Source organism: Halictus rubicundus, chromosome 7, assembly GCF_050948215.1.
Source record: "Halictus rubicundus isolate RS-2024b chromosome 7, iyHalRubi1_principal, whole genome shotgun sequence".
Classification (NCBI taxonomy): domain Eukaryota; kingdom Metazoa; phylum Arthropoda; class Insecta; order Hymenoptera; family Halictidae; genus Halictus; species Halictus rubicundus.
Window position 1 is genome coordinate 413,603 of NC_135155.1, and position 1,153,433 is coordinate 1,567,035.

General features: G+C 41.0%; 13 protein-coding genes, 2 long non-coding RNA genes and 1 other non-coding gene across 58 annotated transcripts; 7 read left to right on the forward strand and 9 right to left on the reverse strand.

Annotated features, from left to right (window-relative positions):
• The first annotated feature begins 54,314 nt into the window (after positions 1-54,314).
• Positions 54,315-56,316, forward strand: LOC143355933 (uncharacterized). Its single transcript, XM_076791176.1, has 2 exons — positions 54,315-55,638; positions 55,752-56,316. Exon 1 carries the CDS (start codon positions 54,393-54,395, stop codon positions 55,302-55,304), a length of 912 nt encoding a protein of 303 aa, XP_076647291.1. The 5' UTR covers positions 54,315-54,392; the 3' UTR covers positions 55,305-55,638; positions 55,752-56,316.
• Positions 56,317-56,935: 619 nt separating this feature from the next.
• On the reverse strand, positions 56,936-435,866 carry LOC143355910 (unconventional myosin-XVIIIa). Of its 4 annotated transcripts, none has more exons than XM_076791094.1 (27): positions 435,738-435,866; positions 435,117-435,446; positions 399,185-399,886; positions 348,405-348,875; positions 327,440-327,574; positions 309,861-310,049; positions 308,401-308,577; positions 301,555-301,755; positions 301,165-301,317; positions 299,637-300,217; positions 284,355-284,537; positions 282,854-283,116; positions 282,600-282,762; positions 282,310-282,484; positions 278,928-279,086; positions 278,592-278,807; positions 188,559-188,687; positions 174,848-174,991; positions 169,606-169,695; positions 136,945-137,304; positions 134,804-134,958; positions 99,041-99,164; positions 96,047-96,501; positions 74,363-74,675; positions 73,526-73,789; positions 61,476-61,813; positions 56,936-60,057 (listed from the first exon to the last, which is right to left on the reverse strand). In XM_076791094.1, the coding sequence occupies exons 2-27, from the start codon at positions 435,249-435,251 to the stop codon at positions 60,051-60,053; spliced, it is 6,282 nt and encodes a 2,093-aa protein (XP_076647209.1). In that variant the 5' UTR covers positions 435,252-435,446; positions 435,738-435,866; the 3' UTR covers positions 56,936-60,050. The 4 variants fall into 4 exon arrangements, with proteins under 4 accessions (XP_076647209.1, XP_076647208.1, XP_076647210.1 ...); XM_076791093.1 differs by having other exon boundaries at positions 435,117-435,459; XM_076791095.1 differs by lacking the exons at positions 308,401-308,577; positions 309,861-310,049; positions 327,440-327,574; ... (2 more) ...; positions 435,117-435,446; positions 435,738-435,866 and adding an exon at positions 302,307-302,449.
• Positions 305,658-646,903, forward strand: LOC143355923 (general transcription factor II-I repeat domain-containing protein 2-like). Of its 5 annotated transcripts, none has more exons than XM_076791150.1 (3): positions 305,658-305,747; positions 641,811-642,686; positions 642,814-646,903. In XM_076791150.1, the coding sequence occupies exons 2-3, from the start codon at positions 642,600-642,602 to the stop codon at positions 644,380-644,382; spliced, it is 1,656 nt and encodes a 551-aa protein (XP_076647265.1). In that variant the 5' UTR covers positions 305,658-305,747; positions 641,811-642,599; the 3' UTR covers positions 644,383-646,903. The 5 variants fall into 5 exon arrangements, with proteins under 5 accessions (XP_076647265.1, XP_076647261.1, XP_076647262.1 ...); XM_076791146.1 differs by lacking the exons at positions 305,658-305,747; positions 641,811-642,686 and adding exons at positions 629,373-630,340; positions 630,407-630,498 and having other exon boundaries at positions 642,814-645,130; XM_076791147.1 differs by lacking the exons at positions 305,658-305,747; positions 641,811-642,686 and adding exons at positions 629,373-630,340; positions 630,416-630,498 and having other exon boundaries at positions 642,814-645,130.
• Hemk1 (HemK methyltransferase 1) lies at positions 436,856-439,260 on the forward strand. 7 transcript variants are annotated; one of them, XM_076791159.1, is made up of 7 exons: positions 436,856-436,991; positions 437,127-437,166; positions 437,260-437,712; positions 438,083-438,171; positions 438,249-438,462; positions 438,589-438,842; positions 438,936-439,260. In XM_076791159.1, the coding sequence occupies exons 3-7, from the start codon at positions 437,467-437,469 to the stop codon at positions 439,177-439,179; spliced, it is 1,047 nt and encodes a 348-aa protein (XP_076647274.1). In that variant the 5' UTR covers positions 436,856-436,991; positions 437,127-437,166; positions 437,260-437,466; the 3' UTR covers positions 439,180-439,260. The 7 variants fall into 7 exon arrangements, with proteins under 7 accessions (XP_076647274.1, XP_076647276.1, XP_076647277.1 ...); XM_076791162.1 differs by having other exon boundaries at positions 436,907-436,991; positions 437,260-437,355; XM_076791163.1 differs by having other exon boundaries at positions 436,919-437,035; positions 437,260-437,355.
• LOC143355919 (uncharacterized) lies at positions 452,009-694,865 on the reverse strand. Its single transcript, XM_076791137.1, has 10 exons — positions 694,336-694,865; positions 670,518-670,827; positions 664,621-664,798; positions 569,529-569,820; positions 523,207-523,463; positions 490,221-490,405; positions 453,558-453,795; positions 453,298-453,478; positions 452,793-453,018; positions 452,009-452,700 (listed from the first exon to the last, which is right to left on the reverse strand). Exons 1-10 carry the CDS (start codon positions 694,460-694,462, stop codon positions 452,424-452,426), a joined length of 2,271 nt encoding a protein of 756 aa, XP_076647252.1. The 5' UTR covers positions 694,463-694,865; the 3' UTR covers positions 452,009-452,423.
• On the reverse strand, positions 604,906-629,201 carry LOC143355941 (uncharacterized). 3 transcript variants are annotated; one of them, XR_013082577.1, is made up of 3 exons: positions 628,504-629,201; positions 626,663-626,798; positions 604,906-604,933 (listed from the first exon to the last, which is right to left on the reverse strand). It is a non-coding gene; the product is annotated as an uncharacterized LOC143355941 (long non-coding RNA). The 3 variants fall into 3 exon arrangements; XR_013082576.1 differs by lacking the exon at positions 604,906-604,933 and having other exon boundaries at positions 626,599-626,798; XR_013082578.1 differs by lacking the exons at positions 604,906-604,933; positions 626,663-626,798 and adding an exon at positions 627,285-627,783.
• On the reverse strand, positions 687,568-689,230 carry LOC143355538 (general transcription factor II-I repeat domain-containing protein 2-like). Its single transcript, XM_076790429.1, has 5 exons — positions 689,016-689,230; positions 688,016-688,660; positions 687,841-687,944; positions 687,671-687,785; positions 687,568-687,617 (listed from the first exon to the last, which is right to left on the reverse strand). The coding sequence occupies exons 1-5, from the start codon at positions 689,035-689,037 to the stop codon at positions 687,568-687,570; spliced, it is 936 nt and encodes a 311-aa protein (XP_076646544.1). The 5' UTR covers positions 689,038-689,230.
• A 3,923-nt stretch (positions 694,866-698,788) lies between the features above and the next one.
• LOC143355912 (protein kibra-like) lies at positions 698,789-946,204 on the reverse strand. Of its 13 annotated transcripts, none has more exons than XM_076791107.1 (14): positions 944,380-946,204; positions 943,460-943,600; positions 893,772-893,874; positions 840,993-841,102; positions 800,810-800,904; positions 735,335-735,443; positions 730,489-730,648; positions 727,359-728,939; positions 726,773-726,859; positions 710,755-710,944; positions 709,983-710,474; positions 703,232-703,447; positions 700,595-701,073; positions 698,789-699,922 (listed from the first exon to the last, which is right to left on the reverse strand). In XM_076791107.1, the coding sequence occupies exons 2-14, from the start codon at positions 943,569-943,571 to the stop codon at positions 699,460-699,462; spliced, it is 4,197 nt and encodes a 1,398-aa protein (XP_076647222.1). In that variant the 5' UTR covers positions 943,572-943,600; positions 944,380-946,204; the 3' UTR covers positions 698,789-699,459. The 13 variants fall into 13 exon arrangements, with proteins under 13 accessions (XP_076647222.1, XP_076647219.1, XP_076647221.1 ...); XM_076791104.1 differs by having other exon boundaries at positions 943,460-943,690; XM_076791106.1 differs by having other exon boundaries at positions 944,336-946,204.
• Positions 740,117-741,489, reverse strand: LOC143355940 (uncharacterized). The gene has a single exon (XM_076791201.1). It carries the CDS (start codon positions 741,031-741,033, stop codon positions 740,695-740,697), a length of 339 nt encoding a protein of 112 aa, XP_076647316.1. The 5' UTR covers positions 741,034-741,489; the 3' UTR covers positions 740,117-740,694.
• LOC143355943 (uncharacterized) lies at positions 741,648-742,973 on the reverse strand. Its single transcript, XR_013082579.1, has 2 exons — positions 742,294-742,973; positions 741,648-742,208 (listed from the first exon to the last, which is right to left on the reverse strand). It is a non-coding gene; the product is annotated as an uncharacterized LOC143355943 (long non-coding RNA).
• A 203-nt stretch (positions 946,205-946,407) lies between the features above and the next one.
• On the forward strand, positions 946,408-949,597 carry LOC143355921 (protein FAM114A2). Its single transcript, XM_076791140.1, has 4 exons — positions 946,408-947,515; positions 947,904-948,505; positions 948,613-948,930; positions 949,015-949,597. The coding sequence occupies exons 1-4, from the start codon at positions 946,570-946,572 to the stop codon at positions 949,087-949,089; spliced, it is 1,941 nt and encodes a 646-aa protein (XP_076647255.1). The 5' UTR covers positions 946,408-946,569; the 3' UTR covers positions 949,090-949,597.
• A 116,100-nt stretch (positions 949,598-1,065,697) lies between these two features.
• On the forward strand, positions 1,065,698-1,080,418 carry Pex23 (tectonin beta-propeller repeat-containing peroxin 23). 6 transcript variants are annotated; one of them, XM_076791120.1, is made up of 28 exons: positions 1,065,733-1,065,851; positions 1,066,002-1,066,221; positions 1,066,311-1,066,453; positions 1,066,954-1,067,216; positions 1,067,294-1,067,476; positions 1,068,195-1,068,347; positions 1,068,426-1,068,518; positions 1,068,694-1,068,874; positions 1,068,967-1,069,190; positions 1,069,253-1,069,456; positions 1,069,587-1,069,762; positions 1,069,852-1,069,984; positions 1,070,064-1,070,290; positions 1,070,429-1,070,560; positions 1,070,652-1,070,808; positions 1,070,876-1,071,038; positions 1,071,418-1,071,521; positions 1,071,597-1,071,739; positions 1,071,810-1,072,158; positions 1,072,246-1,072,396; positions 1,072,526-1,072,722; positions 1,076,075-1,076,284; positions 1,076,360-1,076,461; positions 1,076,534-1,076,669; positions 1,076,738-1,076,929; positions 1,077,150-1,077,299; positions 1,077,633-1,077,790; positions 1,077,859-1,080,418. In XM_076791120.1, the coding sequence occupies exons 4-28, from the start codon at positions 1,066,992-1,066,994 to the stop codon at positions 1,077,907-1,077,909; spliced, it is 4,194 nt and encodes a 1,397-aa protein (XP_076647235.1). In that variant the 5' UTR covers positions 1,065,733-1,065,851; positions 1,066,002-1,066,221; positions 1,066,311-1,066,453; positions 1,066,954-1,066,991; the 3' UTR covers positions 1,077,910-1,080,418. The 6 variants fall into 6 exon arrangements, with proteins under 6 accessions (XP_076647236.1, XP_076647235.1, XP_076647234.1 ...); XM_076791119.1 differs by having other exon boundaries at positions 1,066,002-1,066,453; XM_076791121.1 differs by lacking the exons at positions 1,066,002-1,066,221; positions 1,066,311-1,066,453 and having other exon boundaries at positions 1,065,698-1,065,851.
• Positions 1,078,519-1,121,414, reverse strand: Slif (cationic amino acid transporter slimfast). Of its 4 annotated transcripts, XM_076791143.1 has the most exons (10): positions 1,121,089-1,121,411; positions 1,089,186-1,089,451; positions 1,084,424-1,084,552; positions 1,084,082-1,084,342; positions 1,083,721-1,084,004; positions 1,081,943-1,082,283; positions 1,081,625-1,081,791; positions 1,081,377-1,081,543; positions 1,081,197-1,081,305; positions 1,078,519-1,081,120 (listed from the first exon to the last, which is right to left on the reverse strand). In XM_076791143.1, exons 2-10 carry the CDS (start codon positions 1,089,412-1,089,414, stop codon positions 1,080,999-1,081,001), a joined length of 1,809 nt encoding a protein of 602 aa, XP_076647258.1. In that variant the 5' UTR covers positions 1,089,415-1,089,451; positions 1,121,089-1,121,411; the 3' UTR covers positions 1,078,519-1,080,998. The 4 variants fall into 4 exon arrangements, with proteins under 4 accessions (XP_076647258.1, XP_076647256.1, XP_076647259.1 ...); XM_076791141.1 differs by having other exon boundaries at positions 1,084,082-1,084,552; positions 1,121,089-1,121,414; XM_076791144.1 differs by lacking the exon at positions 1,089,186-1,089,451 and having other exon boundaries at positions 1,121,089-1,121,412.
• On the forward strand, positions 1,086,616-1,086,687 carry Trnap-ugg (transfer RNA proline (anticodon UGG)). The gene has a single exon. It is a non-coding gene; the product is annotated as a tRNA-Pro (tRNA).
• Positions 1,121,415-1,122,346: 932 nt separating the features above from the next.
• On the reverse strand, positions 1,122,347-1,125,242 carry Ssl1 (general transcription factor IIH subunit 2 Ssl1). 3 transcript variants are annotated; one of them, XM_076791154.1, is made up of 8 exons: positions 1,124,997-1,125,242; positions 1,124,359-1,124,442; positions 1,124,058-1,124,259; positions 1,123,844-1,123,972; positions 1,123,599-1,123,772; positions 1,123,091-1,123,347; positions 1,122,733-1,122,982; positions 1,122,347-1,122,657 (listed from the first exon to the last, which is right to left on the reverse strand). In XM_076791154.1, the coding sequence occupies exons 2-8, from the start codon at positions 1,124,415-1,124,417 to the stop codon at positions 1,122,526-1,122,528; spliced, it is 1,203 nt and encodes a 400-aa protein (XP_076647269.1). In that variant the 5' UTR covers positions 1,124,418-1,124,442; positions 1,124,997-1,125,242; the 3' UTR covers positions 1,122,347-1,122,525. The 3 variants fall into 3 exon arrangements, with proteins under 3 accessions (XP_076647269.1, XP_076647268.1, XP_076647270.1); XM_076791153.1 differs by lacking the exon at positions 1,124,997-1,125,242 and adding an exon at positions 1,124,528-1,124,988; XM_076791155.1 differs by lacking the exon at positions 1,124,997-1,125,242 and adding an exon at positions 1,124,915-1,124,952.
• A 24-nt stretch (positions 1,125,243-1,125,266) lies between these two features.
• Positions 1,125,267-1,136,983, forward strand: Chro (chromodomain-containing protein chromator). 6 transcript variants are annotated; one of them, XM_076791132.1, is made up of 11 exons: positions 1,125,283-1,125,374; positions 1,125,461-1,125,699; positions 1,126,513-1,126,614; positions 1,127,321-1,127,463; positions 1,127,548-1,127,785; positions 1,127,867-1,128,027; positions 1,128,107-1,128,243; positions 1,128,319-1,128,528; positions 1,128,617-1,128,699; positions 1,129,599-1,131,926; positions 1,135,095-1,136,983. In XM_076791132.1, exons 3-11 carry the CDS (start codon positions 1,126,560-1,126,562, stop codon positions 1,135,190-1,135,192), a joined length of 3,453 nt encoding a protein of 1,150 aa, XP_076647247.1. In that variant the 5' UTR covers positions 1,125,283-1,125,374; positions 1,125,461-1,125,699; positions 1,126,513-1,126,559; the 3' UTR covers positions 1,135,193-1,136,983. The 6 variants fall into 6 exon arrangements, 5 of the variants coding, with proteins under 5 accessions (XP_076647248.1, XP_076647247.1, XP_076647246.1 ...); XR_013082575.1 differs by lacking the exon at positions 1,125,283-1,125,374 and having other exon boundaries at positions 1,125,395-1,125,699; positions 1,135,095-1,135,306; positions 1,135,366-1,136,983; XM_076791133.1 differs by lacking the exon at positions 1,125,461-1,125,699 and having other exon boundaries at positions 1,125,267-1,125,374.
• Positions 1,136,984-1,153,433: the final 16,450 nt, after the last annotated feature.

Sequence of the window (1,153,433 nt, forward strand, 5' to 3'; positions counted from 1 at the left end):
ATTCTGAAATTATTAAAAACCTGGGTCAAGCTATAGTCCTGCTGCTTTCTCTCCGATTTCGATGATTTTTGGATATGTTATAAAACTCAACATTTTGAAGAACTTTTGGCTGTATTTCCGAAAGGTACCGGTGGCCCATCGGGATGAAACTTGGTGGGTATGTAAAACTCAACATTCTGAACAACTTTTTCCTATATATGTAACTGCGGCTCAGTCATAGTTTCGGAGATATTCGCGAAAAACTGTAGCTACTACTGCATCGAATTTTGCCTATACGTGCACGTCCGAGGCGTGCGTATTGTGTTTCCCCGGTGCCTTTCGGAAGTTCAGCCGGAGATATAACTCGAATTGGTTGGGATTAGATCGTTGAGGGGGCGGAGCCGTCTCAATGATCTGTTTATGTTTTCCCCTAGAAACGCGATAAGCACGCCTCGGCCATGCACGTATAGGTAAAATTCAATGCAGTTAATATCTCCGAAACTATGGCCGAGCCGCGGTTACATGTATAGGAAAAAGTTGTTCAGAATGTTGAGTTTTACATACCCACCAAGTTTCATCTCGATCGGCCACCGGTGTTTTTCGGGATAATATCAGAACTTTTTCATATCCATATGGGGCATGCATTCGTTTAGTTTCCGAAATATTCTCAAAAAATTACCCGTACTATCACATTGAATTCTGCCTATCATTGTGCGTCTGTAGTCACGCGCACGTCAGTATAGATGCTCACCCACTGCAGACCGAAGCATACGACTCAAAAAAATGAGATCTTTTCGGAGCCAGCATGTACAAAGGGGGAAAATCCAATTTCGATTATTTAAAGGTATCCTAGCTTAAAAAGGTTCCATTGATATTCTGACCGAAGGCCGAACGACTGCGGAAATTTCCAAGCATATAGCCTACAGAAAACTACTAATAAAACAATTAACGACATATAATCACTTTTTATACACTCCCCGTAATTGTATAAAATACAACTCTGTAGCCAAATCTCGAAGTTCAAAGCTTCCAAACTAGAGTGGGGCAAAATATTTATCTACATAAAAATTTCGAATAACAAATACAAGATAAAAAAATTTTTATTCGTTATTCGAAGTTTCGAATGAAAAAAGTATCTTTATTCGATGAATATCGAATAAATAATTTTATTTGAGAATTTATCAGACGAATAAAGATAATTTTTTTTATTCGATGCGGATTTATTCGAGCTTCGAATAATTCTTTCATCTTTTATTTGTATCTTTTATTTGAGGGTTTCGACTAAACAAAATTAATAACAAATGAACCATAGGTACAATTAATAAAAATTGACAAACATAACAAAACGTTGTTCGCCACCCCACTCATTCTCAGTGCTTTGAATGTGATCCCCATTCACGTTGTCCTAAACATTCTCGATCTATCCTTGCATTTGTATTACTTTTCCAATAGGTATAAAACATATATTAATACCAAATTAAGAATACATAGAAATGATTTCCAAACAATTTCCATTCCAATCCGCATTTTTTTTTTTAAACTGTTATTATTCGTTTAATAGGAAATCCAAAGTTAACTGAATACAGCACAGCCACATTACGAAGCCTGGGTAAGTAGAAAGTCGCTATTTTCAATCTGAAACTAAATTTGTCTTCCGTCTTACAATATTTTCATTTTATTCATACGAAACTGATCCGATTTCTACATATAATATTTAAATGTTTAGTAATCTATTAAATACAAATTTTGTAATGTAACAAATATTTTGTAATATTTTTTGTAATTTCTTCGAAATAATGCCACAACAATTTCTAGTGGTGTTTCAGAGTCACCACTCGAGTGCAAAGGGTTAATAAGTATTTACTTTGCCACATTGATCTCCTGTGCTAACCATTCCGTTGCATATTAGCGGGAGCTAGTATTCTCGTCATTGCAAATGAGTATTTCTTTTCCATGTATAAAATGTCGATTTACACCTATACTGTTCATAATATAGTAATCAAGAATGAATTAACCCTTTGCGGTCGTATGTCTACTCTCAGCCATCAAAGCTTTCTTACCGTTTCAGTCGTATGTCTACTCTCAGCAAAGAACCATATTGATCTTATATTATATTAAGTCGACAAGCTTCGGCGATACGTAGAATTTGCTTCTTTTGCTTCTTAACCTTTTCGTTACCACGGATGGGATATCTCGCTACCACTATGTCGCGTGTACGATGGCATGGACGAAATATCTCGTGTATCGTTTCTCTGGTGCATCTTATATTACGAACCTCATCTGACGATTTTAGATACAGACTCCAGTTTTGTGGCACTGACACTTTTACAAAACATATTATTGTGTTACATACATCTAAAGTTTAAAAAAGAATTAATAAATTTTGTTTTTCCTTCATAATCTTGCATACCATGTGTTACTGTTGGTTCAACGAAAATTCATTCCGGCCAGCATGATACCTACGTATAAACTTAATACGACCGCAAAGGATTAAAGCATTTAAATAAAGAACATACTATTGTTCTGCAATACTACAGAAGATTTGCAAAAGAAGGTGTAACTTTACATTACAGGTATATGTGCTGAGCATTTCTTGCCAGAAATGTTTCGCCCCGTCCACAGGCACTACCCGGATATAAGAAAAAGATTGAAGAGCAATGCTGTACCCAAATCATGGACAGATGAACAAGAAGAAGAAGAGGAGCTTCCTCAAACAATCGAAGAGGACGTCGCACAGTGGTCTGAGAGCGGCTAAAACTCCATATTTTCAAGTATCTTATAAAATCAAATTTTTTATATTTTTGACTAGTAGGGGAGTAAATCAAAACGTTTCAAACGTTTCGAATGATTCAAATTCGGCAATTCCATAAAAATGAATTAAATTCGGCCATGCTAAGCATACCTAGGTTTCAGAATGAATTCAAGCGCATGTTTGAAGAAACCGTATGCGCCTGTAAAAATACGAAACATATTTTTTTTCTGGCTTACTTCGAGTACTAAGACTCGGAAACAATCGTGGAAACTATTTATTTTTAATTTCTTTGAGCAGTTTTACATGTAGTGCCATTAAACGTGGAAAAGAGCAACGTTAATTAAGTTTAAAATGCTATATCTCTCTTGCGCCAACGTGCGCCAACGTGTGCATGCTAAAAACACGTTTGTAGATGTCTAAGTAACTAATAAATCCAAAATTCAACTGCGGCAACCTGCGGCTTCGCGTTTTATCTCATAAAATGTCGGTGAAAAACGTGGAGTCGTCACCGATAAATGTCGAGTTGATTTCGCTATATCCACTGCTGCCGCCAATCTGTAGTGTTTTGTTTAGGATGCGTTTATGTTGCCACGCAACAGTATTTCTGGGCGACATAAACAACTGTTTTTTGATCTGGGTGTTTATGGTTCTTCTCTGTTTCTCGTCATTTTTAAACAAAATGTTCCGGTGTGCGAATCGCGAATTGGTGCAGTGCCTTTTGGAGTGTGATCGTGATTTAGAAAAATGCGTTGAAAAAATAAAATCTCGCAACAACAACTCCCATCTCCTGACCAATTCGCGTATAGAGGAATTACGTTTTTTTAACACGAAAGAAGACGTTTTTAATTTTCTTTTGGTTTCGTCTGACCCTTACATAAATAAATTTCGTTCAGAACCAAAAACAAAAAACAAGCTACCATGCAAGCTATCGTGGAAGAACACGTCGTGGAAGAAGAGGAAGAAAATTGTCGCGCGGGAGAAGATCAAAACAATAATACCACGGAAGAGGACCTTCATGGAGTCATGGAGGAGCACATTGTGGCTCGAGGAAGTAATATAAATGCGCCACCACGAGCCTACGAAAGGACGACACTGTATTTTTCAGACAGTGGAAACGATAAGATGAGTTGGATAGATTCTAAACCGATTCCAAAATACACTGTTCAGAAGAAAAAAGCCAAAAGATTCTTTCACGCGAATAGACTCTGTTACGGATTGGGACGGAAAATAAATTATGCGGTACGGGACTAGCACTTTATTCTACCGTCGAACGGCCGTCACTTACACGGAGTAAATTTACAAGGAATATGTACAATGTGAAGCCCACCGGTTGGACTTCAGGTTACAATAAATGTGTGAAACCGAGAGAGTTTATGATTATTCTCCGCTGAGCTGAGGAGAATCCCGAACTGAAATGATATAGCTAGACCGGTCCCACGACGCGCGACGTCTGAGCTACTATTTATCGATTTGAGAACTATTTCGCGATGTTGACGTTGAGAGATGAACAAACGATCTGATCGTCGGCGAGCCGCGAGCGGTTTCCTATCACCGCCGGAACGATGACTTGCCGAATTTGAACCCGGGCCAATAGAATGTCTATTATCGCGTCGATAATCGATCCGGCGGCGACAGCCTATGGCACGACTCGCCGTCGATCGACCGTCGATCTCGCGGCGACACGAGCACCCGCCAATAGTGGGGCGGCGCGGTGGATCTCGCGTGCGAGATCTGTCGTCACGCGCAGCCAATCCCAAACATTCCGCCCGCCTCGTCATTCATTGACGAAATTGAGACGTAATGAATGGAGCGACAACGCGTGGCGTAGTACGTGAACAATGTGTCGTGAGTGAAAAATGGGAATTTACAGTGAACCAAGTGAAGATGAGGTGAATGTACAGTGAGGATGAAGTGCATTAATGAGGTGAGTGAATTCTAATTACAATGGGCGGATGAGTTGAACCATTAGCCTAGAGAGAACTTAACCTAAAATGTGCCTACGGTGAATTTTGTTGTAGGCGAGGATCGGGAGAACCGCTCATCCGGTCAGTCTCGGAGGCCTCGCTCGTACCCCCTTCCCCATCGTCCGGTGGCAGCAAGGGAATTAGTTTGTGCACCGGCCGGAGGAATTGCGACGTGCCGGTGCGAACTGTCGCGACTCGAATTGAAGCGTCTGGTCCCGGGTGCACGGTTACGACGCGAGCAAGCGGCCACTGCGTAGGAGGAAGAATTTCGCTTTTAATTAAAACAAGAGCTCCGGCCTTTATCCGGGCCTTATCCTGGAGCCATTTGACTCGAGGTTGCAGCGAGTTTAGATATTCCCGAGACCAGCGCTTCCAGAAATGCTGCTGCATCTGCTGCACGAGTTGCCACCGGTTTAAGCGAGACGCGGGAAGGTCCGCGAGGCTGGGCTCCGGGATCGCCGTAAGCGGTTCTCCGATCAGGAAGTGCCCAGGTGTAAGAGCCACTGGGTCTTCCGGGTCGTCGGACAAGGGCATTAAGGGCCTGGAATTGAGACAAGCCTCGATACCGGTCAGGAGCGTGGTCAGCTCCTCGAAGGTCAGTCGCTGCTCGCTGATGATCCTGCGGAGGTGGTGCTTCACGGACTTCACGGCAGCCTCCCAGATTCCGCCGAAGTGTGGAGCCGATGGGGGATTGAATTTCCAGCGGATGCCTTCACGAGAGGCTGCGGCGAAATGGCCTTCCCCCTGGTTCCCTGCTTCTCGAAGAAGTGCCCGGAGCTCGTGGTTGGCACCGACGAAATTCCGCCCGCAGTCGCTGTACAATTCGGCGCAGCGCCCTCGCCGTGCCGTGAACCGCCGTAGAGCGCCCAGGAATGCATCGGTGGACCCGTCGGACGCAGCTTCCAGATGCACAGCCTTCGTGGAAAGGCAGATGAAGACAGCGATGTATCCCTTCGAGGTACGCTGACCACGTCCACGACCGGCTCGGAGCTGGATTGGTCCCGCGTAATCAATCCCCGACCTGAAAAAGGGACGACATGGAGTCACTCGAGTTACCGGCAAGTTTCCCATTTTTGTTAACGCCGTTTGTCCTCTCCAGCGTATGCAGGTGATACATCGCCTGATACAGGACTTGACCATTGGCCGACCCTTGAGCATCCAGCACTCCTGCCGCAGAGTGGCGAGCGTCAGTTGAGTCCCCCCATGGAGGCATCGCCTGTGAGCAGCGTCAACCCACAACCTGGCCAAGGGTGAGTCATCTGGGAGTATGGCGGGATGCGTCCTGTCATAGGCGAGGTTGGCGACCTGAAGGCGGCCTCCAACACGCAGCACTCCGTCTGCATCCATAAACGGGCTGAGTTTAGCTAACCGGCTCTTGGCGGGGACTGGTTGGCCCTTCCTGAGCGCCCGAATCTCCTCCTCGAAATGTGAAGCCTGCTCCTGCCGCAAAAGGGTGAGTTGGCACGCGTGTACTTCCGAGGCTGAGAGGGTTGACTCTCCGTTGCTCCTTCCAGGAATCCAACGACGACACCAGGCCAGGACTCGGAGCAGGCGAGTCAGGTTAGAGAACCGCTCGATCATGGAACCGGATGGGCTCTCCAACCTGCGAACAACGTGGTGCACTGCGAGTTCAGCTCCCTCGTCGCTAGCCTCCGGGTCCGATGAGGCCCGAGGGTGGCCGGGTGATGTGAGCCATCCGGGACCTCGCCACCACAGATCGAAGCTCGGAAGCTCCGAAGGATACAGGCCTCGGGAAGCGCAGTCAGCCGGGTTCTCCGCGCTGCGGACGTGATGCCACTTGGCGAAGGGCGTCATCCGCTGAATTTCTGCGACTCGGTTCGCAACGTATGTAGGCCAGCGGGAAGGATGACCCTGAATCCAGCTGAGGGCCACCGAAGAGTCGCTCCAGAGGTGTAGGTCGGCATCCTGCAGGTCGAGCACCTTGCTAACGTGCTGGACGAGACGAGCTAGAAGGAAGGCGGCGCAGAGCTCTAGTCGGGGCAGCGAGACTCGTTTGAGCGGCGCGACCCTCGATTTGGCGACGATCAACGAGACGGTAGCTGCTCCCTCCTCGTTGACGGTGCGGGAGTATACGACGGCAGCGTAGGCGCGCTCCGATGCGTCGGCGAACCCGTGGATCTCGAGCGCCTGGTGGGGCCCGCAGATTCCGAGCCATCGAGGGACGCTGACGGTTTGGAGTGTCGGCAGCTGCTGTTGGAACTTCTGCCAGAGAAGATCCTCCCTGTCGGGCAGTGGTGCGTCCCAGTCAACCTTCAGGAGCCATAAGGACTGCATCAGGACCTTGGCGACGATCGTGACCGGGGCTAGCCAGCCGAGCGGGTCGAATAGCTGAGCAGTACCGCTGAGCACAGATCGCTTTGTGTATCCTGAGTTCCGGGTCGAGGCGGCAGCGGAGACCTGAAAGCAATCCAATGACGGGAGCCAGCGGACACCTAGGACGCTGTGAGACGTAGGAGAGTCCCATTCGACTATCCCCTTCCGTTCCTCGGGGGAGAGTCCTTCCAGGAGTTCCCTTGAGTTGGCTGCCCACTTCCGAAGAGGAAATCCGCCCGCCATGAGGAGCTCTCGAATTTCCTGCTGCTTGCTCCGAGCCTCGGGAAGGGAGTCAGCTCCGGTGAGGACGTCGTCCATGTAGATGTCCCTCTGGACGGCCTGCGGGCCTCGAGGGTACCGATGCTCTTCTAGTTGGGCGAGTTGGTGCAGGCAGCGAATAGCCAGGTAAGGAGCACAGGCGAGCCCGTAGGTTACGGTACTCAGCTCGTAATCTACGATGCCTTCTCGTTGTGCAGGTCTCCACACGATCCTCTGCCACCGTCGGTCCTCGGGATGAACGAGAATCTGCCGGTACATCTTCTCTATGTCGGCAGAGAAGACGAATCGGTGCCGACGCCACTTCAGCAGCACGTCCGCCAGATTCGGTAGCAGGTTCGGGCCCCGGAGGAGGAAGTCGTTGATAGACTTCCCGTTCGACGAGGGCATGGAGCCGTTAAAAACTACCCTCAGTTTGGTCGTAGTGCTGCTCTCCCGCAGCACCCCGTGATGAGGAAGGTAGTAGGTGTTCACATGAGAGGGAGATGTCGAGGACATGTGCCCAAGCGCCTCGTAGGTGGCCAGGAAGTCTTGATAAGCTACCCTGAACTCCGTGGAACGACGAAACTTGGAGCTCAGGCCGTCAAGTGTCCGCACGGCGGTGCGCCTGGATTCTCCCAACTCCGGTCGGGTCTTGAACGGCAAACGCACCATGAACCGTCCATCTGGCTGCCGATTGTAGGACGCGGCGAAGTGGTCCTCGGCTCTGCGGTCCTCCTCAGTGACAGGAATCGACACCTCGATCTCCTCTTGCTCCCAGAACCTAGACAAGGAGGCCATCAGCTCTCGATCTACTCGGCAGTGGTGAACGGGGGCCTCGACCCGATCCGCAGAACCCCTGCAGCTCGCCGACCGGGATCCTCCTGTCAAGATCCAGCCGAAGAGGGTTTCCTGAGCAACTGGCGTGTGTGGGGGCCCCTTCTTGACACCTTCGAGGAGTATGAGGTCGTAGGACTCGGCTCCCAGGAGAATGTCGACAGGATCGGAGTGATGGAAGCCCGGGTCAGCCAATTTCAGCCCCTGAATGTGAGGCCAGCCGCCGGGCGATGGTAGATGCCTAGGCTGATACGTCGAGAGTTCGGAGATCACGTAGGCCTGAATCCTTAAAGGTGTCTCCTGCCCGTGATGAGTCGAGATGGTCAGCTCCGTCTTCCCCCGGGTAAACTGAGCCCTTGAGCGGCCGACTCCGCGAAGAGGAATACGGGCCTGACTTCTCCGGAGGCCAAGCCGCTGCGCCAGTGCTTCGGAGACTAGTGAGACTTCGCTTCCGGGGTCTATGAGTACTCGGACAAGACTGCGGTGACCAAGCGGACCTAGAACTGACACCCGAGCGGTACCGAGAATAACCGCGGAACTACTTACGGGCGTGGACACCTGCTGCACGTGAATTCCAGCTGAGCTATTCTCCTGAGCGGGTGGAGCTGCATCGTGAATCATCGTGTGGTGTTTCCCCTCGCACCGCTGGCAGCGTTTAGCAGACTTGCAGTCGTGCGCTTGATGGTTGCCGAGGCAGTTGAAGCACAGGCTCAGTCTTCGGACCGTGTCCTTGCGCTCGGCGGGAGTCTGATCGCGGAATTGTCGGCAGTTCTGGATGTAATGCTGGTCCTGGCAAAGACAGCAGGACCTCCCGGCAGCGCCAACCTTGGACACCTGGTGCACCTTGAAGCCCCGGGCCTGCGAGGTTTTCCGGGGTGCTGCACCTTCCGACTGGGGAGCCTCTAATGCTTCGCAGGTTTGTATGCGACCGATCATAAAGGTCTTCAGTTGCTCCAGCGTGGGTAATTCTTTACAGAACTTCACCGACTCCTCCCACTCACGCCGCGACTGCCGGTCAAGCCGCTCGACGGTTAGTTCGACGATCCAATCTGTGGCGTTGGTGACCGGACGATCCAGATTGGCCAGAGCATCGACGGCGTCGAAGGTCTCGTCGAAAAGCCGCTGCATCTCGGCGGAGGACTCCTTATGGACCGGAGGGAGCTTCGTCAGCAGTCGGATTTGAGCCTGTACCAGCAACCGTCGATTCTCGAAGCGATCCTCCAGCTTCTCCCAGGCGACTTGGAAATTCTCAGCGGTCGTCTTGACGTTCTTCAGTAGGGACGCTGCGCTGCCCTTCATGCATCCCTTTAAATAATGGAGACGCTCGACCGGAGAGAGAGAGGCGTCCGCAATGATAAGCGACGTAAATAGATCGCGAAACGGAGGCCAGTCCTTGTACTGTCCGTCGAACGTTGGAAGAGACATCTTGGGCAACACTGCGCGTGACCTTGCGGAGGTCGTCTCGCCTGCCGTTGAGTTTGAATTTGTTGCTTCCTTAACGGTCGCCGCGGCCTTCAGCTCTGATATCATGTCTCGCAACAATCCAGACTGTTCGATGAAATCCTGCTGGACGTCCTCGTACTCATCGGCCTTGAGGTATGAGCTTTCCCGAACCTTCGTGTCCGTCTCAGCTGCGGCTCTAACGAGAGAATCTCCCTTCCGAAAATCAGCCCACAGCTCTTGCAGCGTGCTAAGGCCAGCTTGCAGCATTCCCATGGAGATGTTGGCTTTTCCTCGCTTCTTCAGGTTTACAACGATTCGGGAGATCCGTTGGCCGATGATCCGTTGATTTCCCACAAGGTCAGCCATTGTTTGGTTCACGAATTCAAACTTACACTAAGGTCACGAAGTATTAACTGTTCACTTTTCAGTGGACTGCAGCACTGAATCCGGCTCGAAGGACCAATGTTACGGATTGGGACGGAAAATAAATTATGCGGTACGGGACTAGCACTTTATTCTACCGTCGAACGGCCGTCACTTACACGGAGTAAATTTACAAGGAATATGTACAATGTGAAGCCCACCGGTTGGACTTCAGGTTACAATAAATGTGTGAAACCGAGAGAGTTTATGATTATTCTCCGCTGAGCTGAGGAGAATCCCGAACTGAAATGATATAGCTAGACCGGTCCCACGACGCGCGACGTCTGAGCTACTATTTATCGATTTGAGAACTATTTCGCGATGTTGACGTTGAGAGATGAACAAACGATCTGATCGTCGGCGAGCCGCGAGCGGTTTCCTATCACCGCCGGAACGATGACTTGCCGAATTTGAACCCGGGCCAATAGAATGTCTATTATCGCGTCGATAATCGATCCGGCGGCGACAGCCTATGGCACGACTCGCCGTCGATCGACCGTCGATCTCGCGGCGACACGAGCACCCGCCAATAGTGGGGCGGCGCGGTGGATCTCGCGTGCGAGATCTGTCGTCACGCGCAGCCAATCCCAAACAGACTCATAGAGAGAAATTCCGAACTGGAAAAAGAAATTAAGAATTTAAAGTACACGTTGAAATGCATGAAGCAGAAGGTTCGAAGAGCAGCGAAAGCCAAAGTTCGTGTTAGCAACGAAACGGTGGACGAATTTTTGGATAGACACGGCTGCCTGAACAACGTTGCACGAACAATGGTAAAATTGCAGCTGAAGAAATCCAACGTGCTATATACAACAGAAGAGCAAGATTTGGCAAAAATGATATTTTATAATTCTCCATCCGCTTATAATAGGCTAAGAAGAAGTGGATGTCATCTACCAGCAGAGAGTACAGTGCGAAGGTGAATTGGAATCTACAATTTGAACACCGGATTTGATGATACCATCTTTGCTGACATGGCAAGTCGTCTATCCCAATTCCCAGTGGAACAGAGATTATGCGCACTGAAATGGGATGAGATGTCCGTCAAGACATGGGAAGAATACTCAGCTTCCCTAGATCAAGTGGAAGGACTTGTCGATTTAGGGCTGTTGGGTCGACGCGACGAAAAAACACGTTACGTGTTTGTCTTCTGCGTCGACAGTATAAATGCGCAAAACAGATGGAGACAGCCACTGGCATATTTTTTATCAGGAACTGGAGGACTGAAAACAGAAGACCTCATCCATTTATTATACTCATCCTTACAACGGCTTAAAGAGTGTGGAGCACATGTAAAAATTTTAACATGCGATCAGTGCGCCACGAACCAGAAAGTCTATAAAACATTGGGAGTAACTGAAGATAATCCGTCTTTCACTTACGAGGGAATCACATATTATGCAACATTTGATTTCCCTCGTCTAATTAAGCGACTAGTGGCGCAATTAAGGAAACACGGAAATGTATACGTTGCAAATGAAAGTATCATTTCGTTTTCCGACATGGATGAAACGTGGAATTGCGACAGGGCAATGAACTCCTCCCGATTGCTGCCCCATATCACAGAAATCCACCTGCATCCAAATACGTTCCAAAGTATGAACGTTAAGCCGGCATTCCAAATGTTCGGAAGAAGATTCGCTGCGGCAATAGAAGTTGCGGGCCATGATCCGAAAGGATTGCAACAGCGAAGTACGACGTGGGAAAAGACGGTAGAGTCAATCAAAGTGATTGATAAATTAATTGATTATTGTAATTGCTATGATGCTAACAACACTGTTAAGAAGCAGCCTCTTTGCAAGAGGAATGACGTTGTCTACAAAACGTTACAAGATACGATGGAATGGACAAAAGTATGGAGTGTTCGCCGATATGGGCAAGGTTCACAGCTCATGAGCAGACCGCCCTGTTTCAAGGGTCTGACCCAAACTATCGGAGCATTTTTGAAAGCTTACGATTCCATCACCAATGAAGAAGTCACACGTGATTTCCAGTTTGCTATAGGTTTAGCAAACCAAGATTCAGTCGAACATTTATTCTCCAAACTCCGACAACGGGGAGGATTCAATGCGAATCCGACGTCACGTATGGTCCGATTAAATTTACGGCACATCATGTGCTCACAATTAATACAAATTGGAGATCGGACCAACACGCAGGAGGAAGACGAAGGATGTTCGATGCTGATTGGAGCTGAAAGCCGCGTTCCTGCTGTAAACAATTTCACAACAGTTGAGTATTTGCAGGCAGACGAAGAAGACAACGGAACGTCAGAATGTGCAACACATTTCCACGATAACCATTCCAACGAGAAGGACAGTGAAATATCCTTCTACGAAACAACGTCCATCACATATTTCGCGGGTTATATCGTGCACCATATAATGCAAAATTATAATTGCACTAAATGCCGCGATGAAATGATGAAGACGCCGTTGGATGTAATGGAACTGGGGAACCACTGGGGAATATTGTGGCATCAAAAAAATTTACTACAGACATTGACTACAACGGCAATTGAAATCGTGAACTCCCAAGATCCGGCTTGGTTTGCAGAAGAGAATAGCTGCTACGAACATAGAGTAGCAGCTTTGAAGCATCTGTGTAAAGTGAAACTGCATGACCAAGCCCGAAGAAGAAATGAAGAGGAAAAGTCACTATACAAAAAGACGAGGACACAAAAATTAAAAAACTTACTGCATAAATAAGATCCAATAAATTTTTCTACGCTTCTCCGAACTCGCGTTACGGTGGACCGAGTAGCTGAAACGCGAGTCAGGAGAAGCTTGATCAATGAGGGAAATAAAAGAGATCCGTCGCTGCCTCTACAGGGAAAACCATCACGTCGCCCGCCGTCGCCTATTTCCCTCACCACGCCTCTCCGAACTCGCGTTACGGTGGACCGAGTAGCTGAAACGCGAGTCAGGAGAAGCTTGGACATACAGAAAGGAATAAGTCCCGCGAGAGCAGAGTGGACCTGTTTGGAAATATCGGGCTAAAAGGAGACGCCCTGGGGGAGGAGGTTTAGGGTCTCTTCATACTTGCCGGAGGCGAACGTTAGTATGGATACTACCACGATTTTCTAATCCATACGCACCGGAACCATAAAAAGCAACCTGAGAAGGCGCTCGAGATGCTCGCAACAAAAGCTAAGACCCGCACACAGCGGGGGTTCGCTACCTAACTCCCGAACAGTTTACTCCCCTCTACACCCCGGGGATGCCTATGCATCCGCTGAGAGCTGGGCAAGCCGTTGGGCATCCGATTTCGGCCGCCTGGCATAGGTCGCCTGGCACCGGCGGCCGCCACCTGGCACAGGCCGCGTGGCGTCGGCCGCCGGTGCCACGACAGCATCCGCACACAATCCATTTTTGAACTAGAGAAAAGAATATTGTTCATCTGAGTTGTAATGTTTAGAAGTAATGGTTCAAACTATAATCTAATTTAACGATGGAACGATGAAAATCAGCTTCACAAATCAATTTTAGCATTGTTAAATTATATCTTATATCTTATAACTGATTATAAGCCAAAACTCCGGAGAACAAGTTTGAAATGATTAGAATTCATTGGTTGCAAGGTGTGTACGAAAGGTGGTGGGAATAGTGGAAAATTGGAAAAGTGGAAGTATACGTACAACATTTGGTTCGCAAGCATCTACGGTTATAAATCTGAGTACGCTAACGGTGTACAAGGTTCAGCATATGCTGCTTTTAGCTGGCTTAAAAATTACGAAAGTGGTAGGTACATTCGGAAGGATTTTTGATTTATGACGTCCATGGTCGGTACGTCGTCGATGGGAATTGTTATACCTGGCCTTGGTCGCACGCTTGTCGCGTCGTTCGTAAGGTCTTACGACGCAATAAAAACAAAAAAAAAACATTTTAATTTCGCCATTTCTTAAGTGCCACCATTTTTGGGGGTCTATCGTTAGGTCCGCCAATGCCCATATCAGCCGCGCCCGTAGTCCTAGTGTTTTGGCTTCAACGTCACACGCTACATAGTATGTGTGACCGCTGTAGCCAATATTTCGACTGTAGCCGAAAGTACGTGTGAAACGAGGCCTGTCCCTTGCACTCTGATCCAATCGGCCGCGCATTCGTACCTATGCTCTGTCCAACGAGACCGAGGCAGTGAAGCACCCAGCGTGCGTCCTTTGCTAATTGTCTTGTAAGGGTAACTTCAACTCTGTCGCACTCGAGTGACTATGTTCACGTCTACTGTCTCGTCTCATTGTACAAGATATAGATACGCCATCGCATTCCTGCCAGGGAACCATGCATCTAATCATTTTTAGGTCATTATGGAGAAGAATTTAGAAGTTTCCATATACATTTTTGCGCGTCGTAAGACAAAGCGATGCAATTTATATGGAATTAATTCTTCTTATTCTACAAATTATCATGTAATTGAGTCATTCCACGCGATATCGAACACTTTTGGGAGTATTGTTTCGGATTTCTTCCACTGTCACTTGGACCACAACATATTTCAATGTCATCAAAATTCGAGACATGGTCCCTTCCTAATGTGAATACTTCCTTAAAAAGAGACTATTCTCGTTTTAACAATATACATATGTGTAATTTAGGTTAATATATAAGGATGTGTGATGCTGTTTCACGAAGAGGCAGGAACGATTCCCATCTCCATAATGTTGTGGAGGAGAGATACCGATAGTTTACCTAAGGAGCTGTAGAGCCCCGAAAACCTTTTTTTTGTATCACGCACAGCAGGGAACTGTCAACGCGCTCTCGAAAGGCCATCTGGTAATGATCAGCCGCTTGCTCAGCCGCCTGGCAACGGCGGCCGGTGGGATACTCAACAGGACACCTCCCAGCTATGATCATACCCCGGGGGAGGGGATAACCTCCCCCATTGCCTACGCTACAAGACCCCAGGCGGAGGGACCCGCCCGGTGTCCCCATCCCTGGAGCCTTCAGATTGGGCTTCCCGAGCCCCAGCTCGGTCGACCCACAGCTTCCGGAGTCTTCGTGCCCCGCTCGGGTCCGGTATTCCGTAGGAACCAGCCCCGGCCGAAGCAAGAAGACGCCGCCACCGGAAGGAAGGGCTGTCGGAGGCGTGATCCGGCACGCCCCGACCCTTCCTACCCCACCCCCACGGATCCCTCTCCCCTCTTGGGGAGGGACGGACCGACGTCCCCCCACACCGGGAAATTAAACCGGGGGTGCCGCACCTGCACGGGGGGAGCTATGCTCTCCCCTGGGGGCCCGGGTCAGCTCGCACCCCGAGCCCCCAAATTCACCGCCCCCAATGGTGGGGGCACATCAGGACGTGGGGAGTCTCCCCGCGCCGACCCCACTCCCGGGGGCACCAGTTGGCGCGGGGTCTCCCCCGCATCCTCCCTTCCCTCACCACCCCCCTCGTGGGGGGCATCAACATTACAACCCTGGTTTTGGTCCTAGCGTTTAGGAGCCGGCAACCGTGTCACGCTTTGGAACCGAATTTCTTCTCTGGCCTCTCGGGCCTTTTCCAGATGGCCTTTCGACAGCGCGTTGACAGTTCTCTGCTGTGCATGGCACAAAAAAATGCGTTTAGGTGCTCCACAGCTCCTTAGGTAAAGTATCCGTATCTCTCCTTTACAACACCATGGAAATAGGAAACGTTCCTGGCACTTAGTGAAACAGCATCGCACATCCTTATATGTATTTTATCATACGTAAATTATACATATAAAATACTTCGTAAATAATTTATCATGTTATACGCAAATGTAATTTCTTAATGAAAATATATTGGAAACATCTTTGTTCTGCAAATTTTACCACCGGTTAAAGTGTAAAAATATTTTTAAAAATATGATCGTATTCTACGATTCCTCCTGTTTGAAATTCCGTTTTTTAACTCGCGGAGCATCAAAAATTGCAAATATTGGGTACTTGAATTTGTTATAAAAATATATTAGATTAGAGGGAAAGTTCTGCCATATTTTAAAGAAAACATTTGAATCAATTTATCAAAATACATGTTTAATATTATTCAATGATATAATTTCCATTATTTGTAAGGACTTGTTGCCATCTTTCAGGTAACCTGTCCATTCTTGTTTCCCAATGACTCAATAGCAAATTGTGTTTTTGATTTACAAGCAAAATTACCTGCTTAGGTATAGTACGCAGGGCGATAAAATGCAGGTAGAAGGTGTTGTATCCATCGAAGGTGAGCCCGGTACACGGCCCGGCCTCAGTGCCTGTAAATTCCCGGAGTTGGTCCCGTTTCCGTCTTCCTATGTGGCGAAAAGGGCCAACGTTACAGTATACATTCGTATATTTGATTAAATGTTCTTTAAATATGTATATTTTTACAATAATTTTACATTTATACCGGAAGTAACTTATATAGCCATTTAAAGAAATAATTTTTTTATTACCTTAAAAAAGATATTGAACAATAACAGTTTTTTAATGCTATTGCTACATTTATACATATTTATCGTCGAAGGCTTGTGAAACTGAACCTGATGCTAAACACTCCGTATACATTGTGTGGACGGTGAGTACTGTCGGGATAGGTTACGGGTAATCAGCATGTACAGCTCGTGGTTGGACTAGAGTTTTATTGTGAGAGGGACGATACACCCGCGTAGCCCGCGTGTCCGCTCTCGACGAATTCTCTTACAGAACTAAACTTACGAACTAACCATTCGCTCGCTAACGCATCCTCACAACAATCCCTCTTTCTTCATTCTCACGGTCTGCATTCGCTCTTAACCAAACTAAACACACTCACCCTACGCGACACTCGACCCAGTCATCTAAACATCCACTCGACGCTATCGCGCAGCACGCAACCCGATATTCATTCGTACAAACATACTTTCTTAAAACTAAACACATGGCGGAGACGTGGCGCCAGCTTGTCGCCGCCACAATTGTACACACAACGTATACATTGTATAACGTTGTTTGCCACGACATTCAGAAACAGTTTATATCTCGTAAGGAGGCAGGCAGTTCCTATTGGCATTTAGTTGAAAGAGTATCGTTAAGAGAGGCTCGTTCAACGCGGTTCATCGCAGGGCTGCGAGCAACGCGAGAGGCCGGCGAGGTGTTGTTACCCCATGAATATGGTTTCAATTTGTTAGTTAGGTACGCGGACGCACCCAATGCGAAATCGGGGAGCCGCTAGGATAGTTGACGTCGAGGACGCACCTGATGCGAAATCAGGGAACCTCTGGGAGGTTGGAGTCAAACGCAGACGCACCCGATGCGAAATCGAGGAGCTACTAGGAGGATGAAACTTCGTGAACGCACCCAATGCGAAATCGGGGAGTCACTAGGAGAGACACGCGGCGAACCCGATATGAAAGGAAGGTGGATAACTCACAGACGCACCTGATGCAAAACCAGGGAGCTGCTAGGATACGGAAGAACCCAATGCGAAATCGGGGAGCCACTAGGTTGGGGAAATCTTCGTTGATTTGAATTTAAGATTAGTAAGCCTTGTAACTTATATATAATTTAATTGATACAATCCGAGCGGTAAGATTGTATCGTGTGGGAACGTTCAATTATTAGATTAGGATATTAGGCAATAATTAAGGGTTGTAGATTACGCGAGTTAACAAACAAGACAAATATATTCTGAATTAAGATAATTACAAATGTAGTTGTTTGTGTCGCGAATGAATGTAATAAGTGTACAATTGGGGAAATTGTTACCTATGATGCACGGTGTTAACGCACTGGCAATGCGGGGTCGGAGAGCGATTGTTGAAAGCCAAATAGAATATACACGAACTAACGGATTCTATAAGGTTACGTTTGATTCGAAAGGGACTTTAACCCGATCTCACTAGAATTGACGCGAAGTGACCATGAACCACTTCTCGACTGAACCGCTTCTCGACTGAATCAAAGAGGATGAAAATTAATGGGTTTATATACCCTAAAAATGAGAGGGAAATGTGTCTGTTTTATTCTATGGTCACATACTCGTATTTGTCGTTTCGAGTGAGTTTAAGGTTTGCAGCTGGATCTTTGTTTAAAGGGGTAAAACGAAGGGTTAGCCAGGATGTTTCCTATCAGAGACTATCTTGATAAAACATTCCAGAAGGGAATGTTTTCAAGATTTCCATATTAGGAAATAGTACGGTGCTGTTGCTGAATCATGCTTCGTGCCAGATGCGTCCAGCCGGAGCACAATCATCCCTTCTATAAACAAGGGGCCTGTTGGGACGCTTTTCGTTCTCAGAAAAGAGATTAGAACTTCTAATCGAATGAACGTGGAAAAACATCTCCATACGTAACAATATTATCCATTTGATGCTATCCATTATTTTTATAAATTAATTTGAATATTATTTTTGATTTGTCATTATTATAATTAAGATATTCCATATTTTTACACGGTAGATACAAAAAGATTTCTCGAATCTACATTTTACGTGTCCCATAAAACATTACATGTATGAAACATAAATATAAAATACATATTTACAAGTAAAAAATAGTTTGAAATATTACACTTAAACGATTTTTGTTTTCATCAAAAATATTAATGAAAATAAATTCAAAATTATTGTTTAACAAATGCAAAACATATTTAATTATCAACCATTAAAAAATGACCATTTTAAAAATATTTTTAGTGAATATTTTATTACAATATCTCTAATAGTTCAAAAGTTATAACAAAATTGTCACTTACTTTTCCGATCCGGACCATTGTGCATCGGTGACCTTACCAAAACGATCAGTGCCAGACCAAAGTGTATTAAAGTGTATTAACAGATTTTAGATATGCTTCCATAAATAAAAAATGAGCGAAATACAAAGATTTCCGATGAGTCTACATTACGTAATGTTAAACAACTTTTTTGAAAAATTATTTTTGGCTGTTAATAGTTTAAGCTATATGTAATTATATCTCGGTAAAATTCTTTTTTAAATCGGACTTTGGCTCGCTATTATACAATACGAGAATAATTTTTTCTCATAAAAATTGAAAATTTATAAAGTGGATTTTGTGCCGCTTGGACACCACTGTGTGGCATCCGGCGATTCAAGTAATTGTACCGACCGATCGGCCGCTATTCACCGGTTGGCTTGGAAAACCCAATGTCCCTTGTACTATGCATGGTAATAATTAAGTTGTAAAATATATTAGCCGAAACTGACTCCAAGAAAGAGGCCTCAAGATGCACTGAGTCCGGGTGTGATCGCGCACCTATCGCAGGTATCTGTGGCCTGTGTCGTATCTAGGCTGCTATTAGACTAGGCCATTGGTGGCGTAACCAAGTTGCTCCACCTGTGGCTTAGCACGTCTTGGGTGATTGAAGGAAATGCAGCCTACTAGACTACGGTAATTCGTGGCTCCATCAAAAATTGTTGCCGAGCCGGGTGGACGGCCTCGACAACCGGCCGGGCAACATTTGGTGGCGTCGCCATCAGTCGGGACGTTATTTTATATGTAGCCAGTGGGATACGGTGGTTCTAAACTAAATCACCCAACGCGTTCCATCCTGTGTAGAAAAGTTTTTATTATCGCCAATTCCGCCACCAACTGCGCCACCAGCATTGCGAAAACATCAACAATTAACTTCAGGAGCACACACATCAATGAAATCCATATACGTATATGAACTTGCAAGGGTCAAAATCTTGACCAACTGACGCTTCACTATCGCAATAAGCAGTTTAGAAGTGGTCAATTGTCATTTCTAAAAGTCCAATCTATGTCCGTTCAGAGGTCAAAATGCGAATTTTTACCTCATCGTGGAGTAATTTGTAATATTCGGCAGAAAACTGGATGTCACGGTGGTGTGTCTCTTCCCGGCAAACACTGTACGTTGCAATAGAATAGGGTCGATAATGCAGGTCGATAATACAGTTTTACGTATGCACTGTAGCGTGGCCAGTTGACCACGCGAACATAGCTAGATATATATATATATAGCATCGATTAATGGCGCGGAGAGGGAAATTTAAATATAAGATGCAATCGCGTATTTAATACATATGTATTCTATTTGGACGCGATAGTTTAGAGTAGGTAAAGAAAGACCGGGAGAGTTCCATAGAGATCCTTGACGAAATTCGAGTCGGCGAGACTAATTGAGGAATTTAGAGAAAGTCACGCAGCCTCTTAGAGTAGCTTCTCCAATTCAACATAAATTAGGGATAGTCGAAGTCCGGAATCAGTTAAGGACAAGAGGTCATAAATTCTTAGTCAAGGACCTCTTGGAACTCCCTCGGACCTCTCTCTTGTTCGGTCCCACATGGCCCCACGTCCCTTGTTTTGGCGGGGCTTCACCCTCATGCGTACCCCTCTCCCGTGCGTGCGCTATTAAGATCCATCCACTACCAATCACCATCAAGCAGCAACCGGAAGACGAGTGATCCGACGAATCAACGCCTAGCCAGAAGATCCCAATTTTCCTATTGGCTAAGGAAGCGAGACGAGAAGGAAGAAGCTAGAAAAAGGATTCGAAGCTCCAGGACGAGACAGAACTCATTGTAGAACTGAGGGAGTTACATCTCCAAGTACTTCTAATAAAATCTACAACAGTTTTTCGCCTTTAAACTCTGTGTACAAAGTTTATTTCTTAACTTCCACGAGCAGAGCGCTTCAGCGCTCCACGGGCACTCGAACCCACAACCAAAATCCCTATTCCACCACACTGCGACGCAACAGCGGCAAGTGGGGAAACACTCTCCCCACTTGCAAGCACTTCGTTCTCGGCCTTCTAACAGTCTAGTCGCACAGCCGCCATTGTGAATGACAAGTTTCTAATTTCGTTACTTCGCGTAACCATTTATTTTTCCCACGTGTCTCCTATCCGGATCACTGATGCTCTGGCATCCGAGTTTAGTATCGGTCTCGCAATAAAACCGCTACAAACTCAGGCTCTCCAACGTTATCTTTGAATGATATATATAAAGAGAAGAATAAACCATAAACCATAAACCACGGCCTAGAGGAATAGCGACGGTGGCGCCATACACCCTACAGCACTGTCGAGATATTGGCGCTGCCGCGCCATTCCCCTAGGCACGCGCCTAGAGAATATGCTCCGACGAGGTTGGCAGTGCCAACCTCGGGCAACGCAGGCGAGAGGAACGCCATGTAATCTCTCGCTGCCTGACTCTCGATCGAGACAGACGTCTCGATCCAACGCTCTCGAACCAGAATCGAATAAAGTTGTTTCGTTACATACACGTGTTAGTCATTATTGGTAGAAAGTCTCCTAGTGACGCGGTTCCCGCGTGAATCTCGATTGTTCGACATACTTCGCTGTGTACATATCGCGTTCTGTAACCTCATGGTCGGCATTACATCTTTTGCTAATATTTTATTAAATACAGATATTAATATTAAAGTGTGTGAATTCATAAATTCGAGTATTGTCTGTATGGACGTTTATTTATTTCCAAGAAGACACACCTTTATACTTTCCAACAAAATGTTCCTATAAGTCGAGTATCGTATTCGATGTAATGCTTTTTTTAAATTGTTCCATTTCATTATTCAAATAAATATTTTAAATAACCTTTAATGCGTTGCAAACTTTGCTGCAAATATCTGTAGTGTAGATACATAGATTAGCCTTTTTGAACATTGCATATGTTTTCAATGCATGCATATTGTGTGGCCAGCACGAATTTCAGTTTAGGAGTTTAGGTTTACACTGCGATCCATTGTAGACGATGATATTTTTAAGAATCTTTCTAATGGCTCTTTGGTGACTTTATTGGTTTACATGTTGAGTATTCCCAAAAGGTATCAGCTGACTTGTTTGGGAAAGTTAGCCTGGCTGTAACGCTCTCAATCTCAATGGCACTTGACTTGACGTAGCATAGGCCCACACATAGTGCTAGAGGCCCGATAAAGGTCGACCCAAACAAGACCGGGAAGAGACCGGGCACGTTTGGCCGCTATATTCGAAACCAGGGTGTAGGGTTTGAGTCGACGGAGCTTCAGTGTTCTCGACTATATTTCTGCTCGCCCCGGTTGGGTCATTATCTCGAGCGTTTGACCATTTCCAGATGGCCTTTCGGGAGCGCGTTGACAGTTCCCTGCTGTACATGGCACAAAAAAATGTTTTTAGGCCCTTCACGGTTCCTTAGGTAAACTATTGGTATCTCCCCTTTACAATACCATGGAAATAGGAAACCTTCCTGCCTGTTGGTGAAACAGCATCATACATCCTTGTATTATATGTAAATTATACATACATATATTGTAAAAACGAGAATAGTTGTTATTTTTTTTTAAGGAAATATCCACATTAGGAAGGGGATCATTCCATGTGAATTCGATCATTTTTTGGGGACTATGTCTCGAATTTTGATGACATTGAAGTATGTTGTGGTCCAAGAGAAAATGGGAGGCGGGGGTTGAGCCGGGTTATCACAAAAGACTGCTGTTTTCAAATAATTTATTTTTGCCTTGGTGAATGTCATTTCTTAATTAAAAAATATTAGAAATATCTTTGTTTTGCAAATTTTCCACTGGTTCAAGTGTGAAAAAATTTGAATAAATATGGCTGTATTTTACGTTTCTTCATCTTTCTCTTTGAAATTTCGTTTTGTAATTCGCGGAGCCGCAAAGCTATTTATTGTACTATTCATTATTTTAGGTTCATAAAATTGCTGGATATTCTTTAGACATTCTGAAGTAAGGGTCGCTACCGAAAAAATGTATGTATAAGGAAAACTTATGAATTCTTGTACATAATGATCTAAAAATGGTTAGATGGAACCTATCTATATCTTGTTGAATGAGACGAGGCAGTAGACGTAAATATAGCCAGTCGAGTGGGACAGAGTTGAAGTTATTTATCCTTCCAAGATAATTAGCAAAGGACGCACGCTGATACTTCACTGCCTCGTAGAGTAGAGGTACCAATGCGTGGCTGATTGGTTCAGACTGGAAGGGGCAGGCCTCGTTTCACACGCATTTTTATCGTAACATTACGTATCAGTGAAACTTGTTCGATTACACTCGAATTTGACCTCATTTTCGTCAGGAAAATCCCCTCCATTCGCTCGTCACAATTTTATGAGGATATATTGAAAAATCTAAAAGTTTAAACTTTCATACGTGCGCGATTCTCCATCCGCTTACATTGTATGTCGTCTGTCGTCGCTGGGTCTTTGAAGCTCGGCGCTCGGCAAAAGTTATTCGAAGATTTATTCGACGCCTTCGAATAAAAGATACAGATTAAACATGAAAAAATTATTCGAAGTTCGAATAAATCCACTTCGAATAAAAAAAATTATCTTTATTCGTCGGATAAATTCCTCCGACGTGGAAGGCGTGGAAATTGAAAATCGGCGACGACGTGACTCCGCCCTCGTTCGACACCTTGATGTCGTTTATCGGTTCTCGCTCTTGCGGTTTAGAAGAGTTCGCGATTTCTTCCAATTCCACGCCCGCCGTGCGTCCCGACGCATCGTCTCGCCTCGCGTCTAGTTCCTCGCGAGTCCATTCTGCGACCGCTTCCAAGCCCTCCACGAATTCGCGTACTCCGTGCCCAGTCTGTCAAGCATCACATAATTTCAGTGCTTGCCCCACCTTCCTGGCACGAAACTCTAGCGGCCGTCGTGAGCTCGCTCAACGCTTTTCACGTTGTTTTAACTGTTTGAGCAGCAGTCATTCCCTCCGAGAATGTAACAGCAAATATACGTGTCGCGAGTGCAACAAGCGGCACCACTCGCTCTTGCACGAAGACGCGCCTCCTCCAGCTCCGCCAAATTCGGAGCCCTCTACTCCACCAGTGCCGTCCTGCGAGGTCAATTCGCACCTCGCCTCCACCCTCGCGGCTCCGCGCTCCGGAATTTTATTGGCCACCGCGTGGGTCCAACTCCGCGTCCCGTCAGGCCGCTGCGTCACTGTCCGAGCCCTGATTGAACAAGGTTCCGAGACCAGCTTCGTCACCGAGGCCATGGTGCACCTCTTGCGTGCAAAACGAACCCGCATTACGACATCCATATCCGCCGTCGGCGGAGTCCACGCCGGCACCGTGCGCCTCCACGTTGCTCCTCGCGATTCCGCGTCTCCTTCGATCGTGACCACAGCTCTCGTCCTGACGTCTCTCTCGACATACATGCCGAAGCGAATTCAAAATGTTCGATCCCTCGAGCATTTATCGAATTTGAATTGGGCCGATGCTGATCCCTCGAGCTCGGCCGCGATTGACCTCATTCTCGGCGCAGACATCTATCCCAGTATAATCCTGGACGGTCTGCGCAAAGGGCCAAGCGGGCAACCCATTGCCCAGAAAAACATTTTCGGTTGGGTCATCTCTGGCCCTATAACGTCGCACTCGCGCGATCTCTCCGTCGCACGCGGATCGAGCCCACAACCTCGCTCGGGCTCCAGCATCTCGATGCATCACTGCATCCACCAGGACACTCTGTCGAACGAGCTGCGCCGATTTTGGGAGATTGAGGAAATTCCTTCGACCTCCCCCCTCACCCAAGAGGAAGAACAGTGCGAGCGGCACTTCCAAACGCACACATCGCGAGCCCCCGACGGGCAATACATAGTCCGTCTTCCGTTCCGGACCGGTCCTCCGATTGAAGTCGGTCACTCTCAGTCTGCCGCAGAAAAGGTTCTGCAATCCATCTCCTGTAAACTTCTCCTACAACCATCTCTGGCCGAGGAATATGAGGAGTTTCTCCGACAATATGGGGCTCTCGGACACATGCGTCGCGCTCCCATTTCGCCTTCGACCTCTCAGTGCGTGTACATTCCGCACCATCCCGTGTTACGTGCCGACAGCATCACGACTCACCTTCGCGTTGTCTTTAACGCATCCAGTGTAACGTCGAACGGGTCCACGCTGAATGACCACCTGCTCCCGGGCCCAAAGCTTCAGCTCGATCTTTCTACCGTAATTCTTCGGTGGAGAACCTTTCGCTTCGTCAACACTGCGGACATTGCAAAAATGTACCGCCAGATTCTGGTCGACGAACGCGATGTCAATTATCAGAGAATCCTCTGGAAGCCCATTTCCTCCAAGGATACGCAGGCTTTCCAACTGCTGACCGTCACGTATGGCATGACCTGTGCTCCATTTCTGGCTCTCTGCGTTCTGCAACAACTCATCGAAGATGACGGGGGCCAGTTCCCGCTCGCGGTACCAGTCCTGCGCTCCCACATTTACGTCGACGATGTCCTCTTCGGCGGCAACAACCTTTCCGCTATTCGCGAGTCCCGGGATCAATTAACCCAGCTTCTCCAACGTGGTCACATGAAGTTACGTAAATGGGCGAGCAATTCGGTCGATTTTCTTGCCGATATTGATCCGGAAGACCACGGTTTGACATGTTCCAAAACTCTCGCTCCCGACGATCGAGTCAAAATCCTCGGGATAAGTTGGAACCCCTCTCGCGACTCCTTTCAATTCAAGGTTAGCTTAGCCGAGCCGCTACCGTCCACCAAACCAGCCATTCTTTCGACTATCGCGAAGCTATACGATCTTTTGGGATGGGTCACTCCCGCGATAATCAGCGCAAAGATTTTCATACTAGGATTGTGGCGCCTCCGCATCGGTTGGGACGACCCAATCCCGCCGCCGTCTCTCGAGCAGTGGAAATCTATTCATTCACGCTTTCCAGTCCTGAACGGTCTCCAGATTTCCCGATGGATCGGAGCTATTTCGGAGACCTCGCGGATTGAACTTCACGGGTTCGCGGATGCGTCAACAGTCGCATACGCCGCTGTTGTTTTCGCCCGTTGTATCTCCTCTAGCGGAGGCAAAACTGTCTCTTTACTTGCGGGCAAGTCAAAGGTCGCCCCTTTGACTCCGTTGACCATTCCCGCCTTGAGTTGCAAGCCACAGTCCTTCTGGCACGTTTAATGAATTTCGTTTCGTCCGCCCTTGACCTTCGCGACGCTCCTTGCTATTGTTGGACCGATTCTACAGTAGCACTCGCGTGGTTGCAGTCTCACCCGTCAAAATGGAAGACGTTCGTCGCAAATCGCGTCGCTGACGTACAAACTCGTCTTCCCCACGCTATATGGCGGCACGTTCCTACAGCGGACAATCCCGCTGACTGTGCGTCGCGCGGACTTCTCAGCGACGAACTGCTCCACTCTCACCTCTGGTGGAAGGGCCCCGCCTGGCTTCCTTGCGATCCCTCGGAATGGCCAACTCAACCGCGACACTTCCCTCTGGAGGACTCGTCCGAGTCAAAGGGCGTGCATCACAGCGTGGTTCCCGTTCCCGCGTGGGACTTAGACTCCCGATTCTCGAGCTGGCCCAAATTAATAAGAGTTACGGCCTATATACAAAGGTTCGTCCGAAACTCTCGCGGCTGTCGCTACGACAATCGCAAACGACATCCCAGCCGCGCCCTCTCAGCGAGCGAGTGCACCGCGGCCAAAGTCTTCTGGTTGCGACGCATCCAAGAGAACCAGTTCGCTAAAGTCATTTCTTTACTTTCTAATGGTGAACCGCTACCGCCAAAAGACCCGATCGAGTGGCTACACCCGTTCCTCGACGAAAACGGACTTCTTCGCGTGGGAGGTCGTCTGCGATATTCCCCCCTTCCACATCACTCAAAGCACCCCATTTTATTGTCTCCACACCCGTTGGTGCGCCTTATTATCGAACAAGACCACGCCCGCGCCTTGCATGCCGGCGTGCAACTCACCCTACATATTCTTCGGCAAGAATACTGGCTTCTCCGGGGTCGGAGCCAAGTAAAAGCCGCGATTCACGCGTGTGTTCGATGCGTCCGTGAACGAGCCGCGATACCGACTCAGATCATGGGAGATCTCCCGGCGGCGAGGGTGTCCCCTGCGAAAATACCCTTTTCGCATTGCGGCCTGGACTACGCTGGTCCTATTCAAATCCGCGCCTCCGCTGGCCGCGGTATCACATCCCGGAAAGCATACATCGCGCTCTTCGTGTGTATGTCCACCAAGGCAGTGCATCTGGAGCTAGTCGCGGACTACTCCACTTCTGCGTTTTAAACGCTTACACTCGCTTCTGTTCCCGTCGAGGTCTCTCAGAGAGTATGTATTCCGACAACGGAACAAACTTCGTCGGAGCAAATCGGGAATTGATCTCGGCCTACCGCGCTGCGCTTCGCGATCCCGATCTTCAAAATCGAACCGCCAGTGATGGAGTCGCTTGGCATTTCATTCCCCCCTCGGCTCCGCATTTCGGCGGATTATGGGAGGCCGGGGTAAAAAGCGTCAAACACCACCTTCGTCGCGTTCTCGGCGATCGAACGTTGACTTTTGAGGAATTCACAACGCTCCTCTGCGCGATCGAGGCGTGTCTGAATTCGCGACCCATCGCCCCTCGTTCGGATACTCGCGACGACTACGAGCCGCTTACGCCGGGTCATTTTTTAATAGGGTCTGCGCTCACGACCCCTCCACAACCTTCTCTGCTCGACCTCGCGGAAAACCGTCTCTCGCGATGGCAACTCGTCCGCCACATTACCGAACGATTCTGGAAGTTGTGGCAAAATGACTACCTCAACACGCTCCAACAGCGCGGTGAGTGGCGTCGCCCGCGCCCCTCACTATCGATAGGACAGCTAGTCCTCCTACCCAATCCGACTCTCCCTCCGTGTAAGTGGGAGCTCAGCCGAATCGTGCAATTGCACCCTGGCGACGACGACCACACCCGCGTAGTTACAATAAAAACCGCCACTGCGTGTTTAAAACGCCCAATCGTCAAGTTGGTTCCTCTGCCCGTCGCGTGCAAATCCGAGGCATAGACGAAACGTGTTCCGATAGTCGTCCTGCGTCTGCGTCCCGTGTACCGTTGCTCTCGCGCGGTAAATTCAAACGTCGCGCCTTCATTCCGGCAAGGCGGGCGGTTTTCACGTTACTCTTGCGTTTTGTAATTTAAATTGTTTACGTATCTCGAATTCTGTTTACCGTTTCTCACGGCGGGCGGTCTGCGGTTTGCGCAGCACGGGGACTGGCGTCGCGGGTGTTGTAACACGCAGTGCCCTTATCATTTAAGTTCCGTCGGAACGCTACCGCCCCCGCTATTCTATGTATCTGCATGCGATCCCGTTAAGTTTCGAAACTAGTGTTTCGAGGCGGGCGGTATGTTCAGGATTCAAACTGTGGAATTCGGTGCCTATTGTCTAACTGGCGACCGCTGTTTCATACGGTTTTTGTCGCGTATGTCAACACGCGGCAAGAGCGCGTGTCGCCGTTGCTCGACACCGCGTAGCAACCGTTTCATTTCTCATTGGCCGAATTTCACAGCTTGAATCCTTCAAATTGAGACAAACAAGGATCGTCCGATGTGCGAGCTCCAATCACGGTGCTCCACATTCGCCGGTCTTTGCTATTTAAGGCACCTGCGTATGCCTTCTCGCTCTCTTAACGTTCTGAACGCTCATCAGTCGAAAGGTATTGCTCTAGCACGTTTGCTCTTCTGTCCGCTCTCGTCTCGATAAGTAGAGATTCTCATCTCTCGCGCTCTGAGACTCTCGCGATTTCGCATTACTCGGTCGCAGTATTCTCGCGATCTCCCGCGCCGCGTTACATGCACTCTACTTCGCGTCAAGATTTCCGGCGTCCGCGTAGAAGATTTCCGTCTCGCGGCGGCACGCGTTTCGTGCCGCTCAAGATTTCCTCTTCGCGATCCGACGGCAGAAGTTTGCACGTGTAAGATCTCCGTCCGTCCGCCGGCTCGCGACTCTCGTTCGCGCGTTCTCTCTCGCGCTCGCGAGTGCCTCGCACCTCGTGCGTCGTACAACCAGAACCGAGGACAAAAGTTTGATTCTCCCGTCTTCTCCTTGCCTCCTCGCGCGCTCATTTCTGAGTGGTCCCGGCCCCCAGGCGACTCCGACCTTCGGTCGACGCCAAACAAAGATACTTTTTTTATTCGAACCTTTGAATAACGAATAAAAATTTTTTTATCTTTTATTCGTTATTCGAAATTTTTATTTAGATAAATATTTTGCCCAACTCTGCTATGTAGCGTGTGACGTCGAAGCGAAAACACTAGGACTACGGGCGCGGCTGATATGGGCATTGGCGGACCTAACGATAGACCCCCAAAAATGGTGGCACTGAAAAAATGGCGAAATTAAAATGGTTTTATTTTTGTTCTTATTGCGTCGTAAGACCTTACGTACGACGCGACAAGCGTGCGACCAAGGCCGGGTATAACAATTCCCATCGACGACGTACCGACCATGTACGTCATAAATCAAAAATCCTTCCGAATGTACCTACCACTTTCGTAATTTTTAAGCCAGCTAAAAGCAGCATATGCTGAACCTTGTACACCGTTAGCGTACTCAGATTTATAACCGTAGATGCTTGCGAACCAAATGTTGTACGTATACTTCCACTTTTCCAATTTTCCACTATTCCCACCACCTTTCGTACACACCTTGCAACCAATGAATTCTAATCATTTTAAATTTGTTCTCCGGAGTTTTGGCTTATAATCACTTATAAGATATAAGATATAATTTAACAATGCTAAAATTGATTTGTGAAGCTGATTTTCATCGTTCCATCGTTAAATTAGATTATAGTTTGAACCATTACTTCTTAACATTACAACTTAGATGAACAATATTCTTTTCTCTACTTCGAACATGGATTGTGTGGTGATGCTGTCGTGGCATCGGCGGCCGATGCCACGCGGTCTGTGACAGAAGGCGGCCGGCGGTGCCAGGCGATTCTGTGTCAGGCGGCAGAAAACGGATGCCCAACGGCTTGCCCAGCTCTCAGCGGATGCATAGGCATCCCCGGGGTGTAGAGGGGAGTAAACTGTTCGGGAGTTAGGTAGCGAACCCCCGCTGTGTGCGGGTCTTAGCTTTTGTTGCGAGCATCTCGAGCGCCTTCTCAGGTTGCTTTTTATGGTTCCGGTGCGTCTGTATTAGAAAATCGTGGTAGTATCCATACTAACGTTCGCCTCCGGCAAGTATGAAGAGACCCTCATTCCGAACCCGCCCGACGAAGTCGAGAAGGCAGCCCGAAATGTTCGGGCCGCCCAATGTATCATGAAGTATCGCGCACCCGACTTTCTGCGACCCAACCCGAACCCGAATATCGGGCGACCTGCACATGCCTAATATACGGGGTGTCCCACTTAAATGGGAACACCTAAATATCTTTCGTATTTACAGTCCTATCAGAAAACTTCAGAGGACAAAGTGACACTATTGCAGGGGGCAATTATAATGGTGAAGAAAAAAATTGTTTATGTCGTGTTTTTTAATGAAATTTCAAGGTCACCGATGTTTTTTTAAATGGAATAGTATATTTTTTTACGATAGCATGATAGACAATAAAAAACTGAATTTAGTGGATACCACCTTTTTGACCTTGAAATGTGTTCAACCTGGAGCCTCACGCGAAATTTAGGGATATCAACTGAATTTCATTAATTCGCAAGGTGGTCGAGAGATGCTCTAGGAATTCCTTCCTTAGTGGGAGAATCGGTAGAATAGACGGTATTTGTTGAAGAAAGTTGAGATTTGTATTAAATAGCTCGATTGAGCAGTCTAAATATATTCTCAATGAAAAACGATACAAAGAACGCACGGGAGATTTTCGCCTTCGCGATAACAAAGCGGTACACGCACGCGGTGGTTACGCAGTCTCAAATAACGAACCGCAAGTGTTACGAAAATCTCTAGCGGAATCGAGAGTGACGGAGAAACGAGACAGAATGCACGGAATCGAAAATGACCGAAAGCTAAGTTATGCACCTCGCTTGGCCTAACGCGTGCGGTTCGATCTACGTCTAATACACGACTCGTCTTCGCGGTAACGCGCGAGCACACGCGTCGCCGGCGAAGTGACGTCACACGTCACCGGTACGGCTACCGAATTTGTCCGTTTCGTCGAATTCAAAACGTCTCCAAGGGCAGAACGTACACGGAGCACACCAAACAAACAGTTTTCAGTTCCCAAGGATTCCGTGTCAAACCCGTTACGTCCGTGCCCTACACTACATACACAGTGTGTCTAACAAAATGACCTTGAGCAAGAATAATCATGTTGAAGCGGATGAAATGTGGAAGTTTAAAACTTACGTGTTTCAGCACAGATTGCCCGTTGTCTACGTCGGGTTGACCTTTACATATCATAATAAATGTTCGAAATGTTGACCACCCTCATTTATGCAATGTTGCAATCTTTTAATAAATGATATTGAAGCACATGCTGCAGTAATCCTTTGCCGCATATCCTCTGGCGTTGTGGGTTTATCTTCGTACACAATACATTTTATCTTGCCCCATAGATAAAAGTCCAATGGTGTCAGATCCGGAGAACGGGCTGGAAATTACGTTATCCGATCGGGAGCGCATGTGGTTTCAACATGATGGTTGTCCACCGCATTATTCTAAAGTTGCTAGAACGGTGCTAAATACGAAATATCCTGGACGCTGGATTGGGTGACGAGGACCAATTCCATGGGCAGCCCGTTCTCCGGATATTTTTTGAGATTTCAAGATCATCGAAGTTTTTTTAAATGAAATGATATATTTTTATTACCGCTATACGATGGCCGAGGTCAAGACGAATTCAACGACCTGTAATATCATGACCTTCACGTAACCATGAGTACGAAAAATTCATAAAAGTAGAACACTTGATGTAAACAGTGAAATAACGATGACATGATCCCCCTAGGGTTTCAAGAGATGTTCTTGAACCTTGACTAATGACTGTAAACACGTTTACAATAAATTATAAACACTGATACAAATTCTTCTCCTTGCGGTGACTCTAATCAGTACGTTTAAGAAATTCATCGGGATTTATCCGATTGTGAATGATAACATTACTTTTCTGAAACGATGGTGTACAGTAATGCAGAAAAGGAAGAAATTATTTTAGTTTATGGTGAGGCTAAAAGTAATTGAGTACAAGCATTTCAACTGTACGCAGGAAGATACCCTGAGAGAAATCATACTTCTCGACAAAGTTATGACCGCATAGTTCAATTGTTTTGTAAAACAGGGAGTATTAAATCACTGAACAGAAAACGATAAAAGCCTGCTCCTGGAGAAGATGCCGAAACGTTTGTATTGGCTACAGTCAATATTGATCCTACTACAAGTTGTCGAAAAATTGGACGTTCTTTATTCTTTGTTCTTTATCGCAACGTCATAAATTTCATCCACAGCATATTTCCTTACATCAGGAGCTTTATGGCAACGACTTTGAGAATCGAGTTGCTTTTTGTACATGGAAATTGTAGCAAATACAGACATGAATATTCTATGACGTTCTCTTTACTGACGAAGCTCCTTTTTCTAACCATGGAAAACAGAATACACATAATATGCATTATTGGTGCACTGAAAACCCGAAATGGCTCCGACACGTTGTACACCAGCGCTCATGGAGTGTAAATGTATGGTGTGGAATCGTTGGTGATAAGAAACTCAAGGTCACGTGAAGGTCATAATATTACAGGTCGTTGGATTCGTCTTGGCCTCGGTTATCTCATAGTGATAATAAAAATACATGATTCCATTTAAGAAAATACCGATGACCTTGAAATCTTGTAAAAAAATGACCTTGAGAAAAAATTTTTAGCATCATCAAATTCGCCCCTTGAAACAGTACAACTTTATTCTGTGGAGATTTTTTTTACGACTAATAATAACCGAGATATATAGGTGTTCCCATTTAAATGCCCCATCCTGTATGTACAAGGTATTCGGTAAGTGGTGGTACAAGCGAAAAGGGGGTGATTCTACATGAAAAAATAAGTCGAAAATATAGAACCAAATTTTTTCATGTGAGGCTTTGTTTTCGAGAAAAACTACTTTGAATTTTCGCCGGGTACGCGTGGGCTTGATCATGTCTCGTTATAACGGATCTCACTGTAGATTATTGTCTCGATGGATCATTATCGTAGTTTAAATTTGTTTTTATCGTTCCGGAAAATTAGGAACACACAATGAAATAGGATGTTGAAGTAATCTTTGTATTCATTTACTGTTCCCCTCAGGGTTACAATCCCATTACATCACATCTCCTTCAACTCGCAAAATCGCAGACCACTAATTACACCGATAGAGAGAGAGAGAGAGAGAGCTACTGTCGCTTTTCAATATAATAAGTATAATAACATAATAAAAACGGACCTAAAAATATAAAATAATAACAATATATCACAATAAAATAAAATAAAACCAATCAACCATAACGCTCGCCATAACGCTCGCCATAAATACAATATAATAAAATAAACTAAAATACATTTAATATATTACATTATGTAAAATAAATAAAATAAATAACTGCCGTAAATTTGTCATCAGCAAAAAAAAAACAAACAAATAAAACATAGCATACCACTATTTTCTCTCACACACCCTCACGCACACACACTCCTCCTCCTACACCTCCCCTTCCCTAACCCGCGGCCCACCTCTTCCGGTCGCTCACCATTCATCCCAATCCTCCATTCGCACCTTCCCTCCATTCTTCCACCCTCCTCATCCACTTCTCCCCTCCCCCCTCAACATGCAACACTTCCCCCATCTTCTCCTGCCAACCTCCTTCCTCATCCAGCCTCATACATTCCTCCCATACATGCTCCCACGTCTCACTTATCCATCCACACACTCTACATTTTCTCTCCTCCTCATCCATCCAATATTTTCCCTCTTTCATACCATTTCCTAACCTAAACTTTGCCACCCTCTGCCATCTACTCTCCCCCCATCCTTTCTTTAAGTATCCCGGCAGACCCTCCCCCTTTACCATCCCATACCACTTATTATATCTTGATTTCTTTATCTTTTCCCACCATTCCTCCCTCTGCCTTTCCTTCTCCCTTTTTACCAGCTCCCCACTTACCTTCTCTCTCCTCTCCTCCATCATTTCCTCCATCTCCTGTATTGTCCACCCCTTATCCTCAAAGAAATCCCGTCTTTCCTTCTCCCACCCTTCTCTTACTACTCCCCTCCTTTCCCTCTCTCTCATCTCTTCCCAACACAATCTCGCTAATTCCCCTCCTTTGCCCTCTCTTAACTTCTTTTCATACCCCCATGCCCTCAACCCCGCACTGCCCCTCATTAACTCTCTTTGCAATTCTTCCCTAACCATGTACCCTGGCGTACCCCCTTTCCATACCCTCCCTTTCCTTCCACCCCCATATTTCTACTCCGTAACTCATCACCGGCCACACTAATTTATCAAAAAGCCAAATCCTCCTACCCCAGTCCTTTCCAAACCTCCTCTTCCCTATTCCCCACACTTGTCCCATCACTGCCGCCCCCTTCCTTATCCTTTCCGCCACTTGCTCTTCCTGACCCCCATCCCTCTTTATTACATATCCTAGATACCTATACCTACTGACCTCCTCTAGTGCCTTACCTTTCCACATCCACGTCACCTTCTTCCACCTTCCCCCTCCCCTCCTACACCTCATTATCTTTGACTTTTCCGCGTTTAGCTGCAGCCTTTTCCTATCCATATAGCGCTCTAGCACCCCCTTTTTTTTAAGGTTATTTGTCTCTATTTGCTTACGTAACATTTCGAAAAATTACAAAATTCGTCTTATTTAAATTACACTTATTATAATCTAGTTATATTTGGGTTTAGGCCCTCTAAACTTATATAATCTATTTATATTTCGGTACGCTAATTTTAACTCTAATTTTTATTCTACTCGCTCGCTGCTATTTTCTAATCTTTTATACTCTACTTCTAAATGTATAATGTAGTCTATTCTATTATACTAAACTAAAATATATTAACTTTAATTTTAATTCTCACGATACTATTTATCTAATCTTACATGCTCTAATTTTATTATGTACAATAATCTAGTCTAGGTTTTCCGTCACAAGGGGGTTTTGTTAATCCCCACCCCTCCCTAATTTCAAAAAATATCCCTTCCAAGGGCTCCACGTGCTCACTTTTTTCCGAAGTGATGAAAACTTTTTCGCCACCCGGTATAATTCCAAAATCGAGTTATTCCGATTTGGCCGTGCTTGGGCTCGTTGGAAAGGTTTCGAAGCCCTCTCCAACTTTCTCCTATCACTTTTTCCTCTATCTCTAAAGACTAAGTTCTTTTTGGCCGTAACACGGAAAGGGGAGGGGGAATCGAAAAGTTTTTCCCACCCGGGAGAAATATCTCCGAATTTACCCCTATCTCTAAGTTACCCCTTATAATATCTGGATATCAATTTTTACGCTGATCGGACAACTTTGGAGAATCCGTTAGGTGAATCGCGACCATAACCCTTTCTCTATAGTGTGTACACTTTCCTACCTTACTTATTCGAACTCGGATCGACCCCTCGCGGTGTGGCCTCCTTTCTCGGATATTTTCTTCCAAACACTTTTTCCGCGGAATAAAGTTCTTAGCGAGAAATTAACCAATTAATTAATTAACTAATTTAATTTACTAATTGTTCTCTTAATTTTCACTCCACTTTTTCAGCGCGAAAGTTCTCGAAATTCCGACTGTTCATGCAATTAATTATTTATTTATTCTAATTATTTATCGCGAATTTGTTCTTAGTCCCGCAAAAAATGCACAAAACTTCTTGAAATTCCGTTTTCCTTGCGATTGAATCGCGATTTCACTCGTAATTTCGCACTACTAATTAATCGATTACTCAATTAATTACACGATAATTACACGATAAAAAACAAATTTTTGTCCTTGCTACTCCTTATATGCTAATTAAACTCAAAAATTTCTATAAGAATTCTATCCTGATTCTACTGAAAACTTTTGAAAAATTTAGCTCCGTACTCCGTAAAGGTTCACTTCGCTCTCAGCGCTCTAGCACCCCTATCATCCCTTTCATCCCTTCCTCCTCTTCCGCCAGCATCGCTATATCGTCCGCATACGCTAAGGTGTATACTCTTCTTCCTCCCACTTTCACCCCTCCCCACCCACCCCTTTCGAGTTCCTCGTCTATGTCCGCCAATAACAGCGTGAACAGCAGAGGACTTAGTGGACACCCCTGCCTCACCCCTCTTGCTGTCCAAAACATTTCCCCTTCCTTGTCCCCTACTGTTACCTTGCCTCTCGTTTCCCTTAGAATCTCCTCACATCTCCCTATTAAACCTTCCCTCACCCCCTTTCTCCTCAACTCCCCCACCAATACATCCTTATCCACCGAGTCAAACGCCGCTTTCAGGTCTACAAACAACACTACCAACTTTCTTTCCTTCCTCCTCACCTGCCTATTCACTATATGATTAAGCACGTAAATATTATCCATACATCCCAACCCTTTCCTGAAACCCGCCTGACTGTCTGGCAGTATCCTCTTCCCCTCCACTTCTTTTCTTAATCTTTCTGCCAAAATCGCTGCATACACCTTATATGCCGTTTGCGTTTGCGTTACTCCCCTGTAGTCCCTCACCTTTCTACTTTCCCTTTTCTTCGCTATTGGTACCACTACCCCCTCCGTCCAGTCATCCGGCCATCCTTCCCCTTTCCATACCCTATTGCACACCCTCCATAGCCACTCCTCCACTTCTTCCCCTCCATACTTCCACACCTCGTTCGGTATCCCATCCCCACCTGCCGCTTTTCCCTCTTTCAAACCCTTCACCACCCTGCTGATCTCTCCCCTTTCTATTTCCTCTTCTCCATCCTCACCTCTCCTTTTTGCCTCTCCCTTCCTCACCCTCCACTCTACTCCCCCCAATAATTCCCTAAAATGTTTATCCCACTCGTCCATCCTTATTCTTTCATCCACCCGTGACCCTTTCCTCCTTTCCTTCCTTATCAGCTGCCATACCTGCCTTTCCGTTTTTATGCCCTCCACCTCTCTTTCCCACTTTTCCCTCTCCTTTTTCTTCTTCTCCTCGCATAGTTTCTTGTACGCTAACTTCTTCTCCTTTACTTCTATCCCCTCTCCTCCCCTCTTTTTCCATCTCCTCAACTCCTCCCTCACCTTCTTTTTTTCTTCTTTACATTCCTCATCCCACCAACCTTTCCTCTCCCCTCTTTTCTTCTTCCCCATTCCCTCTAATGCCTCCTTTACTCTACCCTTCAATTCTCTCCAATCCTCCTCTACTCCCTTCTCTTCCCCATCCTTCTTCCCAAATTTCCCGCTGAACTCCTCCACCCCTTCTTCCGTCCAACACCCCATCAGCCTTCTCCTCCCTCCCTCACCCCTCCTTTTTCCCCCTACCCTTTCTCCCTTAAGCCATACCGTCAGGGGTAGGTGATCTGAGTCCACCCTTTCCCCAACCTCCATCCTTTTCACCCCATCCCTCGTATCTTCATCTCCCAATATATAATCTATCACCGAATTCCCCCTCTTTCCTATGAACGTCCACTCCCCTAACTCATCTCCCTTTACGTTCCCATTTAGTATCCCCCACCCCCTCTCCTCTAAATACCCGCACAACCTCCTTCCTTCTGCATTTATCCTCTCATCTTTGGATTTCCTACTCCCTTTCCCTTTTCCCTCATTTTCATCTTCCCCTCCTATCCCACCCCCTTCTCTTCCCGTCCTCGCATTAAAATCCCCCCCCCTATAATCACCCTCACACCTTTTTCTCTCCCTTCTATCCATTCTCCCAGCACCTCCAACTTCTCCCGCAAGTCCCCATTTACATACACCCCAATTACCTTCCACCATCCCCCCTCTATCCTCATCTTTATACCCATCACCCCCTCCCTTCCCCCCTCACCGTCTCAATCTCCTTCCTTACTCCCATTAGCATACCCCCCTTTGCCCTCCCCATCTTTTCCTCTCTCCTTGCCCACTGTGCTTCCCATACATACCCCTCTTGGCATCCTACTCCTTACCTGTTCCCATCCTCTCTCCTCTAGCCACGTCTCCATCAACATTATCACATCCCACTCCTCCAACCATTTCCAGAAGTCTTCGTCCTTGTTCCTCAATCCCGCCACATTCCAGAATGTCACCTTAACCTCCCTCTCCCTCTTCTTCCCTTTCTTTCCCCCTTCTTTCCCTCCCTCCCTCCCCTTTACCTCCCCTGCCCGTTTCCCTGCTCATCTAACCAACTTTCTTCTATTTCGTCCCATTGCTTCAACTTTCCATTCACCCACATTTTCATGTACCCCACCTGTACACTCCTTCCTTCCCTCCTCTCCTTCTCCGCTTCCCTTTCAATTTTCCAACTTGCTCTTCTCTCTTCCTCCGTCAGGTCGTCATCTAACCTTTCCTATTTCCCTCTTAACTTGCTCCTTTCCCTCATCACCTTCCTTTTCTGTTCCCTGTCCACCATCTTCACCAGTACCATCCCCCTCCCCTCCTTTCCCACCCCTCCTATCTTTCTTATCTACTTAATTCCCTCGTCCTTCAGACCCATCACCTCCCACACCTTCTTCACCTCAGTTTCCATGCCCTCACCCTCCGCTCGAATCCCCCTTATTACCACGTTGTTTCTCCTCTCCTCCCTCTCCTTTCTATCCTGTTTTACCTCCATCCTCCTTATCCTCCTTCTATTCTCCTCTACTTCCCCCTTCCCCATCCTATCTTCTATCCCTTCTCCCCCCTTTTCCCTCCCTTCCATCTCTACCTTCTCCACCTTTCCCTCTAGTCCTTCCATTCTTTTCTCTAGCCTTTCCCTCTTTTCCACCTCTTCCCTCCTTTCCTCTTCCCACTTCTCTCTCTCCCTTCTTCTCCCCACTCTCTCTTTCTCCAACTCCTCTTTCATCTCCCTCAACTCCTCTTTTATTTCCCTCATCTCCGTCATCCTCTCCTTCATTTCCCTCAGCCCCTCTTTTATTTCCTTCATCTCCGCCATCTCCTCCTTCATTTCCCTCATCCTTTCTTTTATTTCCCTCAACCCCGCCATCATCTCTCTAATCAAGTTCTCCCAACCCTTGCCTAACCCTTCCGTCTCTTTCCGAACCTCCTTCGGCGACCTCTTCGTCTTCGCACTCATTTTAAATATTCCCCTTTCCCCTTCTCCCTCGTCGTCCCCCTCACCCCCCTGCTCCCTCCCCCTTTTCTTCCATAAGTTGTCAAAACTGCTCCCACTACTTCCTCCCCCTCTCCCTATCTTTTCCGTGACCGTCGGCTTTCCCCCTCACCCCTCTCCCCCTTCCCACCTTCTACTTCCCCTTCCCCTCTGTTATTCATTTCTTCCTCTTACTCTCACTACCTATACTACCTTCAAATTTCCCGCTTTCCTCCTGACCCTATCGCCACCAATCAGCGCCACCTACCACTCCTTCTCTCTACTCCCGCGTTCGCCTCACGAAGGATGCCGCCAACCTAACCTCCAATCACTCACTCACTTCCACCTTTCTCACACCTTCCAGCTCCCTTTTTCACTCTTCCCCTTTTTGCCTAGCTACCCCTATTCCTCGCGCTCTCTTCTCCCACACTCTCTCACCTCTCACTCCTCTCACTCTTCACTTTCTCTCACCAAACACTTCTCCGCTCACTATACACGCCAATCTCTCTCGCAACCGGAAACGGAAGTCGGATGTTGAAGTAATCATAAAGTTTATTATTACAGAAATTCCTGAAAATGTTGCCCATTCTGCCGAATACATAATTCTGCTCTTCTAATTAAATTTCTATGAACGCTTTCTAACGTATTCTGTTGCTTTAATGTATGAAAGGCACCAATAATCTCTTCTTTTAAATAGATAGGTAAAATAAACATTTCCGTGACACTGGAAGTGTTTATCAACATAAACTTCAATCGAGACAATGATCTACAGTGATATCCGTTATAACGAGACATGATCAAGTGCACCCGTATCCGGCGGAAATTCAAAGTCGATTTTTTCGAAAACAAAGCATAACATGAAAAAATTTTGTTCTATATTTTCGACTTACTTTTCATGTAGTATCACCACCTTTTCGCTTGTACCACCAGTTACCGAACACCCTGTATACAGTGACGAGCAAAAGTGTAAACACACTTCGCTAGTTTTACATAAAACGTAATAATACAACCTATTTTTCAATTGAATGATAAAGATTAGGTACTAATAATTACAAAGTGAATAGGATAAACAAAACACAGCAGTTTATTTTCGTTGATATTAATAATATACGGAATATTTATCGAAAATAAGGATTGAAAACAATTTTTACAGTTTTCAACTTTAATTGTGCTCGTCGAAATAAAGCTTTAAATTAATATTATGTCCACTTTCCTTTACTTTTTTGTACTGCTTCTAGCCTGCGTGGCATAATATTTATTAAATTTTTAATAATTTCCGGATCAATGTTGTACCATTCTTGTTCTGTCCTTTTCCACAATTCATGAACACCTGAAGGTGGATTATCATATTTTGCTAGCCTTCTTTTCACAATTGACCACAAATTTTCGATTGGGTTCATATCTCGACTTTGTGCTGACCACTTCATCACAGAAAACTTTTGATTTCCTAGCCAGGTTTTTACTATCTTTGCACTATACTTAGGGTTACCATCTGGTTGACATACTACTTCATCCGCAGCAAATTCAATAGAATTAACAACAGAAGGTAAATTATTTTGCAAAATATTTAAATAATGCTCTTTGCACATGATACCTTCTTTCCGAACTAAGGGACCAGCACCCTTATGAGTAAAACAACCCCAACACATAATTGAGCTATCCCCGAACTTCATAGTTTGTTTTATGCTACTTGCTTGATTACTATTTTCGGATGAAGTCCAGTACCAAGACCTTCCATCAGATTCAAATATATTAATTTTTGTTTCGTCAGACCATATAACTCTTGTCCAATCTTCTGTTGTCCACTCTTTGTATGTATGAGCAAATTTTTTCGTAGTTTAATATTTTTATCTGAAAGAGCTGGTTTGCGTTTCTTTTCTTTTGCTTTTAACCCGATTCTCTTTAAGGGGCGACGAATGGTCCACTCAACTTTTTTTTATCGTGAGGAAATGCTTTTCGCATACCCCGGCTCCCTGGGGGAAACCGGGATCATGTGGGACTGTCTCCAGGGGAGTACCCCTGAGGACTACCCACTAAAACCTCACGCATACCTAAGCTAAGGGGGGGGGGGTGCCTGGATCACGCGGGTACTCAACAGGACACCTCCCAGCTAACATACTACCCCAGGGAGGAGGCGAGCCCCCTCCCATTACCTACGCTGTAAGACCCCGGGCGGAAGGCCCTGCCCGGTGTCCCCATCCCTGGAGCCTTCGGATTGGGTTTCCCGAGCCCCAGCTCGGTCCACCCACAGCTCCCGGAGTCTTCGTGCCCCGCGCGGAGCCGGTGTCCCGAAGGAATCAGCTCCGGCCGAGGCAAGAAGACGCCGCCACCGGAAGGAAGGGCCATCGGAGGCGCGATCCGGCACGCCCCGACCCTTCCTACCCCACCACCACGAATCCCCCTCCCCTAGGGGAGGGACGAACCGGCACCCCCCACACCGAGAATACTCCCGGGGGGTGTCGTCCCAACACGGGGGGAACTATGCTCCCCCCAGGGGCCCGGTCAGCTCGCACCCCGAGCCCCCGAACCCACCGCCTCCAATGATGGGGGCACATCAGGAAGCCGGGAGTCTCCCCGTGCCGTGGTCCACTCACCTGCATTTACTACAACGTCTTGAGCCGCGTTTTTTGGAGTCTTATGACTTTCAGACCGAAAACAATGTGCAATTTCACGTGCACCTCTGTCAGAAACAAGTTGCGGTCTACCGTTTCTTGAAGAAGTTGACACACTACCATAGGTTTTCTCTATTCTTGCAACCATCGTATGACTTACATCACATTTTACTGCAAGTTACCGTAGTGAAAAACCTTTATTGCACAATGAAATGATACTGTTTCTTTTATCTTTTATCTGTAACGAGAACGTCGGTTTGTGCTGCCCTCTCCTGGATGCTCGAGCACTCCAGGATCTTTGGAGAGGGCAGCGGGTTTCGAAATAATTTGACAGCGGTTTTATGAAAGAAATAATAACTCTTTATTCAGACTCCGGGTTGCCCGTCGGTCCGGCGCACAGTGCGGACAAATCGCCTGTTTTCGGCACTTCTCGTAGCTCGGTTATTAATGCATATATAGAGGAAATTTTTTACAGACAATTATATTTACCAATATAGTTTATAATTTTAACAAAAAAAAATTTTTTTTAAATTTATTATTAAAAATTAACAAATTTATTTTTAAAAACTAACAAGTTTAGAACAAAATTAATAATAAATGAACCATATGTAAAATTAACAATAATAAACTTAAACAAATTATAATACTAGTGAATAAAATGAATAAACTCAACAAAATGCTATCCGAGCATGCTGCTGCTGCTTCGCTATCCGAGTCATTCTCAGTACTTTGATTGCGACTCAAAATCATTGACTCTCGTGATCTTGCACATTTCGATCTATCCTTACCAAATAAAATCTATCCTTCGTCAAATAAAAATGTAGTGAGATGTGCCGACTCGTCCGCACTGTGCGGCGTGGGGCGGTGCGGGGTCCCGGCTGGAAGTTCCCGGTGGAATCGTCGGCTGCGGACAACGTGAGTGGACGATAATTACCAATTATAATTAAGGCTAAATCTAATCTTAATACTGTAAGGAATTTAAACAGACGTAAAACATTAAATCATTTATTAACAACACGTCTTTCTCCGGTGTCCGACCTGACGAGACTGCTCGTCCTTTTATCGTCTCGTTCGTTTTTCGTTTTTCGACGTTCGTTTTATCAATAATATGAACATATGAGTATTTGCATGAACAATATATACAGTGACGGATTAAATCTTAGCTTACAACTCGGCCGTCCTGACGACAAATCGTCCCGATTTACCATCTTGAAATCAATCGCTAATCACGGCGCAAAGTAGAACAAATTTGAAGATAAACATAACACGCAAAAGTAACAATGAAACGTTATACATCTAAATCTACACTCATGGTCGCCATGGTCGCATATTAGCGGCTTCCCATGTCCCACGGTAAGGCGTTTGCGATAATTGGAACCCCTCTACGTCCTTGATTACGTATCGATCGTTTCGCAATACACGATCGATCTCGTACGGTCCTTTGAACCGCGGAATTATTTTTGTTGACACTCCTGGGGTGCAATCGTAATTTCTGATAAGCACCTTATCTTTAACCCTATATTTATTCGGAGCCTTATGTCTTTTATCGAAAATGCGTTTTTGCGACTCCTGATTTTTTCGAATTCGGTTACTAGCTTCTTTTCGGACGCTATTCAAATCACGGGAAATACTTATCTTTCCACTAATCTCCAACATATCACGCAACCCATCTATGACCTCACCACGTTGTCGCATACCAAACAGTAACATGCTTGGACTTTTGTCGGTAGACTTACAAACAGTATTATTACACGCAAATTCAACCTCTCGCAATACATTATACCATACCATACCACGCTCACTCATCAATTTGGCGATCATCGGTAAAATTGTGCGGTTATATCTCTCGACCTGCCCGTTCGCCTGAGGAGAAGCGGTCGCTATCTTAACATGCTGTATATTATATTCTTGTGTGAACTCATTGAATTCGTGAGACATAAAACTACTTCCTCGGTCCGAAACTATGCGCAGCGGTCGACTATAATGCTCGAAATACGATTTTAGACACTTTATGACTTCAGCGGTGTTCGTGGTCTTAGTGGCGTACATTTTTATATATTTGGTGAACGCGTCGATTACAACAAATATATATTTGTAACCCGATTTATGCGCTCTTGAAACAGGAGCTAAATGGTCGATGTGTAGGGTATCGAAAGGTTTATCACCCTTCGGTATACAGTGCAAGGTTCCCTCTAACTTTCCGCAGTTCGGCGTGTATGCGATACATTTCAAACAGCCGCGAATGTGTTTCTCGATCTTGGATTTCATATCTGGAAACCAATAACTATCCGTAATGTTTCGCACCGTTTTTTCAATTCCGACGTGTCCCATCTCATTGTGGTACTTGTACATAATACTTGATTCTAAAGTGCTCGGCACGTAAAACAAAATTCTATCCTGATGCTTCCGGTATACTAGACCGTCTCTCATTTCGTACAATTTATTTTCTGAATTTTCTAATTCCGTACGAATTTTCCCGATAACTTTATCGTCATTTTGGCATAGCGCTAAATTTCTATCGAACGAATTGTCTTCAATCACAAAAACCTGACGACTTAACGTGTCTACATGGAGCATACGCGAACCGACCCTATGCTCTAGCTCGTAATCGTAATTTTGCATTTCAAGCACCCAACGTGCAATTCGAGGATTCGTCTCTTTTTTATTTAGCGTCAGACTAAGAGCTTGGCAATCCGTAACTATCTTAAACTTTCTTCCTAGTAAATATGTTCGGAAACGTCGGAGAGCAGAAACGATTGCTAGCGTTTCTAACTCAAAACTGTGATAGCGTGATTCAATCTCAGTCGTGCGTTTAGAAAAGTAAAACACTGGGTGTAGCTTCTTATCGGCCTTCCTTTGTAACAGGATAGCACCGAACCCCGACGCGCTCGCATTACAGTGCAACTCGGTCTCGTCTTGTGGAGAATAAATACTTAATATCGGCGCGCTTAACAATCGATTCTTAAGCGTCTCGAACGCTTGTTTTTCTTTTTCGGCAAACTGAAACTTTGCATCCTTCCTCGTAAGATCGTATAGGGGCTTCGCGAGGATGGAGAAACCCTCAATAAATTTCCGAAAGTATGAACTCAAGCCCAAAAATCCCTGCACCTCTCGAACGTTTCGCGGAAATGGGAATTTTTTTACCGCCTCGAGGCCTCGTTCTGTCGGCCTGATTCCTTCGCTTGTTACCGTGTAACCCAAATAATCGAGTTTTGTTTGGAGAAATCTGCATTTATCTAACCGTAAATTCAAAAGATTCACTGTCAGTAGTTTAAATACTTTTCCAAGGACTTCTAAATGGTGCTCCATAGTCTCGGTCGCGATGAGAAAATCATCCAAATAAACAGATATTTCGCCGTCGTTGATTAGTTCTTTAAAGATTTCAGTGACGTAGCGTTGGAATTTAAGAGGCGCGCCTTTTAACCCGAATGGCATCCTCGTGTATTCGTATTGCCCGAAAGGTGTTACAAAACTGTGTTGACATGGAAAAATCCATCCTTTAAATCGAGGGTGGTAAAATACTTTTTCCCTTCCAGCAAATCTAATTGGTCTTCGATTAATGGCAGCGGAAAGTTATCGCGGATCGTGATTTTATTCAATGTACGGAAATCTACACACATTCTAATTTCCCCGTTCTTTTTCTTCGTTAGAACGATAGGAGACGCGTACGCGGATGTGCTCTCCCTAATTATCCCTTTTTCCAATAATCCATCGAGGATACCACGCAATTTGTTTTTCTCGTCATACGATAATCTCCGAGGTGAAAATGAAAAGAGTTTGTCGCTCGTAAGTGTTAATTTCATTGTGTTTTCTACACTTGGCTCCACAGGTCTTTGTGCGTTAATGTACATTTTACTAAATAACTCCCGCGCTCGTGTCTTTACTTCATTAGAAAGGTTCTCGTCAAAACGCATGTCATCGGCGCTGATGCACGTATTACCCTGATCTACCTCAATGTTCATAATATCGGCTATATCATCGCGTTCTACTGTTTCCTCTCTACTCAACGATAAGTTGGCAATTTTCATGAAATCGCGTCCTAAAACTAAAGAGTTTTTCATCGTTTCGTCTGGTACAACTCTCAACATAACGCAATATTTTTCCGTGTCGTAAATAATTGTGGCTTGCGTCTTTCCTAACACGTTCAAGTCGCTACCGTTAATCCCTTGAAACCTATCTGAAACGCGATCGGCTGTAAAACATGTTCTCGGAACGCAATTCTCTTTAACAAAAGAAATCGGACTTCCCGAATCGATAAGTGCGTTTACTTTTGAACTGAAACTACCGCACTCGCTACTTATCTGTATTTCTACCGCTCGCCGAAAACATCGCCTTCTTTTCGCCCGCGCGCGATGTAGTTGACGTCGTTCCTCGTTGTCTGTGCGTTGCATTGATTCGCTCGATGCCCCATCTTTCCGCACGTGAAACAGGATCTCCTCTCTCTCACTGGTCTCGTACATTCGGCTGAGAAGTGACCTGGCTTGTTGCAATTGAAGCATCTCCGCCCGGTGCTCGCTGATCCTAGTCCCTCCTTCGGCGATGGTCTTCGTATGGGTGGTCTACCAGACCCATCTGATGACACGACTTTTCCGGACAGCGAAACTCCCTCCGAAAGTCGTAGTCTTCCCGCCGGCAACTTTACGTTCGTGAAAGCCGTCAGTATTTCGTCCACGGACTCATAACGCTGTACCTTAGCCTGTATTTGCAACTCCCTATTCGGTATACCATCGACGACGTAGCTGAGTAACTCTGTTTCCGAAACAGGTACTCGATTTGCAAGGATTGTCTTATCGTGCACATAATCGGTGAAAGATTCTTCCACGCCCCACTTCCTCGCTTCAAGCTCAGGTCTCAAACATAAAGGATCCGGTCGTTGCCCGTACAGCCTCTTCAACTCTCTCAAAAGCTCGTGGGCAGTTAAGTCTACGCAGTCTATTCTTGAGTGATACCACTTCAATGCACGACCTGTCAATCTGCTACACACTAAAGCTTTCGCTTGGTGGTTGTCCAACTCGTACGTCGACAGGAGTCCTCTCACCTGTTTCTCCCACCGATCAAAGTCGTTACTACTTCCACTAAATTCACCCACTATGTCTTTTAACTCTTGCCACTTTTTCACTCTCGTCCATCCAGATGGGATTGTTTCCGAGCTTGGCGTCTCCCGTAATAACGCCAATTCTCTCCTAAGCAGCTCATTCTCCCGAGCGATAACATCTCGTTCTCTTGTTAAAACGTCTAATTCACGGATGGTTATCTCGTCCAGCCCTTTCGTATCGGGTTGGTTTTGAGTCTCGTTGGTCGACCCCGGCAGCGGTTCTGTGTCGACCTCTGTCATGGCTAATTCTTCCGCTGTGACACAAGCATTCAGTAACCGTTTTAACAGCTCGGCTTTCGTACCGGTCGATTGCAAATTCTTGGTTTTCAGCTTCTCCTTCAGTTCCGACACCGTAAGGGAACAATTCATTTTTTAATCGGAATGCACACTTCACACAAACGTCCGTCACGTAACTTAAACTTCGACCGACAAGACCGACAAGAAATTGCAAAACGGTTGCCTCGATCCCACTTCTGAATTTGTAAGGAATTTAAACAGACGTAAAACATTAAATCATTTATTAACAACACGTCTTTCTCCGGTGTCCGACCTGACGAGACTGCTCGTCCTTTTATCGTCTCGTTCGTTTTTCGTTTTTCGACGTTCGTTTTATCAATAATATGAACATATGAGTATTTGCATGAACAATATATACAGTGACGGATTAAATCTTAGCTTACAATACTAATTGCTATAAACTATGGTACAGGCGTGGAGCGAGTCACGGCTCGCGAAACGGCGGGAACGCGGAGCGATCGTAGATCGCGAGACGGCGGGAAACGCGGAGCGATTCTAAACCGCGTACAGTACAGGCGCGGTCGGTTCTCAGGACGGCGGAAAACGCGGAGTGACTCTAAATCGCGTACGGTGCTGGCGCGGTCGGTTCTCAGGACGGCGGAGCGAATCGGGAAATCCTGGGCTGCGGATGGAGGCAGGAACCGCCGCGACTCAGTGATATTAGTGAATCGGTGTTTCCCTCGTTCGTGCTGAGCTCGCGGGGTCGTGATTCATCTCGTAGCCGGACCGGCGGGACGCCTGGCTCGCCGCCCTCGGCTAGACCGCGGTGTGGTTCGCTCGCACACGGACGTAGCCCGTAGAACGTGCTCCCCGACACCGGCGTCGTCACTCGCTCGCGGAAGTCACCCACAGAACGAGCTCCGTACGCGGCTGCGACTGGGCGACAACTAAGCGCGCGAGGCTCGGTCGCGGGACGGTGAGCGGATATCGCAATGTTCGGGAGCACTGCTCTCACCCGACTAGCTACCTCGAGACTCGCTCGCGGTATCGGTTTCGCTCGTACACAGACGTAAGCCGTAGTACTTGTTACACCGACACCAGCGTGTTCACGCACAAGCACGGACGTAACCCGTAGGGTGCGCGTTCGCACGCGGCTGCGAGTGGTCTGGAGCTCGGAGAAGTGCCTCCGAGAGCTGCTCTAAGCCAACTCCGAGGTTTGTTTTTTTTTTTTTTTAATAATGGAGTAAGGGGGCAGAGAGAGGGGTCTCTGCGCCTATGTGAGCCGCTCCTGAAAGCCTTTGCCTTCTTATCGGCTAATTGAGTCGGATTGGGGTTACCTATGTATGTAGGTGAGTATGAGCTAATTAAGTGATGCCCAGGAAATTTGCAAAAACCTGAGGATATTAGAGAATGAAGGATAATGTTATCCGTGGCAAAAGCCATGGAGTATTGCTCAGAAGAGCTCTTTAAAATGAGGTTTACCCCTATATTCCTGTGGGGCTTGCAAGGCAAGCCCAAGGAGAAGGGGGAGATACCCAGTCGGGGCTGGAATGGAAAAGTAATGATTAAATGTGGATAGTGCCCACAGTGGGGAGGCAAGCATAGATGGTAAGCATGAGAGCGTTCATTGGCAAATGGGTTATACCCCAGGTTTCTTGCTGGAGCAATCCCTAGGGAACGGGGGGGGGGGGGTACCCAGTCGTAATACTGGAATAAATAGGTTGAGTTTGTAATTTGATAACATAGGATAACTTCATTATTTAATTGGTTATAAAAATTAACAACATTAGAACAGTATTAGGTAATAATGAAAATAATTGGAGTATTACCAACTGGTTAGAGAATGAATTTATGAAACGTGGAGCAAAAGCCACGTGTATAAGGATAATCTTATTGAGTAGGTAATTAAAAGTTGTTATATGTGGGTAATAATTATGGGAAAATTATAATGATGGTAATCTTAATAATAATGTAAGAATGATGTAGTAAGTATAAGACAGAGTAACAACTGAGCTTAGCTCAAACGCGGAATCTTGTTGAGCTACGAGCACACCGCGAAGATTATGTTCGCCGTGTACTGGTAGGATATCAATTTAAATGAACAATATTACAAATTAATATAATGACAATAATATGAAATATGGTAAAGTAATACCAAAGTTTTGGAAGAACGTGGAGCGTAACCACACGGACTATAATATTTAATTCTAGGATGAATAACACCTAAATGTATATACATACAAATTATGATACTGAGAAAAGAAGATAAGGTGTAAAATAAGGATATATATTTTATCAAGAATAACAAAATAAAATAGTAAAAGAAGTAAGTTGGATATTGTATGACTATTCCCTATTGTGACAGAGGTTATGTTTCCCACGTGTTCAGCGGGATAGCAGGATACATGAATTATCAGTATAAGTGAGTAATAAAGTGATGTTTAATAATGTAGATAGAAACATGAGATAAAGAATAGAAGATAATAAATTTTTGACTTCACCAGTTCGGTAGAAAAGGCACTTCAGCACAATCTTTAAGGTGCGAAAACACCTACGGCTTAGCAAACCGTAACGAGCACGCGGTCGCACGGTTGATGGATTTGTTAACAAACTAATAACTGGATAATTTCTAGATTATGAAGGATTTAAGATAAAATGTACACTGAGAATAACTATTTGATACTGGAAAATATATACAACGTATCGGGAACCATTTGATCCGGACAAATCAGTGAAGGTATTCGCGACGGATTGAGATCTTCCGATCCAGTATGGAGCGGGCATGAAGTATCAAGCTCTGTGTGAGGCGACTGTGTCGGCATCCGCACTCGGGCACGGTTCGCGATGGAGTGAACCTACCCCTTTTAGTCGCCTCTTACGACAAGTAGGGGATACTGTTGGTGAATTCTGTTCCCCACCAACAGGGATAAAAGCCAACTCCGAGGTTTGTTTTTTTTTTTTTGTAATTAGTAAAAGGAGTGTTAGGACAGAGAAGGAGGGGATCTCTATCCGGCGAGCCGGAGGCTCGCCGGGTGAGACACTTCTAGGCCTATTTTAGCCGCACCTGGAGGCCTTTGCCTCCTCATCGGCTAATAAAGTAAGATTGGGATTACCAATGGATGTTGGTGAGCCGAAGCTACCTGATTATGACTCAGGAAATTTGCAAAAACCTGAGTAAGATTGCAAGGAAGGATGAATTTAACATCCGTGGCGAAAGCCATGGAGTATAACCCCGAAGGGCTGTAAAAGGAATTTTTCCCTTGATTCCGGAGGGTTTGTGTAACAAGCCCAAGGAAGTCAGGAGTGCATATATCTGATTATAAGATGATGTGATAACCTTATAAAGTAGCACCCGTAAGGAAGGAAGGGAGCATGATAAGCTGGAGATATTATGCTAAAATAGTTTAGATGAGATTAGAATGCGAGAGGAAATGAGACTTTAATTTTGTACGGTATCTTGTCTACAGTGTAACTCCCCGTTAGTTTGACTAACGGGTTTTCATGCTCGGAGACATTATAGTTAGCTATCATTTTATTTATAAAATTATTAATTAGCGGTATGGATGTTAATTGGTGTAATTGCTTTGTGGGAAATCGTTTATCCTTGTTAAGAATAGTTTTCAGGATTTTAGACTAAGTCCGCTGTAGACAAATCCGGATGGAAATGGGAGTGGCATAATACCAAATGAGAGCCCCGTATGTGAGCACGGGTCTGAGGCACATTAATGTAGCGAAAGCGCGTAGAGTTTTATTTGTGCGATCCTTCAATGCGGGTGACCATAGTAGTTTGTCATGCAGGATAACACCCAGGTATCTCACCTGGCTCGCCCATCTCACAGGCTCACCATTTATCATGAATTGATTTTGCTCTTTAAAAGCGTCCGTACGAGATCTCAGAGCCTTTGAAAAAAGAATGCCTTCTGATTTAGAAGGATTAGGTACTAGTTTCCAGTCACTGAAATATTGTATTACACAATCAAGGTATCCTTGCATTCTACGAAAGTGGGTCAGTCGACCCTTTCTCGTAGAAGTAGAGTATATTGCTGTGTCATCAGCATATAACGCTTTTTCACACAGGGACATGGAGGGGATGTCGTTGATATACAAAATGAACAGTAATGGTCCCAGTATGGAGCCCTGAGGTACTCCAGTTTGACAATTGTAAATAACGGATTTATGAGAGTTTAAGCATACGTAGCACGTACGCTCAAGCAAGTATGAATTTAGTAATCTTAATATGGAGTGAGGTAGAGCCGTTTCATAGAGTTTGTATAGAATGGCTCTATGCCATACAGTGTCAAATGCCTTGGAAAGGTCTAGTAAGACCATGGCAACTTCCCTTTTTACATTGAGCGCATGTGCTACGTATTGCGATATACGACCTACTTGGTGTAGGGTAGAATGTTTTTCACGAAAACCAAACTGTTGACCAATGATAATATTGTTCATTTTGACGTGATCCAGTATGAGATTGAATATTATTCTCTCTAAGAGTTTACCCGGGATGGGTAATAAGCTAATCGGCCGGTAGCCGGAAGTATCAGAAGAAGGTTTGCCCGGTTTGTGAACCGGGATCACTTTTGCAAGTCTCCATGCTCTGGGGAAATAGTTATATTTAAGTGAAGCCTTGAATATGTAATGAAATTGGCAGAAGATTTTATGCGAGGCGTTTGCCAACATCGGAACGGTAATTTTGTCAGGGCCAGGGGCCTTTTTGGCCTTCATTTTTCGGACAAGATCGTATATATCCTTGGGTGAGGGTACCTTTACGGGGACAGAGTCACTCACCTCCCCCCAGTCAAATTGATTGTAAAAATTGTTGACGGACTGTTCATGTCTTGAGGCAATCAGGGCCGCGTCCTTGTGGACCTTGGCAAAGTTATTTGCTAAAGCATCAGATTTGTCATGGTCAGAGTGCAAAGTTCTGCCTTCAACGTTGAGGACTGGTATGGATAACTGGCGTTTTTTAGCTAACGAAAAGCCAACTCCGAGGTTTGCTTTTTTTTTTTTTTTTTTTTTTTTTTTTTTTTGTTTAATGAGTGTTAGGACAGAGAGGAAGGGGGTCTCTTACCGGCGAGCCGGAGGCTCGCCGGAAGAGACACACCTCTAAGCCTATTTGAGCCGCACCTGGAGGCCTCTGCCTCCTTATCGGCTGATGGGATAAGATTGGTATTACCGACAGGATGTATGTGAGCCAAGGCAATTTGATTGGAGACTCAGGAAATTTTCAAAAACCTGAGTAGGTATTTCGTGAAGGATGTGTTAAGCATCCGTGGCATATTGCCATGGAGTATTACCCGGAGGCAGTTAGTTTAAGTTATCCCCTTATTATCCGGGGGGGACTTGCATAAACAAGCCCGAGGGAATACGGGGATGAATCTACAATGTTATAAGTAGATGTATTGACTATGGTGAGAGGGCTTCCAAAAGGAGAGAGAGGAGCAAGGTGATTTAAGAAGCAGATAAGCTTATAAGAGAAAGAATAAGATTAGAAGACTAAAGGAAATTGGATTTTGATTGTATACGGGATATTTTCAGCAGTATAGGACCCCGTTAGTTTTATTAACGGGTTTTCGTGCTCAGAAACGTCATAATTGGTGATCATTTTATTTATGAACTTTCCAATCAATGGAATGGCTGTGATTTGATGTATTAACTTAGTGGGGAACCGTCGCTCCTTATTTAGGATGGATTTTAGTATTTTGGTCTGAGTCCGCTGCAGACGAATCCGAGTAGTGGGAGGGGTGGAATAGAACCATATGATAGCCCCATAAGTAAGCACTGGTCTGAGGCACATAACGTAGGTAGTTAAGCGAAGCGAGAGTGGAAGATGCGAGGAAGGCGCAATGAACGATCTAATAGCTGAGTGAGCATGCAGTGTTTTTTCAACGCGATCCTTAAGTGCAGGGGACCACAGCAGTTTATCGTGCAATATGATGCCCAAGTATCTGACCTGACTCGCCCATCTCACGGGTTCACCGTTAATCATAAATTTGTGTTGCTCCTTAAAGGCATTTGTTCGAGATCTTAGGGCTCTGGAGAAGAGAATGGCTTCAGATTTCGATGGATTTATCACAAGTTTCCAATCACTGAAGTATTGGATGATGTTATCGAGGTATTTCTGCATTCTACGAAAGAGGGTCAGTCGACCCTTTCTCGTAGAAGTGGAATATATGGCTGTATCATCGGCATACAGAGCTTTTTCGCATGTGGACATCGAAGGGATATCGTTAATGTAGAGAATGAACAGTAGGGGACCCAGTATGGAACCTTGGGGTACTCCTGTTTGGCAATTATATATGACGGATTTGTGAGAGTTATAGCTCACGTAACACGTGCGCTCAAGCAGATAAGAGTTTAAGAGTCTTAGAATAGAGTGAGGTAGAGCCATTTTGTATAGTTTGTACAGAACGGCCCTATGCCAAACCGTATCGAATGCCTTTGAGAGGTCCAATAGGACCATGGCAACTTCCCGTTTTATGTTGAGCGCATGAGCCACGTGTTGAGATATACGGCCAACTTGATGTAATGTGGAGTGTTTTTCCCGAAATCCAAATTGTTGAGGGATGATTATGTTGTTTGATTTAACGTGATCTAGGATAAGATTGAATATCACTCTCTCAAGGAGTTTACCCGGAATGGGTAGCAAGCTGATTGGTCTATAACCCGAGGGATCCGTTAAAAGTTTACCCGGTTTGTGAACTGGAATTACCTTAGCACTTCTCCATGCCCTGGGAAAGTAATTGAGTCTGAGTGAAGCCTTATATATATAATGGAGTTGGCAAAAGATTTTATGAGAGGCATTTGCCAACATTGGGACGGTGATTTTGTCAGGACCCGGGGCCTTTTTGGCCTTCATTTTCCTTACAAGGTCATATAAGTCCTTTGGTGAGGGTACCCCGACAGGAACATCGTCGCTCGCCCCCGAAAGCCAACTCCGAGGTTTGCTCGTTTCGGCCGGGTCTATATAGCCGAGCGCGGACCACAACGAGAGCCTTGCCTCGCTAGACGCTCGGCCGGTGTCGGTGCTCGCGGATTAGCTCGCGTTAGGGTCTGATCGCGGATTGGCTCGCGTTAGGGTCTGATCGCGGATTGGCTCGCGTTATGGTCTGATCGCGGATTGGCTCGCGTTAGGGTCTGATCGCGGATTGGCTCGCGATTGGGTCACAATCGCGAGCTCGCGACGGAACGCGAGAATCGCTGTTTCGTCGCAATCTGCACTAAGTGGTTTCATCTTGACTTACGCGTGTCAACCAACTTTCAAATACGAGGAAAACTGTGTAAACACCAGTCTAAACTTGTCTTACTACAGTTGGCTATCAGTGTTTGTTGACAATTTCATTTTCCTAGCATTTGTGTACTATCTTAACCGTTTCTAATGAAACGTGCAAAACTGTAAACATTGCTTCAAATCCTTATCTTTGTAAAATATTATATATATTGTTAATATTATCTAGCATAAACTGTTATGTTTTGTTTGTCACATTCACCATATAATTATTAGTACTTAAGCTTTTCATTCAATTGAAAAATAGGTTGTATTATCACGTTTTATGTAAAACTAGCGAAGTGTGTTTACACTTTTGCTAGTCACTGTAAGTTACGAGGCCTACTAACTATCCCAGCGGATGCCTGATTTTTCTTTTACCCCCATGGATCGTAGAGTTTTGAAGAAGTCGGTTTCGCGAAAACCGTATAACAGATTAAGCGCTAGGCAGAAACGAAATATTCGGCGCGAAATAACCTCAAATTTGAGGAAGTTTTCACGTGACAATAAATTACAAAGTCCCCCTAATCTTGATAAGCTGCAGAACATTCCCAGCACGTCTTCTTTATCCGTGCCTGTCAGCAATAATAGTAATGAAAGTCTTCTTAATATTCCCACCACATCTTCATTCACGCATGATTCGTCTTCTACCTTTTCATGCGATGCTGTGGTTTGGGAATCTGCTGGTACTGTTTCAGAAGTATCATTTCGTGATGGTTTAGCATCTTGCTTTGTGGACAATAATTTAACGCACACTCAGGGGAACAACATCTTATCTCTTCTACGTACCCATTCGTGTTTTTCTAGTTTGCCGAAAGATATAAGAACACTCATTAGTATACCATGTACCAGTGTCGTCACCTCTGTGGTAGAACCAGGAGAGTATGTTCATTTTGATGTAGAGTTGGAAATAGTTAAACAGTTATCTCAATGTTCTCCAGTAATTCCTGGAGAGTTGCAATTATATTTTCATGTGGATGGATGTAGTTTAGATAGTTCCAATACAATTCAAATTTGGCCTATTCAAGTCAGAATTGTAAATATCTTAAATAGTAAACCCATTGTAGTAGGGATTTATAAAGGCACCCAAAAAACCAAGGATTGTAACAATTATCTTCAAAAATTTGTCTCTGACATAAACTTGATAATGTCAAATGGAGGCATTACGTTCCACGAGAAGAAAATTCCAGTCGTATTAAGGTGTTTTATTGCTGATGCACCAGCGAATCGTCGATGGATGAAGAAGACGGTAACATTGGGAATGTCCCAGTAAGTTATCGCTGTGCTGGTTCATTTTGAAACAGTATAATTTATTCCAAGTTGCACATCGTACATTACATATTTCTCGTGTTATGATAAATTGTATTGTTATTATATATAGATACGCATGGAAAACAAATAACTTTATGTTATAATCAATAATATCTTCCGTGCAGTATTGTATAGTATTATTTTAGTACTCTAAACTTTATATAGTACTCACAAATATTTTTAATTATTTCAGATACCTATTTTTCCAAGAATGCTTTACTACCAGGATTACCACCGTAAGTAATTTGGAACAAATGTCAAAACAGTATTATTTTGAGTTGATTAATGAATTGAAAGTGAGTATATACATTATTCTAGAATTTAAAAAAATTTTCTTCGAAATATATCTATTGTACAATGAGAACAGAACATATATTGCGTCCTAATGTAAGGCCCTTTTTGTTTGTAGGAAGGAGAAACTTCAAGAGTGGTGTGCTGTCCGTGCTGCCCATGCCTAATGACCTATATTATGTATTATAAATTAATTAAACTCTTCTTAAGCGTCCCCATACCTTATTTTCCATTCGAGGGTTTTATTTCCATTATTTTAAGATTTGAATATTTATTTTTTATTTTATAACAGTTTTGTTATGATAATTGAATTTTATATCATTTTTATTTCCTTCGTGTAACTTGTACAGTTCATTTTTTTAAATTGTATTGTCTATTCGTATTCTTTCTTAAGATTATAAATATGAAACAAATAAATAATATAATACAAATATATGTAAAATAAAAATAGATTAAGATTAAAATAAATACGTTTGTAAATTCAATTTTCCCTCTCGTCGTTTATTCCGATTTTTCCCGATATTTACTTTGAGAACAAGGTTACGCCCGTTCTTATTGCGACGGACCTGCCCTCTATGACGAAGGCTGATCGAAGCAAAAGTTTGGCACGAATATGCCGTGGCAGACTTTCCACTGGATATACAGATGGATGGCACTTCCGAGTCAAATTTTAGTGGCAGATTCGAAGCATTTTGCATATAATTGCCCAGTTAGCCAAATGCTGTTTCGAGCTTTTGCGCAATGTTTGTATCACACTTTGTGAGAAAAGACTTGTCCATTTGGTACCAAACCCTGCTTGGAGCAGAATTTGATCCCTATTTTGTATGAATTTGACACTAACACTTGGATGGATCGGAATTTGAGTGAAAAGTTTGCAGGTAAAATTGACCTTGAGGGCAGGTCAGTCGCACTAAAAGCGGACCTAATATTGTTCTAAGTAAGAGTATATTAGGCAAGATGAGAGTAAACCTTGTTGTGGAGAGAAAACGAAATTTTATTCAAACTTCTAAATTATATAATTTGGAGTTTCATGTATTTTCAATAATTCAATTCCGTTTTCCCTCGTACAGAAAGGTTTACTCCGATTTTGTCCGATGTTTGCTCTTAGAATAAGGTGAGTTCAAGATTTGGACTCAATTTAGCATGGAATTTTGGCTGCAAACTTTGCACTCAAATACCGAGCCTAATGCGGAAACATATGGATAGGAATTTGTAGTCTTTTGGTGCCAAATTCATAGCAAATTGTTTACGGGGAAGTATCGTAATGTTGCGGGTGGGATTGAAAAAAAATTGGTAGCTCAGTTAATTAAATAAGATATCTGCATTTTACAAAGCAATAAGTTACACAAGTATCTTTTATAAGAAACCAAAGATGTAATGACTCGCATCATATAATACAAATTTGAAAGAATAACCAACATAGTTAACTCGGTAGAGAAGTGTTAAATATCATGGAGCGCATTTTTTCTTTTGCTTGTAAAGAAGTGTTTTTGTTTAGTAGCTTCGATTTCCATGTTCGCTGCACGTACATACAAACTGCATGTATACAATGCGATTGAAAAGCTATGCTGTGATTATCGAACGTGTGAATGCGGGCACTTCGACGCTACAGTATCCAGAAGTTCGTAATCCTGTGGAAGACTGGAAGAACGACACCGTCAACGACAACTACTGTCGGATAAAGTATCGTCGAAACGCGCATCGCAAAGCAAAGTACAGAAACCATTACATACACGTTGACTGGGAATTATAGTTAGCACCTAAATACTTTGTTGATTGTTTCGACAAGCGAAAGGACTGCAACAAGTTGATCACGTAGACCAGGCCTGTCCAAGTTCTTCTTCGTCGCGGGCCACACTTCTTCTTATGTTATCATACACGATAGGAATAAGTGCGCGATAGAAACAAACGTCATGCGCTTCTGGAGATACGACTATGTCAAATAGTAGAAGAACGTCACTTCTCACCTTAGAAACATGAAGAAGTGGGAGAACAGGCCAAATGTGGCCCGCTGGCTGCGGTTTCGACAGGCCTGACGTAGACGTTTATGTTCGTACAAAGTATTGATTTCCCTTATCGCTTTCGTATTCATTTAAAAATTCCAGTCTACTGACCATACAGTATATTTATAAAAGATAATTTGCAATTTAATATTTATTCTTTCAATTTCATTCGCTATCATGAAGATAATGTTTTGATATTGTTCGGCAGTGGCGGTGGCGTTGACAATGAATAACTAATTTTGTCTATCCTAAACTAGCATATATAGGGTTATAGAGTAATTCGGAAATGAAAAACACTTTGTCAAGTGATAGTATTGATCATTACTTTACTGTAGATTTTATGTATTTATAACATACTTATGTGTTCATGTATTATGTACTCAATATTATAAAAAGTTGAATAATCCGCAGTGCGGGTATTCTCTCATTTGAAATTCGATAGAATCCTTCATGGAATAAACCAATATCCCTCCCAATTTTTATAAGTTAGGCCACAAAAATCTGTGTTTACATAAACATCCACAGTCTAATAATTATGAAAAACAATCCATATGAACATGTATGTAGTCAGTGTTTAGTGATAACATTCTTGGTCCTCGCGAGCATAATAAAATTGTTACACATTTCCCTGATTACTTGTGTTATACCCTTATAGTACTTCTTACTTGTGGCTTGATTCGAATGAAGCGCAGTGTTATAAAACTATAAGAAACGAGAGTAAACAAACATATAATATTTTCCTTCTATACATCTATTTGTCGGTCTGCTTATAATTAAATCGTCAACATAAATATTTTAGTCCTCCCCTGCGTAATGCAACATTACTGTATAATGCATATTCATAACTACAGAATCAACGCATAAAACCGGTTAATTTAGTGGCAAGTGCAAAAGAATATAAGTATTGCCTTCAGTATAAAAAACACCAAACCTTTCTCAGGTTCTTACGGATTTAGTAGTAAAATGGCAAAATGGTATAATGATTCGCGATCTACTTATAGTCCCAGTAGTACTTCATCCCTATTGATAAAATAGAAATGTATCATCAAGCAAGGAACTGATTTTGAAATTGTTCATACTACTTTTAATAATTACGTTGCATAAGTCCAACGACACCGTTGGTAATTGTATGGAAAAAACATTAGACTTACAACATTAGAATCACTGGCCTAATGTAAAAATGCTTTCGTCTTAGGAATGTCGTTAGCGGTCCGTATTTACGAAATTTTTATCAATGTATTCATAATCCCCTTTTCTACGTTTACTCACAACTTGTCTCGAACAGACAATTCTTAAACCTTCATGTTTTAATTTATATAAATATTGGGTGTAACATATTTAATCGTGGAAGAGTGTACGTACAGAACAAATGGTTTAGTTTTTTTACTGATAACATAACAATATTTAACATGTCAATGTGTTCAGTTTTTGTTTATAAAGAATGAACGAAAGATGAAATCTATACAAAAAACGGAGACCTTATACAAATTGGTCCATACAATCAGTCACATAATTGATTGCACACACTTTATACCAGAATAACTATTTTAAAAATGGACTAAACGATTTCAGTTTTTCCGTCAAGCTAGAAAGATTAGTTTATCAGACGAGGTGTAATGAAAATTTTGGAAAAATTGCGTTTAATCTGAATTACGACAAAAAAAAAACAAAATCGTGAAAGTCTCTTTCTGCAACTATTTTATTTGTGTCTATGACGAAAATTTAAACAATTTATTTTGTAGATTCGTATAAGTTATATACATGTTGAAAACTTCAACCAAATCGGTCAGTTGGTTTGAGTTATAAATGATTAAAAGTGGTGATCAGAGCACATTTTTTAAATTGTAATTACTGGTCCAAATAAAAAAGTTATAAAAAGCAACTTTTACTATGTTCTTTTCGTAATTCCGACAGCCAATTTTTCAAAAATTTTCATTACACGTCATCTAGTAAACTAATCTTTCTAGCTTAACAGAAAAACTGAAATGCATTCATAAAAAAGTTATTCTGATTTAAAATGTGTACCAACAATTATGTGACTGACTATATTATATGTTATGCTCCACAAAGACGAACATCAGTGTTCTCGACATCAGAAATGTAATTCGTATATAAATTATGTACTATATTGATGATTTCACGGTTATTGTGTTTTTCAAAATTTACTGTAAATAGCATTATTTTGATTTTAATCTCTTTCATTCGTTCACATGAACCTTTTTCTCTGGTCAATATTTTCACCTTCCAGAGTATAGATTTTTCTTTCCTAATCACCCTACATCAATCATTTTTTGTCTTACTTCGCACCGTATTTTCAATTCATGTTAATCCATAAATAATTCCTCGACAGTGGGTACAGCATTCGAATCTTCATTCTTGCTTTCATCGGATTCAAAATCCGACAACGCTGCGGATCAATCACTGGAAACAAAATAAATAATATGTAACGTATTATCAATAGATAAATAAACACGGAGAAAAGTACAAGTTTTTAAGTGTGTGTTATAAAAATAGCTGGAAGCCGTAATTAAAGATCTGTAATGACAAAGATGTGTTTAGCTGTTTAGTATTCGAAGAAATTATTTATTTGTGGATTTGTTCGATTCTTAAGAGTATTGAGGTAATCAAAGTAAATAACACGGTATATTGTGGAACATCTTGTGTAACGGACTTTCGCATTTTTGGTCAATAAGTGGACGTATTCTGTTCTTGTAATATTATTTCAAAAGAAACTTGAAAAAGACACAATGGAGAAACATACTAAAAATTATTAGTTTATTTGGATTGCGTAAATTATTATGATTTACTTTTATAGAATTTACTAAAGATGAGCATTAACACTAGGACTCCAGAATTCTCAGAATTGTTAAAATGACAAATGCTTTAGTGAAAAATTGTTGTATCAAGTTATTTATTCAGGTGTATACTATAATGAAAACTACACACAGTCGAAATGAATACAACCCTAAGGCAATAAACACTAATTAATTTTAATGTTTGCTAATGGTAGTTTTAGTGTTAAAATAATGATGAAGTATTATTTAAGAAAATGTTTGCTTTATGTAAATTATAATAACATTCTAAACATTCTCATTTCAATGAATTGAAATTTTGAATTGTAATTAAAGCTACTTTAAGACATACTTAATAGACCTGTTAATGTTCACTCTAGGAAAAAGTAAGCTAACACGTTGGTTGCGGCGTCGGTTCCTAGGGACCGCCATTGTAATTTTCGTTTAGTCGGCGTTAGTCCCTGAGGACCGACATACAGTATCAAACTTACAAAATAAACTTGATAATTCATGTAATATAAAAAAACATGTTTATGCTTTTATGTTTATTCTTTTTTAATGTAGTTTATTAAAACATGTTAAATGTAAATGATGTTTGCTTGCACATGCGTTGCAAAATGTTACGACTTTTCTGGTTCTAATTCTTCGTATTTTACGAGAGCCGTTTAACGTTCTCCGCCGGCCGAACGAAAAGCATACCGAAATCGGCTCCGCACCCAACGTGTTAAATATCTTTTCCGTGTACTTTAGTTTTATAATTCGTTAAAAACCATTTTCATTCAAGTAGTGGAAGCGTCGTGATTAATTCATGTTGGATAAGAGACAAAAGTGTTTGTACTATGAAAGTATATCTATAATAAAAGTAAAAAGATCTTACATTTTCTATATTGCATATGCATACTCTTCCATTACACGTGTATCTGACTTTTTATTTATAAAAATTAAAATACCAAATACACAAGAACAACGTTAATCAGACTATAAAATGTACTACTCATCAACAATTAGTACAAAATTAATAAGATCTCGTAGCTGAAATACTACTACCTATCACTGTTTTCAGTCGTTGCCTCTTCGCTGCAATCCAAATCAAGATCACCTTGAATCGCGCTCTGTAAATCATCAATTCTTTGAAGTGCTAGTCTTAGATCGTCTTTGGCGACTTTGGTCTCTGCTTCGGCGGTCTCAAGACATTTTTCTAATTCGCGACGAGCACGAGTCGCTTCTTGTTCACGAGTTAATGATGAAGCAGCCTCTTCGCGAGCCTCGCGTAACGATCTCTGTAATCGTCTTGCAGTTTCTTGAGCGGTCTGTTCCTTTGTTTTCAAAGAGGCGGTTTCGATTTGCAGTTTCTCAACATTCTCTTTCAGCCTTGTTATTTGAGTCTGCAACAAAATTGTTAGTAAGTTGCACCATTGTCGAGAATTAGTTGTTGGAAAATTATTCTCTATAAAAACAATTATAGAAAAAAACTAATTTTGAATATTTTTAAACATATAAAATCGAAAAATCAGACTACGCTAACTACTGAGAATTCTCATGAAAGTGACTTGTATTAATCTGTATGTATTAATGACTTGTATTAATTAAACATTACATTAAATTAATATTAATGTAATGTAATTAATCATTAATGACATGTAATTTATTCATGTATCATTAAATCGCAAGACGTTTTTAGTTCAAAAGCGAAGATGAAAGAAACAATTTTTTGACGCTGGTGTTGATTGTCAGTTAAAGACTTTGCAGCCTTATCTGTTGTATGGAAACATACTATAAAGAAAAACTGATCAACTATTATAAATATCCTAATGTTATTTTCAATTGTAAAAAGTCCGTTTCCAACAGTGATATATGTATATGTCGTAAATTTTGTGGAAAATATAAAAGAAATATAAACGAAAATAGAAATATAAAAAAATATAAATATAAAGTGAGAGTACTATATTACGTGTATTTTCATTTTTTTAGCAGACTACACCAAGATTATTAGGAAATGAAATACTAAGTGACTTATTTTTAATGTTCTTATAAGTATGTTCTATTATAGTATATGAATATTTGCATATGTACTAATAAATCAATTAAGACATATGTTTCGTGGGTGTGCGCGTGTGTATGTGTATAAGTAGGGATGTATTTTTTAACATTTGGCGTAACAGAAATACATCAAATGAATCTTACACGTTGAATTTTATTTATACCATTTTTCTGGGTTCAAGGTCATTTGAAGGTCATATTGTGTTACATACATGAATTCGTTATTTTGTCAGCTACAACACTACGTTAACGAAAATATATCATTCCATTTAAAAAAACATCGATAACCTTGAAATCTCATAAAAATGACCTTCAAATTTTTTTCCCTTACACCGTTATATGTGGCCCTTCAAACAGTGTAACTTTGTCTTACGAAGTTTTTTTGTACAAGGAAAAGTAACGGAGATATTTAGGTGTCCTGCTTTATCGAATTCATCCTGTATAGGATACACTGTACTGAGTAAAAAAGCTTTAGTAAACATTAGGCATGTGCGGGCCGCCCGATATTCGGGTTCGGGTCGGGTCGCAGAAAGTCGGGCGGACTCGATTCGGGCGCGCGATACTTCATGACACAACGGGCTACCCGAGAGTTTCGGGCGGCCCGAGCGTTTCGGGCGGCCCGTGCATTTCGGGCTACCCGAGAGTTTCGGGCTGCCCGCTCGACTTCGTCGGGCGGGTTCGGGATGAATCGGACAAGTTCGAGCGAGCGAGTTATCACAATACCTGAGATTCAACTCTGCGTTCTTATGAAATACATAATGATAATAATTCGTAATTTTTAATATACTTGGCTTTTTTATAATTACCGTAGGTATAATTGGCAAACATATGCGTAATCTTTATTTGTATTAAATTTTGAAATAATGCACGTTACACGTGAAAAATTTAAGAGACAATATTTCTGGCATTCTGACGAATTTTTTCCTCCGAATAAACTTGCATATCCATCGATAATATCATCAAAATATCCTTACGAAGTTACATACACCTAGACGGTATGAAAATAAAGTAAATTATGGCAATTTTTGACATTTTGTGCTGTTTTTATTAACTGTAATATAACTGACTTAATATCTTGTTATAATATATAAACTTATTAATAATATAATTTATTAATTAACTGCCATATAATATAATATATAAACTTCTGGTGTTCCTTCGTAAGGATATTTTGATGACATTATCGATACATATGCAAGTTCATTCGGAGGAACAAATTCGTCAGAATGCCAGAAATATTGTCTCTTAAATTTTTCACGTGTAACGTGCATTATTTCAAAATTTAATACAAATAAAGATTATGCATATGTTTGCCAATTATACCTACGGTAATTATAAAAAAACCAAGTATATTAAAAATTACGTTAATTAAGTTATGAAAGAAGTATCATTATTACCATTATGTATTTCATAAGAACGCAGAGTTTAATCTCAGGTATTGCGATAACTCGCTCGCACGAACTTGTCCGATTCTTTCCGAACCCGCCCGACGAAGTCGAGCAGGCAGCCCGAAACGCACGGGCCGCCCGAAACTCTCGGGTAGCCCGATGTGTCATGAAGTATCGCGCGCCCGAATCGAGTCCGCCCGAATTTCTGCGACCCGACCCGAACCCGAATATCGGGCGGCCCGCACATGCCTAGTCATGAAGTATCGCGTGCCCGAATCGAGCCCGGCCGACTGTCTGCGACCCGACCCGACGATTCGGGCGCCCGACAATCGGGCGGCCCGCACATCCCTAGTAAACATAGGTCGAAAGGTCAACCGCTTCTGAGATATAAACATTTTTGTTTGCTAGTATCATGATTGACTTATTTGCTTCCATCGCGTGCGATGTTTACTTTAGTGTTTACAAACCCCATTCTGAATGTCCTGCTTCAAGTGCCGACAGTAGATTTCATCCGGAATTAGTCAGTTCTGTAGCGGAAAATCATAACACGTGGAAAATTTTCTATAGATATCAGAAAGCCAGTAGTAAATGAATCATGATGTTAGTAAACAAAAATGTTTATATCTCAGAGACGGTTGACCTTTCGATCTATGTTTACTAAAGCTTTTTTACTCAGTACAATGTATCCTATATACCATATAAATATTGAATGGTTTTTTTAACACTCTGTATATGAGATATTAAAAAGTGAAAAAGAAGAAGTGGATCAATATTAAAATTGATTGGGATTGTGAAAATTAATATGGAATGTCCCAGTAAGCAAAATGTTGGTAAATTGGCTTAACATTTGCCCAACACGACCACGGTTGCTCTACCCGTATACCAGACTTCGGAATTAATAGCAATATCCAAGGCTCGTACTATGAGGTACTATGGTCAACGCGTTTATTTTGTCACTGGTATCACCTGTAGACCTATTCCACTGCATCGTATGATAATTTTCAGTCTTCATAATTTCAAGTCTTCTTCCTCGCCAAACAGGTCTAAACATGCGCGAAGTCTAATTTTCACAAACAGTAACATTTTGACAACATAATTGAAAACTATTTTCTAAATTTATTTTCTCGAAATTATCATACGACGCAGTGGAATAGGCCTACAGGGGATACCACTGACAAAAATAAAACGCATTGACAATAGTATTTACCTCATGAGTGATGTGGAAATCTATCGATACGAGAGTTGCCTTAATGCGCCACGTGCAGTTCATACATATCGTACGGGCCTGAGGTGGCTCGAGAACTTGGATCGTCACAGGGAGTGAGACACGCGGCAGGGACAAGGGGGCGTGGCCCTCGAGAATGCCTCGGAAATTGCTATTACTTCCGAAGCCTCGCCTACGTCTCCTAGCGGACTCCGAATTATAAATTTTCTTAGCTCTTTTTCGAAGACGGAAAATTACCTATATGCAAAATCGGAGTAAACCTTGCTGTAGGAGGAAAAACGAAATTAAATTATTGAAAATACATGAAACTTAAAATTATGTAATTTAGAATTTTAAATAAAATTTGATTTTTCTCCTACAGCAAGATTTCCCCGGTTTTTACCCGATATGTACTCGTAGAGCAAGGTCTTAGTGCGACCGACATACCCCTCTAACGAAGCCAAGATTTGGCCTCGATTTGGCATGGCTCGGTATTTGTCGACAAGTTTTGGTGCCAAACTCATAACAAATAGGGGCCAAATTCTGCTCTAAGCAGGTTTAGGACCAAATTCAAATATGGTATAATTCCGATGATATTTACATGTGTAATGAACGACTAAAGTTACTTCGCATTACAATTATATTAACTGAAAATTAGTGTAAATATGGTCCGAATTATATCGTGTTTGATATCATTTTAATCAGAAAAATTCCACAACTTGTGAATGTCTCGTAAAAAATAATGAAAAATAAAGACGTTTTGTTATTTGATTAGTAGTGGTCTCGTGGTCACACACCGATATACCCGACCCGTAATATGTTAAGGTCTATTCATACTTGCCGGAGACGAATGCTAGTATGGATACTACCATATTTCTACATTCATACGCGTCGGAACCCTCGCAAGGCCACTTGAGAGGCGCTCGAGATGCTTGCAACAAAGATCAAGTGCCGCACACCGCGGGGATTTGCTACCTAACACCAGAACAGTTTACTCCCCTTTAGAGTGTATTCATATTTGCCGGGACAAGATGGTTTTACGTACGGACTCTAGGTCCAAGTGCCGGGTTGCCAAAAATCTGTTGAAGATCGGATGCCTTCGTTTCGGCCGTTGGACTATCCTATCCGGCCGTCGTTTAGCTCGAGTCCGGCGAGCGCGGCTGATCATTACCAGATGGTCTTTCGAGAGCGCGTTGACAGTTCCCTGTTGTGCGTGGCACAAAAAAAAGGTTTTTCGGGGCTCTATAGCTCCTTAGGTAAACTATCGGTATACTTCCACTTTTCCAATTTTCCACTATTCACACCACCTTTCGAACACACCTTGCAACCAATGAATTCTAATCATTTTAAACTTGTTCTCCGGAGTTTTGACTTATAATCACTTATAAGATATAAGATATAATTTAACAATGCTAAAATTAATTTGTGAAGCTGAGTTTTATTGTTCCAGCGTTAAATTAGATTATAGTTTGAACTATCACTTCTTAACATTACAACTTAGATGAACAATATTCTTTTCTCTACTTCGAAAATGGATTCTGTTCGGATTCTGTCGTGGCACCCGGCGAAGAAATCCGAAACAATACTCCCAAAAGTGTTCGATATCGCGTGGAATGATTATGTTCGGATGCTGTCGTGGCACCCGGCGGCCGGACAGCATCGGACAGAGATCGGATGCCCAACGGCTTGCCGGATGACCTACATCGGATTGTCACCGGATATCCAGCTCTCGGCGGACGCATAGGCATCCCCGGGGTGTAGAGGGGAGTAAACTGTCCTGGTGTTAGGTAGCAAACCCCCGATGTGTGCGGCTCTTAGCGTTTGTTGCGAGCATCTCGATCGCCTCTCAAGTGGCCTTGCTAGGGTTCCGGTGCGTATGAATATAGAAAACGTGGTAGTATCTGTACTAGCATTCGTTTCCGGCAAATATGAATAGACCCTTACACACCGGGGATCCCAATGAGCTCGACATCCGGCGGCAGTCCGGTGCCTTTCCAGGATCGAAGGCAAAGCGATCTATGTGAATGCTGTCCGGCCGGCGGATGCCACAACAGTGTGCAAGAACGCCCAAAAGCTGTCCAAAGTACAATTTTTCGAAGTAAAGAATATTGTTCATCTGAGTTGTAATGTTATTGTGGTCAGGTAAAATATTGCGGTCGGGTAAAAGACCGGCAAAGGACGCTGCATCCGGCGATTCAGGTAAATTGCACCGACTGATCGACCGCTATTCACTAGCAGGTTTGGAAAAACCAATGTCCTTTGCACTATGAATGGTATTAACCTTTATTGTACACTCAGAGTGCACGACACCTCAACAACGGTTTAGGTAAAATATATGACATCTCGCGTCCTCTTTCCCGCGTACTTTTTTTTTAATACGTGAAAGTTGTAATTTTAGGACAAACCCTGTGGACCCATATATTAGAATGTCTAAAGAATATTCAGTAATTTTTTGTTTGGGTCCATAGACCCAAAACAAAGACATTTCTAATATTCTTGCATTAAGAAATGACATTTGCGTATAGAATGGTAAATTATTTAACCCTTTGTACTCGAAGCTATTTTAACTCCAAAACGAAACAATTCTTCCGACCTAGAATATTTCCCTTCTATATATATGTATTTTGTTTTTCATTTTATACATACGAAAATGGTGCAATGTTACAATACTGAAGTATTTAGGAATTTATTAAATACAAATAAATTTAATAATATGAAAAATATTTTGAATAATGATACAGCAATTTTTAGCGGCGCCTTACAGTCACCGTTGGAGTGCTAAGGGTTAAAAATAACAGTCTTTTGCGATGATGATAAAAAAAAAGAAAATGTTTCTATCTTTAATAATAACGGTGGTCTAAATTGTATTGTGAAGGTAGTTTTAGTAAAACTCGTCCAAAATTGGCAAACTTTGATGATCTTTTAAACAATTTCGAAGATAAACCCGGCTCAACCCCCGCCTCCCACTTTCACTTGAACTATAACATATTTCAATGTCACCAAAATTCGAGACATAGTCCCCTAAAAATGATCGATTTCACACAGAATGACACCCTTCCTAATGTGGATATTTCCGTAAAAAAAAAAATAACAACTATTCTCGTTTTTACGATATATGTATAATTTACGTTAATATGCTGTTTCACGAAGAGGCAGAAACGATTCCTATCCCCATGATGTTGTAGAGGAGAGATACCGATAGTTTACCTAAGGAGCTGTAGACTCCTAAAAACATTTTTATTTGTGCCACGCACAGCAGGGAACTGTCAACGCGCTCTCGAAATGCCATCTGGTAATGATCAGCCGCGTTCACCAGACTCGAACTAAACAGCCGCCGGATTGGATTAGTCCAACCGCCGGAACGAAGACGACCATTCTTCGATAGATTTTCGGCAACCCGGCATTTGGATCTAGAGTCCATACGCAAAACGGTCCGGTTCCGGCAAGCATGAATAGACCCTTAGACTCCTCGGTGACCGAGGACACTCGAGTTTCGGTGTCCTCTTCTACGTCCGGCAGTGTATCAAAGAATAGTATCTCCTTGACGATATACTTCGCTGGCAAGACCCGTATTGTTGACATATATCGAGAAAACACTGTGTTATTATTTCTACTATAAATACATGTACGCTTTCGACGCGACGGACGAAAAACGAAATGATTTTTTTTTTTCTCCGATCTTCGTCGTTGGTTCCCATTGAGGCACCTCTTGAAGCATTTGAAAAGATTCGGTCGCCGCGAACCTCGACCGACTCATCACCTATCAATGCAACTGTGAGCACATTGGACGATGAAATCGGCCGTACCGACACCAATGCATGCCTTCCAAGGTACTCGAAACGCTCGTGCGTGTTTGCCGAAGTCGGACGTCGGACGATTGTTTCGTCTCTTTCTTGCACGCTCGAAAAAAGAGACCGATGCATCGAACGTCGGCCAAATCGTCTGATTTCGGTACCACTGTGACTGCTGCCTTAGGGTCAGATTATACTAGTTGGTTCGGATAGTGTCAGCAAATAGGGCACGTTTTCGTAGTCTCCACACATGTCTGAGCATATCCGAAGGCCACTTGAGTGCCGCTCGAAACGCTCGCAACAAAGGCCAAGTGCCGACCATCGTGTCGTTTGCTACCAGAAACCCATTAAATCGACCATTTAAGGTCGATTTATACTTCCCGGAGACCGACCGGAGAGCGTGGGAGAACTAGATCCAAAAGCATATCTATTGACAAAAGGTCCGTGTTCGTGGCGATATTTGTATACTCGGGACCGGAAAGCGGCTGATCATTATCAGATGGACTTTCGAGAACGCGTTGACAGTTCCCTTCCGTGCGTGTCACAAAAAAAAATGTTTTTAGTGGGTCTACAGCTCCTTAGGTAAATGATCGGTATCTCTCCTCTACTGCATCATCGAGATAGGAATCGTTCCTGCTTCTTGGTGAAACAGCCTCATACATCCTTATGTTCTACGTAAATTATACATACATTGTAAAATCGAGAATAGTTGTTATTTTTTAAAGGAAATATCCACATTAGGAAGGGGATCATTTCATACGAATTCCAAGATGTATGTTATAGTCCAAGTGAAAGTGGGAGGCGGGGGTTGAACCAGGTTTATCTTCGAAATTGTTTACAAGATACAGATCATTAAAGTTTGCCATTTGGACGAGTTTTACGAAAACTACCTTCACAACACAGTTTACACACAGTTATTATTAAAGAAATATTTTCTTGGAAAATTCCAAGAAAAGGAAGGTAGGAAGGTAGTTTTTTTTTCTTTTTCTTTGGAAATATTTTCTTTCTTTTTAATCATCATCGCAAAAGACTGTTCTTCTTAAATAATTTACAATTCTATACGCAAATGTCATTTCTTAATGCAAAAATATTATAAATATCCTTGTTTGGGTCCATAGAATTGCTGAATATTCTTTAGACATTCTAATATATGGGTCCACAGCGTTTGTCCTAAAATTACAACATTCACGAATTAAAAAAAAAAGAACGCGGGGAAGACAACGCGAGATGTCATATGCTTTACCTACACTGTTGTCGGCGTGTCGTGTACTCCGAGTGTATAGTAAAGGTTAATACTAGGGATGTGCGGGCCGCCCGATTGTCGGGCGCCCGAATCGTCGGGTCGGGTCGCTGACAGTCGGGCGGGCTCGATTCGGGCGCGCGATACTTCATGACACATCGGGCTACCCGAGAGTTTCGGGCTGCCTGCTCGACTTCGTCGGGCGGGTTCGGAAAGAATCGGACAAGTTCGTGCGAGCGAGTTATCGCAATACCTGAGATTAAACTCTGCGTTCTTATGAAATACATAATGGTAATAATGATACTTCTTTCATAACTTAATTAACGTAATTTTTAATATACTTGGTTTTTTTTTATAATTACCGTAGGTATAATTGGCAAACATATGCATAATCTTTATTTGTATTAAATTTTGAAATAATGCACGTTACACGTGAAAAATTTAAGAGACAATATTTCTGGCATTCTGACGAATTTGTTCCTCCGAATGAACTTGCATATGTATCGATAATATCATCAAAATATCCTTACGAAGGAACACCAGAAGTTTATATATTATATTATATGGCAGTTAATTAATAAATTATATTATTAATAAGTTTATATATTATAACAAGATATTAAGTCAGTTATATTACAGTTAATAAAAACAGCACAAAACGTCAAAAATTGCCATAATTTACTTTATTTTCATACCGTCTAGGTGTATGTAACTTCGTAAGGATATTTTGATGATATTATCGATGGATATGCAAGTTTATTCGGAGGAACAAATTCGTCAGAATGCCAGAAATATTGTCTCTTAAATTTTTCCCGTGTAACGTGCATTATTTCAAAATTTAATACAAATAAAGATTACGCATATGTTTGCCAATTATACCTACGGTAATTATAAAAAAGCCAAGTATATTAAAAATTACGAATTATTATCATTATGTATTTCATAAGAACGCAGAGTTGAATCTCAGGTATTGTGATAACTCGCTCGCTCGAATTTGTCCGATTCATCCCGAACCCGCCCGACGAAGTCGAGCGGGCAGCCCGAAACTCTCGGGTAGCCCGAAATGCACGGGCCGCCCGAAACGCTCGGGCCGCCCGAAACTCTCGGGTAGCCCGATGTGTCATGAAGTATCGCGCGCCCGAATCGAGTCCGCCCGAATTTCTGCGACCCGACCCGAACCCGAATATCGGGCGGCCCGCACATGCCTAGTCATGAAGTATCGCGCGCCCGAATCGAGTCCGCCCGACTTTCTGCGACCCGACCCGAACCCGAATATCGGGCGGCCCGCACATGCCTAGTTAATACCATTCATAGTACAAAGGACATTGTTTTTTCCAAGCCTACCGGTGAATAGCGGTCGATTAGTCAGTGCATTTACGATTACCTGAAACGCCGGACGCCGCGTCCTTTGCCAGTCTTTTACCTGACCACAATATTTGAAGCTACCCAAATGCAAAAACGAAATTTCAAAAAGGAAGCATCGAATATGTACTTTCTAATGATTCTGTAAAAAAAAACGGTAATTATGCATAAAAGGTTTCTCCTCACTGATTTTGATAAAATTTAAATATGTTGTAAAACTCAACATTCTGAACAACTTTTTCCTGTACATATAACTGCGGCTCAGCCTTAATTTATGAGATATTCGCGGAAAACTGCAGCTATTATCAGTATCATATTCGAGGCGTGCATATGCGTCAGCATGGTAGGGCTGCTCATCAACTGTTTTTACGTATATATCACGACGATTACGATGAAAACGAGTTATAAGGCGCCTAGACCTTTAAGTTAGCCGACGTTGAAATATCCCTACTACCGTGGGGTATATGTACCCCGTGAGGGATCAAGAAGCTCGAGAGACGCCGCCGCCGAGAAGTGTGAACATGACACTGGTCGGGTTATATCGGTGTGAGACCAGGAGACCACTACTAATACAATAATAAAACTTCTTTGTTTTTTCATGAGACTTTCACCAACATATTCGTGGCATTTTTCTAATGAAAGTGATACCAAATATGATGATTCCGATAATAATTACTTTCATTACTTGAGTAATGAACGATTAAAGTTTCGGACACAAAGAAGGACAGCGAATGGGAAAGAATGAGACGCGGAGAGTCGAAGCGTTCGGAAAATATGGAAGACTGGCGTGTGCTCAGACCTTTAAATAAAAAATTAAACTTTCTTATTATTAATTACTTTTTTATGGGACTTTCGCCCTCATATTCGTGGTATTTTTCTAATGAAAGTGATACCAAATATGATGATTCCGATAATAATTACTTTCATTACTTGTGTAATGAACGATTAAAGTTTCGGACACAAAGAAGGACAGCGAATGGGAAAGAATGAGACGCGGAGAGTCGAAGCGTTCGGAAAATATGAAAGACTGGCGTGTGCTCAGACCTTTAAATAAAAAATTAAACTTTCTTATTATTAATTACTTTTTTATGGGACTTTCGCCCTCATATTCGTGGTATTTTTCTAACGAAAATGATACCAAATATGATATAATTCCGATAATATTTACTTGTGTCATGAACGATGAAAGTTACTTCCCATTACAATTATATTAATAGAAAATTAGCGTAAATATAATCCGAATTGCATCGTGTTTGGTATCATTTTAATCAGAAAACTTCAACAAATATATTGGTGAAAGTCTCATAAAAAAATAATTGATAATAAAAAAGTTTTTAGTTTTGATTTAAAATCCTGGGCTCACGCCAGTGTTTCATCTTTTCCGAGCGCTTCGACTTTCCGCATCTCTTTCTTTCCAGTACCCTGTCCTTCTCTGCGTTCGAAACTTTAATCGTTCATTACACAAGTAAATATCATCGGAATCATATCATATTTGGTTTCATTTTAATCAGAAAGGTGAGGTCCCTTCGCCGGCCTCTCGCTCTACTCGCAGCCTTGAATGGTAACAAGACATAGAGATCATGAACATTATAAATCTAAGATAAACGAAGTGAACGAGAAGTTTGTCATCTATAATGTAAAAGGTTTAACGAATCTCGAATAAAATGAATATCTTATTTGACTTTGTCAAACTTGTTCGTACCATTCATTATTGTAGTATCGGTATAAACTTTGCATATGCAATGTAGTAACTCATGCATTTTATTAGATTTTTCATAGAACATAGATTTTACAAAACCAAATATCAGCACCACGTTGAACTGGCTTCAAAATGTGCTACAATATTATGAACACAAAAATATAGCATTCCATTTAAAAGAACTAACTTGACCTTGAAATCTCCCGCACTACATTTTACATGTTTTACAAACGATTTTTGTAAAAAGTATTGTATAAGTATTTACAGTTCCTTCTAACAATAAGCATAGTTAAAATGGATGCACTGTTTAAGGATTATGAAATTCACAGTCGAATTATGAGTTAATTCTTTAATCAAATATATTACATATTACCTCCAAGCGTGCTCTTGTTGTTTGTTCCAATTCTAATTTACTTTCAAGCTCTTTGGCTCGAAACTCGAGACGTCTCGTGGCTAAACTATTCGCTGTTGGATCGCCGAGTTGTTCCACGGACTCTAATCGTTGCGTTAATTCCGAAAGTTGATCTTTTAGCGAGTTCCTTTCTGTCTCCAAAGCGGCAATTTGTACCTGAGCCTCTTGTAACTGCGCCTGCTCCGCCGATACTTGCTGAACCGCCGCCCGATATTTTTTCAAAACCTTATAAAACATATAAACGAAGACTTGATGAGATATTGTTCCATTATTGTTTTCATATTGAAAACTTACACTAGACAAATACAAAGTTCAAACAAGACAATTTTTTCACTAACAAAACTCGTTTACTGAAAAGGGTAATGAATTGATACTCTAAAACTGTCTTGCTTTATTTTGTCGTTCTCCATAATATTAGAAACTTATAAACAAGACGCTAGCCAAATCAGCTCGTACACATTACGCACAGGGTAACGTTCGTAATGTGTCAACTTCAAATAATTCTTAAATCATTCACTGTGGGAACAAAATGTTTCAAATAAACGTGACAGTTACATAGTTTCCAATGACACATGCAATGTTGTATGCTGTAGTCTTTTTGTTGTTACTTTGCTTTTTTATAGAGATATGAAGCTCACCTTCATTTCTTTTTAATGGAGTGCCTCTAATATTTCATATTTCGATCAAAGACCAAAGTAAGAAAAAAATAATTACATACAACATCTGCCTCAAAGCCACGTAACTTGTTTGTTTAAAATATGTAAAATTAAAACTACTTTCATGTGTGGACACGCTCACCTCTGCAAGCTCTTCTTCGTTTTCCTCCAATTGCGAAAGTAGTTCAGTTCTCTCGCGATTAGCTATATTCGCTCGATCTTCAGCTTCAGAACGTTGTCGTAGTGTTTCCTCTAGTGACGCTTGTGTTTCATTTAATTCCTGTTCGAGCGCCTGTTTCGCTTTAATTGCAGTTGCTCGAGCACACTCTGCATCTTCTAACTGGTTCTTTAGTTGTCGTAAAGCTGCCTTACCCGTTGAGTCACTCTTCGACCTTTCAAGCATGGTTTGAGCATCTCTAAGCAGCACTTTCGTTCTCTTCAAGTCCCTCTTCAACCTAACGAACAAATCACATTAGATACATCATTATTGCCTATCTATCTCGCATTCTGTTGAACCAATTCCGATTTCTATGCACTCATGTAATTTTCTCTTTTTCTACATCTTTTTATTGACTGTGACCAAGTTTAATTAAGCATGAACACAGAACAGAAGAACGGGCCTAACAAAGATCGAACCTATATAACAACTTCTTAGAAGAAGACAATAACACGTAAGTGTCCGATATTTTAAGGTAGTGTTGCAAAGCTAGTCGTAGATTTAAGTAGTTGATAGAATAAATTTATCATATAACCAAGTATACAAATCCATTTTTAATGTAATCGCCAATAGGCGGACCAAAAATCAGGAATTCACATTAATTACACTGCCCAACACCAAAAAAATTTTGCAATACCTGTTGGGTGATTCTTATACACTTTGTCATCCTAAAACCGAATCTGAAAGTAGAATTGCTCCATCACGCAACGTTTTCGAAAAATTTTGGTTTTTGTAAAAATGCCCGATTTTGATACGAAACGACGTGTTACGCAAAAACTAAATACGCGAGAAAGTTCAAATTTGAGTCAAGAGATAGAGGGGACTCTCCTCTACATATTCATATAGTCAATTATATTTTTATGTTCTTCCTAATAGTTGTAAATGGTTGTTAAAGTTTGAAAATGTGCCGACGCGGGTACTTTGTACGCTCTATTTTTGTATTTATGTGAAAAATCCTTTATCTAGCAGGAATTTACTATACAGGAATGCATTCTACAGACATTTCTGGTAAAGAAACCATTCACGAAAAGTATTTGGTTCCCTTAATGTACGAGAAGGATCAGAAAATGTTAATTGACAGCGTGTGCGCAACGCGTTCGCGCCAGACGGCCATTGCAGCCTTTTCGCGACTCGCCAGGGCCGTCGCTATGCGTAGTCGACGTTGGTACCACTCAAGTATGTCTTTGCTTACTATGCTTAATTAAATACATCTTTTTTTGTCTTTTTGGGTGCCAATCACTACAAAAGATTATAAAAATACGAGTTATATTCACATTTCATTGTGGAAATGCTTAATAAAGAAAATTGACCGCAGCAATGCGGTGACTGGAAAATTTTATTTTCAGTAATTCTTGTCTTATCTTTATAATTGTAATACCAATGGTCATTCAAGATTCTTCCGATTAAAATAAGTCCAAACACTATGTAAATGGGACTATTTTTATCGATTTTATTGATCGAAGTACATAATTAAGACATAGATCGCTCTATATTAAATCGATAAAATCTCGCGGAAGTGTATAAATCAGCCGGACTGTTTTTGTTATATTCATGACGAAATTATTTTAAAATCAAAACAAGGAATACAATTCCAGCATTAATCTTTCATCAAGATATTTGAACAATGGAAAAACGTTACAAAGGAAAAGACTTATGTGCGGATGCTTGCTGATTACTGCTGGACACTTATTATTGAAAATCGGGATACCAGGAACAAACGTCAAGCAAGGCGGAAACATTTTTAATTTGTTTACATCAGAAATAGGTAAGTTTTTGTATTCAATTTTCTTTATTAAGCATTTCCACAATGAAATGTGAATATAACTCGTATTTTTATAATCTTTTGTAATGATTGGCACCCAAAAATGTATTTAATTAAGCATAGTAAGCAAAGACATACTTGTGTGGTACCAACGTCGACTACGCATAGCGACGGCCCTGGCGAGTCGCGAAAAGGCTGCAATGGCCGTCTGGCGCGAACGCGTTGCGCACACGCTGTCAATTAACATTTTCTGATCCTTCTCGTACATTAAGGGAACCAAATACTTTTCGTGAATGGTTTCTTTACCAGAAATGTCTGTAGAATGCATTCCTGTATAGTAAATTCCTGCTAGATAAAGGATTTTTCACATAAATACAAAAATAGAGCGTACAAAGTACCCGCGTCGGCACATTTTCAAACTTTAACAACCATTTACAACTATTAGGAAGTACATAAAAATATAATTGACTATATGAATATGTAGAGGAGAGTCTCCTCTATCCCTTGACTCAAATTTGAACTTTCTCGCGTATTTAGTTTTTGCGTAACACGTCGTTTCGTATCAAAATCGGGAATTTTTACAAAAACCAAAATTTTTCGAAAACGTTGCGTGATGGAGCAATTCTACTTTCAGATTCGGTTTTAGGATGACAAAGTGTATAAGAATCACCCAACAGGTATTGCAAAACTCGAAAAAAGTTTAATTTTGTTGGACAGTGTTATTATACGAGTCACTCATTTGCCAAATCGATTAACTACGCAATATAGAAAGTAGAAATAACTGAAGAAATAGTATGCTGTAGAATGTGGCGACCATGGTGCGTGGGAACGTGGGAATTTTCGGACGCGGAAATTCCATCCTTCTCAAGTGCGTACCATGGGAGGTCGGGTTGAGGGCCTGGTCATTTAAGTGACGATTGCCAGAACTTCGGCTCGACCGTTACAGTATCCTTAAGAGTGAAGACCCGGATGCAATGTTTTGGGGGAGGAAACCTTCTCAATGCCCTTGTGGGGGTGGAGAACCTCCCCTTATTTTAACGGTTTTCGGGGACATTATTCAAAGCGCCTCAGGAACCAGAAAGGGAGAAAGCTTTGGACTCTCGCGGAGAACGATAGCTCCAGAGAGTAGTCAGAGCACAGACGAGGTATAGGAGTAGACCAATCACCCAATGTATTTTTCTGTCTCACGCTCGGGGGGCTCTAGAGCCCCCGTACCATTCCGTGTCACCTGCTACCGTATCATCCAGAACTAATATTGTGGAGCCAATATTCTACAATGGCGCTGTTGCTGATAGAATTTTAAATCTCATGTCGAGTATTCTAGGACTATATGATGAATGAAACTGTGGCGGCGACAAGCTGGCGCCACGTCTCCGCCATGTGTTTAGTTTTAAGAAAGTATGTTTGTACGAATGAATATCGGGTTGCGTGCTGCGCGATAGCGTCGAGTGGATGTTTAGATGACTGGGTCGAGTGTGGCGTAGGGTGAATGTGTTTAGTTTAGTTAAGAGCGAATGCAGACCGTGAGAATGAAGAAAGAGGGATTGTTGTGAGGATGTGTTAGCGAGCGAATGGTTAGTTCGTAAGTTTAGTTCTGTAAGAGAATTCGTCGAGAGCGGACACGCGGGCTACGCGGGTGTATCGTCCCTCTCAGAATAAAAACTCTAGTCGAACCACGAGCGGTACACCTTCAATTCCCGGTTACCTATCCCGACAGTAGTCACCATCCTCAAAACAAAATAATGTTGTTTCCTTTTAATTCCATTACGCCTATTACGCGAGTGCATCGAAGGAGACGTAATGTAATAATAATAATAACGCAACGTCTCCGGCTGAGAATATTTTGGTCCCACATCGAATCCCGCATGGAATGATTTTTTTCGTTAAACACTTTTTTCTTGTTCTTTCTACTACATCAGTCTTCTTCCCTGTGCAATTACAATTACAACAGTGTAATAACATAATAATAAGAAATTAAATTAGTTCAATATTAGCCAAAAGTAAGAACGTAGTTTAAATTTAATTAAAAAAAATACGACATTTATATCACTAATTTCATTTGACTATTTAATTGCTACCTATTCAATCTACTTCTAATATTGCTTTTCATTTGCAGCATATGTATTCTAATAAATTTAATTATTTGAGATTGAAGAAAGATTGAACAACAATATTTATAATAAGTAGTTTTGAACATTATGTAAGCATAATTAAATTCAAAAAACAAAAAGAATTATTTAAAAATACAAAAATTAAGCCCGATTCATTTTAATTTTTTCAGTTTAATTTCACTTTGGTATCTTTTTTAGTTCAAAAGTTATAGCAAAATGTGCAACCGGAAATCGAATGCATAGCGCATTCCAGACAGAGTTGGGCACTATTTAGATAACAAATTATTTAAATAACGATTCGAATAAAACATTTTATATTTTATCTTTATTCGTTATTCGAAGGTTCGAATAAAAAAAATATTTTTGTCGAATAAATAATTTTATTCGACGAAAATTTATCGGACGAATAAAGACAATTTTTTTATTCGAAGCGGATTTATTTGAACTTGGAATAAATTTTCATTTTTTATCTGTATCTTTTATTCAAAGACTTCGAATAAATCTTCGAATAACTTTTGCCAGCTCGAATAAACGGCGACGAGGTCCGACGAACGCCGATCTTCAAAGACCCAGCGACTGACAAAAGGCATACAATGTAAGCAGATGGAGAATCGCGCAGGAATGAAAGTTCAAACTTTTAGATTTTTCAATATACCACCATAAAATTGCGATGAGTGAATTTAGGGGCTTTTCCTGGTGAAAATGAGTCCAAACTCGAGTGTAATCGAACAATTTTATTGATACGTAATGTTACGATAAAAATTACAATCTTATTGAAGATAGTCCAAATGATGTCGTGTTTGGACTCGTTTTGATCGGGACAAGCTCCACAACTCATTCGTATTAACAATATTATTCTGATTAAAAACATAAAAGCATAAATTGCCAATAATGCAGGATTCTCCATCTGCTTACATTGTAGGCTGTTGATCGGTCGCTGGTCTTTGAAGTTCCGAGCTCGTAGAGTCGCGAGATATCGGTGTGAAACAACACCAATCCAATTGCAAAACTTCATTGTTTTTCATGATTTTTTTATGGGACTTCCGCCAACTAATTCGTGGCATTCTTCTGATTAAAATGACACTAAACACGGTACAAATTGGGACTGTATTTAGCATTTTTATCCGTAGATTTATTCGAAGGCCTCGAATAAATCTTCGGATAACTTTTGCCAGCTCGACGAATAAACGGCGACGATGTCACGTAATTAATCGCGAAACTTCACAAAAAAAAAGGAGATGTTGAGCCGTAGCCCAACACTCTAACTTTTATTCACAGTACAATAATACTTATCGTTACGCGCGTCCTCGCCTCCAAATCAAGACTAAAGGAGTTCGCCTTCGGGTGGTCCTTATATACTAAATTCTTTATCTTAAGCTTATCGATACTAGGAAGGGAACAGTACCGAGAACAAAGGGTTAATCATGTGCTAATTATAAAGGTGACGTTATAATGTAAGTCGTCACAACGGCGGCCGACGAGGACCGACGAGCGTCGAACGTCGAAGACCCAGCGACTACCAAAGAGCATACAATGTAAACGGATGGAGAATCGCGCACGAATGAAAGTTTAAACTTTTAGATTGTTCAATATATCCTCATAAAATTGTGACGAGCGAATGGAGGGGATTTTCCTGATGAAAATGAGGTCAAATTAGTGTGTAATCGACCAAGTTTCACTGATACGTAATGTTACGATAAAAATTACTATCTCATTAAAGACAGTCCAAATGATGTCGTGTTTGGACTCATTTTGATCGGGATGAGCTCTACAACTCATTCGTATTAGCAATATTGTTCTGATTAAAAACATAAAAGCATAAATTGCCAATAATGTTGGATTCTCCATCTGCTTACATTGTAGGCTGTTGGTCGGTCTTTATAAAAAAATCTTTATTCGTCGAATGAAATCATTACGTGTGGAATAGAGATAACATAATTATTTTTATTTGATGCGTAACAAATCATTTTTTTATCTTTTATTCGCTGTTTGAAATGTCTATTTCAATAAAAATTTGCCCATCTTTGCTCCTACAATTATATGATTTTATATTATATTAATTCATCCACGTGATTCTCTCTCAAATTCTATACTATTCGGAACAATACGTTAAATAAACGCTACTCTGGTTTTCAACATATTTCTGCTCCCACAGATCGATTCTTCGAACAATTATCTATAAAAAAAGTGTAAGGAAATAATGCTTGTTCATGAAATATTTTTAAATTACAAATTAAGGTATCTCATATGAAATTTGAAGTAGAAATTGATTTTCCTAAAATTATGCTTTAATCATTTCTTACGTAAAATATTTTTACGAATTTTTCGTCTTTGATATTAGTTGTGGCGGACCCCTTGGAGAAGGGTTCATCGGACCCAGGTAGGAGCGTCGTTGGCAGGCTGGGACCTTGGACGCACTTGGTCGCCAGGCCCAAGCTTTTCCCGAGCGCACACTTAGTCGCCGGAAGTCTGTTCCTACCTGGGGTGCACATTTGGCGACCAGGTTCGGGGTTTTTCCTTGGCGTGCACATTTGGCCGCCAACCCTTGACTTTCGCCAGGACACGGATGTTCGGTGCAAGGACACGAACTTTCTCCAAGGGGCACGTACAGGAAGCGACATCCCCACTCCAGAAGTTTCCTTGTTCGAAGGAAATTTCTGGAGGCGCGGGGACTAGATATAAGCGCGGATTCTGACGGATGAGGAGGTCAGTCTGTCAAGTCAGTCTTTGTGAGTAGTCGTCATTCGCCGTCAGTTGTTCGTGGTAGTTTATCCGTAGTTCTCGTTTCATTGTTATTTCATTTTCCTTGTTACGTCGTTGAGTTTTTGTTGTTTATTTAATAAATGGTTATTGTTATATTGGGTGAATCATTTACTGAACTCCCAAACCACAACACATACCAAATTAGTTTTACTTTTAATATTTTAAATCTTAAAAAGCAACACTAAAAAACATATCTGTTTAATGTGAATACGTTTGTCGGAGAATGTAACATTTGATAATCGATATGGTTCCGTGATGATTCACCTTCTCACCGACGAGAATTTCCTTCGTGGGCTTCTGCAATGACGAGATACCGTCGTTGACCTTCTGTTTCTTACTCCAGCCAAAATCTATCCTAGAGGGATAGACACATTCGAGCGACACATTCTCCCGTAAGCCTGGCAGTCTTTATATATATCTCGTCGGTGACATAACTCGTCAATCATTTGTATTTGACCAGATTTGATCATTTTTGTGGATCTAGTTCCACCATTTATCGTTCGTCAGCGTAGAGGGCGTAAGAAAACCAGTTGTTTACATGTGAGACACGAAACCCCATATGGTGATTGGTCTACTCCTATACCTTGTCTGTGGTCAGAGTATCGCGAACGGTTACACGAAGTTTAGTTAATGTACTTTGTTCGCGTTTTCTCGTTGACTCTAGTTTTCTCGTTTTGTTTTGTTTTGTTATTAATTGTTGTTGTTAATAAACTTTATTTTGTTGTCCGTTGAATCATCGTACGTTACAAACATTCCATTAACCCCTGACACCTAAAAGAACTCCACTTATATGATGTGAAGATTGGTATGAACAGTTCGTAGCGAGTCCTAAATAAATGAACTCATTGTCAGAGCTGCACTCTTATTATACATATCAACTTCGGTTTAACGGCGTATCCTGTTATATGAACGCGTACGACATAAACAAATAACGTAGGATTTGTAATTTACAGAAAGATCGGAACTGCATATAGTGTGTTCCAAACACTCACAAGGGTTTTTGTAGTCTCCTAGTCTCCTACTAAGTCTACTTAGTTCTCTTGATTACAAAAATACCCCATTATGGGGGCAGATACTCAATAGTTTTCGACAGAGTTGGGCGAAATATTTATCTAAATAAAAATTTCGAATAATGAACAAAAGATAAAAAATTTTTTATTCGTTATTCGAAGGTTCGAATAAAAAAAGTATCTTTATTCGACGAGTATCGAATAAATAATTTTATTCGACGAGAATTTATCCGACGAATAACGATAATTTTTTTTATCCGAAGCGGATTTATTCGAACTTCGAATCATTTTTTCATCTTTTATCTGTATCTTTTATTCGAAGGCTTCGAATAAATCTTTGAATAACTTTTGCCGAGCGCTGAACTTCAAAGACCCAGCGACGACAAACCGCGTACGAATGAAAGTTTAAACTTTTAGATTTTTCAATATATCCTCATAAAATTGTGACGAGTGAATGGAGGGGATTTTCCTGATGAAAATGAGGTCAAATTCGAGTGTAATCGAACAAGTTTCATTGATACGTAACGTTACGATAAAAATTACAATCTCATTAAAGACAGTCCAAATGATGTGTTTGGACTCATTTTGAACGGAATAAGCTTTACAACTCGTTCCTATTAACAATATTGTTCAACTTACAATTATATTAACGGAAAATTAGTGAAAATATGGCCCAAATTTTAATCAGAAAAATGCCACGAATATGTTAGTGAAAGTCCCATAAAAAATTCGCTGTCCTTTTCTACGTTTGGCATTGCATCAAAGAATAGTAGGGTCTCGTCGGCAGCATTGACGACGCTGTGACTTTGGCAGATGAAATACGAAAAGGACACATGAAATACGATGTGTTTATGGACCGCGGCGAACATTAAATGGCGGTGACTATCGCTGTCCTTTTCTACGTTCGGCACTGCATCAAATAATAGTGTCCCGACGACGACAAGATCCGGGCTGCTGACATATAACGCGAATTCACTGTATATCGTCAAATTTATGCACAAAAGTTCTCCAGGGAAATTTGCAATTTGGATGTAATCAGTAGAATAAATTTTTATTTAAAAACGTACCAAAAGATATTGAAAAAGTATTAAACAATGTTTGTTAAAGTATTTAAATAAATAAAAAAAAATGGTATTTCATGTAATTTGAAAACGTTCTGGGACCATTAAACATTATAAATTATTTTGGCCAGTTAAATCGATTGAAAGCACTACTGGCGCGACGTAGACGAAACGCGTCACGTGACTGGTCCACGGTGGAAGCGGGAGTTCATGGGGATCCTCGCCGTCGTGGAAGGAGTAAGACAGCATGGGAGAAAAGTCTAGAGTTGGTGACGCCAGTGCGTGAAAACGCACTTAACACTTACAAGGGAACATATTCAGATGCGAAAATCCGATTTTGATGAAACTTATGGGAGCTTATAGTTCTTTGAAAAATATTTGACACGTGTTTTTTTTATCGGCAGACATCCACTTTGAAGGGGTGAAAACAGCCCTCAAAGTTGGGGGTCAAAACCATATTTTTTGAGATATCTCGGAAACCAGAGGTCGCAAAAATTTGAATTTTTTTTTTAAATTGTGTGTTTTTCAATGGGAAATGTAGTCGCGCAAGAAAATTTTAACAAAAGTCTTTTGTTTAAACAATATATTAAAATTTTGATTTTTTTTTGCAGTTTCTTTTATTTATTGTTAGTTCATTTTAATGTAAATTTGGGTGTGTGATCTTTGATCCAAAATAGGGGATACATGTTTCAGGATTTTCTTTTTTTTGCCATTTAACAATAATTATGCATAATGGAAGATAGTCTTGCACCTGGCGTGCGTAGGAAGGAATTCTGGCTTGTTTCATCGAAATATAAGCATTTAGTATAAACGTGTATAGTATTTTAAACAATACCACTGAGTTACGTATCGTTTATTGTTTTATTAGTAGCTAAAGAAGGTGGCGCAGGTAGCAGCGTGAAATACTTCAGTCAACCACGTTCTAAATAATTCTTTCGTTAGTTTACCCGATGTGGAAGCTTCAATATGGACATTAGGTGCCGTGATCACACTTCTTCGTACACGAGGTCCTAACTGCCCTTTGACTCCTTTAAAAACAATATACAATGCCGATAGCAACTGTCCATCAGCTGAAATTGTGGGCTGGATAGTGTAGCTGTGAGTTGTTGACGATATGTATTGGGCAAGAGCACCCGTTTCTTTTTCACCTTTGTGTGAAAGTGTTCGACCAGAGTGCAATTCCAACTGGAACCCACTTTGATCACTATTGAAAATATTGCTTGCGCCATAATTTTCAAAATACCCTTTCACATGTCACACAAAATCATCTGCTGCTGCGGTCAAATCTGTTAAATGGTTACTATGATGGCGGGTAACGAGTTTCGTCGTTTTTCTTGATACTATATTATAGTTCTCTTTAAATTTCCACGACCAAAAGGATGATGCCTGAAATCCTGCTAAATTTATTGATAAATTTTCGATCATTGCCCACCGTCTCAAATTTATGTGGTGTACCAAAATTTTATTATTTCTTGCTACAATAAATTTTTCAAGTGTAGTATGTGCAATTGCTTTAAGTTTATCGTAACGACATCCGCCTTTATTAATTTGTTCTTCCCATCTGTATAAATCTGATTGTCTCTTCAATTTCTTGTATTGGTTTTTTACAGTTTGGAAGTTTAGTGTTCTTTTTCTTCCACTCTTCCAATAATCTACAGCTTTTTTCTTATATTCTAAATCAATGTCTACATATTCCATTTCTTCTGGACTCTCGTCCGGAGAACTTGAAGTCGACGGTTTCCATGTTGACGCTGATTCCAAATCTTCTTCGTCTTCGGGAACATTAAATGAAGTCGGTTCGTCTGTTAGGTCATCGAATATTAATTGTTGTTGCGTTTCAAAATTCATGTACCCTGCTTCTCTGTACCTATCAATTCAGATCTATAATAATGTGTGCCAGTTCAATTTCCTTCCCATTCGTGGGTGTTCCCTCGTTATTATTACTGTTATATGTTTCCATCAAAATGTTTATAACGTTCGTCGGATTGACCTTCATGTTTATAAAAACGAATCTAACAAGTAGAATAAACAATCAGCAAAAGTAAAATTAATATAATTATCGGATGTTTTTTTGATTATCACAAGAAATTATTTGTTTTATGTGGCACTGTTTTAAAAATCCGAAAGAAGTAGCCTTAACTTTTTAATATGCACGTTGCTTTACAAACTGTAATGCAGAAAGACTAATAGCACACGTAGCAAAGTGCCCATATTTATACATTCTTAAGACACCTTACGTTTCCCTCTCTCTCGCCCTAACAACCAATAGAAATGTTTGAAAATATTCGTGTTCTTCTGAAATGCTATATATAACCGAGGTAAAACTGATGTGAGGCATTTGCCACCGGCTCTTTTCAGAGCTACCATAAACGACGAGGGAAACTCCAGCTTCGAGGATTCACAGTTTAAAAAGGCTGCAGGTATATTTTGACCGAAGGCCCAACGACTGCAGAAATTCACAGGCGAATTGGCTATAAAAGTCGGTACCCTTACTCCGCCGCGGTAATTAGCACCGCGTCACACTGCTATCTGCGCCACCTTCTTTAGCTACTAATAAAACAATAAACGACACATAACCCAGTGGTATTGTTTAAAATACTATACACGTTTATACTAAATGCTTATATTTCGATGAAACAAGCCAGAATTTCTTCCTACGCACGCCAGGTGCAAGACTATCTTCCATTATGCATAATTATTGTTAAATGGCAAAAAAAAAGAAAATCCTGAAACATGTATCCCCTATTTTGGATCAAAGATCACACACCCAAGTTTACATTAAAATGAACTAACAATAAATAAAAGAAACTGCAAAAAAAAATCAAAATTTTAATATATTGTTTAAACAAAAAACTTTTGTTAAAATTTTCTTGGGCGACTACATTTCCCATTGAAAAACACACAATTTAAAAAAAAATTCAAATTTTTTCGACCTCTGGTTTCCGAGATATCTCAAAAATACGGTTTTGACCCCCAACTTTGAGGGCTGTTTTCACCCCTTCATAGTGGATGTGTGCCGATAAAAAAAAACACGTGTCAAATATTTTTCAAAGAACTATAAGCTCTCATAAGTTTCATCAAAATCGGATTTTCGCATCTGAATATGTTCCCTTGTTAGCCAACCGATCAGAGAGATCTCCCCACTTCAAAGTAAGTCGTTGCCCGACCGATCGGGGAAATCTCCCCACTTTAAAGTAAGTTGGTGCAAAACCGATCGGGGAGATCTCCCATTTTGACCGATCTTCCACTTTACTTCCGAAAAATGCGTGCTGGACAGCGCAGTAGGCTAAGTGTTAAGTATGATACTTTGCCATCCTCTGGCAGACGGACACGTACAATGGCCACTTGATAAGCGTCCTAGTTTAAGACATTAGAGCAGTGATTCTGCATACATATGCAATTTTGAACTTAACCATTGTGACGTCATGCGACATTTGCGTAGTTTTAAGCCATCATGTTATTTTGTATTATATTATTCTATACTCATAGCTGCTAAGTACACAACCATTGTAACACGAACACGATAGAATATAAGAACAATCCAATAAGTTAAGTTACCAATCCACCTTACCATCACACGTACCTTCCCGCTAAACACCTCACCCTTAACCGCGCGACGACGCTCGGTAGTACGTTATCGCGTCCAGCGATCCCCACTCCGAACGTTAATGCCTCCTACCCCACCATTCATCCATGCCCAGACTCGCCCCCGCTCCACTGACCCACTCCGCACCGAAGGATCAGAGTGTGGCCCCTAATTAATTAATTAGTTCGTTCTGTCCAGAACTCCACCGCGAGACGACGTCTCTTGGAGTTTTTCCGCCTTCCCATACCGCGTCTTACTTCAAGCTTTACTATTCCTTTCGCATACTATAACTAGACTATAAGTACAAAGTGTACTTTTATATATATAAACTAAACTATATAGTTTCGTTTTATTAAATAACTATTGTAGGGTTATGAATAAGACACTGTATTAGAATGATTGTTTAGAGTGACTGTGGACGCGACATCGTGGCGCCAACGTGTTTAGGTCCTGCGTGAAAGGAAGTCTGTTTGGGCGAAGTGTGAAAGAAGAGTGTTTGGGTCTCGATGACAAGAGTAAAGTGTTTAGGGGCGCCAAGCGCAGGGCGTACGTGACTGTTTGGGTTTTCTGAATGCATGTGAAACTGATAGAGAGAGAGAATGAGAGTGCGAGAGAGGAAGAATGAAAGAGGGCCTTATTATAAAAGGGACGAATGCGAGGGATGTTAGGTCAGTCAGCGGAGAGTCAATCAGTAGAGAGCGAGTCTGTAGAGCGAAAGTCGCGAGCGAGTTAGTTGATGAGATATTGAACATTGTCGTTTGAGAGTCGAGTTGTCGAAGTAAAATAAAGTACTTTAGCGAAATCGGTATGAAATCACTCCATCCGTTACGTCACACCTAGGACGTAGGAATTTCCTTTAAAATATTCCTACACTATTATCATAACCACGACTCAATTCAATCGAATCCCTACCCTACGTCGCATGAGATTTCATTAATTGTCATTTCCGATTTCCGTATTAAATCTGTGTTTTCTTCCGTACGTCTGCAGCCCACCAGTGGCTCGGTACACTCTCCGAGGAAACAGATTGTTTATCGAACTGAATCTGAGTTCTTATTCGTACGCCCGTAGCCCACCAGTGGCCCGGTACACCTTTGAGAACCAGATTCTTTCATTGATTTCGTAGTTGTTTTAGTTCGCGTACATTGTTCCATTGAGGAATCACATGCCTCGTCGCGCCGGCCGGAAATATCAGCTGCGAAAGCTCGCCCGCGAGTACAGCCTAGCAGCGGCAGGTCAGGACCAGTTCGTGCGGTTACTGGGCGCGGAAGCGGTTCCGACGATCGCCCGCGTAACTAATTTTTCCGGGAAAGTGCGCGTCGTGACCGGTCAACGAGAGCAGATCCCCTGGAGGGCGCCTGCCCGGACCACGATGGCTCCTGTCGACCGTGCCCAAGAGAGAGCCCAGTCTCAGCCCACCGAGCACCCAGAGGAGCCTCTTCCACGGGACGATCAGCGTCCGCAGCAGCAAGCTTGAGCAACACGACCAGCGAGCATTGTCCGAAGGAGACTAGCCCGGTGGGAAGCAGCCGGAAGGGTCTAGTCCGGTTAGAGTCAGCCAAAGGGGCTTGGTAGGGTGCCTCGGCCGGGGCTGGTTCCTTCGGGATACCGGCCCCGAGCGGGGCACGAAGACTCCGGGAGCTGTGGGTGGACCGAGCTGGGGCTCGGGAAGCCCAATCCGAAGGCTCCAGGGATGGGGACACCGGGCGGGTCCCTCCGCCCGGGGTCTTATAGCGTAGGCAGTGGGGGAGGTTAACCCCTCCCCCGGGGTATGATGATAGCTGGGGGGTGTCCTGTTGAGTACTCGCGTGATCCAGGCACCTCCCGTGTAGCTTAGGTGGGCGTAAGGTTTTAGTGGGTAGTCTCCGGGGGCTCGCCCCCGGGGAGAATCCCACATAACCCCGGCTTCCCCCAGGGAGTCGGGGTATGTATAAAACATTTCCTCACGATAAAAAAAAAAAAAAAAAAAAAAAAGGGGCTTGGTAGGGTGAGTATCGGCCAAATAATTACGTGCGTCCGAAAGTCTCGTGTCCCGAGTCAGACACGGTTATACTCGCCGTGTGGTCTCAAAAGCTGAACTATTACTATTGACGTCTTGTCCGCGACCTCGTGATTCGCGCTATCGTCCGAAGCGAACCGTGGGACGTAACAACCATATTCTTGAAACTTGTAACACTAGGGTAAACGGATATGTACTAGAAACTCCGTAATTTATTACCGATTATATTTACAAGAGGGTTTACGATTCTATTTCCAATTACAAAAAGAAAGGAATACTTAAGTAAATTTAATAGTTCTACGTATGCAGTGTGTCCATTTGAACTTGACTCTTTGAGATATTTCAGAACGGACTGAAAATACACTCCTGAAAAAAATTAATGGATCACCTCTACGAACCCGAGATATTGGGTCAATTTCAGGTGATCATAACTCCGGCAAAAATTATTGTATCGATATCGTTAAAAAATCATTTGAAAGCTTGAAGTCTCTACTTCCCGATAAATTTTCAGCTACGTTGCCTCTTATAACATAGTTGAAGTATTATAAACAAGACTTTGACAGTTACACAAAATTTTGTTCAACTTCTAAACATCACATGAGAATTTGAATGCGCCTCCTTTTCTGCGCAAAAGACCTGGTTGTTCATTACTGTGCGATTTCTTTTTGTTCGAGTTACAAAAAAGTGTACAAAAAAGCAATAGAAAGAGCATTTTTCTCTTGAAGGCAATTCTTTTGTTTTTTCAATTTAATTAACATTTCGATATACCAGGTATTTTTGAAAATATGCTTAAAATTTGCATAATTTTCCTTTTTCATTCAACTCGCTATATCTTGGCGAGAAATGATCGCAATACCGGTCAGTTTGAAGCTGAGATTCTGCCGATTTGATTGAGCACCTGATGAACCTGCTGCGATAAATTACCTTATGTCATAATGTCGGCGTACCTCGGTTCGTTTTTGGCTGTTTTCGTCACTTGCATCGTCGCTATTAGCCTCATGTTATGCGAACTGGTAACTTTCAACACAATTTCTATAGGTGAAAAATTATCACAAATTTTAAGCATATTTTTAGGAAGTCCTGGTATATCGAAATGTTAATTAAATTGAAAAAACAATTTCTTCGCTATCTAGCGCCAGTTAAAGTTGAAAAGACCATTTTTGCTTCAGTGTTACATAATTCAAGCAAAAAAAAATCGCACAGTAATCAACAACCAGGTTATTTGCACAGGAAAGCAGGCGCTGTTAAGTTATGGTAACGCGATTTATCAAAAAAATATATCTCTCTCCATGTGATGTTTGGAAGTGGAACAAAATTTTTTGTAACTGTGAAAGTCTTATTTATAACGCTATAACTGAATCTGAATCTGAAAGTAGAGACTTCAAGCTTTCAAATGATTTTTTAACGATATCGATATGTAGCGGCCCGGCTGCCGCCACACCGCTCCCTTTTGTATACCGAAAGGTACCAGGGTTTTTGATCACCGGCGTGACCTCGGTATGAACATACCTGGTACCTTCCTCTACGCGGTTAGACTATTATAAATAGCGCCCAAAAAGTCTACCGAGTTCAGTTGGTCGCTCGCTGCCGATCAGGACCACTCCTGTCAAACGTTGTATCAGAACCGAAATAATAAACACCGTATATACATCCCAAGCGACTTTCCTACCGCGTGTTATTGAACCAGTCTCTACAGATACAACAATTTTTACCGGAGTTATGATCACTTGAAACTGACCCAATTTCTCGGGTTCGTAAAGATCCTTTAAGGTCAATGCATATCTCACAGGCCGGCAAGCCTGGCGGTTTTTCCCAGTTTAAGGTCAATGCATACCTCGCAGGTCAGTCCGGCCGGCTCAACATTACAACCCTGGTTTTGGTCCTAGCGTTTAGGAGCCGGCAACCGTGTCACGCTTTGGAACCAAATTTCTTCTCTGGCCTCTCGGGCCTTTTCCAGATGGCCTTTCGAGAACGCGTTGACAGTTTCCTGCTGTGCATGGCACAAAAAATGCTTTTAGGTGTTCCACAGCTCCTTAGGTAAACTATCCGTATCTCTCCTTTACAACACCATGGAAATAGGAAACGTTTCTGGCACTTAGTGAAACAGCATCGCACATCATTATATGTATTTTATCATACGTAAATTATACATATAAAATACTTCTTAAATAATTTATCATGTTATACGCAAATGTAATTTCTTAATGAAAATATATTGGAAACATCTTTGTTGTGCAAATTTTACCACCGGTTAATGTGTCAAAATATTTTTAAAAATATGGTCGTATTCTACGATTCTTCCTGTTTGAAATTCCGTTTTTTAATTCGCGGAGCATCAAAAGTTGCAAATATTGGGTACTTGAAACTGTTATAAAAATATATTCGATTGGAGGGAAAGTTCTGCCGTATTTTAAAGAAAACATTTGAATCAATTTATAAAAATACATGCTTAATATTATTGAATGATATAATTTCCATTATTTGTAAGGACTTGTTGCCATCTTTCAGGTAACCTGTCCATTCTTGTTTCCCAATGACTCAATAGCAATATGTATCTTTGATTTACAAGCAAAATTACCCGCTTAGGTATGGTACGCAGAGCGATAAAATGCAGGTAGAAAGTGTTGTACCGTTCGGTTAGCCCAAGCCATAAATTGTATGACGGGTAAGGTCAGATGTTGGTCAACTCTAAAAATGAGGCTAGCGTAAAAATTAGTTTCTACGACGAGTTTTAATTACTTTATGACCACCGTCCGACAAAAACACGAAGGAAAACACACGGTCAACACGTGCTGGAAGTGACTTCCTCATACTAAATCATAATATCGCACCTCCTACTCGGAAAATATAACAATAGATACTATTTTCACCAAGGCATTAACGTATGATTAATTCCATGCTATTTGACGTAAGCTGTGGATTATAGCAGTGGGCCAAGGATATTAAACTGTTAACGCCCACTACTACGCGATTGTAGGGGGTGGGAAGACGCCATTTCGTATGGGTTCGAAGTGGTGACATTGTATTGATACGAATGCGCGGCCGATTGGTTCAGTGTGGAAGAGGCAGGCCTCGTTTCACACACATTTTCCGCTGTATTCGAAATATTGGCTACAGCGGTCACATGTAGTATGTAGCCTGTGACGTTCGACGTCAAAACATTGGGCCTACAGGCGCGGCTGAGGTGGGGATAGGTTTGTTAGCATAGTAATAAATTGTTATTTTGTTTATTATAACGATTAAATTCCTTAACAACGTATTCTCCACCTATTATCACGAGGAACTCTGAAATGTTCTAGTTAACAGCTTTTTAAGTAAATAATGACGAATTGTTTCACCGCACAGATTGTCAGATGATATTCTTCCTTTTTCGTTAGCGTAGTAATAAATTGTTATTTTGTTTGTTATTGTCAGGTTGTTAGTGGATTAGGTTATAAATGAATTGTTCACGCACTTTAGCACACACAAAATAAATATATATATATAATAAACGTATATGGAACCCGTAATGACAACAGAACACTGGCAGGTGTCGCTGCCGCGATCAAGCCGCTGTCACGGGACAATTGTCGTAATCCGGGAATCGACAATGGTTACTTCACGATTTCGCGTATTAATACTTCGGAAATACGTATTCTGAACCGTAGTACGAGACACGGAGTCGGCAGGGTAGAATTACGTGGCGTAAGGTGTTCACAACTGGACTGCTTTATTGAGCTGGGTTAGGCTTTATATACAGTTTTTGGGGGTCCGAAAGGGCACGTTATCTTCGATGATGAGTCTTGAAATCCAAAGGGCATCTTAGTAATTGTTCTATGCGTCAGGAGAAGATGACGCGTACGGTGAGCTAAGGAGCAGTTTACTCTATGCGTCGGATAGGTGATAAGACTGGCTTCACACCGCTGTCGATATATTTTCCAACAGTTATAACGTTTAAATTCCTTAACAATGTATTCCCCATCTATTACCACGACGAACTCTGAAAAGTTCTGGTTGATAGGTTTTTAGATAAGTACAGCATGTTCATTCTGTCTTCGTACCGCCACGCCACGAGCCGGTAGGCTGGCCTGAAAATATTCTCGACGAGAATATTCTGACGGCTCTAGCATTGCTCTTCGAACCCCTGGGGTTCTGGTAGTAGAGGACACGCTGTGCCTTTGTTCCGAGCCTCTCGAACCCTCTCAAGTAGCTGTCCCGGACCCCAAAATGCGTACAAACTGGGAAAAATCGTCAGGCTTGCCGACCAGTGAGATATGCATTGACCTTTATACGAACTTTGGGGTCCGTGACAGCCACTTGAGAGGGTTCGAGAGGCTCAGAACAAAGGCACAGCGTGTCCTCTGCTACCAGAACCCCAGGGGTTCGCAGGCCAATGCTAGAGCCTGCCGGCTCGTGGCGTGACGGCGCGAAGGCAGAATGAACATGCTGTATTTATTTGAAAAGCTATCAATCTGAACTTTGCAGAGTTCGTCGTGGTAATAGATGGGGAATACGTTGTTAAGGAATTTAAACGTTATAACAAAACAAAATAACAATTTATTACTACGCTAACAAAAAAAAAAGAGTATTATCTGACAACCTGTGTGGTGAAACAATTCGTCATTATTTATTTAAAAAGCTGTTAATTAGAACATTTCAGAGTTCCTCGTGGTAATAGGTGGAGAATACGTTGTGAAGGAATTTAATCGGAATAACAAACAAAATAACAATTTATTACTAAGCTGACAAACCTATCCCCACTTCGGACGCACCTATAGGCCCAATGTTTTGATGTCGAACGTCACAGGCTACATACTATTGATGTGACCGTTGTAGCCAATATTTCGAATACAGCCGAAAATGCGTGTGAAACGAGGCCAGCCTCTTTCACTCTGAACCAATCGGCCGCGCATTCGTATCAATACAATGTCACCACTTCGAACCCATACAAAATAGCGTCTTTCCACCCCTACAATCGCGTAGTAGTGGGCGGTAACAGTTTAATATACTTGGCCCACTGCTATAATCCACAGCTTACGTCGAATATCATGGAATTAATCATACGGGAATTTCTGGGTAAAAATAGTATCTATTGTTATGTTTTCCGAGTAGGAGATGCGATATTATGATTTAGTATGAGGAAGTCGCTTCCAGCACGTGTTGACCGTGTGTTTGCCTTCGTGTTTTCGTCGGACAGTGGTCTTAAAGTAATTAAAACTCGTCGTAGAAACTAATTTTTACGCTAGCCTCATTTTGAGAGTTTACCAACATCTGACCTTGCCCGTCATGAAATGATGGGCTTGGGCTAACGGAACGGTACAACACCATCTATCTGCATTATCGCCCTGCGTACCATACCTAAGCAGGTAATTGGCCGGACTGGCTTGTGAGATATGCATTGCCTTTAAGCGGGCCGGCAGGCATTTGGTCTTGACTGTCACGCTATGTTACGCTGTGCCTTTTTCCTAGACATTTTACGTCTTAAATAAGTAAGTAATCAATTAAAAATGCGTACCATCGTGTTTGTACATGTCTTTGCTACGTCTGTATAGAGCCTTTTTTTCGATACGAACACTAAATCTCTCGTTTAGAGAATCTCTCTGCAATATACGTATATGAACTTGCAAGGGTCAAAATCTAGACAAACTGTCGCTTCAATATTGCAATGAGCAGTTTAGAAGTAGTCAATTGTGTTTCCTAAAAGTCCAATCTACGTCTGTATAGAGCCGAAATTGCGAATTTCTACCTCATCGTGGAGTAATTTGTAATATTCGGCAGAAAATTCGAATTCTGAAGCAAGTATAACGTCACAAGATGGCTGCCGCTGAGAGATTCTCTTATTTTCGAGAGTTTTAGTGTTCGTATAGAAAAAAGACTCTATACAGACGTAGCAAAGACATGTACAAACACGGTGGTATGCATTTTTAATTAATTACTTACTTATTTAAGACGTAAAATGTCTAGAAAAAAAGGCATAGAATAACAGCGTGAGAGTCAAGGCCAAATGCCTGCCGGCCCCCTTAATAGGCAAGACTCTGTAATTCACGGTAAGGTAGAGTGACTACGTTACCGACAAAATTAGGTGTTTTACGTGTCCCAACTTTTTGTCCTTATATGAGAACATTTATCGCTGGGAAAGGGCTTATTCGAAAGAGGAAGGTTCAATGTAGCGTACGCTGGTTATGAGCTGACGAGATTATGCAGGTGTTTGGTAATATAAGCGTTAGAAGTACGTCAAAAATTTGATGACTTTTCTGGATGAAATAGAGAGTAGCGCACGCTAGAAAATATCTCCAGCTACAAATTGAGGTATATTTTCTCTTGATTCTGTTGCGAAATAGAGGCGAAAACTTGATGCACGTTTCTGACGTCAGAATTCACAATATCGATAATACAGAGCAAAAAATGTGACTAGTTTAGTCACAGACTTAAGACCCGTCGGATCAAGACCAAGACGGATCATAAGTCTGTGTCTGAAGGCTGTGAATGGAAATTATTAATTAAAAAGTCACGTGACTACCCCAGGCCCTTAAGACCCGTCGGATCAAGACAAAGATATGTCCTAAGTCTGTGTCTGAAGGCAGTGAACGGAAATTATACAGCAGTTACCGACCTACGGACTACCCTTGGCCCTTAACATCGTTGTGTTAGGAAATTTGGCAGTTGTGCTGATTTGTATTAGACTATCACAAAACAGATATGCAATATCGTGTTTGTGGTAGGACCGTAAAGTCCAATTAAGGATGTAGAATCCAACCGTGAAGGGCCGCGGACAAGAGCACAAGTGTTGACTTGCTTTAGGCTACGACAACTCAGATATGCAATTATATGCTATTTAGATAACGTATATTAGCTACTCGTTACTTGCAGGTCCAAAACTATTATTCACCATAACTTTTTTCCTTGTTCTTTTTTAAAGTAATACTTTAGTACAATGTTAGCACAACTTAGCACAAATTAGCGCAATTGAGATAATTGCAAAAAATTAAAAGTGGGTGGCTATTCTATAAATCGTTTTTTTTTCTATTCTTTTATCGCATTTTTGATATTACAGTTTTAATATTCTAGCACAACTGTTGAAATGAGATAATTTTGATAGTGGGGGGCTAACATCTAGTACGTATTAGAAAGCAACATTGTTCACTTTCATCTTCTAGTTCACTCACACTGTAACGACAATACACATTATACCTTCGTGCAATCAGTTATATGTAGATTGTTGTTAGTTTTTAGTCTTACTGAACACTATTTACATGGTGTTTTCGTGTATAAATCACTCACTAAAATAGTCGGCTATGACGAAATTAAGAGAATGGATGTGTGAATTAATTTACATACCTATGCACAGTCTCTGCTTCCGCAGCTCGTTCGGTTCGGTCCTGATCTTCTATAGCTACTAGGCGACGTTCTAATTCATGTTTTTCGCGAAGAAGGATGGTCCTCTCCTCATATTCATTTTCTAACTGCGATTCTAAAGCTTTGACTTTTTTCAGCACGTTACCGCGTATATCTTCGAGTTCGTCGTCTCGCTGTTGCATTTCTTTGCGCATTTCTTTTCGTTGTTGTTCGAAGTTCATCTCGAGTCTCAACTTTGCTTGTTCAAGAAGTTGCACCTGACCTGCGAGGTCGTCGAGTTCTTCTTCTTGATCTTTCACCCTTTTCTCCAGTTCATGTTTAGCTTTCTTCAGCTGCGCTACTTCCTCTTCGGTTTTACCCCCAAATGTCAATTCTTCTAATTCTTGGCTTAACGTGCGCAATCTTTCTTCTTTTAATTCAATTTCTAATTTCGCGTCCTGTATAGAAAACATATGAACTGATATAAACAAAATCATGCGAAAATACAGTACCTTGATACTGTTAAACACTGCTGGAAGTATATATATATATATATATATATATATATAACATTACAACAATGTTAAGCTTCGTACAGACCTGAACATTTCGACGAAAATTGCGTCGAACAACGAACGGAACGCAAAATCGACATTAATTTCGGCGAACCGAACGGCAAACAGAACGAAGAATCAACGCTAAGCCTTTCGTTACCATGGACGAGATATCTCGCTATCACTATGTCGTGTATACGACGTTATGGACGAGATATGTATTTCGCGTCAAAACGCAAGTTACTTGACACTATTGTAGGGTTGTGAATGTGACTGTGTTACAGTGATTGTTTATAATAACTGTGGACGCGACATCGTGGCGCTAACGTGTTTGGGTCCTACGTGAAAGGAAGTCTGTTTGGGCCGAAGTGTGAAAGAAGAGTGTTTGGGTCTCTGTGACAGGAGTGAAGTGCTGAGGGGCGCCGAACGCAGGACGTATGTGACTGATTGGGTTTTCCGAATGGATGTGAGACTGATGGAGAGAGAATGAGAGTACGAGAGAGGAAAAACGAATGCGAGAGATGTTAGGTCAGAAGAGCGAGAGTCGCGAGCGAGTGCGTGTTTCCGAGGTATCGAGTTGAAAATAAAGGATATTAGCTTAATCGGTGTTAAATCATTCTACCCGATACGCCACACCTAAAGCGTAAGAGTTTACACATTTACAATATTCCTACACCATGAACGAGATATCTTGCGTTGCAATTTCTGCTACGCGATGCTATGAGCAAATATGTTTTGTATCTATCCTCCAATATCTGCCTTGCGTACCTATGCTTCAATATCTACCCTTCCGTATTTACAGTACAATGACACTTATTCGATATATTTAGTGAGACTAAAAGAATATAAGAAAGATAACAAGATACTTTTAGTATTTCCTCTTCAATTCTGATCAATAGCAATTTTTTCAAAATTTCTTTTTCTCTTCGTGTAATAAACTACTTGATCTAACATCTCATAAATTCCAAGTCATATGGTTCAGTCTTGAAAAAGTTATCATCCTTTTAAAACTGTCTGTATATTATTTCGAGCCACTATACATTATATTAAAAAACCAGAAGCATATGATCCTCCAGAGATATTTGGCACTTCTTACATCTTCGTAGGACAAAGTGAATCAGATGTTTTATGTAAAGTGTTCAAGTTAATTTTGCAAAAACTTTTAAAATGCAGGTTCTGCGCGAATACTTCGCAATTTGTCGGGAAAGACTGTTTCATTATTTAGGCTGATGTTCGCTTTAGTAATGTACAACGCTTACTCTGGTTTCATTACGTCCATATTGTCAGTCCAAGCAAGTGGCATCAAATCAATTTCCGATCTTCTGTCAGACAACTTCAAGTTAGGCTAAAACATAACCGATTTCTTATATATTTACTGAGACATTCCAATTGATTTAAACAAATGCAATGTTTTCACAGCAAGGAACTTCTTAAAAATTTGAAAAAAATGAGAAAGAAGAGATATAATTAAGACATATCGGGGTGAAACTTGCACTAAAATTAATTTAAAAATTATTACAAAAAATATATTCATAACGATAACTATCAGTAAATAGGAATAATTTTTCAATAAATTTTAGCACGTTCGCACATTGGCCATTTTTTTGTGTCCCGACCAAACCTGCGACTAAATTCACGCGCATTCCCTTTGATATATGTCGAAGAACCGACAACTGATGGATCGAACGCGAACGGGTAGGACTTGCAAATCTATTGGCAGGACAGATAGCATAACCTAAACATTCATAATATAAAGAATAAATGTTAGGAAATACAAGGAAATTTATAAACAATATGATCTAAATTATCTGGAAGAAATAAATAAATAATTTTAAATATTATTTTAATACAATAAAATTTTAAAAATTATTATAAAAAATATATATTTATAACGATAATTATCAGTAGATGAGAATAATTTTTAATGAATGGACGAAAAAAGCGCCAACTGATAGATCGACCGTTCCCACGAATGCGGGCACAAATGCACGGGGCGGCGGCGTTCGTGGCCCCGTCCAAACTGGTGTTCCGTTCGCCGTTCGGCGCAATGTTCGTCGAAATGTTCAGGTCTGTACGAAGCTTTATACACAAGTTTGTTTACTTCCACAATTTTCTTGCATAATTGATCGTTGAAATGGTTGCTTTCCAATTTATTTTGTCCTTGATCTAAATCAGTTTGTATAATTTCATTCGAAAATTAACTACTTTATGTAGGGTGCACGATTTATTTGAAGACATTGAAATATCTCGAGAACTATGCATCGGATCAAAAAAAGGGGGTAATGAAAGTTGTTCGTCTCGAAGGGGGACATCCAATGATACCAAACTCGACCCCCCACCGCCATCCCCTTCAAGTGACGCAATAATTATTTCTAATAGCGCAATAGACTCGTTAGTAAATAAATGGAAAGATAAAAAATGTGTAAATATTACGTATACTCACGCTTAAATTTTGCTCTACGGTAAACTTTTCGGCGAGTGCTATTTCTTTTTCTCTCGCCAACTTTTCCCGTTGAGTTTTTTCTTGCCGGATGTCGTTCAACAAATTTTGCATTTCCGAATCGAACCTGATAAAATAAATTTTGAATTATACGATTGATAGGAATATTTCAAAAATTCAAAATTACTATGAAAAGATGCCAGAAATGATCTACAAGTTCTTTGAAAGGATTGCAACATGTAGTAAATCTGCTAAGTTTTCTTACTCCTGAGTTTTCATGGTCTGACCCCCCTAAAATATGACACTTGGTGAAAAAATAATATGTGCAAAATTTCAGCTTGATCGGACAATGGGAACCTTCAAACTTTATTTTCTCCATTACAGTACATCGTAAATATACATTTCTACATATCGTTGAATTTGTCTTTCCATGCTCTGTAACTATATGCAAATAAAGTACAAGGTCATTGTAAAAAAAGATTTCGCAACTTTGAAATTTCGAAAATTGGTTTTCAAAAAAAATTCTTCTTTAGCATTATATTTACTTCGTCGAACAATACAACTTTTGTTTAACACATTTTTTCATATATTTATTAATAACAAAGATTTGATTTCTCGTTAATTTCGTATATGTCCAGGACTCGGAATTATTGGTACGCGACGGCCGATTTTTGGCGAAGGCGACGCCTCCTCGACCCGGCCGCACGTCTCACTCCCTGTAGCGGTCGCACTTCTCGGGCCAGCTCAGGCGCGTACCATAGGCGCTATTGTAACCTTCACAATGTAAGCGTCGGCGATGCGAACAGCTAGGCCCAAATTTCCCGTAAATCTTAACAATTTTCCAAGCACGTCTAAATGTCCGCGAAGATCAAGTTATCCCGGATGTTAATAAAATTTGGACAATACAATTAGGGTCCGATACACCTGGGAAAAGGGTCCGATACACCTGGGAAAACATTTGAGTAACGCTCTATATGATTTTGAAAAACGATTCCTTCGCAAGAAGTGTTTCATTGCTTCGCGAGAAGCGTTTACCGTGGACAATACAATTAAAGATCATTTTTAAAATTTATCTTCCGAATTTATTTTCCAAATTTATTTTCTACAGCTGTTGTCCGTGTTACGTATGGAGAAGTTCTCTCCACGTTCATTTCGATTAGAAGTTCTAATCTCTTTTCTGAGAACGAAAAGGGTCCCAACAGGCCCCCTTTTATTAATGGAAGATACAGTATGACTTCTTTATACGAAAATCTTTAGAATACTCCCTTCTGGCATCCGTTAATTAAGATTCTGATAGGAAATTAACCCATTTTAACGAAAATCTAACTGAGGCCTGGTTTTCATTAGAAGTAACGAAAAATGTGAGTGTGACCCTACGTGACATTAAATCTTAAACAGAGCAACCCTTTCATTTTGAAGGTACATAAACTCGTTCATTTTCATCCTCTTTGGTTCAGTAGTCGATCAGTAATCGTGCAGTCACGTTAGAGTCACGTCGCGTTACATGCATAAGAGTCAATTATAGTGAGATCGGGTTAAAGTCCCTTTCGAATCAAATCGTAACCTTATAGATTCCGTTAGTTCGGCGTAGATTCTATTTGGCATTCAATTGTACATTCGCGACGCAAACAACAACACTTGTAACATTCAACTCAGAATATTTTTGTCTTGTTTGTTAACTCGCGTAATCGATGAACCTTTAATTATTGCCCAATATCCCAATCTAGTAATTGAACGTTCCCACACGATGCAATCTTACCGCTCGAATTTGCGACGAAACAACAAGTTTCGCGTTCCGTCGCGAGCTCGTGAATGTGACCCAAGAGCGAGCCAATCCGCAACCAGATCCTTACGCGAACCAATCCGCGAATAGACCCGAGCGCGAACCAATCCGCGAGCGCCGACACCTCGCGAACGTTTCGCGAAGCGAGGCACGCTTTGTGGTCCGCGCTCGCCAATAAATACCGGGCCGAATCGAGCCAAAACGGGAGTTGGCTTGGAGCAGCTCTCGGAGGTCCTCCTCCGAGCTCCAGACCACTCACAGCCGCGTGCAAACGCGCTCTCTATGGGTTACGTCCGTGATTGCGTGTGAGCACGCTGGCATTAGTGTAACGCGTACTACGGGTTACGTCCGTGTGCGAGCGAAGCCAGTACCGCGAGCGAGTCTCGAGGTGGCTAGTCGGGTGAGAGCAGTGCTTCCGAGCACTACTACGCACCGCGCCTCCAGCCCTCTCTTTCTACCCACGATCCAACTCCGATTCCCGAATTCCTGCGATCTCCGCTCACTGACCCGCTACCATGCCTCGCGCTACGTGCGTTTAGTCCTCGTCCAGACGCAGCCGCGTTCGGAGCTCGTCCTGTGGGTACATCCGCGAACGAGCAACGACGCTGGTGTCGGGGAGCACGTTCTACGAGCGAGCAAACCACCACAACTCGAACAGCACCACCGATAGTCACAATTAATAATGAATGTGAACGAGATGAAGCTTCTGAACGAGCAACAGACTGTACTCCAACGCTACGAGCTAAGGATGCTATACTGTATATTCCAACGCTAAACGGAGATGACGATATTGGGGTAGAAGATTTTATTAAAGAAGTACATTCCATGCGCAACATGTGTACCGAAAAAGAATTGCTATTAAAAGCCATTAAACTAGAGATAAATCATTGGGAAAGCAGCCCAAGGTATACGAAATTTACAAATAGAATCTTTTGGTGAACTATACGAAGCATTACGATCAAACGTGGCAACTCAGGTAACCACAGACGAATACAGCGAGCAACTGCGGGAAATCAAGCAAGGAAAAGAAGAAAGTGTACAGAACTTTAACATCCGATTCAGACGCGTATTGAACAAGCTAACATATGCCATTACCAACGAATATCCGCAACCAATAACCAGGCGCATAATGATGGAAGCAACAATGAAGAAAGTGAATAGAATCTATCTGAAAGGACTCAGAAGAGACATAGGACGAACGCTTTTGGCAAACGAACCTCAATCTTTAGCCGAAACCGAGAAGAAAGCAGCGGAAATCGAACGCTATCTACGAGAAGAGCAAAACGAGTGGAAGCGACCACAACCAAGACGCTACGACGAGCGACGACATACGGTACGAACAATCGCGCAGTCAGCAGCAGCAAACAGCTTCAGGCGCCTCGAACGAACACCATTAGCTGAACACGCAGCAATAAAATGCTTCAAGTGCAATCGCTCGGGACACATAGCCAACCAGTGTCCGAATGGAAATTTTCCACCAGCCAGCCAGCGAAACCTACCACCACGGGTAAACAGAGTAGAGATCGAGAACGGCTAAGAATTCGAGTCAATACAACAACAGGAAGACTTCTTACCACCACATTCAATACATCAGGAGGAAGACGGATACACCTCACCGACACAGGAGCAGGAATAAATTTAATTAAAGAATCAACAATCAATAGCGTTATAAACAAAACAGAACTGCGAACATTTTTTATGGGACAAGACCGTTACACTACAGACAGATACGTTAAAATTCGAATCTTTGACCAATCATATAAATTCTTTGTTATACCAGACGACTTTCCTTTAATAGAAGACGGAATCATAGGGCTACCTTGCTTAGAAAAGTACCAATATGAAATCTCTAATGATAAAATCAAGCTTAACGACAATGTGCTATATTTTCAGAAACCAGCTACAGTACAACCAGGAGAAGTCAAAGTTCAGACAATCTATCTCGAAGGCAGACCAACGCGAGTATGCTTCTTCAACTTTGGTGAGACAAACAAAGATATCTCTAACCAAATTTATAACATAAACGAAATAGACCAAATTGCAAAATTCAAAGCCATAGTGAGAACAAGTCATATAGAGAAAAACCTCCGCGAACCTATTGAGAAAATTTTAATCCATTACTTAGACGTGTTCAACTTAGAAACCGATACCCTACCCTGTACTAACCTTGCTAAACACACTATAACTTTGAAAGAAAATAAAATCATTAATACTAAATCGTATAGACCTCCGGAATGTCACAAGCTCGAAATCTAGAAGCAAATGAATGACATGCTCAACAAGAAAATTATCGAAGAATCGGATTCACCATACAACTCTCCTGTATGGGTGGTACCTAAAAAGGCAGATGCTTCAGGAAAACAGAAATGGAGAATAGTTATCGATTTTAGGAAATTGAACGAATTGACAGACCAAGACGCTTACCCTTTACCAGACATCGACGACATACTTAGTCAATTAGGAAACGCTAAATTCTTTTCGGCCCTAGACCTATCCTCTGGTTTCCACCAAATTCCTATGGATCCTGACTCAAAAAAATACACAGCCTTTAGTACACCTCAGGGACACTTTCACTATAACAGAATGCCTTTTGGACTTAAGAATGCACCAGCTACCTTTCAACGAATGATGGACACAGCACTTAGAGGACTAGTTAATAAACACTGCTTCGTTTACTTAGATGACATAATAATTTTCGGAGACACAATAGGGAAACACAACGAAAACTTAGCTATGGTACTTCAGAGACTCAGGGAACTTGGACTAAAGATACAGCCAGACAAATGCGAATTTTTAAAACCTGAACTAGAATACCTTGGACACCTAGTAACCGCAGAAGGAGTCAAACCAAACCCTAAAAAGATACTAGCTGTAGAACGTGAAGGAACAGGGTTATGTAAGGCGGGTGCCTTAGAATAAGTGTTCAAATCAGGTGTACGTGACTGAGTCGTTTATTTATAAATAGAATGATGTCACGAGAGCGTCCGGGGTGGTTCAACTAAAACCGGCGATTCACTTCGACTCGCGATTGAACTTGGGCTGCGATTTAACAGCTACCGGACTGCGACTAGACTCTAAGTGACTCGGCGGAGAATCGGCTGTGACTTCTTCGTGACTAGCCATCTCGCGTCGGTAGTCTCTGCCTTATATTCTCAAAAATGCTTGTCGGCTGATTGGTGGAAGTCCTTGCGAGGAACTTCCACCACTCCGTGCATTTTGCATAACACGCCCACGTTCCACGCCTCTCGTGCGTGAGAAGGGTGAGCGTGTCGTTCTGTTAAAAATCTAATTTTGGTGATGCAGCGGGGTGTCTTCCGGGCCCCGTGCTAAGTGCGGTACGTGACTGCTGGCTTACGTCAACGGGCCCAGCTTTCCCGGGTGATAGAAACCAGGCACGCGTCGCTGGGACACTCTAGGCTGGAGACCCTTAGACTACCCAAAATTTATGGCGTCCACTTGCGCTATTGAGTTCGTCGCTAGGAACTACAAGGACACATCTGTCCGCTAAGTGGCCAAAAACGTTAAAGACGTTTTCTCACAAATAGCGTCTTATGCTGTGCAAACCATAAATCTTTCTTGGCGCTGGTGCGCTGAAGATTTCTGTTCCGGCGCCCAGCTAGCCGCTACAAACGTTTTAAAGTACCTACAACACCGACAGAAATCAAATCATTTTTAGCATTATCCGGATACTATCGAAAATTCATACGGAACTTTTCAAAGATCGCTAAACCATTGACAGACTTGACCCAAAAAGACGTACCATTCCACTGGACAGACAAACAACAAAACAGTTTCGAAACCTTAAAGCAAAAGCTATGTGAAGCACCCGTATTGACATACCCAGACTTTAACAGACAATTTACACTAACGAGAGACGCCAGTAACGAAGGTATAGGAGCAGTACTATCACAAGACGGACACCCATGTTGTTATATATCGCGAACACTTAACGCACCTGAACGAAACTACACGACAACAGAAAAAGAACTATTGGCCATCGTATGGGCAGTAAAGAGACTGAGACAATACCTATTAGGGCGGAAGTTCGTCATACGCACCGACCACCAAGCACTCAAATGGTTAAACAACTGTAAAGATCCTTCTTCAAGATTAATGAGATGAAGACTGAAATTGAAAGAGTACGAATACGAGATCGAATATACAAAAGGAAAGGATAACACAGCCGCGGACGCGTTGTCAAGAGTACATGCAATCACCAGGCAACAAGACGAAGAAGATCCCGAAATTCAAAACCACTTAAAGATTTTCGACGAATGGGAAAAGGATGAAACAATACCAGCGCGTTTAAAGATCGTACCAAATGACCATACGTTCTATCAGTTAACCAAAACTGAACTAGGCAATTACAACAGAATAAACTGGCTGAAGAAAATATACCAAATACTGCAGAAAAGTACGAAGATTGGAATCGGAGACAAGGCACTAACCGAAATGGAGAAAAACAGGATCAAGATCATACTAATGTACTTCAACGACCGGTATAAAACGATCTACTTCGCATGGGAACCGATACGAGAACTGACGGAAGAAGAAACAAAGAGGATACTGAAAGAAAACCACAATGACGCCACCGGACACTTCGGAATACAGAAGACCTATCAGAGAATAAAGGACAAATTCAAAATACCACACCTGATGGAGAAGATAGAAGATTATGTGAAGAGATGCGACGCCTGCCAAAAGGAAAAATTAACAAGAATTAGACCTGAAGAAATGCCAATAATATCAGACACGCCAATGCAACCGAACGATAAAATAGCTATGGACATCATAGGCCCAATGACAAAGACCAAAAAAGGAAATCAATTTATACTCTCTATACACGATGACCTAACGAAATACCTCATACTAGTACCACTAAAAACACAACAGACAGAGTCGATACTTAATGCATTACTGGACCACTACATATACATATTTTCAGCAGCTAAAACAATACTCACCGACCAGGGACAAAACTTTGTTAGCGAACTAATGACGAAATTCGAGGAAGCATTTAAAATCAAACACGTAAAGACCACATCCTTCCATCCCCAATCCAACGGATCCTTAGAAAGAACTCATGCTACAGTAAAAGATTTAATACGAACTAGCTTACATGACAGTGACAAGGAATGGGACGATGTTCTGAACTTTATTTGTCTAGGATACAATACTTCTATTCATGAAGCAACTGGCTTTACACCTTTCGAACTCACCTTCGGTAGAAAAGCTAACCTACCCTCATCCATCACGAGAACCACAGGTTTCACCTACGATGAAATGTTTTCACTTTGGCAAAAACAATTGAATAGATATTTGACACTGGCTAGAGAAACTCTGTTGAAGAGTAAAAAGAGGTATCAAAGGGACCAAAGAAGAAAGATTGTCAGGACTCAGGCAATATTTAAAGAAGGAGATTTTGTGTTAGTACACAACGATTGTTCCGTCGCAACAGAACTGTCATCTTAAGCATGAATCGTTTCTTCATGCTATCGATAAACGAAAGGGTCTTACAGAGGGTCTTTGTTCGTATCTCCTTTTATTTCAAAACATTCGTGATTTAGAGACGTAACCAAATAGCAACTTTGGCCCTCATAATCTCGAAGCTGTTTACAATCGGACCGACCGAACGATGTTTGTATACACGAGACGGGTCTGCAGAACCTTCGCGTTCTTTCGATACGGCCCAAGGATGTATATCCTTCGCTCGCTGCCACTAAGTACGGTCAGGCCATAAATTCATGACACGGTTCAAGGGTCTATGACAATCGACCTTTCGACAGCGTCGAATTACCAAAACACTCGGTTTTTCCCAAGTTATGCATCGCCCCACTCTTCCTTCCAACCAGGCTCTTAGCCTGAGCCTGTGGAAGGGAGTTTGAACAATTAAGGGCATGCTGATTGGAAAATGCAAGTTTTCCCTAACCAATCCGGAGAGCTTCCTTTCTCGTCGCAACGAGCGACACATACCTCTCCTACACCTAAGGCCAACCTCTCAGCCATGGGGAGCCTATGACCTCGAGTTAATTCTGAAAAGTCGTCGAGCTTCAAATACAGTTCATATACGATCTTTGGACGAGCAACACCACAGGTCTCATCCGAACCTTACAACTTCGCGTTGAGTCTGGAAGTCCAGCTTGCAAGGAGTCCATACAAGATCTTGAACACGTGACACTTACAGTCAATTATACCGAGAGTCAAATCGCCTTGCACACGGCAAGGCGAATACAATACGGATCACTCGGATCCGCGCGCGTATAAGGCAGGACCGGTCGGAATAGCCTTACTGACGAGTCCTCCGACAGGTTCGGGACGAAACGCGATTCCTTTCCTGTTCCAATCCAGTCTTCCGTATCCGTTGAAATAGTTGCCCAAGATTAAGTTGGCGGGCAACAAACGTGAAAGTACGACGCGAACAACGATCATAAAAAAGACAAGTTAGATGTTGAATGGTTAGGACCATATAGGATACAAAGAGTCAACACACCGTACTATGAAATTTTTGTCGACAACCAAGTTAAGAAGATACACGGTAACCGATTAAAACCTTACTTTGCAGGACGGTCACCATCACCTTTACCGGGAACCTCGTATACGGATTAGATATAGTACCCTTAGAGGACAGCTCGATATTCCACGAGAAAATCAATAAAGCATACTTGTATAACTCAGAAGTAGATATTTACATAGGATTGAACATAGACGATGTATTTATAAGGTTTAATCAAGTTAAGATGTATACTAAAGATATTCAGATACAATGTAAAGAAGCTTGCAGACTAAAGAACGAGATTGATTCACTAAACGAACGAATAGAAAAATTGGATAGCTTAGCGCTACATCTAAAATTAATCACACATAGTAGATATAAGAGAGGGCTATTAAATATTATAGGATCAGTATCCAAGAGCTTATTCGGTACATTAGACAATAACGATTTAGAATTAATAAACGCGAATATCGACAAACTGTTCAACGAAGGAAACGAACTGAAAACCATTGTAAGCAATCAGACCGTTTTAATTAGAAAAATCATAAGCTCGGACGGAATCAAACGCATAGAGAATTTGAGTTTAGCATTTAAGGATTTAGAACAAGCAACCAATCGAGAGGAATTGATCACAGAACTGTTTATCAGAACAGAAAGCGCTATATATGACTTACAATTTCAACTTGACGAGACGCTTAACGTGATATTAATGGCTAAACAAGGGATAATTAGTCCACAGATCATAGACCACGAAATTTTCATAAACAATTTTGGCAAATCTTTGGCACATAAGGCACTTAATTCCGCTATAGAACCTAAGAAAGAAAATTTTCAACTTATTCTAGACATAGCTGCACTCAAAGTATTTACACTAAATAACAAAATATTCTTCAAAATCTCAGTACCATTAATAATTAAAGCAGAATGGGATATAGTCCGCATATATCCTATACCGAGTAAACGTAACAATGCGTTTTTGGCACCGCTCGTAGAACATCCAATTTATTTCACATCAGGGCTTACCTATATCAACGTAGACGCAGAATACTTAGAAAAATATTGTAGAACTAAAGCAGGTATAACTCTTTGGAAACAAAATCAACCTATACATGATAGGACAGCGAGACACGATTGCGCCTCGGAGCTCATAAATGGAAACAGTATAAACACCTGCAAGTATGTAGTATTCAAGATAGAAGAGATCACCTTTGTACCTCTAAAGGCAGAAAATCAATACATAGCCATTCCAGAGAAACCATTCGAAATTATTGTAATTTGTGGAAAGACAACAACGACTGTCAAACTCAAAAACCCATCATTGTTACGATCTGCTGAAACATGCGACTTAATATACGGTGACAACCATATGAAAATAGGAGCTACAAAAATTAACATAACATACGAAACCAGGATTAAAACCATACCATTAGGAAACGACACGGACTTACATTTGATACTAGACACTTTAGAAAGCACACCAAAAATCTTCAGTAATATTAACAGCTACCAGAATACCTTAGACCAGATAACTGACAGGACAAACCAATTGACTTATTCACATAGAATCGAAAGCATTAAACATTGGGGACTCTCAACATTACAAATAGTAGGCTATGTTTCCCTTGGACTACTAGGCGTATATGTATTAAATAAGATAGGAATCTTTAATTGTTTACCTAAGAAACTTTGCATCCATTTATTACGTTATAAAACTAAGAACAATGCGCAAACCATTAACAATGTAACACCGGCACGTGTACCTCCAGTATCGCAAAACATTTGTTCAGAGGTACCAACAATAGAGTTTTCTTCCGATACAGGAGACGGGCGTGTTAACTTTGAATCAGGAAGAGCAAGATTCCACAAGTCCATCCTCAAGAGGAAGTAAAATTTTGGAGGACCAAAATCAATCTAAGAAGGGGGTATGTAACGCCCTAAAAATCCCCGAGCTATACCAGATCATATTCCATTCGACACCACAGCATTTCTCGATACACGCGTACGCTACAGCATTAGTCAAATCACATCCGCCTGGTTTCGAAAGCCCCCAAAAAATGCATTACTAATCAATAAGGTCAAGCTATAAGTATGGGAACATTCCCAGTGCAGTCAATCTTGGCTGAACCTCCGTTTTGTAACTCTGTCTTAAATAAACTTATACTTTTTGTCAGTAAAAAACGGGATAAAGAGCTGGGTAACTCCCACTCTCCTTTTTTCAAGTGTTTTTACCCAGTTTACGTCACACTCGCCGTGTTCGCCGTTCGCGACAGAACGACGCTCGCCATATCCCCACCGTTCGCGACTCATCGTCACCCACATTCTCTGCCGTTGTAAGCGAATCCTCGTCGCTCCGCGTTCCCGCCGTTCGCGACTCGTCGTCGCCCGCATTCTCCGCCGTTACGAGCGAATCCTGATCGCTTCGCGTTCCCGCCGTTCGCGACTCATCGTCGCCCGCGTTTCCACCGTTTTGGATTAATTAGCATTAAGAGTAGGGTATAAGATTATAATATAATTAACGGTCCTGCCGGAGATTTCTAGTAAGGAACCCCCGCCGCACAGTGTGACGAATGGCCTTTTTAGCTGGACAAAAATAACTTTCAAATCAACAAAAACTAACTGTGCTAATATAATCTAAAATAACCATGTATTAAAACCCTTGAATATTAAAACTTAAAATTCTTTTGTTGTATGTTTACAGAGCGTGTAAACTTCACCTAAAAAACGAACACCTAACCTATAAATGAATGGGCACATTTCCATACGCGCTAGAAATATGTTAAAATGTACTAAGGAGTGTTTAAATTTCCTATATATGATGGATATAACATCTCAAAACATGTATTTTCACTTTAGTAATTCCAAATTATCGATAACATTCCTCTATTTTTGTAAATTAAGTGTCAAAGACGGTACTTATTTTTCCACAGAAACGCCCATGTTACTACTCTTCGTTAATGAATTAGTATATGCCCCACGTCGCCCCACGCGATGATTTTTACATATAAATAAAGTAGAGATTCTCTACTTTATTTTAGTACCAAAATTGGCATGTGCAACGTTGCGCAACTATACTAATTTTTACAATGAAGTTACGTCGTTTTACGTACACGCTCGTGACAATCATACCTCGGGCCGGGCGTTTCGAACGCAGCCGATGCCGATTGCCGTTCTTTTTCAGATTATTTCGAACCGCTGTCCTCTCCACCGCAATGAATGGCTCCCCGATTTCGCATTGGGTACGTTCACGAAGTTTCATCCTCCTAGTAGCTCCTCGGTTTCGCATCAGGTGCGTCCTCAACGTCAACTATCCTAGCGGCTCCTTGATTTCGATTTGGGTGCGTCCGCGTACCTAACTAACAAATTGAAACCATATTCCTGAGGTAATAACACCTCGACGACCTCTCGCGCTGCTCGCAGCCCTGGCTCGTAACATCCGAAATTATCGTGCGAAACAGCGGAGTAGGCCTACCGGGGATACCACTGACAGAAAAAACGCATTGACAATAGTAACTCGACGGTAATGTTTGGAAACCTATTGATACGGGTGTCACCCTAACATGCCACGAATAGCGCCGATGGTACGGGCCTGAACCGGCTCGAGAACTACGACCGTCACGGGGAGCGAGACACGCGGCCGGGTCGAGGAGACGTCGCACAGTGGTCCGAAACCCGCAAAACCTGGCCAAAATGCAAAAAATGAATTTCCCGTTAGGGTTATGGCTCTTGCCGTATTGGATACTCAGGTAATGACTGTATAAGAAACCGAAGGTAAAAAGGTTTAGTATACCTGCTAAATGGTAGGAGTACAAATATCCCATGCAGTCGTCTCGCAGTTTTCGTGCAGTGAACTACGTTGTGAAAAAAGGTGTCAAGCTTATAATTTTACGGAAATTGAATTTTTGGTGCGTTTACGATGGATGCTGTTCCTGGAAGTAAGTACTATGCATAATAATAACAACATTGGATTTATATTAATTAATGTTTGGAATATATGAAGTGAACGATAAAACTTAGTGCACAGATTTTACAAATGATTTACTAAAAGTTGTATATTCCACAATATTCCACGGAGATTCTTGTCGTGTCTTGTAGTAGATACTGTTATTTAACATAATTTTGAAAAAGTAGCTGCCCAAAACTGTCCCTTTCGTAATGCGATTCATTTTTGTGACGTAGAGGTAGTCATGGTACTAGTTACAAGCATTATTTCTCGAGAAATTTAGAAGTTATAATAAAATTTGTTAAATAAGCATTGTATGGTTCCACTTACAGAATTTTCTGATACAACAATTCTTTTTTCAACAATAATTTTTTTATTGTTTAAAAAAATTTTATTTTTGTTTTTTGTAATGTTGACATCAGATTTATATTCGCCGGCCCGAAAAATATGGGAATACTAATTTTCAAGAAAGTCCAATTATTTTTTTGGTTACGCATCCGCCATATTGAATCCGCCATTTTGTTTTTTGTAATTTTGACATCAGATTTATAATCAGCGACCCGAGAAACCTATGAGTATAAATTTTGAACTAAATTGAAGTACTCCTTCCTATTTTGGCCACGTTTTGGCGCTTTCGGACCACTTGTGCGTCGCCTTCGAAAATCGGCCGCCGCGTGCCAATAATTCCGATCTACGTGACCGTGATGCAGTACGTATCATAATTGCTATTGTCGAAGCTTTGGGACATGTGATAAACGATTTTATAATTAACCGATCCTCGATACGGCGTTATCACCGTCACCTTGGTACAGAACGCACCATAAAACTACGAGAAACATGTAAACAAAACTGTCACCATTCATTGCGATGGAAAAATGTTCCACACTCAACTAGCAAAGAACAGGTAGAGAGATTACCTGTTATTATCAGACAGAGATGGGCAAAAAATTATCTAAAATTTTCGAATAAAAAATAACCGAAAGTTATCTTTTATTCGAACTCATTTTTCTCAGTTACATGTTCACCACAGTCAGGGGGAGAAAACTCTTATGTATGACCTTGGACCGCTTAGTTCACTTGCGAGGGAATGAGCTTAGATGGCACCACGTTCACAGCCATCACATGATTAAACGTGATTGGACGTTACTGATGTTCCAATCTTTGCTGCTATTGGACGCTACTATTCCTGCCAAAACCACTGCTGCATGGCATGAATGATCGTGTGACTCGTTGCGGACTGTGATATTATAACCTTCAAAACCTTCTTTATATTGTTTTAATAATACAAAAATTTAAGTGTATTGAAAATTCGAGTAATAAGCCCAGGAAATATTGAAAAAATATTGAAAAAAACTTTGCTCAGTGTCGAATCAATTTTAGAAATAATTTTTCAAAATTGAGCGAACTCAGTGAACTTATTTCTGAGCTTATTTTTCGAATTTTACTTTGTGCATTAATGATAAAATTTTTTTAAGTTTGTTTTAGGATAGTGAGGTGCAGAGCAGTGCAGCAGCAAGTGTAAAGAGTGTACAAAATAAGTGGATGAAGATATTATCATTTGTATTAGTTTGATATTATATGTAATTATCTGTTACATGTATAATTATGTATTATTATATTTTGAAATAAAATATTGTAAAAATAATGTATTGTTGCAAAACATATTATATCCTTTTATTATATTATATCCTTTTTTTTTATATAAGTTTACTTCTAAATTTATGTAGTAATCGTACTGTATAGTATATATATGTGTATGTGTATATGCGTATGTGTATGTTTGTAGAATCGTATAGCTATATATATAGCTTTTAGTTGAGGTCAGGAGGGAATGGGTCTAGGTGGCACTGCTAATGTCCACACATTATACATGGGAGATTGCCCTCCCTGACCGCAGTTTATCCGTAAGATACTTTTCACGATTTTCATTTGTCATCCGTGGGTTATCCGAATTTCGAAATAACGGCGTATGCGTATTCAACGCCTCTAGCGGTGAGAGTTTATTTGAGAGAATTTATTCGTAAGATACAGCTGATGATTTTCAAAGTATCTTTAACGATTATTCGAGACTCTAAAGCAGCGCCACGATTTATTCGACGGTGAATTCCGACAGATACTCGCATCTGAAATGTATCTTTGATTTTCGACGAATGATATTCCGCGTAACTTTGAGATTTATTCGAAGCTCGATGTAGGGAAGATGATTTATTCAATTTTTTTATTCGTGACGAGAATCTGGAATAGATGAAAATCACATGTATCTTTTATTTGTATTTTTATTCGATTCTCGAATAACCGACCTCGTAATGCGACGTTGCCAAGTCGTAATACTTACGTCGTAATATGCAAGTATGTATGTTACTATGGTATAGTGACTCCCGTTAATATTCGAACACTTTTTATTAATTAAATTTATTAATTGTTTGAACAAATGGATTTTTGTTATCGAAACAAATGTTCAAACCAATACATCTTTATTACTTAAACGATTGTTTAAACCAATACATTTTTATTACTTAAACGATTGTTTAAACAAAGACATTTTTATTACTTAAATAATATTCGTCACGTTTTGCAATGAGTAAAAGTCTTTACAATAAATGGTAATGTCATTGGGTTCCTCCATCGGTACTCTGCTGATTATTAAGTTATTAAGACAATTTTATAAAGAACTCTTTAGATTATGTACAGATACATGTACATAAGCATTGCCTGCAATGCATTTTTCTGTCTATGGTTCTGAATTACCGACTCTGTAGAAATGCAGAAATTTAGAATCAAAAGCATCGATGATTTACATTATCTGGAAAAGTACTAAATAAATAACAAGTTAAGTGTGACGTCACGTGACGTTTGCGTAGTTTAAGTCATCATACTATTTTATATTATATTATTCTATACCCCATTCTTGTACTCGTAGCCGCTAAGTACACAACTATTGTAACACGAACACGATAGAACATAAGAACTATCCGATAGTTAAGTTACCGATCCACCTTACCATCACACGTACCTTCCCGCTAAACACCTCACCCTAAACCGCGCAATGACACTCGGTAGTACGTCATCGCGTCCAGCGATCCCCACTCCGAGCGTTAATGCCTCCTACCCCACCATTCAATAATGGCCAGACTCACCCCCGCTCCACTGACCCACTCCGCACCGAAGGAGCCGAGTGTGGCCCCTAATTAATTAATTAGTTCGTTCTGTCCAGAGCTTCACCGCGAGACGACGTCTCTTGGAGCTCTTCCGCCTCTCGTTCCCCGTCTTGTTCCAATCAGTACCATTCCTCTCGCGTATTATAATTGCTGTTTAAGTATAAGTGTACATATCTGTATAAAGCATTCTTTAATTAAACAATTATTATCCTAATTACGACTTGATTCTATCAAACCCTCGTCATACGTCGCATGTGATTTCGTTAATTGCCGTTTCCGATATTCGCATTAAGTCTGTATTCTTTTCCGTACGTCTGGAGTGGCCACCCACAGTGGCTCGGTATACCCTTTCGAGAAAACAGATTGTTTGTTGAACTGAATCTGAGTTCTTATTCGTACGTCCGTAGCCCACCAGTGGCCCGGTACACCTCTGAGAACCAGATTCTTCCGTTGATGCCATAGTTGTTTTAGTTCGCGTACGGCCGGAAATATCAACTGCGAAAGCTCGCCCGCGAGTCCGGCCTAGCAGTAGCAGGTCAGGGCCAGTTCGTTCGGTTACTGGGCGCGGAAGCGGTCCCGACGATTGCACGTGTAACTAATTTCTCCGGGAAAGTGCGCGTCGTGACCGATCCACGAGAGCAGATCTCCTGGAGGACACCCGCCCGGATCACGCTGGCCCCTGTCGACCGTACCCGAGAGAGGGCCCAGTTTCAGACCGCCGAGCACCCGGAGGACCCTCTTCCACGGGACGAGCAGCGTCCCCAACACCAAGCCTGAGCAACACGACCGGCCGAAGGAGAATAGCCCGGTGGGAATCAGTCGAAGGGGTCTGGTCCGGTGAATGCACCGAACCAGAAAGGCACCACCCATTTTTAAACACCTACAGTGATAGTCCCTTTCATTAGGAATTCAGTGACTATATTATTCCAAGGTCGTTCAAGGTTAAGGACAGAAAAAATGTATAAAACTAAAATATGGAAGCAGAATACCTGTATTTTATATGTTGAGATCGCCCAAGGGTTGTCGATGCTCAACTGGTCAATTTCGACATTAACGAATCTTGACCTCGTCGAGATAAAATATAATACCGTTGTTCCGTAAAAAGTTTATTTAATCAACAAAAAACACTATCAACTAATTCATGAGTGACGCACAGCAACTATATGGTACATCGCGGTCGGAACAGTCCGTCTTGTTCAAAGTTGTCTTTGATTCTGATTCTCGTCTAGGTGCGCTGCCTCGAAGTGCCCTTCGTTCCACCCCCCTTGATGAGGAAAAACTTGACGTGGAGGTGGAAGGCTCCCCTCCAAGTCCCAATGGAAATTCCCATTTTATGTCGGTACTTCGAGACAGCGCGAAAACAGACCCCAAATGGCCGCATCTGTTTGGGCTTAAGCTAAGGGCCGCGCTTGCCTCGTTGACCTGACCGTCGTCGGAAACGGTGACTGGGCCTTGATGGTGGTCATAAACGGGACTCGAGGGTCCCTAGTGGTAAAACACTATTTTCTTTAAAAAAGGTAGAAAATTCGTGGTACGATGGTCGGCCTGCGTGTACCCCAGAAGACGCGGAATTACGGTAAGGGTCCGTCTTTGTTCGCCCGGGTGCCTTATAAAGTACAGGGAAATACCGGTGAGGGTCACGACTCAACATTATAAATGTTCAAAATGGTGGCCATCTACGTCGATACATTGACGTAAACAAGCTTTGAAGGAATGTTGAACTCTGATAAGTACATCCGAGGTGATATTCGTACATGCTGTGATGATACGCTGACGCATATCTTCAATTGTTGTTGGAGCATCCATGTACACGGTCTCTTTTAGCAGACCCCATAAAAAGAAATCCAGTGGATTTAAATCAGGCGAACGTGCTGGCCATGAAACAGTTCCGCCTCGTCCAATCCATCGGTTTGGAAATCGAGAATCCAATGTTTCTCTTGCTACTCGTGCATAATGAGCAGGACAACCGTCATGTTGGTACCACATATCATAGCGATTTTGTAAAGGGACATCTTCTAACAAAATTGGCAGATCTTCTTGCAAAAATTGAGCGTATTTCTGTCCCGTCATAATTCCGCTAACGAAATATGGTCCAATTACTTTGTCGTTCAAAATACCGCACCACACGTTTACGCTCCATTGTCTTTGATGATCAATTTCTCGGAGCCAGTGCGGATTATCGACAGACCAATAATGGGCGTTCCGTAGATTAATTGAACTATGATTAGTGAATGTTGCTTCGTCCGTAAACAAGACATTAGAAAAAAATGAATGATTTTGAAGCAATCCCCATTGACAAAAGTTAATTCTATTTTGAAAATCATTCCCGTGCAATTCTTGATGGAGCGATATGTGGAACGGATGAAAATGTCGGGCCAGAATTCGTATTACGCTACTTTGACTTATGCATGCTTCCCGGGAAATTTTTCTCGTACTCACGTGAGGATTGACAGCTATAGCTGCTAAAATATTAATTTCATTGTCTTCATTAGCCGTGGGATTCTTCCGTTTGTGCTGTCTTGCATGTACACTTCCAGTACTTCGAAACAACCTGTACGTATTAATGAAAGTCTGTCTAGAAGGAGTTTTTCGCTCGGGGTACCTTTCTTCATAAAGTAGTCGGGCCTGCACTGCATTTTTTCTGCATTCACAGTAAATCGTGATCATATCACACTTTTCAGTTATTGAATAAGCATAGCGGAATCGCGTTTGGAAACATACTGACAGTAAATAAGAATGCTGAATAACAATAACATTGAAGGACCTTAGTATGTTTACTTTATATGTTTTACTTGGAATAATTATTAAAAAAAGGGTGGTTCCATTTAAAAAAGTCAAGGTGACCTTGATATCTCTATAAAAATTACATAAAAACAAATTTTTTTATGGTATCGTGTCAGCCCCATGGTACCATTGGGGGTGTCCCACTTGGACTCCGACCGATTGGACACGTCCCGATTGGACTGTCCCGATTGGACGCGTTCCTTTTGGACGCCGTGCCGATTCGACTCGTGCCGTTTGGACGCCGTAGCGGTTGGATTCATGGCGTTTGGACGCCGTAAATTTTATAATCATTGCTTTTCGAAGTCTACATATGGTGATATTATATTGTGAAATATATGGTTAAATATGATTTGGAATCTGTTAAATTTGGATCTGAATTTTTATTTTTGTGGTTAGGTTTAGGGTTAGGGTTAGGGTTAGGGTCAGGGACCTCTGGGATCGGATAATGGAGGCCCTGGTCTTCCACCGGGTGCCTCTGTATCTCAGAAGGGTGATCGGGGACTATCTCTCCGACAGGGGTATAGAGTATCCCGGCCGGTACGGGATGGTGCGCAGGGGCGTCGTGCGCGGGGTTCCGCAGGGCTCGGTGTTGGGCCCGTTACTGTGGAATCTTGCGTACGATCGCGTCCTGCGGGAGGAGATGCCTCCCGGGGTCAGCCTGACGTGCTACGCCGACGACACGCTGGTATTGGCCACCGGGAGGTATGCGAAGGAGGCCATCTGCCTGGCGGAGCGCGGCGCGTGGCGCGCGGTGCGCGCGATCCGGTCGCTGGGCCTAGAGGTGTCCGTCGAGAAAACCAGGGCCATGTGGTTTCTCCGCTCGGCCCGGTTGGCGGCGCCTCCCCAGTGCTGGATCTGCGTGGGGGAGGGGATGGTCAGGGTCGGGTCCCAGATGCGGTACCTGGGACTCGAGCTTGACGGCCGGTGGCGTTTTGACCGCCACCTTGAGTCGCTGGCGCTCCGGGCGGAGAGGGCGACCGCTGCGCTCGTTCGCCTTCTCCCGAATCTCGGGGGACCCTGTGGACGGGTGCGTCGTCTGTTCGCGGTGGTGGTGCGAGTTTTGGTCCTGTACGGAGCCCCTGTATGGGCGTACGATGTCTTGGCTAGGGGGCGCAGTGGCGGCACCCTGTCGCTGCTGCGTCGCATCGAGCGCAGGCTGGCCATAGGCATCGTGCGGGGGTACCGCACCATTTCATACGCGACGGCGATGGTGATGTCGGGGCTGATCCCCCTCGAGCTGGAGGCCCGCGTGTTGGCGGATGTGCATACGCACTCCAGGGAACTCCGGCTCCGGCGGGTGGCCCCGGATCAGGCGCGGCTCATGGTGGATGAGCTCAGGCGACATGCTCGGCGACACGCAGCCCGGGAGTGGCGCGATAGTCTTCCCGGGACGAGGGAGGGCGCGAGGCGGGCCGTTCGGGCCATCCTTCCGGTGTTCGACCAGTGGAACAGGGGATGGATGGGGCATAGGGTCTCCTACCGTGTGCCGCAGGTGATGACCGGGCACGGGTGCTTCGGCGACTATTATTCGCTCGGCGAGAGTTGGCACGAGAAACTCGTAGGTACCACGTGGTGTTCCCACTACGCGCTACACGTCTTCCGCGATTGGCCGAATCGCTCAACGAAGACAGCAAACGAGCGTATTGAGTGTGACTGCAACAGAGCGATGTCGCGTGGCGACGCAACGCTGAGCTCAGAACATTGGCGTAACTCTATTGTGCGTGCACGGAAAACAGGTCCATGGAAACCTATTTTCCTTGCACGCACAGCAGGGATCCATCAACCCACGCTTGAAATTTATGACTTTGTTATTAAATTTAAGACTCCAGTCTTCACGGTTAGTGAGAATCAGAGAATATCATGTGCCCCCCATAGTTTACGCGGATCCTACTTATTTACGCCTATGTCGACCGTCCCCGCCGGGAGTAAAGCGTAAGAGTGGGATCCGCAGCTTTGCGTCAAGAGTAGGGACTCGCCGTTCCCCCTGCACGCCACTGACGAAATTCTGTGCCAACTCTCGCCGAGCGTACAATACCTGTGTCGCATTGGGAGGGAGGCCGAGGAGGCGTGTCACCACTGCGGCGAGCCGCGGGACACGCCGCAACACACTCTGGAGGAGTGTCCGGCATGGGGGGGGGGGGGGAGAGCGCCCTGCCTTGCGGCGCGCGGTGGGCCACGACCTCTCGCTCCCGGCTGTCGTCGCTGCGGCAGCCGGTGGCGAGGAGGCGTGGAGGGGTTTCGCCTCCTTCTGCGAGCGGGTTATGCTGGGGAAGGAGGCTGCGGAACGGGATCGGGAGCGTAATCACGATCCCGGCCGAAGGGGGGGGGGGAGGCGGCGCCCCCGGGGCGTACCCCCGTTGCGACTCCTCTGACGCGAGCGGGGACGCCCTTGATGATCTCGAGGCGGGGGATCGGATATCCCCTCACACTCGGTCACCAACGGCGTCCCCGGAGGCCGCCGGGCATCTCGGGCGGGGGCCCGGATGCTCATCGGGCGGCCTAACAGTGGGGGAAGGCGCCACGTCGTCCGTTGCGTGGTGCCTTCGGATAGAGTAGGTACGGGAGGGGGCCGCGTCCCCCCCCCTCCCCCCAGGGTGGTATGCTAAGGGGGGGCACACCGGGTTGACATGCGCGCGCAGAACACGGGTGCCCCCAACCAGCCGAGAAGTCCCACATAACCCGGACCACCCCCCCGGGGGGGGGGGGGTCGGGTATCCGTAACGAGATTACCTCCTCGGAAAAAAAAACAAAAAAAAAATAGGGTTAGGGTTAGGGAACGTCACGAATCCAACCGCCACGGCGTCCAAACGGTACGAGTTCAATCGGCACGGTGTCCAAACGGCACGAGTCGAATCGGCACGGAGTCCAAAAGGAACCCGTCCAATCGGGACAGTCCAATCGGGACGTGCCAATCGGTCGGAGTCCAACTGGGCATCACCCGTACCATTCAACTTTGTTCTTACCATATTTTACGTATCTTTAAAAACAACAAAAATATTTGAGCTGCAAACGTTAGGTAACTCACCCTGTATATGTATATATTTGTGGCCGCTTCGACAGCGGCGAACGTAGATAGAAAAGGACAGCATGCAAACATGGCCGCGCGGCCGAAGGCGTAACAAAAAGGCAGTACAACCCGATGATATTTTTATGCGATTTGTACCGTGTTTGGGCTTATTTTGTTCGGGAAAACATTTTCAATCGATAGATAACGATATCATTATGATAACGCTAATAAGAAATAATATTAGATGTAGTTGGTAAACGCCAATACGCTCCTCGTTACAATGTTGCCTCACGATACTGAATCACGACCATATGGAGCGTCGCGTCCTGTGCCGCCTGGAGACAACAATGTAAGCGTTTCACTATCACTTCTTAATAACAATAAAATGTTTGTTACAATTCATAATTCTGCCATGGGAACATTATTAATCGATTGCAAATAGTTTGCTGATGAAAACAAGTCTAAACACGCCACAAATCCGATAAGTTAGACGGTGCCAGTATTGAAACGTTTCCTTCGAAGTTCATCAACGAATTTTATTTCACTAGCTGACCGTTCCATTTCGATAGAGTCCGCTGCCGTACCAGAGCATGCTCTACAGAGTCGGTAATTCAGAACCGTAGATAGAAGAATGCATTACATGCAATGCCTGTGTACGTGTATCTGTACATAATACATAATCTAAAGAGTTCCTTATAAAATTGTCTTAATAACTTAATAATCAGCAGATTATCGATGGAGGAACCCAATGACATTACCATTTATTGTAAAGACTTTTACTCATTGCAAAACGTGACGAATATTATTTAAGTAATAAAAATGTCTGTTTAAATAATCGATTAAGTAATAAAAATGTATTGGTTTAAACAATCGTTTAAGTAATAAAGATGTATTAGTTTCGACAATTGTTTAAATAATAAAAATTTATTTGTTTAAACAACCGTTTAAGTAATAAAAATGTATTGGTTTAAACATTTGTTTCAATAATAAAAATTTATTTGTTTAAACAATCGGTTATGTAATAAAAATGTATCGGTTGAAAGATCTGTTTACATAATAAATAATAAATCATTTGTCTAAACAATCGTTTAAACAATAAAAAGTGTTCGATTATTAATGGTAGTCATTATACCGTGGTACGTATTTACGTATTACGACTTGGCAACGTCGGATAAAAAGGTCGGTTATTCGAGCCTCGAATAAAATTACGAATAAAAGATACATGTGATTTTCATCTATGCCAAATACTCGTCACGAATAAAAGCGTCAAATAAATCGTCTGGCCAAATCGAGCTTCGAATAATGAATAAAAGTTACGGATAAATCTCGCCGCGACATCTGGGTTCAAATAAGCCTCCTGATTTTGTATTTATTCGGCAACTAAAATCGGACGGATACTCGGCGTCACCGAGTATCTACAAATAAATCCGTCGAATGAATGGTGGCGCTGTATCCGACTCTCTGTGGGGTCGGCTTTACCCCCGACCGTTGGTGGGATACCGCGCCTTCGCACTCGCCGTTTTCCGGCCAACTTCATGAGTGATGAGAAATGCTCTCTTTCTCGTGTTCGAACTCTCATTCGAGACGCATCGTGGCATCTGCGTTCTCGCTGTTTCTACGTGTTGAGTTTAACAAGTATATATATACTCGTGCTTGCTCCGTGCATCCTGTTGATGCCTACATTGTTGGTCTTATACTACTCTTGTTACATATTGTGTTATTCTTCATTAAATCATCGACGTGATTAAGACACTTGAGGCAACTTCTCATTGTGCATCCTTGATTTCCTTTTGAACACGTGGAGAGGAATGTGGGACTCTCCAATTTCCTACACTAGTGATCCAGGATTTCATTTAATCCCACATTGGTGTCCTCCTTCAATCCTACATTGGTGACCCCGACTCCGACTGTTAGCAGTCCATCATACGGTTCATGGTCACACGTTGGTGACTTTCGACCGTTCGTGGTTCTGCATTGGAGACTACGATCTTTTCTACACGCCGGTGAACACGTGCATTGACACGCTGAGAGGAGCGGATTCCTGTATGCTTTGTTCTTGGAGGTCTTCAACGACACCCGGACATCGAGGAATTCCTAGAAGGAGCTAATCCCGACATCCGTCGATCAACGACTCAACGAGGACCGTCGTCCGGCGTTTTCGCGGTCGAATACGCCGCAGAAGAGGTTCTTCGGTATTCTACAACACGTGGCTGACCATTCCGGTCCAGCAACAGGTGTGCAACGTTTCACTGCCGCCCCGGATACGTCTGATCCAGACGTTAAGAGAGACAGAAGAGCATCCGGCAAAATCTTGCAGTTTTGGGCATGAAGCCTGCCGTGCTATGGCAAAAAAATTTGTTTCACCGTTGCCGGCCAGCTTTGGGTACCAAGGTCAGCCTTGTTGATGATCATCGTCACCGTTGCCTGTTACCGAGCTGTTAGCCGCCATTGGTTGCGGTCAAGGACAAGGTGTGTTGTTAATTCCAGCATCGTGCCTGTTGCCAAGCCGTTGCTGTTTTGCTGCTAGGTGGTCGCTGTTTGTCAAGGTCCACATTGTTGTCAACACCTCGACATCGTGCCTGTGTCAGGGCAAGCGTGTCCCTGGAGGTGTCATCAGCCGTACTGTACATCGACACCGGTGGCTAATGACTGTGTGCGTGCGAAGCAATATAAACATTGAACTGCGTGAAGGTTACGTGTAACCAGGATGCATGTGTACACGTTCCTCGTATTTCGTGACTCGCGCGCGTGTGCTCGCGGTGTTCCAGTTTGAGGTTAGGTTCGGTAATCGCATGACAGTTCGCGCATGCTACGCGATCGTTTTTCGAATCCGCGTCATCCGCGTACATTCTTAGTATTATATTAATGCTTTCGGAGCGGTTTCCATTGTTGGCATTTCAAAGCTAGTTACATCTAGTAACTTTGCTATTTCGCGTTTCCATCGCGATAACTTCTTTAGTACAAGAAATTGTAACGCGCTTGTGCGCGAATTTAGGCAGGTTGTGATACGCTCGTGCGTAAGGTTAGGTTAGGTCCTGTTGCATATTGCAATTAAGATGTCAGGTTCCGATACCGAGAACGACGCGTCCACTTTACTCGCATCGCAGCTAGCAGAGGTGTGTCGCGAGTTAGCTGCTCTTAAAGCCTCGTTGTCAGGTGCGTCTACCCAGGTGGGAGGGTCCGAAGGGGTGACCCAGGCCATGGTAGCGAAGATTCCAAAAATTCCTCCTTTTTCGAGGAAAAATCCCGTTCTCTGGTTTCACTAGATTGAGGCGTCGTTGCGCCGTACAGGCGTATATTCAGAAACGGAGAAATTCTATTATCTTGCCATGTCTTTAGATGAAGACGCCATGGCCAACATCAGTGACATTGTCATGATGGAACCCCCTTATCCTGACATTTTTTCGAAGGCAAAAGCGAGGCTGATCAAGGTCTATGCTTCCTCTGATGAAGGAAACCTTCGAAAACTTCTTCGAGGGCAGGTCAATGTAGACTGTCGTCCCTCACAAATTCTGAGGTAGTTACGCGACTTGAATGCCGCGTGTATATGCACCGATTCGGTGCTCAAACAGATTTTCTTAGAGCAGCTGACCGAGCATCAGCGTGAAATCCTTGTTGCCACCGAATTTAATGATTTGGATAAAGTGGCAGAATTAGCACACAAATTAGTTGCTATTTCAGGCAATTTGCCTAGGGTAAGTGTTGCTGTTCAGGATACTTCAGTTCCCTCGAGATCTTCGAATAACCTCATAGAATAGAAACGCTGTTAAAATCGATTATTTCGAAATTAGACGCCCCTTCTAGGCGCAGTAGAGGTTCTGGCCGCGCTCGCTCTGATGCGCGTTCGCCGTCGCGTTCGCGACCATTCCGGAGTAAACCTCCACCAATTCAACCCTCTACTTCTTCACCCAGGAAAAGTGCGTTGTGCCCAGCGCATGCGCGGTACCCACACAATCCTACGTCCTGTAGACCTGGATGCCCTAAGTTTGCTGAATTCTCGGCATCAAAAAACTGAGTACTCCCACCCGCACGGATACAGTGGGTGATGGGGTTAGGGAATCTCGTCGTCTCCATATTAAAGACCGAATTTCAGGTCCAAAATTTTTAATTGACACAGGCGCAGATATATCACTGCTTCCGGCAGATCTAAAGATACGCTGCAAGCTTGCTAAATTGAAGTTACTCACTGCCAATGATTCACGGATCGACACTTTTGGCGAATCATTCCGTGTATTGGATCTTGGCTTTAGACGAGTTATTCATTGGAACTTTTGCATAGCCAATGTTCCCACCGCTATCATTGGTGCGGATTTACTTTACCATTATGGTATTTCAGTCGATTTGAAAAGACATTATCTGGTTGACAAGACAACCAATGTAACTTCCTTTGGAAGGTATCAAACTGCTCTGGTGCAGTCTGTGCACACTTGTGCACTTAAATCCTCGCATTCTGCGATTTTGGCCGAGTTTCCCGAAATCACGGGCTGTTCAAACCCGATGCCACCCTCCGTGTCGGAAGTCTTTCACCATATCCTGACGAAGGGGCCTCCAGTATCTTCGCTTCCGCGTCGTCTGGCGCCGGACAAACTAGCTGCTGCAAAATCAGAGTTTAAACAATGGTGTGAGAACGGCATTTGTCGTCCCTCGAGTAGTCCCTGGGCCAGTCCAATGTACATGGTGCAGAAAAAGGATGGCTCATGGCGTGTCTGCGGTGACTATAGGCAGCTTAATGCCATCACCGTTCCGGATATACAGGGTGGACCACATAACTCTGAACAGCTCAATATTTCGAAAACTATGCCATCGATTTTAAAGTTCTTAGTCTTAAATTGCATGGAACTGAAGGGCCTTTCTGACTACATAAACGTGAAGTGGCCTCCCTTCCCCTTTAACGGGGGAGGGGAGGTACCTCTGTAATTTTAAATGGAACGCCCTATAAAATGTTACATATTTAGATTCTACCGGAAAAAACAAGTCAATTTTGTCTGAAACATTTTTTTGTCAGATACTTCCATGATGAGATATAACAGTTTGAAGTTTCGAGTTGTAGGTACTTGAAGCGCTCGGAAATAGCGTTATGGAATTATATGCGCTTGAGTCCTTTGCTTATTCGTGAAGAAATAAAATGTACTTTAAATTAAATGTTCAAAATGTCCACCACGGGCTTGTAAACATTTATTTACTCGAAACATCAAAGTTGTTCTAACATTTTTTAACATTTCGGGAGTCACTGAAGCGCAAGCGTCACATATTCTTTGTTTCATATCCTCTTTTGTCGTCGGTGGTTCAAACATAACTTTGTCCTTTACATATCCCCATAAGAAAAAATCTAATGGTGTTAGATCGGGGGATCGAGGAGGCCATTGACGAGGTCCCCCACGACCTATCCATTTGTTCCCAAATTTTTCGTTCAAAAATTGCCTGGTGATGATTGCAAAATGTGGAGGAGCGTCGTCTTGTTGGAAGCACATTTCTCTTCTAACGTGCAGTGGCACATCTTCCAAAAGCGCAGGCAAATGATTTTTTAAGAAATCACAATAACTTGCAGATGTTACAGTTTCTTGAAAAAAATAAGGTCCAATCACAAAATCTCCTATTAGGCCACACCAAACATTTAAAGACCATCGATGTTGAAAGGGAACACATCGCATCCAATTTGGGTTTTCCACGGCCCAATAATGCAGATTATGTCTATTTACATGCCCCGAATTCATAAAAGTGGCCTCATCGGAAAAAAGTATTTTGCACAAAAAGTAATTTTCCACAACACCCTGCAGCCACTCACAAAATCTTACGCGGTGATCGTAATCTGCTATCGAAAGCTCTTGTGATAAAACCATGTGATATGGATGATACTTTTGCCGTTTCAAAATTCGTTGAATTGATGAACGACTAATATGTGATGTTTGTGCAAGTGTACGTTGACTAATATGAGGATTTAATGTAATTGCAGCAAGAATACTGGCACTATTATTTTCATTAGTGACAGCTTTAGGTTTATTGCGAGTTTTTTTACACAATTCACCTTGCTCGCGAAGCCGCTTTTCTAAATTATGAAATGTTGCATGACATTTTTTGATCCCATAACGTTCAAAAAACATCACTGCTGCACGCCGATAATTTTTTTAGCATTCACCTAACGTTAATAACATATTCACTTCTGTGTCAAAAGTAGTCATAATCACAATGTTACTGCTTGAATAACAGCTCTAAACTGAAAACGTTTTCATAGATAAGTGAGTCAAACTCAAGAATTGTAAATATTATTGTTTGTGTTTATTCATGAATAAGCAAAGGACTCAAGCGCGTACAATTCCATAACGCTATTTCCGAGCGCTTCAAGTACCTACAACTCGAAACTTCAAACTGTTATATCTCATCATGGAAGTATCTGACAAAAAAATGTTTCAGACAAAATTGACTTGTTTTTTCCGGTAGAATCTAAATATGTAACATTTTATAGGGCGTTCCATTTAAAATTACAGAGGTACCTCCCCTCCCCCGTTAAAGGGGAAGGGAGGCCACTTCACGTTTATGTAGTCAGAAAGGCCCTTCAGTTCCATGCAATTTAAGACTAAGAACTTTAAAATCGATGGCATAGTTTTCGAAATATTGAGCTGTTCAGAGTTATGTGGTCCACCCTGTATATCCGACACCTTACTTGCATGATTACTCGAATAATCTTGCGGGGAAGTCAGTCTTCACTTCTCTTGATTTGCACAAGGCGATCAACCAAATTTCGGTTGCGCCGGAAGATGTGCAGAAGACTGCAATCACAACCCCTTTCGAGCTGTTTGAATTGTTGTTTATGACATTTGGTCTACGAAATGCTAGTCAGTCCTTCCAGCTCTACATTAATCGAGCTCTGGGGGATTTGGACTTCGCCTTCTTATATATAGACGATATTCTTGTGGCGTCGTCTTCCATGGACGAGCACAACTCTCATCTGCGCACGGTTTTTGACCGTTTGCGCAAATACCACCTTCGTTTGAACGTAGAGAAATGCGTTTTCGCTGTCCAGGAACTTGAGTTCCTTGAATATTTGGTAAATGCCAAGGTAATTCGCCCCACGGCATCCAAGGTGGAAGCAATTCTAAACTTCCCCAAGCCCAAGACCATAGTTGAACTCAGAAGGTTCTTGGGTATGGTGAATTTTTATCACCGCAACATTCCTCAGGCTGCTGCCACTCAGGCACCCCTGAATGTCTACCTCTCGGAACGATAAGAGAGAGGTCAAATGGAATTGCGAGGCGGAGCGTGCCTTTTGCAAAATAAAAGACGATTTTGCTCAGGCTACCCTTCTTGTGCACCCCCGTGTCGGGGCAGAGCTTAGGCTAGTGACCGATGCTTCGGATTTTGTTGTAGGCGCGGTCCTTGAACAGAGGAATCATCCTCTTGGGAATCAATGCCCGGCATGGGAGTCCCTCGTCTTCTCCTCGAAGAAGTTAACCCCTGCGCAGCTTAATTACAGCGCATATGATAGGGAATTAACTGCAATCTACAAGGCGATCAAATATTTGTCGTATCTGCTTGAAGCGCGTGAGTTTAAAATTGTGACCGATCACAAGTCTCTATTGTACGCGTTCTCACAGCGCCCCGAGAAAGACTCTCCGCGCCAGCTGTCTTACATCGCGCAGTATACTTCACGTATTGAGCATGTGAAGGGCTCGGACAATGTAGTCGCAGATGCCTTGTCGCGTGTGGAGTCCCTCCGACTCCCCTGCGAAATTAATGTAAAAGACTTAGCAAAAAGTCAGAAGGGGGACGGTGAACTGGTGGAACTCTGTAAGTCAACCGCTCATTCCCTTGTTTTGAAAGATATTTCATGGGGCCCTGAGCATCATACGATTAGTTGCGAAATCTCGGCGGAGGCCATTCGGCCATATATTCCTGCGAAGATGCGTCGCACGGTATTCAACATTTTTCACCTGCCTGCGCATCCTGGTCCTCAAGTGACCGATAAGCTAATAAGGCACAAATATGTGTGGCCTGACTTGCATCGCGACATTCAGCGCTGGTGCAAAGAGTGCGTGGACTGTCAACAGTCCAAAATGTCCAGGCATGTGAAAGTGTTGCCAGACTTAATCGTTGCCTCTGACGGTTGATTCGACCACATTCATTTGGACATTGTTGGTCCCCTTCCAATCCGGAACGGTATGCAGTAAATTTTTACACTGATTGATCGTTTTTCGAGATGGGTCGAGGCTGTCCCACTTCCTAAGACATCCGCTCAGACCGTCGCTCGTGCATTTTTTGATACTTGGATTTCGCGTTATGGCGCACCTAAAGTCATAACGACGGATCAAGGTGCACAATTTGAGTCGCGTCTATTTACTGCACTCTTATCTCTCGTCGGTTGCGAGAGAATTCGTACAACGGCTTACCATCCGGCTTCGAACGAGCTCATTGAAAGATGGCATCGTCCTTTAAAGGCAGCCTTGATGTGTCACCGTGACAATGACTGGACGCGCTCGCTTTCCTGGGTCTTACTTGGCCTGAGATCTCACGTCCGTACGGACACGAATGCGTCCCCTGCAGAATTTATCTTCAGAACACTTCGTCTTCCCGGAGAATTCTTTCTTCCGGAGGATTTCACGCCAGACCCGAATATATTCTCAGAGGAACACCGCGAGCATATGCGTCAGGTGCGTCCTGTACCTGCAGCCCATCACAACAAAAAGCGCGCATTTATTTTCAAGTCTCTGTATCAATGTTCGCATGTCTTCATGTGAGACATGGCCAAAAAGGCTCTGGAGAGACCATACTCGGGACCTCACAGAGTTCTTTCCCGTCCTTCTGATTGGGTATTTCAAATTGACGTAAATGACACGTCGAAAAATGTATCCATCGAGTTGCTGAAACCAGCTTATCTGGTCAACCCAGCACTTGATGGGTCGATAGCGACCCTACTACGAGCGGTCTGGCCCCCGCCAATTTAAAAACTTATTCGCGAAAAACGGTGTCAATTAAATCGTGAATGTAGTGAGACGCTGGCTGTAACCGCGTCATGCGCCAACATCTTGTTGTGATGGTCCTTAAGAATTTTAAAGATGTAATTTGTAAATGCATATTTTGCATCGTTATTTTTCTATGTGTATATTGCCCCCATATTTGTATTAATCATGCGTTGCACTAGGGGGGGAGTGTGTGGGCTCGGCTGTACCCCCGACCGTTGGTGGGGTGCCGTGCCTGCGCACTCGCCGTTTTCCGGCCAACTTCGTGAGCGATGAGAAATGCTCCCTCTCTCCTGTTCGAACTCTTATTCGAGACGCATCGTAGCATCTGCGTTCTCGCTGTTTCTACGTGTTGAGTTTAACAAGTATATATACAGGGTGGGGCAATAACTATGTCCACTTTGAATATTACCGTTATTTGTAATAATATGAAAAAATTTTATATAGAAAACTTACACGGTATAGAGGGGGACATATTGTGACACAAACATTCTCTGCGTGGGTGGAGGCATAGGGGAGATTTCAAGGTCACCTTGATTTTTTTTAATGGAAAGACCTACTGTCTGTATCATGAATCGATAGACTATGGAATTCTGTGTAAAACTGTATTGACCTCCATATGTCCTAAATCTAATAGTTAACGAGATATTATCGAAATAATTTTCTTTCTTCTTTGGATAATATCCCGTTAACTATTAGGTTTAGGACATATGAAGGCTTTTATACTCAGATCTTGATACTCTATCGATCTATGGTATAACAAATGGGACATTCCATTAAAAAAAAAACAAAATTGTAATTTTAATCAGAATAAATAAATATGAATAAATTTAATCAAGAAAGTTAATTTGTAATTGTAATCATTAATTTATTCATTATTCCTCGTTATTCCTTTACTTTATACGATGTAACTGATGTAACTCGCAATTTTGTTTTGATGTCGTTAATATAGAACATACAGGTTATGCCTCTGTGATTTGCGCAAAGAACAGTTATGCTCTGCGCCAATTAGAAGCGATCAGAAAAATCATGAATCACTGTGAAAAATGAGCGTGATTGAGAACGAACGCGATCGAATCACGAGTGATCCAAAAGTAGCAGTTCACGCCATCCCTACTTATCTTTGACCATTATTCGACAGTCGAAGGCAGCGCCACCATGTATCTTACGGTCGCGTCCGTCAGAATTTGGCTACGCAGGTTTATCTGTGAGATTTCAATTGAACGAGTTCATCTTAACCTTTATAAGTTTTTCGAAGCTCGATGTTGCAAGATGATTTATTTGACGCTTTTATTCGTGACGAGGTATTCGAAAGGGATATATATCTCTTAAAGGGATATATATATCTTTATCCGTTATTTTTATTTGGCTTTGAATAACTGAGATCTGGATCCGATGTTGTCAGGTCATAGTATGTACAAATGAACGGTTTAAAAACTATGGAGCTCGAGGATGTTGTAGCTGCTAGAAATTTCTTATTTTTGAAAGTTAAACAAGTTTATTTAAAATGTAACAAAATGGAACCTTCGAAAATATAACAATCTGTTATATTATATAAATGTTTGAAATGTGACAGCATTCGAAAATAAGAAATATTAAAATTTTAAAAAATAGAAAAATTCGAAATGAAACATTTGGTGAATTGTAAAAGCTCCAAAATTTATTATATACTTCAAGACTTGTGTAATAATGACCACTAAATAAATTTTTAATTACTTTTTCCTTTCCCCAAAAAATTCCAAAATTGGGGTTCAAAATGGGGCGGTCACATAAGTGTTACCCCATAATTTCCTAAGGACATCAATTTTGTTTGATTCATTTTCGAAATGATTATATTCGCGGAAACTAATAAAGAAATCTGAATAAATTTCTTCCACATGTATTCTAGTTATCTGTATTTATAATGTTTATAGAAATCATATAACATTTCCATTTATTGTTAAGACTTTTACTCATTGCAAAACGTGTCGAAAATTGTTTAAATAATAAAAATTTATTTGTTCCAACAATTGTTTAAATAATAATGATTGATTTCTGTAGTTCTTCATTCAGTTCTTCTTGTGTTTTTGTTGACGCGAATGTTCGTTGATGTAAACGAACCCAGTCCCCCTACTCTATAAATTCGGAATTCGTTGACCACTATGCCAAATTATTTATTATTTATCTTCCCCTAAAATTCAAATAAAAAATAACACTTTATTTGCAAATAAGAAATAATAAATAAATTATTTGTAGAATTATTAAAATGATTTTTAATTAAATGAAAAATTTAATTATTATTTTCAAATAATTAATTATTAATGTATTTTGTATTTTTTTTTTATGTATCATTTAAAATAAAATTTACCCAACTCTGGTTGCAATGTGCTACCAACGTTTGAAGATGATAAAAAGTGCAGTTTTTCAAGATTTTCGGCCTCTAATTGTAGTAAATCTGAAGATTCTTACATCTTTCAATGCTTGTCGTTTTTTCCGCATCAACAGATTTCCACGAAATTTTTACAATGCACAAAAGACAGTTGGCACAAAACACATTTTTTAAATTTTCAATATAGGCCTACATTAAAAAGTTGTAAAATAAAATTTTTAGTATTTTCAATTGCAATCTTTTCAAAATTTTTTTCACATCATGTAGTAAACTAATTGTTGTATTTTTTTTTTATAAAAATGCAAGTCGTATGGTCCAATATTACAAAGGTTAAAAGTGTCCGAATATTAATGGGAGTTACTGTATGTACGTACGACCACCTGGCAACGTCGGATCAAGATGTCAGTTATTCGAAGCCAAATAAAATTAACGGATAAAGATACATCTGATTTTATTCTTTCCGAATAACTCGTGACGGACAAAAGCGTCGAATAAATAATATGGCAACATTGAGCTTCGAATAACGGGCAAATCTCGCGCGACATTTGGATTCGAATAATCCACAAGCTTACGAATGAACTCCTTCCAATAAAATCTGACGGATAAACTATGCGATCAAGTTCCGAAAGATACAACCGTAAGATACATGATGGCGCTGTAATCGACTGTCGAATAAGAATTGAAGATATCGAGAAACCTCTCGGAGAGACAGACGAATAAACTCTCTAAACCAAGCTCTTGAGGGATAAAAGTTACAGATAAATTCTCGCGCTCCATCCGTCTTCGAATAATACGCAAAAGATACAGTATATTTTGTCTAAAACTTATTTAAATAATTTTGTATTTAGATAATGCCCATCACTGATATGTATTCTGTTGTACATACAGACGATATTATTTCTTGTGTCAGAAGAGTCACCGCTAGTTACATATACGTGCGCTATCGTATAAATATGCTTCTAATTCCCACGAGTTATTGCAAATAGAAGAGTAAATTCAAGAGTACATTCAAAAGTGTACGGAGACTATGTTGATCGAAACATCTTAAAAATTTATTAAAAAATTGAAAAATAATTCTATTCATGTTTCTTTTTATGGGATTGTTTCAAAAGATTTACACTTATAGAAGGAAACTTATAAAAGGACTATAGAGGCTTATAGAAGGAAACGTAGAGGACCCGCATCAGCGTTTGGAAGGCAGAAGACGTCAATTGGCGTTTCCCGGGGGCAATTTGTTAAGGGAATTAAACAAAGTATATCTCACATTATACATACATGAGACAACGAATACCGTAATATGCGCATGCATATCCGCAATATGTGTTCTATCTACGTTAGAACGCGATTGCTCAGAATTCTAGGGGCGCGGGCACAGCGATACAAGTCAGTTATAATTCACTTGAGGATTGAACCAAAATGTACAACGGACATGGTTACTGTGTTATTACGTAGGACATTCAAGGTCGTAATAATAGATGGGAAAATAATGGTAAAAAATGCTTATTTCATTGAACTGTAAGGGCATGCATAGACTTCTCTAAATGTTTAATAGAACTCTTTGTAATGCTAATAAATCGGCAATTTCATATATAGTGATGCAGTAATAACTACATATTATTACAAATATTAAATGGTAATGTGATGTAATGTAACGTAACATAATGTAATGTAATGCAATAATATAATTTCTGTTTACATAAATCAAATCAATCCACCGAAGTATAAATTTGTTTAAACATCTGCAGTTTAATTGTGAATAAATCGATTGATTGTGTTTACTTGTGTGTTTAATTATGGATCGCGCAGTAAATATTTGTTTTTTCTGAGGTTAGTAACGAGATTCTAGTTTCAGGGCAGCTGTAGATCTATTTTTGGAGTAATCATTCGGAGTTTATGCACCCACCGAACGTTTGACTAAACGTTGACGTTGTCGGACGCGTAACGTTAGCAACCTGGCCGGTTGCCAGAAACACTTGTTGCCGACGGATGAAATGAGAATAGAGCTTCTCCCAATACTGTACCTACTGTAGAAATTCGGTGTTGTGTTTAACAAAGAGCAACGATGTTTTCTCCTACAATATCTACCGTATGTATACTGTATACTGCACAGTGTATACTGTATACTGCACAGTGTATACTGTATACTATATACTGTATACTGTATACTGTATACTGTATACTGCGTGAGATGGTTCAACCTATGTAATCGCATTGCTACATAAACCAACCTTCGAATCAAAAAGCCAATGAAAAAGATGAACGAAACAGAAAGTTTTACAGATAATTAGAAAAGGATTTTTACTTCTGTTTAGTTGATTCTTATGTATCCTCCGTAAACTACATATACTTCCAAGCTCGCTATTGCTCATTTCATATTCAGTAAATCTTTTTGGCAATTTGTCGTACGTTTCTATTTCTATATATTGCTATCACTGTACCCTAGTAGCATGAAAAAAAATTCCTACCCACTTCGAACATGAACCCGGACCGCCTGCGTAGTAAGCTAATATGGTACCACCGAACCTACAGAGCTGTCTTGAAAGTAGATGCTATGATATGGGTTACTAGGTACATCAAAAATTTTATATCAAAATATCTAAAAAACGAAGGTCCATTCTGAAGAAACCCAAAAGGGTTTCGTTATACTACATGAGCACTACTCGTGCCTTCCCCTTGAAGAATGAAAAAAGTAAAGAAATAAATAAATTCCAAGGCTGCAGCATACAATAAAGCTTTAATGGGTCAACTATTGTGCAACAGTAACAAATTGAGAGTATATCTCCATAAATAATAAAACAAAAAAATCAATTTGGAATATAATAATTAACAAGTTTTCAGTTGTAGCAACGTTTCTAACGCCTGTAAGACGATATTTAAATGTTGGCAGATTTTCGTTGGGCCAATGTAGTATTATCATCGTAAATTTCACGTTAATTAACCGACTATAATAAGTGTAGGCCCAACGTTGGATATTCTTTGGCAAATTGATATAATTTTTCATCATAGGCCCTACGTTGGGGATTTGTAGGCAAAACCACTAACCATATCCCAACTAAGTCCCAACTGTTGGCCACCGATCGCCAACCATAAGTGCTACTAGGGTACATGGTAATACCAATTAGCGATGCCGTCGATATTAATATCAATAATAATACGTATAATAGTGATAATAACAATTACGATGAGATTAATAATAATAATAACAATGAACAAACTAATCACTAATGAAAAATAAGGAACATAGAAATTAGAGTGAAGATATCTGAAAAAATTACATACTTGCGTTGTTTTTTTTCAAGGAGGTTATTCCTGGCTGTCTGTTCTTCTAGTAGAAGTCTCACGTCATGCATTTCACCGTTCAACTTTTGTACACGCCGTTTCCATTGTCCGACAACCTGACGTTGTTCTTCAACTTCTTCGTAAGCATCGGTTAACTATAGAATTAAATCGTAAACAGCATAGAGTTAGGTAACTTCTATGAAACTTACGTGATGTCTTTATATTATGTATAATGCATAGTTGTATTTTTATATGTGCGTGAACATGATTTATCTGAAATCTTTTCAAATATTATTAATCCTTTGCGCTCGAGATACATTTTGGCGTTTCCTTTAAAATATACGACAATTAAAAAATAATTGAATGTACAATGCTAGCTGTGTACTCTGCAACTGCATTCTAAGCTTGTTATAATATAAACTGCCAGAATAGCTAGTATTCCAATACAGTGAATTCGAGATATAGGTGGTCGAGGCCTCTACGATAAGGATCGCAGAATTATACCCACTACCACGGGGTATATCTCGTGAAGGGCCACAAGCTCGAGAGCCGCTGTCGCCGAGGAGTGTAAACATACACGGGTCGGCTATATCGGTGTGAGACCAGGAGACCACTACTAATCCAATAACAAAGCTAATTTATTTGTCATTATTTTTTATAGGATTTTCACCAACATATTCTTGGCATTTTTCTAATGAAAATGATACCAAATATGATATAATTCCGATGATATTTACTTGTGTAACGGAGATAAAAGTTACTTCCCATTACAATTATATTAACGTAAACTTAGTGTAAGTATGATCCGAATTGTATCGTGTTTGGTGTCATTTTAATCAGAAAAATTCCACAAATATATTGGTGAAAGTCTCGTAAAAAAATAATGAAAAATCCTACACTGACCTTTGTGCGAGTCTGGCTAGGGCCAGGCCTGAGAAAATATAATCTATTCACAAGTGCATCGAATGAAAATAATATCGCAGATACTGAAGGATTCAATCATTCCAAGATAATTATTTCAATCAATCCAGACAATCATTCCAATCTCCGGGATGGCAAGGAAGACAAGACTTCGCTACTCAAAAGCGCTCTTACTGAGACATACAGGGTGGCTCAAATAAAGTGCTACTAATTATTAAATATCTTCGAAATTGTAATAGTTATCTATTGAATTGTTTCTTGAATTGAATAGGACAGGGGGATTGGTTTATTTGATACACAATAGATATTTCTATGATGGCCGTTGGGACACGTTTAATGCCGAGGGGGTAAAAATTGACTAGTTTATTATTTAAGGTGAAAACTTCCGTATCAAGTAGCTAATAATTGTTATTAATATGTTAGTGCCAACATATTTTAAGTAAAATCGAGCAGCTGATCGCCAAGTTGATTCTTAGCCTACGAAAGATGTATGACAGAGTCTTGGCCTACACGAGGTGTTGAGTAGAGGTACTTGAGACTAAACATAACTATCGTCAGGAGGTGGCGGATGAGCGCTCTGGATCATCCAGGTATCGGTCGGGACAGAGAGGTTTATGCGAGAGATGAGACAGAGAGAGGGGGGGGGGGGAGGTACAGAGAGTTGGAAATACCAACCCTAATTGTAAACAATTCGATACATATTACGTTGGCAAAAGAATTGGGACTTTGTCCTGAAGGATATGGCTACGGTGTGGGAACGGCGAGGGCGTCTTCTGGTAACAGAATGAAGTAGGTAAAACTTGTGTGAAATGCGTGAATGAAATGTGTGAAATGCCAACCTGTTAATATACACCTGTATAATAATATACCGGTATTAAAACTTTTAATGTGTATGTTTAGTCAACTCATAACAGTGAAATTAAAGATAAACTCCAAAGGCGACTCTGTAAAGGAATTAATTGTAAGTGGACTATCGAGTCCTTCGATGCGTGCTAATATTAACATTATAACTCTTCAATGTATGTAGACACAAACACAAGTATTTGAAAATTTCAGCAATTTTTCATTGTTTTACTCTGTTTCGAGTGCGGCAGAAGAAAGTCAAGTTGCATTTCTCTACCCTACTTTAATTCTTTATTAAACTGAAACGGAGAATCTATTATTCAGAAGGATTAACTTTATCGTACGATAAAGCAGAAGATTAATTTGATCGCACATACCTTTTTCTCCAATTGTTTCTTAAGTCCCACCAATTGTTCAAGATCGTCTTCGTGTTGTTGGGCCATTTTTCTTTTAGTGAACTCAAGTTCTCTGACAGCGTGCTCATATCTCTGTTTGTAAACGCCACCGTCTTCGCCGTCCTCCACATCGGATACAACGCCATTTAAATCAGCAGCTCTTGCATACAAAAGTTCCATTTCCAAACGTTCGGTCGTTTGTTGCAGATTTTTATTTGTTTCGGTAACGTCCTGCAGTTCTTTCTCGAGTCGCAGGCGTTCGGACGTTTCTGCATTGATTCTTTCTGCTGCCAACGTAGACGTCGAATGTTCTTCTGCGAATTCGGCGGACATTTCGCTTAACTGAAAGAAAACTTGATTTTAGAAATTATGACAATTTATTTATTATTTTGATAATGATCACGTCAGATACGAATTCAGACTCGTACGACTTTACTTTCCAAATGCAACCAAAATATTTCTTGTATGCGGTATATTGGTTCGTGTACATTACTGTACATACATACATGTTTGTATATATTTCTCATTGACTAATCTGAGATGATTTCCGAGAACGTAGCTCGAGGGAAAATAGATAGGCAAATGGTAGTTTTAAAACCCCTGCGACGAAAGAACTATACATATACATATTTCACAAATCGCGATCGACAGCTTTATTCTCACCAATCTGACAACGTTTTAAGTTGTTTGCTTATTTGTATGAATACGTTTGCTTCAAAGTTCTTTAAAAAATCTTATTATCTTCCTCATACTTTTCGTGAAAAGAAGATATAATTGTAAGATTTAATATTACGATATAAAGTGGTACAATATAATCTCGATCATTGTTGCTATCGTAAATTGTACTAAATATTTAATTCCAACATATGTATTTTGTATTATATATACAAATACGAATTGGTGTATGAGCCTATTACGAAGATCGTAAATGCTCAAAACTACACGCATACATGTTGTATATGTGCATGTGTATGTGCATGAATACATATATACGTATTAGGGTGGACCTTAGCTATACTTGACGAAAATTACATTGCAAGATTCTTTTAATCCCCCCCCCCCCCCCCAAGAATTGTGACGCGTGTTGGGAAAATAATCCGGAACAAATTTGCGGTCGATTGGATCATGGGGACCCGAAGTACATCAAATTTGAAAATTTCGAATTTTTTTAATCTTGACATACACTGACTCACGAAAGTGTTCGAATGCCCTTTAAAACAGTATAACATTTTTTTAAATTGGACTAAACGACCTGACTTTTTTTGAGCAATTAGAAGAATTGATTTACCGAATGACGTGCAAAAAAGGATTATTTAAAAAGTTGCAATTGCTAGGAATTATGAGAGCAAATAAAAACGGCACTTTCCAAAACTTTTTATTTGAACCTTTATTGAAAATTTTAAATATGCGTTTTGTAGGTCTGTGTTAGTCATACACATACTGAAAATTTCATCTGTGGATTTTAAGCAGAAACTGACCAAAAATCTAAATAAAAAACTACGCTTTTCACCACTTTTAACTATTTGTAGATCGTGTATATATTAATCGCTTCCGATGAAATTTTCAGCAGCTGTATAACTAACATAGATTTAAAAAACGCATATTTCAAATTTTCATTACAGTCTCAAATAAAAAAGTTCTAAAAGTGTCATATTTATTTTCTCATGTAATTCTTACCAACTGCAATTTTTTCAAAATCATTTTCGCACATCATTTGGATAACCAATTCTTCTAATTGCTCAAAACAGTCAGGTCATTTGATCTAATTGAAGAAAAGTTATACTTGTAGCCACCATGGTGCGTGGAAACCTTGGAATTTTCGGACGCGGAAATTCCATCCTTCCCACGTGTGTACCGTAGGAGGTCGGGTTGAGGTCATGTAAGTGACGATTGCCAGAATCTTGGCCCGACCGTTACAGCATCCTTAAGAGTAACGTCCCCGGATGCAGTTGTTTTCGGGGAGGAAACTTTCTCCATGCCCTTGTGGGGGTGGAGAACCTCTCCCCTTACAGATAATCTTCTGCTAAGATTATGGCTTTGATAATAATGCTTGTAAACATACTTCAACCGATGAAAGGAGAATACGAATGTCTGTTTGCAAGCATTAGGGACAATTACACAGCACACTGTTTCAATGAAATAGAAATTCCCTCATTTATCATCCCCGAACGCGTACTGAAGTTACTGACAAACATTTTATAATTTCCTCGCTAAAGATCACGTGAATGTCAACATATTGCATCTTGTTGGGTTCGTTTTTTTATAAGCTATAAGACGGTTGTAGTGAAAATATGCAGTCCCATTTAAAAAACATACGATGACCTTGAAATCTCGAAAAAAATGACCTTGTGGAACAAATTCGGCCTCATCACCGTATTGGCGCCTTCGAACAGAATATTTTCTCCCCCTGACATTTTTTCTATCATACAAAATAAGCGATATATTTAAGGTGGTCAAGTTAGGTGAAATGTCCGGTATAAGGAAGTGAAGGTAAAATTGTGCATGAAAAGTTCCACCTCACCGATTTTGATAAAGTTTAAATATGTTGTAAAACTCAACATTCTGAACAACTTTTTCCTATACATGTAACCGCCGCTCAGCATTAGTTTCTGAAATATTCGCGAAAAACTGCAGCTTCTACTACATTGAATTTTGCCTATATGTGCACGTCCGTGACGTTCGTTGTATCAACTTTTTTTGCAGATACATACACCGCGTGAACTTTTTATAACAAAAGGTGATGAATAATCAATCAAATGTCTCTTCCTCACGGATTTTGATGAAATTGAAATATGTTGTCAATGTCATCATTCGGAACACCTGTTCCCTATAGAAGTAACCGGCGGCACGGCGGTCTCTTTTGGTTTCCGAGATATTCACAAAAAACCGTCAGATTATCTACTGCGATTGTTGACTATTTTGAATAACCGAATTACTTCTTTAGAACGGGTCGGGTCGGAGCCCCTCCCCCTGCACCCCACTCCCGAAAAAACTAACGCAAACTCACTCTGAAATTTAGTTTAATAAAATCAAAAAACAACAAAGTAACTCGAGTTTTAACCATTTTCCGATTCAAATTTAAATGAGGAGTGAGTTTGTGTTAGATTTTTCGGGGAGGTGGGGCAGGGGGAGGGGCGAAGACTAAAGAACAAAATTCGGTCATTCAAAATAGGCAGATTTCGTGATAGTGACTCTGACAGTTTTTGCGGATATCTTGGAAACTAAAAGAGACAGTTGCGGCGGTTACATATACAGAAAACAGTTGTTCAGAATGATGACCTTGACAACATATTACAATTTCATCAAAATCCGTGAGGAAGAGGTGTTTCGAGAAGTTTACCCCAAAATCTACCCCAAAATCTAACCCAAAACCTAACCCAAAACTAACTCAAACCTAACTCGAAAACTAATCCAAATGTAATCCAAACCTAACGCAATCATGATGTTTCATGTTTCATGAAAGCCTATAGCCGGTTTTGGGGGTCAAATGTGCTCTGGAAGGGATTTTATTCCAATTTGTGCCATTCGATAGCCTACCAAAAAAGATACCTTTCAGCCAAGTTTTAGCCCTATAGCTCATATGTAAGGGTAGTTATAGAGGAAAAACGAAAATCCAGTTTTTGGCCCATTTTCCCCATTTAATGACAATTAAAAATTCTGAAAAAAATCTGACACATTTCGGACACCAAACCACATACTCTGAGTCGTTTTCAGATTTTTCCGTTGCAAACTCTGGCTGTAAAAATCGAAAAACACGAAAAAAATCGAAAAAATGCAGATTTCATATGGAAATCTAAGAGTGACAACAACAGAATTAATTTAGTAATAAGATATTGTCCTAAGTATTATGCTCAATTTTTTTCAAATTCCTGCGATTGGTGCGTCATAGTAGAAAAAAATAAAAACCACTTTTTTCGGCGTTTTTCCGTGAAAAACTAAGTTATTAGGACCTTGAATAAGTTCTCGCTGTTTCTTCAAAAATGACAGTAGCAGTACCCCGTTCGTGGATTTTCGAATGATAACACACATGCAAGGCAGTAGTGTATCTAACGTTAAATTTCAGTGTATGGTAGTTCACTTTAGTGTAAACAAAGTAATTTTTTCTTAGTTCTGAAAATGTCTACTTTTGTGCCAAATAAAGTGTATTTGCGGGGAATTTTATTGCACTACTTTATTCAAAAGAAATCTTTTTCAGAATTTTTAATTGTCATTAAATGGGGAAAATGGGCCAAAAACTGGATTTTCGTTTTTCCTCTATAGCTACCCTTACATATGAGCTATAGGGCTAAAACTTGGCTGAAAGGTATCTTTTTTGGTAGGCTATCGAATGGCACAAATTGGAATAAAATCCCTTCCAGACCCCCCCCCCCCCCCACACACACATTTGACCCCCAAAACCGGCTATAGCCTTTGGTCGTAAACTACTAAAAAGTATAAAAATCTGTAATTTTTAGTAAAGTTAAAATTAAGCCTGTAATGTTTTATATTTAAGAAACCAAATCTTCATCATCATTTATTGTAAAAAGTTAACACGGTATATAGATCGTTTCACGATCGTCGTGATATATCTATAGAAACAGTTGATGAGCAGTTGATGAGCAGTTGACATGCACCTATAGGCAAAATTCAATGTAGTAGTAGCTGCAGTTTTTCGCGAATATCTCATAAATTATGGCTGAGCGGTGGTTACACGTATTGAAAACAGCTGTTCAGAAACAATTAACAATTAACAATTGTTTATGCTATGTACGTATCCTTAAATAGAAAAAAGACAAACTTAACGATATATCATAACGTATATTTTTGTCAAGACTTAAAAAATTCAAAATTTTCAAATTTAATGCACCTCGGGTTCCCATGATCCAGTCGACCCCAAATTTTTCCCCGACCATTTCCCGAACACAAATCACAATTCTGGGGGTGAGATTAAAAAATTGTTTGGTAACAAAATAATGTCCAGCCAAATACTACTATACTTTCCATATTATTTATCATCCATAAAAATCATCAATGATTCTTCACAAGCATACCGTGTTTTGTATCAATTTTGTGACGGATTTCGAGAAAAGGTGGACACAATGAATTTTTATGTATCGTTCCTTGCTCTATTTTGATTATGCAAGAAATGAGAAATGAGCGTACATAAATTGTAATTAGTAGACTGTGGAATTTATGCATTTATGACAAAAATGGGTAGATGTAATTTAATATAGCAAAAACATTCGGAGAATTTAAACATACTATTGCATTATTGTTAACCTACTAAACATAATAGGGAGGAAAATAAATTTCTATTTCACTCCAACTTTTTGCAATTCGTGTATTTGCTTTGCGCGAAGATCCGCAGTCCAGTAATCAGCAGTCAGCAATCAGCGAATGTACGCTGTAGGTACCTACGTATCCATTATTGACACCATGTTTATACAATAATATTCCTCCATTTTCCGAAGTTTTCGATTAATGTTTAGTTTCAGAAAACCAGCGTAATGAATAACATGACTACTTGCGCAAGTATAGATAATGTAGAACACGTCCATTTCGGATACGCATTATTAATAATATTGGAAGCGACTGAAGAGGGTGAACTTGTCGATTATTTTCTAAACTACATATCGGTGTAAAGTTTTAGTCGGTCGACTTTAGTTTACGAGATATTCGCAAAAAACTTTAGTTCTACAAAACTTGCCGATGTGTGTCATCTCCTCTTCGATTTCAATGAGCTTTAGATATGTTGCCAAGGTCATCATTCTGAAGAACATTTTCCTTTAAAGTTTTTGGCGGTCGGCTTTAGGTTACAAGATATTCACAAAAAATTTTACTTGCAAATCCATGGGAGTTCTTGATGACGGACACCGCTTCGTGCGGCAGAGACATCGTACACTGACTGAGTATAATACAAACTGTTTTAGGTTAACTTTGGGTTACGTTTAGGTTTGAATTATATTTGGGTTGGATTTTATATATACATGCAACTAAATGAGTTATAACTATTACAGATTGTAACAAAACCATGCCGGAATTATATGCTTCAACAGTAACATATATATATAATAAATAATAAGATTCTGTACCTCTTGACCGATACTATCCGAAATAGTTCTGTCTTCTGAAGCACGCGACAAAGATTGTCTGGAAGAAGAACGTTTTGCAATGATGTCCGGTCTAGTATAATATTGAAATCCACGTATCATAATGTTGGTAGCGCTTTGGCTTCTACCTATCAACCCCCTAGGTAGGTCGGCCGATCGTGGCGAGGACAGAACGTTATCAGCTTCGTTCTTATGCCCCAAACTTCTCCACTCGTCCATTATGTGATCGGTTCTTTTCAGAAATTGCGAGATCTTTGCAGATAAATAGGAAGAGGCGGTTGCTGGTTCGAGGTGGGAGGCGGTGGGCCTGAAAGACTGCCTGACCCTCTGCGTATCGCAACCAAGTACAAAATTCAGACTTGCGTCGAACACGACCGGATCTTGTTCTTTAATCGACGCATCCTCTGTTGTGTTTGGAAGAACGTTCTCAAATGGATATACTCTTCTCGGGGGTGTTGAGAAACGCGCGAGGGAGTCTAATCTCCCGACCGAACGAGGCCTTCCTGACACGGTGGACAACGACTTCGAACGGTAAGATAACAGGCTGTTGGATGAAAGGCTACAAGGTGAGGGACTTCTCGTCGAATTCGAATCGGGCAGCTGTAGTCTGCTGACTGGTCTCTTTAGGGTGTATGGTGGAAGCGGCGGCCTTTTCAGCAGATTGCTTGTTACGGCGGCTCTGGACAAATGACCGGCCGTTGCCTCGAGACCGTAGCCGTCGTGTAACAAATTGTTCGGAGCCGATTCTTGCGAGCTCTGCGAGACTTCGTTAGTCGCCGAATACGTTACTGGTACTGACGGCATATTGTATTACTATTATATTATATCTTCTTTTTAATCTTCCTAATCTTCTCGGTCGTTCAATATCCGAAATCGACCTAACCTCGATGACGTTTCAATGACGATACTGCGGAAAAAGACAGCGAAATGTTAACGAATTCAATGTGCAACAACCGTTCTTGGTTACTTGTACATACATCCCGGCGCACAGTTGTGTTGTTCGTTGCGATTCGTGTCTCATAGTGGATATTTCGTCTTTGTTCGTCAGGAATAATGTATACTAGAATAGAATGTGTAATACCTTCGTTTGAACAAATATTAAAGCGAATGGGAAGCGTAACGTTATGCGTTATACACTGGTCACACGTATACCAATGGTTTCGGTTTAGTTTTCAATTTCGATTCTCAGTTTCGAATTCGACCCGATGTGACGCTGGCGGCGACGGCGACGGCGATGGTAACGGTAACGACGACGATGTGCGTATGTTGAGACCACTGGATATGTTTCGTTTCTCTTGGCACGACGTCGTCGTCAATATCGACGCGCTCACCGCGATTTGAGAGATGATTTCTCGCCGGTCTGTTCGCGCACCTCAACTGCCGACATATCTCAAATTGGTTCTCGTTTTCGAGTAGACCGTGCCGATCGGATCATCGGATATGACTTGCCGCGAGCCTTTAATTACGTAACGTCGAACGACAACGCCCGTATCGAGAGGGAGTCCCGGAGCGACTAGCTCTTCTTGGGTCAGCCGATACTCGGGTCGGTTACGTTTCTTCAAGAAGACGACGGTCACCTTCGAGTTATTCTAAGTGAAACAGAGAGAGCGAAGGAGACAGTAGAACGAATAGCAAGAAGTATTAGGGAACACGAGATCTAGCCACAGTTTTGGCTTCGTGCCAAATCTTCTGTAACGTCGGCGAGGAAAGTTTTGGCGAATAGAAGACGGGTGAAGAAGAAACAGATCTCGAGATTTCTTTGACAAATTTTACAGTGCGTCGCAACAAATGATTGACATGATAACGCGATGCGGCTCACGTTTCGATCGAACGAACCTAGGGCGACCAAGTATTTTTAACTTGGTTAGCGCACATGAATTTTTTGATCGAAGCTTGATTAGGTACGTTTTCGTGTTTCGTAGTGGCTTTATTTTAAACATTACTAGAACGAGTACTTAACGGTAGCCGAACGCAGTAGGTTATGGAGTTCGTAGTGTCCAGAATCTAAGGGAAAAAAAATTAAACAATATTTGTAGGAAAAAAATGTTATACATATGTGTAGGTATTATCCATTTGGATGATTGCAGTAAAACACGTGTGGCACCTATATTAAACTATGCTTCATTCGTCGTCTACGTCGGCTACTTAACCCAAACTTTTTTGAAATGAAGAAAATTTCATTCAATCTGGACATTGAAGAACTTTTGCAGGAGTGTGTAGTTCATATATAATGCCTAAACCAAAATTCTAAAAAGTATTCAGAATTGCAAAATACATTTTTTATAACATGGAAACTGCAAATTTAACAATTTAAATGATAAGTTTGATAATATTAGTAACAATAATTTTTAGCATATCATACTTCTCGTTTGAGACGATTGTTTTACGAGTATGTACAGTACAACTTGTCATACGAGCAACTTTCATAGTGTAGTAAAATAAATATAGGTCAATGGAATTTTTATCTAACTATAATAGAGGATAATGATTTATAATAGTTCGTTAGCCAAATTCATAATGCGATCAAAATTTCCTCGTAACACGGTATGTGTATCTTACTTGGCCTAATTGCATGATACACGTAAGTATGTACATGATACATGTAAGTAGTGGAACATATTGCTATTTCGCTATGTTTTTATAATCACAATGAATATTCATTACATACCTGCATACTATTGCGTCAATCAATATTGTCTGAACTAAATGTTACGCGCTCAAAAATAACTAATATTTAAATATTTAAACAATTTCATTTATAGTATATTCCTGTCCTTACACTTGCAATTTAAAAAAGTAAATAATATGTGACATGTTGTGGGGAAGTAATATTAGAAAGGGAACCTCAATGCGAACAGTTGTGTAGAAAACGAGTATCGGATTTGGAAAAAGTAATCAACAGTACTCATTGGTGTATTTAATAAAATATTTATCTAATCCTATTTATTTCGTACAGTCAATGTACAGTCTTATTTGTTTATGCCTTTAAACAAAAATGTAGGATTTTAGAAAAAAGAGGGAACCGACCACTAACTTTGTGCAAAATTTCATGAGATACTTCGAGATGCTTTCGCAGCAATTTAAGTTTAAATATCAACTTTCGGAATTTCCGAGAATGAATCGCGCGGATGGCACGATTATTTCATGGTTATACACTATTAGGCTATACAAAATAATTTTTTTTTATAAAAATCGAAAATTTATAAAATGGATTTTTTGCCGCCTTGGCACCACTGTGCGCCGCGCCGGCGTTCCGAAAATGCACACATAGCGCGTGGTCAGTCCTCTTTTGTGTGAAGATTTTCCTAAGCGTTAAATAAGAACTGTGGTTAATAAAACAATGTTTTTTCTAACCAGTGTCACTATATCCGGCGCTCGTACACAGAAGTCATGAGATGGATGCCGGATATATCCGCCGCTCATACCAAAAGAATTAAAAAACAAGTTAAAGTCTCAATCTTTAACTGGGCTAAAATTCACCTTCGGAGACCACAAATTTTGGACTTTTTTTATATAACCTCGATTTTTACGAGAAAATGCCAAAATCTAAGTTTCAACATTAGGAATTCACTGGTTCAAAAGTTATGCATGTTTAAAGATGGCTGATTTCAAGTGTTTTTGACAGGTAAGGGCGCCGCCGTATTGGTATGTACTCGGATATTGTGCAATGAGCGGAGTCGAGAGAAGATTGGTCGGAGTTACGTTCATGGGGGGGGGGGGGGTGAAGAGGTGCGCCCGCCAGACTAGCCCGACCACCGACGAGCACTGTGTTAAGGTCGATGCACATCTCACCGGCCCGGCCGGCCGGCTCAAAATTATAACCCTGGTTTTGGCCCTAGCGTTTACTAGCGGCAACCGTGTCAGACTTTGGGACCGAATTTCTTCTCTGGCCTCTCGACCCTTTCCAGATGGCCTTTCGAGAGCGCGTTGACAGTTCCCTGCTGTGCGTGGCACAAAAAAAAATGTTTTTAGGGGCTCCACAGCTCTTTAGGTAATCTATCCGTACCTCTCCTTTACAACACCATGGAAATAGGAAACGTTCCTGGCACTTAGTGAAACAGCATCGCACATCCTTATACAGGGCGGTCCACGCAATTGTTTCAAGTCATAACTCCGTTATTATTGCATTTACGAAAAAATGATAAAGGAGAAAGATAAATGGTTCGAAGAGCACTACATCTGTAGGCCTTTAAATTTTTTTTAGGTGCTGCAGTGCATGTGCAATTAACAATTGCATCATTTCTTTAAATAGAATAGATTCTTCCTTTCATTCTATGTAAAAAATGATTAGGGTACCATGGCAAAAAAATTATTAGATCTCGAGATATTTTCAAAAAATGTCTTTATTGAAGAAGATACTCAAACACTTCATAACTATGTTGTAAAGGTAAACACCCTTTCGACATTGTTATCATAACAGAAACCGATTTGTACGAGTGAGCATTTCATAATTCAGTAGCAAGTCACGTATCGTAACTCGAGTACGAAAACTAAAATTTTGAAAAAGTGTAGCTGTATTTCACTAAATACAAGAAAATGTATGACATTTTTTGAAAATATCTCGAGATCTAATAATTTTTCACATTCAACATGTGTTTTTGATTCACAAGAAAAATTACCTGCCTATTTAAAATACGACAGATGTTCCCCTCAAACCCAACAAATGGTAGCTCGAACCTATAGCTCCGAAAGGGAGTACCGTATTATTAATTATTCTGGTAGCTTTTTCCTAATAACGCTCAAATTCCTTAACAAAGTATTCCCCATCTATTACCACGAGGGACTCTGAAATGTTCTAGTTAACAGCTTTTGAAATAAATAATGACGAATTGTTTCACCGCACAGATTGTCAGATGATATTCTTTCTTTTTCGTTAACGTGGTAATAAATTGTTATTTCGTTTGTTACAACGTTCAAATTCCTTAACAAGATCTATTACCACGAGGAACTCAGAAAAGTTCTGGTTGATAGTTTTTTAAATAAATACAGCATGTTCATTCTGTCTTCGTACTGCCACGCTACGAGCCGGCCGACTAGCCTGCGAACATTCTCGTCGAGAATGCTAGCCGGCTAGCCGGCCGGCTCTAGCATTGGGCAGCGAACCCCTGGGGTTCTGGTAGCAGAGGACACGCTGTGCCTTTGTTCCGAGCCTCTCGAACCCTCTCTAATAGTATTGGTCTGTGGATAATCCGCACTGGCTGCGAGAAATTGATCATCAAAGACAATGGAGTGTAAACGTGTGGTGTGGTATTTTGAACGACAAAGTAATTGGACCATATTTCGTTAACGGAATGATGACGGGACAGAAATACGCTCAATTTTTGCAAGAAGATCTGCCAATTTTGTTAGAAGATGTCCCTTTACAAAATCGCTACGATATGTGGTACCAACATGACGGTTGTCCTGCTCATTATGCACGAGTAGCAAGAGAAACGTTGGATTCTCGATATCCAAACCGATGGATTGGACGAGGCGGAACAGTTTCATGGCCAGCACGTTCGCCTGATTTAAATCCACTGGATTTCTTTTTATGGGGTCTGCTAAAAGAGACCGTGTACTCGGATGCTCCAACAACAGTTGAAGATATGCGTCAGCGTATCATCACAGCATGTACGAATATCACGTCGGATACACTTATCAGAGTTCAACATTCCTTCAGAGCTCGTCTACAACAATGTATCGACGCAGACGGCTATCATTTCGAACATTTATAAAATACAGGTATTCTGCTTCCATATTTTAGTTTTATACGTTTTTTCTGTCCTTGACCTTGAATGACCTTGGACTAATTATAGTCACTGAATTCCTAATGAAAGGGACTATCATTGTAGGTGTTTAAAAAAGGGTGGTTCCATTTAAAAAAGTCAAGGTGACCTTGATATCTCCAAAAAAAATGACATAAAAACAAAATTTTTTTTGCATCGTGTCAGCCCCATTGTACCATTCAACTTTGTCCTTACCATATTTTACGTATTTTTAGAAACAAAAAAGATATTTGAGGTGCTAACGTTTGGCGACTCACCCTGTATATATAGGTAATTATTATTCACAGAAAATGAAATTTACAATTTTTATGAAAAAAAATTTATTTTTAAAAACTAACAAATTTGCGACGGAACTAATAATAAATGAACCATATGTAAAATTAACAAAATTAAATTAACAAAATAAAACAATCTTAACAAATTGCTATTCGCAATCCGACTCATTCTCAGTACTTTGAATATGATCCCCATTCTCGGTCTTCCAAACAATCTTGATCTATCCTTACATTCTTATTACTTTTCCAATAGGTATAAAACATATATTAAAAACAAATTAAGAATACACAAAAATGAATGATGGACTTCTTCTTTTCGGTTGTGCGAGAGGTTGAGATGTGTGAAGCGGTGAGCGAATTTTTGTGAAAGAGAGTGAAGGTTACAATATGTCAGAAGTGAGAAAGTGGTGGAGAATGGTGCGTGAGGTGCAGTGGCAGGCGGGTAATAAAAAGAAAAGGGCAACAAGGTGGACTAGGAAGTGTAAAGGAGATCAAAAGTGAGCGGAGGATAGGAGATTAGGCTGGCGTGACAGTAGCGAAGTGAAAATGGAAATAGAGGGGAGTTGGCGTAGATGGCGCAATCTAGTGGGCGATAGACGTAGGTAGGAAAGCGGGAAATTTGAAAGGGAGTCAGGTGAGTGACGAAACGGGTAAAAAGTAAGTGAAATTGGGGAAGTGGGCAAGGAAGAAGGAAGGGTAGGAGGGAAGGTAGAGAGGGGAATATTGAGAAGGCAGTCGAATGGGGAAAAGTTAGAAAGGGAAGGTTTGAGTAGTGGGAGTAGCCTAGAGAATCTATGGAAATAGGAGAAAGGAAAAGAGGGTGGAGGGGGACGACGAGGGGAAGGGGAAGGGGAATTATTTAAGAGGAGCGTGGTGACGCAGAGGACACCTGTTACGTATGGAGACGTTTTCTCCACGTTCATTTCGATTAGAAGTTCTAATATCTTTTCTGAAAACTAAAAGCGTCCCAACAGGCCTTTTTATTAATAGAGGATACTGTATGACTTCTTTATATGAAAATCTTCAGACACTCCCTTCTGGCATCCGTTAATTAAGGGGGAAGGGTGAAGTAAACAAGCGTTTCTTCTCGAATTTGTTTTGAAGAGAGCATAATATTTCTTTATTTACAAAAAATTGTATGTTATTGTGTAGCGTCTAGACAATCTATATCAATTTTGAGATTATAAAAATATTCATAAATAACTTAGCAGCAGCTGCTTGGATTTGGCTCCTCGAAAATGCGCTGTGCAACACACAAGTCGCTCTAATTATCTGAAATCACAAATCCAAAAGTTTTTCGTTAATATATAATAATACGCTTTGCATGAACCTAAATTTAAAAAAAAAATTAAAAAATTACAAATTCTGCGCCACTTTGAAAAGAAGTCACAATTTTTATTTATAAAGAAATGGTTATAAACATTGTTAATTTCAATTTTTAAAAAAACTTTTAGGTTCATGCAAAGCGTATTATTATATATTAACGAAAAACTTTTGGATTTGTGATTTCAGATAATTAGAGCGACCTGTGTTTTGCACATCGCATTTTCGAGGAGCCAAATCCAAGCAGCTGCTGCTCAGTTATTTATGAATATTTTTATAATCTCAAAATTGATATAGATTGTCAAGATGCTACACAATAACATACAATTTTTTGTAAATAAAGAAATATTATGCTCTCTTCAAAACAAATTCGAGAAGAAACGCTTGTTTACTTGACCCTCCCCCCTTAAGATTGTCATAAGAAATAGCCCGGATAACCTTCCATTAACCCCTTCTAACGAAAATCTAACTGCGGCCTGGTTTTCATAAGAAGTGACAAAAATGTGATTGTGACATTAAATCTTAAACAGTGTACCCCTTTCATTTTCAAGGTATATAAACCCGTTCATTTTCATCCTCTTTGGTGCAGTAGTCAATCAGTAATCGTGCAGTCACGTCGCGTTACACGCATAAGAGTCAATTTTAGTGAGATCGGGTTAAAGTCCCTTTCAAATCAAATTGTAACCTTATAGATTCCGTTAGTTCGGTATAGATTCTATTTGGCATTCAACAATTGCTCTCTGTCCCTGCATTGCCAGTGTGTCAAAACTGTGCATCATACGTAACAATTCCTTCAATTGTACACCCACTAAATTCACTCGCAACACGAACAACAACACTTGTAATTATTTCAATTCAGATTATATTTGTCTTATTTGTTAACTCGCGTAATCTACAACCCATAATTATTGCTTAATATCCTAATCTAATAATTGAACGTTCGCACACGATACAATCTTACCGCTCGGATTGTATCAATTAAATTATACAGGGTGAGTCACCTAACGTTTGCACCTCAAACATCTTTGTTGTTTCTAAAGATACGTAAAATATGGTAAGGACAAAGTTGAATGGTACAATGGGGCTGACACGATGCCAAAAAAATTTTGTTTTTATGTCATTTTTTTAGAGATATCAAGGTAACCTTGACTTTTTTAAATGGAACCACCCTTTTTTAAACATCTACAATGATAGTCCCTTTCATTAGGAATTCAGTGACAATAATTATTCCAAGGCCATTCAAGGTCACAGACAGAGAAAGGTAGGATGGGAAAGGAAGAAATAGAGGAGAATAGAAAGAAAGTAAGGAGGATGGAGGTTAAAGAAGATAGGAAGAAAAGAGAGAAGAGGAGAATGTGATCATAAGAGGGATACAAACGGAGGGAAAGGAGCTAGAAGAGGAGGTGAAGAGGCTGTGGGAGACGACAGGATTGAAGGATGAAGGAATTAAAGAGGTAGAACAGATAGGGAGGGCAGGAAGGGATGGAAGTGGGATGACGTTGGTGAAGATGGTCGATAGCGAACAGAAGAGGAAAATGAAGGAGGAGAGGAGTAAACTAAGAGGACGAAAGGAAAGGTTGGGTGATGATTGAACGGAGGAGTAGAGGTGAGCAAGGTGGAAACTTGAAAGGGAAGCGGAGGAGGAGAGGATGAAAGGAAAGAATGTACTCATGGGATATATGAAAATGTGGGTAAATGAAATGATGAAGCGATGGGATGAAATAGAGAAGAGCTGGTTAGAGCAGGGCTGCTTAACTGGTGGCTCATGAGCCACCCATGGCTCTTTTCGCTATCTTCCTCTTTCGACAAGATGTTGATTGAGAGTGAGATGGGTTTCAGGAAAGGGTTGGGGTGTATAGACAATACTTACGTGTTGAATTATATGGTGAACAGGCAGGTGAGGAAGAGGAGAAGAAGATTCATAGTAATGTTCGTGGACATGAAAGCGACATTTGACTCGGTGGACAGGGAAATATTATTAAAGACGATGAGAAAGAAGGGGGTGAGGAAAGGACTGGTGAGGAGATGTGAGGGAGTATTAAGGGAAACGAGAGGTAGGATGAGAGTTGGGGAAGAGGTAGGGTAAAGTTCCTGGACAGCAAGAGGGATGAGATAGGGGTGCCCGCTTATCCCACTAATGTTCACGTTATTGTTAGCGGATATGGATGAGGTACTGGAGAAGGGAGGTTGGGTAAAGATAGAAGGAAAGAAAATTTGCACCTTGGCGTATGGGCATGACATAGCGATGCTGGCGCAAGAGGAAGAAGTGATGAAAGAAATGATAGGGGTACTGGAGCGCTATTTAAAAGAGAAAATCGAAGGCGATGAGGTGTAGGAGGGGTTGGGGGAGGTGGAAGAAGGTAATATTAAGGTGGAATGGTAAGGTGTCAGAGGATGTTAGCCAATACAGATACCTGGGGTATACATACAATAAAGAGAGATGGGGGACTGGATGCACATGTGGAGGAAAGGATAAGGAAGGATAAGGTAATGGGATAAGTTTGGGGGTTGGGGAAGAGAAGATTTGGAAAGGACTGGGGTGGGAGGATTTGGTTATTTGGTGAATTAGTTTGGTCGGTGGTGAGTTATGGAGTGGAAATATGAGGGTGCAAGGAGAGGTCAGGTCTTACTCCATAGGGCTATAGCGCGTGACAACGCCAATGCATGGCAGGAGGTCGTCCACACGATTAATAGGGATCCTTGGGGGCGCCTTTACAAAATCGTAATAAATAAGCTACGTAGCTGGGCGCCCCTTCTGACGGAGGGGAGGGACCCGCTCTTCCTTGAAGGGGTGGTAGCGTCCCTCTTCCCGCGAAAAGGGGGGCAATGCTCCACTCCCTCTATGGACCATGAGCCTCTCCCATGGTCGGAAGAGTGGGAGGTAACGGACGACAAGCTCCAAGCGGCGACAGATGCTGAAACGGTGTACATGGCCGTTTGTTGGCCTCGGCGTCCAAGGCCCTCGCCCCTGAACTCGGACAGTTGAACACGAACTGTCTGAGGGAGGGGGAATACCTTCCGCTGTGGAGGCGGAGTTGGATCGTGCTCCTCCGTAAGGAGGGTAAGCCCGAAGACTCACCTTCTGGGTATCGGCCCATTTATTTGCTCGACGAGGCGAGCAAACTTTTCGAGAGAATAATCGCGGCCCGCCTAGATCGACACCTGTCGGGGAGAGACCCGAGACTCCACGTGGCGCAGTTTAGCGGAATCTCTTGATATTACCAACGCGTGACACAAACATTCTCTGCATGGGTGGAGGCATAGAGGAGATTTCGAGGTCACCTTTTTTTTTTTAATGGTAAGACCTACTTTTTGTATCATGAATTGATAGACTATCGAATTCTGAGTAAAACTGTATTGACCTCCATATGTCCTAAATCTAATAGTTAACGTGATATTATCGAAATAATTTTCTTTTCTTCTTTGGACAATATCTCGTTAACTATTAGGTTTAGGACATATGAAGGTCAACGCTTTTATACTCAGATTTTGATACTCTATCGATCTATGGTATAAAAAATGGGACATTCCTTTTAAAAAAATGAAGTTGACCTTGACAATACTATAAAAAAAATGTTTTTCGAACTTTTTTATTGCAATATATAGCCAATCGAAAACTGATCAACTTTTGTTGAAAATATTTTTTATCAGATTATCGCAAGTACTTAAAAAATCATGAAAACCGTTACGTGGGACACTCTGTATACCGGGGTGGTGCGAGGTATTTCCCCATATGGAGCCCCTGTATGGGCGCGCGATGTCGATGCTAGCAGGTGCAGCAGCACCCGGAGGCTGCTGTGACGGATAGAGCGCAGGCTGGCGGGGGTATCGCACCATATCGTTCCCTCTTGTTTCTGAGGCTTTGGCTCTTTCAGAAGTCTTTGGTTACTCCCGGGGACTCCGGCGGAAAGGGGTGGCTCCCGAGCAGAGGGAGCTTATGGTGGCGAATTTCGGGCGTCACGTCCGGGAGCGCGTTGGCCTGGCGTGGCTACGGGACCACGCCAGGTCGGGGAATGGTCGGCAGCGTGCTGTTCAGGCCATCCTGCCTGAGTACCACCGGTGTACTCAGGCAGGGATGGGGATGAGGGTTTCCTACCGGACAACGCAGATCATGACCGGGCACGTTTGCGTTGGTCGGTATCTGTGTCGGAACAGTGGGGAAGAGACGAAGGCGTGTAGCCACTGCGGTGAGCTGGTGGACACGTCGGAGCACACCATGCAAGACCTATATGGTCGGGCGAACAGCGTGCACTCCAGCGCGCAATGGGGTGGGGACCTTTCTCACCCGGCTTTTGTCTCGGCAGTGGTCCGGAGGTCGCTCCTTCTGCGAGAAGGTAATCCTCCAGAAGGAGGGAGCGGAACGGGAGTGGGAACATATTCTCGCCACCGGTCGCATTTGGTGGCGGAGGCGTCGCAAGGCCCATGGCGGGCACGGGCTCCCGATTTGACGCCCCTGACGCGAGCAGGGGCACCCTTGATGATCTCGGGGCGAGGGGAGCCGTAAATCCCTCCTTTATACTCAGTCATCAATGGCGTCTCTGAAGGTCGTCGGGTGCTTTAGGCGAGGGGTCTGAAGCACTCATCCGGTGATCTAAAAGGTGGGGTGGGAGGCATCATGTCGGTAGGAGGGGGCTGCGCCCCCCTCCTGGATGGAATGTAGAAGCGGTGGTGTCCGGTTGGACATGCGTGCGCGGATCACGGGTACCCGCCGAAGCTTAGGGACGGGTGTGCAGGAGTTAGTGAGTATACCGGCCTTGCACACCCCTGCCAGGGGTCCCACATAACCGGGTCTCCCTCCCCTCGAGTGTGGCTAGGTATCCGTAACGAGATTACCTGCATGGAAAAAGAGGAGAGGGAAGGTCTGGAAAGATTGCAGGAAAGATATTTCAAATGGGTCCTAGGGGTGGAAAGGTGTACGTCGGAGTGCATGGTAAAAGAGGTACTGCAAAGGGAATTGACGAGGAGGAGGGCGGGATTAAAGTCATGGGGGTTCCAGAAGAAACTGGGAGAGGGTGAAGGGGGTGGGAGTTGGCGAGATTATGTTGGGAAGTGTTAAGGAGAAGGGATATGAAGGGGGAATAGAGGACAAATGGGAGGAGAGATGGGGCCTTTTTGAGGAGAGGAAATAGACAACAGAGGAAGCGGGTAGAATGTAACAGGAGAGGAGGAAGATGAGTGAGGAGTTGGTTAAAAGGGGGAAAAAATGCAGAAGGAGGAAAGATGGGAGAGGATAGCAAGTTCCAAATACAATAAATGGTACGGGTTGGTGAAGGGAGAGGGGTTGCCGGGATATTTTAGGAAAGGATGGGGGAGAGCAGATGGCAGTGTGGCGAAGTTCTGATTGGAAAGTGGGATGAAAGAGGGAAAATATTGGATGGATGAGGAATAGAGAAAGTGTAGAGTGCGTGGATGGATGGATGAGATGTGGGAACATGTATGGGAGGTATGCGTGCGGTTGGATGAGGAAAGAGGTTGGCAGGAAAGGATGTGGGAAGTGTTAGAAGATGAGGCGGGAGGGGAGAAGTGGATGAGGGGGGTGGAGGGATGGTGGGAAGGTGCAACTGGAAGAAGAGAATGCAAATAAAATAGAAAAAGAGTAAATCAGAAAAGATTGGGATACATAATGAACGACCGGATGAGGGGGTCCTCCGGTTAGTGTGTGAGAGAGAGAGGAGGTTAATGGCAGGAGTAGGATAAGATATTGATTTTATTTTATTTTGTTATATGTTTATCCTCTCTCTCTTTCTTTTTTTATCAATTTAGTTTGCGTTTTATTTTTTTTAGTTTAAGATGTACATATAGATTAAGTAGACGTAAGCGGTAACAATACCAATTAGAAAAAAAATTAAAAATTAAAAATAATATAAAATAATTTATAAATTTAAATTAATTATAAAATATATTTATAAAATAATTATAAAATAGTTTTAAGATAAAATTAAGGTTAGGGTAAGAGCGGTGCGAGGGTGAAAGGGTTATGATGTAAGAATTGCAACACCGAGGGGAACAAAATAAATTATCTATCTATAAAAATGATTGATATGAAGTGGATAAGGTGGTATAAAATAATAGAGATTGTCCTCACTTCGTTTATTAACAATATCGGTAAGCGCGAATGTCAGTGCAAGGCTGGTGTTGTAGTCTCGGAGGCTTACAATCAACTGGCGACTCTCGTTGCATTCTTAAACACGTCGGAGTTAGAAAAGGCAAAAAGATAGGAGAGAAAAAGAAAAGAGAATAGAAAAAGGAAAACTTGAGAAGACAGTGACAGCGATAGGGACAGCGGAAAAGAGTCATAAACAGAGAAAGGTAAGAGGTAGGCGAAGGACCGAGACTAACGAAAACCAGAACTCTGGCGATGTTATGACACACATAGCCATTTCCGATAGACCTTTAGACCGTTAGACCTCGGGACAATTTTACAAGGGTCTCGAGGAGGCCTACACATTTTTTTATATACACGTTAACATTTAAGGCCTAATCGTCACGGGTTAGGCATCCACATAGTACGTGAGGGTTAGAGACCCTAACGCAGACCCCTTGGGCCATCAGTTGGGGGACCCTTAATAAACATAGTTTGCCAGATGACTCGAACAAAGCGACTCTTCTGCCGAGTCCTTGGAAAATTTAGCTTTTCCAAGGAAGCATTGTTCCCAAACTCGATGGTCCTCGCCCTCATGGAACAAGAGGGTAATAAACCGCACGCACGCGCTGGCCACTTGGGCCCCTTTTTTCGTCACGCTGCTCTGGGGTCTGGCAATCGTCACGTGCTGGTCTATGCACTTTCTCTACGCGTTTACTTGGGGTGGGGACTTCCTTCACCACCAACATGGGTTGCATAGAAATGACTCCTCCCTCAAGTCAATCAGCAAATGAGATGTCTTTCCCCTAAAATGGGACCATCTCCCACTCCCTTTCAAAGTCACCACCGAGGTGAAGAGCGAACTGACCCCAGAGAAAAAATCAGATACAAACTTGTTCTCAAAAAGACAGAAATCGTTCTCCAAGAGATAGTAATCCCCTAAGGATATACTAAATTCGTTTTTCGAATAAAATAAAAATTTGTTACTTCAAAGGAAGGTGTCGGGCCATTAATTCAACAAAATACCACGCAGAACTTCTCCTTACGATTGCGAGAAACTGCACGACATAACAGGCGACGTTCTTAAGGATGCATTGGAAATTCGTGAAGGGCTGGTCACCAAATGTGCGACTAGCAGACAGGAAATAGAAAATAATAGCGTAACAGAGTTGGAAAGGAAAGAGAAATTCTTAGAAGAAATATATGCATTGTCGTACGTGGTGATATCGCCACCACAGATATATAATTATTGCAAAATTGTATTATGCATAAAAATAAATTATTATATGATTATTAATAACAATATCCATCCTAATACGCATTTTTTGCAAAAGAAATATATTTCATATCGTGATATACACGAATACTGAATTTTTCCTTCCGCCCCTACCGACCTTTTCCGAACACCCTCGACTTTCGCCAAATGGCCCAAACCCTTTCATTTCTATGACCCTTTCAGGTCCCACGCTCGGTCCCTAAAAATACTTGTTCAGGTAAAGCACTAAAACTACAGTACCCTAAACTATAAATCTACGCCTCTCAAGGTTACCATGAATAACTGCGATACTACATTATATTATAAGTTTGTAACTTCTTAAGTATCTGGTTGCCGACTATTAGCTAGACGCTGAAACAAAGATATTCATTGACCCTGTATACACGAAGCGTAGAGCAAACTCACGTCAGTTACGAAAAACAAAGTTATTTTTTAATAATATTATTTATTTAATGTATTTTTACACATTGTTGTCAAACTGTGCAGATTATAGGTTGACGGAGGAGTGGAGGATTCCTGTGAAACTGAAGATGTGGGTGAAAGAGGGTGTATTCGTGTAATTGATGCAGAAATGAATGAAAAGGGATATGGGCGAGCAGCTTCTTGACGAGGTTGACTTAGAATTTCATCGATTGACATGAGCGTTTTCATTTTAAATTCCCGGATCTCACTGTCTGTTAATTTGTGCAAACCGGAGAGCAAACTCAATAAAAACATTTTCCGATGGTTCTCGGTCGAATTTTTTGTATTTCTTTCTAAGTACTTTAGAAACATTTCATCCATCTCATTAGCTTTTAATTTTTTCTACGATTCGTGTTTTCTTTTTGGATTTCTTTATACATATCTTCTGTTGTGTCTGTCGCAGTATCGTCGATATTACTTAATATTATTAATATTACTGAGGCCATTACTTCGAATTAAAGCGAAAATTCGATTTGTCATTGAATTTATAAAACTATTTATGAAAGTATTAGAAATCTCTTCCCAGCAATTCCCGTTTAATTTCTTCTTTTAAACTGTCAATATTGGCGAATTGACGGCCATTGGCATATACTTTCCTGACCAGTGTGCCCCATTTTTCTGTGGGGTTCATATCAGGGCTATATGGTGGCCATTCCGTCACAGAAATATCCCGTGTTTGAAAGCATTCACAGGAATATTTTGAAACGTGAACCGCTTTAATTTTCTAAGTGAAGAAAAAGCTTCCCAAATCATTAAGCTTCCACCATTCTGCTTAATCTTGGGTCATTCTTTTGTGGGAGATCATGCCAATATGATGAACATCCGCCTGGACCATAAAATTAAACTTTTTCTCATCCGAAAAGAGGACTCTAGACCGATCGTAGGCTCAGTGCATATGATTTTTTGCAAATTGTAAACGAGTAGCTTTATGATGTTCCTTTAACATCTGTTCTCTTTCAGGTTTTTTAAGAACAACGTCTAGTGCGTTGTGCAAAATTTATTATACAGTTATTGGCAATTGCAATTTACTAACAATTTGACGTGCAACTAATGTGTTTTTCGTCGCTTCGCTTATGATTGTGTTTTGTTCTCGATTTGTTATTTTCGTAGTGCCTTCTGTAGCATATTTTTTCCCCCTTCTTTTAAAAGTTATAATTACTGACTTTTCAGCTTCATTTAAATATTTTCCTTTCGTCATTTTTTTCTTTCACATCAAATAAAAAGTATGATTTAATTAGAAATACGGGACAACAATACCTTTATGATCACTCTTTAAATCAAACACTTACCTTTATAATTTTTCTCAATATCTGAGAAAGAAGAGCATTGCGTTTAAACGAATTTCGCACGAGAACTATGGTTTTGTTTATAAAAATTTTTGCATAAATGTTTAGGCAAATATATATGTACAAATCTTGTAGTATATAAATATATTTATAATCCTCAGTTATTATTATATGCTTCTTGTTAAAATTTTGAACCTTTAGCCCCAAAATCCTTATTTTCTTACGTGCGTTTAAAATTTCGTTACGAATTTTGGTGACCGGAGCGACGATTACGCGACGATGATGCTTCGTGGACAGACGTCTATTATTTTACATTGGTTGCAGCACTGAAGCGTACAACAAGCGACGTTTTGTCGCGTACGCGTCTATGACGTGACGCATCGTGGACGGACGGCCATATTCTCAGTTTATTTAAGGATTTTTATGAATATCTCGGAAACTAAGCCTGAGCGACGGGTACATGTATAGGGAAAAGTTGTTCAGAATGTTAATCTTGACAACATATTTCATGGCCAAGAGCATTGGAGCTGGGTCTCCTTTTGTCAACATTTGACGCAAATAAGTCAAAGATATAAATGAATTTCTTTCATTTGAGGCTTTGCTTTCGAGAAAATCTACACATGCACATATACACACGTACACGCAAATGAGCGAAATGTTCGCTAAAAAAGTTAAAAAGGAAAAAATTCATACAGAGTAGAAATTAAATGTCATAGGAATTTAATACATTAGAAATTCAACTTAAAAGAAATTTTTTCAATTGTTCGAGAGCTTTTTTCCGTGAGGTCTGGTTGGGTTCAAGAAAGGACCGACGGCGTCGTGCCATCAGGATTGTGGTAGATCATTGTTGACGAAGGGGGCGGCGAGTTGTTTTCGATACGAGTTCCTCGCCGTCTCCCGTTAGCTCAGGGAGGTCACCGTGGTGGAGTTAGTGAGTATACCCCCCCCCCCCCCAGGGAGGACAGGGAATCCGTAATGCGATTAGGATCACGTAAAAAAAAGGTCTGGTCCGAAAGAAAAAAAAACTATATACGATTGCTTTTTTATTGGTCAGTAAGAACCTGAATATTGAAAATGAACCTTTTTTTTTATTTAATGCAATTAGAATCTCAAAGTAGAGATTATTTTGCCATACATTATTTTCCTATACATTATACATTATTATAAACTGTACAATTTTCTCAGATATTTAGCTCACAGGCATTCAGAAACGAGTAGGTTATTTTACATCCTTCAACCGTAGGTCTGGATAGGAGAACATTGCATGAGAGCGGAAGAAAAAGATGCAGTTTCCGTAGTTGTCTGATAAACTCCAACCTCCGTTCATCAAACGTGGGACACTGCCATAGCACGTGGTCGATATCCTGACTGTCATAACCGCACTGACATTGTGGATCGTTTACTATGCCAATTCGAGCAAGAGAGCTGGCAAGATTGTAGTGTCCTGATCTGCATCTGTTTATCGTTGTGACAATCTCACGTTGGAGATTTGTGTGACTGTACCACGGTTTAGATTTTCGGTTGTGGAAGTATGTGAAGTAGTTCACACCTTTAGATAAACCTTCTTTCTCTATGATGTCAAATGTGTTTTGTGTTGCCGCTGATTTAACCGATTCTCTTAGATCTGAGAAGGGAATTTTGACGGAGAATGAGGCTATCGTGTTGGTTGCTGTTTTAGCTAATGTGTCTGCACTCTCGTTACCCAGAATCCCAATATGAGATGGTACCCAGTAGAATTTAATTTTACTATCGTTTGTGGTTTCGGATGCGAAGTTGAAAACGTTTTTTCTTATTTCAAAGATATAGGGATTCGTTTTTGTGCTTATATTAGTTTGTTTCAACGAGAGTAGTGCACTAAGAGAATCCGTAAAAATGAGAAAATTCTGATTGGGATGATTCAAAGCTATTTTGACTGCGTCGTTCAAGGCTGTTGTTGGAATTTATTTCATAAACAGAACAAAATGAATCTGTTATTTCTTTAGAAGGAAGGATCGTTTGAATCGGCTTTTGATATACATTGTATCTGCAGTTAATATACATTGTATGTTGTCCCCGGCATGGGACCCTCGATCCTCTGATGTTCATATTGAACTGTTGCTCCTCTGTTTCGTTTTCTTGTTTCATTCGCGACGTTTCTCTCAAACCGTAAAGACGTGTCTGACGACGTGCTATTAGAGAATCTATTGAAATATAATCTCTATTCCGTATGCTATAAAAGAGTGTGCCTTCATTATATATACACCCATATCCCATTAGCTGTAGATTCCGCAGTGAAAATTGATGCGTTTTTATTTATACTTCTTACGACGGTAATATTTAAGTCATTACAAATACATGAACTTCCCACAGAAACTGAATCCTTTGACTTACTACCGTCTGTGTAAATAGACAAGGATTTTTCTTCTTTAATTAGATTTTCAATTAATAGGTTGGGATTATCAGCATACAGAAGAGATGAGCCAAACTCCGTGTCAACATAAATATTGCTAATAAAAGTGTAATATTCTCGAACATCGTTATAGTGGTTGCTGGTGCAGAAAATATGACTGATAGAGTTTTTTGTGTCTTTTATGCATTGATATATTAGCCTGTTACTATTTTTACGTTTGCTGTACTTGTTATCCATAATATTCCAGATCCGTGAAACAGTTGCATATACAACCGTGTTTTGGTTTGAATGGACTTTGTAAAGGTAATTCATACATAGGAATCGAGCACGTTCTTGTAAAAATTGAAGTTTTTATTCCGATATAAGAATATTGGTGGGTGTGCTAATTCTGTACCCAAGAGCAAGTCGTATTGCCGCGAATTGAATTTTCTCTAGCTTTCGTATTTGGTTTTGTTGGGTGGGAAAATATACAAAGCAGCCATAATCTAGTATTGAACGAACAAAACTTTTGTAAAGTATTATTAAGGTTTCTGGATCTGATCCCCACCACGTACCCCGAAGAAATTTTATTATGTTAATAACTCTTGCGCATTTTTTCTGTAATTGATCAATTTGATTTATAAATGACATTTTGTAGTCGAAGATTATCCCCAAGAAGCGTACACATTCACTTGATTTGATTGTAGTATTCTTGATCTTTATTTCTGTTTGACCTGGGTGGATGTTGAGTCTGTTGAAATGTATAAACACGGTTTTATGAGGAGAGAGTTCTAATCCTAAATTACGTAAGTTGATGTCAATATGCGAAATTGCTTTTTCTAATAGTCTTTTACTATTGCTGACTGAGGATCTGTTGCAATAAATTGCTATATCATCTGCAAATTGAGATACTATGACGCTCTTGGGTAAGTTATCAGCAATGTTAGAAATGTATATATTGTATAAAAGTGGACTGAGGACTCCGCCTTGAGGAACACCCTTAAAAACTTTTCTAGCCTGGTCGCCTGTGAGATCTGTATATATTATCCTTTCAAAAGTTATGGATTTAACAAATTTAATAATATTTAATGGACAGCCAATCATTGCCAATTTTTGTAAAAGAATGTTTGTATTGACGTTATCAAATGCACTGCTGACGTCTAGAAATGTGGCTAAAAGATTCTTTTTATTGTTAACGGATTCTTCAATGCTCAGGGTAATGTTGGTCAAATTGTCTGCAGTGGATTGTCCTTGGCGAAATCCCGTTTGAGATTTGGGAAGAATGTTATTCCGCTCAACCCACCAATCCAATCTATGCTTTACCATTGATTCGAAAAGCTTGCATAAGCAGGAAGTCAAAGATATAGGTCTAACACCTTTGCCATCGGATTTTCTTATAAAATGAATACATGATTCTTTCCATTGTGCTGGAAAGCTGGCTGTAGAAAACATTTCGTTATATATGTCGAGAAGAATTAATTTGTATTTGATTGGTAGCTTCTGAAGGATTTCATAATCTAAACCGTCTGTGCCTGGAGCTGAACGAGTTTTTCTTTTTCTGAGAGCAGTGTTGAATTCAGCAAAGTCAAATTCAGAGTTCAGAAATTGGTTGTCCTTACAAGTGGGAAGTCTGTCTGGATCATCAGGGACCCATGATGGACTAATTTTGTCTAGAGCTTCCCTAATTTTGGTTTCGGACTGGTGATTTTCAGGAGTGTGACAAGGTGTTACTTTAATCCATTTGTTCTTTAAAATTTTACTGCGGTTCCAAACATATTTTTTGCTGGTGTGGAAATTGATGATGCTTTTAGCAAAGTCTCGAAAATTGTCTTTCTTCTTTTTTTTTGAAAGTTTTCCTGGCCATAGCCGAAAATTTTTTATATTCTATGTAATCATTACAACTTTTAGTGAATTGCCATTTTTTAAAGGCAGCTTTTCTAAGCCTTTTAACCTTGTCGCATTCCGAATCCCACCATGGTACCGGATTTCGATGAACTTTGTCATCGACAATTCTTTTTTTTTTGGAGTGTTTGTTGTTATAGCTTTTGTTAGTATATTTGTAAATATAGTATATTTTGCACTTGCTGATGCAAGGTCATACTCTGTTGCTAACAATCGATCGTAATTTTCTTCTAAGTAAATACATACTTCGTCCCAATTTGTCCTTAATGATTTCAATCTAAAGGATTTCTTGTGATAAATACTTTTTTTAATGGATAATGTTATAAATAAAGGGTAGTGATCAGAGCCCCAAGTTTCGTCATTTACTTCTACATTAATCTTATAAGCTATGTTTGCTGATGAGAATATAAGATCTAAATTGGACTTAATATCATTATGAAATTGAACATAGGTAATAGTTTTTGTATTATGAAGAAATAAATCAGATTTATTATAACTATTAAGAAGTCTTTCGCCATTAGTATTGCAACGAGACACGTACGGCTCGTTGCCGTATAGTTTCCGACCAGGCCCGCGCCAATCAGCGACGAGACCCAGCCGCGCGCCAATCCGCGAATCCGGCCCGGGCGCGGACCAATCGACGTGTGCCGAAGATTCGCGAACGAGCACACGAGGTCCGCGCTCGGGCTATAAACATCGCGGCGAAACCACCCGAGAGCGGAGTTGGTCTGGAGCAGCTCTCGGGCGAACACCCGAGCCCAGGTCCTCTCGCAGCCGGGCAGAATCGTGCGAGCCTCGGTATACTACCGGACGAACACGCCGAAGCGCCGGGATCGGCCGAGGCATACGTGGGTCTACGTCCCATACGCCAAAACCGAGACCGCGGGCAAGGTTCTGGGAGGCAGTCGATCGACGGCCTGCCCTTTTCAGAGCACCGTCGTTTCGACACTTCGGACCGTCATCCCCACTTCTCGGACCCGTCCCGCATCCCGCGTTCCTAACCGGAGATTCCGCGTCGCGCTCCAGGAGTCTAGTCTCCAACCGACCGCAGCAGCGTGTGGAGCTCGCCTCACGGTGTACCACCGGGGACGCGCGACCGCGCCGGTTTCGAGTCGTAAGCACGAGGTTTACGTCTGCGCCTACGAACTCGAGTCGCGGCCGCACGGGGACGACGAACGGAGCGTTCCGCGGATCCCGCGAATCCTCTCCGCGCCCCGCGCGCCCAGTTGACGTAGGAAAACGTCGCCGATTCACCACCACGAGCTGGACCGCGGCCATCTCCGATCACCTCGCCGAGGCGACCGAGCCAACGGGAATCGTGAGGATTCGGGCCCGCGCCGAGAACACCCGATCGCCGCGCCGTACCTCTCTCGCACACCGACACTAAGCGAGCCCGGCTCGCCCCGCGTTCTCCGCGTCACCGTACCGCGCACCGTACCGAGAACTACTCCGTTTTCTGCCGCCGTCCACCGACGGACGGCGCCCGCCGCGGCACTCCGGACCATCGATACCGGTACCAGTACCGGAGATACCGACGCTCCGCGTACAGATTAGGTTAAGCTCGCGTTACTAGGAAATAATTGCGTTAGATTTAGGTATTCTTTCGATTCGCGTCATTACCAGGCGCCCACGCTCACGATATCTTTTGTTTTTTTTGTAACCAGACCGGCCGAGAGACAGGCTCCCGCCGTGAACCCGTCGCCGGACCAACGGGGAATCCGGACGACCGGAATTAAGAATAAAAGTACTATTTCTTTTCACGTTAATTGAGCGTTCCTCATTTAGTCACCTTGTCCTCCCTCCCCAACGAACCCTGGCCGCTGAGCCAATCCGGGGAGGGCTCGCACGCCTCGCAGCGCTTCCCGCAACGAGGCGTGTACCGTTACAGTATCATTGTTTTTGCAATTCCAACTAATATGGTGCGCGTTAAAGTCGCCCATCAATATTGCATATTGACTTTTATCTACCTGGGTGAATATTTCATGCCACTGAGATTGTGAGAGTGTTGAATGTGGAGCTCTATAACATACAAATATGTCTGTAGCGGGGATTATATTAGTAATTCTTATACCAGTTAGTTCTACAGATTGATCAGGACACACCAAATTTTGAAGTTCAATGAAAGCTAAATTGTTACGAATCAGGATAAGAATACCACCCCCTCTGGAGTGCAGACGATCTTTCCTGAAGGTCTTGAACCCGGCAAAGTGAAAATTTCTGTCCGAATGTGTTATTTCTGACAGCCAAGATTCCACACATATAAAGATGTCCAAATTGATGAGGATATTGGAAAGTTCTTCTTTTCTTCTTAAGATGCTTCTCGGAATCCAAAACGTTATCTTCAAATCATTATGATGAGAGTTGAGTTTAATTGTATGTTCTTCTTATTACAGGTGATAAACGTAATTTTATAATTTATCAGATGAACGAGATTGGTCAGAGTCCTGTTCAGAGTCAGACATACTTTGTAATAGTAGTTTCTTTTTGATCCTTGTGCATCTTGATTTTAGGCTTCGATCCTCGATATGTGGTTGAACTATGTCGATCATATCGATTAAGCCATTTATGTATGTCTTTACTAGCGAGTTTGGATGTCCTCGAGACTTTATCAGAAACATTTTGAATTGGGTGTAGTTCAGAACAAAAAGGTCAGGAGAATGGTCCAAGATGTCTTTAATTGGCGAAAGAATTTCATCTAAGTCCTTGGTACCGTTTTCTAAGGTGTCTCTCCCTGTCGTTTTTGTTTTTTTCGTGAGCGGTTTCTTGAATTTGTCGGTATTCGTCGTTGGAAGGGGAGGGAGTGTGGGTGTGCTTCTTTCGTCAGAAGGTTGGACTGCATTTTCGTTAATCTTGGGAAACTGGTCTTCATAAAGGCCCTCAGATGGCACGGATGAAGAAACAGGTCTTTTAATACCTTTTTTCTGGTTACTTATGTCCTGTGTACTTGAGAGAACACCCGGTGTATTGCAATTATTGTCTTCATTGACAGTACGCGTCGGTTCAATAGACGTTGGCCTTTCCTGGAATTGTTTTGGGCATGACTTTGCCACATGCCCATTCTGTTTACATAAGAAGCAGCACGTTGAGTCCGTGCTCATGTATATCCAGTATGATGAATTGTCGTAGGTTATTTACAACGAGTTAGGAAGAAGATGCTCATCTTCTTCTTTGATATAGATTTGACGACGAAATGAAAGAATATGTGATCGACCAGGTCTGTTTAATCCAGCTCTAACATAATTCATTTGGGAAGCTAACCTTATCTCTTTGCTTTTTAACATGTCAACTAAAAGTTCGTGTGGTATGATCGGACTTACATTTGAGATGACAACTCTATAATCTTTTTCCATTAAAGGTCTAATCGTTAAAAGATGGTTCTTAATTTGTACTGATTTATTTATTAGGTTTTCTACTAATGATCTACTGGATAGAAAAGCACAAACTCCACCTCCTGAGATTTTTGGCATAAACTTGACGTTACTTATATCCATTATGTTTTCTAATCCATCTCCATAGTCGTCATTGGTAATGCCTTCGATTGAGTCCATTATTATTGCCTGGTCCTTATTTGGTTGTATACTGTGTGATGTTACTTTAGCGTAGGTTTGCATTACGGATGTTTGCGTTGCACTTAGGTTTTCGGTATTGTTATGACCCCTGTTGTCAGAAGCCATGATACCGACTTGAATTTTTCAGACTGCGATTGCAGTCCGAAACTTAAGATTGATACCTCTGAAGAAACTACGAGGGTCATTCAATAAGCAAAGAGACAAATTCTATAATTTTAAAACTATTCAATGAATGTGTACAATCTTTTCAGGGGTGTTAGTTGGCAACCTTGGGATATGCTCTGATCAGCTGTTTCATCATTTTATGTCAACATAACCTCAAAATTTTCAATTCACCATGGCAAGTCCACTAGAAGATTGGGGTAATGCCCAGTTGGACTCCGACCGATTGGACACGTCCCGATTGGACTGTCCCGATTGGACGGGTTCCTTTTGGACTCCGTGCCGATTGAACTCGTACCGTTTGGACGCCGTGGCGGTTGGATTCGTGACGTTTCCTAACCCTAACCCTAACCCTAACCCTAACCCTAACCCTAACCCTAACCACAAAAATAAAAATTCAGATCCAAATTTAACAGATTCCAAATCATATTTAACCATATATTTCACAATATAATATCACCATATGTAGACTTCGAAAAGCAATGATTATAATATTTACGGCGTCGAAACGCCATGAATGCAACCGCTACGGCGTCCAAACGGCACGAGTCGAATCGGCACGGCGTCCAAAAGGAACGCGTCCAATCGGGACAGTCCAATCGGGACGTGTCCAATCGGTCGGAGTCCAAGTGGGACACCCCCAGAAGATTGCACCTTAGAAGAGCAGCGCTCAGTCATTAGATTTTTAGTCGCAGAAGGTGTAAAACCAAGTGAAATTTTTTCTAGAATGTTGATACAGTACGGTAAAAGTTGTATGAACCGTGCGAATTTTTACAAGTGGGTTGATCGGTTTAAAAGTGGCCGAACAAGTGTAGGTGATGAACCCCGATGTGGACGTCCAGTGGAAGTTTCTGGTCCCTCGTTGGAATCGAGGATTGACGGACTTATTCGTGATAACAGAAGAATTACTGTTGAAATGATAGCTGAGGAAGTTCAAGTTAGACCAGCTATCAGGAGCAAACGCCGTGGACTCTTGTCAAAAGGAGTCATTCTTCAGCACGATAACGCCCGCCCTCATACAGCCCAGCTGACCCGTGATAAGTTTCAAGAATTGGGTTGGGAGGTCTTACCTCATCCTGCCTACAGTCCCGACCTCGCCCCATCTGATTTTTACCTGTTTGGACCACTCAAAGACGCCCTACGTGGAAAAAGATTTGCTAACAATGAGGAAGTTAAGGAAGCGGTGCTAAAGTGGCTTCAGGGTAAATCGAAAGAATTCTTAGCCAAGGGAATTAGGAAGCTGCAAGAAAGATGGGACAAGTGCATAACTGTGGGGGGTGATTATGTTGAAAAATAGCCTTAATTTTGAAAGATTGAAATAAACCGTTTTTGAGCTATAGCCATTTGTCTCTTTACTTATTGAATGACCCTCGTATTTCACTCTATAGACACTTGTAAACACTCGCGGTCTAAAGCTTGTGTACTCTGATAGCACAACACGAAACACGTCTGCTCGCTACGATGTCTCGTACAGAACTCCGAAAATGAACCTGAAACTGAAACTTGGAGAATTGCTGACACTGGTAGTGCTTGTTCGCAAAACGCAGGGAACCTCCAAGTGTTCAAGTTTTACTTTGAGCCACTGTATCTATAATCCAAACCTTAATCTATCGATCATTGTAATTTCAGATTCCACGCTGGCGCATCGCCGCCCACACACGGACGCTTAGATATACGCACGATTCATTGTAGTAGTGGCAACAGCAACAGTTTTTCTACTAAATGTATACGAACAAGTTGTTCAAAATGACCTTGACAACATATTCCAAGGTCATTGAGATCAGGGAGGTCGCCTCTATTCTACATAATTACCATACCGTTTATATCGTTACATAATTTATATCTTTTGGAAAAAGAATATATGCAGAAGTATCAATAACCATACGATGGAGTAACTTTATCTTGAAGCGAACAGTATGTATTTTGATAGAATACTTAATAACAAAAATTTCATTTACAACTATGAAATTTTCGCTTGCACATTTGGCAAGTAGACTTCAGACTGTATACATTTACTGTTTACTCATTACTAATTCAAGAATTTAAAAAGTAAAGGATAAAAAAGTATCATTTGATTAGCGTACCTTAGTTTCCAGTATGTCATTGTCGTGTTTCAAGTGATTGCGTTCTAGTTCCAATCTCTCGACCTTCGCTTTGAGAATCTCGAGCTCCTCCTGGTCAGGAAGATTATTAATTACGAATGGAAGGTTATAGCCGGCTAAAGGTGGGATGCCCTAGGCGCGTCACGACGCTGCGTTTTGCGATTTATAGTCCATTTGTCACACGTTCGCGTTCGTAAGATGCGATTTGGCATGTCTTTCCTTTTTTTTCACATGAGAAAATTTCGCAAAAGTAAAATCAGAAAGGGCTGCCGAAGGGCCGAGGGAAAGCTGAGTCGGGATTGCTACCGTCTAGCCCCCGTCAGCTCGCTGGTGCCGTTGGGAAGTGCCAGCTAGGCTTCCTTGTAAATTAGTGAACTTTCGTGGTGGCTCGTGTAGCGTTTTGTGGGTCCGCGTTCGCGTCGCGACACGACGACATTGCGCTACCGGGATAAATGCGAATCCGGTCGGACAACAGAGCTCGCGTGATCATCCTTGGACGGTCGTACGTTGCGAGATAAACGCGGAATCGCGGATTTGCGGGGGCCGCGTTGTCGTCAATTTATGAGAATCGAAAAGCGCTAACTTGGAGACGTCTTCACGGTGGGACGCCGCGACCGTCCCGCATCCTTCGTTCCGACGCGTTCTGACTACAACGGTCAGGAGAAAAATAAGAAAAACCCGCTCGCCGCCGGGTTCGACGCGAAAAAGTTTTATACGGGAGGAAAATCGCGGGCGTGCCGAACATCTGCCGCGTACGGAATTGTAAACCGCAATCGGCTGTAACGATCGACAGACTTTATTGTGTGAACCCCTCCCGCCGCATAGAACGCCCCATACTATTCCATGTAGAATTGTGTGCCCGATCGCGAACTATCCAGGACTTTGCGTGGTTCTCGTCGACTCGGCTTCATGGATTCTTTGTTTGAATCCCGAACAGTAAGTGCACCGACTGATCGACCCCTATTCATCGGGGTTACCCTGAGATCGTCGACAACTCATTTCACCGACACTGTTTTCATCGACACGATTTGACCGACATTAACTTTCGTGGACAGTATGTTTTCATCGACATGGTCAGATAGCCGACAAATATTTTCATCTACACGGTTTGACCGACACTATGTTTTCATTGACACTATATCATGTGTACTTTATCGACAGCCACAATTTCAAATCTGACCCAGACCTATTCTTATTATTTTTTCGATTCCATATTCTAGATCTAGATAATGGCCTAAAAAATATACAAAAATATGACATCCCCTTTTCCATAGCAGACCACCGAGCGTAGACAGTGTTTTTCAAGTTGAACCCTTACTTTCCCGGTAGTGAAGGCGCGTCGCCCCCCAAGCCCACACCCTGTATGAGGATTATAAGTTAAACATTTTTTGAGCCAAGACTTATGTAATTTGAAATGCAGCGGATTATATCAGTGGACCGAATGAACTTAATTCTGTCGCTAAATATAGACTGTCGATGAAAACATTTGTTGACGATTTGACCGTGTCAATGAAAACATAGTGTCGGTCAAACCGTGTAGATGAAAATATTTGTCGGCTATCTGACCATGTCGATGAAAACATACTGTCCACGAAAGTTAATGTCGGTCAAATCGTGTCGATGAAAACAGTGTCGGTGAAATGAGTTGTCGACGATCTCAGGGTAACCCATTCATCGGCAGGCTTGGAAAATATCAATATCCCTTGTAGTAGATATGCATGTTATTAATTAAGTTGTAAAATATATTAGCCGGCGGAAAAATCCGCTATTCTCGAAGAGTCTAGTACACACGGCTGGGGGCTCGAAACTAACCCGAAGAAAGTGTTTTCAAGATGCAATGAGTTCGGTGGTGGTCGCGTACCTAGGGAACCTACCAGTGTCCTGTGTTGTTTCTGAAGGTTTATGACACGCTAATAACCTTTACTGAGTTGAAAACTAGACGCTACAAGCGCACACGTTCACAATTTCCAGAGGCCTGACTCCGGTGCTAATTACAAGGAGACTAAAAATGTCGCATGTACTGAACTCCTCAAAAATAGCGGTTCAGCCGATCGTGTCGTAAACTCCATTCAATACTTCATGGACAGGGCGCTCTTTGACAAATCCTAAGTAATAGTTTTCCGTTGATAGGCTGGTTTTCCAAAACACAAATTACCACTCGAACGCTAACAGAGTATCACCCATCCACCTGGTAGGAGCAATTTGTCCTTTGGTGAAATGGGATATTTTACTCTCCCAGATGTAGGTTTATTTACATTATTGCCAACAAGGCACAAAACAAAATCCACTTATTCTTTATTGAATCGAAAAAATTCTCTAAATGTTTTTCTATCATTCAGTAAATGGTTTTCTATTAATATGTTGCATTTTTCTTCACTTCTAAGTGATTCTTCTTTCTCTACATACAACCTCTTCGCTGAATAGTTAACGACGTATTAAAGAACGGAAGAGAAAAGAGAAGGGACCTATGACCTACGACCACCATAAAAATACGTTCGGACACACGAGTCCAGACGCATGGCGAACAGACGTAGACGCTTGCTATCGCTTCTAATGAAGTTTAACGAATGGAGTATAAGAGACCCGAGGATCGCAAAACGCACCATCGTAACGCGCCTAGAAAATTCCACCTTAAGATGGTAAAAAATGCCCTTGAACCAAAGTGTATAGTCGGTGGTCAAAATGGCCCTTGTACCAAATTTAAAGGCTAACGGACCATTCGATAGAGAATCAAGAAAAATTATATTGTGTAAAATTTTAACCCTATATCACGACTGGGGCGGTTGGTATAGGGTAAAAAGGGAAAGATTGGTTTTTTATCCTATTTTTCCTTTTTAGTCGTTTGCAAAAATTTTGAAAAACATCTAACACATGTGAAATACCCAAATGTATACCGTAATTAATTCAAATTTTTAAGCAGAACATTTCGGTTGTAAAAGATCAAAAACTTCAAAGAATATCGAGAAAATGTAGATTTCGCATTGAAGTTTAAGTACGGTATCATGTATAGTAAGCTTTTAAAGTAATAACTGGGTGCGGACCACGACCAAAAAGCACGCAGTACAGGACTCTCTCTCTCTCTCAATAGTTTGCTATACGGGGTATAGGGGAATATTTTTCCAAGAAATGAAGTACCCCTACCAATTGTTCTCGATACGTGGACAGTAGACCTATATGTTTGCATTGTACCTCTCTCAATAGTTCATAACGAAGTTTTTTCGCGTATAGACGTAGTGGAGATTGGGCAAGACAACGATATTAATAAAAAATAGTTATAAATATGTTATTTATTGCATAAGCAGAATGAAGTTACATAGTTGCAACATTGTACGCATTTATTTATTAATAAAAGTGTTATTATTTTTAGTAGATACAGATCAACCAATATATTATATAAATAATGCACCAGATAATGATATAAATTACATATATTCATCTTTCAACATATTAAACATGTAATTAATTAACAATTTAAATAAAGCATGTACATACCAAAGAAAATATACGTATCATTTTTTTATATGTCTTGAATGAACTCCAGTGAAAAAGGGTTATACGTTGCCTAGACTTCTAAGTTAATCGACGTCGAAATATCCCTACTACCGCCACCGCCGAGGAATGTGAACATAACACGGGTCTGGTATATCAGTGTGAGACCAGGACACCGCTACTAATCCAATAAGAAAACTTCTTTATTTTTCATTAATTTTTTGTGGGACTTTCACCAACATATTCGTGGCGTTTTTCTAATGAAAATGATACCAAATATGATATAATTCCGATGGTATTTATTTGTGTAGTGAACGATGAAAGTTACTTCCCATTACAATTGCATTAATAGAAAATTAGTGTATGATCAGAATTATATCGCGTTTGGTATCATTTTCCGTAGAAAAATTCCATGAATATGTTGGTTAAAGTCTCATAAAAAAAATAATTAATAATAAGAAAGTTTAGTTTTTCATTTAAAGGCCTGAGCTCACGCTGGTCTTTAATTTTTCACGAAAGTTTCGATTCTCCGCGTCTTTTTCTTTCCCATACGCTGTCTTTCTGGTAGCCGTAGGGACCCCTCAGCTACCTGCTTCCTTCACCAACGTCTCGTTCGTGCAGCGCGCATCTTCGCTGCGCAGCGATGCCTCGTGGATGTGGATAGACAGCATAAGCCGCGCATGGGTGAGCTATGGCAGGACGTACGAGGGGAGAAACGGAGGCAAGATGCACCGCTGCGCAGCGAAAGTGCGCGTTGCACGAAAGAGACGTTGGTGGTCGAAGCCTTTTGCCTGCGGCAGGTATACGTGCCCATCACTGCTCTATACTGATACTGTAAAAATATAAATGATGTCGCCCTTAAACTTCAATGCCAAATTTGCATTTTTCCAATGTTCTTTGCAATTTCTGATTTTTAACAACCAGAATGTTCTACTTAAAAATCTGAATTAATTACATTATATGTATCTGGGTATTGGACATCTGTTGGATTTTTTTTTTAGCATTTCTGCATATGACTAAATGGGGAAAATAAGCCAAAAACTAATCTTTTCCGTTTTACTCCATATCTACCGTCCCGGTCGAGATATAGGGTTAAAATTTTACGCAATATGGTTCTTCTTGATGACCTATTGAATGAGCTGTTAGCCTTTAAATTTGATCCAAGGGCATTTTTTACTATCTTATCCGGCTATACCCTTTCTTTTTTATTCTGTTCAGCTTCGTACAGGCTGTAAAGAAACTAATGATCATACATTCTGGAGGTGAATATACACTTTCAAATCGATGGACATTTATAAAAGAAACATGTCGCAAAATTGTTTATAACAAAGAAAATTGTTGTGAAATATGTTTCTTACATCAATACCTTCTACTCATTGAAAAGAGAAAAAGGGACGGTCGACGCTAAGGCCGTATCAGGTACCAAGACACTTTAAGTTTCGATTTCTCAATAGCTCTGTAACTATATGTTTGCGACATTTGGTTCCGTTCAAACTTTTTCTCTTCTCGATGAGTAGAAGGTATTGATGTAAGAACAAATTTTCAAGAAAAATTTTCATTATTATAAACAATCTTGCGACAAGTTTGTTTTACAAATGTCTACCGACCCTGAGGTGCGGATTCATCCCTAGAATTGATGACTATTACTTCTTTACACCCTATACTTGCTTATAATTTCTTTACGTGTTAATTAGTAATGGGTTAAGTATAAAAATAAACACAGTCGAATTCTTACCGTCTTTTCCTTTAGCTGATCTTCTGTTCGGTGAACGTTCAATAAAGGTGCAACTTTTACGTATAATCTCCACCATGGCCATTCTCGAACAGACATCCATTTCCTAACGTTTCTCTGTATGCATCTAACCGCAAGATCTTGTAACTGAAAAAATGCATCGTGTTTATCAAGTTTGCAAGCAATAAGAAATGATCTACCGATAAACACGAAATGTTAAATCCTTGTTTTACATTTGCAGGGAACACCATTTTTTCTCGGAAAAAATACACATAAACACGTAGAATATACATTCGTACGCATTATTTTTCTATCGAAAATGTGTACACGTGGACCTAACCCAGTCCACCGTGTTTACTATATTATATACGCTCCTGGACACGAGAGACTACACCCTATTAGCATTTATGGTTGGTCAACGGTTGGGAGTTACTTAGGATATGGTTAGTGGTTTTGTTTACAAATCCCCAACATCGGGCCTACGACGAAAAATCATGTCAGTTTGCCAACAGCAGTTATTATAGTTGGTTAATTAATGTGAAATTTACGACGATAATACTACATTGGCCCAACGAAAATCTGCCAACATTTAAATGTTTTCTTACAGACGTCAGAAATGTTGCTACAACTAAAAACTTGTTAGTTATTATATTCCAAATTGATTTTTTGTTTTCTTATTTATGGAGATATACTCTCAATTTGTTACTGTCGCGCAATAGTTGGCCCACTAAAGTTCTATTGTGTGCTGCAGTCTTGGAATTTATTTATTTCTTTAATTGTTTCATTTTCCAAGGGGAAGGCACGGGCAGTGCTCACGCAGTATAACAAAACCCTTTTGGGTTTCTTCAGAATGGGCCTTCGTTTTTTAGATATTTTGACATAAATTTTTGACGTATGAAATAGCCTATATCATAGCATCTATTCTCAAGACAGATCTGTATGTCCAGTGGTAGCGTATCGACTTACTACGCAGGCGGTCCGGGTTCAAGTCCGACGTGAGTATGAATATTTTTTTCATTTTTTTCCAATTTTTACCGTAGAAATACATTGTTTATATATTATTTATGCTATGCTATAAAAACAACGGTAAAAGAAAAGATTAAAATAACATGTTGGCGGGCCCAGCTGGCCGTACGTATTTTAGTGATGTTGGCCCTACGTCGGCCCACCTGCATAAACGGCTACATTTGTAACGGTTAGTCAACCAATACTACAACGAAGGCCCAACAGAATGGCAACCATAAATGCTACTAGAACAGTTATGTATGTTTCATATTACTATTATACTTACTTACAATGAATCACAGCAATATTATTCAAATAAAAGGTTAATTATTCAAATTAAAAGGTTGCTCCTCACCGATTTTGATAAAATTTAAATATGTTGTAAAACTGAATATTCTGAACAACTTTTTCCTATAGATATAACCACATCTCAGTCTTAATTTATGAGATATTCACGAAAAACTGCAGCTACTATGTACTGCATTGATTCTTGCCTATACGTGCACGTCCAAGCGTGCGTATGTGTTGTATACCCGATAACCCTAGGCCTTAGATAAACGCCAACGCATCACGATAATCAAACAATAGACACGTCGGCCAGAACACTTGAATCATTACGACCGAACAAACCCTTTAGACTTTGTCTCTTCCAAGTCATCCCTTTCCACAACAAACCTTTTCCACTCCCTTCCACATGTGGGTGTCGGGTGTAATGATCGAGGCCGTGTTCGCAGGTATACGTCTTTATTGGTCGGTGGACCGTCGTTCGCGATGGATCGAGTGTCGATCGCATACCTTTGACTGACCACCTCTCCCTCGCGTCAGTCAATTGTTTAACAGATGGCGACCGCCCCCGGAGCCGATCTTCACGTGTTTCTTTGCGGCTTTCCGAGGACGGTCGCCGCCGCGTTTACAGTGTTTATTGGCGGTTCGTCGGCGTGCTCTTTGCACGGGCCGCCACACACATTTTCCTCTCAAAAACTACTGTATACAGGGTGATCCACGCAATTGTTTTAAGTCATAACTCCGTTATTATTGCATTTACGAAAAAGTGATAAAGGAGAAAGATAAATGGTTCGAAGAGCACTACATCTGTAGGCCTTTACATTTTTTTTTAGATGCAGCAGTGCATGTGCAATTAACAATTGCATCATTTCTTTAAATAGAAATGCATATTTTTTTGCACAGATCGATTCTTCCGTTCATTCTACGTAAAAAATGATTAGGGTACCATGGCAAAAAAATTATTAGATCTCGAGATATTTTCAAAAAATGTCTTTATTGAAGAAGATACTCAAACACTTCATGACTATGTTGTAAACGTAAACGCCCCTTCGACATTGTTATCATAACAGAAACCGATTTGTATGAGTAAGCATTTCATCATTCAGTAGCAATTCACGTATCGTAACTCGAGTACGAAAACTAAGATTTTCAAAAAGTGTAGCTGTATTTCACTAAATACAAGAAAATGTATTTTACTAATACGTAAAACGTGTCGTAACGTTTCTTACGTTATCAGAAATGTTTAGAATGTAATGGAGAAGCGTTTGAGCATCTTCTTCAATAAAGACATTTTTTGAAAATATCTCGAGATCTAATAATTTTTTTGCCATGGTACCCTAATCATTTTTTACGTAGAATGAACGGAAGAATCGATATGTGCAAAAAAATATGCATTTCTATTTAAAGAAATGATGCAATTGTTAATTGCACATGCACTGCTGCATCTAAAAAAAATTTAAAGGCCTACAGATGTAGTGCTCTTCGAACCATTTATCTTTCTCCTTTATCATTTTTTCGTAAATGCAATAATAACGGAGTTATGACTTAAAACAATTGCGTGGATCACCCTGTATATATATGTCGTATCGCGAACATTGTGACGCTTCATTTTGTCGAGATGTCGAGTTGTCGAGTTACTCTGATAGATTCACTCTGCGGAGACACTCTTGATCGCTCGAGAGCTAAACCAAATCTGCCGCCCCATCGAGGGCCATCGAGGGCTTTGCCTCCCATTTTCCCCACTCCGCAGAGTGACTGCGTCCACGTGTAGGCATTACAAAGAAGCCGATTTTGTTTGTCGCGGCCGCTCAAACGTTTCGGCCGCGCCTAATGGAAACCGATCCCAACTGTCGCGGCCGATCAAACGTCTCGGCCGCGCTACAATGTAAGTACACGCGCGAGCACTCGGCAACCGACTCCGGCAGCTTCCAACGGCAAATGCTCAACCCAATAAACACGCTTAACCTCTTGCACTACGCCGAAACTCTGAAAAAGCCGTGCCAAACTTGGTCGCCGGAATGATCGCGGACGGAGCCGAGCGGCGCAGCTCAAGTGGCATAATTTGAAACACGACACCTTACGACTGACAATGTGTTACATAGTCCCGCTCGTATTTACTTCACGCGATGGAGCTCTTTGGAAATTCAAATGAACCTGGATACTTGGCCCGAGATTAAGACCACGAATTTGGCTCGTGATATTCATGTTTGGCCCAAAATTTTCATCACGAGTCAGACTCGTGAAAGTAGTGCAAGGGGTAACAATAGGGTGCTATATGTACAACACATTACAGCGAGTTCCATCGTCGACCGATTTTGTACCGGCTTTGGTAGTTTCTAAACGCAGGGTTCCTTCCGCTCATAAAACCCAACCGTCCTTTATACTCTCTTCTCTCTCTTCCTTTTTTCCTGTTCTCTCATTACAACCGTATTCCTACAAAACTTCAGCCCATCCTTGACATAGACGAAAACCAGACATCCACGCCAGCGACCATCCCTTGTTTCATCACTAACTTTCACTTTTCCTCTCCTACAACTCTCCTACCCTAGGGTCTTTCCTCCTACTATTCCTACTATTCTTAGATCAGAATTCGTTCTCACTTCGAGCTGTAAACATCGAGAGTCCGCTAGTACGAAAACGTTGACGAGTGGTCGTACCATGATGATACATACAAGCGCCACGGACGTGTACGTATAGGAAAAATTCAATGTAGTGGTAGCTGCAGTTTTTCGCGTATATCTCAGAAACTAAGGTTGAGCGGTGGTTACATGTGTAGGAAAAAGTTGATCAGAATGTTGAGTTTTACAACATATTTAAATTTTATCAAAATCGATGAGCAGGAACCATTTATGCATAATTACCCAAATCAATTTTTATTATTTAAACATATGTTTAAACATATGTTTTTAATACTTAAACAATTGTGTAAACAAATACATTTTTATTTTACACGTTTTGCAATGAGTAACTCTTTACAATAAATGGAAATGTCATTGGGTTTCACTATTGGTACTCTGCTGGATGTAGTTATTGAGACAATTTTATAAGGAACTCTTTAGTTTACAGATACACGTACAAATATTGCATGCAATGCATTTTTCTGCCTAAGGTTTTGAATTACCGACTCTGTAGAAAATGCTCTGGTACGGTAGCAGACTCTATCGAAATGGAACGGTCAGATAGTGAAATACATGACGCTGCAAATCAAAGGGTATGTCTGAAACCAACAAATAAAATTCGTTGATGAATTTCGAAGGAATCGTTTCAATACTGGCACTGTCAAACTTATCTGATTACTGACGTGTTGAGTCTTGTTTCCATCAGCAAACTGTTTGCAATCGATTAATAATGTTTCCATGACAGAATTATGAATGTAAGAAACATTTTATTGCTATTAATAAGTAGTGGCACAGCCTACTGTAGTACTAGCCATGCGGAAGGTAAAAATGGCAACACCACGAGAACCTGGCTGTGATATATAGGGTAGTTCACGCAACTTGCACACCTATATAACTTCTAAAGTATGCGTTGCACGAATGAGTTTTGTATACAGAAGTTGCATGGTCTGAAGGGATATATTGTGTAGTGTATTTATTTTTTTAGATTATTAAACTTTTTTTGGAGATTATGAGCGGCGAGCTGTACCCAACTCTTTCGCAATACTATCCTTTATACTTTGGTTTAATTAATGTATAGGTACGGTAGCAGACTCTAGCATATGTATAAATTTTTGTATAGTATATGTATTACCAAGCGTTTAGTACTATAAATAATGTAAATGCGTAGGGAAAACTAATGTCTAAGCACAAAGAGAAAGTTTAGCGCAAAAAGTTTTAGATATAGTTATATATTTTTATTTTAGATTGGCATGTAAAAAACACAACTTCTGTACATGTTCAGGCAACAATCTGGTACGTGTTGCTGTCACTCTATTGACAGCGACCGAAAACAATCGCTCACTGGTTACTTGCGTTGCAGCTATTCCCACCAATCTCAAATATTAATTTGGCGTGATAATACGCCTTTCCGATGTTTGCGTGTATCAAAATTACATGTTTCAATTTCCGGGTTGCCCAACGTCTTATAAAAAAAATCTAGTGATCCTGATTTTCTTCCATCTAATCAGTAATACAAATTATTGCAATTAATTAAGAAAAATTGTACTTATAACATAAAAATAAAAAAAAAGAACATACCAGTTTTAGATTGTTAGAATTGGTTATTTTCAATTACGCGCGCACCGTCGACTGATCGAGCATACACCGCGCATGCGTCGCGCTCCGTGTTCGTGATATATATATCGATCTCTCTATCGAATTTTCCTTCCTTCTATCTTGTATAGTAAACCAGCGATCACGTTTTCCAACCGAGCGATTTAGACCAGTAATTATACCTGCGTACGATTAACCACGTAATCTTTGTGTACTGACTTCTGTACAAACTGCGTAGAAATAAAACTATAATCCTAACATAGATATTTTATTCTGAGGAACATTTTCATCAGAATTATTATTGCAATTGTTATGCAAAGCTGATATTTGTCTACTAAATTGTTCTAAATTTCCATATTTCTCGTCAATTCGCAGAACCTGATCTTTAAATCGTGTAACGAACAACATAGAAGTAACTAAAGACATTTTTTCAATAACTAATGTCTCCTAGTTTAGCAATGACGAACAAAATAGATTTACTCGGTTTTGCATCGGTCCGTAGAAAAAATGTGTACCTAATGTGGAATGTTCTAGTAGTATGTTTACATCTAGCACTTTGGTATGTATGTTTACAAAATATTCTACATCTTAACACTCATTGTCAGTTCTTCGCAGTTAGTCGAACGGAAAAGCACGCAAGTGAAGTAAGAATAAATATGAAATCAGTTGCTCCAAATTGTTAAAAAAAGGTAATTTCTCTTTTGAATAACGGTTTTTCAACGCGTAAGACGACGAAAAATTGCAGTGTTAGTCAATCGACAGTGCAGAGAATAAGAAAAAAATACTGTAAAGCTATATTATTAAATATTGGAGGAAGACCAAAGAAATTATCACCGCAGGATAAACGAAGGATTATACGGTTTGTCTCATCTGGTAAAGCTTCAAGTGCCAATATGGCTGCAAAATTATTAAAAGAAGACACCAATATACAAATAAGTCAGTGGACAGCACGAAGAACCCTCAAACGAGGTGAGTTTAGATGCATTAAGAAAAAAAAGAAGCCAATGTTATCGAAACAAAATATTAAACTTCGTTTGGAATTTGCTGAAAAATATCGAAACTGGACAACTACTGACTGGGAACGGGTTATTTGGTCCGACGAGAGCAAAATTAACAGAATTTGATCAGATGGCATGTCTTGGTGCTGGATGGTAAAACAAACGTCAAAGCATGGAGGTGGATCTCTAATGTTCTGGGGGTGTCTAACATCATTTGGAGTTGGATCACTGCACCGAATTAATGGCATCATGAATCAATACGTGTACAAGGATATTTACAAGTAAATTTCATGCATGACAGAGACCCTAAGCACACTGCTAAAAGTGTAAAAAATTGGCTCAGTACAAATAAATTTCCAGTTCTGGATTGGCCTGCACAGAGAGAAACCCATAGAGAATCTATGGGGTTTACTAAAAAGACGGCTTCGGGCTTCATATGACTCCCAAACAACTTCAATCACAGATAGACAGACAAGAAAGCGAGCTAATAAAAACGTAATAAAATAAGGACCAATCGAGGGCACGGTCCTGCGTTCTAGGATTTTGCGTGCGTCGCGCCCCATTAGGAAAAGTCGGGACTAAGACCTAGAGTAGGGGTAACGAGAACCCTCTTATCGCATTACCTTCTACCAAAGGATAACTGTCGTGATAGCTTTCGTCGCGATGCAATTATTGTTATCGTATCGCGGCGGAGTTACAGTGTTCCGTTCCGACTTCACTCCCGCCGCACCGCGGACCTAGGCGAGCACCCCCTTAGGAAATGGCGAAAACGGTAAGTCCACACAGTGGTCCTTTCTAATTGGTTTCGCGAATTGGTTCGGTCATTTTCGCGAGAGAACGACACGCGTCTCGTCTCGTCACTTTGAGCATTTTGGTAGTTTCCCGTCAGGAAAAGATTCGGAAGTTTTCCTCGGAGGAGTCGCGGTCGTAGAGAAGTGTGGTCAATCTCGTCATTTTCGCGTATCTCGTAGCGAACTCCGACGCGCGGAAAATATGAGTCTTTCGATTAGCTCAGAAAGACAACGAGAACGCGACTGGGGTATCAAGATCAAAAAATCAGAAAGTGGGCGTAAATCACTCTGAGTAAGCTGTAATTGCCTTTGGCGACTGCGCAGTCGTGCCCCTACACCACGACAAGGTAGCAATTATAGGGGGGGGGGGGGCACGACCCCCGAAGGGGAAGGCAACACAACAGGAGCGCACAAAGGGTCACTCGCGAACACTCGATCTCGAAATTTTTTGAAATCTGAGCACGGTTCGCGACACAAGTTATGCAAAGGTGATCAGTAATTTCCGTGAAACTGGTACTGTTGTGAAAAAACGTGTAAAAACCAGAACTGTTAGGAACGAAAGAAGCAAAATAACTATTGTAGATAAGTTTAAGATAACTTGTGCGTGAAAAATTTCATCCCTATCATTTATCGTTACATCAAGTATATAGAATGAATTTTTCTCTGTCGGGTTTGCAGTAATACGAAAATGACGAATCATTTTTTGAAAGAGTAGCATTTACTGATGCGTTATTGGTCAATTGACAATCCACACTGGCTAAGATCAGTGAATAAACAAAAACCGTCGTGTGTAAACATCTGGCGTGGCATTTTAAATAATCAAATAATTGGTCCTTATTTCATAAACGGTAAGTACTTTGAATGGAGAAAAGTGTGCAACATTCTTGCAAAGTGAGCTACAAATGCTTGTACATGATGTACCACTAGATATCCGCTTAAGAATGTGGTATTAGCATGACGATTGTGCGACTCATTCTATGCCTTGTCAAACAAATGGATTTAAAATTTCCAAATCGATGGATTGGTCGTACTGGAGTCGTAGGATGGCTCGCGCGCGCGCGAACACACACATACACACACGATCGAGGTCATTTCAAGGTTATTATACACATCTGAATGTATTTTTCGATCAGTTACACGATGCAATAAAAAAAATGTAGTTGTATATAAAAAAACACCAATGACCTTGATAGCTCCGAAAAAATGACCTTCGAAAAAAATATTCTTGCCAAATATTTGGTCCATTGACGCCATGCACATTACATAACAAATATTGTTTGCATCGCAATAACCTGATGAGATATTTAGGTGGCCTTACTTAAAAGGACCACCCTGTATATCCATATGCATGTCCTCCCGCTATACGTGAACTTTCATGTACGTTTTTTTTTCGTACCTATAATACTTTCGGGAATTTTGAGCGATGAATACGTTCTATACAATAAATTTGTAGCTAGATTTTTAACTAGATTCTTATAAAACTTATTTAAGGGGATAAAATGAATAGAAGTAGAGAAGTTTATAATTGATATTCTTCATTTTTGCTACGACACTCTCAAATATGAACAACGATGGTATCGATAAAAGCTACATGCGTAGCATTTTAAAATACTTCGTCTCATTTACTTTTTAATACTTTAAAATTCATATATAAGATCATATATGCAGTATGCGAGGGGTTATTCTATATTACATATATTATATAGGCTTTTAAAAAGACTATTTTTCTTAATAGATTGCAATTGGTCAAAATCCTAGAGAAAATTTTAAATGTTGCTTTTTACAACTTTTTCTATGTGGGCTGGTTAGTAATTGAGAATAAGAGGAACAAGTTGTTACGAGCCAGGGCTGCGAGCAACGCGAGAGGCTGGCGAGGGGTTGTTACCCCAGGAATATGGTTTCAATTTGTTAGTTAGGTACGCGGACGCACCCAATGCGAAATCGGGGAGCCGCTAGGATAGTTGACGTCGAGGACGCACCTGATGTGGGATCGGGGAACCTCTGGGAGGTTGGAGTCAAACGCAGACGCACCTGATGCGAAACCGAGGAGCTACTAGGAGGATGAAACTTCGCGAACGCACCCAATGCGAAATCGGGGAGTCACTAGGAGAGACACGCGGCGAACCCGATTTGAAAGGAAGGTGGATAACTCACAAACGCACCTGATGCGAAACCAGGGAGCTGCTAGGATACGGAAGAACCCAATGCGAAATCGGGGAGCCACTAGGTTGGAGAAATCTTCGTTGATTTGAATTTAAGGTTAGTAAGCCTCGTAACTTATATATAATTTAATTGATACAATCCGAGCGGTAAGATTGTATCATGTGGGAACGTTTAATTATTAGATTAGGATATTAGGCAATAATTAAGGGTTGTAGATTACGCGAGTTAACAAACAAGACAAATATATTCTGATTTAAGATAATTACAAATGTTGTTGTTTGTGTCGCGAGTGAATGTAGTAAGTGTACAATTTGAGAAATTGTTACCTATGATGCACGGTGTTGACGCACTGGCAATGCGGGGTTAGATAGCGATTGTTGAATGCCAAATAGAATATATACCGAACTAACGGAATCTATAAGGTTACGAATTGATTCGAAAGGGACTTTAACCCGATCTCACTAGAATTGACGCGACATGACTGCACGAGTACTGAACCGCGTCTGAATCTCGACTGAACCGCTTCTCAACTGAACCAAAGAGGATGAAACTGAACGGGTTTATATACCTTGAAAATGAAAGGGGTACTCTGTTTAAGATTTAATGTCACGTAGGGTCACAGTCACATTTTTTGTCACTTCTAATGAAAAGCAGGCCTCAGTTAGATTTTCGTTGAAAGGGGTTAATGAAGGTTATCCGGGCTATTTCCTATTAGAATATTGATTAACGCATGCCAGAAGGGAGTGTCTAGAGATTTTGATATAAACAAGGCATACCGTATCTTTCGTCAATAAAAGGGGCCTGTTGGGACGCTTTTCGTTCCCAGAAAAGAGATTAGAAATTCTAATCGAAATAAACGTGGAGAACGTCTCCATACGTAACAAAGTATTTCGGAAAAAATAAGTTCCAGTATTATGGTGAAACTTTTGTAAGGACCGAACAAGGAAGAAAACACTAAAAAATATCGCATATGTATACAGTTTTTAAAGTAATACCACTAATCGGTGAAATCTTTGTTATCAAGTACTAATAAGAGGAATGCAAATGTTTGTTAATATTAATCTTAATTAATTATTGCATTAATTATTACTAACGTACTAAAATAATCTTATATTATCGTCTGAGAAGCAATAATCTATGTAAAGCATAAGTTTACGCTATCCGTGCTAATGAAACAACAAAAACGAGGCACAGTGAAATTAATCGTTAAAGTGCAATGCAAGTTTATTTATGTTCTTTTATTATCATTTAACTAACGTTCTTACATTTCTTACATTTCTTACATATGAGACAAGGTAAGATAAAACAAGATGGTCAAAAAAACTTCTCTAACACCGTAATAAATCGTAAACATTACTATATTTATCATTTTTGAATAAGTGTAGTACAAACTCTAAAGACTACAATAAAAAGAAACGTTCCGGATATGTTAGAAATTTTGTAAAATATGAACAATACGAAAAGATATTTTGTAGAAAGGTTGTTCGAAACCAAATTCGTTAATTAGAAATTACATTTCTAAATTCACGATTATCAGCTGTCACGTCGGACGACCGACGTGTTGTTGATGACGTCACCCGCGACGCATCATAGGTTAAGGTAGAAGATAAGTTAATTATAAGTTATTGCTATTGTCATCCGTAGACATTCCCATCATTTCCATCCGCGAGCGCGCCAAGACGCTTGGCAGTACGTCACCGGGTGCTAGCGAGCCCCACCGCGATACCCGGTTGCGTCACGCTCCCCCCACACGGACCCCGAGCGAAGGAGGTCCGTGCAGCCCCTAGAAAAACGGAAGCTCGCTCTTGATCGCCCCTGAGTCGCACCAACACCTGGCGATTTCAACCTCGTCTTCCATTCACGCGTTTCTATTTTCAAGCGATTCTAGTTCTTACTATTCCGAGGTTAATTTCTATTTCATATTATATCTTAGTTCACTTCGGTTAAGTAATTTGTATTTTGTGTTATCCTTTCGATTATTAAATTAGTGTTAATCATTAAACGAGTCTTGATCATTCCTAATCCAGTCCCACGCGGAGTGAAGTGCAGCGTGAATCATTACTTTACTAATTATTACTATAAATTCCCTCGCTGTGCGTCTGAGCCCACCAGGCAGTCTCGGCGCAGTGACGGAACCTCGCGTATTAAGAATCGAATCCTTCCCTTACACGTGCGTCCGAGCCCACCAGGCAGTCTCGGTACGTGAACGGAAGGTTCTCGCATGAATCTCTGCTGTCCGCTCTCCCCGTAAATTGTTAATTGAAAGCACTTCATGCCGCGTCGTGCTGGACGGAAATACCAGCTGAGACGCCTTGCCCGCGAGTACGAGACAGACGTCTCTAACTACCGGTTTAGTCCGTACATCGGTGTCCGCTCGGTTCCGTTCATCATCCGCGAGACCGCGCATCCCGCGAAGGTAAGGATCGTCACGGGACCGTCCCGATCGCAGCCGCGTGCAACCCGAGAGGAAGCCAGGGTTCCGGTGCAGATGAAAAGGGCGGCCGTCGTAAACAACCGAGAGTATAAATTGACCCCTATCACTATTTTACCTTCCAACCACGACGTCTCCAAAATACCTGAGCGAGACCCGAGGAAACGGTTGTACGCCAAGGTCAGCGCTCAGCGCCAACAATAGGGTTGTAACCGAGCAGCGTAGGTGAGGGCCGTTAACCGCGACGCGCGAATCCCCGAGTCATACGACGGACGTACGCGCCGCGAGGACCCAAAGTCAGTACAGCTTACGTCTTTATTCCGCGTTGGGATCCGCGATCCTTTTAAAACCACGTTCGCGACCCGCGAGACGTAACACAGAATATTTTCTGCCTTTTTATTCTGTTATTCGCGAATTTCTACCATTTTTAATTGTTTACATCAATTCATAAACCAATTAACCAATTTTAATGAAACTTTTAGCATGTATATTAGGGTGGACCTTAGCTATACTTGACAAAAATTATTTTGCAAGATTCTTTTGATTTCACCCTCTCCCCCCCCCCCCCGAATTTTGACACTTGTTGAGAAAATGATTCGAAAAAAATTTGGGATCGATTCTAGGACAGAGTCGCGTCTAGGGCAGGATGTGCTTGGTCTTACTGAACGTCCACACGCAGATATGGGACGAAACGCTTACGAAATTTGTATATACATAATTTAAAAACTTACATGATACCTTAAATTCCTAAAATCTGTTGGGACCTACTGACTAGCCCGTCAGAAAATCTGGTACGAAATAGTTTGATGTCACCTCTTTTCATAATTTACATAATATCCATAATAACTTCTTTTTTCGATCTTAGAACTGTTTTTCTTTTGTACATTGTTCTTATGCACATATGAAAAAACTCTTCAAATAAAAGTTGTAGTATAGAAGGAAGTGAATATAGCGACAGGGGAAACAATTTTTTGTCAAGGTCGTGATTGTTTTTTCTATGCGTGCTGTTTTTTGTTTGTGCCATGTATGTATCCTTAAAGAGGAAGAAAACAAGTTCGACGATATATCATAACGTATATTTACGTCAAGATTTAAAAATTCAAAACTATCGAATTTGATGCGCTTGAGTTTCCCATGATCCAATCGATCCCAAATTTTTTCCAAATCATTTTCCCAACAAGTGTCACAATTCTGGAGGATGAGACTAAACAAATTTTTTGCTAAAAAAATAAGATCCACCCTAAGGTATATATACAATAGCTTATATGAATCTACAAAACACATTTGTTAAATTTACGTTACGGGTATAAATTAAATAGTAAACTTATACTAAAGCAACTTATACTATTTTTTTCGTGATTCCGACTAAATGCAATTTTTTCAAAATTTTCATTTTTATCGCCTAATAAACTAATCGTGCTGTTTTGGTAGAAAAACTGAAGTTGTTTGGTCCACTTATAAAGAAGTTATTTTGATTTGATGTGCCATCAATTATGTCAGTGACTGTATTTTCGTACATACGGTCACATACATATCTATGTACTTACATAGAATTCAGGACGTTGATGAATTAAAAATCTTTGAAGTGGAATACTTAAATGATCACCAATTATACATGTACATACATCAGGAAATCAATTTCCTGTCAATTAAATGAGTAAATGCAGATTATGAAAACTGCGTTTTATGTGTATATGTATGGGATATGAGCGTATATAATAATGGAAATCTAAATCATGTAGAAACCGTACGGAACAAATGAGGTGAACATACTGTATAAGCATGCAGATGTAGGTGAACTTTCAAAAAAATGTAGATGTCATGACATACTTTCAACGTGTTGAGTTTACGACGTGCCAAGTACCCTCTGCATCTTGCTTGCAAAAGAATAATGTGACCAGTTAGTTTCTCGTCTCTTTGAGCTTCTAGACGTTCCAGGGTTCCCGATCTGAAAAATATCTGTTAAAACGAAATAAAGAAGTATTAATTTTCAGCACGCAAAAATCAATGATAATTAAACTAATTATATTATAAGTCTAAACTACAAGTAAATTATCAATTGAAGAAAATATTATATGTAGTACACATACATACCATATGTATGTGTCAGGAAATATTATATGTAGTATACATATATACCATATGTATCATTGCACATTTGCCGGAAGAATAACAGAATTAAAAAATCACGATTTTCAAGAAATCGAGTTTGAATTAAATATTCTTATCAAAAACTACGTTGCTATAGTTTAAAGAAAATTTATTGTCATATTCGTTTTTTTTTAAGATAGCTTATTATGTTTTGTACAGTGTATCTTAGGCAGTGTATCTTACTTCTCCGGGCACAAACAAATCGACAGGCAACCAACCACGGCTTTCCGGGCAACTTTGCATGTATCCATCAAACGTATTGGCTTTATTGACCGAAGAGAGTGACAGCGATTATGTCGGGATTGGCATGAAACAAATGACAATCTTTTATTCCACTCCTGTTTAATTCGAATTACGTTATTTGCCCGTAACTTTGCCCTCACCTGTGCCCACATCATCGGCGTGTGTCCATTGTGCCCATGCCCGCCGTAATGATTGCTGAACAGCATTACTGTAGACTCTAGGCTATTAGGACTGTGTTTGGTTTTATGCTGTGTTTATGCCTTTGCTGTTCTGGTTTTCTATATGTATAGAGTATAAAGTATGTGGTCGAATGTTACCATTTGGCTTTCACATAGGTTACAATTTACAATAGGGTAGTTCTGTTTTTTCTTCTTTTTTTTATTAAGAACTTACATGTTATTTTAGTGTGTCAAGTGCCCAGCGAGGATAACATCGTAACTTTTCCTTCCTGTTCATATTAATTACTTGATACTAGCATCGTGACTATCGATTACCGATATCTTATGGATACTTAACGATATAGCAATAATATCGTTAAAATATCGTCACAGTAAATTAAAGCTCATATTAACTATCTAGGATTTAACGTTGCGGTAACGCAACATGTCTTTAGATATGCAATGAGCTTTAGATATGTTGTCAGGGTCGCCATTCTGAACAACATTTCCCTTTAAAATTTTTTTCGATCGGCTTTAGTTTACGAGACAATTGCAAAATACTTTACATGTAAATGTATCGATTATGTATGGATTAGGTCTAGGTTAGGTCTGGGGTCCCTAGGACCTGGGGCGCCTACAGTGGTGGCTCTGATTCACTGTCGGTTCGTTCTCTTTATTTGAGGTATGTCTCAGGTCTAAAATGCTCTCTCCCCACCTTCCCGTGGTGGACCCTGAGGGTGCACACAGGTATGCGTCGCTATCAAGAAGAGAGGTGCTGCAGGGAGCTGCAGGAGCTGCAAAAATTATAAGAAATGCAACGTCATTTTTTAAGAGAACAGTTGAGATGCGACCCATGGTTTCTTTCACAAAGTCGATCCTTATGACCAGTAGAACACGATTAAACAAAAAATTTTGTTTTTTTGACCTTGATTTTCAATGTCAAGGTCAATCTTGCGCGGAGTTTTTTATGTCAATTTCCACCAAATCGTAGGTGTAGAATCATACTATGGTAGCCGTGAAATATAATTTTGTGACACCCTGTACATAGTCCCCATGCTGCGTGAGGTAATGGCGGCAGGATCTTCGGATCTTAGCAGGCCTCCCTTCCGGTAAGGCTCACACGGAGGTCTGAAAACTCTGCTCGAGAGTGGAGTTTTCGACATCGACTTCGGGGATTTAATAATAACCAAGATTTTTCAAAAAAGCGAAAGCATTTTCCCATCCTGAGTTAAAAAAAAGAAAGAATAAAAGGTCCCCAAATCTAACCCAAACCAAATCCAAACATAATCCAAGCCTATACCTAACCCAAACGTAACCTAAAACAGTTTGTATTATACTCAGCTTATGATGTTTCTGCCGTACGAAACGGTGTCCGCTATCAAGAACACCCATGGATTTACAAGTAAAGTTGAAAGAATTTTTAAAATTTTAAAGGGAATTGTTCAGAATGATAACCTTGACTACATATCTGAACTTGATTGAAATCGAAGGGGAGGACCCTTTTCGGCAAGTTCACCTAAATTTTCGTTACTGAATTCTGTTGTTCCTGTTGCGTTTATTAAAAGTAGACTTTAAAGATTTTCTCAATATTTTTTATCGCTCTTGTTTTTTCTTCCAACTGAATTCTACAGTATTTTGAAATTTGCAGAAATTGAAATACTCATAGCACTGTGATAAACCAATTTTTTATGTACCTTTCTTGTGTAGTAAACTTCTGGGCTAAACTTTAACTTAGGGGACCATAAATTTTGGACTTTTTTAATACAGGCTGGTCCTTTTAAGTAAGGCCACCTAAATATCTCTTCAGGTTATTGTGATGCAAAAAATATCTGTTACGTAATGTGCATGGTGTCAGTAGACCACATATCTGGTAAGAATATTTTTTTCCGAAGGTCATTTTTTCGCAGTTATCAACGTCATCGGTGTTTTTTGATACATAACTACATTTTTTTTGCATCGTGAAACTGATCGAAAAATACATTCAGTATTTTTTAATAAAAGATAACTACCGGTTATCTTTCACTTAAAAATTATATGACTTAAAAAACTATAACTTAAAAACTATAATGAATAGAAACTAAATACTTTTGTAGTACTCATGTTTCTCTTCACCCGTTTCTGAAATATCGCTCGGATATTGTGTTCATTTTTTCTTTACAGACACTTTTTAGACAGGTATACATTATAGTTTTAAGCATTTTTCACTTTTTTATTGTTTGTCTGTTTAAAATTATTCAAGTTTGAAGATGACCTATTACTTATTGTGATATTTCCCATTTGTAGAATTATCATGAAAGAAATGTGTCATCGAACACAGTAAGGTCTCCACCAGAGATGGGCAACTTTTTATCTAAAATTTTTAAGTGAAAGATAACCGGTAGTTATCTTTTATTTGTACTTATTTTTCTGAAATACATATTCACCATAGTTTATCTGTAAGATACTCTTCAGAAATTTCATTCGTCATCTGTAGTTTATTGAATCTCGAAGTAAGGGCGTATGCGTACTCAACGCCTCTAGCAACGAGAAGTTATTTGAGAGGTATTATCCATAAGATACAGCTGAAATTTTTCAATTTATCTTTGACGATTATTTGAGAGTCAAAGGCAGGGCCACCATTTATCTTACGGTGAATCGCGTCAGACACTGGCTACGGAAATTTATCTTTGATTTTCGACGTATGATTTTCAGCGTAACTTTGAGATTTATTCAAAGCTCGATGTAGGAAGATGATTTATTCGATTGTTTTATTCGTGACGAGTATTTCGAAGAGATAAAAATCACATGTTAGTTTATCCGTTATTTTTATTTGACTTCAAATAATATAAGTCGTAATACGGAAGTACGTACTACGGTACAGCGACTCCCTTTAATATACGAACACTTTTTATTATTTAAACGATTGATTAAACAAACGAATTTTTATTATTTAAACAAATGTTTAAACCAATGCATTTTTATAACTTAAACGATTGTTTAAACAAATAAATTTTTATTATTTAAACGAATGTTTAAACAAATAAATTTGTATTATTTAAACGGATGTTTAAACAAATAAATTTTTATTATTTAAACGAATGTTTAAACAAATAAATTTTTGTGGTTGTGTTACCACAAAACTGAGTCTGTTTACTTAACAGGATAGTCTGTTTATTTAATAGCGTGTTCAATGTACAATGAGAGACCGACAGACAAAATACGTAGACTGCTTAGCAAGAAACGCGAGAAGTGCAAGAGGTACAAGAAGCACAAGAAGTACAAGGAGTCGGTTTTGTGGATTTCCTCCCTTTATACCCTGATCTTCTGAAAGGCGTTATCTTTCCGAATATAAGAAGGCGGAGCTATGCTTTGCGGGGGTAGGAAATCCCGCATCTGTTGTTTTATGGTCACTGTCAAAGGTGGTCGCCAAATGTTTGGAAAAAAAGTCTTGTCGGGAGCGCGCGTGCCGCGCGGTCGGGCAGGCCCCAGCGGTACTCGGCTGGCAACGTTTATGATGGGGTAGTTACATTTTCTACACCCGTAAAGTCATTTCGGAAATAAAATAATTTTGCCATCCTGCAAACGTCAGGGTAGGTTTTATTACTTTAGACCCTAACATCTGCAGGCGGTCAACTCTAACATCTTGCGATGCGAATCGCGTAACTCTTTACAATAAATGGAAATGTCATTGGGTTTCACCATCAGTACTCTGCTGGATATTAAGTTATTAAGACAATTTTATAAGGAATTGTTTAGATTGTGTAGAGATACATGTACATACATTGCATGCAATGCATTTTTCTGTCTACGGAACGGTCAGCTAGTGAAATACATAACGTTGTAACACAAAAGGTGTATCTGAAATCTGCAAATAAAATTCGTTAATGAATTTCGAAGGAATCGTTTCAATACTGGCACTGTCTAACTTATCTCATTTGTGGCGTGTTTAGACTTGTTTTCATCAGCAAACTATTTGTAATCGATTAATAATATCTCCATGGCAGAATTATGAATTGTAACGAACATTTTATTGCTATTAATAAGCGATGGTGCAAAGCTTACACTGTTGTCTCCAGGAGACACACAACGCGACGCTTCAAATGGTCGTGATTCAGTATCAGGGGCAACATTTTAACAAGTAACATATTGGCATTTACCAACTAAATCCAATATTACGTCTTATTAACGTTATCATAATTATCATGATATCATTACCTATCGATTGAAAATGTTTTCCCGAACAAAATGAGCCCAAACACGGTATAAATCGGATGATAATATAGTCGGGCTGATGTCAATGACATTTCCATTTATTGTAAAGATTTTTACTTATTGCAAAATGTGACGAAAATTGTCTAAATAATAAAAATGTATTTGTTTAAACAATCGTTTAAGTAATAAAAATGTATTGGTTTAAACATTTGTTTTGCAACGAAACGGCGATTAACGCGTTCCGTCACGAGCTCGCGTCGGGCCCAAGCGCGAGCCAATCAGTAAGCATCTCGAGACCGCCGAGACCAGTCGAGCTCCTCACGAAGCGAGGTTCTCGTAATGGTCCGCGCTCGGCTATATAGACCCGGCCGAAACAAGCGAACAGCGGAGTTTGTCTCCATCAATTCGACATTCTAGCTTCATTCTCCGTCATTCTCCGTTCTCACATTCAGTATCAAAAAATCTAGAACATTCTCCGTTCACAAAGTCGCTCCGATCGTCAAGGCGAGCGGATCGTGTACTCATCAGTTTCTCTTCATCATTCAGCTCTCATTCAGCTCACGAGCAATTAGGGAGTCGTTCCGCAGACCTTGACGCGTACGGTTGCCCCGCGCAGTCGCACAGTCGCTCTATAGTCACGCGCACGCTTCGGGTTGCAAAGCGGGATCTCTCGCTTAAAACGCCTCGCGTTTTCCGCTTCCCACATTTCGCTCTTTCCGCATAAAGAACAGTGAATAAACTACATATAGTGACGGATATTACTGACCCCATCACTCAAGATGGCCGAATCTCCGGCCCACTTCCGAGGAAACTCATTAACGAAGTAAACCAAAATTACTTAGAGGACCTCCACCCAGACGTCCAACTAATTCCTGAGGCCAAGAGGCAAAAGACCAATAGCATGGCCAACTACAACATCCAAGGCACGCGGAATAATTTCCCTGGAATTCCGACTAACAACAGATTCGAGGCCTTCTCAACTGAGGCCTTCAAAAACTTCGCTGACGCCGCAGGACAAACTTCCGCCAACACCAACGCCAAGACCACCGGACCCAACAAAACAAATAACCCAGGTACCTCCACGTCTACCCCTACAATAACAGCCCGCCCGCCCCCCATTTACATCCGTATCGCTGAGAAGGAAATCATTAACTTCAGCAAAGAACTCGAAGCTGAAATTGGAAAAAACTTCTATCTCAAATACCTCGGTGATCAAACCAGACTCCACTTCAGCGAAACCAAATATTTCTTATCTGCCAAAATTGCATTTCAAAATGCAGGGCTCAAATTTCACACGTTCGCCCTTCCAAACGAAAAACCCCTCACTGTAATCCTTAAGGGCCTCCCCCAAATTGAAACAGAATTAATCACTACAGAACTCCAGCAAGCAAACATCACCCCGTTAAGTGTGGCATCCTTCCGTACCTCACCAAGAAATTCTCTATACAAAATTACTTTCCCCCCTGGAACCAAAATGTCCCAAATAAAAACAATAGGTTTCATTTACCACTGCCGCATCTACTGGGAACGTTTTCTAAAAACTAAAAACTATACTCAATGTTATCGCTGCCAGGCTTTTGGACACGCCAGCGCTAACTGTTTCAAAGTGCCTAAATGCGTTAAGTGCGGCCTTGAGCACCTAACTAAAGACTGCACCAAGACCCCCGACCTACCAGCCAAATGCGCAAATTGCAATGGCTCGCACACAGCTAACTTTTCCCAATGCCCCAGCTTACTAACTTATATCAACAGGAAATCCACCCCCCGTTCTACCCATTCCCCCAAAGGACACCAAATTATACACACCAGAAATGACCCTCCAAGACAAAATGCTGTCTTAGTAGGAAATAGATCCTTCAGTGAAGTGGTGAAAGGACAAGCTCCCCCCCAAAATACCAACGAATTCCAAGAATACCTGGATCCATCTGGATCAAATGACTTCCTCAAAGAAGCTATTCTCTTCATCAAAAAAGCTATCCCTATCGTCAACTCCATCCGTCCCAAACTTGCTACTTGTACATCCATGTTCGACAAACTCGAAATCATCTTTGAAGCTGCCCAACAGCTATTCACATAAATTACCTTCACCCCCAGCCTACCTGGAACCATTATGACTTGGAACGCATGTTCCCTTCTTCCCAAACTAAATGAACTTGAACTCTTCATGATTACAAACAACATCCTAATTGCCATGATACAGGAAACATGGCTAACTCCTTCCATTAATATCTCACTCCCACACTATAACATTATAAGGAAAGACAACAGCAACGGAAAACCCCGGGGAGGCGTAGCTATCCTTATCCATAAAAACCTCAAATTCCGCCCTTACCACCTAAATAACACATCAAATCTCCAAGCAGTAGCTATCCAATTATTAAACCTAAATTTAATAGTAATCTCTGCTTACTGCCCTGATCAATCCCTAAACTCGGCAGCACTGGATTCCATCACCACCCTAAACCTCCCTTTCATCACTGGTGCTGACCTAAACGCTAAACACCCCTCCTGGAACAATGGACGCGCGAACTCCAATGGCAAAGTACTCGACAATCACATCTCAGACAATCGCTACTCCTTAATTCTCCCATCTTCAAATACCCACTTCCGACCAAACTGTCTCCCAACCACCATTGATTTCTTTCTGGCAGATACTTTTACAAACCTTCAATGTGAAGTATCCGAAGACTTATCGTCTGACCACCGCCCTGTCCTACTGCTTCCTAACATCAAACACTCCTTCGCCACTTCTTCCCCAATCACAAATTGGGAAACCTTCCTAATACAAGCCAACAAAGTTAATATCACTCCACGCATCAACTCACCCAACGAAATCGACCTCAGAGTCACCCAACTTCAACGCTCGCTCAAAACCTGCTTCTTCAAATCGACTTCCTTTATTAACACGCCTAACAAATTCATCTCCCCTGACGAAAAACTAAAATACATGATCAAATTAAGAAATACTGCAAGAAAAAAATGGCAACGCTCCCATAACTTAATCTACCTTGAACATTACAAAAATCTTAACAAATCCATTCAAAATAGAGTCAAATGGCTTAAATACGTATACATAAGAAATGAAATAAAAAACACTAAAAACACACACTCATTTTGGCCAGTGTTTCGAAAGATCATGAAAAAACCTACAAGCATTCCCCCCCTTCTAGACAATTCCGGAAATTATCATGATATTGACAAACAAAAAGCCCAACTTCTAGCAGAACAATTCAGCTCAATATTTAATGAGGCATATAGATCCAAATCAGCTCTGCAAAGCCAAGTAAATCAAAAAGTCCAAAAATTCCACTTGAATGAACATTTTTCTCCGTCTCCATGCATCGACATCATCAACCTTCTCTCTCCTAAAACCATTAGAGATACCGCTATCAACCTAAAATCCAGAAAAGCCTGCGGGTGGGATGGCATAGCCCCTAACCTAATCAAGAAAGCCCCAAGAAACGTTTTCGTCCAACTCTATTACATATTCAAAGCTTGCGTTCAACACGCCTATTTCCCCAAACCATGGAAAACTGCCAAAGTCATCCCGATCCCCAAACCAGGAAAAAACCACAAATTACCCTCTAGCTACAGACCCATAAGCCTCCTACCTATCCTAGGAAAACTCTTCGAAAAAACCATTTACAAAATCCTAAGGACTCACATCGATAAAAATGATATCCTCATCGACCCACAATTCGGCTTCCGCAACAAACACTCAACAATACACCAATTAATCCGAACAGCCCAATTCCATACACACCACATGAATATCAAACGCTTCTCAGGTATGGTCTTGTTAGACCTGAACAAAGCCTTTGACTCCGTCTGGCACAACGGCCTTATTGCCAAACTAATAGATTTAAAATTCCATCCCAGACTAATTAAATTGATTCACTTCTACCTTGAAAATAGAACATTCTTCGTCCAGGTAGGAAATCAAAAATCCAACCAAATCATCATAAAGGCCGGGGTCCCCCAAGGGTCAGTCCTAGCACCTCTTCTATTCCTACTCTACATAAACGACATACCCTTTTCTAAAAATACGTCACTAGCACTTTTTGCCGACGATACTGCAATAATGGCAGCTTCACTTAGTCACATCCGCCTAGTTGAAATCCTCCAAGAACACCTTGACCTCTTAAACAACTTTTTCATAGACTGGAAAATGAAATTAAATGGCTCCAAAACCCAAGCAATCATTTTCACAAGAAGACGTAAACACCTTGATAAGGGCCTCCCCCGCCTAAAAATCATGAAAGAACACATTGAATGGAACCGAGAAATCAAATATCTGGGCGTTATCCTGGACGCAAAGATGAATTGGGGCCCTGCTGTCCTCGACAGAAAGAAAAAAACAGTGGCCGCCCTGGGAGCTTCATTAACTCTAATTGGAAAAAAATCCAAACTAAAAACCCAATTAAAAATCCTAATATACAAAACCTGCATTCGTTCAGTCATGACTTACGGTGTCCACCTTTGGCACATCGCTGCAAATTCCCACTTAATCACCCTACAAAGACTTCAAAACAAAGCAATCAAAATCATATTAGGTTTACCAATGGACCACTCCACAATAGACATCCATATTAGAGCCAATATCCCAATGCTCGACAAAGTCTTCCGATCCCTGATTAAGAATTACGACCCAAAGGACCATCCAAACCCACTTATACGCAACACTGCTCTCTTTGAAAGAAACCTACTGCCATACTCTCCAAAATTCCGCTTCCCGCTGGACCTACCACCAGATCCAAACGAAATATTAAACACCTACCAACAAAGCACCAGCGGCGCGACCTTCCCAGTACGCCCTAGAAAACCAAGAGGACTCCTACAATTATTCGAGGACAAAGAAAACCAGCCAACAAACGACTAGACTGGACTAGGAATAATAATACCTCTGGAACCACCTTCGAATCATCGAGGGAATCATCGAGGGAATCATCGAGGGACTCCTACTATTACCACATTCACACTGAACACAGAATAAAACACCCACCAACATCAACCACCTATCTACCTACCTTCCTATCTATTACTTTCAATCAGCAAAATCTGCTAAATTCCCTTTATAAGTTTTTTGAAACTTTTCTTATACCTACACTCATGACAGACTCACCAAACTTAACCATCCTGCTGTTCACCAATAACCCTCATGTTAATAGGGTAGAGAGCATCTCGCTCTAAGGAACCTAAAAATCCACAAACCCTCAAGTTCAACCCACAGGCCTGCCCTGTTTAAAAAAAAAAAAAAAAAAAAAGCGAACAGCGGAGTTTGTCTCCCAGTCTGTCGCGAGCCGTGCTAGTGAGCGGACGCCTCTACATTTAGCTTTCTTACGCTAGTGAATCCGTCCCCGCGCCATCTTGGCTCGGAATACTCGCGCGTATCGCGGAAAAATCTCCGATTTTACGGAATATAATTTTCTTTTTCGATATTAATATCAGTTATTTTAGTCTAGCCAGTGCTAAATATATTTTTGTGTTTTTACTCAGCATTTATCCTACAGAATACCTATAACTACAGCGTGAACAGCGGACCACGTGCCCGTAAAGGTTTCGATAATCTCCTTTGTGAGTTACTCCAGGAAATTATTAATTTAAGAGACCCTGTTCAACAAAACTCGGTGATGTAAAAATTTCTTTCTACATGTTTTGTGCATTGTATATTAAAAATTATTATTTTGTTCATACAATTGAAATTCCAGTTCCCACGGACCACGTGTGAACATAACCTCACAGCGTGGGCCATATGCCCATATATGTGAAATCTTTCTTTCTTATAATTATAATCATAGTATAGTTATTATCCTCGTATTTCATATCGTATTATATTTTATGTTAATATACTTTTTCTTTTTACTTGTCATTTTTTGTACATCACGCATACCTGCGTGATATACCCCGACTTTTCGCTTGACTTGCTCCTTGTATAGCAAGTACAGTAAACTCCTTTTACGTAATAGTAATAATTATTATAATTTATACGTGTATAATACCCTACAAATTAATTTTTGTTTATCCTTAATACTATAATAATCACGGGACACGTGGGAACATAACCTCACGTGTCGACCACGTGCCTAACTAGCAAAATTCCTTTTTCTTTTTCTCTAATTTACATAACAAATAATATCCTTTTGTTTATTATTCATTTGTTTATTATTCTTTTGTTTATCTTTGATATAATTAATATAATTCCATTACACCAAATTATCCTTGGGTGTAATATATACTAAACGTCATCTCCTGTGTAATAATATTACTCTACAATATTAACACAGGAGCATACTTCCTATATTCATTTACTTAAAATATAATTATATTCTCCTTTTCTGTCGCGAACTGTGCTAGTGAGCGGACGAGACATAATCTGTACCTGGTGCACGAAAATTCATGCACGTGCTATTCCGGTATAGATTTCCTTAATATGTTTTTTGTGCATAAAAGTATTAATTTTTGTTTGATTAAATTTTAACACGGTTCACATTGTATTTAGTACATACAAAACGTAGTACATTTACAGGAGGGGGGAAATCCACCCCCCCCCCCCCACTGTTAAACTGGCTCCCCCAGTAAACAGAAGACTTGCCCTTGCCAAAAGCAAGAAAGGCAATACAAAAAATATTTACAAACGATTATTGTTTCCGACTACAAGTTCAACTCCGGTGGCTGAGCAAGGTAGCTCAACTCAATTCTCCACCTCTCTACCGGCGTTAAACGCCACCTCTCCAGTACTGACGACCCTGTCACAGAGCGTTCCTGACGTAAACCCACCCATCGTACATCAGTTAACAGCCGACAATCTGCTGTTCTTTGACAATGCACTGGATTTCACTAGACATCCTACTTTAAATCCTATTCCATCCTCGAAGGATTCCACCTCTCAGGAGCCAATGATCCTACCTGAAAACGAGGACAATTTTCAGATTGTCCTATCACCTAAATTCAAAAAACATCACAAAGATAAATCTCCTTCTGGACTGGAGCTTGGCTCCAATAGCAACACAGATAAGATGCATACAGCTGACATCCACATAGCCAACAAGTTCCAGGTATTATCCTCTTTCGAGGGGATCTTGAACCCTGATCGGCCTTCCCATAGTACATCCGGACATGGCCAGAGACCCCAGGGAAGAACCTCCCGAATTCCTATCGAGCGGACTCTAAACTCGGGCCCGACTCTCAAGAACATGAATCGGACTGGTCAAAATAAACCCAGACCACCTCCTATCTATCTCTCAAATTTCGATTTAAATATTCCTCAATTCTACCGAAGAATGAACGCTGATGTAGGAAAAGATGCTTACTCAGCGAAATTCTTAGGAAGACGAATACGAATACAGCTTTTCAACCAGGATAAGCACCAAGAATTCCGAAATATTTTGGCGGAAGCTAAAATTCCGTTTTTCACGTTCAGTCAAAACACTGACAAGAACCCTATTATGGTGCTCAAGGGACTCCCTCAAATCCCCCTCGAGGAATTGAAGGAGGAAATACAATCGACCGGTCTAGTGACCACCTCAATTTCCGAAATTACTCCTAAAAATACCAAATCGCATTATGCACTATACAAAGTCATTTTTTCTCCGGAAATCACCATCGCCTCCATTAATAAGGTTGGCTTTATATACAACACCCGTGTATACTGGGAGAAGTACCTTTCTAAAAGGGCTTACACCCAGTGTTACAGATGTCAATCCTTTGGCCATTCAGCAAAAAACTGTAATCTCCCGGTGAGATGTGTCAAATGCGCCGCTTCACACTCCTCCGCGGATTGTAACAAGGCTTACGATGTCCCACCCTCTTGTGCAAACTGCAAAGGAGATCATACTGCCAATTATTCGCAGTGCCTTGCACTGGCTGCTTATCTGCAGAAACGGGCTCCCAAACCTCTCAGAACTCCAGTTTTCACTAAGACACTACCAGTGACTGAAAACCAACCTTCACGGGCTAGTCGATATAATATCCAAAATCCTAGTACACAGGCGATTCAAACAAATCCATCTCAAGCTCAGGTCAGGAGTAACATATCCTATGCTCAAGCCACAAAATCCAGTCTGATTAACAGACTTCAAACAAAATCCGACGCAGATAAACATAATCTTCTGCCTAATCTTGCACACTCTCATCCTGGCACAAATACCCAACAATTCCTTCAACTTGCAGACTCTATACGAGAGATATCACAATTATGTGATATTAATCTCATGCTTGCTACCGCTCAAACCCTTGCAAACAAATTAAGAACATGCACTACAAATACACAAAAATTCCAGACATTCCTAGAAGTCCTTTCGACTCTGGAATAAACAATCATATTTCCTTTCTTTGCTGTCAAAAATGGCTAATTTCCCACACATAATAACTTGGAACGCTCAGTCCATACTACCTAAGCGTCATGAAATCATTGCTAAACTCGATCACCTAGAGTGCGATCTCCTCCTGGTGACCGAGACTTGGCTGAAACCCAACACCTCCTTCTCCATACCCGGTTACACGGTCATTCGTAAGGACCGTGGTGATGGGTGGGGAGGAGTCGCTATAATAACCACATTAAATTTACAGTAATTCGCACTCGTACTGACCTGGAATATCTGGCCGTAAGACTTGACCATCCAGTCCTTTTTGTTGGAGTCATCTATGCTAAACCTCATCAGCCCCTCACTGAGACGGATCTGAGGCATATAACGAATTACGGGTCACCGTACATAATTGGCGGTGACTGGAACGCTAAGCACAGGTACTGGAAGAATGCCCGAGCAAATCAGGCTGGTATAACACTTTATAACTTCATGCTTAAATCCAACTTCACAATAGTTGCACCAGGCTCGCCCACTCATTATGCTCCGCGGGTGCCACCCACTATCATTGACTTTTTTATCACTAACTCTACAGCGTCATTTAAATGCGAGACCCTTGACACATTCGGGACGGTGCATAGGCCAGTTTCCATCAAAAGAATTGCTCCTGCGGACCCCTCCCAGGGATCATTATTTCATCAATCTGTTGACTGGGAAAGGTATAAAGAGGTCACCTTGAGCTGGGGCATCGTCGCTCACTTACAAACCCCAGCCGAAATCGATTCATGCATAGACTCACTTACATCATTTCTGATCGGTTCCAAATGGGACTCTACGTCCAGGGACACGAACATGGAAAATTCTCCTGTTGCAATCAGAAGAAAATCAATAGCAAATGATGATCGTCTAACTGCCTTGTTGAGGACTAGGCGGAGACTAAGGCGACTTTATCAAATCTCGTACGATTCTTATTTCCTCCAGCAAATGAAGGAAAAAAACAAAGAAATACGAACCCGAATTTATAAAATCCGGGAACAAGCCTGGGCTAAAATGCTACAGAGCTTTATAAAACCTGATCCTACGTTTTGGAAAACATACCAAACGTTAGCTAAAAAACGCCAGTTAGCTATACCAGTCCTCAACGTCGAAGGCAGAACCTTGCACTCTGACCATGACAAATCTGATGCTCTAGCAAATAACTTTGCCAAGGTCCACACGGACGCGGCTTTGATTGCTTCAAGAAACGAACAGTCTGTTAACAACTTTTACAATCAATTTGACTGGGAGAAGGAGAGTGACGGTGTCCCCGTCAATGTACCCTCACCCAAGGATATATACGATCTTGTCCGGAAAATGAAGGCAAAAAAGGCCCCTGGCCCTGACAAAATTACCGTCCCGATGCTGGCCAATGCTTCGCATAAAATCTTTTGCCAATATCATTACATATTCAAGGCTGCAATTAAACATAACTATTTTCCCAGGGCATGGAGACTTGCCAAGGTGATCCCGGTTCACAAACCGGGCAAACCTTCCACTGATCCTACTGGCTATCGGCCGATTAGCTTATTACCCATTCCGGGTAAACTCTTAGAGAGAATAATATTTAATCTCATACTGGATCACGTTAAAATGAACAACATCATCATTAGTCAACAGTTTGGCTTTCGCCAAAAGCATTCTACCCTACACCAGGTAGGACGCATATCGCAATACGTAGCTCATGCGCTCAATGTGAAAAGGGAAGTTGCCATGGTCTTATTAGACCTATCTAAAGCATTCGATACTGTCTGGCACAGAGCCATTCTATATAAACTCTATGAAATGGCTCTACCTCACTCCATCTTAAGATTATTAAAGTCATACTTGCTTGAGCGTACGTGCTACGTATGCTTAAACTCTCACAAATCCGTTATTTACAATTGTTAAACTGCAGTACCTCAGGTCTCCATTCTAGGACCATTATTGTTCATTTTGTACATCAATGATATCCCCTCCATGTCCCTGTGTGAAAAGGCGTTATACGCTGACGACACAGCAATATACTCCACCTCTACGAGAAAGGGTCGACCGACCCTCTTTTGCAGAATGCAAAGATACCTTGACTGTGTAATACAATATTTCAATGATTGGAAATTAGTACCCAACCCTTCCAAATCAGAAGCCATTCTCTTTTCGAAGGCCTTGAGATCCGGCACTGACGCTTTTAAAGCGCACAATCATTTCATGATAAATGGCGAACCTGTGAGATGGGCGAGCCAGGTAAGATACTTGGGAGTTATCCTGCATGATAAACTTTTATGGTCACCTGCATTGAGGGATCGTACAAACAAAACTCTGCGCGCCTTCGCTGCATTAAAATCTTTTATTGCTCCTTCTTCACATCTACCACTAAGGCTTCGCTTAACCACCTATTTGATGTGTCTCAGACCCGTGCTCACATACGGGGCTCTCATTTGGTATTATGCCACTCCTATTTCTATTCGGATCTGTCTACAGCGGACCCAGTCAAAAATCTTGAAAACCATCCTTAACAAGGATATACGATTTCCTACAAAACAATTACATCAACTAACGTCTATTCCGCTAATTAACAACTTTATAAATAAAATGATAGCTAACTATAATGTTTCCGAGCATGAAAACCCGTTAGTCAAACTAACGGGGAGTTACACTGTAGACAAGATCCCATATAAAATCAAAGTTTCATTTCCGCTTGCTTTTTAAATTCATCTTAAAACAATCCTAGCTTAATACCTCCAGTCTATTATGCTCCCTTCCTTCTTTACGGGTGCTTCTTAAAAAAGGTCAATCATATCATCCTATCTTATAAGATAGATGCACTCCCGACTTCCCTGGGCTTGTACCACAAGCCTTCCCGGAACCAAGGGAAAAATTCCTATTACAGCCCTACGGGGCTATACTCCATGGCTTTTGCCACGGATGTCTCATCCTTCCTTGCAATTTTACTCAGGTTTTTGCAAATTTCCTGAGTCATAATCAGGTAGCTTCGGCTCTTCAACATCCATAGGTAATTCCAATCCTACTCTATTAGCCGATAAGGAGGCAAAGGCCTCCAGGTGCGGCTCATATAGGCCTAGAAGTGTCTCACCCGGCGAGCCGGATAGAGACCCTCTCTTTCTCTGTCCTAAACAGTCCTTTTACTTAAAAAAAAAAAAAAAAAAAAAAAAAAAAAAAAAGCGAACAGCGGAGTTTGTCTGCTCAGTCGTCTCTCTGTGAGCCTCCTACTCCGTGCCCGCGCCATATTGGCTTCGGAAGTCTTTACTACGTTGCGAACACGTTTCGCTACGATCGTATATTTGTTGAAATTACACGTTTAATATACTTTGGCTTTAATTAATCATTCTCTAGTGTAAATAATTTTCATCTTTGTTCTAACTAATAATCATTTAATAGTAATTCGTTTAAATACATACACCGCGCGACCGCGTGCTCGGTGCGGGATCGCAAAATCTCGAGTGCTATTCTCGCTCTAAACATCCCAACAACTTACATCAGTTCCCAGACTCAACGAAATTGGTGAAGTACAATTTTTCCTTATCATATATTTCATATCATTAGACAATAATAACTCATTTATTTCATAATTCACGTATCTTAGTTCCCCACGTTAACACGTGGGAAACCTAGCCTATTACTGTTCTCTCAGCGAACTCAACCTCACATTTTTCTTATAAACTCACATTAAGTGAAACATATATATTTTTTATTTTATTTTATTTTTATTTCTACTTTCATGTTATATTCTATATATTCACATAATTGATCATTTAACATAATCCGTTACTTACGTTACACGTGCGTTCATTATAGCGTCAAGCTCTAGCTAACTATTATTCTTGTAATATATTCCCTTATTACTCTTAAATTACTGCTTATAAAATTCCAAATTATATCTTTCTTTTATTACATATATTAATATCATTTTATTTTATTACATTCTATTATACTCTTAGTTTTAAGACTATCCTTGAAAACGTGGCCAGCGAGCACGATATTACCAACCAGCCGTATCTCTCTGGTTATATTCCACCTTCTTTATAATTCTTAATTATTAATTATGTTCATAAATTAATTATATAAACCACTCAATCATATTACTCTGGCACGGGCGCGTACATATACCCCGTGCGTGCCGGTGGCTCATCTATTTTTCATTTTTCTTTGTGCGGAAACTGCAAATTTTTCAGTTAACTTACAACATTAAACAAACTCATTTAAATGGAATATTTCACTTTATTTTATACTGATCTATTTTTTCTTTTCTGATCACCATTTATATGAATTCTCTGCCTTTATCATATCATGTTCTCATGTCCTCATGTTCTCTTATACAACTCATGCTAATTAGTATAATTTCTTTAATCATTAAATTATATTAAATTGTTACCAGCATTTATCTTCTCTTTCTGACTTACATAATTTACTGTTATATTCCTTTATTATATGTACTCTAATTTATATTGAACCTTATCAATTATACACTGCATATCCCTGTTCTTTTACTACTGAGATCAGCACTCATTAATTTGCATTTGGTACAACTTAAACACTGTACCCTTAACGGAGATTCTCTCTGGCACTCACGCGAATTTAACCTCGTGGCGTGTCGGTGGGACAAACACATATTGTTGCCGTGAATGCAATATAAATTCTCGAGTTATCTTATAAAACTAAATATTTTACTGTAATTCATCATTTTAATTATCCTGACATACATTGTTATACCAGTTACAGTACACTCTTCAGTTCCTCACAATAATCAAGTCAGTTATTTAAATTGTTTGTCCATCAGAACACGGGAACATTATATTCCACGTGCCTTGACTTCGTATATTACTGTGTCCTTTCTCACACAATACATCATACATACGGATTACATTACAATAACGTCCGTGTACATTTTGCCTTGCCGGGTCCCACACCCCCCCCCCCCCACTCAAGGTCATCACAACTGTGTGAATATACACTATGATGTCCTCTATTGAACATAAATATTCAGAAATACGAAACGTATTATCTCGCAATAACCTTACCCTGTGATCTTATTTGTGAACAGGTCTCTCCTTGCCCAGCCACTAACCTATAATTTACTAAACAACACAACGCCATCAGTATCACTCCGATACTTCATACTTCACTGACTGCCGTCATTTCTGCCGCCTAGCACGGCAAATATAAAATTCCAACACCTTCAATTTACACTATTATTGACATTAACCACATCCATCAATTTATCTAACAATCAAACCCTTAACCTCTTCTGTTGCCGGGGGGCATCCCCCCCTCCCCCGCCCGACAACCTTGCTCCTCCTGCAAATCGCCGTCTTGCTCTTGCCAAGAGCAAGAAAGGCAATACTAAAAACATATATAAAAGACTTTTATTCCCAACTTTAAATCCCACGCCTGAGGTTGGTCATGGCACATCCTCACAAAGGCTATAGCCGGCTTTGAGGGCCAAATCGGCCCCGGAAGGGATTTTATTCCAATTTGCGCCATTCGATAGCCTACCAAAAAAGATACCTTTCAGCCAAGTTTTAGCCCTATAGCTCATCTGTAAGGGTAGTTATAGAGGAAAAACGAAAATCCAGTTTTTGGCCCATTTTCCCCATTTAATGACAATTTAAAATTCTGAAAAAAATCTGACACATGTCGGACACCAAACCACATACTTTGAGTCGTTTTCAGATTTTTCCGTTGCAAACTCTGGCTGTAAAAATCGAAAAACACGAAAAAAATCGAAAAAATGCAGATTTCATATGGAAATCTAAGAGCAACTAGAACAGAATTAATTTAGCAATAAGATATTGTCCTAAGTATTATGCTCAATTTTTTTCAAATTCCTGCGTTTGGTGCGTCATAGTAGGAAAAAATAAAAACCACTTTTTTCGGCGTTTTTTCCGTGAAAAACTAAGTTATAATTATCGTAAAAATATATTATGTAATATTAAACATCCCTAAGTTCGGAGAAATATCGTGCAGACTTTAAAAATTGCGTAGTACAAAAAACGACAATTATACTATGCAGGATATATCCCAATATTTCGAAGGTATTTTCAACGGCGCCGGTTGGTGCAGTAGCTATGGTCTCCGACTGCGGAACCGCTGAAGACTTTTTGGATCAGGTTCGCATCCCGCCCCGGGCAAAAAATTTTTTTCTCTTTAATCAGATGTTTTTTCGATTTCTAACCGTATGATTGTTGTTACGCTATTGTAAAAACATTTTTTTAACTACGTTTAAACTATTTTTTTAATAATTTTCCGGAAAAATATTTTTGGAGTACTTTCGGCCTTTAGTCATCTATGGGCTGTATTACTTATCTACTTAACATTTTTTTACATGGCTAAATTCTACTCGGCTAAATTCCTCGGTAGACGCATTAGAATTCAGTTATTCAATGCTGACAAGCATATTGAATTTAAAAAAATCCTGGCCGAAGCCAAAATACCCTTCTACACATTTAGCTCCAACAATGACAGAAATCCGGTTATGGTTCTCAAAGGGCTCCCTCAAATCCCGTGCAACGAACTCATGGAAGAAATCAAAGCTCTCGGACTAGAGATAACATCAATCTCAGAGATAACTCCAAAAAATTCCACATCACACTACGCTATGTACAAAGCGATTTTCTCTCCCTCCACCACCATTGCCACAATAAACAAGGTGGGCTTCATCTACAATACCCGGGTTTACTGGGAGAAATATATCTCAAAAAGGGTTTACACTCAATGCTTTCGTTGTCAGGCCTTCGGGCACTCGGCTAACAATTGTAATTTGCCGGTTCGCTGCGTTAAATGCGCAGTGCATCACTCCTCTGCGGACTGTAGTAAACCCTACGAGATCCCCCATACCTGCGCCAACTGTAAGGGCAACCATACGGCCAACTATTCGCAATGTCCTGCACTGGCTGAATACCTGCGCAAAAGGGCTCCCAAGCCACCCAGGACAGCCATATTTACAAATCCATCTCGACCAGACGTCAATGGGCCCCGGAAATCCAATTACAATAGAAATCCAAATTTAAATCTAAACCCCCCCCCCCCACTAACCATCCAGCTGCTATGGCGTGGACATTCAAATCATATGCCCACGCTGCCAAAGCCAGCACTCATTCTCGACCTCGCATCAATATAGACTCCGGATCGTGCCGACGGCTGGGGAGGTGTAGCCATCATCATTAACAATCATATAAAATTTTCAGTTGTGCGAGTACGCACCGAATTGGAATTCCTGGCTGTCCGATTGGACCACCCAGTCCTGTTTATTGGAGTCATCTATGCGAGACCACAACAGCCCCTCTCCGAGTCGGATCTGAGGCACATCACAAATTACGGGTCACCGTTCCTTATCGGCGGTGATTGGAACGCTAAGCACCGGTTCTGGAAGAACTTTCGAGCAAACCAGGCTGGTACTATACTATATAATCACATGATAAAATCAAACTTTACGGTAATTGCCCCTGGCTCGCCCACCCACTTTGCTCCTCGGGTTCCACCAACCATTATTGATTTCTTTATCACCAATTCTACATTTTCATTTAAATGCGAGACTCTGGACATATTCGGGACGGCGCACAGACCAGTATCCATCAAAAGGATCGCTCCCACTGATCCCTCAGGGGGGTCCCTATTTCACGAGTCCACCAACTGGGATAAGTACAAAGAGACCACGTTGACTTGGGGCATTGTCTCCCGCTTTCAATCTCCTGCTGAGATCGACCTCTGTATTGACACTCTCACTTCTTTTTTGATCGGATCCCTTTGGGACTCCACGTCCAGGGACACAACCCTAGAAAATTCTCCTACTGCCACCAGAAGAAAAACCGTAGCAAATGATGATCGTCTAGTCGCCTTGTTGAGGACCAGGCGGAGATTTCGTAGACTATATCAAATCTCGTACGACCAATATTTCCTACCACAAATGAAGGAAATAACTAAAGAAATACGACGCCGTATTTATAAGATCAGAGAACAGGCCTGGGCCAAAATGCTCCAGAGCTTTATTAAACATGATCCTACGTTCTGGAGTACTTACCAAACGTTAGTCAAAAAACGACAGTTCTCCATACCAGTCCTTAACGTCGACGGCAGACCTCTGCACTGCGACCACGACAAATCTGATGCACTAGCAAATACTTTTGCCAAGGTCCACATGGAAGCGGCCCAGATTGCTTCTGGTAAAGAGCAGATAGTCAACAATTTCTACAATCAATTTGACTGGGGGAAAGCGAACGACAATGCCTCTGTCACCGTGCCCTCACCCAGGGAAATCTTTGACCTTGTCAAAAATATGAAGGCAAAAAAGGCCCCCGGCCCTGATAAGATCACTGTCCCGATGCTGTCAAATGCCTCGCATAAAATTTACTGTCAGTACCATTACCTATTCAAAGCCTCAATCAGACTTAACTATTTTCCCAGGGCATGGAGGCTGGCTAAGGTGGTACCGGTCCATAAACCAGGAAAACCCTCCACCGATCCCTCAGGCTAACGGCCTATCAGCTTGTTGCCAATTCCTGGTAAACTTCTCGAAAGAATAATATTTAATCATATCCTGGACCATGTCAAAACGAACAACATCCTAATAAATCAGCAGTTTGGCTTCCGCCAAAAACACTCCACCCTACACCAGGTAGGACGTATCTCCCAATACGTTGCCCATGCGCTCAACGTGAGACGAGAAGTCGCTATGGTCCTATTGGACTTGTGCAAGGCCTTCGATACCGTCTGGCATAGAGCCAATCCTATTTAAACTACATGGGATGGCTCTCCCTCACTCTATATTACGTTTGTTAAACTCATACTTACTTGAGCGCACGTGCTACGTTGGCTTAAACTCTCATAAATCTGTCATTTACAACTGTCAAACCGGAGTACCTCAGGGCTCCATATTAGGTCCTCTGTTGTCATTTTGTACATAAACGACATTCCCTCCATGCCACTGTGTGAAAAAGCACTATATGCTGACGACACGGCAATTTACTCTACCTCCACGAGAAAAGGTCGACCGACTCTTTTTCGTCGAACACAACAGTACCTTGACCTTGTCATTCAATACTTTAAGGACTGGAAATTAGTGCCGAACCCTTCTAAATCTGACGCCATTCTATTCACTAAGGCTATGCGTATGCGTACTGACAGCTTTAAAGCCAACAATAAATTCATGATTAATGGCGAACCAGTGGTGTGGGCGAGCCAGGTAAAATACCTAGGGGTTATTCTCCACGATAAACTCCTCTGGTGTCCGGCTCTTAAGGACCGAACTAATAAGACATTACGTGCTTTTGCTGTATTCAAATCATTCATTGCACCATCCTCGCACTTACCGCTTAAGCTGCGCTTGACAGCGTACTTGATGTGCCTCCGGCCCGCCCTCACATACGGGGCTATCATTTGATATCACGCCACTCCAACATACATTAGATCTTGTCTACAGAGGATTCAGTCCAAAATTTTGAAAGTCATCCTGAACAAGGATATACGAGTTTCTACCAACAAACTGCATCAATTAGCTACCATTCCGCTAATCAAAAACATCATTAACAAAATGATCGACAATTATAATGTAGATGACCATGAAAATCCGCTAGTCAAATTAACTGGGGATTACTCCGTAGACAAGATCCCCTACAAAATTAAAGTACCATTCCCGCTTGCATATTAATTCTGCTTAAAGCCTCACGCTTTCTATCTACGCATGCCCCCCCTCTATGGGTGCTATCCATAAAAAGTCATCAACATTCCTATTCCAGCCCTGACTGGATACATCCCCCTCCTCCTCGGGCTTGCCTGTGCAAGCCCCTAGGAACTCAGGGAAAATTCCTCTAATAAGCTCTCTGGAGCAATACTCCATGGCTTATGCCACGGATGTCGTCATCCTTTCACTTTCGCATGTCCTCAGGTTTTTGAAAGTTTCTGCTCATCCACATCCATAGGTAATCCCAATCCAACTCAATTAGCCGATAAGAAGGCAAAGGCCTTCAGGAGCGGCTCACATAGGTACAGAGACGTCTCATCTGTCCTAACTCCTTTTATTACAAAAAAAAAAAGCGAACAGCGGAGTTTGTCTGACATTCCGTCGCGAACCGTGCTACAGTGCGGATGCTCGTACAGTCGCCTCTCTTGTGCTCACTGCTCAGTGCTCACGCCATTTTGGCTCGAGCTTCGCCACGTTTTTCGCGAATTATTCGCATTTCTCTCAGTGCGGAAGAATCTTCCTACGAATAATTTAAAAGTTTTTTTTTCTTTTATTTAAAATTACTCAGTTTATTATTCTCAGTTATATTCGTTATATATTTAATATCATATACATATAGTGTTACAAAACTGTACGACCGCGTGCTCGGCGCGGTTACATAACCGCCACGGTGTGTGCTTCACACCTTCAAATTCAGTGTAAAAGTGTTCTTTCTCTTTTAAAAAATACTGTGAATCTTATTTTAATCACTTTAATGTCATTTTTGTTCAATTTTTCTATAATTCTATAAATTACGGTTAAATCACCCGAACACGTGGTGAACATAACTTCCACAGTGTATGCCTCACACTTCTAAATATAGTGCAAAAGTGATCTTTTCTTTTAAAATTACTGTGCATTTTATTTTTCTAAGTCATTTAATATTATTTTTGTTTCATTTACTTTAACATTACAATATAGTAAAATTATTTGAACACGTGGGGACAAAACCTCCGCGGTGTGTGCCTTACACTATGATATAGAGTAAAAGTGGCTCTTTTCTTTTATAATTGCTGTGAATATTATTTTCTAATTCATTTAATATTATTCTTGTTTCATTTACTTTAATATTACAAAATACAGTTAAATCATTTGAACAAGGGAATAAAATCCATTATCATGGTCCACGGAAAATTCATATCCTTTTTTATCTATCTACCCCCAGGTTTTTGCAAATTTCCTGGGTATTAATAAATTGGTTACCATACCCACTTACCTCCATAGGTAATACCAAAGTTAATAAGTCAGCCGATAAGAAAGCCAAGGCTTTCAGGAGCGGCTCACATGGGGCAGAGGCAATCTCTGCTGGCGAGCCTACGGCTCGCCAGCTCAAGATTTCCCCTCCTCTGCCCTTACTCCATAAGAAAAAAAAGCGAACAGCGGAGTTTGTCTGGAGCTGCTCTCGGAGGAACTTCTCCGAGCACCGGACTACTCGCAGCCGCGTGGTAAGTCCGCACTCTCGGGTCCTTCCGTGCGTGAGCGTGAACACGCTGGTATTGGCTAAGCAGGAATTTCGGATGCTTCCGTGTGTGTGTGTAACCGGTACCGCGAGGCAGTCCTGAGACGGCAGTCAGGCGCGCAGTGGGCTCACTGCAACGTACCGCGCCTCCGGCTCTCTCCCTCCCCGCGACCCGTATTCCCGATCCTGGTATCGCGCGGTATCCTACACCGTCCTACGACCGAGCCTCGCGCCTCGCGCGCTTACTCCTCGGTCACCTGCAGCCGCGTTCGACGCACGTTCTTCGGGTGCTTCCGTGAACGGGCGACACACAGTGGGGTATTTGCACCAAAAAACCGGGAAAAAGTCATTTTTTAAAACTTAGTGTATCCATATTATTTTTGTTGTATAAGATAGTAGAATACGTATAGAATACCGTACCATAACTGCTTTTTTCACTTATGCATTCATAAAAGAGTGTACTTCGTTAGAAGTCAGAAAATTTTATGGTAACAGTTTATTTCTTTTCTCTTCGCTGAAGTATCATTTACTTACTAAATATTTTCTAGTATTTGAAATAACTTTGTCTGGTTTTTTACTTTTCTTATATTTTGAGAAAAGTATGTGCTACACTTTAATACAGTTGTGATTATTTCTCCATATATTTTTTAATAGTTATTAATATTTGATGATATTCAATAGATCAATAATTATTTTTCTAATTCCAAGACTTCATTAATCATTTTGTTATGGTTCAGGGTGAGTCCCGGTACTTTTTCTTGTGTCATTTTATTCCGTGAAGGTTTGATTAAAGTTCAATAAAGGTTTGTAGCGGCCATCGACACGTACAATTGTCAACATTTGGTGTGCAAATGGTCGAGCGAGTTTATGGAACCCGTTACCCCACAGCTGTTTTTGAGAAAGCCGTTACTCGTCTTGGCAGTTTTTGCTATGGCACGTTTTGGCCATTAGATTTTTACCTTCGGCCTCAACAGCTCGTGCGGGTATCATAAACCTCGGGTTTTCCGATGGGACCCGGAAGCTAGGCAGGTTGGCGCCAGCCGGCTACGTCATGCACCGCGGGCCCGTTGGAAACCCCGCTGCATCACCAAATTTACGACACCGCCCCCGCGTTTAGGGAAAGCGCATCAAGGGCGCAGGAGTCCCCGAAGAAGTGCCTGATTGGCTAAAAAGGCTAATTCAGCCCCGGCCAATCGGGACGATTCGGGGAATAGGTAAAAAGCCCCGTAAGACCGAAAACCGAGAGACAGCGAGACCGTTAGACAGTCAGTCGAGCAAAGCTTCCGTGACGCGTTGTATGTAAGTCTCAAGAAACAAAGTACGCTGGAATCCATAACTTGTGTCCAATCATTCATTCTGAACACGCGAACCCACCTACACACTTCAGGTTTATTCCAGATTCGTCCAGATTCCGATATTATAGAGAATTTAGATGGAAGTGAACTCCTCCTTTTCTCTCTCTGCCTCGCGTCAGTTGTTGCAGCCGCGGACTCTGTTAGCCGTGTCTCTGTTAAATGTTTATAGAGTACAAAATGAAGCTACAAACAAATGAAGCTATAAACAAATGAAGCAATAAACAGTGGAAGAAGGTTTTTGTTTTATGCCTTCAGTCAGTTATAGCAGTGTCTTCTGAGACAAACGATTCAAAGCATTTATAACTACATATTACTGTTTTCCGTTTTTCTCATATTTAAGTTTTGTTTAATATAGTTTTAGCAGTATAGTATATTCATATTAAATTATACAGTTTAGCGTGTTGTATAGTGTATTATTGAAGTGTTTATTATATAGTTGTTTGTGCAATAGTAATATTAGGTGTATGTTAGATATATGTTAGCATCAATATGTTTTAAGTCAAGTCAAGGGCCGATACCGATAGGACCCTTAGGATTGGAAGGATTTATGGTAGGGGCTGAGCCTACGTGACGCCTCGAATGGGGATGCTTGAGACAAAACAGAACGCTTTGGGTTATGCAGCTATCGGTCGGCACAGGGATGTTTACGTGGAGTGTTCTGAGTGAGAGTTGCCGCGAAGGTAACCGGGTGTAGCGTTGCCCAGTGAATCTGGTAGAATGAGTCTTTATATGCGGCATTGCCTTAGAGTACCGGATACTATGTTTACGGGGTGGGTTACAATATCGCGTACCGGCCTCAGCCTGTGTGGCCAATGACCTGAAGTCATGGCGATACACGGCGCGTGGGGCGCGTTCTCGAAGGATCTGGCCACGGAGTGGGGAAGGTGACGAACCTTCGGGTCTCGACTAAACTTCTAACATATATTTATTATATCTAATATTTTGTTTTGTAAACGAAGTCGTTGTATAAATTGTTTTATAACATTTGGTAAGTACGAACATATTTCACACTTCGTCATATTAATTACTTTCCACATTTAGAATTTTTCTGTTATCTATTTATTAGCTATTAAAAGTGAATTTTCAATGGAGACTACAGCGGCAAAATCTAAAATTAAGGTGATCACACGGATACAATTATTTAATTTAATGCAAGAACAGAGAAATTCAAAAATTAATGAAAAATTACAGTTTCTCGAAGTGAACAACAACAGTTTAACACGTTGGGCCCGACGCCGGTCCCTGGGGACCGGCACTATAATTTTCATTTGGCTGGCGTCGGTCCGTGGGACCGACAGTATTAAAGTTAAAAAATAAATATAGTCTCAATGAAGTGTGATCAAATGTAGTTTTAATGAAATTTATTGAAACATTCTAAACAAAAGTGCGGCTTATCTTTACACATATTACAATACGTAACAACTTTTGGTAATATTTGTAACTGTCTTTCGTCCAAATAGTGTTGAATTGTTATCATAACACTTCGAACAATATCTTCGGACTTTATGTACGTCTCTTTCCTTTTTATATAATTTATGAATAATTTTTTCACGTTGAATTGGAGTTTCCTCATCTAGCCGCCGTATGAGTTCATCCGTCAATTGTCTGCGAAATGCCGTGACTGATATTTTTTTCCTGTCACTTCTTGATACATAAACAAGGCATTTATAACAGCGGTATTTAGAAATAGCTCAAATGCTAGCTTCTTATACAACTTGAAAGTTTTTCTCAAGGGACTGCTATTTGCGCTCATTTGATCTGACAAATCAATACTAGTCTTTGCTGTATTATATGCAGCCACAATTTTTGGTTTTGGCAAAAATCCTCTTTTTGTTTTCACAGTTATCATTTCGCTTGAATGTTTTGTGGACAGGACCAAAATATCTCTCTTGTCTTTCCATTTCAAGACTGTGATACCCTGATTATTTTCTTTGGCCATAATTTCTCCGCGTTTCAATTTAGTATTTATTACTTCAGATGGATTTCCTTTACGATTTGTGCGAAGTGTACCCATTAGATGTGTGTTTTTGCGTATTAGGTTACTTGCCAAATCGACACTGGTGTACCAGTTGTCTGTACACAACGTATGACCTTTATGAAATAAATTTTTGAATAAGGACATTACAATATTTGATGGGGTTGTATTCTGCTTGTCAAGAGCTTTTCCACTGTACACATGAAAATTGTATGTGTATCCGTGATTACAGCATAATTTAAATATTTTTATGCCGTATTTATGTTTTTTTTTTGTTTTAAATATTGTCTGAATATGATTCGCCCGCGGAATGGGATTAGCGATTCATCAATGCATAATACCTCAGGTGGATCATAATATTTTTGAAAATTTTTATTTAGTTCGTCTATCATACATTGAATTTTTGATAGACGATTAGACGCGTCAACTGCTTCATTATCTGCGAAATGTAGCATTGTCATGAGGATTTCAAATCTGTCTCTGCTCATTACTGTTCGCGGGAATGTTTGACAAAATAATTTATCCTGAGACCAATACAAACGTAAGGATGCAAGTTTCACCATTCCCATCCATATTATTATCCCAAACAAACGTTTAATTTCATTTTTATTAGTTGGCGTCCATTTATTTTTACATCTACAAACAATTCTTGATTGAGCAGCATAAAGATTTGTTTGCTCACTGATGTGTTCCAACATTTCGACAGTGGCAAAGAGTGTATAGAAATCTTCTACTGTTTTACAATTCCGCACTTTCTCATTAGTTTTTTTCGCGCCGGCAGCACTCGTAAAGGCCGTAATATTTGGCTGATTACCTTGTGGATCAAACCATTCATTTCGATGAAAGGTTTCAGTAGCATCTGTGCCACTACTGTCATTCTCAATTTGCCTTTCCTCGTCTAATGAATTATCATCTTCTGATGATGACAACCGTACTATTCGGCGACGTTTGGAAGATAAAAATATTTCACTTGACGTGTCCCTATCTTCTTCTCTTTCGGACATATTCAATGTTATGGGCAATAACTATTTTCAAAACTGAATTAAACTTTCTTTTCCAACTGACCGCCTCTTGGAGGTACGTACGTGGCTTTCCTATACATCATACGAAAATACACAGTCTGTCCCATTTCCGATGAGACTGGTCGAAAACAGCCGATTGCAGCGCCATCTATTGATTCATCTCTTGAATTTTGTAGACACATCTTCCATCTATCTTCACACCAAATTTCTTAGCATTTCAATTGTTCTGTCAATAGTTACGACATTATAACTAACCGTCCACTGTGTTAGTCTGTGGAAAAATCGCTATGCAGCAAAGAGCGAATATCAAGTGTAGGGATACGCACGTGTGCGATCGGCAAAGCGCGGCGGCAACGTGCGACATTGTAGTTGCCGGCCAAAAGAACCGACGATCTCGGCGGAACGCGGCGGCCGCCAAAGACGCCCTTTGGTGATCTGCCGACTTCGCCATATAATGTATGTGCGATCGAGTATAAAAGGACTGCATCGACCGAGAAGAGTCAGTCAAAATCTCGCCGTCGAACACGCGCCGTCGACATAAATAAAGTATATTGAACCAGATACGTTTAACAGTTACTCGCCCCTACAAAATTCAGAAGTGGGATCTAGTGTACCAAGTGAATCGCGTGTCGAGATAGACCTCAAGTTCGAATTTTTTTTTCTCTTCCTCTTCTTACGGTGCGTTGTAGTGCAATATGAATTCGTATACTGTCGCCGAATTAAAAGACATGCTACGCGAAAGAGAGTTGCCGACGACCGGGACGAAAGTCGAGCTAATCCGCAGATTGCGTGAAGCCGACGTTCCGGAACCAACTCCCCGAGAGTACGCAGATGCCCTCGACACTGATCTCGAGGAGCAGGAGACAATGCAGACACTGAAACAACCGGAAAACAGTGCCCTAATGTACGAAGTGGACCTGTTACGACGAGAAAGAGTTTTAGCCGAGCGCGAAATACAGTTGTTAAGAAGGGAACTGGAAATCACACGCTTAGAAACGCCGCGAACGAGCAGTACAGTGTCAACCCGTACCCGTGAATTAAAATGGACCGAGATCAAAGACATGATCGGCGACTACGATGGAAGCAGTTATGCATTCAGAGGCTGGGATAATCAAATGCGTAAGCTGATCCGGAATTATCAATTGGACGACCAGGCAGCGAAGGCCCTAATCTGTCAGAAGCTAAAAGGAAAGGCGCTCCGATGGTTCCACTCGCGAGAAGATTGCATAGATCTGACATGGGAGGAACTGCTGCAGGAGTTATTCGCTATGTACGGTCAGCGAATTAACACCGTAGTATTGCGGAATGAATTCGAACGACGAACGTGGAAGGTCAACGAATCGTTCACCGATTACGCCCACGAAAAAATAATTTTGGGTAACAGGGTACCTATAGCCGCCCATGAAACCATCGATTACATAGTGGACGGGATTCCAAGCGAAGCGTTACGTGCAGTGGCACGCGCACAACGGTTCAGGGAAACCAAGGACTTGATGGAAGCATTCGCGGAAATATCGCTGTCACCAGAACCACGACGAACGGGACAGACGCGGCATCGCGCAGAATGGACACCGATGGGCAGAACCGGGGAGTCACTCAGGCCGCAACACGTCAGGCAGGCCCGCTGCTACAATTGCAACGGCATGGGGCATTTTTCGGCAGAATGCAGACAGCCAAGGAGGGAACGAGACATCACTCGCAGAGACGGCAGCATTAGGAAAGCAGATGACGAGCGACGAGTATCACCACAAGGGCAGGTGAACTTCGTAAGCCGAACAGCGGAGGAGGAGGATGATTTCTACCCGACGGTACAGATGACGGTGGGGGACGAAGACAAAACAACAATCGAAGTAAGAGCGTTAATTGATACCGGTAGTCCAATCAGTTTTGTAAAACAAGGTCAGGTTCCGCGACATCTAGTTACAAAAACCGTGAAAAGTAGTAGATTTTCCGGGATAAACGATAGCACTCTGACGATTATTGGCGACATCAAAGCGAAAATAAATTTCCAGCGACGCGAACTCGATATATCACTGCGGGTTGTGACGGATGAGACAATGCGAAGTGCGTTAGTTTTAGGCCGGGATTTTATAAAATTGGCTAAGCTCTCGTTCACGGTAGACAAAGAGATCTCGGAGATAATGAATATCGAGATAGCATCGGATACCCTTAAATCAGCGTCGCGTCCCACGATCAATAGAACGTTACCGTACGAAACGAAAGAAAAATTCTACCGGCTATTCGAGGAAGAGTACGTTAATCCAACTCGCCCGAAACATCCGCAAACGGAAAACGTGCTGGAACTTAGACTGTCCGACAGCAAACCATTCCATTTCACGCCACGTAGATTGTCGTTTGTAGAAAAAGACAAATTAAGGGAAATCCTGGACGACTGGTTGGCAAAAGGCGCGATTAGAGAAAGTACATCCGAATACGCGTCACCGATTGTCTTAACGAAAAAGAAAAACGGGGAAACCCGAATGTGTATAGATTTTCGAGTACTAAACAAGGTAACGGTACGCGATAATTTTCCGTTGCCCTTAATTGAAGATCAGCTAGACCTATTACAAGGTAAAAAATACTTCTCATCGCTAGATCTGAGAGACGGATTCTTTCATATCAGAATGCACGAGGATTCGGTCAAATATACCTCGTTTGTTACGCCGTTCGGACAATATGAATGCACCAAAATGCCGTTCGGTTTAAAAGGGGGTCCCCTAAGATTCCAAAGATACGTGACAAGGATATTCAAAAATCTAATTAACAGCGGGGACGTGTCGGTATATCTAGACGATTTTTTAATTGCATCGGTAACGATCGAACACCACCTAGAAATCTTACGAAAGGTTTTCCAACTATGCGTCGCAAATAAGTTGGAACTACGCATGGACAAATGTAAATTTTTGGAAACAGAAATTGAATACTTGGGATATAGGGTAACGAACGACGGCATCAGACCCACCGAACGCGGTATCGAGAATGTACAAAAATTCCCAGTTCCGCGTAACGTACGCGAAGTGCAAAGTTTTCTAGGCCTCTCTTCGTATTTCAGAAAGTTTATAGAAGGCTTTTCAATCATTGCCAAGCCTCTATATGACCTAATCAAGGAAAAATGTAAATTTAAATTTGGTCTCAAAGAAAAGGAAGCGTTTGACGCGTTAAAAGAATGCCTAATACAGGCACCCATTCTGGGAATTTACTGTCCGCGTGACGAAACAGAATTACATTGCGATGCCAGTGCGATAGGTTTCGGCGCTATTCTGTTACAGAAGAAGGCCGACCAAAAGTTCCACCCGATTTTCTATTTCTCAAAGCGCACCACGGACACCGAATCCAAATACCATAGTTTCGAGCTAGAGACACTCGCTATAATCTACGCACTGCGCCGATTTCGCCCGTACCTATGCGGAGTGCCGTTCAAAGTAGTCACGGATTGTCAGGCGCTTAGCCTAACGCTTAAGAAAAAAGAAACAAACCCTAAAATCGCACGGTGCGCATTAGAATTACAAGACTACGATTACAAACTTGAACATAGAGCGGGTACAAGAATGAGGCACGTCGATGCGTTAAGTAGGCAGGTTCTAGTACTGCAGGATAACACTTTAGACAGAAATTTAGCCTTATGCCAACAACAGGACGAGCAAATTCAGAAAATACGTCAGAAGTTAGAAAAATCGGAAGACAAACTTTTCGAAATGATAAATGGGTCGGTTTACCGCAAAATGGACGATCGCGCTTTATTTTTTGTTCCGGCAACGTTAGAAGGCAGTATAATGCATCAATACCATAATGAGCTAGGGCATGTCGGACCAGAGAAAACAATAACAAATATTATGAATAGCTACTGGTTCCCTAACATGAGGGAAAAAGTTATGAAGCATGTTAAGAATTGTTTAAAGTGCATAGCATTTTCACCGAAATCCGGACGGCAAGAGGGCATGTTACACGAAATACCGAAAGATAATAAACCGTTTTCTACACTGCACATTGATCACCTAGGACCTATGTCGAAGAAACAGTCTGTAAAGTACCGCTACATTCTCTTAGTAGTAGATGGCTTTACAAAATATACAAAAATATACCCCACAAAAAGTACGAGTACCGCCGAGGTAATTAAGTGCTTAAAACACCATTTCGCGACCTACAGTAGACCATTGCGCATTGTATCAGATAGAGGCAGCTGTTTTACCGCGCACGAGTTCGAACATTTCTTAAAAGATCACGATGTACAACACATTAAAATCGCAACCGCAATGCCGCAGGCAAATGGCCAAGCGGAAAGAATGAACCGTACTATCATCCCAATGATATCAAAATGAGTCGACGAACGTAACGCGCATTGGTACGAAGTACTCGAAGAAGTAGAGTTCGCCATATAAATAATTCTGTCAACAAGTCGACCGGTGAAACTCCCAGCGTATTATTGTACGGAGTGCCCCAACGCGGAAAAGCGATCGACGCCGTCAGAAATATACTCGAGTCTTCCGGAGCTTTAAAAACTGAGCGAAATCTAAATAAGACACGTGAGAAGGCGGCTTTACGAATACACCAAAGTTTTAACGCCAATAAAAAGTTGTACGATAAAAAGCGTAAACCAGCCTTACAGTACCAAGTCGGGGATAAGGTAATGATAGCAAATTTTGTAAATTCCAGTGACTGCACCAAGCTGGTACCGAAATTTAAGGGGCCGTACGACGAGGTGGCACGCGTTTTGCGAAACGACCGATATATTGTCAAAGATATCGAGGGATTCCAGATCACCCAAGTACCGTATCAGGGGACGTGGGCTGCGTGCAATATGCGTCCCTGGCTATCCAGTTAAACATCCGTGCCAAAGATCCATCATTTTATACGATTATTGTAAGATTTATGCGTTACTAGTATTAGGTATATAGTATAAATAGCGCCGGTATTCATAAGTAGTTTAAGACGTATTAGTTTAATCGAGACGATTAAAAGGTCAGGATGGCCGAATTGTAGGGATACGCACGTGTGCGATCGGCAAAGCGCGGCGGCAACGTGCGACATTGTAGTTGCCGGCCAAAAGAACCGACGATCTCGGCGGAACGCGGCGGCCGCCAAAGACGCCCTTTGGTGATCTGCCGACTTCGCCATATAATGTATGTGCGATCGAGTATAAAAGGACTGCATCGACCAAGAACAGTCAGTCAAAATCTCGCCGTCGAACACGCGCCGTCGACATAAATAAAGTATATTGAACCAGATACGTTTAACAGTTACTCGCCCCTACACAAGTTTTGTTTTAAGTTGGGCAAAACTGCTCAAGAAACATTCGAATTGATGAAAAACATTTACGGTGACCAGTGTCTATCCCGTGCACAAGTATTCCGCTGGTTTGCTAGATTTCGTGATGGTCGTGAAGGCCTTGAAGACGACGAACGCGCACCGAAGCCGAGAACCTCGAGGAATGAAGAAAACATTGAGAAAGTCAGCCAAATTCTGCGCTCTGACCGTTGTGTGTCCGCGAGACTTATCGAGGAGATGACTGGCATTCCTAAGAGTGTGGTCCATCGCATTCTGACCGAGGATTTGGGAAAGAGAAAAATCTGCGCACGATTTGTGTAATGCGCCGTCGCACAAAGCCCTAATTGTACGCGAGTTTTTGGCCAAAAAAAGCATCATAACGCTCGACCACCCGCCGTACTCAAATTAGCGTTGAAGGGGAACACTTACAGTACGATTCCTACCATCCAGAAGGCTTCGACCGACATCCTGAAAGCTATTCCGGACCCCGAGTACCAGACATGCTTCGACAAGTTTTATGGTCGGTTTCAACGCTGTATTGACTTGGAGGGGGATTATTTCGAATAAATACGACGGAAGAAATGCACTGTAGAGCGTCTTCTTTTCTTCGGACAGACTGTGTATAGTGAACAGAATCACACATACATACATCACACATACACCTAAAAGACGTCGAAAATAGCGCGACAAAGAAGAATTCCTTATTTCTTGGCGGTACCCTACAACATTGTATCGCTCGCCGGCTGCCGGCTGAACGGAAAGGACAGCAAATTCGACGCCGGGCTCAACGTGTTAAGTATAAAATCTCATATTCAAAATCAGAATTCAAACGCAGATGGTTATTAGCCAAATACATGGAAGAGGCTTTCAAAATAAAGAATAGAAAATGGCTTGAAAGAACAGTGGAGATACCTATTGCAAAATTTCGTGTAGGGCGACCAACAAAATCTTTCTCGGTATCATGTGAACGTGCCAAACGAAAGAAAACGGGAGAACTTCGAGAAAATGTAAGTTTAGAGGAATTGGTGTTCGCCACGGAAGTAAAACTAAGATCGTCCGGGTTACTGGATACTGCAGTAATATTGAAAGTGATTGTAAAATTTCCTACGTTTGCAGCCGAATGCAGGAAACTTTTAAATAGTGAACATGAAGAAAGAAAACAGTTACCAAAGTTAAAAGCTCTCTCAATTTTTGTTGAAGCCGGGCTATCTAGGGATGACTATGGTGTGATTAGAAGTAGTGACAAAAAAATATTCCCCTGCTATTTCATTATTAAAAAATTTAAGAAGGAATGCTATCCTCCTCCAGAATCCTATACTATAACCACGACTTGTGCAGAGGTAAACTTACAAAATTTATTAAACCATATGACAGCCCGCTTATTACTATAAGTAATTAAAATGATAGCAATACGGTTGAATTGATAAGTAAGTGGAGGTGTGACGGTTCACAGCAGACACTATATAAACAAAAATTTGAAAATAGCTCTGATGCGAGTATGTTTCAATGTTCGTTAGTACCATTACAATTAATCAATTTCACTGATAAAGGAGTCGTTTGGAAAAATCTTGCAAAAAATATTGCAGGCCAATAAGAATAAGATTCGTGAAGGAAACTATTGATATTATAAATGAAGAAATAAATTATATACAAACGAAGATAAGGAGTTTACAAGAAACGAAAATTACAGAAAATAACACTGTCCAACAAAATTAAACTTTTTTCGAGTTTTGCAATACCTGTTGGGTGATTCTTATACACTTTGTCATCCTAAAACCGAATCTGAAAGTAGAATTGCTCCATCACGCAACGTTTTCGAAAAATTTTGGTTTTTGTAAAAATGCCCGATTTTGGTACGAAACGACGTGTTACGCAAAAACTAAACACGCAAGAAAGTTCAAATTTGAGTCAAGAGATAGAGGGGACTCTCCTCTACATATTCATATAGTCAATTATATTTTTATGTACTTCCTAATAGTTGTAAATGGTTGTTAAAGTTTGAAAATGTGCCGACGCGGGTACTTTGTACGCTCTATTTTTGTACTTATGTGAAAAATCCTTTATCTAGCAGGAATTTACTATACAGGAATGCATTCCACAGACATTTCTGGTAAAGAAACCATTCACGAAAAGTATTTGGTTCCCTTAATGTACGAGAAGGATCAGAAAATGTTAATTGACAGCGTGTGCGCGACGCGTTCGCGCCAGACGGCCATTGCAGCCTTTTCGCGACTCGCCAGGGCCGTCGCTATGCGTAGTCAACGCTGGTACCACTCATGTATGTCTTTGCTTACTATTTACATACATTTTTTTTTGTCTTTTTGGGTGCCAATCATTACAAAAGATTATAAAAATACGAGTTATATTCACATTTCATTGTGGAAATGCTTAAGAAAGAAAATTGACCGCAGCAATGCGGTGACTGGAAAATTTTATTTTCAGTAATTGTTGTCTTACCTTTATAATTGTAATACCAATGGACATTCAAGATTCTTCCGATTAAAATAAGTCCAAACACTATGCAAATGGGACTATTTTTATCGATTTTATTGATCGAAGTACATAATTAAGACATAGATCTCTCTATATTAAATCGATAAAATCTCGCGGAAGTGTATAAATCAGCCGGACTGTTTTTGTTCTATTCATGACGAAATTATTTTAAAATCAAAACAAGGAATACAATTCCAGGATTTATCTTTCATCAAGATATTTCAACAATGGAAAAACGTTACAAAGGAAAAGACTGTGCGGATGCTTGCTGATTACTGCTGGACACTTATTATTGAAAATCGGGATACCAGGAACAAACGTCAAGCAAGGCGGAAACATTTTAAATTTGTTTACATCAGAAATAGGTAAGTTTTTGTATTCAATTTTCTTTATTAAGCATTTCCACAATGAAATGTGAATATAACTCGTATTTTTATAATCTTTTGTAATGATTGGCACCCAAAAAGACAAAAAAAAATGTATGTAAATAGTAAGCAAAGACATACATGAGTGGTACCAGCGTCGACTACGCATAGCGACGGCCCTGGCGAGTCGCGAAAAGGCTGCAATGGCCGTCTGGCGCGAACGCGTCGCGCACACGCTGTCAATTAACATTTTCTGATCCTTCTCGTACATTAAGGGAACCAAATACTTTTCGTGAATGGTTTCTTTACCAGAAATGTCTGTGGAATGCATTCCTGTATAGTAAATTCCTGCTAGATAAAGGATTTTTCACATAAGTACAAAAATAGAGCGTACAAAGTACCCGCGTCGGCACATTTTCAAACTTTAACAACCATTTACAACTATTAGGAAGTACATAAAAATATAATTGACTATATGAATATGTAGAGGAGAGTCCCCTCTATCTCTTGACTCAAATTTGAACTTTCTTGCGTGTTTAGTTTTTGCGTAACACGTCGTTTCGTACCAAAATCGGGCATTTTTACAAAAACCAAAATTTTTCGAAAACGTTGCGTGATGGAGCAATTCTACTTTCAGATTCGGTTTTAGGATGACAAAGTGTATAAGAATCACCCAACAGGTATCGCAAAATTTTTTTGGTGTTGGACAGTGTAATAGATCCATATCTGTAAAGCATAATTTGATCTTCACTATGCTTGATGGTAAAATATGCAATGCTGTTACAAGCACTTCTTCAACAATGAGATGCTACATTTGCAGAGCTACTGGTAGAGAATTAAATAATTTAATAATGAAAAACGAAGTGAATCCGAAATCACTGGAACTAGGTTTATCAATTTTACATGCTCGAATACGGTTATTTGAACATTTACTACATGTATTCTACAAACTACCAATCATGAAGTGGCAAGTAAGATCTGAAAATGAAAAATATATAGTGGAACAAAGAAGAAAAAAAATTCAAGAAGAATTCAGAAAAAATTAGCATTATTGTTGATATGCCAAAACCAGGTTTCGGCAACACAAACGATGGTAATTGCAGTCGAAGCTTTTTTATGGACCATAAGTTATCATCGGAAATAACAGAACTCATTTATAAATTTAAAGTAATATTAGAAGTGATATCAAGCGGTTACAAAATTGATACACAAAAATTTGCAACGTATACCACAGAGACAGCAGAAATGTACGTTCGATTATACGGGTGGTATCCCATGTCACCCACAACACACAAAATATTAATTCGCGGACCAGAACTCATAGAAAATGCAATTTTGAATATTGGGCAATTATCAGAAGAAGCATCCGAGGCGAAAAACAAACATTTTCGCCAGTATAGATAGAGTTATGCCAGAAAGTGATCCAGGAAGGCATGTAATCTTGATGTCATCAACAGACTCTAGAAGAAAAAAAAAACAATGGTGTTTCTGAAAGAAAGTTTGGATTTATTTCTCCCTTTTGAGCCTATCAATTCTACAAATGAAAGCGAGACCGAATATGCTGAAGAAGAAATATGTGAAGAAGAAACTTCGAACGCATTGTTTGACGAAAATTGATGTTATTTCTATGTATATACATTCTGCATTACAATTATATTCTACCACATTTGAAAATGGTTTCCATGTAAAAGTAATTTTTTCCGATTTTCCGGTGTAAATACCCCACTGTGCGACGGCGCCGATGTCGGGCGAGTGCGTACAAACCCGCGCCGCGGTCCGGCTACGAGGCAAATTGCGACCCGGCGAGATCAACGAACACGAGGAAACACCGATTCACTATTACAGCTCGATGAGCCGCGGCGGTTCCTGCCAACACCTGCAGTCTGTATCTATCCGCGCTCCAGTATCGTTCTGCGTCCGTACCGTTCCGCAGTTCCGTATCGCTCCGCGCCAGTACCGTCACGCGATCGTTTCCGCGTCGCTCCGCGAACGTACGGCTCCGCGTCCGTCTTCGTACCGTTCCGCGACCGTTTCATAGCGCTCCGCGCCCGTACCGTTCTGCGTCCGCACGATTCCGCGTGCGTCTAGGTATAAGCCGTTAGTCGTTAAGCGTAATTTAATTATATTTTTTACCACGTCGTCTACCAACGTTTGTCCACAGCCGTCGGTTCCCGCAGGAACCTCCAGCCGAGACTCCGCGCCAGTCATCGCAGGACCAGCGGGCAATCCACGCTCACAATAAAGACTCCTTAAGAGCCAAGGGTAGTCACGTGACTTTTACAGAGTCAGCAGGTCGGTAACTGCTATATAATATCCGTTCTACAGCCTTCAGACATTAACTTAAGATCCGTTTTGTTCTTGATCCCACGTGTCTTAACTCTGTGACTAAACTTATAACATTTTTTTTATGCTGACGCCAGATACGTGCTTCAAGTTTTTGGCTTTATTTCGCAGAGAATTTTCTTGCGCGCGCTACTCTCGATGTCATCCAGAAAACTCATCCAATGGCATACAAATGCGTGGATTCCACAGCATGCACACAGTCAATTTTGATCTACTTCTAACGCTTATATTATCAGCAATAGGCAGAGTATAGGTAGATAGGTCAGAGTAGGAATGAGTGAGATATACAGGGTGGCCCACATAACTCTGAACAGCTCAATATCTCGAAAACTATGCCATCGATTTCAAAGTTCTTAGTCTTAAATTGCATGGAACTGAAGGGCCTTTCTGACTACATAAACGTGAAGTGGCCTCCCTTCCCTTTTAACGGGGGAGGGGAGGTACCTTTATAATTTTAAATGGAACCCCCTATAAAATGTTACATATTTAGATTCTACAGGAAAAAACAAGTCAATTTTGTGTGAAACATTTTTTTGTCAGATACTTCCATGATGAGATATAACAGTTTGAAGTTTCGAGTTGTAGGTACTTGAAGCGCTCGGAAATAGCGTTATGGAATTATACGCGCTTGAGTCCTTTGCTTATTCGTGAAGAAACACAAACAATAATATTTACAATTCGACGAGTATCGGATAAATAATTTTATTCGACGAGAATTTATCCGACGAATAAAGATAATTTTTTTTATTCGAAGCGGATTTATTCGAACTTCGAATAATTTTTTCATCTTTTATCTGTATCTTTTATTCGAAGGCTTCGAATAAATCTTCGAATAACTTTTGCCGAGCGCCGAGCTTCAAAGACCCAGCGACGACATACGACATACAATGTAAGCCGATGGAGAATCGCGCACGAATGAAAGTTAAAATTTTTAGATTTTTCAATATATCCTCATAAAATTGTGGCGAGCGAATGGAGGGGATTTTCCTGATGAAAATAAGGTCAAATTCGAGTGTAATCGAACAAGTTTCACTGATACGTAATGTTACGATAAAAATTACAATCTCATTAAAGACAGTCCAAATGATGTCGTGTTTGGACTCATTTTGGCCGGGATAAGCTCTACAACTCATTCGTATTAACAATATTGTTATGATTAAAAACATAAAAGCATAAATTGCCAATAATGCACGATTCTCCATCCGCTTACATTGTATGCCGTTTGGCAGTCGCTGGGTCTTCGACGTTCGGCGCTCGTCGGTCCTCGTCGGCCGTCGTCGCCGTTTATTCGTCGAACTGGCAAAAGTTATCTGAAGATTTATTCGAAGCTTTCGAATAAATCTACGGATAAAAATGCTAAATACAGTCCAATTTGTACCGTGTTTAGTGTCATTTTAATCAGAAGAATGCCACGAATTAGTTGGCGCAAGTCCCATAAAAAAATCATGAAAAACAATGAAGTTTTGCAATTGGATTGGTAGTTGTTTCACACCGATATCTCGCGACTCTACGAGCTCGGAACTTCAAAGACCAGCGACCGACCAACAGCCTACAATGTAAGCAGATGGAGAATCGTGCATTATTGGCAATTTATGCTTTTATGTTTTTAATCAGAATAATATTGTTAATACGAATGAGCTGTGGAGCTTGTCCCGATCAAAATGAGTCCAAACACGACATCATTTGGACTATTCTTCTTTGGATCATTCTTCAATAAGAATGTAATTTTTATCGTAACATTACGTATCAATAAAATTATTCGATTACACTCGAATTTGGACTCATTTTCATCAGGAAAAGCCCCTCAATTCACTCGTCGCAATTTTATGGTGGTATATTGAAAAATCTAAAAGTTAAACTTGCATTCGTACGCGATTCTCCATCTGCTTACATTGTATGCCGTTTGTCAGTCACTGGGTCTTTGAAGTTCGGCTCTCGTCGGACCTCGTTGCTGTTTATTCGAAGCCTTCGAATAAAAGATACAGATAAAAGATGAAAAAATTATTCCAAGTTCGAATAAATCTGCTTCGAATAAAAAAAAAATTATCTTTATTCGTCGGATAAATTCTCGTCGAATAAAATTATTTATTCGACAAAGATACTTTTTTTATTTGAACCTTCGAATAACGAATAAAGTTAAAGTATCTTTTATTGGAATCGTTATTTAAATAATTTGTTATCTAAATAGTGCCCAACTATGTTTGGAAGTAGCGCATTCGATTCCCGGTTCGGCGAGGCGCACATTTTGCTATAACTTTTGAACTAAAAAAGATATCAAAGTGAAATTTAAACTGAAAAAATTAAAATGAATCGAGTTTAATGGTATGTACTGAAATATATTTTGTATTTTTAAATAATTCTTTTTGTTTTTTAAATTTATGTGGGAATGATCGCATCAGCTGTGAAGGCCATCAGCTGACCGGGTCGTTGCCGTCGCGTCATAAACAAGCGTCGCGCACCCGATCGTCGAATGCCGGGCGTGTTTTGGAAAAACGCGACGATACGGTCGGAACCAGGGAAACGCGATAAACGACAGTACTACGAAAACGCGATCAACAGTAGTATCACGAGAACGCGATTAACGATTAGAACGATTACAACTCACGGCTTACGATAAAGGATTAACGATTACGATTACGATTTACGGCTTATGTTTAAAGGACCACGAATACGGATACGTTTTATTGTTCTTCTCTCGCGATATTATTGTAATTTTCGACACTTCTACAAATAAAGGGCAGATACTTTTTATCTATAAAAATCCTGTTCCTACATTTAATTACCCTCACAAATGTTCAAAACTAGTGTAGTATCATAAATTTGGGCAAAATGTCGTTGGGTCTCCAATGGCTGGAAGAGGGCCATAAAACCCCGAGTCCCGACGAAAGCCAGACCCAACGGAAGAGGGCCGTAGAGCATCGAGGCCTGACGAAGACCAGGCCCAAGGGATGAGGGCCATAAAAAAGAAAGTGTCCCTGACGAAAACCAGACCCAAGGGTAGGCCGGGATTTTCGAGGGGCATACACAGGATTTGGGGATGAGTGCGGGTGTGTAAGTGAAACGTATAAATGGACATCTTTGGGGAGAAAGAGCAGACTTTGCGTTGACTGCGGAGAGCGAAGAGTGTGTGCGTTGTATGAGAGTTTCCACCATCGTGTAGTTATCTATTCAATACCTTTTTATATTTTAATAAACAAACATTACAAACCATATACTACACTAGTTATTATAAATATTGTTGTTCAATCTTTTATCAATCCCAAATAATTAAATTTATTAGAATATATACGCAGCAAATGAAAAGCAATATCAGAAGTAGATTGAATAGGTAGCTATTAAATAGTCAAATGAAATTAGTGATATCAACGTCGTATTTTATTAAATTAAATTTAAACTACGTTCTTACTTTTGGCTAATATTGAACTAATTTAATTTCTTATAATTATGTTGTGGCGACCATGGTGCGTGGGAACGTGGAATTTTCGGACGCGGAAATTCCATCCTTTTCAAGTGCGTACCATGGGAGGTCGGTCGGGTTGAGGGTTTGGTCATTTAAGTGACGATTGCCAGAACCTCGGCTCGACCGTTACAGTACCCTTAAGAGTGAAGTTCCCGGATGCAATGTGTGGGGGAGGATACTTTCTCCATGCCCTTGTGGAGGTGGAGAACCTCTCCTTATTTTAACGGTTTTCGGGGACATTATTTAACGCGCCTCAGAAACGAGAACGCCAGAAAGCTTTGGACTCTCGCGGAGAACGATAGCTCCAGAGAGTGAGTCAGAGTATCGCGACGGTTTTATACACTAGGTTTAGTTGTATCTTTATCGCGTTTTCTCGTTGACTTTAGTTTTCTCGTTTTGTTTTATTGTTGTTATTATTTGTTGATTATTAATTGTTTTCATTAATAAACTTTATTTTTGTTACCCGTTAAACCATCGTACTATATAAACATTTCATTGCAAACGTTATACGTTTTTTCTGTCCTTGACCTTGAATGACCTTGGATCAATTATAGTCACTGAATTCCTAATGAAAGGGACTATCATTGTAGGTGTTTAAAAAAGGGTGGTTCCATTTTAAAAAGTCAAGGTGACCTTGATATCTCCAAAAACATGACATAAAAACAACATTTTTTTTGCATCGTGACAGCCCCATTGTACCATTCAACTTTGTCCTTACCATATTTTACGTATCTTTAGAAGCAACAAAGATATTTGAGGTGCTAACGTTTGGTGACTCACCCTGTATAATACCGTGAAAAGGTGCCGCACAGTGGTCCGGATCGCAGAATTTAGTGACATTTGACCAAAAAGTCGACTTCCCGAAATTGAAAACTAATCAATTTGTATTGATTTGTAAATGTCCACAGACCTCGAAAATGAAGAAATTAATGAAATTGAATACATATTTTAGCTTCTATGATCATTTAAAGTTGAACTTTTTGTAATTAGCATATTTCACCAGGAAAAATTGCATAAGTTCTTTGCGATGTCCTCATCGTCTCGTCCCATATTTTCTCTTAATTTTTTTTTGCATGATATAGAGCATTCCTTTCCAATAAGAAACCATATATTTTTTTAGTAATAACTAATAATGCTGAATGATACATGACAGATTTAAAAAATTTTATATGTTTGTCAGAGGAGATCTTTTTTATCCCAAAAGATCCCAGGCTCTAACAAACAGGAATATGTTCGGTACAACTTCCTTTAAATAACCGTACAAAAATCTTTTCCTACCTCGTCCTACTTTAGAAGTTATAGTTGTTTAAAGCTGACAATGTCGTGGCGACCGCGCGGTCGCCGCGCGTTAGTCGTTGTGAAGCGCGATATAACGCAAGAACTCATAGCACTGAAATCCTAACTCTAAACATCCGAAATGCTTATATTTATTATTAATAAAAAAATTTCACGTTATACTTCAAACAATTTCCTCGCCTTATGAAATAGACACAGATAAATTTGGACAATACGCACAAACCACAGCAAAATATTTTATTGACCACTACGGGTGGTATTATATGCCAGGCTCCATTCATAAATTATTAATTCATGGAAAGGAGATAATACAGCATGCATTACTTCCAATTGGCCAATTATCTGAAGAGGTTCAAGAAACAAGACACAAAGATTTAAAAAAAATTAGGACCAAAAATACTCGGAAAATTTCTAGAATCGCTACAAATGAAGATACACTGCACAAATTGTTATTAACATCGGACCTACATATTTCGGCAACGAGAATAAGATCTTACAAGAAGAAAATCAAACAATTCAGTCCAGAGGCTAAAGAATTATTAAAAAAATAAAGAAAACAAAAGCCACCTACTTCTTCAACAACAAAATGGTAAAATTAATTAGTATACTTATTTTATCAATTAAAAAAATATTAATATTACTTTTGCTCGCAATATACATATATTTGTGACGTTAGATACCGTACTTAATAACTTGTATACATGTACATTTTATCAAAAATTTTAATAACATAATTACATTATATATAAAAAATTATAAGATTTGAATTTCGAACTATTATACAATGGTTTTAATAAGGAAAGCAACTGATTCAACAACTAAATAAAAGTTTATAAAAATAATTAATTAACAAATTAAACAAAAAATATTTTCTAACATGTATGATTAGAAAGAGATTATTTTACAATATTTTTTAGTTCAAACCCTATTTCAATATCTCAAACGGTTCAAAAGTTATATACAAATGTCACTAAATTCTGCGATCCGGACCACTGTGTGCCGGTACGAACCACAGTGGGACAAAGTGACTGTCAAAATCAAAGAACTTTCGATAGATTTGAGATAGAGCTATGATTTGTTTCTTTTTTTTTTTAGATTAAAGTTAAAATATTGCAGAATAAAGGAAAAATAAAGAGTCTATGGTACGATCGTGTTTTAACTTTGAAAATAAACTTGGAATATTTAAACAAAATTGTGATTGACCTCATCGTGGAGTAATTTGTAATATTCGGCAGCATACATATCGTACATACGTAAACCTGTATTATTGACCTGTATTATTGACCTGCATTATCGACCGTATTCTATCGCAACGTACAGTGTTTGCCGCAATGGTCCTTTTTTTCTAGACGTTTTGCGTATTAAATAATTAAGTAATCAATTAAAAATGCACACCACCGTCTTTGTAGATGTTCTTGCTGTGTCTGTTCAGAGCCATTTTTTCGAAACAAACACTAAATCTCTCGATATTAATTGTGGTTGAAGAGGGCGGTCGACCGGAAAAATATAATTAGCAAGAAATTTTAAGTATAATTATAATTTCAATGTCGATGTAAATTTTAATTTCAATTGTAATTGGTTTTAGTTTTAATTATAATTTCAATTGTAATTGTAATTTCAAGAAAGACGCCTAAAAAACGTCTTTAAGACGCACAGTTTTGTAACAAATACGTCCCAAAGACGTTCCAGAAACGTTCGGAAGACGTTCGTAGGATTTTCAAGAAATCTTTAAGATGTTTCTGCGCTATCTAGGATATGTGATACATTTCTTTGTATTGCATTAAAAGCATTTTAATTGTAGATCGAAGCAGGAAGATTCTTCATCGCGCAAAAAGTGCTTTTGCAAGTCCGTTTGCAAGTTACTTATCCTACAAAGTGTTCTTAAATGTAATGTAACGGATTTATATGATGTATGTAATATTTTGACAATTTCCTTAGTTTTATATCTTGAATTTTGAAAGACTAAATTCACAATTTCATTCACATTAATCGTTGGTCACCCCCCACTCCGGTTTAAATCGCCCCAGTTAAAATCTCCATGTTTAAACCTTTTGATTCTCCTTTCAATGGTCCATTTATGATGCCAATATCACCACACATACTATGATATAAGATTTTTTTTGTAATTTGAGAATAAAAAAGAATTGAGCAACGAAAATGAATATTCGCCGATCGCAAAAACGCACTTTACTTGATCAAGACAGCATGAAAACTAACTGATGTTACGGCTAGTTAAAACTTGTAACAGCTAGATACAACATTTCCTAAGATGCGTTATTACACAACCTAACAGAAATGTTGGGTTTATTAAGAGTCAATACCCCGCAGAAAAATATATTATAGAAACCATTGTATTTTAATAAAAAATATAATTATATTTCTTAAAAATATTGAGGCATAAGCTTTGCGACATGAAAAATTCTTAATCTTCGGCTCACTTCTATTTATATTCTTCAAAAATAAAATTATGTTTCTCTGCATGGTATTTACGATAATAAAGATTTAACATTGTATAACATTGTTGAAGAAATGAGAAAAAAGCAAGTATAACTTGTTAGTTTCTCGTGGAAACAATGTGGTAGAAATCGGTTTTTATTTTTTCTAGTTACGACGTACTCTCTACCAACAAATCTGAAAATAAAATCGCTAGCAAAGCTTATCATTTCATCTCATTACCGAATTAATATAAAAGTGATACCTTTGCGATTTTCAATTTTCTGAGTTTTTTATTTATATATTCACAATCACACTTTGCAACCAAAACATTGGAAAAAATTGGATGCGTTGAAAAGGGAAAACAGCGATAAAAGATTTGCGAATTAGCCCTATAGCCACCTTTACAGACAAACTTTACAGTTAAAGGTCGCCCCAAACAAGACGGGCAAGATGCCGAAGTTGTTTGGGCGGCCAGATTCAAGAACACGGGCTAGAAATTTGCCGGTCGGGAATTGGTCTTCGTGCTCGAAATTTTTCCGGCGTCGCCCCGACGTCGTTGGGGCCATAACTTTGAACGTCCAGATGGCCTTTCGAGAGCACGTTGACACGTTCCCTGCTGTGCATGACACAAAAAAAATGTTTTTAGGGGCTCCACAGATCCTTAGGTAAACTATCGGTATCTCTCCTCACAACATCATGGGGATAGGAATCGTCCCTGTCGCTTGGTGAAACAGCATCACACATCCTTATGTTATACGTAAGTTACACATTTTTTTTAAGGAAATATCCAAATTAGGAAGGGGATCATTCCATGTGAATTCAATCTTTTTTTTTTGGGTCCATGTTTCGAATTTGGATGAAACTGAAAGATTGAGCCATCATTTTGTAATCTTCGAAATTGTTTAAAGGATACGCACCATCAAAGTTTGCTATTCGGGATGAGTTTTACGAAAACTGCCTACACAACACATTTTATACCACAGTTATCATTAAAGATAAAAAACATTTTCTTTTTTTAATCACCATCGCAAAAGACTGTTCTTTTTAAATAATTTATCATTTTATATTCGAATGTGATTTCTTAATGCAAAAATATTACTAATATCTTTGTTTTGCAAATTTTACCATCGGTTGAACTGTTAAAAAATTTGAAAAAATATGGCCACATTTTACGATTCTTCCTGTTTGAAATTCTGTTTTTTTTCCGAACTATTTATTGTTTTGTGTCCATTAGGTTGCTGGATATTCTTTAGACATTTTGAAGTGAGGGTCGACAGCGTCTGTCCTAAAATAAAAATTTTCACGTAGTGAAAAGAAGAGCACGGGGAAGGTCATTTACATATTTTACCTAAACTGTTGTTAGGGTGTTGTACACTCCGAGTGTACAGTAAAGGTTAATGCCATCCATAGTACAAAGGACATTGGTTTTTCCAAGCCTGCCGGTGAATAGCGGTCGATCAGTCGGTGCACTTGCAATTAGCTACCTGTATCGCCGAACGCCGCGTCCTTCGCCGGTCTTACCTGGCCGCAATTTTTTAATTTTTGCCTTGCAAAATTGTTTATGCATAGAAATTATTATTATATGATTATTAATAACAATTTCCATCCTCATATACATACGCATTTAGTATCATACGCATTCTATGCAAAAGGAATGTATTTCATATCGTGATATACACGAATATTGAATTTTTCCAGTAAATTCTGCACCGTGACTGCGTCCGTATCCGCAGAGATTTCTAACGCTGCTGAATCATGTCTGTGGGTTGCCCGTGGGCAACACGCTCCAGCATAGGCATCTCGGGGGTGTAGAGGGGAGTAAACAGTTCTACGGTTTTCGGCACTTGGCCTTTGTTGCGAGGACCGTCGAGCGCCTCTCAAGTGGCCTGTCAGTACCCTCGGTCCTTATGGACAGCGACTTCGGCCGTTCGAACAACTTCGGCATCTTGCCCGTCTTGTTTGGGGCGACCTTAATGGTTAGTCCAAATCGGTTTCGGGACATTTTTGACCCTCTATATCAGGCTTGGCCCTTAGATAAAATTCTAATATTCCATCGAAGCAATACAAAGGTACATCGTAAAATATTCAAGGCAACGTCCGATAATTACAATGTGCAACAAATTTCCAATTTTTTTCGACATTTCAATTCTCACTATGCGATTTTTATAGAATTTTTTTTGTGCTGATTCTGAATCTGCCCTTAATTTTTTGAGAAATTTGATTTTGGAAAAACGATATATTTTTCAACTTTAAACAAACATTGTGATGTTATTATAGAAGATATTGAACTGCTCTTTACATTAAAAGATTCTGTAGACTTTCCCGAACACAGTGATATCCAATATTAATACATTATGAATGTATAAGCATGTTTAAACAATTATTAAAGATGGAGAGACACCATTTTTACATGAGTTTTTGAGGATATTTTTCAGTTTATGTTAAAAAATAAGGATCCAGCGTAAAATAGAACTATATCCCACGATAGAGCAGACTTTTATCTTGAGAAACCTCCCTTTGAAATTTGCAACGTCAACGTTTTTATCGAACCAGAAAGCAAAATACATATCTTCGCTCGACATGAGTTGCCACCAGTGGCGCTCACCACTAGCGGCAACTCATGTCGGGCTTTCCTGTTTTGTTTCCAAAAGTGTTTCTCCGTCTTTAATGATTGCTAAAATATGTTTAAATATTCATAATGTATTAATATTGAATATCATTGTATTCGGGAAAGTTTACAGAATCTTTTGGTGTAAAGAACAATTTAAACTCTTCTATAATAACATCACAATTTTGTTTAAAGTTGAAAAATATGTTTTTTCCAAAATAAATTTCTTAAGAACTGTGTGTCTAGGGGAAAAATTAAGGGAAGATTCGGTATCAGCGCAAAAAACTCTATAAGAATCGCATAGTGAGAGTCGAAATGTTTTTTGGCTGTTGGACAATGTTATTTGTGAAAACTATCAAATATGTATAAAGTAAGGTAAAAAAAGGTCAAAGTGTTAGTGTTATGGACATGTAAATACGTGGTTATAATATTATGTAACGTGCCTCAAAAGGAGAAAGAGGAGAAGCAGAAACAAAGCACCTACGAGAGGAGGTGTGTGTGTGTGTGAAACACACGACACACATGAAATGTTAACATACGTCGTCTTTTTATAATTTTGTGTAACGATTGGCACCCAAAATGACAAAAAAATTTGTATAATTTATGCATAGTAAGCAAAGACATATTGAGTGGTACCAACGTCGACTACGCATAGCTACGGCCCTGGCGAGTCAAGAAATGACTGCTATGGTCGTGTGGCGCGAACGCGTCGCACACGAGCTATCAATGAATATTTTCTAAACCTGTCCATATACTAAGGGAACCAAATACTATTCGTGAGTGGTTTCTTTACCAGAAATGTCTGTAGAATTCATTCCTGTGTAGTACATTCCTGCTACATTAAGGATTTATCACATAAATACAAAAATAGAGCGTATAAAGTACCCGCGTCAGCTCATTTTCAAGCTTTAACAAGCACCTACATCTATTAGGAAGTAAATAAAAATATAGTTGAATATATGGATATGCAGAGGAGAGTCCCCTCTATCTTTTGACTCAAACCTGAACTTTCTCGCATGTTTACTTTTTGCATAACACCTCATTTATTTTTAATCAAAGTCATGCATTTTTACACAAACCAATATTTGTCGAAACTAGTGCCTAATAGAGCAATTCAGCTTTCGGATTTGTTTTTAGAATGACAAAGTCTATAAGAATCACCTAACAGTTATTGCAGATCGCGAAAAAAGTTTGTTTTCGTTGGGCTGTGATAACTTTTGCGCTATTATATTTACACTATTCTATACAGCGAGAATCCTATGTTATGTGTATGTATATAAAAAGAATAATGATTTACGCGACGGACCTGTTGGTCATCGCTGTAGGATCTGCTATCTTTCCACTGGTCTTTTCCGGTATATTCTACAGGTTTGCTGCCGTCACCTCTGCTGCTGTTGAGACTGCTCACACCACTCGAAGTCAATGTACTATTCCTCACAATAACAGTATGCTTTGCAGGTTCATCTGTATCAATGGTAGTAGAATGAAACGCTCCTTTAGCAAGTTTCGTTTGCGGAAAAAAATCTTTTCTTCCATATCCCTGGGTTTCATTTTCTACATTTTCCTTCCATTCGGATTCATTTTCGTTACTCATGTGACCACTGTCCTCCGAACAATTGCTATCCGATATGTACCCGTTATAGTCATTCACAGTCTTAACATTCAAATTTTTCTTCGAAACGATAACTGAAGTCGGATCTCTCGCTACTCTGGAAGCTTCTGAATTCTTACAATTGAAAAAGTTAACCAAATGTTCTATTTCCTTAGCTCTTATACCAACCGAATTTTTATTCTTCGTCTCTTGTGTAATATCTACATTTGCATCTACATTTTTCTGCTTAGTATTCGTCAAAGTCAACTGTTCATTACCTTGTTTTTCCCAATTTTTCTTGAGTTTCTCAATATTCAACTTTATTTCGTTCTTCTGTCTCGATTCTTCCTTGACACCGTTTGTGCGTTCGTTTCCATAATCTTTCGATCGATTGCTAAACTCTTTCGAGTTTGATGGATTTTGTCGACAGACCGTTCGGAAGTTCTGCGTTTCAAGTTGATGGAGGTCACTCTCTTTCCTAGCGTCCAGCTGTTTCTTCCCTGGATCGCTTCCTATTCTAAGCACCGTAGTGTGATATCCCGTCTGAATTTTCCCGTTGGACTTGTTCCGTTCGATATCGAACTCCTGGACCTCGTAAACTGACCCAATTCTACGGGGCGGAGCAGAATCCACGGAATCGTTGGACGAAATTCCCGTCTGATTCTGTTTGTCCTTGTTGTTATCGTTATTATCATCGTCGTCTCCCATCTCTTCCAAGTTCTCGTTGTTGTTACCATTTTCATTGTCATCGTCGTTGTCGTCGTCATCGTCCAGCTGTGCCATTAATCGGGCCACCCGTTCTTCAAAATTACTGCTGGACACTCGAACTGTCTGACGATGCTCGGTCGAGGATGCCCGGCAGCTGAACGCTTCGCGACAATTTTCATAGATACGTTCGTCCATCGAACGATCGAGATCGGGATCTAGACCGAGATCGAGATCGAGACCGAGACCGAGATCGACGTCCAATGGTGTAGCCGCCGCGTGAACCGTCGCCTCTGCGCCACGATCTACTTTCGAGAGATCGGCGAGAGATCGGCCCACGCGAGTGTTTCGTGCTAAAAGCGGAATTTTACTCGGTCTCGAAGACATTCCGAAACTCTTTTTACAATCGTTTTTCGAAACGGCTCGGATGCTCCAAAGACTGGTAGACCTGTTCATCGTAGTTCTCGTGGATGTTGGTGGATGCTCTTTTCTTTCGCTATATCGTTTTGTTTCTTCGGTCAGGATTTCAGGGTTTCTAGTCTCGCTGGAGAACGAATCGTTGAAAGCTAAAGATCCCCTCGACTTAAAAGACTCTCTGGGACTCTCGCGAACGTCACTGGAAACGCAGCCGAGACTGGCCCAACGATCGAGACCTATCTTCTTTCGCAGCGACTCGGACTTTCTAGGTAACTTTGCTGGAGTATACGAAAGCTTTTTCTTTAATAACGTTCTGTCCTCCAAGATCATGCACGACGGCGATGTACACGACATGCTCTTTGAGACCTGCCTCTTCTCATTCCGTTCGTTCCGTTCATTCTGTTCATTCCGTTCATTCCGTTCATTCCGTATGCCCACTGACGAACACTTCGTTGTTTCGACGCGATTATCCACTGTTGCGCGCCGAACTTTACCAGAAGAGGATGGCGCGCGTAACTTTGTATGATCCGCCGTAAAACTTGTACTATTTCTTATGCTGTTCTGGTTGTCGGAAGCGATTTTGTTGCAAGTCTTCGAAGCGGACAGACACTTCGAGACTCGGGACTTGGTCGGTGTCGTTCTACAGCCATTCTGATCGGGTATCGTTTGTTTCTTTGCAATTGATAATGCTGTCTTTGACACGTTCGGACTGCTTCGAGCTTTGACTAGTCGCGATCCGTTACCGGTTGCTGACCATTTCGTCATGCTGTCCAACATGGTGCACCAGATACGAAGGCGATTGCCTCAAACACTAAGCAAAATTTCACAATCGTCAGGAATGATGAACGTTAGGGATGCCAGTCTCTTCTATCAGCGCACTATAGTCTCTACCCACGTAGTTTGCACATTCTCATTGAAATTCGAAACAATTATGCTCGGTCGGAGCTGTAGGAATGATTTCTATGGTGTAAAACAAATAAAACACTTGTTTCGATGATCGAAATCTATTAAAACTTTTTCACATTCACGCACACCGGTCGGCTCTCACTACACTGTGAAAGTGACACACTTTCATTATATCAACAGATAATTCCTCTCGGTCAACAGCACCTGCACGACGATATCGTCTTTAAAATTGTACATTTTCTCGAAAAATGGCGAACGGTTCTGCAACTTTTGAAATTTATCAGAATTAATCTTATCGATCTTTAATTTTGGCACGTTTTTTGTTGTTTTTTTTTCGATAAAAAAAGTCCTTATTCACTTCGTCGAACGGAAGACGGCTCGTTTCACGTCTGCAAACTCAACATTTGTTTATATTTGCATTTTCCTTAAATCTCATTACAGATCACCGTTCCTTCGTGGATCGTCGTTCGCCGACTTTCTTCTGCTTTTCTGTTATATTATTTTGCTGTAGACGTCACAAATTCTTAACGAATTTACGCGCGCTCGAGAACGGACCGCCGTACCTCGGAAAGGCCTTCTTCTTGTACGAAGAATGACCTACGACTAAGTACCGTAAACGCTACGTAAAAGTGGACGTACGTTTTATGGTTGCGAGAGGAAAGGAAAGAAAAAGAGTAAGACGGGGGAGTAGGGAGCTACGGAGGGGGGTGGGGGGAGCAGCGAAGAGAGCGAGATACGATGTAGAAGAGAAGGGAGTTGGAGGGGGATTGAAGCGAAAGCAGTAGAAGGATGGAAGGATGAAAGAACGGAAGGAAAGGAAAATAAGAGTAGTAGTTAGAATTGCGAAGCAACGGAGAAAGAAGAAAACTGATTGACGAGGACCAAACGATCCGCAAGTTTTATGCATTCGCAGTGAATGTACGCATGTATGTACATCGAAGATATATCTGGTCATATCTGTATCGTTAAATCTTCTTGGACAATCGATAAACAGTTAGTTTATTGATGTATGGACATTTCAGTTAGCAGCACAATTAGAGTTATTACGAATTGCGATTGCCGAACTGTGCTTGACTATACGTTAGTACTAGTACGCATTTCTTAGAAGCTACGGACAGCATCCGATATTATCAAATCAAACACCAATACAACGCGAGGGTTAACTTGTAAATAATTAAATAATGAGCGCTTTACATTTCGTACAACTTCCACAGAACACATCGAAAGGAGAAAATGTACAGTACGAAACATAACTGATTACACACTATTTAAAACAGCGTAACTTGCAAAATCTGAGACATGACAAGCATCCAAATACATACTCTGCAATTCGTTTCAGATTTTTAAATTGAAAATCCTGCTTGTAAAAAATCAAAAACCACAAAGAAATCGAAAAAATGCAGATTTTATATAGAAGTTCTAGAGATACCTTATTTATATTTTTACAGTACCGATATATTGTTATAATTATTGTTAATGAATTTTTCAGATTTTACAGTTTGGTGTGTGATAGTAAAAAAAAAAACCGGTTTTTTCGAAGTTTTTTCCGCGAATAACTAAGCTAACCGTAAAATTCTGATGTTTTATTCATTCTGTAAGTCTATTAGTTAGTGATAAATCTTGAACATTTCACAGAAATAATTAAAAAATTAAATCAACTTCATTAATGTTTCTACTGCGTCAGAGCATTACATATATGTACATATCTGGAAGTATTAAGTATACTCCCAACAATCCGGATGGCTCAGCATGTTAGGTTTTCGACTGTGGACGTGCCAATCCTTTACCTACTGTGACAAAACCGGCCTCATACAAAATGATAACAATATCCCTCTATTATATCACTGGCGCCGAAACAAAGCCAACAACAAAATAGCACTTAAAAGCAACGACACCATCAACGACAGAAACTAATTCAAATTCTCAACAGCTATCCCTACCTGCGACTGGAACAATTTCGACCGCCTTAATTTTAAAAAATATTGGTGGCTAACAAGTGACAGCGAACACTTGACAAAACTCCGAAACCGCAAACACAGCACCGACCTACGCTGAGACCCCCCAACACCCCGTCCTCTTAGCAATATCACCATAACCTTTCGGTACTACATAGTGCCCAGCTAACAATTCTTATACTGTAACGGCAAAGCCCCATTGTACATAGTCCTTAGTTTTTAAGCCTCCATAGTTATAAGTCGTTATTATTTATTTATTCTAGTCTGTAAGCTATCCTAACCGACTTTTGGGGTTTTTCAACACACACGATAGTCTGTATTTCCCCAAAATTTAGATTTATACCTTCTCTCGAACCAAAGAACTAGGCAATTAGATTATAAGCTAAGACTGATTAAATTTAGAACCATAAGAAAGACTGACTAAGAGAATTGTTTGAGTGCAATCAATTATGTTTTTATATATTCTTTTTAAGAATCTATGGTCGTTTTTTTATGTTTATTTTAGGTACCAACATTGTTATTAGAATGTACATTTATGAACCAATAAACATATTTCAAAATCAAATCAAAAATCGACTGTGGACGTGCTTAAACTAGGTTCGTGCACAGCAAACATCTACAATTTTTTATTGGACTATTTCTTTTTTTTAAATTTCTGACTATATAATAATCTATGGTATTTTTGTAGAATTCTTTTAGAAACAATATTTAAATATTTAAAAAATATTTTAAGGTAAAATACGCAAAAAAATAAATTTGGACCAATTTGGTTTGGATTGCACATTTGACCACCTTATCCGGGTCGGATAATCCGGCTATACCCTGTCACGAAGCGTTCACATTATTTTGCAGTTCTGAAATCACATTAAAAGTCCTATGAAAAATAACTTTTTCTATTGCATAAACCATCTGAAGAAAAACGCTCACAGATAAGACGGATATTTGCGACAGCTCTGCATGATGGCACGCAACATAATTTATGTAGCGATCTACGTGTTTCTTGATATCACCACGAAAACTTTCCGGTAGTATAATATCCGGTAGTATAACATCCGCAACCTATTCACTGCGAAATATTCAGGTTGGTTATAGGAGTCTCGATTGCAATTGTAAGTCGCAGGTGGCATTGATACATACGTTTATACAGTGGCCGCTCGATAAGCAACTGCCAGATAAGTAACCGTTAGACATATCCGGTCAACGTAAGATTACATAAAACAGTTTCGTCGAATTCTTTGAAATAGAAATTGTATGGAATTCGAGTATGCCATAACATTAGAGTAATAATTTTGTAAAGTCACTTTTAGTTTCTTTTAAATAGAGTTACATACATTTATATATGTAAATCGATTATTTGGAACAGAATCAATGGCGTGCAAGATATTTCGAATTTTGTACAGGCCATCCCCTTATAACACGATATTCCTACAATACGATTTCGCTCCAACACAGTTTAAGACTTTTAATAATCAATACTTTTGATCAATTGTCGACTCTTCGAATAAATATGTTGCTCGTGTATTTACACTTACTTACAAGTTAGGTCAAGAATATTGGATAGTATTATTATTTTTTTGAAACTATAATCTTCGTGAATAACCTTTTTCTCTTTCATATTAGTAAAAATATCGCAGATGATTCAGTGATTAAACTTATAGGCCCACCTGAAGAGTTGCCTTGCAATTAGAGAGAAAGCAAACATGCGATCTGCACGAAAAGTGTGCGCGACGTGTGACGTGCGACGGTCGTTTGATAAGTAGCTGCCTAGTAAGCATAATAAGCCATATCGGGCGCCTCAAGAGAAAAGGTAACAGTCTCAATGGGATTTATCAAATATAAAATACGCATTTTCCTAGGTCATTTTAAAGTTGCATCTGTTACGCATTTTGAGAAACCATAATGTCAAATACACATGTATGTAGGAACCCTTTTTTCGATTGTAGTATACAGGGTGTCCCAAAAATGTTGTACTTCCTTGAAAGGAGCGATTTGTGACGTCATTTGAAGTAACTTTTTTCTTTGCGAAAATGTTCTCCGCGGCTTTGTTAAGGAGTTATTAACGAGAAACACAGACCAACCAGAGCGCGGATACAGCAGACGGATTCTGACCCAGCCAATGCCAACGCTACGCTCAGCGGAAGCTGTCGCCGCGCCGAGATCCCTCTGCTGTAGCCGCGCTCTGATTGGTCCGTGTTTTTGGTTAATAACTCCTTAAGAAAGCCACGGAGAACATTTTCGCAAAGGAAAAAGTTATTTCATATAATCTCAGAAATTATCCCTTTCAAAGAAGTACAACATTTTTGGGACAGCCTGTATAGGTGTACAGAGTCTAATGCCTGCTTGTTGGACTATTTTTTTTTTTTATTGTTGGTTCTGTTCTTCGATATTGCCTCTGAATACTATACTATGGTATGCTGTACAACATTCAGAAGAGACATGTTTTTTTTAAATCTAACTAACTCGTGTAAGAAGTGAGAAGAAATTTCACCCGTTCGCATCCCAGTAGGCTGAAAATCCCGTTAAAACCACTTTCTACCGTTAAAATGAAACGTATTGGTTTGTTACTTACAGATATCAAAACGTTAACGAAATGGGCAATCATTGGCAATGTTTGGACGATTAAAGAGATCGGTTCTCTAGGGTTCGTGCAGGACCAATATAATAAATTGTTTCTGCAGGATAAATGAGCCAAGGGTCATCGAAAAACACTTGTATGGTCCGCTACTTTGCTCCGAGGCCGATCCGTATTTACCGTTATCGAAGGTAACAGGTACCACAGGCTATAAACTCTCTTTCTCTTTCTCTCCCTCTCCCTCTTCCTCTTGCTCTCGCGAGTTAATCGAGAAATCTACGTTAGGTACCTCTTCAACTCTCTCTTCTCTCTTTGTTCCGTTTTCTTCTTGTCCATAAGCCATAAACATTATATATACATATACATATACTGTATTATATTGTATTGCAGTTTATTTTACGGAAGAGTGAAACTGATTAAACACGAGTGTTACGGCTATTATATTATGTACAATGCAAGAAATCTGTACATTATCTTGTAACTGACGTTTTATTTTTAGCCAACAAGCTAAACGCTTTTTTTAAAGTCTACCAAAAATAAAGTTTCAGTATGCATGTATATCAAATCGAATAATAATTTCATAAAATTGTAATTCATTCATAAAAGCAGTATAAGATCGTTAATATTGGGTTGCAATCGTAATGTGAAACTGTTATTCTTACAGTAAATTGGAATGGAGATATTACACAATTATCAATTGTCATACCTACAATCATGTTTCATTTCCATTTTTTCATATATATTTGTATATATATTTAGCAACTTGAAAACAGTAACTTGATAGCGTCTCATTCAATAAGACGGCTCATTTATTTTGAGAATAGCCTTTCTTTTATACTGATTGTTTAGGTTTAGAAGAGTAGATACCATGTTATCTCGTGCGGTCAAATAGACTGGCCGCGGTAGGTAGGACAGGCTATATGTATTTCTTGGCAGAAAAAATAAACCGAGAAATAAATACTGAAAAATACATTGTATACATACTTTCAGAAAAGTTGTAAAGATAAATATCGATGTGATAATCTTGTATCTACGAAATTGTACGCAGAAGTTTAAAAAGCTCAATTTGACCGGCCGTGGTAGGTTTAGTGTTAAATTTCGTTTGTCTCGAGGTACCCACACGATTAGGTTCTGTCTCATCGACACGGTCAGATGGATTGCGTAGTAGGCTTTTGTCTAATACGTATAACACCACACAAACAAATTTTGCAAAAACTTTAACAGCTTATATCTCAATCACTATTTGTTTGCGACATATGGTTCCTATCAAACTTTTTCTCTTCTCAATGAGTAGATGTTAATGTAAAAAAACTTTAACAATAATTTTCTTTGTTATAAACAATTTTGCGGCAAGTTTCTTTTACAAATGTTCACCGATCCAGAGGTGTATGTATTAGATTCACCCCTGGGACGGATGACCACTACTTTTTATACACCCTGTACAATGAAACGTCGTTGATTGGAGCACTGATTAACGGAACATGCGTATGTCGGAACAATGATTAACGGAACGTCCGAATATTGAAATGCCATTGTCTTATTGGAGACGTATAGGTGTGACATATATAAAAGCGTACATGCATACTATTATTAACAGAATAATAGTTAGTTAAACAGAAGATAAGATTTCAAATGCTCATTATCGTAAAAGATTTTGTATGCTGGTGGTAATTACACGAATTTATGTGTATATTATCTGAATTTTCTCTGCAGTTGCTACTTTATTGAACTGTTGTTACTTCGTCGCTATCCCGGACCAATCTGGTTATTCCTTGGACCGGTTTGTTTAATTTCTACAAGGAATAATCACGGTAAACAAAAATTTGAACACTGCGAAGAATTTTACTGCGTAGAAATTTCACTTGTCAGGTTTGAGAGCTAACCCTCAACGGTTCTCGAACCTGTTGTCAATAGAAAGTCTACTAGGAATTCGCAAGTAAATGAAGATTCAATTAGTTAGCTTCGTTACCAAGAGTGTGACTTAAATACGGAAAAGTTGTTTTTGCTGGAATTAAGAAAATACTCGCAGACAGAGTGTAACGGTGTGCGCACAGTCATTGCATACTAAATGTGGTCTGCATTTTAATTGACGAAACTTGGAATCGTTTGAGTTTCAAATGCCAAGTAATTGTACGAGAGCCAGCAATTCTTAAGTTTTTCTGTCGAAATCTTATCGAAGTACTAGAAACTGTATGTAGAGTGACACCCATTAATATTCTAACACTCTTAAAAAGACGATAACTTTTTCAATACAGGACCTTACGACCTGGATTTTTTTCCAAAGCTAGAACAATTAGTTTACAACATAATGTGAAAAATATTTTGGATTAATTGCAATCGGTCAGAATTGCAGAGAAGCCATAAGAATACCATAAGTTGTGTTTTACAACTTTTTTATATAAGCCTATATTGAAAATTAAAAAAAAAACGTTTTGAAGATCTGTATCAATTATATATATTCTGAAAATATATAAAAATGAATGCTTAGGGTGAAAGACGCAGATTTTCGGCCTTGTCAGGGAATTTTTTTGTGTTCTCACACGCACAGACATTTTTTTTTTTTTTGACAGATGAATATCGAAGGGGATCCTTGTTTCATCGGAATCGAAATACTCATAGAAAAATGTGCTATTATACAGTTCAACACATAATTGATGGCACACACTGTAAATCAGTACAGTGAAATCGCGTTGTATGTCAACAGCACGGGTCTTGCTGTCGCTTATTTTCCAGGAGTCACCGCCGATCGTAGAATACTCGTAGCCGAGGCCTCGGTCGAAGAGGAGTTTAAATACATTCGTCCTACATTTTATTAGTCAAAGTCGCAGCGGCAAATCATGCCGACAAGATCCTACTATTCTTTGACGCAGTGCCGAACAGACAGCGAAATGGACAACGAAGCTCGAATGGCCTCGGTCGCCGAGGAGTGTAAACATAATATCAAAATAACAAAACATCTTTATTTTTCATTATTTTTTTATGGGACTTTCACCAACATATTCTTGGCACTTTTCTAATGAAAATTATAACAAATATGATATAATTCCGCTGATATTTACTAGTGTAATGGACGATTAAAGTTTCGGACGCAAAGAAAGACAGCCTATAGGAAAGTTAGAGACGCAGAAAGTCGAAGCGTTTGGGAAAGATGAAAGACTGGCGTGAGCTCAGGCCTTTAAATCAAAACAAACTTTTTTAATATGAATTATTTTTTACGAGACTTCCACCAATATATTTGTGGAATTATTCTGATTAAAATGATACGAAACAGTAACAGAAGGGAAGTAACTTTCATCGTTCATTACACAACTAAATATCATCGGAATTACATATATCATATTTGGTATCATTTTAATCAGAAAAATTCCAGAAATATATTGGTGCAAGTCTCATAAAAAAAAATAATTACTATAATCGTTCATTACACAAGTAAATATCATCGGGACCATACCATATTTGGTATCATTTTCATGAGAAAAGTGCCACGAATATGTTTGTGCAAGTCTCATAGAAAAATAATGAAAAATAAAGAAGTTTTCTTTCTGGATTAGTAGTGGTCTCTTGGTCTCACACCGATAAACCCGACCCGTATTATGTTACACACCTCGGCGTCCGAGGTCTCTCGTGCTTCTTGGCTCACGGGGTATACCCCGCGATAGTGATGATAATTCCGCAACCTTTATCATCCAGGCCGCGGTGACGTATACGTGAATTCACTGTACAACTTTTCTCATAAATGTGCCAAACGACTTCATTTTTTCTGCTAGGGTAGAATTAGTTTACTAGATGACACTGTTTACTGTGTAATGAAACTTCTGAAAAAATAGTAAAACTTGCTTTTTATAACATTTTTATTTGGGATTGTGACGAAAATTGAAAAACTGTGTGTTATAGATTTTTTTACGTTTAAAATCGCCGAATAATAGAATAAAACTCAAACAATATTTCCCATCTCTCATCCCATTTCCCAATCTAAACTTCACCACCCTCTGCTCTATGAATCCGCTTTTTTGAATTTTCGTTACAGGACCAAATAAAAAAGTTGTATAAAGCAACTTTTACTATTTTGTTTGTAATTCAGACTAAACGCAATTTTCCCGAAACTATCATTACAGATCATCTAGTAAACTAATCGACCCAGCTTGGCATAAAAACTGAAACACTTTGGTCCACGTATAAAAAGGTTATTGTGATTTAAAGTGTGTGCCGTCAATTGTGAAATTGGTGCTACTATAATAGCGCTCTACTGTTATCCTCTTAGCGCATTCGCCCGAGTTAAGTCGGGTTTAAGAAAACGATTTTCATTCACGTGCCCGTGTTAACTCGTGAGACTCACCCGAAAAAAGTTAAGCGAAGTAGGTGCAATTACCTTAGTCTTTTTTGCATAAAACAACATTTTTTGTTTTTAAAGATTTGTTAATGTTCTTTTGTATTTTTTTTTTTTTATAATATAATATCATATTGCTTTATTCAGCCTTACGGCCAAGAATTGGACTTGGTTTACAATAACCTATGATTACAAAAAATAATGTTCTTTTGTATTTTAAGAAAATAGAGAATAAAAAAATTGGTGGAAAAACGACCGCTTTTGAATTTTTAATTGGTGCGTCAATGGGTTAATGAAAAAGGAAGACTCTTCACTCGTCACTCGAAAAGCAAACAAGAAAATAAGGATAAAGCAACGGGTAGAACGACAGATAAATTAAATAAAATATGTGACAGTGAAGGAATTTGATGATAAAAGTCAAATCACAAAATCGTTTTTTTTTTTACCTTTTAGTGTACACATTTTACTGTTCTGTTAAGGGAATTCGATGTAAGTTTTATACTGAGGCATTGCTAACTTCACAATTCACAGAGATGGCAACTGCACAGAGAAATTGGAAGCCACGCAAGGAACGTATTGGAAAGCTGTTCCCGCGAATGCCCGCTGGCCTACTCACAAACTAGAGAAAGGAACTGATGTAGAGGAAAGACGAGATAGCATCACAGAAAATAGCTGTGACCGCATTATGAAATCGCAAAAAAGTTTTTAAATTGAATAAGTAAGTAATCCCTAAAATTCTATTCACTTGCCTTACTATATTACAATTTCAGAGAGGACGTTCACAGGAAACGCTTCCCTTAATGTACTACGTTCCTGTGCAGACTGTGGAATGATTAACAACCATGAGAACCATGGTTCGCAACCTTGGTTTACTGGACACCTATACGAAACTCACTGTTTTCTTGATTATTTCATTTATGTTATAACAATAGAATATATGAAATAGTTCTAACAATAGAAATGAGAATATACAATCATTTTTGTAAGCAAAATTATCTATTCAATTCAAAGTTCTGGCATTGAAAAGAGTGACATCAAAAATATTCTTCTTGACTGCAGCTATCATATCAGCAGTTGTTGCTGTTTTAACGAATTTTAAATGAAAATTAAATTATCTCTCAGTTGAACCGTTTGAGTCCCAAGCAGCGCGATCGCGCTACTGAGATTTTGTGTCGAAAAGTCCGAGTACAGTCACGACTGTCGAAGTAGCGCGCTCAACTTTACTGACGCACTTACATCACATAGCTGCTTTTTTAAATGTAAATAATACAATTAAACATTTTGTATTTCATTGCTATCACGCCGCTTAGGCCTCTTCGCAATCGATAAAGACAAGCGCTATCGCGAGACCCCTGGGACTCAAACGGTTAAATATTTCAGATACAATTTAAGGTTGTGCAAAATGTAAATTATAAAATATTATTCCTAGGGAAATAGTGCTAGGGAAATTGGCAGTTGTGCTGATTTGTGCTGGGTTAACACAACTCAGATACATATATGTACAATACTCTGTTTGTGGTATGACCACAAAGTCCTATTAAGAATACAGAATCCCTTAAGATGTCCTTGATATCGTTGTGCTGAGAAATCGGCAGTTATGCTGACTCGTGTTAGGCTATAACAACTCAGATATGCGTTATGTGCTATTTGGATAACGGATACTAACTTAAATGTTATTTGCATGTACAAAACTATTATTTACCATAACTTTTTTCCTTAGTATTTCTTTTAAGTAATACTTAAGCACAACTTATCACAACTTAGCACAGTTGAAAAAATCGCAAAAAATTAAAAGTGGGAGGCTATTCAAAAAATCTTTTTTTTTTCTATTTTTGATACTACAGTTTTAGTATTCGAGCACAATGTAGCACAAATTTAGCATAATTCAGCACAACTGTTAAAATGAGGTAATTCTTACAGTGGGGGGCTAACTTCTAGGAGGTAGTTAGTTCGGGGTTTACGGGGTTCGATTATGGTCAAAAGAGAGCTACTCTCACAATCAGAGATTTCGCAATCGAGTAATTTACCGTAATTTTTAAGCTAATCATGATTATTTAGAGTTGCGCATATACGGTGTGTTCCACGAAGTCTGTTCACTTGAATATCTTAGTGATTTCATACAATACGAAAAAATGTTATATACAGAAGTTGTAGGGTTTAATAAACTACATAATATGGTATAAATGATATTCTTGCAAGTGGCGGTGTAGAAAAGATATAGAGGTCACCTTTGTTTTTTTAAATGGAATGTCCAATTTTTTATGCTCGTTTTCGATAGATTGGCGTATTCTGAGTATAAAAGTATTAAAGTGTATTTGTCGTAAAACTTACCGTTGCTGAGATATTTGATTATTTTCATTCTATTACTTTCATTATGGAACGTATTCAAGGATAGGCTCACTACGTCAAATGTAAACATTGGTAGGCTTTTCATGCAGAACATTCTGCATGAAATATGCATTTTTTCGAATTTTTAAGAATGTAAAACTTTTTTAAACATGTATGCCTAATCCAAAAAAATAATAACATAAACGTGGTCATCCCATAACTTCAATATAAAATCAGCAATTTTAAGTTTTGGAAATTTTTTAAAAATCGAATTTGCATTCAAAAATTCGGAAAAAATTCAGTCTTCTGTGCTATTTTAATTAAAATTTAATTGTGTAACATTTATAATTTTTCATTAAGCAGAACTAAGATATAACAATTCTTGTGGTAGGGGTACTGACTTGTGCCTTGCCTCAGAGGATTTTCTTTGGCGGCTCTATCGAATGGTATGAACAAAGATCAATTTGGTTTGGGGCCAATTTGACCTCCTTATCCGAATACACCCTTTTCTCTTGTCTAGTGCCAAACGACGCATTGTATACTTCTACAAATACATACGTATGTGTCCATGTATACGCAGTTTATAAAGATAGGGTAGAAAAATGGACCAAAACTGCAGAAGACATTTTCCATCACTAATGATCCGAAAAATCAGGCCACTATCAACAAACAATGGCTCGGGGATAATAGATTTATTGTTGTCAACCCCCCCCCCCCCCACTCTCCCGGTCACCAGACTAAAGGTCCACAGAATATAAAACATTTATGGTGTTTACTAAAAAGAAAGCTCTAGTGAACTTCGATCATAGTTCAAGAAGTATTATTGAATTATGGGTGAATGTTAAACCAGCTTGGAAAAGTATTAAAAAAGAACAATGTAAAAATTTAGTAGACCGTATGCCAAGACGCATACGAGCTTCATTAAAAATTAAAAGAAGATATACAAAATATTGTTACGTGTATGTGTCGATTGTATCGATATCTCCCGATATACAGTCCATGTGAAAATTATTCGTACAGCGACCAATTCAAAATAAAACCGGGTATATCCATGTCAGTGATCAATTTTAACGGAAGAAAATGATGTTACGTATGGAGACGTTCTCCACGTTCATTTCGATTAGAAGTTCTAATCTCTTTTCTGAGAACGAAAAGCGTCCCAACAGTCCCCCTTTATTAATGGAAGACACTGTATGTCTTCTTTATATGAAAATCTTTAGACACTCTCTTCTGGCATCCGTTAATTAATATTCTGATAGGAAATAGCCCGGATAACCTTCATTAACCCCTTTTAACGAAAATCTAACTGAGGCCTGGTTTTCATTAGAAGTGACAAAAAATGTGACTGTGACCCTTTGTGACATTAAATCTTAAACAGAGTACCCCTTTCATTTTCAAGGTATATAAACCCGTTCATTTTCATCCTCTTTGGTTCAGTAGAGATTCAGAAGTGGTAAGGTTGAGAATCAGAAGCGATTCAGTAGCGGTTCAGTAGCGGTTTAGTAATCGTGCAGTCACGTCGCGTTACACGCATCAGAGTCAATTCTAATGAGATCGGGTTAAAGTCCCTTTCGAATCAAAACGTAACCTTATAGATTCCGTTCGTTCGGTATATATTCTATTTGGCATTCAACAATCGCTATCTAACCCCGCATTGCCAGTGCTTCAAAACCGTGTATCGTAGGTAACAATTTCTCCAATTGTACTCCAACACTTGTAATTATCTTAATTCAGAATATATTTGTCTTGTTTGTTAACTCGCGTAATCTACAACCCTTAATTATTGCCTAATATCCTAATCTAATAGTTGAACGTTCCCACACGATACAATCTTACCGCTCGGATTGTATCAATTAAATTATATATAAGTTGCGAGGCTTACTAATCTTAAATTCAAATCAACAAAGATTTCTCCAACCTAGTGGCTCCCCGGTTTCGCATTGGATGCGTCCACGAAAACTATACCATCCTAGCGGATCTCTGATTTTGTATTGGGTTTTTCCGTATCCTAGCAGCTCCCTGGTTTCGCATCAGGTGCGTCTGTGAGTTATCCACCTTCTAGCGGATTCCCAGTTTCGCATTGGGTTCATCCGCGCTCTTATACAACCTCCTTTCGTATCGGGTTCGCCCCGTGTCTCTCCTAGTGACTCCCCGATTTCGCATTGGGTGCGTTCACGAAGTTTCATCCTCCTAGTAACTCCTCGGTTTCGCATCGGGTGCGTCTGTGTTTGACTCCAACCTCCCACAGGTTCCCTGATTTCGCATCAGGTGCGTCCTCGACGTCAACTATCCTAGCAGCTCCCCCACTGTGTGCCGCGTGCCGTACAGTGGGCAATTTGGACGAAATCGGATTCAAAATCAAAGAACTTTCGATAGAAATGAGGTAGAGCGATAAAATGTTTTTTAAACGAAAGCTGCAACTTTGTAGAACATGGGAAAAATAGAGAGATTATTACCATCCAATCATTTCAACGAAAAAATGACTTCATAAGTTTTTGTCACAAAAATCTATTTTTTGCAAAATCCTGAGGTCGAAGACAAATTTTGAGACCAGATTTGAAATCAGCGTGAAAAAATCTATGGGAAATGATGTATAGCATGTTAAAAAAAATTTTTTCCGCGCGTGGTATTGGAAAAACTGAAATTTTCTTGAATTTGTGCGCGTTTAACGTATTTTCTCGAGGTTAAAAAACGTTCGTACCACAATCTCTCTATTTTCCCATATTCTACAAAGTTGCAGCTTTCATTTAAAAAAAATTTCATCGCTCTACCTCATTTCTATCGAAAGTTCTTTGATTTTGAATCCGATTTTGTCCAAATTGCCCACTGTGCGACGGGGACCCAGGTCAGTCGTCAGCTAATAGTCAATTGTGACTCTATAAAATAAAACTCCTTACACCGTAATATTGTGTGTTTACAAAGTAAAAACCATACCCTATATCTGTTTTTGTTGATATTTGTGTAATGCTGAAAGGAAATAATGCTATAAAGGGGAAGTATTCTACAAACATCTAAGCATATTAATTAATCATTTTCTTTCGTTAAAATCTATTACTGACATGGATATTCCTGGTTTTATTTTGAATTGATCGCTGCGCTGTACGAATACTTTTCACACCGACTGTAGACTTGTATGTACAGTACTAACTCCAGTACTAAATATTAAAATAAAAATATCTTCTAAACTAATGTTTCCTTGCCATAAGTGATTTATTACTTTTATGTAGGGAGTAACGAGTAGCATCGAGTGGTATACTAAAAAATATACGATTTCATTTAAAAAACAAAGTTGCCCCTCATACGATCTCTACGCGTCCACATAGAAAAAAGATATCTACATCGTAGAGTGGGCCCCCTGATACTGTTTAAATTTTGTCTGGAACATTTTTTAGTATCATCGACAATTCCTGGGATATTCTGGATTTCCAGATAAACGGGACACGCTGTATATATGTATACATGTATATACATATCCCTTTCCGCATCGATACCCGTATCCATAAAGCGTTACAGACGAATATCTTCAAAAATATTGATTATACGCAAAAATATTTCAGATGAAAGTTGTTCAGTACCGACGGGGACATTATGTAGTAGGACTTTTATTTTCCCCGGTGCACACTCCAAGGTGAGGTGAAGGTCAACTTTCTTTTTTTAAATGTAATGATATGTTCTTTTTATCCACCATCAAATCGTGTGTTTTAAGATAAGTTCTATGACCTATGACTCAAGGTGATTCAAGGTCAAACTTGCAAGCAAATACAGAAAAGGTGTGGTCGTTTTATGTGTACTTTAGTTCGTGCCTTCGAACATTCACACCAAAACAATAACAAGTGTTCAATATCAGCATTACTCAGGACAACATAAAAGTCATTATCAATGAAACCAAACATTACTGTTAACAGTAATCAATAATCAGTAAAAACATTATCAATTAAATGAAAACAAACGTATTTATATAATTACTGTGCTCTCCTGCAAGATAGTCAGTTTACTTTTACTACTATTCGTGCTAAGGTATCCTTCGCTGAACAATAGTACAGAAATAAGTAGTGAAAATGGAAATGTATCAAAATTGTATTGACATGTTTATGATACTGGGAGAATGCAGGAAAAATTACAGAATGATGGGTAGGTCGAGGAGATCCTGAAGCCTGGCCTCCCCGTTCATCGGACTTAACACCACTCGACCACGTTCCACGGGGTCACATTAAGAACTGCGTAATGTCCATTAAGCCTACGTCGCGTGAAAACATGAGAGTGAGAATACGCGAAGTTTGTGCTAAGGTAAATGTTGAAATATTGACCAAAGTTACATAAAGAATCATTTAAACAAAGAATTGTTAAGTGCATCGAAGTCAGAGTTAATCATTATGAACACATACGAAACTAAAGTACAAATAAAACGGTCACACCATTTCTGCATTTCCCTGCAAGTTTGACCTTGAATCACCTTGGTCATTGAACTTATCTTAAAACGCATTATTTGATGGTGGATAAAAAAGCATATCATTCCACTTAAAAAAAAGGAAGTTGACCTTCACCTCACCTTGGAGTGTCCACTGGGAAAAATAAAAGTCCCACCACATAATGTCCCCCTCGGTACTGAACAACTTTCATCTGAAACATTTTTGCGTATAATCAATATTTTTGCAGATATTCGTCTATAACGCTTTATAATTTCCACCCTAGAAATATATCCATTTCCATATCGCATTTCCTTCAAATGTTAAAAGTTCGACTAATAGGCGAACCTCTTATTAGCTGTGTGAGTCACTGCAGGTAACTATTAACGGATTCAACACGTTTTCGAAGGTTTGACAAAGTAATCAAACAATCTTATATTATTCTACCATATACAGGCTTATCATCCATTTCATGTCGACTACATCACTTCAATGTCTACTGTAAAAGTTTCTTTAAACTACGGAATTGTGTCTGTAACTACGGAATTACCTATTAAAATTTAACAGCAATTGGCAACTTGTATTTTATTCGTATTTATTTTACGAAAAACACATCTACGTATGATTAAGTATACAGGGTGGCCCACATAACTCTGAACAGCTCAATATCTCGAAAACTATGCCATCGATTTTAAAGTTCTTAGTCTTAAATTGCATGGAACTGAAGGGCCTTTCTGACTACATAAACGTGAAGTGGCCTCCCTTCCCCTTTAACGGGGGACGGGAGGTACCTTTATAATTTTAAATGGAACCCCCTATAAAACGTTACATATTTAGATTCTACAGGAAAAAACAAGTCAATTTTGTTCGAAACATTTTTTTGTCAGATACTTCCATGATGAGATATAACAGTTTGAAGTTTCGAGTTGTAGGTACTTGAAGCGCTCGGAAATAGCGTTATGGAATTATACGCGCTTGAGTCCTTTACTTATTCGTGAAGAAATAAAATGTACTTTAAATTAAATGTTCAAAATGCCCACCACGGGCTTGTAAACATTTATTTACTCGAAACATCAAAGTTGTTCTAACATTTTTTAACATTTCGGGAGTCACTGAAGCACAAGGGTCACGTATTCTTTGTTTCATATCCTCTTTTGTCGTCGGTGGTTCAAACATAACTTTGTCCTTTACATATCCCCATAAGAAAAAATCTAATGGTGTTAGATCGGGGGATCGAGGAGGCCATTGACGAGGTCCCCATTTGTTCCCAAATTTTTCGTTCAAAAATTGCCTGGTGATGATTGCAAAATGTGGAGGAGCGCCGTCTTGTTGGAACCACATTTCTCTTCTAACGTGCAGTGGCACATCTTCCAAAAGCGCAGGCAAATGATTTTTTAATAAATCACAATAACTTGCAGATGTTACAGTTTCTTGAAAAAAATAAGGTCCAATCACAAAATCTCCTATTAGGCCACACCAAACATTTAAAGACCATCGATGTTGAAAGGGAACACATCGCATGCAATTTGGGTTTTCCACGGCCCAATAATGCAGATTATGTCTATTTACATGCCCTGAATTCATAAAAGTGGCCTCATCGGAAAAAAGTATTTTGCACAAAAAGTCATTTTCCACAACACCCTGCAGCCACTCACAAAATCTTACGCGGTGATCGTAATCTGCTATCGAAAGCTCTTGTGATAAAACCATGTGACATGGATGATACTTTTGCCGTTTCAAAATTCGTTGAATTGATGAACGACTAATATGTGATGTTTGTGCAAGTGTACGTTGACTAATATGAGGATTTAATGTAATTGCAGCAAGAATACTGGCACTATTATTTTCATTAGTGACAGCTTTAGGTTTATTGCGAGTTTTTTTACACAATTCACCGTGCTCGCGAAGCCGCTTTTCTAAATTATGAAATGTTGCATGACATTTTTTGATCCCATAACGTTCAAAAAACATCACTGCTGCACGCCGATAATTTTTTTGGCATTCACCTAACGTTAATAACATATTCACTTCTGTGTCAAAAGTAGCCATAATCACAATGTTACTGCTTGAATAACAGCTCTAAACTGAAAACGTTTTCATAGATAAGTGAGTCAAACTCAAGAATTGTAAATATTATTGTTTGTGTTTCTTCATGAATAAGCAAAGGACTCAAGCGCGTATAATTCCATAACGCTATTTCCGGGCGCTTCAAGTACCCACAACTCGAAACTTCAAACTGTTATATCTCATCATGGAAGTATCTGACAAAAAAATGTTTCAGACAAAATTGACTTGTTTTTTCCGGTAGAATCTAAATATGTAACATTTTATAGGGGGTTCCATTTAAAATTACAAAGGTACCTCCCCTCCCCCGTTAAAGGGGAAGGGAGGCCACTTCACGTTTATGTAGTCAGAAAGGCCCTTCAGTTCCATGCAATTTAAGACTAAGAACTTTAAAATCGATGGCATAGTTTTCGCGATATTGAGCTGTTCAGAGTTATGTGGGCCACCCTGTATATGACTGAAGAGAGGAAGTTTCGAATTAACGAAATCAAACACGCACGAACAAAAGGCACGCGCTGATTAGCGGTCATACTTCCGTTCCGAAAACCTTGTACAGAATATTTTTTTAGTTAATATTCTCAGCTGCGTATAACCTAAATAAAAGTAAAAAAGCTGCAATGATATTCCATTTAAATCGAACCCTCGGTAATTAGACTTGGCAGCTTATTCCAATGAGAAAATAATACAGCTCTATTTTGTAATATTGAACTGCGTTTGCTTAATACGTACTGTGTTATATACAGGATGTAAAAAAACATTAAATATTTATATGGTATATAGAACACACTTTGCTGAGTAAGAAAGCCTTAGTAAACATAGATCGAAAGGTCAACCGTTTTTTTCCTACTGGCCTTTTGATATTTACAGAAGATTTTTCACGTGTCCTCCTTCCTTCGATACACAATTGACTGATTCTGGATGAAATCTACTGTCGGCACTTGAATGGGGACATTCAGAACGCGGTCAAAACCTATGTTTACAAAGACTTTTTTACTAAGCACAGTGTGTTCTATATAGCATATAAATATTAAATGATTTTTTTTTGACACCCTGTATACAGTATGTTTTCGCTTACCTTTCCATTTTACACATTGTGAACCAAAAAGGTTGCCATTCTCTGATAATACCAAGGGACTATAAGAAGATATTAGTTTATATTAGGTCACAATTTGGTTGGAAATATTCTAAAATATCGGGTTTAAAAGTGGACTCCTTACGATTTTCAAAACAAACTTGGCACGGTACTTGATTTAATTATCAAGGTTTAGTATCAAGGTTAAGTATCAAGGAATTTAACAAAAAATTCCTTAGGTTTCCTTCGTGTCATCACATTTAGGTGCACAGTATTACCGTGGTGTTATTAAATGCTTGTTTATCTCCTGTATTGGTCCTGTATTGTTCCACAATATAAGCATATTACAAATAGACACATTAAAGGGTTGTATTCGAAACCATATGATCAGAAAAATGTTGATATTCGAATATCTTGGAAACGTAACGACACGTTACAGAGTTACAGAGATACAGAGATACAGAAATAACAGAGATATAGAGGTACAGAGATAACAAAGATGATGACGTGCAATCGTCCAAACAGTTAGTCCACCCCTACCACTACCTCCGCTCTATGAAACCATGAAACGGAACTAGTAATACACTGTGTGCCAGGGCTCGGAATTATTGGCACGCGACGGCCGAATTTCGAAGACTATGCCTCCTCGACCCGACTGCGCGTCTTGCTCCCCGTGGCGGTCATAGTTCTCGAACCAGCTCAGGAGCGTACCAGGCGCTATTCGTGGCGCGTTAGGGCGACAGCCGTATCAGTAGGTTTCCAAACATTACCGTCCAGGTACTATTGTCAATGCGTTTTTCTTTGTCAGTGGTATCCCCCGTAGACCTATTCCACTGTTTCGCACGATAATTTCGGACAACATCTGTAGAAAATGAATTTGGAAAATAAATTCAGAAGATAAATTTTAAAAATAATTTTTTAATTGTATTGTCCGATTAACATCCAGGATAACTTGATCTTCGCGCACGTTTAGACGTGCTTGGCAAATTTCTAAGATCTATGGGAACTTTGGACGTAGCTGTTCGCATGGCCGACGCATTGTAACTGTTACAATAGCGGATCAAAGAATAGTGTCTCCTGGACGATACACGACGCTGGCAAGAACCGTGTTGTTGACATATATCGAGAATTCACTGTACATTGAAATCATCAATCATCAAATAAATATTAGTAACAATAATCATTGGCGAAAGTATCATATTTCAGCAAGATAGCGCCTGCTTGCACACCGCTAAGTTTGTAAAAAACTAGTTTAACCCTCCGCGGGCGCTACTGATCTAACAGGCACAGCCAATGTGCCCGATCCTGTTCTTACTCATATTGCGCCTGACTGAGGGTTAATGGAAAAGAAAAGTGTTTTAGAGTGGCTAGCGAGATCTCCCGATCTAAACATAATAGAGAATTTCTGGGCGACACTGATACGAAGTGTTAATGAGAGTAGGAGACAGTTTAATAATATGCATTACTGAGTTGAGCATGTGTATCAAAGAGAAATGAATTCAAATACGTCGTAAATATTTGAGAAAAACTACACTCCTAAAACAATTAAAGGATCACCTCTACGAACCCGAGAAATAGGGTCAATTTCAAGTGGTCATAACTCCAGCAAAAATTGTTGTATCGATATCGTTAAAAAATCAATTGAAAGCTTGAAGTCTCTATTTTCATTTGCTTTTTCAGCTACGTTGCCTCTTGTAACATAGTTATAGCCTTATAAAGAAGACTTTGACAGTTACTAAAAATTTTGATCAACTTCCAGACATCAAATGGGGAGAGATACATTTTTTTGATAAATCGCGTTACCATCTTTTGAAAGCGCCTGCTTTCCTGTGCAAAAAACATGGTTGTCAACCATAGTGCGATTTTTTTTTGTTCATGTTATGCGACATTGAAGCAAAACTTCAATGCAAAACTTCGAAGCAAACTTTGTCTTTTAACTTTAACTGGCTCTAGAGAGCGAAAAAATCATCGTAGAATCTTTTCAGTAAAGCAGCCTGTGTTCAAAATATTCTAAAAAGTATAATTTTTGTGTACAACCCTGTAATAAAATGGCGGCCTCCGTACCTTCCGAGGATCATATTCGTCATTGCATACTTTTTCATTTTCATGCGGGATTTAATGCAACGGTAACAACAAAGAAAATTTGCGATGTTTATGGAGATGTATTGAAGGTCAACAAGTGTCAACGATGGTTCAGAAAGTTTGCTGCTGGTGATTATGATCTCTCTGACAGGACTCGAAGTGGACGACCAGTTGAATTTGATAATGACACCCTAAAATCTCTAGTGGAAGCTGATCCAAACTTAAGTATACAAGAATTATCGAGAAGCCTTGGGTTCACATGGTCAACTATACAAAGGCACCTACACGAAATCGGAAAGGCATATAAGCAAGGAATACGGGTACCGCATCAATTATTATCTGAGACGAACAAGAATATTCGTCGATGAATTTGCACTTCATTTGCTTTCCAGATTTCGTAGAGATCCATTTCTTAGCAGAATCGTTACCGGAGATAAAAAATGGATTCTTTATGGTAACATAAAGCGTTCCAAGTAATGGCTTTCTGCAAATCAAACGGCAATATCAACCCCTAAACCTGGCTTATCACTTAGAAAGGTGTTACTGTGCATTTGGTGGGACTGTCGTGGCATAATTCACTTTGAGTTGTTGAAACCTGGAGAAACAGTTACTGCTGAGTTGTATTGTCAGCAATTACAACGGCTGTATTCAGAACTATTGAAAAAGAGGGCATCTTTAGTCCAGAGAAAAGGTGTAATACTGCAAATTGACAATGCCCGGCCCCTTACAGCGAAACTCACTCAGGAAAAAATAAAAAAATTGTACTGGGAAGTTTTACTGCACCCCCCGTACTCGCCGAATATTGCTCCCTCTAACTATCATCATTTGAAGAGGGGGATTGAAAATTTGCAGGAAAGGTGGCAAACTGTCCTCGATAATGATGGAGATTATATAATAAATTAAGAAATAAAAACTTGAATTTACTACAAAGTTTGTTTTAGATTTCAAAATAATTGATTACTTATGGGTCCCCCTAATATTTTAAATTGATGTGATGTGTTGATTTTGAATTTTTTGTGATAGATTTTTCGAATCTTTCATTATACTGTGAAAATGTAATATTCAACTATAAAGTTAATAATCTCGAAGGAACAACTTTTGTCTGCAAACGTTTATCTTATCTCTTATAGTTTGCGAGTTATAAAGCTAAAACGAAAAATGGCCGCATTGTCGAGGGTCGATTTCACCCTCTTAAAGTGAATTATGGCAATAAATCAAATCGCGTAATAGATACCTATACATGCAGTACATAGCCCCAAAACTACATAATTTTTTGCAGTTTAATCGCGGGGTAGAAATTGGCAATAACATGGAGATTTAAATAATACGATTAACAGCGGAAAATGTTGAACGCGTGGGTCTATCATCTAACTTGGAGCGAGTTCTCTGTTAAAAAGATGTTTATAATCAAAGGATATTCTGTTATTGTAGTGTAATTTTTTCAAAACATCTGATTTGTCTGGTAAAATTAAAAAATCAAAGGTGGATCCTATGTGTGACATGACATTGCGGGTTATATTACCATGACGCAGAAATCTGTAATTTAATACAGCAATTTACATCGTTTAAATTCCTAGAAAGGGTCGAGCAATTTGCATATTTAATATATTTATTATATTTATTAATTTTCAAGGTATTTTTGCGAATTAGTGCGTCTGTAGTATAGCTACATATTACTCGAGACTTCGAGTCTTCATGACAACGCACAATCTGAGTGTTTTATCGTCCGCGTCCGGTCAGGGATTTCTCGTCTTACTCGTTGTCAGAAAGACGGTGTCAAGAGATTCGAATCGTGGCGTGGATGCAAAATAAAACAGAAGAAAGGAGCATGTGCGCGCGATGGAACACTTTCGCGACGAAAAAGCTTCGGAAGAACGCTGACTTCTGTGGATACAGAGATACTGCGAAGAGTGCAATGATTTCTATCTAGGCCACGAGAAAGTCATGGGCCGCATGTCGCTCTTATTGCGAGAAATACTTGCCAGCTTGTACTTTCACGGTCAAACGGTTGCACGTGAGCTCTCGCACTCTTAATCCGATGTCGCGGTATATACCAATTGATTTAATCAATCATAAACATTTATATGAATTTATTCATAAACAGGTACAAATTTAATCATAAACAGGTACATTACATTGCATTACGTTGAGTCCCGTTTCAGATTTACCGCAAAAATCTAAAGTGAATATGTCTATGAACCAACAATGAATGAAGTTCATGTGTTCGAAATGTTTGTCACAATATAGATACAAGCATAGACCAATTTCTCATAATTTTCCCTGTACAAAAGATCTCCATTTAAAAGGAAAGATTAATTATGAATAAACAGGTCAACGAAATAATTGATACTTGCATCGAGATTACACATATATGTACATGTATGTAAAATGCTTCAACAATTAACTACAGTGTTCTTGCGTAAAATAACTGAATATAGAACAATATATATACGTATGTAAGTGTGTCGTCTGTGTTAAGCACCTTATAAATATGTACTCAGAATGATGTCAATCGATTTTAAAATTATCTCTCGAACAGTCTGTACTCGTGATGTTCATGACAACTTAGCAAACAACGTTATAAAATTTAATTAATTCATTTGCGATTTATATTTGTACAAAAGTAGATAAATTCGAAGATCAAAACACGGTCACAATCTTAAAACTTAAACCCGATTCTACAAGCTACAATATCCCCACTCGTTTACGATATACCACCTGCTATCACCAGCATTGTGACTGAAATACTTCCTAGAGAAAGTTGTTTGACATCCTTTAGCTTACCTTACCCGCTGTTTATGCATTCGAAATCATATGTGTTCAGTTTACAGCAGGATATCTATTCAATTTTCAAGAGATTGTCCAGTTGAACGTATCAAACAATATATCTCGAGATCTAATAATTTTTTTGCCATGGTACCCTAATCATTTTTTACGTAGAATGAAAGGAAGAATCGATCTGTGCAAAAAAAAAAATATGCATTTCTATTTAAAGAAATGATGCAATTGTTAATTGCACATGCACTGCTGCATCTAAAAAAAATTTAAAGGCTTACAGATATAGTGCTCTTCGAACCATTTATCTTTCTCCTTTACCATTTTTTCGTAAATGATGGAGTTATGACTTGAAACAATTGCATGGACCACCCTGTATGTATTTTATCATACGTAAATTATACATATAAAATTCTTCTTAAATAATTTATCATGTTATACGCAAATGTAATTTCTTAATGAAAATATATTAGAAACATCTTTGTTCTGGAAATTCTCCCACCGATTATAAAGTGTAAACAAATTTTCTAAAATATGGTCGTATTCTACGATTCTTCCTGTTTGAAATTCCGTTTTTTAATTCGCGGAGCATCAAAAATTGCAAATATTGGGTACTTGAAACTGTTATAAAAATATATTAGATTGGAGGGAAAGTTCTGCCGTATTTCAAAGAAAACATTTGAATCAATTTATAAAAATACGTGTTTAATATTATTCAATGATATAATTTCCATTATTTGTAAAGACTTGTTGCCATCTTTCAAGTAATCTGTCCATTCTTGTTTCCCAATGACTCAATAGCAACATGTGTTTTTGATTTACAAGAAAAATTACCTGCTTATTTAAAATACGACAGAAGTTTCGAAAAACATAACAATTGATACTATTTTTACTAAGAAATTCCCGTGTGATTAACTCCATGATATTGGACCTAAGCTGTGGGTTATAGGAGTGGGCTAAGATATTAAACTGTTACCGCCCACTACTACACGATTGTAGGGGATGACAAGACGCCATTTCGTATGGGTTCGAAGTGGTGACATTGTATTGATGCGAAGCTTAGAAAAAGGTTCCCCGGCAGGACTGCGGTGACGTATGTAGATACGAATGCGCGGCCGATTGGTTCAGAGTGGAAGAGGCAGGCCTTGTTTCACACGCATTTTCGGCTGAATTCGAAATATTGACTACAGCGGTCACACATACTGTGTAGCGTGACGGCCTTCGACCTAAAAAATTGGGCCAACAGCCGTGCCAGAGATGGGGATAGGCATACCTACGGTAGACTCGGTTTGTTTAGGTACCGTCCCCCGGCGCTGCTCTGTATGGAGCGGTTTATGACAGATTATTACTATTGAGCTGGAAGTCGGCACAGTCGGACAACATCTGTTTACTGTAAAGTAATTTGTAGACCCCGACCTCTTCGACGAATGTAAAAATGCTACACCCGAGCAATTAAAAAAAACGGTGACACTTCCAAAAGGACGAAATTAAAATGATTTCAAGGCCAGGTTGTACCTGTCCCCACAGCGACCCTCGTCTCTTACCCGAAAATAATATTTCGGATCGCGCTTTTTACCCCCACGCGAAAGACAATTCCAAGGTTTCTTCGTGACAGAAGTTCGCCGCACGAGACATAACTAGAATTTCCCACTTGGCGGTAATGAGGCAGCCCATGTATCCTTGCATGTATGTGAACCGTTAGAAATGTCAGATTTGTAGTCCATCAATTTTATGACGAGCAAAGTCAGATGAGGCGAGCGTAAAAATTAGTTTCTACGACGTGTTTTTTAATTACCTTATGATCACCGTCCGACGAAATCATTACTATGTTTGCGTAGTTGGGTCTAATTGGGCCTACAGGCGCGCCTGAGGTGGGAATAGGTTTGTTAGCATAGTAATAAATTGTTATTTTGTTTGTTATAACGTTTAAATTCCTTAACAAGGTATTTCTCATCTATTACCACGAGGGACTCTGAAATGTTCTAGTTAACAGCTTTTGAAATAAATAATGACGAATTGTTTCACCGCACAGATTGTCAGATGATATTCTTTCTTTTTCGTTAGCGTGGTAATAAATTGTTATTTTGTTTGTTATAACGTTTAAATTCCTTAACAAGATCTATTACCACGAGGAACTCAGAAAAGTTCTGGTTGATAGCTTTTTAAATAAATACAGCATGTTCATTCGGTCTTCGTACTGCCACGCCACGAGCCGGACGACTAGCCTGCGAACATTCTCGTCGAGAATAGTCGCAGGCTAGTCGTCCGGCTCTAGCATTGGGCAGCGAACCCCTGGGGTTCTGGTAGCAGAGGACACGCTGTGCCTTTGTTCCGAGCCTCTCGAACCCTCTCTAATGGCTGTCACGGACCCCAAAATGCTTATAAACGGGGAAAAAACGGCCGGTCGGCCGGCCGGTGAGATATGCATCGACCTTTATCCGGCTATACCCTTTAAAAGTATTATATGTATATAAACCATTCATTATTATTTTTGTTTCAACATGCGAATTCAACTAACGAATCATCAACAGTTTACTTTATTATAACATAATATCCCTGTTTTATGATCACACAGTTATCCTAAAGACCATTATAAAAAGCAGAGAACGGGACGTTATCAATGTTATATTGGTTACCATCTGTCTTATTTCGATACTATTTCTTCTCAACCACTGGCCAGTAAATTGCGCATATTCATTTTACATTCATTAGATTTATTACATTATACATTTTTGTCCCACAATATATTTTCCCAGCTGTAAACATGATAAACATACGAAAGCCCCGATGGCTCTTTCCTCCTGCCAATTCACATTCTCTCCTTCCTATTTTCTTAGCTTTCCTAGCAATGTAGTATTAAGAAAAGCAGAACGTTAAGGAAAAGCTATTTCCAAAATACGACCGAATATGTCAATTGAATATGTATTGTTTAGATTTTCTGCGCGCTGCTCGCTGTTGCGAAAATGGGGCGAAAGTGTAAGCCTGATAGAGAATAATAGAGCTTCACATACTCTTAGACCTCTGTGTATATTAAACGGAATACCAATATTAATTTTAACATTAATTTGTTAGTCAATAATATTATAACTAGAATATTATTTAAAGCAACACCTTTCCAGAACCTTCTTATCATTATTTTGTTTTTCTATCTGTTTGTATTCGTGTTTATTGCAAAAAATAGGCAAAGCATACGTAATTATGAAATGCGTTCGTTCGTACCAATCAATAATGAATGCGTTCCATGTAATACAAGAATTGTCCTGGTATGTATGTATACTAGGGTGGCTTTTATTTTTGACATTTGAATTTTGAATTTGTTACAATTGATAAAAAAATATTTATCGCACGTGAAAACATGCTTCCAGGGCCTTAAACATTAAAATAATTAATTAAATGCACATAAAATCGTCTTTCTCGAATATCTTCTAAATTATTGACTATATAGAAAAATATGTTACACAAAATCTGTAGATCTGAAAAGGTTGCATCTTTTATGTCGTATTACTTTTTCTCATGAAATAAACGGTTTTCGAGGAAATTGAGAAAAATGTCAGAACAACATAAACAATTTTTTCTGAAATTTGAAAACTGAAGTGTGTTTCCATTATTATTTATCAATAAACATTAACGAAAAATGTGTATCTTCTTTTAGCTAATGTAATTTACTTTTTTTGAATTACATATTATTTTGAAGGAAATTGGGTATTGTTCAAGTTCGCGATAATCATCGCGTTATTTTTCCCACAGGGCACTTCGGATTCTCCGGCGCTAACGATTAAAGGCCCGGGGTAGTCACGTGACTTTTCAATTAATGATTTCCATTCACAGCATTCAGACACAGACTTAAGATCCGTCTTGGTTTTGATCCGACGGGTCTTAAGTCTGTGACTAAACTTGTCACATTTTTTGCTCTGTATTATCGATATTATGAATTCTGACTCCAGAAACGTGCTTCAAGTTTTTGGCTTTATTTCTCAGAGAATTAAGACAAAATGTAGCTCAATTTGTAGCTGGAGATACTTTCTAGTGCGGGCTGGTCTCGACTTCATCCAGAAAACTCATCCAATGGCATAAAAATGCTTGGATTCCACGGCATGCACATCCTCAAGTTTGGCCTACTTCTAACGCTTATATTACCAAATATCTGCATAATCTCGACAGCTCCTGACCAGCGAGCACTAGATTCAACTCTTGAAAGGGCTCTTTCGAATGAGCCCTTTACCAGCGACAAAATATTTTTATTTAAGGACGAAAACTTGAAGCACGTAAAACCATTTTTTGACGGTAATGTAGTTACTCTACCTTATGGCGAATCTACGACGACCGGGCCCTTAAGCAGCAAGATTGCCAGATCAAGACTTGTTCCCCCACTCTAATTTTCCCTTCTACCGCGCTATTACCCTATACTTCCACCACGGCCCGATCCTGTAACGCGTTTCGTCTCTTTCGGCATTGGTAGAGAGAGGGTAACTTTTTCCCCTCAATTCGAGCTCCCTCCCCTCATCTGGCGACACTGTTAGGCAGTACATGTGAGCGTTTTCTACCGAACACACCTATATAATTAGTATCCTGTGTTAAGTAATACATGATATAGTAAAGTTTACATACAAATATCGTGTTGTCTCGGTACGGCTACACATCGTATTCACACATAAGTCCAACAGGTTATGGGCCCAGGAAGCCCAGAGAGTACGATTAGCATAAAAATAAGTAAGGTTCAGGTGTCACGTGCCACGTGCCACGTGCGAAGTCACCAAAATTAAATATAGAAAAAGTAGAAAACATTCAAAAGTTAAGCAGTACTGTGGATGTGGAAGGTGCAAACAACGGGACCATTAAAATAATTTTACATATAAATACATACAATTTTATTATTGTCGAGTCTTTAAAAATGAGAAACCAGATGAAAAACATTTAATACAATATACAGGGTGGTTCGCCGAAGTAAGGCCACCTAAATATCTCTTCAGGTTATTGTGATGCAAAAAATATTTGTTACGTAATGTGCATGGTGTCAATGGACCAAATATCTGGTAAGAATATTTTTTTCAGAAGGTCATTTTTTTCGGAGATATCGAGGTCGTCGGTGTTTTTTGATACACAACTACATTTTTTTAATTGCATCGTGTAACTAATCGAACAGTATATTCAAATATGTATAATAACATGACCTTGAAATGACCTTGATCTTCGAAAATTAAAGTTTTACCTAGAACTGATGTCGAATATCTTCGGCCACGACTCCTGAACCTGTGAATGCGAAGAAAATGTGTGTGTGTTAACTGTTAAAACAACACTCACTTTCTCTTAAGTTATCAGTCACATCATAGATGTTAAAAATGGTATCCTTATACGGTGACACATTTCATGAAACGTGCAATGACCGACTGTACAGATCTTTCAATTGTTTCGGAATTAATATCAGTACAAGCTCTACCTATTCGGTTCTTCATGTCCTCTGGTGTAGTTGGTTGTTGATTATAAACTATTTGTGTCAATTTTCCCCACAAAAAAGTCCATTGGTGTGGCCATCTTACAACTCCAGTGCGACCAATCCATCGATTTGGAAATTTTACGTCCAAAATTTGTTTGACAAGACGTGTCGAATGTGCCGGACAACCGTCATGCTGATACCAAATTCTTAAACGGATGGTACATCTGGTGATGGTGAGTGGTACATCTTATACGAGTATTTGTGGCTCATTTTTCAAGAATGTTGCATACTTTTCTACATTTAAAGTTGTATGAAACAAGGACCAATTATATGATTATTTAAAATGTCACACCAGACGTTTACACTCCACATGTTTATTTACATTCTCGCTCTTGATTGTAGAGTCTTGGTCAAAGCCTACGATCTCGATAGACATCATTTTTTGGTAAAACTTTAATATTCGAAGATCGAGGTCATTTCGAGGTCATGTTATTATACATATCTGGATGTATTTATCGATCAGTTACACGATGCAATAAAACCAATGTAGTTATGTATGAAAAAACACCGATGGCCTTGATAACTCCGAAAAAAATGACTTTCGGAAGAAAATATTCTTGCCAGATAATTGGTCTACTGACACCGTGCACATTACGTAACAAATATTTTTTGCATCACAATAGCCTGAAGAGATATTTAGGTGGCCTTACTTAAACGGACCACCCTATATATAAACAGGGCACGAGGGGGACCGCTGTAAGACTAGAGTTTATGGCAATCATATGTTTCGATTTTCCTGCAGATTGGTGCGCAGAGTCGATGGGTAACTGTTCGAAAACAGCGTCCATCCTTCTTTTAGAAAGTTTCGTAAGGGAGGTATAGGACAAGAGCCACGCGGACCTGATATTTCTACCTCTTGCTGGGTAAACGGACAGACTAGCGATGCGGCGATGGCGATAAAGGTTCGCATGCAGGACCGAATGGACGTCAAGCAGGCCAATTTAGCGCGAGCTGTCAACTCTCTCGAGGCTATCGCTTTCAACCTCACTAGCCCGCGTGTGGAGATTGGAGTAAGTGGAAGTGGGGGAGTTTACTCTGATGTTAGTGTAGAAGGCTGCGGGACTGGTTACACCCGCTCTTTAGTCCCATATCACGCCAAGCCAGCTAAATTCAACGATTCGGAAGCGTCGAAACAGTTTTTGACTCTGGCCAAAGTCAGTAATTGAGACGAACGGACTAAGATAGTAGGTCTGTTAGATTCGCTTGAAGGGGAGCCCCTCTCGGTTCTGACGTGTTTGGAGGAGCCTAAACGAACTGATTTCGACACGATGGTTGCTGGGCTAATCGCTCGGTTTGGTAATGAGCACTTAGTTCAGTTACATCGGTTCAAATTTGAAAGTTATAAGCAGAGGCCTGGTGAGTCGCTGCAGGCTATGGAAGAACAGATCTGCCTTCTGTATCGTTGAATTTTCGCGGACTTGTTCCTTGAATATCAATATAAGCAGCAACGTGAAAAATTTATAGACGTGATTGGGAATAAGGATTTGAGAAAGAACGTCACCCTTGCATCGATTAGTGGTGTGGTGATGGTCTGGTTCAATGTACACGGATATTTGTTGTATGGATTTTATTCTGGACGGACAAGCAGAGTGACGTCAAGACTGGTAGCTGATGACTGACTGACTGCTCTAGGTTTCCATCGCCCTGTCTACTTATACTTTTCTCTGCCCTTTGTGGCAGGGAAAAATCTCTTCCAAATAGTGCTGGTGTCCTCCAGGCCTTACGCACGTGGGGCTCTTCCGGTCGCGGACAACTGCTGCCCTCTTGTCGAAGGTCCTTCGGCACTCCACGATTTATGGTACCCGTGTGCAGCTATTTAGACTATGACTAACTCGAACTAAAATCATGCTAGGGTCTGAAACTAAACAGTTCTCTCAAAAATAGCATTGTCTAGTCACGTATACCATAAATCGTGTTCAGCAGTTTTCCAACTTTCTCTAGTCCCTACAGTGATATCTCGTTAGGTGAGGTTTTGAACATGGCGTCGGAGTCGGAGGAGTCAGTACGAAGCCGCTGCAACGGGTAATCATTGTTTCGAATTCTATGTTTTGGCGCAGTCCGGTTTTCAGTCTCGGCGTCGGAATTTTCAAGATGGCCGCAATAATGTATGTTCTTCTCCTGGCTATAATGTGAACCGCGGAAATCGCGGGGTCGTTTCCCGGAACCGCGGGAGTCCAGGTCACCTTTCGTACAATTGCGTCGGCGCTAATCCAGTTGCGAGTTCTGAGGGTTCGCGGGTTCAAAATTTCATGGCCCATAACGGGAAAAGCGATAAATTTCCTCGGTCGGGAAACAAGAAGGTGTCTTCGTGAAGGGGGTAGCGGAGACACCGGTTGTAGTGTTTGGGGAGAGTCCCCCGTCTACGGAAGGGAGGATTTTAACGTTTTAAGGGTGAAAGGTCTTTTTAATGAAGTCCCGGGGAGATTTTTGATAGACGCGGGGTCAGCGGTCTCGCTGATGAGGGGAACGTCTCATGGCGACGTGGGAGGATCAACACCGAACTTGGATTCGGTTACGGGTGAGCCTGTCAGGGTTTTCGGTAGAAGTAAGGCCTTGGTCAGGATCAGAGAATTTACTGTGGAACACGTTTTTTATGTTGTCGACATCAAGGACGATTATATTTTGAGATTGGAGGAACATAATTGGTTTCTTGGGCAAACATAATTGTTCAATAGATTTGAGAGGTAATAGCTTTCTTTTGAAGGCTGCAAGAGCGTTGATTTTGTGGACAGTATCTCTGGAACACAAAAGGGCCCGATTATAGCCGGGGTAGATTCCGTGGTCGCAAGTCAGAGTGCGATAGAGGATGCCGAAGTTGGCGTTCTCGACGTCGTGGATGGGGTGGATGATTTTGATGGTTTTTCTATTAATAATGGAGTTGCGAGGAAGCTTCCGAGGAGTTGAAACGCTGTCTAATCTCGGCCTCGTTCTTAGCTTTTCCGTCCTCACAGGAGCCGTTTCTTGATACTGATGCCTCCAATGTAGGTATAGAGGCGGTTTTATCTCAATGCCAGGAGGGTTCCGAGAGAATAATTGCTTATTTTAATAAATTTTGTGAGTAAAGTGGAAAGGAACTATTGCATTACTAGCAGGGAACAGTTGGTGACCATTAAGGGGATTGAGCATTTCCGTCATTATTTGTATGGTAGAAAGTTCAGATCAAAGAACAGATCACGCGGCGTTAAGTTGGTTATTGTCGTTCAAGAACCCGGAGGATCAAATGGCGAGGTGATTTTGTGGTCGTTCGCCGTAGTGGAAAGTTCCATTCTAATGCGGATGCACTCTCTAAGAGACTTTGTTTTGATGCAGGCTGTAAGCGTAGTGTTGCCTTGAAAGATAGGGAGAAGAGTTCTCAGGGCGAAGAGGTTCCGATTTTTCGTATGAGTTGATTTATTTGACGATCAGAACTTTTTTATTGGGTGAACTGTATTAGGGACGTCGAGAGGTGGTATGGGGATTTAGTAGGTGGGCGCGTATATAGCCCGCGAAACGTGGTGGAGAAATCACCAGCCCGACATTGGCGTACCAAAGGTCCTCCACGGAACGTGGGGACCGAAGAGATGAATCTCGTAGCAAACGAGATGCTCAGGGTCACCAGTGGACAGAAGCCACATGTTCTCAGACGAGAACGTTCGAGATACGATTGTCCAAGATGGACATGCCACGTGGTCGTGGCAAGGAAGAGAGGTTACTTTCGCGCGGCCCACACCACGCGAATAACACACGATGGAGAACGATAAAGTCAATAACGTTTATTAAGGAGCACAGGCGATCGGTCGCGGACTCCAAACTGAGTCGTAACAAAATCAACGTCGACCGGCACGGCAAAAGCACATCGATTTATCAGCGCGAATACAAAACACGTCTTGCTAATACAACAGTTGATCGTCGAGAGAGCGAGTCTCCCATGAGCGTGACTCGTCCCATGAAAGTGGAAAATTTGCACAGACGCACAAACGCGCAGCGTGCGCGCCGCCGTGCCGCCGTCTCACAGTGGCGTCGCTGATGCGACATCTGCGAGTCGAGGAAGGGCCCACACAATTTGAGGAAATGATTATTACAGATTTATAATGTCGGTTTTCCTTTTGAGTGGATGGCCTTGGATATAATAAGGCCCCTTCCTAAATCTTTTACGGGGAACCGTTTCATGTTAGTAGTTTGCGATTATTTTACATGTTGGCCTGAGGTAGTTTTTGCCTGCCGAACTTCCAATCGAAGTAGAGAAAAGAATATTGTTCATCTGAGTTGTAATGTTAAGAAGTAATGGTTCAAACTATGATATAATCTAATTTAACGATGGAACGATGAAAATCAGCTTCACAAATCAATTTTAGCATTGTTAAATTATATCTTATATCTTATAAGTGATTATAAGTCAAAACTCCGGAGAACAAGTTTAAAATGATTAGAATTCATTGGTTGCAAGGTGTGTTCGAAAGGTGGTGGAAATAGTGGAAAATTGGAAAAGTGGAAATATATGTATAACATTTGGTTCGCAAGCATCTACGGTTGTAAATCTTAGTACGCTAAGGGTGTACAAGGTTCCACATGTGCTGCATTTAGCTGGCTTAAAAATTACGAAAGTGGTGGGTACAATCGGAAGGATTTTTGATTTATGACGTCCATGGTCGGTATGTTGTCGATAGGGATTTTTATACCTGGCCTTGGTCGCGTGCTTGTCGCGTCGTACGTAAGGTCTTACGACGCAACCAAAAAAAAACCATTTTAATTTCGCCATTTTTTCGGTGCCACCATTTTTGGGGAGTCTATCGTTAGGTCTGCCTATGCTCATCTCCGCCGCGCCCGCAGACCCAGTATCTTGGCTTCGACGTCACACGCTACATAGTATATGTGACCGCTGTAGCCAATATCTCGACTGTAGCCGAAAGAACGTGTGAAACGAGGCCTGTCCCTTGCACTCTGATCCAATCGGCCGCGCATTCGTACCTATGCTCTGTCCAACGAGACCAAGGCAGTGAAGCACCCAGCGTGCGTCCTTTGCTAATTGTCTTGTAAGGGTAACTTCAACTCTGTCGCACTCGAGCGCCTATGTTTACGCCTACTGTCTCGTCTCATTGGACAAGATATAGATACGCCATCGCATTCCTGCCCGGGAACCTTCCATCTAACCATGTTTAGGCCATCATAGACAAGAATTTAGGAGTTTTCCATACATACATTTTTTCGCTAGCGACCCTTACTTCAGAATGTCTAAAGAATATCCAGCAACTTTATGAACCTAAAATAATGAATAGTACAATAAATAGTTTTGCGGCTCCGCGAATTACAAAACGAAATTTCAAAGAGAAAGATGAAGAAACGTAAAATACAGCCATATTTATACAAATTTTTTCACACTTGAACCAGTGGTAAAATTTGCAAAACAAAGATATTTCTAATATTTTTTAATTAAGAAATGACATTCACCAAGGAAAAAATAAATTATTTGAGAACAGCAGTCTTTTGTGATAACCCGGCTCAACCCCCGCCTCCCATTTTCTCTTGGACCACAACATACTTCAATGTCATCAACATTCGAGACATAGTCCCCAAAAAATGATCGAATTCACATGGAATGATCCCCTTCCTAATGTGGATATTTCCTTAAAAAAAAAAAAATAACAACCAAGTTAAAAAAAAAGTTAAAAAACCAAGTTGAAAAAATTTCACCAAGAGGCAGGAAGGTTTCCTGTTTCCATGGTATTGTAAAGGGGAGATACCGATAGTTTACCTAAGGAACCGTGAAGGCCCTAAAAACATTTTTTTTTGTGCTATGCACAGCAGGGAACTGTCAACGCGCTCCCGAAAGGCCATCTGGAAATGGTCAAACGCTCGAGATAATGACCCAACCGGGGCGAGCAGAAATATAGTTTGGAACACTGAAGCCCCGACGACTCAAACCCCACACCCTGGTTTCGAATCTAGCGGCCAGACGTCCCCGGTCCCGTCCCGGTCTTGTGTGGGTCGACCTTAACTCCGCCGCTCGCGACAGAGCGGTGCACAGTGCGGACAAATCGCCTGTTTTCGGCACTTCTCGTAGTTCGGTTATTAATGCATATATAGAGGAAATTTTTTACAGACAATTATATTTACCAATATAGTTTATAATTTTAACAGAAAAAAATTTTTAGAAAAAAAATTTATTATTAAAAATTAACAAATTTATTTTTAAAAACTAACAAGTTTAGAACAAAATTAATAATAAATGAACCATATGTAAAATTAACAAGAATAAACTTAAACAAATTATAATACTAGTGAATAAAATGAATAAACTCAACAAAATGCTATCTGAGCATACTGCTGCTGCTTCGCTATCCGAGTCATTCTCAGTACTTTGATTGCGACTCAAAATCATTGACTCTCGTGATCTTGCACATTTCGATCTATCCTTATATTCTTATTACTTTTTCAATAGTTATAAAACATATATTAAAAACAAATTAAAAATACATAAAAATGATTGATATATAATTATTGCAAAATTGTATTATGCATAAAAATGGTTATTATATGATTATTATTAACAATTTCCATCCTAATACGCATGTTTTGCAAAAGAAATCTATTTCATATTGTGATATACACGAATATTGAACTTTTCCAGTAAATTCCCCACTGTAACTGTGGCGAACAGATGTCAAAATTTTTTACAACCAAATTTGTTTACAAACGTATACTTATTGTTAATTGTTGGAACAGAAAAAGTAAAGGTGGCGTTGCTAAACGGTAGGGAAGCCGGGGCAAGTTAGTTGCAAAGAGGCCACGTGATGGCTAACAGTTAGTGAATAAGGCTTAGACTATAATTGTTAACGTTAAGACATGTAAATAACCCACTCACTCTAAATATATTATACATTTGCACCAACACGTGTCAAGATTCATATCCCAACATTAATTATTCACAGAAAATGAAATTTAACAATATAACTAATACATTTAAAAAGAAAATAACAAATTTTCCACCTTAGATCCTAAAGGAAAGGTATGGACACTTCTTAAAAAGTTTATAAAATTGAGAGTCGCAAAAAGTCGCAGACAAAACTATGAAATTCTTAGACTATAATAAGTAATGTATCCGAATATGCATGAATCTCAGGATATATTTTGCCGTTTTTGTTTTATGTTAATTTGAAGTTTTATATGCAATTAGCAAATAAAACCACCGTTGAAAATTTGTACAAAAAATAAATCTACTTTATTAAATGTATAAAGAATGCATATTCCTTGCTAAGAACTTTCCATTACACAGAATTATTATTGCACACTCATTTACAGTTAATATAACATTTTTCGATTTTTGGCACTTTAGAGAGTGCCTCCATGGCCCAATTTTTTTACAAAAATCTAAATTTGGTTTCTAATGCATATGCAATGGTAATTAGTCACAAAAAATTAAATTTAACAATAAAATTAATGAATTGAAAAAAAAACAATTTTTATGCATAAAAAGAATTGTTAAATGATTTTTAAATGAATAATAATACGAATTTCCTGCTAATATGCAGTTCTGCCAAAGGAAATTTTCGTACATCGTCAAATAAACATGTAGTGAGATGTGCCGACTTGTCCGCACTGTGCGCCGCGGCGACAAACGCGTCATCGCGTTGCTTGCCTCGCATGGCAGATTCAGAGACAACGTTGTACGAATTCACTTACATTTATTTAACAGTTCATTTTAGAGGGCATTTCGAAACGTACTTCCGTTTATAACACCTTTACCCTTGATAAAGTGGAACCGGAACATTTTTTTCAACAATTTCCTTCAAAATAATATGCAATTTTTTAAAAATAAGTTCCGCAAGTTAAAAAAAATACACATTTTTCGTTAATATTTATTGATAAAAGATAATGGAAACACACTTAAGTTTCCAAAATTCAGATAAATGTGTTTATTTTGTTGTGTTATTTTTCTCAATTTTTTCGGAAACCGTTTGTTTTACGAAAAGAGTAATACAACATAAAATACGTAGATTGTCGAGATCTACAGGTTTTGCGTAACGTATTTTTCGATACAGTCAATAATTTAGAAGTTATTCGAGAAAGCGGTTTTATAAGCATTTAATTAATTATTTTAATGTTTAAAGGCCCGGGGGTACGTTTACCCATTATCCGATCGAGCTCAAATTTTGCACAAATTTGTTTTATTAAATGGAACAATCCTGGGGGATGGCGCAAAAATATTTTGGAAAAAGTGTTCCTCAAGAGTAAATAGGAGCCACCGTAATGTTATATGCAACGTACAAATACAAATGAACACGAATTGATACTGAACTAACTTTTGAATCGACTTACCTGGCTTTGACCAACTCGGTACGACGCTGGGTCAATGTCAACAGTCAGTAACATGTCTTCCACGGTACGACGTTCATCGCCTACAGGACTACCTGGTCGAACATTACTTTCACTCGATAATAATCTGAATCGCCTTCTAAATTCACCTAATGCCATATGTTTAGGGAATCCGACTTTATGCAGCCGAACAGCGTCAATTATTTGGCTTCCTCGCAACTACATAAAGAAGAACACGTTTAAAACAAATTATATTAAAATATTATAACTTAACAGTTTGCAAAATAAAGAAAGCGTTAGGTAGAAATAATCATTTACATACACGTTTTAAATGCTTACCTGCGATCGTAAAAGGGGTACATTAATGATACTGTCCTCGTTCTGATTAGATTTTACAGATAATAAACTTTTATTGTCGGTACTACCGGAAGTATGTTGTGGTAATACACAATGGATAAATTTGACTCGCGTTCTCCTCAATGTCTCAATCAGTCCATCCTAGAAATTACATTTTATTGTCGTTATGTACAAATCATATCGTATATGTATAATGTAGATGAAATATACAGGGTGTTGCGTTTAAACACGGATGGTAAAATAACTCGTCAGGGATTTAAGCTATTCAAAATATGTTTGGTATGTTATCCGGCTCTGGATTTAACAGCTCGATCCGAGGCATTTTCGAAGCCTATGCCCTACAGTGGTCCGAATCGGAAAATTAAATGACATTTAGTCCAAAAACGAACTTTCTCGTATCGATATCTAATCAATGAACATCGTTTCTTAAATGTCCATGGGTCTCAGAAATGCAGAAATTAGTACAATTTACTAAATACTATAGTTGTAATAAACATTAAAACTTGGACGTTTTAAGAACAGTATTTTTCATCACAAAATTTCTTCTCTTTAATGCAATGTCCTGACGATCCTATTTAACGATGTCCTGACGATTCTATTTTCTCTTGCTTTTTTTGTTAAATTGAAGAGCAGACTTTTGCGATGAAAATGATATTATTTAATAATGATTACAGTAAATAATCTATTTAAAAAAATAATATTGAATACAGAAGGGAACATTTGTAAAAATTTTCACATTCAGAAAGACATACATATTTTCTAAGTTCCAAACAGTTCCACATCCGGGCAAATCGGAACATTGCAGTATATTTTTCCCTATATAATTATGCAAGAATCATTTCCCACTTCAAACCACTTTGCAAATTATTGTTGTTCAAATGTCTCATGAATTTCACTTCGCGAGCAACTTACAGTATATGTATAGATTCGTATATTTGATTAAATGTTTTTTATATATGTACATTTTTACAATAACTTTACATTTATACCTGAAGTAACTTATATAGCCATTTTAAGAAACCATTTCTTTTTACTATTTTATTTAAAAAAGATAATAAACAATAAAAGTTTTTTAATATTATTGCTACATTTATACATATCTATCGTCGAAGGCTTGTGAAACGTGAAACTGATTCTAAACACTCCTAACGAACTGTAGATTATAGAGTATGCATTGTGTAACGTTATTTGTCACGACATTCAGAAAAAGTTACTATCCATTATTATTTACTATAAAAGATACTATCCATTATTATTATAACTTAATTTCAATATTATTTTTGATTTGTGATTACTTTAATTAAGATATTCCATATTTGTATGCAGTAGATACAAAAAGATTTCTCGAATTTACATTTTACGTGTCCCATAAAACATTACATGTATGAAACATAAATATAAAATACATACTTAAAAGTAAGAAATAGTTTGAAAAATTATACTGAAACAATTTTTCTTTTCATAAAAAATATTAATGACAATAAATTAAAAATTATTGTTTAAAAAATGCAAAACATATTTAATTACCAACCATTAAAAAATGACTATTTTTGAAATATTTGTAGTGAAGATTTCATTGCAATATCTCTAATAGTTCAAAAGTTATAACAAAATTCGATCCCGACCACTGTGTGCCCCCTTCACCCGGCCGCGCGTCTTGCTTCTGTCGCGACCCGATAAAACCAAGACGACAACACATCACCAGGCCCAAGTTCACGACTGACTCAACGGGCCTGAGGTGGCTTAACCCTTTCGTTACGGCAGTCCGCTCCGCCGGAATGACGCCACTGAACGGGGCACCGCGCCGAAAAGTGTGCACGATGAACGTCGGTAGTCTTTTCGGTGTTTACAAGTTGCCGGATATAGACGGCACCCGTACACACAGGTCGTCGCGTGGATGCCGGATATAGACGGTACCCGTAACGAAAGGGTTAAAAACTAGCATCATCTCGGGAAGCGAGACGCGCGGCCGGGTCAAGGGGGCGTAGCCTTCGAAAAAGCCTCGGCTTCAGCTGTTAAATCCGAAGCCTGGATAAAGGGAAACCACTAGCATTGCTGTATTATAAAGAGCCGTTGCACGCACGAGAGAGATTATAGACCAAATCGAAGAAACTAATCATTAAACAACTAATAACCTAAAGTATGTAACTGTGAGTTCGCTTATAAACTGAAATTAATGCTGTTTTGACATCCTTTATATACATTACAAATAACAGCTAATGTTTAGCATGAAGTAAAATTCTAAGCTCTACGTTGTTATCAATAGATGCATACAATGCATGTACATATACAGTGTTTACACATTGTATCGGCCAGGAGATACTATTTTTTGATTCACACCGAACGGAGAAAAAGATAGCGAAGCTCGAGTGGCCTCGGTCGCCGAGGAGTATAACATAATACAGGTCGGGTATATCGGTGTGATCCACTACTAATCCAATAAGAAGACTTCTTTGTTTTTCGTTATTTTTTTATGAAACTTTCACCAACATGTTTGTCGCATTTTTCTGATTAAAATGAATCCAAATATGATATAATTCCGATGATATTTACGTATGTAATGAACAATGGAAGTCCTCCCATTACAATTACATTAACGGAAAATTAGTGTAAATGTGATCCGAATTATATCGCGTTTGGTATCATTTTAATCAGAATAATGCCACAAATATACTGGTGAAAGTCTTATAAAAAATAATTAATAATACAGAAGTTAAATTTTTTATTTAAAGGCCCGCGCTCACGCGGGCTTTGATCTGTGCCGGCGGCCGCGATTCTCCGCATCTCTTTCTTTCCCATACGCTGTCCTTCTCTGCGTTCGAAACTTTCATCGCTCATTACACAAGTAAATATCATCGGAATTATATCATATTTGGTTTCATTTTAATCAGAAAAATGCCACGAATGTGTTGGTAAAAGTTTCATTAAAAAAAAAGAAAACAGCGTAAAATAAAAAAGGTTTATAATTGAATTAGTAGTGGTCTTCTGGTCTCACACCGATATGCCCGACAATGTGGCGCTCTCCTCGGCGGCGACGGCTTTCGAGCTTCGCTGTCCGTTTCTCCGTGCAACATTGTATCGAAAAAAGACATTTTCTCAGTCTTCTTGTCATTATCCGTTAGTGGTCATAGGTTTTTTTACTTGTAGACGAATATGACTCTTAGGTTTCCAGCATGCTCTGTGTATTTCAAATGCGACGCTCGGCAAGAACCTCCGATTTCATATAAGAATTAGTCACCAGAACGGTGGAACTGACTCGTAACGAGAATTCACTGTGTTCACTGTGTTACATTTTAGTTACAAAATTAGTGGTTACGCATGACTGTCATTTGTAAGCAGCAATAATGTTAATTTTTATACTTACTACAGTGAATTTCACTTGTAAACAAACATTTTTTCTTTTCACAGCAGTAAATGTACGTCTAATACTCGAAGCTCTTCTTAAAGACTGTGAACCTTCTATACCGGGCATCGAACTGCATAAAGTTCCAGAAACTCCAGCTCCCCGGGCGTTTATAAACAGCATGTTTACATCTTCTCTGATATCAAAACAAAAAGTAACATTAACAATCAAAATAACAACATTTTGCATAGATGAAATTTACAAAGCATAGTACATATTATGAACTGTGTATGTAGGACATGTGAAAATACCTTGTGCTTTCTTGAAGAATTGTAATGGCACTTTTAGTAGCTGGATTCTCTCGCGTAGCTTTGAGCCAACCTGTAGCTGTGTATAGTACTGAATTAGTACCCAATAAATGTTGTAAAATGAACTGATTGCTACCTGGTGCTTTTCTTAATAAAACTTGATGATCTGTTACAAAAAGAAAATGAAAGGCTAAACAATAGACGTACACTTTAGCATTCGCTATATTTAGAAAATGGCATTATAGATATGTAGATACCTCGATCACCATAATGAGAGAACAGTCGATCTAAAAAAGTCTCATCGCTACCTCCAGGACAAACTGCTTCTTCATCTAATAACCACAGAAGCCCCTTACGTTCCATTTGTCTACTTCCACTAAGGTCATTCTGGCTAGTTCGTAACATTGTTGCACCTTGCGAATTTCCACGATCCAAGAGCGAAATCAAACCTTGTGGAGTTCCAATACCATTTTCATCACAGTCGTCTTCATAATCTACATCAATTCCTTCTTGGATGTACCTAAATTACAATGATGAACTGTAAATATTCACTAACTTAGTAGTGTAATAATTAATAATTCCGCGGCAACAATTTACCAGCCTATTACATCATATAATAAATTTTAATTTTTCTCAGACTACTAATATTGGCTGGGCGTTTCTAATAGATATTCTTGAGCTGAATATTACTACGTAAGTTAGAACTGTAGTTCTAATCACCTAAAACAAGCTCCTCAATGTATATCTCGGTTATTACTGGTGATAGGAAAAAATGTGTTGAATCAAAGACTTAAAACTGTACAACTTTGCCACGAGGACTTTTTTGAAAAAATTATGAATAACCGAGATATTTAGGTCTTCGAAGTCGACGAATGGATGCTATCCGATCGCATTAACGTCACAGTAACTTCGTTTGAAAATACGACACCAAAGCTAATAGACATATGCGCATTACTCCTGCATTGAATTAGTTACTTTTATCTTGAATATTTCTTGATCGTCAACATCAAATTTTAAGAATCAATTATGGCTCCCACATTTACAATTACAAACATACACTGTAGATTTACTATACATTCGCAAAAGCATAAGACGAATACAGTGTCTACTCCATAATTGTCGAAAACACGGGTCCGGCCAGAGGCAATTATCGGCTAGTAGATACTATTCTTTGATCCACTGTCGAACGTATAAAAGGACAGCGAAGCTCAAGGGCCCTAGTCGCCGAATAGTGTAAACATAATACGGGTTGGGTATACAGTATGAAATCACTACTAATACAATAACAAAATTTCTTTATTGCTGTTTTTTTTTCATGAGACTTTCACCAACATATTCGTGGCATTTTTCTAATGAGAATGATACCAAATATGATATAATTTCAATGATATTTACTTGTCTAACGATTGATGAAAGTTGCTTCGCATTACAATTATATTAACGGATGATTAGTGCAAACATGATCCGAATGATATTGTGTTTGGCAGCGTTTGAATCAAGAAAATTCCACAAATATATTGGCGAAAGTCTGATAAAAAATAATGAAAAATAACGAAGTTTTGTTATCGGATTACTAGTGGTCTCTAGATCTCACACCGATATACTCGACCCGTATTATCTAACACTCCTCGGCGACCGAGGCTACTACAGCTTCGGGGCATACTCCGCGGTTGTGGGGATAGTTCTGGGACAATTATAAGCTAGATATTTGGGACATTTATCGAGTAGAGACTGTATAGATTTAATGAAATTAAACACCTGTCCCTTGGAGCCACCAATGTTGTATAATGAAACAACAACTGCAAACGTTCTTGCAAATAATTATGACAAAGATCTTCGAAGGATGCTCCAGTTTGTCGGCCGCATGTAGCAGGATTCTGAAAACCCGGCGAATCGCACAGCAATAAAGATGCAACCGTGTGCACAGACGATGATATGGATCTGGGAATCAACAAGAAATTAACAGATTATATCATTATTGGTATATGACTTTTGATATTTTAATTTTAAGAATACATTTCATCCTTACAGTCACGATCTCCACAACCCGCAGCTGGCGGACCAGCAGAACCGAGCAATTTTTGCACATACAGAGGCTCAAAGTATAACTCGGACACTTGCCTGTTTGTGCTGACTGGACTGATAGTGTAAGAGAAATTTTTAAACAAAAGATAAGACTAATTTTATTAAATTATATTCAAGTACATATGTATAATTTCACCAAAACCAGAAGCAGAATTTATTTACATTAAGACATTAAGTTTTAAAAACCATGGAAAGCAATGTCGAACTAAAACTCATACAGTAAGAAATTTTTAAGTATATAAATGTCTTTTGAATGATTTTGATTAGACCTTAACATTTTCTTTGTATGTAGTCCTTTGCTTGCTCAAATAGCTTTTAATCTATTTGGCATTAAACGGACTAATTGTTCATAAAAAGTGAGTTCGATTTTTTCCCATTCATCTTTTAACGTTTTCCCTAAATGTTTTGTATTCGATATATATAAGGCCATATTCATGGTCTGGAAACTTCGAAAAAGTGGCCAAAAGTCCATTTTCCAAATTTAATATTTTCATAACATTTTTTTGCTATAAAATGAGTACTTTTCAAAGCTTAAAAATCCAAAGTATTATTCATTTCAGATTATGTATTCTTTGATAGCGTTTTGAAGACAAAATCGTAAAATTGAAAGTAATATTAAACGTTTTAGATACTCATCATAAACTATCAGAATACTAATTTAAATGATGGTTTTATATGTGTTAGGTTTATAACAACGTAATGTTTGGAAAGGTTTTTACAAAAATGTTTAAGAATAGCAGACATAGAACTTTTTTCATTGGAAACTTTAGACATTACTGAATACAATGTACAACATTTCAGCTTCCATCTCCTGCCGCTTTTAACTGTACACTGATTGTGAGTTTAAGAAATAATCGCCGGGAGTGTTCTAGAGTTCCAAACGCGTTCGCTTACAGTCACTTGACATAAAAATAAATTGAATAATAAAAATTTTTTATAAAAAATGCAGGCCACCTCGATGTTGTACTATAATCTTAAACTCTAAAATAACTCTAAAATAATTGTAGCAAGACAAAAACGGATTTATAACTATCTAGGCCACTGTACGTCGTTTGTCCGAATTGTCTTCCGATTTTCAGGTAATAAATGTGAATTTCGCAAAGAAGATTACAACACTTATGTACAGAGCTTATCTTCGGATCAGCGAAGATTTCCCAAAAAAAGATTCCGCCAAATTGTCCTTGACCTTGAATTTCAAGGTTAAATTTTTTATTGACATGAAGCACAGTGCGGACAAATCGCCTGTTTTCGACACTTCTTGTAGTTCGGTTATTAATGCATATATAGAGGAAATTTTTTACAGACAATTATATTTACCAATATAGTTTATAATTTTAACAAAAAAAAATTGTTTAGAAAAATAAATTTATTATTAAAAATTAATGTGGCGACCGTCGTCCGCCGACACTTCGGCGAAAGAAAAACGTGCGAAAGCACGCAGCCTCGCGCACGCCGATCGTCGCCCGTCGAAACGTCGGCGAAAGAAAAATATCCAAAGGCATGCAGCATCGCGCACGGCAACCAATGATCGGCGATGCAACATTGTATGTCGGTACCAGCGTCGTGGAGTCGCCGAATTCGTTCGCCGAAGTTCAGTTCGTCACGAGACGCTCAACGAGACAGACCGAATAAAAACTGCTGCGGGCGAACGATATTGTGTGGTGATTTACATCCCGACTACCTCGTCTACCGATCCCACAATTAACAAATTTATTTTTAAAAACTAACAAGTTCAGAACAAAATTATTAATAAATGAACCATATGTAAAATTAACAATAATAAACTTAAACAAATTATAATACTAGTGAATTAAATGAACAAACTCAACAAAATGCTATCCGAGCATGCTGCTGCTGCTTCGCTATCCGAGTCATTCTCAGTACTTTGATTGCCACTCAAAATCATTGACTCTCGTGATCTTGCACATTTCGATCTATCCTTACATTCTTATTACTTTTTCAATAGTTATAAAACATATATTGAAAACAAATTAAAAATACATAAAAATGATTGATATATAATTATTGCAAAATTGTATTATGCATAAAAATGGTTATTATATGATTATTATTAACAATTTCCATCCTAATACGCATGTTTTGCAAAAGAAATGTATTTCATATCGTGATATACACGAATATTGAACTTTCCCAGTAAATTCCCCACTGTAACTGTGGCGAACAAATGGCAAAATTTTGTACAACCAAAGTTGTTTACAAATGTATACTTATCCAAAAGGAAAGGTATGGACACTTCTTAAAAAGTTTATAAAATTGAGAGTCGCAAAAAGTCGCAGACAAAACTATGAAAGTCTTAAACTATAATAAGTAATGTATCTGAATATGCATAAATCTCAGGACATGTTTTGCCGTTTTTGTTTTATGTTAATTTGAAGTTTTATATGCAATTAACAAATAAAACCACCGTTGAAAATTTGTACAAAAAATAAATCTACTTTATTAAATGTATAAAGAATGCATATTTCTTGGTAAGAACTTTCCATTACACAGAATTATTATTGCACACTCATTTACAGTTAATATAACATTTTTCGATTTTTGGCACTTTAGAGAGTGCCTCCATGGCCCAATTTTTTTACAAAAATCTAAATTTGGTTTCTAATGCATATGCAATGGTAATTAGTCACAAAAAATTAAATTTAACAATAAAATTAATAAGTTGAAAAAAAAGAAAATTATTTTTACGCATAAAAAAAATTGTTGAATGATTTTTAAATGAATAATAATATGCATTTCCTGATAATAAAGAGTTCTGCCAAAGGAAATTTTCGTGCATCGTCAAATAAAAATGTAGTGAGATGTGCCGACTTGTCCGCACTGTGCGACGTGTGGAATGTAATGCAATAAAAAGAAATTTGACCTTGAAGTTCAATATCATATATCTTTATTATAATATAATAAAGATCTTTATTGATCCGTAGATGTAGAAAACACCTATGACAGCTAAGACCAAACATTTCATTACACCTTGTACTTTACACTTACTCAACATAAAGAGGAAGTTCCCAGTAAGCAATTTGTAATGAATTTGCCACCAAAATTTGTCTACAAATTCCGATGCATCTATTTCCGCATGAGGCTCGGTATTTGAGCACAAAGTTTGCAGCCAAAATTACATGCCAAATGAACACCAAATCGGGGCAACATCTTGGCTTCGTTATAGAGGGCAGGTCGGTCGTACTAAGAGCGAACCTAACCTTGTGCTAAGAGTAAACCTTGCTTTAGGAGGGAAAACAGAATGAAGTTATTGGAAATATGTGAAACTTAAAATTATATAATTTAGAAGTTTAAATAAAATTCTATTTTTTCTCCTACATCAAGGTTTACTCCGATTTTGCCCGATATAGCTCAACATGAAATGAAAGGCTATAGCCGGTTTTGGGGGCCAAATCGGCCCTGGAAGGGATTTTATTCCAATTTGCGCCATTCGATAGCCTACCAAAAAAGATACCTTTCAGCCAAGTTTTAGCCCTATAGCTCATCTGTAAGGGTAGTTATAGAGGAAAAACGAAAATCCAGTTTTTGGCCCATTTTCCCCATTTAATGACAATTTAAAATTCTGAAAAAAAATCTGACACATTTCGGACACCAAACCACATACTTTGAGTCGTTTTCAGATTTTTCCGTTGTAAACTCTGGCTGTAAAAATCGAAAAACACGAAAAAAATCGAAAAAATGCAGATTTCATATGGAAATCTAAGAGTGACCCAATCAGAATTAATTTAGCAATAAGATATTGTCCTAAGTATTATGCTCAATTTTTTTCAAATTCCTGCGATTGGTGCGTCATAGTAGGAAAAAATAAAAACCACTTTTTTCGGCGTTTTTTCCGTGAAAAACTAAGTTATAATTATCGTAAAAATATATTATGTAATATTAAACATCTCTAAGTTCAGGGAAACATCGTCCAGACTTAAAAAATTGCGTAATACAAAAAACGACAATTATACTATGCAGGATATATCCCAATATTTCGAAGGTATTTTCAACGGCGCCGGTTGGTGCAGTAGCTATGGTCTCCGACTGCGGAATCGCTGAAGACTTTTTGGAACAGGTTCGGATCTCGCCCCGGTCCAATTTTTTTTTTCGATTTATAACCGTATGATTGTTGTTACGCTGTTGTAAAAACATTTTTTAACTATGTTTAAACTATTTTTTAATAATTTTCCGGAAAAATATTTTTGGAGTACTTTCGGCCTTTAGTCATCTACGGGCTGTATTACTTATCTACTTAACATTTTTTTTACATGGAATAAGGGATTGATTATTTTTGTGACAGAAAATATATAGATGAAGTATTATTAGGAATAATCTGTAATAATTACACTGTCCAACACCAAAAAAATTTTGCAATACCTGTTGGGTGATTCTTATACACTTTGTCATCCTAAAACCGAATCTGAAAGTAGAATTGCTCCATCACGCAACGTTTTCGAAAAATTTTGGTTTTTGTAAAAATGCCCGATTTTGATACGAAACGACGTGTTACGCAAAAACTAAATACGCGAGAAAGTTCAAATTTGAGTCAAGAGATAGAGGGGACTCTCCTCTACATATTCATATAGTCAATTATATTTTTATGTTCTTCCTAATAGTTGTAAATGGTTGTTAAAGTTTGAAAATGTGCCGACGCGGGTACTTTGTACGCTCTATTTTTGTATTTATGTGAAAAATCCTTTATCTAGCAGGAATTTACTATACAGGCATGCATTCTACAGACATTTCTGGTAAAGAAACTATTCACGAAAAGTATTTGGTTCCCTTAATGTACGAGAAGGATCAGAAAATGTTAATTGACAGCGTGTGCGCAACGCGTTCGCGCCAGACGGCCATTGCAGCCTTTTCGCGACTCGCCAGGGCCGTCGCTATGCGTAGTCGACGTTGGTACCACTCAAGTATGTCTTTGCTTACTATGCTTAATTAAATACATCTTTTTTTGTCTTTTTGGGTGCCAATCACTACAAAAGATTATAAAAATACGAGTTATATTCACATTTCATTGTGGAAATGCTTAATAAAGAAAATTGACCGCAGCAATGCGGTGACTGGAAAATTTTATTTTCAGTAATTCTTGTCTTATCTTTATAATTGTAATACCAATGGTCATTCAAGATTCTTCCGATTAAAATAAGTCCAAACACTATATAAATGGGACTATTTTTATCGATTTTATTGATCGAAGTACATAATTAAGACATAGATCGCTCTATATTAAATCGATAAAATCTCGCGGAAGTGTATAAATCAGCCGGACTGTTTTTGTTATATTCATGACGAAATTATTTTAAAATCAAAACAAGGAATACAATTCCAGCATTAATCTTTCATCAAGATATTTGAACAATGGAAAAACGTTACAAAGGAAAAGACTTATGTGCGGATGCTTGCTTACTGCTGGACACTTATTATTGAAAATCGGGATACCAGGAACAAACGTCAAGCAAGGCGGAAACATTTTTAATTTGTTTACATCAGAAATAGGTAAGTTTTTCTATTCAATTTTCTTTATTAAGCATTTCCACAATGAAATGTGAATATAACTCGTATTTTTATAATCTTTTGTAATGATTGGCACCCAAAAATGTATTTAATTAAGCATAGTAAGCAAAGACATACTTGTGTGGTACCAACGTCGACTACGCATAGCGACGGCCCTGGCGAGTCGCGAAAAGGCTGCAATGGCCGTCTGGCGCGAACGCGTCGCGCACACTCTGTCAATTAATATTTTCTGATCCTTCTCGTACATTAAGGGAACCAAATACTTTTCGTGAATGGTTTCTTTACCAGAAATGTCTGTAGAATGCATTCCTGTATAGTAAATTCCTGCTAGATAAAGGATTTTTCACATAAATACAAAAATAGAGCGTACAAAGTACCCGCGTCGGCACATTTTCAAACTTTAACAACCATTTACAACTATTAGGAAGTACATAAAAATATAATTGACTATATGAATATGTAGAGGAGAGTCCCCTCTATCTCTTGACTCAAATTTGAACTTTCTCGCGTATTTAGTTTTTGCGTAACACGTCGTTTCGTATCAAAATCGGGCATTTTTACAAAAACCAAAATTTTTCGAAAACGTTGCGTGATGGAGCAATTCTACTTTCAGATTCGGTTTTAGGATGACAAAGTGTATAAGAATCACCCAACAGGTATTGCAAAACTCGAAAAAAGTTTAATTTTGTTGGACAGTGTTATAGGTGGATTGGTATGCAGTGGAATCATGTATGGCGTTTTCAGTCTTCGTCGCTATCTTCGTCAATTGTCGGTGTTATTTGGTCGTTATCGAAAATTCTGGTGAGCAACTCTGCTGGCCGAACTATGTCTGTGTCGTATCAAGCATAAAATGAATATTAAATGATAGCAGCTACATGTGAGCAACATCCAATAGTGCGATTACCATTGGCACATTCACAACAATACCGTTTTATACCGGAATGACCAGTTGTGTTTGGTATATAATCTATGTAGCATTTGTACGTTTTGCGGTTGATATGTCGCGATTTTACTTCGAATTTTACAATATTATTATTTTCTATTAAATAACGGACATTAATTTTATTATCGTGTTCATCCATTATCTCGGCCAAATACGAAACAGCTTAAGATAATTGGTATGATCCCGTGAAAAGTATCTTCAAATCGTCTTCTGTCATTTCCGGAAAATCAAAAATATCGGTGGAAGATATGTTTTTAAACGGCGTTTTTCTGCGACAGCTGCTCGTTGCTTGTAAAAGATATAATAAAAAACAGCAAAGACTATTGGAACACCTCAATAAAGCAATGTCCACGGCTCGATTGTTTCAGTTAAATGCCCAAAGTCCTGAATCGAAAATGTCCTTCATCAGGAATTTTTCCAGACAACAATGGTTATAGTTTTCCGAAGCATAAACATCGTTTTCATAATATCCCTAATAATATTTTTACTTGACAGAAACAGATACAACAATACCTCCCGACCCCAATATAATACTAGATTTATTATTAACAATAAGTAAAGTACCGACTAAAGATAAAAGATTTAATAGACAAGTCGATGCACTTATTCCATGTAAAAAAAATGTTAAGTAGATAAGTAATACAGCCCGTAGATGACCAAAGGCCGAAAGTACTCCAAAAATATTTTTCCGGAAAATTATTAAAAAATAGTTTAAACATAGTTAAAAAATGTTTTTACAACAGCGTAATAACAATCATATGGTTAGAAATCGAAAAAACATGTGATTAAAGAAAAAAAAAAATTGGACGGGGGCGAGATCCGAACCTTGTCCAAAAATTCTTCAGCGGTTCCGCAGTCGGAGACCATAGCTACTGCACCAACCGGCGCCGTTGAAAATACCTTCGAAATATTGGGATATATCCTGCGTAGTATAATTGTCGTTTTTTGTATTACGCAATTTTTTAAGTCTGGACGATGTTTCCCGGAACTTAGAGATGTTTAATATTACATAATATATTTTTACGATAATTATAACTTAGTTTTTCACGGAAAAAACGCCGAAAAAAGTGGTTTTTATTTTTTCCTACTATGACGCACCAATCGCAGGAATTTGAAAAAAATTGAGCATAATACTTAGGACAATATCTTATTGCTAAATTAATTTTATTTTAGTCGCTCTAAGATTTCCATATGAAATCTGCATTTTTTCGATTTTTTTCGTGTTTTTCGATTTTTACAGCCAGAGTTTGCAACGGAAAAATCTGAAAACGACTCAAAGTATGTGGTTTGGTGTCCGACATGTGTCAGTTTTTTTTCAGAATTTCAAATTGTCATTAAATGGGGAAAATGGGCCAAAAACTGGATTTTCGTTTTTCCTCTATAACTACCCTTACAGATGAGCTATAGGGCTAAAACTTGGCTGAGGGGTATCTTTTTTGGTAGGCTATCGAATGGCGCAAATTGGTATAAAATCCCTTCCGGGGCCGATTTGGCCCCCAAAACCGGCTATAGCCTTTGCTTGAAACGGCATTTGGCTAACTGGGTATATATACAGTATAAAAGGAGAGTTCGCGACCACGGAGGACATCAAAACAGGCATAAAAACCCCCAAACGAGGTTGTCGAACTCTCCTGGGCCCGAAAGACGCGTGCGAGCATGTGTGTGCCCGTCTACGCGAGCGTCGACGGTGTTGTGACCGCTGCGTAAGACAACAAGCGGTAGCGACCGCGAAAAAGAGCGGCGGGCGTAGGCCATTTACCCTAACGCCCAAATCGAATAGAAAGATCGAGAACGTTCGATGAAGGCGCGGATAAAAGGACGCGTCCGCGCCACGGCCGGGGATTCGCGAAAGAACGATTGTATGGCGAAGACGAACGTTGCGATACGACACGATCCGATACGATATAACTACGATTACGATAAACGGCTTACGAACACGGAATACGAACACGTACTACGGACTAGGGTTTCTTTTATATTTTTTCGGCGCGCTAAGTATTTGCGTAATTGTCTCTGTAGTGTGATTGTCGTAAATGTCGTAAGTGCTTCCATTGCAACGAATATGGTCACATTTCGCGCGATTGTCCCATGAAAAAGCAGAGCGCAAAGAACGTCCTCGCTGTCGCGGAATCGGCGGAAACGAAATACCGGAAAGATGTCGCGTAAACGGGTGCGCCGCGGTAGCCGTCCTTGATATAGGTAGCGACGTATCGCTTATTCGCGAAAGCGTATACGTCGACATCGGAGCTCCCCCGCTAACGAACGAAGAAATGCGTCACCGTGGGATAGGCTCCGAAGAATATCGAACTTTCGGGAAGTCCAACGCGGAGGTCGTAATCGACGGTGAAATACGCGAAGCTACGCTGCACGTCATGGAAAACGCGGTTTTGAAATACGCGGTGCTGCTAGGATATGATTTTATAAACGCAGGGGAATGGTCGGTAAAAGATGGTACAATGGTGTTAGCAAAACAACCTAACGCGCAGAGTACGTGTATCGAAATACTGATGTTATAGTTGCATGATCTTCAACTCGTGTTTAAGACTTATTGGAAAAGCGTACTGGACAGGTTATGCAGAAATAGATGGTTAGCAGACCGGACCGTCATCACTGCAATCATGGCAAAAAGTCTCGAAATTTCTGAATGCGAATGGACAATAATAGAATTCCTTATACAGATTTTGATACCGTTTCACATAGTAACACCACTTTTTTGTAGCGAAAGCCAATCTTGTGTCTCAATGGTGAGACCTATAATAAAAAAAGTCGTCAAAAAACATTTAAACATATGTACGTGATAATGATATTTTGACTACAATAAAGGAAACATTAATTTCCGAAATTAAAAAACGTTTCAAATTCGAATGGAATGGCGGTGATACTATTTCACTGTTCCATATAGCTCCCTTTTTAGATCCGCAGTATAAAAATCTTGAACATGAAACAAAAAGTACAATGTTCGCTCGAAGACTTTCCTGTTCGAGAAGGGAGGACAGAAAACTCAAAAAATAAAAGTGCCCTTCAATTTCTTTGCCATGAAATAAATGATGTTAATCATTTAGATGCCGAATTTGAAATGTACATCTCTGAGCCACAACTACGGTTTGATTTGGATCCATATGAATGGTGGAAGGCAAGGACACACAAGTATCCAAGAATATCCAAAATCGCTAAAAAATATTTAACTATGCCAGCAACGTCAGCCATGTCTGAACGGTGCTTCTCGTCTGCTGGAAATATTGTTACAGCAAAAAGGAACCGTCTTTTGCCGGAAAATGTAAACACTTTGGTTTTTCTTTATCAAAATAAACAGTTAATTGATTAAGGTTCATTAACAGAAATTATGCTGTTTGTTAATTTTCGAAACCTATCATGTTAACTCTTGTATATTTCAATGTACTATCCGTGTATCCGTACGTCCGTGTATTCAAGTACACGGACATACGGATACGGATAGTACATTAAAATATACAAGAGTTAACATGATAGGTTTCGAAAATTAACAAACAGCATAATTTCAGTACACGTGTATTAAATAGTATCCGGACTACTGCACGGATATATTAATTACACGTGGACACGTGTATTTTCAATACACGTGAAATAGGGATCACTAGAAGAAAGACGACACCGCCCGCCCGCCCGCCTATACGTCGATTATAGGCAGCTTAACGCGAAAGTTGTCCGAGACCGATACCCTCTTCCACTAATTGAGGACCAATTAGATTTTTTACGTGATGCCGTCATCTATAGCACGCTAGACTTGCGAAACGCCTTCTTCCACGTCGCAGTCGAACCAGGAAGTCGGAAGTATACGTCTTTCATAGTACCCGATGGGCAATATGAATTTTAAAAGGTACAATTCGGCCTATGTAATTTGCCCACGGTCTTCCAAAGATTCGTGAACGTCGCGTTCAAGGACCTCATCGCGGAGAAGGTCGTCTTGTCTTACATCGACGATTTAGTGGTGCCCACGACGGATTACAAAAGCGCCACGCGACGATTAAAAGCCGTCCTTAAACGAGAGTCGGAATGCGGGCTAGTCATAAATTGGTCGAACTGCGAACTTTTGAAGACATGGGTGGCGTACCTCGACCCAAACGAAAGCGGTGGCTCGTTTCTCAACCCCGACAACCTGTAAGCAGCTGCAGAGCTTCCTTAGACTATCTGGATATTTCCGGAAATTTATCCAGGAATATTCCACGATCGCACGTCCACTAACGCGATTGTTAAAGGCAAACGTACCCTTCCGTTTCGGAGCGGAAGAGCAAAACGCATTTCAGTCGCTCAAGGAAGCTCTGATCAAAAAGCCAGTTCTGCGAATCTACTACCCCGAGCGGGAAACGGAGCTGCATACCGACGCGTCTATGCAGGGCTACGGGGCAATACTTCTGCAGCGCGATAGCGAGGACGGTGCGTTTCTCCCCGTGTACTACGCGAGTGCAATGACAACGGCGGCGGAAAAACGATACCCAAGCTACGAGCTTGAGGTATTAGCGATAGTGTGGGCCCTAAGAGAATTTAGAGTCTACTTGCTGGGCATTCCATTCAAAATAGTAACGGATTGTCGGGCATTCGCGTTGACCATGCGAAAGAAAGACCTGAAGGTAGGGATCTTTTCTATGGCCTATACCTAAGATTGTGCCTGTCATCATGATTTACATATTATTGAGACAAGTAAGTATTTTCATCGGCTATTATTTGTACCGTTGTTGTTTTTGCTTATGCCCTTCTGCTATATTTATTTCAGTGTTGTTTTATAACTTTTTTAAATTTTCGTTCATTTTTTTTTAGGTTACAATTAGTCTGATTGCTACTCGAAGTGATGCTGTAGGCTAAAGTGCCTAAAGTGCACAAGAGAAGAAAATGCTTGGAAGCCAAAAGGACACCTAGGCAGCTATACAGATGTGGCTGAAGAGGTCGACCGATTGTATTAATTATTAATTATTAATTGTTAACAACATATCTTAGAATTATTAACAACATTGTATTAATATATAGGTACCCATAGTTACGATAGAATAGCAAAATTATAACGAATACACACGAAATACTTTTTGTGCATCAAAAGAAATATCGATGGTATTGTACTGCATTTGTTAAAAGAATCACGAATTTAATTACGAATTGAATTTGTTAATGTTTAATTTTAATGTTTAGTTTTAATTGTAATGTTTAATTTTAATGTTTACTTTTAATTGTAATGTTTACTTTTAATTGTAATGTTTACTTTTAATTGTAATGTTTAATGTTTAATGTTTAATGTTTAATTTTAATTGTAATGTTTACTTTTAATTGTAATGTTTAATGTTTAATTTTAATTGTAATGTTTAATGTTTAATGTTTAATTTTAATTTTAATTTTAATTTTAATTTTAATTTTAATTTTAATTTTAATTTTAATTTTAATTTTAATTTTAATTTTAATTTTAATTTTAATTTTAATTTTAATTTTAATTTTAATTTTAATTTTAATTTTAATTTTAATTTTAATTTTAATTTTAATTTTAATTTTAATTTTAATTTTAATTTTTATTTGCAAAGACGTTTAAAAGACGTTTCCACATTTGGTTCGGAATTTATCGACAAGTTTTTGTGCCAAATTCTTAAAAAATAGGGGCCAAATTCTGCTCCAAGCAGGGTTTGGTACCAAAAAGACAAGCCTTTCGCTTATAAAGTGTGATACAAATATTGTATTAAAGTATAAAGTAATTGGGATTTCTCGCTTATTGGAATTCTCAACAGTATTGCCGAACAGTATTGCCATTTGTTCGAATGTTACTTTGACGTTAATTTCCATGGTTTTTATAACTTTGACGTTTGGAAACTTAATGTAAATAACTTTTGATTTTGTTTTTGGTGAAATTATACATACGAGCTTGGATATAACTTAATAAAAATAACTTTATCTCTTGTTTAAAAATTTTTTTTGCCCTATCAATCGCTTTATACGGCATAAAAAGGTTAGTGGGCGAGTTACACTTTTTGCCACTGTACATATATGTATTGCAAAAGATATGTATTGCAATACATAACTCGATGCGACCCGTGCTTATGTACTGCACAGTACGAGTGGCCAGTATACGACGAAAGATCAACCATCTCTCTCACAGAGTAGCCACCAGGTGAGAATGCATACAATGGCGTGCAAAAATTTCCGATCAGATGGTTTTTGCAATTTTTCTTCCAAAAGAAAAGCCTTAAAAATTTGTATTAATATCATATACATATAAGGACATATATTTATACGTGAAAGGATACCACAAAAGAAAAAAAAATCAACGCTATTTATTCTTCATATGTATTTATTTCAAGAATAATTAAATTAATGTGTTCAGAAGTTCCCAGCCAACAAAAAAATAATGCTTGTTTTTCATTGTGTAATAATTTTGCGGTACATTATTTAACATACTATAATTAATATTTTGTAGCCATTTTGCAGTAATAACAGCAACAAAGTGGCGAGGCATGGATTCAATTAACCGAGTAATGTAATCGTGTAGCATTTTATTCCATTGTTTTATTACATTTTGAAAAAATTCGACATTATTAGAGCTTGTATGATTCTTCATTCGACGTTACACCTCCCCAAAGATGTTCTATCGGATTTAAGTCTGCAGCTTGAGAAGGCCAGCATGAAAATTGTATTTTATTCGTAGACAGGCCTTTTTACGGTATTCGATGCATGTTTGGAGTCGTTATCATACTGGAAGAACTATTTTTCTAATATTTTTCTGTCAGCATATGGTAGCATATGAATTTCTAAAATCTCCTTATATATGACACCATTCCCATTCCATATCCTCAATTTTTATAAGAGAACCAACTCCTTGAGCGGATAAAGCTCCTCATATCACAATGCTTCCTCCACCATGTTTAACAGTTGTCGTTTGGTACCTGGTATTATTTCTTGTGGCAAATGGACGTCGTACATATTGTCTTCCATCGCTTCCAAACGGACGAAATCTAGATTCGTCCAAAAAATTCTTTGAGAAACATTAATCAGGATACTTTATTTTTCTTGCTGATTAGTGGTTTTTTAAAAATAACTCTGCTAAATAGTCCTACATCATGTAATCTTTTGGGTCCGTCCCACTTAACCGACAATGATTTCCTCGACAAGCTGTACATCGATACTACTTCACCGCTATATGTGTTCACCGACATTCTGTTTTCACTGACATTCTGATTTCACTGACATTATTCTTCATCGATACTTTATTGTCGTCGACATTACGATTTTGACTCCCTACCAAAATAATATCGCAGTTTGCAAAATTAAATAGAACGTCCACGAGTCGTTTACGAAAGAACGCGAATCGAATCGGTGACAACAAAGTGTCGATGAAGACTAATGTCAGTGAAAACAAATGTCCATGAAAACTAATGTCAATGAAAACTTATGTTGGTGAAATCACATTGTCAATGAAAACAGAATGTCTGTGAAAGAAGTCACTGTCGGTTAAGTGGAATCCCAATCTTTTTGATACCGTACATCGTATAATATTAGCAATGTTTTCTTCTCGCAGTTCTGCTGCGATATCGGTAGCTGTTTTCTTTCAGTCCGCAATTGATTTCCGTTTTATAATTTTATCAATTCTTTTAGTGGTCTTTCGGGGGCCTTCCACTTCGGGGGCGGCTTCTACGTTCTACGCCATGTCCTACACGATATCTAATAATTGAATCATTTTCTGTGCTTTTCTTAATAGAGAATGTTGCAACAATTTCACGAGACGACTTTCCCTTTAACCACAATTCCATCTCAATCCCAATTCCATCATTACATATGTACCTCGATAGATGTCTTTCGAACCGTGTTTGCGTTTCAGCGATTGATTACCAACTGAAATAATAATATTACTTAATATTATTTGAATGTAAACACTTACTGACCATTTACAGGCTCATAGCAGAAACCGCCCGGGAACTTTTGTACTCGCTAGTTGACTTATCCTTTAAATAAGCGCGTATAAAGAATAAATAGCGTTGATTATCTTGGTAGTATCCTTTCACTGTGATTGTAGTATCACATATGATACTAATAAAAATTTCTTAAGGCTTCTCTTTCGGAAGAAAAATTGCAAAAACCATTTGGTCGGGAACTTTTGTGCGCTAGTGTGTGGCGATCGCGCGTTAAGGTACGCGTCAAGGTACGCGTCGCTAGAACTGTCGATGTGCCACGTTCTTATAATAATAGGAGTAGTGAGCAATTTGGCAGCGCTCGGACACAAAACGCTGCGCTATCCGAGGTTTAAGATACCACTTTACATCTTTGCAAACCAATTTACAAGTTACAGATTTTACTTCCATCCGTACACCAAAAACGAATTATCAGTCAATGAAACTACCACTATTGCACGAAACAATATCAATTGTTTTCTCTTTAGCTACTGATCAGTTTCAATCAAATAACTGTTCCGGTTCAGTTCGGTTCAGTTCGTGCGATTATAGGGAGGATAATATTGTAACAGAAAAATATGTATATGGTCGTACTTGTTAATAAGAGCCGCGATGCAATGGAATACTTCGGAATAAAGCCCAATGAGAAGTCCTTCGAGAGCGTCAAGACCACTTATGTCCTTACTTTGTTCTGTAGGACTTGGTGTTCGCAATGTCGGTCTTGGGGTATTCGGTGTGCCGCCACCGCCGTTCCAAGAGAACACTATTCTACTCAATTCCTCGACTGTGGTGCCTAGCAATGTGGCTGCTTTCTCCGCACACTCTACTCTCGCAAACTGCCATCGACTTTGAGAACTAGTACCGACCTTAACGGCACCCGCACAACTCAGATGATATGTACCAGTGAGCACCAGCCAAATAGCTTTCTCATCAGCTTCTGATATACCAAGAGTCCTAAAGGCGGCCACGATCCGATTGAATTCGACCATGGCGCGCTGTTTGTCTTCATGTTTTTGCAGAGGTGTGATGAATGAATTATTTTCCGCAACTAAATTCGTAAGATGCAATTCCTTTCTTAAGGCACCTTCGGCCCCTGCCAGTAAGCGGTACATTGCATGAAAGGTTGGATCTCCGTTTGCTCGTTTACCTATTCTTGACTTCTCGAATAGTAGCACCTTGTACACACAGACAAAATTAAGGTCAACAACCTCATTTTACGCTTTACTTTGGTGAAACATATAAGACTACCGGAAGTACTTAGTATGGTTAAGTGCCCAAAAGAGGCATTCCACTAAAATGTTATACCTATTTTGTAAATACCAAGTATAACAGCGTCATAGAGATAGCAGTTAAAGTACGAGTTTTGAAGCAGACTTGTTAAAATACGAATTTTATTTGTCAAAACTGTGACGACATTGGTCAAACTCTGTGAAAATGGACATTTTCTTACAAAAATTTTACTTTAGAGAGAAGTCATTGTTCTTTTCCATTCTCCTATGTAATTGTTGTTTTTTCACACAATTCCGATGAACTGACCAAAAATTGTTCAAACAAAAGTTACTCAGTAATTATATGACAACCAATTGCAATTACAAAATATGTACAAAAAACTTTTTATTCAATACAGAATGGAAATTATTTAAACTTTTTAAATAAAATTGTATTTTTTTCAACAATTGATAGATCTTTATATGCTCTTTAAAAAGTATTAAGGGTCTTAGATAAAAAATATATTAGTTTAGGAGTTATTCATTTTGTCCCGAAATTCCCTGACCTATAGGATCGAACACGGTTACCCGAAGGCACCCCGAAGATCCACCAGTTGAGCAAGCCATGGAATTTGACAATATTCATGACCCTGACCCTTGTGTATGCCTAGGCTAATGTGTTTGTACTTTAGTTTTCAGTAAATAAATTTAAAGAGTGAAAAATTTGTTTTTTATCTGTTATATCGTATGCTTATTATACTTTTTGTATGTTCAAATATATGTTTATGTACACAAATATACATATAGTGACCATTGTGTTACTCATATGCGAAAGTTGTGTTAAATGTTTTAATCTAATTGGAAGTTCCCAGTAATTAATAAGAAGACAGACATGTACATGTATGTTATATTACCTGTAAGGAGGCGGACGCAATTTGCCCCGATTGATCGAAGTCTAAACTAAATAATTGCGTAAAACGTGTTGCATTTGAGTTCATGTATGTTCTGCAATTTCCAAATGCTTCTAGGACAGTGAAGACGGCATTGAGTTTCTCGATAGTCAGAATCTGTAAAAATGCAGTAATTGTTACTGAATTGTATTATACAAGAAATGAGTATGTAATAAAATCATTTATAATATCGAATTATTATAAAAACTATCAAATGCGCTGTTCGAGTAAATTCGACTATCCCGTTTGTATAGTATAGTATAGTATAGTATAGACAGAGTATAGGCTATAGAGGACTCATTGCAAACGCACATCAGTTGTGATATACATAAAAATGCCGATACACTTACTTACCTTATTAACTGTACCTGCAGAAAGTGTAAGATAGTGAAGAGCATGTTTAAAGTTGGTAGTTTTGCCTGATCCACTACGGCCAAGAAAAACTAAGGAATGATCTCTTCGAGTTGCTAACATTCCCCTGTAAGCTGCTTGCGCCATCGCATAAACATGAGGTGGCACATCTTCGCTCTTACATCCTCTGAACATAAGCGCCACCTTAATGGAGAAAATCATTAAATGCAGTAGCAAAATAACATATTTTGAAATTGAAGATAAAACGTCAGCACTAGATTCGTTTTGATTAGAAACTGGTACACAGTGTGCAACAATCGTACATTGAAATAAATGTCTAGTTTCAGTAAAATTTCGAAGAAATATTCTATAGTATATTAAACGCATTCGTTTTCGAACGGTTTGCAAACTGAATAAAGCAACTTAAAAAAAATTACTATAATATACATCACAAATGGGTAAATACATTTATTCATAAAACTATCAAAGAGTCTGTATAAGCTAGCTAACAACGGCAAATCAAATTATTAGTGAGAAATGCAAATATACAAAATAAAACGTTATGAAACATGGCTCAGTCCGAAAATATTGACAGAAAAGAGTTTAAAAGAACTATAATATCGTAGAAAAGGGAGATCCAGGTCACTAACTTCTTTTGTATACGAAATTTACGGATATAGCCCATAATCTCACAAATTCAATGATATAACCGTCCAATGTCAATGAAGGTTGTAGACATAAAAAAATAGTTGTACCTGTGTAGAGGGTAAGAAGATGATGTGGACCTTCATTTTTCGAAGACTTTGCAATCGTTTCTCTGCTTGAGAATGTTTGATTATCCTCTAGTAACTATGGCCGGGATATTGAATTTGCTAGACTGTAGACTAAATCGATCCAAATTCGCTCGGAAACAGTTCCGTTTGAAAAAAAATATTAGTGATCTTGATATCGCATCGCCTCGACATCTTGTACAAAAGAAAACAGGAGAATCAAAAAAATTATACATAATTGACATGTGAAATCGTTATAAAAAATTACGTATTTACATTTCTACAGGATGACAATAGTAGCTTAGTGACCTAGTGGTTAAGTCGGGAATGGTCTAAGTTTAAGCTCGTATGCATTATGTACTCGCACGCGAAAGTACAATTTCAAATACAGATTGTACTGCATCTGGGGGACAATGTCATACTAGTAACAATTTTTGTGGGAACTTTCAAGGATATCAATTGTGTTCTTTTTCAATAGATTTGCACATTTTTGCACTAATCAGTTCAATTTTTTTCGCTGAATGCCGGTGGCATTTAACACGTTCACGACGGGCCGGTATTTTGGCCGTTGTATTTGTACCACCGGTGGTACATCCCGTCGTGAATGTGTTAATCCTACGTCATTTTTTCTATTGACAAATGTTTAAATGTCGGATACTTATAAATGTCGGATACTCACAAGAAAACATATGGTAAATATTACATTTAGCGGACCTAGCTCCAATGACTTTGATCTTGAAATATGTTGTTAAGGACGTTATTTTGAACAACTGTTCCCTATACATGTGCCAGTCGATCGGTCTTAGTTTCCGAGACAATCGCAAAAATCTTTGTGAGTTTGTGGATGAAGCGACAACTCCTTCTTCAAAGCAATAGATAAGTTTCTAGTTTATTCAGTACAAGTAATATGCAACATTTCAAAGAGAAGATATAGTTGAAGTTGGTTGGAGCTAGAGAGGTGAGGGGACGGAGAAGACCGGCCCGACCATACATACAAAAAGTATGAAATGCGGAAGAATGCAAGAGTAGTCCCTCACCTCACTAACCCCAACCAACTCGAGCTACTTATACATTCTCTTTGTAATCTTATATATTACTTGTAACCTTCATATGTTGACCATACCTTTTCGACACTGGGTATACAGATATCCCCACATTTACCGTTCTATTTTGATTTCTTATGTCTCGTTGATCCTAAAAGTGGTGTGGAAGATGAATACAAGTCGGGAAAGGTGACGGGTACTCAAACGTATACTAATCGTAGTGAGACTGGAGTTTATTCTGAGAGGGACGTTACAACTCGCGTAGCCCGCGTTTCCGCTCTCTGCGAATTCTGATACAGAACTGACTTACAAACTAACCGTTCGCTCGCTGACGCTTTCTCACGAAAATCTCTCTTTCTTCATTCTCACGGTCCGCTTTCACTCAACTAAACTAAACACACTCACCCTATGCGACACTCGACCCAGTCATCTAAACATCCACTCGACGCTATCGCGCAGCACGCAACCCAATATATTCATTCGTACAAACATACTTTCCCTTAAAACTAAACACATGGCGGGGACGTGGCGCCAGCTTGTCGCCGCCACAGTGGCATGCATACGCAAAAACGTACATAGAAAGATTGAGGAGATATATGCAAGTGAATATTCCTTGTTATGGCACCCGCGACTATCATTTTACCCATTAGTTTGCAGAATTTTTATTTTGAAAAAGATTTTCACAAATGTATTGACGTCTTTTTTGATACTATGAGGTCGCTGTATCTGTTAGAATAGTTAAGTACTGAATAAACTAGAAACTCGTCTATTATTTCGAAGAAGATGCCGCTTCACTCACAAACCCGCAAAGTTTTTTGCGATTAGTTCGGAAACTAAGGCCGAGTGACAGGTACATGTATAGGGAAAAGTTGTTGAAAATGACGTCCTTAACAACATATGTCAAAGTTAGGGTCATTGGAGCTGGATCCGCCAAACGTAATACAATGAATTCGGGATATAATTCGTCGAAACTTGGATGATAAAGGTCGCGGAATTATCCCCACTACCGCGGAGGAAACCCCGCGAGGGGCCTCGGTCGCCGAGGAGTGTAACATAATACAGGTCGGGTATATCGGTGTGAACCACTACTAATCCAATAAGATGTTACGAGCCAGGGCTGCGAGCAACGCGGGAGGCCGGCGAAGGGTTATTACCCCAGGAATATAGTTTCAATTTGTTAGTTAGGTACACGGATGAACACAATGCGAAATTGGGGAGCCGCTAGGATTATAGACGTCGAGGACAAACTTGATGCGAAATCAGAGAGCCTCTAGGAATGGAGTCAAACGCAGACGAACTCGGTGCGAAACCGGGGAGCTGCTAGAATTGTATAGTTTTCGTGGACGAATCCAATGCGAAACTGGGGAGCCACTAGGTTGGAGAAATCTCTGTTGGACTATGGTATGTCGCTGACGAACCTGATGCGAAATCAGGGAGCCGGTAGGATAGTTAGCGGGCCTCGTAACTAATATCATTTAATTGATACAATCCAAGCAGTAAGATTGTATCGTGTGAGAACGTTCAACTATTGGGTTAGGATATTGGGCAATAATTAAGGGTTTGTAGATTGCGCGATTTACCTAACAAGACAATGTTGTTACAAGTGTTGGTGTCGCGATTGAATTGAGAGCAAGTGTACAATAAAAGAATTGTTACCTAAGATACACGGTCTTGACGCTCTGGCAATGCGGGATCTAAGAGTAATTGCTAGATGCCAAATAGAAGTTTTACCGAACTAACGGAATCTGTAAGGTTAAACTTTGATTCGAAGTGGACTTTAACCCAATCTCATTACAATTGACTCTTACGAATGTGACGCAACGCGACTCTACACATGACTGCACAATTATTGACCGAAGATAATGAAAATGAACGGGTATGTATACCCTAAAAATGAATGGGGTGCTCTGTTTATAATTTGATGTCACGTTTATAATTTGGGTCACACTTTCGTTTTTTGTCGCTTCTAATTAAAAACAGGCCCCAGTTAGATTTTTGTTAAAAAGGGTTAATAAGAGGTTATCTAGGCTATTTCCTATCAGAAACTTAATTGGCGGATTCCAGAAGCGAGTGTTCTAGAGATTTTCACATGAAAAAATCATACGGTATCTTCCCATAAATAAAAGGGGCCTGTTGGGACGCTTTTCGTTCTCAGGAACTTCTTTATTTTCCATTATTTTTTATGGGACTTTCACCAACATATTCATGGTATTTTTCTAATGAAAATGATACGAAATATGATACAATTCCAATGATATTTACTTGTGTAATGAACGATGAAAGTTTCGAACGCAAAGAAGGACAGCGTATGGGAAAGAAAGAGACGCGGAGAGTCGAAGCGTTCGGGAAAGCTGAAAGACTGGCGTGAACTCCTAAGCTCAAGGTCTGCCTTTAAATGAAAACTTAAACTTTTTTAATATTAATTATTTTTTTACGGGACTTTCATTAACATATTCATGACATTTTTCTAATGAAAACGATGCCAAATATGATATAATGTAATGCTGTCATTTTCTACGTTCGGCGCGGACCAAAGAACCTCTGAACGATAAGCGACGTCAAGACCCGCGCTGCTGACATACAACGCGAACTCACTGTATTTACACTATAATACTATGTTGCATGCCGTTAATGGTTTTTTTTTAATAGTAAAAGTAGATGCCCTCTCTACTAGTATGACGGGGTACTATTGCCGTTGTACGTTAGGGAATACTTCGCAGCCTTTCGATATAAGTAGTTTACATAATTCCATCAAGACATTTACCAGATTAATGTAATGAAATCTCGTAAGCATAAAGTAAATGTAAACAAATAAAACAAATAAAAATGTAATAATAATACGATTTTATATTTAATAGTAATACAAATATTCATAAAGTTTTGCCTTATGTCGTACTTTGACTGCTTGATAAACACAATAATGTGATGAAAAGTGTGATATGATCACGATTTACTGTGAATGTAGAAAAAATGCAGTGCAGGCCCGACTACTTTATGAAGAAAGGTACCCCGAGCGAAACACTCCTTCTAGACATAATTTCACTAATACGTACAGGTTGTTTCGAAGTACTGGAAGTGTACATGCAAGACAGTACAAACGGAAGAATCGCACGACTAATGAAGACAATGAAATTAATATTTTAGCAGCTATAGCTGTCAATCCTCACGTGAGTACGAGAAAAATTGCCCGGGAAGCAGGCATAAGTCAAAGTAGCGTAATACGAATTCTGGTCCGACATAAATTTCATCCGTTCCACATATCGCTCCATCAAGAATTGCACGGGAATGATTTTCAAAATAGAATTAACTTTTGTCAATGGGGATTGCTTCAAAATCATTCATTTTTTTCTAATGTCTTGTTTACGGACGAAGCAACATTTACTAATCATGGCTCAATTAATCTACGGAACGCCCATTATTGGTCTGTGGATAATCCGCACTGGCTGCGAGAAATTGATCATCAAAGACAATGGAGCGTAAACGTGTGGTGTGGTATTTTGAACGACAAAGTAATTGGACCATATTTCGTTAACGGAATGATGACGGGACAGAAATACGCTCAATTTTTGCAAGAAGATCTGCCAATTTTGTTAGAAGATGTCCCTTTACAAAATCGCTACGATATGTGGTACCAACATGACGGTTGTCCTGCTCATTATGCACGAGTAGCAAGAGAAACGTTGGATTCTCGATATCCAAACCGATGGGTTGGACGAGGCGGAACAGTTTCATGGCCAGCACGTTCGCCTGATTTAAATCCACTGGATTTCTTTTTATGGGGTCTGCTAAAAGAGACCGTGTACACGGATGCTCCAACAACAGTTGAACATATGCGTCAGCGTATCATCACAGCATGTACGAATATCACGTCGGATACACTTATCAGAGTTCAACATTCCTTCAGAGCTCGTTTACAACAATGTATCGACGCAGACGGCCATCATTTCGAACATTTATAAAATACAGGTATTCTGCTTCCATATTTTAGTTTTTTTACGTTTTTTCTGTCCTTGACGTTGAATGACCTTGGACTAATTATAGTCACTGAATTCCTAATGAAAGGGACTATCATTGTAGGTGTTTAAAAAAGGGTGGTTCCATTTAAAAAAGTCAAGGTGACCTTGATATCTCCAAAAAAATGACATAAAAACAAAATTTTTTTTTTGCATCGTGTCAGCCCCATTGTACCATTCAACTTTGTCCTTACCATATTTTACGTATCTTTAGAAACAACAAAGATATTTGAGGTGCTAACGTTTGGTGACTCACCCTGTATATGATAATGTATTTATACTACAGTGGTCGACATTTTGTAGAAGTAATGAAAAAATGTATTGATATGTAATATAGTTTAAACAAATAACTTTTTCTGAAGATTATTTAAGTATATGAATGTGACATATAGAAATACGTTAGTTTGGAATATGAATATATAATAAATATTGTTTCTAACCATTTTAGTATGTGTCTTTAAAAAGTGTCTTTAAACGCATCTTAAAAAAAAAACGATACGTAACTGACAATGGACGTACGGTATTTGCAAACGACCCTAACAAATTAAATAACCGAATAAATGCAATTACCTATTGAAACAATAAAATTACATTTTCTATCGAGAAGATTTCATTTAAACATAATTTGTTAAAATATATCGAATTCCTCGTCGTGAATGTTATTGTACATACAGTGTACATATTGTTCTAACTTCTAAAAAAAAATCAAAGTCATATGGTCCACTATTAAAAAGGACCTTTTAGGACCTTTTTATGGTCCTCTAAAAAGTATGCGAATACCCACTTTATATGTATTATTGTATATTCCAAGAATTACTGTTTGTTTCGAATATTTTATAGGATTTACAAATTAGCAATATTATAAATTGCTCGTGATACAAATACTCGAAGGTGACATTTAGCACAACAATACGAAACGATGATGTACGGTAACATTAGATGAGATTCAATGAAAGCGTACAAAACAGAAATGATAATACACTTTCTGTACATTACGTGCCAAAATGAATAAAAGCTATTTACCTTTTCTGAGTAAATTGCCAATGGCACCACCGGATTAATGATGATCATACTATCGCCCGCATAAGTATGTATTAAGTTACTAGCATAACGTTGTCTCAATGTGTGAAGAACAGAGGACTCGTTAAGAAATCGCAAACGAGAAAGTTCCTCAGCCTTGTCGAACTGCGGTGGATTGGCCTGTAATACAGCAAGCGATTAAACGATTACGTAATTTTATTTTGGTATAAAATATTGGTCAAAGTATTGTATCCTATTATAATTTGCTGTTCATATTTAAGTATTTACCTTTCGTCTAAAAATCACTATTTTTTGTTTAATTTCTTAAATAATTAATGGTTCTTGTATCTGACTATACTGCCTTCTGTTAGTATACGTATACATTAGGGTGGTTTTTATTTAGTCTTGAAAAAAGAAAAGAAAGAAAGTCTGTGCAAAGTTTGAGTTCCATTGGATAACGGAAAAAACGAGCCCACGAGCCCACCCTTAAACATTAAAATAATTAATTAAATGTTTATGAAGTTGTTTTCTCGAATATCTTCTAGGTTATTGAGTGCAAAAATACGTCAGACAAAATCTGTAAATCTGTACAGGCTGCATCTTCTATGCCAGATCTGGACAGACTGCGTCTTTTATGCTCTATCGCATTGCTTGCCTCGCCCGGGTAACATCATACAGATTTGCTCATATTTATTTAACAGTTCATTTTAGAGGCCTTTTCGAAACGTAGTTTTCCTTTTAAAATCGTTAACCTTGATAAAGTGAAAATTCAACATTTTTTGGCTTTTAATAAAGGAAATATACGCAACTGACTTTAAAATAATATGCAATTTTACAAAAATAAGTTTCGCAAGTTCAAAAAAATAAAATACACATTTTTCGTTAATGTTTATTCATAAAAAATCATGAAAACACAGTGCAGTTTAAAAATTTTAGACAAAATTTTTTAATTTTGTTCTAACATTTTTCTCAATTTTTTCGGAAACCGTTCGTTTTACGAAAAAAGTAATGCGACATAAAAGACGCAGCCTGTCCAGATCTAGAGGTTTTGAAGAACATATCTTTCGATACAGTCAATAATTTAAAGGATATTTGGAAAAAAAACTCATTAGTACTGCCCTAATTTTGTTCAACCTATTCTTCAGATATGGGAGATGTAGGTACTCGCATTCTGCATTCCTCTCCCATAGGCTTCAAATGATTTCTTGTAATTTCATACAACGTCATTCAAACATGGTATTTTTATTTTTAAATTGGATAATATTTTTATTTAGTTGTTTTTAGCGTTGTGACTTGCACCTGTGCTATTTTTAAAAAAATTTTCCGGCTCTGGATTTTGCTGCCCTGAGCTATAACCCCTATAGCCTCCCCCTAAATCCGCCTCTGCCTATTTCTATTAATATTAATACTCCTAATTATACGTCCTATACATCATAGGACCTAATGATAGGTAATATTCATACCTTCTCCACGTCTTCCTCGTCTACAAGAAGTTCCTCGCCGGAAGCAACCAAACGAATCCTCAGTTTTGCCGTATCCGGATCCGTCGAGCCGTATCTCGTAGCAAGGGTGAAACCACCTCGATGCAATAACCAAACTTTTTCGTAATTCAGCCATGCTTGTTCTTGCGCCAAGTGTTCTTCCGATCGCGCCTGTGTTCCAATTTGTAAACAAACAAATAAACATAATGTACATATGATTCTCCACAGAAAAGCTAAACGCAACGCGTTAGAGACTATTAACAGTTTGCACTACTACATATAACATTACTAATCCAACAGCCTCTCAAAATGTTCATCTATATTGAATCCGGAAGGTGACATAACGGCGAGGCTCGAGGTGTGAGCTGACCTCGCCCCCCGGGGGGGGGGGGGGAGAGATTAGCTCTCCCCGGGTTGGGTCGACACCCCTCCGAGTTAACTCTCGGTATGGGGGGTGTTGGTCCGTCCCTCCCCCTATAAGGGGAGGTGGATTCGTGGGCGCGCCTTCGACGACCCTTCCTTACCGCTCGTGGCGTCTTCTTGCCTCGGCCCAGGGAGGGCAATCTCCCATGTATAATGCACATATGTGTAGGTGGAAGTTTCCCAAAGGGTGAAGGGAATGCAATCCTTACGACGGCCTACACGCCGCCACGACCACACGTCGTGGACATGTTCGATCGGAACACGAGGAAGGAGAATAAAAACTCGCCACACGATTTGTCGGTCACAACCATCCAGCTCGAGGATCCAGACGCCAAAAGAAACAGAGCGGGAGCTCGGCGTCGCCAACGGCTTCCGCCGATCCCCAATCTGCACGTATGGGAGTGGGGGAACAGAGCCCCTACATATGGACCTTAGCAGTGCCATCTAGATTAGTTCCGTCAACTAAAACCTATATATATAGCTATGCGATTCTACACATATACACATACACATATACCTACTGTATAGTACGATTATTTTAAACTTAGAATTAAACTTATGTTTAAAGGATCTAATGTGTTTTGTAACAATACTTTATTTCAACAATATTTTATTTCAATACATAATAATACATAATTATACACATAATACGTAATTATAATATAAAAGTAATACATAATTATAATATAAAAGTGATACATAATGATAATATTGTTCTCACTCTGCACTTGCAAATGCAAAATAGCATCAGGTCCCAATCTTCTTCGTTGAGTAGAATGCAGAAATGAATCTTCTTCAAAATGTGTATAACACACCCTGTATTTGCGCCTTTCAGTGCTTGCCGGTTTAAGTATTAGGTGGACCTGAAAGTAATGTCGTTTCTGCGCATGTCAGTATTTGTTTATCATTTATCAGATCATTGTGTACTTTAAAGTCGTGCTAACGACATTCTAAGGTTAAAGTGATTTGTTTACTTGTAAATAATTAAATCTTGAATTTTTTTTGCAATTTTGGGTAGAATTGACCAGCGAAATACCAGAAGAGGTACATATCCGGCATTGTATGCTTTTTGAGTTTCCCTAGGGTAGTGACGCAACTGTTGCTATCAAAAACATTTGCGATGTTTATTTAAGTGCATTAGATGATCGTAAATGCCGAAGGTGCTTTTCTAAGTTCAGATCCGGTAATTTTGATCTCTCCGACTTGTATCGATCAGGAAGACCAACAACTTTAGACAATTACGTGTTAAGGGCGGAAGTGAAAGCAAAGTAAGCAGAGCAAGTGTTTGGGTCCCGCACAATCTGTCCGAAGAAAACAAGATCGCACTGCGCAAGACGAACCCTGGAAAAAATTAATGAATTGGGGTGGGAGGTACTGCTTCACCCACCATACTCGGCCGACATTGCACCATCGGATTTCCATTTATTCCGATCGCTAGAACAGTTTGTCTATGTGACAAAAAATTTGAAAATTTGGATGATATCCAAAATGTCCTCTCCAGATATTTTGCTCAAAAACCAATTGATTTTTATCGATCCGGCATTGAAAATTTGCACACTAGATGGCAAGTGGTTATTGATAACGAGGGTGATTACATCATTGATTAAAAATAAAAACTTGTTACAAATTTATTTGTTTGAATTTAATATAAAAAATGACATTACTTTCGGGTCCATCTAATATTACAAGATACTGAATTTTAGTGGCCCAAGATTCCGATTGTTTGACGTCTTGAAGAAAGTAGTATGCTGGGATAGTTACACCCGATGAACACTGTGGAACTGCACAAGCTTTCACCATTTTGTTCTAATGCCCAAATTTTCACAATAATTGTTTGTATCTTATAAAGTTTGTATCTTATAAATTGTCTGCACTTATGTATGTGTCTTATGCACTTATATGTCCACTTATAACCACTTATTTTGTAAACTTTTTATACTTGCTGCTGTACTCCTCTGCACCTCACTGTCCTACTATTCGAAAAACAAATTTAAAAAAATTTTATAATTTATGCACAAAGTAAAATTCCAAAAATGAGCTCAAAAATAAGTTCACTGAGTGTCGCTCAATTTTGAAAAATTATTTCTAAAATTGATTTGACACTGAGCAAAGTTTTTTTTCAATATTTCCTGAGCTTATTAATCTGAACACAATTCAATTTTTTTATTATTAAAATAATATAGAAAAGGTCTTGAAGTTATTGTCTGGTTCAAGTATCCCGAAATATCGCAGTCTGCAATGGTCCGCAACAATCAGCAACAATGGTCGAGGCACACGATCATTCATGCAGCAGTGGTTTTGGCAGTAATAGTAGCGTCCAATAGCACCAAAGATTGGAACGTCAGTCACGTCCAATCACGTGTACTAACCGGTCCAAGGCTATACAGAAGAGTGTTCTTCCCCTGCCTCGGCACGGGGCAGGTTCCTTCGGGACATCTGCTCCGGACGAGGCACGAAGACACCGGGAGCTGTGGGTGCACCCTCGGAGGAGTACTCGCGTGATCCAGGCACCTCCCCTTTAGCTTAGGTGGGCGTTGAATTTTTAGTGGGTAGTCTCCGGGGACACTTCCCCAGGGATAGACCCACATAACCCCGGCTTCCCCCAGGGAGCCGGGGTATGCGAAAAGCACATCGAGAAGATACTATCGATTGATTGAAATTATTTATATTAAATTAACACATTGAGAGTTAAGGTTATGCTGCGTTGTAGCATATTTTTTATGTATATTTGAACGCCTATTAACACATTCGCGGACGTGAATGCTATAGCATTCATTTTCATAGCGATGCAAAATGACATGAATGCTATAGCATTCAAATTTTAAAGCCAATTTTTATTCATTTAATTTTATACAACCTTAAGTTTTTGTAATTAATATACATTTCAAAGTAATGACCAACTGTAATTGCTAATGACAGTTAACTTATTATGCATTGTTTATGTCTAATCAGATTTCGGATAGTTCAACTAGTTTCAAGAAAAATTGCCTGTCTATTTTTGCAGCTAAAACGTAATGTTATATTAATATCAGGGCCCGCCCTAGGACGGGCCCAAGATGAGGTACCTGGGCCTGGTCATAGACGGCCGCTGGCGATTCGAAGGATACTTCGAGCTCCTCGCCCTCCGACAGGAGAGGACGGCAGCCGACTTCGCGCGGCTGCTGCCGAATGTCGGGGGGCCGGATTTGAAAGTACGTCGCCTCTATATGGAGGTGGTGCAGTCGATTGCCCTGGGGCAACCGTATGGCATCGCTCGCTCGGGGCCAGCCGGCGCAGCCAAGCACTCTTGGAAAGAGTGCGGCGCCGGCTGGCTCTGCGGGCCATACGGGGTTACCGCACCATTTCCGCCGAGGCGGCGGAACTCCTCGCCGTGGTTCCACCCTTCCATGTGGTGGCGGCGGAGAGGGCGAAGCTGTACCACATCGCCCGCTCCTTCCGCCGCCCGCCGGGGGTGGATCTCACGCGCGGGGAGGGGGAGGAGCTCGAGGGCCTGAATCGCCAGGTACGGACGGAAGTATTTTCGGAGTGGAGGGCTCTGTTGGCGCTGTTGGCGCCCTCCACACGTCCGATTGTCCGGGCCCTCCTGCCCATATTCGATATATGGTGCAGGAGGCGGGGAAGGTTGACCTTCCGCCTCACGCAGGTGCTCTGCGGCTATGGCTGCTTCGGAGAGTATGGGGTGGGGTGGGAGCCGACTGCGCAGTGCCACCACTGCGGCGAAGATGTGGACACGGCGCGGCATACCTTGGAGGAGTGCCCTGCTTAGGCAGAGCCGCGCCGTGTCCTTAGAGCCACAGTGGGCGGGTGGGACCTCTCGCTGGCGACCGTGGTCGACCACATGGCCGGCAGCGAGAGGTCGTGGATGTCGGTGGCCTCCTTCTCCGAAGTCGTGATGACGGAGAAGGAGGCCGCCGAGCAGGCCCGGGGAAGGGACCCGGGCTCGGCTACGCGTGTGTGGGCGCGGGGACGACCCCGCGCCGACGTGTGCCCTCCACGAGTGGGGTGGCGAGGGAAGGGAGGGCGCGGGGGTCTCCCTCGCGCCAACTGGTGCCCCGGGGAGAGGGGGGCGGAGCGGGATTGGCGCGGGGAAACTCCACGCGCCTTGATTTGCCCCCACCATTGGGGGCCCGGGGTGAGAGCTGACCCGGGCCCCGGGGTGAGCATGGCTCCTCCCTGCAGGGGCGGCACCCCCCGGGTTAATTTCCCGGTATGGGGGTGCCGGTCCGTCCCTCCACGACAGGGGAGGGGGATCCGTGGGGGGTTTTGGGTGGGAAGGGTCGGGGCGTGCCGGATCGCGCCTCCGACGGCCCTTCCTTCCGGTGGCGTCGTCTTCTTGCCTCGGCGGGGCTGGTTCCTTCGGGATACCGGCTCCGAGCGGGGCACGAAGACTCCGGGAGCTGTGGGTGGACCGAGCTGGGGCTCGGGAAGCCCAATCCGAAGGCTCCAGGGATGGGGACACACGGCGGGTCCCTCCGCCTGGGGTCTTGTAGCGTAGGCAATAGGGTAGGCTAATCCCCTCCCCGGGGTATGATGTTAGCTTGGAGGTGTCCTGTTGAGTACTCGCGTGATCCAGGCACCTCCCCTATAGCTTCGGTGGGCGTGAGGTTTTAGTGGGTAGTCTTGAGGGGTCCTCCCCCTTGAGATAGTCCCACATAACCCCGGCTCTCCGCAGGGAGCTGGGGTATGCGAAAAGCGATACCTCACAAAAAAAAGGGCTCGCCCTAGGATAGTCGGCGCTCTGGTGCGAAGTTCTTTTATAGCGCCATCCCCCCTATATTTTTTTAAAGACAATAGTGGCTAATTTTCGGGTAATAAAAAAAATAAAAATATAATATTGTTATTAGTAATTTAATTTTCTATAAATCTTTATAGAGTACCTGGAATACAATGTAATGCAATTAATGACATAAAACGCTACATAAGTACAAAGTAGTACACACAAAACAAAACGGATTTACTCGTATTATAAATTCTTAACAAAATTAAATTTATAAGCAAACATTGATATCAAAATTTTACTTTTGTGTTCTAACATCATGTTCTATTGCAATTATTGATAAACCTGCAAGCCGATCTTGTGACATGGATGACCTTAAGTGATTTTTTATTATTTTTAATCTCGAGAAAGATCTTTCGGCAGAAGCAAATGTTACGGGCAAAGTTAAACAACATTCGTAGATGAATGGTGACATTTCCAAATACACACTCCAAATTGTTGGCACAAATGAAATTTAATATGTCAATTGTATCTGAATTCATATTAAGATCTATGTGGCGGCCCGTGCAACGAGCACGCCGTCGGAGCGCCAACATATATTGTATGCGAGGCGACGACCGTCCTCGGGAAGCCGCAGAGCAGAGTTGGGCAAAATATTTATCTAAATAAAAATTTCGAATAACGAATAAAAGATAAAAATATTTTTATTCGTTATTCGAAGGTTCGAATAAAAAAAGTATCTTTATCCGACGAGTATCGGATAAATACTTTTATCCGACAAGAATTTATCGGACGAATAAAGATAATTTTTTTTATTCGAAGCGGATTTATTCGAACTTCGAATAATTTTTTCATCTTTTATCTGTATCTTTTATTCGAAGGCTTCGAATAAATCTTCGAATAACTTTTGCCGAGCGCCCAGCATCAAAGACCCAGCGACGACAGACGACATACAATGTAAGCGGATGGAGAATCGCGCACGAATGATAGTTTAAACTTTTAGATTTTTCAACATATCCTCATAAAATTGTAACGAGCGAATGGAGGGGATTTTCCTGATGAAAATGAGGTCCAATTCGAGTGTAATCGAACAAGTTTCACTGATACGTAATGTTACGATAAAAATTACAATCTCATTAAAGACAGTCCAAATGATGTCGTGTTTGGACTCATTTTGATCGGGATAAGCTCTACAACTCATTCGTATTAACAATATTGTTATGATTAAAAACATAAAAGCATAAATTGCCAATAATGCACGATTCTCCATCCGCTTACATTGTATGCCGTTTGGCAGTCGCTGGGTCTTCGACGTTCGGCGCTCGTCGGTCCTCGTCGGCCGTCGTCGCCGTTTATTCGTCGAACTGGCAAAAGTTATCTGAAGATTTATTCGAAGCCTTCGAATAAATCTACGGATAAAAATGCTAAATACAGTCCAATTTGTACCGTGTTTAGTGTCATTTTAATCAGAAGAATGCCACGAATTAGTTGGCGCAAGTCCCATAAAAGAATCTTGAAAAACAATGAAGTTTTGCAATTGGATTGGTAGTTGTTTCACACCGATATCTGGCGACTCTGCGAGCTCGGAACTTCAAAGACCAGCGACCGACCAACAGCCTACAATGTAAGCAGACGGAGAATCGTGCATTATTGGCAATTTATGCTTGTATGTTTTTAATCAGAACAATATTGTTAAGACGAACGAGTTGTAGAGCTTGTTCCGATCGAAATGAGTCCAAACACGACATCATTTGGACTGTCTTTAATGAGACTGTAATTTTTATCGTAAAATTAGGTATCAGTGAAATTTGTTCGATTACACTCGAATTGGACCTCATTTTCATCAGGAAAATCCCCTCCATTCGCTCGTTACAATTTTATGAGGATATGTTGAAAAATCTAAAAGTTTAAACTTTCATTCGTGCGCGATTCTCCATCCGCTTACATTGTATGTCGTCTGTCGTCGCTGGGTCTTTGATGCTGGGCGCTCGGCAAAAGTTATTCGAAGATTTATTCGAAGCCTTCGAATAAAAGATACAGATAAAAGATGAAAAAATTATTCGAAGTTCGAATAAATCCGCTTCGAATAAAAAAAATTATCTTTATTCGTCGGATAAATTCTCGTCGAATAAAAGTATTTATCCGATACTCGTCGGATAAAGATACTTTTTTTATTCGAACCTTCGAATAACGAATAAAGATGAAGTATCTTTTATTCGAATCGTTATTTAAATAATTTTTTATCTGAATAATGCCCAACTCTGCCGCAGAGAAACACTCGAAAATCGGTTACGAGGACGGTCGTCGTTTGTCAAACAGTCGACTAGCGACAGCGAAGATCGACAGTCGAAGGCAGGCGATCGGGCATTCGCTCTGATTCAAGCATCGTGATCAGGGCAGTCGACTGTTCGCGCGAATAAAGAGACATACGAGCGGACAAGGCTTTATTCATTTCATCCATTGCCCCACAATCTACAAAGTCACCTGAAAGCTTCAATTCATCAAATAATTCTAATGCACTTATATCTGTTAAAGTCAATAGCAGAATGCACTTCTTGATATACAGGGTGGCCCACATAACTCTTAACAGCTCAATATCTCGAAAACTATGCCATCGATTTTAAAGTTCTTGGTCTTAAATTGCACGGATCTGAAGGGCCTTTCTAATTACATAAGCGTGAAGTGGCGCCCCCCTTTCCCTTTAAAGGGGACCGGGGCACCTTTATAATTTTAAATGGAACCCCCTATAAAACGTTACATATTTAGATTCTGTTAAGGTCTCGCTCGCTAAACCAAGCGAGATCTTCTTGATTATTGCACTTGGTGCCGACTACACTCGAAGGACCACCCACTGATGTGGGACTGACTTGACACTTAGTGGTTCTGGGTTTTCACAACTGAATTTATTGAAAACGGCCGCGTAACTTGGACGATGCGCGTACCCAAGTGTTACAATTTTAATACAGTCTCCCTGCTCGGAGAACTCTATGCTTCTCTGGTTTCCTCCTTGGAGGACTCTATGTTTCAGACTGTGCTTCCTGCTTGGAGGACTCTATACTTCTGGTCTGTTTTTGCTGCGGTCCCTGGCACCTTCGAAAACCGCTCCCCGTTTCCCCTTTCCTATGTGCCCAAGGGTGGGGCCTTAGGGGCGGTTCCCGATTTTCCGAGGAGTCGGAAAATTGGCTGCCCCTTCCAATGCGCCCGAGGCGCGCTGTCTTTGGTGGGGTTACCGGGCCGCTCGCGCTCGCGGGTGGGCGGATGTCCGCTAACGACGGGAAATTCCGGCCGGTCAGGACAGCTGTTGCCGATTCCCGGTTACTCTCGCCTTGGGATTTTATGGTACGGTTTCTTGGACCTGGGAGACTAAAACGATGGCATGGCCTTCACAACCCTCTAAATCTCTTTATTTTTATGTGCCACATGTTGGCTGCAGACCGGTCCGCTAAAGAAATTACAATAGCTCGATGCTTGAAAGAAATTGCTGAAAACTCCCAGATGGTCGACCGTACCATAAAGTCATTTGTAGGGTTCTTGCCTTAACAGATTCTACAGGAAAAAACAAGTAAATTTTGCCTGAAACATTTTTTTGTCAGATGTTTCCATAATGAGATATAACAGTTTGAAGTTTCGACTTGTACAGTCGGGGACGTTATTAAGTGGACACTCTTAAAAGTTGCATATCTTTTTAAAAATTGGTCCAAATGACTTGAATTTTTTTTTAGATGTTGTAACGGTTGCGTTTTCCTACGCGAGCGTTTAACCGCGAAAGGAAGGTTCGTTCTGTCCTCTCCTGGATTTGCTCAGCGGCCAGGGTCGGCGGAGAGGACAGCAGGTGAAATAACGGAGGCTGTTTACGAAACAAATAAGCTTTATTGCCGGCGGCGGTTTGCCCCGGGTCGAGACGGTGAGTCCCGGCTGGCGGGTTCCGGTGAGACGGCTGGCTGCAATCAGCGCGAGGAGGCGACACGTTATTATAATTGTACCTTAAATCTAATATACGCGAAAGTAACGGCGGAACGCGGAGCGATCAAGACTCGCTTTTACGACGGAAATGCGGAGCGATCGGGACTCGCTATTCTACGGCGGAAACGCGGAGCGATCAGGACTCGCTACTTTACGGCGGAAACGCGGAGCGAACGGGATTCGCTGTTACGGCGGAAATACGGAGCGATCAGGATTCGCTGTTACGGCGGGAACGCGGAGCGATCAGGACTCGCTATTTTACGGCGGGACGCGGAGCGATCAGGACTCGCTCTTACGACGGGAATACGGAGCGATCGGGACTCGCTGTTACGGCGGAATACGGAGCGGTATCGTGATACGGTGTTTCTCCGACTCGGTGGATTCCCGGGATTCCGGGTCTACGGTTGGTCGGTGGGAACCACCGCGGCTCGGCGAGATACTAGTGAACTGGTGTTTCCTCGCTGATGGCCGAGCGCACGATGGCCGCGAATCCACTCCGACTCCGGACCGACGGGACGCCCCACCCGTCGCCCCCAGTCAGATCGCGGTGGGGGTCGCTCGCACCCGGACGTTCCCAGAGAACGAGCTCCCGTCACCAGCGTCGTCACTCGTACAGGACGAGCTCCGAACGCGGCTGCGATCCGACGAGGACTGTCACGAATGTGACGCGACTCCTGGTCGCGGGCCGGTGAGCGAATTTCGCAGGATCGACGGAAAGGAATCGGGTAGTGGGGAGAGAGCCGGAGCGCGCGACGAGCAGTAGTGCCCAGAGACATTGCTCCCGTCCGTCTGCTTGCTCGAGACTTCCTCGCGGTACTGGTTTCGCACGCACACGGAAGAAGCCGTAGTACGCGTTCCACCTGGCACCAGCGTGCTCGCACACACACACGGAAGAAGCCGTAGTATGCGTGTTCACACGCGGCTGCGAGTGGTCAGGAGCTCGGGATAGTTCCCGGTGAGCAGCTCCCAGCCAACTCCGAGTTAGTCGCGGTTTGCTCCGATATTTATTGGGAAAGCGCGGACTACGAAGGGCGCGCCGCCTCGCGAAATGTTCGCGAAGCGGCGGCGTGCTCTGATTGGTTCGCGCTCGGGACTGTTGCGGATTGGCTCGCACTTGGGTCCGTTGTGCGAGCTCGCGACGGAACGCGAATTTCGCCGTTTCGTCGCAATGTTAGACCGATTAGTTTGTTAGACAATGAGTAAACAAAAATTTCTTTAGATTGCAATTGGTTGCAATGATAAAGAAATGAAAAGATGATGATTTTTAAAAAATGCGTTTTGTAGGTTTCGGTAACTTATATGCATACTGAAAATTTCATCGAAATCGGTAAATGTTGCAATGAGCTACAAACGTTTCAAGGTGAGAGCTTAACCTTTTGGTTACGGCAGTCCGCTCCGCCGGAGTGACGCCACTGAACGGGGCATCGCGCCGAAAAGTGTGCACGATGAACGTCGGTAGTCTTTTCGGTTTTTACAAGTTGCCGGATATAGGCGGCACCCGTACACATAGGTCGTCGCGTGGATGCCGGCTATAGACAGCACCCGTACACACGGCTCGCCACGTGGATGCCGTATACACACGGCACCCGTAACGAAAGGGTTAAGGGTGAAAGTCGCAGATTTTCGGCCTTGTCAGGGAATTTCGTCCTTATGTGATCAACTTTAAACATTTGTAGCTCATTGTAACGTTGACCGATTTCAGTGAAATTTTCAGTTTGTACGTAAGATACCGGAATCTACAAAACACATTTCTTAAATTATCGTTGAAGGCTCAGATAAAAAAGTTGAAAAATCGTCATTTTTCATTTCTTTATCATTTCAACCAATTGCAATTTAAAGAAATTTTTGTTTACTCCTTGCCTAGCAAACTAGTCGGTCTAGCATCTAAAAAAAATACAGGTAATTTGGACCAATTTAAAAAAAGTTATGCGATTTGTAAGTGTCCACTTAATATCACCCCCGACTGTAGGTACGTACTTACTTGTAGCGCTCGGAAATAGCGTTATGGAATTATGTATACGCGCTTGAGTCCTTTGCTTATTCGTAAACTTGAAACTGTTATATCTCATTATGGAATCATCTGACAAAAAAATGTTTCAGACAATATTTACTTGTTTTTTCCTGTAGAATCTAAATATGTAACGTTTTATAGGGGGTTTAGAGTTTGTGTTCGGGTATGAGTGAAAGTTCGCCCAAAGTAACAATAACAGTTTATTAACAAAACAAAAACTCAACAGCGTAACAAGAACAAAAACGAAATGACGACGAGACACAATGTCAACGATACGAAACGTGCTATACACCGGGTAGACGACACCAGACAACTAACTCCGTCGTCCGTTAGAATTCGTGCTTCTATCTATCCCCGTGTCCCCCCTTCAAATAAGGAAACTTCTGGGGTGGGGATGTCGCTTTCCTGGACGTGCCCATTGGAGAAAGTTCGTGTCCTTGAACCGACCACTCGTGTCCTGGCGAAAGTCGAGGATTGGCGGCCAAATGTGCACGTCACGGAAAAACACCGAACCTGGTCGCCAAATGTGCACACCAGGTAGGAACGGACTTCCGGCGGCTAAATGTGCGCTCGCGAAGAGCTTGGGCCTGGCGACCAAATACGGCCAAGGTCCCAGCCCGCTGACAACACTCCTACCTGGGTCCCATCAACCCTTCTCCAAGGGGTCCGCCACAGGGGGTTCTATTTAAAATTATAAAGTTACCCCGGCCTCCTTTAAAGGGGAAGGGGGGCGCCACTTCACGTTTATGTAATTAGAAAGGCCCTTCAGATCCATGCAATTTAAGACCAAGAACTTTAAAATCGACGGCATAGTTTTCAAGATATTGACCTGTTAAGAGTTATGTGGGCCACCCTGTATATGTCGGGGCGTGATGGCAGCGACGCACCCCGTCGGCAACGACGTGTAACGCCTATTTGTTGTATAGGATTAAGTTTACATGTAAAATAACAATTTAGACATTTAGTAATTATGCGCGGACTTTAGAATAGTTTGGAGCCCGAAGCTTGGACGTACCCTGGTAATTGCCCTGCGAAGGGGCAACAAAACAGTCCCTGTTTACCTGTCTTACCCCTCATCGCGCGCGGCGCAAAGGGAGATGCGAAATAGGGTCCCTGGAAAATAATGGGCTGGGACTCTGTTGAACGTGATCACGGGCGGCAGAATAGTTTCGGCTACGATAGAGTAAAGACCAGTTTTGAGAAAAGTGACTTTTCGTGAGGACTAGCGAAAAGGGAAGACCCAAAAGAGACTCGCGAATATTCTGTCAGGCCCGTGGGCTCGTTGACGTGTCTCGCGTTGCGCTACGAGATCGGGCATTGTGTTTGCGTAGAGTCTGTTCGAGAATCGCGTAAGTGCAAAACGGGTGAATCGATGGAGAACGACGCCGGTCAATCTCCGTAGGGTCCGAGGATGGAAGACTCCGCCCAGCCTCCGACATACAACGACTTATAAAGAACCATGTGTTAACTGCTCGAGGGACAAAACAGAAGAGACGCAGCAAACAGCGACGCAATCTCATACACACAGCAACACACAGGATTGCCAACATAAAATGTGGCGCGCGAATTAAATACACTCTTACAATATCCTTGTCTGCACGGGTGATGCCCAGTTGGACTCCGACCGATTGGACACGTCCCGATTGGACGGTTTCCTTTTGGACTCCGTGCCGATTCGACTCGTGCCGTTTGGAGCCGTGCCGATTGAACTCGTGCCGTTTGGACGCCGTGGCGGTTGGATTCGTGACGTTCCCTAACCCTAACCCTAACCCTAACCACAAAAATAAAAATTCAGATCCAAATTTAACAGATTCCAAATCATATTTAACCATATATTTCACAATATAATATCACCATATGTAGACTTCGAAAAGCAATGATTATAAAATTTACGGCGTCGAAACGCCATGAATGCAACCACTACGGCGTCCAAACGGCACGAGTCGAATCGGCACGGCGTCCAAAAGGAACGCGTCCAATCGGGACAGTCCAATCGGGACAGTCCAATCGGGACAGTCCAATCGGGACGTGTCCAATCGGTCGGAGTCCAAGTGGGACACCCCCGTCTGTACCATCCTTAAGCATACTTCCAATGTCGTTACAATGTTTTCTTAAAATTTCTTTGTCCATATTTTTTATCTCTTTGATATCATAAAAGAATTGAAAATAATCATTGTCATTTTTAAGTTCTTCTTTTTTTACTAAATCATTCTTCTAAAGAGTTTATTAATGTATTTAAAATAGCATTGAAAAAATATTTTTTTATCGTTAGGATCAATCGGTGTTTCATCGGCAGATTCGTAACTAAACTGTTTCTTAATATTACGTCTTGGTACATTTATTGACGGGATAAATTCTGGCGCAATTTCTAACTCTGTAGCTAGTTCTTTTGCAGATTCTAAAATTTCATTAAAACCTTTATCTGTACTGAATTCCTATATGACACATATTACATTGTCTAATGCATCTAATGCATTTTTTAAATGCTGATTAACACCTTCTAACATTTGACTTACAACAATAACTTTGCTTAATACTTCATACCATAAAATAGTAGAACAAATAAATAAAAAATTTTTAATTTTTTTAGCTAAACTCTGAGCCTTATGTCGACTGTTGTAGTCGTTATTATTGTTTTAGAAAATTTCTATTAATGCGCTGTATATTTTCCCTATTTCATATCTTAATGGTCGCAGGACTTGAACTCTAGATTCCTATCTAGTTGCAGGTAAAGGTTCTAGTATTAATTAATAAGCTATTTTTTGAAATGTCCCATCTCTTAGTAGAACTACAAAAAAAATTATAAAGTTCTTCAATGACGCCAAAAAAACTAACTGGAATCATACTGGCACGTGTTTTAAAATTTTCATACTAGCTTATTTAAAATATATAAAATATTTAAAATAAAATTTATTTTGACATCGAATTTGGTTGACATTTAAAAATTTTAGAAACAGTATATATTTTATTTAAAAAAAAAAATCTTGTAAGGCACTCCCCTACGGGGACGCCCTGATGCTGTACATCACTTGCATCGTGCCTTGGGTCGGCCTTGACTACTGTCAATACGTTCATACATTATGTCATTAACCGAAAATAGAGCGTATAACGCGATATTCATCAGTCTTATTATATTACTTATAATGTGCTTATTATACTGTTTTTAGAATTTCATAAAAATAATAGCTACATGACGGCTGTAAAAGTGTTCAAGAAAATTTAAAGTGAAAAACTGAATACTTTTATACGTACATATATGTATGCGTATGTGTAAGAGGTTCGATGCTTTCTGTCCGGGTTTTATTGTGCGACTGACACTGTTCCGTCACGCTAGGCCCAGCGCCGCCGCCGAAAACAAAACGCTATCGCCAATCGAGCGACATCGACGCGGTTCAGCGTCTCGCGCAGAGAAGCGAAGCCGCTCACGCACACGTGCATCTCGTATTACATATGTGTATGTGTATATACATATAATTTTGTAAAGAGTTTTGCATTACAAATAAAAAAATCAAATTTTTGGTATGAGTTATTATACTACTTACAAGGAGACTACAAACCCTTGTCGTCACGGATTTAGTTCAGATCTTGCAGAGTTATAGATTTAGTTCTCCTGATTACGAAAATGCACCATTATAGGGATATTCGAGATATTTGTAATTAAAGTTTCAATATAACCGTAAAAATGCCAATTTAGTTTACAACGTCACCAAGGTGTGGCGTAGCGGCAGCGAGCTAAAGTTTGTACGTCGGAGGCCCAGGTTCGTATCCCTTCGTTGGGAACTTATTTTTTTTTAATATTTCACACGTAAAAATACATTTTGGATGGTAAATAAATTTTAATTAATATATTTTTACTGACTAAGGGACTAATTGAAAACGATACTTATTATTTTACAGAAGAAATGCTAGATTTATCACAACATACACAAAAGATAATAATTAGAAATTATACATAAGAACAAAAAATAAAAAATAACATTAAAATACTACACAAGACACAATAAATAGTAACCAAAACGGTTGATGTGGCTCGCCATTACGCTTCCTGGAGTTTGTATAATATCAATCGTACCTGAAAGCAATGGAAGTATAATATAAAAAATCTTTTGTGTATGTAGTGATAGATCTAGTATTTCTTCTGTAAAATAATCAGTTCTGTAGTGGGGAAAAATATATTATTTAAAATTTATTGAGCATCTAAAATGGATTTTTAAAAAATTACTTCGAAATTAATTCGAACTCACAATCAGACCTATGGCGTACAAGTTCGCCTCTCTACCGCTACGCCAAACTGCGACGTCATGACGCCGTGAACTAAATTAGCATTTTATGGTTACGTCGAAACTTAAATTATAAATATCTCGAAAACTATTGAGTGTCTGCCCCTATAATGGGGTATTTTCGTAATTAGGAGAACTGAATCTATAACTCTGCAAAATTTGAACTAATTCCGTGACAACAGGGGTTTGCAGTCTTCAGAAGTTAACTGAAGAGTGATAAGGGACAATCCCGAAGTGACTAGTTCTTGTAAAACTATTAGACACATGTTTGTTCTAGCGGCTGTCGTTCATATCGAAGGGGTAAAATCAGCCCATATAGTTGGAATGAGAGGCGTATCTCAGGATCAAAGAGTCAAAGAGACAAAGGGTCAAAGTTGTGAATTTTTGAATATGGAATCCAATCATGTTCGATCCAAACAGAAATATTTTTTTTCGGATTTTTTTTTGTATTTGGGTACAGTGAATTCGCGATATACGTATGTCGCCGAGGCCCCCACTATCGCGGGGTATACCCCATGAGGGGCCAAGAAGCTCGAGAGACCTCGGATTTTTCTGATTAAAATGATACCAAATATATCATTCCGAGGATACAGTGAATCCTCGTCATAAGTTAACAGAAAATTAGTGTAAATATGATACACTGTTTGGTATCATTTTAATCAGAAAAATTCCACAGATATACTCTCTTACTTTGGCATACGCTGTCCTTGTTTGCGTCCGAAACTTTCATCATTCACTACACATGTAAACATCATCGAAATTATACCATATTTGGTATAATTTTCATTATAAAAATGCCATGAATATGTTGATGAAAGTTCCATAAAAAAATAATGAAAAATAAAGAAGTTTTGTTATGTTGGTATTATGTTTGCAGTAAATTCTCATTACGAGACAGTGTCAACCTTACAATTTGGAATCAGTAGAAAAACTCACACCACCGCGGTGCGAGACCAGAAGACCACTACTAATCCGGTTACAAAACTTCTTTATTTTTCATTATATTTCTATGAAACATTCACCAACATATTCGTGGCATTTTTCACGATGATATTTACTTGTGTAATAAACGATGAAAGTTACTTCCCATTACAATCACCTTAACGGAAAATTAGTGTAAATGTGATCCGAATTATATCGCGTTTGGTATCATTTTAATCAGAATAATGCCACAAATATACTGGTCAAAGTTTTGTAAAAAAATAATTGATAATAAAGAAGTTAAATTTTTTATTTAAAGGCCTGCGCTCACGCGGGCTTTGATCTGTGCCGGCGGCCGCTACTCTTCGCGTCTCTTCCTTTCCCATACGCTGTCCTTCTCTGCGTTCGGAACCTTCATCGTTCATTACACAAGTAAATATCATCGGAATTATATCATATTTGGTTTCATTTTAATCAGAAAAATGTCACGAATATGTTGGTAAAAGTTTCATTAAAAAAAAGAAAACAGCGTAAAATAAAAAAGGTTTATAATTGGATTAGTAGTGGTCTTCTGGTCTCACACCGATATAGCCGATAATGTATGCCACATTCTTCGGCGGTGGTGAGTCTCTAGCTTCGCTGTCCGTTTTTCCGTACAACATTGTATCGGAGAAAGACATTTTTTCAGTCTTCTTGTCACAAGCGCTTAATGGTCATAGGTTTTGTATGACTTGTAGACGGATATGACTCTTAGGTTTCCAGCGTGCCCTGTGTATTTCAAATGTGACCCTCGGCGAGAACCTCCGATTTCGTATAAGAGTCAGTAAAAAGAATGGCGGGACTGACTCGTAATGAGAATTTACTGTACACTCCTCGGCGACCGAGGCCACTTGAGCTTCGCTGTTATTTTCTACGTTCGGCACTGCATCAGAGAATAGTAAGATCTCGTCGGCAGCATTTGCCGCTGTGACTTTGACCAATAAAATATAGGACAAAACTATTTACGCTCCTCGGCGATCGAGGCCTCGGCGCCGAGTATTGCTGTCCTTTTCTACGTTCGGCGCGGATCAAAGAATCCGCAAAATAAGCGACATCAAAACCCGTGCTGCTGACATACACGCGAATTCACTGTATTCATTTCTAACACATTTTCAATACAAGAGAAAAAAGATTAACATTGCAGTGGAAAAATTAAGACAGACATTATTTCAAAAATAAAATATTGATAAAATTGAGACGTATTTACCATACTATCTTGGAAACGCAGGCTACCGGACCGTCGAAGCGTGCCGCTACGAATATTCGCAGCAGCAAGATTAATATGCTGTCCGTCGTTGTTACCTCGTCTTGATAATTCTGACAGTTCCGCTACTGGTTGCACCTGCGAATATCACACCAAATATGTAATACTTAACACCTAACACTTGAAAGTAATAAGAACTGATACTTTTAAGCTTCGTTAATTTCCTTAACGATCCATTTAAAAAGGATCAAGAACAAATACATTGTACTCCTCTTGTATTATTTCATTTTTCAAATGAATCAAAAAGAACTTTAGTTTCGAAATTTAGATCTGAGGCCAAGGTCACCGAAGAGAATATCATAATACAAGTCAGGTGTATCGGTGTGATGCCAGGAGACCACTACTAATCCAATAACAAAACATTTTTATTTTTAATTATTTTTTTATGAGACTTACACCAACATATTCGTGGCATTTTTCTGATGAAAATGATACCAAATATGATATAATTCCGATGACATTTACTTGTGTAATGAACGATGAAAGTTACTTCCCATTACAATTACATTAACGGAAAATTAGTTTAAATATGATTCAAATTATATCGTGTTTGGACACATATATTAGTGAAAGTCTCGTAAAAAAATAATTAATAATAAAAGAGTTTAACTTTTGATTTAAAGGCCTCAGCTCACACCAGTCTTTCATCTTTCCTGAATGCTTTGACTCTCCGCGTCTCTTTCTTTCCCAGACGCTGTCCTTGTTTGCGTCCGAAATTTTCATCGTTCATTACACATGTAAATGTTATCGGAATTATATCATATTTGGTATCATTTTCATTAGAAAAATGCCACGAATATGTTGGTGAAAGTTCCATAGAAATATAATGAAAAATAAAGAAGTTTTCGAGCTTCACTGTCCTTTTCTATGTTCGGCGCTGCATCAAAGAATACTAGGATCTCGTCGGCAGCATTTCCCCGCTGTGATTTTGGCCAATAAAGTAAAAGAAGAAACTATTTACAGTCCTCGGCGACCGTTACCTAGCGGCGAATATCGTTGTCCTTTTCTACGTTCTTATAAACGTATTCTAAATAAAATACTTATTTTGATTGAAGATAAAAATATAATTCTTCTGAATTGTTCTTTAGTTATTTCCTTCCTTTATGAGCCAAGACTCCGTACATTCGCGATAAGGTACAGTGACATCGTTACCGACAAAAATAGGCGAAAAATGGTTTCACGTGTCTCAACTTTTCGTCCTTATATGAGAATATTTTTCTCTAAGAAAGGGCTCATTCGAAAGAGGAAAGTTCAATGCAGCGCGCGCTGGTCATGAACTGACGAGATTGTGCAGATATTTTGTAATATAAGTGAGTAATAGAAGTAGGTAAAAAATTGATGATGTGCATGCCACGGAATCCAAGCATTTTTATGTCATTGGATGAGTTTTCTCGATGAATACGAGGGTAGGTCGTGCTAGAAAATATCAATAAGAGTTACAAACTGAGCTGTATTTTGTCTTACTTCTATACGAAATAAAACCAAAAATTTGATGCACGTTTCGGCATGGCTTTCTGGCGTCAGAATTCATGATATCGATAATGTAGAGTATAGAGCAAAAATGTGACAAGTTTAGTTACAGACTTAAGACCTGTCGGTTCAAGACCAAGACGGATCTTAAGTCTGTGTCTGCAGGCTGTGAACGGAAATTGTACAGCAATTACCGACCTGCTGACTCTGCAAAAGTCACGTGACTACCCTTGGACTTTAACGAATCCACTACTGAAGCGTGGTGTCCTGTGCTGGAGTCACTTTGACTCACACCAATACTTCACTAATACGTACACGTTCACGCTTCCTCGAGTTTCACTCACAATCAGTTATATACCTGATAATCAAGTATAAGGAATAGTATTATATAACAGCATCGTGATTTATGAAAAAATAATATTTATTCAATATTTCTATTGCATGTATTGCTCCTTTGTTGATTGTACGGACATATCAAACAACAACAATAAATGCCAGATAAACGCTAATATGCCAAACGACAATAGATACCAGAAGCATGACAACTTTTCAATATAAAATACCGATTTGCGTCTTGTCGCACACGATCTTCCTTAGCAAAGTATCGTAAGAGACTAAGCTATCCGTAAAGTTTTGAACCTTAGAGAACAAGACAAATGCCGCTTTGAGATAACAGGTATAGGAACGTACGCAAGTGTGGACAGCGGTGAAAGTGGTGGTGGGAAGCCTATGTCACTGTGTGCGTGGCCTGAAGCCTGCGGGTTAAAAATAACTCCGGCACAGCACTCGAAGGGTTAAGACTCCGTCTGGAAGGAAGGTAGAGACTGCAGGACGCGGATGACTTAGGTTGGATCCTACCGGGTGGTGGAGACAAATACGATCCGCATTACAGTTTCAAAGTAGCCCACAAAACACGCTTCAGGAGGAGATGTGACTGGGATTAAAATGCGAAGGAGCTACTCTCTCCACAGGGGCTTATCCGGTTCATGGACGGCTCCAAGAACAGGACCAGTGCAGGTGCAGAAATATGCAGTGTCAGACCCAGGGCGAACGTGTCTTACGCACTGGGGCAGCACGCATCGCTTTTTCAAGAAGAAGTGTTTGTCATCCTGGCTTGTGTCAAGATAAACCTTGCCAGAGAATACAGGAACAAGCACATCTACATCTACAGTGACAGCCGGACGGCGCTTGGATCGCTATGTAATATAGTGACCAAATCAAGCATCGTTCAGTACTGCGCTATGGCGCGAGCACAGCTGGCAAACCACAGCAATGACAGCCTGCTTTGGGTTCCAGGACACTCTCGAATCGAAGGGAACGAAGAGGCGAACAGAGTGACCCGTGAAGGAGTACGTTGCTCAGACGAGGCCATCGAGCATCCCCTCAATTTAGCACCTTGCGTGACTAAAATATGGGTAACAGGGTGCACAAGAGCGCCACTGCAGGCCTGCATCACACCCGGTTGGTCAACCGGGGCTCCGTCGCTGCGTGCGTGCGGAGGAACGGGTGGTCCATTGTCGATTTGACATGGGCCACCCCCGCAGCCGTCCTCCGTGTGTCCTCTTGGCGGGTGGGAAAGTCTGTGTGACGACCTTCATGTTACCATGGAGGTGGCGAGCGCCATATCAGCGGACCTGTCCCCACGGCCAAATGGCATCCGCTCAGCGCCCAAGAGGTAGGCGCTGAAGCGACTGGACACGGACCTCCTGAGATCCGGAGCTCTCGCCGGGGGCCAGTGGGACTTGTTGATGCCCCGGGCCGGAAGCAGTCCCCGAAGAGGTCAGTTTACTGGTGGTCGGGCGAAATTGCGGACATAAGGGATGAACGTGTCCGTGCCCGACGCCGGTTCACCTGCGCTCGTCGCCGCCTCCCGGGGAGGGGCGGCGATAAGGAAGGAGCGGCCGTCTTGTACCGGGAGTACAGGACGGTGCTGGGTAAGCTCCGTTCATGGGCGCCCCCCGTTACGGAGCAGTTGGACCCCGGGAACCTGGGTCGTGTCATATCCGTTCTGTTCCCCTGCTCGGAGGGTGTTCGGGCTCAACCGTCAGCCGAGCCCGACAACAAAACGGGAGCGCCGACCGAGTGACCGTAAGGACCACCACGGTCCAAACAAGCGAGCGCGCCCGTCAACGGTCGCCCGCACCGGGCGAATTCGAACCGAGGTCGCGCCGCGAAAAGACGGTTGCCGCCGAACCGTTCGGCAACGCTACCCCGCGACACCATTCCCCGCGCCTGGAAGGCCCTGGTGATATACACCCGGCGCACCGACGCGCACATCGAATTTGAGCTGTAACACTCTCTAAGTACGAAGCACGCCTTGCAGCAGTTACGCGATTATCACGGCGATCATGAATCTGCCCAGCATCATGACCCCTTGTCGCGATCCACGCCGCAACCGATCGCACGCCTAGTGCACCGGTAACTTCGCGCTCACGCGGAACTGTAAATCTCTGTATATAACTGTAAATAGATTGTTCGTTGTGTGTCGTGTAATAGACAGTTTTTCTTTCGTGCACGTCCGACCGTTACACCGGCAAATCCCGTCCCGAACGACGGAACAGAGGGTATAGGCGGGGACCCGTCCCGTGTGGTTCAGTTCACCTAGACCGACGAACTTGGGGACATTATGCTGGGAAGGGAGCGTTAAGGCTCCCGCCCCTGACGGGGTTCTTGGACAGGTGCTAGCCTTGGTGTTGAACGTCCTTGCCCCGGCCCTAATACAGGTATTGAACATGTGTTTGAGCCGGGGCCTTTCCCAGGGAATGGAAGTGCGCCAGACTGGTCCTCCTCCGTAAGGGTGGAGGGCCCACGGATTCGAGGCAGGAAAGATTTTCTACAAGATTCTCGCGGAATACCTCGTCGAGCACCTCTCCCATGGTGGTCCCGATCTGAGTGACAGCCAGTTCGGATTGGGGGAGGGGGGTTTGACGATCGATGCGTTCGGTCGTCACGCCACACTCTGGACTGAGGCTGTCGCTCGGGGCGGGGTGTTGTTGGCGGTAAGTCACGATATCACCAACCCCTTCAACGTCTTGCCCTGGAATGAAATAGTGAGGGCCTTGGAATACTTCCAGGTCCCACCTACCTCCAGGCGGTAATTCGGAACTACCTAAGAGACAGATGGTTCGTGTACCCGAGCCGGTGCGGAGGGAAGAAATGCGCTGCGGGTCCCTGGTCCGCTCCTGTGGAATCTTGCGTATGACGCGATGCTGGGGGTTTCTCTCCCCCTTGGCACCAGCGTCATCTGCTATGTAGTTGACACGCTGGTGGTCACTGAGGGGGAGGACCTTGGACCTGGCGCAGGCAGTGGTGGGCTCGGGGTCCTAGGACCTGTGGCCTCTACAGTGGACGAGTCTGTTCCACTGTCGAGCCGTTCTCTCTATTTGAGAAATGTTACAGGTCTAAAATCCTCTCGCTCCACCTCCTCGTGGTGGACCCTGCGAACACACATAGTTGTGTGTTGCTACTGGAGCGAAGGGCATTCCGCGGGAAGTAATCCCAATGATGTGTGAGGCGATGCCGGCGGGATCTTCGGATCCTGTCAGGGCTTCCCATGCCGGTAAGGCTCACACGGAGTGAAAACGCGGGCTTCTCATGTGTCCTGTGCACGGCCGGGGTGGTCGGCGCAGCGCCCCGTACCGTAAATCGGTGGTCATGTTTTACCGGAACGGGGGGCTTGCCTTAATCGGCCGGCCTGCATGGAGGATAAACCTCTATAAAAAAGGTTCTATCCCAAGCTATCGTAACGTGGCGATGGGAAACTCCCGGAGTAAGCTCCGGGGGTGGGTGATGGATGCATCCGCTCACAAGTGTTGTACAACCTCGGGATACCTGCCGACCTTCCGTTGTATATAGGCTTACCGTGGTAAGCGGCTCTGCCTTGGTGGACTTTTCTTTCCGCTTGTTGTACGGAGGGTATCGAGCGAGGCGCTCCCAGAAATGGAGGCGCAGTAAACAGGCCCATATATGAATACCATGGAGTTAATTGTAGCATTGCCTCGGATTAATGTAGAGAATAAGGAGGGGCAACCGCACCCGGAAGCGGTCGAGGGGTGAGCTGTGGCCTCAGGGTCACAGGAGATGGGGGCCCCTGGCCCAGTAGACGGGATCCGATTAAGGATCCGTCTGGCGGTGGACGCGCCGGCTCATGACCTGCCCGATCGAGAGGAGGACGAAGCCTCCATAATTTCGGTCGCCTCCTCCGGAGTCGCTGGGAAGAAGCGGACACGCGGGCAGGACACGCTGACCCCGTCGGAGGAAAAGCGGGGCCGAAAAGGGGACGAACCCCCGCCAGAAGTCAGGAGCCTGCTGTCGGGCGAGCTGACCGCTCTTATCATAAAGCGGTCACAGGAGGTGGAGGCCATGGCCGGGAGGTGCCGTAACCTCAAGGGAACCTTCACGAAGGGGTTTTGGGAGTCCTCCCGCGCCGTCGAGTCGGCGGCGTGCGAGCTGGAGCGCAGGAGAGCCCAGGGGGGAAAACCCAGTGCTTGTTCCGGCCCTGCCACCATCACGGTATCCATGCCGGACGCGATCGTGGAATCACTGCGGGCGGAGAATGCTGCTCTTAGAAGAAAGCTGCGGGCGACCCGCGACTTCCTCGAAGCCATCAGGGGGGGGGGGGGGCTGATGGCGATGAAGACATGTCGCGACGCTACCCCCCCCCCCAGCTGCCAGCGGTCTCCGTCATCCGTGGGGTCCGCGGGACAGCTCTGAGGTTCTCAGGACTCCGCGCGCGGGTATGCGCTGGCACCGACGGGGGCGTCTGACCTCTTGGCCCAGATAGGGGCGTTGATCGACGTGAGGCTGGCGTCCTTCCGCGGTGAGTTGGACCGGCGGAACGTTCTTGGGCCCGCTGCCCCGGCCGCGGACAGGCGTGGAGCCCCCTAGTCCCTGCCCATGCTTCCGTCGCCCCTGCCCCGACCCCTGCGTCCGGTCGGCCGTCGCCTGCTTCCGGCCCGGTGACGGCCGGGAACTAAAAAAAAGAAGAAGAAAAGGTGGGAGCAGGTTGCTGGGGAGAGCTCAATGACGAGCCCCCCCGCTCCTTCCCCTAAAAAACGGAAGGCGATTTCCCGCCCCGATCGGCCCCGTGCCCCACCGGCGAAAACACCGGGTACCCCCAACGGGGACACCTGGTCCAAGGTGGTGGGCAGGCGGGCCAAAGCAGCGGCAGCCCGTCCCAAGGACGCGACCGCAGAAGGGCAAGAATTATTGGGGCGCGATGTAAGTACCCCCTTTCCCCTTACTGACGAGGAGAGGGGGAGGGGTGAACGCGCCCCGGAACCGACCAGCGAATGGTCGGACGAATTCCGAGTCACCGAGTGGGAGCCCTATCGGGCCGTCCGAGAACTCCGGGCTGGGGGCAGAAAGGTTCCCGGCCCAGATGGGGTTCCGTGTGGTATAATGGCCATGGCCCTAAAGGTCCTCGCTCCGGCTTTCAGGAACGTCATGGACGCGAGCCTACGCCGGGGTGTCTTCCCCAAGGTATGGAAAAATGGTCTTCCACAAGCTAGAAGACCCGCAGAGTCTCCCCCTGCATACCGGCCGGGGTGTTTGGTCGACGAGGCGGGCAAGCTATTATTGCTGCTCGCCTCCTAGAGCATCTGTTGCAGGATGGTCCCGACCTAAACGACAGCCAATACGGATTCAGGAGGGGGCGCTGCACCATCGACGCCTTGTAGCCTCTGCGCCTCCTCCAACACATTCAACTCCCTGCCCTGGAAGGAGACGGTGCGGACGCTGGACTACTTCCAAGTGCCCCCCTATCTCCGGGAGGTGGTCGGCGACTACCTCCGCGATAGAGAAGTCGTGTTCACCGGCCGGTACGGGACCGTGCATACGAGGGAGATGAACTGCGGTGTTCCGCAGGGGTCGGTCCTCGGGCCGCTCCTGTGGAACCTGGCATTTGACGCGGTGCTCCAGGTTGCCCTCCCTCCGGATACGGGTATCGTCTGCTATGCGGATGACACCCTGGTTTACAGCCGAGGGGGAGGACTGGAGGAGAACCAGGCACCTGGCAGAGGCTGCCCTGGACTGCGTGGTCGGGCGAGTCCAGAGGATGAGGTTCACTGTGGCCGCCGCAAAGATCGAGGGGATATGTATGTATGGTTCGTCTTGGTCGTGGCGGCCGCCCCGTGGTCAGGACCTTCGGATTCGAGTTGTCCATACCTCCGTCGCGACCGGGCGCAGCATGAAATACCTAGGGCCTGGACATAGACGACCCCTGGCGTTTCGTGGAGCATTTTGAATTTCTCGCCCCCCGGTTAGAGAGGACGGCGGCCGCCTTTGTGCGACTGCTGCCTAATATCGGGGGGCCTCAGTTGAAAGTCCAGCGCCTTAATATAGAGGTAGCGCGGTCCATTGCCCTTTATGGGGCCCGTGTGCTGCACCGCTCGCTCCGGGCCAGCCGGAGCAGCCAAGCACTCTTGGAAAGAGTGCGGCGCCAGCCGGCCTTGCGGGCCACACGGGGGTACCGCACCATGTCTTAAGTTACACCACGTCGCCCGCTCGTTCCGCCGCCATCGGGGGTAGAGGCGGCCCGTCCGGGCCCTCCTGCCCACGTTTGATACATGGTGCAGGAGGCGGGACAGGTTGACCTTCCGCCTCACAGGTGCTCTCCGGTTGTTTCGGAGAGTACCTGCACAGGATGGGGCGGGAGCCGACTGCGCAGTGCTACCACTGCGGTGAAGTTGTCGACACGGTGTGGCAGACCTTGGAGGAGTGAACGGCTTGGGCCGAGCTGCGGCGTGTCCTGAGAGCCGCAGTGGGCGGGTGGGATCTCTCGCTTGCGGCCGTAGTGGACCACATGGCCAGCAGCGAGGGGTCGTGGATGGCGGTGGCCTCCTTCTGCGAGATCGTAATGACGCAGAAGGAGGCCGCCGAGCGGGCCCAGGAGAGAGACCCGGGCTCGGCCAGAAGAGTGTGGGCTCGAGGACGTCCCATGTGCCCGCGTGTGCCTCCCACTCGGTGGTGGGCGCCGGGTGGGAGAGGATGCGGGGGACACCCCTGTGCCAATTGGTCTCCCCGGGAGAGGGGAGCGTAGAGGGGTTGGCGCGGGAAGACCTTCCGCGTCGCGCTATGCCTCCACCAGTGGGCGGGGCGGGGGGGGGGGGGGGGGTTTGGATTCGGGGGCTCGGAGTGTAAGCTGACCCCGTTTCCCGGGTCACTCTCCCCGTTTTTGGTCGACACCCTCCAGGATAAGTCTCGGTGTGGAGGGTGGGGTGCCGGTCAGTCCCTCCCCTATGGGGGCAGGGGGATTCGTGGGGGGTTGGGTAGGAAGGGTCGGGGCGTGCCGGATCGCGCCTCCGACTGCCCTTCCTTCCGGTGTCGGCGTCTTCTTGCCTCGGCAGGGGCTGGTTCCTTCGGCACACCGGCTCCGAGCGGGGCACGAAGACACCGGGAGCTGTGGGTGGACCGAGTTGGGGCTCGGGAAGCCCAAGCCGATGGCTCCAGGGATGGGGACTTATAGAGTAGGCAATGGGGGAGGCTAATCCCCTCACTCGGGTAGTATGTTAGCTGCGAGGTATCCTGTTGTGCACTCGCGTGATCCAGGCACCAGGGTGCCGGGGTATGCGAAAAGCATTTTCCCACGGGGAAAAAAGGCAGTGGTGGGCTACTTCGTCGGTGGGATCCGGAGGCTGGGAATGAATATTTCCATCGGCAAAACACAGGCGATGTGGTTTCACGCATTGCCTCGGGGCCGGCGGGCGCCACAGCTCTGGATCCGGGTCGGTGATGTCACTGTCGAGGTGAAGGAAGAGACGGATTATCACGGCCCGACCCTCGACAGCCGCTGGCGCTTTGAGAGACACTTCTACTATACCCCCCTCCCCTCCCCAGCGACTGATGGTCGCCCTTGGGCGACTGCTGCGTAATATCGGGGGGTCAGATGTGCGGATACGTCGCCATTATGCGGGTGTGGTGCACTCCATGATCCTATATGTGGCCTCCGTGTGGTCCAAACAATTAATGGACAGCTGGCGGAGTTTGTTGCACACAAATCGTGTGCAACGCCGGCTGGCCTTGCTGGCCATATGGGGATATCGCACCATCTCCGCTAAGGCGGCATGCCTCCTCGAGGGTATGACTCTCCTCGAGTTCATGGCGGAAGAATGAACGACCGGATATAGGATTCTGCTCCATCCGCCGAGGGGAGCACGACCCCGAGGGTGGCGAGGTCTAGGTGCTGAAGCGCTAAGCCCGGCAGGACATGCTGGTCCGCTGGCGACAGCAGGTTGTTGCCGCCGACTAGGGCCGGCCTATTTTCCGGGCCCTCCTGCCCATTGTGGGAGAATGTTGCGGGAAGCAGGGAATGCTAACCTACCGCCTTACGCAGGTGCCCTCCAGACACGGTTGTTTCGGGGAACTTGCCTTGGCTCCTTCTTACCGCTTGCGGAATTCCGTGCGGGAGTCCCTCGAGGCTCCCCCCCCCCTGGAGCGAGGGAGGGGTTTTCCCGGGGCCCGCGGCCGACACAAGCTGGGACGCGTGCCGTCCAGCCGAGCGGATCTCGGGTGCGAGCACCTCCCCTAAACTGGGCTGACCTGCCTCTCCTGGGCCCGAATACAATGGTCACGATGGACTGAGTGCCCGGTCTAACCAATTAAGTCACTGGATTTTATGCATTTATTGCAAAATTAATTAAACCAAAATACAAAACTATGAAAACATTAGAAGAACTTAAGAACACTGCTATAATGTTTTCGTCTTATTAACATTGTAGTAGCGTAAGAGAGTAAGAGAGAAAGAGATAATGAATCAATGTCGGATGATTTTGTAATCAAACGCTCTGTTCCGTCCTGCAAGGTAATTTTCAAGGTACTTCTTTTTTGGTATTATTCGACATAGCTTACTAGATTCTTTTCAATTGGAACTAGTTATAATTTCGGAACAACTTTTTTAATGCGCCAGACAATGTGTTCATTCTTTGAGTATGATATGTATCGATCAAACGATCTGCGATCTTTGTCTTAATGAAGGACCGCAGGATCCCCCATTAATTAGGATGCGCGCGCATCGATCCCCACTCGATATGGACCGAAGGAGGTCGATGCGCGACGAAACTAGATCACTCTACGTCTGGGAGCGGTTCTATCAACACGCGAATCTCAAAGGTGCCCGGCGAAAACCGATACGGGTTGAAGAGTCAAAGTGACTTCAGAACGGAATAGACAAACCCACTACGAAGGCAACCAGTTTAACACCTATACTCTGCACCACGAGAGAACCGTACTGTTTCGCCCAGCTTGACTCGTCGCGGAAGGCGCTGCGAACCTCGCAATTTAATTATATATTTTGAAAGTTTATTTCATTGGTAACATAATTTTGTACATTATGTACAGATATTATTATTTATATTCACATATTTATATTTACAAAAAACTTACAACTATTTACAGACTATTTACAAAATGACTTACAACTATTTACGGACTATTTACAACTATTTAAAATAAGCAGCTTATATATGATTCACATCGATGTCCGAGTCATCAGACGAGTTCGACCACTCGGGGCTTCCCTCTAACACCGCATCTGTTAGATGGTCGAGCTCATACAGCCTCCTTTCCTCCTTCAGCGTATGGCGGATGAAATTTTGCCAATTTTCGGGGGACACATTTTCGATTGCTGCATCTACAAATTGGCGGACATCTGTCAATTTGTACGATGTATTGCGCGCCCTTATAAATTCTTTTATTTGTGCCCATGCCAACTCGATAGGATTTAACTCGCAGTGGTAAGGGGGAAAGCGTAGGACGGTACGTCCATTCTCTCGTGCATATTCATCGATTATATAATTATTTTCCGGTTGCTTGTGTTTTGCAACTAAATCCATTAAACGAATCTTCATGTACCGCGGATTCACGATTTCCTTCTTACCCTCCAGCCAAGCGATGATATTGTCCCTTTTCCACCTCAACGAAGGATATTTTTCCTTCTTGACGCTGTGGTAAGGGGCGTTATCCATCACGATGACTGACCTATCTGGCAGCATGGGCAAAATTTTCTTGAACCATTCAAGAAATGTGTCCCCATTCATCTCTTCGTGATAATTGCCCGTTCTTTTTTTGGCCTCGAAGCAAAGGAGGGCTACTGGTACAAACCTGCCTGCTGACTCGATGTGAGTAATAATCAGCCGCTTTCCTTTTCCCGACGGAGCAGGTATGCCCGTCGTTAAGCACCTTTCTTCGGCATTCCTCGGGCAGGTAACGCTGGTGTCTACCCACAGCCTGGCCTTGTTATCACCGTTGATCCACGTTTCGTCCAGGTAGTAGATGTACCTACAAAGTAGTAAAAAATAAATTTTTGTAAGAAACTTGGATAGAAACTGAGTTTTTGGAAAAAAACATTTTTGAATGTAGATTGTTACTTACTTTTGTCGCCAGGAGATAATATGGGGTTGATCGATGAGGGCGCTGTTGCGTTTTCGCTGTATAAATTTAAATTCCATACGACGCAATAATCGATGGAGGGTAGTTTCGCTAAATGACGGCAGACTCTCGTCACTGTCCACAGCAGCTAAAATTTTTTTTAAATTTGGTATTTCTCGGTTTAGCCAGAAGCTGTGTACTTTTCTCCTTTTATGTTTTCTCCAAGATATTCAGGCGCCGCTTTTTTTTATTTGGCGATGTCACTTTGCCCGTACATTTATATTCCGCCAGAGTTTTGCTGACGTTCTCTCTTCTTTTTTGGCAAGCTTTAAAATCGGCGGCTTATATTTTATCTCCGGGGTTTCCGCTATCACACTTTTGTACAGATTAATAATAATCTGTTTTTGAGCGGATCGGACAAACTAGAAACAGAGAAAAGTTTATAACAAAAAAAGTTTAGTAAAATGAAAACTATGATTTTTGAAAAAAAGAAACAAGCTTACAGTAGCGAAATGCATGATAAATAATTATGTATAATGTAAGCTTACCTGTCCTCTCGGATTTTTCTTCACTGGAAATTATGCGTCGGCCCAGGAACTTGATCTTCCATTTCAAAACAGCTTTGAACACTGCTATTGAAAAATGCAAGAACACTGTACGAACTGTACGAACACTGTATGAACACCCGGCATGGCTACGAATGAGGCCGCATGCAGCGCTGTAGCGCGTGGCGTCACTTCAGTGCCACTGCGCGCATGCGCTGTGCGTTGGGAAGGGACCAACCAGGGCGAAGATGCGCAGCGACGAACGAAAATCGGTTTTCACGCGGTACGGTTCTCTCGTGGTGCAGAGTTAGCCTCGCGTGCAGAGAGTGCAGAGTTAAGTCCCGGACTTACGGTCCGAGTGTTGCAGCGAAATCGGTTCACGGTATTAAGTTAAAATAGTGACGGGTTATGCGCACGGGTTTAGTACGGTTAAAGTTATTGATCCGAACTCGCTGCAAAGTGACGACGGATGCGATCCTCACGGTTGGTAGTGTAACTAAAACTTTGTACGTGTCGCCCTACATGTACGCTTCCTGAGCAATCGGCAGCGTGCATGTGTGTTACGACAACCCACAGTCGCTCGGTAAGATCGCGACGGGTTACACGAACAGGTTCAGTACGGTCAAAGTTATTCGGCTGCGGCCCTTCATTATGACAAGGATCGCAAATCCGCCAGGTGCGCTGTGGCGGGGGCCTGCGTTGAGCAAGTGGCACTTCGCCTAATCGATATGTAATCGATACGGTTACAAGTATTAACGTTTATAGTATTTTGAACGATGACTGTAGAGGCCCTCGTTGAGATAGTCCAGATAAACAAAATCCTTAGCTGTTACGTTTTCCGGGAACGGCACGTTCGCTCGCACATGGCTACGGTTTGGGCCTGTCACCCGTTATTAGTAGTCAAAGGAAGTGGCGTATACTCTACACCACGAGAGAACAGTACCGTTTTGCGCAGCTTGACTCGCTGCGGGAGGCGCTGCGAACCTATCAACTCCCAGTCCACTTCATATACGCGGCGTACCGTAATTAAACGGATTAGCATGGAAATATAGAGTATAGGAAATCGTGACCATACTGTGTAAACGCCCGGTATGGCTACGTATGACGTTCTGCAGCGCGTGGCGTCACTGCGCGCATGCGCTGTGTATTGAGAAGGGACCAATCAGGGCCAAGATGCGCAGCGACGGACGAAAATCGGTTCTCTCGCGGTACTGTTCTCTCGTGGTGCAGAGTGTAGGTACATGCGTGACGCGATGTAAATCAGCACTGCAGTGGTGTAAGGGTACTGTCTTTTACAGCCAATATCTTCGAGAATTTAACCGTAGAGGGGGTGATTCTACATTAGGAAATAAATCGAAAATACGGAATTAATTTTTTTTTTGGTTTCAGGCTTTGTTTTCGAGAAAATGGACTTTGAAGATCCGTCCAGTTTGCGTGCTTAGAATGTAAGAAATAGAATCAGTACATATTTCGTGATCAGACACGTCAGACGATTCTTATTCGATAGCCCGCGTGTTCGCCGAATATTCAAACTCGATTTTCTCGAATAAAAATAAAATAAACAATTCGTTCCATATTTTCAACTCATTTTGCCATGTACAATCACCTCCTCCACGGTTATATCATCAATACCGGGACACCCTGTATTTTGACCGAAAGCCTAACGACCGCGGAAATTCCAGGCATATTGGCTACAAAAGACAATACCCTTACACCACCTCAGTGCTAATAAAACGATTAACGACATAAAACCCAGTGTCATAGTTCAAAATACTATAAACGTTACTACTAAATGGCGATACTTCTACAAAACAAACCAGAATACCTCCCTTCACACGTGGTGCAACACTATCATTGATTATGTATAATGATTATTAAATGGCAAAAGGCAAAAGACCCAAAATACGTACCCCCTATTTTGGATTAAAGATCGCAACCCTACTTTATATTAAAATAAATTAACAATAAATACGACAAACTGCAACAAAATCGAATTTTTAATAGATTGTTTAAACAAATAACGTTTGTTAAAATTTTCTTGCGCGACTGAATTTCGTATCCAAAAACATACAACTTAAAAAAGAATTCAATTTTTTCATCCTTGAGTTTCCGAGATATCTTAAAAAATGTGGTTTTGACTCCCAACTTTAAGGGCTGTTTCCGCCCCTTCAAAGTGGCGATAAAAAAAGACACGTGTCAAATATTTTTCCAAGAACTATGTCAAGGTATCTGCGCCGGGCCCAAACCGTTCGGCGGTGGCGGCAGGAGGCGGCGGTTTGAAGCCTAATCATGCCTAGAAAGACTCCAATCTTGCTCGCGAATCTGAACCACTTGCGCCGCGCCCACGATCTTCTGGTGCAGGGCCTGGCCGAGCGGCGGGCGGGCAGTAGGTGATGAGCCATCCTGCCCTGTGGTCGAACAGGATAGGGGGTTCTTGATGGTGCGCCTTAAAAGGCTTCTGGTTGTGGGATACTACATCTCGCCCAACAGTGGCACTGCCGAGTTCAAGAGTTTCCTGAACGGGCTGGGGGCTTTTATCGCTCCGCACCTGCCCCGTCCAGTGCTGGTCCTGAGGGAATTTAATGTAAAGTCTACTATGTTTGAGAACTCCAGGACCGACTCCCGCGGCAGGGCGATGGAGGAATGGACGGAAGGACTACAGCTCCGGATGATAAGCCGGATGAAGACCGAGATTTTAAAGAACGGGACATGCATTGCCTAAAACATTTTAACTGCACGCACTAGAAGCGGCTTTTTGAAAAACAGCTTCGCTGTTGCTCGCCTCCTAAACCGATCCGCCCACGCACGCCAACGGTTTTATTGTACGTGCCGATGGCCGCTACAGTGACCAATATTTTCGTAGTGGGACGTGTAGCGGATTGGTGGGTCCGCGTTCGTGCCGCGGCGTGACGATTGTATGCCGCACAGTGGAGTATTTGCTTCGAAAAGTTGGTCAAAATACGATTTTTCAAATCTTGTGTACAATGAAAAGTTTTTGTTATCTGAGGTATTGGAATATACAGGGTGGGGCAATAACTATGTCCAGTTTGAATATTGCCGTTATTGGTCATAATATGAAAAAATGTTATATAGAAAACTTACACGGTATAGAGGGGGACATATTGTGACACAAACATTTTCTGCGTGGATGGAGGCATAGAGGAGATTTCAAGGTCAACTCTATTTTTTAAAATGGAATGCTATATTTTTTTTATCGCGATGTGATAGCCAGTGTTGAGACGAATTCAGCGAGTTATCATTGAAGGTCATGCAAGGTCAAATATGGTAGTAAAATAAACTTTATTACCTTACAGGAGATGCTCGAATTGATGACTGTTTGCGTCAATGCAAAGTCGCAACCTTCGTATCCCTGCATCACGTGCATGTCTAACCGTTTAGTGAACCTATGGGGCCCCTTTCCCCTGAGCGAGGTAGGGAGTCACTATGAGTGGGGTTCGCAGCGCCTATTCGAGCTGCCCTCCGGGATGGGGGACGCCGGGTGGATGACCCGTGCGGTGTCCTACTAAATTAGGCACTGGGAGCGGGGAAACTTTACTTCCCCCGGGGTGTCATTGTTGGGGACGGGGGCGGCGGGACGGGAAGTCGTCCATCGTTCATTACACAAGTAAATAGTATAATCGGAATTATATCATATTTGGTTTCATTTTAATCAGAAAAATGCCACGAATATGTTGGTAAAAGTTTCATAAAAAAATAACGAAAAATAAAGAAGTTTTGTAATTGGATTAGTAGTGGTCTTCTGGTCTCACACCGATATAGCCGACAATGTTGTGACCGCGACGCACAGTGGTGCCAAATGGCCAAAAAGCGGTAAAAAAATCTGTAAAAACGAAACTATCCAACGAATTTGTTTGAAAATTTGTGGAGAGATTGCCACAGGTGCATCGCTTATTTGACAAAAAAAATTTTTAAAAAGTTGTTAACATTAAGTAATATGGGCTAATCGGAAATCTCTGTTTTCTGCTAATTTTTTATTTATGGAAGCATACAACAAATCCTTTAATAGATTTTGGTCTGGCACTGATAGTTTTGGCAAGGTGTAATATTGATTTAACTTTGTGTAACAAATCTTGAGACTCTTCCAGACTCTTTCACCGCAATTCAAGTTTAAATATCAACTTTCAGAATTTCCAAAAACGAATCGCACGGACGTTACAATTATTCCATTTATAATGAAATTATATATATATATATATATATCATTATAATGATATACCATTTATAATGAAGAAAAATGTAAAATAGTTAGAATTAATTGTTTAAATAAAAAAAAATTAATAATAATTTCTTCATGTTAAGTATATTTCATTTATTGTTCCTCTCAGGGTTACAATTCCCCTTACAACTCCTTCCTTTCCCCGCTCTTATCCTAACCTTAGCCTAACTGTCCAATTACCTTACCACGCAACACGCAAAACCGCAAACAGCTTTATAGACATGGGAGAGAGAGAGATCTTGTCGACTTTCCATAAAATAGGATAAAAGTAACAATATAAAAATAAAATGGCCAACGTCAGAAATACAATAGCTTAACCTACAATAAGTTACAATATGTAACAAAAAACAAAAATTAAATATCAAAAGCATATCACAGAAAAAATAATAATACACAGCTCTCTCTCTCTCTCTCTCTCTCTCTCTCTCACACACACACAAACACACGCGCGCGCGCGCGCGCGCGCGCGCGCACACATACACCTACGCCCCCCTTCCCCAACCATTCCTCCCCTTCCCCCTTGACCCCTAACACTTCCCCCACCATCCCCTGCCATCATCTTCCTTCATCCCCTCCCATACACACTTCCCATACGTTTTCCCACGTTTCCAACTCCCACTCACACACCCTACACATATTCTTATCCTCCTCCATCCAATACTTCCCACCTCTCATTCCATTACCCATCCTGTACCTGGTAACCCTTTGCCATCTGCTCTTCCCCCACCCTTTCCTCAAATATCCTGATACCCCCTCTCCCTTCACTATCCCATACCACTTGTTGTACCTTGCTCTTCCTATCTTTTCCCATCTCTCCCCCTTCTGCTTCTCCTTCTCCCTTTTTCTTCCGCCTCCTCAGCTGTCCATCCCCTCTCTTCCCAGAAACCCCGTCTGTCCTTCTCCCACCCACCTACCGCCTCTCCCCTCTTCATGTTAAATAAACAAATCCTTCGTTCATTAGTGAAATTTTTAAGAGATATATATTAGATGGTAAAAAAAATGTGACATTCATACGTATAAAAAAAATATTTAATAACAATTTCTTTATGTTAAATAAACAAAGTTTTCGTTCACTGGACCATTGTCGCAGAAATGCAACAGGCATTTTTCTGACAGTGATTTAATGAGCGTTATAAAAATAATTTATATAACAAAAACATTGTTAATAAATATTTTTTTACACATAAAGAATTAATATATCAAGTGCATTTTACATTTTTCTTTATTATTTAGAAATATTCCTAAAAAAAAAATTCACCTAAAGTATCAAATACACCGTAACTTCCGACCGATTCATTCTTGGAACTTCTGAAAGTTGATATTTAAACTTAAATTGCGGCGAAAGGGTCTGGAAGGTCTCGCGATTTTTTACACAAAGTTAGATCAATATTACACCTTGCCAAAACGATTAGTTCCAGATCGAAGCTTTTCAAAGGATTTTTTGTATTCCTCCATAAATAAAAAATGAGCGTAACGCAAAGAGGCTTCAGGTTAGTCAATATTACTTAATGTTTGTGACGTTGCACAAACCCCGCCGCCCTTAGGCGTCCCTAACAACCGAACGAAGGGACCGGACTGCCGGAAAACAAGTTGTCGCGAATAGAACCACGGCTCGATAGGTTAGGAAGCGCTCCCCGAGGAACTCCCGAATCGACAGGAAACTCGCACTTTCACCCTTTCGCGCGCGCCGAGCCCGGCAAGTTTCAGGTAGGCGAACGGCACCTCGGTATCCAGCCGACCTGAAGAAAGGGCACAGCGCTTCGCGGGACCACCTACGCCAAACCATGGCCATTACGCAAATCCGGTGCACCGGTAATAACGAGGAATGGGCGACGCCACACACGGGCCAGACAACCCGGAGGTGACGAAGTGGGACGAAGGCCCCTGTCGACCATCCGACAACCTATTTCGCGGTCCTGCCGTCGCCTCACCTAGCCAATTGCAAGGGGCCTCGGCGAGGGTGGTGTAGGCGGCCCCCCCTCTCCATACCGGGGTAGGTCACCGATCTGCCCCGCGCTTCAATTTCGGAATGATTTTCGCGTAAGGTCTGGGGCCCAAGGACCCGACGTAGGCACGATCCTGCGAGTTCCAAATTTCGCGCCAGACGCGCGCCCTATTAGAAGAAAAGCCGGACTACGGCAAGGAGTGGGGATGCGAGGACCCTGCCGCAACGCGAACGGGCTAGGCCGAATTACTGTCGCGGTGACTTCCGAACTGTCCCATACAGAACAAAATCTACCGAATTAGCCCGGACCGCGGTGTTGTGTAAATTATCGAAATCCGTCCGCCTATCGTACACGCGACGTGCGTGCCGTTATAATCCCGAGCTACAGCGGGACCTCAGCCCTGTTACCGTTTCGAGGCAGGAGCCAAATTACCGAAGGACGATCCCGAACGAGACGGGCAATACCGCGACAGACGGCGGAGAAATTACCGGCAGGAACGGTGAGTCCCCTTAAGCGACCGTTTTCGTGTATTTTTCGCGAGTTGGTTCGCCAGGCTCTGTCGGGGAACCGACGAGGTCGGCCGACGACGATTCCGTGCCCTCGCGGCAACGCGAGCTCGCGGATCGCCCGTCGGACGCGTAATATCGCGTCTCGTTCCCCGAGTTTTCGCGCGCCGAGGCGCTTCTCGCCTCGGACATTCCGCTAGTACCGAATTCACCGGTACCTTGAGCCTCGGCAGCGAGTTCCCGGAAAAATATCGTGCGGAAGTCTTCCTCGGAGGAGCTGCCGCCGTTACCGTTTGCAACCATCTGTTTGTTACGTTACATTTCGCGTTATTCCTATCGAGCCGTCGCGTAGTCTATCGCGAAGTTTTCGCCGAGCGTTCGCCGTCCGTCGGAACCGAAACCACGCCGCGACAGTCATACCGTGATCGCGCCGACCACCTGCGTGCCGCGAATCCCTCGCTTCGGCGAGGGGCTGTTCTCGTGCCGATCTACCGCACCCCCGCGGCGTATTTTACCGATCGACAACAGCGCGTTGCGAACCCTCCACCTTACCGCAAACTTTGTACGAAGAGCGCGGGCTTTCGGGTGCGGCCACGTGGCCGCGGCTTTGTAAAATCCGACGCCAATAAAATTGTAGAGCCCAGCCTGACTACCGATCTTTTCACCTGCGCGATCCGCCCTGCCGTGAGGGCTGTCCTCGCTCCCTTCCGTGTCCGAACCCCCGACCCTTTTCGCGCCTCTCGACATTCTCGCGGTTCCCGAAGGTTCACCTCCCGCCCTCAGCTTCGGCTAAGGGCGGACTTCGTCCACGTTTCGGGTGGCACTCTTCCGGTGCCTGGCGCCCGAGCAGCAGACTCTTTCGATTTCCGAGAACCTTCGAGAATCGGTTAGTACCGGGAGGACCGCGTATTCACGGCCGTACACGGCCCGGCCTCTGAGCCCATAAATTCCCGGAGTGGACCCCGCCCCCGCATTCCCACGCGGCGAGTGGAGGTCCACGTTACATGTTAAACAACTTTTTTTGAACAATTTTTTTGCCAGTTAATAGTGTAGGCTATTTGTAATAGTCCATATGATTTGTAGACTCCTAAGTATTCAATTAGAGGCGGAGTAATTACATAACTATCGCACTGAAAACTGATGAATTCCTGGGAGAGAAGAAAAGGTTATTTACCATGCGAATATCTCCGTACAACATTTTTTTTTTAAATCTGAATTTGGCACATGATGCACGTACTACTAGGCTATACAAAAATAATTTTTTTTTATAAAAATCGAAAATTTATAAAATGGATTTTTTGCCGCCTTGGCATCACTGTGCGACGGCTCTCGAGCTTCGACCACTCACCGCGGTGGTGTGAGTTTTTCCACTGACTTCAAATTGTAAGATAGGCACGGTCATACAATGAGAATTTACTGTAGTGATTACTAAACTACACAACAACGACTATACGACTTCAATCCTCAAGTCCTTACAACTTACTATACGACTCTCAGACAACGACTGACTCCTCCAACTCATCGCTCGCCTAACAAGACCTCGGTTTTCCCCATGCTTGTCCCTTCCGTAGTTTTTACCATGCCCAAATATGAGTAGATGAGTCGAAGGCCCATCGTCTCTCGTAACCCAACGCTGGTCAATGTAGCTTCCCCTTTTTATGGCCTTTTCCCGGCCTTCTCCCTATGAGTGTCCTAAAGTGTACCTCTAGAGTCTACCTAAAGTCTATATCTTAAAACTATATATCAGGTGCCCGAATATTTCCGATACCACACATATTAGAGTGATCAAGAAACAAAACGAACATTGTAAATCCAGACTAATTTGATTGATAAACTTACCTTTACGACGACGCTGTTGGCAGACCGTTTGATGAGATCGATAATTTCCTCGCGTGATTTATCATCAACGTTGATTCCATTGACCTCGATAAGTCTATCACCGGGTAACAAGCCAGTGTCGTTGTTGTGTTGCACCAGAGAACCAGGTTCAGCAAAAATTACCGATCTCATTTGTGTACCAGCCCCTCCCGCGGCTCGTTCTACGACAACAGCGCGACGCAAAGAAAACCCGAAATCGTTCCGCGGCGGTGGTTGCCGATAAATAGTCAGTTCTCGAGGTTCGGGCAGTTTCAATGGAACAATTTCGGGAAGATGTAGTTCAACACCCTGTTCCTCGAACGATGTCGTCGACCGCCATCTTGCAAAACCTTGGGATTCTCCAATTGGCGACAGACTGAAAGGTGGTGTGGCGAAACTCGAATTCGTCGTGTCCGTTAAAGAATCCGCTGATGGACTAGCACTGGTTACCACCTACGGTCATAACAAGAAAACAAACATTTAGAATGGTTTCGAATTTTTCATTTCAATTTTAGCCAGAATATTTATTGATTATCCCTGTGTTTATCTACCTATGTACGTAGTCATTCGACAAAAGGGACAATACAGCGAGCTCGACCAATTTTTTGCAGAAATTCACATCAAACCACTTTTGATAAACATTTTTTTACAGTTAGCTTTCTGTTGGTAAAAATACATGACAAATATTTTTTTTTATTGGCAGTTGTCTAGGCTATGCGAAGGGGGTGAATACGGTCCTAAAAGCTGAAGATAAAAAGTGTATAAAGGTAGTCCATTTATCTCGAGACAGGTCAATATGTATCATCTCATAAATCATACAGTTTCTTTTAAAAATGATTGGGTTTCATGTATTTTGGTAGAGGAGGCTTGAAGGTCATACAGAGTACAACTTGATGTTTTTAAACGAAAGCCTGCACTCTTTATTATTGCATTACACTCCCAGAAGAAAAGTAAGCAACTATGTTCTAAACATTTTTTCGTCAGTCGCTAACTTTTTTGACAATGTCCGTTGTTCCTAACTTGACAGTCGGAAGAAACACACAGAATTCCCGTTATAAGTCAGTGCAAGCCTCGTATTTAAAAGTCACTGGAACTACCCACACCACTGCGGGGTATACTCTGAAGACAACTACTGTAACGATCCTACCCTCGACGCGAGCCTTCCCCTGTCCGCGCACCGGCGAAGACCGTGGCCGATCACACCGTAGGCGCGCCCCGCGCCAGTACGAACCGCGACCGCGAGAGGGCTAACGCCGCGATGGGCCGCGCTCGCGAGTAAAAATGATCGGCCACGGGGATAAGTACCGCCGCCGGGCACGGAGAAAATCAGTCCGGGTGACGAGCTACGAAGGTTCAGTAGTAGAATATATGAACAACCGCTGTGCTCCAAGCTTGAGGCTGCACTCCCCCCTACCGCTTCCTCTCTCTCTCCTCCAACGGGTCCGACGGTGACCGCGGCGCGTGCCGCTCCCGTTAAGCATAGCCCGCTCCCCGCCAACCCTCCGTTTACGGAGAGCGAGAACGGCGACCCTCCAACTTTTTCCGGTGCGCGGAGTGCTAACAGGAGCACCGAACACGAAGGAGTATCTAGGCACGAACCCCAGTGCATGCCGTTGAGGCCCCGGGGTGTCGCGACGCCGTCTTCCCCCACTTCCGTCCTCGGGCAACTGCCCTCTTGATGCACCGGCGCCCTCCCGCCGGCGCAACCGACCGACCGGGCGCATCCGCCGTGCCACCGCGCACGCCGTACCATTTAAGCCGTAGCCGTTAAGTTGCACCGTCGCCGTAGCCGTTAAGCTGCACCGTCGCCGTAGCCGTTAAGTTGCACCGTCGCCGTTCCGTTGTCTTGTCACCGTAGTCGATAAGTTGTATCGTCGTAGTTCTAAGTCGTAGCTTTAAAACCATGGGCACCGAGACGCCTCCGCCGTCACCGTGCCGATGCAGGGGGTACCGACGCGTCGGTATAGGCGATAGATAGCCTACCTAAAAAGATACCTTCCAGCCAAGTTTTAACCCTATAGCTCATCTGTAAGGGTAGTTGTAGAGGAAAAACGAAAATCCAGTTTTTGGCCCATTTTCCCCATTTAATGACAATTTAAAATTCTGAAAAAAATCTGACACATGTCGGACACCAAACCACATACTTTGAGTCGTTTTCAGATTTTTCCGTTGCAAACTCTGGCTGTAAAAATCGAAAAACACGAAAAAAATCGAAAAAATGCAGATTTCATATGGAAATCTAAGAGCGACTAGAATAAAATTAATTTAGCCATAAGATATTGTCCTAAGTATTATGCTCATTTTTTTCAAATTCCTGCGTTTGGTGCATCATAGTAGGAAAAAATAAAAACCACTTTTTTCGGAGTTTTTTCCGTGAAAAACTAAGTTATAATTATCGTAAAAATATATTATGTAATATTAAACATCCCTAAGTTCGGAGATACATCGTGCAGACTTTAAAAATTGCGTAGTACAAAAAACGACAATTATACTATGCAGGATATATCCCAATATTTCGAAGGTACTTTCAACGGCGCCGGTTGGTGCAGTAGCTATGGTCTCCGACTGCGGAATCGCTGAAGACTTTTTGGATCAGGTTCGCATCCCGCCCCGGGCCAAAAATTTTTTTCTCTTTAATCAGATGTTTTTCTTCGATTTCTAACCGTATGATTGTTATTACGCTATTGTAAAAACATTTTTTAACTATGTTGAAACTATTTTCTAATAATTTTCCGGAAAAATATTTTTGGAGTACTTTCGGCCTTTAGTCATCTATGGGCTGTATTACTTATCTACTTAACATTTTTTTACATGGAAATAGGGATTGATTATTTTTGTGACAGAAAATATATATATGAAGTGTTATTAGGAATACTTATCTGTAATAATTGTAGGTGGATTAATGTGCGAATCATGTATGGCGTTTTCAGTCTTCGTCGCTATCTTCGTCAATTGTCGGTGTTATTTGGTCATTATTGAAAATTCTAGTGAGTATCTCTGCTGGCCGAACTATGTCCGTGTCGTATCGAGCATAAGATAAATAATAAATGATAGCAGCTACATGTGAGCAACATCCAATAGTGCGATTACCATTAGCACATTCACAACAATACCGTTTTATACCGGAATAACCAGTTGTGTTTGGTATATAATCTATGTAGCATTTGTACGTTTTGCGGTTGATATTTCGCGATTTTACTTCGAATTTTACAATATTATTATTTTCTATTAAATAACGGACATTAATTTTGTAACGGTACACGTCTCGTACGGGATGCGTAGCGAGACGGGTAAGCCCTCCCTGGATTGGCTCAGCGGCCAGGGTTCTTTGGGGAGGGAGGTGAACAGGTAACTAAATGAAACACCCGGTTGAGGTAAAATAACTAGACAATATTTATTATATCCGCGGCAACTTTGCCGGTAGACCCGGCCCGGGTCGGTCCGGTGATCTGGCCCGTCTCTCGACCGGTCTGGTACAAAGAAAAGAAAACAAATGTACGGTGGACGCTCGATGCGTAACGACGGCATAAATCTATGTCCCAGTGAACCCTTAACCTACTTAAGAACCTAATTAATGACCCCTAACCGAACGATCGGTTTCCTACAACTAATTAATGCTACGCGGGAGCGGCGGGGCTCCGTATCGGCGGATGCGGTTTGAACCTCGCCGCGGTTTCTCGGGTTTCGCGGCGGGCGCCGTCCGCCGGTGGACGGCGGCAGAAAACGGAGCAATATTCGGTACGGTACGCGGTACGGTCGCGCGGAGAGAGCCGGGCCCGCTTAGTGTCGGCACGGCGATCGGGTGTTCTCGGCGCGGGCCCGGATCCTGACGATTCCCGTTGGCGCGGTCGTCTCGGCGAGGTGATCGGAAATGGCCGCGGCCCAGCTCGTGGTGGTGGATCGGCGACGTTTCCTACGTCGGCTGGGCACGCGGGGCTCGGAGAGGATTCGCGGGATTCGCGGAACGCTCCGTTTGTCGTCCCCGTGCGGCCGCGGCTCGGGTCCGTAGGCGCAGACGTAAACCTCGTACACCGCGAGGCGAGCTCCACACGCTGCTGCGGTCGGTTGGAGACTAGACTCCTGGAGCGCAGCGCGGAATCTCCGGTCAGGAATGCGGGATGCGGGAACGGGTCCGAGAAGTGGGGATGACGGTCCGGAGTGTCGAAACGACGGTGCTCTGAAAAGGGCAGCCCGTCGATCGACCGCCTCCCAGAACCTACTCGCGGTCTCGGTTTTGGCGTATGGGACGTAGACCCACGTACGCCTCGACCGATCCCGGCGCTTCGGCGTGTTCGTCCGGTAGTATACCGAGGCTCGCACGATTCTGCGCGGCTGCGAGAGGACCTGGGCTAAGGTGTTCGCCCGAGAGCTGCTCCAGACCAACTCCGCTCTCGTGTGGTTTCGTCGCGATCTTTATAGCCCGAGCGCAGACCTCGTTGCTCGTTCGCGAATCTTCGGCACACGTCGATTGGTCCGCGCCCGGGCCGGATTCGCGGATTGGCGCGCGGCTGGGTCTCGCCGCTGATTGGCGCGGGCCTGGTCGGAAACTCGACGGCAACGAGACGTACGTGTCTCGTTGCAATTTTATTATCGTGTTCATCCATTATCTCGGCCAAATACGAAACAGCTTGAGATAATTGGTATGATCCCGTGAAAAGTATCTTCAAATCGTCTTCTGTCATTTCCTGAAAATCAAAAATATCGGCGGAAGATATGATTTTAAACGGCGTTTTTCTGCGACAGCTGCCCGTTGCTTGTAAAAGATATAATAAAAAACAGCAAAGACTATTGGAACACCACAATAAAGCAATTTTTTGAGACGACAATAGACACAAGTTGTCTGGAGCATAAACCTCGTTTTCATAATAGTCCTAATAATATTTTTACTTGACAGAAACAGATACAACAATACCTCCCGAACCCAATATAACACTAGATTTATTATTAATAATAAGTAATGTACCCACTAAAGATAAAAGATTTAATAGATAAGTCGATGCACTTATTCCATGTAAAAAAATGTTAAGTAGATAAGTAATACAGCCCATAGATGACTAAAGGCCGAAAGTACTCCAAAAATATTTTTCTGGAAAATTATTAGAAAATAGTTTCAACATAGTTAAAAAATGTTTTTACAATAGCGTAATAACAATCATACGGTTAGAAATCGAAGAAAAACATCTGATTAAAGAGAAAAAAATTTTTGGCCCGGGGCGGGATGCGAACCTGATCCAAAAAGTCTTCAGCGGTTCCGCAGTCGGAGACCATAGCTACTGCACCAACCGGCGCCGTTGAAAGTACCTTCGAAATATTGGGATATATCCTGCATAGTATAATTGTCGTTTTTTGTACTACGCAATTTTTAAAGTCTGCACGATGTATCTCCGAACTTAGGGATGTTTAATATTACATAATATATTTTTACGATAATTATAACTTAGTTTTTCACGGAAAAAACTCCGAAAAAAGTGGTTTTTATTTTTTCCTACTATGATGCACCAAACGCAGGAATTTGAAAAAAATGAGCATAATACTTAGGACAATATCTTATGGCTAAATTAATTTTATTCTAGTCGCTCTTAGATTTCCATATGAAATCTGCATTTTTTCGATTTTTTTCGTGTTTTTCGATTTTTACAGCCAGAGTTTGCAACGGAAAAATCTGAAAACGACTCAAAGTATGTGGTTTGGTGTCCGACATGTGTCAGATTTTTTTCAGAATTTTAAATTGTCATTAAATGGGGAAAATGGGCCAAAAACTGGATTTTCGTTTTTCCTCTACAACTACCCTTACAGATGAGCTATAGGGCTAAAACTTGGCTGGAAGGTATCTTTTTTGGTAGGCTATCGAATGGTGCGAATTGGAATAAAATCCCTTCCGGGGCCGATTTGGCCCCCAAAACCGGCTATAGCCTTTGATATAATTCCGATGATATTTACTTGAGTAATGAACGATTAAAGTTTCGGACGCAAAGAAGAACAGGGTATGGGTAAGAAGGAAACAGGGAGAGTTGAAACGTTCGGGAAAGATGAAAGACTGGCGTGAGCTCAGGCCTTTAAATAAAAAATTGAACTATTTTATTATTAATTATTTTTCGATGTCTTCCACCAATATATTTGTGGAATTTTTCTGATTAAATTGTTACCAAATATTATCATTAATATTATCATTATTAATTATTATTATTATCATTACATAATATATCATTCGGATCATATTTACACGAAGTTTCCGTTAATATAATTGTAATGGAAAGTAACTTTCATCGATCATTAGACAAGTAAATATCATCGGAATTATATCATATTGGGTTTCATTTTAATAAGAAAAATGCCACGAATATGTTGGTGAAGGTCTCATAAAAAAATAAGGAAAAATAAAGAAGTTTTGTAATTGGATTAGTAGTGGTCTGCTGGTCACACACCGATATACCCGATCGCGTTATGTTACACTCCTCGGCGGCAACGGCTTTCGAGTTTCGCTGTATGTTTCTTTGTGCAACATTGTATCAGAGAAAGACATTTTAACAGCCTTCTCTTCACTATCCGTCAGAATGTCACAGGTTTATGACTTATAGATGGATAGTGACATTTATGTTTCCAGCGTGCACTGTGTATTTCAAATGCCACAACCGCACAACTGACTTATATCGGGAATTTATTGTACAGGTTTGTTTAGTCAGAACGGCAAATGACCAGGAAAGCGTGCGTAAACGCATCAGAATGAAACGAGATGAGATAACAGCAAATTAAGTGCGATGACTACAATCCCCTTGGTCCTGTGCGGTTTTTACAACCAAATAGCAACGGGCCGTAAGCGTGCAATAAACCGTTCTTCAAAGTGCATTGAATCCAGTAGTCAACACTTTGAACATCTTAAACCTTAAATTATAAATAAAAATGCTTGTTTGAAATTATAGAATGATTATAAATACAATTCTTCTTGTAACTTCTTTTTCCTAACTTATTCTTTTAATAATTTAGTGATTGAAAGATGATCTTGGAAAGTTAGTGACTAACGAAAAAATGATTGGAATCAAAGCTGAGTACATTTCTCCTAAGAATATAATGCCATAACAAAGACTTCCATTTAAACAAATCAAGTTCCACTGCATATGACCTTCAGGCCTTTACTATCAAAAAATTCAATGCGACCATCCGATTACCCGTACGAAACCCAAAAATATTTATCTGAAACATCTTTGAAAACTGAGTGTTGTTTACAACACAAGGTGCCCAACGCAACTGGAACAGGCTGTACCTCCTAAACAGTTGGGAATAGGAGAAAATGTTATAAGTAAAAGTTAAATGGTGTCAGACGGTGCATAATATGCAATTAATTTTATACACTTTTGTGCATGGGTGCACAAATGGAATTAAAATGGAAACCCATGTTTGAAGGCAACCAATCGATGCACTTTCTTGTGCTCTACATAAAAGTACTAACATACTTATACACTAAACTTATTCGTTAGAAAGTTATCGAAACTAAAAGTTCTCTGAATTATTTCGGTCTCTCGGCAAGTGTTCCGGAGTACCTACGTTACAACAAGTCTAAGTTTTAGCTTCGATAACTTCCTAACGAATAAGTTTAGGGTATAAGTATGATAGTACTTCTCTGTAGAACATAAGAAACTGCATCGATTGGTGTCGTCAAAAGAAAAAAAACATAGGCTTCCATTAGAAAAACAGTGCAATTGCATTTTTCTGATGCACCGATGCACAAAAGTGCATAAAATAAGTTGCATATTATGCAACTGATACCATTCAACATTTACTTATAACATCTTCTTCTATTCCCAACCATTTAGGAGGTGCAGCCTGATTTAGTTGCGCGGGATACCCTGTATATTTCCCCGTCTCTAGATAAACGAACCACCCCGTATTTGTATATTTTCTTGAATGTCTCAGGAATTCATGGATGTTGAAAAATTCTATTTTAATTGCATGGTTTAAGATCACATATTCATTTGTATACAAATTTTTTAAAAAATCATTTATTTAACACTAAACCTACCAACATTTCATGTATACCTAATTCTACCATGAGCGGTCAAATGACCGCTTCAAAAAAAAAAAATATGTATCTTAATATAGAAAGACATGACTTCCGTTTCCGGTTGCGAGAGAGATTGGCGTGTATAGAGAGCGCAGAAGTGTTTGTTGAGAGAAAGTGAAGAGTGAGAGGTGTGAGAGGTGAGAGAGTGTGGGAGAAGAGAGCGAGAGGAATAGGGGTAGCTGGGCAAAAAAAGGGGAAGAGTGAAAAAGGGAGCTGGAAGGTGTGAGAAAGGTGGAAGTGAGTGAGTGATTGGAGGTTAGGTTGGCGGCATCCTTCGTGAGGCGAACGCGGGAGTAGAGAGGAGTGGTAGGTGGCGCTGATTGGTGGCGATAGGGTCAGGAGGAAAGCGGGAAATTTTAAGGTAGTATAGGTAGTGAGAGTAAGAGGAAGAAATGAGTAACAGAGGGGAAGGGGAAATGGAAGGTGGGAAGGGGGAGAGGGGCGAGGGGGGAAAGCCGACGGTCACGGAAAAGATAGGGAGAGGGGGAGGAAGTAGTGGGAGCAGTTTTGACAACCTATGGAAGAAAAGGGGGAGGGAGCAAGGGGATGAGGGGGACGACGACGGAGAAGGGGAAAGGGGAATATTTAAAAAGAGTGCGAAGACGAAGAGGTCGCCGAAGGAGGTTCGGAAAGAGACGGAAGGGTTAGGCAAGGGTTGGGAGAACTTGATTAGAGAGATGATGGCGGGGTTGAGGGAAATAAAAGAAGGGATGAGGGAAATGAAGGAGGAGATGGCGGAGATGAAGGAAATAAAAGAGGGGATGAGGGAAATGAAGGAGAGTATGACGGAGATGAGGGAAATAAAAGAGGAGTTGAGGGAGATGAAAGAGGAGCTGGAGAAAGAGAGAGCGGGGAGAAGAAGGGAGAGAGAGAAGTGGGAAGAGGAAAGGAGGGAAGACGTGGAAAAGAGGGAAAGGCTAGAGAAAAGAATGGAAGGACTAGAGGGAAAGGTGGAGAAGGTAGAGAGGGAAGGGAGGGAAAAGGGGGGAGAAGGGATAGAAGATAGGATGGGGGAGGGGGAAGTAGAGGAGAATAGAAGGAGGATAAGGAGGATGGAGGTAAAACAGCATAGAAAGGAGAGGGAGGAGAGGAGAAACAACGTGGTAATAAGGGGGATTCGAGCGGAGGGTGAGGGCATGGAAACTGAGGTGAAGAGGGTGTGGGAGGTGATGGGTCTGAAGGACGAGGGAATTAAGGAGATAAGAAAGATAGGAGGGGTGGGAAAGGAGGTGAGAGGGATGGTACTGGTGAAGATGGTGGACAGGGAACAGAAAATGAAGGTGATGAGGGAAAGGGGTAAGTTAAGAGGGAAAAAGGAAAGGTTAGATGACGACCTGACGGAGGAAGAGAGAAGAGCATGGTGGAAAATTGAAAGGGAAGCGGAGAAGGAGAGGAGGGAAGGAAGGAGTGTACAGGTGGGGTACATGAAAATGTGGGTGAATGGAAAGTTGAAGCAATGGGACGAAATAGAAGAAAGTTGGTTAGATGAGCAGGGAAACGGGCAGGGGGGGTAAAGGGGTGGGAGGGAGGGAAAGAAGGGGGAAAGGAAGGGAAGAAGAGGGAAAGGGAGGTTAAGGTGACATTCTAGAATGTGGCGGGATTGAGGAACAAGGACGAAGACTTCTGGAAAGGGTTGGAGGAGTGGGATGTGATAATGTTGATGGAGACATGGCTAGAGGAGAGAGGATGGGAACAGGTAAGGAGTAGGATGCCAAGAGGGTATGTATGGGAAGTGCAGTGGGCAAGGAGAGAGGAAAAGATGGGGAGGGCAAAGGGGGGTATGCTAATGGGAATAAGGAAGGAGATAGAGACGATGAGGGGGGAAGAGGGAGGAAGGGAGGGGGTGATGGGTATAAAGATGAGGATAGAGGGGGGATGGTGGAAGGTAATTGGGGTGTATGTAAATGGGGACTTGCGGGAGAAGTTGGAGGTGCTGGGAGAATGGATAGAAGGGAGAGAAAAAGGTGTGAGGGTGATTATAGAGGGGGATTTTAATGCGAGGACGGGAAGAGAAGGGGGTGGGATAGGAGGGGAAGATGAAGATGAGGGAAAAGGGAAAGGGAGTAGGAAATCCAAAGATGAGAGGATAAATGCAGAAGGAAGGAGGTTGTGCGGGTATTTAGAGGAGAGGGGGTGGGGGATACTAAATGGGAACGTAAAGGGAGATGAGTTAGGGGAGTGGACGTTCATAGGAAAGAGGGGGAATTCGGTGATAGATTATATATTGGGAGATGAAGATACGAGGGATGGGGTGAAAAGGATGGAGGTTGGGGAAAGGGTGGACTCAGATCACCTGCCCCTGACGGTATGGCTTAAGGGAGAAAGGGTAGGGGGAAAAAGGAGGGGTGAGGGAGGGAGGAGAAGGCTGATGGGGTGTTGGACGGAAGAAGGGGTGGAGGAGTTCAGGGGGAAATTCGGGAAGAAGGATGGGGAAGGGAAGGGAGTAGAGGAGGATTGGAGAGAATTGAAGGGTAGAGTAAAGGAGGCATTAGAGGAAATGGGGAAGAAGAAAAGAGGGGAGAGGAAAGGTTGGTGGGATGAGGAATGTAAAGAAGAAAAACAGAAGGTGAGGGAGGAGTTGAGGAGATGGAAAAAGAGGGGAGGAGAGGGGATAGAAGTAAAGGAGAAGAAGTTAGCGTACAAGAAACTATGCGAGGAGAAGAAGAAAAAGGAGAGGGAAAAGTGGGAAAGAGAGGTGGAGGGCATAAAAACGGAAAGGCAGGTATGGCAGCTGATAAGGAAGGAAAGGAGGAAAGGGTCACGGGTGGATGAAAGAATAAGGATGGACGAGTGGGATAAACATTTTAGGGAATTATTGGGGGGAGTAGAGTGGAGGGTGAGGAAGGGGAGGCAAAAAGGAGAGATGAGGATGGAGAAGAGGAAATAGAAAGGGGAGAGATCAGCAGGGTGGTGAAGGGTTTGAAAGAGGGAAAAGCGGCAGGTGGGGATGGGATACCGAACGAGGTGTGGCAGTATGGAGGGGAAGAAGTGGAGGAGTGGCTATGGAGGGTGTGCAATAGGGTATGGAAAGGGGAAGGATGGCCGGATGACTGGACGGAGGGGGTAGTGGTACCAATAGCGAAGAAAAGGGAAAGTAGAAAGGTGGGGGACTACAGGGGAGTAACGCTAACGCAAACGGCATATAAGGTGTATGCAGCGATTTTGGCAGAAAGACTAAGAAAAGAAGTGGAGGGGAAGAGGATACTGCCAGACAGTCAGACGGGTGTCAGGAAAGGGTTGGGATGTATGGATAATATTTACGTGCTCAATCATATAGTGAATAGGCAGGTGAGGAGGAAGGAAAGAAAGTTGGTAGTGTTGTTTGTAGACCTGAAAGCGGCGTTTGACTCGGTGGATAGGGATGTATTGGTGGGGGAGTTGAGGAGAAAGGGGGTGAGGGAAGGGTTAATAGGGAGATGTGAGGAGATTCTAAGGGAAACGAGAGGCAAGGTAAGAGTAGGGGACGAGGAAGGGGCAATGTTTTGGACAGCAAGAGGGGTGAGGCAGGGGTGTCCGCTAAGTCCTCTGTTGTTCACGCTGTTATTGGCGGACATAGACGAGGAACTCGAAAGGGGTGGATGGGGAGGGGTGAAAGTGGGAGGAAGAAGAGTATACACCTTAGCGTATGCGGACGATATAGCGATGCTGGCGGAAGAGGAGGAAGGGATGAAATGGAGGTCAGTAGGTATAGGTATCTAGGATATGTAATAAAGAGGGATGGGGGTCAGGAAGAGCAAGTGGCGGAAAGGATAAGGAAGGGGGCGGCAGTGATGGGACAAGTGTGGGAAATAGGGAAGAGGAGGTTTGGAAAGGACTGGGGTAGGAGGATTTGGCTTTTTGATAAATTAGTGTGGCCGGTGATGAGTTACGGAGTAGAAATATGGGGGTGGAAGGAAAGGGAGGGTATGGAAAGGATGCAGGAGAGATACTTAAAGTGGGTGTTAGAAGTAGAAAAGTGTACGCCAGGGTATATGGTTAGGGAAGAATTGCAAAGAGAGTTAATGAGGGGCAGGGCGGGGTTGAGGGCATGGGGGTATGAAAAGAAGTTAAGAGAGGGCAAAGGAGGGGAATTAGCGAGATTGTGTTGGGAAGAGATGAGAGGGAGGGAAAGGAGGGGAGTAGTAAGAGAAGGGTGGGAGAAGGAAAGACGGGATTTCTTTGAGGATAAGGGGTGGACAATACAGGAGATGGAGGAAATGATGGATGAGAGGAGAGAGGAGGTAAGTGGGGAGCTAGTAAAAAGGGAGAAGGAAAGGCAGAGGGAGGAAAGGTGGGAAAAGATAAAGAAATCAAGATATAATAAGTGGTATGGGATGGTAAAGGGGGAGGGTCTGCCGGGATACTTAAAGAAAGGATGGGGGGAGAGTAGATGGCAGAGGGTGGCAAAGTTTAGGTTAGGAAATGGTATGAAAGAGGGAAAATATTGGATGGATGAGGAGGAGAGAAAATGTAGAGTGTGTGGATGGATAAGTGAGACGTGGGAGCATGTATGGGAGGAATGTATGAGGCTGGATGAGGAAGGAGGTTGGCAGGAGAAGATGGGAGAAGTGTTGGATGATGAGGGGGGAGGGGAGAAGTGGATGAGGAGGGTGGAGGAATGGAGGGAAGGTGCAAATGGAGGATTGGGATGAATGGGGAGTGACCGGAAGAGGGGGTCCGCGGGATAGGGAAGGGGAGGTGTAGGAGGAGGAGTGTGTGTGCGTGTGGGTGCGTGAGAGAAAAGAGTGGTATGCTATGTTTTATTTGTTTGTCTTTTTTCATTGCTGATGACAAATTTACGGCAGTTATTTATTTTATTTATTTTACATAATGTAATAGATTAAATGTATTTAATTTTATTTTATTATATTGTATTTATGGCGAGCGGTATGGCGAGCGTTATAGTTGATTTGTTATATTTTATTTTATTTTGATATATTGTTATTATTTTATATTTTTAGGTCCGTTTTTTTTTTTAGGTTATTATGCGTATGATATTGAAAAGCGACAAGTAGCTCTCTCTCTCTCTATCGGTGTAACTAGGGGTATGCGATGTTGCGAGTGGAAGGAGATGAGATGTAATAGGATTGTAACCCTGAGGGGAACAATAAATGAATATATATAATATAGAAAGACATGCAATGAAATTTTTCGGAAAGTAAACAAAGAAAGTTGTGAATATTGACAAATGGGTTGTATGTATATTATAGGAAAAGTCAATAAGTTACATGGCGATACAGTAACGTTGTGTACAAGAAATTCTAAACGAAATTTCAAAAACGGTCATTTGACCGCGCGTGGTAGGTTTAGTGCTAAAAAATTTGTCACAAAAACTTGCATGTCTGATTTATGAATAAAAATAGCGGAGTTTTGGTTTTTTAAAATGTATTGTAACCGTATAGGTTACATATATCGACCGCACCACGACACTCCGTTTCGACACCCGCGAGCCTTGACTAGGAAAGGATCGCGAGATACAGTTGTAGCGTCCGGTCGCACGCACACAAAAGAGTCTTTCTTTCGTGCAAACGGCCAACGCAATTTACGACTCTCGTTCGACGAAGCTATTTTTGAGTGGACATTTTCCAGACCTAGTCGAAGTATGTTTATTAGAGTTTTGTCCCAAAGTCCTCAATAGCAAACTGAGACCGTCATAAATTAAGAGACGAACCGAAGGGCACTTGAAGCGGACCCAACGGTCTATCGACACTTGGGTCAAGCATGGGTGGCCCGGAGGAAAGTCCCATCATCTTCTCCGATCACCTCGCCGTTCCGAAAACAAACACGCCAAGGGCGGAAGGAACGGGGGTGAGACGAAGAAAGAACAGCTCTGATTGGAAGGACCCAAAGCGTGGGTTAGCCAATCAGGGTTGTTTAGGATTTTTACCAGGGCAAACGAAGGCGTTAGAATTAAGTTGTACAGGACTTTCGAGGAGTCAGTCAGAAGTCGTCGTGAGATACACTTCGCATAAAATTGTACAGTCGCGAACGATACGTGTACATATAGACAATAAAGTAAGTTCGCCAGCTAAGTGGAGTTCACGATAAATAGACCCTATCCACACAGTAAATTATCGTTGTACGTCAGTGACAATCTCACGTATCCAAGTCAGTGGAACACCTCACGCCACCGCGGTGAGTGACCGAATCTCGAGAGCCGTCGTGACCACAACATTGTCAGCCATATCGGTGTCAGACCAGAACCACTACTAATCCAATTACAAAACTTCTTTATTTTTCGTTATTTACTAGATGTGATCCGAATTATATCGCGTTTGGCATCATTTTAATCAGAATAGTGCCACAAATATATTGCTGAAAGTCTAAAAAAAAATTAATAATAAAGAAGTTAAATTTTTCATTTAAAGGCCTGCGCTCACGCGGGCATGGATCTGTGTCGGCGGCCGCGACTCTTTGCGGTTATTTCCTTCCCATACGCTGTCCTTCTCTGTGTTCGAAACATTAATCGCTTGTTACACAAGTAAATATCATCAGAATTATATCATATTTGGTTTCATTTTAATCAGAAAAATGCCACGAATATGTTGGTAAAAGTTTCATAAAAAAATAACGAAAAATAAAGAAGTTTTGTAATGGGATTAGTAGTGGTATTCTGATCTCACACCGATATAGCCGACGATTTGTGGCACACTCCGCGGCGACGAGGGCTCTCGAGCTTCGCTGTCCGCTTCTCCGTGCAACATTGTATCGGAGACGGATATTCCTTCCGTTTTAACGTGAGTAGCGTTTGAATGTCATAGGTTTCTTATGACTTACAAACGGTATGACTCTTAGGTTTCCAGCGTGCCCTGTGTATTTCAAATGGGACGCTCGGTGAGAACCTTCGATTTCGTATGAGTGTCAGTAAAAAGAACGGCGTGACTGACATGCAACGAGATTTCACTGTACTTCCCACAATGCGTATGCGCCTCAAACCGAGAAGTCACGAGCTCAAACTGCGCCGTGGCACTGCCGACAACATTAATTCGCAGCTCCTTGACTTTCGGTCGCGATCGCGTAGTAGTTGTAACCGTACAGGTTACATATCAACACGTCGACGTCGACCCCACCATAACACCCCGTGACGTAACCCGCGAGTCCTGACGAAGAAAAGGACCGGGACATATCGCGACACTTGTCACAATGCGCACGCATCGATCCCCACTCGATACCGATCGAAGGAGGTCGATGCGTGTCACAGATAGATCACTCTACGTCTGGAAGCGGGTCTAGCCACGCGCGTTCGCGAAGTGTCCGGTCGGCGAAACTCGGTACGCGATCGAGAGGTCAAATCGACCCGATAGAACAGACAAACCGGCTGTTCTATCCTCGACGTGTAAGCGCCTCAAACCGAGGAGTCACAGGCACAAACTGCGCCGTGGCATTGCTGACAATTAAGACGCAGTTCTGTGATCTGCGGACGCGACCGCGTAGTAGTGGTAAATTTAATTAAAATTATAAATTGTTTCTCGTGATCGTCGCACCGAGCGGACACTTCGTAAAATTCAAATTCGTTATTCTCGTTCGAAATGCCCATGACTGCTCCCGTAGGATCTGCGCAGTCGCTGTCACTCTGCCGCTATCTGTAAAGAATATGTTCGGAGGCCACGCATCGTACCGAAGAGCATTATCCTTGGTAGCGTGGCGTGACCGATGGCTTGGTATGCGTCTCTATCCATATCACTTATACGAGGATTCGGACGAGTGTATGGATGGTCTGACACGTCCACAACCGTGCAGTGCGTAGTACGCGAACGGATTGTTAGAACGAGCTCACGGTTTCCCTTCGGGTCGAATCGATACGACCGGACTCTGCACGATCGCTGCTATTCTGCAGTGGCCATCACAGAGAGTACTCTGAGGCCACGTATCGTGCCGAAGGGTAAGCTCCTTGGTTGCGTGGAGTAACAAGGGTCTCGTGTGCGTCTCCACCTGGGCCACTTGTACGAGAATTCGGCCAAGTACCTGAGTGGTTTGACAGGTTCGACTCCGATCGATCACGAGGTCGAAACAAGTCGTTCAACCGTCGCTACGGTTATATAAACTTCTTGGTCGCGTCGAGTGCCAGGGGTTTTCAGTGTGTGTCTCCAATCGGACCACTCGTACGTATCTACGGCCGAGTGCACGGAGGGTTAGACAGGACACGAACATGCATAACGCGCGGCGCGATCCAGGTCGAAAATCGTTTGAATCAGTTCTTGGAAACCAGACGTAGAGGAAAGGCGAGCGAACGCGCGCGTCGTAACACGGTAGACACTGTATGTTTACATGTTACGAGAATTCGGTACGGATTACCGATATCCAGTATTCCGCGCGTCATCACAACGATATTTATTGCAATGAGCGTCGAAAAAGATCACAGGCCGTCCTGTATACAAATCGTCCTTCTGAGAATATGTACTATAAATAGTTCTTCTGAGAATATACTGCCTTTTTACTCGAAATTTGTCTACAAAACTTTATTTATTTCGTCCAAACCTCGCCGCTTTCCAGTGCCTGGAGGCACGAACCCATCTCCTTCGCGAATTGACACGCGTAGGGAATTCGGGGTAGTAACCGGCCCCCGCGAGATAGTACAGATTATTCTTGAGAAACTGAGGGAGAGATACGATTAATTAAATATTGACAAGGTGGAGAATGTACGGTTACATAGTCAGTAAAATCCGGGGATTATTCTTCTGAAATTGTAACTTGCTGCGGACAAGGTTTGGAAGCTTAACCAGTTAGCTGTTGCAACCTCTTTGAAAAATGTGTACCTAAGTTGCGTCGCAAAAATTAACCGCTGTTTGAATTATAGCTGTTTTGACGAGTATACTCGTCATGACACAAAATATTGCCATTTCTTCATGACGAGTATACTCGTCAAACACAGTTAACTGGTTAAGTGACGGCAGATACAAACTGCCTTGTGTCCATAAGACATAAGTTCTTAAAATCTAGTACCTTGCGTTTTGCAAGGATCGAAACGCATCATTTTGTGATCGAGAATCGCGTAGAACAGGCACCAGTTAAATCGTTTCGTTATTCATGTTCAAAGCCCTCGATTGCTACGATAGGATCTTGCATGGTCATGCCACTCTGCCTGTACTTCTACCGAGATTACTTTGAGGCCTCGCATCGTGCCAAAGGGTGACCTCCGTGATTGCGTGGAGTAACCAGGGCTTGGTGTGTGTCTCTATCCAGACCACACATACGAGAATTTGGATGAGTGCATGGATGGTCTGACAGATCCACACATACGAGAATTCGAACGAGTGCATGGATGGTCTAACGGATCCACACATACGAGAATTCGGACGAGTGCATGGATGGTCTGACGGATCTGCATTCGTGCAATCACGAAACACGCAGACGGATCGTTTTAGCGGCATCTCGTTTACCGTTCGGGTCGAATCGAATCGATCAGACCTCGCACGATCGCGGGCACTCTGTCGCTACCTCTATCAGAGATTGCTCGGAGGCCACGTATCGTGCCGAAGGGTAAACTCCTTGGTTGCGTAGAATGACCGGGCTCTTGTGTGTGTGTATTCATCCAGACCACTCGTAGGAGTATTCGGCCGAGTGCACGGATGGTCGGACGGGTCACGAACTGTTACATCGAGGGGCGCGATCCGGATCGGGTTATCGTTGTAATTTGAAATTCGGATACCAGGCGTAGAGGCAAGGCGAGCGAACCGCGAGCGTCCGTCGCACGTAAGTCGTGGGCCGCGTACGTCTGTCGAAATCTTAGTAAGGATTACCGACAACCATTGTTCTATGCGTCGTTACCTCGGTGTTTATTAACCTACACGTAACAATCAGTCACGGGCGTTCCCGTTTGTAAGTAGCTCTCACAAGAATGTACCACCTTTTGTTACTCTATGTGGGTTTCTAACATTTCATTTATCTCGTCCAAACGTCGCCGCTATCCAGTGCCTGGAGGAACGAATCCCTCTCGCCTCGCAAATTAACAACCCTCCACGAGCTAGTTTAAATTCAGTACGGGAAACCGAAGGAAACGTGTTACGGATCACGCGAGCCAGGCGACGGCACGTGAGTGGGTATAGGCCAGGGGGCAGGGAGGAGACGAGGTTGCCAAAATCATAACAACGTCCACGCTACAATCGAGGCTCCTCTATTTAGTTTCTACTTTAATTCTAGTCTCGTTGTTCATTTCTATTAGTGTTAAGTTGGACATTGACTTAGTGGTCAGCACTTCGCTCAAAGCTCTAGTTAAGTTATTTTCTATTCCCGTCCACGACCATACTATTCCTAAACATAAATTAGTGGTCCTTCGAGCCGGATTTTTGCGCTAAACTGCTAAAAACTGGTCGTGGTAGTATCATACTTAATTTGAAGTTAACGGGCGCGAGTTCGGTGTGTGTTAGTCGACCTCGAACAATAACAGCTAGTGACTCTAAACGGTTTCGCTACTTGTTCAAACCGCTACTCGATACAAAGGCAACATGGAGGTCCTGATTCAAAAACAGGAGACGTTGGCCATGCGAATATCTCGTATCATCGAGAATTTGAGGAAAAAGGGTGCGGTCAACATCACTCGGGATACTGTCGAAGCACGACTGGACTTACTGGAGTCGTACTGGCGGCAATTCTCCGAAAATGATGACACACTGAGAGGCAGTGGAGAAGAGGCGCTTCGAAAAGCGAGCTATTTTTCGGACGATCTCTACGAAGAGACCGAAGAAGCCTACCTGAACCAAAAGGCTGGTTTAAAGAAGCTACTAGGACCAACCACGGCCCCCCAGGGATCATCTACGGCCCCACAACCAGCTAACAGGCACTCTCTGCCCAAAATTGCCCTCGTACCTTTCGACGGCAATATTACAAAGTGGATCAGCTTCCGGGACCTCTTCCGATCTTTCGTCATCAAAAACTCAGACCTCACCGACGTCGAACGCCTCTATTATTTAAAAACCAACGTCATCGGAGAACCTGCAGGACGCTTGAGCCACATCCCCGTCACCGACGAGGACTTTCCGCGGGCTTGGAAGTTGCTCGAGAAAGAATATGACAACTTCCCAGTCCTTGTGAATGCACAGCTTGGTATGCTTCTATCGCTACCGGGGATGACAACGGGGTATGCTAGCTGCGCCCAAACGTCCGGTCGGACATTGGAGCGATTGGCTCAACTTCATCACCGTGCAACTCCTGGACGGAGAGACGAGACTGAGCTGGGAGACAACGTTGGAGGGAAAAGAGGAAATGCCGACATTTTCGCAGCTAGCAGACTTTCTGGGGGCGCGATTGCGATCTTTGACGGTATCATCGCTGCTTCGTCTCACCTCGCTTCACCAACAGCCGAAAGAAGGCCCCCCACTCCATCTGCAGCGCCTAGCGGGACAACGCGCCGACCTAAGGTGCACGCCGTCACGGGAACTTCTGGAACTCCGCGGTGCCGCCTTTGTCAAAAGGATCATTTTATCCTTTTTTGCCTTTCCTTTAGGAACCTTACGCCCTCGGAGAGGAAAAAAATGGTCACCGAGACAAATCTTTGTTTTAACTGCCTCTCTAATCACCATGTCCGTGACTGCAAGTCGAGCAAGCGTTGCCAAACCTGCGTAGGTAAGCATCATACCGCTTTGCACATTCCGAACGAAAATCCGCACGCGGGAGATAATTTCGAGGCTTCATCCGCCGTGTCCAAGCCTGTCGCAAAAGCGGTGAACTGCACGCGTATGAGTCTAACGATTATCTTAGCTACAGCGGTCGTGGGAATCGAGGTTTGTCCGGGTGAAAGAATTTTCGTCCGCGCTTTAATCGACCCTTTCTCCGAAGTGACCTTGATTGGGGAAAGCATCGTGCAACGATTCAAACTACCGCGTAAACCCTTTAACATACCTCTGGAGGGGGTCGACTCCATGCGAAGTCAGCCTCGAGGAAGGGTGAGTCTGACCGTATCATCGCGCTTAGATCCAACGGTTGCATATTCGGTAGACGCTGTCATACTTCCCTGATTGTCTTCTTATGAGCCGCCTACAACTGCCGGTCCGAGCACGTGGCCTCATCTTACCCATCTGGAACTGGCTGACTCAGAATTCGCGTCGCGACAACCCATCGAGCTCTTGCTAGGAGCCGATATTTACGCTCTGATTATTCGCAAAGGTCTGCGTCAGGGTGCGGCGGGTCTCCCCGTCGCCCAAGCTACCACACTTGGTTGGATTGTTACCGGACCGCCCGGAAAGTCCAAAAACTCTCCTTCAACTACTCGTCACTTAATTTTACATTGCTCAGTCGAAGATGATATCAGCACTCTGCTGCAAACATTTTGGTCACTGAAAGATGTAGCTGCTCCTCCTTCCTCTGCCGAGCTGACCGCAGAGGAAGACGAGTGTGAGAATACCTTCGTGCGCACTCACACACGTGACCATACAGGCCGATACATCGTTCGACTTCCGTTCAAGAGAGAGATCTCGCTGCTAGGAGACTCTCGACGAACCGCGGCTGTACTACTCTCTAAGCTGGAGAGACGCTTTATCAACTCTGGGGAATTTGCCGAAAGATACCGCACCTTACTCCATGAACACCTAGATTTGAACCATATGGAACTGGCCACAGTGACCAGTAAAAATACGAAAGAATACTATCTGCCGCATCACAGCGTTTGGCGAGAGTCAAGTACTACGACTAAACTACGCGTCGTTTTTAATGGTTCTAGTAAGACTACTACCGGAGTCTCCTTAACCATTTCGGTACGGGTGCCGGATATATCCGGCGTCCATCTGATGACCTGTGTGGACGAGCGCCGGATATATCCGGCATCCATCTGATGACCTGTGTGGGCGAGTGCCGGATATATCCGGCATCCATGTAGCAATCCGTGCGTGCAAACGACATCTACAGTTGGTAAAATTATATTCTATTTTACAGACGTATTAGACGAAGATCATATTGAAAATATATTTTGCACATATGCATAAAACACCTTAGACTCTTCGATTTTTGAACAATCGTTTTCTACATTCGTATCTGCGTTGATTAATTGATATTTCTGACATAATAGAAATTATTCTAATAAAAAGTCTTTTTTTACAAGAATTAAAAAAAAAAAACAACTATAGATATAATCGTCGTCTAATTTCATTTGATTAATAAAACTTTAGGTTATGTTTTTATCCGAAACTTGTTCGTAGATTTTAAAACATTTTTGGCCCTTTACAGAATGTTTAGTGCAAACAAAAGTATCAGAAACGGATTAACTGACTCAGAAAATGACGAGAATTGTGAAAATGAATATAATTTCAATCGGCGTAAAAGGCGAAGAATAAATGTGATATATAGTAGTTCTGAGTCGGAAACAGAATTGATGCAAAAATCTAATGGCACGAATTGTGAAATAACATGGACAAAAAATAATTTTGTACCAAAAATTTATAGATTTGATTCAAAACATTCGGGAGTCACCAAAGAAATACGCAGGTCATCACAATTCATTGATTATTTTCAATTATTTATGTCTGAAGAATTCGTAGATATAATTGTAGACGAATCCAACAATTATTGGGCCCAACAAAACAATAACAATGCAAATAATCTGGAAACAACGACGCGAAACGAATTGTATTGTTTTTTGGCCATGTCCTTACTGATGACGCGCAATAAAAAACGTACAGGATATGATAGTTTATACCGGAGCACCTACAGTTCCAACTAGTCCTATCAAGGGCATTGGCAAATCTGGAGCAATAGTCTTGGAACTCTTAAAGCCATATTTAGGAAAGGGCCATACGCTTTATGTAGACAACTTTTACTCAAGTCCCGCATTATTCAACCTATTACACGACAATCGCACAAATGCATGCGGGACAGCAACAAGAAGACGGCAAGGAATGCCCAAGATCGATGATAACTTGAAGAAAGGAAAAGCGTCATTTCGTACCTCGAAAAATTTACTAGTAATAAAATGGGTTGATAAGAAGGAAGTACACATGATCTCGACCATGCATACTGCAGATGTCATGACAGTATCCAAATATGGAGGAACACAGAATGTACAAAAGCCTGCGTGTGTTGTAGACTATAATAATTCAATGGGTATAGTTGATAAGGTAGACATGGTAATTAGTACTATAAACTTGACTCGAAAAACGTTAAAATGGTACAGGAAATTTTTTTTCATCTAATTGACATTTTTTGTGGAACGCGTACTGTCTTTATAAGCATAAAAGAAACGAAAACATATCCATGGCGCAGTTTCAATTGCACTTAATAAAACAAATGATTGATAAATATCAATGATTATATAAATAATCAAAGAAGAAAAACTGATCAACCAATGCGACTAACAGAGAGACACTTCTCATCATTATATACCTCAAAAGGAAAGAACCGGAGTCGTCGGTGCGTAGTTTGCAGTAAAAACGACAAACGATCTGATTCACGATATGAATGCAAAGACTGCAATGTTGGATTATGTGTGGATCCATGTTTTAAAATATATCACACCCAATTAAATTATTAGCCGTCTTGTGTCTAATCATACATTAACTAATAATATGTAAACAGTAATTTTTGTTGTGTATATCATTTTGTTTATAATCTTGTATATGTTGCGTCGCCAGCCTCAATTTCAGTCTGGGTTTACGCTACGTCACTCTTGAGAAAGTCTCCTATTGCATCATTAACAAATTTATTTCTTTACGACCAGGGTACGACTGGTAAATGTCAGCGGATTTTCATGGGCAAAATCCGCTCGACCGTACCGCTCTCGATGGCACGTGACGTAGCGTGGACCCACTTGTAGCGCCAGGGGGCCCGTAATTTATGGGACGGTTTCCAGACACGCGGGACTTGGTGTCGTCTTCCTTCGACGGACTCCGCTAAGTGTCCACACAGAACAATATACCAGTTCGTGGGCGTTGCATAATGCCGAAAACCGCCCCTAAATGCAATTATTGGTTCCCCACTATTTGAACCCTATCCGCGGAGGGAATCTGTCTAGTCAATGTTTTTCAGATTCTTTTCCATTTTCTTCAGATACCATCGAACTCTCGCTCCTGTAACATCGCTACTTTGTAATCACGTCGCTGTAAAATAACTATCCATTTTTGTTAAATACATATATATTGTTATTAAACAGTGTTGTAACCATTGCCGTGATAAGATATCACAAGAACCCTACAACCAGCTCGCATACCTCCAAAAGATTGTGCGAGCACGCGTCACATCGTAATTATCACAATTTTTACGACGTTGGTGAAGCCACAACAGTATATAATCATATAATCTGTATATAATTTTTATAAATTTTACTTATATAATTGATAGAATTTTATATAACTATCTCTTAATATCAAAGTTACAAACAACATTTGGAAAAAAGCATTGTTTTATTAAGCATAGATAATGTATAAGGTTAGGAAAGTCTTCACACAAAGGAGGACTGACCATGTGCTATGTGCGCGTTTTCGGCGGGGCACCTCGTACAGCGGGAGTGTCGCGGCGGAAAGAGCGCTCGTACCGAAAGGGTTAAACTAAATTCTACATTCGGCACCAAATTTGCAGCCTGAGCTTTCGGATCTATTATTACGTTGGCGTTGCCAAGCTATTGTATTTGCCGCCGATATGGAGAAAATGTATCGGAAAATCTGGATTGCTGACGAGGATCGCGACGCCCAGCGCATCTTGTGGCGGCGCGATTCTGACGGCGAGGTAGGCGAGTATCGGCTCCGTACGGTCACTTACGGTCTAGCTTGCGCTCCTTATCTTGCCATGCGTACAATACGACAGCTCAGTTTCGACAGTTTCGACGACGACGTGCTTTCCGGAGCCTCGACTATTGAAGAGGCATTAGACGCCCAAAAACAATTAATTGACGCTCTCAAGGCGGGCGGCTTCACCCTGAGGAAGTGGACTTTCAATAAGCCAAGGCAAAAAGAAGAAAAAAAGGAAAAATAAGATATAGGGTAAGGGACCTTATTACTGCGGGAGTACCAATTACTGTGCGTATATTCATTATACTTCTTTTTAAAGCATAATGAATATTAAAAAAGAGATATTAAATTTTTTTCATTAAAATTAGTTAATATAGATGTTATATATCTCTTTTTCAATATTGTGCTTTAAAAATAAGTGTAATTAATATAGGCACAGTAATTGGTACCCCCACAGTAATGGGGTCCCTTACCCTATAGGAAAACGGTTACATATTTGGCGCTCAACGTGGGTCGGTCTGGTCTGGACGAGCAAAGTATTGGAGAACCAGAGCATGAGTAAGCACCTAACGCGCAAAGCCGCGGCCATCACAAAAACGGATGACACACCAAACGCAAGCGACACGCCGGTAATAACAATGCCGACTACTCCACCCGTTTTGAGAACACCACCACCAGGTACACCCGGTGGTAAAATCAGAGGGGTTCCCGCCACGACAAACGACGTGCACTCTACGGGGTTAAGCACCACGCTCGCTGTGGAACTCACTTCTGCTGCCATTCGCGAGTTGCAAACCGAAATTACGCGGCTAAGAGTAAAAGACTGGACGCCCAAATCGAAGTTAAGGAACTGTACGAACGGGTGACGGAACACCGAGCGGAGATGCGCGATTGGCGACGGGAAATCTAGGCACGGTTGGACCGTGACGCTAAAATGCACGCAGAACGCGCCGCCAACGTCCGCAAAGAGGTACGGGACTGTCTCAAGAATTTCCGAGTGCATATTGCGTCACGTAGAACTACCGAAGCCGAAGAACCAATCGATCCGAGTAACCGACTAGACAGCCAGCGACACGGACTGCCGCGAACCGCCAGATTTCAATGCAACACGACGCTTGCGACGTGATTCCATGGACTCACAATGGGCACCCAACGACTACGTTCGTTTCGACGCGACGCTGGCATCTGCTACACGTCCATTCATGGTGAAGCCACAAAGGCAAGGCCACGGAAAGCCCGGCAAAATACCTCAGGGAGTTAAAGCGATTCGTCGAAGCAGCGCGCCTACTTGATGACGAACTGAAGTTTATCATTGGATAGTCATTACGAGACATTGCCGGCGAATGGTGGGATATCGTTTCCGAGCAGGTCACGACAAGGGCTCAGTTTTCGAAGGCGTTCCGGGATCGATTCTGGAGTTCGGCGATTCAGCGGAAGGTCAAAGACAACCTTAACGTTGGGGTGCATCGTCCGGAGTCAGGAGTTTCGCGCGTTGCCTACGCGATGAAGTTAACAGGGACAGCACGCGATTTGATCCCGCGGCCAGCAGACGAAAATATTGTCCAAATACTGGCCAGACACTACACGTAGGCAGCCGACGATTGCGTCCTCGGCCAAAATATCTGCACGGTCGACGCGTTCTTAGCGTTACTCGAGCGTTTCGACAACGGAGGGATCGTAAAGCGTCAGAAACAAGATGAGCCTACGTCCTAACTACGTCTGAGACTGGGATGTCCCCGCTGCCCACGATGGGGTAGACCAATAGATGGCAAACACGTCGCCACCAACACCGATGAACGCAGCACAGGCGTGACCCAACAGGGAAAGCTAACGACCTGCGGCCGAATACCAGCGACCTGCTGCAGAATACCAAAAACCGAAGTATGAAAACACCCGCCCCTGGCAAGACTACCGGCTCACATACGGCCGAATGACTAAATTACGACAAAAATATATAATGAGATTTTATTTGAAATTCTGGTTAGAAATGCTTATAAGAAGACTGCTTAATAATTATCTTCGGAAAAGTAGCTACTTAGGGTTAATTGGGGTCATAAAAAAGGGTCAAGGGTCCATAGTATGTTAATTAAAAAAAAAATTAAATAAATTAAAATACTAAATTATTTCTGTAGGCTTTACTGAGATATAATATGCAATCAGAATATTATTTTGCAACCTCATTGTTATTTTCATCATTATCATAAGCATAATCAGTAGCATCATCATCAAGCTCATCATCGTTGTAAGTTCACTAACACCAAACTTGTCGAATATATACTTTAACAATTGTTCATTACACTTAAATGACGAAATCTTGAAAAACTGTTCACTTCTTAACACATCAAATAGTTCTTTTCTCGTAATCTTCATTTCATTTACAGCGCGGTCGACGCGACTACCTGTAAACAATCCGATCTATTGATCGATAGGGCAAAGATTGGGACTCATTTTTTAATTTTTTATATTAGTTATAAGCAATTTTTCCAACTAGTAAAGAAAAATCAGTGTACTATTTGGAACTTTTTTTATAACTCTAGCTAACGTAAGCATATCAATATTTTTTAACCAAAAATAGTATATGATAGAACATACTATATTAACAGTATGTACAACTTATCTTTGTGTTGTGTGAAAGTACGTATCTGACGTTTCAATATCCATGTAGGAAATTTGGCGAATTTAAATTGGAGAAAATAGGATGAACGCAATTACGTCGTCAACAATACTGGCGCAAACAACTGAGATTCGCCGTCCGAACCATAACCTCACTTTGCGCATGCGCACCAACTACTATGTTGCGTTAACAACAAAAATTCTCGCGCTATATTGTAAGCCGTTTCTTAGAGTACGTTATGATGGTACTTGTCATTACTTTAGAGAAAATTTTTAAATCTACTTTTGTCGTCGTGATTTGGTCATTCGGCCGTATGTGCGGTGGCAGCAGGGGCGGACAAGGGACGCTGTACCCGATCGTATACGGGCGGTCCACGTTGAAGACGACATACCGGAAGACGAGGCGGACATCCACGATCCGGAGGCGTGCGCGGGAAACGAATGAGGGGAGCCTCAGCGATGCGTCTGAGTAACTTCCCCCCTCAGACGAGATGTATCTCCACCGAAACAATAGGGGAATATATCTTCTTACCCATAGGCTCAATCTTCCCGGACACTCGCCAAGAGCTCCAGGAGGAAGGAGGATCTCCACTCCTGTCCAAAGGGGTAAATTGCTGTCCGGAAGTACGGATAAAAATCGAAGGCATTCCCGTCAGAGCCTTCATCGACACGGGGAGCACGGTAACAGCCGTGTCAGAAGCATGGTATTGCTCACATCAAGATCAGCTGCTCATGTGCCCAACCTTGCCAGTGACGGGGGCAGTCGTAATCGGAGCGACCGGAAGGAGGTCGACCAGGCTAAATAAACAAATCTGGGTGACTCTCAGCCACGACAATAAGATAATTAAGACATCGGCAATAATCGTACCAGGTCTGATCTGCGAAGTCATCCTTGGTGTTGACGCGCTGAGACGAGCAAAGGCCACGGTCGACTTCGAGCAAGAATCGCTCTCGCTGGACACGGAAGACGGTCGAATCACAATCAAAATGACCGAAGAAGCAGTGTCAGCCGAATTCGTGGTGAGAGTGATGGGCGACGCAGCAAAACAATGCGACGAGCCGAACGAGCCACGAAGCGAGACCTTAAAAGCTCTCTTTAACACTAGGTTTACGGAGCATTAAAAGTGAGTATGTTGCATTACTTTATAAAAATAAGAAGAATGTGTCTATCCAAATTTTCAGCCATTTTTTAAATAATATATACCTAAGGAAATAAGTTTGTTGATTAATTCCACGTAGATGGATCTTCACAATCTCATTAATCGTAAATTAAAAATATTAGAACCAGTCATTTTGACGGGTCCCGTAAACCTAGTGTTAAATCCGTCCCGGCGACACTCGAACAGTAAACCCAGTTGTTACGCCTCATCGAGACATTTCTCGATTTATGGAGGGACAAGATAGGACAAGTAACGTGTTACGAGCACCATTTACACGTGAAGAATACTGTTTGCGCGAAAATTTGTAAGATTCTCGGCGATTAATCAATTCTTTATTTTTGCGAAGAAGCTGTAGCTCCACTATTGTGCCAACTGAAAGTTTGTACAGGCGATAGATTGCATCTCTTGCTCGTTTCAGATACTTGTGTTCTGTTAGACGCATTAGGCGATACTGTCTTTTCGGCGTAGCAACCGTTAACGCGTAATCGAGTGCCATCATCGTAACAGTCGAACTAAGAAAAAATAAGTTTAATTAGATCCATCCTAGATGGAGCGTCACGTATGAGTCGATACATGAATTGACAGGTTTAAACTCGGAACATACAGCCCTCCTCGCGGTATCATTACCGCGAAGGAAAATGAAGGACAAGGAATTACTTATGCCTTATGACTTATGCACTAATCGGTAGTTTACAAAGGTTCGTTATGAAACGTACATACTGAGAGTGCTCGGTTTTGACGGTTACTAGACGAGTGAGCCCGACTTTCCCCGGTGACATTTGGTCACACGACCTAACTCCCATTTAGCAGGAGGAAGTGTTGCGCTTTTCAGCAGTACCAAATCTCCCAATTTGCGAATTAGGAGCTTGAGTATGTCACTTCGCTCGAGCTCGTAGATTTTGCAAATAGTCGTTGCTCCATATTTTCCAAAATTTCTCGTGCATTAATTGAATCGTTTGCTATCGAGACAATCGATTTTCATTAACGTTTAAGACAGAAGGAGTGGGAATAGATTTTATGGGTCAACCCATTAAAAAGTGGCCCGGAGTTAAAGCCTCACAGGAGTCGAGGTCGTCACGTGATGGAGTTAAGAGGCGATAATTCTTCGGCAGAAGGAGTATGAGCAGCGGGTATCAGTTTTAGGTGAGCCTTCACGCATTTCACTCCAGCTTCCCAGATCCCACCAACGTGAGGAGCTACAGGGGGTATAAAATTCCAATTGATGCTGTCACCTGCCAAGCGTAAGCGGAGAGTAGGGTTTGATATGACTCGCTGAAAGGCGACGCGATACAAATCAACAAAACGCGCTTAAGAATACCGCAGTTGAATAGTTGAATAGTCGCGTAGTCCTGGCCACAGTGAGAAAACGGACGTGAAGGCGTGATTCTAACCTTTGGTAGGTCACCCATCTAACTTTGTTGTGCAGTGGTAGCACGAGCTCTCACGCATTTAACGTACTTATGAATTAAACGACGTACAAGACGTCGGGCGTTAATGATCCAAAATACTTGACGCACGATGCTCAAGGTCAACGGAGTATCATCGTGTAATATATTCATGTAACCATCGACTATAATCCATTCTGAGGTTCGATGTTCAGTAAAACGATCGGAAAACGTTGAGAATGTGACAGTTCACAGTGACGGAGCCGCCCGCCAACGCGAACAATAACATCCGTGTTTAAAAACGGATTAAGTCGTAGTAAAGGGCTTGATTTAGGTAACGATTTACCTCTTGTCAAGACCTTAATTTCCTCCTGAAAGTGTTGTGATTGTACGTACTTATGGTAATCCAAAATTTACGCGCTTCGTTAATTTCTTTAGCGTTTATGGCGCGGTCTAGAAATACCGTAGTTTTTCCTTGATACCGCGATACAAATCGAAATACGTAAGTGGTAACGCGTAATAATTTTAACTAAGAGGAGACGCGCGTAGGCAGATTCTACTCAACGCGATCTTGAGCATGCAACGCTTTAACTGAGATCTTCATCTCTTCTTTAACCTCATTGGGAGGACCAGGGGTTGAATTCGGCCACTCATTAAGAGGTTGCATTAGCTAAGAAGGCCCACGCTACCAGAGTTGGTACGACGATAATTGAGAAACAGTTAGACCACGCGATGCACAATCTAAGGGATTAAATTCGGACGATACATGTCGCCAAGTAGCATTAGGCACGCGGCTTTGTATTTCCGCGACTCTATCAGTCCACCGCGAAATCCGTCCAGCAGTAAACCGGACAGTTTGTAAATTTCAAAGTAATTTAAACGTCTTCGATGAGTCGAACCATTATGACGGCACCCAACAGTTCCAGTCGTGGGATCGTAAGCGGTTTCAATGGCGCAACTTTAATCTTTGTGATCATTAAATGCACTCCTTCTATTTCCTGAAAAGGTCGGTTAGAAGCTAATTCATGCTCCTTATCAGGAATGTCCGCGAGGAGTCTGAGAATTGAATTGAATTACTCTCGTAATTGTGAAGCTAGCACGAGGCCATTGGCGCCAAAGAGCACGTCATCGACGTAAATTTGTTCGTTTAGAATGGGAAGTGACAATGGGAAATTCGTTCCTTCGTCTATTGCGAGCTGCTTGATTACTTGATTCGCGAGATACGGAGCAGAAGCGGTTCCATAAGTCACGGTTGGTAATGCTTTTAAGAGATTGCTTAGGACCGGCATCTCACACTATACGCTCAAAATGTGTATCAAGAGGATCCACCCAAATTTGTCGAAACATTTTAGCTATGTCGGCAGTAAAAACGAAACGAGGCTTTCGCCACTTTAATATGATTGCGACAATGTCCTCTTGTAATTTTGAACCGCCTAGAAGATAATCGTTTAAGGTAGAACCGTTGTTAGTCTGCATTGAAGCGTTAAACACAACGCGCAACCGCGACGTGCTACTGTCATGACGGATGACAGGATGATGAGATAAAAATACATTTTGATTAGACTGTAGATCAGTATTCTTTCAAGAATTCGTGATAGGCAGAAGATTGTTCTGGATTATTTTCCAACCTATTTTCCAAATTATAAAAGGATTTTGCAACAATGTTACGAGAAAATCCGATACCGATAGGCGGCTCAGTGTTAATAGTTAGTAGTTAATAGTTAATAGTTAATGTTATCTTCTTCAGAAAGGAAGTTTACTCGTAGAGTAGCCTCCACTTCCCAAAACTTTTGTAAAGTTTCGTTGATTTTTGCGTTAACTTCTGCATGCAGTGCATGCTCTGGGATGGGACCTGTCAATACCCATCGAAAAATGGTGTTTGCGCTATTGGAGCGCCTTGTTCGCCTTTCCGTACACCGTCTAATAAAATCGAACTATAATAGTCAGCACCGATGATCAATTCTATTGGAGAATGCCGCGAAATGAATGGGTCAGCCCATTCTATATTTTGCCAATGAGTCCACTGATCTGGATTAGCGGTCGAATAGACTTGATATGCGATGAGGCGTTTTAACCCGTTAGCGCCCATTGTACTCGCTTGAGTACAGGATGACAAGATTATATTTGTTTGCTTCTAGCGCCATCTAAGATTAACAAGATGTTTTGTCCATCGTTTGCAAGTACTCACTAAACATGTAGAAAGCTGTATTACTAATGGTTATCTCTTTTTTACCGACCATAAATGAGATATTCGCACATATTTTGATTCTGCAGTCCGGTATACTGCGAGTCCCTGCAAGCTTGGCTAGGGGGCGCAGTGGCGGCACCCGGTCGCTGCTGCGTCGCATCGAGCGCAGGCTGGCCATAGGCATCGTGCGGGGGTACCGCACCATTTCATACGCGACGGCGATGGTGATGTCGGGGCTGATCCCCCTCGAGCTGCAGGCCCGCGTGTTGGCGAATGTGCATACGCACTCCAGGGAACTCCGGCTCCGGGGGGTGGCCCCCGATCAGGCGCGGCTCATGGTGGATGAGCTCAGGCGACATGCTCGGCGGCACGCAGCCCGGGAGTGGCGCGACAGCCTTCCCGGTACGAGGGAGGGCGAGAGGCGGGCCGTTCGGGCCATCCTTCCGGTGTTCGACCAGTGCAACAGGGGATGGATGGGGCATAGGGTCTCCTACCGTGTGACGCAGGTGATGACCGGGCACGGGTGCTTCGGCGACTACCTGTGTCGCATTGGGAGGGAGGCCGAGGAGGCGTGTCACCACTGCGGCGAGCCGCGGGACACGGCGCAACACACTCTGGAGGAGTGTCCGGCATGGGGGGGGGGGAGAGCGCCGTGCCCTGCGGCGCGCGGTGGGCCACGACCTCTCGCTCCCGGCTGTCGTCGCTGCGGCAGCCGGTGGCGAGGAGGCGTGGAGGGGGTTCGCCTCCTTCTGCGAGCGGGTTATGCTGCAGAAGGAGGCTGCGGAACGGGATCGGGAGCGTAATCACGATCCCGGCCGAAGGGAGGGGGCGGCGCAGGGTACGCCCCGGGGGCGTACCCCCGTTGCGACGCCTCTGACGCGAGCGGGGACGCCCTTGATGATCTAGAGGCGGGGGATCGGATATCCCCTTACACTCGGTCACCAACGGCGTCCCCGGAGGCCGCCGGGCATCTCGGGCGGGGGCCCGGATGCTCATCGGGCGGCCTAACAGGGGGGGAAGGCGTCACGTCGTCCGTTGCGTGGTGCCTTCGGATAGAGTAGGTACGGGAGGGGGCCGCGTCCCCCCCCCCCCCAGGGTGGTATGCTAAGGCGGGGGCACACCGGATTGACATGCGCGCGCAGAACACGGGTGCCCCCAGGAGCCTAGGGACGGACGGGGAGGAGTTAGTGGGTATACTCGGCGTTGCATCAACCAGCCGAGGAGTCCCACATAACCCGAACCACCCCCCAGGGTGGGTTCGGGTATCCGTAACGAGATTACCTCTTCGGAAAAAAAAAATAGGGTTAGGGTTAGGGAATGTCTCGTGCCCATATTTTATATATGGTGCAGGAGGCGGGGAAGGTTGACCTTCCGCCTCACGCAGGTGCTCTCCGGCCACTGTTGCTTCGGAGAGTACCTGCATAAAATGGGGCGGGAGCCGACTGCGCAGTGCCACCACTGCGGCGAAGATGTGGACACGGCGCGGCACACTCTGGAGGAGTGCCCAGCTTGGGCTGAGCCGCGCCGTGTCCTTAGAGCCACAGTGGGCGGGTGGGACCTCTCGCTGGCGACCGTGGTCGACCACATGGCCGGCAGCGAGAGGTCGTGGATGTCGGTGGCCTCCTTCTCCGAAGTCGTGATGACCCAGAAGGAGGCCGCCGAGCGGGCCCGGGAACGGGACCCGGGCTCCGCGAAGAGGGTGTGGGCGCGGGGACGACCCCCGCGCCGACGTGTGCCCCCCAGGAGGGAGGCGGCGACGGCTGGGAGGGCGCGGGGGTCTCCCCCGCGTCAACGTGTGCCCCCGGTGGTGGGGGGCGGAGTGGGGTTGGCGCGGGGAGTTTCCCCGCGCCCTGTTATGCTCCCACCATTGGGGGCGATGAACTTGGGGGCTCGGGGCGTGAGCTGACCCGGGCCCCCGGGGGGGAGCATAGCTCCTCCCGTGATAGGCCGACACCCCCCGGGTTAATTTCCCGGTTTGGGGGGGGTGTCGGTCCGTCCCTCCCGTTAGGGGAGGGGAATTCGTGGGGGGATTTGGGTGAGGAAGGGTCGGGGCGTGTCGGGTCGCGCCTCCGACGGCCCTTCCTTCCGGTGGCGGCGTCTTCCTGCCTCGGCCGGGGCTGGTTCCTTCGGGACACCGGCCCCGAGCGGGGCACGAAGACTCCGGGAGCTGTGGGTGGACCGAGCTAGGGCTCGGGAAACCCAATCCGAAGGCTCCAGGGATGGGGACACCGGGCGGGTCCCGCCGCCCGGGGTCTTATAGCGTAGGCAGTGGGGGAGGTTAACCCCTCCCCTGGGGTATGATGATAGCTGGGAGGTGTCCTGTTGAGTACTCGCGTGATCCAGGCACCTTCCTTTTAGCTTAGGTGGGCGTGGGTTTTTAGTGGGTACCCCTTGGGGATTTCCCCAAGGGCAGTCCCACATAACCCCGACTCCCCCCAGGGAGTCGAGGTATGCGTAAAGCATTTTCCCACGGGAAAAAAAAAGGTTTAGGAAACGTCACGAATCCAACCGCCACGGCGTCCAAACGGTACGAGTTCAATCGGCACGGCGTCCAAACGGCACGAGTCGAATCGGCACGGAGTCCAAAAGGAACCCGTCCAATCGGGACAGTCCAATCGGGACGTGTCCAATCGGTCGGAGTCCAACTGGGCATCACCCCCTTCTCTCCTCCACCCTTCTTCCCTTTTTCCCTGAATTCCTTCATCCCTTTCTCCGTCCAAGACTCCACCAACTTTCTCCTCCCTCGCTCACCCCTCCTTGTTCTCACTGCCCTTTCCCTTAAGGGGCCGGCAGGCATTTGGCCTTGACTGTCACGCTATGTTACGCTGTGCCTTTTTTTCTAGACATTTTACGTCTTAAATAAGTAAGTAATCAATTAAAAATGCATACCACCGTGTTTGTACATGTCTTTGCTACGTCTGTCCAGATCCTTTTTCTCGATACGAACACTAAATCTGCCGACCACCTTAAACCACACCGTCAGGGGCAGATGATCCGAGTCTACTCTTTCCCCAATCTGCATCCTTTCCACCCCATCCGTCGTATCCTCATTTCCCAACACATAGTCTATTATCGAATTTCCCCTTTTCCCTATAAACGTCCATTCCCCTTGTAACGGGTATATAGAAGGCCCGCGACTTCCCCGCCTAACACCGCGCCGTCCACCGCCCCACTCCCAGCGAGCGCGCCGAGACCGCGGCCGAGCACAGCCTCCCGTCGCGGCCGCGAGGTGGCCGCCGCGACGAGCCGGCTGCTCGCGAGTGGAAGTGGGCGGTGGGAAGGATAAATAGGCCGCGAGAAGCAGCAATCGGGGCAGTTGAGGCCAGGCATGCGAGACCGAGAGCGACCGCCGAGTAAGCCCTCCGCTGTACCTCCAACCCGACCGCACCCCGTTCCTACCGAAACCACCGTTTCCGCCAGACACCCTCGTTCCCGTATCCGAGCCTGCACCGTGCAAACGGGCAGGAATCCCTCCCCCGAGGGGCGCAAGCCTACGGGAAACTCGTCCGAGCCGGCACCGTGCAAACGGGCCGGAATCCCTCCCCCGAGGGGCGCAAGCCTACGGGACATTCATCCGAGCCGGCACCGTGCAAACGGGCCGGAATCCCTCCCCCGAGGGGCGCAAGCCTACGGGAAACTCGTCCGAGCCGGCACCGTGCAAACGGGCCGGAATCCCTCCCCCGAGGGGCGCAAGCCTGCGGGACCGTCCTGCGAACCCCTGACCGCCTCCCCGACGTCGAGGCGATACCGCGCCGCCGCGCTACCGATCCGCCGCGCTACCGATCCGCCGCGATACCACCGCGATACCGCCGCAATCACGCCACCTGTGGGCACCCACTGTACATAGAGAGAATACGGATAATAAACACGAGTATTCTACCAGAAAACGACTACCAGTTATTCCTCCTCGAGGCGCTACCGACCCCTGGCAGCCGGCTGAGTCGGCACTCCCTCCACCCCGACGGATACCCGTCACACCCTGACTCATCTCCCTTCACGTTCCCGTTTAATATCCACCACCCTCTCTACCCTAGATATCCACATAACCTCCTTCTTTCTGCATTTATCTTCGAATCTTTGGATCTCCTGCTCCCTTTCCCTTTTCCCTCTTCTTCCTCTCCTATCTCACCCCCTTCTCTTCCCGTCCTTGCATTGAAGTCCCCCCCCCCCTACAATCACCCTTACACCTTTTTCTCTCCCCTCTATCCAGTCTCCCAGTTCCTCCAACTTACTCTGCAAGCCCCATTCATATATACCCCAATTACCCTCCACCATCCCCCCTCTATTCTCATCTTTATTGCCATCACTCCTTCTATATTCCCATTAACACCCCCCCCCCCCTAAAGTAATACATAATAAAGAAGTTTAACTTTTGATTTAAAGACCTGAGGTCACGCCAGTCTTTCATCTTTCCCGAATGCTTCGACTTCCCGCATCTCTTTCTTTCTCATACGCTGTCCTCCTTTGCTTCCGAAACTTTAATCGTTCATTACACAAGTAAATATCATCGGAATTATTATATGTGGTATCATTTTCATTAGAAAAATAAAGAAGTTATCTTATTGGATTAATAGTGGTCTCCTGGTCTCACACCGATATACCTGACCTGTGTTATGTTCGCACTCCTCGGCGGCGCGGCGGCGGCTCTCGAGCTTCGAGGCCCTCGCGGGGTATACCCCGCGGTAGTGGGGATAATTCCGCGACCTTGATCTTGGAGGCCTCGGCAACTTATATATCGGATTCACTGTATATAGCACTTAGCAATGAAGTTGTATAATATAATAGCAACCAATTTCCGGTGTAATACGACGGAAAAAATGGTTATCCACCAAAGGTAACTATAGTAATAATAGAGAAATATGCAAAAGTTGAGTTACAAAGTCTACTAAATCTATAATTTAATAAGTTAATTCTATTTCTTAAGTTTAATAATCTGGAATTAGTATTAACTATAAGTGTATGTGGGGATGTGACGGTGCCTATGCATAAGCGAGGTACAAACGGGTCCGTTCCACTTAACCGACAATGATTTCCTCGACAATGTTTACGACAGATTTCAGTATGAGTGACGATAGCATTTCTGCGTCCAGTCTAGTTCCAATAGTTTCTGTAATTAGAAAAAGAAAGGATTTGTGAGTTTAAAATGAATTCAGCTAAACAGCAAAACGTTTTTGCGAAACCAGCATCACAGTCAAAGAAAGCAACGGTTGGATCATTCAAAATTTCTCACTTGTTAGCGAAGAAAAAGAAACCATTTTCAGAGGCTGATTTAGTAAAGGAAGTCATGTTGCTAAAAATGAAATAATAACGGCAATAAACGCAATCCAACTATCAGCAAGAACACTAAGACGACGAATCGAAATTATTGCAACTGATATTGAAACTTTGGAAAAGCATTTAGAGGAGTTCATTTACTGTTTCTTGGAATTAAACGACTCTACCGATATACCGGTCATATCTCAATTAGCTATTATTGTGTGGTGTCGGATGTTGGACATAGGGGACCGTGTCCAAACGAAACCGACACCCCGTTGCGCGATTTCGGTGCCGTCTAGGAGCGACACTCTTGGGCTGTTTAGGTTAAGATATAGTGTTGGACTGATTAGTTCTAAGGAATGGTGTGTGTGTGCTTCCGTGTATCGAGGCAGTCGAGAGAGAAGCGCATGTGAATAAACTTCGACCGGTCAGAGTTAGGATTAATAGAGTATTGCGCTGTGGTTAGACCTGCGAGGTGCGGTTACTCGCGTTATGGATAATTTATGTTCTTTTCTTGTTACAAATATACACAATGTGACGTCACGCGACGTTTGCGTAGTTTCAGGTCATCATACTATTTCATATTATATTATTCTATACCCCTTTCTTGTACTCATAGCCGCTAAGTGCACATTTAATGTAACACGAACACTGTTCGATCCCTCGCAGACAAAAGTACCGTGAGTCTCGCATTTCCGGCCGTAACGCAAACGAGGATGTTACAGCTGCACGGAGCATGCTCTTTCGCCCAAAAAAAAAACACATGCGTGACAAGAGCCCTTTTCCGATTTTTGTCCGTCCTTCGACTAATCACGAAGAATGCTAATCCTTGAGTCGCCGCACACGAGGCGCTTGAGGATTCGAGCTGATGGCATTGGAAAAGTGGCCATAAGTCAATCCGTGCGACCCTCACTCCGTGTACCGTCCGCGAGGTACTTGAGGGTCCCGGATTCGGACACAGCGGGCCTTCTGGCCCACTACACGCGGCGGCTAAGGGGTCGTAAATCCTCTTCCGCACGACGCGAGGTACGCTCGGGTTGCGCTACAACCCCAAGAACCGTATCGCCGACAGTAAACGCACGTTTTCCCAGCCCCTTGGTCTTCGTCACCGGACCTCGGCCAAGGGGCAATAAATTAGCTGCTAGCCACTTGGCTAGCACGGCGTACATGGGCCACTTAGGCCTTCGTCGCGCTGCTCCGGGGTCCCATAAATCGCGCATTTTGGGAACTCTCCCTTATTGACTTGAGGTGGGGACTTTCTCCTCCACCGGTGAGGGCTGTTTCAGAAGATCCTCCGCCCTCAAGTCAAATCAACGAATGGGGATGATTCTTCCTCCGAAAACGGGCCCATGGCCAAAAAATCGCGTCACCACCGAGGTGACGAGTAAGCGGGCCTCGGAGCAGAGCGGCAAAATCAGCAAAGTCGGCATCAGAACCATACTAAAGTATTCGAGTCCGTAATCGGGCTGTACTGTATCCACCGCTACTGTTCATTGAATCCAATAAATTAGTCACCCAAAGTTAGTTCGGCCGGTGACAGGGCATTTTGTTAAGTTTGCAATAAACTTTATAACACAAACGCGCGCATAATTTCTTCGTGAAAGCGAACACGCCCTTCTTTCCAAACACGATAGAACATAAGAACAATCCGATAGTTAAGTTACCGATTCACCTTACCATCACACGTACCTTCCCGCTCTCATAATATTCCGCTAAACACCTCACCCTAAACCGCGCGACGACACTCGGTAGTACGTCATCGCGTCCAGCGATCCCCACTCCGAGCGTTAACGCCTCCTACTCCACCATTCATTCATGCCCTGACTCACCCCCCTCCACTGACACACTCCGCACCGAAGGAGCCCGGTGTGGTCCCTAATTATTTAATTAATTCGTTCCGTCCTGAGCTCAACCACAGGACGACGTCTCTTGGAGCTCTTCCGCTTCTCATTCCCCGTCTTGTTTCAACCGATACTATTTCTCTCGCGTAGTATAATTACTCTCTAAGTAAAAGTGTGTGTATATGTGTGTGTGTGTGTGTGTGTGTGTGTGTGTGTGTGTGTGTGTGTGTGTGTGTGTGTGTGTGTGTGTGTGTGTGTGTGTGTGTGTGTGTGTGTGTGTGTGTGTGTGTGTGTGTGTGTGTGTGTGTGTGTGTGTGTGTGTGTGTGTGTGTGTGTGTGTGTGTGTGTGTGTGTGTGTGTGTGTGTGTGTGTGTGTGTGTGTGTGTGTGTGTGTGTGTGTGTGTGTGTGTGTGTGTGTGTGTGTGTGTGTGTGTGTGTGTGTGTGTGTGTGTGTGTGTGTGTGTGTGTGTGTGTGTGTGTGTGTGTGTGTGTGTGTGTGTGTGTGTGTGTGTGTGTGTGTGTGTGTGTGTGTGTGTGTGTGTGTGTGTGTGTGTGTGTGTGTGTGTGTGTGTGTGTGTGTGTGTGTGTGTGTGTGTGTGTGTGTGTGTGTGTGTGTGTGTGTGTGTGTGTGTGTGTGTGTGTGTGTGTGTGTGTGTGTGTGTGTGTGTGTGTGTGTGTGTGTGTGTGTGTGTGTGTGTGTGTGTGTGTGTGTGTGTGTGTGTGTGTGTGTGTGTGTGTGTGTGTGTGTGTGTGTGTGTGTGTGTGTGTGTGTGTGTGTGTGTGTGTGTGTGTGTGTGTGTGTGTGTGTGTGTGTGTGTGTGTGTGTGTGTGTGTGTGTGTGTGTGTGTGTGTGTGTGTGTGTGTGTGTGTGTGTGTGTGTGTGTGTGTGTGTGTGTGTGTGTGTGTGTGTGTGTGTGTGTGTGTGTGTGTGTGTGTGTGTGTGTGTGTGTGTGTGTGTGTGTGTGTGTGTGTGTGTGTGTGTGTGTGTGTGTGTGTGTGTGTGTGTGTGTGTGTGTGTGTGTGTGTGTGTGTGTGTGTGTGTGTGTGTGTGTGTGTGTGTGTGTGTGTGTGTGTGTGTGTGTGTGTGTGTGTGTGTGTGTGTGTGTGTGTGTGTGTGTGTGTGTGTGTGTGTGTGTGTGTGTGTGTGTGTGTGTGTGTGTGTGTGTGTGTGTGTGTGTGTGTGTGTGTGTGTGTGTGTGTGTGTGTGTGTGTGTGTGTGTGTGTGTGTGTGTGTGTGTGTGTGTGTGTGTGTGTGTGTGTGTGTGTGTGTGTGTGTGTGTGTGTGTGTGTGTGTGTGTGTGTGTGTGTGTGTGTGTGTGTGTGTATAAAGCATTCGTTAATTAAATAATCTGTGAAGTTGCAAAACTTGCGATGTCACTTTCCCGCCCAGAGCGGAAAATCGGAAGGACCGGACTGCCGAGAATAGCGTTATGGCGAATAATACGACTGCTAGAAAGGTTAAGAAGCGCTCTCCGAGGAACTACCGGATCGATCCTAGATCGAATTTTGACAGATTTCGTGCGCGCCGAGCACGGCCAAGTTTCACGAACGTGCTAATAGCACCAACATGCCTCCCGACGATACCGAAGGGCGTCTCGCTTCGCGGGACCATCCACCGACGAACCATGGCCACTACGAAAAATCCTGTACACAGGTCAATTTGTAGAATGGAAACGCCACAGACCGGCCAGACAACCCGGAGGCGAAGACGCGGGACTAAGGCCCCCGTCGCACATCGGACATTTCTTTTCGCGGTCCTGCAGCCGCCTCATCCAGCCACTTGAAATGGGGCCTCGGCGAGGGTGGTGTAGGCGTCCCATAAAGGGGGAATTCCCAGATCGGCCCCGCCGGCCGCGAAGAGCGGCGCACAGTGGGCAATTTGGACGAAATCGGATTCAAAATCAAAGAACTTTCGATAGAAATGAGGTAGAGCGATGAAACTTTTTTTAAATTAAAGCTGAAACTTTGTAGAATATGGGAAAAATAGGGAGATTGTGGTCCGAACGTTTTTTAACCTCGAGAAAATTCGTTAAACGCGCACAAATTCAAGAAAATGTTATTTTTTTCAATACCACGCCCGGAAAAAAATTTTTTTTAACATGCTATACATCATTTCCCATAGATTTTTTCACGCTGATTTCAAATCTGGTCTCAAAATTTGTCTACGACCTCAGGATTTTGCAAAAAATAGATTTTTGTGACGAAAAACTAATGAAGTCATTTTTTCGTTGAAACGATTTTATAACACTCTAGTTTGAAGGTATATTGTATTTTCATATATAAAATTCAATAAAAGTAATAATAATGACGTATTTGAACGTTTTGAGTTACTTACGGAACATGAAGCGCTTCACATTTCGTCACCACTTGACGTATCGCTGTTATTGCTACTGGCACTTTCTGCACACTGTCTGTGGTTGTAATGTAGTATAAATTAGATATCTATTGTCCATAATTATATTTTCGAAAATCCGACAATATTTGCAGAAGCTTTGGAGATCGACGTGCAATTTATAAAAAATATTGCTACAATATTATCAGTCTTCAAATGCAAGCAACCCTTAAAAATAAAAGAGCTCGAAGAATTCTGTTGGGAGACATATTGTTTTCATTATACATTATTTCCGTGGGCTCGAATGAGTCCTACCTTGCATAAGTTATTAAAGCATGGTTGCGAAATAGCAAAACAGTTTCTATTGCCAATAGCTTATTATTCAGAAGATGCAAATGAATCGTGGCATAAACTGTACAGAAAAAACATGATACTTCACTCACGACAAAATAGTCGAAAAAATAGAATCTTAGATGTTTTTAATCGCGCAATGCACTTAACCGACCCGAAAATTTCTATCATATTACTAAAAGATCGATTAAAGTTGTACCAAAGAAAGAAAATAGCAGCAGAATGTAGAAACTTCGTCGAAGAAAATGCGTAAATTAAAAAGATTAAATACTTACCTTACTTCCTCTGTAAATGAAAATATAATTATAGACAATAGATATCTAATTTATACTACATTACAACCACAGACAGTTTGCAGAAAGTGCCAGTAGCAATAACAGCGATACGTCAAGTGGTGACGAGATGTGAAGCGCTTCATGTTCCGTAAGTAACTCAAAACGTTCAAATACGTCATTATTATTACTTTTATTGAATTTTATATATGAAAATACAATATACCTTCAAACTAGAGTGTTATAAAATCGTTTCAACGAAAAATGACTTCATTAGTTTTTCGTCACAAAAATCTATTTTTTGCAAAATCCTGAGGTCGTAGACAAATTTTGAGACCAGATTTGAAATCAGCGTGAAAAAATCCATGGGAAATGATGTATAGCATGTTAAAAAAAAATTTTTTCCGGGCGTGGTATTGGAAAAACTAACATTTTCTTGAATTTGTGCGCGTTTAACGAATTTTCTCGAGGTTAAAAAACGTTCGGACCACAATCTCCCTATTTTTTCCATATTCTACAAAGTTTCAGCTTTAATTTAAAAAAAGTTTCATCGCTCTACCTCATTTCTATCGAAAGTTCTTTGATTTTGAATCCGATTTCGTCCAAATTGCCCACTGTGCGGCGGGCATGATTTTTCGCGTATGGTCCGGGGTCCGAGGACCAGTCGAGGCCACGGTCCTGCGTTCTCGGATTTTCGCGTGCGTAGCTCGCCCCATTAGGAAAAGTCGGGACTAGGGCTTAGAGTGGGGATAACGAGGACCCCGTCATCGCGTTACCGTCCCGCGAAGGATCACTGTCGTGGTAGCTTCCGAATCGCGAGAACGACAACGTGAACCGTAAGCCGCGAATACCGCTCCCGATTTCAGTCACGCGACATAAGAGCTCCGTCGCAATTCTCGCCTTTCGCTCAAATTACCGGTTCTCGATCCCGTGTTATCGTGGTTCGTTGTGTGCCCTCCCGCAAGCGGAGAACCCGAACAGCGATATCGTCCCGCACGAGCCGGCCGGGGCCGAACCAGGGAAGCAAGGCGACGAAAAGAACGAAAACGGTAAGTCCACGCAGTGGTCCTTTCTTGTACACAATCTCTTTCGCGAGTTAGTTCTGTAGATTCTGTAAGGGGAACGACGCGGGCGATCGACAACGATTTCGCGGTCTCGCGAGCTCGGGTTTCGTCCGTCGGACGAGTAAAATCGCGTTTCGTTCCCCAAACTTTCGCGTACCGAGCCGTACTCCGCCTCGTGCAATCCGCTCACGCCGAAGCCGTCGGCGTTTTGAGCTCGCTCGCAGTTTTTCCGTCGAGATAGAATCCGGAAGTCTTCCTCAGAGGAGCCGCAGTCGATAGGAATTGTAATCGGTCCGTTATTCGCGTTTCTCGGAGCGAATTCCGCCGCGGAACGAATCGCGTATCTTCCGCCGAACGTTTCGCCGTCCGTCGGATATCGTATAATACCGCGACAGTCTAATTGTAATCGCGCCAGGCACCCGCGCACCGCGAAGCTTTCGCCTCGACAAAAGCTCTATCCCGTGCCGAATTACAGCACGCGCGCGGCAATTTTAACGTACGACAACCTCGCGCTGCGAAACTTCTATCCGTTCGTTAATCTGTACGAAGACCGCGGGCTCTCGGGTGTGGCCTCGTATTTTGTAATATCGGACTTGTAATAAATAATTAGAGTCCATTTCGTACTGTGTCATTTCCGACCTGCGCGATCCACCCTGCCGTGAGGGCTGTCCCCGCTATTTCCGTGTTCGAACCCCAGACCCCTTTCGCGTCACTCGTCCGTCTCTCGGTTCTCGAAGGCCTAACTCCTGCGTTTCGCGTGGCATCCTTCCGGTGCCTGGCGCCCGAGCAGAAGGCTCTTTTTCGGCTTCGGAAAATCTTCGAGAACTCGTTAGTACCGGGAGGACCGCGTATTCACGGCCGTACACGGCCCGGCCTCAGTGCCCATAAATTCCCGGAGTTGGCCCCGTTCCCGCCTTCCCACGCGGAGAAAAGGTCCAACGTCACAAATCATTATCCTAATTACGACTTGATTCAATCAAATCCCCGTCATACGTCGCATGTAATTTCGTTAATTGTCGTTTCCAATATTCGCAGTAATACGTAGATTGCCATGTCACTCATATGTGGATGACGGATTTATTTGTCCAGGTTTTAAAATGAATTTTTACGTTAATATATTCACTGTACCAAATTTGATTAGGATCTGTAAAATCCAAGTAAGTTGGAGGACTACCCAATATCATACATTTAATTTTTTCCAATTTTTATTTCATTAAATAATTTGCTTTGATTTTATAGAATTTTTGAGGTTTCTAGTTTAGCAGTCAAAGTGTTAAATCTGTATTTTCTTCCGTACGTCTGCAGCCCACCACTGGCTCGGTACACCCTCCGAGAGAACAGATTGTTTGTTGAACTGAATCTGAGTTCTTAATCGTACGCCCGTAGCCTACCAATGGCCCGGTAAACTTGCGAGAACCGGATTCTTCTGTTGATTCTGTAGTTTTTTTAGTTTGCGCATATTGTCCACACATTCAAGAAATCACATGCCTCGTCGCGCCAGCCGGAAGTACGTCGTACGCGAGTACGGCCTAGCAGCGGCAGGTCAGGACCAGTTCGTTCGGTTACTGGGCGCGGAAGCGGTCCCGGCGATCGCACGTGTGACTAATTTCTTCGGGAAAGTGCGCGTCGTCACCGATCAACGAGAGCAAATCCCCTGGAGGACGCCCGCCCGGATCACGATGGCTCCTGTCCACCGTACCCGAGAGAGGGCCCAGTTTCAGCCCGCTGAACATCCGGTGGACCCTCTTCCACAGGAAGAGTATCGTCCACAACGCCAAGTCTGAGCGACACAACTGGCGAGCATCAGACGAAGGGGTCTAGCCCGGTGAGAATCAGCCGAAGGGGTCTAGGCCGGTCAGAGTCAGCCGAAGGGGTCTGGTCCGCGGTGAGTGTCGGCCAAATACAATAATTACGCGCGTCCGAAAGTCTCGTGTCCCGAGTCAGACACGGTTATACTCGCTTAAAAGCTGAACTTATTATTATTGACGTCTTGTCCGTCACCTCGTGATTCGCGCTATTGCTCGAAGCGGACCGCGGAACGTAACACACAAACTATTTTGTTTCGTTCCTCACGCATAGTGAATTATTTTTTCTCACAATTGTGAAGATTTTTTTTACAATTTTTCAACGAAAGAAGAATTCCTTAAGGGCCCGGAGTAGTCACGTGACTTTTTAATTAATAATTTCCATTCACAGCCTTAAAACACAGACTTAAGATCCGTCTTGGTCTTGATCCGACGGGTCTTAAGTCTGTGACTAAACTTGTCACATTTTTTGCTCTGTATTATCGATATTATGAATTCTGACGCCAGAAACGTGCTTCAAGTTTTCGCCTTTATTTCGCAACAGAATCAAGACAAATTATAGCTCAATTTGTAGCTGGAGATATTTTCTAGTGCGCGCTGGTCTCGACATCATCCAGAAAACTCATCCAATGGCATAAAATGCTTGGATTCCACGGCATGCACATCGTCAATTTTTGGCCTACTTCGAACGCTTATCTGTATTACCAAACATCTGCATAATCTCGACAGTTCCCGACCAGCGCGCACTAGATTGAACCTTTCGCTTTCGAATAAGCCCTTTACCAGCGACAAAATATTCTTATTTAAGGGGGCCGGCAGGCATTTGGCCTTGACTGTCACGCCAATCCTCGAATGGTCAGTAGGGAAAACTGATTGTGGAATGGTTCAAATTTTTTTTGTGGAACTACGTCGCGTCTTCCACATATCGGTAAAAAAGAATATATGAAATGCCGACTTGAGTAGTAGTGGAAAAGAGAAACGAAAATTGAGAGAGAAAGCTAGCGACTAGACATGGCTGCTGCCACATATTATCTTCGCCTCACTGTTGCCATGTCATCAAACCCGTAAATTTACAAGCGTTTCGTGAAACTGATTTCTGCATGAGCCCGATTCAACCGACCAACACATGCTAACACGTACATTGCCACGGGCGCATAGATATACGCAGGACTTGTTGTCACATTACCTTTCCAGTTTTTTGCTACTATCTCTGAAATGAAACTCGAACGGCAGTCACGTGTATGCAAAAGCTAAGGAAATCATTTGATTTATATTAAATTGTATCAGTTTATTCTTAACATTATAATAATTTTATACATATATTACCAGGACTTCTTTTAAAAAGAAAATGAGCCGAAATTTACTTCCTGTCAGAAAGAAAATTATATTCAAAATGAAATTAAAGCAGCTTTTTTTATGCCACGAAGCACATAAAAAATTAAACAAAATTTATCATATTTTTTTACTTTATATGTCAAATCTGAAGTCAAGAAACAAACAAATACAAATTTACAACTAAAGACTAAACGTAAAATAAATTTGAATAATATCATATATAACATATCATATATATATATAAAAGTTTATAGCATTTTCCAAAGTTTTATATATATTTACAATATATAAAACCGAGAAGTTAGCCGCGTCGTCTTAGTGACGACGATACAACGAAGACCATTCGGCGCGATGTCTCGATATCGTAACATATCGATACTCGTAACACTATATTTGACAAAGTGACGAAGTTTCTGTCAAAATCAAAGAACTTTCGTGTATAATAATGTGTATATTTGTGAACAGGACAACGAGATCTATAAGTATGCAAAGTTTCAACAGAATCGATGACCCGAAGGTCGTGGTCTCTTTCGAAACGTGCGAGGGTCAGAAACTTTTTCAAATTGCCGCTTCAATATTGCAATGAGCAGTTTATAAATGGTCAATTGTCTTTCCTAAAGGTTCAATCTAGGTCTGTCCAGAGGCCAAAATGCGAATTCCTGCCTCATCGTCGAGTAATTAGCAATATTCGGCAGCATACCGCCAGTCGCGAGGCGTTCGAGGCAAGTGTGACGTCACGAGAAACATGCAAGGGTCAAAATCTTGACAAATTGACGCTCCAATATTGCAATGAGCAGTTTAAAAGTGGTCACTTGTGTTTCCTAAAAGTCCAATCTACGTCTGTCCAGAGCCCAAATTGCGAATTTATACGTCATCGTCGAGCAATTTACAATATTCGGCAGTATACATTTCGTACATACGTAAACCTGTACTATCGATCTGCATTATCGACCGTATTCTATCGCAACGTACAGTGTTTGCCGCGGGGAGACCGTGGCGCTAGTAAGCGGAACCGTGAAATGGTGCCTTTTTTTCTAGACATTTTACGCCTTAAATAAGTAAGTAATCAATTAAAAATGCATACCACCGTGTTTGTACATGTCTTTGCTACGTCTGTCCAGAGCCTTTTTTTCGATACGAACACTAAATCTCTCGAAATTAAGAGAATCTCTCTGCGGCAGCCATCTCGTGACGTCATACTTGCTTCAGAAAGCGAGATTTCTGCCGAATATTACAAATTACTCGACGATGAGGTAGAAATTCGCAATTTGGGCTCTGGACAGACCTAGATTGGACTTTTAGGAAACACAAGTGACCACTTTTAAACTGCTCATTGCAATATTGAAGCGTCAATTTGTCAAGATTTTGACCCTTGCAAGTTCATATACGTATATGGATTTCGTGTACGTATGTGGTTACACAGAGTCGACCTGCCGGCCTCCTTAAGGACGAAAACTTGAAGCACGTAAAACCATTTTGTGACGGTAATGTAGTCACTCTACCTTATCGCGAATCTACGGAGACCGGCCCCTTAAGAAATATGTGGAAGAAAATAATTCGCCATTAGAAAAGTTAATTTCCAAGATTTATGACATACCGTTGCATAATGTATCAAAAAATGTTATGCGCAGAAGCAATACCGTCTTAACAGGTCATAAAAACAGTGATGAAAATTATAAATTCAATAAGGGCTATATCAATGGAACACCGATTATGTAAATCACTTTTACAAGAAGAATATATGGAATATAATGATCTTCTTACTCACACGGAAGTACGATGGCTTAGTAGAGGAAAAGTATTCAAAAGGTTTTTAAATTTATTAACTGCAAGTGAAGGAGTTTCTAATGTCGAGGAATTAATCTTGCTCACAGTTAGAAGACAAAACATGGTTACTTAATCTTGAATTTCTCACTGATTTAACGGGAACATTTAACGAATTAAATTTAAGATTACAAGCTCAAAATCATCACATCGCACAAATGATAAGTGCAATAAATTCATTCAAAGAAAACTTGATACTTTGAAAATCGTATCTACTGAAGAACAATTTAGCTCATTTTCTAAATTTGAAAAATGTTGTTGATATTGACAGTAATGTTTCTATTGCTTATTTTGCACGAAACCTTGACATGCTCCTGAAAGAATTTAGTGTTAGATTTCAAGAGTTTTCTGAATTGAATTCATTTATTACAAGTTTTATAAATCCTTTCACTTCTACTGACGAAGATGTATCTTTTTTCGGTGAGATGGTAATCCAAGATACGGAAGGCAGGGGGGGGGGTATGTAGGGCTTCCCCAGGTATCTTCACTAAATCTACCCCGGTGACCCGCTCTAGGCTAATGAGGAGAGGGATCAAGATCTCGAAACCGAACGCCACTGGCCCCTCTCCCCCGGAAGAGAATGTATCTACTAAAATAGCAACGCATTACCAAATTAGTAGTCTAACAGACTTAGAATTCCTGGCCTGAGGGACAACCGTAATGTGGCGGTTAGCATGTGTGAGCGAATGGATAAATACATGAATGCGTAAATGTACGCGTGACTCAGGCCGCATGCAAGCTGTTCTCTGAGATGGTTGAGTGTCGATCGAGCGCGTCTCTAGGTGGCGGATAGGAGAAATGGGCTGGACGGGCAGGGGAGTCAGGCCCTGCCGCGGACCAACTCCCCAAGCCAAGATTGGAACTATTGTAACGAGGGCTGCATGGCATCGGGGTTGCAAGGTGTCCTGCCGCCGCCTCATACAGCCAGATGAAATGGGGCTACGGCGTGGGTGGTGCGGTCTTACCATGGGGGGTTTCGGACCTCCCCGGCCGCGAGGAGTGGTCGTTATAATATTTCGCGTATGGTCCGGGGCCCGAGGACGAATCGAGGACACATTCGAGGTCCTGCATTCTAGAATTTCGCGTGTGTGGCGCGCCCCATTAGGAAAAGTCGGGACTAAGGCCTAGAGTGGGGATAACGAGGACCCTATCATCGCGTTACCGTGAACCGGAGGAACACTGTCGTGGTAGCTAACGTCACTGACGAATTATCGCGTGCCGTAACGCTCGTCTCTCGTCTCGCGACGCAATTATCGATTCCGTATCGCGGCGGAATTATAGTGCCTCGGGTCGACCAGCTCCCGTCGCACAACCGCGGGCCTAAGCGATCATCCCTTTGGGAACCAGCGGAAACGGTAAGTCCACGCAGTGATTCTTTCTAATTGGTTTCGCGAGATGGTTCGGTAATTTTCGCGAGTGAACGACACGCGTCTCGTCTCGTTCTCTAATTTTCGCGTGCCGAGGCGTTCTCCGCCTCGAGTATCTTGCTCACGCCGGAGCCGTCGGCTTTTTGAGCTTTTCCGCAGTCCCGCCCGAGTACAATTCGGAAGTCTTCCTCAGAGGAGCCGCAGTCGTAAGGAATTGTAGTCGATTTCATCTTTTCGCGATCCTCGTAGCGAATTCCGCCGCGAAGAGAATTTTGTATCATGTACGTCCGACGTCGACCTCGCGCCCACGCGTGCTCACGTAGCGCTCGTCGAACGCGTTAACGTCCGTACCGTTCCTGGAACTATCGCCACAGTCTAATTGTAATCGTTTAATCTATAAAGCGTTTAAACTATAAACGTTTATCTCGTGCCGACGTACTGCACAAGCGCGGCGATCTTTTACCGCACAGACAACTACGCGCTGCGAAACCGTCACCGATTCGCCATTCTCTATGAAGAGCGCGGGCTCTCGGGCGCGGCCACGTGGTCGCACAGTTTGTAAAACCTGACCTGTAATAAACAACTAGAGCCAATTCCACACTTCGTTTTTTCGAGCTGCGAGATCCGCCCTGCCGTGAGAGCTGTCTCTGTTATTCCTGTGTCCGAACCTTAGACCCGTTCGCGTCTCCCTTCCGTCTCGCGGTTCTCGAAGGAACGACTTCCGCTCGTCGCTTCGCCCGAGGGCGACAAGTCTTCGCGTTTCGCGTGGCACCCTTCCGGTGCCTGGCGCCCGAGCAGAAGGCTCTCTTGTCGATTCTGACCTAATGTGGTGGCTTCATTCCGAACTCGTTTGTACCGGGAGGACTGCGTACTCAGCCCGTACACGGTCCGGCCTCAGCGTCCATAAATTCCCGGAGTTGGCCCCGTTCCCGTCCTCCTACGCGGCGAAAAGGGCCAACGTTACAACACTCTAGCAAAAGCAAGTTAGAAACATTGTAGTGAATTAAATTAAGCTTATAACTCAAGTATCTAAATTAACATCAAAGTCAAGCATACCCATTGAACTGATATGTGAAGTGCAATGAGTAAAAGTATCCTGATTCAAATATAAAGTATACATTAAAATTTCCCTAACCCTAACCCTAACTTTGAGGTATGTTTTTACTCCTGCAACATGGACGGTTGCTGATAAAAAAAATGCGTGTCAAATATTTTTTTGAAAACAACCTCACATAAATTGTATCCAAATCGGTTTGACTAGGTTCGGGATGTTCCCTTCTTAGGAGAACAAGAAATTTTATATTGACTGCAACAACAAAATAGAATTTTGTTCCGGTTTAACACTAAACCTACCGAGCCTTAAAAGCAACTAATATATGTTGTCTTATAAAAATTACGAGATTGAATTTATTTGGATTTTGTGCGGTTCGTATTATAATATATTCTCTCCTAAATATATTCATTTAATCATGTCCCATGAAAGCACTTTTACAATTTTAGTAATTGTAAAATAAAAAATCTGGAACGGTCATTTTGACCGGCGCGGCGGTGGTAGGTTTAGTGTGAAAGGAAATTACTAGCATACGTATTTAATAGATTCTGTTCGAAATCTTACGAAATGTTACAATATAAGGTGTTAATTTTATCGATACATTCATGATCCGAAAAAGACAACGATGATTAGAAAGTTTTTTTAATGACAGCATTTTTAGATTTACGCTTATTTTTTGCAACTTTTGACAGTAAATATTCTACTTTAGGGTAGGCAGCACCGATGACCTCAAGCTTTACCTTGACATATGTCGTGAAAGTCAGTGTTATCCAGAGTAATTTCCAAGTGATTTTAGTCATCACGTTATTCCCTAAAATGTTGATGATATAGAAAAAATTTTAACGTCCCTCTGAGACGCAAGAGACGAGGGGAGTAATTCCGCCCTATTGCAAGTTTTTAAACATTTTTTTACGCCATGTAGGAAATTAATTGTGCTAACTTCTCAAAAAATCGAAATCGTATGGTCGAATATTAAAAAAGCTATCGTCCTGTATAAGTGTCGAATATTACTGTGATTCACTGTATATTCCAATATTAAACATACACTAAGGTACTAAATAAATTGCAAGAATAACATTGTTTAAATATAGAAAATCATACAAAACGATTGATACTTACAGAAATGTTTATATTCATAGCATAAATTTGGGACTTAAAATCCTTTATAAAATCGAAGAAATAAGATAAAATACATTTAAATTCAGAATATAATACAATATATCGACTGACCTGTAAAAGTTTTGTATCACTCGGATGATGTTGAGAATGATGATAATGATGATGATATTGTTGTTGTTGTTCTTGCTGCTGTTGCTGCTGCTGTTGATTATGTTGAATAGATCGTTGAGGTGAAATTTGCCACGAATTTTGACAAGCTAATGTTTCTTCTTCGCTACAAATTTCTTCTTTATTTAAAGAGGTCCCCAGTCCGTGTAAATGCGTGGGTAAGTTTTGATAGGCGATCACTTCATTTTGGAGGGTATTTCTTGCTAACACATTGTTAGGTTCTTGATAATTAGTTTCGTCACCATTTGACAATGCGTTCTCCTCGGTGTGTGCATTCGGTGTACTACCTACACCTAAACGTGATCCTTTCAAAATTCCTCGTTTAGGAGGCTTCGGTGGTAATGGCGGTAAATTCTTTCCCAACTGGCCTATAGCATTGACCGAGGTCGCTGACGATAACGGGGTAATGGTTAAAGATGTTAACGAAGTCTCAGATGAATCACTCTGTATTAAACCATCTGGCGTTCTATTTGTCGAATTGTTATTAGTACGCAAACCCTGCTCTGAATTCGACGAGTTCTGTGAATTTTCTAAGAGATCCCGATCTAAGTACGCAAAAAACGAAGCACTATAGTCTGCAGTGATACCACTTGGTAACTTTTCTTTCTCCTTCCGACGTCCAGGTATTTTCAATGACCTTCGAACCTGTAATCAAAATAAATACTGGTTAACTATGTAACATACTTTGAAAAAACCCAGATAGAAAATTGTATGTTATTATTTCAAACTTTGAAATTTCAGAACTCAAAAAATCCATTAACGCAGCGTACGCTCTCGAAACGTGTATATTCACGGCACGCTTTTCTATTTTGCTCTTGCTTCTATTCTACAAAGTGTCCCGAAACGTATCGCGGACCCTGAAAGGGCTGATTCTTCAGGTAATTCTAAGCACCATTTTCCTTTGCCATTTTGTACTGGAGCGTTTTCTTTTCGAGTTGTTAACGAAAAACACGAACCAAAGCGCGGCTGACGTCCACTCGGCGACAGGCCACGCGGAGCGTCGCGCTATCACTGAGTCGTAAACAAGAGAAGAAACAGGAATTGATTTTAACTCTTTGCGATCATATGTTGTGTATGCATGGTGTCGGTTTTGGTTATTTTCGGGCAGAACGAAAGTCATATTCGTATTCACCACATCAAAACGTGTAGGACTCTAATAGCTACTCACCAATTATTCTGTACGTGCATATGCATATCCTTCCTGCTGCTTATCCATAAATTAATCATATGTTTATTTTACATAGATGCCGTCAAATTCTTCCACGCTCACGATAATTGTTCACATTTGCCAACACATACATAGGTGTGTACTAATAAAAATTGCAATATCATTATCAGGTAATGTGATCACTAAACTGCCGATTTCATGCAATCCACTGTAATTGCTGTGATTTGTCCTGTGATGATAGTGATACAGTATGTTTTCTCAATAAATGTCCAAAACACGGGTCCTGTCAGGAACAATTATCGGCCAGGAAATACTATTTGATCCACTGCCGAACGTAGAAAAGGACAGCGAAGCTCGAGGGCCTCTGTCGCTGAGGAATATGAACATAATACGGGTCGGGTATATCGGTATGAGACCAGGAGACCACTACTAATCCAATAACAAAACTTTTTTATTTTTCATTATTTTTTCATGGGCCTCCCACTAACATATTCGTCACATTTTTCTAATGAAAGTGACACCAATGTGTGCGAAATACACTCCTTGGGTGTACCGTCGTTTCACCGTGTATGGGGACCTCCTTGTTCGACCGGGCGAGGGGGCTTACTGAGAGACGTCGGAGACAGGCAACAGCGGAGGGTCGAGCTGGAATTCAGTTGTAGAAAGGGTGATCCATAGGGCTCGGGGGGGGGGGGCACACTGGAGAGTTGGGAATACTCAACACTCTCCATTTTCCCCCCTCTTCTTCTCATTTCCTCTAGGGATGACCTAACGGAAGGCGGGATCGAGACACCGGCAGATACTACGTAGATACCGGGACTCCACTCTAACTTGGTATATGCATCATGGTGGCATCTTGGTGGTATGCATCAGGCTATATCTGGGGTCTGAAGTCACGTGGCCTTCATAGTGGTGATTCAGATCCACTATAAAGTTCGACATCTCATTTGAGGTGGTCACGCGGCTGAATCCTCTCGTTCCAGCACATCGTAGTGGATTTTGGGAAACACTTCGGTGTGTGCTAACGTAGTGAGGTGTTGGAACTGTGACGCCTCATGCCACGAGGATGACAATTTCTCTAAAAAAATCCTTAACCTCAAATCTAGATACATGGCGAGGACGCACCCTCTGCTTAGATACCGGAGCGTGCGCCGATGAGTGCATCGGCCTCTAGCGTACCACCTCTGGAGTACCTGCCCGCACCCCAAAGTATTCAGGGCTTATTCGGGAAAGAGGGCTCTGTGCGGATCGACCTTTTTTCTCACCACGCATGTGGAAACAGTATAAAATGTCGCAAAATGTTTAATCTTGGAAATAAAGGGGGGGCGGCGCAAAGCGCGACGGAGCGTCCGTGTACTCAGTGTCCTCCGGATCCTCGGCGAGCAGGAATAGGCCAGAGGCGCCGCTGAAAGTGGTGAAGCCCAAGGAGGTAAGAGGGTCCCCCCCCCCCCAAATATGTATTGGGTTGGAAAGAAAGTTCGTAGCGTTTTTTAAGCAAAACTTTAAGACAAAATTTATATTTTTGTACATAATTTTATTCTACAATGTATTTGTCACTTTGTTCGATTACTTTTTGCCATCTATATGGTAGCTTGAAGATTCCATTTTTCCAGAAAATGGCCTCTTTCTGAGCGATGAACTGATCCACGTGGTCCTTGCAAGCTTCAATGCAGTTGAACTTTTTTCCGTTTAGAAAATTTTGTAGGGACCGAAATAAGTGGAAAACTGATGGTGCCAAATCAGGTGAATATGGCGGGTGAGGAAGAACATCCCACCCAAGCTTCAATAATTTCTGCCTGGTTTGTATAGAGACGTGCGTTCTGGCGTTATCGTGTTGGAACACGACACCTCTTCGATTGGCTAATTCCGGTCGTTTTTCGTCAATGGCTGCCTGTAATCGGTCCAGTTGGGTACAGCATGTGTCGGAATCTATCGTTCTGTTATGCGGTAGCAGTTCGTGGTACAGAACACCTTTCCAATCCCACCAACTGTATAGGATAACCTTTTTCGGGTGAAGACCTTCTTTTGCCGTGGTTAATGGTGACTCATTTTGTTTTCCCCATGATCTTTTTCGCTGTACATTATTATAGACGACCCATTTTTCATCACTCGTGATTAGCCATTTTAAGAAAGGATCATTTTCATTCCGCTTCAAGAGTGAATCGCTTATGGAAGTGCGATCCATTAGGTTTTTCTCCGTAAAGTCGTGCGACACCCAGACATCGTAACGACTTATGAATTCGAGGACCTTGAAACGTTTCACAACGGTCATGTGGGATATGCGGGCTATCTCTGCGATGTCCCGTGCTGTTTGCCGTGGATTATTTTCAATTAGTGTTCTGATTAGCAATTGAAGGCCAACCAGAATGTTCTCTGTCTTCCAAATCAAAATTACCACTTTTGAAGCGAGAAAACCATTTCCGTACGGTACCTTCAGCAACAAAACCTTTCCCATAAACGGCAGAAATCTTCCGTGCTGTTTCTGTAGCGTTCTTTCCCTTTCGAAAATAAAAAACCATCAAATGATGGAAATGCACCTTATTTTCTTCCACTTTTACACTTCTATTAAGTAGCTGTAAAATTGACTAATTCAAAATTGACTTGCACAGGGAGATGCGTTAAAACATAACCTTTTATAATATTTGTATAAGTCTTTTGTTTTCATCACACATCAAACTGACATACGCTTCCGCCGCCACCTATTGAAAAAAGCTACGAACTTTCTTTCCAACCCAGCGGCTCGGATTGCCTTCTGTAGAGAAGCTGAATGTGGAGGTTAGAACCTCAGCCACATATGAGCTTCTCTTCATGGCCAGGATGACTGCGCAGGTGGTGGACCAGGTGTTTACCGTCAGCAAGGGGCTAAGGGTTGCTGCGCGAAAGAGTTCCGCGTTGCGATGCGCGATGACCTCCTCGAGAAGTACAAGGAGCCCCCCCACCCTCAAAATGTCAAAAATGGGGCTGGCCCAGCAGAGTCAACCAGGCCCTACCCCTAACGAAGTGCCACGTCTCCAGAAAGGGGTGCCACTCCCCCTTTCCCCCGCTGGAAAAGGATCACGCTCCTCGTCCCGCGTCAGTCTATCCACTGAGACGGGGGCCGTCGCGGAGAAGTACGTCCTCCACCAGGTCGTACGCTCTGATCAAGGACAAGATCGGAGCGCTCGAGTGCCGCCTCCTGGTGGCGTTCCTGCCCCACGGAAATGAGCAAGTGCCCGACGGGGCCAGGAAGCCACTTATGGGGCCCCGCGCGGCTGAAAAGGTCCCCAAAAAGGGAACCAAGATAAAACGGGGAGGCCATTCAGGGCCAGCTCGGCGGCAGGCCGGACTACCGGTAGCTTTCTGATACGCGCGGACGCGCTGGTAACGGCCAGGAACGAGGAGCTGGAACGCAAGGTGGAGAATTGCCTTAGGGCGATCAGGGCCTGGGGCTTAGTCGTCCCAGCTCTTCGGGGGACGGTGGGCGGCTGTTGGCGGAGAGCATGCGATGCTCCGCCGGTGGACCCTCCACCAGCAGTGGTGGTGACCATGAAGGCTGGGCCGGTGGTGGTGTTTAGTGCGAGGGTAGTTTCGTCCGTGGACATCCCGCCGCTGCACAGTGGGCGAAATGGCAATTCTAGCGAGGAATCATGCAAAAATTAAATGTCCTTAGAATCGGAACATTTTTGTTTTACCTATATCCGAGGTAGTCGGTGACTACCTGCCTATCATAAGATAATGAACAGACATTTGGGTTTTTCCGTATGCATTACGAACTTGGTGCGAAAGCGGAAAAGTTTTTCCCTCTACGTTAGTATCTTACGTGCGTTCTGCTGTGCGTTTCGTTGAGTACCTTTTCATTTTGTGAAAGGGCCTAGCCGATTAAGATGGTCAAAACTGCCCTTAGAGGTTTTTCAATGATTAATGAACCATTCGAAAGCTGACCCAGAAAAACCCCTCTGAGCAAAATTTCAACCCTCTATCTTGCCCGTGAGGTTAGTTACAGGGTAAATTAGATTTCGCGCTTTCAACACTCCACGCATTTTCAACACTCTGATGCTTCCTAAAATTCTGAAAAAAATGTGGCATATTTTGGATCCTAAGACAGATTTTTGAGAATTTTTTCAGATTTTTTTCTTGCAAACTGTGGTCGCAAAAAATGAAAAACCTCAAAAAAATCGCAAAAATGTACATTTCTCAAAAATATGAAAACATGCTATTTTGCTGTTTAGTGCCCCGATAAAGTACCATAACAGGCAGTGTCCTCAATTTTTTTTTAGATTTTTTGTTGTGGGCACTTTTTGTCAAAACAAGAAAAACCGAATTTTTTCGCCGTTTCTGCTATTAGGAGGAAAGTTACACTTGTTGGTTTTATCGCAGGTATATATTAAGTCATTTTAAACATTATTACATTGAAACAAGTAAGTGTTTGACCTAAGAAATGTTTTAAGAGAAAAAATGGATTGTATTTTGTGCGGTATATACCAGAATGATCGGAACGTTTACAACATCGCCGGTTGGCACAGCGGTTAGGGCGTCGGACTACGGAGCGGGATACGCTGGTGTTCGAATCCCGTCGGTGGGAAAGTTTTTTTTCCATACGTCATCTTCATTTTTTCAATTTCTTATATGGTTTGTTCATGTGATTTTAACAATATTTTTTTAATGTTTTAAAAATATTGAGGTAACATTTTTAACTAACTTTTATTTATATCACACCGATTTTACTTCGAATTTAATGATATTATTTTCTTGGATTAGGCAATAAATTAATATTTATATTATTGTGTTCGTCCACGATTTCTGCCTGATATGAAATTGCTTGTGAAAATTGGTAAGATTCCGTGAAAAGAATTTTTAAATCTACTTCTGTCATTTCCGGAAAATCAAGAGTATCTACCGAGGATACTGTTTGAAATGGAGTCTTTTTGCAGTTCCAATTGTTTCCAATTTTTGGAAAGGTTTTGTTGTCTACTTGTTTGTGTAGAAGCTGGTACTTTTGACCTAGTATACTACGAATTGCCTCTGCATCCCACCGAAAATAATGAACTTCCTGATCCGTATCATAAATGTCCACAGAACAAGTCTTTCATTCAAGTAACTATAAACGGGAATTACTTCCTCATGTACCTTACAATAAAGAGGAATGGCTTAGGCTTATTTGTACCTGATACCTCACTTTCAAAATAGTGGTAGTATGTAGCCCTTTTCTCTCAATTGGACAAAAACCAATACTTTGCTGCGTGTTATTTATTCAGAGTTCTTCTTATTTCCTCCCTAATTTCTGAAGACGCAAGGCTTAGAAACTAGATTAATCAATTTTAATATTAACAATGTAGGTACTAGAGAAAGTTGGAAAACTGCTGAACACGATTTATGGTATACGTGACTAGACAATGCTATTTTTGAGAGAACTGTTTAGTTTCAGACCCTAGCATGATTTTAGTTCGAGTTAGTCACAGTCTCAATAGCTGCACACGGGTACCATAAATCGTGGAGTGCCGAAGGACCTTCGACAAGAGGGCAGCGGTCGTCCGCGACCGGAAGAGCCCCACGTGCGAAAGGTCTGGAGGACACCAGCACTATTTGGAAGAGATTTCTCCCTGCCACAAAGGGCAGAGAAAAGTATAAGTAGACAGGGCGATGGAAACCCAGGCAGTGAGTCCTCAGCTACCAGTCTAGACGTCACTCTGTCAGTTGTCTGTTCTGAAATAAATCCTCCACAACAAATATCCGTGTACATTGAACCAGACTCCAAATCCCCCCAAATTGGTGACTCCGACGTGATCACGAGTTTTGTTGTGAGTGATTATTCTTTTTTTTTTTTTGGGAAAGCGTGTTAACGTGAAGTACAACACTACCATTCATTATGGACGAAAACACACACGAAACTCAAACACCGGTTCCGGAAGTCAATCGTGTGGCAATCAGAGTGCCGAAATTTTGGCCGGAACAGCCAGAACTTTGGTTTAACCAGCTGGAAGCACAATTCCTCCTTAATAGAATAACGGCCGATTCAACGAAATTCTATTATATCACATCGCAATTGGAACCAAAATACGCGATTGAGGTACAGGACATCCTCAAGAATCCACCAACGACCGACAAATATGGAACGCTGAAACGCGAATTAATAATTCGACTGTCAGCGTCGCAGAGCCAGCGGATACGGCAGCTCCTCGAGCAAGAAGAAATGGGCGACAGGACGCCTTCACAGTTCCTCCGGCATATGCGTAATTTGGCGGGTGCGACAGTGAGCGAAGACTTCTTGTGAACTTTATGGGCGAGTAGACTTCCGAATTTGACTCGCGCGATTGTTACGGCACAGACTGATCTCCAGTTAAATAAACTAGCAGAAATTGCCGATCAAATCCACGAAGGGACGAGTCGACCGAGTGTCGCGAGTGTTGTGCCGGAAAGTGCGATGGACGTGTTGCTAAAGAGACTCGGAAATATGCTCAACATAGCTGAGCTATCGAAATCGCGAGGACGATCCCGCAAGAGACAATATCGCCCGCGATCCCGATCGCGAAATAGTGCAAGGCGTGCAAGGTCATCTTCCGGAGCAAGGTTTTGCTGGTACCATCACCGGTTCGGGAGCAAGTGCCGGCCGGAAAAATGTACGCCCCCTTGCAATTACAATTCGGGAAACGACGACACACGCCACTGAACGCGGCTATCGGTGACGGGAGTAAAACAAGCCGCCTTTTCATCGTCGATCGTGCAACTAGAGACGAATTTTTAGTGGACACGGGCTCGGATCTGTGCGTATATCCGCGTACGCGAGTGAAAGACCGAGTTTCAAAGACAACGTATGAACTATTTGCGGCCAACGGGTCCACGATAGCGACGTATGGAGTGCGTACGTTCAACTTAGATTTTGGGTTACGTCGTGCATTCCAGTGGAAATTTGTCTTCGCTGATGTAGCGAAACCGATAATTGGAGCCGATTTCCTCGGACATCACGGTCTTCTAGTGGACATAAGAAATCACAGGCTATGGGACCAGAGTACATCGATGTCTTCCAGCGGAAGGGTTGCAGTGGATGCCATCGCATCAGTGAAGACCATAATGGGAACTTCCCCTTACGAACAGCTACTGGCGGAGTTCCCAGGTATCACGAATCCCACAACCGCAACGCGCGAGGTAAAGCACGATGTCGTTCACTTCATAAATACAACTCCCGGACAACCAACTTTTAGTAGACCGCGCAGATTATCGCCAGAATTATATAAAATAGCTAAAGCGGAATTTGAGATTCTCTTAAATCAAGGTTACATTCGTCCTTCAAAGAGCCAATGGGCATATGGTGCCTAAGAAAGGTAACGAATGGCGACCTTGTGGAGATTATAGAGCTCTCAATGCCCGTACGGTGCCGGATCGTTATCCCATACCTTATATAGAGGATTTTTCGCGAATGTTAGCGGGAAAGAAAATATTTTCGACTATAGATTTAATTAGAGCTTATCATCAAATTCCCGTTAACCCGAGCGATATCCCAAAGACAGCAGTAACTACGCCATTCGGATTATTTGAATATGTTGCGATGCCTTTTGGATTAAGAAATGCAGCGCAAACTTTCCAAAGGTTTATCGATACAGTTTTAAGAGGTTTAGAATTTTGTTACGCATATTTAGATGACATTTTGGTAGCCTCCACTAACGAACAAGAACATATAGAACACCTGCGTCAGTTATTTGCTCGTCTGGATAAGTACGGGATAATAACGAATCCAGCTAAATGCGTTTTTGCGAAAACCGAAGTTAAATTTTTAGGATATACCGTAGATGGACAAGGTACGAGTCCATTGAGAGAAAAAGTTCAGGCCATATTAGATTTTCCAAAGCCTCAGCAGATAAAACAATTACGTAGATTTTTAGGAATGATTAATTTTTATCGCCGTTTTATATCTAACGCAGCCGAGTTACAGTCACCTATAAATCAATTATTAAAAGGAGCGAAATTAAAAGGAGATGCTCCCGTAAATTGGTCCAAAGAAGCTGAAGAGGCTTTTGAAAATCTAAAAACTGCATTGAGTAACGCAAGTCTTTTAGCGCATCCTGTAAACGGTTCAAGCCTTTCTCTCATGGTCGACGCCTCTGATTACGCGTTGGGCGCAACGTTACAGCAACGTGAAGGAGATTTGTGGAGACCTTTGGCCTTCTTTACAAAATCCTTGACGAGTGCACAACAAAAATACAGCGCATATGACCGCGAATTGCTTGCGATCTATTCCGCAATTAAAAGATTCCGCCACGCGTTAGAAGGCCGTTCATTTACAGTATTTACCGAACACAAACCCATCATTTTCGCATTTAAACAGAAGCTAGACAAATGTACTCCTCGTCAGTTTCGTTATTTAGATTTCATAGCACAATTCACAACAGATATCAAACATGTTAAAGGGGTAGAAAACGAAGTCGCAGACGCATTGTCGCGAATAGAATCAATTACCGAAGCAGTAGATTATCAAGAATTAGCAAAGTCACAGGAAACCGACGAGGAATTAAAAGAATTCCTAAAATCCGAAGGCAGCGCGTTGCAATTGAAACGCCTCAGTCTGACATCTGAGACTTTGGTTTATTGCGACGTCGCGACAGGTAGGATTAGACCTTTTATTACTAAACCATACCGACGCCAAATCTTAGACTCTATCCACGGGTTAGCCCATCCCGGCAATAAGACCACAGTCAAGTTAATAAAAGAGCGTTTTGTATGGCCAGCAATGGACAAAGACTGTCGCGAGTGGGCTCGCGGCTGTATTAAATGTCAACGTGCGACAGTGACTAGGCACGTGACTAGTCCCATAGGAAATTTTGCGTTACCTGCGGAAAGGTTCGAACACGTGCATATCGACCTGATAGGACCCTTACCAGTTTCGCGAAATTATAGGTATTGTTTGACCTGTATAGACCGTTTTACGCGTTGGCCTGAGGTTTTTCCTTTAGAAAACATAGAGGCCGAAACGGTCGCGCGAGAATTTATGATGGGTTGGGTAGCAAGGTTCGGTACGCCAGCTCGAATTACTACCGATCAAGGTCGACAATTCGAAAGCAACCTTTTTAAACAATTAAACGATCTATTAGGAACCAAACACCTTAGAACCACGGCCTATCATCCTGCGGCGAACGGTTTAGTCGAACGAATGCATCGACAATTGAAAGCTGCAATAAAGTGTCACGGTGATGAACGTTGGACAGACGTACTACCAATAGTTTTATTAGGGTTGCGAGCAGCGTTTCGACCGGATTTAGACGCATCGGTAGCAGAGTTAGTTTATGGCGGAAACCTTCGTTTACCTGCGGAATTTTTTGTTAAAACTCCAGAAAAACACAGCGAACCAATAAGATTAATTAGAGATCTTAAAAAGCATTTCGAAAATTTACAACCAGCAGCAGGGTCACGTCATGGAAATAGAAAAATATTTGTATTCAAAGATTTGAAAACAGCATCACACGTGTTCTTGCGTGTCGATGCAGCAAAAAATGCATTACAAAACCCATATGAAGGTCCGTTCCCAGTAGTCTCTCGTAGCGATAAGACTTATGTTATTTTTGTTAAAGGTAAAAATACAACTGTATCAATCGATAGACTTAAGCCAGCTTATATAGTAAACGATGTAGTTAAAGATAACTTAAAACCACAGCTTTTACCAGTTAGAAACGAAATTGCGGTAGAGCCGGAATCAGAGCAAGCACCGGTGCGGACGCGTTCCGGTAGGTGTGTTAGGTTTCCGGATCGTCTACAAATCGGTAGTTAGCAGTAACTTTAGTAATAAATAGATTAAGATGTAAATAGTAGGTTAAATAATATTAAGTTAGTTTAAGAATTCATTCTAAGACCACTACCGACGCATGTAAATAAGATAACGTTTACACTGGTAAGGGGGTGAATGTAGGGACTAGAGAAAGTTGGAAAACTGCTGAACACGATTTATGGTATACGTGACTAGACAATGCTATTTTTGAGAGAACTGTTTAGTTTCAGACCCTAGCATGATTTTAGTTCGAGTTAGTCACAGTCTCAATAGCTGCACACGGGTACCATAAATCGTGGAGTGCCGAAGGACCTTCGACAAGAGGGCAGCGGTCGTCCGCGACCGGAAGAGCCCCACGTGCGAAAGGTCTGGAGGACACCAGCACTATTTGGAAGAGATTTCTCCCTGCCACAAAGGGCAGAGAAAAGTATAAGTAGACAGGGCGATGGACACCCAGGCAGTGAGTCCTCAGCTACCAGTCTAGACGTCACTCTGTCAGTTGTCCGTTCTGAAATAAATCCTCCACAACAAATATCCGTGTACATTGAACCAGACTCCAAATCCCCCCAAAACAATGTTAAACAGGACCGTAATGATGAACATATACAATTAGAGAATCGAGGAAATAATAGATACTGCAAAACTATTTTTGTATGTATTTTAGTTAAAAATGTTACCTCAATATTTTTAAAACATTAAAAAAATATTGTTAAAATCACATGAATAAACCATATAAGAAATTGAAAAAATAAAGATGACGCATGGAAAAAAAACTTTCCCACCGACGGGATTCGAACACCAGCGTATCCCGCTCCGTAGTCCGACGCCCTAACCGCTGTGCCAACCGGCGATGTTGTAAACGTTCCGATCATTCTGGTATATACCGCACAAAATACAATCCATTTTTTCTCTTAAAACATTTCTTAGGTCAAACACTTACTTGTTTCTATGTAATAATGTTTAAAATGACTTAATATATACCTGCGATAATACCAAGTGTAACTTTCCTCCTAATAGCAGAAACGGCGAAAAAATTCGGTTTTTCTTGTTTTGACAAAAAGTGCCCACAACAAAAAAATCTAAAAAAAATTCAGGACACTGCCTGTTATGGTACTTTATCGGGACACTAAACAGCAAAATAGCATGTTTTCATATTTTTGAGAAATGTACATTTTTCCGATTTTTTTGAAGTTTTTCATTTTTTGCGACCACAGTTTGCAAGAAAAAAATCTGAAAAAATTCTCAAAAATCTGTCTTAGGATCCAAAATATGCCACATTTTTTTCAGAATTTTTGGAAGCATCAGAGTGTGGAAAATGCGTGGAAAAGCGCGAAATCTAATTTACCCTGTAACTACCCTCACGGGCAAGATAGAGGGTTGAAATTTTGCTCAGAGGGGGTTTTCTGGGTCAGCTTTCGAATGGTTCATTAATCATTGAAAAACCTCTAAGGGCAGTTTTGACCATCTTAATCGGCTAGGCCCTTTGAAAAATAAATTAAGAAGATAAAGGGCCTAGCCGATTAAGATGGTCAAAACTGCCCTTAGAGGTTTTTCAATGATTAATGAACCATTCGAAAGCTGACCCAGAAAAACCCCTCTGAGCAAAATTTCAACCCCCTATCTTGCCTGTGAGGGTAGTTACAGGGTAAATTAGATTTCGCGCTTTTCCGCGCATTTCCCACACTCTGATGCTTCCTAAAATTCTGAAAAAAATGTGGCATATTTTGGATCCTAGGACAGATTTTTGAGAATTTTTTCAGATTTTTTTCTTGCAAACTGTGGTCGTAAAAAATGAAAAACCTCAAAAAAATCGGAAAAATGTACATTTTTCAAAAATATGAAAACATGCTATTTTGCTGTTTAGTGCCCCGATAAAGTACCATAACAGGCAGTGTCCTCAATTTTTTTTAGATTTTTTCTTGTGGGCACTTTTTGTCCAGACAAGAAAAACCGAATTTTTTCGCCGTTTCTGCTATTAGGAGGAAAGTTACACTTGTTGGTTTTACCGCAGGTATATATTAAGTCATTTTAAACATTATTACATTGAAACAAGTAAGTGTTTGGCCTAAAAAATGTTTTAAGAGAAAAAATGGATTGTGTTTTGTACGGTATATACCAGAATGTTCATAACGTTTACAACATCGCCGGTTGGCACAGCGGTTAGGGCGTCGGACTACGGAGCGGATACGCTGGTGTTCGAATCCCGTCGGTGGGAAAGTTTTTTTTCCATACGTCATCTTTATTTTTTCAATTTCTTATATCGTTTATTCATGTGATTTTAACAATATTTTTTTAATGTTTTAAAAATATTGAGATAACATTTTTAACTAAAATACATACAAAAATAGTTTCGCAGTATCTATTATTTCCTCGATTCTCTAATTGTATATGTTCATCATTGCGGTCCTTTTTAACATTGTTAATATAAAAATTCATTAATCTAGTTTCTAAGCCTTGCGTCTTCAGAAATTAGGGAGGTAATAAGAAGAACTCTGAATAAATAACACGCAGCAAAGTATTGGTTTTTGTCAAATTGAGAGAAAAGGGCTACATACTACCACTATTTTGAAAGTGAGGTATCAGGTACAAATAAGCCTAAGCCATTCCTCTTTATTGTAAGGTACATGAGGAAGTAATTCCCGTTTATAGTTACTTGAATGAAAGACTTGTTCTGTGGACATTTATGATACGGATCAGGAAGTTCATTATTTTCGGTGGGATGCAGAGGCAATTCATAGTATACTAGGTCAAAAGTACCAGCTCCTACACAAACAAGTAGACAACAAAACCTTTCCAAAAATTGGAAACAATTGGAACTACAAAAAGACTCCATTTCAAACAGTATCCTCGGTAGATACTCTTGATTTTCCGGAAATGACAGAAGTAGATTTAAAAATTCTTTTCACGGAATCTTACCAATTTTCACAAGCAATTTCATATCTGGCAGAAATCGTGGACGAACACAATAATACAAATATTAATTTATTGCCTAATCCAAGAAAATAATATCATTAAATTCGAAGTAAAATCGGAGTGATATAAATAAAAGTTAGTTAAAAATGTTACCTCAATATTTTTAAAACATTAAAAAAATATTGTTAAAATCACATGAATAAATGATATAAGAAATTGAAAATATAAAGATGATGTATGGAAAAAAAAACTTTACCCTCGACGGGATTCGAACCCAGCGTTTCCGCTCCGTAGTCCGACACCTTGACTGCTCGGCCAACCGGCGATGTTGTAAACGTTGCGAACATTCTGGTATATATCGCACGAAATAGAATTTATTTTTCTCTTAAAACATATTTCTGAGGTCAAACACTTACTTGTTTCAATGTAATAACGTTAAAAATGCCTTAATATATACTTGCGATAAAATCAACAAGTGTAACTTTCCTCCTAATAGCAGAAACGTCGAAAAAATTCGGTTTTTCTTGTTTTTGACAGAGACTTCCCACAACAAAAAATCTAAAAAAAATTGAGGACACTGCCTGTTATGGTACTTTATTGGGGCAGTAAACAGCTCAATAGCATGTTTTCATATTTTTGAGAAACCTGCATTTTTCCGATTTTTTGAGGTTTTTCATTTTTTACGACCACAGTTTGCATCCAAAAAATCTGAAAAAATTCTCAAAAATCTGTCTTAGGATCCAAAATATGCCACATTTTTTTCAGAATTTTGGGAAGCATCAGAGTGCGGAAAATGCACGGAAAAGCTCAAAATCTAATTTACCCTGTAACTACCCTCACGAGCAAGATAGGGGGTTGAAATTTGGCTCAGAGGGGTTTTTCTTGGTCAGCTTTCGAATGGTTCATTAATTATTGAAAAACGTCTAAGGGCAGTTTTGACCATCTTATTCGGCTAGGCCCTTTTGTGATCGGATTTGAAGTCAGCGTGATAAAATCTACGAGAAAAGATGTACAGAATGTCAAGAAAAATCTAACCGTGCATGGCATTGGATAAATCACAATTTTGTTTAAATATTCCAAGTTTATTTTCAAAGCTAAAACATGTTTGTACCATAGTCTCTCTATTTTTCCCTTATTTCGCAATATTTTAACTTCTAAAAAAAAATCATAGCTCTATCTCATTTCTATCGAAAGTTCTTTGATTTTGACAGAAACTTCGTCACTTAGTCAAATATAGTGTTACGAGTATCGATATGTTACAAAATCGAGACATCGCGCCGAATGGTCTTCGTTGTATCGTCGTCACTAAGACGACGCGGCTAACTTCTCGGTTTTATATATTGTATACATATACAAAACTTTGGAAAATGCTATAAACTTTTATATATATATATGATATTATTCAAGTTTATTTTACGTTTAGTCTGTAGTTATAAATTTGTATTTGTTTGTTTCTTGTCTTCAGATTTGACATCTAAAGTAAAAAAAATATGATCAATTTTGTCTAATTTTTTATGCGTTTCGTGGCATAAATTTTATTTTGAATATAATTTTCTTTCTGACAGGAAGTAAATTCCGGCTCATTTTCTTTTTAAAAGAAGTCCTGGTAATATATGTATAAAATTATTATAATGTTAAGAATAAATTGATTCAATTTAATATAAATCAAATGATTTCCCTATCTTTTGCATACACGTGACCGCCGTTCGAGTTTCATTTCAGAGATATTAGCGAAAAACTGCAAAGGTAATGTGACAACGAGTCCTGCATATAGATATATACGCGCGCGTAGATACGCGCCCGTGGCAATGTACGTGTTAGCATGTGTTGGTGGGCTGAATCGGGCTCATGTAGAAATCAGTTTCACGAAACGCTTGTACATTTACGGGATTGATGACATGGCAACAGTGAGGCGAAGGATGATATGTGGCAACCATGTCTAGTCGCTAGCTATCTCTCTCAATTTTCGTTTCTCTCTTCCGCTACTACTCAAGTCGGCATTTTCCAAAGTTTTACATATGTATACAATATACAAAACCGAGAAGTTAGCCGCGTCGTCTTAGTGACGACGATACAACGAAGACCATTCGGCGCGATGTCTCGATTTTGTAACATATCGATACTCGTAACACTATATTTGACTAAGTGACGAAGTTTCTGTCAAAATCAAAGAACTTTCGATAGAAATGAGATAGAGCTATGATTTTTTTTTAGAAGTTAAAATATTGCAAAATAAGGGAAAAATAGAGAGACTATGGTACAAACATGTTTTAGCTTTGAAAATAAACTTGGAATATTTAAACAAAATTGTGATTTATCCAATGCCATGCACGGTTAGATTTTTCTTGACATTCTGTACATCTTTTCTCGTAGATTTTATCACGCTGACTTCAAATCCGATCACAAAATTTGTCTGTCACCTCAGGATTTTGGAAAAAATCGATTTATGCGGAAAGAAACTAATGAAATCACAATTTTCCCGCTGAAATGATTTCATAACCCTCTAGTTATTTTGATTCAGAGGCCAAAATGTGAATTTCGCGAGGCGTTCGAAACATGCGTGGCGTCACGAGACGCTCATGCTCCTACAGGCCTCTCTGGCGGACAACATGCTGCCGAATATTGCTAATCATTTCTCGATGATGGAAAAGTAGGACTGCTGAGGAACTTTCCCGCCTAGATTGAACTTTTATCTAGTTCTTTTCACTATGGAAAAGTCCCGTCTCTGCATTATTGGGAAATATTTCCAGGCATCCCGGACCCTTGCGATCCGCGTAGGCACACGTACACGGCGACCAGTTGGTGTGCCAGTGTGCCGCGGCACGGCTATTTGAATGAAGCTACGACAGCGCCATCCACGCTGTCGCGCCGCGCATGCTCCTATAGGCCTCTGTTTTACCGATACAGTAACTGCTGACGATGAGAGAGATCGGGAACAGAGTACAGCGCTCGTAACGAAAAATGCCGGAACTATATTTTGATGAAATATCCAATTTTCCTCAATGATGCAATGTTTGTGGGTTCCCGCAATCATTTGATTAATACGTAAGCATACAACGTGATTGGCGTTGCATTGAGATCCTATATGTTCCCGCTAGGCGGGAAAGGTCCCACGAACTCCATACGAGCTCTAAATCTCTCGATATTTACGATAATGTCACTCGACAACACACGAAATCAGCATGCTGCTGATATTGCAAATTACGGCAAAAAACGCAAAAGTAGGACTTCTGAGGACCTTTGCAGCCTAGATTGAACCTTTATCTAACGCTTTTGACTACAAAACAGTATTATCTTTGCATTATTAAGAAATGAGAGCGGGACTCCCGTACCCTTGCCAATCTCGTGTACGGTGTGCGGAACTAGGGAGGGGATGCGCGCCGGGGCCACCGCCTTAAGTTTAAGCTTATCCTTCTTGACCTCATGAACGAAACTTTTCTGAACTGTTCTTTCCCTCCTTCCTGGAAGGTTAGCCTGACATATTTCATTGATAAAAAAGATGGCAAGGTTCGTCCCATATCACTTACGTTTTGTCTATGTAGTAGTAGTAGTAGTAGTATCATTTAATGTTCCCCTAGGGGTTACAATTCGGGTCCACACCGCTCTTACTTAACCTAACTCTTAACCTAAAACTTAATCTATGCTTAACCTAACTTATCTTATCTTAACTTAACTTAACTAGTTTCCGTAAGAGAGAGAGAGTTCTTACTCTAGCGTACGCCACGTTCCCGTTTTACCTCTCACACACACACTCATACCATCCCTTCTCCCCCCTCCCCTACCTCACACCCATCCTTTCCCCTACCCCCTGGACCTCCTCTTCCGGCTGCACTCATTCACTCCATTCCTATGCATTCATACCTTGCTCCCCCCCCCCGCCCCTTCCACCCGTACCTTCCCTCCACTCCTCTAACCTCCTCATCCATACCTCTCTCTCTCTCCTTCATCTCCTAGCACCTCCCCCACCATCCCCTGCCAACCTCTTCCCTCATCCTCTCCCCAGCACAGCTCCCACACATGCTCCCACGTTTCCATCCCCCACCCACAGACCCTACACCTTCTCTCCTCTTCCTCCATCCAATACCTTCCACCCCTCATCTCATTACCCAACCTAAATCTGGCTACACTTTGCCATCTACTCTCTCCCCACCCCTTCCTCATATATCCTGGTATCCCCTCTTCCTTGACTCCTCCCATACCACTCATTGTATCTCGCTCTCCCTATCTTTTCCCATCTCTCCTCCTGCTGCCTCCTCCTTTCCCTTTTTACTATCTCTCCACTCACTACCTCTGTCTTCTCCTCCATCATCACCTCTGCCTCCTCTGCTGACCATCCTCTCTCTTCCCAGAAACGCCTTCTCTCTTTCTCCCACCCATCTACCTCCCCTCCCCTTCTACCCCTGCCTCTTACCTGTTCCAAGCACATCCTTGCTAACTCCCCCCTCTTCCCTCCCTCAGCTTCTTCTCGTAGCCCCATGCCCTTAACCCCGCCCTCCCTCTGCAACTCTTCCCTTACCATGTACCCCGGCGTGCACCTCTCTACCCCTAGCACCCATCTCAGAAACCTCTCTTGCAGTCTCTCCAGCCCTTCCCATTCCCTCCATCCCTAAATTTCCACCCCGTAGCTGACTACCGACCACACCAACCTGTCGAATAACCAAATTCTCCTTCCCCAGTCGTTACCAAACCTCCTCTTCCCAATCCCCCATACTTGACTCATTACCGCTGCACCCTTCCTAATTCTATCCTCCACGTGCTTCCTCTGCCCCCGGTCCCTGATAATAATGTACCCCAGATACTTAAATTCTGACACCTCCTCCAGCACCTTGCCCTTCCAACTCCATGTAATCTTTTTCCACCTGCCCCCACCCCTTCTGCACCTCATCATCTTCGACTTTTCCGCATTCAGTTGCAGCTTCCTCTCTTCCAGGTATCTCTCCAACCCCCTCATCATACCCCTCCTCCCCTCCTCATCCTCTGCCGCCATAGCCACGTCATCCGCGTATGCCAGCGTAAAGACTTTCCTCTCCCCTAATTTTACCCCCACCCCCTTCATCGGCACCTTGTCCATATCCGCCAGCAGCAGCGTAAACAGCAACGGGCTTAGCGGGCACCCCTGGCTCATCCCCCTTATCGTCCAAAAACTTGCCCCCTCCTCCCCTCCCACCCTAACTTTACTTCTCGTCTCCTTCAACATCTCCTCGCACCTCACAACCAGCCCATCCCTTACTCCCCTTTCCCTTAATGCTTTCACCAATACTTCCCTGTCCACCGAATCGAATGCCGCTTTCAGATCCACAAAGAAGATCACCATCTTCCTTTCCTTTCTTCTCACCTGCCTGTTTAGCAGATAATTCAGCACGTATATATTGTCTACGCACCTCACCCCCTTCCTAAACCCCGTCTGACTCGCCGGTAACAAGCCTTTCCCCTCCACCTCCTCCCTCAACCTCTCCGCCAGGATTGCTGCGTACACCTTGTACGCTGTTTGTAACAGCGTAACCCCCCTGTAGTCTTCCACCTTTCTGCTATTCCTTTTCTTCGCAATGGGGATCACTGTCCCTTCCGACCACTCCTCCACCCAACCCTCCCCCTTCCATACCCTATTGCATACCCTCCATAACCACATTTCCACCTCGCTCCCTGCATATTTCCAAACCTCATTCCCTATTCCGTCCCCACCCGCCGCTTTCTTCTCCTTCAGCCCCTTTATCACCCTCATTACCTCCCCTATTTCTATTTCCCTTTCACTGTCCCGCCTTCTTCTTGTTACCCCTCCCACCCTTACCCTCTGTTCCACCCCACCCAACAGCCCCCTGAAATGCTCATTCCATTCTTCCATCTTTATTCCTTCGTCTATCCAAGCTCTTTTCTTTCTTTCCCTGTTCACCACCTGCCATACCTGCTTCTCCGTCTTCAGCCCCTCCAGTTCCCTTTCCCATTTTGTTCTCTCCTCCTTCTTTTTCTCCTCACACAGCAACCTGTACCTCTTTCTGCTTTCCCTGAAATTCTCACCCTCCCCCCCTTCTTCCACCGTCTCCACAATTCCTCCCTCACCTTCCTTTTTTCCTCTCTACATTCCTCATCCCACCACCCTCTCCTTCTCTCTTTTTCTCTTTTCCCTACCTCCCCTAGTGCTTCCTTAATGTTCTCCTTTAACCCTGTCCAGTCCTCTTCTACCCCTCCCACTTCCTCCTCTCTTCTCCCCCCAAATCTTTCCCTAAAGGCCCTTATCCCTTCCTCCGACCAGTTTCCTACTCTCGCCCCCTTCCCAACCCCTTCCTTCCTTCTTCTTTCCCTCCTCTCCCCCTTAATCCCTACTGTCAATGGTGCGTGGTCTGATTCTATTTTATCCCCAACTTCCATCCACTCCACCCCCTCCCTTGTTTCCCCATTTCCTAATATATAGTCTACCACCGAGTTCCCTCTTCCCCCCGTGAAAGTCCACTCTCCTTCCTCGTCCCCCTTCGTACTTCCATTTAGAATCCCCCACCCCCTCTCTCCCAGATATTGACAGAGCCTCCTCCCTTCCGCTTTCAATTTCCCGTCTTTAGATCTCCTGCTTTCTCCTCCCCCTCCTTCCTCTTCCTCAACCACTACCCCTCCTTCTCGCCCCGTTCTCGCGTTGAAGTCCCCCCCTATCAACACCTTTGTTCCTCTCTGTCTCCCCTCTGTCCAGTCCCCTAAATCTTCCAGTTTCTTATCCAAATCCCTATTAACGTACACCCCTATCACCCTGCACCAACTCATCCCCAGCTTAATTCTTGCCGTCATCAACCCCTCCTTCCCTTCACCCCCCTCCTCCTTCTCTATCGAATCCTTTCCTCACCCCCATCGCCATACCCCCAATCGCCCTCCCCTTCTTTTCCTCTCTCCTTGCCCACTGCACCACCCAGTAGAATTCCCTCGACATCTTTTCCCTTATCCTACTCCATCCCTTCTCTTCTACCCACGTCTCCATCAGTGTTATAACATCCCATTCTACCAGCCCCTTCCAAAACTCCTCATCCTTATTCATCAGCCCCGCCACATTCCAGAAGCCCACCTTCAACCCTGTTCTCCTCCTCTCCCTCTTCTCCCTCCCCTCTGTTGTCTCTCCCCCCTGCTTCCTTCCCTATTCCCCTCCCTGCCCCTCCATCAAGTTTTCCTCTATCTCGTCCCATCTCTTCATTTTCCCGTTCACCCACATTTTCATGTACCCTATCTGTACGTTCTTTCCCTCTCTCCTTTCTATCTCCGCTTCCCTTTCTATCTTCCATCTCGCTCTTCTCTCCTCTTCCGTCAGATCGCCATCTATCCTTTCCACTAACCCCCTAAGTTTTTTCTTCCCCTCCATTACCTTCCTTTTATATTCTCTACCCTCCATTCTCACCAAAACCATCCCTCTACCATCTTTTCCTGCCTTCCCTATCTTTCTTACCTCCTTAATTCCCTCGACACCCAGTTCCATCTTCTCCCAAAGCCTGCTGATCTCTCCTTCTATTTCTTTGCCCTCCACCTTCAACCTCCTAACGACCACATTATTCCTCTTCATCTCTCTTTCCCTCTTATCTTGCTTTACTTCAAGCCTCCTTATTCTTCTCCTATTTTCCTCCCTTTCCCGTTCTCCACCTGTCTCTTCTCCCCTTTCCTCTTGTCCCTCTTGCAACCCCCTTCTCTTTTTCCCCATTCATTCTTCTACCTTGTCCATTTTTCCCTCCAACCTATCCATCCTCTTGTCTGCTTCCTCTCTACCCCTCCTCACCCCACTCCTCCATCCTCCCCTCTACCTTTGTCACCCTTCCCTCAATACTTTCCATCCATTTCCACGTCTTTTCCCTGTTTGCTACCTCCTCCCTCCTCTCTACCCTCCACCTCTCCGTTTCCCTCCCCCAATCTTCAATCAACTTTCTCCCAGCTTCTCTGTCCTTCCATAGTACATCCCTTAAACTCTTCACCTCCTCTATCAGCCCCTTAAGGGGGCCGGCAGGCATTTGGCCTTGACTGTCACGCTATGTTATCCTGTGCCTTTTTTCTAGACATTTTACGTCTTAAATAAGTAAGTAATCAATTAAAAATGCATACCACCGTGTTTGTACATGTCTTCGCTATGTCTGTATAGAGCCCCTTTTTCGATACGAACACTAAATCTCGCGAAATTAAGAGAATCTCTCAGCGGCAGCCATCTTGTGACGTCATACTTGCTTCAGAATTCGAATTTTCTGCCGAATATTGTTAATTACTCCCCGATGAGGTAGAAATTCGAAATTTGGGCTCTATACAGACATAAATTGGACTTTTAGGAAACACAAGTAACCACTTTTAAACTGCTCATTGCAATATTGAAGCGATAGTTTGAAAAGGTTTTGACCCATGCATAAGCATATGGATTTCAAGCCCTGCCGGCCCCCTTAAGGATCCCCACCATCTTTTTGCACTCCCATACCCCCTCCCCATCTCCCTTCTGTGGCGACCTCTTAGTCATGTCGCTTCTCTTAAAAGCGTCACGCTCTACCTCTCCCCCTCCCTCTACCTCCCCTATGCCCGTTTCCTTCCCACACTTTCCACGCTCCCCGAGCTAAACCACCTCTTCAAATTACTTTCGCTCGACAGTGTCCCTACTCTACCCTTTCCTTCTTTGTCATCCTCCCTTCCCCTTCCCAAGCCTAGCTCTCTTCTCTCCTCCAATTTCCGCTTTTCTTCAGCCATTCTTCCCTCCTTTCCCTTTTCAAACCTTTTCAAACCTTCCCGTCTTTCAATCCCCCTTTCTCCCAACAGAGCGCGACACCTTCGCTCCTGCTTACTTCTCCCGAGCACGCCTATCTCCCGCCACGTGAAACCTAACCTCTATCCTACCTCCTTTTTCCCTTCCCCCCTACTTCTCCACTCGCTCCCTCGCCCTTCGCCCTACCTCACCCTTCTTTCCCTTGCTCCCTACTAGCCCCTCTCTACCACCTTTACCCTCCGCCTTTTCCCTACACCTCTCTTTCACACACAACTTTCACTCAGTATCTCACACTCTGCACTCTCCTTTGCAACCGGAAGCGGAAGTCTCACGTTTTGTCTATGTAAAATATTGAAAAAAATGGTTAAGCTTAGATTTCAATGGTGGGTGGAGTCTTCTGAATTCCTCCCACAGACTCAATCTTGTTTTCGATCCGGAAGGTCCTGTTCCGACAACCTGGCAGCACTAACTTTGACCATCGAGGAGGCCTTCTGTATGAATAAAGATGTCCTGTCATGCTTCCTTGATGTCAAGGGAGCTTTTGACAATGTTAATAGTGATATTCTCCTTCGAAAGCTGCATGATATGGACTGTTCCAATAATATTATTGATCTTATAGGATTTTTGACATATGAACGTAATGTTACATTTATTATCAACTCAGCTAATACAGTAACGAGAAAGGTATTTAAGGGTTTCCCCCAAGGTGGAGTACTTAGCCCTTTTCTCTACGATATTTATGTCAGGAATATAGATAATGGTCTAAACAGTTGCATCCAAATTTCTCAATTTGCGGACAATATCGCGATTTCCTGTCACGTTTCTACTCCGAATATTGGAAAAAAAGTCTTGGAAGATGCAGTCTCTGTCATTAATGGAAATCTTGCTCTCTTAGGACTTTCACTGTCTCCTGAAAAGGCTGTCTTAATTCACTTTAACAAAAGGGGAATCTAGCCAGGTGTTTACTCCATCAAAATTGATAATTATAGAATTAAATCTAGTGCTCAGGTTCGTTTTTTGGGCATTCTCTTTGATTATCAAGTTAAATTCATCAATCATATTGAATATATACGCAACCAATGTTTTGATAGACTTAATGTTTTAAAATTTGTATGTGGCATAAGATGGGGAGCAGATCCATCTACACTTCTTACACTATATAAAAGTCTTATTCGTTCTATCATTGAATACAGTTTCTATATTTATTTTCCTAAAATGAGGATCTTAGGTCTCAATTAGAGAGAATTCAATTTAAATCTCAATTAGAGAGAATTAAATTTGCAGCTCTTCGTGTTGCCATGGATTACAGATGCAGCACACCGACTGTTTTGCTGGGGGAGTCCAAGCTCTGTTTACTTCTACATAGATCCATTTTCCTATGTAATAACCTCCTCATAAAAAACCTTTCGAATAAAGGTACATTTCCTTATAACTTAATACAAAGACTCATAGAATCCTCCGGATGGGTCAATTTAGTAAGCTCGATCCTTACTTCCGAGGCAGATTGAGGATTTACTTCAACATAGAGACTGGCTCAGAGCCGAAAATAACTTTGCTCCATACATCTGTAAATACATTTTCCTCAATCCAGCGGTTGAGATACAGTGACTCCCATAAATATTCGGACACTAGGTACAACTAACTTTATGATTTAATAATTCGTTTGTTGATAAAGCAATAGCCCTGGAATTTGTTTTTAGCAATAAAACATTTATTAAGGATGATAAACATGTATAATTTATTTGAAAAATATACATACGTTTCATAATAAAAATTATTAAACGAAATAATGGACCATTTGTGGCTCACAAAAATATTCGGACACGTATTATATTTCTCTGGCAATCGCCTTCTGGGGACGCGATATTCGAAGATCGGGAAAACGTTTGTTTATAAACAGAATCTCGTGGACCATTAGATGTCCATGCCACCTCACTACTGTCAGTAGTAAACGTGAATTCGTTCAAAATGAGTCGCAAAGGAAAGAATACGAGTTTTGATGTGCTACAGCTTGTAATTTTTCATCGAGAAAAAGGAAAAGCCTATCGCGAAATTAGTGCAATGCTTCGTATAAGTAAGAGTACTGCTGCAGATATCTGTCGACGATTTTATATTGAGAATCGCATTGATTCTATTCCGCAAACTGGAATACCAAGTCTCTTATGTACGAGGGAGAAAAGCAAAATTATTCGGAAAGTGAAAAAAATCCGCGCTTAAGTGCTCCAAAACTAGTTTGTGAACTATTAGGCGAAAGCTCCAAAAATGTTTCAGCCGAAACAGTTCGGAGAGTGCTGACGCAAGCTGGTTACATTGGAAGAGTAGCTAGAAAGAAACCATTTATCAACGAAAAGAATAGGAATAAACGAAAAACCTTTGCAAGAGAGCTAATTTCTAAGGATGAGACATGGTGGAAGCATGTCATATTTGCTGATGAAAGCAAATTCAATCTGTACAATTCCGACGGAAGAACTATGGTGCGGCGGAAAGCGAATAAAGAGTTTAATTTTGAAAATACAAGAGGTACAGTGAAACACGGCGGAGGCAGCGTAATGGTCTGGGGTTGCATTTCGTCATATGGAGTCGGTAACCTAGTGTTTATTGACGGTATCATGGACAAAAATCATTATTTAAATATACTCAAAAATAATTTAATTCAAAGTGCTGAAAAGATGGGGCTTAATAATACTTCTAAGTTTTACCAAGACAACGACCCCAAGCACAAGTCACGTATTGTGCAAGAATTTTTATTATACCGCTGCCCCAAAATTCTTCATTCGCCGCCCCAATCACCGGACCTTAATCCTATCAAGAATTTATGGGATGAATTGGATAGAAAAATTCGAAAAACCCCAATTACATCGATAGCTGAATTAAAACAAAGACTTGCAACTGAGTGGTCGAATATAACTGTTGAATATTTTTTAAAAATTACAAACAATATGCCAAACAGGTTAAGACATGTTCTTAAACAAAATGGTTATGCCACGAAGTATTAAACAAATTTTGTAATGCTAAATTACATTATCTAAATTGAAAAATTAATATTGTCCGAATATTTTTGTGAGCCAAAAATGGTACATTATTTCTTTTACTAATTTTTATTATGGAATTTATGTACAATTTTCAAATAAATTATTTATGTTTATCAACATTAATAGATCTTTTATTGCTAGAAACAATTCCCGGGACGATTGCTTTATTAACAAAGGAATTATCAAGTTGTAAAGTTAGTTATAGCTAGTGTCCGAATATTTTTGGGAGTCACTGTACGTGACTAGACAACGCTATGTTTGAGAGATCTGTTTAGTTTCAGACCCTAGCATGATTTTAGGGAAAATAGAGATAGAGCTATGATTTTTTTTTAGAAGTTAAAATATTGCAAAATAAGGGAAAAATAGAGAGACTATAGTACAAACATGTTTTAACTTTGAAAATAAACTTGGAATATTTAAACAAAATTGTGATTTATCCAATGCCATGCACGGTTAGATTTTTCTTGACATTCTGTACATCTTTTCTCGTTGATTTTATCACGCTGACTTCAAATCCGATCAAAAAATTTGTCTGTCACCTCAGGATTTTGGAAAAAATCGATTTATGCTAAAAGAATCTAATGAAATCACAATTTTTCCGTTGAAATGATTTCATAACCCTCTGATTATTTTGGTTTTTGGTTTTGGTTTTGGTTTTTGAGGCCAAAATGTGAATTTCGCGAGGCGTTCGAAACAAGCGTGGTGTCACGAGACGCTCATGCTCCTACAGGCCTCTCTGGAGGACAACATGCTGCCGAATATTGCTAATCATTTCTCGATGATGGAAAAGTAGGACTGCTGAGGAATTTTCCCGCCTAGATTGAACTTTTATCTAGCTCTTTTCACTATGGAAAAGTCCCGTCTCTGCATTATTGGGAAATATTTTCAGGCATCCCGGAGCCTTGCGATCCGCGTAGGCACACGTACACGCCGACCAGGCGGTGTGTGAGTGTGCCGGGGCACGGCTATTCGAATGAAGCTACGACAGCGCCATCCACGCTGTCGCGCCGCGCATGCTCCTATAGGCCTCTGTTTTATCGATACAGTAACTGCTGACGACGAGAGAGATCGGGAACAGAGTACAGCGCTCGTAACGAAAAATGCCGGAACTATATGTTGACGAAATACTCAATGATCCAATTTTTGTGGGTTCCCGCAATTATTTGATTAAGGGGGCCGGCAGGCATTTGGCCTTGACTGGCACGCTATGTTACGCTGTGCATTTTTTTCTAGACATTTTACGTCTTAAATAAGTAAGTAACCAATTAAAAATGCATACCACCGTGTTTGTACATGTCTTTGCTACGTCTGTCCAGAGCCTTTTTTTCGATACGAACACTAAATCTCTCGAAATTAAGAGAATCTCTCTGCGGCAGCCATCTTGTGACGTCATACTTGCTTCAGAAAGCGACTTTTCTGCCGAATATTACAAATTACTCCACGATGAGGTAGAAATTCGCAAATTGGGCTCTGGACAGACGTAGATTGGACTTTTAGGAAACACAAGTGACCACTTTTAAACTGCTCATTGCAATATTGAAGCGTCAATTTGTCAAGATTTTGACCCTTGCAAGTTCATATACGTATATTGCAGAGAGATTCTCTTAATTTCGAGAGATTTAGTGTTCGTATCGAAAAAGAGGCTCTGGACAGACGTAGCAAAGACATATACAAACACGGTGGTATGCATTTTTAATTGATTACTTACTTATTTAAGACGTAAAATGACTAATAAAAAGGCACAGCGTAACATAGCGTGTCAGTCAAGGCCAAATACCTGCCGGCCCCCTTAATACGCAAGCATACAACGTGATTGGCGTTGCATTGAGATCGTATATGTTCCCGCTAGGCGGGAAGGTCCTACGAACTCCATACGAGCTCTAAATCTCTCTATATTTACGATAATGTCACTCGACAACACCCGAAATCGGCATGCTGCTGAATATTGCAAATTACGGCTAAAAACGCAAAAGTAGGACTTCTGAGGACCTTTGCCGCCTAGATTGAACTTTTATCTAACGCTTTTGACTACAAAACAGTACTATCTTTGCATTATTAAGAAATGAGAGCGGGACTCCCGTACCCTTGCAAATCTCGTGTACGGTGTGCGGAACTAGGGAGGGGATGCGCGCCGTGGCCACCGCCTTAAACCATAACAGCTATTCAAAAGAAGAGCGTATAGCGTTTAACCCTTTCGCTACGGGTGCCGTCTATAGCCGGCATCCACGCGACGACCTGTGTGTACGGGTGCCGTCTATATCCGGCATCCACGCGACGACCTGTGTGTACGGGTGCCGTCTATATCCGGCGAACTTGTAAACACCGAAAAGACTACCGACGTTCATCGTGCACACTTTTCGGCGCGGTGCCCCGTTCAGTGGCGTCACTCCGGCGGAGCGGACTGCCGTAGCGAAAGGGTTAAACGCAGTATTTCGCATGTTAAATCATAATTTAAACGTTGTGACGTTGCAAATTTTGCGACGTCACTTCCCTGCCCACTGCGAGATATTGGAAGGACCGGACCGCTGAATATCGCGTTCAAAGACTGCTCGAAAGGTTAGGAAGCGCTCCCCGAGGAACTTCCGTATCAATCATAGATCGATGCCTGATGAATTTCGTGCGCGCCGAGCACGGCCGAGTTTCAGGGACGTGAAAGACGCACCAACATGCCTCCCGACGAATTTGAAGGGCGCCTCGCTTCGTGGGACCACGCATCGACAAAACCATGGCCATTACGGAGAAAAATCCTGTGCACAGGTCCTTTTGGAGAATGGGAACGTTACACACCGGCCAGACAACCCGGAGGCGACGACGCGGGACGAAGGCCCCTGTCAGACACCGGTCATTTCTTTTTGCGGTCCTGCCACCGCCTCATCCAGTCACTTTCAAGGGGGCCTCGGCGAGGGTGGTGTAGGCGTCCCATAGGGGGGAGGTCACCGACCCCCCCCCCCCCCTGGCCGCGAAGAGCGACCGTGATGATTTTTCGCGTATGGTCCGGGGCCCGAGGACCAGTCGAGGACACGGTCCTGCATTCTTGGATCTTCGCGCGCGTAGCGCACCCCATTAGGAAAAGTCGGAACTAGGACTTAGAGTGGGAGTAACAAGGACCCCATCGTCGCGTTACCGTCGTGGATCACTGTCGTGGTAGCTACCGTTCTTGTCGGCACGTCGCGTACCGGAACTTGTCGAATTCCGTCTCGCGACCAAAATATCGAGTAAGTATCGCGGCGGTATCCGTGTGTCTTGCGTCGGCGCAGATTCCCGCAGGAAACCCGCGAGACGTGAAAGGCGCCGAAGGAACCCGCGTAGAAGCAGCGGAGGTACGGTAAATCCACGCAGTGCTCCTCTCTCTTCCTTAACTATTTCTGCGAGTTGGTTCACAAATTTTCGAGGGAGAACGACACGTGCGTCCGACGTCGACCTCGCGCCCTCGCGGTCCCACGAGCTCGCGTATCGTTCGTCGAACGCGTTAACGTCCGTGTCGTTTCGGGAACTATCGTGACAGTCTAATTGTAATCGCGCCGACCATCTGCGTTCCGCGAAGTTTCGCCTCGACGGACGTTTAAATCATGCCGACGTACCACACGAGCGCAGCGATTTTTTACCGTCCAAACAACTACGCGCTGCGATATCGTCACCTACTCGCTAATCCTGTATGAAGAGCGCGGGCTCTCGGGCGCGACCACGTGGCTGCACATTTGTAACCCCTGACCAGTAATAAACAGCTAGAGCCAATTTCGTGCTTCGTCCCCGTTACTCCCATGTCTGAACCCCAGACCCGTTTGCGTCTCCTTTCCGTCTCGCGGTTCTCGAAGGAACTACTTCCACCCTCCGCTTCGAACGAGGGCGAGAAGTCTTACGGTGCCTGGCGCCCGAACAGAAGGCTCTCTTTTTGGTTCTGACTTTGGGGAACTCGTTTGTACCGGGAGGACCGCGTACTCACGGCCGTGCACGGCCCGGCCTCGGTGCCTGTAAATTCCCGGAGTTGGCCCCGTTCCCGTCCTTCCACGCGGCCAAAAGGGCGAACGTTACAGTATATACTCAGATTTAGTGAGTATTAGTCGCTTCATGCTTTTCATCTGATCTACATGAGTTCGTTGAATCAAAATACTATGGGACAAATAGCAGAAACTGTTTTGTCTAATCGTGGAAAACCAAAGATTTGTGTCGACGGTTTTACATATAAGAAGTGTAGAAATAGGGTGTGTGAAAGGAGTGGAAAAAAGGGAATAACTGCGAATGTATAGCTACCGCGATTACATTATATATAAATGATTAACATATGATTCGCAAGTATTGTGGGGTGTAAATAAATATATTGTCATTAGGTTACGAGCGTCTAGGTTCAAGTACCCTGTAGCCTGACCATTTGGGACACATATGGTTTGCAGACGAGCGGCGATGGCCTGCAAAACCGTGTGCCAAACCTCCACGGAGAAAACCGTTACATTTATTAGCCAGGTACATCGCGGGGGAGAAAGAAAAGAACGACGGGCAACGAGACCCTTGACGAAGGAAAAATGCTCAGAGTGGTTCTGAAAGTCGAAGCGAGCAGATCGAACTACACAGCGTGGAACAGCGTGGTACCGGGTAGACATATTTCATATAGTTTTAGTTTAGTTAGTTTAGCATCGTTAGTTCTCAATAAACTATATTTTCCGTTCCTCATCTTACACACGAACTTGATTTCCACCAAAACCTTCCAATCCCACAATATTTGTTGAATTTTTCTGATTAAAATAATACCGAACACGATACAATTGGGATCACATTTACACTAATTTTCCGTTAATACAATTGTAATGAGAAGTAACTTTCATTGTTCATTACACAAGTAAATATCGTCGGAATTATATCATATTTGGCATTATTTTCATTAGAAAAATGCCATGAATATGTTGGTGAAAGTCCCATGAAAAAATAATGAAAAATGAAGAAGTTTTGTTATTGGATTAGTAGTAGCCTCCTGGTCTCACACCGATACACCCGACCCGTGTTGTGTTTACACTCCTCGGTGGCGACGACTCTCGAGCTTCGCTGTCCGTTTCTGCATGCAACATTATACAGGGTGAGGCGCCAGAAACAGGCCACCTGAATAACTCGGTTGCTATTGGTGTTAGGAAGAAATGCATCAGATGGAAATGCTTGGTTTCGAGGGGACATTAATCTGATGTTAGTAGCTTTTTTGTAGGTGGACGCGTAAAGGACATATGAAGGTCAACTTCATTTTTTTAGAAGATGCGGCTGCCTGCCAGAGGGTGCCGTCGACCAGTCCAGCAGGCAGTAACAATCGCTGCCGGTGGTAAGTGCCAGCCAGGCTTACTTTTTCTTGTCTTTTGTATTAACTTCATGTAATTGTGTCGCGGAGAATTCGTGGTGGCTCGAGTGGCGTCGGAGACGGTTCCGACAGTGTAGAATTTCTTTTATGTGCCGCTCGAACGGCTTTTTCGCGCTTAATGCACGACGTGTCCCTGGTGAGAGCGACAAGCAAGAGTTTCCGCGAGACCCGCGTTATTTTGTGCCGAGAGCTTTCTATTGTACGCGCCGCGCACAGTCCGCAAAGTACGCCGAATTTCTGTAAACTCGCGTGTACTATTGGAAACCGGTAGGGAAATCCGCGGATCTCATTCTCTCGCTCGGCCAGCCGGCGAAATACCGATTTCAACGCAGAAAGAGAAAGAGAGTTTGCCGAAAAGCGCGAGCGTGCCGGCCATCTGCCGCGTTCGTCGAATCTTGTAACGACGCGCTTTGCTCGAACAGTTCGCTGCCGGCTCGTTAACCGGCAGCTCAACGAATTTGCAAATAAACATCTTCGAGCTTCGGAAAGCTGTTTCAAATTCTTTGTGGGGAACGTCCCGTCCGATCCCAAGTAGAACCCCTTTCCAACCGCTTTCCAGCGCCCTTTCCGAGCTATTCCAGCCTTCGTGACCGTGCCCTCGGAGACTTCAACTTAGATTCTGCGATTTCGTATGGCACCCGCCGATGTCTGGCGCCCGAGATTTAGCGAGCGGATTTTCTATCGCGATGTCGAAATCTCCGAGACCACGTTTTATCCCGGGAGGACTACGCTTCGCGCGGTCGTGCGTAGCTCGGCCACAACGCTTATAAAACCCCGGAATCGTCCGTTGTTCCGCCCCTCCTTAGGAGGCCCGGAAAAATAAGCGACGTGATACAGTATTGCGTAGTGAATATACTGGTATTTTCATATACCAGTATGACGGCATATCGGTATTTTGGTATTCCGATTCCTATAAAGATTATAAAGGTTTACCGGTAAATACCGGTATAATATCGGTATTTCGTATACCGGCATGAGTCCCTGGTTTAGACAAATTTTTATTAAAAAATCTCATAACATGTTACTAAAAGTATTGTAGAAATAGTATCAAAAATAAAAATGTTTTATATTTGCGTTACTATTGCAATCGATACCTAGGCTTTTGATCTATAATCTATGTCGACTGCTCTGCGTCTCTTTCTTTCTACACGCTGTCCTTTTTTCGGTCCGAAAGTTTCGTCGCTTATTAAATAAGTATATATTTGTCGGAATTCTATCGTGTTTCATCTCGTTTTAATCACAAAAATCTCACAAATATGTTGGTAAAGGTTTTGTACCGAAATAACTAAAAATAATAAAGTTTCTTCATTGCATTAGTATTGTCTCACCGATATACTGCCCGGGTCGTGTTAAGGTCGACCCAAACAAGACCGGGACGGGACCGGGCACGTTTGGCTGCCAGATTCGAAACCAGGGTGTAGGGTTTGAGTCGACGGAGCTTCAGTGTTCCCAACTATATTTCTGCTCGCCCCGGTTGGGTCATTATCTCGAGCGTTTGACCATTTCCAGATGGCCTTTCGGGAGCGCGTTGACAGTTCCCTGCTGTGCATGGCACAAAAAAAAATGTTTTTAGGGCCTTCACGGTTCCTTAGGTAAACTATCGGAATCTCCCCTTTACAATACCATAGAAATAGGAAACCTTCCTGCCTCTTGGTGAAACATCATACATCTTTGTATTGTATGTAAATTATACATACATATATTGTAAAAACGAGAATAGTTGTTATTTTTTTCTTTTTTAAGGAAATATCCACATTAGGAAGGGGATCATTCCATGTGAATTCGATAATTTTTTGGGGACTATGTCTCGAATTTTTATGACATTGAAGTATGTTGTGGTCCAAGAGAAAATGGGAGGCGGGGGTTGAGCCGGGTTATCACAAAAGACTGCTGTTCTCAAATAATTTATTTTTTCCTTGGTGAATGTCATTTCTTAATTAAAAAATATTAGAAATATCTTTGTTTTGCAAATTCTACCACTGGTTCAAGTGTGAAACAATTTGAATAAATATGGCTGTATTTTACGTTTCGTCATCTTTCTCTTTGAAATTTCGTTTCTGAAGTAAGGGTCGCTAGCGAAAAAGTGTATGTATATGGAAAACTTCTGAATTCTTGTCCATAATGAACTAAAAATGGTTAGATGGAAGGTTCCCTGGCAGGAATGCGGTGACGTATCTATATCTTGTCCAATGAGACGAGGCAGTAGACGTAAACATAGCCAGTCGAGTGGGACAGAGTTGAAGTTATTATCCTTCCAAGATAATTAGCAAAGGACGCACGCTGATACTTCACTGCCTCGTCTCGTTGGACAGAGTAGAGGTACCAATGCGCGGCTGATTGGTTCAGACTGGAAGGGGCAGGCCTCGTTTCACACGCATTTTCGGCTGCAGTCCAAATATTGACTACTATGTAGCGGGTGACGTCGAAGCCAAAACAATGGGACTACGGGCGCAACTGAGGTGGGGATAGGCACACCTAACGGTAGGCTTCTCAAGAATGGTGACACTTTAAAAATGGCGAAATTAAAATGGTTTCAAGTGTACGCTGCACCGCGACATTGCCTTCTTTTGGACGGCAGACGAGCGGTTACTAGCAGCGACCGAGCAGCTGTACTTGTCGTCCTTACACCATGTACATATGCGACTGCCACATGATCTAATACAATTATGAATTATTAGAGAAATTCACTTCACGGACCTGTTTTTAAACAATCGGACACTTCAAAATTGACGAAATTAAAATTATTTGAAGTGAACGCTGCACCGCGATACATAGCCTAGCACGGTTGGCGCACGGTAGAAGCAGAGCCCGGGAGGCTGTTAGGCCTATGGCCTCCCGGGCACAGGGCCAACCGTTCGAGGCTGTGCATCGCGATGCAGCATTCACTTGAAATAACTTCAATTTCGTCAATTTTAAAGTTTCCGCTTTTTTAAAAACAGGTCCGTAAAGGAGACACTTGGGGCTATAACCTCAATTTTTCTCAAATTTTTACAAAGGTACCTGCTACGAAAACATAGCATTTGTTTAAAATAATTGCCAAATAAATGGTGAAAAAAACATTTTTTCCAAATGACAACATTTTCGGTAAACACTTTTATGTTTTCGCTATAAGCTTCCAAAAACTCATTTTCATCGTTGTGACAGTTCTATTCTTATAATATAATGAAAAAAGGGTGACACGTATTTTTACGCGTCTGTAAAACCAACAATTTTTAAAACATCGAAAAATTTAATCGAATCGAAACATCATCCATTGAGATTCGATTGATAGGTCATCATCATCGGTGAAGTAGTTTTTTAAATAATACAACATTTATAATGTTTTTCTCCCTTCGCCACGGCGACCGGGGTCGCTGAGTATTCTTCGCAAGAATATTTCGTGAAACCCCGGCCGGGGCCCGGTCGGCTCTACCATAGGATCCTCAGGGGTAAGAGGGGAGTAAACGGTTCTGGGGTTCTGGTAGCTAACCCCCGTGGTGCGCGGCACTTGGCCTTTGTTGCGAGCATCTTGAGCGCCTCTCAAGTCGCCTTCGAACACGGCCAACTCTGCATGGCATAGGGAAAACGTGCCCCGTTCCCGGGCACGATGAGACCCGTCTTGTGTGGGTCGACCCTTACAATGTAACCCGACCGAGCGTTCAAGGGGAAACCCCCTAATAGTGGGGAAAAATATTCCAATGTCTTCATCAGATATTGAAAAATTACGTAAATTTTTGTCAATTTTTGAAGAGTATCTTCAAGTCACTGAAGCACATTTGATATTGTCAAAAATCGACAATCTTTAGTTCGCCTTGTGCCAGCCATGCAGTGTTTGTACAGGTGTATAGAAATTATACGCCGCGACTATCATAGCGTGATTCTACAACCTCGGTTTGATGGAAGTTGATGTAAAAAAGGTGCTGCAAAATTAATCTTGACCTTCAATTTCAAGGTCAAAAGGTCAACAATTTTGGTTTGAGTGCATCATATTCTACTTGTCACAGAGATAAAAAGTACAAAAGGAACCATGGGTCAAAACATAATTGTTCTCTTAAAAAAATGATGGTTAAGTTTTTTCATTATCAAACTGATTTTATTCATATTATATTTTTATTCCTCAGGCGGATGGAGTTTATACAGCGTGCTATTGATGGAGCTGTTTGAAATTATTTCTTGGCACGTGAAATACATATGTATGTTGAAAATATAACATAAATAAAATCTGATAATGAAAAAAACTTTACCATAATTTTTTAAGGGAACGGTTGAGAATTTGACCCCTAGTTCTTTTTACACTTTCCATCCTTGTGACAAGTAGAGTACGATGCAGTAAAAATGACATTTTTACCTTGGAATCCAAGGTCAAGATTAATTTTGAGGCACCTTTTTTACATCAATTTACACCAAACTAAGCAGAAGAACCAAGGTTTAGCTTTATGGTTTATTATGTGTTTAAATTCATGAATAAGTTTATACTTGATACTGAACTGCTGCTCAATAGGGTGACGCATGTTATGCTTGGAATCATTTCTGAATAAGTTGAACTTGCTTTCATCACTCCATAGAATTTTTGTTAATATGCTCCTTGGCGAATTCCAACAAAGCTTTCAGATCCTGTTTAGGAACACGTGGTTTCTTACATGCACGCTTTGCATGAAAAAAGATTAGTTTCGTTTAAACAACAACTTATGTTTATGTTTTCAAGATATACCTGATTTTTTATTTCATCAGCAATACTTATAAAATGGATTGCAAACATTATCAGCAACCTCAATATCGGTAAAAATATTGTCGATGATTTAAAGATAGCACAGTTACAAGAAACACTACAGAAACAAGATAAGAACTATCTACAAATAAGACACTAACTAGTTCTTGATAATCACAAAATAGTTAATAATAACATATGTATGCAGAGTAAATAATTTAACGTATTTGTATTTTGATGAGTGTTGGCGAATGACATAACATGACATGAAAGAAAAAAAGAAAATATTAAAGTACATACTTCATCCAAGCGCAGTAACTCTTCCGCGGACATGCTACTTCGGTCACGTTTCTTAACATCCTTCCGTTCCTTTTTTTCACGCTTCCTCTTCTCCTTGTCGTCCTTCTCCGTGGCTTTCTTCATAAAGTTAAACATCTTCTGACTCACGATACAGATCTCGAGCTGGACACGAGAAAGAGATACTATGCGATATCTCCTCTCTGAATTGCTCCGTCGAACACACACTTTTACACGCAGTCGCGTATTTCAGTCGACCCCACGCACATAACACGACAGTGTCCATCGAACCGACCATGTAAATAACACTGCATTCCGTGCCGAACTAAACAACTGAATATACCATCTCTATGTAAGATTTTTATAGTATTAGTGTTGTAGAAAATGCAGGAATAAAAGGCATGTGAGCCTATGGATGTGTGTGCATACTCATACTTTTATAGCCGACTTATGACATGAGCTGAGCTAAATGAACCTAAACCGGTAAGAGGAAATTCTCTATTACGATCGAATATCGAGTAAACAACGATATGTAGCTTTTGATGTTCCGTTATTGTATAAACCAAATAGAATCACTTATTACTAGCTACTTGTAATAGAATACACAGATTAATCAGTACTTACAGGTAAAATTTGGAATTATACTTTATTCGTTTGTCGAATTGTCACTCGATTGTCAGTCAACGCACTGTGACTATATACTGCACTAGAATATTGGACAAGAATGAATTTTCAATGAATGTGAAATTATTGGTACAAGATGTAATGCCCATAGGGACAAGAACCTATTCTTATGGTGGGTCGTTTCTGGAATTTGATCCCAGTAAAAGTAAACCTATGAGTATGGACTTATGTATTCATTCATTACCTACCGATTGAACAGCGTATATTATAAAACAATATTGTCAAAAATGCAAATGAATATGTATTAACGGGAATCAAGTGTAATTACATCTAGAATTAAATAGAATGCAATTGTTTTCTTTAGTTTAGCTGTCGGAAAACAAATTCATATGTAGTTGGATTTATCAAGCTTTCCTTTCGGTCGCCGAATTCGTAGATTGTCGAAAAAAGATGTGAAAATTCACGTATCTAAACAACAAAAAAATAGGAAGTGAGAAAGGAATCAAAAAGATGAGAGGAAAAAAAGCCTAGAATGTATAACACCCAGCATAGATCATCTACATGTGACGTTCCACCACACCTTATACTCCCGTTGTTTCGTCCGACTAAAGAGTTCTGCTTGTAAACAACTGACATGTAATCTAAGAAATAATTCGATAGACCGCACCGCACCGCGCCGCAACAACGTGACAAGTTGATGTACTTTACGTCGGAATTGAATAAATCGTGAATTCTAACCACGGCTGATCGAATGTATGACGAAAACACAACACGATTTCAAATATACGAGATAACTGACAGCCAACACAACAGGAGACACGAGACACGGGACAGACGTCACAGAACCGTCACCATATCGCCACCCGCCATTCACCAAAACGAAACGCGTGTTTAGAATGCAAACGACTACTCTAGTGCATCATACTATTAGATAGAACGAAACACGAATAACATCGTTCAGCTGTAAAACAAGCACAGATAAATGTTCGAAGGCGTACTCCAGCTTAGCCCATCGAATCGTTTTTCTTATCGTTATTAGTAGATAAAAATTAAACGTCGCACTCGTGTCACACTGATAACTGTCATGGTAGACAACCCATCGTAAATCACAAGTAGAACCGGTGGCGACTGCTGGCGTCCTAAACTGAATCATGGCTCATAGCCTGTACCTGTATTGTAAGGCCCGCACCCTTCTTTCCGCAACACATTACTGCGCAAGCGCCACAAATCGATCATATGTTACGAACTGATCAGGTAAGAAACTTTTTTATTTAAATCTTTTCGACCTTAAGCCAAAGGTATTGAACGTTACCGATTTAACAGATTTAATATGATTTGTTGACATACTATTGATTATACGATAACAAATTTTAGTCTTATTAATTTTAGGCTATGTACACCTACTGTATCCTGTAAGAATAAGTATTCTGTAAGAATGTTCTCCTTCTTAAAATATAAATGAATTTAATTTCTATCTAATTATTAAGTCGAATTTTTATCTCAGATACTTTATATTTTCCAGCTAGGTCGACATCTTGCTCGAATGAATTGTAATCAAGCGTACCTTCCAACAGCTGGCAGCACGCAAGAAATTAACCGAGTAAAGAAACAACAGGGGGTCTAACGAAGAATTTCTATCGTAACCGTGTCATAGGCATTATAACACAATCTTCTACTGTAAATTTCATCCGATGTTGACAATAAGTTATTTTTTATAAATGTTGCCACAATGTTGTATCGATGTATTCCAAGTGCTCGTATTTTCGCCAACACGTTGAATAGTACAACACGTTCACATTGTACTAAAAGAATCACATTTTGTCAATGGTCACGACGTCTGTGTACTGTAAATGCCGAGTGCTCCACCATCGGTGAAATTATCGAACAATGGAGCCACCGGTTTAGTAACGAAGGTGTTCCAGAACCAGTTGAATCGATCGAACACATTATTGCAAGTGTCATAGGCACTAACAAGGTACAAAATGCAGATATCTATATATGTTTGCCAAAATAGCAGTATCTAATCTAAATAATAGTTTATTTATAAATTTGTTACTTTTTGAACATTCTTCTCGCTATCTGAAATTGTTAATATTGTAACCAAAAATACATGAAAACATAAAACTATATCAAGAATTGCTAGATAATACACAGAAGTGGAATGAAATGTATGATGTACATGGCATATATTATAGTAAATAAAGATTATAAATCAATAAATAATTATTTTAAGTCAATATTACGACAACATTATGTTACTTCATTGCATTAAAGTGAATTTTATGAGTTTTATTTTCAGTAAAGTTAGATATCGTACCAAAAATTTTAGATATATTTATTTTCAGATAATAGATCTCGTAAACGTACGAAATGAGAAGCTTACATCAGACCAATGCCAGAAGCTAGAATTGATGTGTGAATGCCGGTTATGTAGGTAAAAACAGGACACATACTTATAGTCTAGGCACATTTTGTCTATACCTGAAAACTATTAAGGTCTTGTTTTTACAGAATGCCTATTCAGTATATAATAGGGGAATGGGATTTTCGAGATATTACTCTAAAATTAATTCCACCAATTTTTATCCCACGGCCAGAGACTGAAATTCTAGTAGATTTTGTACTAAAGAGAATAGATTCTTTGCAAAACACAGAACAGACAGTTTTAGAACTTGGATGTGGTTCAGGAGCAATATCCCTTGCAATAGCGCATGCTAATAGAACAGTAATTATTCTTAAATATGATTATTTATAAATACATTTTATATAAATTTATAAGATATCACAAATTGTGAACAATAAAAATTTACAGAAATATATTCATCCAGGCTGTAATGATGTTCCTTTTTAGGTGACATGTATAGCAGTAGATGCAAATCGACAAGCTTGTGAACTGTCCATACAAAATCGAAACCAATTAGGTTTAGAAAATCAGGTTTTAATTGTGCATGCCACTCTAGAAGATGATGGAAGGATACAACATTCGAACGTATTAAATGGATCTAAAGAACTTAATCTAAACTCAAAAACTTTTGACATCATAGTTAGCAATCCTCCGTATATACCTACAAATCAGATTTCAAAGTTATCTCCAGAAATAAAAATGTAATCCGATGCAATATACATATGTAATTTAATATTTTTTTTTAAAAGATCGTTTAGATGTTAGAAAATTTTTTCATTTGTGATATATTTCAGTTATGAAGATTTAATGGCAATCGATGGAGGACAAGATGGCTTAAAAGTTATCAAGCCCTTATTGAAATATGCTGCTGGAGTTTTAAAACCCGGAGGACGTCTATTTTTGGAGGTTGATTCTAGTCATCCTGAATATATACAATTTTTTACTGAAAAATACTCGATTCTTCACCTTCAGTACGAACATACATATAAAGATTTTTGTAATAATGATCGATTTGTTGAGTTATCAAAAATATCGTAGAATTATATACAAACACAGCTAATACATATAAGTTTGTATACAATACACGCAAATGATTAATAAAAATTATTCATATTGGTAGGAAATAATAATTTTATTATTATTATACTATAATAAGTTTACTATAGTAAACCAAAATCAACTTCAAAATTTTTTTAATCTATGTTGCGCAATGGTCATAGTATATTTGCAACGAAAGTAGTCAAGGAACTTTTCAGGATACCAAACCAACAGATAAACGCATAACTTTATTTTTATTAATTATTTAATTAGCAAAAGACGGTACATGTAAGTATCAATAACTAACATGGTAAAAATAATTCGAACTGTAACGCGACGAGGAAACAATAAAGCGTCAAGACCCCTCGTCACCCCCTCGATGTAACAGAAGAATTGCGCCGAGGCAGCGTGGCCGGCGGTTCAAGGGGAACTGCGGGGTCTGGAACCTTCTAGACCCCTAGTAACGCGTTATTGATAAAGATAGCAACGAGTCCATATAAATATCGGTAGATTACCGCGGAGCAAGCACTCTTGCTGCACCTGTAGGAGAGGACGAGGTAAGACCACGGCCGCCTACAGGATGGGAGAGTACGAAGCAATGCTATCGGACGCCCAGCAGCCTAGGAGAGGACAGGGGTTGCACCTGGACGCCTCTCTGGATACATGGGAGAGGACGGCCACGAAGGCCGGCCGCCCGCCGAGAGGAAAGAACAGGGTAGCTTCCTGGCCGCCTGAGAGTAGGGACGCCTGGTTCCTCTGTACGTTTCGGAGAGGACGGCCATGCAGGCCGGCCGCCGATCGGACATGAGAAAACAGGCGAAACCGCGTCGACGTCGTATTCCCAGAGGGAGAGTACGGTTGAAATAAACCGGACGCCCGATGGTGGTGTCGTGTATTATATAAAATCTTTTCCTAAATTAATCGTTGCTAGCTTTTCCTCTCACTCTCTTGAAAGAATCTATTTTATAACAAAACCTATCTCCCATCCTTTGTACTAACATTTTTTGGAAAATATATCCTATGTCTCCAGATATTCCGACTCCTGTCATTCTGCAACCACCGCAATCCTTTACGTTACAGAACTTCTTACGAAATAACAGAATACATACATGTAACTGAAATTAAATTAGTGTATATTTTAATAATCCAATATTTTCATGAAATAGTATATTAAGGAATTTCAGTAACATATTTACTAAGTAGATACAAGCCGTACAATTTTATTTATAAATATCGATGGAGCTGTAATTATCTTATAAAAACTGATTAACTTTAACACTTTGGAGACGGCTTTGATAACTCAAATTGAGCCTAGAAATAAGAATAGTCGTAAACAAAAGCAGCTTCGATTAATGCCGCGATGTTTGTGTTAATGTCTTCGGCGCTTGCGCTTGTGCTCAACGTGTATTTATTTAAATAGCTTTCGTTCCATCACACGTAACATTTTTATTGCCATTTTGAATCTACCGTCTGTTCTGATCGGAACAGTCTGCCCCCAAAGTGTTAATAACGTTTATTGTTACTTTATGTAAGTATAGTGAGTGAAAATGAAGGAACTGCAGTTACTATACATACATGTATGTATAATTCTTGTATTTGATGTAATCCCAATGGGAGAGAAAATTATAAATTTTACAACATGATAATGTAGATATAGGTACAATTTGTAAGTTATTTTGGTCGACAAACTTACAAGTTCTTTTTTTTTAACGAAGATTAGATCGAATTTCGAGTACTATAATACTAATTGTGATATTACTTCAATTATTTTGTTGTAAATATAGTATACATGTATATTTAAAATAACTTTCTTTGTTTTCATTAGCATATTTCTAATTAGTTTCTATTTTAGCAAAATAATATGTATTGCAGTAAACAATTCTTATAAATACACTAGATAACAATAAATTAATTACTACTCTAGATAATTTAATATCTAACAAATAATTTAAGTCTAACGTCTTTTATAACTTATGCAGTCACTGTGAATTATGGTATGTACAACGAGATATGTAGGTCAAAATAAAGTACGTAACAAATGTATACATGGTGTCCCGGGCTTTTTTGGCAAAATTACGGGAGCATATTCTACAAGTAGAAATAAGGAAAAAATGTTACTTGAAGTTCGGTTAGAAACGCTTCGTTACAAAGTTATAAACAAATGAAATTGAATTTGGTAATGGCGGATTAGGGTCGATGCATACCTCACAGGCCAAACCGGCGGACAAAATATTAGAACGCTGGTTTTGAATCTAGCATTTAGGAGCGGAGTATGTATTATTATACGTAAATTATACATATAAAATTCTTCTTAAATAATTTATGATGTTATGTGCAAATGTAATTACTTAATGAAAATATATTAGAAATATCTTTGTCCTGCAAATTTTTCCACCGGTTCAAGTGCAAAAAAATTAAAAAAAATATGTTCGTATTCTACGATTCTTCCTCTTTGAAATTTCGTTTTTTTATTCGCGGAGCCTTAAAAATTGCAAGTACAGTGATTCCGCTTTATATGTCAGAAGCTCGGGTCTTGTCGTGCTCGGGGTAATATTTTTTTATGCAGTGCCAAACGTAGAAAAGGACGGCGAAAGGACTTCTTTATTTTTCATTATTATTTTATGAGATTTTCACCAACATATTCGTGGCATTTTTCTGATTAAAATTAAACCAAATGCGATATGATTCCGACGATAATTACTTGTGTAATGAACGATTAAAGTTTCGAACGCAAAGAAGGACAGCATATGGGAAAGAAAGAAACGCGGAGAGTCGAAGCGTTTGGCAAAGATGATAGACTGGTGTGAGCTCAGGCTTTTAAATCAATACTAAAATTTTTTATTATTATTGTAGGAATATTTTAAAGGAACTCCTACGTCTTAGGTGTGACGCATCGGGTGGAGTGATCTCACCGATTTCGCTATAGTCCTTTATACTCTTAATAACTCGATACTTCGTTAACACACTCGCTCGCGACTCTCGCTTCTCTAACTCTCTCTCTCTCTACCGACTGACATAACATTCCTCGCATTCGTCCCTTTTATACAAGGCCCAGTTTCAATCTTCCTCTCTTGCACTCTCATTCTCTCTCTATCAGTTTCGCATCCATTTAGAAAACTCAATCGGTCACGTACGCCCTGCGCTTGACGCCCCTAAACACTTCACTCCTATCACCGAGACTCAAACACTCTTCTTTCACACTTTGGCCCAAACAGACTTCCTTTCACGCAGGACTCAAACACGTTGGCGCCACAATGTCGTGTTCACAGTCACTCTAAACAATCACTCTAAACAGTATCACATTCATAACCCTACATTATTTTTTACGAGACTTTCACCAATATATTTGTTGAATTTTTCTGATTAAAATAATACCGAACACGATACAATTGGGATCACATTTACACTAATTTTCCGTTAATATAATTGTAGTGGGAAGTAACAAGTAAATATCATCGGAATTTTATCATATTTGGTATTATTTTCGTTAGAAAAATGTCACGAATATGTTGGTGAAAGTCTCGTAAAAAATAATTCATAATAAAAAGTTTCAGTTTTGATTTAAAGGCCTGAGCACACGCCTGTCTTTCATTTTTCCCGAACGCTTCGACTCTCCGTGTCTCTTTCTTTCCCATACGCTGTCCTCCAATGCGTCCGAAACTTTAATCGTTCATTATACAAGTAATTATGATAGGAATCGTATCATATTTTGTATCATTTTCATTAGAAGAATGGCACAAATATGTTGGTGAAAGTCCCATCAAATTTGGGACTTACAATTTGCAGTCAGTGGAAGTACCCACACCACCGCGTTGAGGGGCCGAAGCTTGAGAGCCGTCGCCGCCACAACATTGTCGGGTATATCGGTGTGAGACCAGAAGACCACTACCAATCGAATTACAAAACTTCTTTATTTTTCGTTATTTTTTTTATGAACCTTTCACCAACATATTCGTGGCATTTTTCTGATTAAAATGAAACCAAATATGATATAGTTCCGAAGATATTTACGTGTGTAATGAACGATGAAGGTTACATCCCATTACAATTACATTAACGGAAAATTAGTGTAAATGTGATCCGAATTATATCGCGTTTGGTATCATTTTAATCAGAATAATGCCACAAATATATGGGTGAGAGTCGCGGTCGCCGGCACAGATCAAAGCCCGCGTGAGCGCAGGCTTTTAAATCAAAAATTTCTTTCCCATACGCTTCCCTTCTCTGCGTTCGAAACTTTCATCACTCATTACACAAGTAAATATCATCGGAATTATATCATATTTGGTTCCATTTTAATCAGAAAAATGTCACGAATACGTTGGTGAAAGTTTCATAAAAAGTAACGAAAAATACAGAAGTTTTGTAATTGGATTAGTAGTGGTCTTCTGGTCTTTCACCGATATAGCCGACAAAGTGTGGCACACTCCTCGACGTCGACGGTTTTCGAACTTCGCTGTCCGCTTCTTCGTGCAACATTGTATCAAAGAAAGACATTTTCTCAGTCTTCTTGTCACTATCGCTTAGTGGTCATAGGTTTTTTATGACTTGTAGACGGATATGACTCCTAGGTTTCTAGCATGCCCTGTGCATTTCAAATGCGACGCTCGGCGAGAACCTCCGATTTCGTATAATAGTCAGTCACCAGAACGGCGGAACTGACTCGTAACGAGAATTCACTGTATACCCCGCGGTAGTAGGGATACATATTTCAACGTCGGCTAGGAGTATCGGCGATTGAGTCTGGTTCGAGTCACGGTCGAAGACAGACCTGCCTTTTCAGTCCGCGCTCTCTGAACACGTTCATTCTCGCACGTGCCCAACACACCCGACGCGCCGCATGAACCGCTGACGCCTCAGTTGTTCACTCGAGTTACGGAAAAAAATAAGTGTCAACACCAGCAGACGCCACGACCCAACACAGCAGAGGATCCAACACCAAGGAAACTCTCAAATACACAACCTGAAAAACAAGAATAGCAGGGACCCCCTGGACCCTCCACCAAACCCAGGGCAATGGACCCTCCCAGCAGGGAAAAACAACAGGAAATCAAGAAAAGACACTGATCCCTACATGATCAAAATGAAACAAAGATCATTATCATTAACGAACTCAAACTCAACAACACTTATCACCAACAACCAATCCAACATGACAAACCCTAAACACCTTCTACCAATCCCACTCCAAAACAGGTTCGGAATTTTCTCCGACTGCATGGAAGACTCCCCCTCTCCAGAAACCCAAACCCACACCATCAAGAACGCAGGATCACTAAAAGATCCTGACCAACAAACTCCAAACTCCAACTAGTCGGCCTCCCACCAAAAACCCCACCCATATACATCCATGGCAACATTAACTTCGTAAAATTCAACGAAAAACTGCAAACAAATTTTGGGCAAAATTTCCAAGTAAAGAACTGCAATAACAAACTCAAAATCGACTTCGAAGCCACACAGGACTACAACAGATTTAAAAACACCTGCCTCCAGGAAAACATACAATTTCATACCTATTCCCTCCACACTGATAAGGTCCTGGCCGTCGTAGCTAAAGGCCTCTTAAAACTTCAAACGAACAAAATAATTACCAACATCAAAACCCAAGGCCTAGACCCTCTTACATGTACAGAACTCCCCACCAATACCAAAAATCCGATCTACAAAATCACATTCAACGCAGGCACAACCCTAGCACAAGTCAAAAAGATCAGAGCCATTGAAAACATCCGAGTTTACTGGGAAAAATACGATTCCAAAAAACTATTTATTCAATGCTCCAGATGCCAAGCCCATGGCCACACATCCACAAATTGTAACAAATCCTTTAAATGCGTAAAATGCGCAGGACCACATGATACCCGTACATGCAAGAAATCCCCAGATACACCCGCCACCTGTGCAAACTGCAAAAGAGACCATCCGGCCAGCAAATGCCCTGCACTATTAGCTTTCCTAAGCAAGAAAAACCAGCCGCACACCTAACCCCTTCAACCCACCAACCTTCACCCACCTTCCAACCGGTCGACTTTCCCCAAATCACAACCACCCACAACCAGACCCTCCCACAACAAAATACCCCATCATATCTCCTACGCCAAAGCTGCAGCAGCCTCCTCCAGCACCCCCAGATCCCCACCCACCAATGCTCCCACAAACACCACCGACACCATCAACTCCCTAAACGCCTTAGGAGAACTAGATACCTTCTGCAAAATCCTAGATCTCATCCAAACACATTACATACCATGCCAAACAAGCATAAAAAAAGTCAGAGCAATAATTTTCATTGTTCAGTTACTCGATCGCAAACTCGACTCCATCCCCCCACAAATTCATGACATGGAATGCTACCAGTCTTCTCCCAAAACTGACAGCGCTTCAGCACTACCTAACAACAAACCAAATCCAAGTTGCCCTAATCTCAGAAACCTGGCTCTCAGCATCTGAAAGCCTCAAAATCCCAATACAGAGCGATCCGAGCGGATAGACCCCATCCAACGCGTAAAAGCGACGGAGTAGCCATCCTAATCCACAACTCCATCCCTTACCAAACCATCCCCCAACTCACAAACTCCAGCATAGAAATAACCACCATCGTAACAAAAACAAACCCACCCGTCACAATCGGCGCACTCTACTCCCCTCCAAAAAACAAAATCACACAATCCGACCTCGACGCAATCACAACTCACACACACTCCAAATACGGCAGCACCCTCAAATCCCACTCCGAAACCCGAAACTACAACATCATCCACAGCAACATATATACCTACAGACAACCAAACACCACTCCCTCCAACATAGATATTTTCCTCACAAATCTGCCCTACGCAATAACCTGCTTTACAGACAATGACCTCCCCTCCAACCACCTCCCGGTTCTCCTAACAATAAATGTGGCGGCCCGTGCACGAGCACGCCGCCAGACCGTCGCCACATAATGTATACAGGACGCAGCAACGAAACTCGAGGCGGACGTGTCAATCGTCGCCTGCGATACACTGCGCCCTAACAGCTACGACTGTTCTCGGAAAACTTTAGAGACTCTCCAAGAGATCGGTTTCGAGGGCAGTCGTAACGATGCCGAAGAGGCAGTCGTGAGCGAACCCTTGTACGAGCAAGTCGACATCGAATATCGACCCGACCGACACGATCGAGCGACTCGGCCGCCGCGGCACGTGAATAAAGATTTGTCGACCACGAACGAGGCTTATGATTCTTTCTCCTGTGCACCCACAATAAACAAACAGCCAAGACTTTCCATCCTCCCAAACAGTTCCTTCACCAACTGGTCCAAATACAGACGCTTCAATGACTCATACTCCCTCAACACCAACATCAACACCCCCGACGATATCGAAACGAAAATAGACAGACTCCAGAAACACATAAACCACTCCTACAGAAAAGCCACGACCACATACCACAATCCACCTACCGAACCCGACGCAAACCTAATAAAAACAATCAAACTCAGAAACCACTATAGAAGGAAAGAACTGGCAATCCCTTCTACAAACTCCAACGAAACCTCCTATCCGGTAAAATCCGTTCCCTTATCACAAAAGCAAAAAACGCCGAATGGCAATCCACACTCCAACAAATCAAATCCTGCGACAACACTCTCTGGACCACCTACCGACTAACCAGCACCAAACACACACCCATCCCTGTCCTAACCGACAACTCCTCCAACTACTACACAGACGACGAAAAAAGCCAACACCCTGGCAGACGTATTCCAACAAATTCACGACAACTCCCTCTCGCTTCCCTCCCTTGCAGAACCAGAAGTCCAAAAATCCATTGCCGAACTAGAAACATCTGTCAACACCACCACACCCCCACCCCCATCCCCTCGATCCATCAAAGACATCATCTCCACCCTTGCCAACAACAAGGCACCGGGATATGATAAAATTACCCCCATCAAGCTAAAAAATCTTTCCAAAAAACTCACCGTCCAATTGTTCTACATTTTGGGCGAATGCATCCGCTTCACCTACTTCCCATCTATCTGGGAGACAGCCAATATCATCCCCATCAAGAAACCCGGCAAGGAAAACACCTACCAGCTACCGCCCATCAGCCTCCTCAGCAAACTAGGGAAAATTCTTGAAAAGATAATCCTAAAAGAACTAAACCTCCACCTCACTACCAACCAAATCCTTATCAACCAGTAATTTGGGTTGAGACAACACCACTCCACCATACACCAACTCCTAAGAGTCACCGAATTCATTGCATTCGAAAACTGCAAAAACAGATCAGTTTAAACGATCCTCCTAGACATCGAAAAAGCCTTCGATACCGTCTGGCACGAAGGCCTAATTCACAAACTCTTTGTTAAAATCATTAAAAATTACCTGTCCAACTGAAAATTATCCGTTTCAGTAAACGGTACCTCTTCCACTACCAGAAACATCTCCGCGGGAGTCTCCGCTCGCTCCTAGGTCCAACCCTATTCTCCATTTACATGAACGACCTCCCTCACAACAAAAACACACATAAAGCATTGTATGCCGACGATACTGCCTTATATACCTCATCATGGAAGCATGCAAAAGCCACAGAATATCTCCAACAACACCTAAACACCCTTATGGATTATTACAGCAAGTGGAAAATCAAGGCTAATCCCCTAAAAACCGAAGCAGTCATATTCACCCGCAAAAGAGAATCCTATATGGCCATCAAGTCTGGGCCACTGCCGAAAAATCCAACTTAAACAAAGCACAAATAATTCAAAATAAATTTCTCCGCATTATCCTAAACCTCCACAAACTTGCACAAATTAAAACCATAAAGGAATAGATCAACACTTCCATCCAATCCGCCTACAACCACACCCACGAAAATCCTGAGATAAGCAACATCGGGCTTTTCAACGGTCAAGACATCCCACTTAAAAACATCTCCAAAATCACAAGAAGACTGGTGCATTCCTGATGCACCCCCCCCCCTCACATACACATAGGTTTTTCGAAACATTTCCTATAATCCCACTCATGTCCACAAATCCCCCCTCTCATCCCAAAACCAAGTAATCCCCATTCTGTTCACAAGATATACAGGTCAAAGGGAACCCCCCCCCCCAAAAAAGGAGTATCGGCGACGTATAAAGGTCGCCCCAAACAAGACGGGCAAGATGCCGAAGTTGTTTGGGCGGCCAGATTCAAGAACACGGGTTAGAAATTTGCCGGTCGGGAATTGGTCTTCGTGCTCGAAATCTTTCCGGCGTCGCCCCGACGTCGTTGGAGCCATAACTTTGAACGTCCAGATGGCCTTTCGAGAGCACGTTGACACGTTCCCTGCTGTGCATGGCACAAAAAAAAATGTTTTTAGGGGCTCCACAGCTCCTTAGGTAAACTATCGGTATCTCTCCTCTACAACATCATGGGGATAGGAATCGTCCCTGTCGCTTGGTGAAACAGCATCACACATCCTTATGTTATACGGAAATTACACATTTTTTTTTAAGGAAATATCCAAATTAGGAAGGGGATTATTCCATGTGAATTCAATCTTTTTTTTTTTGGGACCATGTTTCGAATTTGGATGAAACTGAAAGATTGAGCCATCATTTTGTAATCTTCGAAATTGTTTAAAGGATACGGAACATCAAAGTTTGCTATTTGGGATGAGTTTTACAAAAACTGCCTACACAACACATTTTATACCACAGTTATTATTAAAGATAAAAAACATTTTCTTTTTTTAATCATCATCGCAAAAGACTGTTCTTTTTAAATAATTTATCATTTTATATTCGAATGTGATTTCTTAATGCAAAAATATTACTGTAACGAGTCCGTTTCCCGGCGGATCTCGTACAACGGTTCCTCGCGGCCGGATTTGGCTCGCCGTGCCAAGGTTCGCGGCGGGATAACGCGAGGGTTACGGCAGGATACGGGCGGTCGGGAACGGGAGATTAACGGCACGAGTTTCTCAAGTGTTCGTCACTGTCCCGGCTTCGCATCCCGGTGGTCGGCGGTCGCGATTCGCGTCTCGCGCGCGTGTCGTATCACGGCGGGGTCATGGCCGTACGCAGCGGCGTATTCTGGACTCGCGGGTCGTGCGGAAATTTCGGCACACTCGCGGTTACAATTTCCGCGGGTAAAATATACTCTCGCGAGTCGTAGCTTACGTGCGGCTTCTCGGCGTCGCGAAGGACGATTCCGGTCGTGATCGGGCGGTCGGTATCGGCGGCTAGAGATCGGATCGGGAAAGTACGTCTTATCGCTATGGCGGCGGAGAACCGAAGAGGCCGTTTTCCGGCTCGTCTCTCTCGTCTTCTAGGCGAGGGGGTGCGGTGCGGTACGGTTTGCGGCCGACTTTTCCGGCGTCGTCCTGTATCCGGCGCGACGGTATTTCATCATGGTGGGTTCCGGTTCCCGCCAAGATCGGTACGGCGGTGCGGGGATCGCAGGGGCGCTCGCGGGTGCCGGCGGATCTCGGTATCCGTCGGCCGCGTTCGGCTCGGAACAGGCCTGGCGCAGCCAGGTCTGTTACATTACTAATATCTTTGTTTTGCAAATTTTACCATCGGTTGAAGTGTTAAAAAATTTGAAAAAATATGGCCACATTTTACGATTCTTCCTGTTTGAAATTCCGTTTTTTTTCCGAACTATTTATTGTTTTGTGTCCATTAAGTTGCTGGATATTCTTTAGACATTTTGAAGTGAGGGTCGACAGCGTCTGTCCTAAAATAAAAATTTTCACGTAGTGAAAAGAAGAGCACGGGGAAGGTCATTTACATATTTTACCTAAACTGTTGTTAGGGTGTTGTACACTCCGAGTGTACAGTAAAGATTAATGCCATCCATAATACAAAGGACATTGGTTTTTCCAAGCCTGCCGATGAATAGCGGTCGATCAGTCGGTGCACTTGCAATTAGCTACCTGAATCGCCGAACGCCGCGTCCTTCGGCGGTCTTACCTGGCCGCAATTTTTTAATTTTTGCCTTGCAAAATAGTTTATGCATAGAAATTATTATTATATGATTATTAATAACAATTTCCATCCTCATATGCATACGCATTCTATGCAAAAGGAATGTATTTCATATCGTGATATACACGAATATTGAATTTTTCCAGTAAATTCTGCACCGTGACTGCGTCCGTATCCGCAGAGATTTCTAACGCTGCTCAATCATGTCTGTGGGTTGACCGTGGGCAACACGCTCCAGCATAGGCATCTCGGGGGTGTAGAGGGGAGTAAACAGTTCTACGGTTTTCGGCACTTGGCCTTTGTTGCGAGGACCTTCGAGCGCCTCTCAAGTGGCCTGTCAGTACGCTTGGTCCTTATGGACAGCGACTTCGGCCGTTCGAACAACTTCGGCATCTTGCCCGTCTTGTTTGGGGCGACCTTATAGGTCAATGCATACCTCACAGGTCAGTCCGGGCGGCTCAACATTACAACCCTGGTTTTGGCCCTAGCGTTTAGAAGCCGGCAAGCGTGCCAGGCTTTGAAACCGAACTTCTTCTCTGGCCTGTCGGGCCTTTTCCAGATGGCCTTTCGAGAGCGCGTTGACAGCTCCCTGCTGTGCATGGCACAAAAAAAATGTTTTTAGGGGCTCCACAGCTTCTTACATAAGCTATCCGTATCTCTCCTTTACAACACCATGAAAATAGGAAATGTTCCTGGCACTTAGTGAAACAGCAACACACATCCTTATATGTATTTTATCCTACGTAAATTATACATATAAAATTCTTTTTAAATAATTTATCATGTTATACGCAAATGTAATTTCTCAATGAAGATATATTAGAAACATCTTTGTTCTGGAAGTTTTACCACCGGTTAAAGTGTAAAAAAATTTTAAAAAATATGGTCGTATTCTACGATTCTTCCTGTTTGAAATTCCGTTTTTTAATTCGCGAAGCATCAACAATTGCAAATATTGGGTACTCAGAACTGTTATAAAAGTATATTAGGTTGAAGGGATAGTTCTGTCGTATTTTAAAGAAAACATTTGAATCAATTTATAAAAATATATGTTTAATATTATTCAATGATATAATTTCCATTATTTGTAAGATTTTGCCACCTTTCAGGTAACCTTTCCATTCTTGTTTCCCTATAACTTAGTAGCAACATGTGTTTTTGATTTACAAGCAAAATTACCTGCTTATTTAAAATACGACAGAACTTTTTTTTCAACCTAATATATGATATCAACAATTATTTCAGATACACGGAAAATATTAAAATGCTCATTTTAGGAAAATCAATAGTGTCATTTCGTCGACTACGATACTTTGCAACTTGATTAACCCTGTACACACCATATAAAAATTTCATACGATACAAATGGGATGTGAAACACTCCAATAACTATATACAGACGGCTGTCAGGTTTGAGTTATTTGTTATTTCGGGTCCATAAATTACCAAATATTCTTTAGACATTCTGAAATAAGGGTCGACAGCGTTTGTCCTAAAATTGCAACTTTCACGTAGTGAAAAAACAGAACGCGAGGAAAGTGGACGCGAGATGTCATTTATTTTACCTAAATTGTGGTTAGGATGTCGTACACAGTGCAGGGTAAATACAGTGCAGGGTAATACTATGCATGGTACAAAGTACATTCGACTTCAGAATTCCTATCCATAAGGACCTAAAATGATTTATCTCCTACAGTTTTCAAAATCGACGTCTCAGAAAGGTAGTATCGTCTTATTAATTATTCTGGTATGTTTTTCTAGTCGGCAAGGTATGGTACGAACAGCAATAATGCAGGCAGGTGTTGTACTATTCGTTTATAACTTTGTAGTAAAACGTTTCTAACCGAACTTCAAATAACATTTTTCCTTGTTGCTACTTGTAGAATATGCTTCCGTAGTTTTGCCGGAAAAACCTAGGAACCCTGTATAAATATATGGAATAACATAAATATGATGTGAGTAATTACTGATTGTATCTGCTCGATTAAACTTAATCTTCAGGTAAATATGATTTGTTACTAATGTTATAAAATCATTATTTATTAAAATCTAAAATATCTTGTTATTTATCTAAGAGTATTAATGCATGAAACTGAAAAAAGTTAAGTATGAAGAATTCTGATTGAGATTATCCACACAAAAATTTAAAATATATTTACACGACATTGTATGTTAAATATTATTTTTAAATGTTTCTTCAATTCATCGTATTAAATAATACATACTATTTAATAATCTTAGTATCATTATGGTCTTTGACATTTTCGGCTCCTTCATAATATTAAGAAAATTTTTGAAGCTCTTTTTTAATTGACGCAATTAGTGGGACAGCGGGATCTTCAGGTGGAAGTTGACAATGTAAAAGAATACGTTTCGTATCTATATCTGGTACGTTTGGTCTATGAAATGGACCAGCACTTAATGGTCTAGTGCTCCACCCGCTATGAGATTGAACTGATCCTGAATGTCCATTTTCTGCAATATTTTCTTCAATATTATTTTGAGGTAATGATGTATGATGTTTTATCTCCGTTTCCATTGTTGGTGAAGATCCAGCACTGGGTTATGCAGTTAACAACAAAATGTAACAAAATTACTGAAAGTATAAATATGATATATTAATATATGAGTTACATGAAACCATAAGTACCTAATGTGGACACATCTTCCTCTAGTCTTTGAAAATACTGGAAGAACATCGGGAACATATACTGCTGAATTTGGTTGCGTCGTACACGTTTGCATTTCTGAATTCTGTTCTCTACTTCCAAACAAACTAAACGAATCCTCCAGTAACTCATGAAGTCTTCTCTTAGCTCGCCCAACAGGCCCAGCTGATGTAAATGTTATTTCATCAGTTTCTGATACGCCATTACCTGAAGACAACATAATTTATGTTCCAATATCTGGCAAGAATCGTCTAACTGCAATTCACTTATAAACTCAAGTGAAATTATATTTTAAATCTGAGTGTACTTATGTGTGTTCATCATATTCTTTTAAAAGACTTATAAAATTTGATAACTCTTTAAAATCTCTGACATTTTAAGAAAACATATAGTATATTGTCACTCTTAATTCTTGCTTACTGGCTGTGTGTAAATCAAATTATTATTGTTACTAAATATAAAAGATAGAGATTAAATGTTGTATACCCTCTGTAGATAGTGTCTGTTTTCGAAGATTCCAAACTATAGGACCAACTACCCCAGGATCTTTCATAGCACTCGAAGTTCTTGCAAAAAATTTGTCATTGGCTTTGCTACTTCTATATGAATCAATATCATTATTGTCTAGTCTTTCTAATTCAGGAGAGTCTAGATCCAAATGTCTAACCTATAAAATAAAATTTATTGAAACACATAATGTGTATTGTAATACTGTACTTTTACAGAAAAGACAAATTGCTACATACCATAACTGGTTCTAATACTCTAGAAAGAGGTTCAACACTTTTCATGTTGGGAAATTGTTTACAATTTGGCATGGATAGATAAGAATGGGGTGAGGCAGTAGCTTCTTCTTCTTCATGTCTTCTGTAACTGGTTTCCAAAGATTCTAGTGCTTCCAAATGATCATCTATGACATCCATAGAATCTGATGTTTTTGGCATATCCACTGCATGTGTCCTTAATACTCTTCCGTGTGTCAGTCTATGAAGCAATCCATTAAATTGAGTTATAACTACAAATAAATAAATTTGTTGTCATATATGTATAATATATAAGATGTTCACGAAGATTTTAATGAATGTTTTTATTACAAAAAAAAAAATGAAAGAGGAAAACATTGTCCTGCATAACAAATGTAAATAATTTGTATTTACAGTATTTATAGAAACACAAGAGTGGTCTTTGTGCCATCTGCAATGTAATAGCTACGGAAAGAAAGAAGTGATGCTACCCAGTAAACAATTTGCTCTTGATTTGCTTTGAATTTGCCACCAAAATTTGTCTACAAATTCCGATCCATCTATTTCTGCATTAAGCGTGGTATTTGAGTGCAAAGTTTGCAACCAAAATTCCATGCCAAATGGAAAGCAAATTGAGACCAAACCTTGGCTTCGTTGCAGAGGGCAGGTCGGTCGCACTAAGAGTAAATATCGGGCAAAATCGGAGGAAATCTTGCTGTAGGAGGGAAAACACTATAGTTTTAAGATCTGTAAATATTTCAGTTTTAAAAAATAGATAAAACTTAAAATTATTTAATTCCGAATTCCGTTTTCCCTTCCACAGAAAGACTTCCTCCAATTTTTCCCGATATTTACTCTATAAGGAGCCAAGGTTTAGTCTCAATTTACTCTCCTTTTGGCATGGAATTTTGAATGCATGCTTTTGATAACAAAATGACCAGCTTTTGTTCGCAAAGTACGATTACAAACATTGGTCAAGCTTTGCTCGAAGCAAGTTTAGCTGACTGGGTAGTTACTTTTATGACTATCTTTAAGTATATGATGTATAAAAAATGTTTACTTGTGCACCTTCACTCAAAAGTATACTTTTGAAACTATACATATATGTGGACACTGATGTTTTTTATGCAATTAGTGAAGTATAATATATTCTATTATCGTTAAACGATATTTATTGTTAAATCTTATTAAATAACAAATTGTATAATTTAATTATTCAAATCTCTTAAATAAATACAAGTTTATCTGATAGGTTTAATATTACTGTGTGGATATGTGTGGTGAGAATGAGAAAGAAACATAACGAGTGAGGAACAAAAATGTATAAAGTGAATTTGGTTGTGTGAAATAAAGAAGTGAGTGCATGAAGGAGCGTTAAAAAATATGGCTGCTACTGATTGAATGAGCGTTTATATCAATTACATTTGTTACATATGGAAAAGTTTCTCTGTGTTTATTTCGATTAGAATTTTTCTAATCTCCCAGTTAGACAAATGCTGTTTCGAGCTTTTGCGCAATGTTTGTATCACACTTTACGAGCAAAAGGCTTGTCCATTTAGTACCAAACCCTGCTTGGAGCAGAATTTGGTCTCTATTTGGTACAAAGGCACCAAAAGCAGATGAATTCCGAGCCAAATGCGAAAATAGATGCATCGGAATCTGAGTGCAAAGTTTGCACGCAGAATTCCATGACAAATTGGGGCCAAACCTTGGCTTCGTTATAGAGGGCAGGTCGGTCGCACTAAGTCCTTTGTTCTACGAATAAATATCAGGCAAAATCGGAGTAAACCTTGCTGTAGGAGGAGAAATAGAATTTGATTTAAACTTTTAAATTATATAATTTTGAGTTTCATATTGTTTTTTCGACCCCAAGATGAGGTGCATGAGCCAGGCTAAGCATTTCCAATTTCAAGTTTTTAGGAACAATAATCTTATTGTTAACGATTAGCTTCCCCCTATGGAACGTAATCTCATCTTTCATTGACCAATATTGTTTAACCTTTTCACAAACTTGTCTCAGATCTTGCCAGACGTGTCTCACTTCAGGCCACCATTCTAAAACATAGTTACTGAGTTCAACCAATTCCTGATCTTTCAACATCTCTTCTTGAAACTGGACTCTTTTGGCCCAGCCCATGGCCACCTCCATGTTAAGACTGTGAACCATTTCATTGTAGGTTTCATTTACCGACACCGTTGTTTTCATGTACGCAGTTTAATCTTTGCAATCGCGTCGTTACTTTGTGCATATCTTTTTGAATAATCGATACTTCACGCCTATACCCAAATTGGCGAAACTTCTCCAGTCTAAAACAAATGGCCATCATTTTCTTTTCAATTTGAGCATACATATCTTTTCTCTGACTCATTCAAGCTCCTTAAGGGGGCCGGCAGGTCGACTCTGTGTAACCACACACATACATGAAATCCATATACGTATATGAACTTGCAAGGGTCAAAATCTTGACAAATTGACGCTTCAATATTGCAATGAGCAGTTTAAAAGTGGTCACTTGGGTTTCCTAAAAGTCCAATCTAGGTCTTTCCAGAGCCCAAATTGCGAATTTCTACCTCATCGTCGAGTAATTTGTAATATTCAGCAGAAATCTCGCTTTCTGAAGCAAGGATGACGTCACAAGATGGCTGCCGCAGAGAGATTCTCTTAATTTCGAGAGATTTAGTGTTCGTATCGAAAAAACGCTCTGGACAGACGTAGCAAAGACATGTACGAACACGGTGGTATGCATTTTTTATTGATTACTTACTTATTTAAGGCGTAAAATGTCTAGAAAAAAACGCACCATTTCGCGGTTCCGCTTACTAGCGCCCCGGTCTCCCCGCGGCAAATACTGTACCTTGCGATAGAATACGGTCGATAATGCAGATCGATATTACAGGTTTACATATGTACGATATGTATGCTGCCGAATATTGCAAATTACTCGACGATGAGGTATAAATTCGCAGTTTGGGCTCTGGACAGACGTAGATTGGACTTTTAGGAAACACAAGTGACCACTTTTAAACTGCTCATTGCAATATTGAAGCGTCAATTTGTCAAGATTTTGACCCCTGCACGTTTCGCTACGCATCTCGTAACGTCACGCTTGCTTCGAACGCCTCGCGACTGGCGGTATGCTGCCGAATATAGCTAATTAATCGACGATGAGGCAGAAATTCGCAGTTTGGGCTCTGGACAGACGTAGATTGGACTTTTAGGAAACACAAGTGACCACTTTTAAACTGCTCATTGCAATATTGAAGCGTCAATTTGTCAAGATTTTGACCCCTGCACGTTTCGCTACGCATCTCGTAACGTCACGCTTGCTTCGAACGCATCGCGACTGGCGGTATGCTGCCGAATATTGCTAATTAATCGACGATGAGGTATAAATTCGCATTTTGGCCTCTGGACAGACGTAGATTGGACTTTTAGGAAACACAAGTGACCACTTTTAAACTGCTCATTGCAATATTGAAGCGTCAATTTGTCAAGATTTCGACCCTTGCACGTTTCGCTACGCATCTCGTAACGTCACGCTTGCTTCGAACGCCTTGCGACTGGCGGTATGCTGCCGAATATAGCTAATTAATCGACGATGAGGCAGAAATTCGCAGTTTGGGCTCTGGACAGACGTAAATTGGACTTTTAGGAAACACAAGTGACCACTTTTAAACTGCTCATTGCAATATTGAAGCGTCAATTTGTCAAGATTTTGACCCCTGCACGTTTCGCTACGCATCTCGTAACGTCACGCTTGCTTCGAACGCCTCGCGACTGGCGGTATGCTGCCGAATATTGCTAATTAATCGACGATGAGGCAGAAATTCGCATTTTGGCCTCTGGACAGACCTAGATTGAACCTTTAGGAAAGACAATTGACCACTTATAAACTGCTCATTCCAATATTGAAGCGGCAATTTGAAAAAGTTTCTGACCCTTGCACGTTTCGAAAGAGGCCACGACCTTCGAGTCATCGATTCTGTTGAAACTTTGCATACTTATAGATCTCGTTGTCCTGTTCACAAATATACACCATAAGAGGGGCAGATACTCAATAATTTTCGCGATATTAACGATTAAAGTTTCATTATTTCCTATGTAATGCCGTATTTTTTCTACGGTACAACAAGATTCGGTTTGGCGTGACTGCAGCGTACCAAGTTTTCAACCGGACGACCAGTGTTCAAATCCTGTCTACTAACGTATTTTTTTTAATTTCATTATGTTTTATCATTGTATATTTATAATATCAATTTCACTTCAAAGTACCGATTTCATTTTGATAAAATATAGCAGCCCGAAGGCCGTGGCCTCGCCTTAGCATCTCGTGACGCCACGCTTGTTTCGAACGCCTCGCGAAATTCACATTTTGGCCTCTGAACCAGAATAACCAGAGGGTTATCAAATCATTTCAACGGAAAAATTGTGATTTCTGTTGAGAAGCGAGTAAATTTAGTATAAAGGTTGAGTGTCACTGTAAAGGTTGAGTGTCACTATAAAGGTTGGGGGACACTGAGTAGTGCGTGCGCGGCGAGCGCAACATAGGTGCGCAGTAGTAGGAATTTGGCGCTCTCTCGATACGGCACGAAGTGTCCTGATGTACGAACATAGTTTATATGTATTGTCTAATTAAATATACTCTGCGTTATAAAGGAAGTGAAGTACGAACGTTTGTTTGCACACCACCTATTTATTCAACAATTTCATTAGTTTCTTTTCGCAGAAATCGATTTTTTCCAAAATCCTGAGGTGACAGACAAATTTTGTGATCGGATTTGATGTCAGCGTGATAAAATCTACGAGAAAAGATGTACAGAATGTCAAGAAAAATCTAACCGTGCATGGCATTGGATAAATCACAATTTTGTTTAAATATTCCAAGTTTATTTTCAAAGTTAAAACATGTTTGTACCATAGTCTCTCTATTTTTCCCTTCTTTTGCAATATTTTAACTTCTAAAAAAAAATCATAGCTCTATCTCATTTCTATCGAAAGTTCTTTGATTTTGACAGAAACTTCGTCACTTTGTCAAATATAGACGCGGCTAACTTCTCGGTTTTATATATTGTAAACATATATAAAACTTTGGAAAATGCTATAAACTTTTATATATATATATGATATTATTCAAGTTTATTTTACGTTTAGTCTTTAGTTGTAAATTTGTATTTGTTTGTTTATGTTAGAAAAATCGAAGTAAACAAACGGTCGAGGCAGACCATGTGTCTTTTGTCAGAGCGCTGCCCCTCGCAACTGCAGCAGAGGCATACTGTCGAGCGCGTCCTCACGGCTGCGGATTTTGGGACGGCGGACATTCTTATTCTGACTGTCGTCGTGTACGTTTGTCGCGAATAAAGATTCATAGCATTTTGTAATACGCCCACATTTATTTAAGTTAACGATATCGCGTTATCTATCTCCTTAGTACTTTTTTTACATATCAGAAGTGGGATTAACCGTGTGTGAAGTGCGCATTTTTGGAGTACACTTACGTGCATTTTGTGTACAAACTGTTAAGTGCTCCAGACTATAAAGTGTGCAATTAGTGTAAGGGTTAGTGAGTAACTAGTATTAAGTATAGACGTTTTAAACTTTGAACTCTGAACTTTTGTGAACTTTGTTGTACGTGACAAGACAATTCGAATATGGAGTGTGCATCGTGTAGCCGTGACGGAGACGAAAGGGCACCCGACGCCTTGGAGTCGCGTCTTAATAAATTGGAAAATCTGATGGAGGAATTTTTAAAACGCTCTCGTTCGCGTACACGGTCGCGTGTGTCCCGACGGCGGGATTCGAGCTCGCGTTCGCGTAGCCCCGAAGTACGGTCGCGAAGCCCGCAAAGACGACGCTCTGAGTCGCGTAATGTTCGTAATGAAGAAGACAGCCTGAACACGCGTAGCTCCGCGTCGCGCGCGAAGTCACCGCAGTATGTGCGTCCCGGGGATGAACAATTGATCCCGATATACGATCTATCGAAAGAGGAACTTTCGATTGAGAATTGGGTTCGCCACGTGAATGAGTTGGCGTCGCGTTTCGGTTGGGACGATCTCAGCGTGATGCGGTTAATCGCGACACGTTTACGGGGGCACGCACGCCAGTGGTACGATACGCGTGTGCGAGTCGCGACTACCTGGTCGGAAACGAAAGTGCTACTTGTTGCGCAATTTCGGCGGACAATGCCATTTTCGAAATTGCTCCGGGAAGCAGATTTATACGAAGCAAGACCAGGACAATCCTTGGGAGATTATTGCTTCCAAAAATTGAACCTTATAAGGCGCCTGGACATCAATTTGCCAGACGGCAAGATTGTGGACATGGTGATTTTCGGCGTACCGGATGTAACGATCGCCAGGACATTGAGATCGGCGAGACACATCGACCCCAACGATTTATATGCGTCGATGTGTGCGATGGGGAATATGCCTGGTAGGGACGAGAAGAAGACGAAGCAGGAACGCCAGGTAGCGGTTCGCCCAGCAGCACTAAAGTTCGGCGTAAATGAAAAGGCACGGACTGTGGCATGTTACAATTGCGGCAAAACTGGTCACATGGCAAGGGATTGCAGAAAACCAAGAGCGGAATGTGGCCTGTGTAAGAAGTTAGGTCACAGACGGGAGGATTGCCCGCAGAAAGAGGTAAATGTGGTACAGATCATTAAAAATAGTACTAATATTTATCAAATATTCGTTCGCGTTAACGGTCACAAGGTAGAAAGCTTAGTAGATACCGGAAGCGCATGTACGATTATGCATTCGTCAATAGCGGAAAAGTTCTGTATTGATACAAAGATCGTGACCGATACAGTATTCAGGGGATTTGCTAATCGATCAGTAATAATAAATAGAGTCGCGCCGATTACAATAAGAGTCCAGAATGTAACGGCGGACGTAGACTCATTTATTATACCGGATGAGTATACGGCCCATGATGTAATTCTGGGAAGGGATTTCTTACAGCAAGAACACGTGATAATGTTGAAACGGGGGAACCAACTCACGTTTAACGATATCAGAAATTCAAGAAAGCCTCAAATTATTTCTGCAATGGATATTTACTTCGTCGAAATAGATCCCAAATTAAATTTAGGGAACATTGGGAAAACGGAGCGAAGACTTTGCGTCACATTGATCGAAGAATTTCGCGATTGCATATCGTCGCCAATGCGAGATTTAGGGAAAACGAATACGGCTGCAATGGAAATTAAATGTCTTACGGACGAACTGGTAGTATATCACCCGTATCGTCTCGCGGAATCGGAGAAGAAGATCGTTCGCGAAATAATTAAGGATTTATTAGACAATGGAATTATTAGAGAATCTGATTCGCCGTATGCGAGCCCGATCACGCTGGTGAAGAAGAAGACAGGGGATACAAGGATGTGCGTGGATTATCGCAAATTGAATGCGATAACCATAAAGGACAAATATCCCTTACCCCTCATTGACGACCAGATCGACAAGCTAGGAGGCAATAAGTATTTCACGGGTCTTGATTTAGCATCAGGGTATTACCAGGTACCAGTTGCAGAAGATTCCATTGCGAAGACGGCGTTTGTCACACCGGAAGGACACTACGAGTTTTTACGAATGCCTTTTGGCTTAACAAACGCGCCAGCCGTTTTTCAAAGGCTAATGAATAAGGTTCTGGGAAATTTGAAGGACACAGCGGCATTCCCTTATCTGGACGATGTCATCATACCCTCGAAAACGGTAGAAGAAGGCATCGAAAAATTACGGAAAGTTTTGGAGGCCTTTCGAACACATGGCCTGACCCTTAAGTTGGAGAAATGTTCTTTCTTCAAAGAGACGATTGAGTACCTGGGTCGTGAAATAAGCGAACAGGGGGTAAGGCCAGGTCAACGAAAAATAGACGCCGTAAAAAATATGCCACCGCCTGAAACGGTAAAACAGGTACGTGAATTCCTGGGATTAGCAAGTTATTTCAGGAAATTTATCAAGAACTTTGCAACGCTTGTGGAACCTTTAACGCGTCTCACACGCAAGAGTGTACCATGGCAATGGAAGGAGCCGCAGGAAAACGCCTTCCGACGAGTGCAAAAGAAATTAACAGCACGACCGGTGTTATGTATCTTCGATCCAGCTCGACCTACCGAACTTCATACTGATGCGAGTTCTCTGGGTGTCGGAGCAATATTGTTGCAAAAACAAGAAGACGGAAAGTTGGCAGCGGTTGCTTATTTCAGTAAGCAAACAACAGCGGACCAAAGGTGCTATCATTCCTATGAATTGGAAACAATGGCAGTAGTTTTTGCTCTGCGGTATTTCCGGGTATATTTACTGGGAATAGAATTTAAAGTCGTAACGAACTGCAACGCGTTAAGGACAACCTTTTCGAAGAAGGACTTATTGCCACGCATAGGACGATGGTGGTTGGAAGCGCAAGAATACACTTTCGAAATCCTGTACAGACCGGGGACGAAGATGGCACATGTGGATGCACTCAGCCGAAATCCTCAACCAATCGCTCTTGAGGTCGCCTACGTGGACATTACGGAGGCGGAATGGATAACGTCGGCACAGATGCAGGACGAGCAATTGTCACGGATCCGAACAATTCTCGCCAACAACGAAAAGTCACCCGAAACAAAACATTATTTTCAAGAGTATGCGTTAAGAAAGGATAAGCTATACCGACGGTTAACAGGTAATAAAACCGTGTGGGTTGTTCCGAAAAACGCTAGGCTCCAAATATGCAGATTATACCATGACGACGCTGGACATTTAAGCGCAGAAAAGACGTTCGAACGGATACAAAGGAACTATTGGTTTGCCAATATGCGACGTTTCGTAATGAAGTACGTAAACGCATGTCTAAGTTGCGCATACTACAAACATACGTCAGGGAAGAAACAGTGTAATTAAACACTATAGAAAAGATCCCAATTCCGTTTCACACGTTGCATGTAGATCATGTAGGACCATTCGAGACGAGTAAGAAGGGTAATAAGTATTTACTCGTAATGGTGGATGCGTTCACGAAATTCATGATCGCGGAGCCAGTAAAAAGCCAAAAGACTCGTCACACTGAAAAGGTGTTGTTAAATTTTATGTATTTGTTCGGTGTTCCGACGAGGATAATAAGTGATCGTGGAACGAGTTTCACGTCACAAAGGTTTGCTACTCTGTGCAAAACGTATGGCATTAAACACGTACTTAATGCGGTAGCCACACCAAGGGCAAACGGACAGTGTGAACGGTATAATAAAACTATCGTTGACGCTTTAGCGACAAGCTCAGCAGGTCAAGATCCACGAGACTGGGACATCCAGGTAAAGAAGGTGCAGAGTGCAATGAACACCACGCACAACAAAATTATTAATACGACGCCGATGAAAGCATTGATCGGGTGCGATACGAGAACAGTAGCTGAAGGAACACTACTGAGTCTCGTACAAGAAGGAATAGATCGATTGGATTTGGCCACATTACGAGGAAATATAAGCAAACATATTTCCGAAGATCAACGTAAGCAGAAGGAGCGGTATGACCGTACGCGAAAGGAAGCGCGCAGGTATACTGTCGATGAACTGGTATTGGTACGAATAACCAGTGAACCGGCAACGGGGAGCAGCCGAAAGTTGCTACCGAAATATAAAGGACCATTCAAGGTTCGAGCAGTGCGGCCAAATGACCGCTACGACGTAGAAAATTTACGAGAAGGGGTGAAACGATTACGAACAGTCGTTGCAGCCGATAAGATGAAGCCGTGGATTACCATCCAAGGGGATGACCACGATGCTGAATAAAAGCGATTTTTATATATCCTTTTATTAATGTATACAGGGACTAAAGATAGTCGCCAAGTAAGTAGTTTAAACATTATCTCACATGTTGACTATGTTCACAGAAAGGAAAAGACAAGCCGAAGGTGTAAGCTAGACACGGACGGTAGAGAGGGAGGAGAAGGGACCTTTGCCCGACGACCAGGCAAGATCCAAGGAGCGAGGGCAACGGCCTAAGCACCTGATCGAGGAGGACGACCAAAGGGTGTTATCCACCACGGTTCCGATGGGACCCACACAAGGAAAAGAAGGATGCAACGGCATTCAGGCACAAGGTGTGTCCCAATGCCAAGGATAGATACAACGGTATCTTAGACAAACGAGGAAAAATCACTCAGGGCTGCAACGGTACCCCAGTAAGACTCGACACCGAACCAGACGGACACAAAGTGTGTCTCAGGCAGGGTGGTGATGAGCAAAGGATGCAACGTGCATCATAAACCGAGAAGGGATACAACGGTATCCATAGTTGATCGTAAACGATACGACGGTATCGTGTTACGACAACAACTTTTTATTTTCAACCAAATCTATACAATGAAAAGTTTTGTAAATAAGAAACAACAACAGAGAATTGTATTGTAAGTCTGAGGACAGACCTATCGTCAGTATGGCCGAATGTTAGAAAAATCGAAGTAAACAAACGGTCGAGGCAGACCATGTGTCTTTTGTCAGAGCGTTGCCCCTCGCAACTGCAGCAGAGGCATACTGTCGAGCGCGTCCTCACGGCTGCGGATTTTTGGGACGGCGGACATTCTTATTCTGACTGTCGTCGTGTACGTTTGTCGCGAATAAAGATTCATAGCATTTTGTAATACGCCCACATTTATTTAAGTTAACGATATCACGTTATCTATCTCCTTAGTACTTTTCTTACATTTATAACTTCAGATTTGACATCTAAAGTAAAAAAATATGACAAATTTTGTTTAATTTTTTATGCGCTTTGAGGCATAAAAAAAGCTGCTTTAATTTCATTTTGAATATAATTTTCTTTCTGACAGGAAGTAAATTCCGGCTCATTTTCTTTTTAAAAGAAGTCCTGGTAATATATGTATAAAATTATTATAATGTTAAGAATAAACTGATTCAATTTAATATAAATCAAATGATTTCCTTAGCTTTTGCATACACGTGACTGCCGTTCGAGTTTCATTTCAGAGATAGTAGCAAAAAACTGGAAAGGTAATGTGACAACAAGTCCTGCGTATATCTATGCGCCCGTGGCAATGTACGTGTTAGCATGTGTTGGTCGGTTGAATCGGGCTCATGCAGAAATCAGTTTCACGAAACGCTTGTAAATTTACGGGTTTGATGACATGGCAACAGTGAGGCGAAGATAATATGTGGCAGCAGCCATGTCTAGTCGCTAGCTTTCTCTCTCAATTTTCGTTTCTCTTTTCCACTACTACTCAAGTCGGCATTTCATATATTCTTTTTTACCGATATGTGGAAGACGCGACGTAGTTCCACAAAGAAATTTGAACCATTCCACAATCAGTTTTCCCTACTGACCGTTCGAGGACCGTTCGAGGATTGGCCTTGACTGTCACGCTATGTTACGCTGTGCCTTTTTTCTAGACATTTTACGTCTTAAATAAGTAAGTAATCAATTAAAAATGCATACCACCGTGTTTGTACATGTCTTTGCTACGTCTGTATAGAGCCTTTTTTCGATACGAACATTAAATCTCTCGAAATTAAAAGAATCTCTCAACGGCAGCCATCTTGTAACGTCATACTTGCTTCAGAATTCGAATTTTCTGCCGAATATTACAAATTACTCCACGATGAGGTAGAAATTCGCAATTTGGGCTCTATACAGACGTAGATTGGACTTTTAGGAAACACAATTGACCACTTCTAAACTGCTCATTGCAATATTGAAGCGGCAGTTTGTCTATATTTTGACCCTTGCATACGTATATGGATTTCAAACCATGCCGGCCCCCTTTAAGACGTCTCTGTGCTATCTGGGAAGTAATATATAATTTTCATAAATATGTAAGTATATTAAAACATATTCCTATTTCAATTTCCTTCAAATTATTATTATTATTATAATGTCAACCATGCATTTTATGGAAACGGATGATTAATTAGAAGTGTAACAGACCTGGCTGTGCCAGGCCTGTTCCGAGCCGAACACGGCCGACGGATACCGAGATCCGCCGGCACCCGCGAGCGCCCCTGCGATCCCCGCACCGCCGTACCGATCTTGGCGGGAACCGGAACCCGCCATGATGAAATACCGTCGCGCCGGATACAGGACGACGCCGGAAAAGTCGGCCGCGATCCGTACCGCACCGCACCCCCTCGCCTGGCAAGACGAGAGAGACGAGCCGGAAAACGCGCTCTTCGGTTCTCCGCCGTCATAGCGATAAGACGTACCTTCCCGATCCGATCTCTAGCCGCCGATACCGACCGCCCGATCACGACCGGAATCGTCCTTCGCGACGCCGAGAAGCCGCACGTAAGCTACGACTCGCGAGAGTATATTTTACCCGCGGAAATTGTAACCGCGAGTGTGCCGAAATTTCCGCGCGACCCGCGAGTCCAGAATACGCCGCTGCGTACGGCCATGACCCCGCCGGGATACGACACGCGCGCGAGACGCGAATCGCGACCGCCGACCACCGAGATGCGAAGCCGGGACAGTGACGAACACTTGAGAAACTCGTGCCGTTAATCTCCCGTTCCCGACCGCCCGTATCCTGCCGTAACCCTCGCGTTATCCCGCCGCGAACCTTGGCACGGCGAGCCAAATCCGGCCGCGAGGAACCGTTGTACGAGATCCGCCGGGAAACGGACTCGTTACAGAAGAATCTCAAGATAGATCTTATCGAAGAAAGAGGTCGCGGTCTATCTCTTCAGAGATAGTGCTGCAGCTTAATCTTCTCGATAATTCTTGCTATGCATTGAGTAATCTACGTTTGGATACGAATGTAGAACGTCAAGAGGAAGAATGGCAACCAATTCAGCAAACAGAAATAGAGGAAAACGTGACAAGACATGAAGATACGCGGGACGCGGAGCTTCTGATAAGGGATGTTAATCGCGATGACCCTTTCTCTCTATAAAAATTATTTGTGACTGACAGTATACTGCAACTTGTGGTTGACAAAACAAATAAATATGCCATACAATGTGGCTTTATTGCAAAAAGAAGAAAACAGGAGCTGTGCTGGGAACCTGTTACAATAAGCGAGATAAAAGTTTTTATAGGTATATTATTAATTATGGGGATAGTACAAATACCAGATATTAGATTATATTTGTCTGATAATAATATGTATGAAAACGTATAAAGAATGCCATGAATCGCGATCGCTTCTTCGCTATTTTGAAATGCTTACATTTCTCGGGTAATGCAGTGAATTCTCGTTGTATGACAGTGCCAACCATACGTTTCCACGTCAGGGGAAAAACTCACACCACCGCGGTGAGTGGCCGAAGCTCACTACTAATGACCACTACTAATCCAATTACAAAACTTCTTTATTTATCGTTATTTTTTTATGAAACTTTTACCAACATATTCGTGGCATTTTTCTGATTAAAATGAAACCAAATATAATTCCGATGATATTTACGTGTGTAATGAACGATGAAAGTTACTTGCCATTACAATTACATTAACGGAAAATTTGTGTAAATGTAGTCCGAATTATATCGCGTTTGGTATCATTTTAATCAGAATAATGCCACAAATATATTGGTGAAAGTCTCATAAAAAAATAATTAATAATAAAGACGTTAAATTTTTCATTTAAAGGCCTGCGTTCACGTGGGCTTTGATCTGTGCCGGCGGCCGCGACTCTCCGCGTCTCTTTCTTTTCCATACGCTGTCCTTCTCTGCGTTCGAAATTTTCATCGCTCATTACACAAGTAAATATCATCGGAATTATATCATATTTGGTTTTATTTTAATCAGAAAAATGCCACGAATATGTTGGTAAAAGATTCATAAAGAAATAACGAAAAATAAAGAAGTTTTGTAATTGGATTAGTAGTTGTCGTCTGATCTCACATCGATATAGCCGACAATGTGTGGCCCACTCCTCGGCGACAACGGCTTTCGAGCTTCGCTGTCCGCTTCTCCGTGCAACATTGTATCGGAGACGGACATTTTCTCAGTCTTCTTGTCACTAGCGCTTAGTGGCCATAGGTTTCTTACGACTTGAAGACGGTATGGTTTCCAGCGTGCCCTGTGTATTTCAAATGCCACGCTCGGCGAGAACCTCCGATTTCGTATTCGTGCCAGTAAAAAGAACAGCGGGACTGACATACAACGAGATTTCACTGTACCACCTGTAGAACCGAGGATCCGTTGAATAAAATTAGAAATATAATGTCAGAAATAATTACTACATTCAAAAATACGGTAAAACCAGGGAAAACTGTCGTAATAGATGAAAGTATGATTTTATGGCGTGGACGGCTACGTTTCCGCCAGTATGTCAAAGGAAAACGCCATAAATACGACATAAAATTATACAAATTATGTTTACCGAACGGATATACGTATGATTTAGATATTTATACCGGAAAAACATAAAACCTTCAAGAAATGGACATGCGTATGATGTTGTTTCCAAACTTATGAATGGCTTATTATTTAAAGGTCGCGTATTGTACGCAGATAGCTATTATTCTGGTGTACCTTTAGCGCAATCACTATTGCAAGAAGCAACATAATTTTGTGGCACAGTGCAGCAAAATCGGAAATTTTTACCATCAAATATAAAGAAAAGGCAAAAAAGTGGGGAAATAATTTCTTTGGAAAATCGTTCAGGAATAAAATTCCTCAAATGGACCGATAAGAGAACAGTATATTTGATAATAAGTTGCAAAAGTCATACTTGTAGATCAATAGAAGGGAAACCTGAAAAATACAAACCAGATCTCATTTTTTATTACAATAACGCAAAGAAAGTCGATGATTTATCAGACAAACTGTCGTCTTATTATAATTGTCTTAGAAAAACGATGAAATGGTACAGAGTAATTGTGATACAACTATTTTGCGGTACAGCAATTGTTAATGCACACTATACACGGTGAATTCGATAAAGCAGGACACCTAAATATCTCCGTTACTTTTCGTTGTACAAAAAAACTTCGTAGGACAAAGTTACACTGTTTGAAGGGCCACATATAACGGTGTAAGGGAAAAAAATTTTCAAGGTCATTTTTATGAGATTTCAAGGTTATCGATGTTTTTTTAAACGGAACGATATATTTTCGTTAACGTAATGTTGTAGCTGACAAAATAACGAATTCATGCATGTAACACAATATGACCTCCAAATGACCTTCAACCCAGAAAAATGGTATAAATAAAATTGAACGTGTAAGATTCATTTGATGTATTTCTGTTACGCCAAATGTTCAAAAATATTCCCTTGAGCTGTTATACATTCATTCAGCCGTGAAGTTACAGAACGTACTGCTGTGTAATTCATTTCTGAGGAAATCGACGCACAAGCCTGGACGATTCTTTCTTTCATGTCGTCTATAGTCGTTGGTGGTTCACTATAAACATCGTCTTTCAGTTTTCCCCATAGATAAAAATCAAGGGGTGTAAGGTCTGGTGAGCGAGCCGGCCGTAATACGGGTCCGTTACGTCCAATCCAACGATTTGGAAACTTGTTATTTAAGAATTGTGTTACGACACGGGAAGAATGGGCCAGACATCCGTCATGTTGATACCGCATATTTTCACGAATGTTCAAGGGTGTATTTTCCAGGAGAATTGGTAACGATTCTCGTAAAAATGCAATGTATTTTTCTGCATTTAATGTTCCGGTAATAAAGTGAGGCCCAATTATTTGGTTATCTAAAATTCCGTACCAAACATTGACGGACCATGGTCTTTGTTTGTCGACTGTCCGTAATCACCGCGGATTTTCAGATGACCAATAATCCAGGTTTTTAAAATTTATTTGCCCGTGATTTGTAAACGAAGCTTCATCGGTAAATAATACTTGATTAAAAAATGCTCTATCGTTTATCAATTGTCTCAATCCCCACTTTCAAAAGTTTACACGATTTACAAAGTCTCTACCATGAAGTTCTTGATGAATTCATAGGTGAAAGGGGTGAAATTTGTGTTCCTGGAGTATTTGCACTACACATTTTTGACTAATGCCACTTCCTCGTGCAATTTGCCTCGTACTAGCATGAGGGTTTGTATTCACTGCTGCCAGAACATTAATTGTGTTTGCTTCATTCCTTACAGTCCTCACCTTTGTACGTTTTTTATTTTCGACACTACCAGTTTCACGGAATTTATTTATCAAATTGGAGTAAACCGAAATTGATGGACAATTACGATTAGGAAATCGGTCCTTGTACAACTGCACGGCTTCTCTTAAACACTGCCGACTTTCTCCATAAATGAAAATCATATCAATCTTATCTTCCTTCGAGTAAGGCATTGTGAAACGTTCATCGATAAACTGATCGAGAAATCTTAGAAACTGTGGAAATTTGATAGCAAGAAGGTCTTCTGAGTAATTAGTAGCGGATAAACACGATTCTGTACGAACGTATAGGTGAAGGTATATCATAATTGTCCTCCTGTCAACACCGAATTTGTTATTATGTTATGTATTGTGATACATTTGAATGTATAGCAGCTCAAGGGAATATTTTTGAACATTTGGCGTAACAGAAATACATCAAATGAATCTTACACGTTCAATTTTATTTATACCATTTTTCTGGGTTGAAGGTCATTTGAAGGTCATATTGTGTTACATGCATGAATTCGTTATTTTGTCAGCTACAACATTACGTTAACGAAAATATATCATTCCGTTTAAAAAAACATCGATAACCTTGAAATCTCATAAAAATGACCTTGAAAATTTTTTTCCCTTACACCGTTATATGTGGCCCTTCAAACAGTGTAACTTTGTCCTACGAAGTTTTTTTGTACAACGAAAAGTAACGGAGATATTTAGGTGTCCTGCTTTATCGAATTCACCCTGTATACATAAGCAATGGGGTAATAGAAATATGAGCTTATTAAAGTTTAGAGAAGTAATTATTAACAAATTATTAGTAGCTGACGAAATACCACGGGTGCAAACAATGAGAAACGACAAATATTACCTAGAAACATATTTAGGCTCAGCAAGACAAGTCCGTAAGTAACTCGCGTGGCTGCGAGAACAAGTAAACCTGTTACGACATTTTGTGGTCTCTGCAAAAATCGGCCACCTTTATGTCTCCCGTGTTTTAAGGAAATTCATAAAAATAAAAAACTCTTTAATGTAATGAATTAAATTAATTTGTTGAATACAGAAATCAACTTTTTAATTGGAATGAATAGATGGAGTGATTCGGTTCATTTACAAACTTAGGAAAGAGTTTCCTCTCTTTCTTAACAAAGAAAAATATATAAATGTTATTGCTTCATTTGTACCACTGGTCATACACGCCGCCCGATGGGACCATCGTACATGTACTACCGGTGGTACATGCCGGCAGGAACGTGTTAAAAAGGTGCTGGTGGCCAAGAGTGGTTACATTATAATATAGTTCTCCAGATATAAATAGGGTCATTTAGTCGTGTACGAGGTTTGCTGGTATTGTTTTGAGACCAGCGGAATAGACAACCGACCATAATAGTGGAGCGGACGGCTCACCTACCCAAAACGGGGGTACACCGCATCCTTTCCCTGCTCATTGTGGCTAAAGGGGCCATTAATTTGGAGGCGGTCGGTGTGACCGAGATGCGCAGTAAGCGGGCGGTTACCGGGGGTCTTCTTCTGGAAATCCCAGGTTCTGAGGGGGCGGCCCGGGCTGATGCCCTGGCTGCCTGGATGACGGAGGTCCTCGGGGGAATGGGGGTATAGGTCTTTAGGTCAGTCAAAACTGCGGACCTGCGCCTCAGGGGCCTGGATGACTCCGTCATTCCTGAGGAGATTAGGGCGGCGGCAGTGGCGGCCACGAGGTGCTCACCCGAAGCCGTTAAGCTTGGGGATGTTAAATCCTCGGTAGGCGGGCAGGGCACCGAACTGGCTGAGGGTGGGGGAATACCCGTCGCTGTAGAGGCGGTCTCCGATGGTGCTCCTCCGTAAGTAGGGTAATCCCGGAGACTCATCTTCTGCGTACTGGCTCATTTGTCTCCTCGACGAGACGTGCAAGATCTACGAGAAAATTCTCGCGGATCGCCTCGTCGAACACCTGTCCCGTAGTGATCCCGACTGAGCGACAGCCAATTTGGGTTCTGGAGGGAGCGATCGACGGTGGACGCGGTCATGTGTCTTGCCTCCCTCCGGACCGTGCTTGTCGTTCGAGGTAGGGTGTTGTTGGCTGTGGGGTTGGATATAAGCAATGCCTTCAACGCGCTGCCCTGACACGAGGTAGTGAGGGCCCTGTAATATTTCCGGGTGCCCCTACCTTCATGCAGTGATTCAGGACTACCTATCGGACAGGTGATTTGAGTTTCCGGGCCGGTACGGCATAATGCAGCGGCGATGCACCGCGGAGTCCCGCAGGGGTCGGTCCTCGGGCTGCTGCTGTGGACCCTGGTGTATGACGCGATGTTGCGCACCTTGCTTCTCCCCTGTGTCAGTGTCATATGGTACGCAGATGACACGCTGGTAGTCACTGAGGAGGATAATTGGAGGAGGACGGTCCACCTTACCGAGATCGAAAAAGATGAGGAGAGGGGGGGGGGCTCCTCGCCTATACCGGGTGGTTCACGAGAAACAGGCCACCTAAATAGCTCCTTTAGGCTTAGAAATAAAAGAAAATGTTAGAGAGAAAAGTTGTGCTGTTAAAGGAGGCAAATATGATGATATAAAAAAATATTCCAATAGCAGTCGTTTTCAAGGTTTTTTTGAAGGTCATCGATGGTTTTTAAATAGCACCATATATTTTTAACTTCACAGTGTTGTAGCTGATGTCAAGACGAGTACAATGATGTAGTACACTATGACCTTTAACTGACCTTGAACTATAAAATTTATGATAAAGCAATGATAACTTCAAAATGTGCAATAATTTTATTTGAATTAAATTATATGTTCGAAATTATGACCTTGAGCAGTAACACAAGCATCTAAACTTTTTACAAGGCAATTAATTGTACTTTCAATTGTTTCTGTTGGAATTGATTTACAAGATCTAATTATTCTTTTTTGCATGTTTTCTGGCGTAGTCGGTTGATCAATATACACATCGTTTTTGAGTGTTTCCCACAAAAAAAAATCAAGAGGAGTTAGATCGGGTGAACGAGCTGGCCATGTTATGTGTCCATTACGTCCTATCCAGCGATTATTGTTCAGAAATTCTCTTACGGTACGTGAAGAATTAGCGGGACAGCCATCGCGTTGGTGTCACATTACCCCACAAATTTCTAAAGGCATGTCTTCTAAAAATATGGGCAATGTTTCTTCCAAAAACGTAAAGTATCTTGTTGTGTTTAATGTGCCGGGAATAAAAAAGGAATCAATTAATTTATTCTTCAAAATTCCGCACCAAACGTTGATAGTCCAGGGTCGTTCTTTATCTGCTTGTCGTAACCATTGTGGATTCACATTACTCCAGTAATGCATATTTCTTAAATTAACTTGACCATGATTTGTGAAGGAAGCCTCGCCAATAAATAATATGTTAATAAACAATCGGCTATCGTCATTTCTAATTTGCCACAAACCCCACTCACAAAAATTTACGCGATTTTCAAAAATTTAATTCAAATAAAATTATTGCACATTTTGAAGTTATCATTGCTTTATCATAAATTTTATAGTTCAAGGTCAGTTAAAGGTCATAGTGTACTACATCATTGAACTCGTCTTAACATCAGCTATAACACTGTGAAGTTAAAAATATATGGTAGTATTTAAAAATCATCAATGACCCTGAAAAGACCTTGAAAACGACTACAATCGGAACATTTTTTTATATCACCATATTTGCCCCCTTTAACAGTACAACTTTTCTCTTTAACGTTTTCTTCTATCTCTAAGCCTAACGGAGCTATTTAGGTGGCCTGTTTCTCGTGAACCACCCGGTATATATATATTTTCTTACAAAGAAAAAAAAATCATTTAATTTTCTTTTTAGTTTTCTAACCTGATATTACGCGAAGAAAATTTTCAGGAAATAAAGTGAAATTACTCGTTAATTATTAGGTTTAGGGCTAATGAAGGTCAATACTTTTTTACTCAGAATTCGACATTCTTCCATATTTTGGTATAAAAAATATAGTATTTCATTTAAAAAAACAAAGTCGACTTTCAAATATCCGAAACACTTCCACCTGTAAAAAAAATAAATACACCAAATTGTGTACCCCTTCAGACCATGCAACTTCTGTATACAAAACTTTTTCGTGCAACGCTTCCTTTGGAAGTTATATAGGTGTGCAAGTTGCGTGGACCACCCTGTATATATAGCGCCACTTGGCACGACGCGAATTTACAGGACCGTAACCAGATCCCAGGGGGACGCGGACCCTTTTTCCTCCTCCAAAGAATGCGAGGAACCTCAACGAGAGGCACTCAGGGGACGGCTTCGGAGAAGACCTTGCACGGAGACATCGAGGGACGGATCGAGCCCGGGTTCGCCAACCTGCAGGTGCCAACGAGGGATGTCGGATCGGAGAACGAGATCATCTCGACCTCGTCACCGCCTCGCCCGGAAAGATATCAGGATCCGACGCGGGAGCGGCTCACTGGTTTACGACGAGGGGGAGGACTGGAGGAGGACCAGGCACCTCGGAGAGGCCGCCCTGGACTGTGTGACGTAAACTGGGTACAAATACTTGAAAAAAGGAGAGTGGGAGTTACCCAGCTCTTTATCCCGTTCTTTACTGACAAAAAGTATAAGTTTATTTAAGACCGAGTTACAAAATGGAGGTTCAGCCAAGATTGACTGCCCTGGGAATGTTCCCATACTTATAGCTTGACCTTATTGATTAGTAAAGCATTTTTTTGGGGGCTTTCGAAATCAGGCGGATGTGATTTGACTAATGCTGTTGCGTACGCGTGTATCGAGAAATGCTGTGGTGTCGAGGTGAATGCTCGGGGAATGCTGACTTGTGCAAATGACTCGGGAAATGCTGTGGTGTCGAATGGAATATGATCTGGTATAGCTCGGGGATTTTTAGGGTCTTACAACTGCGTGGTCGGGCGAATCCGGAGGATGGGGCTGACCGTGGCCGCCACAAAGACCGAGGCGATCTGGATGTATGGATCGTCTCGGTCGCGCGTGGCGGCCACACCGCGGTCAGGACCTGTGGATTCGCGTCTCTGAAACCTCCGTCGCGATCGGGCCCAGGATGAGGTACCTGGGCCTGGTCATAGACGGCCGCTGGCGACTCGAAAGTCACTTCGAGCTCCTCGCCCCCCGACTCGAGAGGACGGCAGCCGCCTTGGCACGGCTGCTGCCGAATGTCGGGGAGCCGGATTTGAAGGTACGCCGCCTCTATATGGAGGTGGTGCGGTCGATTGCCCTGTATGGGGCACCTGTATGGCACCGCTCGCTCGGGGCCAGCCGGCGCAGCCAAGCACTCTTGGAAAGAGTGCGGCGTCGGCTGGCTCTGCGGGCCATACGGGGTTACGGCACCATCTCCGCCGAGGCGGCGAGACACCTCGCCGTGATTCCACCCTTCCATGTGGTGGCGGCGGAGCGGGCGAAGCTATACCACATCGCCCGCTCCTTCCGCCGCCCGCCGGGGGTGGAACTCGCGCGCAAAGAGGAGATGGAGTCCGAGGACCAGAATCGCCAGGCCCGGACGGAAGCATTTTCGGAGTGGAGGGCGCTGTTGGCGACCTCCACACGTCCGATTGTCCGGGCCCTCCTGCCCATATTTCATATATAGTGCAGGAGGCGGGGAAGGTTGACCTTCCGCCTCACGCAGGTGCCCTCCGGCCATGGGTGCTTCGGAGAGTACCTGCACAAGATGGGGCGGGAGCCGACTGCGCAGTGCCACCACTGCGATGAAGACGTCGACAGGGCACGGCATACTCTGGAGGAGTGCCCAGCTTGGGCCGGGCCGCGCCGTGTTCTTAGAGCCGCGGTGGTAGGGTGAGACCTCTCGCTGGCGGCCGTGGTCGACCACATGGTCGGCAGCGAGAGGTCATGGATGGCGGTGGCCTCCTTCTGCGAGGACGTTATGACGCAGAAGGAGGCCGCCGAGCGGGCCCGGGAACGAAACCCGGGCTCGGCAAGGAGGGTATGGGCGCGGGGACGACCCCCGCGCCGACGTGTGGCCGACACGAGGGGGGAGGCGAGGGAAGGGAGGGCGCGGGGGTCTCCCCCGCGCCAACTGGTGCCACCGGGAGTGGGAGGTGGAGCGGGGTCGGCGCGGGGAGAATCCCCGCGCCCTGATGTGCTCCCGCCAATAGGGGCGGTGGATTTGGGGGCCCGGGGTGCGAGCTGAACCGGGCCCCCGGGGGGAGCATAGCTCCCCCCGTGATAGGACGACACCCCACGGGTTAGTTCCCCGTATGGGGGCGGGGTATCGGTCCGTCCCTCCCCAACAGGGGAGGGGGATCCGTGGGGGGTTGGGGTAGCAAGGGTCGGGGCGTGCCGGATCGCTCCTCCGACGGCCCTTCCTTCCGGTGGCGGCGTCTTCTTGCCGGGGCTGGTTCCTTCGGAATACCGGCCCTGAGCGGGGCACGAAGACTCCAGGAGCTGTGGGCGGACCGAGCTGGGGCTCGGGAAACCTAATCCGAAGGCTCCAGGGATGGGGACACCGGACGGGTCCCTCCGCCCGGGGTCTTGTAGCGTAGGCAATGGGGGAGGTTAACCCCTCCCCCGAGTTATGATGACAGCTGGGAGGCGTCCTGTTGAGTACTCGCGGGATCCAGGCACCTCCCCCTTTAGCTTAGGTGGGCGTGGGTTTTTTAGTGGGTAACCTTTTGGGGATTTTCTCCAGGGGTAGTCCCACATAACCCCGGCTCTCCCCAGGGAGCCGGGGGATGCGAAAAGCATTTTCGCCACGGAAAAAAAGGCAGGTGGGCGCGGGAAAGAGAATGGAAGCGTAGGTGGCGCGACCTGTAGGGAGATAGACAGACTGGGAGAAAGGTTGAGTGGAAGCGGGAAATTCGAAAAGCATAAGAGGGAAGAAAGGGGGAGAATAACCGAAAATGAGTAAGAGAAGAGAAGTGGTAAAGCGGATAGGGAGGGAGGATGGAAAGGAAGGGAAGGGTAGACTAGGGACGGTGCTAAAGGACAGCAACATAGAGAGGTGGTTTAGTACGAAAAGTTTGGAAAACGTGGGGAGGAAAAGGGGGATAGGGGATGTAGAGGAAGGGGGGAGGGTGAATTTGAAACCTTCAAAAAAAGTGATCTGACTAAAAGGTCCCCGCAGAAAGAAGAAAGGGTTGGGGTAGTGGAGCTCAAGGCAATGGAGGAAGTGCTTAGGGGGATAATGAGGGAAGTGAGGAGGTTGAGGGAAGAGATGAGGGGGGAAAGGGAGGAAGGGAGAAAGCTAATAGAGGAGTGGAGGAGGGAAAGGGAGAAATGGAGGGAAGAGAGAAGGGAGGAGGAGTTAAGTAGAGAAAGGATGAAGAAATAGATAGAAGCTTTAAGCTTTCTAGATAGACTAAAGAAGACATCCCAGTTCAAGATAACGAGCAAACTATCCATTTTTATTTTACACCTTCCCACACCGCGACAGCGCGTAACACTGACACAAACCCACCTGTAAATACCGCGTAAAATACACACACTGAACAACATGTACCAACAGCACACACGGAAACAACAGCGCGTCATACAACACGTTCTGGTAGGCGGGTGAGATTCTCCGACCGATACCAAGCGGGTTTCTCATAGATTATGTATTTAAAAATGTATACAAGTCTAGGGTGTATAGGTAGATGTATAAGGGCATGCCAGATTTAAAATAGTTCGTAGGATTTTCTCGCAGGCCAGTTCTTGTAGGATCTCGCCCTGGTCCCTATTTCTTCCGCGTAAATTAAGCTTCCTAGTAAGAACATTTCCGAGCGATAGGCTAAGTTACTAGTAGGGGGGTGAGGTAGCAGCCTGGTCTCGGCCATGACTGTACCTCCAAAACTACCCGGTCCCTAATTTCCTGGGTTTTCCCCAAGGTTAGGTACGAGTCTGGCTCTCGCAGATTTCCGCATCTGGCAGCCAGATTCGTCCGGACCGGCAGTTTTTCCGTTGGCGGAAAAGGACCCTTTGTTCCACACGTCCGTTTTCCCCAGCTTGGGACTTCGCCCGCCTTTCTCTAAGGCCCTATATATAGCCCTCGAAATTAGCGAGAGAGGCAGAACCTCACTTCCAGACTACGACGACGGACGGGTAATCTTTCGCACCCTTGGCGTCCAGTAGAGGCAAAACCGAGAAGTCTACGCGGCAATCGAGCGTTTCTCGGTGTTTCGGTCCACGTTACCAAAGTATAAGTCCGTGTATATATTTGCGCAAAATAAAACGTTAAGTGTTGGAAAACGAAGATGTGTAAGAGCGCGCGAGCGCACGATTTGCCACAAGGGGTAGCAGGGCAGCGACGACGTCGATGGAATTCGACGATCGCGACGCAATCTGACAATCAGCGGCCACGGTCCGCGGCGCAGTTCGCCTAGACAATTAACGTTAACATGTACGGGCGAGATTAAATAAAGTTTCGCGATTACAATTTTCAGAAGTGGGATAAAGATCTGATTCCGCGGAGTTACGCATTCTATTACGTTCGAAAAGTTCTTTATGTGTATTACGTGATTTATGTTACTTATGTCATTTTATGATTTCGCGTAATTTATGTCGGTTTATGTGAGTTTATGTGAGTTTATGTGATTTTACGGGACAGTAAGCGGGATCGGACTGTACGAGTTGAAATTTATGCACTTTTCCGATTTTTGTTACGTTACGTTACGACAAACGATTCCAACATGAGTGCGAAAGTGACGGTTCGGGTCTTGAAAGAAAGATTACGCGACATGAACTTGCCGACGACGGGCACCAGGCCTGAGTTACTAAACAGATTAATCGAAGCGGGTGTGCATCCAGAAACGTGCCTAAATACCTCCATCGAACTAGAACAAGAAGAGGAAATTGCGCCGGCACACCACTCAGCCGTGGTCACGGACGATGCTGCTTCGCGAACGGCATCAACGACTTCAGAAACCGAGCTTCTACGACGGGAACGAGACCTGGCCGAACGAGAGGTACAACTATTGCGCAGGGAGCTGGAATTGCTACGTGTCACCTCGCAAGGCGCCAGTCGATCGGCGATACAACCTACGTTCGCGAGCTGGAGGGACATTAAGGATATGGTCGCAGATTACGATGGTGTCACTTACGACTTCAACATTTGGGAGAAACAGGCGATACAATTGATCCGAAATTATGCACTCACGGATGATGCTGCTAAGGCTCTATTATGCAGTAAATTGACGGGAAAGGTGTTGAAGTGGCATCATACACGAAGCGATTGTGTAGAAATGAGCCACATGGATTTGCTGGCGGAAATTAGAAAAATGTTCGGACAGCGAGCAAATACTTTAAGTCTACGTAAAGAGTTCGAAGCCAGAACGTGGGCACCCCACGAGGCATTCGCGGATTATCTGCACGACAAAATTACGTTGGGGAACCGAGTCCCGGTCGCCGACGGCGAACTTGTAACGCCCTAAAAATCCCCGAGCTATACCAGATCATATTCCATTCGACACCACAGCATTTCCCGAGTCATTTGCACAAGTCAGCATTCCCCGAGCATTCACCTCGACACCACAGCATTTCTCGATACACGCGTACGCAACAGCATTAGTCAAATCACATCCGCCTGATTTCGAAAGCCCCCAAAAAATGCATTACTAATCAATAAGGTCAAGCTATAAGTATGGGAACATTCCCAGGGCAGTCAATCTTGGCTGAACCTCCGTTTTGTAACTCTGTCTTAAATAAACTTATACTTTTTGTCAGTAAAGAACGGGATAAAGAGCTGGGTAACTCCCACTCTCCCTTTTTTCAAGTATTTTTACCCAGTTTACGTCACAAACTCGTCGACTACGTGATCGACGGTATCCCAAACGAGGGTTACCGGACACAGGCACGCATTCAGTGTTTTAAATCCACCGATGCGTTATTGACGGCATTCGAAAAAGTCGTTTTACCACGGGAGACGATGCGGCGGGACATGGGGCGTCAAGGAGATGCTTCGATGATGGCTAAGAGGCTGCCAAGGATCTCGAAGGAGTTGAAGGACGATGTGAAGCTACGGTGTTATAATTGCAACGGGGTTGGACACTTTTCAAAGGATTGTCCGAAGCCGAGGAGAGAACGAGGTTCCTGTTACATCTGCGGACAATTTGGGCACCAGGCGACGAAGTGCGGGAAGCAGGCATCGACATCGGGGCATGTGAACTACGTAACAGAACAACGTGAGGACGATTGCGAGTTCCTGCGCTCAGTGGATCTGCACCTGGGTGACAAAAATGAACTCTCTTTTTCCGTAACCGCGTTATTAGACTCAGGTAGTCCGGTAAGTTTTATTAAAGACAAATTCGTGCCAGAAAGCTTTCAAAGAAATACCGTTCCAACGACCGATTTTTGCGGAATTAATAATAGTCACCTTCGCGTTTTGGGCAATGTAAATGCAACGATCGGTTTAGATAAGCAGAAATGCGACGTTCAATTATGTATTGTTCCAAATGAAACTATGCAAGAAAATTTAGTGCTCGGACGCGACTTTATGCGAATTGCGAACCTTACATTAGTATGTCGCGAAGCCCAAGAAATAATGAATATGGAAATGAATTCCGATGTCGAATTGTCCATGCGCGATATCACAGTAAACGAAGATCTGCCTGTACCAGTTAAGAGACGAGCACGGGAGATCTTTCGCGAAAGTTACGTGACTCCAACTAGACCAGAGAAGCCTACGAAATTCGTAAAATTGTACGCGACGAAAACAACAAATTCGACCGAAGTCATTAATTGTTTAAAATCATATTTCGTTACGTTCAGTAGACCAATACAGATTGTGTCAGATCGGGGAAGCAGCTTTACGTCTCGCGATTTCCAAGATTTCATGAACGAATATGGCATTCAGCACATCAAAGTCGCGACTGCGTCTCCGCAGGCCAATGGCCAAGTCGAACGCGTAAATCGTTCGATTATCCCGATGATAGCTAAACTAAGCGATGAACGAAAAGTTCAATGGATTAATGTCCTGAACGAGGTAGAATTTCTATGTAACAACACTATAAATAAATCCACAGGAGAATGTCCGAGCGTGCTCCTGTACGGCGTAAAGCAACGCGGAAAGGAGAGTGATAGTTTACGCGACTTTTTGGAATCGGCCGGGGTCATAAATAAAAAACGGGAATTAGACAAATTGAGACAGGAGGTCAGCAAAAAGATTGAAATGGCGCAAACAAAAAACCGCGATTATTATGATAAAAAACACCGAACACCGACAAAATACGCGGAAGGCGACAAGGTCATGATCCGAACTTTTGACAACACCCCCGGTGCGTGCGCGAAACTAACGCCTCGGTATAAAGGACCATACGTGGTGTCCAAGGTTTTAAGGAACGACCGGTACGTCATTCAAGATATCGACGGACACCAAAATTCGCAGATTCCGTATCGAGGAACCTGGGAAGCCGCGAATTTGCGACGATGGCTTCCCGCTTAAACAGTTATCTGTATGCGTTAGATTTAACAAGGGAACATATTCAGATGCGAAAATCCGATTTTGATGAAACTTATGGGAGCTTCTAGTTCTTTGAAAAATATTTGACACGTATTTTTTTTTATCGGCAGACATCCACTTTGAAGGGGTGAAAACAGCCCTCAAAGTTGGGGTTCAAAACCACATTTTTTGAGATATCTCGGAAACCAGAAATCGAAAAAATTTGAATTTTTTTTTAAATTGTGTGTTTTTCAATGGGAAATGTAGTCGCGCAAGAAAATTTTAACAAAAGTTTTTTGTTTAAACAATATATTAAAATTTTGATTTTTTTTTGCAGTTTCTTTTATTTATTGTTAGTTCATTTTAATGTAAACTTGGGTGTGTGATCTTTGATCCAAAATAGGGGATACATGTTTCAGGATTTTCTTTTTTTTTGCCATTTAACAATAATTATGCATAATGGAAGATAGTCTTGCACCTGGCGTGCGTAGGAAGGAATTCTGGCTTGTTTCATCGAAATATAAGCATTTAGTATAAACGTGTATAGTATTTTAAACAATACCACTGGGTTATGTGTCGTTTATTGTTTTATTAGTAGCTAAAGAAGGTGGCGCAGGTAGCAGCGTGACGCGGTGCTAATTACCGCGGCGGAGTAAGGGTACCGACTTTTATAGCCAATTCGCGTGTGAATTTCTGCAGTCGTTGGGCCTTTGATCAAAATATACCTGTAGCCTTTTTAAACTGTGAATCCTCGAAGTTGGAGTTTCCCTCGTCGTGTATGGTAGCTCTGAAAAGAGCTGGTGGCAAATGCCTCACATCAGTTTTACCTCGGTTATATATAGCATTTCAGAAGAACACGAATATTTTCAAACATTTCTATTGGTTGTTAGGGTGAGAGAGTGGGAAACGTAAGGTGTCTTAAGAATGTATAAATATGGGCACTTTGCTACGTGTGCTATTAGTCTTTCTGCATTACGGTTTGTAAAGCAACGTGGATATTAAGAAGTTAAGGCTACTTCTTTCGGATTTTTAAAACAGTGCCACATAAAACAAATAATTTCTGACGATAATCAAAAAAACATCCGATAATTATATTAATTTTACTTTTGCTGATTGTTTATTTTTCTTGTTAGATTCGTTTTTATAAACATGAAGGTCAATCCGACGAACGTTATAAACATTTTGATGGAAACATATAATAGTAATAATAACGAGGGAACACCCACGAATGGGAAGGAAATTGAACTGGCACACATTATTATAGATCTGATTGATAGGTACAGAGAAGCAGGGTACATGAATTTCGAAACGCAACAACAATTGATATTCGATGACCTAACAGACGAACCGACTTCATTTAATGTTCCCGAAGACGAAGAAGATTTGGAATCAGCGTCAACATCGAAACCGTCGTCTTCAAGTTCTCCGGACGAGAGTCCAGAAGAAATGGAATATGTAGACATTGATTTAGAATATAAGAAGAAAGCTGTAGATTATTGGAAGAGTGGAAGAAAAAGAACACTAAACTTCCAAACTGTAAAAAACCAATACAAGAAATTGAAGAGACAATCAGATTTATACAGATGGGAAGAACAAATTAATAAAGGCTACACTTGAAAAATTTATTGTAGCAAGAAATAATAAAATTTTGGTACACCACATAAATTTGAGACGGTGGGCAATGACCGAAAATTCATCAATAAATTTAGCAGGATTTCAGGCATCGTCCTGTTGGTTGTGGAAGTTTAAAGAGAACTATAATATAGTATCAAGAAAAACGACGAAACTCGTTACCCGCCATCATAGTAACCATTTAACAGATTTGACCGCAGCAGCAGACGATTTTGTGTGTCATGTGAAAGGGTATTTTGAAAATTATGGCGCAAGTAATATTTTCAATAGTGATCAAAGTGGGTTCCAGTTGGAATTGCACTCTGGTCGAACACTTTCACACAAAGGTGAAAAAGAAACGGGTGCTCTTGTCCAATCCATATCGTTAACAACTCACAGCTACACTATCCAGCCCACAATTTCAGCTGATGGACAGTTGCTATCGCCATTGTATATTGTTTTGAAAGGAGTCAAAGGGCAGTTAGGACCTCGTGTACGAAGAAGTGTGTTCACGGCACCTAATGTCCATATCGAAGCTTCCACATGAGGTAAACCAACGAAAGAATTATTGAGAACGTGGTTGACTGAAGTATTTCACGCTGCTACCTGCGCCACCTTCTTTAGCTACTAATAAAACAATAAACGACACATAACCCAGTGGTATTGTTTAAAATACTATACACGTTTATACTAAATGCTTATATTTCGATGAAACAAGCCAGAATTCCTTCCTACGCACGCCAGGTGCAAGACTATCTTCCATTATGCATAATTATTGTTAAATGGCAAAAAAAAAGAAAATCCTGAAACATGTATCCCCTATTTTGGATCAAAGATCACACACCCAAGTTTACATTAAAATGAACTAACAATAAATAAAAGAAACTGCAAAAAAAAATCAAAATTTTAATATATTGTTTAAACAAAAAACTTTTGTTAAAATTTTCTTGCGCGACTACATTTCCCATTGAAAAACACACAATTTAAAAAAAAATTCAAATTTTTTCGATTTCTGGTTTCCGAGATATCTCAAAAAATGTGGTTTTGAACCCCAACTTTGAGGGCTCTTTTCACCCCTTCAAAGTGGATGTCTGCCGATAAAAAAAAATACGTGTCAAATATTTTTCAAAGAACTAGAAGCTCCCATAAGTTTCATCAAAATCGGATTTTCGCATCTGAATATGTTCCCTTGTAAGTTACAATTGCGTTATAGATTACCGGCGATGAGTGTGTATGTGTGAGTAGAGTGTGCTCGGTTAATCGGTCTGTATGCGTTAGATTTAAGTCACAATTGCGTCATAGATTACAGGCGATGAGTGTGTATATGTGAGTAGAGTTTGCTAGGTTAATCGGGACGATTAACTGTCAGGTTGGCCGAACTGTAAGAGCGCGCGAGCGCACGATTTGCCACAAGGGGTAGCAGGGCAGCGGCGACGTCGATGGAATTCGACGATCGCGACGCAATCTGACAATCAGCGGCCACGGTCCGCGGCGCAGTTCGCCTAGACAATTAACGTTAACATGTACGGGCGAGATTAAATAAAGTTTCGCGATTACAGATGTGAGTAATAAAACCATCCGTGACTATCCCACTTCAACTGTATTTTACGTTTCTTCATCTTTTTCTTTGAAATTTCGTTTTGTAATTCGCTGAGTCGCAAAACTATTGATTGTACTATTCATTATTTTAGGTTCATAAAATTGCTGGATACTCTTTAGACATTCTGAAGTAAGGGTCGATAGCGAAAAAATGTATGTATATGGAAAACTTCTGAATTCTTGCCCATAATAACCTAAAAATGGTTAGATGGAAGGTTCCCTGGTAGGAATGCGATGACGCATCCATATTTTGTCCAATGAGACGAGGCAGTAGAGGTAAACATAGCCAGTCCAGTGGGACAGAGTTGATAATTAGCAAAGGACGCACGCTGATACTTCACTGACTCGTCTCGTTGGGCAGAGTAGAGGTACGAATGCGCGGCCGATTGGTTCAGACTGGAAGGGGCAGGCTTCGTTTCACACGCATTCTCGGCTGCAGTCCAAATATTGACTACAGCGGCCACACATACTATGTAGCGGCTGACGTCGAAGCCAAAACAATGGGACTACGGGCGCAGCTGAGGTGGGGATAGGCACACCTAACGGTAGACTTCTCAAGAATGGTGACACTTTAAAAATGGCGAAATTAAAATGGTTTCAAGTGTACGCTGCACCGCGACATTTCCTTATTTTGGACGGCAGACGAGCGGTTACGAGCAACGACCGAGCAGCTGTACTTGTCGTCCTTACACCATGTACATATGCGACTGCCACATGATCTAATACCATTATGAATTGTTAGAGAAATTCACTTCACGGACCCGTTTTTAAATAATCGGACACTTCAAAATTGACGAAATTAAAATTATTTGAAGTGAACGCTGCACCTGTTATGCCTATGGCCTCCCGGGCACTGCGCCAACCGTGCGAGGCTATTGAAGGAATAGGGTTGTCGGAGGCGGGTGCCTCAGAATAAGTGTTCAAATCAGGTTCGTGGCTGAGCCGTTTATTTAGCAATAGGAGTGATGTCGCGAGAGCGTCCGGCGTGGTTCAACTAAAACAGGCGATTCACTTCGACTCGCGGTTGAACTGTTATTGCGATTTAGCAGCGACCGGACTGCGACTAGACTCTAAGTGACTCGGCGGAGAATCGGCTGTGACTAGACTTCGTGACTGACCCTTCGCGTCGGTAGTCTGCTGCCTTATATCCTCGAAAATGCTTGTCGGCTGATTGGTGGAAGTCCTTGCGAGGAACTTCCACCAATCCATGCATTTTGCATAACACGCCCCCGTTCCACGCCTCTCGTGCGTGAGAAGGGTGAGCGCGTCGTTTTGTTAAAAACTAATTTTGGTGATGCAGCGGGGTGTCTTCCGGACCCTGTGCCAAGTGCGGTACGTGACTGCTGGCTTACGTCAACGGGCCCAGCTTTCCCGGGTGATAGAAACCAGCCACGCGTCGCTGGGACACTCTAGGCTGGAGACCCTTAGACTACCCAAAATTTATGGCGTCCACTTGCGCTATTGAGTTCGTCGCTAGGAACTACAAGGACACATCTGTCCGCTAAGTGGCCAAAAACGTTACAGACGTTTTCTCACAAATAGCGTCTTATGTTGTGCAAACCATAAATCTTTCTTGGTGCCGGTGCGCTGAAGATTTCTCTTCCGGCGCCCAGCTAGCCGCTACACTATGTATCGCAGTGCACCGTCCACTTGAAATAATTTTAATTTCGTCAATTTTAAAGTGTTCGCTTTTTTAAAAACAGGTCCGTAAAGGGGACACTCGGGGCTATAACCTCAATTTTTTCAATTTTTTAAAAAGGTACCTGCTACGAAAACATAGCATTTGTTTAAAATAATTGCCAAATAAATGGTGAAAAAAACATTTTTTCCAAATGACAACATTTTCGGTAAACACTTTTATGTTTTCACTATAAGCTCCCAAAAACTCATTTTCATCGGTGTGATAGTTCTAGCCTTATAATTTAATGAAAAAAGGGAGACACATATTTTTACACGTCCGTAAAATCAACAATTTTTAAAACATCGAAAAATCCATTGAGATTCGATTGATAGGTCATCATCATCGGTAAAGTAGTTTTTTAAATAATACAACATTCATAATGTTTTTCTCCCTACGTCATGGCCACGCCACGGCGTCCGGGGTCGCGGAGTATTCTTCGCAAGAATATTTCGTGTCACCCCGGCCGCGGCACGGTCGGCTCTACCATAGAATCCTCAGGAGTAAGAGCGGAGTAAACGGTTCTGGGGTTCTGGGGTTCTGGTAGCTAACCCCCGTGGTGCGCGGCACTTGACCTTTGTTGCGAGCATCTCGAGCGCCTCTTAAGCGGCCTTCGAACACGGCCAACTCTGGATGGCATACGAAAACGTGCCCCGTTCCCGGACACGGTGAGACCCGTCTTGATTGTCCTGACCTTAAAAGAGTCAGAGTTTGAGAGTAAAACAGAGTAAAACAAAGAGAGAGTCGAACAGCGTTTAAGAGTTTAAAGGGGTAAGAGTTAGAGAGTGACAGAGAGGGAGAGAGAGAGAGGGAGAGGGGGGGGGAGAGAGAGAGAGAGAGAGAGAGAGAGAGAGGGAGAGGGAGAGGGAGAGGGAGAGGGAGAGGGAGAGGGAGAGGGAGAGGGGGGGAGGGGGGAGAGGGAGAGGGGGAGAGAGAGGGAGAGGGGGGGAGAGAGAGAGAGGGAGAGGGTGGGAGAGAGAGAGGGAGAGGGGGGAGAGAGAGAGGGAGAGGGGGGGAGAGAGAGAGAGAGAGGGAGAAGGGGGGGGAGAGAGAGAGGGAGAGAGGGGGGAGAGAGAGAGGGAGGGGGGGGAGAGGGAGAGAGGGGGGAGAGAGAGAGGGGGGGAGAGAGAGAGAGAGGGGGGAGAGAGAGAGGGAGAGAGGGGGGGAGAGAGAGAGGGAGAGAGGGGGGGAGAGAGAGGGAGAGAGGGGGGAGAGAGAGAGGGAGAGAGGGGGGGAGAGAGAGAGAGGGAGAGAGGGGGAGAGAGAGGGGGGAGAGAGAGGGGGGGAGAGGGGGGAGAGAGAGGGAGAGGGGGGGGGAGAGAGAGGGAGAGAGGGGGGGAGAGAGAGGGAGAGGGAGAGCGAGAGAGAGAGAGTTGTATAGTCGGGTTTGACGAAATAATCATAGTCGAGTCGGTAAAGTTTAGGATTAGAGTCGTGATCGTGATCGCCTAGACGTGTTTTTGGTGTGAAAATAAAATAAATAAATAGCAGTGTCAACGGGTTGTGAATTATATTGTCTATTGACAATAAATATTTGCGTACCCAGTTAGCCGCTTCTAAAGCCTCCTCAGACAGAAGTCCCATTGGGACATCAAAATGATTAATGATGTCACACCCATGTATTAAAACTTTATGTATAGTTATAGGCATGTAGTACCAATTGTATTTTCCTATGTATAAATCTAATGTTTAATCTTATGTATAAATCAAACATATATTAAAAACAAATTAAGAATACATAAAAATGATTGATTTATAATTATTGCAAAATTTTATTATACATAAAAATGATTATTATATGATTATTATTAGCATTTTCCATCCTAATACGCATGTTTTTCAAAATAAATGTATTTCATAACGTGATATAAACGAATATTGAACTTTCCCAGTAAATTCCCCACTGTAACTGTGGCGAACAAATGGCAAAATTTTTTACAACCAAAGTTGTTTACAAATGTATACTTATTGTTAATTATTCACAGAAAATTTCACAATATAACTAATACATTTAAAAAGAAAATAACAAATTTTCCACGATAGATCCTAAAGGAAAGGTATGGACACTTCTTAAAAAGTTTATAAAATTGAGAGTGTCAAAAAGTAGCAGACAAAACTATGAAATCCTTAAACTATAATAAGTAATGTATCCGAATATGCATGAATTTCAGGATATATTTTTTTGTTTTATTAATTTAAAGTTTTATATGCAATTAACAAATAAAACCACCGTTGAAAATTTGTACAAAAAATAAATCTACTTTATTAAATGTAAAAAGAATGCACATTCCTTGGTAAGCACTTTCCATTACACAGAATTATTATTGCACACTCATTTACAGTTAATGGTTTCGATTTTTGGCACTTTCGATAGTGCTTCCATCGCCAAATTTTTTTACAAAAATCTAAATTTAGTTACTAATGCATATGAAATGGTAATTAGTCACATAAAATTAAATTTAACAATAAAATTAATAAATTGGAAAAAACATTAACAATTTTGATGCATAAAAATAATTGTTAAATGATTTTTAAATGAATAATAATATGAATTTCCTGTTAATATGCAGTTCTGCCAAAGGAAATTTTCGTACATCGTCAAATAAACATGTAGCGTCCGATTCGTCGCAGACGGTCCGCGTGTTTCCGGCCGTGTGGCAATCGAGGATGCCACAGCTGCGCGAAGCATGCTCTTTCGTCCCAAAACGTATTGCGCAAAGAGCCCTTTTCCGATTTTTGTCCGTCCTTCGACTAATCACGAAGAATGCTAATCCTTGAGTTGCCGCACGCGAGGCGCCTGAGGATTCGAGCTGATGGCATTGGAAAAGTGGCCATAAGTCAATCCGTGCGACCCTCACTCCGTGTACCGTCCGCACGGTACTTGAGGGTCCCGGATTCGGACACAGCGGGCCTTATGGCCCACTACACGCGGCGGCCAAGGGGTCATAAAGCCTCTTCCGCACAACGCGAGGTACGCTCGGGTTGCGCCACAACCCTAAGAACCGTGTCTCTGGTTTTCGTCCGTTTGACTTGGTCTTCGTCACCGGACCTCGGCCAAAGGACAATAAATTAGCTGTCAGCCACTTGGCTAGCACGGCGTACGTAGGCCACTCGGGTCCCAACAATACCCAGCCACTTGGCTGAAAATACATGCTGCTCCGAGATACCAATAAACGCGCTTTTTGGGGAATTTCCCGAACATCGGCCTAAGGTAGGGATTTCTTCCACCACCAAAGAGGGAGGTTCCAGAAGATCCTCTCCCTTAGGTTGATTAACAAATCAGAAGAGTTTTACACCCATCATGGGCCCATGCCCAGAATTCTCACCACCCACACGAGGTGACGAACGAACTGACCTCGGAGCAGCAAAGCAGAATCAATCCAACTGGCAACCAGTGAACTTAAAAACTCCGACTAAACGTAGACGCGCATATACAAAGGCCTCGCTTTGTTAAATCCGAAATCGCGCTAAGTTCATACCGCGCTAAGTTTATACCGCTCCAGTTCACTGTTCCGTGAAACAAATACTCATCTAATGTTAGTTCGGCAGATGAGATTCAATAAGTTGTAAATAGTGTGAATAAATAGTCTGTTGCGCAAAGAAAACGACTGCAACATTCATTTTCAACCACGAATTTATCCATGTAGTGAGATGTGCCGCACTTGTCCGCACTGTGCGGTGGTGTGAGTTTTTCCACTGACTTGGAAACATAAGGTTGGCACTATCATACAACGATAATTCACTGTAGTAAGTAGAAAAATTCATCAGCAGACTATGCGTAGTCCTTAGGTTATCATCAAATGGCTAAACAATATTAATGTTTGATTATTTCCATCCAAGCACTGATTATAGAAGCGCCTATGTGACAATTCATGTGATTGTTCACAATATCGCAACCAATTTCTAGTGATATGCCACTAACGTTATGTCACAACTAATATTATATTGTTGAAAGTATTTGCAATATATCTACGTCGTTTTGCAATATATGTATTGATGCATGGACGACATTAACTTTTTATATACAGTGTGTGCTAACAAAACAAAGAAATATTTTAAGGGTAATTATCCATAACTACGTTGTTAGCAAAAATCAAGAGTAAAATGATTGTGATACTTTTAGTAAAACATAGCGAAAAGTACTTAAGTCTCTTCCCTTCTGTCTCTTACACAGTATGTTACTGTTTACACACGGTGTTTATCAATTCATTACAACGTTAATTTTAAAAATACCATCTTCAATTAGAGCTTATTTTGTATGTGCGACTTCGAAGAGTTAAGTCTGTTGTGTAATGAAAATTACAAAATAAGAATTTGTTTATGAATTTGAAAAACATTTGTACCTTGTCTGTTTTGAAGAATGTTCTTCAAAAGCGTTTATATTTGAATCCTGTGCCCTTCTCTTCTGCTCTTCTTCATTATCGCTAGAGATTTTGTGAATTCCTAAATCGAAGGTGTCAGTAGGCTCAGGAGTAATCATAGTCCTTGGCATACTTCCAGGAGTATGACACTGGCTACTACTTTCAGTCTGTAAAAAAGTAATGATAATGATAGAACGTGAACCAAATTTTTAGAAGAGTGGTCGTACGCGATTGGTTCGTGCTCGATCGCATGATACTGGTATACAACCCGGTCGAGATTCAAATAGAGGAGGTTTACCGACAATGAGCCTGACAAATATTATGCGACCTCGTCCAATGGTAACGAGTGATCGCTACGCGACTCTAAACACGGTCCAAAAGAAAAAGGAACTGGATAACACTCGAACGCTCGATGGTAGTCGTAACGGCCGGCAACTCCAAAATTCGAGTCCCGAACAGACCATACGACTTGAATTTCTATGAAAAGTTAGAACAATTAGTTTACTACATGATGTGAAAAAAAGTTTGTTGAATAACTGCAAGGTAATTATTTACAATAGCGGCTTCTTCACCGATTTCAATGACCTTGAAATATATTGTTGGGGGCATAATTCTGAAGAACTTTTTCCTATAGGTGTTACCACGAGACAACCTTCGTTTCCGAGATATTTGTAAACAACTTCTACTACTGCACAGAATCCGTTTTCTAACCCACACCACGCCATACATACATACCTCTCGTATATTTTATACTATCCTCTTTCCTGACATCGCCAGCCATGTTCTTGTACACATTATTCTTTCTACGTGATGATATGGCGGGATTGAAATGGGACCATAACGAATACAATATATTGGTTTAAATAATTACCTATATTTAACTACAACGGTCTAATACCTCGCTCACCTGAGTTCGTACTATCCCGATCATTGCAGGAAATTAGTTTAAGGTATGCCAAAATGCCTTTTAAGTTAGTCTAAACGGCCAATGCTAAACGTAACCCAGACCTAACCAAGATTCTTTTCAAATAGCTATAGGAATCTAGGCCTCCGTGGTCTTTGGCAACACTCCCAAGAAAAATTATAATACTTAACCTAACTAAAGTTTGTGTAACCATTTTGAACGATTTTTGTTTTGGTGTAGGTTAGGTTTGGGGGAGGGGGAGTGACAGGTGGAAATTTAGTCATTCGAAAACAGTAGAGTTTGCTATAGTCATCCTAACAGTTTTCCGCAAATACATACAGTGGGTGTAGAAAGTATTCGTACACCAATAAATTTGACACAAAAGTTCGTAAAACTGTTGTTTACTAATTATTTTTTTTTGAACAATCAGTATTAACATATTCTAGAATATCTATAGGATAGATGCAGTGCAGAAAAAAAGGATTTACTTGTATAACTTACAAAATTAACAAGAAAAAACACAAAATCGACAGAAATACACAAGCAATAACTATTCGTACAGTTCTCAATTTGAACTGCTTACAGGAGTATTTATAATGTAAACATACAATATCGATGATCGTGGACCGTCGATCATGATCCTTCGTGGATTGTCAGTATGTTTGTCAACATTGGTGATATCAGTAGCATTGAAAATTTCGTAGTATTGTCACTTACAGTTTAGAAGTGGGACGAAAGCGTGCGGAAACTACAATAGCAGGAAGAAAAATTATTGTTAATTTGCATAATCAATGTAAAAGTTTGACAGAGATTTCACGCATTGTAAGTAGAACTCGATCTACGATACAAAGTATAATTGATAGGTACGGGCTTCGAAAAACACTGAAAAATAACGCAAGAAGTGGACGTCCAAGGAAATTTAATGATCATACTGGCCGAGTTATTATTCAAACGGTAAAACAAAATCCAAAAATAAGTGCAATAAAAATAGTTGAACACCTTAAAAATAATTTAAATACGGATATATCTGTCAGTACTGTGCGTAGCTTTTTACGAAATCAAGGATATCATGGTCGGGTAGCCCGTATAAAATATTTCGTAAGTGAAACGAACAGAAAGAAAAGATTACTATTCGCAAATAATAATGTCGCTACGCCAATGGAGTACTGGAATAGAGTGATTTTCACAGATGAAAGAAAATTCAACATTTTTGGATCAGATGGACACTGTACTGTTTGGAGAAAAAAAAATACAGAATTGAATCCAGAAAACTTACGGCCTACAGTGAAACACGGTGGAGGTTCCGTAACTGTTTGGGGCTGCATGAGTGCAGCTGGTGTTGGCACATTGCAATTTATCGACGGAATAATGAACCACAGGGTTTATGTTGACATTTTAAAGTGCAATCTTCTTTTCAGTGCAGAAAAAATGGGCATTAAAGATAATTTCGTTTTCATGCAAGATAATGATCCCAAGCACACTGCGTACAATACCAGAATGTGGATACTACATAATACCCCCGCGTGCTGGAAACTCCTCCGCAATCTCCCGACATCAACCCCATAGAACACTTGTGGGATTACTTGGACCGTCAGATCAAAAAACATGAAATTTCCGCAAAAGAAGACCTAAAAAATGCTCTCATAGAGGAGTGGAACAAAATCCCGCCACACGTAACATCGAATTTAGTTAATTCGATGCTTAAAAGGATTGCAGCAATTATAAACTCAAAAGGATATCCTACAAAGTATTAATTAATTCTTTTCTTTAATTGTCTAATGTTAAATTAATTTAAATTGCATTTGTTTCGTCAATTTCTGGGAACTTAAGAACTGTACGAATAGTTATTGCTTGTGTATTTCCGTCGATTTTGTGTTTTTTCTTGTTAATTTTGTAAGTTATACAAGTAAATCATTTTTTTCAGCACTGCATCTATTCTATAGATATTTTAGAATATGTTAATACTCATTGTTTATAACAAAATAATTAGTAAATAACAGTTTTACGAACTTTTGTGTCAAATTTATTAGTGTACGAATACTTTTTACACCCACTGTATCTCGCAAACCAAGGTCTTTCGGCGGTAACATTCGTAGGAAAAAGTTGTTCAGAATTATGATCTTACAAGGGAACAACTGAATAGTTGATACAAACCGATTTTAATGAAACTTATGGGAGATATAGTTCTTTGAAAAATATTTGAAGGGGTGAAAACAGCCCTCAAAGTTGGGGGTAATAACCACATTTTTTTAGATATCTCGGAAACCAGAGGTCGAAAAAATTAAATTTCTTTAAAAATTGTGTGTTCTCTAATGGGAAATGTAGTCGCGCAAGAAAATGTTGACAAAAGTACGCGTGTTTCACTTCGCGATCGTACCGATGTGTCTCAACGACTTTTCCCACACGAATGATGACCGTTGCCACACCACTCGCATGCACTCTGCCGATCTCTCAGGAGTCATGCATGCGTGGCGACATGTGCAAGGCTTAGATCACTCAGCCAAGTCTTAGGAGCGCGTTCGCGGTGGGCACTACAGTGGGCACGGACGCTCTCTGGTGTTGGTGGGGCGACCTCGACCGCACACCGATGGCAGAATCGCCAGAAGCGTTGTGGTGGAGGCCCGCGTTGATCATGCAGCACGCCGCCCGATCGATATGTAATCGATACGGTTACAATATTAAAAATTTAATTTTTTTGCAGTTTCTCTTATTTATTGTTAGTTTAGTTTAATGTAAACTTGGGTGTGTGATCTTTGATCCAAAATAGGGGATCCGTGTTTTAGGATTTTTTCTTTTTGCCATTTAACAATAATTATGCATAATGAAAGATAGTCTTGCACCTGGCGTGCGGAGGAAGGAATTCTGGCATGTTTTGTAGAAGTATAAGCATTTAGTATAAACGTTATGGTATTTTGAACAATACCACTGGGTTATATGTCGTTTATTGTTTTATTAGTAGCTAAAGAAGGTGACACAGGTAGCAGCGTCACGCGGTGCTAATCATCGCGCCGCGGCGCACAGTGCGGACTAGTGGGGCATGTCTCATTACACGTTTATATCACGATGTATGAAAAATTCCTTTGGCAAAACTGCATATTAGGAGGAAATTGATATTATTAATCATTTGACAATCATTTAACAATTATTTTTATGCATAAATATTGATAATTTTTGTTTAATTTATTCATTTTATTGTTAAATTTCATTTTCTGGGAATAATTAGCAATACATATACATTCGTAACCAAATTTGGATTTTTGTCCAAAATTTTGCCATTTGTCCGCCTCAGTCATAGTGCAAAATTTACTATTATAGAAAAATTCAATGTTCGTGTATATCACGATATGAAACACATTTCTTTTGCAAAAAATGCGTATTAGGAAGGAAATTTATTAATAATCATATAATGATTATTTTTATGCATAATACAATTTTACAATAATTATATATATAATATTATTTCGGACTCCTTCTTAAGCAAAAACACAAGGTTGATTCGTCTAAAAATATAGAGTTTTATTATTAATTACACAATAAATAATATTTACATACTTCCCACGTGTCACACTAACCTAAAAATATAGAGAATCAACAATTAAATGTTTGTGCTTCCCTATATTCTCTCCCCGTACAATCTTCTTTATAGAAACCTGATCTTGTGGATTTCTGAACTTTAATATTTTGTTAATTCGTTTCTCACGAATTATCGAGGTAATTAATTATTAAATTAATTGATTCACGTGTCACTCTCTCTATCTAAATCTCTGTTTACTTTATCCTGTCTGGTCCTGACCTCTCTCGAGTATCTATATGTAACTCACCAGCCTATACACAAAGCTTACATATATCAATCATTTTTGTGTATTTTTAATTTGTTTTTAATATATGTGTGGGGTGTAAATAAATATATTATCATTAGGTTACGAGCGTCTAGGTTTAAGGGGGCCGGCAGGGTTTGAAATCCATATACGTATGCAAGGATCAAAATCTAGACAAACTGCCGCTTCAATATCGCAATGAGCAGTTTAGAAGTGGTCAATTGTGTTTCCTAAAAGTCCAATCTACGTCTGTATGGAGCCCAAATTGCGAATTTCTACCTCATCGTGGAGTAATTTGTAATATTCGGCAGAAAATTCGAATTCTGAAGCAAGTATGACGTCACAAGATGGCTGCCGCCGAGAGATTCTCTTAATTTCGAGAGATTTAGTGCTCGTATAGAAAAAAAGCTCTATACAGACGTAGCAAAGACATGTACAAACACGGTGGTATGCATTTTTAATTGATTACTTACTTATTTAAGATGTAAAATGTCTAGAAAAAAGGCACAATTTTGCGGTTCCGCTCACTAGCGCTACGGTCTCTCAGCGGCAAACGCTGTACGTTGCGATAGAATACGGTCGATAATGCAGATCGATAGTACAGGTGTACGTATGTACGATATGCATGCTGCCGAATATTGTAAATTACTCCACGATGAGGTAGAAATTCGCAATTCGGGCTCTATACAGACGTGGATTGAACCTTTGGGAAAGACAATTTACCATTTATAAACTGCTCGTTGCAATATTGAAGCGGCAATTTGGAAAAGTTTCTGACCCTTGCACGTGTCGCTACGCATCTCGTAACGCCAGGCTTGCTTCGAACACCTCGCGACTGGCGGCATGCTGCCGAATATTGTAAATTACTCCACGATGAGGTAGAAATTCGCAATTTGGGCTCTATACAGACGTAGATTGAACCTTTGGGAAAGACAATTGACCATTTATAAATTGCTCGTTGCAATATTCAAACGGCAATTTGAAAAAGTTTCTGACCCTTGCACGTTTCGCTATATGGCACATGCCGTATTTTTTCTACGCTACAACAAAATTCGGTTTGGCGCGACTGCAGTGTGCCACACTCGCCCTCGTACCCTCGAAGAGGTAGGACGTGCCCCGTGCGCAGCCTTCCGACTCAGGCACCCGCGCGGTTGCGATTTTCTAAAAACGTTCAAAGTGACATCGCAGTGTATACGTTGTGTGTTCCAAGTAGTGCAGTGCACTCGCAAAAATGAGTGACCTCAGTGGGGTAAAACCAAGTGTAACATAGGGTCGTGTAACATAGTGTAGCAGGACAGTGAGTGCCAAAATCCCAAACAAGCAGCACAATAGAACGTGAGTCCCAGGACCACGTGAGGGCGGGCGCCCCTTCAAATGAAGAGGGCATGAAGCCTGCGAAAGCGGATCCAAGCACGCCAACCAAAACGAGCAGCACACAAGAATTTAACAAGATTGTCCACCAGGACACTGCACAGTCAGTAAAAACGAAATGCAGCCTCCCAGCGAATATTTTGTTAGATCCGCAGGCATCCAGATTCATAAGACATCTAACAAAAAATAACAGAATCACAAGGAGGATCAACCCCACGCCCAACATCACGAAAAGAAAAACAATCCAATCTCGAAACAAAAACAATGCAGGAAGCCAGAGCAGGTTTGCTGATACGAACAAATTCGCAGCCTTGGAACTGGACAACGCACAAGAACCATTCCCGGCTCTACCTGAAGAAAACGTCCCCAAAAGACAAAAGGACGGCACCGTAGCCGGACAAAAAAGACCTTGGCCAAGTACCGACGCCCAAAAATCAACAAAAAAGACGGAAAAGGACATACAGCCAACGCCAAAGAAACAAACATAAGGGGTGCCTCAAACACCAGATGCAACCAGGACATCGGAAAAGAAAACGTTAGCAGGGACCAGCACCGACACCAGCCAGGCCCTAACACCACCACCCCAACCAGAGAACCAAGGTCAGTAGCCGCTTACAAAAGGAACACCAGACCCCAGGCCACCCCACTCAACACAAAATCCAGGTAGCCTCGCGCAAATCACGCCCTCACCAGCAAATGTAACAAACAATGTAAACACAAGCACCCACAAACCGCCCCCAATCACATTACACATAAATACAGTCAAACCAATAATCGAGACATTGAAATAAAAAATATCCAATTTTTCACTAAAAAGAATAAATAACAACAAACACATTCTAAACACGCTCACTCTAGACAACCACAAAACAGCATGCGAAACTTTAAAACAACACAAGATACAATTTTTCACATACACCCCCAAACCAGACAAAAACATCACAGTTATGTTGAAAAACATAGAGGAAAACTTCGAACCCAGGGTAATCTTAGAAGCATTAATTAACCAAAGCATACCAGGGGTTACATTCCTCGCAGTAAAACGTTTCACAACAAAGAGAGCCATAGAGGAGGGCAGAGCCCTACCTCTATTCTTGGTTCAACTGTCAGCGGACAGCACGATAAATAACCTGAGCCATGTAAAAACCATTTTACACACCTGTGTAAAATGGGAAAAATTAATAAAGAGGGACCGCATCCAATGCAAAAGATGCCAGCGCATTGGGCATGCGGCATCAAATTGCAATCTGGATTACAGGTGCGTCAAATGTGACCAACCCCACAACCCGGGCGAGTGCAAAAGATCTTCCGTTTCTCCCACCAAAAAAACAGAGACACCCCCATACTGCGCGAACTGCAAAAGTTATGGGCACCCCGCCTCATACAGAGGCTGTCCCAAACTAAAAGAAATGATGGAGTCAATCGCGGCCAAAAAAGAGTCACTTAAAACAACATAAAATCAAACTTCATAAAATCCGGAATATCATTCAGCTCTGTAGCAGCTAACACCACCACGAAAAAACCACCCACCCAACCGCACATAGTTCAAACACACAGCACAGACACCGTACCCACCCAACAATCCCAAAACAACTTACTCGAACAAATAAAAACTATAATCGACGCCGCAGTCAACACACAAACAGCACATTTGCGCACACTAATTCAGGACAACAGCAACAAAATTAACATAATAGCACAAGCTCTAGACCTAGAACCATAAATGGCTCATAACACAGCAAACAACACCGCAGCCACAACAACAACCCCAAACACCACCACACTTCAAGAATTCAAAATAATAGAAATTAACGTAAACTCCCTCATTTCAAACGAAAAAAGGGCAACCCTCACCGACTACCTCTGCACACACGAGCCGGATGCGGTCCTTCTGTGTGAAACCAAACTAAACCATAGGCACCGCATTAACTTTAAAAACTACATAATGATAAGGAATGACAGGCCCAACTTGAAACAGGGTGGGGGAACCGGAATCCTAATCAAGCAAAATATCTAATTCAGAACCATCCAGCTAAATAATAACCACACCTCATCGCTCGAGACAAGAGTATTAAAAATCAAAATCCGGCAAAAAACCTGTTCCTAATAGCAGCATACGCCCCCAGCAGTAATAATGAAGAATTTACAGCAGACCTCAATACAATATTTGGAAAATTAGAATTACACAAAATAGACAACTATTATCTACTGGCAGGAGACTTAAACGCAAAACACACCGATTGGCACAACAACTCAAATAACAACAGAGGCATCACCCTAAAAAAATGGCTACAACACAATGAAATACAATACAAAGTGACTCTCCTTAACACCTTACTACCATCCTTCCCAAACAGCGGATCATTCATAGACATTTGCCTGACAGACAACAGAATCAAATTCCACAGACTACCCGCACCCGGAAGACTTAACACACGTGACTATGACAGTGACCACAGGGCTACGGAAATGACAATCACCCTCGACTCAGACGAACCATTAATAATAGATGAACAAACCCATATCAGGAAATACAATTACAACAAAGCCAACTGGCAAGACTTCCAAGCAGACCTATTAAACACAGACAACACAGTAATACCAAACACAAGAAACTTAACAATCGACGAAATTGACAATTACATAGAAAAACTGAACACAAGCATCAACTCCGCCATAGACAACACAATACCGCGCATCTCAAATGACTACAACTGAACAGACAGATACATCACACCGACCATAAAAAAAATAAAAAAACTAAAAAGCACACTAATAACCAGACTAAACAGAATGACAGCAATCACCAATTACACCACAGCGAACGACAAAAAGAAATAGAAAAAGCCTTCCAAAGATCCGTAAGTGATGACTGAAGAAAACAAAATAGAAAAGATCTCTACATATAACTCTAAAGAACTATTCCCTTCAATAAACAAGATAATCCGCACAAAAGAACAGAACACCATTAACACTCTAAAAATACACAACACCAATACAAATTTAATAGCAAACACAAACATGGACAGTATAAACACACAAACAGACACACGGACATAAACGACAAACTGAACGTTCTAGGGGCTCACTTCGAGAGTGCCCACACACAGAATAACAGTATGGGTAAACCTGAACTGACAGACATAATCACGCAAAAAATAAACACTCTAAAAGCAGAAATAGACGAGGACAGACGAAACGACATAACAGTTTGCACCTTCTCTGACACAAACAAAGCAGACAACCTAAACACAGACGAAACTCCGACATACTTCTTCACCTCCTCATATGAACTCAGCATCATACTAAAAAACTGAACAACACAAAATCCTCAAGCTTCGACAATATTCCGAACATCATTCTAAATCACCTACCCTCACGATTCATCTACAACTACGCCATAATCTTCAATAATTGCCTTAATAGGGCACACTTCCCGGCAGCCTGGAAAACTGCCAAAACAATATGCCTAAAAAAAAAGACAAAGGCGATAGCAACCCCGCCAGCTACCGCCCAATAAGTCTCCTGCCAAATATTAGTAAAATTTTCGAAATAACAATAAACAATGCAATAGAGGCAGTCTGCGCAGAAAAAAAACTTATCCCGGACACACAATTCGGTTTTAGAAGAGGTCATTCAACGGTACATGCCATCTCGAAATTTACTGTAGACATTTGCTGGGCAAGAAACGCGGGTGACTGCGTAGGAGCAGTGTTTATTGACCTTGAGAAAGCTTTCGACACGGTATGGCTGGATGGTCTGTTTTACAAGCTAATTAAGAAAAACTTCCCCCCTCACCTCACAAAAATTCTTTGGTGCATGGTGCACAAAAAGAATTTTCAGATAGTGGAGGGAACCAACACCTCCCCAAGGAAATTCGAAGTCCGCAACGGACTACAACAAGGCGCGGTCAATTTCCCCATCCTGTTTAGCCTATATATGAGCGACCTGCTATACCTGTACGACCTAAACAACGACAACCAAAGAGGGGCATTAACTTACGCAGACGACCTCCTGATCTACATTAGCGACAACAAACCCTCCATATTACAGACTAAACTACAAGACCTATTCGACAAAATATAGGACTACTTCGATTCATGGAAATTAAAAATAAACACAAACAAATGCGAAACAATCCTTTTCAGACCGTACATTTCAAAAATCTCAGACGCAAACGGAGACGTACGCACGAACGCCAAACACTTTCACATACGGGACAACAGAGACTCTAACATCAAAATCCCCCACAAAAAGGTTGTACGTTATTTAGGCGTACATCTAGATTTTAAGTTAAATTACAACGATCACGTCAGCACGCAAATTGGCAAGGCGTAAAAAGCCTTTGCAGCAAATAAAAGACTGTCTTACTCGAAAGACCTCGACGCAGGAGTCAAAATCCTCTGTTACAAAATGTTAATTAAATCAATAATTTTCTACGGGTTCCCCATTTGGTTTAACATAAGCGCCAGTACCATGGAGAAAATCCGACTCATGGGAAGAAAATGTCTCAGAGCCTGCCTAAATGCATATAGAACGCCCGAATGCAACTATACTAAATACATAAGTAACCACAACCTTCTGCACAAAGCTCAAATACCCAGGATAGATATACAAATGTTAAAACTAGCCAGAAACCACTAGGCGAACACACGTAAAATACTCAGTAACAGACTAATATTCAGTTCTACATACCCCAACCCATTATACCACGAAAACACGAGACACACAGGCTACATACCGCCAGAAGCATTCATACACCTAAAAACGCAGGACTCATACAAAACACACACGCTCACCCAATAATATATCACTACAACAGAAGAAACTACAACAAAACAACACAACTTACAAAATACGATACAGAAGACGATCACAGGAAAAACACAGAAAAATACTGGTGGCTTGACGAACCACCATAATTAGTGCAATAGTTAAGCTAAAGCCCCGTAGACTAAGTAATCCGAGTATTATTAGCACCATCCGCAAGCTTAAGTTAAGTTTAAGTTTAAGTTTAAGTTTAGTTTAAGTTTAAGTTAAGATCAGACCTGGTGCAGGTTTAACACACATAGTAATAATCAATCGGTAATTACACAGTAAAGTGTAATTCAGTACCGTAAATACCGCAACCTTACACACCAAAGACTTATGTACAGTTCTATTCAACCGTGCCCTCTGTGCATAATCAACCACGCTAGCGTATAAGAAGATTTAGACCTAAGTAATAAGTATCACACGTGCAATAAGTGCAACAAAAAAATCTCAACCCCACAAACAGCGCGTGACCGGACTGCCGGTCCTTTAGTTTAATCTATAAAGTTATTCTTCTGTTATACTTTTTTTTAGCGTTTAAGTTTATTGTTCCGCATTGTAAATATGTATATATTTTTTTTTTTTGTTTGTTTGTTATCTGGCACAATAAACGCTTTGTTAAAAAAAAAACTGCAGTGTGCCAAGTTTTCAGCCGAACGACCAGTGTTCAAATCTTGTCAAACAACGCATTTTTAAAAAAATGTTATTATGTTTTATCATTGTATATTTATATTATCAATTTTGATTAAACTTCAATATAATGATAAGTACCGATTTCATTTTGATAAAATATAGCAGGCCGCCGAAAATTATCGGAAAGTAGTAAAATATATCACCTCGCAACTCTAATTACGGATAAGCCAGGATGTCAGTATCAATCAACGTTCGAAAGGACAATATCATATAAGGAAGAAAAGACCGCACTTGTTCAAGAAAAGGTAGATGAACTTATGTCACATCACACAAACATAATAGTAACTTGTTCGAAATCCGGAAAATCACAGGAAATTTATAAAATTTAATATATAATTATTATATAATAATAGTAAATAATCCTGTTGTTAGTGAATAAATACATGTTATTTATAATTCAAAATGCAATTTTATGCGTGAAATTTAATCAATTGAAAATATAAATACATAATGATAAAACAATAAAATTAAAAAAAAATGCGTCAGTAGGCGGGATTTGAACCCTGGTCGTCCGGGTGAAAACTTGGCACGCTACAGTCGCGCCACACCAATTCCTGTATTGCAGAAAAAATACGGCATTACATGTATGATATGTACATTTATATATATAATTTATAATATCGTAATATGAGACATATATAAATATACATATATATAATAATATACATACATTATTACATTTATGCGCTTCGTGTCATAAAAAAAAGCTGCTTTAAATTTCGTTTAAATGATATTTGAATATAATTTTCTTTCTGACAGGAAGTGAATTCCGGTATTATTATAATGTTAAGAATAAACTGATTCAATTTAATATAAATCAAATGATTTCCTTAGCTTTTGCATACATGTGACCGCCATTCGAGTTTCATTTCAGAGATATTAGCGAAATACTGCAGAGGTAATGTGACAACGAGTCCTGCGTATATCTGCGCGCCCGTGGCAATGTATGTGTTAGCATGTGTTGGTCGGCTGAATCGGGCTCATGAGGCAGGAATCAGTTTCACGAAACGCTTGTATAGGGTGTCAAAAAATTATATGTCACGGCCACCATAGCGTGATTCTACACCTACGATTTGGTGGAAATTGACATAAAAAACTTCCCGCAAAATTGACCTTGACCTTGAAACTCAAGGTCAAAAAACAACAATTTTTTTGTTTCATCGTGTTCTACTAGTCATAACGATCAACTTTGTGAAAGAAACCAAGGGTCACATCTCGACCGTTCTCGTAAAAAATGATGTTGCATTTCTTATAATTTTTGCAGCTTCTTTCTTTCATTCTGTAGTTAGGGAAATAGGAGTATCATGATTATGATAATTTCATACCCAACGAGATAGTTTACTGATGGTACTTGCTGTATGATAGTACGCTATTTACTTACATATTGGTTCTGGATGTAAAAAATTTACAAATAAAGAAGCTGCAAAAATTATAAGAAATGCAACATCATTTTTTACGAGAACGGTCGAGATGTGACCCTTGGTTTCTTTCACAAAGTTGATCGCTATGACCAATAGAACACGATTAAACAACAACAATAATTGTTGTTTTTTGACCTTGATTTTCAAGGTCAAGGTCAATTTTGCGGGGAGTTTTTTTATGTCAATTTCCACCAAATCGTAGGTGTAGAATCACGCTATGGTGGCCGTGACATATAATTTTTTGACACCCTGTACATTTACGGGTTTGATGACATGGCAACAGTGAGGCGAAGGATGATATGTGGCAACCATGTCTAGTCGCAAGCTTTCTCTCTCAATTTTCGTTTCTCTCTTCTGCTACTACTCAAGTCGGCATTTCATATATTCTTTTTTACCAATACGTCGTAGATGCGACGTAGTTCCACACAGAAAATTTTAACCATTCCACAATCAGTTTTCCGTACTGACCGTTCGAGGACCGTTCGAGGATTGGCGTGACAGTCAAGGTCAAATGCCTGCCGGCCCCCTTAAGTACCCTGTAGCCTGACCATTTGGGACACAGATGGTTTGCAGGCGAGCGGCGATGGCCTGCAGAACCGTGTCCCAAACCTTCGGGAAGGGAATATGCTTAGAGTGGTTCTGAAAGTCGAAGCGAGCAGATCGAACTACACAGCGTAAAACAGCGTGGTACCGGGTAGACGTATTTGATATAGTTTTAGTTTAGTTAGTTTAGCATCGTTAGTTCTCAAAAAACTATATTTTCCGTTCCTCGACTGACACACGAACTTGATTTTCACCAAAAACTTCCAATCCCACATATGTTTTATACCTATTGGAAAAGTAATAGCAATGTAAGGATAGATCGAGTTTGTTTGGAAGAACGTGAATGGGGTCACATTCAAAGTACTGAGAATGAGTCGGATAGCGAATAGCGATTTGTTAAGTTTGTTAATTTTGTTTACTACCATTAAAAGGGCCTAGCCGGTTAAGATGGTCAAAACTGCCCTTAGAGGTTTTTCAATGATTAATGAACCATTCGAAAGCTGACACAGAAAAACCCCTCTGAGCAAAAGGGCCTAGCCGAATAAGATGGTCAAAACTGCCCTTAGAGGTTTTTCAATAATTAATGAACCATTCGAAAGCTGACCAAGAAAAACCCCTCTGAGCCAAATTTCAACCCCCTATCTTGCCCGTGAGGGTAGTTACAGGGTAAATTAGATTTCGCGCTTTTCCACGCATTTTCCACACTCTGATGCTTCCTAAAATTCTGAAAAAAATGTGGCATATTTTGGATCCTAAGACAGATTTTTGAGAATTTTTTCAGATTTTTTTCTTGCAAACTGTGGTCGCAAAAAATGAATAACCTCAAAAAAATCGGAAAAATGTACATTTCTCAAAAATATGAAAACATGCTATTTTGCTGTTTAGTGTCCCGATAAAGTACCATAACAGGCAGTATCCTCAATTTTTTTTAGATTTTTTCTTGTGGGCACTTTTTGTCCAGACAAGAAAAACCGAATTTTTTCGCCGTTTCTGCTATTAGGAGGAAAGTTACACTTGTTGGTTTTATCGCAGGTATATATTAAGTCATTTTAAACATTATTACATCGAAACAAGTAAGTGTTTGACCTAAGAAATGTTTTAAGAGAAAAAATGGATTGTATTTTGTGCGATATATACCAGAATGTTCGGAACGTTTACAACATCGCCGGTTGGCACAGCGGTTAGCCCGAGTCTCTCGCTGACCTGCATGGACGACGGACGTGCCCTTGAAGAGTCTCTGCGACCGTGCGTTTCTTTTTGCTTTTTGGTCGGTGCTTTATGCGTCCTTCAAGCTCCGTTAGTGTTTTTATCTGTGGTGCTAAATCTACTGATAAGTGTGTATGGTGTTGTGTAAATTTATCCCCCCTGCCTCGGCAGGCCTGAGCCGTTTCTGGCCTCAGGTCTTTGATACCTTCCACCATGGAGTCTCACAGAGCACAGGGCTCCAAGCGGTGCATTTCGCCTGACTTCTCCGACAAGGAGAACGATGAACCTAACCCGACAATTAAGCCGAGGGTGCCGAAAACCCCCAAACTCCACTCGCTCGAGTTGGACAGGCTTTATAAACAATTTATTAAAGAAAATAAGGCCAGCTCCTCCAAAATCGCTCCCAACCTTAAAATGGCGCGCAAGCCAGAACCTTCAGCGCCCCTAGTGAACGCGTCCCCAAGTGCGTCCCCTGATGGACACCCTTCCACACCGGCCGAACTCTGGACTACCCCTAAGAGGACAGCTAAGGCCCATTGCGACCCTTCGGATGCTCCTACAGAGGTCCCTAGTTGCAGCTCCAACAGATTTGAGATTCTGGCCGACCCCGAGACGGAACACGTGGACACCGCACCTCCCGCAACAAGCCCAAGGAAAGCACCTAAACCTCCTCCGATCTTCACGATAAATACGGACCTCCATACCATCATTAATACTGCAAAATATCTCAACATCCCCAAAGCTGATTTCACCATCAAGGAAGTTAGCAGTGATAATCACACTATATACACCAGCCAGATCGAACATCATCAAGCCCTAGTAAACAAACTGAAACTGGAAAAAATCCAGCATTACACCTTCACCCCTAAATCACTTAAACCAAAATCTATTCTTATAAAAGGAATAAGAGGAGATTTTAGCCCTGAAGATATCCTGAATGAGCTGAATGAGCTTAACATTCCAAGGGTTAAAATCACCAAACTGTCCAAATTTACATACAACAAGTCGCAGCCTGGCAACTATCACCACCTTATTCAGCTGTCATCCGACAGCAAGCCAGCAGACCTCTTCAAAGTTAAGACGTTAGCACATCAGCGCATTAGATGGGAGCACCTAAGACGCTCAGCCATCTTCCAATGCAAGAAATGCCAGCGGCTGGGACATGCAAGCAATAACTGTGCGATGACATTCAGGTGCGTCAAATGTGCTCAGTCTCATGAACCCGGGAAATGCCCCATTCCCCAACACGAAGACAAAGCGGCCCTCAGATGTGCCAACTGCAATGAATCCGGACACCCTGCATCCTACAAAGGCTGCCCCTACATTAAATTTGCCCTGGAAAAAAAGAAGGCCCACATCAACAACAGTCGCAGTGCGGCCATAACTAGAGTCCGGAATCTAGCCTCAACAGTAAGGGAAAACCTTTCATACGCGCAGGCTGCTACACGGGCGCAACCGCAGCCCCGTCATAAACCCACTCCAGCCCCAGCACCCATAGTTTATGGCACCCGACACGACCCGCCTCTTTCATCACCTAAGATCGTCTTCGGCAACCACGACAACCAGAATAATCAGCAGCACTCCCCTCCGGCATGGATTCTGGACCTCAAAAATGAACTATCTGCACTTATCAATTCTCAACTACAGGCAATAACATCACAAATAACCGCCAACGCTGGAAAAATAGAATTTATCATGAATTCCCTTTTCACTGACTAAATGGCTTCCTCAACCCCCAGTCTTCAAAGATTAATCAACGTTGCTGCCATCAACGTGAACTCCATTATTACAAACGCCCGGAGGCTCGATTTACTTCAATTTATGGAGAAACACAACCACGACATCCTGCTACTGTCGGAGACGAAATTGAATGACAAACACAACATCATCTTCAAAAACCACCTTGTATACAGGACAGACCGCCCCAATTCTTCGCAAGGAGGAGGGACAGCCATCGTCATCAAGAGGGAGCTTCCTCACGAGAAGATCGCCTTTCCCCCCTCATCGGTAAATGAAATCTTAGAGTACACGATAATCAAAATTCCATTAAATAGTAATAAGAATTTATTCATAGTTAGCGTATATGCTAGACCCGATAATAGAAAACTTTTCTATCTTGAATTATATAATCTCTTTGATTCTCTTAATCTACATAGTGATAAAAACCTTTACATTATAGCGGGCGATCTTAATGCTAGACGTAAAGATTGGGGAGACAGGGTAGATAATCAGCGAGGCAGGTACTTAAAGCAATGGGAGGCCTACTTCGGCCTTACATTTAGATTAAAAATATTCACCCCGGCTTTTCCGACCTTCAAACCTGCCAACTCCTTCCTCGATATCTGCCTTGCTGACTCAAGACTAAAATTGATTGATAATATTCATGGGAAAGCACAAACCCTCCCATATGACAGCGATCACTCTGCAATCTCATTTAAATTCGATCTTAATAGCAGCAGCTTGTCTATCTGGCACCCGTTCGCAGAAAGCCACCGTCTCAATTTTAAAGCTACGAACTGGCAGAAGTTCTCCAAAAGACTAGCCAGAAGTTACTCCAGTTACTCCAATAGCCTTCCCTCTTCTCGCAACCTCACGATCCCTGAAATAGACAGCAACCTTGAGCTTATCACCAACACAATACTCTCCACAATGCAGAGAACAGTCCCTAAATTCAAACCATTCAATAATACACATAGATACCTCAATCACAACATCCGCAAGCTCCTAAAAGCTAAAAGCTACCTCGTCTCACTCCTACATAATCTTCACATTTCCGACCCTTACTCATCCAGAAATATCACATCAATCGCCAAAAAAGCCCTCAAAGATACCAACAATGCTTTAAACCTAGAACTCAAGCTCTCAATTGACCGCTATTGGACCAACCAAATCAAGAAAATAGACTTCCGTAAAACAGACTCCTTCTTCCCTAAGATTAATGCGATTTTCCGTTCTAAAAAACCCCCCCAAATCAAAGAATTTCACATCAACTCTGACGATAGCATACTCTCAAGAAGTAAATGCGACCTTACGAAGGCACAAAAATCTAACGATAAATTCATTTTTTCCGACCCCCAGGACAAGCTCAATATTATAGGAGCCTTTTATGAATCCATAAACTCACCCCGACACCTCAATTCCAACTCCCATCTTAAGCTTTTGGTTGACTCAGCGGCTGACTCCATCAAAAATCTTTTCACCTCAAACAGAAATTCCTCCACAACATTCACCCAATTCACCAGTGACAACCCTTCCAACAATCCAAAAACAACTCCACTCGAACCACATCCCTTCTGCAACTCCTGGCTAGTTGCAAAAACTCTTAAGAATCTCCCAAATAAAACATCTAGCGGCCTTGACAACATCCCTCCTATCATACTCAAGCATCTTCCTAATTGCATTATACAAGACCTCACAATAATTTTTAATAATGCCTCCAACCATCACTATTTTCCCACAGCCTGGAAGAAAGCTAAAGTGCTTCCGATCATTAAAAAAAATAAGAACCCCTGTGACCCATCCAGTTATCGCCCTATAAGTTAAACTCCTAGCTTAAGCAAAGTTTTTGAGGCCATTATCAATTCCAAGATAGACGACTTCTGTAGGAAAAATAATGTAATTCCGCATCAACAATTTGGCTTCAGACATAAACACTCAACCACCCACGCAATACACAAGCTTTTATCAGACCTCTCACTTCTCATCCCTTCCGGCCAATTTGTAGGCGCAGCTCTCCTAGATATCGAGAAAGCCTTTGACTCCGTGTGGCTTAATGGCTTGCTTTATAAACTTCAAAAGAAGCACTGCCCCACATGGCTTTTACTTCAAATATGGGATATGATTAAAGACAAATCATTCCACACTTGGGACGGATCCCAGCTTTCGTCAGAAATCTTCCATATCAGCGAAGGATTACAGCAAGGAACGGTTAATTCCCCCATTCTTTTTAATATTTTTCTTAGCGATCTCCCTAGGCTATTTAATCTCAACTGTAACACGAACTCTTCCGCCTTAGCGTACGCAGATGATTTAATTGTGTACACTACTAGCAATAAAGCCAAAACCACTCGCGATAATCTAGAATCACTTGTAGAAAAAATCAACCAATATTATATAGCTTGGAATCTGAAATTAAACCCTAATAAAAGTGAAACTATCCTATTTAGAAAACCGCTTGACAACCTCTCCTCAAAAGCTAAGGCAGGCAGCAAAAACTTTGAGATCCGTACCACAACCCCCGGTACAAACAACAAAGAACCCATCCCCCACAGGAAAACGGTTAAATACCTTGGTATTCATCTTGACTACCTGCTGCGCGGCAACGTTCATATTGATATCCAAGTTGATAAAGCCAAAACCGCATTTCAAGCCAATAGCCGAATCTTTTACAACAAGCACATTTCCAACAGAACAAAAGTCATACTATACATGCTTCTCATCAGGCCCATTCTAACCTACTCCGCACCCACTTGGTGGAATATCAACCACACCGTAATGGAAAAAATCCGCAGTTTCGAAAGGAAATGCTTAAGAGCCTGCCTCAAGCTTTACAGATCCCAGCACTCCAACTGGCAACATTTTGTTAAAAACAAAACACTGTACGACACTGCAGATATCCCAAGGATAGATTCCTACACCATCAAACTCACCAGAGATTATTTCAGCAACCTTCCATTCATTGATAATCCTATTATTCAATCTCTCGCATTACAAGATACTACAACCTCCCAAAAACAAATAGAAACTGGATACACCTCTCCTCAAGCTTTCATCCACTGTGATAAGATAGGTATCATCCAAGACGCAAACAACATAAATTTAATTTACCATTGGAGACGAAATAAAGCTGACAAACGCATCGCGTTCCGCCACACAGACTACTACACCAACAAAGACAAGTTCAAACTCTTCACGGCAATCCCAAAGAAAGACTTCGACAACTTCCACCGTCTAGACCTTGAGAGATACTGGTGGCTATCGCGCACTGATACCCATCTATCCGATCTCTACAGTCGTAGCTTAAGATCGCGCCCCCCCCCCCCCCCCGTTAGCCCTAAGCTATTAGTACATAAACCTGACTGCGATATTTATCTGCAATAAATCTATCTTTAAGGTCCTGGCACTTCCTGTACCCCCGTACATACCTCCCCTTCACTCTATCCCTCCGTTGTTAAGTTTTCAAAGTTTACCCTCCTCTCTAGTTATAAGTAATAGTTTGTAAGCAAATAAAGATATTGTTTTTTGGGGTTTTTTCCTCATTTTCCCCTGCGTTTTTTTAATTCATAGTCTGTTTAGAGTTACTTTATTTTTACTCCAGCAATAATTTAGATCGTAATTAATTCTAAGCTATCGCCCAAAGACTGACTAGCTGCAAGAAACGTACACAAACGTACAAGTAGCTAGACACTATTACTATTATTATTTAGTTTGGTATTTTTTTCCTATGTTTATTGTTACCTCTCCACACCAAAGATTGTATCCCCACTTCAATAAAACATGTTTTTCAAAAAAAAAAAAAAAAAAAAGCGGCTAGGGCGTCGGGCTACGGAGCGGATACGCTGGTGTTCGAATCCCGTCGGTGGGAAAGTTTTTTTTCCATACGTCATCTTTATTTCTTCAATTTCTTATATGGTTTATTCATGTGATTTTAATTGTATTTTTTAATGTTTTAAAAATATTGAGGTAACATTTTTAACTAAAATACATACAAAAATAGTTTTGCAGTATCTATTATTTCCTCAATTCTCTAATTGTATATGTTCATCATTGCGGTCCTGTTTAACATTGTTAATATTAAAATTCATTAATCTAGTTTCTAAGCCTTGCGTCTTCAGAAATTAGGGAGGAAATAAGAAGAACTCTGAATAAATAACACGCAGCAAAGTATTGGTTTTTGTCAAATTGAGAGAAAAGGGCTACATACTACCACTATTTTGAAAGTGAGGTATCAGGTACAAATAAGCCTAAGCCATTCCTCTTTATTGTAAGGTACATGAGGAAGTAATTCCCGTTTATAGTTACTTGAATGAAAGACTTGTTCTGTGGACATTTATGATACCGATCAGGAAGTTCATTATTTTCGGTGGGATGCAGAGGCAATTCATAGTATACTAGGTCAAAAGTACCAGCTTCTACACAAACAAGTAGACAACAAAACCTTTCCAAAAATTGGAAACAATTGGAACTGCAAAAAGACTCAATTTCAAACAGTATCCTCGGTAGATACTCTTGATTTTCCGGAAATGACAGAAGTAGATTTAAAAATTCTTTTCACGGAATCTTACCAATTTTCACAAGCAATTTCATATCTGGCAGAAATCGTGGACGAACACAATAATATAAATATTAATTTATTGCCTAATCCAAGAAAATAATATCATTAAATTCGAAGTAAAATCGGAGTGATATAAATAAAAGTTAGTTAAAAATGTTACCTCAATATTTTTAAAACATTAAAAAAATATTGTTAAAATCACATGAATAAACCATATAAGAAATTGAAAAAACAAAGATGACGTATGGAAAAAAACTTTCCCACCGACGGGATTCGAACACCAGCGTATCCGCTCCGTAGTCCGACGCCCTAGCCGCTTTTTTTTTTTTTTAACAAAGCGTTTATTGTGCCAATTAACGAACAATAAGCGACATATATACATATTTACACTGTGGAACAATAAACTTAAACGCTAAAAAAAAGTATAACAGAGGAATAACTTTATAGACTAAACTATAGGACCGGGAGTCCGGTCACGCGCTGTTTGTGGGGTTGATATATTTTTTTTTTTTGCACTTATTGCACGTGTGGTACTTATTGCTTAAGACTAAATCTTCTTATACGCTAGCGGTGTTGATTATGTACAGGGGGCACGGTTGAATAGAACTGTACATACGTTTTTGGTGTGCTAGGTTACGGTATTTATGGTAATAAATTACACTTTATTGTGTAATTACCGATTGATTATTACTATTTGTGTTAACCTGAGCCAGGTCTGATCTTAACTTAAACTTAAACTAAACTTAAACTTAAACTTAAACTTAACTTAAGCTTGCGGATGGTGCTAATAATACTCGGATTACTTAGTCTACGGGGCTTTGGCTTAACTATTGCACTGAATTATGGTGGTTCGTCAAGCCACCAGTATTTCTCTGTGTTTTTCCTGTGGTCGTCTTCGGTGTCGTATTTTGTAAGTTTGTGTCAGAAATGTCGGTGTCGTCGATGCTGCAGTTGTTGCTGTAAGGTAATGTTTTGTTGAAGTTTTTTTTGTTGTAGTGATATATTATTGGGTGGCCGTGTGGGTTTTGTATGAGTCCAACGTTGTCTAGGTGTATGAATGCTTCTGGCGGTATGTATCCTGTGTGTCTCGCGTATTCGTGGTATAATGGGTTGGGGTATGTGGAACTAGGGCTGTTACTTTTCCGAAGCTTCGAAGGATTCGAAGGAACGAAGGGACCTTCGATTCGTTTCCAGTTAACGGATAAAAGGAATAAATTTTCATAATTTGTTTCTATATTCACCATCTGAATTATTTCAATAATTTATTGTTAAGATAATATATTTATTATTTGAATTATCATTTCGATAGTTCTCAAATTGTTACAATTTGTTTCTATATTCATTATTTGAATTGTTATTTCAATTATTTATTGTTAAAATAATGGTTTAAATGAATAAATTTTCAAATTTTGTTTCTACATACATTATGTGAATTATTTCAATATTTCATTGTTAAAATAATTATTTAAAGAATGTACAAGTATTTACATAATGAATATAGAAACACATTTCTATAGATTATAGAAATTTCCGTAGATTATAAATTTTTATACTCTATAGAAATGTATTCCTATATTAATTATGTAAATACGTGTACATTGTCTAAACAGTTATTTGAACAATAAATTATTGAAATAATTCAAATAATGAATATAGAAACATATTGTGAAAATTTATTTATTTAATAAGTTATTTTAACAATAAATAATTGAAATAACAATTCAAGTAATGAATATAGAAACAAATTGTAACAATTTATTTATTTAAACAATTATTTTATCAGTGAACTATCGAAATGATAATTCAAATAATAAATATATTATCTTAACAATAAATTATTGAAATAATTCAGATGGTAAATTATTGGTTTGATTAACATTTTATAACATAGGATTTTGACTCCTGCATCGAGGTCTTTAGAATAAAATAGTCTTTTGTTTGCTGCGAAGGCTTTTTGCGCCTTGCCAATTTGCGTGTTGACGTGATCGTTGTAATTTAACTTAAAATCTAGATGTACGCCTAAATAACGTACAACCTTTGTAACGGTATACGCCTCGTGCGGGAAGCGCTGCGAGGCGTGCGAGCCCTCCCCGGATTGGCTCAGCGGCCAGGGTTCTTTGGGGAGGGAGGATAAGGTAACTAAATAAGAAACGCTAACTTAGAGTGAAAGAAACTAAAGTGTTTTATTTATTTAATCCGGTCGCCTGGGTTCCCGGACGGTCCGGCGACGGGTCCACGGTGGGAACCTGTCTCTCCACCGGCCTGGTTATATAAGAACAAAAGAAAACAGAATCGTGAGCGTGGACGCCCGGTAATGAACAACTAAAATTAATGTAACTATTCCCTAACGACGCGAACTTAGCCTAATTGATACGCGGGGCATCGGTATCCCCGGACGCGAATCGAACGAACGCAATTATCCTTTGATACGTGAACTTAACCTAATTTACTCGCGGAGTGTCGGTATCTCCGGTCTCGGTACGGTTCGCGGTGGTCCGGAGTGTCGCGGTGAGGAACCGGAGTTTTCCTCGGTACGGTACGCGGCGCGGTACGCGTGAAGCGCGGGGCGAGACGTGCTCGCTTGACGTGATGCTCTGTTCGGGCGCTCTCGGCGCGATCCCGAACTCTCCCGACTCTCGCTGCGCGATCGCCTCGGCGAGGTGTTGTTACGGCCGCGGCCCAGCGAGTCGTAGTGAATTGACGTGGGTTTTCTCCGTCGGCTGGGCGCGGAGAGGAGAGGTGCGGGATTCGCAGAACGCCCTGTCCGCCGTCCCCGTGCAACCGCGGCTCGAGCACGTAGGCACAGACGTAAACCTAATGCCTACGACTCGAAACCGGCGAGGTCGCTCGTCTCCGGTAGTATACCGAGAGGCGAGCTCCACACGCTGCTGCGGTCGATCGGAGACTGAACGTCTGAAGCGCGACGCGGAATCCCGGAGGGGAGCGCGGGACGCGGGAACGGGTCCGAGTGGTGGGGATGACAGTCCGGAGTGTCGAAGCTACGGTGCTCTGAAAAGAGCAGGCCGTTGATCGACTGCCTCCCAGAACCTGATCGCGGTCTCGGTCTCGACGTATGGTATAGTATACGGAGGAGACGCATAGTATACCGAGGCTAGCACGATTCAGCGCGGCTGCGAGAGGATCTGGGCTCTTGTGTTCGCCCGAGAGCTGCTCCAGACCAACTCCGCTCTCGGATGGCTCCGTCGCGATCTTTATAGCCCGAACGCGGACCTCGTGTGCTCGTTCGCGAATCTTCGGCACACGCCGATTCGTCCGCGCCCGGGCTGGATTCGCGGATTGGCGCGCGGCTGGCCCGCGCCGGTGATTGGCGCGGGTTAAGGTACAACTCGACTCGCAACGAGACACATGCGTCTCGTTGCACCTTTTTGTGGGGATTTTGATGTTAGAGTCTCTATTATCCCGTATGTGGAAGTGTTTAGCGTTCGTGCGTACGTCTCCGTTTGCGTCTGAGATTTTTGAAATGTACGGTCTGAAAAGGATTGTTTCGCATTTGTTTGTGTTTATTTTTAATTTCCATGAATCGAAGTAGTCCTATATTTTGTCGAATAGGTCTTGTAGTTTAGTCTGTAATATGGAGGGTTTGTTGTCGCTAATGTAGATCAGGAGGTCGTCTGCGTAAGTTAATGCCCCTCTTTGGTTGTCGTTGTTTAGGTCGTACAGGTATAGCAGGTCGCTCATATATAGGCTAAACAGGATGGGGAAATTGACCGCGCCTTGTTGTAGTCCGTTGCGGACTTCGAATTTCCTTGGGGAGGTGTTGGTTCCCTCCACTATCTGAAAATTCTTTTTGTGCACCATGCACCAAAGAATTTTTGTGAGGTGAGGGGGGAAGTTTTTCTTAATTAGCTTGTAAAACAGACCATCCAGCCATACCGTGTCGAAAGCTTTCTCAAGGTCAATAAACACTGCTCCTACGCAGTCACCCGCGTTTCTTGCCCAGCAAATGTCTACAGTAAATTTCGAGATGGCATGTACCGTTGAATGACCTCTTCTAAAACCGAATTGTGTGTCCGGGATAAGTTTTTTTCTGCGCAGACTGCCTCTATTGCATTGTTTATTGTTATTTCGAAAATTTTACTAATATTTGGCAGGAGACTTATTGGGCAGTAGCTGGCGGGGTTGCTATCGTCTTTGTCTTTTTTTTTAAGGCATATTGTTTTGGCAGTTTTCCAGGCTGCCGGGAAGTGTGCCCTATTAAGGCAATTATTGAAGATTATGGCGTAGTTATAGATGAATCGTGGAGGTAGATGTTTTAGGATGATGTTTGGAATATTGTCGAAGCTTGAGGATTTTTTGTTGTTCAGTTTCTTTAGTATGAAGCTAAGTTCGTATGAAGAGGTGAAGAAGTCTGTCGGCGTTTCGTCTGTGTTTGGGTTGTCTGCTTTGTTTGTGTCAGGGAAGGTGCATACTGTTATGTCGTTTCGTCTGTCCACGTCTATTTCTGCTTTTAGAGTGTTTATTTTTTGCGTGATTATGTCTGTCAGTTCAGGTTTACCCATACTGTTATTCTGAGTGTGGGCGCTCTCGAAGTGAGCCCCTAGTACGTTCAGTTTGTCGTTTATGTCCATGATTAGTAGGTTGCCTTTGTCGTCTGTTTGTGTGTTTGTACTGTCTATATTTGCGTTTGCTATCAAATCTGTATTGGTGTTGTGTATTTTTAGAGTATTAATGGTGTTCTGTTCTTTTGCGCGGAATATTTTGTTTATTGAAGGGAATAGTTTGATGTTTTCTATTTTTTTTTCTCCAGTGATCACTTACGGATCTTTGGAAGGCTTTTTTATTTCTTTTTTAATTAATTTTAGTGTGTATTTGGTTAGTGCTATTTGAGTGTCGTTCGCTGTGGTGTAATTGGTGATTGCTGTCATTCTGTTTAGTCTGGTTATTAGTGTGCTTTTTAGTTTTTTTATTTTTTTTATGGTCGGTGTGATGTATCTGTCTGTTCAGTTGTAGTCATTTGAGATGCGCGGTATTGTGTTGTCTATGGCGGAGTTGATGCTTGTGTTCAGTTTTTCTATGTAATTGTCAATTTCGTCTATTGTTAAGTTTCTTGTGTTTGGTATTACTGTGTTGTCTGTGTTTAATAGGTCTGCTTGGAAGTCTTGCCAGTTGGCTTTGTTGTAATTGTATTTCCTGATATGGGTTTGTTCATCTATTATTAGTGGTTCGTCTGAGTCTAGGGTGATTTTCATTTCCGTAGCCCTGTGGTCACTGTCGTAGTCATGTGTGTTAAGTAGGGGTGTGCGGGTACCCGAAATTTCGGGTTCGGGTCGGGTCGGGAAATTTGTTCGGGTTCGGGTCGGGATCCCGAAAGTTTATAAACTTCGGGTACCCGCGATTTCGGATACCCGAAATGGCAGTCTGGTCGGGTCGAGTCGGGGTCCCGAAAGTTTGCAATCTTCGGGTACCCGAAGTTAAAGTTGTATTTATATATGTAAGTATAATGCTGTTTTATGATTTTTCAGTGCAATCTTTTCTTTTCACTGGCAGGTTCAGAATGATTTCGGATACATTATGTGAAATAACAGTATTTTATTTCAAATTCGCGTGTAGGAAGCATAATTGCTCTACTTTTTCCGATACAAGTTTTGTTCTCGTGGCTGTGACAATATTTCCAGCGTCAGAAAACAATCGTTCGCTGGATACTTGAGTGGCAGGAATGCCAAGAGACATAGATAGAGACAGAGAGACATAGACATCTCATTGTGTAGATATTTCCTGCATATTTGAAAAAATTATTTGTTATTTAATGTAAAATAAATATTGTATGTATATTTGAATATTAAAAACTAGGGGTGTGCTAGGGGTGTCAACTTTAACTTCGGGTACCCGAAGATTGCAAACTTTCGGGACCCCGACTCGACCCGACCCGACTGCCATTTCCGTTTACCCGCGATTTCGGGTACCCGAAGTTTATAAACTTTCGGGATCCCGACCCGACCCGACCCGAACATTGCCCGACTTGACCCGAGGCTCGGGTACCCGAAATATCGGGTACCCGCACACCCCTAGTGTTAAGTCTTCCTGGTGCGGGTAGTCTGTGGAATTTAATTCTGTTGTCTGTCAGGCAAATGTCTATGAATGATCCGCTATTTGGGAAGGATGGTTGTAAGGTGTTAAGGAGAGTTACTTTGTATTGTATTTCATTGTGTTGTAGCCATTTTTTTAGGGTGATGCCTCTGTTGTTATCTGAGTTGTTGTGCCAATCGGAGTGTTTTGCGTTTAAATCTCCTGCCAGTAGATAATAGTTGTTTAGTTTGTGTAATTCTAATTTTTCGAATATTGTGTTGAGGTCTGCTGTAAATTCTTCATTATTACTGCTGGGGGCGTATGCTGCTATTAGGAGCAGGTTTTTTTGCCGGATTTTGATTTTTACTACTGTTGCCTCGAGCGATGAGATGTGATTATTATTTAGCTGGATGGTTCTGAATTTGATATTGCGCTTGATTAGGATTGCGGTTCCCCCACCCTGTTTCGAGTTGGGCCTGTCATTCCTTATCATTATGTAGTTCTTAAAGTTAACGCGGTGCCTATGGTTTAGTTTAGTTTTACACAGAAGGAACGCATCCGGCTCGTGTGTGCGGAGGAAGTCCCGGGTGAGGGCTGCTCTTTTTTCGTTTGAAATGAGGGAGTTTACGTTAATTTCTATTATTTTTAATTCTTGTAGTGAGATGGTGTTTGGGGTTGTTGATGCGGGTGCGGTGATGTTTGCTATGTTATGAGCCATTTAGGGGTCTAGGTCAAATGCTTGTGCTATTATGTTGATTTTGTTGCTGTTGTCCTGAATTAGTGTGCGTAAATGTGCTGTTTGTGCGTTGACTGCGGCGTCGATTATAGTTTTTATTTGTTCGAGTAAGTTGTTTTGGGATTGTTGGTTGGGTACGGTGTCTGTGCAGTGTGTATGGGCTGTGTGCGCTTGGGTGGGTGGTTTTTTCGTGGCGGTGTTAGCTGTTACCGAGCTGAATGATATTCCGGCTTTTGTGAAGTTTGATTTTATGATGTTTTTTTTCGATTACTGTTTTAACTGCTTCTTTTTTGGCCGCGATTGATTCCCTCATTTCTTTTATTTTGGGGCAGCCTCTGTATGAGGCGGGGTGTCCATGACTTCTGCAGTTCGCGCAGTATGGGGGTGTGTCTATTTTTTCGGTGGGTGAAGCGGTGGATCTTTTGCATTCGCCCGGGTTGTGCGGTTGATCGCATTTGACGCACCTGTATTCCAGATTGCAATTTGATGCCGCATGCCCGATGCGCTGGCATCTTTTGCATTGGATGCGGTCCTTCTTTATTAAATTTTCCCATTTTACACAGGTGTGTAAAATGGTTTTTACCTGACTCAGGTTATTTATTGTGTTGTCCGCTGACAATTGCACTAGGAATAGGGGTAGGGCTCTGCCCTCCTCTATGGCTCTCTTTGTTGTGAAGCGTTTTACCGATAGGAATGTAACCCCTGGTATGTTTTCGTTATTTAACGCTGCTAAGATTTCCGTGAGTTCGAAGTTTCCCTCTATGTTTTTTAACATGACTGTTATGTTTTTGTCTGGTTTGGGGGTGTATGTGAAAAATTGTATCTTTTGTTGTTTTAAAGTTTCGCAAGCTGTTTTGTGGTTGTCTAAAGTGAGCGTGTTTAAAATGTGTTTATTGTTATTTATTCTTTTTAGAGAAAAGTTGGATATTTTTTGTTTCAGTATCTCAATTATAGGTCTGACTGTATTTATATGTAAAGTGATTGGGGGCGGTTTGTGGGTGCGTGTGTTTACAATGTTTGTTATATTTGCTTGTGAGGGCGTGATTTGCGCGAGGCTACCTGGGTTTTGTGTTGAGTGTGGTGGCTTGAGGTCTGTTGTTCCTTTAGTAGACGGCTGCTGACCATGTTTCACTGGTAGGGGTGGTGGTGTTAGGGCCTGTCTGGTGTCGGTGCTGGTCCCTGCCAATGTTTCCATTTCTGCTGACTTGGTTGTATCTCGTGTTTGTTACTGCCCATGTGTTTGCTTCTTTGGCGTTGGCTGTGTGTCCGTAGAGCCGGGAATGCTTCTTGTGCGTTGTCCAGATCCAAGGCTGCGAATTTGTTTGTGTCGGCAAATCTGCTCTGGTTTCCTGAGTTGTTTTTGTTACGTTCTATTTCCAGCTGTTTGGATAGGTTTTCGATTGTCGCGTTTAGATTAGCGATGAGTTTCAGCAATTCGTCTATTCTGTTGCTGGAGATCGTATCTATCCTTTCGGAGGTTAGTGGCTGTGTGGGGGTGGGCGGCTTTTTTATTTTACTCATGTCTATGTTTGCTAGTGCCTTGGCTTGCTGCACTGCTTGGGACACACAACTTCTACGCTGCGCTGCCACTTTGAACGCTTTTAGAAATCGCTACCGCGCGGGTGCCTGGGTCGGAAGGCTGTTCACGGGGCACGTCCTACCTCTACGAGGGTACGAGGGCGAGTGGTGGCGCCCTAACCGCTGTGCCAACCGGCGATGTTGTAAACGTTACGAACATTCTGATATATACCGCACATAATACAATCCATTTTTTCGCTTAAAACATTTCTTATGTTTTCACCGTTGAAAATACCTTTGAAATATTCGAATATACGTTGGGTAATGAAAAAACGCCGAAAAAAGAGGTTTTTATTTTTTCCTACTATGACGCACCAATCGCAGGAATTTGAAAAAATTTAGCATAATACTTAGGACAATATCTCATTACTAAATTAATTCTGTTCTAGTGTCTCTTCGATTTCCATATGAAATCTGCATTTTTTCGACTTTTTTCGTGTTTTTCGATTTTTACAGCCAGAGTTTGCAACGGAAAATTCTGAAAACGATTCAAAGTATGCGGTTTGGTGTCCGAAATGTGTCAGATTTTTTTCAGAATTTTAAATTGTCATTAAATGGGGAAAATGGGCCAAAAACTGGATTTTCGTTTTTCATCTATAACTACCCTTACATATGAGCTATAGGGCTAAAACTTGGTTGAAAGGTATCTTTTTTGGCAGCCTATCGAATGGCGCAAATTGGAATAAAATCCCTTCCAGGGCAGATTTGACCCCCAAACCCGGCTATAGCCTTTTGAGAAGGCTTAAGGCACAGTTCGTTAATAACATCCTTATAACGGCTCAACTGTACGCGTGACATAAACAATTTTTAGAAGGACAAAATAGTGTTGAAAATTAAAACCAATAGATTTTGATGAAATTTTCAGAATATATGTATACAGGGTGTTTCGTTTATTTGAAAACGGAAATATCTCGTGACGCACTGAACTTATGAAAAAAATTTGTTTACAAGAATTGTTCGGTATGAAGGGAACAATCTTATGCTGTAATTTTTTCACGACTCGAATGGTGGTGGGGGAAATTTCAAAGTCAAATTAATTTTTTTAAATGGAACCATATATTTTTTTGTCATAACACGATAGCATTTTCCGAGATGAATTCAACTAAATATCACATTATGTTATTTATTGTCGCAAAACATTAGAAATTATATTAAAAATTTGTAACTTCTTAAGTAGGCAATGGTAGTACATATTTGGTTGCTGGCTATTAGCTGCACGCTGTAAACAAAGATCGACATTCTTATGTCTCCTTAAGTTTCTTAATTTACCGAAATAAATAAACATAAAATTTATAGTTCATATCGTTAGTAATTTTATTCAGTATATGTAAATAAAATTGCTCTGTTTATTAGTTAATTAAGTAATTTCATTATTTTTTGCGCGTATCAATGTTTAACTTAACTGTTGGCTTTCGTTGAGAAGGAGGCCGCCTATGAAATTCCCGAGCCACTCCTGCATAAGATAAATATCGATCACCACGCAAACTAATTCAGATTTTTCCTGAAGGGCATGTTCTGGAATTAAATAACTTCGAAAGCACCAAACGGAACCCAACAAAATTATTAGTCTCTAGTATTGCATTTTCTCAACTAAAATAAATGAGACTCGAGACAAATAAAGTAACTCTTCAAAACAAATGATGTTACGTATGAAGACGTTCGCCATATTCATTTCGACTAGAAATTCTAATCTCTTTTTCTGAGAACGAAAAGCGTCCCAACAGGCTCCCTTTTATTAACACAAGATACTGTATGCCTTCTTTATATCAAAATCTCTAGACACTCCCTTCTGGCATCCGTTAATTAATATTCTGATAGGAAATAGCCCGGATAACCTTCATTAACCCCTTTTAACGACAATCTAACTGAGGCTTGGTTTTCATTAGAACTGACAAAAAATGTGACTGTGACCCTACGTATATTAAATCTTAAACAGAGTACCCCTTTCATTTTCAAGGTATATAAACCCGTTCATTTTCATCCTCTTCGGTTAGTCGAGAAGCGGTTCAGTCAAGATTCAGAAACGGTTCCGTAACGTTATAGTAATCGTGCAGTCACGTCGCGTTACAGAGTCAAGTCTAGTGAGATCGGGTTAAAGTCCCTTTCGAATCAATTCATAACCTTATAGATTCCGTTAGTTCGGTATATATTCTATTTGGCATTCAACAATCGCCATCTAACCCCGCATTGCCAGTGCGTCAACACCGTGCAACATAGGTAAACAATTCCTCTAATTGTACATTTATTATATTCATTCGCGACACAAACAACAACACTTGTAGTGATTTCAATTCAGAATAAATTGTCTTGTTTGTTAACTCGCGTACCCTTAATTATTGCCTAAAATCCTAATATAATAATTGAACGTTCCCACACGATACAATCTAACCGCTCGGATTGTATCAATTAAATTATATAGAAGTTACGAGGCTTACTAATACTTAAATTCGATTCAACGAAGATTTCTCCAACCTAGTAGCTCCTCGATTTCGCATTGAGTGCGTCCACGAAATTATACCATCCTAGGCGGATCCCCGATTTCGCATTGGGTTCGTCCGCATCCTAGCAGCTCCCTGATTTCGCATCAGGTGCGTCCGCGCTCTTATACAACCTCCTTTCGTATCGGGTTCGCCGCGTGTCCAACCTAGTGACTCCCCGATTTCGCATTGGGTGCGTTCACAAAGTTTCATCCTCCTAGTAGCTCCTCGGTTTCGCATCGGGTGCGTCTGCGTTTGACTCCAACCTCCCAGAGGTTCCCTGATTTCGCATCAGGTGCGTCCTCGACGTCAACTATCCTAGCGGCTCCTCGATTTCGCATCGGGTGCGTCCGCGTACCTAACTAACAATTGAAACCATATTCCTGGGGTAAAAATCCCCTCGCCGGCCTCTCGCGTCGCTCATAGCCCTGGCTCGTAACAATGACAAGAAAGTCGATCTTTGTTTACAGTATGCAGCTAATAGCCGGCAACTAGCTATGTACTACCATTGCCTACTTAAGAAGTTACAAATTTAAAACATAACCATTTTATTACATTTAAAAAAATTAATTTGACTTTGAAATTTCCATCACCACCATTCGAGTTCTAAAAAAATTACACGATAAAATTGTCAGTTGGCAATTGTAAATTGCCCCTTCATACCGAACAATTTTGTAAACAAATTTCAGTGCGTTACCAGATATTTCCGTTTTCAGATAAACGAAACACCTTGTATAATTCATACAAACCTACAAAATGTATTTTTTAAATTTTCAATATAGGCGCACATTAAAAAGTTGTAATATACAAATCTTGGTGTTTTCTCTGCAATTCCTCGAAATTTCAATATTTTGAACATTTTTTTTTATGTGATGTAGCAAACCAACTGTTCTTTCTGAATAACAGTGCAAGCGGTATGGTCCCATACTAAAAACGTTATCGTCTTTTTAATAGTGTCCAAATATTAATTGCATTCACTGTATGTACATCCCGTATGAACTTCTGAGGATTGAGCACAAATATGTATATGGGTTTTTTACACTGATAGGTGAATACAATAATAAATACACAAATGTATACTTTAATATACCATAATTAAGAAACGTACCTTAACTTCTATTTCTGACGTTGAAAAAACACCGTTATCATAGCCACCAGCCGTAAATATGTGGTCCGGTTTTTTCCTTAAAATACTACGATTCGGTGGTGCAGCTACTGCACTATGTGACCTTTTTCTTTTCGCTGTGCAGATTAATCCCACAAGTAAAATAGCTAAAAGAACGAAACCGGCACTAGCTGCTCCAATTAACAGCCAAGCATCTCTTTTTCTTGAAAGAGCTAATGGACGAGACTCTTTCAAGTAAGCTACATATAAGAAACAAACGTAGTTATAAATCGAAATATCTAATTATTCGGACATTACACAGTATTTCCTTTCTTTCCATACAGGAAAATTATATTGCATGAACGACATACATTATACATCAACAATAATTTACAAGCTACAACAATGATTTTCAACAATGATTAAAATTGGTACAAACATTGCATCTTATGGGCTTTTTTTGCCTTGACCTCGGTGGGCTCTTATAGCCCCCGTACCATTTTAGTGTCGCGTCCAATGTTACCGATAGTTCGCGGATTTAGGCATATTGGCAAGAACTGTATATTCCATGTACTTCATTTTTACTACGGGTACTTAAAGAGGAGAGGGGTGGAGAGGGTTCTGCGCGTGGGGTTCCCCGCGTCGCACTGTGCCCCGGGAGAGGAGGGCGGAGAGGGTTCTGCGCGGGGGGGGGGCTCCCTGCGCAGCCGCGTGTGCGCTGACCCCGGCTCCAGGGGGGAGGGGGAGCATAGCTCTCCTCGGGTTGGGTCGTCACCACCCGAGTTAACTCTCAGTGGGAGGGGGGGGGGTTGGTCCGTCCCTTCGCTATAAGAGGAGGAGGATTCGAGGGGGTGGGGTGGGTAGGGTCGGGGCGTGCCGGATCGCGCCTTCGACGACCCTTAACCCCGGGTATAGTCCCACATAACCTCGGCTTCCCCCAGGGAGCCAGGGTATACGAAAAGCATTTTGTCACGGAAAAAAAGCTTAGACCATATATACTTATAGAGCCGGCTTCAGATAACAAGATCTGTTCCAAGATCTATTCCATCATTTACCAGATGACGATTGCGGGCAAAGTGCTATAGTCTGTTAAGAAGTGGCAGTACCGCGAAGCTGAAGTGTTAGAGGGGAAAGGGGAGTCGTCGCCGTATCTTATTCTGTATAAATATTTTACTTTATTACTCGTGCAATTTTACTTCATTTTTATTACTTTAAATAGTTCTAACTCATTTTATAAATTATAATTTGGAAAAAGTTAAATTTTAATGTAGATGTCTAATGTTTAATGTACATTACGTTTCTATCGTAACACGTGCTCCGTCTCATACACTATCCACCATTTTGAATTATCCTCTGACGTTTGTTGAGGACACCAGATGACCGTTATCTTGGAAAACTGCGTCCTGTGCACATCCTATACCACAACTAGAGAGGAGCAGAGAGTTCCACGCCCGGGTGTTTTTATCCGTAACAGTGCTGCCCCTGAACTAAATTCATTCCACACCCACGGCAGAGAGAAACGTGTACACTGCGTATGAAAAATTATGATTACTACTAAAGTCATTCATACATGGCACTGCAGGGAAGAGTGTATAGCCAAAATATGAAAATGAGCCTTATTAGAAGTTTAAACGCACTTGCTTTTTTTGTTGTTTGTAACTTTATATTGTAAACCAGTGGTTATATTTATTATGGGAATTACAGTAAATTGTCGTTGTACGTCAGTACAAATACAAATACAAATTCCACGAATATGTTGGTAAATGGTTCCTAAACAAATAACGAAAAATACAGAAGTTTTGTAATTGCATTAGTAGTGGTCTTCTGATCTCGCACCGATATAGCCGACAATGTGTGGCCCACTCCTCGGCGACGACGGTTATCGAGTTTCCCTGTCCGCTTCTCCGTGCAACATTACATATATCGGAGACGGATATTCTCTCCGTTTGGACGTTAGTCACGTTTGTATATCATAAGTTTCTTATGACTTTCTCGCGGGATGACTCTTCGGTTTCCAGCGTGGCCTGTGTATTTCAAATGGGACGCTCGGCGAGAACCACCGATTCGTATGAGTATCAGTGAAAAGAACGGCGGTAGCGACATACAACGATAATTTACTGTAATGTGTTAAGGAATGAAATAAGTCAGCATGAAGATAGCCATAAAAGTTGTCGATATAAAATGAAAACAGAAGGAGAGAGTACATAAAATACGGTTAACTAGCGAAACGTTAGAGATTAACGTGCGTGAATATTTGTTCCTAATTTTTTATTGTTATTGTTACTATATTATTTTTATTATCATTATTAGTACTGTAATTATTATTACTTATATATTTACGAGCGTTATTACTATTACTGAATACTATTGACTAGTATCACTACATTGGGAAAGTCAAATAAGTTGACATATTTTGGAGTTGTCAATCAGAACTCCAACATTATCTGTGCAAAAATGATGAATGGTCCGAATTTAACCCATTAGCGCCCATTGTGCTCGCTTGAGTACAGGATAACAAGATTATATTTGTTTGCTTCTAGCGCCATCTAAGATTGACTAGATGTTTTATCCATCGTTTGCAAGTACTCACTAAACATGTAGAAAGCTGTATTACTAATGGTTATCCCTTTTTTACCGACCATAAATGAGATATTCGCACACATTTTGATTCTGCAGTCCGGTATACTGTGAGTCCCTGTACGCTCTGTTGATATCCGTTCAGTACAGTGTAGAAACGATACTCATATGAGGTTGAGATGGACATGCATTAAGTGTAAGGTTACATTGTGTACTGAAAGAGACTGTTTCATTCAACACCATTCATAAGCCCATTGTACTCGATTGAGCATATATATGCACACACACACACACACACACACACACGCGCGCGCGCGCGCGCGCGCGCACGCACGCACGCACACATCGCTTCCCGTTATTTTTTTTCTATTACTGTCATATATGGATTTACTTCTAATAAATATCTAAGAACAGTTATGTGTGTTTTATTAATTTTATTTAAAAAGAATCTTGGGCGTTAATGGGTTAAAGCAGGAACATAAGAATTATCGCCTTGGTTTGCGAAGGCTCATCTGACCTGGACTAACGAATGGGACAATCTAATATTGCAAGATACATTTTCTATTTTAGTAAGAAGTGTATGAACTGTAACGTTGGCCCTTTTCGCCGAGTAGGAAGGCGAGAACGGGGCCAACTCCGGGAATTTACAGGCACGGAGGCCGGGCTGTGTACGGCCGTGATTACGCGGTCTTCCCAGTACTAATGAGTTCTCGAAGGCCAAAACCGAAAAGAGAGCCTTCTGCTCGGACGCCAGGCACCGGAAGGGTACCACGCGAAACGCTGAGGCTTCTCGCTCTCGGGCGAAGTGGAGAGCGGGAGTCGGACCTTCGAGAACCGCGAGCAGGGCAGATCTCGCAGGTCAGAAATGACGAAGCACGAAATGGGCTATAGCTATTTATCGCACGTCAGGGTTACAAAATACGCGGCCACGTGGCCGCACCCGATAGCCCGCGCTCTTTACACAAGATCAGCGAATGGATGGGGTTTCGCAGCGCGTGGTTGTCGTTACGTTAAAATCGCCGCGCGTGTGCAGTAATTCGGCACGAGGTAAAACGCTCGCCGAGGCGAGATTTCGCGGAACGCAGGTGGACGGCGCAATTACAAATGGACTGTCCCGATAGTCTTCGAGACGACACGGGTGCGAAAGCGTTCAACGGGCGATTCGCGAGGGCGCGATATCGACGTCCGACGCACGTGAGATGGAATTCTCTTCGCGGCGCGATCCGTTACAATAAGTACGAACGATAAAGCCGACGGTAACCGACGCGAGAGGAAGGACTCGATTACAATAAGCGCGGTACGGCGCGATCGACTGCAATTCGTTACGACTGCGGCCCCTCCGAGGAAGACTTCTCGGCGTGAGCAAATTGCACGAGGCAGAGCCACCTCGGCACGCAAACTCTGGAGAACGAGACGGGATGGTAACATGTACGACGACCGATACGCGAGCTCGCGAGGTCGCGAGGGCGCGAGGCCGACGTCGGACACATGTGTCGTTCTCCCTCAAAAATCTAGGAACCGACTCACGAAAATGCGACCAGAGAGAGAGAGAGAGAGGACCACTGCGTGGACTTACCGTTATTCCGCCGTTACGGAATACACTACTTAGCTTTTCTCCGCGAGACTTTACGAAAATCTTCGCCGCGAGACGAGATGCTATTACGAGAGGTGTCGTCGGAAACAGAATGTAACACGGCAGTGGTCCGTAGCTCGACGGTAACGCGGTGATGGGGTCCTCGTTACCCCCCACCCCCCTCTAATCTCTAGTCCCCACTTTTCCTAACTGGGCGCGCTACGCACGCGAAAATCCCGGAATGCAGGACCGTGTCCTCGACTAGTTCTCGGGCCTCGGACCATACGCGAAAAATCATCCCGGCCGCTCTTCGCGGCCGGGGGGTGGGGGGGCAGATCCGCGATCTCCCCCGCTATGGGACGCCTACACCACCCTTGCCGAGGCCCTTTTGCAAGTGGCTGGGTGAGGCGGCAGCAAGACCGCGAAATGAAATGTTAGCTGTTCGGCAGGGGCCTTCGTCCCTAAAGGTGTCCAGGCCCGTGAAAAAGGCGGAATTCCGCCTCACGGGCCTGGAGGTTTCCGTAACCCCCAGGAGGTAGTGGAGGCGGTGTCGAAAGTCGGGGGCTGCACCGCCGAGTCCGTTAGGGTAGGGGAGCTTAAGGCTCCGCCCAGCGGGCTTGGCACCGTATGGGTGCAGTGCCCGGCCGTGGCGGCCTTGGCAATTGAGAAGGCCGGTAAAATACGCGTGGGGTGGTCCACCGCCCAGGTGGTTGTGCTGCCGGCTAGGCCGCTGCAGTGCTTCCGCTGCCTTGCCCTGGGGCATGTTCGGCAGCGGTGCGCTGCGGAGGTCGACCGCAGCGGTCACTGTTACCGCTGCGGTGACGCCACCCACCCGGCGGTGGAGTGCAAGGCGCCACCCCACTGCGTGGTGTGCGCGGCCTTGGGGAGACCGGCGGGCCACAAGGCGGGGAGTAAAGCGTGCTCCCCGCCCCCAAAGGCCAAGAAAGGAAGGAGTGGTGTGGCGCCCCCGGATACCCCGGTGGCGAAAGCGGCCGCTCCACCAACCTCCAAGGAGGGGGAGAGTATAGAGGTGGAGGCGGCTCCCAGCGGGACGGGGGGTAATGACCGCCCGCCACCCGCACCGGCGGCTAAGGAGGGGACCAGCGTGAATGCCAATTAATGGCCCATATTCCGCGCTGGTCCCCTCTCCCGGTAGTCCAGGCCAACCTCAACCACTGCCGCTAGGCACAGGACCTAATGGTCCAGTGCCTGGAGGAGTGGGGGGTTGACCTGGCCGTCGCCACTCGGCGACTGTGCCCCCCTGCTCCGTGGTCGAACGGGGCAGGGGGATGGTTATGGTAAAGTGGGGAAGATTTCTGGTCGTGGGGTGCTACAGCTCACCCAGTTATGACTCCGCCGAATTAGGGATGTTCCTGGACCGGCTGGGGCTTATGATAGCCCCGTATATAGCCGGTCCAGTGCTGGTCCTGGGGGACCTCAATGCGAGGTCCACCACGTGGGGTAACCCCGAGACCAACGCCCGTGGCGGTGTCCTGGAAGACTGGGCGGAGGGGATGGAGCTCCGGTTGCTAAACCGGGGCTACGTGCCTACGTGCGTGAGGTGGAATGGCTGGTCAATAGTGGACGTGTCGTTCGCGACAGCCGCCGCCTCACGCCGTGTGTCCAATTGGCGGGTCTAGGATGGAGAGACCTTGTCGGACCACAGCTACGTCCTGATGGACGTGGCTGTGGTCTCGGACTCGCCATTGGACACGTCCCACCGACGTAGCAACCCGTCAGCGCCCAGATGGGCGCTGAAACGACTGGACGGGGACCTCCTGAGGGCCGCGATTATCGGCTCCGCCTGGCCTTCGGCCAGGGAGCACGAGGCAGATGAGGGGGCGGCTTGGATCCGGGGCACGTTGCAGATGATCTGTGACGTGGCGATGCCCCGGGTCCGAGCTCAGCCCCCGAGAAGGTCAGTTTACTGGTGGTCGGGGGAGCTGGCCGAACTTCGCAGTTCGGCCGGCCGAGCCCGCCGCCAGTATGCCCGCGCCCGTCGCCGCCATTTTCTGGGCGGCGACGCGGAGCCGAGGGTCGCCGAGCTGTACAGGGAGTACAGATCGGCGGCCGTGGCCCTCAAGCGTGCGATTGCCGCTGCTAAGCCCAAGGCCTGGGATGAGCTCCTGCTCACCCTCCGTGACGATCCATGGGGACGCCCATACAAGGCGGTGCTTGGGAAGCTCTGCCCCTGGGCGTCCCCGGTCACGGAGAGGTTAGACCCGGAACTCCTGGGATGCGTTGTGGATACCCTCTTCCCCATCAATGACGGGTAGGGGGGAGGTGGGGACGCGCCCCGGAACCGACCATAGAATGGTCAGACGAGTTCCGTGTCACCGAGTGGGAGCTACACCAGGCCGTCCGGTAACTCCGGGCTGGGGGCAAGAAGGCCCCGGCCCTGATGGGGTTCCCGGTGGTGTAACGGCCTTAGCCCTAAAGGTCCTCGCCCTGGCGTTCAGGAGCGTCATGTACACGAGCCTGCGACGGAAGGTCATCCCTACGTTATGGAAAAGTGCGTGCCTGGTTGTCCTCCACAAGGAGGGGAAACCCGCAGAGTCTCCCTCTGCATACCGACCGGTGTGTTTAGTCGACGCGACGGGCAAGCTGTTCGAAAGAATAATTGCTGCCCGCCTCGTCGAGCATTTGTCGCGAGGTGGTTCCGACCTGAGCGACAGCCAGTATGGGTTCAGGAGGGGATGCTCCACTATTGACGTCTTGGAGCGTTTGCGCCTCCTCCGTGAACAGGCTGTCGCTCGAGGCAGGGTGTTGATTGCGGTGTCCAACGGAACATCTCCAAGGCATTCAACTCCCTGCCCTGGAAGAAGATAGCGGGGGCGATGGAATATTTCCAGGTGCCCCCCTATCTCCGGGAGGTGGTCGGCGACTACCTCCGCGGCAGAGGTGGTGTTTACCGGCCGGTACAAGACCGTGCATATGAGGTAGATGCACCGCGGGGTTCCGCTGGTGTCGGTCCTCGGGCCGCTCCTGTGGAACCTAGCGTTTGACCAGATGCTGCGGGTTGTCCTCCCCCGGATACGGGTGTCAAGTCAAGGAACAAATAGTAATGCAGCAAAGTAATTCTCCAAGGGCGAAAGAAATTACGACAGCTATTGCCGAGATGATGATCTCCGATTGTCAGCCATTCTGCGTAGTAAATGATAGCGGATTCAGGAAAGTTGTGAAAGTACTAGAGCCGCGGTACAATTTGCCAAGTCGTACAACTTTCTCAGAAAACATCGTACCCGCAATGTACGAAAATGAAAAGAAAAGGTTGGAGACGCAACTAAAAACAGATATGGAAAATGTAAGTCAGAATATTTTGTTTGAATGATAATAGTGAAATATGCTTTTTTTTAAATCTGTAACTAATCTTTGTAATTTTTTTTAGACGGAATCCTTTGCTATCACGACGGATGGGTGGACTTCGAGATCCAATGAAAATTACCTATCCGTTACGGTGCATTATTTGGATGGAACCTTCAACATCCAAAATTTTACGTTAAAAATATGTAACGTCACCGAATCGCACACCAGCGAACACATAAATTCATTTCTAAAAAAACACGCTGGCAGAGTGGAATTTGGACAACGCTAAATTTCAAACGTATTTTGTGACAGACAATGCTGTGAACATCGTGAAGGCTATACGATTAAGCTCTACATGGGAGTGAATTCCATGTTTCGCTCATACTTTACAGATTGTAACGATCCTATTCCCCGACGCGAGCCTTCCCCTGCCCGCGCACCAGCGGAAACCTCCATGGCCGATCACACCGTAGGCGCACCGCGCCAGTACGGACCGCTACCGCGAGAGGGCCAACGCCGCGAAGGCGCGCTCTCACGAGTAAAGATGATCGGCTACGAGAATAAGTACCGCCACCGGGCACGGAAGAAGACAGTCCGGGTGACGAGCTGCACAGGTCGACTAGTGCAATACATGAAAGACCACCGTACTCCAAACTCGAGACTGCTTCTTCTCCCCACCTCCCTTCCTCCAACGGGTCCGTCGGTGATCGCGGCGAGTGCCGCTTCCGACGAGCATAGCCCGGTCCCCGCCAACCCTCCGTCTACGGAGTGCGAGTACGGCGACCTTCCCACTCTGTCCGGTGCGCGGAGTGATAACAGGAGCACCGGACACTATAGAGCCTCCAGGCACGAACCTCACTGCTGGCCGATGGGGCCCCGGGATGTCGCGAAGCCGTCTCCCCCACTCCGATCCCAGGGCGACTGCCCTGCCACTGCGACGGTACTACGCCGCCGTGGAACCGCGACCGTCGCCACCGTGAAGGCACGTCCACCATCACCGGGCCGACGCGAACACCGTAGCCGTTAAGTCGCGTACATCGTAGCCGTTAAGTCTCAGCCGTTGAGGCGAGAATACCGCGTAGCCAGTAAGACGCGTTCACCGTAGCCGCTAAGTCGCGCCCACCGTTGCAATTGTAAATAAAAACTAGTCCGTAAGGAATAAACGCCAATACTCAGCCGAAACGGGTCTTATCATTCGCGGCTCAGGAACCCCGGACGGCCGACTGAGCCGGCATGCTCTCCCGCACCGCTGATCGTTACAAGGTAAAAATATGTTAATAAGCAATTATTTAATGAAGTAGAAATTACCTCAATGAACAATACGTTTTAACGCCTAAATGTAACAACTTTTTTTTAGTTATTTATCAAAGATGCCATCAAGCTGTGCCCGGATTTAATTAGTACTTTACAAAAGTGTAAAAATTAAAATTAATTAATGACTGTGAAACCAGGTGGAATTCGCAGTACGATATGCTGATGAGACTTATCGATGTGCGTAGAGCATTGCATACCATGCTGTAGGAACCGCGGATGCCGGATTCAATAACCAGCCGCGAATGGGTGGCTATAGAAAAATATTCAAGTAATAATAAATTTCAATATTCAAATAATATTGAAGTTGTTCAAAGAGACAACGGAAATACTAACGGTGGAAAATAAACCCACCCTTCCACGATACATTCCAACAATTTATGGGATTCGTGATACTCTAATGAGTATGCTGGAAATGGATGATGGAGAGGAAACGTTATTTTTCATACAGAATTTAATTTTCGAACTTGGAAGTCGATTTAACTTTGCTACTACCACAGATTATTTGCTAGCATGATTTTGGACCCCCGCATAAAAGATCCATTGTTATCGACGGAGAAGAAAGAGGAAGCAATCGAATTATTGCATGCATTTGCAATTAAATATAAAAAATCCTCTCCACCGAGTGATGCAAATGTTGCAGATTGAAACATAGGTAAGTGTAAAAGATTTACAAAATTATACGAAATTGTGTTTAATATATGTAGTACGTCAGATTTTCTAATAACATTTTTTTGCAGGAGCATCATCGTCGACGTCATTACAACCACCTCAAAGCCTTTTTAGTTTTTTAAAAATGTTGCACAGCAAGAAGGCGACTCCAACAGTCTATTGCAACACCAAGTGAAAAGCTATACAACAGAAAAACTTATTTCGCCGGAATCATGTATGTTGGAGTGTTGGAGACAAAATGCCACATGGTTTCCAACTCTAGCAAAAGTAGCTAGAAATTTATTTTGAATCCCTGCAACACAGGCATATAGTGAAAGATTGTTTTCTTTGGCTGGCAACATCGCCAGTGAAAGAAGAACATCACTATTGTCAGAAAAAGTGGAACAGATGTGTTTCTTATCAGCCAATAAGAAACCATAGTTTGTACTGCAAAAGCACTATCACTTTTATCATTTATATTGTTATTGTTTTTAGAGCATTATTATTATTATTAATATTGTTATTGTTATTATTATTGTTGTTGTTGTTATTATTATTATTATTAAAGTAATTATTATTATTATTTTTCAGAATACGAGAGAAGAGGAGGCGCCGACTCCAGCGTGCCACGCTGACATAACTTTGCGGCGAAGACCAAACGGACTCGGCCGGAAATAGCGCCAAAGACAATGGAGAAACGGGAGGTGATTTTTTAGTGGATGAAAATCACATACTAGTTGCTAGTGCGGCCCTTGCCTCGTGCCTTTTCAAGGTTTTTCCACATGCACGCGTGTTGAGGATCTAGTCGAGAGTCTGAGGCACGGAGTGATCTAATTTTAATTATCTAATTTTAAAAAAGTTGTGTTGTTTCAAATAGTGTGTAATCAGTTTTGCTCCTTACTGTATAAATAATCATGTAAATAGTGCATAAGTGGTAAACAGTTAATACGTATATGCTGTGACGTGGCAGATTTGTCCACGTCCCTCCGGATCAAAACCCAGAAACCGGGCCGCCCCTTTGGCGGCACCGCCGCGATAACGGCTGTCACGATTGCTCTCCCTGGGAACATCCGATACCCAGTTTGGAGAATAACGCGTTTTAAACGCCGCGCCACTTGCCGCGACGAGAAGTTGCAGGTCCGTGGCCGGGTCCCAGGGGCACCCGGATTCTTTTCTCTTCTCCCAGAAGCACGGAAAATTTGAGGAACAACGCTCAGGGGGCGGCTACCAGGGACACCCGCCGGAAAACATCGAGGGAAACGCCGAGCCCGGGTTTATGAACCTGGAGGCGTCGCCGAGGAGTCTGGACCTGGAGAAAACATCGCTTCAACCTCGTCGCCGCCTCGCCCCGGGAAAATTTAACGGGTCCACCGAGGGAACGGCTCGACGTCTTCCTCGGCGGGAAAGGGCCAATCAACGCTAGTCATCTTGAAGCGTTAGCCAATAAGTTCAATGCCGAGGGCCCCGGACCGCCGGGCGCGGCCCTGCCGCGCGAGAGCTAGTGATAGGTCCGAGCGTCGCGCGGGAGCAGGGAAAACTAGGAAAGTGGGGGACGCCTCGCTTCCGCGTTAGCGAGTCCTCGTGAAATGGGGCACTGTGCCACCGGATTTAGTCGCGATTAGTCGATTAACTATTGCCTAAGTCAATCAGTACTTTGAGTTCTTGCTGTTGCCGGGACGAACGTGGGTTGAGCTGCCGAACATCGGGCGAGCGGAAGAGTCGAGAAACCACGTTGCCGAGTGGTAAGTGCCGATCAGGCTTTCGTACCTTGTTCATTTTCGCGTAGGCTCGGTTGGCGTTTTTGTGAATCGGTCGCACTTAGAGTCGCGTCCAGACGTATCCTCGCTCGCCGTAAATCGCGATTAGAATAGGATCGCGAGGGGGTGAGACCGTCGGTCGGTACACGGACGGGTTGATTGAACGCGGATCAGGCCGGACAGCGGGGGGCCGCGTGACCGTCTCGTTACGGTTGTACGTCGCCGGATTTGTAACGCGGAGTCGCGGATCCGCGGGGGACTCGTACCGTGGCCGATTTTTTGTGAGAATGGCCGATCTAGAGATGTCCTACGGTGGGACAACGTGACGGATGCCGTATCGCCGTTTCCGGCTACTTCCGACGGCCACGGTCAATTAGAATTTGCTGCCGCGTATTTCATCGAAACCCGATCGCTTCTCGACCGGCTAACTGTCGATAGAGGCTGCCGTACATCGCGCCCGCGATCGAGTTCGACGCGTAGGAAAGCTTATCCGGGTGCAAAAAGCGCGAGCGACCGTCTACCTGTCGTACAAACTTGTAAAATCGCGCGGGCTTCGATTACACCGCTGCCGGGCGACCCCGACAGCTCCTTGTAAAAACCGGAACCAATAAATGTTAACTCGAAGCCCACACTCGTGTACGCTTCATTGTGAGAAACCTTTCCGCCGCGGGAAACGTCCCGTATTCCCTCCGCGTAGAATCCTGGCCCAGGCTGCCGCTATTCAGGTCCTCGCGCGGTTCTCGTAGGTTCGGTATTATAATCCGCGTCTCGCGTTCGTTACGAATTGTTCGTGTAACACTTGCGAGTGTCTGGCGCCCGTTTCAAGTCCCGAACCTTGTAAGATCCGTCGGGAAAATCGAGCCTACGAGATTCCGTTTGTCACGGGTGGACCACGTATCGCGCGGCCGAGCGTGGCCCGGCCTCACGGTCTATAAAAACCCACCGTTGCCCAGGTTTTCTCCCGTCGGACGGGCCTGAAAATCAGGGCAACGTGACAATGCATATGTATATTATAGTTTGTACTATTGTGGGGTGTAAATAAATATATATTGTATATATCGTATATTGTATAGTTTACGAGCGTCTAGGTTTAAGTACCATGTTGCCCCGCCATTTGGGACACAGATGGTTTGCAGGCGAGCGGCGATGACCTGCAAAACCGTGCCCCAAACCTTCAGGAAAAAACCGTTACCTTTACCCCCAGGTACATCGCGGGGGAGAAAGAGCAGAACAGTTCTAAAAGTCGAAGGGAACAGAGCACAGTCCTGAAAGTCGAAGGGAGCAGAGCGAGTTAGACAGCGTAGAACAGCGTAGTACCGTGTAGTCGTGTTTAATACAGTTTTGGTTTAGGTTCATTCGTTCTAAATAAACTATATATATTTCCCGTTCCTTGACTTACACATTACTTGATCTTCACCAATAACTTCCAATTCCCACAATCTTCTGGGGGCTCGACCGAGATTGAGTGAGCGGGTGGAGTCAAGCAGCGCAGGTGTAAGAGAGAGAACTATAAGAACTGAGGGATCGTGTCGACTATTTAAAACAGAAAACTGCGGAGCGTAAGAACCCACGTAGTATAAACTCGTGAAAATCATCAAGTGTGCAGTGTACGCAACGTGATGAATACCGCGCCGAGTGAATTTACAGTGACGCAATTGAAAGACATTTTAAAAGCGAAAGGTTTGAGCACGATCGGTGTGAAACAGGAGTTGATCAACAGACTCATGGGGGACGATCCGACAAGCTCGTGGATAAACGAATATAAAGATCCGGAAGTGAACGCAACGGGTTGCAAGAATGTGCTCGAGTCGCCAGGTTTCTCAGCCGACATCAGAGAGATGGAAGTCCTCAGGAAAGAGAAAGAGCTTGCGGAGCGCGGGGCACTGCTTGCGGAGCGCGAGGTAGAGTTGCTGAAGCGAGAAGAGAGATGATCCGCGAAATGCAGAGACTGAGCACCGAGGAACCATCCGCATCACGAAATACAGCGGGGCATCCAGGTCGGCACGGTCTGGTGATAGTGAACGAAGCAATGAAGGCGATGCTGAATTACTTCGACGGAAACGGTGAAACGTTCGATGCATGGGAGAGGCAATTGACGCTACTACGAGAAACGTACGGACTAGACGACAACACGACAAAATTATTAGCGGTGTCGCGTCTGAAAAATCAAGCCCTTGAATGGTTTCATTCGAAGCCAGAGCACGTCGGAATGCGTGCCGATGATCTGGTGAAGGGATTAAATCGTATATGGAAAAAGGAGGAGACGTTGCCGAGTATTTCCACCGGAAAACAATTCTGGCAAACCGCATTCGAATTGATGAAGAAGAATTCATTGAATATTTAATCGACGGAATACCAGACCACCCACTGAGATACCACGCGAAATTGCAAAAATTCAAATCCATGGCATCGCTGTTGGAGGCGTTTAAGAGAGTGGTTTTGACCCATAATACATATAGAGGTGCGAGGTACAACATGGATGTACCAGAGCACAATTGGCGGAGAAATGCTGGGGTGCAACGCGCCGAAATGGGAGTGCAGCGGCATGACAGTGGGGTGCAACGCGGAGGTGCGGCGATGTTACTGGCGAGCTACTGTTGGGCCCCGCCGATGGGATGAGATCCAGCGACAAGACACCGTGCCCCGATGACGAGATGACGGCGGTCAGCGACGAGCTCACGTGGTACAGCGACGGGACGACGGGATGCTGCGACACAACAAAGAGTACCAGCGACAAGAAGTGCGAGGTACAACGCCAGGAAGGTGTTACAATTGCGGGGGCCGCGATCATCATTTCTACGACTGTCAATTGAGAAGCATAGGGTCAAAGTGTTTCGAGTGCAGAAAATTCGGACACGTTGCGGCGAACTGCCCGACAAAGAAGACGCCAACAACCGAAGAAAGCCTGGCCGTGCGACAGATACCACGAAACAAGTATTATAAAAACGTATTTATTTGCGAGCGTGAGGTGAGCGCCTTGATCGACACTGGCAGCGATTTATGTTTGATGCGGTACGATCAATATAATGAGCTTAAACCTAGGGTACCTGCGTTGAGGGATGGCGACGTTTATTTTCGCGGTATAGGCTCGAGTACGAATAAAGCGGTCGGCGAATTTAATACAGAAGCGCGGATAGACGGGGATACCTACCTGATAATAATTCGCGTAATACCAGATCGGTTAATGGCACACGGGTTTCTGGTGGGAACGGACTTTTTAGATGTGGTAGAACTAATTGTTAAACAAGGGCAAATCATTATTCGTAAGATAGAAAATAATAGCACTCCGCACATTGCCGAGATTAACTTAGAATACGAGATTAACGGGGTAGACACGTCTTACATCACAGACACTAAACATAGACAAATTTTAACCGAAATGATCAATGCTTATGATCCTATTGCGACACGCGAAACCGATATAAAAATGACGATTGTGTTGAAGGATGATGAGCCGGTATTCCAACACGCAAGGAGACTAGCTCCGTCGGAAAGGGATACTGTTAACGCGCAGATAAATGAATGGTTGCGCGATGGAATCGTCCAACATTCGCTTTCGGAGTACACCAGCCCGGTAGTACTAGTCAAAAAAAGGAATGGAGCTACGAGACTTTGTGTTGATTACCGTACTTTAAATAGAAAAATCGTTAAGGACCGATACCCGCTTCCCCTTATAGAGGATCAATTGGACCTGCTACAAAGCGCAAAAATATATAGCACACTCGACCTTAAAAACGGGTTTTTCTATGTCGAAGTGAGTAAGGATAGCCGCAAATACACATCCTTCATTGTGCCTGACGGGCAGTACGAGTTCTTAGAGGTCCCATTCGGTCTTTGCCGACCGAAACGAGAGCGGAAGAGCGTTACGCGAGTTACGAGTTGGAAGTTCTAGCAATCATAAAATCCCTAAAGAAATTCCGTGTCTACCTGCTGGGGATACCTTTTAAAGTCATTGCCGATTGCCGAGCGTTCGCCCTAACAATGCGAAAAAAGGATTTGTACGTCCGTGTCGCGTGTCACGTCCAGCGGTTCGCCGATAAACGCCTAAACAAGGTCCATTAGTATTATCACACGGGAAAACAAAATAAGATCGAAATATACGTGACAACCCGACGCGGTTAAAAATACTCCGACTTATCTTCCTGCAAGACACGCAGATGAAGACCAGATTAGACGCAAAAGAGGAAAGTATCAAATTACGCCGAACCATAAGAAAAGACGACGATTTCATCTTGGCAACACGCAGCTGACGAAGCAAGAAACATCGGGAAGATCGGGAAGCAGAAACGCCTAAATCAGCACTTCAAGAAAACAAAGGACCGCCCACACTATAAAAAGGAAACCAGCTCTTCAATTCGTGTTCATTCAGTTCAAAATCAGTGCTACTACTCAGTTCCGTTAACAGACCTTTGTACCACACACGCGTCGCGCCGGCAGTAAGATAGTTTCGCCGAATTTCGAAACCCCGTTGCGTAAAGTGTCCGCGTGTGCCCCAGCGACCAGCGGCCACAACCAGCGAGCGCCCCTTTCAACCCCACAACCACGACTTGCGAGCGCCTACCAACGACTCGGTAATTTAAACGTACTATTAAGCGAACTGTTTATAAGTGCTCTAGCTTATGCGCTATGAGAATTCATCCTTGTATAATCTGATTCAGAACTAAACTCAAAATAAACCAAACCTTTGCCGTTTTTTATATAAAATTTCGGGTACAATTTATTTGACCAGCCCCCAATCTCCCGAACCAAAGCCGGTGAATGCAGGTAGGTTCTAAACTGCGCCTTATCCCCGGAAAACTATAAACAGCCCCATCTGGGACGTAACACGCGCGATGGGCATTGTACTGGAGGAGTTCCAGTACACCATAGAACACCGTCCAGGTAAAAGCCTTATGCATGTGGATGCTTTGAACCGAAACCCGCTTCCATCGTGCATGCTAGTAGGCGAGAGCGAAAACAGCTTAATTACTAGGCTAAGAAAAGCACAACAGAAGGACCCAGGTATCCAAAAAATATTTGAGTTGGTAGAGTCAGGACAGGCCGAGGGTTTTACCTTAAGGAAACAAGCAACCCTTATTGGGAATCCTCGAAGGATCATATCGGATAGAGGTGCCGCGTTCACATCGATTGCGTTCAAGGATTATTGTAAAGACGAGCGTATAGAACACGTGCTGACCACTACAGGCACGTCGCGGGCCAACGGTCAAATCGAGAGGGTAAATCGTACACTAATACCGTTATTAGCCAAACTGTCGGCGCCGAAACCTGAAGAATGGTACAAATATTTGGAACGATGTCAGAGATGTTTTAACACAACCCCGAGTCGGAGCATAAGAATGACACAATTTCGAGTATTGTTTGCGGTAGACCCCAGGTTCCGCGACGATCCTCGGATAGTCGAATTACTTGAGTGTGAATGGGAGAATGTATTTATAGAAAATCGAGACGAATTGCGGGAAGAGGCATGTTAGAAACTAGGAGTTTCTGGTCCCAAGGTTCTGGGGTAAGTGCCGTGGGGTTCATCACAGTCCTCTTACCAAAAGGCATAGCCTTCCCCCCTCCGTGGTCAGATCCTTCAGGACAAAGAGTCCCTTGTCTTTGGCAATACGACTTCGGGTCGCTTGCCTTTTCTAAGCATTCTCACCGTCAATAAACAGTCAATGCTTACACAATCGATAGCTGTGAGACCCAAATCGGTCATCAGCTATCGCGTCGCCTGCTGCCAGGACTGTTTAGCCTCACGGGCCACAGACATTATAAAGCCCTGCCATAAATCTGTCAAGGAATAAACATCCCTTCGACCATCCCACCAAAACCTCTCGTTAAAAATGCGTTGACGCTAACAGGCACGGCAGAATATCCTCAAAATTCAGCAAGAGAATAGGAAATCCTTCAATAAAAAAAGAATCGAGGGTAGGAAATATCGAGAAGGTGACCTAGTCGCAATTAAACGAACCCAACAGGGTCCGGGTCTAAAGTTCGCGTCGAAATACTTCGGGCCCTACGAAATAACAAAAGTGCTACGAAACAATCGCTACATTGTGACAAAAATCGGTGAACAAGAAGGGCCACGTCAGACCTCCACAGCCGTAGATTATATTAAACCATGGGTGAGTGAAGATAGTGATGACCTGTGTAGTGATACCGTAGAGACTTGCGATGAACCATGCGATATCTGAGGTCAGATATTCTTGCAGGATGGCCTAGAGTGGGGTGTAAATAAATATATATTGTATATTGTATTAATATAGATATAAATATACAGGGTGGCCCACATAACTCTGCACAGCTCAATATCTCGAAAACTATGCCATCGATTTTAAAGTTCTTAGTCTTAAATTGCATGGAACTGAAGGACCATTCTGACTACATAAACGTGAAGTGGCCTCCCTTCCCTTTTAACGGGGGAGGGGAGGTACCTTTATAATATTAAATGGAACCCCCTATAAAATGTTACATATTTAGATTCTACCGGAAAAAACAAGTCAATTTTGTCCGAAACATTTTTTTGTCAGATACTTCCATGATGAGATATAACAGTTTGAAGTTTCGAGTTGTACTTTAAATTAAATGTTCAAAATGTCCACCACGGGCTTGTAAACATTTATTTACTCGAAACATCAAAGTTGTTCTAACATTTTTTAACATTTCAGGAGTCACTGAAGCGCAAGCGTCACGTATTCTTTGTTTCATATCCTCTTTTGTCGTCGGTGGTTCAAACATAACTTTGTCCTTTACATATCCCCATAAGAAAAAATCTAATGGTGTTAGATCGGGAGATCGAGGAGGCCATTGACGAGGTCCCCCACGACCTATCCATTTGTTCCCAAATTTTTCGTTCAAAAATTGCCTGGTGATGATTGCCAAATGTGGAGGAGCGCCGTCTTGTTGGAACCACAGTTGGAACCTGCTTCTAACGTGCAGTGGCACATCTTCCAAAAGCGCAGGCAAATGATTTTTTAAGAAATCACAATAACTTGCAGATGTTACAGTTTCTTGAAAAAAATAAGGTTCAATCACAAAATCTCCTATTAGGCCACACCAAACATTTAAAGACCATCGATGTTGAAAGGGAACACATCGCATCCAATTTGGGTTTTCCACGGCCCAATAATGCAGATTATGTCTATTTACATGCTCTGAATTCATAAAAGTGGCCTCATCGGAAAAAAGTATTTTGCACAAAAAGTCATTTTCCACAACACCCTGCAGCCACTCACAAAATCTTACGCGGTGATCGTAATCTGCTATCGAAAGCTCTTGTGATAAAACCGTGTCATATGGATGATACTTTTGCCGTTTCAAAATTCGTTGAATTGATCAACGACTAATATGTGATGTTTGTGCAAGTGTACGTTGGCTAATATGAGGATTTAATGTAATTGCAGCACGAATACTGGCACTATTATTTTCATTAGTGACAGCTTTAGGTTTATTGCGAGTTTTTTTACACAATTCACCGTGCTCGCGAAGCCGCTTTTCTAAATTATTAAATGATGCATGACATTTTTTGATCCCATAACGTTCAAAAAACATCACTGCTGCACGCCGATAACACTGTCCAACACCAAAAAAATTTTGCAATACCTGTTGGGTGATTCTTATACACTTTGTCATCCTAAAACCGAATCTGAAAGTAGAACTGCTCCATCACGCAAGGTTTTCGAAAAATTTTGGTTTTTGTAAAAATGCCCGATTTTGATACGAAACGACGTGTTACGCAAAAACTAAACACGCGAGAAAGTTAAAATTTGAGTCAAGAGATAGAGGGGACTCTCCTCTACATATTCATATAGTCAATTATATTTTTATGTACTTCCTAATAGTTGTAAATGGTTGTTACAGTTTGAAAATGTGCCGACGCGGGTACTTTGTACGCTCTATTTTTGTATTTATGTGAAAAATCCTTTATCTAGCAGGAATTTACTATACAGGAATGCATTCTACAGACATTTCTGGTAAAGAAACCATTCACGAAAAGTATTTGGTTCCCTTAATGTACGAGAAGGATCAGAAAATGTTAATTGACAGCGTGTGCGCGACGCGTTCGCGCCAGACGGCCATTGCAGCCTTTTCGCGACTCGCCAGGGCCGTCGCTATGCGTAGTCGACGCTGGTACCACTCATGTATGTCTTTGCTCACTATTTACATACATTTTTTTGTCTTTTTGGGTGCCAATCATTACAAAAGATTATAAAAATACGAGTTATATTCACATTTCATTGTGGAAATGCTTAAGAAAGAAAATTGACCGCAGCAATGCGGTGACGGGAAAATTTTATTTTCAGTAATTGTTGTCTTACCTTTATAATTGTAATACCAATGGACATTCAAGATTCTTCCGATTAAAATAAGTCCAAACACTATGTAAATGGGACTATTTTTATCGATTTTATTGATCGAAGTACATAATTAAGGCATAGATCTCTCTATATTAAATCGATAATATCTCGCGGAAGTGTATAAATCAGCCGGACTGTTTTTGTTCTATTCATGACGAAATTATTTTAAAATCAAAACAAGGAATACAATTCCAGGATTTATCTTTCATCAAGATATTTCAACAATGGAAAAACGTTACAAAGGAAAAGACTTATGTGCGGATGCTTGCTGATTACTGCTGGACACTTATTATTGAAAATCGGGATACCAGGAACAAACGTCAAGCAAGGCGGAAACATTTTAAATTTGTTTACATCAGAAATAGGTAAGTTTTTGTATTCAATTTTCTTTATTAAGCATTTCCACAATGAAATGTGAATATAACTCGTATTTTTATAATCTTTTGTAATGATTGGCACCCAAAAAGACAAAAAAAATGTATGTAAATAGTAAGCAAAGACATACATGAGTGGTACCAGCGTCGACTACGCATAGCGACGGCCCTGGCGAGTCGCGAAAAGGCTGCAATGGCCGTCTGGCGCGAACGCGTCGCGCACACGCTGTCAATTAACATTTTCTGATCCTTCTCGTACATTAAGGGAACCAAATACTTTTCGTGAATGGTTTCTTTACCAGAAATGTCTGTAGAATGCATTCCTGTATAGTAAATTCCTGCTAGATAAAGGGTTTTTCACATAAATACAAAAATAGAGCGTACAAAGTACCCGCGTCGGCACATTTTCAAACTTTAACAACCATTTACAACTATTAGGAAGTACATAAAAATATAATTGACTATATGAATATGTAGAGGAGAGTCCCCTCTATCTCTTGACTTAAATTTTAACTTTCTCGCGTGTTTAGTTTTTGCGTAACACGTCGTTTCGTATCAAAATCGGGCATTTTTACAAAAACCAAAATTTTTCGAAAACGTTGCGTGATGGAGCAATTCTACTTTCAGATTCGGTTTTAGGATGACAAAGTGTATAAGAATCACCCAACAGGTATTGCAAAACTCGAAAAAAGTTTAATTTTGTTGGACAGTGTCATTACCAGATGGCCTTTCAAGAGCGCGTTGACAGTTCCCTGCTGTGCGTGGCACAAAAAAAAAAGGTTTTCGGGGCTCTACAGCTCCTTAGGTAAACTATCGGTATCGCTCCTCTACAACATTATGGAAATAGGAACCGTTCCTGCCTCTTCGTGAAACAGCATCACACATCCTTATATATTAACGTAAATTATACATATATTGTAAAAACGAGAATAGTTGTTTTTTTTAAAGGAAGTATCCACGTTAGGAAGGGGATCATGCCTTGTGAATTCTATCATTTTTGGAGGACTATGTCTCGAATTTTGATGACGTTGAAATATGTTGCGGTCCAAGTGAAAGTGGAAGAAATCCGAAACAATACACCGAAAAGTGTCAGATATCGTGTGGAATGACTCAATGACATGATAATTTGTAGAATAAGAAGAATTAATTCCACATAAATTGCATCGTTTTGTCTTACGACACGAAAAAATGTATATGGAAAACTTCTGAATTCTTGTCCATAATGACCTAAAGATGATTAGATGCAAGGTTCCCTGGCAGGAATGCAATGGCGTATCTATATCTTGTCCAATGAGACGAGACAGTAGACGTAAACATAGGCGCTCAAGTGCGACAGAGTTGAAGTTACCCTTACAAGACAATTAGCAAAGGACGCACGCTGGGTGCTTCACTGCCTCGGTCTCGTTGGACAGAGCATAGGTACGAATGCGCGGCCGATTGGATCAGAGTGCAAGGGACAGGCCTCGTTTCACACGTACTTTCGGCTACAGTCGAGATATTGGCTACAGCGGTCACATATACTATGTAGCGTGTGACGTCGAAGCCAAGATACTGGGTCTGCGGGCGTGGCGGAGATGAGCATAGGCAGACCTAACGATAGACTCCCCAAAAATGGTGGCACTGAAAGAATGGCGACATTAAAATGGTTTTCTTTGGTTGCGTCGTAAGACCTTACGTACGACGCGACAAGCACGCGACCAAGGCCAGGTATAAAAATCCCTATCGACGACCTACCGACCATGGACGTCATAAATAAAAAATCCTTCCGATTGTACCCACCACTTTCGTAATTTTTAAGCCAGCCAAATGCAGCACATGCGGAACCTTGTACACCGTTAGCGTACTAAGATTTACAACCGTAGATGCTTGCGAACCAAATGTTGTCGCGATTGCGGCCTTGGTTTTCTGTTAATCGCAATTTTATAATTTAATTTTTGTATTACGCGCCCCAAAAATGTATCGGCGCGTGCGAGCGCTACCGATTCCGCGAGCGAACCACGAACCACCGCGCCGCGGTTCGGCGCTCAGTCTTCTAACAACCGTCTTGCCACGTGCGCGTTCTCCGCCGCTATACCACGTTGGTCCGCTAATTAAAGGTCGACGATCATTCTGTCGTATCCTCTGGATTTCTTTGTCTCTGTAATTTCTTCTCCAATTACGAGCTAAACGTGCGCGCCCGCGACGGCATTCTCTTGCACACGAGCGAGCGTTCCGCGAGCCGTATCCTTCCCCGATCTCTTCCGACGCGAAATTTCTAACTCTCTCGCGTGCGAACAAATGTTATACGTATATTTCCACTTTTCCAATTTTCCACTATTTCCACCAGCTTTCGAACACACCTTGCAACCAATGAATTCTAATCATTTTAAACTTGTTCTCCGGAGTTTTGACTTATAATCACTTATAAGATATAAGATATAATTTAACTATGCTAAAATTGATTTGTGAAGCTGATTTTCATCGTTCCATCGTTAAATTAGATTATAGTTTGAACCATTACTTCTTAACATTACAACTCAGATGAACAATATTCTTTTCTCTACTTCGAAAATGGATTGTGTGCGGATGCTGTCGTGGCACCGGCCGCCGATGCCACGCGGCCTGTGCCAGGCGGCCGAAATCGGTTGCCCAACGGCTTGCCCAGCTCTCAGCGGATGCATCGGCATCCCCGGGGTGTAGAGGGGAGTAAACTGTTCGGGAGTTAGGTAGCGAACCCCCGCTGTGTGCGGGTCTTAGCTTTTGTTGCGAGCATCTCGAGCGCCTTCTCAGGTTGCTTTTTATGGTTCCGGTGCGTATGGATTAGAAAATCATGGTAGTATCCATACTAACGTTCGCCTCCGGCAAATATGAAGAGACCCTTACTTGATCTTCACCAATAACTTCCAATTCCCACACTATTAGTATACTTCCGTGAATAATAAAATTGTGCAAGAATTTAGATCTAAATATATCTTCTTGCGTTTTCTATCTAAATAAATCACATAAGGAATGGTAATGTTTAATTAAGTATAAAATAATAATGTTTTTTGTGTCAGTTATACACCGAATTTACGTACCTACTTCAACATTTGCAAATGGAAAAAGGATTTCGAGATGAAAATCGGTAAACTTTTTACAAACATTAAAATATTAACTAAACAGAAAGTATGACGAGTGTTGAACGTAGACCTCAGATCCCTTTAAAATTTAAATTTTAAATCTTATCACCTACAGGGTGTCCCAGTTTTTCCGGCCAAGCTTTGCCAGCGTGTTCTACACGCAAAAGTAAGAAAAAAATGTTAGATGAACATATGCTCTTAAATGTTTTATTAAGGACTTATAACTATAATACAAAATGAATTGGCATTTTATCGACACAGCGTACGAACGTATTATGAATATCTCTATTTGTGTTTACATAAACTCATGTTTACTTGCTGAAGCAGTTGATATCGACATTTTTTATTAACGTTTTATTAACGAGTTAATATTTCAAAATGACGTCCGTTATTACGAATACAAGATTGGCATCTAACAAAAACTGATCCTATTACTAATTTCTTCTTCATTTTAACTCACGAGTGTTAATTTGTGCTTCATAAACTTTTATTAGTTAATTATAATAGTTCACACTTTTATTAGTTATAACTCCTTGATAAAACATTGAAGAGCATATGTTCATATAACATTTTTTCTTACTTTTGGCAACACGCTGGCAAAGTTTGGCCGGAAAAAACTGGGACACCCTGTACATTTGCACAGCACCGAATGACAGGCTGTTGGTATAAAATACATATCAATATAAATACATATCAATATTGTACAATATTTATATATCCATTCTTTTCAAAAACTATTTAACGAAGTTTAACGTTAATTTTCAACATTATAAACAATTTTGCGACAACACATTTTTACGACTGTACACTGAACCGGAGTATAATATAAAGGAATATATAAAATAACGTTCTTTACAGATGACATCTAGTTATTTACATAAATATAGGAAATAGTTGTTATTGCATAATTATTTTCAATAAGGGTTATACAAATTCTGAATCAACATTACTCATTACTCATTATATCTATTTCACTATCAAAATGATATACTAAAATGCTTGATAATATCGATGTGCTGATCTCCCCGCTGTAACTCGCATCATGTCATTTTACGCCTGATTTTATTTCGAGCCGCTCTCTTCGGTGCGAGCCGCTCGCTTCGTGCGGGTACTCGACTCGACTCGAAAAGCGAGTCCCAACTCGACTCGACCCAAACTCGGCTCGCATATGCGAGCTTGGCTGCAGGCCTACTCTAGAGCCCCCTTACCATTCCGTGTCACATCCTACCGTATGAGCCAGAACTAATGTTGTGGAACCAATACTCTACAATGGCGTTGTTGCTGATAGAATTTTAAATCTCATATCGGGGATTCTATAAGTGATGAATGAAACAAAAGAATGTTGTTTCCTTTTAATTCCGTTACGCCTGTTACGCGAGTGCATTGAAGGAGACATAATGTAATAATAATAATAACATAACGTCTCCAGCTGAAAATATTTTGGTCCCGGATCCAATCTCGCGTCGAATGATTGTTTTTCCGTTAGACACTTTTTTCTTGTTCTTTCTACTACATCAGTCTTTTTCCCTGTGCAATTACAATTACAACATTGTAACACATAATAATAAGAAATTAAATTAGTTCAATATAAGCCAAAAGTAAGAACGTAGTTTAAATTTAATTTTAAAAAATACGACGTTGATATTACTAATTTCATTTGACTATTTAATTGCTACCTATTCAATCTACTTCTGATGTTGCTTTCCATTTGCAGCATATATATTCTAATAAATTTCATTATTTGGGATTGAAAAAAGATTGAACAATATTTATAATAAGTAGTTTTGAACATTTTTTAAGGGTAATTAAATTTAAAAAACAAAAAAGAATTATTTAAAAATACAATATATTTCAGTATACACTATTAAACCCGATTTTTTTTAAATTTTCAGTCTAAATTTCACTTTCATATCTTTTTCAGAAAACGGTAAGTCCACGCAGTCGCCCTTCATCGAGATAATTGTCGCTAGTTGGTTCTAGGGATTCTGTAGAGGGAACGATGCGAGCTATCGACAGCGACTTCGCGCCGTCGCAGTCTCGCGAGCTCGCTAGTCGTCCGTCGGACGTGTAATATCGCGTCTCGTTCCCCAAACTTTCGCGTGCCGAGGCGTACTCCGCCTCGTCCATTTCGCTCGCGCCGAAGCCATCGGCGTTTTTAGCTAATTCGCAGTATTCCCGTCGAAATACCGTCCGGAAGTCTTCCTCGGAGGAGCCGCCGTTGATAGGAATTGCAATCGGTCCGTTATTCGGGGTAAATGGTGAGGGAAGAGCTGCAGAGGGAGGTGTTGAGAGGGTGGGCGGGGTTAAGGGCATGGGGGTATGAGGAAAAGCTGCGGGAGGGAAAAGGGGGGGAGCTAGCTAGATTGTGCTGGGAGCAAGTAAGATGAGGGGGAAGGGGAGGGGAGGTAGTAGGTTCGGAGAAGGAGAGACGGTGTTTTTGGGAAGAGAGGGGCTGGACAGCGGAGGAGGCGGAGGGAATGATGGAGGAGCGGATAGAGGCAGTGAGTGAGGAGATAGTGAAAAGGGAAAAGAAGAAGCAGCAGGGGGAGAGATGGGAAAAGATAGGAAGAGCAAGGTACAACATGTGGTACGGGAAGGTGAAGGGAGAGGGGATACCAGGGTACCTGAAGAAGGGGTGGGGAGAGAGCAGGTGGCAAAGGGTGGCCAGGTACAGGTTGGGAAACGAGATGAGAGGTGGAAAGTATTGGTTGGAGGAGGAGAAGAAAGTATGTAGGGTCTGTGGGTGGGAGGAGGAAATGTGGGAGCACGTGTGTATGGGAGGAGATGAGGGGAGAGGTTGGCAGGGGATGGTGGGGGAAGTATTAGGGGATAAAGGAGAAGGAGAGGAATGGATGAGGAAGGTGGATGAATGGAGGAAGAGCATGAATGGATGAGGTATGGGAGAGGAAGTATAAGGAGAGAATGCACAGGAATGGAGTAAAAGAAAGACCAGCCGGAAGAGGAGGTCCAGGAGGCGGAAGGATGGGTGAGGTGTAGGGATGGGGAGAGCAGAGAAGCATGTGTGTGTGGGAGAGGAAAAATAAGAACGCGGCGGATAGTAGTGTAAGGTCGCTCTCTCTCTCTCTCTCTCTCTCTCTCTCTCTCTCTCTCTCTCTCTATGGCGTGTTTTTAGGATAAGTTTAGTTAAGTTAGGGTAAGTTAGAATAAGTTTAAGGTTAAGATTAGGGTAAGAGCGAGCGAAAGCGGGAGATGTAAAGAACATTGTAACCCCGAGGGAAATCAATAAATGATATATATATAAATCGGTCCGTTATTCGCGAATCTCGAAGCGAGTCCCGCCGCGGAACGAATCGCGTACCTTCCGCCGAACGTTTCGCCATCCGTCGGATAAGGAATAATACCGCGACATTCACATTGTAATAGCGCCGACCATCCGCGCGCCACGAAGTTCTCGTCTCGGCGAGAACTGTATCCCGTGCCGATCTACCGCATGCGCGCGGCTGATTTTACCGAACGACACCCACGCACTGCGAACCTTCCACCCGTTCGCTAATCTTGTATGAAGAGCGCGGGCTCTCGGGTGCGGCCACGTGGCCGCGGATTTGTAACCACTGACCCAGAATAAATTATTCAGAGCCCATTTCATATTGCGTTCTTTCCAACCTGTGGGATCCGCTCCACCGTGGGGGCTGTCCCCGTTATTACCGTGTCCGAACCCCAGACTCCTTTCGCGTCTCACGTCCATCTCGCGGTTCTCGAAAACACGACACCCGCCCTCCGTTTCGACTCAGGGCGAAAGTCTTCCGCGTTTCGCGTGGCACCCTTCCGGTGCCTGGCGCCCGAGCAAAAGGCTCTTTTCGGTTTTGGGAATCTTCGAGAAATCATTAGTACCGGGAGGACCGCGTATTCACGGCCGTACACGGCCCGGCCTCGGTGCCCGTAAATTCCCGGAGTAGGCCCCGTTCCTGCCTTCCTACGCAGCGAAAAGGGCCAACGTTACAGAATATATTCTACATATTTTCAGTAAAAATTTGATTTCAATATCTCTAATGGTTGGAAAGCAACCTGTTGCGAATTAGCATCTTACGCCGATGGCCCGCGCCGTGACATTGACACTGGAGGGTGTCATAAATTAGCCCTCCCAGGACATTGCCCCGCCGAAGACGAAAGAACTTTCCTGTAACCTCGGAGCAAAACACAATCATTCTCTAATATCTAGGCATGTGCGGGCAGCCCGATGTTCGGGTTCGGGTTGGCTCGCAGAAATGTTTTCATGAAACTTCCTTCAACACATTGGTGGCATTCTCCCGCTATAAATGATACCAAGCACGCTATAATTTGAATTATATTTACTTTACAATATCACTAAAATATCCTCACGAAGTTACAGCACTCCTCAAAAAACCTTCTAGGCGTATGTAACTTCGTAAGGATATTTTAACGACATTATCGATACGTAATCAAGCTCATTCGGAACAAATTCGTCAGAATTCCAGAAATATTTAATTTAATTTAATTTAATTTAATTTAATACAAAATTTAATACAAATAAAGATTATGCACATGTTTGCCAAATGTGCCTACTGTAATTATAAAAAAAAATCAAGTATATTAAAAGTTATGTTATAAGTTACTTTATAAGTTGGACTTCCGTTTCCGGTTGCGAGAGAGACTGACGTGAGTATTGTGAGTGGAGAGGTTTTTGGCGAGAGAAAGTGAAGAGTGAGAGGTGTGAGAGGTGAGAGAGGCGTGAGAGATGACAGAGTGTGGGAGAAAAGAGCGAGAGGAATAGGGGTAGGTAGGAAAAAAAGGGAAAAGGGAAGAAGTCGGGTTGGAAGTGTGAGAAAAGTGGAAGTGAGTGAGGGATTGGAGGTTAGGTTGGCGGGAACCTCGTGAGGCGAACGCAGGAGGAGAGAGAGGGAGTGATAGGTGGCGCCGCATGGTGGTGATAGAGTTAGGAGGAAAGCGGGAAATTTGAAAAGTAGTGCAGTATAGTGAGAGGAAGAGGAAGAAATGAGTAGCAGAGGGGAAGAGGAAGTAGAAGGAAGGAAGGTGGAGAGGGGTGAGGGGGGAAGGCCGACGGTCGCGGAAAAGCTAGGGAGTGGAGGAGGAAGTAGTGGGAGCAGGTTCTATAACCTATGGAAGAAAAGAGGGAGGGACCAAGGGGGTGAGGGGGACGACGAGGGAGAAGGGGAAAGGGGAATCTTTAAAAAGAGTGCGAAGACGAAGAGGTCGCCGAAGGAGGATCGGAAAGAGGTAGAAGGGTTATACAAGGGTTGGGAGAGCATGGTTAGGGATTTGATGACGGGGTTGAGGGAAATAAAAGAGGGGATGAAGGAAATGAAGGAGGAGTTGGAGAGAGGGAGGGGAGAAGAAGGGACAGAGAGAAGTGGGAAGAGGTGGAAAGGAGGGAAAGGTTAGAGAAAAGAATGGAGGGACTAGAGGGAAAAGTGGAGAAAGTAGAGATGAAAGGGAGGGAAAAGGGGGCAGAAGGGGAAGAAGATAGGATATGGAAGGGGGAAGTAGAGGAGTATAGAAGTAGGATAAGGAGGATAGAGGTCAAACAGGATAGGAAGGAGAGGGAGGAGAGGAGAAATAATGTAGTAATAAGGGGGATACAAACGGAGGGTGAAGGCATTGAAATGGAGGTGAAGAGGATGTGGGAGGTGATGGGTGTGAAATACGAGGGAATTAAGGACATAAAAAAGATAGGAGGGATGGGGAAGGACGGGAGGGGGTTGGTACTAGTGAAGTTGGCAGACAGGGAGCAGAAAAGGAAGGTGATGAGGGAGAGGAGCAAGTTAAGAGGGAAAAAGGAAAGGTTAGACGACGATTTAACGGAGGAAGAGAGGAGAGCGAGGTGGAAAATTGAAAGGGAAGCGGAGAAGGAGAGGAGGAAAGGAAGGAAAGTGCAGGTGGGGTACATGAAAATGTGGGTGAATGGAAAGTTGAGGCAATGGGACGAAATAGAGGAAAGTTGGGTAGATGAGCAGGGAAACGGGCAGGGGAGGTAAAGGGGGTGGGAGGGGGGAAGAGGGTGGAAAGAAAAGGAAGAAGAGGGAGAGGGAGGTTAAAGTGGCTATCTGGAATGTGGCGGGACTGAAAAACAAAGATGAGGACTTCTGGAAAGGGTTGGAGGAGTGGGACGTGATTATGTTGATGGAGGCGTGGCTAGAGGAGAGGATGGGAACAGGTAAGGGGTAGGCTGCCAAGAGGGTATGTATGGGAAGCGCAGTGGGCAAGGAGAGAGGAAAAGATGGGGAGGGCAAAGGGGGATATGTTAATGGGAATAAGGAAGGAGATGGAGACAGTGAGGGGGAAAGAGGGAGGAAGGGAGGGGGTGATGGTTATAAAGATGAGAATAGAGGTGGGATGGTGGAAGGTAATTGGGGTGTATGTGAATGGGGACTTGCGGGAGTAATTGGAGGTGTTGGGAGACTGAATAGAAGGGAGAGAAAAAAGTGTGAGGGTGATTATAGGGGGGGGGGGATTTCAATGCGAGGACGGGAAGAGAAGGGGGTGGGATAGCAGGGGAAGAAGAGGGAAACGGGAAAGGGAGTAGGAGATCCAAAGATGAGAGGATGAATGCAGAAGGAAGGAGGTTATGTGGGTATTTAGAGGAGAGGGGGTGGAGGATACTAAATGGGAACGTAAAGGGAGATGAGTTAGGGGAATGGACATTTATAGGAAAGAGTGGGAATTCAGTGATAGATTATATATTGGGAGATGAGGATACGAGGGATGGGGTGAAAAGAATGGAGATTGGGGAAAGAGTGGACTCGGACCACCTGCCTCTGACGGTATGGCTTAAGGGAGAAAGGGCAGGGGGAACAAGGAGGGGGGAAGGAGGGTGGAGAAGGTTGGTGGGGTGTTGGACAGAGGAAGGGGTGGAGGAGTGCAGGAGGAAGTTTGGGAAGAAGGGTGGGGCAGAGAAGGGAGTAGAGGAAGATTGTAAAAAATTGAAGGGCAAGGTAAAGGAGGTGATAGAGGGGATGGGGAAGAAGAGAAGAGGGGAGAAGAAAGGTTGGTGGGATGAGGAATGTAGAGAAGAAATAAAGGAGCTGAGGGAGGAGTTGAGGAGATGGAGAAAGAGGGGTGAGGAGGGGATAGAAGTAAAGGAGAAGAAGGTAGCATACAAGAATCTATGCGAGGAGAAGAAGGAAAAGGAGAGGGAAAAATGGAAAAGAGTGTTAGAGGGAATAAAAACGGAAAGATATGGCAGCTGATAAGGAAGGAAAGGAGGAAAGGGTCATGGGTGGATGAGAGAATAAGGATGGACGAGTGGGATAAGCATTTTAGGGAACTATTGTAAGAGCAGTATTTTTAAGTAACCACTTTATTAACAGATAGTAAGACAATAATCACAATACAACGAGACAATTACACAAATACTTCGCGCGCCGAAAGAATATAAAAGAAAACCTAGTCCGTAGTCCGTATTCGTAATCCGTGTTCGTAGCCGTTTGTCGTAATCGTAATTATATCGTATCGGATCGTATCGTATCGTAACGTTCGCCTTTGCCGTATGATCGCTCTTTCGCGAATCCCCGGTCGCGGCGCGGACGCGTCGTTTTATCCGCACCTTCATCGAACGTTCTCGATCTTTTCCTACATAATTTGAACGTTAGGGTAAACGGCCTAACGCCTGCCGCTCGTTCTCGCGGTCGCTACTGTTTGTTGTGTTACGCGGTCACAACACCGTCGCCGCTCACGCAGACGCGCACACACATGCTCGCGCGCGTCCTTCGGTCGCAGGAGAGTTCAACGGCCTCGTTTAGGCGTTTTTATGCCTGTTTAGATGTCCTCCGTGGTCGCGAACTCTCCTTTCCGCGCCTGCCTCCTACACTATTGGGGGGGGTCGGTAGAGTGGAGGGTGAGGAAGGGAGAGACAAAAAGGAGAGAGGAGGATGCAGAAGAGGAAATAGAAAGGGGGGAGATCAGTAGGGTGGTGAAAGGTTTGAAAGAGGAAAAAGCGGCAAGGGGGATGGGATACCGAACGAGGTGTGGAAGTATGGAGGGGAAGAAGTGGAGGAGTTGTTGTGGAGGGTGTGTAATAAGGTATGGAGGGGGGAAAGATGACCTCCTCTCTCTCTCTCTCTCTCTCTCTCTCTGTGCGTGTGTGTGTGTGTGTGTGTGGGGGGACATGTTATGTAATGGGATTGTAACCCTGAGGGGAAGAATAAATGAATACATACTTTATAAGTTATGATTGAAGTACCGTTATTACCATTATGTATTTCATAAAAACGCAGAAACTCTCGGGCTGCCCGATGTGCCATCAAGTATCGCGCACCCGAATCGAGCCCGCCCAACTTTCTGCGAGCCGATCCGAACCCGAACATCGGGCTGCCCGCACATGCCTAGATATTAGAGAATGACTGTGTTTTGCACCGAGGTTGCAGGAATGTTCTTTCGTCTTTGGCGGGACAGTGTCGTGGGAGGGCTAATTTATGACACCCTCCACTGTCAATGTCACGGCGTGGGCCATCGGCACAAGATGCTAATTCGCAACAGGTTGCTTTCCAACCGTTAGAGATATTGAAATCAAATTTTTACTGCAAATATGTAGAATATATTCATTTTTATGTAAAGATAAAAATTAGATTAAAATCAATTGATAAATATAGTTTGTCAAACTATTTGTTACCGACCAAGCGGTGTGTGAGTGTGCTGCCACGTCAGTTCCCATAGCCTCCCTGACAAACAACATGCTGCTGAGTATTGCTAATCATTTCTCGATAATGCACAAGTTGGACTTCTGAGTCCGATATTGTGAATGGCCATATTGTGACGTCATGTTTGCTGATGAAGCCTGACTTACCGGCAACATATTTTCTCTTTTCCTCTGTTTTACCGATACAGTGACTGCTGACGACGAGAAAGATCGGGAAAAAAGTACAGCGCTCGTAGTAAAAAATGCCGGAACTATATTCTGATGAAACACTGAATGATCCAATTTTTCTGGGGGTCCGCTCTCATTTGTTTGATATGTAAGTATACAACGTGATCGGCGTGGCATGGAGATTCAATATGTTCCCGCTAGGGTGCAATCCCGCTACGATCTCCATACGAACTCTAAATCTCTTGATATTTACGATAATGTGTCACTCGACAGGCAGCATGCTGCTGAATATTGCAAATTACGGCTAAAAAACGCAAAAGTAGGACTTATGAGGGATATTGCACCCTAGATTTAACTTTTATCTAGCGCTTTTGACTACAGAACAGTCCTATCTTTGCATTATTAACAAATGAGAGCTGGCCTCCTACACCCTTACAAATCTCGTGTACGTGTGCGGAACTAGGGAGGGTATGCACCCACACAATCTTGAGCCGCGGTGCCCGCCATAAGGAGACGACGGTACGTCAGAGTGGGGCCGAGCCGGCGGAGGGGTTTTGCCCCCCCCCCCCCCCCCCGTGGGTCGGGGGTAGCTCGATGCGGGAGTGTTCGTACGTGTCGTACTGTTGTGTTCGTCTTTTATTTTCTCACTATAAACGTGAAAGAAAATAATACAACTACGTTCTGAGTCAGCAGTAAAATAGATTGACATCTCGCCAAAAACGATCAACTCTTTCGAATTTCACAATTAATATTAATTAATATTTTGCAAGATTCTTTAAAGCTAAAATTTATGTTGTTTAAATGAAATATGCATGAAAATATATAGTAAATTTCAATTTAATTTCTTTTTCAAATTCAGTTACAAAATATGTTCAAAATGGATACGTATTAACAGTGTTAATAAATTGTAGAAATGCGAATAATAGTTATACGAATGGAGAAATGTATAAATAAAATGTATAAAATAAATGTATGCGTAATGTTATTTGTTGAAATTCAACGATACCATAGCGTCTTAGGCATAAGGATTTAGGCGTAAGGGGCGGTTCTCCCAAGGACAGAAGGACTCGGGCGGAATCATAAAGTCGAGACCGTAGTCTGTTAGTCAGTCTGGTAGAAGCAGCTAGCCTGTGTAGGTCGCAACTTTTGAAAGAGCTTTCACTTACACTATTTACGTAAGGATTGAACACTCGATACGCGGAAACATTGTGCCGTTATTTATACCAACACCTTTATAATACTAATAAAGTATATACGGAATAAAGTGTAGTTTGCTGAATACCGTACTATTAAAGAACATTTCCAACAGGTTATGGGCCCAGGACCCTGTGTTTAGTGTTAAATAGTGTACTAAAGTGTTTGCATAAAGTGAAATCATAATGGCAGAAAGTGCGGGATTTCGTTTCGCTATTCAAAAGTTAAATGGTGAGAATTACCCAGTATGGAGCTACAGAGTGGAACTCCTACTGATAAAGGACAACTTGTGGGATGTCATAAAGAAAGAGATGCCTACTACGCCTGATGATGCATGGTCAAAAAGGGATGACCAAGCGCGTGCTACAATTGGATTGCTGGTGGAAGACAACCAGCTACAGCACATAAGGACCGCGAGAACAGCACGAGAGGCATGGGAAGCATTGAAAGGCTATCACCAAAAGGCTACGCTGACAAGTAAGGTACTTTTATTAAAAAGAGCATGCAGAATGATTCTAAAGGAAGGCGGGGATATGGAAGAGCATATCACGACGTTTTCAAATTATATAAACCAACTGGCAGCTCTTGGACAGGAATTGCCTGATAATCTTGTGGCAGCAATTTTATTAGGAAGTCTACCAGAATCATATGAAACTCTTGTAACTGCTTTAGAGAGTAGATTCGAAAATGAGCTCAGTACTCAATTTGTAAAGAGTAAATTAATAGATGAGTACAAGAGACGAAAGGGCGCGAAAGATGCTAAAGACAATTTTGAAAAAGCAGCTATGAAAACTGCTTATAATGGAAACACTAGCGCGCAATCAAAGAAGGATTGTTTCTTTTGTAAAAAACCAGGACATTTCAAAAGCGAATGTATTAAATATAAGGTCTGGAAAAGTAAACAGGAAAAAGCAAACAAAGTTTCGAAAGAAAAAACTTCGATGGATTATTGCTTTTACGCAAAGGACGGAACGGCTAAGGAATTGTATTTCGGGGCGAAGACGACCAAAGGGAAAGCAAATTCTTGGGTTGTCGATTCGGGTGCGACAAACCACATGGCGACAACAAGGGAATTTTTCCATGAATTTGACTCTGGCAGGAAGGGACACGTTTGCCTTGCAGACGAAGAAAAAATGGCTAGAGTGGAAGGCATGGGTGCAGGGATAATCAGGTACGTCGACGTTCCTGGGAATGTTTCAGAAATACACATAAAGGATGTGCTGTACGTTCCGACCCTTGACTGTAATTTATTATCGGTCAAGAGGCTTACGAAGGACGGATACAGGCTTGACTTCAAGGGACAGAAGTGTCGAATTCTAAAAGATGGGAAACTGCAGGCGACCGTATGTCTGTCTCCAGAGCTGTACGAGCTCAAGACGGTCGAAAAAGCCTGTGCAGTAAACAGTGTCATAAATAAGGGCCACACTCAGGATTGCCAGCATGCGTGGCATCGGCGTTTCGGGCACCGAGACCCGGTCGCAATTAAGGAGTTGGCCGAAAAAGGTCTAGCGACGGGAATTAGGGTGAAGGACTGCAAGACGCGCGAGACCTGTGAATGCTGCGTGAAAGGTAAAATGGCACGAATACCTTTTCCCAAAGAATCAGTCAATAAAAGCCGAGAAATTTTTGACCTTATACACACCGATGTTTGCGGACCTATGCAAACCATGACTCCAGGTAATAAAAGATATATTTTAACAATCATAGACGATTTTTCTAGATATACGAAAGTTTGCCTAATGAGTCGGAAAAATGAAGCAGCTACATTCATCAAGAACTTTATTGAAATGGTGAAAACAGAATTTAATAAGAAACCTAAGGTAATAAGGTCGGATCGAGGAAGGGAATATATTAACGAAGATTTGCAAAGTTATTTAAGGAATCAAGGAATCAAGTCTCAATTCACAGCCACTTATTCGCCACAACAGAACGGGGTAGCAGAACGGAAAAATAGATCTTTGCTGGAAATGGCAAGATGTATGCTACTGGATGCAAATCTTGAAAAGAAATACTGGGGCGAAGCGGTATGTACAGCAAATTATTTGCAAAATAGGTTGCCAACCAGAGCAACAGGAAGGACTCCGTATGAGCTGTGGTATCGGAGAAAACCAGACGTAAGCAATTTGCATGTATTCGGATGTAAAGCATATGTACTATATGTTCACAAAGAACAGAGGCAAAAATTAGATGAAAAAGCAGAGAAATTTATTTTTGTCGGATACTCTGAGGAGTCAAAAGCATATCGCTCATTAAGTAAGGAAACAAATCGAGTAAAAATTAGTCGAGACGTAATTTTTGTGGATGGGATCCGTGAAAAGAGAATTGATACAGAAGATTTAATGCACGATGAGGTTACAATTTCAAGGGCCGAAACGACGGTTACAGCAAATCAAGGAAGCGTGCAAGAAGACATCACGGAAGAAATATCGTCGTCGGAAGAAATATCGTCATCGGAAGACGATAGCGAAGGCAGGTTTTGTTCTGCAGACGAAACGGACAGTGACTTTCACGTGAATTTAGGCAACAGAACAATTCAGTCGCAAAGAAGATGTTCCGAAAGGTCAAACAAAGGCATACCACCGAATAGGTATAGGGCGGCGTCTTTAAAGGCAAAATTAGAGGACAGCGAACCCAGGAGTGTGCAAGAGGCGTTATCAGGACCACTCAAGGACAAGTGGAAAATTGCCATCGAGGATGAGATTAAATCATTAAGGGAAAATGGCACATGGGACATCGTAGAAAGACGAAAAGATCGGGACATTGTCACTAACAAGTGGGTTTTCAAAACAAAGCGAAACGTCGAGGGAAACATCGAAAAGTACAGGGCTCGACTCGTCGCGCGGGGGTTCTCACAGAAGTATGGGACCGACTACGACGAGGTCTTTGCACCTGTTGTCAGACAGACTACCCTTAGGACATTTTGACCATAGCAGGTCAAAAAGGTATGTCGGTCAAGCACTTCGATGCAAAAACGGCATTTTTGAATGGAAACATCACCGAAACAATTTATATGGAACAACCCGAAGGCTATGGCATACCAGGTAAAGAGGATTACGTTTGTAAACTCAAGAAAAGCATTTACGGATTGAAACAAGCAACGAAGGTATGGAATGATAAGCTGAATGGTATATTAAAGAAACAAGGGTTCCAACAGAGCGGTACAGATCCGTGTTTGTACATAAAGAGTGACGGAAAGAAAATAGTTTATATAATTGTTTACGTAGACGATATTTTAATTGCGGCTAAAAAGGTATCAGATATAGATGAAACAGCGAATCGTTTAAAAGGGTATTTTCATCTATGCGATTTAGGATTATTAAGGTATTATTTAAGTATGGAAATTAGGCGTGATAAGGACGGTTTTTATTGTATCAAACAGTCGGAATACATTAAGAAAATATTAACCACATTTGGATTACAGGACGCAAAAGACTCTAGCATACCTTTAGATTTAGGATACATAAAGGGCAGAGAAGACTTTCCATCCATGCCGGAAAATAATAAGTACCAAAAACTAATTGGAGCTTTGTTGTATTTAGCAGTTAACAGCAGACCGGACATTTCAGCAAGTGTTGCGATTTTGAGCCAGCACAATAAGGACCCAACAACGGTTTACTGGACAGAAGCAAAGCGAGTTGTTCGTTATTTAAAAGGAACAATGAACTACGAACTAAGACTCGGTCAAATAGACGGTAAGACAGGCTTAATAGGCTTTGCAGATGCAGATTGGGCACAGGATACAACAAATAGAAAATCGAACAGTGGCTATCTATTCCTGTATTTTGGAGCACCAATCAGCTGGGCCTGTCGAAAGCAGTCGTGTGTGGCATTATCGTCCACAGAAGCCGAATACGTTGCACTCGCAGAAGCATCGCAGGAAGGGGTCTGGTTGAGAAATCTACTGAAGGATTTTAACGGCAAAACGGAAGATACGACAGTGATCTATGAGGACAATCAAAGTTGCCTCAAGCTCATAGAGAATAGGAAATTTAGTAATAGGACTAAACATATAGATACTAAGTTTCACTATCTTAAGGAATTAAAGGAGCGAGGAACTATAGATTTTGAGTATTGCCCTACTGACAACATGTTAGCGGATATGTTAACTAAGCCGTTAGGTAGAGTTAAGTTAAAATGTATTGCGGAACGTTGCGGATTAATCGGTTAAGGATTGCATGCGGAAATATGGTTATCGTTGAGGAAGGGTGTTGAAATTCAACGATACCATAGCGTCTTAGGCATAAGGATTTAGGCGTAAGGGGCGGTTCTCCCAAGGACAGAAGGACTCAGGCGGGATCATAAAGTCGAGACCGTAGTCTGTTAGTCAGTCTGGTAGAAGCAGCTAGCCTGTGCAGGTCGCAACTTTTGAAAGAGCTTTCACTTACACTATTTACATAAGGATTGAACACTCGATACGCGGAAACATTGTGCCGTTATTTATACCAACACCTTTATAATACTAATAAAGTATATACGGAATAAAGTGTAGTTTGCTGAATAACGTACTATTAAAGAACATTTCCAACATTATTTACGTTCAAGATTTATGAAAATTGTATTTCTATAATTTGAAAACGCGGTATCTATATTTATTAATATTGTATTGATCAAGATAATTGTAGATTGTATTGCTCAATAATTGTATGCAGGGTGGAGCATTTAAATGGGAACACCTAAATATCTCGGTTGTTATTAGTCGTACAAAAAATCTCCACAGAATAAAGTTGTACTGTTTCAAGGGGCGAATTTGATGATGGTAAACATTTCTTCTCACGGTCATTTTTTACAAGATTTCAAGGTCATCGATATTTTTTTAAATGGAATCATATATTTTTATTATCGCTATGTGATAACCGAGGTCAAGACGAATCCAACGACCTGTAATATTATGACCTTCACGTGACCTTGAGTACGAAAAATTCATAAAAGTAGAACACTTGATGTAAACAGTGAAATAACGATGACATGATCCCCCTAGGGTTTCAAGAGATGTTCTTGAACCTTGACTAATGACTAATTTTAAAGATACCCTGAGAGAAATCATACTTCTCGACAAAGTTACGACCGCATAGTTCAATTGTTTTTTGAAACAGGGAGTATTAAATCACTGAACAGAAAACGATCAAAGCCTGCTCCTGGAGAAGATGCCGAAACTTTTGTATTGGCTACAGTCAATATTGATCTTACTACAAGTTGTCGAAAAATTCGACGTTCTTTATTGCAACGTCATAAATTTCATCCACACCATATTTCCTCACATCAGGAGCTTCATGGCAACGACTTTGAGAATCGTGTTGCTTTTTGTACATGGACATTGTAGCAAATACAAAGACATGAATATTTTATAATGTTCTCATTACTGACGAAGCTCCTTTTTCTAACCATGGACAACTGAATACACATAATATGCATTATTGGTGCACTGAAAACCCAAAATGGCTTCGACAAGTTGTACACCAGCGCCCATGGAGTGTAAATATATGGTGTGGAATCGTTGGTGATAACAAACTCAAGGTCACGTGAAGGTCATAATATTACAGGTCGTTGGATTCGTCTTGACCTCGGCTATCACATAGCGATAATAAAAATATATGATTCCATTTAGAAAAATATCGATGACCTTGAAATCTTGTAAAAAAATGACTTTGAGAAAAAATTTTTACCCTCAACAAATTTGCCCTTTGAAACAGTACAACTTTACTCTGTGGAGATTTTTTGTAGAACTAATAATAACCGAGATATTTAGGTGTTCCCATTTAAATGCTCCACCCCGTATATAACATAATGACATCAAATAAAAAAATATAATTTGAACATATAGTCATAACATCACATACATAACTCGTCAATCATTTGTATTCGACCAGATTTGATCATTTTTGTGGATCTAGTTCGAACATTTATCGTTCGTCAGCGTAGAGGGCGTAAAAAAACCAATTGTTTACGTGTCAGACACGAAACCCCAAATGATGATTGGTCTACTCCTATACCTCGTCGTACTGCAGTAGGTTGCAGTGGACGTTTGGTACAGCGCTCCCTACACCATCATGTGGGGCCGGCGGCACTAGTGCGCATGTGCCGTGTGGCATGCGCTAGTGCGCGTGCGTTTTCCGCGCGTTCGCAGCGAGGAGCGCCTCGCCGTCGATTCTGTCTCTTTCGCTAGACAGACTCTGTAGTGTACAGTCGTATTGCGTATCTCTACAACGTTGACTCAGCGGCGTACTTCCGCCATTACGTGCCGGCTCCGTATATTGTTGTCGCGATTCGTTCTCGAGTGTCGCGAGTTCTCCTTCTGAGTTTGTTTAATAAAACTCGTTATCTCGGTCGTTACCCGACGTGTTGGTCATTCACGAGGAGTGGGCCTCGTGTTCTTAACCTATTCATTATTCGCCGCGGCCACGTGGCGCGTCCATCTTGGACACTGTTCGTCTGGACATTTATTTCGAGCGTTCTCATCCGAGAACGTGTGGCTTCTGGCCACTGGTGACCCCGATTCCTCGCTTGGTGCGAGTTTACCGTTCCCAGTCCGACACATCCGTGAAGGACCGTCGGAACAGCGTATCAATCCCTCACATCGGTGTGTTCGGTGGTCGTGGAACCCACATTGGTGTGAGGGAAATCCCCACAATCAAATATCTGTTACACCATCTAACGACGATTTTAGTAACTGCAACTACTGCTATTTCAGTTACAACGACACGGGATGCGCATTAACAATTATACACTTAAATGTTTAAAGACCATTAAAAGCGACTATTTTTCATTACTTTATAGAAAAAATAAAAATGTATTTACATTATAATGAATGTATTATAATGTATTATAATGATAATAGTCGCTTTTGGTCTTCTTTAAACTAAAGCCACCGACGAGATATATATAAAGACTGCCAGCCCCTGTGTTAAACTGCGAGTCTCAAAGTGGGTGCCAGGTGGGTGCTGGGATCGGTCGGTAACGGCCCCAATCACCGACGAGATATATATAAAGACTGCCAGTAGGGCTGTGCGAGTACCCGAAAATGCGAGCCGAGCTTAGCTCGGCTCGATTGTGCGAGTCGAGTCGAGTACTCGCACGATGCGAGCTACTCGCAACGATGCGAGCTATCCGCACCGATGCGAGCTGCTCGCAACGAAGCGAACGGCTCGAAATAAAATCAGGCGTAAAATGACATGATGCGAGTTACAGCGGGAAGATCAGCACATCGATATTATCAAGCATTTTAGTATATTGACAATGCTAAATGTTTGCGATGTTTTATTGTATATTTTGATATTGAAATGTTGATTCAGAATTTGTATAACCCTTATTGAAAATAATTATGCAATAACAACTATTTCCTAGATTTATGTAAATAACTAGATGTGAAGAACGGTATTTTATATATTCCTTTATATTATACTCCGGGGTTCAGTGTACAGTCGTAAAAATGTGTTGTTGCAAAATTGTTTATAATGTTGAAAATTAACGTTAAACTTCGTTAAATAGTTTTTGAAGGAATGGATATATAAATATTGTATAATATTGATGTGTATTTATACGAGGTCGCCGCCGCGTCTACAATGTATGCTGGCGGTTCTTCGGCGTGCTCTTTGATCGGCGTGATCTTTGGTCGGCGTGACAGCTACTAGATGACATGTAATGAAAACTCAGGAAAAATTGCGTTATATAATTGCGTTAATTGTCTAGCTAGGAAGTAGATTGAACTTTGCTGCCACTACGAATTATTTGGTAGTTAGCATGATTTTGGACCATCGTATAAAAGATCGACTGTTATCCACGGAGAAGAGCCAACAATTGCAAATTGAAAAATGATTTCGAGATGAAAATCGGTAAACTTTTTACAAACATTAAAATATTAACTAAACAGAAAGTATGACGAGTGTTGAACGTAGACATCAGATCCTTTTAAAAGGACCTAGCCGATTTATGGTCAAAACTGCCCTTGGAGGTTTTTCAATGATTAATGAACAATTCGAAAGCTGACTAAGAAAAACCCCTCTGAGTAAAATTTCAACCCCCTATCTTGCCCATGAGGTTGGTTACAGGGTAAATTAGATTTCGCGCTTCTCCGCGTATTTTCCGCACTCTGATGCTTCCTAAAATTCTGAAAAAATGTGACATATTTTGGATTCTAAGGCTGACTTTTGATAATTTTTTCAGATTTTTTTGTTACAAACTGTGGTCGTAAAAAAATGAAAAACCTCCAAAAAATCGGAAAAATGCAGATTCTTCAAAAATGTGAAAACATACTATTCTACTGTTTAGTTCCTTGTTAAAGTACTATAGCAGGCAGTGTCGTCAATTTTTTTTAGATTTTTTGTTGTGAGACATCATCGTCAAAAAACAATAAAAACCAAATTTTTTCGACGTTTTTGCTATTAGGAGGAAAGTTACATTTGTTGGTTTTATCGCAGATATATATTAAGTAATTTTTAGCATTATTAAATTGAAACAAGTAATTGTTTGACCTAAGAAATGTGATTTAAGAGAAAGAATAAATTGTATTTTGTGTGATATATACCAGAATGTTCGTAAAGTTTTGTAACATCGCCAGACGTCGAACTAAGGAGCGGATATGCTGGGGTTCTTATCCCGTCGGTGGTAAATGTTTTTTCCCATACATCATTTTTATTTTTTCAATTTCTTATATTATTTATTCATGTGATTTTAACAATATTTTTTTAATGTTCTAAAAATATTGAAGTAACATTGATTAGGCAATGAATATTTATATTATTGTGTTCGTCCACGATTTCCGCCAGATATGAAATTGCTTGTGAAAATTGGTAAGATTCCGTGAAAAGAATTTTGAAATCCACTTCTGTCATTTCCAGAAAATCAAGAAATCAATACTGTTTGAAATGGAATCTTTTTGCGGTTCCAATTGTTTTGACCATCTTAATCGGCTATGCCCTTTTAAATCTTATCACCTATACGTGCACAGTACCGAATGACAGGCTGTTGGAACTTCCAACATGTGTGAAAGGTTGTAGACTGGCACATATTGGCACGAATGCGTACAAATATATATCAATATTATACAATATTTATATATCCATTCCTTTCAAAAACTATTTAACGAAGTTTAACGTTAATTTTCAACATTATAAACAATTTTGCGACAATACATTTTTACGACTGTACACTGAACCGGAGTATAATATAAAGGAATATATAAAATACCGTTCTTCACATCTAGTTATTTACATAAATCTAGGAAATAGTTGTTATTGCATAATTATTTTCAATAAGGGTTATACAAATTCTGAATCAACATTTCACTATCAAAATATATAATAAAACATCGCAAACATTTAGCATTGTCAATATACTAAAATGCTTGATAATATCGATGTGCTGATCTTCCCGCTGTAACTCGCATCATGTCATTTTACGCCTGATTTTATTTCGAGCCGTTCGCTTCGTTGCGAGCAGCTCGCATCGTGCGAGTACTCGACTCGACTCGAAAAGCGAGTCCCGGCTCGACTCGACCCGAGCTCGGCTCGCATATGCGAGCTTGGCTGCAGGCCTAACTGCCAGCCCCTGTGTTAAACTGCGAGTCTCAAAGTGGGTCCCAGGTGGGTACTGGGAGCGGTCGGTAACGGCCCCAATGTCGAGATACTCTCGTCGGTTGTGGAACTAAGAAGGTGGAACTATCATTGATCTCAAATACCAACATCGCTAAACATGCCGCGCTCGCTACCTAAATAGAACATTTGCTCGTGAATTACGGAAAAAACGACAGTGACAGAGGCAATAAATAAACGTATAATGCGTAGAATGAAAATAATTATCTTTTATTGTATAATTTCATTACACTCTTATTGCCTACTTATTTTCCATATTGTTCACCATTGTAAACATTATTTTATAATCGAAAATTTCTAGGTGTAATTAATTAATTTAGAACTTATTGCGACATTTATAAAATAATGATTATTCAACAAAATATATTATGTAATAGTTATAGAATAAAAAAAAAGAATAAATACAATATTCAAGTAATGACAAAATTCAATCGTTCTTATTGTCATCCGTAGTAAAAAACAGAAAATTAATTGTTCTACTTATTTAACCGATAATACCACTTCTAATGCTGGACTGCAATTATTCAAATAGAGGTAGTAACGAAATAAAAGTGTTATGTAATGAAACTAACTTTCGACGGCTCTTATCGATATAAAGCTATTTGGTGGCAGTATTATTGCTATTTGTACAAACACACAGATACACAGATTCTTGTATCTTGCAATGCACGTTGTTTTTTTCTCCGTCAACCGATTTCGATGAAATTTTCAGTTTGTGTATCACTAACATAGAGGAAACGACACATATTTTAAATTTTTATTGCGAATTTAAATAAAAAAGTTTTGAAAAGTGTCTAAGTCATTTTAAGTTTTAATTATAATTGTATTGTTTGTTATTTTTTATACCTTATAGTATTGTTTCTTTACATTTTATATTTTTTATATTTTATAAGCAACAAACTTTATGTATAATCAATAATTGTATTGTTAAATTTCATTTTCTGTGAGTAATTGTCAATACATATACATTAGTAACCACATCTAGACTTTTGCCCGAAATTCGGCAATTTGTCCGCACTGTGCAAAGCGGCGAAAAGCGAGCAGTCGAACTCGAGGCGAGAAGGACTCTCCGCGTCTCTTTCTTTTCATACGCTGTCCTTCTTCGCGTCCGAAACTTCAATCGTTCATTACACAAGTAAATATCATCGGAATTGTATCATATTTGGTTTCATTTTAATCAGAAAAATGCCACGAATATGTTGGTAAAAGTTTCATTAAAAAATAACGAAAAATAAAGAAGTTTTGTAATTGGATTAGTAGTGGTCTTCTGGTCTCACACCGATATAGCCGACAATGTGTGGCCCGCTCCTCGGCGACGGCGGTTCTCGAGTTTCGCTGTCCGCTTCTCCATGCAACATTATATCGGAGACGGATATTCTCTCCGTTTGAATGCCAGTCATTTTGGAGTGCCCAGAGTTGGGCATTATTTAGACAAAAAATTATTTAAATAACGATTCGAATAAAAGATACTTCATCTTTATTCGTTATTCGAAGGTTCGAATAAAAAAGGTATCTTTACTCGACGAGTATCGAATAAATAATTTTATTCGACGAGAATTTATCCGACGAATAAAGATACTTTTTCTTATTCAGCGGATTTATTCAAACTTCGAGAAATTTTTTCATCTTTCATCTGTATCTTTTATTCAAAGGCTTCGAATAAATGTTCGAATAACTTTTGCCGAGCGCCGAGCTTCAAAGGCCCAGCGACGACAGACTACATACAATGTATGCGGATGGAGAATCGCGCACGTATGAAAGTTTAAACTTTTAGATTTTTCAATATATCCTCATAAAATTGTGAAGAGCGAATGGAGGAGATTGTCCTGATGAAAATGAGGTCAAATTCGAGTATAATCGAACAAGTTTCACTGATACGTAATGTTACGATAAAAATTACAATCTCATTAAAGACAGTCCAAATGATGTCGTGTTTAGACTCATTTTGAGCGAGATAAGCTCTTGTCACGTCCGGCGGTTCGCCGATAAACGCCTAAGTAAGGACCATTAGTACTATCACACGGGAAAATTAATAAGATCAAAATATACGTGACAACCCGACGCGGTTAGAGATACGCCGACTGATCTTCCTGCAAGACACGCAGATGAAGACCAGATTACAAATTAGACGCAAAAAAGGAAGATATCAAATTACCCCGAACCATAAGAAAAGACGACGACTTCATATTGGCAACACACAGCTGACGAAGCAAGAAACATCAAGAAGATCGGGAAGCAGAAACGCTAAACCAGCACTTCAAGAAAACAAAGGACCGCCCACATTATAAAAAGGAGACCAGCTCTTCAATTAGAATTCACTCTGTTCAAAACCAGTGCTACTGTGTAGTTCCGTCGACAGGCCCTTATATCATACACGCGTCGCGCCGGCAGTAAAACAGTGTCACCAAAATTCGAAAACCCTTGCGTAAAGTGTCCGCGTGTGCCCCAGCGTCCAGCGGCCACAATCAGCGAGCGCCCCTTCAACGCCCACAATCAGCGAGCGCCCCTTCAACGCCCACAACCAGCGAGCGCCCAAAAACCCCACAACCACGACCTGCGAGCGTCTACCAGCGACTCGGTAAATTAAACGTTTTATTAAGCGATTTGTTATAAGTGCTCTAGCGTATGTGCTATAAGGATTCACACATGTATGAGCTGATTCAGAACTAGAGTCTAAATAAACCGGTTATTTCCCGTTTTTATATAAAAACTAAAGTACAATTTATTTAACCAGCCCTCAATCTCCCGAACCAAAGCCGGTGAACGCAGGTAGGTTCAAAACTGCGCCTTATCCCCGGAAATTTATAAACAGCCCCATCTGGGACGTAACACTCTACAACTCATTCGTATTAACAATATTGTTCTGATTAAAAACATAAAAGCATAAATTGCCAATAATGCACGATTCTCCATCTGCTTACATTGTAGGCTGTTGGTCGGTCGCTGGTCTTTGAAGTTCCGAGCTCGTAGGGTCGCGACATATCTGTGTGAAACAACTACCAATCCAATTGCAAAACTTCATTATTTTTCATGATTTTTTTATGGGACTTGCGCCAACTAATTCGTGGCATTCTTCTGATTAAAATGACACTAAACACGGTACAAATGGGACTGTATTTAGTATTTTTATCCGTAGATTTATTCGAAGGTGCCCCCGAGCATGAGACAGAAAAATACATTGGGTGATTGGTCTACTCCTATACCTCGTCTGTGATTGTAGGTTGACTAGCGAGTCACAAAAATCATCGCTAGATGGTGGCACCTGATAAAAATTTGCTGCTAGCAGGCTCTGCTTCCAATATCGCGCTTATTGTTAGTTACGAAAACAGATAGGTAGACCAACCGCGATCGTGTTGCACAAATCTTGCGCAATGTAAAAGAGTGATTTCTCTTGGTAAAGCCATTTTAATCACGAAAAAAATTTTTTTAACAGAAACCAATTTCTATTCTTCACCTTATTTATTAACATAAAGAAATCTTTAAAAAGTAAACAAATTTAGGAGTGTGAAAGTGGAGGATTTATCTTTTCAAATAAACCTAGGTAAATTATCAGAAAGTCACAGCAGTTCAAAGAATTACTTTGTTGTCAAAAAAATATCTTTTAAATACATACGTGAAACAGTGTATGTACAATATAGTAAACTTTTATAAATTTTGTCAATGTATTATGTACATCAATTTTATAATTGCTTTATGAAAATTTTATGGGCTCATGGAATCATATTCAAATAGTAATAAAATAACGTACTTACGTTCACTTTGAATAAGAACTGGAGCACCGAGTTCTAATGCAACTTCTTGCGGTGACAAAAGAGCCATATCTCTGGCAGCTGTTTCAGCAGGTACAGGTTTTCCACCTAGGTGAACAGAATAAATCAACCTCGTAGCACCATTTTCCGTTACGCTTGTATTTTGCATTCTAACTTGAACGATCTCCTCTGTCGAATAATTGAATGACCGTAATTCTGAATGCTTGTTTGCATTCTCCCCTTCAATGTCATTCGATAACAATTTTCTTGTAATGGGTCGACTTCTTGGAGGAATCTGAAAATTATGTACCACACAGGATAAACTTATGCTGTTTATTATCATAGTCATAGGTTTTTTTTAAGTGACATGTAAACTGAATAATGATAAAGGTTCTATAGAACCTTTAGTCAGCCAAACTTGCTTCGAGTAAATCTTGATGAATGTTTGTAATCGTATTTTGCGAGCAAAAGCCGGTCATTTTGGTGTCAAAAGCATGCTTCAAGCAGGATTTGGTCCCTGGTCGTAAATAATTTGCCACCAAAATTTGTCGACAAATTCCGAGTCTAATGCGGAAATAGATGGCTCGGTATTTGAGTGCAAAGTTTGCATGCAAAATTCCATGCCAAATACAAATCGATACGAACCCTTGGCCTCCGTATAGAGGATAGATCAGTCGCACTAAGAGTAAATATCAGGCAAAATCGGAGGAAATCTTTCTGTATGAGGGAAAACGGAATTCGAAATTAAATAATTTTAAGTTTTATTTATTTTTTAAGATTGAAATATTTTCAGATCTTAAAATTATAGTTGTAACGTAAGGATGTGGTGGGTGCTTGCGGAATAATAGGAATCGGAAAATCTGGGGACACACGATATATTTTCCAAAATGTGTGTAACGATCCTAACCTCGGCGCGAGCCTTCCCCTGCCCGCGCACCGGCGAAGACCGTGGCCGATCACACCGTAGGCGCGCCGCGCCAGTACGAACCGCGACCGCGAGAGGGCCAACGCCGCGATGGGCCGCTCTCGCGAGTAAAGATGATCGGCCACGGGGATAAGTACCGCCACCGGGCACGGAGAAAGGCATTCCGGATGACGAGAGACAACGGTCTATTAGTAGAATATATGAACGACCACCGTACTCCGACCTCGAGGCTGCTTTTCACCTCCACCTCCCTCTTTCCTCCAACGGGTCCGACGGTGACCGCGGCGAGCGCCGCTCCCGTCGAGCATAACCCGCTCCCCGCTAACCCACCGGTTTACGGAGAGCGAGAACGGCGACCATCCTGCTCTGTCCGGTGCGCGGAGTGAATAACAGGAGCGCCGGGCGATAGAGCACTCTAGGCACGAACCCTAGTGCAGGCCGTTGAGGCCCCGGGGTGTCGCGACGGCGTCTTCCCCCGCTCCCGTCCTCGGGCAGGTGCCCTCCCGATGTACCGGCGCAACCGACCGACCAGGCGCGTCCGCCGTAGACATTAAGCCGTCGCCGTTACACCGTAATCATTAAGCCGTCGCCGTTCCACCGTAGACATTAAGCCGTCGCCGTTACCGTTACACCGTAGTCAGTAAGCCACATCTGTCGTCCTAAGTTACCTTGTACATAATTAGTCGATAAGTAAATATACGTTATACGCAGCCGAAACCCGTCTCCTCATTCGCGGCTCAGGGACCCCCGACGGCCGACTAAGCCGGCATGCTCTCCCGCACCGCCGATCGTTACATGTGATTACGAATGATGGGAGATTAGTTTTTTATACAAAATATATTTTTGCAAGAGAGAGTTAGTTAGCAACGAATTATTTCAGAAAAGATTTTTACGCGATACCACCGGGCGTCCGGTTTATTTCAACCGTACTCTTCCTCTGGAGAAACGACGACGACTCGGTTACGCCTGTTTTCCGTACGGCCGTTGTCTCCGAAACGTACAGAGGAACCAGGCGTTCCTACTCTCAGGCGGCCAGGAAGCTACCCTGTTCTTTCCTCTCGGCGGGCGGTCGGCCTTCATGGTCGTCCTCTCCCATATGTCCAGAGAGGCGTCCAGGTGCAACCCCTGTCCTCTCCTGGGCTGCTGGGCGTCCAATAGAATTGCTTCATACTCTCCCTTTCTGCGGGCGGCCGTGGTCTTACCTCGTCTCCTCCCAAAGGTGCAGCAAAAGGGCTCGCTCCGCGGTAATCTACCGGTATTTATACGAACTCATTGCTAACTTTATCAAAAACGCGTTACTAGGTGTCTAGAAGGTTCCAGACCCCGCGGTCCCCTCGAACCGCCGGCCACACTACCCCGGCGCAATTCTTCTGTTACATTGGGGGGGGGGGAAGGGATTTTGACCCTTTCTTATTCCTCGTCGCGTTACATAGTGTGTTTTTTCTCCTATAGCAAGTTTCCTCCGATTTTGCCCGATATTTACTCTTAGTGCGACCGACCTGCCCTCTATACGGTGGCCAATATTTGGTATCAATTTGTTTTCCATTTGGCATGGAATTCCGCCTGCAAACTTTGAACTCAAATACCACGCCTAATGCGGAAATAGATGAGTCGGAATTTCTAAACAAATCTTGGTGGCAAATTCAAAGCAAGTCAAGAGCAAATTGTTTACTGGGTAGTTATGTATTAATGATTTAGTGCATTGTTACGAGCCAGGGCTGCGAGCAACGCGAGAGGCCGGCGACGGGTTGTTACCCCAGGAATATGGTTTCAATTTGTTAGTTAGGTACGCGGACGCACCCAATGCGAAATCGGGGAGCCGCTAGGATAGTTGACGTCGAGGACGCACCTGATGCGAAATCAGGGAACCTCTGGGAGGTTGGAGTCAAACGCAGACGCACCCGATGCGAAACCGAGGAGCTACTAGGAGGATGAAACTTTGTGAACGCACCCAATGCGAAATCGGGGAGTCACTAGGTTGGACACGCGGCGAACCCGATTTGAAAGGAAGGTGGAAAACTCACAGACGCATCTGATGCAAAATCAGGGAGCTGCTAGGATACGGAAGAACCCAATGCATAATCGGGGATCCTCTAGGATGGTATAGTTTTCGTAGACGCACCCAATGCGGAACCGGGGAGCCACTAGGTGGGAGAAATCTTCGTTGATTTGAATTTAAGATTAGTAAGCCTCGTAACTTAAATATAATTTAATTGATACAATCCGAGCGGTAAGATTGTATCATGTGGGAACGTTCAATTATTAGATTAGGATATTGGGCAATAATTAAGGGTTGTAGATTTCGCGGGTTAACAAACAAGACAAATATATTCTGATTTAAGATAATTACAAATGTTGTTGTTTGTGTCGCGAGTGAATGTACAATTTGAGAATTTGTTACCTATGATGCACGGTGTTGACGCACTGGCAATGCGGGGTTAGATAGCGATTGTTGAATGCCAAATAGAATATATACCGAACTAACGGAATCTATAAGGTTACGAATTGATTCGAAAGGGACTTTAACCCGATCTCTCTAGACTTGACGCGACGTGACTGCACGAATACTGAACCGCGTCTGAATCTCGACTGAACCGCTTCTCAACTGAACCAAAGAGGATGAAAATGAACGGGTTTATATACCTTGAAAATGAAAGGGGTACTCTGTTTAAGATTTAATATACGTAGGGTCACAGTCACATTTTTTGTCAGTTCTAATGAAAACCAAGCCTCAGTTAGATTTTCGTTAAAAGGGGTTAATGAAGGTTATCCGGGCTATTTCCTATCAGAATATTAATTAACGGATGCCAGAAGGGAGTGTCTAGAGATTTTGATATAAAGAAGGCATACAGTATCTTTTGTTAATAAAAGGGGCCTGTTGGGACGCTTTTCGTTCTCAGAAAAGAGATTACAAATTCTAATCGAAAGGAACGTGGAGAACGTTTCTATATGTAACAGCATAATGCACTATCTAATACAAACAGTTTTTCACTGAAATACGAAAAAAATATTTAAGTATTGGGCAATGAAATTTTCTGATCAATTGAGGGGTCTGCTGCATGAGAGAGCTATACCACAGCACTCATTTTGTGAGATATTAAGGATCAAGGGTAGTCACGTGATCACCGACAAGATACTGTTAAAGATTGCCAGCCCCTGTGTTATTCAGCGGCGCCAAAAGTGGGTCCAAGTGAGCCCGTGGATAAGTGGAACCAACAGTGATCTGAATTACTAACATCGCTAAGAGTTCCGCCACCGACAGGATACTGTTAAAGACTGCCAGCCTCTGTGCTGTTCAGCGAGACCAGAAAGTGGGTCCCAGGTGGGTCCCATATAAAATAATGATTTTTCAACAAAAAATATTCTGTAATAATTATAGAAAATAATTAATAATTAATTGCAACGAGACACATGTGTCTCGTTGCGAGCCGAGTTGTACCTTAGCCCGCACCAATCACCGGTGCGGGCCAGCCGCGCGCCAATCCGCGAAACCGGCCCGGGCGCGGACCAATCGACGTGCGCCGAAGGCTCGCGAACGAGCACACGAGGTCCGCGCTCGGGCTATAAAGATCGCGACGGAACCAGCCGAAGACGGAGTTGGTCTGGAGCAGCTCTCGGGTGAACACCCGGGCCCAGATCCTCTCGCAGCCGCGCCAGATCGTGCTAGCCGCGGTATACTATCGGGCAAACACGACGAGGCGCTGGAATCGGCAGAACGTAAGTGGGTTTACGTCCCTACGTGAAACCGAGACCGCGACCGGATTCTGGGAGGCAGTCGATCACCGGCTTGCTCTTGTCAGAGCACCGAGGGTACGACACTCCGGACCGTCATCCCCACCATCCGGACCTGTTCCCGCGTCCCGCTCTCCCCTCAGGGATCCTGCGTCGCGCTCCGCACGTTCAGTCGTCGATCGGCCGCAGCAGCGTGTGGAACTCGCCTCTCGGTATACTACCGGAGACGAGCGACCTCGCCGGTTTCGGGCCGTAGGCATTAGGTTTACGTCTGTGCCTACGTGCTCGAGCCGCGGTCGGGCGGGGACGACGGGTGGGGTGTTCCGCGGATTCCTTACCCTCTCCTCTCCGCGCCCCGCGTGCCCAGCCCACCAGGAAACCAAAGTCGATTCACTATCGTTCGCTGGGCCGCGGTGGAAATAACATCTCGAGGATCGGGAGAGCTCGGGATCGCGCCGAGAGCGCCCGACTCAGGCACCGCATTAGCGAGCACGGCTCGCCCGCGCTCCCCGCGTACCACGCTCTACGCGTACCGCGATTTTCCCGAACCGCGCCGAGGGCGTCCGAAGACAGGCACCGTTCCAGCGAGCACGGCTCGCCCGCGTCCAGCGTGTATTATTTTCCGCGTACCGCACCGAACCTCCGCGTAGTATACCGGAACCGAAACCGGACCGGCGCCCCGCGGTTAATCTAGGCTAAGTCCACGCGTCATTAGGATAATTATTCTACTTAGGTTAAGCCACCCGCGTCGGGCATCCACTCTCACTGGTTATTCATTTGTTTGTTTGTTTGATTATTATCAGGCCGGCGGAGAGGCAAACGGTCATCGCCAGCCTGTCGCCGGACCATCCGGGAATCCGAGCGATTAAACGAGCAGGCCGCTCCCCGACTCTTTTTTTTTCTTTGCTATCACAACAGTATATACCTATTATTTCTTTTATTTACCATTTCGATTAAATTAATAAACTAGTTTCGTTCATCAACATAGAGTGATTCATTTAACCACCTCATCCTCCCTCCCCGACGAACCCTGGTCGCTGAGCGAATCCAGGGGAGGGACCGCGCGCCTCGCTCGCGCCTCCACGCAAGCGAGACGCTACCGTTACATAATAATTAAAAAAAAGAATAAATACAATTTACAAATAATGACAAAATTTAATCGTTCTTATTGTGATCCTTAGTAAAAAACAGAAATTAATTTTTTAACTTATTTATCCGATAATACCACTTCTAATGCTCGACAGCATTGACTGCAATTATGAAAGTAGAGGTAGTAACGAAATAAAAGTGTTAACTAATGAAAATAACTTTCGGCGGCTCCTACCCATATAATGCTATTTGGAGGCAGTGTTATTACTACTTGGACAAACGCACAGATACGCAGATTCTTATATCTTGCAATGCACGTTGTTTTTTTCTTCGTCAGCCGATTTCGATGAAATTTTTAGTATTTGTATCACTACCATAGATGTATAAGACACATATTTTAAATTTTCATTACGGATTAAAATAAAAAAGTTTTAAAGTGTCTTTTTTGGTTTATCATGTAATTCCTACCAATTGCAATTTTTCAAAATCTGTTCTACAGGTCATTTAGTAAATCAATGCTTTTAATAGTTAAAAAAAAGTCACGTGGTTTGGTCCAATTTTAAAAAGGGTATTCTGATTTAATGCTCAGACAACATGCGCAGTATTCGGACTGTACGCGGATTGTACGCGGACAATTGTTCGTCAGTCTGGATAGGATTTAAGAAATCAAATCATATAAAATTATAGTAATTGTGCGTAAAAGGTTACATCTCGACAATTTTGATAAAATTTAAATATGTTGTAAAACTCAACATTCTGAACAAGTGTTTCCTACACATGTAACCGCTCCTCGACCTTAGTTTCTGAGATATTCACGAAAAACTTGTGACGTTGCAAATTTTGCATCGCCAAGGTACCGCTCCGAGCAACAGAGCGAAGGGACCGGACTGCCTAGAACCACGCTATCGCGAATAGAACGACGGCTCGATAGGTTAGGAAGCGCTCCCCGAGGAACTTCCGGATCGACCTGAGATCGAATTTTGACGAATTTCGCGCGCGCCGAGCCCGGCAAGTTTCAGACACCATCGTAACAACTGACGACGCCTACGTATCCCGCTACCAATATCGAAGGGCGCCTCGCTCCGCGGGGCCATCCCACGATAAACCATGGCCATTACGGAAAATCCGGTGCACCGGTCATTTCGAAGATTGGAGACGCCACACACAGGCCAGACAACCCGGAGGCGACGATGCGGGACGAAGGTCCCTGTCGACCAGCCGACACCCTATTTCGCGGTCCTGCCGCCGCCTCACCTAGCCACTTGCAACGGGGCCTCGGTAAGGGTGGTTTAGGCGCCCCCATATCAGGGGAGATCGGAGATCTACCCCTTTTCCCCGGTCGCGAAGCGCGGCCGGGATGATTTTCGCGTATGGTCTGGGGCCCGAGAACCAGGAGTGGACACGGTCCTGTGGTCTAGAATTTTCGCGCGAGTAGCGCGCCCAATTAGGGAAACGCGGAACGACGACGTAGAGTGGGGATAGCGAGGACCCTGCCGTCGCGCGAACGTGATTTGAAGGATCACTGTCGTGGCAACTTCCGCCTTGTACTAACGTACGCGTTTCTCGGTCACCGTGCATACCAATATCCAGTTCCGTCGCGTGACGATTACCGCTCCGAATTTCGCCGGATCCACGCGCTTACCGATCTCGCACTGCGGGCATAGTGCGGACCCGGTGTACTGTGGGCAGAAATTACCGAACCCTTCCCGCCCGAGCCGACCGGGGCGGAGCCGGAAAAGAAAGTGGAAGAACGAAGACCGGAGGAAGAAAGCGGAGGCGGTAAGTCCACTCAATGATCCTTCTCCGTTTCGATTATCACGAGTTGGTTCTAGGTATTTCGTAGGGGGGGGGGGCGGCCGACAGCGATTCCGTGCCCTCGCGGTCTCGCGAGCTCACGCACTGTCCGTCGGACGAGTAATATCGCGTGCCTCGCCTCGTCGATATAATATTCTCGCCTCGTCGATTTCGCTCGCACCGAAACCGTCGGTGCTTTGAGCTGAGTCGCGGTATTCCCGCCGAAACCTTGTCCGGAAGTCTTCCTCGGAGGAGCCGCCGTCGTTCAGAATTGCAATCGTCCGTTCTCCGCGTTATTCCCCTCGAGTTTCGTCGCGTAGCGTACCGCGTACTTTCCACCGAGTGTTCGCCATCCTTCGGAACCGTAATCGTACCACGACAGTCGCACCGTAAACGCGCCGATCACCAGCGCGCCGCGAAAACTCTCGCTTCCGCGAGAGTAATTTCCTGTGCAGAATTACCGCACACGCGCAGATTATTTTATCGTTCGACTCCCACGCTCTGCAATACCGACACCGATTCGCCAATATTGTATAAAGAGCGCGGGCTCTCGGGGTGCGGCCACGTGGCCGCCTGCTTGTGAAATCTGACGCCAATAAATGTTGTAGAGCCCACCTTGTGTTCCGATCTTTTCAGCCTGCGCGATCCGCCCTGCCGTGAGGGCTGTCCTCGCTACTTCTGTGTCCGAACCCCCGACTCCTTTCGCGCTTCTCGTTCTTCTCGCGGTTCTCGAAGGTTCGACTCCCGCCCTCAGCCTCGGCCGAGGGCGAAATTCTTCCGCGTTCCGCGTGGCACCCTTCCGGTGCCTGGCGGCCGAGCAGAAGGCTCTTTTTCTGCTTCGGAAAATCTTCGAGAACGCGTTAGTACCGGGAGGACCGCGTATTCACGGCCGTACACGGCCCGGCCTCAGTGTCCGTAAATTCCCGGAGTTGGCCCCGTTCCCGTCTCACTACGCGGTGAAAAGGGCCAACGTTACAAACTATAGGGATGGTGGTCTCGGGCTGGTCAAAATTCATCGATACACACACACACACACACACACACACACGCACGCACGCACACACACACACACACATTCATACTGTGACGTGGCAGATTTGCCTACGTCCCTCCAAGCAGATACCGAAAGACCGGGCCGCCCTTTGGCAGCGCCACCGCGATAACGGCTGTCACGATCTCTCTCTCTGAGACAGTCCAAAACCCCATGAATGGAGGGTAAGGGTCTATTCAAACTTGCCGGAGGCGACGTCAGTATGAATACTACCGCGTTTTCCTAATTCATATTTGCCGGGACCCTCGCTAGCAACCTGAGAAGGCGCTCGAGATGCTCGCAACAAAAGCTAAGAGCCGCACACAGCGGGGGTTCGCTACCTAACACCAAACAGTTTACTCCCCTCTACACCCCGGGGATGCCTATGCATCCGCTGAGAGCTGGGCAAGCCGTTGGGCATCCGATTTCGGCCGCCTGAAGACCGCTACTAATCCAATAACAGAACTTTTTTATTTTTCATTATTTTTTTATGGGACTTCCACTAACATATTCGTGGCACTTTTCTAATGAAACTGATACCAAATTTTATATAATTCCGATGATATTTACTTGTGTAATGAACGATTAAGGGGGCCGGCACAGCATGAAATCCATATACGTATGCAAGGGTCAAAATTTTGTCAAACTGACGCTTCAATATTGCAATGAACAGTTTAAAAGTGGTCACTTGTGTTTCCTAAAAGTCCAATCTATGTTTCTACCTCATTGTGGAGTAATTTGTAATATTCAGCAGAAAACTCGCCTTCCGAAGCAAGCATGACGTCACAAGATGGCTGCCTATCACAAGATATGCATTTTTAATTGATTACTTGCTTATTTAAGACGTAAAATGTCTAGAAAAAAGGCACCATTTCGCGCTTCCGCTTACTAGCACCACGATCGCTTCGCGGCAAACACTGTACGTTGCGATAGAATACGGTCGATGATGCAGATCGATAGTACAGGTTTACGTATGTACGATATGTATGCTGCTGAATATTGCAAATTACTCCACAATGAGGTAAGAATTCACACTTTGACCTCTGAACAGACCTAGATTGAACCTTTAGGAAACACAATTTACCATATCTAAACTGCTCGTTGCAGTATTGAAGCGGCAGTTTCAAAATTTCTGGCCCTTGCACGTTTCGCTACGTATCTCGTGACGTCATGCTTGCTTCGAACGCCTCGCGACTGGCGGTATGCTGCCGAATAGTGCAAATTAATCCACGATAAGGTGAATATCTATTGGGATGTGTAATAAATTTTCCGCGTTTTTTATATTTTATTTTTTTCCGCAATTTTGTGTTTCGTTAGGAAAAGTATTGTATATACGCATTCGCAAGTCTTTCTCTTGCTCTGCAAACCTATCTGCTTCAATTTTTGGAATTATTTAATTTTATACAATTTTCAGGCTTTTGAAATGGAAGTTCCTGGAGGCAAAAAAATTCATTTTTCCAAAGCCTGATAATTGATTAAAATTACATAATTCGAAAAGTTGGAGCAGATAGGTTTGTAGAGCAAGAAAAAGACTTGTGTTACGTCCGGTGGTTCGATTGCTCATGAATAAGACAAATAAAACTTCAAATAAAAATTATGCCACGCGAGGAGAGAAGAATAAATAAGATTAAGATAAGCGTTAAGATTCTAGGAAGTAAGACGGTGTCATGTCCGGTGATTCGACCGCTTAAGAATCAAACGAATAAAACTTCAGACAAAGAATTATTATGAACTATTGTTGAAACCCAATAATGTCACGCGAAGAGAAGAAGATAAAAGGGATTAGGATAGGCGTTAAAATTTCTAGGAAGCTAGCGCACAAAACAATTCCAATTATCCTCCTGCGAGAGACGCAGCAAAGATCGATGTCACCCCGAAAAATAAACAGAAAGTGTGTCCAGTTGCGCCAAGTTCCAAGAAGGCACACTAATGACGCGCATTAGATAGAAAAATTAGAAGATTAAATCAATATCCTATTGAAACAATGGACTGTCCATCCTATAAAAGGGAACCAATACTTCAAAGATCAATCATTCTGTCATAAAGTTTGGACCAGACCAGTCCGTCATAGAAGTGTCAATTCAGTTTCAATAAAGTTCCATTCAGTTTTAATAAAGTTTCAGTAAAGTTCAAGTTCAGTGAAAGTTTAATAAAGTTTAAAATAAGCGAGAATTGGAATTGGTGAAATCTGCGACCTGAGGCTGCGATAGTTGAAATCTGCGACCTGCGGCTGCGATAGTTGGAATTGGCGACCTGCGGTAACTGCGATTAGCGGAACCTGCGACTTGTGGACTTGCGGTGTCCACTACTAGCGAAGCGAACCCAACAACTCGGTAAATGTTTATGCCCGTGGTTGATCCTTGGTGATCTTTCAGGCCTTTGACGTTTTCGCACTGCGAGGTGCCCGCTAATTAACTCTGAATAACTCGAAGGACCACCTTCCAATGGTCGGAAGGAAATAAGTGAATGGAATGCGATATTGTAACAAACAAACTATAATTCAAACTAAGGGTGAGAAGGCTGCTGGAAGGAGCCAAATCCCGTCGAGGCTACAAACTATGTATCTAAATGAACTATACCGAGCTACTTGGACTTCCAGAGCGATCTGCTTGGGAGAACGCGCGTCAACAGAAATCTAACCTCCGTTCTCCCCACTATTCTAGTTTTTAACCCTGCTTCGGGGGTTTGGTGGGAGGATCTAGGGGCTGGGTGCTTGAAACAGGCCCAGGGCGCGCCAAGGCCACACACGCTTGGCGACCGAAACCCTGGGTTTTTCCAAACATCTGCAAACTATTCAGACTGCAGTTTCAAGCACCCGGATGCGCTGTGCCTAAGGGGCGAACGGTTTCGAGTGTTTTATGACAAGGGATGCATTGACGGGACCCAGGCACGGACGGTAACATTGTTATCTAAGTGGCGATGACAGGCCCATCGCCGTAGCCAAACTACGAAAAGTCACGTACCGGGTCCGCTGGCAAATGTCAAGGCCCCTGCCATAAAACCGTCGCCCAACACGAGCCCCTACATACCGCCCACCTTGAACTAATCGAGTTCAACTAAATAATACCGAATAAATTACCCAACAGAAATATGCAGAAATATATACATGAATATACAGACTTAGACCATAATAGCTAAGTTATGCGTATGACTAGATTTAAACAGTGGAAAGATATGCTAAGGGGAACAAACTACTAAAACAAAGAAGGCTAAAACTATATGATACAGAACACTGAAACAACTACTAAACGGAAGTGTCCTCAGCACTTGGTAACAAACAAATCTTGGTGGTGGGCCTTTTGAGGGTTCCGGTGGCGGTACGGATGGAAACCACGCGGACAATTCCATCTTGGCCAGGATGTACCTCTAGGATGCGCCCCAAGGCCCACTTCATGGGTGGCAGGTTGTCCTCCTTGATGAGGACCATTGCTCCGATCGTTGGAGCGTCAGGGGATCCAAGCCTCCATTTCTGGCACTGTTGTAGGCCATGGAGGTAATCCCGCTGCCACCGCTTCCAAAAATGCTGCGAGAGTTGCTGCATCAACTGAAATCTGTTAAGACGATTTTCCGGTATGTGGCCAAGGTCGGCCTGTGGAATGGCTGTCAACGCCTCTCCCACGAGGAAGTGGCCGGGCGTGAGAGGATTTAGATCGGCTGGATCGGAAGACAAAGGATGTAGTGGTCGGGAGTTGAGGCATGCTTCAATTTGTATTAGGATCGTATACAATTCCTCAAATGTAAGCTTCTGCTCACCTATGACGCGCTTCATATGCGTCTTTACTGATCTGACGCATCGCTCCCACAGTCCTCCAAAGTGTGGAGCACGTGGGGGAATGAGGCGCCATTCTATGTGCTGTTGAGCCAATTCTTCCGTAAGCCTATCGTTGTGCGAGCGTGAGGATAGCAGAATGCCGAGTTCCCGCAATTCATTGCGCGCGCCAACAAAATTTGTGCCATTGTCGGAGTAGATGGCACGGCATTTACCACGGCGCGAAACGAACCGGTGGAAGCAATTCAAGAAAGCGTCGGTCGACAGATCTACAGCTAATTCAATGTGAACCGCCTTGGTCACCAGGCACACGAACAAACAAATGTAGGCCTTCCTGACCGTACGGGCGCGTCCGCGATCGACTAGAAGAAAGGGACCGGCGTAGTCTACTCCGCAGGTAGCAAAGGCGCGTGCCGGGGTGACGCGGTCGGCAGGTAAATTGCCCATTTGCGGCTGTGAACAATGAGGGTTTGATTTGAAACATTTTATGCAGCTCCTCAGGACCTTTCTAGTAACACGCCTACCGGAGATCAACCAATACTGTGAATGCAGGGACGCGAGGGTTTGTTGGCACCCGGCGTGCAACAAACGCAGGTGCTCGCGTCTTACTAATAAAACTGCCAATGCACCTGAGCTTGGAATTATGATCGGGTGCTTCTGAGAGTAGTCTAAGGGGGCGTTCTGGAGACGTCCGCCCACCCTAAGGATTCCGTGTTCATCAAGAAAGGGCCGCAGCGACAACAATGGACTATTTTTGTGCGGGGATCGTCCCGACTTCAATTCATGTAAGTCCGTGCCGAAAGCGTGATTCTGCGTGGTTTTGATGACTACGCGTTCAGCCGACTCAAGCTCAGCCACGCACAAGGGGCGCACTTGCATTTCCGCAGAATCCACGTTTGTTCGTTTAATTCGAGCGTTGCCAATAAATCTAAGTATATAAGCTATGACTCGAATTAACTTGTTGTAATTAGAATACCGTGTGACTAAAGTCATTACTAGGGGATCGGGATTGACCGAGGAGGCTAATTGTACAATCCGTATCGGGCGTTCTTCCGGTACTTCAATTGCAGTCGACTTATGGTGAGGCCACTCCACGTCGTCGGCGGCTAGCCAACTTGGACCGTACCACCACAAGTCGCTACCCTTGAGGACCGACAGTGCCGTACCCCGAGATAGGAGATCTGCCGGGTTGTCAGCTGATGCTACGTGCGACCAACTGCTAACTGCCGTTAGTGTTTGGACTTCGGCGGCTCGGTTTGCGACGAAAGTTTTCCATCTACTCGGCCTATCCCTGATCCAAGCTAAAACTACCTGACTGTCGGTCCAATAATGTTCGCGAGCTGGCTGAGTATGCAACGATTCCCGTACCTTTGTCAATAATTGGGCCAATAAAACTGCACCGCACAGTTCTAGTCGCGGTAAACTAATCGTTTTCAAAGGGGCCACCCGTGACTTGGCACACAATAGCCGCGTGACCCACGATCCCCCTTCGGCTCTCGAACGCAGGTATACGGCAGCTCCATATGCCCGTTCTGAGGCATCTGAGAAACCGTGCAACTCTATGTCTCGTTGAGATGATAGCACTCGCCGAGGGACGCGTACGGAGGATAGCTCAGCCAGCTCAATTCTATATGACAGCCATTGGGAGTGAAGATCTTGGGGCAGACTTTCATCCCACCCTACTTTATTTAGCCACAAACCCTGCATGAAAAGCTTGGCCTTGACCGTCATTGGACCGATAAGTCCCAACGGGTCGAAGATTTGAGCCACTTCCGAAAGCACTTGACGTTTCGTTACCCGAAGAGTGTGTGTGTTGCTACCCGTGTAGCCTAGCTCGTCGTTGGACGCGTACCACAATAAGCCCAACGTTTTGGTCTCTCTATCAAGCGCCTTAAATTCTAAACGCTGTGTATCACCGCTATCGTGACTGATTACTTTTGGGTCATTGCTCGCCCACTTCCTCAACGGAAAGCCAGCTTGCGCTAAAACCCGCGTTAGAGAATCCCGCAGTGCGGCGGCTTCCTTGACGGTCTCACAGCCCGTCAGCAGGTCATCGACATAAAAATCCTTCAGGATTTTTTCGCTGGCAGAAGGGTGCGATTGCGAGCAGTCCTTGCCTACCTGCTGCAAGGCGCGTGTGGCTAGATATGAAGCGGAGGCAGTGCCGTAGGTCACTGTATTGAGGGAGTATGCACGTATACTCTCGTCCTCACTAAAACGCCAAAGAATCTGTTGATATTTACGGTCTTCTGGTCGTACTAAAACTTGACGGTACATTTTTGCGATATCTGCCGAAAGTACTATTCTATGCTCTCTAAATCTAATTAATATGCTGAACAACTCGTCCTGTACCGGTCGTCCTATGAGTTGCGCGTCATTCAAGGAGATTCCCGTGGAGGTTTTCGCAGAACCATCAAAGACAACGCGAAGTTTGGTAGTCGTACTACTCTCCTTCATCACAGCATGATGTGGCAAATAGTAACTGTTTCCGACTCCACTTACATTTTCAACGTCTGATCTGCTCATGTGCCCTAGTTCGATGTACTCACGAAGGAACTCTCTGTATTGATTGCCGAAGTCGGGATTTCTTCTAAATTTCCTTTCTATATTAAGGAGTCGTTTCTCCGCTTGCGACCACGATTCGCCTAATTCTACTATTCTATCGTTAAATGGGAGAGCGACTACAAACCGTCCCTGTTCATCGCGGGTAGTATTGCGTTGGAAATGATCCTCACACGGGTCGCTATTTTTGATCGGACCGGGGTTGCCTATTTCCTCCACCTCCCAGAATCGCGCGATCGATTTTTCTAATTGATCGTTTGTTACCGCGTGGTAAGCACGAACTCGACTGTTCTGAGGTGTTGACCTTGGCCACTGCAAACTACCGCCTAAAACCCATCCGAGCCGTGTCTTTTGCCACACTAAATTACCCAGGCCAGTCCATACCTGGCCAACACACAATAGATCCCAGAAGAGACCGGCACCTATCAATAGATCGACGCGGCCTGACTGGGAGAACTCGGGATCTGCCGGAAAGATTCCCGATGGTATCGGCACCTTGATACGGCTCAGAGGGATGTTCGGCATCTCTTCGGTGATGCTGTCTATCACCAAGCACGATAGATTAGCATGGAAGTTGCCCGAACTCGACGCTATTTCAAATGATGTTCTCGACTTGATCGGGTTCTGCGCTCGCCCCAAACCGCCGACCATTGTCTCGACGGACCGGCGAGGCAGTGCAACGCGCTCACAAAATGCCCGGCTGATGAAGTTGGCTTGTGAGCCCACGTCCAACAAAGCGCGGCATTTATGGCGTTGCCCTTGTTTGTCTAGTACAAAAACTACCGCGGTCGACAACACCGTGTAATCCGAAGGCGCGCTAGCCGATTTTGCGACGAATGATTGTGTCACATGGGAAGTGGAGGAAACCGCGTTGTCTGATACTAAGTTTGGTTCCTCGGTGGAGACATGCTCCCTATGCAACAGGGTGTGGTGCTTTGTGCCACACTTCCTACAATTACCGCGAGTACATGATCCGACACCATGTCCTAAACCTAAACAATTGAAACATGCCCGAGACCGTTTAACCGCGGCGTGCCTTTCCGGAAAAGACATGGCCAGAAACTTGGGGCAATTTTGCAGCGTGTGCTCAGTGTCACATAGCAGACATTGCTTTGGTCTGCTAGCGACATGAGATGCTGCCACGTAGGATTTTTGTCTGTTCTCGCGTGGCTTACTAATTATGTTGCGCTCGACCAAAACGTTGCTGCCTACTGAGCGGGTGGTTTCCTTTCGCGCGAGATGTTGTGATCGCTGTTCTAAGAATCGCGATAATTCCTTGAACGGAGGAATGTCGCGCGATTCCATAGCGCGTTTCTCCCACTCATCGCAAGACACGTTGTCTAACTTTCGGGTTACGCAGGCACTGACGAAGGCTTCCAATACCTTCTCCGGTTTTAACAATTTATTGAGAGCGCTCAAATTGTTTACCGCCGTATCTACTAGTTGGCCAAGTGCCTTGCCACTTGGTTTCCTAATGGGTTCTATGTCTAGAAGGGAATTTATGTGGTGCGCGATTAGACCCTTCGGATCATCGTATCGCTCCCTTAATCGAAACCACGCTAATTTATAATTCGCGGAGGAAATACTGAAGGATTCTATCGTTCTCGCTGCTGACCCTGACAATGCTGAGACCAAATAGTTAAACCTATCTATGTCGTTCAACCCCTCAGCATCGTGAACTAGTGAACAGAATGTGTCCCGAAACCGAATCCATTGACTAAAATCGCCGTCGAAAGTAGTCAATTTCAAAACCGGTAGGCGTGAAGTGGGGTGTGCAGCGGAAGGTGTCGGTGTATCACTATTTCTAATGGAGGAACTAGGACCTGCTTCACCGCGAGCTTGTATCAAACGATTTTCTGCCTTTGAAATGGCTCTAAAATACGCATCTTCGAATTTCTCGCGCTCTGCTAACTGCGGCTCCTGATCGGGAGTAGTTACGACGGCCGCTTCTATTCGCGATTGCACCGCATCGAACTTTTCATAAATGTTTTCATTGGCCCGAACGCGCTTCTCGAAGGCAACTACATCCGCGGACACGTCGGCTGACTCAACGAATTTCCGGAAGATTGTCAATTTTGCCTTTATGGCTCCGCGTTCATTTACTAATGATTTGAGGGAATCCATTTTGTACACGATCAAAAAACAAACTAAAACAAAAAGGAATGGACTCACGAATTAGACAGGAGTGGATCAACGTTGACAACCAGCCTCAGTGGATCCTTCCAGTGGATGCTCGTCGATGTCCTGGCAGCCACGATGCGTCCAGGGTGTATCACCGGCGATGCCTTCTCACTGCTGCAGGAACAATGGCGACTGCTGCCGAAACGTGATCCTCGGAGATCCAATATGCTGCAGTCCGAATGTCGTATGGTACGACGATGACTTCCAGCACCTCCGTCGCTGTCCTGGTCCAAGCCGATGGTTTCTACGTCCCTCGAAGCTGCACACTGGTTGCTTCTATCACGTCCAGGGGGGTGGTGAACGTACAGTCACACACTGGCGCCTCACTGGATGTACAACTCAGAATGCAGGCCTTCGAAAGGGTTGGTAGACTGAAGCTGCTTCAAGATTCCTTGTCGTCGAAATCCTGAAGGACCAAACGTTTCTGCCCTCGAAGCTGCACACCGCTTGCCGCTATCACGTCCAGGGGGGTGGTGATTGTAGTCGTCACACACTGGCGCCTCACTGGATGTAAGTCGGTGGCCAAGGCTTCCAAAGACGCAGGTTACTTGCTGATGTGGTGTTTCCAACTATATCGATCCGGCTCGATGGACCAAATGTTTGTGCCCGTGGTTGATCCTTGGTGATCTTTCAGGCCTTTGACGTTTTCGCACTGCGAGGTGCCCGCTAATTAACTCTGAATAACTCGAAGGACCACCTTCCAATGGTCGGAAGGAAATAAGTGAATGGAATGCGATATTGTAACAAACAAACTATAATTCAAACTAAGGGTGAGAAGGCTGCTGGAAGGAGCCAAATCCCGTCGAGGCTACAAACTATGTATCTAAATGAACTATACCGAGCTACTTGGACTTCCAGAGCGATCTGCTTGGGAGAACGCGCGTCAACAGAAATCTAACCTCCGTTCTCCCCACTATTCTAGTTTTTAACCCTGCTTCGGGGGTTTGGTGGGAGGATCTAGGGGCTGGGTGCTTGAAACAGGCCCAGGGCGCGCCAAGGCCACACACGCTTGGCGACCGAAACCCTGGGTTTTTCCAAACATCTGCAAACTATTCAGACTGCAGTTTCAAGCACCCGGATGCGCTGTGCCTAAGGGGCGAACGGTTTCGAGTGTTTTATGACAAGGGATGCATTGACGGGACCCAGGCACGGACGGTAACATTGTTATCTAAGTGGCGATGACAGGCCCATCGCCGTAGCCAAACTACGAAAAGTCACGTACCGGGTCCGCTGGCAAATGTCAAGGCCCCTGCCATAAAACCGTCGCCCAACGCGAGCCCCTACAGTAAATTAACATTATTATTGAACGAAATATTTGTAAGCTATCTAGTTTATGCGTTAACTACATATAATCTGTATTTGTCACATCATATATAAAATATCTGATTCAGTATCCAATTTTGAATAAGTCAATAATTTTGTTGTTTTTTGAAAATAGAATACAAGTTATTTAAACAATCCTCAATTTCCCGAACCGTAGCCGGTGAATGCAGGTAGGTTCGAAACTGCGTCCTATCCCATAAAAAATCATAATCCGTCCCACCTGGGACGTAACACTTGCAAATGAATATTATATACTTTGCAAATTTAATTTCGATTTTTTTATTAATATCATTGAAATTTTTGGGCTGGTTAAAATCGTTTAATATTCCATTTTTTCGACTATTTTGTCGTGAATGAAGAATCGCAGTTCCAATTACTGATAGCTTACTATTATGCAGATGCAAATAAACCGTAGCATGAACTGTATAGGGAAAATATCATACTGCACTCACGACTAAATATCGGAAAGAATCAGAATTGTTTCATGTTGTGCATGTAACTTGAAACGTTCAAATATTTCATTATTTTTATTGTGATTGTGTTCTATACAAATATACGTTTATATACGTATATAAAACTTCTCGGTAAACTTTGGAAATCGCTATAAACTTTTATTTAAATATATGATATTATTCAAGTTTATTTTACATTTAGTCTTCAGTTGTAAATTTGTATTTGTTTCTTTGTTGACCTCAGATTTGACATCTAAAGTAAAAAAAATATGATAAATTTTGCTTAATTCCTTATGCGCTTCGTGGCATAGAAAAAGCTGCTTTAAATTTCATTTAAATGATATTTGAATATAATTTTCTTTCTGACAGGAAGTAAATTCCGGCTCATTTTCTTTCTAAAAGAAGTCCTGGTAATATATGTATAAAATTATTATAATGTTAAGAATAAACTGATTCAATTTAATATAAATCAAATAATTTCCTTAGCTTTTGCATACACGTGACCGCCGTTCGAATTTCATTTCAGAGATATTAGCGAAAAACTGCAGAGGTAATGTGACAACGAGTCCTACCACAGACGAGGTATAGGAGTAGACCAATCAACCAATGTATTTTTCTGTCTCACGCTCGGGGGGCTCTAGAGCCCCCGTACCATCCCGTGTCACATCCTACCGTATCATCCAGAACTAATATTGTCGAACCGATATTCTACAATGGCACTGTTGCTGATATAATTTTAAATCTCATGTCGAGGATTCATATGATGAATGAAACAAAAGAATGTTGTTTCCTCTTAATTCCATTACGGCTGACACGCGAGTGCATCGAAGGAGACGTAATGTAATAATAATAATAACGTAACGTTTCCGGCTGAGAATATTTTGGTCCCGGATCGAATCCCGCATGGAATGATTTTTTTTCGTTAAACACTTTTTTCTTGTTCTTTCTACTACGTCAGTCTTCTTCCCTGTGCAATTACAACTACAACAGTGTAATAACATAATTATAAGAAATTAAATTAGTTCAATATTAGCCAAAAGTAAGAACGTAGTTTAAATTTAATTTTAAAAAATACGACGTTGATATCACTAATTTCATTTGACTATTTAATAGCTACCTATTCAATCTACTTCTGATATTGCTTTTCATTTGCAGCATATATATTCTAATAAATTTAATTATTTGGGATTGATAAAAGATTGAACAACAATATTTATAATAACTAGTTTTGAACATTTTTTAAGGGTAATTAAATTTAAAAAACAAAAAGAATTATTTAAAAATACAAAATATATTTCAGTGCATACCATTAAACCCGATTCTTTTTAATTTTTTCAGTTTAAATTTCACTTTGATATCTTTTTTAGTTCAAAAGTTATAGCAAAATATGCGCCTCGCCGAACCGGGAATCGAATGCGCTACTTCCAGACATAGTTGGGCACTATTTAGATAACAAATTATTTAAATAACGATTCGAATAAAAGATACTTTAACTTTATTCGTTATTCGAAGGTTCGAATAAAAAAAGTATCTTTGTCGAATAAATAATTTTATTCGACGAGAATTTATCCGATGAATAAAGATAATTTTTTTTATTCGAAGCGGATTTATTCGAACTTGGAACAATTTTTTCATCTTTTATCTGTATCGTTTATTCGAAGGCTTCGAATAAACAGCAACGAGGTCCGACGAGAGCCGAACTTCAAAGACCCAGCGACTGACAAACGGCATACAATGTAAGCAGATGGAGAATCGCGTACGAATGCAAGTTTAACTTTTAGATTTTTCAATACACCACCATAAAATTGCGACGAGTGAATTGAGGGGCATTTCCTGATGAAAATGAGTCCAAATTCGAGTGTAATCGAACAAATTTATTGATACGTAATGTTACGATAAAAATTACATTCTTATTGAAGATAGTCCAAATGATGTCGTGTTTGGACTCATTTTGATCGGGACAAGCTCCACAGCTCATTCGTATTAACAATATTATCCTGATTAAAAACATAAAAGCATAAAATGCCAATAATGCACGATTCTCCATCTGCTTACATTGTATGTCGTCTGTCGTCGCTGGGTCTTTGAAGCTCGGCGCTCGGCAAAAGTTATTCGAAGATTTATTCGAAGCCTTCGAATAAAAGATACAGATAAAAGATGAAAAAATTATTCGAAGTTCGAATAAATCCGCTTCGAATAAAAAAAATTATCTTTATTCGTCGGATAAATTCTCGTCGAATAAAATTATTTATCCGATACTCGTCGAATAAAGATACTTTTCTTATTCGAACCTTCGAATAACGAATAAAGATAGAGTATCTTTTATTCGAGTCGTTATTTAAATAATTTTTTATCGAAATAATGCCCAACTCTGCTTTTGACCATCTTATCCGGATTAGTCTTAAAAATCAACAAAAAAAAAAATTATGTAAAAAATATAGAACATATTTTAGTATACGCCATTAAACCCGATCTTTAAAAAAGATTTCTAGTCCAAATTTCGCATTGATATCTTTTTTAGTTTAAAAGTTGTAGCAAAATGTGCGCCTCGCCGAACCGGGAATCGATTGCGGCTCAGGCGCTCGAAACTTCGGTAACGTGAATTCGGCGGAACGCGTCGAACAGTCGAGCTGGCATCTCACACGGACAGAATAGAGGTACGCTTGTGTGTAGCGCGTGCGTAGTAGAAGCAACGTAAGGAGACGTACTGTTGCCTTCGTCGTTTATTTTTTCACTACAAACGTGAAAGAAAATAATGCAACTACGTTCTCAGTCAGTAGTGAAATAGATTGACATCTTGCAAAAAAGATCAACTACATAATTATTGATTTATTAATTCTTAACTCTTTCGAATTTTACAACTAATATTAATTGATATTTTGGATGATTCTTTAAAGCTAAAGTTTATGTTTTTTAAATGAAATATACATGAAAATATATAGTAAATTTCAATTTAATTTCTTTTTCAAGTTCAGTTACAAAATATATTCAAAAGGGTTGCGTATTAATAGTGTTAAAAAATTGTAGAAATGCGAATAATAATTATACGTATGGAGAATTGTTATTTACGTTCAACGTTTATGAAAATTGTATTTCTATAATTTGGAAACGTAGTATCTATATTTATTAATATTGTATTGATAAAGATAATTGTAGATATATAACATAATGACATCAAATAAAAAAATATAATTTGAACCTATAGTCATGACATCAGATATGTACGTAACTCGTCAATCATTTGTATTTGACCAGATTTGATCATTTTTGTGGATCTAGTTCCAACATTTATCGTTCCTCAGCGTAGAGGGCGTAAGAAAACCAGTTGTTTACATGTGAGACACGAAACCCCATATGGTGATTGGTCTACTCCTATACCTCGTCTGTGGTCCTACGCGCCCGTGGCAATGTACATATGTGTTACCATGTGTTGGTCGTCTGAATCGGGCTCATGAGCACGGTGTAAGCACAGACGAGGTATAAGGATAGACCAGTGACGATAGGAGAGTGCTCACGCCCGGGGTTTAGGCGTTCCCACTTTCGTGACATCGCCGCTTTAGCATGGCACAGAACCGTGTCGTCTTTTAGCATGACACAGAACCGTGTCGTCTTTCCTGGAACATAACCGTGTCGTCTTTTAGCATAAAACCGAACGCACATTATTTTTTTAACCAGGATTAGAACGTACAGCTTAATTGTTGTATATGAAATATGTAACTAACATGTAAATCTTGGGTACAAAATCTCTAATTAATGTAAATTAAGAATAATATTAATTGTAATGATACGTATTTTATTTCTTTCCAATTTTGTAGTTGCAAACTCTAGTTGTAAAAAATGGAAAACCCGGAAAAATTCGAACAAATACAGATTTCATATCGAAGTTTAAAAGCGACCACCCTGAAAATTAATTTAATAATGAGCTATTGTCATCAACACTATCTTAAATTTTTTCATATATTTAGCTACTGTTATTATTAATTGAAAAAAATTTTCTTTCATGAATAAATATTTTTTCCACCTCAGCACCATACGATTTTTACTAGATGACTTTAAAAACATATTAGAACTATTTTTAAATAATTTTAGTCGAAAACATTCTAGTTTGCTCTTTATTTCACCGTTCTACTAATTGTTTATGGGCTGTATTGCAGCTCTGTTTAACACTCATTTACAACTGGATACCATAGTACCATCCATATTCAAGAAAGAACAATTTTTTGCGACGATCATTGAAAAAACAAAATAGTTTCCACAATGCAGTACTTTAGTGCGTTTGTGACTTAGCGCCCAGAACACCTACCTATGTTCTGTGTCCCATCTGGAGTTTTATGGTACGCTAACAATCGCTATTGAGTCGCAAGCCAGACCGTATAAGCGAATGCATCCACAACTTCCAGAGACCTGCCTCCAAACCTAATTAAAGGAAGGCTAAACATGCAGTGTGCACGAAACTCCTCAAAAGAGGTGGATTCCAGTCGCTCGTGTCATAAACCGCATTCAATACTTCATCGACAGGGTGATCTTACATATTGCCGTAACAGTTCCTGAACACATTATCATTCATCTGAAACTGCTTTGTACGGTATTACACACGCCACATAATTTTTATTTTCTAATTTTGTCAAAGTAGTATATATAACAGAATCATACAAGTGTCTACAATTACTTGAATTCCAAAATACAGAGCGTTTCTTCCTCTGCGACTGTAAAAAAGGACTTTAAAAGAATGTTTAGATAACAGGTGGGCTGTCCTTCCAAAAGGCACCTGTGGCCGATCGAGATGAAACTTGGTGAGTATGTAAAACTCAACATTCTGAATAACTTTTTCCTATACATGTAACCGCGGCTCAGCCATAGTTTCGGAGATATTCGCGGAAAACTGCAGCTACTACTACATTCAATTTTGCCTATACGTGTACGTCCGAGGCGTGCGTATTGTGTTTCCCCGGTGCTTTTCGGAAGTACAGCCGGAGGTATAATACAAGTTTGTTGGGGTTAGGCCGTTGAGGGGACGGAATCGACACAATGATCTGTTTATGTTTTTTCCGCTAGAAATGTGATACGCACGCCTCGGACGTGCACGTATAGGAATATCTCCGAAACTATGGCCGAGCCGCGGTTACATGTATAGGAAAAAGTTGTTCAGAATGTTGAGTTTTACATACCCACCAAGTTTCATCTCGATCGGCCATCGGTGCCTTTCGGAATAATATCCAAAAATTGTTTAATACAAAGCGGGATATAATCCGGTGTAAGTTAAGAAGTAATATCATTGATCTTCTAATAAGTAATATCACTGAATAAGTTAAGAAATAATATCATTGATGGAAAAGCAAAAAATCATTTATTATAAATGATATAGTAAATATGTTCCAGTGTTCAAATCCTGACGACTAACGCATTTTTTAAAAATTTTATTATGTTTTATCATTGTATATTTATATTATCAATTTAAATCGATTAAATTTCAATATAATGATAAGTACCGATTTCATTTTGATAAAACATAGCAGGCCGCCGAAAATTATCGGAAAGTAGTAAAATATATCACCTAGCAATTCCATTTAAATTATATAATCAACATGGATCAGACAGGACGTCAGTATCAATGAACGTTCGAAATTACGATAACATAAAAGGGAGAAAAGACCGCACTGGTTCAAGTAAAGGTAGATGAACTTATGTCACATCACACAAACGTAACAGTAACTTGTTCGGAAACCGGAAAATGAACACAGGATATTTATAAAGACTTCTTAAAATTTAATATATATATTTGATATATAAATAATAATATATAATAATAGTAAATAATTCTGTTGTTAGAAAATAAATACATGTTATTTATAATTCAAAATGCAATTTTATGCGTGAAATTTAATCGATTGAAATTAATAATATAAGTAGACAATGATAAAACATAATAAAAAAAAATGCATTAGTCGGCAAGATTTGAACCCTGGCCGTTCGGATGAAAACTTGGTACGCTACCGTCGTGCCACACCGATTCTTGTAATCTAGGAAAAATACGGCATTATATAAGAAATAATGAAACTTTAATCGTCAATATCTCAAAAACTATTGACTATCTGCCCCTATAATGGTATATATTCGTGAACAGGAGAACGAGATCTATAAGTGTGCAAAATTTCAACAGAATCGGTGACCCGAAGGTCGTGGCCTCTCCTTTTAGCCTTGGAATCAGGCCTCTGGAAGTTGCGAATGCGTTTGCTTGTACGGTCTGATTTGCAACTCAATGTCGATTGTTAGCATGCCATAAAACTCCAGATGTGACACAGTAGGGATGTGCGGGCCGGCTCGTGAATCGGGCACTCGAATCGGGACACGACGAGCGGTCCGAGCCTTTCGGACGGCCCATGACCCGACTTCATCGAGCGCGTTCGAAAAGAATCGGGCAAGTTCGGGCGAGCGAGTTATCGCAATACCCAAGATTCAACTCTGCGTTCTTTTTTAAATAGATAATGGTAATAATAGTATTTCATTTGTAACTTATAACGTGATTTTTAATATATTTGATTTTTTTAATAACTACATTAGGTATATTCGGCAAGTATGTGCGTAACCTTTATTTGTATTAATATTTCAAATAATGCACGTTTCACGTGAAAAACTTAAAAGACAATATTTCCGGCATTTTGACGAATTTGTTTCGAATGAACTTACATATAAATCGATAATATCATTAACTCCTTACGGAGTTACATACACATAGAAGGTATATAAATATGGTAAATTATAATAATTTTTTGGAGAGTGATGTTATTATTAACTTCTATATGGCTTGCTTAATATCGTGTTATTTAACTTACTGAACTATCATTAACCTTACGTAAATTGTGCAACGCCTACTGACTCCGTGAATTCATTTTCTCACGTAAGCCTCGCAGGATACTGCACAAAGATCCCTTGTTCAAGGATCTTTCCCCGAAACTTGTATCGCCTTTCTCCTGAGTGTCTGCCTGCGATGTGTGAATTGTCATTGAGTGGAGTACGGCTGGTCTGTCTTCCCGCTTCTAGACCCGTACCCAAGCCCGTAACGAATTCTTAGGGCCAAGCATGCCAATAAATAACTAAAAAATGACAGTGTCTCACTCGATCGTAAAACAGATCCAGACATGATGTGTGAGCATGGGCAATCATGATGTCTAGACAATTCTAGAAAAATATAATATTGTAACGCGACGAGGAAACAATAAAGCGTCAAGACCCCTCGTCACCCCCCCCCCCCCGATGTAACAGAAGAATTGCGCCGAGGCAGCGTGGCCGGCGGTTCAAGGGTAACCGCGGGGTCTGGAACCTTCTAGACCCCTAGTAACGCGTTATTGATAAAGATAGCAACGAGTCCATATAAATATCGGTAGATTACCGCGGAGTAGGCACTCTTGCTGCACCTGTAGGAGAGGACGAGGTAAGACCACGGCCGCCTACAGGATGGGAGAGTACGAAGCAATGCTATCGGACGCCCAGCAGCAGGGCTGCACCTGTGGGAGAGGACGAGTAAGACCACGGCCGCCCACAGGACGGGAGAGTACGAAGCAATGCTATCGGACGCCCAGCAGCCCAGGAGAGGACAGGAGTTGCACCTGGACGCCTCTCTGGATACATGGGAGAGGACGGCCATGAAGGCCGGCCGCCCGCCGAGAGGAAAGAACAGGGTAGCTTCCTGGCCGCCTGAGAGTAGGGACGCCTGGTTCCTCTGTACGTTTTCGGAGAGGACGGCCATGAAGGCCGGCCGCCGATCGGACATGAGAAAACAGGCGAAACCGCGTCGTCGTCGTATTCCCAGAGGGAGAGTACGGTTGAAATAAACCGGACGCCCGATGGTGGGGTATCGCGTATTATAAAATCTTTTCCTAAATTAATCGTTGCTAGCTTTGTCTCTCACTCTTTTGAAAGAACCTATTTTATAACAAAACCTATCACCTCATCCTTTGTACTAACGTGTTTGGAAAAATATATCCTATGTCTCCAGATATTCCGACTCCTGTCATTCCGCAACCACCGCAAACCTTTACGTTACAATATTAAATTCCCTACATTTCAATTTAAATAAGATAAGCTAATTTTTACAGTAAGTGAAATTACAATCAAAGTAAATACTTTTGTCTACACGTATAACTCCACACAATCAAATTGTACAAAAATTTTAACCTCTTATAGCTGGCAAAGATTATTCGAAGAAAATTATTCGAAGCGTTTGAATAGCAATACAGATCAAATTATATCGTGTTTAGTGTCATTTTAATCAGAAAAACTCTACAAATAGGTTGATGGAAGTGCTATAAAAAAATAATGAAAAATAAAGAAGTTTTGTAATTTGATTAGTAGTAGTTTCACACCGATATACCTGCTCTCGCCTCGGATCGCGCGGCTGCCGTTTATTGCACCGCTGGGCGACCGAGGTGGCACGAGCTTCTGGGCCTGGGCCGACGGGGCTCGAAGCCGCTTATTCAAGCTGACGAAAATTATTCGAAATTCGGAAGAATTAGTCGTAGCCTCCGAATAACAGTACAGATAAAAAATGAAAATTTAATTTGAACCTTCGAATATAAAAAAGTATTTTTATTCGTCGGATAAATTCTCATCTAATAAAATTATTTATTCGACACTCGTCCAATAAAGATGCTTTTTTTTATTCGAACCTTCAAATAACAAATAAAGATAAAGTGTTTGGGAATGGGTGGCTGGGACAGCCTTATCGGAAGGCTTGGAAATTCGAGGCGGATGGTCGGAAACGGATAGGGCGAAAACTCCGAGCGCCGGGACTGTGCGAACGGAAAATCGGATCGAGCACGTGGTCGGTCGAGAAGAAAAGAATGCACTTCACGTTGTCACACTTGTATTTGGAATAAAGGTTCAGACTTGATTGTTCAAACCCTGCGTACACGATATACGTTATGTGATTTGCCCGGTAAGCGCGGTACTTTCCGAAATCACGGCTTAATAAAAACGGTTTGGTGTCACGTGCGATCGCTTAGACGGTTCGTCGAAAAGGAAGGCCGATTCCGGGAATCGCTCACGGATATTCGCTGCCCGCGAGCACGGTAATTGGTCGGCGCGCCGTGGGCCGATTCGCAGAGACGGACGTGCTCGGGAGCTAATTAGCGCTGCGCCTGAGCGCGCGCGGTTTTAAATAGTGCAAAGTCGCGGGATCGGCCCGCTGCCCGTATTGCTCGGAGCAACTCGTCGCCGATTCCCGAACACACCCCCCCCCCCCCCCGTTAAACGGGTACGTTCAACACGGGATTGCCGTGGCGCAAGCGCATTACAATTTTCGCACGTACGTGCTTCCTCGGCGGCCGGAACGAGTGATCGGCGGATTTGGCGGATGTCGGTAATGTTCGAGTGTGGTCGGTCGCCCGCTGTCACACGCCGAACTGCGTAATTTGGCTGACAATCGGTGTCGTGGTTCGAATGTCGCGTACAGGTAAGTGACGAATATACATATACAACTTAAAGCTAATTAAATCTAACTTAAAGCTAAGCGGTATGTACAATTATACAGGGGGACGTGCCTTCACGTGCTAATGGACGCGTCGCTCGCCTCGTTTATCGCGACCGGGAGGAAACAGAGTTTCGCGATCGGGCGTTTGAATTCAGCATGGGCTGTTTTGACGGTGACGACTCGAACGAGCCCATCGTCGCCCGGATGGCACGCTACGATATGGCCCAGTGCCCACGTGCACGGAGGAGTGTTGGTGTTCCGGAGCAGTACTATCTGGCCGACTTTGGTTAGGTTTTGCCTGGTTTTCCATTTGGGACGCTGGAGGAGTGTCTGCACGTAGTCGGTCATCCAGGCTCTCCAAAAGGTCTCCGTGAGTCGTTGGATGAGTTGCCATCGGGACAGCCGATTCTCCGCCAGGTGCAGGGCACTGGGTTCCGGACTCGCGACGAGGGCGGCACCGATCAAGAAATGCCCCGGTGTCAGTACGGAATAGTCGTCGAGGCATTCGGACGTCGGAGCGATCGGGCGGGAGTTGAGGCACGCTTCGGCGCGGCAGAGGAACGTCGACAACTCCTCGAAGGTAAGCGTGTGCGCACCGATGCACCGTTTTAGGTGGTGCTTGACACTTTTGACCGCTGCCTCCGACAGTCCTCCAAAGTGAGGGGCTGTGGGGGGTAGAAAGTGCCAAGTTACCCCGTCGATAGCGAGTTTATTGTGGACGTCGGTATCGCGAGTGGCGGCGCGGTACGCTGTCGTTAGCTCGCGATTCGCCCCGTGGAAGGTGGTGCCGTTATCGGAGGACATAGAGCGCGGGAGGCCTCTTCGGGAGACAAACCGATGATAGGCGGCGAGAAACGCTGCTGATGTATAATCTGAGACAACTTCTAAATGAATTGCCTTCGTGGTGAGGCATATGAATACGGCGATGTACGCCTTCTGCGACTTGTGTCCCCTTCCACGAGCGGTTCGAACCTGGATCGGGCCTGCATAGTCGACGCCGGTGTGAATGAAAGCTCTTTCAGCTTTAGTGATGCGTAAGGCTGGCAGATCCCCCATGAGCTGGTGAGGAATAGCAGCCCGCTCCCGGGTGCATGGAACGCACCGGTACAACACAGCTCGTACTGTTGCACGTGCTCGCAGAATCCAGTATTCATGTCGGAGGCACGCGAGGGTGAGCTGAGGTCCCGCATGAAGGTGAGTAAGATGGGTATAGTGTATGAGGAGTGACAGGAGAGGATGGGAGCGGAGGATGATGGGTTCGTTTTCGGTTTCAGGCTGCGCCTTCGACAGCCGTCCTTTGGCTCGGATGAGCCCGTCAGAATCGAGGTACGGATTCAAGGAGGATAACGGACTCGATTTGGGAACGGTCCCGTGAGCGGCGAGTGTGCGCAGCTCCTGAGGGAATGTATCGGCTTGGATGCGCTTGAGCCAGTGGCGTTTTGCTTCTGCGACTTCGTCCGGGAGGAGGGCCGTCGTTGTGCAGCCGCGAGGTTGCGACCGCAGCCTCTTGATGAAGCGCTGCACATACGCGGTCACCCGGATCAGCTTCGGCCACGACGAGTAGCGTGAAGCCAAATTGACCTGGTCGGGAACTGAGACCATGCTGGCGATGGAGACAGGTCGCACTTCGCATTCTGTGTGCGAAGTGGAGTCGAAGGTGCGAGTCGGCCAAGCCTCAGAAGGTTTTTCGAGCCAGGTTGGCCCATGCCACCAGAGTGGGTGACTCTGCAGTTCGCGTGGAGATATGCCTCTGGATGCACAATCGGCAGGATTGTCCTGCGTTGGGACATGATGCCAGAGCACGTCAGGAAGAGACGCTTGGATTTTTGCGACTCGGTTTGCGACAAAGGTCTTCCATTTCGCCGGAGATTGGCTGAGCCATGTGAGGACGATGCTCCAGTCAGTCCAGCAGTGGGTTTCGCACTGTTCGTACCGTAACGATGAGCGGACGAACGCGACGAGACTGGCGAGTAGGAGCGCGGCGCTCAATTCAAGGCGAGGCACGCTAATGGTTTTCACGGGGGCCACCCGTGATTTCGCTATAAGGAGTTCGATTTCTACTCGGCCATCCTGAAGCACGCTGCGAATATAAACGGCTGCGGCGTAGGCCGTCGAGGAGGCGTCGGCGAAGCCGTCAAGACTTCGCCTTCGGACAGGGCCCGACGCTATGGGACGAGGGATCTGGATCGCCTCAAGGTCCGGAAGATTACCGAGATAGGTGTGCCACTCGTGACGAAGCCTGTCGGGAATAGGTTCGTCCCAATCGCACCGTGCCGCCCACAATCGCTGCATTGTCAGCTTGGCCGTGACGACGACCGGGGCGATCCAGCCTAGCGGGTCGAAGAGACGTGCCAGGGCTGACAGGACCGCTCTCTTTGTGTTGGTTGGCTCGGTGGAGTGATGGAGCCGAATCTGGAATCGGTATAGCGCGGGGATCCACGCTATCCCGAGTATTGGGATCGTGTCGGTGGTGGTGATCGATTTGGTCGATGCTAGTCCGTGATCCGCTGGGTCAATGTCCTCGAGCAGGGACGATGTGTTGCTCGCCCACTTACGGAGTCGAAACCCGCCTGCTTGGAGCAGCGCGATCAGCTGATCGCGAGTCCGTCGCAGGAGCTCCGGGCTGTCGGCACCGAATAGACAGTCATCGACGTAGGTTTGGTCTTGCAAGACCGGAACGGCCAGGGGGAATCGCTGCCCTTCATCAACAGCCAGCTGCTGGATGACTCGCAGCGCTTGGAAGAGAGCTGAGGATGTCCCGTAAGTGACGGTTCGGAGTTGGTACTCCTTAATCGGTTCGGTTGGCGTAATGCGCCACAGGATTCGCTGATAGTTGAGATCGTGCTCATTAACTTTAATTTGGCGGTACATTTTAGCGATGTCGGCCGCGTAGACGAACCTAGACTGCCTCCAGCGAAGCAGGATGGCGATCAAGTCGCCTTGGAGCTTTGGACCCGTTAGAAGGTGGTCGTTCAGAGACTGGCCATTGGTAATACGACAGGACGCGTTGAAGACCACGCGTAGGCTCGTCGTGGAACTACTCTCTCTGAACACCGCGTGGTGCGGAATATACTACGATTGTTCGGAGGAGTGGATTGGTGCTACCGGGGTTTGCCGCATGTGACCGAGGACTTCGTACTCACGCATGAAGTCCTGATAAAGGGCCGCATGGGCAGGGTTGGAGTGCAGGCGTTGTTCGACACGCTGCAGGCTCCGAAGAGCGGCGAGGCGTGAATCGCCTAATTCGAGAGGTGGCTCATGACGAAATGGTAGGCGGACGACGTAGCGTCCATCTGGATCACGGGTATGTGTTTTACGAAAGTGGTTCTCGCACTGTTCGTCGTCCTTCGTAAGGAACCTACAGGTAGAGATTTCCTCGATTTCCCAGAACCTTCTGAGGGCTTGGTCGAGCTGCTCAATGTTGGCGCAGTGATGGACACCGATGGACGATAGGGTTGGAGAGGATGCAACGGGACCGGATAGGATCCACCCGAGAGTGGTATTCTGGGCAACCGGAGTTGCAGGTAAGCCCCTTCGTATGCCTCCGACTATGACCTGGCTATATAAGTCGGCCCCGATGATGAGGTCGATCGGCTCCGAGCTCATGGGGTTTCTGTCGGCCAGCTCCAGGTCTGAAAGGTGAGACCAATTAATATCGGTTCGTTTTTTAGGTGGCACGTAGTTCGTGAGCGTTTTTAATATCACCGCCGTCGTCGAGTATGCAGGTTGATCCTTCATCGCTGGAGAAACGGTGATTCGAACCGTGGAGTGTGCGACGGATTGCGTTTCGCCGATACCGGTGACTCCAATTAGTGTCCGCGTTCGGTGGAGGCGCAGTAACTGAGCGGTCCGTTCTGAAATTAATGTCGCCGCGGAGCCCTGGTCCAGGAGCGCACGGACGGTGGTACGCCGACCGTGTGGTGAATGTACCTGTACATGGGCAGTCGATAAAAGCACGCCGTAACGAGTTGGCGAGTCGGAGACCAGATTGGCGCTGATCGTGGGCTCGTTATCGGACGCGACGACCGGATTCGGGTTTGCGACGCGCTGATCGTCGGAGGCGCGTGGAAAATGTAAGAGCGTGTGATGCCGCTGCTTGCATTCCTTACAGTGGTGTTGGCTCGTGCATTGCGCGCTCGCGTGTTTAGCCGAGAAACAGTTGATACAGCGTCGCTGTGTTTTGATTGTATTGTAGCGGTCGGACGGCGATTGAGCGACGAACGTCGGGCACCGGTAAATAAGGTGGTTCTGTCGACAAACAGAACAGGTCGCGGTGGAGACAGCGGTCGCGTGCGTAGCGAGTGACTTTGTTTTCGGTCGTTTCACGATTACGGTTTCGGTTGGACCTCCCATTTGAATCGGCGCCATGGCTTCGAGCGCTCGCGATCGCGACTCGAGGAACGTGTCGAATTCGGCGTACGTTGGAAACTCGTTCGCGTTTTCTAATTTGAGTTCCCACGCTTTCCGCGACGATCGGTCTAGCTTTTGAACGCCGAGGAAAACAATAATATCGCTCCATTGATCAACGGGACGGTTTAGATTTCTGAGCGCCTGTGTAGAAACGTTGATACGGTCGCGTAGGTCACGTAATTCTCGCGAAGATTCGGACTTGACTTGCGCGAGCGAAAATAACGTGGTAAGGTGCGTCGTGATTAAGCGGCGTTTATTTTCGTATCGCGACGTAATAAGCTCCCACGCGACGGCGAAGTTCTGGTCGGTAATTGATAGGTGAGCGATCGCGTTACTCGCTTCGCCCTTTAACGACGAGCACAGGAAATGTAATCGGTCAACGTTCGCGAGGGAGGGTTCGTCGATGACCATTGAGGAAAAACGGTCGCGAAAGCTTTCCCAAGCCTCGAACGATCCGTCGAACGACGGCAACTGGATTTGCGGTAGACGCGCGGTCGGCCTGGACGTAGGTATTGGAGAGGTACTCACACCTTTGCTGGATGCCGGCTCGGCGGCGGTAGCGATTTTCAGTACCTCTGCCATGAAGTCCGATGCCTCCAGGTAGTTGTCCTCAGCCGCTTCAAAGACGTTGTCCGCGAAGTAGGGGTGACTCGACTTCGCCTTCGGATCAGCAGTAGCGGCGAGTCTCGCGTCGAGGTCTTGCGCTTGGTTGAAGGCTTCCTTCAGGGCGGCCATCCGGTTCTGCGTGGTTGCTGAAGTCATTTTGGCTTGACCCAGCTTCTTAAAATTGGATAGAGCCCTCTCGATGGATCTGACAGTTTGGTTCTGCTTGTGAAGCAGCTCTTCGAACTGGCTCATGGTGTCGGCAAGGGAGTCTCCGTATTAATGGCGGCGTTTCCGGCACGTGGTTCCTCGATTCCAATCCGGCTCGAAGGACCAAAATGTTTGGGAATGGGTGGCTGGGACAGCCTTATCGGAAGGCTTGGAAATTCGAGGCGGATGGTCGGAAACGGATAGGGCGAAAACTCCGAGCGTCGGGACTGTGCGAACGGAAAATCGGATCGAGCACGTGGTCGATCGAGAAGAAAAGAATGCACTACACGTTGTCACACTTGTATTTGGAATAAAGGTTCAGACTTGATTGTTAAAACCCTGCGTACACGATATACGTTATGTGATTTACCCGGTAAGCGCGGTACTTTCCGAAATCACGGCTTAATAAAAACGGTTTGGTGTCACGTGCGATCGCTTAGACGGTTCGTCGAAAAGGAAGGCCGATTCCGGGAATCGCTCACGGATATTCGCTGCCCGCGAGCACGGTAATTGGTCGGCGCGCCGTGGGCCGATTCGCAGAGACGGACGTGCTCGAGAGCTAATTAGCGCTGCGCCTGAGCGCGCGCGGTTTTAAATAGTGCAAAGTCGCGGGATCGGCCCGCTGCCCGTATTGCTCGGAGCAACTCGTCGCCGATTCCCGAACATAAAGTATCTTTTATTCGAATTTCTATTTAAATAATTTTTTATCCCAAATAATGCCCATCTCTGCGAGGGCCGTTAGCACCGTGAAAGATTTACTTAATATTTAATTGAATTTAATAATTACAAAGAGTGTATCATGAACAAAGTGCATGCACTTGGAACTGTTACAGAAATATGTAAGATCACCCTTTCGATGAAGTACCGAATGAGGTTTATAACACGAGCGACTGGAATCCGCCTCTTTTGAGGAGTTTAGTACACACTGCATGTCTAGCCTTCCTTTAATTAGTTTTGGAGGCAGGTCTGTGGAAGTTGTGGATGCATTCGCTTGTATGGTCTGGCTTGCGAGTTAGCGTACCATAAAACTCCAGATGTGACACAGAACACAGGTAGGTGTGCTGGGCGCTAAGTCACAAACGCACTAAAGGACTGAAATGAAGGAAACACTTTTGTTTTTTCAATGATCGTCGCAAAAAATTGTTCTTCCTTGAATATGGATGGTACCATGGTATTGAGTTGTAAAAGAGTGCAATGCAGCCCATAAAAAATTAGTAGAACTGTGAAATAAAGAGCAAACTAGAATGTTTTCGACTAAAATTATTTAAAAATAGTTCTAATATGTTTTTAAAGTCATCTAGTAAAAATCTTATGGTGCTGAGGTGGAAAAAATATTTATTCATGAAAGAAAATTTTTTTCAATTAATAATAACAGTAGCTAAATATATGAAAAAATTTAAGATAGTGTTGATGACAATAGCTCATTATTAAATTAATTTTCAGGGTGGTCGCTTTTAAACTTCGATATGAAATCTGTATTTGTTCGAATTTTTCCGGGTTTTCCATTTTTTACAACTAGAGTTTGCAACTACAAAATTGGAAAGAAATAAAATACGTATCATTACAATTAATATTATTCTTAATTTACATTAATTAGAGATTTTGTACCCAAGATTTACATGTTAGTTACATATTTCATATACAACAATTAAGCTGTACGTTCTAATCCTGGTTAAAAAAATAATGTGCGTTCGGTTTTATGCTAAAAGACTGACCGGTTCTGTTCCAGGAAAGACTGACCGGTTCTGTGCCATGCTAAAAGACTGACCGGTTCTGTGCCATGCTAAAGTGGCGATGTCACGAAAGTGGGAACGCCGAAACCCCGGGCGTGAGCACTCTCATTCCTCTCTGGTAGTACCCTACACATAAAAAGAATGAAACGATCATGTACAAATACGCGGGTACGCGGGTCTCAATAGAACACCTAACGGGCTATACCGGAACTAAATACTTTAGATCACAAGAATTCTGTGGTGGGTGTAGCGGAGTCGGACCACCTTACTTTCTTACACCGTGCTCATGAGGCAGGAATCAGTTTCACAAAACGCTTGTACATTTACGGGTTTGATGACATGGCAACAGTGAGGTGAAGACTGATATGTGGCAACTATGTCAAGACGCTAGCTTTCTCTCTCAATTTTCGTTTCTCCCTTCCACTACTATTCAATCTTCTTACCATCCTCAGTCGGCATTTCATATATTCTTTTTTAGAATACGTCGTAGACGCGACAGAAAATTTTAACCATTCTACAATCAGTTTTCCCTACTAACCATTCGAGGACCATAGAGTGACAGTCAAGGTCAAATCCGAGCCGTCCCCATTAAAGTTTCGGACGCAAAGGAGAAAAGTGTATGGAAAAGAAAGAGACACGGAGGGTCGAAGCGTTCGGGAAAGATGAAAGACTGGCATGGGCTCAGGCCTTTAAATGAAAATTTAAACTTTTCTATTATTAATTATTTTTTACGAGACTTTAACCAATATATTTGTGGAATTTTACTGATTAAAATGACATTCGACGAGTAGGGTCATTTACGATTCCAGCGTGCAGTGTGTAATTCAAATGCAACGTTCGGCGAGAACCAGACTTCGTCTAAATGTCTCTCGCCAGAACCGCGTAAGGGACTTATATCGAGAATTCATTGTATAGCTGAGAATTTTCAGCTTATCTTTAGCCATTATTTCAGAGTCCAAGGCAGCACCACCATGCATCTTACGATGTATCCGTCAGATTTTGGCTACGGAAATTTATCTGTGAGATTTCAATGGAACGATTTCATCTTAACTTTGAGATTTATTCGGAGCTCGATGTAGCAAGATGATTTATTCGATTGTTTTATTCGTGACGAGCATTTCGAAGAGATGCAAATCACATATATCTTCATTCATTATTTTTATTTGGCTTCAAGTAACCGACATCTTGATTCGACGTTGCCAATTCGTAATACGTAAGTACGTAGTACGTACAGTGTCTTCCATTAATATTCGGACACTGTTAGAAGGACGATAACTTTTGTAATATTGCATCATACGACTTGAATTTTTATGAACAATTAGAACAATTAGTTTACTACATGATGTAAAAAAAATTTTGAAAAGATTGCAATTTGTCGAAATTGCAGAGAAAATGTTAGTTCATCAGTCGATTTGAAATGTTGACCTTAAAAAAAAATAAGGTATTTACTCTCGACTTTGCGGGCTGCTTTCACCCCTTAGATGTGCATCATTGCAGATACAAAAAAAATGTGTCGTACTAAAAGGGCCTAGCCGACTAAGATGGTCAAAACTGCCCTTAGAGGTTTTTCAATGATTAATGAACCATTCGAAAGCTGACCCAGAAAAACCCCTCTGAGCAAAATTTCAACCCTCTATCTTGCCCGTGAGGGTAGTTACAGGGTAAATTAGATTTCGCGCTTGTCCACGCATTTTCCACACTCTGATGCTTCCCAAAATTCTGAAAAAAATGTGGCATATTTTGGATCCTAAGACAGATTTTTTCAGATTTTTTTCTTGCAAACTGTGGTCGCAAAAAATGAAAAACCTCAAAAAAATCGGAAAAATGTACATTTCTCAAAAATATGAAAACATGCTATTTTGCTGTTTAGTGCCCCGATAAAGTACCATAACAGGCAGTGTCCTCAATTTTTTTAGATTTTTTGTTGTGCGCACTTTTTGTCAAAACAAGTGCGACGAAACGGCGAAATTCGCGTTCCGTCGCGAGCTCGCACAACGGACCCAAGTGCGAGCCAATCCGCAACCGTCCCGAGCGCGAATCAATCAGAGCACGCCACCGCTTCGCGAACATTTCGCGAGGCGGCGCGCTCTTCGTAGTCCGCGCTTTCTCAATAAATACCGGAGCAAACCGCGACTAACTCGGAGTTGGCTGCTCATTCCGTCGCGAACCGTGCTAGTGAGCGGACGCCTTTACAATCAGTACTCTGTGCTCGTAAATCCGTGCCCGCGCCATCTTGGCTCGGAAGCATTCTCGCGTTTCGCGAAATATTTTTCCGTTAATACGGATTAAAGTGTTCATTTTTCTTGTATAATCATAGTTTTTATTTAATTCAGTTATTTTCATTTAGTATTCTTTTAGTTTCTTTACACCATCATTTATTTCGACATACAGTTCACATCTACAACATAAAACCGCGGACCGCGTGTTCGAAGAGGTTACACAATCTCCTTATGCGAGTCTACTCCAGGAATTAGTATTCAAGTGATCTCGTTCAACGGAACTCGGTGAAGTAAAATTTTTCTATATTATTCCTGTGCATAGTATTTTATAAAATCAATTATTTTCTTTATAAAATTTAAATTCGAGTATCCACGCACCACGTGGGAACATAACCTCATAGCGTGGGCCACATGCCCAACTATGCGAATTTTCTCTTTTTTTTCATAATTATAATGTAATTATTATTTCTTTAATTCATATAGTATTACTATTTCATTATATTTTTCTTTTCCCGTCCGTTGCGTAAGGTATATTACGCGTTTTTGCGAGATATACCCCGCCTACACGGAAAATTTGCTCTTTTCTTTAATAAGCATAGTTACTTCATTTTGCTTTAATAAGAAACTCGGTAAAGTAAATTCTCTTGTATTATTCCTGTGTTTATTATCTTATAAATTAATTATTTTGTTCATTATTAAAATTTGGGTATCCATGTACCACGTGGGAACATAACCTCACGTGTGGACCACATGCCCAACCATGTGTAATTTCCTTTCCTTCTTAATTACAGAGTAAAAATTATTTCTTTTGTTTACTATTAATATAGTGCTACTATTATTCATTATTTCCGTCGCGTAAGGTATACTACGCGTCTTTGCGAGATATATTCTGCTCACACGGATTAAATTGTTCCTGTCTCTAGTAAGCTTAGATTCTTCAAATACTTTAATATTTTAACTTGTAACAACGATAAACTGCAAGTAAAATTACTTATTGTACTCTTGTGTACATTAATTTTGAAACAATTATTTTGTTTAATCTTGTGACTTGAAGACCCACGTCTTATGTGGGAGCATAACCTCTCATGCGGCCACATGCCCTACTCAGATTAGATCTCGTTTTCTCATAACCAGTATATACTACTCCTTAATATTAATATAGGATATATTCCTATATATTTTATTCTTATTCTTATTTTCTAATCCTGTCGCGAACTGTGCTAGTGAGCGGACGCGTTATAATCCGTACCCTGTGCATGAAAATCCATGCCCGTGCCATCTTGGTACGAATTGCTTCTTTATGTACATAATTGTATTATTATTGTTTGATCAGTTATATAATATATAGGCAGATAACTCCTATCTTAGCTCGTACAAATTTAAAACAACTATCAGGAGGGGGGAAATCCCCCCCCCCCCCACCGAAAAGCTGGCTCCTCCAGCAAATCGACGACTTGTCCTTGCCAAAAGCAAGAAAGGCAATACAAAAAATGTTTATAAAAGGCTTTTGTTTCCCACTTTAAGCTCAACTCCTGTGGCCGAGCAAGGCAACACTTCTCAATTTTCTACCTCCTTACCGGTGCTAAATGCCACTTCTCCGGTTCAGACGGTTTTGTCACAAAGCGTCCCGGATGTAAACCCGCCCACAGTACACCAACCAAAGATTTTTTGATAATGTATTGGATTTTACCAATCATCCAATCTTAAATCCCATACCTTCCTCTAAGGATTCTGCCTCCCAGGAACCTATGATCCTTCCTGAGAACGAGGACAATTTCCAGATTGTCCTCTCTCCAAAATCCAAGAAACTCCACAAAGAAAAATCTCCACCTGTCTTGGAGCAAGGCTCCAATAGTAAACTAATTACGATGCATACAGCAAACATCCCTCTGGCTAACAAATTCCAGGTATTATCCTCCTTTGAGGGGATATTAAATCCTGATCGGCCCTCCACTGAACAATTTGGAAATTGCCAGAGCTCTCAGGGAAGAACCTCACCAAACCCCATCGAACAGACCCAGAAACAGGGCCTGACTCACAATAATCCGATTAGGAAGGGTAATAACAAACCTAGACCCCCTCCTATATATCTCTCCAATTTTGATCTTAACATTCCTGCCTTCTACCGAAGAATGAATGCTGATGTAGGCAAAGATGCCTACTCAGCAAAATTCTTAGGTAGACGTATTAGAATCCAGTTATTCAATCCGGATAAACATATTGAATTTAAGAAAATTCTGGCTGAAGCTAAAATCCCGTTCTACACGTTCAGTCAGAATACGGACAAAAATCCAATCATGGTTTTAAAGGGACTTCTCCAAATCCCCTTAGAAGAACTTAAGGAGGAAATTCAATCCACTGGTCTGGTGACCACCACAATTTCTGAAATCACCCCCAAAAACTCTACCTCGCACTATGCATTATACAAAGTAATTTTCTCATCGGAAATCACCATTGCCTCCATTAATAAGGTAGGCTTCATCTACAACACCAGCGTATACTGGGAGAAATACCTTTCCAAAAGGGCCTACACGCAATGTTTCCGTTGTCAGGCTTACGGACACTCTGCAAAAAATTGCAACCTCCCGGTGCGGTGTGTAAAATGCGCTGCATCCCACTCTTCAGCGGATTGTAATAAACCGTATGAAATCCCTCCTACCTGTGCAAATTGCAAAGGAGAGCACACTGCAAATTACTCACAGTGCCCTGCTCTGGCTGCATACTTGCAGAAAAGGGCTCCCAAACCTCCCCGGACTCCGGTCTACTCGAAAACATTGCCTGTAGCCGAAAAGCTGCCTACAAGGACCAGTCGGATAAATATTCAGAATCAAAATTCACATATGATTCCTTCAAATCGATCTGAAGCTCAGGTTAGGGCTAACAAGTCCTACGCTCAAGCCACTAAAACTAGTGTGCTAAATAGATATCAAGCTAATCCTGATGCTGATAAACCAAACCTGCCTAATTTAGCCTACTCAAATCCTGACAAAAACACCCAACATTATTTACAACTTGCTGACTCCATAAGAGAGATTTCTCAACTATGCGACATAAACCTCATGCTTGCTACGGCCCAAACCCTTGCAAATAAATTAAGAACATGTACCACAAACACCCAAAAATTCCAGACATTCCTAGAAGTCTTCGCGACTCTGGAATAAAAAATCCCATACTTACCTCTTACTGTTAACAATGGCTAATTTTCCGCATATAATAACTTGAAACGCGCAATCTATTCTACCCAAGTGTTGTATATGAACATGCAGCGTTTCTATTTGAGGGGCCGGCGAGGGCAACGCCATCTCGCGGCCTATCTCAGTAGCGTGTAGATGAAGAGAAGTTAGTTAAAATAAAGCAATGGAAACGAACACGCGGCTTGTTTACTATCCCGAATATACATATGTAAAAGTGGTGTCAGAAGTGGGATTGAAAGTGCAGTAACGAGGAATTAAGCAGAGAAGCATCACATCGACAAGATGCCGTTATCGCAAGAAGATTTGGACGCGATAACGAGAACGTTGGCCGACGCATTGAAGACGGCCTTCGCGGGCGTCACTACAGCGGCCATGACAGCTTCTACAAGCAACGGAACAATGCTTCCAAACAAACCGCCACCATTCGCTATACAAGAATTTCGTTCATCTGACGATACAACAGTCGAAGATTATTTCAAGCGATTCAACTGGGCCCTGGAGCTGAGTCGAATTCCAGCCGAACAACATGCCAACTACGCACGAGTGCATATGGGAGCGGAACTGAATAATGCATTAAAATTCTTAGTAGCTCCCCTGACGCCGGAATCACAGACGTACAAAAACATCTGCAAAATACTCATTAAACATTTCGACAAGGTAAAAAATAAATACGCCGAGAGTGTGAAGTTTCGTCACGTGATGCAACAACAAGGAGAGTCAATTGCCAACTTCGCATTACGGCTCCGACAGGCGGCGACACATTGCGAGTATGGTGAATTTTTAGATCGCATGTTGGTAGAGCAGATGCTGCACGGGCTCGACGATCGTGACATCTGTGATGAAATAATTCAAAAAAACCCAAACACGTTCACGGAGGCATACGAAGTAGGCCGTTCGCTCGAGGCGACGCGTCAAACAACCGAAGAGGTTAAGATAAACACGTCACCGCCGGAAAGCACGCACCTGATCAAGGGAGCACCCTCGCAGTATAGAAAAAATAAAAGAATACCACTACAAAGACCGGCGGAACACGCATCAGAACGAGAGCGGACGGTACGCAAAAACAGCCCAGCGTGTAAGTACGAACAAAGATACGAGTATGAGCAAAATACATGTTATGGCTGCGGAGGATTACACAGGCGCAGTCAATGTCCACACCGCGACGCAGAATGCAGACAATGCAGAAAAATAGGACACCTGGCCAGGGTGTGCAGATCCACGAAGGAGAGCTCACATGCAATCCAACGAGTACCAGAGGAGGAACTTCCAGCGGAGCAAGTCGATTCGGTACAATACTTGAGGAAAGTGGAGGAAATACACAGCATGGGAACGTGTGAAAAAAAGACACTTAAGGTACAAATAGAGGGCCAATATATTGTAATGGAATTGGATACAGGATCACCAGTGGGCATTATCGGCAGTAACACATTACGTAAAATTAAACCCAATTTTCACTTAAGACCAACAGAGAGGCAATTCGCTAGCTACTCAAAACACCGATTGAACGTGATAGGACGCATGCCCGTCAATGTAAAAGTGGGTAAGACAACACGGAGGCTCAACGTATACGTCATCGAAGGCGAATACGACGCGCTGTTTGGACGAGAGTGGATTTCACAATTCGCACAAGAAGTGGATTGGGTGGGACTCTTTACCACATCGAAGGTGCACTCGTTAAATGTCGTTCCACCACAACTTACGGAGGGGCAAAAGAAACGACTGAATCAACTGATTTCCAAGTACGATGATATTTTCAGTCTGACAGCAGGAAAATTGGTGGGACCACCAGTAAAAATGCACCTGAAATCCGGAGCAACACCAAAGTTCGCGCGAGCCCGCGAAATTCCATACGCGTTGCGCGATAGTTACAGCAAAGAAATAGATGCAAAACTAGCATCGGGTCATTTCGTACGAGTCGACCATTCGGAATGGGCATCGACAACACATGTAGTCACAAAGAAGAACGGTAAAATACGAATCACCGGGAATTACAAACCGACACTGAATCCACAGCTGATCGTAGACGAGCATCCAATACCTAAGGCGGAGCACATATTCAACGACATGAAGGGAGCAAAAATATTCTGCCACCTTGACATCAGAGACGCATACTCTCACTTAACCGTCGATGAAGAATTCAGCGCGGCACTGACCCTGAATACACCCACACACGGACTGGTGCGGCCAACACGGGCCCAATACGGAGCAGCGAACATACCGGCCATTTGGCAGCGACGAATTGAAACAGTGATACGGAATGTAAAGAACGTACGTAATTTCTTTGACGATTTGCTCCTTTTCGCAGACTCATTCGAGGAACTACTACAAACGCTGGGAGAACTGTTGGAGCAACTCCGACAGCACGGTATTCACCTAAACCGAGAGAAATGTACATTTGCTGCTTCGGCCGTGGAATTTTTGGGACATAAAATCGACGCGGAAGGCATACGTAAATCTGACAAACATATCGAGGCAATACGAGACGCACCTAAACCAAGCACACCGGAAGAACTGGAACTATTCATTGGGAAGGCCACATATTACAATGCGTTCATTCCAGACTTAGCAACAAAAGCTCGGCCACTCCGAGACATACTCACAACCGTACCTTTTAAATGGACACAAACAGCCGACGAGGCGTATACAAACCTCAAGACAATATTGACGTCTCCACAGGTCCTCATGCCGTACGATCCAGCACTACCACTACTCCTGGCGACAGACGCAAGCAAGATAGGACTAGGCGCGGTTCTGTCACATCGACTGAGCAACGGCAGGGAGCGACCTATTGCTTATGCGAGTCGAACGATGACAGGTACAGAACAACGATATTCTCAAATCGATAAGGAGGCCTTAGCCATCGTTTGGGCCGTCCAAAAATTCTTTCATTATTTATACGCGCGCTCATTCATACTCATCACGGACCACAAACCGTTGACGCAGATTCTGCACCCGGAGAAATCGTTACCAGTACTTTGCATTAGCAGAATGGCAAACTACGCGGACTACTTAGCTCATTTCAACTTCAAAGTAGAATTCAGGCCTACGAAGGCGAATACAAATGCGGACTATTTTTCTAGAGCACCACTACCAACAACAGTACAGCAAGTGCAAGCAATCACACTGCAAGAAGAGGAAGAGAAGACAGAACTAGAAGGATTCGACCAGTTTATGATAGACCAGGTCAAGCAGTTACCGATTCGAGCCGAGAATATTGCCAAGGAAACACAGGAAGATCCACATCTCGGAAGAATAGTACAACTCCTGGAGGCAGGGCGGGATCTTGCGCGCTACGGATACAAGGCACCAGAGCGCGACTACAACCTGACAGGGAACTGTCTCGTATTCGAACACAGAATCGTCGTGCCACCATCGCTCAGGAAGGCAATTCTGCAGGATCTCCATGCTGCTCATGTAGGCATTGTCAGAATGAAGGGGTTGGCTCGTTCATTTGTCTACTGGCCGGGAATAGATGCGGAGATCGAACAGGCCGCAGGTTCCTGTGAAGAATGTGCGGAACGTGCGCACAGCCCCCCAAAATTTCGAGAACATCATTGGGAATACCCGAAAGGACCGTGGGAATGTATCCACATTGACTATGCAGGTCCGGTAGCAGGGAAAATGTTATTAGTCGTTGTCGATGCGTACAGCAAATGGATCGAGGTAAGACCGACCACGTCAAGTACGAGCAATGCAACGATTGCAATTCTAGATAAGCTGTTCGCTGCTTATGGAGCACCAATCACAGTCGTATCGGACAACGGGAGGCAATTCATCTCGGCGGAGTTCGAAGCATTTTTACAAACGAGTGGAGTGAATTGCCATAAGCGCATCGCACCATATCACCCCTCTACGAATGGGCAAGCAGAAAGATATGTCCAAACGGTAAAAGACGCGCTGTACAAGATGAAAACGACACAAGGATCACTTCAGCAAAATTTAAACGAGTTTCTACGACAATATCGGAAAGCTCCTCATGCAACCACAGGGCAAGCCCCGAGCAAACTCTTCTTGGGACGAAATATTCGAACGCGCCTCGACCTGGTCAGACCAGAACCAGTACAGACGAGGATCACAAAAAAGCAAACGAAAGAATTTACAACAACGTTCCGAACGTTCCAGCCGAGACAATCAGTCTACTTTCTTGCTGGCAACCCCAGATTAGACAAATGGATTCCGGGAACAATAATTACCCGATTGGGTGACATTCATTACGAGATCGAGTACTTGGGCAAGACTTTCAAGCGACACGTGGACCAAATCAAGTCTTTCAACCAGGAAGGTCCCTTACGAACGACCGAAACAGGGAAAGACAGACGACGAGCACGGTACCATGAACAGCAGACAGAGCCACCAGACACGGCAGAAACGCAATCAAGAAGTCGGGAGCAGGGAGGAGGACCGGCAACACCAGAAGAACCGGCGATACCACCATCGCGGCCGCCAACGAATGACACGACGCAGAACGAAGGCGCAGGACCAGCACCGCGACGGTCCACACGCAGGAGGAAACAAACTGATTTTTTCACCCCATTAGGAGCAGGCAGATTTCCATAAAGGAGGGAAGAATGTTGTATATGAACATGCAGCGTTTCTATGTGAGGGGCCTGTAGGGGCTACGTATGCTGCCGTACCTTGCCGCAGCGCTAGCATCGCCGGCATCAGCCGCGTGCAAGCGGCAAGAGTGAGTCGCCGCTCTAGACTCTACGTGTCCGACGACCCAAAGCGGATTTGCCGCCGTTGAGATTCGTAATCTCTCTCTCTTGTAACAACCTTCGTCGTGATAAGACGTAATAAAGTTTTCTGTACTACAACACGCAACAGTGCCTTCCATCCAGTTTCCGGTTTCCCGGCGGTAGTAGGCCGCAGTCTGGAAATTCCCCAGACCGTAAACCTACATCTGGTGACCCCGACGTGATCGCTGCCGACTGATAGTCGTGTTTTCGGAAAATTTTCGAAACTGTGACGAGGCATTGGACGCCTCGTGGAACGGACATTGCCTGTTGCTGCCGTTGTACCTCCGCCGACGTGCTTTTCGTACCGAAAAGCCTGGCTGCACGTGCTCGGAAACCGTGCACGTTGTTCGGAGATCCGACGAAGAAGAGGTTTCCTGGCGGCGAGCAATCCGCTCGCTGCAATCCGCCGTTCCTGCTTCCAGGCGGCGAGCAGGCCGCTCGCTGCACCCTGCAGCCGCCGAGCGTGAAGCCATCGACGCCACGTGGGTACCACCGTCGCCGCCATTGCTGCCGCTACGAGGGTACCATTATCGCTGCCGTTGCTGCCGCCACGTGGGTACCGTTGCTGACGCCGCTGCCGAAGCCGTGAAAAGCTGCCGTCGTGGTGAAGTGAGCGTATTTTTTTAAGTCGTTTTCGTTCCGTTTTAATTCTAGTCTCGCGTGTGAAAAATGTCGCAACCCACGCCGGAAGATAGAATCGCACGGTTAGAGGCGGAGCTCGAGGCCGCGCGCGAACTTTTAAACGCCCGTTCTGCATCGGATGCCGACGCGTTCGCGAACCGCGTAGATAGTTATCGTGCGCCGAAACTCCCCGCATTTTTCAAGAACGACCCTGCGCTATGGTTCGGACAGGTCGAGGCGTCGTTTCGAAACGCACGAATTACGAGCCAGACTACAATGGCCGACACCGTAATTGCCGGCCTGGATGCGGATACCGCGTCGGTTATATCCGATCTCATATTGTCACCGGATCCCGTCGCGCCGTATAACCGAATCAAAGAGCGCATTATTTCCACTCTCTCCACTTCGGCCGAAACGAAACTCCGGCAGCTCCTCAAGGGGCAGGTAGCGTCGCATGGCAAACCTTCGCATATCTTGTCACTTATGCGTAATTTAAACAATGGTGCTTGCGCAGATAATGTGCTTAAATCGATTTTTTTCGACCTGCTGCCCGAGCAGTGCCGCGCAATTCTAGTCGCGTCCAAGCATGACGACCTGCAGGAGATGGCCCTTCTGGCCGACAAGATCGTCGAGACGATACAGCCAGCGAGCGCTTCTGTCCTCGCAGCAGCTGCCGACGTATCACGGCCGGGCTCCATGCAAGAGCAGTTGGACAAACTCTTCCGTGAGGTAGCTAGATTGAATACCGCGATCGAGCGTGTCTCGCGGACACGCCAGCGTAGCCCCGGGAGAAATGTCGCTTCGAGAACGCGGAATAGGTCCCAGAGTCGTGACCCTTCCGGTCTCTGCCGTCTGCATGCGAAGTTCGGCGAACGCGCGTTTCGTTGCATTAAGCCGTGCGCGTGGCCCAGTCCTCCTAGAGCGTCGGGAAACTGAGGCCACCCTCCTCCTCGGAGACTGTTGGAGAGTGTTATGCGTCCTCGAAACGTCTCCACATACGCGACCGTAAGTCAGGCCGTACCTTTCTCGTAAACACAGGTTCGGATTTGTCTTTGCTGCCGGTTTCAGCTGCGTCGCGTGCGCGTCCCAGCGCGTTTAAATTGTTTGCCGCGAACGACACCCGTATCGATACGTATGGCGATATTCGCGTTGCCCTCGATTTCGGATTGCGCCGCCCGATCGAGTGGAATTTTTGCGTAGCAGCAGTCCCGTATCCCATCATAGGAGCCGACCTGCTTACGCATCATGGTCTCACGGTAGATTTGAAGAGGCGTCGCCTGATAGATTCTGCTACCGGTTTGTTTGTTTTGGCCGGTATCGCGAGCTCTCCCTCTTCATGCGTGAACGTCCTTGGACCGTCGTTCAAGTACTCTGGTATATTAGCTCGTTTCCCGCAAGTCATCGGACTCGAGCAACCGACTCCTCTCGAGTCGCGCGGTGTGTATCATCACATTTCCACCACCGGTCCCCCCGTCGCGGAGCGTGCTCGGCGTCTATCGCCTGAAAAACTCAAGGCCGCGAAGGCCGAGTTTAAACACCTGATCGAGGCAGGAATTTGCAGGCCGTCTAGCAGCCCTTGGGCTAGTCCGATCCACTTAGTCAAAAAGAAGTCCGGTGAATGGCGGGTATGCGGAGATTACCGCCGTTTGAATAGCGTGACGATACCCGATCGTTACCCCGTGCCTCACCTGCACGACTTCCCGGCTAACCTTCACGGCAAGACCATTTTCACGGCGCTAGACCTGTATAAAGCGTATCATCAGATACCCGTAGCTGCCGAAGATATTCAAAAAACTGCCGTCATCACTCCTTTCGGCCTTTTTGAATACTGTGCAATGACCTTCGGCCTCCGCAACGCGGGGCAAACTTTTCAGAGATATATAAACCGTGCTCTCGGCGATCTCGATTTCGTTTTCACGTTTCTCGATGACATCCTCATCGCCTCTTCCTCTCCGGAAGAGCATGAGACCCATCTGGCGATCGTCCTAGAGCGTTTACGTGACTTTCATCTGCGCGTGAACCTGGATAAATGCCGTTTCGGCGTATCCGAGTTAGTTTTTTTGGGACACCTAGTTAACTCTGAGGGGTTTAAACCCACTCCAGAGAAGGTCGAGGCTATTAGTCGTTTCCCCAAACCGCGCACGATCGACGACCTGCGTCGTTTTCTAGGAATGGTAAATTTTTACCGGCGCTGTATTCCTCACGCTGCCGCCACTCAAGCTCCGTTGAACGCGTACATGCAGGACGCGCGTAAACGTGATAAGCGACCCATCGTATGGACGCCCGAAGCCGAAGCGGCTTTCGTTAAATGCAAGGATGATCTTGCGAACGCTGCCCTTATAACGCACCCCTGCGAATCGACCACCGTGCGCCTTGTCTCAGACGCTTCCGACGCGGCCATGGGTGCAGTTCTCGAGCAGCTGTGTGGCGATAGTTGGAGACCGCTCGCCTTTTTCTCGCGAAAGTTTTCCCCGGCTCAGTGCAAATACAGCACATACGACCGTGAGCTTACCGCAGCTTACGAAGCTGTGCGCCACTTTCGCCACTTCCTAGAAGGTCGCGAATTCATTATCTACACCGACCACAAACCGCTCATCTACGCCTTTGCGCAGAACTCTGAGCGTGCGTCTCCTCGGCAGACTCGGCAGTTGTGCTATATAGCGCAATTTACGTCGAAGATTCTCTTCTTGCCCGGAAATGAAAACGTCGTTGCCGATTCGCTCTCGCGTACCGAGGCAATCCGTCTGCCGACGCAATTCGATTTGAATGAGCTCTCTCGCGAGCAGGAAAACGACCCCGATCTCAGGGAAATTCTTGCATCGCCAGACCACTCTCTCGCCCTTAAGAGGCTCACGTGGGGCACAGATCACTCTCCTGTGTATTGCAGCGTATCTGAGGAGTGCATCCGTCCGTATATCCCCGCCTCCATGCGCGAGCGGTTGTTCAAGCTCTTTCATTCTCCCGCACATCCGAGCGCGAAAGTCACTGACCGACTCATACGACAGCGATATGTCTGGCCCGACATGCACCGCGACATAGCTCGCCAGTGTAAGTCGTGTGTTGATTGCCAGCAATCCAAAATTTCTCGACACGTCAAGCTGACTCCGTCCCAGTTCGCCGCGCCCGACGGACGTTTTACTCACGTACACATCGACCTTGTCGGTCCGCTGCCGGTCAGCGAAGGCTTTCAATACTGCCTTACCATGATCGACAGATTCTCTCGCTGGGCTGAGGCCGTTCCCCTGAAGGAGACGTCCGCTCAGACGGTCGGCCGCGCCTTTTTTGAGCATTGGGTGTCACGTTTCGGCGCTCCTGCATTTTTGACGAGTGATCAAGGTCCGCAATTCGAGTCACAGCTTTTCTCAGCCCTCCTGGCGCTCGTTGGCTGCCGGAGGAAAAGAACCACCGCGTATCACCCCGCGTCTAACGGCATGGTTGAGCGCTGGCACCGCGTCTTGAAGGCAGCAATTATGTGTCACGCCAATCAGCAATGGTCGCGCGTCTTACCTATTGTACTGTTAGGGTTGCGTACCCATATCCGTCTCGATACTAACGCTTCTCCTGCCGATTACGTTTACGGAACCTCGTTGCGTCTGCCGGGCGAATTTTTCCTATTAGATAATTTTAGCCCTGATCCGCAGCCATTCCTCGAGGAATTCCGACAGTATATGCGTGCCGTCAAGCCTGTGCCCGTAGCGCACAAGCGTAGCGTTAAAACCTTTGTATACAAAGATCTCGGATCATGTTCGCATGTATTTATGCTTGTTAAATCCGTGCGTAGACCGTTGGAACGGCCTTACACGGGACCCCATCGGGTGCTTCAGCGTATTTCCGAACAAGTGTATTCAATCGAGGTCAACGGTTTACCGCGCAACGTCTCCGTAGAGCTGTTGAAACCCGCGCATAGCGTTTGCGAGGGACTTGCAGTCCCAGTATCGAGCGGTGCCCCGTCGCTGCCGAGCGTGCCTGTGCGCACCTACTCGCGTAAAAGAGTCACTTTTGCGGACTCCGTACATTAGGTTAAGGTTTTGTAAATATACGCGTAGCATGTAAGTCGTAGTTTATAAGAGTCGTTTGTAATTCTATGTAGCCTTTAAGCAAAGTATCTGTTGTTCGCTGCCGCTTTTCCTTGGGGGGGAGTGTGTAGGGGCTACGTATGCTGCCGTACCTTGCCGCAGCGCTAGCATCGCCGGCATCAGCCGCGTGCAAGCGGCAAGAGTGAGTCGCCGCTCTAGACTCTACGTGTCCGACGACCCAAAGCGGATTTGCCGCCGTTGAGATTCGTAATCTCTCTCTCTTGTAACAACCTTCGTCGTGATAAGACGTAATAAAGTTTTCTGTACTACAACACGCAACAGTGCCTTCCATCCAGTTTCCGGTTTCCCGGCGGTAGTAGGCCGCAGTCTGGAAATTCCCCAGACCGTAAACCTACAGGCCGGCGAGGGCAACGCCATCTCGCGGCCTATCTCAGTAGCGTGTAGATGAAGAGAAGTTAGTTAAAATAAAGCAATGGAAACGAACACGCGGCTTGTTTACTATCCCGAATATACATATGTAAAACCAAGCGTCATGAAATCATTGCACAGCTCGACCACCTGGAGTGTGACCTCCTCCTGGTGACCGAGACCTGGCTAAAACCCAGCACTCTCTTCTCCATACCTGGCTACACGGTCATACGAAAGGACCGTGGCGACGGGTGGGGAGGCGTAGCCATGATTATTAATAACCATATTAAATTTTCAGTAGTTCGTACTTGTACCGACTTGGAATTCCTGGCCATAAGACTTGACAATCCAGTCCTTTTTGTCGGAGTCATCTATGCCAAACCTCATCAGCCCCTTACCGAGACGGATCTGAGGCACATAACAAATTACGGGTCACCGTACCTAATTGGCGGTGACTGGAACGCTAAGCACAGGTATTGGAAGAACACCAGAGCAAATCAGGCTGGTATCACACTATATAACCTCATGCTTAAAACTAATCTCTCGATAGTCGCACCTGGCTCGCCCACTCACTACGCCCCTCGGGTCCCACCCACAATCATTGATTACTTTATCACAAATTCTACAGCGTCATTTAAATGTGTGACCCTGGACATATTCGGGACGGTGCACAGGCCAGTTTCCATTAAAAGGATTGCTCCTACGGACCCTTCCCAGGGATCCTTATTTCACCAATCTACTGACTGGGAAAAATATAAGGAAGTTACGTTGAATTGGGGCATTGTCACTCGCTTGCAATCTCCTGCTGAAATTGATTTATGTATAGAATCACTTACATCCTTTCTGATCGGTTCCCTATGGGACTCTACGTCCAGGGACACGACCATGGAAAACTCTCCTATCGCAATCAGAAGAAAGTCTGTAGCATATGATGAACGTCTAACCGCCTTGTTGAGGACCAGGCGGAGAATACGGCGGCTATATCAAATCTCGTACGATTCTTATTTCCTCCAGCAAATGAAGGAAATAAATAAAGAAATACGAACTAGAATCTATAAAATCAGAGAACTGGCCTGGGCTAAAATGCCACAGAGCTTCATAAAACCTGATCCTACGTTTTGGAGTACTTACCAAACGTTAGCCAAAAACGCCAGTTATCCATACCAGTCCTCAACGTCGAAGCCAGAACTTTGCACTCTGACCATGACAAATCTGATGCTCTAGCAAATAACTTTGCTAAGGTCCACACGGATGCTGCTTTGATTGCCTCAAGAAACGAACAGACTGTTAACAACTTCTACAATCAATTTGACTGGGAGAAAGAGAGTGACAGGGTCCCCATCAATGTACCCTCACCTAAGGATATATACGATCTTGTCCGAAAAATGAAGGCAAAAAAGGCCCCTGGCCCTGACAAAATCACCGTCCCGATGATGGCCAATGCTTCGCATAAAATTTTCTGTCAATATCATTACATATTCAAGGCTTCACTTAAATATAACTATTTTCCCAGGGCATGGAGACTCGCCAAGGTGATCCCAGTTCACAAACCGGGTAAACCTTCCACCGATCCTACTGGCTATCGGCCGATTAGCTTATTACCCATTCCGGGTAAACTCTTAGAGAGAATAATATTTAATCTCATATTGGATCATGTTAAAATGAACAACATTATCATTAGTCAGCAATTTAGCTTTCGCCAAAAACATTCTACCCTACACCAGGTAGGACGCATATCGCAATACGTAGCACATGCGCTCAATGTGAAAAGGGAAGTTGCCATGGTCTTATTAGACCTATCTAAGGCATTCGATACTGTCTGGCACAGAGCCATTATATATAAACTCTATGAAATGGCTCTACCTCACTCCATCTTAAGATTATTAAATGCATACTTGCTTGAGCGTACGTGCTACGTATGCTTAAACTCACACAAATCCGTTATTTACAATTGTCAAACTGGAGTACCTCAGGGCTCCATTCTAGGACCTTTATTGTTCATTTTGTACATCAATGATATCCCCACCATGTCCCTGTGTGAAAAAGCGCTATACGCTGACGACACAGCAATATACTCCACCTCTACGAGAAAGGGTCGACCGACCCTCTTTTGCAGAATGCAAAGATACCTTGACTGTGTAATACAATATTTCAATGATTGGAAATTAGTACCCAACCCTTCCAAATCAGAAGCCATTCTCTTTTCGAAGGCCTTGAGATCCGGCACTGACGCTTTTAAAGCGCACAATCATTTCATGATAAATGGCGAACCTGTGAGATGGGCGAGCCAGGTAAGATACTTGGGAGTTATCCTGCATGATAAACTTTTATGGTCACCTGCATTGAGGGATCGTACAAACAAAACTCTGCGCGCCTTCACTGCATTAAAATCTTTTATTGCTCCTTCTTCACATCTACCACTAAGGCTTCGCTTAACCACCTATTTGATGTGTCTCAGACCCGTGCTCACATACGGGGCTCTCATTTGGTATTATGCCACTCCTATTTCTATTCGGATCTGTCTACAGCGGACCCAGTCAAAAATCTTGAAAACCATCCTTAACAAGGATATACGATTTCCTACAAAACAATTACATCAACTAACGTCTATTCCGCTAATTAACAACTTTATAAATAAAATGATAGCTAACTATAATGTTTCCGAGCATGAAAACCCGTTAGTCAAACTAACGGGGAGTTACACTGTAGACAAGATCCCATATAAAATCAAAGTTTCATTTCCGCTTGCTTTTTAAATTCATCTTAAAACAATCCTAGCTTAATACCTCCAGTCTATTATGCTCCCTTCCTTCTTTACGGGTGCTTCTTAAAAAAGGTCAATCATATCATCCTATCTTATAAGATAGATGCACTCCCGACTTCCCTGGGCTTGTACCACAAGCCTTCCCGGAACCAAGGGAAAAATTCCTATTACAGCCCTACGGGGCTATACTCCATGGCTTTTGCCACGGATGTCTCATCCTTCCTTGCAATTTTACTCAGGTTTTTGCAAATTTCCTGAGTCATAATCAGGTAGCTTCGGCTCTTCAACATCCATAGGTAATTCCAATCCTACTCTATTAGCCGATAAGGAGGCAAAGGCCTCCAGGTGCGGCTCATATAGGCCTAGAAGTGTCTCACCCGGCGAGCCTCCGGCTCGCCGGATAGAGACCCTCTCCTTCTCTGTCCTAAACACTCCTTTTACTAACAAAAAAAAAAAAAAAAAAAAAAGACTAACTCGGAGTTGGCTGGGAGCTGCTCACCGGGAACCATCCCGAGCTCCTGACCACTCGCAGCCGCGTGTGAACACGCATACTACGGCTTCTTCCGTGTGTGTGTGCGAACACGCTGGTGCCAGGTGGAACGCGTACTACGGCTTCTTCCGTGTGCGTGTGAAACCAGTACCGCGAGGAAGTCTCGAGCGAGCAAACGGACGGGAGCAGTGTCTCTGGGCACTACTGCTCGTCGCGCGCTCCGGCTCTCTCCACCTACCCGATTCCTGTCCGTCGATCCTGCGAAATTCGCTTACCGCGACCAGGCGTCTCGTCACATTCGTGACAGTCCTCGTCGGATCGCAGCCGCGTTCGGAGCTCGTCCTGTACGAGTAACGACGCTGGTGACGGGAGCTCTTTCTCTGGGAACGTCCGGGTGCGAGCGACCCCCACCGCGATCTGACTGGGGGCGACGGGTGGGGCGTCCCGTCGGTCCGGAGTCGGAGTGGATTCGCGGCCACCGTGCGCTCGGCCACCAGCGAGGAAACACCAGTTCACTAGAATCTCGCCGAGCCGCGGTGGTTCCTACCGACCAACCGTAGATCCGGAATCCCAGGAATCCACCGAATCGGAGAAACGCCGTATTCCGATACCGCTCCGTATTCCGCCGTCAGAGCGAGTCCTGATCGCTCCGCGTTCCCGCCATAACAGCGAATCCTGATCGCTCCGCGTTTCCGCCGTAAAATAGCGAGTCCTGATCGCTCCGGTTTCCGCCGTAAAATAGCGAGTCCTGATCGCTCCGCGTTTCCGCCGTAAGATAGCGAGTCCCGATCGCTCCGCGTTTTCGCCTTAAGATAGCGAGTCCCGATCGCTCCGCGTTCCGCCGTAAAATAGCGAGTACTGATCGCTCCGCGTTTCCGCCTTAAGATAGCGAGTCCCGATCGCTCCGCGTTTCCGCCGCAGAATAGCGAGTCCTGATCGCTCCGCGTTTCCGCCGTAAGATAGCGAGTCCCGATCGCTCCGCGTTTCCGCCGTAAAATAGCGAGTCCTGATCGCTCCGCGTTTCCGCCGTAACAGCGAATCTTGAACGCTCCGCGTTCCGCCGCTACTCTCGCGTACATTAGATTTAAGATACTAGTTGTAATAACGTGTCGCCTCCTCGCGCTGATTACAGCCAGCCGTCACACCGGAACCCGCCAGCCGGGAATCACCATCTCGACCCGGAGCGAACCGCCGCCGGCAATAAAGCTATTTTTTTCATAAACAGCCTCCGTTATTTCACCTGCTGTCCTCTCCGCCGACCCTGGCCGCTGAGCGAATCCAGGAGAGGACAGAACGAACCTTCCTTTCGCGGTTAAACGCTCGCGTAGGAAAACGCAACCGTTACACAAGAAAAACCGAATTTTTTCGCCGTTTCTGCTATTAGGAGGAAAGTTACACTTGTTGGTATTATCAACAGGTATATATTAAGTCATTTTAAACATTATTACATTGAAACAAGTGAGTGTTTGACCTAAGAAATGTTTTAAGAGAAAAAATGGATTGTATTTTGTGCGGTATATACCAGAATGTTCGTAACGTTTACAACATCGCCGGTTGGCACAGCGGTTAGGGCGTCGGACTACGGAGCGGATACGCTGGTCTTCGAATCCTGTCGGTGGGAAAGTTTTTTTTTCCATACGTCATCTTTATTTTTTCAATATCTTATATGGTTTATTCATGTGATTTTAACAATATTTTTTAATGTTTTAAAAATATTGAGGTAACATTTTTAACTAACTTTTATTTATATCACTCCGATTTTACTTCGAATTTAATGATATTATTTTCTTGGATTAGGCAATAAATTAATATTTATATTATTGTGTTCGTCCACGATTTCTGCCAGATATGAAATTGCTTGTGAAAATTGGTAAGATTCCGTGAAAAGAATTTTTAAATCTACTTCTGTCATTTCCGGAAAATCTAAAGTATCTACCGAGGATACTGTTTGAAATGGAGTCTTTTTGCAGTCCCAATTGTTTCCAATTTTTGGAAAGGTTTTGTTGTCTACTTGTTTGTGTAGAAGCTGGTACTTATGACCTAGTATACTATGAATTGCCTCTGCATCCCACCGAAAATAATGAACTTCCTGATCCGTATCATAAATGTCCACAGAACAAGTCTTTCATTCAAGTAACTATAAACGGGAATTACTTCCTCATGTACCTTACAATAAAGAGGAATGGCTTAGGCTAATTGGTACCTGATACCTCACTTTCAAAATAGTGGTAGTATGTAGCCCTTTTCTCTCAATTTGACAAAAACCAATACTTTGCTGCCTGTTATTTATTCAGAGTTCTTCTTATTTCCTCCCTAATTTCTGAAGACGCAAGGCTTAGAAACTAGATTAATGAATTTTAATATTAACAATGTTAAACAGGACCGCAATGATGAACATATACAATTAGAGAATCGAGGAAATAATAGATACTGCAAAACTATTTTTGTATGTATTTTAGTTAAAAATGTTACCTCAATATTTTTAAAACATTAAAAAATATTGTTAAAATCACATGAATAAACCATATAAGATATTGAAAAAATAAAGATGACGTATGGAAAAAAAACTTTCCCACCGACGGGATTCGAAGACCTGCGTATCCGCTCCGTAGTCCGACACCCTAACCGCTGTGCCAACCGGCGATGTTGTAAACGTTACGAACATTCTGGTATATACCGCACAAAATACAATCCATTTTTTCTCTTAAAACATTTCTTAGGTCAAACACTTACTTGTTTCAATGTAATAATGTTTAAAATGACTTAATATATACCTGCGATAATACCAACAAGTGTAACTTTCCTCCTAATAGCAGAAACGGCTAAAAAATTCGGTTTTTCTTGTTTTGACAAAAAGTGCCCACAACAAAAAATCTAAAAAAAATTGAGGACACTGCCTGTTATGGTACTTTATCGGGGCACTAAAGAGCAAAATAGCATGTTTTCATATTTTTGAGAAATGTACATTTTTCCGATTTTTTTGAGGTTTTTCATTTTTTGCGACCACAGTTTGTAAGAAAAAAATCTGAAAAAATTCTCAAAAATCTGTCTTAGGATCCAAAATATGCCACATTTTTTTCAGAATTTTAGGAAGCATCAGAGTGTGGAAAATGCGTGGAAAAGCGCTAAATCTAATTTACCCTGTAACTACCCTCACGGGCAAGATAGAGGGTTGAAATTTTGCTCAGAGGGGTTTTTCTGGGTCAGCTTTCGAATGGTTCATTAATCATTGAAAAACCTCTAACGGCAGTTTTGACCATCTTAATCGGCTAGGCCCTTTCATTAAATAAAATCTGCATGTTACACTAGTCTCCCTTGTTAATGCGATCTCCCGAAAGAGAGCACGATAGATGATAGTCTTCTACCACAATTAATATCAGACTCACAAGATAAAAAATACCCTACTCCTCTGTATGGTCCTGCCATCATTTCCTCTGAGAGAATTATGGAGCACTCACAAAGGAGAAGCTTTGACAATTGTCCATATCTGGATTATGGCCTTTCCTTTTTGAATCGTTGATCCTGCAACGCAAGCATTATGGCAGAATCAATAAACCTGTTTAGAAAAGCTTTGGAGCAGTCGACACAAGTATTGAAACAATGGTACTTGACATGCACATAATCACACATGTAGAAGTTGATACTCATTTGGAAATAATATTCTTTTATCATTTGATGGAAGGATTTTGCATTTACTTTATGATTCGCATACAATTGTTCATGTAAAGTATATCTGTTACACTAAGCAACCATGGCATCACTCATGTAAATAAATAGTCAAATAAACAGTACATGCTCTTCATACGACTGTGCATATTGATTACACACTTAACTACTGAGTAGCTAAGGGGTATATTGATTCGTCAAACATTTGTTTCACCATATATACTTGTATACAGTGACTCGTAATAATATTTGGACACTATGATATATAAGATATTATCGTTGTTATATTTACTTATAAGAATGTTAACAGGTTAATTGTGGTATTATGCATTAAAGCAAACATTGTAGTTGGAAGAAACATAAACTTTATTTATTTAATACATATATGTTCTTAAATAATAATGGATAAGTGAAATAATGTGCAAATTTTATGTCGCAAAAATATGTGGACACATTATTTATCCTACGCTGTATTTGCTTAATACCTCTGTTTCATCGCTACTTGGGTAGTTGTTTACAAACAGTATTTTGGTGCGTCGTCGCATCGTCGAAAGAACTCTGTTTCGTGTGATTGGTAGAACATACGAGATTAGTGACAATGGCATGTAAAACAGAAAACACGTGTATTGATATTCGTCAACTGGCCATTTATTATTGAGACAAGGGTAAATCGTATCGTGAGATTGCCCAGTTATTAATGTTAAAGAAAAGCACCATAGGTGACATCATAAAAAGATATAACGTTGAGAATTGCATTGAATCAGTTCCATAAAAAGGGCGTCCAAAGTTGCTTGATGCAAAAGATGAAAGAATTCTGGATTAAGTGCACCTAAATTGACCACTGAAATATTTTAAAAATCTGGGAAGAAAATGTATCCCAACACTGGACATGTACTGACAAACAATTGATATAGCAGAGTAGCTTGAAAGAAACCACTCATAAACAAGAAGAATACGAAGACGAGGAAGAAGAGATTGGCTAATGCTAAAGAATTTATTGCGAACAATGAAACATGGTTGAACAACGTAATTTTTGCTGATGAAAGCAAATTTAATATTTTTGAATCCAATAGGCGTAAAATGGATTGGCATAAACAAAATGAGGAATTTGAAAGTAAAAATTTGAATCCAACAAGTTACTACATGATACCACGATTACCTGGTTAACATTATTATAAGCAAATATAACAGCGATAATATCTTATATATCTTAGTGTCCACATTTTAATGCGAGGCACTGTACATACTTCAAAAATTTTGAAAATACATGAATGAAAGTACCATCTACTTTGTACTGAATTAAAATATTTTGTAATCTAAATTATTAAATCCTGTACGATTTTACATTAATGAATTATGTCTGAAGGTTTCAAATGAACCTCATTTATTAACAAATGTAATGGCCAACCAGTAATAATAAAATCAATAACTAAATTATTTTCAACGTTAATATTTAAACTCACTGAATTACACTATTGACCATTTTTAATAAAACAATGAACTGATCCACTGTAGGAACATTACCGTATGTAGAAATATTTGTGAAGGTTATTTGACTAACCTGTATCCAGTTTGCATAAAATTTTTGCAAGTTTTCGACAAGAATACATAGTATAGTAAATCTGAATCATTGTTGTAACCATATTTTCCTGTAGATAAGAATCTAAGTTTCTTAAATTTATATATTTTATGCATACGAACTAAAATGCATGTTAGATTCAAATCTTTGACATTGAGTTATACAGTTATACGCATCACTTATTATAGGACACCCTGTTTTATACAGGGTGCTCAGCAATCGTAGGAAGACAACTCTTTAGACTTCAGACCATGCCATGATTCTACTTAACAAAATAAGAAAAATTAGTGGTAACAAAATAGTGTTTTTAGCTTTGTCTTTTATTGGCGCATGTAAATTTAATCAGAGAAAGTGTGGACAATGATATATCATAATCATGACGTATCAGGTGAAAATAGAAAATAGTTTACGGTGGGTACTGTTGTTGACGAACAATACTTCAAATGTTATTAATTCGAAAATGAAGTGACAACCACAACTTTGTTATTCTTGGTTTTTGTCTTGTATTATTATGCAAAATTACACCTCACATTGTTTCTCATTCTGTATATTTAATCCATCTCATCGTTGGACAATTCCACGTAACTAACCTATGGTAAAGCGAGAATGTCCAGAGTTGCTCGATAGCAAAGTCAAACGTGATAGTAAGAACGAGTAGCAAATGAGAGATTGAATCATCAGCTTCTGTTTCTATACTATTTAGTATAGAAGTATGTACTGTCCGTTAATAAATACACACACCGTGACATTCACTGTCACACACACACACCACCACCATTACGTAAGATGGTTGTCCGTCCCATTCTTTCTTACAGAAGGCCACGAAAAATATATATTCCCGCTTTGTCACGATATTCTGTGGTGGCGCTGATCGTAGCGCCAAATACACGTGTGATGTTCAGTCTTCAATAGACTTGTTCGAGTTTTTGATTTCTAATACTCCAAAAACTCTTTGTCGGTCACATTAACAGTAATATTAACGCAAAAATGATTCAGAAACGTCTGCGTTAATATTATTGTAACATCTAAAGAAATTTTTATTGAAGTTAGACATTGAAACGTGTCAACTACTGGCAGCAATACACACACATTATTTCTAGAAACGTTTTACAGGAAACGGAAATTGTATCATGTCTTCAATCGTGTAGTTGTTACAGTTACACAGTGTAGTGTAGTTTGGCATGTATTTACTGTTTTCATTTATTGTGTAATAGATGTCAAATGAAAATAAGGTTTGATTAAACGTCATTCAAGTTATGTCCCTATTAAATCACAAGTTGAGACGTATTTTTCTACGCTGCTGCGAAATCCACGAATTCGAATGTTTCGTCGGCGGTCAGACCGTGTGTCACGATGCATACAAGATTCGCGTACTTGTAGTTCCAAATCATACCAACAACTAAGCAAGTGCGCGCTCTACTGTCACATACAGTAACACGTGTACAGTTCCCCACCATGTGGCCATTGCTCCGGGAGGCGTGGCTTCGTGCTCCTGTCTGGCTATCTGCCCGAACAGAGCAAAAACTGCTCTTGGGAGCGAGTTGCTCAGGCCTGCTCCGAGAGGTCGGTGTAAACTATCAACACTGCGGCGTTCATTCATTTCCACATTAACGAATGAAAAGTGTTATTAGCAGTTGTATTAAAGTTCGAAGTAACTGGACGGAATAGATCTTTGATATTTTTAAGTGTGGAAACTGCAATATAATTGTAATCATGGATGAACCATCGACATCCAACACGAAGCGCCATTTTAAATCTGCATGGGAAGAAATGTATTTCTTCACTGAACGTAGAGGAACACCAAAGTGCCTTATCTGCCGTAAGGTATTCAATTCTTTGAAAAAGTACAATCTCCAACGACATTATAACAGGTATCATGCAAAAGATTACGCAGGATATTCACGCGAGGAGCGATTTGCAGAGTTGGAAAGGCTAAAGTGTAAGCTGCTGGATATAGAGACAGTCTTACTCGAGGAGGTAAGAATTACAACGAACGCATTAGACTACTTACCTCTGGTTAAAAAGTATTTAATGAATAAACAAAACAAAGTCAATGTGTAGGCTAACCATCCTTTACAACAATACGTAAATGTTTCTACTAATATTAAACACAACAAAAATTCAAAGAGTTATCTACATTAAGATATTAACGTAAAAATGTTTCTGTTTAATTAAAAACATAACTAAATGATATGTATACTGCATATGGTACTTTATTATGTTTATACGCCTTTCTATAATTTGGACGGTATATTTAGTTAATAGAAAATCATATTTATTATTTTGCTAGTATTGTTTTTTAATCCCAACCAGTCCCCATTCTAGTTATTTGATATATTACAATAAGTACAATTCTTATAATGATCGCGTTAACTTATTTAATTAAATACTTTTTGCCAGGATGAAAATAGTTGTTAACATTGCAATTTTTGTCTGAAAAGTTTAAAAGATTGTGAATATTTGTCCAACATGGAAAGCAAAGAATTATTTTTTATCAAACAACCTATTTCCTTTTGTTGTCGATTCGGAACTCGCTCGTGTCTCGCGACATGTAAACACATATAAAAGCGAAACATATCGAGAGTGAGCGAGATGACGTATCTAGGTACATACAAAGCAAGGGTCTCGTCACCGTCGAACTGTACCGAATAATACGTCAGCGTGTTAATTTTTAGTACAGCATAAAGATTTACTTATTCTTCACTATATTATTTATAACATACATTTCATTAATTAATTGGCGACGTTATAAAATTCGTTTAACAATTTAGAGTTAACTTTCTTTTCCATATATTGAGGAATTAGCTTCCTATAATTGTTTATATAACGTAAGAAAGCATTGGAACAACATTCTTCTTACCTCCGATGTTATATTTATTATGAGAAAAGAAAAATTATACTATTCAAATTTTATCGTGTTCGGTCTTGCTTTTACCGGTAAAATTTCGTCGAACAATTATTGTAAGCTTCATAAACTACATTTCAAATAATGCAGTGCGGTGCATAACGTTAGCACAAACACATTTTTTAATGTTTCTCTAATTTTTCGAAAAAAAAACACAAAAGTATCGATTATATCTAAGCTCGGTATAAGACTCGATTGTAAAAGTTTCGTATATTCGGAAAAGATATTATTGTTTATTCTTACGGAAGTAAACATGTAATAGTAATAATAATAATATATTTAAACTACACAAGGAGACTTTAATGTCCAATAAGGCTTTAATCGTCAAGTAAGCACAAAAATTCGATTCGACGATTCTATTGACCATGTGTTTATGAAAAATTTCGTAATCAATGTTCGTAAGTGCTGATATGTTTAACTCACGTTTTTTGACTCTGTCATGTAGTTTTCGTTTTACGGCGATTGCGACTACACGATGAACGAACTGGTGAATGAAACTTTAAGAATCGGCATCGATCGATATTGCGGTAGCTTCAACAGCCTAGTTCGGCTTGAACACGCGGCGCCTTTGTACAGTCTTGGTTTGACCAGATGTTGCGACGGCTTTGAATCTTAGGACAGGCATCGTATGGGCATCGTCCATCACCTCCAATTTGTTAAGATTCCAATATTTTTAAGATCTTCATACGTAATATTGCCGTGATCAAGTTCACACTGTTAAACTATTTTATTGGTACTTTCTAGCGTGTATCGGATGGCAAATCAATCAAAGTTTTCTTTATCGCGGGAAAACTGTTTTTACTGAAACACGTGCTCAGGCAGCTAAACGGTCGTAAGAAAACAGATCTAGTTATTAGTGATCTAGTTATGAGTGCTCGTTGTCGCGGTTGATTTTACCATTTCAGGAAAGCTTTTTCTTTTGTCTTTGAAAAGATCGAAAATATTTCGAGTGGCTATTTTTTACGCGATTGTGGAGCACCTCTGGAAATTACGGAGAAAGTTCCTGACCACTCATGTGTTCACATCGCTCGCTGTGGCTGGCTTTGCTCGTTCCACTTTCCATACTCGTAATTGGTAATAATTTATTCTAAAAGAGTGTTGTTTACAGTGTTTATGATTGTTCATTCCGCACGAGCAGTTAGATTTTTTCGTTCATTTTTCCTTTTTATTTGTATCATGATTGGTTAAATTGCTTTAAAAATTTAGTATAGGTATCTTGAAAAATTAAACTCTCATTCTTGCACATAAATTTCGCTCGACAACATTTTCTAATGTAAAATTTTATGTTTAACTTAACTTTATACATACAGTCACGAATGAAAGTATTGGCACAGCTATTGGTAAGACTTTGGAACCCTCTCCTTCTCCTTTCGACACGTGACACACGTCATTCTATTCGCGTCGACATGCTGAAGACGAAATGTAATTGTCATTTTTGACGGAAATGAGTAGTTTTCGAAATATTCGCGAAAAACTATTGTTACTACTACATGAACACTGCGTGTACCTACTTACCTACGCGTCCGTAACGGCGGCGCACTGCGGTGACGGCGGCCAGCAAGCAACCTATATAAAGGGCGAACATGTTAAAAATGTATCTTTTGTATAAAAAATAGAGACTTCAGTATTTCTGAGATCATTAATATTGCCGAAGTGGAATTGAAGTTGGACTGGGTTAGGTTCGGGCTAGTTTTAAATATTTAAGGTTCTCACATCCGACAATATTAAAACTTTCGGAAATCCCGAGCACTTTTTTTTTATACAGAAGATACCTCTTTAACAAGTTCGCCCGTTATATAGGTTGCTTGCTGGCCGCCGCACAGTGCGGACAAGTCGGCACATCTCACTACATTTTTATTTGACGATGCACAAAAATTTCCTTTGGCAGAACTCTTTATTAGCAGGAAATGCATATTATTATTCATTTAAAAATCATTTAACAATTTTTTTTATGCATAAAAATCATTTTTTTTCAACTTATTAATTTTATTGTTAAATTTAATTTTTTGTGACTAATTACCATTGCATATGCATTAATAACCAAATTTAGATTTTTGTAAAAAAATTTGGCCATGGAGGCACTCTCTAAAGTGCCCAAAATCGAAAAATGTTATATTAACTGTAAATGAGTGTGCAATAATAATTCTGTGTAATGGAAAGTTCTTACCAAGGAATATGCATTCTTTATACATTTAATAAAGTAGATTTATTTTTTGTACAAATTTTCAACGGTGGTTTTATTTGTTAATTGCATATAAAACTTCAAATTAACATAAAACAAATACGGCAAAACATGTCCTGAGATTTATGCATATTCGGATACATTACTTATTATAGTTTAAGAATTTCATAGTTTTGTCTGCCACTTTTTGCGACTCTCAATTTTATAAACTTTTTAAGAAGTGTCCATACCTTTCCTTCAGGATCTATCGTGGAAAATTTGTTATTTTCTTGTTAAATGTATTAATAATATTGTTAAATTTCATTTTCTGTAAATAATTAACAATAAGTATACATTTGTAAACAAATTTGGTTGTAAAAAATTTTGCCATTTGTTCGCCACAGTTACAGTGGGGAATTTACTGGGAAAGTTCAATATTCGTGTATATCACGATATGAAATACATTTCTTTTGCAAAACATGCGTATTAGGATGGAAATTGTTAATAATAATCATATAATAACCATTTTTATGCATAATACAATTTTGCAATAATTATATATCAATCATTTTTATGTATTTTTAATTTGTTTTTAATATATGTTTTATAACTATTGAAAAAGTAATAAGAATGTAAGGATAGATCGAAATGTGCAAGATCACGAGAGTCAATGATTTTGAGTCGCAATCAAAGTACTGAGAATGACTCGGATAGCGAAGCAGCAGCAGCATGCTCGGATAGCATTTTGTTGAGTTTATTCATTTTATTCACTAGTATTGTAATTTGTTTAAGTTTATTATTGTTAATTTTACATATGGTTCATTTATTAATAATTTTGTTCTAAACTTGTTAGTTTTTAAAAATAAATTTGTTAATTTTTAATAATACATTTTTTTTTCTAAAAATTTTTTTTTGTTAAAATTATAAACTATATTGGTAAATATAATTGTCTGTAAAAAATTTCCTCTATATATGCATTAATAACCGAACTACGAGAAGTGCCGAAAACAGGCGATTTGTCCGCACTGTGCGCCGCACAGTGGTGCCAAATGGCCAAAAAGCGGCAAAAAATCTGTAAAAACGAAACTATCCAACGAATTTGTTTGAAAATGTGTGGAGAGATTGCCACAGGTACGACGCTTATTTGGCAAAAAAAATTTTTGTAAAAAGTTGTTAACATTAAGTAATAAGGGCTAATCGAAAATCTCTGTTTTCTGCCCATTTTTTATTTATGGAGGAATACAAAAAATCCTTTGAATACTTTCGATCTGGAACTAATCGTTTTGGCAAGGTGTAATATTGATCTAGCTTTGTGCAAAATTTTAAGAGATACTTCGAGATGCTTTCGCCGCAATTTAAGTTTAAATATCAACTTTCGGAATTTCCGAGAATGAATCACGCGGATGTCACGATTATTTGATGTTCCAGGTGAAATTTTTTAGGAATATTTCTAATTAATAAAGAAAAATGTGAAGTGCATATGATTTATTAATTTTTTATGTATAAAAAAATATTAAATAACGATTTTTTTTATCTTACATAAATTATTTTTATAGCGTTCATTGGAGCACTACCAAAAAATACCTGTTGCATTTCTGCGACAGTGGTCCAGTGAACGAAAACTTTGTTTATTTAACATAAAAAATTGTTATTAAATATGTTTTTATATGTATGAATGTCACATTTCTTTTTATTAATTAGAAATATTCCTAAAAAATTTCACCTGGAACATCAAATAGTCGTGACATCCGCGTGATTCATTCTCGGAAATTCCGAAAGTTGATATTTAAACTTAAATTGCGGCGAAAGCATCTCGAAGTATCTCTTAAAATTTTGCACAAAGCTAGATCAATATTACACCTTGCCAAAACGATTAGTTCCAGATCGAAGGTATTCAAACGATTTTTTGTATTCCTCCATAAATAAAAAATGAGCGTAACGCAAAGGGGCTTCAGGTTAGTCCATATTACTTAATGTTAAACAACTTTTTTTGGAAAATTTTTTTTTCCAGTCAATAGTTGAAACCATTTGCAATAACCCATATGATTTGTAGACCCCTAAGTATTCAATTATAGGCGTAGTAATTACATAACTATCGCACTAAAAACTGATGAATTCCCAGGAGCGAGGAAATGGTTATTTAACATGCGTATATCTCCGTAAAACAATTTTTTTCAAAAATCTGACTTTGGCACATCATGCACGCACTATTAGGCTATACAAAAATCTTTTTTTTTTTATAAAAATCGAAAATTTATAAAATGGATTTTTTGCCGCCTTGGCACCACTGTGCGCCGTGCTGAGGAGTAGCTTTTATATGCTGCATACACATCGTGGTACGCCATCACGGACCAGTGAGTAAGTAGATATACGCAGGATTCGTGTAGTAGTAGCAGTAGTTTTCCATTTTCAAAACAGACAAGTACATTTCGTGTTCAGCATGACGTATGTCATGTGTCGAAAGGAGGGGAGGCGGGGTTGTGAAGTCTTACAAAAATTTATTGTTTACAAGAGTCAATGGTACGAAATATTAAAAAACATGGGGATAATTGTGCACAGAATGTTACACCTCACCGGTTTTGATGAAATTTAAATATGTTATAAAACTCAACATTCTGAACAACTTTTTCCTGCACATCTAATCGCCGCTCATGCTTAATTTCTGAGATATTCGCAAAAAACTGCAGCTACTCATACATTTAATTTTGCCCGTACGTGAACGTCCGTGATGTGCGTATGCGTCAGCATGGTGCGACCGCTCGTCAACTGTTTCTACAGATGTATCACGACAATTGTCAAACAATGTATATACAGTGTTTACTTACTACATGTCAAAATACGGGTCTAGCCACGCACATATATCAGCCAGGAGACACTATTTCTTGATCTACGCCAAACGTAGAAAAGTACAGCGGAGCTGGAGTGGCCTCGGTTGCCGAGAAGTGTAACATAATATGTACGCGTCGAGTATATCGGAGTGAACCACTACTAATCTAATAATAAAACTTCTTTATTTTTTATTACTATTTTTTTATGGGACTTTCACCAATATATTCGAGGCATTTTTCTCACGAAAATGATATAATTCCCTTGATATTTACTTGAGTAATGAACGATGATAGTTACTTCCCATTACAATTTTATTAACGGAAAATTAGTGTAAATATGTTCCGAATTATATCGTGTTTGGTATCATTTTAATCAGAAAAATGCTTCGCTGTCCTTTTCTACGTGCAATATTGTATCAGAGAAAGATTTCTTCTCAGCCTTCTCGTCCCTATCTGTCTATATGTCCCGTGCTTGGGACATTCAACGAGTAGGGTCATTTACGATTCCAGCGTGCAGTGTGTAATTCAAATGCAACGTTCGGCGAGAACCACAGACTTCGTCTAAATGTCTCTCGCCAGAAATGCGTAAGGGACTTAATCGAGAATTCACTGTGATCGACGGTGCGTTCCTAAAATGGCACGATGAAGCTTCAGATTTTTCTAACAAATCATGAAACTGTTCGACGAGCTCGGGCAAGTATCGATATCTGCACTTATTACCTCACCGATTTCTATGATTTTTTAAACATGTTGTAGAAATCAATATATTGAACAAATAATTACACAAATTTATTTGTATATTTATTATTTAATTGATCATTTATCATTATCTATAATTTAAATAATTATACATATAAAATTTATTTTTATATGATTTCGTAGAGCAAGCCTGAGCAGATTACCGCTACTATTTTAGATGTATCGCATCGCGTGGCGGTGAAGTTGGCTGTCCTTGTCCCTGTGTCGTCCCGAGTATGTGCCGCGTTATTAGACACGGACAGTAGCTACTCGCGACAGGCGAAGCGCGTCCTTTCTCCAAGATAACGACTCTTGCTACAAGGGGACAATGAACGCTACGGTAATAGGGACAGTAGGGTGGACCTTAGCTATACCTACTGCATTTTTTTTCATGCCGGCCCAAAAATTGTTTCATTGAGAAAGAAAATAATTCTTGCAAAAGATGAAGTTAATCGAATAAGAGGAAGACGTGGCACATCCACGTTGACGTTGCGATAAATATGAAAATTTATATGAGTGAGAATATACGAAGGAACGACTTTTGATTATGACTAAACGTTCTTCTTATGCAAAAATATTTATGATAAAAGTAGTGCAACGTAATTTTTTCAATATAACATTTAATAGTGCTCATATTTTCGTAAATATGTATGTTGCATTCTCCGTATTTTATTGAAAGTACTATTTCTTGTGTTCTTATAATAATTTAAAAAGTAAAGAAACTAAGGTTCGACATAAATATGTTACATTTAATCATAGCAAAATATTTTTAACTGGATGTGGTGAATATTATACACAGAGCCGGCCCAAGGCACGATGCAAGTGATGCACAGCATCAGGGCGCCCCCGTAAGGGGCTGCCTTAAAATAAAATGTATGCTATTTTTCAAATTTTAAAATGTCAAAATGAATTTTATTCATGTATAATTGACATATTAAATCTTATTTGTGCCAACAATTTAGTGTGTATTTGGAAATGTAACCACCGTTCTACGAATTTTTTTAACTTTGCCCTTAACAGTAGCTTCAGCAAAAAGATTTTTTTTGAGATTACAAATAATAAAATATTACTTAAGGTCATCAATGTCTCAAGATCGGTTAGTAGGTTTATCAATAATTGCAATAAAACATGATGTTGCTACTGTGCTAAGTAATAAAGAAATTATTTATGAATTTGCTAACATAGAAGCCAGAAAAGTAAAATTTTAATATTAATGTTTGCTTCTAAATTTAATTTTGTGAAGAATTAAAAAATTTATAATATGAGTAAATCCGTTTTGTTTTATGTATACTACTTATGTACTACTTATGTAGTGTTTTATGTAATTAATTACATTACATTGTATGCTAGCTACTTTATAAAGATTTATATTAAATTGTATTATTAATAACAATATTACATTTGTATTATTTTCATTACTCGAAAATTAGCCACTATTGTCTTTAAGAAAATATAGAGTGGACGGGGGGCACTATAAAAGAACTTTGCACCCTAGGGCCGGCCCCGATTAGACCATATAAAGGCGAAGAAAAGAAAATAGAGGTATTGAGTTTAAATATTTTTTAATACGTACAAATTTTTTTAGAAATAAAGGCTGCAATGTTCCTACCAACGTACTCATTTACAGTATTTGAACTAACTACTATTCTTTTTACATCATTATCATTAACAATATCTAAAGCTACAACCATTTGTTTTTTTATATGATGCGGAATATAGGGATCAAAAAACGTTAGTACTACGTGACTTACATGGTCATTGATACATCAAACACGTTTAGCTTTTTTAAAAACTCATGGTCTTGTCTTGAAAAGCATGAATCCATGCTTTTAAATACAATTTACCGACGAAAATATAAATATGACGTATCCCATTTTCTTCATCCTTTGATAATGTCAATTGATCTCTAAATAAGAATATTTTTAAAGAATACAGTGAGACTGAGTTATACGTCGCCGAAACTTCTAAGTTAGCCGACGTCGAAATATCCCTACTACCGCGGGGTATACCCCGTGAGGGGGCAAGAAGCTCGATAGCCGCCGCCGCCGAAAAGTGTGAACATGACACGGGTCGGGTATATTCGGTGTGAGACCAGGAGACCACTACTAATCCAATAAGAAAACGTCTTTATTTTTAATTATTTTTTATGGGACTTTCACCAACATATTCGTGACATCTTTCTAATGAAAATGATACCAAATATGATATGATTCCGATGGTAATTACTTGTGTAATGAACGATTAAAGTTTGGGACGCAAAGAAGGACAGCGTATGGGAAAGAAAGAGACGCGGAAAGTCGAAGCGTTCGGGAAAGATGCAAGACTGGCGTGAGCTCAGGCCTTTAAATCAGAAGTTAAACTTTTCGATTATCAATTATTTTTTTACGAGACTATTACCAATATATTTGTCGAATTTTTCTGATTACAATGATACCAAATATGACATAATTCCAATGATACTTACGTAGGTAATGAAACGATTACACTTTCGCGTAGGAAAGAAGGACAGCGTATGGGAACGAAAGAGAAGCGGAGTCGAAGCGTTCGGGAAAGATGAAAGACTGGCGTGAGCTCAGGCCTTTCAATAAAAACCTAAACTTTTTTATTATTAATTATTTTTTTATGTAAGTTTCACCAATATAGTTGTGGAATTTTTCTGATTATTTTTCTGAATTTTTCTGATTTTTCTGCTCTTTGTAAAAAACCTGGTTTTAGGTGAAATTTTTAAACGATGTATCATAAATTATAAAGAAAAATGTAAAATGCATATGATTTATTAATCGTTTAAATAAAAAAATTTAATATCAATTTTTTTAGGTTGCTTACATTATTTGAATAGCGCTCTTTGAACCACTTTCAGAAAAATGCCTGTTGCGTTTTTGCGACAGTGGTTCAGTGAACTAAAACTTTCTTTATTTAACATAAAAAAATGGTTATGAAATATTTTTTTATACATATTCATTTTACATTTTTCTTTAACCCTGCAGTAGTTGCGCGCGGACTCCCGCTCCGCATTCAAATATTTTTGTCTATAATTCAAGTGTTTCTACGCGCAGCGGCACGCCCCACCTAATACTTTCCTCTTTGGGTCCGAGTTACCCGAAGTCCGACGAACAAAACAATCAGTGATCATATGGACGTGCTAGAAGCTATTCGTTGTCGAAATACTCATTCTGCGGAGTGTCAGTCGCGGAGTCCAGTAGGCGCGATTACTGCAGGGTTAAGATAAATCCCTCAGGATGTATTTAAGATATATCCCTAAAAAATTTCACCTAAAACATCAAATAACCGTAACTTCCGCTCGATTCATTCTTGGAAATTCTGAAAGTTGATATTTAAACTTAAATCGTGCCCAAGTGTGGCCGAAGCTGGCCGAGATTTTTTTCAGAAAGTTCTATAGTACATCTGGCCAAAACGATCAGTGCCAGACCAAAGTCTCTGAACAGATTTTAGATATGCTTCCATAAATAAAAAATGAGCTAAAAACAAAGATTTCTGATTAGCCCATATTACTTGATGTTAAACATCTTTTTTCAAAAATTATTTTTTGCTGGTAAAACGCGTTTAAGGAAACCAGACGCAGTCGTGTGCGATCGCGTCTGACGAGTTTGACGAATGGAGTATAAAAGGCTTCAGGATCGCAAAATGCTGCGTCCAGATGCAGCTAGTAAAACTCACCTAAATAATCTTAATTCGTACAAAGTAACCTTGTGATTGAACGTATGCAAGGAATTATGATATTTTTAAAGGTATAAAATACTTAACTTGAATTTTCAGTGTATTCTTTACATTTAGCGTGCAGTTATTTATATTTCAAAACTTCGCATTCTGGCCGCGCGTCTCGCTCCCCGTAACTGCACGTGGCGTATTAGGGCGACTCTCGATCGACATATTTTTACATCATCCACCAGGTATTATTGTCAATGTGCTTTTCTTTTGTCAGTGGTATCCCCAGTAGACCTATTCCATTGCGTCGCATGATAATTACGAGAAAATAATCCTGTTTCGTGCAAATGTTCGTTCTCGAAAGTGCATAGCATTACGCCAGAACAATGTACAATGCTGAACGATTCCTCGCTATCATCTGCGATGCGAATAGCGACATGAAGCCTTCCCATTGATATTTTGGATTTACCAAGCGGGTCTAAACGTGCACGAAAATCTAGTTTTCCTAAATGACAGCAAAATTTTGCAAATATAATTAAAAACTATTTTCCAAATGTATTTTTTGGAAATTATGCCTACAGGGGATACCACCGACAAAAAAAACTCTTTGTCAATACAGTGAATCCGGGTTATATGTCGCAAAGCTTCTGAATTAGCCGACGTCGAAATACCCACTACCGTGGGGTTTACCCTGTGAGGGGCCAAGAAGCTCGAAAATCGTCGCCGCTGACAAGTGTGAACAATGACACGGGTATATTCGGTGTGAGACCAGGAGACCACTATTGATCCAATAAGAAAACTTCTTTATTTTTCATTATTTTTTATGGGACTTTCACCAACATATTCGTGACATTTTTCTGATGATAATTACTTGTGTAATGAACGATTAAAGTTTGGGGCGCAAAGAAGGACAGCGTATGGGAAAGAAAGAGACGCGGAGAGTCGAAGCGTTCAGGAAAGATGAAAGACTGGCTGGAGCTCAGGCTTTTAGATAAAAACTTAAACTTTTTTATTATCAATTATTTTTTTACGAGACTTTCACCAATATATTTGTTGAATTTTTCTGATTAAAATGATACCAAACAAGATATAATTCTGATCATATTTGCACTAATTTTCCGTTAATATAATTGTAAGGGAAAGTAACGTTCATCGTTCATTACACAAGTAAATATCATCGGGAATATATCGTATTTGGTATCATGTTAATCAGAAAAATACCACGAATATGTTGGTGAAAGTCTCGTAAAAAAATAATTAGTAATAAAGAAGTTTAAGTTTCGATTTAAAGGCCTGAGCTTACGTCAGTCTTTTATCTTTTCCGAACGCTTCGACTCTCCGCGTCTCTTTCTTTACCATACACTGTCCTTCTTTGCGCCTGAAACTTTGATCATTCATTACACAAGTAATTATCATCGGAATCATATCACATTTGGTTTAATTTTAATCAGAAAAATGCTACGAATATGTTGGTGAATGTCCCGTAATAATAATTAAAAATAAAGAAGTTCCCGAGCTTCACTGTCCTTTTTTACGTTCGGCACTGAATCAAAGAATAGTAGGGTCTCGTCGGCAGCATTGACGACGCTGTGACTTTGACAGATAATTCAAAGGAGACAGGCATTACGACGTGTTTACCAACCGCGGCGAGCTGTAAGTGACGGTAGACTATCGATGTCCTTTTGTTCGTTCGGAACTCCATCAAAGAATAGTGCCTCGAGCTCGACAAGACCGGAGCTGCTGACATATAAAGCGGATTCACTGTATTACCTGATAGGTAATGTGGAAACCTATTGATACGGGTGTCGTCTTAATGCGCAACGCGCAGTTTATACGGTACGGGCCTGTGGTGGCTCGAGAACTTGACGTAATTATGATATTTAATAGTTTTTAAATTACTCAACTTGATTCATGTATCAATTGTGTTTTACAGTAAAATAGGTTAATATTCATTAAAAAACTAATAATATGTTTAATTATTATTTGCATTGTAGGAAGAAAAGTCACTTGTGAATGAACCAGAAGTTCGAGCGAGCTATAACATTGCGCTAGAGATTGCAAAAGCTGGACGCCCATTTTCTGATGGAGAATTTATTAAAAGGTGTCTACTGGCAACCACTGAACAATTATGGCCGGATGCTGTCCAAACAGTTCAGGAAGTTAATGTTTCCAGTCAAAGAATCCGCAGCTGTATTCGCGAGATGGCCAAAAACGTAACACAACAGTTGACTGCCATTTCTAAGAAATTTGTTACGTTTTCCTTAGCCCTTGATCAAACGACAAACGTGTTAGGTACTTCGCAGTTAGTCGTTTTTATTCGTGGAGTGGACGAAACATTAACGGTTACAGAAGAACTGCTGGACATTTTTCCTCCAGGAGAATCAACAAGAGGCGAAGATATTGTTTCTTGCGTAGAGGAGGCAATCGAACAAAACAATTTAGATTGGTGCAAGCTTGTTGCAGTTACCACAGATGGCACACCTGCTATGGTAGACAGTCACTCTGGGTTTGTTGGTTGCCTCCAATCGAAATTACGAAATTTAGCAGTTCCTCAAGATGTAGTTGCTATACATTCTATCATCCATCAAGAAACTTTATGCATCAAGTGTATCCAGTTCGATCATGTCATGTCTGTTGTTGTACAAGCAATAAACTTTATACGGGTACACGGATTTAAATGCTGGCAATTTAGATCATTTTTAGAGGTTCTAGAGGTTGAGTACGGTCAGCTGCCATATCATATTGATGTTGGGTCAATCGGTCGTGCAAATATATTGGAAAAGTTTTACGATCTCCGTACAGATATTCATTTTTTAATGAATGTAGCAGGTTACATAGTACCAGAATTGCAAGACGGCGATTGGATTGCTGACTTGTCTTTTACGTGCGACATTCTCCAACATCTCAGTATCTTGAATGAATCGTTACAAGAACAAGGAAAAACAATTATAAATTTATACGATTCGATAGAATCATTTAAATTGAAATTAAAGTTTTGGATAGACCAGTTGGAGCGTAGAAACACGTATCATTTTACGAAATTGTCATCGGTTAGTTCAGAGATTAAATTTGACAAATATATCAATGTCTTGAAAAATCTTGGTGAAGAATTCTCGTTGAGATTCAATGAAATTACAAAAATAGAGAACGATTTTAATTTAGTAACCATGCCATTTTCTATCGATATAGAAGTAGTACCATCTTATTTACAATTAGAAATTATTGATCTGAGATGCGATACGAACTTAAGACACGAGTTTATGAACAAAGTAGATATATTAAGTTTTTACAAAAATTTTCCAAAGTCTAGGTTTCCTGGTTTACATATGTGCGCAGCACGTTTAATCGCTATGTTTGGGTCCACGTATATCTGTGAGAAATTCTTTTCTATATCAAAAAAAGCAGAAAGCGCTTATAAATACGTCATATCGGATCACGACTTAAAAGATGTAAAAAATACTGTTATTTTAGGTACAGTTGAATCCATAGTGCCAAATATAGTAGAGGCGATTGAAAGAAAGATGCCCGCACAACATAGCATATGTGTTATAACTGATAATTAAATTATTGTAATTATGATAATTTATGTCAATTTAGGTCTTTACGACTAGATTTATTGTCTTTTTTTAATACTTGAAAAAGTACAAAATAAACTGAAAGCTTCATAACTTTTGTTAATATTTGTACCATATTCTGTTTTGCACATTTGTATTCATTATAGGTATAAATGCATAATGTTTTTACTGTCGAATTGAGTAGTTTTTCAAAAATGTTGTTTTTATTTTAATGGAAGTAACTACGCGTCCGTGTACGCATGAAGATTATTGGCGGGCAAAAAGTTAAATTTTCCTTTTCTTTTTATCAAAAATATCTCCGAAAACAACATACAGACTGATTCAATCATTGCGGTATCTACAAATTTAACCAGCAGTCTTCATCTTTTTCATTGAAATATCTTGCAGCAAGTTTGAACCAAATGAGTATGGAGGATGACAGGGTAACCGGGGTACAAACTGGGGTTAGGGTATAAGATGTAACCCGCCAAGGATATAATGATAAACAACTTCTCCAAACATAACTTGTAAATAAGTGAAGCTTTCCTTACTCTGTTTCGTTGTTAAAGAAACCGATTGACCACATTATGATGTATCATCGAAGTGACTTGTCATCTTGTATGTAGATCCTCCCTATACGTTAGGATGTGTTAACGAGTTGTTAATTAAATAATTTTCAAACAAAAGAACACTTTTGAGACGAAGATCCTTGTTCAAGAAGACTACGTTTGAAATGTAAAAACTGCTATGTACAAATAAACTATGAGAAGCAATTTTAAGGATAACAGGTATCTGCAAATTGTACGCTTCTCATCGTCACTATTACACCGGCACCGCCTCCTGATTCGGACAACATATATTTCGGAACTTGCACAATGAAATTTCATGCATGACTTTTTCATTCGCAACTACTATATCATTCATTTTATCCTTTGTTAAAATGTTTTGTTCATTCGTTCGGAAATTTAAGAAATCACTTAGCGGTTTTGTTCGCATACATAGAATGTAAACTTGATTTAACGAAATTGTAGTATTTATTGCGGCAGTACCCAGTAAGCAATTTACTATGAATTTGGCACCAAAATTTCACTGTCCATCTGTTTCTGCATTAGGCTCAGTATTTGAGTGTAAAGTTTCCAGCCAAAATTCCATGCCAAATTGGGTCCAAACCTTGGATTCGTTATGGAGGGCACGTCGATCGCACTAAGGGCGGGCATAACCTTGTTCTAAAAGTAAATCTTGTCTGTAGGAAGGAAAACGGAATTAAATTATTGAAAATACATGAAACTTAAAATTATATAATTTAGAAGTTTAATTCAATTCTATTTTTCCTCCTACAGTAAGGTTTACTCCGATGTTTCCTGATATGTACTCTTAGAGCAAGGACTTAGTACGGCCGACCTGACCTCTATAACAAAGACAAGGTTTGGACCCAATTTGGCATGGAATTTTGCCTGAAAACTTTGCACTCAAATTCCGATCCATCTGTTTCCGCATTTGGCTAGGAATTTGTCAACATGTTTTAGTGCCAAATTCATACAAAATAGGGACTAAATCGTGCTCCAAGCAGGGTTTGGTACCAAATGGTCAAGCCTTTTGCCCGTAAAGTGTGATACAAACATTGCGCAAAATTTGCTCGAAACGGATTTAGCTACTGGGTACATGCAGTAAGTAAAAATGGAAGAATATGATGTACGACTTAGTACATTGTAATGTAAAATTATTCGATATTAAATTTGTCAGTGCACCAGTGAAGAAGATTGTAGCAACAGACCTTATTTTTCGTTTATATTTTTATCAATAAATATAGCACATATTGTACATAATGCAGTTTATGCTTTATTACATAAAACCACAACAAATATGACAAATAATTTATTTAGAAGATTAAGAAGGACACAAAACAACGATTTTTTTTTAACATTATAAGCGCCTGTAGTAATTCGACGTTTTGATGATGTCAATTCAAATGATTGTGACATTGAATCTAACACATCTCATGACCCAACAATCGTTGTTTTACTTATTATTGGATTCAAAATCGTAATAAATATGGCACATTTATTAAGAAAATTAAGTTGATTTCGAAATTCCTGAAAGCCATTGTTTCATAAAAAAATTATTTATAGCATGTTATAGCACCTTTCGATACCGTAAAATTTTTTTCCATGCAGAATGATTAAAGTTATTACCTCATCCTATATACATATGTGTATACTATATGTGAAAGATATTGTTTGTTGATCAAAGTCTGTGTTCCTATTCCTTGCGAAATAGTAAAGAGTATCATAAAGAGAATTCAATAGAAATGAACGAAAACTGAGGTGTACAATGGTAAAATGTGACTGCGCGTGTATGTGGTGTGGTGAACAGAATAATAATTCTGTATACAAACAGAATAATTGCAGTGTGGAACCACATATGTCGGGATACTCGTAGTGTGCGTTTGAGCGTACGAGCATGTACATATGTGTGACGTTTGAAAATAAATCTGTGTACTGAAAACGGGCATTCATTCTTTTTAGCCAGAGGTCCCGAAGGTATGATTGCGTTACAAAAGTATACAAATTCTAGGAAGGCGCAAGGTAATGGCGTATGTAATTTTTTGCGTTTATGGTATTACTTTTAGAAATGAAGGGAACCTTCAATTTTTTAAATGGAATGTTATATAACATTTTTCATATCACGTGAAAGCAACTTCGATGTCATACAAGGTCAGAAATGGAAAAAAATTCCGAACATTTTGTACTAATGTGTTTACAAGTATTCTTTATTGACGAAGCTAGAGTAAATATTCAATATGACTTCCTTGAGTATGAATGTACATTTCGACTGTATTAATCACATTCTTGGTAGCTTCTTCTAATGAGATTAACTATTAACTTAATTAACGCACTTCCGTGCGTTATTTTGCTTTGCAAGTTGTTTATATGTCGGGGTTAGGTGTATCGTAAACGACATCTTTACAAAAATTACATACGAAATATTCTGTCGTATACGAATAAATTTATTTTGACGCACGCTTCCGTACCCAGTTAGCCAAATCCTGTTTCGAGCATAGGCTATAGCCGGGTGTGGGGGTCAAATCTGCCACCGGCGATATTTTTTTCTAATTTGAGCCATTCGATAGCCTACCAAAAAAGAGACCTTTCAGCCAAGTTTTAGCCCGATGCCTCATCTGTAAGGGTATTTATAGAGGGCAATCGAAAATCCAGTTTTTGGTCCACTTTCCCCATTTAATGACAATTTAAAATTCTGAAAAAATCTGACATATTTCGGACACCAAGCCACATATTTTGAATCGTTCTCAGATTTTTGCGTTGCAAACTCTGGTTGTAAAAATCAAAAAATACGAAAAAAATGGAAAAAATGTAGATTTCATATGGAAATCGAAGAGACACTAGAACACAATTAATTTAGCAATGAGAAATTGTCCTCAGTATTATACTCAATTTTTATAAAATTCCTGCGTTTGGTGCGTTATATTTGGAAAAAATAAAAATCACTTTTTTCGGCGTTTTTTTCCGTGGAAAACTAAGTTATAATAATTATAAAAATATATTATGTAATATTAAACCTTCCTAAGTTCAGAGAAACATCGTCCAGACTTTAAAAATTGCGCAGCACAAAAAACGAAAATTACATTACGCACCGTATATTCGAATATTTCGAAGATACTTTCAACGATGCCAGTTGATGCAGTGGCTATGGTCTTCGCCTCCGGAACCGCTGAAGACTTTTTGGACCAAGTTCGGATCCCGCCCCGGGCCAATTTTTTTCCCGTTAATCAGATGTTTTTTCGATTTCTAACCGTTACGTCATTGTAAAAACATTTTTTAACTATGTTTAAACTATTTTTTAATAATTTTTCGGAAAAATATTGCTGGAGTACTTTCGGCCTTTAGTCATTTACAGGCTGTATTACTTATCTATTTAACATTTTTTAAGAATAAGGAATTGATTATTTTTGTGACAGAAAGTATATACATGAAGTATTTTTATTTGGTCGTTATTGAAAATTCTAGTGAGTATCTCTGCTGCCCGAACTATGTGTCGTATCGGGCATAAGATAAATAATAAATGATAGCAGCTACATGTGATCAACATCCAATAGTACGATTACCATTGGCGCATTCTGAACAGGACCGTTTTATACCCGAATGACCAGTTGAGTTTGGTATATAATCTATATAGCATTTGTACGTTTTGTGGCTGATATGTCGCGATTTTACTTCGAGTTTTACAATATTATTAGTCTATTAAATAACGGACGTTAATTTTATTATCGTGTTCATCCATTATTCCGGCCAAACACGAAACAGCTTGAGATAATTGGTATGATCCCGTGAAAAGTATCTTTAAATCGTCTTCTGTCATTTCCGGAAAATCAAACATATCGGTGGAAGATACGTTTTTAAATGGCGTTTTCTGCGGTTTTAGTGTTGTGCTTCCACTTGTTGTGCTAAACTATTTATTACTTTATCTTAACTCAATATTCTGTCTGTTATATCATCGAAAAGTGCGACAACAGAATTTAGTCTTTTGCCGAACTTATTATTTAAGAAGCATGCAATCCTGAAATATGATTTGACTGTAGGAAGAAGTTTGTTGTCGAGCTGGTTGTGTAAAAGCCGGTATTTTTTCCCTAATATGCCATGTATAGCCTCAACGACCCAGCGAACTTTGGTAACTTTACGAGATGAATTGGACTCCTCAGTAGTTAGTTGAGAACGATTGCCTTTTAATGCAGGCATGAAAACATGAAACCCAGACTCTTCTAACAAGGGAACATATTCAGATGCGAAAATCCGATTTTGATGAAACTTATGGGAGCTTCCAGTTCTTTGAAAAATATTTGACACGTATTTTTTTTTATCGGCAGACATCCACTTTGAAGGGGTGAAAACAGCCCTCAAAGTTTGGGTTCAAAACCACATTTTTTGAGATATCTCGGAAACCAGAGATCGAAAAAATTTGAATTTTTTTTAAATTGTGTGTTTTTCAATGGGAAATGTAGTCGCGCAAGAAAATTTTAACAAAAGTTTTTTGTTTAAACAATATATTAAAATTTTGATTTTTTTTGCAGTTTCTTTTATTTATTGTTAGTTCATTTTAATTTAAACTTGGGTGTGTGATCTTTGATCCAAAATAGGGGATACATGTTTCAGGATTTTCTTTTTTTTTGCCATTTAACAATAATTATGCATAATGGAAGATAGTCTTGCACCTGGCGTGCGTAGGAAGGAATTCTGGCTTGTTTCATCGAAATATAAGCATTTAGTATAAACGTGTATAGTATTTTAAACAATACCACTGGGTTATGTGTCGTTTATTGTTTTATTAGTAGCTAAAGAAGGTGGCGCAGGTAGCAGCGTGACGCGGCGGTGCTAATTACCGCGGCGGAGTAAGGGTACCGACTTTTATAGCCAATTCGCGTGTGAATTTCTGCAGTCGTTGGGCCTTCGGTCAAAATATACCTGCAGCCTTTTTAAACTGTGAATCCTCGAAGTTGGAGTTTCCCTCGTCGTTTATGGTAGCTCTGAAAAGAGCTGGTGGCAAATGCCTCACATCAGTTTTACCTCGGTTATATATAGCATTTCAGAAGAACACGAATATTTTCAAACATTTCTATTGGTTGTTAGGGTGAGAGAGTGGGAAACGTAAGGTGTCTTAAGAATGTATAAATATGGGCACTTTGCTACGTGTGCTATTAGTCTTTCTGCATTACGGTTTGTAAAGCAACGTGGATGTTAAGAAGTTAAGGGTACTTCTTTCGGATTTTTAAAACAGTGCCACATAAAACAAATAATTTCTGACGATAATCAAAAAAACATCCGATAATTATATTAATTTTACTTTTGCTGATTGTTTATTTTTCTTGTTAGATTCGTTTTTATAAACATGAAGGTCAATCCGACGAACGTTATAAACATTTTGATGGAAACATATAACAGTAATAATAACGAGGGAACACCCACGAATGGGAAGGAAATTGAACTGGCACACATTATTATAGATCTGATTGATAGGTACAGAGAAGCCAGGGTACGTGAATTTCGAAACGCAACAACAATTGATATTCGATGACGTAACAGACGAACCGACTTCATTTAATGTTCCCGAAGACGAAGAAGATTTGGAATCAGCGTCAACATCGAAACCGTCGTCTTCAAGTTCTCCGGACGAGAGTCCAGAAGAAATGGAATATGTAGACATTGATTTAGAATATAAGAAGAAAGCTGTAGATTATTGGAAGAGTGGAAGAAAAAGAACACTAAACTTCCAAACTGTAAAAAACCAATACAAGAAATTGAAGAGACAATCAGATTTATACAGATGGGAAGAACAAATTAATAAAGGCTACACTTGAAAAATTTATTGTAGCAAGAAATAATAAAATTTTGGTACACCACATAAATTTGAGACGGTGGGCAATGATCGAAAATTCATCAATAAATTTAGCAGGATTTCAGGCATCGTCCTGTTGGTTGTGGAAGTTTAAAGAGAACTATAATATAGTATCAAGAAAAACGACGAAACTCGTTACCCGCCATCATAGTAACCATTTAACAGATTTGACCGCAGCAGCAGACGATTTTGTGTTTCATGTGAAAGGGTATTTTGAAAATTATGGCGCAAGCAATATTTTCAATAGTGATCAAAGTGGGTTCCAGTTGGAATTGCACTCTGGTCGAACACTTTCACACAAAGGTGAAAAAGAAACGGGTGCTCTTGTCCAATCCATATCGTTAACAACTCACAGCTACTCTATCCAGCCCACAATTTCAGCTGATGGACAGTTGCTATCGCCATTGTATATTGTTTTGAAAGGAGTCAAAGGGCAGTTAGGACCTCGTGTACGAAGAAATGTGTTCACGGCACCTAATGTCCATATTGAAGCTTCCACATGGGGTAAACCAACGAAAGAATTATTTAGAACGTGGTTGACTGAAGTATTTCACGCTGCTACCTGCGCCACCTTCTTTAGCTACTAATAAAACAATAAACGACACATAACCCAGTGGTATTGTTTAAAATACTATACACGTTTATACTAAATGCTTATATTTCGATGAAACAAGCCAGAATTCCTTCCTACGCACGCCAGGTGCAAGACTATCTTCCATTATGCATAATTATTGTTAAATGGCAAAAAAAAAGAAAATCCTGAAACATGTATCCCCTATTTTGGATCAAAGATCACACACCCAAGTTTACATTAAAATGAACTAACAATAAATAAAAGAAACTGCAAAAAAAAATCAAAATTTTAATATATTGTTTAAACAAAAAACTTTTGTTAAAATTTTCTTGCGCGACTACATTCCCCATTGAAAAACACACAATTTAAAAAAAAATTCAAATTTTTTCGATCTCTGGTTTCCAAGATATCTCAAAAAATGTGGTTTTGAACCCCAACTTTGAGGGCTGTTTTCACCCCTTCAAAGTGGATGTCTGCCGATAAAAAAAAATACGTGTCAAATATTTTTCAAAGAACTAGAAGCTCCCATAAGTTTCATCAAAATCGGATTTTCGCATCTGAATATGTTCCCTTGTCAGTGGTACTTAACTCCGGTTGAGCAATAAAGTTTTTTTTATATTTTCTTCTTGATTATTACGTGACATTTTGGCGATCCTGCCAGGATCCATCGAGTCTTGTGATAAACGAAATTACGATTTCGGCCTACGGGAATCCACAAGCACGAGGATCAACGAAACGGAAGAATCTTGTGTAAAACGGAGCTACGACTTCGGCCTACGGGAACCTAAGATCAACGGAAGATTTTGGAGACGATACGGATTTCTACGAAAGGTGAGCCCTGGCTTCTTATTCTCAATACCGTGATAGGAGAGATAGCTTCTCTAGCAACAGTTCAAGAGACAGTGTAGATTCAGTTAGAATCATGAGTAAACCACAACCGAGCACCTCTGACGCTCAAGTGAAAGAATTATTGGAGACAATTAGAAAACAGAATGAGACTATTACTCGCCAACAAGATATGTACAGCCAAAGAATTTCCATGCTAGAAGCCGCTTTACAATCGATAGACAAAGAGAATAAGAAACGCGTTAAAGAAATTGAGATATTAGGCAGAAATCTAACAGGCTTGAGCATGACTGAAGATGACGATGCGGATTATACTTCCGTCATGACCGAAGACGATTCCGTGATTAGATCTAAAATCAAAACCACTGCACCACCTGCCCCAACGCGAGAAAATGCACCTGGCGAAACGAGCTCGCAGAGCTCTAGCCTGAGAGCCAAGGATGCTATACGTTACATCCCGACGCTCAACGGAGATGATGATGTAGGAGTTGAAGATTTTATTAAAGAAGTCAAATCACTTCGAAGCATGTGTATGGAACAGATGCTATTGTTGAAAGCAATTAAAGTAGAAAAGATAGTAGGCAAAGCAGCACAAAGCATTCGTAACATGAATATTGAAACGTATGCCGAGCTTTACGAAGCACTGCGTACTAATGTAGCCACACAGGCTTCTGCAGACGAATTTAACGAACAACTTCGGGAAATAAAGCAAGGAGCTACCGAAACCGTGCAGAATTTCAACATTCGATTCCGTAAAACTTTGAATAAACTAACGTACGCCATTACTAACGAGTATCCACAACCCATAACCAGAAGAGTAATGATGGAGGCAACCATGAAGAGAGTTACGAAAATCTACATAAACGGTCTCAAGAGAGAGATCGGACACATGATATTCACCAGCAAACCCACGACTTTGATCGAAGCTGAAAAGGAAGCTGCCGATGTGGAGAGATACCTCCGAGAAGAACGCCACGACTCATTCCGTCGCCAACGCCCAGCGATGGTCAGACCACCCGTTATTCCAAACAAGAGATACCAGAGCTACGTACCGCCGCGCACGCCGCAGATTCAGCCGACCGCTGTCACCAGACCCAGCCCGTTCAACCAGATGGAGAGAAGACCGCTCATCGACCGACAACAGGTTAAATGCTTCAAATGTGGAAAAATCGGCCACACCGCCAACCAGTGCTCAAATTTTCAAGTGCGAGCCCCACAGGAACGCGGACCACCGCGAGTGAACAACACTGTGGTATCAACCGAGGAAGAAACGAACTATTACGAATCAACACCGTCACCGGGCAACTACCAACAATCCTATTACGATCCCCATCCGGACAACAATGGAGATTTCTCATCGATTCAGGAGCAGGAGTCAACCTTGTCAGACGAAGACCTGCAGGAATGAAGATCTATACCGACCACGAAACCAAACAGTTTGCTATGGGACATTCTAAATTCCGAACGAACGAATTCACTAATTTTAGAATAGCCGGTCAATTTATAAAATTTTATATCGTAGACGAAACTTTTCCTATCATTGAAGACGGCATATTCGGGTTACCAGCCATGAAACAATTTAACTTCAGCATCACTAACGATCATTTGAAATTAAACGACATGATATTAACATTTCAGAATCAAACTATCAAACCAGGCGAGAGAATCCACGAACTTGTGTACCTCGAGGGAAAACCTACCACGGTATGCTTTATCAATTGTGGTGAGTCAGAAAAACAAATTACTAACAATATTGAAAATTCTAACACCTACGATCAAATATCCACCTTTAAAGAAATAATTAGACTTTCACATATAGAAAACAGTTTGAAACAACCTATAGAAAAATTGCTTCTCTTTTATATCGATGTTTTCAATTTAGAAAAAGAATTCCTACCTTGCACCAACCTCACTAAACACACGATAACACTAAAAGAAAACAAGGTCATTAACACAAAATCGTACAAACCACCTGAATGCCACAAAGCAGAAATTAGCAAGCAAATAGACGAGATGTTAGAAAAAGGAATAATTGAACCCAGCGATTCCCCTTACAATTCACCAGTCTGGGTGGTACCGAAAAAATCAGACGCATCAGGCAAACAAAAGTGGAGGATAGTTATTGACTTTAGAAAACTGAACGAATTGACTGACCAGGACGCATACCCCTTACCCAACACAGACGACATTTTATCACAACTCGGAAACGCGAAATTCTTCTCAGCTTTAGACTTATCCTCGGGTTTCCATCAGATCCCGATGGAAGAGAAATCCAAAAAATACACCGCCTTTTCTACTCCCCAAGGACACTATCACTATAATAGAATGCCATTTGGACTGAAGAACGCTCCAGCAACTTTCCAGAGAATGATGGATACCGCCCTACGTGGACTTATAAACAAACATTGCTTCGTGTATCTAGACGATATTGTAATATTCGGACAATCCATCGAAGAACATAACAGAAATTTAGCAATCGTGTTACAAAGATTAAGAGAATTAGGATTGAAACTGCAACCGGACAAATGTGAATTTCTAAAGCCAGAACTAGAGTACTTAGGCCACATAGTAACCTCTGCAGGAATAAAGCCCAATCCAAAGAAACTAGAAGCCGTTCAAAATTTCAAAATCCCTAAAACACCGACCGACGTAAAATCATTCTTAGGACTCGCGGGATATTATCGAAAATTTATACGAAACTTTAGCAAAATCGCGAAACCATTGACCGAACTGACGAAAAAGACCGTACCGTTTCACTGGAACGATCAGACGCAGACCAGCTTTGACACACTAAAAAAGAAATTATGTACCGCACCAGTTCTCAAATTCCCTGACTTTGAAAAACAATTCACCCTAACGACTGACGCAAGTAATTTAGGAATAGGAGCCATCCTTTCGCAAGACGGACACCCCTGTTGCTATATTTCACGAACTCTCAATCCGCCCGAACGAAATTACTCGACTACCGAAAAGGAGCTGTTAGCAATTGTATGGGCAACGAAAAGACTTCGACAATACCTGTTAGGAAGAAAATTCATTATTAGAACCGATCACCAAGCCTTGACATGGTTACAAAATTGCAAAGACCCCTCATCTCGAGTGATCAGATGGAGACTACGACTAGAGGAATACGAATACGAAATACAGTACACTAAAGGAAAAGTCAATACCGCTGCCGACTGTTTATCCCGAATTCACGCGATTACAGCACAAGACGAACCCACAGACTTACTGTCCAGATACCAAACCTGGGAAACCTCAGACGAACTTCCGAAACCACTAAAGATCGTACCCAATAAAAAGAACTTCTTCCAACTAACTTCAGACCAATTAGGCGCGTACGAAGGTAAAGAAAAATGGCTAAACATGTTGAATAAAATCATCAGGAACACGAATCGAATTGGTATAGGAGACAATGATATTTCAATTCAGGATAGAAATACGATCAAGAGAATGCTCATGTTCTTTAACGACACGGACAAAGAGATAGAATTTGCATGGGAACCAGTAAAAGAATTGACCGACGACGAAATTAAACAAATTATCAAAGAAAATCACGAATTAATCGGACACCCCGGAATACAGAAAACCTATGACAGAATCAAAATTAACTACAAAATACCGAACTTGTTTAAACTAATTCAGGAATACATTGAGACATGCGACACTTGCCAACGAGCTAAACTCACGCGAATTCGCCCAAGAGAAGAACCATGCATAACCGACACCCCGATAGACTCGAACGAAAAATAGCTATGGATTTGTTAGGACCGTTACAAAAAACGAAGAACGGTAATCAGTACATACTCTCGATTCATGACGAACTGACTAAATATCTTATACTAGTACCCCTCAAGACGCAACGAACCGAATCCATATGGGACGCCCTACTGAACCACTACATTTATATATTCTCCGCACCCAAGAAAATACTAACAGACAGAGGACAGAATTTCATTTCCGAACTAATGCAAAGATACGAGGAAGCTTTTAACATAAAACATATCAAAACTACCGCATTCCACCCGCAAAGCAACGGATCCCTAGAAAGAACGCACGCAGTTGTCACTGACATGTTAAAATCAATACAACAAACATCCACCGACGAATGGGACGAACAATTGAACTTTGTTTGCTTAGCGTATAACACAATGACACACGACGCCACAGGCTACACACCTTTTGAACTAACGTTTGGACACAAAGCTAACCTACCTTCAACCATTTCCAAAAATCCTCAGCGAAGTTACGAAGACGAAGTATCCTTTCGAAAAAAAGAATGGGACTCACGATTGAAAAGAGCCCGAGACACCTTGCTAAAGAGTAAACAAAGATATCAAAGAGACCAGCGACGTAAAATTATTAAACCGCAATCAATTTTCAAAGAAGGAGATCAAGTTTTGATACACAATGATCATAAGGAACACAAATTAGACATAGAATGGTTAGGACCATTCACGATTGATAAAGTATGCACACCGTATTATGTCATTAACGATAAGAAAGTACACGGTAACAGACTAAAATCTTATTTTCCAGGACGACAATCCTCTTCGCGGGATTAACTTGCGCACACGTCACTATAACACCATTAGATACCCAGAATAACATATTTTTAGAAAAGATAAATAAGGGTTATTTATACAGTAGTACCGCCAATGTGATAATAGGTCTAGACACGAGCGAGATGTTTAAGCAAATCGAAAACATAGCACAATATAAGAGCGAAATCAGTAAATCAGCTACTAACTTCGACTATACCGAAGCATTAGATACTTTAGAGATACGTATTAATAATATTAGACAATTAGCCAGTCATGTAAGAACCCTCATACACCAGAGAACGAAGCGAGGATTATTGAACTTTGTCGGATCAATCTCTAAAAGCTTATTCGGAACACTAGACACAGACGATTTGGATTTGATAAATAAAAACATTGACACCCTATTTGACGACGACAAACAGATTAAAATCATACTAGCTAACCAGACTTCGCTTATAAAGAAAATGCTTAACACAAAGAGTTTAGAGAATTTAGAACGTTCATATAACCAATTAACGCAGCAATTGAATACAGAAAGCATATTTACTAAACTCATAATGAAAATCGATAATGCCATACAGGATTCGCACTTCCAACTTGACGAAATATTAAACGCGATCATTTTAGGTAAACAAGGTATCATTAGCCCACAGATTATAGAACCCGAAAAGCTTGTAAGCAACTACGCGAAGATCATAGGACATCACACTTATAACATTGCCATTGCGCCCAAAATCGAACACTTTCAATTCATACTCGACATCAGTGACTTAACCGTTTTCACGTATAATGACAAATTATTTTTCAAGATTTCGATACCTCTAGTGCTCGAACAAGAGTGGGATATAATGCGCGTATACCCCATCCCGCATAAAAGAAACAATATATTTATGGCACTCGTGATAGAAAATCCAGTATTTCTAACTTCAAACCTCCTTTCCATAAACACTGATCTCGACTATATCACCAAACATTGTAAACGAAAGATAGTCATGATTTGTAAACAAACGCAGCCGATCCACAACAGTAATTCCGACAACGACTGTCACAGCGAAATTATTAACTACAAGAAGAACATCAACAATTGCGAGATATCCATTTATAAGATCGACTACATCAGTTTCATACCGCTGCACGCCGAAAATCAATTCCTAGCGATACCCTCTAAACCAGTAGAAATTGACGCGATATGTTCCACAAAACATAATATTCAGACCATTGACAGACCATCTATAATTAGCTCTAACGATTCATGCGATTTATTGTTTAATAACGAGTACATGCGAATAGGCGAAAGCAAAACCGAACTAGCTTACGATATGAAAATGAAAACCATAGAACTCAATAACAATGATAGTTACATTCACATTTTGGAGAAGATCAAAAACACGCCGAAAATTATAAGCAACATTGCCTCGTACCGAACTTCCGCGGATCAACTCGATAGCGAAATATCAAAGCTAAATTTCGAACATAGAATAGAGACTTTGCGATCGTATGGTATAAGTACATTACAAATAATAGGATATGTATCGGTAGGATTGATAGGTTTGTACGTGCTCAACAAATTAGGATTACTCGACTGTCTGAAGAACTGCGTCCCCAGAAAACTCTGTTTCCACCTGCTCTGCTGTAAGATCAAGAAAGGGCCACAAATCCACAACGACTTCCAACCAACGCAACCGAGTGCGCCAATCAGCCTGTACACCACTGTAAGCCGCCCTTTGGCAATCGAAGACAATGAGGGAGGAAGAGTCTTGATACAGCCCCAGCGGGTCCGCTTCAAGAAGAGCATCCTCAAAAAGAACTTAAGGGACTAAGTTCAATCTAAGAAGGGGGGAATGTGACAGGGACCACACCTGATTATGGCCCGTTGCACACGGCAACACCTTCGTTGCACACGGCAACACCTTCGTTGCACACGGCACCACCTTCGGAGAAGTCCTGTTGATAAGAAAGGATTAAATATCCTCAGCGGTCAGTTGTCTCCGACGGTATAAGAGGCTGCCGCCCCAGGGCACGAGCGTTCAGTTTTGTTTTAGTATCGCCTACGTACGTTCTCCGTGTATTTCAATCATTGTAATAATCTTTGTAACTAACTAAGTGGTACTCAACTCCGGTTGAGCAATAAAGTTTTTTTTATATTTTCTTCTTGATTATTACGTGACACTGCAGTTGTTATTGTATGGTAATGTTTTGTTAAAGATTTTCTGTTGTAGTGATATATTATTGGGTGGCCGTGTGGGTTTTGTATGAGTCCTGCGTTGTCTGGGTGTATGAATGCTTCTGGCGGTATGTATCCTGTGTGTCTCGTGTTTTCGTGGTATAATGGGTTGGGGTATGTGGAACTGAATATTAGACTGTTATTGAGTATTTTACGTGTGTTCATACTGTTACGTGTGCATATTGTTATGTCGTTTCGTCTGTCCTCGTCTATTTCTGCTTTTAGAGTGTTTATTTTTTGCGTGATTATGTCTGTCAGATCAGGTTTACCCATACTGTTATTCTGTGTGTGGGCGCTCTCGAAGTGAGCCCCTAGTACGTTCAGTTTGTCGTTTATGTCCGTGATTAGTAGGTTGCCTTTGTCGTCTGTTTGTGTGTTTATACTGTCTATGTTTGCGTTTGCTATTAAATCTGTATTGGTGTTGTGTATTTTTAGAGTATTAATGGTGTTCTGTTCTTTTGCGCGGAATATTTTGTTTATTGAAGGGAATAGTTCTTTGGAGTTATGTGTAGAGATGTTTTCTATTTTTTTTTCTCCAGTGATCACTTACGGATCTTTGAAAGGCTTTTTTTATTTCTTTTTTAATTATTTTTAGTGTGTATTTGGTTAGTGCTATTTGTGTGTCGTTCGCTGTGGTGTAATTGGTGATTGCTGTCATTCTGTTTAGTCTGGTTATTAGTGTGCTTTTTATTTTTTTTAGTTTTTTTATGGTCGGTGTGATGTATCTGTCTGTCGAGTTGTAGTCATATGAGATGCGTGGTATTGTGTTGTCTATAGCGTAGTTGATGCTTTTATTCAGTTTTTCTATGTAATTGTCAATTTCGTCTATTGTTAGGTTTCTGGTGTTAGGTATTATTGTGTTGTCTGTGTTTAGTAGGTCTGCTTGGAAGTCTTGCCAGTTGGCTTTGTTGTAATTGTATTTCCTGGTATGGTTTTGTTCATCTATTATTAGTGGTTCGTCTGAGTCTAGGGTGATTGTCATTTCCGTAGCCCTGTGGTCACTGTCACAGTCATGTGTGTTAAGTCTTCCTGGCGCGGGTAGTCTGTGGAATTTAATTCTGTTGTCTGTCAGACAAATGTCTATGAATGATCCGCTATTTGGGAAGGATGGTAGTAAGGTGTTAAGGAGAGTTACTTTGTATTGTATTTCATTGTGTTGTAGCCATTTTTTTAGGGTGATGCCTCTGTTGTTATTTGAGTTGTTGTGCCAATCGGAGTGTTTTGCGTTTAAGTCTCCTGCTAGTAGATAATAGTTGTTTATTTTGTGTAATTCTAATTTTTCGAATATTGTATTGAGGTCTGCTGTAAATTCTTTCTTATTACTGCTGGGGGGCGTATGCTGCTATTAGGAGCAGGTTTTTTTGCCGGATTTTGATTTTTACTACTGTTGCCTCGAGCGACGAGATGTGGTTATTATTTAGCTGGATGGTTCTGAATTTGATATTGCGCTTGATTAAGATTGCGGTTCCCCCACCCTGTTTCGAGTTGGGCCTGTCATTCCTTATCATTATGTAGTTCTTAAAGTTAACGCGGTGCCTATGGTTTAGTTTAGTTTCGCACAGAAGGACCGCATCCGGCTCGTGTGTGCAGAGGAAGTCGGCGAGGGCTGCCCTTTTTTCGTTTGAAATGAGGGAGTTTACGTCAATTTCTATTATTTTTAATTCTTGAAGTGAGATGGTGTTTGGGGTTGTTGATGTGGGTGCGGTGATGTTTGCTATGTTATGAGCCATTTAGGGATCTAGGTCTAGTTTTGTTGTTTTAAAGTTTCGCAAGCTGTTTTGTGGTTGTCTAAAGTGAGCGTGTTTAAAATGTGTTTATTGTTATTTATTCTTTTTAGTGAAAAATTGGATATTTTTTGTTTCAGTGTCTCAATTATAGGTCTGACTGTATTTATGTGCAAAGTGATTGGGGGCGGTTTGTGGGTGCGTGTGTTTACAATGTTTGTTACATTTGCTTGTGAGAGCGTGATTTGCGCGAGACTACCTAGGTTTTGTGTTGAGTGGGGTGGCTTGAGGTCTGGTGTTCCTTTTGTAAACGGCTGCTGACCTTGTTTCTCTGGTAGGGGTGGTGGTGTTAGGGCCTGGCTGGTGTCGGTGCTGGTCCCTGCCAATGTTTCTATTTCTGCTGACTTGGTTGTATCTGGTGTTTGGTGCGACCCATGTGTTTGCTTCTTTGGCGTTGGCTGTATGTCCTTTTCAGTCTTTTTTATAGCCTTTTGGGCGTCGGTACTTGTCCAAGATCTTTTATGTCCGGCTATGGTGCCGTCCTTTTGTCTTTTGGGGACGTTTATTTCAGGTAGAGCCGGTAATGGTTCTTGTGAATTGTCCAGTTCCAAGGCTGCGAATTTGTTTGTATCGGCAAATCTGCTCTGGCTTCCTGCATTGTTTTTGTTTCGTTCTGTCTCGAGCTGTTTGGATAGGTTTTCAATTGTCGCGTTTAGATTAGCGATAAGTTTCAGCAATTCATCTATCCTGTTGCTGGAGTTCGTATCTTTCCCTTCGGAGTTCAGTGGCTGTGTGGGGGTGGGCGGCTTTTTTATTTGACCCATCTCTATGTTTGCTAATGTTGCTTTGGATTGGATTGATTTTCTTTTTGTGATGTTCCTCCTTGTGATTCTGTTATTTTTTGCAAGCTGTCTTAAGAATCTGGCTGTCTGCGGATCTTCTAAAATACTCGCTGGGAAGCTGCATTTCGTTTTTGCTGACTGTGAGGTGTCCTGGTGGGCAATCTTGCTAGATTCTCGTGAGCTGCTCGTTTTGGATGGCGCGCTTTGCTTCGCTTTCTCGTGCTTGATGCCCTCTACATTTAAAGGGGCGCCCGCCCTCACGTGGTCCTGGGACTCACGTTCTATTGTGCTGCTTGTATGTGTTTTTTTTGCACTCACTGACCTGTTACACTATAATATAGGTGTGACCCTACCCAGATAGCACGCAACGTCTTAAAGACGTCCGTTTTACGTCCATTTTACGTCTGAAAGTCTTACGTCTGGAAAAGGCGTCTTTAAGACGTCTTTTTCAAGCATTCGTTGACTCCTGTTTCGAAGGTTAGGGATCTTTTTTATGGCCTATACCTAAGGTTGTGCCGCTCTCAGAAGAATAAGGACCACATGTTCTTAAGGGACCTGGTCAGAGAGTGGGGGAAGACTTCTCGTCAGTTACCCTAGAACCGTTCAGGGCCGCGTTTCGTTTAACTTTCGAGCGATTTCGTTAGGTCTAGTTCAGATACGGCGGAAACTGCGCGGATCAAACGCACGGTGCTTATTTACATTAACATCTTCATATTCGTTCAACTGCACTGTTTCCGCCGTGTCTGAACTATCCTTTAGTGTTGTGATTCTTCGAACGTTGTGAACTGGGGACTTTGGACAGCGTTATTCCACATCGTTATTGCACGTCGTTATTTACATATTATTTAGACAAGTAAGTATTTTCATTGCTATTACTTGTACCGTTGTTATTTTTGCTTGTGCCCTTCTGCTATATTTATTTCAGTGTTGTGTTATAAATTTTATTAATTTTCGTTCATTTTGTTTAGGATACAGTTTGTCTAATTGCTACTCGGAGTGTTGCAGTATAAAGTGCCTAAAGTTCACAAGAGGCGAATATATGCTTGGAAGCCAAAAGGACACCTAGGCAACTATACAGATGTAGCTGAAGAGGGCGGCCGATTGTATTAGTTATTATTAATTATTAATTATTATTTGTTAACAACATATCTTAGAATTATTAACAACATTGCATTAATATTTACATACGTACCCATAGTTATTATAGAATAGCAAAATTATAACAAATACACATGGAACATTTTTTGTTTATCAAAAGCAATATCGATGGTATTGTGCTGCTTGTGTTAAAAGAATCACAAATTTTAATTGTATTGTTTAATTCTATTTTTAATGTTTAATTTCAATGTTAATAGTTAATATTTAATTTGAATGCTTAATGTTTAATATTTAATGTTTAATTTGAATGTTTAATGTCTAATTTTAATGTTTAATGTTTAATGTTTAATTGTAATGCTTAATGTCTAATTTTAATGTTCAAAGTTTAATTTTAAAGTTTAATGTCTAATTTTAATTTTAATGTTTAATGTCTAATTTTAATGTTTAATGTTTAATTTTAATGTATACTTTGAATGTTATAATAAATATTAACAATAACAATAAAATATTGCTTTATTCATTTAAATTTATTTTATTTTAATTAACATTTATGAACATCTCTAAGTCGCCTAAAAGACGTCTTAAAGACGTCTGTTTCGGGACGTCTTAAAGACGTCTAACGGACGTTCAAAAGACGTCTTTAAGACGTCTAACGGACGTTCAAAAGACGTCTTTAAGACGTACCGTTTTGTAACAAAGACGTTCCAGGGACGTTCCACGGACGTTCGGAAGCCGTTCGTAGGACATTCAGGACGTCTTTCAGACGTCTGAATGTCCGCCGACGGACGTCTTTAAGACGTCTGTGTGCTATCTGGGTATGTTGCACTTGAATTTTACCCCACTGGGGACACTCACTTTTGCGAAATCACTGCACTGCTTGGGACACACAGTTTCTACGCTGCGCTGTCACTTTGAACGCTTTTGGAAAATCGCTACCGCGCGGAGACCATAGCTACTGCACCAACCGGGGCCGTTGAAATTACATTCGAAATATTGGGATATACCGTGCATAGTATAATTGTCGTTTTTTGTATTACGCAATTTTTAAAATCTGGACGATGTTGAGAGATGTTTAATATTACATAATATATTTTTACGATAATTATAACTTAGTTTTTCACGGAAAAAAACGCCGAAAAAAGTGGTTTTTATTTTTTCCTACTATGACGCACCAAACGCAGGAATTTGAAAAATATTGAGCATAATACTTAGGACAATACCTTATTGCTAAATTAATTCTGATTGGGTCACTCTTAGATTTCCATATGAAATTTGTATTTTTTCGATTTTTTTCGTGTTTTTCGATTTTTACAGCCAGAGTTTGAAACGGAAAAACCTGAAAACGACTCAAAGTATGTGGTTTGGTGTCCGAAATGTGTCAGATTTTTTTCAGAATTTTAAATTGTCATTAAATGGGGAAAATGGGCCAAAAACTGGATTTTCGTTTTTCCTCTATAACTACCTTTACAGATGAGCTATAGGGCTAAAACTTGGCTGAAAGGTATCTTTTTTGGTAGGCTATCGAATGGCGCAAATTGGAATAAAATCCCTTCCAGGGCAGATTTGGCCCCCAAAACCGGCTATACCCTTGTTATCATTTTCATTAGAAAAATTCGTTGTCCTTGTCTGCGTGTGGCACTGCATCAAAGAATAGTAGAATCTCGTTGCCTGCATTTGCCCGCTGTGACTTTGACCAATAAAGTGTAAGACGAAACTATTTACAGTTCTCGGCGACCGTTACACGGCGGCAAGTATCGCTGTTCTTTTCTACGTTCGGCGCGGATCAAAGAACTTAAGCGACGCGACGTCAAGACTTGTGTTGCAGACATAAAATGCAAATTCACTGTAAATAATAGCGAGCTATCTTCAAGTTTCTGGTTAATAAGGGCAAAGACAAAGTAGTTTCCTGACTGCCTCACTGTACCATCTGAATTCTGCGACGTTACAGAGTAGTATTCGTATGATGTTACAAAATATTAGAAATTACCTTGTTCGTGACAAATGATCGTTCATCCGCGGATCTTTGAAATCGTGGATCCGTCTGTAAAAGTCCAAGGTGACGTTGCTGTTGTCTTGAGAATGCAGTTCGATATAAACGAGCCAATTTCAATTCAATTTCAGGCAGCACAGCTTCACCAGCACGGACAACAGTCAACAACCAGTATCTAAAAGTTTAAGATAAAATATTGTACAAGATATGCTGTAATTAAAAAGAAAACCGAAAAGATTGTAAATTTTTTTAACGAGCAGATATAATTGAACACGCGTCACTTCTCAACTGATTGTAGTTTTTGTAATCAGTTTAATCGATTGAATTTCATTTAATCTTGCATCGAACCGAAACTAGTAGCCTTTGAGCATTAACTACAACCTAGTCGTTCTGTTTGGATGTCAATCAAATTTAATACCAATTAAACTACACTACAAATGGCTCACAATAAGGTTTACGTCAGTTCCTAATGAACATTTAAATTGTTATGTGATTCCTGATTATAATTTGTTTGTCAAATAATTAACCTACTCTATAACAAATTTGTTAAATCTATACTCTTACAAACACTTCCAAACATTTGAGAAATGATTAACAAATGCAAGAATGCAAGAAATTAAGAATCAAAGTTTCTTGTATGTGTCGCGTGGCGTCGAGAGACTATCAAAGTAATAGGTAGAATAAATAAAAGGTGAAATAAAAAGAAACTAATGAATATTGTATGTATTGTTAGGTACGGAAACTTTTGACACTTCCGAAGATATGTACCGGCACAAGGGTCTTATTCAAACACAAAGGGCTTACTCAAAATCAAAGATAACCAGAGTTCTTTCGACGTTCTTTCGATAACACTGTCCAACACCAAAATTGTTTTGCAATACCTGTTGGGTGATTCTTATACACTTTGTCATCCTAAAACCAAATCTGTGGCGGACCCCTTGGAGTAGGGTTGATCGGACCCAGGTAGGAGCGTCGTCTGCGGGCTGGGACCTTGGACGCACTTGGTCGCCAGGCCCAAGCTCTTCCCGAGCGCACACTTAGTCGCCGAAAGTCTGTTCCTACCTGGGGTGCACATTTGGCGACCAGGTTCGGGGTTTTTCCTTGGCGTGCACATTTGGCCGCCAACACTTGACTTTCGCCAGGACACGGATGTTCGGTGCAAGGACACGAACTTTCTCCAAGGGGCACGTACAGGAAGCGACATCCCCACTCCAGAAGTTTCCTTGTTCGAAGGAAATTCCTGGAGGCACGGAGAATAGATATAAGCGCGGATTCTGACGGATGACGGGAGTCAGTCAGTCAGTCGTTGTCAGTAGTCGTCATTCGCCGTCGGTTGTCGTCAGTTGTTCGTAGTCGTCTATCCGAAGTTCTTGTTTCATTGTTATTTCGTTTTCTTTGTTCTTGTTACGTTGTTGAGTTTTGTTTTGTTAATAAATGGTTATCGTTGTATTGGGTGAATCCTTACTTAACACCCAAACTACCACACAACCAAAAATACGAAAGCAGAATTGCTCTATCACGCAACGTTTTCGAAAAATATTGGTTTTTGTAAAAATGCAGGATTTTGATAAAAAATGACGTGTTACGCAAAAACTAAACACGCGAGAAAGTTCAAGTTTGAGTGAAGAGATATAGAGGATTCTCCTTTACATATCCATATAGCTAATTATATTTTTATGTACTTCCTAATAGTTGTAAATGGTTGTTAAAGTTTGAAAATGTGCCGACTCGGATACTTTGTACGCTCTATTTTTGCATTTATGTGAAAAATCCTTTATGTAGCAGGAATTTACTACACAGGAATGTATTCTACAGACATTTCTGGTAAAGAAACCATTCACGAAAAGTATTTGATTCCCTTAGTAAATGAGTAGGTTAAGAAAATTTATTTGACAGCTTGCACGCGACACGATCGCGCCACATGACCATTGCAGCCTTTTCTCGACTTGCCAGGGCCGTCGCTATGCGTAGTCGACATTGGTACCAGGCAAATATATCTTTGCTTACTATGCTTACTTACATACATTTTTTTGTCTTTTTGGGTGCCAATCATTACACAAAATTATAAAAATACGAAATATATTCACATTTCATTGTGGAAATGCTTATTTCAGTTGTCTTAAAGACGTCTTTTTCGAGGCTAAATAACTTTAATTTCTTGGAGATATTATGGTAGTGGCTACTTTACTGTACAATGACGGAAACAATGTTTCTTAATGTTGCTATTACTTGGAATAACAAAAAAAAAAATAAGTTTCATTTATTACAAACACGTGGATTAGGTACATAGTATACAATGTAATTGCATATGCACATTAATATATGTATACAGTATGGTATATATATTTATTTGTTTAATAACAAATGGAAATTCAATTTGTTTTGTTTATATATTTATATATAAACTATAGCGTTTATTATAGCGTTTATAACTCGTAAACGAATTAACCAATATCGGTGAAATTTTCAGCATGGATATAATTTATTCAAGCGAATCAAACACATTTTTTAAATTTTCAATACAGGCTCAGATAAAAAAGCTATAAAAACCAACTGTTACTATTTCTTTTGCGATTCCGACCAATTCAAACTTTTTTCAAAAATTTTTTACACCTCGTCTAATAAACTAATCCTTCTAACTTCTCAATAAAATTCAAGTCATTTGATCTAATTTTTAAAAAGTTATGTTGCTTCAAATAGTGTAGACTCAGTTTTGCTCGTTAGTGTATATACAGGGTGGTTGGTAACTGGTGGTACAAACGGAAAGGGGGTGATTCTACGCGAAAAAAGAAGTTGAAAATAGAGAATAAAAATTTTTCGTTTAAGGTTTTGTTTTCGAGAAAATCGAATGTAAAGATCCGTCGGGTTCGCGTGCTTTAGTATGCGCAGGAAGTAGAATTGGTAAGTCATGATCAGACGCAGCAGACAATTCCTATCGAATAACACGCGCATTGGCTGCATTTTCAAACTCAATGTTCTCGAAAACGAAGCTTCGGATGAAAACATTTTATTCTATATTTTCGACTTCTTTTTTCGCGTAGAATCACCCCCTTTCCGCTTGTACCACCAGTTACCAACCACCCTGTATATTGCTGGCAACTCAAAGTTGTACCGAGATCCGATGGGGCGCATTCGTTGACACATGCTTCGAAGGTTAAGGATCTTTTCTATGGCCTATACCCAAGGTTGTGCCCCTCTTAAAAGAATAAGGACCACATATTCTTAAGGGGGCCGGCAGGCATTTGGCCTTGACTGTCACGCTATGTTACGCTATGCCTTTTTTTCTAGACATTTTACGTCTTAAATAAGTAAGTAATCAATTAAAAATGCATACCACCGTGTTTGTACATGTCTTTGCTACGTCTGTACAGAGTCTTTTTTTCGATACGAACACTAAATCTCTCGAAATTAAGAGGATCTCTCTGCGGCAGTCATCTTGTGACGTCATACTTGCTTCAGAAAGCGAGTTCTCTGCCGAATATTACAAATAACTCCACGATGAGGTAGAAATTCACAATTTGGGCTCTATACAGACGTAGATTGGACTTTTAGGAAACACAAGTGGCCACTTTTAAACTGCTCATTGCAATATTGAAGCTTTAATTTGTCAAGATTTTGACCCTTGCAAGTTTATATACGTATATTGCAGAGAAATTCTCTTAATTTCGAGAGACTTAGTGTTCGTATCGAAAAAAGGCTCTGTACAGACGTAGCAAAGTGTTACGTCCCAGGTAGGACGGATTATGATTTTTATGAGATAGGACGCAGTTTTGAACCTACCTGCATTCACCGGCTATGGTTCGGGAAATTGAGGATTGTTTGAATAACTTATATTCTTATTTTCAAGATAAACAACAATAAAATTATTGATTTATTCAAAATTGGGTGCTGAATCAGATATTTTAAATATGATTTGACAAATAGAGATTATATGTAGTTAACGCATAAACTAGATAGCTTACAAATATTTCGTATAATAATAATAATGTTAATCTTTACCGAGTCGCTGATTAGTAGTTAACGCTTCGCAATGTGGTCGCAGATCGCAAGTCCAATTATCGCAGATTCTGCAAATCGCAGTTGCCGCAGGTCGCTGATTTCACCTTTTCCAATTCACCGCTTATTATAACTTTATTAAACTTTCACTTAACTTTGTTAAACCTTCACTGAACTTCACCAGAACCTTTTAGTGAACTTTACTGAACTTTAAGACTTTAATGACTGAAGGACTCGAATGGCTCGAAGGACTCGAAGGACTGAATGACTCGATGATGAACTGACAAAGCTTTACGATTGAATGAATCTTTGATGGGGTGGTTCCCTTTTATAAGATGGACAGTACATTGTTTCAATAGGATGTTGATTTAATCCTCTAATTTTTCTATCTAATGCGCGTCACTCTTACCATGGGATCAGTGTGCCTTCTTGGAACTTAATGCAACTGGACACACTTTCTGTTTATTTTTCAGGGTGACACCGATCTTTGCTGCGTCTCTTGCAGGAGGATTAAATTGAAATTGCTTTCTTCACCATCTAACTTCCTAGAATTTTTAACGCCTATCTTAATCCTATTTATTTTCTGCTCCTCGCGTGACATCATTGGGTTTGAACAATAGTTCACAATAATTCTTTATCTGAAGTTTTATTCGGTTTATTCGTGAGCGATCGAACCACCGGACGTGACAAAAGACATATACAAACACGGTGGTATGCATTTTTAATTGATTACTTACTTATTTAAGACGTAAAATGTCTAGAAAAAAAGGCACAGCGTAACATAGCATGACAGTCAAGGCCAAATGCCTGCCGGCCCCCTTAAGGGACCTGGTCACAGAGTGGGGGAGGACTTCGCGTCACTTCCTCTAGAACCGTTCAGGGCGGTTTCGACAGGCCTAGTTCAGACTTCAGACATGGCGGAAACCGCGCGACCAACCGTACGGTGCTTATTTACACTAACCTCTTCGTATTCGTTCAAACGCGCGGTTTCCGTGTCTGAACTATCCCTTAGTGTTGTGAGCCGTCGAGTGTTGTGAACCGAGGACTTTGAACAGCGTTATTCCACATCGTTATTGCACGTCGTTATTTACATGTTATTTCGACAAGTAAGTATTTTCAGTGCTATTATTTGTTACCGTTGTTGTTTTCATTTAACGTTTTTACTATTTCATTTAACTTTTCTTAATTTTTGTTCAATTTTTAAGAATACAGTTTTTCTGGTTGCTACTCGAAATGTTGCTGTAGGCTAAAGTGCCTAAAATGCAGAAGAGGCTGAAGTGCCTGGAAGCCGCAAAGACGCCGTGGCGTCGATACAACTGCGGCTTAATACGTGATCAATTGTGTAGGTCATCGCCCTGACGAGTGTTTTCAAGATTTTAGTCGGTAGTAACTGTTTTTTAGAAAGTTATGAACAAAGAAAGTATACACAAAAGTACTGCGGGATTCGAATTATCGGTCCGCACAAAAGGCTCAAAGTTTTATTGTCAAATGACTTTTTTAAAAAAATTTTTTTTGCCAGTTAATAGTTTAAGCTATTTGTATTAACCCATATGACTTTTAAACCCCTAAGTATTCAATTACAGGCGGAATAATTAAATAACATAACTATCGCGCTGAAAACGGATGAATTCCCAGGAGAGAAGAAAAGGTTATTTACCATGCGTATATCTCCGTAAAAACTTTTTTTTTTAAATCGGACTTTGGCACATTATGCACTTACTATTAGGCTATACAAAAATAATTTCTTTTTATAAAAATCGAAAATTTATAAAATGGATTTTTTGCCGCCTTGGCACTTCTGTGCGACGTGGCGGGACACGAATATGTATAAAAAAAAGTTGTTCAGAATGATGATCTTGACTTAATCGTGATTATTATATAAACAAAATGATAAATACCTTTGTCCGGGATCTTCTGCAACAAGTATACCAATATTTTGAGTTTCATTGTCATGCAGTCTTGGCGTAGGTTCGATGCATGTCGTACATTTTGGATCGTGGGGACTAGAACGGTTTTGAGATTTCGAGTCATCGTCATCTCTTTCCTCAGCGGGCAAGTAAATTGTTACTGTATGATGAGTCGTCCTAGTTTCATAAAAGGGCTGATTTGAATCCACCCACGGTGGAGCATTTTCCGCATCGGTCCAAAAGAAATCTTGCAAATGCACTCGACGTCCTGGTAAATGCTCGATAACAATTATTTCGTCCTCTAAAAACAAAAATATTTATTTTTATAGGTCGTGAAATTTAGCCAATTTTTAAGAAGCAAAATAATATTTTACCAAAAGCTTCAACATTCGTGTCAGTTTGCAAAATTAGGATATAATCCGAATGTATGTTATCGCATTTAATATTGAATTTTTAGTACGACAAATTTAAGTAATTCATACTTTCAATTTTTAATTAAATTTAAATTCTCAACATAGTATATGTGCGCCTATACTAATTATGGTTTAAGGTATTAAGTTTAAAATTAAAAGTAACTGAATAACGGTTTTGGCTTCCTTTTGAAATTCTAGTCTTAAGTTCTTGTTCCCCTCATTCTTCTAAACTGCTACTTTGGAAGTTATCACGGAAGTTATACTATAAATGATATGTTCTTTTCATATGTTCTTGCCTACTTAAAAACAATAGTAGATCTAGCGTTCGACAATAAAATACCGGAACAATGGTAGATCTAAAGTTCATTTAAAATAAATTAAATTTTCCTACATCGGTGCGTAATCTGTCTTTCTGGGCTTGCCTATTAGATAGATATGTATAATATACACCATAAAACGAAAGTTCTACCTTACTTTCACCATTCTAAAATGTCTCGTTTTAGTTTCTAGAACCATCTAAAATTGTATGCATATTATATGTTTTTTGCATTATATGACTATTATTTCTTCACTTGTTCAAGGTACCAAAAGAACATGTCGCGACGTTAAAGAATTTTCCATGTTATTCCGAGTTCGAACGCACCGAATCGCCTGCTGGCTCATATTTTGGGGTTTGGTGATTCACTTGACTCGCTTAGGCTTTCCCTGGGACGTTTTAGCAACGATTAGAAATCGATTTAACTCGACTTAGAGACACCTTGTTTGCTGGCCAAAAAATCCTCATCAGGTGAATCAAATGGGGCACTCAAACCCGAACCAAGATGCCTGGGATCTTTGGACTTCAGTTCATCATTTGCGTGATCATCCCATAAATCGTCTCGTCCGGCAAGAAGAAAGCCATGCAACCGCGCACGTGCCGGTATGCCGGCGTGGTGCAAAGTACTGTGGGATGCGGTGTCGTCAGACAGGGGTAATTAGGAGCAATACAACCTCTCTCTGCCATTACCGGGTTAAGCCTTGTCCAGACTATCTACTACCTCGTCCGGGGATGTCGCGGTGGCGCTGGCGGCGGCAGGGGGCTGTTCTGGGGCGGAGTTCTGGGTCGGGGAGATCCGGAGGCCCGCCTCGGAGCAGGCGCTGGGCTCCTGTTGGGCCCAGGGCCCCCTTGTGGCTGTGAAGAAGGTGGTGGCGGGAGGCCGGCTGCTGGTCGGTTGGTCCTCAGGCCGCGTCGACACGCTGAGGGAGCGGTCCCTCCAGTGTTTCCGTTGTCTGGAGACGGGGCACACGCGGGCCACGTGTAAGAGCGCGGTAGACAGGGGCGCGTTGTGCTACCGCTGCGGGGCGGCGGAGCACCGGGCCTCGGCTTACACGGCCGCCCCTAGGTGTCCGCTCTGCGCGGACCTGGGGAGGCCGTCGGGCCACAGATTTGGGGCCAAAGCGTGTGCCCCGGCTCCCAAGAGGGTCCGCGCGGCAACAAAGGGGAGGGACGGGTCTGGGTCTGTATCCGCGCAGCAGCCGCGGGCCGCGCCGGGGGCCGAGTCACCCCAGGGGGGTGAGTCTGCAGAACCCATGTCAGAGTAAGGACTTTTAACCCTACTCCGGTTATGGAGGCGAACTACAACCACTCACGCGCGGCACAGGACTTGTTTGTCCAAGCCATGCGCGAGTGGGGGGCTGGGCTGGCAGTAGCGGCGGAGCCGTACGCCGTCCCTGAACACCCCTTCTGGGTGGGGGATGAGGTCGGCTCCGTCGTCATAGTGGCGGGGGGCCGCCCGGATCCCCGTCGGTCTCCCTTCTGGAGAGGGGCGCGGGATTCGTGGCGGTGCAGTGGGGGACATCGCGGTTGTCGGGATCTACATCTCGCAGAACTGTGGCCTCGATCACTTTCGGGGGTTCCTGGGTGGGCTGAACAGCTGCATCGCGCGGTGCAGCGACCGCCCAGTTCTCGTTCTGGGAGACTTCAATGCCCATGCGGTATCGTGGGGGAGTCCCAGGACGACCACTAGGGGTGGCGAGGTGTTAACCTGGGCGGCCGGCCTGGATCTCCGGTTGATTAACCGGGGATCCACGCCGACGTGCGTGCGGCCACAGGGGGTCTCGGTCGTCGACCTGACATGGGGGACTCCATCGGCCGCGTGTCGGGTGTCGGGATGGAGGGTGGCCGAGGAGATAGAAATCGCCTCCGACCATACGCCCATTATCATGGACGTGTGGCCCACCCTCCACGCGCGGGATTCCCGACCGGGCCGAGTGGACCGACGGCCGGGATGGGCTTTGAGGAGACTGGACTGGGACATGTTCGGGGCCGCTGTCGTCGCGGCGACCTGGGCGGGGCCGGCCCTGTCCGAGCTGGCGCCTGCGCACTGGGCGAGGCGGCTGCGGGAAGTAATGACGACGGTGTGCGACACCGCCATGCCCCGGAGCCGGTTCGCCCCTAGGAGGGCGGTTCACAGTGGGCAATTTGGACGAAATCGGATTCAAAATAAAAAAACTTTCGATAGAAATGACGTAGAGCGATGAAATTTTTTTAAAATGAAAGCAGCAACTTTTTAGAATATGGGAAAAATAGAGAGATTGTGGTACGAACGTTTTTTAACCTCAAGAAAATTCGTTAAACGCGCACATATTCAAGAAAATGTTTAGTTTTTCCAATACCACGCGCGGGAAAAAATTTTTTTTTTAACATGCTATACATCATTTCCCATAGATTTTTTCACGCTGATTTCAAATCTGGTCTGAAAATTTACCTACGACCTCAGGATTTTGCAAAAAATAGATTTTTGTGACAAAAACTAATGAAATCATTTTTTCGTTGAAATGATTGGATGGTAATAATCTCTCTATTTTTCCCATATTCTACAAAGTTGCAGCTTTCATTTAAAAAAAATTTCATCGCTCTACCTCATTCCTATCGAAAGTTCCTTGATTTTGAATCCGAATTCGTCCAAATTTCCCACTGTGCGGCGTACTGATGGTCCGCCGGCATTGTGGAGCTCCGGCGTTCTTGCAATGCCGCGCGGCGCCGGTACGGCCACGTTGTAAGAAAGTAAGGTGGTCCGACTCCGCTACCCCCACGACAGAATTCTTGTGATCTAAAGTAATTAGTTCCAGTATAGCCGGTTAGGCGCTCTAGTGAGACCCACGTACAATTTATCTGTACATGATCGTTTCATTCTTTTTATGCATAGGGTACTACGCACACACATAAAGAAGCAACTTTCACCGATGGTACGCGGGTCTCACTAGAGCACCTAACGGGCTATACCGGAACTAAATACTTTAGATCACAGGAGTGGGGATGGAGTCGGACCACCTTACTTTCTTACACCGTGGGTACGCCTGAGCACGCAGGAGGCGCGACGACGAGGAGGTGACGGCGGGGCTCGGCGGGGAATACCGAGCCGCGCTCGGGGTTCTCCGCAGGGCCATCGCGCGGGCCAAGGCCGACGCGTAGTCGGAGCTCGTCGGCATGGTGGACTCCGATCCTTGGGGGCGTCCGTACAAGCTTGTCATGAACAAGCTGCGCGCGTGGGCGCCTCCGGTGACAGAGTCGATGGACCCCCACCTGCTCGAGGAGGTGGTGACGTCCCTCTTCCTGCGAGAGAGGGGACAACTGCGCCACTCCCATTGGGAACAGGAGCCTCTCTCCTGGTCCGCAGAGTGGGAGATGTCGGCCGGCGAGCTGGGTGAGGCGATGGCCAGGGCGCGACGGGTGGGCCGCAAGGCTCCAGGCCCGGACGGGGTGCCGGGATGCGCGTTGGTCTTGGCCCTGGAGGGGGGACTCGCGGCCGAACTCATGCAGCTGTATAACGGCTACCGGCCTATTTGTCTCCGGGTACCGGCCTATTTGTCTGCTGGACGAGGCGGGGAAGTTGTTCGAGCGCGTACTCGTTGAACGCCTCGTCCGGCGCCTGTCGGCGACAGGGATCCCCGATCTGAGCGGGGTGCAATTTGGCTTCCGAGAGGGTCTCTCGACCGTCGACGCTGTTCGGCGGGTGAGGGCTCTCTCGGAGGCCTGTACGAGGGGGGTGGGCGGTGTCGCGTTGGCGATATCCTTGGATATCGCTAACGCGTTTAACACCGTTCCCTGGGACCGAATAATGGAGGCCCTGGTCTTCCACCGGGTGCCCCCGTATCTCAGGATGGTGCGCAGGAGCGTCGTGCGCGCTACCCTTACACTCGGTCACCAACGGCGTCCCCGGAGGCCGTCGGGCATCTCGGGCGGGGGCCGGATGCCCATCGGGCGGCCTAACAGGGGGGAAGGCACCGCGTCGTCCGTTGCGTAGCGCCTTCGGATAGAGCAGGTACGGGAGGGGGCCGCGTCCCCCCACAGGGTGGTATGCTAAGGCGGGGGCACACCGGATTGATGTGCGCGCGCGGAACACGGTTGCCCCCAGGAGCCTAGAGACGGACGGAGAGGAGTTAGTGGGTATACTCGGCATTGCACTCACTTGCCGAGGAGTCCCACCTCCTCGAAAAAAAAGACTATCTACTACCTCAGATGAAAGTCCGCCGCCTCTATATGGAGGTGGTGCGGTCGATTGCCCTATATGGGGCACCCGTATGGCACCGCTCGCTTGGGCGCAGCGAAGCACTCTTGGAAAGAGTACGACGCCAGCTGGCTCTGCGGGCCATACGGGATTACCGCACCATCTCCGCCGAGGCGGTGGGACTCCTCGCCGTGGTTTCGCCCTTCCATTTGGTGGCGGCGGAGCGAGTAAAGCTATACCGCATCGACCGCTCCTTCCGCCGCCGCCGGGGGTGGTTCTCATGTCCGAGGAGGAAGAGGAGTTCGAGTTCCAGATTCGTCAGGCCCGGGCGGACGTGTTTGCGGAGTGGGTGGCGCCCTTGGCGCCCTCCACACGTCCGATTGTCCGGCCCCTCCTGCCAATATTTGATATATATGGTTGACCTTCCGCCTCACACAGGTGCTCCCCGACCACGGTTGCTTCGGAGAGTACCTGCACAAGATGGGGCAGGAGCCGACTGCGCAGTGCCACCACTGCGGCGAAGATGTCGACACGGCGCGGCACACGTTGCAGGAATGTCCAGCATGGGCAGAGCCGCGTCGTGTCCTTAGAGCCGCAGTGGGCGGGTGGGACCTCTCGCTGGCGGCCGTGGTCGACCATATGATCAGCAGCGAGAGGTCATGGATATCGGTGGCCTCCTTCTGTGACGTCGTAATGACGGAGAAGGAGGCCGCCGAGCGGGCCCGGGAAGGAGACCCGGGCTCGGCGAGGAGGATGTGGGCGCGGGGGCGACCCCGGGCCGACGTGTGCCCCCCACGAGGGGGTTAGCGAAGGAAGGGAGGGCGCGGAGGTTTCCCGCGCGCCAACTGGTGCTCCCGGAAGAGGGGAGCGGAGTGGGGTTGGCGCGGGGAGACTCCCTGCGTCCTGATTTGCCCCCATCATTGGGGGCGGTGGATTCGGGGGCTCGTAGTGCGAGCTAACCCGGGCCCCCGGGGGGAACATAGCTCCCCCCGTGTTGGGACGACACCCCCGGGAGTATTCTCGGTGTGTGTGGGGGGGGGGTGTCGGTCCGTCCCTCCCCTAGGGGAGGGGGATCCGTGGGGGGTGGGGTAGGAATGGTCGGGACGTGCCGGATCGCGCCTCCGACGGCCCTTCCTTCCTTCGGAGCTGGTTCCTCCGGGACGTCGGTTTTCAGCGGGGCACGAAAACACCGGGAGCTGTAGGCGGACCGAGCTGGGGCTCGGGAAGCCCAATCCGTAAACTCCAGAGATGGGGACACCGGGCGGGTCCCTCCGGCCGGGGTCTTACAGCGTAGGCAATGGGCTCGCCCCCTCTTTCAATACTCGCGGGAACCAGGCACCTCCCCCTTTAGCTTAGGTGGGCGTGAGGTTTTAGTGGGTATTCCCTAGGGGTACCCCCTCTGGAGTGTCCGGTCTAGGCCGATCCGCGTCGTGTCCTGAGAGCCGCGATGGAAGGGTGGGACCTCTCGCTCGCGGCCTTGGTCGGCCACATGCCCGCGAAAGAGAGGTCGTGGAAGGCGGCGCTTTCCCTCTGTGAATTTGCAATGATGCAGAAGGAGGCCGCCGAGCGAGCCCGGGAGGCGGACCCGAGCTCGGCGAGAAGGGTGTTTGCGCGGGGACGTCCCTCGTGCCGACGGGCGCTGCCTATACTCTGCACCATGACTCCACTTCATATACGCGGCGTACCGTAATTAAACGGATTGGCATGGAAATATAGGGTATTGGAAATCGTGACCATACTGTGTAAACACCCGGTATGGCTACGTATGACGCTCTGCAGCGCGTGGCGTCACTGCTTGCATGCGCTGTGCATTGGGAAGGGCGCGTACGGAGTGGGAATACCACCAATCAGGGCGAAGATGCGCAGCGACGAACGAAAATCGGTTTTCACGCGGTACGGTTCTTTCGTGGTGCGGAGTGTAGAAGGGGGTGATGAGTGGGTCGGTGTGGGACACTTCCTCGTGCACGTCTGTGCCCCCAGGGAGGAGGGCGGCGGAGAGGATGGCGTCCCGGGGCGACTTCCCACGGTTGTCCCAGTGGGGGGCGGAGGATGTAGACATCGGAGTGTGAGCTGTCCCCGGCCCTCGGGGTGGTCGTCACCCGCCGACCTACTCTTTGGTGAGGGGGGTGTCAATCCGTTCTTCCTTAGCTTTGAGGCTCGGAGAGGGGGTGGCGTAGGAGTAGGGTAGGGAAGGCGGGGGCGTACGGTACACGCCTCCGACGATTCTCTCTTACTGGTGCCGGCATCTTCTTGCCCTGGTTGTGGCGGCTACCTTCGGGTTACTCGCTCCAGGCGGGGCACGAAGACGCCGGGAGCCGTGGGTAGACCGAGCTGGGGCTCGGGAAGACCAATCCGGCGGCTCCAGGAATGGAGACCGGGCGGATCCCTCCACCCGGGGTCTTATAGAATGGGTAGTGGGGAGAGGCTAAACCCCCCCCCCCCGGTAGTATGATGACTGCAAGGTGTCCTATTGAGTACTCGCGTGATCCCGGAACCTCCCCTTTAGCTTAGGTGGACGTGGATTTTTATTGGGTAGTCTTCGAGGACGGGATCGTCTTTGGTGCTCCACTCCCCTAGGATAGTCCCACATAACCCCGGCTTCCCCCAGGAAGTCGGGGTATGCGTAATGCATTATCTCACGTAAAAAAAGACTAACAGACAATTCGGCGGAGACGGAGAGAGAGCGAAACCCCCTCTCTACGAGGAGGCAAGCTGCTGGAGGACGTCCCCCAAATGAGGGGAATTGTGGGCTCGTCGGTCCCCACTGCGGAGCGAACACAGAAATGGTGGCGGTTGACGGAGTTGATCCCCCCACCGCCGCCATGGTGGCGCGGGGTGTCATGTACGATCAGTACGGAGGGTGTTATGGGGGTCACCCCCAGGGGTGAGACAGCCGTGCGGGCAGAGGGAGTGGCTAAATTGCTCCTCCTATCAATTCGGCCGGCTGGTTGCTTGTTTCCGGGGCGTTTACGGGAGGTAGGGTGGAGAAGTCGGGGCGTGCCGGTACTCGCCCCCGGCGACCTTTCACCGCCAGCAGTGACTTCCTTCCTCGGCCGGGGTTGGAACCTACGGGACCCTTTCCCCCGAGCAAGGTAGGAAATCGTGTCGCGAGCTGGAACTCGCGGCGCCCAGCCGAGCGGTCCTCCGGGAAGGGGGACACCGGACCCGCGCGGTGTCCTCCTAGAATAGGAAGGGGGGAGGCGTTACTTCCCTCCGTCGTGTCATTGTTGGGCGATGCGCGGCGAGTTGTTTTTGATACAAGTTCCTCGCCGTCTCCCGCTAGCTCAGGGAGGTTACCGGGTTGGAGTTAGTGGATATATTCCCTCGGTGGGGGGTGTCAAACTCAAGAATTGTAAATGTTATTGTTTGTGTTTCTTCATGAATAAGCAAAGGACTCAAGCGCGTATAATTCCATAACGCTATTTCCGAGCGCTTCAAGTACCTACAACTCGAAACTTCAAACTGTTATATCTCATCATGGAAGTATCTGACAAAAAAATGTTTCAGACAAAATTGACTTGTTTTTTCCTGTAGAATCTAAATATGTAACATTTTATAGGGGGTTCCATTTAAAATTACAAAGGTACCTCCCCTCCCTCGTTAAAGGGGAAGGGAGACCACTTCACGTTTATGTAGTCAGAGAGGCCAGTCAGTTCCATGCAATTTAAGACTAAGAACTTTAAAATCGATGGCATAGTTTTCGAGATATTGAGCTGTTCAGAGTTATGTGGGCCACCCTGTATATTCGCTCGCGGTGAAGCGGGGAGAGACGAGGGGCCTTTGTCTTCGCGGACTTAAGTTCGATACCCTAATGATGTGTCATTGGTTTTTCGCGGCGTCGGTTCTTTTTGCGCTTCGTTGTTTTTGGCCACTACAACTTTTTAATACATCAATCGATGCAATTGGATATTCTTTATAAAAAAGTTTTAATCTATCTATATTGAAAATTTAGTAGTTTAGGAGGTATTTTGATATAAATAATTCCAAGATACCATTACTGTCGCATTAAGACGTTCGCTATTATTCCTTTCAGAAAATGTTTAATATAACGACCATTTGTATCACGGCATTCTTGAAGTAGATGCAGTCAATTTTTTAACGTAAAGTATTTTACGTACCGGTTGATATTTTACAACATTCAGTAACAATTCTTTGTTTCATATCAACCACTGCAGTCGGAGCTTCAGCGTAAACTTTATTTTTCAAATGGCCCCATATGAAAAAGTCAAGGGACGTAAAATCGGGTGATCGTGCTGGAAAATTGTTAAAATAAAGTAGTCAAATTGTATGTAAAACTCACATCCGGGAATATCGGGTCGTCGCCTGTGACACCCTATTCTCAACCAGAACCTATATTTCATATAGGAACACTTTGTCGTAAGATTAGGAGGACCACCCGCTTTTCCTCTGAAACTATTTCTATATAAGATAAGGAAAAGCGGCCCTTTTTCCATCCGATAAGATAAGAACACTCGGTTCTATCTTAAAACTATTTTTTAGATACAGTAAGATAAGAACACCCTGCTTTCTCCGAAGCGATAAGATAAGAACGCCCGGTTCTTCCCCATTCGTCAAGACATGGGAAAGAACCCCCACACTCGCCCAAAATCCATGTATATAAGCACCCTCGAATAAAGCAAGAAGTAGTTGTCATACTAAAAATCTCTCAGAACGCATTAAGTCTGTCCTGAGTCCTCCAAGAATAAGATACGTCTTATTCTAACAAACTCCGAAGTCCTAGTAGTGTTCGCGTTACCACCGCACACCGTGACACGCGTCGGCGCGGCGTCGCTTTGGCTGTTACAGTGTAACAAATTGAACAAGTCTAATGGAGTGTGCGCCAGAAGTCGAAATGACGATCGGAAGTTAAAATGACGATCGGCACGAGACGAGAGCGGGGAAAACGTTAGTTGCACGTCCACCCAGAGTCAGTTCGACAAAAAAGTCGGTTTAGGCACGACATACCTGGTATATGTAATAAGTTCACCGTTCTAAGTTTTTTTTATATTAAAGTTCCTTTATTCACTAACGCTGTGCTTTATGATAAGAACAGCGCCATTTGTATCATATCCTCAACAAACATGAATGCGACCTCTGCTTCTAATCCAACGATTTGGAAATACTGGATTTGATGCGTTTCTTGCCATTAAAGCATAATGTGCAGGAAATTCATCTTGTTGTATCCACATTGTTAGACGAATATGTAGTGGTACATCCTCCAGTAACGTCGGTAAAATTTCTGTTATGAAGTACTCATATTTCGATCCAGTCAGTGATCTATCGACAAAATATGGACCAATTGTACGAGTTCCGAGTATGCCAGCCCATACGTTCAGACTCCATCGGTGCTGATGGTGGATTTGCCTAAAATAATGTGGATTCTTTATCGACCAACTAAATATCTCTTCAGGTTATTGTGATGCAAAAAATATTTGTTATGTAATGTGCATGGTGTCAATGGACCAAATATCTGGCAAAAATTTTTTTTCCGAAGATCATTTTTTTGCAGTTATCAAGATCATCTGTGTTTTTTCATACATAACTACATTTTTTTATTGCGTCGTGTAACTGCTCGAAAAATAGATGCAGATATGTATAATAACATGACCTTGAAATGACCTTGATCTTCGAAAATTAAAGTTTTACCTAGAACTGATGTCGAATATCTGCGGCCACGACTTCTGATTTGGAAATTTTACATCCAAAATATGTTTGACAAGGCGTAGAATGATATCTACGGATATCTAGTGGTACATCATGTACAAGCATTTGTAACTCATTTTGCAAGAATGTTGCATACTTTTCTACATTTAAAGTACCGTTTACGAAATAAGGACCAATTATTTGATTATTTAAAATGCCGCACCAGATGTTTACATACGACGGTCTTTGTTTATCCACGTAGCCAATGTGGATTGTCAATTGACCAATAATGCATCAGTAAATACTTCTCTTTTAAAAAATGATTCGTCATTTTCATATTGCTGCAAACCCCACCGAGGAAAATTCATACGATTTACAAAATCTGTTCCATGAAGGTCCTGATGTAATGATAAGTGATAGGGATGAAATTTTTCTTCTTGAAGTATCTGTATTATGCTTGTTTCAGAAACTCCAGTTTCATGCTCAAGTTGTCTTAAACTCACATGTGGATTTCGTTAACTTTATCTACAATAGTTATTTTGCTTCTTTCGTTCCTAACCGTTCTGCTTCTTACACTTTTTCTCACAATACTACCAGTTTCACGGAAATTACTGATCACCTTTGCATAAATACAACGTGATGGACAATTACGGTCTGGAAATTTATCTTTGTACATTCGAACCGCTTCCCTTAAACAATGATCAGCTTTACCGTAAATGAATACCATATCAACTTCCTCTTGCATTGAGTAATTCATTTCTAACAGTACGTCGATACACTGATAGATAAATTGAAACTGATCGGGATTTCAAACCGTTAGGTATCATCAGTATTGCGACAGTAAAGATGTTTATTTACATTTATTGATTGTAGAGTCTTGGTCAAAGCCTACGATTTCGATAGACATCAGTTCTAAGTAAAACTTTATTTTCGAAGATGAAAGTCATTTAAGGTCATGTTATTTTACATATCCGGATGTATTTATTGATCAGTTACACGATGCAATAAAAAAAAATGTAGTTATAACTCCGAAAATGACCTTCGAAAAAAAATATTTTTGCCAGATTTTGGTCCACTGACACCATGCACATTACGTAACAAATATTTTTTGCATCGCAATAACCTGAAGAGATATTTAGGTAGCCTTACTTAAAAGGACCACCCTGTATACCCATCTACTTTTTATCGTTTTCATTCCCTCTTGTCGTTGTATTAGTTTTCATACACCATGCTGTTTCATCGTGTTAAGTACCTGTTTCATGGCCTCTTCCCAATTCTCTGATTCTTTTGATCTTATCGCTTCCGCATAATTGTTCAACAATCGCGTGCCTTGTGTATTGATAAAATTCACCTGCTCGTTTCCTTCCTGTATTCTTCCAGATCGCCTTCCTCCCTCTTCTTCCAAACGTCTCTCTCTTTCTACTAACTGTTTTTACTAACTAACGGTTTCGCACCGGGTTCGTCTGCGTGTTTCTCCCAGTGACTCCCCAATTTCGCAATTGGTTCTCCATTCCTAGAGGTTCCCTGATTCCGCATCAGGTTCATCCTCGACGTCTATAATCCTAGCGGCTTCCTGATTTGGCGTCAGGTTCGTCCGCGAACGTAACTAACAAATTAAAACCATATTCCTGTGGTAATAACCCTTCGCTGGCCTTTCGCTCTGCTCGCAGCCCTGGCTCGTAACACATATCGAAGATACTTCCAACGGCGTCTGTTGTTACACCATTGTAAAAACATTTTTTAACTATGTTAAACTATTTTTAAATAATTTTTCGGAAAAATATTTTTGCAGTACTTTCGGCCTCTAATCATGTACGGGCTGTAAGACTGCTCTACTTAATATTTCTTTATATGGAATAAGTGCACCGACTTGACTATCATGTCTTTTATTTTGGGTAGTTATTGTCCTTGAAATCGTAGCTATAGTGATGAGATGTGTTCTTTTGCGTAACCTGTAAATAAGATTAATTAGTTTGGTAACACAAAATGTACACCTGAAGTATCATGTGTGATAATTATTAAAAATAAGTATTTTTAATGATACTTCATGTATAAGGATTTTATGTTACAAAAATAACACTGTCCAACAAAATTAAACTTTTTTCGAGTTTTGCAATACCTGTTGGGTGATTCTTATACACTTTGTCATCCTAAAACCGAATCTGAAAGTAGATTTGCTCCATCACGCAACGTTTTCGAAAAATATTGGTTTTTGTAAAAATGCCCGATTTTGATACGAAACGACGTGTTACACAAAAACTAAACACGCGAGAAAGTTAAAATTTGAGTCAAGAGATAGAGGGGACTCTCCTCTACATATTCATATAGTCAATTATATTTTTATGTACTTCCTAATAGTTGTAAATGATTGTTAAAGTTTGAAAATGTGCCGACGGAGGTACTTTGTACGCTCTATTTTTGTATTTATGTGAAAAATCCTTTATCTAGCAGGAATTTACTATACAGGAATGCATTCTACAGACATTTCTGGTAAAGAAACCATTCACGAAAAGTATTTGGTTCCCTTAATGTACGAGAAGGATCAGAAAATGTTGATTGACAGCGTGTGCGCGACGCGTTCGCGCCAGACGGCCATTGCAGCCTTTTCGCGACTCGTCAGGGCCGTCGCTATGCGTAGTCGACGTTGGCACCACTCAAGTATGTCTTTGCTTACTATGCTTAATTAAATACATTTTTTTTGTCTTTTTGGGTGCCAATCACTACAAAAGATTATAAAAATACGAGTTATATTCACATTTCATTGTGGAAATGCTTAATAAAGAAAATTGACCGCAGCAATGCGGTGACTGGAAAATTTTATTTTCAGTAATTGTTGTCTTATCTTTATAATTGTAATACCAATGGTCATTCAAGATTCTTCCGATTAAAATAAGTCCAAACACTATGTAAATGGGACTATTTTTAACGATTTTATTGATCGAAGTACATAATTAAGACATAGATCGCTCTATATTAAATCGATAAAATCTCGCGGAAGTGTATAAATCAGCCGGACTGTTTTTGTTATATTCATGACGAAATTATTTTAAAATCAAAACAAGGAATACAATTCCAGCATTAATCTTTCATCAAGATATTTGAACAATGGAAAAACGTTACAAAGGAAAAGACTTATGTGCGGATGCTTGCTGATTACTGCTGGACACTTATTATTGAAAATCGGGATACCAGGAACAAACGTCAAGCAAGGCGGAAACATTTTAAATTTGTTTACATCAGAAATAGGTAAGTTTTTGTATTCAATTTTCTTTATTAAGCATTTCCACAATGAAATGTGAATATAACTCGTATTTTTATAATCTTTTGTAATGATTGGCACCCAAAAAGACAAAAAAAATGTATGTAAATAGTAAGCAAAGACATACATGAGTGGTACCAGCGTCGACTACGCATAGCGACGGCCCTGGCGAGTCGCGAAAAGGCTGCAATAGCCGTCTGGCGCGAAAAGGCTGCAATGGCCGTCTGGCGCGAACGCGTCGCGCACACGCTGTCAATTAACATTTTCTGATCCTTCTCGTACATTAAGGGAACCAAATACTTTTCGTGAATGGTTTCTTTACCAGAAATGTCTGTAGAATGCATTCCTGTATAGTAAATTCCTGCTAGATAAAGGATTTTTCACATAAATACAAAAATAGAGCGTACAAAGTACCTCCGTCGGCACATTTTCAAACTTTAACAATCATTTACAACTATTAGGAAGTACATAAAAATATAATTGACTATATGAATATGTAGAGGAGAGTCCCCTCTATCTCTTGACTCAAATTTTAACTCTCTCGCGTGTTTAGTTTTTGCGTAACACGTCTTTTCGTATCAAAATCGGGCATTTTTACAAAAACCAAAATTTTTCGAAAACGTTGCGTGATGGAGCAATTCTACTTTCAGATTCGGTTTTAGGATGACAAAGTGTATAAGAATCACCCAACAGGTATTGCAAAACTCGAAAAAAGTTTAATTTTATTGGACAGTGTAATCGAACACTTTTTATCGTTTAAACTTTAAACACTTGTTTACATAAATAAATTTTTATTATTTAAACAATTGTTTAAACAAATAAATTTGTATTATAGAAACAAATTTTACACCAGTACATTTTTATTACTTAAACGCTTGTTTACACAAATAAATGTTTATTATTGTTCAGGATTCAAACTGTGGAATTCGGTGCCTATTGTCTGACAGGCGACCGCTATTTCATACGGTCTTTGTCGCGTATGTCAACACGCGGCAAGAGCGCGTGTCGCCGTTGCTCGACACCGCGTAGCAACTTCAAATTGAGACAAACAAGGATCGTCCGATGTGCGAGCTCCAATCACGGTGCTCCACATTCGACGGTCTTTGTTATTTAAGGCACCTGCGTATGCCTTCTCGCTCTCTTAACGTTCTGAACGCTCATCAATCGCAAGGTATCGCTCTAAAACGTTTGCTCGTCTGTCCGCTCTCGTCTCGATAAGTAGAGATTCTCATCTCTCGCGCTCTGAGACTCTCGCGATTTCGCATTATTCGGTAGCAATATTCTCGCGATCTCCCGCGCCGCGTTACGTGCACTCTGCTTCGCGTCAAGACTTCCGGCGTCCGCGTAGAAGATTTCCGTCTCGCGGCGGCACGCGTTTCGTGCCGCTCAAGATTTCCTCTTCGCGATCCGACGGCAGAAGTTTGCACGCGCAAGATCTCCGTCCGTTCGCCGGCTCGCGACTCTCGTTCGCGTGTTCTCTCTCGCGCTCGCGAGTGCCTCGCACCTCGTGCGTCGTACAACCAGAACCAACCGAATAAAGTGCAATTTTTCCGAAAAAGGAAAGGTTTGATTCTCCTGTCTCTCCTTGCCTCCTCGCGCGCTCATTTCTGAGTGGTCCCGGCCCCCAGGCGACTCCGACCTTCGGTCGACGCCAAACAATTATTTAAACAATTATTTAAACAAATAAATTTTTATTATTGAAACAAATGTTTACACCAGTACGTTTTTATTACTTAAACGATTTTTTACACAAATAAATTTTTATTATTTAAACAATTGTTTAAACAAATAAATTTTTATTATTGAAACAAATTTTTACACCTATACATTTGTATTATTGAATCAAATGTTTAAACCAGTACATTTTTATTACTTAAAGAAGTGTTTAAACAAACACATTTTTATTACTTAAACAATTTACGTCACGTTTTGCAGTGAGTAAAAGTCTTTATAATAAAAGGAAATGTCATTGGGTTTCACCATTGGTACTCTTCTGGGTGTTAAGTTATGAAGACAATTTTATAAAGAATTCTTTAGATCAGTGATTTTGTTTTCTCAGAATTGCAAAATTGACCGTATTATTTGACTCTAATTGTTGATTCCAAATTTTTAGTTTTTGTTCAAAGGCCTGTAGCTATAGGTAAACGACGTGTGTTCGGTTTCCTACGAAGTACTTTATTAAATCTACTGAGTATGTTGAGACGCAACGCAATGCAGGACCCACGAAAGGGTCTCTCGAACCTGACACCGAGTCCCAACCACTTCGATCACCCTTGTTAGAGGCAATAAATTAACCTAAGAGTCGAAGACTCTTAAGACCCAAACGACGAGACTCGTCCCATTTTCTCCGCGAGTTTCCGGCACATAACCATGTAAGACAGCGTCTGGACAATTTCTAACCACTCACCCCCAATTTTCTCCCACTACCATTAACCACCTCCACCACCAATTTCACATCTCTTAAATACCCATCTCTGCGTGCGAGTCCTCAGTCTTCAGTTTATATTCCATCAGTCTTCAGCTAGCCCTCATTTAAGTCACACCTTTTGTACAGCCGATATAATTAAAGTAAGAGTTATCGTTACCAACAAGTTGTACAATTTCTATACTACTCAAAACACCTCACCATCAAAAAACTACCTAGCACGGTTTTAATTAACCAAGCAGGAGTGACAGATGAGAGAAAGGTCGACTTAACGTAGGTAAGGCGCGTGTACAAAATCTAAACCGCTCTCTCGGGTAGTCGCTATTTATATTTTCATCGGGAAAGGCGTTACCTTTTCCGAAGGTACCGGGGTGGAGCCTACTACTTTGAGGCCGTCGGAGCGGTAGTTTTATTTTTTATTGCTTCCGCCTGTTCGGCGGGCGAAGGGAAATCCCTGTCGTTCGATTAGGCGACTATAAACATTTTGGGACTTTTCTTGACCGCGCTGGCCGCGTGGCCAGGCGGTCGCGTAGCAGTGCACGGCTGGCGATGCTTCTGTTATTGCACACGTGAAGCCAATAAAGAAGTAAAGTCATTTTTGACTTTGCAGATGCCGAGGGCGGTTTTATGGCCTAGTCCTTGACGTCTGTAAGCGGACCGTCCTAATGGTTATTACGGTCGCCAACCGTGTGCCGCTACAGGCTTTTATTTTATCAAACATTTCAGTGACAAGTTTGTTTTCCCCTTGAAGTTTTATGTTTAATTCATTCAAGTGTTGCGTAATATCAACACAAAATGCAAAATCACACATTCAGACAGTCTCTTTGTCATCAAATTGTGGAAACGGGTTGTCTTTCATCTCTAAGAACAGTTTAATTTCGTTTTTTAAATCATATACAGCTTAAGCATTGTACCACGACTTAACCACCGAACTTCAGTGTTAAACAGAATATCGCCATATTCGCTTTCCATATCTTTTAAAAATTCTTTAAACTCACGATGGTGTTGTATACCCGATAACCCTAGGCTCTAGTTAAACACCAACGCATCATGATAATCATGCCATAGACACGTCAGCCAAAACCCTTGAATCATCAGAACCAAACAGACCCTTAGACTTTGTCTCTTCCACGTCATCCTTTCCACAACAAGCCTTTTCTACTCCCTTCCACATTTTCCTCTCAAAAGCTACATATATATAGCAGCCCGTCGAAACAGAGTCAGAGCTTCTTCTTGCATATTTCAGTGCAGAAGGTTACATCGTTGTACCTTAAACTCGCCACCGTGTATACACTTAAATAAAACTCTTCTCGATTTTATTATAAACTGTTGTACTCGATTTCCAAACCCGGAATCCAACAATGGTCCTCGAGATCTAATCAAATTTACAATTTTAATAATAGGTGGAACTACATTAGACATTTTTAGAATTTTAGCACCCAAATTTTCTTGATGTAAAATACAATGCGAAATAAATATTTCACGGCCTGTTAAATTTTTAATATCTTTCGATAATAATCCCGACAAACCAACATTCATACTGGACATGGCTCGAGCTCCATCTGTACTTATTCCAACAATCTTTTCCATTGGGATATTTAATACATTCAGAACAGTTTTTGTTTCTCTGTATATATCGTCTCCGGTAGTAGTTCCTACAATAGGAACTAAAGGTGCAAATTCTTCCGTTACATTGAAATTGGAATCAGTTCCTCTTAAAAATACAGCAAGTTGTGCGGTATCATTTATGTCACAACTTTCATCCACAGCTAGAGAAATCCATTCTAACTTGGAAATATGTGTCCGCAAACTTTCCTCAATATTCTCTGATAGTTCGTCAATTCTCCTTGCGACTGTAAATCGCGACAAGCTAATTTTGGAAATTATATTGGGGAAGGCAGCATCTGCTATCGCCAATAAACATTCTTTCACAATTTCTCCGTCATAAAAGGGTTTCATCTTTTTTGCCAAAATTTGACTAACAAGATAACTCGCACGAACTACCCTATCTGCGGTGGATGCAGTACTCTCAAGTGAATTTCGCAGCTTTAAATTTAAACTTGCTTGTAATTCATCCACCATGTCTTTGCGTAACTGTTCTTGCATGTTTACTATCATAGTGTCTCTTAATGTTATATTTTTTCAACACAGATATTTTTTCACTGCATATCAAACAAACAGCACTTTCATTGATATAAGTAAAAAAGTAATCGTACGTCCAACTATCGATAAACTGCCGATGTTCATTTTTAATTTTACGTTTACCAGAATTCGAGCTCATGGCAAAATATGAAAATACTCGACCGTTATGCGAAGAATGTGTTTTCTGGCGCACTTTAGCGAAGACTGTCGAATACTAGAAAACATAGCCGAGAAGCAACAACAATGTATCGCAAATCGTGGATGAAGGCCTGCGGGCCACCGCGCCGCAGCGCGCCGTGCCGGGTTCCGGCGGGCCGCAGTCGGTATGCTACTGGGCCAGATGCGGCCCGCGGGCCGCACGTTGCTCATCACTGCTTTAGATTATGTATTATGTACAGATACACGTATATAGGCATTGCATGTAATACATTTTTCTGTCTACGGTTCTGAATTGCCGACTCTGTAGAACATGCTCTGGTACGGCAGCGGACTCTATCGAAATGGAACGGTCAGCTAGTGAAATAAAATTCGTTGATGAACTTCGAAGGAAACGTTTCAATACTGGCACCGTCTAACTTATCGGATTTGTGGCGTGTTTAGACTTGTTTTCATCAGCAAACTATTTGCAATCGATTAATAATGTTCCCATGACAGAATTATGAATTGTAACAAACATTTTATTGTTATTAATAAGTGATGGTGAAACGCTTACATTGTTGTCTCCAGGCGGCACATGATGCGACGCTCCATATGGTCGCGATTCAGTATCGGAGGCAACATTGTAACCAGTGGCGTATTGGCGTTTACCAACTAAATCTAATATTATTTCTTCTTAACGTTATCATAACGATATCATTACCTACCGATTGAAAATGTTTTCCTGAACAAAATAAGCCCAAACACGGTACAAATCGGATAATAATATCATCGGGTTGTGCTGCCTTCTTCTTGCGTCTTCGGCCACGCGGCCGTGTTTGCATGCTGTCCTTTTCTATCTACGTTCGCCGCAGTCGAAGCGGCTACAATTATATGCATATATATGTGCAATCACAGCCGACGATCCCTGCCGAATGATTTCGAGAGTAGAAGAACGAAACATCTGTTACTTTCTTTTTGGCTGAAGGTGTGCGTTGTTTTCAACAAATGCTATCTTTTCATAGAAGGAAACTTTTTAAAAATTTGCAAAAAATGAGGATATAGCCCCAAGTGTCCTCTTTACAGACCTGTTTTTTAAAAAGATGAGCATTTTAAAATTAACGAAATTAAAATTATCTGAAGCGAATGCTGCATCGCGATATACAGCCTTGGACGGCCGGACACTATGCTGTAAGAGATATCAGGATGAAATTTGCAGTAAAATTCATTGAAACATTATGCCTATCCATTGATAATTGTCGCCATAAATATATATTTGCAGTAATAATTTTTTAATTCATTGTTTCAATTTTATTGCCTTAAAATAATATTGCAAATGGTTAACTTGTTATTTATTTAGTACTGTTCCAGATAATTTAAATCATCGATGTCTTTGATTCTAAATTTCTGCATTTTCTAAAGAGTCGGTAATTCAGAACCGTAGGCAGAAAAATGCATTCATTACATGCAATACCTATGTACGTGTATCTATTATCTATACATAATGTAAAGAGTTCTTTATAAAATTGTCTTAATAACTTAATATCCAGCAGAGTACCGATGGTGAAATTCAATGACATTTCCTTTTATTATAAAGACTTTTACTCATTGCAAAAGGTGACGTAAATGGTTTAAGTAATAAAAATTTGTTTGTTTAAACAATTGTTTAAGTAATAAAAATGTACTGGTTTAAACACTTGTTTCAATAATAAAAATTTATTTGTTTAAACAATCGTTTAAGTAATAAAAATGTATCGGTTTAAAGATCTGTTTAAATAATAAAAATTCATTTATTAAACAGTCATTTAAATAATGAACATTTACCTATGTAAACATCTGTTTAAGTAATACAAATCTATTTGCTTAAACAATCGTTTAAATAATAAACATGTATGTGTTTAAACATTCGTTTAAATAATAAACATGTATGTGTTTAAACATTCGTTTAAATAATAAAAATTCATTTGTTTAAACTATCGTTTAATTAATAAATAGTGTTCGAATATTAATGAGAGTCACTATACCATAGTACGTACTTGCATATTACGACGTAAGTATTACGACTTGGCAACGTCGCTCGGTCTTTCATCCGAACTTCGAATACAATTTCGAATAAAAGATACATTTGATTTTCATTTATTCCTCATGCTCGTCTCGAATAGAAAATCGAATAAATCATCTTCCCTACATCGAGTATTCGAATAAATCTCAAGGCCACGCAGAAAATCGTACGTCGAAAATCAAAGATGCATTCTAAGTTGCGAGTATCTGCCGAAATTCACCGTCGAATACATGGGGGCGCTGCCACAAACTCTCGAATAAAAGTCAAAGATACTTTGCAACTCATCAGCTGTATCTTCGAATAAATTCTCTCTAATAAATTCTCGCCGCTAGAGGCCTCGAATACGCATAGCCGTTACTTCGCGATTCGGATGACCCACGGACGACAAATGAAAATCGTGAAAAGTATCCGACGGATAAACTGTGGTGAATATGTATCCGCGAGAGAAACGAGTTCGAATAAAAGATAGATTTCATTTATTTGTATTCGAAATTTTAAAATAAATTTTTGCCCAACTCTGTGCGACAGTAACAAATTGAGAGTGTATGTTCATAAATAAGGAAACAAGAAAATCAATTTGAAATATGATAATTAACATGTTTTTGGTTGCAGCGTTTGTTCTGGTATCTGTTAGACGACATATTTAAATGTTGGCAGATTTTCGTTGGGTCAATGTAGTATTGTCGTCGTCACATTAATTTACCGACTATAATAACTGTAGGCCCAACGTTGTATATTCGTTAGCAAATTGACATAATTTTTCGTCATAGGCCCTACGTTGGCGATTTATAGGTAAAACCACTAACTATATCCGAACTAACTCCCAACCGTTGGCCAGCCATAAATGCTACTAGGGTATATTACATATATGTTATCGTATCGCATCACAAAAACAGTAGGTTTATTAAGAATTTCATTTTTCGATCGACGCGACGCACTATTGTATTTTGTGTTTATCTATAGTACTTCTGCGACTTTGTTTTGTTATGGCAACCTGATTTCACGGTCGGTTTACAGTTCCGTTCCGGATGTATTGTACGTGCAAGTGCATGCTTCGTATGCTCTGTCATCTACGATTTTATAATTAGTCTCTCCAATATCCATCCGAATGTCGTAGTATTATATTACTGAATTCAAGTAGAAATTATTTAAAATCACATACGTCTATCGTAGGTGCGTTATCGTTGTTGTTCTTGTTAGAACTTAGCCGTTAGAATTACTGCAGGCTTCAATTACGTTGCGTGCAACATTTTCGACGCACAACACACGAAATTTAGAACATCTCATCTTTTTCAGAAATTGTGCAATGATGATGATATATTGTATACATATATGTATTAAAATAAAACGATGTTAAATTTGATACCGTTGTTCTATGGATAAATCTATTTCGGTAATCCTCACATACTTCATTTACTAATCCTGCTTACTTTTTTTGATGTTTAGTGCAGATAAAAGAGAAACGTAAAATCATATTTTGCAAGCTTTTTGTGAATTTGAGTATCTCGCGACATGCATCTTTGATGAGCTTAGCGCGCGATAGCAGTGTTAAATCAATATGAAACTGAGTTTCTATGGAGAAAATAAGGTAAATTGGTTCTGATTAAACCTTAGTTTCGTTACATGACCCGTTTCCTTTGTCATTAGAGATTTGTCTCTGACATGAAACTGTAATTACATAGTCGTAAGGTTTCGATATATTAGGTAATGGTATGTATGTATTATTGCTGAGGCACGTTATTCACTTATCTATCACGATCAATTTCAATAATGAACCGGTGCATTAGTAAATCAGCGAAGTATGTACTGTATGTGTACATATATCAATGAGTTTTCATAATTACGTAATATTAATGCGTATTTATAAAAATTACTTGCAGTTTAAAGTTCATTTCTTTACGTTGTAAACATAGTCAATATTAATTTCACGTACTTATCGATCACGTATACAATACACATATTTGTACTGTCCAAATATGCAGGTGTAGTTTCAAACCGATTAACGATAAATGTAATCAATAATAATTGCTAATTAACCGGCCATTGTCGAATATTTATTACTTTTTTTATCGAATGTAGAAAAATGTCGTTAATATTGTAAAAGTCTTAAATTAAATTGTTTGACGATAACGTTATTTGAACCGGTGTTACATCGTATGGAAATTAGAGAATACGTAGTATAGTTTCGTACTTACGTACAGCGCGGCAGGTGTATACGTGTATAGGTATATGTGCACGTTAGAAAGCGTGCCGCCGATAGGAATAATATCGATTCGTTGACGAACACCTGCAGCTTATCGTTGAATTATTTAAGCTCTTTCCTAGAGTGTAATGGCTACATCGTCTAGTTTTCCGAGCGACAGGGATTTTAGTCAAAATTCAAATTTCCTTGGTCTAATTCCTATCTTTATTAAATTGCCGTGTTTGTCAGAGAATGTTATAAAGCTGAATTATAAGGCGCTTCAAAGTAGAATTCTATTTGATAAGTGTATGTACACAAATATACATATGTATAATACAAACAAGAATCGGTTTACAGGCAAAAGTAATTATCGTTGTACCGTAGCAAATATACATACAGACAATAGTACTTGAACGTACGTAAACACTGATCTTACGACTCAAACGATTCATTTCTATTTTGCATTAGAATTTCCGAGTTTCTAATTATTTGAATGTTTCACAAATATAATACAGTAAAGAAACTGATACACACGCGAACCGTTGAAAGCTTATTGATGGTACAGAAATGATAACAAAAGACTTCCTAATTATTGGCTGAAACTGGGTGCATTAAAAAAACAAAATCCGAGCATTGCCAAAGAACCTATCTCTCACAATCATTCGTATAGCACGTGATGTGCTCCTCAGGTTAGATTGACATTCCGAAACTTGACAGTAGATGTGTAGACAGAGAAGACAGAGAGAGAGAGAGAGAGAGAGAGAGAGAGAGAGAGAGAGAGAGAGAGAGAGAGAGAGAGAGAGAGAGAGAGAGAGAGAGAGAGGGAGTGAGGATGGGGCGGCAGACGAAGAGAAAGGGAAAGAAGAGATCGTTGTAAATATTGTGACGTTGAACATTAAGCAAAATATGTTGTACATCATCACAGATATTTTCGCATTGAGAGACTAATTTACTTGTGATTCGTCCGTTCGATGATACATGATGTAAAATAACAGATCGATCTACTTTAATTTGTTATAAGTGATTATTGTTATAGAAAGAATGAAATGGAAACTGACCAGCTCCCGGTGGGAGGGATGCTTGCACTCTCGAAACATTTGAATTTTGTAGTAGAAAGATTACGATTTGTACGATCGCACCAAATGGAACCGAAAACACGGAACATAAAACACCGCAAAGCAGCATTGCGGCCGACGCGCAGCGCTCCACTCTAACTAAGGAGAGGGAAACGCTGTCAACGATCCTGCTAGGCTACCCCGGGCTGGCTAATCCAAATGCTCGTGCTCGTATTCGTGCTCGTGTTCCTGCTCATATTCATGCTGGTGAATCGTCGCGCCAACGCCAACTCACTGTTTCGAACATGCGCGTGGCGCGTACACCTTTCACCCGTATCTCAGTATCCCCGTATCTCCGTATATCCGTAACCACAAATTAATATAGTCAAATGCATAATATAGTGAATTTCCGATATAAGTCCCTATAATCTTCGCGTTTACGGTCCCCACAACTATCCATACCACCGCGGGGTATACCCCACGAGGGGCTAAGAAACTCGAGAGCCGCCGCCGCCGAAGAGTGTAACATAACACGGTCGGATATGTCGGTGTGAGACCAGAAGACCACTACTAATCCAATGACAAAACTTCTTTATTTTTCATTATTTTGATGAGACTTTCAGCAATATATTTGTGGCATTTTTCTGATTAAAATGATACCAAACTCGATATAATTCGGATCATATTTACACGAATTTTCTGTTAATGTAATTGCAATTAAAAGTAACTTTCATCGTTCATTACACAAGTAAATATTATCGGAAGTATATCATATTTGGTATCATTTTAATCAGACAAATTCTACAAATATATTGGAGAGTGTCTCGTAAAAAATAATGAAGAATAAAGAAGTTTTGTAATTGGATTAGTAGTGGTCTTCTGGTCTCACACCGATATACATGTGATTTGTAATTTATAGAGACGGTAGTATATGTAGTTCTATGTATAACAATCGACAACCTTCGTCCGCAATAAGCCATTATTCATTGATCGTATCAAAATATTTGCTGGGATTGTTGCAAAGCTACAGGTGGATTGTTTTTACTCATTGAATATTTTATTCTTTTTGTTCAATTTTTTTTCATATTTACAAATTTTCAGACATAGACTTGAGAAATAATGTTGCTGTTGACCTTGCTGCCATTGCAACGTTCAAGATCAGAAGGAAAAGAAGATTTTATAGATTTTACCTTTGCATAGATTTATTGAATAACATATTTTAAGCATTTGTAAAAATGTATACTATATTGTACTACACAACTTGATTTGTTTTATCTCAATTAGACTGGTTTCACTGATTGAATTCGTTAATATATGTAGCTGTGTATTCCTGTATACTGAACTTATTTGATCGTGACCACCTCTACTTATTTCTGGATTGTTTATTACCAGTAGTTTACATTGTCACTTAATGAGTAATCGCGTAAAATGGTTGAAGGTATTTAAAGGATATACACATAGTCGCTAGTAACTGGATAGATAAACCCATTGTACAAAATAATATGGCAAGAATATACTGTATTTTTCTTTTAATCATTATCATATGAATTATTACCGTTTAATCATTATTATTAGTTGCAGGTCAAGCTGCGATTGTTTCTCATTCTCAGAGGATGTACATGTTCATGTATGTGTGTCGTTGCAAACTTATTGTTACTGTTAATATTAATCTTAGTGATATCAGTACCATGGTTTATATTTCATTTTTTATTCTGTTCATTGTCGCCATTATCGGTCATCGTTGTTTCCATTATTATTACCAGCAGTATCATCATTGTTTTATTGTCAATATTATCAACACCGCTGTCAACATTGGAGGCATCGCATTTGATTTAACCCAGTAAGATCAAGCTATACTGGTACTAACGTAATTCATTGTTGTAACCTATTAATTAAATAGATGAGTATAATAGGTACTGCAATTGTACAATGTGACCCTATTATACATATCCATTCGCATCTTTGTTCTATCGGAAGTATAAAATCGTTGCACGAATGTACCCGCTTTTTCTCATAAAGGCATTATTATTTTCAGAGACCTTTGTCTACACATCCTTCTATGGGTGTACACACAAAAATGTGTACACACACACGCGCGCGCGCGCGCGCGCGCGCACACACACACACACACACACACACACACACACACACACGCGTATTTAGACATAATCATATAGTTGATATCTAAATATAAATGTATAAATATATCTATACATTTATGCACTTACATTGTGTAATTAATATTACGTATCAGCGCATATGTACAAGAGTATGTATTGTCTGCTGCTAGAAAGAAGTTACATGGGTTGGCACAGGAATAAGTGAAGACCCTACCTGATCATAAACTGATCTTTGATGTTGTCGTTTCGACAATCTTCGATAGCAAAATTATGTATGCCTAAACATCTATCAGGCCCACATTCGTTCCACATGACTTCTTTCCAGCTGTGAATAGTACATTCTGTCTCGAAAATCTCACTACTCCCCTAATAAATGAATCTCTACCAGGTTCCTCGATACGCTAACCGAATAAAATTTCAAAGATAAAAGATAAAAGGTTAAAATCGATCATCCTATGACATCAATACAAGGATTTTTTTTAACTTCCCTTTTTATTTTTGGACAGAAAATTCTACAATTTTCTAATATTTACTAATTCCCAGGTTTGCCATCTGGTAATAACGGTTGATACTCTACAAGTACATACGTATGTATATTAATTTATTATTATAAATTTCATTCTAGATTTGTTTTCGTTCTACTGACGGCAAACGGTGTGTTACTGAAACTATTAACAATGTTTCAATCATTCATATGTTACAAAAGTGTTGTAGTTTTAACAAACGTGAACTTTTAATTGCAATTTCCAATAAATACACACATCTAATTCTTCGTTTAGTTCTCCGTTTTCACCCTCTTCAATATACGAAACTATATAATGTATCTAGGACTTCTAAATCGCGAAATAACCAAGAAAATGCAACATTTATATTGAAAATATCGTCTCGAAAATCAAGCTACATGTAGATTGTATATGCGTATATGACTATATTAGTTGTTCTGTTGTATTTAACATAAGTGACTCATCATTGTTAGAAACTGTTAATATTTATGTAAACTCATAGCTACTTCCTCCATTGCCGGAGTTGTATAATTGAATTTGTTAAAAATGCATAAAATCCGCAATCGATCTATTGACCTTTATATTTTCAATTTGTTTTCTGCTTCTCCATGTCCATTCAAATAAGGCTACTGAATTTACTGAGGACACGCAAATAAAAGCTTGTAAACATACGGCATCCTCAACGTTACAAAGCATATCCGCGCATAAATAATATTCAACGTACGATATTTTCGATTTGCCTTAAGATACATTGTAGATAAATGCTACCGAGTTTTCGAAAAAAGAATGTCAAAAAACCTAAAAGTTAGTGCTGATCTGTTTTTGTTTACGTAGACGCGTACGATAATATTTCCAGTTACACAAAGAAAGATATTAGCATACTTAAGACGCACTACTGCGGAGCAGATAAACGGATTGCGGTGCTGCAAAAAGGGCGTATGTATGTAGCAGTTAGAGAATCAATATATTTCAGCCTGTCATCAGGGCTATCGGGTTTCCCTGTTTCTTTTACCTCTTCTTCCATTCCGTTATACTTTTAATTAAAATTTGCAGTCCAGCTGCTCGGTAGAGTAGTGTGTTTCAAGACGTAGAAGAACCAGCGAAGCGACACACAATATTATCTCGGATACGAGAGGAACCCGATGGACTTGGTTAATTGATTAAATCATTTTTACATGAATTCCATTTAAATAATTTACGTTTTCGTATATACAGTGCGCATTTTCACTATTTTCTCAAATATGCCTAGATTTTTCGCTTCCGGCATCGTGTTATCACGTTGATAACCAGTAACAATAAAAACGTCGACATCAGTTTCTACAATATAATGTAATATAATATAATATAATATAATATAATATAATATAATATAATATAATATAATATAATATAATATAATATAATATAATATAATATAATATAATATAATATAATATAATATAATATAATATAATATAATATAATATAATATAATATAATATAATATAATATAATATAATATAATATAATATAATATAATATAATATAATATAATATAATATAATATAATATAATATAATATAATATAATATAATATAATATAATATAATATAATATAATATAATATAATATAATATAATATAATATAATATAATATAATATAATATAATATAATGTAATATAATATAATATAATATAATATAATATAATGTAATATAATATAATATAATATAATGTAATATAATATAATATAATATAATGTAATATAATATAATATAATATAATGTAATATAATATAATATAATATAATATAATGTAATGTAATGTAATGTAATGTAATATAATGTAATATAATATAATATAATCTAATGTAATGTAATATAATATAATATAATATAATATAATGTAATATAATATAATATAATGTAATATAATATAATATAATATAATATAATGTAATATAATATAATACTATATAATATAATACTATATAATATAATATCATATAATATAATATAATATAATATAATATAATATAATATAATATAATATAATATAATATAACATAATGTAATATGTATAATGTAAAATAATATAATATAGTATAATATAATATAATTTAATATAATATAATATTTATATAATATAATGTAAAATAATATAATATAGTATAATATAATTTAATATAATATAATATTTATATAATATAATGTAATGTAATATAATATAATATAATATAACATAATAATAACCTTCACTGTACTAGTCGCACTAGTGTTTTCCGTTTATTGTATAATATTTCATTTCTTTTTCTCCTACCGTTAACTTCAATCGTTGTGCATGGCAACTAATATTTTGGGAGGAGAAAAACAAGAAAATGGCAGTCCTAGGTACTTCCTTCTAACCGTTTGCTTTTCAATTAAAGCTACGATACTGGTAAGATGGGTATGTTAATCATTGAATAATTTAAAGATATACGGTTCTCCATTATAAGAATTTAAAGAAATGGCCTAAATTATGAACAATTATACTTCCACACCGAGAACCCTGTCGACGACGTACTCGTACCTCCTTGGTTCTTCACTGTCGTTTTGTTCAGGCGACTTTGGGCGCTCGTCCTGACCATTTTTCGTGAACTGTAGCTTTCCGGCAACCGGTCGACCCTTCGCATTTATGGTTTTATTTGTACTGTCTGCTGAATTATCTTCAGCCAAGTTCAACACTATACTCGCATTATTTGTCGCGGCGTTATCGGCTCTCACGGCAGATACATTCCGGCTAGGGACAGTGTATGGCCGTGCAACCAAATTCGAAATACATTGAGCATCAACCTTAGTAACCATAGATTCACTGGTAACTGGTTCCGAAGCATGTCGCTTGTGTTGGCCAATCGACAAAGACGGTGACAACGGATTTTCGCACGTGGAATCTTCTGGAGGGAGCACAGGAACATTGAGACTAACACGCGTAAAGAATGCCATTTTCTCCCTGAAACAAGCAAATATTGATAATGAGTTTTTTTATTTTACATTGTTAAATAATACTAAACCTATTATGTAAAAATGATCAATCGCAAAGGTTTATAACTTTCTCGATTATTTCTACATACATATATACAGGGTCATCCGTTTTTAAACGGCCAAACGTCAACCAGCTATAGAGGACCCCAAATGGAACAACTTTCACCCCTAACACTTTTTTTGATTCGAAGTTATTTCATTCAGTCTCCACGGCGTGCCCCATGTCAAAAAAACCAAGATCTAAAGGTCATACAAAAAAGTTGACTTAATAAAAAAGATGCCCCTATTTATTTTAAACCAAACAAAGGAAAAATCATCAAGATACATAATTGCAGTCCTAATATATTTAATCTTAAGTGAACGCAAAAAATGACGGTGTTTTGCAATTATCTAAAAATCAAGACCGAATCAAAAAAAGTGTTAGGGGTGAAAGTTGTTTCAGTTGGGGTCCTCTATAGCTGGTTGACGTTTGGCCGTTTAAAAACGGATGACCCTGTATATCTACGTTTATTTCAATGGAATATCTCAGAAATTCTTCTTTGTCAATGACAGCATTATAATAAACTATTTTATTATAGCATAAATTTCATTCTATTTGTACAAATGAAACGTTATGTACCAATAATATTAATAAACATACTTGAAAGAAATAATATCTGGTTTTCCTTTGCCAGCCTTTGTTTTTCTTAACTTGTAGATCTCTTTTGAGGTTCTTTTCAACATTTTCTCCACTCTTTTATCCTCGGCACTCTTTCCATTTTTTCCGCTTTCCGCTTGCGCCATGAGGCTTTGGAACTTATGATCCTCTAACAACCAAGTCGCAAAATCAGTGTCTCCTTTTTCTCGCGCCTGTTCCAACCTCTGTTTTAGTTCTCGTAACCGTGTGATTTCATCTTGAAGGTTGCTCAGTCTAGCGTGCTGTGCTTGGAGATCTAATTCGAGGTCCAACGATGTTCTAGCAGTGGGCGGTAAGTTGGTACACTTTTTAGAGACGGTTTTGCAACTGAGCGCAGACGAAGGACGTCGCCACCGTAAAGATCTTCTTTCGACTGAATTTCGTTGGAAAGGTCCACCCCTTCTATAAAGCGGCATGCTGCTATCGCTGTCACTTCGATTCAGCTGTCAAAACAATAATTTCAATAATGAAATTACTTATATTTAAGTGATTAAATACACTTATATTTACACTTATATTTAAGTGTCTTATTACTTATATTTAAGTACTAGTCCTTAACTACTTATCCTTAACTGCTTGTCTTTATCTTCTTAACTACTTCATAGTTTAAAAAAGAAAGGTTGTCATCCACCCCAATTGTTCTGACTTAATGGCCCGGGATAGCCACGTGACTTTTTAATGAATAATTTCCATTCACAGCCTTCAGACACTGACTTAAGATCAGTCTTGGTCTTGATCCGACAGGTCTTAAGTCTGTGACTAAACTTGTCACATTTTTTGCTCTGTATTATCGATATTATGAATTCTGACGCCAGAAACGTGCTTCAAGTTTTTGGCTTTATTTCGCAGAGAATCAAGACAAAATATAGCTCAATTTGTAGTTGGAGATATTTTCTAGTGCGCGCTGCTCTCGATTTCACCCAAAAAACTCATCCAATGGCATAAAAATGCTTGCATTCCACGGCATGCACATCGTCAATTTTTGGCCTACTTCTAACGCTTATATTACCAAATACCTGCATAATCTCGGCAGCTCCTGACCAGCGCGCACTAGATTGCACCTTTCTCTTTCGAATGAGCCCTTTACCGACGACAAAATATTCTTATATAAGGACGAAAACTTGTGGCACGTAAAACCATTTTTTGACGGTAATGTAGTCACTCTATCTTATCGCGAATCTACGAAGACCAGGCCCTTAAAGATTGTTCAATGTTGCATATTTTTACTGATTGTAGAAACAACTACAGTAATGTAAAAACATTAATTAACTTCAACTGTTTATTTTCGAGCGAATGTTTTTGTCAAAGACTTTCTACAATTGATCCAATGCTAACAAATTCTAAGAGGGTCATAAATCGATTTTTTTCATTAAATTGACAGTACAATGCTATGAAAATATTCTCTCAGAAGCATTTGGTATGCTATTAGGCTAGGTATGTGTACGTATGAAGGGTGTCCAAAAATGTTGTATTTTCTTGAAAGGTCAATGAGGTCATTGGAAGCAACTTGTTCCTTTGCGAAAATGTGTTTCGCGGCTTTGTTTTCAAGTTATTAACAAAAAGCACGGATCAATCAGCGCGCGGCAACAGCGGACGTATTCCGGCTTGGCCAATGCTAACGCCACGCTCATTGTCAGTTGTAGCCGCGCTCTTACTGAAAAAGTGAATAAGTGAAAACTGAAAAAGTTACTTCAAATGACCGCAGGAATCACCCCTTTCAAGGAAGTACAATATTTTTGGGACACCCTGTACGATTTTTATTTAAAATAATTGTGAACGGTGAAGCTTCTACACCTATTATAGTAATGACTTTTAATTAGTACAATGTGAATATGTCTTGTTACAGAAAAGAAAGAATTCTCAAGCTATGTCCACATTGAAGTAATATCGCACAACTTTTCGTCGCCTCTTGTTGCCTTGTTTTTTTTATTACCGACTGTTTTCAGCTCTATGCTAACAAAATGGTAAATAGAAACGTGGTGATATAGTAAAATTTCATCTAAATCTATAAATAATTATATTATTATTAGTTACACATTAAATAATTATTAGCATAAATTTGAGTTGTACAAACTAATTGTTGAAAGTAAATGTTAGAAAAATCGAAGTAAACAAACGGTCGAGGCAGACCATGTATCTTTTGTCAGAGCGTTGCCCCTCGCAACTGCAGCAGAGGCATACTGTCGAGTGCGTCCTCACGGCTGCGGATTTTTGGGACGGCGGACATTCTTATTCTGACTGTCGTCGTGTACGTTTGTCGCGAATAAAGATTCATAGCATTTTGTAATACGCCCACATTTATTTAAGTTAACGATATCGCGTTATCTATCTCCTTAGTACTTTTCTTACATAAATTTACGAAAGTTCGTTCATTCTTAGCAGTTTACACTAGATTTTGGCTTTAATTGAATGTATAATAGATTGAACATGTTTGTTCAAATTATATCATTTTATTTTTTGGGGTTCAATAATCAAACTACAAAATACGTAAATCAAAACAATGTCAATGGTGCGATTTTTGGCTTGAGTAACTAATGGTATAAACAATAAATATTATAATTATAATGCTGTGTCATTTATATGTATACTGCCTGTACTTACTCGACAAATATAGTGATTCTTGCTCACTGCGGCACTCGGGGAGAAAGTTTGACTTCTTTTAATGACGATAGAATTTTTATCATCGTAGATACTGTTAGGAGTAACACCAGCTGCCGAAAGTTTCCTTTGTTTCCCTTGTTCCGGTATAAAAATGCATTCAGTGTTCGTTTCTTTGTCCTCTGTTTGCTTCGTTTCCTCGGTCAATTCCTCATCCTCCTATTATTAACATTTATAAGAATACATTATAGCAGAAATCATAATAGAATATAAATTACAAGTATAATTATCACTTGATTAAGTTGATAGAAAATAAACATACATCTTTGTACCGATATTATTGAAAACCACATTTTATGAAGTTCACCGTTGATGTTAGCTTGAAGTTTTCAAATGTACATAAGTGCATATAAAACTTTAACACCATTTAACCTTTCATCGTCATCTGTTTGACATTATTCTGCGCTTATTCTTCTATTAGTTAATAAGCAGTTCTTCCATTGAAACGATTAGCTAATTATATAAGATACGCGGGATAAGCTTCAACATAATACGGAAGCAGAAAGAAGAAGAAATACATATTGTTACGGGTTCAGGGCATCTTCAATGAAAAAAACGTGTAAAATACCAATAAACTTTTATTAAATAGAGGAGGAAACCTTTATTGAAATATCGTCGTTACTAAGCCGACGCTGCAACGGAGACATGACAGAGTCGGTTGACGAACGCCGTTAAGGGAAGACACAAAGCTGAGTACTCCTCCTCTATTTAATAAAGGTTTATTGGTGTTTCATACGTTTTGTTTATTGAAGATGCCCCGAACCCGTAACAATATACAGGGTGAGTCCGTAGAAACAGAACACCTAAATATCTCCGTTACTTTTCGTTGTACAAAAAAACTTCTTAGGACAAAGTTACACTGTTTGAAGGGTCACATGTAACGGTGTAAGGGAAAAAATTGTCAAGGTCATTTTTTATGAGATTTCAAGGTCAACGATGTTTTTTTAAATGGAATGATATATCTTCGTTAACGTAATGTTGTAGCTCACAAAATAACGAATTCATGCAAATGACCTTCAATCCAGAAAAATGGAATAAACAAAATTCAACGTGTAACATTCATTTGCTTTATTTCTGTTACACAAAATGTTCAAAAATATTCCCTTGAGCCGCTATACATTCATTTAGCCGTGAAGTTCTTACCTTCGTACATTTTTTATTTTCAACACTACCAGTTTCACGGAATTTATTTATCAAATTGAAGTAAACGGAAACTGATGGACAATTACGATTAGGAAATCGGTCCTTGTACAACCGCACTGCTTCTCTTAAACACTGTCGACTTTCTCCATAAATGAAAATCATATCAATCTTATCTTCCTTCGAGTAACGAATTGTGAAACGTTCATCAATAAACTGATAGATTAGAAATTTTAGAAACAGTGGAAATCTGATAGCAAGAAGGTCTTCAGAGTAATTAGTAGTTGATAAACACGATTCTGTACGAACGCATAGGTGAAGGTATATCATAAATGTCTTCCTGTCAACACCGAATCTGTTATTATGTTGTGTATTGCGGTACATTTTGATGTGTTCAACCTGGAGCCTCGCGAGAAATTTAGGGAGATCAACTGAATTTCGTTAATTCGCAAGGTGGTCGAAAGATTCTCTAGGAATTCCTTCCTTAGTGGGAGATTCGGTAGAATAGACGGTATTTGTTGAAGAAAGTTGAGATTTTGATGAAATAGCTCGATTGAGCAGTCTAAATATATTCTCAGTAAAAAATACAAAATAACGCACTAAAGATTTTCGCCTTCGCGATAACAAAGCAGTACACGCACGCGGTCGCTACGCAGTCTCAAATAACGAATTGCAAGTGCTACAAAAATCTCTATCGGAATCGAAAATTATGGAGAAACGACACAGAACGCACGGAATCGAAAATGACCGGAAGCTAAAATTATGCGTCTCGCTTGGCCTAACGCGTGCGCTTCGATCTACGTATAATACTCGACTCGTCTCCGCGGTAACGCGCGAGCACACGCGTCGCAGGCGAAGTGACGTTACAAGTCACCGGTGTTACATGGATGAATTCGTTATTTTGTGAGCTACAACATTACGTTAAAGAAGATATATCATTCCATTTAAAAATACATCGATGACCTTGAAATCTCATAAAAAAATGACCTTGACAATTTTTTCCCCTTACACCGTTATATGTGGCCCCTCAAACAGTGTAACTTTGTCCTAAGAAGTTTTCTTGTACAACGAAAAGTAATGGAGATATTTTGGTGTTCTGTTTCTTCGGACTCACCCTGTATAATGGGTAAAGCACCTTAGACTTTCACCGAAAATATCTCCGTTGTTTTTAGTAATATGAAAAAATTAGGGAATTGTGCACGAAAGGTTCCTCCTCCAAAACTCAATATTCTGAACAACTTTTTCCTATACATGCAACAGCCGCTTAGCCTTAGTTTCTGAGATATTCGCGAACAACTGCAGCTATTACTACATATATTGAATTTTGCCTTTATACTGTTTAGTAGTTTTCGATCACATTTAACCCAACAACGACATCATAAAAATTAAAATGGGTTAGGTTTGGATTACATTTGGATTAATTTTCGAGTTAGGTTTGAGCTATATAGTTTTGGGTTAGGTTATAGGTTAGATTTTGGGGTAAACTTGACGAAACACCTATGTATGCCTCACGGATTTTTATGAGATTGGAATATGTTGTCAAGGTCATCATTATGAGCAACTGTTTTCTATAGATGTAACCGGCGTGGCGGTCTCTTTTAGCTTCCGAAATATTCGCAAAAAACTGTCGGAGTCACTACATATTACGAACTCTGTCTATTTTTCACTTGCACTTCTTCTCCTGCACCCCCCCCCCTCAAAAAAGCTAACATAAATTCACTCTGAAATTCAATTAAATTTGAATCGGAAAATGTTCAAAACTTGAGTTACTTTGTTGTTCTTTGTTTTCAATAAACTAAATTTCAGAGTGAGTTTGTGTTAGGTTTTTTGGGAAGGAGGTGCAAGGGGAGGGGCAGAGCCTCTCCCCAACCTAAAGAACAAATTCGATTATTCAAAATAGGCAGAATTTGCAACAGCGAATCTGATGGTTTCAACACATTTCAATTTCAATTTCAAAACCCGTGAGGAAGACGCTTTTCGACAAGTTTATCTTGTAGCGGCCAGCTGCATATAATAAAGTTGACACGTGCAATGCAGATGCTGGAGAGATTTTAGGACTCAGGCGACAATTGAAGCTATTTTTGAGGAAACTGTCAGGTAGAGTCATTAAGACACCCTCTAGGGTTGCAATTAGATTTTATTAGCGACAGCCTCAATAGCTCTCGCAAAGAGTCATAAAAAACCCCGAATTTCTAACGGCCCAAGCCGATGGTACGGGAACCCCGCGAAGACAAAGGGCCCGTCAGAAGTCCTACTTTTGCGTTTTTTAGCCGTAATTTAGGAAAGGTCCTACGAACTCCATACGAGCTCTGAATCTCTCGATATTTACGATAATGTCACTCGACAAGCAGTATGCTGCTGAATATTGCAAATTACGGCTAAAAAACGCAAAAGTAGGACTTCTGAGGACCTTTCCACCCTAGATTGAACTTTTATCTAGCGATTTTGACTACAGAACAGTACTATTTTTGCATTGTTAACAAATGAGAGCGGGCCTCCCGTACCCTTGCAAATCTCGTGTACGCGTACGGAGTTATGGAGGGGATGCACGGCGGGGCCACCGCCTTAAGGTTGTGCGGCCGATGGAAATTCCGTTACAGTGCGATTCACCAGAGTGGGGGTGCAAAGACGCCCCCACCTATCAAAGACCAAATTTGTATAAAAGAGTAGACAGACTGCAGTCTAAACACACTCTCGTCAAAACAGTCAGGCAGTAGGCCCTTGAGAATAAACAGCGTTGCAAGTCCGTCCGGGATTCTATTCATTTTCTACCGAACACAAACCTCCTTCTTAAAACCTTTATTCAACTGATTCTTCATCATCATTTGTCTTAAAAAGTTTACGCGGTATATGTATTTGTAGAAAAAGTTGACGAGTGATCGCACCAGGGTGACACATGCGAGCGCCACGGATGTGCACGTAGCGGAAAAATTCAATGAAACTAAGCCTGAGCGGTGATTACATGTACAAGAAAAAGTTGTTCAGAATGTTAAGTTTTATAAAAAGAAAGAAATTTTATCAAAATCGGTGAGGTGGAACCTTTTATGCACAATTACAAAAAATGTTTCAGAAAGAAAATATTTGATTCAGTGGGGCAATTATTGTGACGGAGAAGTTTTGTTTCTCTAGGTAATATTATCCGATATTTCAAGGTCATCACCGTTTTTTTTTTAAGGGAACAACGTACTTTGATTAGCGTAACATTATAGCTAATGAAAAGACAAATTCAACCATGTGTAATATGTTGACCTACAAATGACCTTCGAAGGAGTTATTCTTCAAAAAGCATAACTTAACGTACGAAGACCATGTTCATACTTACGGTACTCTACTAGGGTTCCGTTGTGATTTAAACACTGAAACATTGTTGAAAGACATCTCTTCTTTACAAATTGCCGTACTGTACAGCACTTTGTGTCATATTATATCAGTACGATTTTAGTTTCAGTTTCGAAATGTCATATTCGATCGGTGAAAACGATCGTTGGTACATTGGCGTATACCGTAAACGCGCTGGCTACTGAACTGTTCTACCACGTCCGGTCCAACAGCTAGGAAACCTTCTGTCCAATACTTCTCTTGATATACTGACGTAGCGAGCAGAGAATCCATCGTGTTGGAGTATGTCTTCAAATAAATCCGGCAAAATTTCTCTCAAAAATCGTGCATAATTTTGTCCCGTCAAGGTTCCGTTTATAAAGTACGGCCCAATTACTGTACTGTTTATAATACCGCACCAAACATTAATAGTTCACTCCCTTTGGTGTTCTACTTTACGGGACCAATGTGGGTTACCAACGGCCCAATAATGAGCATTTCGTAAATTTTCTGAACCATAATAGGTAAATCTTAAGTCATTCGTGAATAAAACATTATCAAAAAATTCCAGATTCTGACGGAGTCCTCGTTGACAAAAATTTACTACAATTCTTGGTGTAATGATAAATGAAAAGGACGAAATTGATGCCGGTGTAAAATTCTTAACACGCTTTGTTGACAAAGATTTGACTGTCTGGCGATTCCGCTTGTTCTAATGTATGGATTATCAACTACGGAACCAAAAATATTTATTTCATTATTTACATTTATTTGGGTTTATTTCGTACACGTTTTTTCTTATCTCCACTTCTCTTCCAGTTTCTCGAAAGAGCTTGAAGACCCTTTTGATAGTTGGAACGCTAGGATGATTCCGATCAGGATATGTTCTTGCATATTGTAATTGAGCTTGCACTACGTTTCATTAACATTCGCAGTAGACGATTACAATATCACATTTTTCACCGAACGAATACGACATTTCGAAACTGACACTGAAATCACACTGATATACAGTCAAACCTGTTTTTGTGTGGTAGATAGGAACGCATAAAAGAAAAAATATTCAGAAACTTCATAAATAGCTATAACAAATAATTTTTTACATCATATTAAAGAAAATTTTTTTATGGGGTTGAGAGGGACCGCATAAAGAAAAGTCTCACTTAGAAAATATGTCAAAGATTTATGAAATAGCGAGAAAGTGCTTTCCAAACAAAATAAATAATTATATTACACATGGAAACATTAAAAAAAATTCAATTTCTCGTTTTAAACATGGAGAAAGTTTCAAAATGCACATAATTCAATACTACTCATTGTAGTCCAAAACGCGCATCTTCTTGTGATGAGAACATTACAAGGGTGTTATAATGCCAACACCGTTGGCATTCATATACCGCATAAAAAAAAATCGCACAAAAAAGAAATCGCATAGAAGAGGACCGCGCAAAAACAGGTTTGACTGTAATATGACAGTGCACATATGACACACATGACAAAGTTATCACAACTATCACAGCACAGTAAGGCAATTTGTAAACAGATGTCTTTCGACAATGTTTCAGAGTTTAAATCAACGGAACCCTAGTAGAGTACGGTAAGTATGAACATGGTCTTCGTACGTTAAGTTATGCTTTTTGAACAATAACTCCTTTGAAGGTCATTTGAAAGTCAACATATTATACATGGTTGAATTTGCCTTTTCATTAGCTATAACGTTACGCTAATCAAAATACGTTGTTCCCTTAAAAAAAAAAAATGGAGATGACCTTGAAATGTCGGAAAATATGACCTAGAGAAAAAAAAACTTCTCCGTCACAATAATTGCCCCACTGAACTAAACATTTCCTTCCTAAAACATTTTTTCGTACTAGTAAAAACAACGGATATATTTTCGGTGATAGTCTTAGGTGCCTCACTCTAAACATATTCATATAAAACTTTAAAAATCACTATAAACTTCTATTCAAATATATGATGTTATTCAATTGTATTTTATAATTAGTCTTCAGTTTTAAAGTCTTTAGTTGTTTGTTTACCTTTAGATTTGACATCTAAAATAAAAAAAATATTACAAAATTTTGTTTAATTCTTTATGCGCTTCGTGGCATAGGAAAATCTGCTTTAAATTTTATTTAGATGATATTTGAACATAATTTTCTGTAATAGTGAGTTTCGGTACTTTTCTTTTTTTTTTTTTTAGAAAAACAAGCCCTGAAAATTACTAATATCATACCTCATGCTCCAATACATCCTCTAGAATATTATCTTCCATCATGAATTCTACGATAATTCCCTCTTCGTCACTGTCATCGCTGCCGCTCTCGCTACCAACATTTTGATCGTCTTCTTCAGGACTTCGCAAGCAGTTAGCCAGTTCTTCCAGTTTCAAGGAAATAGCTGTTTGCAGTTCGTCGCATCCTTGATTTCTTGTCAAGGTAGAGGTCTGAGAGCTGATTATTGTACTCTCGTCGCTACTTTCCTCTTTCGTATTTTGTCCAGTGCGATAAACTGATATGTCAGATTCTTGTTTATCATGTTTAGCACAAATATTATTGCTATTGCTATTGCTATTGCTATCGTTATTGTTATTGCTATTGCTATTGCTATTGCTAGTACTCGTACTAGGACTCTCAGGTGGCTGCATGAAACGAAAAGACAGCAGGTTGTACCATTTTACGCTGGGTGATTCTGGACAAAAGTCTGCAAGGGAAACTTGGGCAGAACCCTGAAAAAAAATGGCCAGCATTACAAATATGATAACTAGAAAACTCTGTGTATTAAACAATTACGGAGATAAATATAAAACGGGACAATAAGAAATCGTCGATAAATTAAAAGCCATGTATTTAGTATAATATTTAAAATCTGTTTCAATAACAATAAATTTATCCAACTTCGAAATTTACATTATTTTCTACCCTTTATTATTTACTTGCTCCTTTTTCACTGTGATGAGAACTATTTTTATGACATTAAGCGTAACGTAGAAAAGAAAAAATACATACCAAGCACTCCTCAGACTCGCTGCCTGTACACCAAACATTAACTTGAAGCGTTTTCGTGTACAATTTATTAAGTGGTACTGCAATCGGGAACGTTTCACCAAAGGTTGGCTTATGTAAATCCATTACCGGTTTCGTACAACATATGTGGTTAACAGGTAGTTGCATCGGAAGCAGGGCAGCTTTTATATACCTAAACACCAATAGACAGAATCTTTGGAATATTCATCAACAAAATATTTTCATGAAACTGTTAAAGATGCCACATTCAAGACCGGAACAAAATTGCAGCAAATGTGTATATACATAATACAAATCTAGATTGTAAATATATATTGTGACGTTGCAAAAATTGCGACGTCACTTCTCTGCCCCTAACGTTCTCTCGAAGGGACCGGACCGCCCCCTTTCGAATGATCGCTCACAGGTTTAGGGAGCGCTCCCCGAGGAACTCCCGTACCAATTACACTGTCCAACAAAATAAAACTTTTTTCGAGTTTTGCAATATCTGTTGGGTGATTCTTATACACTTTGTCATTCTAAAACCAAATCCGAAAGCAGAATTGCTCTATCACGCAACGTTTTCGAAAAATATTGGTTTTTGTAAAAATGCATGATTTTGATAAAAAATGACGTGTTACGCAAAAACTAAACACGCGAGAAAGTTCAAGTTTGAGTCAAGAAATAGAGGGGACTCTCCTCTACATATCCATATAGCTAATTATATTTTTATGTACTTCCTAATAGTTGTAAATGGTAGTTAAAGTTTCAAAATGTGCCGACGCGGGTACTTTGTACGCTCTATTTTTGTATTTATGTGAAAAATCTTTTATCTAGCAGGAATTTACTATACAGGAATGCATTCTACAGACATTTCTGGTAAAGAAACCATTCACGAAAAGTATTTGGTTCCCTTAATATACGAGAAGGTTCAGAAAATATTAATTGTCAGCGTGTGCGCGACGCGTTCGCGCCAGACGGCCATTGCAGCCTTTTCTCGACTTTGCTTTATTAAGCATTTCCACAATGAAATGTGAATATAACTCGTATTTTTATAATCTTTTGTAATGATTGGCACCCAAAAAGACAAAAAAAAAATGTATGTAAATAGTAAGCAAAGACATACTTGAGTGGTACCAACGTCGACTACGCATAGCGGCGGCCCTGGCGAGTCGAGAAAAGGCTGCAATGGCCGTCTGGCGCGAACGCGTCGCGCACACGCTGTCAATTAATATTTTCTGAACCTTCTCGTATATTAAGGGAAACAAAAACTTTTCGTGAATGGTTTCTTTACCAGAGATATCTGTAGAATGCATTCCTGTATAGTAAATTCCTGCTAGATAAAGGATTTTTCACATAAATACAAAAATAGAGCGTACAAAGTACCTCCGTCGGCACATTTTGAAACTTTAACAATCATTTACAACTATTAGGAAGTACATAAAAATATAATTGACTATATGAATATGTAGAGGAGAGTCCCCTCTATCTCTTGACTAAAATTTGAACTCTCTCGCGTGGTGAGTTTTTGCGTAACACGTCATTTTTTATCAAAATCGTGCATTTTTACAAAAACCAATATTTTTCGAAAACGTTGCGTGATGGAGCAATTCTGCTTCCAGATTTGGTTTTAGGATGACAAAGTGTATAAGAATCACCCAACAGGTATTGCAAAACGATTTTGGTGTTGGACAGTGTTATCGATCGATTTTTTACGAATTTTGCGCGCTCCGAGCACGACCCAGTTTTAGGAATGTGCTCCGCGCACCACCGGCCCTTACGACAACGCCAAAGGGCGCCTTGCTTCGTGGAAACGCCCGATGACAAGACCATAATCATTTCGTTGGAAATCTCGTGCACGGGTACTTTGGAAATGGGAGGAAAGAACCTAAAGAGAGAGGTGTGGGAAATGTGCAACAGAGTATCGAAGGGAGAAGGATGGCTGAAAGAGTGGAAGATAGAGATAATAATACCGATAAGAAAGAAAGGAGATGGTAAAACAACAGAGTGCTATAGAGGGATGACATTATTCAACACAATGTACAAAATTTACACGGTGGTGCTAGAGGAGAGGAATAATATGGTGCCGGAGAACCAGAAAGGGTTCAGGAAAGAGAGAGGGAAAATGGATAATTTATATGTATTAGCATACCTGATAAACAAAGCTTGCAAAAAAGAAAGGGAAAATGATCATTGCTTGCATCTGTAAAGAGTATCGTTTAGGATATGGTATGACTTTAATTAATAACAAAGAGTCTCTACATTGTTTATAAACACAAGCGGCAATGGGAATTGCGGGCTAGACTGTGCGAACAAAGCAGACTCTGTCTAAGTATACGTGTATCTAACGAATTTTCAAACTCGATTTTCTCGAAAATGAAGCCCCGTATGAAAAAAACTATATTGCTTATTTCCGATTAGATTTTATGTGAGGAATCATTCCCTTTCCGGTTGTACTACGATTTGCCAAACACCCTGTATATATGTACTACTTAGAATCGAATACAATCGCCATAGTTTGGTTAGTTTTGTTCGTAGACTCCAGTACAGCGCGATCCAAGCCGGACTCACCCCGCCATCGCGCGCTGCGGCCGTGCTCTGACTGGTCCATGTTTTTCGTTAATAACAAAGCCGGGGCGGACATTTTTGCAAAGGAAAATGTCGCTTAAATGAGTTCAGGAACCACCCATTTCACAGAGTTGATTGAATTTTGGGACACACTGTATTATTTGAAGTTTCATGTATATTCAACAATTTAATTCCGTTTCCCCTCCTACAAAAAGTGAAGAACGTCCAGCGCCCAGGGCTCTCTATAGGTGGAGCAGCGTAGGCGCAAGCGGTTGCCGCAGACCGTTCGTGCACAGCGTTCGCTTTCATTGTTCCCGCGTAGCGCGTGTGCATGCGTGCAATAATATACTGCACCAGTATTGTATCAGTATTATTTCATTTCATCAATTATAGTTACGTTTACTAATGTGCTTTATAATTTATTAATTTCCACAACAATGGTTATGGGCCCACGTGGCGTTGTGAGCAGGGCCCGCTCTAGCGGTTACGACGCCCCGGGCAAAAAAACAAATTGCCGCCCCTTTTTCAGCACTAAGCACCGCGCTGAACAAAATGACCTTTTTTTTAGCAAAATTGTCTGGCAAGGGTAGTCTGAAATTTTCTATTAATTGAATATTTAAAACATCATTATTTTTCTCACACTTACAGCCAAAGCCAAAATGGCGCCCCTAAATTTTGGCGCCCCGGGCAAATGCCCGGGTTGTCCCCCCCTAGAGCGGGCCGTGGTTGTGAGGTAACAGGTAACGGTAGAGTTCTGTATCAGAATGGAGAGAGAAAACCAAAACGAAAATAGGGTAACCAAATTAAATAATAATAACTATCGGTCAAGGAAAATTGAGATGAAATGGTACCTGAGAGGCAAAGGTCTACAAGATAATATGCTAAAGAAAGTAGAGCTGACCGCAAACCCTACAGATGGGCAAAGAACAATGTACATAGCAATTGAAAATAAAGCAATTGCTGCAATAGGTCTACACGTTGAAACAGACCAATAGGTGCACATAGAAGACTGTGTAAGCGCGCATGAGGCATGGACAATATTGGAACAAGTCCATCGACCAAAATCAAGGGTACGAATTATGCAGTTGAAGAAAGAATTCTACCACTTAAAGATGAAGGACGACGAGAATATGACTGCATACTTTGCCAGGGCCAAAATAGCCGCAACAAACCTGCGAGAAGCGGGAGCAGAGGTAGGTGACGAGGATCTTGCATAAACATTATTATCAGATCTTCCAGGTACCTATGAATACCTCAACATGACGCTGGCAAATGTACTAGACGATAAGTTTACTTCACCGGAAGTAAAAAGGGCATTATTGGCAGAATATAACCGAAGAGCATTAGGAGAGAATGCTGACAGTGAAGCAATTCCCAAAGAAGCCTTATTCGTTAAAACGATATTTGGTACTTTATTTAATTAATTATTGCTTTAATTGTAAGAAGGCTGGCCATATGGAAAGAGATTGCCGATCAAAACCCGAGAGAGGAAGAAGAAAGTACGAGTCCAAGTCAAGGAAAGATTATGACGCATTTCTTGTATCTGTGAACAATGTAGACATAGATGATGCGTGGCTCCTGAATAGCGGATGTACGCACCACGTATGCAGAAATAGGGAATAGTTTACCAAATTCGTTGAGTTCAAGTCAGAAGTAGTGAATACTGCGGTGGGCCTAAATAAACAAATCAGCGCAACCCTGAAAGCAAAGGGAAAAGGGAACATAGCATTGACAACGTTAGTGAATGGTAAGAAAAATTCCATTACATTGCATAATGTATATTATATTATACACATTATATCTATATTATGTCCGTTTAGCAAATCGAAAAGAAAAACAAAGTGCTAATATTCAAAGAAGGGAAAGTTATAATAAGGAATAACGTCACCAAAACAATAGTTTGCAAGACTGAGCGAAAAGATGATTTATACAGGGTGTCCCGTAACTGGTGGTACAACCGAACAGGGAGTGATTCTACATGAAAAACTGAGTCGAAAATATAGAATAAAATTTTTTGATACACGGCTTTCTTTTCGAGAAAAATGAGTGAAAATTTGTCTAGTGCGCGTGCACTCGGCTTACTTGCGGCTCAACGGATTCCACTGCCTCGCGTCTGGATATCTCGGAAATTGCCTTCGTACTTCTAGATATGTTTACAAACATTGTCAGTATAATATCACTTCTATCGCTCCTATTCTTTTCCCACCCTTATGAAATTACGCCTCCAGTTCTCATTATACCATCGAAATGGCAACTTATAGCAATCGAGAGTATATGCGATATGATGTTGGGTGCGTGTAATGATAGTGCTTTAGCAGCGGCTGTGATAGCGTTTGAACACTTAAAGCAACATAATAATTGGACATTACAAGAGGTTCAAAGGAATTTAATACGAAGAGCACAATTATGTCTACAACAACGTGGACAGCACTTCCAGCAATTTATGAATTAAATTAGTTTTATTCGATGTATACAAACCTCGAAAACCATTGCGAAAAAAGGTTGAGGTAACTCAGAATAAGTGCACGCGCACTAGACAAATTTTCAAACTCATTTTTCTTGAAAACAAAGCCTTGTATCAAAAAATTTTATTCTATATTTTCGTCTCAGTTTTTCATGTAAAATCACCCCCTGCTCGATTGTACCACCAGTTACGGGACACCCTGTATATCGTGAAGGCTGAGGCGGACGTGACAGAACCCACGCGAATAGATTCAAATGTACTAAACTTGAACATGAACGAAATATAGCATCAGCGTTTTTGCCACACAAGCCACGAAATCATTAAACGAATGGCAGAGGAAAACAGCGTGAGAGAGCTGACTAATACAAAGGGCGCTAAGTTTGCCTGCGATGCGTGCTGCGTTGGTAAGGCAACAAAACTTCCCTGTAAGAGACTAAGGGAAAGACAGACAAGACAGGTATACGAGTTGGTCCATTCTGACGTTTTTGGCCCTATACCAGTGAATTCAATTGGTGGGAGCAAATAATTCATCACCTTTACCGATGACTTTTCTCGGAAAATGATTGTAAAGTGTATGAGAAGCAAGGACGAAGCTAAAACTCACATCGAAGATTACATATTCAAAGTGGAGTGTGAGCAGAGTAAAAAAGTCAAAAGATTTAGAACAGACAATGGACTGGAGTCCTGTAATAGAGAACTTGACGGATACTTCAGGAAGTTGGGCATACGGCACGAGCGATCAAATGTGGAAACTCCGCAGATGAATGGCGTCACAGAAAGGATCAACCGAACGGTACTAAACATGATGAGGTCGATGCTCGCTTCAGCCGGTTTCTCACAGAAGTTTTGGGCCGAAGCAGTCACAACTGCAGCGTATATCAAAAATAGAGTGTGCCATATCGGAATTGATTACGAAGTACCATTGGCTATATGGACCGGGAACACGCCAAGCGTGTTGCATCTAAAGGTATACAGACAGGGGAGAAATAAATTGTACAATCGAGCAGTGGAGTGCATACTAGTAGGTTATAGATATAATATCGAAAGCGACATTGAAGCCAACTTTGTAGAAATAGTGGCACCACAAACTTAACTGAGGCCTTGAACTCCCCGCAGACAGAGGCGTGGAAGGATGCCATACGAGACGAGATAGATAGTTTGGAAAGCAGGAACACATGGAAAATAACCGAGTTGCCTAAAGGAAAAACTGCCATCGGCAACAAGTGGATCTTTAAAATAAAAACCGATGCAGACGGCAAATTGGCGAGATACAAGGCAAGGTTGGTAGCCCAGGGATTCACGCAGAATAGAGGAATCGATTATTTAGAAACATATTCGCCAGTGGCGAGCTTCTCCCTAATCAGAATATTACTAGCATTAGCAACGGAATTCAACTGGTATACCAGGCACGTGGACATAAAGTGCGCGTACTTGTACGGAAAACTGCAAGAGGAAATTTACATGAGAATCCCACCGCTGCACAAAAACGAGGCAGGAGAAATTGCAAGATTGGTATGTCCAATTTATGGGCTGAAACAGTCCGAGACAAATTGGAACAGTGAGTTGGATGAATTCCTAACCAAGCATGGATTTCGGAGGTTGAAGTCATCGAGCTGCACTTACCTTAGAGGACAGTGGACAACAATTATCGTGTACGTGGATGATTTATTCATATTTGCGAGCGAGTCAGCGTCGATAACACGAGTCATTATCAGTATATGAATTAAAAGACCTTGGTGAGATGAGCCATGCATTGGGGGTCAAGATAGAGAAGAATCGCAAGGAAGATATACGCATGTGACAAAGACAATACATAGAGACGCTACTACAGAAGTACAACATGGAGGAATGTCGTGGAGCATCTACACCGTTGGATCCGGGAGTTCTTTTAACGACAAAAGATGGGTCAACTACACTAGAAGAAAAGGATGCGATGGTGCAAAGGGCCTAGCCGATTAAGATGGTCAACACTGCCCTTAGAGGTTTTTCAATGATTAATGAACCATTCGAAAGCTGACCCAGAAAAACCCCTCTGAGCAAAATTTCAACCCTCTATCTTGCCCGTGAGGGTAGTTACAGGGTAAATTAGATTTCGCGCTTTTCCACGCATTTTCCACAATCTGATGCTGCCTAAAATTCTGAAAAAATGTGGCATATTTTGGATCCTAAGACAGATTTTTGAGAATTTTTTCAGATTTTTTTTTTTGCAAACTGTGGTCGTAAAAAATGAAAAACCTGAAAAAAAATCGGAAAAATGTACATTTCTCAAAAATATGAAAACATGCTATTTTGCTGTTTAGTGCCCCAATAAAGTACCATAACAGGCAGTGTCGTCAATTTTTTTTAGATTTTTTGTTGTGGGAAGTCCACTTTTGTCAAAAACAAGAAAAACCGAATTTTTTCACCGTTTCTGCTATTAGGAGGAAAGTTACACTTGTTGGTTTTACCGCAGGTATATATTAAGTCATTTTAAACATTATTACATTGAAACAAGTAAGTGTTTATCTAAGAAATGTTTTAAGAGAAAAAATTAATTGTATTTTGTGCGGTGTATACCAGAATGTTCGTAACGTTTACAACATTGCCGGTTGGCACATCGGTTTAGGCGTCGGACTACGGAGCGGATACGATGGGGTTCGAATCCCGTCGTTGGAAAAGTTTTTTTTTCATACATCATCTTTATTTTTTCAATTTCTTATATGGTTTATTCATGTGATTTTAAGAATATTTTTTTAATAATTGGAACTGCAAAACGACTCCATTTCAAACAGTATCCTCGGTAGATACTCTTGATTTTTCGGAAATGACAGAAGTAGATTTAAAAATTCTTTTCGCGGAATCTTACCAATTTTCACAAGCAATATCATATCTGGCGGAAATCGTGGACGAATACAATAATATAAATATTAATTTATTGCCTAATCCAAGAAAATAATATCATTAAATTCGAAGTAAAATCGGAGTAATTTAAATAAAAGTTAGTTAAAAATGTTACCTAAATATTTTTAAAACATTAAAAAAATATTCTTAAAATCACATGAATAAACCATATAAGAAATTGAAAAAATAAAGATGATGTATGGAAAAAAAACTTTTCCAACGCGATTTTTTTTTTTCAATATACGTTTATTCAGCCAGAAAGGAAAAGAAGGTAATATACAATATACAATATGAACAAACTTAACGATAACAATAGAGGAGAAAGAATAGAAAGAGAAGAGAAAGAAAGTAGCGATTTCCTTAAACGTATAAATTAGGAGTATGTGGCTTAATCTAGGGGTATGCAGACTAAAGACTCAGTGTTGAGTACGCGTAGTCTGGACCGTCACTTTGTATTGCACTTATTGCGGTAAGAGGTAGTGAGGTACTGAAGTGTTCGAAATTTAATCTTTGGCGTAGTGAATCTAGTATAGGAAGACGGCCGCGAGATAAAGAGAGAAAAAAAAACTATACTATATACGATTAATTGTGGGTAGGGGGGAAGTGATAACAAAGGGCAGGGGGGGAATGATGATGATGGTAACAATAATAATAATGAGGATAATAATGATAATAGTAATAGTAATGATGATAATGATAATGATAATAATAATAATAATAATAATAACAAGAATAGTAATGATAATAATGACGGCGACGCGCCACGAAAGAGGTTATTCGCAATTGTATATAGGTAACATATTTTTCTTTGGGATCGTAATTTGGTATCGTTACGTGTATACAAAGTTCTTATGACTAATTGTAAGCTTAGGATTAAGATTTAATTATAGACTAGTTGTACATATTGCTAATTTCGTGGGTTTACAATTCTAGAGCCACCAGTATTTCTTTTTGTTTGCTCTGGGGTTGTTGTTTACATCTGCCGCAGTTAGTCTATACATGTATCTTAAGTTAGGATCGTTAGATTCTATGTTCTTATTGTATAGAATTTTTTTGTCGAATGCTCTTCGGTTGTGATGGTGGATTAGAGGTATATTATTGTCGTTTTGAATAAACCCTTCGCTATCCAGGTATACGAAGGCTTCCGGGGGAGTGTAGCCTGTTTGTCGGGTATGGTCGAAGTATAATGAGTTTGGGTACAGGAAGTGTGCTATCAGTGAGTTGGATGTTATGTTATGAATTTTGGACCAGTGATCTCTAATTAGCTTCAGTATGAATAAGTCGATGCGAACTAGCTCAGCCTCTTCATATAATTTGTAATTACTGATCATTTTAGTGTAATTTGATTCTGTTGATCTATATTTACCTAGACAGGCCCTAACGCATTTTCTTTCGAATACCCGTAGCTTTTCCATAGTGCCGGCGCAGATGTTGAACTATATTTGGCAGCCGTATGTTAAAATTGGCCTTATTAGGGTTTTATAGCAAATGATTTTAACGGATTTGTTCAAGTCTTTAGAATAAAATAATCTTTTGTTTGCCATAAAGGCTTTTCTGGCTTTTTGGATTTGTATGTTAGTATGGTTAGTGTAGTTGAGTTTGAAGTCGAGAAAAACACCGAGGTACCTTACGGTGTTTTGTGTGGGATTTTTTCATTTATGTTGTTTGTTGCATGTAGGTAAAATTTTTTTGAGTTTACTCTAACATCGTTGTTTGCGTCCGATATTTTGGAAATGGATTGCCTGAATAAGATCGTTTCACATTTTTGTGTGTTAATTTTTAATTTCCAGGTTTGGAAATAGTCTTGCGTTTTATCGAATAGAATTTGTAGTTGTTTTTGGATGATTGACGGTTTACTGTTACTTATGTATATCAGTAAGTCATCCGCGAAAGCTATTGCATTTTTGTTGTTTTCCTCGGTTAAGTTGTTAAGGCCATACATTTGGAGTAAGTCACTGATGTAAATGTTGAACAGGATGGGGGAGTTTACTGTACCCTGCTGTAATCCGTTTGCGATGTGAAATTCTCTGCTGGATTTGTTGTTGCCTTCCGTGACAAAAAATCGTTTCCCGTGGAGCATATCCCATATCATTTTGATTAGGTGTTTGGGAAAGTCTTTTTTTATCAGTTTGAAAAATAATACGTCTAGCCATACGGTGTCAAATGCCTTTTCTAGAGCAATGAAGCAAGCGCCCACGCAGTCACCGGCATTTCTGGCCCAGCATATGTCAGATGTGAATTTTGTGATGGCATGTATGGTGGAATGGAAACGTTTGAATCCGAACTGAGTTTCTGGAATGATATTTTTTTCTGTGCAGTGGTTATTAATGGCATCATTGACGATAGTTTCAAATACTTTGCTTATGTTGGGTAGTAAGCTTATTGGCCGGTAGCTGCTCGGGTTGCTTCCTTCTTTGTCTTTTTTCTTTATTGTTATTAACTTAGCTGTTTTCCATGATGAAGGGAAGTATGATAAATTCAGTCAGTTATTAAATATGATTGTGAAATAATAGATGTAGCGCGTTGGTAAGTTTCTCAGTACTATGTTAGGGATTTCGTCAAAGCTGGCTGATTTTTTTCCTCTAAGGTTGCGAAAGGTGCGTGATGGTGTGTATGTATTTGTGAAGTAATTCTGTGGAGCATGCGATTTGTCTGGGTAATCGGCGGTATTTTGTTGTGAGAAGTTGCAGGTGGTGTGTTCGTTTACTTTGTCTCTTTCTATTTCTTGCTTTAGTTCGTTGATTCTTTTACTAATTATATTGGATAGTTGTTCTTTTCCCAAGTGATTGTTCTGTGAGTGGACTCTTTCGAAATGTTTGCCTAGAACGTTTAGTTCGTCTATTGTTTTGTTGATGATGTAGTTGTTATTGTTGTCCTGTTGTAATGAATTTATGTTTATGTTGGCCTCTTGGAGTAGAGTCTGGGGGTGCTGTGGGATTTTGAGTGTTTCTATTTTACTGGGAGTTTTTTGTCTGAATATGTTGTTTATTTTTGGAAAAAGATTTTCTGGTTTATGTGTTGAGATGCTTTTAATTCTTTGTCCCCAGAAATTGCTTACCGATGACTGGAAGGCCACTTTTATTTTATGTCTAGTGTTTTTTAATACCTTTTTTAGAACTTTGACCTGGATCTCCTCGGTGAGTGATGGCGAGTTATTTCTTGAGAGATTGTTTATCTGGGTGATTAGAAAGCTTTTTTCTTTTCTTAGTTTTTTTATGAGAGGTGTGATGAATTTAAATGCTGAGGTTTTGTTGAAGTCGAAATATGGGATTGTGCTGTCTACAGCTTCTAGGATGTGTTCGTTTAGTTGTTCTAGGTGGGTATCTATTTCGACTCTGGTTAGGTTTCTGATGCGTGGAATGACGTAGTCTTTGTTACTGTTTTGCAGGAGTGTTTTGAATTCTGTCCAGTCAGCGTTGTTGTAATTTCTTTTTTGGATTGGGTTATCTGCGTCAAAGGATAGTAGGGGGTGGGATTCTATGGAGATTGTCATGTGTAGGGCTTTATGGTCGCTGTCGTAGTCTAGGCATTTGACCTTTCCAGAGGTAGTGTTATAAAATTTGATCCTTTTATCAGCCAGACAGAGATCCAGGTAGGAGTTGCTGCCAGGGAAGGATGGTTTTTCTGTACTCAGCAGTCTGGTTCTGAAAGTAATTTGGTTTTCTTGGTGCCACAGGTACAGGGAATTAAATTGCCCCAAGACGTGTGTTTCGCGTTTAGGTCGCCAGCAATGACGTAGTAGTTATTGGTGTTATTTAGGTTGAGTTGGTTGAAAAGGCATTTGAGGTCTTGCATGAATTCTTTTTTGCCGCTGCTAGCTGCGTAAGCTGATACGAAGAAGAATTTTTCGTTGTTGCCTAGTTTAGTCTCTATTATTGTGCATTCGAGGCACGGATTATTTGTGTGGTTACGAAGGTCTATTGTATTGCATTTTAGGTCTTTTCTACATAATATAGCAGTTCCCCCGCCCTGTTTAGCGTTGGGTCTGTCTGTTCTGAACATGTTATAGTTTTTGAATGATAATTTATGGATCGGGTTGAGTTTTGTTTCGCATAGAAGTATTATGTCAGGGTTGTGTGTTTCGAGGAAATCGCCGAGGGAGGCTCGTCTCTCGTTGGTGATTAATGAGTTAACGTTTATTGATATTAAACATAAATCATTGACCAGGATTTTGCTATTGTTTGGAAGTGACATTTAGGGAACGTCTATATCTAATAAGTCTACTATTGCATTTATTTTACGGGCGTTTTCATGAACCTGTGATGTGATTTTATCTAGGTGGATATTGACTGTCTCCGCAATTGTTTTTCTGATTTCCTCAATCAGGGAGGGAGTGGGGGGTTGTCTAGATATTTAAATGTTTCTGAGTTGTGTGTGGATTGTGTTGCTTGCTGTTGAGGTTGTGGAAGAGTGGGCAGGTTTCTTTTGTTTGAGACTATTTGGCTGTATGATATTTTCGGGTTTACTAGGTTGTTGATGCTATCTAGTTTCTTTTGTGCGACTATTTTTTGTTGCTCTTTTTTTTCTAATATTCTGTTTCTAATTTCGGTTGGTTTTGGGCAGCCCCTGTATGATGCGGAATGTCCAAAGCTTTTGCAGTGCACGCAGTATGGTTTGTCAATGTTGTCTGTTCTGTCTATGTGGTTAATAGGGAGTAATTTACACTCTCCCGGGTTATGTTTTTCGTCGCATTTTACACATCGGTATTCAAGGTTGCAATTTGCCGCCGCGTGTCCTATTCTTTGGCAGCGTCTGCATTGGGTTTGACTAGTTTTGTTGAGCTTTTCCCACATTACAACCGAGTGTAGCAGAACTTTGATGGAGTTTAGCTTTTCTAGTTTGCTATTTGGAGATAATTTGACTAGAAATATTGGCAGTTTTTTATTGTTAATTGTTGCATATTTAATTTGGAATTTATTTACGCTAATGAATTGCAAGTCATGGATTTTTAGGTTTTGTAGTTCTGCCAATATTACTTCGGTTTCAAAATTTCCATCTTAAATTTTTCGTTTTTTGGTGTGAATGTGTAGTAGGGAACGTTCTTGTTTTTGAGGATTATACAGGATTTTTGGAATACCGTTATGTTGTCTGTTTGTAGGATTTGTTTGTTGGCGTTAATCTTTTTTACGAAAAAGTCTGTAGTTATACCCGATTTTTTTAGGAGGTCTATGGTGGACTTCGGAGATTGTCCTGTGATGTTTATTGGGGGTGGTTTACCTGCTCTGGGTCTTTGTGTGTCTTCCGCGTCGGGTTCCGGCAGTGCTGGGGAATCCCTGGCTACATTGTCTGTGATTATCGGCGACTTAGTGACGTCCTTCTTTTTGGCCTCGCTTTGTATGTCAGTGGAGGGGTGTTGACGTTTCCTTCCCGGCGTCGTTGGGTCCTTTTTACTTTTGTATTCCAAGTTCTCGAATGGTAATGGTGGTGGAGCGTCTTCCGTTGTTAGGACTGCAAATTTGTTGTTGCGTAGGAGTTTTTCTTCTTCTGGCGTTTGCAAATGTTTCTTGCGTTCTTCCTCTAGTTGGTGCGACAGTTCTAGGATTGTGTTTTTTAAGTTCTCTATCGTCTTGAGCATTTCTTCTTGTGTTTGTGAGGCTGAGGTGGAGGTTCCTTCCTTTGGTTTTTCTTGTTTTTTGGTTGTGGAGTTGCTTATTTTTCCCATGGTTTTGTGCTTTTCTTTTGTCGAGTTTGTTCTGGTGTTGTTTTTGGTATGTAGGTTTGGTGGTGGGTTCAGTCGTTTTGTGTTCTTGTTCCGGAATATCTGTCTAATTATATTGGATGTTGAGGGGTTGTCTATCATGTGGTCTGCTCTGATGGTTGGTCCCGGTTTTGGTGTTAGCTCTCTGTTTCCTACCGTGCCTGCGAGGTTGTAGGTGGAGGTAGATTCGCTGCATTTCAGAGTTTTGATTTTTTCACCATCTGTGCCATTTGGTTCTTTTTTGGTGGGTATTTTGTACGTTATTACAGGGGCATGCGCCCTTGTTCTGTTAGAGTTCGCGGAATCGGTATGGATCCACGCTGTTTTTTTTTACTCCTGGTTTAATAGGATGAAGAACTGGTTGTGTTGGATTTTAAGCGTCACTGTATGAACCACTGATGTATCTGGAGGTTTATTCACTTGAACACTGCATGTGTGATTATCACGCTAAACATTTACTAACGGGTGCTTTCTCGGAGTATATCCTTCGGCAATCTGATGGCTTTGAACGGTTGGCGAGGGTAGGTCTTGCCTCTACGGAGGTCAAAGGAAGACTGACGCCTAAACCGATGTGCCAACCGGCGATGTTGTAAACGTTACGAACATTCTGGTATACACCGCACAAAATACAATTAATTTTTTCTCTTAAAACATTTCTTAGGTCAAACACTTACTTGTTTCAATGTAATAATGTTTAAAATGACTTAATATATACCTGCGGTAAAACCAACAAGTGTAACTTTCCTCCTAATAGCAGAAACGGTGAAAAAATTCGGTTTTTCTTGTTTTTGACAAGGACTTCCCACAACAAAAAATCTAAAAAAAATTGACGACACTGCCTGTTATGGTACTTTATTGGGGCACTAAACAGCAAAATAGCATGTTTTCATATTTTTGAGAAATGTACATTTTTCCGATTTTTTTTCAGGTTTTTCATTTTTTACGACCACAGTTTGCAAGAAAAAAATCTGAAAAAATTCTCAAAAATCTGCCTTAGGATCCAAAATATGCCACATTTTTTCAGAATTTTAGGAAGCATCAAAGTGTGGGAAATGCGCGGAAAAGCGCGAAATCTAATTTACCCTGTAACTACCCTCACGGGCAAGATAGAGGGTTGAAATTTTGCTCAGAGGGGTTTTTCTGGGTCAGCTTTCGAATGGTTCATTAATCATTGAAAAACCTCTAAGGGCAGTTTTGACCACCTTAATCGGCTAGGCCCTTTTAATCAATGTTTGTAATCTACATAGGGATGTGCGGGCCGCCCGAAACATCGGGTCGGGTCGCAGATAGTCGGGCAGGCTCGATTCGGGCGCTCGATACTTCATGACACATCGGGCGGCCCGAGCGTTTCGGGCTACCCGAGAGTTTTTGGCTGCACGAGAATGACTCGACTTCGTCGGGCGGGTTTGGGACGAATCGAGCAAGTGCAGGCGAGCGAGTTATCGCGATACCCGAGATTCAACTTTGCGTTTTTATGAAATACATAATAGTAATAATGGTATTTCTTTCATAACTTATAACGTAATTTTGCATATACTTGGTTTTTTTATAAGTACCGTAGGTATATTTGGCAAACATGTGCATAATATTTATTTTTATTAAATTTTGAAATAATGCAAAGTTATTTACAAAGTTACAAAGTTACAGCACTCCTTAAAAAACTGTCATAATTCACCTTATTTTCATACCTTCTAGGTGTATGTAACTTCGTAAAGATATTTTAATGATATTATCGATACATATGCAAGTTCATTCGGAACAAATTCGTCAGAATGCCAGAAATATTGTTCCTTAAATTTTTCACGTGTAACGTGCATTATTTCAAAATTTAATACAAATAAAGATTATGCACATGTTTGCCAAATATACCTACTATAATTATAAAAAAAACCAAGTATATTAAAAATTACGTTATAAGTTATGAAAGAAGTACAGTTATTACCATTATGTATTTCATAAAAACGCAGAGTTGAATCTCGCGTATGGCGACCACTCGATCGCCCGAACTTGTCTGATTCTTTCCGAACCCGCCTGAAGAAGTCGAGTCACTCTCGGGTAGCTCGAAACTCTCGGGCCGCCCGATGTGTCATGATGAAGTATCGCGCACCCGAACCGAGCCCGCCCGACTTTCTGCGACCCGACCCGGACCCGAATATTGGGCGGCCCGCACATGCCTATTATAATCGTACTTCGCGAGAAAAACGCAGTCATTTTGGTGCCAAGACCATGCTTGGAGGTTCTACAAACTTACCACGAGTCTCTTTAATGTTTAGACTTCAATTGTGGAAAAAAAAACAAACAAAAGCAGTAATATACTACAAAACACATAGATCATCTGTATTATGATATATACACATAGTATACACATGTAGTATACATATAATATCTTATAAGTTGAATTAAATACTTACACTTGCGCGTTGTTTGGAATAAAGAGCGCAGCTAAGTTTCTCGCACGTTCAATACCAACATGAAGTAGGCCATCGCTTACGGAATACCTACACAACATAATTACTTTAGTGTACAGTATACAGTATTCATTTACTCAAAAGCACACGCGGATAGAAGTTACATTTTCGAATCTAATAAACGTGTGATTCAATTCGATTTATTTAACATCTTTTTATTAAGATTAATTCTTGAAATCCAAATAAAACATTCGATGATTTATGCATCAGTGGCATAGTGGTATAAATATTAATCGAATTATTGTGTAATATTTAACGCAATGGGAGTACGAATATTCTATTCATTTATACAAGTACCTGTTTTAGAAATTTCATACGGATATTTTTCATATAGCGAAATATAATTTCGGTAATTTGGTTTCTCTAATTGAGATTCTGATGTACATCAATAGAAAATAGCAAAACTGAAATGCACCAATTCAATGCGAAGTGTTATATGTAAGTATATATGTAATACCACACAACTAAATAAAAGTAAATATGTAGCAAGAAGATTTTCGTACATAATGTACATAATGTAACAACATACCTGAGTTTGATTTGCACCTGCGCCGTCTCCAGACTCATTTCGCCGAGTGCCAAAGAATCGACGTCTCCGATCACCTCGGAGAGTCTCCTTCGATTGGAAGCTTCAAAGACACCAGAGTCGCCGGCGACGCTTTCATCCGAGACAGCGGCGGAAACGGATCTGGTATTGGTACCGGAACTGCTTGCTCTTGATCGGATTCCCGTAGGTGGTGGTGTCTCGCTGATCGGCGAAAGAGGCGGTGGTTCTTGTGAGGACTGTTGTTGTTGGTGTTGATGTTGCTGTTGCGCGGCAGCGGTAGCGGAAGCAGCAGCAGCAGCGGCGGCAGGCCTACCGAGACCGCTACCTTGGGACATGTTTCCTGACTGTAACTCAACAGGTGGATGAGGTCCGCCGACTAATTTCAGACGATCTTGAGAACCGGTGCACAACAATTCCTGCGACGGCGTTTGATGTTGGCTAAGCTTAAGTTCCGCCAATCGATCCTCCAGTTGAGTCCCGTCAAGATTCACGCTCGAAGAGGCGGGGCCGGCTCTTTGATTCTGTCTTTGCTGCCTTTGCATTTCTACGTGCTCATACGCAGGGGGTGGCCCCACAGGAGCATTTTCGTAGAGCGGCGAAACCGGCGGGCTGACGCTCGAAAGGCTGGATCTAGGGGACAGACTTGGCTGAGATCTGCCAGGCGAGGGGGTACTAACGAGGTTATTCTGTTCCGAGCCCTTGAGCAACCTCTCGACCCGTCGATGCAAATCGACCATATCGACCGGCCGTTCTTGCTGCAAACTGACAGGGCCCAAACATTGCGGACTACCGTAAATATCGGTGAAGCTCAGACCAGAGCTTAGAGAGCCTTTGCTGCTCGTCGTGCTGAGACTTCCGAGGCTGGAGCTGCTGCTCACCGAAAGCGTACTCGCGCTCAGCGTTTTTAGTTGACCTTCGAGCATCGCCATCGAACGCAGAGCGTCCCTCAGTTGCTGCAACAGCAATTGTTTCTCTTCGTGAAGTCGTACTCGATCGGTAATAGTTTTGTTCGACAGTTCCAGCGCGTTATTCAAATCTTGTTCCAAACGTCGAATCTCGCTCTGTATCTTCTTCATGTCCTGCTGCGTTCTCGTACGCGGCGTGATACTTCTCAACTCCCTGAGCAATTGTTCCTTTTCCTGGAAGAGCAACAGTTTGTCTTTGTCGCTCTCGGTTTGACCAGGCGTTACTTTTTCCTCAAGATCGGCCAACTGCTGTTGGATATGCTGTATCCTCTTTCTCGCCTCGTCGTATTGAAGCCTCATTCGCGCCATCTCAGCCAAACGAGTACCGATCGGGACCAACTCGCCCGACAGATCGGTTTGTGATGCTGTACTAAGTTTCTCTTGGGGCAAACTAAGCGTGCTAGCTTCCGGACTGCCTTCGCAAAGTTGTAATCTTGTCAATTCGTCTTTGAGTTGCGCCAGTGATTGCATCAATTCAGCCTTTTCTTTTTCACCAGAGCTCAGAGACTTTTGTATGTTACGAAGCTCTGTCATGATCGCCTGTGCTTCCGTAATGTTGTAACAACCACCATGGTGGCCGCTTAATTTCTGTTCAACGCTGCGCAATAGAAAAAATCAAGCTTTAGTTTGATTTGAAGGTAAGGTATACAGTAAATTATCATTGTACGTCAGTGCCAATCTCACATTTCCAAGTCAGTGGAACACCTCACACCACCGCAGTGAGTGGCCGAATCTCGAGAGCCGTCGCGGCCATAACATTGTCGGCCATATCGGTGAGAGACCAGAAGACCATTACTAATCCAATTACAAAACTTCTTTATTTTTCGTTATTTTTTTATGAAACTTTTACCAACATATTCGTGGCATTTTTCTGATTAAAATGAAACCAAATATGATATAATTCCGATGATATTTACGTATGTAATGAACGATGAAAGTTACTTCCCATTACAATTACATTAACAGGAAATTAGTGTAAATGTGATCTGAATTATATCGCGTTTGGTTTCATTTTAATCAGAAAAATGCCACGAATATGTTGATAAAAGTTTCATAAAAAATAATGAAAAATAAAGAAGTTTTGTTATTGGATTAGTAGTGGTCTCTTGGTCTCACACCGATATACCCGTATTATGTTTACATACACTTTTCGGCGTCCGAGGCCTCTCGGGGTTCATGGCCCCTCACAGGGTATACTCCGCGGTAGTGGCGATAATTCCGCGACGTTTATTAGCCAGACAGTTGCGACATATATAGAGAAATCACTGTACTTAGTTTCTGACGATTAAATGAAATGAACAGCTTTTACATTAGAAACAAAAGGGAGACCTACGTATCTATAAAAAGTACCTCCAAACATATGTTTAAAAAAATTAATAAGTAAAGCAGTAAATAATCCTAAACATAATTAACTACATATATAGTTGTAACAATGGTTCGACGTCCGAGGGTTAAACAATGTTTAAAGCGAGCGGAATATATATCACGCGTTAATTGTCCCAAATATTTTGCTTCCAACTCATTTCGAAACCCGAGTTCGACGTTAATTTTATGACTTCACGTTCCACGTTGTGCATCGTAATACTTTTTAAACTCTCATCTTTTTGAGAAAATTTTTATCTTTTTTAATGCATACTATAATTTTTAACTTAAAAATGAAATGTATGTGTTTTGGGATATCTATTTACAATGTATAAGATACATACAAAATCAATTTTGTTCCCCTGTTTGGAGACATGTAGACTACACGGTTTAAAGGAAAAACGGAATCAACAAATTCGAAATTGTGGATAAGTGATATCAAAATGATATTCTGCTCGATAAAAATGAAAAAAATTCGATTATTGGGTTATTATACAATAATGCACCGCTTATATAATATATACAGAGTCTATATCATATACATATACTGAATCAGAACATCGCTGTTAAAAAATTCACTATTTTTTGTAATTTATAGTCTATAGTCTATAGTCTATAATTTATAGTTCATAGTTTACAGTTTATAGTGCATGGTTATATCGTATGGTTATGGCTATATGTATACATATATACTACGTTACAATCCTAAACGCCGAACTTGGAAATACATTCTCATTGACTTTTAAGAATTAGAAGCTACCATTGGTAACTTTTTAGTATTTTACCTTGCGAGTGTGTCTACTCCTCGCTGCGTACAATTCATTTCTGCTCGTATCTGTTCAAGTTCCCGTTTCAGTCGAGATACTCGATTCCTTGCGAGTGCGACGTCAGACTTCAAAAGATCAGGATCATACTTAGTGCTCAATGAACTTGAACTGGAACACACTGTGAACAAAACAACTTTTTTATTCTCCTCCTTTCTTTGTATTATTCGCCTACAATTTGTATACTATGGTGGCTCTTATTTTCGACATTTGAATTTTTTTACGGAATCCCCTCAGGATTGGTCCAATTAATAAAAGAACAATCTGTGCTCAAGTTTGAGCTCAATCGGAAACGGGAAAACGTGCCCCTTGGCCCTTAAACAAAATCTGTAGATCTGGACAGGCTGTGTCTTTATGTCGTATTACTTTTTTTTGTAAAACCAACGGTTTTTAAAAAACGTAAGAAAATGTCGGAACAAAATAAAAAATTTTTTTAAAATTTAAAAACTGAAGTGTGCTTTCATTATTTATTATCAATAAGCATTAATGAAAAATTTGTATTTTTTTTAACTCACTGAACTTACTTTTTTTTAATTGCATATTATTTTGAAGGAAATTGCGTATATTTTCTTTATTATAAGTGAACAAAATTTTAAGGTTGCACTATATCAGGGGTAAAGGTCCTATAAAGAGAAGTACGTTCCGCAAGTTAAAAAAAAGGACACATTTTTCGTTAATGTTTATTGATAAAAGCTAATGAAAACACATTTCAGTTTTCAAATTCCAGAAAAAACTGTATTATTTTGTTCCAACATTTATCTCAATTTTTTCAAAAATCGTTTGATTTACGAAAAAAAAGTGATAGGATATAAAAGACGCTGCCTGTTCAGATCTACAGGTTTTGTCGAACATATTGTTTGATACAGTGAATACAGTGAATACAGTGCATTTCCGCTGTAAAAGTCCCTACAAGCGTCGCGTTTACCGGTCCCAGGAACTACCCACACCACCGCGGGACATACCCCGTGAGGGGCTGAAAAGCTCGAGAGCCGCCACCGCGCACCGCCGAGGAGTGTAACATAACTCAATCGGGTATATCAGTGTGAGATCAGAAGGCCACTACTAATCCAATTACAAAATTTCTTTATTTTTCATTATTTTTTATGAGACTTTCACCAATATATTTGTGGCATTTTTCTGATTAATATGATACCAAACTCGATATAATTCGGATCATATTTACTAGAAAGTAACTTTCATCGTTCATTACACAAGTAAATATCATCGAAATTATGTAATATTTGGTTTTGTCCTCGGCGACGACGGCTCTCGAGCTTCGCTGTTCGTTTCTACGTGCAACATTGTATCAGAGAAAGACATTTTCTCAGCCTTCTTGTCCCTATCGGTCTTTATGTACCTGGTTTTGGTCATGTAGACGCGAGGGTCATTTACATTTCCAACGTGCACTGTGTATTTCAAATGCAACGTTCGGCGAGAACCACAGATTTCATCCAAATGTCCTTCGCCAGAACCGCGCAAAACGATTTCATGATCATCTATTTAATCACTTTAATAAAGGGCCAAGAGGCACATTCTCCCGTTATCCGATCCAGCTCAAACTTTGCACAGACTTTTCTCTCATTAATCGGAACAATCCTTGGGAGGTGCCATAAAAGAATTTTGGAAAAATTTTCTTCAAGTGTAAATAAGAGTCCCCCTAGTGTATACATATATGTATGTATGTAGGTGTACACAGGGTATCCCAGCTAAACTTAATTATCCCGAAAACATAGAATTTAAATGTTTTCGAGGGGGCTATCTCGTACGGCACTTGTTTCTTTGTGGGTGAAGGCGTTTCGGTGTATGCAAGGACCTCTTGGATTTCTCTAATTGGAAAAACCTATCGTTTGTAGCATAAATCGACAGAGTATCGAAATCTACGTAAAAATGTATTGACCTTCATATGTTATAGATGTAATAGTTAACGAGATATTATTGAAATTTTTTTCCATACAAACTCACCATATTTTAGTTGAGGGACATCAGTTGGAGCACCTACTAGCTACCGAGTAGTAGATACGTATTGAAAATTATTTCGATAATGTCTGTTAACAATTTGATTTGATTTGATTAAGTTCAATACATTTTTACGCAGAACTCGATCTCTATTGACGTACGATACAAAAAGTAGGTCATTCTATTAAAAAACATTTATACTACCATCACAGACACGTAACGTATCCGATCCGACAAATATTCTCCAATGCATTTAGATGGCAGTGTTTATACTAACCGTACCGACACCGCACAGACACGTATCGGCACCGGCCCACAGTGGTCCGGATCGAAGAATTTAGGGAGATTTATGTATAACTTTTGAACCGTTTGAGATATTGAAATGAGGTTTGAACTAAAAAATATTGTAAAATAATCTCTTTCGAATAATACATGTTAGAATATATTTTTTGTTTAATTTGTTAGTTAGTTATTTTTATAAATTTTTATGTAGTTGTTGAGTCAGTTGCTTTCCTTATTAAAACCGTTGTATAACAGTTGAAAATTCAAATCTTATAGTTTTCTTATATATAGTGTAATAATGTTATTAGAATTTTTGATAAAATGTACAGGTAAGTAAGTTATTAAGTAAGGTATCTAACGTTACAAATATATACAAGCGGCTTTTGTTTTCTTTATTTTCTTAATAATTCCGCAGCCACTGGACTTAATTGTTTGATTTTCTTCGTGTAAGATCTTATTCTCGTGGATGAAATATGTGGGTCCGATGTTAATAACAATTTGTGAAATGTATTTTCATTTGTAGCGGATCTAGAAATTTTCCGAGTATTTTCGGTCCTAATTTTTGAAAAATCTTTATGTCTTGTTTCTTGAGCCTCTTCAGATAATTGTCCAATCGGAAGTAATGCGTGCTGTATTATCTCCCTGTATTATCTTACGAGGACATCGCAAAGAACTTAAGCAATTTTGTCCGGTGAAATATGCTACTTTCAGAACGCTCAACTTTAAATGAAAATATTTATTCAATTTCATTAATTTCTTAATTTTTGAGGTCTATAAACGCTTACAAAGCAATACAAATTGATTAGTTTTCAATTTCGATTTTTTGGTTGAATGTCCCTAAATTCTTCGATCCGAACCACTATGCGGCCCGATCGCCCAACATTTTTGTGAAGAATGCTCTGTCGGTGTCGTGCCGGGTCCGGTACGCATCGGTGCGGATAGTATGCACGCATTCCGGTACCGTTCCGGCACCGTACAGACATAGACATAATCGTAGCAGCGAGAAAGGACTTCTTTACCCATATTTAACAATAAATGTACCGAGATTTTTGTATATCTATTGTAAGAGCGCGCGAGCGCACGATTTGCCACAAGGGGTAGCAGGGCAGCGACGACGTCGATGGAATTCGACGATCGCGACGCAATCTGACAATCAGCGGCCACGGTCCGCGGCGCAGTTCGCCTAGACAAAATAACGTGAACATGTACGGGCGAGAATAAGTAAAGAAGTTTCGCGATTACACTATTCATACCGTAATCGGTGAAATGACCGGTTCTGAAATAAAAGTTATTTTTTGCCAAACTCTATACGTGTAATAGTGAATTTAATATCATTAAAATCAAGCAAACTATACAGGTTTTATAATATAGTATATAAGTATAAATTATAAAATGATATATTTAATAATAAGTCTCGTTAAATTCATAATTAACGCTTTCAAAAACAAATTTAATGTTATAACTGTTATATGTTTCGAATCAGGTACTAATTTCAACTAAAAAATAACAAAAATAGTCGTCCGCGTTTTTCGCATCGATGCCTCGATGGTAAATGTCGGTCGACTGTCGTGCCTCGACGGATAGTATTTATACTACTATCTGTGTTGGAACGGTGCCGTTCGGATATGTTACGTGTCTGTGACGGTAGTATTAAATCGGCCTTTCTTCGGGATAATCAAGTTAGCTGGGACACCCTGTATGTGCAACGTCGCTTTTCTCCCCATCATAATTAACCGATAATCGTCAAGTCAACACCATCTTTGATAAACTTTTAAAAGAAATTACTAACGATAAGAATTTAACGTAGGTCCGATTATTCATTGCTTTATTTCTTTTAGAGGATTTATTGGGTAATCAAATATTCTGTACTCTCCAAAAAGGAAAAAATCAACGTAAAACAAGAATTGCGGCAAACTGTTTGTACCTTGTTCCTACAAAGTATTTTACACTATATTGTCTTGTCTACACATAACATATGAATCTATATCGATAGTTTGTACTGGGCCCAGGTTCGACGTTATAGAAATAAAGATTTATTGCAATAATGTTGATAATTCTGTTAGTTTAACAAGTAGTTCATGCTCATAGTTGATATCGTGTTTAAAATTTGAACATTTCTGTAGGAATGCAAAACATATTTCTCAGCCGCGAAATTTGTTTTTAAACAATCGGTTTACTTAACAGATTGCTCGAGTTCTTCTAGTTACACAATAAATATTTTTATCTATCATTTTGTATTTTTATATTCTTGTATTTTTGTTATAAATTAAGCTTATTGTCATAGGTCTTCGTTTTCAAACTTGTTAAATGGTTCTTTTATGCGAATTCTTTTTATCAATGATGAACAACAAGTGTGATAAGTTTTATACAAATGATTCTTTCCATTACACACATATGATGATTGTATGTATCAGATAGACTAGAAAATGATTCTTGCAAAAACTATTACCGAAACTTTGATTTTGTAGCATTTCACTCGGTTAAGTCTATGATAAGTGTATAAAATAACTGTAATATAATTACTAAAAAAATATATATATTTATATACAGTTATCTGCACTGTACTTACAACTTGCACGCGACGCGCCGAGCGTCGTTAAGGCATTGTTCAGGTGATTATACTCATCCTGGGCCAAACATAGCCTCTGTTGCTTCACGTCATAGATTTCCTTCTTTGCCTGAAACATAAACGACGAATTTATGTAGAGAAAAAATTCAAATGGCACAGGAAATATCTATCAATTCTTTGAATATCAATATTAGTTAAAAAGTAGTTTCATTATCCTGTTAACGATTTCTTTTTCTGATTGTGGAAACTTCTGCAAAAACTAGTGTTAATAGTTAAGATGAGTAAATACAGTATTTTGTCACTGAGATTTACAAATTCTTCTCAAAGTAAAATCTTTTTTCCAAATTTCACTGGAATCCTAAAGAATTAAAGTAATTCCACTCATTTTCAATGTATGTTGTCTCTTAAATACGTTACCGAATCGAGGCAATACTTGCACATAAAGTAAAGTATGTATTTACTTGGAATCGCGTAACTATCTCCGGTATTTAATATGTTTATGAAAAACCTGTTTAGCACATAATAAAATTTCACCCAGAAGAAAGTAAAACTCTAGGAAAGATTCTAAATCCCGAAATTGTTAAAATTATTTTTTAAAAGATTTTTAAATCGTCAATACGAGACGTGTAATTTAAAAAATATTGGTTGCTCTGAAATTAAATATTTTGAACTGCACATCAATTGAGTAGCTAAATTTTTATTATTATTCTTTACCTTCGATATTTATTTTATGTTATTCTTTATTAAAATATAGGGAAATGAAATCGACGGTCAGACACTCTTTCAAAGATAAACTCGACAAAATCTCATTTCCATTGCGTTTATTTGTTCCTTGAAATAATTATGTTCTAAATTCGAAATGATTCTTTCACGTACCTATGTATAAATTTCGGAGACTTTTATATTAGCCAATATACGTAGTCCATCCGTCGATAAAACTCTTGGAACAAACAACGAAAATAAACCCGTACGCGTTGTCGTTAATTATGCACAGTGGTTAAGTATTTTCATATTCTGTACACTGTCAATTTCATCGTAGAATTTTGGTAATTCTCCTCCAGCATCAGAATAATTGTTTCATTACTAATTAGTATCAATTAGCTAAATCAACGATAACCCAGTCCAAAAAAATAAAACTTTTTTCGTGATCTGCAATAACTGTTGGGTGATTCTTATAGACTTCATCATTCTAAAATCAAATCCGAAAGCAGAATTGCTCTAACACGCAACATTTTCGAGAAACTTTAGTTTTTGTAAAAATGTATGATTTTGATCAAAAGAATGAGGTGCTATGCAAAAACTAAACACGCGAGAAAGTTCAGGTTTGAGTCAAAAGATAGAAGGGACTCTCTTTTAGATATTCATATACAGTGAATTCGGAATATAAGTCGCCGAGGCTTCTACGAGAAATGTCGTGAAATTATCCCACTACCGCGGGGTATACTTCATGAGTGGCCAAGAAGCTCGAGGGCCTCCGCTGCCGAAGAGTGCAAACATAACACGGGAGACCACTACAAATCCAATAATAAAACTTTTTTATTATTAATTATTTTTCTATGAAACTTTCACCAATATATTTGTGGAATTTTTCTGATTAAAATGATACCAAATATGATATAATTCCGATGACATTTATTTGTGTAATAAAAGATGAAAGTTACTTCCCATTATGATATATTAACGGAAAATTAGTTTAAATATGGTCCGAATTGTATCGTGTTTGGTATTATTTTAATCAGAAAAATTCAACAAATATGTTGATGGAAGTCTTATAAAAAAATAATGCATAATAAAAAAGTTTAAGTTTTGATTTAAAGGCCTGAGCTCACACCAGTCTTTCATTTTTCTCGACCGTTTCGACTCACCGCGTCTCTTTTTTCCCCATACGCTGTCCTTCTATGCGTCCGAAACGTTAATCGTTCATTACACAAGTAAATATCATCAGAATTATATCAAACGTGGTATCATTTTCAAAGTCCCATACAAAAATAATGAAAAATAAAGAAGTTCTCGAGCTTCGCTGTCCTTTTCTACGTTCGGCACTGCATCAAAGAATAGTGGCTTTCTAACTTAAAGAACCAGATCCGGGCTGCTGACATAACACGCGAATTCACTGTAGTCAATTATATTTTTATGTACTTCCTAATAGTTGTAAATGCTTGTTAAAGTTTGAAAAAGAGCTGACGCGGCTACTTTGTACGCTCTATTTTTGTGTTTATGTGAAAACTCCTTCATCTAGCAGGAATTTACTATACAGGAATGAATTCTACAGACATGTCTGGTAAAGAAACCATTCACGAAAAGTATTTGGTTCGATTAGTATATGAGGAGATCAAGAAAATATTCATTGACAGCTTGTGTGCGACGTGTTCGCGCAACGCGACTATGGCAGCCTTTGCTCGACTCGTCAGGGCCGTAGCTATGGTTAGTCGACATTGGTATCACTCAAATATGTTTTGGATACATTTTTTTTTGTCTTTTTGAGTGCTAAACGTCACACAAAATTATAAAAATACGAGACATGTTCACATTTCGTCATGGATATGCTTAATAAAGAAAATTAAATCCAAAACCTTAGCTAATGCTGATGTAAACAAATTTAAAAATGTTTCCGCCTACCTTGAGGTTTATACATGGTATCCCGATTTTCACTAATAAGGATCCAACAGTAATATGCAAGCATCGCATATATATATATATATATATATATATATATATTAAAGAGTGTGTACACACACACGCGCGCGCGACAGTATTACAATATTTACAAAGCTGAAATATATGTACACTATTAAGATATAATATACTACTGAAATACATATATTATATGCACAAAAATTAAAATACTATAGATACCTATAAAGTTTTTTATGAGGTTTTATAGCGTAGAAATGCAGATTTAAAATGCTTATCACGACTGACTTTGACAAATTCGAAGCCGAAACTGTGCTTTGACATACGAAATTTCCTTACAGACTACAGGCTATAGACTACAAAATATGTACTTACAATGTAAGGAAAGACTGCATTGCGGCGACTGAAAAATTTTATTTTCAGTAATTGTTGTCTCCGTTTTATAATTGTGGTACCAATGGACATTCGAGATTCTTCCGATTAAAATAAGTCTAAACACGATGTAAATAGGACTATTTTTATCGACTTAAGTACATAATTAAGGCATAGATTTCTCCATAGTAAATCGATAAAATGTCGCAGAATTGTATAAATCAGCTGGACCCTTTTTGTTATATTTATGACGAAATTGTTTAAAAATAAAAACACAGCAATATAATTCCTGCATTAATCTTTGAACCAGATATTTCAACAACAGAAAAACGTTAGCAAGAAGAAGACTGAAGTACAATGCTTGCAGCAGATTACTGTTGGACACTTATTAGTGAAAATCGGGATATCATGTATAAGCGTCAAGCAAGGCGGAAACATTTTTTAATTTGTTGATATCAGAAATAGCTAAGTTTTTGTATTTAATTTTCTTTACTAAGCATTTCCACAATGAAATGTGAAATTGGCACCCAAAAAGACAAAAAAAAATTTATGTAATTTATACACAGTAAGCAAAAATATATTTGAGTGATACCAACGTCGACTACGCATAGCGACGGCCCTGGCGAGTCGAGAAAAGGTTACAATGGCCGCGTGGCGCGAACACGTCGCACACAAGCTGTCAATGAATATTTTCTTGATCTCCTCATATACTAATCGAACCAAATACTTTTCGTGAATGGTTTCTTTACCAGAAATGTCTGTAGAATTCATTCCTATATAATAAATCCCTGCTAGATGAAAGAATTTTCATATAAATACAAAAATAGAGCGTATAAAGAAGCCGCGTCAGCTCTTTTTCAAACTTTAAGAAGCATGTACAACTATTAGGAAGTACATATAAATATTGTTGACTGTATGGATATGTAGAGGAGAGTCCTCTCTATCTTCTGACTCAAATCTGAACTTTCTCGCATGTTTAGTTTTCGCGTAACACCTCATTTTTTATCAAAATGCATTTGACAAAAACCAGTTTTTCAAAAACGTTGCGTGATAAAGCAATTTTGCTTTCGGATTTGGTTTTAGAATAACAAAGTCTATAAAAATCACCCAACAGTTATTGCAGATTAAATTTGGAGTTGTATAGTGTAGTTTGAGCCCCTTTCTACGTTGATACCATATGTGCTCTTAGAGATAGGTTTCTAATTAGAGACAAATCTATACACGTAATTAGAGTGTCAACCTCTCATTTATGCATGTATGTAGCTTAAAAGGGCTATGGACATATATATGTGTAAAGGGCTGAGAAAAAAGTGTGTAGATTCGAAAATTTGTCTACGCGAACTTGCAAGTTAAAGTTGAGTTCATTGTATTCCCCGAAAATATATATTTGTTATAATATTATGTGCTTCCATACTCTAAGTAGCATTCCTCCCTAAATTTACACTTGAAAGAGAACTATGATAACTCAAACGTTCTAGTTGAAAGTTTGATTGTGCGAATAGAAAGTAATGCTAATAATGGATAAGTATTGTGTGAAAAAACTCATAATGCTTTTTAAATAAAAATAGTTCGATATGTTTTTCTTGTTTAAATTATAATATAAATTCTATAAAAATCCGATTTGCATCTATTACCTATGCATATATCCCAAAAAATATATGAAAATTTGCAAGGACATCCCTAGACAGTAGTATTTCCTTTTTTTAACAGCAAGCAAATAGCAGGCTAAGAAATTTCAACATCTGCCTACATTTTCTTTAAATTCGCAACGTTTAAAATTTCTCATAACTCGTGTGAATTGTGCAAAAATTTCTAGAAATCAATTGGATTAGTGTAAGATATTAGATACGATCTAAACCGCTGATTTCAACACGATCAAAAATTAATTCTTCATTACCATGTTTTCTTTTCCAAAGGTTTGCAGTCTTATCATTTCATTTGAGAAAACATAGAAATCTTTTGTTTTGGCGAGTGCAAATAAACAATTGAAGTGTACAGAAGTAATTGTATGGTCACCGTGATCATGATTGCGATATTGCGAGTATATGGATGCATAAAATACACGAATGTAATAAATGAAATAAAGTTCATAAATCCGCATATTTTTCAACAATTTGATTGTGCAAAAATTTCAATTGCGCGCGTACGAGAGGTTGGGAGGGTGAAAACCATCCGAGTAGCCTTCCAGACGTCTAATATGAATTAGAAAGCTATTGTTGTTAGAAAGGAGTTCGAAACGTAGAAATGTAGAGAAACTGGAAAAACATTCGGCCCTAAATTGTGAAACACTGAACCTCACACATCACTATATTTTATGAAACTGCACTTGAACGGATATCCAGACGGAAACAATACTAAAAAGTACGTACAAATCCTCGAACTCTTACATATTCACAATAATAGTATGCCGTGGCGTCGGTGCAATTCCGTTTATAGCATTGCTCCCAATAAAACCTTTGGATTTGTTCGTCGTTTTCGTAGTCGTTGTGATAGCACATTCTCATCTGATATTGCGAAACAACGTTCTCGTAAATTTGTTCTTGATAATAGGGGTGCTTGGTGAAACGTTGTTGTTGGGTATACTGTCGTTGTTGTTCTAAGCGTTGGTGATGCGCGTGTTGGTGATAATTGTCAACATAAGTGCGGTATTGGTGGGCAGGTACGAGTATGCAGAGTGTATACTGACGGTCCATGCCGGGTACACAGTAAAACCAAACACGGTACACCGATCCCTTCCTCTTCTTCTTCTTCTTCTTACTTGTAGTCGTTGGTTTCGTCCTCGTCCTCGTTCTCGTCCTCGTTCTGGTCCTCGTCCTCGTCCTCGTCTTCGTCCTCGTCCTCGTCCTCGTCCTCGTCCTCGTCCTCGTCTTCGTCTGCGTCTTCGTCTTTGTCTCCGTTTGCGTCTTCGTCTTTGTCTTTGTCTCCGTTTGCGTCTTCGTCTTCGTCTTTGTCTCCGTTTGAGTCTTCGTCTTCGTCTTCGTCGCCGTGATCGTCGTTGTCGTGGTCCTGGTCCTGGTCCTGGTCCCGATCGTCGTCTGCCTCTCCGTGGTCGCTGCCTTCCTCTCCTTTCTGTTCTTTTTCCTCGCCTTCTTCTTCTTCTTCTTCTTCTCCTTCTTCTCTTTCTTCTCCTTCTTTTTCTCCTCCTCCTCCCTCTCCTTCTCCTCCTCCTCCTCTTCTTCCTCTTCCTCCTCCTTTTCGTTCTGCTTTCCACCGAATTTTACAACTCCGTTCTCTTGTTCTTCTTCTATCCCGTCGGATATGTATGTATCTTTTCCTCTCTTCACCTCATCTTTCCGAAGGTCTTCACGATACTGGCTGGTTTACGGGGCCCGAAATTCCAATCCCCACCTCGGTGGGTCTCAATTTTTAAGGGATCCCACCTTTTTTCCTCTTTTTGCCTTCTCTCGTTTCTTGCACCATCCGGTCGATCCTCTCTTTCCACCTTTCACGCCATCCTTCTCTCTTATTCACTAACCTCCCCCCCCCCCATTGTATCTAACAGCCTTCCCTTTTACTTCTTCGTCACTCTCTCTTTCTTTCTCTTCGTCCTTTTGATTCTTCGATCTTTGCCTCCTTCTCGCTTGAAAACGTACTAACTGATTCGGTCTTTGTGTATGCGCGTTCCTTCTGTGTCTCCTCTCTTTCTGCCCGTTTCTTCCTTCCATAGTCTTTTCACTTGTCTCGCTTTAACTACGGTGGCCCCAAGTGGTTCTTTCTTAGTCGGTGTAAAAAGGCGGTCCTCATCTCGGGACCTCGGTAGTGCCGTCGCAATGGAGCTCTTGTGCTCTCACTCCTTCACTTTTCCTATCTTCTCTCTCTCTCTCTCTCTCTCTCTCTCTCTCTCTCTCTCTCTCTCTCTCTCTCCCCTCTCTCTCGCTAGCTCTCTCTCTCTCTCTCTCTCTCTCTCTCTTTCTCTCTCTCTCTCTCTCTCTCTCTCTCTCTCTTTCTCTTACTTTTTCTCTTTCCATCAGCGACCGCTCTTTCCATGCCAACCACCTATACCTCCCTTCCCGTCTCTATCCATTCCTTCTCTTATCCACTCTGATGCGCTTCAAATAATGTTCATTTCTAACGAATCTTGTTGATATTGGAAAGTGAATAAACTAGCAAATGAACGATAACTGCTTCGAGTACCTTTGTCAGTTTTTTTTAGCCCAGCATCGTTAACGATCGTACTACTCCAACATCTATTCCCTTTGTCTTAATAAATAATTCTAAGTTTGTGAACAAAGGCATTTCCTACTTTAGGACTTCTATCTGTCAATAAAAATCCTTCTTTGTTTCTATCAAAAATGTTTTAAGACACGACTAAGCCCAGTTAAGCGGAACGTATTGGAACGTTGCACTATCGTTTAACACGTTCGTTAAGATAAACTATATGGGAAACACACGAGTCTCACGGTAACTAAAATGAACAACGCCATATCGTTGGTAAAATATTCCATTCGGTGTAGGTGATCAACTTTTTCTCATAAGTGAGTTTCAAAATTTATCTGCTAGAAATAGAAAGACTGTAGTGTTTAACGACATTCGTTCGCATATTACAGTCCCCTGCGTTATTTTTTAAGCAAAGACAAACAAGATAAACAGTAGATTATTTATTGATTGGCTGAATCTTATAACTCCATATCATTAAACTAACAAACTACGTAATACACTATTCAATATTAATTTGTTTGGATATTTCAAGATAAACTAGAATTCGTATTATTCTAATGTTATAGTATCTATATGTTTTCCAATTTCAATTTTACGCAAGTAGTCGACTAAGCTACTTACAATATCCAATTTCCCGTGTTATATCTTTGCTTGTGCGAGTTATGGAGCCCTGTGTGACAATTATGTTCACAGTGTGTCCGATTTAATCCAAAACGTTCAAATATCTCCAAAAATATGAATAATGAGAAAAAATGTTCCAAACAGAAATTGCACGATGTCATATTATACTGTTATTTGTTTGACCTTCCAATGACCTTCCAATTAAAATTTTTAACAAGAATTAAAAATGTGTAGGCGTGTTAAGTTTGAAAGTCTATCTGCCAATAGCGAATATTGTAAGCATATAATGTTCTGGAAAGACCTCTATTCGAGACAGAAGAATCATTCATAATAACAAACGTAGGTTGCCAGTAAAAAATGTTAACATAACCTTCGTTATTTAATGACACAAAGTTTAAACAATGGGTTTAAAAAAAGCATAATTTGAATCATCAAAGAAGGCAAATGGAATCTTCCAATTTATTCGAGAAGAATCGTTGAGTACGTCGCATCGGCCGAGACCAATCTACGTACATATACGTTGACACTAGGCGAGCCTTGTTCCTATTTTAACAATTGTCAATTGTCTAATTGGTGTTGGAACTTGCTTTGACATCCACTTGAAAAATGATCCATTTTATTGAGTAAACGAAACTAGGTTCATTTAATAGTTGTATTTCTGTTGCAAGTAATATTTGTAATAAGCTTTTTTCTAATGTGTTAAAAATAAATATTGTACAATATCAGACATATGTTCGTATGTATTGTATGCACTATACAATAGATACGATGTGCGTACATACGTAGAATCGGGTATCGAGACGTTACACTGAAGACGCGTGTACATTAAAATATGGATAAAACCGCTTCTCGAATTCCACCGGCATATTCGTCATCGAGGCTACCCCCGGGGCACAGATTCTTTTTTTCAAAGTTGCGGAATGCTCGTGGTATGCAGGTATGAAATGCAGGGTGCCGCGGGGCGAGCACACGATCCTGTCGTTGGTGCAGATCAGGCTGTAAGTTGTAAGCTGTAAGCTGAAAGGGACGAAAGGAGATGGCTGGAGAGAGGGAAGGGGTGGCGCCGTGTCGGTGAAGGGCGGAGGGCGGAAGGCCGGAGGACGGAGGACCGGAGGACGGAGGATCGGAGGACGGAGGACCGGAGGACCGGAGGACGGAGGACTGGAGGAGGGAACGCGGAGAGCGGAGAGCAGAGGTATCAAAAGGAGAAGCGGGAGAAACGGAAGAAGAGAGAGAAGAGGGTGATGAGAGGAATAGAGGGCCTAGCGAGGTTACGATACGACCCTGTTGAACGTGGTCCCATCACGGACTCTTGGTCGGTAGTAGAATCGACCTTGAGTGGCGCATTATGCCTCGTCCTTGTTGGAATTTCTGGGACCGCTACTGGCCCATCAGCCGGGTCTCTGATCATCTAAAAGCAGCCACGATGGGTCTTGATATATGTCTCCACCGTTTCCGAAGGCACGCGTCTTGCCAGTCACGATGGGACTAATTTTTCATCTAATCCTTCTGGACATTATCGGATTCTTTAACCAATAATTTACTGTTTCTGCATACAGAACTTTACAAACAATGCCATGATTATCTATCGAGCAACTGCTAGTTGGGATTCGAAGAATTCCAACTATCGCTTTGTAAAGAATATCGAGATATCAACAAATTTATTGTAGACTGGCACAAACTTGCATATTACGAAACGGTTCCAGAATTTGAATATTTACAGGGGCATATCGCACATTTGCAACGACACTAATACAACTCGAAAAAATCATTTTTCCACGAGAAGCGAGACTGAGAAAGAAGAAATTGTTTTCGAATGTGATTAGACAGTTTTTTGTTAATTAGATTTACGAACAAGAAAAATAATGCTCATAAACTAGGAACAAGTACCTACATGCACCTGTTCGCAACGTTACTCAGGGCACAACGGTGCCAGGAAGCGCACAAATCAAGAGGAATAACTTACAAGAATTAGAAAAAGTTATTCTCGACCGGCCAAATTCTAAAGATAAGCGAACGATTGGTGTATACGGGCAAATGAATATGACACATCTTTAATCTCAAACAATGATAATATATGTTTTACTGCCATATCTGAAATATCTATAATGTTTTACCAACATATCTAAAAACAAAAGAAGTGCCTTCAAGAGAAAGAAATGCACTTTCTATAGCTTTTTTGCACAAGATTCTACTATGATTTTTTTTGCTTTCTAGAGTCAGTTAAAGTTAAAACGGCCATTGTTGCTTCAATGTTGCATAACTCGAACAAAAAATCGCACTATGTTCGACAACCAGGTTTTTCGCACAGGAAAGCAGGCGCTTTCAAGCGATGTTAACAAGATTTATCAAAACAATTTATCTCACCCCATGTGATGCCTGGAAGTTGAACAAAATTTTTAATAACTGTCAGTATTTTTTATAACGCTATAACTGTAATAAAAAGCAACGTATCTGAAAAGTTGGAAAGGCATCTGAAAGTAGAGATTTCAAGCTTTCAAATGATTTTTTAACGATATGGACACAACAATTTTTGCCAGAGTTATGATCACTTGAAATTGACCCAATTTCTCGGGTTCGTGGAGGTGATACTTTAATTTTTTTGAGGAGTATATATTGAAGTTTGTGCATGTGTAAATACTGTTAAACGTTTGTTTGAAACACTTTTTCGTCAGATTAAGGGAAGTTACTATTGGAAGGGATATTTAGTGATGCTCATAACAGTATTCGAGGAACTACTGGCACTCGATGCGAAACCACGATTACATTCTTCAGATGATATAAACTAAATATTCCAGTTATACTAACATTCATTCTCCTTCAATTACTTCCAAGTATCTATCATTCACAGCTCAATTATTTTATGATCACATCAGACATATGATATACGGTTGATTCATGCCATACTGATATGTATCACGTAAACAGCTGATAATATTTAGTTCGGGCACTTCTAGGCATCTAAACTTTTAAGGATTGTATAAAGCAATGTTTACAGATTAAAAATCAGTAAGAAAAAAACAGGAGTTTTGTGGCGTAAAAAATTCTATGATATACAGGATGTCCCAAAATATTCTCCACGGCTTCGTTCAGGAGTTATTAACGAAAAACACGGACCAATCAGAGCGCGGCAATGCGAGCGGATTGCGACTCGACGAGAAGTCTCGCTGAGCGTGGCGTTGGCATTGAACGAGCCGGAATCCATCCACTGTAGCCGCGCTATGATTGGTCTGCGTTTTTCGTTAATAACTCCTTAACAAATCTGCGGAAAACATTTTCGCAAAGTAAAAAGTTACTTCAAACCGAGCTTAGGAATCGCCGCTTTCAAGGAAGTACAATATTTTTAGAACATCCTGTATATTGATTTTCCGAAAGAAAATATTGTATATTATTTTCGATTGTTTATTCTATCAAAACCACCGAAGAGTACAAAACGGGAAGCCATACAATTACTCTATACACCTACCTTTACATCCTATGTATGTTTTCATCTCCTTTTTATATACAAAACTTGTAAGAAAATCACATCTTTAACACAAGTTTTTCGACATTTCGCTTGGGCACGAGAATAGGTTACCTTCAAGTATCTCTTTGTTAAATATTACTTTGTATTTATAATATGTCCCAAATGCCTAGCCGATAAAAGTTCCAGAGCTATCCCCACTGCCGCGGAGTATACCCCGTGAGGGACCGCGAACCGAGACCTCTACAGCTTCGCTGTCCTTTTCTACGTCCGGCGTGGATCAAAGAATAGTATCTCCTGGCCGATGTATGTCCCTCACTAGACCCGCTTCTTGGACATATATCAAGTGAGCACTGTATAGGCAGAATTCACTGTAGTGGTACCGACAGTTTTCGCGAATATCTCGGAAACTAAACGAGACCGCCGTTAACATGCACAGGAAAAAGTTGTTAAAAATATTCAGATTTATGAGGTATTTAAAAATCATCGAAATCGGAGTGAAGAGGTAGCTCTTCTGCAGTTTCGTCCCATTTTGTGTTACAGTTTGTTTTGCTTTTCAGTTACTACGTAAAGGATGAAGAAAGAAGCTGAATGATGCGAAGAAACGCTTGACCCAAATATCCGTTCTAATTGTGAAATAATATTTCGCGTATCGTGACTCTGTAATTAGTGTCATTATTATTATGAAATTTGCAGCTTTGTGGAAGAGGAATTTGTTTGTATCTTGTAGAAACCATATATATTAGATAATAGGCATATGTGTATGAAGAGGTACATAACAGGTACAATCAGCTAAAAATATCGTGGTTGACCGTGAGAGAATGAAAACTCTTTTCAGAACAAAATTACGCTACAGCAGAACCGTGATCTAAAAAAATGCATATAGAAATACTTGGTAAGACACAATTACGGCTGCTACAGTATACACCTGTGTATTATATGTAAATATGTATTTGATTTTATTCGAACGTTTTATACATGAACGTATAATAAACCAATAAAATTATATTATAAATAAATTAATTAATTAAACTAATTCACAGACGCAGAAGTATGTATGACTATGCGAGTATATATAGCATATTTGAGTATTTTGGGAGATGTATGCATGTCACGAACGCAGAAATATACATATATATTTTTTAAACTTCAAAGTTATCGGGACTGTTTTCAATCTAACTACAGGGTGTCCCGGTTTTTTTCAGCAAAACTACGAAAGCATATTCTACAAGCAAAAATAAGAAAAAAATGTTGTTTAAAGTTGGGTTAGAAACGCTTCGTTACAAAGTTATAAGCAAATGAAATTTAATTTGGTAACAGCGGATTATTAGATGAATACCAGCGTGTTCCTCGTTTGAAAACACTCTTGGCATTTTCACCACGATTTCTTGTCCTAACAGATGTTGTGGTAAAAGTGACACTGATATTGAATCACTTTGTAATAAAGCGTTTCTAACCGAACTTCAAATAACATTTTTTTCTTATTTCTATTTGTAGAATATGCTCCCGTAGTTTGCTCCATTGTATGCTCCAGTATCGTTTCTCCTTCACTAACCAATACCGTTTATCAGTCTCTACAAGAAAGTATTAACCCTAAAAAAAAGAAAGGAAAATGACGTGAACGAACTGAAGTGTCCAATGGACACATGTAAGAAAAAAATTGAAATGTGTGGGTACTTATATCAGAGGTCGGCAAGATCGAGCGCATTTCGGCCGATTTTCGAGGGCTACGCCCCCTTGTTCCGGCCGCGCGTCTCGTTCCCTGTGACGGTCATAGTTCTCGAGCCACCTCAGGCGCGTACCGCATGAACTGCGCGTGGCGCATTAGGGCGACACCCGTATCAATAGATTTCCACATTACCGAGGAGGTACTATTGTCAATTTTTTTATACTAAAAAACATATTTTTCTTTTATATTCAATTATCTACGATGGAATAATACAAGCGTTCATAAAATGTCAGAAAGTCTGGAAAAATATCTCCAAATAAAAATGTCGTTAAGTTTTGATATTCAAAATGTGTCCGATGAACCTGTTCTTTTGTGGATTAAAAACAGGAATGAACATCCAGAAATTGATATTTTAGAATATATTTGAATTTCGCTACAGCACAGACATTCCAACTCGATTTTCGACTCTCGATTTATTTGTATATGTAGAATCAACGCGCAGTTGCTAGAACCGACTATGATGTCAAAGATATCGTATATTTTGCACTTGAAATGGACATAATGTATAATATCTAATAAGATTCCAAATTATTTATCTAAAGCAATTAAATAAAATGAATAATTCCTCTCAAAACAATTTGTTAACCTAAGCGTGCAGTTACTGTTTCCGAGTTATTTCTAAACGTAAAAAATCCTACAATAGTTTATGAAATTTAATGTTTTTAGAGTTATTTGTTACTTGTTAAAATAATTCTTGTCTGAGCCCAGTAGTCACCAACCCGACTCTATGCATTACCTCTAGCATCACCTGTATGGATTCAAATAATTTCCTTGTGTATGTAGAAAAAGTTGGATCAGTAAAAGAGTTTAGTCATTGATTTACCTCTATACGGTATCTGCCCCTACCTCACCACCCTTAAACCGTCGAAAGAATTCACGGGTCTCAGGCTTCTCGCGTATTTCTCGGTCCACACTATGATTGTGGGAGGAGACAGCGCAGACGCTATCGAGTACGTGCTGATTCGCTCACCTTGCGCAAAAGAAGGACTTATTTTTCCACATTCCTCACCCGCACCCGCACCCGCACCCACATCCTGCTCCTTCCACCCTCCTTATACCTTTATTTCTTCTTGTAGTAGACATACGCACCGTTAATATCGAAGCATGTGACTAAAATTTTGGCAGCACAATTACTTATTAGAAAAAATCAGTGACTCCCTTTTTGTGAATATTTACCCACACGAGTAAACAAATTGCCATGTGATATTTATTAATTAATTGATGATGATTAATTGTTTATAGAACAGAAAACCAACGCAGAAACGACAGCAGCAGTAATGATCCTGCAACAGATCCACATTATCAAACTCGAAACAATACCGAATTGACAGGTTTGTTTGAACTGCCATTTAAAAGAGTAGTAGCTAGTCGTGAATTCTGTGTCTTATGTCGATCGACGAGGCAACTGATTCTCATACCATTAGAAGCATGCCTCCAGGCGTTTACGCAAAAAAGGATTTATATCCCGAAAGGCGACCGATGTTGCTCTACACACATTATTAGAAAACGATTTTACACTGACGAGCTTTGCTCTTTACGTATTCATTCTATGTATAGTGCAGTGGAAGCTAGTGAAGTTTCTTTGTTTTTGGACCAGTTGGCTTGGAATGTGGATTCTTCTTTATTTGGTAAAATATCGGATGGTTCCATAAATGGCCTTAATTGGAACAATATTGAAAAGCTAGAAAACATGTTGAAAAGTATGAGAGACGAAATCACGAACTGTGAAACAAACAGTAACTATATTTTTATTTAAACTCAGAAGTGGCAGTTCTAACGTAATGATTAAAAATATATTCGGTCTGCAACATGAACAACACGTGTCAGAATATTTCCATCAAATAATTAACGCATTTGAAAAGGATATTTTAGCAAATCACTTCGTAATAAATGAAAAATTCAGAGCCGATCTCATTTTAAATGAAACAGCGTACGCCCCAAGGAAACCTTTTGAAATAGAAGATTCTCAATTAGTAGACATTTTTGATGGAACATATGTTAGACATGAAAAAAGTAAAAATAATGTATATCAGAGGAAATCATGTTCTGGACGGAAGAAAACATCATTATGTAAACCGTTTACAATTTGTGCAACAAATCTTATGTACAGGTAAGCACATGCTTTAAGACTATTCTTTACCCATCTTGTATATGTATAATATTACTATATGTAAAATTATATACAACTTATGTAATATTATGTACAGGTATCTATCAATTAACCCAGGCAATATGCTATCTAGCGGTATTAATGAGGGATGATAATATTTTAAATATTGAAGTTATTTTAAATATTAAAGGAAACTAACAATATTATAAGGGTGAAAGTTCATTCGAGTTATATTAATCGCAAAAGTTATCAATGCTACATTGAATATGTCCCACATTCGATTAGTTATACCGCTATTACACGATATACATGTGACTGTGCTAATAGCAACAGAACAATAGGTTGCTGTTGTCATGTCGCTACGATTATTTACTATTTATCTCATGGGCGATTTAAATTGAAAATTGTAAAACCATCGGAAATATTAACCAAGATATATGATGTAACACATACTGTACCAGTAATTAAATAGTGACGAAGATTGAATAAATCTATATTATGATTCCTAAAGTTCTCTTTTACACCTACGTAATGTCTATTTATAAATTCGGGAAGATAAGAATAGAATATAATACGATGCGTCGCGTTTAAAAAGGAATAATTGATCAAGGAGGGACTTAATCTCCTATAAAAATTGTTAATTAGTGTCGTAAGAAACATTGCACAATACATTATACTATTGTAATGGCGTAATTTAATTTATTTTTCAATATTTAACCATGATCCACCAATCCGATCATCTTGAAACTTTTGTATATATTAGATAGGTAACAGAACATTGTTCTTGAATTTTTTGGAAGTGGTCACTCGAAGAGTTGCTTGCAACCCCCATATAAAAATTAAATAATATTTTCTACCCTTAATAATTTGATCACAATTGTGAAAAAAATATATGATATGAAGGAGGTAAATTCGAATATTTTCGTTTTTCTGCCATCTGAATATCTTAATTAACAATCGAGAAAAAAATGATACAGTTAAGGGTATTTACCCTCATATTACCCTTAAATGAAGGGCTAGGGACTTAAAATTTTGGGTGATTATCTTGCAACCTAAAACCATTGTTTTCCACACAATACCAATAAAAATTGTGGCCGGGGCCGCTGGACCATTTTTATTCTGCTAGGCCCTTACTTCCATTTGAGTATTTCTATAGAACCATTTGGGAACCAACCAGAACCTCTTCTTTCTTATTATGTATACTTCAGTACTTATTACTGCAATTGCAGAATCTAATAGTAGCTACGGCCTTTTGCGGCATCTCAATATTTAAGAACCAAAAGCCGTAGAAAGACCCAAGGGTTTGATACCCAAGATATATTTAAAAAAGAATTTTCACTTTCGAGACAGTAAAATTCAATTTTCGAGGAGTGCGAACATGGAAGATATGTGTCTCATGCTTTGTATGTACTTCGGATCTCGTTATAATAGATCTGACGGGATTTTCATTGGAAAAACCCATAATGATCGATGGTGATGTAAAGTCATTACTTGACAAGAATGATGCATCTATCTACGAAGTTTAACAGGTGTATTCAAGGCTACTACTCGCAAATAAATTAAAGGGTATAGCCGGATAAGGAGGTCAAAAGTGTCCTGGAGTCGAAGTATATGGTCGATGGGTCATTCGATAGGACATTAAGAAAAAACATACTGTGTAAAATTTCAACCTCATATCTACATCGGAAGAGTAGTTATGTGGTAAAATCGAAACATCAGTTTTTGGCCTATTTTCCCTAGTTAATGATGTTTAGAAATTCTGAGAAAAATCTGAGACATGTCAAGCACCCAAGCACATTCTCTGCAATTTGTTTCAGATTTTTTAATTGAGAATCTTGCTTGTACAAAATCAAAAACCTCCAAAAAATTGAAAAAATGCAGATTTCACATAGAAGTTCTAGAGATACAAAATCTATATTTTTACAATATCGATATATTGTTATAATTATTGTTCACGAATATTTTCAGATTTTAGAGTTTGATGCGTGATAGATAAAAAAAAAAAAATAAAAACCGATTTTTCGCGAAAATCTCGTTTTCACCAAAATAGGCAGAAATTGCAAATAATAACGAAGATTTTGAATTAAAAGGATGCATAACTAGAAATTGATGAAATAACAATTGTTCTAAGATTATTTTTTTGCGTATTCTACCTTAAAATATTTTTTAAATATTTAAATATTACTTCTAAAAGAATTCTACAAAAATACCATTGATTATTATATGGTCAGAAATTACAAAAAAAAAATTAATCGAATAAAAAAAAAGTAGACGTGTGCCGGGCGCGGACCTAGTATAAGCATGTCCACAGTTGAACGCCTAGCGCGCTGAGCCATTTTTTTTACAAAGCGTTTATTGTGCCAAAGAAAATACATATGTACAAGGAGGTACAGTTATATTAAACATTAAAAAAAGTATAACAAGTAAAATATATCCGAAGAACTAAACTAAAGTACCGGAAGTCCGGTCACGCACTGTTTATTTACATTTGTGCATGTTTATTTACATTTGTTAGAAATGATTATCACATTTGTGTGTAATTTCTAAATATATTCTTATCTTAGGGTTAATCTGAGCCAGGTAAGCTTTAGCGTTACCTTGCGTTTAAGGTTAATACTTAAATTACACGGTTGCTTTTCCACGGGTCTTTGGCAATGCTATTGCCTGTCTGTCTATTCCACGTTACAATGTAAACGTGTTGGGGTAACGGGGAATAAAATAATAAAAATGACCTAGTGATGAAACTAAGGTGAAAGCTTACAACGACTAAATGACGGGTTCCCCTTTCCGCTGGGGAGTCATATCCCGGTCTTTTGAGTGACCACCGGGGATACTGTCCGCTAGGTTCTCGAGGGCTGCTCTCGGTCAATGATTTCTTATGAACTATTTTCTTAATGCTAGTGTGCTGGATATAGCCACCACTATTTTTCCGTGTTTCTTTTGTGTTCGTCTTCTGTGTCGTATTTAGTGAGTTTGTAGCGGAATCGCATGTCTGGATCGTCCAGTCTTATGTTACTGTTATATATTATTGTTTTATTGTAATTTTTCTTTTGTAGTGGTATATTCTTGGGTGTCCGTGAGTGTTTTGTAGGAGTCCTGCGTTGTCTAAGTGTCTGAAAGCTTCTGGTAGTATGTATTCTGTCTGTCTCGTTTTTTCAAAGTATTGGGGGTTGACGTAGGATGAGCTGGATATAAGGCTATTATTTTGTATTTTTCATGTATTTGCCCAGTGATTTCTTACTAGTTTTATCATGTGAAGGTCTACTGGGGTTATTTCTGCTCTACGCATAGGACTGTGGTTACTGGTGTATTTAGTGTAATTAGATTTGGGTGTTATGTATGCGTTTAGACATGCTCTGAGACATCTGCGTTCGAATAAACGGATCTTCTCCATGGTGATGTTACACCATATGGGAATGTCATATGTTATAATTGGTTTTATTAACAATTCGTAGCATGGGAGTTTGACTTCGGTGTCGAGTTCTTTGGAATAGAAGATCCGTTTATTCGCTGCGAACGTCTTTTGCGCTTTGGTTATTTCTATATTTATATGGTCGTTATAGTTCAATTTAAAATCTAAGTGCACGCCTAAATAATAAACAACCTGTTTGTGTGGAATTTTATTGTTTGCGTCTCTGTTGTCCTGTAGATGAAAATGTTTGGCGTTCGTACGCAAGTCCCCGTTTGCGTCTGAAATCTTTGAAATGTATGGTCTGAATAGGATTGTCTTGCATTTGTTTGTATTTATTTTTGATTTCCACGTGTTGAAGTAATCTTGAATTTTGTTAAATAGTTCTTGCAGTTATATTTTTAAATTTGATGATTTTTTATCACTGATGTATATTAATAGATCGTCTGTGGCTGCTATGACTGCTTTCGGGTTGTCGTTATTTAGGTCGAACATTAGTAACAGATCGCTCATATGCAGGGTGGCAGTCTATAAATGTCCGAGCAAATATTTCATAACGGGTTGAAGTTACAATAAAGTTTAATAAGACAAATTTGCACGGTTTTAAGTCTGCTATAATGTGCATGTAAAATATATTTTTCTCCTCGTCACCTTTGCGAGTTATGAAGGTCACCATTGTTTTTTAAAATTCATACCCCCATTTTTTTACACATTCATGAAGTAGGAGTCATTTACAGTCAAAATCACATTTGATAAAAAATTGATATTATGCATTGTTTACGAAATAGTCGGCATCTGAGGTATCGAAGAATTAAACTGGATTGTAAGTATTTTTGAATTTGATTCGGAATTTCAAAGAGGTTGCGAAAGTATACAAATAATTTTTTATGAAACATTTATTATTAATTCATAAATTGCTCGAAACTTGTACCATCATGGTCGCTACAGAAAGGCTATCGTTCAAAAAGTTGATCACAACATGCGTATTGTGTGCTGAAGCACTATCTTGTCGGAAAATGTTGTTTAAACAAAAATTGATAATGCAGAAGATCATATAAGTATTCTAGAAAAATTGTGTGGAATTTTCGTATCGATAATCACCGGATTAAGTATGCGTGTTATGTCGACTTTCCATATCATAATTTGGAAAAGAACACTTATTTATCACATAATATTTTGAAATCTCTTACGTCTAACATAATGACTTTCAATTTGCTGAACTGCTGGTTATAAGAAAATATTTGGATGTAGCTTACAGGTCGAAATGTTAGTCATCTACATGTATTCAATGAATGTGTTTTCAATTGCTGAAAAGTTTGATATGCTTGAAGTGTGGTATTTAAGTGATCGCAATAGAAATGAAGCACAATTATTTTACCAACAAAAGTATCCAGAAGAATACCAAACAGTCGTGTGTTTAGAAGAATTGAAGATAATTTACGTCGGAATGGATCATTAACAAGGCAAGGGCGTATAAACAGAATACTAGACGAAGAGAACGAAACAAATGTGCTATTAAGTTTCATTGAAAACAGCCGTACATCCATAAGAAGAGTAGCACTTAATTTAGGATTAGCACGAACTTACCTGCATGCTATATTAAAAACGCATAAATTGAAACCGTATCGTGACAATTTAGTACAATCCTTACACGAAGGAGACGCAGATCGCAGATTAACATTCTGTCACTGGCTTCGATTAAATTATCACAGTAATATTCATTTTCTTAAAAAGATATTGTTGTCAGATAAATCTTGTTTTTCAAATTGTGGTATGGAAAATCGATAGAACACGCATACTTGGCCCGATGTGAAATCACATACGACAAGAGATAGAAGTTTTCGACGTACGAGGGTGGTCTGAAAAGTTTCCGACCTCAACACGAAGATGGCAGTATTCGTCGACAAAAGTACTGGAGCGTGTTTGTGCATGCTTTGACAGGTATTCACCAAAATTTCAGCCATTTCGGACGCTCAGTTATTGTTTAACAGTCGTTTGAGTAAGTTGCTGTGAGTGTTTTTGTGAAAATGGAAAAACTCGAGTATCGAGCTGTGATTAAATATTTATTTTTGAAAGGCAATACGCCTACGCAAATCAAAGAAGAGTTAGACGCTGTATACGGGAACTCTGCACCATCATTTAACACCGTGAAATTTTGGGCAGCTGAATTTAAACGTGGCCGTACCAGCTTGGGTGACGATGAACGTTCGGGACGCCCAAAAACTGCAACCAGTGACGATAAAACCGCTAAAATTCACGAAATGGTGCTAGACAACCGTCGAATTAAAGTTAGAGAGATAGAAGAGGCCATGAATATATCCAAAGAACGTGTTTGTCACATATTGAATGAAGATTTAGGCATGAGAAAGCTGTCTGCGCGTTGGGTGCCGCGTTTCGAACATTTCGATCGCTCTTTTGGCGCAATTTAGGCGCAATAAATCAGAGTTTTGGCGCCGGCTAATTACAGTTGATGAAACTTGGATACACCGTTACACTCCCGAATCAAAAATGCAGTCAAAACAGTGGACTGCTTATGGGGAATCGGCGCCAAAAAAAGGCAAAGGCTGTTCCTTCGGCTGGGAAAGTGATGGCGACTGTTTTCTAGGACAGTCGTGGAGTTATCTTCATTGATTATCTTCAAAAAGGGAAAACCCGTTACAGGAGCATACTACGCATCATTACTTGACAGGCTGAAGGCAGAAATTGCGGAAAAACGGCCACATTTGCAGAAAAAAATATTGTTCCACCAAGACAATGCGCCGTCTCACACCTCAACGATTGCCATGGGAAAAATCCACGAATTACGGTTTGAACAGCTTAATCACCCACCTTACTCACCAGATCTAGCTCCAAGCGACTTCTTTTTGTTCCCCAAGTTAAAAGTTGCACTCGGAGGACAGAGATTTTCATCAAACGAGGAAGCCATCACCTTTGTAAATAGCTATTTTGCAGAGAAAGGCGGCAAGTACTATTTGGACAGGCTGGAGAGATGGGAGCATCACTGGGAGAAGTGTATAGACTTACAAGGAGACTATGTAGAGAAATAAAAATAATTTTGAGGAAAAAATGCCTTATATCTTTGTTAGGTCGGAAACTTTTCAGACCACCCTCGTACATACTCGTATATAGATTTTCAGTGAACGTATGCACAGTGGTCGGAAATCGCCAAAACGTGGCCAAAAAAGGAAGGAGTATTCTAATTTAGTTCAAAATTGATACTCTGGGATTGTTCGGGTCGCTGATTATGAATCTGATATAAAAACTACAAAAAACAAAATGGCGGATGTGTAACACAAAAAATTATTGGGCTCTTTCGAAAATTAGTAATCCCATACTTCTCGTGCTATTGAATATGAATCTGATGTCAAAATTACAAAAAACAAAATGGCGGATTCAATATGGTGGACGCGTATGTGAAAAAATGATTTAATTTCCACAAATATTTGGTAATAGAATGTTTTCGGTAACTCTGATTACGAATCTGAACTTAAAATTTCAAGAAACAAAACGATTTCAATTTTTAATTAATTCTTTTCAAATTTTCAAGTTAAAATTTTGTTAATAGAATGATTTACCGAAATTTGATTAAATGTTTCGTAAAGTTAGTTTTGTGTAGTTTATATGCAATAGAGGTTATACATGAAAATGCTTTTGTTAAATTAAACCTAAGGGATGCTATTATAATTAACAAAATGAATATTAAAATAATAGATAAAAAATTATATCAAATGAAGGACAAAGAATAGAAAAATATATTCAAACTAATGAGTCTATTAACAGAACCATACAATGCCTACTTAACAAATTTTATTATATCTCCTTAATTTCTCTAGTAAATATGTTGTACCTAGTACCGTGTTACCCTTGCGTGACAAAAACTGATCGCATGACCAAAGTGGCACCTAGTGGCAGCTACTTTTACAAAATAATATAAGATAAAAGTATCACTACACGTCTAATCAAGAATTTTTGGAGAATATTGTGGAATGTCCAACTTTTAATATACACATACATCTTTAAAATCTGCGCATCAAACTTTATTTTTGTCTGTATACATTATAAACACTAATTAATATAAATCCCATATTATTATTATGCATAATACTTACTTCCAGGAACAGAAAAAAATCTTTTCTCTTGTTGGTAAATGTTATCCTTGTGAGAAATTCATTTCGATCACTTATGACAGTTATCAATGAGAGAAGTTCATTTCGATCGCTTATAACAGTTATTTATGAAGGGTAATAGTTATGCAACTTTCAAATAGTATACATACAATTATTTAATAAATTTTTTATTCATAAAATTAATTGCTATAATCAAAATTTAATGTGACAAACATAAGTTTTTCCAAATTTTCTCTTGACAAATTACACCGCAAATCATTTAACGTTAATTTTAGAGCAGAAAAGGTTTGTTCAACGGTAACCTGAGTTGCCGGCACAGCGTGAAGTATGTATGCACGCTAGTTTTGATAAATACGGGAGTCTATATTTCTAATTTTCCTAGTTGAAAAAATTTTGAAACATTTTTTTTAGATTTCGTGTTGTTCTTATGGTCTGTTGATTCGTCGTGCTGTACAAAACCTCCTTAATGAATTTTACAGGCTTGCTCCATCCGAAAAAGAGTGGACAACTCAGTAATTAAATAAGTAACTGAAATGAATTTTCTCATCAATAATTATTATAAACAAGTAAAAAAATTCGATCGTCGATTACTGTTATGAGCGATCGAAATAAATTTCTTTCATTGATAACTGTTATGAGTGATCGAAATGAACTTTTCTCATGGATAACTGTTAGGAGTAATCGAAAAGAACTTCTCTCATTGATAAGTGTTATGAGTGATCGAAATGAACTTCTCTCATCGATAACTGCTTTGAGCAATCGAAACAGTTTTTCTTCATCGATAATAGTTATCGAGGATGGTCCAATTTTTATTTGTAACCAGAAAGTATAAAAATCGATATTTTTTAATCATTTTGTTCTTCGAATTTTTTTCTTTATATTTTTGTAGATTATCTTAAATTTCTACAATAATCAACTTTTTATTAATGATTTTTATTGTAGAAAATTTTAGAATAACTGTTATTTTTGGTCCCTGATTTTTTATGGTCATCTTAATGGTGACAGATATTTGAAATTCTTGTAAACAACTTTACAAGAACATTTAAGCGATATTTCATTATCCGTTTTTCCAAATATTATTTATCAACAAGGTGGTGCTCCAGCACACAATACGCGTGCTGCAGGGGTATGAATTTTAAAAAACAATGGTGACCTTCATAACTCGCAAAGGTGACGAGTAGAAAAATATATTTTACATGCACATTATAGCAGACTTAAAACCGTGCAAATTTGTCTTATTAAACTTTCTTGTAACTTCAACCAGTTATGAAATATTTGCTCGGACATTTATAGACTGGCACCCTGCATAAACTAAACAGGACGGAGGAATTGACAGCACCTTGTTGTAAACCATTCCGGACTTTAAATGTTATTGTCGATGTGTTATGGCCTTCGGAGACCTGCAACTTCTTTTCGTGAACCATGTTCCAATCATTTTAGTGAAGTGTGGGGGAAGTGTTTTTTTATTAGTTTGAAAAAGGGACCAATTTCGTGATTTCGTGGACAGTTGAGTGCTTTCGTCTGAATCCAAATTGTGTTTCGAGTATAAGGTTGTTATATTTTTACAGTTGGCATCTATTGCGTTATTTATTGTGATTTCGAAAACTTTGCTAATATTTGGCAGGAGATTTATTGGGCGGTAGCTTGCAAGGTTACTGTCGTATTTTCCTTTCTTTTTTAAAGCTCGCTGTTTTCGGGGTGAAGAAGTCTGTTGGAGTTGAATCAAAGTTTGAGTTTTCTGCTTTGTTTGCGTCGGAGAATGTGCAAATCGTTCTGTCGTTTCGTCTGTCTTCGTCTATTTCCGTTTTTAGTGTGTTTATTTTTTGTTCGATTATGTTAGATAGTTGAGGTTTACCCTTGTGGTTGTTTTGCATGTGGGCTTTCTCATAATGTACTCCTAAGACTTTTAATTTATCGTTATGTCTATGATTTGAAGGTTGTCGTCGTCGTCTGTTTGTACGTTGTTACTGTTTATGTTTGCGTTTTCTATCATTTCTGTGTTGGTGTTATGTAGTCCTAGTGTGTTTATGTTGTTCCGTTCTTTTGGGCGGAATATTGTGTTTATACATGGATATAATTCTTTTGGTTTGTGTGTTGAAACGATTTTTTAATTTACCCATTTTTTGTGTGTCGAGGGGTGCTTTGGTTATGTTTACTTTTTTTAATAGATTTGATGTTGGGTTGAACCGCTTTGTGTTTTTGCTATTTTTTAGAATTTGTTTTAACAGCCGGGCCGTTTGCGGATCCTCCAGGATACTGACTATTTTGCTGCATTGCGCTCTCAAATTTTTTATTGCGTCCGGGAGAGCAATATTGTCAATTGAGGGTGAAATATTTATCTTGTCCGTTGCAGTGCTTTCCTTGTAAGCCGGCTGGCTGAGAGCTGCATTTGTTGGGGCGCACGCTCCGCGTTAGGCAGCGCATTCACGGTCAATTGTTTGTCTTTTAGCACTCACTTTTTACTAATCGGTACACGCACTAATCGGTGATAATGATGGAACTATTGAACTACACATTGTTATCCACTATTAGGGTTTTTGTCTTTAAGTGTACACTGCGTTATATGTCATTCGTGTCTGCCCCTTTTTGGCACTTTATACACTTTTTCGCTTAACTACCCCGCGAGTACCTTAACCCCTTAACGCACAGTTTAAAAAAAAAACCGGCCAAAAAAAAATCAATTTTTGATATACTGCGCTTTTGTTCCATGGAAAAAGGCTATATTTTATTCCTGAATAAATAAGTGTTATAGCTTACAATCCCATCTAAATGATGAATATCAATAAAACGATTTTTTTTTCTTTGCTTTCACATTGTTATTTTCAATTGTCGATTATATTCGAGTGTGAAAAATTATAGCAGCATAAAATACAACGCCGCTCGAATTATCTCGAGTGTGCACAGTTTGGCCTGTTTAGCGCGCTCTGGGCACGTCTTACCTCTACGAGGGTTCGAGAGCAACCAACGAGCTGAGCCATCCGGGTTGTTCGGGGTATCTTCATACTTCCAGATGTAATGCGCTGATGCAGTGGAAATACTAATTAAATTGTATTTTTCGGTTTTTCTTCCATTCACATCCTAATCCTCACGCACAGGATTAAGTTGGCGTATGAGATCTTTCGTTATCGATTCGTTCTTTTCGAGGTAAATATTACGTTTAGCGGATCCAGCTCAAATGAACTTAACCTTGCCATATGCTGTCAAGGTCATCCCCCTGGGTAACCTTCAAATAGCTTCAACCGTCGCTCGTTGTTTATTGAAAGTTACGAGATATTAACAAAAATAAATCGAAAATGGTCGAAAATAAGGAATATAGTTTTTTCATACGGGGCTTCATTTTCGAGAAAATCGAGTTTGAAAATTCGTTAGGTAGGCGTGTACTTAGACAGAGTCTGCTTTGTTCGTTCAGTCTAGCCCGCAATTTCCATTGCTGCTTGCATCTGTAAACAGTATCGTTTAGGAAATGGTATGACTTTAATTAATAACAAGGAGTCTCTACATTGTTTATAAATACAAGCGAATAAAGTAGACTCTGTCTAAGTGCACGCGTACCTAACGAATTTTCAAACTCTATTTTCTCGAAAATGAAGCTCCCTATGAAAAAAACTATATTCCTTATTTTCGACTAGATTTTATATGAGTTGTACCCCGATTTCCCAAACGCAACATATATGCGAGATCTTGATTTTGGCGTGTATTATCAAGGACACTCTCCGAAATAACCTCCGAAAGGCTTGAGCCGTCTCTACCTGTTCCATAAAAAGTTATTAACAAAATACTTTTCATAGATAGAACGTACTTTATCCATACTGGGTCCATATTTAAAAAGCACGGGTGTCAGCATGGGTGTGTACGTGTAGTATACGGTTGACGTGTCGAAAAGCTACAATTTCACCGATTTGGTGTTTGTTGGGATAAGTGGGGCGAGGGGGTGGAGGACCGGTCAGACTATACATACAAAAATCCCGCGAAATGCGGAAGAATGCAAGCGTTAGCCCCCTCCCCCGCCCCAACTGGAACTATACCTTCTCTTTGAAATCTTGTGTATTACTTGTAACGTTTATATATTACATCAGACGTCGCAACTTTTTTTTGGATGCGAGTAGTAGTAGTAGTAGTAGTAGTAGTAGTAATAGTGCGCGAAAAAGAATGGAAGAAAGGGGGAAGATGAAGGGGCAGGTGGGTAGGGGGGGGGGATTGGAATGCAGCCGAGTGAGGAATTCCGACCCCTCCCGCATATTTATCTGAACGCTGCTCGCCACGCCGCACAGTGCGGACAAGTCGGCACATCTCACTACATTTTTATTTGACGATGTACGAAAATTTCCTTTGGCAGAACTCTTTATTAGCAGGAAATGCATATTATTATTCATTTAAAAATCATTTAACAATTTTTTTTATGCATAAAAATCATTTTTTTTCAACTTATTAATTTTATTGTTAAATTTAATTTTTTGTGACTAATTACCATTGCATATGCATTAGTAACCAAATTTAGATTTTTGTAAAAAAATTTGGCCATGGAGGCACTCTCTAAAGTGCCAAAAATCGAAAAATGTTATATTAACTGTAAATGAGTGTGCAATAATAATTCTGTGTAATGGAAAGTGCTTACCAAGGAATATGCATTCTTTATACATTTAATAAAGTAGATTTATTTTTTGTACAAATTTTCAACGGTGGTTTTTTAATTGCATATAAAACTTCAGATTAACATAAAACAAAAACGGCAAAATATATCCTGAGATTCATGCATATTCGGATACATTACTTATTATAGTTTAAGAATTTCATAGTTTTGTCCGCGACTTTTTGCGACTCTCAATTTTATAAACTTTTTAAGAAGTGTCCATACCTTTCCTTTAGGATCTATCGTGGAAAATTTGTTATTTTCTTTTTAAATGTATTAGTTATATTGCTAAATTTCATTTTCTGTGAATAATTAACAATAAGTATACATTTGTAAACAAATTTGGTTGTAAAAAATTTTGCCATTTGTTCGCCACAGTAACAGTGGGGAATTTACTGGGAAAGTCCAATATTCGTGTATATCACGATATGAAATACATTTCTTTTGCAAAACATGCGTATTAGGATGGAAATTGTTAATAATAATCATATAATAACCATTTTTATGCATAATACAATTTTGCAATAATTATATATCAATCATGTATTTTTAATTTGTTTTTAATATATGTTTTATAACTATTGAAAAAGTAATAAGAATGTAAGGATAGATCGAAATGTGCAAGATCACGAGAGTCAATGACTTTGAGTCGCAATCAAAGTACTGAGAATGACTCGGATAGCGAAGCAGCAGCAGCATGCTCGGATAGCATTTTGTTGAGTTTATTCATTTTATTCACTAGTATCATAATGTTGAAGTTCGCGGTTACTTCTTCGTTCTGGTTACTTTCCCCAGAGGGCACCTCGGGGGTTTCCCCGGCGCTACCGAGCCCGATGGCTTGCCGTTGGTTGTTTAGTCGTACACCAAGAGTTTTCCTAACGTGCGCACGTGCTCGACCACACAGTTGTTGAATACTTTGTTACATAATAAATTATATATTTATAAATATCGTGTTGTCTCTCCGTGGCTACGCCTGATACACGAAACCAAAAATTAACACATAATTTGTTTAAGTTTATTATTGTTAATTTTACATATGGTTCATTTATTATTAATTTTGTTCTAAACTTGTCAGTTTTAAAAAATAAATTTGTTAATTTTTAATAATAAATTTTTTTTTCTAAAAAATTTTTTTTTGTTAAAATTATAAACTATATTGGTAAATATAATTGTCTGTAAAAAATTTCCTCTATATATGCATTAATAACCGAACTACGAGAAGTGCCGAAAACAGGCGATTTGTCCGCATTGTGCGCCGGGCCGTGGTGCTCCGCTCGAAGTCACGGAACCTCGTTTATAGCGCACCAACGAAAATATATGCCAAACCACAGCCCACAGTCCACAATGCGTGCATAGATCTATCTAAGAATGTTCATCGTGTTTTATAATTAAATCCAGACAAGAATGTTTCAAGTTCTTGATTTGAACGATGTTCAGTTAACAATAAGAGTAGAACTGGAGGAATGTCACCTTTACTTCCAGTTAGACTTTACCAGGCTAATTTCATATATTGTTCAATTTCGTATAGAGATATCGCATACTTCTTACGGTAAAATTTGCTTTACCAACACAACTAGACGTAGGTTTTACGATGCTTGTTGAAACGAGGACATTTTCCGGTCATTATTCAATGAGATTTCTGCAAGTACTGCTACAAAAATCTGTAATCGCGTAAGAATATAATAAACAGCTACAATCTATTTATGTCATATTGTAAATATAGTAGACCGTAGAGTTCATGGTTGTGTACTCACAGTAGTTCTAATTACCGTGATTTACCGTGATTACCGTAATTTTAACTAATTCGTTAAAAACCTTTAACGTGGTTGGGTATTAATTTGTTTTATATTTAAGGGAAGATACTTTACAACTGTAGCCGTCAATGGATTTTTATTATCTACACGTACACCAATTGGGTATTGAAATTCTCGAAAACGTCTTATAAAACATGTAACTTGAGAAATAAAGTGTCAATCCCATTTTCACGAGTGGACATTTCTCTTAAAAAGACTATACCCGGGTTTGGGGGTCAAATCTGCCCTCGGCGGTATTTTTTTCTAATTTGAGCCCTTTTTTCTAATTTGATTCCATAGCCTACCAAAAAAGAGACAAAGTTTTAACCCGATACCTCATCTGTAAGGGTAGTTACAGAGGAAAATCGAAAACCCAGTTTTTGGTCCATTTTCCCCATTTAATGACAATTTAAAATTCTGAAAAAAATCTGACATATTTCGGACACCAAGCCACATATTTTGAATCCTTTTCAGATTTTTTCGTTGCAAACTCTGGTTGTAAAAATCGAAAAAATCTGAAAAAAATCGAAAAAATGCAGATTTCATATGGAAATCGAAGAAACACTAGAACAGAATTAATTTAGTAATGAGATATTGTCCTAAGTATTATGCTCAATTTTTTTCAAATTCCTGCGTTTGGTGCGTCATAGTCATTTGCGTCATAGCAAAATAAAAACCACTTTTTTCGGCATTTTTTCCGTGAAAACTATAATTATCGTACAAATATATTATGGGATATTAAACATTCCTAAGTTCAGAGAAACATCGTCCAGACTTCGAAGGTACGTGCAACAGCGCCGGTTGGTGCAGCGGCTATGGTCTCCGACTGCGAAACCGCTGAAGACTTTTTGGACCAGATTTGAATGCGGTCTCGGGCCAATTTTTTTTTTTCGTTAATCAGATGTTTTTTCGATTTCTAACCGTTACGTCATTGTAAAAACATTTTTTAACGATGTTTAAACTATTTTTTAATAATTTTTCGGAAAAATATTTTTGGAGTACTTTCGGCCTTTAGTCATTTACGGGCTGTATTACTTATCTGCTTAACATTTTTTTACATGGAATAGGGGATTGATTATTTTTGTGACAGAAAGTATATACATGAAGTATTTTTAGGAATACTTATCTTATGGCGTTTTCAGTCTTCGTTGCTATCTTCGTCAATTGCCGGTGTTATTTGGTCGTTATTGAAAATTCTAGTGAGTATCTGTGCTGGCCGAACTATGTCTGTGACGTATCGAGCATAAGATAAATAATAAATGATAGCAGCTACATGTGAGCAACATCCAATAGTGCGATTACCATTAGCACGTTCACAACAATACCGTTTTATACCGGAATGACCAGTTGAGTTTGGTATATAACCTATGTAGCATTTGTACGTTTTGCGGTTGATATGTCGCGATTTTACTTCGAATTTTACAATATTATTATTTTCTATTAAATAACGGACATTAATTTTATTATCGTGTTCATCCATTGTCTAGGCCAAATACGAAACAGCTTGAGATAATTAGTATGATCCCATGAAAAGTATATTCAAATCGTCTTCTGTCATTTCCGGAAAATCAAAAATATCGGTGGAAGATATGTTTTTAAACGGCGTTTTTCTGCGACAGCTGCCCGTTGCTCGTCAAAAATATAATAAAAAACAGCAAAGACTATTGGAACACCTCAATAAAGCAATGTCCACGGCTCGATTGTTTCAGTTAAATGCCCAAAGTCCTGAATCGAAAATGTCCTTCATCAGGAATTTTTACAGACAACAATGGTTATAGTTGTCCGAAGCATAAACCTCGTTTTCATAATATCCCTAATAATATTTTTACTTGACAGAAACAGATACAACAATACCTCCCGACCCCAATATAACATTACATTTATTATTAACAATAAGTAATGTACCGACTAAAGATAAAAGATTTAATAGACAAGTCGATGCACTTATTCCATGTAAAAAAATGTTAAGTAGATAAGTAATACAGCCCGTAGATAACTAAAGGCCGAAAGTACTCCAAAAATATTTTTCCGGAAAATTATTAAAAAATAGTTTAAACATAGTTAAATCATGTTTTTACAACAGTGTAACAATAATCTACGGTTAGAAATCGAAAAAACATCTGATTAAACAAAAAAAAAATTGGACAGGGGCGGGATACGCACCTGGTCCAAAAAGTCTTCAGCGGTTCCGCAGTCGGAGACCATAGCTACTGCACCAACCGGCGCCGTTGAAAGTACCTTCGAAATATTGGGATATATCCTGCGTAGTATAATTGTCGTTTTTTGTATTACGCAATTTTTAAAGTATGGACGATGTTTCTCTGAACTTAGGGATGTTTAATATTACATAATATATTTTTACGATAATTATAACTTAGTTTTTCACGGAAAAGAAGCTGAAAAAAGTGGTTTTTATTTTTTCCTACTATGACGCACCAATCGCAGGAATTTGAAAAAAATTGAGCATAATACTTAGGACAATATCTCATTGCTAAATTAATTCTGTTCTAATGTCTCTTCGATTTCCATATGAAATCTGCATTTTTTCGATGTTTTTCGTGTTTTTCGAATTTTACAGCCAGAGTTTGCAACGGAAAAATCTGAAAACGATTCAAAGTATGCGGTTTGGTGTCCGAAATGTGTCAGATTTTTTTCAGAATTTTAAATTGTCATTAAATGGAGAAAATGGGCCAAAAACTGGATTTTCGATTTTCCTCTATAACTACCCTTACATATGAGGTATCGGGCTAAAAAACTTTGTCTCTTTTTTGGTAGGCTATCGAATGGCTCAAATTAGAAAAATATACCGCCGGGGGCACATTTGACCCCCAAACCCGGCTATGTAGCCTTTCTTTCGACACATTCCTGTTCACATAAATTCGATAAGATCACTCCGAATAGAAAAGTTATCAGATCAATTAATCCAAGAAATATCAGGAGGGAAATGAATGTTTTCTATGTACTTTAACACTAGAACTACCAGTCAAAATGACTGGTGTGACAACTTTATTTTAAAATTCCTACTTCATGTTATATTTTTTCTCCGCAATGATGTAATGTGACTTTTGCAGGGATAGCTAAAGGAATAATATAATAAACTTTAATTTTGTTTTCTTAATTTAAAATAAAAGTAATTTTTTATCATGGCTACTTATACCAGTACCAGTCAATTTGACTGGTGTCAACTTATTGAACCGTATGGTATGAAGGGAAGGACCACAACAACCGACAATTTTTTTACAAGCTTGGACCAACGCTTGGACGGTGAGACAAGGCTTAGCTGGGAGACAACGCTGGAGGGAAAAGATGAGATGCCGACCTTTTCCCGATTGCTGGATTTCCTGAGGGCACGCTTGCGGTCTTTGACCGTATCCTCGCTACCCTATGCAACTTGCTCGCCACCGCCGCCTCATCGCACCTTACGGTTCCATCTGACGACGGAAGGCCCCCCACTCCAACTACTGGAAGACGGGCCCCCACTCCACCGGCAGCTCCTCGCGGGACATCTCGCCGGCCGAAGGTGCACGCCGTGACGGGAACACCCGGAAACTCGCGATGCCGTCTCTACCGCAAGGATCACTTTGTCCTTTACTGTCCCTCGTTTAAAAGCTGTACACCCCCGGAGAGGAGGAAATTGGTAACAGAACACAGTCTCTGCTTCAACTGTTTGTCTAATCACCACGTACGCGATTGTAAATCGAGTAAGCGTTGCCAAACCTGCGTAGGCAAGCATCATACTGCCCTTCGTATCCCTCACGAGAGTACTCCCTCTGAGTACAATGCCGAAGCGTCATCCTCCGTGTCCAAACCTATCGCTAAAATAGTTAATTGTACGCGGATGAACCAAACCCTCATTCTAGCTACCGCGATCGTGGGGATAGAGGTCTACCCGGGCGAAAGAATCTTTGTCCGCGCTTTAATTGACCCGTGTTCCGAAGTCTGCTTGATCGGGGAAAGCATCGTGCAACGATACAAACTACCTCGCAAACCCTTCAATTTACCGCTGGAAGGAGTCGATTCGATGCGAAGTCGACCTCGAGGAAAAGTGAATTTGACCGTGTCATCGCGATTAGACCACACGGTCTCATACTCGGTAGACGCCGTCATTCTCCCTCGGCTATCGTCTTACGAGCCACCTACCACGGCCGGTACCAATGCATGGTCTCACCTCGCGAACCTTGAAATGGCTGACCCGGAAATCACCTCGCGACAACCCATCGAGCTTTTGCTTGGAGCCGATGTCTACGCGTTAATTCTCCGCGAAGGTCTGCGGAAGGGCACGGCGGGCGCTCCCATCGCCCAAGCTACCACACTGGGCTGGATTGTTACCGGACCGCTGGGAGAATCCGAAATTTCTCCGTCAAACCCTCGTCCGATCGTCCTGCATTTTGCCGTCGACGATGACATCAGCACCCTGCTGCAAAAATTCTGGTCCTTGGAGGAAGTAGTCGCTGCCCCCTCCTCTACTGAGTTGACCGCTGATGAAGACGAGTGCAAAAATCACTTTGCCCGTACTTACACGCGTGACCGTACGGGGCGATACATCGTCCGGCTTCCGTTTAAGAGTGCTCTCTCGTTGCTAGGCGACTCTCGACGGACAGCTGCCGTGATGCTTTCTAAACTAGAGAGACGTTTCTTAAATGCTGCGGACTTTGCCGAGAAGTACCGCCTCTTTTTAGATGAGTATCTCCAGCTAAATCACATGGAAATCGCTACAGGGATTAGAGAAAACTCCAAAAATTTCTATCTCCCGCATCACGGCGTCTGGCGAGAATCAAGCACCACGACCAAGCTACGCGTCGTTTTCAATGGCTCTAGTAAGACGACAACCGGAGTCTCGCTGAATGATATCCTACATTCTGGCCCCAATTTGTTGCCGGAGATTCCGGATCTTTTGCTCCGTTGGCGTTGCCACGCTATAGTCTTCGCCGCCGATATGGAGAAGATGTATCGGCAAATCTGGCTCGCTGACGAGGATCGCGACGCCCAACGCATCCTGTGGCGCCGTGATTCAGACGGCGAGGTGGACGAGTATCGACTCCGGACGGTCACGTACGGTCTAGCTTGCGCTCCCTACCTGGCTATGCGTACAATACGTCAACTCAGTCTCGACGAGGGGAGTCGTTTTCCGCTGGCTACCGCCTGTTTACAGTCCGACGTTTACATGGACGATGTGCTCTCAGAAGCCTCGACTATCGATGAGGCTTTGGCAATCCAGGGACAATTAATTGCTGCGCCCAAGGCGGGCGGCTTCACCCTGAGGAAATGGACCTCCAATGACTCTAGGTTGCTTGACCACCTCTCAGCGGAACACGTCGCCTCCTCGGGGGAACGCCCATTCGAGAGCATCCTTTCTTTACTGGGACTAAGGTGGCAGCCTGTGGGAGACTTCTTTCTTTTCAATCTGAAACCGCGTGACACTCAGGCAATGATCACTAATCGACAGGTTTTGAAGGAAATGGCTTCGGTCTACGATCCTCTCGGGTTTTTGGCGCCGGTCACTGTTACAGCAAAAATATTTCTCCAGACGCTCTGGCTCTTGAAACTCGATTGGGACGACCCCCTGCCCCCCGCTCATGCTAAATACTGGGCGACCTACTCGCACAGTCTCGCGAAGGATTCACACGAAGGTCATTGTATGATATGTCATTGAAGAGGTCTTCACCCCTACTATTAAATCACGATAAAAATATATATAGTTCCATTAAAAATAATTGATGACCTTGATATTTAGAAAAAAATTACCTTGAAAAAAGTTTTTTCCGAATCATTACATTGCCCCTTCGGTTAGGATAATATTGTCCTATAACGTTTTTTTCTATTACTAACACTAAGCGAGATATTAAAGGTGGTCAAGTTAGCTGGGACACCCTGTATATACACATACAGGGTCTACCCGTTAAGTTTTGTCACCATTTTTAGGCATTTCCGGTAGTACAATTAAAAAATGTTTTAGACCAAAGTTTATCAGTACTTGGTGAGCTACGTGTTCGCATATTCTTAAATCTCAAAAAATGCTTTTTACGTAAAAAATTAAAGGTCACCTTGACTTTTTTAAATGGCACCATATGTTTTGCACATCATGGGATTGTTGCTGATATTTAGACGAATTCAATAGCGTATTATACTATGACTTTGAAATTACCTCAAACTTGAACATTTTGTGCGAATGTAATTTTAATGAAAAATTATTTCTTACAAAATAAATCATGTTACATCAGATGTTCGAACTGCGATCCATATTCTATGATACAAGACTCCGCTCTTTGTATTAGATTTTTCGTTTTCGCCATAATTAGGGCGTCTCGGTTTATGTTTACTTTCGTCGCTTCCCATATTATGTTTGTATTTATCACATACGCTTCAGAATCATCAGTTTGTCATCGTGTCATCGATCTAATCAGCTTATTAGCAGTATTGTTTCAGTCGTAGTTTAGTGTATCACGATTTGATCTTTCAGTTTTCAAATACAGAAAGATGTAATATGTTATCTATTGTCAATGAATGTGGAAAAAGTGCACGCACGGCGGAAAGATTGTACAAAGAACAATTTCCAAATTGGATTTGTTATCTTCAAAAATCATTGCTTTTACGTGGTAAATTTCCTGATGGGAACCATCCTAGTCTCAGTAGACCCGTCACAAATGAAGACAATGCAATATTAGTGCTAAGTTATTTTGAAGCCAATCTGCACGTATCTCTTCAACAGGTTGCAAAAGAATTGAATATATCAGTCACAAGTATTAATAGAATTACGAAAAGATACAAATATCATCCATTTAAAATGACATTAGTTCAAGAACTGCATGTTACTGATGGCCAGCTGCGATTAGAAGATCTGGCGTGGCTAGTTGCTACTAATAATGGGGATCTTGAAAATGAAAATTATGTGGACAGACGAAACTAAAACAAATAATGGTGTTTTCAATCGCCGAAATCAACGTTATTGGTCACGAGAATCCACACTGGACGCGAGATCGCAGCTTTCAAACTAAAATTAGTGTCAATGTTTGGTGTAGTATTTTAAATGGTCATTAATGAATGAAAAAATGAACATTAGGAACGATATGTACCTCCAATAAGAAGGGTGTCCTGCCCACAATACTAATATAATTACGGGATATCTTAATAACACGTTTAGAAATCGTTGGCCACCGCGTTCTCCGGATCTGTCTCCGTTGGATTTTAATCTTTGGGGATATCTGTAATCCGTTGTACACGACACAACAATCAAAAAATGTGCCATTTAAAAAGTCAAGGTGGCCTTTAATTTTTTACGTAAAAAAGCTTTTTTCAGATTTAAGAATATGCGAACATATAGCTCACCAAGTACTGATAAACTTTGGTCTAAAACATTCTTTAATTGCACTACCGGCAATGCCTAAAAAATGGTGACAAAACTTAAGGGGTAGGCCCTGTATATACAGGGTGAGTCACCAAACGTTAGCACCTCAAATATCTTTGTTGTTTCTAAAGATACGTAAAATATGGTAAGGACAAAGTTGAATGGTACAATGGGGCTGACACGATGCAAAAAAATTTTGTTTTTATGTCATTTTTTTGGAGATATCAAGGTCACCTTGACTTTTTTAAATGGAATCACCCTTTTTTAAACACCTACAATGATAGTCCCTTTCATTAGGAATTCAGTGACTATAATTAGTCCAAGGTCATTCAAGGTCAAGGACAGAAAAAACGTACAAAACTAAAATATGGAAGCAGAATACGTTTATCACGGTCGAGACTTGTAGGAAATAGTAAACATACTATGGTCGTAGTTAAAGTAAACATACTAAGGCCCTTCAATGTTATTCAGCATTCTTATTTACTATCAGTATGTTTTATCACGTTTCTGGATTAATTTTACTTGAGGAAACCAGAAATTTTTTATATTTTTTTATGTAATCCTGTATATTTTGGTAAGAAAATGTCGAAAGTCCAAGTTGCAATTCTAGGAGATCATTGGTTCAAAAGTTATGTGTGTATAAAGACTTGCGATTTTCAGTGTTTTTTGATAGGTAAGGGCGCCGCCATGTTGGTATGTAGTGACCGTCGTGCGTCACATAACAAGCGGAGACGCTAGATAGTAGGACGAGCACGCTCGTGATTGTCGACGTTTTCACCAAGATCGAAATCCGATTATAGTTCAGGTACAAAATATTGTGTTGGTCCCTGTAAGATTTTTTGGGGGGTCTGGGGGCGGATCCCCCAGCCACACACGTGATTAAGAATCGCAAGCTATATTTACAACTTCTTTTTATTCGTGCGTGAAGATAAGATATTTCCTTTCAAAGATCGGTTCTTTACGTTATCGGCTTACCTGTCAAAATCGCTGAAAGTTGCACATCTTTACACATGCATAACTTTTAAACTAGTGAACCCCTAAGATTGAAACTTGGATTTTCGGTATTTTTTCGCCAAAATCTACAGGATTACATAAAAAAGTTAAAACTTTCTGGTTTCCTAAGAATAAGTTTAACTTGTGTTTTTAATTACATGTCAGCTTTTACCAACTATTGTTGAAATTAACAACAAATTTTTACCTTCTTTTTTTAAATATACGATCATCTTGATTTCTATTTCGTTTAATCGTTTGCGATGCGCCAATATTCCAGATATGTACTAACTGTTTGCTACTACGTGCTACATTGCTCTTGAATATGTTAATTTTAAATGCACGCTAAATTATGAATGACGATTGTGATCTAAGTCCGGTGCTTTTCTTTGTTTTTCTTCAATTGAAATAATGAGACTTGGTGTCGTTGCTTGCATGCGCTACGTTTTTGAAAGATGAACTGTTAGACGCGCAAACTGTTGCTGCAAGTGCTGCACTTCTGGGAGAGAAAAAGCGGATGTGTCTTCGCAGCGGCGCACAGCTTTATAATTTTGAGAAATGCAGGCGTATCGGTTATTATTATATTATTGAAATAGGCATGGCGGGGAAATTTGAAATTTTTAACTAGTAAATATTCGTTTGCGGCTTGTCGCGGATCTGTCTTTCGTCTTTTGGTGTTTTGCCTGTGAGCAGGCAATGGGGCAATGAGGGCAATGAGGGCAATGGTGGCAATGGGGGCATGAATGTTCGTCAATGCCTAAGCAGCGCAATAGCCTACTAGAATCGCACGGCAAGAGAAGAGTGCGAGGCAATTGCTCGAAAGTTAAGGCCTTTTGGTCGTCTGCAGACACCTTCGTTCGCAACGGGGCATCGAGTTATCGGTATCTACACCGCGATAATGGCATCGCATTCCATTCATATCAGTGTCGCTCGCCTCGCCGCAACCTGCCTTCATTCTCTCTTCTTCCCGCGTCCGTAGTTCAAGCCCGTTCTGTACGTTTCGTCAGACTCTGTTCGATCGCAACTCGCAACTCGCAATGCACTCGTTCGAAAGATATGAACGCACCTTTATATCGTTCATCCTCGTACTCAGGTTGGTGCACACACGCCCATGCACACAGGCACATTCGTACATCTATATACATGCACATATACACCTTTCACAATTTTTCATGAACAGATCTCTTACGAGGAATGCGCGTCATTGCGGTTACAGTGGCCCAGCAATCAATTGCAATCAAAACGAAATAGCTATGTAAATACTTCTACGGTGTTATCGATGCTCCGAATTCGTAGGTGAAATTTTCGCTTGATTACAATTCGAGTAAACTGATATTTTCCTTGAAACGCTTTTCCTTTCCAACATGCAAATATTTACGTTTATAGAAATGTTAAATGAACAACGTCTAAATTCGACCTTGTGTCTCGTCACAAGTGTGCCAGGTCACAAGGCGCAACGTATGTTTTCATCTTTTTCTCAAGTGTTTCTCATATTTTCCCTAATGTCATGTACGAATCAGAGATTTGGGACTTTCATGGCCCGGCATCATACAGTTTTGTCTGTTGAGGCTTTCGGGTGTAAGCCGTGTCCTAAAGGAAGAAATTTCCCAACGTTTCGCAAGCATTGCAGCTAGCTTCATCAGAGGGTCAGAAGACACACTGATACTAATGTGTGTCGGATTTGTGCTCCATTTATATAGTGGGGTTTGCTCATTGTTCCGGTTCGGTAAACACCAATCAGAGTAGACTTTTTAATTGGGCGGCCGAACAATATAATGTACTGTTTATTATAGTACATGTTTGTATACTATACTGATGAGCTCCTAGGGGAAAATTTTCGGTGACTCATTATCGGTATATACCACATATTTCTGGCAATCAATTACGATGAGGTGGCTAAAATGCAAATTCCTATACAAGTTGACATGAAATGGCTCACACGCATGTTACAATCGTGAGAGTAAGTTTGTTGTGTTAAGTATTAGAAAATGCAACGTACCTATCCGTATGTAAGAACATGAACTCCTTAGAGTATCGATTTGATTTGCTTTCGAAGATAAAATTTGAACAACGAATAACAGAGAAGAGACATGTGAAAAGCTTTCTATTAAAAGGCTCGTTCAGAACGTTTCCAGAAGAGCTGCCAAGTTTTAACACAGTGTTAGTGTTAAAACTGTTCTGTTGATGTCAGTCATCTGTTATGGATTTGAGTATTGCTGATACATATAGGTATGCATAAAATCAGTTTAATTCTCGGCTTGTACCTTGATAATTGTAAAACCGGAATGCACTGTTAAAATTTATTTCTTAACATGTACTGCGATTTACAGTAATATTCGGACACTATTAAAAGGACGATAACTTTTTTATATTGGACGATACGACTTGGATTTTTTTTGAGAAGTTAGAACAATTATTTTACTACATGACGTGAAAACAAAATTTTGAAAAAATTTCAATTTATTGGAATTATAGAGAAAATACTAAAGGTTATATTTCAGAACTTATTTATGTGGGCCTACATTGAAAATTCAAAAAATACGTTTTGTAGATCTGTGTCAATTACTGTATACATATATATAAAGGAAATTTCATAAAAATCGGTCAACATTGCAATGAGCTGCAACCTGTTTAAATATGGTGAAAATGGCAGTTCTTCACGATTTTTTACTTATAATTGTAATAGATCTAAATATTCTTACATCTTTCAATGTCTGCCGTTTTTATAACAATTTCAGAATATGTATCATTGTATTATATGTATAATTGATACAGATATACAAAACGTATTTTTTAAATTTTCAAATATAGGCCCACATCAAAAAGTTGTAAACAACAACTTCCAGTATTTTGGTATAAATATTGCTTGAGAATATTTGTATGTATTTTCGTTAAATGTAAAATTAGTGAAACAGGAGTAAAAGATTAGGAAGCACGGAAGAGAAAATTAGCCAAAAGAAAGCTTGAAGAATTGCAGCAGGCCACGTGTGAAGTTGTTCCTTTACGTTACCTGTACAAACCCATCTTTTATCTTCCCTTGCCCCGCTCCGTCCACACCTACAACCCCACCCTCTTTGTAGCTCTCTAGTTCACTAATTCCTTACCCCCCCCCCCTCACCCACCAACCTGTCCCGACTGTCTGTCGTATTGTCCACGAAGCCACGTGGGCCTCGAGACTACCTTTGACTTGTTCAACAACAGTTATCCGGTCGAAGAAATACTTTTCTCGATTATCAGCCAGGTCATAGTCTATTTTTTCTTTTCTATATACAGGGTGAGTCACCAAACGTTAGCACCTCAAATATCTTTGTTGTTTCTAAAGATACGTAAAATATGGTAAGGACAAAGTTGAATGGTACAATGGGGCTGACACGATGCAAAAAAAAATTTTGTTTTTATGTCATTTTTTTTGAGATATCAAGGTCACCTTGACTTTTTTAAATGGAATCACCCTTTTTTAAACACCTACAATGATAGTCCCTTTCATTAGGAATTCAGTGACTATAATTAGTCCAAGGTCATTCAAGGTCAAGGACAGAAAAAACGTATTATTGACTAATTATAGTCACTGAATTCCTAATGAAAGGGACTATCATTGTAGGTGTTTAAAAAAGTGTGGTTCCATTTAAAAAAGTCAAGGTGACCTTGATATCTCCAAAAAAATGACATAAAAACAAAATTTTTTTTGCATCGTGTCAGCCCCATTGTACCATTCAACTTTGTCCTTACCATATTTTACGTATCTTTAGAAACAATAAAGATATTTGAGGTGCTAACGTTTGGTGACTCACCCTGTATGTATGTATGATGTCTAAATACTTGCTACTACATTTAATACTAGAACTACTGACAGTTGAGACGTAGCTATCTCTACCAAAACCAGTCAAACTGACTGGTCTTTAAAAAATACGTAATAGTAGAATATTTTTATATTTATTGATTTATTATTATTTTACAAAAGAAACTGCATGTTCTGAGATCATAAAAACTATATAATAACAACTATAATAATAACAATAAGTACAATAGTGACGAATATTGTTAAAGTAAGGAGGTAGAAGCGTGGAGGGAATGAAGATTTAACGACGCGAGCACTGTGATGTTCGAAGTCAGTCTAATGTCTAGTTTATTAACACTTGCGTGAGTCACTTAAAACTAATCCCGACACCACCTTAAGACTAAGAGAACAGAAAGGTAAGAAAACTATGATTAAGTGAAGCGCGGAAGCCCAAAGAAGCGCAGTGGGTTTACTTTAAAGCCAGGAAAAGCAGAGCTCAAGCGAGGCGAAGCGTGTTTTACAGCGAGCAATTCAACGACTAATTACAAACCGAATTATTGGGAGTCGGTTGCGCTGAAGGTGGTCGAAAGGTGGGGGGAGAGGTGACGAGAGGCTCGGTGGTCTAGCGCCTTGTTATGTTTGGGCAATCCCGTCACCTCTCTCGCCCCTGGCCCAGACTTGGGTCTCGTGCCGCCGCGGAGCTCGCGTGATCCGAAACATCCCGCCCGCCTTTGTTGATCGAGGCGACGCATCAACAAAATTATATGCGCCAAGCGATGGCTCAGGTGTCATCGGTCGAGGTACGGGGGGGGGGGAGGGACAAATTTTAGCGACCGGCCGTGTAAGTGTTGCAGTAGCTGTGCGCACCGTTACAACTCGGACAAGTCCGTCCGATCCGGCGTGCACTTGTTCGACCCTCCCTAACGGCCATCGTGTGGGTGGAGTAGCCTCGTTGAGGATGAGGCACAAGTCACCAGGCTTGAGATTCGGTTTCTCCTTCGTCCACTTGGTCCTGTGTTGTAAGGTATGCAGGTACTCGAAGGACCAGCGATTCCAAAAATGGTCCCGCTACTGTTGGATAAGTTGCCAGCGAGTAAGCCGGGACGATCGGACATCCGACAGCGATGGTTCCGGGATGGCCGTTAAGGGGGAACCTATGAGGAAGTGGGCTGGGGTCAAGGCGGAGAGATCGGTAGGCTCGTCGCTGAGGGGGGTAAGGGGTCGAGAATTTAGGCAAGCCTCGATTTGAGCGAGCAGCGTCGCCTTGACCGCAGCCTTCCAGATACCTCCGAAATGAGGTGCAGAAGGAGGGTTGAACACCCAGCGAGTGCCTGCTTCCGCTAGGGCTTGCTGAGTTTTTCGCGTCTCTACGTTGGCAGCGTGGAACATTCGCCTCAATTCCTTGTCGTCCCCAACGAAGGTCGTGCCGCAATCGCTACGTAGGAAAGCACAGAGTCCGCGACGCGAAACAAAGCGACGATAAGCGGCGAGGAAGGCTTCTGAAGAGTAGTCGGAAACTAGCTCTAGATGTACCGCACGCGTTGCAAGGCAGACAAACACGGCGATATAGGACTTGCGTGTCCTAGTCCCACGTCCAGGGGAAATTTTCGTGTTAAAGGGCCCCGCATAGTCGACGCCAGAATTGTAGAAGAGACGCGCGTGTGTGACGCGCGAAGCAGGGAGATCGCTCATTTGCTGTTCAGCCGCTTTCGTGCGCCATCTCCAGCATTTTAGACATCCGTGGATGTGTTTCCGCACTGCTTGGCGACCGCGCGGGATCCAGTACCTGCGACGCAAATTATGCAGCGTAAGCTGTGTTCCGCCATGCAACAATTTCTCGTGGAAGTAGACGATGAGTAGCGCGGTCACCTTGCTTTGTTCGGGCAGGATAATCGGGTGCTTCTCATCGTAATCCAGGAGAGAGTGTTTTAAACGCCCGCCGACACGCAAAATTCCGCGCTCATCCAGGACCGGATTGTGGCGGACGAGGGGTCCCCGGAGAGGGGAGCGCGACTTCTCTAAACCCGAAATCTCTGCCGCGAAGAAACGTCGCTGCTCGCACTGAACGATAACAAGTCGAGCGTTGTCCAATTCAGCGGTCCGTAGGAAGCTATCCTTGACGGTAGAAGTTCCTCGCGCGCAGTTGAGGAAACGCAAGCACCACGCAACCGACCGCAGGAGGCGCGTGAAGGACGAGTACCGAGAGAGTAAGTCGGTAGTTGACGATGGTATTAAAGACGGTTTTTTCAGCGCGTCTTTCTTCCTCCGTGTCCAGAACGGTCGCATCGTGTCCTTTAAATTCAGTGATCGGGGTGGAGAGGAAGGACGGCCCCTGCCACCAGAGCGGATTGTTAGCCAGTGTGTCCCCGTTTAAGCCCCGAGAAGCGGGATCGGCAGGGTTTTCTTTTGAGCGGATGTGATACCATACATCACTGGAAAAGCGGTTTTGAATCTCCGCAACCCTATTAGCAACAAATGTCTTCCATTTGGAGGGTCGACCCTGAAGCCAGCCGAGCACTATTTTCGAGTCTGACCAGAGGTATATTTTAGCGTCGTGCAACGATAAGGCGTTTAGTGCGCGTTTGACTAGTCGCGAAAGAAGTACGGCGGCGCACAATTCAAGCCGAGGAAGAGATACCTGTTGGAGGGGAGCGACTTTTGTTTTGGCAATGACTAGCCTTACGAGTGGCTTCGCGGTGTTCGGAAATGAGCGAAGATAAACAACGCCGGCATACGCCTTTTCCGAAGCGTCGGCAAACCCATGTATTTCGATCGCGTGTTTACCACCTATCCCCACCCAGCGGGGCATCTTGACAGCCGAAATCCGCGCGAGGAAAAAGCAAAGACATACTTGAGTGGTACCAACGTCGACTACGCATAGCGACGGCCCTGGCGAGTCGAGAAAAGGCTACAATGGCCGTCTGCCACGAACGCGTCGCGCACACGCCGTCAATTAATATTTTCTGAACCTTCTCGTATATTAAGGGAACCAAATACTTTTCGTGAATGGTTTCTTTACCAGAAATGTCTGTAGAATGCATTCCTGTATAGTAAATTCCTGCTAGATAAAGGATTTTTCACATAAATACAAAAATAGAGCGTACAAAGTACCCGCGTCGGCACATTTTCAAACTTCAACAACCATTTACAACTATTAGGAAGTACATAGAAATATAATTGGCTATATGGATATGTAGAGGAGAGTCCCCTCTATCTCTTGACTAAAATTTGAACTCTCTCGCGTGGTGAGTCTTTGCGTAACACGTCATTTTTTATCAAAATCGTGCATTTTTACAAAAACCAATATTTTTTGAAAACGTTGCGTGATGGAGCAATTCTGCTTTCAGATTTGGTTTTAGGATGAAAAAGTGTATAAGAATCACCCAACAGGTATTGCAAAACTCGAAAAAAGTTTGATTTTGTTGGACAGTGATTATCATTGATTAATTTCCTACACTAATTGGTTTGATTGAACTACTCTATTTCAATGAATGTTCGAAATGTTGACCATCCTCATTTATGCAATGTTGCAATCTTTTAATAAATGATCTGTAGGCATTGTCCATTTCCTGAGACGTAATTGAAGCACATGCTGCAGTAATCATTTGCCGCATATCCTCTGGCGTTGTGGGTTTATCGTACTTTTCTATTTGCAGTATTCGTGACATACTACTTCTGTTAATACCGGACTCTTGTTCGAGTTGTCGCAAACTTACATGTGGATCATTAGATACTGCAGCTAGGATATTAATTATATTTTCTTCGTGAGGTCCAATTCTTTGTTTATTACGATTTTTAGAACTTACACTACCGGTATTTTTAAATTGTTTTACCACGACGGAAAATGCGTGTAACGAAGGACAAATACGATTCACAAATTTTTCACGATACAAACGTACTGCTTGCCTCAAAGATTGGTGGCTTTCGCCATAAGTGAAAACCATATCGATTCGTTCCTGTACAGTATAACGTTAACGACCTCAATGGTACATACTCTAACATAAACATACGCTGTTTACTATGAAAACTATTTCTTTGCTGAAACACGTAAGTTTTAAACTTCCACATTTCATCCGCTTCAACATGATTATTCTTGCTCAAGGTCATTTCAAGGTAAAAAAGGTGGTATCCACTAAATTCAGTTTTTTATTGTCTATCATGCTATCGTAAAAAAATATTCCATTTAAGAAAACATCGGTGACCTTGAAATTTCATTAAAAAACACGACATAAAAAATTTTTGTCTTCACCATTAAATGGCCCCCTGCAATAGTGTCACTTTGTCCTCTGAAGTTTTCTGATAGGACTGTAAATACGAAAGATATTTAGGTGTTCCCATTTATGTGGGACACCCTGTATATGTAATATGTATGTGTATATAGTACTTGTGAACATCAAGAATTTGAGAAACGCAAAAATCTAGCGGTTCCTATCATTATGTCGCGAAGTGTGTATGTTGGATATTCAGCAACAAATGAGAGAAAATTCAAGGGATGGTTTCTCATGATAGTGTAAGATGAAATATAAGAGTAAAATATTGCGATTTTTGCTTTGTTTTCACACAATTGAAACAATTGAAGTCCGCCAATAGGAGTGCGCAAGTCAGTTCTTTGTCTCTGTCTTTCCGTTACTGTCCGTTCTCCTATCAATTTAACTCATCCTTTCAATCTTTTCCCGTCCGTTACCGAACATACTGGGTATAGCATAAAAGAGTAATAACATAGGGATTTGAAAAACATTTAGATCAATCTTGATGCTGTTATCTTAATGCGATTGTACTGATTATTAACTTGGTATCAGTATTTAATGACGATATAATAATACCAACAACGTTTATTATGTTACGGTTAAATCAAGGATTTTATGTGTTTGTGGGTTATGCGATTGCAAATTATACATTCAGAATAATGTTATCATTAATAGAGCATTAACAATTTTTTTCTCTCTTATTACTCTTAGAACTATTTAAAAAATGGTTAAATCACAAGTAAATTACAAGGGAAGGACCCGAACTGTCCGAATTCCGGATTTTAAAGAGCTTTTTACGGTGCTAGTAAAGAAGTCCCTAATACTGTATATGACATATTGTTACATGGTGGTTTTAGAGATATAAATAATTAAAGTTACGTACATCCTGTAATGTATTTTGAATATAAGCTCCTATTACACAATAATGGATGATACAGCGAGGCGTGAGTGCTTGAATCCCGTTGAAAGTTCTTTTTTGCCACTTTATCATGTTAACATTGTGCACAATGTAGGATGATGGCTATCTATTAACTTCATTGAGAGAGGTATATCTCAACGTAAGCCAAGTACCTTTACCGGGTTAAGTGAAAACGAAGAAATGTTCGTGTGATGAAGAAGGTTTTATTATGTCTTCATAGTGTTGGACTGTTTTGTGTTTTTTATGCATGTACGATAACCATTACTCTGCATCGTGCACAATTTCAACATAATAAAACGGCCACAAAAAACTTTCTTCAACGAATTCAACTCACTGGAAACGACAAATACTAATAGTTTAAAACAAACATCCCCTCTCATATTTAAGGTATATAAACCCGTTCATTTTGATCCTCTTTGGTCAGTAACTGTGCAGTCACGTGCACAGTCACGTCGAGTCGTGTTCGTAAGAGTCAGTTCCAGTGAGATCGGGTTAAAGTCCCCTTCGAATCAAGTTAACCTTATAGATTCCGTTATTTCGGTAATACTTCTATTTGGCATTCAACAATTGCTCTTAGACCCCGCGTTACCAGTGCGTCAACACCGTGCACCTTAGGTAACAATACTTTTATTGTACACTTATATTCAATTCAATCGCTACACCAACATTTGTAACACACATTCAAATCAGAATATATTCGTGTTGTTTTTCTTACCGCTCGGATTGTATCAATTAAATTATATTAGTTTCGAGACCTAACTATCCTAGCGGCTCCCTGATTTCGCGTCAGGTCCTTCCTTGACGTCTATCATCCTAGCGGCTCCCCAACGTCGCATTGGGTTCATCCGCGTACCTAACTAACAAATTAAAACCATATTCCTGTGGTAATAACCTTTCGCCAGCCTTTCGCTCTACTCGCAGCCCTGGCTCATAACAAGACTACAGTTAGACGATATGACGAGCGAATATATAAACGAAAAGTAGAAATTGTTTTTCTGAATCTCTATGGTATCATCGGCGAGTGACAAGTGAATAGTAGACAAAATTCATGTTGATGATGATGATGAGATAAGGCAAAGAAAATATGAGCGAAGTGAACAGAGTAGAAATAGAAACAAAGCAGGATTGAAAAGGACGGGTCAAAGGAAGAAGAAAAAGAAAAGCGAAGGATGAAATTCCACCGGTTGTCTAAAAATAGACTGTTACAAAAGAGAATAATAACTCGGGTATGTATACATCTGGTCGCTGGGTAAAAGCGTCGGCCTATTTATGTATCGTCCGGTAGAGATGGAATCCCGATCCCTTCGCGTGGTCGTTAACATTGTTTGCCCCTGAAAAAGAGCCGTAGGAATGTGAAAAGCTACGATGCTGATAAATGGTGACCAACAACGCTGTAAAGTCGGTCGTGCTCCTTACCGCACTCTCTATTTTCCTCCATAGTCTATCCGAAGCAAATCGGTTCGAATTTTTGCGTCCGAAATATTTCTATTTAGGAATAAATTGTACGAACTATTCTACATGTACCTATAGTATAGTATAGTTGATTGCAAATCAACGAATGTTCGGATTTGAAAAACAAACGCACCAAGGAATTGTGATTAATAATGAAAAATAAACGGAATACTGAATGATGGTAAAGTTGAATTTTGTACGAAATACCAGAAAGCGTAACAACAATCTTTATTTATTCTTATTCCTCCAACAATTCAAGTGTCATACGTAGGTACATACGTGTAGGTACATACATGTACATACGTGCGTACGTATAGCATGCCCATCTGTTCTATTCCATTTACTCTGTTCGATTCGATTAGGTATTGAGTTTCGTGCAATCTTCAGTTTGTATAGGTGTTCTTGGTATTTCCTGATCGGTTCGCTTCGCGATCAGAACGGTTCGTGGTCAATACACTGGAGCACTGCGTACCGCGCACCGCAGGGCATCATCCGGCGACCGACGACAGACGAGCCAGCGTGCTGACGAGCCAACGAGTATCGAAGGACAGTAGCACATCCAGCCGTGCACGTGATTGTGCAGCTTCGGGAGGCCTCGTAGCTCTTCGGGGATCCGTCGTGGATCGCTTGGGGCGGGGGGGGGGGGGGGCACGAGCGTAACACCGGTAGCCACTAAGCCAAAAGGGTCGCATGGCGCGAGAAGAGAAAAAAGAAAGATAAAAGGACAGAAGAAGAGAAAAACGCAATGAAAGAATCAGGCGAAGACGAAAGATCCAGAGCCGAGGTCCGAGGAGGACAGGGCAGAGGCTTGGTGGAACTGGCATCTTTTCTTCAAGATGGAGACGGAGGTCAGATCAATATCCTCGCACGTACTTCTAACATTCTATCCTTGATGATAAGGTTTCCATAGCTCTTTACTATGCAATTTCTACGGTAGACATCCGTGATATTCAAACAATCCACGCGATAACATTGACACAACGTTAACACGTATAATATTCCATGCTCATATTATACGTTGTGCGTATAAATAAATACAACTACCACTCTATTCCTATTATATAAACTTGATTTTTTCGGAAACTAAGCCTTGAATGAAAAAATCTTATTCCATATTTCTTTCTTATTTTGCCATAAGGAATCACCTCACACCCGGTATTATGTTATTCAGTCGGATCCTGTATACGAAAATCGCAATTTTGCAAGTATGTTTCACATGTGCACAGGTTTAAAAAAGCTTATATACGAACTTTCGTAAAATGTATTGTATCGTCATAAAGTAACCTTATTTTATTTTAAATAATTTCTTTCGATTTTTTAAATAAAAATAATGTAAACCTTGCCATTAAATACAATATTTGCCATTATTGTCTTTTCATATCGACACACTGCACTGGTAGACAAGATTATAAGTTACTCCGAAAATTATCGACACAAGAGTTTCTTATATAATCTATTTCTTATATAATTATATAATATTTATGTTAAACAAATTATACAAGCAACACAAGAAATATTCGATCGAAACAATGAGTTACAAATCATAGAGTTTCACTTGGACAAAACTATTGCCACTTCATCAATAGTGACAACCGTAAACATGTTTAATATTAGCAATGGGTGAACATTCGTTTAGTTTACACTACTACCTCAATTATTCGATAATTTAGATTATTTTAATCTAGATTATCTACAAATATATAGATTTTTCTATAGACATCTTGTACTATATAATCCTAAATCAAAATTTATGAATGCCAAATTGCGCTATTCTAGTCATTAATACGACATATTATTCTATTTGCCATCACTGCATCCCATTTCACTGACAACAATGACTTTATCGTAGGGGACGGTTGTTCAAGTCGTACCATTGCCTAAACCTAAATCATACCTTTCGAATTTTTTACGCAATATCTCAGCAACAGCGCTTCTAGCGGTAATAATATGTACACTTTAATCAACCATATTGGTTCATGTGGTGTATATCTGTCGCCGAAGGCGCAGTAACAAATTCTCTCAAAAAGTGAGGTTATTGCTGTTTTCTTATAATTTTCTGTATATGTGTGATAGTTTATACACTAAGCAAATTATTGATAAAGTCACACTCTTTATTGCGAAGTGATTCTGTAGTATTTAAAAAGTTGTTTAGTACAAAGAAAACCGTATTAGCTTCATTCAATGTTTTCTTATGTGCATTTAAAATATAACTGTTGCTGTATCTTCAGTCGTACCCACATGAGATTCTCAAATTGTACTGGCAAAAGACGTCGAAGAAAATATGATTCAATGCCTAAAATGTAAAACATGGGTGCATAATCTTTGGGCTGGAATTAAAAAAAAACAAAGAAATATATTTGTGATGTTTGTAGTAATCGAATATGTGACGATGATATGATAAAAATATTTGCATTTGAATAAACTACTTACGAAATATTTGTTGTAATTTTATTTTTAGGTACAACTTAAGGTCTATGTGGTCTTATCCTTATACGTAGTAATCTAGCTTTTATAGAAATCAACAACCTCGTTAGTCCAGACGAAACAGTGGAACTGGCAGGTATCAAAATCAACAACATCCAGCCCTCTCTCGATCTTTTAGTGTGCTACAAAGCCCCTGGTCTTACACTATCCCAAGCACATTGGGATCTAATCTTTGAAAACATTGATAATCAAAACCATACTATTTTTATGGGTGATTTCAATTCTCACCATATACACTAGAATTGTTAGAATAGTGATATCAATGGTGGAAGGTTATTTAGCAGCTACAACAACGCTAATTTCTTTCTTCACAATTATAATTGTATTACACATTTTCAAACAAGTAATAATGTTTCAACAGCTTCGAATCTGGATTTAATATTCTCGTCTATAAACCCAATTGAAAAAATCAATGTCACATTCGATGAAGAGACCTTGGGTTCTGATCATTTCCCGGTATCCATTAATGTTTATTTAAGCAAATATGTATATTGCAAAATAACCTTTAAACTAAAATCAATACGTACAGATTGGAAAAGAGTAGATACAAATCTTAATAATAATTTCTTTCATTTCTTCTCTCCAGAATATGATTTAATGAACGTGAATGAGAAATATTCCCTTCTTACACAGATACTAACGAATGCAATCACTCTCAATACACCAATAAAAAAAACTGTTCACAATAGCATACACAGAAACCCGGTACCATAGTGGGACTCCGAGTGTGACAAGGCTAAAAGGCTCAGAAGAGCAGCTTTCAAAAAGTGGAAACATACCAATGATCCTGTTGACTATTACACATACAAAGAAAAGAGATAGTTTTAAAGAATTCGCAAAAAAGATTAATTTTAACACTAAAGGAAAGCACGTTTGGAATACTGCCAAAATACTTAAAAATAAATGGACCAAAATAATACCTTTTCACACTACGGAAAAACACCAAACGGCTAGCATAATCAATGATGCCCTGGATAAAATTGGCCCTCCTTGGGTCCCAACAGACCCTGATTATCTACCGCCCTGTAATGAAAATACATTTCTAAGCTCACCATTCACCTTTGTTCAGTTCAACTTAGCTCTTGAAAATAAAAGATCCTGTTGAGCTCCTGATGTAGACGGCATCGATTATGAAATTTTAAAGAAAATGCCAATAAAATACAAGTTGATTCTTCTGGACATTTTTAACGAGATGTTTAACACTGGTATGTACCCAGAAGAATGGAAACAATCATACATTCACTTCATTAGTAAAACAGATGGAAAAAGTGTCAGGCCAATTTCTCTAACATCTTGTTTGTGCAAGCTGTTTGAAACTATGTTAAAATTTAAATTAGATTGGTGCCTTGAAAGCAATGGCATTGTCCCCAAAACCCAATCTGGTTTTTGTAAGGGTCAATCAACAGCTGATAATTTAACTAATTTGCTCCTTAATGCGGAAGAAGCTTTCAGTAATAAAAAAGATCTATTGGCGGTATTTCTAGACATAAACAGTGCCTTTGACAGCGTTAATGTGGATATTCTCCTAAGTAAACTAGCAGACATTGGATGTCCTCATAAGGTAACTAAATGCATAAAGTTTCTAACTCATGAAAGAACAATCTATGCAGGCATCCCAGAAAACAATGTCAGGAAGGTTTATAAAGGTATTCCTCAAGGTGGCGTACTAAGCCCTCTACTGTTTAATATTTATATTTCTAGAATTGCTCTAAATATACCTAAGAGCGTTGCTGTCTCACAATTTGCTGATGATCTTGCTCTATACTGGAAATGGTCCGCAGTAGATTCGAGCATAAACCTTTTGGAAAAATCGATCGCCATAATCAATAAGAACTTAAGGGATCTAGGACTATATTTATCTCCGCAGAAAAGTGTCCTTGTACACTTCAATAAACGTAATGTTCTACCTGGAGAAACCAAAATTATGATAAATAATATATCCATTACATCCGGGGAGACTGTGCGATTTTTGAGCATCATTTTTTATTATAAAATGTCGTTTAAACATCAAATAGAGCATGTTCAAAAAAGGTGCGATAGAGCATTTAATATAATAAAATTTCTCAGAGGCACTTGATGGGGAGCACACCCTGAAACGTTAATAATACTATATAAGAGTTTTATTCGGTCTATAGCAGACTATGGTAGTTTCATTTATTTTCCAACGCAGAAGAAACTGATTGAAGTACTTGAAAAAATTCAATAACGTGCCATAAGATTGGCTTTGGGACTCAGATGTAGTACTCCCACCAACATTCTCCTATCCACATCCAAACTGCAGCTCATGCAAGAGCGCTTCAAATTCCTGTGTAATAACTATCTCTGTAAAATCCATTCTAACACAGGACTATTAATTTATAACACTATTACTAGGATTAGAAGAATTATAGACACCCGTAACTCAAAACTTAAACTTACAATTAGTAATCGATTGTTGCCTCGATGTCTAAAAGATCAAGACAACTTAGTCTATTGTGTACATTCTTCTAAATGTTACAATGTATATAATTATAATTATTCCGCCCTACTTAATGAAATCCATATTGATATTGATTTTGGTCGAACCGTGGTTAAATCCAGGAATCCCAACCTCTTAATTGATCAGCTCTTACTTGAAAAGGGTGCACTCTCCATATTCACAGATGGTAGTAAAAGTAAGGACACCACAGTGGTTGCAACAGCCTGCGTATGTCACAATCTGAATTTATCAGTAGTGAGAAGCATAAATAGAAATGCATCCATATTTACAGCTGAATGTATCGCACTTATGGATGCTGTGGACGTTGCCCTCAATAACAAAGACCAACGTTTTATTATATTTTCTGATTCCTTAAGCTGTCTGACATCCCTTAGATATCCCTCCACTAATATTAGCCTTAACCCTTACATACTCTCTATCAAGAATAAAATTTATGAGCACCGCACAAAATATCCTGATCCCAATGAAATTCAATTTTACTGGATACCGTCCCATCTGGGTATTTATGGTAATGAAAATGCTGATGAATTAGCCAATATTGCCAGGAACAATGTTGATTTAAGGGAGATCTCCAAATTACGTGCTTTCAATAACATGAATTAATATATAGTCACCGAAGGCCGATTCAAAGGAAAAAATTATTTTAAACAATTATACGACGAAAGAAGGAAACCCTGGTACATGAGGAAAAATTTACCTTGAGAGACCATTGTGACTATTAACAGAATTAGATCTGGTCATTATAGTCTTAACTTCTTTCTAGCTAAAATCAATGTGGTAAATAACCCTGGCTGTTCATGTGGTCATGAGACACAGAATATTGATCACGTCTTTTGGCAATGCCCTCTATATGACACGCACAGATTGAAATTTATATATAACCTGAGATTACGGGGTTGTTTTCTTCCCATGTCGTGTAATGTACTACTCCACAGACCTACAAACACTCTATGCAAGATCTTATATATGTACCTTCCTGAAAGATTGTGGATTATGTATATAATGTCACGATCACGTCCATTACCAATTAAGTAACTCCAACTGATATGTACTTATTACGTTACCTTCACATTAGTATAACGTTATTATTGTAATATTATGTATGTAATACAGACTGCAGAATAACCTCTTATCGGAGGTTACAACTGTACAATAAAAAAAAAAGGTCTATGTGGTACGTCTTAGAGATCGGTATCCTTAATCGTACAAATTTTAACTTTTTGTATATATGCTAATAATTACTATTTCCATTAATATTTTTGGTTTTTGACGTTAGAGATGTACAGTATATTCAATAAAGCTTCAGTTGATACAAAAACTTTTGACATAAGTTGTATTTCTTTTTCAATTTATGGTAATTTTGCCTTATTGGGTACGACTAAACCAACGTTAGCCTATACATTATTTATAATCTACAGTATTAATGTGTTTAAAATATACTGGGCAAGTATACTGTCATAAAATCGATATGTTTTTAGCTTCAAAATATTTATGAATTTGTTTGCTGTGCGAACCGATGTACATTAAGTTTTCTTCGATTATTCCGCAGACGCAATTTTGAATTGGTTTCCTAGTTAGTAGCCAGCAACTGGTGCTTACTTCCCTTGCGACCGCCAATCAATATCATTTCAGTTTACGTTGTAAGGAATCGTTACTAGGCGTTATTCTAACTGACCATACTGCAAATGAAAAAAGGAAAGTATTGCAAGTACTCTTTATTGACGAGAAAAGAACGAATTTGCATTATCTAATAATCGAAAGTACTATTTTCCCAATCCCTCAAAAGTACGTAGAAAGAATTTGAAGTCGTTATAGCATTATAGCGAACGTTCCGTAACGATATGTAATCAGGTTCACCGACGATTCTATGAAAAGTGATGATTCCTTGAAATTATTACAAAATTCATATTACAACGTGCCAAAATTGCTGTTTATACAGTAAGACTTTTAAAAAGTGTTGTCAAACGAGCAATATATCAATTAATTAATCACCACCCTCCCACCTCCCAAAAAAGACACATTCATATCAACAATGGTAATATCCATCAATTTGCATAGACTAGGTCTAAAACTAATTAGAATTGTATCAAAGAAATTACATAAAACTTGAATTTAATATTTTTAACAGTTCCATTTAATTATATCGTCTGGGACACTAATTTTAAAGATCGTGTCTTAGATTTTTGTCCATGTGAAATTTGATTATTTCGATATAACGGGAATCTTGTTATTGCAAATGTTCGTACTGATTGTTTAACTTCTGCAGATATTGGACACCGTGCAATTAAATAGTAGAAGCAATTAATGCCCTTGTTTCGTTAATTTTCAGTGTGCTAGTCCTTATGATTTTTTTCATTAATTTTCCTATTTACATTTACGGTTTCTTGTATTTTACGAATTTACAAACGTCGCGTCGAGTTGTAAGCATAAATATCGGCGTTCTACTCATCTAGTAATGAACCCTAATCGCACACCCTCAATTCCTATAATAATATTTCACAATATTTTATTAACCGTTTGCACTAGAAGCTATTTTGACTTCAGAATTCGGACATTTCATCAGATCTAGAATAGAATATTTTAATTGCCTATAATAACATTGTTCAATTCATCCATACGAAATAGAGTGGATTTACTCGTTCTGCATTGAAACTCTTAGCGATTTATTAAACATAAGGACTTTTAGTAATATAAGCATAGTTTTAAATTGTAGTGTAACAAATTGTGGTGATGTCTCAGTGGGAACAGTCTAGTTCAAAGGGTTAACATAAACCAAGCTTTATAGTATTTCATTGGTTTAAACAAAAAGATGAGTAAATGAATTGAATCATTCATTTGAACCATTTAAAATAATCATTCATTAGATTGGTTTTAGACGAATTGCACTTGATTTGTATTATAATTACATATTGTCTGCCTTTCATTTTCGTCGTTAAAAAAAAATCGCGAATAATACACGTATGAAAATATGTCAATCGAAATTGAAAAATTCTTTGAATAACTGCTTCGTCAATACGATAGAAATAAGAAACTTAAAGATTATTGAAACAATTGCATACCTTCGATCGATTAGGGTCCTTCCCTCCGACTTCAATGAGCTTGAAATACGTTGTCAATGTCATCATTCTGAACAACATTTCCCTAAAAAGGTTTTGTCGGTCGGCTTTAGTTTACGAATTAATTGCAAAAAAACTTTGTTTGTAAATACATTGATTAGGTTTGGATTAGGTCTGAGTAGGACTAGGTCTGGTCAAGATCCCCAAATCTTTTTTTTGTTATTGCTTTAAGCGGAGGGGGTTGAAATGCATTTACGCACGACTCCCAGAGATCATCACAACCCCAGGGGAGTGAGGGGCTCCTCGGTGATCGCCCCCGTGAGGGATGCGATGTGCAAACCGGGACTACCCTCTAAACACTCCTCCTCCACTAGCGTCTCCAGTAACGGGTTAACACTGCCTGTCATGCCAGTGACTTTACTTTAGGTAGGTCCCCAGATCTAACCGAAACCTAACCCAAACCTAACTTACAACAATTTGTATTATAGTCAGCATACAATGTTTCTACCACATGAAGCGGTGTCCGCTATCAAGAATACCCATGGATTTACAATTCAAGTTTTTTCCGACTATGTCGTAAACTAAAGCCGACCGACAAACACTTTAGATTGTTCAGAATGATGACCTTGACAACATATCTAAAGCTCATTGAAACCTGAGAAGAGGACCCTACTCGACAAGTTCACCGTGTTTTGGATTGCTTAAACGAAGCAGAAAATATAAATGACTCACTATTATGTTCTCGCTGAAGAGAATTCTTTCTCTCTCTCCATCTCTCTCTAACTAGATAGCTGCATCGTGGTTGATATAGCGTCACGCACCGACTTGCTCTTTTTTTCAAGACTGCCGCTATCACGGACCCAGAAGAGACGTGAAGGCAGAATGAGAAGGTAGCGCATTGTGCGCTGGTTGAACGGAGAGGGACGAGAAAATAGGAAGATATAGGCAACAACCAGTGCACTATGAACAAAGGAGAAGGTTTCACTGGATCCTCCAAAGGATCCAACGGGTCTTTCAGAGGGACCAAAGAGTCTAACAAGTCAAAAGAATCTAAAGAGTCCATGGGTCCTGGGGATCCAGTGGGAAGGGGAAGAAGATTTGGGCAGAAGCGAACGCGGACATTCGATCTTCGGCTCAAATCAAATCGTGTTTACCAAAAGATTTCAACAAGCTAAATAATCGAGCAGTTTTTTCAAAAACTAACTTCGTTAAGGGTTCGGTGATACTCGTTGACTATTTATATAAAACTATTTCTCATTTTGTTCAAAGAGAAACCGTTGGCAAAGACGATATCTTTACACTTACGATTATCAATCAAAGATGAAGTTAAACATAGTTCTACGAATAAAATAACCGAAATATAATTACCTACGACTTAAAAATGTAAATGCTAGGACATTTTTATTTTTTACATTTCTATCGTATCTTACGAGACCAGCCTGGTTTGGGGCTTGCGTTTGTATTGTGTAGATTAGATAGTCGTTTTGGACAAGACAATATCAACATGCGGATACAAGATACAGTCGTCAGCCGTCACGCATCGCATCGGTACGATTTAAATTAACAACGTGCCGGTTTCTATTTGCAGACTATCATGATATTTCTTGTTTTCTCATTTTATTTCATGGGGTATCGTAGTCGAGAATGATTAGGACTGGTCAGTGAGGAGACGTACACAAAAGATAGAATTGATACCCAACTAATTTTCGCAGCGATGCCTCTTTTCCCTAAGAAGAAGATATTTTCCGAGTTTGTCCTGACAATATTACGAAATACCTTGGCACGTTTCTAAATAGATTCAAAATTTGCAAAAAAATTTGTCAAGCTTGGCAAACGATCTTTAAACAGCGGAAGTTATACATCTACAGTCAGTCAACAAAGTGTTGGATAACTAGTCTTCCTATTAGTAGTACATACATATGTATACTTTTGACCACGTTGACTTACTAACTACGTGACGAACTGTGAACCATTCTAGCCCCATTAGTCACAAGTTATCGCCCCCATCCCCACTCTATTGTGTACATTATATACATATAAATTTACCAAAAATAACCAAAATTAAAGACACTTAGAGATTAGAGTTTCAACCACGATGCATATAGCGTTTTAACCATGAACATATTTTCAACTTAAGTAGGTAAATCATAAAATCTGCTATACTGTCGAAAGAAGAATATTTACATCCTTATGTACATACAGTCGAGGGGCAAAATTAAGTGGACACACTGTATTTGGACAAAACGACTTGAGTTGTTTTTGAAATGTTAGAAGGATTAGTTTACAAGGTAATGTGTCAAAAAGTTACCATTGGTCGAAATTGCGAAGAAAAAGTAAAGGTCATTGTTTTAACTGCTTTATCTGTGCTTGTAATGCAAAATTTAAAATATGCCTTTTCTAGATCTAAGTAATGCATATACCTCCATGCATAAAGTTTCATGAAAATCGATTAAAATTGCTATGAGTCGTGAATAATTAAAAATGGCAATATTTGTGAGAAACTGCGATTTAGTTCAATCGTAAGTCCAAAATTCAAAAATTCTTAGATCTTACAATGCTAATAGTTTTTTTATGCGTCAACCGATTTCGACGAAACTATTTACGTATATACTAGGATGGCTCTTAGTTACTCTTGAAAATTTATCCCAAAATGTGAGTTTGACAAGTTCAAAATAAAAATACACATTTATCAAATTTCAGAAAAATTTGTTGATTTTGTTCTGACATTTTGTTTTACGAAAAAAATAATACTACATAAAAGACGCATCTTGCCCAATACTACAGATTTTGTCCAACACATTTTTCGATACAGTCAATAATTTAGAAGATATTCGAGAAAAACGATTTTACGAACATTTAATGAATTATTGTAATATTTAAGTGCCGGTGGCCACGTTTTTCCGTTATTCGATCGAGCTCAAACTTCGCACAGATTTTTTTTTATTAAATCGAACAATTCTAGAGGGTACCGTAAAAAATTCAAATGTCGAAAATAAGAGCGACTTTAATATATACATGCATCTTACATTGATCTACAAAAAGCATATTTTAAATTTTCACCATAGGCATAGATAAAAAAACTTAAAAATCGTGATCTACACTTTTATCTTTCACATTCCGAGTAATAGTAATTAAAAAAAAAATGTTCACACATCACCTAGCAAATTAATCCTTCTATGTAACATCTAAAAAAAAAAAACTCAAGTTGTTTGGTCCAATTTTGGAACAGTTATTCGTTTTTAACCAGTCAGCTGTGGCCACCTCTTTTCAGAGCGCGCACCTATGTGTGTCGCGAGAATCAAGCGATGACGGATATAGTCATCATGACACAAAATACTGCCATTTCTACCTGACAGATATAGTCGTCAAACACAGCTGACTGGTTAAAGGGTGTCCAATGTATGTGTCCAATTTTGTTCCCGACTGTATGTATGTACATATGTGTATTCGCAAACTTGCTTTTTACGTTTGCTACGACTGTTGTAATAAAAGATTAATTAAATTGTACGCAAACATGGGTGCGAAGTAATAATTTGTTGTATGAAATATACGGATGCTTGTATGTATTACATAAAAAGGAAGCATAAGCAAGTGAGAAATTCACCGAGGATAAAAACGAGCATTATAAGAATGTGGAAAACTTCCAATTGGATTGCCGCAAAAGGCTAGAATATATGAACGTAACCTATGATTTAAAATATCAGGATCTGCGACTTCCAACGACGGTGTCATAATCGGTTTTATATCTGTCCGCTTGAGTCGACAAGTGGTACGAGAGCTGAGTGAGCAAAAATAAATGGCAATTAAAATTCCACTCGCGTCTCAGTGCCCTGTAGAGAGACGCGAAGCGTCGTAGAGACGAAAGAAAAGGAGCGGAACAGAACGAAGCGGTAGGAAGCGAGATAAAGCATGGAGGACCGAGAGGAAAAGAAAGGAAGCGATAGGAAGCGATAGAAAGTAAGAGCAAACGAGAAAGGCAGAAAGGAAAAAACACATTCTGTAACAGAAACAGCAGTATAATGTCAAGATTTTCATAAAATCATGAATTAAGAAATCCGTTATATTATATAATAACCATTCAACGTTAAACAAACTTTATGTTTGAAGGTTAATTTTCGTCTTTGCGAATTCCTTTCTAGACTTTCGAAATTTCTCAATGTTACGTCAGAGTGTAGTCGTCCGTGCCCATCGCTCAGATTGTCGAAGATTCAAGAAAACAAACATAGAGGACAGATTGTGAAAACCATGAGAGACGTTGTTGTACTTTCTCGAAGATCACTTCGTGTTTATTAATATGTTTGTTTACTTTCTTCTTTTTATGAAAATAATGAAAGCCGTAACATATGAAACGAATAATTAAATTAGTCAAATTATATTTTATAAACAGAAATTCATTTTTACATTCGTATGCAAAGCATGTAAATACATACCTACAACATACTCTTGTACAATATACATAAATACATACATGTTCATATATTATAAAATGCATCAAAAATACAATTCAAAAATATCGAATATAAGTAGGTCCACCTACGCGAAACGTTATTAATCTTTGTTTGGTTTTAGGACACTGGATTATAAAACCACAAAAAGAATAGTGACAAAATTTAGAGTATTATTCTAAAATTAGTTAGCTACAATTGTTCAATCCTATTTAATCATTATAACTCAATAGGGTTGAACAATTAATTGAAACTTCAATAAGTTTTTCAATTTAGTTTAGGTTTAGTTTTTGATGTTAATGTATGTACGTATACTACTATACATGAGCGTGAAATTGATAGTGATGGTGTTACTGGTGGAATGATGTGTGATGTGTGTGTGTGTGCGTGTGTGTCCACTGTACATGACATGTTCTTTTGTCAATGATTGCAAGAGTGTATTAAATAAAAGCAAGTACGGGTCATTCCAAGCAACTTTTTGGCGGAACTATTTAAAAACAAAAGGCTCACTGAAAATCGAAGAGAACAAGGGCTCTTACGGCGATGCAGCGAGTTGCATAATTTCCGAGAATTGAACTCTAAATAGAGACGCAAGCGACCCCCACAATCCTTTGGACCGATTTTTGGTATATGTAAGTGGTATGGAACCTCTTAAGGGGGCCAGCAGGGTTTGAAATCCATATGCTTATGCATGGGTCAAAACCTTTTCAAACTATCGCTTCAATATTGCAATGAGCAGTTTAAAAGTGGTCACTTGTGTTTCCTAAAAGTCCAATTTATGTCTGTATACAGCCCAAATTTCAAATTTCTAACTCATCGGGGAGTAATTAACAATATTCGGCAGAAAATTCGAATTCTGAAGCAAGTATGACGTCACAAGATGGCTGGCGCTGAGAGATTCTCTTAATTTCGCGAGATTTAGTGTTCGTATCGAAAAAAGGGCTCTATACAGACATAGCGAAGACATGTACAAACACGGTGGTATGCATTTTTAATTGAATACTTACTTATTTAAGACGTAAAATGACTAGAAAAAAAGGCACAATTTTGCGGTTCCGGTTACTAGCGCTACGGTCTCTCCGCGGCAAACACTGTACGTTGCGATAGAATACGGTCGATAATGCAGATCGATAGTAAAGGTTTACGTATGTACGATATGTATGCTGCCGAATATTGTAAATTACTCCACGATGAGGTAGAAATTCGAAATTTGGACTTTATACAGACATAAATTGGACTTTTAGGAAACACAATTGACCACTTCTAAACTACTCATTGCAATATTGAAGCGACAATTTGAAAAGGTTTCTGATCCTTGCACTTGTCGCTACGCATCTCGTAACGTCAGGCTTGTTTCGAACGCCTCGCGACCGGCGGCAAGCTGCCGAATGTTGTAAATTACTCCACGATGAGGTAGAAATTCGAAATTTGGGCTCTGTACAGACATGCATTGAACCTTTGGGAAAGACAATTGACCATTTATAAACTGATCGTTGCAATATTGAAGCGGCAATTTGAAAAGGTTTCTGACCCTTGCACTTGTCGCTACGCATCTCGTAACGTCAGGTTGCTTCGAAATATCCGTTATATTCCAGTAACTAACTAGAATGAAATATGTTGTTGTCCATGTGACAGTAGAAGAGGTTTAGCAATAATTTCTTTTTTGCAGCTTGAGAACTATTTTTAGAAATTACAGGCGAAGTTTGCAATTTCTGCCTACATTGTCGATGAACGGGCTTCGCTTGCGAATTATTATCACCGGAACTGTTTCTCCACTTCAACTACACTTCTTTTTGTTTAATTTAGAAAGGATACGGCTGTTGTAAAATAATGTTTTCGACCATGACAAGTAACTTTATAATGTAGGAAAGTGTAAACAAATTCTTTTTTTGCGTTTTTTTTTTTCGATGATGAGCCAGTGATTCGCATGTTGGAAAAAATGTGGTCACATTCCCTGAAATTTCCCCTTCAAAATGAACCCTTCAGAAGAATGGAGAATTCTGATTGATTATGTATAGATGTTAGTTTCTTTGTGAATTGAATATGTTCTACAAGAAAGGTGTCATTGCTCAATGAAAACCACGAGAAGGTGGTGATTATTTACTTGACAATTAGGGTTTCATAAAATATACTTCAAAACCAGAATTTCATGTTGTCGGCTTTGCAGTCTGCAAGGTACTGTCTGCAAAATATATGTTTAAATAAAAATTTCAAATAACGAATAAAAGATAAAAAAAATTTTATTCGTCATTCGAAGGTCATATCGTCGATTTGGGAGTTCTAGTCTTAGAATTTAATGGAAAATTTTTGAAATGTCTGCAAAATCAACAATTTATAAGAGATCGAAAAATCCTTTAAGATTCGGTCACTAAACACTACATATATTAAAATTTGAATAAAAGCCGAAACATTACTACAACAGGGATGACCCATAGTTCTCGAGGAAAAAAAGGGTCATTTAGTCGTAAATAAGGATGTGCGGGCCGACCGATTGTCGGGCGCCCGAATCGTCGGGTCGGATCGCAGAAAGTCGGGCGCGCGATACTTCATGACACATCGGGCGGCCCGAGCGTTTCGGGCGGCCCAAGCGTTTCGGGCTACCCGAGCGTTTCGGGCTACCCGAGAGTTTCGGGCAGCCTGCTCGACTTCGTCGGACGGGTTCGGAATGAATCGGACAAGTTCGGGCGAGCGAGTTATCGCGATACCTGAGATTCAACTCTGCGTTCTTATGAAATACATAATGGTAACAATGATATATGATTTCGAAATAATGCACGTCACACGTGAAAAATTTAAGAGAAAACAGCACAAAATGTAAAAAATTGTCATAATTTACCTTATTTTCATACGTTCTAGTTGTATGTAATTTCGTAAGGATATTTTAACGACATTATCGATACATATGCAAGTTCATTCGGAGGAACAAATTCGTCAGAATGCCAGAAATATTGTCTCTTAAATTTTTCACGTGTAACGTGCATTATTTCAAAATTTAATACAAATAAAGATTATGCATATGTTTGCCAATTATACCTACGGTAATTATAAGAAAACCAAGTATATTAAAAATTACGTTAATTAAGCTATGAATGAAGTATCATTATTGCCATTATGTATTTCATAAGAACGCAGAGTTGAATCTCAGGTATCGCGATAACTCGCTCGCTCGAACTTGTCCGATTCATTCGAAACCCGCCCGACGAAGTCGAGCAGGCAGCCCGAAACTCTCGGGTAGCCCGAATCGAGCCCGCCCGACTTTCTGCGACCCGACCGAACCCGAATATCGGGCGGCCCGCACATGTCTAGTCGTAAACGAAGTCTGCAGGTATTGCGGAGCGCACCACTTACCTACCTGAAACGCGGGGACACTCCGCGTCCTTTTGCAGCTCATTGTGAAGCCAATGTTCAATTCTCCATCCTTCTAAAGGGGTCATTACGAAGGGGAAACATTTTTAGTAGATACTTTTATGGTTTTACTTTTCTGACTTTATAATGTAATGAAGAAAGGGTGATCCTTTTTTTAACACGTCTATTTAAAATCAACAATTTTTAAGATATCGAGAAATCCTTTGACATTCGTTCATAGGTCGCCAAAGACTACAACATATTTAAATTTGAACAAAATCGAATTTGGGCTCTTCGGACAAGAAGCCTCCCTTAAAGCAAGGCAGCGGCCGATGTTGATAAGGTTCTATAAGAAGAACATTAAAAAGAAAAAAGTTAGCATTGCATTGGTATTTTAAACAATACAATAAGTTTTTAATTTTTTCCGACCATCGCAATCGCTGTTGCTATTTCTTTTTCACTCTTCTATATAAAAAATTTACTACATACCGTTAATTAAACCACTAAATACACTTCAAATTATATCGTGTTTAGTGTCATTTTAATAAGAAAAATTCCACAAATAAGTTGGTAAATGTCCCATAAGAAAATAATGAAAAATAAAGAAGTTTTTAGTTGGATTAGTAATGGTTCACACCGATATACCCGACCCCGTATTGAATTACGCGACATGTTTACACTTTACGCTGCTAGGTGACCGAGGCGGCTCAAGCTTCTTGGCTACTTGCAGGGTATGCCCCGCGTTGAAGGGTATAGACGTTCTGCTTATTAAGCTGCGTACAGACCTGAACATTTCGACGAACATTGCGCCGAACAGCGCGCCGAACAGCGAACGAAACGCAAAGTCGACATTCATTTCGGCGCGATTTTGCGTTTCGGACGCTGTCCGGCGCGATGTTCGGCGCAATGTTCGTCGAAATAATCAGGTTTGTACGAGGCCTTTGATGTATGTCGAAAAACCGACAAGCGATGGATCAACCGCCCGCACGAACGCAAACGGGTGAGCCTCGCACAAACCTGAACATTTCGACGAACATTGCGCCGAACAGCGACCGAAACACAAGATCGCGCCGTTCGGATCGCCGAAATGAATGTCGATTTTGCGTTTCGTTCGCTGTTCGGCGCAATGTTCGTCGAAATGTTCAGGTCTGTACGAGCCTTTAGATCGAACCTTTACTGTATTTCAAAATAAATATATATTACGTTTATTGAAGAAGTGAGTCACTACTTTTTCTCAACGCGAACACATGATTCAAATCCCACAGTATATTACATTATACTGTATCATATTGTATTATTCGTCCATATTCTATATAAATTGTGTAGTAAAGAAAAATTTACATCATATAAAACAATATTAGAAAAGAATAACAAATAGAAATTGATCGCAACGGTACCTATTAATTGTCTAGCGAGAGATACAAAAAAAGATATACATATATTATTGAAAGAATATTTATTTATTTAAGCTGCTATATTTAGGCTATATTTAGATGGGTATTGTATATAGTGTACATATTGTTTTTATAAGATGTTATTTTATGCTGTTTTATTTTATATTATATTTTAGAAAGTAAGTTAGTAAGTAGGGCAATATGTAGAAACGAAACCTCTTATAATCCCGAAGGAAAAACAATAAATCAATACTATTACAACAGTACCTATGAATTGTATACTTGTTTTGATTCACTTAAAAAGGGTTGACGAATTGTACATATGTATAGGTATTTGTAAAACGTAACGATGCGACGCGACGGAAAAATACAAATATAATAGATTCTCCCCTGTATTTCTTTCCTATCAATTTGCTACTAGCATTATCTCAGAATCACGCCTTCCTGTGCTACCGAAGGAGACGACAATTAATAAAGAATTTCCAAAATACTTACCTCGAGAACGTCCTGTGCGGTCTGGAGATATTCGCGAAGCATAGCCTCTTGAATAGCACGCCATTCTTGTCTTGGATCTTCAAGTTGTGTCGTTTCTGAAACAGAACGGAAAAATCGATCCAGCAAAAATAATGTGATGATTTCTACATGTGTGTAAACTAAGCTATTAAACCAGTTTACATATGTATACATAATATAATATAATAATATGTATAATAATATTATACTGTATTTCGCATTGCACTTACATTTATGTATTGTATTGTATACTTACGTACTAACAGTAAGTCAAATCACATCGTCATCTCATTTTTCAACATAGCCGTGTTGCCTATTATTCGCATTTTGATCCAGTTTTTGATTGAATTAGCGCTTCATTGTTATTGTATCAGTACAATTTCTCGGGAGTTTCTCTAGAAACTTTATATAGTATTATGGATCTAATAGGGTAAGGAATCCAATTACTGTGGGGCTACTAATTACTGCGTCTATATTAATTATACCTATTTTTAAAGCATAATGAATATTAAAAAAGAGCTACAGTGACTCAAACAAGTGATCAAATGTTTAATTTTGTTTCAATTTTTATTTAATTGAACACATGTTAATAAGATATGTAACAAAATATTTTATTATAATACATACATAGTTTTCGTAGTTCGTATAATACAGAATCAACTTAAATATGTTACACTGTTTAAACAAAATTAAATGAAATTAAAAAATTATGTAATGATCAAATTTTTGAGTTTGAAAAAATGAAATATTAGTACTTCGTATACCCTCCTTTCGTTTTCAGTACGGCTTCTATGCGTCTTGGCATACTATCTACTAAACTTTTACACTGTTCAGCCTTAATATTTTCCCAAGCGGTTTTAAGTTTTGACCATAATTCAATAACACTTCTTGAATTGTGATCGAAGTTGGCAACTGTTCTTTTTAGTAAACCTCATAGGTGTTCTATTGGGTTCAGATCGGGAGTCTGTGGGGGCCAGTCTAAAACAGTAAAACCATGAGCTGTTAACCATTCTTTGGTGATATTTGCCTTATGTTTAGGGTCGTTATCGTGCTGAAAAATGACTTTTCCTGCGTTCTTATTCCATTTTGCCACACTTCCAATTAAACTTTTCTGCAGGATGGATGTGTATGATGTTGCAGTCATTCGACCTTCAATTTTTTCAACGCATCCGATGCCCTCACTGGTCATACAACCCCAAACCATGATATGGCCTCCTCCAAATTTCAGTGTTGGATGAACGTGATGCGACCGTACTTATTCTTTATTTCCTCGCCATGTCCATTCGCGTCCATCGCACCCAAAACGATTAATTTTCTTCTCGTCTGACCATATTACTCGTGCCCAATCGAGATCTGTATAATTTTTATATTTTTCGGCAAACTGCAGTCGAAGCTTCTTGTGCCGCTTTGTAAGAAGAGGTTTCTTTATTTTTGCACGTCCTCTTAAATTCACTTCTCGCAGTGCATTACGCACTGTTTCAGCGCTTACGTTAATATTATGGTGTTTGACTAAATTTTTTTGCATCTGTACAGCATTATCAACGCTACCATTACGGATTGATCGTATGATTAATCGCTTTGTGGTAGTGGATAACTTTGATTTTCGTCCTGCTTTATTTTTTAGTATGTTTTCTTTTAAAGTTTCACGTACTGAAGACACAGTACCAACAGAGCACAGTACCTTCTTAGAAATCTGAGATGAGAAAGCCTAGATATTAATAGTTTTTTAATTTCTGATATTTTACTTGCTTTTATTGGTCTCATTATAAAATATGACTAAAAATATTTTTTGTATTTATTATTTTATCACAAACGTATTCTCGAATGTTTAAATATAACGTTATGAGTCACCAGTATATTTGTGGTAAGAAATGCCAAAAATATAAGAATTTTTCACAATTGAACTTAACACAAATAATTGATCAAATAATGCACAGAATATACAAATTCGTAATACACGTCCGCTTTGTACGATTACAGGGCTTAAACTGTCGTGAAGTACCGACGCAATGTTTACATTTTTCGTATATATATCAACAGTCTTAAGCAAGATTCTGAGAAAGGTGTACTGTGACTTGTTTTCGTTTTGTTCGAACATTTGATCAATTGTTTGAGTCACTGTATATGACATATACGTTAACCGATTTTAATGAAAATAATTTAATATCTCTTTTTTAATATTCATTATGCTTTAAAAATAAGTATAATTAATATAGGTACAGTAACTGGTACCCCCACCGTAATTGAGTCCCTTACTCTAGGTACGTGTATTAGATGATTTTCGATAAAGTCGTCGTCATCTTTTTCTGTCCGATGACCTTAAGGGGTCGTCGAATTGCCACAGATGAAAAATCAAAAGCAAGTCATTTTATTAATTTCTGGCTCGAGCTCTTAACAGTGAATGTTTTCTTTTTCTAAGAATTTAAAGAAGCTTGTGCAATGGCGAATTACTCTATTTTGTAATTATTTTACTCGAATCTACAACTATACATCTAAAAATAAGTTCTCTTTCCACTCAACTTTCTTGGTGTGCAACGATTGCCACTTCCATAACCGTAGGTTTAAGGGGCGGTTTACAGTCCTTAGGTATAAGCGACCCTTGCAGTAAAGAAAAAGCGAGGACTGAAGTCAGTCCCAAGGAAACTGTCAAGATAGCGTGTCGTCACATTTTTTCTAAAAAGCCATTTCAGTGTATTTTAGTCATAGAGTTGTATGTACTCAACACAATATCGTAGAATTCCACTACATATTTCAATAAAGTCTAACAAACTTCACAGACCCAAAACATATACAGTGGCTCACGAAAGTATTCGAACGCTTACGTTTACAAATTTTATTGAATAAAATAAGATGTACTAAACTAATCTGTATAGAACAATTTGGTATCTACAGTAAGGGGGAAGCCTCAAGATTATGTCAGTAAAATTTGAAAAGGATTCAACAACGTAGGCAAAAGTTATGATATATTTATTAGAAGCACGCATAATAAGTGACTCACAAAAGTATTTGAACGCTACATATATTATTACATTATTTAATGATAATATTTTGTTGGACCACCTTTAGCAGTAACGATGTGTCTCAACCGACGTTCCATACTATAAACCAATGATTTTGTAAAAGTACACTCAATGGAATTCCATACTTCTATGATTTTTTGTTTCAATACCTCCTTTGAAATTATTTGATATTTATTTAATCTTTTTCCGATTTCAGCTCATAAATTTTCAATTGGATTTATGTTTGGACTTTGCGGTGGAGTAGTTACCATATGTGGCGTGTTATATATGATCCATTCTTTTACAATTCCTGCAGTATGCTGGGGATTGTTATCCTGTTGGAAGTGGAAGTCTTCCAACAATCCTAATTTACGGGCACTTTCTTTAAGGTTGTTCCTTAAAATTTTTAAATACTTATATTTATTGAGTGTTCCATCAATGACTATCAAATTTCCGGTGCCACTTGCTGCCATGCACTCCCACACCATACCCGATCCACCTCCGTGTTTCACTGTTTGGTATAAACTTTTAATTTCCAATTCCGTATTTGGTTTTCTCCAAACATAATTTTGACCATCTGAGGCAACGATGTTAAATTTAGACTCATCCGAAAAGATGACTTTATCCCAGAAAAAATGATCTTGATTGAGATATGCTTTTGCAAAAGCCAGTCTTTTTTTCGATTTACCGCATTAATATGGCTTCTTTCGTGGTACACTGCCATGAAAATCATTATTTCGTAAGATTCGTCGACATAATTCCGGATGAACTTCTTTATGAAACATATCAGCAACCATATTTGTGAGTTTAGGAGCGGATATAGTAGGATCTTTTTTATTTCGCGAATGATAATTTTCTGTTCTCTTTCAGTTAATTTCTTTCGTCGACCTGATCGAGCGTTGTTCGCAATTGTTCCTTCATTTTTTGATTTTTTAATAATATAATGTATTGTAGACTTACTTCTGTTTACAATTCCTGCAATCTCGTTATGTGATTTTCCATCCTTATGCAATCGAAGTATCATTTCTCTTTCACACTTTTGTGTTTCTGACTTTTTAGTCTTCATTTTAACTACTACTGTGCACAGTTCTACGTTGCTGTTACGGAAACGATGCCTTAACATCAACTGAACGTACCAATGTTTTCATTTAGTAGTAATGTGTACATTCCTTTCTAAGAAAGATGAAAACATATCAACAGCGTTACAGCGTTCGAATACTTTTGTGAGTCACTTATTACGCGTGTTTCTAATAAATACATCATAACTTCTGCCTACGCTGTTGAATCCTTTTCAAATTTCACTGACATAATCTTGAGATTTCCCCTTACTACAGATACCAAATTGTTCTATACAGATTAGTCTAGTACATCTTATTTTATTCATTAAAATTTGTAAACGTAATCGTGCGAATACTTTCGTGAGCCACTGTACGTATTATACGTGTGTGTACATATATACTGGTATTTCCATGGAAATATTCTGTCGCTGTTTTATTCGATATTATTCACTTTATTATTTACTGTATACATTTGGTGAATTGGCGAACGAGTTGGGTCGAGTGTGTCATAAAAATAAATCAAGATTTGAATGGATATTATATGGATATTCCACGTAATGCAACGCGAGCATGGGCAATAAAGGCTTTCTATTTTGGGAGCACAACGTATTTTCCTCATTGTCTGTGAAAAATTATATCAGAAAGAAGAAAAAGATTGAAGACTATTTACCTCGCTGCTTTATGTTCTTTGATTAAACTTCACCTTGGCAACCCAGAAATGTTTGTCTTTTTTAAAATATAATCCTGTAGTGTAGATCTTCACGAGAAAACTAACAAACCAATTAAATTGGACTTTCACACAGAACTTCATTACATAGATATCTAGTCAGTGTCGTAGCATTTTTCTTTTAAGTGTTAAGGTTTCTTTTACTAATTATATCTGTAGAAGTTGGTCCTCATCGACGATTTTGATGAGCTTGCAATACATATGTTGCTAAGCTCTCGGCTTTAATTTTTAGATATTCGCAAAAATCTGTTAGGATGACTATGGTAAACTTCGTAATTTTCTAATGACCGAATTAGTTTTTTACGGCGTTGGAGGGGTTCCACCCTTGTCCCTGCACCTCTACCCCAAGAAATCTAACCCAGACCTAACCAAAATTTGTGTAAAATGCCGGAGTTCGCTGTAGTGGACCTAACAGTACTTTTTTACAAATATCTCGGAAACTAAGGTCGAGCGTCAATAACATGTATAGGGAAAACTTGTTTAGATTTACACCCCACATAACGTATTTCAAACTCGCCAAACGTATTCAAACGTATTTCAAACTCGAACCCAGTTTCTAGATTGTTATCCCACGGCGGATTAGGTGTGTACCTCGCGAGATCGTGATGACGCAGAAGGAGAACGCCGAGATGGCCCGGGAAAGAGACCCGGAGTCGGCCAGAAGGGTGTGGGCGCGGGGACGTCCCCTGAGTCCGCGTGTGCCGTCCACTTGGTTGAGGGCGTTGGGGGGACACCCACCCCCGCACCGATTGGTGCCCCCGGGAGAGGGGCCGGCGCGGGGGGACTCCCCGCGCCACGCTGTGCCCCCCCCCCAGGGGGTGCGGTGGAGCCGAGGGCTCGGGATGTGAGCTGACCCCGGCCCCCCCGGGGGGGGGGTGCATTGCACTCCCCGTTTTTGGTCGACATCCCCCGGGATAAGTCTCGGTGTGGGGGGGGGGGGTCGGTTCGTCCCTCCCCTATAAGGATGGGTAGGAAGGGTCGGGGCGTGCCGGATCGCGCCTCCGACGGCCCTTCCTTCCAGTGTCGGCTTCTTCTTGCCTCGACCGGGGCTGGTTCCTTCGGGACACCGGCTCCGAGCGGGGCACGAAGACACCGGGAGCTGTGGGTGAACCGAGTCGGGGCTCGGGAAGCCCAAACCGAAGGCTCCAGGGATGGGGACACCGGGCGGGTCCCTCCGCTGGGAAGTGTCCTGTTGAGTATTCATGTGATCCAGACACCTCCTCTTTAGCTTAGGTGGGCGTGGGTTTTTAATGGGTAGTCTCTGGGGATAGTGCCCATAACCCCGGCTTCCCCCAGGGAGGCGGGGTATGCGAAAAGTATTTTCCCATGAAAAAAAGGGTTAGGTGTGTACAAGCAGGCCCGGGACAGAGACCCGAGCTCAGTCAGGAGAGTGTGGGCGCGTGACCGCCCCACTCGGTGGTAGACACCACCGCGCCGGTTGCTGCCCCCGGGAGAGGGGGCGGAGTGGGTTCTGCGCAGGAGGGTTCCCCGCGTCGCACTGAGCCACCACCAGGGGGACGGTGGATTCGGGAGTTCGGTGTGTGAGCTGACCCCGGCCCGTGGTGGGAGCATAGCTCTCTCCGGGTTCGGTTGACACCCCCCCGACTTAACTCTCGGTGGGGGGGGGATGTTTAGCCCATCCCTCCCCTACAAGGGGAGGGTGTTTCGTGGGGGCGTGCTAAGGGTCGGGGCGTGCCAGATCGCGCCTTCGACAACACTTCCTTACCGGTGGCGGCGTCTTCTTGCCTTGGTCGGGGCGGATTCCTTCGGGCCACCCTCTCCGAGCAAGGCACGAAGACACCGGAAGCTGTGGGTGGACCGAGCTGGGACTCGGGAATACCAATTCGAAGGCTCCAGGGATAGGGACACCGGGCGGGTCCCTCCGGATAGTCTCCCGGGGATAGTCCCACATAACCCCGGCTTCCCCCAGGGAGCCGGGGTATGCGAAAAGCATTTTCTCACGGGAAAAGAAGGGTTAGGTGTGTACAGCTGTTAAATGTATTTTGGTTTGGTTTGGGTTATATTTCTGGGAGACGGGGTGCAGAGAGAGAGAGAGAGAGAGGAGTGGAGGCCCTCACCATCGTAAAGGACGAATTTAGTCAATGGGGAAAGGCGAAGTCTATTATAGTCACACTAACAGTTTCTGGCGAATATCTAAAAAAACTAAGGCCGTACAGAGGTAACATATATCTGAAAAAGTTGTTCAGAATGATGCCCTTGACAGCATATTTGAAGGTCATCAAACTTGGTGATAAGGACCAACTTATATATAATTACCTTTCTTTTTTCGTATAAAAACAGATGGTTTTTTCCTAAAAGTATCAAATCTCGGAATTGAAATAGCTGCCATTTTCCGAAAAATCAATATTTTAAAATATGGCTACGAAAAATCACGCGTTTAATATATACTATAAGAGAAAATATTTTTTATTTCTTTCACATAAAAGATACAGGAACTATAATGGTTACCGCTGAAGTTGTTTTTTGTATAAACAGCCTTCACAGTATCATATCTACATCACTCATTACTTGATATTTTTCTTTACATATCGCAGCGTGTATACATGAAACTATGTAACACACATCTATATTAGACATCTATATTAGTATATTAGACAGGGTCATATATAAATTACAGGGTGTCCCAAAAATGTAGTATTTTCTTGAAAGGGGTAATTCCTCAGGTCAATTGAAGAAACTTTTTCTTTTGAGAAAATGGTCCCCGCGGATTTTTTAACCCTTTCGTTACGAGCGCTGACTATATGTACTTGGCATCCATGCGACGACACTTGTATACGAGCGCCGACTAACTGCACACTTTTTGGCGCAATGTTGCGTTCAGTGACGTTTTCCGGCGAAGCGGATTGCCGCAGAATGGGCCAAATCGTTGAATTAGCTGTCCACGCCTATTTTAGCATTATTTCAAGACTTAAAGACAAGATTAAATAGGTCGTTCCATTCGTCTTGGCCTCAGCTATAACTTTACTGAACGAAAGATATATAGTAATAAATAAATGATCAAAGTAACCTCAATTTTTTATTAAAAAGAAAAAATTCTTCAAATTGTTTATATTGAGATTTGTAGACGACTGATTACTGATTACATTTTCTAGGAAACATTTTTTTGTCATACCATCGTAAATGTTTGAAAAATCGTGTGAATAATGAATAATAATTGAAAACTGGCTGTTCAGGTTTTCAAACAAGAGAAATCCGTAATTTTTGAATCAATGAAGTTTATTAAGCTTCGTACAGACCTGAACATTTCGACGAACATTGCGCCAACCGGCACGCCGAATGGCGAACGAAACCCCAGTTTGGACGGGGCTACGAACGCTGCCGCGTGCATTTGTGCGCGCGTTTGATCGTGCACTCGTGCGAACGGTCGATAGTATCAGTGGCTCTATTTTAGAGCCATTTATATTATATATTTATATTTATATTTACCACTCTATTTTATTTCTCTATTTTATAGTGGCTCACAATAATATTCGAACAGTTTTAAAAGGATAATTACTTTTTTAAGACTGAACCATACGACTTGGATGTTTTGAAGCGTTAGGAGAGAACGATAGGAGAGCGTTATCACATGGAGAGAAAAAGAAATTTTGAAAAAATTTCTATTGGACAGAATTGACGAGAAAATACTAAAAGTATCTTGTTATCTTTCTTATATTCTTTTAGTCTCACTAAATATATCGAATAAGTGACATTGTACTGTAAATACAGAACGATAGATATTGAAGCATAGGTACGCAAGGGCAGATATGGAAGGATAGATACAAAACTTATTCGTTCATAGCATCGTGTAGCAGAACTTGCGATGCGAGAATATATCTACATATTATTAAACAAAAATCTATACAAAAATTCTTATTAATAGAAAATGCTGAAAATTTAAATTATAATAATTTTAGAATGTAAAAAACTAAATTTCAACTTGTTCATATTTCATATTTGGGTATACACTACCCGTATACAAATGTTCAAGAAAATACTTTAATATTGTAAGTAGGAAAGTGAATAAAACATAATATTTTTTAATATCTATTTAAACAAATGGTGACATTTTACATTTTCCTTTGCAAATGTATTCCTCATAAAAAGACATACAACCTTACCACGTATACCATTGATCTATCTTTAATAGTTTCCAAGATATTCGTGGAAATTGTTTTCTACCCTCACTTTTGAGGGCTGTTTTGACCTGGATGGGTTAATTTCACCTCTTGTAAGAGCTAGTAGAAAGTTCAAATGCTTATGAATGACCGTATATTTTAAACAACTTGCAACATAAACCTCTGCAATCTCAAGATTCACTGGGTGGTCGGCAACGCGTCTCGTGCGACGCAACTCGCCGCGGAATTGCGTATCACGCGACGCTTTAAACTATCATATCTTCCGGGATGGGACGAGGGCGGACGTGAACTTTGCAGCACCTTTTAGAGGAGGTGTTGCTGAACATATTCCACTTTATTAGAACACACACTTTTACGCACTTCAAAACTTATCCTTCACCAAAGGCGAAAACTTTGACGAATTTTTTTGGTTCACTGAATATTTTTTTTATAATAAATTATGAACCATAATTTTTAATTTCAGGTACGTTCTCAATACAGATATATAGTATTCCTTAAAAAATGAGCACATAATGTTCAATAGGTTTTCCAGGGCATCATTACGAAAAAGTTATTTTTTCAGTGAAAAATGGTATCTAAAAAAGTTTATTCTTTAAACGCTTATTTTAATAAAACTTATTAATATTATCGTTTTCGAATGTAATAGACATTTGTGCCCATAATTATGAAAGTGGTGTTACGTATGAAGACGTTCGCCATATTCATTTCGACTAGAAATTCTAATCTCTTTTTCTGAGAACGAAAAGCGTCCCAACAGGCCCCCTTTTATTAACACAAGATACTGTATGCCTTCTTTATATCAAAATCTCTAGACACTCCCTTCTGGCATCCGTTAATTAATATTCTGATAGGAAATAGCCCGGATAACCTTCATTAACCCCTTTTAACGAAAATCTAACTGAGGCCTGCTTTTCATTAGAAACGACAAAAAATGTGACTGTGACCCTACGTGACATTAAATCTTAAACAGAGTACCCCTTTCATTTTCAAGGTATATAAACCCGTTCATTTTCATCCTCTTCGGTTAGTCGAGAAGCGGTTCAGTCAAGATTCAGAAACGGTTCCGTAACGTTATAGTAATCGTGCAGTCACGTCGCGTTACAGAGTCAAGTCTAGTGAGATCGGGTTAAAGTCCCTTTCGAATCAATTCATAACCTTATAGATTCCGTTAGTTCGGTATATATTCTATTTGGCATTCAACAATCGCCATCTAACCCCGCATTGCCAGTGCGTCAACACCGTGCAACATAGGTAAACAATTCCTCTAATTGTACATTTATTATATTCATTCGCGACACAAACAACAACACTTGTAGTAATTTCAATTCAGAATAAATTGTCTTGTTTGTTAACTCGCGTACCCTTAATTATTGCCTAAAATCCTAATATAATAATTGAACGTTCCCACACGATACAATCTAACCGCTCGGATTGTATCAATTAAATTATATAGAAGTTACGAGGCTTACTAATACTTAAATTCGATTCAACGAAGATTTCTCCAACCTAGTGGCTCCTCGATTTCGCATTGAGTGCGTCCACGAAACTATACCATCCTAGGCGGATCCCTGATTTCGCATTGGGTTCTTCCGCATCCTAGCAGCTCCCTGATTTCGCATCAGGTGCGTCCGCGCTCTTATACAACCTCCTTTCGTATCGGGTTCGACGCGTGTTCCCTAGTGACTCCTCGATTTCGCATCGGGTGCGTGCACGAAGTTTCATCCTCCTAGTAGCTCCTCGATTTCGCATCGGGTGCGTCTGCGTTTGACACCAACCTCCCAGAGGTTCCCTGATTTCGCATCAGGTGCGTCCTCGACGTCAACTATCCTAGCGGCTCCTCGATTTCGCATCGGGTGCGTCCGCGTACCTAACTAACAATTGAAACCATATTCCTGGGGTAAAAATCCCCTCGCCGGCCTCTCGCGCTGCTCATAGCCCTGGCTCGTAACAGTGGTCTAAGTCACATATATTTCTTGTTTCGAGATATTTAATGAATTGCATTTGAATAAATTAAAAAATATTTTTTCATTATGCGACATTTTAATTTATAATTTTATTAGTCTTGATTAATGGAAATTTATTATGAATATGAAATTTTGTGTGAATTTCATACGAAAATGTTGTTTTTAAAGTTTAAACTGACTTAGACCATTTTCAAAATTAACTGAATGTCCTATAAATGACTTACAGTAATAAAGAACTATGAGTTTTATTTGAAACAATAACTTTAATGAAATAATTCATGAACCTTTGTTAATTATTTCTAAAAAGTAATCCATTTTTATCATTTCGAGTTTTTAAGATTCTTAAAATGTTCCTGAAAGACTGGAGGGATGTATGGTAATAAACACATAATATCTTTATGTTTTTCTTCCGTTGCTGGTCTAGTGGTGGTGTATAATGGAAGTAATTTAATATTTCCGTATATTTTTGGTCTTCCTCTTTTAGGTGAAAGATCCAAAACGTGGAATTTAGAATCATCTAAAGAAGTTTTATAGAACATTTTATAAGGTTCATTTTTCAAGAATTTCGTCCATTGAATTTGCAGTCAAGAGACAGATTCGCCCGCGGTATTTTTTACTCTTCTTGTTATTGACTCTTCTAGTGATTTCGTTGAAATAAAATCCGGCTGCGACATTCGTTTTATCGAAAATGTATTTCTTCTTCTACACTTTTCTATCAATTTATAATAATGCTCAGGGTTGTATAAGTGATTTGCTTTTTTTATTTTCAATTCTATCAACCCAAAATCACGGTCATTCGGTAGAAAGGAGTGACCCGATACCAAAAATTTGTGGTCTATCGTTTCAATATTATTATTTGATGACTGAGCAATTTTCATCCATGTCAATGCTACTTTAATGTTACGATTTTGGCCTGAACAAGCATCACTGTAAGCTATTACGTGGTTTTGAGTAGTTATATCCTCCATATGCGCTAAAATGCATGATGCGCCATGCGCCATTTTCAAGTTATGTTTATATAATTTTTTTAAATTTTTGACTTAGACCACTTTCATAATTAACACTAAATGAATTCCATATATTGTTGAAATTACAACCACTATCTAATGGTTCATATTTGACGATATCGTAAAAATTACATTGAATAAATTTAGTTTAAAATAATGTGGTGTGAAATAACTGATAAACTCTTTTTTTTCAATTTTGACTTACACCACTTTCATATTTATGGGCACATTTAAGAAACATTATATATTCGATAAAAATCGAAATGAGGAGTTTGATTTTCGAGCCCATGAACAGTTAGCGCGTCAATCTGGCCCACTGTATGCCGTAACGAAAGGGTTAAGGAGTTATTAACAAAAAACACGGACCAATCAGGGCGCGGCAACAGCGGACGAATTCTGTCGCTGTGCCGGAGTCCGTCTACTTTGGTCAGGCCCTAATTGGTCCGTGTTTTTCGTTAATAACTTCTTAACGAAAATATTTTTGCAAAGAAAAAAATTACTTCAAATAACCACAGGAATCATCCATTTCAAGGAAGTGCAACACTTTTGGGACACACTGTATACACCTTGAACAACTTCTAAAGTATGCATTGTACGAAAATGTGTTGTTTAGAAAAGTTGTATCGTTTGGAGGGATAAATATGTAATGCATACACATTTTTTGTACGCGGAAACGTTTCGGAGATTTCAAGGTCAACTTCACTTTTTTTTATGAATTGTATATTTTTGTGCCAAAATATCGAAGAATATTACATTCTAAACAAATAAGTTCTGACCTTTGTTAGCCGTAAACCTAATAACTAACGTATAATTTCAGTTTGTTTCCTGAGAATGATCTGTGCGTAATGTCAAGTTGGAGATTCAGTACCAGCAAAGATTTCCGTAAGACTGCGGAATGTATTGTGGTGAGATGACAAGAAAATCGCTGGCAGGAATGCTGTAGGAATGCAGCTGTAAACCGTCCGATTGGGGCATTCCACACGTATTTTCGGTTCTAGCTGAACTGTTGGCTAAAGTATGTGACGTCAAAACCTAACCATTGGATGTCCCCCTTGGTTCTTGCCCCTGTGCCGTCCCGGGGCTCATCTTGTCATCTCACGACTTTGCGTGACAATGTTTATCATCATTACCCGTTCTGCTGAATCGCAATCGTCTATTCTGTCCGTAATTCAGCATTGAAGTTGTAAAAGCAAAAATGAAATTTAAAGGCCGTTGCACACTAGACCGCACCGCCGCCTGACCAGCACCGCACCGCCGCCGACGTTTTGACATTCTTCTATGTAATTTAAATGGGAGTGCGCACATATAACGGCAACAGCACAGCACCAGCACACCACCGGATCGTATGTGCGCACTCCCATTTAAATTACATAGAAGAATGTCAAAACGTCGGCGGCGGTGCGGTCTAGTGTACAACGGCCTTAATAGTGAAAAATTGGATATGCTTTTAGTTTATGGCGAGTGCCGTAGAAGTGCAACAAAAGCTATGTATGCCGAAATTTATCCTGAACGAAATTAACCATGTCGATTGATATTCAAGAGGCTTTTGTAAATTGCTTCGAGAAAACCGAAAATTTTAACGTTTTCAAACGTAACGTAACCAGAACTGCTACTTCTGAAAAAATACTGTTGCGGTTCTAGCAGCGGTAACAGAAAATTCTCGTAATAGTACATGACAGATTTCATGAGGTTCTGGTACTAGCAAAACAAGTGAGCATCGAATTCTTCAGAATGAGAAACATCATCTATAATCACCTAGTACTTCATCACAAATCGGATTATTGTTAGAAGTGTGTAACGGATAGATGGCGTTGCGGGCGGAATGCGTGTAGATAAGAGAAGTTGACCATCAATGTCAATGGGGTATTAACGTGTGGTGTTGCATACTCGGCAATCAATTAATTGTACCATATTTTATTAGTAGCCGATTAATGGGACAAAAATATTTGAATTGTTTCCGTGATAGTGTACTAACTTTATTAAAAAATGTGCCATTAAATATCCGCATACAAATCTAGTACCAACATGACGGTTGCTGTGTACATTACGCACATGTCCTTCAGTATGCTTACTGCAGGAACCATCCAAAATGTAGTTTCCTCATTGATTAATAGCTGATTACATCAGTCAATTAATGTGAATGGACACCATTTCGAACACCTACATCAGTGTATGGAAGAAGTCTTACGGAAATCTTAATACTAACAAAGATCTCCAACTTGATATTACTTGATATTGAGAGAGAAGCTCTCTCCTCGTTTATTTCGATTAGATTTTTTTTTTAACCTCTTTTTCTCAGAACGAAAAACGTCCCAACCCTTCGTTTATAGGAGGGATGACTATGCTCCAGTTGAACGCAGCCGGCACGAAGCATGATTCAGTAACAGTACCGTACGACTTCTTAATATGGAAATCTTTAGAACATGCCCTTCCTTTTTAACAAAAATCGAATTGAGGCCTGATTTAGGGTCTATTCATACTTGCCGGGACCGGATGATTCTGCGGCCGGGCTCTAGGCCCTCATGCCATGTTAACCGAAAATCGGGCGCCGTCGTCCCGGCGTTGGACTAATCCCACCGGCCGCCGCACAGTGGTGCCAAATGGCCAAAAAGCGGCAAAAAATCTGTAAAAACGAAACTATCCAACGAATTTGTTTGAAAATTTGTGGAGAGATTGCCACAGGTGGAACGCTTATTTGGCAAAAAAACATTTTGTAAATAGTTGTTAACATTAAGTAATATGGGCTAATCGAAAATCTCTGTTTTCTGCCCATTTTTTATGTATGGAAGCATACAACAAATCCTTTAATAGATTTTGGTCTGGAACTAATCGTTTTGGCAAGATGTAATATTGATCTACCTTTGTGCAAAAAATCATGAGACCTTTCGAGACCCTTTCGCCATAATTTAAGTTTAAATATCAACTTTCAGAATTTCCAAGAGTGAATCGTACGGAAATTACGATTATTTGATGTTCCAGGAGAAATTTTTTAGGAATATTTCTAAATAATAAAGAAAAATGTGAAGTGCATCTGATTTATTAATTTTTTCTGTATAAAAAATATTTAATAACAATTTTTTTATCTTACATAAATTATTTTTATAGCGTTCATTGGAGCATTACCAAAAAATACCTGTTGCATTTTTGCGATAGTGGTCCAGTGAACGAAATCTTTGTTTATTTAACATAAAAAATTGTTATTGAATATTTTTTTATATGTATGAATGTCACATTTTTTTAATTATCTGATTTGTATCCCTTATAAATTTCACCTGAAACATCAAATAATCGTGACATCCGGGCGATTCATTCTCGGAAATTCCAAAAGTTGATATTTAAACTTAAATTGCGACGAAAATTTTGCACAAAGCTAGATCAATATTATAACTTGCCAAAACGATTAGTTCCAGATCGAAGCTATTCAAAGGATTTTTTGTATTCCTCCATAAATAAAAAATGAACGTAACACAAAGGGGCTTCAGGTTAGTCCATACTACTTAATGTTAAACAACTTTTTTTGGCAAATTTTTTTTGCCAGTTAATAGTTGAAACCATTTGCAATAACCCATATGATTTGTAGACCCCTAAGTATTCAGTTATAGACGGAGTAATTACATAACTATCGCACTGAAAACTGATGAATTCCCAGGAGCGAGGAAATGGTTATTTACCATGCGTATATCTCCGTAAAAAAATGTTTTTTCAAAAATCTGACTTTGGCACATCATGCACGCACTATTAGGCTATACAAAAATAATTTTTTTTTATAAAAATCGAAAATTTATAAAACGGATTTTTTGCCGCCTTGGCACCACTGTGTGCCGTTGCCCGGCAAGCGGCTGATCATTACCAGATGGCCTTTCGAGAGCGCGTTGACAGTTCCCTGCTGTGCGTGGCACAAAAAAAAAGGTTTCGGGGCTCTACAGCTCCTTAGGTAAACTATCGGTATCTCTCCTCTGCAACATTATGGTGATAGGAATCGTTCCTGCCTCTTCGTGAAACAGCATCACACATCCTTATATATTAACGTAAATTATACATATATTGTGAAAACGAGAATAGTTGTTTTTTTTTAAGGAAGTATCCACATTAGAAAGGGACTATGTCTCGAATTTTTATGACATTGAAATATGTTGTGGTCCAAGTGAAAGTGGAAGAAATCCGAAACAATACTCCCAAAAGTGTTCGATATCGCGTGGAATGACTCAATTACATGATAATTTGTAGAATAAGAAGAATTAATTCCACATAAATTGCATCGTTTTGTCTTACGACACGAAAAAATGTATGTGGAAACTTCTAAATTCTTGTCCATAATGACCTAAAAATGATTAGATGCAAGGTTCCCTGGCAGGTATGCGATGGCGTATCTATATCTTGTCCAATGAGACGAGACAGTAGACGTAAACATAGCTACTCGAGTGCGACAGAGTTGAAGTTACCCTTACAAAATAATTAGCAAAGGACGCACGCTGGGTGCTTCACTGTCTCGGTCTTGTTAGACAGAGCATAGGTACGAATGCGCGGCTGATTGGATCAGAGTGCAAGGGACAGGCCTCGTTTCACACGTAATTTCGGCTACAGTCGAAATATTGGCTACACCGGTCACACATACTATGTAGCGTGTGACGTCGAAGCCAAAACACTAGGACTACGGGCGCGGCTGATATGGGTATTGGCGGACCTAAGGATAGACCCCCAAAAATGGTGGCACTGAAAAAATGGCAAAATTAAAATGGTTTTTTTTTTGTTTTTATTACGTCGTAAGACCTTACGTACGACGCGACAAGCGTGCGACCAAGGCCAGGTATAACAATCCCCATCGACGACGTACCGACCATTGACGTCATAAATAAAAAATCCTTCCGAATGTACCTACCACTTTCGTAATTTTTAAGCCAGCTAAAAGCAGCACATGCTGAACCTTGTACACCGTTAGCGTATTCAGATTTATAACCGTAGATGCTTGCGAACCAAATGTTGTACGTATACTTCCACTTTTCCATTTTTCCACTATTCCCACCACCTTTCGAACACACCTTGCAACCAATGAATTCTAATCATTTTAAACTTGTTCTTCGGAGTTTTGGCTTATAATCACTTATACGATATAAGATATAATTTAACAATGCTAAAATTGATTTGTGAAGCTTATTTTCATCGTTCCATCGTTAAATTAGATTATAGTTTGAACCATTACAACTCAGATGAACAATTTTCCTTCCATCCTGGAAAGGCACCACAGTTATTTAAGATGGAAGTGGGATAAAATAATTTGTCTTTATCTTATTGAATTAATCACGAAAGCAATTGTGACATTAAAATTTTATTATTCTGGTCATCAAGGTACTATTGTAGATAAGAAAAATATTATACTCCAAAGCGTAGAGATTTAACACAATATGAAGAAATAAGTATGACAATTCACAGAATTTTAATGAAGGAAGACAGAGCTAAACATAATTTAACAATGCTAAAATTTATTTGTGAAGCTGAATTTTATTGTTCCTTATAGTTTGAACCATTACTTATTAACATTACAACTGAGATGAACAATATTCTTTTCTCTACTTCGAAAATGGATTCTGTGCGGATGCTGTCGTGGCACCCGGCGTGTCCCGGCGGCCGGGGAGCATCGGGCGAGATCGGTGGACCGACGCCGGATGCCCAGCTCTCGGCGGATGCATCGGCATCCCCGGGGTGTAGAGGGGAGTAAACTGTTCTGGTGTTAGGTAGCGAACCCCCGCTGTGTGCGGCTCTTAGCTTTTGTTGCGAACATCTCGAGCGCCTTCTCAGGTTGCCTGCTAGGGTCCCGGCAAATATGAATTAGGAAAACGCGGTAGTATTCATACTAACGTTCGCCTCCGGCAAGCTTGAATAGACCCTTAATCGGAAGCGACAAAAAAGTAGAATGTGACTCTACGTGACATTAAATTATGAACAGAGCACCCTATTCATTTGGAGGGTATATAAACCCCTGCATTTTCACTCTCTTTGGTTAGTAATTGTGCAGTCACGTGTAGAGTCACGCCTTGTCACATTCTTAAGAGCCAATTCTAGTGAGATCGGGTTAAAGTTCCCTTTCGAATCAATCCAACCTAGTAGACCAGTATCGGTTCTATTTTGGTATATAATAATTACTTTTAAAACCCCGCATTGCTAGTGCGTTAACACAGAGCATCTTTAGGTAACAATACTTTCACTGTATATTCATATTCAATTCAATCGCGACATCAACACTCGTAATACACATTTAAATCAGAATATATTCGTGTTGTTTGGTAAATCGTGCCATCTCTAAAACCCTTAATTATTGTCCAACATCCTAATCTAATAAATGAATTACAGCTCGGATTGTATCAATTAAATTATACAAGTTACGAGGAGCGAACTAATTATCCTAGCGACCCCCTGATTTCGCATCAGGTTCGTCCGCGACATACCATAGTCCAAACAGAGATTTACTAACCTAGTGGCTCCTCAATTTCGCATTGGGTTCGTCCACGAAAACTATACCATCCTAGTGGCTCCCTGGTTTCGCATCAGGTTCGTCCGCATCCTACAGCTTTCTGATTTCGCATCAGGTTCGTCTGTGACTCATCCAACCTCCCAGCGGCTTCCGAATTTCGCATTGGGTTCGTCCGCGCTGTTATACAACCTCCTAGCAGCTTCCCGGTTTCGCACCGGGTTCGTCTGCGCGTCTCTCCCAGTGACCCCCCAATTTCGCATTGGTTTCGTTCACGAAGTTTCACCCTCCCTCTCCTAGAACTCTCGAGCCACTCCTAGAGGCTCTCTGGCTTCGCGTCAGGTTCGTCCTCGACGTCCATAATCGTAGCGGCTCCCTGATTTCGCGTCAGGTTCGTCCGCGTACCTAACTAAGAAATTGAAACCATATTCCTGGGTTAATAACCTTTCGCCGGCCTCTCGCGCAATCGCAGTCCTGGCTTGTAAGTACGCACAGACCATTCTCAAGAAACAAACTGAAATATTCGGATGGATCATCGGAATTATATCATATTTGGTTTCATTTTAATCAGAAAAATCTCACGAATATGTTGGTAAAAGTTTCATAAAAAAATAACGAAAAATAATGGAGTTTTGTAATTGGATTAGTAGTGGTCTTCTGGTCTCACACCGATATAGCCGACAATGTGTGGTCCACTCCTCGGCGACGACGGTACTCAAGTTTCGCTCTCCGCTTCTCCGTGCAACATTATATCGGAGACGGATATTCTTTCCGTTTGAATGTCAGTCATGTTTGTATGCCATGACTTTCACACGGGATGACTCTTAGGTTTCTAGCGTGCCCTGTGTATTTCAAATGGGACGCTCGGCGAGAACCACCGATTTCGTATGAGTGTCAGTGAAAAGAACGGCGGTACCGACATACAACAATAATTTACTGTACTACGCTCAGAGGAACCTGCGGCCGAGCCGGACTCTCCTCGCCATGACGCGTACACTTTTGCAAACGAAAAAGTTACTTCAGATGACCTCAGGAACCACCCCTTTCAATGCGATTCGATATTTGTGGGACACCCTTTGTTAAATTTGTTCCTTTTCATGGAAAAATGATGCATACATAATTTTAGATCGATTGGACGTCGGGAAGACGTTTGAAATAGAAATAAGTGCACGCTAAATGTAAAGAGTTCACTGAAAATTTAAGTTAAGTATTTTGTACCTTCAAAAATATAATTTCTTACATGTATTCAAGCACAAATTTACTTTGTACGAACTAAGATTATTTCACATTAATTGGCCTGTCGAATTTCTGTCCGCCACCTTCCCGCAAACAAGTCCGTTTTCGCAGAGCAATGCTCCTGGAGCTCGAAAAGAAAACTGAGGAACGGTTCCATTAAGAGATATGATTACTAGTTCAAAAAACTCTCGATAGTCTTCGCGAGGTTGTTTCACTACCAAATTGTACGATGCAACCTGCATTATTTTGGATACGTTGTCCAGTGACCTTTAACTATTTCATTTTCAACTTACTGGTGAAAACAACGCGTTCCAGTTCTGAATTGTTATTAGTTTTGCGGAGTGTTTTTGAGGAAGCAATGTTTAAATCTTCTAGCATTCCTATAATTAAGCGGTTTCAAGGTTTCCGATCTCAAATAAACAAATTTAATTTGAAATCGGAAGTTGAAAATGAAATAGTTAAAGGTCACTGGACAACGTATCCAAAATAATGCAGGTTGCATCGTACAATTTGGTAGTGAAACAACCTCGCGAAGACTATCGAGAGTTTTTTGAACTAGTAATCATATCTCTTAATGGAACCGTTCCTCAGTTTTCTTTTCGAGCTCCAGGAGCATTTCGTCATTTTCGATGGTTGGCGAAGACTATATATTTTTAAAAAATATTGTTATTTAGAGATCAATTTACATTATCGAAGGACGAAGAAAATGGAATACGTCAGATTTGGATTTTTGTCAGTTTTTTTGTCAGTCATATTTTTGTCATCAATGACGATGTATGTCACGAGCACTACGGAAATGTTGTAATCATTTGTGGCATCTAACACCCCAAACTGTAGCGTTAGCCTTTTTTGACCCCAATATTCCGCATCATATAAAACAACAAATAATTATAGCTTTAAATACTGTTAGTGATAATGATATAAAAAGATTGGTGGTTAATTCAAATGATGTAAATGAGTACGTTGTAGCAATATTGCAGCTTTTATTTCTAAAAAAACTTTAAATGTTTTAAAAAATTTTCAATTTCCGTAGATTTTATAAATAAAGAACCCTCAAAATGGGAAAGTGATCCCAGTTATAGCGTAGATAAATATAGCAAACAATATAGCTGCAATTAATGGTTCGGCAGAACGAGGAGTCAAACTTATGCAAGAATTTAAGGATGTACTATCGCGAATTTGTGGAGTTTTACGCTCTATCATTGGCTCACACGCACTCCAAGGAGTAGCTAGCCTCTCTATTGTATAGATAGCGCCCACAATGGACTGCCGTGTCATCTATGTCTAATGCGCATGCGCGGTCGGGGGCTGGTCCGTTGTCGTTTCGTCTTCCGCCCTGCCAAGCAGCAGAGAAGGCACGTGGCAACTATTGTATTACTTGTACCTTTCTTCACATTAAATATTAGATACAGCATATTCTGTGATTGGTTATGACCACAGCTATGTACATCACTGCATCCACGATCCACGTCCAAGCAGAAATGAAGAAGAAAAACAATTTATAATGCAAACTGTATCAGACTTGTATACTGCCTGGTATACAATGTGGCCTGCAATGTTGCCTTGTTTGAATTGTTGCTTTTTTAATATATATTAAAAAGTATTTAAACTCACTCTATTTTCTTTTCTTCGCTTTTATATGGTGTAATATTCACCACATTCACAACATATTTATGTCGAACGTTAATTTCTCTACTTTTTAAATTAGTATAAGAATACAAATAAAAGAATTCGTACTTTCAATAAAATACGTAAAATGTAACATATATATTTACAAAAATATGATAATTAGTTAATTGTTATATTGAAAATATTACATTTGGGTACTATTATAATCAATATTTTTACACAAGAAAAACGTTTAGTCATAATGAAAAGTCTTTTCTTCAAATATTCCCATTCCTATAAAATTTCATGTTTTTCGCAACTTCAACGTCCATGTGCCACGTCTTTCCCTTATCCGATCAACTTCATCTTTTGCAGGAATTATTTTCTTACTTAATGGTACAACTTTAGGGGGAGGTGTGAAAAAAATCTTAAAAAAAATTTCACCAGGTATAGATAAGTTATAGACTCATAAACAAGAGGGTCGACGCTCAACCCGTAACCCCCCCCCCTCCCTTGGAACCGAAAGCAGCGCCAACACCGGACAGGAACAACCACATCCGCCACCTTGGATATAAGATTTGAAAAGAGACCTCACCGCAATGTTTAACCTACAGCTGCAAAATATAACTAACCAAATAACAACCAACACAGGCAAGATAGAATTATACGTCGCCGAGAATTATGAATTAGCCGACGTCGAATTATCCCCACTACCGCGGGGTATACCCCGTGAAGGTCCACGAAGCTCTAGAGTCTAGAGTGTGAACATGACACGGGTCGGGTATATCGGTGTGAGACCAGGAGACCACTGCTAATCCAATAAAAAAACTTCTTTATTTTTCATTATTTTTTTATGGAACTTTCACCAACATATTGGCGGCATTTTTCTAATGAAAATGATATCAAATATGATATAATTCCGATGACATTTACTTGTATAATGAACGATTAAAGTTTCGCGTAAGAAAGAAGGACAGCGTACGAGAAAGAAAGAGACGCGGAAAATCGAAGCGTTCGAGAAAGATGAAAGACCGACGTGAGCTCTGGTTTAAATAAAAACTGAAACTTTTTTATTATTAATTATTTTTCATAAGACGTTCACAATTATTTTTTTATGAGACTTTTTATGAGAATAGTGCCCCGAGCACGACAAGACCCGAGCTGCTAAGATATAACGCGGATTTACTGTATTCTCCAAGAATACAAAAAATAAAAAGCCTCACTCGACAACCCACAAAAACGAAATCAGCGTTGGCGCTATCAACATCAGTTCCATTATTACAAACGCACGACTACTGGACGACTTCTCCAATTTCTACAAACTCACGATCACGATGTGCTACTACTATCACAAACTAAGCTGAGCAAAAAATATAAAATCACACTCCAATACCACCATATCTACAGGACAGACCGACCGAACTCAATCCAAGGAGGAGGAACAGCAATCATCATCAGGAGAAATCTACCGTACGAGGTAATCACCTACCCCACCTCTCTAATAAACGAAATTTTAGAATATACAACCGTAAAAATAGCGTTAAATAACAGCAAAAACCTGTTCATACTTGTAGTGTATACGCAAAATTCGACAACAGAAAACTTTTTTAGCACGAATTATACAACCTCTTCAACAATCTAAAGCTACATAATAATTTTTATATAATTGCCGGCGACCTTGACGCCAGATAGAAAGTCTGGGGAGATAAAATAAACAACCAACGAGGCAGATATATGTGGCAATGGGAAGCCAATTTCGGGCTCCTTTACAAATTACAGATGCCCCCCCCCCCCCACGTTCAAACCAGCGAACTCATACCTCGATATCTGCCTAGCCGACTTTAGACTTAGACTGATGAACGACATTAACGGAAAAGTAAAAACCGTTCCCTACGACAGCGACCACGCAGCACTGTCACTTATATTCGATCTGAATACTAACAGCATGCCCTTCTGGATTGCATCCTCCGAAAACCACCACTTCAATTTCAAAGCCACCAACTGGCGGACACACATTAAAAAATTAGTTGCTAATTACTCTAATAACCTTCTCCAAAACCGCAACCTCTTAATACCCGAAATTGGTCATAACCTTGAACTTATCAAGAGCACCATGTCCAACACGATAACCAACACCGTCCCTAAAATTAAACAGTAATTAAACAATACTCATAAATACATAACCATACCATCCGCAAACTTCTAAAAGCAAAATGTTACCTCGGCGCACTTTTACACAACCTTCATCGAACAGATCCCCACTCAACCCGAGCACTTACCCTACTGGCCAAAAAAGCCCTCAGGGGTACAAATAAAATCATACACTTACAGCTTAAGCGCACCACAGAACGCTATTGGACCGATAAAATTTAAAAAGAATAGATTATTATTACGGATTCGATTTTTTGGGCAAAGCAACCACTCCAAATCAAAGAAATACACATCAACACTAACAGTTACACCACATTAGATAGGAGCAAATGCAATCTCGCAAAAGCTCACAAAAACAACCACAACTATACCGATCCCCTGAACAAGCTAAATAGAATTAGAGCATTTTTTTCTATGAGTCTATCAACTCACCCCGCGGCTTCAACACTAACTCACCCCTAAAACAAATAGTAGACGCCACAGCCCAATCTCTTAAAAATCAGTTCAAAACAAATAGAAACTCAACCACCACCTTCATCCGCTTTGACGATAGAAACCTATCCAGTAACCCCAGAACCAATCCTGATAGCGCCCACCCCTTCAGCAAGCCCTAGCTAGCTGCGCACATGCTCAAACATCTCCCGAACAAAACATCCAGCAACCTCGACAAAACCCCACCCATAATACTTAAATACCTACCAAACCAAATAATACAATGTTGACCTAACGCTCCTTTTTAAGGGCCAAGGGTAGTCACGTGACTTTTGCAGAGTCAGCATGTCAGTAACTGCTGTATAATTTCCATTCACAGCTTTCAGACACAGACTTAAGATCTGTCTTGGTCTTAATCCGACGGGTCTTAAGTCTGTGACTAAACTTGTCACATTTTTGCTCTATATTGTCGATATTATGAATTCTGACGCCAGAAACGGGAGGAAAGTTTTTGGATTTATTTCTCAGAGAATCAAGACGAAATATGGCTCCGTTTGTAGCTAGAGATATTTTCTAGTGCGGGCTACCCTCGATTTGATCCAGAAAACTCATCCAATGGCATAAAAATATTTGGATTCCACGGCATACACATCGTCAATTTTTGGCCTACTTCTAACGCTTATATTACCAAATATCTGCATAAAATATCTGGATGAGCCCTTCCCCAGCGAAAAATATTCTCATATAAAGACGAAAACTTTCCTCCCATGAAACAATTTTTTTCTATTTTTGTCGGTAACGTGGTCACTCTACCTTGTCACAAATCTACGGAGTCTTGGCCCTTAACAACGCACTAAACTATCACTATTTCCCTAATGCCTGGAATCGAGCCGAAATCCTACCCATCTTTAACAAAAACAAAAACCCTTAGACCCATTTAGCTACCGTTCCATCAGTTTAACACCGAGCATAAGTAAAGTGTTTGAAGCAATCATAACCTCCAAAATTAACGACTTCTGCAGAACAACTAGCAAAATTCCAGCCTACCAATTCGGTTTTAAACATAAACACTCAATCACACACACAATCCACAAACTCATCTCAGACATCACCACACTAATCCCTGTCGGCCAGTTCGTACGTGCAGCCCTACTAGATTTAAATAAGGACTTTGACTCTGTATGGTTAAACAGCCTATTATACAGGGTGTTAAAAAAACCATTCAATATTTATATGGTATATAGGATACACTGTACTGAGTAAAAAAGCTTTAGTAAACATAGGTCGAAAGGTCAACCTTTCTGTTTCTGAGATATAAACATTTTTATTTGCTAGTATCATGATTGACTTACTTGCTTCCATCGCATGCGATGTTTACTTTATTGTTTACAAACCGCGTTCTGAATGTTCTTATTCAAGTGCCGACAGTAGATTTCATCCGGAATCAGTCAGTTATTTATCGAAGGAAGGAAGACACGTGGAAAATCTTCTGTAAATATCAAAAGGCCAGTAGTAAATGAATAATGAAGTTAGTAAGCAAAAATGTTTATATCTCAGAAACGGTTGACCTTTCGACCTATGTTTACTAAAGCTTCTTTACTCAGTACAATGTATCCTATATACCATATAAATATTGAATGGCTTTTTTTAACACCCTGTATAAACTCCACAAAAAGCACTGCCCAACCTGGCTCATTTTCCAAATATGGGACATGATCCAGGAAAAAACATTCCTCACTTGGGGTGGAACTCGCTTCTCCACTGAAGGATTTTCAATCAGCGAAGGACTACAGCAAGGAACGGTCAACTCCCCAATTTTATTCAACATATTCCTGAACCATCTCTCCAGACTGTTCAGACTAAACAAAAACAGAAACTCCTCTGCCCTAGCCTTCGCAGACGATCTGATCGTCTACTACCAGCAACAAAACCAGAACCACCCGCGACAACCTCGAAACTCTAGTAGAGAAAATCAACCAGTATTATATGACCTGGAAGTTAAAGCTCAATCCCAATAAGATCGAAATCATATTATTCAGAAAACCGCTCCACTACCTCTCCTCGACAGCTAAAATTGGCAACAGAACCTTCCAAATCAGTACCACATCCCCCGGCACAAATATCAAAGAACCTATCCCCCATAAAAAAAATAGTGAAATACTTTGGCGTACACCTAGACTACCTTCTTCGAGGTAACAAGCACATCGACGTACAAATTGAAAAAGCCAAAACAGCATTCTTATCCAATAGCAGAACATTCTATAGTAGACATCTTACAAACAAAACAAAAACAATATTATACATGCTCCTCATCTGACCCATTCCAACTTACTCCGCTCCTATCTGGAGGAACTCCAACCACACAGTTATGGAAAAGATGCGCTTCTTCGAAAGAAAATGCTTAAGAGCCTGCCTTTCACTTAACAGATCACAGCACTCGAACTGGCAACGGTACGTTAAAAACAAAAGCATATGACAATGCCGAAATCCCAAGAATAGATTCCTCCACAATGAAACTGACAAGAAATTACTTTAGCAAAATAAGACAACTAGCAATGAAGGCACCTCCCCCCAGGCTTTCCTGCACTGTGATAAACTAGGCTTAAGGGGGCCGGCAGGCATTTGGCCTTGACTGTCACGCTATGTTACGCTGTGCCTTTTTCCTAGACATTTTACGTCTTAAATGAGTAAGTAATCAATTAAAAATGCATACCACCGTGTTTGTACATGTCTTTGCTACGTCTGTATAGAGCCTTTTTTTCGATACGAACACTAAATCTCTCGAAATTTAAAGAATCTTTCTGCAATATATGTATATGAACTTGCAAGGGTTAAGATCTAGACAAACTGTCGCTTCAATATTGCAATGAGCAGTTTAGAAGTGGTCAATTGTGTTTCCTAAAAGTCCAATCTACGTCTGTATAGAGCCCAAATTGCGAATTTCTACCTCATCGTGGAGTAATTTGTAATATTCGACAGAAAATTCGAATTCTGAAGCAAGTATGACGTCACAAGATGGCTGCCGCTGAGAGATTCTCTGTAATTTCGAGAGATTTAGTGTTCGTATCGAAAAAAGGCTCTATACAGACGTAGCAAAGACATGTACAAACACGGTGGTATGCATTTTCAATTAATTACTTACTTATTTAAGACGTAAAATGTCTAGAAAAAAAAGGCATAGCGTAACATAGCGTGACAGTCAAGGCCAAATGCCTGCCGGCCCCCTTAATAAAAGACGCAAACAACGTCAATCTAATATATCATTGGAGTCGAAATAAAGCCAATATAAGAATTAAATTCCACCATACAGACCTCAACTCAAATACCGACTTTAGATTCCCACAGATAATGCCTCAAATAAACCACGAATATTTCCATAGGCTCAATTTCGAAAAATACTGGTAGCTACCGGCTAAAAATACCCAGATAGCTGCCCTTCACAGTCGCAGAGCAAGATCTACGCCGTCCACTTTCTATACTTATTTGCCCATCGCAATATTAGGCTAAGACGCAACTAAGCATCCAGTCCATAATATAATTTATCTGTAAATACGAAGCCTCCTCTCCCATTCCCCCCTCTTTCCACCACTGTTAAGTTTTAAGTTTTAATTATTAGTCTTAAGTGTTAAATTGTTATTACTTTTAAGACCTATTCCATAAGCTATAAAAATAAAGACTGCTCGTGAGGTTTTTGTACCTTTCTTTCCCCATGCTACTAAAACCTCGACTGACTAGAGAGAGTATTAGTCTTAAGTGTTAAATTGTTATTACTTTTAAGACCTATTTCATAAGCTATAAAAATAAAGACTGCTCGTGGGGTTTTTGTACCTTTCTTTCCCCATGCTACCAAAACCTCGACTGACTAGAGAGAAGGCCTATTACTCTAACTACAACTAAGCGTTTTTATTACTAACAAGGGAACATATTCAGATGCGAAAATCCGATTTTGATGAAACTTATGGGAGCTTATAGTTCTTTGAAAAATATTTGACGTGTTTTTTTTATCGGCAGACATCCACTTTGAAGGGGTGAAAACAGCCCTCAAAATTGGGGGTCAAAACCATATTTTTTGGGATATCTCGGAAACCAGAGATCGAAAAAATTTGAATTTTTTTTAAATTGTGTGTTTTTCAATGGGAAATGTAGTCGCGCAAGAAAATTTTAACAAAGGTTTTTTGTTTAAACAATATATTAAAAATTTGATTTTTTTTTGCAGTTTCTTTTATTTATTGTTAGTTCATTTTAATGTAAACTTGGGTGTGTGATCTTTGATCCAAAATAGGGGATACATGTTTCAGGATTTTCTTTTTTTTTGCCATCTAACAATAATTATGCATAATGGAAGATAGTCTTGCACCTGGCGTGCGTAGGAAGGCATTCTGGCTTGTTTCATCGAAATATAAGCATTTAGTATAAACGTGTATAGTATTTTAAACAATACCACTGGGTTATGTGTCGTTTATTGTTTTATTAGTAGCTAAAGAAGGTGGCGCAGGTAGCAGCGTGAAATACTTCAGTCAACCACGTTCTAAATAATTCTTTCGTTAGTTTACCCGATGTGGAAGCTTCAATGTGGACATTAGGTGCCGTGAACACACTTCTTCGTACACGAGGTCCTAACTGCCCTTTGACTTCTTTCAAAACAATATACAATGGCGATAGCAACTGTCCATCAGCTGAAATTGTGGGCTGGATAGTGTAGCTGTGAGTTGTTGACGATATGGATTGGACAAGAGCACCCGTTTCTTTTTCACCGTTGTGTGAAAGTGTTCGACCAGAGTGCAATTCCAACTGGAACCCACTTTGATCACTATTAAAAATATTGCTTGCGCCATAATTTTCAAAATACCCTTTCACATGACACACAAAATCTTCGGAAAAATAATAAATGGCAAAAAAAAAAGAAAATCCTGAAACATGTATCCCCTATTTTGGATCAAAGATCACACACCCAAGTTTACATTAAAATGAACTAACAATAAATAAAAGAAACTGCAAAAAAAAATCAAATTTTTAATATATTGTTTAAACAAAAAACCTCTGTTAAAATTTTCTTGCGCGACTACATTTCCCATTGAAAAACACACAATTTAAAAAAAATTCAAATTTTTTCGATCTCTGGTTTCCGAGATATCTCAAAAAATATGGTTTTGACCCCCAACTTTGAGGACTGTTTTCACCCCTTCAAAGTGGATGTCTGCCGATAAAAAAAAAACACGTGTGAAATATTTTTCAAAGAACTATAAGCTCCCATAAGTTTCATCAAAATCGGATTTTCGCATCTGAATATGTTCGCTTGTAAGCCGAACCGCCAAAGTCCGATTATCTGTAAGATACGCATGCAAACGTATAAATAGATAAACACAGCAATACTAACTTATTGTTACCTCTTCACACCAAAGACTGTATTCTTCCATATCAATAAACGTTTTTATAAAAAAAAAAGTTGGTGCAGCGCACCCAGGTTGGAATCCCGTCCAGGTCAATTTTTTATTTCATTAATCAGATGTTTTTTCGATTCCTAACCGTATGATTGTTGTTACACCATTGTAAAAATATCTTTTAACTATGTGGAAACTATTTTTAAATATTTTTGGGAAAAATATTTTTAGAGTACTGTCGGCCTCTAGACATTTACATGCTGTATTACTGCTCTACTTAACATTTTTTTTACATGTAATAAGTGCATCGACTTGCCTATCGAGTCTTCTACTAGGACCATTAGTTAGTAGTAAATACAGTGTTCTATGGGGTCGAGAAATATTGTTGTATCCGTTTCTGTCAAGTAAAAAGGAAAATCTTATACATATTATTAGTGATATTATAAAAACGAGGTTTATGCTTCGAACAACTGTAACCATTGCTGTAACTATTTAAGTGAGACAGTCGAGTCGTGGACGTTGCTTTATTGAGGTGTTCCAATATTCTTTGCTATTTTTTATTATATCTGTTTGGGTCTCGGTGACAGGATTGAAGTGTTTAGGGGCGCCAAGCGCAGGGCGTACGTGACTGATTGAATTTTCCGAAAGGATGTGAAACTGATAGAGAGAGAATGAGAGTGCGAGAGAGGAAGAATGAAAGTGATTGGCGTATTATAAACCATCGGCACAGCGCATCGGTAACGGTATCAGTGCTCGGCGTGCAAAGCCTTTGGGCAACTACTCGCGAGTTTGTACCCACCCCCGGGGGTTAGGTCACTCCTCGGGAAAGCTGTTCACAGGTAATAAACGACTAACAACGCCGTAGTCTTACTTAGTATGTACTGTGTGTGACTCACAAGAAGTCCCTTGAAATGAATGCGGAGCTGATTGGTCAGAGTGGAAGAGGTACGCCTCGTTTTACACGCATTTTCGGCTCTAGCGAAATATTGGTTAAAGCGATCACGCACACTGTGTAGCGTGTGACGTCAAAGCCTAAACATTGGGACTACGAAAGCATCAATGGTTTTGATTTTGATACGAAACGACGTGTTACGCAAAAACTAAACACGCGAGAAAGTTCAAAGAGTCAAGATATAGAGGGGACTCTCCTCTACATATTCATATAGTCAATTATATTTTTATGTACTTCCTAATAGTTGTAAATGGTTGTTTAAGTTTGAAAATGTGCCGACGCGGGTACTTTGTATGCTCTATTTTTGTATTTATGTGAAAAATCCTTTATCTAGCAGGAATTTTCTGTACAGGAATGCATTCTACAGACATTTCTGGTAAAGAAACCATTCACGAAAAGTATTTGGTTCCCTTAATGTACGAGAAGGATCAGAAAATGTTAATTGACAGCGTGTGCGCGACGCGTTCGCGCCAGGCGGCCATTGCAGCCTTTTCGCACTCGCCAGGGCCGTCGCCATCTCTCTATATTAAATCGATAAAATCTCGCGGAAGTGTATAAATCAGCCGGACTGTTTTTGTTATATTCATGACGAAATTATTTTAAAATCAAAACAAGGAATACAATTCCAGCATTAATCTTTCATCAAGATATTTCAACAATGGAAAAACATTACAACGGAAAAGACTTATGTGCGGATGCTTGCTGATTACTGCTGGACACTTATTATTGAAAATCGGGATAACAGGAACAAACGTCAAGCAAGGCGGAAACATTTTTAATTTGTTTACATCAGAAATAGGTAAGTTTTTGTATTCAATTTTCTTTATTAAGCATTTCCACAATGAAATGTGAATGTAACTCGTTTTTTAATAATTTTGTGTAATGATTGGCACCCAAAAAGATAAAAAAATGTATATAATTAAACATAGTAAGCAAAGACATACCTGAGTGGTACCAACGTCGACTACGCATAGCGACGGCCCTGACGAGTCGTGAAAAGGCTGCAATGGCCGTCTGGCGCGAAGGCGTAGCGCACAAGCTGTCAATGAATATTTTCTTAACCTTCTCGTATACTAAGGGAACTAAATACTTTTCGTGAATGGTTTCATTACCAGAAATGTCTATAGAATGCATTCCTGTATAGTAAATTCCTGCTAGATAAAGGATTTTTCACATAAATACAAAAATAGAGCGTACAAAGTACCCGCGTCGGCACATTTTCAAACTTTAACAACCATTTACAACTATTAGGAAGTACATAAAAATATAATTGACTATATGAATATGTAGAGGAGAGTCCCCTCTATCCAGTAATACGTCGTTTCGTATCAAAATCGGGCATTTTTACAAAAACCAAAATTTTTCGAAAACGTTGCGTGATGGAGCAATTCTACTTTCTGATTCGGTTTTAGGATGACAAAGTGTATAAGAATCACCCAACAGGTATTGCAAAACTCGAAAAAAGTTTAATTTTGTTGGACAGTGTAATCAGTCTTCAATTTTCTTATGTGATGTTTAAGTTTCTTCATTTCTTCGGTGTCAAAATGTCAAGCAATGTAGGTAAAGTTGATGATACAACAGTGCGTGATAGTGTAGCCAACTACTATGGAAAGTATCTGGTAAAAAAAAAGTAATAAATACAATACTCGAATCTGTAAAGTTTTCCAAAATCATAAAAACCGTAGAAACCGTAGAAACCGTAGGTGATGTACTCTGCAATAAGAGCGGTATCCCCACATATAAGCAAAAAGATAATGTGCAACAGAGTTTTTCGGAATTTGAATAATCTTCAGTCGAATCGCGTTTCACAATGTCGTAAGTTGAAGCTGCGTCGGTAGTTGAAGATGCTTCAACGTCCATGGTTGAAGTTGAAGTTGCTTCAACGTCCATGACCGAAGCTAAAGATGCTTCAACGTCTACAGTTGAAGCTGGAGATGCTTCAACGTCTACAGTTGAAGCTGGAGATGCTTCAACGTCTACAGTTGAATCTGGAGATGCTTCAGCAGCGTCGATGGTTGAAGTTGAAGATGCTTCAGCTTCTTTAGAAGCATCTTCAGCTTCAGCATCCTTTCATCGGAGCCATCGATGCTTGGTTCATCTTCAAGTACAGTATCTCTTAGTACCGTACCTTCAGATAACATATCATTCCTCGAATTATCTTCTACAAGTTCAATTTCAGTTCATAGATCCTTATCTGAAGATAACCCATTGTCTTCCACAACAGATGATTCGTCGTTTACGTGTAATATAAATAATCCTAGTGAATCTAGTATCGAGTTATTCGAAGTACCATTTGATAGAGTTATTTCAACTCACAAATATTGCTTCCATGCTACCTGTAGGGACACAAAGAACATCATCATCGTACTGAAGCAAGAAAAATATATATTCAAAAGAAAATCGTTTCTGTCCCAACCATTTAATAAAAAATCATTTCTATCGTCCACTCGTTATGAATTTCCATATTTACTCGAATTCAAGTTTACAATGAAGGTTACAATTAACAATATTTCAACTATTAATGACAAAGTTGGTGATTTTACTTTGTCCGAAGAAACACTCAGAGTATTCACAGGCTTAACCTGGGAGTGGCCTCCTTCTGCGAGGTCGTAATGACCCAGAAGGAGGCCGCCGAGCGGGCCCGGGAGAGGGACCCGGGCTCCGCGAGGAGGATTTGGGCGCGGGGACGACCCCCGCGCCGACGTGTGCCCCCCACGAGGGGGGCGGCGAGGGCGGGGAGTGCGCGGGGGTCACCCCCGCGGCAACCGGTGCCCCCGGGAGCGGGGGCGGAGTGGGGTCGGCGCGCGGAGCCTCCCCGCGCCCTGTTGTGCCCCCACCATTTGGGGGCCCGGGGTGCGAGCTGACCCCCCCCCGTGATAGGCCGACGCCCGCCGGGTTAGTTTCCCGGCGGGGGGGGGGGGGGCGGTCCGTCCCTCCCCAATAGGGGGGGGGGCGATCCGTGGGGGGTTTGGGGTAAGGAAGGGTCGGGGCGTGCCGGATCGCGCCTCCGACGGCCCTTCCTTCCGGTGGCGGCGTCTTCTTGCCTCGGCCGGGGCTGGTTCCTTCGGGACAGCGGCTCCGAGCGGGGCCCGAAGACTCCGGGAGCTGTGGGTGGACCGAGTTGCGGCTCGGGAAGCTCAATCCGAAGGCTCCAGGGATGGGGACACCGGGCGGGCCCCTCCGCCCGAGGTCTTGTAGCGTAGGTAGTGGGGGAGGTTAACCCCTCCCCCGGGGTATGATGATGGCTGGGAGGTGTTCTGTTGAGTACTCGCGTGATCCAGGCACCTCCCCTTTAGCTTAGGTGGGTGTGGGTTTTTTAGTGGGTAGCCTCTTGGGATTTTTACCCAGGGGTAGTCCCACATAACACCGACTCCCCCCAGGGAGTCGGGGTATGCGTAAAGTCATTTTCCCCACGAAAAAAGGCTTAACCTGGGAAAATCTGATTGAACTTCGCGAGATGATGACTTCAATGAAAAATTCTAAACAGCATAATGTTACCCAAGCCCTCGTTATGTTTTTATTCAAATTGCGTACTGGAAATTCTAATGAGCTCATAGCTGTAACGCTTGTCATTCAGTCATGAATTGTTGTTTAAAGGATATTCTTCCCCTCCATTTTGGTGTTAGGGCGTTTTCCCGCGAGCATATAATTGAGAATGAAACTTATAATGTCACTAAAAAATTTGTATAACATTGACAATCAATTGGCACTAATTTTCGATGGAACATATATTCGCCATCAAAAGAGTTCGAATAATGCATACCAGCGAAAATCATATTCAGGTACAAAAAAGTACCTTTATGTAAACCTTTTTCCTTTTGCACGACAAATGGATATATCATTAAAACGTTCGGACCTTTTTACGTCAACCAGAATGATGCTGAAATCATGCGGATCGTTCTTCGAGATCCCAATGGCGTGAAAACTCTCATGGAACGGGGAGACCTTTGTATTGTAGATCGCGGTTTTCGTGATATTAGATCACACTTAGAAGAGCCTGGGTTTCATGTTTTCATACCTGCATTAAAAGGCAATCGTTCTCAACTAACTATTGAGGAGTCTAATTCATCTCGTAAGGTTACCAAAGTTCGCTACGTCGTCGAGGATATACATATGGCATATTAAGGAAAAAATTCCGGCTTTTATATCACCAACTTGACAACAAACTTCTTCCTACAGTCAAATCATATTTCAGGATTGCATGCTTTCCAAATAATAAGTTCGGCTAAAGACTAAATTCTGATGTCACACTTTTCGATGACATAACTGACAGGATATTGAGTGAAGATAAAGTAATAAATAGTTTAACACAACAAGTGGAAGCGCAGCACTGGAATCGCAGAAAAACACCATTTAAAACCGTATCTCCCACCGATATTCTTGATTTTCCAGAAATGACAGAAGACCATTTCCAGATACTTTTCACGGGATCATACCAATTATCTCGAGCTGTTTCATATTTGGCCGAAATAATGGATGAACACGATAATAACATTAACGTTCGTTATTTAATAGAAAATAATAATACTGTAAAATTCGAAGTAAAATCTTGACATATCAGCCGCTAAACGTAAAAATGCTATATAGATTATGTACCAAACTCAACTGGTCATTCGGGTATAAAACGGTATTGTTGTGAATGTGCCAATGGTAACCAAACACCAATCCACCTATTCTTAATAATACTTCATGTATATATTTTCTATTACAGAAATAATCAATCCCATAATTAACAGGTCACGCGAAGGGAGACAGGCCACATCAATCCACCTACAATTATTAAAGATAAGTATTCCAAATGATACTTCAGGTGTCCGTTTTGTATCACAAAACTAATCAATCTTAATTACAGGTTACGCAAAAGAAGACATTTCATCATAATAACTGTCCAACATAAAAGACTTGATATACAAGTCGATGTACTTGTGGCGGACCCCTTGGAGAAGGGTTTACCGGACCCAGGTAGGAGCGTCGTTTGCGGGCTGGGACCTTGGACGCACTTGGTCGCCAGGCCCAAGCTCTTCCCGAGCGCACACTTAGTCGCCGGAAGTCTGTTCCTACCTGGGGTGCACATTTGGCGACCAGGTTCGGGGTTTTTCCTTGGCGTGCACATTTGGCCGCCAACCCTTGACTTTCGCCAGGACACGGATGTTCGATGCAAGGACACGAACTTTCTCCAAGGGGCACGTACAGGAAGCGACATCCCCACTCCAGAAGTTTCCTTGTTCGAAGGAAATTCCTGGAGGATATAAGCGCGGATTCTGACGGATGACAAGGTCGGTCAGTCAGTCAGTTCAAGTCAGTCAGTCGTTGTGAGTAGTCGTCATTCGCCGTCAGTTGTTCATAGTAGTTTATCCGTAGTTCTTGTTTCATTGTTATTTCATTTCTTGTTCCTTGTTACGTCGTTGAGTTTTGTTGTTTATTTAATAAATGGTTATTGTTATATTGGGTGAATCCTTTATTTAACACCCAAACCACAACACATACCAAATACTTATTCCATGTAAAAAAATATTAAATAGAGCAGTAATACAGCCCGTAAATGTTTAGAGGCCGAATGTACTCCAAAAATATTTTTCGGAAAAATGATTTAAAAATAGTTTAAACATAGTTAAAAAATGTTTTTACAATGGTGTTACAACAATCATATGGTTAGGAATCGAAAAAAATCTAACTAACGGAAAACGGATGTGTTACCTGGGCGGGATTCTTTTTGAACGATGTTTTTCTGAGCGTGGGAATGATTAATATTACTTAATATATTTTTACGATAATTATAACTTAGCTTTTCACCAAACTACTTTCACGTTTTTTCATTTTTTTTTTACCTATGACGCACCAAACTCAGGAATTTGAAAGAAATTGAATATAATACATAGGGCAATAACTCATTGCTAAATTAAATCTGTTCTAGTGTCTCTTCGATTTCTATCTGAAATCTGCATTTTTTCGATTTTTACAACTAGAGTTTGCAACGGGAAAATCTGAAAACTATTCGAAATATACGTGGCTTGGTATCCGAAATTTATCAGATTTTTTTTTAGAATTTTAAATTATCATCAAATGGGGAAAATGGGCCCAAAACTTGATTTTCTATTTTCCTCTATAACTATCCTTAAACTTGGCAGTAAGGTTTCGTTTTTGGTAGGCTATCGAATGGTTCAAACTAGATTAAAATAGGACCAGGGGCGAATTTGACCCCCAAAACCGGCTATAATCTTTACATTTATTCAGTTTGTGTACATGAAAATTATTAATATCAAATTTATTTATAACATTGCAACAATTTTTATTAATAAAATTAATATTTAAATGCATTGGATGTATAGATGCATTTTTTTTTCTTGTCTACAAGAAAGTATTGAGGGACGTATGCCTTAAAACTACTAGTTTAGAAGTTATTGAAGCAAAAAATTTTGGACAAACATCGAGAATTCCTGGAGAACACTTGATTCATGTTTTGAGTAATGTAGAAAAACATAGAAAAAGTGTTTGGAGTGTGAGGAAGGTTCCTTTAAACATTTGTTATAAGTATTCTTTAATAATAGCAAAATTACAATACTTCAGAAAAGTATATGGCCTGAAGAACCTTTAAATTGCAATAACTTCTAAACTAATAGTTTTAAGGCATAAGACCCTTAATACTTTCTTGTAAAGAAGAAAACAATGCATCGGTTAGTGTATTTAAAAATATGGAGTACTAGAATGGCTCTTACTTTCAATTTTGTTCATGCCCCCCCCCCCCCCCCCAAGATTGTTCTAATTAATGAAAAAAATCTGTGCAAAATTTGAGCACCCGCGGATAACGGGAAAACATGCCCCCGGGCCCTTAAACATTAAAATAATTAATTAAATGATCATAAATTCGTTCATGTTTATTTAACAGTTAATTTTGAAGACTTTTCGAAACACAGTTCCTTTTATAAGACCTTCTTAGACTCATAATAAAAACTTATAAGGTTTACAAGACTTGTAAGACCACATACAAGAGTTGTAATAAAAAAAATATATGCAATTTTCTGCAAAATAATATGTAATTAAAAAAAAGGTAAGTTCCGCAAGATAAAAAAAGGACATTTTTCGTTAGTCTTTGTTGATAAAAGATAATGAAAATAGACTTCAGTATTCAAATTTTAAAAAAAAAGTTTGGTTTTGGTCTGACATTATGTCGTAATACGACATAAAAAACGCAGTCTGTCCAGATTTACAAGTTTTGTTGAACATAATTTTCGCTACAGTCAGTAATTTGGAAGGTATACGAAAAAGACGACTTTATGACTATTTAATTAATTATTTTAATGTTTAAGGACTGAGGGACACGTTTTACACATTTTTTTTATACTAGTGGGAACAATTCGGGGAGGGGGGCATAAACAATATTTTGAAAAAATTTTCGTCAAGTGTATATAAGAGCCACCGTAATGGGGTACGATAGTAAAAAATTTGTGTATTTGCAGTTTTTAGCTGCACTAGTGCCTAAAAATGCATAAAACCAATATCAGGACATGCTCCATTCCATACCATTTAACCTCGGATTATGACATTTTTTTCTATCATTAAGCGTGTTAATATTGTTGCAATGTTATAAATAAATTTGATATAGATCATTTTCATGTACAGTCCGCGACAATACTATAAGACATCACTTAAAACGAAATAATTATGTGTTATATGAAAGAACTTCATCGTCTTCCATACAGACTGTTATTAGTTACTTCTGGAGACGTCGTTTAACGCAGTGTTTTCGTTAGTATTTCTAAGAATTTGAAAGTAACACCAACTTACCTTTTATTAACTGCGACAAAACTATAAGACAGGTAATGTTTTTGTAAAACACTTTTTAAAACACGTTATTAATATTTTGTGTTGCCACCTTTCTTTTTTAGGACATGTAACATTCTTTTTGGAATAGATTTATACAAGTTTTTAATCGTTTTTTGCTTAATTTTTTTCCATACCATTTCAACGCAGTTTTTCAATTGTTCTACAGTACTACACTAGTTTCCTTTAGAATACACCTCCCTGGCTAGTATTCCCCAAAGGTTTTCAATGATATTTAAGTCGGGAGATCTCGCTGGCCATGATAAAACGTCTATTTCCTTATTTTTAAAGAAGGCCTGTACTATCTTTGCTGAATGCACAGCTGCATTGTCTTGTTGGAAAATGTATTTTTGGTTGGCTATGGACTGAGCATGTTTTGACAAGTGCTTATCAATAACATCTATGTATTTCCTGCTGTTTATTTTTATGGAAATAAATTCAATTTCAGTTCTTCCATGTTATCCTATAGCCATCCAAATCATTATTCCTTCTCCACCCATTTGTCGCCCTTGCAGTGTCAATTCCTCTTTTCTTAAATCGTGAAAATAATAATTTAGATTATCAGGGCCATCTAAAGTAAACCGTTTCTCGTCAGAAAAAATTACTTTCCTCCATTTCTTACGCCAATGCATGCGTTGTTCTGCAAACTCTAATCTGGCTTCTTCATGGCGGTTAGTTAGCGGCGGCCTTTTCAAAATATTACTCCTTTTTAAATTATTTGAAGCCTTTATTATTCGTTGTACTGTCCTGACACTTGTTTTTATACCAGTTTCTGTCGCAATTTGTCGTGCCGTTGATGTAGAGTTCCATGGATGTCGTAAAATATTCCGTCTGTCTTATGCAGTTGTCAACTTTGGACAGCCTCCTGGATTCTTTTTATCATAGTTTTCACTATTTTTTAAATAATTATAAACTACACTACGGCATCTTTCAAGAATTTCAGAAATTTTTGCCACTGAATGATTTTCATTTCGCAAATCATTGATAATTTTAATCTCTGTTTCATTTAACTTTTTTCCTCGTGGCCTTTTGTATAAACACAAATATTGCAAGTTGGTTAATATTTTTCAGGTTTTCTTTAATTATTTACTTCAATTACTGACACATTAGAAGAATATTTCATTGATGATCTTTTTGCTTTCACTGTTTGCGAGCAACTGTCTTATAGATTTGTCGCGGCTAACAAGAGGTCAAGCTTGTGTAGCTTTCAAGTTCATAGAAATTTTAACGAAAACAGTGCGTGGAACGACGTCCGCAGAAGTAAATAATAACACTCTGCATGAAAGACAATGAAATTCTTTCATATAATACATATTTATTTCGTTTTAAGTGATGTCTTATAGTATTGTCGCGGACTGTACACAAAATGAAAATAAATGTAAAGTATGTATTACAAAAATTGTTAACAGGTATGGAAAGAGGGTGCCCGAAGGTTTTTTTTTATATTTTATATATTCTTTTTTACACAGTTTAGTAGACGCAATAATACCATGTATTATTACAAATAGCCGGATAAAAATAGGGTTGCATTAGACATAACTTACTCTATTTGTCTGTAAAGTTTCATAATTTTTTGAATTTACGGGTTTGATAACTTCCCTTGTCAATACAGTTTTAAATGTTAATGATATAGCTACTGCCCGGCATTGGGTGCCATCCAACGTTAGGAGAGTTCCCCCTATATTATGCTATAGGTGCACATCTTGCAATACTACCATATGAACATTCTTAGATTTATTATAATATTAATAATTAACATTATTATAACTCTTGAGTCATAGAAAGCTTTGTGATTATGTGAACATATCAAAATTTACTCTACAAACCATTAAAAAAAAAATTAAGTTGAACGTTTGATCATTGAAGTTCCCCCTATACTTTTCTGCAGTAACAATAATAGAATATTTTAGGAAAGCAATATTCGTTTATGTTCATAATAATTCCTAATAATAATGTTTTAATATCTTGATGAAAACGGTCAGTATGACACTCTTACGTTTTCAGTTAAAAAGAATACACTAACAGGTGTATAGTAATGTATTATTTCACAAAACACAAAAAAAAAGACAAAAAATAATATATGTTTCTTGAAATAAACCTTTCGTAATTCACGTTCGTTAATTACGTTAAGTCTACTACACATTTCTGTGCAGTATAAATGCATAAAATCCGTAGCCTGGCTATAGCTTATAATAACATGTAAAAAAGGAAAAATAATACGCACGATTAACATGATTAATGTAGTATGCACCCACATGCTTGTCATATGCTTCCTCCCATCCAAGTGGAAGCTCATTTCCGATGCAGTCTGCAAACGTCTGAGGTTTCGTAAATCTGTAAATTAAGAAGTAATCGCTCTAAAATACTTGTTTGCGTTTGCTAATCAATTTGTGAATTTGGGAAGTACATACAATCAGTCCAAATACACCTTTTAAGACGGAGCAACCTTTCCACAAGTGAACCAAATTACGTGTGTTTTTCTTCCGGAACTTACAATTAAAAGAATTAGTTTACTGCATGACATGTACAAGAAACTTGAAGAAAATTGTGATAAGCAAGGATTGCAAGGTACAAATGTAATGGTAAATATGTTTTTCATGTCTTTCTCAAAACTTACAAGACGTATTTGTACAAAGAAAACAGTAATAAATAAGTAAGTTTGGTCTGATGAATTTTATTCTATCTTCAAAAACAAGCGATTTATTCAGGTGACCTGTTTTAAATGTCCCATCCTGTATATATTGATATGTTGTAGACGTTTGAACCAATTTACAAAAATTTATTGCATTCGGAATGGTGTAGGGAGTCTTTTTCGATTCATTGGATTTTGATTGGTTAGCACGGTCGAGTTGCACTTTACGGATACAGCGGTAGTATAAAGGTCGTCGCCCTTTTATTACATACACATGTATGTACATACATGTATAACAGTAAAACACCTGAACGACATCAGATCAGCATCGTCGTATTCACAACTATCAAAAAGAGGAAACAGGAAACGGTGGAGTGTCGATGCTGTGCTGTTGTCGTTAAGTGGATGCACTTCCATTAAAATACACGTATGTATACAGAGTGAACCACGAATCGTCACCAGTAGAGATTACTCTGTTATTAGCAGTCCTCCAGCGCCGGAAGATATGCGAAAGAGAATTGTAGATACAGCTCAGCTATCAGTGCAGAAGTCATAGAAAGAGTGCTAAACACTCTTTTAGGGTCGAAACAAACAAGATGCCTCCGGCGTTTTGCCGCTAGATTCAAGAACAGAGTATAGGATTTCGGCCGACAGAATTCCTATACCCTGTTCCTGAATCTAGCGGCCATACGCCTTCGGCATCTTGCACATCTTGTTTGTTTCGACTCTTATTCGCCGTCTACGCGAGTGCATTGCAGCTGACGGACACCATTTCGAACATCGCTTAGATTAAGGTAAAACTTACCGAATTCGTCTAGAAATCTTCTAACAGATAGAAGTAAAAAAAATTATAGGTGTATTTGCAAAAAATTGAAGGTGTCCTTGAAAAATCATGAAAAAAGTAGTTGAAAAAAATTGCTATAATCACGTGAAAGCTCTCTTCAAACTATGCTATATCTGATAAAAACATTTTTGGTCGGACTGCTTGGACACTGTTTGGAAACAAAAAGTTTATTCTTGGCAAAGATAGTAAACAGTGATTGTGACTATTGTACTTATCTGACGTAAAACATACAAATTATAATATACATGTTGTCTCACTAACTCTGTTACAAGACGATATCTCTGGTATTTTTTATGTTACGCGAAATGTGAAAAGGACAAACAATTTGGTTCGAGGAACATATATTATTGTGGGAAATAGTTTTTGATCAAGGCCATTTTTCCCTAGATTTCAATCGATGTCTTATGTATATAATTACATATTTTTATTACTATGATGCGATAGTCGAGGACGAAACGAAACCAAAGCCCTACAATGTTATGACCTTCGCGTGATCTTGAAAAATAAAAATTTACAAATTTTTGGCACTTGATGAGAATAATGAAATAGCTGCATCAGAGAGATTAGCGAAGAATTCATTATAATAAATAAAAAACATTTGCTAATTCGATTAAGAAAATTTGTGGCATTACGGCAGTATTATAATCAATTCTTCTTCGCAAATGTCTCTGTTGCACCTATTTCATGATTCACGTCAAGAGTAAAAAATTTATTAATTTTTGCTACTCAACATCATAGGATGATCCTGACGTAGGTCAGCGACGGGCACGGATGCCTGCCGCAGGCAAAACACTTCTCCCACCAACGTCTCTGTCGTGCAGTGTGCACCTTCGCTGCGCAGCGGTGCCTCATACCTTCGTCTTTCCCCTCGCACGTCCCGCCGTAGACGGGACTTATGCCATAAACCGCGCACATGGTCGACTACGGCGGGATGTACGAGGGGAGAGACGAAAGCTCGAGGCGCCGCAGCGCGGCGAAGAGGCGAACTGCACGAAAGAGACGTTGGTGGGGGAAGCAGGCAGCTCAGGGGCGGTCCCCCCTCCCCCCGATAGGGGAGGGGGACCGTGGGGGGTTTTTGGGGAAAGGAAGGGTCGGGGCGTGCCGGATCGCGCCTCCGACGGCCCTTCCTTCCGGTGGCGGCGTCTTCTTGCCTCGGCCGGGGCTGGTTCCTTCGGGATACCGGCCCCGAGCGGGGCACGAAGACTCCGGGAGCTGTGGGTGGACCGAGCTGGGGCTCGGGAAGCCCAATCCGAAGGCTCCAGGGATGGGGACACCGGGCGGGTCCCTCCGCCCGGGGTCTTATAGAGTAGGCAGGGGGGAGGCTAACCCCCTCCCCCGGGGTGGCATGTATTAGCTGGGAGGTGTCCTGTTGAGTACTCGCGTGATCCAGGCACCTCCCCTGTAGCTTAGGTGGGCGTGAGGTTTTAGTGGGTAGTCTCCGGGGGCTCCGCCCCCCGGAGAGAATCCCACATAACCCCGGCTTCCCCCAGGGAGCCGGGGTATGTATAAAACATTTCCTCACGATAAAAAAAAAAAAAAAAAAAAAAAAGGCAGCTCAGGGGCTCCTACCATGCTCATCGCTGACCTAGACTGTTGTTAGAACGTATAACAAGTAATTACTATACAATTAATCTATTTTGGTTATTCCATAGAGATATACAAGATGAGTCACGTAATAACTACACCTCAAATAACTTTTCAATTATGCGAGTAATGAAAAATTTAATACAAAAGTTTCATGGTTCTGGGGGGGGGGGGGGCAAAAAACGGCGCTCAGTTTTTCTTGTGTGAGCAGTTGTTTCGACATTTTCAAGGTCAACTTGGAACCTTTAAATGGAATCATGTACTTTACGGATGGGCATGTTTGTCTCAATTTGGACCAGACGGTCCCCACCATAGCGTCCACTTTTAATTAGCGCCCAATTTTATAAAGGCTACAGTCCGATATGACCATTTGCTGTTCGGAATGTTATGATAATTATTCGTAATAGGGACGACCTCATCGATTTTAATGACCTTGAAATGTATTGTTGGGAGCATAATTGTGAACAACTTTTTCCTTTACTTATTACTGCCGGACGACCTTCGTTCGTCAGACATTTGCAAAAAACTGTTGCTACTGTACAGAGTCTGTTTTCTAACTACAACACGACATGCTTCTCGTATACTTTATACATGTTATTCTGTCCTCTGTCATCATGAATCACATAAGTGTAATGTGGAAAGTGATGTTCATACACAAACTATAGAACGCATTTGGAGAGACTAGAGCTAATATTCTCCAGTACGGGTCCAGGAAACAACATTACGTCGGATATCTAGTAGAATTTTTGTTTGGTCATCGTTATGATTTTGATGACCGAATGACTGCATCTTTTGACATAATGGTTGAAGTATTTCTAATTTAGTAATGTTAACACGAACTAATGTACGTATTTAGAAAAGCGTATTCTATGACCGAAATTGCTCTTTAGGGCGGGTAAGGGGCTAGGCTTCTCCCCATGCACCTGCTCCCCAAGGACCTAACCCAGACCTAACCAAGATTCCTGTCAAATAGCTATAGAAATCGAACCCTCCATGATCTTTAGAAACTCCAAGAAAAATTAAAATATGTAACGTAACTACGATTTGTATAGTTATTTTGAAAAAATTTTGGTTAGTTCTGGATTAAGTTTTTGAGGAGCTGGGAGCTGAGGATATATGGCCTTTACAATGGTGACTCTGGTCTATTGTGGAGCTTGTCATCTGTATTCGAGTTGGTCATATACCTAAAATCTTCTCACTTCACCTCCTCATGGTGGTTCCTGGGAACTCACATAATTATGAGCTGCAAACGGAGTGAAGGGTGCTCTGAGGAACTATCACCAGTGATGTGTAAGGCAATGCCGGCAGAATTTTCGGATCCTGGTAAGGCTTTCTTTGCCGGTGAGTCTCACATGGATAGGTGAAAACCAAGCTCAGGATTGTGCTTATGTTGACAACTCCAACAAAATAAAAAATAAAACTACGGTAGACAAAACGAAAGGAAAAAGAACAAACGTGGAGGGGAGTTCGGCAACCACGGTACCAGCGCGGAGCGGAGTGGTAGCGCGGGCCCCGTCATGTTGTCATCTGACGTCCGTCTTCAACTGGAGGTGGGCCATCAGGCCTCCACTGTGGTAACTGGTGGAGAAGAGGAGCTCAGGAGACGGCGAGAACGGAACCAGTGCAGAGGTAGGAACCCTGGTCAAGTTCTTCAAAGATCTGGCGGGAGCTTGATCGGGACTGAATCGGGTCGAAATCGAAGCGCTCAAGTATGAGAAAACGGATCTCTACGACGCAGTTGGTAAACTCTCGGCTAAAGTTAGTTCCCTTAAGGCGGAGCTAGAAAAACAAGAGATTCGGACAGCACCGTCGAAGCTGTCATCCAAGAAGGTGGTGAAGACAGTGGACGATAGTGCTGGGCCCGCAAGCGCCGGTGAAGATCCCGGAGGGGAAGCTAATCGGAGCTTTCAACCTAAACTGGTTCATTAATCGATTGTTTAGCTTAATCGACTCTGAGCTGGCGACGTTCAAAGAAAAGGTGTAGAGCGCAGTGATGCTGTCGCCTAAGAAGAAGAGAGACGCGCCTCGCGAGTCCAAGGCTGCATCAGTAGAAGCAAAGGAGGGGCCACCCGTCCGAACCCTTACTTTGGTAGAAAAAGCCAAAGGTGGGGTCACCCCTTAGGGTAGACCCACAAGTTTCGGCGACCTCCGTCTCCACTGTCGCGTGATTGGAGGCCTTGTGGCGAAGGGCGAAGCGGAAGGGGGCGGAAGCGCCCTTCCGCAAGGCGCGAAGGCCAAGACAGCGAAGAAGCCGGGCGCAGGTATGAAGCGCACACCCCGTGTCGCAGTGGTGACGGTCACGATACCGGCGCACGGTGATCTGTAACGCGAAAAGTGACATTTTGGTATAACTTCTGAACTATCAAAAATATCGAAGTGAAATTTGGGATGTAGAATATTAACAAGTAATCTTTTTAATGGTGTATAATGTAGTATACTTTTTGTTTATTGAATATCTTTTTTTTTACTATTTTTTAAATATATTGACAAAAACAACTTTTAGAAAATTTATTTGCAATGAAACACATTCAGCTTAGTCAATATATTGTTCTTCTAATTTTTTGGCAAATCGTTCTTTGAATAAAATTTGTTTCTTGATTTTCCAGGGATTGCAGAGCGAATTTAGGATAAATGACTGCATGTCGTCCTTCTTAAGAATGTACAGTCTGTGGTGCCTGCTTAAAGCACAAATTTAAAAAATTTGCAGCGTAGCATAAAAATTTGAAGTGTTTAGAGTCTAAAGTGTTTTTTAGTCGTCAAAGAGTCTCGATGAAGAATGTGAGAACCTATGCGCACAGCCGCACGGACGGCTTTAAACAATATTAACTTGTGATGTAGGATCAGATAGGAAATAATTCTTGTATGATTATATAGAAGAAAATATTCTGAAAATACCCCATTTTGTAAAATTCTATGATCTCTTATGATTCAGAAGATATTCCTTGCGAAGTCTTAAGAATTTTGAAAATTTTCTTCATTGCACTTAGTATAACATTTTTAATACATTATGAATAGTAATTTCTAATTGACTATGGTAATTTATAGCTTAAAGATAAACCTTTCATTACAAAAGAATTGGAAGTAAAATATTGAAAAGGATCATCAGGGCATCTTAAAGAAGGAAAGCAATTTTTTCCATGAAAAAGACTACCTTCAAAACTTCCAACTTTAACTGTTAGAAAGCAATAAACATTCAACAGAAATCAATATGAGACAGTTGATTTTTTGGCAAAATGTCACTAAATTTTACGTTTTAGACCATCATGCGGCGGGATCGAAAACTACGTATTCGAAGGTAATGTCTCGGGTCAAGAATGATTCTAAGCTCGAAGACCTCGGTCTCTTCGGGATTCAAGTCGGAAGCACAAGAATGGAAGGTCTCCTTTTGAAGATCAAGATACCTGATTTATCCATGTTTTAAAAAGTATCATACTTTACTAGTTTATTAGATACATTCTAAACAAAGCTTGATATTAAATATGTCGAATTTACCCTCGCACACACATTCACTGGTGCGATTGCCGGCACGGTCGAAAGCATCGTTGGGGTTTTCCGGGAGGTTGCATCCGGGGTATTGCGCGGAGCAGCAGCGGAACACAGGATTAGAAAGAATTCGGAGAGACTTATCATATCGATAGACTCGTGGACATCGGAGCTTTCTACGATATCGGGCTCGAGACTAAATCAGTCTGAAAAAGATGTACTGAGGAAGGAGAATGAGGAAGAAGAGTGATCGTCGCTTGTTCCGATGCGTTCTTGATCAGACCGCTCGATTCGGACACTCTCTTGCAATCGGGATGGCGTGGTAAACGTCATGTCGTACGGATAAACCTTTAGTTCTTTTAAACTGTATTAGGTACTGCTATGACGGTTCGGTGTGGGTTATTTCTTGTGTAAATACCGTTCGCTCCAGCAGTAACAGTAACTTATGGTCTACAATATTATTTGCATCATAGATACAAGGTGTTACAGAAATATCGGATGGTCTTGAAAGGGGTGGTTCCTGAGGTCACTTGAAGTGATATTATTATATTATTTGCAAAAATGTACGCTTCAGCTGGGAGACGAACTGCAAAGCTCTCTTCCACTGAACTTCACTTTAGATTACCACAATTTTTAACCTTTTTTTTATATAACCTTGTAGATTGTGACTTGATTGAAGGTTAGGAATTTACTGATTCAAAGGTTATACGTTTTTAAAGTTGAAAAATTACAAGCGTTTTTGACAGCTAAGGGAGCCGCCATGTTGATATGTACTCAGCGCCGCGCGTCGTTTAATGAGCGGAGCCGCTAGATGGCACTACAAGCACGCATGTGATGTTGATAACATAGATATGCAAGTGCAGTGGGGCCGGCTTGACAGCCCCCCCCCCCCCCCCCACCTGACCGCAATCTGACCTGATCCCTTCTCGCGAGTCCGCTCAATGGACGATGTCTGAACGCATACCAATATGACGGCGCCTATATCTATCACAAACGCTTAAAATCGCTCAACTTCACACATCTATAGCTTTTGAACGAGTGAATTCCTTCATGTAAAAGTTGGATTTTTGATATTTTCTCGTCAAGGAATCATACAAAAAAAGTCTAAGATTTGTGATCTCGTAAGGAAAAGTTTAGCCGACAGTAGAGTACAAATGGTTAAATCGATTTCTGCTCCTTCTCTTGTTCACTTCACCGCGGCGCGACAATAACGCTACGCACAGGGGAACCTGCCCCACGGACCCTATAGTGTCCCAGACCACCCTTTTTGGGCGGGGGACGTGGAGGGCACCGTGACCATTTGACACCGCCGACGAGGTGGTGCGCCATTCTGCCCCGTGGTTGAGCGGGCAGGGGGTTCGTGATGGTGTTCCTGAGAAGGTTTCTGGTTGTGGGATGCTACATCTCGCCCAACAGTGGCACTGCCAAGTTCGGGAGATTCCTGGATAGGCTGGAGGCGGTTATCTCTCCGTACCTGACCCGTCCAATGCTACCCGTCTACCATGTAAGGGAACACCAGGACCGACTCCCGCGGCAGAACCATAGAGTGAATGGGTGGTCTATTGTCGACCTGACATGGGCCACCACGCAGCCGTGCGGCGTGTGTCCGCCTGGTGGGTGGCGGAAGAGTCGGAGACTCTGTCGGATGACCACAATGTCAGAATGGTGGTGGAGGCCACCACGTGGACCGATAGGTCCCTCCAAGCGAGAAGCCCGAGGGGCAAGATGCGCGGCACCTGGTCCCGATGGAGTCCCCAGACGTGTGCTGGCCACGGCGCTAGACGTCCTCGCTCCGGCTCTCGGGCGTGTGCTGAACGCCTGCCTGTGCTGGGGGGTCTTCTCGGGTGTATGGAAGTCGGCAAGGTTGGTCCTCCTCCGCAAGGGCGGCAGGCCCGCAGATTCTCCCTTTGCGTACCCGCCCGTTTGTCTCCCCGACGAGGCGTGCAAGATCTACGAAAAAATTCTGGCGGATTGCATCCTCGAGCACCTGTCCCGCGGTGGTCTCAACTTGAGCGGCAGCCAATTAGGGTTCCGAAGGAGGCGGAGATCGACTTGAATTGAAAGATGACATGATCACATGAAAGATGTGTCTTGCCTCCCTCTGGACTGCGGCTGTTGCTCGGTGCGGGGTGTGGTTGGTTGTGGGGTTGGATATAGCCAATGCCTTCAACGACCTGCCTTGGTATTCAGTATTGGGGGCCCTTGACTATTTCCAGGTGTCCCCTTACCTCCGGGCAGTGATTCGGGACTACCTGTCGGTAATGTGGTTCGAGTTCCCAGGCCGATACGGCATAATGCGGAGGGTGTCAATGCACCGCGGGGTCCCGCAGGGGTCGGTCCTCGGGCCTGGTCCCGGATCCTCCCCCTGGTGTCAGTGTCATCTGCTACACACATGATACGCTGGTAGTCACCGAAGGAGAGACTTGGAGAAGGACAGGCCACCTTGCCGAGATCAGAGTAGACTGCGTCGTCGGTAAGACAGGCAATGTGGCTGCATGCTCTGCCACGGAACCGGCGGCCACCCCCACTCCGGATCCGGGTGGGTGCGGACTCTGTCGAGATTAGGGATGAGATGAAGAGATGTCTCGGCTTGACCCTGAACGGCCGTTGGTGCTTCAAAATGCACTTCGACCGGATGGCCCCCCGGCTCGAGGGGGTTGTGGTCGCCCTCGGGCGGCTGCTGGCCAATATCCGGGCTCCGATGTACGGATTCGTCGCCTCTACGCGTGGGGTGGTGTATTCCATAGCTTTATATGTGGCCCCCGTGTGGTACCAGCAATTAGCGGCCAGCCGGCATAACCTTGCGCACGGGAATCGTACGCAACGGCGGCTCGCCCTGCGGACCATACGGGATTAACGCACCATCTCCGCGGAGGCGGCGTTCCACCTGGCTGGCATAGCTCCCCCGTAATTTATGACGGAGGAACGGGCGACCGGATACCGGATCGCTTGTCCGATTCGGAAGAAGGAGATTGACTCGGACGGGAAGGAGGTCGAAGTGCGAAAGCGCTAGGCCCGAATGGACAGGCTTGCCCACTGGCGGCAGACGATTGCTGCCGCCGACACGGGCAGGCCAATTGTCCGGCCCTCATGCCCATTCTGGGAGAATGGTGTACGAAGCGGGAACGACTCACCTACCGTCTGACGCAGATGCTCTCCGGTCACGGTTGCTTCGGGGGTACCTATGTCGAATCAAGAAGGAGCCGACGGTGCAGTGCCATCACTGTGGGGAGGCCCAGGATACGGCTCGACATACGGTGGAAGAGTGCCCACTGTGGTCGGGGCCGCGCCGTGTCCTTAGGGCCGTTATCGGGTGGGAGCTCTCGCTGACGGGTTGTGGAAAGCGATGGCCTCCTTCTGCGAAGAAGTAATATCGCAGAAGGAGGCGGGGGAGTGGGAGAGAAAACGAAACCTCTGCTCCGCGAGGAGGCAAGACTCTGGGGAACGTCCCCTCAGGGCATGTCGACCCCCATTGCGGGGCGAACGCAGAGATGGTGGCGGTGGGCAGAGCTAATCCCCCACGGCCACCATTAGGGGGTGTCATGTCCCAGCCGTGCAGGTGGGGGGTGGGTACCACTTAATTGCCTCTTCCGTCAATTCGGCCGGCTGACCGGTAATTTCCGGGCGTCTACGAGTGGTGGGTGGAGGGACCGGGGCGTCCCGGAAGACGCCCCCGGTCACCTCTTACCGCAAGCGGTGACTTCCTCCCTCCTCCGGGGCGGGGACCTATGGGGCCCCTTTCCCCTGAGCGAGGACGGAAGTTGCCGGGGGCTGCGGGGTGTCGCGATCTAGGGCTCGCGGCGCATATCCGAGCTGCCCTCTGGAAACGGGGACACCAGGTGCGTGACCCGTGCGGTGTCCTACTAGGAAGCTTTACTTCCCTGGGGTGTCATTGTCGTCAAACTTCGGCGAGGGACTTCCACATATCCCCGTCTTCCTCCCCAGGGAGAGCGGGGACTCCGTAATGCGATTACCACCACATAAGAAAAGGGCGGGGGAGGGGCGGGACCTGCTGCCGGACTTCGATTACTCAAGGTTATACTTTCTTATATTTTTTAGTAGTTTTTTAACCTGATTTAACGCAACAACGACATCATAGAAATCGAATTGGGTTAGGTACGTATGATGCATCGGATTCTTATTAGCCGCAACAATGAACTGATCTTCGCTGTACACATGCGACTGGAACAAGATAAAACGTGTTTACTTCTTGTTTTTGTTCCTCCCCAACTTGCACGATGCAAATGGAATTAGGTGCTATCGTGCGTTATGGGAACTGTCCCTTTTACTTATACATATGTATATTAATATAGTTTTCATATTTAATGAAAACCAGCAGCATTCGAGTTAAGTACAGTGTGTACTCCATAGGTCGGCAAGAAATACATGTTTCGGCCGATTTTCGATAGATGTTTAGCAGTATCAAACTTTTAGTATTTTTTCTATAATTCCGACCAAGTGCAATTTTTTCAAAATTTTATTTTCACGTCATGTAAGAAACTAATAGTTCTAACTTCTCAAAAAAATCCAACTCGTATGGTCCGATATTTAAAAGGTCATCTTTTTTAGGGGTGTCCAAATATTTCTATGATTCACTGTATCTCTACCTACCTACGTAGTTGCCTACCTACCTACATTCGCATACCTGTACACTTTTTGGAGTAGTGACTCCATTACTCTGTTCTTACTTGCTTTCCTCCTATCATTCTGTCCGTTTTCGAAGAAAATACATTTAACTGAAAATGGTCACGCGGAAAACAGTCTTACGAAATCTCTGTGTGACACATATCCGAACGATTGAGCTTGAGCGTATTATCGCCCCGCGCGACCTGTGTTGAATTTTGTACGTTTTTAGGAAAAACAGTAGTGTTCAATATAGGTTATTTAATGTAGGAATATTTGTGTGGAAAATTTTGTGGAAAATTGCATCAATTGGGCATCGTTCACTTGCATTCTGCATTAAGCCGAAAAGGAAGATTCAGGAAGAAAAAAGACAATTTAAAAAAGAATGGGAAACAAATCTCTTTTTTATAGAGTATGATGGAAAACCGGTGTGTTTAATTTGTCAAAAAAACTTATGACGATGAAAAAGAATAATATTATGCGACATTACAATAGGTATCCTATGAAACAATACGATTCAATACAATGCCGTGATGAATTAGTGCACAATTTAAAAGTGCAACGTGAAAATTAAAATAAAACACAGGATAGTAGGTTTTGTAACGGGACGCGAATTCTTCAAACTATTATGACCACAGAAGTATCCCGAATTAGTAGCTTTGGGCTCAAAAATATGCTCGATGTTTCGTTCTATATATAAATGCGATACTATTATAGTTTCTCCATTCTAAATCGGATGAAATCCAAACATCGTACGTCATTATCGGATGAGTCGTCATCATCTGTATTAAGGGTACGAAGAACGGAAATTACAATTGATATTCCGTGGTTTGTGAATACAACGAAACGAGCGCAAAATTCGCATTAGGAACTCGAACTGGTATGTATTTTGTTCTTCTATTACAATAGCGACCTTAATTAAGCTATAATGGATCCATATTCATAATTGTCGCATGTATTGTATTGCAGTAGAACGAAATCGTTTGGCCGAAATAAGTCTTTTAACAATTCCGGCTATTTAAGGCTGTTACCAGAGACGCTAGTGCAAGGAGGATTGTTAGCGGGTACATATACCCGGCTTGCATACACCGCCGGGGAGTCCCACACTTTCCAACGTTTGGAATGACTCCTGGAAATACATAATGCGTAATGCATTTAATCTCCCTAAACTTTAAACAATAAAAACAAAGTAGCACGAAATAGTAGGACTTATGAAAGAAGCAGTGTGCGGCCCGCAGGCCGCCGCACAGTGCGGACAAGCCGGACATATCTCACTACACGTGTATATCACGATGTACGATAAATTCCTTTGGCGAAACTGCATATTAGGAGGAAATTGATACTATTAATCATTTAACAATAATTTTTATTCATAAATATTAATAATTTTTCTTAACTTATTAATTTTATTGTTAAATTTCATTTTTTTATGAATAACTACTCTCTATAGTGCCAAAAATGGAAAAATATTACATGAATTGTAGATGAGTGTTGCACTAATAATACTTTATAATGGAAAGTGATCACCAACGTATATGCATTCTTTTTACATATAATAAAGTAGATTCATTTTTTGTATAAATTTTCAACGGTGGTTTTATTTATTACTTGCATATAAAACTTCAAATTAACATATAACAAAAACGGCAAAATATAGCCTGGGATTCTTACATATTCGGATGTGTTACTTGTTATAATTTAAGAATTTTATAGTTTTGTTTGCAACTAACTGCTAAACTTAATATTATAAACTTTTTAAGAAGTACCCATACCTTTCTTTTAGGATCTATTGTGAAAAACTTTTTAATTTCTTTTCAAATTTATTAGTTGTATTGTTAAATTTTATTTCCTGTGAATAATTACGAATACATATAGATTAGTAACCAAATTTAAAGAAGTACCGAAAAATAGGGTATTTGTTTGTTGCGCCGCGCCGCACAGTGGTGCCAAATGGCCAAAGAGCAGCAAAAAATCTGTAAAAACGAAACTATCCAACGAATTTGTTTGAGAATTTGTGAAAAGATTTTCACAGGTACAACGCTTATTTGGCAAAAATAATTCTTTAAAAAAGTTGTTAAACATTAAGTAATATGGGCTAATCGGAAATCTCTATTTTCTACTCATTTGTTATTTGAGCCCCTGAGTTGAAAAGTGGCATAAGTCCAAAATTACGAAAAATGGGGTTTTTACAGAAATAGTAAGTATTAAGAATACTTGTTTTATTTAACACATTAATTTGTGTATACTTTGTTTTATGCTAATAAAAAATAAGATTCAATTTTACATCCTAAATAAAGTGACTGTAACAATATCTTGAATAATGGCATAAGTCCAATCTCTTAAACTTACTCCGTTATTCCACGGAACATATGGACTTACTCTACTGTTACATTCGATTAAAGGAAACCTTACTTAACACCCAAACATCACACAACCAAACCTTCAAAAATTTCACCTAAAACATCAAATAACTGTAACTTCCGCGCGATTCATTCTTGGAAATTCTGAAAGTTGATATTTAAACTCAAATTGCAGTGAGGGGCTCACGAAGGGTCTCGAAATTTTTTTCACAGAGTTAGGTCAATATTACATCATGCCAAAACGATACGTGTCACCAGATCGAAGTCTTTCAAAGGATTTTCTGTATTTCTCCATAAGTAAAGAATAAGGCATAACAAAGAGAAGCACAACAAAGACTTTTTTTGAAAAATATTTTTGGAGCCAGTTAATAGTTTAAGCTATTTGTAATAACCCATATGACTTGTAGACCCCTAAGTATTCAATTACAGGCGGAATAATTACATAACTATCGCACTGAAAACAGATGAATTCCCAGGACAAAGAGTTATTTACCAGCGTATATCTTCGTATAAAATTTTTTTTTAATTCGGCTGTAGCGGTACGCGATTCGCATCGCAAGATGTTAGAGTTGACCGCCTGCAGATGTTAGGGTCTAAGGTAATAAAACCTACCCTGACTTTTGCAGGATGGCAGAAATTGTTTTATTTCCGAAATGACTTTACGGGTGTAGAAAATTTAACTACCCCATCATAAACGTTGCCAGCCGAGTACCGCTGGGGCCTGTCCGACCGCGCGGCACGCGCGGTCCCGACAAGTCCTTTTTTCCAAACATTTGGCGACCACCTTCGCCAGTGACCATAAAACAACAGATGCGGGATTTCCTACCCCCGCGATGCATAGCTCCGCCTTCCTATCTTCGAAAAGGTAACGCCTTTCCGAAGATCAGAATATAAAGGGAGGAAATCCAGAAAACCTACTACTTGTACCTCTTGCACTTCTCGCGCTTCTTGTCTACGTACTTCAAAATATATAGTGACAATTAAGAAATCAAGATAACATTAATTTTTTATTTAGAACAAAACTTTTTTTAATTTTTTATATTGAAGTTTTTAGAAGAGTGATTACTGATTAATTTTTATTCGAAACATTTTTTGTTTCGACGACCTCGAATCTTCACAATTGGGAATTGTAAATTATGCACTGGTATGTCATAAATCTTGGAAATTAACTTTTCTAATGGCGAATTATTTTCTTCCACATATTTCTTAAGGGGCCGGTCTCCGTAGATTCGCGAGAAGGTAGAGTGACTACATTACCGTCAAAACATGGTTTTACGTGCTTCAAGTTATCGTCCTTAAATAAGAATATTTTGTCGCTGGTAAAGGGCTCATTTGAAAGAGAAAGGTTCAATCTAGTGCGCGCTGGTCAGGAACTGTCGAGATTATGCAGATATTTGGTAATACATATAAGCGTTCGAAGTAAGCCAAAAATTGACCATGTGCATGCCGTGGAAACCAAGTATTTTTATGCCATTGGATGAGTTTTTTGAATGATGTCGAGAGCAGCGCGCACTAGAAAATATCTCCAGCTACAAATTGAGCTATATTTTGTCTTGATTCTCTGCGAAATAAAGCCAAAAAATTGAAGCACTAGTTAACTCACAGTTTACTTGACTAGTTTAGTCACAGACTTAAGACCCGTCGGATCAAGACCAAGACGGATCTTAAGTCTGTGTCTGAAGGCTGTGAATGAAAATTATTAATTAAAAAGTCACGTGATGTTGGATTTTTCATATCTAATTTATATATAAGCAAAAATAATCTCTGTGTTGAGAAACACTTTAGAGTGCCAGGAACGCGGAGCCTGATTATTATCCTTAGCAATGGGTCTCTGGCAGTACCACGACTCTTAAGGGTCGGGGGGTGTCATAAACACATTTCAGGCCCAGGCCTTTTCTTTATTTCGTTTCGGGTTTCAAACCTAAGCAACGGTTTTCCGTTGCACATTTTTCGTCAGTCTCGTCCAGAGTATCGAGGTATCAAGTGTTAAAAGAATCTCCTTCTGAGTCTCTTTAAATAAATTAGTTTTCTTATTAAAATCAACTGTGTGTTTATTATAATAAACCCCATATCCCAATACGTGACTATCCCGGGCCCTTAAGACTTGAAACAATACTAAAATCTTCGTGAACAGCTTAATTTCTCGATTAAGTCTGGCACTGGAGATAAAGTCAAGCTAGAAGTGAAGAGTGGGAGAATAGGCAAACTGCGTGGGGATCGTGGAGCGACAGCGGGGAAGGAGTGGCCCTTCTCTGGCGTACCTGAGAACAGCACATGGCGTATTAGGGCGACACTCGTGTCAATAGGTTTTCCTCAACACCGATGAGGTATTATTTCACTGTGTCGCATGATAATCTCGGAAAAGAAATACAGAAAATATATATGAAAAATAAATTCGGAAAATAAAATACAGAGCGCGAAATTTTTGAGGGCAGGATATCACCTTCACGATGATTTCGAGAAAATAAATTTCAATGATATAATAGTAATAATAATATGTTAAATTAATTTCTAGACATGGTTTTTCACTGTGCGTATAAAAACAACAAAGAAAAATAGAAAAATGTTCATTTTAGAGAAACCAATAGTGTCATTTCGCAATTATCATGCGACATAGTGGAATAGGCCTACAAAGGATGCCACTGACAAAAAAAAAATGCATTGACAATAATGCCTCATCGATGTTGTGGAAAATCTATTGATACGAGTTTCGCCCTAATGCGCCACGTGCTGTTCATACGGCACGCACCTGCGGTCAGTCAAACACTAGGGCCGTCACGGGGAGGGGAGGGGGGCGCGTTCGGTGAGAGTTAGAGGGCGGGGCCCTCGAAAATCGGCCGAAACATGCCTTTCTTACCGACCCCTAATCTACTCGATAATTGTCCACAACACGAGTCCTGCCATAGACATTTATCGGCTAGAAGATATTATTCTTCCATCCACTGCCGAATGTAAAAAAGGACAGCGAAGCTCGGGAGGTCTCAGTCGCCGAGGAGTGTGAACATAATAAGAGTATCGGTGTGAGACTAGGACACTACTACTAATCCAATAACAAAACGTCTTTATTTTTCATTATTTTTTTGTGTGACTTTCACAAACATATTCGTGGCATTTTTCTAATGAAAATAATACCAAATATGATATAATTCCGAGGATATTTACTTGAATAATGAACGATGGAAGTTATTTCTCGTTACAATTGTATTAACGGAAAGTTAGTGTAAATATGATCCGAATTATATCGGTATCATTTTAATTAGAAAAATTCCACAAATATTTGGTAAAAGTCTCAAAAAAAAAAAAAAAATTTTTAAAAAAGTTTAATTTTTTAATTAAAGGCCTGAGCTCACGCGAGCCTTTCAACTGTGTTGGCGATCGCGACTCTCCACGTCTCTTTCTTTCCCATACACCAGTGGTGGGCATGGTAGGGGCCCCTGAGCTGCCTGCTTCCCCTACAAACGTCTCTTTCTTGCAGCACTCATATTCGATCGGTGCCTCGTGCCTTCGTCTCTTCCCTCGTACATCCCGCCGCAGCCGACCATATGCGCGACTTGTGCTGTCTATTCACGTCCACGAAGTGTCGTGTCATAATACGCGTTTGAGTAAGCTTCGTTGAGAGGACGTGTATTATAACAAGACGCTGGGTAGATGTGGATAGACAGCACAAGCCGCACATGGGTCAATGGGAGAGACAAAGGCATCGCTGCGCAACCGAGGTGCCCGCTGCACAAAAGAGACATTGGTGGGGAAAGCATTTTGCCTGCGGCAGGCATACGTGCCCATCACTGCCATACACTGTCCTTCCTTGCGTCCAAAACTTTAATCGTTCATTACACAAGTAAATATCATCGGGATCATATCATATTTGGTATCATTTTCATTAGAAAAATGTCACGAATATGTTGGCGCAAGTTCCATAGAAAAATAATGAAAAATTAAGAAGTTCTGTTATTGGATTAGGAGTGGTCTCCTAGTCGCACACCGATATACTCGACCCGTATTGTATTTACACTCCTCAGTGACCGAGGCTCCTCGCGCTTCGTGGCCCCTCACGGGGTATACCCCACCGTAATAGGAATAGTTCTGGGACAAATATAGGCTAGATAATTGGAACATTTTTCGATTAGAGACTGTGGTGCGATGATAAGATGGAAGATTTCCAATTCTTATTTCTCCTCCATTCCATGCATTCACTATTATTTTGAAGAAGTTTAACCAGCTTGTGGTATGAACACAGGAAGAAACACATAAAGGAACGCATGTGGCACATAGGCAACGAATATATACGATGAAAATGAAAGGTGAAACATTTTGAACAAGAAAGTAATATTTGCAGTAGTAGTACTGTAGTATACTACACTCCGCGACAATATGATATTACTATGTACATATGTATGTACAATACAATGGAACCACGATAACTTGAAAACCTCTGTAAGACGAAAGCTTTCTTCATTCCCTTCCCCTCAACTGCAAAAACCTTTACAACTTTAAATAAAACTTCCTTTACCCGAGTCATTTTTTGCCAGTTATATTGTTAAATTATGCACTTTACCTCTAAAACTCGAATTTAGAAGAACTCCGACCTCTACAAGTCCAAGTTTCCTTCTACATATGTATCAGTCAATCGATCCAAGAGGTACAACGGTTCTGCGATCGTCAATTGTTTACTTCTTTAACCATTGCGTGCATCTTTATCACAAAGGCAGTTGGCTGTGAAAGATTGAATGAATAAATTGAAGTACAGTTCTGTTGTTTCTCATTCTTTCCTCTGAATCTAACAAGATGAATTATAAACGCAAGTTGAAAACATTAATATTGGCTGATCGAATCAAAGTAATTGACGCAGTGAAAACTGGATCAAGAAAGGAAAAGGATATTGTTAATGAACTTAACATTTCCATTAGCATTCTATCAACAACTCTCTAACTTACGTCAACACTATTCAAAATCGAGTCTCAAATATACCTAATCAAACTTTTTTATTTTTCATTATTTTTTTATGGGACTATCACCAATATATTCGTGGCATTTTTCTAATGAAAATGATATGAAATACGATATAATTCCGATGATATTTACTTGTGTAATGAACGATGAAATTTACTTCCCGTTACAATTATATTCAGGGAAAATGAGTGTAAATATGATCCGAATTGCATCGTGTTTGGTATCATTTTAATCAGAAAAATTCAACGAATATATTGGTGAAAGTCCCATAAAAAATAATAGAAAATAAAGAAATTCTCAAGCTTCGCTGTCCTTTTTTACGTTCGGAACTTCAGGAAAGAATAGTGCCCCGTGCACGACAGGACCCGAGCTTCTGACATAAAGCCGATTCACTGTACATAAGTTAGAAGCATAGTTATTTAAAATATTTTATACAATTTTTTTCACGGAACGATAATCGATGTAAAATTGTACAAAGAATGGGGATCCGGAACGGTTTTGCAAAGCCAAAGCTGTTTGCCAAATCCATGGGCCACAATAACTTTAGAGATAACAATGGTTGCCTAGAAAACTAAAAGTTTAAGAAAAAGCATGGTGTCATATTTCGAAAATTGTACGCCGAAAGTGCAAACGTGAATCACGAGACTTGCAACCAATGGAAAACGGATTTGCAAACTTGTTGAAAGATTATCAGCCCAAAAATGTATTTAATCCGGACGAAACAGCTTTGTTCTGTAAATGTCTCCCTGAGAAAACTATGCTTATTCAAAAATTAAAAATGTCTCGGAGGTAAATGCACAGAAGAATCACAATTTTACCAACAGTGAATACGTTAGGGACAGAAAAACTTCAACCATTAATTGTTGGAAAATTAAAAAAGCCACAATGTTCTGCAGGTTGTAAATCATATATGCTGTCGTATATACTGCAATTGTATACACTGAATTATGCTGCCAATAAAAAGGTATGAATGACCTCTGAATTATTTAAAAATTGTCTAGTTCGGGTCGACAAAAAGATGACAAGAGGAAAACGTTAAATTCCTTTATTCATATACAGGGTGTTCGGTAACTGGTGGTACAAGCGAAAAGGGGGTCATTCTACATGAACAAATAAGTCGAAAATATAGAACAAAATTTTTTCATGTGAGGCTTTATTTTCAAGAAAATCGACTTTGAATTTTCGACGGGTACGCGTGCACTTGATCAGGTCTCATTATAACGGATCTCACTGTAGATCATTGTCTCGATTGAAGTTTATGTTGATAAACACTTCCAATGTCATGGAAATGTTTATTTTACCTATCTATTTAAAAGAAAAGATTATTGTTGCCTTTCATACATTAAAGCTACAGAATACGTTAGAAAACGTTCATAGAAATTTAATTAGAAGAGCAGAATTATGTATTCGGCAGAATGGGCAACATTTTCACCAATTTCTGTAATAATAAACTTTATGATTACTTCAACATCCTATTTCATTGTGTGTTCCTAATTTTTCGGTACGATAAAAACAAACTTAAACTGCGATAATGATCCAACGAGACAATAATCCACAGTGAGATCCGTTATAACGAGACATGATCAAGTGCACGCATACCCAGCGAAAATTCAAAGTCGATTTTCTCGAAAACAAAGCCTCACATGAAAAAATTTTGTTTTATATTTTTAACTTATTTTTTCATGTAGAATCACCCCTTTTTCGCTTGTACCACCAGTTACCGAACACCCTGTATATGTAGCCAGAGCTGCGAGCAGCACGAGAGGCCGGCGAAGGGTTGGAATATGGTTTCAGTAGGTTAGTTAGCTACGCGGACGAACCCGATGCGAAATTGAGGAGCCGCTGGGAGGTTGGATGACTCACAGACAAACCTGATGTGAAATCAGGGAGTCGCTAGGATAGTATACAGGGCATCCTCTGACGTTATATGAAGCGACATTTTCCTTTGCAAAAATGTTAGCCTCGGCTTTGTTAAGGAGTTATTAACGAAAAACACGGACCAATCAGAGTGCGGCCACGGCGCACAGTGGTGCCAAGGCGGCAAAAAATCCATTTTATAAATTTTCGATTTTTATAAAAAAAAATTATTTTTGTATAGCCTAATAGTGCGTGCATGATGTGCTAAAATCAGATTTAAAAAAAATTTGTTTACGGAGATATACGCATGGTAAATAACCATTTCCTCGCTCCTGGGAATTCATCAGTTTTCAGTGCGATAGTTATGTAATTACTCCGGCTATAATTGAATACTTAGGGGTCTACAAATCATATGGGTTATTGCAAATGGTTTCAACTATTGAATGGCAACAAAAATTTTCCAAAAAAAGTTGTTTAACATTACGTAATATGGATTAACCTGAAGCCCCTTTGTGTTACGCTCATTTTTTATTTATGGAGGAATACAAAAAATCCTTTGAATACCTTCGATCTGGAACTAATCGTTTTGGCAAGTTATAATATTGATCTAGCTTTGTGCAAGATTTTAAGAGATACTTCGAGATGCTTCCGCCGCAATTTAAGTTTAAATATCAACTTTCGGAATTTCCGAGAATGAATCGTGCAGAAGTTACGATTATTTGATGTTCCAAGTGAAATTTTTTAGGAATATTTCTAAATAATAAAGAAAAATGTGAAGTGCATATGATTTATTAATTTTTTATGTATAAAAAAAATATTTAATAACAATTTTTTTTATCTTACATAAATTATTTTTATAGCGTACATTGGAGCACTACCAAAAAATACCTGTTGCATTTTTGCGACAGTGGTCCAGTGAACGAAAACATTGTTTATTTAACATACAAAATTGTTATTAAATAGTTTTATATGTATGAATGTCATTTTTTTTTTAATTATTTAATATGATTCCCTAAAAAATTTCACCTGAAACATCAAATAATCGTGACTTCCGCGCGATTCATTCTTGGAAATTCCGAAAGTTGATATTTAAACTTAAATTGCGGCGATTTTTGGCACAAAGTTAGATCAATATTACACCTTGCCAAAACGATTAGTTCCAGACCAAAATCTATTAAAGGATTTGTTGTATGCTTCCATAAATAAAAAATGGGCAGAAAACAGAGATTTTCGATTAGCCCATATAACTTAATGTTAACAACTTTTTACAAAAAATTTTTTTTTGCCAAATAAGCGTTCCACCTGTGGCAATCTCTCCACAAATTTTCAAACAAATTCGTTGGATAGTTTCGTTTTTACAGATTTTCTGCCGCTTTTTGGCCATGTCCGGCTTGGCAGCAGGATCCACTTAGTGGCAGCGTTGGTGTTACGCCGCGGTGATACAATGAACAACAGGAGCAGAAATGGATTTATAATAATTAGAACTCGCTTTTTCAGCACTGTAAATGCACTTGCTGCTTCGAAATGTGTATCACTGGGCCATTCGGAGACGAACTGCACAGCTGGCTTCAAGTATACGGCAATGCCGAAAAAAGGGACGTAGGGTCAGTAAAACCGAATCCGCAGGAAAACCGATACATGTGATTGCCATAGATTCTAGTCTTACAGCGGTCCCTTTCATACTCTTTTTTCGTCTTATAATCCCGTCGTTTTTGTAAGCGTGTAACGGCGTGATTTCGACATGCGTAATGCCCTACCTAAACTTTTCAGAAAGATCTTGCGCTACATCAGTGTTGTTCGAATCGCGGTAGAGAGAACATTTCTAAAGACTTGCCAATTCAAAGCTTACGGTTGCTAATGTGTGTTTTTAATAATTATATTTTAATTAATCACTAGACTGCGGATTATTAAGCAAAATAAGACGTGGCTGCTGCTATTGCAATGAACAGGAGCCAGCCAGATATTGGATTCTTATTAATCTCTTAAATTATTTTAATCTCTCTACTGCTTTAAAGTGCACCTACTCATTTTTGCTACAAATGCATGATATTGCAATTGTTATTATGTGCTGGCAAATGTGAACAGTGATTGTGAGTGTGAAAAAATTCACGGCATTTGTATGAAACAAACATAAGATACATTTATCGATAAGAATGTGAAGTGAAAGTCAGGATCGTTGACTTCACCGCAAATCAATTAGGTTGTCGTATACCTACTATCGACCACTATGTATGCAGTTCGTTGACCTGACCGTGCGTCCCTTAGTTTTCGGCATTGCCGTATACCTGGAGTCACCTGTGAAGTTCGTCTCTGAATGGTCCAATGACACTCATTTCGAAACAGCAAGTGCATTTACGGCTGAAAACGCGAGTTCTAATTATTATAAATCCATTTCTGCTCTTTTCCTTGTTCTCTGTATCACCGCGGCGCAGCACCAACGCTGCCGCTCAGTGAATCCTGCTGTCGAGCCGGACTCTCCCCACCACACGGTGATCCAGATGGAAGATTTTAGTGACATTTTGTTATAACTTTTGAACTATTAGAGATATTGCAATGAAATCTTCACTAAAATTATTTACAAAATAGTCATTTTTGAATGGTTCACAATTAAATATGTTTTCATTTGTTCAGCAATAGTTTGTAATTTATTTTCATTAATAATTTTGATGGAAAAAAAAATTGTTTAAATATAATTTTTCAAACTATTTTTTACTTTTAAGGATGTATTTTATATTTATATTTCATACATGTAATGTTTTATGTTATAATTAAAGTAATCACAAATCAAAAATAATATTAAAATTAAGTTATAGTAATAACGGATAGTATCAAATGCATAGAACACTTCCAATGAAACTGACCTTTATTATTACGTTATGAAATTTTTAATAGGTAAATGACTTAAATAGACTTTTAGACTGTTTGTGCAATACACATTAAATATATACCACACACAAAAACATAAATGCAACAAAACGGAGAAAATAGAACAAGCCTCTCTCAACTGAATGCCAATAGCAACTGCCTGCCTCCTACGAAATATAAACTTTTTATGAATGTCCTGACAAACAATGTTATACAATTTATACTCTTTCTTAAATATCTTTCTTAAATAAAATAGTAAAAAAAAAGAATTATTTCTTAAAAGGGCTATGTAAGTTACTTCAGGTATAAACGTAAAATTATTGTAAAAATGTACATATTTCAAAAATATTTAATCAAACACGAATCTATACATATACCCTAAGACGCGTCACGAAGTGAGATTCATGAGACATTTGAACAACAATAATTTGCAAAGTGGTTTGAAGTGGGAAATGATTCTAGAATAATTATATAGGAGAAATATACTGAAAATGTTCCGATTTTTCCGGATCTGTAACTGTTTGGAATTTAGAAACTAAGTCTCTCTGAATGTAAAAAATGATTATTAAATTATTATTTTTTAAATAGATTATTTGCAGTAATCATTATTAAATGATATCAGTTTCATCGCAAACGTCTGCTCTTCAATTTTTGTGGTGAAAAATACTGTTCTTAAAACGTCCAAGGTTCAATGTTTATTACAATCTTAATATTTATTAAATTGTACTAAATTCTTCATTTCTGAGGTCCATGGACATTTAAGAAATAATGTTTATTGATTAGATGTCGAGACAAGAAAGTTCGTTTTTGGACTAAATGTCACTTCATTTTCCGATCTGGACTGTGCGCCATCGCGCGTCGTGACCGCGTTTTGATTGGCCCGAATTTGCGTTAATAACTCCTCAACAAAGCCGAGGCGGACATTTTTACAAAGGAAAATGTCGCTTCAAATGGCCTCAGGAACCACCCATTTCATGGAGTTGATCGAATTTTGGGACACCTTGTAGCTTTCGTGGATGCACTTGGGGAGCCACTGAGTTGGAAAAATCTCTGTTTGAACTATGGTATGTCGCGAGCTAACCTGGTGCGAAATCAAGAAGTCGCTAGGATAGTTAGTAGGCCTCGTAACTAGTATAATTTAATTGGTACATTCCGAGCGGTAAGATTGTATCGTGTGGCAACGTTCAATTGCTAGATTAGAATAGATTATTGGAAAGAATCCAAGAATTCCCCAAGGATTCCCAAGAATCCATTCTGGATTATTGGAAAATAATTAAGGGTTTTAGAGATTGCACGATTTACCAAACAACACAGATATGTTCTGATAAATGTATCTTCCAAGTGTTGGTGTCGCGATTGAATTGTATATGAATATACAATGAAAGTATTGTTACGTAAAGATGCTCGGTGTTGAGTAGTTATATACCAAAATAGAACTGATACTGGACTATTAGATTAGATTGATTCGAAAGGGAACTTTAGCCCGATCTCACTAGAATTGACTCTTAAGAATGTGACACAACGTGACTCTACACGTGACTGCACAATTATTAACCGAAAAAGTGAAAATGCAAGGATTTATATACCGTTGAAACGAATGGGGTGGTCTGTTCATTATCTGAGGTCATATAGATGAAGTTTCCAATTAAATCGACCCACAGTTCGGTCCTTGTTAAAAGGGTTAAACGGAAAGATTATCTAGGGCTCTTCCTGCCAGAGACGACATTAAAAAGATTCCACAAAGTTTAATGGAATCTGTTCTCCGTACGTAACAGATAATTGTACAGTACGTAATATTATTGCTTCACTTATTAAAGGTACAATTTCTGCCACCAAACACCACTTCAAAATTGTAACCTTTGGATCAAGGAATCAATAAAAACTTCAAAACTCTGTAATAGGAAGGAAATCGTAGAAAATAGTAAAAAATGTATCGAATATGGAAGAAGGGAAGAATACCTGTATCGCGACACTACACGCTAATAGACAAGTTACGAAGAAACATAACAAAACAAACAATTATCAGTTGCTTCAGAATATGTGGCTTTAACTTACAAGAAGATGAAAACCTTGAAGAAGAAACACAACTTGTACAAGCAACAATACTGTTACATTTCGAAATCATCGCATTGTACCTGATATCAAAAACGTGAGTTTCGAAGATTTTGTGCAGTGCGATGATGGAGTTATAATTACCTCAGTGGATGATGGACTGATTCAGAAATTGTTGGATCTATCACCAAAGATAAATTATATGAAAACATAGTTGAAGATCAAGATAATGAAGAATCATTTGTAATCGAAACAGCAGTATCGGCTGAGGAAGCCAGAGCAGCAGTCAACGCATACCGAAATTTCGTAGAAATAACACAAAATATTGAGAAAAAAGTTTTCTCTGCGTTATTCACAAGTGAAAATATTGATTGACAATACAGTGAAACCGCCGAGACCTCTAAGTTAGCCGACGTCCAAATATCCCTACTATCGCGGGGTATACCCCGTGAAGGGCCAAGAAGCTCAAGAGCCGCTGCCGCTGAGAAGTGTGAACATGACACGAGTAGGGTACATCGGTGTGAAACCAGGAGACCACTACTAATCCAAAAAGAAAATTTCTTTATTTTTTATTATTTTTTTTATGGGACTTTCACCAACATATTCGTGGCAATTTTCTAATGAAAATGATACCAAATATGATATGATACCGATGATAATTATTTGTGTAATGAACAATTAAAGTTTCGAACGCAAAGAAGGACAGCGTATGGGAAAGAAAGAGACGCGGAGGGTCGAAGCGTTCGAGGAAGATGAAAGACTGGCGTGAGCTCAGGCCTTTAAATTAGAACTTAAACTTTTTTATTATGAATTATTTTTTTACGAAACTTTGACCAATATATTCATTTAATTTTTCTGATTAAAATATCGTGTTTGGTATCATTTTAATTAGTTTCATTTGTTTTTTCTATTATTTAACTATGTCCCACCAATCCCATCATCATGAAAATTGTGTATGTATTAGATAGGTAACAGAACATTGTTTTTGAATTTTTTGGTGGCTGTCACTCAAACGGCCGCTTGCAAGAAAAAATAAAAAATACATTTTTTTCTACCCTTTATAATTCGCTCAAAAATATTATGAAAAACATATATGAAATGCAAGAGGTAAGTTCAAGTAATTCCGTTTTATTTTCATCTTAATATCTTAATTAACAACCGAGAAAAAATGATAAGTTTAAGGGCGTTTACACTCATATTATCCCTAAATGTGGGGTTAGCGACTTAAAATTATGCGGGATTATCTTTCAACCTGCTGGACCATGCTTGTCCACCTAGACCCTTTGATACAGTCTTTCTTGGTCAAACACAACACACTTCTGCTCCGTCAGGCTCTCTACTCTCCCGACTTGGCTCCGTGTGACTTCTGGCTTTTCCCCAAACTAAAAATGCCTCTGAAAGGCGGCAGATTGCACTCCACCTCAAAAAAGGCGTTCCAGCGCTGCTTCCGACAGTGAAAGGACCGTTGGCCGATTTCAAGCGTTTTTGAGAGGTAAGGGCGCTGCCATATTGGTATGTACTCACCTCGCGCGTCGTCTAATAAGTGGAGCAGTTAGGTGACATCACAACCACGCAGTGATGTCGATAACGTAGATTTGTAAACGCAGTCGTTCGGACTGACCAACCGGCCCTCTGCACCCCCACACGAACCTAACTCCGACCAACCTTCTCGCGGCTCTGCTCATTGGGCGATGTCTCAGCAAATACCAATATGGCGGCGCCCTTACCTGTCAAAAACGCTTGGAATAGGTCAACTTTAAACACGCATACATTTTGAACCAATGAATTCCTAACGTTAAAACTTGGATTTTTGACACTTTCTCGTCAAAATAAACGGGATTATATAAAAAAGTTCAAAATTTCTAGGTTAATAAGGTGAAATTTAACTGAATATAATGATAAGTGGTCTACTGGTTAAGAAAGAAAAGGGAAATGCAACGGAAGAAGTCAGAAAGTCCTGTGAGAAAGAGTTAGGTGTGTAGTGTGAGTTCAAGTAGGTAAGAATCCCAATAGCAAAAGTAAGCAAATAGGGAAAGAATGCAGAAATTATGTAGAAGAAAGGAAATCTCAGAGGATCACAGATATATATATAAGCGCAGTGCTGGGCATATTTGCCTCAATTGAAGTAAAATCGTCCACACCGTAGCGCCCACTGTCCGCTTCCAGTAAACGCCGTTGCCATGGAGAAAGGGCGCGCTTCGTCTGCCGGATGTAGTTATGAAGGTATACACGATGGGGCAACGAAGACACAAGGCACTAGCGAACGCGACGAAGGTGCGCGCTGCACCAAAGAAAGGTTAGTGGGGGAAGGAAATGTTTCCGGGGTCCCAGGCGTACCCAGCACTAATATAGATCATGATTTAACATGGAGAGAACGAAAAATCCATCAGGAGTTGATACAGGTAGTAAAGAGGATACGAGGTATCGGAAAAGAGGTACAAATAGGATACCAAAAGGTAAAAATTAATAGAAAATAGGTAAGCTGGAAAACGAAGGAGATAAGCCAATTTTTACACAGTAAATTTTTAGGAGGACTTCGCGGTCGAATGGAAATACCAACGAGGGGGAGAGGAGAAAAAAGGAGGGAGACAACATAGTATTTTGGAATGAGGCAGGAGTGATGAGCAAGGACAAAGAATTTTGGAAGTTTACAGAGCTGCAAGACTTTGTAGGACTGGTTGAAACGTGGGAGGATGAGAAAAATGGAATAAGATAAAGGACACATTGCCGAAAGGATTTATATAGCAACTTCAACTAGCAGAAAAGAAAGCGAAGAAGGGAAGAGCAATGGGAGGAATAGTGACAGGAATAAGGGAAAAATGAACAATGGAGGAGGAAAGGAGAGAGAAAGAGGGAATACTAAGAAGACAGATTAGAGTAGGAGGAGAGATATGAAATATATGGACAGTGTATAGAGGTGGAAGTATGGTGGAATAGGAACGATAGATGCAAAACTTGATGCAAGAGAATGAAGAGACAACGGTAATAGTAGGCGATTGAAATGCTACAGTAGAAGAAGAGAGAAGTAGATGGAGCGGCGAGGAGGAAGATGAGCAATATAGTTGGAAATTCAAGAATAAGAAGTTAAATACGGAAGAAAGAAGGCTAATCCAAATGGCAGAAGACAGGGGATGGCTTATGCTAAATAACAAAGCTCAACAGTAATTGACTATATAGGATTTATTCAATAAGTATCGGGAGTGATTTTTTCCGGCCAATGAGAAGGGCTGGAGAGCGGTCTCTATGGGTCGGATTAGTGGTGGGGGATGTCAGGTAAGCTAGGAGACCCGGCTCATTTGCCTCCCAGCCTTTGGAGTGTGTAGATCGTGCCTAAAGTGAAAGTGTATTTAGTGCTCGCGTCGAGTCATGATGCAGCGAACCCATCGAGCATCGTTGTGCTATCAAATTTTGCGTTAAACTAAATAAATCTGCTACAATAATTTCATACGAACCGTGAGGCTTACAAGGACGAAGTGGCATAAAATTATCGAAGATGGCCGGGAAGACGTCGAGGACGTACAGCGTGCTGGACGGCCAACATCGACCCGATCCGATAAAAACGTGACCCAAGTGCGAGAACTTTTGAACTGTGATCGCCGGTTAAGTGTTCGTTTGATAACACAGCAAAATCCACTGTCCATTCAATTGCGATTCAATGGTTGATCTCGAAGGTTTTGTCAGACAGGCAGAAGGAACACCGTGTGACGATTTGTCGTGAACTGTTGGAACGTTGAGGACCGATCCTACGCTCCAGTTAAGGTTCCCCGACTTCTTTTTCTTCCCTCGGATCAAAAGGGGCCAGAAAGGAGATCGTTTCACGATCAGAATAGAACGAATCAGAATGGAAAAAGAGAAGGGGACAGTCCAGAACACACGGAGGAGAAAGTGACAGACAAAGAAATTATAATGCAGATAAGCAAGCCAAAGAAGAAGGCAGCGGGAGAGGATGGAGTTCCAGGGGAAGCTTGGCGATGTAGCGTAGGAAACATGAAAAAGAACCTAATACAATTGGTCAAGGAAGTCTGGAAAGGGAAGGGATTCCCAAAAGAATGGAGGAAGGGGATAATAACATCGATACATAAGAGAGGCAGTATAGAGGAGGTGAGTACTTATAGAAGGGTTACTCTGTTAGACACTGCATGTCAAATATATGCGGCGGTGTTAAACCGGAGGATGGCAGACGATTTGGAAGAGAAAGGAACATTAAGTGAGATACAAGCAAGATTCTGGAAAAATAGAGGAACTATGGATAACAGATTGCAGCACGTTGTGGAGAGACAAATAAAATCTACGCATTCTTCATGGATCAAAAGGCAGCCTTTGACAGCGTGGATAGAGAGACGTTGTGGGAAGGTATGGAAAGAAGAGGAATAAGGAATGGGCTAATCGAGAGAGTAAAGGAAATATACGAAGAAGCGATAAATATAGTTAGGGTATAGAGGAACAAAATCACAAAAATATTGGACGAGGAAGGGCGTTAGACGGGGCTGCCTACTGAATCCCACGCTGTTCTCGATTTTTCTATTTGACCTTGAAATAGAGATGGAGAAGATAGGTGGAGCAAAAGTAAAGAATGAGGAATTTTGGACGTTTAAAAATCAAAGATGATGGTGTTTAATAAATGAAGAGGGAGAAAGAAGAAGAGGGAGTGGAAATGGAAGGAAGAAGAAATTGAAGTGAAAGAATTTAAATATTTAGGGGTAAAATTACAGAGGAATGGAGACGTAACGGAGCATGTTAAAGAAAGAGCGAAAGCAGCAAATATGATATTAGGGCAAGTATGGGGTTTAGGAGAAAGATTATTTAGGGATGAATTTAAGAAAAGAATGTCGACGTTTGACTGCTTAGTAGGAGGGGTAATGATGTATGAGGCATAATTATTTAGGTAGAAAGGGGAGAGAGGAGCTGTATAAGACATGCACGTGATGCAGGGATACGAAGATTGCAACTTTGCATTGACGCAAACAGTCATCAATTCGAGCATTTCCCGTAATGTAATAAAGTTTATTTTACTACCATATTTGACCTTGCATGACCTTCAATGATAACTCGCTGAATTCGTCTCAACACTGGCTATCACATCGTGATAAAAAAAACATAGCATTCCATTTAAAAAAATAGAGTTGACCTTGAAATCTCCTCTATGCCTCCACCCACGCAGAAAATGTTTGTGTCACAATATGTCCCCCTCTATACCGAGTAAGTTTTCTATATAACATTTTTCATATTATTACAAATAACGGCAATATTCAAACTGGACATAGTTATTGCCCCACCCTGTATGGCCGATATCGGCATCAAGAAAAACCATACCGTGTCAAATTTCAACCTTATATTTCGATCGGGTTTTTGGCCTATTTTCCGTATAAGGGAATATATTTAAGTTACAGAAGCCTATTTTGATGAAACTTATGTGAGGCATAGTTCTTCGAAAAATATTCGGCACGTGCTTAATTTATCGCCAACCATTAACTTTCAAGGGGTTAAAACAGCCCTCAAAGTTGGGATCAAAACCATACTTTTTGAGATATCGCGGAGACCAGGGGTCGAAAAAAATGGAATTTTTTTAAGTTGTATGTTTTTAAATGGGAAATTCAGTCACGTAAGAAAAAGGTAACGAAAGCTGTTTGTTTAAACAATATATTCAAGGTTCGCTTTTTCCAGTTTTTCCTATTTATGGTTACTTTATTTTAATATAAACTCGGGTCTGTAACCTTTGATCCAAAATAGGGAATACGTGTTTTGGATTTTTTTGTTTCTTGTCATTTAACAATAATTATACATAACGAATGATAGTCTTGCACCTCTTGCGGAGGAAGAAATTCTGGTTTGTTTTGTAGAAGTGTAGACAGTTAGCATAAACGTTTACAATGTATTGAACAATGACACTGGGTTATATGTCGTTAATTGTTTTATTAGTAGCCAAAGGAGGTAGCGCAGATACAAGCGCGTCGCGGTGCTAATCACCGCTGCGGTGTAAGGGTATTCCCAGTTTAAGGGTATTTTACAGTCAATATGCTTGAAAATTTAACCGTAGAGGGGGTGATTCTACATAAGAGAATAAGTCGAAAATACGTGATAAGTTTTTTTGGTTTGAGGCTTTGTTTTCAAAAAATCGAAAAAATGCAGATTTCACCTGGAAGTTCTAGAGATACCACATCTATATTTTTACAGTGCCGATATATTGTTATAATTATTGTTCATGAATTTTTTTAGAATGTAAAATTTGGTGCACCATAGTTAATAAAAAGTATCTTTGTGAGAGTCTTGGTCAAACCTGCACGGGCGATGGACGTGCTCTGGCTCCAACCCCAAGACCAATCTGTTTGTTTAGTACATTTTACTGTCATCTAAATCTCATCAGTGTTTTCTCAGTGCGAAAGTTATAGCATAGTTGTGCATGGTATTGTGTTCGGCAGCCCGCCTTGCCTACGACAGGCCTGAGCCATTTCTTGCCTCGGGAATCCGACGCCGATGGATTCCCACAGGGTATATGGTTCTAAGTGATGCATATCGCAAGAGTTTTCCTACAAGGAGAACGAGAGAATGAACCAGATTATAAAACCGAGAGAGCAAAAAATTCCCAAGCTTCGCTAAAAGATCATAAGGGCAACAACGCTAATAAGGTTACGCCTAACCTAAAAGCCGGAACCACCGGACCAGTGCCTCTAGCGGACGCGCTGATAGGTATTAATTCCGACGAGCTCCCTATCCCACCAACCGAGCCAAGGACAACCCCCAAGAAATCCGCCAAAGCCCATAACGATCCCTCCGGCCTATGAACCGAGGACACAAGCTGCAGCCACTACAAAGGGCCTAGCCGATTAAGATGGTCAAAACTGCCCTTAGAGGTTTTTCAATGATTAATGAACCATTCGAAAGCTGACCCAGAAAAACCCCTCTGAGCAAAATTTCAACCCCCTATCTTGCTCGTGAGGGTAGTTACAGGGTAAATTAGATTTCGCGCTTTTCCGCGCATTTCCCACACTCTGATGCTTCCTAAAATTCTGAAAAAAATGTGGCATATTTTGGATCCTAAGACAGATTTTTGAGAATTTTTTCAGATTTTTTTCTTGCAAACTGTGGTCGTAAAAAATGAAAAACCTCAAAAAAATCGGAAAAATGTACATTTCTCAAAAATATGAAAACATGCTATTTTGCTGTTTAGTGCCCCGATAAAGTACCATAACAGGCAGTGTCCTCAATTTTTTTTAGATTTTTTCTTGTGGGCACTTTTTGTCCAGACAAGAAAAACCGAATTTTTTCGCCGTTTCTGCTATTAGGAGGAAAGTTACACTTGTTGGTTTTATCGCAGGTATATATTAAGTCATTTTAAACATTATTACATTGAAATAAGTAAGTGTTTGACCTAAGAAATGGTTTAAGAGAAAAAATGGATTGTATTTTGTGCGATATATACCAGAATGTTCGGAACGTTTACAACATCGCCGGTTGGCACAGCGGTTAGGGCGTCGGGCTACGGAGCGGATACGCTGGTGTTCGAATCCCGTCGGTGGGAAAGTATTTTTTCCATACGTCATCTTTATTTTTTCAATTTCTTATATGGTTTATTCATGTGATTTTAACAATATTTTTTTAATGTTTTAAAAATATTGAGGTAACATTTTTAACTAACTTTTATTTATATCACTCCGATTTTACTTCGAATTTAATGATATTATTTTCTAGGATTAGGCAAAGGAGGCATGTGAGAATGTAAGGACATACATATACACTTATATTTCAAGACCCTACTAGATAACCCTGAAGATCCTTATCTCATCTTGCATACTAAAGTACGTTGGCTCAGTAAAGGCAAAGTTTTTACAAGATTTGTAAATTTAATTGAAGAAAAAAGGATTATCCCTATAACAAAAATCAAAATTTTATTGAACTAACAAAATTTTCTGTGTTTTATCACAGACATAATGGAAAAACTGAATTGTTTACATTTGACAACCGTTTAATATCATCGAGCCAATGGTCACCTTTCATCGTGGATTTAAGAGCTGAAAAATGAACTAACGGAATTATTCAACATACAACTACAGAGTATAACAACTCAAATAATCGCCACACGGGAAAATAAAATTTATACTAAACTTCTTATTCGCCTAAATGGCTCATACGGCAACCCATAAAAAACAAATCAGTGTCGCCGCCATCAGCATCAACTTCATAATCACCAACGCTAGAAGACTATTAAGACCTGCTCTAATTCCTTCAAACACACAATCATGATGTACTGCTTCTATCGGAAACCAAATTAAACGAAAAGTACAAGATTACATAGAAAAAGTACCACATCATCAGGACAGACCGCCCCAATTTTTCGCAAGAAGGAAGAACTGCCATCATTATTAAGAGAGAACTACCGCGCGAGAAGATCACCTACCCCAGTAAACCACTTCCTTGGTAAACGAAATCTTAGAATATACAATTATAAAAATGGCGTCCTCACTCGACCCGAACAATCTCACTAATCACCAAAAAAGCTCTTAAAGATACAAATAAAGCCCTACACTTAGAGCTCAAGCTCTCCTCAAACCGCTACTGGGTCAACAAAATAAAGAAAACAGACTACAGTAATCCGAAATCCTTTTTCTCTAAAATAAACGCGATACTCCGGGCCAAACAACCTCCCCACATCAAAGAAATACATGTCGTACAGCTACATACATGTAGCTAGAAGGAAATGTGACCTCTCTAAGTCACACAAAACTAATACCAACTTCATTTTCACACTCCTCGACTAACTAAACATAATTGGAACGTACTGCAAGTCTATCAACTCACCCCGATACCATAACACGAATACATACCGCAAACAACTAGTAGATACTTCAGCCGAATCCATTAAAACAAATTCATGATAAACAGAAACTCGTCCACTATCTTTACCCAATTTAATAGTAGGAACCTATCCAGCAATCCTAAAACCAACGCCGACCATGAACACCCTTTCTGTAACCCCTGGTTAGTCGCACGCACTCTTAAACATATCCCGAATAAGACATCATATGGCCTTGACAACATCCCGCCCATAATCCTCAAACATTTACCGAGCTGAATAATATTGGAACTAACAATAATATTCAATAACGCGCTAAATAACCACTATTTTCCTAAAACCTGGAAACGTGTTACGGTGTTATCGATTTAAAACAAAAGAAAATAAGAACCCCTGTGTCCCATCTAGCTATCGTCCAATTAACCTGGCACCCAGTGTAAGTAAAATATACGAGGCAATCATCAATTTTAAAATAGATCACTTCTGCAGATCCAATAATATCATTCCAGACCACTAATCCGGCTTCAAACATAAACACAAACATTCCCAAACTGAATAAATTTTTGTCAATGGAGGCTACATCAGAATCCGGACATTTTTAATGTTTTATTTTCACGGATGAATCAATATTTACCAATCATGGTGGAGTAAACTTACAAAATGCTCATTATTGGGCTGTTGATAACACGCAATGGCTTCGTCAGTTTTCATCAAATAAGAGATGCCTTTCGACAATGTTTCAGTGTTTACATCAACGGAACCATAGTAGAGTACGGTAAACATGAACATAGTCTTCATACGTTAAGTTATGGTTTTTGAAGAATAACTCCTTCGAAGGTCATTTGAAGGTCAACATATTACACATGGCTGAATTTGTCTTTTCATTAGCTATAATGTTATACAGCATTCTGTTTCTGTGTGAAATCAAGTGTAAATGACAAAGGATCCTGATATATTGACTCAGGAGCAACAAGTCATATGACCAATGATAAAGAATTTTTTGAAAAATTACACATGGATATAAAAGATAAAGTAACAACGACAAGCGGTGAAGATTTAAAAGCTGAGGGTAAAGGATCAGGAACGTTAAGATGCTTAAAAGACAAAAATGAAAAAACAATCATTACGGTAACAGATGTTTTATATACCCGAATTATATGGAAGTTTGCTGTCAGTAAAAAGAATTCAAGATAATGGATTTGAAGTTAGTTTTAGAGACAATACATGTTATATATATTATAAAGAATAAGAAAACAATTGCAATAGCGGACAGTGTTGGTAATCTATATAAATTAATAATCAAGCATGAAGGTCTTCTAACCATGTATGAGCATAAAGATAATTGTATACATGCTTGGCACCGTAAATTGGGTCACAGAGACCCATAAGCTATACAGATGATGCATGGAAAAGGTTTGGCAGACAATATGAATATTGAAAGTTGCACTATTAAAGAAACATGTGAGACATGCATCGAAGGAAAACTCGCACGTGAGCCATCCCCAAGGAAATCAAGCAGAGAAACTAAGGACATACTAGATATTATACACACAGACATCTGCGGAGCCATGCAAACGATAACCTCCGGAGGCGAAAGGTATGTGCTTACGATGATTGATGATTACAGCGGATACACACACATTCATTTATTATCAAATAAGCCTGAAGTAAACCAAAAATTCAAAGATTGCATAGCATTAATGAAAAATAAGTTCAATAAAAGATCTGACCGAGGGAAAGAATATGTCAACAAGGAATTAATGACATTTTTAAGACCTAAAGGAATCGAGATAGAACTTTCAGCACCGTGCTCGCCACAACAAAATGGCAAGGCTGAAAGGAAAAACCGATATTTGATTGAAATGGCCAAATGCATGTTATGCGAAAGCAGATTGGCAAAGAAATATTGGAGAGAGGCTGTGACAACAGCAAATTATATTCGGAACAGGTTACCAACACGGACACGCTAAAAGACACCGTATGAATATTGGAACTTGAGGAAACCAAATTTAAACACCCATGTATTTGGGTGTGATGCTTATGTGCATGTTCCCAATGAACGTAGACGAAAGCTTGATAAAAAGGCTCAAAAATTGTGTTTTGTTGGGTATAGTGAAGAATCGAAGGCATTTCGCCTGCTGAATAAAGAAACCAACAAAATCACAATTAGCAGGGATGTAATATTTCTCAATAATAGAGATAACAGGAGGAGCAGCAAGATTTGTCAAGCCAAACGGATCCGGGACCAGTAGCAGAGATAGAGCTATCATCTAAGGATAATAAACATGTTGGACAGGAAATGGAGAGGGAAGAAAATATACAGATAAATCAAAACACAGAAATTCAAGTATCCAGGAGATCAGAGCGTTCAAATAAAGGAGTACCTCCCGACAGATTGGGCGAATATGCAGGAATTGCAATTGACGAAATAAAGGAACCAAGTACAGTTGAAGAGGCGTTGCCAGGTCCAAATAAACGCGAATGGAAACAGGCAACTGATGGCGAATATTTGTCACGAATGACAAATAACACGTGGGAGCTCACAGAACTCCCTAAAGGACATAAAGCGATCGGTTGCAAATGGATCTTTAAATTAAAACGAGACGAGAAAGAAAACGTGATTCGTTTCAAAACAATGTTAGTGGCCTTGGGTTATGATCAAAGGTACGGCATTGATTATTATGAAATATTTGCACCAGTTGTTAGACTTACAACATTGAGACTGTTATTAACGATTGCAAGTAGAGATAAGCTTACAGTGAGGCATTATGACGTGAAGAATGCTTTCCTGAATGGACACCTAAATGAGGAGATCTTTATGCAACAATCAACAGGGTATGAGATCAAAGCAAAAGAAAACTGGGTAGCAAGATTAAGGAAAAGTATACACGGGCTAAAACAATCAGCGAACAACTGGAATAAACGTATTACGACAGAACTTGAAAATTGGGGATACACACAAGGTAATACCGACCCATGCTTATACACAAAACAAAACACTAACGAATAAAACAGTTACATAATAATATACGTTGATGACATTTTAATCGCATCAAATGATCACGAAGAAATAACCAAATTAGAAAAAAGGCTTTCAGAGAGTTTCTTCATCGCACCTTGAAAACATAAAGGAATACGCCGGTGTGCAAGTGGAGAGAGATAAGGACGGAAACTGCTATATACACAAAAAAAGGCAAATCAATGGAATGGAGAACAACAAGTTTAGCAAACGAACAAAACATATAGATATCCGATTTCATCGCGTGAAGGACTTGAAAGAAGGTAAAATATTTAATAACAATAAAGTACTGCGATACTAATAACATGCTTGCAGATTTGCTGACGAAGCCCTTAGGATCCACAAGATTAAAAAAATTAACCGAAGAATGTGGATTGATATCACTGGGCGAAGATGACGATGTTGAGGAGGAGTATTGGCGAGATCATACACCAGCAGAGCCATCACACGAGATGCACATAAAAACAAGATCGTCACCGCGAGTATTATAAACGCCGCGTAGTTCAGTTGTTGTACAGCCATTAGCAGACACACAGTAAAAGTATACCCTACAGTATAACGTGAAATAATTTATAATACTTCCTACCCTGCGTAATATCCCAACAAAAGGAAACGAAAATGGCATTATACTCGCAATCAATCGATTGGATCGACAAGTTAAACGGAAGCAACTACGGATCATGGAAATTCAATATTAACACTTTGACGGACAGTACAAATTTCAGTGAGCTGCAAAAATAGACAGGAAATTTTTCTTGAAACTAGTTGTACTATTCGAAATCTGATCAGACATAAACAATAATAATAAGTTAACTGTCATTAGTAATGACAGTTGGTCATTACTTTGAAATGTATATTAATTGCAAAAACTTAAGGTTGTATAACATTAAATGAATAAAAATTGGCTTTAAAATTTGAATGCCATAGCATTCATGTCATTTTGCATCACTATGAAAATAAATGCTATAGCATTCACGTCCGCGAACGTGTTAAGATGGCATTAGTCCAACGATAATTGTGGCAACGCGCGACCAAAGAGGCAATAAAACCGCAGGATGACGATGTAGCAGCATTGGAATGTTACAACCGGAAGGAAGAAAAGCATTGGCTACAATTGCCCTGAGTGTTCAGCATGACCAGCAAGTATACAGGGTGAATTCGATAAAGCAGGACACCTAAATATCTCCGTTACTTTTCGCTGCACAAAAAAACTTCGTAGGACAAAGTTACACTGTTTGAAGGGCCACATATAACGGTGTAAGGGAAAAAAAATTTCAAGGTCATTTTTTATGAGATTTCAAGGTTATCGATGTTTTTTTAAATGGAATGATATATTTTCGTTAACGTAATGTGTTGTAGCTGACAAAATAACGAATTCATGCATGTAACACAATATGACCTTCAAATGACCTTCAATCCAGAAAAATGGTATAAATAAAATTCAACGTGTAAGATTCATTTGATGTATTTCTGTTACGCCAAATGTTCAAAAATACATCCTATACATCCTACACATCCTATACATAGTCCTATACTCTATCCTATAATATCCTCTATCCTATCCAATCCACGATCTTATCCTATCCTCTATCCTATCCTGTCCTCTATCCTATCCTTTTCTCTATCCTAAACTATTCTCTATCCTAAACTATTCTCTATCCTAAACTATTCTCTATCCTATCCTGTCCTCTATCCTATACCATCCCTTATCCTATCCAATCATCTATCCAATCCTATCCTCTATCCTATCCTCTATCCTATCCTATCTATCCTACCTATCTATCTATCCTATCCTAAACAGTGTAACTTTGTCCTACGAAGTTTTTTTGTACAACGAAAAGTAACGGAGATATTTAGGTGTCCTGCTTTATCGAATTCACCCTGTATATCATCGACTGCAAGAGCGCATCCGATGCATGGGAGGTGTTGAAAAAGGTATTTGATCCTAAGTCACGAGCGAGAATTTTATAATTAAGAAAACAAATAGTGTCAATACGCCTTGAATCTGACGAATCTATGACCTCGTACCTCGCGAGAATAAAAACATGTTGCGATAACCTGAAAGAAACTGGCTACGAATCATGGGATGAAAATTTAGCGTACACGGTGCTACATGGTTTGCCATAAAATTATGAAGCTATCGTTATGAGATTGCCAAATTTGAACGACGAGAAATTCAAATCTTCTGAAATAAAAGGAGTTCTGTTAAACGAATATGCCAGATGGACAGCAAAGGAAACAGAGAAGAACAGTGAACAAAAGGAAGCTTATTATCAGACAAAAGAAGTACGTTACCAAGGTGGGCAAGGCAAATGCAGCAGAGAATCCTACAACCAAAGCAGAGAACTGCAGCGCCAGACTCCAGACTCCAAGGTGAACGACAGGAATTGTTTCAAATGTGGCAAGCAGGTACGTGCAGCAAGATACTGCAGAACACCATAGTGGAAGAATAAACAAAATCAGGAATCAGTTACACATTTTCCACGTAGGAGTAGAGATTCATATTTCTTAGAAGTAAATAGTGCGCAGTTAGACAATTGTTGGTTGCTTGATAGCGGTGCAACCTATTATATCTGCAAGCACAGACAATGGTTCGCAAATTACAGAGAAATAGAAAGTGAGGTGATTTATTCTGCTGATAGTAATATAAAGAATAACCTAAGGGGATCATATCGAATGAGGCGACTAAACGGATAGTGGGGAGGCTTTTAGGAAAGATAGTTCATATATTGTGAAAGCGGAATGTGTGAATAACATGTCAATTATTTCACAGAAAGAAACACATGTTGTTAGTAATACGAAAGCGAGCGAGAGCGAGAAGGGGCAAGGAAGATTTTGTCATGTAGGTATATCAAATATAAAAGAATTGTCAGCGAAAAACTTTGTTAGAGGGTTAGAAAACTTAAATACTGAAAGCATATATTGTGATGGATGTAGTATTAGAAAATTCAAAAGCCCCATATAAGCAGATAAAAGGTAGGCAAACGAGAGAATTAATAGAATTAATCCATTCGGATCTGTGTGGTCCTATGCCTGAAGAGTCGATTGGAGGATCAAAATCCTTCCTCACGCTTACAGATGATTATTCGCGAAAAGGTACAGTTTATTGTATTAGAAGCAAGAATGAAGTGGCGAGTTATATACAAAAGTTTATAGCTGGGATAGAGCGCGAAACGGACAGTAAAGTCAAAAGAATTAGAACGGATAACGGTTTAGCATTTTGCAATAGTGAGCTTAAATCCTTACTTGACAATTGAGGAATAAAACACGAACGGACAAATACTTATACGCTACAGATGAATATCTTTCGGGATATCCGAAAGAATAAACCGGACATTGTTGGACTTAGTATGTTCAATATTGACAACAGTATCGTTATCACAAAAATTTTGGGCCGAAGCATTGTTGGCAGTGTGTTACATTAAAAATAGGGTGGTACATTCAGCGATCAAGGATGGAGTTCCAGAAAAGATTTGGACAGGGAATACACCAAGCGTAAAGCATTTGAAAACGTTTAGCGTATGCCCATGTAACAAAACACAGTAGGCACAAGCTTGATCCGAGAGCAAAAGTATGTGTACTTCTAGGATACTCTAGTCCGACAAAAGGCTATAGATTGTGGGATCCAGTAATAGATGACGTAGAACAAACAAAGCATGTAGATTTTGTAGAGGATGTGTGTGGTTACGAATATATTTATGATAGGAAAACTTATAACATCCCAAACTATGAAGAACCGACTACAAATGAAACGCAAAACGAAATGGCAATAGAAAGTGTAGAAGACATACAAGAAACCGCTGAGGTAAAGACAAATACAGATAAAATAGTCAGGAAAACAAGAAGCTCGCGAAGGAAACATATAGATAGGGAAAGCGTAGTCCACAATCCAATACAGAAAAAGATAATAAGGAATCCATGGAGTCGAGCGGGTAAGCCCAAAGATATTCAAATTTTGATCGAAATAATTGAATCCACAACATTTGAACAGGCAGTGGCATCGCCTCAGTGCAATGAATGGAGAACGGAAAGTAGAGATACATGGGAAATAGTGAGTAAAATGAAAAGTACGCAATGCATCGGTTGTAGATGGGTGTACAAAGTAAAGCCGGATACAACCGGAAAAATAATAAAATATAAGGCTAGGATAGTTACGCAAGGTTACAATCAAAAGAAAGATATAGATTATTTCGAGTCATATGCGCCAGTTGCGAATATGTCAATAATTAGGATGGTACTAGAGCTATATCAGTGTCCCAGGGTTGGGAAGTACACCATTAAATATAAAAATGTGCATACAGATTAAGGCAGTCAGGCAGAAATTGGAATAATACAATATAAATAGATTATATTGTGCAATTAAAAATAGAAATAGCAATAAATAGAAATCAATATCTACGTCAACAATGGAGGCCGAGTATGTAGCGCTTGCGAATGCTGTAAAAGAAATCATAAGTACCGAACTAGTATGTAAGCCATACGTTATTAGATGTGACAATAAGTCAGCGATTGATTTTGCATCAAATAAAGTGGAAAGGTCTCGATCAAAACACATCGATATCGCGTATCATCTAACGAGGGAAAAATACGAAGAAGGTTTAATAAAACTAAAGTATGTCTCATCGAATGACAATGTGGCAGATATATTTACGAAGGGATTTCTGTGAAGAAAAAAAAAAGAAAAAGTGCAACGATGTATGGGAGTGTAACGTGTGTCAAAAGTGAGGGATTGATGAGCTTTGACACACAGAAGCATTTATCTCTCCCGCCATAAGCGTGATGTGCGTATAGATGGCGCGATATGTGTTAGAGTGCAGTACACTCCTCTATGTTCTTGCGCGCGCGTTTTTGTTCTCAGACACTGTAGAACTTTGGTAAGTGCAGTACGGATGTAGTCCATTAATAAAACCATTTTCTTATCTTTGTACAAACCCAACAGCTTGCATTAGTGTGAATCCTACCGATACTCAACCGATATAAGGATAAAACGACAAATACTGAAAATAAAATTTTCTTTACTTCATGTTTACATTTTCCAGTCGTAGCACTGCATACATTGTACTAATTCTCTATCCTAGTCTACTGAGGTCGCTTCGCCGAATTCAAGACACTGAATGTTGACTGAAGAGTGGGGCTGACTCATAAATACTGTGCACTACTGTGCTAATATAGAGTAACATATGAAATAATTGATTCCTATCGTTTGAACACTTTTGTAACCCTTTTATAATATTGAACTATTATATTATCTATTATTATTTATTATACCTTTTTTAATATTTGTCTTTTTACATTAATGCTTTAAACATTTTACGCTCCAACGATTATACATATATTAAAATAGAGACTTTAATACGTATTCCAGAATTTTTTTAGACTTTCTGGAAGCCTAGAACAGTAAAACAGTAGAACAGTAAAAAAATGACACGTGTACATAAACAACCCAGATTGTAGGTGCAAAAAACGAGCTTGCCCACGGGAAATTAAGAGTACTACTAGGTTAAAATCGTTTTAAATATTCAAAATGCTAAATTTCACGTTTTTTCTGTTGTAAAAATATTGTAGCTTTGAAAAGAGTTAATGGTAACGTAACGTTCTGCTTCTCCAACTACAAAAGGGGCGTTGTTATGAAGGTCTTTCATACCTATCTACAAACAAAGAAAAATCTGGAAAAACGTTAAACATTTGAAACTACATATTCTGCTTCAACAACCTAAACTTCTTACGACCGCGAGAGAGCCGTGCCATTAATCGGCCACATACTGACAATACAAGTACTATGACGTTTGAAACCAACGCTGACTGCGACCAGTATCTACCATATTGTTATACCCACAATAACAATTTTTTATCTTTCCACATGAGATATCGAATTCTATCCTCATATAATTATTCAAAATATCGTGGAAATCTTCTATCTGACTAATTACAGTACCTACGGCTACGGCTCCAGAAAATACCAAAATATTTTCTAATTGCAAAAATCAAAATTCTGTTTTATCCGTATCAGTGAATTCCCCATATAAATCTCTACACGCCTCACATTAAAAGGTCCCTGAACTACGGTCGTCGCCGAGAAATCATAACAGGGTATATCGGTGTGAGACCAGACCACTACTAATCCAATAACAAAATTTCTTTATTTTTCACTATTTTTTTTTTTTATATATTCGTGGCATTTTTCTCATTAAAATGGCACCAAATATAATATAATTCCGATAATATTTGCTTGTGTGACGAGCGATGAAAGTTATTTCCCGTTACAATTATACTAACGGAAAATTAGTGTAAATATGATCCGAGTAATATCGTATTTGGCATCATTTTAATTAAAAAAAATTCCACAAATATATTAATGAGTCTCGTAAAAAAATAATTCATAATAAAAAAGTTTAAATTTTGATTTGGAGGCTTGGATTGACGCCAATCTTTTATTTTCCCCGAACGCTTCGACTCTCCGCGTCTCTTTCTTTCCCATGCGCTGTCCTTCTTGGCGTCCGAAACTTTAATCATTCATTAAACAAGTAAATATCATCGGAATCATATAATATTTGATTTCATTTTAAGCAGGAAAATTCCACAAATATGATGGTGAAAGTCCCATAAAAAATAATGAAAAATAAAGAAGTTTTGTTACTGAATTAGTAGTGGTCTTCTGGTCTCACGCCGACATACCCGACCGTGTTATTACATTCCTCGGCGACGACGACTCTCGAGCTTCGTGGCCCCTCACGGGGTATATCCCGCAGTGGTGTGGGTAGTTCAGGGACCTTTAAACGTTAGGCTTGTAAGGAATTATATCGGGAATTCACTGTATAGCTCTAATATAATTTTCGATATATTCGACCAAATGTGGTTCCGACCTCAGACTTTCAGGGCTGTTTTCACCTCTTGAATATGAACATACATACTATGCTCTCATAAAGTTTCATCAAGATCTAGAGATATCACTTCGAGATCACCCCTTGTTAGTATTCCTGTACAGGGTGTGTAAAAAGTAATGGTCCTCCGTCCTAGGGGTGAATCTGCACCTCTGGATCGGTGGACATTTGTAAAAGAAACTTGCAGCAAAATTGTTTAAAACAAAGAAAATTGTGGTTCAAGTTTTTTCTTACATCAGCGCCTTCTACTCATCTAGAAGAGAAAACGTTTGAAAGGAACCGTGTGTCGCAAACAAATAGTTATCGAGATATAAGCTGTTAAAATTTTTGCAAAATTCGATTGTTTGGAGTCATACACCCCTCGTCAAAAAGATAGCCCAGGTGTGCTATCTTTAATTTCTCAATGACGCATGTAAAATTTTTCGTCTGTAACGTATATCAAAACATTTTGAGCTCAGAATATGCGACTTGCTGGAAATAAGTCACAATGTCGTAGATGTTTGTATACAACAAAGAAAAACTGTTTCATACTAAGGTCGAAATGATAGCACACTCTGTTAATATGTTTAGAAATTGCTCAGTATTTCATGATCTATCAACGAGTAAAGATTACAGTACGATATTATATAAATTTGTAAGTATGGGACGCGGAAAAAAATTAGACAAGTCTGAAAAAAAGCAAATTCTTGAACTAAAACAGCAACAGTTATTAGTAGCGAAAATATAGAAAGTAATAAAAGGATGTCGTAAAGCAATACACAATTTCTTAAAAAATGTTTAAGATTATGGAAAAAAGATAAGTACTGGTCGGCCGTCATCGTTATCCGATCGTGATAAACGAGCAATTTTGCGTGTAGCTTCCAACTTGCAGTTAACAACGAAGCAAATAATGGAAGAATGTAAGTCTAGTGTTAGTGCCAGTGTTTCAAGTGTTCGTCGAGTTCTACTATCCTGCAAAAATATTAAGAGGCTAAAATTGAAAAAGAAACCTCCGTTAACAACGAAACACAAAGCAGAACGTTTACGCTTTGCAAAAGGAAGAGTGCATGGGAAAAAGAAGTGGAGAAGGGTACTATTTTCGGACAAAAAAAAATTTAACCTGGATGGTCCTGATGGGTTCCAATATTATTTTCATGACATAAGAAAAGAGACAATGTCAGCAATTCGAGGACAAATGTTATGATATTTCGGCAAGACAAGTATCAAGTTAATCAATGGGAGAATGAATAGTGTCCAATATATAAATTTAGTCAAAGAACCTGATTACATCTTTCAACAAGATAATGCATCTGTACACACATCAAAATTGGTCCAATCATATTTTAATGAAAATAATATCTCTGTTTTGCCGTGGCCTGCACTCTCCCCGGACCATAATATTATTGAAAATTACTGGGCAGAACTTGTTCGCGGCGTATACGGGAATTGAAAGCAGTATCAACACGTACAAGAATTAAAAAATGCAATTGTACGCGAATGGGATACGTTAAGTCAAAATTATATCCAAAAACTATATAAATCGATACCAAATCGTACAATAGAAATAATAGAAAATAAAGGGGGATGTACCCATTATTAAATAAGTATATATGTTTGATAAGTAATTATTGTTAGTTATTCTTTTCTGATTGTCCATGTGTTATCATTTCTTTCTGAAAATAAAACAATTTTTTTTTGTTACACGCTAAACCTTATAATATTTTTAATTATTTTCAACGAACCGCATATTCTGAAATCATAATGTTTTGATATTATACGTCACAAACGTAAAACTTTACATGCGTCATTGAAAAATTAAAGATAGTACACCTGGGCTATCCTTTTGACGAGGAGTGTGGGTATAGACAAAAGCCTACTACTACAGTCCACCTGACCGAGTCGATAAGACAAAACATAATCGTGTGCGTGCCTGGAGACAGACGTTTAAAGGGACATTCATCGCTAGGCCTGTACTGAAAACTGGAAAGAATCGAATGTCCGAACGCACAAGAATCAATAGTTCCAGATAATTCTCGAAAAATGAATATCTTTTTGGAAACGACTTATTTTGTTTCAGTCGATCAGCCTTGATCGAATACATTATATGATGCGAGAGCAGAGTTTTCGCTCCGAAATCGCACTAAAATCGCAGTATTATTTTGATCGTGGTCGGAGTAACGTCTCGTTCGCAGTTAAATTTCAGAAAATGTGCTTAGTGATTGTGTAGAAGTGTTATTTGTAGTGTTTTGTGTTTTGAAAATAATGTTTCAATTGTATTGATCATTTTTATTCTTTTTTTGTAGATTATTTTACGAGCTTCGTCATGCCTCGACGGTCTGTTAATTACAATCCTAGCAATGCTTCGCGCTATTGACGAAGCAAATTGAAATTACTCAGAAGGTCGTGAAGTATATCGCGAATTGTTAGCTAATTGGAGGTATGCGATGCGATAATGAATGCCAATGTTCCTTTAAATGCAACTTCGACGTCAGCTATTGCTCTTGCGCGTGTCTTTCCCTTGATGGGCCTTCGTGGGATTGCCCGACGAATTGAAAGTCGAATGATTCGCGAAGAAGGTTTACAACCTTACTTTCGTCTGTCTCGAGACACGCACACGATTATATTCTGTCTCATCGACTCAGTCAAGTGGACTGTAGTAGTAGGCTTTTGTCTATACGTATAACTCCAGACAATCGAATTTTGCAAAAATTTTAACAGCTTATGTCTCGATAACTATTTGTTTGCGACATATGGTTCCTTTCAAACGTTTTCTCTTTTCGACGAGTAGAAGGCGTTGACGTAAGAAAAAACTTTGCTGCAAAGGGCCTAGCCGAATAAGATGGTCAAAACTGCCCTTAGACGTTTTTCAATAATTAATGAACCATTCGAAAGCTGACCAAGAAAAACCCCTCTGAGCCAAATTTCAACCCCCTATCTTGCTCGTGAGGGTAGTTACAGGGTAAATTAGATTTTGAGCTTTTCCGTGCATTTTCCGCACTCTGATGCTTCCCAAAATTCTGAAAAAAATGTGACATATTTTGGACCCTAAGGCGGATTTTTGAGAATTTTTTCAGATTTTTTGGATGCAAACTGTGGTCGTAAAAAATGAAAAACCTCAAAAAAATCGGAAAAATGCAGGTTTCTCAAAAATATGAAAACATGCTATTGAGCTGTTTAGTGCCCCAATAAAGTACCATAACAGGCAGTGTCCTCAATTTTTTTTTAGATTTTTTGTTGTGGGAAGTCTTTGTCAAAAACAAGAAAAACCGAATTTTTTCCACGTTTCTGCTATTAGGAGGAAAGTTACACTTGTTGATTTTATCGCAAGTATTTATTAAGTCATTTTTAACGTTATTACATTGAAACAAGTAAGTGTTTGACCTCAGAAATATGTTTTAAGAGAAAAATAAATTCTATTTCGTGCGATATATACCAGAATGTTCGCAACGTTTACAACATCACCGGTTGACCGAGCAGTCAAGGTGTCGGACTACGGAGCGGAAACGCTGGGTTCCAATCCCGTCGAGGGTAAAGCTTTTTTTTCCATACATCATCTTTATTTTTTCAATTTTTTATTACATGGTTTATTCATGTGATTTTTAAAATATTTTTTTAATGTTTTGAAAATATTTAAGAAACATTTTTGAGTAAAATATATGTAAATATAGTTTTAGAGTATCTATCACTTCCTCGATTCTCTAATTGTATATGATCTTCATTACGGTCCTCTCTAACATTCTTAATATTAAAATTCATTAATCTGGCTCCTAAGCCTTGCGTCTTCATAAATTAGGGAGGAAATGAGAAGAACTCTGAATAAATAACACGCAGCAAAGTATTGGTTTTTGTCAAATTGAAAGAAAAGGGCTACATACTACCACTATTTTTAAAGTGAGGTATCAGGTACAAATAAGCCTTAGCCATTCCTCTTTATTGTAACGTACATGAGGATGTATTTCCGTTTATAGTTACTTGATTGAAAACCATCATGAAGAGGGGAGTCTTTTGTATTGTCGACAGAGGTTTTCGAGATGTTACATCTCATTTAACAGGTCTTGGTTTCAGAGTTCTCATGCCTGCTTTAAAAGGTAATCGTCCTCAACTTTCGACGAAAGAGTCGAATTATTCCCGTAAAGTCACGAAAATTCATTGGGTTGTAGAGGCAATGTATAGTATACAAGGTCAAAAGTACCAGCTTCTACACAAACAAGTAGACAACGAAACCTTTCCAAAAATTGGACATACTTGGAACTGCAAAACGACTCCATTTCAAACAGTATCCTCGGTAGATACTCTGGATTTTCCGGAAATGACAGAAGTAGATATAAAAATTCTTTTCACGGAATCTTACCAATTTTCGCAAGCAATTGCTATATCTGGCGGAAATCGTGGACGAACACAATAATATAAATATTAATTTATTGCCTAATCCAAGATAATAATATCATTAAATTCGAAGTCAAATCGGAGTAATATAAATAAAAGTTAGTTAAAAATGTTGCCTCAATATTTTTTAAAAACATTAAAAAAATATTTTAAAAATCACATGAATAAACCATGTAATAAAAAATTGAAAAAATAAAGATGATCTATGGAAAAAAAAGCTTTACCCTCGACGGGATTGGAACCCAGCGTTTCCGCTCCGTAGTCCGACACCTTGACTGCTCGGCCAACCGGTGATGTTGTAAACGTTGCGAACATTCTGGTATACATATATCGCACGAAATAGAATTTATTTTTCTCTTAAAACATATTTCTGAGGTCAAACACTTACTTGTTTCAATGTAATAACGTTAAAAATGACTTAATAAATACTTGCGATAAAATCAACAAGTGTAACTTTCCTCCTAATAGCAGAAACGTGGAAAAAATTCGGTTTTTCTTGTTTTTGACAAAGACTTCCCACAACAAAAAATCTAAAAAAAAATTGAGGACACTGCCTGTTATGGTACTTTATTGGGGCACTAAACAGCTCAATAGCATGTTTTCATATTTTTGAGAAACCTGCATTTTTCCGATTTTTTTGAGGTTTTTCATTTTTTACGACCACAGTTTGCATCCAAAAAATCTGAAAAAATTCTCAAAAATCCGCCTTAGGGTCCAAAATATGTCACATTTTTTTCAGAATTTTGGGAAGCATCAGAGTGCGGAAAATGCACGGAAAAGCTCAAAATCTAATTTACCCTGTAACTACCCTCACGAGCAAGATAGGGGGTTGAAATTTGGCTCAGAGGGGTTTTTCTTGGTCAGCTTTCGAATGGTTCATTAATTATTGAAAAACGTCTAAGGGCAGTTTTGACCATCTTATTCGGCTAGGCCCTTTCTTGTACAAATGTCCACCGATCTAGAGGTATAGATTCACCCCTAGGACGGATGACCATTACTTTTTATACACCCTATGCATCTCTATAATAACCACTTCATAACTTCTACATACATACAGGGTGTCCCAACAATGTTGTACTTCCTTGAAAGGAGTATTCCATGAGTTCATTTGGAGCAACCATTTCCTTTGCGAAAATGCTATCCGCGGCTTTGTTTTCGAGTTATTAACGAAAGCGGCGTTGAAATTAGTTGAGCCGGCATCTGTTTACTGTAGCCGTGCTCCGATTGGTCCACGGTTTTCGTTATTAACTCCTTAACAAAGCCACGGAGAACATTTTCGCAAAGGAAAAAGTTACTTCAAATGACCTCAGGAGTCTTACCTATTAAGGAAGTACATTTTTGGGACACCCTGTAACATACGATCGAGTTGGGATTTGAGGCGTATTAAGTACTATCCTGTGACAGGCCGCCCAGTTTTTCGTTCCCGTCAGAAGGACGGAAACCTGACCGACACCGGGTATTTACAGGCCGGGAGGCCGGGCCCCACTTGGTCGTGCGATACGCGGTCCACCCGGGACAAACGGCTATTCGCAGATTCGGTACTCGTAAAAGATTTTCGGTTGGAAACAATACTCGGGCGCCAGACACGCTGAGATGTTACGCAAACGGTTTTATCTGAATCGCGAATCACAGATGGCAATTCCGAATTTTCTAGAGTCGCGCGATGTCTTGGATAGCTTTCGAACGGGTACAGGGTTCTACGTGGGAGGAGCATTTTCCCCACGGCGGGAAGGTTTCTTACAATAATTTAGTACCCGAGAATCGACTCTAATATCGTTTATTCAACGGATGGTAACAATCTGGCTGCCGGTGGGAACCGGCAGCGGTCGAATCTGAGCCCCTGCGTTTACAACGTAAGCCGGGACGGGTTTTCGGAATACGACCACGGACGAGGTGTACTACGTCCTCATTCGGCGTGCTACGCGCAATAGAATGACCAAATTCAGCTGGAACACGCGATTCTATTTCTTTTCTCGACCGATGTCGAATTAGTCGAAAACGGCGATATGTGCGCGTCACATCGTCCAACCGTGGAACGTCCCGAAGCTGGTGATACTTCTACGCTAAATAGACAGCTACACGAGCCCCCCGCGAATCCGCGACTCTGTGTTACAAGCCGGCGCCGTACAACTGCCTCCCGACGGCCACGCGGTCCCCCGTTGTCCGCGGCCGGATTCGCGTTAACTCAGCTCGCATGCTCGACGACCGACGATCTTGCGCCCTTCACGAACGTAATCGTCTCGCGATTCCCGGCCTTGCCGAGATTTCGTTGTTCCGCGACGCGAATTATGACCCATCAAGACGCTACCAGAGCCAAAACGAAATCATCGAAATAAAAAGGCAGCCTGACTGGCGCTTACCAAAAACAACAGCTTGACTGCGGCGGTTTGTTGACAGCTTCTCGTCTCGCCTGTTCCCGGTTTTCGGCAACGCAAAAAATTACTAGTTCGATTGCGCAATAATTAACAAGGCTAATCCTGACTACGGCCAACGACACAGTGACCTAATTCCCGGTGGCTCGGGAACGCGGAAGTGAGGCGTCTCCCACTTTTCCTATCTTTTCCCCCGGCGTGACGCTCTGGCCTATCATCTACATATTCACGGTCGGGACGTATCCAACAGTACGGGGCCCCTCGCTTCCGGCGAATCGCTAATTAATCGACGGCTAATCCGGTAATTAATAATCGGCTAACCCGGGCTCCGTCCGCTCCTCGATCCCTCTGTGCGGGATTCACTCCGGAGCCAGTCCTCTGAGCGCCTCTTCTTGAGGATTTTCGCGCTTCTTTGGCAGGAAAAGGTTCCGGGCCCCCCTGGAGCCCGGCTACTATCCTGGAAGTTCGCGTCGCGCAAAGTGGCGCGACGTTTAAAACGAGTTAATTCTCGTCCACTGACATTCGGACTTCCCAGGGAGAGCGCCCGCGACTGCCGTTTTCGCATCGGCACTGTCAGAGGGCGGCCCGGCCTCTCTTTACCGGTTCGGAAGGACGTAGGCAAGTTTTGCCACGTCACACCTGATACAGTGAATCCGCGTTATATGTCAGCTGCCCCGGTCTTGTCATGGTCGGGGCACTATTCTTTGATGAAGTGCTGAACCTAGAAAAGGACAGCGATAGTTTACCGGCATTTACAGTTCGCCGTGGTCGGCAAACAAGTCGTAATTCGTGTCTCCCATGACTTATCCATCAAAGTCACAGCGGGGAAATGCTGCCGACGAGACCCTACTATTCTTTGATGCAGTGCCGAACGTAAAAAAGGACAGCGAAACTCGAGAACTTCCTCATTTTCCATTATATTTTTATGGGACGTTCACCAACATATTCATGGCATTTTTCTAATTAAAATGAAACCAAATATGATATGATTCCGATGATATTGACTTGTGTAATGAACGATTAAAGTTTCGGACGCAAAGAAGGACAGCGTATGGGAAAGAAAGAGACGCGGAGAGTCGAAGCGTTCGGGAAATATGAAAGATTGGCGTGAACCCAGGCTTTTAAATCGAAACTTGAACTTTTTTATTATGAATTATTTTTTTACGAGACTTTCACCAATATATTTATTGAATTTTTCTGATTAAAATGATGCCAAATACGATATCATTCGGATCATATTTACACCAATTTTCCGTTAATATAATTGTAACGGGAAATAACTTTCATCGCTGATTACACAAGCAAATATCATCGGAATTATATTATATTTGGTGTCATTTTAATCAGAAAAATGCTACGAATATATTGGTGAAAGTCTCATAAAAAATAAAGAAAAATAAAGAAGTATTGTTACTGGATTAGTAGTGGTCTGGTTATGTCACCTTTAACAGTCTACCAGAGTCAGAAGGCCTGGCTAACCAACACATGCACATATGTACGTATGTATGTACATGTATGTATATGGTCGTAATTCAAACAGAGCTTCTTTAAAAAAAGAATAAATAAAAGTGTATACAAAAATTTCATCGTATAAGATTTTATGATTTTGGTTAATAAATATGCAAATATAAAAGACTCGAAGGCTAACTTAAAATAATACGTGTCAGATTAACTCGAAATATTTTGTCAAGATCATTGTTATGAACAACTTTTCCCTATAGATGTTACCGCTGATTGGCCCTGATCTTTGAGATATTTCTAAAAAAACTGTTAGTATGATTATAGCATTCTCCGCCTTTTCCCAATGACCGAATTCGTTCTATAGGGCGGGGGGATTGGCTCTGTTCCTTCACTTGCACTCCTTCCCAAAGGAATGTACCCAGATCAAACGAAAGTTCATTTTAAAAGGCTGTACGAACCTAACTCTTCGTGGGATAACAATTTTGAAAAAGGCTCCTCACCAATTTTGATAGGATTGAAATGGGTTACCTGCGATTTGATTCTGAACACCATCTCCCTACACGTGTTACCGCCGCTCGACCTTAGTTTCTGAGGTTTTTATAAAAAAAACTGTTAAGTCCACTATAGCGAACTCTGCTATTTTGAACGAATTTTAGTTGGAATTTAAGCTAGATATCTTGGTGAGGGTGTATAAGGGGAGAAGCTCCACCGTAAGGCACGGGTTTGGTAAATATTTCCGGTAAAACATTCTTTGTTACAAGTAAGCTAATGTCCCTTGTTCGTGCACTTTATAGAAAAAATATGGTATTCGGACAGTGCCAAAGGATCCACAACAACTAAGACGTTAAGCGTATTGCCACTCACTTAACACGGTTGCAGGTTGTAGGTTGTAGATTGTAGGGGATAGCAAGACACCAATATTTGAATGAGTCCGGAACGGTGCGCAGTGGGTCAGAATCGCAAGAAGCTGAACCAAATATATGTCTCTGTTAATTATACATTATTAATTACAAACAGAACGGTTTTATGCGGTTTCGAAGTCTTAGAATCTAATTCTGCTATTACTGATTTGCTAGAATGAGAAACTGTCTTTATGAAAATATTCTTGTAGAGCGTGTTTCAATCGAAGAAATTGAAACTTTTCTAGTTGATGTTGAATGTAATTTTAAGCAATTAATGTCTTATTTGACACTTCTAAACGAATTTTATATGAATAGAGACTTAAAACTACGAAAAAATGTAATTTAAACAAAAAAAAAGCATCGAAATTATTATTAAATTATTATTGGTTGCATCATACCCCCTTTTCTCTCCCTTCAACTCGTTAAACTACTTTCGTCTACTTATTATGAAATTACTTCTTAAAACAAAAAATTGACAACAACAGTAGTGTTTCCTTAAGTTTTTTAAAGGAATTACAACTTTAATAAGAGATACAAAATCAGTACTCTCTCTCTCTCTCAATAGTTCGCTATATGGACTGTAGGGGAATATTTTTCAAACAAATGAAACACCCCTACAATTGCTCTCGGTACGTGGACCGTGGACCTATGTATGTGTTTGCATTGTACCTCTATCAATATATGGATGTAACGAAAATGATAGCAATGTAGTATATAAAGATCAACCAATACATTATATCAATAATCAACCAGATAATGATATAAATTATATATATATTCATCTTTAAACATTTTAAACATATAATTAATTAACAATTTAAATAAAACATTTCCATACCATAGACAATATATGTATCATTTTTTATGTATTGAACGAACTGTTGAGAGAGTCGCATTTGAAATACGAATGCGAACATGGTTGCTGAGTAGTGGGGGAAGCGTTCGAACGCGATGAAGGGAATGACGAACTATTGAGAGAGAGGGGGGAGAGGGAGAGGGAGAGGGAGAGGGAGAGTAAAAAAGTTGTGAAGTAAAAGTGTCGGTGTCGGTGTGTCAGTTGTTGTCTAAAAGTTTGTTTAGTAAAACCAGATGAATTCTTCATTTGTAAAAAAATATTATTTAACAAATGAGATCAGATATCACTCTATGTCCTTTCGGGAAAAAAGACCTGAGGAAGGGGGGCCCAGTGGCGTTCCGTTTCGAAATCTTGGCCCCACTTCCGATTAGGCTAGGACGGGTCACCGGGATGGATTTAGTAGGTATACTTGGGCCCCCGGGCCGCTCCTTCGGGGTGGCCCTAAGAGTGGCGAAGAATCCGTAACTTGGATTACCACCTTGGCCAAAAAAAGCTTAGGAAGAGACCTAATTTCACCCTATTTCTTGACATGAAAATTTGTGAATCAATTCCACCAATTTTATAGAAACGGCCCACTGAGCAGTGAGCGACTATGGGACCCAAGGTTGGACATTCTGTAGATCGGAGCTGCTCAACATGCCTATTACCGGGCAAGGGCGCCTGTCGATGCCCGTGGCCACAGTTACGGGCAAAGCTATGGGCAAGCGACTTAGCGGAGTGGGGGTAGGCCGTAGTATAGCCGTAGCTGTGACAATGCGTATGACAAACACATGCAGCCTTGCCCGCAGGGCTTCATGCACGCCGTTCTCTGTATGCCCAGGGGAAGGAAATCGATCCCCGTACGCAAACGCTGAACAAATCTAGTGTAGACATTAGACTGTAGAGGACTGTGAAGTCTCGTTGTTCGCTGCGCTTTATACAGTGCAGAAAAGTTTATAATACCTCATTGCTGCTATTGAGTTGAAAGTCAAAGCATTTGGCGTGCTTGCCAGTGCAGTAATAAAGTAGTTCTTGAACCCTGATTTCCTCGATAATGTGCGTGTGAACATTAAAGCTGAAAAATCTCAAATCTAGTAGGTTCAGTTCCCCATGTCATAAGTCTACTCGTTCCGAACATTTGGTAAAGTCGTCTTTGTAAACGCAAAGTTTCCGTCTCTTGCGTCGGTAGGTGCGGATACGAATAGAAAATCACGCTTCAACCGAACGCCATGACGAACTAGCGCTATTGGGCTCATGTTATGCCAACCGGTAACTTTAAACACAATTTACATAGGTGAAAAATTATAGCAGCGGTTTCATCAGATGCTCAATCGGATCGGCGGAATTTCAGCTTCAAACTGATCTCAAGATGTTGGTATTGCGATCATTTCTCTCCGCGGGTTGAATTAAAAATGGAAATTATGCAAATTTTAAGCATATTTTCAGAAAGACTTAACAAGAGAAAGAAATGTTCTTTTTACTGCTTTTTTGCACAAGATTCTACGATGATTTTTTCGCTTTCTAGAGCCAGTTAAAGTTAAACAAACCATTTTTGCTTCAATGTTGCATAACTCGAACAAAAAAAATCGCACTATGTTCGACCAGCAGGTTTTTTGCACAAAAAAGCAGGCGCTTTGAAATTATGGTAATGCGATTTATCAAAAAAATTTATCTCTCCCCATGTGATGTCTGGAAGTTGGATAAAATTTTTTGTAACTGTCAAAGTCATCTTTATAACGCTATAACTGTGTTAAAAAGCAACGTAGCTGAAAATTTGAAGAACATCTGAAAGTACAGACTTTAAGTTTTCAAATGATCTTTGAACGATATCGATACAATAATTTTTGCCGGAGTTATGATCACTTGAAGTTAACCCAATTTCTTGGGTTCGTAGAGGTGATCCTTTAATTTTTTTAGGAGTGTTGTAGTTTGTCCATGGGTAAAATTATTAACGTCAATATGATAGGTATGGACTAAATAATTGAATATGATGACTCAAGACTGACTATTACATACTCATAAATTATTGACGGTATGTAGTTTGTATGGTACTAAGGGGGCAGCGTAATTGTAATAATTCGGTTTTGCGAAGGTCAACGCAACGAGTACCTTTCGTTTTTTATAATAAACTGGATACCCAATATATTTTTTTTAATTTCGATAGAGATTATGCATAATATAATAGGCATATGCTTGTGCTTGCCATTAGGTATTTCTTAAATTAGTCGTTATCCAAAAGAGTGTTTCGAATAGAACTTATTCCCTGATTTCGATGGGCTTATATTATACATACATACATATACTATAACATTAGGGGAGAGTCGTACGATACCGACTAAAACTAGATCTCACTTCTACTGTTAGTTGACTATGTAGAGTCCTGACATATTTCGGCGACGTCATATTTTCTTCAGTATTACCAGAATGCTAAGACGTATAAAGTTCCTGTTAGTGTTCTATACCACAAAAGTTATTTTTCTTCTTTTTCTGATAATTAAATAGCACTGTATAACATGAAAAAATTTTGCAATATCCACTGGTCGATACTTATAAAATTTCTCATTCTAAAATCAAATCCAGACACAGAATTTCTCTATCACGCACAGTTTTCGAAAAATATCGGTTTTTGTAAAAATGCATGATTTAAAAAAAAACTAAGGAATTATTCATGTTGAAGCAGCCATCGCCACATACAATGAAACATTTAGCATGCAAATAGTCGGGTCGGTTTATGAGGCGTGCGACAGCGAAGCTATTTTTGAGAAAGCCGTTTTCAGCCCGTGCAATTCAGATGTTTTAGACAATGTATCTCTCGTTCTTTAGAATCTTTCGTTGCCGGCCCCAATAGCAAATGCTGGTATCATAAACCCCCGAGTTACCGAAGAGTCGTGGTGACCGGCGCACAGTGGTCCGGATTGGAAAACTAAGTGACATTTACTTATTGTTAGTCCAAAAACGAACTTTCTCGTATCGATATCTAATCCACGAACATTATTTCTTAAAGGTCCATGGACCTCGAAAATGAAGAAATTAGTTAAATTTAATAGATATTATAGTTGTAATAAACATTGAAATTTGGAGGTTTTAAAAACAGTATTTTTCGCCACAAAAATTGCTTCTCTTGCGATATCCTGACGCTCCTATTTAATATTTTCTCTCGATTTTTCTTTTAAATTGGAGAGCAGACTTTTGCGATGAAAAATGATTCCATTTAATAATGATTACTGTAAATAATCTATTTAACATTTGTACAATTTTGAGTTTTCGCTTGGCATTCGCGAAAAACCAGAGGACAAAAGATTTCGCGACACGACCGAGTAAATAGCCTGCTCTCCGAAATAAAGTGCAATTCTTCACGAACTGTGTACTATCATTACATTTTGTTGAAGTTTGTAATAGTTGTAAGTGCTTGTTAAAGTTTGGAAAAGAGCTGAAGCGGATACATTATACGTACTGTTTTTGTATTTATGTGGAAAATTACAAATAAATTTTTTGTGGAAAATTTGTTGTATTTGTGGAAATCTAGAGACGTTTCTGGTAAGGAAGCCATTAACGAAAAGTATTTGGTTCCGTTGGTATATGAGCAGGTCAAGAAAATATTCATTGACAGTTTGCTTCGTAATCAATGAGTCATACAGGGTGTTCGACTACAGATGGGATCAAATTTAAGGGGTGGTTCTCCAAGACAATATAAGAGGAAAATTAAGAATAAAAAAATTGTGACTTCGGATTCATTTTTTAATTATCATCAATTAAAAATCCGACTAAAATGCGGCAACCCGATCAACAGAGGTGTACGTTGCTTACGTCATAAAGGCTCGCGACAGTCACGTAACAAAGGGGGTCCTCGTTCACATCCAATGGTTAGGCTTTGACATCGCATACTTTAGCCAATAATTCAGCTAGAACCAAAAATGCATGTGGAATGACCCAATGGAACGATTTACACGCCAAATTCTTGTCAGGTGACTTCTTGCGAGGCACACGAAGTCACTTGATACGTGACTGTCGCGCGCCTCTATGACGTACGCAACGTACACCTCTGTTGGCCGGGTTGCCGCATTTTAGGCGGATTTTTAATTGTTAATAACTAAAAAATGGAGCCGAAATCACAATTTTTTACTCTTCATTTTCGTCTTATATTGTCATGGAGAACCACAACTTAAATTCTCTTTCACCTGCAGTCCACACAATGGTTCCATATGGCCAGAACGTGGCCAAAACCTCCAGACGTTCCTAGATTTCATTGAAAATTTGTGATATAATGTGATACATTTACATAAATAAATAAATAAAGAAATACAACGAAATAAATATTACATTTTAAACATACTCTTTAAGAGTGAAAATAAAGGCAAACCATATTTGTGTGTCGGGGACTACCTCAGCACCTCTACCTTCCCTCTCGCTCTCTCATATTGACCTGAACGAGGGGAAAGACTAATTTTCGGGACAACAAACTTTACCTTTGCATTGTATGAAGTAGGTATTCGCACTACATAGATCTTTTCTATATTTTCCGAATATGTATTTTAAGAAACTCTATTATCTTTTTTGGAAGATATGAACGGCAGCTGTATTATGTTCTAAACTTTCAGAAATTATGACAAAATTATGGCAACGTTCTTTATTTAGTCGTATTCGAGGTCTGCTGGTGTTGCTTTGAGACCAGTGGAATAGACAACCCAACGTAATAGCGGAGCCTACGACTCACCTACCTGAAACAGGGGTGCACCGCGTCCTTTCGCATCCGCACCCTCCATCTTTTTGGAGGGTTCATTTTGATGGGAAAACTTCAAGGAATCTAATCACATTTTTTTCAAAATTTGAAAAATCTTAGCCCCTCATCGAAAAAACGCAAAAAAGAATTCGTTCACGTTTTTCGACATTATAACCTTAATGATCCAGGTTGAAAAAATTATTCGACCATAGCCCAATCCTTTCTGAATAAATAAAAAAAAATTTAGCTCGAACAGACAAATAGTTCCTGAGATAAAAATTCGTAAGTGAATGGAATGAATTCGCCATAATGGACAAAAATTGCAAACTTCGAAGGCCTGTATTTTTTGAACAATTTCTAAACTGGCAAAATGATGACTTAACCCCCTCCCCCGTAAACAGATCGTTGGAAGACTTTTCGAATACTTCACGATGTATCAACAATAGATACAAATGCAGTGAGAACACTAAGAATCTCTTATCGTCGATTTGTTTAAATCAAATTTACTATCAGAGATAATTTACATGTATAAATATTTACTCTCTTTATCTCTTATAATGTTATTGCATTATTATAATGTTATATTTGGAAGACATTTGTCAGTCATACGAGTAAAGACGCGCTGCGAAATAAGATTGGCAGCTTTGAACAATAAGGCCGGGGGGGAGGGGGATTATCCTTGCATATTTACATAGGGGAAAATATATTAAAAATATTCCAATTTGTTAGAAAGCTGGGACCTGTAAGATGTAAAAGATATTTTTTGCTAATTGTAAAAACGTTTTCCAAATTTTTTACTATATTGAATATTAATTTTTAACATATTGGGAACAATAACTTTTAGTGTCGGTGTTAATTTTTAACACAAAAGAGTGCACTTTATTATAAAAAAAATAAGAAATAGTAAGTGGAGTCGTCAGGGCATCTCGAAGAAGAGAAGCAATTTTCTCGGTAAAAAGTACTATCTTTGAAATGTCTACCTTTTAGTATTCGCCCTAATTACAATTCTTGTTAAACTACATTAACTTTTTCATTTTAGATGTTGATGAACATTTAGGGAGCAATCCAAATTTATTAGAAATCGATATGGTCTTTTTAGCTAAATGGCACTGAATTTTTCGATTCGAACCACTGTGCGTCGTGGAGAACCCCAGGCGTGAGCTGCTACAGTAAAGACGATGAGGTCACCGGGGTCACCGGGGGATCGAGTGCCCCCCCCCCCCCACCCAATCTAGTGGCCCAGGGTGACGAGAAACACAGTTGGCACGTCACTGTGGTTTCTTGTCTAGGAGTGTAATTTACGTTATAAATACATAAGTGCTTTTCAAATACTTTTGGTAATAGGATTAATACTTGTAAGTACATATCTAATCTCTAATTGTTCGCTGGATTCATATCTTTGTAGATTTATTAAAAGCTTTCATATGTTATTTTCAGTGATCAAAATTCAAATAATAATTCATCATGCCAAAACGCAAATGTATATTTAATGACTACTTAAGACCCGTCGAATCAAGACCAAGACGGAGTCTTAAGTCTGTGAATGGAAATTATTAATTAAAAAGTCACATGACTATCCCGGGCCCTTAAGAAGAAAATTTCCAATGTTTACAAAGGGAAAAGTTGATTGGGGAAATTTTATGTACGATATACAATATGAAAATTTCTATTGCGAATAAAAGTGCTAGTAACATAAATGACCACGTAAATACTATAAAACAAAAAACGAGAGTATATACAATTCGGGTGGGAACGATTTCACTGTATTCGATTAGATGGATTTAACAACACTAAATAAAGATACACCATGGAATATTCTTCAGCCTTGCACTTCATTTTTTTTTAGAAAAAGGACATCGAAATTGATGATGTGAAATTATTTGACGAATGGATAAATTTGAAAACATTTTGTCGAGAACTCAGTGCAAACAATGAACAACTAGATATAAACGAACAGTGGTTAAAATTTTTTTAAATTCCGAATGCCCATAGTTACACCGAATTAATAAAAATAGCACAATCTTTTTTTAGCATACCGGCTCACAATGCCAATGTTGAAAGGGTTTCCTTCTTAATTTCATCGCAATAGAGAAAAAAGAAAAAGAGTCTAGCAGTATAACAATGGTCCAGCGGCCTCGGCCACAATTTTTATTGGTATTGTGTGGAGAACAATTACGGATTTTTACTCCATTTACGGATAACATGAAGGTAAATACCCTTAACGGTATCATTTTTTCTCGGTTGTTAATTAAGATATTCGATATAAAAAACGAAAATACTCGAACTTACCTCCTTCATGTCATATATTTTTTTCATAATTGTGATCAAATTATTAAGGGTAGAAACAAATCATTTAATTTTTAGGGGTGGGAGTTGCAAGCAACCCTTCGAATGACCACTTCCAAAAAATTCTAGAACAATGTTCTGTTACCTATCTACAGTCCGCGACAATACTATAAGACATCACTTAGAACGAAATAAATATGTATTATATGAAAGAATTTCATTGTCTTTCATGCAGAGTATTATTATTTACTTCTGCGGACGTCGTTCCACGCACTGTTTTCGTTAAAATTTCTATGAACTTGAAAGCTACACAAGCTTGACCTCTTGTTAGCCGCGACAAATCTATAAGACAGTTGCTCGCAAACAGTGAAAGCAAAAAGATCATCCATGAAATATTCTTCTAATGTATCAGTAATTGAAGTAAATAATTAAAGAAAACCTGAAAAATATTAACCAACTTGCAATATTTGTGTTTATACAAAATGCCACGAGAAAAAAAGTTAAATGAAACATAGATTAAAATTATCAATGAGTTGCGAAATGAAAATCATTCAGTGGCAAAAATTTCTGAAATTCTTGAAAGAAGCCGTTGTGTAGTTTATAATTATTTAAAAAATAGTGAAAACTATGGTAAAAAGAAAACAGGAGGCCGTCCAAAGTTGACAACTGCATAAGACAGACGGAATATTTTACGACATCCATGGAACTCTACATCAACGACACGACAAATTGCGACAGAAACTGGTATAAAAACAAATGTCAGGACAGTACAACGAATAATAAAGGCTTCAAATAATTTTAAAAGGCATAATATTTTGAAAAGGCCGCCGCTAACTAACCGCCATGAAGAAGCCAGATTAGAGTTTGCAGAACAACGCATGCATTGGCGTAAGAAATGGAGGAAAGTAATTTTTTCTGACGAGAAACGGTTTACTTTAGATGGCCCTGATAATCTAAATTATTATTTTCACGATTTAAGAAAAGAGGAATTGACACTGCAAGGGCGACCAATGGGTGGAGAAGGAATAATGATTTGGGTGGCTATAGGATAACATGGAAGAACTGAAATTGAATTTATTTCCATAAAAATAAACAGCAGGAAATACATAGATGTTATTGATAAGCACTTGTCAAAACATGCTCAGTCCATAGCCAACCAAAAATACATTTTCCAACAAGACAATGCAGCTGTGCATTCAGCAAAGATAGTACAGGCCTTCTTTAAAAATAAGGAAATAGACGTTTTATCATGGCCAGCGAGATCTCCCGACTTAAATATCATTAAAAACCTTTGGGGAATACTAGCCAGGGAGGTGTATTCTAAAGGAAACTAGTGTAGTACTGTAGAACAATTGAAAAACTGCGTTGAAATGGTATGGAAAAAAATTAAGCAAAAAACGATTAAAAACTTGTATAAATCTATTCCAAAAAGAATGTTACATGTCCTAAAAAACAAAGGTGGCAACACAAAATATTAATAACCGATAAAAATAAGCTGTACGTGTTAATTTTTTACAAAAACATTACCTGTCTTATAGTTTTGTCGCAGTTAATAAAAGGTAAGTTGGTGTTACTTTCAAATTCTTAGAAATACTAACGAAAACACTGCGTTAAACGACGCACAGTGGGCAATTTGGACAAAATCGGATTCAAAATCAAGGAACTTTCGATAGGAATGAGGTAGAGCGATGAAATCTTTTTTAAATGAAAGCTGCAACTTTGTAGAATATGGGAAAAATAGAGAGATTGTGGTACGAACGTTTTTTAACCTCGAGAAAATTCGTTAAACGCGCACAAATTCAAGAAAATTTTAGTCTTTCCAATACCACGCGCGGAAAAAAATTTTTTATAACATGCTATACATCATTTCCCATAGATTTTTTCACGCTGATTTCAAATCTGGTCTCAAAATTTGTCTACGACCTCAGGATTTTGCAAAAAATAGATTTTTGTGACAAAAACTAATGAAGTCATTTTTTCGTTGAAATGATTGGATGGTAATAATCTCCCTATTTTTCCCATATTCTACAAAGTTTCAGCTTTCATTTAAAAAAAATTTCATCGCTCTACCTCATTTCTATCGAAAGTTCTTTGATTTTGAATCCGATTTCGTCCAAATTGATCACTGTATGCCGCGTGCCGCACAATGGGCAATTTGGACGAAATCGGATTCAAAATCAAAGAACTTTCGATAGAAATGAGGTAGAGCGATGAAATTTTTTTTAAATGAAAGCTGAAACTTTGTAGAATATGGGAAAAATAGGGAGATTATTACCATCCAATCATTTCAACGAAAAAATGACTTCATTAGTTTTTGTCACAAAAATCTATTTTTTGCAAAATCCTGAGGTCGTAGACAAATTTTGAGACCAGATTTGAAATCAGCGTGAAAAAATCTATGGGAAATGATGTATAGTATGTTAAAAAAAATTTTTTTCCGCGCGTGGTATTGAAAAAACTAAAATTTTCTTGAATTTGTTCGCGTTTAACGAATTTTCTCGAGGTTAAAAAACGTTCGTACCACAATCTCTCTATTTTTTACATATTCTACAAAGATGCAGCTTTCATTTAAAAAAAATTTCATCGCTCTACCTCAATCCTATCGAAAGTTCCTTGATTTTGAATCCGATTTTGTCCAAATTGCCCACTGTGCGACGTCTCCAGAAGTAACTAATAACACTCTGTATGGAAGACGATGAAGTTCTTTCATATAACACATAATTATTTCGTTTTAATTGATGTCTTATAGTATTGTCGCGGACTGTAATATATCCAAAGTTTCAAGATGGTCGGATTAATGGAACATAGTTAAATATTGAAAAACAAATGAAATTACGCCATTATAATAGTATAATGTATAGTGCAATGTTTCTTACGACTCCAATTAATAACTCTTATCAGCAGATTAAGTCCCTTCTTGATCAATTGTTTCGTTTTAAACGCGACGCATCCTATGTGGGGGAGGGGGCAGCTCAGGGCCCCTCACCGTGCCCAGCACTGGTCTAAACACTCGGTCCAAATCCTTGTCATTCAAGTTGCGCACGATACGCCGCACAGCGGTGCCAGATGGGCAAAAAGCGGTAAAAAATCTGTAAAAACGAAACTATCCAACGAATTTGTTTGAAAATTTGTGGAGAGATTGCCACAGGTACAACGCTTATTTGGCAAAAGAAAATTTTTGCAAAAAGTTGTTAACATTAAGTAATATGGGATAATCGAAAATCTCTGTTCTCTGTCCATTGTTTATTTATGAAAGCATACAACAAATTCTTTAATAGATTTTGGTCTGGAACTAATTGTTTTGGCAAGGTGTAATATTGATCTAACTTTGTGCAAAAAATCATGAGATACTTCGAGATGCTTTCGCCGCAATTTAAGTTTAAATATCAACTTTCGGAATTTCCGAGAATGAATCACGCGGATGTCATGATTATTTGATGTTTCAGGTGAAATTTTTTAGGGATATATCATTTATAATGAAGGAAAAATTGAAATAGTTAGTTAGAATTAATTGTTTAAATAAAAAAAAATTTTTAAATAATTTCTTTATGTGGACTAACCTGAAGCCTCTTTGCGTTACGCTCGTTTTTTATTTATGGAGGAATACAAAAAATCCTTTGAATAGCTTCGATCTGGAACTAATCGTTTTGGCAAGTTATAATGTTGATTTAGCTTTGTGCAAAATTTCATGAGATACTTCGTGATGCTTCCGCCGCAATTTAAGTTTAAATATCAACTTTCGGAATTTCCGAGAATGAATCGCGCGGATGTCACGATTATTTGATGTTTTACAAGGGAACATATTCAGATGCGAAAATCCGATTTTGATGAAACTTATGGGAGCTTCTAGTTCTTTGAAAAATATTTGACACGTATTTTTTTTTATCGGCAGACATCCACTTTGAAGGGGTGAAAACAGCCCTCAAAGTTGGGGTTCAAAACTACATTTTTTGAGATATCTCGGAAACCAGAGATCGAAAAAATTTGAATTTTTTTTTAAATTGTGTGTTTTTCAATGGGAAATGTAGTCACGCAAGAAAATTTTCACAAAAGTTTTTTGTTTAAACAATATATTAAAATTTTGATTTTTTTTTGCAGTTTCTTTTATTTATTGTTAGTTCATTTTAATGTAAACTTGGGTGTGTGATCTTTGATCCAAAATAGGGGATACATGTTTCAGGATTTTCTTTTTTTTTGCCATTTAACAATAATTATGCATAATGGAAGATAGTCTTGCACCTGGCGTGCGTAGGAAGGAATTCTGCCTTGTTTCATCGAAATATAAGCATTTAGTATAAACGTGTATAGTATTTTAAACAATACCACTGGGTTATGTGTCGTTTATTGTTTTATTAGTAGCTAAAGAAGGTGGCGCAGGTAGCAGCGTGAAATACTTCAGTCAACCACGTTCTCAATAATTCTTTCGTTGGTTTACCCCATGTGGAAGCTTCAATATGGACATTAGGTGCCGTGAACACACTTCTTCGTACACGAGGTCCTAACTGCCCTTTGACTCCTTTCAAAACAATATACAATGGCGATAGCAACTGTCCATCAGCTGAAATTGTGGGCTGGATAGTGTAGCTGTGAGTTGTTAATGATATGGATTGGACAAGAGCACCCGTTTATTTTTCACCTTTGTGTGAAAGTGTTCGACCAGAGTGCAATTCCAACTGGAACCCACTTTGATCACTATTGAAAATATTGCTTGCGCCATAATTTTCAAAATACCCTTTCACATGACACACAAAATCGTCTGCTGCTGCGGTCAAATCTGTTAAATGGTTACTATGATGGCGGGTAACGAGTTTCGTCGTTTTTCTTGATACTATATTATAGTTCTCTTTAAACTTCCACAACCAACAGGACGATGCCTGAAATCCTGCTAAATTTATTGATGAATTTTCGATCATTGCCCACCGTCTCAAATTTATGTGGTGTACCAAAATTTTATTATTTCTTGCTACAATAAATTTTTCAAGTGTAGCCCTTTATTAATTTGTTCTTCCCATCTGTATAAATCTGATTGTCTCTTCAATTTCTTGTATTGGTTTTTTACAGTTTGGAAGTTTAGTGTTCTTTTTCTTCCACTCTTCCAATAATCTACAGCTTTCTTCTTATATTCTAAATCAATGTCTACATATTCCATTTCTTCTGGACTCTCGTCCGGAGAACTTGTAGACGACGGTTTCGATGTTGACGCTGATTCCAAATCTTCTTCGTCTTCGGGAACATTAAATGAAGTCGGTTCGTCTGTTAGGTCATCGAATATCAATTGTTGTTGCGTTTCGAAATTCATGTACCCTGCTTCTCTGTACCTATCAATCAGATCTATAATAATGTGTGCCAGTTCAATTTCGTTCCCATTCGTGGGTGTTCCCTCGTTATTATTACTGTTATATGTTTCCATCAAAATGTTTATAACTGTAGCGGTACGCGATTCGCATCGCAAGATGTTAGAGTTGACCGCCTGCAGATGTTAGGGTCTAAGGTAATAAAACGTACCCTGACTTTTGCAGGATGGCAGAAATTATTTTATTTCCGAATGAGTTTACGGGTGTAGAAAATGTAACTACCCCATCATAAACGTTGCCAGCCGAGTACCGCTGGGCCTGTCCGACCGCGCGGCACGCGCGGTCCCGACAAGACCTTTTTTCCAAACATTTGGCGACCACCTTTGCCAGTGACCATAAACAACAGATGCGGGATTTCCTACCCCCGCGAAGCATAGCTCCGCCTTCCTATCTTCGGAAAGGTAACGCCTTTCCGAAGATCAGGATATAAAGGGAGGAAATCCAGAAAATCTACTTCTTGTACCTCTTGCACTTCTCGCGCTTCGTGTCTACGTACTTTGTCTGTCAGTCTCATTGTACATTGAACACGCGATTAAATAAACAGACTATCCTGTTAAATAAACTGACTCTGTTTTGTGGTAACATAACCACAATAACGTTCGTCGGATTGACCTTCATGTTTATAAAAACGAATCTAACAAGAAAAATAAACAATCAGCAAAAGTAAAATTAATATAATTATCGGATGTTTTTTTGATTATCGTCAGAAATTATTTGTTTTATGTGGCACTGTTTTAAAAATCCGAAAGAAGTAGCCTTAACTTCTTAATATCCACGTTGCTTTACAAACCGTAATGCAGAAAGACTAATAGCACACGTAGCAAAGTGCCCATATTTATACATTCTTAAGACACCTTACGTTTCCCACTCTCTCACCCTAACAACCAATAGAAATGTTTGAAAATATTCGTGTTCTTCTGAAATGCTATATATAACCGAGGTAAAACTGATGTGAGGCATTTGCCACCAGCTCTTTTCAGAGCTACCATAAACGACGAGGGAAACTCCAACTTCGAGGATTCACAGTTTAAAAAGGCTGCAGGTATATTTTGATCGAAGGCCCAACGACTGCAGAAATTCACACGCAAATTGGCTATAAAAGTCGGTACCCTTACTCCGCCGCGGTAATTAGCACCGCGTCACGCTGCTACCTGCGCCACCTTCTTTAGCTACTAATAAAACAATAAACGACACATAAACCCAGTGGTATTGTTTAAAATACTATACACGTTTATACTAAATGCTTATATTTCGATGAAACAAGCCAGAATTCCTTCCTACGCACGCCAGGTGCAAGACTATCTTCCATTATGCATAATTATTGTTAAATGGCAAAAAAAAAAATCCTGAAACATGTATCCTCTATTTTGGATCAAAGATCACACACCCAAGTTTACATTAAAATGAACTAACAATAAATAAAAGAAACTGCAAAAAAAAATCAAAATTTTAATATATTGTTTAAACAAAAAACTTTTGTTAAAATTTTCTTGCGCGACTACATTTCCCATTGAAAAACACACAATTTAAAAAAAAATTCAAATTTTTTCGATCTCTGGTTTCCGAGATATCTCAAAAAATGTAGTTTTGAACCCCAACTTTGAGGGCTGTTTTCACCCCTTCAAAGTGGATGTCTGCCGATAAAAAAAATACGTGTGAAATATTTTTCAAAGAACTAGAAGCTCCCATAAGTTTCATCAAAATCGGATTTTCGCATCTGAATATGTTCCCTTGTTAGGTGAAATTTTTAAGGGATACATATCAGATAATAAAAAAAATGTGACATTCATACATATCAAAAAATATTCAATAACAATTTTTTATGTTAAATAAACAAAGTTTTCGTTCACTGGACCACTGTCGCAAAAATGCAACAGGTATTTTTGGTAGTGCTCCAATGAACGCTACAAAAATAATTTATGTAAGATAAAAAAATTGTTATTAAATATTTTTTTATACATAAAAAATTAATAAATCAGATGCACTTCACATTTTTCTTTATTATTTAGAAATATTCCTAAAAAATTTCACCTGAAACATCAAATAATCGTGACATCCGCGTGATTCATTCTCGGAAATTCCGAAAGCTGATATTTAAACTTAAATTGCGGCGGGAGCATCTCGAAGTATCTCTTGAAATTTTGCACACAGCTAGATCAATATTATAACTTGCCATACCATCGATCGATAATTTAAAGGCTAGAATCAAAGAAGAAGAAGCGAGACAGAACGAGCGCGACGCAAAGTCGAACGAGAACGAAATCAAAAGTGACGCGTTGTATACGAAAGACAGTTTTGAACAGAGGAAACAATCGCGAGCACATATAAAAGATAACAAACCGAAAGCGCGATATCATAATATTAAATGTTTTAATTGCGGTCGATCCGGTCACAAAAGCGTAGATTGTAAGTCAAAGCCACAAAATAAACGCGAAAATACATATCAATCTCACGCGTTAATTGCGATTGCGTGCAATACCGAACTCTCAAAGAAAGCGAATACATGGTGTCTCGATAGCGGCGCAACGAGACACATGTGTAACGAGATTGAAAAATTTGTAAACATAAATAAGGACGAACAATTTAGAGTCTATACAGCCGCGGACGAACACGTAAAATCTGCCGGTACGGGCAACGTAGAACTTAGTGTAAAAGTAAACGGACGTGTGTCGAAACCTGTAAAATTAGGGAACTCACTATACGTGCCGGAATTGCGCAACAATCTTTTGTCTATTTCGCGTGCAACCGACAACGGTCATACCGTTAAATTCGTAGGAGATCGCGCGAAAATAACTAATACAGAAGGTACGACCATATTAACAGCTACAAAACGGGATCATCTATATGTCGTTGATGAAAAACAGGAAACTGCAATGGTAACTAATGATGCTACCAATGAAAAATTGATAAGATGGTATGAGAGATACGGCCATATCAACGTTGATTACCTGAAGAAAATGAAAGATGACGAGATGGTGAAAGGTATGAATTTCTCATCATCAGGCACATTGTCCAGCCGTTCAAGAGATCTGAAAATCGGGAAAAGGAGGTCTTGAACCTCGTGCATTTGGATATTTGTGGACCGATGAATGTAGAGTCACTCGGCGGAGCGAGATATTTCGTGACATTCATCGATGATTGCTCACGATACGTCGAGACCGTGATGCTTCGGAATCGATCTGACGTTCTCCAAGTGTTCAAGGATTTGAAGCGAAAAGTAGAAAAACAAACGGGTCGGAAGATTAAGAAGATTCGCACAGACAATGGACGAGAATACCTGTCAAATGAGTTCCAGAACTTCCTGAAAGAAGAGGGCATCGTGCATCAATTAAGCGTTGAATATACTCCCCAACAGAACGGAGTGGCAGAACGGGCCAACCGTACGCTAGTTGAGATCGCAAGATGCGTCATGACTCAAGCCAACCTACCGAACTCTTTATGGGCCGAGGCCATTAATACGGCGATGTACCTACGAAACAAGTGTGCAACGAAGGCACTCGACGGAATCACACCATATGAAATGTGGACGCAAAGAAAGCCGTATGTAGGGTTCTTCAGGATAATAGGAAGTAAGGTAATAGCATTACAAAAAGGGTCGCGCCGAGGTAAGTTTCAACCTAAAGGTGAGAAATTCATATTGGTCGGGTACTCTGAGGAATCAAAGGCGTACCGCTTGTGAAATAATAGAAATTTATTTTGAAATAATAGAACAGTCTCAATTGCAGGAAAATGAATCATTCCATGTACCAGACCTAGACAATGAAGAACCATACAAAGAGGACGGGCAATTGCAGCATGAGAGCGACGATGATGAACAAGGCAAATACGAAGTTGCAAAAGAATCGAAAAGAGGACGCGGTCGTCCGAAGATTATAAGAACAGGACAGAAAGGAAGACCTAAGAAAATGTACCACGTAATCAATAAAGAAGACGTTGATCCTATTTATCCATCCGACATATCGGGTAGAGAGGACGAGGAAGCATGACTAGAGGCAATCAAAACTGAGCACAATAATTTAAAGGAAAACAAAACCTGGATTTTGGTACCAAGACCAAGGGATAAAAGAATCCTGACGTATAGGTGGGTATTCAAAAGGAAAATATTGCCAGATGGAACAGTCGACAAATACAAAGCCAGATTAGTTGCAAGGGGTCACACGCAGAAATCAGGTATAGATTATGACGAGATCTTCGCACCAGTGGCCCGATATGAAACTATTAGAACGTTACTGGCCGCTTCCGTGCATGCAAAAATGCACGTACATCAGATGGATGTCATAGCTGCTTACGTGCAAGGCGAGCTAAACGAAGAAATTTACATGGAACAGCCAGAAACGATGGTACAAAAAGGTCAAGAGGAAAAGGTTTGTAAACTCCTGAAACCATTGTATGGGCTGAAACAATTGGGAAGACAGTGGTATAGGAAACTGGACAAATACATTACGGAAAACGCAGGAAAACGAACAAGCGCTGATCCATGCGTCTACGTATTTGGAGAAGGGCATGATCGCGTAATACTCGTAATTTATGTGGACGATCTTCTTCTTGCATCAAGAAAACTCGAGAAAATTGAGTCGATTAAATAAAACATGAAGAGTACATTTAAAATGAAAGACCTGGGTCCGGTGAAAAATATCTTGAGAATTCAAATAGAACGGGAAGGAGAAATTGGAAAAATACGATTAACACAACAAAAGTACATAGAAGAATTAATTGAGAAATACGGCATCAAAGATGCAAAAACTGTCTCGTCTCTCATAGAATCAAACATAAAAATAACCCAAGAAATGTGCCCAAATTCACAAGAAGAAGCCTCTGAAATGCAAGGCTGTCCATACAGAGAATTGATTGGAGGAATAATCTATCTGGCTAATGCGACACGCCCAGATATTGCATTCGCAGCGAATACCTTGAGCCGCTTCAACAATAATCCAGGGAGAATGCATTGGATACTCGCTAAACGAGTGCTGCGGTACCTCAAACAAACTTCAAGTTACGGTATTGAGTACACCAAAGGTAACGAAAAGCTTCAGGCTTACTCAGACTCCGACTGGGCAGGAGATGTTGAAGACAGGAGATCCTGTACTGGAAAGGTGTTGATGCTGTCGCAAGGTCCAATAAGTTGGAAGAGCAAGAAGCAGCAATCGGTCGCCCTGTCCACAATGGAGGCGGAATATACCGCACTTGCCGAGGTTACGCGCGAAATTGTGTACATGAAAAGACTATTGAGACACATAGGTTTTGACAAACTCGTAAGCGATCCCATTAACGTGTTTTGTGATAATCAAAGTGCGATCGAGCTATCGAAAAACGCAGTTTATCACAAAAGGAGCAAACACATTGACATAAAGTTTCACTTCACGCGAGAGTTGGTTGAAAGAGGGGAAGTAGTTGTTCGTTATTTAAGGACTGAATTAATGATTGCCGCCGTAAAACACCAACGCTGTTGTGTCGTGTTAAATTTAAAATGAAAGATTGTATGTTAAGCTCGATTAAGAATTGATTGTTACCGGAACACGTATCGATAGAGGGGATGTTAGAATGGCCAATCACCGATAGCTGTTCCGGATTGTCACATGTTGGTGATGCCGAGTTATCGACAGAGGTCGCTTACACATTAATTTTTATTATACGCTTGGGTGTGAGTTCTTTTGTATGTTATGTTATGTCCGCATGGCGACATCGGAATGTTTTGTTTTAACACGCGCTCCTGTTAATTTCTTAGTATGTAGTAACTTTTGGCTTTTGCATTAAACATAAAGTATACCAAACGTTTGTGTGGAATCTTCCCTAAAACCTCAACAACCCCTAAGTATTCAATTATAGACGGAGTAATTACATAAATATCGCACTGAAAACTGATGAATTTCCAGGAGCGAATGGTTATTTACCATGCGTATATCTCCGTAAAAAATTTTTTTTTCAAAAATCTGACTTTGGCACATCATGCACGCACTATTAGGCTATACAAAAATAATTTTTTTTTATAAAAATCGAAAATTTATCAAATGGATTTTTTGCCGCCTTGGCACCACTGTGCGCCGTGCGATGCCTAGAAATTCAACACCAACTGTCAAGCACTTCGTCCACCTGACTCGAGGCAATTTGGCCCACGAGTCGAAGGCTTTTCAACGCGACGCACAGTGGGCCAAAAGCGCCAAAACGTGGCCAAAATGCAAAAAATGAATTTCACGTTAGGGGTGTGGCTCTTGCCGTATTGGACTCTCAGGTAATGACTGTATAAGAAGCCGAAGATAAAACGTCTTACTACCTATACCTGCTAAATGGTGGGAGTACAAATATCCCATACAGTCGTCTCGCAGTTTTCGTGCAGTGAACTACGTTGTGAAAAAAAGGTGTCAAGCTTACAATTTTACGGAAATTGAATTTTTTTTGTGCGTGTACGGTGGATGCTGTTCCTGGAAGTAAATACTATACATAATAATAACATTGGATTTATATTAATTAATGTTTGGGATGTATGAAGTGAACGATACAACTTAGTGCACAGATTTTACAAATGTATACTAAAAGTTGTATATTCCACAATATTCCACGGAAATTCTTGTCGAGTCTTGTACTAGATACTATTATTTAACATTATTTTGAAAAAGTAGCTGCCCAAAACTGCCCCTTTCGTAATGCGATCCATTTTTGTGAGGCAGAGGTAGTCATGGTACTAGTTAAAAGCATGTTTTCTCGAGAAATTTAGAAGTTATAATAAAATTTGTTAAGTAAGAATAATTTTTTAACAATAATTTTTTCATTGTTTAACACTATTCCTACCGGGACCGGTGAAATGACCGTTTTTAAAATTTCGATTAGAATTTCTTGTATACAACGTAATGAATCGCCTTTAAACTTCACGACTTTTCCTAAAATATGCGTATAATACATTTTTCAATATTCACTTCTTTTTTTATTGTTTATTTTCTGAGAAAAATTTGTAGTCTGTCTTACCTACAGCGACCGGTCATTTGACCGGTAGAACGATTTATATCTTTTTGTAATAGTATTCTTTCAAAGACTCAATTCCAAAACTATAAAGTCGTTACAAACGAAAGGTAAGGCAGTTGTGGTATGATTTTAGCCGAAAAGTGCCATCCAGAGACTGCTTTACGGCACTTCAAAGTGTTTACAGTTCTCGCTCGCCTATCGGCCTCGCGGTGTTTATTTGCCTGACTGGTATCCGAAGCGGTCCAGAACCTCGGATTTTCTTACACCGTCTTATCTACTATGACTGTAAAATAAATAAAATCATAGCCGAAGGGGATGCCTAGACGTCTTCTCACGAATTCAAATCAGTAAAATCTTGTGACCTGAACAGTGAGCATCAAAACGTGAAAGTTACAAGGAGCATATTCGGCAGTCTTTTACTATTTTGTATTTTTATTCTATTATTATTCTACTTTTATTTTATATTGTATTACGTGTTATAAGTGTCATTTTCAAAAAAATGAACAAACCAACAATACTTCGTAGTAAGTTTCACATTTTATCTTTTGTTCATTTTTTTATCCATCTTGATTTACATTTTTATATTTTAATTTTTATTTTATCCCTTGAATATTCATTCCCAAAATGTCAAGACGTTCGAAATTTTTGATATTGAAAATGACAATACGGAAAATTATGATCTATTTGCGAACGACTCGAACACCGATGAGGACGAAGAGAATGTTTCGAACGTACGTAGAGGACGAAAGAGAAGGAGATTTTTAGTTAATTCCGATAGTGAGAATGAGGAAGAGATAATCGAAACTGCTGTAGATGGAACTGTTTGGCAAGAAGTAAAAGAAGGGTCTAATCCTGGAGCACCTATTCATAATATTTTTAGGGGAACATCAGGCCCAACAGGGTATAGTAAACGAAATATTATGCGGTGAAAACGAATAAAATATACATTATATACTCCTAAATAAAAGAAACTATATTTTTATACTGTCAAATTGGTTATTATCTTCATTCTATATTAAAAAATACAAGTTGTGCTAAAGACCGGTCATTTGACCGGTCGCGGTAGGAATAGGTATACATGAAGTGTCGGTAGGAATAGTGTTAAAAAAAATTTTATTTTTGTTTTTTGTAATTTTGACATCAGATTCATATTCGCCTGCCCGAAAAATATGGGAATACTAATTTTCAAGGAAGTCCAATCATTTCTTTGGTTACGCATTCGTTATATTGAATCCGCCATTTCGTTTTTTGTAATTTTGATATCAGATTTATAATCAGCGACCCGAGAAACCTATGAGTATCAATTTTGAACTAAATTGAAGTACTCCTTCCTATTTTGGCCACGTTTTGGCGCTTTTGGTCCACTGTGCGACGCGATGGGATTCGCCAGATTTCCAATTCCTCCCACTAGGTTTTACCATCTCCTCTACAACTCTCAAATCCCTTAAATAGCATCTTCCCTTTCGAATTCTCAGTTTTCGAAAATCCTACTTATATGTCACAACTCTGTATAGTCATTGTAGTAAATGCATATGAACATTTATTAAAACACTTGAAGTTCAATTGTTATCTAACGCGGGATTAAGAGTCCACGTTAGAATTGAAAGGTGTAAGAAAGGTCGAAATATAAATTCAATCCATCCATTCACGTACAAAATGTCTAGAAACAATAGTGATAATATGTGCATTAAGTGTAATGTCTCTCTAAAAATGGTGTTGGGAGAATAAAAAGGATATCTACAAAAGATGAAGCGGCGAAATATCAGGCTTACCGTGACGGAATTGTGACTGTTGGATCTGCATTTTATAACAAATGCCGAATAATTGTTTATAGAACAGAAAACCAACGTAGAAATGACAACGTAGTAATGATCCTGTAACAGATCCAGACTATCAAACTCGAAACAATACCGAATTGACAGGTAATTTGATTGAACTGTCATTTAAAAGAGTAGTAGCGACTCATAAATACTGTATCTTATGTCGATTGACGAGGCAACTGATTGTCATAACCTTAGAAGCACGCCTCCAGGTGTTTACGCAAAAAAGGATTTATATGTATCTCGAAAGGCTACCGGTGTTGCTCTACACACATTAATAGAAAACAATTTTACACTGACGAGCTTTGCTCTTTACGTATTCATTCTATGTATAGTGTAGTGTTTCTTTGTTTTCAACTAGTTGGCTCTGAATGTGGATCCTTCTTTATTTGATAAAATATCGGGTGGTTCCATAAATGAGGAACAACTTCATGTTTTCACTGGCTTTAATTGGAACAATACTGAAAAGCTAGAAAACATGTTGAAAAGTATGAGAGACAATAAATCACGAAGTGTGAAACAAACACTAATTATATTTTTGTTTGAACTCCGAAGTGGCAGTTCTAATGTAATAATTAAAAATATATTCGGTCTCCAAGATGAACAACATGTGTCAGAATATTTCCATCAAATAATTAACGCGTTTGAAAAGGATATTTTAGCAAATCACATCGGAATATATGTAAATTCCACAGCCGATTTCATTTTAAATGAAACAGCGTATACGCCAAGGAAACTTTTTGAAATAGAAGATTCTCAATTAGTAGTCATTCTTGATGGAACATATGAAAGACATGAGAAAAGTAAAAATAATGTATATCAAAGCAAATCATATTCGAAGGAAACATCATTATGAAAATCATTTAGAATGATTTTTGCGTTGTTGACCGTGGTTTTCGCGATTTTGTCGAACATATGAAAAATAATAATAATGTTTTAATGCCAGCTTGTGAAGGAAATCGAGCAGAATTGACAACAGCGAAAGCAAATTCATCACGCTTTGTAACCAAAATAATATGGGTTGTTGAAGCTGTCCATGGTGATATCGCACAAAAATATTGTTTATTACACCACAAAATAGATAATGATCTCCTACCTCGTCTTAAATCATTGTGAGATGGAGTTATAATTACCTAAGTAGATGATGGACTAATTCAGAAATTGTTGGATCTATCACCAAAGATAAATTACACTGTCCAACACCAAAAAAATTTTGCAATACCTGTTGGGTGATTCTTATACACTTTGTCATCCTAAAACCGAATCTGAAAGTATAATTGCTCCATCACGCAACGTTTTCGAAAAATTTTGGTTTTTGTAAAAATGCCCGATTTTGATACGAAACGACGTGTTACGCAAAAACTAAACACGCGAGAAAGTTAAAATTTGAGTCAAGAGATAGAGGGGACTCTCCTCTACATATTCATATAGTCAATTATATTTTTATGTACTTCCTAATAGTTGTAAATGGTTGTTAAAGTTTGAAAATGTGCCGACGCGGGTACTTTGTACGCTCTATTTTTGTATTTATGTGAAAAATCCTTTATCTAGCAGGAATTTACTATACCGGAGGGAGTCTTGGACGTGGTTTCGACCACGAAGCAGTGGCGGAGACTTTGAGTAAATTCAGGAAAACAAATTGTCTCTCCGACTCTCCGACTCTGATTCTGATTCACTGAAAATGGGTGTATACAAACTTCGGCAGACAGAAGATGGTTTCTTATACAGAAGTAAGTTTATCGTACAGAAGTCAATTTCTACGGTCAAAGAAGTTAGTTTTGCGAAAAGTCGACTTTGTGAATTCGCTAGGTTTGTATACACCTATATGCCTACGCACATGCATACATACGTAAGTACACACATACATATACGCATGGATGCCAATCATTGAGAGATATTATAATGCCCACCGCGGAAAGCCAGAATAGATCGAGACTACTTGATTGTATCAATTAAGGCTTTACATATTAGCTACCAGTATTAATATAAAACTAGGTATCCTGCGATATATGTTAAACCATGCTTGTCGAACTACGGATGCATGCACCTATCTACTGTTGTTGATATATTTTGAATCTTTCAATTTGGAAATGACTAATTAATATACATAGTACTTTGCATGAAACTACAGATGCTTTCAAAATTGTGTAAGTAAAATATTATACTTGAGGCAACCGATACGAGGAGATATCCCATACTAGCACGATAAACATCGCCCTAATAATAAGGTCTAATAAGGACTAATGAGGTCGCTCAACGAATGTTAGCTGTCTAAAATAAACACAATACAGGCGTCTCAGTGATAATATCTTTCGCATCAGCTCGAACGAAAAAATTCCCTTTTACCCATGTACTGTTGATTAATTTTAAGATAAAAAGCACTGTTTTAAAGAATGTCTGTATAAAACATTTTCGGATTTGGTTTGGTTACATAATAATAATAATATTGCTTTATTCAGTCTTACAGCCAAGAATTGGGCTCGGTTTACAATATCCTACACTTACAACAAAATAAGACTATTTTATCCACGCATTCTCTCTCTCTCTCTCTCTCTCTCTCTCTCTCTCTCTCTCTCTCTCTCCCTCTCTCTCTCTCTCTCTCTCTCTCTCTCACTCACTCATCCCTACTCTGACCACTTTACCTATATACTGCCTATTCCTATTCTTATCCCGATTATTGGTTGGTTACACTGATTGAAGTATCGTGGTGCAAAGTCGTCGCTTACAACTGGTTACTATTGTAATTAACAAAACAGAATAAAGTCTCAACAAGAAAAACTGCTCGTGAATATTGATCCGATTGATAATCCGTCATAAGAGACAGGGGATGCCATGAGTTTGATTAAGTATTTCATTACTTTATTTCATGAATCACAAATCTTGACCATTCATTTTCTTTATCGATTTGACTCGATGGAACTACATATTGCGATTCTATTAAAAAATAATTTTTACAATAATGAATGTTAATCTTGGATTTTTAAGTTCAGTTTCAATAGTGTTCAATAGATTATCGATTATGGGACGATTATTTAAACAAAATTTTGATTGAAATCACAGAATTGCAATAAACATATTATACAAACACATTCCTACGTACCTGTGTTAGCACGATAATTAACGGTATACATGCCCAAATATTCGAAGAGTATAATGTATCTTTACCAGTTACATGCTTTTATGTACTTATGTGCATACCCATATAATATTTTCATGTCTGTTCTCTTTTTATATATCACAAATGTTTCTGGTATACCTCTTGTGGACCTACAGAGTGTATCATAAATGTACGTCAATACGTTAGGGGGTAACTCTGCAGACTAAAACCAGCAAAAAATGTCATATGGGCATATAACCGATGTCCGATATACCTCACAAGAGGTTAAACTTGACTTATGGACCCCGGAAATTTTTTATTTTTTTTTATATGATCTTGTAAATTTTGGCGAGAAAATGCCAAAAATCCAAGTTTTAACGTCAGGAATTCACTGGCACAAAACATATGTGTGTTTAAAGTTGGCCGATTTCAAGCGTTTTTTACAGGTAAGGCGCCGCCATGTTGGCATGTACCTAGCGTTTCGTATCGTCTAACCAGCGGAATCGCTGGATGGCAGCACAAGCACAAGGTGATGTCGACAACCTAGATTTGCAAGCGTATTCGGGTCGGCTTGGCGGACGACCCTCTCCACCCCCCCCCCCACCAACCAACTGAACACGTATAACTTTTAAACCAGTGAATTCCTAATTCTAAAATTTGGATTTTTGGCATTTTCTCGTCAAAATCTGCAGGATCATATAAAAAAGTTGTGGAGAAGTGCAGCCCAAAGAAATAATGTACGCGGTCTACAATAAAGAATACCCGAAAAAATGGATTTTAAGATTATTCGAAAAATACCTGGTGGGTTCCAGCAGAAAAGAGTACGGAATTCGCATCAATGCTACGACACGTCGCGACTTGCAGTACCGTGTGTTGACTATTGAGGCACTTCGGTGGCCACTTCGATCAGTTTCTTTAATCTGTAATTGTAAATATAACTAGTCGTCAGCATTTCTATTATATCAGATTCTACTAATGAAGTTCCTCTTGTCTACATTGGAATGCCGATAAAGATAAAACAAAGAATGTCGTCTTATCACTACAATCGAAATAGAAAACAACGCGACGCGAGGAAGCCGTAAATAGGATTGACCGATTGCAAGAACGTAACAGCATACAATCAGTCGCTTCGGTGGACATTAATTAAGCAAGAAAATTAAAAAATGAATGGTTTCATTTATAATAAATTAATAGTATACAAGGAACGAAGAAGATACAACAAGAAATAATATAATGATATGATATGACATATGATATGATATGATATCATATAATACAATATAATATAATATGATATAATATAACATAATATAATATAATATGATGTAATATAACATAATATAATATAATATGATGTAATATAATATAACATAATATAATATAATATAATATAATATAATATAATATAATATAACATAATATAATATAATATAATATAATATAATATAACATAATATAATATAATATAATATAATATAATATAATATAATATAATATAACATAACATAACATAACATAACATAACATAACATAACATAACATAACATAATATAATATAATATAATATAATATAATATAATATAATATAATATAATATAATATAATATAATATAATATAATATAATATAATATAATATAATATAATATAATATAATATAATATAATATAATATAATATAATATAATATAATATAATATAATATAATATCATATAATATAATATAATATAATATAATATAATATAATATAATATAATATAATATAATATAATATAATATAATATAATATAATATAATATAATATAATATAATATAATATAATATAATATAATATAATATAATATAATATAATATAATATAATACAATATAACATAATTGTTGGGACAAATAGTAGCTCGCTACGTGGCCGCAGGAGCGCGTCCCCCTACCGCTTTTATGCGTGGAAGTGAATGTGAACAGTCAGTCGGTTTTCAGGATTTCGTGCTAAGCACGATGTAAACATAACCTAAGAGAAATATCTACAGTGTGAGTCACCTAACGTATGTACCTCAAATAACTTTGTTGTTTTTTAAGATGCGTCAAATGTCTTAACGGCTAAGTTGAATGGCTCAATGGGACTTACACGATGCCACAAAAATATTTGTTTTTGTTATTTTTTAGAAATTTCAAGGTCACCTTCATTTTTTTAAACGGGACCATCCCTTTTTAAACACTGATGTTAGTCCCTTTCATTACAAATTCAGTGACAGTTTAAGATCATTATTGGTCACAAACAGAGGGAACGTATAAAATTTAAAAAGATTAGTTTTGTTAAAAGATAGCGTACAGATGAGTGCTACAACAACAGTTGAAGATATGCATCAGCGTGTTATAAGAGCATGTACGAATGTTACCTCAGTTCGACATACCTTTATAACCCGTTTATAAAAATGTATCGATGTAAACGGCCATCATGTCGAACATTTATGAAATAGAGGTATTCTATTCTTGTAATTTTAAATATTATACGTTTTCTCTGCCTGTGACCCTGAATAACCTTGAGTAATTATAGTCACTGAATTCGCAATGAAAGGAACTATCATTGTAGGTGTTTAAAAGGAGGTGGTCGTGTTTAAAGAAAATGGAGGTGACCTCTAAAAGAAAAATAACAAGGACAAATATTTTTATGGCATCGTATGAGCCCCATAGAGCCATTCAACTTTGTCCTGAAGACATTTGACGTATCTTTGAAAATAACAAAGATATTTGAGGTGAAAACGTTAAGTCATACGCGTGTTCCTTCATTTCTAATATAGCATTTATAATATAATACATTATAATAAAAGATAATTATAATATAATAATGGTATGGATGTCCCAAATTGTGTCGCTAGAATACATGCATGTAAATATCGTAAACTGACGGAACAATGGCAATGCGAAGTAACGTTAGCATCTATTGAACATACTCCGGGATTAGCTAGTTGTCACGTTGTCAGCTACGAGATCATACGCTTTAGAAACCGACACCTTACGCGACATAAACGATAATTACCTAATAGAGACTATACGTTCAATGACAGAGCAAAATGATAAACAGATAACATCCCACAAATAGAATGTTTAAACCTTTATTTGTAACCTATGCAAAATCCAGAAGATCTGTTATTGACTTGCTATTTTGAAAACAATCTTCCGTCTATTTTCTATTGCAATGCTGAGTTTTGTCTTCGAGTGTCTAAATTTTTAATTTAGCTTGAAGCTTGAATCGACATTTTTTTCACTAGTTTACAATTTCGATACATTAGGTGATTTCGGAATTTAGACGAATATCAAGTCGGTCATATATTCATAAAATAGACAATTTTTATATACCAACTAATATTGTGGGACACATTGATATCTAGGTAGTAGGGAGAAGTCGGCATGATGTCGTGAATTGAACATTTGGATTAACAAATGCACCAAAATTACTTTAGAATATTAATATTATCTATAAAAATGCAGGCGTGTATGATTAGCGCGAACCAGGTACAAAAGTACTGTTGCTAGGGATGGCAACGATACATCGATGTTTTAGAAATACAGTGAATCCGGGTTATACGTCGCAAAGCTTCTGAATTAGGCGACGTCGAAATATTCCACTACCGTGGGGTATATTCCGTGAAGGGCCAACAAGTGTGATCATAACACGGGTCGGGTATATCCGTGTGAGACCAGGAGGCTACTACTAATCTAACAAGAAAACCTTTCGATTTTTCATTATTTTTTATGGGATTTTTACCAACATATATATTACTTGGTATATTACCAAGATATAATTCCAATAATATTTACTTGTGTAAAGAACGATGAAAGTTACTTCCCATTACAATTATATTAACGGAAAAAAGTGTAAATATAAATCCGAATTGTATTGTGTTTGGTATAATTTTAATAAGAAAAATTCAGCAATTATACTGGTGAAAGTCTCGTAAAAAAATAATTCATAATATAAAAGTTTAAGTTTTGATTTAAAAGCCTGGGTTCACGCCAGTCTTTCATCTTTCCCGAACGCTTGGACTCTCCGCGTCTCTTTCTTTCCCATACCCTGTCCTTATTTGCGTTTGGAACTTTAATCGTTCATTATATAAGTAATTATAATCGGAATCATATCATGTTTAGTTTCATTTTAATCAGAAAAATGCAATGAATATGTCTGTGAAAGTCCCATAAAAAAATAATGAAAAACAAAAAAGTTCTCGAGCTTCGTTGTCCTTTTCTACGTTTGGCACTCCATGAAAAAAATAGTAGGGACTTGTCGGCAGCATTTCCCCGCTGTGACTTTGACAGATGATTCAAAGAAGACAGAAGTTACGACGTGTTTACCTTTTCTACGTTCGGAACTTCATCAAAAATAGTGCCCCGAGCACAAGATCCAAGCTTCTGACATATAAAGCGGATTCACTGTATCAATATTTTCTCGCGATATATCGATATTTTTATCATGGATATTTCGAGTTCGATATATAGAAATCATCGATGTTTTTTTATAAATATCGACGTTTTCAAATAGTTGGAATAGTTGTATTTGATTTAGATTATCCCATAATTGACCGGATCAATTTTATGAGCCGTGAACGAAAATAGAAAGCTGCTTTAAAATAATTATAAATATTACACATACTCTGAAGTAATGACAAAACTATCAGTACGTACTTCAATTTTCGTATTTTCGTTCTTCTCGGCACGTTCACAGCTCCGTGTTGGCGGGATATTTAAAAACTTTAGAACAACACATTATAGTATGACTAACGCCGAATATCTGCGTTCGAATGCGCACAAAGAAATGAGTGTCATCGTACATACGTTGTCAAGGATGCAATCACGTTTATAGCGTTGATCGAATATTTCATTACTATTTCTTTTCGTTAGAATTGTTATTCTGTCTTATTATTGTTGTTGTATTTTATTATTATCTTTATTTGTTTTACATTTTATATGTATATACACACAGTCATAATAAAATGAGGGCACATATACGAAAAATTTGTTGAAAATTCTTGAGAGAATGTTTTTAACGTTTTGTATATTTTCTCTTTTTGTTCTGTACGACATCCAACATACACTTCGACATAAATAGTTTTCTGGGATTTTTGCGACGGATGTGAGTTGTAATTTCTATTTGACACACATCTTTAACTCTGTAATACATTTGCAGTACACTTCATGTCAGTGTTGCCCAATAGTTCTCTATCGCATTCGGATCGGGAGGTCTCGCTGGTCATTCCAAAATACCTATTTTTTTCATTAAAGTGGCCTCTCGCACACTTTGTAGTGTGCACGCTGGCGTTTGTTATTGTGAATGTGTTTTTTTTTTATCATCTACGATGTCAATGGAATTTCTACTGTTTAATTTTTTATCAAAATATTAAGTATCTGGTACTCTGCGAAGTCCAACACCGTGGCTATAATAATAAATGATTACAAGGCAAACCAAGCAGTTGCTCCATCAACCGAGCACCCACGAATATATCGACTACGCATAGCTACGGCACTGTTGAGTCGAGATAAGACGGCAAGGACCGCGTCGCGGGAACGCGTCGCACACAAGCTGTCAATGAACATTTTCTTGACCTGCTCATGTACTTACCAACTGAAACAAATATTTTTCGTAAATGGTTTCTTTACCAGAAACGTCTGTAGAATCCAGCTAAAGGATTTTACACATAATTACAAAAATAGTGCGTATAATGTATCCGCTTCAGCTCTTCTTCAAACTTTAACAGGTACTTACAACTATTACAAACTTCAACAAAATGTAATCGTTTACATGAATACGTGAAAGAAAATTCCCTCTGTCTCTTGACTCAAATCCGAATTTTTTTCGCACGTATTACCTCATTTTTTGCCAAAATCAAGCATTTATATAAAAACAGATATATTTCAAGAACTGTGAGTGAAAAGCAACTCTGCTCCCGGATTTGATTTTAGAATGAGAACTCTATAAGAATAACCCAGTGAATATTGTAAAACATTTTTCGTGTTGTACAGGGTGTAAAAAAATGTTTTGTCGTGACTATCATAGATGGCTTCTACATCTTCCAATCGGTGGAGATCTGGTAAAAAAACGTCCCGCAAAATTGACCTTGACCTTGAAATTCAAAGTCAAATTTTTTCTTGCATCCTGTTCTACTCATCACAAGGGTCAAAGTTGTCAAAGGAACTATGGGTCAAAACTCAATAGTTTCGTTAGAAATTAATTAAGTAATTGTCACTTGTGAGATGAATTTTATTTATACCTGACAGCTCCATATTTGAAACTTATATGCTGTGTATCAAACAAGTCGGTGCGATAATGTAAACAGACCGTCGGAACGTTACTGAAACACCTTCTGTTTCCATTATTCTCTCAATAAACATAAACACTTCAATTATATCTTCCCGGATTACCTCTTCTTCTCAGATAATTTATGCCTCGGATTTCCTTACACGCGTATGTCCTTCAGTCTCTATCTAACTTTCGAGTGGTTTCTGTGGTTATTAGAAGTGTTAATTTGGTGTCTACAATGGTGAGAAGGTGTTTCAATATTCGGCAAATGCTTCGTGTAATAGATGAAGCATTAGGCAGTTATGGTTTGGCACATCAAATATATAAAGAGTGGCTTAGACACAATGGAAGATATCGTAGAGAAGCTGATGTTCCTGATCGACGAGATTTTCAAAGATTGGATCAGCAGTTTGGGGACGGTGAGTCCGTTCGAAGTCTTCTTAACAATCATCGAGAAGCAGGGCGACCTCAGGTGCACTGACGTATAGAAGAGCGAGTTATTGCACTTGCACGATCCCATCCTCTAATGGGTTTACGTAGAATGGACAGATTTGTCGGTGTATCACATATGACAGTGTGTCGAATAATTAGAGAGGAAGGTTTCCGACCATGTCGGATTTATAGAGTTCAGGCACTCCGAACGAACGATTATGCTGCTAGGAAGGAATATTGTCGCTGGATGCTACAAAAATTACGCGAAGATAGATTTTTCCTGAAAAACGTGCTCTTTGCAGATGAAAGTAGTTTTTCAAGCCACGCCTTGCACAACCGGCAGAATACCAGAATATGGAATTACCGACATCCTAACGCTGCACTACAGAACTACCATCAAGGACGATTTGCAATTAACGAGTGGGTGGGAATGTTAGGAAACCAAATTATTGGTCCTATATACTTGCCAAACCGTTTAACTAGTAGAAATTACTTGAATTTTTTGCGTTCACGCTTATTAAGCGAACTTCGTCGAATCGTGCCGCGTGGAAGACCTAATCGAATCTACTTTATGCACGATGGTGCACCACCCCATTTTAGTATACCAATTCGACAATTCCTGAATAACATGTTCGGATCACGATGGATAGGTCGAAGACCCGCACCGAAGTTGTGGCCACCGCGATCACCTGATCTAAACCCTCTTGATTTTTGTCTCTGGGGTGCTGTAAAGGATATGGTTTACAGATCGGGACAACAAATAAGAAATATCCAGGAATTAAGAGCCCGCATAGATAATGCATTCCACCGGTTACAAAATATTCCAGACATTCACCAAAGAATACGTGACAATACAAATTAAGACTACAAGTTTGCTTACAAAATAATGGTGGTCACATAGAAGTTGGTATGTAAGCTCGATTATTACGAAACATCAATCAAGATGGATCCGTTCTTTGGCTTCGAACAAGATATAGAAGATAACAATTTTTGAACATTTAACAGGTAAGATTCACACATATTTACATCATATTGTTCAATAACTATTTTCAAGATATTGGTTGAGTTTTGACCCGTGGTTCCTTTGACAACTTTGACCCTTGTGATGAGTAGAACAGGTTGCAAGAAAAAAATTTAACCTTGAATTTCAAGTCAATTTTGCGGGACGTTTTTTTAACAGACCTCCACCGATCGGAAGATGTAGAAGCCATCTATGATAGTCATGACAAAACATTTTTTACACGCTGTACATTGTACTTCATTATTTGCGTACACATATACTTAAAAAGTAAGACTTTTTCTTTTAATTTTTTATACTGATAGATTGTATTAAAATATATAAAAAATATATATACACAAATAACACGTGTTACCTCATTACGTGCAAATTATTAAAACTATAAATAAGTCAGATGTGCCATCTTTTTGTCGCGGTGCGTGGGTACGTTTACTCAATATTACAGATCCAAATACGTGTTGGACGGTGTCATCGGTTTTTAGATTATATATTTTTTTATTGCAAGATAAAGACCCATTTTCCCGATGTACTGTACGTGAGAAAGCAATTGAATTACTGTATTTATTAAACTAAAATTGAACTAATTAAACTTTCTTTATCTATTACATGTACTCAGATAATAATTACAATAAAAAATCTCTAATCCTTAGTTTTTCTAAAACGCGGTGAAATTAGGAATTCTGTCACAATACGAACTCAACGCCCTTTTGTAAACGTTGTACGCTGGTTCAATTATTCGTGGTGCTTGCTGGACAAAATCATTTTTTCACGGTTGTGAGCTTACTTTAGGTCTTAGTTGTTACAACCCAAGTCAGCTTTGCATTACAGTCTATACATTCATTAAAAATGTTAATTACAAATATTAGTAACAAATAGTGATATTTAAAATCTGTTTTCACACATCTATTTCTTATAAAAAATTATACGACTTTGTCCTCTAAACTATTCCTCCAATTCTGATAGTTCCCAAGATATTCAAATTTCGACCTGATTTGTAACGTTCTGTAAGTTTAGACTGCTATTAACAAAAGTAAAAAGTCTCTACTTTTTATACATTCGATTCTCATCGCATGGATCGACGCGGAACATATGTATACTTTTTGATTGACAAACTTTTACTAAAAACTACTTGACGGATTTAGAAAAATACAAAAAAGCTATTGATAATTTAGGGGTATTAAGACATAATTTAAGGTATTACCTATATTATAAGATCCTATATTTAGCATACATTTAAGATCTCATACATTTTGATAAAATATTTCTATCGAATAAGAGGCAGTTTACTGTCTGCCGCTAAGTCGTAGTTTGCCAATCCGTAAACATTAACCATTTTTATGTAAGGGCCTTGATACATGGTTATTATAGATAACATTGGTATAATTAGTTTTTGTTGATCAGAAAATGAATTTTTTCCAGCTAATTGGGGCATTCGAACCACTGTGCGTAGGTTCGAAACCTGTTCGGATCACTACAATAATGTACATACGTAGAACAAGTCTAATTCGTTGAATTTCGATTTCATTCATCTATACTCTATACATTTATAATATTTTTGCAACGCCGTTTCTTTGCAAGAAATAGAAAAAAGAATCTGGAAACCATAATCATGTAAATAGAAGTGATGTTGCTTTTAGACTTCTGTTTAAAATCTACATTTTTGTCAAATTTCACCGCATTTGACATTCTTTACGACTCGAATATTTAACTAGAAAATTCGAGAAAATTCCTTGGTACAATATGCTATTAAATTGTTATGAATATTGCTCGAAGGTATCGATATAGAAAGATATTGTTTTCTATAACAAAGCCTTCTTTTGTAGTACTGCACAAAATTCGATGGCGCCTAAACCGATAATCCGATTTCTCCTCTTTGCTACCCTTCTGATTAAGATAGCGTTTTAAATTAGGTACAAAACATTTTTTCATAATGCTTTTATTTTACATAATGCTATCCATATTCGCGCGTTTCACTAATATGACTATTACAATGTCCGCTATTTGAAATAAAAAAGCATATTGCATTCTGAAACTTTGTCCGTTTATTATCCTATTATAGCTTAAGAATACAGTGAATTCGCGTTTTATGTCAGCAGCACGGATCTTGGCGTCGCTTAAGTTCCAGAGGTCACTATTCTTTGGTCCGCGCCAAACGTAGAAAAGGACAGCGATACTCGCCGCCGGGAAACGGTTGACAAGGACTGTAAATAGTTTCGTCTTATACTTTATTGGTCAAAGTCACAGCGGGGAAATGCTGTCGACGAGATTCTACTATTCTTTGATGCAGTGCCGAACGTAGAAAAGGACAGCAAAGCTCGAAAACTTCTTTATTTTTCATTATTTTTTTATGGGACTTTCACCAACATATTCGTGGCATTTTCCTAATGAAAATGATACCAAATATGATATAATTCCGGTGATATTTACTTGTGCAATGAACGATTAACGTTTCGCGTAGGAAAGAAGGACAGCGTATGAGAGAGAAAGAGACGCGGATAGTCGAGCTCAGGCCTTTAAATCAAAATTTAAACTTTTTTATTATTAATTATTTTTTTTACAAGACTTTCACCAATATATTCGTTGAATTTTCTCGATTAAAATGATACCAAACACGATACAATTCGGATCATATTTACACTAATTTTCCGTTAATATAATTGTAATGGGAAGTAACTTTCATCGTTTACTACACAAGTAAATATCATCGTCATTATATAATATTTGGTATCATTTTAATCACAAAAATTCCACAAACATATTAGCGAAAATCTCATAAAAAAGTAATTAATAATAAAAAAGTTCAAGTTTTAATTTAAAGGCCTGAGCTCACGCCTGTGTTTCATTTTTCCTGAACGCTTCGACTCTCCGCGTCTCTTTCTTTCCCATACCCTGTCCTTTGCATCCGAAACGGACATCATAATATATTCCAAATATTCGTACATTATATATTATTGTATTATACATACCGGTATTTCATATTGATAGTTTATAGTTTGCGATCAATGTGACTTGCATTAGCTAGAGATTCGATGGTTTTATGTTGTGATTCAGCCATTGTTGTTACTGTTAGAGTATTTACTTTTCTGTACAGAATGTATAGAATTATGTCTGTATTATTTCTCAAAGCGTTTGCTAATATTGTAATGCAATTTATTGATATTCGAGAAAGACGAAGGTAGATATGGTGTGTACATGTATATTGCTAATACAATATCTTGAACAATAGCAGAAACAATAGCATAAACAATAATATGTACTATATTCTGGCTAATGGAAGTCACATTGAACACAATAAATACCGAAATACCGGTAAGTATAATATAATAATACTTACTATGCAAAATGTTTCCTTCATTTCTGTCCTTGTATAGGCTTGAAGGTCATGGTCATGCACATGACGGAATTCATTTTGGCATACGGTTTATGTGATATTATAAAACGTATGCAGCATTGCATTTAAAATTTAAACTTTCTCTATTTTTCGGTGTTCGCGTACCTAGGGTATATATTGAGGTACGAACTCTAGTAACAAAGTATTCCTAAATCAATCACTGTGCATTCCTAACTCAGCATTAACCATGAAGTATTCATTTAGAAATCAGTGACCGGATATTTACGAACTATCTCATCGAACTTCTGTCTAACAGTACACGCGCTGTCGTTGTAACTCCTTTAAACAAGTTACGAAATGGCAAAGGGTTGATCGTGAATGAAGCACATTATAATACACATTATACACATTAGTTATTATTGACTAAATATGATGTACATGGTTTTAAGGCGTGCATCTGATAGTGATAAAAAAAATCGTGTGAAGGCCATTTTAACGGTTTTCTCTAGGTCATCGCATTTTTTTCATATTAACATGTACTTTTTATAACGCGATGTGGTAGTCGGTGTCAAGTTGAGTTTAGCGATCTACACACAACGACCTTGATGTGACCTTGAAGGCCAAAAAATCAGTTTCAGTTTTAAGAATGTAAAAGTAATGATATCTCGATTTCGGCATAACTTTATTCTTTTTCATGACTATGCGTGTGTTAACACTTTTTCGATAGATGTTAATTTACTCGAAAAATATCTAACTGGCATAACAGCTCCAATTTCATTAATCATGTCTTTGTGTTTTTTCAACATTTCATTGTGTCAAAAAGGTTTTTCCATCCTATATACGTACAGGATATGACATGGCTTGCCCTTCTCTTTATCCCATTCAAAGCGTCAGTCTTTACCAATTTTCAGTATAAACCTTTAAATCTTCGGAGCAACAAATATCAGGTTCAAGGATAGCTTTGACCACATTATGTGGCTTTTGTTAAGTGGACAACAAGCACCAGTAACTCACAATTGACGTAGCAGGCTTGACCAAGTCGGAGGAGGTTTCTTCCCAATTGTGTGTTCCAAATCGTCATAAATGATACTTCCCTTTTCAGTTGGATTTATTTTTTTTTCATCACACACTTGTATGCACAGGTGTAATATTTCAGCAATTGTTCAACATCGAAATTAAAAGCATATTTAGTGGATCGTTGACTTTCTACTCAAACGTATCAACGAGTTATTTAAAAACAAAATATAGGTATGTATAAGTATCGTTCCAGTTTCGTCAAATACAATATACGAAACTTGATGGTCCAATCTCTTAAACTAAAAATGTAAAAAGTAAAAGTTTAACGAGACAAGAAAAAATCAAAATCGCCATTTAACCGATAATAACAGAAAATGACACATTCAATAGCTTACTAAAAGAGAACTTTCCCACTATCTACCGCGTTCCAAATGTGTATGTTTTTGTAGATGTAAAATTAGTTACAGGGAAAAATCGAGAATCCAATTTAGCCCCCATTTTATCCACAATTTTAATCGCAAATTTTCATTAAAATTCTGAAAAAGTCTGACACACTTTGGGACTCGGGACATCGAACCGTATGTTAGGGCATTTTCTCCGTTAGGGTTTTCGATTCAATTGCAAATTCTGATTCTGAAAAATGAAAAACACAAAGAAATACAGATCTTATATTGAGATTTAAGGGTGACATATTGTTAGTTGAGCAATATGATACAGTCATTCTCACAATTGTTGACATACACTTAAAATGAGAATAACTGTTTTATAAATGAACCAAACAACTTCAGCTTTTCTGCCAAGCTAGATGGTTTACTAGATGGTATGTAATGAAAATTTTGGAAAAATTGCATTTAGTCTGAATTATGAAAAAAATAGTAAAAGATGCTTTTTACAACTTTTTTATTTGGGCTCGTAACGAAACTATAGAAAATGTGTTTTTTCAAATTGTTTCATTGGTTTTTAAGTTACAAAAGATTAAAAATGGTAAAAATTGCAGTTTTTCACCATTTTTAGTCTATTTTTGCCGTTTTATTCTACTATTCGGCAATTTTCATAATTGTTAGCCGTTTGTAACTTGTAAACCAATTGGCCAATTAGGATAAAATTTTCAGGATATGTATAACTTAAATAGATCTACAAGACACACCTTTTAAATTTTCGTTATAAGTCCAAATAAAAAAGCTCTGAAAAACATCTCTTACTATTTTTTCCTAATTCAAACTAAACGCAATTTTTTCAAAATTTTCGTTACATGCCTTCTAGTAAAGTAATCGATCTAGCTTGAGAGAAAAATTGAAATCGTTTGGTTCATTCGTCAAAATGTTATCCTGATTTAAAATGTGTGCCAACAATTATGAAACTGACTGTACATGTGTACTGTTATAAGCGTTATTCTCAATTCTATTCCTGTTTAGACATTTTTGGTCAAATGCACCGTAAAAGCTATTTTTTCGACGGTTTTTTCTTTGAGAAACTAAATTAAACTGTGTTTTCTGAAATCTTTGAGTACATTATGAAATACTAACCCTAATAGGGTCAAGGGCCAAGTCTTGAGTCATGACACGCACTACCGGCTTCTACGCAATAGAGAGAATGATGGCAAGAAAATATATTCAACTGTTAAATATTCCATGCCAAACTTGAAGAAAAAAATTAAAAAAAATATTTCTTTGTAAATTTTTCCTCCGAGCCTCCCATTCCTATGTTTAATCTCTCTGGGATTAAGCATGTTTATATTTAGTGAAAACATTCTGTAGATTCTAAACGTTTCATGAACGCAATAAACGAAACCCGATGCATGGGTTTAAGTCAGGGATTCCCAAAGTTTTACCTAGGTGGGCTTAGATAAATTCCAAAATATTTGACGGGACAAAAAAGTGTTAATCTGGGCAATACCGTATATACAATCTATGTAATAACTAGATATATTACATATATAAAATTTAATGTCTTTTTTTACTGAATAATTTTTAAATATAATATGATAAAATTTATTTATTTTCTTTGTAAAAATGTAAATTATATCTACAAATTTAAGATGGCGTATGGTTTGACATCGCGGGCCGCACTTTGGGAAACCCTGATGTGGGTGAAGGCAAATCGTATCTTTAACAGCGTGTGTTGGCGCAGCAGTAAAGTGTCCGACTGCGGTAAAGTGATCTAACCCCATCCTCTAGAGCCCTACAGAATTTTTTCACGTGAATTGAGTACCTGCACAGAATTCTTTTTATTTTATTAATTCATTTAGTACACAAAATTTTTCGCAAATAAGCAATAGTATTACCACTACCGCGATTATGAACTGACTAACGAAATATCAGTTTGAACATAGGAAACTTATAGTCTTGTAACCGTTAAGTGTAAAGAAATTTGAAATTATGAAAATATTCACATGGTTTTGGTTAAAAAAATAACGATGGCTATTTCGAGTATAAAGAAGAAATCAATTGGTTCACTAATTCCGGGAATATTGTGGGACAGTGTAAAATTATTCGTCCTATTCCTTTCGGATCAGATATGCCTTCAAGACATTCAATCATTTATCAAATTTTTAAGAATCATGCGGCATATATAGTCTTCAGTGCATGATCTCCACTGTGAAGATTTAAAAAATTTTAAAAGCTGGTGGACCTCCTGCTCTACCTCCCCCTTCCCCGCTCCACCGTGTGACAGATTGGAAGAATTAAAATTTTGTTTATTACATCTAAGAATAGTGAATTCGAGGCCAAGCTCGTATACAGTTTGTCTGATTTCAATGAGAACAGTTGAATATCTCGAAAAATATGAAAGATACAAAAAAATAATTCAAGCAAAGGTTATATCATACCGTGGGGTACATATCGTGCTGATATACGCGATAACCTTGAGATAACCCTGGAATGCCTTATGATCACTAAGTTTAAGTTTTTAAATGGGACTCTATACTATTTTATAGCATATTCTTATATTTAGCTGGCATCGAAACGTTGTCAAAGCACTACCTGAACGTGTTTTGAACTTAAACCATTCCCGAGATATGTATTGTATGAAACGACAAAGTTGCCATGTCGCCGGTCTTAATAAAAGAATTTTCCTGCAGGGGCCAATAACTTCCTTAACATTGAATTAAATGGGTATCCGTAATTAAAAACTTGACTTATTTTTAAAATATAGATAAATAAACGAACAAACTTTCAAAATGATATTTTCACTGCTTTTTGTTTATTTACCGACATATACAGCGTGTCGCGTTTAAAATTACCCACGCAATTATCTCGTAAACTATTAATTTTTTAACAAAATGTTTCAAATGAAAATTGCTTTATTTCGAAGGAAGCTGCTTTTAACCCTTTGCACTCGAAGCTATTTTAACTCCAAAATGAAACATTTCTTCCGACCTAGAATATTGCCCTTCTATATATATTTTTTCATGTTATACATACGAAAATGGTGCAACTTACTCGTACAATACCGAAATGTGTAGTAATTTATCAAATACAAACAAATTTAACAATGTAAAAAATATTTTGAATAATGATACAGTAATTTTTAGTGATGCTTTACAGGCACCATTCGAGTGTTAAGGGTTAATAGTCACAAATCTTACCTAGATGGACGTGCCTTCTAGATTTCTAGCGACCTTTGTTCTTTTTTTGCAATGGAACCGCATGTTTTTATTTACATAGGCGCGTAGTTCGTCCAATGACGAATTCAACAACCTATAATATGTTGGTATTCTAAAGGCTCGTACAGACCTGAACATTTCGACGAACATTGCGCCGAACGGCGCATCGAACAGCGAACGAAACGCAAAATCGACATATACAGGGTGAGTCACCAAACGTTAGCACCTCAAATATCTTTGTTGTTTCTAAAGATACGTAAAATATGGTAAGGACAAAGTTGAATGGTACAATGGGGCTGACACGATGCAAAAAGAAAATTTTGTTTTTATGTCATTTTTTTGGAGATATCAAGGTCACCTTGACTTTTTAAAATGGAACCACCCTTTTTTAAACACCTACAATGATAGTCCCTTTCATTAGGAATTCAGTGACTATAATTAGTCCAAGGTCATTCAAGGTCAAGGACAGAAAAAACGTATAAAACTAAAATATGGAAGCAGAATACGTTTATCACGGTTGAGACTTGTAGGAAATAGTAAGCATACTATGGTCGTAGTTAAAGTAAACATACTAAGGTCCTTCAATGTTATTCAGCATTCTTATTTACTATCAGTATGTTTCCAAACGCGATTCCGCTATGTTATATTCGATGACTGAAAAGTGTGATATGATCACGACTTACTGTGAATGTAGAAAAAATGCAGTGCAGGCCCGACTACTTTATGAAGAAAGGTACCCCGAGCGAAACACTCCTTCTAGACATACTTTCACTAATACGTACAGGTTGTTTCGAAGTACTGGAAGTGTACATGCAAGACAGTACAAACGGAAGAATCCCACGACTAATGAAGACAATAAATATTTTAGCAGCTATAGCTGTCAATTCTCACCTGAGTACGAGAAAAATTGCCCGGGAAGCAGGCATAAGTCAAAGTAGCGTAATACGAATTTTGGCCCGACATAAATTTCATTCGTTCTACATGTCGCTCCATCAAGCATTGCACGGGAATGATTTTTAAAATAGAATTAACTTTTGTCAATGGGGATTGCTTCAAAATCATTCATTTTTTTCTAATGTCTTGTTTACGGACGAAGCAACATTCACTAATCATGGCCCAATTATACATTTATAAAATACAGGTATTCTGCTTCCATATTTTAGTTTCATACGATTTTTTCTGTCCTTGACCTTGAATGACCTTGGACTAATTATAGTCACTGCATTCCTAATGAAAGGGAGTATCATTGTAGGTGTTTAAAAAAGGGTGGTTCCATTTAAAAAAGTCAAGGTGACCTTGATATCTCCAAAAAATGACATAAAAACAACATTTTTTTATGGCATCGTGTCAGCCCCATTGTACCATTCGACTTTGTCCTTACCATATTTTACGTATCTTTAGGAACAACAAAGATATTTGAGGTGCAAACGTTAGGTGACTCACCCTATATATCTATATCTATATATCTATATATTTATATATCTATATATCTCTGTATCTATGTTGTGTGTGTGTTTATATAGATATTGGGATGAAACTTACACTAAACTTAATTAAAAAATTATTATAAAAAATATATATTCATAACGATAATTATCAGTAAATAGGAATAATTTTTCAATGATTTTAGCACGTTCGCACATTTGCCGTCTTTGTTTTGTGTTTCGAACATACCTGCAAACAAATTTGCGCTAATTCCCTTTGATGTATGTCAAAAAACCGGCAAGTGATGGATCGACCGCGCGCACAAACGCAAAGGACTTGTAAATCTGTTTGCAGGACAGATCGCATAATTGATACAATCGACCGTTCGCACAAGTGCGCGCACAAATGCACGCGGAAGCCTTCATGTATATAAATGGGTTTGCCACGATCTTCTAGATTTTCTGTGTTTATCCTTCGCGGTTAAGGAGTAGTGAAAGTAAATATATGCTGCTGCAGCTTCCATAGTTTGCAAGAAATTTTGGAAATTACACAAATGTGATCCGTTCCTTGCGCTGGTCACCGAATTAATGTCGATCTCCGTCCCGTCCGCTGATCGGCATGCCCTCCGGCGCGCCGCACAGTGGGCAATTTGGACGAAATCGGATTCAAAATCAAGGAACTTTCGATAGGAATGAGGTAGAGCGATGAAATTTTTTTTAAATGAAAGCTGAAACTTAGTAGAATATGGGAAAAATAGAGAGATTGTGGTCCGAACGTTTTTTAACGTCGAGAAAATTCGTTAAACGCGCACAAATTCAAGAAAATGTTAGTTTTTTCAATACCACGCCCGGAAAAAAATTTTTTCTAACATGCTATACATCATTTCCCATAGATTTTTTCACGCTGATTTCAAATCTGGTCTCAAAATTTGTCTACGGCCTCAGGACTTTGCAAAAAATAGATTTTTGTGACAAAAACTAATGAAGTCATTTTTTCGTTGAAATGATTGGATGGTAATAATCTCTCTAATTTTCCCATATTTTACAAAGGTTCAGCTTTCATTTAAAAAAAATTTCATCGTTCTACCTCATTCCTATCGAAAGTTCTTTGATTTTGAATCCGATTTCGTCCAAATTGCCCACTGTGCGCCGTTCGGTTCACCGAAATTAATTTTGCGTTTCGTTCGCTATTCGAAGCGCCGTTCGGTGCAATGTTCGTCGAAATGTTTAGGTCTGTACGAGCCTTTAAGGTTATTCGAAGTCATCTATTGATGTTCAACGCTTATCTTCGTTCTAGGTAAGGTCTGGGTTAAGTTTCTGGCTTAGATTACGTTTGCCGGAGCATTTCATCGATTCGGTCATAAACATGACTCGAAGTCACATTAGGGTCATTTCACGCGAAATCGGAAACTTTTCGGAGTACTGTTTCGGATTTTGACAACTGCCACGAGCCGAAGCAACGGCTGCGTTTGTTTACATTCAGATTCCCAAAGCAAAAATGTAATCTTGGAAGTATTATGTCGCATAATTAAAAATTTATTTTAGTTTCAAAAATAATATCAGTAACCAATGTAAGAGATAATAACCATAGAAAATAATTTTCCACGCATAATTTTTAGATAATATAAATATAAAAGTTTACATTATTTATTATACTAAATTGTATTCCATACCCTGTAAGTTTGAAAAGAATAAATAATAAAACTTTCCTCTCGAAAATCTACATTTTCTTCTTTATAAAGTAATTTATAGACGGTGCATATCAAATTGGCGCTGGCAGTCTTCTCACATACCGTATGCCGGGCCTGGCAGCCAAAGGGTTGAAGTTATTTGAAGTAAACGTTGCACCGCGGTACACATACTCTACCGTCTCGGATGGCCGACGCGACGCGTAGCTGCCGGGCAGCTATAGCTATTGATGCATTTTTCAGTTTTCCATTTCTGCAATTCTCATTGGAATCAACTACGTAAAAAAGTGAGTAAAAATATTCTTTGACTCTCTTCAACTATTATAAGTGAAACATTTAAAAAAATACGTACAAAATAACATAAAAACTATTTACTTGATCAATGCAAAGTGCACAGGGCATGTTGGTATATGCATACATATATAAAATATTTTGTTGTTATTCATAAAAACTATTTGTATTTCTCATATTTTAGTTACATTGGTTACACAAGATATGTAAATGAAACAAATTTAAAACAAATATCTGGTTTTATTCAAAGGACATATAATTATGGACATCTTTGCTACATTTTATACATATGAGCCCCTTTCATACTTGAAATGCACTGAATCCATTTCCCACCGTATTCAAATTTGGAAAATGCTTCGAGACAGATGAAACATAAATGTTTAAAATTTGACGATGTTTTGAGTGACCTATCTTTACATTAATTTTATTCGTGTACATATATCAGAGGTCGTCAAGAAATGCACGTTTCGGCCGATTTTCGAGGGTTCCGCCCTGTGGCTTCTGTCGCGTGTCTCGCCCCCTTACGACGGCCCTAGCGCTCAACGGACCTCAGGCGTTTATGTATCACATGAACAGCACATGGCGCATTAGGGCAACACCTCGTATCAACAGGTTTTCTACAACACCGATGAGGCATTAGTGTCAATGCATTTTTTTTTTGTCAGTAGGCAGTAGGTTTTTTTCTGTAGACCTATTACTCTATGTCGCATGACAATTGCGAAATGATACTACTAATTTCTCTAAAATGAACGCTTTACTACTTTTCTGTGTTTTGCTTCTGTCCGCACAGCAAAAAAACATGTCTACAAATTAAGTGTAACATATTATTATTACTATTATTTTTTTCAAAATTTATTTTCTCGAAATTATCCTGAAGGAAAATCATGGAAGGAATGGAGCTGAGTTCTTCAAAACATTGAAAGAATCGAGATATCCTGTTATCAAAAATTTCGCGTTCCGAAATTTATTTTCCGAATTTATTTTTCAAATTTATTTTCTATATTTCTTTTCCGAAATTATCACGTGACATAGTGGAACAGGTCTACAAAGGATATCACTGTCAAAAAAAAAAAACGCATTACGAGTGTCGCCATAATGCGCCACGTGCTTTTCATACGATACGCGCCTGAGAACGGTCGAGCACTAAGGCCGTCACGGGAGGGGAAGACGTGCGGCGGGAGCCAGAGGGTGAGCGCTCGAAAATCGGCTGAAACGTGCATTTCTTGCCGACCTCTGATCTATATTATACAATATGTTTGCGCATTGCCTCAGTTACGATAAATCTTTCATTGCGGTATAATCTTTGTCAAAAGTATCACGTGATATTTCACCACATTTTGTTTTTTTTTTAAATATAATTTCGAACCATTTTTCTAGGAATAGAAAACAAGAATCCAATTAAAAAAGAAGAATAGTCGAAGCAAATTGATACACTTGTATCAATGTGTCCCAAAAAAGATGTTATAATGTGTCCTACCGCAGGTAGGAGATTATTATATAAAATCATTGATATGAAAAAAATATGGACCATAAACACAAAAGGCTGAATCGCAATTATCTTCTCTTCAAATAACTGAACGTCAAGTCACAATAATTTATAATAATAATATAACGTTTTGTATAATACCTACTCGAACATTTACTTTACTGCTACAGAAACGGAAAAGATTGGGCAACAACTATGCACGCCTACGTGCACAGATATAAATTTTATTTTTATGGAATTGTTAACTAATGAACCTTAAATATCTAGCCAAAACTGCTACATATACAGTTTCCAGATAATTTCATTGTATCAACCTGCCCCTACATCAATTTGCTCCTATGTCCCCTACCTGCCGTTCTTATATCATGTATGCGTATTGTGTATGATTTAATACCGTTCTAAATTATTAGGAAAACTCACTCTTTGCCAATGGTATTAATTGTTGGTAACATTTGCTATCACCGCTCAATGGAGATCATGAGAAAATGATGAATACTTTCCAATGAGAAAGAATGGGATACAGTGTGATGGAATTAAGTACAATAAAAAATTACCTACAATAACATAGTTTATACCAACGGACACATGTGAGACCGGGAACGTACATGCGGGACACATACGTTCGAGATCGGGAACGTGGACCTACACCATTTCATATTACTTATTACATTTACATATACCAGACCCTTGCGGTATTCAGCTATACACTTTTGGAAATTATATGCGGCATTCTGTTAAATGTCTCATGCGACTACCGCTGGTCGCGAATGTGTTAATATTTACTTTAAGACAGATAAATGAAAAAGTGAAAATACAAAATCAAATCTTGTCCAAATTATTTTCCGAGAATTCAAAATGACTGCTTTGTTCTTTCGTGATGATATAATCCGATAGTAATTTTTGCAGTAATTCAATAACGTTTTCGATGATATCTCCAAAAAATGAAGTTCTACATATTAATTTGGCGTGCCACAAAGAATTAATTCAACCCTTAACACGTTAAGTGCCCAGCCCGTTTTGCTTGCCGTTCCGTTCAGGCCCAGACTCGGCCGTCAAGTGGGCCACCGCCGAAGGGCGAACTGGAGAATGAATAGAAGTGTCAGGAAGTGTGGAAAAAATTCACATCTTTGTTTACGTTGTTTCAATAAATTACATTGACGTTTTTATATTATATTCTTCTTCTTGAAGCATTGACTGAACAAAAGCCGATCTCCCTTAAGCGAAATTTTTAGTCTCACAATCAGTATGCAAGGGCTGACCGGTGCGGTGCTGCAACATGAACGTAAAATCTGTGGCCGGTCCTCGAGGATCGGCTGGCCCCGAAAGGAAAGTCTAACGCCGGTCCCTACGGACCGGCGTGTCAATTAACGTGTTAAACATAGAAAGAAAACGGTATTTATTTTGTCGTAGTTTGTAAAAAATTAATTTTTCTTCTAACGAAACAGATGTTATCAGATATTTTTTTAACGAATGTACCAAGAAGTCCAAGTATGGGGAGAGGGGGAATATATGCTTGTAACAATTATGCTAAATTATGAATGTTACATCACGAAAGTTGCGAGAAATACAAAAAGATACTTCAAAGATATTGCAGAAAAAATATCCAGCCTATTAATTTTGTCCTAAGTGACCATTTGTTAGTTTGACAATAAATTGAGAACATTATTTACCACAATTTAAAAAACACATTAGTAGAAACTGTATTGTTCAAATTAAATTTAAAGTTCTATGTATAAAATGTCATTTGACCCATGTTCATATGTATAATGTTGTTCGAATTACAATTAAAAAAAAAAATGTTCACTAACTAAACTTTTGACACGTATAGATATGCAGACAGTTCAAACAATCTCGAAGAATGAAAAATATTGTCGTGATCGGGGTATCGAATTCCATGAACCTATGCAATTTCGTAGAAATCTATGACTTCCTATGTATAAAATGTGATCACTTGGTGTGAAATGGCCCACATCAATCGCGCGACTGACACCGGAAGCACATTCACGTGTGTGTGTGTCCCCATATATACAATATTGAAAATACGATAGAGTATTTATTAATTTAGCACTAACAGATACGGCATCGACCCAACAGTTCGGTTTTCTTTGAACTAGCTATTTATAACTACTTGAGAGATACGAAATCTAATAACGATTACCGTTTATGCCCGTAATTTTATCATCTTAATGGTGTTCGTCTTTTTATATGTATGTACATATGTATATTTACATATGTGTGCTCCGTTTACTCTTTTAAACATGACGGAGAAATTATCGTATTCAATATCTTACAGTAAATCACATATGTATATCTAATAAAAATCCATACATCTAATACGCATAATGTGTAGCGGTGTTTCAAAAAATACGCGATAATATTATATACATGCAACATGTACACATCTAGAATAGCGTACAAACTAAATGAATGGTAAATACAAATAATAAACAAAAATCGTACATCTCAGCGCGATATAAAAACAAAAGAATAATTCCTTTCTACGAAAAATATATTTTTAAGTATCAGTCAGTTTAATGTATGTTACACCTATGTGCCGTTATACCATGGGAACGAAAAGTAGCTCGAATTTTTTAAACAAAATGTGAGATACACGTTACATGTTGTTGTTCTTATTAATTAATTATTTGTTTTTTCTTTGGACGTACATCAAAATTTTGCGCGCATCTAAAGTTATACCGGTTTGAATTGTCCGTACTAGGAATGCTGGTACGGCGTTAACACATGCCAGGTGCGTAAGCATGTCAGGCGTTTCCGCCACACAGGCAATAATACAATATATAGTGTGAACAAGTCAGATTAGTAGAACTTGTGATACGTGTAAAATTTTGTGAAACGTTTCGAGTTGAAGTTACTTGGTTCAGTGATGTGAACTGGTGAAAGTTATTATGTATGTGAATAGACCTATAACCTATACGTGAAAAATAATTGAAATCATTCCCGCATACTTCTCTTGGAATGATATTCGAATGGACTTTTCTTGTTCACATATCGCCAAAGATGAACAATGAAATTTGAAAAAAATCATCTCAACGTTATTCATGGGTAATGTTCGTATGTGTGTGTCAAAAATAACATGTTTAATAACGAAACACCTCCTATACACTGATTCGCTCTGTCAGATGATTCATGTACACTACAATCGACCACTTCGAATGTACACATTAATTTAGATAGTACGGCCACGTGGATCCTATCACAGTGACAGCATTGAATTTAGATGATAACTACATTAAAAATAGTTTTGTATTAGTAAGTCAACTTATAGTAACGTCGACAATTCTACTATTTACAATCAACTGTTAATTCCCATTTTCTTCCGTCAATGTATAAATTATTTTTAGTTTGCAAATTTCACCTAAGCAAAGCTTCATATATGATTGATATAATGCACACGGTAGGTGCCATGAATCTGATATAGTAGCATACACACAAGTATGTGATATTTTTTAAAATTCTCCCTACAAATATAAAATTGATTCTTCAATGTTCTGTCATTTCTAATATTATAATCGTGACATCTTGTTAGATAAAACAGAAAGAAAAATAAGAATTGTCTAAATGAAAAAATAAAGATACAAGAGGCAAATAATAATTCTGTTTACAGCTCGACCCTGATCACCAGATATCTCGAGTTTTTCACCGACAGCGTAGCGGCCCTGGCGACTGGAATGCGGGCGCGGCGAGTCCTCGCTGTATGAATATACACGTACACGTAGTACAACACATGCGAAAAACCCAAGGGGCGCTCTGACGAGGGTAATCTAATGTCAGAAGTATTTTGCATTTCGACATCTATGTTCTTATGACTCATACGTACTATTGCACTACCTGGCTTAATGGACGAAAATCTTAATACTACAATTTTAAAAGACCACTAGTTGCGGTGGTGTACGTGGAAAATTCACACAGTACGTGCGAGTATATTTAGTTGGCACGTGCACACGTGTACACGGCAAACGTGAGTGTATAAATCTGACATACCTATCTCTTGGATCGATCCACGTTGTCTTCCTTGTATTGTGATCGATGAAATACACTTTTCCATCAAAGTCTTGTGCGACGTCCCACCCGTCCGGAAGCGGTATCTCCCCATTTCGTCTCCTTGGCATATTTCACTGCGCTCTAAATCCATCCAAAATTCTCTATCACCGACCAGTCAACAGAAGCACATACCTACGCGCACGAACACACTTTATTCGTGCCATATACACTCTGTATCGATAGACGAAAAACAAAGACAGATTCTTTGAGAATGATAAAGAGGTTAGTTCCACTGGTAAAAGAGAAGGAACGCAGCGGTGATACACACGGACTTACAGAGGAATGGAAATAGAAGGAATGTATTGCACATCACTGATTATACACATGCGCTACGCGCGCGCACCACATGTGCACATATAGAAACGAAAGGCGCGTGACATGTATGCATGCATGCATGCACGCTCTCTCTCTCTCTCTCTCTCTCTCTCTCTCTCTCTCTCTCTCTCTCTCTCTCTCTCTCTCTCTCTCTCTCTCTCTCTCTCTCTCTCTTCTCTCTCTCTTTCTCTCTCTATGTGGGTGTGTGTGTGTGTGCGCGCGTGTGTTGGTGTGTATGTTTGAACGTGTGCGTGCGCGCGTGTGTGTATACACACCATACGTACGTACATAAAAACATACCTACACATGTACACATACATACTCCCCCCACCCCCCGGAAACACTCATCCACTCATGCAATACGTAGGTATGCATATATATAATATGGACTCGTACGTATGTGCACGCACGCACGCACGGGGACACACATGCGTGCGCGCGCACAAACACACACACCCACACGCGCACACAACACTGGCATTCACTCTCACAGGCACATACTTGCGAGCTTGGGCGCGCGCACGCTGCTCCGCCATCATGAATACCTCATTATCATGAGCGGAGTGACGTCAGAGTCCCCGCCTTCAGATTCCTCTCAAGCGGAATTCCACCGTTAACATAGCTGGCCGTTGAAGAAAATTCTACTGTTGATATCTTGCCTTGAGACTGTATCGTGGCCGTACATTTGTATCAGAGCGCGTTTCAATGCCCGTTACATTATCGTAACACTTTCTTTTCAATATAACACTGATCACTTTAAATTAAAAGAAATTATGTGAACAACACAGTTCTTACACTGTTTTCCTGGCACCATAAAAAACCTACTGAATTCGCTATAAACCACACTTTCACCCCTTTTGTCGTGTCACTTTTGGTTCACTTCCTTTACATACTTGTCTTCTGCTTCCAAAAGCCTTAATTTCACATTATGTTCGATCACTTCTTTTTATAGAAACATATTTTGACTTCGGCTGTTATCTTTTTTTATTTACATATTTATCGTTTATTCCTCGACATTGAATGTAGCGTAGCCTTTTCAAAAATAATTTTCAGCATCGTGCCAATACATACAGGCAATTCTTGGGAATCTGATTCGAGTCTGCATTTCATTGATTATTTTTCGAAGTAATTTCAGTCTGACGACAATTCGTTACATTTTTCTTTCTTTCAGTCTTTGCAAGAGTTTTTTTACACTCTTGTCATAGGACGTGAATCGGGTCCTATTTGTGATCCGTTTTAAGAAATGCACGTTAATGCCGGTACTGTTCAATACATTTCACCGTGCTCTCTTTTTCTTCTCGTACTAAAATTTCCGTTGGTTGTGCAATAATCACTGAAAACGAGCATAGCGTTACATTCGAAAAATGTTCGAATTTATCTTGCGTTCTTTCCTCTACACACTACTTCACTCCACTTTTACTTAGGTACATAAAATAGGACACTGTTATAGTTATCGCAAGACACTTTTGCTTGTTCGTGAATTCAAGTGAATATGACTGAACAGAAACTGTACACCATGTCAGAACCGTTGGTTAAAATGCCAAGAATACGTAGAAACTATTCTGTCGTTTCGACGATACTAGAACCTCGCGCCAACTACAAGCATTTTGAGTGTTTGAAACATGCCACTGGACGTTCATACTGTGAGCGCTTGGCAATGCTTCTCGCTCACTCTCTCTTCCTCTCCGCCACAGCCACAACTCGTATAGCGTATAGCGTATAGCGATGAGAACCAAACGTAATCCCCTCTCAGCTTTGTACCCTCCTTCCTCTTTCACACAAACTACCCCTTCCACTTGGCAATAGCTCTAGTGTCTCTGACCGCTGTGTACGAACAGCGACGGGAACAAACGAACGCGATGCTCTTCCAATAGTTCGCATGCTTTCCGTCATACTGCACTGATGGCGCCATCGCACAACTTCTAAACGCAGGTGCACTCGAAACCGTTGAACATTCTGGGCTCGGGGCGAATAAATAATGTAATTGTAATCCGTCAGTGACTCTTCGAAAATATATCACATGCACCTCCAGAATGACTAATTGTTGTTTATTGTTTTATGTCCCTTCTTATTGTTCTTACCATTTATTTCTATGTTGCTGAAACTAGGTCGAGAAATTCTTTTTCTATTTGTTAATTCTTTATTGACATTATCGTAATTTCTTACCGTCTTGTTTTATATGATTAGAATTTGCCTTTCTATTAAATTACCTACAAGACTATTTTATCTAGCATAGAAGACACATTATTTTTTACTGTAGAATAACTCGATTGACTAGTTCTCTGAATTTAAATGAAAAATTACTATTTTCTTTGTACAATATTGAAATTTTATTTTCTACAATATAAAAATTTTTTCTTTTAGTTTTCTTATAATTATTTGTTACGATGAAAAGAACTATTTCAGTATTTTATTACGAAATCTAAAAAAGTACAAATACGAGGTTTACTTCAAATTCGTTCAGTATTGAAACGATCTGTTTTAAAAGGTCCGTGAACGTTAACATATACATACATATAGATACATTTCATTGTGCATACGAGGGATGACGTAGATCTGTACTACGTATGCACAAGTGTTCGATAGAGGTTATATAATACATAACTCTTTTAGAAAAGGTTTTGATAGAAATAATTGTGTCGGCATCAATGTTTGATGCTGATATTGGAACTTTATGTTTCTGCTGGTTATTTTTTATTCCAAAACAAAAATTTCTACAGTAAGGTGAAATTAACATGGCAACATCTGAAAGCGATGATTTTGAAAGTGCTGACGAGGAGATGAACCATGACATATCTGCAAGAAGGAATAATCAAACACAAATATGGTCTTCACCGACAGCAATAGATTCAGAATCTGATGACGATACGGAATTTGTACCTCGTACGCCATACGACTATAGAAATATAGTCTACAGTGAAGAAAGCAAAGAATATTCATCAAAGACTGATTTTACAACAAATAAAAACACGATCGATAACGTCGCAATTAAAAAGAATGAAGATGACAAAATTAAGAATGCATTTAATAACGAAAAAGGAGGACAACTGGTAAATAATATGGATAGGACTGACAAGGAGCTTACATTGTCAAATCTACGGACAGAGGAATCTGTAAGAGACTCAATAGACTCAAACACTATGATCTTGAAAGTTGAAAGAAATGATGAGGGAAATAGTGTAGATGAAATTACTGCACATGCTAGTACTGTAAATAATTTTCAAGTTAACACAGATAACATAACAATAAATAATGACAAGGAAAATGTAGTAATAACAGAGAAGCCAGACGCACCTACAATATCTCTGGTACAAGATGAATTATCTGAATTAGAAATGCCAGAAGAAATGAAATCGGACAAAACGTTTAAAGAAGTATTCAAACCCGAAGGTTGGGAAGGACTTGGGAATGAAATTGAATTACCTGAGGAATTAACTGAAGAAAAATTACAACCGATATTAAAGAAATTGTCGTTAGCAGGACAAGAAATGCAAACTTCTTATACAGGATGGGGCTGGGATAACTGGGCTGTCAGTTCATTAATAAATACAGCTACGGTTGGAGTTTCTGCAATAACTAATCATGTATCGCAAGGGCTTACACTTTTAGAAGAAAGTATTGCTGTAACAGAGGAACCTAATATCAATGAAATGGATAACAAAGAAAATTCTGTAGTTGATGGTAACTATTTTTTCATGAAATTTTACATTATTTATCGTGTATTTATCATTTCTGAAATAATAAATTTTCTAAATATATTAATCTTTTTCTTTTGATTTGTGGCAAAAGAAAAATGACAATAAGAATGAAAAGAACTTTATTCACAAGAATCATTACTGCATATTAGTTACGATTCTAAGTGTAAATGAAAGAAAAGAAATAATATTTATAATTAAAGATTAACATGGCAAACAATTTGAGTAACAATAACACGAAGCTGTATTCTTTTCAGACAGATGTGTAGAGTATATTTGTATGTTATTATTATGATCAGTAAATTTAAAAATATGTCAATTACTAAAAAGTTTGTTGTTACATCTTTATATTATTAACTTTAAACTATTTGCAGCTGATAAAACAGAAGAGGAATCTCAGCAATATTCTTCTTTTGGATTTGGAAACTTCTTATCAGGTGTTTCTTCGATAACAAAATTAGTTGAATCAACTGGAAGTAAAGTTATGTCTGGTGGATTAGGCACATTAGAAGCCATTGGTAAAAAGACCATGGAAGTATTACAGGAAGGTGATCCAGGATTAAAAAAGAAAAGAGCCATTTTTATAAATGATGCAGAGAAACCAAATTTATCACAAGTTCTTCGAGAAGCTAAAGAAAAAGCTGACACAACTGAGAGAACAATTGAAGAAAAGCAAAAGATGAGAAAAGTACATTTTGAAAGCTTATTTGATGATTACCATGGTCTTGTTCATTTAGAAGCACTTGAAATGTTATCGAAGCAAAGTAATATTAAAATACAACAGCATTTGATTAGCTTAAATACTACTGAATTAACTTCTGTTCAAGAAACGTTACAGGATGTTCAAGAACTGTGCAATGTAGGCGAAGATGATGATGAAAATGAAAAAGAAGGTGATATAAATAATTTGAAATTCAAATTACAAGAAATATCTAATGATCTTGGAGTTAACATTACATATGAAAAATTACATAGTGTAAGTAATTTTGCAAGCTAATGATACATATATATAGAGACTGATTGAGTTATTCAAAAACATAATAGTTTGCTAGTACAATATATAAAATTAGCTATTTGTTTTAGGTATGCGAGGAATCCGAACTTTATCTTGCCTCACCTATAACGCATGTAGAGGAAGAAATATTTGAAAAATGCATTTCTGTTTTGGCACAATTTACAGCCTTTTCCGTAGAAAGGTTTCATAAAACTGCAGAACTACTTTTAATCAAAGAACACAGAAGTACAGTTAATGAAGCTGATGCATTAGTTCAATTAACACGTGTTCTTTGTAATCAAATTGGAATATTAGCCAATGCGTACTATAATTCTTTGCCTGCACTTTCTAAAATTAAGGAAGCACCAAATAGTATTAAAACTAAAATAACAACAATTTTTATGGAGGTAAGAAGATATTTGATATTGTACATATTAGTTAGACGTGTAAAATGTATACAAACATAACTGTTTTATTTTCATTTTGTACAGGCTTCAAATGCAAGTTCATATATTCAGGATGCTTTTAAACTGTTAATTCCCGTAATACAAGTTGGTGCAATTTAATCACCAAGGAAAACATTTTATAATATCGCGTTAACCATGGAAAAAAGGACGATTTTATCTTACTAATTTTTCACATTAGCTTTTTAAGATTGTTTTGCTGCGGGGACCAAGTGAAAGACATAAGTATTACACATCTTACTGTACATATTCGTAATGGTCACATTTTTAGTTAGGTACAAAATTACTTTGGCATAGAAAATTCCAATACTAAAATAAAATTATTGTAAACATACTTTAAAATCACCAATATTGAGTACTATTATTAGTAATGTAATCAATTATATAAATATAGGGAGGTCCACCTAACTTGAACACCATAAATATCTCGTTTATTACTGATAATAGAAAAAAAATGTTAGAACAAGACATGATTAGGTTTCAGAGGGCACGTATTGTGATAGACAAAATATTCTTCTCAAAGATACAATTTTTGAAATTTCAAGGCTAACAATGTTTATTTTTTAAAAATGAAACTATACTTTATATACTAATATTTAATATAACTATATTTTTAATAGTGTCATTTAAATCCTGTCCGGATGAGATGTTTTACGCGTGTAACACGCGCGTTTCGAGGTGCCGGTACAAAGACGTCGCCACCAATTTTATTGCATCCTCATGCAGTCGCGTGTTTTGCTGCTGTTTTGTTTCGGAACGTGGGATGGCGACGCCTTTGTACCAGCAACTCGAGACGCGCGTTTACAGGCGTAAAACGCTTCATCTAGACAAGAGTCTTACTAACCGAGGTTAAGACGAGTTCAGCAAGCAGAAGCAACGAAACTCGTATAAGGTAAATTAGACAATCGTTTGTTGATCGTCTACATCAATGTATCAAAGTTAATGGATATTGTTTTGAGCATTTACTAAAATTAACTTTCTTTACTTATTTTACTAACGTAATTATTTTTTAATTTTAATTTTCATTCATTTTTTGTATATAAAGTCACACGAAGATCACGATATAGCTCTATAGGTCGTCCAGCTCATCTTGACCACGCCTATTACGTGACAGTAATAAAAATATATTGTCTGATTTAGCAAAAGAGTCGAGCTTGAAATTACGAAAACTGTGATCTTCAGAAAAATCGGTAATTGTGCATAAAAGGTTACACCTCATCGATTTCGATGATTTTTTAATATGTTTTCAGAATGAAGATTCTGAACAACTTTCTCCTATACATGTAACCGCCGCCCAGCTTTGGTTTTTGAAATATTCGCAAAAAACTACAACTACTACTACATTGAATTTTGCCTGCACCTGCAGGTTGGTGACGCTCGTACGTGTCAACATGATGGGACCACTCGTCAACTTTTTACATGTACCGCGTGAACTTTTCAAAACAGATGATGAACACTCTGAAATTTAGTTTAATGCAAATAAAATAACTCTAGTTTTGATAATTTTCCAATTTAAATTTAAATTAATTTTTAGAGTGAGTTCGTGTTAGGTTTCCCAGGGTGGGCAGTTTTTTGCGAATATCTCGAAAAATAAAAGAAACCGCCGGTATAAGAAAAAGTTTTTCAGAACGATAGCCTTGGCAAGATATTTCAATTTCATAAAAATCCGTGAAGAAGAGGCTTTTCGACAAGTTTAATCCCTTTTACCCAAAACCTAATCCAAAACTAACTCAAATCTAACTCGAAAACTAATCTAAATGTAATCCAAACCTAACCCAATCCAATTTTTATGACGTCGTTGTTGGGTTAAATCTGGTCGAAAACTACTAAAAAATAACTATAGCTACAATTTTTAGTACAACAAAATTCAGCCCATTATATCTTATATTTAAGAAATCAAACCTTCATCATCATTTGTTGTAAGAAGTTCACGCGGTATATAGTAGAGATAGTACCTTTTTCCGGGTATGTGAGATACCCGGCTACCCGAGCACCCGAGTACCTGGATAGCATGGTATCTTATGAGACTGCTGAGTCCCCGGGTACCCGAGTATCTCGTGAGGTCTCACAACTGGTTACAAGAGCTATTATTTCCTGAACAGTCGCCCCGTATGCTTTATTCGAGTATTCGGTTAATTCATATTTTTGTATGAAATAATAAATATGAAATAATTAATTATCTAAAAATTAAATGTTTCTTTTTGTAGAAAAATACTAAACATGAATTACTTTGTAAACATTAAGAAAATCTATTATTAACTGTTTCATGTAATAATAACAAAAACTATCTCATATGGCAAAAATGAGGTAGTGCAATTTAAAACAATAAAGAAATTAAAAGAATCTAAGAATGTTGATGTATTACTTGAAATTTATTAAGATCGTTAAAGAAAATAAGTAATCGTAATATGTTGTCTGCTTCTGTCAATTGATCCAAAGAATTTTTATTTTGTATAAAGATCTGCAGTCTATTCATGAGATACCCAGGTAATTTTTGTTTACCCGGGTTTCTCATAAGTAACAGCTCTAGTATACATATAGATCGTTTGACGATCGTTGTGATACATCTACAGTAAACTATCGTTGTCCGTCAGTGCCAATCTCACGTTTCCAAGTCAGTGAAACACCTCACACCACCGCGGTGAGTAGCCGAATCTCAAGAGCCGTCGCGGCCACGACATTGTCGGCCATATCGGTGTGAGACCAAAAGGCCACTACTAATCCAATTACAAAACTTCTTTATTTTTCGTTATTTTTTTATGAAACTTTTACCAACATATTCGTGGAATTTTTCTGATTAAAATGAAACCAAATATGATATAATTCCGATGATATTTACGTGTGTAATGAAAGATGAAAGTTACTTCCCATTACAGTTACATTAACGGGAAATTAGTGTAAATGTGATCCGAATTATATCGCGTTTGGTATCATTTTAATCAGAATAATGCCACAAATATATTGGTGAAAGTCTCATAAAAAAATAATTAATAATAAAGAAGTTAAATTTTTCATTTAAAGGTCTGCGCTCACGCGGGCTTTGACCTGTGCCGGCGGCTGTGACTCGTCGCGGCTGTTTCCTTCCCATAAGTTGTCCTTCTCTGTGTGTGAAACTTTTATCGCTTGTTACACAAGTAAATATCATCGGAATTATATCATATTTGGTTTCATTTTAATCAGAAAAATGCCACGAATATGTTGGTAAAAGTTTGAAAAAAAATAACGAAAAATAAAAAAGTTTTGTAATTGGATTAGTAGTTGTCTTCTGATCTCACGCCGATATAGCCGACAATGTGTGGCCCACTCCTCAGCGACGACGCACAGTGGGACGAAACAGGCGATTCCCTTGACATGGCTTTTTCATCCAGTTATTCCTTAATAAAAATTAAAATGTGGGTCATACTCTATGTATTTTTTCGTGCTGAATCGAATGGTGAAGTCCGTTAGATGATAGGAATGATGCGAAAGAAGCTACAGCGCATTCATAGAACAATAATCTTGGATTTTTTATTTTCACATAAACAATTTAATGGTTACTTAAATATGTACTGAGGAATGAATAGAATTTAGTTTTTGTTTAATTTTTTAATTTTGTTTAATGTTTTGTAGGTGTAAATAAAATCTCTACTTAGCAACTGAAAAACTTCAGAAATGATATAAGTAAAATGAGGTACCTTTAGTTAACTTTCATCTTATTATTGCATGTCGGTTTCTTCTAGCAATTCGGGTTCTCCAATGTATAATCTTGTTCTTCTACCTCATCAAATCTTAGCGAAGCGTCCAAAAAATCTGAAATTATGTCATCTTCTTCGGGGACATCATCAGCAACAAGAAGCAACGTTTGGGTTTCTGGGAATAACTTCTTTGTCATAGAATTTTGAAAAAAACCGCGTGGCCTCAGTGTAGAAATCCTGGGATCAGAGCTGACGAGAAGATTATTCAGGATATCCTCATTTGTTGATTTTCGCGACATTTTTCTGGCTCTAAACTCTCTGCAGTGGCGAAATACTTTATTAAGAGCCTCTTGAGACTCTTCCGAAAATTTTCCGATTGGAAGAATAAAACTTTCGAGTATTTTCTCCCCATGGATCAGCACTTTATGTACAGTTGTTGGCATGTGATACCACCCGTAGTGTTCGACGTAAATCACTGCGGTTTCTCGGGAAAATAATCCAAATTTTTGAGGGCAAACCGGTTTACGTGAAGAAATCGCTTGTAAAATTACTGCAAATCTTCTAATTATCTCTTCATTAAGTCCAGTGATGTTTGCTGTAGTTTTGGGATCGTCAAAAAACATTCGTGCCATGTTACCATCGTTATAAGTTCCAGCACCTTGCTTTACTCGATCAACGTGAAGACCCAGCTTATCTTTAAACTCCTTTTGTATTTTTATTTTTCTTTCTTGCTGTTGCTCCTTGTACAAATCTGTGTTTGCTGACCACTTTTTGAAATCAAGGTTATAAGAAATATGCAGTAGGCACTCGAAAAATCGAATTTTGGCATGCAGAGGAGAAATGCCAAACCTGTAGTGTTCAGCGTTAGGAGTTCTTGCGTCGATTTGTTTTAAATCGTTCATCATTGATGGTGTTGCACCACACACATAGCAACGCATGGATGAACTTGTGTCAGTCAACACATTTATTGTTTTTCCATCAATCATTGTCATATAAAGTTCGTGTTCTATTTTAACTTGATTAATCTGTGTAGGGACTAGCGACGCAATTTCTGATTTCATTCGTTCATGTTCTAGTTGGATTGTTTCTGGAGTTTCTTTACAAAACACGAATTTTACAGGTCTGCAAAAGTGAATCGATGAGGGTCTCAGGTTTTCCCAAACAATGCGTGAATCGTCTGTGTCGATTAACCTGATTGGAACTAGTGTAGTCAAATAGAACGCTGAGTCATCCGCAGTTGTGCCACTGTTCGAAGAATAACTTTGTTTGTAAACACTATGGCTAGTTGACCCGTCACATCCCCATTTTGAAATAAGCTTTAGGCATTTCCCGTTTGTTAGGCTCTTATCCATGGGGGTGATAGATACAATTCTCGAGGCTGTATGGTTCAGAAGAGATTGAAGAGGTATCTTTGCTCCCAACTCAGTTACCTCACGTTCTTCTGGATAACATTCCTTCTTGGCTTTGTTGAGCTGGTAATATGAGGGAAATAATGTTGATCCTGCTTTCAAAGTAGCATCTCTCAAAATGAAGTACTTTGACTTGGACAGGTTGAGAGATGTATTTAGGGCAAGTGTATTTTCACTTGAGAACGAAATGTCAGATTTCTTACCATCCTCGCACATTTTTATTAATTCCTCCGAATCGTCTGAACAGTCAAGCACTTTTTTAACAATTTTTGCCTTAAGACAATGACCTTCTTGCTTCAAATTCATTGTCGCGGCAAAAAGTAATTCCTCCCCTGAATAGCTTGCCCTCAACTCTTCAGTCCTGCGCATTTTTTGCCTCTCAGAGAGTTCACCGAAGGGCTTGAGCGAATTGTTGTTATCAACAGAGGGCTGAAGAAATCCCTCGGGATACTGAAAGACTCTGTTGAGCCAATGTTCATTTCTTGAAAGAAAAAATGCTTTCTTATGACTACATTGCACCCACTTTTTTTTTAAATGTGCACAAAATATTTTTAGTTTATTTTCTAGGAGTATTATGTTACGCCTAGAAACATTCGCAGGAACGGTGATGGTGCGTAAAATTTCCTCTTTTAAAATTACACAATTGTGTGAATCACCAGGATGTTCCAATAAATTATATAAATCACGGTTTGTCGCGAACATGGTGGTGAGCCAGGACCGAGAATTGTTCAATGTAAAAGCGATAAGTGAAACGCGTGCCGCGGTACGTGTAGCTACTGATGATTTTTGGATGATTTTCGAGACAAATGAATTCGGATAGAAATGTTTTTGTTTCCCTACACTGTGACATTGTTGGTAGAAGAAGGCCACTCTGTGTTTTGTTTTCTAATAGTTATATTAATATGGTGACTTATTTATAAAAACTAACAGAAATCATTTGTCCGAATACATTTGTCCGGTACTGTAGATAAATAAACATGCTATCACGTGGTGTACTCATTATCTGTGTTTACCCAAACAGTCACCTCTGCTTCCACTTAAAACATAGCACTTATTCAATACACACGCCTTTGATCGCAGCATTCCGTTCGTTTTATAGTGGATGTCCAGCTCCGTCGATTGGTGTATTAAAAAATATCTCATTGCATTTAAAAAAATGAAGTTGACCTTCATATCTCCTTGACGTCTCCATCTATAAAATTACTGTCATATCTAAAAAATGAATGACATCAGATTACGAGTGCCTCGATATCAATTAAGTTTGGTCTGAAGAATTTTCTTCTATCTTTAAAAGTAAGCTACTTATTCAGGTGACCTGTTTATAGTGCCCACCCTGTATATTGTTTCGTTGTCTTCCTTAGTTATATTATTTCGTTATCTTTGTTGTTAAGTATCTACACAGAACACTACAATTGTATGTAAAACTTGTAACAAGTCATAGAAATATGGAATAAATACCCTCCTTTTATAATTTACAATCTTTATTCGTTCATATGCATGCAATGAAAATCCATAATTCCAACATTTTCCAAAACTATTCGCTGCACACGGATACGGAAAGCTGAGAACTGATACTGATCGAAAAGAGCAGAATTAAGAAATGCATACATAGTCAACAAATACTGCGTTTTGCTGGACTTTGACTCTAGACACCACTTCTTCAAACATGATTTCCGGGAAGAATCGGACGAAGTCGGGTATGATTTTTGCGTATTTCTCTCACTGAATACCAACTGTAAACACTTATAAAGTCTATTTTTCGGAACAAATCGGAACTTTTTTGTAACACGACAAAATGTACGCAAAATGCCCACAACGTTACTAAACGTCAAGTGTTAGACAGTAATACAGCCATTTTTTATTTCATTCATATTTTTCTCAGCTCAAATACACCTCATAAGTAGGAAAAAATTATACAACAACATTGCCAAAAGATGGAAACTATTAGGAACAATTCATTAGAAAGATACGGTTTCATGAAAATTCAAGTCTTGAGCTGTCGATTTCAGATACATATGCCGGAAATATAGCGTTATCACTGACATGTCCTGGAATGTCCCCACGTTTTACTTATTCCAAAAGCCTAGGAAACGATCCTATGAGCTCTCTTACTGGGAACAAGAAGTTTGATTTTTTCGTCCATGTCGGAGATTTTACATAAGTCGTCCCACTGTGCGACGGTTCTCGAGTTTCGCTGTCCGCTTCTCCGTGCACCATTATATCGGAGACGGATATTTTCTCCGTTTGAATGCCAGTCATTTTGGTATGCCATAGGTTTCTTATGACTTTCACACGGGATGACTCTTAGGTTTCCAGCGTGCCCTGTGTATTTGAAATGGGACGCTCAGCGAGAACCACCGATTCGTATGAGTGTCAGTGAAAAGAACGGCGGTAGTGACATACGACGATAATTTACTGTATACATAGTAACAGTTGACGAGCGGTCGCACCATGCTGATGTCACGTAAAATGACTCGAGAAAATAATAAAAACATGTTGGTCAGCCGTAGCCAACCAATCTCTTTATTCTTTCACAGTATTATAAACAATTATTCAATTTATGGAACAATATAACGTCGCTGATTTACAATATGGTTAGAGGCTAAGTCAAGACTGAAGGCTCTGAGAGCCTGATGCTGTCTTTATACTTATGCTTATCGGTTATGAATAATGCAGTGGGGCTGTGTGCTTCGGAAGTTGGTTATCGTAGGTGGTACTTATAGATGGTGAGTCATCGGGAAATTTGGGATGTCACACTGATGTATACGCACGCCACGGGCGTGCACGTATAGGCAAATTTCAATGTAGTAGAGGCTGCAGTTTTTCGTGAATATTTCAGAAAGTAAGGCAGAGCGGTGGTTACATGTGTAGGAAAAAGTTTTTCAAAATGTTGAGTTTTACAACATATTTAAATTTAATAAAAATCGGTGAGGTGTAACCTTTCTTGCGCAATTACAGCAAAATATTTTACTTACCACAATATTTGTGCACTCAAGTCTAATCATGTTTTCCTTTGATATTTTTTTCTATTATTAATAACAAGATATTGACGAGTGTTTGCATTTGGTGTTCTACAGAAAATTGATTAAAACCATGTGTAAGAAAAACAAACTGTATTAAATATATGGTATTTTTCTTAAATTATAGTTATATTCAATTCAATTTTTCAAATGAATACACTCAGTCGGCAAAACCAAGCTTGGAAGAAAATCAGCAGTTCGTTAGGAGACGTAGGCCAGGCATGGAATTTAACCGGCAATCCGAGGCTTTTCTGAAGGCTACGCACCCTTGTCCTGGCCGCGCGTCTCGCTTCCCGTGACGGTCCAAGTTCTCGAGCCCAGTGTCGCCAGATCGAGAAAAGCGAGGGAAATACAATGTACCCCCTCTTTGATGACCAGAGTAACATGTGACACGTTTCGCGTGCGCGACGGGGATTGTCGCAAGTTTTAGGTTATAGCTGCGTATCGTACCTATTACCTACTTAATGATGTTACGTATGGAGAAGTTTTCTCCCACGGTAGAATTTTCTATTCTCTTCCCTGAAAACGAAAAGCGTCTCAACAGGCCCCCCTTTAATTAATGAAAAGATACCGTATGACTTCTTTTCGTAGAAATTCTTTAGAACACTCCCCTCTGGCGAGAATAACCTTCCATTAACCCCCTTTTAACGAAAATCTAACTGAAGCCTAGTTTTCATTAGAAGTGACAAAAAATGTTAGTGTGACCCTACGTGACATCAAATTGTAAACAGAGTACCCCTTCCATTTTCAGGGTATATAAACCCGTTCATTTTCATTCTCGTCGGTCAGTAATCGTGCAGTCACGTGTAGAGTCATGTCGCGCTACACGTATAAGAGTCAATTCTAGTGAGATCGAGTTAAAGTCCCTTTCGAATCTTTTAACCTTATAGATTCCGTGAGTTCGGTATAGCTTCTACTTGGCCTTTAATAATTGCTCCCAGACCCCGAATTGCCAGTGCATCAAAACCGTGCATCATAGGTAAAAATTCTTTAATTGTATATTTACTATAAATTCATTTGCGACACTAACACTTGTAACACAATTTTCAATTCCGAATATTTGTCTTGTTTGTTAAATCGCGTAATCTACAAACCCTTAATTATTGCCCAATATCCTAATCCAATAACACTGTCCAACAAAATAAAACTTTTCTCGAGTTTTGCAATACCTGTTGGGTGATTCTTATACACTGTGTCATTCTAAAACCAAATCCGAAAGCAAAATTGCTCTATCACGCAACGTTTTCGAAAAAAATTGGTTTTTCACGCGAGAAAGTTCAAGTTTGAGTCAAGAGATAAAGGGGACTCTCCTCTACATATCCATATATACAATTTGTTCGACACTGGCGCGCAAACGCCATGTTGCCTTCGCGACACCGCGCGATCCCGCCAAACACGCGACCCCGCCAAACACGCGATCCCGCCAAACGAAAGTTCCAGAGGGATCGAGTCAATAAAAGAAAGAGACAACGGCGGTTCGCTCTCTTTTCGCCTCAGTCAGCGCATAAATCAATTCTGTTTCCAAATTGTTCTCTTTATTTCTTTCGTTACATCATTGTACAATCGTTGGACAATCTTGAGATTTATTCAAGTGCCAATAAATGTATTTATCGCAGATTCAACATTCTATATCCATTCATTCCATCACAATCCTTTAAATTCGCCCGTTATCCATTCCTTCACACCTCTCTCTCTTTCTCTCACGCATCCATCCATAACTCCAATCAAACTCGACCTTTCATTCCTCATTTTCAGATACGATTTTTCCGGTCGACCAAGACCGCTCCCATTACACAATTATATTTTTATGTACTTCCTAATAGTTGTAAATGGTTGTCAAAGTTTGAAAATGTGCCGACGCGGGTACTTTGTACGCTCTATTTTTGTATTTATGTGAAAAATCCTTTATCTAGCAGGAATTTACTATACAGGAATGCATTCTACAGACATTTCTGGTAAGGGAACCGTTCACGAAAAGTATTTGGTTCCCTTACTATACGAGAAGGTTAAGAAAATATTTATTGGCAGCTTTTGCGCGATGCGTTCGCGCCAGACGGCCATTGCAGCCTTTTTACGACTCGCCAGAGCCGTCGCTATGCGTAGTCGACGTTGTGGTACCACTCAACTATGTCTTTGCTTACTATGCTTAATTATATTCATTATTTTGTCTTTTCGGGTGCCAATTATTACAAAAAATTATAAAAAAACGAATTATATTCACATTTCATTGTGGAAATACTTAATAAAGAAAATTGACCACAACAATGCGGTGACTGGAAAATTTTATTTTCAGTAATTGTTGTCTTATCTTTATAATTGTAATACCAGTGGACATTCGAGATTCTTCCGATTAAAATAAGTCCAAAGACGATATAAATGGGATTATTTTTATTGATTTAAGTATATAATTAAGACATAGATTGCTCCATATTAAATCGATAAAATGTCGCGGAAGTGTATATATAAATCAGCTGGACTGTTTTTGTTATATTTATGACGAAATTATTTTAAAATCAAAACAAGGAATACAATTCCAGCATTAATCTTTCATCAAGATATTTCAACAATGGAAAAACATTACTGTTTGGGACCCCGGAACGAAATGGTGAGGAGTGGACTGTATGGAAAGTTCGAAAGGATCGGGGGCAAACACAGAAGGGAGGCCGGATTGGGAATAGGTGCAGGAAGCGCGAGCAGGAGGAGGGAATCAAAAGAAATATTGTGGAGACTGAGCACGTGGCTGTACAACCGTGATTTATTCTTCTGAATTCGCGTAAACTAATGCGGGCGCGCAATCGAGTCGAACAGGTGGTCGATTTCGAATGGCTACAATAAACGAGAGTTGCAATTACTGGGCGCGATACAAAGCGTGTTAATCAGGCGGTTGGTAGAACGAGTCTAAGCGACGAGGTAATGCGAGCGATTAACGGTGATCCTCGGTAATCACGTGATCATGCGTCACGAGCGCGATACCGGGAATCGACAAAAACACGGGCGCGGCGTATCGCTCGACATCGGCGTCTTACCATGAAGTTATATCTACGCTTAATCCTAAACAATTACAAAGGTAAAGACTTATGTGCGGATGCTTGCTGATTACTATTGGACACTTATTATTGAAAAACGGGGTACCAGGAACAAGCGTCAAGCAAGGCGGAAACATTTTAAAATTTGTTTGCACCAGAAATAGGTAAGTTTTTGTATTCAATTTTCTTTATTAAGCATTTCCACAATGAAATGTGAATATAACTCGTTTTTTAATAATTTTGTGTAATGATTGGCACCCAAAAAGACAGAAAAATGTATATAATTAAGCATAGTAAGCAAAGACATAGTTGAGTGGTACCAACGTCGACTACGCATAGCAACGGCCCTGACGAGTCGTGAAAAGGCTGCAATGGCCGTCTGGCGCGAACGCGTCGCGCACAAGCTGTCAATGAATATTTTCTTAACCTTCTCGTATACTAAGGGAACCAAATACTTTTCGTGAATGGTTTCATTACCAGAAATGTCTGTAGAATGCATTCCTGTATAGTAAATTCCTGCTAGATAAAGGATTTTTCACATAAATACAAAAATAGAGCGTACAAAGTACCAGCGTCGGCACATTTTCAAACTTTAACAACCATTTACAACTATTAGGATGTACATCAAAATATAATTGGCTATATGGATATGTAGAGGAGAGTCCCCTTTATCTCTCGACTCAAACTTGAACTTTCTCGCGAGTTTAGTTTTTGCGTAACACGTAATTTTTTTATCAAAATCATGTATTTTTGCAAAAACTAATATTTTTCGAAAACGTTGCGTGATATTGTTTTCGGATTTGGTTTTAGAATGACAAAGTGTATACGAATGACCCAATAGGTATTGCAAAATAACTTTGGTGTTGGACAGTGTAATTGAACGTACCCACACGATACAATCTTACCACTCGGATTGTATAAATTAAATTATATATAAGTTAGGAGGCCTACTAACTATCCTAGCGCCTCCCTGATTTCGCATCAGGTTCGTCCGCGACATACCATAGTCCAACAGAGATTTCTCCAACCTAGTGGCTGCCCAGTTTCGCATTGGGTATGGAGTCCACAATTCCAAATAAAATTAATGGGGTTGGGAGGGCTGCCGACAAGGCACTAAATACGGAGGGTGAGGATTTGGATGGGGGTTGCTCCGCGATCTCCATCTCGAGTATCGAAGGCTCGGGCGTGTCGTGCGCGGGCGCCGAGGAGCGGCGGGCGGTGCCTGGGGCTTCCGGCCTCAAGCGGGCCCGGCTAGAGCTGTCCGCGGCAACGGGGAGGGGGGGGGGGCTAACGCGTAGTGGGCGGGTTGTGCCGGGGGACCCAGGGGAGGGCTCCTCGGGAGCGCCGGAGACCGGACCGGTCCTCGGCGACCGCGCCGGGGGGGGGGGTCAATCGCGGAAAGTGGAGGACCTCATCGAAGCGGGGGGGGGGGGGGACTGCCGACTGCGCAGCTTGTAGAGAAGGTGCAGGAGGCGACGAGGAGGGTTGAAACAATCTCCACTGTCTCCAAGGGCCTGAAGGGGGACTTCGCCAAGGACCTCAGGGATTGCTCCGCTATTGCGAGGTCCCGCTGCATCACCCTGATGCAGAGGTCCTACACTGGAACGGCCTGGGAAAACGGCCAGGTGAACGCCCGCCTCCGCGAGCGGACTGAGGCCCTCGCGAAGGAGGTTCATGACCTTTGAGAGAAAGCTCAAGGCAGAGAGGCGGGGAAGCAGAGAGGCGGGCGATCGCCGGGAGTGGGCGCAAGGTAATAAAGGCGCCCCCAGAGAGAGTGCCGCCGGAGGCAGAGAGTGGGGCGTAACGCCGGAGACGGAAGCGGCGGTGTCGACGAGGGAGGGGGCGGGAGCACTGGACTCTCAAGCTCTCTTTCTTCGGGTAGACGCTCTGGTGGCGGCCAGAAACAGGGAGCTAGAAGCCAGGAAGGGGTGGAAAACAGGGGTGGGGTGGTCTCCTTCACCGGCGGTGGTCGAGACTAGGAGCACTGGGCCGGTGGTGGTGTGCAACGTCAGGGTAGTGCCTCCCGTGGACATCCCGCCACCGATCGACCCGGCCTCCTGGGTGGAGGTAACCTCCAGGTCTGCGAGGAGGGCGGCGAAGAGAAAGGCCGGGGGGAAGGCGGCGGCAAACGCCATCGCGGACGAGGCAGCTGCCGCTGCTTCACGGCGGCAGGGATTGGCAGCGGTGGCAAAGAACCAGACGAAGCGAGCGAGCGCGTCGAAGCCTGCCACCGGGAGGGACAGGGGCTTGGGACGCACCCCCAAGTCGGGAGCCGTGGCAATCACAATTCCCGAGAACAGCAAGCTCACCTACGGGGAGGTGATTGCCAGGGCCAAAGAGCAGGTCAACTTAAAGACCATAGGGATCGAGTCGGGGGTGTTCCCTAGGCGGTCGAAGACAGGCGGGATCCTACTGAAGGTTAAGGGCCCGGAGTGCCAGGAGAAGGCACGGGCCCTCTCCACGAGGATCGCCGAGGCGCTTGGGGGAAAGGGATGAGGGTCACCCAGGCCGTCAAGCGTGGCGAAATGCGCATCGCGGTCCTGGATGACTCGGTGTCCTCCGGGGATGTTGTGGCGGCTCACTTCTGAGCAGGCGCTGGGCTCCTCTTGGGCCCAGGGCCACCTTGCGGCCGTCAAAAAAGTGGTGGTGGGGGGCCGACTGCTGGTCGGCTGGTCCTCGGCCCGCGTGGACGCGCTGAGGGAGCGGCCCCTTCAATGCTTCCGCTGTTTGGAGACGGGGCATACGCGGGCCAATTGCAAGAGCGCGGTCGATAGAGGCGCGCTGTGCTACCGCTGCGGGGCAGCGGAGCACCGGGCCTCGGCCTGCAAAGCTGCCCCCAGGTGTCCGCTCTGCGCGGACCTGGAGAGGCCATCGGGCCATAGATTCGCGGCCAAGGCGTGTGCCCTGGTTCACAAGAGGGGCCGCGCAGCAACTAAGGGGAAGGATGTGCTTGCAGCTGCATCCGCGCAGCAGACGACGGCAGCGCCGGGGGCCCAGCCCCCCCCCCCTGGGAGGTGAGCCTGTAGAGCCCATGACAGAGTAGGGATCTTTAACCCTACTCTAGTTATGCAGGTGGACCTCAACCACTCGCGCGCGGCACAAGACTTGTTCGTCCAAACCATGCGCGAGTGGGGGGCTGGGCTGGCAGTTGCGGCGGAACCGTACGCCGTACTTGAACACCCCTTCTGGATGAGGGACGAGGTCGGCTCTGTTATCATAGTGGCGGGGAGCCGCCCCGGATCCCCGTCGGTCTCCCTTCTGGAGCGGGGAGCGGGATTCGTAGCGATACAGTGGGGGGACATCGCGGTTGTCAGGATCTACATCTCGCCGAACTGTGGCCTCGATTACTTTCGGGGGTTCCTGGGCGGGCTGAACAGCTGCATCGCGCGGTGCAGTGCCTGCCCGGTTCTCGTCCTGGGAGACTTCAATGCCCACGCGGTATCGTGGAGGAGTCCCAAGACGACCACTAGGGGTGGCGAGGTGTTAAACTGGGCGGCCGGCCTGGATCTCCGGTTGATCACTCGGGGATCGACGCCGACGTGCGTGCGGCCGCAGAGGTTCTGTATTGTTGACCTCACATGGAGGACTCCCTCGGCCGCGCGTCGGGTGTCGGGATGGAGGGTGCCGGAGGAGATTGAAATCGCCTCCGACCATACGCCCATTATTATGAGTGTGTGGTCCACCCTCCACGCGCGGGGATCCCAACCGGACTGGGTGGACCGACGACCGCGATGGGCTTTGAGGCGGCTGGATGCGGACATGTTTTGGGCCGCTGTCGCCGCGGCGAGGCGGCTCTGAGAAGTCATGACGGTGCACAGTGGTCTGAGAACGCGATTTTACTGGCCAAAAATCAATTTACGAAGTTCAAGATTTTGAAAAACTTTTTTGCTATACAGTAACAAAACAAACCTTAAAAATTCAAAATATTATTCATTTCAGATAATTGTGGAATCGAGGGTAACGTTTTGAATACAAAATTCTGAAATTCAAAGTGAAACTAATTATTCTAAGTACTCATTATAGAACATGATATAACAGGTTTGAATGAATGTTTTATATACATTAATACGCGTACTTTCAGTATTTAATTAGTTTCTAAGCATTATTTAATCCATGTGCAAATGCTGCAATATTATTAACAATTTAAACTTTGAGAAGGGCTTTAAAAAAAATATTAAGAGTTATAATCATTAGACTTGTTTTATATAAAAGTTTAAACAATTGCGAAGAAGAGCATATAAATTTTAGCTACCACCTCCTGCCACCTTGTACGATAATTAAGAAATAGAAGCCCGCGGTATTTTGATGTTTGACTATTATTGGGTGACGAAGACCACTTGGCGCTTGAATGGCGGCTCGCACTCAGATGTTTTAACAGAGCAACCTGTTTGTTACCATAGTAATTGGTTTTCTTCTAGCATAATTCTTTTCGATCGCGTTAGTCTTCAACCGAATATTCGAGTCGAACTATCGATACAGAAGGATTTTACTGAGTTTTATGTGCTTAAACCATTAGTTATATAAGTATAGTAACACATATTTATGCATATATATACATACATATATAAAGTAAATAGCATATTTATTTATGATTACATAATTATAATTATAAAATTGTAGGGAAAGGTCCACTGCTCCTCACTCGTGTACACTACTTTATTAACTACTATTTACAATATATACACTCCTGCTTTACAACGCGTTACAGAGAGCTCGCGACGCGAGGTAAAATCGTTGCGAACGTAACGGCGAAGACTCGTGCTGGACACGTGCTATAGCGCGGCCTGAGAGCGGCTAAAACTCCATATTTTCAAGTGTCTTATAAAATCAAATTTTTTATATTTTTGACTAGTAGGGGAGTAAATCAAAACGTTTCAAACGTTTCGAATGATTCAAATTCGGCAATTCCATAAAAATGAATTAAATTCGGCCATGCTAAGCATACCTAGGTTTCAGAATGAATTCAAGCGCATGTTTGAAGAAACCGTATGCGCCTGTAAAAATACGAAAAATATTTTTCTTCTGGCTTACTTCGAGTACTAAGACTCGGAAACAATCGTGGAAACTATTTATTTTTAATTTCTTTGAGCAGTTTTACATGTAGTGCCATTAAACGTGGAAAAGAGCAACGTTAATGAAGTTTAAAAAGCTATATCTCTCTTGCGCCAATGTGCGCCAACGTGTGCATGCTAAAAACACGTTTGTAGATGTCTAAGTAACTAATAAATCCAAAATTCAACTGCGGCAACCTGCGGCTTCGCGTTTTATCTCATAAAATGTCGGTGAAAAACGTGGTGTCGTCACCGATAAATGGCGAGTTGATTTCGCTATATCCACTGCTGCCGCCAATCTGTAGTGTTTTGTTTAGGATGCGTTTATGTTGCCACGCAACAGTATTTCTGGGCGACATAAACAACTGTTTTTTGATCTGGGTGTTTATGGTTCTTTTCTGTTTCTCGTCATTTTTAAACAAAATGTTCCGGTGTGCGAATCACGAATTGGTGCAGTGCCTTTTGGAGTGTGATCGTGATTTAGAAAAATGCGTTGAAAAAATAAAATCTCGCAACAACAACGCCCATCTCCTGACCAATTCGCGTATAGAGGAATTACGTCTTTTTAACACGAATGAAGACGTTTTTAATTTTCTTTTGGTTTCGTCTGACCCTTACATAAATAAATTTCGTTCAGAATCAAAAACAAAAAACAAGCTACCATTTGATGAACAAGTTGAAGCTCTACTGATGTAATTTTCGATAACAACTTGCATACCTTGGTATACTTTTTTCATTCTCTCTCTCATTCTCTCTCATGCCACGGGCTAGAGGCATGGAAGTAGAGGGGCGGTCCATTGACCGTCCCGGGTGAGGTCAGGTTTTTAGTGGGTATGAGTACGCCAAAAATCTGCGACCTGAGCCCCATACTACCCCATTCTGGGGTGTGCGTAAGGCATTTTCCTCCTCTTCCTTAAAAAAAAGTACCTTTTTCGTGTAAATAATAAGTTTAATTAAAATGTTAATAACCGTTACCTCTATATCATAAATTTTCATTAAATTTTGTACATAAGCGTATTCTTCTTATTTAATTTTTTTTTAAATTATATAAAATTATTATAATTTAAATTAAGTAGTATTTTTTATGGAAAGGACTTATTTTTTATCATTTTTAATCTAAATTCAATTATATTTCATTTTAAATTTATTTTATATTCAATCTATGTGTCAAATTTATTATTTATTATTTATTATTAATCTATTATTTATTTTTTAATTAATTAATTTATTTCTATCGTGCTCAAGAACAATTAAAAACACTTTCTATCGAGAATTTTTTCGAAATAGAGCTTTCCTAGGGTTTTAGCCGTTTTCGGCCTTTTCAGACCACTGTGCGGCGCGGTGTGTGCGTGTGTGTATGCCCGGGTACGTGTGTCCGTCGAGATTCGCGGAAAACAGAGGGAGATTCCCGGAATCGCGGCGAGGTATATCTACCTCGCCTTCTCGAATGTTCGGGAACCGCCGATTCGCGCCTGCGCGCGAGGTATCACGAAATGTTCACTCCGCGGCCGATTACGTCACGCGTTCGCGGATCGCGACGCGTGTCCTTCCATCGGTCGCTACAAAATAAATCATATAATTATATTATACATATTAGTTATATTAGTTAAACTGAATAACTAAAATATATTGAAAAAAATGTAAAAAATGTCGATATGTGTGTCTCTTTAATTTTGACCGCAAAAAGCGAATTTCCAGACTATATGTGCGCATTATTGAATCCGCCATGTTGAATTTGGAATTTTTGGTATCAGATTCGTAATCAGTGACCTCAAAAACACGTGATTACCAACTTTTAGAAAGTTCCAATGATATTTTGATTTTTGGCCAGTAAAATCGCGTTCTCAGACCACTGTGCGGTGGTGTGCGATACCGCCATGTCCCGGAGCCGATTCGCCCCTAGGAGGGCGGCGTACTGGTGGTCCGCCAGCATTGCGGAGCTCCGGCGTGCTTGTAGTGCCGCGGAGCGCCGGTACCGCCGGGCCCGTCGAAGGCGCGACGATGAGGAGAGACGGCGAAGCTCGGCGGGGAGTACCGAGCCGCACTCGGGGTGCTCCGCAGGGCCATCGCGCGGGCCAAGGCCCGTACAAGCTTGTCATGAACAAGCTGCGCGCGTGGGCACCCCCGGTGACGGAGTCAATGGACCCCTACCTGCTTGAGGGTGTAATGACGTCCCTCTTCCCGCGAGAGGGGGGACAACTGCGCCGCCCCCATTTGGAACAGGAGCCTCTCTCCTGGTCTGCGGAGTGGGAGGTGTCGGCCGGCGAGCTGGGGGAGGCGATGGCCAAGACGCGGAGGGTGGGCCGCAAAGCTCCGGGCCTGGACGGGGTGCCGGGTCGCGCGTGGGTCTTGACACTGGAGGGGGTGTTCCCCACATTGTGGAAGTCGGGCAGGTTGGTCCTCCTTCCCAAGGGTGGCACGTCCCGGGACTCGCACTCCGGGTATCGGCCGATTTGTCTGCTGGACGAGGAGGGAAAGTTGTACGAGCGCGTGCTCGTGGAACGCCTCGTCCGGCACCTGTCGGGGAGAGGGGGGTTCCCGATCTGAGCGGGGTGCAGTTTGGCTTCCGAGAGGGTCTCTCCACCGTCGACGCGATTCGTCGGGTGAGGGCTCTCTCATAGTCCTGTACGAAGGGGGGCGGTGTTGCGTTGGCGATATCCTTGGATATCGCTAATGCGTTTGACACCGTCCCCTGTGATCTGATTATGGGAGCCCTGGTTTTTCACCAGGTGCCTCTGTACCTCAGGAGGGTGATCGGGGACTACCTCTCTGACAGGTGTGTAGAGTATCCCGGCCGGTACGGGATGGTGCTCAAGAGCATCGTGCGCAGGGTTCCGCAGGGCTCGGTGCTGTGTCCCCTGCTGTGGAACCTCGCGTACGACCGCGTCCTGCTGGAGGAGATGCCTCCGGGGTCAGCTTGACGTGTTACACCGACGACACGTTGGTATTGACCACCGGGAGGTACGCGAAGGAGGCCATCTGCCTTGTGGTTTCACCGCTCGGCCCGGTTGGCGGCGCCTCCCCAGTGCTGGATCTGCGTGCGGGAGTGGTTGGTCGAAGTCGGGTCCTGGATGCGGTACCTGGGACTCGAGCTCGACGGCCTGTGGCATTTCGACCGCCACCTTAAGATGTCGGCGCCCCTGGCGGAGATGGCGACCGCTGCGCTCGGTCGCCTTCTCCCGAATCTCGGGGAACCCTGTGGACGGGTGCGTCGCCTGTTCGCGGTGGTGGTGTGTGTGTTTGTCCTGTATGGAGCCCCTGTATGGGCGTACGATGTCTTGGCCGGGGGGCGTAGCGGCACCCGTTTGCTGCTGCGCCGTATAGGGCGCAGGCTGGCCGTTGGCAATGTGCGGGGATACCGTACCATTTCATACGCGACGACGATGGTGATGTCGGAGCTGATCCTCCTCGAGCTGGAGGCCTGTGTATTGTCGGATGTACCTACGTACTACAGGGACCTCGGGCTCCGGGGGGTGGCTCCGGATCAGACGCAATGGATGAGTTCAGGCGCTACGCTCGACGGAACGCAGCCGGGAATGGCGCAATAGCCTTCACCGGACGAGGGAGGGCGAGAGGCGTGCCGTGCGGGCCATCCTCCCTGTGTTCGACCGGTGGAACAGGGGATGGATGGGGCATAGGGTCTCCTACCGTGTGACGCAGGTGATGACCAGGCACGGGTGTTTCGGCGACTACCTCTGCCGCATCGGGAGGGAGGCCGAGGAGGCGTGTCACCACTGCGGCGAGCCGCGGGACACGGTGCAACACACTCTAGAGGAGTGTCCGGCATGGGAGGGAGAGCGCCGTGCCCTGCGGTGCGCGGTGGGCCACGACCTCTCGCTCCCGGCTGTCGTGGCTGCGGTAGGAGGGGGTTCGTCTCCTTCTGCGATCAGGTCATGCTATGGAAGCAGGCTGTGGAACGGGCTTGTTAGGTTATGATTGAAAATAATGGCGTGTTCGCAGATATTTGTAGAGTAAATGAATATAACATGCTTATTTAATATAATATAGAAAGATTAATAGTTAATAATATATATATGTTTGCGCGTATAATTAATTATTTTCTCGGCGTTTAACTAGTTCGTTAATTTTTAAACTTGTACAAACTATAAAGGATAGCACAGGCGGTAGCATTGAGATAATGAACTAGTACTCGTGTTACGCGTGCTCTCTTGATTCCGCATTAGGCGAGACTGACTAATAATCGGTTGCGCGTAACCGAGCGCCCTTAAATCTAACGGCCGCAATCGGAATGACGGTGACAAAATACTCTCTCTTATAGATGGAGCATCGAGTACTTACAAGTAATTTTTACCGTGAATACGGAACATACCGCCCGCCTCGCGGTATCGTTATCGCGAAGGTAAAGAAAAGGCCAAGTAATGTAGGAACAGGATTTTTATAGGTAAAAAGTATCTGCCCTTTATTTATAGAAATGTCGAAAGATTACAAGAATATCGCGTGAGAAGAACAATAAAACATATCCGTATTCGTGGTCCTTTAAACATAAGCCGTAAATCGTAATCGTAATCGTTAATCGTTTTTCCCGAGATCCTACCGTTGATCGCGTTTTCGTCGAACTGTCGTTTATCGCGTTTCCGTGGTTCCGACCGTATCGTCGCGTTTTTCAAAAGACGTCCGGCATTCGACGATCGGGTGCGCGACGCTTGTTTTTGACGCGAGGGCAACGACCCGGTCAGCTGATGGCCTTCACAGCTGATGCGATCATTCCCACACTCGGCCGTCCTGCATCGATATCTGCCCTCAGATATCTTCCTCCTCTTCCGCTCTCGTCGTCACCAGGTGATGGTTACTTCGCCTAACGCGTGTCATCTCGCGCGGTCCCTGGTACTCCCCAACCACTTTCCACCCTGGTCCGGCCTGGGTGCGTTGCACGGAGGCTAGGTCCCCCTCGTGGTGCACGGTGGCCCTTTTCCATCGCCGGTCGTCCTGCCGATTGGCCTCGTCTCGTTCGGAAGAGGGGAGCCTTCTTGGCCGCTGATGAACCGACTCGTTATCGTTTATAGCGATCCGCGTCGTGTCTCCGACCTTCCGAATCGCGTTTGGCCTGTAATCATGGTCAGGCGTTTCGTTCTCGTCGCGTATTTTCGTGTTATCGACGTGGGAAACGTCCATCGTGTCGCGTGGAGGTTCGTGTCGTATGTGCAAGACTTCGGGGACGCTGGCCGGTGACCGTGACACCAACGTCATCACGCCGTTTTTCACCGACCACTCCGCGGTGCCGATGAAATCGAAGCCGAGTAGCACCCCGTATTCTAGGACGGTATTTCCTACAACGCGCAGCGTAGCCTCCCGTATTTCCCCGTCGACGACTATTTCGGCCCTGAATTTCCCCAACGTACTGCAGCGTTCCGCGCCTACCCCGCGTAAATACAATTTTTCGTGCGTTAACGGCGGTGCCCCGACTTCACGGTATACATCCTCGCGAATCAGCGACACGTCGCTACCCGTATCGAGTACGGCGACCGCGGCGCGTCCGTTGACGCGAATGTCTTTGCGACATTTACTCCCGGTGGAAGCCGCGACGGCGAGGACGTCTTTCACAGGCGGTTTCTTAGGGCATTCGCGCGAGATGTGGCCGTAATCGTTACAATTGAAGCATTTACGACCTCGGTTTTGGGCGGGGCAGCTCGCTGCGGGGTGTCCTCGATCGCCGCAGTTGGTGCATCGCCCCGGCGTGGCGCTCGCTGTGTTGGTGGGCCTGGGTGCCGGCGCTGCAGTTTCTCTCCTGGGCGTTGCGTTCGTAGCCGTCGTCCGGATCGCGATCTTCCCGAATGCCTCCAGTAGATCCGTCTTCGTCCGGAACCGCTGCAGCCGGGCCTGGTCTTGGAGGACGGGATCGGGTATCCCGTCTATGACGCAGTCGATCAGCTCCTCCTCCTCTATGGACACGCGGGTTGCCAGGATCACCTTCTGGTGGAGGTAATCGGCGAAGGACTCTCCTCGTTGCCACGTCCTTCCCTCGAAGAGTCGCCTTGCCTGCAGCCGGTTGGGCCTGGAGTAGAACATAGAGCCCATCTGCTCCAGCAGCATGTCGATCGGCATCCCCATGTGTTCCGGTCTGGAGTGGAACCAGTCCAGTACCTTTCCCCGGAGCCTGGAAACTATCAGGATGCGGCACGCGTCGTCTCGCAACCCGTAGGTGTCGCGCAGCAACCGGAGTTGCCTCGTCCACGTCTCGAAGGTGCCTTCCGTCGCGTCAAAGTAGCTGAGCAAATCCGCGATGGCCGTGATGCCCATGCGGAGGGGCTCCGTTACCGTGCCTGCTGCCGTGGACTGCTGTTCGCTGCAGCCCTGCGTTTGCCGTAGAAATTCCAGCTCGCGTCTGGCCAGCTCGGCTTCCCTGACAGCCATCTCCTTCTCCCTTTCCAACAGCCCGAGCCGAAGCTGCAGGAGTTGCATTTCGGTGGCTGGCGTATGCACATCGGGCGTCGGCGTAGATTTGCTGTCTCCGGTGCCCGACGGGTCGCACGGCCCGAAGACGTCGTCCTCTCCAATTCCGTGCTCCAGAAGCCTTGCCACTAGCTCGTTCTTCGTACCGCTCGTGGACAGCACGCGCCTCCTCAGGATCTCCTTCAGTTGTACCGTGGTGAGGCCTTGTAGCGTTCGGTCGTCCATCTCGTCTCGAACTGGCACACACTCGTGACTCTAATCCCGATACCGTTTCGCGATCTACTGTACTTTCCGACACTTATTCACCGGTCGCTGATTATCCCGGACGAGCCCCCAATTGTAGGAACAGGATTTTTATAGGTAAAAAGTATCTGCCCTTTATTTATAGAAATGTCGAAAGATTACAAGAATATCGCGTGAGAAGAACAATAAAACATATCCGTATTCGTGGTCCTTTAAACATAAGCCGTAAATCGTAATCGTAATCGTTAATCGTTTTTCCCGAGATCCTACCGTTGATCGCGTTTTCGTCGAACTGTCGTTTATCGCGTTTCCGTGGTTCCGACCGTATCGTCGCGTTTTTCAAAAGACGTCCGGCATTCGACGATCGGGTGCGCGACGCTTGTTTTTGACGCGAGGGCAACGACCCGGTCAGCTGATGGCCTTCACAGCTGATGCGATCATTCCCACAGTAATTACTTAGAACTAACCGCAAAAAAACATACAAGAACAATGCGATGAACAAACAGACAGAAAGTTAAGCAATCATTAGAACTATTTACATTGATCCTTAAGAACTAACAGGTAATTTACAAAGCTTAGTAATAGGACGTACGTACTGAGAGTGCGCGGTTTTGACGGTTACGACGCGAGTTAGTCGGTCTTGTCCCGGGTGACATTCGATCACGCGACCTAACTCCCACTTAGAAGGCGGGAGCGCTGCGCTTTTCAGTAGTACGAGATCTCCTATTCGCAAGTTAGGGGCTTGAGTATGCCACTTCGTTCGAGCTTGCAGGTTTTGCAAATACTCGTTGCTCCAGATTTTCCAAAATTTCTCGTGCATCAATTGTATTGTTTGCCAGCGAGACAATCGATTTTCGTTAATGTCTAGAACAGACGGAATGGGAACGGATTTTATGGGCCCACCGACTAGAAAGTGGCCAGGAGTTAAAGCCTCGTAAGACTCGAGGTCGTCATTTAAAGGAGCTAAGGGGCGCGAATTTAGGCACGCTTCAATCTTACATAGGAGGGTGTTTAATTCCTCAATTGAAGGAGTATGAGCAGCGAGTATTTTCTTTAAATGTGTCTTTACGCTTTTGACCCCAGCTTCCCAAATCCCACCAAAATGAGGAGCTGCAGGGGGTATTAAATGCCAATTGATGCTATCACCTGCCAAGCGAGAACGGAGGGCCGGGTCAGCTATGACTTTCTGAAAGGCGACACTTAACTCTTTATCGGCGCCTTGAAAATTAGTGCCATTATCACTATACATCTCGGACGGTAAAGAACGGCGCGATACAAATCGATCGAACGCGCTTAAGAACGCATCAGTGGAATAGTTGAGCACTAGTTCGAGATGAATAGCTCGAGTGGCTAAACATATGAAGAGCGCAATGTAGACTTTATGCGCTTTGTACCCTCGACCGGAAAGGGCGCGCGCTTGAAGCGGACCCGCGTAGTCCACTCCACAGTGAGAGAACGGACGTGAAGGTGTGATTCTAACCTTGGGGAGATCACCCATCAATTGTTGTGCAGTGGTAGCACGAGCTCTCACGCACTTGACGCAATTGTGAATTAAACGACGTACAAGTCGTCGAGCGTTGATGATCCAAAATACGTGACGCACGATGCTCAAAGTTAACTGAGTACCGACGTGTAATATGTTCTCGTGACAATCGGCGATAATCAATTCTGAGACTCGATGATTCGATAAAACGATTGGAAAGCGTTGAGAATGTGACAGCTCAGAATGACGGAGCCGCCCGCCAACGCGAACTATAGCCTCTTCGTCTAAGAACGGATTAAGCCGTAGTAAAGGGCTTGATTTGGCTAGCGGTTTACCTCTTTTCATGACCTTTATTTCGGCCTGAAAATGTAGCGATTGGACGTACTTAATCCAGAATTTGAGCGCTTCTTCAATTTCTTCTGCATTTACAACGCGGTCTAGAAAAACCGTAGATTTTGTTCGGCATCTCGATACAAAGCGAAATACGTAAGCGGTAACGCGTAATAATTTCAACCAAGAAGAGACTCGTGTAGGCAGATCCCACTCAACGTGAATTCGAACGTGCAACGCTTTGACGGAGATCTTTATCTCTTCTTTAACCTCATTGGGAGGACTAGGGTTTGCATTCGGCCACTCCTTAGGTGGTTTTATTAGCCAAGGAGGGCCACGCCACCAGAGTGGGTGTGTTAATAATTGAGAAACAGTTAAGCCACGCGAAGCGCAGTCTGCGGGGTTAAATTCTGACGAGATGTGTCGCCAAGTAGCATTTGGCACACAGCTTTGTGTCTTTAAAAGGCTCGGATGCTTATGATAATATTGCTTTATTCAGCCTTACGGCCAAGAATTGGACTCGGTTTACAATAACCTATGAATACAAAAAATAACTATCTTATCCACGCATTAATTCTCTCTCTCTCTCTCTCTCTCTCTCTCTCTCTCTCTCTCTCTCTCTCTCTCTCTCCCCTTCCCTCTTCGACTCACCCATCCCTACCCTGACTATTCTACCTATATTCTGCCTGTTCCTATTCTTATTCCGATTATTGCACCATTTCCTACTCTGTTATCTTTGGTTTACGCTTCCTTATATTACCTTTATATTTCTGCTCGCTTATCTCTCTTCTTTCTGAGCTTTTGAAGCCACGCTTCAACATTTGTATCTATCCTCCCACTCACTATGTCCTCCATCCTGATCCTTCCCTCCATTTCCCTGCATTCTCTTGTTAGATGCTCCAGATTGCCATACCTGTCCCCACACAGGTCGCATCCTCTTGCTTCGTCTCCCAGCCAGTATTTGTTCCAGTTTTCTGCATTTCCGCATCTTACTTGGGCTACTAACTTTTGACTTTCCCCTCTTCCCTCCTTACTTAGGTATTCTGGTAACTCTGCCACTCTTATAAACTTGTACCTTTTGTTATATTTTGACTGCTCTATCCTTGTATATTGTTCTTGCCGTTGTACCTCAATGTCTCTCTCCTTTAGCCTCTCCGCTACCTCCATATCTAGCCTTATCATCTCTTCCACCCCTGCTTGGCTCCATCCGTTTCTCTTTAAGTATTCCTCCCTTTCTTTCCCGCTTTCGCCCTGAACTTTCCCTGATTCCTTTTCCTTCAGACATTCCTTGACTATCTTCCTCCCTGCTCTGTTTCTTACTCCTTCCGTGTATTTCCATGCCCTAATTCCTGCCTTTACTCTAAGCCTCGCCCTTTTTGTTTCTTCCAGTACCAAGTATCCTGGGGTACGCACGTCCAAACCAAGTGTCCACTTTATATATTTCAGCTGAATCCTTTCTACTTCTGTTCTCTCCTTAAAGCCCCATAGCTCTACCCCGTATAGGAGTACCCCCAGTACCAACGTATCAAAGAGAAACATTCTCATTTTAAAATCATTTTTAAATTTCCTTTCGCCGATTCCCCATACTTGATTTAGGACCACGTTCGCTCTCTTTATCCTTTCCTTTACGTGACCTGCTATCTTTCCGTTGCTTTCAAACTTTATTCCTAAATAACAGAATTCCTTGACTTCCTCTACCGTTTCCCTCTTCCAGTTCCATGCAGCTTTCTTCTTTTTTCTCTCCCTCTCTTAAAAATCATTATTTTAGTCTTCTCCGTGTTTAGCGTCAATTCCTTTTTGTCCAAGTACCTTTCCAGCCTCTTCATCATGCATTTCAAATCTCCCTCTTTACTTGCTACCGCCACCACATCGTCTGCATAGGCTAGGGACCAGAGTCTTTCTTCACCCACTCTCATTCCTCCCACCAGTCCTTTCCTGAATTCTTCCTCCATGTCGGCTATATATATTGTGTGAATAGGGTCGGACTGAGCGGGCAACCCTGCCTGAGTCCCTCTCTCGTCCAGAATTCCCCTGATTCCCCCTTACTTGTCCTCACAACGTTCACCGTTTCCTCATACACCTCCTTTACTCTTTCAGTTAACCCCTTTCTTACTCCACACTTCTCCATCACTTCCCACATCTTTCTCCTTTTTACCGTGTCGAATGCCGCTCTTAGGTCCACGAACATGGCGTAAACCTTACCTTCCCTCTTTTTAAGCTCCCTCTCCACCACATGTTGCAGGATGTATGCGTTATCTATTGTCCCTCTGTGTCTCCGAAATCCGGCTTGCGTATCTGGTAAAATTCCTTTGTCCTCTATGTCCTTTTTCAATCTTTCATTGAGCAGTGAAACATATATCTTATAAGCCGTGCATAGTCAACTTATCCCTCTGTAATTTCCAGGATTGTTCTCGTCTCCCTTTTTGTACAGGGGGGTTATTACCGCCTTCTTCCAGTCCTCCGGGAAGCCTTCCCCTGCCCATACTTTCCTAATTACCTCTTTTAATTTCATCCTTGTCCCTCCCTCACTATACCCCCATGCCTCGTTCGGGATGCTGTCTCCTCCCGGGGCTTTTTTCTTTTTCAGTTTTCCTATTTGTTCCTCCAGCTCCTCCTCTGACAAGCTCTCTTCATCTTCTACCGCTGGTACCTGCTCTCTCTTTTCCCCTGTTAGTCTTTCATCTGCTCCCCCCAATAGTTCTTTGAAATGTTTTCTCCATACTTCTATTTGTATCTTGTTTTCGTTACTCGATTTCCTTTTCCTTTCTTTATTGATGTATTTCCAAATTTGCCTCTCTTCTTTTGCCTTCCTAATTTTTTCTTTCTCTTCCTGTTTTCTCATTGCTTCCTTACTTTCGCAAAATTTTTTGAAGTCCGCTTTTTCTTTCAGGTAAACTTCCTTATCCACTTTACCCTCTTTCCACCTTCTGTAGCATCTACTCACTTTCCTCTTCTCTCTAGTACAATCCCTGTCCCACCAATATTTGCATCCTATCTTCCATTTCTTCCTTCTTACTCTTCTTGATTCCATCGACTCCTTCACCGCTGTCTTCAGCTCTTCCCAGTCCTCTGTTGTCCTTTCATTCTGTGTATATACCTTTTCGCCTGTTCTCTCTTTATATCTCTCAATCGCTCCTATATCCCAGTTTATTACCTCTTTTTCCACTTGCTCCTCCTCTCGATACTTTCCTCCTCCTGCTGTAACCTCTACTTCTAGCGGAAGGTGGTCGGACTCCGTCCTACTTCCTACCACCAGTTTTTCTATCCTATCCCACCCTTTTGAGTTGGCTACTACATAATCGACAACCGAGACCCCTTTCCTGTCTATATAGGTGAGCTCTCCCCCTTTATCGCCTCTTTTATTCCCATTCAAAATATGTAACCCTCTTTCTTCTGTCATTCGTAACATTTTTTCTCCCTGTCCGTTTTTCACCTTGTCTTTCGATTTCCTCCTTTCCTGCTCTTCTTCCCACTTTCCATTATATAAACTTCCCTGTTCTCCTATCCTCGCATTGAAGTCCCCGCCCATAATAACCACTTCGCTTGCTGTTTGATCCACTTGTTCTTCTACCGCTTTTGCTATTCTGTCCATCTCCTGGTTGCTATACACCGCCCATACATTCCATATTTCCTCTCCCACACCTATTTTCCTTCCTACCAGGCCCTGTACTTTATCATTCACCTCCAATGTCTTCCAACACTCTCTTACTCCTGTTATTATTCCCCCCCGCGGCCTCCCCTTCTTTTTTTCCTTAATCACCGCTTGACACTTCCATTCGTACCCTTTTGGCAGATTTTTCCTTAGTGTTTCCCATTTTCTCTGATCCACCCAGGTTTCTAGTAATCCTACGTAGTCAAATCCTTGCACGAATTTCCAAAATTCCCTATCCTTTTTGACTATACCTGCTACGTTCCAGAATAAAATTTTCCCTTTGTTATTCTCTGTACCTTTGTCTTCGTTTTTCCTATATTCTGTCTCCTCTCCCTCCCTGCGTTGCCACGTTTCTGTGTTTTGTTTGTTTCTACTTATTTTGCCATTCTTCTCTTTTCCCTCCCCTTTTCCAAGCTACCTTTTTCTACCCGTAAGGCTATTCTCGAAAAACCTTGCTCTCCTGTAGCTCCTCCCTCTCCTCGTTCCAACTATACCATTTTCCCTGAATGCAGATCTTCCTGTAACCTACCTTCACTATCCTCCCCTCTTCTCTTTCCTTCCTTGCTCTGTTTCTTATCATACTCTGCACCTTCCTCTCCTCTTCCGTCAGGTCGTGGTCTATGTATATTTTCTTGTTTCTTATCTTACTCTTCTTCTTCATTATCTCCTGTTTTATCTCCCAGTTTTTCATTTCCACTATTAGAATTTTGGGCTCCTCTTTTCCTCTGGACTCCACTGTATTCACCCCTCCTTCTATCTGAAATTCTTCTTTCAAATATGTATCGACTCCTTCCTTTACATCCTCCTCCCTTACTTTTAACCCTCTAATGACTACATTATTTTTCCTTGCTCTCCTATCTTGCTCTGACATTTTCCTTTTAATTTTCTTTATTTCTTCCCACGTCGTCGCGTTCTCGTTCTTTGATTTACATTCCTTTCCCTGTTCTGCCACTTTCTCTATCCTTTCTTCCACTCTTCTTAAGACTTCCCCCATGAATTCTGCCTTTTCTTTTTCCCTTCTCTGCCTTTCTTTCCGCTCTTGTTCCTCCCATTTTTTCAGCATTTCCTCCACCTTCATACATATATCTTCTTCCTTATTTTTCCAGCGGCATTCCATTGCTTCTATTCTGTTGGCCAGACCCTTTATCTCCTTCTTGATTTCTTTTTCCAGTCCTTCTCTTCCTTGTATTATTTCATTTTTCAGGCTCTCCATTCTCATCACTATTATATTCACCATTCCTTGTGTTTGTTCTCCCTCCCCTTTTTCTATTTCCTTCTGTGGTGTTTTTTTCAAGTCTATCCTTTTTATAGCCTGATTCTCCTCGTTATCTTCCTTTTCTGGCTCTTTATGATTTCCTTTCCCCCATAACTCAGTTATCTTTCTAATACTGTGGTTTTCTCCCATGGCTCTATCCCTTTTTCTCTTCTCTATTTTCTGTATCTCGTCTGTCTTGTCTCCTGTTTTCTTTTCTCTGCCTGGGTCTTCTTCCTTTTCCCCAATTTCCTCACCCCTCCTTCTCCAGTTTCCATATCTTTTCTCTTTCCGTTTCCGTTTCACTTTTCTTTCTTCTCCTGCGCTGCCTTCCTTACCGACCTTCTTTACCACTCACTTTTACTCTTTCTCTTTCACTTTTTTTCTCTGTGCTGCCTTCTTTACCGACCGGCCTTACCTGTCACGTTGTCGCGCGTCCTAACCTCAATCCTCTCTGTCTCTTTACTACCGCTCTGGCTTCGCTTAACTTACCGTTTGTTTCGAAATCTTTATTCGCACTCTAACTGCTCAATCTCTAAATCCTACCTACCTTAATATTTACCTATTTAAACAACACCTCCCTGTATTAAACGCAAAATTTCTTACACTATATCTCACACCTTCCACACACATGCACGCCCTCTAACCGAGTCCGCTCGGATGCTTATGAATCCATGCTAGCGCCACCGCGGAGTCCGTCCAGCAGTAAATTGGACAGTTTGGAAATTTCAAGGTAACTTGAATGTATTCGATGAGTCGAGCCATGAGAACGGCAGCTAATAGCTCCAATCTTGGGATTGTAAGCGGTTTCAATGGTGCAACTTTAGTCTTTGCGAGCAGTAAATGCGGCGTTATTTGATCAGGAATGGTGATCACTCGTAAAAAGATTACAGCAGCGTATGCATGTTGGGAGGCATCAGCGAACCCATGAATTTCGTAACTTAATGTCGAAGTTCCTAACCCGATCCATCGCGGGATGGTGATAAGTGGCAATTCCTTTAATTCCGCCGAATAAGCATTCCACAATTGTTGTAGGTCGACAGGCAACGGATCTTCCCAATTGAGTTTGGCGCTCCACAATTTTTGCATAAAAATTTTAGCAGATATAACTACCGGAGAAATCCATCCAAGTGGATCGAACATTCGAGCGATCGTCGACAAGACAGTTCGCTTAGTGTCGGTTTGATCTGGCTGATAGAAAAATTTGTAACCGTGTCGGTTACACATCGATATATCGCACGTATCGATCGGCGATACTGACCCCACCACCATATCCTACTACGTTGTTCGCGAGTCCGGAGATAGCGAAGGATCGCGAGATATCGCGATCCTTGTCAAGTTGTTCACGAATCGATCCCCACTCGATAACGATCGAAGGAGGTCGATGCGAGCCAGCGATCAGACACTCTACGTCTGGAAGCGGTCCGGGAAACACGCGTTAAGGAATAGTGTCTGTTCGACGAAACACGGTACGCGTTAGAGGAGTCAAACCGACTCGGCAGAGCAAGGCAAACCGCCCTTCCTGCTCTCAACACGTACGCGCCTTAAACCGAGGAGTCACGAGCACAAACCGCGCCGTGGCACTGTCGCAACATTTTGTATAAAGCTCCGTGACTCTCGGACGTGACCGCGTAGTAGTCAAACAAAATCATAGAATTTTCACTCGTTTAAAGATTGATTGGGAAATGTTTTAATTATAAATTACGAAGTAAAGTGTTACAATTGTCAGTGTAGATCACTTGCAGCGAGCAAGTCGCGAATACGAGGAGCGACGGCGAGTGGAAAGCGCCGTGTGTCCGCATGACACAATTTTGTAAAATTTAGAGAACTGCGTCGCGCAGAGATAGAAACGCGTTGCAAAGCGTGCGATAATCGCGTCGAACAGACACAGTAGGTTCGCTTCGTCCTTCAAAGTCTAAATATTATTATAGGGTACGTAGAAGTATCGTTTCAAAGATACTGTACGTACTATACGGGTCGAAGCGAGACAGTCAATCATCGCATGATCGCGGTGGTTCTTCCGAAACCTCGACAGAGCGTACTCTGAAGCCACGAAACGTACCAAAGGGTAAACTCCTGGGTTCCGGGGAACTGCCGAGGTTTTCTGTGAGTCTCGTCTGGATCGGGACTATTTCATTTCACACAATCATGGTTTTTCTGTCGTAACCTTAATCGAGCCTACTCCGAGGCCACGCACCGTGCCAAAGGGTAGACTCCTGGGTTCCGTGGAATCACCGAGGTTTGGTGTGGGTCTCGACCGGATTCGAGGCGATTGTACTTCGTACGATCGCGGCTACTCTGTCGTGACCTAATCAGAGATTACTCCAAGGCCACATATCGTGCCAAAGGGTAGACTCCTGGGTCCCGTCGAGCGACCGAGGTTTAGTGCGAGTCTCCCCCGAATCGGTACGAAAGAGCATTGCACGATCCCGAGTATTCTGTCGTGACCTTTGTCCGAGATCACTTCCAGGCCACGTATCGTGCCAAAGGGTGAACTTATAGGTCCCGTGGAATAATCGAGGTTTAGTGTACGTCTCTACTGAATCGAGACGATCGGGCCTTGCGCGATCGTGGACACTCTGCCGTGACCAATACCCGAGAATACTCCGAGGCCATGTATCATGCCAAAGGGTAGACTCGTGCGTTCCGTGGAGTGACCAAGGTTTAGTGTGCGTCGCCACCCAGGCCACTTGTACGAACATCGTCCAGGTGCCTGGATGGTCTGACGGGTACGACGTCGTTCGATCGCGGATTTCAGGTCAGATAGGAGCGATCGGACTTTGCACGGTCACTGACACTCTGCCGCCGCCTCGTCCGAGATTGCTTAGAGGCCACGATTACGTGCCGAAGGGCAGACTCATTGGAAGCGTGGAGTGACGGCGATTTTGTGTTTGTCTCCATCCTGATCACTCGTACGATTATCCGGCCGAGTGTAGGGATGGTCAGACGGGTCACGAACTGCTTATCGCGGGGCGCGATCCGTGCTGAGTGACTTTTCTAAACCGATTCCGAAAACCGGACGTAGAGTCGAGCGAGCGTACCGCGAGCGTTCTTCACGCGTTCATAATAATTTGTTTACGCGTCGCGAGCCGTCGGCACGGGAGGCCGACCTATTGTTCTACGCGTTACCATAACCTAACTGTGTCCAAACACACAACACAGTGCTTACGAGAATATATCATCTTTTCAATATCTCATTTAACTCGTCCATACCTCGCCGCTTTCCAGTGCCTGGAGGCACGAATCCATTCTATCTCGCGAACTTGCGAGCTTCACGAAATTAGGGTAGTAACCGGCCCTGCGAGACGGTAAAGGGTAATCTCGAGACGCGAAGTAGGGATACGGGTAACGCCGTGTTCGGACAGAAAGAAACGATCGGAAAGAACGGTTACAAATTTAAATTTGAATTGGAATTCATCTTGGGAAGGTACCCAGAATAAGCCGAGCATTTTCACTCCTTCTATTTCTTGGAAGGGTCGACTAGAAGCTAGTTCATGCTCCTTGTCAGGAATGTCTGCGAGTAGTCGAGGACAATTACTTGCCCATTTTCTTAGATGAAAACCGCCACGACTGAGAAGCTCGGTCACTTGATGACGTAACTGTAAAGCGAGCACCCGATCATCGGCGCCAAAGAGCACGTCATCGACGTAAATTTGTTCGTTTAGAATTGGAGTTGCCAATGGGAAATTCTTGCCTTCGTCTATCGCGAGCTGCTTGATTACTCGGTTCGCGAGATATGGAGCAGAAGCAGTTCCATAAGTTACTGTTCGTAATGCGTAACTTTTAAGAGATTGTTTAGGATTAGAGCGACACACTATAAGTTGAAAGTGGGTATCACGCGGATCCACCCAAATTTGCCGAAACATTTTAGCTATGTCGGCAGCAGAAACGAAACGATTCTTTCGCCACTTTAACATGATCGCGACAATGTCGGCTTGTAATTTTGGACCGACTAAAAGAAAGTCGTTTAATGTGGAGCCGTTTTTAGTTCGCATTGAAGCGTTAAACACAACGCGCAACCGCGTCGTACTACTGTCATGACGAATGACAGGATGATGAGACAGGAAGACATTTTGATTTGACCGTATGTCAATGTCTGATTCTTCTCGCATGTGCTCAAGATGCAAGTATTCTTTCAAGAATTCGTGATAGGCTGTAGCTTGTTCTGGATTCTTTGACAAACTTTTTTCCAAACCATAAAAGGATTTTACGGCAATGTTATGAGAAAGCTCGATCGCGATAGGCGGCTCGGTGTTAAGAGGTAACCGTACCACGTATTTACCATCCGATTCGCGGGAATGGGTTTTTAGGAAATGTTCTTCGCATTTCTTATTTTCTTCAGAAAGAAAGTTTACCTGAGGAGTAGCTTCCACTTCCCAAAACTTTTGTAAAGTTTCATTGATCTCTTCGTTCACTTCTGCATGCAGCGCATGCAGATGCGTTACACATTCGTTACTACATTGAATGGGACCTGTCAACACCCATCCAAAAATGGTGTTTTGCGCTATAAGAGCGCCTTGCTCGCCTTTACGGACACCATTGTAACCGTACATTCCTTGCTCGACTGCGTTAATTCGATTTTATCCCTGTCTCGACGACTCAAGAGTTATCTATACTATGTCACGGGGGCCGGTTACTACCCCGAATTCCCTACGCGTGTCAATTCGCGAAGGAGATAGATTCGTGCCTCCAGGCACTGGAAAGCGGCGAGGTTTGGACGAGACAAATAAAGCTTGTAGACAATTTCTGGTAAAAGGGCAGTATATTCTTAGAAGAACTATTTATAATCTTCGAAGAGCTATTTCTCCGATATGCTCGGAAACGAGCTATTTGTTTACAGGACGGCCCGTGATCTTTCCCGACGTACAGGGCAATAAATTCCGTTATGATGACGCGCAGAATACCGCGTATCGGTAATCCGCACCGAATTCTCGTAACACGTAAACACGCAGTGTATACCGTGTTACGACGCACGCAGTTCGCTCGCTTTGTCTCTACACCTGGTTTTTCAATAAACGATTTTAATGATTTGAATGTGGATCGCGCCTCGCGATATGCGAATTCGTGACCTGTCTAACCAACCGTGCACCCGGCCGCATATACGTACGAGTAGTCCGGTTGGAGACACACACTAAAAACCCTTGGCACGCCACGCGACCAAGAAGTTTACTCTTCAGCACGATACGTGGCCTCCGAGCAATCTCCGTGTAAGTAGCGGGAGAATGACAAGGATTGTGCACAGTCCGCTCGCTCTTATCCGACCCGTGTGCCCGACGTAGTGACGGTTGAACGACTCGGTTCGACCTCGTAACCGATCGAAGGCGAACCCCTGTCAGACCACCCAAGTATCTGGCCGAATTCCCGTACAAATGGCCCAAGTGGAGACACACACTAAAAACCCCTGGCACGCCATGCGACCAAGAAGTTTACTCTTCAGCACGATACGTGGCCTCCGAGCAATATCCGTGTAAGTAGCGGCAGAATGACAAGGATTGTGCAGGGTTCGGTCGTATCGATTCGACCCGAAGGGAAATTGTGAGTTCGTTCAAACAATCCGTATGCGTACTACGCACTGCACGATTGTGGACTTGTCAGACCATCCATGCACTCGTCCGAATACTCGTATGAGTGGTATGGATAGAGACGCACACCAAGCCGTCGGTCACGCCACGCTACCAAGGACTATGCTCTTCAGTACGATACGTGGTCTTCGAACGTATTCCTTGTTGATAGCGGCAGAATGATCACCACCGTGCAAATCCTACCGGAGCAGTTATGGGCATTTCGAACGAGAATCACGAAATTTACGATGACGAAGTGTCCACTCGGTACCACGATTACGACGAACGATTTACCAATTCTAAATAATCCGTGACAACTCCGCGATCGCGTCCACAGAACACAAACTGCGTCTTAATCGTCGACAATGCCACGGCGCAGTTTGCACCTGTGACTCCTCGGTTTGAGGCGCTTACGCTTCGAGGATAGAACAGTCGGTTTGCCTGTTCTATCGGGTCGGTTTGACCCCTCGAACGCGTACCGTGTTTCGCCGACGGGACACTTCGCGAACGCGTGCGGCTAGATCCGCTTCCAGATGTAGAGTGATCTATCTGCGGCACGCGTCGACCTCCTTCGATCGGTATCGAGTGGGGATCGATGCGTGCGCATCGCGACATGTGTCGCGATATCTCGCGGTCTTTTTCTTCGTCAGGACTCGCACATCGACGTTCGATATATGGGGTGTATCGATATGTAACCTGTACGGTTAGACCATCTAATAAAATTGAGCTATAATAGTCGGCCCCGATAATCAATTCTATCGGATCTTGTCGCAAAGTGAATGGGTCAGCCCATTCTATGTTTTGCCAATGCGTCCACTGATCTGGATTGGCCATAGGATAGACTTGATACTTGGTGAGACGTTTTAATATAAGGGCGCGAACGGTTAGAACGCGTCCTGGGTCGCGAAACGATTCGACCAGCAGATTCGCTGCTGAGTTTACAATAGCCGTACCATTCGCGCCTATTCCCGATACGGAGGTATGTGCGCGTTGGCGAGAGACGCGTAAAACTTGAGCCACTCTCTCACTGACAAATGTAGCTTCAGAACCAGGATCGATTAAAGCGCGAACCTGTACACTTCGACCCGCGTGAACGCTTATTTTGATTCACGCGGTAGCTAGGATTATCTGTTTTGACTGAGTTCGCGTCGAACCGAGATGGGTTTGAACGTCCGACGCTTGTATGTTTGAATTACTGTTGGTACTCGGGACCAGCGTATCGTTCGGCGAAACAATAGAATTTGAACTTCGAGATGTCCTAATGACTGATTGACTTTGACGTGATATGCGATCGGAATGCAAAAGCGTGTGATGTTTGCCATTGCATTTTAGACAGACCTGTTTGCTCGAACAATTTGCTGGAAAATGACCGCTTCGCAAACAATTAAAACAGCACTGATGAGAGCGAGCGAGGGCAAGTCGTTGTTCTACGGATTTGCCGCGGAATTCGGCACATTGATATAACGCATGATTTGATCCGCACGCTATACATTGGGATTCCCGGGCGTTTAAGTGCGCCTTTACGTTTTGACTATGTTTACTTCTGACTGGGTTACTCGCTTGTACATAAGAATCCGCGAGCTCTTCGAGAGAGCGAATACGACTGTCAACAAACGAATTCCATTGCGCGAATGTCGGAAACTTGATCTCTTCTCCCATACGGAATTCCCATCCTTGCTTGGATCCCTTGTCTAGCTTTTTAAGAAGATGGAAGACTAAAACATCGTCCCAATATTTGACTTTCCGACCTAAATTCTTTAAAGCCGCAAGTGCATAGTTAACCCTCGTACGTAAATTCTTTAAATCAGCTATTACATTGACCCCGACAGGCGGAGAATCAAACAACATTTTCAAATGTGCCTTTACAAGAGTCCGTTCGTTAGAATATCGCTCATCTAAACTCTTCCAAGCGGGTTTATAATTTTCCTCGGACGTGGTAACGTTTTTTAACAAGAGCGCGGCTTCACCTTCCAAACTAGTTTTCAAATAATATAATTTTTGAACGCCGCTTAACGAATGATTTTTGTCGACTAAAGCTACGAACAAGTCCTTAAAGCTGTCCCACTCAGTATAATCACCGGAGAACTTAGGTAACTCAACTTTTGGTAGTTTCATCGGTGGAGTTTCGTGGTGATCGTTACCAGACGGTGAATCCTCGTAGACCCCAGAGGTTAAAGCTCCGGTCATCGAAGCTAAAGCTGACGTCAGGCTGTCCAGGGCTGTGAGGTAGGCCGCTTCCGTGTGGCCGTAGAGGTCATCGCAAAAAAACGGATGCGTATTCCTCTCCTGGTCGGTGGCTGTCGTCTCGATTTGAATGTTGGTTGCTCGAAATGCTGTCCAATATTCTTTCAGCAATACAATTCTATTGTTGATTGCCTGGTGCGTGTGGTTCGCTTTACCCATTTTGTGGAAGTTGGTAAGCGTATTATTAATCAAGCGCGAATTCGCTTGAGCTTCTTTACACAAGGAGTTCATGGTGCTTGTAAACGTTTATGAGATTTAAACAATTGATTAAACACCGTTAATTAATTCCGTTTGATATGGATTAGAACACAGAGAGCACGTTTAAGGACACACAACAACGAGCAAGGGTGCCCTCGTTTGTTTTGAAGTCCTTGAGTTTGAAATGTTCGTTAGCACGTACCGAATTTGCCGATATCATTCGCCACAGAAGTGAAATGAATTCTAAACTTGCTGTGCGTTATAGAGTAAGTTAACGACCGCACTTGCTCGATATCGCTCGTCACGGAAAGACGAAGAATTCTATAACGTAATTCGGGAATAGTTTACGTGGAAAACCGCACTGTACAGAGACTTCCCTTTAATTTGCACTCCGAACACTATTCGAGCCTCGGATCCGGCTCGAAGGACCATATGTTTGCGCGTATAATTAATTATTTTCTCGGCGTTTAACTAGTTCGTTAATTTTTAAACTTGTACAAACTATAAAGGATAGCACAGGCGGTAGCATTGAGATAATGCTCTAGTACTCGTGTTACGCGTGCTCTCTTGATTCCGCATTAGGCGAGACTGACTAATAATCGGTTGCGCGTAACCGAGCGCCCTTAAATCTAACCGCCGAAATCGGAATGACGGTGACAAAATACTCTCTCTGATAGATGGAGCATCGAGTACTTACAAGTAATTTTAACGGTACCGTGAATACGGAACAATATATATATATATTTTGCACAACCACACGATGCTACATTCCGAAACACACAGATTTTCTTATATAGTTCACGACGCTAACCGACAACGCCCGACAGGCGACGACTCCAACCGAACGCGCGCGACGCTTGATCTCATATGATGCGGCAAAGGAATGCATTCTCATAGGGCTCGGGGGCGTAATCGCGATCCCGCCCGAAGGGGGGGGGGGGGGGCGTGGCGGCGCTTGGTACGCCCCGGAGGCGTGCCCCCGTTGCGTCGTCTCTGACGCGGGCGGGCACGCCCCTCATGATCTCGAGGCGGGGGGCCCGGTTGATCCCTTACACTCGGTCATGAATGGCGTCCCCGGAGGCCACCGGGCGTCTTGGGCGGGGGCCCGGATGTCCATCGGGCGGCCTAACAGGGGGGAGGCACCGCGTCGTTCGTTGCGGGGTGCCTTCGGATGGAGTAGGTACGGGAGTGGGCCGCGTCCCCCCCAGGGTGGTATGCTAAGACGGGGGCACACCGGATTGAAATGCGCGCGCGGAACACGGGTGTCCCCAGGAGCCTAGGGACGGACGGGGAGGAGTTAGTGGGTGTACTTGGCATTGCACTTACCTGCCGAGGAGGCCCACATAACCTGGGCACTCCCCCCCCCTATCCGTAACGAGATTACCTCCTCGAAAAAAGGGGTTCGCGGGCCAATGCTAAAGCCTGTCAGACTCCTGGCGTGGCGGTACGAAGGGAGGATGAACATGCCGTATTTATTTAAAAAGCTATCAACTTGTTAAGGATTTTAAGCGTCATAACAAACAAAATAATAATTTATTACTATGCTAACAAACATATTTCCACCTCAGCCGCGCCTGTAGGCCCAATGTTTTTGACGTCGAACGTCACACGCTATATAGTATGTGTGACCGCTGTAGCCAATATTTCGAATACAGCCGAAAATTCGTGTGAAACGAGGACAGTCTCTTCCACTCTGAACCAATCGGCCGCGCATTCGTATCAATATAATGTCACCACTTCGAATCCATACGAAATGGCGTCTTGCCACCCCCTACAATCGCGTAGTAGTGGGCGATACGAGTTTAATATCTTAACCCACAGCTTACGCCGAATATCATGGAATTAATCACACGGAAATTTCTTGGTAAAAATAGTATCTATTGATATATTTTTTATTGTTATATTTTTTATTGTTATGTTTTAATTTTTACGCTAGTCTCAATTTTAGAGTTGACCAACATCTGACCTTGCACGTCATAAAATTGATGGGCTTGGGCTAACCGAACGGTACAACACCTTCTACTTGTATGATCGCCCTGCGTACCATACCTAAGCAAGTCATTTTTCTTGTAAATCAAAAACACATGTTGCTATTGAGTTATTGGGAAACAAGAATGGACAGGTTACCTGAATGATGGCAACAAGTTCTTACAAATAATGGAAATTATATTATTGAATAACATTAAACATATATTTTTATAAATTGATTCAAATGTTTTCTTTAAAATACGACAGAAATTTCCCTTCAACCTAATATATTTTTATAACAGTTCTAAGTACCCAATATTTGCAATTTTGGGGGGGGGGGCATCACCAGCGTGATGTCATATCACCACGGAGTCCTCTATGTATCCTACCCAAGAGGGGGAATGAGGGACACCTTAGGGCTCCGTAATGACAGCCAACCCGACCAGTCGCTCAGGCCGGCCCTGGACTAACAGGTCCTGGGCCCGACGGGAGTAGTTCAGGTTCGTCAGGGGAACCGGGAACGTCTGGGGCATTAATTAGCCAACGACGGGTCCGGTTCCGCCGACCCCTGTCGAGCCATCTCTTGTGATGGGGTGTCCACCTCCATCTCCAGCCCTCTTTCTCCACAACGGGTCTACAGGGGGCCCTGCCCCTCAGGTTTCCGGCTCCTTTTCGGAGGCAGGGAGCACGTAGAGCTCTCCGCCTTGTGCCCGGCGGGCATGCTCAATTCGGTGCAGATCGGCCATCGGGGCACCGCCGAGCACATTGGCCCGGGGGTCAGTCGCATCGCTCCTGAATCACTATCCGCTTTGGTCCACAGTGCTGAGACACCGCTGCCTGATATGCCCCACGGCCAGGAAGCACTGGCGTCCTCGCGGCCAGCACCTCCACGCATGCGGTGGACCACCTCACACGGAGGCTCCCAGCGTTCGCTAGTGAGCGGGCGGCCGCAGCTGTGCATTGCAGCCGCGCCGTGCCTAGCCCGACTGCCGGGGATTTATCAGCCCCGACCTTGATGGCCTCGGCTGTGCACCTCATGGCCGCTAATACCGTCGCTCTAATCTCCCCGCGGATGACAGAGTCACCCAAGTCCCTAAGGCGGAGGTCGGCCGTTTTGACGGACCTGGTGACCCTCACACCCATTGAACCCTCACACCCGAGGACCTCCGTCATCCTGCAGCCAGGAAATCAGCCCGGGCCGCCTCCTCGGGACCGGAAGTCTCCTTCTCGAGACCGCCGGAAACCGCCTGCTTGGTGCCAATCTCGGTCACACCGATCGCTTCCAAATTGATGGGCCCTCTCGCCACCGCCATGTCCTCCCCCAGGATGGCCCTACACCCCTCCGTTGTGGGGGCTTTTCCCCTTCTCCTGGGAGGAGAAACGGAGGGAACCGCCCATCTCTCACCTCGCCGTTCCTTCGGTTCTCCGGCCCACTATGTCTCCCGATGGGGGTGGCTAGTGGCTGACTGGGGGCTGGGGCCGGCATTGTCGGTTTGCCCTTTGAGACGGAAGAGGCATAAGCCAGTGGCGGCGGTCAGGCAGTCGGAGGAGCCGCGTCCACAACCCTCTTCTATTTCCTCTTCTTCTTCGCCGCTCCCACAGGAGCGTGGGTAGAAGGAGGAGGAGAGACGACGACAAGGTGGCGACGGAGCATGGGCCCGCGCGTCGCCGTGGGGCAGGAGTTGAGGGGCGGCACCAAACACCACCGCCTGCTCCTTTTAAATGGGCGCCAATTTGGCATCCAGGAGGGTGGCCGTCTGCTCCAGTTCGCCGGGGGGGGGGGGGGTGTAACTCCTCACGTGGATTGGGGGGAGCCGTCGCATCGGCGTCGGGGATGGGGGATGGCCCCGCCGCACCCATCACCTCCAAGCGCAGCATCCCGACACGGGGAAGATGGACAAGGGCAAAAGAGGGTGCACGCAACCTTTAGGTCACGGACGCTCGTACCGTTGAGATCCGCACTGCTGAGCGCGGTCTCCTCGACTGCTCGGACTTTCTCCAGGAATTCCTGGAGTATTTCGCCCGTGCTCAAATCGCGAACCCCGAGGGCCATTTCCGCCACCTCAACGGTAAGATCCCTGGTGGGGCGCTTATTGCTCCCCTCCAAGTGTCCAGACCCGTCGGCTCCCCATCGCTTCACTCCTCCGCCAGAGACGGAGGAGAGCGGGACGGAGACCACAGAAACTCGCGACGACAAACGGGTAACCCGCCCCGTCGCGTCTCCAGACACAGCCTCCTGCACGACCTGCTCCTCTTCTGAAGAACCACTTCACAGAAACGACAGGAACCACTTCCTGCCGTGGTGGCCCAACCTCCCCATCCAAAGTTTGATTTTCTCCCGAATCCATAATCCATCCCACGAGAGTGGTGGGAAGGTGTGGTCCTCCGGGCCATGTTCCCGGAGATTCGATGTTAACGACTGGTGCACCCACCAGCCCACACTCCGGCGGTTACTCCGGGGGGTGTCCCCTTGCCACATACCAACAGCTTGGGGTTACGGATTTTTTATAGAGTTTGTTATCCTCGCAGTCCACTCGAGAAAGGCAAGACCCCGTTCCGGTAAAACATGACCGCCGGATTATGCTATAGGGCCCTGCGCCAACCTCCCAAGTCGAACACAGAGCACAGAGGTCCGCGGTTGTCACCCCTCAGTGTGAGCATTACCAGCAAGGGGCGCCCTGTCAGGATTCGATGATTCCGCCGGCATCGCTTCACACATGGGACTACTTCCCACAGGATGCCCCTCGCTGCGTCAGCAACACACAACTATGTGTGCTCCCAGGATCCACCACGAGGAGATGGAGCAAGAGGGCTATAGACCTGTGACATCCCTTGAATAGAGAGAAGGGCTCGACAGAGGATCAGAGTCACCACTGCAGAGGCCACAGGTCCTAGGACCTCGTCCGGAGAGCACCTGCGTAAGACGGTAGGTGGGCTGTCCCCGCCTCCTGCACCCTTCTTCCAGAATGGGCAAGAGGGCCCGGACAATTGCTGGTACCAAACGGGGGCCCCATATAACGCTATGGAATGTACCACCCCGCATAGAGGCGATGATTCCGTTCATCGGGACCCCCGATATTGGGCAGCAGCCACCCGAGGGCGACCGCTACCCTCTCGAGCCGGAGGGCGATACTGTCTAAGTGCTTTTCGAAGCACCAGCGACTATCGAGAATCAGGCCGAGATACTTTATTTCATCCTTAACTTTGAGAGAGGCCGCACCAACCCGGATCCGGAGCGGGGATGGCCGCCGGAACCGTGGCAGGGCAAGCAGCCACATTGCCTCTGTCTTGCCGACGGATATCTACGTCCCTAGCCTCCGGATCCCACCAACAACGTAGTGCACCCCGATCTCGGCAAGGTGGCCCGTCCTCCTCTAATTCTCCCCCTCGATGACTACCCGCGGGGGGAGACTGACACTGGGAGGAAGCGAGGCCCGCAGCACCGCCAGGTCCCACAGCAGCTGCCCGAGGATCGACTCCTGCGGGACTCCGCGGTGCATCGCCTCCCTCCGCATTATGCCGTTTCAACCCGAAAACTCAAATCATCTGTGCGACAGGTAGTCCCCAATCACTGCCCGGAGATAGGGTGGCACCAGGAAATATTCCAGGGCCCTAAGTACCTCGTGCCAGGGCAGGGCGTTGAAGGCATTAGTTATATCGAACACCACAGCCAACAACACCTTGTCCCGAGCGACAGCCGTGGTCCGGAGGGAAGCAAGATGCATGACCGAATCCACCATCGATCGCCCCTTCCGGAACCCGAATTGGCTGTCGTTGAAGTCGGGACCAAAATGGGAAAGGTGCTCGACGTGGCGATCCGCGAGAATTTTCTCGTAGATCTTGCACACCTCGTCGAGGAGACAAATGGGCAGGTACGCAGAGAGAGAATCTGCGGGCCTGCCTTCCTTGCGTAGGAGGATCAACATTGTCGACTTCCATACGCCCGGGAAGACCCCCCGGCACAGACAGGCGTTCAGCACCCGCCTGAAAGCCGGGGCCAGGATGCCCAGCGCCGCGGCCACCACGCGTACGGGGACTTCATCAGAGCCACGTGCCGTGCACATTGCCCGAAGTCACCGGACAGCCTGGGAGAGCTCATACTTCGACACCCCGAGCACCGCGGACCAGTTCAGGTCCGCAGGAAGGAGCGGGTCTACGCCCCCCCACCCAATGCTTGGTGGGAAGAGGGCAGTGGTGACCCGTTTCAAGAACTCGGACTCGAGCTGCTTCGTCAAAGGGGGCGCCCAGGGCCGGAGCTTCTCAAGCACCGCCTTAAGGTCGATGCACATCTCACCGGCCGGCCGACCGGCCGTTTTTTCCCCGTTTATAAGCATTTTGGGGTCCGGGACAGCTATTAGAGAGGGTTCGAGAGGCTCGGAACAAAGGCACAGCGTGTCCTTTGCTACCAGAACCCCAGGGGTTCGCTGCCCAATGCTAGAGCCGGCCGGCTAGCCGGCTAGCATTCTCGACGAGAATGTTCGCAGGCTAGTCGGCCGGCTCGTAGCGTGGCAGTACGAAGACAGAATGAACATGCTGTATTTATTTAAAAAACTATCAACCAGAACTTTTCTGAGTTCCTCGTGGTAATAGATCTTGTTAAGGAATTTGAACGTTGTAACAAACGAAATAACAATTTATTACCACGCTAACGAAAAAGAAAGAATATCATCTGACAATCTGTGCGGTGAAACAATTCGTCATTATTTATTTCAAAAGCTGTTAACTAGAACATTTCAGAGTCCCTCGTGGTAATAGATGGGGAATACTTTGTTAAGGAATTTGAGCGTTCTTAGGTAAGTGATTTTACAGTTTTTTGGCATTAATATTAACATTTATTATAACTATATTTACATTGAACATTTATAACTAAACGAAAAATAACGGAAATAACTATTCTAACGCATTAAAACTAATTTTACTTAATCTAAGCTAGATTCTAATCGCTTTTCCTCCAAAGCGATCACTATTTTCAAAATTTTCTTTTTCGCTATAATTTTTGATTTGTCGTCTAATTTATTTAGTGTTATCGCCATGCTTTTTAAAAACAAGTCAATATCACTTTGTGGCGGCTGTTGAAGTAGGTTCTTCGAGTGGAAAAAGCTACCAGAATAATTAATAATACGGTACTCCCTTTCGGAGCTATAGGTTCGAGCTACCATTTGTTGGGTTTGAGGGGAACATCTGTCGTATTTTAAATAGGCAGGTAATTTTTCTTGTGAATCAAAAACACATGTTGAATGTGAAAAATTATTAGATCTCGAGATATTTTCAAAAAATGTCATACATTTTCTTGTATTTAGTGAAATACAGCTAGACTTTTTCAAAATCTTAGTTTTCGTACTCGAGTTACGATAGGTGACTTGCTACTGAATTATGAAATGCTCACTCGTACAAATCGGTTTCTGTCATGATAACAATGTCGAAAGGTGTTTACCTTTACAACATAGTTATGAAGTGTTTGAGTATCTTCTTCAATAAGGACATTTTTTGAAAATATCTCGAGATCTAATAATTTTTTTGCCATGGTACCGTAATCATTTGTTACGTAGAATGAAAGGAAGAATCTATTCTATTTAAAGAAATGATGCAATTGTTAATTGCACATGCACTGCAGCATCTAAAAAAATTTAAAGGCCTACAGATGTAGTGCTCTTCGAACCATTTATCTTTCTCCTTTATCATTTTTTCGTAAATGCAATAATAACGGAGTTATGATGTAACGGGTATATAGAAGGCCCGCGACTTCCCCGCCTAACACCGTGCCTACCACCGCCCCACTCCCAGCGAGCGCGCCGCGAGACCACGGCCGAGCACAGCCTCCCGTCGCGGCCGCGAGGTGGCCACCGCGACGATACGGCTGCTCGCGAGTGGAAGTGGGCGGTGGGAAGGATAAATAGGCCACGAGAAACAGCAGTCGTGGCAGTTGAGGCAAGGCATGCGAGTCCGAGAACATATCTTCGCCGAGCACCGCTACCGCCGAATAAGGCCTCCGCTGTACCTCCAACCCGACCGCACCCCGTTCCTACCGAAACCACCGTTTCCGCCCGACACCCTCATTCCCGTATCCGAGCCTGCACCGTGCAAACGGGCAGGAATCCCTCCCCCGAGGGGCGCAAGCCTACGGGAAACTAGTCCGACCCGGCACCGTGCAAACGGGCCGGAAGCCCTCCCCCAAGGGGCGCAAGCCTGCGGGACTGTCCTGCGAACCCTGACCGACCCCCCGACACCGAGGCGATACCGCCGCGAATCCGAACCGCCGCCGCGATACCGATCCGCCGCCGCGATCACGCCGCCCGAGGGCAACCGCTGTATATAACAGGTCAATAAAGACTCAAGTATTTCACCAGAGAAAAGGGCTACTCTTCATTCCTCCTCGAGGTACTACCGACCCCTGGCAGCCGGCTGAGTCGGCACTCCCTCCACCCCCACGGAGACCCGTCACAATGACTTGAAACAATTGCGTGGACCACCCTGTATAAGGATGTGCGATGCTGTTTCACCAAGTACCAGGAACGTTTCGTATTTCCATGGTGTTGTAAAGGAGAGGTACGGATAGATTACCTAAGGAGATGTGGAGCCCCTAAAAACATTTTTTTTGTGCCACGCACAGCAGGGAACTGTCAACGCGCTCTCGAAAGGCCATCTGGAAAGGGTCGAGAGGCCAGAGAAGAAATTCGGTTCCAAAGTCTGACACGGTTGCCGCTAGTAAACGCTAGGACCAAAACCAGGGTTATAATTTTGAGCCGGCCGGCCGGGCCGGTGAGATGTGCATCGACCTTTATACGGGCGCCCCCAAGTGTATCAGGTTCTTCTGTGAATCATCCAACCTCCCAGCGGCTCTCCAATTTCGCATTGGATTCATCCGCGCTGTTATACAACCTCCTAGCAGCTACCCGCTTTCACACCGGCTTCGTCTGTATGTCTCTCCCAGTGACTCCCCAATTCATTCACGAAGTGTTACCCTCCTATTAGCCCTCCAGTTTCGCAACGGGTTCGTCTGCGTTTGACTCCATTCCTAGCGGCTCCCCAATTTCGCATTGGGTTCGTCCGCGTACCGAACTAACAAATCGAAAGCATATTCCTGGTGTAATAACCCTTCGCCGGCTTCTCGCGTTGCTCGCAGTCCTGGCTCGTAACAGGGTAGTGAAAAATGTCCTTCAACATATTTGAAGGGTCGTTGAGCCATTCGATTTTCGGTCAATTTTCCCCAATTAATTGCATGCAGAAATATTGAAAAAATCTGACGAATTGCGGTTATTGATATTCATATTTGAGAATTTCTGTCGATTTTTCGGTTCAAAATCTTATTTACAAATAAAAATGAAAGACACGTAAAAATTCGACAAATACAGGTTTATTTTATAGAAATTGAGAAAGGATATCAATCATATTTTGACAGTAGCAACATATTAGAACTTTCTTTAATCGAAAAATTAATGTTTTAAACCTTAAAAAGCAACACCAAACAAAAAATATCTATTTATGTCGAATGCGTTCGTCGGAGAATGTAACATTTGATAATCGATATGGTTCCGTGGAGATTCACCTTCTCACCAACGAGAATTTCCTCGATGGCCTTCTGCTCCGACGAGATACCGTCGTTGGGCTTCTGTTTCTTACTCCAGCCAAAATATATTCTAGAGGACGGTAGAAAACTACATATTTTTCGAGCGACACATTCTCCCGTAAGGCTGGCAGTCTTTAACAGTACCTCGTCGGTGGCACGGATCAAAATCCGTTTAATTTTTATTTAGCCTGTGGCATGAATCAGAACTACCTGCAACCAAACCTTCATGCATCAGAAACTGCTTCGTGCGACATTTCCATACAAAAGAATCCGTTGAATTCCATGGAAAATGTGAAACAAATAATTTTAATTTTTTGATCTTGCCAAAGTAGTATGCATAACGCAATTATACAAATGATTACGATTACAATGACTTGAAATCCAATATACAGGGTGTTTCATTTATCTAAAAGAAATGAAAGACCTCGTGAAAGATCTCACCTGTTAAAAAAAGTTAGATACAATTTGTTTAATACGAAGGGGGATCTAATTCGGTATAAGCTAATTTTTTGTAGAATAGGTTGTGCGGGAAATTTTGAAATCGATTTAATTTTTTCAAATGGAACCCTATGTTTTTCCGTATTATGTCGATATTTATCGATATCCCTGCGTCATTACGACTTCGCAGAAAGAGGCCACCGCCATCCACGACCCCTCGCTCTCGGCCATGTGGCCGACCACGGTCGCGAGAGAGAGGTCCCACCCTCCCACTGCGGCTTTCAAGACACGGCGCAGCTCGGCCCAGGCTGGGACTCCTCTAAGATGTGCAGCGCCGTGTCGACATTTTCGCCGCAGTGGTGGTGCTGCGCCGTCGGCTCTCGCCCCATACTGTGTAGGTACTCCCCGAAGCACCCGTGGCCGGAGAGCACCTGCGTGATGCGGAATGTCAACTTTCTCCGCCTCCTGCACCATATATCGAATATGGGCAGTTGGGCTCGGACAGTTGGACGCGCCGAGGGGGCGAGTAGTCTCCCCCAATCAGCAAACACGTCCGCCCGGGCCTGGCGTACTAGAGTATATGCCGTAGCACCGTATATCCTGCGATACATATTCGCTTGTAGGCTAGACAAAGTGCATCTTACAGCCTCAGACAGCATGCTGTAAACAACTACCAAATGTGCTCCTGACTTTTTCTATTCTTCTCATGCCACTCAAATTAACGTTCGTAATGTTCAGAAATCTGTAAACAATAAGGAGGTCATTCGGCAGATGCTTTGTCGTCTAGTGGTGCGACGACAGCAGTATATCTGTCCACGAACGATGAGGCTAAAACAGGCTAGGATATAAGAAAATAACCTTTCATGTAGGTCGTCGGATTAGGAATATGTTTTTTTAGAAAAAACATATGGTTCCATCCAATAAAATTAATTCGATTTCAAAAGTTCCCTCACCACCTATCGTACAAAAAATTACCTTACACTTTATTGTAACAATAACAATAATTTATTGTTAAAATAATTATTTAAATGAATAAATTAGCTTCTCTATTCGACGCTGTCGCCGCAACAGACGCGGTAGTCAGGTGACACCACGACGACGATGAGCACCACTGCTCTCGCCGACTCCGCGTAACAACAGGACACTCGGACCTCCAGCGAAGACCGACTGTGTAGGTCACTTTCTTAGCAACCCCCACCGAAAGAGAATCGACGCTCGATACTCGGCGCGAGGTCGATCCCCTCTTGCCTTCCGGATCTTGCATCGTTAACACCTTCTTTACGTACTCCGAACAAACCGGGAGAGTGTTGGCCTTTCGTACAACCAACCGCTAGTTTTAGCAGATCGTACCCGCGATTTTAAGAACGTTGTTCCGCGAGTGCCTTGTACCCCGTCAGGTCTCGCGATACGACTACACAACCAATAAATCTGCTCAGTGTACCGAACCACACCAGTGACCTTTTTTGTCACACCCACGTGGCATCCATCTCGCAGTCTCCTCATTCAACTCCACCAGCTTCCACCGAAACATTCTCTAATGCTACTATCGCATCATCGCAAAAAACGAACGCGAGCGAGGTTGCGACAGAAAACATTGTATGCTTGCATACATTGTATTAGATCATGTAATATTGTTTTGGAGCGAAAGGAGATTAACTCGGAGCCGCACTTAACGAAAACAATAACTTTATTTCCCGTCAGGGGATCGTCGACTGTCACAGTAACTTTGTACAGAACTATGTATTTCAGCGAGTATAATAAACATTTTAAAGGAGAATTAGATTCTCGAGATGTTATCCCGTCAAATTTCAGGGATCCAGAGATAGCGATTACTCGAGAAACCGGTCAAGAGACGCGCGACGTTCAAACGAGTAAGATAAAGCGGTAGTGATCGAATTGCAAGCTGCTGCTAAGAACGTTAGAAACGAACTGGTGATAGATCGGTGCCGGCGAGACGTCGATAATCGATAATATTCCGTCTAGTCGGGGCGGCCAATTACGACGCGATCCGGTAATCGATCCTCGATCTCGCTGCTCTCCGCGATCCCAGCAATCGCGAGGCGGCGATCCGCGTCGGCGCGAGCACGCTGCCGACACATTCCGCCAATCCCAAACAAGTATGAAATGTCGTATTATTCAATGAATAAGAAAAATTGATTTTTAAATTCAAACGTTTTTTACTTATCCAAAAGTAAACAAAAATAACAGTAGCTTACGGAGAACTGTTGGAACTTTAAAGAGGCACAACAAAAATTATAACTTGTACATAAACGCTTAACCACTCCAGCGATCAATTCGCGAATGATAAGAAATTCGACATTTCATATTACACGACCTAATATATTCCATGTTCTTTGGAACAATTATTTTAACAATAAGTTATTGTTGAAATAATAATTCAAATAGTGAATATAGAAGCATTATAAAAATTTATTTATTTAGTGTTTGGCGTCGATCGACGGTCGGAGTCGCCTGGGGGCCGGGACCACTTAGAATTCAGCGCGCGAGGAGGCATTGAATGTACTTATTGTGAGCGATCTGTGGCACACGTGCCAGCTCTGCCGAGTAGAGCATTGCTCATATCGATCGTTGTTAGGGCGCCTGGTACTGCGTCGATGTTATGGGCTGGGCTTGGAAAACCCCCTCCTTCACCGCTTAAGGATCATCAGAAGGGTAGACCGTTCCGTGCGGGAAGTAACTCACTTAGCCGTTTTTCAATCGGTGTGGCTTCGAGACGTTACACCGCCGTCGAAACGTTACCAGCGGGGGCCACGAGGAGGCGGAGTTACCAGCTTAACGCTCGGTCTCTTACAGGCACAGCTCACTGTGTAAGAGTTCGACGGCTGTTGTAATGCAGCCGTCCCCCGTCGCGACACACTTCTGCCCTGAGGTAGTTGTTCCTGCGATGTCACGACGGGTTATGTTAGCCTTGTGCCAGACTTACCTTTGATTACCGTTTTGGAGTCTCCGACTCCTTCTGGGGGCTTGCTACTGGTGTCTTGGGTTTGTTGCTGTTGTTGGTGTTATTGGTTGCCTGCTGTTGCTGTCGTTTGGTTCGGGATATCGTTGTCCTCTCGTTCTTTTAGAGCTGTTGTCGTGTAGTCGTGTAATATCTTGTAAGGTTTTTCTTGCACTAGGACGTTTAGTTGGCATGGCCATCTAATTCCCAGAGCTTGTAGTTCCTGTACCATCTGTTGTCAGGCTTCTTGTGTTCGGGGGCAGCTGTATATTATGTGCCTTACTGTGTCCTTTGCTTCGCATTTGTATTTATCTGTTTCTTTCAGTCCGAGAGAGGCAAGTTTATCGTTAAAGTTTCTATGTCCTGTCAGTATTTGTGAAATTTAATAGTCAGGCGTGATCCATGTTGCTTTTCTTCTGTCTTCTACGTTTCTGAAGAAGCAGAAGGTCAGTCGTCCTTTGGCTGAGTTTGTCCACTGTTCCTGCCAGGTCCTCATGGTTGAGTCCTTTATTCGTAGTCCTATTTCTGCCAGTTGCTCCTCGTCGATTTCTTCTTGGGGAAAGTAGTTGAAATCTCCGATTTGGAATGGGAGGTTTCGTCTGAGGTGGTATTGTGCCCTTCTTTCTCTGAGTATGACTTCGATAGGTGCTGCGTCTGCCAGGATCCGCAGGGCGTCAGTGGACACGGTTCTGTATGCTTTGGTTACTCGTAGTAGAGCATGTCTTTGATCTGTCGTTAGTTTCCGGATATGCCCGCTGTTCACTTTGTCGCTCCAGCCTGCTGCTGTGGTTATTGGTAGGAAGATTCCTTTGTAGTAGGTCTTCATTGTTTTGTAGTTTATTCCCCAGTGTACTTTCGATACTTGTGCAAGCTTGTTAAATATTGCCCTTGTTTTGTTGCTTATGTGGTTTATGTGCGGCGTGATGTTTAGTCTTGTTCCGAAGTGTATTCCCAGGTATCTTACAGTGTTGGCAAATTTTAATCCTATTGGCTGGTCAACTCTTACTGTTGGTGGTCGGTTTATGTTCAGGAAGCCTTTGACTATACTCTGCACCACGAGAGAACAGTATCGTTTCACGCAGCTTGACTCGCCGCGGAAGGCGCTGCGAACCTCACAACTGCCAGTCCACTTCATATACGCGGTGTACCGTAATTAAACGGATTAGCATGGAAATATAGGGTATAGGAAATCGTGACCATACTGTGTAAACACCCGGTATGGCTACGTATAACGTTCTGCAGCGCGTGGCGTCACTGCGCGCATGCGCTGTGCATTGGGAAGGGACCAATCAGGGCGAAGATGCGCAGCGACGGACGAAAATCGGTTCTCTCGCGGTACTGTTCTCTCGTGGTGCAGAGTGTAGGAGCATTTCTGTTTTGTTTTGTGATAGGCTTAGCTTTTCTCTGTTACACCATTCTGTTATGCGGGATACTGCTTGCTTCGCCATTTTCTCTAGGTCGATTCTTGTGTAGCTAAACTGTAGCTATGACTCGGCGGAGATTTGGCTGTGACTAGACTTCGTGACTGGAGAGACGCGTCGGTAGTCTGCTGCCTTAAATCTCCAAAATGCTTATAGACTGATTGGTGGAAGTCCTTGCGAGGAACTTCCACCAATCCGTGCATTTTGCATAACACGCCCACGTTCCACGCCTCTCGTGCGTGAGAAGGGTGAGCGCGTCGTTTTGTTAAAAATCTTATTTTAGTGATGCAGCGGGGTGTCTTCCGAGCCCCGTGCTAAGTGCGGTACGTGACTGCTGGCTTACGTCAACGGGCCCAGCTTTCCCGGGGGATAGAAACCAGGCACGCGCAGCTGGGATACTCTAGGCTGTGGAGACCCTTAGACTACCCAAAATTTATGGCGTCCACTTGCGCTATTGAGTTCGTCGCTAGGAACTACCAGGACACATCTGTCCGCTAAGTGGCCAAAAACGTTAAAGACGTTTTCTCACAAATAGCGTCTTATGCTGTGCAAACCATAAATCTTTCTTGGCGCTGGTGCGCTGAAGATTTCTCTTCCGGCGCCCACCTAGCCGCTACACTTGAATTGGCTGCTATTAAAACGGCGAGGTCGTCAGCATATGCGATGGGTTCATATCCAGGTGCTTTCAGTTCTTTTATGATATCGTCGAAAAGCTGGTTCCAGAAACTGGGTCCGAGAATTGATCCTTCGGGGCATCCTTTTATTACTATCTTCTTTACCTCTTGTCCATTGCTTGATATTTTCACAGTTCTTTCGGATAAGTAGCTTTGTATAATTCTATAGCGTGTCCGTTGCAAATTTTGCTCAGAGCAACGAAGCGAAGGGACCGGACTGCCCAAAACAACGCTATCGCGAATAGAACGACGGCTCGATAGGTTAGGAAGCGCTCCCCGAGGAATTTCCGGATCGACAGGACATCGAATTTTGACGAATTTCGCGCGCGCCGAGCACGGCAAGTTTCAGACGTGCTAACGGCACCACCGTGCCCAGCTACCAATACCGAAGGACGTCTCGCTCCGCGGGACCACTCCACATCGAACCATGGCCATTACGGAAAATACGGTGCACCGGTCATGTCGGATATTGGAGACGCCACACACGGGCCAGATAACCCGGAGGCGACGATGCGGGACGAAGGTCCCTGTCGACCAGCCGACAGCCTATTTCGCGGTCCTGCCGCCGCCTCACCTAGCCACTTGCAACGGGGCTTCGACGAGGGTGGTGTAGTCGCCCCCATATCAGGGGAGATCGGAGATCAACCCATTTCCCCCGGTCGCGAAGCGCGGCCGGGACGAATTTTGCGTATGGTCTGGGGCCCGAGGACCAGACGTGGACACGGTCCTGTGATCTAGGATTTTCGAGCGAGCTGCGCGACCAATTAGGGAAACGCGGAAGGCGAGGTAGAGTGGGGATAGCGAGGACCCTGTCGTCGCGCTAACCTGCCGTGAAGGATCACTGTCGCGGTGGCTCCCGTTTCGGATAGACCCGGAAAGATCACGAGAAATCTTACCGCCTACCGAAGATCGTCGCTCGACGTGCGATACCGCGCCGTAACTCTCGCCTACAGTCTCGCGACGTGCGTGCGATTAGTTCCCGTACTGCGGGGGAGCCCTAGGCCCGATTCCGCTACTAGCGGACTACCGGAAAGCGGAGACCGTCCCGAGCGAGCCGGCCAGAGCCGATCAGAGGGCGAAAGTCGTAGGGAAGGAAACGGTGAGTCCACCCAGTGATCCTTATTCGTTTCGACTATCGCTGTTGCGCCACCGAGAGCCGAGCGAGGCCGAGTACGGCTGAGTAGAACCGAGAGCCGAGCGAAGCCGAGTACAACCGAGGAGAACGGAAGCGTGCAACGACGGTTGGAAGCGGTGAAGAAGTGCGTAGCGAGACGGAGACAAAGAGACGCGTGAAACACGTTACGTATAAGTTTTTGGATAAGTTGAGAAAAATAAAGTCTTTCTGTTCGTTTTTGTGATAACTCTTCGCTCAATTAAAGATTCCCAGACCTATAGAAGAACAAATTATAAAAATTGCGAGTTGGTTCTCGGTATTCTATAGTGGGAAGACGAGGACGGTCGACGGCGATTCCGTGGCCTCGCGGTCTCGCGAGCTCGTGGGTCGTCCGTCGGACGTGTAATACCGCGTCTTGTTCCCCGGAATTTCGCGTGCCGAGGCACTTCTCGCCTCGTGCATTTCGCTCGTACCGAATCCGTCGGTGCTGGGAGCTACGACGCCGAGTTCCCGTGGAAATACCGTACGGAAGTCTTCCTCGGAGGAGCCGCCGCCGTTAGAATGTGCAATCGTCCGTTCGTTGCGTTATTTCTCGCGTCATCCTTATCGAGCCGTCGCGTTGCGTACCGCGAATTTTCCGCCGAGCGTTCGCCACCCGTCGGAACCGAAACCGCGCCGCGACAGTCTTATTGTAATCGCGCCGACCACCAGCGCGCCGCGAAACTCTCCCTCCGGCGAGAATAAATCCCCGTGCCGATTTACCGCACCCGCGCGGATTATTTTACCGATCGACAACTACGCGCTGCGAACACTCCACCGTCTCGCCAATCTTGTATGAAGAGCGCGGGCTCTTGGGTACGGCCACGTGGCCGCGTAATTGTAACATCTCTGACGCCAATAAACGTTGTAGAGCCCATCTCGGCTTCCGATCTTGTCAACCTGCGCGATCCGCCCTGCCGTCAGGGCTGTCCTCGCTATTTCCGTGTCCGAACCTCTGACCCCTTTCGCGCCTCTCGTTCTTCTCGCGGTTCTCGATTGTTCGACTCCCGCCCTCCGCCTCAGCCGAGGGCGAAAGTCTCTCGCGTTTCGCGTGGCACCCCTCCGGTGCCTGGCGCCCGAGCAGAAAGCTCTTTTTCGGCTTCGGCAAATCTTCGAGAACGCGTTAGTACCGGGAGGACCGCGTATTCACGGCCGTACACGAACCGGCCTCAGGGCCCGTAAATTCCCGGAGTTGGCCCCGCTCCCGCCGAAAAGGGCCAACGTTACAAGAGGTCTTTTGGGCAATTGCGTTTCTTGAGATTGGTGAGTATACTGGGCCACCACACATTGTCAAAAGCTCCGGAGATGTCAAAGAATAGAGCAATTATGTATTTTTCGTTTGCGTTGTCTGCAATTTTACACAACTGTACTATGGCGTCCTCGGTTGACTTGTTTCTACTGAATCCGTATTGTCTGTCGGAACTGGATTGGTGTTGCTCGAGTATGGGATCCAGACGATATAAAATCAGCTTCTCCAGTACTTTCCCTAGCCCTGGAAGGAGGCATACTGGTATGTACGACTTGGGATCAGTTTTATACCTGTTTTCTCCTTTCAGGAGTACTCGTATGATTCCTTCTTTCCAGTTTTTTGGGAAAGTACCCTCCTCTAGGCACTTGTCAAAAATGTAGGTTAGTTCCCCGTGGAGGAAGGCTCCGGTGGCTTTAATCAGCTCGTTATCCATTAGGTCATGTCTGGGTGCTTTGTTGTTCTTTAATCTGTTAATTGCTCTGCGTGTTTAGTCAGGTTGGAATACTGGAGTGTCTTCGGTGTCTGGAGGCGTGGCTGTGGTTCTTCGTTGCGTTTTGTGGTATTCGGTTTCGTTGTTCGTTTCGTCGTCTGGTATTAGGGAGTCCAACAGAGTTTTCGTTGTTTCTTTCCAGGTTGTTGTGTGGTCGCTATTGGCTCTTTTGATGTTGGTGGTGGCCTTTTCTGCGTTGACTTTGTCCATTAAGAGTTTGTACGGAATTCCCCAAGGATTTTCGTTGCCTTTGTTTGATATGAATTTTTTCCAGCTGGTGTTCTTGGCTTCCCTGATTTTGGCAGTGTATTTGTTCCGTAGTTCGGTGTATGCCGCTTTTATCCTGTCATAATTTGGCGTGTTCTTGGCTTTTCTAGTTTGGCGTTGGGCTTTCCTTACTTGTGTTCTGAGCTGAGTGAGATCCTTGGTCCACCACGATGAGGATTTGGGGAAGCGTTTTTCCTTGGGATAGAGAAGTTGGCTGTGTTGATGATGGCATTTCCTATCTTGGTTGTAATCGTTTCTGCATTTACGGTTTCGATGTCTGTTTCGTCTTTAATCGTGATCGATTCTCTCAGTAGCTGCTCTGAGAATTTTGCTCAGTCCGCCCGTCTTAGGTTATATCTGTTTTCGATAATATCGGTTATATCTTTTACGGTGCCCCGACGACCAAACCGGCTGTTTTAACCCTTTCCTTACGGCAGCCCGCTCCGCTGGAGTGACGCCACTGAACGGGGCACCGTGCCGCGAAGTGTACACTTTGCATGTCGATAGTTTTCGATGTTCGGACTTATGTCTTTCAACGCCACTTTGTGATTGTCTTGTATGTACACTTTGTACCGATTATAGTCGGCACCCGTAACGAAAGGGTTAAGTTTCTCGTTTTGCAGGAGTGCAGTTAGGTCGCTCTTCATCGCTGTTTCCACCAGTATTCCGTTTCCATGGATATTCCGTACGTTTACTACTCGTAGGCCTTCCTGGGATGGTGATACCAGTTTTTGTACTGCCTCTTTTGTTTTACTGCTGGAGTCGAATTCTTTGGTGTCATTAGGTCTAATTGTGATGACGTTCGGCGGGTTACGTTTCAAGCTGGAAGTAAGCGCTGTCCTGGATTTTAGTCCAACTCGTTCAGCGTATGTGGTGGGTCGGCCGGAGTTCGTTATGCTGGTGTTGAGCAAGCCTTGTTTCTTCTCGATGGTTGTTTCGAGCGTCCGGCGTTGCTTGCCAGTTTCACCTTTCAGCGCTTCGACTTGTCCTTCCAAGTTGCTGTTCCTCAGAAGGGCCTCGTTTAAGATGCTCTGAAGGTGGAAGAATGCCCTGAGAATGTATCCTGAGGTTTGGTCATTAACCCCTTGCACTACTTTCATGAGTCTGACTCGTGATGAAAATTTTGTGCCAAACTTGAATATCACGAGTCAGACTCGTTTTACACTTCCATGCCAAACATGAATATCACGAATCAGACTCGTCGTCTTAATCTCGGGACAAGTATGATTATCTCGAATGGGATTCTGTGTCCCCAAACAGGTCACGTGCGGGACTATGTAACTTAGTCGTAAGGTCTCGTGTTTCAAATTACGCCACTTGACCTCCGTCGCTCGGCTCCGTCCGCGACCTTTCCGGCGGCCAAGTTTGGCACGACTTTTTCAGAGTTTCGGCGTAGTGCAAGGGGTTAATGCCGTTGTTAGAGTCGTGGAGATGGGCCAGGATGTCCTTATAAATTTTCTCTGACTTCGATTTCAGGGCGAGTGTGTTGGTCGCTTTTCCATCTGGAGGTGCGTCTGAGTCGGTCTCGCTGTCTGGTTCATTGTTCCTCGGGATTCCGTCTTCTATTTTTGACACCTTGTTCCTGGGTGTGATGTCTGTGGTGGTTTCCATATTATCGGATGTGACGCATTTAGCTTCGTTTCCGGATGCTTTTCTCTTTCAGTCCTTCTTGGCCTTTTTTCGTCTCACTTTGACAACTTCATATTCTGAGCTTTCGGTTCCGGATGCCATTTCGTAATCACGCGCGCCTGCGCAACGGCAGGCAGTACGGCGGACAAGATGGTGGGCAAATTGGCGGGATGAGGGCCAATATGGCGTCCAAGATGGCGGTCACTCGCGCGTCACCTTCACTAATTTGTTAATAACTATTCTCTGAGGCCTTCCTGTGCCATAGAAACACTTGCGTCGTATATCTACACTAGTGTCACGTGTACAAATGAATGCGGCGCTCTGTCACTATCTCGAGTGGAGATATAGCTTGTCCAAGAGTCGGCGTGTCGTCGCGGTTTCCCGACAACCGACGCCAACCGATTATCACTTATAATTTTTATCAGAGAGATGTTTCAGCCGAGTTGCTTTACACAATTGTTTGCCAGCACTAACACTTCACTCTGATGCGCTTTGTTTTAAATTCAGATAAGATTTAACCACTTAAATAACATTTTGAATATGGAGCGACATGAAGACGCGTCGTAACTCTGCGCCACCTAGCGGTCAGTTCCGCGCGAGGAGGCAAGGAGAAGACGGGAGATTCAGATTAATGTTCTTTGATTTTAACGCACTTTATTTACGGGTTTAAAGGTCTTAGCCCCGCTAGTCGCCGAACAACGCACGGAAATCTTGAGCGGCAGTCGAAGGTCGAAGAGTTCCACGGAACAAAGTAGCAATAAAATCGCGGAACGAAAGCTAATAGAACGGAAATAGAATCTGACACTCACTCGAGCGAGAACTGAAAAGAAGGGGGCTGCTCCGTCGAGGGAGAGCCTTTAAGGCCTAGTTCAGACACGACGGAATGCGCGCGTTTCCGACCGCGCGGTTTGAACCGCGTGAAAATTGATACTTGCTCAGAAACAGGCGGCAATCGCGCGGATATGCAGGAGAGAGACGAAGTTTTATCTAAGTATTAACATGGAAGTTGAAGAAGCAATATGTTTATGGTTGCTCCACAAAAAAACTAAAAAAAAATAGGAAAAGGCAGTACTGGGTGTATCCGATATTAAGTGATCGGCTCTCACATGGCCTATTTGTAACTCTATATCCCAAATTAAGAAATTTTGAGCCGAAATTCTTCAACTATTTGAGAATGTCGATAAAATTTTCATAGACTTTATTGGAATAATCAGCACATTGAATATCCCATATCGCTGGTTTTTTCTCCACTTCATCGATAAACAATTCGGTGTCGAAACGATTCATGCTGGCACCACAGACGAGGTATAGGAGTAGACCAATCACCATATGGGGATTCGTGTCTCAGGATTTGAAATACCAACATCGTTAACAACAACTAGATTTCTTACGCCCTCTACGCTGACGAACGATAAATGTTGCAACTAGATCCACGAGAACCTTGGACCACATGCCTGGAATAAATGATAAAAATGCGACTAATGAACCTCGTACACAGGTACGACCCAACTACCGGCTTAAACCAACCGGAAAAATTTCAAGAATTCGACAAGGGCAAGATGAAGAACCCAATCGAACTTAAAGCTATTGAAATGTGGACGTAGTGACCTATAGGCGCTTCGGGTACCTCGAGTCCTCGGAGGGACCTCCGATCGTAGGAAGACAACTTGTAACCGTACTATTCGATCTTTTCTCTCTATCCGAGTACGTTGCTACCTGTATCCCTACTTCGTTTCTTGGGATTGCCTTGTACCGTCTCGCAGGGCTGGTTACTACCCTAATTTTCAAAAACCCGCGAGTTCGCGAGATAGAATGGATTCGTGCCTCCAGGCACTGAAAAGCGGCGAGGTTTGGACGAGTTAAATAAGATATTAGAGACCCAGATATGGTAACAAAGGATGATATATTGTGGCAAGAACGTGTTGGGCTCCCGCGTCGAAAGTTCGCGACGCGTAAATATATCGTTTCAACGCGTGAAAATAGCTCGCGGTACGCTCGCTCGACTCTACGTCCGGGTTTCGGAATCAATTTAGAAGAATGACCCAGCATGGATCGCGCCCCGCGAAAAGCAGTTCGTGACTCGTCTGACCATCCCTACACTTGGCCGGATAATCGTACGAGTGATCAGGATGGAGACAAACACAAAATCGCCGTCACTCCACGCTTCCAATGAGCCTGCCCTTCAGCACGTAACGTGGCCTCTGAGCAGTCTCAGACAAGGCGGCGGCAGAGTGCCCGTGATCGTGCAAAGTCCGATCGCTCCAATCTGACCCGAATTCCGCGATCGAACGACGTCGTACCCGTCAAACCATCCAGGCACCTGCCCGCTGTTCGTACAAGTGGCCTGGGTGGAGACGCACACTAAACCTTGGTCACTCCACGGGACGCACGAGTCTACCCTCTGGCACAATACGTGGCCTCGGAGTGATCTCTGACGAAGGTCAAGACGGAATACTCGGGATCGTGCGATGCTCTATCGTACCGATTCGGGGGAGACTCGCACTAAACCTCGGTCGCTCCACGGGACCCAGGAGTCTACCCTTTGGCACGATATGTGGCCTTGTAGTAATCTCTGATTAGGTCACGACAGAGTAGCCGCGATCGTACGAAGTACAATCGCCTCGAATCCGGTCGAGACCCACACCAAACCTCGGTGATTCCACGGAACCCAGGAGTCTACCCTTTGGCACGGTGCGTGGGCTCGGAGTAGGCTCGATTAAGGTTACGACAGAAAAACCGCGATTGCGTGAAAAGAAATAGTCCCGATCCGGACGAGACTCACAGAAAACCACGGCAGTTCCTCGGGACCCAGGAGTCCACCCTTTGGCACGATTCGTGGCCTCAGAGTACGCTCTGTCGAGGTTTCAAGGGAACAACCGAGATCATGCGATGATCGACTGTCTCGCTTCGACCCGTGCGGTACGCACAGTATCTCTCAAACGATACTTCTACGTACCCAGTAACTATGCTTTAACCTTGAATTAGGTTTTGTATCGCGAGACGAATGTATTGTGTCTGTTCGACGCGTCGATCGCACGCAACACGACGCGTTTCTATTTCTGTGAGACGCAGCTCTCTAACTTTATGAAATTGTATCGGATTGATATACGGCGTTCTCCGCTCGCCGTCGCTTCTCACCTACGCGACTTGCTCGCTGCAAGTTACATTCAAGAGTGATCGGAACACTTTTCCCGTACAATTGGTAATTTTAACACTTTTCAAAGCAATGTTTAAACGCGTAGAAATTCTATGATTCTTCTTGACTGCTACGCGGTCGCGACCGAGAGTCACGGAACTTTACAAAATGTCACGACAGTGCCACGGCGCGGTTTGTGCTCGTGACTCCTCGGTTTGAGGCGCGTACACGTTGAGAGCAGGAAGGACGGTTTGCCTTGCTCTGCTAAGTCGGTTTGACTTCTCGAACGCGTACCGGTTTTCGTCGAACAGACACAATTTACTATTAGGTGTTTCCCGGACCGCTTCCAGACGTAGAGTGCCGGATCTACGGCTCGCATCGACCTCCTTCGATCGTTATCGGGTGGGGATCGATGCGTGCACAACTCGAACGGTATCGCGATATCTCGCGGTCCTTCTCTACGTTCGGACTCGCGAGCAACGTAATAGAATGTTGTGGTGGGGTCGGTATCGCTGTCGGATACACGCGATACATCGATATGTAACCGACACGGTTACAGTTCATTGAACGAAAAGTGTTCAGAAATGTTGCGAAAGAATGGATGGGATTCAAGGCGTGGAGGGTCAACTTATGGTCACACCGCACTCAATTCCATCAAGCTATATTTCAACCTTAACAATTTTAACAATTTTAACAACAAAATAAACAATGTAAATGTAGATGACCGGATCGAATGTACATAGAATAACCAGAGCAGGTGTTCGCGATCGCGTCTCGTGGCTCACTCCCGAAATCAAGAGCGAGCGTTGATTTGTCGCGGTTCCGTGCGGGTTGGGGAGTTTGCCCGCGATTCCGGAACATTCCGCCAGCCTTTGCCAGTCGCTGGGAAATCATCTTGGTCCTGGGTCAAGCGGCTGAGCTTCGTGATGGGCCTGGTAATGGACCTGGTGGTGGCGGTTCGGAGCTCCACGACGCGGGCCAAGCCATCGGCTGCCGGGTGCACGGCGAGGATGCGGGCGAGTGACCACTTGCACGTCGGCTGGGGATCCATCCTGACGAGGCACAAGTCGCCGATCTTTGGTTGGGGTTGTCGAGCTCGCCATTTCGGCCGGTGTTGGAGCTCGTGCAGGTATTTGGACGACCATCGGTTCCAGAAGTGCTCGTACATTTGTCGGAGTAATTGCCAGCGATGCGGTCTGTTCAAGGATGGATCTAACGCGGAGGGCTCCGGCACCGTGAGGGTCGGTTCTCCTATGAGAAAATGCGCTGGAGTGAGCGCGGATGCGTCCTTGATGTCGTCGTTGAGGGGGCACAGAGGTCTCGAGTTGAGGCAGGCCTCGATCTGAGCGAGCAATGTCGTCATCTCCTCGAAGGTGAGCGCTGTTTCACTGAGCACTCTTCGGAGGTGGAACTTCGTGGATTTGACGGCGGCCTCCTATATCCGTACCGTTCCACTCCGTACCGTTGTTGGCCAGGAGTTGGGCGATCTCCGTGCTCTGAGCGCTAGTCTGTGCAAAGAGAGTGCGGAGCTCCTTGTCTGCCCCAACGAAGTTGGTTCCGCAGTCGCTAGGGATGGTCGCGCAGACGCCTCGTCGGGCGACAAAAAGCGGCGGTAGGCATTCAAGAAGTCGGCGGTGGAATACCCTGAGTCCGATTCTAGATGTACAGCGCGGGTGGCTAAACAAACAAAAATAGCGATATCCTCGTCCCTTGGAGAGTCGAAGATTGATAGGGCCAGCGTAGTCGATCCCAGTGTGGAGGAAGGGTCGGTATCGCTGCACTCTTCTCGATGGCAGGTCACCCATGAGTTGCGTAGTGGGGCCCGCACGGTGTCGCCAGCAACGAAGACTCTTGAGGATGACCGTCTTGACCAGCTGACGTCCTCGAACTATCCAAAAGCGCTGTCGGACGTAGGAAAGTGTCAGCTGCGTCCCACCGTGGAGCGTCCTGGCGTGTGCGTTCCGCGCGACGAGCCCAGAGAGGTGCGATTCCCTTGGGAGGATGATGGGGTGCATCCCGTCAGGGTGCAGCAGCGAATGCCGTAAGCGGCCGCCGACTCTCAACAGTCCAAGGTCGACTAGAAACGGTTTCAACCGTGTTAGAGGACTTTTAGGAGACAACGGTTTGGCCTGGGATAGCGATTGAATCTCGGAGGAAAAGTATGAGGTTTGGGTATGCTTAACCCAAAACTTGAGCGTCGACTCGAGTTGAACTGGGTCCAGGCGGTGGAGTTCTCCTGGGAACCTGAGGGTTCTGGGGTCCTCTAGTGGTGACTCGGATCCACTGGAGGATATACCGCAGTGGCGGTGGTCCAGAACCTAAATTCCTCTTGCTCCACCTCCTCGTGGTGGTTCCTGGGTCACGCCTCGGCGTGTGCAAACGGAGCAAGGGGTGCAAAGTGTCCTGGACGCATAGATCTAACCCAAGGTCTGTCCAGGACCCCATACCGAAAGCCGGTGGTCATGTTTTACCGGAACGGGGGTCTTGCTTTTATCGGCCGGACCGCGAGGAGGAAAAACCTCTCAGCAAAGCCTTAACCTCAAGCTTGGAACGCGGCGAGGAGGCACCCTTCGGGCGCATGGCCCGGAGGGTGGGCCGGTGAGTGCACCGGTCGATAGCCTCCAGTTCAGTCCTCGGGTACCTGGCGCACCCCGAGTGAATCAGCCTTACCCGGGCAAGGAGGCTCTGCCCGGGCGGACTTCTTTCCTACCACGCTCGTGGGACCAAATATGGATGCTCAAGACAATAATAATAACTTTGACGGTGATAGGGAGGCTGCCGATATGGCAGTGGAGACGACGGTGGGGGACACGGCATTAGTGACCGCGGGGGCGGATTCAGATGGGGGCGACACTGTCGTCTCCATCTTGAGCTCCATCGGCTCTAGCGTGTCGCGATCGGGAGCCGGGAGACGGGGCGCGGCGCCGGGGGTCAATGGCCCCAAGCGGGCCCGGTTAGAGGAGGGGCGCTATACACGCAGCGGGCTGCGTTTGGATGTAGACCCTGGGGAGGGCTCCTAGGGGACGCCGGAGGCGGAGCCGGGCCTGGGCGTCCGCGCCGAGAGGAGCCAGGCCAGGAAGGTGGAAGAGCTCCTCCAGGCGGGGGGGAAAATGCCGACGGCGCAGCTCGTCGAGGAGGTGGCAGAGGCGATGACGGCCATAGAGCGGGTCTCCGCCGTCTCGAAGGGCCTGAAGGGAAACCTGGCGAAAGACAGGCGGGATGGCTGCGCAATCGCCAGGGCCCACAGCATAACGCTGATGAACAGGTCCTATATCGGGACGGCGTGGGGGAGTGGCCAGGAGTACGCCCGCCTCCGCCAGCACACCGAGGCCATCGAGAAGGAGGTCCACGACCTCCGAGAGAGGCTCAGGGCCATAGAGTCCGAGAGGCGGGCGAGCGCCGAGAACGGGCGCCGGGACGCAGATGCGCCCGCGGAGGAGGTGCCCTCCACCCCTCCGACGGAGGGGGTCGTGGCACTGGGGACGGTGGCGGCGGCGTCTTCGAGGATGGGGGGAGAAGCTACGGACACCCGGGCCCTGCTTCTCCGGGTTGACGCGATGGTGGCGGCCCGGAACAGGGAGATGGAGGCGAGGATCGAGGAGCGAATCCGGAGGATCCTGGTTGGGCTGGCGCCGGCCCTGGATAATACAGGTAAGTGCGCGCGCGAGGCGACGCCGGCGGCTTCCCTGCCGGCGACGTCGGACACCACGAAGACCGGACCGGTCGTGGTGTCCAATGTGAGGGTGGTGCCCCCTGTGGTCATCCCGTCGCCGGTCGTTCGGGACCCGTGGACGGAGGTGACCAGCAGGGCCGCCAAGAAGAAGGCGCGAAAGAAGATGGCCGCGGAGGAGGCCGCGGCTAGAGCCGCCTTGGCCGAAGTGGCTGCCGCTGCATCTCGGAGGCAGGCCGCGAAGAAGCCGAAAGCAGCGGACGGCGCGAGCATGGCGAAGCCCGCCGCCGGGAAGGAGGGCGGCCTGCGACGCACCCCCAGGACGGGAGCCGTGGCCATCACGATCCCGGAGAGCAGCAAGCTAACCTACGGGGAGGTGATAGCCAGGGCCAAAGAAAGGGTCGATCTGAAAAGTATCGGGATAGAGTCGGGGGAGTGTCAGGAGAAGGCACGGGTCCTCTCCACGAAGATCGCCGAGGCGCTGGGCGAGACGGGGGTGAGGGTCACCCACGCGGTGAAGCGCGGCGAGCTACGAGTCTCGGGCCTGGACGACTCGGTGTCGTCCGGGGAGGTCGCGGCGGCGCTGGCGGCTGCGGGTGGTGTTCCGTGGCGTAGTTCCGGGTCGGGGAGATCCGGAGGCCCGCCTCGGAGCAGGCGCTGGGCTCCTGTTGGGCCCAGGGCCCCCTTGCGGCGGTTAAGAAGGTGGTAGCGTCTCCGGTGCCTGGAGACGGGGCACACGCGGGCCACGTGCAAGAGCACGGTAGACAGGGGCGCGTTGTGCTACCGCTGTGGGGCGGCGGGCCTCGGCCTGCACGGCCGCCTCAAGGTGTCCGCTCTGCGCGGACCTGGGGAGGCCGTCGGGCCACAGATTCGGGGCCAAAGCGTGTGCCCCGGCTCCCAGGAGTGGCCGCGCGGCGACAAGGGGGAAGGGCGCGTCTGGGGCTGCATCCGCGCAGCAGCCGCAGGCCGCGCCGGGGGCCCAGTCCCCCCAGGGGGGTGAGTCTGAGGAACCCATGTTAGAGTAGGAACTTTTAATCCTATTCCGGTTCTGCAGGCGAACCTCAACCACTCGCGCGCGGCACAGGACTTGTTTGTCCAAGCCATGCGCGAGTGGGGGGCTGGGTTGGCAGTAGCGGCGGAGCCGTATTCCGTCCCCAAACACCCCTTCTGGGTGGGGGACGAGGTTGGCTCCGTCGTCATAGTGGCGGGGGGCCGCCCCGGATCCCCGTCGATCTCCCTTCTGGAGCGAGGCGCGGGATTCGTGGCGGTGCAGTGGGGGGACATCGCGGTTGTCGGGATCTACATCTCGCCGAACTGTGGCCTCGATCACTTTCGAGGGTTCCTGGGCGGGCTAAACGGCTGCATCGCGCGGTGCAGCGCCCGCCCGGTTCTCGTCCTGGGAGACTTCAATGCCCACGCGGTATCGTGGGGGAGTCCCAGGACGACCACTAGGGGTGGCGAGGTGTTAACCTGGGCGGCCGGCCTGGATCTCCGGTTGATCCACGCCGACGTGCGTGCGGCCGCAGGGCGTCTCGATTGTCGATCTGACATGGGGGACTCCCTCGGCCGCGCGCTGGGTGTCGGGATGGAGGGTGGCGGCGGAGATCGAAATCGCCTCCGACCATACGCCCATCATCATGGACGTGTGGCCCACCCTCCACGCGCGGGATTCCCGACCGGGCCGGGTTGACCGACGGCCGCGATGGGCGTTGGAGCGGATGGATGCGGACGCGTTCGGGGCCGCTGTCGCCGCGGTGACCTGGCCGGTGCCGGCCCTGTCCGGGCTGGCGCCGGCGCACGGGGAGAGGCGGCTGCGGGAAGTGATGACGGCGGTGTGCAACACCGCCATGCCCCGGGGCCGGTTCGCCCCCAGGAGGGCGGCGTACTGGTGGTCCGCCGGCATTGCGGAACTCCGGCGTGCCTGCAGTGCCGCGCGGCGCCGGTACGGTTGTGCGCGCAGGAGGCGCGGCGACGAAGTGGTGACGGCGAGGCTCGGCGGGGAGTGCCGAGCCGCGCTCGGGGTTCTCCGCAGGGCCATCGCGCGGGCCAAGGCCGACGCGTGGTCGGAACTCGTCGGCATGGTGGACTCCGATCCGTGGGGGCGCCCGTAAAAGCTCGTAATGAACAAGCTGCGCGCGTGGGCGCCTCCGGTGACGGAGTCGATGGACCCCCACCTGCTCGAGGGAGTGGTGACATGCCTCTTCCCGCGAGAGGGGGGACAATTGCGCCGCTCCCATTGGGAACAGGAGCCTCTCTCCTGGTCCGCAGAGTGAGAGGTGTCGGCCGGCGAGCTGGGTGAGGCGACGGCCATGGCGCGGCGGGTGGGCCGCAAGGCTCCAGGGCCGGACGGGGTGCCGGGTCGTGCGTTGGTCTTGGCCCTGGAGGGGGGACTCGCAACCGAGCTCAGGCAGCTGTACAACGGATGCCTGAGGGAGGGGGTGTTCCCCCCAGAGTGGAAGTCGGGCAGGCTGGTTCTCCTTCCGAAGGGGGGCGAGTCCCGGGACTCTCCCTCAGGGTACCGGCCGATTTGTCTGCTGGACGAGGCGGGAAAATTGTTCGAGCGCGTGCTCGTTGGACGCCTCGTCAGGCACCTGTCGGCGAGAGGGGTCCCCGATCTGAGCGGGGTGCAATTCGGTTTCCGAGAGGGTCTCTCCACCGTCGACGCTGTCCGGCGGGTGAGGGCTCTCTCGGAGGTCTGTACGGGGGGAGGGGCGGTGTCGCGTTGGCGATATCCCTGGATATCGCTAACGCAATTCAACAACGTCCCCTGGGAACGAATAATGGAGGCCCTGGTCTTCCACCAGGTGCCTCCGTATCTCAGAAGGGTGGTCGGGGACTATCTCTCCGACAGGGGCATAGAGTATCTCGGCCGGTACGGGATGGTGCGCAGGAGCGTCGTGCGCGGGGTTCCGCAGGGCTCGGTGTTGGGTCCGCTGTTGTGGAATCTTGCGTACGATCGCGTCCTGCGGGAGGAGATGCCTCCAGGGGTCAGCCTGGCGTGTTACGCCGACGACATGCTGGTACTGGCCACCGGAAGGTACGCGAAGGAGGCCATCTGCCTGGCGGAGCGCGGCGCGTGGCGCGCGGTGCGCGCGATCCGGCCGCTGGGCCTGGAGGTGTCCGTCCGGAAGACCAGGGCCATGTGGTTTCACCGCTCGGCCCGGCTGGCGGCGCCTCCGCAGTGCTGGTTCTGCGTGGGGGAGGGGGTGGTCGAGGTCGGGTCCCAGATGCGGTACCTGGGGCTCGAGCTCGACGGCCTGTGGCGTTTTGACCGTTACCTTTAGGGGCTGGCCCCCCGGGCGGAGAGGGCGTACGCTGCGCTCGGTCGCCTTCTCCCGAATCTCGGTGGACTCTGTGGAAGGGTGCGTCGCCTGTTCGCGGTGGTTGTGCGAGTTTTGGTCCTGTACGGAGCCCCTGTATGATGTCCGATGTCCTGGCTATGGGGCGTAGTGGCGGCACCCGGTTGCTGCTGCGCCGCATCGAGCGCAGGCTGGCCATTGGCATCGTGCGGGAGTACCGCACCATTTCATACGCGACGGCGATGGTGATGTCGGGGCTGATCCCCCTCGAGCTGGAGGCCCGCGTGTTGTCGGATGTACACGTGTACTCCAGGGATCTCCGGCTCCGGGGGGTGGCCTCGGATCAGACGCTGCTGTGGACGAGTTCAGACGCCACGCTCGACGGGACGCGGCCCGGGATTGGCGCGACAGCCTTCCCGGGACGAGAGAGGGCGATAGGCGTGCCGTTCGGGCCATCCTCCCGGTGTTCGACCGGTGGAACAGGGGATGGATGGGGCATAGGGTCTCCTACCGGGTGACGCAGGTGATGACCGGGCACGGATGCTTCGGCGACTACCTGTGTCGCATCGGGAGGGAGGCCAAGGAGGCGTGTCACCACTGCGGCGAGCCGCGGGACACGGCGCAACACACTCTGGAGGAGTGTCCGGCATGGGGGGGGAGAGCGCCGTGCCCTGCGGCGCGCGGTGGGCCACGACCTCTCGCTCTCGGCTGTCGTCGCTGCGGCAGCCGGGGGCGAGGAGGCGTGGAGGGGATTCGCCTCCTTCTGCGAGCAGGTGATGCTGCGGAAGGAGGCTGCGGAGCGGGTTCGTGAACGTAATCGCGATCCCGACCGAAGGGGGGGAGGCGGCGCAGGGTACGCCCCGGGGGCGTGCCCCCGTTGCGACGCCTCTGACGCGTGCGGGGGCGCCCTTGATGATCTCGAGGCGGGGGGTCGGATATCCCCTTATACTCGATCACCAACGGCGTCCTCGGATGCCGTCGGGCAACCTGGGCGGGCGCCCGGATGCCCATCGGGCGGCCTAACAGGGGGGGAAGGCACCTCGTCGTCCGTTGCGGGGTGCCTTCGGATAGAGCAGGTACGGGAGGGGGCCGCGCCCCCCCCCCCAGGCGGTATGTAAATGCGGGGGCACACCGGGTTGATATGCGCGCGCAGAACACGGGTGCCCCCAGGAGCCTAGGGACGGACGGGGAGGAGTTAGTGGGTATACTCGGCATTGCACTCACCTGCCGAGGAGTCCCACATAACCCGGTCCACCCCCTCCCCCCGGGGGGCCGGATATCCGTAACGAGATTACCTCCTCGGAAAAAAGGGGGAGGGGGAGAAGAGACGGTATGTGTGTGTGTGTGTGTGTGTGTGTGTGTGTGTGTGTGTGTGTGTGTGTGTGTGTGTGAGGCGAAACAGGAATATGGCATATTCTAGCTGTAAGAACTCTCTCTCTCTTACCGAAATTATTTAAGTTAGGTTAGGTTAAATATAGAGTACGTTTTAGATTAAGATTAAGTTTAAGCAAGTGCGGTATGTAAAGAATTGTAACCCCTAGGGGAACAATAAATGATATACTATTACGAAACATCGTAGATGCCTGAATGGTGGTTGAAGAATCACCACCTCCCTTATTACTGCCACGACGTTCTATCTCTCTCATTCTATTAGAAAATTGTTGAAGGGGTTGTCCTGGCTTTCTGCAATATTTTCTAAAAATGGACATGTTGCTATTATACGGGAAAGCAGAAAATGCATCTAATGTACCAAAACGTCTGACGTCATCCACCAAGTGGAGAAGACCGTGGACATTATAAGAATTAAAAGTTGGGCCATAGAACTTGTAACGGGAGCGTTTTACGCGAGCGTGAATCGCGTGGGAAGGTTGGTTTGTGCTGCCATCTCCTGGATGCTCGAGCATGCCAGGGTCGTTGGAGAGGACAGCTGTGCGAAATAAGTCAACAAGGTTTACGGAAAATAAGAAAGTTTATTCAAACCAGATCGTATCCCCCGTGGTTCCGGTGCGAAGCGGCGAGGGTCTCCGGCTGGAAATCTCCCGCGGGACCGTCGGCTGAGGACAACGCGAATGAACGACACGTGATTAAACTCTATCCTTAATACTAACGTAGAAGAGATAAGATGTTGTTCCCCTGAGTGTACGTTAAATTATTGTCCACAAAGCAAGATGCCAAACGATCACGAAATGATACTTCTGAAACAGTACCAGCAGATTCCCAAACCACATCATCGCATGAAGAGGTAGAAGAGGAATCATGCGTGAATGAAGATGTGGTGGGAATACTAAGAAGACTTTCATTACTATTATTACTGACAGGCACGGATAAAGAAGACTATCAACATTAGAGGGATTTTGTAATTTATTGTCACGTGAAAACTTCCTCTTTGGGGTTATTTCGCGCCGAATACTTCGTTTCTGCTTAGCGCCCAATTTATTATACGGTTTTCGCGAAACCGACTTTTTCAAAACTGTACGATCCATGGGGGTAAAAGAAAACTCAATAAAGAATATACAAAATATATAATAATTTGTTACGTGTATTGGTAACAATACCACGTGGCAATACTTATCTGGCGTCTTTTCTGCTTCTATCCTTCCTTCCTTCGAATCCACTGCTCATCCAGTCTTCACTGCTTCAGAGTTAATTCACGAACTTAATAATTAGTAATTAACTAACAAAGGAATCACTAATCAAACAAGACGGAATCAGTGCGCGTGTCGAAACACTGACACCTTCGTCGTGAGGGCTGTTATTTCCGGTCTGGTGTCGCAAACTGCACTGCGCATGATCGCGTAACGCGCAACACCTAACATACGCGCATCATAAATTAAAAATTATACATATTGTAGCTTTAAAAGAAATTAATGAATTAAAATTTGTAACGGTACACGCCTCGTTCGCGTGAGGCGTGTGAGCCCTCCCTGGATTCGCTCAGCGACCAGGGTTCGTGGGGAGGGGGAAAGGTGTTCGATAAAGAATCAAGACGTAATTCGTGGAAATGAACTAATTTATTCTGAACTCCCGCGGCGTCCCGGGTTCCCGGTGAGCCCGGTTCTGGCAGGCTGGGCAACAAGTTCCGGCTTACGGCCGACCTGCGGTAAGACAGCGAGGGTAGACGACCCGATAATATAAATTCATAAGATATATAAATTGTTGCGAATTACTAAATTGCCTAGTAATTGAATACTGGAGGTGGCTGGAGTGGTTCCAGTCCACTCCGTGCTATGCCGATCGGGAGCGGAAAACACAACGTGGTTGGAAAAACGTGAGGTCGGAGAAACAACCGTACACCGAAAAGGATCACTTCCTCGTTTTGATAACTAAGTCAGAATGGTAGTTTAATTCTCCCTTACGGGACGTCCTTACACGATACACAATTCGCGACTTTCTCCGGCGGCGTTATACTTGCCGAAAAACGGGCAGGAGGCAAAATACGGCGCGTGCACGTGTCGAAAAACGGAGAAGAACAACCGGAAATCTTCTTCGACGCGAGAAGATAGAGAGTGGGGAGGGCGGATGACGGCTCGCGACACCACACGTGAGCGCGTTAATCCTGCTAATTAGCGACAGGTAAACTGTATCGTGTCGCACTCATAGATAGCGCGACAGGTACCAACTAGGCGTCTCAATTAAATAGCGCATGTAGTGTTTGGGGGAACCGTCATCCGTCTCCTTGCCGGAATTCGTGCAGAATTCCGAACATAAATAGATAACCTAACAATTAGCGCTCTTATATCTACTAGGCGGAGACCGGATTCGCAACGGCGAACTATAATATATTTACACGTGAACGCGAAGCGCCTCGTGCCCATTGGCCCGAGGCGGCGTCCCGCGGAGCCCGTATGAGTTACGGAAGCGCGAGGCGGGACGACCCCGCAATACGGCGGAACGCGGGGTGAGCGGGGCTCGTGTCATGGCGGGCGCGAAATAACGGAGTCCGGTCCGGAAGTGAGTCGGTCTCACTGTGCGCGATTATCGCGGACGAGGTAGGCAGCCTCGTCGAGTTCGATTTGTCGAGTACCGGTTTCTGAGATGTTGGAAGGATTCCCCAGTACTCCCGCGGCTCAACGAAGGTGGTAGTGAATTGTGACGTTCCCTGCGTCGGTTGAGCTCGCGGAGCGCGGTGTCCTCACCGGATCGGCGGGACGCACAGTGGGCAATTTGGACAAAATCGGATTCAAAATCAAGGAACTTTCGATAGAAATGAGATAGAGCGATGAAATTTTTTTTAAATTAAAGCTGAAACTTTGTAGAATATGGGAAAAATAGGGAGATTATTACTATCCAATCATATCAACGAAAAAATGACTTCATTAGTTTTTGTCACAAAAATCTATTTTTTGCAAAATCCTGAGGTCGTAGACAAATTTTGAGACCAGATTTGAAATCAGCGTGAAAAAATCCATGGGAAATGATGTATAGCATGTTTAAAAAAATTTTTTCCGCGCGTGGTATTGGAAAAACTAAAATTTTCTTGAATTTGTGCGCGTTTAACGAATTTTCTCGAGGTTAAAAAACGTTCGTACCACAATCTCTCTATTTTTCCCATATTCTACAAAGTTGCAGCTTTCATTTTAAAAAGATTTCATCGCTCTACCTCATTCCTATCGAAAGTTCCTTGATTTTGAATACGATTTTGTCCAAATTGCCCACTGTGGGACGTCTCGCTTGCCGTCCCCTGCCAACCGCGGCGTGAGTTCGCACGTAACGGACGTACACCCGGGAACGTGCGGCTCGACGCCGGCGTTTGGCACTCGCTCTCGGTAGAACACCGTAGAGCGAGTTCCGCACGCTGCTGCGGCCGACCGACGACTAGGCGTACGAGACGCGAAGCACGGTCGCGGATCGGAGGATGGAATTTTACCGGATTCGGGAAACGGGTCTCGAGAGGGGGGAGAAACGGCCGGAGTGTCGCGCCGACGGTATGCTGAAAAGCACTGCCGACGGGTGACTGCCACCTCTGGGCTTGCTCGCAGTTTTGGCTTTCCGTATACGGGACGTATACACGCGTATTCGTACGGCCAATCCCGGCGCTTTCTCGTACTTGCTCGGTAGTACACCGTAGCTCGTACGTTTCCACGCTGCTGCGAGAAGTCCGGAGCTCGGAGGTGTATCCTCGAGAGCAGCCCAGGCCAACTCCGCTCTCGGTGGATTCCGGCGCGATCTTTAAAGCCCGAGCGCGGACCTCGTGTGCTCGTTGGCGAATCATCGGCATTCGCCGATTGGTCCGAACTCGGGCCGAACTCACGGATTGGCGTGCGGCTAGTTCCCGGCCGTGATTGGTGCGGGCCTGGTCCGCGATCGTGTAATAGCAACGAGACGTAATACGTGTCTCGTTGAAAATTAATTAATTAAATTAATTAAATTATTAATGATTATTGATGCATTAATATTTACGCGTATTATTGTGTTATATCCTTAAGGGCATGCGCGCAGTTGGCGCGGGATATGAATGTCATTTGTTTGCAGTAATGCAGAAAAATGAAAATCGCTACGGTTATTCGCTATCGTGCATTCGGTAAAGGTAGGCGACCGAAAAGCGAATTTTTAGTTCACAAGTTTCTGTGTCGTTTGGATTTGTAGGCAACATTTGGCCCAATGGAACCGGTAAGTTTCAGTTTCCTCTATCATATAATTAATCTAAAATATTATATATATTATCGGTATATCATTACAGTAAAGATTCGAATTTTGTCACTTTTTCGGTTCTTCAGAGTGACAAATCCGGGGAACGTCGGACGTTTCTCGCCGGCGTCCCAGGTGGTGACGGCGAAACTCGAGAACCGTCGCGGCCACAACATTGTCGCGTATATCGGTGTGAGGCTAGAAGACCACTACTAATCCAATTACAAAACTTCTTTATTTTTCATTATTTTTTTATGAAACTTTTACCAACATATTCGTGGCATTTTTCCGATTAAAATGACACCAAATATGATATAATTCCGATGATATTTACCTGTATAATGAACGATGAAAGTTACTTCCCATAACAATTACATTAACGAAAAATTAGTGTAAATGTGATCCGAATTATAACGCGTTTGGTATCATTTTAATCAGAATAATGCCACGAATACATTGGTGAAAGTCTCATAAAAAAATAATTAATAATAAAGAAGTTACATTTTTCATTTAAAGGCCTGCGCTCACGCGAGCTTTGATCTTTTCCGAACGCTTCGACTCGTCGCGTCTCTTTCTTCCTCATACGCTGTCCTTCTCTGTGTTCGAAACTTTTAATGCTTGTTACACAAGTAAATATCATCGGAATTATATCATATTTGGTGTCATTTTAATCGGAAAAATGCCACGAATATGTTGGTAAAAGCTTCATAAAAAAATAATGAAAAATAAAGAAGTTTTGTAATTGGATTAGTAGTGGTCTTCTAGCCTCACACCGATATACGCGACAATGTTGTGGCCGCGTCGCGCCGGTTCTCGAGTGGTGTGAGGTGTCCGGGTGACAATAGCTGGGAACGTCGGGAGTGACAAAACTCGAATCTTCACTGTATATTATTTTTCATATGTTTTTCAGGGGACTTCCGTTTCCGGTTGCGAGAGAGATTGCCGTGTGTAGTGAGCGGAGAAGTGTTTGGTGAGAGAAAGTGAAGAGTGAGAGGTGTGAGAGGTGAGAGAGTGTGGGAGAAGAGAGCGAGAGGATTAGGGGTAGGTGGGCAAAAAAGGGAAGAGTGAAAAAGGTGAGCTGGAAGTGTGAGAAAGGTGGAAGTGAGTGAGTGATTGGAGGTTAGGTTGGCGGGATCCTCGTGAGGCGAACGCGGAAGTAGAGAGAAGGAGTGGTAGGTGGCGCTGCTTGGTGGCGATACAGTCAGGAGGAAAGCGGGAAATTTGAAGGTAGTATAGGTAGTGAGAGTAAGAGGAAGAAATGAGTAACAGAGGGGAAGGGGAAGTAGAAGGAGGGAAGGTGAAGAGGGGTGAGGGGGAAGGCCGACGGTCACGTAAAAGATAGGGAGAGGGGGAGGAAGTAGTGGGAGCAGTTTTGATAACTTATGGAAGAAAAGGGTGAGGGAGCAAGGGGATGAGGGGGACGATGAGGGAGAAGGGGAAAGGGGAATATTTAAAAAGAGTGCGAAGACGAAGAGGTCGCCGAAGGAGGTTCGGAAAGAGGCGGAAGGGTTAGGCAAGGGTTGGGAGAACATGATTAGAGAGATGATGGCGGGGTTGAGGGAAATAAAAGAGGGGATGAGGGAAATAAAGGAGGAGATGGCGGACATGAAGGAAATAAAAGAGGGGATAACGGAGGGAATTGAAGGAGTGTATGACGGAGATGAGGGAAATAAAAGAGGAGTTAAGGGAGATAAAAGAGGAGTTGGAGAAAGAGAGAGAGGGGAGAAGAAGGGAGAGGGAGAAGTGAGAAGAGGAAAGGAGGGAAAAGGCGGAGAAGAGGGAAAGGTTAGAGAAAAGAATGGAAGGACTAGAGGGAAAGGTGGAGAAGGGATAGAAGATAGGATGGGGAAGGGGGAAGTAGAGGAGAATAGAAGGAGGATAAGGAGGATGGAGGTCAAACAGGATAGGAAGGAGAGGGAGGAGAGGAGAAATAACGTGGTAATAAGGGGGATACGAACCGAGGGTGAGGGCATTGAAACTGAGGTGAAGAGGGTGTGGGAGGTGATGGGTCTGAAGGACGAGGGAATTAAGGAGATAAGAAAGATAGGAGGGGTGGGAAAGGATGGGAGGGGGTTGGTACTGGTGAAGATGGTGGACAGGGGACAGAAAAGGAAGGTGATGAGGGAAAGGAGCAAGTTAAGAGGGAAAAAGGAAAGGTTAGATGACGATTTGACGGAGGAAGAGAGGAGAGCAAGGTGGAAAATTGAAAGGGAAGCGGAGAAGGAGAGGATGAAAGGAAGGAATGTACAGGTGGGGTACATGAAAATGTGGGTGAATGGAAAGTTGAAGCAATGGGACGAAATAGAGGAAAGTTGGTTAGATGAGCAGGGAAACGGGCAGGGGAGGTAAAGGGCCGGGATGGAGGGAAAGAGGGGGGAAAGAAAGGGAAGAAGAGGGTTAGGGAGGTTAAGGTGGCATTCTGGAATGTGGCGGGATTGAAGAACAAGGACGAAGATTTCTGGAAAGGGTTGGAGGAGTGAGATGTGATAATGTTGATGGAGACGTGGCTAGAGGAGAGAGGATGGGAACAGGTAAGGAGTAGGATGCCAAGGAGGTATGTATGGGAAGCACAGTGAGCAAGGAGAGAGGAAAAGATGGGGAGGGCAAAGGGGGTATGCTAATGGGAATAAGGAAGGAGATTGAGACGGTGAGGGGAGAAGAGGGCGGAAGGGAAGGGGTAATGGGTATAAAGATGAGGATAGAAGGGGGATGGTGGAAGGTAATTGGGGTGTATGTAAATGGGGACTTGCGGGAGAAATTGGAGGTGCTGGGAGACTGGATAGAAGGGAGAGAAAAAGGTGTGAGGGTGATTATAGGGGGGATTTTAATGCGAGGACGGGAAGAGAAGGGGGTGGGATATGAGGGGAAAATGAGGGAAAGGGAGTAGGAGATCCAAAGATGAGAGGATAAATGCAGAGGAAGGAGGTTGTGTGGGTATTTAGAGGAGAGGGGGTGGGGGATACTAAATGGGGACGTAAAGGGAGATGAGTTAGGAGAGTGGACGTTCATAGGAAAGAGGGGGAATTCGGTGATAGATTATGTATAGAGAGACGAGGATACGAGGGATGGGGTGAAAAGGATGGAGGTTGGGGAAAGGGTAGGGGGAACAATGGCTACCTGACGGTATGGCAATAAGGGAGAAAGGGTAGGGGGACCAAGGAGGGGTGAGGGAGGGAGGAGAAGTGGGTGTTGGACGGAAGAAGTGGTGGAGGAGTTCAGGGGGAAATTTGGGAAGAAGGATGGGGAAGAGAAGGAACTAGAGGAGGATAGGAAAGAATTGAAGGGTAGAGTGAAGGAGGCATTAGAGGGAATGGGGAAGAAGAAAAGAGGGGAGAGGAAAGGTTGGTGGGATGAGGAATGTAGAGAAGAAAAAAGAAGGTGAGGGAGGAGTTGAGGAGATGGAGAAAGAGGGGAGGAGAGGAGATAGAAGTAAAGGAGAAGAAGTTAGCGTACAAGAAACTATGCGAGGAGAAGAAGAGAAAGGAGAGGGAAAAATGGGAAAGAGAGGTGTAGAGCATAAAAATGGAAAGGCAGGTATGGCAGCTGATTAGGAAGGAAAGGAAGGAAGAGTCACGGGTGGATGAGAGAATAAGGATGGACGAGTGGGATAAACATTTTAGGCAGTAGGGGGGAGTACATTGGGGGGAGTAGAGTGGAGGGTGAGGAAGGGAGAGGCAAAAAGGAGAGAGGAGGATGAAGAAGAGAAAATAGAAAGAGGGGGATCAGTAGGGTGGTGAAAGGTTTAAAAGAGGGAAAAGCGGGAGGGGGGGTGGGATACCGAACGAGGTGTGGAAGTATGGAGGGGAAGAAGTGGAGGAGTGGTTGTGGAGGGTGTGTAATAAGGTATGGAGGGGGAAGGATGGCCGGATGACTGGACGGAGGGTGTAGTGATACCAATAGCAAAGAAAAGGGAAAGTAGAAAAGTGGGAGATTACAGGGGAGTAACGCTAACACAAACGGCATACAAGGTATATGCAGCACTTTTGGCGGAGAGGCTAAGAAAAGAAGTGGAGGGGAAGAGGATACTGCCAGACAGTCAGACGGGTTTCAGGAAAGGGTTGGGATGTATAGATAATATTTACGTGCTTAATCATATAGTGAATAGGCAGGTGAGGAGGAAGGAAAGAAAGTTGGTAGTGTTATTTGTAGACCTGAAAGCGGCGTTTGACTCGGTGGACAGGGATATATTGGTGAGGGAGTTGAGGAGAAAGGGGGTGAGGGAAGGGTTAAGAAGGAGATGTGAGGAGATTCTAAGGGAAACGAGAGGCAAGGTGAGGGTAGGGGACGAGGAAGGGGAAATGTTTTGGACAGCAAGAGGGGTGAAGCAGGGGTGTCCGCTAAGTCCTCTGCTGTTCACGTTGTTATTGGCGGACATAGACGAGGAACTTGAAGGAGGGTGGGGAGGGGTGAAAGTGGGAGGAAGAAGAGTATACACCTTAGCGTATGCGGGCGATATAGCGATGCTGGCGGAAGAGGAGGAAGGAATGAAGGGTATGATAGGGGTGCTAGAGCGGTATATGGATAAGAAAAGGCTGCAGCTAAACGCAGAAAAGTCAAAGATAATGAGGTGTAGGAGGGGAGGGGGAAGGTGGAAGAAGGTGACGTGGAGGTGGAAAGGTAAGGCACTAGAGTAGGTCAGTCAGTATAGATACCTAGGATATGTAATAAAGAGGGATGGTGGTCAGGGAGAGCAAGTGGCGGAAAGGATAAGGAAGGGGGCGGCAGTGATGGGACAAGTGTGGGGAATAGGGAAGAGGAGGTTTGGAAAGGACTGGGATAGGAGGATTTGGCTTTTCGTTAAATTAGTGTGGCCGGTGATGAGCTATGGAGTGGAAATATGGGGGTGGAAGGAAAGGGAGGGTATGGAAACGATGCAGGAGAGGTACCTGAAGTGGGTTTTAGGTGTAGAAAGGTGTACACCAGGATACATGGTGAGGGAAGAATTGCAGAGAGAGTTAATGAGGGGAAGGGCGGGGCTAAGACCTTGGGGGTATGAAAAGAAGTTAAGAGGGGGCAAAGGAGGGGAATGAGCGAGATTGTGTTGGGAAGAGATGAGAGGGAGGGAAAGGAGGGTAGTAGTAAGAGAAGGGTGGGAGAAGGAAAGAGGGGATTTCTTTGAGGATAGGGGGTGGACAGGACAGGAGGTGGAGGAAATGATGGAGGAGAGGAGAGAGGAGGTAAGTGGGGAACTGGTAAAAAGGGAGAAGGAAAGGCAGAGGCTCTCTCTCTCTCTCTCTCTCTCTCTGTATTTAGTGGTCTGCGATTTTGCGAGTTGAAGGAGATGTGATGTAATGGGATTGTAACCCTGAGGGGAACAATAAATGAATACATATGTTTTTCGGATTCGTGACCGTCAACTAGGGAGGACTATTCACAAACCGGCGAGGTATCAAAGTACCTCGTCGGATCAGGAGCCACGGCGACGGAAACGCCGGCGCATTCGGTCGTCTAGTCCCGGTGACTCCGATGCGGAGCTGAGGCGACTTTTGGAGACGAATTCACCGGAAATCTAAGGAACGGGGGGATTGCTTTCCAATCCCACACAGCCATCCAATACACAAGCACATCCAATACGATCAACCTCCTCACCCATAGACCTATCCTCCTCCTCATCCTATCAACCCCAACCACACCCCTCACATCCACCTCCTATACCCCCACAGATACAGACACATTCTTCCATGCATCCCCCCGTACCAATGACCACACCACAATACGAACAGTTAATGAAACGTCTGGACCGTATGGAGCAGAACAAAGTTAGGTATGTCATTTAACAAATTAAAATTACAGTAATGACAGTATGATGGCAATACTTAACAGAAATTCACAAAATTTACTTTTTCTTTGTAGAATTTTGACCAAAAAACCCAGGGATTATGGAAAGAAGCCGCAGTGTCTGACTCTTTGAAGAAAGGAAGAGGTAGATCAGTTTGAAAACTGCTCCGACGAAGAGTACGGTAATTTGGTAAGTGTATGTATTTATTCCATTGCTATGTGCGCGCGCACGTGTGAGTATATATATTAATGATATTACTTATTATTTTGTAACGGGAGCGTTTTACGCGGACGTGAATCGCGAAGGAAGGTTGGTTTGTGCTGCCCTCTCCTGGATGCTCGAGCATGCCAGGTTCGTTAGAGACGACAGCAGTTGAAATAAACGGACGAGGTTTATGAAAGTAATTTCAGTTTTATTGTACGTTGTTGATCTTCGTAGCCTCGGAGCAGGACGGAGGGTCCTTGCTGGAGTGTTCCGGCGGTAAGACAGGCTGTAATCAGCGCGAGGGTACGGCACGTTATTACTATACAAATCTTAACTCTACTCTTAACCCTAATTAAGCCTAATGACGGAGACGCGGAGCGCGAAGCGAACGGGACTCGCTTTAAACCGGAGCGATCGGCCTCACTTATACGGCGAGAACGCGGAGTGACGAGAGTCGCGAGACGGCGGAGCGCGAAGCGACAAGACTCGCTTATACGGCGAGAACGCGGAACGATGATACGTCGCGAACGGCGGAGCGCGAAGCGATCAGGACTCGCTTTAGAACGGAGCGATCGGGACTCGCTCGGGAACGGTGAGAATACGGAGCGACGATACGTCGCGGGGAGGGTGAAAACGGTGGAGGGGCCCGGGATTCCGGACCCGCGGCTGGACGGCAGGAACCACCGCGGCTCAGCGAGATTTTAGTGAATTGGTCTCCTGCGTTAGGCTGAGCTCGCGGGGTCGCGAATCGGCTTCGTGTCCGGAGCGGCGGGACGCCTAGCTCACCGTCCCCTGTCAGATCGCGGCGCGGCTCGCTCGCACACGGACGAGCCCGTAGAACGGGCGCCCCGACGCCGGTGTCGTTACTCGTTTGCGGACGAACCCACTGGACGAGCTCCGAACGCGGCTGCGGCCCAACAAGGACTCATCGGGCGAAGCGCGAGGCTTGGTCGCGGACCGGTGAGCGGATTTCGCAGGATTTCGGGAATCAGGATTGGGCAGGGGGAAGAGGGCCGGAGGCGCTGCGCGTAGTAGTGCTCGGAAGCACTGCTATCGCCCGACTGCTCACTCGAGACTCGCTCGCGGTATCGGTTTCGCTTGCACACGGACTCCGTAGTACGCGTTCCACCGATACCAACGTGTTCACGCACACGCCCGGACGAGCCCGATGATCCTCCACGAGCAGCTGCAAGCCAACTCCGCTTCTAGTTTTTTTTTTTTTTTTGTAATAATGAAATAAGGGGGCACAGGGAGGGGTCTCTATCTGGCGAGCCGTAGGCTCGCCAGTAGAAACATCTCTGCACCTTTTTGAGCCGGTCCTGAAGGCCTTGGCATTCTTATCAGCTAATTGAGTCAGGTTGGCGTTACCTGTGTATGTGGGTGAGTATGAACTATATGATTAATGCCCAGGAAATTTGCAAAAACCTGGGGATATTACGAGCGTGGATAATAATATCCGTGGCTTGTGCCATGGAGTTTGCTCAGGAGAGCATTGAGATGAAGTTTGTCCCTATGTTTCCGGAGGGCTTGCAGGAACAAGCCCTGGGAAGAGAGGGAGGTACCCAGTCGAAGCTGGAATAGGAAAGTGAAAATTAAATCAAGGATGGTGCCCATTGTGGGGAGGCATGCTTAGAAGATAGACATGTAAGCAGTAAGCAGAGCTAGTAAGCAAGCAGAAATAGAATTTTAATTTTGTAGGGAATCTTGTCTACGGAATATTCCCCAGTTAATTGAATTAGTGAGGTGTATAATACAATGATAATACGAGCTACTGGCTCGTCGCCAAATATGTACGCACGTATAACAGTAGAATAACCGTTTGTATTAAATGAACGATTATATGAATATATAAAATATTAATTGAGAAGTAGAAGTAAGATATAGATTTATATTATATCAAATTCGATCAATGTAAATAATAGGGAAAATTATATGGATGAATGTACTGTCGTATCACCAGCAACGGATTAGGTTTCCCACGAGTTGCATGGGATACAGAAGTACGTAAATTTATAATATAAATGGAATACTATTATTTGAATATTACTATTTGTTAATAACATGAGATTTAATAATGATGAAAATTGTACTTCACCAGTTCCACAGAGACTGGGCACTGATGTGGATTTGTGAAACTGATTTTTAAGCGCATAAGCACTCGCAATTTTGCGAACCCGCACCGAGCACGCGGTCGCACGGTTTAATGAATTTTACGCAATTTTATGGTAGATAATTACATATTAAATAATAGAATGAAAGGATATTACACTGAAAATGATTAATTAAATCTAGAATTATATTGAACATAAAAAGGAACAAGTGTAACGATCGAAAGGCGAAACGAATTCGCGACGTCGTAAAAACTTCCGAGACCAATATGGCTCGGGCACGAAGTAGCAGGCTCATAGAGAGTCGACTGTGTCGGTGTCCGCACTCGCACGGATCGCAATGGAGTGAACCTTCCCCTTTTAGTCGCCTCTTACGACAAGCAGGGGATACTGTTGGTGAATTCTGTTCCCCACCAACAGGGACGCAGCTGCAAGCCAACTCCGCTTCTAGTTTTTTTTTTTTTTTTGTTAGTAAAGGAGTTTTTAGGACAGAGAAGGAGAGGGTCTCTATCCGGCGAGCCGGAGGCTCGCCGGGTGAGACACTTCTAGGCCTATGTGAGCCGCACCTGGAGGCCTTTGCCTCCTTATCGGCTAATAGAGTTAGATTGGAATTACCTATAGATGTATGAGAGCCGAGGCTACCTGATTATGACTCAGGAAATTTGCAAAAACCTGAGTAAAATTGCAAAGGAAGGATGAAACATCCGTGGCAAGAGCCATGGAGTATTGCTCCGAAGAGCTTTGTAAGAGGATTTATTCCCTTGATTCCGGGAGGGCTTGTGAATACAAGGCCAGGGAAGTCGGGAGTGCATCCTATCATGTATGATAGGATGGTATGACTGACCTTTCTGTGTAGCACCCGTAAGGAAGGAAGGGAGCATAATTGACTAAAGGTATTAAGCTAGGATAGTTTTAAGATGATTTTAAAAAGCAAGCGGAAATGTCACTTTGATTTTATAAGGGATCTTGTCTATAGTGTAATTTCCCGTTAGTTTGACTAACGGGTTTTCGTGTTCGGTAACATTATAATTAGCTATCATTTTGTTAATAAAGTTGTTGATTAGCGGAATAGTCGCTAGTTGGTGAAGTTGTTTTGTGGGATATCGTATATCCTTATTGAGGATAGTTTTTAAGATTTTTGACTGGGTCCGCTGTAGACAGATCCGAATGGATATTGGAGTGGCATAATACCAAATAAGAGCCCCGTATGTGAGCACGGGTCTAAGACACATCAGATAGGTGGTTAAGCGAAGCTTGAGTGGTAAATGCGAGGATGGAGCAATAAAAGATTTTAATGCAGCGAAAGCGCGTAGAGTTTTGTTTGTTCGGTCCTTCAATGCAGGTGACCATAGAAGTTTGTCATGAAGGATAACCCCCAAGTATCTCAACTGGCTCGCCCATTTCACAGGTTCGCCGTTAATCATGAATTGGTTATTCGTTTTAAAGCTATCAGTACCGGATCTCAAAGCCTTCGAGAAGAGGATGGCTTCTGATTTGGAAGGATTGGGTACTAATTTCCAATCATTGAAGTATTGTATTACACAGTCAAGGTACCTTTGCATTCTGCGGAAAAGGGTCGGTCGACCCTTTCTCGTAGAGGTGGAATATATTGCTGTGTCGTCAGCGTATAACGCCTTTTCACACAGGGACATGGAGGGGATATCGTTAATGTACAAAATGAACAATAAAGGTCCTAAAATGGAGCCCTGAGGTACTCCGGTCTGACAATTATATATAACAGATTTGTGGGAGTTTAAGCATACGTAGCACGTGCGCTCGAGCAAATATGAATTTAATAATCGTAGAATGGAGTGTGGTAGGGCCATTCCATAGAGTTTATATAGGATGGCTCTGTGCCAGACAGTATCAAATGCTTTAGATAGGTCTAATAAGACCATGGCAACTTCTCTTTTCACATTAAGCGCATGGGCTACGTATTCAGATATACGTCCTACCTGGTGTAGGGTAGAATGTTTTTGGCGAAAGCCAAACTGTTGATTAATAATAATGTTGTTCATTTTGACATGATCCAGTATGAGATTAAATATTATTCTCTCTAGGAGTTTACCCGGAATGGGTAATAAGTTAATCGGCCGATAGCCAGTAGGATCGGTGGAAGGTTTTCCCGGTTTGTGGTCCGGGATCACCTTGGCGAGTCTCCATGCCCTGGGAAAATAGTTATGTTTAAGTGAGGCTTTAAATATATAATGATATTGATTTTATCAGGGCCAGGAGCCTTTTTAGCCTTCATTTTTCGGACAAGGTCGTATATTTCCTTGGGTGAAGGTACAATGACGGGGACACTGTCACTCGCTTTCTCCCAGTCAAATTGATTGTAAAAGTTATTAACAGACTGTTCATTCCTTGAGACAATCAAAGCCGCGTCCGTGTGGACCTTGGCAAAGTTATTTGCTAGAGCATCAGATTTGTCATGGTCGCAGTGCAAAGTTCTGCCTTCAACGTTGAGGACAGGTATGGATAACTGACGTTTTTTGGCTAACGTTTGGTAAGTACTCCAAAACGTGGGATCAGGTTTTATAAAGCTCTGAAGCGTTTTAGCCCAGGCCAGCTCTCTGATTTTATAGATTCTAGTTCGTATTTCTTTGTTTATTTCCTTCATTTGCTGTAGGAAATATGAATCGTACGAAATTTGATATAGCCGCCGTAGTCTCCGCCTGATCCTCAACAAGGCGACTAGACGTTCATCATGTGCTACAGACTTTCTTCTGATTGCAATAGGTGAGTTTTCTAAGGTCGTGTCCCTGGACGTGGAGTCCCATAGGGAACCACTCAAGAAGGATGTAAGTGATTCTATACATAGATCTATTTCAGCAGGAGATTGAAAGCGAGCGACAATGCCCCAGTTCAAAGTGGTTTCCTTATATTTTTCCCAATTTATGGATTGATGAAATAAGGACCCCTGGGAAGGGTCCATTGGAGCAATCCTTTTAATGGATACTGGTCTATGCACCGTCCCGAATATGTCCAGGGTCACGCATTTAAATGAAGCTGTGGAATTTGTGATAAAGAAATCAATGATTGTGGGTGGAACCCGAGGGGCGTAGTGAGTGGGCGAGCCAGGTGCGACTATTGAGAAGTTTGATTTAAGCATGTGATTGTATAATGTGATACCGGCCTGATTTGCTCTGGCGTTCTTCCAGTACCTGTGCTTAGCGTTCCAGTCACCGCCAATTAGGTACGGTGACCCGTAATTTGTTATGTGCCTCAGATCCGTCTCGGTAAGGGGCTGGTGAGGTTTAGCGTAGATGACTCCGATAAAAAGGACTGGATTGTCAAGTCTTATGGCCAGGAATTCCAGATCGGTGCAAGTACGCACGACTGAAAATTTAATATGGTTATTAATAATAATAGCCACGCCTCCCCACCCGTCGACACGGTCCTTTCGTATGACCGTGTAGCCGGGTATGGAGAAGTGAGAGTTGGGTTTTAGCCAGGTCTCAGTCACCAGGAGGAGGTCACACTCCAGGTGGTCGAGCTTAGCAATGATCTCATGACGCTTAGGTAAAATAGATTGAGCGTTCCATGTTATGATATGCGGAAAGTTAGCCATTGTTAACAGTAGGGGGTATGCATAGGATTTTATTATTCCAGGGTCGCGAAGACCTGAAGGAATATCTGGAATTTTTGAGTGTTTGTAGTACAAGTTCTTAGTTTATTAGCAAGGGATTGAGCCGTAGCAAGCATGAGGTTTATGTCGCATAGTTGAGAGATCTCTCTTATGGAGTCAGCAAGTTGAAGATATTGTTGGGTATTTTTGTCAGGATTTGAGTAGGCTAAGTTAGGCAAAAGATTTGGTTTATCAGAGTCAGGATTTACGTGGTTTCTATTTAGAGCACTAGCTTTAGTGGCTTGGGCGTAGGACTTGTTAGCCCGGACCGGAGCTTCTGATCGGTTTGAAGAAGGAATTATGTGTGAGTTTCGGTCCTGAGTTTTTACACGACTGGTCCTTGCAGGCGGATTTCCGGCTAAAGGCAGTGGTTTTGAATAGATGGGAATCCTGGGGGGTTATGGAGCCCTTTTCTGCAAGTATGCAGCCAGAGCAGGGCACTGTGAGTAATTGGCAGTATGCTCGCCTTTGCAATTTGCACAGGTAGGAGGGGTTTCATAAGGTTTATTGCAATCCGCTGAGGAGTGGTATGCAGCGCATTTTACACACCGCACCGGGAGATTGCAATTTTTTGCTGAATGTCCGTAGGCCTGACAACGGAAACATTGAGTATAAGCCCTTTTGGAGAGGTATTTCTCCCAGTATACCCTGGTGTTGAAGATGAAGCCTACCTTATTTATGGAGGCAATGGTGATAGCAGGAGGAAAAATTACTTTATATATGGCATAGTGCGAGGTTGAATTTTTGGGGGTAATTTCAGAAATTGAAATGGTTTCCAGACCAGTGGATTGAATTTCCTCCTTGAGTTCTTCTAAGGGGATTTGGGGAAGTCCCTTTAATACCATGATCGGATTTTTGTCAGTGTTTTGACTAAATGTGTAAAACGGTATTTTGGCTTCAGCCAAAATATTTTTAAATTCAACATGTTTGTCCGGATTAAATAGTTGTATTCTAATACGTGTACCTAGGAATTTAGCAGAGTAGGCATCTTTACCTACGTCAGCATTCATTCTTCGGTAGAAAGCAGGAATGTTGAGATCAAAGTTAGACAAATATATGGGAGGAGGCCTGGGTTTATTATTACCCTTCCTAGTCGTGTTTGTTTCGTGGTTATGAGTCAAGCCCTGCTTCTGGGTCTGCTCAGTAAGATTAGGTGATGTCCTTCCCTGGAGACTCTGGCGATTACCAAAGTGATCAGGGGAGGGCCGATCCGGATTTAATATCCCCTCGAAGGAGGATAATACCTGGAATTTATTGGCCAGAGGAATATTTGCTGTATGCATTGTAATCAAGTTACTGTTGGAGTTTTGCTCCTTGGCAGTTGGAGATTTCTCTTTGTTTTGTTTCTTAGATTTTGGAGAGAGGACAATCTGAAAATTGTCCTCGTTTTCAGGGAGGTTCATAGGTTCCTGGGAGACTGAATCCTTGGAGGAAGGTATGGGGTTTAGGATTGGATGACTGGTGAAATCCAATACAGTTTCTACATTGTCGAAAAATCGTAGATTGTCAGTAGTGAGTTGGTGTATTATGGGTGGATTTACATCCGGGACGCTTTGTGACAAGACCGTCTGAACCGGAGATGTGGCATTTAATACCGGCAGAGAGGTAGAGAATTGTGAATTGTTGCCTTGCTCGGCCACAGGAGTTGAACTTAAGGTTGGAAACAGGAGCCTTTTATAGACATTTTTGGTATTGCCTTTCTTGCTTTTGGCAAGGGCAAGTCGGCGATTTGCTGGAGGAGCCAGTTTATCGGTGGGGGGGGGGGGGGGGATTTCCCCCGCCTAGTAAATACTTGAGAGTTTGCAAGTGCTAAGATAGGTGTTATCTGCCCATGTATTATAAGAATGATAAGACAATAATGATAGAATTATATACATAAAGAAACAATGTGTATTCAATATTATAAACTCACATGAAAATAGGGCTCTGTACCGGAGGCTTACCAGAGTGCTAATTAAATGAGTTGTGGATAACTTAGGCTAGCAGGAAAATAACAAAAAGAAAAAAAAAATAACTGTGATTGTTTAAAAAAAAAGAACAATTTGCACCGTATAATCGATCGTTTTTTCGCAAATGACGCTAAGATACTTCCGTACCAAGATGGCACGGGCATGGATTTTCAAGCACAGGGTACGGACTATAAAGGCGTCCGTTCACTAGCACAGTTCGCGACAGAAAATAAAATAATAGAATAAGAGTAATAATCCTATATTAATATTAAGGAATGTTAAGTTTTAGGTTTTCAGAGGTTGGCAATGTTTTATTTTTTGTTCTGATGTTCTGTGAAATTGGTGAGCGTGTATTGGCGCGTGTTTCCTTCTTCTTGCAATGTACGTCTCAGAGAGAAGACGTGTTTTTATTTTTCGGAACATAGTATTAAGTAATGAGTGTTGTTAGTTTCCAAATACCAAAGTTTAGAAATAAACAGATAATCTATATTTATATATATATAATATAGTGAGTTCAAAATGGAGAGGCGAGGTAATCATTAATAAAATCCCATCCATCCATAACGTAAGAAAATAACAGGTTATGGGCCCAGAGTTCCCGATAAGTAACACGTGGTGAAAGATAGGTTATAGTAAGATAAAAAAAAAGAATAAAGTTAAGAAAGATGGAGAAAAAGAATTATTATAATATTGATCTCTTAAATTCAAATAATTTTCACACGTGGAAATTCAGGATGCAGACATTGCTAACTGAAAAGGAAGTAATTGAATGGATTGGGAGAGAGTTTAGAAATCAAGATTACGCGCAGGATGATATAAGAATGAAAGCGCAGAAAGAAGACAATAAATGTAAGTCACTAATAGTACAATGCCTGGAAGATTCACAAATTGAATTTGTTAGAGATCAAGAAACGGCTTATGGAATGTGGAAAAGCCTGGAGAAGAGGTATGAGAAGAGAGGCATGCCAGGGCAAATATTGTTGCGAAAAAAATTAATGACCTTGAAACTAGAGGAACAAGAAAGCTTAGAGGAGTTTCTAACGAAGTTTGACGATTTAAATAGACAGTTGAGAGCCACAGGGGCTGAAGCTGGGGAACAGGAAATTGTGTGCAATTTATTATTAGTTTTACCCAAGTCATATGAGACAGTAATTACAATTTTAGAAAATATGCCACCTGATGAGCTGACACTGGATGTGGCAAAGGCTAGATTAAGAGCGGAAGTAGAAAGAAAAAAAGCTACTGGCATGGTTGAATGTATTAAAGAAGAAGCGAAGCCTGCAACGTTCTTATGTAAACAAGGAGCGTGTTATTTATGTGGAGAACCCGGACATTATAAAAGAAATTGTCCAAAACTACAGGAGAACACATACGGAAGATTTAATCGAGGCAGAGCAAATTTTAGAAGAGGAAGAGGTAGAATAATGAGTCACAGAGGCCGTTATGTGAGAAGACCTGGTTATAGCAATAATGAAGACAGACGAGGAAACTATGTAAGTGGAGAAGACAACGATGAACGAGGAATCTGTTTCTTGTCAGATGGAACCAGAGAATCAATTAGATTAGACAATGATGAACTAAGATTTTGTGTCGACTCAGGGTGTACAGACCACTTAGTAAGAGACAAAAGGTATTTTCATGAGCTAGTAATGCTAAACAAACCCATCATGATAGCAGTAGCGAAGGACAAAAATTACATGGAGGCCATAGGTATTGGAAATATTAAGGTAACTAGCCATGTATATGGAAAAGATCTGGAATGTACTATTCAGAACGTGCTATATGTTCCGAATCTAAGAAGGAATTTATTGTCAGTAAAAAGATTAGAAATGGCAAACATGAAAGTAGTTTTTGAAAACGGAAAAGTAAGTCTGTATAATAAAAAGGGTATGATAGGTTTTGGCTATAGAAGAAATCTATATGAGATACCTTTTAAAATAAGTGGTACTGAAAGTCTAAATGTAGAATTGGAAAATCAGGAAGCCAAACTATGGCATAACAGGTATGGACATATTTGCAATTCAAATTTAAAGAAATTAATAAACAAACAGATGGTGGATGGAATAGAGAATGTAACAGTAAATAAGGTAGAATTATGTGAAGCATGTATAAAAGGTAAAATGACAAGATCTAAATTTGGAACCAGAACCAGAGCCAAAAGAATTCTTGAAATTATTCACAGTGACGTGGTTGGTCCTGTAACACCATTGTCACATAATGGAGAGAAATATTTTGTTACATTCGTGGATGATTATTCAAATTTTATTCACGTATACATAATTAAAAATAAGAGTGATGTTTTTGGATGTTTCAAGGAATATTCAATGATGGTCCAAGCGAAATTTAATTCAAAAATTTCAGTTTTTAGATGTGATAATGGGAGAGAGTACATGTCTAATGATTTCAAACAGTTTTGTAAAATGAATGGAACCTATATAGACTATAATGTTCCTTATACGCCTGAGCAAAATGGAAAGGCTGAAAGGTTTAATAGGAGTCTGTTGGACAAGAGTCGTGCAATGCTCTACGAAGCAAGGATGCCAAAGACATTTTGGAATGAAGCAGTGAGAGTGGCTGCATATGTAATGAACAGGAGTCCGAGTGCAGGAAACCTAAATGATGAAATCCCAGCGACTATATGGTTTGGTAAAAAACCAAATATTGGAAATATGAGAGTATTTGGATCACTTGGGTATGCACACATCCCAAGGGAACTCAGACATAAGTTTGATTCAAAAGCAACAGAATGTGTAATGATTGGATATTGTAACTCGGGGTATCGATTATGGAATATAAAAGAACAAAAGGTTATAACTGCGAGAGATGTCGTGTTTATGGAAGACACATTCTATTACAAAAGAGAAAAAGCTCTCATTGAATTAGAAAAAGATGAAGAAGTAGACATCAGAAATGAGGAAACAGACATGAAAGACAAGGATAGAGACACAAATAGAAATGAAGAAGGAAATGAAGAAATTGAAACAAGAAGAGATTCACAAGAAGAAGAACAAAGAAAGAGCAAGACTAAAAGGGAATCAAAATTACCAAAGAAATATGATGAGTATGAAATGTATATGGCTTTTGACGCTATGTCATTCCTGGACGATGTACCAACCGTAGTGGAAGAATTAAAAGATAGAGATGACGAAAAACATTGGAGAAACGCAATGAAGAAAGAAATAAATTCCATTGAAAAAAATGAGACGTGGAAGGAAGTCAATGCTAAAAATAAAACTGAGATTTTAGACACGAGATGGATATTTGCATTGAAACCCTTTGAAACAAATATAGAAGATAGATTTAAGGCAAGATTAGTTGTGAGAGGGTGTGGTCAAAAGGAATCATTTAACTATGAAGAAATCTACCGTTTCGCGCAGCTTGACTGGCCGCGGAAGGTGCTACGAACCTCACAACTCCCACTCCACTTCATATACGCGGTGTACCGTAATTAAACGGATTAGCATGGAAATATAGGGTATAGGAAATCGTGACCATACTGTGTAAACACCCGGTATGGCGTGGCGTCACTGCGCGCATGTGCTGTGCATTGCGAAGGGAGCGTACGGAGTGGGAATACCACCAATCAGGGCGAAGATGCGCAGCGACGAACGAAAATCGGTTTTCACGCGGTACGGTTCTCTCGTGGTGCAGAGTGTAGGTGTGAACTATAGTCGAAATATGTGTTAGTAAAAAGGAAATTATACGTATACAGATTAGAAATAAACTGAACTAAAGAAAAAGCTATGATTAATTAATGAAAAAGAACACTTTAATCCGTATAAACGGAGAATATTTCGCGAACAACGCGTGAATGCTTCCGAGCCAAGATGGCGCGGGCACGGATTAGGGTCAACCCATACAAGACCGGGACGGGACCGGGGACGTTTGGCCGCTAGATTCGAAACCAGGGTGTAGGGTTTGAGTCGACGGGGCTTCAGTGTTCCAAACTATATTTCTGCTCGCCCCGGTTGGGTCATTATCTCGAGCGTTTGACCATTTCCAGATGGCCTTTCGGGAGCGCGTTGACAGTTCCCTGCTGTGCATGGCACAAAAAAAAATGTTTTTAGGGCCTTCACGGTTCCTTAGGTAAACTATCGGAATCTCCCCTTTACAATACCATAGAAATAGGAAACCTTCCTGCCTCTTGGTGAAACATCATACATCTTTGTATTGTATGTAAATTATACATACATATATTGTAAAAACGAGAATAGTTGTTATTTTTTTCTTTTTTAAGGAAATATCCACATTAGGAAGGGGATCATTCCATGTGAATTCGATCATTTTTTGGGGACTATGTCTCGAATTTTTATGACATTGAAGTATGTTGTGGTCCAAGAGAAAATGGGAGGCGGGGGTTGAGCCGGGTTATCACAAAAGACTGCTGTTCTCAAATAATTTATTTTTTCCTTGGTGAATGTCATTTCTTAATTAAAAAATATTAGAAATATCTTTGTTTTGCAAATTTTACCACTGGTTCAAGTGTGAAAAAATTTGAATAAATATGGCTGTATTTTACGTTTCTTCATGTTTCTCTTTGAAATTTCGTTTTGTAATTCGCGGAGCCGCAAAACTATTTATTGTACTATTCATTATTTTAGGTTCATAAAATTGCTGGATATTCTTTAGACATTCTGAAGTAAGGGTCGCTAGCGAAAAAATGTATGTATATGGAAAACTCCTAAATTCTTGTCCATGATGGCCTAAACATGGTTAGATGGAAGGTTCCCTGGCAGGAATGCGATGGCGTATCTATATCTTGTCCAATGAGACGAGACAGTAGACGTAAACATAGGCGCTCGAGTGCGACAGAGTTGAAGTTACCCTTACAAGACAATTAGCAAAGGACGCACGCTGGGTGCTTCACCGCCTTGGTCTCGTTGGACAGAGCGTAGGTACGAATGCGCGGCCGATTGGATCAGAGTGCAAGGGACAGGCCTCGTTTCACGCGTACTTTCGGCTACAGTCGAGATATTGGCTACAGCGGTCACACATACTATGTAGCGGGTGACGTCGAAGCCAAAACAATGGGACTACGGGCGTAGCTGTGGTGGGGATAGGCATACCTAACGGTGGGCTTCTCAAGAATGGTGACACTTTAAAAAGGGCGAAATTAAAATGGTTTCAAGTGTACGCTGCACCGCGACATTGCCTTCTTTTTGACGGCAGACGAGCGGTTACGAGCAGCAACCGAGCAGCTGTACTTGTTGTCCTTACACCATGTACATATGCGACTGCCACATGATCTAATACAATTATGAATTGTTAGAGAAATTCACTTCACGGACCTGTTTTTAAAAAATCGGACACTTCAAAATTGACGAAATTAAAATTATTTGAAGTGAACGCTGCACCGCGATACATAGCCTAGCAGCACGGTTGGCGCACGGTAGAAGCAGAGCCCGGGAGGCTGTTAGGCCTATGGCCTCCCGGGCCCGGGTTCACTTGAAATAATTTATTTCGTCAATTTTGAAGTATCCACTTACTTAAAAACAGGTCTGTAGAGGGGACACTTGGGGCTATAACCTCATTTTTTAAAATAATACAACGTTTATAATGTTCTTTAAACATTCTGAAGCGGGGGTCGGCAGAGTTTGTCCTAAAATTGAAACTTTCACGTAGTAAGGAGAAAGAAAACAGGAAAAGAGGTCCGTATTTTATTGGGGTATTGTGCAGTCGGAGTGTACAGGAAAGGTAAATACCATCATTAGCACAGAGGACATTGGTTTTTCCAAACCTGTCGGAGAATAGCGGTCGATCAGTCGTGCACTTACAATTGGCTACCTGAATCGCCGAACGTCGCGTCCTTACCTGGTTTTACCTGATTGAAACCTTGGAGGCTCCATAAATTAAAAACCAAAATTTCAAAGAGGCATCATCGAAGTACTGCTCTGTAACTATTATATTAAAAGAACTATGATATTCACTTTTTGACCTGTCAATCGAATCTCGAAGGATTCTTGGGGCTTTAGCCTCAATTTCTTTCAAATTTTTACAAAGGTACCTGCTACGAAAACATAGCACTTGTTTAAAATAATTGCCAAATAAATGGTGAAAAAACATTTTCTCCAAATGACAACATTTTCGGTAAACAGTTTTATGTTTTCGCTATAAGCTTCCAAAAACTCATTTTCATCGGTGTGACAGTTCTAGTCTTATAATATAATGAAAAAAGGGTGACACGTATTTTTACGCGTCTGTAAAACCAACAATTTTTAAAACATCGAAAAGTCCATTGAGATTCGATTGATAGGTCATCATCATCGGTGAAGTAGTTTTTAAAATAATACAACATTTATAATGTTTTTCTCCCTTCGCCACGGCGACCGGGATCGCTGAGTATTCTTCGCAAGAATATTTCGTGAAACCCCGGGCCGGGCCCGGTCGGCTCTACCATAGGATCCTCAGGGGTATGCGGGGAGTAAACGGTGCTGGGGTTCTGGTAGCTAACCCCCGTGGTGCGCGGCACTTGGCCTTTGTTGCGAGCATCTTGAGCGCCTCTCAAGTCTGTATGGCATAGGGAAAACGTGCCCCGTTCCCGGTCCCGGTGAGACCCGTCTTGTATGGGTCGACCCTTATCAAGCACAGAGTACTGAGTGTAAAGGCATCCGCTCACTAGCACGGTTCGCGACGGAATGAAAAACAAGCCAACTCCGCTTCTAGCGTGTTTCGTCCGGAGGCACTCAGTGCCTCATTTAGAGAGGCTGTTGCAGACAGTCTCTTACCCTTCTATACGTGGTTTGGCACGGACAGTAGCCAACCATTGTGAACTACGAAAATTGTGGGGGCCCTTTTCGGTAAGAATTATTTATTGCTTAATACATTAACATTAATATGACCGTGTAAATAATCTTTGTAAATAATAATGTTGCAGACAGAGTTGGGCAAAATATTTATCTAATAAAAAATTTTTATTCGTTATTCGAAGGAAGTAATTTTATTCGACGAGAATTTATCCGACGAATAAAGATAGTTTTTTTTTATTCGAAGCGGATTTATTCGAACTTCGAATAATTTTTTCATCTTTTATCTGTATCTTTTATTCGAAGGCTTCGAATAAATCTTCGAATAACTTTTGCCGAGCGCCGAGCATCAAAGACCCAGCGACGACAGACGACATACAATGTAAGCGGATGGAGAATCGCGCACGAATGAAAGTTTAAACTTTTAGATTTTTCAACATATCCTCATAAAATTGTGACGAGCGAATGGAGGGGATTTTCCTGATGAAAAAAGGGTCAAATTCGAGTGTAATCGAACAAGTTTCACTGATACGTAATGTTACGATAAAAATTACAATCTCATTAAAGACAGTCCAAATGATGTCGTGTTTGGACTCATTTTGATCGGGATAAGCTCTACAACTCATTCTGTTTAGAAACTAGTAGGGTCGTGGATAGGATTAGAGGATAACGAAACTAAAGCTTCGAGCGAAGTGCAGACCACTCAGTCACTGTCCAACTTTATTTACAACTTACAACGCTAACTTAACTATAGAACCCGACACCAACTTAACATTAATAGAAATAAACAACGCGACTAGATTTCCAGTATATATTAAATAGGGAAGGCTAAAGAAGCACCAAAGCCTTGTCCTATTTTTCGTAACGAGCACAGTTTAGCAGGTCAAGCGAAGCTGGGTTTCCAAAAGTAACTGACTTTTCGGGAACAACGGATTGCCGGAAAGACCGAACGGTGAGGGGAGAGGTGACGAGGGGCCTCGACAGTACCGAGGAAGTTGTTATGATTTGGGCAACCTCGTCTCCTCTCTCCCCCCTGGCCTATACCCGCTCACGTGCCATCGCCTGGCTCGCGTGATCCGCAACATCCCGCCCGCCTTTGTTGATCGACGCAGCTGAACAACAAAAACGCTGGATGCGTCAGCGGTCGTCGGTAGTTGTACTGGGGGGGAAGGGGCAAATCTTCGCGATAGGCCGCGTCAATGGCCACTACCAGTGGCCGTTCGCACGGTTACTACTCGATCGAGTCCATCGGATCCGGCATGTACATATTTGCTCGATCCTCCTTAACGGCCATCGTGTGGGTGGAGTGGCTTCATTCAGTATATGAGGCACAAATCTCCAGGCTTCAGATTTGGTTTTTTTGCCGTCCATTTGGTCCTTTGCTGCAGGGTCTGGAGGTATTCGCGGGACCAGCGATCCCAGAAGTGGTCGCGTTGCTGTTGGATCATTTGCCAGCGCGTTAACCTGGAGGCGCGAACGTCCGCTAGCGAGGGTTCAAGGTTAGCTGTTAGGGGGGCGCCTATGAGGAAGTGGGGTGGGGTCAAGGCGGTGTTAATAGGGTGGACATCTCCTTGAAGGTGAGGAGAGTCTCGCTTATGATACGGCGTAGGTGGTGCTTCACCGACTTGACCACAGCCTCCCAGATACCTCCGAAATGAGGTGCAACAGGGGGGTTAAAAAGCCAGTTGGTACCGGCTTGGGCTAAAGATTGCCGAATTTTGCGCATCTCCTCGTTGGACGCGTTGAGCATTCGCCGGAGCTCTTTATCGGCGCCGACGAAGGTTGTGCCGCAGTTGCTCCGGATAGAGGCGCAGATTCCACGACAAGATACAAAACGGCGGTAAGCGGCCAGAAAAGCGTCCGAGGAGTAGTCGCCGACCAATCCGAGATAGACAGCCCTCGTTGCGAGACAGACGAAAACCGCGGTGTAGGACTTGCGTGTCCGTGTACCGTGTCCAGGAGCGAGCTTCGTTTGGAAGGGTCCCGCGTAATCGACGCCGGTATTGAGGAAGGGTCGGGCAGGCGGAACGCGAGAGGGGGGGAGGTCGCGCTCGTTTACTGGTCAGCCGTTTTTGTGCGCCATCTCCAGCATTTTAGGCAGCCATGTATATGTCTGCTCACGTATGGTCACGTGTGTGAGTGCGCACGAAGGTATTCTCACACTCTTCTTCCTCCGCGGTCAGCTCAGCGGAGGAGGGAGGAGCAGCTACTTCCTCCAGTGACCAAAATCTTTGCAGCAGAGTGCTGATATCATCTTCGACTGAGCAATGTAAAATTAAGCGGCGATTAGTTGAAGGAGAGTTTTTGGACTGTCCGGGCGGTCCGGTAACAATCCAACCAAGTGTGGTAGCTTGGGCGACGGGGAGACCCGCCGCACCCTGACGCAGACCTTCGCGAATAATCAGAGCGTACATATCGGCTCCTAGCAAGAGCTCGATGGGTTGTCGCGACGCGAATTCTGGGTCAGCCAGTTCCAGATGGGTAAGATGGGACCACGTGCTCGGACCGGAGGTTGTAGGCGGCTCATAAGAGGACAATCGGGGAAATATGACAGCGTCTACCGAGTATGTAACCGTTGCATCTAAGCGCGATGATACGGTCAGACTCACCCTTCCCCGAGGCCGACTTCGCATCCAGTCGACCCCCTCCAGCGGTATGTTAAAGGGTTTATGTGGTAGTTTTAATCGTTGCACGATGCTTTCCCCGATCAAGGACACTTCGGAGCAAGGGTCGATTAAAGCGCGGACGAAAATTCTTTCACCCGGACAAACCTCGATTCCCACGATTGCTGTAGCTAATATAATCGTTTGACTCATCCGAGTGCAGTTCATTGCTTTTGCGACAGGCTTGGACACGGCGGATGAAGCCTCGAGATTATCTCCCGAGTGCGGATTTTCGTTCGGAATGTGCAAGACGGTATGATGCTTACCTACGCAGGTTTGGCAACGCTTGCTCGACTTGCAGTCGCGGACATGGTGATTCGAGAGGCAGTTAAAACAAAGGTTTGTCTCGGTGACCATTTTTCTCCTCTCCGAGGGCGTAAGGTTCCTAAAGGAAGGACAGAAAAGGATAAAATGATCCATTTGACAGAGACGGCACCGCGGAGTTCCAGAAGTTCCCGTGACGGCGTGCACCTTAGGTCGGCGCGTTGTCCCGCGAGGAGCAGCAGATGGGGACGGGGCTCTTCTATCAGCGGATGGAGTGGGGGCCTTCTTTCGGCAGTTGTCGAAGCGAGGTGAGACGAGGCAGCGGTAGCGAGCAAGTTGCACGCGGGCAGCGATGATACTGTCAAAGATCGCAATCGTGCCCCCAGAAAGTCTGCTAGCTGCGAAAATGTCGGCATTTCCTCTTTCCCCTCAAGCGTAGTCTCCCAGCTCAGTCTCGTCTCTCCGTCCAGGCGTTGCACGGTGATGAAATTGAGCCAATCGCTCCAATGTTCAACCGGACGTTTGAGCGCAGCTAACGCCTCAACGGCGTTCTGAGTCCCATGCAGCAGCGTCTTCAGCTCGGTAGCAGACCCCGTTGTCATCCCCGGTAGCGATAGAAGCACACCAAGCTGTGCATTCACAAGGACTGGGAAGTTGTCGTATTCTTTCTCGAGCAACTTCCAAGCCCGCGGAAAGTCCTCGTGGGTGACGGGGATGTGGCTCAGGCGTTCGGCAAGTTCTCCGATGATGTTTGTTTTTAAATAATAGAGGCGTTCGACGTCGGTGAGGTCTGGGTTTTTTATGACGAGAGAACGGAAGAGGTCCCGGAAGCTGATCCACTTTGTAATATTGCCGTCGAAAGGTGTAAGGGCAATTTTTGGCAGAGAGTGCCTTTTGGCTGGTTGTGGGGCCGTAGCTGATCCCTGGGTGACCGTGGTTGTTCCTAGTAGCTTCTTTAAGCCAGCCTTTTGGTTCAGGTAGGCTTCTTCCGTCTCTTCGTAGAGATCGTCCGAAAAATAGCTCGCTTTTCGAAGCGCCTCTTCCCCACTACCTCTCAGTGTGTCATCATTTTCGGAGAATTGCCGCCAGTACGACTCCAGTAAGTCCAGTCGTGCTTCGACGGTATCCCGAGTGATGTGGACCACACCCTTTTTCCTCAAATTCTCGATGATACGAGATATTCGCGTGGCCAACGTCTCCTGTTTTTGAATCAGGACCTCCATGCTGCCTTTGTATCGGGTATCGGTTTGAACAAATAGCGAAACCGTTTAAAGTCACTGGCTGTTATTGTTCAAGGTCGACTAACACACACCGAACTCGCGCCCGTTAAATTCAAATTAAGCACTACCACGACCAGTTTTTAGCAGTTTTGCGAAAAGATCCGGCTCGAAGGACCACTAATTTATGTTTAGAAACTAGTAGGGTCGTGGATGGGATTAGAATATAATAAAACTAGAGCTTCGAGCGAAGTGCAGACCACTCACTCACTGTCCAACTTTATTTACAACTTACAACGCTAACTTAACTATAGAACCCGACACCAACTTAACATTAATAGAAATAAACAACGCGACTAGATTTACAGTATAGATTAAATAGGGAAGGCTAAAGAAGCACCAAAGCCTTGTCCTATTTTTCGTAACGAGCACAGTTTAGCAGCTCAAGCGAAGCTGGGTTTCCAAAAGTAACTGACTTTTCGGGAACAACGGATTCCTGAAAAGTCCGAATGGTGAGGGGAGAGGTGACGAGGGGCCTTGACAGTACCGAGGAAGTTGTTATGATTTGGGCAACCTCGTCTCCTCTCTCCCCCCTGGCCTATACCCGCTCACGTGCCGTCGCCTGGCTCGCGTGATCCGCAACACATTCGTATTAACAATATTGTTCTGATTAAAAACATAAAAGCATAAATTGCCAATAATGCTCGATTCTCCATCTGCTTACATTGTAGGCTGTTGGTCGGTCGTTGGTCTTTGAAGTTCCGAGCTCGTAGAGTCGCGAGATATCGGTGTGAAACAACTACCAATCCAATTGCAAAACTTCTTTATTTCTCATTATTTTTTTATGGGACTTGTGCCAACTAATTCGTGGCATTATTCTGATTAAAATGACACTAAACACAGTACAAATTGGACTGTATTTAGTATTTTTATCCGTAGATATATTCGAAGGCTTCGAATAAATCTTCGAATAACTTTTGCCGAGCGCCGAGCTTCAAAGACCCAGCGACGACAGACGACATACAATGTAAGCGGATGGAGAATCGCCCACGAATGAAAATTTAAACTTTTAGATTTTTCAACATATCCTCATAAAATTGTGACGAGCGAATAGAGGAGATTTTCCTGATGAAAATGAGGTCAAATTCGAGTGTAATCGAACAAGTTTCACTGATACGTAATGTTACGATAAAAATTACAATCTCATTAAAGACAGTCCAAATGATGTCGTGTTTGGACTCATTTTGATCGGGAGAAGCTCTACAACTCATTCGTATTAACAATATTGTTCTGATTAAAAACATAAAAGCATAAATTGCCAATAATGCTGGATTCTTCATCTGCTTACATTGTAGGCTGTTGGTCGATCTTTAAAAAAAAATCTTTATTCGTCGAATAAGTTCATTACGTGTGGAATAGAGATAACATAATTATTTTTATTTGACGCGTAACAAATCATTTTTTTATCTTTTATTCGCTGTTTGAAATGTCTATTTCAATAAAAATCTGCCCATCTTTGCTCCTGCAATTATATTATTTTATATTATATTAATTCATCCACGTGATTCTCTCTCAAACTCTATACTATTCGGAATAGTACGTTAAATAAACGCTACTCTGGTTTTCAACATATTTCTGTTCCCACAGATCGATTCTTGGAACAATTATCTATAAAAAAAGTGTAAGGAAATAATGCTAGTTCATGAAATATTTTAAAATTACAAATTAAGGTATCTCATATGAAATTTGAAGTAGAAATTGATTTTCCTAACATTATGCTTTAACACTTTCATACGAAAAATATTTCTACGAATTTTTTGTCCTTGATATCAGTTTTACTTTCAATATTTTAAATCTTAAAAAGCAACACTAAAAAAAAATATCTGTTTAATTAGAATACGTTCGTCGGAGAATGTAACATTTGATAATCGATATGGTTCCGTGATGATTCACCTTCTCACCGACGAGAATTTCCTTAGTGGTCTTCTGCACCGACGAAATACCGTCGTTGGCCTTCTGTTTCTTACTCCAGCCAAAATCTATCCTCGAGGGCGGTAGAAGACCACCGCTGTGGGCCCGGTGACACAGCCGCGCATGTGCCGCGCAGTAAGCGCTACTGCGCCTGCGCGGCCGGGCGATAGCGGTAACGAGCGCGTTGCCGACGAGCCTTTCGCTCTCTTTTCGCGACGCCTCGTAAAGTAAACGGACGTGTTCTTTAGTCTCCGTTCTACGCCTCGTCTCTCGGCCGACGACGTCGGGTCATCGTGCCGATGAGTATTGTCGTCGGCGTGTAGTAACTCGTCGCGGTGCCGGCTCTCTCTTTGTACACTATGTCGCGACTCGTCTCGAGTGTCGCGAGCTCTCAGTCGGGAGTTGTTAAATAAACCTTGTTACTCTTGGTTACTACCCGACGTGTTCTTTACTCGTGAGGAGTGGGCCTCACGTGTATAACCTAGTTCCTCCTTGCCGTGACCACGTGGCGCGTCCATCTTGGACGCAGTCCGTCTGGACATCTATTTCGAGCGTTCTCGTCAGAGAACGCGTGGCCTCCGGCCACTGGTGACCCCAATCTCTCGTGTGTTACGAGATCTACGTTCCTAGTCCCCACGTCCGTGGAGGACCGTCGGAACTCATCAATGCGTACATCTGTACGCCTCCACCATTAAAATCCCCACACCGCATGTAGGTTTAAGGGTCCCGCGGATAAATGCGGAACCAAGATGCAGCCTACTCTGCACAGAACCACTGGGAGACTTTGTATCGGTAATGATTAAGTCGTGTATGTAACGAAAACTTTATTCGACTTCTCTTCGAGAGCGTAGGATCGAGACGTCTGTCTCGATCGAGAGTCGGGCAGCGAGAGAGTACATAGGCGGTTCTCTCGCCTGCATTGCCCGAGGTTGGCAGTGCCAACCTCGTCGGAGCATATTCTCTAGGCGCGTGCCTAGAGGAATGGCGCGGCAGCGCCAATATCTCTACACACTCCCCCCCGAGTGTATACGACATTTAAATTAACCACTGTTTTAACAGGGAGAAGTGTTACACATACTGCATGCACTTACAATTTTCTTTTTGTCATTCTACTCGCTTCGGCAGCGAACGTAACGCGCTTTTTATTCGTATACGTGCGGATCGTGCTGCTTCCCGTAACGACTGCAGGGTCGCCGTCAGCTTCTAAGTTCGATTCGCGAACTGCGTACGCGGGTTTTACATTTTCAACAGATACCGAACGCGGTTTACAATTGACCTCGATTTCGATAACTCTGTCGTTGACGCGTTTTAAGACTTTGTATGGACGTTCAAGCGATTTCTTGAGAGTGCCTGCGCGAAGGAACACGTGCGAACATGTTGACAAATCTTTAAATATAAACGCTCGCTTTCTATGTCGCTGTCCCACGGGGACGGGTTTCACTTGGCGCATGTGATCGCGAAATTCTTCGATGAATATTTGCGGGTCGGACGGACCGTCGTCGGGAAGAACAAACTCTCCCGGAATACGCAACGTCGTGCCGTACGGGTATTCGGCAGGTGAGGACCCGGTGTCCATCACGTTGTTTCGCAACCCTAACATCACGGTGGACAGGACTCGTGACCATTTCGTGTTCGCGTGACACATTATCGCGGTTTTCAGGCAGCGGTGCCATCGTTCGATCATGCCGTTAGAGGCGGGATGGAACGCGGTAGTACGTATCTGGTGACAACCGGATAGTTGCAATAACGCTGTGAACAATTTGGATTCGAACTGACTACCTTGGTCAGTTGTTAGCGTTTCTGGCGTGCCATATCGCGAGATCCAGTGATCTACAAAAGCTCTACACACGGTGGTTGCTTCGATATCCGGAAGCGGAATGGCTTCGGGCCATCGCGAGAAACGATCGATTATTGTAAGGCAATAGCGATTGCCGTCGGAAACCGGTAAAGGACCCACAATGTCCATATGGACGTGTTTAAAGCGGCTGTCGGGGGCTACGAATTCCGCAGGAGCCACGTGGTTATGCCGCGTTACTTTGGACTGTTGACAGTCCAAGCAGTCTTTGGACCACTTAATAATGTCGCGATGCATGTCTGGCCAGACGTAACGTTTCCAAATTACCCGATCTGTGATCTTAGCACAGGGGTGCGCAGGATTGTGGAAAGTGTCGAAAATCTTTTTTCTAGCCGGCTGTGGAATGTACGGACGCAAGGTTTCGCCCGTGAGGTCGCACGCAATCGCAGTGTGGGAAGGTCCCCACCTTATCTGTCGCAGGGACAACGAGTGGTCAGCGGAGCGCAGTAGTTCCTTAAGCTCGTCGTCGCTCTCTTGCATTTTGGACAGTTCATCCAGAGAAATGTTCGCGGCGAGGCGCAGCGAGTCGACTCGTGATAATGAATCGGCAATGTCACAATGCTAAATTCACGACCTTCTAAGAAGTGTCGGAAGTATTTTAGAGCCTCATAAGCGGCAGTCAACTCGCGATCGTGCGCACTATAATTGCGTTGGGCAGGACTCTATTTCCTGGAGAAGAAAGCCAAGGGCTTCCAGGAGTCTTCGAGCTTTTACTCGAGTGACGCGCCCATGCCGAAATCGGAGGCGTCAGTGACGATACGCATCACTGCGTTTGCCGCGGGATGAGAGAGCATGGTTGCATTGGCGAGGTCACTTTTGACCCGAGCGAACGCTTCCTCAGATTTAGGAGTCCATACAATCTCGCGTTTGTCATTTTTCTTCGACTCGCCGAGGTACTCGTGCAGGGGGGCCTGCACGTCGGCAGTGTAACGCCCTAAAAATCCCCGAGCTATACCAGATCATATTCCATTCGACACCACAGCATTTCCCGAGTCATTTGCACAAGTCAGCATTCCCCGAGCATTCACCTCGACACCACAGCATTTCTCGATACACGCGTACGCAACAGCATTAGTCAAATCACATCCGCCTGATTTGGAAAGCCCCCAAAAAATGCATTACTAATCAATAAGGTCAAGCTATAAGTATGGGAACATTCCCAGGGCAGTCAATCTTGGCTGAACCTCCGTTTTGTAACTTTGTCTTAAATAAACTTATACTTTTTGTCAGTAAAGAACGGGATAAAGAGCTGGGTAACTCCCACTCTTCTTTTTCAAGTATTTTTACCCAGTTTACGTCACAGCAGCGTGTAGAATGCTACGTCGGTAGAAATTGGCCACGCCAAGGAACCTACGAAGATCGGCAACGGTCCGAGGCCTTGGAAAATCTATTATGGCCTTGACTTTCTCGGGAATTGGGCTAGACCCGTGCTGGTCAATGACATGACCGAGGAATTCGAGAGATGACTTCCCGAACTCGCACTTTTGGGTGTTTAGCCGAAGACAATATTCCTGCAAGCGTTGCAGGACTTCGCGTAGGTGATCTTCATGCTCCTTTCGGTTCGAGGACGCAATGAGAATATCATCAATATACGCGAATACGAAGTCTAAATCCCCGAGGGCACGGTAGATGTAACGCTGGAAGGTTTGTCCGGCATTACGAAGGCCAAAGGGCATTACCGTGTATTCGAAAAGTCCAAACGGGGTAATGGCCGCCGTTTTCGGAATGTCAGACGGGGCGATCGGAATTTGTTGATACGCCCGGTGAAGGTCGAGCTTCGTGAAAACCGATTTTCCGTGAAGGTTCACGGAGTAATCGTGAAGATGGGGGACTGGATATTTATCAGGAATCGTTACCGCGTTGAGACGGCGGTAATCGCCGCAGACGCGCCAGCCCCCGTCCTTTTTCGGGACGAGATGAATAGGACTCGCCCAAGGACTGCTAGAAGGCCTGCAAATTCCCGAGCTGACGAGCTGTTTGAACTCTGCTTTCGCGGCGCGCAGTTTCCCCTGCGCTAGCCTCCGTGCGCGTTCCGCAATTGGTGGACCTTCGGTCACGATATGATGAAGGACGTCTTGTGGTGTACGGTCATTATTCTGTGACGGCCCGACAACATTCGGAAACTCGGTTAAAATTCCGGCGAACGCGGACGCTAGATCGACCGATTTAACATCGCGCACGGACGAAGGTTTTACCGTGCCGATGGCGGCAATCTTCGTCATGGGGTCGATCAGTTTGCGGAGGCGCAAGTCAACGAGCAGCCCGTAATGTTTTAGGAAATCGGCACCGATTATCGGATACGGTACCGATGCGACGCAGAAATTCCACGGGAATGAACGGCGGAGGTTGAGATTCAAGGTCAAACGCTTCTCGCGGTACGTGTCAATCATTGTCTCATTTGCCGCGTAGAGTTTATAACCCGTTGGGCGACGCGAGCCTTTGGCGACTGGCAGCAAAGAGAGATCGGCTCCGGTGTCGATTAAGAACGTGAGGCCGAGATCGCGGTCTCTTATGTGGAGACGATGAGATTCGGTACTAGACGGGCTCGCCTCCAAACAGCTAGTACTTTTCAGTTTTCCGTCTCCCAGGAGCACGGCTTGACACAACGACGCGCATCTTTCCCGAACTTCCTGTGAAACCAGCACGCGGTTTCCTTCGGAAGAGAGCGGTTTTCGCGCGATCGATTCCTACTCCGTGAAGGGGTTCGTCGGCGGACCCGACTCTCGCGGGTGCGCGAAGTAGTTATGGATGCTAGTTGGCGCGTGAGGCGGTCGACCTTCTCTTCTAACGCGCGTAGGGAGGCGTCTCGGGACGAGACGGCAGCTATCGCGGACGTGCCTGTTCCGGAGGCCTCAACGACCTTGTCGGCTAATTCGGCGAGCTTCCGCGGCTCGGAAACGTTCGCCATGGCCAGGACGGCACGGACATGCGAAGGCAGCTGTTCGAGAAATACGGCGCGAATTATTTCATCGCTGCAAGACCCGTCGTTCAGGTTGAGGAGGCGCGTCAATATCTGGGACGGTTTGCCCTCACTCAGAACTTCGCCCTTCAAGAGCTGTCGGAGCTTGCTCTCGGCAGAAACAGCGTAGCTAGATATGATTCGTGCTTTTATTCGATCGTATAAATCCTCTGGAGGAGGCGACATGAATAGTATGTCCTTGATCGTGGTGACAACGTCGTACTTCAACGCGGCCACCACTAAATCAGCCATTGTTTTTTGGTTGTTAATTCTTGCCGCGGACAAGGATGACTCGACTTGTGCGAACCAAAGTGCCGGATCTTCTTTGAAGAAATCGGGCACTTTTGGCTGCCGGTATGAATCGACGCGACCCTGTAACAACGCATGCAGGAGTTCATTCTGAGTAAGCGGCGTGAGGGTAGTCATTTTGCGCGATTTCGCGAACACGCGTGTGTTCAAACGGGCCGCGGATTATTCGAAACGCGCGCTCTGCGCAGACGTACGCAGTTTCGTAAAGGCACGGCGCGACGCGGTAAACACGAACTACCCGGTGTCGTAGCGGTCACGCGAGTCGACGGGGGGATCGACACGGCATAACACAACAACGCGAATGTCGCGAAACGGTCGAATCAACAGGTATACGAAAATGGCTTCGCAGATATTTTCGCCACGAGGAACCGCGCGGCGATCACGATCGTTTACAATAATGACGCGAAATTTCGAAATTTCGCATAATCGGAACGATACCTGTCGGCGCACGCATGACTGGGCTCGTCGATAGACTGGCTGCAATGTGATGCTCGTCAAGGCGCCGGTGGTCGATGGCTTCACGCAATTAGCGGAACTCCAGCGAGCTCGTCCTCTGAAGACGTCCAGGATGGCATCCGATGTGCAGTGTTCGACCTCGTGCAGCGAACGGATAGCTCGCCGCCTGGAACCGGCAACAACAGCCTGCAGCGAGCGGATTGCTCGCCGCCAGGAACCAGCGGCTTCTTCCAGGTGGTCTCCGTGAAAACGAGCACCAGCTTCCGGGCACGTGCAGCGTGGTTCTTGATTTCCAAATCACGTCGGGGTGTCACCAGTTGTAGGTTTAAGGGTCCCGCGGATAAATGCGGAACCAAGATGCAGCCTACTCTGCACAGAACCACTGGGAGACTTTCTATCGATAATGACCGCTTTTGACCAATGACACGCCCCACCTTTGTATTATAGAGTCAAGAATCGCCGCCTCCCGAAACCTTGCTATTGTTGCGTCGCAGTGTGGTGGAATAGGGATTTTGGTTGTGGATTCGAGTGCCCGTGGAGCGCTGAAGCGCTCTGCTCGTGGAAGTTAAGAAATAAACTTTGTACACAGAATTTAAAGGCGAAAAACTGTTGTAGATTTTATTAGAAGTACTTGGAGGTGTAACTCCCTCAGTTCTACAATGAGTTCTGTCTCATCCTGGAGCTTCGAATCCTTTTTCTAGCTTCTTCCTTCTCGTCTTGCTTCCTTAGCCAATAGGAAAATTGGGATCTTCTGGCTAGGCGTTGATTCGTCGGATCACTCGTCTTCCGGTTGCTGCTTGATGGTGATTGGTAGTGGATGGATCTTAATAGCGCACGCACGGGAGTGGGGTACGCATGAGGGTAAAGCCCCGCCAAAACAAGGGACGTGGGGCCATGTGGGACCGAACAAGGGAGAGGTCCGAGGGAGTTCCAAGAGGTCCTTGACTGAGAATTTATGACCTCTTGTCCTTAACTGATTCCGGACTTCGACTATCCCTAATTTATGTTGAATTGGAGAAGCTACTCTAAGAGGCTGCGTGACTTTCTCTAAATTCCTCAATTAGTCTCGCCGACTCGAATTTCGTCAAGGATCTCTATGGAACTCTCCCGGTCTTTCTTTACCTACTCTAAACAAATAAAATACGTATGTCTGAAATACGCGATTACATCTTATATTTAAATTTGCCTCTCCGCGCCATTAATCGATGTTATATATACATATATCTAGCTATGTTCGCGTGGTCAACTGGCCACGCTACACTATTCTCATCGCGGCACGGCTGTTCGAACGAAGCTACGGCAGCGCCGTCGTTTATGATGTCGACCACGCATGCTCAGATCGCCTCTATTGTCAGAGATCATGCGACCGAATCAGAGAGGATACTCGGAAAATGCCACTCGACACTGAATGTGGAAAGTGCACCCAGCTCCCCATACTGGACGAAAATGTTACTATTTAGCTTCTTCTAGTGGCCGTTATAGCGGTACTATCGATTGTTCAAGGCCACCTGGGAAAACTGTCCCTTAAGGCTAAGAACTTTAAAATCGATGGCATAGTTTTCGAGATATTGAGCTGTTCAGAGTTATGTGGGCCACCCTGTATATCTCGTCGGTGACGGAATGGTACGGTGGCTCTAGAGCCCCCCGAGCGTGAGACAGAAAAATACATTGGGTGATTGGTCTACTCCTATACCTCGTCTGTGCTTATACCAGAGAGGAATGAGAGTGCTCACGCCCGGGGTTTCGGCGTTCCCACTTTCGTGACATCGCCGCTTTAGCATGGCACAGAACCGGTCAGTCTTTCCTGGAACAGAACCGGTCAGTCTTTTAGCATGGCACAGAACCGGTCAGTCTTTTAGCATAAAACTGAACGCACATTATTTTTTTAACCAGGATTAGAACGTACAGCTTAATTGTTTTATATGAAATATGTAACTAACATGTAAATCTTGTGTACAAAATCTCTAATATTAATTGTAATGATACGTATTTTATTTTTTTTCCAAGTTTGTAGTTGCAAACTTTAGTTGTAAAAAATGGAAAATCCGGAAAAATTCGAACAAATAAAGATCTCATATCGAAGTTTAAAAGCGACCAACCTTGAATATTAATTTAATAATGAGCTATTGTCATCAACACTATCTGAAATTTTTTCATATATTTAGCTACTGTTATTATTAATTTAAAAAATTTTTCTTTCATGAATAAATATTTTTCCACCTCAGCACCATAAGATTTTTACTAGATGACTTTAAAAACACATTAGAACTATTTTTAAATAATTTTACTCGAAAACATTCTAGTTTACTCTTTATTTCACCGTTCTACTAATTTTTTATGGGCTGCATTGCAGCTCTGTTTAACACCCCTTTACAACTCAATACCATGGTACCATCCATATTCAAGGAAGAACAATTTTTTGTGACGACCATTGAAAAAACAAAAGTGTTTCCTTCATTTCAGTCCTTTAGTGCGTTGGTGACATAGCGCCCAGAACACCTACCTGTGTTCTGTGTCCCATCTGGAGTTTTATGGTACGCTAACAATCGCTATTGAGTCGCAAGCCAGACCATACAAACGAATGCATCCACAACTTCCAGAGACCTGCCTCCAAAACTAATTAAAGGAAGGCTAGACATGCAGTGTGTACTAAACTCCTCAAAAGAGGCGGATTCCAGTCGCTCGTGTTATAAACCTCATTCGATACTTCATCGAAAGGGTGATCTGTTGGTTTTGGGAAGCAAGGTATTTACTTATTTAGAAAGAAAAAAAACACAGATATGATCATGAACGATATTTGATCGATGTTTCCTCTACTAAGGCTAGGCTTTTACTGAACGACTTCGGCAGCTCGTCGATACGTTGGAGAAAAATAAAACATCTGAATGGGACACGTCGGCGGACCAAAAAGAAGCGCGGCTCTGTCTTTGATTCGATACCTAAAGACACCGCGAGATACAATGTAACGAGATACATATACAACAGTTAATGGAACCGTATTATAGATATAATTTCTGTACAAATATCTATACTCCCACTCAGAAATTAATCTTTAAATACTTATAGAGAGAACATCGTTCATTTCCCTTTTATTATTATTATTCTTGGGCAATATACAAATGGTTCAACATTCGTTGCAATGGATTGAGGAAAACCCAAAAATAACTCAATCAAACCATTATTATCGTTTAACAATTTCTTATCACTCGGGCTCCTCCAGTCCGATCTGCTTGCGCATATAATTGAACTTCACTGTTGGTATTGGTTTTGTGAAAATATCCCCTAGTTGTTCACCTGTAGGTATATATTTTAGTATTATTTCCTTTTGTTCAATCTTTTCTCGTGAAAAATGATACTTAACGTCGATGTGTTTCGATCGCTTATGATCTGTTGGATTATTTCCTATTGCTATACAACCGTTATTGTCCTCGAAAATAGTAATTGGTTCCTTTATGTCTATTTTTATACTCGACAACAAAGATTTTATCCAACTAGCTTCTTTAATCCCTTCATATAACGCCATATACTCAGCTTCAGTTGAGGAAGTTGCAACTGAGTTTTGTTTCCTTGTATTCCAACAGATCGTATTCGTTTCAAACATTTTAAAAATATATCCAGTCGTACTCTTCCTGTCGATTTCATTACCTGCCCAATCAGAGTCTACATAACCAGTCAATATAGTTTTGAAATCATTTCTTTTATAAATTAAACGGTATCTTAACGATCCTTTCACATATCTTAAGACCCTTTTTAGATTCTGCCAGAGTTCCTTATTATTTTTATTTTGATATCTGCTAAGCAAGTTCACAGCGAAACATAAATCAGGTCGCGTGCATAGCATAGCATACATTAAGCAGCCAATAAGGTTCCTACATGGTACATCAAAATATTCATCCGAATCTAAGGCTGTGTAGTCTAATTTTGCAGGCAATGGAGTACTTACACTATTACACTCACTCATTTTGTACTTTTGCAAAACATTCTGTAAATAGACGCTTTGATCTAGAGTGATTATATCGTCTTTTCTTTCAACGTTTATTCCTATGAATAATCTCATTTCGTTCATATCTGTCATTGAAAACTTTCTTTTTAAATAATCTTTAAAGTTTTTTAATGTGCTTCTATCGTATGTAACTATTAAGAGATCGTCAACGTACAAAATGACATATATATTTTTACAAATATGATTCCTATCGAGGAAATATAAACAGCGATCTACAGAAGAGTTTTGAAAGCCATGGTTTTTGAGAGTGACTTCAAAAAGTTGAAACCAGCATCTGGCCGATTGTTTTAAGCCATATAATGCTTTATTCAACCTGCATACTTGATTTTCTTGCGCTTGAATACCTTCTGGTACACGCATATAAATCTCCTCTTTCAGTAGACCATTCAAAAAGGCTGTCTTAACGTCCATTTGGTGAATTAATAAATTATACTGATTTGCAAAGGCCAAAAGCATTCGAAAAGTTGCAATGCGAGCTACAGGCGCAAAGGTCTCATTATAGTCTAATAAATATTGTTAACTAAAACCTCTTGCAACCAATCTCGCTTTAAATTTGCATGGATTTCCGTTTTCATCCATTTTAATGCTAAAAACCCATTTGCAATCAACTATATTTTTATTATTTGGACGGGGAACTAGGTTCCACGTATTGTTATATATTAGGGAGTCGATTTCATCTTTTATCGCTTTCTCCCACTGAATCTTATCATCACGGTCTTTTATCTCACTATACGTTTTGGGAACTTCACAATTTGTTGCGAGTGCATAAGCATGATAATCATGCTCCTCATTATAATTTATATGAGGTTTGACTTTAATTCTTGCACTTCTTCGCGAACCACTTTCATTAGAGTCAATTTGAGCATTAGTGTTTTCGATATTCCTTTTATCAGACACTATTGTTTCGCTCCTTTGACTTTTGCTGATTTCTTTTTCTTCATCAGCTTCTTGTGATTTTATTGCTACGATACTTTCTTCTTCAAAGTTATTTGTGTGTACAAAAGGTCTTGAATTTTTAAAATTAATCTCATCAAAAATGACATCACGGGCTATCATGAATTTTCCTGTATTCGCGTTTAATATTTTATACCCGTTTTTCTCATAGCCTATAAATACCCCTTTAAACGATTTCTTATCAAATTTACTTTCTCTATTTTTGTCGTGCACGTAGACGGTGCTACCAAAAATTCTTAAACGATTTAATTTTGGTTTCCTATTATGCCATAGTTCAAAAGGAGTTTTATTCTCCGCGATGGCTTTACTTGGAGAAATATTAATTAAGTGGGCTGCTGTTAATATTGCCTCTCCCCATAGCTCTTTGTATAAAACAGCACCATGAATCATGGCGCGAGCTTTTTCTAATAGAGTTCTGTTCATTCGTTCTGCTATGGGATTTTGCTGAGGCGTATACGGAACTGTCAATTGATATTGAATACCCTTTTGCACACAAAAGGCTTTGAATTCATTTGATAAGTATTCTGTCCCATTATCGCAATTCAAATTTGCGATTTGTAAACTGAAGTGTGATTCAGATTTGGCTACAAAGTCTTGAAAAACTTTGAACACTTCAGATTTAAACGCGATGAGATAAACGACCGTGTAATGTGTAAATTCGTCAATGAATGTAACAAAATAACTTTTTTCGTCGATTGTTTTTGGTTTAATTGGTCCACATACATCAGAGTGGACAGTAAACAGAGGTCTAGTTATGTGACTCCTGTCCCTTCCTTTTGAGAAAGGCAGACGCGCTTGTTTTCCGTACACACAAGCTTCACATAAATCCTGTGTAGGATTAATTCTGTCTATTAATTTCTTACCAACGATTAAATCATTCTGTTTCATTTTAACGAATTTAGAACTCTCAATATGACCCAAACGTTCATGCCACAATTTGTATGTGTTTGGTACTACGATATTATTTGCATATGTTTTATCACACATAGTTTTATCAATAGTAAATGTTACACATATTAAATTTTGTGCTGACTTACCAGTGAGTATGGTCTTACCACCTTTCGTTACTGTAACTTTGCCAGTTTCGCTAAAAATGACTCTCATTCCGGCTTCCTGGATTCGGCGAACGGAAAGTAGGTTGTTTGGGACATCGGGTACGTATAATACATTCTCCAGAACTCCGGTAACTCCTAGATTTGTCGTTATTTTAATCGAACCAATCTTCGTTGCCGTGATAACTTCTCCTTTCTTTGCAATTGACACATGAATGGGCTTCTTCAATGTTGATAAAGTCACGAAAAAATCCATTTCATTAACCAAGTGATCTGTAGCACCTGAGTCCAATATAAAATCTATTTCAGCAGAATCATTTGATCTTTTATTATTTTTTATTTGATCTCCTGTCATAAACGCGAAGCCTTCACGCTCTCCTTGCACTTGAACGGTTTGAATTGTTCGCGGCCGCTCTTCAGCCGTAGAATTCCTTTTGTAATAGTAGCAGTCTTTCTTTTCGTGGTTTCTTCTGCCACAATAATCACATTTTTTATAATAGTTTTTGTTAAATCCTTTATTTTTAAAAGAACGACGTTGATGATTATTTTCATTTCTTTTAAAACTTGTCTTAAATTTTTTATCTCTCTTTATCCTCTCATTATCCCTTTTTGTTTCTATATGCAATACTTTTGCACTTGTTTCACTTTTCTCGTTTCGTAGTTTCACTTCATAATCTAGCAATTTAATTTTCACAAATGCGAGGCTTAGATTTTCGTCTGATTGGGTTTGGATTGCGGTGACGAGTGGATCGTATGAATTTGGTAACGTTAATAACAATCTGGCTACTTTACTCATCTCGGACAGTGTTTCTCCCGCAGAGTGTAGTTCCACTATCATTTCGTCGAAAAGTATGAAATGTTTTGAAAGTGGTATATCTTCCTTAAATTTAAAACACAATAACTTCTTCTCGACAGCAAGTTGAGTTGCGAGGCTTTTTCTTTGGTATATCGCATCCAATTTGTTAATTATATCCCCAGCCGTATCTGTCTCCGTTGCGAAACATAACATTGAATCTGTTAAGTATTCAATAATTATTCCCGTAGCAATTCTCTCGCATCGCATCCAATCTTTTCCCGGGGTTTCTGGGCGATCCAAGTCCAAAACTTTCAGTGCATCCTCTTCTGCTATTAATGCCCGAATTCTGTGTTTCCAGACGCTATACTTTTCCCCATCGAAGGGGTTGATGTTTCGCTTTGTCTTCTTCGTGTCTGCACTCATTTTCACAGTATCACACGTCTCTTTCCCGTTCACTTTAAAACTTAAAATAACTTTAAAATTAGTTCAAATTAGTTTAAAGTAACTTTAAAATTACTTTAACTATGTGCCTGGGCCCATAACCTGTTGGTTTTGGGAAGCAAGGTATTTACTTATTTAGAAAGAAAAAAAACACAGATATGATCATGAACGATATTTGATCGATGTTTCCTCTACTAAGGCTAGGCTTTTACTGAACGACTTCGGCAGCTCGTCGATGCGTTGGAGAAAAATAAAACATCTGAATGGGACACGTCGGCGGACCAAAAAGAAGCGCGGCTCTGTCTTTGATTCGATACCTAAAGACACCGCGAGATACAATGTAACGAGATACATATACAACAGTTAATGGAACCGTATTATAGATATAATTTCTGTACAAATATCTATATGATCTTACATATTTCTGTAACAGTTCCAAGTGCATGCACTTTGTTCATGATACACTCTTTGTAATTATTAAATTCAATTAAATATTAAGTAAATCTTTCACGGTGCTAACGGCCCTCGCAGAGATGGGCATTATTTGGGATAAAAAATTATTTAAATGAAAATTTGAATAAAAGATACTTTATCTTTATTTGTTATTTGAAGGTTCGAATAAAAAAAAGCATCTTTATTGGACGAGTATCGGATAAATAATTTTATTCGTCGAGAATTTATCCGACGAATAAAGATAATTTTTTCTATTCGAAGCGGATTTATTCAAACTTCGAATAATTTTTTCATCTTTTATCTGTATTTTCTATTCGAAGGCTTCTAATAAATCTTCGAATTACTTTTACCGAGCGCCGAGATTCAAAGACCTATCGACGACGGACGACATACAATGTAAGCGAATGGAGAATCGCGCACGTATGAAAGTTTAAACTTTTAGATTTTTCAATATATCCTCATGAAATTGTGACGAGCGAATGGAGGGGATTTTCCTGATGAAAATGAGGTCAAATTCGAGTGTAATCGAATAAGTTTCACTGATACCTAATTTTACGATAAAAATTACAATCTCATTAAAGACAGTCCAAATGATGTCGTATTTGGACTCATTTCGATCGGAACACAAGCTCTACAACTCATTCGTCTTAACAATATTGTTCTGATTAAAAACATACAAGCATAAATTGCCAGTAATGCTCGATTCCCCATCTGCTTACATTGTAGGCTGTTGGTCGGTCGCTGGTCTTTGAAGTTCCGAGCTCGCAGAGTCGCGAGATATCGGTGTGAAACAACTGCCAATCCAATTGCAAAACTTCTTTATTTCTCATTATTTTTTTATGGGACTTGCGCCAACTAATTCGTGGCATTCTTCTGATTAAAATGACACTAAACACGGTACAAATTGGACTGTATTTAGCATTTTTATCCGTAGATTTATTCGAAGGCTTCGATAATTTTTGCTATAACTTTTGCCAGCTCGACGAATAAACGGCGACGACGGCCGACGAGGACCGACGAGCGCCGAATGTCGAAGACCCAGCGACTGCCAAACGGCACACAATGTAAGCGGATGGAGAATCGTGCATTATTGGCAATTTATGCTTGTATGTTTTTAATCAGAACAATATTGTTAAGACGAACGAGTTGTAAAGCTTGTTCCGATCGAAATGAGTCCAAACACGACATCATTTGGACTGTCTTTAATGAGATTGTAATTCTTATCGTAACATTACATATCAGTGAAACTTGTTCGATTACACTCGAATTTGACCTCATTTTCATCAGGAAAATCCCCTCCATTCGCTCGTCACAATTTTATGAGGATATGTTGAAAAATCTAAAAGTTTAAACTTTCATTCGTGCGCGATTCTCCATCCGCTTACATTGTATACCGTTTGGCAGTCGCTGGGTCTTCGACGTTCGGCGCTCGTCGGTCCTCGTCGGCCGTCGTCGCCGTTTATTCGTCGAGCTGGCAAAAGTTATAGCAAAAATTATCGAAGCCTTCGAATAAATCTACGGATAAAAATGCTAAATACAGTCCAATTTGTACCGTGTTTAGTGTCATTTTAATCAGAAGAATGCCACGAATTAGTTGGCGCAAGTCCCATAAAAAAATAATGAGAAATAAAGAAGTTTTGCAATTGGATTGGCAGTTGTTTCACACCGATATCTCGCGACTCTGCGAGCTCGGAACTTCAAAGACCAGCGACCGACCAACAGCCTACAATGTAAGCAGATGGGGAATCGAGCATTACTGGCAATTTATGCTTGTATGTTTTTACTCAGAACAATATTGTTAAGACGAATGAGTTGTAGAGCTTGTGTTCCGATCGAAATGAGTCCAAATACGACATCATTTGGACTGTCTTTAATGAGATTGTAATTTTTATCGTAAAATTAGGTATCAGTGAAACTTGTTCGATTACACTCGAATTTGACCTCATTTTCATCAGGAAAATCCCCTCCATTCGCTCGTCACAATTTCATGAGGATATATTGAAAAATCTAAAAGTTTAAACTTTCATACGTGCGCGATTCTCCATTCGCTTACATTGTATGTCGTCCGTCGTCGATAGGTCTTTGAATCTCGGCGCTCGGTAAAAGTAATTCGAAGATTTATTAGAAGCCTTCGAATAGAAAATACAGATAAAAGATGAAAAAATTATTCGAAGTTTGAATAAATCCGCTTCGAATAGAAAAAATTATCTTTATTCGTCGGATAAATTCTCGACGAATAAAATTATTTATCCGATACTCGTCCAATAAAGATGCTTTTTTTTATTCGAACCTTCAAATAACAAATAAAGATAAAGTATCTTTTATTCAAATTTTCATTTAAATAATTTTTTATCCCAAATAATGCCCATCTCTGCGAGGGCCGTTAGCACCGTGAAAGATTTACTTAATATTTAATTGAATTTAATAATTACAAAGAGTGTATCATGAACAAAGTGCATGCACTTGGAACTGTTACAGAAATATGTAAGATCACCCTTTCGATGAAGTATCGAATGAGGTTTATAACACGAGCGACTGGAATCCGCCTCTTTTGAGGAGTTTAGTACACACTGCATGTCTAGCCTTCCTTTAATTAGTTTTGGAGGCAGGTCTCTGGAAGTTGTGGATGCATTCGTTTGTATGGTCTGGCTTGCGACTCAATAGCGATTGTTAGCGTACCATAAAACTCCAGATGGGACACAGAACACAGGTAGGTGTTCTGGGCGCTATGTCACCAACGCACTAAAGGACTGAAATGAAGGAAACACTTTTGTTTTTTCAATGGTCGTCACAAAAAATTGTTCTTCCTTGAATATGGATGGTACCATGGTATTGAGTTGTAAAGGGGTGTTAAACAGAGCTGCAATGCAGCCCATAAAAAATTAGTAGAACGGTGAAATAAAGAGTAAACTAGAATGTTTTCGAGTAAAATTATTTAAAAATAGTTCTAATGTGTTTTTAAAGTCATCTAGTAAAAATCTTATGGTGCTGAGGTGGAAAAATATTTATTCATGAAAGAAAAATTTTTTAAATTAATAATAACAGTAGCTAAATATATGAAAAAATTTCAGATAGTGTTGATGACAATAGCTCATTATTAAATTAATATTCAAGGTTGGTCGCTTTTAAACTTCGATATGAGATCTTTATTTGTTCGAATTTTTCCGGATTTTCCATTTTTTACAACTAAAGTTTGCAACTACAAACTTGGAAAAAAAATAAAATACGTATCATTACAATTAATATTAGAGATTTTGTACACAAGATTTACATGTTAGTTACATATTTCATATAAAACAATTAAGCTGTACGTTCTAATCCTGGTTAAAAAAATAATGTGCGTTCAGTTTTATGCTAAAAGACTGACCGGTTCTGTGCCATGCTAAAAGACTGACCGGTTCTGTTCCAGGAAAGACTGACCGGTTCTGTGCCATGCTAAAGCGGCGATGTTACGAAAGTGGGAACGCCGAAACCCCGGGCGTGAGCACTCTCATTCCTCTCTGCTACCACTAACGACGCTGTCAGCAGATTTTAGTTCCAGTTGGTAATACAGGATGTGACACGAAAATGGTAATGGGGTTACGTGACCCCAGAAACGTGGGACACGAAAATGCATTGGATGTTAGGTCTATCCTGTACCTCGTCTGTGCCTAAACGATGATGCAGGTTCTGATTCAGGCTAAAAATTAGACTAGGGAGCAGCACTATACTGGGGACACTAAAACCCCAAGCGTGAGCACTCTCATTTCCTCTCTGGTACATATTTCCCTTAGCGTCGCGTGTTTGGGTGACAAAGTGCGACGCTGTAAATTAATGAATACTATTTCTTATTGGTTAGTGATTCGGTAACGTTTCGTGGCCGGTGACAAGGAGAAATACTATTGGATAAGTAATAGGATAATGAAGAGAAAAGCGGGACGCTAAGAAGGGAACACTGTACCTCTTTTATGAAAATTAGGTAACTTGCAATACATTTATTATTGGATTGTTGTTATAAATAATAAAAGAAAGATTTCAAATAATTCATAGTTTACTAGTGGTACCCAGGATACATTTATTTTATGTTTTAAATGAGAAAGTAACTGATAATTTTGGATTACATACTTAGATAAAATAATCAACGGAAAGATGGCTACCCAGTATGTAGCGGTATATACAATAGTCCTCGCTTCTAACAATACGTTATAATTGGTATATAGTAGCAGTGACAGTTGTTTGTACATTGTTACAAAGTCACGTTTTTTAAGATCCCCAATTTGTCTATTCAAATTGTCTGGTTTCAGTAATTAAATAGATATTGAACTAACATTTAGTCCCTGTTGCAAAATGTACATATATTATAATCGACGTAAAGTTAAATAAAAGGACAGCAAACCTCTAATCAGTTGTTCACGATTGAATTATTATGTTTCTGCAGGAAAACTATGTCGGTTATCTAACATTTCCTTTAAGACATAGTAGATAATCTGCTATTTCGTAAGGAAAAAGGTATTACCTTATATTTATACTGTTACTAGCATAATACCCGTTGAAACATCAACGGCTGGCTTATTTCTAGAGGTATGCCACTATTTTAGACTATAGGCTACGTTTACTGACATGTTTAATCTCGTATAAGCAACAGTTTGTCCAATAGTTGTACTAATTTGTTGTTGATTGTTATTGTTTAAAATTAAATATAATAAAATTTGCCGGCAGATTGGCAAAACAGTATCTGTGATTCTGCTGTGCTCTGTGCCAGTAGTCTTTACTAATTTAATTTTAACACTTGATTCTGAAGTATTTCTAGCTTTCTATGTCTTCTTTGTTTCGAGATATTTTGACCGTTACAGAGGACAGAGAAACTGGCTTTTATATATATAGATGTCTTATGTATATAAAATTTGATACCACTACGGGTTGATTCATTACATGTGCTATTTTTATCGATGCTTACTCGTTCTATGAAGTAATTATAATAAACATATTCAATCTTTGTAATTTAATTACATTACACGTTATTTGAACATTTATAACAGCGTCAAATAATATGTTATACTATTAAAATTGGTATGTTGCAGGTGAACTATATAGAACATTCTTGTGACATTACATTAAAATGCCAAGTTCACATTTATATGCAATAAACAATGAAGGACGTGTATTCGGACTATCAACAACTGGAAATATGTGGAGGGAGTTTATGTACCTGGGTCTTGAGTTCAAACAGCTGTCAGCAGTTCCACATTTCATGTGGGCTATAGGGGGTGATCGTCAAGTTTACGTACATGTACATGGTTTAGATGTACCTATAAGAATCAAAGAAGAAATATATGAAAATGAAGTATGTTTATTAAAATTAGACAATGAGTACAAATGCAATCATTTATATTGATATAACAATAGTGAATAATGTTCTAGCGTTGGCTTCCTTTAGAAGGATTCAGCGGAAGATTATTACCTACAGACAGGTACAACTTTTCTAATCAGGATGGTACAGTAGATCGTAGTAGAGACAAAGTGAAATTACCATCAATGGCTTGGCAATGGGAAGGTGATTGGCAAATAGAAACCACTTTGGATGGACAGCCATTGGATCATGATGTAAATATTATTAAAGCTAATAAACTAATTGCAGTTTTCAATCATTTTTTCTTTCTATATGCAATATGTTTCATCAAATAATCTTCATTTAAACTTTTTTTTTTACTTACACACATTGACTGCCGAACAAGTCAGTAAGTGTTTTATTGGTTTTGCCCCCAGTGCTGGACTGAAATTGTCCATGTTAGAATCACATTGTATATTTACATGTATATTTAAGTTTATAATACTAAACATAAAATATTGATATGTTTGCATGTAGACTTACTATTTTAAAGCACAATTCTAATATTAATTGTATTCGTAAAATTATGAATGTTATTTTTTGCGATTTTTACACATTTTTATCGCGTTCGGTTGCATCAATCAACTATAGCTACCACTGTGTTGTTGGAATGTTCAATACCACTCAGTAGTGACCACCATGGCTGTCAAAGTGTTAAGTTAAACAAAACTTCTTGTTTTTTATGTTAGATCACTATGTAAGTTCTATTCACCAACATTTTGTTAAATAAAGTCTTACCTTCTATGAAATTGTAAACACAAATATAGAATAATATATATAGATATACAAATAAATTTCTTTCTTTTTATCGTATTGTTATTAGAATTTTGTCTTTGTTGTTGTTTCTTATGGTTTTCTGTTTATATGTAGATTTGTTGTCAGTTGTTATTGAAACATAGATTTACGGTCACAGAGAATTTAATATTTTGATAGGGATGGACATATGCAGTTGATTTCCCAGCTGTATATACCACCAAGAAACAGTGGAAGTCGTGTGTCAGACGGAGGAAATGGGTTCGTTATCGAAGATATAGTGCCATGAATTCGTGGTGTGCTATTGCACCTCTTCACAAAGATGCGACAGAGGTAGTTTCTGATTTATAGAAGTTTGTAGTTTTTTTACATTACTGTAATATACATATAAAAGGTATATTGTACTTTTAGGAACCATTTATTGACATATCTGTGGGTGGAAATCAAATACCTGGAGGTAATCCTGGATGCCTAGTAGTCTGGGCAGTAACTGCTCATGGGAGGGTATAACTCTTAAAAAAATTTTTTGAAAGGAATTAATAAAGCATAGACTATTACATTAATTGTTAAAACATAATGTAAAATATAATTTTGGTTATTGTAACTGCACTTAACTTTATACATAATTCTAATTCTAATGAAATTAAATGACATAATTACTAGTGATTATAATGTACAGGTAATGTTTCGTGTTAGTACCAGCACTACCTGTCCTGAAGGGCAGAGATGGAGCTCTATAAAATTAGCAAATGGTTTTGAGGTATGTCAAATCAGTGTTGGAATAACTGGTCTTGTTTGGGCTGTACTAATGGTTGGCAAAGCATTGGTGCGTACAGGTGTTACTAGAGAAAATCCAATGGGTATATAAATTTTATAAAGTTTCAAACTTGGCATGCACATTTGTAACTGTTTCAGCAATCACAAATATAATATAATATATTTTATTTTATAGGGGATGATTGGGTGGAGATTGAACCTCCTCAAAAAGATTTGAAATTAGTACAAGTTAGTGTCGGTACAGATTCTGTTTGGGCAGTAACACAAGATGGTGGAGTGTGGTTTAGGAAAGGTATTAAAGGTGAAATATGTGGAGTTTGTGAACAAATGGCTGCTGGTACAGGCTGGGTGGAAATGCTGAGTAAAATGTCACAAGTGTCAGTTGCTCCTAATGATCAGGTAATTCAGTTTATACTAATTTTCATCGAAATATTTGTATTCATCCATTTCATTTTTATTAGGTTTGGGCCATTGGCCACGAAGATAGAAGTTTATACTATCGTACAAATATCACACGTTCAGAATTAACAGGTAAAAAATGGAGATTAATAAACGCACCGCTACAACTTAGTAGAGCAAGCAGTAATGCCAGTTTAACATCAAGTAACAGACATAGTATGTGTGGTACTCCTCAGCAACAGAGACATCAGAGTTGGGGGTCATTGGTAATTATTTCAACAAAATATTTAATGGCTATAAATATTAATTCTATAGTAAATGTTATATACATTTATTATATTTCGAGGTGTTTAGCGTTTCTCTGTTTTGTAATACTAAAATAATGCTTGTTTACAGAATCGACCACATAGTACTAGCGAAGGTACAACACTGATCAGGGAATGGGAAGAACAGTCACGATCGGCACCAACGCCAACGTCTTTGAAATTATGGCAACGATCAAACGAGGGCGGTACCAAGAATCCTCAGCAGACATCTTTTCAGGATATATACTTAAACGAAGGAAAGAAAAAGTAATACTCTTACTTGTTTTATTCATTTTCACGACGCGTTTAACTATTTTTTTTTTTTAATGTATTCTTACATATACAATTAAATATAGATCCGCGCATTCAATGGACATGGGTGATCTTACTGAGGCTAGCGTTGCAAACATAACTATATCAAATGAATCACTCACTAAAACTGGTGAATCCTTTGTAGTCTCTGGGAAAGGCATGGGCAGTACTGTTAAGGTTAATAAAAAAAATTAATTATCTACAGCTTTGTCGATTAAAATTAAAATTGAAAATTGAAAATTGAAAATTGAAATAGATTAATCCAGCTGCTTGGAGTCCTGTTCATTCCGTTGGATCTATGGTAGGTGTGGAAGCTCACCCAGAAACAGATGGAAGTATATTTGATCCTGATTTAACAAGCGACTCTGGTGTTTACGGAGAAGATGAAAGTTCTGGTGCAATGTATTGGGCTGAATGCGATGCTTCCTGGTGCAAAGTAGAAGCTGGGGCATGTTTTATGGACCCATCAAATCCTCCAAAATGGTATATTTAATATTTAAAATTATTAACCTACAACAGATGCGCTAACGTCCAATAAGGGTTGAAACATTTTATAATGTAGACCTCAAGTGTACGCACTAAATACGTAGTTAAATATGCCATTTATTTTGAAACATGTAGGATCGCAGATACTAATGGCACAAGTCACGGAGATATAGCAGAACCATGGAGAATACGTATTTTAGAAGAATTAAAGAAAAGATTACAAAAAGTAGAATATGATCCTTCAATATATGAAAAAGTTGTTGAAAAGTAAGGTTTTACTGAAACAATGCGATTATCATTTGAATATTTTCTACAAAAATATATTCAAAATTTCTTAATTTATAATAATACGTTACAGGTCGTCTTGGGTAAAAAATAGTGATGCAAAATGTAAACTTAAAGGCAGTACTACGTATGAAGAGTGTGTTATCGAATTAGAATGGATAAGTAGTGACAGTGGTTTCTTAGATTCTGGAACTGTAACCATTTTAAATTCAAATAGAACAACAACAATTGTAGGTTCATTAAATACCTTTCATAAATACTCAAAATCGTTCAAACTAAAAAATGTTTCGCTTTTAGGTTCAATTTCCTGTATCTGAAATTATGTGTGTAGTGTGCTGCAGCGAACCAGGCAGCCCAAGAATAGCAATACACACTCCTCGACTACCTCGTCTTAAAGTTCTTAGATTACAGTTCTTCAGTGACACTGACATGGAAGATTGGTTAAAACATTTAACTTCAGGTATCTTAATCCATAAGTTGAAAGACAAATAAAGTACACAGTAAGTTCTCGCTCATTGCACTCCCGACCAAATGCCCGTTCTTTACGCGAATCTCGTTCGTTGTATTTTGTTCGCGCAAAGTGGGAAATGGTAATTTCGTGGAAGTGTGCTAAGTACTTGCGAGTCATATCGCGACTGCGTTTCTTAATGTTGTAATTGATAACGGCTTCGATTTAATAGAGGAGGAGTTAGGTAGGAAATCGATATATGTGATTAATTGGACACCTCGTTCATTGCAAAAACCTCGAATCTTGCCTGAAATTCCGGTCTCGTTTTCGTGCAACAAGCGAGTCACCCACTGTAATATATTTCAATTCTAAGATTTTTTTGTACGTTCAGTTTCTTGCCAAATGAATAACGTGTATGGAAGACCAGGACCTAATTCAATTTGGACCACGACAGCATTAGGAGATGTATATGTGTATGATCCAACTGCTGCAGAGGCAAGTTGACAAGGCACACATAGAGTTAAAATAAAATAGTTTTCATAAAACGTTTTCCGTGTAAATTATTTCCAGGAAAATCAGTTAATTAACGATGGTTACATACAAGAATTGGACGTGGCAGGGAAAGAATTACCATTTGAGTCTATATTACAAAACGGTTTTGGGCCTGGTAGTTCCCTAAAAATTACAGTCTGCGTACACGATGATGCTGATAGGTAAATAAATAATTGAAACTACATTAACTCAATTAAACTTATTAAAAGTAATGAGTATTTTATTCTTCAGATTATCATTCAATCTTGTCTGTTATACGACAACATGCTTGAAACAAAAGACCATGGTGGATACCCATGATGTAGCTTTACACTTTAACCCACGACTCAAAGAGAACATAATTATACGTAATACATATCAGAATGGACAGTGGGGTGACGAAGAAAGAAACGGAAATAGCCCATTGAAAGCCGGTTCTGATTTCATGTTAGAAATTGTTTGCGACATGCGAGGATACAGAATACTTATCGATGATAGAGAATTTACTTTTTATAGCCATAGAATATTACCACAGAGTATCACTCATTTGAGAATCAAGGGGCTAATGACGTTATGTAGTGTAGTTTATAAATCTCCATCTGTATGTAGTTGCTTTTATATTAATTGGTAATTGTACAACTCAAGGAATAATGGTAACATAATGTTGCTTTATTATCATTAATTCTAGGTAATCATTGACCCAATTGCATTATTTTGGAGGCAGATGGGTGGACACTTGAAAAAGGTTGAAACTTGTCCTGTTGGTGTAACATGGGGAATAGGATATGACAGCACTGCATGGGTTTACACCGGTGGATGGGGAGGTTTATTTTTAAAAGGTAATACATTATACAGGGCGTGTCCCAGTTGAAGTTTCGCATGCAATTATTTCAAATGGGACATCTTGTATATAGTTACTGGAAAACAAAAGCAAGGCTCGAATTTAAATTTACAACTGATACATTTAGGTCTAGATAACAATACAGGGATAAACTCCATGGTAGACACTCATAATTATTATGTCTACGAAAATCAACGCTGGAATCCGGTAACTGGATATACTTCCCATGGTCTTCCAACGGACCGCTACATGTGGAGCGATGCAACAGGACGTCAGAAACGTACTCGTGAGAATACTAAACTGTTATCGATGCATTGGCGTTGGGTAAGAAGTAATAACTCTCCCGTCATAAAACTAAGTTTATAATTTATTCTTTTGCAAGCTCAATGATTATAAGTACTTAGAGACAGTTAATTTATGAGATATCTTAGTAAACAAAAATTACCCAGCTACGGAGGTAGAGGAAGAGTACCAACAAATGAGATAGATTTGATATTAACCTATTCTAATTTAGTAGTTTATATCGTATGTGCACTAAAAATAGTAATAAAAGTGGATTTATTGGGAGTTTTAAGTAGAATTAATATTTAAAAAATATTAGGTCAACACTGACTGTCATTAAGTATCGGTTTGATGAATTTGACAAATTTTAAAACACAGTTTGCGCGATTTGATGCGACCCGGTTGGACTCAATCATCAAAAATAGGATATACGTATTTTATGTGATTTCATGAAAAGGCCTTTATATGTATAACTTTAACGATTTCACTTTTAAAAAATAATTAAATTTGGTAATTATTTACAAAGTGGTTCTGTTCTCCGATTTTGATGAAAGGGTATAGCCGGTGAAGGAGGTCAAAAGTGCCTTTGAGTCAAATTATATGGCCCATTGGTTATTCGATAGGGCATCAAGAAAAAACATACTGTGTGAAATTTCAATACTACAATATCGATCGGGAGGATAGTTATGGGACAAAATCGAAAAATCAGTTTTTGGCCTATTTTCCCTAGTTAATGATGTTTAGAAATTCTGAGAAAAATCTGAGACATGTCAAGTATCCAAATACATACTCTGCAATTCGTTTCAGATTTTTAAATTGAAAATCCTGCTTATAATAAATCATAAACCTCAAAAAATCGAAAAAAATGCAGATTTTACATTGCAGAAGTTCTAGAGATACAAAATCTATGTTTTTACAGTACCAATATATTGTTACAGCTATTGTTCATGAATTTTTTCAGATTTTACAGTTTGGTGCGTGATAGTTAAAAAAAATTAAAATCGATTTTTTCGATGTTTTTTCCGCGAAAAACTAAGCTAACCTTAAAATTGTGACGTTTTATTTATTCTGTAAGTCCATTAGGCACGGATAAACCGTGAACATTTCACAGAAATAATTAAAAAATGAAATCAACTTGATTAGTATTTCTACTTACATCTGAAAGTATTAAGTATACTCCCAACAACCTGAATGGCTCAGCTCGTTAGGCTTTCGACTGTGAATGTGTTTTCTACTATGTACAGGGTGTCACAAAATTATATGTCACGGCCACCATAGCGTGATTCTACACCTACGATTTGGTGGAAATTGACATAAAAAAACTCCCCGCAAAATTGACTTTGACCTTGAAAATCAAGGTAAAAAAAACAACATTTTTTTGCATCTCAACCGTTCTCTTAAAAAATGATGTTGCATTTCTTATAATTTTTGCAGCTTCTTTATTTTGTAAATTTTTTACATCCAGCGACAATATATAAGTAAATAGCGTACTATTGACAAAGCAACGTACTATATTGGTCATTCCATGCCAAGTGATTATCGAAATATATTGTAGTACATGTGAAATTGGGGGGGGGGGGGGCGTTTAGTCATCATTTTGCCGGTTTAGAATTTATTTAGTGATTACAGGCCTTCGAAGTTTGTAATTTTCGCTCATTTTGGTGAAAATTTATTAATTTATTTTTTCGGTTTCTTTTTTTGTAACTACCACGCATCAAACTGTAAAGTCTGAAAATATTCGTTAACAATAATTATAACAGTATATCGGTACTGTAAAAATATAGATTTTGTATCTCTAGAACTTCTACATATGTATAATCTGCATTTTTTCGAATTTTTTGAGGTTTTTGATTTGTTACAAGCAGGATATTCCATTTAAAAATGTGAAACAAATTTCATGACATGTCTCAGATATTTCTCAGAATTTGGAAACAGCATTAACTGGGGAAAATAGGCCAAAAAGTGATTTTTCGATTTTACTCCATAACTACTCTCCCGATCGATATATAGAATTGAAATTTTATACAGTATGTTTTATGTTGATGCCCATCGGCCATATAATTCGGCTCAAGAGCACAGCTACACATTTTGAAGAACTTTTTGCGGTTGCCCCGCAGCACTTGCCCTCCCTGTGGGCCACCCGTTGAATGACTGGGCCCCCGCCCAAATCATCCGACGACCCCCGAAACCGCCCTTGGTGATCGAAGGAAGGGGAACCAGTAGGCTCCCTGCTTCTACCAGGCAGGGCGTTTCCGCCCGTGCTTCAACGCAGGCCTGCCTAACGATGGCTCGCGCAACAGATGTGACTGCTACTCCTCTTCGCCTGCTCGCGAGTAAGTCCCCACCATGTCCACTCTTATTTTTCCTTCGGCATGTACATGTACACGAATACGTAGGAGTTGTGCACCGGCAGGTGCACGGGTCGTGGGCCTCGTGCCGAAGGAAAAGTCGGAGTGGACATGGTGGGGAATGACTCGCGGATAGACGAAGAGGAGGAGGAGTCAGGCGGGAGGACAGGCTTCTGAAAGGCCATCGGAAGACCCTCCTCCATTGCGGCCGGAATCGAGAGTACGTTCTCTGTTCCGTTCCGCTACCTCCCGCACAATCCGTACGGCCAACCTGTGCTTAAAACGACATAGCAGTTTCCTCGAACTGCCTCCTGGCTCCTCAGCTAAGAGCACGAAGTGGCATCCGAAGTGCCATAGGCTGTCTAGGAGGAGACTCAGGAGCGTATCTGGTTCCCGATCTTGACCCGCGAACCCCCGACCGTAAACCTAACCCAAACCTTCCTGAGAGAACGCATTAAAGGGCCTAGCCGATTAAGATGGTCAAAACTGCCCTTAGAGGTTTTTCAATTATTAATGAACCATTCGAAAGCTGATCCAGAAAAACCCCTCTGAGCAAAATTTCAACCCTCTATCTTGCCCGTGAGGGTAGCTCAGCAAAATAGCATGTTTTCATATTTTTGAGAAATGTACATTTTTCCGATTTTTTTGAGGTTTTTCATTTTTTACGACCACAGTTTGCAAGAAAAAAATCTGAAAAAATTCTCAAAAATCTGTCTTCGAATCCAAAATATGCCACATTTTTTTCAGAATTTTAGGAAGCATCAGAGTGTGGGAAATGCGCGGAAAAGCGCGAAATCTAATTTACCCTGTAACTACCCTCACGGGCAAGATAGGGGGTTGAAATTTTGCTCAGAGGGGTTTTTCTGGGTCAGCTTTCGAATGGTTCATTAATCATTGAAAAACCTCTAAGGGCCGTTTTGACCATCTTAATCGGCTAGGCCCTTTAATCAAAATCGGATAACAGAACCACTTTGTAAATAATTACCTTAAATTTGTATAACTTTATTGGTTTAATTAAATAAATTAAATATATGTTCTTGAAACAGGTGTCAGACTGGATAGTAGATTTTCATACTCCCGGTGGTGTCGATAGAGACGGCTGGCAATACGCTACTGATTTTCCTTTTCAATACCATGGTAAAAAATTCTTTACTGACTATGTTAGAAGACGAAGATGGTTTCGAAGGTGTCAATTGACGTCTAGTGGCCCCTGGCAAGAGCTAGGAAATACAAAATTACTCGATGTTTCTTTATATGTACGAAACGTTTTAAAAAGTTCATAATACTGATGGTACAAATACAAGTAAATAATTCTGAATTCTTTTTATCAGGCAACTGGAAATCCTGGTACAGATGCGCAAGTGTACATATGGGCAGTAGCTTCTAATGGTGAAGCTTTATTTAGGAGAGGCGTTTCAGAATCATGTCCAATGGTACAAATGAAACATTTAATAAAGCAACAGTTTCTTTATCAAACATTGTAATGTTTTAATATTTATTTATAGGGGGTTTCATGGGAACATATACCAAGTGATCAAGCTTTAATAGGTATCTCGTGTGGTCCGGGTGGTCAAGTTTGGGCTGTAGGAAAAAATGGTTCCTCATATTGGAGATTAGGAATTTCTCTTGCAAAACCTACAGGTACAAATAATACAACAATTACAATTAACCTTCGTATTGTGAACTCATATTGACTCGAATAATTTTAGGTGTACAGTGGCAGAATGTTGAACCACCATCAGGTGCTCATCTAAAACAAATATCTGTGGGGAAAGATGTAGTATGGGCGTTGGACTCCACGGGTAAACTTTCTGTGCGTCGTGAAGTGCAACTAAACGTTTTCCCAGAAGGAACCCACTGGCAAACGTTACCTGCAATGCCAAACGATCCTATTCACATAGGTATCTAATAAATTTTTCACCAAACAGACCAGCGTTTCCCAATCTCTCGTAGGATCCAAGTAGTGTCCCTATAGACACTTCCTTGAATCTAGCAGGCTACTAATAATTTACGAGTATTCTGCTAACAGTATTAGTTATCAAATGAAATTATGCTATCGCTGCATTTCAGGTAATTAAATTTGTCTACTTAATTTGTTATACATATATTGAAAACTTTCAGACAAATGTAAGACTAAGATGCCCTCCCCAAAGGCTGTATTTCGTGGAAAACTCTGCAGATTACCCCACAAAACACGCTCTGCGTTGGGAAACGCTGATATAAACGACACACCTGTTTATTTAGACACATTCTCTGACCCCTCTGACATAGGTATACCTTAGGAGCGTTTGACTACGATGTAGGCCTTTTATTTTAGATAGATTTTCCAGTAAACTACTACTTTTTGTGTATTAACCCTTTTGATGCGAGTTTTGAGCACGGTTTTCAAATGACTATTAACTACAGGGTGTCCAATTAAATAAAATCTTCAAGTATCTTCTATCGTGGTAAAATTTGTTGAGCAATTACAGGCAGCGCAGCACCCAAAGGGTTAACCCTAGACTCGCCAATATTTCTGTTGTGTTTTGTTTGCATGTCCTACTCACTTTACAGTACATTACATTTTTAAATCTCTAACCGTGTTTCTTTTTTTTTTAATTTTAGATATGTCTGTTATAAACGCGAAACAAGGTTTTAGACATGTAGCTGTCGCTAGAGAACAAGGTCAAGTATGGGCGATTTCCGGTGCTGGAATACTTTGCCGCAGAATTGGAATCACTGATGAAAATCCAGCTGGAACTGGTTGGGCAACTGGAATTGGGGTAAGTCACTTTACTTACGTACAAACAATATGTTGAAGTTTGTCTACAATTATGATCACCTTTAACAGGCAAATTGGCAATACATAAGTGCAGGAGGACTTGTAAATAGAACGAATTAAATAATTCGTTTTTTAGATGACTGAAGATTCCTTTAATAAAATACATAAAGTATTATTATATTATTATATAGCAATGTGATACTCTATAGCTTTTTATTCTCATAGGAACATTTTTCACTGATATGAGAAGTCTATTCATGTTCGTACGAGATAAATGTTTTCTGTAATGTATAAGGCTTAGCTTTGCGGAGTTCATTCTATCTTGTGGTCAAAGCTTGAACCGTGACACATTCATAAAATAAAAACATTATCTGAAACGTACAAATAACAATACCGACTGTACATACGATTGCGTTTGCATGCAATACCATTGTTTTTAGTTGTATTGCTCTGTAACACGAAGTATAGATAGGAATGTACCCACGTAAAAGGAATAGTACCAGAATTATGAAAAGAAAATTTGAGAAAAATTTGTCTTCTATAAGCTTGCCACAAAATTTTGTACTTAACGTAATCGTAACCATTGAGACATTCCAAAGAAAGCTTTTACATAACTAATATTAGGTGTGCAAATAAATTCAGAGCCCTTTTCTGGCGACATTTAGCTTTTATTCATAAATGTAGTATACAAGATTATGTTTCGAGATATTCACCATTATTTTGTAGCTCTTTTTCCTATCTACTTGGTAGATTATAGATGCCTTTCCGGAAGAAGGATGGCGGTTTCCTAGCTATGAAGTCATCGATGTATTTTTCGATCTCTTCAATGGAATTGTAACATTCCCCGGACAAATTGTGTTCGAGGGACCTGAACAGATGCCGGTCTGTTGAGGCCATGTCCGGAGAGTGTGCCGCATGCGACATGACTTTCCATCCTAACGCATAGAGAGTGTCCCTCACCCTTTGTGCAAAATGCGGCCGAGCATTGTCATGTTGTAGGATTACGCGCCTACTACCTTGGTCGATGAAAAATCGTTTTCTCTTCAATTCGTTGTATTTCACTAATCATGGTTGGTAGTAATCTGCCATAATTCATCGGGCAGGTAGAAGCAACTCCTGCTGTACGACGCCCATAAAATCCCTCCAAAATGACAGTAAAACTTTTTTGTCGTGAATATTGGGCTTTGCCGTGGACGTGGAAGGTTTTCCGGGGCTGGGCCATGAGTTTCTTCGTTTCGAGATGTAATATAGGACTTGTTATCATCGCGCGTTATGATTTTTTGCTAGAAACTCTTACTTTTAAACCGAGAAAGCAAACATGCCGCTGTATCAATTTTACGCCTTTTGATTTCTCCACTCAGTTCATGAGGGACCCAACGACTGATCCAACGTGAATGTCACCTAACTTTTTAAGGTGAAGAGATATCGATTGCATGCAAGAGAGTATTTTTAATGCTGAAGATCGGCACTTTAATTAATTTTGTATAATTTAAAGTAAAGTTATGACCGATCGAATGAAAAAGCACCGAACTTATTTGCACACCTAATAGATAATAGCATAAACTATTAATTTTATTTTTTCATAATCATATTGATTCTACCAGATGCCTTGTGTAGGTATAAATTATTTTAATTGTTTCAGTATACAAAATTATTATTAGAATTTTATGATAAAGTTGAGACTGTTAGCGCAATTGCTGAAGAAACTGAAATCATAAAAAATAATCATACACACATTTTTATGTTAATATTTACAACTTTCTTTAAACTCAGCGTGACATTGAAGGACTGTTGAGATTCGAGAAAAAAAAGTTGCGAGAAAAACCGAGTTTATAGGAGTAGTTGGAGATGCGAGCAGTAACCAAATGAATTTTTGTAAATGTTTAATCGAAATTGATCGACTAATGTATGTTTTAATGAAATAGTTACTCATAGATTTTTTTTAAATTATATTAATGGTTTCTGTAGTAATACAGTAACTCTGTGTTAATATATACATATTTAAATAATCATGTCTTCAATACTCATTCAAAAGTAGCAAACGTTTACCTCCGCAGAATTGCTAACACAAGATGGTATAGATTTATATGAAAAGTAAAACTTTGCTATATTTGGATAATACATATTATTAGCACTTCACTACCGGAGTATATTATCATAAGCATTTGGGCTTCATTTTATTCTGAACGATATGTATTTGATTTTACATAATTGGTGATGTATCTTTGTTTTGCGACTGTTTAAATTGATGTATACAGTTTCTGTATTCTAAATCGCATAGTGATCCATAAAAGTGTTCGTACATGCAGATGAACTTTTATCTTATTGATTTGTAATAACATTTTTAAGTAATATTCCTACGTTGCTTGCAATATTATTGAGCAGTTTCCTTGAATTACTTAATTAATAAATTCACTATAGACTCCATTCTTCTATACGAATACTTTCGTAGATCATTATATATGTATTGTATTAGTTTAGACGGATTATTAAATTGTATGAAGGGCGAATTGAAATTTTCTTTCAAACAAATTAATTATTATTGTGTGCTATTCTGAACTGTATATGTACATTATAAATTTCATTAAATGTAATTCTTGTTATTAAATCTCAAATTATTGTTTGGAAATGCAAATATTCTTCAATTATTGTAAGAACTGTGTTTAAAAAAAATATACACAATAATTTAATATAAAACAATATATTTCTTCAGTGCGAAAAGCACTTAAACAATCAATAAACTTAGTAAAATTTCTGTAAAGAAATATGTACATTATATCAACATATTGCAGCATATAAATACAAAAAGGAACAAACAGGTTTTACAATATCCTTATACGCTATACAGTTGGTCAGAGCTTTTTACGAAATAAACGGTGTGGGTATATTTAAAACATTTAATATATATTAATATTATAACGCGCAATAATTTATGCATGTACTGATGTAAAATGACCAGTATATGACTGGCATCTTAAAGTTTCACGATAAGAACTATTTTGCATTATAGTAATAGTATGTAAAAAATATTCTATACAGCCGTAGTGTTAATGTCCTTTTGTCTTTTCAACGATTCGCTTACGTGAACTATGTATTAATCGTATTTTAATGTCGTAATGGTAATCACTTCATGTAACACCTAGGGCTTTCTCTGAGAAATTCTTTACAAATTAATACCGAACATATCACATCGTAGTTCAACATTGTTGTTAGAATCTAGTTACAATTCTAACTTGATCTGCGTATTTTCTTTTTATCATTTCAGCTTCCACCTTATCTCTTTTTCCTTGTTCACTGTGAGATAGACCATAAGAGAAATAAATAGCAAATCCTGCGAAAATAAATAACATTAAGAACAGAAAATTAATACGCTGATGAATTATCTTATCGACTCTTGTTATATTTACCAATAAGCATCCATATAGAAAATCTGATCCACGTAAAAGCATCTAATTGTAGCATCAAATATAGATTTATAAAAATGCTACAACATGGTAAAAATGGCACTAATGGTACCTGTAAATAACACCAACATTTAATTTTATTGATTTTTTTATTTTTCCGAAATAGATTTTTATAATTTTTACCTTAAATGCTATTTCAACTTCTTGGACAGGTTGCCTTGCAACAGCTGCTAAATTTAACAATAATATTATCACAAGTATGACTAGTATCACAGTTTCTATTACATTATTACCGAAGGCATTTGCACCCACGTTATTAATGAACAGTGCAATAGCAAATATAATAATACCTAGAATAGGAATAGTACAGAAATAAAATCATGTCTGAACATTATTGAAATTCTCAGTAGTTCCATTAATACTATACTTACATAACATTGCAATACCATAGCTTGCAACTTTGCTAGAAGTTTCACTTGTCTCCTTCTGATTGTACAAATTAAATATTTGTTTTAAAATATTAATTGGTGACATTTTGTAGCTACTCATTGATACTGTTAAGGTATGATTGTTAGACGTACATTCTTTATCTTGATATCTAAAAATTTGAATAAGATGTTTTTTGCTTAAAATTATTCAAATCGTGTTTGAACATGTCATTAAAAAAGGAGGTATTTAAAATTTGAAATGTGTAAGTTACGTTTATATTTCTCTTAATGTCGCGTGTTTGTTTGATATATTATATTTACCTCAATATTAGAACAGAAATTGCCACTATTGTATATGCCAACAGCGTTCCAATGGACATCATGTCGATCAATTGTTGAAGATTAAATATAAGGGTCATAGCTCCGGTGAATAAACCAGCAATTACTGTGCCGAAAACAGGTGTCATGGTTTTGGGGTGCACTTTCGCAAAATATTTAAAAATTATTCCATCACTGCCCATGGCATACAAAATACGTGGTAATGGAAACATTGCGCCTAGTAAACTTGTGCACAATGCGAATGCTGCTCCAATGTTAACAATCCATTTAATGGTGTTCCAACCAATTTTTTCAAACACATAAGGAAATGGTGCATCAGCATTCTATGTACATACAGTTTAAACATTACAACAAACTACTTTTAATATTGTCTTATTCTACAATTGAAAATAAAATTATATAGAGGATGTACCGAAAATTGCGGTACAACCATCCGGATGCTGATTCTACATGTAAAAGTAAGTCCAAAAAAGGAACGACGAAAAAAACGAAGAAAGAAAAAAAGAAATTTATTCGTTCGACGCTTTGCATTCGAGAAAATCGAATCGGGTTCAGGTGCTATAGTAAATGCAGGAGGTAGAATTGGTACGTCATGATCAGACGCATCAGCCGATTCCTATCTACCCAGGCAGCAATTTGCTATGTATTTGCCACCAAAATTTGCCTATAAATTCCGATCCATCTGTTTGCGCATTAGGCTCAGTATTTGAGCACAAAGTTTGCAGCCAAATTAAGGGGGCCGGCAGGCATTTGGCCTTGACTGTCACGCTATGTTATCCTGTGCCTTTTTTCTAGACATTTTACGTCTTAAATAAGTAAGTAATCAATTAAAAATGCATACCACCGTGTTTGTACATGTCTTCGCTATGTCTGTATAGAGCCCTTTTTTCGATACGAACACTAAATCTCGCGAAATTAAGAGAATCTCTCAGCGGCAGCCATCTTGTGACGTCATACTTGCTTCAGAATTCGAATTTTCTGCCGAATATTGTTAATTACTCCCCGATGAGGTAGAAATTCGAAATTTGGGCTCTATACAGACATAAATTGGACTTTTAGGAAACACAAGTGACCACTTTTAAACTGCTCATTGCAATATTGAAGCGATAGTTTGAAAAGGTTTTGACCCATGCATAAGCATATGGATTTCAAACCCTGCCGGCCCCCTTAAGACCAAGTAGAGGACAGGTCGGTCGCACTAAGAGCAAACTTAACCTTGTTCGAAGAGTAAACCTTGCTGAAAAAAGGAAAATGGAATTAATAAATTATTGAAAATATATGAAACTTAAAATTATATAATTTAGAAGTTTAAATAAAATTCTATTTTTCCTCCTACAGCAAGGTTTACTTCGATTTTGCCCGATATGTATTCGTAGAGCAAGGACTCAGTGCGACCGACCTGCCCTCTATAACGCAGCCAAGGTTTGACCTCGATTTGGCATGGAATTTTGCCTGCAAACTTTGCACTCAAATTTGCATTTGGCTCGCAACCCTGCTCCAAGCATGGTTTTGCATCAAATGGACAAGCCTTTTGCTCGCAAAGTGTGATACAAACATTGTGAAATATATGCTCGAAACAACATTTGGCTAACTGGCTAAGAACACGCGCGTATTCGCTGCATTTTCAAACTCGATTCTCTGGAAAACGAGACGTCAAACGAAAAAGTGTGATTTCTTCTTTTCGACTTGTTTCTCCATGTAGAATCACCACTCAGCCGATTGTACCACGATTGTTGGTACATCTTGTATATATATTATACCTGGTCATAATAAGGCCACATCATAGTTAATACAGTGGAAATACTGAAATAAGCCATCAAAATGATAATTAGAGATACAACAATGGCTATGGGTATATTTCTCTGTGGATTTTTAGCTTCTTCACCGGTGGTAGCCACAGCATCAAATCCCACAAAACCGTAAAAGCATTTCGCTGCCCCAATCATTATCCCGCTTATACCAAAAGGTGCAAAACCTCCATTTCCAGCATGTTTGGCTGTCTCTGGTATAGCTTCTGGTGGTATCCTCCAATTCTCAGGATCAGCTAATAATTCAATATTCATTTCAAGGTTTAAGTCTAACATCTACATAGCATCCTGCACACTAGTGCAACTATCATACCTTTTATCGATCCTGCTACAACAATGATTATAATAGTAATCAGGTTCACAACGGTAAAGATGTTATTTAAGACGGAAGACTCCTTGACACCTATACTCAATAAAGCCACAAGGAGGAGCACTACAGCGAATGCAAAAAAATCAGGATACTCTGATAGAAACGAGACATGAATGGGCATGACGGAGGTTAATGTTTTGCTTATCACGTTTCCAATTAATGCATCCAAATAATTGCTCAAGCCACGGGCAACGCTTGCAGTTCCTGAAAACAAGAAGATGATGCAGGGGCGAATGCTATAGCAGTAGGAAAAAGAATATAAAATGTACAAAAAAATTTGTCTACCTATTACATACTCCAAGATTAAATTCCATCCTATAATAAAGGCGACAAATTCTCCCACTGTCACGTAACTGTAAACATATGCCGATCCTGCTTTAGGAACTCTGGAAGCGAATTCTGCGTAACACATACCTAAAATTAAGAATTAAGTAAGTTCATTCATTCTGACATATAAATAGACAGTGTTGCAACTAATATATTTGCAATGAGATGAAAAAATAATAAACAGTACAGTGAATTCTCGATATATGTCAGCAGTACAGGTCTTGATGTCGTTTACCGTCCAGGATTTTTTATCCGCGCCGCACAGTGGGCAATTTGGACGAAATCAGATTCAAAATCAAGGACCTTTCGATAGGAATGAGGTAGAGCGATGAAATTTTTTTTAAATGAATGCTGCAACTTTGTAGAATATGGGAAAAATAGAGAGATTGTGGTACGAACGTTTTTTAACCTCGAGAAAATTCGTAAAACGCGCATAAATTCAAGAAAATTTTAGTTTTTCCAATACCACGCGCGGAAAAAATTTTTTTTAACATGCTATACATCATTTCCCATAGATTTTTTCACACTAATTTCAAATCTGGTCTCAAAATTTGTCTATGACCTCAGGATTTTGCAAAAAATAGATTTTTGTGACAAAAACTAATGAAGTCATTTTTTCGTTGAAATGATTGGATGGTAATAATCTCCCTATTTTTCCCATATTCTACAAAGTTGCAGCTTTCATTTCCAAAAAATTTCATTGCTCTACCTCATTCCTATCGAAAGTTCCTTGATTTTGAATCCGATTTTGTCCAAATTGCCCACTGTGCCCCACACGTAGAAAAGGACAGTGATGCTCGCCGCCGAGGTCTCGGTCGCCGAGGAGTGTAAACATATTCGTCCTATACTCTACATGTCAAAGTCACAGCGACAAATACCGTCCAGGAGATCCTAGTATTTTTTATGCAGCGCCGAACGTAGAAAAAAACAGTGCAGTTCGAGCGGCCTCGATCGTCGAGGAGTGTAAACATAACACAGGTGGGGTATATCAGTGTGAGACCAGGAGACCACTACTAATCCAATAACCAAACTTCTTTATTTTTCATTATTTCTTTATGGGACTTTCACCAACATATTCGCGACATTTTTCTAATGAAAATTGTTAACGACAGGATATTTGGACTGGCTCGCTGGACTGTGGTTGGGTGATTGATTTATACTGTTCGAGTGTGCGGATAACTTTGTTTTATTACAAGAGCCTGACGAGCTCTCTTTCTCACACAGGACCTTTCGATACGGCGATTTGACTCTCACTGGTCTTAATCCGGCGCGAGAAACGGCAGCTATTCGGCAGAGATCGGTTACAAATTCAATGTCGCCAATCAGAGGTTGCGACGACACTTAGCCAAAGACGCGGGGTCATAAACCAAAAACCTGTCAACAGTCACGAGTGACTGAATCTCGGCACGGTTGGAGACAATACCATCTCGAGCAACCGGCGAGCTATTAATAGCGATTTGAACGTTATTCCGCTTACGCAGACATGGTTTTAAACAAAAATGATACCAAATACGATATAATTCCGATGATATTTACTTGTGTAATGAACGATGAAAGTTACTTTTCCTTACAATTATGTTAACGGAAAATTAGTGTAAATATGATCCGAATGATATCATGTTTGGTAAAAGTCTCATAAAAAAATAATTAATAATAAAAACGTTACATTTTTTATTTAAAAGCCTGAACTAACGTGGGTCTTTAAACTATGCCGGCAGCCGCGACTCTCCGCGTCTTTTTCTTTACCATACGCTGTTCTTCTTTGCGTTCGAAACTTTTATCGTTCATTAATGATATTTGGTATCATTTTCATTAGAAAAATGCCACGAATATGTTGGTGAAAGTCTCATTAAAAAATAATGAAAAATAAAGAAGTTTTGTTATTGGATTAGTAGTGGTCTCCTGGTCTCACACCGATATAACCGATCCGTATTATGTTACACTCCTCGGCGACTGAGGTCAACTCGAGCTTCTTGGCCTCTCACGGAGTGTACCTCGCAGTAGTAGGGATAATTCCGCGACATTTATCGTCCATGCCTCTGCGACATTTCTAGTGAATTCACTGTAGTTGTTTTAAGAAAATTCATCTTCTCATACGTGGCGTTATCCTAACAATTCTAATAGCAGTTTTCATTTAATCAATTAAGACTGGCTCAGTGGTCTAGGGGTATGATTCTCGCTTTGGGTGCGAGAGGTCCCGGGTTCAAATCCCGGCTGAGCCCAAATTTAAAATTTAATCAATTAAAAACCATGTTTAGCCAATATGGTAAAAAACGTTGTAACAATAGTTTCTCGAAAATATATATGTACAAGGAAAAACATAAAATGGAAATTTTATTGACGTGTCTAATACAGAAGTGTAATTTCCCTGTCTTGTTCGTCGACGTTAATTGGTCCTCATTTTATCAATGGTACCCTAAATGGTTAAAGGTATGCTGCATTTCTTGAAAATGAGCTTCAATTTCTTTTTGATGAAGTGCCGATAATGTATTGAACTCAGATGTGGCATCAACATGATGGTTGCCCCGCCCATTATGCTATGGTAGCCCGTCAAGTACTTGACAGATTTGGATTTGTCAACAACATTGAAACGCGTACAACGGCGTAGCATATGATACTCCTTGTAATACAAAGATTTTAATTTTTTCTCGACCCAGATGAAAAAAAAAGTTGTCCCGACATTTACCGAATTCGTCTTGCAATCCTCTAACAGATAGGCGTAAGAAAATTATGTTTATTTGCAAAAAATTCATCTTTAAAAATTGACCTTGATAAAAAAAAAAAGAATTGACAAATAATTTTTATCATCACGTTAAAGCTCTCTTGAAACCATGCAAAAGCTGATAAAAACATTTTCGATCGGATTGCTAACAACAGAGTACAATGAATTCTCGTTGTATGACAGTGCCAACCTTACGTTTCCAAGTCAGTGGAAAAACTCACACTACCGTTGTGAGTGGCCGAAGCTCGAGAGCCGTCGCGGCCACATACATTGTCGACTATATCGGTGTGAGACCAGAAGACCACTGCTAATCCAGTTACAAAACTTCTTTATTTTTCTTTATTTTTTTATGAAAATTTTACCAATATATTCGTGGCATATTTCTGATTAAAATGAAACCAAATATGATATAATTCCGATGATATTTACGTATGTAATGAACGATGGAAGTCTTCCCGTAACAATTATTATGTATATTAACCCTTTGCACTCGAAGGTATTTTAAGTCTAAAACGAAACATTTCTTTCGACCTAGAATATTTCCCTTCTATATATTCTTTTTCATGTTATACAATTTTTATTGTTGTACAATACTGAAGTGTTTAGTAATTTATTAAATAAAATCAAACTTAATAAGGTAAAAAATATTTTGAATAATGATACAGCAATTTTCAGGGGCGCCTTGCAGTCGCCATTCGAGTGCTATGGGTTAACAGAAAATTAGTGTAAATATGATCCGAATTATATCGCGTTTGGTATCATTTTAATCAGAATAATGCCACAAATATATTGGAGAAAGTCTCATAAAAAATAATTAATAATAAAGAAGTTAAATTTTTCATTTAAAGGCCTGCGCTCACGCGGGCTTTGATCTGTGTCGGCGGCCGCGACTCCCCGCGGTCTTTTTTCCCCATACGCATAGTGTTCCTGTATAATTCAGTATTCAGTTTTTCTAGTTTTAAATAAGAATTTAAGAGAATTTAAGAATTTATATGTTATAAAATAAATGAGATTCATAAGAATTTTCTTAGATTTAAATTTCTCGAGAAATGAGAAATAATCAATTATAAAATTTCTCGAGAAATTCTCGAGAAGGAGCACTACATACGCAGTCCTTCTCTGCGTTCGAAACTTTCATCGCTCGTTACACAAGTAAATATCATCGGAATTATATCATATTTGGTTTCATTTTAATGAGAAAAATGCCAGGAATATGTTGGTAAAAGTTTCCTAAAAAAATAACGCAAAATAAAGAAGTTTTGTAATTGGATTAGTAGTAGTCTTCTGGTCTCACACCGATATAGCCGGCAATGTGTGACACACTCCTCGGCGACGACGGCTCTTGAGCTTCGCTGTCCGCTTCTCCGTGCTACATTGTATCGGAGACGGACATTTTCGCAGTCTTCTTGTCACTAGCGCTTAGTGGCCGTAGGTTTCTTATGACTCGAAGACTGTGTATTTCAAATGCAACGCTCGACGAGAACCTCCGATTTCGTATTCGTGTCAGTAAAAACAACGTCGGGACTGACATATAACGAGATTTCATTGTAGTCTCTACTGATCACGATTCGTGATTCACCCTGTATACTAAGCTTGAAGACTGTAAGAATATTTGTTGATGGAAACGCTTCATACATATTTGCATTCTAAAATCAGACATTTCATTTATGACAAACTAATGTATAATTTAAGACTAAATGATCCACCTGTTCCAAAGAAGCTAAAGAATCTTGATATTTGTAATTATCGTACAATACAATTTTGTTGGACTAATGAGAGACGCAAATATACCAGTTCAGGATTATGTAGAATCACCATCTAACCGCTTGTACCATGATTTCGAAGACACTTTGTAGAAACGTTCGTAAAAGAGTAACGCTGATCTATGATTGTTCGTAGTAGACTGAGGAATAATAATAAATTTTCAAAGTATCTCTGTTTGAGAGAAACAAATTAGCTAAGTTGGAAAGACTGTGTGGGATATGTATACCAATTTACCGGCAAATGCAGAAGCGATGGCGGCAATGAGGAAAGAGATACAAACGGCCGGACCGGCCGTCTCTTTCGCGATACTGCCAGCGAGGACATAAACACCGAGGCCGAGGGTAGAGCCAACACCGAGTGCCGTTAGATCGAACAGCCCGAGAACTCGAGCGAGTTCACCTTTGTTTTCCTGGCCCTCGTCGATGCGCCTCCTTGATAGCGCCTTCCACACTCGGCTCGCCATCCCGAGCCACCTTTACTTCCGGTTCCTAGTCCCTTGTCTGCAAGAAATTTCGGAATATAAATTGCACAATATTAGGAATTGGACTTTTAGGATTTATTGGTTAAGCTTCTCACGTGTGCTTGCGCACAGTATAACAGAATCGCAAAAAGCTGGACAAGATGCATGTCTCTATTAATTAATATGATTACTTACAATGTTACGATCCAGGGCCGCGAGTAGCGCGAGTGGCTGGTGAAGGGGTATTACCCAAGGAATATGGTTTCAATTTGTTAGTTAGATGTGCGGACGAATCTAATGCGAAATCAGGAAGTCGCTAGGATTATAGACGTCGAGGGCAAACCTGACGCGAAGTCAGAGAACCTCTAGGAATGGAGTCAAACGCAGAAGAACCCAGTGCGAAACCAGGGAACTGCTAGGAGGTTGTATAACACCGCGGACGAACTCAATGCGAAATTGGGGAGCCGCTGGGAGGTTCGAAGACTCACAGATGAACCTGATGCGAAATCAGGGAGCTGTATGATGCGGACAAACCTGATGCGAAATTACGAAGCCGCTAGGATGGTTTAGTTTTCGAGGACGAACCCAATCCGAAATTGGGGAGCCACTAGGTTCGAGAAATCTCTGTTTGGACAATGGATTGCCGTGAACGAACCTGATGAGAAATCAGGGAGCCGCTAGGATAGTTAGTAGACCTCCAGTAGTTAGTAGAATAATTTAATTGATACAATCCGAGATTACTAGATTAGGATATTGGACGATAATTAACACTAGGTTTACGGAGCACTAAAAATGACTACTTTGCATTACTTTATAAAAATAACAAGAATGTGCCACCCACATTTTTAGCAATATCTTAAAAATAATATATACCCAAAGAACTAAATTTGCTAAATAACTTCTCATGCATGCATCCTTACAATCTTAATAATTTAAAATTTTTTTAATTAGAATCCGTCATTTTCACGGGTCCCGTAAACCTAGTGTTAAGGTCAGTGATGGGCACGTATGCCTGGTTCAGGCAAAACACTTCCCCCACCAACGTCTCTTTCGTGTAGCGCGCACCTTCCCTGCGCAGCGGTGACTCATGCCTCCGTCTCTCCCCTCCTACGTACCGCCGTAGCTGACCCATGCGCGGCTTATGCTGTCTATCCACATCCACGAGGCACCGCTGCGCGGCGAAGATGCGCGCTGCACGAAAGAGACGTTGGTAGGGGAAGCAGCCAGCTCAGGGGCCCCTACCGTGCCCACCACTGATTAAGGGTTTTATAGATTACACGATTTACCAAACATACCATGATGCTCGGTGTTGATGCACTGGCAATGTAGGGTCTAAGAGCAGTTACTGAATACCGGAATAGAACTATTACTGGACTATCAGGTCTATTGATACGAAAGGGAACTTTAGCCCGATCTCACTGGAAGTGACTCTTACGAATGCGACTTGACGTGAGTCTACACGTTACTGCACAATTGCTAACCGAAGAGAATGAAAATGAACGGGTTTATATACCCTAAAAATGAGAGGGGGTGTCTGTTTTTAATCTAGGGTCGCATACTCGTTGTCGTTTCCAATGAGTTGAAGGTATATTGACAGATTCCAGAAGGGAATGTCCTCAAGATTTCCACATTAGGAAATCGTACAGTATTGTTGCTGAATCATGCTTCATGCCGGCTGCATCCAGTCGGAGCATAGCCATCCCTTCCATAAACGAAGGGGTTGATTGCGACGTTTTTCGTTCTCAGGAAAGAGATTAGAAAAATACTAATCCAAATAAACGCGGAGAAAACTTGTCCGTACGTAACAACAAGTACAACGATATAAGGGATTTTTGGGATCATAGAATGTAATTCTGGTATTACTTAGTTGCTAAAATGAGAAACTGTCTTTACAAAACCACCGTTATAGGGATCGTTCCCATCTAAAAAATTGGAACTTTGCTAGTTGATTTCCAGTGTGATTTTAAGCAATCATACCCATGGATGTAAATAGTTGAAGAGTTAATGTTATCAAAAGTTAAATGAATTTTAAATGACTGAAACTTTTTTTAGTAGAAGAAGATAAATGCCTGTACTATGAAGATGTATTTTTCATTGGTAAGAAAACATGATATTCGCTTAGAAACAGAACGCGTGGCATTAACGCTCGAAATGCGAAGAAAACTGACTGATACATTACTCCAAAACACTTGGACTTGACTATTATTTTCTTAACAAGTAAAATCATATAAATACTTCGTAATCTGAGTAAACACCGTATTCGCTAAAGGGTTGAGGTAGATAGATCGAGCAATAAATAAGTTTTAGAATGATATACATACGTCAAGCAATGCCAAACAGTAAAATTGATTAGAAACATTATTTGTGAAACACAAGGTGTATAAATTCAGCTATTGTTTTTGCATCAATTTAAAATCAACGCTGTAGATGGATATAAAAGTGGGTGTCAAAATCGATGACTTCGTAAATTTGTACTCTGTGTTATTGTTATAAGAAATAATGGTTCTGCAAAACAATTTCGAGGAGCCGAGCTGGTGAGTAGATTTTAGATTTAGATGTTTTATCTTTTATTTATCTACAACATTTAATCTATTAATTACCTACACTGTCCTATCTTTAATAGTGTCCTCTTTCAAAGTCTTTACAGGTATAATAATTACACATACTTCAACTCATTGTATTGGATCATTGGAAAAGTCTTGCTACGATTTTCGGTTTATCTTTAATTTGCTCTTTATTATAAAAAATGTTACAGTCAGTCGATTAAGTAGTTATCATCGTTATCTATGATTCTTTGCCAACATTCTGATAGCATTCTTATGACTTTCTCATAAACAGTGGCTGACTTTATGTTGAAGAAACAATCGACGTGATTTTTTAACTTCTAAAGACATAAAATTTGGTCCATTTAAACCTTATTGCAAAGAGCAAACGAGTTAGAAATCCGACGGTGTAATTTCTGGAGAGTAGGCGAGTGGGAATAGGATTAAATTATCGTCGAATTCGCTTGGACGACCAGACCGTGGTCTGTCGGATATATCGCATTCGCCAAATCTAAATTGCGCGAACCATCATCGTTTCACGGTAATTTCGGGTGGTGTAAGATCTCCGTGTATTTGTTGCACGTTTTGACAGCAGCGGGAACAGTAGAACCTTTTAAAGGCTCATACAATATCACATGACGAAATTGCATTTGTTCAGTGGCGGATTTGAGGGGGGGGGGGGGGGGGCTACAGCCCAGGGCGGCAAATTTTTGGAAAAATACCGAAGGCACAAGTAACAACAATAAAAACAAATGAATAAAAATGTTAACCAACTTAAAAATAAAAATGACATGTTTGAATGACGTATGAAATTACGAGAAATCACTTAAAGCCTACGGGAGGGGAATGCAGACTGCGAGAACCAAACTCTCCCATATCTGAAAAATAGGTTGAACAAAATTAGGATAGTACCAGAGATTTCGTGCTTTGTGCCATTGATAAACGTGATAAAGGTAGCCCCTAGACGGCAGAAGTATAAATCTGCCACTGTTTACGCATGTGTTTAACAATAATTTTTATGATGATAACGCTATGAAAATAATCTAAAGCTACTGTCAAAAAACTACCATTTGTTCAATGTAATCTCACTGTTACGGGAATTACACCGTTTGTTAGAAACGTATCAAGACTTTTGCAATAACCCAATACAACAAAAGAAGAAAATTAAATTCATTTTAAAATCTTCTGTGGCAGTATAAAGTGTCGTCGCAAAGTGAAGTGTAATTTCGTGTAATAAATCAGCTTACGGGAATCGATCACCAATGATTGAGTCTCTAGTACAAATTTCTTGGAATATATGTCCGTGCAATCAGAGAGCAGAAAAAATCATTGTTTACACAAAAGGTAAGTGGATAACAGAGAATCTATTCACGCTTATCCGTTTATCACGATTCCAAATGACTTGTGAATCGGATATGTCCGGATGGGGTCAAGGATCTCTTTTCACGATCATCAATCCGGCAGAATCCTGGCGTTTTTATAGAAATTGATGGACTTGGAACCAATTGGCGAAAATAAAAATTTTGACAGAAATTTGCTTGTTAAAAGTTTCACTAGCCTACAAATGTAAATAAGATGAGCACTGGTACTTGTCTGTTTCACTTTTGAACATCAAAATAATAGAGTACATCTTCATTGTAATTCTTTGACAACATTATTTAACCCTTTGCACTCGAAGCTATTTTAACTCCAAAACCTAGAATATTTCCCTTCTATATATGTATTTGTTTTCATGTTATACGTACGAAAATGGTGCAATTTACTCGTATAATACTGAAGTGTTTAATAATTTATTAAATACAAACAAATTTAATAATGCAAAAAATATTTTGAATAATGATACAGGAATTTTTAGTGGCGTCTTACAGTCGCCATTCGAGTGCTAAGGATTAATAAGAACAAAACAAACATTGTTGCACATGTGAAGCCACTAAATCCTATAACAACTGATATTCTGATAAAATTCTTATTAAATCGAGTACAGTGTCTACTCGATAGTTGTCCAAACATGGGTCTGGCCAGGGACAATTACCAACTAGAAGATACTATTCTTTGATCCACTGCTGAACGTAGAAAAGTTTTGTTATTGGATTAGTAGTGGTCTCCTGGTCTCACATCGATATACCCGACCCGTATTATGTTTACGCTTCTCGGCGACCGAAGCCTTTGGAGCTACGGGTTTCTGGGACAATTATAGGCTATATATTTGGAACATTTATCGAGTGGAGATTGTATTAACTAATATGTCACTCAATTTGCATTCAAATGCAAGGAAACGTCTTTTTGAAAGAGTTATACTATTTTCTCGTATTCTAAAGAGTTTTACATTATACTTTATGAGAGAGACATTAAATCAACCTCGAGAGTTTCTAGAGGATGATCCACTCATGGTATGAAAGTGGATGGATAACACTGGGTAATTGAGATATCTTTGCTGTTTTGATTAATACGAAAACCTACTTGCGATATCTGCCATGTGATAAGCGTTTTCTTCTTAAATACAAGGCAACAAGATTTTCTGATAAACTCCCTTCCAAGTGAAACTATTTTTTATTTCATAAAAAAATAACGAACTTAAGGGGAAATTCTAGCGTAGTAATTTCAAGAAATAGGCTTTACTTGCTTTTGAACTGTGTTTTGAAAATATATCCCTAATTTATAACTATTCTTTTAAAGTATTTTGAGTTTTTGTCCAATGTATACTTTCAGTACTCCTATCTAATGTGCAATAGATAGTACCATAATTAAAGCAACATAATTTTCCAGTCAATTAAAAATCATCATTTGTATCTAAGATTGTACTGATTGTAGTCGCACTCATACACAAAATTTAAATTTTTTTTCTTGTTCGTTTATGACGGTACAATTCTTATTTAATTTGACTAATAACATAAATGCAATTACATACGAAAGTACAATAACAAAAAGTTCGTGATGGGTAAAACTTAGCTCAAAGTTAGCCTAAAATATCGAGCTCTAAACTAGAACAGCTTAAATTCAATTTAACATAAAATATAAAAAATTTTAGTTGTACTAATATGTTTACGTATAAAAATGATCTAGTTCAATTGCGTCGTTCTATTTAAAACCTATTTGAAACAAACCTGAACGACTTTCATTCACAAAATGGCGTCTTCTAATTAATATATGAAACACTCGTGACATTTGACATAAAAAAACGATATCTATTTGATTAAGAAGCGATACCGACAGATAAAGCACTCCAGTAAATCACCGTGTGTCAATCTATAAAATCCACCATTTTGAGTGCAATAACCCAATACATAGTAGAAGCACCGTGTGTTTATCATTATTACGCCATTTGCGCTCAGAACAATACAAATTCGATCTATCATACAATACATGTACATATATACATTCCGTAGGCATTATTTACACAAGAATTCTCAAGGCTCTTTCATCATTTACGTCTTTGCAAACTGCCTTGATCCCTTTAAGCAGCGATCGTGATCGGTGGTTTAAAAGAGGGGCATAACCGTCGCCGTTACGTATCCACATTCTACGCGTTACGCTTGTCAATAGAAAGATTCGTTCTCAGTGTACACGTGACTCGCGTGTCATTAAGATTCCGCGATAGTTTGCGATAATTACCCGTTATCCGTATTCCAATAACCGGTAATGCGACGCGTCGAATTATCCTCCATAATGAGATACGCGGCAAACAATATGAAAAAGAATGTTCGCGGTAAATTCTATTTTTAATGACGTATCCCGCGAATAATTATTTTTTTCCTCAGTCATCATTTTAAATATTTTAAAGAAGATCGGGGGAAACCCGTTCCCGATATCCCGGGGGGAATACCTTTATTTCATACAATTTGTTTTATGTTTCAAACGAAGTGACAGAAAACATGAATGAAAAAGACAGGAACTGATTCTCTTTAGCGTATACGCAACCCTTTAGCGTATTTCTTTTTTCAGTATCATATAAAAATCAACGAAGCTTCTACTTTAATCTCTTTTATAAAGATTAATTAGAGTTCATATTAATCAATGCACAATGTGACAGAACATTCCAAAGGAGAGGGTTTGGAACACTATGAAAACAAATGCAAGAGGTAATGTATGATCATAACTACTTGGCTTATGTACACATATGAAAAATATATTAATTTTAAAATAACTTTTTCAAATCACTTCTTTCTGATCAATGAACTGTGGATTTTATTCGAATTCTTATTAAATTTTATTCAATCTTATAAAATGTTATTAAATATTATTACATCTTATTAAAATAGTTGAAGGAAAAAAGACTTTTTTTTGGCTCCTGTGTCTTATAATTAATGCAAACAGTTTTTATTTTAAGACCCGCAGTCTGCTGATCAATCGTACAGAACGGATGTAATCAATACGAATCAACGTTGTCATTTATGTCTACCACGGAAAGATAAAAACGCCTCTATTATATAATTCCATAATTTCCTCTAATGAAGGAGAAGGCTCGATTACTATTTGTAACTTTTCACTAGTATTCTTAAAAAATCGTGTCAATTATGGACTTTCTGTAAACTAGTTGCATGTTTGCAAAAGTGGGGATACTGTTCCACGTACTAATTCGTAAGGATCTAATTGACATAGCACAATCGACCCAGCTTCCGTCTGGCTGCCTTTTGATTTCGGCTCGAAAAAAGGATTGGTCGAAAATTTTCAAATCCATGATGACATTGGCGTACAGGAGAGCCAAACAAAACGCGTTGTGCTGGTACTAGGCAACGTGACAAGGTTACAGGCCAATTAAGGCGAGGCACCGTGGTACCGTGTCCCCATTGCGTGATTCCCCTCGAACGATCCTCGGCATAATGCTTTTATTTACAATATGCACGCGAGCCAATTATCAATTTCACCAATCGATGACGCTTCGCTCAGGTTTCGCTGGGCCACATTCGACTGGCTATGTTACAAGGATACGCGTCTTACGTGTCCCAACATTTTAGTTACCGGGAACTTAACATAATAGCCTTTTTAACCACTTGGCGTATAATATCCACGAATCACAATACAGGATTTATCACAATCGAAACTTGCAATACTCGATAGACTTACAATGAATATTCCAGATAAAGTCTACTACAGTGTTTATTCGATATATGTCCAAAACACGGGTCTAGCCAGGGACATACAATATATCGGCCAGGAGATACTATTCTTTGATCCACGCCGAACATAGAAAAGGACAGCGAAGCTCTATTGTCCTCGGTTCATGGCCCTTCACTGGGTATACAGTGAATCCGCTTTATATGTCAGAAGCTCGGGTCTTGTCCTGCTAGAGGCATTATTCTTTGATGAAGTTTCGAACGCAGAAAAGGACAGCGATAGTCTACCGTCTTTTACAGCCCACCGCGGTCGGTAAACACGTCGTAATTCCTGTCTCCTTTGAATTATCTGTCAAAGTCACAGCGTCATCAATGCTGCCGACAAGACCCTACTATTCCTTGATGCAGCGCCGAACGTAGAAAAGGACAACGGAGCTCGAGAACTTCGTTATTTTTCATAATTTCTTTTTATGGGACTTTCACCAACATATTCGTGGCATTTTTCTGATTAAAATGAAACCAAATATGATATAATTCCGATGATATTGGTTTGGTATCATTTTAATCAGGATAATGCCACAAATATATTGGTGAAAGTCTCATAAAAAATAAATAATAATAAAGAAGTTAAAGTTTTCATTTAAAAGCCTGCGCTCACGCGGGCTTTGATCCGTGCCGGCGACCGCGACTCTTCGCGGCTCTTTCCTTCCCATACGCTGGCCTTCTCTGTGTTCGAAACTTTTATCGCTTGTTACACAAGTAAATACCATCGGAATTATATCATATTTGGTTTCATTTTAATCAGAAAAATACCACGAATATGTTGGTAAAAGTTTCATAAAAAAATAACGAAAAATAAAGAAGTTTTGTAATTGGATTAGTAGTGGTCTTCTGATCTCACACCGATATAGCCGACAATGTGTGGCCCACTCCTCGGCGACGGCGGTTCTCGAGTTTCGCTGTCCGCTTCTCCGTGCAACATTATATCGGAGACGGATATTCTCTCGGTTTGAATGCTAGTCATTTTGGTATGCCATAGGTTTCTTATGACTTTCGCGCGGGATGACTCTTAGGTTTCCAGCGTGCCCTGTGTATTTTAAATGGCACGCTCGGCGAGAAACACCGATTCGTATGAGTGTCAGTGAAAAGAACGGCGGTAGTGACTTACAACGATAATTTACTGTATGACATGATTCCGATGATAATTATTTGTGTAATGAACCATTAAAGTTTCGGACACAAAAAAGGACAGTGTATGGGAAAGAAAGAGTCGCGGAGAGTCAAAGCGTTTGGGAAAGATGCAGGACTGGCGTGAGCTCGGGCCTTTAAATCACTACTTAAACTTTTTTATTATTAATCATTTTTTTGTGAGACTTTCACCAATATATTTGTGGAATTTTTCTGATTAAAATGATACCAAACACGATATCATTCGGGTCATATTTACACTAATTTTCCGTTAACATAATTGTAAGGGAAAGTAACTTTCATCGTTCATTACACAAGCAAATATCATCGGAATTATATCATATTTGGTATTATTTGTGTGGGCGGGAGGAACCGCTTAATTGTTCCTCCCGTCAATTCGGCCGGCTGGTCGCCCGTTTCAGGGGCGTCTACGGGTGGTGGGATGGAGGGGCCGGGGTATGCCGGAACACGTCCCAGGTCACCTCTTACAGTGACTTCCTCCCTCGACCGTGGTAGGGATCTAGGGGGCCCCTTTCCCTTGAGCGAGGTAGGGAATCGCCGGGAACAGCGGGGTGTCGCGATATGGGACTCGCGGCGCCTAGCCAAGCTGCCCACCGGGCGGGTGACCCGTGCGGTGTCCTACTAAATTAGGCATTGGGGGAGGGGGAAAGCTTTACTTCCCTCGGGGTGTCATTATTGGGGAGGGGGGCGGCGAGTTATTTTCGATACGTGTTCCTCGCCGTCTCCCGTTAGCTCAGGGAGGTCACCGTGGTGGAGTTAGGGGGCATACCCTGTCAGGGTGGAGTCCCACATATCCCCATCTCTGTCCCCAGGAAGGGCGGGGAATCCGCAATGGAGATCGAACAGTTTGGACACTCGTCTAACTTCTAGCAAGACTAGTTGGTGCGTGTCTAAACCCTGGCTAATCAGGTATCCCCCCCACCCGTCCCTTTCTGTTGCCCTTGCGTGATTGCGTTAAATCGTTTCCGGGGGAGAATTTTCGCAACGGCTCGATTAGTCCGCTCAAACCTAGTTGGGTAGCATGTGTGGACGCGGTTCGCTGGTCCCCATGCTGCGGTGGTAATCTATGCATGTATTTCCGCGGAGGAGTCCGTGCTTCTAGTTTTCCCTATCCCGAAAGAGAAGAAGACACTCGGAAGCCGAAGTCCCCAACCAGCCTAAACTCAGTTGACAACATCAGACCCATCCAAGCTCCTTTGTGTGGACTTTCTTTTTTACAATGCTGCCTCCCGTCGCGTTGCAAACGCGAATCTCAAATCCAAATCTCCTCTCCTCTAATCGAGACCTAATCAAAATTCGATTTTAATGAGCTTCAAATATGTTATTTGGGGTGCGATTTTGAACAACTTTTTCCTATACATGTTTCCGCAGCTCGAATTAGTTTCCGAGATATTTGTAAAAAATGAACACTATTGGGTCCGGTTTAAGGGGGGGGGGGCAATGTCTGCAGGATTGCCACTGCAAACGCCACGAGGGAATCGGGATCAACATTTACAACCACCAAAGCTAGCGACAGCAGGTAGCATGGCACGATAGCCCGCTACTGCCATCCCTTGGACCATCGGTATCGAGACATGCGGCCCGCGCGCCTAAAAAGTCTCGGACGGTGGAAAGAGGTCAGTTGTTAGCCCGGTAAGGGTCTATTCATATTTGCCGGAGACGAATGCTAGTATGGATACTACCACGTTTTTTATATTCATACGCACCGGAACCCTAAGAAGGCCACACGAGAGGCACTCGAGATGCTCGCAATAAACGCTAAGAACCGCACACAGCGGGGGTTTGCTACCTAACACCAGAACAGTTTACTCCCCTCTACACTCCGGGGATGCCTATGCATTCGCTGGGAGCTGGGCATCCGGTGACAATCTGGTGTAGGTTATCCGGCAATCCGTTGGGCATCCGATCTCTGTCGATGCCGTCCGGCCGCCAGGTGCCACGACAGCATCCGAACAGAATCCATTTTCGAAGTATAGAAGAAAATATTGTTCATCTAAGTTGTAATGTTAAGAAGTAATAGTTCAAACTATAAGGAACAACAAAACTCAGCTTCACAAATTAATTTTAGAATTGTTAAATTATATCTTATATCTTATAAATGATCATAAGTCACAACTCCGGAGAACAAGTTTAAAATGATTAGAATTCATTGGTTGCAAGGTGTGTTCGAAAAGTGGTGGGAATAGTGGAAAATTGGAAAAGTGGAAGTATACGTACAACATTTGGTTTGCAAGCATCTACGGTTATAAATCCTTAGTACGCTAACGAGGTACAAGGTTCAACATGTGCTGCTTTTAGCTGGCTTAAAAATGACGAAATTGGTAGGTACATTCGGAAGGATTTTTGATTTATGACATCCATGGTCGGTACGTCGTCGATAGGGATTTTTATACCTGGTCTTGGTCGCGCGCTTGTCGCGTCGTACGCAAAGTCTTACGACGCAACAATAACAAAAATAAAAACCATTTTAATTTCGCCATTTTTACAGTGCCACCATTTTTGGGGAGTCTATCGTTAGGTCCGCCTATGCCCATCTCAGCCGCGCCCGTAGTCCCAGTGTTTTGGCTTCGACATCACACGCTACATAGTGTGTGTGACCGCTGTAGCCAATATTTCGACTGTAGCCGAAAGTATGTGTGAAATGAGGCCTGTCCCTTGCATTCTGATCCAATCGGCCGCGCATTCCTACCTATGCTCTGCCCAACGAGACCGAGGTAGTGAAGCACCCAGCGTGCGTCCTTTGCTAATTATCTTGTACGGATAACTTCAACTCTGTCACACTCGAGTAGCTATGTTTACGTCTACTGCTTCGTCTCATTGGACAAGATACAGATACGCCATCGCATTCCTGCCAGGGAACCTTCCATCTAATCATTTTTAGGTCAATATGGACAAGAATTCAGAAGTTTTCCATATACATTTTTTCGTGTCGTAAGACAAAACGATGCAATTTATGGGGAGTTAATTCTTCTTATTCTACAAATTATTATGTAATTGAGTCATTCCACGCGATATCGGACACTTTTGGGAGTATTGTTTCGGATTTCTTCCACTTTCACTTGGACCACAACATATTTCAATGTCATCAAAATTCGAGATATAGTCCCCAAAAAATGATCGAATTCACATGGCATGATCCCCTTCCTAATGTGGGTACTTCCTTAAAAAAAAACCAACTATTCTCGTTTTTACAATATATGTATAATTTACATTAATATATAAGGATGTGTGATGCTGTTTCACCAAGAGACAGGAACGACTCCTATCTCCATAATGTTGTAGAGGAGAGATACCGATAGTTGAAAATCCTTTAGGTAGGTAGATAGGAGAAAAACCTTTTTTTGTGCCACGCACAGCAGGGAACCGTCAACGCGCTCTCGAAAGGCCATCTGGTAATGATCAGCCGCGCTAGCCGGACTCGAGCTAAACGGCGGCCGGATAGGATAGTCCAACGGCCGGAACGAAGGCATCCGATCTTCGACAGATTTTCGGCAACCCGGCACTTGGACCTAGAGTCCGTACGTAAAACCATCCGGTCCGGCCAATACGAATAGACCCTTAGTCGGACTGACAACGGTCTCAACTTCATTAGAAACATTATTTATAATGTGATATAATATCCATCTAAGAAATTAATTATGTGAGTGATATGAACATGGTACTTGTACGAGCATGGAAAAGGTAAAAAATAGCGGTTTTTTATTTTTTTTAATATGTGCCCCGACTTTGAAAATTTTGAGAACATTATATGTTAACAACCATAACGAGGTGCTAAAACTGTAAAAATAGTGTGGCGACCATGGTGCGTGGGAACGTGGGAATTTTCGGACGCGGAAATTCCATCCTTCTCAAGTGCGTACCATGGGAAGTCGGGCTGAGGGCCTGGTTATTTAAGTGACGATTGCCAGAACCTCGGCTCGACCGTTACAGTATCTTTAAGAGTGAAGTCCCCGGATGCAATGTTTTGGGGGAGTAACTTTCTCCATGCCCTTGTGGGGGTGGAGAACCTCCCCTTATTATAACGGTTTTCGGGGACATTATTTAACGCGCCTCAGGAACGAGAACCGACAGAAAGCTTTGTACCCTCGCGGAGGACGATAGCTCCAGAGAGTAGTCAGAGTACCGCGAACGGTTTCGTACACGAGGTTTAGTTATCGTATTTTGTTCGTGTTTTCTCGTTGACTTCAGTTTTCTCGTTTTGTTTTATTTTGTTATGTAACGCGACGAGGAACAATAAAGCGTCAAGACCCCTCGTCACCCCCCCCCCCCGATGTAACAGAAGAATTGCGCCGAGGCAGCGTGGCCGACGGTTCAAGGGGAACCGCGGGGTCTGGAACCTTCTAGACCCCTAGTAACGCGTTATTGATAAAGATAGCAACGAGTCCATATAAATATCGGTAGATTACCGCGGAGCAAGCACTCTTGCTGCACCTGTAGGAGAGGACGAGGTAAGACCACGGCCGCCTACAGGATGGGAGAGTACGAAGCAATGCTATCGGACGCCCGGCAACAGAGCTGCACCTGTGGGAGAGGACGAGGTAAGACCACGACCGCCCACAGGATGGGAGAGTACAAAGCAATGCTATCGGACGCCCAGCAGCCCAGAAGAGGACAGGGGTTGCACCTGGACGCCTCTCTGGATACATGGGAGAGGACGGCCATGAAGGCCAGCCGCCCGCCGAGAGGAAAGAACAGGGTAGCTTCCTGACCGCCTGAGAGTAGGGACGCCTGGTTCCTCTGTACGTTTCGGAGAGGACGGCTATCAAGGCCGGCCGCCCATCGGACACGAGAAAACCGGCGAAAACGCGTCGTCGTCGTATTCCCAGAGGGAGAGTACGGTTGAAATAAACCGGACGCCCGATGGTGGTATCGCGTATTATATAAAATCTTTTCTTAAATTAATCGTTGCTAGCTTTTTCTCTCACTCTTGAAAGAATCTATTTTATAACAAAACCTATCTCCCATCCTTTGTACTAACATTTTTGGAAAATATATCCTATGTCTCCAGATATTCCGACTCCTGTCATTCCGCAACCACCGCAATCCTTTACGTTACAGTTATTATTTGTTGGTTATCAATTGTTGTTGTTAATAAACTTTGTTTCGTTATCCGTTAAAACATCGTACTCTACAAACATTCCGTTAACCCCTGTTACCTAAAACATATCTCTCATAACTTCTACAAGAAATCGGCATTTCAAAAGATTTTTATTTTTTAAAATTCGGTGTCAAAGCTAAAAATTCTGAAAAAATTCATAGATGTGCGTTCTAATAGCTACAATATGCCCGATTTATTTCAAAATTTTCAATTGAAGATACTAAGAGAAATAACAGAAAACCCTGATTTTCTTTGTCATCTCATTACCACCCCCCATGTCGACATATGGGGATGAAAATTGGTACAAAGTATTTATTTTGGATAAATTATGGAATAGCCTATTGCAAATTCAATTTGGTTTTAGGGCACTTTTGACCTCCTTATCCAGCTACACCCTTTCTTCTTTTCTTCTTTCCTTTGAAATTTCATATCATCTTCTGCTAATTCTCTTGCAATTACAAATATTCTGCAGTCAACATTATTGCGAATGTGAGGGTGCAACTAGAATTTTCTTCTTGTTCTTGTTTTGCGACGAATATAATTGTTCCGTCGTAAAAACCCTCAGCGAAGGGACATCTGCACGACCGTGAAGGTCAGTTAGACTAGCCACCCGCGGCATAACGACCATGACCGTCATAAAGAACCTACCATAGTTTAGAGTAGTCAAAAATCCGAATAAACCTCAGCTGACGAGCACATGTTGAACTGCGAACCGTTAGCGTACCGAAATTTATAGTTTTATAGCCGTAGCCGCCTCTAACCAAATGTACCCTACTCCTACTCTTCCTAATTTTCCACCACTTCCGACACCTTCCAAAACACATCCTTCAACCAATCATAGACAACTTCCTAAGACCACACCCACATCCGAGCTTTCTTTATTCCATACGATTGTAACAAGATCAGAACTGTCTAAAACACCGAACTGTTTCAAACACCGAGCTATTTCGAATACCGAGTTACCAAAAGCAAGCCAAGTCTTGCATCTAGCAATAAAGACCAGTTCTCCGGAGTTTGACTATACAATCACTCGCCGTTAACCCATTACCTAGTAGCGATCCGATTCTTCCCAATTCGGTATCGACGCGACACCACAATAATTATAAAAAATAATCGCGTCCTGCTCGTCTCTCGACATCTTTATTTGCTCTCTCTAAGTTTGCTCTATGCGTCGTGTATAGACGATCGCGGCATCGTACGCTAAGCGCAATGACGACTGCATGTACCGACGTTTACGCGACGTTGACGCTTCACGAACAGACGTCTACTATTTTACTTTGGTCGCAGTACTGAAGCGTACAGCAAGCGATATTTTTTCGCGTACGTGTCTATGACGTGACGCTCCGTGGACGGAGGGCCAGTTCCAATAAGTGGAAGCAGCGATTCTTATTCAATTCCACGCGTACTTCACAAATTTCCAAATTTGATTTCCTTGAAAACGAAGCCTTGGATAAAAAGATATCATTCTACATTTTTCCATGTTGAATCAAGTCTGTTTTATTCGTACTACAATCCACAACGTTTAACTCATGTCTTTTACATCATTTCAATTACAAGATTAAATTCTTTTTGAAAATGCCACGATCTTTATATATTTGGAAATTTATTAATACTGTTTGGATATTTGATGTCTATTGCTAAACTTAATACTGCAATTTTCAGTTTTTGAAGTGAAAACTTCTTTAGGCGTACCGCGTATACACTTTTTTGCTGGGCAGTGAAAAAGTCTGATCTGTCATGCGTCACTCTCCAAGGTGAAACGCTTATTCGAGCGAGCGAGAAACAAACAGCTGTACGTCGTTGCTGTGCCCTGCTGTGTTTATTCCTGATTTGTCCAAGTAACCTCACTCATTAAATAACACTATAAAAAATTAGTCTCAGGCGAAAACGTGGAAGACATGCGTGGAGAACTTTTTGCGGTCAAAATTGGCGACTGGGGCAGATTTTGCGGTTAAACAATTACCTGCAGCGAAGATGGATCAAAATAGCTAGTACGACGAAGAATTGAAACGAAATAGTGAATTAGCTAATGCGTGCTTGAAAAAATACCATAACAGAAAGCGGCAAGAAGTTTAGCAGCAAAATTTAGTCTCGCAGAATGACCCTAATAAACAAAATGATGAACAAATTCAACAAAATAAGCAAAATAAATTAGAACGACAAAGAAAATTAGCAAGGGGGCGGTCTTGACGATATCGTGATAAGAAACGACTTTGTACTGTGAAAACTTGAAACATGCGATTCATGATACACAGATTCCCGGGCCTTCAAACTGTAATCCATCACTCGTGATTAAGAATCAGAGAACCACGATTCATATTTCACAGATCCCCGGAACATCCACAAGTATGAACATCCCTCTTGTTTTAAACGATGATAGAAGTCCCAGAACTATCCCCACTACGGCGAGGTATACTCCGTAAGGGGTCAAAAAGCTGAAGAAACTTCGGACACCGAGGAATGTAAACATAATACGGGTCGGGTATATCGGTGTGAAAGACCCGAAGACCACTGCTAATCCAATTGGAAAAATTCTTTATTTCTCATTCTTTTTTATGGGACTTTCACCAACATATTCGCGGCATTTTTCTAATGGAAATGATACCAAATATGATATACAAGTTCCGATGATATTCACTTGTGTAATGAAAGATGTATTATGTTTACACTCCTCGGCGACCGAGACCACACTAGTTTCGCTGTTTTCCGTTTCTACGTTCGGCACTACATCAAAGAATAGTAGGATCTTCTAGACGGCATTTGTCATTGTGACTTTGAGTATAGGACGAATATGTTCACACTCCTCGGCGGCTAGAATCGCTGTCCTTTTCTACGTTCGGCGCGGATCAAAGAATACTCCTGGACGATAAACGACATCAAGACCCGTGTTGCTGATATATGTATATCGAGAATTCACTGCATACATATATAATATTAATTTATGACTTGTTCCTGATTCGTTCAGGTAATAAAATCCATAATAATACTCATATCATTCATTACATTATATTACTTAGAATCGATTATAATCTACTATATCTATATATAATCGACTATAATCAATGTATAAAAACTTCTTTTTTATTATAACTAACATAAAGTCTCTTACTTAATCCTCTTAAAAACGAACATTTACTTTTTCAAACCATTATTCAACAATTTTTTTTGAAGTCCACCACATTTTTGAAGCTACTTCTTTTGAGGCAGTAAACTATATTTTGTGATTTATAAAAATTTCATTATTATCAGAACTAGCATAAACTAAATTAGCTGTTAGAAACTGAACAGACCATTAGGTGGTACCTCATTTTTGGTTTAATGGTAAAAGCGGGTTCGAATGGTTACAATCAGGACCCGAAATAAACAGGTGTAATTTCCATTTTTAAAAACGAAGCCGATATTGACGTAGACTTGGAACAGATATTTTAAAGTCTGTACGTGAAAAGTTCCATGGAAACAATTCCTTTTGAAAACGTTTATGAAAAGAGTCCCTATAAAATAAATAAAACTCCGAATTAGTATATGTATACAAGATTTATTTAACAATATTATGTAATATTATTTACAAATAAAGGAACGATATGAAAATCGAAACAAGAATTGTAGTTTTATCAGAAATATTGAATAAAATCAATTTAATGTCACAAACAAAACATTTCCTAGATTTGTAGGGCTTAAATTATTTCTATAATGATTCAGTATAAACTTTAGTGCTTGAAAGGCACGTTCAACGCAAACTTCCGTTGCAGTATCTTTCGTAATTTTTTATCACAAAAAAACAATAATAAATCTTTTAAAATACTGTTTATCTGATCGAATATTAATTCTAAAATAGAATGGCATCGTGGTTATAATAGATTCAGAGTAACGGAATTAGGAGTAGCAGGAATAATAACGATGACTGCGTGCGTTACGAAAAGAATATGTATGAATCCGAGCGCGTCCAGCAAAAAATTGTTGGTTCAGGTTATGCTAACGGGAAACTTGGATTAACAAGGTCAGGATTGAAGGAATGGAATAAAACTGATTTACAGTGAAATTCTTTCAAACTAACCCTCTGTAATCCTTCTGTAATCAATGTAAAAAATCTACAAAGTACCCAGTAAGCAATTTCTTATGAATTTGCCACCAAAATTTATCCACAAATTCATCCGATTCATCTGTTTCCGCATTAGGCTCGGTATTTGAGTGCAAAGTTTGCAGCCAAAATTCCATGCCAAATTAAGACCAAATCGAGGCCAAACCTTGGCTTCGTTATAGAGGACAAGTCGGTCGCACTAAGAGCGAACTTGACCTTGTTGTAAGAATAAACCTTGCTGAAAGAGAGAAAACGGAATCAATAAATTATTGAAGATATATGAAACATGAAGTTATATAATTTATAAGTTTAAATAAAATTCTATTTTTTCTTCTACAGCCAGGTTTACATACTCCGATTTTGCCCGATATGTACTCGTAGAGCAAGGATTTAGTGCGGCCGACCTGCCCTCTATAACGCAGCCAAGGTTTGGCCTCGATTGGGCATGAAATGACTCCAAACTTTGCACTCAAATTCCGATCCATCTGTTTCCGCGTTTGGCTCGGAATTTGTCGACAAGTTTTGGTTCCAAATTCGTACAAAATAGTTGCTGCTTAACAGTACCCTGCTTGGAGCAGAATTTGGTACCAAATGGACAAGCCTTTTGCTCGCAATGTGTGATACAAACATTGCGCAAACTTTGCTCGAAACAACATTTAGCTAACTGGTTATATAATGTAATTTAAATTAGGCTTACAAAATCAAAACATTATAAAATTTCCGTTCTTTTTTACATTTTCTAATAAACTATTGCACTTTGTAGGGACTAGAGAAAGTTAGAAAACTGCTGAACACGATTTATGGTATACGTGACTAGACAAAGCTATTTTTGAGAGAACAGTTTAGTTTCAGACCCTAGCATGATTTTAGTTCGAGTTAGTCACAGTCTCAATCAGCTGCACACACGGGTACCATGAATTGTGGAGTGCCGAAGGACCTTCGACGAGAGGACAGCGGTCGTCCGCGACCGGAAGAGCCCCCACGTGCGTAAGATCTGGAGGACACCAGCATTATTTGGAAGAGATTTTTCCCTTCCACAAAGGACAGAGAGAATTATATAAGTAGACAGGGCGATGGAAACCTAGTCAGTCGTTAGCTACTAGTGCAGACGTCACTCTGTCAGTTGTCCGTTCGGAAATAAATCCTTACAACAAATATCATGTGTTCATTGAACAAGACCTTAACCACAACTTCATCTTTCATTAGCATTCATAGATTTTCTCAATTTATTTCGATTTTAAAAATACTAAGGATACTTATTTACTGCAAGACACAAATAACTAATACGATTAACATTGGTCATTTAGTCGTTGATGAGTGGCGGTGAAGAGACTAGTTTAAGCTATGCGGTCGCATATACGTTTATTTTGAGGATTTTACGTTAATCACAAGGATCTCCACTACCGCGGGGTATACCCCGTGAGAGGCCTCTAGAACTTCACTCTCCTTTTCTACGTTCAGCAATGGATCAAAGAATAATATCTTCTAGCCGATAATTGTCTCTGGCCAGATCCATGCTTTGGAAATTGTCGAGTAGACACTGTATGTGGTACCAACCATCGAAAATTATTTTTAAACCGGTACGCGTAACAGATGTATAATATTTCACCAATAATTCGAGAGGATAATCAATATGCAGTGATAGGTCGCATCGCAGCGACTGATCAACAAATTCTACAGTAATTTCTCCCTACGTTAACGAGACCGGTGCGCAAGGAACGGTTGTCGTGTACCTGTCACGTATTCACGCGAGAACAGTGTCCTAATTGACGCGAGCACACGAAACGTGTCTGTTATTTTTACAAATGCGCTCAGTTAATGTATGGTTTAGAAATAACAACAATCTTGTAAACATGGAAAAGTGCGATGCAGACCTGTATGTTTTATCAACCATAACATACGTATATTCCTCAAAGTAGCCATACTTTCATTATACATCTGTTAGCATCAATTTCCTAAAACTCTGGACTTTAGAATATATTTGTCATCTTTAATGACGTTCAAAATTTTTGTAAAAAAAAGGTATTTGCTTTGACTCGGACAAAACGCAAGTCGTATTTTTAGAAACCTCAAGATTATGGATGTTTCCTTAACACTAGATTTACGGTACCCGTCAAAATGACGGGTTCTAATATTTTTAATTTACGATTATTGAGATTGTGAAGATCCATCGACGTGGAATTACTGAACAAACTTATTTTCTTAGGTATATATTTGTTAACCAACAATGTTATTTTAAAAATGGCTGAAAACTTGGATGGACACATTCCTCTTATTTTTACAAAGTAATGTAAAAATACTCACTTTTAATGCTCCGCAAACCTGATGTTAAACAGAACTAATTTTGAATACAGTCACCGATAGTGTTATTTTTAAAAAAAAGAAGATTAAGCTATTTATGCATAGTTTGAAACCATTTGTTTAATTTGAACATCGATTTGAAAATTATTTAGTTTCATTTGTAAAATATTAATAACTTTAAAATTTTGGAGGAAATCATTTCGAGAAACATTTTTTGTCATCCCTTTAAAACATACACCTATTTCCTAAAGAATAAAACATATTTTAAGGACAGTTTGGTCAAAATCGAAAATTTGACAGTTTGGTCAAATAGAAAAAATCGTTTCTTCCACTTTAGTATTTCATAAATTCTGTAGATACAGAAAAAACAGAAGCGCAAGTAAGACAACAGGTTAAATATTTTTTGATTATTGACCAAAACTTCTTTTAAAATAATTTTCTTGTGGATTTTAGGTCAATCGATAAGTAGATATAATCGATATATAATCGATGATAGTATCTACGTATAAAATAAAATTTAATTGGAATTGTTGATGTCAAGTAAACTGGAGGACAGATATCACGCCAATGATGTAATTTCACGGAAAGTCCTAGTTTTCTGGCGATACAAACACCATTTCGAAATAAATAGAACTGAAAAACTTAAGTAACATGCTGAAAGTGTGATAAAAATATATACCTACAGAGTTTCATTTTTATAAAAATGCTAAAACATTGTAGTGTTTATTAAAAAGAAAAAGAAATTTCCCCCTCAAGTTCCAAATATTAGGTAACTTACCCTGTACAGGGCGTCCCAAAAATGTTGTATTTCCTTGAAAAGAGTGATTCCTAAGATTACTTGAAATAACTTTTTCCTTTACAAAAATATTTTCTGCGGCTTTGTTAACGAGTTATTAACGAAAAATGCGGACCAATCAGAGCGCAGCTACAGCAGATTGATTCCGGCTCAGTGACAACTCCAGCTAAACGTGGCGTTGGCATTGGCCGAGCCAAAATCCGTCCGCTGTAGTTACGCTCCGATTGGTCCGCGTTTTTCGTTAAAAACTCCTTAACAATATCTGCGGAGAACATTTTTGCAAAGGAAAAAGTTACTTCAAATAAGCTCAGGAATCACCTCATTCAATCACGACATTTTTTGGACATCCTGTATAATTTGCAATATCTTTGCGAAAGGTAAAAAGCGATTTCCTTTTAAGATTCGATAAGTTTAATGCTATACTAAGAGCCACAGGGGAAATATCAACATTTTTACTTTCGAAGCCATCATAAATTGCGCGATAATGTCACGCGCGACATATATATGTATAATGGTATCTAATGAGACGTAAACTGGTAAGACAATGACGGTTTACGGCACGATGGAATTGCATAGTTATTAGCCGATGAACAGATGCGGAAAGAAAAATTGCCATTTTCTCGAGAATGTTGAGCTATCGTTACGCATGGCTGAAGAAAAGTGGCGAAATACGGCAAGACTGATTTTCTCTGACAAGTGAAGACAAGACCTTTCCGAGTTATTTATCCTTGTCTGGGCATCGAATGTTACGCCGCGTAACCAGTTTATTGCTACGCGGCCTGAAAGCAATAATGAGAGGGAAAGGAATTCTTTCGGTTCCCGTGCGACACACGGTTCAAACGAAAAAGAGAACTCACCGGAGCACGTGGTCAACTATACAGGCGCATAGTTATATGACGTCCCCATTAATCTTTTTTTGTCTTCTGTTGCGAAACATTAACCCTCATTATCCAATTGCATCTACCCAAATGATGTTCACGCTGGATTTACGCAGAACCCGGCAATTTAACGTACATCAGATTTCTTATTTAACACGTTGAACGCCATGGGGGGGGGGGGGGGGGGAAGGTCACAAGGACCGGTGCTATAAAATTACATAAATAGATTGTTGTAAAATTAATACCACTGAATATCAATTTATGAATCGTGCAAGATTAGAACCTCATTATCAAGCAACTAACAAATGCTACGGGTAACACTGATTGCTTCTATAAATTTAATTGTTGAAACTTGTGTGAAATCCACAACATTCTCGTCGCAGTCGATGTGTTAACTCATTTAGGCCTGGAACTAATGCAGTCAGAATTTTATGGAATTTTCGTTGGAAATATAGTTAACACATTGGTCGCCGATTTAGCGACCGCAACTATTGTATTTGCGTTTCACTTATTCCCTCTTACATTTCGCAGACCATAAACCAATTGAGCGCACTCTATCTGCATATCACCGCAGAGTTTAATATTTAAGTTTGCCGAAATATATCATTCCGTCATCCAAATATGGGTAACATGGCAGTCAATGTGTCGTCGGACGTCTGGAAATCATTAGAAAAATACAAAAAACAAATTCATATAAGGGTTGTTGGGAATCACCCTCCCATATGTAGTACACACTAGGCTCATGCATATTCAAACGTTCAAATATGGTAGTTCATTTCTTTTTTATTTAATGATCTAAACAGGTCTAAACAGGTTAAAATTACAGAAAATCATAAGTACAGCGTTTACTCGATATATCTCCAACACAGGGGTCTAGCCATGGACATACATGGCTAGGAGATCCGAGGATTCTTTGATCCACGCGACCTTACGCTCCTCGGCGACCAAGATCCTCGAGCTTCTTGGCCCCTGACGAGGTATACCCCACGGCAGTGGGGATAGTTCTGGCACTTTTATCGGTTAGACATTTGGGACACATATGGAGTAAACACTGTATTCGTTTCCAACCATGCACAATAGCTTCACAATGAATTGCTATTGTAGAGAACTCAAGTTTTAAAATGGGTTCAGGTTTATTGTTGTACGACTCTTTTTTAAATATCGTTTAATTCTGAATATGCTGTTTTTATTCATAAATATTGTGTTTATCACTAAATGTTCAATATAATAAATATGAATAACAGGATATGGTCAAGCATGTGACCCCAGTACGCATTTGGCAACGTTCCCCTAATTAAAATGACCATAGTGATAATGAACGCGTTGGACGCTTAATATTTTCAGTACACGATCAAATCCATAAATCTGGTCCTGTACTAAACGTTATTCTAATTTTAACAATTCAGTTGCGACTCTCATCGCAAGTGCGAACAACTGCAACTAAATAAAAACTACTTATAGTCAACAATTTTTTAATTGATTGATTAGAATTTGCTACTTTGTTAATGAATAAAAATGAGATATTCAAAATAACCGAACGAATTTATGTTACGATCCAATATAATGTTGTATAAATAATAAATGTTAGCTTTATGCATCAGATGAAAAGACACATCACTTATGTGAGTGATATTAAGGCCAAAGTACTAAAAGCGATCGCAATAAGATAAATGCTATAGATGTAAACATTTTTTGTAGTGTAATGATTGATTTAATGATAATGTAAAGTAAAAAAAAAGCATTCTTGTACAGTTTTATACAATACTAATCGTTATCAGAACACTTATCTCTATTACGAGTGGAACGTTAAAGGTTCGCACATCACTTGACATACAGGATGTGAACTAAATCAATTGACTGAATAAATTATCAAAACAATATGTCCATTTTTTATGAACAGCTTACTTGATAACCAGGTTACTAGTTAATCAGTTCAATGATAAGCGTAAACGCACGATTAGTATTGGAATCGCACGATCTGAGGATGTTTTGCACACCTTTTATCATATCAGAATTATTATGTTCAAGAGGTGAAATCAAGGATCCCATTAACACTAGAAAGACTGAAACTTAGTATATACCTACATTGCCCAAAAGCAGTCAAAATGACTGCATTGTAAAAGAATAACTAATGTGTAAAGAAATTTGTTTAAAATTAATTTTTAATATTTTTTATATTATTTACAGTTATATAACAAGTTATTAGTAAATATTCACAATAAAAAAAATTTACTTCACTTGGAAAAAATATAATTTATGCATTATTATTTGTACATTTTATGCAAATGAAAGTGGAAATCTTTTTATGTGTACATCTTCCACAAACATACTTTTGACATTTTTCACATATATTATTTGTTTTGTTGTTGTGGCAAAGTCGTACTTGACAAATTTTGCATTTGTTAGAATGGGTCACTATGGCTCACTTCTATTCGACATTTCTTTCATGAATTTAGGGCGCAAATGATATAAAATAAACAACTTGTTAGAACAAGTATCACTGCATAAAGATTCGAATAACAAGTACTACTTTAGTCATTTCAATACAGATCCGAACTGGTTCTGGTAAGAAATTTACTCAATTCAATAACAAGAGTCATTTGATTATTTAAAATTTCCCAAGCAATCAAAATGACTGCTTTTGGGCAATATAGGTATAACACACACACATATATACCGGAAATGAAGGAGGGGGGAGGTAACTACAATTATTAATAAACGCATTTATATGTTGTACAAAAAGTCACAAAATTCTAAGAAATTGTGTCATTATATACATAATTGTTTTTCTAATTGAAATTAAAAAGCAGTCAAAATGACTTCCTTGGGCAATCTAGTGTTAAGACCTCATTGTTATTCAAAGTAGCCTCAGTTTGCGCAAATGTCTTAAGCGGGTGAAATGAAAGTTGCCTATGATAGTACATTGATTACAGGTACATTCCATTCGTATGAAACAGATACCCAACCGGTCGCAGTTAAATAACTTGTCCTTGAGGATATCGAGCAACGGAATCTAACTACGACAATTTTCCCTAATAACTAAAATTTTTTTAACTTGAAACACAAATACCACATTATATTTCTCAGTCTTCAAATAACATGTGGTCAGAATGTATATCTACTATTAAATATCAATTACGACATTTTCATAGTAAAATTATTGACGTTGTGATTAGTAAAATCATTGTTATGATAATAATTTCTGAATTTAAAGAAAAGCGGTTCGGTAACGGTTTTAGGCTAAACGCTTACTAGCACGCCCTGCCATGACCACCACCACGTCCACGACTACCCGCATGACGATCAATTTAACACGACAATGAATACACCAACTCTCATCAAGTAAAAATGCGGCCTTTTGTTAAAACGAACTTCCTTATATCGATATCTAATCAATGAACATTATTGCTTAAACGTCCATGGACCTCGGAAATGAAGAAATTAGTACGATTTAATAAATCGAACATTGAAACTTGGACGTTTTAAGAACCGTATTTTTCACCACAAAAATTGTTTCTCTTTAATGCGATATCCTAACGATCCTATTTAATATTTTCTCTCGCTTTTTTTTTCAAATTGAAGAGCAGACTTTTGCAACGAAAATGGTATCATTTAATAGTGATTACTGTAAATAATCTATTTAAAAAATAATATTGAATACAGAAGGGAACATTTGTAAAATTTTTTACATTCAGAAAGATATATTTTCTAAGTTCCAAACAGTTCCACATCCGCACAAATCGGAATGTTTTCAGTATATTTTTCCCTATACAATTATGCTATAAATTATTGTTGTTTAAATGTCTCATGAGTTTCACATCGCGACGCGTCTTACAGTATATGTATAGATTCGTATGTTTGATTAAATGTTTTTTTAAATATGTACATTTTTATAATAATCTTACGTTTATACCTGAAGTAACTTGTATAGCCAACAACAACAGTTTTTTAATTCTATTGCTACATTTATAGATATTTATCGTCGAAGGCTTGTGAAACGTGAAACTGATTCTAAACACTCTTAACGAACTGTTTAGATTATAGAGAGGCTCGTTTTGAAAGATTCAAGACATTTTTTCTATTACTTAAGTAAACCTTATATTCTATTTTGTTTTTTCGTTTTGTTACATTTGTTTTTGTGTGTGGTATATATTAAGTGTGTATTGTACATACAGTCTAAAGGTCTATCATTTACCTATCACCAATTTAATAACGTAATAATAAAGGTAAGTTTCATTGAAAGTATTCTTTGCATTTGATACTATCCATTATTATTATAACTTAATTTTAATATTATTTTTGATTTGTGATTACTTTAATTATGATATTACATATTTGTACGCGGTAGATATAAAAAGATTTCTCGAATTTACATTTTACGTGTTCCATAAAACATTACATGCGTGAAACATAAATATACAATACATACTTAAAAGTAAAAAATAGTTTGAAAAATTATATTTAAACAATTTTTCTTTTCATAAAAGATATTAATGAAAATAAATTAAAAATTATTGTTTAACACATGCAAAACATATCAACCATTAAAAAATGACTATTAGTTTAATATCTTTAGTGAAGACTTCATTGCAATATCTTTAATTGTTCAAAAATTATAACAAAATGTCACTAAATTCTTCGATCCGGACCACTGTAAGCCGTGGTCGTGGTCTTGGTCGTACCCGGGTCGTGGTCGTGGTTGTGGCCGTGCCGTGCCAGAGCGCGTTTAGCCTTAAGGGTCCGAGACCTTAATTATTCTTCATTTGGTAATCAATTACAGTGTTTACTCTATATATGTCCCAAATGCCTAGCCGACAAAAGTCCCAGAATTATCCCCACTGTCGTGGCGTATGCCCCGTGAGGGGTCATGTACCGAGATCTCTAGAGCTTCGTTGTCCTTTTCTACGTTCGGCGTGGATCAAAGAATAGTTTCTCCTGGTCGACATATGTCGAATAAACACTGCACTAAAAAAACCTAAGATTACGAAAATATTATGTAAAAATTCAGACGAAAATGGTAAAATCTTGAAAACTAGACTAAAATGGATTAACTTAGAAACTAGTAGATTACGATTCGTAACACCAATTAGCGACTACTACCGAAAATTTTGACATATTATTAACGATGATTGGTTTTCAGAATCACGACAATTATCCATGCGATACAACACCTAAATTATTTTCATCCTTCATTGCTAGCGAAAATTAAAAAAGGGTAATAAATAAATCGGGTCTCGGTAATAAATGAATAAACGATCAATTATGCCGCGATGATGAATTGCACATCACAAGCGAAATAATACGAAATAAAATATACATCCCATAGATTACAATGTTGATAGCAGTGACTGTCTTCTTTGTCGTTAATGTAATCAATATTATTTTTAACACTAAATTTCCTACACTTTCGCTAAAATGCAATTATTGAAGAAATGAATCCTCATTGTACATCCAGTTTTTTGTAATATTCTTATCAGTGCAATTTTATATATTATGATATATTATACATTATGTCATCTACAGAGAATAGAAGTTAAATTAACCCTCTGTATACAACCGAATTAATCACGATGTTCGAAGACAATAAACTTTTTCGGAGCTTTGTATCTTGTTTGGCAATTTGTGGTCCAATCAAACTTATTCTGTTTTCAACTTGTACTCCATTAATTCATACAAAACTTCTAAACTGTTTTCCATCTTCTAGGAAAAGGGACCCAATTAATGTGGTGGTGACAATTACTGTGCCTATATTAATTATATACTCCTCAAAAAATTAAAGGATCACCTATACAAACTCGAGAAATTGGGTCAATTTCAAGTGATCATAACTCCGGCAAAAATTGTTGTATCGATATCGTTAAAAAATCATTTGATACCTTGAAGTCTCTACTTTCAGATGTTTTTTTTTCAAATTTTCAACTACGTTGATTTTTGATACAATTATAGTGTTATAAAAAAGACTTTGACAGTTACAAAAAAGTGTGTTCAATTTCCAGAACAATTTTTTCCAGATTTCCAGATTTTTTTGATAAATCGCGTGATTTGATCGCGTCACTTGAATACCCACATCTTATCGTCAGATTGAAACTGAGATTCGGCCGATTCGACCGAGCACCTGATGAATCCGCTGCGACAATTTTTCACCTATAGCAAATGTGTTTAAAGTAACCGGTTCGCATAATATGGGGCTAACAGCGCTAGTTCGTCACTGTTCGTCACGTTGGCGTTCGGCTCAAGCGTGCTCTCTTATTGTTGCTTGTCATAAGGCAATCGGCGTGTACCTCGGTTGATCTTCGGGTGTTTTCGTGACTTGCATTGGTAGAATCGGATGAGAACAAGAGAGCACGCTTGAGCCGAACGCCAACGTGACGAACTAGCGCTATTAACCTTGCGTTATGCAAACCGGTAACTTGAAGCAAATTTGCCATAGGTGAAAAATGATCGCAGCGGGTTCATTAGGTGCTCAATCGAATCGGCAGAATCACAACTTCAATCCGACCTTAGATGTGGGTACAGTGAATTCTCGATATAAGTTCCTTATGCGGTTCAGGGACATTTAGACGAAATCTGTGGTTCTCACCGCATTTGAACCATACACAGTGCACGCTGGAATCTTAAATGACCCTACTCGTTGAATGTCCCAAACACGGGACATATAGACGGATAGGGACAAGAAGGCTGAGAAAACGTCTTTCTCTGATACAATGTTGCATGTGGAAAAGGACAGCGAAGCTCGAGAGCTGCCGCCACTACGGAATGTAAGATAACACGATGGGTATATCGGTGAGAGACCAGAAGACCACTACTAATCCAATTGCAAAACTTCTTTATATTTCATTACTTTTTTTATGAGATCTTCAACAACATATTCGTGGCACTTTTCTGATTAAAATGAAACCAAATATGAGCGATGAAAGTTACTTTTCACTACAATTATAGTAACGGAAAATTCGTGCAAATATGATCGGAATGATATGGTATTTGGTATCATTTTAATCAGAAAAATTCCACAAATACATTGATGAAAGTCTTATAAAGAAATAATGAATAATAAAAAAGTTTAAGTTTAAGATTTTCCGCGTCTCTTTCTTTCCCATACGCTATTCTTATTTGCGTCCGAAACTTTAATCGTTCATTACACAAGAAAAAATGATCGGAACTGTACCATATCTGGTATTATTTTCATTAGAAAAATTCCACGAATATGTTGGTAAAAGTCCCATAAAAAAATAATCAAAAATAAAGAAGTTTTGTTATTAGATTAGTAGTGGTCTCCTGGTAACACACACATATACACGACCGTGTTATGTTAAGGCTCGTACAGACCTGAACATTTCGACGAACATTGCGCCGAACAGCGACCGAAACGCAAAATCGCGCCGTTCGGATCGCCGAAATGAATGTCGATTTTGCGTTCCGTTCGCTGTTCGGCGCAATGTTCATCGACATGTTCAGGTCTGTACGAGGCTGCGGCGGCTCTCGATCTTCTGGGCCCCTCGCGGGGTATACCCCGCTGTGGTTTGGATAGCCCAAGGACCTTTAAACGTTAGGCTTGTAGGGACTTATTTCGGGAATTCACTGTATTGCGATCATTTCTCGCTGAAATATAGCGAGTTCAATTAAAAATGGAAATTATGTAAATTTGAAGCATATTTTCAGGAAGACCCAGTATATCGAAATGTTAATTAATTTGAAAAAAACAAAAGAAGTGCCTCCAAGAGGAAGGTTATTTCTATTGCTTTTTTACAGAAGATTCTACGATGATTTTTTCGCTTTCTAAAGCCAGTTAAAGTTAACAAGACAATTTTTGCCAATTTTGTTGAATATTTGCTTCAATGTTGCATAACTCGAACAAAAAAAAATCCCACTATGTTTGACAATAAGTTTTTTTGCACAAGAAGGCAGGCCCTTTCAAATAATGGTAACGCGATTTATAAAAAAAAATGTCTTTTCCTCTTTTTAGGATATTTCTTTTTTCTAATTAACCACTTCGCGACCACGGACGAGTTATCTCGAGATGCAATGTCGCTTACAAGTAGTTCTGCACGATAGTGGATGGAGATGCCACGTCGATGTAGCTTCGTAATGTAGCACTATGTGTGGATCCATGTTTCCAAATATTTCATTCTTGCTAAAAATATTTTCAAATTAAAACTCTCGTCCCAATAATTATCCCAATAGCTCATCGGTGGCGATATACGAACGAAACTTGGTCGCGAGATAACTCGTCCATGGCATAGCGTAAGCGACATTGCGTTGCGAGATAACTCGTCTGTGGCATAGCGCAAGCGACATTGCGTTGCGAGATAACTCGTCGGTGGTCATCGTACGAACGGTATTTCGTCGCGAGATAACTCGTTCGTGGTCGCGAAGTGGTTAAGTAAACTGCAACAGTTGTAGCAAAATTTGGCACATCTATTCTATTCACGAATATTCTTATAACTATCGAAATTCATGTGATAGTTAAACGTATGAAATTCAAATGGACACATACCTGAGAGGACTTTCTGATAGTTAACTCTCACACGTTAATCTTCGAGAGCAAAACATTTTTAAAGTACTCTCAAATGGACATGCAAATTGAGACATGTACCATTATTTCTATCGACGCCGTCTGCATACTGGATTGTTTATGCTCACGATTAATTTTTTTTACTGTTCTAGGTTTTAAGAAAGTCTAAAAAAATCTGAAATTCGTATTGAAGTCCCTATTTTAATATATAATAGTTGGAACGTCAAATTTTTTTAAGCATTAATAGGAAAAAATAATGTAATAGCATTCCCAAATTATTTAAATTCCTTTACATTTTTTTATTTTTCCAATTCGTTTCAGTCATAAATCCATAAAATCCACGCAGTACATAGTTATAGACACAAGTCACTCATAAATTTTTAAAGTTGTTATTAATTATTGCAAAGAAACCAATTCTTTACTGCTAGAAACTTATTATCGTTACTGCGAAATAAAGATAAACATGCACGTTTTGCACGTACACGAGCTGCGAGTTCGTTAACTATAACATGAAGAAATATTGCAAAATTAACCTTCTACTTTTTCCTTGACTGACACACATAATATACGCGTGTGTGTGCACACATATATATTTGTATACACTTCTAGGTAATACATTACTCTCACTTGTAAGTTGAAACTTCGAAACTAGAAGTTAAAGTGACTTGTTGTTCCTTACGAAAACTGTGTGATTGTTATGATATGTTCATACATAAACGAATTTATTTAATAATTACCCACCAAAGCGCTTTTATACTTTCAGTAATTCTAAACTAAAAGACTTTGGGTCATTTGAACCTTCTTGGAAGTTGGAGCGTTATAGAGTAAAACGTAAGCAAAGCAAACAAAAAAAAAAAAGAGTGATCGAAAACTGTTAAAAAGTAAGAACGAAAAAATAATAGATCTTTCTACTAAAGTTTAGGTTTAGAAAAGTGTGCAAGAAAATATACAAAAATGCTATGAAATTATTCATTTTAAGCACCACAGCGGATGTTTAAGTATGTTTATATTAGTTATACATTAAGATTAAAAATGTAATTGCGACTTTCTCGGATTGAGATCCGCAATCAGAACCTTATCTCGGAAGGAGACCCGCAGTCTAGTTACAAGTGAATACCGCAAATGTTTTAAATAAACATAATGGGATAATGAAAGCACGTCAGATTTTCGTGAGAAGTCTGTGAAAACGCGATTAAAATTAATCTTACCTTATTCCGGAAATGCGAGTTAGAAAGAAAACTAGGCGCGGAGGAAACGTCTCATATACGAGGACACTTTGTCCAGGCAGGATGGACATACGTAATCGAATCGGAAGTAGGTCGACACCGTGGAACCGGTCGCACCGGAGTACGATCGCAAACTAATAATGTGCTCTAATATAACGATGCTCGCTTCCACCTGTCCGCTAGCTAATAAACTTCAATCACCTCCCACCATGATTTCAAAGTGGTCGCGTTAAGCTGGAAAAACTTCTGGTTCCCTGTCTGGGGGAAAGAAGTATCTCTGTATCATTCGGTTGTACACAAACGACTGCTGATGTTTTGTTTTGCTTTCGCTTCCACGGGCTACGGTTCATCATGAACCGGCGAAGGCAGTTATATTGGCGGTCTTGTACAAAAGGTTAACGAGGGGCTTAATCATAAACCAGATTCTGTGATTATACAGTGGCATGCCGTGATTCGGTTATCGAGACATGCGATAACAAATAATAAACAGATTCATCCTTATCAATGTATTAGAAACTGCAGACTATTGGCCGCATCAATTGACCAATTTTTTTACGCAGCTGTTGATCATTTTAAAATATATAATTCTTATACTTGGTGAATTAGTTTTGAGTGCACAATTTGAAGGGAAAGTTAATATTTAAAAATAAAGAGACAAAGTTCCAACTTTGTAATGTTAAATAATGTGGGAAAAAGTCTTTATCGTCTTTATAGTTTTTACTCGTTATCTTTATATATTTTGTAAAATAATTTGTATAAGTTTTAAATTAATTGTATATTTTTACAGAAAAATGATTTAATGCTAAATGAAGCATTATTTTCAGGTCAATTGGTCCGAACGGCGTACGAGAATTAATACACATAAGTAATTTTTTTAACGACTTACGCGTGTACGCAATACTTTATATGTATATACCTATTAACTTGCATTTTATTAGAAAGTATGTTTCGCACTTTCATTTGTTTATGAATCATCGATTTATGGATATTATAGGTAGTAATAATCTTCTCAACGCTTCAATCGGGTTAGGTAATAGTTACGATCCCTGGCAATAATAGATTAATCACTGCTTAACAGTTCATAATCATTTTCTAGAAGTGTTTGAACTTTCGGAAAATTACTTTCAATCCATTGGAGGCACTAAACTGTGAATCAGATTATTTTTCAAATAGAATCTATAACTCGTTTGTCAAAGGAAATGTTCTCTGTGAAAAAAGTAATAAAGCACTGCCATTATAATTACTTTTTGTAACTTATTTATTCCTCTTTGGTAAGAGATCTCCGTATACATATATCACGGATCAGTTCTAAACATTTTTTGTATGTAGAACTGATCCTAGATTACAGTATACAATATTAAAATATTTAGTACAAAATAATTAAAATTAATTATATTACTCTACACACAATTAGTACAATTAAGCTCTTTCCGCGGACCTTTGATATGTATCTGGATTTGTTGCACAGCCTGGACACGTGTGTAAAGACTCGTGGATGAATATCTCACAGTCCAAACAAAACGTTTGATTACATTTATTACAAATGTATATCTGTAGACATCGATTTAAACTTAAATAAAGTTATATGTATATATTTCTTAATATAGTAAATTGTACACACTATACCTTTTTGTCTTTTTGTGACAAAGCTTTTTGGCAGCCATAACAAATTGAAGGGGTTCCTTCAAATGTTACTTCTTTAAATGATTCAACAGGGAATAAATAATGATAAGATCGAGCTAAATGAGGAGCAGATACCAAGGTGAGTCCACAGGCTCTACATTCAACAGGAAGTTCACAGTGTTTACTAAGGCACTGTGGACACAGATATCCTGTACTTGTAAGTTTAACAGTTTCATCTGCACTCACTGCATGGCTGTAAAGAAAACGTGATGTTTCCATGATAAAATTAAACAGTTATATAATAAAAAAAATTTGCATGTATCCATAAGTTGATAATCGGAACAAAATAAAATTAATTTACCACATGCACACTGCCATAGATGTTTCAGTTTCAGAAGATTGTAAAGCATGATGAGGAAACCCCATCTTTACAAGAGCAGCATCCAGTCTGGTTGCAGCTGGTGGTGGGTCTATATGCATATTTAATTGCTCTTTGTAATGTTTATCATCCAGCGCAACACTGTGTTCTCCACCGGTTGCAGTGGCCATTTTTTTGCAAATGTATAACTCAGCAGCTAAACCTATCACACTACACCTCACACAATCTGTTTTCATATTCTAGAATTACAGTACATCATTATTAAAATAATGGGCTTCGGCTTTTGTTCTATGTACTGGCTTGGTACGATAAGTAAAGTTGTGCGAGAACCTGAAAATGTCGGGTATCCGATGGTCGGAACGAGTAAAGAAGACATCGGTCGATACGAGTCGGGTTCTCGAAAATTTTTGGAATTCCCAAGAATAATCCCGATACATTCGAGAACCCGAATATCTTCAGGTTCTCGCACACCTCTAATAATAACACATACTTGTAGTGTTTCATTAATATCTCCAGGGTCACATGTTGTGAGAGCTCCTATAATTACTAATATTTCTTTGCTAGCATGTGACGGTAGCAATCGCAAGGATTTTAAAGCTAATTCCAGTGAGTTCTGTAACGATGGTTCACCTGCTGGTTGAAGCTGCTGCATGGCCTTTAACTCCTAAAAGGGAAAGAAAAATATATTTAAAAAAGCAAGTTACAGATTGGTAACGATTAAAAAAGAATATTTACCTTAATATGTTTTTTGGAGTTTCCAGCCAAATCACTGATTTTTTCTGCTCTTTTATTTCTTGTAATAATTACTCCTAGTTGGCTTATAGGATTTTGATAAAAGAATTCTTCAATAAAATCCTCTAGCAGCTTAAACCGAATAATGTTATTACATTAATAGATAATAAGTCATATAGTAAACAAAAATTACAACTAGTAATTGTCGAATATATACCTTTAAAGAACATAAGAAACGAGATGGTTTTAAATCTTGATTGGACATTGATTCAGAAACATCGAGAATTATATAAAGATGCCTCATCATCCCTAATCTGGCACCAACCTTTTTATCCATCTGACGTTTCCTCTTAGCATTGTGAATAATATCTGCAACCGATGCTTCCAAAAGTCCATGATCATCTTCCTTAATCGCTTCCCTAAATAAAAATATTTCCAATTATTTATAAAGTGACAAGTAGAGGATGTTACAATTCAACACATACAAGTAGAGAATGTTACAATAAATAAATGAATACCATGTCTTTTCATAACCAGTCTCCCACCGATATTCTTTCTCCTCTTCTTCATCAGCCATTTTTTAGTTTTTCAAATACATAAAACTGTAAGATAACAATAGAATCTGCCTTAATTAAAAATCATAATTCAAGCATATATTTTCATAAGTATATTTAAAAGTGTGCTTACTTTACACCGGTTATGATAAACTAAATCCTCATGAACTAGGTTAATCTTGTTTATACTACTACCAATAACATAAAAGTATAATGGGCCAAGATCACCGTTGAAAAAAATAATAATAAAGTAGCTCCATATTTTCAAATGAACGACATGATAAACTAGTATTTACTACACAAACTGTTTCAAAAAGTGGCATCAATTCATATTAATGTATGCATATACGATACTCCGAACCGAACCAGTATCTTTTCCGCGTGTGCTCGGTCAATACAAGAACCTATTATTTGAAATTTCTCCTCGTAAATCAGGAGGAAACGTATATCGTCGATATAAGTAAAGCGTGGGCGTGTGAGATTCGGATTACAGCTAAAGGAAAGAATTAATTAATCATACACCATTCATAAATCTGCGCGCAATAACCAATGACTAAGTATTTGCGAAATCGTCTTGCTGACATTAATTAACATAAACTTGCCTTTTCTATACACTCAATACAGTGCCGGAACATAAGAGAACCCGATGAATTAAAGCGGCAGATTTGAAATCAATAACGGAACGTTCGCTTTTTACCAGTTTTTTAAACCGAACATCTCAGTATATTTATCGGCGAATCGTATCAAGCGTAATAATCCGACTGTAAAAATGATCTCTATAGAAAAGATATCGTCGAGAAAAAGGAGGGAAGGTATATTGTAGAGTAATATTTTCCCGCCAAAAAGGCGAGCTGTTGCCGCGGCGAGTAGGCGCCATGGCGCCACTGTCGTCAGACGCGATCACTGTTTTCATCCCATCTCGTGCGGCGACGGCAATTTTCCAGAACAAGAAAGTCCGATTTTTCCACGGTATACCAGATGTAAGTGAATATCATTGGTTTTATTGTTGGTTCCATTGAGATTAGTATCGAACGGGTGTGTTCGAAAAATATTCATGGGTGGACAGGAAGTGAATAGTCGGGGAGAGTTTTCGTGACGAGAGCCATCTTGACGAGCATCGGCTTGCTCATGATAGACGGAGGACGAGTCTGCGGCGGCGACCACGGCGACGGCGGCAATGGCATCGTTTCTAAATGTTTCTTTCGATTCTAAACGGCCGTGTTGTCCGCAGTTCGAATAGTCACGTTGTATCGGTAACTTTCTTTCACGGGTGAGCCGGCTACTATTTCCAAGATCGAATTATCTGTGAGTTTTATTCGTTGGTAACTTACGCCACTGGCCGCGTTTACAATGACTCCATGCTGTGCATCTGATGTCTTACCATTTATGCGGGAATTTGTTTAGTTTAAATAAAAAGTATCCCCGCGTACGGTTCGTCATAACTTGCAGGATCGCAAACGCTTTAGAAATTTACCAATGGTAATGGTGTGTGTGAGTGCAGTGAACCTTTGTATTGCTGTAACAACGTCAGTGGTGTCTTATTAAAAAATGTTCGCAGTTCGATTTCCACCGGCATGTTGCGTGTAAATTTTTACGAGACCCGCGAAACTTTGAATTCTAAATCATCTAATTTTTATTTTGTTCGCTTGCGGTACAAATTGATAACAATATTAACGACTCATTATACTGCTTATTGGTGGAAAAAATTCTTTTTCTTATTTAAATCATGTATATAACTTTCTAGAAAACAATATTAGTAGGATTCACTGGTGCACTACCTAACTTATTAATACCGATTCATAGATGCTTTGTAAGTACACAGTAAAAATTAAATGTTGGATTTGATTATTTTCAATAATTTCTCCTTGCTTAATTTTCGTGTATCATCCATACATTATAATGCACAATATTGTTCTAGCAATGAAAACCTTCATTTTTTTGTTTTGTAGATCTATAATATGCTACAAGTGTGATTGTACAGTGAATTTTAATTTTATGATACAGTACTTTTTTTAATTGTTAAATAATTAAGCTGTGGCGAGACAATGTTAATTTGATCCATTATGTAATGTACGCAATCTTTTTGTACATTGAATTTAAAGGTCATTTAATTTTTAGAAAAAAACATTGCGGATAGAGATTTAAATATCGTCGTGCTGAGCAAAATGGAGGGAGGCGATGGCCCTTCAGCCATCAGTAGTAATCCTACTGCTATTAAAGGTAATGTTTATTACTTTTATGTGCGCAAGATTGTTCTAATAAATCATTTACTTATTTCTAAAAATATTTGTATGCATCCTATACAGTGGTTACTCTATTTATTTTCCAAAAGTCTCACAGATGAAAGTTCCAGAACTATCCCTGCTGCTGCAGGATATATCCCGTGAGGGACCATGAAGCTCAGAGACTTCGGTCGCCGAGGAGTGTAACATAATACAGGTCGGGTATATCAATGATATACATTCGACATGGATCAAAGAATAGTATCTCCTATCCGATATATCTCCCTGCCTAGATCCATGTTTTGGACATATATCGAGTAACCACTGTATTTGTAAGAAAGTCACAAAAAGTTTTGAAGCAATACAAACATTCATATTTAACCCTTAATGCTCTGTTGGCTCCACTACGAAGATATCTAACATTTGTTTAAAAAATAATTGGAGCGTTAGCAGAGCCAATGGAGTGTTAAGGTTTAATAAAATGTTATGAGAGTATGTATTGCTAAATTTTGAAACTTGTATAAATAGATTCTTTTGTACAGTTTCATAAGGGTTTGTAGAATTAACAAGTTGGTAGTTTATTGGTACAAAAAATTAAGGAACCTGACATACCGACCTTTTTCACTATACTTAAATATAAGACTAAATTCAAGCAGATCATATTCACTTTTACCTTTTGTAACATATTTTTATTATATTATCAGCTGCACAAGAGGAAATGGGAAGATTAGACGTTCTTGTTTGTGGACAGTGTCATTCAGTTTTTCACTTTATTGAAGAATTTCAAAAGCATCGTACAAAAGATGGCGCTTGCACTCAAACATCACATTTTCGTGAAAATAGTAATGTTAGTACTACTTATTAACAATTTTAAAGAACAATACAGGCAGACCATGGCAGAGTTATTTCATTTTATTATGATTTATTATAGAATGAACAGAAAGCACAAGTTTGGGCTTTCCTCTTGTGGAAAGGTTCACAAATTCAGCAGGAAGGTCCGGATAGAGACTCTACAAACTCGTGGAAACTTTATCAAAAATGGTGTAAAATGGATACGCACATTAGGGATTCCTGGATTGCAGCTGGGAAAACTATTCAAACTTTTACAAAAATCAGTAATGCAAAAATGCAAGATGTACCAAGGCAAAATCAAACAGCCAATGCAGAAGGTAGATTCTGTATGAAAAACTAATTATATTTTAAAATTTCATAAAGACTCGGTTACTGGAATTCACCTTGTACTTCTGTAGGGAAACCTGTAGTTGTTCGTAAAGTTATTAGAAATGGACAGCCAGAGGAAGCAGATAAGAAGGATGCTAAAGGCTCCGAAGTGAAGAATCAAAAAGAATTCTTTGATCCTGAAGGAGAAAAGAAAGAAAAACCAAAATTGAAACCTTCTATAAAACCTAAAGTTAGCTTATTACATTTAGTCAGCTAATTAATTCACAGTTTTTACATTAATTGTAAAAATAATTAATTTGCTTTCGTAGGGCAAATCTAGTAAGGCTGGTGAAGAAGATAGGGATACAACTGATGAAGAATATACAGTAGAGAAAATCTTAGCTAAACGATTCAATCCAAAAAAGAGGTGTTCAGAATACTTACTAAAATGGGAAGGATATGGACAGTAAGTTTTCTAGAAAGCTATATGTGAATTTAGATAATGACGACAATTTTTATTAAATATGTGCAATATTTGAAGTGAGCATAATACATGGGAACCTGCTGAGCATGTAGCGACGTGTAAACATTTATTAGAAGAATTTGAAAGAAATCTGGCAAAACAGAAAGAGTTGAAGGCAGCGCAACAGCAAGCTACTGCAAAGGCAGCTGCTCGAGGTGCACATCCAGCTCAAAAAACTGTTATAAAAGCGGAAGCTAAACCTGGACCAAGTACTGCAGCTCAAGTAGGGTAAGGCAACGATGTTTCACTCGCTATTCATTGTAAAATTCCATAAATATCGAAATAATTATGTTTTAATAATACATCCTGTATTTAGGAGACCAATGCGTTCGAGTAAATCAAAAGCTATGGATCAAGTGAAGCAATGGTGTGGTTCTATGAAAGATGAAGATAATGATTGTATGTATACTTTTATGATCAAGTAGACTGCATGTAAATACCTCATGCATTTTTTTTTAGAGGAATTTAAAGCGACAAACATTAAGTGGAATCTTAATATTATCAACCTGTGTATTTTAGAAGTTCTTGAATATTTATAAGTATAGTACTCTCGCCCAATAGTTCGCCTTCTCTTTCATCGTGTTCGAATGGTTCCCCCATTATTGAGGAAGCATGTTCGCGTTCGTATTTTAAAAAGCGACTCTCCTAATAGTTCGTTCAATACATACCAAAAATGATACACCTCTTTTATTTACGTACATACATATTTTATTCAAATGATTAATTAATTAAATATTTATAATACAGTAAGATGTTGATATAAAATTGATGTCATAATTTTTTTTCTTACATACTCGCAAACAAATATCAAACGATTAATGCAAATGACCAGGTTTATGCACGAGGAAACTTTACGAACTGTTGGGAGAGACAACCAGTGGGTAAGGAGGCCATTGCTTGTTGTTTGTTTCGTTTTGTGAAAAGAAGCCTCTTGGAAGGAATGTGGGAAGGGCACGCCCCGAGTCACACGTATTTTCGGCTCTAGCGAAATATTGGCTAAGCGGTGACATATACTACTACTACTCATACTACGTAGTCGTCAAAGCCTAAACATTCGGACCACGGAAGCATCGATGGTGGGGAGAGGCATAATAATACTTCATTTCGTGGAAAACTATTTCCCTACAGCCGTATACTGAACTATTGGGGGGGGGGGGGGAGTGAGAGTATACTGTACTATAAATGTATAAAGATTTGTAGTTTAATAAAAAGTACACATTAATATTTTATACAATCTGTGCTTTGTAAGTATGGACTATATATATTGCAGAAACAACTAAGATTTGTTCATCTTTTAGTATTGGGTAAAAGAAGAATGGACTATTCTGAGAGCGACTCTGAAGACGGAGGCAGCAGTGCTGCGAAACGAGCGAAAGGTGACACGGGTAGTGACGACGATTGGACTGGAGAATCCGATGAAGAGAGGTTGGGCCGTAGTGACGTGATTCAACGCGCGTTTAACCGTGCCAATGCACAGTCGAATGGATCAAACCGAGCTAGTGGTTCGTCCTCGGATCTTGCGACTTCATTGGGTCTGCAATCTCCCGAAGGAGCAAAGCCTAACCAACCGCCAGTTTTAGTCGCCAACGCGAAGGGAGTTGTTAAAGTAGATCCTAAACAAATGCCAAACTTAACGTCCGGCGTGTACGTGATGTCACGGAAGGATGGCATCATCAAGCTGGATTCGTCCCCTAGCGGAAAGTTGGCTGTAAAAGGTTCGCCGACAACACAAGGTGTACTGATGGTTCAAAATCGGGATAATACCAACGTAGTAAGAAAGCAAGTAATATCTGCCTCGCAGTCGAATTCCGTAACGCCGGTTAAAGTGGTATCTAAAATGGATGGAAGTCAAGTAGTAACCCAGATGAAAGTAGTTTCGAAGACGGTTGCAAGTAAACCAGGAGGTGCACAGAAAACAGAGCCCATAAAGATTCAGCCGAAACCAGATCCGACACAGTTACCGCAGATACATGTTGTGACCGCGGTGCCGGCTCCTATCACTTTGCAGCCTAGAATAAGTACAGGAGTACGTCCTGGACCTGTTACAGGCCAACGTAGTGCGGATGGTCGACCATTGTTACCGAGACCTCCACTGCGCGCGACAACACCAACTAGTGTACTCGGAATCGGATCCACGATTCGCACACCTGTTAGGGCGCCAGCCCCGAGACAAGTTCAAGCCCAGCAAACACGTCAGGTGCTACAAAAACGAACGACAACCGTGACCACGCAAAGCAATTCTGTGAGTCCTGGGAACGTCACACAAATTCGACCGAAATTCACGGTGCTTAGTTCACAGCCAAAGCAAGTGGTAAAGTCTGGAACTAGTCCAGTACAACAGGTGAAACAATCACCGAAAACACCAGTCGGTAAGCCACAGTCATTATTATCTCCGCAACAAAAATTACTTATGGCAAAAAGAAAAGCTCAAGAGGCAGCAGGTATTACATCCGGTGGCCGTGGTCTCTTAGCAGGAGCTCGTGTTAGTGTTGGACGAGGTAGAGGGAAGTTGGCCGAGACACCGTCAGCTACAACACCAGGAAACAAACCGAAAGAGAGTAAATTGGCTGAGGGCGATGGCCTCCACATGGAATTCCACGAGGTCGGTTCCGAAGAAAGTAGCAGCGAGGGTGAGCCAGAGCTTCCACCACCGGAAACAGATACCATAACCACTACGGAACCGGATAGTCCACCTCGACCGTTTACGCTGTGTCCATTAACAGGACGTATCATTGGGCCAGATGGGGAGCCCGTTGAGCAGCCAGCCGAGCCAGAACCCGAGCCAGGACCTACGACACCCTTGTCCACCGTCAAAACAACTACCGCTACGACGGACAGCATCGGCGTCCCAGCTACAACTACCACCACAGAATTGGTTCTACCTTCTCTAGAGTCCCTCACTGACGGCAGTGGCATAATGAGAGTCGAGATGAGTCCTGGAGGAACAACAGGCACTATTGTTCAGACAAGCGAACCTGCACAAATCAACTTGTCAAACGTGTCCGTACCTGCTCCAGACCTTCCTTGTTTGGATGACACTGCTCCAGCTGTGGCTGTACCAGCCACGACCTCATCGACACCGTTAACCGAAACAACACCTACACCCGAGGCTTCTATCGCGGCTGCACTATCTACAGCCACGGTTACGTCTACCAGCACAATTGCCATTACATCTGCTGATGTGACCAAGCCTGAAGAGAAGTTGCCTGAGGAAAGGAAGGTAACTCCTGAGGATACATCGAATTTGGTAACGATAACAGGCGAGGACGGTGTTGTTTATCAAGTGACCGGACAAGCCGACGACGGTCAAACGTTACTGGTGACGCGTGAAGCTGACGGTGAGCAACAATGCGTATACGTTACCACGGAACAACAAGGGGATGGCGGATCTGTGCTAACATTGGACCATGCTGTTGCCGAAGCTGTTGCACAGTTGATACCCGATCAGGTGAACTTGGCCTCGCAATTCTATGTGAAGGAAGGCGCCTCGGAACCTACTGAAAATCCGATGGTGATGTCTATTATGGATAATTCGAACACGACTGACGTGACCGAGGGCCAAGAAGATGGCGATGGTCATGGGCAAGTTGTAGCTCAAGTTGTACAAGCAGAAGAACCTACACCAGGTAATGTATAGTGAAATTATAGAGGTTGAGTTGCCGGAAACAGAATATTTCAGTTGCTTGTAGGCACTTTAAGAACAGACCATTTGACAGATTTGAAATATTCAAATAACAGGTTATTTTATTTTATAATTACTATTTGCTTATTTTACTTATTTTATTTTATTTTTTTGTCTGTAATCACTTTTGAAATAACATTACTTGAAATACCGTTTTAAATAACATGTTACAGTAGGGTCGATGCGTTCATAAATCGTACAATAAAAACACAAAAAACATTTTGTCAATGCAATGTTGCAAATATATTCAAGTTTTATTAACTGTTTAATAGGTTGAAAGTTTGATTAACTGTTTTAACAAAATCTGAGTACAGTGAATTCTCGATATATGTCAGCAACATGGGTCTTGATGTCATTTATCGTCCAGGAGGTCCGCGCCGAACGTAGAAAAGAACAGCGATGCTCGCCGCCGAGGAGTGTAAACATAACACAGGACAGGTATCTCGATGTAAGAGCAGGAGACCACTACTAATCCAATAACCAAACTTCTTTATTTTTCATTATTTTTTCATAAGGCTTTCACCAACTTATTCGTGGTATTTTTCTAATGCAAATGATACCAAATATGATATAATTCCGATGATATTTACTTGTGTAATGAACGATTTCCCTTACAATTATGTTAACGGAAAATTAGTGTAACTATGATCCGGTTGATATCGTGTTTGGTATCATTTTAATCAGAAAAATTCCACAAATATATTGGTGAAAGTCTCATAAAAAAATGATTAATAATAAAAAAGTTGAAGTTTTGATTTAAAGGCCCGAGCTCACGCCAGCCCTTCATCTTTTCCGAACGCATTGACTCTCCGTGACTCTTTCTTTCCAATACGCTGTCCTTCCTTGCGTCCGAAACTTTATCATATTGGGTATAAATTGCTACGAATATGTAGGTGAAAATTCCATAAAAAAATAATTAAAAATATAGAAGATTCGTTATCGATTAGAAGTGGTCTCCTGGCCTCACATCGATATACCCGATTCATATTATGTTACACTCCTCAGCGACCGAGGTCTCTCGAGCTTCTTAGCCCCTCACGGAATATACCCCGCGGTAGTGGGGTTAATTTCGCGACATATATCATCCAGACCTCGGCGGCATATATCGATAATTCACTGTACAGTTAATTCTTGATATGTGTAAACAACACGGGTCTTGTCTGTGTCATGTGTCGTCCAAGAAACATACCCGAGCCGTGTTATGTTTACACTTCTCGGCGACCGAGGCCTCTTGAGCTTCGTGGCCCCTCACGGGGTATACCCCACGGTAGTGGGGATAATTCCACGACGTTTATCATCCAGGCCTTGGTGACATATACACAGTGTGGTGCATTTAAATGGGAACACCTAAATATCTCGGTTATTATTAGTCGTACAAAAAATCTTCACAAAATAAAGTTGTACTGTTTCAAGGGGTTTTTACAAGTGTTAAAGGTCATCTATATGTTTTTAAATGGAATCATATATTTTTATTATCGCTGTGTGATAACCGAGGTCAAGACGAATCCAACAACCTGTAATATTGATCGTCACGTGACCTTGAGTTTGTTATCACTAACGATTCCACACCGTACATTTACACTCCATGGGCGCTGGTGTACAACTTGTCGAAGCCATTTCGGGTTTTCAGTGCACCAATAATGCATATTATGTGTATTCAGTTGTCCATGGTTAGAAAAAGGAACTTTGTCAGTAAAGAGAACGTCATAAAATATTCATGTCTTTGTATTTGCTACAATGTCTATGTACAAAAAGCAACCCGATTCTCAAAGTCGTTGCCATGAAGCTCCTGGTGTAAGGAAATATGGTGTGGATGAAATTTATGACGTTGCAATAAAGAACAAAGAATAAAGAACGTCCAATTTTTTGACAACTTGTAGTAGGATCAATATTGACTGTAGCCAATACAAAAGTTTCGGCATCTTCTCCAGGAGCAGGCTTTGATCGTTTTCCCTTCAGTGATTTAATACTCCCTGTTTTACAAAACAATTGAACTATGCGGTCATAACTTTGTCGAGAAGTATGATTTCTCTCAGGGTATCTTCCTGCGTACAGTTGAAATGCTTGTACTCAGTTACTTTTAGCCTCACCATAAACTAAAATAATTTCTACTTTTTCTGCATCACTGTACACCATCGTTTCAGAAAAGTAACGTTATCTTTCACAATCGAATAAATCCCGATGAATTTCTTAAACGTACTGATTAGAGTCACCACAAGGAGAAGAATTTGTATCAGTGTTTATAATTTATTGTAAGCGTGTTTACAGTCATTAGTCAAGGTTCAAGAACATCTCTTGAAACCCTAGGGGGGTCATGTCATCGTTATTTCACTGTTCACATCAAGTGTTCTACTTTCATGAATTTTTCGTACTCAAGGTCACGTCGAGGTCATAATATTACAGGTCGTTGGATTCGTCTTGACCTCGACTATCACACAGCGAGAATAAAAATATATGATTCCATTTAAAAAAAAACGATAACCTTGAAATCTTGTAAAAAAATGACCTTTAGAAAAAATTTTTACCATCATCAAATTCGCCCCTTGAAACAGTACAACTTCATTCTGTGGAGATTTTTTGTACGACTAATAATAACCAAGATATTTAGGTGTTCCCATTTAAATGCCCCACCCTGTATAGAGAGATCACTGTACCGTAAAGATCAAAACACCTCGGATAATATGGAATTTCGGTTAAATGGGACTCGGATAATCGAGTCTACCGTCATTTTATTTCATAATTATTTGAGATAATTGTGAAATTGTCCTTCAAAATTATATGAAGTAACCTGATTAGAAGTTTTGAGTATGGTTTACACTCACACTTCGTTGTATATTATTTTCAGGATTATTTTTCTTGTTAAAATTAAAAAATAAAATTATGAAATAATACATTATTTGAAATATCCATTATTTCAAATGAATCAATATTATCTTTATTTCCAAATAACAGTACGAATTTAATGATTTCAAATAAGTTATTCCTTAACAGTACGAAAAAAATTGTATGTAAACGTTCTATTTCTGGTGATTTACCTCGTACATGAAACGCAATTTCTTCTTGTATTAAGAAAATGGTGCTGATATTACATTTTGCCTATGTTGAAAATTAGGAGGTACCAGACGTGTAGTTTTACTCTTACCGGATGGAAATCTGATGATGACAGAAGTAACGGAAGAACAGTACGCAGCACTAGGACTCGGCAAGTGAAGAGAACTCACGAAAGTAACCGACACAAACGGATTGTAATAAGCGATTGTGCATCGAACTATAACAATCTACATGGAAGTTGTACGCTTAAGGGTGACCGTGGGTTGTATATATGTAAGAACGTTCACTTCGTACAATTGCAATGGATAAAATCATATATTGACATTTTCCAGCTAAAAAAAGAATAAACAGAGTGTAAAAAAAAAGATACCAGGAGGAATCAACAAAATGCAGAAATCTTGAATTAGATTATGATGAAGGGAACGATTCTTTTAGATATTCATGTCTCGGTGTAAAACGAAACGGCTGGTATTTTACATTTTATCGTTTAATTTATAAAAAAAAATACGAGGGGGACCGCAGGTTTTTTGCCTAAGATTGAAGCGGATGGAACAATATCACATTACAAAGCGACACCATTACACACACAAGTTTGAAGTAAGCATTGTATTTGTAGGATAGTGAAGTATAATCTGGGGTTTTATATTTTCTAAACAATAATAGGCGTTTAATAAAGACCTTTATTCCCTGCATACAACGTCCAAGCTTATCGTCATCGTAACATAGAGGACTCGTCAGACAAGCTATGGTAGTTATCGAGACCAATTGGCGCTTATAAAAATTATCAGATGTAAATATAAAACGTAATTGACTATTTAAAAGAAAAAAATACGAAAGAAAATTTTCACAGGAAGCTTGAACCTAGTTTGACTGTGTTGAACATTCTCAATGGACGATCGATGCGAAACGTTTCTTTTATTCTAAATTGCATTTTCGTGATAGGCCAAGATGGTGTCCGTGCGTGAATTTTTAAAATTCATATTGTAAATCATCTTTCTCATAAGCGCGAAAAATCTTATTTTGCGTTTCCATGGACTGTGTATGCTTACATATAGATTAAATAAGTGCACTCTTATCAAAGATCACATCATTTCTGAATCTATACAGGCTTTAAGAAAAGAAAGAAGAGAGACGAAAATACAGTGTTGTTTAATGGAACACGATGCGCGTCTCGTTATTAAGCCCATTCCTTTTCAGCTTAAAGATACTCTGAATTAAAAAAAATGCAAATATAATAAATAAGACTAATGCTTCTGCGCCGGATGCTTCTATCAAGCGAAAGAATATTAATTTCTTTTTTTGTTAATCGAACCTGTAAACGATGGAAAATCGTTAAGAAAACACGTAGGTGAGAGAGAGAACAAAATTCAAGCGTCCGATTTGGATCCATGTCCTGAGGAAACAATGATCTTTCTTGCATATTTGTATCGCTAGATTGTACAAAGCGTAATCTGTAAACTCGTATACGTGGAAAATCATACATATGATGTCTATATGCGTTTTACAAAAGGATTATACATAGAGAGATTGAATGATAAAAAAAAATAATGATTTAAAAAAAGGAGTTCTTTGTATTTACGAATTGCGGATTATGATAAATGTAATAAGTGTACCTTATGTAATAGCGACGTTGGACGGGAGCAGCATTTTTTGTCAACGTCCATAGGGTGAAACTAGATTCAAGCGTTTAAGTATAGAGAGCCATAAGGGGCTCGCGATAAATGGAAGAGGAGAAAGAACTACACGTGATGAATACGATTATACATGTATATGTACATGTACTACGTCTCTCAGTGTAAGAGGAAACTATTTTGCACGGTGTACGGCCAGGAATATAAAATCCTAGTATTTTACTAACGTAACCCTTTTGTACATAGAACTTCATTCTCTCAACCTTTATATAAAAAAAAAATTGTTTCCAAATAAATCATAATCTTAAAACTAATATAATAGATTCTTTTCTTTGATTGTACCCTTGCTAGCTTTTCTACCGTGTGATATATTAAGTACGCATCTGTAGAACTTTTTAATTTTATTTTCTGATTTTACTTAATGTTATTTATTTAAGTACAAAGATATTAAATAGTAACATTAAATATGTTATATACAATGTTTTGTACAATAAACAGAATGTACATATACGCGTATAATCATTATTTTTATATTATTATTTGATATATTGGTACTACTTCCTTGAAAAAACATTTTTACAAAATTAGAAAATAAAATTTAAAGGATTCTATGAGTATCGTATTGTATATTATAAACTTTTTTCTTTTATTTATGTACAATTCCTCACATCTTTTGATTGGCGATTAAATGATAATATATTCTAAAGTATTCTTTTGTCAACTGTAATGAACTCCTGTCAAAACCAATGATACTTATGTTTGATTAACGAGGTTTGTGAAGGCTTCTATAGAACCAAGTTGCTTGAAAAACAAGAAGAAAATGGATACAATAAATATTCAAAGATCCCAACATCCATTACAGTCTAGATTTTACAATTGGAAAATGTCATTTAACGTGATCGATACTAGTCAAAAAAATATAATATTCAGTCAAAAGTCTTCTTTTACGTATTGTGTCGGTATTAATGTGATATTTAATAATACTTAGGTAAGAAAAAAGTTTTAAATGATTGAAATTATAGACTTGCAGATACCAATTACAAAATGCATGTCTGACTGATATAAAACTGTTAAAAGAATGCACGTGCAGTGTTAATGCAGGAGCTAAGCGGATGTTAAGAATTAATGATGCTGATAGTGAAGAATACGAGATACAATTAGGTACGAAAATTGTTTACAAAGTACTGTTATTTGTCAAATAGTAGAGTTAGTGAATATTGTTATTTGTAGATCACAGTGATTCGATGCTAGAACCGACGAAACTGAAAGTTTGGGATGAGTACAAAAAATTATTATTATTATCCAAATCAGCTTATAGACCTCAAAAGGATTTGCAATCACTATTAACAGAAATTACATGCTTCCGGAAAATCCGTGTCGACAAGTATTAATTCAAAATGAGATTATACGAATATATTAGAAAATATATTTCTTACAAAAATATTTCATATATCCTCTTTATCTTTTTATTTTTGAGGTGATATATTCGAAACCAAACTCAACAATTTAATCATTTTTATCCCTCAATTTTTGTTATATACAAGCCAATATATTTTTCTTTTTTCCTGTACTTTATCATATGATTCGAAATAATTATCCATTTGAATAAAAATTAGGCCATTATTAAGATTACATCCTCGTCCAAGCGCTGCAGTTCAAAGAAGTATAATAAGAATCGACTTTCAAAAAACAATACTTGTCGCAAATTCGAATTATGTACAGTTTCGTAACTTCAAATTGCACAAACTATACAAGGTACGTTTTCGATTTCGAATTGTTCCGTTAATGGCAGTACCATTTTACGTAACCAACGTTGCTGGTGTTATGGTGCTATAGAAAACGATCACACTGCAAAATATTACCACGTCACCGGCGAAATTTAGAATACAAGGACGGCCGTATCGTTCTTATTTTCAAGTTCTGATAAAACCTATAGTGGAGAACAGTACTATCATTCCGCCTGGTATGCTAATGAAATTGATCGTTTCGTTTTACTGCAACGTTGTCGACGAGCCGGAAGAAATTCTGGTACTGAACGTGCAGGATGGAAAACCAGTAACCATCAGGCTCCATGGATTTCGGGATCCTCCAATTTTGTTAGGTAAAATATGGTTGGCAATACAATGTTTACTCGATATATGTCCAAAACACGGATCTAGACAGGGACATATATCGGCCAGGAGATACTTTGATCCACGCTGAACGTAGAAAAGGACAGCGAAGCTCTAGTGGCCACGGTTCATGACTCCTTACGGGGTATACCCTTTGGGACTTTTATCGACTAGGCATTTGGGACATATACACAGAAAACACTGTAGTTCTATTATTCGAAAACTCATTCAATACAATCTAGTATTATATCAGACATTCTCAATTTTCTGTTCAATAGTAATAATAACAATACTACTTTTATTTACATGGGAGTAAACCAATAAAAGAAATCGAAGTAAATAAATTCACAAACATTTTCAATTTCCCTTTTTTCGAACAAAATTTTTGGTTCTCTACGTTTGCGTTTTAATAGTTGGGGTTGCTGAAGGACAACATTTTCGGAATACTAAGGGTTAATATTTTTAATATTCATTTCTATAAAATTGACGAACGGATACCAATTTTGCGTTACAGCAACGGAAACGTAGTAACGTAATGATAATTTATCTAAATTTCCAAATAGTACGTTAATGCCCAATATTTCGGGATAAATTTAGTATCAAGAAAAATTTTATTTCACAGAAAGAAACCTGTCGCGCGTGGAATTCAATGGCGTGACAAGTATCCGGAGGTCGTCGATCGCTTCTCATCCGGATCTAGGACTCTATCCGGACGAAGCAGAGGTACATCTTGATTTTTAGTAGTAACGATAATTATTCTGTTGTTATCAACCAAATATCGTCGTTTACAGTTAACGGAAGGTACTGTCACTAGTGTCGGCGACAGTGAAGATTGGAGACAAATGACGTCCAGAAACGAATCGTTTGACTGTAAGAAGAGCTTCGTAGGGGAGGAAGTTAGGGTATCGATGAAATTCAAGAATATCGGCGGAGAAGGACGTTTCTTCGTAATGAGTGAGATCGATTGGACTTCCATGTACATAGAAGTAGGACATGTTCGTTTTGTTGCTTTATTAACACGTTGACTACGACATACGAACCCTAAAACGTCCCATAGAATCAAAAAAATTCAATCAATGAAACCGAAGCTGGAAACTTAAAACTTCTTATAGTGGTTACTACTTTTACCCATTTGCATCCTAAAAATCCTAATAAAAGGGTATAGCCGGATAAGGAGGACAAAAGTGCCCTTGAGTCGAATTATATGGCCGATGGGTCATTCGATAGGGCATCAAGAAAAAATATACTGTGTTAAAATAGAAAAATTAGTTTTTGGCCTATTTTCCCTAGTTAATGATGTTTAGAAATTCTGAGAAAAACCTTAGACATGTCAAGCGCCCAAATACATACTCTGCAATTCGTTTTAGATTTTTAAATTGAAAATAATGCTTGTGACAAATCAAAAGACCTCAAAAAATCGAAAAAATGCAGATTTCACATGGAAGTTCTAGAGATACAAAATCTATGTTTTTACAGTACCGATATATTGTTATAGTTATTGTTTATGAATTTTTTCAGATCTTACAGTTTGTGCCATTCAAAACCTTCGTTATTATTTGTTCTTTGGGTCATTCCATGCCAAGTCGATCCCTTTTTGACGTCAACATGGACGATTTTGTTCTAAATGAAATATGTTGTAGTCCATGTGAAATTACGGGGAAGGGAGCGTTTAGTCATCATTTTGCCGATTTAGAATTTGTTTAGTAATTACAGGTCTTCGAAGTTTGCAATTTTTGCTCATTTTGGAGAAAACGGGATTTTCGCGAAAAATTGGTTTTTATTTTTCTTAACTATCACGCAATAAACTGAATAATCTGAAAATATTCGTGAACAATAATTATAACAATCTATCGGTACCGTAAAAATATAGATTTCGTATCTCTAGAACTCGTATGTGAAATCTGTATTTTTCCGATTTTTTTGCGGTTTTCAATTTTTACAAGCAGGATTTTCAATTTAAAAATCTGAAACGAATTGCAGAGTATGTATTTGGATTTACGTCCAATCATAACATCATTAACTAGGAAAAATAGGTCAAAAACTGACTTTTCGATTTTACCCCATAAGTATCCGATCGAGAAATGGGGTTGAAAGATAATTGTGCATAAAAGGTTCCTCCTCACCGACTTTGATAAAATTTAAATATGTTGTAAAACTCAACGTTATGAACGACTTTTTCCTATATACACAGCCGCTCAAAAGTATGTGGACACTTCCTTATTATTCTTATAACTACCTGAAAAAAGTTATGATATTTTTGGTAAATTTGATTATCTTGTATGTATTATTTGCGAATGCATTTCTACACTTAATTCAGTTCTTTCCGTGCCCATCGTGCTCTCACAAGTATTTAAACTGAACTGATCTCGCCAGAGCATCACAGTGATCGCGATGTTCTTATCCAAGGGTCCTTCGCTTGGAATCATGTTTATAAATTTTTATGTTACTCTTGAGAAGGCAACAGACCTCACTCAAACGATGCAGTCATTGTCAACTGCTAGAGAAAAGTCTTACAAACTGTACACACGCAACGCAATATAACGCAGTTTTCCACGCATCGAATAGACGTTTATTTATTTAAGAAAATTAAATAACTAAATTGTTAATTTAATACTATTAGAATACATTACATACATATTCGTAATAGAATTTAGTAATAAATGTTGTTTAATAATAAAAATATACATTATATATCACAAATTTCATGCACATGGTAAGTGTCCACATACATTTGAGCGGCAGTGCATATAACCGCCGCTCAGCCTTAATTTATGAGATATTCGCAAAAAACTGCAGCTACTACCATATTGAATTTTGCCTATACGTGCACGTCCGAGAAGTGCGTATGCATTAGCATGGTGGGACCGCTCATCAACTGTTTCTACAGATATATCACGACGATCGTCAAACGATCTATATATCGTGTGAACTTTTTACAACAAATGATGATGATGGTTTGGTTTCTTAAATATAAAACATTACAGGCTGAATTTTAACTTTACTCAAAATTATAGACTTTTATACTTTTTAGTAGTTTTCAATCAAATTTAACCGAACAACGACATCATAAAAATTGATGTTCTTTAAGGCGGGGGAGGGATTGCGCCCTTCCCACTGCACCCCTCCCCGAAAAACCTGACACAAACACTCTGAAAATCATTTAAATTTGAATCAGAAAATGTTCAAAACTCGAGTTACTTTGTTGTTCTTTGTTTTCATTGAACTAAATTTCAGGGTGAGTTTCTGTTAGGTTTTTCGGGTAGAGCCTCTGCCCCTCCACCACCCTAAAGAATAAATTCGGTCATTTAAAATAGGCAGAATTTGCAATAGTGAATCTAACGGTTTTTTTCGAATTTCTTGGAAACTAAAAGAGACCGCCAATCCGGTTACATCTATGGGACAGTTGTTCAGAATGATGACCTTGACAGCATATTTCAATTTCATCAAAACCTGTAAAGAAGAGGTATTTGACTGATTCTTCATCATAATTTATTGTAAAAAGTTCATGCTGTATATGTGTCTATAGAAAAAGTTAAAGAGTGGTCGCACCATGCTGACACAAACGAACGCCACGTTCGTGCACGTATAGGCAAAGTTCAATATCTCAGAAACTAATGCTGAGCAACGGTTACATGTATAGTCAAAATTTGTTCAGAATGCAGAGTTTCACAACATATTTAAATTTTATCAAAATCGGTGAGGAGGAACCGCACAATTACCGGTTGAAATTTTACACAGTATATTTTTTCTTGATGCCCTAATTCGATTCAAGGGCACTTTTGACCGCCGTATCCGGCTATACCCATTATTTTATTCACATATACGCATATGTCACTACAAAAATTAATTTCTATACTTATGCATTCTATACCTGGTTAAAAATTTTCGTCACCGTTGTTCCATACGTGACCAACGCGACGCGACGCACAGTGCGGACAAGTCGGCACATCTCACTACACGTTTATTTGACGATGTACGAAAATTTCCTTCGGCAGAACTGCATATTAGCAGGAAATTCATATTATTATTCATTTAAAAATCATTTAACAATTATTTTTATGCATAAAAATTGTTAGTTTTTTTCAATTTATTAATGTTATTGTTAAATTTAATTTTTTGTGACTAATTACCATTACATATGCATTAATAACCAAATTTAGATTTTTATAAAAAAATTTGGCCATGGAGGCACTCTCTAAAGTGCCAAAAATCGAAAAATATTACATTAACTGTAAATGACTGTGCAATAATAATTCTGTGTAATGGAAAGTGCTTACCAAGGAATATGCATTCTTTTTACATTTAATAAAGTAGATTTATTTTTTGTACAAATTTTCAACGGTGGTTTTATTTGTTAATTGCATATAAAACTTCAAATTAACATAAAAGAAAACGGCAAAATATATCCTGAGATTCATGCATATTCGGATACATTACTTATTATAGTTTAAGAATTTCATAGTTTTGTCTGCCACTTTTTGCGACTCTCAATTTTATAAACTTTTTAAGAAGTATCTGTTAGCGACAGTTTGTTTTTGAAAGAAATCGAAGGCAGATAGCCCGACGCTAGTCCGCTTTCGGTTAATTTATGGTAGGGTCGAGGGTTCGCGTAGCCTCTCGAAGCTGTAGTTCCTGTCGACGGACAAACCCCAGATGATGTCTGGCAACTCGAGGTTGTTCAGGTACTCGATGGGGCGCATTCGTTGACATATGTTTGGAAAGTTAGGAATCTTTAAGTATGGCAGACGACCCGACGTCGTACTGCTATCTTAAAGAACAAAGATAGTCCTTATGAAGGATCTGGCCACGGAGTGGGGGAAGGCAAGGGTGCCTTCTGGTAAGAGGACTGTGTTAGACCGCTCAGCACTTACCCCAGAACCTCGGAAAAGGGCAGGTCCTAAGAATTTTCTAACATATCCATACCTTTCCTTTAGGATCTATCGTGGAAAATTTGTTATTTTCTTTTTAAATGTGTTAGTTATATTGTTAAATTTCATTTTCTGTGAATAATTAACAATAAGTATACATTTGTAAACAAATTTGGTTCTAAAAAATTTTGCCATTTGTTCGCCACACTTACAGTGGGGATTTTACTGGAAAAGTTCAATATTCGTGTATATCACGATATGAAATACATTTCTTTTGCAAAACATGCGTAATGGGATGGAAATTGTTAATAATAATCATATAATAATCATTTTTATGCATAATACAATTTTGCAATAATTAAATATCAATCATTTTTATGTATTTGAAGGAACAGAGATATGTAAGGCGGGTGCCTTAGAATAAGTGTTCAAATCAGGTTCGTGGCTGAGTCGTTTATTTAGCAATAGGAGTGATGTCGCGAGAGCGTCCGGCGTGGTTCAACTAAGGGTCTCTTCATACTTGCCGGAGGCGAACGTTAGTATGGATACTACCACGATTTTCTAATCCATACGCACCGGAACCATAAAAAGCAACCTGAGAAGGCGCTCGAGATGCTCGCAACAAAAGCTAAGACCCGCACACAGCGGGGGTTCGCTACCTAACTCCCGAACAGTTTACTCCCCTCTACACCCCGGGGATGCCTATGCATCCGCTGAGAGTTGGGCAAGCCGTTGGGCATCCGTTTTCGGCCGCCTGGCATCGGCCGCCGGTACCACGACAGCATCCGCACACAATCCATGTTCGAAGTAGAGAAAAGAATATTGTTCATCTGAGTTGTACTGTTAAGAAGTAATGGTTCAAACTATAATCTAATTTAACGATGGAACGATGAAAATCAGCTTCACAAATCAATTGTAGCATAGTTAAATTATATCTTATATCTTATAAGTGATTATAAGTCAAAACTCCGGAGAACAAGTTTAAAATTATTAGAATTCATTGGTTGCAAGGTGTGTTCGAAAGCTGGTGGAAATAGTGGAAAATTGGAAAAGTGGAAATATACGTATAACATTTTGTTCGCAAGCATCTACGGTTGTAAATCTTAGTACGCTAACGGTGTACAAGGTTCCGCATGTGCTGCATTTGGCTGGCTTAAAAATTACGAAAGTGGTGGGTACAATCGGAAGGATTTTTGATTTATGACGTCCATGGTCGGTAGGTCGTCGATAGGGATTTTGATACCTGGCCTTGGTCGCGTGCTTGTTGCGTCATACGTAAGGTCTTACGACGCAACAAAAAAAAAAAATAAAAACCATTTTAATGTCGCCATTCTTTCAGTGCCACCATTTTTGGGGAGTCTGTCGTTAGATCTGCCTATGCTCATCTCAGCCGCGCCCGTAGTCCCAGTGTTTTGGCTTCGACATCACACGCTACATAGTATATGTGACCGCTGTAGCCAATATCTCTACTGTAGCCGAAAGTACGTGTGAAACGAGGCCTGTCCCTTGCACTCTGATCCAATCGGCCGCGCATTCGTACCTATGCTCTGTCCAACGAGACCAAGACAGTGAAGCACCCAGCGTGCGTAAAACAGGCGATTCACTTCGACTCGCGGTTGAACTGTTATTGCGATTTAGCAGCGACCGGACTAGACTATGACTCGGCGGAGATTCGGCTATGACTTCTTCGAGATTGACTGGCTCGCGTCTTTTTTTTTTTTTTTTTTTAAGTTGTTTTTCACTTGTGTGTGGGGTTGTACAGTACCTGGGGAGAAGATTTCCTTTAACCTGTATTAGACGTGGAGGGATGAGGTGTTATGGGCGGCGTGTTGGATGGGGAGGGGTCTGTATGACCTTCATGAGTGGATACTAGGACAAACTTTCAAAAACCTGTATACATGGTGGGGGGATGAGGGGGTTTGGGAGAGTGTGCTGAATCATTCTAGGGGTGGTGCTGTATCTGCGTGTTTTGAGGTAGGGGTTGTGTGGGTTGTAGTTTCCTATGTTGGCTATGAGTGGGTTTGGGTGGTCGGGAGTGAAAGCTGTATGTAGGGAAGCGGGGATGTATTGTGAAATGGGGGGGATTTGAAGTGTTTCGTGTAGGATGTGTGTCGGGGTTTCTTGGTCTGCGTTTAGTATTATTTTTAGGAATTTGTTCTGTCTTGTTTGGATTTTTTGGAGGTGTGTTTTGGCTGCTGTGATCCAGATTTGGTGTCCGTATATGAGGGCTGACCTGGCGCAGGTTTGGTATAGGAGTTTTTTAGTGTTTAATGTGAGAGGGCTTTTATGTGAGATGAGTGGGTATAGGAATCTGAGTAACGGGTTTGTTTTGTGGATTCGGTCCTGTATGGTTTTGGCCCAGTTGAGCTTTTGGTCTAGTGTGAGTCCGAGGTAGATTACTTGTTTGACCCACGGGATTGGGATTTGGTTGAGTGTGATTGGAGCCGGGGTAGGTTTTTTGCGGGAGGGGTGGAAGATGATAGCTTGAGTTTTTGTTTCGTTTAGTTGGAGTTTCCAGTCCTGGAAGTATTGTGAGATGGTGTTTAGGTGATCCTGTAGGTTTTTTGCGGCTTGTGTAGGTTGCCAGGAGGAGGAGTATATGGCTGTGTCATCAGGGTAAATGGCTAGGTGGGTTTTGGGATGTTTGGGTATGTCGTTAATAAAGATGTTAAAGAGAGTGGGTCCTAGGATCGTGCCTTGGGGGACTCCGGCTGTAATAGTTTTGGGTTGGGATAGGGTGCCATTTATTGACACCTTTAGAGTTCTGTCTGTGAGATAGCTGTGGATGATTGCGATTAGGTTGGAGGGTAGGTTTATTAGGTGTAGTTTGTGTATTAGGCCTTGATGCCAGACGGAGTCGAAAGCTTTTTGGAGGTCGAGGAGAATCATACCTGTTGATCTGTTTTTATTGTATTCTAGGGTAATGTGTTCGGTGACTCTATGGATTTGTTGGATAGTGGAGTGCTTCTGTCTGAAGCCGAATTGTTCGTTTATTAGGATGTTGTTGGATTGTAGGTGGTTGGATATTTGTTTCAGGATTATTTTTTCGAGAATTTTGCCTAGTATGCTTAGGAGGCTTATCGGTCTGTAGCTGGTTGGGTCTGATTTGTTTTTGTTTGGTTTTTTGATAGGGATAATTTTGGCCGTTTTCCAGGTAGTTGGGAAGTAGTTGATGGTAAGGGAGTGCTTGTAAATGTAATAGAGTTGGACTATTGTTTTTTTGGAAAGGTTCTTGAGTTTAATGGAGGTGATTTGGTCGATTCCGGGTGTTTTATTGGGTAATTTGCGGATGAGGTCTCTGATCATGATGGGGGAGAGAGTGTCGGTTGGGGGGTGGAGGATTGTCTGGTATTGGGAGGTCAAGTTTTGTAGGTTTGAATGGAGGGAGTTGGCGTTGTCGTGGATTTGTTTAAAGTAAGCTAGGAGTTCAGCTTTTTGAGAGTCAGAAGTATGTTCTTGTTTTTGGTGGTCTATTAGAGGTGGGATTCTGGGATTTTTTGGTTTAAGGGTTTTGTAGGTGTTCCAGAGAGAGTTGTCTTGTGTTTTTAATGTTTTTAGTTTTTTGGACCAGAGAGAGTTTTGGAGGTTGGATATCTCTTCCTTGATTTTTCCAGTGATTAGGTTTCTTTGGAGTTTGTAGAAGGGGTTTCCAGTTTTTTGATATTTTCTGCAGGCTTTGTTTCTTTTACGGATTAGTGAGATGAGAGTGGTGGAGTGAATTTTGGAGTCTGGGTTTTCTGTTTCCCAGGTGGTGGCTTTTCGGTATGAGTGGTCGATTGTTTTCGTGAGGAGATGTATCTGAGTGTTTATGTGTGTTGGGGAAGGGAGGGAGGTTTGGATTGGGAGGTTGTTGCATAGGGTTCTGTATTTTTCCCAGTCTGTGGTTGGGGTTTTCCATCTTGTGTATTTTGGGTTTGAGGCTGCATGCGTTCCAGAGCAGTATTTTAAGGGGGTTCATTTTTGATCTAAGGTTTGTACTATGTATATTATTGCCTTGACTTTGTCTATAGTATTGGTGCAGGGGAGGTAGTGTTTCTGGATTAGGTCGAGGATGTTCATGATGGTGTTTAGTTCTCCCGAGGCGTTAAGGACATTGAGAGTGTCTGTTAAATGATTGTTGTTGGTGTGATCCGGGGAGGTTGATTTTTGGCTAGTTATGTGTGCGTAAGTGTGGGTGGGTGTGGAGGAGGGGGAGGGGGTCGGGATTTCTTTGCATTGTGTTGGCGTAAGGCCTTGATTTGTCAGAGATTGGGTTATGTCTTGGGGTGAGAATTTGGGGAGTCCTTTAAGGACAACTGTGAGTGTTTTTTCTGTGGGCAGAGAGTACGTGTGAATTTCTAAGTTATTGTTGAAGCAGTCTTGTTTTAGTTTTTGGAAGTCTTGTGTGTTGTCTAATTGAATTTTGAGTTTATCGTTGGTGAATTTGGTGTGGAAGTGGGTGCCGTAGGTTTGTGTGAGTTTTTGGATGAATAGCGGGTGGTTTATGTTTTTGTTGTGTAGGTAAATGGGGGGGGGGTTTGGTTTGTTTGGAGGTGGTGGGTGGAGTGGTTGTTTTTGTGGGTTGTGGGAGGGCGGAGGTTGTTGGTTGGGTGAAAGTATTGGCTGTAGCGTTTGTGTCGTCAGTGTGTATGCAGTCTTGGAAGATTCCAAATCTGTTTTGTGTAGGTATTAGGAACTGGGATGCAGGGATTGGGGTGGGGTTTTTTACCTTTCCTTTCATGTCGTTGGTACAGATGAGTGTTGCTGGGTTGGAGTTGGATAATGAGAGCGAGCGTCCTGTGGTTTTAATGGGGTATGGTTTCCCGTCTTTCCTGGAGTGCCTTTTGTCCCATGGGCCCAGTTTCTTGGAGTCTTCCTCCCCAAGCTGGAGCTTGGGGAGCAGCTGATTACTGTGCTCTGAGGGAATTGCAGGAGAGAGGTCCGCAGTAGGTGATGGTCGTTGTTGTCCGGGGGTGAAATTGGGTTTACCGTTACGGTGCGCGCGTGATTTTTCGCGGTGCGCGCGCGAAGTGGTTTACGGCGAAAGCCTGCGAATTTTTGCTCGAGGTGTCAGGTATAGACCTGTGTGCTCACGACGAGGGGTAACGCGAGACTCGATCGACTGGCTCGCGTCGGTAGTCTGCTGCCTTATATCCTCGAAAATGCTTGTCGGCTGATTGGTGGAAGTCCTTGCGAGGAACTTCCACCAATCCGTGCATTTTGCATAACACGCCCCCGTTCCACGCCTCTCGTGCGTGAGAAGGGTGTGCGCGTCGTTTTGTTAAAAACTAATTTTGGTGATGCAGCGGGGTGTCTTCCGGGCCCCGTGCCAAGTGCGGTACGTGACTGCTGGCTTACGTCAACGGGCCCAGCTTTCCCGGGTGATAGAAACCAGGCACGCGTCGCTGGGACACTCTAGGCTGGAGACCCTTAGACTACCCAAAATTTATGGCGTCCACTTGCGCTATTGAGTTCGTCGCTAGGAACTACAAGGACACATCTGTCCGCTAAGTGGCCAAAAACGTTACAGACGTTTTCTCACAAATAGCGTCTTATGCTGTGCAAACCATAAATCTTTCTTGGTGCTGGTGCGCTGAAGATTTCTCTTCCGGCGCCCAGCTAGCCACTACATATTTTTAATTTGTTTTTAATATATGTTTTATAAATATTGAAAAAGTAATAAGAATGTAAGGATAGATCGAGATGTGCAAGATCACGAGAGTCAATGATTTTGGGTCGCAATCAAAGTACTGAGAATGACTCGGATAGCGAATAGCGTTTTGTTAAGATTATTCATTTTATTCACTAGTATTATAATTTGTTTAAATTTATTATTGTTAATTTTACATATGGTTCATTTATTATTAATTTTGTTCTAAACATGGTAGTTTTTAAAAATAAAGTTAATTTTTTAATAATAAATTTTTTTTTCTAAAAATTATTTCTTTTTGTTAAAATTATTAACTATATTGGTAAATATAATTGTCTGTAAAAAATTTCCTCTATAGATACTTTAATAACCAAACTACGAGAAGTGCCGAAAACAGGACGTTTGTCCGCACTGTGCGACGCACAGTGGTGCCAAGGCGGCAAAAAATCCATTTTATAAATTTTCGATTTTTATAAAAAAAAATTATTTCTGTATTGCTTAATAGTGCGTGCATGATGTGCCAAAGTTAGATTTTTGAAAAAAATTTGTTTACGGAGATATACGCATGGTAAATAACCATTTCCTCGCTCCTGGGAATTCATCAGTTTTCAGTGCGAAAGTTATGTAATTATTCCGTCTATAATTGAATACTTAGGGGTCTACAAATCATATGGGTTATTGCAAATGGCTGCAACTATTAATTGGCAAAAAAAATTTTCCAAAAAAAGTTGTTTAACATTAAGTAATATGAACTAACCTGAAGCCCCTTTGTGTTACGCTCATTTTTTATTTATGGAGAAATACAAAAAATCCTTTGAATAGCTTCGATCTGGAACTAATCGTTTTGACAAGTTATAATATTGATCTAGCTTTGTGCAAAATTTCATGAGATACTTCGACATGCTTTCGCCGCAATTTAAGTTTAAATATCAACTTTCGGAATTTCCAAGAATGAACCGCACGGAAGTTATGATTATTTGATGTTTCAGGTGAAATTTTTAAGGGTTACATATCGGATAAGAAAAAAAAATGTGACATTCATACATATAAAAAGATATTTAATAACAATTTTTTATGTTAAATAAACGAAGTTTTCGTTCACTGGACCACTGTCGCAAAAATGCAACAGGTATTTTGTGGTAGTGCTCCAATGAACGCTGTAAAAATAATTTATGTCAGATAAAAAAAATTGTTATTAAATATTTTCTTATACATAAAAAATTAATAAATCGTATGCACTTCTCATTTTTCTTTATTATTTAGAAATATTCCTAAAAAATTTCACCTGGAACATCAAATAATCGTAACGTCCGGAAAATTCACTCTTGGAAATTCTGAAAGTTGATATTTAAACTTAAATTGTGGCGAAAGGGTCTCGAAGGGTCTCATGATTTTTTGCACAAAGTTAGATCAATATTACACCTTGCCAAAACGATTAGTTCCAGACCAATATCTATTAAAGGATTTGTTGTATGCTTCCATAAATAAAAAATGGGCAGAAAACAGAGATTTTCGATTAGCACATATTACTTAATGTTGACAACTTTTTACAAAAATTTTTTTGCCAAATAAGCGTTGTACCTGTGGCAATCTTTCCACAAATTTTCAAACAAATTCGTTGGATAGTTTCGTTTTTATAGATTTTTTGCCGCTTTTTGGCCATTTGGCACCACTGTGCGACGTGTCGCTACGTGGCAGTCAAACCGTTAATTTTTCTTTAATCTTTCGTTGTTTGAATCCATCTGTACGCATAATGTTTTTCCTAAGGATGTCACAGAGGAAAATCTTCTGAAAATACCTCCATTCGCGATTTGGCCCGCGCACTTCGAACTGAAGTCGCAAGAGGAGATAACGCTTTGTATGTACTTCTTGCCGGACAGTTATGGGATTCATGTAAATGAAAAATGAGTTTCAACGTCTACACCAGGATTGTCGATCTGGCCAACCCCTATCATCGTATCTATTTTTATCAGGTCGACAAACTGTATATACTCAGTAGCAACTGTACCATGCTGGCAACGGAAATAATCGGGGATGGTGTGTTATACGAGCCGAATTTCATCCAGTTTAGTAAAGTATCGACGTCATCGTTACGAAATAGTACTGCTGACATAGTAGTACGTTCTTATCCAACACTCTTAACAAAACGTTTACAGGCAGCAAATCACCTGTTGGAATGTAGTTGTAAAAGCTCTTCATCAGTTTCATAACGTGAATGCTTTATAGTTTACAAGAAAACTGCTTTTTGTACTGGTTTAAGTGAATTTCTTACTGTTATATCATGTAAAATGTCACTTTCATTTCATATTCATTTCATATTTCACAAAATCAATCAAAACTAAACAATGCAACAAAATAATGTCTAAACACAATAGCGCCTGCATATTTGATTGTTGTTTTTCAGAACTGCAACATTCTGATTGGGAATTAGTACGCGTATAAGACAAGACTGTTAACTTATAAACGAAGAAGAAAGTTTAGTAATCCGTGTCAAACTTTTTGTTTCATTTAGCCACGTACGCCCTATTTCATTTTTTTTAAAGTCCGCGAATATTTGCGTTCAACCAGTTAGCTGTTTTTGACGAGTATACTCGTCATGAAGAAATGACAATATTTTGTGTTATGACGAGTATACTTGTCATATGTAAAAAGTAGTTACAATTATTGCTGTTTAAATTGCAATTTTAGTGAAAACTAAAATATATTCGTCAACTTCAAGATGTTTGAAATATTTTGAGGCCAAGATGAAATAAAAGAAACAAATAAAAATATATAAATAATTATTATGAAAAAACTGTATATAGTATGAATTTTTATTTTGTAAATGTACCGTTTTCTTTTCGAAAGGGTTGATTCCTAAGGTTATTTGAAATAACTTTTTCCTTTGCGAAAATGTTCTACAACTTAATTCCATATTATAATAACCACATATACTGTGTGTTTGACGAGTATACTCGTCATCGCTTAATTTTTGCGACACAATTTAGGTACACATTTTTCAAAGAGGTCGTAACAGCTAACTGGTTAACACTAAACGTATCGAGTACTAAAAGCGACTGCTTCCTCCTATAACACTAACAAGACTGAATTTACTTAGATTCTGTGAGATCTTTCTTACAATGTTTGCACAAATAGAGAAATTTATCGAATCAGTTCCCATCGGAGCATCTTTTGAATTTCTGTAGTTATAAAATAAAAAACGTGAAACCGGTCATTTGACCGGTTGTGGCATGTTTAGTGTTGATATCAGAGTAAGAATTCCATAGTTCGACTACCGAATAAAGTGGCTACCAATAGAAACAACAAAGTTAAAATTCCAGCAATTGGAAAAGGATTGGCCGCCGAATGAGCACACTGATAAACGTGCACGTTATTACGTAAACCTGAAGGCGACAGTTCTGGATGGAATTGGGCAATGCACGGTTTGCGTGAGCAACGTTAGGTAACGCATGTTCCAAACGTGTCTATTTCCGGGATCATCGACGTTCATTCACTTTAGAATGAATATCGACGATTGGAATGCATCGATTTGACGTAGAAAACCACTAGACGAGTCTACTCGATCCACATTACAGCGAAATAAGCATGCATTTTCGATGGAAGAAACAAGCGACCCGTGTCGACGAAACCGATGGAAGAAATTACGATGATCTCCCTCTAAACCTTCTCGAGGTCGACCCGGACCAGGGGATTTTATCGCCTATTTCTGCACACTATTTCAACGTAACCGCCGATTGCAAAGACTTACGATTCAACCTTTACTCTGCTGTTCTGCAGTAAGTCTTCGTGCGAACTTTCTGAAAACAAGTTATTTTTACTGTAGAACCACCACTGTTCGACCTGATCAACGTGGACATGTCTGATATTGGTGTGTTCCCTTCTTATTTTAATTACCAAAATGGAATGGATCTATATTTTAATTAATATTAGGACATCCCATAAATAATCTATGTTTCAAAGAGAAAGTTTATGTATTTTTGGAGAATGACATAAAAAAGGTCGTTGAAAGATAGGGAAAAGGACATAACACATGATGGTCAATACTCCGACAATTAAAAATACACATAAGTACATTAGCTGTTTCGTTGAAAGATAGATTTAAAAAACGACATTACAGTGAATTCTCTATATATGTCGCCGAGGCATGGCTGATAAACGTCG

Bases quoted from the DNA above. Each gene is read 5' to 3' on its own strand.
- Ssl1 (XM_076791154.1), bottom strand. From the start codon at position 1,124,417: ATGGCTGATGAAGAAGAGGAGAAAGAATATCGGTGGGAGACTGGTTAT. The intron at 1,124,260-1,124,358 runs GTATTCATTTAT...ATTTTTATTTAG, and splicing joins ACTGGTTATGAAAAGACATG to GGAAGCGATTAAGGAAGATG. The intron at 1,123,973-1,124,057 runs GTATATATTCGA...ATTCGGTTTAAG, and splicing joins GTTTCTTATGTTCTTTAAAG to CTGCTAGAGGATTTTATTGA.
- Pex23 (XM_076791121.1), top strand. From the start codon at position 1,066,992: ATGCCAAGTTCACATTTATATGCAATAAACAATGAAGGACGTGTATTC. The intron at 1,072,159-1,072,245 runs GTATGTAGTTGC...CATTAATTCTAG, and splicing joins TAGTTTATAAATCTCCATCT to GTAATCATTGACCCAATTGC. The intron at 1,072,397-1,072,525 runs GTAATACATTAT...TGATACATTTAG, and splicing joins GGGAGGTTTATTTTTAAAAG to GTCTAGATAACAATACAGGG.
- LOC143355921 (XM_076791140.1), top strand. From the start codon at position 946,570: ATGGCAACATCTGAAAGCGATGATTTTGAAAGTGCTGACGAGGAGATG. The intron at 948,506-948,612 runs GTAAGTAATTTT...TATTTGTTTTAG, and splicing joins CATATGAAAAATTACATAGT to GTATGCGAGGAATCCGAACT. The intron at 948,931-949,014 runs GTAAGAAGATAT...CATTTTGTACAG, and splicing joins TAACAACAATTTTTATGGAG to GCTTCAAATGCAAGTTCATA.
- LOC143355538 (XM_076790429.1), bottom strand. From the start codon at position 689,037: ATGAGCTCGAATTCTGGTAAAC. The intron at 688,661-689,015 runs GTAAAATTAAAA...TGGCGATAGCAG, and splicing joins GAGCTCGAATTCTGGTAAAC to ATGCTGCCTTCCCCAATATA. The intron at 687,945-688,015 runs GTAACCTTCTGC...ATATATATGTAG, and splicing joins CGAGTTTAAGGTACAACGAT to CTTTTGAGAGGAAAATGTGG.
- Slif (XM_076791141.1), bottom strand. From the start codon at position 1,089,414: ATGGCGAGCCGAGTGTGGAAGGCGCTATCAAGGAGGCGCATCGACGAG. The intron at 1,084,553-1,089,185 runs GTAAATTGGTAT...TCTTAATTTTAG, and splicing joins CATCGCTTCTGCATTTGCCG to GTATGTGTTACGCAGAATTC. The intron at 1,084,005-1,084,081 runs GTATGATAGTTG...TTGAATTATTAG, and splicing joins TGTAGCAGGATCGATAAAAG to CTGATCCTGAGAATTGGAGG.
- LOC143355912 (XM_076791104.1), bottom strand. From the start codon at position 943,610: ATGGATTTAGAGCGCAGTGAAATATGCCAAGGAGACGAAATGGGGAGA. The intron at 710,945-726,772 runs GTAAGTATTTAA...ATTGGTGTTTAG, and splicing joins ATTCCAAACAACGCGCAAGT to GTATATAAAAGCTGCCCTGC. The intron at 701,074-703,231 runs GTAAGTACAGGC...TTGTTTTGACAG, and splicing joins AGAATCACTATATTTGTCGA to CTGAATCGAAGTGACAGCGA.
- LOC143355940 (XM_076791201.1), bottom strand. From the start codon at position 741,033: ATGGACCGTCAGTATACACTCTGCATACTCGTACCTGCCCACCAATAC.
- Hemk1 (XM_076791159.1), top strand. From the start codon at position 437,467: ATGTTGTATCGATGTATTCCAAGTGCTCGTATTTTCGCCAACACGTTG. The intron at 438,172-438,248 runs GTAAAAACAGGA...TTGTTTTTACAG, and splicing joins TGTGAATGCCGGTTATGTAG to AATGCCTATTCAGTATATAA. The intron at 438,843-438,935 runs GTAATCCGATGC...GATATATTTCAG, and splicing joins TTATCTCCAGAAATAAAAAT to TTATGAAGATTTAATGGCAA.
- Chro (XM_076791133.1), top strand. From the start codon at position 1,126,560: ATGGAGGGAGGCGATGGCCCTTCAGCCATCAGTAGTAATCCTACTGCT. The intron at 1,128,028-1,128,106 runs GTTAGCTTATTA...TTGCTTTCGTAG, and splicing joins AACCTTCTATAAAACCTAAA to GGCAAATCTAGTAAGGCTGG. The intron at 1,131,927-1,135,094 runs GTAATGTATAGT...GTTGAAAATTAG, and splicing joins AGCAGAAGAACCTACACCAG to GAGGTACCAGACGTGTAGTT.
- LOC143355910 (XM_076791094.1), bottom strand. From the start codon at position 435,251: ATGTTTAACTTTATGAAGAAAGCCACGGAGAAGGACGACAAGGAGAAG. The intron at 399,887-435,116 runs GTATGTACTTTA...TTTTGATTACAG, and splicing joins AGTTACTGCGCTTGGATGAA to GTTCGAAGGTCATTGAAAAT. The intron at 310,050-327,439 runs GTAAATACGTCT...ATTGGAACACAG, and splicing joins TGCGTTTCCAAGATAGTATG to GCGCGATCGGAAGAACACTT.
- LOC143355919 (XM_076791137.1), bottom strand. From the start codon at position 694,462: ATGCTGCTTTGCGGTGTTTTATGTTCCGTGTTTTCGGTTCCATTTGGT. The intron at 569,821-664,620 runs GTAATTTCTAAT...CATAATTTTCAG, and splicing joins GATCATTTGTCACGAACAAG to ATTCCTCCAAGAAGTCGACC. The intron at 452,701-452,792 runs GTACTTATGGTT...TGCATAACCCAG, and splicing joins GGAAGATGTGTCCACATTAG to TGCTGGATCTTCACCAACAA.
- LOC143355923 (XM_076791145.1), top strand. From the start codon at position 630,235: ATGGATGAACCATCGACATCCAACACGAAGCGCCATTTTAAATCTGCA. The intron at 630,499-642,813 runs GTAAGAATTACA...TTTGCATTGTAG, and splicing joins AGACAGTCTTACTCGAGGAG to GAAGAAAAGTCACTTGTGAA.
- LOC143355933 (XM_076791176.1), top strand. From the start codon at position 54,393: ATGCCTGATTTTTCTTTTACCCCCATGGATCGTAGAGTTTTGAAGAAG.